Raw genomic sequence first — 998,526 nt, forward strand, 5'->3', positions numbered from 1 at the left:
TGCATTGAGGACAATCTGGATTAAAAGATCGGAAGTTAATCACGTGTCTTGTGCTAGCAACAGAGGAGCTGCTGTACACTATACCATGGATATGTCAAGTAAGGTACAAGCATCCCTGAAGTGGTATTAAACCCAAAAGCAAACATTCAATATATTGCATCTTACCAATTCTTGGATCAGATAGCTGCATTCGTTTTCTTTTTTTATTTACCTGGTGATCCTGCCAGTAAGCCTGTTGTATTTCAACAGAACAAGCTGTCGTGCAGATGTAGTAGTTGAGACCAACCATATACCACTGAAAGGGGTGCTTACATTGATCAGCTTTTATTTATTTATGTAAAACTTTTATCCCAAAAGGAGAAACTCCTGTCTGCTGTAATTGCTTATAAGGTGTTAGCTGGAGCTCAGCTTCAATTTGTTAGTGTAGCTAAATCTGCTAAAAGTCATGAGCCACACCAGCATTATAATAAAATGTGAAGTGCTGCCATATAAATATGCAATAAATGTAATGTTATAAACTAGTGTATGAAAAACCAACCACAAATCATGTTATTGTGCAACACTCCTCATATATTGACTAAAGTCCATATGCACTTGCATGGTCAATATATGAGACGGAGTGCTGCACAATAACATGATTTGTGGTTGATTTACATATTGTTCACTTTAGTTTATCACTTTAAATTTATTGTATATTTATTTAGATGGCAAATCTTCACATTTCAATTATATCTTAGTGCATTATTTGTGTTGAACAATGTGGTGATGGCAGCCAGTGCTGGGACAAAGTCATCCAGCACCCAGGGCAAAGACACCGAACTGCACCCCCCCCCCCAACATTATATGCAAGGTTAGGGGATGCAGCTAAGTGTAGTATTAAAAGAGCTTTGTTATAAACAAAAATCATTTAAAAAAATGGCCACTCACAAACATGAAGAGGAACAGATCATGTCACAAACCAGATGCATTTCCACAGCACCTGGGGCCTGCACAGCAGTTGGATGCAGTCAACATAGATCACAGCTCTGTGGTGGCTCACATCACACTCAGACCAACAGGGTGCAGCAAGGAACAGCCAAAGACATCACAGGTGGAATTCCATAGGTGGGTGTGGCTACACATTTTGGGGATGCCCCCTTTATCAAGCCTGCCAGTTAGCCATTTCTATGTGCCATGTGTGTACGATGACTGAGGAGGAGATGGGGGGAGGGGCAAATGGGATCTTTATAATGAAAACCAAAGGGGAGACCAGAAGGGAGGTGGAATGGGGAGTGACTGGTAATCGAAAGCAGCTGCCATTTTTTCTTCAGTTTTTTTTTTTATTTTATTATTATTATTATTATTATTATTATTATACAGTATTTATAAAGCGCCAATAGTTCGCTCAGCGCTGTACATTACAAAGGGGGACAGAACATGTGACAGAACAATACCAATACAATGCAAAACATGAGGGGATCGAGGGCCCTGCTCTTTCGAGCTTACAATCTTTTGCTAATTTATGTAAAACCTTTATCCCAAAAGAATAAAAAAACTGTTGCTGTAACAGCTTAAAAAGAGTTAACGGGAGTTTGCCTTAATTTGTTAGATATAGGTCTGCTAGTCTAACACTACCCTCTCCCAACATGGACAGTGCTGTTATCCTAAAGGTGTCTCCATTGCTCCTTCATCCAAGTGGAGACACCCTAAGACCGGAAGTGCGTTGCACAATAGATCACCGGTGGAAATCAAGGAAGACCACCCAATGCTCAGTATTTATCTCAGTACAGGTTTTCTTTAACAATGACATGCATGTCAGAAGTCAAACATATAAGATCAAAAATGGGGACTATCAAGAGAAACGTACAACTAAAAGGCTTATATGGTGAAACATCTATATGAGCACATTGTCCTGTCTTGGTATCATATGCTTCTTGCTGCCAGAGTGAGTGTGAAAGTGGGTTTGTAGAATATAGAGAAGATGTTGAAGCCAGGTAAGGAGGGGAAGTTTCAGAAGATTAGTAAAATAAGATAGGAAGAGAGAGACATGTCAGAACATGATATATAACTGATAACAGTCACTTCAACCATGCACTGAAATCTGGCCTGCATAGCTTAAAGTGGTTCTACAGTGAAAACCTTATTTATCCTAATGCATTCCCTGTTTTAAGGTAAAAAAAGTTTTATATCATGCCTGCTCTCCCCACCTCCCTAAATACCTACCTGAGTACTCAATCGATCCAGCTGCATCTCTTCTCTCCTCTCTCTGCTCACAGGACTCAGAGGCAGCAACAGGAGCCATTGACTCCTGCTGCTGTCAATTAAATGCTATGAGGAAGGAGTGGGTGGCGTGGCGAATCTGAGGTGTGTGTGTCTATGGATGCACATAGCCAGGCTTGGTACTGAGACTGCACATCTGCCCCTATAGCAAACAGCTTGCTGTGTGGGCAGGTACAGAAGAAGTGGAATGGACAGAACCAGCAGGAAAACCCCAGAAGAGGAGGTTCAGGGCTGCTCTGTGCAATACCATAGCACCAAGAAGTTAGGTATAAGATGTTTATTATTTTGGTGTTAAATATTGCCTTTAGATACACTTTAATTGTATGGCCAACGTTGTTATAGACAAGACTGCTTACCTACTGTACCTGGTAGAGCAGTTTTACTAGGATGATTGAAGTTAGGTTTCCATGACACCCCTGGGGCATCGCAGTGTCTTTCCTACAACTTCCAATATGGACTTTCATATAAAGGATTATTTCATAAATCTCCTAAAGATACCATAAGGATGGAAAACCTGGAATCATATAATACGTCTACGGTACACATTTTGTCTACTGAACAGCTAACTTTATTAAAACAGTAAATCATAGCTTTGGATTCACACTCTTGGTATGTCTAGTACATTGGTTTGAGCATATGTATAGTTTGTATCTATTAAGACCCCCAGTGGTCTCAGTATAATAGCATTGTCAAGTGTTGAACTATGTATGAATACATTTATTAAGGCAAATAACAAGGTAATAGAACGTTTTAAAACTGAACTCCAGGCAAACAGCTTGTTGCTTTTAGAAACACATTTAAAGTGTATGAAAACTCTTACTTGTTTGCTTCCCCTTGGTCTTTTAAATACACATTAAAATGTTTTGATATTTCTGTTAAAAAATTCCTGTAAATCCTAGGAGATATCTAGTGAGCTTGTAACTTACTGTACTCTCTGCCACTGTTGTACCTCTATGAACACACTTCCTGCCCTAAGGTGAAAACACTGCTACTCCTTAGATACAATACAGTGAGTGTTGTAACTCTAGGACAGGAAGTGTGTTCCTGGCAGGATCTCCAGGTGAAAAAAAAAGCATGAAAAACATTACAGCCACCACATCTAAGGTCTGGTAAGTCGCAATAGATTACAATAAACACATACTCACAAGAATTTGTGTTTTTATCTGCCTGGAATTCACCTTATTCATTTTGTTTCTTTTTTCTCCTTTTTTTTCTAATTGCTTATACAATAGTAGTATGCTAAGCTGTTGCCATGTAATTTGTCACACTACCACATAATTAATGGACTCTTGGTCAAGGCAGAGCCACGAGTCAATTCATAGATTGAGTGGACTGCAAAAGCATAATCAAAAGCTTAAATAAAATAACTACTTCCTGACTATCTTAATAAAAAAATAAGTTTCAGCCTTGATTGGAAGCTGTTGGAGTGAAACACTCTTGCTTCCTATACCTTTCAGACTCTGTTTATTAATTCAGCTCTGGTTAAACACAGCCCATAAAACTTGACCCATGTGCACTTGCAACTGCTTCTTGTGTGCGTCCACTCAAGAGCTACAAAGTCAGACCTGGGTTCCTCAATGCAGAGATTTCCAGACCATTGTGCACTGTATTAGTTATCCAGGCCCAGAGCTGTGGCACGCCCTCTGGTGTGACCCTGTCTCTGAAGGACTCACTTTGTGAGTAGGCTGTGTGGGCTGAACACCAGGAGCTACTTATTTTAATGAACCATTAGGCACCATTATCATACCTGTTGGTTCCCAATGAAAAGGGTTACAACTCTAAGTGGAGTGTCGCTAAGTTTAATATTGTGAGCATGCACACTTCACACTCTTATTCCCACCATTCAGCTAGAGGGAGTATCTTCCCACCACTGCTCCTAATCACAAGAGACACAAGTTCTACCTTGGTTAGTCCCTGCTGTGCCTAAAAATGACCTGGCCACCTCTCACTGTTTGAACTTCTGCTTCTAGCAGTCGGTTTATAGATACCTAAGGTTTTACCTTTCATTTTGAGCCAAGTTGTCCCTGCTAACAGTGCAACCTGCCACATCCTAAACACACAGAAAAAGGTCAAGGTCAGTTCTGTAGTGATCTCTCTGAATGGCTTGATATTGACAGCCTGGAACGCTGTCCCCTGCCTGAGTCCCTGTATTCCTCATAGTCTCCCGTAGCTCTTTCAGGGTGTGACCAGGGGCTCAATTTTAACCCAGGAAGATTTCCCTGCAGTTATGCAGGATTTCATAGACAAAATTTAAACTTTGATTTACTGCAGAGCTCATACGTGTACCTCAATGCCTTTACCTGAAGAATCATTATCTGATCTGCCTGCTGCTTATCGGCCTCTAAACCTTCAACTGCAGAGGCTCTATCTGATAAAATAAAGATCTTTGTCAGATCCTTGTCAGATGATGTCCCTGAGGAGTCACAGGCAACTGCCATAAACTCTTGCCCAATAGGCTTCTATTACTAGTGCTGATATTATTCTAGGATCCTTTAGAGTCCCTAAAAACTTTTCCAATTCACTTGCTACTCCCAGACATCCTATATGGAGACTGAGAAACTTCTGTTAAACTGCTAACACCTCTCAAACATTTCACAGTCCAGTACCAATTTGAGGCATCGTTTAGGGATCAAGTTCCACCTTTGCCTTTGAAAGCACACTCTACCAAATCTGCGAGAGTTTCCTAGGCTTTTTGGAATCAGGCAACTGTTTCTTATACTTGCAAGCCTACCTCCTGGGGTTCTATTCACGTTTTACCAGGTGGAAGTTCAGGCCTCATCTTATGTCAGCTACTGAAGAATGTGATTTATCATTACGATATTCTGTAATCATACATTGGTGAGGAAAGTTCAAAATAGAAAGTCCTTCCAGTTCTAAAGCAAAAACTCAAAATGGATTTAATAATTAAAATAGCAATCTTGTAAAATTACAAGAAAAATATTAAAATACAGAATGTAAAATAATATTGAAAATGTATTTGTTATTATACAGTATTTATAAAGCGCCAACAGTTCGCTCAGCGCTGTACATTACAATGGGAGACAATACATGAGACAGTACAATAACAATACAATGCGATACACGAGGGGTTTGATGGCCCTGCTCCTTAGAGCTTACAATCTAGAAGGGAGGGGATAGTTGTACAGGAGGAAAAGCTGTGGGGGATGGAGTGGTAGGAAGAGTGGAGGAGATCGGCAAATAGCAGGGGGCAGGGTAGGCTTCCCTGAAGAGGTGTGTTTTCAGGGTGCGCGTAAAGGAGAGGAGAGTAGGTGATAGTCTGATGGATTGGGGTAGGGAGTTTCAAAGGATGGCCGATGCCCTCGAGAAGTCCTGGAGGCGGGTATGGGAGGAGGACACCAGGGAACTAGAGAGAAGGAGGTCTTGTGAGGAGGAGAGAGTGCGTTTAGGGTGGTATTTGGATATTAGGTCGGTGATGTAGTTATGTTCTTAAGATAAAATTTTTGTTTAATAATCATATGTAAGTGTGTGTGTAGCTGTAGCAAGATCTGTGCCCAGCTTGTCGTCTCATGAAAATGTTTGCAACAGTCTTTGTTCTTTTAGTATAAGCAGCTGCAAGGCTCGTCATCCCCCCTCCTAAAATGGACTGGTTTAAGTTACTTCTGCTGAGCTCTGTTGTTCCTCTACAAGTTCTCCCGCTCCCAACAGCTAGGAAGGTAATTTATTCCTAGACTCATATTACCTTAGAATGTCTCAGCAGAGTTGGAGGAGGAAAATTCCACGTTTATGTAACTCACACAAGACCCTAAAACTTAAAGTGTTACTAAACCTACTAAAGTAAAATCAGTCTATATATGCAGTAAATCATGCTTGCTATACTCACTGCAGAACCTGAGGGGTTAATCCTCCACATTGTGTAAAAAGGCTGTTTGATCCTGACTTCTCTGATTCTCCCCTTCTTTTACTGTCCCCAATCCTTCTGCCAAAGTATAGAACAGCAGTGGCAAGTCTGCACATGCTCTGTTTGGTGTGTATTGATAGCTTGTTTTTTTTTGGGGGGGGGGGCATGTGAACGGCGCAGGGCCAATTAGCACTTTCTGGATAAAGGGTCAGGGGTCATGTCGCCTCATAGGACAGTCAAAGGAGAATGAAAACTCCTACAAGATTTACCAGTGCTAGTCCGGACACTGATAGAAGTCACAAGACTGCTATATACTGCTGATGAGAAAAGGTATTTAGCAGTTTATATTTACTAAAATAATTGCATTTCCATGTTTTGTGTCCTGTGAAAGACCGGATATAGTGAATGCAGGGTCCGGGGAGACTGGATATAGTGAATGCAGGGTCCGGGGAGACTGGATATAGTGAATGCAGGGTCTGGGGAGACCAGATATAGTGAATGCAGGGGCCTGGGTTTACTAACACTTTATTTCTAATCTAAATCAAATGATACGTATACCAATATATGTATATCTAATACAAAATTACTTTGCATATTATCTTAATCAAGAAATAGTACAGTATAAAACTTAGATTTTTAACATATATACCTAATAAACTCTTAGACTTTCAATAACCATACCATACTCCACAGGGAATGTTAGCCTTGCACAAACTGGGAAGAGAGGTGCTAGTCAACGAATGACTAACTGACACCACATGTTGCTCAGTACAGACACATAGAAAAACCAAACCTATATATTTATGTTTTCACAGTCTATAAAATCTATTTATTTTACTTTTCCCAAACCAAAACAAATAAAAATATAACAACTCAATTATTCTTTTAGATCAACCCATTCATACATATGTAAATAAGAATATATTAGATGAAGGAATGCTTCTAACAGCTACCAACATAGGATCAGTCAGCATGTTAAGGTGCAGGCAGTCCTTTGTTTTTTTGTTGTTGATAGTGGTTCTGTTAGCATTGTGTTTGCTGTGTTGCCCACTTCTCAATTGGACTGCTTATGGATGTCCAAATGGCTCTGAATCCTTATTCCCCATGAACCAGAATTTGTCACAGTTCGCTGAGGGACATAGGTCACACTCTACTCTGTTTATGAACTTGCTATCAATGCTGCTTTTTTACAAAACTGAGGCATGTGGAGTGGGAAGTGTTACACCAGACTGGTAATTTTTTTTTGTTAAGATGAGCGATCTGTGGAGGTTGTAGCACACACTGGACGCAATTATATTTTGCCTTCTGGTGAGTGCATAGTGGTGGTTGATTTATGCAAGGAGATTTCACCGTTTGACTATCTGCACAGATGAATTGTTGTATATGAAGAGTTCATGTTTTATTTCTGGACATTATTTTCGGACTGAGCGCTTTTTTTTTTCTTTTACAAAGAATTTTATTATAGAATAGATAGGAGCAGTGAATCAGGCAAAAACAGATACATTGACCAACAGGAATAAAACATACAAGGTATTCAATGAATATTTCAAAATATGTACTGATGGAGAGACATAGAAATAAACAGCATACTTAAGTGTCGAGTACAGAAAGAGGGGAAAAAAAAAGGGGGAGAAAACAATAAGTTGCAAAAATGGGAAATGTTTATAGACCAATGAGAGTATAAACTCTAAGGAAAAATTGTCACTATATCAACATATAGAAAGCGGAGATGCTATGGGATGGAACCTCTCTGAATAAAAATGGGCATTCCACACGCAGGGCTTCCGATGGAGTCCAGCATAAGGATATAGTACTGCTGGGGCGGCACTCAAAGCAATAATCACAATCAGTACACATAGCATGAAAACAGACTAGACTAAAGGAAAGAGAAGAATGAAGAGGAAGGAGACGAAAACGAAAACAAAAAGGGCTCCAGGGGGATCGCAGCAGAGAGCACTTTTTTTTTTAATCACTAATTGTTTTATTCACTTTATAGTGGTATTTAGATTTCAGTTAAGTTTTTCACTGATGAATGTATGTGAATTTATTTCCATTGATATTTATATCTCATATGCATTTTATTTATGCGCTGCACCCATTCACTTTATTCATTTATATTTTTTTGGCTTGTCACCAATTCTGTGCTAGCTGCTTCCCTCTCTAAGCGTTCACTTTTTTTGTTGTTGATCCTAATACAGTTTTTTTTTGTTTGCCAATGTCCAATTACCTATTTATCTGAATCCCGTGTCTCTAAATCAACTGCAAAAAAGGATTTTATAGTGGGTATAAAAATCCAATTTTTTCCTTATGATACACTTACAGTGAGTTTATATGGGAAATCAGCAATATAGCCCACTATAATTAACATCAGAAATGGGGAATAACCAATGCTATTGTGTGTGTTTCCTGGCTTCTTTCATACCAAATGCAATGAAAATATCACTAAACAAATTAATTGTGCGTATAGCAATGACTAATTAGATGATCACTTTACAGTGCAATTACATAGAACCATCAGAACAATGCTTCTCAAATCATTTTAAAACTAATTTAATGACTGAAAAATTCTGAAAAAAATAATATCCTAATATGCTATTGAGATGTTACTTTTTCTAATGAAGACCTAGAAATGCCTCAAAATGTTCTACATGTCTGTACATTGTGATTTTAAAGGTGGCCATGCATGGAGCAATAAAACCACCAATTATCACTTGCATTGGTCCGGTCATGTGGGAATGCTTTGTACATATTAACACAATGTCAGGGCCACACATTGAGACTAATGGAACTGCTATGAACATAAAACTGCAAAATGTACGAGCATATAGCAGTAAGAGCACAATATACTGTAGTACATATAGCTAACCCATAATTTGGGCCATAATAAGGGAAATATATTAAAACTGGAGCACTCAGAATCTGGTGCATCCATGTATGGTAGCCAATCAACTTCTAACTTCAGCTTCTTCGATTAAGCTTTGACAATAACACCTGGAAAATGATTGATTTCTGTGCAAAGCTGCACCAGATTTTGCACTCTCCAGTTTTGATAAATCTCCCTTGTATGTAATAAAAATGGCTGAACTTGCACATATAATGTGAATAACATACAGTACAGATCATATACATTATCTCAAAAAGAGGTCTAGATCACCGAAAGAAATCACCCCGGGGCCTAGAATAAGGAGAGAAAGACCAATGTTTCAGGGAATAAAGAAAATACCTTTTCTTCAGAAGAATTCTTCTATCTCTATGCTGCTGGTCAAATGCCTTATTATAACTTCTATATGCCACAAACAAGCTCCCCCCCTTCCAGCTTTTTTTGCTGTAAGACCTCCCTTTGAGTCACTGCTAGGAGAAGGAGCAGGATTGGCTGCGCTGCCGATTCACTGCAGGGACAGGGGTATGGTAAGCTAAGCTGCTGAGAGAACTTCAGTGCTTTTGCTGTAGAATTAAAGGATGGATTTCTCCACAGTGCCTGCAGCTACAGAGGGCTTACTTTAATGTTAATTTACTGATTCCTAAGAATATGTAAATACATGAATGTCCATGGGCTGTTCACAGCCACAATGTCAAGCAAGCACAAAGAATATTTAGCAGTTTGTCATGTAATACAGTGAGTACATTGAACTTTTTCCTAAAGTAGAAGAAAAGACAAAAAAAAACCCCTTTTTTTGCTTTTAGTTATATTTAAAAATGAGGACATTGCCTACATTGCATAGAAAGATTCATAGTTGGCATAACCCAGCATATGGCTATAGCAGTAAAGAAAAGACAAATACAATTGCACTGTAGTTTCTGTCAAACCAAGAGGTTGTTTAGGATTAGGATGGAATGTAATCCTAAAATTGGGATTAAAATGAATATTAAAATTAAGATCAGGATTGTTGTGCAGTCTGTTCAAGTAAATGATGTGACATGCTGTTACAGAAATATCACTGGTGGCTAACTATCAAACTGAAAGCACAGCTAAACTCATACATTTAACTGTTTCCCAAAACAGTTACATTTAAAGCATGCCATGAATGATAACTGTCACAGCACGCATGTGTACATTCTGCAGACATTTGCAAACAGACAGGCGCATTTATTTTATTGCATGTGTCTTCTGCAATAAAGCGCTTGTCTGTTTGTATTTTTTTTTTTTAATTTTACTTCTGCTTTAATTGCTTTTGACCATTTGTACGACAACTCTTAAGATTTCAAAGGACTGAAGTTTCCCTTTAATCTAAAATGTACATGCACTTTTTCTCAGCCTGCTAATTTAACTTAAAGTGCTTCTAAAGCCTGAAGGTTTTTTACCTTCGTGCATTCTATACATGAAGATAAAAAAAATGTTCAGTGTGCAGCTCCCCCCCTTGCTCCCTCTTCAATCCTGATCTAGAAATCTGCAAGAAAGCAGAATTTTTCTCATGTCTCTACCTCCTCATTAGCTGAGACACAGCAGCAGGAGCCACTGGCTCCCACTGTTGTAGGTCACAGCCAGTGAGGAGGGAGCAGGGCAGGGCTGAAACGAGCCAAGCTCTGCGTGTCTCATAAACACACAGAGGTGGCTCGGGAGCGAGCACACGAGTACCCTCAGAGCAAGCAGCATGCTATGGCGGCACTCAGCAGGAGGAAGGGGCTGGGAGCACTGGCAGGGGACCTGAAAATGAAGCGACAGCAACACTTTTCCCAGAAGCAACACTTTTCCCACTGTGCACCAGTGCACCTAGAAGCGAGGACCAGATTAGCCTTCATTTAACTGGCAGGCAGAGTAGCAATCTTGAACCTATTAAAAAGAGAAATATGCTACTGACAGTCAGAAAAATGATGACCGCTGACAAGGCTTCCATCCTCACCCAGTCTGCCTTCTGGTTTCTCAGGCTCCGGTCCTTTGAATGGCCTTTGCACGCAAGCACATAGGGAGGGCACTTTATTTTCTTATATTTTTTTTTTACACTGTCACTTTACAAAAGAAATTTTGATCACTTTCATTGTTGTCAAAAAGAATGTATTGTGACAGCAACTGGCCTGTTGTACCTCCCGGTACGACATCCCGGTAAAGAGGTGGAAGGCAGCTGAGGGGGGGCATGTACTCCTGCTGCTTGTAATAGTAATTGAGCAGCTAATTAGCTGCTTTGATTGTGATTACAAGAAAGCCGACTGTCGGTTGCATATAATGGTACCGGGTTTAAGCCTGAAGCTGCAGGCATCATCTCGGTACAACCACTTGAAGACTGGTGCCATACCAGGTACATGACTGGTCAGCAAGTGGGTAATAATAACGTTTTCCATGATTCAAAATGCCTTTACCTTTTCTTTGTCTAGAGAAATACTTGTGTGTTAAATTTTGAAGATAGATTAAATCTTTTCCAAAAGGAGTCAAAAAGGTTATTATTGGATATTTCCAGCACAGTAAGTCATCCTTTCTTGTAGAAATGGATATAATCAAAGAAACTCTTTTCTTTCTAAAACATCCCATTCTGCCTTCAAGTGAATGCCATTTCGGAGGTGTGAGTTTGAATAATGATATATCTTTTTACTGAAAGATTTAATGCATGGCCACTTTCACTAATTTTGAGAATAATTTGTTATTTCTCATACAGCAGCATGTACAATCTAGTACACTTCTTTAAGTATGCCTAAGTTATGTCAAGAACATTGGGTCACTTAAAGCTGAACTTCAGACAATAGCTAAATACACAAATTAAATATATATACACTGCTCAGAAAAAATGAGTACACCCCTTTTGAAAAGTAAGATTTTAATCAATATCTCAATGAACACAAGAACAATTTCCAAAATCTTGACAAAACTGAGTTTTATAGAACATTTGTTTATCTAATTACATGAAAATAAAGTCAATCATATAACATCGATTACAAATCTTCAGTTTTACTCAAATTAGTTGATGCAAAAATGAATACACCCCACAGCAAAAATTACTACATCTGGTATTTAGTATGTTCTCCATGATTTGTAAGGACAACACCAAGTCTTCAAGGCATGGAATGAACAAGTTGGTGACATATTGCAACATCTGTTTCTATTCTGCAAGAACAACCTCTTTTAGAGCCTGGATGCTGGATGGAGACTGATGCTCAACCTGTTTCTTCAGAATTCCCCATAGGTGTTGGATTGGGTTCAGATCAGAAGAAATACTTGACCACTGAATCACTTTCACCCTGTTCTCCAGAAATGCATCAGTGGCCTTAGATGTGTGTTTTGGATCATGTTGGAAAAGTGCATGACGACCAAGGGCACGGAGTGATGGTAGCATTTTCTCTTTCAATATAGAGCAGTACATCTGTGAATTCATGATACCATCAAAGAAATGCAGCTCCCCAACACCAGCAGCACTCATGCAGCCCCACAGAAGAGCACTGTCACCGCCATGTATCACTGTAGGCACCATGCATTTTTCTTTGTATTCCTCACCTTTGTGATGCCATACAGTTTTTAAGCCATCAGTTCCAAAAACATGTATCTTGGTCTCATCGCTCTAGAGTACAGAGTCCCAATAGTCGTCTTCTTTTTGAGCATGGGCCCTGGAAAATTCTAGGCGGGTTTTTTTGTGTATGGGCTTTAGGAGAGGCTTCCCTCATAGAGGATACCCATGCATGCCATTCCTCTGCAGTGTACACCGTATTGTGTCACTGGAAACAATTACCCCAGTTTGGCTTTCTAATTTTTTAGCTAACTGCAGTGAACTTGCATGGTGATTTTCTTCAGCCCTTCTCATCAGAAGATGCTCCTGTCTAGGTGTTAGCTTTCGTGGACAGCCTGGATGTCTCTGTGAGATGGTTGCAGTTCCATCTTTGTTACATTTTTGTATCACTTTTGCAACAGTATTCTGACTGATAAGTAAAGCTTTCCTGATCTTCTTGTAGCCTTCACCCTTATTGTGTAAATAAATTATTTTCTTTCTCAGGCCTTGTGACATTTCTCTTCAATGTGGTGCCAGTGCTGACAGCATGAAATGGGTTTTCTTTGTTAAGTAACGCCCTTTTATAATCAACTGACTGCTGGACACCTGTTTAATGAATAATTAGACTCACCTGTAGTTGAATTCTTGTTAATTAGGATTTTGTTGTCTAAAATTTAGCTTTGCTCCTAAGGCTTTCATTGGGGTATATTAATTTTTGCAACATGGTCTTGAATGAATTTGTTAGGAAAAATACATTTTTGCTTGTGCAAACAAATCTTGTTTGCAATCAATGGCCCGCATTTGTGGGAGTATTTTGTAGTATAGTGTCCCATAAAAAATGTTGATTCTGAAAGGAAAGTAAATGTTTTCTGACAAATCTGTTGGTGTATACGCATTCATACTGACAGTCACCACTCATGTTCACTGTGGCAGTGAAAACTCAGTGATCATGTTCTTACCCAGGTGCAGCACTGGATCGATGCTGCATCCACCTAGGTAAGAATGATCTGAGAAAAAAAAAAACAAAGCCATGCTTCTCTTTTAAACCTGAAAACTTCCTAACTGGTATGGGTTTTTGCACTTTGATTATTTTATAGCCATCTACATTATACTTGTTTTATATACTTCTTCTTATATCTACTCAGTCTTGAAATGATTTTTATACATATTTTTTTAAATGCATACTTTTGGAAGAGTGAGACAACAGTCATATGGTCATACAGGAACTCCTTTATGGCGCGACATGGGGTTAAGCCTACATATACTGTATATATATTTAGCAAAACCTAAATATAGCCTATGAGACAGTGTGTGGTTATATAACCCCTTTGTAGCATTACATAGATATAGACTACAGTGAACTACAGAATGTTATCAGGTCGTACAGGAATTCCTGTAACACTTAGGAGTGCTTCAAAACTAAGCTGTTTGGACTTTTTTGTTTCACAATCACAATGCAACAAAGAAAAATCCAGTAGAACATGCTTCTAAATCCATAATTACTCAACACAAAGCAGCAAGTGATTATCCAATAAAATAGCAATTTGAAAAAAGTTAACCACTTAAGCTCCGGATGGTTTTAGCCCTTTCATGACCAGACCATTTTTTGCTATTCAACACTGTGCTACTTTAACTGGCATTTGACCCTAACCACCTGCCTGGAGTTTGCATGTTCTCCCTGTGTCTGTGTGGGTTTCCTCCGGATCCTCCCACACCCCAAAGACATGCTGGTAGGTTATTTGGATCCTGTCTAAATTGGCTCTAGTATTTGTATGAATGTGAGTTAGGGACCTTAGATTGCACACCCCTTGAGGGTTAAGGACTGATGTGAATGTACAATATGTAAAGCGATGTGTAAATTGACAGCGCTATATAAGTACCTGAAATAAATTTGCTGGGTCATGCAGCACTGTACCCAAATTACATTTATATATTTTTTTCACACAAATACAGCTTTGTTTTGGTGGTATTTGATCACCACTGGGGTTTTTACCTTTTATTATATTACCAAAAAAAGACTAAACATTTGGAAAAAAATATATATATTTTTAAATTTCTTCTACAAAACATATCTCCTGCTGAGTGCTTGCTATGGAGGCATCCTAGCAGGCTCGCTCCCGAGCCGCTGCTCTGCATGTTCAGTCAGACACAGAGCCACGGTTCAGCCCCACCCCCTCTCTCCTCTTATTGGCTCCTGCTGCTGTCTTAGCTAATGAGGAGGGAGAGTCCCCAGAGAGCTGAGGCTCTTGTGCACATCGCTGTATTGCGTTTGGGCTGAGGTATGTATTGGGGGGGCTGCCGCACATAGAAGGTTTTTTACCTTCATGCATAGAATGCGTGAACATAGCAAATCTTGAGCCTTTTATGACCACTTTAAGGAATACAGTGGTACCATTGCCTCAACAGCTGATTGGACAATAAAAGAGCAGAAACAATTTATCAACTCTGCTCTATCCTGCTGTCTGTGTGTTGCCCATCAGGACCTGGTTATACAGGTGCACTTTATTGGCTCCTGTTGCTGTCTCTCCTGCTCCCAGGCTAGATGCTGCTGTGCTGGAGATATAGATACTGTACTACTGGACTTTCTACGTAAAATACACAAAAGCACAACCATCTGCAGAGAATTCACACGTGACCCAACTTACATATTTAGACCTACGAATGAATGATCACATCTATGAGCGTTCGCAACTTGAAGGTTTGTATGTAGGGGAACTGACTGTACTTGTATGTAAAAATACAATTATTTCTACTGAAATAAACAACTGCATGAAATGTTTTTTATATCTTCCTAGAATTCAGCCTTCACAAGCACAAATGATTTTAGGATCTGAAGGGATAAAAAAAAAAAAAAAGACCTGAAGGGAGGGACCTAACTTTCAAATGGCTTGGCTGGCACACTTTACAACATAGTGTCCAGGGTTGTCTGAGCTCTCGAAGACTGACCACATCAGATTGTTTGGAGTCACCATTCGGGTAACAATTTTCCAGGCAGCTCCTTTGACTTTTCAATGGAAAATTGTTCAGATGTGTGGCACTGACAGGACCACTCACTGCTTGAATATTTGACGATTCAGCAAGAATCAACCTAAAATGAAGCTTTTTGTATGGCTAGCCTTATTTTTCAAGCATATGATTAGTCAAACTTTTTTTTATCATTGGGTAGAGAATGAATATGTTTTCCCTCTGACTTTTAGTAGTGGGGGCCAAATGGATTTTATAGAATAGTATGGCTGAACACAAATGTTGTATGTATTATTTTTTTTATCCTAAACAGTTCTGTAACATATGCAGCTGTGCAGGGAATGTTGATCCAACAGATAATTCCCTTTCCTCAAAGGTTTTTCATTTATGAATTTAATTTTACAGCTTGTATTATAATAAAAAACATTAATGCACAAGCATATACTACGTCTGTCAGTAATAATCCTGAGTGAAGTGCTATGAAATTCACTGGAGACAGAACCTGAGTGAGATGCCAGGTTATCACGTTACTTCAGTCCCTGCAGATTTGCGTGTATAGGTTGGAACCTAGTTAGTAAATACTAGTGGAAAAAACTCACTCCACAGGGACACTCCGCTCAAAAATCCGCTCCCTGGTGCCCTTACAAGCAAGGAACATAAGTTCCTGGAGAAATCAGCTTCATTAACCGCAGCACAAGGAGCAGACGATAACGTGTTTGAACGGAAACCATCAAACATTAACAGCGCTTCTCTGCTTAGGATTATCACAGTTAACTCCGTTTCCAATGGGTGACAGCAAGGGGTGAGGCCCTGACTGCCCTAGTGTACATTATTTCAAAACCAGGGTAGCACTAGATCTAGATATCAAAACTATGACTAAATCGAAATTCGGACAAAATTTTCATTATTCAGAGATATCCAAATTTCCGAATTACAATACTATTGAATTTAAACAAATCCAAAATTCCAAAATTCAACTTTAATTTGAATCAAATTAAAAAATTTGAACACAAAATTAGAACTATAAACATAATGCGGATTTCCTTCAAAAACTATGTGTACTCATGTTAGAATATATCTGTCTTACAAAATTTGAATTCCGAAAAGAATAATATACAACAGAATAGAACAAAATAGAAAATAAAATAAAATAGGAAAGATAAAATAAAAGAGAAAAGAAAAAGATTAGAATAGAATGAAATAAAAAGAATAAAATAGAAATAGAATAGAAAATAAAGGAATATAATAGAAAATAAAAGAATAGAAATAGAATAGAACAGAAATTAAAATAAAAATATAATAAAATAGAATATAATAAAATAGAAAAAACTGAATGGAAAAAATATGTCTTTGGAATTTCTAATAGAATAGAACCAGCTATTCTTCACAATGAAATTTTATCGATTTGATTTATTTAAAATAGAATTTCGATTTGAATACTTTGAATCCATTGGAAAAATTCTAAACTAAATACTAAACTAAATGAATTTCATTACAAATGCAACAAAACTAAATTAGTACCTTAACGAATAGATCCAAAATTAAACTAACCACAATTTTTCATGTTGCACATGTCTAATTGGATCTGGTACGACAGCTGATCTTTCTACAAAGTTTGGAGTTAAGTTGGGCTCAAATAAATGAGAAACATTTTAATAATTTGACATAAGATCATATGCACATTACTTGCAATATTACAAATATTTGCAAAATGTCATGCTTTCCTAGCTTTCTGTCAATTGTGTACTATTGTCTCGACTCCCAAACTCTTGTGGCATTGTTTGCCAGTGTTTACAATTCATGAATGATGCATGAAATATCTAAACAGCGACATTCACTAGATCTTTAAACCTAATGCCCAGGAAAAGTGTTAAATGTATAGTTGAATTATACTGTAGATGACTGTACTGACTTGCCTTCCAAGGATTTGATGAATTTGAATTCATGAATAAAAGATATAGAATTTTAATATGGATAATATATATGGTACCTTTAACCACTTGTCTGTCAGGGAAAATTTCAGATTTTTTTGCACACATTAAAATCTGTTGGGGCTTTACAATACATTTCTAGCAAAAAAAACCAACAATTATACATTTTTCTTAAAGCAAAGACCCTGAAGAAGAAAAGGATGGCAGTTGCAATTTTTAAGGTCGCACAATATTTGTGACACTTTGTCAAATGTATATTTTCAGGAAAAAATACAATGAATGGAATTTCAGTGCACACACACAAAATATAAATCATATTTTTGGGAGTAAAAGATATAAGATGAGTAAATAGACACCAAACATGTCCAGCCTTACGATTGCATGTGCCCATGAAATGTCAAGAAGACTATGGTGCTCAAAATTCTCCATAGGCAAAGTTTTAAAAACCTTTACAGATTATCAGTATAGAGTTAACCATGAATTATAAAACAGAATTATCACTTTCACGCCAACCTTCCCCACGATATCTCACATGTGGCATAATCGCCATTTACACACATATGCAGTGTGCTTCACATTCAGGTGTATGGACAGGGTGACAGAGGGCAGCTTACAATTTTTTTAGAAGGTATTTTGGTCCTTTCCTGTAAATGGAATGGTTTTAGTTCATGCTAATTTTTGTACGTCTTGCCATGCCACAGAATATTAATACAACCAAGACCAGATAAGTGAAAATGGCTGTGCTAGAATACAAGGATTCTTCTGTTTGAGCCGTGCGTGGGTCACTGTCATGTTCTGTCACCCAGTTTTGTTTTGTTTGTTTTTAAGACACAAACTCTGATATTCTGTTGCTGGCACATTACTACTCATTCACAGTGACTGCATTCTATCTTGACAGTGTAAAGTGGACCTACAATACTCCCATCACCATGATTCACAGTTGGGATGAGTTTTTTTTTTTTTAACCAAAGTTCTTAGTTAAATCACATTGCATTAGGGATACATCTCCCGGCAAATCATTGGTTCAAATGCTAAAGCCTTAGCATACACAGGGCTGTGTATTGCAGCAGTAATTATAAGTTGTGGTTATCCCAGCTATTGCTGGCTTTAACATACATCCAATTTATCCTCAGTAGACAGTAATCTGGTTTGTATTGGGAAAAAAGGTAGTTTATGCTATATAAAAACGAATGGCATCTGTAAAAACAATATCATAGGATTGCTCCCACATGACTTAAAATTCTATGCTCATCGAGCTTTTAGAGCTGCTAGTTTAAAGTTATGAGAATGCCCCTAAATGTTTTGTTTGCAGAGTGTTGTATTTTATAAACACAAGTATTTTTTTCTAATTGCTGCCTCCTATTTAGGGATACCTGCTAATTGTTGAGAATATTGTATACTCCCATCCCCAGCACAAAATGTTTTTTCCTCTGAAGCTGCTGTCACTATTCCTTCCAGCTTCTAGAAAGGAACCCCACATGCTACCACTGCACCTAGGGCAGCCGACCCTCCTGCCCACCCCTTGTCCCAGCCATGATTAGGCTATAAATATCCCTGATGTAATTATAGCCTAATGAGAACTGCAAACAATGGATGAATCTTTGGGTAGCAAGAGACTAAAATCTGACCATGTAACTTAGCCCCAAATAAATACTAAATGTGAACAAGCTGCAGGTCCCTAGAGGTGTCTGCATAAAATCGAACAGTTATACTTCACCTAGGACAGCCTAGTAAAGTCATATATTGGCCAGCCTCCTCTTGCACCTCACCACTGGTCATTGAAGCCACCCATCACAGCAGATAAGTGGGAAAAGGCAGACAAATATTTGCCCTTTATTAGAAGTCAGATTTTATATAAATCGATTGCCCCAATTGTGGTCTCTTTAATAATGCCTGAATATATATATATATATATATATATATATATATATATATATATATATATACTGTATATATATAAAGTCACCAGCATTTTATCCATGCTATCAGTTTAGTAACTGTCAGAAAATGAGGTGGTGTATTTAAACTGGCAGACTGTTCAATCTAATGGTAGCATTGTGTTATTCATATGTGTAGGGCACTGTCATCCCTAAATACAGCAGCACTGTCATCCCTAAATACAGCAGTGGCCCAATGTGCCTGCTCCTGGATGCACTTTTGGCCCTCTCTAGACATGCACTACACTGACATTGCACATGATCAAACAGACATTATGATCAGTGCTAGGACATCATTTAGAGCCCAAGATGAACATGCCAAACCGCATCCCCCCCTTGCCCCGCATGATATATTACCATTAGGTATCAGCAAACCCCCCCCCTAAAAAAACTAAGCATATATCCCCCCTCCTCCCAGTACAAATCTGCCCCCTGCTAAAATCCCCCCTCTCAGCACAAATCCCCCCCCCCATCCCCTCCAGCTCAAAACCTACTAGCACAAATCCTCTGCCCCTCAGATTTCCCCTCCAAACACAAATCCTCTCCAGTCACTCCAAATCCCCCTTCCCAGCACAACTTCCTTCCCCAATCCCCCATCCTAGTTCAAGTCCCTCCTCAAAATTTGCCCTTCTAGCACAAATACCCCCAAATCATCCATATTAACACAAATCTCTTTTTCCCTCTACCACATCAGTTTTTCGAGCAAACCCACCCCCCCAATGCCCCCACCTAGAGCAAATCCTTTTCCCCCTTCCCCTCCCAACACAAATCCCCTCCAAGTCACCACTCCTAGCACCCCTCCCCCCCAAATCTCCCCTATTAGAATTTTTACTTCTTGCTGCCCCCCAAATTTCCCCTTCCAGCAGAAATCTCCCAACCCCCCCCCCCCCCCCCCCACATGATACCACAGTGCACACGGCAGCTGCCCCTCCTGTCCACCCCTTGTCCAGGCCCTGATTAGGATTACCTTTTTTCTTAAACTTCATCTAGGATTCTGCCTGGATAAAATATATGCATCTCTATATTGTAGAACCATATTGTATCTCATGTAAGAAAGGGTATGAACTTAAAATGTTATTGCTCCTAGCCTCCACAATGTTCCTTTCATTTTCTAATCGAGAAACAAAAAAGGGAGAACATGACTGGCCATACATGAAGACATGTCTTGCATAATTTTCACTAAAGTCTTTTCTGTCCCGTTCTCTGTAGTATTATTGCTGAGCATCACATGAACAGAAAGAGTGACAGTGCCACCTGCTGAAGGTCCTTTACACTTTGGATACTATAAATAATATAAAATACTCATTGTTAGAAGCTGTATTTATGAGGTTTCAGTGATATAAATCAAATTTACGTTATCTGACTGTGCTTAATTTAAAGTTGGACTTTAGTTTTTGAGGATCATTATGCATTAGCAAACAATTAGCAAACACAACGAATGAACAATACATTTTCAGCAAAGTTTAATTTGATTAAAAAAAAAAAAAACAAACTCGTATGCTTTGCAAGATTAATTTTCCAGATAATATCAACTGGTAAAGAGATCCTTTGTATCCTGAGGCCTGGTACACACAATGAGAATATCAAATGATTGTCTTTTTTTTACATGCTAGTCTCATATTGAAAATAAAGAGGTTACTAAAGTTACGTAAATTATCGTACGACAGAATACAACTTTGGAAGTGATGTATTGTATTGTAATGTATTTTTAATTTACGAGCATGCATGGTTTTGGTCTTCCAATTTTTTTCGGACGAATACTGTAAAGATTTAAAAAAAAAAAAAAAAAAGTTTGTTCTGGTATCGTATGAGAAAAATTTGTGTGCTTCTTCCTTCGGATAATTTTACATGAACTGTTGTGATCGGCTTTCAAAAGCAGTGTACTAACGATCAAATTATCATACGACAGCTTCAAAAGCAGTATTTTTTGCCCGATTTCCTCATCGTGTTTATTAGGCATTAGCAATTCAGCTTGCACCCCAATAAATGTATGTGTAATTAACAGATTGAGTTTTTTGCACGTTGTTTTTGTGGCAGGTTTATAAAAATTGCTACAAACTATTTCTAAACAAAGAGAACTGGTAAGCGAGTGCTAATCCTAAGTAATTCACCGTAAATGAATACAAGAAAAAGGGGATGTGCGTTGACATGTACCCATAAGTAAGCTCCTGGCTCATATGCTGTATTTGTAAAAAACATTTCTAATTTTAGAACATTGAGAGGTTTCCCTTAATTTAAACTGGTGAAAGTGTCCTCTGGTAAGACTACCCATTGATATGAGATGTCTAGCTAGTAAGGATAACTAAATAGGAAGGCAGCACTGAGAGTGTACAAAGGGCCCCTGCAGAATACCAATTTTTGGACTTGCACAATACTAGACTTTTGAACCCCAATTCTCTTTCCACCTATTCAACTGCTGTCCAAGCAAAAAGAGGAACCCATCTCTCCATTTTTTTCCCGCAGCCATGGAATGCCTGGTTCTCTCTGTAGTGGCAGAACTACCTGGGTCACAAAGGTCACAATTGTGCCACCAGGCTCTGAGGGAAGGGCCATGGCCAGGGGAGCCCTTCATGGTTTTTTGCACTGTGACCCTGAAGGTCCTATTTACACCACTGCTGTGTAATAATTTGCATCTAGATAGACATGAGCCAAGTCCACACATTTACATGACATTGAGGAGGATTCTAGTACCCATCTGACCTAGTTCTAGTATAAAACTGATCCCAGTGGTCCCTTGTGTAGGTTCAGCAATGGATGTAGAAAAATTCAGCCACAACAAAAAATTCTATGGCACCACAATGACAAATTTGCATGCTCATTTTAATCAATATTGGATTGCTTGCCTAAGCCTTCTCACATGGAAATAACAGTAATTCCACCTGGAAAGTCCAGTCCAGGTGACTGATACCTCTTAATCTGGTTGGCCATAGACCTATAGTTTTGTGAGCGGTCCTTAATTTGGCAAATTAGAGATCCTCTCTTCTGTCTAAGAGAATCCTCAGTCAATCTTCTCCAGAGCTTGCTGAATTGTTCATATAGTGCAAAAAAAGTAAAGAAAGTTAGGACAGCAACACATTTTTGGCATGTTGTGTGAATAATTGATTTGCTCATTTAGCAGGAGCATGTGTTTTATACGGCAGGCTGGGATTTAGTGTCAGAGCTAGCAGCTGTCTGCTCATCATTACAGATCGTTGGGATTGTTGGCTACTTGCTCCTACTGTGTTCATAATAAGGCTTGGCACTGAACAGTACCCCTGACCCAATTAAATGTCAGTGACATTTCTTTTATTACAGTAAGAACAGTCTTGAATGGCCCAGCAACAGACAGGGCACTCCATCATTTTCAAAGTTTGCACCATTACAGCTGTCAGGCCAGATGGGTTTCATTTTCCCTCAGGCTAGGATCATGTACAAAAAGTTTATGAAGGAATGATGCGATTAACTGAAAAACTTAGCAGATGTTTGTGACTGTGGCTATACACCGCTCGATATCTCCTACCACTGTAACCGTTTCAGACATCACTTGCAACAGTTAAGACTGTGTGGAAATTAATGGCTACCAAATATGTCTGTTTTAGTAGAAATTGTGCACAGTGGCTAACACTTCCGCCTGGCAGCACTAGGATCATTGGTTTCGAATCCCAACCACTGCACTACCTGGACAGAGTTTGCATGTTCTCCCTGAGCCTGTGTTTTCCTCTGGGTACTCCAGTTTAACCAGGCTGGTATGTTAATTGGCCCTAGTATGTGTATGTATGAATGTAAGTTAGGCACCTTAGATTGAATGCTCCTTGATGGTTAGGGACTGATGTGAATGTACAATATAAATGTAAAACGCTGCTTAAATTGACGGCGCTACAAAATAAATTGCTCACAGCTTTTATCTGTCTCATTGCCATTTTCCCCAGACTGTTTTTATGCTCATGTCCAAGAGATAAGAGAATTTCACTTAGATGGGTTTTATAGCTGTGTGCACATTAAGGACATTTTCCCTCTGCTCCTGTCATGCTGCCCACACAAAGTAAGAAAGATCTAGACAATGAGACAAAGATAAAAAAAGAAGCCAAAGTTGTAGCACTTTCCTGCTCTTTTTCAATGTATCTGGTGTTCCACTAAAAGTGGAACTTTAGTCAGAAAATGAAGTCCTGCTAGATTACTTTAGGCTGGCTCCTTTTGCAGGTATAACCATGTAAAAAATTAAAAATAAGTCCCTATACGGTTTAAAATCCAGTAATGCACTGTCTTGTCCTGTTCTGTGCATGCTCAGTTCCTCTCTCTTCTGGTACTGTGCCAAAAATCAGAGCCACTAGAGGCCAATCTGGCAGCCTAAAGATTTACTGCTGCTCAGGGGCTCTGGGCTTCAGCAAAATGTCAGCCTCCAGCAAGCAGAAACAGGAGCAATGCTGGTGGCAATTTACAGCACACACTAATTTTGGTAGCATAATTACTAATGTGGGATGTACTGTATGTGCCTTGCTAAAGAACATATTTTTAAATCAAGTTATGGGTAAAGTTCCACTCTAAAGATAAAGTAGATTTTGTGAGTGAGATTTTCTTACACATATCTAAACCTCCTGTTTGGTAACCCCACTGAAAATAAAACAAATAGCATGGTCACTTGTAATACTCCTTCAGAATCCACTTTGAAAGGGAATGGTGTGCACGTATTGCACAATTGTTTGTCCACATAATGGAGACTGGCAAAGCTTTAAAGTTTTCACTTACAATATTTATTGCTCCCATTGCTGGAGAAAAATCTGACACAATTATTCCAATAACAATTTAAAATCTTTCCCATTTCCCAAACCTCCCTTCCCTTAAGCACCTGTGTAAAAATTCATCCTTTATTTGGCTTTGAAGGAGCTAATGGATTTTTCCTCCAAGGATGAAGTTTCTTTGCATAGTCAACAAGATTTGAGATAATTGCACACTTAGTGTCCCCAAGTCTTGGAATGCTGGAAATCGTCTTTTTACAGAGGCCCCCTTTCTGGATGGTGGTGGTGCTTCGTTATTTCAACTCCAGTTCAGATGTGGATTTCTTTGCCCTACGTTTTACTTTTGAGATTTTGACACCTAAGAAAATGGTGGCGATGACAAGAACTATTCCAAGAGCCAAGAGGACCCAGGCTCCTGCTGATGCTTGCCCTCTGTCCAAGTCCATTCCTAAGAAGTCAACTTTTGATGGTGGTTGAATTGGTACTACTGTGACATCATTGGCAACTAAAAAAAAGGAGAAAAATGTATACATAAATGCCATTGAATTCCTATATCTCAAATCGTTTCACAATTTTTAAAGCCTTAAAAAGATAGATACAAATATGTAGGCTACCATAACCTGTTTGAAAATGGTAGTTGCATGGCTGATTCTGGCCTACTACTAACATTTTAACAAATATTGCTAGAGATAGCCACACCACTATGGTGTGAAAATATTGTGCATTTACATGCACAACATACACCTACAACATATCCACCTTAGTCTACATTAGTTCATTCAGGACTTCTGATATGCATATGCATTCCAGCTTGGTGATGCAAGTGTTGAAGTCACTGGAGTACGATAACTAAGCAACTGGCATTTTTAGGCCTCATGCACACTGGGTGTTTTTACAGCAGCTGTTTTTGGCATTAGGCTGTTTTCTTCTATCGCCACTAAACTCCCCAGCATGTTATCCAATGCGTCTATGCAGACAGACTTTGATCAGCATTTTTTGGCAGGGCTGTTTTCAGATTGGACATAAACCCAGAACTACCATGCTTGATGATGAGGTTTTCAGCTGTAAAAATGCTCTAACGATGCAAAACGCAGCAAAAACGCAGCTAGGTGCATATTTGAGCATTAAACATTGGCAATTTTCATTTCAGTGTGCTTAGTTGCTTTTGCTTTCATTGTCTGATCTGTGCTGTGTGGCTCCACACAGATGAAACATGAAAATGTTTTCATCTGAGTGTAGCTCACATATGCAGTTAGCATGGTCAAGTGCATATTTTTCTTCCCCGCAGACGAAACAACTTTCAAAATGACAAGGAAAAACTACACAATAAACTATTCAGGAATGCATTGTTGGAAAGTGGGAGTGAAAAATAGCAGAAGGGTATTTTTTGCTATAAAAAAAAAAAAAAAAAAAAAAAAAAAAGGCTGAAAAATGCTAACTCTGCAAAACTTGCATGCCAAAACTCTTTAACGCAGCTTTCTACAGTTAATGCTACTGGTGTTTTTATAACATCCTGTGTGCATGAGGTCTTTGAATGAGAGGTCAATAATGACAGCCTACATATTTCTCTAAATCCAGGTTTCCTTTAAAGCAGAAATACCTTATTAATCGTGATGAAACACCACCAAGGGACACCCCCCTCCCCCCACTCCACAGTTTCCAGATTTAACAAGACCAGGAGCTGGAAGAATAGAATTCCTGTCTGTGCTACTTGTTTATGAAAGGCCACTTGTTTATGAACTCTGGTATCGGAGTGAGAATAAAATGTAACCACTCCTTTCTGAGAATCAACTTATCTAGGTTGTGTAACCTTAGTCAGCCAAGCATATAAACAACGAAGCAAAGGTCCAAATGTTGTTGACGTGGAACTGCAATAAGTAGATATGGCCTCGTTTATTCACTTCAAAACAAAATTAATGTTTTTGCCTGGAAACCCAGTTTAAAAAGATTGAGCCAGGCGTTTAGAACACTAAGGCTAATACCTACCTGGGCTCCAGCCGTATTCTGGCCAGCCAAGGGTTTCACCATTTTTGGTATTTTGCTCGATTAGCCAGGTGGTCAAAGGCTCAAAGTATTTTAGGAGGGCATGAGCAGACATATTTCTCTGTCCGGTAATAACTTTCATCACATCAGGCCAAGGCTTGCTGTAACCCAACTTCATGGCATCTCTGTAGATGAAGGAACATTGATATATGTAGAAAAATTTGACAAACCTTAGGCAGTCTACCAGTGATTTCTAGACCACATGTCAACATAAGGAGGAGGGGACAGTTGATCAAAAACTCTGGAAGTGGAACAGTTTTCCAGTTTACAGTCAAACACAGAAAACAACCTAAGTTGCCTGGAATACTGAAGGCTATGAAGACATATATTAGTACCATTACAATTGATGGGCAGCTAGGGAAGATTCACGGCTTGAGAAACTCAACATGTTAAACATCAGTTTTGCAAGTCGTACTGAGTTAACATGTAAGCTGAATGTTTATATACTGTATATAAAATTGACTCTCTCGTCAACAATTCATTACCACTGTACATTAAAATGTGTTCACATGGTGTCCCAGATATATGGGAAATTTAAGGTTCTACAGGATTGTCCTCACAAGTGGATCCAATTCTCAAATTCTGACAAACATGAATCTTGGAAAATTGTTCTCAGAGTCTGCAGCAAATGGGCTTCAGCCACTGATCAGAGTATTCCTGATGTCAGAATACTATGTCTTGGTGAGGAGGTGTCTCTCTTCTACCTCTCGTGTGAATAGAGGAATCCATTTTTTTTCTATTTTTGATTAGTCCAATGGCTGATCGGAAAAAAAAAAAAAAAATTCATCTATGGCCAGCTTTACTAAGGTCTTAACCATCAGTTCCTCCTGCAGAGAGCAGAGCAATTTATTCCAAAACCCCCATTTCCTCCCCCCATCCACAGAGAATGGCTGTGAATGGAATGAGTTGGGACCCGCATAAGTACTATTAAAACAACACCATATGAATGCAGCAAAATTACAGAAATATAGGGGTGGACCCAAACACAAAGTTTATCTCACTACTTACCCAAGTAATTTTCCAGCCTCTGTGGATCTATAAATATCACAGCTGTGGAGGGATCCAGTCTGTTTGGCTGCTGCACATAAAGCCTCATGAAACTGGAACTGGATGACGAAGCTGATAAAATACCTTAAAACCGGAAAAGACACCCATATTACTCTATGAAGAGCAGCAATTTATGGAAACAGTGATGTTTGTTTCTTGTAGGCCAAAAGTGTTGAAAATAGTTAAAATGGTCAACTCTATGATCCTTTTTTTTGTAATCTCCAAAAAGCTTATAATGGCAACTTCTATAAATTAATTTGTAAAGGTGTGCTGCTATTGCACACCAGCCTAGTGTTTTTGTGCCTTCTTTGTAAAATCTCTAAACCAATAATTGAAAACTTCATGGAGTTGGGAGCTCATACTGGTATATGCATGGGCATTGCAAAACCTATTCTGAATGACTGCTAAACTGGATCATTATTTCAGACAATGTCAAATAATGCAGATGTTTAGAATTAGTCAGCTGCTGCATAACCATGTATTGTATGATACATTAATGTTTTGAGAAGGATATGTATCTGGTGGGTTTCTGGTCAAGGGTCTATGGCCTCTTGTTCACAGTCTTTTATGTGCCCTTCCATAAAGGATGATAGACACAGACACACCAGCATTGCCCAATCCCAGGCTTTTTTTTTTATCATCAAGTCCTGGGTTTTTGTGCCCAGATATTCATTGCCACTTCTGCCACTCGCTTCTGGATGCAGTTGATTATATACCTTGTTCAACCTAAAAGTAATGTAGTACTTTTATGATTGTCTGTTTGACTGCCTGGTCCCCTGTGAGCAATTTACATGTTTTTTGAGTGTTTACTCTGTCATGTCCTTTATTTTCCAATAAAATGTATTGTACCAGAGAAGAAGGATATGGATATGGTAATCTGAACAGCCTGCTATATATTATCACTCAGCAGGTTCTGCTGTAGTTTTTTTTTTCTTGTCATTTTTATACAGATCGCAGAAGAAAACCTAGCTGTTTTTTCATGCTGGCCATTTAACACAGAAAACTCCTCTTACAGATTACCCATTGTGCAGCATAAAACTAGGCTGACCAACTTGGTTCTTGTAAGTCTTCAGTAGACCATAAATCTCAACACTAATTCCAAAGCTCTAAAAGGTATCTTAAAAAGAAACCATAACACTCTAAAGTCAAATAAAATCCCTGGATTCAAGAACTAAAAAGGAGATTCTCTATAATGTAAAACCACTCCAGCTGAACGTCTGTTACCTGATGTATGGGACATTAGCCGGAATGTGGAATTTAGCGCCAGGGTCAAAATCATCTTCCGACCTCAAGACTGGAGAACACAGTCCTTGATATTTCAATCTAGGATAACAGAGGTAAAAACTTTAAATCAGAAAAAATTTTAAATATGTAAGCCTGAAATCTAAAATGATATAGGAGTACCAACTAATTGGGTTTACAAGGTTGCTGGCTTAACAGAATTCCAAACCCTTTGGTGTGGGAGACAGTTTACATATGTGTAGAGTACGTCTGCTTAGCATTTAGCTTCTTTCCTGGGCTTTAGCTTCTAAAGTCACTGTACGTTTACAAAAAAAAAAAAACAAAAAAAAAAAACCAAAACAAAATGTTCTTTTTCTACATTCAAAATGACAAACTATACAGACATCCGATTGAGTCGGGGCCTGCGTTGCACTTTCCAGGCCTATGTCATTGGCAATTTTTGATCCTCAATGGAGATTTTTTTTTTTTTTTTTTTTTTTACTGTAGCCACAGTTCTGGAGTCATATAGATGAATTCAAGACCTGTCATCTGCCTGAGCCTAACGCATTGCCTGCATGCTACTGTGGAGCAAAATAGTGTCTGGCCTGGCACTTTCCATTGGCAGGGCAGTGCAACTCACATTCAGCCTGCATTTGAGGTCTGTTGGTAGGCTTTGCCACTTTTTATTTTGTATTGTAATTTAGGAATGGTTAGAAACCATTTTGTTGCTAACCACGTCACCATTTGAAAGATTTTGTGTCACTTCCTGTCCTGCTCCAAATATTTTACGAGGCAGGGCATTTTTTGTTTTTGTAGGGCAAGGCCAGAAACCCTGTTGGACGTGTCTGCTTCACTGTTGCATTTTATTTTTAAAGTCTTTATTTAGGACTGTGGCTAAGGAACAAGCATATCTTCTTGTCTTTTAAAAGTGTTTTCAAGTGATAAAGAAATTATGTCAGAGTGAGGAAACACGTTGGCAGGGGCTCATTGTGTCATTTCTGCTTACGAACTTTTGGTGTATGCAGATGCTGATAGGAATTAGCTATTCACTTTCAGCTTGTATAGAAGCAAGCATCCACATTTTGTTATGTGGATTTTATGTGGTTTTAAGTTTTGAATAAATAGAATATTACGCTATTGGAGACTGCCTGTGGTTTATATCTCCCTCACATGCATGCTTTCTCGGAGCATAATAACGGGAATAACGACAAAACAGACTGTTGGGACAAAGGGAGCTGAGAGTACCCATGTTTAAAAGCACTGCAGACCTTCTATAAGGGTCAGAAAGTCTCAATGAGTGTGGTACAATTGGAGGAGAGCACAGAGTGGATTCAGCACTGAAGAATATAATTTTTTGCACAAAAGTAAATTTTTGTTCACAAGTGGATAATTGTGATATTTGAACTTTTTATCTTTTACTGGACATTTATTTACTTTTACTTTTTTTAGTACAGGATTCATTGTTTCTATAGGATTATTGCTTTTTGAGTAGAGTTTGCTGATCTGCAGGGGATCAGCATTCCCTGCATACGATTTCACATTTACAGTACACAGAGCACTGGTATATCAATGCGCATATGCACATTTATATTGAGTAGATAAGCACTTTAGATTGGGGAAGTGTTATACAAGTATTGAGTATTATTTTTTATGGAGTAATTTGCACTTTATGGAGTAATAGTACACATAACATGATCCTTTTAAGAAGTGTTTAATTAGTATTGACTGCCACACCAATCTGATTTCATTATTGATTGCAACCTTTGTGGGTTAGTAACCAGGCAGCTATTAGAAGTGTTTTTTTTTTCCCACAGCATGGAGTTTTATATGCATTGAAGTTGGAAAGAAAGCAGAAAATCCAGACGGGGCACTAATCCTTCAATTTTATCGGCTTGATATACACTTTCTATGCAGAGTGTCATTGTGACAAATACCCACTTCCGCTACGATCGCCTAGGCAATCAGAAGTGGAAGTTGTCCTCCCTTCCCGTAGTCTTCTGAGACACGTGACGAGCCATTCACAAAGCGCAGCGCTTCTCGCGCATGCACAGTGGGTACCCAGCTGTGATGCCGCAAGTTGTCACACTATAGATGCTGGCGCCAGGGAGAGAAGATTGCCGGTGAAACCAGTGGTGGTGAGGACACCACTGGACCAAGGGACAGGTAAGTGGCTGTATTTTAAAAGTCAGCAGCTACAGTTTTTGTAGCTGACTTTTTATTTCAGCTGGAACATGAACAAAGCATATCCCTCTATAGATTGTACTTGCCTTAATCCAGAACACTAAGTGTAATTTCTGTCTGCTGCCTCATTCCTCTGCTATCAGCAGGAGTCACTTCTGATGAGTTTTCCTGACACCAAGAGAAAACCGGTGACAGGGAGGGCACAGCCTGTGTCTGACAGCCTCAGCTGTGTTCCTGTGTGGAGGGAGGGGGGTGTCCCTTCCCTCCAATTAGCTACCTGAGCTCTCCTCACTGATGTAACTTCAGCTCCTCACCCCCTGTTTTTCAGAGCTGTGAGATTGTGTGTAACTTCTGCACTTTGAATGGATGTAGGGGACAGATGGCGGTCGATAAACAGGTACAATTTATGTAGGAGGATTTGTTTCATCTCTGTGTATCACCTGAGGCCAGTCACTTCACTGGGTATAGGTAAGGGTTTACAAGCACATCAAGTCAATTTGGGCATAGTGTTAGAGGGTCACAACCTCCATCAGTTTTTTGCCACTTCCTTTGCTGAAGAAAAGACATAAAATTTTGAGGCCCCGTTCACACTTGAGCATTTTTGAGCTTCGAGGTACAAGCTACAAAATGCTCAACAAGCAAAAACCTATTGTTTTCAGTAGTCCTTGTTTACATCTGAGTGTTCTGTCGCTTCTAGCAAAATGCCTGTCACTCAAAAAAGTGCATTAGTTACTTTCAGAGCAGAATTGAGCATTTTTTGTCCCCAAAGACTTCAAACAGAAAAGCCTAATAAGGGCAACATAAGCTTTTGTCAAGCTGACAAAAGCTGCGAAAACATACAATTCTGCTCCAAAAAATGCTTAAAAAAATACACTTGGAAAATGCTTGAAAACTCGATGCTTTATGTGTGAATGTAGCCTAAGTGAAGTGAAACCTCAGCTTTGGCGGCTACCACTGGTAATGGTATCTCCTTTTGTGAGATTACCTCTTGCTCCTGTTCTGATGACCACCTTTAGATTTCTCCTTCACCTATCTATGTCATTGAGAAGGATTAGAGACAGCAAAAATATATCCAAAATTTTATAAAAGTTTAAAACAAAGCACAGCTTTATTGTTGATCTGTAAATTATTGCTGTTTGAAAATGCTAAAAAAGAACAAAGGGTATAACATTATACCTGAGATTCCACCACTGCTGGTTATATTCAGTATCTGGAATTCTTCCATCAAACACTTTCCAGCGCCACTGGTCCATCAAGTATCCAAAGGGTAGGAATGCTATTTTATCCAGTGCAATACTCAAAAGATAGTTGATTTCACTTTCTAGTATGGGTCATACAAAGTTACAAAGTATGAAGCATTGTATGTTCTGCTACAAACAACTAAATTCTGGCACGGTAAATGTAATATCCTTTTTAAATATCCCTTTTAAATATCCTTTTTGTATCTGTGGAGCTAAAAAGCTTAGTTTTCTTTGAAGCAATCTCTAAAAGGGTACTGTAAATTTCAATTCTTGAAAATATATAGGAAATATTTTTTTTCCCTCTTTGTTTTCCTTTTACAAATAATTATTCTACATTTTGATATACATTATATCTTATCAAATACCTTATAAAACAGGACAAAACTGAAGGTTCCAAAAGTCATACCTGGATTGTCCTCAACTTTGTCCAAGAGCCCAATACTGTTGAGATGCTTAGGAGTGGATACAGACAGGGCCAATACATCTCCAATAGCCTCATGAAAGCCAGGGTTGGCTCCTTCTCTGAATGAAACTGGTTGATCTTTGTACTGCAAGAAGTACTGAACATGGCCCATTTCATGATGGACTGTGATAAGGTCATCCATGGTGACTACTGTGCATTGCTTGATTCTGAAAGGAGAACATTTAAAGATTTAGTATTTATTATTTAAAACTCTCCACAAGCACACCTTGGTTCCCAAAATACATTATTTTGTGTTTTAACCATAACTCACCCTGTTCTCAAACAGCGTATTCATCATTCTCTATGGTGACCACGTTTAACAAACATTAACATGAGGGTAAAAAACACATGAAAGCACAACTCCAGCCACAACTTTTTATTTGATTTTGGATAGAGCAGGAAGGATTAGGACCTCTGCCGGGTTTTATTGGCATTTGCGTCAATGTTGGAGATTTCCCCTATCAGGACAGGAAGTGATGGGCTCTTTCTCCAATCTGGACACAGACACACATTTTTAGCAGAAAGCAAAAGAATTTGATTTTTTTTTTTTCACAACATTGTATTGCTGTCTGGGCCTCCCCACCCCAGTTACAATCACTCTGCCCCTTTGTCACAGGGATGGGAAGCGATGGAAAATCTCTCAATTGAAAGAAAAAAAAAAAAAACTCTACTACACTCTATCCAGAATTTAAAATTACAATTTTGGCTGGAGGTTTGTTTCATAAGTGTATTTGGCCAATTTCGAAAATGAAAACAGACCAGAGATACTTGCTTGTGAACCTAGTACATTTGTTTTGTTTAAAATCATGGGTTTTTTTGGTGCTATGCCAACTCAGATTGATGTTAAGTGATAAGAGTAAAGAGAACCTGCCAACTATTTTAAAGTATATCTAAAGCCAAAACATCATTCGTTATGGAGTAGGGAATGGTTAAAAGACCTCTGAGGTTTGTTATTTGCTGTGTCCCTTTCAGGAGATATCCCTCCATTTCCTGTCCTAGAGACATGACAAGCAGCAAGAGAAAAAAAAAAAAAAAATCGCCTTAGTTGGCATTACTTCTCCTAGAGATCACAAATGTGCACATTGTTCTGCACTCCTGTAACCCATATTCAGCTGACGTCACTGAGCCAGCCCAGACTCTGGAGAGATCCTGACCTTAATGTTGGGATCCACCCAGATGCCTGGACCAGCAGTTGGCTCAGCCTCTCAGCACACCTCCCTTTCCTCCCTCCACAGCCTGGCGCTTGAGTGTGCGCTGGATAGGCAGAGCAAAGAGCTGGAGACTCTCTCTGCTCACTAAAGACTAACAACTGGGAGATCAGCTGTCTTTGACCTCCCAGTTCTCAGTCTTAAAGGCTGCAGGGGTCATATGCAGCATCATACTAATTCTGCATCCACGCAGGCAAGTATAAATATTTGTTTTTTGTAATCCTGAACTTCTCTTTTAAACTGATTTTCTCATTGGAAGGAGTTCCCTTCTACCCTGTTTGGGTGACATCAGTAAACTGTTAGATTTACCATCACTTTCTGTTCTAGTAACAATGGTCTCGAAGACAAATAGAGAGGGTGAATCCCTCCCAGATAAGACACGATTAATCTCATATCCTGGCTCTCATTGCAAAAGTCCACATTAATCAATAGTTAGTTTTATATGACCACAAACATCAGATGCCTCATAAAACAATCTTCATTACTAATGAGCACATCATAAAGTGTGATGATCCAATTAATGCAAAGCCCATGATCACAAAAATGATAAAACATTATCCCATACTATAACTAATGGAAATCCTGTACCATTCATCAAAACACCACAAGAATGGAAATCAGCTTGGTGGCATCTTTTTTGTGCACTTTGCCCCATTTCAACAGCTTGGAAACAAAAATATTGCTCTCACTAATCACCCAATAAAATACAAAAGTATTATTGATAGAAAATGTTTCTGGTATCTGAAGAGCAGAACAATTCCATTTACTGAATTTCGCAGACATTAAATTTCTAGGTGAGTAGCTGAAGATTACAAGACAAGAGTATATCAGGTCCATGAAAGTCTGCACAGTAAAAACAAGAGGCTAGGGTTACGTAGTGTTACCACCCCATTTTTTTTTTAAATTTTGCTTGTGATTTTTTTATTCGAACGTTAGCATGGTTTTCCGTTACCTCTTTATTTAAAGCTGTGACATGTTGCAGTTTTGATCCACATGTTTTATGTTATTTTGTCTATTTAAGTTGGTACAATGATGTAATCAATAGAATAAAAATCATAACTATATAACTCAACACTAATTGAAAGGTAAACATTTGTTCAGACGAATATAACCTCTCCCCCCCCCCCCCCTCCCCTCTGCATTTTCTTTTTTTATTCTTGTAATGTGTGATAAATTCCCTTTGTCACTCTGTCACATGCTGCTTGCACACTGTCACCTGCACTCCTCCCCCCCACTATAAAACATTAAAACTTGTATAGGGACAGTAAAAAATGAATGAACACCACACACAGATCAAAAAAAATAAATTAAGCAAATAAATACAACATAACCCCACAAATGACAGGGATTTAAAAGTATTTTCTTTTTAATAAATGCTATTGGTCTTCATAGGTGGACACTACGGGGCTGCTAATGGGTGTAAAATGTTACTGCATGTATACAGGCATGTCACAAATTGAATATGCACCACCTAGTAATAAAAATAAAATAGTAGTTTACAATAGATTAGTTAACCTAATTGAGGCGTCCCATAACCATACCTGAAATCTTTTCTGTTGTAGAAATCCCAAGCGGATGCATGACAAACCACATCTCTGCCAACAGGTTTCTCAATCATGGATTTTTCCCAGAATTCTGGAGGCATAGGAAGGAGTCCTAGAGAGGTAAAGAAGTTGTCCGATTCTTCAAACATTCTTTTTGGGGTCCAATTCTGTGGGGAAAAAAAATAAAGACATCACTGAAAATGACATCTGCTTTGTCACATAGGATAGCATCTGTGACATTTTTCTATAGAAAAAAAAAGTACCTGTATTTCTGGAAATTTGAGGGGAAAAAAGAAGCTTAGTTTAGCTTTGTTTTCAGTAAATACAGACTTGATCCACAGACTTGCATTTAGAAGTTGTGGGAGGAACAAAGTCATTACCATGTGCAGTCAGGAACCACAGCTTGAATACATTATTTCAGAAAACAGCCATGGTGGTATGATAGTCTAACAAGCTACTGACTCAAATAATGTGGCCTGTGTGTAATAATTGGCATTTACTGCAGTTCTGGGCAGAATTAATTCTATTGTAGGTATGCCAGGTACTAACCTGAGCCACCATTGCAGGTGTAGCATCCACTTGTGCTGCATTAGGATATGGAACGACAAGATCATATATATTCGACCATGACTGGGCCCACATGTTACCTAATAGAAAAAAAGAAAAGCAAAATCATTAGTTGTGGACACATCTACCGTTTGTAAATAGTAGATCAGCAATGCAAATCCTAATCTAAATAAATGTAAACTGCTGTTGAAGTTGATCATTTCATGAGGTTAGGCACCTTCTTAAGACCTTTGTAAAAACCTTGTTTGGCTTTTACCATGGCAACTAGGTTGACTAGGTTGTAAGACAGACAAACGATAGGTGTTCCTCATCTCAGAACATTATGGGTTGCACTAAACTGCCTAACCACTTTACAGGGGTAAAGTCTCGTTCTAGAGATGGGGCTTGACATCACCCTCCCCAATTCGGCTTAAACTGAAGAAAAATAGGACAGAAATGATCTTTCTAATACTACATTAATGCAGTCTATGTTTGAATTCAGGTAACGGTTTTAAAAGCGGAGCCTACTATAAATGACAACTTCCCATTCCTTAAGAAATCGGTAGACGTGCAGAATGGAATAGTTTGTTTCGGATTGATTTGTTAAGTTACTAATGCTGTTCTGCTGCATTCATAATTATTTTTTAGTTTATTCATTTTTGACCAGATTCAAATTTTTCTAATGGATTCAAAGTATTTGAATCAAGTTTGTATAAAAAAAAAATATCAAATTGATCCGAATTCCTTGTGAAGCATAGCTAGATTCTATTTGAATTTCAGAAGACTGTTATATTCTATTTTATTACATTCTGTTCTAATCTATTCTATTTTTTTTCTATTCAATTCTATTTTTCTCATTTTTATTCTTTTCTATTTTCTAATCTTTTACTCGATTATATTCTGTAATATTCTATTCTTTTCAAAATTCGAATTTCGGAAGACAGCTATATTCTATTTTACTCTATCCTATTCCGTTCTTTTATATTCCATTTTTTTCTATTCTTTATCCTATTACTTTATGTTCTATTCTAATTGTATTCTATTCTGTTTTACTGTATTCTTTTCTAGTGTATTCTTGTACACTCTATTCAAAATTTTAATTTTGGAATCCGCTATATTTGGTTTTATTTTATTCTATTCTAATCTATTCTATTTTATTCTTTTCCTTCATTTTCTATCCTATCCTTTTCTATTCTTCTATTTTTTCTATATTCTATTACTATAATAAACATAGTCTTTGAAGGAAATCAGCAATAGTTAGCAATATGTTTATATTTTGAATTTGTTTTCGAATGAAATATTGTTTTGTTGTTTCGGATTTAAATTAGTTTTTATTGTAATTTAGAAATTCGGATACATCCAAATCTCCGAATAACGAAAATTTCATTCAAATTTTGATTCGGAACTAAAAGAACCGCACATTTCTACGAATCAGTAATTTGTGAGTTGCTAAATGCCAGGAACATAATTTTGACAAACGTTTCAGCTTATGAAAAAGTATTTACATTTTCATAGAGCAGGTTTCTGGAAGGAGCAGCTACCCTTGTAAAAAGTAGATCTGTGTGTGCATCACACAAAGGGTAAACCCTTAGGGCAGTCTGATAGCTACTTAGTTGGAACTCATCATGCAGCTGTTTGTCTGGTTCGCATCCCTCTAGGGATACACTTGGTTCATATGTTCTTCCCATATTTGCACGGTTTCCTTCAGGTGCCTTTGTCCCACAACCCACAAACATACCAACAGACTGTTTAGCACCACAGCGTGGTGCTAGCAGGGACGGACTGACCATTTGGAAATTTGGCCACTGCCCAAGGTCTGTAGGGGGCCCCATGAGATTCCCCTGGTACCTTTTTCATAGGCTTTTTTAAGTTTGGGCAAGGACACGGGCCCCATGATCCCCTATTGCCCGGGGGCCCCATGAGTTGTCAGTCTGCCCCTGGGTGCTAGAGTATGTTAGAAGGAAAGTAAGGGAAGACTGTAAGCGCTACTATTTAGAGACCAATCTTAATTGTTTGTACTCTGTGAAGCATATACAGTATATTATGGTTATACAGGAAATCCAAGTAAAATCAACAGGTATCTCACCAAGTAGATGGGCAGGGATGGGTCCTTTAAGGTTTATTTTCTGGTCTCCATATTTCTTGTAGAGGGCTCGTCGTACATAAGCATGCAGGTTTAGATAAAGAGGCTGTAGCTCATGATAAAGTCTCTCAACATCACTTTCCAATGTTGGTGTTTCATACCATGACCTCCAGTATGCACCGTTGTCTGCATGTCCTGGTAGAACCGATAAGGAAATAAGTGAAACATTGATATGTATGTATGCAGAGAAGTAGTAGATTATCCCTGCTAGGTGCTACAAAATGTAAAAAAGTTATGCAATTACATTTCAAAATGGTGGAATGACGTATAAAGAAATAACTTAAAAGGAAAGGTATGTAGAAGGTTAAGCAGTTTAACTGTTGGAGAAACTACGCATGAGAGAGTACAAAGAGACAGTCAGAGATAGGATCACTCTTACCATTGAGTGTTGCTGCCTTGTTACCCAGCTCTACGTATCTCTTGTAATGGTTGCGCATTTTTTTGCCAGAAGAATCTCGCCAACCTTTCCATGCCCATAAGAGTTCGTCATATTCACGTGACTGAGCAAGGAGTGCAGTTATATCTTGGGACAGAAAAGGTAGATTAATTTTAAAATAAAATTCATTATATTTAATAATTGTAAAATTTAATGTCTGTACAACAGTCACAATTATCGTATGTGAAAGGAAAAAAAAAAAAACCAAACAACAACAGTAACACTAGGATTACTAGCTTCTTCCTTGCACACCTAGGAAGGCATGTCACAATTTCTTGATGGTGGGTACTAGCTAGAACAATGAATAGAAATATCCCCATCATATGATAATAAGGGGCTGTATAGCTGAAAATATGTTGCTTTCCAAACCTGTCATTCTTGACAGGATTCTTGCCAACTCTGCTCCATACAATTATATAATATTGCAGCAGCAATGGGGAAAAATGTGACACAGAAATCAGTCAATGGTGTAAAAGGAGTGTAGATCTAAGGAAGCCGGCAGCCCCATCTTCTGCAATAAATGAGTTTATTAATCCAAGTGTGGTACAAAATAATACAAGACTTATGCATTTTGGCATTTAGCCCTAATCATTTGATGGCTATGACAGAGGCTTACCGAAACACGTAAGCCCTGTAATATTTTGTACCACACCTGGATTAGTAAACTCATTTATTGTAGAAGATCGAGCTGCCAGCTTAATTTTCTCTATGTTTTCTCTGGGAAACCGTGCTGGGAGGACACTACTAGCCAATGCATTGACCACTCACCACCTCAGGGAATTACATCAGGTGTTTTCTATTAGAAGCCAATGGGGTACAAGGAGAATGATCAGGCTGAACTGTGTCAGTTCATTCTGTGCTTGCTGTTCTTTAAAATAACTTGACACAAGGTCATCTATAAAAAGGTTGAGGTAAATATTACTTCCCCTCCCTCCTTGGGGATCCTGAATAGCCCACAAGCATTCTGAACATTATACGGACACTTAAGGGTCCAATTAGAAGGCAGAGAATGTGACATTCACCAAACATTATTTGGTGGAGAATCAACCATTGCCTTTTAAAAGCACATCAACCTGGAAGATTCTCCACCAGAGAATGTTTAGTAACACATGCTCTTCTTTATAAATAGACCTTTTGCTGGAAGATCAAATCACAAAATAAAAAAAAAAAAAGTGCATTCTGACACCTCATTTGAGCAGTGCAAGATATGGTACATTTCTGTTTTGCAAAATGTAAAGCTGCATCCATCTATATTCATTTACATAAATAATGATCATGATGAATCTGTACTACTAAGGAGTGTTCTATCTGGAAATACAAGCAGTCTTACCTGGATCCAGAGGTATGCACTTGGTACCGTTGCATACTGTGGCCTTGCTGTAGATGGTTTCCATTTCAGAAACAATTTGGTTGTACTGGAGTACAAAAAAAAAAAAAGAAAATTATAAAGTGTTTACCCAAGTAATCTTTTCGATTCCTAGGAAAATAAATACTGCTTTGTCCAGTAATCACACAGGATGACTAGAATGGGAAGCAGTGGTGTATTTAGGTTTTGTGCTGCCCTAGGCAACACAAAAATCAAACGCCCCTCTGCCCCGGTGTAGAGAGCCTGACAGTGACCAACACTCACCCCACCCCACGACAGAAAGACACTCACCTACAGCTCTGGACATCCTCAGGAATGACAGTCGGGCTCTGCATACACCATCAAGTAGCCTCTCTCAGATCCCACCTGGTCCCCATACTGCATATGTTCCTTCTTCCAGGGGGCACTGCTGTCCCCCTAAAAAAATGCCACCCTAAGCAAATGCTTTGTGGTAAATATGTCCCTGATGGGAAGGCCATATTGTTTCTTCCCATGAGCAATTACCTCTTTCTGCTCTTCCTCTGACAAAGCGGCTTTATCAATATCACTGAGCTTCTTCAATAGTCGCTGTGTCTCTGAATTCTGGAAATCACTGTAGTCAAAGTTTCTGGCTTGTCGTCCATACTGAAGAGTGTGGCTGGACATCGCTAGGTTCTTTTCCAGCTGTAAAGAGGTAGATTATGCAATGACCATCTCCTTCATTGCTTACTTCAAAGACATGCTTACTACCCGACTATGACTTATGTTACCTGGGCCAAATTTACACAATTAGAGCCAAAAAAAAAAATGAGAAGTACTTTTCCGCTTAGATTTCTCCAATAACTTGAGGAAAATAAATATATGTACATTGTTAAGGCAGCCTGGTACCCTAGGCCCTAACCGGTTAGAATCCAGAAGTCATGGGCTGAGACAAAGCATAAAGAAGACATACATGTTCAAGTTTTTTTGGCAATACAAAACATGTGAAACACCCATAGTGTGGCATATACCGTGATGAAGTAAGGACAGCACAATATTAATTACACGTTAGCAATGTACCTGTTACTCTGATAGCATGACAGCAAAACTCCGCTCAAATTTTTTCCACTCTTGACCAGGTGACCTTTTCCATCTGGTTACATATGATGTGCTTCAGCTATATATGTTGGTATGTGCCAGCATATTAATCATCACACTGCAGGATATCCTTTCAAAGTGCACCTTTTTTATTCTACTCTGGCAGCTAAGGCAATGTATCTGGCTATCCAAAGCTGCAGCATTCCAGTTTGTTAGCAGTTCCAATTTTGGACACGACCTTAACATGTTTCAGGGTACTGTCCAGCAACATAACATTTTCGGTCTTGTCTTTTTAATGTGCAGGCAATTTGTTTTCGTTGTAGCCAGTTTTTCTCCTACCCAGACTGCCAAGGCTCCAATCCAGCAATCAAAAGGCATAGTAAGATATTTCATTATTCTTATTTGAGTATGTTTTACAGTTAAAGTAGAACTAAGGCAGTTAAAGATAAAGTAAGGGAGGGTTATAACCCACGTGATTTTATTTATTTTACTGCCATCTGTGTCCCAATGGGGAAATTTCCTTTACTTCCTGATAAATAGCCAAAACTGGAAATGAATGGAAATCCCTCTAAAGGGAAGAAATCCCTTGTTACCAGAACTAGTGTCTACACATTGTGACATTTTCCCTCTATTCTTCTGGTGACAACCCAAAAAAAATAGGGATTTCTATTTATAAAACAGGACAAATAGAAAGGGTGAATATCCATACATTGGGCACAGACAACAAGAGAAACCTGACAGGTGTTCTAAACATTTTCTACTCCATCCAAAAGAAAACGTTTTACCTTTAGTTCTAAATTCATTAAAAAAGAAATAGTGGCTGGAGTAGGAATAGGGCAGAATGTTTTGGCCACTAGACGCCATGTTAGCTGCTACCTCTTTGCAAAGTAAGATATGGTCAAAGGGTATATTTTAGCCATTCCTTGTCTTCCTTTGGACATTCTCTAAAGTTAGGCAGGCCATAGATGGAACAAATTTCTTTCTTGAAACCATGGGTTGCAGGAAAGAAAGTCACTCAATTCCCCCATCAACACAGACGGTGCTGACAGGAAAATCCCTCCAGCGGAGCCATTGTGTTCTCCCGGCAGGGAAGCCATCTCCACCAGGAGAAGACTGATTATTGCTGGCAGCTATAACAGCCACTAGCAATAATTGCATGTAAAAGCCAGCAGGCTGGTTGTTCCCAAGCTGATTTATTGATCAACTTGGGTCCACATTGAGCCTGCCCATACATGGTTGGAACGGTCTATGGCTGGTTTAAAAACACAGCTTGCCCAACTGTCTGGAGGAGATGGAGTAGACAGACAGCTCTCAGTACTTGTTTAACTCACATGAAAGTATTAGTTATTAGACAATGGGGTTGATTTACTGACTGGAGAGTTTACCTGGAGTGTGTAAAATCTGGTGCAACTGTGCACGGTGTCCAATCAGCTTCTAACTTCACCTTGTTCAATTAAACTTTGACAAAAAACCTGCATTGGTTTCAGTGCAGCGCTGCACCAGATTTTTCACTCTCCAGTTTTAGTAAATAACCCCAATGTTTTCACTTGCCCAGCCGGACTTTCCTTCTTGGTCAGCTGATAGGGGTGTCTGTTGCTGGCATAGCCAAGGATAATCCACCTTATCAAGGGAATATAATGTCAATGGTTTGGCCAGTTTCTTACCATGACTTGGTTGTTGTGTTCTGTGATGTTGGTGTTATAGGTCCATGATGCCTCTGTATAATCATTCCACACCTGTTCTGCTGTACGGTTGTACTCACTTAAGTAATCATCTGCCTGCTTTTCATTAGCATTTTTTTCTAGGAATTAAAATACAACATATATGATAATGTAAAAAATATTGTAGACTTCGCCTCACAATATCAAGTAATCTAAACCTAATAAATTAGCTAGAATGATACAATACAACACTATCCCTGGTTCATTTCCCTAAAGCAACAGCAGATTTGCATGAAGTTTGTATATTTGCTTTGTGTTCTACTGGGTTTTATGTAGATTTCTCAGTTTTCACATATAGTAATTGACTTCTATTTACACTGGCCTAGCTTTTGCGGGCATGGCTGTTGTAGGATGTATTGTGTAGTAGCACCTGAAATAGAAAATATAAAGGATCCATAGAATGATGGGAATCTAGGAATGCACTATTTATTAAAGTGTATGTCTGGTCAAAAGATACTTTACATTTCTTCAATTCCTCTCCATAACAAAAAGGGGAGTTTTGTAGTCCAGCAGAAGAGAACCAGGCAGGGCTAACAACACAGCTTGGGATTTCACTGCAGCAAATGCACTGGGGGTTGATTTACTAAAACTGGAAAGTGCAAAATCTGGTGCATCTCTGCATAGAAACCAGTCAGCTTACAGGATTTCTTCTCACAGCTTAATTGAACAGTTGGCTACCATGCACAGCTGCACCCGATTTTATATACTCCAATTTTAATAAAATCAACCCCACTGTGTCATCAGCACACTACAGGAAATGAGGAACTCACTGCATCTCTGAGGTGTTTTCAAACAAGTACTTTTCTGAATTTGCAGCATTTTAATGGGATAAAACATGGGGAAATGCTTTAGACTCATAAGTCCAAAACTTCAGCTACGCTGCATAGCCAAGTGCCAATGCATCAATGCATAGCTAAGCCATTACAAAATAATTTTCTATGTCAGCTTTGTAGGTTTATGTGTCAATTGCCTGTTCATTAGTCAGCATCCTTATAGATTTAATGTCTAATGTCCATGCAGGTGACACAGATCTTATGTAACTAAACCAGAAAAACAAAAAATGGAGACATCTCTTTACTTAGTAGCTAAAAAGTCTGCTACAAAAGTAGCTAAAAATGTCTAAGTGTGCACACAAGATTGTATACAATGCATAGCCCCCAGATCAGTACATTCCCACAATACAGTTGTTCATTACACAGTGTTTTTTGGAAAAGGAATGGCTATGTGAGCTTACCAATGTCCCCAGGATATCCATCAGGCAAGGGTGGTCTCCAAGCAAAATTTGGCCATCCAAGACTTTCATTATTTTTAGCGTTCTGCTCTTTCAGCCAGTTTGTGACTGGCTCAAAGTATTCCATCAGAGGTCCAACGTCCATTTTGTCTGATCCAGTCATTTCTTTTAGAACATCCTGCCACAATTTAGAAGAACCTGCACGAAGGGCATTGCTAGAAAGAGCAGCAGGCATTACTCAATAGTGATAAGCAATATTATACGTTTATCAGACGCATCAGAATAATGGTCAGACAGAGAGAGAGGCATAAAGAGGGATTCAAACCAGTAAATACTGTCCTAACAACATGTATCAAAAGAGGATTTATGTATCATTTTCTATTGTAGCAATCATTTCATGCATTTATACATAGGATTTCATTTGCAGTCATACCTGATATAGAAAAGCTTATATTCACCAAATATCAAGTGATTTGAACATTTTGGAAGAACCGTGAAAACAGGTATCCAATTAATGCTTCAAGTTTTTAGCTCCTCTATAATCCACTAGACGGGTTTTCATACCCTTTACTCTGAATTAAGGTGTGAATTAGGTTGTATGTATTTTACCTCTGATGCCTTGCAGTTAATTTGAATGGGGCTTTAAGCATCCCCATGTGTTGGACTGGTGATTTTTTCCATTTTGTGCATCCCTCAATTTAGGAGTCTACAGCTGAGGTGCATCAGAAGTATGAGAAATGTATTTCTGTTATCAGGGGTGTGCATAGTTAGAATGCCTAATCATAATACCTTTCTTGTTTCCCTAATGTTTTTTGACAGAGTTGAAAAGTGGAGATTCTCTGGTCTGCATATCTGCAGGCTTGGGAACATGGCAAACCAGAAGACAGAGGGCAGTATGAATGTGTGCTATGTCTCATTTTAATTGCAACATTGTCAGGTTTAACTGCACTATATCTATAATGCAAAAAAATGTAATGCTTTCCACAGATAAACCAAGATATTCACACTCAGATTTGGCCAGTTTTCAAACAACGACATGGAAAAACAAATAGTCCCAGGCTAAACAGTTAAGAGGCATGATTGTTTTCATGATCACATCCCATACTCACCCAAGGAGTGTTCCTGCCTCTTTGGATTTGTAAATATCACATCTGTGCAGGGGTCCTGTGTGCTTGGCTGCTGCGCATAGTGCCTTGTGAAACTGGAACTGCAGTACAAAGCTTACAAAATATCTGAAATACAGAACAAAGATTAACAGCAAGGTTTTCATTCAGAAATATTCATAATTAGGTACAGTAAGAATTTGTGTTCTTTTGATTTCTAGAGTAGCACATTTGAAGTAATACCTAGAAACAGTAGTATGCAGAGAGAATAGTGCATAACATTTTGTAAAATGTTAAACTGTGTGTCTTCAATATTAAAGGATTGATTTTGCTTCAATCTAAAAATGTACCTTTTGCTTAGAGTAGAAACAGATCTGCATATAGGAGATGTAGATATGGCAGTACAGGTTATTCCATGCATGATATGGGCCAGCACTGAGAGATATTCTTACCTGATGTATGGGGTGTTGCCTGGAATGTGGTATTTTGCACCAGGGTCAAATTCAGCATCGTTTCTTGCCACAGGAGAGCAGATACCTTGATACTTCGTCCTAAATACACATTAATGACAGACAATAGAACACACAAAAGGATTCATATTGATATTCCTGACTTTACACATTCCAACAACACTTTTGGAAAAGCTAAACAACTTCTAAATCTCCTAGATCAGGGGTCTCCAAACTTTTTAAACAAAGGACCAGTTTACTGCCCTTCAGGCTTTAGCAGATGGACTGTGGCCAGTGAGAGTAGAAAATATCTGGGTGGGAGTAAACCCTGCCCCATCATTGGTTTTAACAAGAGGAATAGTGCCCCAGCAGTGGCGTCAGTGGGAGGAACAGTGGTCCAGCGGTGGCATCAGTGAGAGGAACAGTGGCCCAGCGGTGGCGTCAGTGGGAGGAATAGTGCCTCATCATTGGTTTCACTTGGAAGAATAGTGTCCCAAGGGCCATATTGAGGCAAGTAAAGGGCTGCATCTGGCCCCCCGGCTGCAGTTTGGAGACCCCTGTCCTAGATCACTAGATATTCCTGCTTTTAACCACATTTACATGCATTTAGCTGCCATTTAAAGTGTCTAATCCAGGTATACTCAACCTTTTGAAGAGTGTGGGCTACTTAAGTGGTTTGGTAACCAGTCAAAAGCCACAATGAACTATAGCCTTTTATTGCCCCCTCCCTCCCCAAAACCACAAATGTAAACAAGCCCTTACTGTCCTGAGCCCCCTTTAAGGCTGCTTTCACACTGATGTGCTGTGGTTGACCCACAATGAAGCGCTCCTGTTTTCTTGTGGGTTAACTGCACTTTGCCATAGACTTATATTATATCGTGCGGGTGTGGTGCATGTTCTGAAAGCGCATCAAAACTCCTGCATTTGGCAGTTTTGGTGCGCTTTCTGAAAGCACACCAAATCCACAGAATATAATAGAAGTCTATGGCTCAGTGCAGCTAACCTGCAGGAAAGCCGCAGGTGCACTGCACCCACAGATCAGTGTGAAAGCAACCTAGCAGTTGTTAACCCTTTTATGTTAAAATGCCCATCGCAAAAGTGCAGTGTATGTGTTGCTCAATACACAGACCTTTTCCTCTTGCAGCTGCTGCTGGCATCCCTCTCCAGGCTGCTAGAAGGGATTAGAGGCAAAGTGCACTTGGTATCCCTCCGCCTGGGACAGGAGCCAGCACTACAGAGGACGCATTGGCTTATGGGTGCAAATTGTACCAGTGGTCAGTGCTTGGGTTGCTAAAAAAACACAAAAATGGTCTCTTCTCCTTTGATGGTCTTATATTTAGAATCTTCTGGATGTCAATGCAAGTATGTCAGGATGCATATGCTTATCATGCATCTGTTCCATATTCACCTTATACCACACCTCTTCTATTAGGCCAGCACTTTCTCGGACTTTCCCTTCTCTCTTTACTACTCTGTTCTTTTACTTAAAAGCAAATCATAATTATTAATTTATATGTATGCCTTCTGAATAAATGTATACCCAATATGCAGCTCTGGCCATTTGTACAGACAGAGGACTAAAGCATTAAACTATTCATATCTATATACAATTTAAGGATAGGTTTCATATTATCACAATTCCAATAGGGATCCATTTTACCACAGAAATATAATTACTTTTGACAGATTAGAAATGTAACTTTACTTAACTCAATACTTTACATAATTATTCCGAGAATATGGTATTTTCAGTAAAATGTATTACAGATTGTAAGATATAAACCCCCACCTCCCCCTCCCTGTAGGTTGTAAGCTCCCTGAGCAGGGTCCTCTAAATCCTTCTGTATTGAACAGTATTTTTACGGGAATTTTATGGTCTCCCTTTATATTACAAACTGTGGTGCTATATAAATCCTGTACAATAATAAATTTAAGCCTTGAGGAAATTTCAAATGCAAATGGAAAATACAACGGAAACCTTGATTCTAGGTTTCTAAATAAGAAATTAATTACTCCAAAAATTGGAAATTATTCAAATAAGATCAAATTTACAACTGCAATTTCACATATTATTTAGCAAGCTGTTCATACCCCCTACTACATGTGAAAATACTATGAGACAATTAAGGATCTTGGAACATGATGTTCTATTGAAAAGAGAAAAAAAAGTAGTCATTAGATATGCCCGATTGTCCTTTAGGTGGTGGGTAAAGACAGTGGAACGCTCAGTTTTCTACAATTATATACTGTAGAGGGATAGTTTTTAATTTTGGACTTAGATCTTGTTCACATGGGCATATTAATATGTACCCCCTCGCGAGGGATGTGTTTTCCCACACGGGGATGCACAGGTGTTCCGTGCATTCCCCTGCAGGCAGTCCCATTAAGGTCTATTGGTATAAGCTTGCGCACAAGGTGTGCCAGATGTGCCTGGGCACACCCTAAATGGTGAAGATTCTCCCGAAAAAAAACTACTGGACACTGTTTATGTTTTAATACATTTTAAAATGTTTACTTACACTTATTAAAAAAAACCCACAACATTATATACATGACACCGGGGAGGGAAATGGCTAATTGGTCCCAATTTGGACATTTTCACTTAGGAGTGTACTTACTTTTGTTGCCAATGGTTGTGTGTTGAGTTGACAGCAAAATTACACTGGTATACAAGCTGTGCACTCACTATCTTACATTGTAGTAAAGTGTCACATGAAAAGATATAAAACATTTACAAAAATATGAGGGGTGTACTCACTTCTGTGAGACACTGTGTGAGAGAGATATAAATAAAACACTATATTGCTACCATAAATATTGGGACACCCCTCCAAATCATTGGGTCCAGATGTTCCAATCGCCTCCATGGCCACAGGTGCAAACATCAAGCAGCTAGGCATGCAGACTGCTTCTACAAACATCTGTGAAAGAATGGGCCGCTCTCAGGAGCTCAGGGAATTAAAGCGTGGTACCGTTGCCTCGTGTGCATCCGTGAAATTTCCTTGCTACTAAATATTTCACAGTCAACTGTTAGTGGTATTGTAAGAAAGTGGAAGCAACTGGGAACAGCAGAAACTCAGCCACAAAGTGGTAGGCCACGTCACATGACAGATTGGGGTCAGTGCATGCTGAAGTACACAGTGTGCAGAAGTCGCACGCTGCCTGCAGAATCAATAGCTAAAGACCTCCAAACGTCATGTGGCCTTCAGATTAGCACAACAGTAGTGCGTAAAGAGCTTCATGTAATTGATTTCCATTGCCAAGCAGCTGCATCCAAGGCTTACATCACCAAGTGCAATGCAAAGTGTCTGATGCAGTGGTGTAAAGCACGCTGCCACTGGGCTAGAGCAGTGGAGAAGTGTTCTCTGGAGTGACAAATCACCCTCCTCTGTCTGGCAATCCGATGGACGTGTCTGGGTTTGGTGGTTGCCAGGAGAACTGTATTTGCCTGACTGCATTGTGCCAAGTGTAAAGTTTTGTGATGGGGGGATTATTGCGTGAGGTTGTCCTTCAGGGGTTGGGCCTGGCCCCTTATTTCCAGTGAAGGGAACTCCTAAGGCGTCAGCATAATAAGACACTTTGGACAATTTCATGCTCCCAACGTTGTGGGAACACCTTGGGGATGACCCCTTCCTGTTCCAGCATGAATGCAAAATGATGAATTAGAGTGGAGACTGCAAGCCAGGCCTTCTCATCTGACATCAGTGCCTGACCTCACAAACACTGCTGGAAGAATGGTCAAACCTTCCCATAGACACTCCTAAGCCTTGTGGACAGCCTTCCCAGAAGAGTTGAAGCGGTTATAGCTGCAAAGGGCGGGGCCAACTTAATTTTGAACCCTACAGACTAAGAATGGGATGCCATTAAAATTCATGTGCGTGTATAAACAGGAGTCTCAATACCTTAGGCAATATAGTGTATAAATACACACACACACACACACACACACACACACACACACACACGTCTGAGCTTTCGGGTGCACACCCTAATGCAATAGGCTATGCACACCTACATCTATTGGGATGCAGCAGCTGCACAGACACTGCTCCCAATTTATGCTGGTGTAGATACATGCCTCCAAATGCATACAATGTGAATGAGCACACTTTTCTTGTGTTGCCTTCCAAACTCTACCTGAGATTCCACCAGTCGTAGTTGTATCGGCTAGGAGGAGTTCGCCCATTAAAAACATTCCACCTCCACTGGTCAATCAAGTAGCCAAAGGGCAAGAAGGCAATCTTCTCCAAAGCCATCTTAAGGAGGTAATTAATATCACTCTCTAAGGAAAATAAAAGAGTGCATTTTAAATGTATATAGATCAATACACAGAAACAAGATAAACTTGTGGAGCGTCTATATTTGCATAGCATGCTTGGGGGATTAAAGTAGTAGATCAGGCAGGTAAGAACACTGAAAGTGGAACTGCTCTGTATCTGAGCACTACAAACCAAAAGCGCTGTTTAATTAATTTTTAATATTCAAACTCCCCCATCCATCCATGTCCCTATGCTTTATTTTGCTGAGAAATAACTTAGAACCCCCCCTCCCCTAACATTTCTGGCAGTGGCCATCTTCAGAAAGGGCACGGATTCATGCAACATTTACTGCCTGGAATCCATTTGCCCTTAGTTCAGGCATGCAGACAGAAGGGTATGCTTAGCTGAGAAAACCCCCCTTTCCCTCCTGAAGACTCCTGGGATGTATGACATAAATTTTCCTAGGTATGTAAACCAGGAATTAACTGAAGAAATTTAAAAAAGCAGTTAAACAAGCAAATATACACTTTCCTATCTATTTACTAATGCTAGCAGCATAAGCATTCAAAATAGTCAATGTTGATTGAGAGAGTGCAGTTCCACTTAGGAACTGTATGCAGCTGCTTGGTCTCATTGCGTCATGTGTTGCTGTGTCAGGTTATATTTAAAATTAACACCTTCAGCACTGTTTATTTTGATACAACAGTGTCTAATTTATTTTAATGAAGCCAACATAACTTAAAGAAAATGACTGAAAAGGACACAGAGCTGCAAACATAGAACATTAATTTTTCTCTATAAAGCATGCAATACAAGTACATCAAGGATTAGCAGAAAAGAGTGGCCAGTAGCTCTGCTGTCACCCCAAACCCCACAGCCCAGAACCAATTGCCCCCCCCCCCCCACTCGCACACCTTGTAATTACAGTCCAGGATACATCATATCCTTAGCAGAATATATAATTTATTTTACACCAGCAATTTCATTAGGAGGTTGTGATAAAACAACTCACCTAGATCTTCTGTGACCTCAGTGAGCAAGCCGATCGTTTTCAGATGTCCTGGGGTGGATACAGAGAGAGACAACACATCTCCTATAGCCTCATGGAAACCTGGATTAGCTCCTCGGCGGAACGAGACTGGCTGGTCTTTATACTGCAGATAATACTCCACATGTCCCATCTCATGGTGGACAGTGAACAGTTGCTCCATGGTAACTGTGGTACACTGCTTGATCCTTTAGACAGAAGAAAAGTTTGTTGCAGTGATTTAGATTAATACACCCCTAGGAATTAAAATTTTTGCTGTTGGAAATCTTCAGAATGTTTAGTTGCAACTAGATTCTAAAAAAATTCAAGCCTCCATGTACCATTGTTGGTACATGGAGAGCCTTGTAAAACATTGCTGTATATAAAGTAAAAGGTAAATATAACCAGGAGTTCTATGCTCCAGTAACTTTAGTCTAATGAAGAAAAAGCAGGTGCTGCCACAATCACTAGAAATACCCAGCCAACATTTACCTGCTTTGGTAGCAGCTGAAGTCTAGCCTCATACACTGGTAAATAACTTTGAGGGCTTGGCCTCCCAGGGCAATCTGATAAATATTTTTTTTTGTAACTCATGATTATGTGATCCTTCAAAATACCAGGGGGACATTCTTTTTTGTTGCCTCGTGATTGTATGTGGTCAGGTTAGATGCAGTGCTGTGAAAGAGCTTTTCGGGCCTAAAAAAACCCACTACTTATTGCAGCCAACTAGATTTGTGCAAAGAGATTCAGATTCTAGAACGAGAAGATCACCGCGGCGCACGAATCTGCACATGCGTAGGATCCCGACAAGACATACAGGCAGGCGGGCACTAGGACCCAGGCGCGCCTGTCACCAATGACTGCGCCGGGCAGGCACTAGGACCCAGGCGCGCCTGTCGGCGCCGGGCGGTCTATTTAAACCAGCTCTTGCAATGCTCACATTGCCGTATGGTCTTGTTCCTGTTTGTTCTGTTCCTGAGATTGCCTTGTTGCCGACCTAGCCTGACCCTGATTGCTGTTGACCGTCTCCTGCCCTGACCCCTGGCTCGTCTTGACTTCTCTCTGCCTGTTCCTGATGATCTGACCTCCTGCTGCTGATCTGACCTCCTGCTGCTGAACTTGGCCTGTGACCCAATTACCCTCTGATTACTGCTGTGTACCGTTTGCCTCCACTGTTACCGACCCGGCCTGCCTGACTTTGCTATCTCTCCACGGTGCCATCTGTGCATCCATCCTGCACAGATCCATCCTCTGCTGCCAGATCTGCTCCGCCTCTTCACAGTAGGTTCCGATCCGCTTCATACCACTGGCATTTACCTCTACCACAGCTGGGTGTACTCAGGGACTGCGACCTGGTCTCAGCCTGCTCCAAGTCCATCCCCACCATCAGGGGCTCTGGTGAATAAGCAGACTGGGGCTTAGATTCCACGCCCTGGGGAACCCTGGCCTGTGGATCTCTAGAGTCACTGCCAGTCAGTACCTGACATCTGCCCTGACAATACCTTGGATATACAATCACTCCTATAGGTGTTGACTCACCTGAAGTCTTCCCTGTTGTAGAAGTCCCATGCAGAGGCATGACACACCACTTCCCGACCATCTGTGGGCTTTTCCAGCATAGACCTCTGCCAGAATTCTGGTGGCATCTCCAAAAGACCCAGAGAGGTGAAGAATTCTTCTGAGACCCGAAACATGTGGGTGGCATTCCAGCCCTATACAGAGTGTGAAAAAGTCATTACATATTTTATCTTCAGATATCAGCAAATGTTCATTCAGTATTTTCTATGTTCTATATAAGAATAAAAAAGGCAGGGTTTCTAAAGTTTATTGCTTTGAAGGAAGAAATTTTTTGAGGCGGTCTCAAATCTTCTTTCAGAGTAAAGAGGAGAATCTGCCTAGAGTAGGGTTTCTCAGCCAGGGTTCCTCCATAGGTTGCTAGGGGTTTCTTGAGCAATTTCTGCCTCTTCGATATGTTCCCATTGACACCACTGATCTTCATAGCCATTTGTAAGCTCCCAATACCCACAAGTGTAAGGAACATTCTTCCCAATGACCATCACACTAATGTATCATGAGTTGTAGATATAGTAATAGCAGGGGTTCCCTGAGCCCGGAAGTTATTTCAAGGGTTCTTCTATGCTGAAAAGGTTGAGAAAAGCTGGCTTAGTGCCAGTATGAGCAGTAGAACTTATGCTGCTCTGCATAGCCAGGGAAAAATTTTCCTTCACCATTTCCTGAGTCAGTCATAGAACTTTCTGTGCCACTGAATAATCAGCAGCAGGATGCTCATTTACTGCCCACTGAGCAACCAGGAGACACAAAGCTGACATGAGATCTATAAGGCTCACATTTAGGAAAGAGCGATGACATTGTGACAGAGGTGTGTGGATCACAGAACTAGCTAAACAGAATTACAAACCCTGTGGTGTGTAATACAGTTCCTACACATGTAATTTAGCCAAGTCTGCTTGCCGAAAATCCCTGGTTTACCTTTTCCCTCATAGTGTCGGTTACATCCACATTGGTCTTGCCAGGGAAGGGAATCATCATGTCATAGATATTATTCCATGTTTGTGACCACATATTACCTGTAGAAATGGACACCAGTCAGTCAACACATTATTATTATTATACAGGATTTATATAGCGCTGACAGTTTGCTCAGCGCTTTACAATATAATGGGAGACAATACAGTTTAACACATAAAAACAGCCTAGGGTAAGTCAGCATAAAACAGCAGTTTATTATTGGCGTATACACCCTTTAGGCTCCATTACATATTTGCGTTTTCCCTTACGGCTATTTAGAGCTTTGTTGGTAAGAATTTCCCTTGCTTCCTGTATTTGGTGACATTTTTACCAGGACAGGGATACAAACATCAACATGGGGTTGATTTATGAAAGGCAAATAGACTGTGCACTGTGCAAGTGCAGTTGCTCCAGAGCTCAGTAAATGAGGTGAAGCTTCACTTTGCATAGAATACCCAATCACATGCAGGGAAATTAAAAAAAAAAAAAACAAACAAACAGCATTTTTGCTTGTATGTGATTGGATGGTGAAAGTCAGCAGAACGTCTGCTCATTTACTAAGCTCTGGAGCACTTGCAGATTGCACAGTTTATTTGCCTTTAGAAAATCAACCCCAGTATTTCTTTTTTCGTGAATATGGGAAGTCTAAAAATCCCAACTGCACTTGGGAAAAAGTTAGTGGGTAAAGTTTTTTTTTTAGGTTGAAAGGACTTTGAAGGATTTACTCTTGATAGATATCTATCAAGAGTAAATCCTTAACAAACTTACCCTCTGTGTTATTACTGTGGCACACCACTATAGACTGTATGGCATATAGTGGTGTGCCACAGTAATAACACAAAGGGTAAGTTTGTTAAGTACAAAAACAGCAATAAGCCATCATCTGGTTGCTATACCAATCATCATATTTTGCTCTAGGTTATGAAAATATGAAAAAAAAAAAAAAATAAACAAATTAAAAAAACCTTTGGCTCCTCTTGTATCCATTCGTCCTCATTTGTGTCAGTAAACTCACCTAATAGATGTGCAGGAATTGGGCCTTGTAGGTTTACGTATTTTTCACCATATCTCTCATAGAGTTTTCTGCGAACAAAGGCATGGAGATTGAGGTACAGAGGCTCCAGTTGCTGATAAAGCGTCTCCAGGTCATTCTCAAAAGTCTTAGAGGTGTACCAAGAACGCCACCATTCTCCTGTGTCTGAGAATCCTGTATCAAAAAAGAGCTAACATTACTTTATCCAGCTTACAACAACTTTTCTCCCAAGTGAGGTTCCAGAAAAAAATTGCCTATAATTCTGCTTTTACAAGAGCAGGGCATTACACACCAGCTCCACTAGAGGGAAACCGTCAACCAGAAAATCTGACATTCTATGTCATATATTATAAAATGGAGAGATGCGTTATCTAGTTTTATATTATCCAATATCTTATCTTTTATCTTTACTCAACCATTTACTGGCACTTGTAGTAGCAATTTATTAACAAAATATACAACATGCCAGCTATGAAACACAGTTAAAACAGCTTTGCCAACCTCTTGCAGCATTTAATAACTGACAAAACATGGAAAATTTACTGACGGAGCATCTTTTTTTTTTTTTTTTTTTACTGAAAACCTGAAAAATGACATTAACAGACTAACAATCAATATTTAAATAGTATAAACACAATAGAGAAACACCAACAATACCCATAACAAGGAATTTGACTGATTTACACTTCCAAAAGTCAACACAGCATGACAAATTATCAGCCCCTGATATTTACAGAGTTTTAAAATTTGATCTTTACAAAATGTCCAAAAATGTATTGATGGTTGGCAACCCCGAGTTAAAAATACATGGAGATAAAGGATATAAACAAAGGCTGATACCGGGTTTTTCTATCATTTAAAGCAAAAACTTCAATAGTTTGAGGTCAATTTTATTTTCAAGTTTAGAAGTACGTAAACGGTTTTCGATTTTTTATTTTTTTTAATCTCTATTTGACTTCAATATCTGATAAAGGACAAATTATAGCTTCCACTCATTCACTTGCATGTGCAAGTTTCCTCTTGATCTAATGGGTTCTATGAACATTTTTTTTCCAACAGAGGGGCTAAACAGTTCTTGAAAAACATTGGAAAAAGGAGACTAAAGCTCTACCTGTAGGCTTACAAGAAGAATGCACACAATGTATACTATTTAACCCTGGCCATAATAAAATATGTACAATTTCACTACACGTTCCCTTAAAGTAGACCTGAACTAAAATAATAAAGATGAGGGATGTTGTAAGGAACATCTATCAATGTTAATTGTGCATATACCAGATCCTGAAAGATTTACCTTTTGTGTTGTATCCCTTCTGAAAAATAGCAAAGCATCTTGTATGCGAGAATGGCTAGCCTCATAGCTGTATATCTACAGAGAAAGATCATCTAAGGTACTGTCGCTGGCAGCTGCTTGCTGGACAGGAATCTGTACCCAAGAACCTGCAACACACGCATATCCCTGCTTCTACTTCATTTATTCTGTGGATCTGTGCTTCCTCCATCTCTCCTGCTGATTGAGTTTTCACCCACCAGTAATTAGATCACCAGTCATCTAGGAGCAAGTCTAACATGAGGAAGTAAAGCCCTGCCTGTACCAAGATGGCAGCCTCTATATAGAGACACAGTATAGACCAAACAGGGTAATTCAGTAATGTAGAAAACCATCAGGTGTAGCAGACTATAGCACATACTGGTAACTAGTTCTTTCCCCTCATTACCTTTTGAGGACACCGTTTCCACAGCTAAAGTCCTCTTTAGGTGGCCATGTTATCAGAAGAGGGAAACCTATGCTCCATTTGTATATTTTCTCTGTTTTTACAAGAATTTTCTTGCACTAGAACATTTTTAGCTAAGCCAAACCTAATGTCTATCATTTTGGTTCTAATCCACGTGTCAAATACAAGGCCCACTAGCCAAATTCGGCCTGCCAGGCCATTTCACGTGGCACTCGCACCTGTGGTGTAGCTGCGTGACCCCCGTCTCCACCCCGACCTTGTTTTAGCAGTCCACAGCAGAGAGGACGACATATTTCTTCTGCTAGATTGTACACTTTTCCATGCAGTCACAGAGAGTCTTTTCTCTGATCATCCCTCCCCGGTCTCAGTAGCCGACAGCAGAGAGGAGGACAGAACAACTCCTACAGATCCTGCTCCCCTCTATGGAGGATGCAGAACCCCCTTATCTCTGCCTCCTCTTGTCTCAGCATCTAATCTTACAGATACAGCCAACCCTTTTAGGGCAACCACAATGCTGATGATGCGGCCTGCAATGAAATGGAGTTTGAAACCCTTGTTTTAATTAATGACGTAGAAGAATTAGCAACTTCTATCACTACCCATAGCCTCTTTGTAGCTATGAAAGGTGTGAAATAGTTCTATTCTTGTTGCATCAGTGGAAGCATAGATTATGTTAACTTGTTAAAAGAAAGTTTAATACCAATACAGTATGGATATTATTTTGTAAGAGGCAACCATTCTGTAATGTTAACAACAGCACATACTCCTCATCATCGCACTGCTAGTGCAATAGGAATGGACCAAAGTACACACAGATAAATGATAAACAGGTTAGCTCTGACAAACAATTACCAGGCTGGAGAATGGAATGTAGCAAGGACAAAATGCAAGAGTACAGATAGGGTGTTAAGTCATAAAAGACATAAAATGTAACAGAAAAAACAACGTATGCAAGATCAGGGTAAGGAATCACTGAAGTGACAAACAAGAGCATGCCCCTGCTCATTGTGCAGTGGTATAAAAGCAGTGCGTTTGCAGGTGCATGCGTGTGAGTTTATAAATTCGAAGCCAGAATTATCCAAGCTTTTGGCTATATAAGATCACAGTAGGGCTAGTCCTACATCCATAGATCTCTAGAGAAATTAATAGATTCCTCCATGCACACTGAACAGCACAGAGAGTGAAATCCCTGCTGCCAACTAATGTATTCAGGCAACCGCAGCAGCCATGGCTACTTGAATACTCCAAACAGTTACTGCACCAGGCAGCAGTCACTGTTCAGCCAACATTTTTTCACTCAGTTCCTTTGATTTTTCAATCAAAGTTTGCTAAGCTGGACGATGCTGACAAAGCCATCCATGACTCGAGTGTTGTCCATTTCTTGTTGAATATGAGCACCGGGTGGCGAGCTTTACTGTATTTACTCATGTAGGTAGAGATGGGTCAATGCCATACGTCAGTGCATTATAAAAAGGAATATACATTTTATGCATAACACAGTTTCCTCAAATCAGTTCAAGCCTCATGCACACTGGACATTTTTATAGCTGCCCCTAGGGGCATCTGGTGTTTTTTTTCTCCTGCCTCTGAACTCCCCTACATGTTATCCTATGTGTTCACGCACACAGACTTTTAAATGCACAGTAACACTAGGCATTTTTAGCGCTCGAGCGTTCATTTATTTCAATGGCCTGAATAAACTATTCTGGCCAATTAAATGAATTAATGTCCAAATGCTTGATGCTGGTAAATGTTGCTAAACACGTTACACACTTTTACAAGCGTCAGGCTTTTTTTGGTCAAAACTCTACTGCCAAGAAGAGGCTTCTTAAAGAAAACGTTCAGTGTGGATGAGTCTTTATAGTGAAATGCCTTGCTGGAAGAGACTCAAAAGTTTTAGAATGAGTAAACAGAGTACCATGTGCTACTGCTGTGTCACCAGAAAGACTACCATCTGTAGTATGAATATTCACTAATGAATAACATGGGAAACAGATTCTCTAGTTTCCAGCAAGGCTTCAACTGTTCTAATTCCTTCCTAGGCATCCTCTGCAACTTTTTCAGGTGTGATGTCACTTCCAGAATCGCAGAGGATGCCTGGGAATTTGACATTTTAGTTAGAGCATAGCCAGGTGCTGAAGAAGACTCCTACTTTAGCGATCTGTAGTAAGGAGAGAGAAGAAAACGGGAAAAAAAAAAAAAAGAAAGAAAAGAACTTGTGCACTAATAATTTAATCTAAAAACAGTTTTTATAGTTTAAATAACACCACTAGCATCCAGATAATTACAGATGGTGCAATAACACTCACTACACTCAGTTATTGCTTACCATCCAGTCTGTAAGCCTTGTTACTGAGCTGTACAAACTGTTCATATTTGCTTCGTAGAGGTATTCCTGCAGAGTTATGCCAGCCTTCCCAGGCATACAGTAGTTTCTTGTAGCTGCGTGAAGTTGCCATGATCTCAGTAAGTTCTAAAATAAGTAAGTAAAATCATTTATCACTATAGAAAAAAAAAAAAGGATTCTTTACATACACCATAATGTTAAAACTTTGCATTCCAATATGGAGACATATTTTCAGATTTTGTAAGAGAGTGTGGTGCTAAAGGCAAAACCATAATGATATATATCAGTGGTCTCCAGATGCGGTCCTTAGGGCACTATTTTCATCCACAGATACCAACAATGGGGCATAATCCCCCTCCCACTGACACCAAGGATGGGGCACAATTCCTCCCAATGACTCCAATGGTAGGGCATGATTCCTCCCACTGACGTCAGGACCTTTTCTACTCTCAATGGCCACAATCCAGCCCCCCTTAAGTCTGAAGGGCAGTAAATTAGCCCTTTGTTTAGAAATTTGGAGACCCCTGATATATATAAGGCAGTCTGTCACTAGTATTAATACAACAGTCTATTTTTCTGAGTCCTTCCTGGAAAAAAACATTTTTTCCCGTGTTGATCCTGCTGTTATTTTTTCTAATTTAACAACTTCAAGTTGACTTGATTCCTGGCCCTTTAAGAGCTTTAAAAGTCGAAAGGTGGAGGCGGGCATTCAGGTCATGTAACTGCTGTGATTGGCTGTCACAGCAGTAACATTATTGGAAAGTTCCCGTTTGCAAGTGTGCATAGGGAGCTTACCAGTCCCCACCAACTACTGTGCTGGGAGCACGCAGGGAGCATGCCATCTGCATGGTACGTTATTTTAACAGTGACGCAGATATGCATCACTATGCGTTAAGGCCCCCCCACCAAGCGGCCGCATATACGCGTACGGTATAGTCGGCGTGAAAAGGTTAATTCAACAGATCAAGCTGTGGAAGTTAGAGGGGTTGAGACAACTCAACTGTGTGACCAGCGGTCTTTGATCGTTCGGCTCTTGGTCTTTGAGTCGACGGGGGACAGACGCAGCATTGGAGCAATGCTGCATCCATCTAGGTGGATATGACAGTTTGTAAGCACCCCTGTCAGTGTTAAAAGAGAAGTTCAGAAATGTAAAAAGACAAATTGTCATCTTTTATTCATTTAGTTAAAAACCTTTATTCTCAAAACAACAAAAAAAAAAAAACAAAACAGTTTCTTCAACGGTTTTAAAAGGGTTAGCTGGAGTTAGGCTTTAATTTGTTAGCCACTTACGTAAAGTCATTCAGCAGGGACCGGCTGTATTCCGATTAGTGTGTGGCTATCCAAGCTCAATAGAAGTCAATTGTTTGATTGACTTCTGTTGGAGGGACAAAAAGAGTAGGCAATGTAAATTTCTTACACGGATATATTGGGTACTTATGAGTTAAAAAACTTAATTTTTCCCATCTTTATGCAGGATTACCATTCAGCCTTCATTTAAACATGCTCCTGAGCCCGAGAGCATGGAGGGATCATGGGAGTTTTCGTTTTAAGCTCTTTTTTTAATTAAGTAAATATTAACAGCAGTTAAAAGGCATCACTTACATAAATGGAAAGGCAGGGGGAACGATGAAAAGGAAAAACAAAAGTGGTTATTTTAGGTCAATTTACATTTAGATTTAACCACTATACTGGTACGCACTTCTACAGTTAACATATTGGTGAACATGTTATAGCCAAGTTGTCCCTAACTGTGGAAATTAGAACACAAGCCATCTAAAAAGTTAAAAGCTTTTCTTTATTATAAATCTATTGCAAACTTTTTCAGGCTTTTTTTCCCAACAAGTTCTAGCTCTTGTTTGCTGGGCTGTAAAAATCTGTATTTCTACTTTTATATTTGGAGCCATTTGAAAACAGCAGAACTGCAGCACTCTCTCTCTACAGATTCTTCTGCATATTTCTCATTATTAAAGACTCCCATTTACTGTAGGTAAGAAATGTGCTTATAGTTTACTCAGAAAAGAGGCAGATGCAAATCTGCAATATATTTTTTTTAACTCATTTTGCCTTTAAAAATGTAGACATCAAATAAGTATTGAAAGACAATACCAACATAAAGCTTTGTAACCCCCCCTTCAAAAAAAAAAAAAAAAAAAGTCAGCATTATAAGTAATAAAGTAATTACAGAACAAAGATATGTAAACCCAACATTTCATATTCCTGATATGTGACTGCTGAACAATGTACTTGTATGAAAAAAAGTATCTTGTTCTCTTTGTATTGCTTCCTTTGTGTGAAATCCCTGGTGTTCCTGCCAGTCCCTCTGCTTTCCTATTAAAAAGTGACTACAGTAGGCATGAGAGCACAGCATGGTCAGTTCTCTAGCTGTGCTGGGAACTCAGCCTGCTCTCCTCCAATGATCAGACTTGTCCTGACACACCCCTTCCTGCACAGCTAATCACTGGGAAGATCAGTGTGCTGCCTATTCTCCTGCCACAGCTCTTATGCAGCAGAGAAAAGAGTATGTAATCACTTATAGAAACATTATAAATACCTTTTTTTTTTTTTTTTATGTATACACATATGTTTTGTCTTTCATTTCTATTTTAAACTGAATGAGTTGTCTTTCATTTCTATTTTAAACTGAATGAGTTGTTTTACAATCACTTTAACAGGCCCATAGGTTAAATGCAAAAAGGACTCTGGAGTTTTTTTTTTTTTTGTTTGTTTTTTTAAAGAGGTCAGTAGTGTCAGCTTCTAGGTTTCCCTCATGGAAGGTTTCCTTTAAAGCAAGCATTTCACTTCGCACCAAGTTCCCATACTCTGCTATTCCTCAGTATCATTAGAAGTGTCAAACAATGCATACCTGGTTCAAGTGACCAGCAGTCTGTGGTTTGGCTAGGAGGGCACACTTTGGATGTTGAATAGATTCGGTCCATATCGCTGAGGATAGTGTTGTACTGTGCAAAAGAGCATTTATAAAAATCAAACGAATATATTTGGAAAAGCCAAGCAAAACCTGTTTACATTTTCACAATGAAAAAAAAAGACCAAACAGTCCAATAGAGAAGCTAGTAACTGTTAGTGACTACTAGGTCTTGCAAAGTGCAGTGGAATAGAGGTTGAATGGGTGCTGTAGGTTAAATCAAACTCTGGCTATATTGGTTGTCAATCCCGCCCCCCAGTATTCGTTCCTTAATCAAATGCAGGTGCAATTCTCTCTGGCATCTGCTCTCCCCTGATTATTCTGTGTTACAGAGAAATCAAGGGAGTAAACTCCCACACCTAGACATAATGGCTTAGAACAGTGGTCTCCAAACTGCGACCTGACAGCTCCTACAGCACGTTTCCTTCCAATGATATGAGGCACTATTCCTCCCACTGGACACCAACAGTGGGGCATATTGCCTGCCACTGACACTAATGATGTGGCAATATTCCTCCCAGTAATACCAATGATAGCGCACTACTACTGACCACCAACCCTGAGGCCATGTTTATTCTCACTGATGCTGGGCCCGGGACATTTTCTATCCCCATTGGCCACAATCCAACCCCCCTAATGTCTGAAGAACAATAATCTGGACCTTTGTTTGAAAGGTTTGGCAACCTCTGGCCTAGAAGTTCTTCTTCGATTGTAGTGTTTATTTGGGGTAACAAGTTTTTTTTTCCCAGCATGCTGTGGAAGACTGACTTGTTTCTCCCCTAGATGTGACAGTTGGATATAGGGATGGGGGTGCATATGAGAACGCAAACTTCTTTTGCTGCTGCAGGGATCTGTTTTTTTGTAGTGCAGATTTACCTCTGGACTTATAGGGAAAGCACATTTCCCATAAGAGCTTATGTGCAAAATATGATATGAGGTGAGAAATAAAGTGTCATCATTAACTCTTCTCTCCCATTACCTAAAGAATTGCCATTAATGACTTTTAAAGCAGAACACCAACTCTGTTAATGTGATGTGTCTCCTCTCTCTGCATGTTAAGTTATGGGGAGTTAATGGTTTGCAAAAAGGATTTACATGCCGATGTACTGTAAAACTGTTGGAAAGCTCTGATGGAGATTCGCTCTAGTACAGTTACATATGGCTCTGCCATGAGAGTCAGTGTCTCCTAAACCTTTGTTTTAAGCCAATGCAGTGTCAAACTTTACATTTCAAATTCCATTTAAGCTTTCAGTTATAATTTATTTTCTTTAGAAAGCATCCACATTCTAGGTAAAGTAAACCCTGCAACATTCTTCATTGAAGGGCATTCAGCTCTATTTGTGAAAGCAGTGGACTCTCTGCAGAGGTCCAACACACCCCTTGCTGAATAAGTGCTGCAGCCATCCAATCAGTAAATCTCATACTTGCTGCTCATTGGAGCTTTAGCTATTACTCAACTGGGGCCGCATGTTGGACCTCTGCAGAGAGATCACTTCTTCCACACCAAGAGCATCGGTCCTTGTTTGCAATAAACTGGCAAATGACAGGCTTTTCTACTTGTGGCAGCTTCCTAAAGAAAATTAACTGTAAGATGTTGCACACCTTTTGGTTGGATGCACCTGAAATTTAGGTAATTTAAAAATGGAAAGCAGAGTTGGCCTTTAAGTAAAATCTGGGCAATTGTCTATCGAAAAATACAAAAACTACATATAAGTTACTAACGGGAATTCTGGCATAAGGCTTCAATAATTTTGGCACTTTTACCAATTCCCCTTGTTTAACATCACTTTTACAAGAATTTCGTGTGTCATCTGCCTCATAATTTAATATCTCTCTATCAAAACCTCTCATTAGAAAAATATGGCAGAACAGTTTAGTGATATCATTTCTGTTGCATATTAACTGAAAATTAGATACAAGAGACAGTTTGAACTATGTGACATAGTAAGATAAGGACAATCATTTAAAATGACAAGGTACTTAAACTATTTAAACATTATACTCCTACTTTGTGAAGTGGGAGGTATTTTACAAATGTAACTGCTTTACATTTTTCAAGCAAAATTCCACTATTTTCACCAATTCATCTTTGGCTCATGAGATTTTCTAATACTGTTGGGTATGGAACAATGAAACCTTAGCTGCATAGAAAGTATCCTGAAAGGATAATGGATATGAGCCATACTTTGCCCATATTTTGAAAGGATACAAATTTTGAAAAGGTGGAGAATAGTACATTCTAGTGTCAAACTGGTTGAATGAAAATAAGGCAGTGAAAGAACACAATATTCCATTACACAATGGGGCAGATATACTAAATCTGGAACTAAAACAGTTCCTTTTAGCAACTGGGTATTATTCTTTGGCTGACTAGCAAAATCTCATTTGAATCTGATTGCTATGGGCAACTTGGGTACTTTCACATTAAACCATAAGATGTCTATAGAGATAAAGAAAATCCTGGGCAAAGCACAGGGATCATTCATGAATTCCCATTCATGTATGGGAAGTGAAATTTGTGCATTCAGCATACGTTTCCTCATTTCTACACCAGCAATTACTTTACAGGCTGTGTGAACCTAGATTTGGATAGAGTGATCTTTTCCAGGGAATGCAAGTAAAGCCACTCTCAGTCCATTACTATTTACAAAGTGTTGTAACTGAAGCACCACACCACTGCTAAGCGGTCCAGATACAACTTTATTTCAGTAAAAGGTCAGGAGTACAATTCAAAACGTAGCCAATGTGTTTGGGGGTCTAAGTGCCCCCTTCATCAGGGCTTGATTGGCGACAAAGTGAAAAAACTAGAACTGAACCTACGATGGTATTTTCTTTCCAGTGTGATTTAAATGCATAGTGTGGCTATGTTTTGAATTGTACCCTTGACCTTCAATGGAATAAAGTTGTATCTGGACCTCTTAGCACTGGTGTGGTGCCTCACTTTCAACTCATTTTACATCACACTACAAGCCAAGTAGACTTGAGATCCTCTGGGGTGTAGAAACTGCCTATCCAGGAACCAGATCATTTAAACCAACAATAATACCTTAAGACAGGGGTCTCCAAACTTTCTAGACAAAGGGCCAGTTTACTGTCTTTCAGACTGTACGGGGGCCGGACTGTGGCCATTGGGAGTAGAAAATGTTCCGATGTCAGTGGGAAAAAATAATGTCCAGTGGTGTCTGTGGGAGGAATTGGTGTGTCTGGGAGGAATTGTGCCCCATCATTGTTGTCATTGGGCCCCATTGTTGGTGTCATTCGAAGGAATTGAGCCCCATTATTGGTGTCAGTGGGCCCCATTGTTGGTTATAGGGAGAAATTGTGCCCTATCGTTGGTGTCATTGGGAGGATATGTGCCTCATTGCTGGAATCAGTGGATGAAATAGAGTCCCCAAGGCCGCAGTTTGGAGACCACTGCCTTAAGATAAACATACCAGTAAAATAACCCTACGGGTCTAGTGCTTTTTCCACTTTCCTCAACTTTACCATTTACAAACTGATTTGCTCCTCTCTAGGCATCAGAATTCACTTTCTAATAACTAGCACTAAAATATTTATCTTCTTTTGTATTAGGTGGGACCCATTCTTATTATAATGTGGCAATGGGCCAGGTGGGACCAATTCTTATTATGTGGCAATCTAGACAGAATAAGCAATTGCTCACAGGCTTCAGTTCAAGGCAGATCAGTGTGAAATGAACTCTGGCTGCTACAGGCTACAGCACAGCAAGTTTAATTTTTTGGACTGTGTTCACTTTGAAAGGTGAAGATTCATCTTAGCAAAAGAGGTGAAGTTGTGTTCAATTCAATCATCAAATCGTGAGCATGTAAAATCCCTTTTCATTTTTTTATTATTTCCCTTGTATATTAGTGAGTATTCAAAGTGAACACAGCTTCAACTTATTTACCAAGTTAGGTGAATATATACATTGTAAAGTGAACACTCTGCTAAGGAAACAACCTCTACTCCTTTAGTAAATCAGCCCCATTGCCCTATGGTAATTTGGCTGTATGTAGCAAGCACAGAATGTGTGTGTATGCAGCTTTTCTTGCGTGCCGGCTGGCTGCAATCTTTTCCTTTCTTTCAAGGATCCAGTGTGCAGTTGCCGGGTGTTTGAACTCATTAAATGCTTGAATCGCCTTCCATCTGAAGAGCTCCAACAATCCCTGACATTTCTCTACATCCATCGCCAGCTCCTTATGGCCTGTTCAAGGTCAGTACAGGCAACAATCCCCATAACAGGGATGCAGGAGAAGAGGGAGGAGGGCTGTGTGAGTGGAAGAAAGAAGAATGCACAATTTCCTTTACAACATGTACTGCCATAGGACTTGTATTTTATATCACAGGCATACAATGGACACTGCGTCATGAACAGCCTACTTATTGACCATGTACTGTTTTTTTCCCCAGGAAAATAGTAGGTCACCAATTCTAATTATATATAACTACATGGAGGGAAGGAGGTTTTTGGTCTTAAATTTGTGACCCAAAAGATAGATACGTTTTTAAGAAAGCCCCGGTGATGGTAATTTTGCCAGTTTATCAATATTTAAATGTTATAGGATAGCTTCTTAAGTCACTCATGATGGTTGAAATACTTGTTAAACTGCAATACTGTGAAAACACAGGTGCGGAAATTAATTTTGAGTTCATTTTCTATTAAGAGCTCCTTAGCAAAATATGAACTAGGTACAATGATGTGTTCTAGGCAATGAAAACAAAATTCTGTGACAGACAATCAGTACTGACCTACAGGTAAGCCAGGAGCAAAGACTACTGTATGCATACCTGTACCTACTAGGCACTGAATTAAGCTCATCTATTGTTAGCTGGTGCCACCCATGCCTGCAGATCTTTAAAATGTCTCCACTGGATCCCAGGAGCCCTAAGCCATCCAATAAGAGTTTTGACATCACAGATAGACAAACTTTGGCACATCCTATGTGCTGCCATATTTCATACTACAACACAATGCTAATTTCAATTGGTTGGAAATACACCTACATTGCATTGTGAGGTGCACTGTCTCTTGGAAACCCAGGAGCTGCTTGAGAATCTTTTTGGGCCTCCTTGAACACGATGGAAGCATCCTGAAAAATGCAACCATGGGAGAGCGCCACTAGCAGCTTGCTATTAGACAATGGGGTTATTTACTAAAACAGGAAAGTGCAAAATCTGGTGCAGCTCTGCATAGAAACCAATCAGCACCCAGGTTTTAAATGTCAAAGCTTAACTGAACAAGCTCAACTATGAGGCTGGTTGACTACCATGCACAGCTGCACCAGATTCTGAGTGCTCCAATTTTCCCCCAATGTTGGTTCAAAACCCAACTCAGAATTTGGAGCTTCTAAGCTTTTTATGACTGTGTGCCTTGCTGTGCCAATAATATCCATTTCCTGGATCTTTTGTTCTAATACCATGTTTAAAAACTCACAAAAATAAAACAGGAATGCAAAATATGTAGTGTTCTTGCACTAATATATGTACATGCTGTATGAAAAAAAAAACATATTTTAAACAGTCATTGTACAACAGAGATGCAACTAGAAACTAGTATAGGGAGGTTACTTGGATGTCTGTCTTTCACAACAGGAGGAAATTAGCACTCACCTCTAGACGATCTGATGAATTCAGATTAGAAGCACCCAAGGTCCAGATAGAATCTATGATTTTCTTGAGTCCATCACTGAAGTTTGCATGTGTCTCATTGAAAAGTTGCTTGGCTTTTTGCCCCCATATCTCATTGAATTCCTGCTCTTCTAGGGAGGCCTGTACCTTTATGGAGTAAAACAAGGAAGAACCATTAATGGGGAGTAACATGTTGACAAACTATGTGGACACCTGTAATATCACAAGGTATTGTCCTTAAATACTCTACTACAAAAGTAAGAGATATATTCGCTTAATTTGCAAGTATACTTTGACATTATAATTGCAGGCTTTTGCCTGTTCATCAAAATATCGCTAATTCTGTAGATATTACCAAAACACATTCCACATCACGGCTTGTTCTCAGTCAAATATCTTATATGTCAAACAGAAGAAACTTACTCTCACTAGTTCAATAGATTTATTATTATAAAAAAAAAAAAAAAAAAAAAAAAAAAAAAAAAAAAACCACAAACAGCCACAACATGTGGAAATACAAACCTCTGATGCAATTCAAACAAATATGTGTAATAAAAGAGCAGCCAACATAAGTTCTAATATCCTTACGCCAGATAGCAGGACATCCAAGCCATGCTGGTAGGTCAACTGGTGTTCAAACAAAAATAGAGGTTTTTTTATGTGACGAAGACATTAGATTGTTAGCTTCTCAGGGGCAGAGGCAAATGAGAATGGTTCAGAGGGGCAGGGACTAATGAGAATGGTTCAGTAGGGGCAGGGACTAATGCAAATTATTTTGTGCTCTCTATAGAGTGCTGGTTTTGTTTGATGGCACTGGCACATATTTAAGAGGCAATTCCACATTATGAGAAGCATCTAGCCTTACTCAAATTACTTCCAGGGGCCTGCTTTGTGTGCCCATAACTACTGTTGGCATGGTCCCCCAGGGAGTGTCATAACATGCCGCCTCACCTAACCCCATCAGGGTAAAAGGTACTTCCAAAGTGAGGGCTTTCTGAAGTTCTACACACTGCCTCAGACAACCAACTTATGTCACTCCCAGACACCAAAAGCTTTCCAACTCCCTCATCTTCCTACATCACTTGCATTCATGATCAGTGCAGCCATTGTTGGTGGGATAGTTTAGAAGACACTTCAAAGGGCTAAAAGAGTTGCAGATGGTGCTACTTATTGACAACAGGTTATGACAACACTGGGTCATATCTGGTGGGGTAATGAAGGCAACCTTTCCCAATCCCAGAGAAAAAAGGACGTGGTCAAGCTAAAATGTATAAAAAAAATGAGAGAAAGACATGAATCTGCATTCAAGTCTGCTAAAGAAAATTCTAAAATATATAGTTCATTAGCAGGAGATGTTATGGTTTCCCTTTTTTAAAAATTTTAAATAAACTGTATCTGAGTACCACAAACTGAAAATTATATTTCATTCATTTTAATATTCAAAGCAAACTCACCCATCCATCCATGTCTCTGTGCTTGTATTTTGTTGAAAAATCACTTTATAAAAACATCTCCTAGCATTGCTAGCTGCGGCCATCTTGAGTAAGGGCAGATAATTCATGTAGCATTTACTTCCTGGAATCCATTTACTCTTAGCTCAGGCATGCAGGTAGGATGGTGTGCTTAGCTGAGAAAGCCCCTCCTCCAGATGAAAAAATAAAAATGCCCATCAAGTATCCTAAGATGTATGCCAATTTTGGCCTAGGCCAGAAACCAGGAAGCAGCTGGATTTTTTTTGTTACACAAGTAACTATACTTTCCTATTTACTAATGCTAGGAGCATAAGGATTAAAAATAGTGACTGGCCTCAGGTTATACACACACACAGATGAAAAATCCTCTTACGTAAAATTGTACCTGTCTATCTGCAGACCTTTCTATACCTCAGTTCAAAGTCCAGAATTTATAAAGCTTGTCTGAGCTTTCAGAAAACAGGGCGGAGAGCTGAAATTACACACTGCAGAGCTCAGTGAGAAGAGCTCTCAGAGATGATTGGAGACACACACCCCTTCTCACAGCACACAGGAAAGGAGCTGAGGCTATCCCTCCACTGTCAACTTTTTTTCTCTTTGTGTCAGGAAAACTTGTCAGACGCGACTCATTTAGGAGGAACAAAGCAGCAGACAAATGACACTTTGTGCTCTTAATTGAGACAACATCACATCATATTTCATGTCTAAGGTTTACAACCACTTTAATGTTGATTGAGAGAGTTTAGTTCCACTATATTAAATGAAATACCTGGGAAAACCCATGAGACTGAAATTTAAAAATCAGGGAAGTAGGGGGAATCCTGGGAACTCGGAATGCAGGGGAAGGCCAGAGATCTCATCACGCACAGATAGATTTACCAGAAACTGAAATATCCAATTTGGGTAGAATGAATGATTTAACTATTCGGACTCTAAAATTGCCAAAAAGTGAAGCCTGACTCTTTGTGGGTCTGCATTGCCTTGAAGCATAAAAAGTGTCCAGTGAAAACGGTTGTCTAAGGGAGACAAAACTTCTTTTATCATTTTATCTAGAAATATGAAAAGAAGTGTACTGTTTCCTATGGGAAATGCCTTCCATAACATTATTTCCATGCAGTCACTATTGCTGACAGCTCTGCTACTGATTCTATTGCCTACAGCTGCCGATATGTGTATGCAGGATAGTTTAAATGCTTCTGCCACCAATCATTTCGAAGATAAGGTTAAACATACTATAAAAGCTAAAAATAAAATTGGGTATCTGGTTTTACTGGAAACACGTAGCTAAATTTATTTCCATTGCCCCGTGACGAAGGAAAAGAAAATATATATATTTATATATATATATATATTTTTTTTTATTGCGCACACATATATGTAACCCTGCATACAGTATAATTTAGAGTTGAGTCTGTATTTAGTAGGGGGGGAAAAAAAAAAAAAAAAAAAAAAACTTACAGTGTAACAATCAGTGTTGAAGTCATACAAATTGGATTTAATGCCACTATTCTTTGTTTGGGGATATAAAAGGAACCACTCTAAGATTGTGTACCATTATGTCACTAGAGCACATTTCAGATAACTGCATGTTTGGTACTCTAAATCACAATAAGAGCTGATGATTGATTCTTCTAATCTTCTAGGAATACAGATTTAACAGGAAAAGTGGTGAAAGGTTTGCAGGAGGAAAGTGCCCTTATTTCCTGCTTCACAGTGTGGTACTGGGAAGGAGAAATATGGCCACGGGAGAAGCTGTCAAGGATGGTAATTTGCACAGACATTTGAAAACACTTGCGGCGAATAGTACTGTATTTTCCCTGACATTCACACAAAGCTCCTGTTCTTTAACTAGGAGAACACGGAAATGATTTGTGGCACTACAGCTACTTTTAGGTTATATTTATATTTTTTTTGTTCAAATATAAAAAATTTTTTTTACAAGTTTATAAAATTGATTTTTTTTAGTTTTAAAGATTATTCACGGTTTTCACAAATAAAATTGTATATAGTGCGTTTTCACACTGCATTTGTAAAATGTTTTAGGTTTTCTACTAAGGTGGCACAGCACTGCAGGGCTTTCATAAGGAGGCACAGCATTTTTTGACTTAATGAAAATAAAAACAGAATCATGCGAGTTAGGCCTCATGCACACTATGAAGCTCAAAAACGTTTTTTCCTTCTACAGAAGTTTTCAGCATCAAAAACATGGTGAAAAGCCATGTTTTTACATGCACGTTAATGCGTGTTCCCACATCTGGCATTAATGCATTCTATTAGCCACAATTCTGACAATTAAAATACATTAACATGAGGGCACGTTAACGTGCATTTTTTAACTTTTTAGCATTTTTTATGCTCAAAAAGCACCTCTCCTGAACACACGTCATGTTTTATTTCTACCTGTAAACTCGTCTGCCACTAAACTCCAACTCATTGGGCTGTATTATTAATAGACCTAAATGGCAATTGATTGGTTTACACTATTCCCAGCAAAGTGGTAGATGACTCCTCTTATGTACCACCTGCTGCCTGTATATAGGAAATATAAAAATAATTACATGCAACATTTTAATCTAGGGGAGGTAGAAATGCGCTTAGTATTAACTTCCCATACCAAAGACAAGGCTAAGAGGAGGGTTGCAAGCCGATTAAGCTTTATTTCCTTGCTTGTATACATGTCAGAATCTTTGTGTGATACAGGCAGCACAGTGGCTAAATGGTTAGCACTTCTACCTGGCAGTACTAGGGTTGTTGATTAGAATCCCAACCACGGCACCACCTGCCTGGAGTTTGCATGTTCTCCCTGTGCCTGCATGGGTTTCCTCCGGGTACTCCGGTTTCCTCCCATACTCCAAAGACATGCTGGTAGGTTAATTTAATCCTGTCTAAATTGGCCCTAGTATGTGTATGTATGAATGTAAGTTAGGGACCTTAGATTGTACACCCCTTGAGGGTTAGGGACTGATGTGAATGTACAATATGTGTATGTAAAGCGCTGTGTAAATTGATAGTGCTATATAAGTACCTGAAATAAAAAATAAATATCAATTTTGGATGCTTGAATGGATAAAGCTACAGGTGTCTGTAAGGTGAATGTTTTCCTTCCCTTATGTGACAAAGCAGAAGAATGGTCCCCAATCATGTCTGAGTACTGCTGCAGCTCAGCCAAAGAGTGACACACTGCATTTTTTAAAATTGTATTTATTTTGGACAAGGTGTATACAGCTAAACACATAAATGGGTAATTTACTAAAACTGGAGAGTGCAAAACCTGGTGCAGCTCTGCATAGAAACCAGCTTCCACGTTGTATTGCCAGAGCTTAACTGAACAAGCTGAAGTCAGAATCAAAGGTGTGCAAAAATAGGACTGGGGTAGCTGTATGGGCAAGGCTTGAAGCAGGTACAGGATTTGGTGCAGGGTTGTCATTTTAAATGCATTACAATGCCAAAACCAGGTGAGAGTCAAAAGATTGCCATTTATGAAGGTCAGAACAAATCTTCAATAGCAGAGGGCTAGAATTAGGTCCAAATAGGTTCAAGGGATCTGGGGTAATTTTAGTGCCCAAGTACTTCAGGGATGACTTGGACCTATAAAAATGAGAATGTTTACTTTAAATCTGTTACCACAAGAGCAGGGATGGTAATTTTTAGCACATCCGATTTGTAGAAGTTAATCTTAACATTAGGAATGTTTCCATATCAATTCTGGACAATGTGGGAAGGGCGGATTTAGAATTGTAGATACAAAAAAAAAAAAAAAAACAAAACAAAACAAAACAAAACAAAACAAAAAAAAAAAAAACACAGGAGGTCATTCAAGAACACAGCTATTTTGTGTTCTGTGTTGATATCCTGCTCCCCTGAATAGATGGGGTGGGTCTAATCTTACATAGCAGAAGTTAAAGATTAAAAGGAGATAGTGGCGCTAGACAGTGGTGTCGCCTAAGACAGTGGAAAGCATTTGGAGTGAGTCTTGTTCATTCAGCCGGCTGCTTTAGGTGTAGAATAGGGGGCAGAAATCCAAGACATGCGTTGACCCAGGACCACATAAGTCAACATGGACTTCAAAAATTTCCAATCTATGCAGTCAAAAGGTCTTCTCCATGTTTGTAGACAAAAGCATAAAAAGGAAGGGTCTCTGACTGGGCAACAATATATAAGATCACTGACCTTTGTAGTATTGTCCCTCGCTTCTCAAAATCGAATGAAACCCACCTGGTCAGCCCATCAGCTGTGGAACATATGGAAGCATCTCATTACCTAATATTTCAGGAAAGCTTGAAGTCAACATTTAAAAAGGGTGATTGGCCTGTAATTACTACATTGGGTGAGGTCTTTGTCCAGCTTCAGTATTACAGTAATGTGGGCTCTCAATAGATCTTGGAGGATATTGACCTGCCGGGAGAGAGCTGTAAAATCAGATCTGCTTTTGGAGGGCTGAGAGTCCAAACTAGAACCTCTAAGATTATATAATTTGTGATAAAAATGCTGGAAAGTGTGAGCAATCGAGGCTGAGTTGATAACTTCAGAATTAGTCATGCAGGTCCTCTCTTGCAGGCTTTGTAAGGCACAAGCCAAGAGGGTACCTGGTTTGTTACTAAATTAAATACTGTGCGATTATATTTCTACAATTTTCATTTGACTTCATGGTATAGTATGGAACAGTATTTTTTTTGGAAGTCCAGCTCAATGCACACATTTTCTTTCATTGTAAACAGAGCAGAGAGGCTTGGAGACTGTCAGGATTTTATGTCTATCTGTGCTCCTATTGGAGAGATTCTCCCTCGCTTCCTGTCAAGATAGGAAATCTCTCCAACAGTGTGCAAACAATAACACATTTTTAGTAGGGTGGGATAGCAGTAAAAAGCTTGACACATTTCTATACCACAGTAACAGGAATGGAAGGATAATCTCCCCAGTGAGACCAGAAATTAAAAAATTACAATTTCCACAATGGCTGCCTTTAGGTTTCTCTCTGGAAAGGTTGCCTTTAAATGCTGCCATTTAGCCAACACATAGGAGGCAATTTTCCCATCAGTGATTCGACTAATCACTGGCAACTTCAGCTGATACCAACCTAAAAAAATCACCATTATAGCTAGGCCTCACTCAAAAACCCGCTAGGCTCCTATTATGCAAAGGAGTCTGGTGTGGCCATGATCCAAGCCTTGCCTAGACAATCTAAAACTGGATAAAAAACTACAACTTTCATTATTATGTTCTGGCTCTTTAACTTTACCCAGGCAGAAGAGCTGTTATAGAGTTTGTTAAGCAGTTCTATTAATCCTCTACTAGCAGCACCGTTGTCTACGGACATCTGTAATCCGGCCCCAAAGACAAAGTCACTATACATCAGTCCTATCACTACTCCAACAGCAGTGCTCTCTCTCCCATCCAATTAGTATTTAATCGCCATTGCGTTCTGCTGATTACAGCTCGTTAGCTCACTACTCAGGGAAATCAGCTTGTTTTCATTTTTTCAGGGTTGTTTATTTTTGCCGTTTGTCCCACTTTTTGTACAGCTGGATATACTGTATGCATTTAAAAGCCTAATTGCTTTCTTTATCTGTTTTAACATCTGTCTGAACAGACATGTTGGGAATGCGTATCAGCGCCATACAGCAACAGTCATGACAGCTTATAATCATACTTCATACTACTACTACTGCCTAAACATGGATTCATTCTTGACAAGGGTAAGAAAAACATCAGAATAACGGTTAATGCAACTATTTTATTGTTGTACACTAAAAATGTACACGTTTAATTATGCGTGACCTTTCACAAATCATTTAATCCCACTTAAATATCAGGAGTCCAAGTTCACCAAAACAGAATATTTAAAAAAGGGGAGGTACTGAGGGTAACTATTCTTTCCTGTTAAAGGGTAACTCCACTTTCATGGGGAAAAAAAATAGCAAATAGAAAAAATATAGCATATACAATTGTGACACAAGTCATTGTCATTGAATATTATTACCAGTTGCATTCAGAATGTATACAGAATGCCCTCAGAAACAATCTCTTGCTTGTGTGATTGGTTCACTGATTTACCCAAAAGTCTGCACTAAGATACAAGTCAGATTTCAGGTATCCTCTGCAAAAAAAAATAAAAAAAATACATTTTTGGTGAGATACTCCCAATAGGAAACCAAGTTTAAAGAGATGCAGACCCTGCCACTATCAAAGCCCTGCAAGTGCAGCAGCTGTTTAAGGATTGTTAATCCACTCCCATTATATTCACTTTCCACATGAACACAGCAAACAGCTCTTTAGAATAACAAAAAGGTAGGAATCTGCAGTTTGTTAAAATCCTTGCAATGTACATAGATGACACAGAGAGAAGGGTTTTTTTTCCCTCAAGAAAAGTGGAGTTAACCCTTTAATATTGAAGAAGAATACTGCTAGTTGTCACTTTTTAGTCTGCTTTAGCCTACAACGGTTGCTCACATGGGCAAATGTAGAAACCTCTGTGCGCACACTTATGAATTCTTTGGCTTATTGGTCCTTTAAAACATTTCTGTACTCCCAAGCCTGGCTCTCAAGCTTTTTGTCATCTTGTCATTGAGGTTGGAAGTGTGACTATATTACATGTAGGTTTAGCTAGGATGATTGCCATTTCTGTGCACAGACACAAGCAGGCCTAGGCACTTGTGAATGCATTTTAAATTCACCACCGAGTATATTCTGAAATGTAGTCTCTACCATTTATTCTGTTAGCGGTTGGAGGTCTACTCTTCTCAGTGTACCATAAATGCTATGAGCATGCAGTCTTAGGATTAATGCACATGAGGCTTTGCCCTAAGTTGGCCTCTCTAGTTGTGCCTCAGTAGGTGTCTTATGGTTGAACAGATCTTACAACAACCCAACAATGCATTAAACAAAAGGATCAATAACCTATGAACAGGCCATTTGCATGGCCACAGGGGCATCGCAGGAGGAAAACATAGGATACATCCTTGGTGTGATTTGCACAGTTTTTTATTCTAACATTTGGGAATCAGACTTAAAATTCCATGCCACCCTGTGAATGGGTTGTACTGACTTTGCTAGAGGCTAGAGATGGCCAGTGTAACCCAGATTTAACCTCTTCATATGAAGAGGTAAAAAGTAAAAGACCAATTCCACCCAGAAGCATAATTCCTGGCCCCATCCAATTGCTGTGTAAAGCAATGTCAGCATATCTTTGTCTTTTAAGTGGAGGTGGTTGGGCAGGCAGGCATAGCCAGGGCTACCACTAGGCAACTGCCTAGGGCACACTGCCACTTAGGGCACAGCCATGGCCACTGGTTTCCCTACTCTACTGCTTGCTGTGAATTGTATCACAGAGTGCATTTACCCCTGGTTTTATGCTATCTTTATTTAATTGAATTGTTGCAAAAAATGTCATGCTTGTATCTGTAGTCTGCCTAGCCGCTGCTGTTCCCATAAGTAGTGGGTAAAGCAGTGTGCTTCCAGGCCTCTAGAAGAAGCAGAGAGCTCCTAGCATGTAGCCTGTCCTCCAAGGCACCAGACCCTTCCCCTTGTAATGTCACGTCCGCCTCATGTGCCCAGGCACTTCTAGTTGTCTGGTGGCATCCTGGCATCTCTCTGCCTTTCCATCCATGGCTCCAGGCCGACGCTGGATGATAAGTGACATTTTATTTCTCTTTCATGTGAGCATTTAACACTGCTCGTTTATTAAATTGGTCTTTAATACTGCACTTAGTGGCACCCCTCTGTCTTTTTCTTGTATACCACAATCAGAGCTGGCATACTCAGATGGTGGCTGCTGGTGATGTTGCTAGTTTTTCATGGACTTATGGGAAAAATTTTGAAGGTTAATTATTTTTTAAGGGGTGGGGGGTACAATTCACTGGCTAGTGTGCAAAATAGTCTAGCACTGGGGAAGGTGGTTGGGCAGACCGAGAGTAGCGTGAAGGTGGTTGGGCAGTGAATTTCTAGCTGAAGGGGGTCGGGGGTAGACTCAGCATGGGTAACTAGAAATATATCTGTAAGTGCATCCCACTCATGAAGGATCAAATACATTTGCAGCCCATACTTGAATTAGACAATGTACAAAAGCCAAATGGCTGAGATATTTTGGTACTTCAATGACCTCACTATTACAGACATGTGGGAGGGGGCAGAGAGTAACTACAATGTGGAGGTTTAGGGTGTGACAGTAGATTGTGGACTGAAGGATCCTGATTTGCTGGCCACGTGTTTCTGGTAAATCTCAGTTTCCACCAAAAAAGAAAAGAGGGAGGCAGAAGAGCCCTTATAGTGTAGTAGATTAATTCATAAAGAAGGATACAGTGCTTACACGATAATAGGAAAAAAGTCAAAATCGACTTACAGCTGTTGAGGCTGGGTGGCGGGGGCATGCGGCCCTCCTAGTGCGCGGGTGGAGAAAACCTGTCTCCCCGCAGAGTCAGTATGTACCTGTGTTTCAGGCATTCCCATCCTGGGTGCTCTATGGAGGTTCTCAGGTGGGGGAACAAAGTGGTAGAAAGAGTCAGCGCAAAAAGGTTCCTGCACCGTTACAAATGTTTGCACTTCTGTACTTTACTATAAAGACTGCACTAATTATTCACCCAAAAACAAATCTATTTTATTTGGATTAGAATGAACAGCTGTGCACATGGACTCAAATATATGTGATATAGTGTGACACATTCAGAAGAGGGCAACGCTGTGAATTTGTATATTAACCACTTCAGTTCCAGAAGATTTACCCCCCCCCCCCTTCATGACCAGGCCATTGTTTGCGATACGGCGCTGCATTACTTTGACAATTGCACGGTCATGCAACACTGCACATAAATTAAAAATGTTTTCCTACAAATAGAGATTTCTTTTGGTAGTATTTGATCACCTCTGTGGTTTTTATTTTTTGCGTTATAAACCAAAAAAAAAAAAAAAAAAAAAAAAAAAAAAAAAAAAAAAAAAAAAAAAAAAAAAACTTACAATGTTGAATAAAAACCCCCACAATACTTTACTTTTTGCTATAAAACATATCAAATAAATTTTTTTCTTAAATGTAGGCCCCAAATGTATTCTGCTACCTGTCTTTTCTGAAAAAAAAAAAAATCCCAATAAGCGTACATTAATAGGTTTATGTGAAAGTTATAGGGTCTACAAAATGGTGGTATATATACTGGAAATTTTATATATTTTTTTTATACTAGTAATGGCGGTGATCAGCGACTTATAGCGGGACTGCAGTGGGCATTCTGACACTGGGGGGGAACTGACTAACTGCCACTGACATCCCCAGTAACACATACAGTGATCAGTGCTAATAAAAAGCACAGACGCTGTACTAATGACATTAGGCAAGAAGGGCTTAATCTGGGGCGATCAAAGGGTTAAGAGTGTGCGATTTGTGTTTTACTGTTTAAACTGTGTGCTGTTTTAATAGGGAGACCTGCTGCTTTCCCTCTGCTGTGTAGAGAGAAAGAAAGCAGCATGTCCATGCTGACAGGAGAGAGATCTGTGTTGTTTACACACAGATCTTTCCCATCTCAGCCTTGCCGACGATCACCGAGTCCCGGCCAGGAATCGCTGGCTGAGACCTGGTGATTGACATCCTCAGAAGCTAATGGTAGTGCGGGTAGGATGGCGCATGTACGCCCCCTACCCGGAAATGCAAAATCACATATATTTACATGATTTTGCTCAGTGCGGCTGCCCTATAGCAGTACATCTGCTATGGCCGCAGTCTTTAATAAAACATATTTCCCAAATAGAGCTCACTACCAGCTGATATTCAACAACAATTGTATCACCTTCAATTGTGGAAGTGGCAATTTAAAGCCACAAAAAGGCTTTTATCCAGTGAAATAAAGTAATTGGTTGTTTTACCAAAGCATACGACTCGTGCCTATCCTTTGAACTACATTGGGCACCATCTGCCAATCTAACTTCCCAAGGGCCATTTTTGCACTGACTCTTTCTACTACAATGGGGAGGTGTGACCGCTGCAGTCGCCATGAGTTACATGACGTTATAGAGGGGTATTCAGCTCACCGGTACACATCCAATGCTGAATGTTTGGTTTTAGGTGGAGTCAGGCTGCAGCTGAATAAAGCAATCACTGATACATGATGCACCTGTGCAACAAAAGATGGATGGGCTTCACCCCGCTCCTTACAATGATGCACTTAATGGCTGACATAAAAACACAAATTGGCCTGTGGAGAATCTATCAAGGAAAAGAAAATGTGACAGCAGAGAAGAAACACACTCGGTTCCTCTTCAGTATATAAAAAATGCTCTTGTTTTATGATTCACTTTCATTTTTATCCTGAAATGTACTTTTACCCTAGGCAATGTTTCAACTTCCCCCTCTATTTACAAGTTATTTTGGGAATTCTCTGACACGCCACAAAGCAGAGTACAGGAAACATGGATGCTTACTGTCAGGGTTTATTCTTAATATCCTGGAGGATGACATTGGTTAATTAGCCTGAGAGATTTTATTTTCCTTACATGGTCTGTGTATGACTGATAAGCCACCTCTCCATTTCATGTGGATGAGAATGTGATCACTAGATTATATGTTTAACAGAAGAAATATCCCTAATTATGTGGCATGTTGTAGTAAAAGGTAGTATTTGCACAAAATGTAATGTAAGATGTAATGCTCAATGCACAACCTAGCACCAGAAGAACTGGTATTACAGCTTAGTATAGAGAAGGAAATTGGCAGCTAACTGGGTATCTATGACCATCAAGAACGTCAGCTCTAATATAAAAAATAAAACTGGCAAGGTTATAGAACACTGTCCATACAAAAGCTTACATTAAACAGCATTTAAAGCAAATATAACAGTGTTGTAGAGAAGTTTGAAACAATGAGGAAATCACAAATTCTTTTTTGTTGCGTAACCAGCAGTGGAAACCCCAAACAAACTGGCCCCTTTCACTCAATTCTCTGACTCTATAGTAGGAAGCTGCATAGTGCTGAGATCTCAGTACTACTTAAACTGAAAAATGTGATTTGCAGAACAGCTAGCTGTATGCAAATTTTCATTACCAATTGAACACTTAGGCAGTATACGGTTTAAACACATGAACTCACAAATGTATTAAAATTACTATAGCATAAGGGTACCCATAGAGACAGAGGAATGTCAACTGACCACAGTCATATTGAGAAGTGATAATCTATACAACCTATAAAGGCAGCCCCCCGGTCAGCCAATTGACTGAAATGAATTTCCCAGACAAAATAATTCTTTCCATATCTGTCCTGAAGTACCACTAACTGGTATATCCAAAACAGGTAGCTAAACTACGCTACTGAAACACTGATGTTGATTTACTAAAACTGGAGAGGACAAAATCTGGTGCAGCTGTGCATGGTAGCCAATTAGATTCTAATAACTTCAGCTTGTTCAATTAAAGCGGAGATCCACTCCAACTGTAAAAAAAATAAATAAAAGTCAGCAGCTACAAAAACTGTAGCTGCTGACTTTTTTAAAACAGCCACTCACCTGTCCCTTGGTCCAGCAGTGTCCTCCCTGCAGCCCGTTTCACAAGCCATCTGGTTTTCCTGGCGCCAGCATCTGCAGTGTGGGCACCTGGCTGTGATAGCTTGCTGCTTCACAGCCGGGTGCCCACTTGGCATGTGCAAACAGCACTGCTTTTCCTGAATGGCCCCGTAGTCTTCTGGGACCCGTCACGTATCTCAGAAGACTACGGGGGAGGGTGGGTAAGAGGACAACTTCCGCTTCCGATCATCTAGGGTTCCCGCGCCCCTCCTCCACTCCCCAAAGGTGCCCATCCTTAATGGGGAGCGGGGAACCAGTCTTTAAAGCGGAACTTCCCCTTTTGGGTGGAGCTCCGCTTTAAACTTTGACCAAAAAACAAAAACAAACACTAGAAGCGGATTGGCTACCATATACATCTGTACCTGATTTTGCACTCTCCAGTTTTGGTAAATCAACCCCTATCTTTTCATGTGTGGTTACTAGCAAAGCAAGTTTTGTGGAGTACAGTAAGGAAAGGCTTAGAAACAACATACAGAATAGTTATGTGGTGGTCAGATCTTCAAACTGCTATCCCATAGCAGTGACTTGTCAATTGACAAACATATATCCTTAAGTCTGGCCATTGACTGTCAACCAACAAGGAACTACCGATTAGCTATCATGACAGGTTGACTAACCTAACTATTGTTCCTGCCTGTAATAAGCGACGCCAGCGGTATTTGCCAGCATGGACTATTCTCCCTCCATTGCCCAAACAAGAGTCTTTGGCCAAGCTAAACATTCCTGTCTAGCACTAAACATCGAGAGGGCCTAAGGGCAGTTAGTTCACAACAGTACAGGCACACTCCGATCATTACAGGAACAGGATGATCTAATCTTTTTTTCAAGCTGAATAAGGTTCCTTCCTCTTCATATGGCTGGTCTAACCCAGAGCAGCCAGAATTATTAGCTTTTATAGCTGGCAAGTATTCCAAACTATGAAGAGAATGTCAGATGTCTAAGGATTACTGCTCTTTGCAGTGCAAGACTTGTCCCCAAGTGGTATTCTGTAAAGTGAAAGACAAGTATGTAAGAAGAGGTGCACATTCATCTGCTATATACTTAAAGGATGTCACAAGGTGTCGTTGTCCTTTAATTGTTTTCTCTATCCCCGAGTGGCAGCTACCTACCAAAACACAAACTTTTAGCTGTGTTCCTGGCTTCTTCACCACGTGGCCAAGCCCAGAACCACACTTACCTTGCAGGAAAAGTCATGTCTATAATCCTACTGCACAGCCCTCAACCCTTTTCCTTCTCTGCTGTAAGGCCAGGGTCTACCATGAGTAATGGCCATCCTATAGCAATTAATGTGCCACCGACACTATACTAAGTGACACTATAATTGAAGTTGTTCTATAATGTGACCATGTCACCAGGGTGACAGCAGCCTATAAGCAGCATTTCAAGACACAGGGCAAATTTAAGTATAGATATGGGGGAAGCAAAAGTGGCTTAAAAGAGGTAGGGCCGAAGCTCTTTTGGCTATAAATTTCCTGTGGGTCACAGGCATACTCTTAGATCTGCACTCCTGTAACATGTATTCAGCTGACAGCAGGCTAAAGTCTGCTGTTGGATGAGGTCACTCAGCTGGTCCAGGCTCTGTAGGTATCCCAACATTGGGATCCACCCAGATGCCTGAGAGGCAGTTTGCACAGCCTCTCAGCATAGATCCTGATCCATCCATTCCCGCCCTCTCCACAACCTGGTACTCTAGTGAGCACTAAAAAGACAGAGCAGAGAGCCAGTGACTAAGACCAAGAACTGAGTGATCAGTGGTCTGATCTTAGCGGCGGGGGACAATGTTGCATCCACCTGAGTATGTATGTTTGTTTTTAATTCCACACTTCTTTTAAATGGTTAGCACTTCTGCCATTCACCATGATCTTTGAGCGCCAGTCAGGAGAGAAAAGAGCTATAGAACTAAAAAAAAATAATAATAGTAGAATGAATAGGTGGCCTCTTTTAAAGGACTGGCTTTCATTTATAAGTCACCCTGTGGTAGCAGGGTCATTTTGAAGAAAATCCCTTCCTGGAAACAACATGAAGGCTAAAATTGCTACTTCCCATTCTGCAAATATTATATTGCTGGCAGTCATGTTTGCCCTCAATATTTTGTGCCTTTTACCCTAAACAAGTAAAGACAGTAATGGTTTCTATTTTTCTCAATATATGCTTGTTTCAGGTCAGATTCTCAATCCTTATTAGAAATGTAGGTATGTAAGCAAGCCCACTTTGATTGGCTATATTCTAGCTCCCACGCTCACCTTTAGGACTTCCTCAATTGTCCACCTTTAAGTGATCCCTGAAAACGTATCTCTTCAGGGAATATACTAAAACCTTTAAAATAAAATTCTGGGATAACCCTAACTACTCTTAAAATGGTCCCCTCCTCCCTCCTAACACCTATGCAAGAAAGAGGTGTACACTTACCCATTTTCAGGCCTCTCCAGTCTGGTCATGTGATCTCCCCTGTGTCAGCCAGAGGCAGCTGCAGGGGAGAGGAGAGAGCACTCTGAGAACAGCTAGTAAAGCCCAGAGTGGTGACCTCACCCATAGGATTCAGCGGCCCATCTATTGTTGGTGCTCCCTCTCTCACTTGCAGCGGTGTTGATTGACACAGGGGAGCAGGATCACCTGGCCGAACTGGAGCGACCTGAAAATAGGCAAGTGTATACATCTTTCTTACACAAGCTAGTAAGCATAAGTGTCAGGAAGGGAGAAGGGACAGTTTTAAGAGTTATACCGAACATATATGATTTTAATCTTGGCCGGTTCAACAGGATAACAATAGGGCAAGAAGAAGATTCAAACCATGTATGGGCAGGCTGAATGTACCCAAATTGATTGTTCGATCAATCTGGATACAATCAGCCTGCTGGATTTTTCATGCAATTATCGCTACAGGCTGTTCTAGCCACTAGCAATATTCACTGTGTTCTCCCAGCGGGGACAGCTTCCCTCACTGGGAGAATACAATGGCTCGGCTAGAGGGATTCCCCTGTCAACACTATGTGTTGATGGGGCAATTAGGTGAATTTCTTTCCTGCAACCCGTGGTTGCAGCAAAGAAATTTGCACCGTCTATACCCTGTCTTAGAGTTCTCTCGGAATTACACTTTAACTTTCTCCAGTAACTCATCCCCAAACAGTCACTACTTTTTGTATCACTGGGCCCTCCCTTTTCGATTGTTAGCGGTCATGAGCAGGACCCTTCTAACCCTCTTGTATTGTAGCCATATGGTCTCTATATATTAAAGCACTGTGCAAACTGCCAGCACTATATAAATCCTGTATGAAAATTAGTATTTAGAAGGGATTTAGTATAAGTATTTAAAAGTATCAGAAGGGAGAGATCACTGGAGAAGGAAATAATGTTTGGGAAGACGGAAGAAACCAGGCGAAGAAAGACGACTACTAAGAGGTTGAACACATTGACTACAGCAGCCTGTCTCAACCAGGGTGCCCTGGGGTTTCTTCAGGGCTGCCTTGGCAGAATGTCTAATAATTGCCCAAAACGTGTATACATGCCAACAGGTGGAACAAGCCTGCCTTTTAGTTACACAAAGTCACAGGTTTTCATTGTGCACCATTACAACCTTTTAACCGCCGGCATCCTGACAACCAATAACATCATCAGTTGATAAGGAGGATGTCAGCTGCCTGCACAGCATCCTAGTTTGACCCTCTCCTGTCCCCTCTCCATCAGTGCTGGGGTCACAATAGCTCAGTGATGGAGAAAAACCGAGAGAAGAGAAACAATGGAATACCAGCCAGTGGCATTGTGCAAAAGTATATTTGCTTTGGAAACATACATCACCTCCAATGTCGGGTGTCCTACATGTGTGGATGTTGCTGCGTTATATAAAACTATTATTTTCTCACATTTTAGAATGGGGTGCCCTTTTAAAATTATGGTCTTGAGATGGGGTGCCTCAAGACTGTCCAAGTTTTAAAACGATGCCTTGGGACTGTCCATAATTTTAAAGGGTGCCATGCCTGCAAAAAGGTTGAGAAACACTGGACTACAGCTTTGGGGATGACACTGTAGGGTCTCACAAGACTAGCACAAAGCAGACTTCTTTTTAGAACTGGTATTCATCAAGTCGCTGGAATTGGAGCTGATGACACCTAATAATCATTTGGCCAATAGCTGCAGTCCACATTGTCTTGGAATACCCAATGTCTTCAGCTAATTTTACAGGTCTTTGTAGTTTGTTCTGCATCAAACCTGTGACTCGTCCTCTACTTCTATTAGGTTGGGTGGAAGATGTAAAGATGTATGTTCTTGCTTTTCTCTTTTGCTCAGTACAGAGTCAGACCCAATCTGAGACAGTTGTATCATTTCCACGATCTATCAGCTCAGAGAATACAATCTAACATTGTGAAACATTGTAGCCAGCTATGGTGAAGGTGAATGTCAGTGCTGGGAATCGCTGACACTTCCCAGGCAGGCGGTCAGCAATCTCTCACTAGCTGGGGTTTATTTCTGGCCGGCTTACCTGGAGCTGGGAGTTGTGCTCCGTTAGGTTGGTGTTGTAGGTCCAGCTGGCTTCCACGCTCTTGTAGAAGATCTGTTCGGCTGTGCTGTTGAAGTCACTGGCAAATCGCTGTGCCTCCGCTTCTGTGGACCCATAATTGCCGGGCAGGTAGATGCTGTCCAGGGCTAGAGTGCTCCCCAGCAGGAGAAGCCCCAGGAGGACAGTCCGGACCATTCTCAGCGCTCTGGCCAGCAGGTGCTCCCCCGGTTCACCTTCGTCCCCCTCCCCCTGTAGTGAGAGAGTCACGGTGCAAGGTCTTTATATCAATACAAAAAAGGGAGAAAGCCAGCCCTCTGGTGCTACCTCCTCATAGAGATAAGACACGGGCTGTCCCTCTCCATGCTAGAGCAATGGCACTGATCACAGGAATCCAAAGTCCTTCTAACAACCATCCACCTTCTGACAGCTGCTGCCTTCTCTCTTCCTTCTCAGCACCACATCCAACAGCATCTCAACTCCTTGCCTGTAATCCCATGGTCTGCCGGAGAGAGAAGACAGTACACACTCAGTGCACTTCCAGCATAGCCCCCAGTCTATCTGCACTGCCCTCTGCCACACAGCAGTGTATTGGTGTATGCTCTGCCCTTCTTCATAGCCCTCTATACTCTTCCATGCACTGTGCCCTATACACTGCATACACAGCCATGCACTTGCTGTACTGTTGTGTCACACTGTACATATTGCCCTCTACAGGAAACTGCACTGTATCAACTGCCCTTTAACAGTGCACAGCCAGTGCATACAGTGCCCTTTCCAAATATATAGTCCACAGGCTGCATTGTAAACATGTCTTGGTGCTATATTGCACTGTCCTCCCCCATATGACAGCCTAAATGTGCTGCACAGTCTTTAAAGGGTAACTCCACTTTCATTGGAAAAAATAATTGCAAGTAAAATTTTTTATATATATATATATATACATATACATATACACATATACACACACACACATATATACACCCACATATATACACCAGGGGCGGACTAACAACTCATGGGGCCCCTGTGTCCTCACCTACACCCAAAAAAAGCTATGAAAGGTACCAGGGGCATCTCATGGGGCCCCCCTACTGACCCTGGGCAGTATATACACACACATACATATACACACAATTGTAATTTCTTCTAAAAAAACAAACAAACAAAAAAAAACCAAACACATTTTCCTTAATCTGCAGTACTGTAGTTTTCTGCAAAATTCAAGGCAATATTTCAACCTGGAGGCGTTCTGTACACAGGTGGAGTAAATATGGAACATCCCTCAGAGATGTAATTTCCTGAAATTGGTTCACTGAATTACACAGAAGTCTGCACTAAAATGCAAGTCAGATTTTAGGCATCCTCTGCAACAAAAGTTTAGTTTTGGTGAGATGCTGCGAAAAGTTCATTTCTAAAAAGGAATGCAGACACTGCCACTCTGCTCAGAGTGCTGAAAGTGCATCAGCTGATAAAAAAAGAAAAAAAAAAAGAAAAAAAAGTTGCACCTTTTCAGATTCAAACCTGCACAAAACATGATCAAACAAAGAGATATTCCTTCAGAGCAGAAACAGGAAGGGATCTGAAAAATTTTGTTAAAATCTTTGTAAATTTACATTGATCACCCAGAGAGGTTTTGTTTTTCTTCAATAAAAGTGGAGTTATTCTTTAAAGTTGAACATCTGGAAAATGGAACAAAAACATTTAATACAGTTGTATATTCCTTTAAGAAAGCATTTATTTTGACATACATAAAACCAATATTAATCTGGTCACATGCTGTAATATTTCTTTTGTTCAGCCCTATGTGCAACAAGAGAATCTATTGTTTCCCCCATGGATGCTGGTATCTCCCCTGCCATTATTGTATTTAGAGGATGGAGATTATTTCTAAGCAAGTCTGGAAACATGTAATGTTTTTCTATGTCTGAATGCACACCTAGATGTTTAGTAGCATCTAGGTCAACCATTCTCAACTAGAGTTCCTCCATAGGTTGCTTTAGCTGTGTGTGATCGACTTTCCATGCAATGGTGTTTCCATAGTTCTAGGGCTACCACCACTTGCTAGAAACAGCAGCCTAAAACAAATTATCTTTATTTAATTGCTTAAAAGGGTGGCAGTCTGACAACCACTGGGGTTCCCTGACAACTGAAAAAATTTATTTCAAGGGTTCCTTCAGAGTGGAGAAAAAAAAAAAAATATGGGAGAGTCTGGTCTGGGTGTATTCAGTCTACCTGCATTTACACAAAAAAAAAAAAAATTATTTATATATATATATATATATATATATATATATATATATATATATATATATATATGGTCCCAGGACCCTTTAGCCTGGTCTTATGCAGCTAAAATGCACATAAGCACATGGAAATTTAGAGTGCATTCAGCTATAGAAAAACATTACATGCTTCCATATCAATCAAATTAGATCCATAATGCATCTGGATGCATGTATTTTGAAGTTTGTTTGTGAGTGAGGCCTAATTAACAGAGAATGTGGTGTCACCCTCACTGCCTTGTTGTCTGGTAGATTTATATTATAAAAAGGGGTTTGGCAAATTTAGTAAAAAGGTTCTAACATCTTCAAAACCAAAGGAGTGAGATGTGACAAGGGCTAGGATACAAAATATATTCACAAAAAGATCTTTTCTACATGTTAGAAAAAGTATATGCTGCTGGGTTTGCTTTTCATTTGTAATACTTTGGGGTCTTTTCATAAACATTTTCACACAATATTCCCACAGCTTTTACCAAAGAGCTACACATCTAATTTTATTCAACTGGAAAACTGACTCCTGGGTGCAGGTTTTATAGATCTTAGGCTGCATTCTCACTAATATGTTTTTGTTGCGTTCTTCAGTTTAAAAAGTGGAAGAAAACTGCATCCTTTTAAATCCTATGTAGCTCTTCACACTGGTCTGTTGCACTTCCACCGAGATCCTGCTTGGTGCATGTTTGGTCCAGGAAAAAAAAAAAAAAAAAAAAAAAAAAAAAAAAAAAAAAAAAAAAAAAAAAAAAAAAACGCACCAAAAATTCATCCCTTCATTTAAATGAATGGAAACCGATAAAAAAAAAAACCAATGCACCTGTGGGAAGTTCTGAAGCCCCGATTTACAGAATCACATAACAAGGGAAATCACATTATATTCAATGGTGCCCTTCTAATCAGCTCAGCACAGTGCGATTTTGGAAAAAGGTTCCTGGTGGACTTCACTGCAATTTCAGCTTCATAGAGTTCCATCTTATCTCACAGAAGTCACATCAGCATAGATAAGAAACATTCCTATACTGCTTTAATGGATTCAGTGGGGGTTTTTTTTTTTTTTTTTTTTTTTTTTTTTTTTATAACCTCACCTCTCCTCCCTGGTCATCCTTCATCCATGGATTTTGATACAGCTGTAATTTAGGAGCCTTCCTTCAATCAATCAACTTGACCCTTCCTTTGATTGATCATTGAATCCATCCTTCAGTCAAAGAATTGTTCGTTCGATTGAAGGAAGGATCGTTCGATCGGTGGATGGATCAAAAAACACTCTAGTGTGAACCTAGGTTTTAGGCAGCAAGAATGAGGGAGGAGAGGGTTAACAAAACATAAAAAAAAAAAAAAAATTGACCAGGGGCGGACTGACCATTTGGAAACCCGGGCACTGCCCGAGGGCCCAGGGTCAGTAGGGGGCCCCATGAGATGCCCCTGGTACCTTTTTCATAGGCTTTTTTGAGTTTGGGCAAGGACACAGGGGCCCCATGATCCCCTATTGCCTGGGGGCCCCATGAGTTGTCAGTCCGCCCCTGACATTGACCCATCAAAGTTGCAAAGTATGGTTTCTTATCTATGCTGATGCAACTTCTGTGAGTTAAGTGTATGGGGCTGAAATCGCACTGAAGCCAGAATAGAATGGGACTTCCCTTGTCATGTGATTCTGTGTACTCAGGGTTGAGAAGTTGGTAAACGCTTGAAAAATAACATTAGAATAGCTGGAAGTGATATAGGGGAAAACACATCATAAACGCATCAAAAAAGCATTAAAAACGCATAACACGTTGAGTTACATTTAACGCAACACAGGAAAAAAAACAAAACCGCGGCAAAACACATGTGTTTTTGATGCGCGTTTCATACAGTGCATTGCAAAAGTAGCCTTAAAGCCTGTGTGTTGGAAGCTTTTTGTTAGTTTAGTTCCTTATTCCTTGATTTATTGATGTTCCAAAAGGAAAGAACCTAAAAATCATAAATGAAAGATATTTTGCTTGCAAGTTCTATTGTTGTAGACATGTTAATCACGATCATAAAACAATGAGATAACACCTTTACATTAACAAACATGGTTATTAGACTAATGCAGTGTTTCTCAACTCCAGTCCTCATGGACCCCCAACAGGTCATGTTTTCAGGATTTCCCTCAGATGAAACAGCTGTGGTAATTACTAAGGCAGTGAAACTGATCAAATCACCTGTGCAAAATAATGGAAATCCTGAAAACATGACCTGTTGGGGATCCATGAGGACTGGAGTTGAGAAACACTGGACTAATGCAACATCAGTGATTCTGCTACTGACAACGCATCGCAAGCACCAAAAATCACAAAAGCAGTCTTCCACTTACCTTAATGGAATCGCATTAAGGAAGCAATGCCTTTGTCCCTCAACTCCATAACAACAGGTATTGTTAGTTGTGACATGGAGCATGGTCAAATCAAAATGGTAATGGTCATAGGACTTGTCAATGGTAATTAGATGTGTTCCTTTAGAGTGGTGTATAGTGTATACATGGCATGACAAATTTAAGTATCAAGGTGTCAGTGTAATGAGCTCCATTAATTAAACCTCTGTGTAGTATAATCCATTTATCAGTACGACTAAGAAACTTGGTGTGGCCTATCTTTTTTGTAGAATACCAAAACAATCCTTTTTCACAATATGTCTTATTAACTTTGCACTATACCACATCCCCAACAGAAGGGCAAGATGGGGATAATTTATCGCAAGCAATTTTTTCCAGATAAATACCCACTTGTTCTTGTCAATGGGCAACATTGAGAGGGTTTTAAAAAAAAAAAAAAAAAAAGCAGAATAATATTGGCCATTATAACTAGTTGAAACATGCTTTAGTTTTTGAGTGGGGTTTTTTTTTTTTTTGTTTTTTTTTTTGTTTTTTTTTTTAGAGCATATGGCACATATTACGGTTATGTGCTCATATATAACATAATTGCAGAGGTTTACTTCCAATGTGAATTGTAGATTTGCAGTACAGCTTTAAAAGGGATCAAGCTGGGAGAAGTACTTTGCGACTGATGGCCTCATTCTAAAAATTCTAATCACCTAGCCATCTCTGGCTTCAATCCTTTTGTTTAGGGACTCTGTCATTGGAGAGTAATGGTGGCTGCCAATGCTGAACCCTTCTTATGAGAATGCTAGTTCCCCGACGGTTATATTTTGGCATCCTTGTCCTTCAGAACTGAGGAATCCAGCCCCCATCAACTCTTCTCTACCTTCAACTCTCTGCTGCCTAGGAGATTGCCAATCACTCCAAATAAGATTGATACAATTTGTGATGAAATATCCACTATACAAATATCTCCTCTACTTAACAACCCATGTCCACAGGTACAATACTTCCCCCCCCCCCCCCCCCCCCATTACTATAGACAAGATTGCTAAACATTTTTCTAACTTCCACCTAACCACTTGCCCTCTAGACCCTGTACCCTTGCAAATGCTACGGTCACCCTCTATCTCTATCCTACACATTAATTCACATCTTCAATCTCTCTCGCCTGGCATCTTTCCCAATTTTCTAAAACATACATTAGCCACCTCCATACTTAAAAAGCCTTCCTTGGACCCCACCAATCGTAACGACCTATGCCCCATTTCCTTTCTCCCCTTTTCTTCCAAACTCCTTGAATGTCTGATCTACAATTGACTGAATGACCATCTTACTGAGAATAACCTTCTTGATCCCCTTCAGTCTGGATTTCACCCTCAACACTCCTTGGAAATTGCTCTCCTAAAACTCACAATCTACAGTACTAACGGCTAAAACCAATGGACACTATGTTGTACTCCTACTTCTGGACCTCTCTGCTACCTTTAAAACAGTGGACCACTCCCTCCTCCTCTGGTTTTTGTGACTGTACTCCACTGCTTCTCTTCCTACCTATCCCACAGCACCTTCACTGTCACTTACAAATTTACTACCTCTTCTTTTGTACATTGGGGATCCACAAGGTTCTGTTCTTGGACCTCTCCTATTCTCTATCTACACCTCCTCCCTGGGTCAGTTAATAGCCTCCCATGGCTTTCAATATCATCATTTGTACGCTGATGACACCCAAATCTATCTAACCCTCAGCTCACTCCATCAGTCTCCAGATCACTAATTTACTGATAGACATATCAGACTGGATGTCACACCACTTCCTCAAACTCAATTTACCCAAAAATTAGCTCATATTTCCTCCCTCATATGCCCCTTCTCCTAACTTCTCTGTCAAGATTGACAGCTCAACTATCAACCCGTCCCCACATGCCAAGGTGCTAGGTGTAATCCTGGACTCTGAACTCTCCTTTCGACCCGCCATCCAGTCAATGTCCAAAGCCTGCCACCTCTACCTCTGTAACATCTCTAAAATACGCCCCTTCCTAACCAATGACACCACAAGCTTCTAATTCACTCCTTGGTCATCTCTTGACAACCAGGCGATTAGTAGGCCAGCAATGCCAGTCCTGAATATTGCTCATGACAGAACAACTTTAAAGCTGAACTACAGACAGATATAAAAGATATAGAGCATCATTCATTTTTTAAATGCAAAAAGTGTAAGCACCTGAAATGGATTTGGCATCAGCCTTTTTTTCTTCCTCTGTACTGCAGAGCTCAGAGTAATAAGCACTACAAGGAGTATGCTGAAAAGAGGGGAAAGCAGAGAGACAACCTCATTACTGTGCTGCGTCGTCTATGCTATCCAGTCAGTGGCTGGGGGTAAGTGCATGTCAGTCTGCATTCGAAGGAAATTAGTTGAATGATGCTTGCCATTGTATAAAGAAAGATTAAGTCACGCTAGATCACTTTAGGCTGGCCCCTTTTGCAGGTATAGCTTTGTAAAACATTACAAAATAAGTCCCTATACCAGCCTCTCATCTTTTTCAACACAGAGGAACCCTTGAAATAACTTTCCGGTCTCAGGGAACCTCTGCTTAAAATTCCTATATCTACAACTCATGATACATTAGTGTGATGGTCAGAGGTAAGAATGTTCCTTACACTTGTGGTCATTGGGAAGAATTACCCCCTTACAGATAGCTAAAAAGTTCAATGGTGTCAGTGGGAACTTATCTGAGAGTCAGAAATTGCTTAAGGTACCCCCCTCTGGAGGAACCCTGGCCTATACTGTATCAAATCCAATAATACAGTGTCTCACCCTGCTCTGCACATACTCAATTGCTATTTTTTGGCACTGTGCCAAGACTTACTGCTGCTCAGGGTCTCTGGGCTTCAGCAAAATGGCACTCTCAGGCAAGAACAGGAGCAATGCTGGAGGCAATTTACAACACACTTATTTTGGTAGTGTAATTATTAATGTGGAATGTAAGTTCCATGCTAAAGAACATTATCAAGTTGTTATGGGTTCCGCTTCAACCTTAAAGACTAAGGCCATCTAGCATTCAGGGTCTAAATGACTCAGGTAACTAGCAAGTTCTGAAACATTTTAATCCCCCCCCCCCCCATCTTTACAAGATCTTTTGACATCTAATTTACAGTACATTGCATACCTTTTTTCTTAAGAGAATATTTTTGTTACCTCCATTCCCTGGGGTTTTATCTGATTATGTCCTATTGAATAAACTGTTTGCAGACACTGGCAGGTATAAAGGGAGGAAGAGGATTACACATGTGGGCAGATTATATTTGCCAAAGCAATAGTGTTCAACATAAAAACAGAAAAGCTTTCCTAGTACATGCATGTTGTTGCTCACAGACGTAAGGAACTTTAGTTTTTAATACCAGAGCCATAACTGTAACATGTATGTATCACCGCCAATAAAAAGTGGTCTGAACTGTTGTATCCTGGCTTAGTTCAGTTCCAAGACACATACAACCTGCATAAACCTCCCACTCTGCAGAGCCATAAAAGTCATTACATGGATGGATAACATACAATGTAACTATTGTGGCATTAGAAGTATCAATAGATATATTCTGTAATAAATGTATTTCACCATTGCTCCAACCTTTACACAGACCATGTTTGACACAACATCAAATTATATGAGTACTATAGACCTGGTATTTCTATTGAATTGAATAAACTTACCTGCACAGACTTTGGTTATTGCTTGTAACACATACTGCTTAAAACCTTAAATTAAAAGTCTTTAACTATGGCTATCGTAATATTAACAGAAAAGCAGGGTCTTATCATTCACAGCAGCATGTGAAAGAAAAAAAACCACTTCCTTGCTTGACTACCTGCAAGAGTGTCTTATTCAATTAATTTGATTTGTCTCCTCATAAGCTGAATTATCCCTTAAAGGGGAACTTTCATGAAGCTACCCTTGGGCCAAGGCACATCAAAGAGATTTGCATATAAAACTGGGGCAAGTTGAAAAAAACCGTTTTTGCACCAGGCATATTTTTTTCCTGTGGCCTATTATTTTTTAGAATCAGTGTATTTTACAATGCATGCTTTACACAGTTGCTTTTAATACTGTTTTGTCAGGGGTTGAATAATAAGCAAAACTGCATCTTTTTTTAATTCTGCAGAAACTGCCCAGTTTTCAGCTTGCCCTAGTTTTATAAATATCTCCTATTGATGTTGAAATTAGGTGTCTGATTCCTGCTACTTGAAGCACGCTCTAACAGCAGGTACAGGTAATGCAGTGGATCATGTCAAAAGCTGTACATGGTGTATTATATAGTACCGTTACTCAAGTTGGAAAGCCTAAATAGTTAACTCTTTATTAGTCTTTTTTTATTCTTTGTTTTCCTCACTCCTGCACTACCCCAAACATCCCTTACCCAACATTCAGCTGAAGATGATGATTGCTATCTTTGGCTCCCTGAAACACCCCTACACAGCCACAAATACTCTATTCCAATTAGCAGACAGTGAGAGCAGTGCTTACTGGTGCGCAGTATCATTATTAATTTCTATATATTCCTGAAGAAGTGAACATTGGTTTACGAAATGTGTCGAGATATGTGACATTGCCTGATCATTTTTTATATGCTTATCATGCCGCTCAAACAATCATTGTTTGTATATGAAATGTATGCCAATATATTTTTTGTTTATACCTATTTGTATACTTACTAAAATTGATACAAAAAGTCTGTACAGGCACACTGTGCTCTGAAGTAGAATGCAAAGAAGAAAACTGACCACGCTGGGAAGGATGAGTTTCCATGCCCTGATGTGGTAGTTTGAAACAGGAAAGCAGGGGACTGGCAGGATAACCAGGTATTTCACATAAAGGAAGCAATGCAAAAAGAACAGGATACTTTTTAATAAGTACATGGCAACACAGACACATATAAATGAATATATGAAAAGATAGCATAAATACACTTTAAGGCTCCTGGAGAGGGATCAAATTTCAGCAGATTCCTGCTGAATCAAGAGAAAAAGGTCACAGGGGAGGGCACAGCCTGTGAATGACAGCCTCAGCTCTGTTCCTGTGTGCTTTGTGAAGGGGGTGTGTCCCTTTCGGCTCTCCTCACTCATGTAACTTCCACTCCCGCCGACTGCTTTTCAGAGTTGAGAGATCCTGTGTAAATTCTGCACTTTGAATGGATGTGGGGGCAGACAGCTGCAGATAAACAGGTACAACCGTTGGAGTATTTGTTTCTTCCCTGTGTATCACCTAAGGCCAGTCACTTCACTGGGTATATGTATGGGTTTACAACCACTTTAAATAGAAGACAAACACATTAAAGCCTAATACCAGCTATTACACTTAAGCAGTTACAATGGACACGGTTTTTTTTATTTATAGAAAAGGTATAAGCCATGTGAATAAAATACTGAACATTGTATGTACCACTGCCACGTTTGCTGAAAGGCCCTACTAGCTATCAACAGGTATTAAAAAAATATATTACACAAAGGTCTCAGAAAAAAACAGAAGTGTCCATGTTAATGCTAGAGACAGATTGCATCATATAAATAAGTTTTTATTTAGCACATAGTTTCACTTTAAATATATTTTGGATTTATGAATAAATATAGCATTGCTCAATGAATGTTCACTGAAATGTAAATTTCTGATTATAAAGGAAAAATGAATAGAGGAAAGAACTGTTTTAAAATTAAATACAAAACTCCCCATACAAATAACTGAAAATGCACAATAAGCTTAATTCACAAAAAAAAAAAATAATGAAATATTATTTTTAGTTGAGTCCAATGAGATTTTAAAAATGACTGTTACATGGTTAAAATTAAAGATTCTTATCCTTGTGCTAAAGCTTTGTGAATTGAGCCTACTGTAATTAAAATGAGATTAACTATCTTCATCTCAAATGCCCTTATTGCCGTTTTATCAACTCAAAGTTTATTGTCCTTGTAAATAAATGTAGTAAAGTACATTGGCAAACGGAATCACATTGTCTTCATTTCAGTATAAATACAATGTATTTTTTTAGATGCAAGATATCGGAACACAGGTTATCATTTATGTTGCCATTGGTTACAGACCGTATAAAACAGACAATTATTTTGTGTGTGTATTCGTTCCTATCAAATTAAAAACAGGAACTATTTCTCAAAGCTATCTAGTTTTATTGAATATTTAACATGTCCCTGTAATGTGTTTGCACAATAACAGAACCCTTCTGACTTCAAAATGGAAATCTAGGGATTATATTAGTGTGGAAGAAGAGGGTGGTTCCATTGCATAGCTGTGCGCAGCCTATTGCATTAAGGTGTGTACCCCAAAGCTTAAAGTCCAAAGCCATGGTGAACAGTGGGTGTGGCTAAATAGTTTATATAGGGGAGGGGCTTACAGGGGCATAGTTAAATAAAACAACAGCCTTCCTGTACCCATAAAATATGCTTTTGACCCCCCCCCTCCCCAGTTGGGTGTATAAGCACTGATGCAGTGCAGTTTTCCCACACCATGGATGCAGTGCATTGTACCCATGGTTTTCGGGAGTTAACTGCACTATGTAATAGACTTCTATTATGGCCTGCAGTTTTGGTGTGCTTTCTGAGTTGGTGCATCTTTAGAAAGGGCATCAAAACCATGGCACATAATAAAAGTCTATTGGGTGCAGTGCAGTGCAGTGTACCCGCAGTTTTTGTGTGGGTTAGATGCCCTTTACCATAGACTTCTATTATGTCCCGTGGTTTTGATGCGCTTTCTGAAAGAGCACCAAAACTACACTTATAGTTTTTGGATTCAGAAAGCACACAAAAACCGTGGGACATAATAGTACAAAAGCATATTGCAAGGGGTAGCTAACCCACATGAAAACCACAGGTACACTGGTCTGCATCCACGGTGCAGGAAAACCGCACTGCATCAATGTGAAAGCACCCTTACTTCTATACAGTCACTTTACCTGTCAGGTGGTAATAATGGGTGGCCAGTGGCTTTGGGTGGCAGTGGCCAGGACTATATTCTTGCAAAAAGAGGAGGCTACCTGACAACCCCACCTTATATGAATATACCCGGCACAGACACTTTCAATAATAATGTAGGCTTCTAGAAGCTGGGGTATAATGCCAGCTATTTTATAAAGGTTTACATTCTGTGAAATGTTTTAAGTGGTTGCTTAGTTTGTATAGGAAGGCAGGGGCCTAGTTCCTCCTTCCTGACTACAAAGGTGGGAAGGTCATGGTATAACAAGTTTTGCATATGGGAATATAGGGTCAAGAAGATCCCTTTGCTCTAGGTATTGTAGTGAAGAGAGTTTAAAAGAGTTTTAGGGAGGGATTTGGGATTGTTTGTAGGTTAAGAGAGTTAGAGCTAGTGGCATCTAAACAGCTACCCCTGAGGTGCTTCTCTAGGGTATTGCAGCTTGGAGAAAGGAATAATTCTCCATTCTTGCAAAGTGCCACAGAGTTCTATATGCCACCAACGAAATCCTGATGTTTGATATGCTGGTAAGAATTCTGGGATGTGTAAAAGAGGTTGTTGGGTAGAGTTTTCATTTGCTAGTCTGTATTTTATTTTATATTTATGCCAGAGGGATAGTAAGTATTTTAATGGTTGGGAGCCCCATAAAAGGAACTGCATAAATGTAGGCTGGATTGTTGGTATGCATGTTATATCAAATGGAGATACATTCCAGGAATCAAGTTGCCTAAGTTTTGCTGCAAGATACCTTATTGCCACTTTATGAATATTTCAAGTTTCACTAACTAAACTAAGTTTATAGCACAGACTGTTTGTTCTTAAGGATATAGACTATGTTAGATTTTTAGTGTTTGTTCAGTTATGGGCCCATTCACACCCTTGTGCACATTATGTAATAAGTTGAAGCAGTCCACTTTTAATTGGGCCTTAACAAGCTTCAGTGAACAAAGTATGTCTGCACTATTTTTGGCCAACACAGAACACCACAACTTCGTGGTATGTAGAAGGGTAAGGTGTGCTTCATTATACTGTATATGTGAGTCAGGGTATGATTTCCATTCAATTACTTTCCAAGGCCCTGCCTTTGTGATGAACTGAAACTAACAGGAACCAAGGGGAAAGTAGGAAGGGTCTAGCTAGGACTGTACTAACTAGTTTGCATTTACATCAGACCTGGGCATTTTTATGAACCCCTGACCCTTTGGTTGTCCCTGTCTGGCCCACGTGAGGCCAATCGGAAATTAAAAATCAAATGTAACTAAGTGTATGTATTTTTTTTTAAGTTCCACTATGTTAGTGGGAACAAGTAACAAACATAAAGTAGGTGATATCCCAATTTGCCCTAAAGTTGCCTGAATGAGTCCTATGACACATACATCTGCTCTTGCTGTGCTTCCTCCCACTGACCCATGTTTCCTGTAGTGACCTGGAAGCCTGTGGGAGAATCTACAGTGTGCGATGGGGGGATCGGGTGTTAAACGCACCAGACATGGGCCACCAGAAATGTAGGTGTACCTCAACCTCCATTATAGGCTGGCTTTAGGTTACTTCTGTGCACTTAATGATAGGTATGCTTCAAAGGACAAGCCACGTTTTATTAGAAATGACACTACATTAGCGCATTCTTCCTAGACCCCTACTGTACAGTAAGCCATCATAGACCTAAATGGGATAGTATGCAAGAATATAAGACACGCAGAACACTATCTAAATATAGCAATGGGTGGAAGACCTTTACAAATGCAATAAGGCATATCCCCCATATAGTAATCATAAAGCAAAAATAAATCTACTCTATGTGTCACAGGATTGGAGTAGGGGGATAATAATGTGCCTCACAAAAAAACATACATTAATATAATTAATAGACATTCATTTTATTAATACAGTTAAAATATGAAAAGATTGAAAACATTCCATATCCTTTTCCATATTCTTGTTCAGTAGCATGATGCATAGATAACAAAAGCGTGGTGGATTGACAGGGTTTGCACATAAGATTGCTTTATTAGGATCCACTTAATTACAAAAGGTTATGACACATAATACAATGTCTAGAATAGAAAATAGCAAAATAAATGGTGTATCACATTTGTATACCTAACAACATTTACATGCTATAAGCATTATCAATATGGATTATTTACAAACTCAATATTACAGTAGGAACTGGACAGAAGAAGGGAAGAGAAAAAAAAGGAGTGAATAAATATGCTTATAGACGTCTATGCACATGTAAATCCAGGCCCTGCCATCCACTGTTTGGGCATTTTAACATTTTCCAAGGACATCTGTCAAAATACAGTAGCCACAGTGGGAGATTAATCTATCAACACTGGATGGATGAATCAGTTTGATTTTTTTCCTTTAAGCCTGCAGGCTGAATAGAAAAGATCCTTTACATGTGTGTCCAGCTTTAGTGTAATTAGGATGTTTATTCATTTTGGCAGAAGTGAAATTTTATTCAGTGGGTCAAAGTGTGCATCTCATTTGTGCACCTAGCTCTGCCATGGATGCCAGGGGGTGCTAAAGATCAGGTGATTGTTGTGCTATACAACATCTTTTCCTTGCGTCTTTTCTTGCAGCAGACTGTTGCAAAAAAAAAAAAACTGAATTGTAAAAGACCTGGCAATTGCATACATGTGAGAGACTAGTTTGTTTTTTTTTGGGGCGCAGCAGTTCCCTAATTAGATAAAAGCTACATTTCTGCCAAGCATCTTGGTCCCTGGATACATTTTTCAATGCAATACCAAACCCATTCTGGGTGTGACTGTTTTGAATCAGTATCTGCTGTGGCCAGATAGAGAGTGTATAAGAAGCTTCACACACCATGCAGCTATGTACTCCATAGTCATGGACTTAAGTAAAGGTCAAAAGACAGTTGGACCTGAATAGCTCTGACATCCCACTGAAGGTATCATTGGTGGCAACATAATTTGAAAAAGCGATAGTTGTCTTGTTTTTTTTTTCTACCAAAGTGTCATCTTGTGTCACATACGACTTCACTTTTGATCTTTTGTTTAAACTTTGGGTTAATACGTTTCTTAAATTGCAAAAGCTGCTAACGTGGAAAAAAAAACTGTTTTGAGGGCTGCCACGATTTCAAAATCGGCTTTGATGTGACAGGGGGCTAAGGGCCACTCTGTGCTGCAACATACACTATATGTGTATGTCAGGAAGATGTTACAGTGGAACTTCAGTTTCTCAATCAAGATCGGCTATTTTGAATCTTTATGGAGCTAGCATTGGAAAATAGATAGAAACGCATATCATATGTACATGTTTTAAACTGTTTATTACATTTCTTCAGTTACTCCCTGGTTTCACTATCTAAGCAAATGATGTCATACATCCCAGGAGTCTTCAGAAGGGGAGGATGGACTTTCTCAGCTATGCATGCCCTCCTGTCTACATGCCTGAGCTAAGGGCAGATGGATTCCAGGAAGTAAAAGCTATATGAATCGTCTGCTCTTGGCCACAGACAGAAATGCTGTGGGGTGTTTTTCTAAGTAATTTCTCAGCAAAATAAAGCAAGACATGGATGGATGGGAGAGTTTGCTTTTAATATTAAAAATGAAATAAATAGCGCTTTTGGTTTGTGGTGCTCAGAGTGTAATTCCGCTTTAGGCTTGTAATAATCACCTATGTACTGTAGCTGTAGCCTTATAAAGCACGAGACCTGTCTGTATGCCGTTTAAACCAAATGTAGCGTTGTCATTGGTGTTTCCCTCTTAAAGAACTGTTTCCCTTTTAAGACTGCATGCTGTCAGAAAGGGTTTGATTGGCTCAGCTCTCAGCAGTGCTGAAGTGTTTGTGGGAGTTGCAGTTTCATCAAAGAGGCAGACAATGTAACCTTATGCTGCACAGGACTACAATGACCAGGATGCGTTGCAAGGAAGAGGATTGGTGAGCCACATGTCACTTTGCAGAGGACATGTGGGGGCTAGTCTGCAGCCCCTACTGTTTAAGTACACTGACACGGTTTCCAGATCGGGAGTGGTTGCTAAGGACAACGGTTATCTACAGCAGCTAAAGTCAGCGGCAACTGCGATCATCGATACCAGTCACCAGCGACGGCAGTTACCGACAGCAACAACATCTCCCACCGCAGAAAGAGAGGTCAGAGTGTTGGAAATCGCAGAGGAGGCGTGTGACCATCCCAGGTGAGGCACCTCAGAGTCTGTGCAGAACTGACAATGGACAACAGGAAACACTAGCCAGAGAGGGAGAGCCCCATTCATCATCCCTTCAAGGAGTTAACCCCTGGAGACTGTTCTTCTTAGATCTGATGAACAACTGCTAACAAGTGACATGTCAGTCCTTAAGAGCGCTCCACAGTTTCACTAACACAGGCCTGTGCAACACATAGACTCACACAGTGTTACAATCCTACAGTATACAAGTGAATTTTGGACTGAGCCTAAAGAGATGTCGGTTCAGCTGGGGACATATTTCTGCTGTAGTGGCAGGGGGATAATACTGATCTATAGCTATACCGGTCTATACATTAATATTGTGTTTATTGATGTTATTGTGCCAATTCTAGAAGGTTTGTTTATTCAGTGCATTTAACTGCTATTTTCCAAGTTAATTTTCAGTCTATTTGCAGAGTTTTACCTGTCTTATTAAACCTGTTATAAAATTTTCCACAAGGTGTACTGGTGTGCTGTGGTTCCAATATATATGGTTCATCACAGAAGTAAGGACAGAAATGCCCGTTAATTCCAACGGCTCCTTCGGGGGTGGGCGCTACAGAAACAACTAGAAACATTTGTCTGCTCACTCTACAAAGATTGGTAGGATGCAGTGGGAAGTGTGCTGTCTGTGCCTACAGCAATGGCAAGAGCTACGGAGGAGAAGCTGCACATTTTTACTTATTTCTTTTAGTTCTTTCACACTACATATGGCTGTTAAAACTCTGGACTGTGGAGACACAATACAAAATAATATTTTTTTCCACAGCAAGAGTAGGTGTTTTTATACGAAGTTACATTTTTTTCAGAATAGCAGTTTTGCTTTCCCAAATAACAAAATTGTTTTAAACCAGTTTGTATGAAAAGAATTTTGTTAGAATTCATTGATAATATAGGATCGTGGAAAATGCTGTTTTTATAAGACAAAGTTGACCTCCGGTGGATGTAACATCCCATATTTCTTTAGGACCTGTTCGCCTTTTTGTGTTTGTATAGTATCATGTGTTAAACGCCCCCCAATGCATATACACTGCCAAAACCAACACATCTCTCCCAGCACAATGTTTTAGGCACATACACTGCTTTGTGTTGCATTGGGTCAGCCACAATCACTGAGGAACCTATAAAAGCAAATGGGCTTTCATAGGATCCCAGGAGAGTGAAGAGTAAACATGACAGATGTAATGTTGTTTCTTCTAAGACCAGGTTCATGTGCGGGGCCATTTTTCAGTAAGTGCGATTTGTAAAAAGAGTCTGGTGTGATTTCATTAAGCGGTTCAGGTGTGAATTTTTAAAGTGTATGACACTGGAAATTGCACCCAAACCAGACTGAAAATCATACCTGACTCTTTTTTGGCCCCGGATCACATACAATTGGATGCGTTTTGAATCCAAAGTCATCTGCACTATTGATGTTTTGTTGGCCTGGTACAGCATGAAGTCTGATTTATGAAGAATAGTGCTTTTTCATCATATACTTTGTAGCCTGCTCTGGGAAAAGTGAACAGTGAATTGGATGTTACAAGCAAAGTTTATCAGAGGTGGACGGATCTCTTAGCAGTTTTGAACTGCATCCAATTCACACGATATGTGAATCCAATATCCCACATAGTTGTGGACTGGCCGCAATGTGATTTAAAAAAGAGTCAGGTACTATTTTGTGTCTGGTTTAGGTGTGATTTCCAGTGTCATACACTTAAAAATTTGCTCTCGGGACCGCTAAATGAAATCGAACCGGACTTTTTTTTACAAATTGCACTGAAACTGGCCCCGCACATATGTGAACCCAGTTTATGGAAAAAAATTGCACGCCGGCCGACCCGCACATATAAGAACCAGCTCCATAGAAAGCCTGTTTGGTTCACATGTCATGTGAATCAGATGCTGTTCAAAACGCATCCAATTCATATATACTGTACGTGAACCGGGGCTCACAAAAGTGTGAAAAGTAGTAGGCTGAAAATCAAGGTAACACAGCTGATCATAATTATAAGTGATGCTCCTAAAACAAGCACCCCAAAAATACTGATGTCAATTTTTTTCTTCTTCTTTGGATAGATGTTGCTTCATCCATTATTCTGAAAGAGATCTGCCAACCTCTGATAATCTTGTAGCAGCCAATTCACTGTTCATTTTTCCCAGAGCAGACTACAAAGTATAAGATGAAAGAGCATTATTTTCTTTTTCTTCATAAAGACTTCATGCTGTACCGGTCCAATAAAACGTCTAATATACAGATGACTACGGATGTTAGGTTTAAATTGATTGAATGGCTGTGTTCTCTATCAGTAAAAAAAATCATGGACATTCTCATGTTCCTTTTGCAGTGATGCCCAACTTCAGTTTTAGGGCTTGTTCACACTTGACTTTATTTCTAACTCTTGCCAAACGCCCCAATAGCGTTAGGTGTTTGTGAAGCGTTTTTAACGCTCTGCAAACGCTCCCAAAATACCCTATGTGCGGTTTTGAGGTGGTTGATAGGCGTTTGCCAAGCGTTAAAACCGCCCCATAAAATCCTATAATGAAGTTCAATGGTATTAACGCTCCACACTCGCACCGCAAACGCTGGCCAGGCGTTCACGAAGCGGCACCGTAGACTTGAATGTGAGGCTTCAACTCCTCCTGACTTGACCAGAGACGTTCATTTTGCCGCGACACTAACGCTTCCGTGTGAACAGCACTGTGTGCTGCCATGTGCAGAATTTACAGAGGCGTTTGAGAAGCGTTAAAAAAACGCTTCCCTGACGCCTGCTGACAGAGCTAGTGTGAACATAGCCTTTGTGTCTCAGGAACAGTGCATGTTTTCTTCAATGCCAGGCAGGGACACAGCTGAATAAATCAGGAACCTGGGTAAACACTAATTATCTCACCTGTGAGTCTGTGACGAGATCTAAAATACATGGACTGTAGGGGTTTAGAGGACTAGATTTGAGTAATCACTAACCAACCTGTACACTTCAGAAAGTCACTGCTGAAACCAGCTGTATTTAATCTAAGCCCAACTGTATCGTGTGGAATGCATAGCTGATGGTTTATTATACGTCAGAGATCATGGTGAGCAGTTCCCCTTCCACCACCTGGATTCTGTTTACATGACCCACGCTCTGTGCTATCCTACAATTTGCTTGCAATGTAAGTTATTTTGGTTATCTACATTTTTTTTTTTTTTTTTTTTGAGTTTTTTGTCACTAAATATCATATGGGAAGATAACAAGGATGGCCTAATTACGTTAAAATTCCAAACATGCCTTAAATTGAATGTAATACATTATGTACAGAACTGCTGATCAATTTTTTTCCCGAATTGGAAAAAAAAACAATTGGTCACTGTTTTCTATTATTGGGCTATTTGTGCAAAGGGATACAGTATGTGCACTTTAAAAAAATGTGTATGAATTGTTTTTCTGTGTTTGGATGTGGTCTCTATGAAATGTCACTATATTCTCTAGGCTTTTCCTATGCTGTGAAATAACAGCATAGGAAAATGTGTTTGAAATGGATACCATTATATGATTTTCCAAAAATGCATCTGTCAGATCAGCAGGGACTGCACTTTGCAAAAACGAAAATTTGCTTCTGTCTGTGTATGCAGATGTCTGTTCTGTGCCACATCATGCAACTAGGGAATCAGCAATGTGTATGATTCAATGGAGGCTGGGTTAATATGCATGCACTTGTTCAAATAAATTGGGGAAGCAAAATAGCATTTGCTTGATTTTGGAATTGACTTTCTCATTGCTAGACCGCTGCTCATATTTTGTGTGCAATAGTATGTCTGTCTACATAAAAGGGGGTGGATGACCAAGTAACATTGAAGTGTATATAAAACCCCCTTCTTTTTTTTTTTTTCTCTCTTTTTTTTTTTTTCCCTAGTTTTGGGCAAATTAGGGAATAGTTAAGACTTCCTGTCCCAGAGACACATTGAGAAGCAATTATATATCTCCCCAAAGCAAGAGGCTATCCTCTCTTAGGCTAGGTTCACATATGTGCGGCTGCGGATCCGCACGAAAATCTGTGCAGCCGCACCACCTGCACAGAGGAATGCGGACCCGCAGGCGGGTGCCATTTAGTTCTAATGGCATGTTGCCCGTACTGGGAACCGAGGTTCCCAAGCAGGCTGCATTTTCAGAAGAAGTGCAGGGACTTCTTTCCTGCATGTCACGGGGCACAGGAGTCCATTCAAATGTATGGGCTCTCGCACCTGAGCAAAACGTGGCCCGCACGGCTGCATATATGTGAACCAGGGGTTAGGATGGCCATACACTATACAATTTTCTGCCCAAATTCCGTTAGACTTACCTTCAACTATGTAGTGCAAGAGCCTGCCTAATTGGATACAATTGAAAGTGTTGTTAGGTTTGACCTCCTATTATACGGTTTTTGGTAAATCTAAACCAAAATTCTCAAGAAAATTGTATAATGTATGGCTAGCCTTAGGCTGCTTTCACACTGATCCATTTTTGTTTTGCTTTTTGCATTTTTTTAAAAAAAAAGCAGAAGAAAAATGTGACCATGTAATCCTATGGAACTCTTCACATGATCTGTTGTGGGTCCACTGGGTTTAATAAAATCTCGCTTGCTGCATTTTTGGTGCAGTAAAAAAAAAAAATACACACACTTACCCATTGAAGTGCATGGAAAACACGGCAAAAATGCATTAAAAAAACACACCCGTGTTTTTTTTTTTTTTTTCTTCTATTTTAATGTGGTTTTTGAGTTACATGTCCTGTATAAAATGCATATACATTTTTAGCATGTTTTTACTACAGATCATAGTGAAAGTAGCCTTAAGCACCATTTGCACAAGTGTTTAGTCATGCTGTGAATCCTAGCGGTAGGAAATGACCACTACATGTAGACAGCTGTGACCACTGAGCCCACACACCACAATGACATGTGGCAGCTGCAGCAATTCATCCCTGTGGTGATCTCAAATGGACGCACAGGGGGAAGATTTATTAAAACTGGTGCAGCTGTGCATAGTAACCAGTCAGCTTCTAACTTCAGCTTGTTCAATTAAGCTTTGACAATAAAACCTGGAAGCTGATTGGTTACTATGCAGAGCTGCACCAGATTCTGTGTGACCCAGTTTCAGCAGATCTCCCCCAAAAGTGTACAGGTAATTGCTGGCTGTGCGAACAGGCACAGCAGCTGCAGCTGTCAATCTCGGCAGCAGGAATCTGTAGTTTTCTGCCACTGGGATTTGCAGCGTGGCTAAATACCAATGCAAATGATGCCTTTGACCAGTGGTCTCCAAACTGCGGCCCAGGGGCCAGATTTGGACCTTTTGCTTGAGTTTATCTGTCCCTTGGGGCACTATTCCACCAACTGTCACCAATGATGGAGCACCATTCCCCTACTGACACCATCAATGGGGCATTATACTTCTCACTGATATCAACAATTGGGCACTATTCCTCCCTTTAAAACCAATGATGGGGCACTGATGCGGTAGCATTTTTCTACTCCCACTGGCTACAGTCTGGGCCCCCCTAAAGTCTGAAGGACAGTAAACTGGCCCTTTGTTTAGAAAGTTTAGAGACCCTCACCTTAGACCATTACCATCAGGACAGGATTCCTCACTGGAGGAATTTCCCCCAACCTTCTGTTTCTGTGGCAACTCAAATTTAGGATTCACACTTTCTTCCACATTACTGACAATACTCACCAGGACCAATAGTGAGGATGAATCTTCTCCGCAATAAAGCCATGACAGGGGATTTAACACTTTTTTTTTTTTTTTTTTTTGAAGACTTAGCCCCGGTTCACATATGCGGTGCAGGAAATGCAGCAAATCCTGAGCGGTTCCTGCACCACAATGAAATCGCACTTCATTCATGCAATCTGCCACGTGTGTCAATGTTTGAACACCGATCCATTTCCGGTGCTGAAAAGAAAAATGGCCATGCCTCTTTCGTGCGGGTGTGGTGCGAATTGGGCTCATACAGAATGAATTGGCGCAGATCGCACTGCAAAGAAACGCATGTCATTTGAACAGGAATGTGGTGCATTTCCTGTCTGAATCGCATGTGATTTCCCGCTCCGCTGTAGTCTGAACCCAGGCTAAAAAAATACAAGTTTTGGCTTTACAAACACTTTACATTGGTATGCGCAATCTCCATAGTTTTGGCCCACAGAGAGAATACGCATTCTTCTGGCGTGATTGGACTATGCTCCCACTGCACTACTAAAAATCTGTGATGGCTTGTTTTTGTTCATAGACTGGATTCTATACACCTTGACGTTTATTTAAGTGATGACTGCTCTGCTTTCATGTCTGGTGAAAAAAAAATAAACAATAACAACTTGAATTTTCTCTGACAATGCTTCTAGGTTGACTCAAGAGGACATTGGGAGTAACTCTGCTCCCCTATTCAGGGTAGCCTATGTGGTTGGGTACTCTTCGGTCTGCTTTGGCCTTTGTTATACCCTGGCTGTCCTGTCTGTAAGGCCCTACAAACACAGGCATTGTTGTAGTCTTGGCTTGTCAATGCAAGTTTTTACAGCATCAATTTTGGCACACACAGAAGCAGAACCCCTGTCTTAAGTAAAAAAAAAAAATGACTTCTCCTGGGCAAGTTTGCAAGCTGTTAATGATTTCCATGAATATCCCCAGTGTTTGAAGATTCATCTTTGGAAATGTTTTTATTTCTCCTTAAACAACCTCTACAGATTTCTCCTTTTCTATAATGCAAAGGTGTTTTTCTTTTTCTTTTTTTTTTTCATTAAAAAAGGATTCGCTTTTTAAAGGTATCTTGTCAGGATAGAAGTATTAGGCTGCTTTCACACTGAGTAGTTTTTCAAGCGTTTTTGCGTAAAAAAAAAAAAGCGCCTGAAAAGCTCAAGAAAATTGCTTCCCTGTGTATGTGAATGTATATCTATGTATGTTTTCACACTGAAGTGTTGCGCTTGTTCTGCGGTGTAAAAACTCCTGCTTGCACCATCTGTGGGGCATGTTTTTAGAGAGTTAAAAAAAAAAATGCTTTTTTCCAATTGAAATGAATGGAAAATGCCTGAAAAAAATGTTTTTGGTGCAGTTTTAAGTCGCATGTCTTTTAAAAAACGGCTATGCATTGCTCTTTGTGTTTTTTAACCCATGCACTTTGCCACATTTTTGCCAGGGTTTTTTTCAGCTTTTTTTTGTTAAAGTGGAAATTTTTTGCTGCTGGACAGAAAAAAACCTCAAAACGCGGCAAAAACACACTACCTGTGCTTCAGCAACTGGACCATTGAACTCTATTGTATCAAAAACGCTTCCATGTTACATGGACTGTAGTGCATTTCTGCAAAAAGCACTAAAAAATGCATAGGTGTGAACCAGGGTATTGCAGCCCAATAGATGTGTTGTGAATGAGCCTCTATTGTTGGCTTTCAGAAGAGTATGTTATCTATTCTATTTACAATTGTCTGTCTCTTTCACAGTAAGGGTTGGTGAACTAGCAGATTTTATCTACCATTCTGGTTTGTTTCAGAAAATGACAACCTGCAACCAGATAGTCCCTGGCACACATGGAAATGTATAGACCCTGGTGCATCAGTAAGTGATTCTTGGAATATGTGTCATAACTGAGTTCTTGTGTATTAAAGTGCCTGATTGTACTGATTTAGGGCCCAACCAACCAGATAGTTTCTTCTGAGGTGCGCGTGGTGGTATTTGTTTTTTTTTTTTCTTCTCTGATGTGGACTACTAGAACCTGAGAGCTTTAATACCTGAAGCACGGTGTTAACGTGAAGTTATCTGCCTTGTGCAATATTGATTTTATCCATTGCCAATTATATTGTATTAGACTTAATTTTTATACTTGATATTTTTTTTTTTAAGTTCTTTTTAAAATTTTTGCTTTCCACTCCCTAATTCACCACAGTTTAATATGCATGACAGCTATAGGTAGCAAAAGCTCAAAACAACTTTCAGAGGCCAACTGAGATGATACAGAGAATCCAAAATAAAATCACCCCTGTAGACAGAGAGCAAGTAACTGCATTTAATAGCACAGGGGAATGTTAAGGAAAGGATCAAATAACTAGCTGTAGGGAGGTACAGGAGAGACCTGAAAATGGCTTCCTAGCTTTGCTTAGAGCAATCAAAGCCATCTGAAAAGGGCATACCCACCAGAAGGAGGGAATCTCAAAGCAGGACTGTTGAATCCGAGATCACCAGCCATGGGGACCAAATTTTATCAAAATGTATAAATCAAAAATCTCCCCTACTGCTGTGTGCAGCTTTATTATAAAGCAGTAGTACAGAATGAATCAGTGATTCACATCTATCCAAGGTGTGGGGGGGGGAGGAGGGTGCTTGAGCTGTTCACTGAAAGACTATAGCTTTTCTACCATAAAATAACAGAAGGCCAAGTCCTGGTTGCTTTTCTATTGACCAGAGGCTCCACCAAGCCCAAGAGACACACCCCAATACCCGAGGGGAGCACAATGCTGATTAGACCGGCAATGTATATCAGTATCCAAGTCCAGTAGACTGTAATCACATTGGAGGACCTAAAAACATGTATTAAGTTTGCAGTCAGAGACATGCCTCCAGCAAGCAGCAGAATGGTCAACAAAGAGCTTACTTAACAGCGCTGGAGTGAGCTATCTGCATAAACTATTTTAAATTGTATGGGCCTGTCCTTAGCAGAAATCAGTTGTTTAAATGGGTATCTCAGGACTATTTCTCTATACATTTATAGTAATGTCGGATGTGCAGGATGGAGCAATGCCTTGTAGATATTTAAGTGTGTTTTTAGACAGGGACTCGGATCTCAAAAGGAATGCCAACCTTATGACAGAGAGAGTGGTTCTAGTGGCATTAAACTGAGAAGTACAAGCATGATGAAACTGCAGGAGATGCAAAAAAAGTACCAGTGGGGAAGAGCGTATCGAGTCTGTAGTCAGGAAACCAAAGAAATGTATCACAATCAAACAACCCCCCCAAATCCTAATGTCATTTGACTCCCAAAAGGCTGGCTCCAGGAATCAAAGTAATTGTGGAAGACTGGGGTTTTTCCATAAAGAAGGTATAGGGACAAGGGGGTTAGGAGAACTTGGGTCCTATTCCATGCCTTAATCATGGTTTTCATCATTCAAGTAAGACAGTATGGAGCATGGTATCCTCTCTATAGGAGGGATCGCAATGCCTCATACAAATCCACTACAACCATAGCATTGTTTCAGTTGAATGTAAGCCAATTATGGGCATTTGAAAGCTGGTTGGCTAAAAAATATTGGAAAATATTTGAAAGAGCCAACCCATCTGAACACAGTGGTTGCTTCAGTATGGTTAAGTTAAGTCTGGGAGGAAATGTATGCATCCAGTTGTTTAAAGAGGGTTGAAGGAATTCAAATAGGGGCAATCCTGAGCTTGTATAAAAATAGCTGAAGCAGTTTCATTATGATTATATTAATTTTGCTTATCAGGGATAATGGTAAAGACCACCATGCTTTAAATGTATTTTTTGTAAGACACAAAAGAGAGGGTCTTGGAGAAACAGTATGGTTTTATTATTATTATACAGTATTTATATAGCGCCAAAGAGTATGCTCAGCACTGTACAGTAACAAGGGGGACAGAACATGAGACAAGACAGTAGCAATACACTACACGAGGGGTTATGCATATAATACAACTTTTTCCTCCAGCTTATTTACCATAAGACCTTTCACTTCTGGGTTTGACACTATTGCTACTGCGTGGGGCTCCATCATAATGGCAAAAATTGTGGGCAACAGGGGTTAACCCTGGTAAGTACCTCCCCTTATCGACAATGGGGCCGAGATCATATACCAGAATTTGATAGATGCCTGGGGACTATGATATAATAGAGAATGAGAAAGAGACTCCAATTTTCCAACATAGAAGATCAGAGTAGGGGAATGTAATGAGTGTCACTTAAAACCGAAAATATATACAAATAATTATAGCTTTATTCATACAGTAAAACACAAAAAATAGTTAAAAATCATTTCCAAGAAGTTATGATTAGAGTAGTAAAATTGAAAAGCCTAGTGGAGCAACGCATTTCACATAAATCCAGTGCTTCCAGGATCCACATGCCCTTTGTGTATAAGGATATGGAGTATAATATAAGGTCTACAAAAGAAAAAAATATAGAATAGCATATCAATATATTTAAATATGATCTAATAAATTGATCCATCGTAGAAAAGAGGGGCCAAATCCCATTCCCCCCCAAGAACCATGCGCATTTAGCTCCAATCTGCAGAATCAAAGTTTTTTTTCAAAATCAAGCATAACATCTATACTGCTCCCATGATTAGAATGTGGCACCTGATTGTTCAGGAAACGTTTTCTAATTCGTAAACACGCCGGCGCCCAGAACCCAAAGACTTGTGAAGAATCAGCTCGAGTGTGGGCGGCGCTGGATCCCTGGACAGGTAGGCGTCCTTATATTAAAAGTCAGTAGCTAGCTTTTTTTTGGGGGGGGGGGACTGAAGATCCTCTTTAATGACTCTTTCCATAGCATAATGAACTAATGGTTACAGTGGAGCTGTATAAATTAGTAGTACATCTTTTATTCATGCCTTTGGCCAAAACTTGCACTTGCATTCTCAGTGGTGTCCGGTTCTAGTTGGGCTGTACCTACTATCTAGAACACTGCAGGCCAAGGCAGTGGGGAATGGACCGACCCAAACTGTTTCTGGTGTCTTTGATAGTCAGAGGTTAAGGCACTACTTTTTGTATTTTTGTCTGTACATCTATTTTTTAAAGGGCATCGCTATCCAAAATGTTTTTGATAGAATGGAGAGGTGTTAGAACCCTTAGGCAGCTGAGGATTAATTTTTTACCTAGGAGAGAAAGGCAGAAGCAGGTGGAAAGGAGCAACATTCTTCATAGATGAAAAATGGAGTAAGAGCCAGTTCACACCACAAAAACGCACTCCAGATCTGTTTTTAACACATTTTTGATGTGTTCAAGTGCATTTCTGTTGCGGTTTTTTTTTATGCTTTACTGGATGCGTTCCATGTGCTTTCTTTTTTCCTGTGGTTTTTTTTTTTTTTCACTGCACTGAGTTGTGGTGTTTTTTTTTATGCATTCTGGTGCATTTTTTATGAGTCTTACAGCATTCCAGTACAGTCCAGTGCAAGAAAAATGCAGCATGTTCTACTTTTTTTTTTTTTTTTTTTTCCTGGAACTGACCGCACTGGTGTGAACTATGCCATTGGAAATTATATAACCTACTTTCCATGTGTTTTTGATGCAGGAAAAAAAAACTCACTGGACTGCATGTAGTGTGAAATGGCCCTAAGAGCCTGCTTTAGGTGACCTGTTCGTAAAAATATGTAGTAGAGCTGTGTCTGAGTAGAAACCCCCATAGCGTTTCTTGCTGTTATCAATTAGCATTTTATCAGTCACTGTTGTCAAGTTCACAGGACAAGATGATCTGGAAAGTAATGGAAATATTTCTTTTCTGATCATGGTGACATGGAAAGTACAAGGATTAACACGTGGTGAGCCACTAAACTGTACCTGTCACTAACATTTACAGTAAACAGACAGATAGCAGAACAGCTGGCTTATAATTATTTTAACCTACCCAACAGATTTTTAAGATTTCATTAGAGAATTTCCAATTAGGGAAAAAACTATCCAAGTTCTGGCAGAAGCATGTACACTGTTCACCTAAAAACTATTCCTGCATAACTGGGAGGATGTAAGCTGACATTCTCTGTCTTCCAGGTGGTATATAGGTTCTAAGGAGTGAAGCTTCTTGGCCTTTGAGGTCACCAGCCAGGAACCAATAAACAGTCCAGTAATCCGAAAATGAGAGTTTCTGTCCCAGGCTCCTCATGCACTTATTTTGCACAGTTTGTAGATTTTTTTTGTGTGATTGAATTTAAAGTGTGTCCCCCTACTCCATTAAAGGAAAACAAAAAGTTTGGGCTAGATTAGAAGTTTTGTGATGTTTATATTGCTGTCTCTGCTAGGATTCCAGGTTCCATCTACAGATGGTGGGTGGGCAGATATTAAGAGGTCATTAACATCTGCCGTCCATTCATGCACTCATGTGCATAATCTCTTGCCAAATGGCCCATTCACGTGCAATGGTAATCCTCGTGAGATGCACATGATGACATTTGTCCCTTTTCCAATGCACGTACAGCATTGCCCAGCTTTATAGCCCATGCATGTCCAATCAGAATCTTAATACATCTATGATGGGCAGCACAGTGGCCAAGTGGTTAGAACTTCCACTTGGCAGCACTAGGGTTGTCTGTTTGAATCCCAACCACAGCACTACCTACCTGGAGTTTGCATGTTCTTCCTGTGCCTGCATGGGTTTCCTCCGGGAACTCTGGTTTCCTCCCAAACCCCAAAAGATATGTTGGTAGGTTAATTGGCACTTGTCTAAGCTGGCCCTAGTATGTGTATGTATGAACCTGTGAGTTAGGAACCTTGAGGGCAGGGACTGATGAGAATGTATAATAAACATGTAAAGCACTGTGTAAATTGGCAATACTACATAAGAATCTGTAATAAATGATACAATTTCAGTCATTCCTGTGTGTACATTAATGGCAACATTGCGCCGGCGTGACTTACAAGTTATCTCGCACCTCCAATAATTACTACTGCATATGCACATAGATGGCCAATATAGCCATTTATTACAATTATGCATGCGCAGTGGTTATTATACTGAGGCATGTGGATCAATTTGGCAACCTCCCAAGTCTTCTCTCATAAATTCTCCTTGCCTGGCCAAATGACCACAGGAGGAGTCCCAAACAGAAGACTTTGTGGCATCTGCCATGCACTGCAATAATTAAAGATCTGCAGTGGGGAGTATTGAGACTCTGTTAGTAGTGGGGGTAATGCTAGAGGTGATGCAATTTGCGACCCTCTCCATACTGTCACCACTCTGCCAACTCCCATACCCACCTTACAATTGCTACACCAAAATTTCTACTGTTAATCTTGAGTAAAGTATGTAATTTGGAACAAGTAGTATCTAAGACTGATTTTTGTTTTTTTTTTCATTTTATATACCTTCTTTTATATGACTTTTTATATATACTTTTATATTCTGACTTTTTCTACTAATTTCTTTAGAAACCACTCACTAGCATGTGGAACTGCCAGAACCCAGGTAGGTGTAGCTGTGATATTTAAAGCGGAGTTCCGCCCAAAAGGGGAGGTTCAGCTTTAAAGATTGGTCCCCCGCTCCCCATTAAGGATTGGCACCTTTGGGGACAGGGTACCCGAAATTGACAGGTACCCGCTCCCACTTCCGCTGCAATCGCCTAGGCGATCGGAAGTAGAAATTGTCCTTCTACCCTCCCTCCCCGTAGTCTTGTGGGACACGTGACAGGCCCCAGAAGATGACAGGGCCATTCAGGCAGCACAGCGGGCACCCGGCTGTGAAGCTCCAAGCTCTCACAGCCCGGTTCCCTCACTGAGATGCCAGTGCCTGGAATACAGGATGGCTGGTGAAACTGGCTGCGGCAGGGGCAACGCATGGATCGTGGGACAGGTGAGTGGCTGTTTTTTAAAAGTCAGCAGCTACAGTTTTTGTAGCCGATGACTTTTATTTTTTTTACAGAGTGATTGAAACTCCACTTTAATCTGTGAAGATGCAATTACATTATGACATTGATTTTTATATATATTTTTTTTTCTTTTGAGTTTTTTTGTGGGTTTTTTTTTTTTTTGGCTTCTTTACCTGGTGAAAAAAATGGTACGTAAATGCAGGGGCAGACTGACAAGTCATGGGGCCCCCGGGCAATATGGGATCATGGGGCCCCTGTGTCCTTGCCCACACTCAAGCCTACAAAAAAAGGTACCAGGGGCATTTCATGGGCCCCCTACTGACCCCGGGCCCTCGGGCAGTGCCTGAGTGCTCGAATGGTCAGTCCGCCCCTGCGTAAATGTAACTATCAACTGCCTATATCTGTCTGGGACTTTGACAGCAAGTTCCTCTGTTCCTCTTTCCTACTTGCCCTGTCCTTTGCAGATGTTGCTGGTTTCTTTTTTAAATTCAGTATAGAATGTTGCAGTAGGTGGGGGGGGGGGGGGAAAGAGCAAAGAACATTGGTGAGCTTAACTTGCCCACCACTGTCCAGAGAACTGGCACTTTAACGCATACATTGCCATTCATGTCTGTGAACACACACACACACACTTTTTAGTTTGTAACAGAGCAAGCCTGGGTTCACACTGATGCGGCGCGGAATTCACAGCGTTTTCTGTGCGAATTACGCACCGCATCAGAATCGCACCATGTTCACGTGAACCGCTACGGGTATGTATGTTATGTTAACACCCTGAAAACGGTTCAGAATCAGATCATATAGGTGTGAATACCCATGCGATCCGATTCTATTGCGGACCAAACAAAGGGTCCCACACCTTTTTGGTGTGGGTGCAGTGCGATTAGAGCCATACAAAATGTATGGCTCTAATCGCACTGCACACAATTCGCATGCGATTTGCACAGGAATGCAGCGTGGTTCCTGTGAAAATCACATGCGATGTATCAAACCGCATATATGTGAACCCGGGCGTAAGGTGATGCTGATTTATGTAAAAAAAAAAAAAAAAAGTTTTGTTCCTTACATTGATTGTTTTGATTTTTTTTTTTTTTTAGGATGTTATGCATTATGTTGTAAGTAAATTTCAAGATAAACTGTATGCCTAAATGTTTCCTGTTTTTCTGTTTTATCCTTTTGGTTTGCAACTTCCTCCTCTTCCTTTTCCTATACTATTTTTTCACTTAAGGCGTAGTCTTTTGGTGAATTCTATAGGTTAATTTTAAAGACATTTTGTATAATGGGACTGATCTGCCTAGTGCAGTCACCAGGATGACACTGCACTGGTGCTAATTACTAGAAGGTGTAAAGGATGGAGCAGACACTGTAATTGATACTATAATTTGCTAATTTATCTAGGTGTATACAGCAGAGGCAGGGCAAATAAGACAAGGTTTGAGGAATCTGAAAAGTGTTGTCACTATACTGCACAGAGAAATAAAAGTAGGGGTGGCTGCAGGGGATATATATATCTATATACATCTTTCTAACACAGGTTAGTCAGCATAGCTGTTAAGAGGAAGGGAACATCTTTAAGATTAGTTAGTTTTAGCCTGGAATGCTACTTTAAGGCAAAGAACAAACTCTCTATAAGACCTGGTACACATATATGCAAATTGCATGCATTGTGAACCGGTTCACATACTTGTAAGCTAGCCACAGTGCGATTTTGAAAAAGCATCTGATACGATTTTTCAGCCTGGTTCAGGTGCGATCTCCAGTGTCCTACACTTTAACAATTCACACCTGAATCGCTGAACAAAATCTCACTGGACTCTTTTACAAATTGCATTGCAAACCGAACTGGCTCAAATGTGAACCCAGGCTTGTGATATTTGTTGTCTATGAATTGATGTGAATTTACATTGCCACCTGAGTTTTAGAGTTCTCCTTAGAGCTTTTTAAACCTACTCGGGGGAAGTTCATAAAGGGTATCGTAGACACCCTCTAGGATTCCTTTTTGGGCGTAGCAACAAAAATACTGGTGTACCTCCTGTATGCCAGATCAGATTTGGTCTTAATTAGCACCAGTTTACTAAATGAAGAAATGGCAGTAATTCTTGGACTGGAGGAAGAAGAGGACATGGGATGGAGGAGATGGGACTGGAGGAGGAACTGGGACTAGATGAGGAGGACGTGGGATGAAGGAGGTGAGACAGGAGGAGGAAAAGACATGAGACAGGAGGAGGAAGAGGACATGGGATGGGAGAGATGAGACTGGAAGAGGAGGGCCTGGGATGGAGGAGATGGAACTGGAGTAGGACACAGGATGGAAGAGGAGGATGATATGGGTTGGGACTTGGTGGGATAGCCAGTGGGCAGATTCGGAGGAACGGACAGTGGCTAGGCCCTGGGGAATGTTGGTGGTCAGGCTCAAGTGGACCCAGGCTTAAAGCTGTGTGAGGGGCCCAAAATGTCAGATGGCTGCCCCTGCAAATGCTTGTCTGTATTAGGCTCAGGCGGTTCCTAAGGGAACTAGAGCAAGAAAAGTGGTATTAGAGCCATTCTGAATTTCCCCAACTATATGAAATTAATTTGCACACCCAAAGGATATCTATAGTTTTGCCTGTCATTATGAATGTTACTATTTTCAGCTTGGATAATAGATAATCTGTATATCAGTGTTTTCTGGACTTTGGTTGGTGATAAACTAATGTTGCAACTTTTGAGCAGGTGTTTATACCTGCATCACTTACAGTACCTAATATTACTACTGTACTTAAGGTAACCCAGTCAGAAACCACAAGATATTATAAATAAATACTGAAATAGAGATTGCCTACTGTATATCTGAGGTATTCTCGGCTGTATTTGAACAATAATGATTGTATTAGGAAATGGTATGTCTATGAACTTGCAATAGCTAACTGCAGAATTTGGGGAGATGAAGACTGATGTGACTGATTTTATAAATAGTGATTTAAAGATTATCTGAACTAAATAATTTGTGATAAACAAGTGTATTTAAATTGGAACTCCAGTCAAAACTCAAATGCATACTTTCACATTATGTCAAAACCCATCCACTACCATGTGGGCTTTAGTTTGATTTTAAAGCTGTTATACCTATATTTTAAAAACTGATCTCTTTCAATTATGATATTTAATACTGCTGTCAAGAGAATTCAGTCTTTTGCTTTCCCGTCTATAGTCTTCATGAGAGCTCTGCCAGGATCTTCAGTAACTAACACTTCCAGTTATTGTTGGATGCCTGCATTTTCCCATTTTGAGCTGTTGTCCCACCTGCCAGTCGCTAGATCACCAATATGTTTCTTCGGCTTTGTACTTTGTAGAAAAACACTGAAAGTTTTTCATGTAGCCATTTCCCAGACAGTTCTACAGCTGACAATGGAATGGGTGGATGGAAAGAAAATTACTGGATTCCCCCATCAACAGTCATTGTTGATGGGGAGGGGGGGGATACCTCCCACAGTGCTATTGTGTTCTTCTAGCGGGGAGCCTTCCCTCCCGGCAGTGCACAATGATCACTGCTGGCAGTTCTAGCCACTGGTAGTGATTGCATGAAAAGAATCCGACAGTCTTGTTGAACTAAAGTTTGTCGATGGAGCATCTCTGCAGCTGATCCTTCTCCATTATTGACTTACCATGTTCCTTTTTCTGCTCTCGGTGTGGTGGTAGAGGCTGGATTTAGCTTCCTCATGTCATACCCTTTAGAAAGGAGATCAGTGTATGACCAGCAGTCAGAGGAACAGTGCCTTAGATCTCACAGTGCTGATATACAACTATGCGGCTGTAGGCACAGGAGTGACTAGGCACACTCGTATATCAGCATGTTCTCTGCTGCTGTTAAGCAGGACAACAAAAAATACAGTTTTCAGGGTAATGTGCAGGCACAATTAGCACTTCTAAATGTACCCTATAACATTGCAAATCCTTCCCTTTTTTTTAATCCAAGTCCTTTTGTATATTTACAAGGCTGGGGTTGATTACTAGGGGAGTAGATACTGTTTTTAGCTTGTTATATACAGGGAAGCTATTTTCACATAAAAGACGCAATCATCTGAAAGGTTAATGATGACCAGAATCTGTGCTTGCACCTAAGTGTTTGAGAAGAGAACACACATTTACCTTGTTTGATTTGCTAAATGAACAGTTCCTACTGTAACAAATCAATTGTTCTGTCTCTAGCACTGTGAAGCAGAAAGCAGAACCTGCCTATGCAAAAAAGTTGCAATATTTGGATACAATTATTTTTATCAAGTTGATGTATTTTACATGGTTTTTAAATATTTATTATGAAAAAAGTGTATACATTCCCATTTTTAATGATGGAGGTGATTCTTGCATTGCCTGTTATTGGGTAGGTCCCCCAAAAGTTAGGCGTGGATTTACACTTCTAACTGGCTTTGTGCAATGCTAATCTGCAATTATGTCATTTTAATTCATGTCACCATTTGTGTTTCTTTTGACTACGTGATTTATGCATCCAGTGGAGTATGCGCTGGGTGGAGGTTAGAACTTCTCAAGCACATTTGTAACTCCGGAGCAGAGATATGTGTGTGCAATCTCTCTGTTTACACAAGTTTGGGATAACAGAGTAACATAGCCTTCAATGTTTACATATAAATGTGTATTTTCAATTGTGGAATGTTTGAGCTAACAAATATAGTGTTTACATGTATGTGAGGTTTTTAAGGGTCTGTAAACACAATCATTAACATTTTTATCAGCTTTAACATGTTAATGTGATTTTAATATTTTTGAATCTGCAAGTTTCATTATAACTCCCACTGATCATGCCATGAAGGTCATTGTTCAGACACTTCTGTGGTTATTTACTAAAGTGCAAAATCTGGTGCAGCTCTATATAGAAACCAACCAGCTTACAAGTTTTATCAAAGCTTAACTGAACAAGCTAAAGTTAGAAGCTGATTTGGCTATCATGCACAGCTGCTCCAGATTCTGAGTGCTCCAGTTTTAGTAAATCAACCCCTTCTTGTTTTTGTGACAAACCCTCATTCTTGTCTCAAGTGTACTTCTGCATTGTCGTCCCTGATGCACTTCCAATGAAGTGGCTTCAATGCACAAATGCACGTTGCGAAGACATTGTCTCCTGTTGTCACCATATGGAAACAGTGATTTAAAAAAAAAAATACCACATAATAGCATGTTATGACAGACTTCCTTTAAACAAAGCTCTCCAGCGGTTCGCTGTCATTGCTATCAGCGCTTCCAGCTTCACCTGGTCTTCCTTTCGTGTTCACACTCTCTGGCCATTTCGATGGCCAGACAGCAGTGTCATCACTCCCGCGCATGCACCCGAGAATCAGTCGAGGCACAGCACTCTGAATTGACAGCACACTTGCTATCAATTTGAAGCACAGTGCGTTATGCACTGGTGACTCCACCAGCTGCTAAAAGTGTGAATATCTTCTAAACACAGCAAGTTCAGGAGACATTCCTTATTATAGGCATAAGTAAAAATGTGCAGTGTAGTACCACTGTAATAAATATGCACGTAGAGAAAAGAAATGTGGCAAAAGCTGTTGACTTCATTCTGCAAATGCTAGTTGTCTGGCTGCTCTGCTGATTGTCCTGCTTTTAACATGTGAATCAATGACCCTGATTCTATGCAGTGCATAGAAGCATCTGGGTTTACACAAGTACAGGAGCCTTCAGCCATTCATTCTGTGCCTGGATGTACGCTCCACGTGCTGCTCCTCAGGTGCAGTAAAATGCCGTGCTTTTTATTTTAGGCATATTTTATTATTTTATTCCTCAAATCATCTGTGTGCACGAAGACCCAAGACAGGAGAAAATATGTTTGTACACACGAATATATAAAAAGGTGTGTGTGTGTGTGTGTGTGTGTGTGTGTGTGTGTGTGTTTTTGTTTGTTTGTTTTTTTTTTAAACAACTTTTATTGTCAAGGACATTGAAAAGTGGAACAGTGCTTACAGAATCTTCAAAAACATGACCGTACAATCAGGATTATACGTAAGGTTACAACTTGGATGCGCAGATCCTGTGACATACAAAAGACAGGAAGCATCGACCAAAAAGAAATCATATGTATTGTGAAGGTGGTCACTGATCCTTAATTTTTTTTTTTTCTCTGGAAACCAAAGCCAAAAACAAATAATTAGTAATTAGTTCACCTGAGACATCATAAAGAGGACTATGGGTATACATGAGCACCCCTGGGTGGAGAGATGGGGTTATCTGCCATATAATAAAGTGTCAGACCTGCAAGAGCCGATCTACTAAGAACTGAGAAGGGGCATAACCACTGCACACAACAGGTAAGTATAGAATCACTTTAAGCAAGCTGCAAGTAGTCTTCAGTGGGCTTTCAACGAGCTTCAAGAACAGGGGCGGACTGACAACTCATGGGGGCCCCCGAGCAATAGGGGATCATGGGGCCCCTGTGTCTTTGCCCAAACTCAAAAAAGCCTATGAAAAAGGTACCAGGAGCATCTCATGGGGCCCCCTACTGACCCCAGACCCTTGGGCAGTGCCCGAGTTTCCAAATGGTCAGTCCGCCCGTGTTCAAGAAATGCTGAAGCCTGCTGGCAGCTTGTTTAACTTGGCAATCAGCACTCCCATTAGGTACTGTGTTCAACATTTACAAACTGTAACTGAATGGTACTTTTGAAAGCTTCAACAAAGCTGGCTGAAAGCTGTGAAAATGCTTTGACAAAGTTTGATGTTCACACTGCTCTTATACAAGCTGAAGCGGTGTGAAAAAGGCCTAAACAATAAAAGCCTGAAAAAAAGAAAACTAATGCTGGTACTTTTTATCCAAGGACTGGTAACCTACAATATACTATATTACAATTTTGTTAATTGGAGGTACAGTTGCAAGAAAAAGTATGTGAACCCCTTGGGATTACGTGGAGTTTTGCATGAATTGGGCATAAAATGTGCTCTGAATGTCATCTAAGTCACAACAATAGAAGAACACAGTCTGCTGAACATAATACTACACAAAAATTAGATGTTGCCATGGTTTAATTGCACATAACATGTAAACATTCACAGTGCAGGGAGGAAAAAGTATGTGAAGCCCTAGCTTAATGACTTCTCCCAGAGCTAATTGGAGCCAGGAGTGAGCCAACCTTGACTGCAATCAGTTTGATGATATTGGATGTGTTGCTGACAGCTGTCCTGCCCTTAAAAAAACACACACCTGTTTTGGGTTTACTGGTTTCAAGAAGCACTGTGTGATGTGAACCATGCCTTGCAGAAAAGAGCTCTCAGAAGACCTACGATCAAGAATTGTTGACTTGCATGAAGCTGGAAAGGGTTACAAAAGTATCTCCAAAAGCCTTGATGTTCATGTGTCCACGGTAAGACAGACTGTCTACAAATGAAGAAAGTTTAGCAGTGTTGCTACTCTCCCTAGGCGTGGTCGTCCTGTAAAAATGACTGCAAGAGCACAGTGCAGAATGCTGCATGAGGTAAAGAAGAATCCCAGAGTGTCAGCTAAAGACCTACAGAAATCTCTGGCACATGCTAACATTTTTGTTGACACATCTACAATAAGGAAAACATTAAACAAGAATGGAGTACATGGGAGGACACCACGGAGGAAGCCATTGCTGTCCAAAAAGAATATTGCAGCACGTTTGAAGTTTGCAAAAGAGCACCTAGATGTTCCACAGCACTACTGGCAAAATATACTGTGGACAGATGAAACCAAGATTGAGTTTGGGAAGAACACACAACACTATGTGTGGAGAAAAAAAGGCACAGCACATCAACATCAAACCTCATCCCCACTGTAAAACATGGCGGAGGGAGCATCGTGGTTTGGGGCTGCTTTGCTGCCTCAGGGCCTGGACGGATTGTTGTCATTGATGGGAAAATGAATTCCAGAGTTTATCAAGACATTTTGCAGGAAAACGTACGACCATCTGTCCGCCAACTGAAGCTCCGCAGAGGATGGGTGATGCAACAGGACAATGACCCAAAGCATACAAGTAATTCAACAAAACAATGGCTGCAACAGCAGAGAATACGCCTTCTGGAGTGGCCCAGTCAGAGTCCTGACCTCAACCCGATTGAAATGCTGTGGCATGACCTTAAGAGAGTGATTCACACCAGACATCCCAAGAATATTGCTACACTGAAACAGTTTTGTGAAGAGGAGTGGTCCAAAATGACTCCAGATCATTGTGCCGGTCTGATCTGCAACTACAGGAAACGTTTGGTTGAGGTTATTGCTGCCAAAGGAGGGTCAACCAGTTATTAAGTCCAAAGGTTCACATACTTTTTCCTCCCTGCACTGTGAATGTTTACATGTTATGTGCAATTAAACCATGGCAACATCTAATGTTTGTGTAGTATTATGTTCAGCAGACTGTGTTCTTCTATTGTTGTGACTTAGATGACGTTCAGAGCACATTTTATGCCCAATTCATGCAAAACTCCACGTAATCCCAAAGGGTTCACATACTTTTTCTTGCAACTGTATAGATGCACTTTAAGTTGCCAAAATCCTAGTCATGGCATTTTCTGTTCTAACCAGGACTATTTTTCTCAAAGAATGTGATGCATACAGCAATGCAGTCAGTTTGTATCTTTAAAAAGAAAAAGGACAGACTTAGATGTTTAAATGAATAGGAAGGCAGGTGGGGGACTAAAATGAATTCTGTTTGAATTAGAGCAGGAATAAGCAAGGGGATCGTTAAGCACTTGGTTACCAAAGAGACCTGTAGATGCTCCAAGGTTCTCTGAGGTAGCTCAGGGCAAGCTCAGCCTAATAGACCTCAAGGCAGAAGAGGTAGGGGGAGGGATGAGAGGCAGCCTTGCATTCTGGATTTTCTTCTGCTGAAGTATGTGTTTATTTGTACTAAGATAAGTTTTAAAAATTATACTGTTTATTGGTGTAGCGCTCACACCTGAAGGGGTTGGTGGGAATATGTCCAGGTCTCCCTTGTTAGCACAGAAGCTGCCAGTCACAAGCACAGTTCCACGCACACTGGCTGTACAAGCTCAGTCTAGGGGGGGATGTCTTTTTAGAATTTATTGCTGTATAACTTGCAACAGAAGAGGGGTTTAAGGGTTCCAGGTACTCCGAACAATAGCAGAAATAACAGAACGGCTTCTCACTAATCTTCTCTAGGTATCCTTTCCTGGAGAAGATGGCCAGTATATCTAGGACTCTATAATAGCAGTCCCAGTCCATATAGTGTCCTCTAGCCCTTGAACACCCAAGAATCCACAGCAAGGTCTTTGCTCACAATGTCCCAGGAGCTGTCTGTCACCCAGCATCCACAGGTAGCTACTCAGTGAGGGAGACAAAAGATCCTTCTCCAGACCAGGACTCCGGGATGATGTCCTCCAGCAAGTAATCCTTTAGCAATCTTCTCCAGGCCTGCATCCAAGCACCTGCTGAGGCCCAGACTGCAATTTTAGTTTCAGATAGAATGGTGAGGTTTTAGACTCCTTAACAAGCTTTACTGCTGCCTGTATCCCTACCTGGGAGATGTATTCTTTGTCCTGATGAAAAAAAGAGAAAGTTCTGAGAAATCCAAAATTTTAAAGTAGTCACAGAAGCAAAAGATGAGGGGAAAAATTATTTTGATCTGAACATGTTCCTATGACAGCTCTCTAAAGCTGGCCATAGAAGGATAGAAATTCTTCAGCAGGAATTGGCTGAGTTTCAGTCCATGTGTGGCCACTCCCTGTTCAATTGTTAAATCGACTTCTGTTGAACGGGAATGTAGGAAACCTATTGTCAGTCACTGTCTGCAGCCGCCAATCAGTGCATTTTGACAGTGGAGCATGCCACTGTCAAAATAAACTGAAGAGTGCAAAATCTGGTGCAGCTGTACATGGCAGCCAATCGGCTTCTAACTTCAGCTTGTTCAATTGGAGCAGAACTCCAGTTAAAATTTCTATTTTCCCATGCATGGGACTGTGCCCGCACTGCTCGTTTTGTCTAGGGGCTCAGGAAAAAACTATACTTACCCCGTCCTCTGATCCTCTTGGAAACTGCACTCCCCCACATCCAATGGTGGACTGTTCCTCTCCTCCTCACGTTCGGAGTCAGTCTATGGGCATGATGACTTCAAGAAAGGGGGGTGCAGGAGTGGTGGAGACCGGTCTTCAGCCTTCAGCTCGGAGGAAAGTATAGGTAAGTATATCTTTTTAGCTTTACGATCCCCTAGACAAAAACAAGCATTTCACTTATGCAGTGCAGGCACAGCCCCACTGCATGGGGAAAATACAATTTTTGCCCGGATTTCATCTTTAAGCTTTTACAATAAACCCTGGAAGCTGATTGGTTTCTGTGCAGATCTGCACCAGATTTTACACTCTCAAGTTTTTTAGTAAATGAACCCCAGTGTCTCAGTGGGGGGGAATTCCTCTAACCACCTTGCTTCTTTTGTTTTTTGCTTTTTTTCTTTTTCATTTATTCATGACTTTATTATTGGTTCTTTAGTTTAATTTATGCCTAGCGACTAAATGTCATCCGTGGTCTATTCACATGGGTAATAATTTCATGTTTTTAAATTGGTGTGTACATGAAATCAAGTAAGTGCATTTAAAAAATTTTTTTTTTAGGAAATTGTGATAAAAATGCAGCTAATACACAGATGCTAACTAATTTGAAGATATACTGTATATAATAATAAAAATGGAGTTTGAATTTTTTTTAATGCATTCAGAATATTTAATTGCATCAACAAGCCTCCTTAAATACTTATTTGAATGAAACTCTTCTCCCTTTCATGTGGATACATAGCTTTGTGTAGTTAGCTGCCAATGATGGTTGCTTTTGGTGCCCTGTTTAATCACACAGTTTGCTGCTTCATTTAATATGGCCAGTTTCAATGTAATTTTGTGATAAAGAACAGTAGGTGAAATATTGCGATTGCTTCATCCAGATAGCCTTTTTTTTTTTATTATGTTTGAGTAGTGGAGCGTAGGAAATACTTCAGTCACATTTTCCCTAATCGGATACACTTGATTAACAATGTGTGCCTTCTGTAAAACAAAAATGCCCTTTTTTTTGTTGTCTCCACTTTACAGGTGCTACATGTTTATTGTGTCTGAATCTATTGCACTTTAGGGTAAACACAATGCCTTCTGATCCTTTCCAAGATTTTCTAAGCAGACCTGATTAGAAAGGGCACAGAATAAATAAAGGTTACAGAGGGTAGAAGTTAAGTTGGTGTGACAGAAATGCATTGGAGATTTGCCAGCTGGAAAGTTTTGCCTTAAAGCTAAATGTGGCCCCAAAGCAAGGGCTGTCTGCACTTTGGTGAATGGCAGTTTACTTTTTTTCTTTTGGGGTCATACGCTGATGTTAAAGAATTCTGAAGCCATTTTGTTTTTCATTTGTGTGGTTTTTTTTTTTGGTTTTTTTTAGATGTGAATGTGATCAGTGGTGTTAATAATCTTATCAATGTGTCATATTGTATAATTAATTTTTTGTTATTTTATGGAACTGCATAATTCCTCTTATAAAGTATGGTGCACAGGGGCAGACTGACAACTCATGGGGCCCCCGGGCAATAGGGGATCATGGGGCCCCTGTGTCCTTGCACAAACTCAAAAAAGCCTATGAAAAAGGTACCAGGGGCATCTCATGGGGGCCCCCTACTGACCCCGGGCCCTCGGGCAGTGCCTGAGTTTCCAAATGGTCAGTCCGCCCCTGATGGTGTACAATATGGTAGCTCGTTTAATAAACAAATGCTCATTGTAGGATGTATGGTTTCTTTCCAACATCACTGTTTGGTTGCGATATTAGACCCATGTCGCCTCTCATTTTTGCTACTGTCCTCTCGTGGTTGTTGCTCCATCCCTCCTCGGTCTGGTTTCTTGATTTAGTTTTGCATTTAAATGCAAAACAATGATGTTCCATGGTAGTTTTGCCTTTCTCCATGTTTCCCAATAACTAAGGATAGGTTTAGACACGCAGCAACATTGTTGCGCCACTTAAAAACTGTCTGCATTTGACAGGCAGCGAGGAAGCGTTATGAAGACTTCTCACTACATAAACAAATGATTAAAAACAAAATCACTTTACCATTAACCTCTTCCATACCGGGCACTTTTACCCCTTCCTGCCCAGGCCACTTTTCAGGTTTCAGCGCTCTCACACTTTGAATGACAATTGCGCGGTCCTGCTACACTGTACCCAAACTAAAATTTTATAATTTTGTTCACACCCCTAGAGCTTTCTTTTGGTGGTATTTAATCACCACTGGGGTTTTGATTTTTTGCTAAATTAACAAAAAAAAGACTTAAAATTTTTAAAAAAAAAACCCACGTTTTTTCTTTTTCTGTTATAAAAATGTGCAAATAAATAATTGTTCTTCATAAATTTAAGCCAAGATGTATTCTGCTACATTTCTTTGGTGAAAATAACCCAGATCAGTATTTATTATTTAGTCTGTAGGAAAGTTATAGAGTTCACAGACTATGGGATATATCTGAAAATTCATCAATCCTGAAGTACTGACAGCCAATCTAATTTCTTGGGGCCCAAAAATGTCAGAACAGCACAGCTATCCCCCAAATGACCCCTTTTTTTGCAAAGTAGACAGTCCAATGTATTTCATAACAGGCATGGCGAGTTTTTTGAAGTTGTAATTTTTTTGTCCTAAATTTTTTGGAAAATGAAGAAATTAAAAATTTTTTTTTTTTTTTTTTTAACATACTGTCACCAGTGCAGTACAGCATCAGCATATAACTACTGTGGTGGTGATCAGGGCCACTGACTGGTGACAGTACAAAAAAAAAAGATGATTTTTTTTCGATTTAAATTTTTTTTTTTTATAAATTGCTCTTTTCTGTTTTAAAAAGAATAGTTTTTTAGCCTTGAGTATTTTTTGTTTCATTTTTTTTTTTCTTTCTTTGCTACTATTTTGTGATTTGGTGCTTTTCAGCAAATGAGAATGATCAAATAACAATGATTTATTAATCTTGTCTTCTGACACATCCATGGGCATTGACATGTATTTCAGTGTATGGCAATGAGATCAAACAGACAAATTGAGACTCTTTATAGACTGCTGCTTTTACATGTTTGTGGAAAAAAACAGGGCTGGACATTCCTGGTACAGAAATTACTGTTAACGCCATAATCAATTTTGAACATATATAGAACTTCAAAAAGTATTTTACCACAAAAGGAGGAAGCTAAAAAGGAAGACAAGTCCATCCTGTACTGTGTTCCTTGTGTAAATCTGGGTGAAAGGAGCCCCCAACAAACAAATATTTTCCACCGAGATTGAAGATCTTATCAGATGTTGTTAATAAAGCTCTGATTAAAGAGGCTTGTCTTAAACTTTATCCAGCTTCATGCTGATTGGCAATTTCTAGAGCAACTTCATACAACAAATAAAACACAAGTAGACAACTGCTAACTCTATCCAAGAATTCTAGCCAACATTTTCATCTGGAAAGTGCTGTAAAGTTGTTCTCAAAATCAAGAGAAGAAAAAAATAATTAGGGGACTTTTAGAAGACTTGTATTCACAAACCGCTTTATCGCAGATGTGTCTTTAGGTGTTGCATTGTTATGCTTTCCCATCTATTTTAAAAAGATAAAAGCTTAAAGCAGTAGTAAACTCAAAAACAAAATGTGAGATATTGCTGCTTACCAATCCTCAAATGTGGTGACTGCATTAGTGTTGTTTTTTTTTTTTTTTTTGCCGGCATGCTCCTTCGTCCTTGTGGTAGAATGTGCCCTCCTTCAATGTAGAACTACATTTCCCAGAGCCATTGTCAATGCTTACTCCAGGGTAACAACGCCTGAACGTCTAAGAAAACTAAAACATTCCACATCATCCTGTAGCCCCAATGAGCAGACTTGGTGCAGAGGTCTGCACACTGTGCTAACCCACCTCTGGAAATAAAATGGGCAGTAAGCAGCTGTCAGGATCAAAAGAGAAATGATTGAAGATGGTAGAAAACTGTGTGCACAATTATTGAACATACACTATATACAGTACATATGCTCCTCATATAGTGGTGGGGGGGAAACAATATGCATTGCTCAAGAGTAGAAAACAAAAATAAAATAGATTCCACTAAGTTGGGCAAAGATGGTAGACAGCCTCGGTATTCTCAAGGGTTCAATTGTAAGATCACATATCCCGCCAACCCTGTACAAAATAGAAAAGGAAGAGGGTTTGGGGGGGGCGGAGAAGGGGAATAAAATGCCTGCTAACCCTGGCACACAGTACAGTCTGAGAGTTGCCTCAACTACACTCAGAGGAGATATTCCAAGGGGACTCCAGGGAGAAAGAGTCAGTTAGGGAGGATTTTCCAGTAAATCCCAGACTCAATTATGGATCTCTAGGGTGCCATTGAGGCGGCCAGATACTCCATTCTCTTTACATCCCAGATCTTTGTATGAAGTTCAGTCAAGGCTTCCTGCTTTTCCACTTAAGTGCTAACAGAAGTTGTTTTTTTTTTTTTTTTTGAGGTTTTAGAAAATATTTATGGAGGGAGTCCCAAAATGAAAGTTTTTGGAGTAAAGGGGATCCAGGATCCAATGAGGGAGTAAAAAAGAATGCGGGTGGCCTGCCAGTAAGTGAGAAGCAGTGGGCAAGACTAATAAATGTGAGCTAATTTTTACAGTGCCAGCAACATTTATCAGCAGAAGTATAACTACAGTAGAGCAACTCTGGGGTTTGGTACCAGTGAAGAAGAATGTTTGTGTTTTTTATACAATATTGAACTTTTAGCAGCTTGCGTCCATATAGCTTGCCGTGTATTCAAAGGCAGCTCTTTGCGTAGGATTTGCTCCCACTTCAACATGTATGAATGCCTAAAAAAGGACTGGGAGGGGATGGAGGTTACAGTTTTATAAATCTGAGAGATCAAGCCTTTGGAGGATGGGCCTACCAAACAGACTTTTTCAAACTCCGTCAGTTTGGAAAATTGGAGGACAGTAGGCTTGTGCAAAATGATGGATCTGGAAGTGGGTAAAATGACTGGATATAAATTTTAATAGCAAAATCTTCATGTTTGTTTGGAGCACTCTTTCTGAAAGACAGCTCTGATGGATGAAGTGGGCAGCCAAAAATGCAGAGAATGGATGCAAATGTGACAGAGCAAGAACCCTTGTGTGCTTATATTGAAGACTGAGTGTGTGCAAATTATGGCAGAAGATTTGAACACAAACAGGGAAACGTGGCAGATTCTAGCGGAGGATGTGGGAATGAGAGATTTCTGCAAAGATGGTGCCTCAAATCTCGACAGAAGGTCAGAAAGAACATTGTCTTCAAATTTCATCTGATCTTTTGAAGAATGTATTTATTTCAGGTACATATATAGCGCTGTCAATTTACGCAGTGCTTTACATACATATTGTGCATTCACATCAGTCCCTAATCCTCAACGGGTTTACAATCTAAGGTCCCTAACTCACATTCATACATACATATATTAGGGCCAATTTAGACAGGATCCAATTAACCTACCAGCATGTCTTCGGAGTGTTGGAGGAAACCGGAGTACCCGGAGGAAACCCATGCAGGCACAGGGAGAACATGCAAACTCCAGGCAGGTGGTGCCATGGTTGGGACAATGCAGAGGTGTTCGATCCATACCAGGTATTAAATTGTCACATCTCATGTATGTATATGTGCATATATACAGGTGAAACTCGAATAATTAGAATATCGTGCAAAAGTTCATTTATTTCAGTAATACAACTTAAAAGGGGAAACTAATATATGAGATAGACTCATTACATGCAAAGCAAGATAGTTCAAGCCGTGATTTGTCATAATTGTGATGATTATGGCTTGTAAGCCATAATCATAATCATATGGCTTGTAAGCTCATGAAAACCCCAAATTCACAAACTCAAAAAATTAGAATATTACACGCAATCAATAAAACAAGGATTGTACATAGAACAATATCGGACCTCTGAAAAGTATAAGCATGCATATGTACTCAGTACTTGGTTTGGGCCCCTTTTTCAGCATATACTGCCTCAATGCGGCGTGGCATGGAAGCTATCAGCCTGTGGCACTGCTGAGGTGTTATGGAAGACCAGGATGCTTCAATAGCGGCCTTCAGCTCTTCTGCATTGTTCGGTCTCATGTCTCTCATCTTTCTCTTGGCAATGCCCCATAATTCTCTATGGGGTTCAGATCAGGCGAGTTTGCTGGTCAATCAAGCACAGTAATCCCACGATCATTGAACCAGGTTTTGGTGCTTTTGGCAGTGTGGGCAGGTGCCAAGTCCTGCTGGAAAATGAAGTCCGCATCGCCATAAAGCTCGTCTGCGGAAGGAAGCATGAAGTGCTCCAAAATCTCCTGGTGGACGGCTGCGTTGACCCTGGACTTAATGAAGCACAGTGGACCAACACCAGCAGATGACATTGCTCCCCAAATCAACACAGACTGTGGAAACTTCACACTGGACTTCAAGCATCTTGCAATGTGTGCCTCTCCATTCTTCCTCCATACTCTGGGTCCTTGGTTTACAAATGAGATGCAAAAGTTGCTCTCATCAGAAAAGAGGACTTTGGACCACTGCGCAACAGACCAGGTCTGTTTTTCTTTAGCCCAAGTAAGACACTTCTGATGTTTGTTGTTCAGGAGCGGCTTGACAAGAGGAATACGACATTTGAATCCCATGTCCAGGATCCGTCTGTGTGTGGTGGCTCTTGATGCACTGACTTTTCCTGACAATCCTCTCCAGGCTGCGTTCATCCCTGCTGCTTGTGCACCTTTTTTTCTTCCACACTTTTCCCTTCCACATAACATTCTATTAATGTGCTTTGATACAGCACTTTGGGAACATCCAACTTCTTTTGTAATTGTCTTTTTGAGGCTTTCCCTCCATATGGAGGGAGTCAATGATGGTTTTCTGCACAACTGTCAGGTCAGCAGTCTTTCCCATGATTGTGATTCCTACTGAACCAGACTGAGAGACCATTTAAAGGCTCAGGAACCCTTTGCAGGTGTTATGGCTTAATTAGCTGATTAGAGTGGGACACTTTGAGACTAGAAAATTGCACCTTTTCACAATATTCTCATTTTCTGAGATTGTGGATTTGGGGTTTTCATGAGCTGTAAGCCATAATCATCACAATTATGACATCGCGGCTTGAACTATCTTGCTTTTGCGTGTAATGAGTCTATTTCATATATTAGTTTCACCTTTTAAGTTGCATTACTGAAATAAATGAACTTTTGCACGATATTCAAATTTTTCGTGTTTCACCTGTAGATTTTTACAGATTAGTCATGTAAACCTGGAAGCAGAAAGTGTTGCTTGTTACCAACTATCCCCATTTTGCCTCTGAGCTTGAATATCATTTACTAGTATAAGTTGCTTTTTGTCTTCTGTTCAGTGAAATGTAATGGTCACCCTGTCTGCAGGTTCTGTAATTTATTGATGTGACTGCCTTGCTACATTGTATATGATATAAAGATATGCTTACAAATGAAATTGTTCTGGGAAACATTTCTCATTTAGATTGTAGAGCAGACAAAACCTACTTGCCTAACAATGATTTTAGCAGAATCACTTTTTTTTTTTTTCCCCAGAAAATTGAGCTAGTCCTGGTTGGGACACATTTGAAGACTGAACTTTATTAAATAATCTGAACATAGATTGTGTAGTGCTTATGATATGGCAGGGTTGCACCAGGATGACCGTCGTACCCATGCACTTGTAACAGAGTTCAGTGTAGAATGGAACAGTTTTACATTCATTGACCTTCTAATCCAGATTTGTTTTTTAGAAGTTATAGCATCAGAATGTGTCAGAATTACTAGCACCCATCTAGTTTAGCCACTTCAATACTGGGCACTTATACCCCCTTCGTCCCCAGGCCAATTTTCAGCTTTCAGCGCTGTTGCACTTTGACTATTGCGCAGTCATGGAACACTGCATTCATATGAAATTTTTATAATTTTCTTTCACACAAACAGAGCTTTCTTTTGGTGGTATTTAATCACCACTGAGTTTATTTTTTGCTAAATAAAACAAAAAACACCTGAAACCTTTGAAGAAACACACTTTTCTTCATTTCTGTTATAAAATGTTGCAAATAAATAACATAACTTTAGGTCAAAATGTATTCTGCTACATTTCTTTGGTGAAAATAATCATATTTGTATTTTTTTTTCAAATGTTTCTATTAAATTTTTTTTCTTTTTCTTACTATTTTAATTTTCGGCACACTGTGACCAAAGCAATACGGCGCTACCATAGTAACATTGAACTACTCTGGGCAAGTGATTAGGACTTTTTATTTATTTTTTAACATATTATGATTGCTAATACCAATGTATTTCATTGATATTTGCAATCCTTGTTACTGAATGAAACTGATTCATTTAGTCTTTTGTTGTGATTGGGCAAAGCTGATCACATAATACAGATGGGCTGTGATTGGCCCTGTCTGTATCATGTAACACAGCTAACAATACAGTTGTATACAATGAATGGCATGACAGGAAGCAATCCATTGTATACATTTTAACATGATCTGCTGTGATTGGTCACATGACACTGGCAATGGGCCGGTGTAGTGATATGTCATTGGCTGTGTCCTGTGGACACAGCTGGTGACAGATTGCGTGGCCGCGTGAGTGGCTTGTTTTGACAGGACGTCATATTATGCCCAGTCATAGACCAGACGGTAAGGTGTTAATTTAATAGACTGCTTGAAAAGGAAATGTGTGCTGAGAGGAATATGGCCTCCTTCTGCAAATGCTAGTTGTTTTGCTATCGCTGATCTTCAACAAGGAACCAGGTTGGAAATGTCAGAGTGAAGTCAGAGCTCTTGACATTCATGCTTTTTCTGGGACAATGGATGAGGTTTTGCAGTCAATGGATCAGAATTACAGCTAAGTAACTGTTTTCTAATGAAAATGTCAGTAGTATCCAACTTCATAGTCTCCCAATAGTGAATTCCTTTAAAATAAAATGTCTCTAAAGCCATGCTACAGTGACAGTCTTTCCACTGTAAAAGGTTTCAATTGACCTCACCCCCTTACCTATGACCTCCTTCGTTTTTAACCCAGCACTACCAAATAACCTCACTTTCCACATGATGCTATTGAAACTAAAATCTTGCTTCTATCTTGGCAACCTCCTTGATGTAAAAGCTACATCATACCATTTACTGCGCTTTCGGGACAGCATTACTCATGTTCAGATCTTTATCCGCTACCTGCAAATAAAGCAAACTTCCTTTTTATATACATCCAGTCTGGATTTTATGGTATATGCCTTTTTAAGCTGCTTCTTCCATTAACTGCTGCTTTGTTAATGCTATATTAAAAAGCAAGGGGGTTTGTGTAAAGTAGTGCCGAGGATGGATGAATCAGCCCTGACCAGCTTCTTACAGCACATAATGGTTCTTGGCCCTGTCCAGGTGCTCATAGAACATACTATGCTCTGTTTTCCAGAATATAGACAAATTGGCAAGCAGATTTGAATTGGTTAAAGAAGGTCACAGCATGCACTTTCATTTTATAACATTTTCATTGCAAAAACAATGCAAACAATAGTTATGTTATGACAATAGCATTGCAAATACAATACAAACAATAGTTTAGTTATTTTTTGACAATCCAATACAAGATTACTTGAAAAATCTGCTTTTGTGTCAGTGCTGCCTGCCTGCTGGCCTTCTTTCTACAGCTTCCCTGCATGCTATGCAGGGTCTTCTCTGCTGTTTACATTTAAAGATAAATAGAAAAACAGATTATTCAGCTCCGGGACTTTTGAGTTTATAGAATAAAAGAACACATTTCAAGGAGTGGAAACTGCATTTATTTTTCGACATGCTCCCCCTCTACATTTATACACTAATACCAGCATTTAACTAATGCCCGTAAAGCTTCGGCATAGAAAGATTTATCAGTACACCTGAATCATTCTAGGACAGCCGGCCTCATTTCGTCATCAGTGCTGTAATGCTGACCATAGAAAGATTTGTCTCTTCTGCAATTTCACGATGGTTATCCATGAATCAGGGGCAGACTGACCATTTGGAAACTCAGGCACTGCCCGGGGTCAATAGGGGGCCCCATGAGATGTCCCTGGTACCTTTTTTTTCATAGGCTTATTTGAGTTTGGGCAAGGACACAGGGGCTCCATGATCCCCTATTGCCCGGGGGCCCCATGAGTTGTCAGTCCGCCCCTGCCATCAATTATCCAGAATCAGGCATTCCATGGGCTGAATGTTCACAGGAATGCCTGCTGTGGGCTGGGAACCACCACGACCAGGATAGTCACTGACAGACGTATGGCCATCTTTGAAATGCTTACACCATTCAAATGTGTTACTGCAACTGAGCATCTCATCACCATACTGTGCTTGAAGTCTTCTGTAGATATCTGGGGGTTTTCCGCTTTTGTTCACAAGAAACTTCCTCACGAAACGCTGTTCCATGCATGCACTAACACTGTTGTCCGCCATCTTGATTAATGGTCTCTGGACTGGCCCGCAACATGTGCGCTGCCTATCAGACACACGTGCCACTTACTACTGTGTGTAGTACCGCCATGCTAGCATCCCTTTTTTAATACCTGTAATTAAAAGTCCCTGCTTGACTTGAATACCCCTCGTAAGAAAATGTTTGAAGAGAACTGGACCCATTAACAATCCTTATAGAGCATTACTGCAGAATAATTTTGGAAAGTGTTACATTTACAACTCCCCAATTGAAAACGCTATGAAGAACACCTCGTTTCCTTATTTTCAGCTCCCATTGATGGAAGTTGCTGAAAGTAACAAGTGTTATGACAAACCACAATTGTTATGCAATTGAGCCATTTTTCTATCTTGTAGCTAATTCTTTACCCATGTTCAGGCCTTCTCCTCTAGTTAATTTACATAGTAGGTGCCACGTTGAATTTTCCATACTTATGTCTGTAAATATTAACTGATGGCAGGAACGTTTGATTGTAAGCTCTGGGACAAAGAGTGATGTGAATCTTTTGGTGGAAACTGTGAAACTCTGAATGTTTTCTCATTCTAAAAACTAAAGTTGTCATAATGTAAAGTTGTCCTTGCTTACACAAAGTATAAGCATTGTTCAGCATTTGAGACAAAAACAGGCTGAAATACACTTGCCAAAATGTTTTAGGCTTTGTTTATACAGAAATTGGCAGGGTCTACACCATTGTTAATGTTGGCTAAAAATGGGGTGTGCAGGCTTTTTTTTTTTTTTTTTCGGTTTTTGTATCTGTGCTTCTTGTTTCTGTATTTGGGCAACGTAACCTTTTTAAATCCCTTTCTTTAACTTCTCATTAAGACTTAATAAAGGGCTTGTTTGAAATGCCAAGGAAGGTTGCCACAATAAAATCACAGAATAAATGATTAGAGAGAGGCTGCATGCTCATTAAAATATCATTTAGATGTTCTCTGGAAGAGGGGGATGGTCTTTCCTCCACTATGCATTTTCACATAATTTTCACGCTGATAAAAATTAACCGGGAATTGTGTGCCCTCTTCTCTTCCACTTAGTTACACCCCCCCCCCCCCCATGTCCCTGACAGCTGTAGTTCTCCTTCTGCTAAAGGTCACCAGAATTATTTAATGTCCCCTGGCCGAATTAAATCCACGTTTTCACCTCCCCCAATCATGCCTTTTCTCGCTCTCTCCTGTGCTTGTGGTAAAGGCTTGCTTTATGCACACTTATAATTTTCTGTTGTCGGAACTGTTACATCAGTTGAGAGAAAGGAGTCTGTCATAATTTTATCACCATTTCTCAAGTTAAAGGAACGTGACATATACAGATTGCAGGTTTAACATCTTGTCAAGGTACAATAAATAGCAGGTGCTTTTAGTACAACATCAATATTGCTGGGTCTTTACTATGTTGAATAGTTGTACACTTAATTCACTAACATGTTTACATGACACTGGGAACGTGCCCTGGATGTAGGTATATTTTCCCGTTATTTTAGTTGTGATCTCTTTAAATTGATTGTAAAGCTTTTGCTTTATTTTTTTTTGTTCAATAACACAACATGTTTTATTAAACTGCTCTGTGCAATGCTTTTGCACAGAGCAGCCCCAATCATCCTCTTCTCAGGTCCCCTGCTGGGGCCGTCTGCTCCTCCCCTTTGCCAAGTGCCCCCATAGCAAGGAGATTGGAGGGCACCCATGTGTTGTGTGCTCGCTCCTGAGCTAGCTTTGTGGCTCTGTGTCCATTTTGACACACAATGCAGTTCAACCCCTCCCCCACTCCCTCCCAACTGGCTGTGATTAAGTGGGAACCCTAAACCACACTGTTGGGACTGAGAGTCTGGCGGTTGTATGGTTTTCTTGATACCAGGGCTATGAACTGTGTGCTTTACTTTTTGTTGAAGAAAGCTATTTTTTTGTTTGCCTGTTTTGAGAGACCAAAAAAACTCATTACTTTTTACTTTGACTGCCAATGATGACCGTAAACAGGACAAACTAAGAGGGCAAATGTCCTGTGTGCCCTATGGCCAGTCCGTGCCTGATCCTAACAGACAACAATAAAAAGCTGAAAAGAGTACTAATCCATCCTCACTCTATCCAAACTAAAAAAAAAAACAAAACAAAACATTTTGCCTTTAGTGACACGTTAATTCTCAGATACAAATCTCAGCTTTGGGGGCTTATTTTAATAAACTATTCACCTCGAATTCTGTTATTCTCTCTCTTCTCAAGATTAATAAAAGCATTAGACTGTCCATTGGTAAATCTACACATTTTCCACCTTGAGACTTTAGTTTGGTATTGGAGACCTGGACCAAATCTCCCTTTTTTTTTTTTTTTTTTTTTTTTTTTTTTTTTTTTTTTTTTTTTTTTTTTTTTTTTTTTAGCCTCGATCAGTAAACTGATCAAACATTGAAAATTTTGTTAAAACTTGACTTGAAGAAACTTTTTTGTTATAAAGCAATGTATTTACAGTGTGAAAAGCCCTGCCAGTTTATTTCTTGCTGTCTGTGTACCATAGAGAAATTCCATCCACACCTGCACCTTCCTTCCTTCCTTCCTTCCTTTTTTTTTTTTTTTTAAAGCTCAAACCTACCTATCCCTTTTTATATTGCCCATATTTTGGAAATGTCCAATCTCTAAGGTCCCTTTTCACACGGGTGACTAGCACACCGTGTGATATCCAGCAGCAAGAAACTCTGGATTTGTGCTTGGAATGACAGGTATGTGTGAATAACTGGGGCCTCTCAGCCCATACAATGCAATGACAAGCTCACAGCGGCCTTAGCAATCCAGGAATGTTTGCAGAGCCAGTGATGTACCTGCGGTGATTGTAGATGGCCTGCATCCATCCAGGAATATCTGTCCCAAACCACAGGCTTTCTGCAATGTGTCCTTTTTCAATTTAAACCAGAAATAATCTGTTGCTGTCAATGTACAGGGAAACGTCTTTGACATCCACTTTGGTAGAGGTTTTTGGAAGAGTCCTCTCCTACCTATATGCAGTTTTAGGTTAGTGCATCTACCAGTACTCTATCAGGTGTGCAGGGGCTTTTGAGACCTGAAACTCCTCAGACTTGCCGGCCTGGGACTAGTTGCACTGTTGCATTTACTTGAAGCAGTGGCATGTAATATTTAACTGATAAACCGCATAAATGTTGAAATTTAGGTGTAGCGTTTCATATTTGCTTTTAGGCTCCACATATTATTTGAGATAGTCCCGGTCTGTTGGATATGTGCTTAGCGTGACATGACCTAATGTTCCTGCTTGGCAGCAAACTGTCCATAATAGTTTACTCAGGTGGTGGATGATGCAAAAAGCTGGTATCATGCAGGTTTCATAGTGTTACCAAAGAGTGCTAAGATCATGTCTTAGAAATCGATGCTTTTATCAGTCATGTGATGTAGCAAAGTTTAATAAACAGCATAATGCAGTGTTGAAGGAAAATTTATTATCTGCTGATTAACAGCCTAAGCTGTAAAATGAGGTATGTTCTTACTGCACACACATCTTAGTGAGTGGAATCCATGTGTGGAAATTGTGTATACAGAGCTCTTCTCTTTTTACTGTGTTTTTTCCCCCTAATAATTAAAGAATTATGGAGTATACAAAAAAACAAATATACAGTACTCAGCATAAATGAGTACAGCACAACAAATTTGTCAGAAAATGTTTTACTTTCCTTTCAGAATAAACATTTTCTATGGGACCCTATGCTACAAAATACTCCCACAAATGCGGGTCATTGATTGCAAACAAGATTTGTTAATGTGCGCATACAAAAAAAGTATTTTTTCTCACAAATTCATTTAAGACCATGTGTCAAAATTGAACACACCCCAATGAAAGTCCTAGGAGCAAGGCTAAATTTTAGACACCAAAATCCTAATTCACTAGAATTCAACCTCAGGTGAGTCTAATTATTCATTAAACAGGCGTCCAGCAGACAGTTGATTATAAAAGGGTGTTACTTAACAAAGAAAACCCCTTCTCATTTCATGCTGTCAGCCATGGCACCACATGGAAGAGAAATGTCATAAGGCCTGAGAGAGAAAATTTCTTTACACAAGAAAGGTGAAGGCTACAAGAAGGTCAGCAAAGCCTTACTTATCAGTCAGAATACTGTTACAAAAGTGATTAAAAAATTTAGCAAAGATGAAACTGCAACCATCTCACAGAGACATACAGGCTGTCCATGGAAGTTAACACCCCAAACAGGAACATCTTCTGATGAGAAGGTTGAAGAAAATCGCCATGCAAGTTCACTGCAGTTAGCTAAAGAAGTAGAAAGCCAAACTGGGATGATTGTTTCCCGTGACACAATACGGTATACACTGCAGAGGAATGACATGCATGGGTGTTGTCCATGAAGGAAGCCTCTCCTAAAGCCCATGCACAAAAAAGCTGCCTAGAATTTGCCAGGGCCCATGGTGAAAAAGGAGACTACTGGGACTCTGTACTCTGGAGTGATGAAACCAAGATAAATGTTTTTGGAACTGATTGTTTCAAAACTGTATGGTGTTGCATAGGTGAGGAGTACAAAGGAAAATGCATGGTGCCTACAGTGAAACATGGTGGTGGCAGTGTCCTGTGGGGCTGCATGAGTGCTGCTGGTGTTGGTGAGCTGCATTTCATTGATGTTATCATGAATTCACAGATGTACTGCTCTATATTGAAAGAGAAGATGCTACTCTCGCTGTTCCCTTGGTCGTCGTGCACTTTTCCCAACATGACAATGATCCAAAACACACATCTAAGGCCACTGTAGGATTTCTAAAGAAGAACAGGGTGAAAGTGATTCAGTGTCCAAGTATGTCTCCTGATCTGAACCCAGTCGATCACCTATGGGGAATTCTAAAGGGACAAGTTGAGCATCACTCTTCAGCATCCAGGTTCTAAAAGAGGTCGTTCTTGAGGAATGGAAAAAGATAGATGTTGCAATATGTCACCAACTTGTTCATTCCATGCCTAGAAAACTTTGTGCTATCCTTACAAATCATGGACGTCATACAAAATACTACATGTAGTAGTTTTTGTTGTGGGGTGTATTAATTTCTGTAACTAATTTGAGTAAAACGGAATATTTTCTAACCTAATATTATTAACCTTGCTTTCATGTAATGAGTTAAATGTTCTATGAAACTCCGTTTTGTCAAAATTTTGGAAATTGTTCTTGTGTTCATTGAGATATTGATTAAAATCTTACTTTTCAAAAGGGGTGTTTGCTGAGCACTGTACATCACTCCATACTGCATCATCTGTGTGATACTGCAGGTGTCCCACACCAGCAAGACCAAGAGCTGACCTATTGCATGACCGCTAATCAGTCACTCTCTGTCTGCTCACAGCACAGTGACTGTCAGTCCCTACACCCAGCACTCACTGGAGTAGCAGGTGGCAGGGTGGGGGCACGTCTGGCTCTAGCTCTTGGACATGTGCTGAAAGGCAGAGACAGTTGTCCATCAGGCAATTGGGTGGATCCCAAACTTGGTGTGACTCTGCTCCATCAGCTAATAGTGTACAATAGCCCATTATCCGCTGACTGTAGGTCACAGAAGTGAAAAACAAAGGTTTGGCCATGCATTTTTTTTTTTCTTTTAAGTAAGCCTACTGGTCAAAATACACTGTGTTTTAAATTATATTATCCTATGGCTTCTTAATTTTTAGTGAGCCCCTCCAGACTAAAATTACATGATTTCGTAAACTTTTGTTCGGGAATGGGACAGGAAGTTCTTGCCTCACTTCTGGAACCAGGGCTGTGGATAAGGGGGTACCTCCAGTTCTCCTGTACAGGAGGCCAGACCAGCAGGGGTGCCCAGACAGCTGGGTGAATCAGGTGAGGGCAAGAAGGGTGAATGACGCGGGGGGGTGGTAATTACTGGAACCAATCCCCTGTATGTCTCTAAGCCATACAGGGGATCAGTTCCAACAATTGCCACCCCACCTCACCCATCACCTTTCCTGTGCACCATACATTACCCCACAATGCTGCCAGCTTCCCTCCTTTCCTTCCCATCAGCAGCTGCAAGAACACAATAGGATCTTTCAGGATGGAGAGTGGGGTTTTGGCCAGAGTGGGGTTAAAGCAGGTTTTTTTTATTGTCATCTTTGTCCCTGATGGGGAGATTCATTTTCTCGGTTTCTTTTGGTGACTATTTTCACTGTGACTGAAAGTAAGAGAAAAATCTAAGAACAGGAATAAAGGGTAAATCTACAAATGGGGACACTTGGGGGTTTATTTACTAAAGCTGGAGAGTCCAAAATCAGACTCCCTTCTGCATAGAAACCAATCAGCTTCCAGGTTTCATTGCCAAAGCTTCATTGAACAAGCTGAGGTTAGAAGCTGATTGGTTTCTATGCAGAAGGGAGTCTGATTTTGGACTCTCCAGCTTTAGTAAATAAACCCCTTGGTGACAACTGTCTAGAAGGGGATTTAGTCCACTTTATAGATCTTTTCTGCTGCTTTCTGATATGTCTACAGGGTAGAAGTGAACTGGAAAACTCCCGAATGGGACACAAATGACAAAAGGAAACCTAAGGCGGGGGGGTTAACTATTACCAACTATATCCAAAATGTTTTGGCTTTAGATATACTTTAAAGTGGAACTGCACTGCCTCTGAGCACCACAAACCAAAAATGCTATTTTAATTCATTGTAAATATTCAAAGTAAACTCCCCCATCCATCCATGTCTCCATGATTTATTTTGCTGAGAAATTCTTTTGAAAAACACCCCCCTGGCTTTTCTGGCAGTGACCATTTTGAGTAAGGGCAGATGATTCCTGTAGCGTTTACTTCCTGGAATCCAACTGCCCTTAGCTCAAGCATAGGCTGATCAGAGAACCCACCCTCCCCTGTTAAAGACCTCTGGGATGATTTGCTGGAAACCAGAAAGCAACTGAAGAAATGTAAAAAAAGAAAGTTTAAGTAAATATGATATAGTTTTTCTATCTATTTACTAATGCCAGCAGCATAAGGGGTAAAAACAGTCCATGTTGATTGAGAGAATGAAGTTTCACTTTAAGTAAGCACTTGCGGTTTAAATCTGTGTCCGTATAATTTTCTGGCATACTGTCTTGCAAGCATTTTGGTAGATTACTCATTGAAAAAGCATGGCAGAGTATCTTTGCTGATCATTTTTCACACAAATGCTGGCACATATACCATACTTACATTTTGAGTCCCTGATCCTCTTTATATCTGTTCCATTTTAGCTTATGTGGATGAATCTTGGCGCTCATGCTCACAGTATTGAGCAGTGAACTATAGTAATTTCTCAGTGTGAAAATTAAGACAGCCCCCATCTGACATCTCCCATAATAAAATATGTACTTTGTTAGAAGAATAGATCTATGAGCATGAGCTGGATAGAAGAAAACTTGATTATAGTCCAGATCGCTTTGTAAACCTCCACAATCCAAGTTTTGTAATGTTTTGGATGACCACTTTCTCTGCCCTTTTAAAATGTAATTATTTCATTTTCGCATGCTTTAGTTTTGTCAGTTCTAAAGCCTAGTCCTGGTAAATACATTTGAACTGCAACCACAACTTTTTTATTTTGGTTAGATTGACGAATGAACACTACTTGAACTATGGGGTTGATTTTCCAATCCGCTTAATTCAGCTTGTTCAATTAAGCTTTGACAAAAATAAAAGAAACTGAAAGCTGATTGGTTTCTATGTAGAGCTGCACCCGATTTTGCACTTTCTAGTTTTAGTAAATCAACCCCTATGCATCACTAGGACTAAAAATAAAGGGAATTCTCCTCAAAGGAGTCGGTCAACTTTAATTAACACTCAACAGAGTTTGGAGGATCCTCCAACTCTGCCGTTTTTCAATTGCTGTCCTTCAACCAGGACATAGCTGTCATCACTTTTACATCTATGTGCACTGCATAAGGCCAATTAGACACTGTCTGCGCTGTACACACTGCTCATTAGTTGAGACTCAAACTATGCCAATGTTACAGAAGTGGGAAAGGGAATTGATGCTGACCCTCTCACAGGAACAGGAGGAGCGGATATCTTACTTTGCTCGTATAACATCATTCGGCACTTGTTTCCAGGAAATGAGTTTATGCATTCTTAACAAGAATGTACAGAGTCCCTAGTATCTTACATTCTTCATCTCCCTCCCATATCCCACTCTGTTGGCATTGTGGGGAAGGTGAGGGCACTTTCCTCCATATCTTCTGGTCATAATCCAGACTGTTAGTCCTGTAGAGGTGCAGAATCAATTGCCCAAAAAATCCAGACTTCCATGTCTCTCATGACCCTGCCTTCTTACTCCGCTGCAATATAATGCCAAATACAAAGACAATACTCCTTAACTGTACTCTGGTGAGTACCACCAGTGCCTGTATCCTAGCACCTTGGTGTAAGTAACCCCCATCCCCCTACATGAGGTTGATTTAGTAAAGGCAAATAGGCTTTTAATTTTTCTTGGGAATTATTACCAGAGCTTAGTGAATGTGGTGAAATGTCACTTTGCAACAAATCATGTTCAAGGAAAATGTTTAATAAACTGCATTTCTGCTTGAACATGATTGAATGATGGAAGTCAGCAGAGCTTCACATCATTCGTTAGGCCCTGGGGAAAATTCCCATGCAAAGTGCAACTTCTCTTGCAAAGTGAATAGTCTATTTGCCTTTAGTAAATCAATCCCTGTGTGTCAGTGGTGTACATGAATAAGCAAGATTAAAACTATAGAGAACCTCTTCTCCACTATCATGGGACCTGAGAAGGCCTTGCATTGAAAATGGTCCTACAGGAATTTTGTAAAAGTAAATGGCAGAATACACTGAGGTCCTTACTTAACTTGAACCTGGACTGGTTACCAGCTATAAGTGAATAAGTGATACAGCCAAGCAATGGCATTGTGACCCAAGGCCTCTCCCCTTGGTTTCCCCGAGTGCTTCTCCAAACCACCTTTTTTTTTTTTTTTACCAATTATTGCACACACCTCTCTATGTTCTTTCCCATTACCACCTTCTGTGTTCTTTCATATCATACCGTCCCCTTGAATTTTCCCTTTTCCCACTCCTCAGTACTATTTTGATTTACCTACTGCCCGCATCCTCGTCCTTATGACATATTGGGGTTTATTTACTATTAACTGGAGAGTGCAAAATCAGGCTTAACTCTGCATAGAATCCAATCAGCTTCCAGCTTCAGCTTGTTCAATTAAGATTTGGCAAAAAACCTGGAAGCTCATTGTGTTCAATACAATGGATGCTTGACAAAACTTATGCCATAAAGATTGGTAATACAGAGATGTCACCTTTTTAAAAATTGACTGGACACATACGTCCTTGCTGCCTACTTTTTAAATAAAAAAAAAAAAAATGTGTGTCCTTCTTCCTACTTTAACCAAAACAAAGCTTTTGAAAAGATTTAAAATTTAAGTACTAAAATCAGAATAGTGTGTTCTTTGCCCATAGAAATTAGTTTAGAGCTGTTAATTTTTGTTCAATCTCATACCTAATGTGCCCATCCCTTTGTCTATCCTTTTGGGCATTGTGTCTTCTTATATTTATCATATAACCAACTGTTCTTTATGTTGATTATGGTACTTCTTGAGTTAAAGCACAGGCTCATCCAAACATTTTGAAGTGTTTTTTTTTCCAGGGGGAAGAAAGGGCTAGAACCTCTGTTAGGAATATATCCCTGCAATTGCTTTTGGGAAAGGTGGTGATAGAAAAACTCTCCAGTAGGGACACAAGTAAAGGGTTAGGATCTCTTGCAGGTTATCAGGGGCGGACTGACCATTTGGAAACTTGGCCACTGCCCAAGGGCCCAGGGTCAGTAGGGGGTCCTATGAGATGCCCCTGGTACCTTTTTTTTTTTTTTTTTTTTTTTTTTTTTTTTTTTTTTTTCCCCATAGGCTTTTTTGAGTTTGGGCAAGGACACAGGGGCCCCATGATCCCCTATTGCCCAGGGGCCCCATGAGTTGTCAGTCTGCCCCTGCAGGTTATTATTACTCTCACGATAACTGCTCACCTCTTTTTCTGTCCTTCTGTCACATAGACAGGAAGTGAAGGGAACTCTCTTACAGCAATGACAGCTGACAAGTATTAACTCTATCTAAGTTTATTAAAAAGTATAAAAAAAAGTTTTACCCACAGTTGGGTTTTATATATGTTATCATATTAGCCATAGATATCAAGGGGTTTATTTACTAAAGCTGGAGAGTCCAAAATCAGACTCCCTTCTGCATTGAAACCAATCCGCTTCTAACCTCAGCTTGTTCAATGAAGCTTTGGCAATGAAACCTGGAAGCTGATTGGTTTCTATGCAGAAGGGAGTCTGATTTTGGACTCTCCAGCTTTAGTAAATAAACCCCCAACTGTCTCTATAAAGTGTGCATGAGAACAAGCTGGTGCCACCTTAGCCCAACATTTACTGAAAAGTAATTTGACATTTATGGTGTCATTAGCAGGGGTGTATTTACCACAAGGCATTTGCCTAGGGTGGCATTTTTCGGGGGGGGGGGGGGGGGGCAGCACCGCCCCCTGGAAGAAGGGACATTTGCAGCATGGGGACCAGGTGGGAGTCAAGACAAGAGAGTCTGTGGACTGCTCGAATGTGTATGCAGAGCCTGGGGGGATGTGTGTTAGTGGAAGGCTCTCTCGAATGGGGGGGGCAGGGGTGTTGTTGGTCAACGTTAGGCTCTCTCTGCCGAGAAGGGGGTCCGATTTTTGTGTTGCCTAGGGCAGCACAAAACCTAAATACAGTCATCAGTGACCCTAAAAACAAGGCTCTAAATGTCTAGGCTTATCAAAAATAGTAATAGTAATCTACTCCAAATTTGAAATCCTGCATGGATATTTTCAAGCAAGGGTCAATATTAAAGAGAGGGAGTTTCTGGGTCAGGGATGGGAGCAGGTAGGCGGGTCAGAAAGGGTTTAAATACTAGGAATTAAAATAATTAACACCAAGGCTAAATACAGTAATTTAGAAACACCTCACATAGAGAACCGACCTCTGTTTATGTGCTATTACCAATTATAATGGCAAATATATACTACTGTCAATGTGTTTGTATGCTGCAGTCATGGGCATTCAGTTGTGTCGGGGATAAGCTACAATTTACAATGTGTGTGTCAAAGATCTGTCCTTCTCATTAAGGTCGTTTGCATAATCCCTATTTAACAAGCATATAGCTATGTCAGTCACACTAAAGTAGCAGACCAATTTGTTCTTTGGTCTTTAGTTATGAATAGCAAATATAAATTTTATAGCATGAATAATACAAAGCATTTTTTACAGTAACTCTTACAGTGCATCTTGTTCATTAATAAGTAACACAGCCAGTCATGGAGATGACTTTGCGTGATAAACCAATATTCTTGAGCATATTTAATCAGACTATGCATCTGGATCTAATGTAAATGCTCCTTTTATCAGTGTCATCCTAGACCATATGTTAATATGACTAAACTCTGCTTCACTCAGCCAAGTAATAATTAGAGATTAGTACCATTTGGACGATCTCACATCACTATAATTTTTGTCATTTAGACAAAATGGATTTATTGTTCCAATAGCTTTTATTGAAAAGTTACGCACAGTAACAGATATGTTCAAGGTTATTGTCTTGTTCAGAATATAGAGATGAACATATGTCATGTTAAGAATGGAAGAACCAGCAACATATGTTGTCACAAAATCCAAAATATGTAGGTCACAACATACTATAACATTGGTATACATGTCCCTAAAAAGGTATAAAAAGAGGATAGGGAGCAGGAAATAAGGAAGGGTAGAGGCCAAAGGGGGGTGATGTGTAGGGAAGTACATATAAGGGGAGTCTAGGTGGAAGGGAATAGGTGACCAGGGCCATGGGTACATGCCTAGTAAGGAGGCACTGCTTCCATTAGGAGGACATTGGTACAAAGGTACCAGGTAGATATGTATTTTTTCCATTAGGTCAGTTATCTTCGCCTCAGTTTTTTTTTTTTTTTTTGCATGATGCATAGGCTGCATGACCTGCAATGTTCTACATTGTTGCCAGTGCCCAGTCATCCTGTAGGTGGCAGTATAGCTAAAAAATGAATGACTTTCTGTGTCCCTCGGTGGACAAGGATTTTACAGAGTGCAAAAATCCTATTTTACTCGTCAATAAAGACAGAGCAATAAGGTCAGATCTATTATGATTTATCTAAAGAGCAATTCTCGTTTTACAGTGCCATAAAGGCATTCAAAGTCCAATTTGTCAGAAAGTGATTCTAGATATAGTTCACTTTCAGACTATAGAAAGGCTGACACTAACAAAAAGGTATCTTTGGGTTTGCTTCATAACATACAATATAACTTGGATGTTTATCACCAACGTCAGGAATCTTTTATTGCAGCAACTAATCTTGCGTTTCTATGTCATGTGTAATTCAGGAGCATTTTTTCAATAACATGTTTGCTCTGTCTTCAGTTGTGGCCCCTGTATCCCCTTTCAAAACTCCACTGGGTTTGTGTCCACAATGCCCCCTATCCCAAGTAATACAGTGTTTTTTTTATCATAAGGGATTCATAGGCATTTAGGCTAGGTTTACGCCTATGCAGTTAGTGTTTGATCTGTTTCTGTGGTGTGTTTTGCATTTTTTTGCCCGTGTTTTTGATGGGTTTTGCATTTTTTTTTTTACCTAAATTGAATTGAGACTCTGTGGCAAGACTTGAAAATTGCTGTTTACAGACGCTCTCCATCCAATCTGACAGAGCTTGAGCTATTCTGCAAAGAAGAATGGGCAGAAATGTCCCTCTCTAGATGTGCAAAGCTGGTAGAGACATCCCCAAAAAGACTTGCAGCTGGAATTGCAGCGGAAGGGGTTCTACAAAGTATTGACTCCGGGGGGCTGAATACAAATGCAAGCCACACTTTTCAGATATTTACTTGTAAAAAAAAATATTAAAATCATTTTCCTTCCACTTTTCAATTATGTGCCACTTTGTATTGGTGTATCACATAAATTCCCAATAAAATACATTTACATTTTTGATTGTAACATGACAACAGGTGTGCAAATTGCAAGGGGTATGCATACTTTTTCAAGGCACTGGATGTCATTGATAAAATTTAATATTTTGCATCAGCTGAAGTGGACATTTTATTCGAGGTTGCTGTTTTAATCCTGGCTTTGCTATCCTAGAACAATGCCGCCAATGAACTCTGTGATGCATGTTTTTTTGCATTGGTGACCCTGGAAGTGAAGCCTGAATCAGGAGGACAACTTGGACCCTTTAAAACCAATTTAACTGCGGCATCTACCATATGTCCATCAGCACAGGTTTCCTTCTAAAGGCTAACTGGGTGGCCTAAAGTACGTTCATTCTTTCCTCTCTGTTCCCTGCATGGTGATTTGCAGAATGTTATCAAGCTTCTGGCATTGTAAAACAAAGTTCATATTAACCTTTCTTATCCCTGCATTCCTGCACCCCAATGACAAATTAACGCTACCTATTTGAAGCAAGCAAGGCTGTTGTGCTAATTAGCCCATAAAGTCCACCCATTATCTTTATGGAGCAGGCATAGCTGCCAACCAAGCAGATAACTTCTCAGGGGACCTGGTGTCCAGATGGCTTCTGCAATGTGTTTATTTAGGGACAGAATGCAGATTTTTCTCCAGAGAGCCCCATTTGCCAGGGGCTAGTGAGGAAAAGATGGATATTACTCTGTATCTTGTCTAATGGCTTAACAAGAGTGGATGGATCTCACAATTACTTCTCAGTGGATGGGGAATTTGGTGCTTTACAATACTGTTTGAATGTCGGTAAAAGAACTAGCTATAGAAGCAGAATATATCCTTCATATGTAGCTGTGCTTTGTGCTCAGCTTTTCTTATTTTTATTGAGGTTTAAGTTCCATCTTAAAGAACATCTAAACCAAAGAACAAAGATGTCATACAGTATATTGCAACTTACCAGTCCCTTGATGTGGGGATTGCATTTATTCTTTTTAGGTGTATTTTCACCTGGTGAACCTGCCAGTGACACATTTTCAGTCCAAGGGCAATGACAAGATACAACTGTATCTTTAACCCCTTCATGACAAAGGTAAAACACATCTTAAAGTGGTAGTAAACTTTTTTTTTTTTTTTTTTTTTTTATTTTACCTACAAGTAAGCTTATAATAAAGCTTACCTGTAGGTACAATGAATATCTCCTAAACCTGCATGTGCACCGTTTAGGAGATATACTAGTGAGTTCTTTCAGAGCTTTGTGCCGTGGCCGTAGTCATCGCGGCTTCAGCCATTCAAGTAGCCGCAGCCCAGGAACCCGGAAGGAATACCGGGTGAAGATGGAAGCCTCAGCAGTGGTGCAGCTGGAGGGCTGCATTCTCGAGTAAGTCTTTCATAATGTGCTAGTATGTGACCAGGGGCGGACTGACCATTTGGAAACTCGGGCACTGCCCGAGGGCCCGGGGTCAGTAGGGGGCCCCATGAGATGCCCCTGGTACCTTTTATTCATAGGCTTTTTTGAGTTTGGGCAAGGACCCATGATCCCCTAATGCCCGGGGGCCGTATGAGTTGTCAGTCCGCCCCTGTATGTGACGCATACTAGCACATTATGACATTACCTTGCAGGGGGTGATTGTAGCCGTATTAGTGCACTTGAGACAGAAACAATTGAGTACTGATGTGATACTTTTTTTTTATTTGCACTAACATACAATTTTGAGGACAAGCTTTTGGGGTATGTCTCCTCCTTCAAGGTCCAGACAGTACTACTTCACAAAGTTTCAGCAGAATGTTAAAAGATGTTGAAAGGGGGAGAAAAAAAAAACCAGAAACACACACACACACGCTGTGTACATTTGTTTTCATGTGTTTCTTTCTATTTTTTTTTTCCCTTTGTGCAGGTGAAAATCTTTTTTTTTTTTTTTTTTTTTACTACCGCTTTAACACCTGAACACAGTTTACAACTTACCTTGCTTTTTCAGGACAAATTTGAGCTTTCATTTTGCGATAAATGGTAATGGATATCTCCTGATTTATTACTTTTTTTTTCTTTTTAAAAGAAAACTGGCACTTTTTTTTTTTCTTGTAATTTAGCTGTAGCATAACCTACCACCAAAGAACAACCCAAAATCAATTTTTCTGCTCCTGGTGTGTAAATAATTTGTTTGTACCTTTTTTAATAGGGCCCAGAAACAATAGTGCTTTTTTATCCTACCTAAAATAAACTCACTGATACTAAACAATTTTTTTTACCTAAAATACACTGACCATGACTTTTGACTCTAACCCTGACACTGGCCTAGATCAACCCTGATCTACCTATTATTATTTTTTATCTTTTTTTTTTTTTCTTCACAATGTATCCTTTTTCTCCATTCAAGAGGAAGAATAAACACAGGGGCTGGCTGTACAGTGACTGATAATTGTGATAGGCAATCAGAGGCTATCACATTGATTAAGTGATTGAGACTGAGCCTTTCAGTTCTCAGTTGTTAGTAGAAGACTCCGAACTCTTGATGAGAGCACAGTCTCTGTGCTGGCAGGAAACTGAGCAAACGCAGTGGCACATATATGCAACCCTATGGATAAAGTCCCACTTCCACGAGGCTGTATATATATGCCTTTTTCTCATCAGCAAGGGGTTATGTGGTCACCCTGGGACAGGACTACTGAAAATCTTCCCCTCGCCTTCATGACAAAGGGGTAGGGAGAGGTGTTCTGTAGTCCACAGAAAGTCTAGAGTAAAGGAAGTCCTCTTCTTACAATAATTCTTGAAGGTTCAAAAGATATTTTTTAATTAGATATAACAAAAACACTTTTTAGTGGTATATTTACTGACCAAAAGGGAGCAAATAAAAGAAGTTAATTGTTAGTTTACATACAGATATGTTACTGCATGTAAACTTAATTGGCTGTCTTATTAGAACTTGAATAAAGAGGATCTGTACTTTTTTTTTTTTTTTTAGCATAACTCAATCCTTTTGATAAAGGTTGTGCAACTTCCATTAAAGCTATACCAACCAGGACTTGAAGATGGTAGTGTAATCGGAACACTGCTGCTATGGCTATGCACTCTCATGTGGCCATCGTTGTCTCTGCACTGACATTTACATACAGTTGACAGGGCATCCCTTCCCTACCAGAAGAAAGGGCCTAATCTTCCCACCCAAGCTAGTATTCAGCAAACTCCCTGATCTGGTGACAGCCTTAACATTTAGATATTAGTGACAATGGACACCAAGGCAGATAAAAAGGGTGACTTCCACAATAAATACCTGACATAAGTTCTAACCTCTCCAATCCACTCAAAGCAAAAAATGTTTTGTCTGTGGATCAGACCTGGGCATTTTATGGTCTTAGGCCACATACAGCCTTTTGGCTGTCCCTATCTGGCTTACATGAGGTCAAATGGAAAGTAGAAATCAAATGTAAATAAGTGTACACTATGCAGCAGTACAAATGCATTGCTTTATTTTGAAGGTGAATGCTGTTTTTTCCTAATGTACGTATGTGTGTGCATGCCAATGCACCTTCACAGTAATGTGTTGGAGAACAGGTGTCTGCAAAAGATGGCCGCAGCTGATCATTCACCATGCCCACTCCCCAGGGTGTGTGACACTGTTCTATTGCTTTGTGAGAGGAGTTTGGGTTCCTTAGATCCAAGGCAACCAGTTAACAAGATGGTAATGGCTGTGCTTCGTTGCTCCATCAGTCGCGTTGCTCCATCAGAGAGGGTTGCACTACCTCCCTTTCTGAGCAGTTCTGGCCATGTAGGAGGGGCAGTACTGCCCCTCACATGACTGGGGCAGACTGTGGGAGGTGGGCAACATGGACATAATGCAGATGAGGGCATGTGGCGAGGTGTTACCAGGTCCTCATCTCCACTCCACAGGTAAGGGGTGAAGCCTACAACCCCATTAGTCAGCCTTAACCTCTGCCTTGCTGTGGAAGTGATGTAACACACTAGGGGTGTGTATAACAGTGGAGGGAATGGATAAATACCCTCATGGGGTTCACATAGACAGACTACTCTGCCGACTCTATGTATGGCCCAAGGAGGTGCTAGCTTACCATACTGCATAAGGTTGATTCCCTGCATGGATTTGTATTTGTTTTAAGGGGGATAGCCTATCTAGTTATGTGCACCCATATACCTGGGATATATATATTCCTGTGAAAGTCTATAGTTATCTGGACTTGGATCATATACCCTGCACTTGTTATAGAAGTTAAGGTTAATTACTTGTGATGGGAGATATTGTAAGTATCACTTTATAAAGCAATACAATTAATATTGAACAAAATTACCATGAGTATAGCCTATTGGTTCTAGAGATTCAGCGTACAAGAGGGAAAATGAATGCAAGTGCCTTGTGACCACCTGTGGGGAAAAACATGGGCCCACTGACCTTATGCCAGTAGTAGTTGCCTCCTTGGTATGATGGTACCCATGTCATGCAAGTGTTTAAAGACAACTTTAGTTTGTGAGCCACACTATTACTCATAGATGTTCATAAGTGAGTTATTTGTAGTTAGTCCAGGACTTGGTGTAAAAAGCAGATGAGGATCTCTCCGGGACTAGAGAGAGATCCTAAAGAAGCAGACAACAGCTATAAATATTGATCAACCCGTCTGTGCTTCTTGAAGATAAGTTGATCTTTGAGGTAAATTGATGCTCATTTGGTGCCTAGGGTGGCCACTTCACCACTATTAGAAGGTTAACTTCTAGACAGCCAGGTTTATGCAGTGTCATAGACTTCATATGGCAGGTATGTGAGCACTTAAAAAGGTGCACAGTTCACCTCCATGTACTACCCTGTTCTGGTCAGTTTTGTATGTCTGTCTAGTGGCAGGAAATTGATTGATCATGCCTTTTGATTGTCTGGCATAATTCAACAGTCAAGCCCCATGCACATGGGCTGAATATTGACCAAAATCAGCTGGTACAGTCAGGGGCGGACTGAGAAGTCATGGGGCCCCCGAGCAATAGGGGATCATGGGACCCCTGTGTCCTCACCCACACTCAAATCACACCCAAAAAAGCCTATGAAAGGTACTAGGGGCATCTCATGGGGCCCCCTACTGACCCTAGGCCCTCGGACAGTGCTCGAATGGTCAGTCCGCCCCTGGGTACAGTAGAAACTGGGGCAACATTTGGCCTGTGTACAGCTCCTTGTCTGACAGAAGCCAATCTCACAACTGTCTTTTGTCGAACAAGCATGCTAGAAAACCAGCAGCCGATTGGTATCCGATCTCTCCTGTGTTTTCTGGCAGGGGGCATTTCCCCTGTCAGAACACAATAGCACAGCGGGGAGATTGCTGTACTAATATCACATAGTACAGCAACATCCTTAGTTCTCAGTGTTTTTTGTTTTTTTTTTTTGTTTTTTTGCAGTTCAGCCAGCTGGGTTGAATGGGGGAAAACAAAAGCTTAATGTGTGTAACAGGCATCAGAGACAAGAATCTTCAATACACAGAGAAAGCAAAGGGTAATCATTCAGGTCAAAATGCTCTTAATAAGATAAGTGAATAACCTAAATTATTTATTCAGATAGGACAGAAAAAAGAAGGTTGAAAGTCGTGGTATCCGTTATCTGATTATTTTGCACATGGCCATTTTCTTGATCTAGCTCTGGTTCATACTAGGAAGATGTTTGTATAAAAGTGGCATCCAAAAGTACCAAATCCTCATAGAAAGTTTGCTAAAAATACTTTTCTGGAAATTATAGATAAGACTTTTTGTACTTGCCAGGAATAATCAGTCTTTTAAACAAAAAGTGTTTAGATTTCTTTAGTCCAATATTTTCCCCAAGTGGGCTGTTGATAAAATCTTAGTTTATACTAGGAAGTGCAAGTTATTATTATTTCTTCACCCTCACAAATGCTACAATATGTGTTAAAGATCAGAGAGACATGTCCAACCTTAAAAAAAAATGCTATTTTGTCGGTGCCCATAAAATTTAATGTCTGGGAACCTTATTCATAAACAATAGCACTCTGATATATAACACACATGCTCACCAGCTACTTTATTGGGTACACCTTGCTAGTACTGGATTGGACCCCCTTTTGCCTTCAGAACTGCCTTAATTCTTCATGGCATAGATTTAACAAGGTGTTGAAAACATTCCTCAGAGATTTTGGTCCATATTGACATGGGTTTTGTTGCCTTTCTATCATCTCGCACCAGTCTGCCCATTCTCCTCTGACATCAACAAGATATTTTCATTCACACAACTGCCGCTCACTGGATATTTTCTCTTTTTCGGCCCATTTTCTGTAAACCCTACAGATGGTTGTGCGTGAAAATCCTAGTAGACCATCAGTGTTTGAAATACTCAGACCAGCCCGTTTTCAACAACAACCCTGCCATGTTCAAAGTCACTTAAATACCCTTTCTTTCCCATTCTGATGCTCAGTTTGAACTTCAGCAAGTTGTCTTCACCATGTCTGGATGCCTAAATGTATTCAGTTGCTGCCATGTGATTGGCTCATTAGCAATTTGTGTTACCAAGCAATTGAACAGGTGTACCTAATAAAATATGCACGTGTGTATACAGTGCATTCATAAAATATTCAGACCCCCTTCACTTTTTAAAATTTTATTTTAATTCATCTACACTCAAATGAAACCAGATGTTTAGAAATATCTGTGAATTTATTAAAAAGAAAAAAACGGTTTAAATATCACATGTACTGAAGTAGTCAGAGCCTTTAATTGCAAGCAATTGCATCCTCAATTCTTTTTGGGTATGACACAACAAGCTTTGCACACCTGGAGTGGGGTATTTTCTGCCATTCTCTTTGGCAAATCCTTGGATGGGGACTGTCAGGGGACACCCATTTTCAGGTCTCTTCAGATATGTTTATTAGGGTTCAAAACAGGGCTCTGGCCAGGCCACTCTCCGACGTTCATAGAGTTGTCCCTAAGCCACTCCTGTGCTGTCTTGGTTGTGTGCTTAGGATCAATGTCCTGTTGGAAGGTCAACCTTCAGCCCAGGCTGAGGTCCTGAGTGGATAGTTTTTCATTGAGGAGATCTCTGTGTACTTTTGCTCCATTCAGCTTTCCTTAACCCTAAGCAGTCTCCCAATCCCTGCTGCTGAAAACACCCCCACAGCATGATGCTGCAAGCACCAAGCTTCACTGTTGGGATGGTTTTGGGCAGACGTTGAATGATATCTGATTTCCTTTAGGCATAACTATTAGATTTGAGGCCCAGTAGTTAAATCTAGGTTTCATTAAACCAGAGAATCTTGATCCTTACAGTCTGAAAGTTCTACAGGAGCTTTTTCCAAGCAGAAAATTTCAAGAGGGCTTTCATGTGTTTTGTGAGGCTTCCGTCTAGCCACTCTGCCTTAAATCCCAGATCAGTGGAGGGCTGCAGTGATGGGTGTCCTTCTGGAACTTTGCCCCATCTCCACACAGGATCTCTGGAGCTCAGTCAGAGTGACCATTGGGTTATTGGTCACCTCTCTTATGAAGGCCCTTCTTTCCCTAATGCTCAGATTTGCCGGGCAACCAGCTTTTGGAAGAGTTCTGGTTGTTGCAAACTTCTTCCATTTGAGAATTTAGGCTTAGGTCATGCCGAATCTGACTTTGAAATTGTGCAAATTTAAGTGAAGTCGCACAATTTCAAAGTCTGCTGTCAGTGCAACTTCAGGTGTGACTTGGAAGACACCAGTGCGACTTCATGCACAGATGTCTATGCAAGTCGCACCTGTATTTGCAAAAAGGGAGCCGTACCACTTCAATTACGTACAATAGGGTTCGATTTGAAATTATCATATTTCATGACAGTTTGCATCGGTGTGACCAGAGACTCATTGAGGCTACTGTGCTCCTGGGCAGTGCCACAGATATTTTTTTTTGTAGCCTTCCCCAGATCTGTGCCTTGCAATAATCCTGTCTCTGAGCTCTGCAGGCAGTTCCTTTTGACCTCATGGCTTTTGCTGTGATACAGTATGCATTGTCAGCTGTTTTATAGAGAGATGTGTGCCTTTCCAAATCATGTCCAATCAATTTAATTTACCACAGGTGGACGCTAATTAAAGTGTAGTAATATCTCCGCAATGATCAAGAGAAATGGGAGGCACCTGAGCTAAATTTCAAGTGTCATTGCAAAGGGTCTGAATACTTATGTCAATGTGATATTTAATTTTTTTTTATCTTTCAAAATTTCTAAAATTCTGTTTTCACTTTCAGTATGGGGTACTAAGTGTACTGTAGGTTAATGATGATAAAAAAAATGAACTGTGGTACCAGGCTTCAACATAACAATATTGAAAAAAGTTTCAGGGGGCGTAAATAGTTTATGAATGTAACAAATGTATTACTGTGCAAAAGGTTTAGGCAGATATGAAACTAAATGCTGTAAATTAAGCCCTAACGTTGAGTCTGCAATTTCAGCACTTCCCCGTTTCTAAACCCTGTGCACCCGAGCATACACATAATGACGTTTTAGAGGAAGAGTACAGAATCCAATGATTTTGCACAGACTTCTGTGACATGAGGCTTCAGCTGAAATGTTTAGCATTAACATTTACCAAAGTTATTTTACTGGTTGCCTGGAAATTTTTTAAATATATGGACACTTGAGACTATGGACATTTTTGAGTGAATACTTCATTCTTGTATTTTTATTGAATATTTAATGAACGAACTGACTTTAAAGCCTTTTTGAAATTCTTACAATCTCTTTTTGAGAATGTCAGTCATTTTATACTTCATCTTTTCAATTTACTTAAACCTTTTCTTTTTTTTTTTTTTAAGTGTTTTTTGTTAAGAGTGCCGAATTTGAATGTGTAGCGCTACCCCCACAGGAGCAACTGGGTTCTCTGTTCTTTGTCTTGACCTCCTGAATGACTCCAGCCCCTCTGACACACGAAGTTAAGTTAACACAAGGTATATTAACTGCTTCCCATCCGTCCTATAGCAGATCTAGTGCAACGGGGTGACACAGGTGTGCAAAATCACGTGTATATATATATGTATTTCCGGATAGGGGGCATGCGCCCTACCCGCGCCACCATTTCTGGCCGCGGATGTCAATCACTGGGACCTGGCCGGTGATTACCCACCAACGCCTGGTGATTTCTGATGACCTCCAATGGTGAGGAGAACTGTTTTGTTTACGAACAGTTCTCCTCCCTGTCAGCTTGGGCACACTGCTTTGGATGGCTGTACACAGCACAGCCATCCAAAGGAGTGTGATTACAGTAAAGCACACTGACACCGCCCCCTAGTAAAACACTCCCAGCACACAGTTAATCCTTTGTTTGATTGCCCCTCATGTTAACTCCTTCCTGCCCAGTGCCACTAGTACAGTGTCAGTACTTTTTTTTTTTTTTTTTTTTTTTTAGCACTGATCACTGTATTGGTGTCAGTGACACCAAGTCAGTTCCCCCCAGTGTCAGAATGTCCAGTGCAGTCCTGCTAAAAGTTGCTGATTGGCGCCTTTTACTAGTAAAAAAAAAAAATCCCAACACATATACCTCCATTTGTAAATTCTATAACTTTCATTTAAATCAATTCATTTACACGTATTGGGATTTTTTTTTTTTGGCAAAGACATTTAGCAGAATACATTTTGGCATAAATGTATGAGGAAATTTGATTTTGTTACATTTTTTTACTGGACATGTTTAATAGCAAAAAGAAAAAAGTTTTTTTTTTTTCTCAATTGACAGTCTTATACTATATACTTATACTATAGCTTACCTGTAGGTAAAATTAATATCTCCTAAACATGCATTGTTTGTCACTGGCACATGTGCTCTGAAGGAAAGGCATACCCGCACTGTTCCATCAGAGCTGTGACATGCCTGGGGCTTCTGCATGCGTGCACGGGAGTGACATCATTGTGGCTCAGATGGTCGGAGCCTATGAACTTGGAAGGCAGACTGGGTGAAAATGAAAGCCCTGTCAGCAGTGACAGTGTGCTGCTGGAGGGCTTAGTTTTAAGGCAAGTCTTTCATAATGTGCTTGTATATGATGCATACTAACACATTATATTACCTTACAGGTGGAAGCTTCTTCTGTTTTTTCTGTTTTTTTTTTGTTTTTTTTTTTTACCTAGCTTTACTATTGTTTTAATGATGACTATGTTAGGTCTAGGCTACCTGGCCAGAGGTACCCTTTAAATGAATGATCGGGGCTAGAAGAATGGCTTTGTAGGGGGCAGTTTTGTACTATGTTTTTTTTCTGGCTATAGTTGGGGCCCAAAAGCAGCAATGGTGCACTTACCAACAGTCCTGGTGAATCAGCATGCAGTGTAGGTTCTATATAAAAAGTATACTGCTTCTATTAACTCAGTCCCTGCTATCAGTGTGCAAATGGTGGGCAGTGAGCCCTCTCACTAGTCCCTGTGTTGCAGCTTTCAAGTTCAGCTGTAGAAAAGATGCCCTTTGCCTCTGCGCAAATGGCTCTGGTGATGAAACATGAAGCAGGGTAGAGTGAGAAGACCTCCAATCTCCTGGCAGCAAGGGCGAGATGGATAGGATGGCTGTGATCTGTGCAGCACTACCCCTTTGACACTACTCTCAGGCCTCAGGCTCTGGTTCCTGCTGGTCTGGTCACCCGCAGCGATGTGTGAATGGGGGGCAGGTGTTAAATTTGGTGTTATTGCTCTCACTCTCTCATACTGGTCACTGGACGTTCAGCATTGCACCTCATGGCAAAGAACTCTCTGAGGATATGAAAAAAAGAATTGTTGCTCTACATGAAGATGGCCTAGACCGGGTGTCGGCAACCCGCGGCTCCGGAGCCGCATGCGGCTCTTTTTCACCTTTCCTGCGGCTCCGGAGCACACTGCCCACCAGGTGACAGGCAATAGGGTCGGCAAGCCGCGGCTCTTTTAATGCAGCTCTTCTGTGTGCCGGGCGCCCGCTGGCAAACATTGGCTGTCAGGATGTAGGCGGGGCAGCCCGGATGTAGGCGGGGCAGCGTGACGAACTCCTCTCCTCTCACAGTCCGCCCTGAAGACCAGAACGGCGCGGGAACCCAGTGAGAGGAACGCGCGGAGCAAAGGTAAGTGAATTCACACAATATGGGGGATGAATTACTATAGGGGGGATGAATTACTATAGGGGGGATGAATTACTATAGGGGGGATGAATTACTATAGGGGGGATGAATTACTATAGGGGGGATGAATTACTATATGGGGGATGAATTACTATATGGGGGATGTATTTTCAGTTTTAAAAATGTTTCTCTCAAAATAAATTTCAATCGTGGTTTTGGCGAGATTTGGCTCAGTCGAAAAAAAAGGTTGCCCACCACTGACCTAAGGCTATGATTGTGATTATGACGATACACTGTGGCCCTGATTAACCCTTTGCTTACTGGGCCCTTAAACCCCCTTCATGACCAGAGCGTTTTTTGCAATATATGCAGTGTCGGATTTGTTTTAAATGTTGCAATGGTTTTGCGGCTCCCAGTCTTTTTTTCCCTCTCGGAAACGGGTCCAAGTGGCTCTTTATGTCTTAAAGGTTGCAGACCCCTGGCCTAGACTATAGGAAGATTGCTAAGACCCTGAGACTGAGCTGCAGCACGGTGGCCAAGACCATACAGTGGTTTAACAGGACAAGTTCCACTCAGAACAGGCCTTGCCATGGTCGACCAAAGAAGTTGAGTGCACGTGCTCAGCGTCATATCTAGAGGTTGTCTTTGGGAAATAGACGTATGAGTGCTGCCAGCATTGCTGCATGGGTTGAAGGGGTGGGAGGTCAACACAGAACATACGCTGCACACTGCATTAAATTGGTCTACATGGCTGTCGTCCCAGAAGGAAGCCTCTTCTAAAGATGATGCACAAGAAAGCTCACAAACAGTTTGCTGAAGACAAGCAGACTAAGGACATGGATTACTGGAACCATGTCCTGTGGTCTGATGAGACCAATATAAACGTATTTGGTTCAGATGGTGTCAAGTGTGTGTGGCGGCAACCAGGTGAGGAGTACCAAGACAAGTGTGTCTTGCCTACAGTCAAGCATGGTAGTGGGAGTGTCATGGTCTGGGACTGCATGAGTGCTGCCAGCACTGGGGAGCTACAGTTCATTGAAGGAACCATGAATTGCCAACATGTACTGCGACATACTGGAGCAGAGCATGATCCCCTCCCTTTGGTAACTGGGATCGTTATGTTGGAATACTGCCCTGTGGCCCAAACACACCACCAAGACAACTACTGCCTTGCTAAAGAAGCTGAGGGTAAAGGTGATGGACTGGCCAAGCATGTCTCCAGACCTAAACCCTATTGAGCAACTGTGGAGCATCCTCAAACAGAAGGTGGAGGAGCGCAAGGTCTCTAACATGCACCAGCTCCATGATGTCGTCATGGAGGAGTGGAAGAGGACTCCAGTGGCAACCTGTGAAGCTCTGGTGAACTCCATGCCCAAGAGGGTTAAGGCAGTGCTGGAAAATAATGGTGGCCACACAAAATATTGACACTTTGGGCACAGTTTGGACATTTTCACTTAGGGGTGTACTCACTTTTGTTGCCAGCGGTTTAGACATTAATGGGTGTGTGTTGAGTTATTTTGAGGGGACAGTAAATTTACACTGTTATACAAGCTGTACACTGACTATGTCACATTGTAGCAAAGTGTCATTTCTTCAGTGTTGTCGCATGAAAAGATATAATAAAATATTTACAAAAGATATATGAGGGTGTACTCCCTTCTGTGAGATACTTTACTTTAAACAAAATAAACATGTGCTTAGATACTAGGGGAAAGGGGTACCACAGAGTTTTTCCCCTAGCTATCATGCCCTTAAAAGATTGGTACACTTTAGAAAAAATTACACTTATTCTTTTTTCCCCTTTTTCTGATACATACTGAGATCTGACTGCCATAGCTCCTGTTGTTTACATCCTACACCCCAAGTCTTCTCTCTCCTGGCTGCACAGGTGCATTACAGAACCAGAGACTTATATTGGGCTCATCTCCCAGTCAGTTTGTGAAGATCAAGTGAAAATTGTTGACTTTGAATTTAGAAATGATGGAGGGAAATCACTTCTTTGGTGAAAGATAATTAAGAATTATTTTTACTGTATCTTTGTTTTCACTCAAAGTCTTAGTTGCTTGATTGTATTCAATGCCCAATCTGTTAAATAATGTTTTTATGAAATATAGTTGTGTGGGCTGCGCTGGGGTTGACCAGCAATACTACAGCTCTATCCACATAGGCTGTTATCCTCTCCTGCACTCAGGTGATTAATTGCATTGGGAAACCATGCACCCGTGGAAGTGGGTGGTAGTGATCTACTGGAAAGGGGGAAGGAAGCCACAGGTGTGTGATAATGAGATCAGCTGATGAACTCCTTCCTGTGTCTTAGGCTTGGCCATACATTATACGATTTTTCATGAGAGTTTTGCTTTAGATTTACCAAAAACCATATAATATAAGGTTAAACCTAAACAACACTTTCAATTGTATGCAATTAGGCAGGTCCGTGCACTACATAATTGCAGGGAAATCTAAAGGAAACAACTGGGCAGAAAGCTGTAAGAAATGTGTATAGTGTATGGCCAGCCTTACTGGTTTCTCTGTCCTAAATGTACATCCCAGCAAGTGATTCTGTTTTCTAAGAAATACAGCAAGGGTTAAGGTAAGGCCTTGTTCTCAAAATCAAAGAAAGCTTTAATTTTTCTGCAACCGAGGTACATTTAGGGTGAATTGGTAATTAGGGGAGCTGGTATTTAACAAAAAAAAGGTGAACTTAGCCTTTAAGGCTAACCAGTTAACTTGGATAACAGCATAAAACAGTTAGTTGGTTGGGAGGAGGATATGAAATATAAACTGCTGAATACTTAAAGTGGTTCTAAAGCCTAAATATTTTTTAGCTTTAATGCATTCCTTGCATAAAGCTATTGTTTTTGGCCCCTCACCCCCCCTTTACTTACCAGAGCCTCCATTCGATCAGCACTGTGCACGTCTGCAGCTCTTCTCTCCCCTCACTTCCCTGTCTCACTGTCTGTCAATCAAAGCAAGTGACAAGGGAATGTGGGCAGGAGCCTAGTCCCGCTGTCCGTGTCAATGGATGCAGCAGCAGGGCTCGGGAGAGAGCAGGCACAAGTGCCCCATGGGAAGTGGCTTCCCATGAGGGCACTGGACAGAGAGGAGTGTCTAGGAACACCAGCAGGGGACCTTAGAAAAGGAGGTTTGGGCCACTGTGTTCAATTTTATTGCAATTTCATTCCACAGAGCAGGTAAGTATAGAGATGTTTGTTATTTTTTTTTCTTTTAAATCCTTTACGATCACTTGAAAGCTACCCCTCTTTTTAGTTTTTTGTCCATTGTTGCGCTGCTCCCTTTTTTTACAGTTCTGGAGAACGCACCTGGATGACAGGGCCTCTAAAGACTTGTGAAATGTAACCTTGACTGTTGGCAGCATGACCCTCCAAGTTGCTCTGCAGATGTAGCACGTTAAAGATAGTTTGGTTTACCTCCTGAACTGATTGGATTAGGTTGTGTAGGGTTGGGCTGGGAGTCTGTTTAATGGAGGATGGGGTATAGGCAGAATTATTTATTTATTTTTTTAAAGTAGGTTTCACTTGTGTCACGTGTGTTCCACGATTACTTGTTTACTGTTACTGGTTTTGCTGTGTTATTATTGAGCTTAGCTTGGGTTCAGTCTCCTTTTGTAAGGCTACACAGATCTGGTCACCCCTGCTTTTTGCTGGGTATCAGCACTTGGTATCCTAAGGGCTCGTTCACACTTGGCTGTTTTACCAACGCTTGCCAAACGCCTCTCTGCAGACTGCACACAACGCTAGTGTGAACGTAGCCTAACAGAAGGATTTTGGGTGGAAGGGGACTGACAGGGCCCCCCACAAAGTTAATTTCAGCCAGATCATCAGGAATGGATGCAAATAGCACAGTGTACGGCCAGCTTTACATGTACATAGATATACAGTATTTGAGTACTAGCTAGGGAGGTTTGCTACCTAAATGATCAGTTTTGTGATTTTTATTTGTTTGCAAATTTATCTGCTCCTGTTCTACATACTGTAAGTTACCCTTCGATATTCAAATCAATCTTTATTTCAAATTGTAATTGGCATATTGACAGGTGCCCGTTGATGTAGCTCATGGCGTGTGTGTACTGTACAGTATATTCTGGCAGGTGACTTGTGGGCAGTTCTTGAAAAGGAACAATTTGCCGTTTAACATATTGGGTGCAGATTTCTTTTCTTGACCACTAGCAAGATCCATCTTGACAAGTGACACAAGCCACAGGAAACAATGTTTACTTATTATGGGTTGTTTATTACCATCATTTTCTTTTGTAATATGGGAATTTCCTGTGTTATTTGTACATTTTGTTAAAGCAATACAGAGTCCCATTGATTTTAGGAAAGGAAGTGAGCAAAAATGGATAAACTAACCACTAACACTCTTATCATAGACTTGCTGACATCAACAAGTAGGATTCATAATCACCATCTAATGGCAATAAAGTGGATATATCCGCAATTGCTTTTGATCTCTGATAGACAAATGGGTGCCATAAATGAAATAATTCCTCTATATTAATAATAATTAACAAACATTAAACAAAAAACAATAATCATTCTCAAACATGAGTATAAATTAAGGTGTGATGTTAGATCGGCCATACCATCTCTAGGAGTTGCTTGTCTGTTTATATAATTTATACCTAAAACCAATGGCCACTACTCCGTACTCTTACTACTTGACCTCTCGGCGGCTTTTGATATGGTTGACCATCCCCTCCTCCTCAAAAAAACTCCACTCTCTTGGCCTCCAAGACTCTAATCTCTCCTGGTTCTCCTCCTACCTATCGCAGCGCTCCATCAGAGTTACTTATAACTCTGGCTCCTCCTCTTCACTCCCTCTTTCTGTAGGGGTCCCTCAAGGTTCCGTCCTTGGGCCCCTACTCTTCTCCATCTACACCTCCTCCCTTGGTCACTTGATAAACTCCTATGGCTTTAAGTACCATCTCTATGCTGATGACAAACAAATCTATCTTTCTACCCCTCAGCTCACCCCTTCAGTCTCCTCTCGCATTAGTAACCTACTAAGCGACATATCGGCATGGATGTCACTCCACTTCCTCAAACTCAATCTTTCCAAAACTGAGCTCTTAATATTCCCCCTATCCCGTGCCCCCTCCCCTGACTTATCCATCAAAATCAATAACGCAATCATCAGTCCCTCCCCTCATGCCAGGGTGCTAGGTGTAACCCTAGACTCCCATCTGTCCTTTCAGCCCCAAATCCAATCGCTGTCCAAATCTTGTAGACTTCACCTCTGCAACATCGCCAAGATATGACCGTTCCTAACCTTGGAAACCATTAAGCAACTTATTTTCTCCCTTGTTATATCTCGCCTTGACTATTGTAACTCCCTCCTCATTGGCCTACCTCATCGCAGGCTATCCCCTCTTCAGTCTATCATGAATGCTGCTGCCAGACTCATCCACCTTACTAACCGTTCTGTATCAGCCACCCCTCTCTGCCAATCCCTCCACTGGCTTCCCATTGCCCAACGGATACAATTCAAAACATCAACAATAACTTATAAAGCCATTTATAACTCTGCCACAAATTTACATCAGCAATCTTGTCTCCAAATATCACCCAAACCGTACTCTCCGCTCCTCACAAGACCTCCTGCTCTCTAGCTCCCTTGTCTCCTCCTCCCATGCTCATCTCCAGGACTTCTCCACAGCTCCCCCTATCCTCTGGAACTCTCTACCCCAATTTATCAGACTATCGCCTACTCTGCTCACTTTTAGGCGATCTCTGAAAACCTATCTCTTCAGGGAAACCTATCCTGCCCTCAGCTAATAATGGAATCTTCTACTCTTCCTACCCGTCCATCCCCCACAGTTATTTACTTTTTGTACCACTAGCCCCTCCCTCCTAGATTGTAAGCTCCAAGGAGCAGGACCCTCCTATCCCTCTTGTATTGAACTGTATTGTTGCTGTATTGTCTCCCTTTCTATTGTAAAGCGCTGAGCAAACTGTTGGCACTGTATAAATCCTGTATAATAATACCGGAACCTTGTTGGCATTCGGTCAATATGGGTAGCAGTCCTTGCATTGTGCTCCGTTATATCTTGAGCAGGGGCGGACTGACAACTCATGGGGCCCCCGGGCAATAGGGGATCATGGGGCCCCTGTGCCCTTGCCCAAACTCAAAAAAGCCTATGAAAAAGGTACCAGGGGCATCTCATGGGGCCCCCTACTGACCCCCGGGTCCTTGGGCAGTGCCCAAGTTTCCAAATGGTCAGTCCGCCCCTGATCTTGAGACATGTGTAAAGGACATCCCAGAAGCCCTTGAAGTCCATTATTCTTTAAAGCTTTCTTTAGTGAAGCTCAAGTAGGTTTGTGTTAATGTCTTGTTTTAGGTTCTATTTTAGCATCCAGGCAGTGAACCTGCTTCATACATGGGCAGTGGAAGATGCAAGGGAAAAACCGATAATCAGAACAATTACGATATTTTACAGTCAGGTTTGAAGATGATTGCATGTTTGATATGCCGATGTTCTTCCACTATGAAATATGTGGCAGAGGCCTAAGGAGTAAAAATTATAATCTAGTTTTTGAAGATCCCTTGTAGTCAGGGGCGGACTGACCATTTGGAAACTCTGGCACTGCCCGATGGCCCAGGGTCAGTAGGGGGCCCCATGAGATGCCCCTGGTACCTTTTTCATAGGCTTTTTTGAGTTTGGGCAAGGACACAGGGGCCCCATGATCCCCTATTGCCTAGGGGCCCCATGAGTTGTCAGTCCGCCCCTGCTTGTAGTTCTAAATTATTCTCTTAAGTGCAGCTGCCATCACAGTATACCCAATCTTCACCTAGAACTGAAAAAAAAAGTAGTAGTATGAGTAGTTCAGTTTTTCACCCAGGCATTGCTGTACTACACAAGTAGGAAAGCAAGAAGCTTTCAGCTGCCTTTTGTCATTAATATGGTAATTCTGGAACACGTGTTTGTAATGCTGGTACACCTTCCTTTCTGTTTTTCACATAAAAAAAGAGGTAATGTAGAAAACAGAGGAACAGAATGTCGTACAGCAGAGGCTTCAGGATGTACATGCCTCCTACTGAGACTGTAAGGTGTTCTGTGTATGCTGACACCATAGGAAACACACACAGACCACCTGAAAGTAACTCCTAAACATATATTTGCTCTGACCGCTCTTGTCTACAAACGTTTTATATGTTGTGGCTTGCCAATAAAGCATTTATGTTTTAGACCCACAGAGGTGGTGACTGACTTTCAAACAACCAGTAGCTGGATTGCAAGATAGCTGTGATAACAACAGCTGTTGTGCTCATTTGTGACTTTAGATCTAGTCTGTGTTTTTACCACCCAGGCTGAGAATTGGGTAATTACTTTTTAATCTATTGTTAAGTGTGTGAATAGGCAAATTTTATTTCTAGTTTTGGATGGAGCACAAAAATGTTAAAAAATCGGTCAGGTTATTTGTTGATGTCTGTGTTCTGCTGGAGAGATTTTCCTGCACTTCCTGTCCTAGATACAAAACTAAAATAAGAAGAAATCTCCACAAATGAGGGGAATACACATCTTAGACAGTTGTCATTGTAACACATGTGTCGATTAGAAGAGCTTCCTTGGCTGGGATGACCATACATTCTAAGACAATAAATCTATGCTACTAAGATCGCAAAATAAATTCTCCTTACTCCAAAGCTTGACCGACAAAAGGGAGATCTGTGACTAGTGACATGATCTTCAAAGCAGGTCATAAACGAGTCAAAAACCAAAAGAAAATTCTTGGTCATTCGTTTTTCACATTATTAGTTTGCCAACTGGGACATGTGATTTTCGTGTCGCATTTGAAAGTGCCTGATCCAATGTGCTGGAGTTTGTTTAGAAAAATGAAACGAATGATGGCACAATCGTATGCGCCATTTTAATTTTGTGATCAACAGAACATTCAGTTTTTGACTTGTCTATGGCCTGCCTACAATTTTCTTCTGTGCATCTGATCTCTGATCTGTTCTTCTTGACTGGAAATGTACAAGGGTTACAGCGTCAGTGTCAGCCTTTCCAGTTCTCAAAGTGGCCATATCAGGGTCATGGTCGGAGTTCCTCTGTTAACAATTATATACCTGTAATAAATATCTCAACATATTACCTAATAGGGCTCCTCCTACCCGAAGGCCCCATAGCAGCTGTCTGAGCTGCTTTGGTCATTGTTGTGACAGTCCTAGAATTCACCATTGAGAAGTCTTCATCAATGTTTCTTAGGCAGCACACCTGGTACACAAATACAGTATAGTGATGTGCCAGCCTCCAGCATAAATGTACTAGAATTTCTACTAAAGACTTTAAATCTGTCCTTGTATGGCAAAGTGGCTAGCGCTCTAGCAGCTAGGCCAAATTCTAAAATGTAAAAAATCTATCCTTTTTTATTTTTTTTTACAGTTCTGTCCCCTATGGTACAAAGTATATGTAGAACTTTGTCCCATGTTTCTAAGTGTTTCATAGCCCTATTATAAGGTCCAAGGCACTTTCCCGAAACAAGCAACAGCAAGAAGAGGGAGGGGGATGTGTCAGCCTCTGCATTCCTCTTGCTATTGCCTGTCTCAGGGAAAGTGCTCACACCTGAGATAAGCTGTAGCTATAAATCGGCCATCTCCTTCATAGTTGTTGTCAGAGCAGCTGCAGAAGGAGGGGGTAGGACCTCATAATAGGGTTAGAAAGTACTTAGAAACATGTTACAAAGTGCAACATGTATTTTGCCCCATAGGGGACAAATTTGTAAAACAACAATTTTATAAGCATATTCTTTAAAGAGGAAATCCAAAAAGTAGTGTTTGCATTCAAACTCTCCCGTTTAAAAAACCCAACTGCAATTTCAAAAACCCTCTCTACGTGAAAAATACTTATCGCTTCTGGAGACCACGTGGCTTCAAACAGGTCCACAAACCGCAGAATTCAACAAAACCCAGCAAACTTCCTTCTCCCCACTTCCCTGGATCCCATTCAGTGTGAATTAACTGTGCTTATCCTCTTGAACCATTAGATGGTGCTGTTCACGGAGCTAACATACGATTTGCACTTTGGACGGCGTTATGTAATTGACAAAGAAGCTGGGGATGCCATAGTTGACTAAATCCCTTTCCTCTTCCAGCTTTGTGGCAAATCCACCAGTGTGATAACTTTTTTTTTTTTTCTCAAATGCCAGGTTTAATGGGGCAACCTGTATACATTTTCAGGATACATCTCAGCAGGTACAACAATTTTAACCAGGGGCGGACTGACCATTTGGAAACTCGGTCACTGCCCGAGAGCCCGGGGTCACTAGGGGGCCCTATGAGATGCCCCTGGTACCTTTTTCATAGGCTTTTTTGAGTTTGGGCAAGGACACAGGGGCCCCATGATCCCCTATTGCCCGGGGGCCCCATGAGTTGTCAGTCCGCCCCTGATTTGAACTATACATGCAATGTTTACAGCATGGCAATGCAGGTGTATTTTCAGATTTTGGGTGTGAAGTATGTATGTATATGTGTGTTTTTTTTTTTTTTTTGTTTTTTTTTAAACTAAACCTGGCATATTGTTTACATACACCTGTTCTGAGAGAAAAGCATAGGCTGCCATTGATGGCCTTCAATTACCTGGCTCCCTGTGGCTTTGATGCTTTTATCATTTATCAGGAACATGCATGTAGCAGGTGATGTCAGAACGTCTGATCTGCAGATCCTGATTGGTCTGGGTCGGTAATGTAAATGTACTGAAATCACTGGGCATAAATAGTATCTTCCAAAGGGAAAGGTTAGTAATGGAAGGCTGTTGTTGTTTTAAGAACCGTATCCTTTGGTCATAACTGGCTTAGTTGTCTAAAGGTGTCTGCAACTTGTGCACCTCTTTTCTTCGGCTCGGAGCTGTAGATAATTATTTGCATTGTGGGGTGCTGAGTTTGCCATTTTGGCCTCATAATGCCTGACAATGACAAGTTTACTTTCTGTATATATTTTACTAAACCTTTGAAAGCAGATGGTTCACCTTAGTGTTTCTGGAATACTTAAAAGCAAATGGAGAACGTATTCGCTGAAGATGGCTGAAAATGCCAATCAGAGCAATTGTGGCCTGACCATTCTATTTTATTAGATGTGGCAGGCAATATAACATTTAATTTTAAGCCATTTTATATTGTTTCTTTTGTGCAATATTACATGTCACATCTAATATAGCTCTCTTTTCCTCATTTATTTGGAGGATTATGTTGTCAAATAAAATGTCTGGAGATGCATTCTGTCTAATGAATTTGTCTGTTTTACATGGGGGTTTTAAGTAATATTATATGAGAGATATACAGCTATCAGATTATGAGGTCTGGGGCACATAAAAGGTTTTCAGGAACTGCTAACATAAATTTGTGTTCATGCTAAACATACATTATCCATGAATAGGATTATATCATGTAATGTCAGAAACTCACTGGAAAAGTGTACTGTAGGGCCATCTGCTGGCCAGAAGAGACATCACAGCTTAGAACTGTTTAAAGAGGAATTAAGACACAAAAACCATACATACTTACCTAGGTGGATGCGGCATCGATCTGATAATGCATCTGTGTCACCCCCCCAACCAGGAATTGAGCGGTCAAAGACCACTGATCACTTTGTTCTCAGAGAGCCGGTGGCCAGCTCTATACTCTGCCCCTCCAGTGCTCACCAGAGTGCCGTGCTGTGGAGGGGGAGGGAGTGGCTGGCTCAGGCTCTCCACAGTGCACATCAGGCATTTGGTGGTCATTGAAGTCAGGCTAAATACGGGTCACGGGTGCAGAAGTAGGTGCACTCCAAAAGAGCTTTGGCCCTACTTCTTCTTTAACCCTTTTGCCACCAGGTCTGTACGTCGTACAGAGCTGACAATAGGGGGTTCTTCAGCCACCAGGATTGTGTATAAAACTGACAGGCAGACTCCTATTCCACAGCCCCCAGTACCGGTGCCTCCCTGCGCGCACTCTCGTCATGTATCCGGGCCCCGATTGCCCATCTCCTGGTCCAGGGAGTGCCATAGCAGGTGCCAGAGGGTGAAGGGGAGAGAGTAAAGAGGACGAATGTCCACTCAGCCCCCCCCCTCTTTCTGTGACCCAGAAGGCAACAATGTGACGTCACTTCCGAGACACCCCTGTCACTTTCTCGGCTAGCACAGCCGAGAAGCAATGTATTGCAATGTACTCCAGTAGAGCCCATAGGAGACGTGCAGGGTCTTTTAGACACTGCATGTCTCAATAAAGAGAACCTGTCACCTAAAAAATCCTCACATAGGGGACTTTGTGTTCCCTATGTGATGAAAAAAAAAGTTAAGTAAAAAATGTTTTTTTCTCATTGCAAAAAAAAAATATATACCCAAGTACATAATTACGAATGTAAATGCACACATCAGGGCACCTAAGTGTTAAAACGTCGATTGCGATACACATGTTTCATATTGCCATGCATGCCGGAGTGAGAGCAATAATTCTAGCACAAGACCTCCTCCGTAACACTAAACAGATGACCTATAGGGGTGTTCAAAGTGTTGCCTATAGAAAATATAGGGTACTGAAGTTTATTGCCATTTCATAAGCGCACAAATTTAAGGTTTGGTATCCATTTACGCAGAGCATCCTCGTCTTTTATATTTGACCAAAAATGTGAGTAATTTATTGTGTGCGTTTGCTCTAAAATTCACTTTAGTGTGTTTTTACTGCAATTTGGGGTTTCCTAGACCTTTGCAGTACTATGTGACATAAGAAATTTAAATTACTATTTTATTCTCTAGGGAGAATAAACATGTGCAAATAATGCAAAAATGGCTCTGGCAGCAAAAGGGTTAAACAGCAGTACATGTTCTATATACTGTACAACTGGAAGGCTGGATACCAAAAACCTAGACTAGGGATGTTCCTGTATGAATTATCTTTACTTTGATTATAAAGCAAGTCTATAATACCTCATATAGTACAGCACAGTGGATTAAACCTCCCAATAAAAAACATTTAAAGTGATCCGAATAACAGTGAAAACATAAATAAAAGTACAATGGTGTCCTGTGCTTACATACAAAAATGAATCCAACAGTGACACAAAATGTTCAATAAACTAGAGATAATTTATTTATGGGAACTTGGATAGGGTTTAGGGGTACATGTAATTCCCCAACTGAAGAAGTGCTGCAAACTATAAACGCTTGAGGTGATGCTAAAGTCTCTGGCTGTTGTTGACTACTTCAAACTGAGCTGTCCACCAACAGGAATGATGACACAGCGTGTAATATGAACAAAAGCTCCAACAAGTCAAAGTTGTAGACGGGCACCCGGCTGCTTTCGATCCAAGCTAGAAATATTGGGGGTGCTCCTGACTGTCTTGCACTGCACTCAAGCTGTCCCCTAGATCCTAGACATGTATAGTACTGCACTACACTGTCTTATCTATGACTTTGAGTATGTTGGCTGGTAGGTACTCACTCAGTCCCTTTTTAAATGGCTTCTTGAATCCAGAGAGTTGCTGCTGTACAGGCAGATTCTTGCTTGGAGTCCCCAGCTAAGCCTAGCTGGAACTATGGCTGAGTGAAGTCCTGCAGTCTTCTTCTTCTTGGTCTTTCTCGGACTTCACTCTCTCTTCTGCCCCAGCGGCAGAGTCCCCAGGACAGGGGGTCCCTCCAGATGACTTGACCCTGGATTTTGCTTCCAGGCTGCTAGGCTTCTGAATATGGGTTGATTCCATCCCTTCTGGGCCCTGCGTTCTCAGGGACTGGTGGACACTCCATAAAGATTCAGGCTGAAGCCTCTGTCCCTCTGTCCACTAGATTATGGACCTATCCAGAAAGTTCCAGAAAACGAGGGGAGGTAACAAGACCACAGCCTGTGAAGCTCTGCATAGCCTTCCTAACCAAGTACCCCTGCGCCTCTGGCTCCAGAGGAGCTAAAGTAAATTTACCTACTTTAGCAACCTAGGAGGGTGCTACATACCCATCCCCCCAATGACTTGGAGCTCAGTTTGTATCAAAGCATTGTGTACAGTAGACATTTATAAAGCAATTGCACCTAGAGCTACAGCAAGCTCCATCAACCTGTATATACTGCGTTTCATTTCAGTATTAATCATCATTAAACATGGTTAATGATGAAAGAGATCTGTATAAAAGGGTCATCGGAGCTCCAACCATCCAACTTATGATTTTTGGCTCCATGTAGTGGGATGGAAAAGTTAAAGGGCAGTCATACTGGCCTAGAGAAAAGTAATCGTAGTTAACCTCACCTGTAGCATCGCACATCCTGGATAAGGCAGGGGTACTTAACAGAGAAGTAGATTTATTAGATTAAATCTACAGTTTTATGTGCAAGATTTCTTGACCGTCCAAGTTATTGTACACATGGGCTTCAGAAAAGTGTGTACTCCAAACTAAAGTGGTTGTGAACATAAGAGACAGTTGTACAAAGACACTTTTTCTAATATAGTTACAGGTGAAGCTCAAAAAATTAGAATATCATGCAAAAGTTCATTTATTTCAGTAATGCAACTTAAAAGGTGAAACTAATATATGAGATAGACTCATTACATGCAAAGCAAGATAGTTCAAGCCGTGATTTGTCATAATTGTGATGATTATGGCTTACAGCTCATAAAAACCCCAAATCCACAATCTCAGAAAATCAGAATATTGTGAAAAGGTGCAATATTCTAGGCTCAAAGTGTCCCACTCTAATCTGCTAATTAAGCCATAACACCTGAAAAGGGTTCCTGAGCCTTTAAATGGTCACTCAGTCTAGTTCAGTAGGAATCGCAATCATGGGAAAGACTGCTGACCTGGCAGTTGTGCAGAAAACCATCATTGACACCTTCCATAGGGAGGGAAAGCCTCAAAAGGCAATTGCAAAAGAAGTTGGATGTTCCCAAAGTGCTGTATCAAAGCACATTAATAGAAAGTTATGTGGAAGGGAAAAGTGTGGAAGAAAAAGGTGCAAAAGCAGCAGGGATGACCGCAGCTTGGAGAGGGGACTTTCACAAGGAGTGGACTGAGGCTGGAGTCAGTGCATCAAGAGCCACCACACACAGACTGATCCTGGACATGGGCTTCAAATGTCGTATTCCTCTTGTCAAGCCGCTCCTGAACAACAAACAATGTCAGAAGCGTCTTACCTGGGCTAAAGAAAAACAGACCTGGTCTGTTGCTCAGTGGTCCAAAATCCTCTTTTCTGATGAGAGCAACTTTTGCATCTCATTTGGAAACAAAGGACCCAGAGTATGGAGGAAAAATGGAGAGGCACACACTGCAAGATGCTTGAAGTCAAGTGTGAAGTTTCCACAGTTTGTGTTGATTTGGGGAGCCATGTCATCTGCTGGTGTTGGTCCACTGTGCTTCATTAAGTCCAGGGTAAACACAGCCGTCTAGCAGGAGATTTTAGAGCACTTCATGCTTCCTTCCGCAGACAAGCTTTATGGGGATGCTGACTTCATTTTCCAGCAGGACTTGGCACCTGCCCACACTGCCAAAAGCACCAAACCTGGTTCAATGACTGTGGGATTACTGTGCTTGATTGGCCAGCAAACTTGCCTGACCTGAACCCCATATAGAATCTATGGGGCATTGCCAAGAGAAAGATGAGACATGAGACTGAACAATGAGAAAGAGCTGAAGGACGCTATTGAAGCATCCTGGTCTTCCATAACACCTCAGCAGTTCCACAGGCTAATAGCTTCCATGCCATGCCGCATTGAGGCAGTAATTGCTGCAAAAGGGGCCCAAACCAAGTACTGAGTACATATGCATGCTTATACTTTTTCAGAGGTCCGATTATTGTTCTATGTACAATCCTTGTTTTATTGATTGCATGTAATATTCTCATTTTCTGAGATTGTGGATTTGGGGTTTTCATGAGCTATAAGCCATAATCCTCACAATTATGACAAATCACGGCTTGAACTATCTTGCTTTGCATGTAATGAGTCTATCTCATATATTAGTTTCACCTTTTAAGTTGCATTACTGAAATAAATGAACTTTTGCACGATATTCTAATTTTTAGAGTTTCACCTGTATAACTATACAAGCACCACAACTGCTTCTGCTTAGTTTCAGAAATGATCTTTCTTACCTCCTTTTTTTACAAGCTTAAAAAGTTCTGTCATGTAATCCATGCATCTCTTCTTTCTGATTGTGAGGGGAGGGCTTACAGGACACTGTGCAGATACACCGAGTGTCTGTATTCCATAGTCTGTTTAGCCTGAGGCTGTACCTGAGCAGGAGGTGTGTTCAAGAGGGCAGGATGTGATTAGGATGGGGTGCATGACAGAAGCAGGCTGTGAATGGTGGGGGGTGTGAGGGCTGAAAAACTATTCAATACAAACATGCTGTGTGTCTGCACAGTGTTCTGTACCTCTGAATGGACAACCAAAGGATGAAAACACACCAGGCTAACACAGACCAGCCTTGTGTGGTCATTTCAGAAGAAGCAAGAAATGTGACTAGCAAGTAATTCAGATAGAAGTACATGAAAAATGATAAGACTATGACTTCCAAAATACAAATATGTGAACACCCACACATAGAAAACATATTTAGGGTAAAGCATTTGCACATTGAAAACTTCTTAGGGGGAGATGAATTCCTTGTACATTCAAGCTGTGGGATGTGAAAAAAATGTTTACAAGCTTTTACAAAGAATTCGCAAAGCATTCTCCAAGCTTCAAGCAGCTTTGTTGAAGCATTTAAATCACTTCACAGCTCCAGCTCTTAATAGTAATTTGATTTAGCACCCTGTCAAATGAAGTATCTTTTCTTTTTTTTTTTTTTTTTTTAGAACAGTTTATTATAAAACTAATTTAAAAGCTGTTTTTATAAATCATTTCAGCTTGTTTATATACAAAGCTTTTTTCTCATATAATAGGTGCTGGAACTCCCCCCTTTTAAATTATTTCTTGTCTTCTTCCCTCTATCCACCTCCAAGCACCTTCTCTTAGTTCCACCCTCTTCTACCACTCCTTTTAGAGAATGCAGAGCCAAGTATTCTTTTGTTGTGCTAAGTAATCTATATGGGATATGTTCATGATCACAAGAAAAGCAGCAAAATAAATCCCCTGCAGCCAGCAACAATAGACCCCTGCAACAATATGGACCCCCACAGCAAAATACCACCCTAGCAACAACAGACCCCCAGCAGCAACAGCAGATTACCCCAGCAGCCAGCATCCAAGACACTCCAGCACATACATTCAGTACTGTGTCCCCCCGCGTTCTCCCTGAAAAAACATATATATATATATACACACACTCACCAAATGTCAGTAACAACCCATGCAATCCATACAAAGAAACCAAAACAAATAAATTCAGAAATTAGGTTATGTCTAATAAAATGGAATGACACAGGGAAAAACTACTGAACACGCTAACTGAAATTTATTTAATACTTTGTACAAAATCCTTTGTTGGTAATGACAGCTTCAATATGCCTCTTGTATGGAGAAACTAGTCTCATGCATTGCTCAGGTGTGATTTTGGCCCATTCTTCCACACATATCTTCAAATCTTGAAGGTTACAAGGGCCTCTTCTATGAACTCTGATCTTTAGTTCTTTCCATATATTTTCTGTTGGATTCAAGTCAGATGATAGGCTGCCATGTTAGCAGCTTTAGTTTCTTTCTTTGAAATCAATTGAGAGTTTCCTTGGCTTTGTGTTTGGGATCATTGTCTTGCTGAAATGTCCACCCTTGTTCAAGCTTCATCATCCTGTTAGATGGTAGCAGATTTTTATCAGCAATGTCTTGATACATTTTTCCATTCATCCTTCTTTCAATGACATGAAGTTTACCAGTACGCTGAAAGTCTGTATGCTGAAAAACAGTCCCACACCATGATGTTTCCACCTCCTTCACGGTTGGTCTGGTGTTTTTGGGGTGATGTGCAGTGCCATTTGACCTCCAAACATGGTGTGTATTATGGCATCCAAAGAGTTCAATTTTGGTCTCATCTGACCAGACTATATTCTCCCAGTATTTCACAGGCTTGTCTAAATGTTGTGCAGCAAACTTTACACCAGCTTCAACATGCTTTTTCTTCCGCAATGGAGTCTTGCATGGTGAGCATGCGTACCGGCCATGGCGGTTGAGTGCATTACTTGCTGTATTCTTTGAAACCGTTGTACCTGCTAATTCCAGGTCTTTCTAAAGCTCTCCACAAGTGGTCATTGGCTCTTGGACAACTCTTCTGATAATTCTTTTCACTCCTCTGTCAGAAAGCATTCCAGGAGCAGTTTCTTCGTGAATGGTTTATGGTGAAATGATAATCCTCTTCTGGATAATGGCCACAACAGTGCTCACTGAAACCTCAGAAGTTTAGAAATCCTTCTGTAACCTATGCCATCATTTTGTTTTGTGAAGGTCTTGAGAAAACTCTGCTTTTACCCATCATGAGTGTGATGCCTTGGTAATGACACCTTTTTTCTATAGGCCATCAGTTGAGACAGAACTGATTTTAATTTGCACTGACAAGGGTCAGTATTGCTTTCTAATTACTGATAGATTTCAGCTGGTGTCTTGGCTTTCCATGCTTTTTTGCACCTCCCTTTCTTTATGTGTTCAATACGTTTTTCCCTGTGTCATTCCATTTTATTACACATAACTTAATTTCTGAATGTATTTGTTTTGGTTTCTCTGTACATATGGATTACAGGGGCTGTTACCGACCTGTGGAGAAAATAGCTCCTTTAGAAATATATTTACCTAGAAAAATGGTGACGTGTTCAATACGTCTTTTACTATATATATATATATATATATATATATATATATATATATTAGTGTGTATATAATTTTGTGCTTTCATTTTTACTATATGGTATTATTTTCAGAGGATGTCACTGCTGAACTATTCTACTGAAAATGCTGGGTGTTTTATCTTCCTTGCTTCAGTACTTAAGTGCTAATACTTACTTCTGATTTTTTTAAACACTTTTCCAGTCTGCATACATGTTAAGAATCATCTGTTCAGAAAGTTTTGGTCACCAATGGCAGCTTCTAAGCTTCGTTTATGACTGTTCTACATCTGGGTATACTTCCAGGTTGGCTTTTGTTTTGAGCAGCATGTGTGTTTTACCACTTGGTGGTGCTGTAAGGAAGCTGTGAAAAGAATTTAGAGTAAGTAGCAGCTGTGACTTTTTCTGTAATCAGTATTTTACAGAAATGATAGATAATATGCTTTTTGAGTGAGAAATGTGGAATTAAAAAAAAAAGTTAAACCCATATTTTGTAAAGCATTGTACATGTAGACTGACATCACAGGCACCCTAATAAGCCGCCTAATGACTATAGTGTGACATTTCATCCCCAAGGGTGCTGCCAAAGACCATGGAAAATAGATGATAGAACTGCACCTCCTCCACCTGGAAATGGGGTGCTTGTGTGACCTAAATAATGGTGGATGCTATGTATAGTCCTAGACTAATACCCACCATCGGACAGTTCAGCATGGGCACATTGGAGGCAGCAATGGCCTCCTCAGGGGATAACAGGAAAAGGTAAACTGTCAAAGTACAGAAATAGCATGGCAGTAAAGGTGCTTGCTATCCTCCACCACCCTATGTTGTGTATTTTTGCTTTTGGACAACTCCTGCTTCCGTTCATGCGGTCCCCAAATCTCCAGTACAACTTTTCTCAACCAGAGTACTGTGAAACCTAGGGGTTCCTTCTGTTACTAGGGGGTTCAACGGGGGAGCAATGACTGATTTCTTCCTCTAAAATAGGTGATCTAGACCAATAATAATCTTTTAAGCTGTCTGTAAGGGCAGCATTATTTACATTGACCACAAATGTAAGGAGTGTTCTTCCCAGTGACCATTTAACTAATGTACCATAATCTATAGACTCGAGTAATTATTAGGCCTGGAAAGCTACTTCAATGGTTCCTGCATGTTTAATGAGGTTGAGAATGTCTGCTCCAGTCTAACAAATACAGTATTTATTAACAAATGGATGTGCCTTACTACAAGCTTGGAAACTAATATAAGGTAAATTGTAACATTATCACTTCTTGTTTACCTATTCTATTCTTCATGGGAAATAAGGTTTGAACCTTTGAGAGATCTTTTCTCTCTTGCTAGATAGAGGCAGGTTTAAAGTGGTTGTGAACTCTGTTTTTTAATTTTACCTACAGGTAAGCTTATAATAAAGTCTACTTGTAGGTAATATTTCCTAAACGTGCACCGTTTAGAAGATATTCTCTCTTCCTTTACCCCTGGTTCACATATATGTGGCCGTGTGGGCCACATTTGTCGCGGGCACAAGAGCCCACTCATTTGAATGGACTCCCGTGCCCCGTGACACGCAAGGACGAAGTCCCTGCACTTCTTCCGAAAACGCAGCCCGCACGTGGGTCCGCATTCCTCTGTGTGGGTGGTGCGGCTGCATGGATTTTCGTGCGGATCCGCAGTGGCACCACCCGCACATATGTGAACCAGGGATTAATCCGATGCATGCCCTCTGAAGGAATGGCATACCCATGCTGTTCCTTCAGAGCTGTGTGCCTTGATCCTTCCCTTCTTGGGTCCCCTATCAGTGCTCTCTGCCTCCCCCCCCACAGCATGCCCCCATTGCAAGCCAAGGGGGCACTTGTGAGGGCTTACACCCAAGCCTTGCTGTCTGCATCTATTGACACAGACAATGGGACATGGCCCCACCCCCTGCTTCCCCATCACTGGCTGTGATGGCTCCCACTGCGGTCTCTGAGCCAATGACTGCATGCAGAAGATTTTTTACCTTAACCACTTGCCCTCCTGAGGATTTACCCCTGACCAGGCCATTTTTTGCGTTACAGCAATGCATCACTTTAACTGAGTGCATTTTTTATTTTATTTTTGCGTTATAAAAAAAGGGACAATTTTGAGAAAAAAAATATATTTTTGACTTTTTGTTATTAAACATGTCCAGTAAAATAAATTTTAAAAATCAAATTTTGTCATAAATTTACGCCAAATTGTATTCTGCTACATGTCTTTGTTAAAAAAAATCCCAATATGTGTAAATTAATTGGTTAACGTGAAAGTTATAGCATCTACAAATGGTGGTGTATATATACTGGGATTTTTTTTTCTTAATTTTTTTTTTTACTAGTAATGGCAGCGATCATTGACTTATAGTGGGACTGCGGTGGACATTCTGACACTGGGGGGAACTTGGTGTCACTGACATCCCCAGTGGCACCAAAACAGTGATCAGTGCTTAAAAAAAAAAAAAAGCACTGACACTGTACTAATGGCACTGGGCAGGAAGGGGTTAACATGAGGGGCGATCAAAGGGTTAACTGTGTGCTGGGAGTGTTTTACTATAGGGCGGTGTGTGTGTATTTCACTGTAATCACACTGCTCTGGATGGCTGTGCTGTGCACAGCCATCCAGAGCAGTGTGCCCAAGCTGACAAGGGGGAGGACTTTTCATAAACAAAACAGTTCGCCTCGATGTCGGTGATCGTTGGAAATCATCGGGCACCGGCGAGCAATTACCCAGAAATGCAAAATCGCTTATATATACATGATTTTGTGCACCCATGCTGGCCTGTAGCAGGATTTCTGCTATAGGGCAGATGGGAAGCGGTTAATGCAGAGAATGCATTAAGGTAAAAAAACCTTCTGCCTTTTATAACCACTTTATGAAAAAAAGTGGTATGAAAGAAAAAAAAAAAATCAGTCCGGTAGGGATTTTATGACAGAGGAGACATGGTCAGTACATTATGGCACCCACTCTGTGTTTATGGCAATGTGACTCCCATGCAGATGCATGGGAGTGATGCTGTCATGGCCCAGCCATTCAACGGCCAAAGGAAGTGAACCTGGAAGGAAGACCAGGTGAAGGTGAAAGCTGCTGAACATAACAGCAGTGGTGGTCTTCTTATCTCTCAGCACAGGTTTTACAGTGCCTTGAAAAAGTATTCTTACCCCTTGAAATTTTCTAATTTTAGGTGACTTCTGAAGGCAGTTGGTTCCACTACATTTTATTTAGGGGTATCAGAGTAAAGGGGGCTGAACACAAATGCACGCCACACTTTTCAGATATTTATTTGTAAAAAAAACATGTATCATTTTCCTTTCACTTCACATTTATGTGCCACTTTGTGTTGTTCTATCACATTAAATCCCAATAAAATACATTTATGTTTTTGGGTGTAACATGACAAAACTGGAACATTTCAAGGGGTAGGAATACTTTTTCAAGGCAGCGTACTTAGGATACAATATCAGCTCCTTACTTTCAACAGTTCTCTACCCGATGACTACTTGCCTGCTATCATGTAATCTTCTTACATTTTACAAAGATTTGTGAGTGTGGTGTCTGCCCTTTAACTTATGCAACAACTTCTGATATTTTGTACTTTTTTTTTTTTCTATCAATCTTCCACACATCTCTGTCCCCTTCACTAAAAATTAACTATGGACAAAACTCAATCTCTGTTCATATTCCAAGTTAAATATTGTTAATGCTCAATTTTGATATGCAGGGAGATCATTTCATGGCAAAGTCTTGTGATCAGTGTTACCAAATATTTAGCTTGGTCTGCTTTTATAACCAGTGCTGTCGGAGACTTTAACATTCAGAATCTGCTTTTCAGCAGTAGTATGTTGGTGAGTGAAGTAAAATAGAGGTAAGGGGTGTGTGTGTGTGTGTGTGTGTGTGTGTGTATGTATATGTGTGTGTGTGTGTGTGTGTGTGTGTGTATATGTATGTGTGTGTATATGTATGTGTGTATATGTATGTATGTGTGTGTGTGTATATGTATGTGTGTGTGTGTGTATATGTATGTGTGTGTGTGTGTGTGTGTGTGTATGTATATGTGTGTGTGTGTATGTATATATATGTGTGTGTATGTGTGTGTATATGTGTGTGTGTATATATATATATATATGTGTGTGTGTGTGTGTGTGTGTGTGTGTGTGTATATATATATATATATATATATGTGTGTGTGTGTGTGTGTGTGTGTGTGTGTGTGTGTGTGTGTATATATATGTGTGTGTATGTATATATATATATATATATATATCATATTTAACAGATTGTCAACAAGTAGTATGTTTATGCCATGGGGTATATCTGCTTGTTCTTAACTTTTTTAATATCCACTTGATGCCAAATTATGTACATCATATGGTGTTAAGTGATTGTACCGGGATGATGTCTGCAGCAGCAGGCATCATCCCGGTACCATTTTATAGAGCCGACTGTCAACTCTCTTGTAATCACAGCCAACTAGCTGCTGGATCGCTATTACAAGGGCATCCCCCCCACCTTCCGCAGCTTTAACGGGCTGTCCCATCCCACCGGGACACTGGATCGACCAGCCGGCACTTCCACCAATCACAGAACTCCTGTGTTTACAAACACATAGGGATCTGTACACAGATCAGCGATCTGGCAAAGCAGGGAGAAACAAAACCGCCAGATCTCTTAATAAAAGCAGCACGTATTGCACACATTGTTAGGCACAGTTACCCCTTGATTTCCCCATGATCTTCACCCCAGCCTAGCCTAATGTCATTAGTACAGTGACTGTGTACAATATTATATCTAATCACTGTGTTAGTGTCACTAGTGATGTCAGTGATGCTACAATTTTCAAACGGACTAATTAAAAAACACTTTTTTTTTTTTTTATCAAAGACATGTAGAAGAATACATTTCAGCCTAAATTTACGAAGAAATTAGATTTTTTGATTTGTTTATTGGATATGTTTTATAACAGAAAATATTGGTTTTTTTTTTTTGGTCTTATTTTGATTTATAAAATTAAAAAATAAAAACCCCTGGGGTGATCAAATGCCACCAAAAGAAAGCTCTAATTGTGTGAAAAAAAATGATATAAATTTTATTTGGGTACAGAGTTGTATGACCAAGCAATTGCCAGTTAAATTTGCACAGTGCTGAGTAGCAAAAATGCTTGGGTCTTGAAGGGGATGAAACCTTCTGGAGTTCAAGTGGTTAGGGCATTATTGGCTGACAGATTCCTGGGGGTGGGGGGTAGGTCTTGTTGGAATTTTTGGGAATGTTTGCAATGTTTCCTGGGGGTGTGATGTAGCAGTAGGCCTGGAATCCTGGATTTTATTTTTTGGTTAGCCAGTTTTTTTTTTTTTCCCTGCAATAAGCTGGCTCTCAGGCATTTCATGTGTGATGTTTGATTTAGAAGGATCTCTACTGGATGGATAAGGTTGGGCTTTAAGCAAAACACATCTATATGTTAATGTGTTGTATTGCTTGTGGCCTCCAGTTGCACTATGAAGTCAAACATTATGGCGGTACCCCGACTTCAAGACGAGCAGTACACCATGTGTAGTAGTTAAATGTACAGAGTCCCTCTGTGTAGCTGTCCTGTGATAAGGGAAAAAGCTGTCAGAACAACTAACTCAATTACACACAAAATCCCCCCTGTAGGCAATTGTATACTCACAGTCCCTCCCCCACTGTGTCATACAACTGCTGGTCAAGAAAAACATTATGGCCTATCAAAGGGCAAATGGTTGTGGTCTTGTTTTCAAAAAGCCTACCTTTTGTTGAATGGAATGAAATAATAAAATGTGTTGATTATTGTTCTATATATAGACCGTCCCTTTTACTGGCTTGTTGAACAGGTTTATACCCCTAACTGACTTCACAGGTTTACTCTGAGTACAGCTATATTTCATAGCCTGGTTACATGACTGCTGTATATTGCAGACTGAAGCAAGGTCAGTGTGTTGTCTTTTTTCCCTCTTATGTGTCTAGGACACATGACATAATTGGTTCTTTTTGCATAATACAGCAAACCACTTCTCCATGAATAATGCAGAATTGGGGCTTTCTGCTTTTAAAGTCTGTTACAGAAAAGCACAAGGAAACAGAACACGTGCTGCAAAGCTGAATAAAACCTTTTTGTGTTTTTTTGGGGTTTTTAACATTTGATTATACTGTATTTTTACTTCAGTACCTTGTGCTAATGTTTATACTGCTGACCTGGGGCAATTAGACAGGAATAAGTAAATCACAGGAGTTTATTTAATAAAGCAATGCTGACAGAAATATATAGGGCACCAATGTTGGCTGCCTCCTAAAAAAAAAAAAAAAAAAAAAAAAAAAAAAACGTTATGAAGAACAATGAAAATATTAGATCCATAATATCCGTATGAGAGTCAGGCAGCTAGCATTTTCAAGAGGAAAGTTTGACAATGACAGCTTTTCATATTCTATCAGTGTAAATTTCTCTGGGCAGACAGTGCTCCCTATGCTTCGGCACTGTACTGTCCCTCAGCGTCCTCATGTCCAGTGCAGGACCATTAGATCTGCATCAGTCTTGCAGGACTTTAAACCTTCATAGTGCAGGGGAGAAGAAGCTTCTGTCAAAGGAGAATATTGGCAAAACTTTTCTCAGTCATCAGCTACAGCTACTGATCAGTGTATTCTGACAGCATTGGATGCCGCTGTCAGAATAGGATGTCCTGGAGAGGGAACACCTCCATCCACCTCATTTGTGTGGGTGGAGCCTGCTGGCTACATGATGGGGGAAAAAAAAAAAAAAAAAGATTACCTGTCTATGACTAACTTTACTAAAGCCTCAGGGCTGCTTACAAAACGGCGAATACAAAACCTGTTAACAGAACCTTTTTTTTTTCTTTTTTTTGAACTTAGACCTTTAAGAAAACCTGTAAGTTTAACTGCCAAAGTTTTAACAGAACAATCACAGTGATATAAAGCGGTCTTGTCTGAACTCTGCTTTGTCATAGGAATTTACATATATGTAAGCTCAACCCTCCTTGCCTTTGCTCTGCACCAAGTAATGTTATGGATGCTTTTGGACATTATATGAAAGTTGGAAAATATAAGAAATCATTTTATTTTTTAGAATCGCCACTACCAACATGTTCTTTTTTTTATTACGCTCTTATCTAAGTTATACAGGTTCCCTGATTAAGGTGGTATCTTACCCAGGGCTGGCACCAGCATATAGCTGCTTGCGGAAGGCGGTAAAATTGAATCTGCAGCCAGTTACTGGGAATTCAGATTTTTAACCACTTTTGTTGCACCGGCATTTATAAGCCACACTGGGACTGTGCTGCAGACACTCCCAGCTGGGAGTGTGTGTACTTTTGTAATACCGACTGTTGGCTTTCAATATGGAAGTGGTACAAGCAGCTGTGAAACCGCCAATCACTTCCACAACCTGCGCAATGTGCCGCTGTCCAACCTGCGGGCCTGGTGCAGTCATGGCAAGTGTCATTGGGAAGGGTGGTGGGAGCTCAGCAGACATCCATCCGCTGAGCTTCCCTCTTGTGCACAGATGGGAAGTGAAATGTATGATGTCACTTTCTGGACTGGAGGTGTCCTTCTCCAGGACCGGTGCTGATGGAACACTATGTGTTTTGTCAGCTGGAGTGGAATACAGGGGAGACATCCGGGGTCTAATAGACCATAGATGGCTCATAAAGAAAACTTGCCACCTATATGCTATCACATAGGGGGCTACTGGTCCCCTATGTAATAGCATTAAAGTCATGTAAAAAAAAAAGTTTAAAACATTTAAAGAGACCCATAACAAAAAAAGGAAAAATTAAAGCAAAATGCATCCGTCGCCTGTGTAGACAAAAATCCTTGCACGAGCCCTGATCTTACCTGCCCCAGCAATAGGACCTATGTGTTTCCTAGGTGTCATAAATTGACTCTGATGTTATGCAGAATTAATGTTCTGCACAAAGGCTATACCTATAAAAGAAGACAGTAATACCTTTCCTGCCACCTACAGTACATCTCCTAACACCGTTAAAATAAATTTTCCCCTGAAGTCCACTGAGGAACCAGGGAGTGTCAGTCTCCTTTGTCCCTGTCAGTGCTCAGTAGTTCCTGTAGTGACATAGAGGTTGGCAGGAAGTTCTAGTGGGCACTGCGGCAGACAAAGGAGCGCGACATTCTAGAAGTGTCTGTTTCCCAGTGGACTTCGGGGGATGATTTTTCATGAACACAGTAGTGGTCAGGGGCATGGGCATCAGGAGAGGTGGGGATATACCGTCTTCTATTACAGATATAGCTTTCCTGAAGAAATTTAGTATGGCAACAGAATTAATTTGTGTTCCAGTTTTCCTTTGCATGGCATATGACTACATTGGAAATCCAAAGGTTTTTTTTTTTCCTCCTACATAGAAGTGTTGTGCTAGCCATACACTAGTCGAAAAATTGTTTGAACGGGTGTTCGAAAGACAAACACATGGTCATGAGAACAAACGATATTGCAATCCTGTAATGACCAAAATTTTGAATGATAAATCTTTCAATGGATATACATGAATCAGTTTTTCGTCTGTTTTTTGCTTCTGGGTCACATATGCACAGTACTAACGGTTTGATTTTTAATGGGCGAAACACATTTAAATTTAATGTCCATTCAGCAGAAGTTTTCCAAACTTTACCTTCATTTTTTTTTTATTAAAAAAAGTCACTACTGATTTTTTTGATTTGTGCCCATGAACTGGATGAAAAACAAACTGTCCAAATGACCGATTTTGAAATGATTTTTCATCTAGTGTATGGCCACCATTAAATATGCCCTGATCTCATCATAAAGTCTGCATATCTCTATGGTTAAAGTGGAGTTCCACTCATTCTGTAAAACATTAAAGCCAGCAGCTACAAAAACTGTAGCTGCTGACTTTTAAAAAACAGCCACTCACCTGTCTCACGATCCCACGGTGTCCCCGCTGCAGCCCGTTTCACTGGCTGTACTGTATTCCAGGCACTAGCATCTTCAGTGTGGGCACCCGGCTGTGATAGCTTGCGGCTTCACATTCAGGTGCCCACTGCGCATGCGCGAGTAGCGCTGCGCTTCCTGAATGGCCCCGTCGTGTTCTGGGACCTGTCAAATGTCCCACAAGACTTGGAGAGGGAGGGTAGGAGGACGACTTCTGTTTCTGATCACCTAGGCCAGTGGTGGGCAACCTTTTTTTTCAACTGAGCCAAATCTCGCCAAAACCACGATTTAAATTTTATTTTGAGAGCCACATTTTTAAAACTGAAAATACATAGGATTGTACACTGTTTTTAGTTTCAATAAGTTTTTATAGTAATTCATCCCCCAAAGTAATTCCTCCCCCATATAGTAATACATCCCCCCTATAGTAATTCATCCCCCCTATAGTAATTCATCCCCCCTATAGTAATTCCTCCCCCCTATAGTAATTCCTCCCCCCTATAGTAATACATCCCCCATATAGTAATTCCTCCCCCATATAGTAATACATCCCCCATATAGTAATTCATCCCCCATAGTAATTCATCCCTCATATAGTAGTAGTACGTAAGTAGCAAGTAGTAAGCCAAGTCCCCCCTGTGTCAATTCACTTACCTTTGCTCCGCGCGTTCCTCTCGCCGTGTTCCCGCGCCGTTCCGGTCTTCAGGGCGGACTGTGAGAGGAGCCTAGCTCCCCTCACGTTCGTCATGCTGCCCCGCCTACACACATCCTGACAGCCAATCACTAGCTATCAGGATGTGAGTGGCAGCGAGACTGGCCAATCATTGCTGGGCTAGCTGCAGAGTCCTCGGCCACCCGAGAGGAGGGAGGGGAGCGGGCGCCCGGCACACAGAAGAGCCGCATTAAAATGTGTAAAGAGCCGCATGTGGCTCGCGAGCCGCGGCTTGCCGACCACTGACCTAGGCGATCGCAGCGGAAGTGGAAATTGGTACCTGTCAAATTTGGGTACCACCCCCCTGCTCCCCAAAGGTGCCAATCCTTAAAGGGGAGCGGGGGGACCAGTCTTTAAAGCGGAACTTCCCCTTTTGGGTGGAACTCCGCTTTAATTTGGATTTTTTTTGGAAGCCTCTTGCACCAGTCCTTGATTTTCAAAATATCAAAGTAAATGCAGGGAAAAGCTATGCCCACTTGACTCTGCTCCAAAGGTATAATTGTACATTTATTTTTTTAATATACTGTATATGTTGCTTCTGGTCTTTGTGTTTTTTTTTTTTTTTTCTTTTGCATTAAATGTTGGATGACAGACACTATATTCATCCTGTGTTCATGGGTACTCTTAGGCCATGGTTCCTTGAACTGAAGCTTTGTAACCTGCTCTCCATCCTTTGTGTTTGCTTGAGCAGCTCTATTTAACAAAGAAACATTCTTGCTCCGCTGGCTTGGTGTCTCGCCACTCCTCTGGTAAGGAGTTACCTGGAAGGAGGTGTCTGCTGTCTGTGCACATTCCAGGATACTGGTAATAAGGACCTTCTGTGATTTCATTCTGAGCACTAGGCGGCATTCCTGAGTCTTTGTCACCCAAGAACAGAAGTTCTAGAGTAGCATTGTTTTACGTTTTATGCATTGTTTTTGTTTGTTATGACCACAGGCTGAGTGTTTCAACAATAATGTTACATGAAACACACAAGCCAGGAGCCAGCACAATTTTTAAAATCTCACCACACAAAACATATAGTACTGAGGTACCATACATTTTGATGGTTGCGAACGTACAAGCGTTTGCAAGAGTAAATAGCACCTGTGCGCCTCTTCAAAAGGCAGCGCACGTTTGTTTTGGTGTGAGTCATTTTGCTTTACCGCACCTGGTGAGAACAAGTCTTCAATCACAAAGACATTAGGAGACTGCAGTAAGTGCTTTAATCCCATAAACTGCATTAAGACACTGAAACAAATTTTTGTTGACTGGCAGGTGTCTCAGTCTTTCAAAATATAATTTATTTATATTTTCCAAGAAATTAGGAAAACTTTAAGGGATTATTTGTAAATAAAAAAGTTATCATGAGATTGACTCGGTGTAATGTAATGTGTGTATTTCCAATGATCATCATGTCCATCTAGTAAAATACGACTGCATTGTGGCCACTAGATAGGAGATACACATTCAAGACTCATTACAGGTATCATTCACCAGGGATATATGAATGCTGAGGCATTTGCACAACAGAGGTTTGCTAAATAGACCCATTAATGTCTTTCTACAACAAAAGTAATTACATTATGTTGCCGTGGACACTGTACTAATGGGAAGATTTCTCCTCCACACAGTGACATTTCACCAAGACTGAGAGGTTAAATCTGTCCAAAACAACATATAAACAGCCAATAAATCCTAAAAATCATCTGATTAGAGATAAGCTACCACTTCGTGACCACAATACACTGTTTTAAATTCCTGAAGAACAATGTCCTATGCCATGAGAATGTCAACTGCCAACTAACAAATTAATAATCAGTCCCTAGCCCTTGGATTTCACTTTCTGCTATTGTTTGTATTGCTCTGACAAGCATTCAAGGCTCTATAAATCACATCTTCACTTTGAGTAACAGTAGGGATGCTGAGGTGATGCTGAAGATTTGCCAGGCAAAAAAAAATGTTTTTGAACAACAGTTCTGTGTACAGTGCTTTGTCCATATTGGATATTGGACGGACCAGTTTATCAACTCCAAGCCTGATTTCATTTTGCCTGAAGCCTAATCACAATCTCTTAATGAGCAGGAATGACTTAGAGCAACAATGGGTGTGGTATGTACTGCATATAACCTGAAAGTATACATTTCTGAAAACGTTGTAGTTGTTCTTGGTCAGATACCAATATATTAAAATAATTTTGCTGCCTCTTTACTATGATTTGCTACTAAAGCTGCAGGTCTTGGCTAGTTCCATGGGGCTGCCTTGGGGAACTGCAATTTTTATGTTGCCAAAACTACCTAATTAATTATAAAATGCTTATCTGACATGTTAAACCCTCATCTACAAACTATAAACCTAAAAAGCCCATATATTACGTAGTGAGAACAAGATGTAGATTTCCAATTAAACTGGAACTGTAGGCAAAACATTTTTTAGTTATGGGATTGTAAACCACCCAGAATCAGCTATGGTCCCCTTTCACAAGCTGAAACTAGAGGGGAAATTGGGTTTCTCAACCTGTAATGTATTACAGTCCATATGGCCAGGACTAAAGATTGGATCCAGAGTTTCTCTGAAACCTCACAGCACCAAATGCCAGATAGAAATACCCCAAAATCTCAGGACCCCCATTCCTTGTTGGATGCACACTCAAACCGCTGATTTGTGATAAAAAAAAATCTAGATCGTAATCCAGCAACCTTCATCATAACCCCAATTGTGAATCCAAAGTCCCCCTGGGACTTTAAGCACATTTAGCCTAAGTTTTCATACAAATCAACAAGACTCAACCCTTCCTGACCCCTGAGGGCTAAAACGCCATCCAAGAAATTTAAGACATCACAAACCCCCTTTATTTACATGGAGAACATTCCAGATTCATCATTTCTTATTCAGAACTTCAAACGGATACCCTGCCCATAATTCCCAATGATCTTTTAAGATCTCTGTTTGGCATTGACTGCCTTGAGGCATGGCTTATTCAAAATCTTACTATATCACACCCAGCTGACCAATACACCCCCTCCTTACCTGACCTAGGGGGAAAAAGATCTAGGTATTAAACATACTGGTGAACAAAAAAAACACATCTTTCTCTGTGCTCATCAAGCATCCATCTTTAGTAAAATTCAGGAAACAGGTTTCAAAATTGTATTGGTACTGTTGTCCGAACAAATGTTCCCTAAGGCCTGGTTTCCTATTTGACACATTCACATCTATGGCTACTTTCACACTGAGGAGTTTTTGAAGCGTTTTTTGCATTAAAAAAAGTGCCTGAAAAGCTCAAGAAAAATGCTTCCCTTTGTATGTGAATGTGTACCTATGTATGTTTTCACACTGAGGCGTTGCACTTACGGTTCGGTGTTGTAACAGGGTTAGCTCGGCAGCGGGTGTGTGTGACCCCCTGGATGGGTGCACAACACAAAAAAAAAAAATAGGCACAGCACAACAATAGTGGAGGTGAAAACAAACAGGTGCAATTTATTTACAGTATTTACAGAAAAAAGGATAAACAAAAAGAAACATCAAAATAAATCCTGGCCAACTTGGCTACTTACTGCAACAACAGATTCTCCCTAGCTACCCACTAGGTACAGCCTGCTGCTATACCTAGTTGCTAGTACTTGGAGGCTAGCCACACAGGCTTTGGTCTCTCTGCACACAGGTAACAGGTCAGCTCCCCAGACAGTTCAGGCACAGATCTGGTTCCAGGGTGGAGCAACTCCCTAAGCACTCTGGGAGGTTTTATAGAGGTGTTTAATGAGCCCACTACCTTCAGCTGGGCTCATTACCTCAGTGCTGAAGGACTCGGCACTTCCCTCTAGTGGTACAAATCCCCATAAAGCCTGAACCTTGGACAAATATATCGTCCATCCAGGACGCAACCAGGTGATTTCACCTGCCTACTGTCACATACCCCCCCCTCTTGTTTCAACCTTGGGGTTGTAACACCAGTAGCCAGGCAGGCATGTACCCGGGATAAAGCATCCACATTTCCCATCTGAACACCAGGGCGATGCTTCACCGTGAAGGTAAATTCCTGTAGGGCCAGAAACCACCTATTTACCCTTCTATTGGTCTCCTTATTTTGAGCCATCCATTTCAAGGGAGCGTGATCTGTGATCAGGTCAAAATGTCTGCCCAGCAGATAGTACCGAAGGGAATCTAGGGCCCACTTCACCGCTAAACACTCCTTCTCAATCGTGGCGTAATTTTCCTCGTGAGACTTTAGCTTTCGGCTGAGATAGATTACTGGGTGCTCCTCCCCCTGCCAAACCTGGGACAGCACTGCTCCTAAGCCAACATTGGATGCATCCGTCTGGACCACAAAGTCTTTTGTGAAGTCTGGGGAGTATAGGACTGGCTGGCTACATAAGGCCCTTTTTAAAGACTGGAAGGCTGCTTCAGCATCAGGGGACCACTTAACCATGACAGGCTCCTTCCCTTTTGTCAGGTTGGTTAGGGGTACTGCCATAGAAGCAAAATGGGGAATGAATCGCCGATAGTAGCCAGCAATTCCTAGAAAAGCCCGTACCTGCTTTTTGTTATTTGGGCGTGGCCAATTCTGTATTGCTTCCACTTTGTTTATCTGAGGTTTTATTACCCCTCTCCCAATAGTATACCCCAGGTACCTGGCCTCCTCCTGTCCAATCGTACACTTCTTTGGGTTGGCCGTAAACCCAGCTTTCCGTATTGAGTCTAGCACAGCCTGAACTTTTGGCAAATGTGAGGCCCAGTCTGCGCTATGGATAATCACATCGTCCAAGTACGCTGCAGCATACTTCTGATGGGGACGAAGAATCTGATCCATTTTTCGCTGAAAGGTGGCCGGTGCATTCTGTAACCCGAACGGCATTCTTTTATACTGGAATGACCCTTCTGGGGTTACAAATGCAGTCTTCTCCTTTGCCGACTTAGCTAGGGGAATTTGCCAATAACCTTTTGTCAAGTCTAGCGTTGTCATGTACCGGGCTGCTCCCAGTCGGTCGATTAGTTCATCTATCCTTGGCATGGGGTAGGTGTCAAATTTTGTAACTTTATTCAACTGTCGAAAGTCGTTACAAAATCGCCAGCTCCCATCTGGTTTGGGCACCAACACTATGGGGCTGGACCAGTCACTTTGGGACTCCTCTATCACCCCCAAATCTAGCATTCTCTGTACTTCCCCACGTATTGCCTCCCGTCGAACCTCTGGGATTCTATAGGGTTTCAGTTTTACTCTTTCACCCGGTGGGGTGATAATGTCATGCTCCACCCCCGAGGTTTGTCCCGGCAGCTCAGAAAAAACATCTGTGTTGCGGAGCACAAACTCTTTAGCCTCCTGTTTTTGAACTGTAGACAGCGTGACTGCTATTCCAACCTCCGGAACCAAGCAGTTAGATGGCGCTGGTGACAAACCCTCAGCAACTAGGGATTCCCTGTCCCTCCAGGCCTTTAGCAGATTAATGTGGTAGATCTGCTCCGGTTTCCGCCTTCCTGGTTGTCTGACCCTGTAATTCACTTCACTCACTTTCTCAATCACCTCGTAGGGGCCATGCCATTTGGCCAGGAATTTGCTTTCAACCGTAGGGATTAGCACTAGCACTCTATCTCCTTCAGCAAATGACCTGGTCCGGGCCCCCCGATTGTACACCCTTTGCTGCGCTAACTGTGCTTGGGACAAATGTTCCTTTACGATAGGCATGACCTGGGCAATTCTATCTTGCATTTGGGCGACGTGCTCAATCACACTCCAGTGGGGAGAACTCTCACTTTCCCAAGTTTCCTTGGCGATATCTAACAGCCCCCTTGGGTGTCTCCCATAGAGCAACTCAAATGGTGAAAACCCTGTGGAGGACTGGGGTACCTCCCGGATGGCAAACATCAAATAGGGTACTAAATAATCCCAACCCTTTCCATCCTTATCTACCACCTTCCTTAGCATTTGTTTCAGGGTTTTGTTGAACCTTTCCACCAACCCGTCAGTTTGGGGATGATACACAGAGGTGCGCAACTGTTTGACCTTGAACAGTTTGCACAGCTCTTTCATCACCCGGGACATAAAGGGGGTTCCCTGATCCGTCAGCAGTTCCTTTGAAATACCCACTCGGCTGAAAACGAGGAATAGCTCCTTAGCTATTGTCTTGGCAGAGGTATTTCGGAGTGGAATTGCTTCTGGATAGCGGGTGGCATAGTCGAGTATGACCAACAGGTACTGATGCCCCCTAGCGGATTTCACCAGCGGACCTACCAAATCCATGGCAATCCTTTCAAAGGGGACCTCAATGATGGGAAGAGGTACCAGTGGACTACGGAAATGGGGCATAGGGGCCGACTTCTGACACACAGGGCAAGAGGAACAGTAATTTTCCACCTCCTTAATGACCCCAGGCCAATAGAACCGCTGCAGTACTCTTTCCCGTGTTTTCTCCGCCCCCAAATGACCCCCAAGGATGTGTCCATGGGCCAACTCCAACACCAACTTCCTGTAAGGTCTGGGCACCACCAGTTGCTCAATGGTTTCTTCTGCCCCTTGAGCAACTCGATAGAGTAGGTCCCTTTCCACAAGGAAGTATGGATAAGCAGCAGTTTTCTCAGGACTCACTAGTTGACCATCTACTTTTACTACATTTTCCCGGGCTTTTATCAGTGTGGGGTCTTTCAGCTGTTCGGTTGCAAAATTTTCCCTATGCACCTCTAAGTCCGAGAACTCCACAACCGGCAGATTTTCATCTGAGGAGGCGGGCTCCTCCTCAGTTCCTTGGGTCTCCCCAGCTAGTACCGACAAGGGGAACTTGGGAGAGACCTCACCACACTCAGACGCTTTCTGGGATTCACCTTCCTGGTCTGCAGGGGAGACAGTGGGGGGGTCAGAACAATCCCAGAGTTCCCAGAATTTTGGAAAATCCCTCCCCACAATGGCATCATGTGGTAAATGAGGTACCAATCCTACCTGATGAGACAGGTTACCTTTGGGGGTCTCAAAAAACACAGTAGCCACGGGATACTCCCTAGTGTCCCCATGCACACAAATCACCGCCACCTTTTTATGCCCAGAGACCTTTGTAGTGACCATCTCCTCTCTTATCAAGGTTACCAGGCTACCTGAATCCAGCAACCCCACAATATTATTTCCATTAACAGTCATTTTGCACAAATGTTTCTCAGTGCCCGGGCTGGCCGTGCATACCACTGTCGCAAACAGCGACTGACGTCTATTGCTCAGAAAGTCACACTGCATAGGCTCATCCACCACTGGGCAATTAGCTGCAATGTGTCCCTCTTGCCGGCAGCGGTAACAAACAATTTTTTTCACCGCTTCTTGCAGCCTTGGCCTTCCTGGCCGCTCTTGCCAGACATTGGGTAACACTCCCACCCTCTCACTCTCTCCACCCTCACCCCTTGTAGTCATCTTACCCGCCGCTGGGGATGGTCTGGTCTTAGGGTGGAAAGTCCGTGAGTCTCTGGAAGAGGAGGTCAGGTTCTCAGTAGCCAAGTATCTCTCCACTAGATCCACCAGCTTGTCTGCAGTTTCTGGGTCTCCATGGCTGACCCACTTTTGAATAGTAGTAGGCAGAGACCTTGGGAACCGATCCATGACGACACGTTCCACAATTTTTGGGGCGGTCAAAGTCTCTGGCTGCAGCCACTTCCTGCTCAGGTGAATGAGATCATACATCTGTGACCTGGGAGGTTTCCCAAGCCGAAAAGTCCAATTATGTACCCGCTGAGCACGGACAGCGAGGGTAACACCCAACCGGGCCAAAATTTCCACTTTTAGCACATCATAGTTTTTGGCTTGGTCCGGCTCTAGGTCATAGTAAGCTTTTTGCGACTCTCCAGTTAATAATGGGGCCATCAGTCCAGCCCACTGTTCTTTAGGCCACTTTTCCCTTTCAGCAGTCCTTTCAAAGGTGGTTAGAAACACCTCCGGATCATCCTCTCCCGTCATTTTTGGCAATAAACGGCCCACAGAAAATTATGGTGTTTTACCAGAATCAGCCTCAGTCTGCTGCCTCTGCTGGAGCTGCTTCAAAACAGCCTCCATTTGTTGCTGGTGTTTCTGGTCCTGTTGCACCAGCAATTCCCTATGGCGGACCTCTGCTTGTTCCAAGGCCCTCTGCTGGGCTGCAATGCTCTGCTGGAAACTTGCATTTGCCTGTTGTTGATTGGCATTTGCCAGAGCCAACTGTCTGATTATCTCCTCCATGCTGGCCTTTAGTTACCACAACTGCCCGCATCCTCCACCATATGTAACAGGGTTAGCTCGGCAGCGGGTGTGTGTGACCCCCTGGATGGGTGCACAACACAAAAAAAAATAGGCACAGCACAACAATAGTGGAGGTGAAAACAAACAGGTGCAATTTATTTACAGTATTTACAGAAAAAAGGATAAACAAAAAGAAACATCAAAATAAATCCTGGCCAACTTGGCTACTTACTGCAACAACAGATTCTCCCTAGCTACCCACTAGGTACAGCCTGCTGCTATACCTAGTTGCTAGTACTTGGAGGCTAGCCACACAGGCTTTGGTCTCTCTGCACACAGGTAACAGGTCAGCTCCCCAGACAGTTCAGGCACAGATCTGGTTCCAGGGTGGAGCAACTCCCTAAGCACTCTGGGAGGTTTTATAGAGGTGTTTAATGAGCCCACTACCTTCAGCTGGGCTCATTACCTCAGTGCTGGAGGACTCGGCACTTCCCTCTAGTGGTACAAATCCCCATAAAGCCTGAACCTTGGACAAATATATCGTCCATCCAGGACGCAACCAGGTGATTTCACCTGCCTACTGTCACAGTGTAAAAACTCCTGCTTGCAGCACGTTTGGCGAGTTAAAAAAAAAACACCCCAAAAACATTGAAATCAATGGAAACCGCCTGAAAAGCGCCTCTGAAAAGCATTTACGGTGCAATTTTGTAAGTCACGTGTCCTTTAAAAATACCCAGAAAGCACAGTAAACACGCCTATGCATTTTTGCAGCAGATCAGTGTGAAAGTTTGTGTTTTCAGCCACTGCATTTTTGGAAAGGGTCAGGGACTTTTCTTCCCCCGCAGCAGATTGCAACATGTATAGGTGTGAACCGGGCCTCAGTGCACCTCCATTTGTTGAAAATGTGATCAACAAGAAGTACATTCCTTCAAATATTGTGGAATTGCCCTACAATGAAGGGCTTCTGGGACAAGGTGAGATACTGTATAGCAGCCAAAAAGTTGCAAATGTCTGACAAAGGGATGACCCAGCAGCCTTTCTGCTACACCTCACTCAGCTACCCCAGAAGTAAAGTTAAAAACCCACACAGGCACAGGGAGAACATACAAACTCCTGGCAGGTAGTGCTGTGGTTGGGGTTTGAACCAGCGACACTAGTACTACGAGGTGGAAGTGCTAACCATTTAGCCACTGTACTGCCAAGAATACCTGAATGGTGTCTGGATCTTACTGGATGCAGGTGCTGTTTAGCTAACAAATTTCTAACCAGGGGCGGACTGACCATTTGGAAACTCGGGCACTGCCTGAGGGCCCAGGGTCAGTAGGGGGCCCCATGAGATGCCCCTGGTACCTTTTTCATAGGCTTTTTTGAGTTTAGGCAAGGACACAGGGGCCCCATGATCCCCAATTGCTTGGGGGCCCCGTGAGTTGTCATTCCACCCGTTTCTAACTGTCTCCGACAAAAGACGATTGAAAAATTGACTTTCATTGATCTGGGTGTTGCCAACAGGGCCACCCATTGAGTGAATTTTGGTTACTTCATGCTGAAACTGATGCATTATGGCCAGCTTTAGATCAACTCTATTTCTTTTTTTCGTCTTACACTTGCTTAGTTTTGTTACTATAACTGTTCTCTCCTATTTCTCTCAAGTAGCGATCTATGAATGGAGGAGGTGGACTTTACAATTATACAACTGTCCTCCATTCACAGATTGCTTTTCATTCATGGAAGCTCTAGTATAGCTTCTATGAATGGAGGAAGTGGTCAGAAAGTGCAGTCCTAGTTGGAACTAGTTGATGAGTGCCTAGACAGTTCCAGTGCTTGTATTAACCCCTGGAGCACCAGACGTTTATAGGGGGTATGGGAGGGGGACAAAGGACTTCAGATTTCCAATATTACAGTCGGCACCAGCATAAGGGACCCTTCGGATTAAAGATAAGTAAGCTGCCTTGTGTTTATTTTATTAAAACCTTTTTTCCTCCAAACCTGGGCTAGACATTGGCTTCACACTACTGCATGTGCAGGAGCCCACATCCTCGTCTGCACATTCAGGGCAGCCCATTCACTTCACAGAGCTGCCCTATGTGTGAGAAATACAAGATGAAGTCCCTGACCATTTTCCAAAAATACCAGATGTGTGGGGGTGCCATTAAAAAAAAATGGCACCGTTGCACGTCTACTAAAGAGCTGCATGTTTCTGTGTATGTTCCTGACCCGCGTTAGTGTGAATCTAGCCTCAAGGTGAAATAACAGGTATAGTATGGTGAGTGCAGCCATCCCAGAGCAGGAAGTGTTAGCCCCCGCGAGAACATGTTTCCAATTGTAAAATTTTGGGGGCAATTTACATGCATTGCTGCATGCTGCACATAGGACAACCCATTAATTTGGGTGCAAAAGAAGCCTAAATTGTCTTTCTGGTTGATGAGCTTTGGGTGATTCTCTGTCTCGTGACAAAATCACACTGCGTTCGAGGGTGCTATTAGGAATGTATGGCATTCAAACACACTGATTCCAAATTGCTAGGTGTGGATAGGGACTTATTGGCTGGATCACCAGGAGAAAATTAAAGAAAAGCAGCCTAAAAAAGAAAACCAATATAGCTACAATATCTCGAAGCTGATGGGTTGAAAAATACTTGGTGCAGCTTTTCAACTGATCAGTATTGGACAGTGCTACTTGTCTGTGTATTATTGCGCAGTGATACTTATGTATCTGTTCTGTATGCATATCTGTGTATTATTGCACAGTGCTGCCTATGTATCTGTTCTGTATTAGTATCTGTGTATTATTGCACAGTGCTGCCTATGTATCTGTTCTGTATTAGTATCTGTGTATTATTGCACAGTGCTACCTATGTATCTGTTTTGTATTGGCATCCATGTATTATTGCACAGTGCTACTTATGTATCTGTTCTGTATTAGTATCTGTGTATTATTGCACAGTGCTGCCTATGTATCTGTTCTGTATTAGTATCCGTGTATTATTGCACAGTGCTACTTATGTATCTGTTCTGTATTGGTATCTGTGTATTATTGCACAGTGCTACTTATGTATCTGTTCTGTATTAGTATCTGTGTATTATTGCGCAGTGCTGCCTATGTATCTGTTCTGTATTAGTATCCGTGTATTATTGCACAGTGCTACTTATGTATCTGTTCTGTATTGGTATCTGTGTATTATTGCACAGTGCTACTTATGTATCTGTTCTGTATTAGAATCTGTGTATTATTGCGCAGTGCTGCCTATGTATCTGTTCTGTATTAGTATCTGTGTATTATTGCACAGTGCTACTTATGTATCTGTTCTGTATTAGTATCTGTTATTATTGCACAGTGCTACTTATGTATCTGTTCTGTATTAGTATCTGTGTATTATTGCACAGTGCTACTTATGTATCTGTTCTGTATTGGTATCTGTGTATTATTGCACAGTGCTACCTATGTATCTGTTCTGTATTGGTATCTGTGTATTATGTAACAGTGCTGCCTATGTATCTGTTCTGTATTGGTATCTGTGTATTATTGCACAGTGCTACTTATGTATCTGTTCTGTATTAGTATCTGTGTATTATTGCACAGTGCTACTTGTGTATCTGTTCTGTATTAGTATCTGTGTACTTTGTAGCAGGCTCAGGAGGTTGATACATTGTTACATGTCAGTGTACTGGCTCAGTGCAGGGAGGAGGTCATGTACAGCACACATTGGCAGCATTACACACCCAGACACACAGAGCAATAAGGCTATCTCTTGTCTCCATGGGAACAATGGGATGGCCATCAAGCCCCGCCCACTGGTGACAACCCGGAAGTGGGGCAGCCCTGTTTTGCACTCTCCCTGTGTGACATGGACAGGGAGGGACAGGGAGCTCTGGGATCAGCAGGCACAGGGACTGCTACAGAGAGCAGCACAGACAGATGGACTCAGGGACTGGGAGCACACAGGGACTGAGCAGGAATAACCAGGAACTGGACTAGAAGAGAGATCCATGCACTGACAGGTGCTGAGACACAGAGATCTCTGAGGAGGAAGCTTCATCTGCAGGTGACATTCTGTCTATATATATATATATATATGATATATGTGTAGTGTTGTATCTGAGGGGGTGAGGTGGGGGGAGTCTTCTGTCCTAGACATGACATCTACATACTGGATGCAGCTTGCTGTTTCTATTCCTCCTGCTCTGTGCTGATTTCCTGATCTGTATTCATGGTCCCAGCAGTCCTGTAGTGCATGTTCTGCTCTCACCCTCCTAGGGCTGCATGTGCTCTCTGCAGTCTGTTCTTCTCCACATTCCCAAGATCCAGGAGCAGCCTGTCAGGAGTTCTTCCTCAGGGTGGATGACTTCTTATGTTATCATAATATTTGACTTTCCCCCGTGTTCTGTAGGGATGACTTTTTGTTTACTAATATCACATGTTCAGTGTTTCTCCATTTTCAGAATCGGTATGGTCTTCGTGCTCTGGATCATTTCTTTTATTTGGAGCATGCGTAGTGCTGTGCTCAGGAGAGGGACCAATATTGTTCCTATTGGACAGAGAATGCCCCGTCTCCTGATTTTACTATTCCCTTCCACAGACTGGAATTTAGAAGCCAGTATGGAGTGCGGCTGTTCTATCTTGATAAAATATATATATATATATATATATATATATATGTATATGTATATATATTTTTTTTTAACCACTTGCCTACAGGGCACTTATATCCCCTTCCTGCCCAGGCCAATTTTCAGCTTTCAGCGCTGTCACACTTTTGAGACAGAGATTTCTTTGGCTGGTATTTAATCACCTCTGGGTTTTTTATTTTTTGCTAAACAAACCAAAAACTACTGAAAATTTTGGAAGAAAAAATGTTTTTTCTTAGTTTCTGTTATAAAATTTGGAAATAAGTGATTTTTCTCCTTCACTGATGTGCGCTAATGAGGCTGCAGTGATGGGCACTGATAGGTGGCACTGATAGGCGGCACTGATGAGACACTGGTAGGTGGCACTGATCTGCATTAACAGGCATCACCAACGGGCACTGAAAGGCAGCACTCATATATGGCACTGATAGGCGGTACTGACTTGGCACTGATAGGCGGTACTGACTTGGCACTAATAGGAGGCACTGATAGGCGGCACTGAAGGCAGCTCAGATGGGCACTGATATGTAGCATTGATGTGCACTGGTAGGCACTGATAATATTATTATTATACAGTATTTATAAAGCGGCAACAGTTCACTCAGTGCTGTACATTACAATGGGAGACAATACATGCGACAATACAGTAACAATACAATACATGAGGCATTCGAGGGCCCTGCTCCTTGGAGCTTACAATCTAGGAGGGAGGGGAGAGTGGTACAGGAGGAGATAGGTGTGGGGGATGGAGTGGTAGAGAGAGTGGAGGAGGTCAGCAATTAGCAGGGGGTGGGGTAGGCTTCCCTGAAGAGATGGGTTTTCAAGGTGCGCCTAAAGGAGAGGAGAGTAGGTGATAGTCTGATGGGTTGGGGCAGGGAGTTCCAGAGGATGGGTGATATCCTGGAGGCAGGCATGGGAGGAGGAAACCAGGGAATTGGAGAGAAGGAGGTCTTGTGAAGAGTAGAGTGTGCGTGTTGGCTGGTACTTGGATATTAGGTTGGTGATGTAGTTTGGGGCAGTATGGTGGACAGCTTTGTATTTCAGTGTTAGGATTTTGGCATTGATGGGCACTGACAGGTGGCACTGTTGGGGCTACACTGATCATCATGGCACACTGATCTTCAGTGCCCTGATGATCAGTGTAGATGTCCCCTCTGAGTAAAGCCGATTACTGGCTCTCCACTCCTCTGTCAGCGTGACAGCTCGTGGGGAGAGAAATGCTGATAACTGGACACAGGGGATCACATGACAGAGCCGACGTCTTCGACTCTTTCCGTTGATCGGTGATCTGCTGTATCCCCGGGGGAGCGCACGCTTGATTCGTTCTGGGAGGACGCCATCTGATGTCCTCCCACTATATGTTGGGCGGGAGGCGGTTAAAGAGGTGTGAAACACATTTGGTCCCTTATGCCCATACATGTATAAGTTGGCGTCCAAGATTGTTCTGTGTAGGAGTTCAGCCCATCTACAGTGATAGGAAATACATGGGTTATACAATACAGTCACCACAGTATTGCAGCTGTGTCAGGACATACTGTAGATCGGGGTTCCGCAACCAGTAGATCGTGGCCAGGTGACTGGTAGATCACGGTCTGGGCTTGCTGACCCCCCCCCCCCCCCATCTCAGAGCATCAAACACAGTTAAGTGCAGAGGGACTACTTGTAAGGTTGGAGGTGTAGTAGGGAGCAAGAGCCGCATAAGCCGATAACTCCTCTGTAGTGCCGGCTCCTGTCCCATGTAAAGTGATACCAACTGCACTCCACCTCTTATCCCGGCTAGCGGTCTCCAGAGTGGTTCCAGCAGCAGGAAAGAAGAGATCTTCAGGTCAGTGTGAAGCAATACACTGGGCAGAATAGTAAAGGTCTGTAGTTTACCAACACCAGTGCAGTGTGCCAGCAACTTTCCTGCGGGTTTGTTGAGCCAAGCCATAGACTTCTATTATATCCTGTGAGTTTGGTGCATTTTCTGAAAGAGGGCCAGAGCTTCTGAGTGGAGGACTTTTGGTGTACTTTCAGAAAGTACACCACAACTGCAGGATATAATAGAAGTCAATAATAAAGTGCAGCTAACCCAGGAAAGTCGCAGGTGCACTGTGCTCCACCCGGGTGCAGGTAACCCTCGGCACATCAGTGTAAAAGCAGTCTTATAGGGGGCTCAGAACAGTAAGAGTTAATTTACATTTGCAGTTGGGGGGTGGTAAAACCCCATAGTTGAGACATGTTTTTACCACCCCTGTCCCAACTGCACCCCTTTATCTGCAGTGGCCAGCGGTGTACATTTCACAGCCACAGCAGGAGTTATATGCCCTGTCATGGTTGGTGGGTGTAGCACCGGCCAAGCATAGTCCATTCAAGTGAATGAGGCCGCTCTGCAAGCGCCCTGCAACCTTGTGCACTACAGCAAGCAAGGGGTTAAAGAAGGTAACATTGTTTCTTTCTCACCACCTGCTTTAACCTCTTGGACCCCATAGGGCGCTTGAGTGGCCCCATTTACTTGAATGGGTCACAATTGGCAGGTGGTAGCACCCACCAAAAGCAAGAGGGGGTTTAATTCCTGCTGTGGTATGTGTACACCTTTTGGCTTCTGCCTCAGCAGCTAAAGGGGGGGTAGGGAATGGGAGTAGTAAAACCACAACTCAGCCGCATGGTTTTACCCCCAACTTTGTGTGAACGCGACCTAAGGTTGCCGCTGCTGAATGCAACTAGGGGCTTATTCACAAGTTCAGCAGGCACTGCTGCTCCTCTGAAAAGCGATCCAATTGTGTTTGACAGGTGGTGAGAAGGTGATACGTTGCCTCCTCATCACCTGATTTAAACCCATGATTGCCGTGCAATGCACACGATTGTGACACGGCAATTGGAGGTTTGAACCAGGTGTGAGGAGGCAACACTGTGCCCGGTGATCTTTGACTTCTCCCAGGTTGTTCAGGTGGATCTCCACCTCTAAGGTTGCCTGCCCCTGTAGTAGATGGTAAGGACCTGCCCAGACTGCTCTGCCAGATTCAGCCATTACTGTGGATTTTACAATGGGTTGATGATTAGGTCATCTGTCACAGAGAAGAAACCTGGGGTGGCAGATCTGCATGCAACTAGACAACTTCAGTGCTGGCCAGCAATGGGTATCTCACAGCAGGACTTCACTTTCTTCATCAATACCGACTATTTGTAATCATTAGGCTGCTAGTATTCGTAAATAGATAGGAACGTATATCATGTTTACTTGTTTTAAACATTTGTTTAGGTTTCTTCAGTTACTTCCTGATTCTTGCCTAGGCAAATGATGTCCTACACCCTAGCCGTCTTCAAGAGGTGGGGAGGGGTTTTCTCAGCTAAGCACACCCTCTTGTCTTCATGCCTGAACTAAGGGCAGGTGGATTCCAGAAAGTCAAAGCTACATGAATCATCTGCCCTTACTCAAGATTGCCACATCCAGAAACGCTGGGGGGTTCAAAGTGAATTCTGAGCAAAGTAAATCATGGAGACATGGGTGGGAGAGTTTGCTTTGAATATTAAAAATGACTTGAATAGCATTTTTGCTTTGAGGTCCTTAGATGCAGTGTAGTTCTGCTTTAATCTTTCCTGTCCATCTGGCACTGTATGGGTCACCTCACCTGCTTGGAGTGATCAGCACTTGTGAACGATCGTAATTTACAAAGACGGCCAGATACTTGAGGGACAACTGGAACTCATATTTGAGAAAATAGGGGAATTCAATAAAATCTTTGTATCACCTGGAATGCTGCAAATTAGCTTTTTAGGGGTCATTCTCTCATGCAGCAGCCATTGTTGCCCCCCCCCCCTCCCCGGTGGACTTGGGATTGACAGGTGTTATAACTGTAAAAAGGCTGAGCCATCTCTCTGCAACCGTGTGCGTTTTACAGCAGCCCATTACACTTCCAGATACCACCCACTGAATGTGACACGTGGTGTAATCTTTGCTGGACTGCGGCATGTGTACAGCCTACAATGCACATATTTAGGTGGGCAGCAAAACCATGGCTCAAACTTCCTGCTTTTACCACCCCCTGATCTCTTACGTGAACAAGACCTTACGTGTTCATTTTCTAAGCTGTGTGAAAAAAATTAAAGAAGTTATTTGGTTGCTGTCGGCAATGCCACAAGTTGAGCTAAAACACCTTTTAATGAATTCCCCCCCCCCCCCAAATATTTTGCCAGATGGGCATCATCATCCACCTGAAGGAAGCCAGTGTCTGTTTTAGCAGGAGTTGATCCGCCAAGCAGCAGTTTCTCTCCCCATGATTTATGAAGTGCAGTGCATTTGAAGCGCACTAGGTTGATCTGCTCCAGCGCACTCCGGGGACAAGTTCTCTGACCTACATGACAATTGTTGTAGCAGACTCTATCACAGAATCGCATAGGACTTTAGGTAACAGGATTCTTCTTGGGTTATCCCCTGAAGCGATGCCACCACTGTCATGCACCCTGATACCATGATCTGATAGGAGGGCAGTAATGGGTTCTATAAAATCATAGAATGGTTTCACATGAAATAAAACGTAACCATTCCCTCTAAACTCTAACACCAGCCAATGCTGGGAAGTTTTTGGTGCTGTCCTTGGAAGGAAAAAGCAGTAGAGGGCAATGTGAAGGTAAGTATACAAGGAGGACGGGGCAAACTTTAAACAGACCCTGTCATGTTGATTTGAAAGGGCAGGGTTACATTCTCCTAAAAGCGGAACTTTACCCATAACAACGTGGTAAAAATAATGTGCTGTAGCCAGAAAAATACATTCCATATTAATAACCATGCTACCAAATCTAGTGTGTGCTATAAATTGCTTTAAATTGTCCCCGGCATTGCTCCTGTTTCTTCTTGCTGGAGGCTGCCATTTTGCTGAAGCCCAGAGCTCCTGAGCAGCGGTAAATCTTTAAGATGTGGGCTGTACAGTGACTAAATGGTTAGCATTTCTGCATGGCAGTACTCGGGTCGTTGGTGCAAATCCCAACCACAGCACCACCTGCCTGGAGTTTGCATGTTCTCCCTGTGCCTGTGTGGCTTCCTCCCAGGTACTCCAGTTTCCTCCCACACTCCAAAGACATGCTGGTAGGTAAATTGGCTCCTGTATAAATTGTCCCTAGTATGTGTATGAATGTGAGTTGGGGACCTTAGATTGTACACCCCTTGAGGGTTAGGGACCGATGTGAATGTACAAAAAAAAAAATTATATATATAAATCACTGCTTAAATTGATGGCGTTATAGAGAAGTACCTGAAATAATAGATAGATGTCAGCAGATCGGCAGAGCAGGGTACGACAGTGTATTATTGGATTCTAAACAGTGTAGGCACTTTTTTAATGGTTTTTTTAATGTATTACAAAGCTATACCTCTGCAAAAGGGGTCATCCTGAAGTGATCAAGCAGGACTTAATTTTCTGACCAAAGTTCCACTTTAAGGTTTATATGTTGCAGCACAGTGGGTAATGGTCAGCACAGTGGGTAATGGACGGCACAGTGGGTAATGGACGGCACAGTGAGTAATGGCAATGGGCAGCATAGTGGGTAATGGCAATGGGCAGCATAGTGGGTAATGGACGGCACAGTGAGTAATGGCAATGGGCAGCATAGTGGGTAATGGATGGCACAGTGGGTAATGGCAATGGGCAGCATAGTGGGTAATGGACGGCACAGTGGGTAATGGCAATGGGCAGCACAGTGGGTAATGGACAGCACAGTTGGTAATGACAATGGGCAGCATAGTGGGTAATGGGCAGCATAGTGGCTAATGGTTAGCACTTCCACCTGGCAGTACTAAGGTCGTTGGTTTGAATCCCAACCACAGCACCATCTGCCTAGAGTTTTTTTCATGTTCTCCCTGTGCCTGCGTGGGTTTCCTCTTGGTACTCCAGTTTCCTCCCACACTCCAAAGACATGCTGTTGGGCTAATTGGCTCCTGTCTAAATTGTCCCTAGTATGTGTATGTATGACGTGAGTTAGGGACCTTAGATTGTACGCCCCTTGAGGGTTATGGACTGATGTGAATGTACAATATATATGTAAAGTGCTGTGTAAATTGACGGCGATATAAAAGAACCTGAAATAAATAATAAATAATGTTGATATTGCATGCTGTGATTATAGGGTCTAGTTAAGGGTAATGAATCGGCTAGATGTCCGTGACAGTGGACAGTGGTGTTAATTTTGCTTTTGTCCCAGAAATGAGCTGTAGCACAGCCAATGGAATTACCGCACCATTTCTAACACCTGGATACTCCAGCACACCTGCAGCAATCGTAGAATCACATTTAATAGATTGCTCCCATTTACATAAAGCGCTCTGGCTGGGCCTGCTGAATGTTTCTTGCTGCCTTGGGGTGCTGCCACCTTCCATCTGCCCTGCTTGTTAATAAATGGGAATGCAATATAGGGGAGATGTAATTAGTTTATCCCACACATGGGGCTGGTGTACTCCGCTGACAGACACATTGTCCTCCAGCGTTGTTCTACCTGCGTCATCTCCCTGCACTCTCCTATTTAACCTCATCAGTGACAGAGACACTGTGTTCAGCAGGGCACTAATAAGATCATCACAGATATGCATCACACAGGAAAAAGACACCCTTGTCTTGGAAGAGTGGGTTTTGTAAAAGGAAAATCTGCTTCCGGCTTGCCTTCCATGCTGTCTGTATGGCAGTTGCTGCAAACTGAGGATTTTGTTGTTTGATGGGTAAATATTTACACATTTGCCTCCACAGTAAAGAGTGTGATCGGCCTAAATGCTAAACCATATCTCATTTCATGGGGCATGTTTAAAAAGCAGATAATCTGATAAATGTCCAATATTTTTTCAGACAATTTTAACATGTAGCCAGCATAAGGCACATTGAGGGGGTATTTGCCTGTTTCCTTCATAACGTCACAGCATTTCCACATTAACATCAATTTTATCTATGCAGGGTAGTGCTCCCAAGTATCTGTTTGACATGCTGAGCAACTAGCTTAGTTTTTTTTTTTTCCTGTAATCACTGAAATTCTTGGATTTTTATAAAGCGAAGGAATAGTCTCCTCATTGTGAGAATAAGCCCTGGTTCAAACTGAATGCGGCTTTGAAATCATGCTATTTCGCGATTTCAAAGCCACCTGTCAGTGCGATTTCTTGTGCGGCTTTCCTGACATCTGTGCAAGTTCATGTACAGATGTCTATGCAAGTCACACTAGAAATAGCCAGAAATAGTGCAGGAACCTTTTTTTAGATTCGGTGCTGCACCGCAAAGTTGGAGTTGCACCGATTTGAGTGGTTCTATTGCCGGTAATGGGGTGCCACATGTCATGCAATTTGGAGTCATCAAGTTGCATGACAAATCACACCTGTGTGAACCAGCTCTAAGATTGATGGCTTTCTGAGGTTTTATTTTGCTTCATTACAGGGATCTCCAAACCTAAACAAAGGGCCAGATTACTGTCCTTCAAACTTTAGGGGGGCTGGACTGTAACTAGTGGGAGAAGAAAGTGTCTTGGCATCAGTGAGAGTAAACCATGCCCCATCATTAGTATTAGGGGGAGTAATAGTGCCCATCATTGGTATCAATGGGAGGAATGCTGCCCCATCATTGGTATTAGGAGGAGTAATAGTGCCCATCATTGGTATTAGGAGGAGTAATAGTGCCCATCATTGGTATTAGGAGGAGTAATAGTGCCCATCATTGGTATTAGGGGGAGTAATAGTGCCCATCATTGGTATTAGGAGGAGTAATAGTGCCCATCATTGGTATTAGGGGGAGTAATAGTGCCCATCATTGGTATCAATGGGAGGAATGCTGCCCCATCATTGGTATTAGGAGGAGTAATAGTGCCCAACATTGGTATTAGGAGGAGTAATAGTGCCCATCATTGGTATTAGGAGGAGTAATAGTGCCCATCATTGGTATTAGGGGGAGTAATAGTGCCCATCATTGGTATTAGGAGGAGTAGTAGTGCCCATCATTGGTATTAGGGGGAGTAATAGTGCCCATCATTGGTATCAATGGGAGGAATGCTGCCCCATCATTGGTATTAGGAGGAGTAATAGTGCCCAACATTGGTATTAGGAGGAGTAATAGTGCCCATCATTGGTATTAGGAGGAGTAATAGTGCCCATCATTGGTATTAGGAGGAGTAATAGTGCCCATCATTGGTATTAGGGGGAGTAATAGTGCCCATCATTGGTATTAGGAGGAGTAATAGTGCCCATCATTGGTATTAGGGGGAGTAATAGTGCCCATCATTGGTATTAGGAGGAGTAATAGTGCCCATCATTGGTATTAGGGAGAGTAATAGTGCCCATCATTGGTATTAGGGGGAGTAATTGTGCCCCTTAGTTGGTATCAATAGAAGGAATAGTGCCCTACCATTGGTGTCAATGAGAGTGCCCTATCATTGGTATTAGGGAGAGTAATGGTGCCCCATCATTGCTCCCCTAAGGAGAGTAATAGTGCCCCATCATTGGTATTAGGGGGAGTAATAGTGCCCCATCATTGGTATTAGTGGGAGGAATAGTGCCCATCATTGGTATTAGGGGGAGTAATAGTGCCCCATCATTGGTATTAGGGGGAGTAATAGTGCCCATCATTGGTATTAGGAGGAGTAATAGTGCCCCATCATTGGTATTAGGGGGAGTAATAGTGCCCCATCATTGGTATTAGGGGGAGTAATAGTGCCCCATCATTGGTATTAGGGGGAGTAATAGTGCCCCATCATTGGTATTAGGGGGAGTAATAGTGCCCATCATTGGTATTAGGGGGAGTAATAGTGCCCCATCATTGGTATTAGGGGGAGTAATAGTGCCCCATCATTGGTATTAGGGGGAGTAATAGTGCCCCATCCTCCTAGATTGTAAGCTCGAAAGAGCAGGGCCCTCGATCCCCTCATGTTTTGCATTGTATTGGTATTGTTCTGTCACATGTTCTGTCCCCCTTTGTAATGTACAGCGCTGAGCAAACCATTGGCGCTTTATAAATACTGTATAATAATAATCATTGGCATTAGGGGGAGTAATAGTGCCTCATCATTGGTGTCAATGGGAGGAATAGTGCCCCATCATTGGTACTAGTGAGAGGAATATTGCCCCATCATTGGTGTCAATGGGAGGAATAGTGCCCCATCATTGGTATTAGGAGGTTAGGGGGAGTAATGGTGCCCCTTCATTGGTGTCATTGGCAGAAATAGTCCCCCCATCAATGGTATTACTGGGAGTAATAGTGCTTTGTTGTTGGGGTCAGTGGGAGAAATAGAGATCCATCATTGGTATTATGTAGAGGAATAGTGCCCCATCATTGGTATCAGTGGGAGGAATAGTGCCCCATCATTGGTGTCAGTGGGAGGAATAGTGCCCCATCATTGGTGTCAGTGGAAGGAATAGTGCCCCATCATTGGTATCAGTGGGAGGAATAGTGCCCCATCATTGGTGTCAGTGGAAGGAATAGTGCCCCATCATTGGTGTCAGTGGAAGGAATAGTGCCCCATCATTGGTATCAGTGGGAAGAATAGTGTCCCATCATTGGTGTCAGTAGGAGGTATTGTGGTCCATCATTGATGTCTGTGAGAGGACTAGTGCCCCATTGTCACAGTTGCTGACTGTGGGGGGAATAATGCCCTAAGGGGCCGGTAAAAGCAGACAAGGGGCCGCAGTTTGGAGACCACTGCTCTATTAGAATAGGTTTGATTTGAGTTAATATTGGTTGTTTGCCTACCTTACTAAAGGTAGCCATGCACAAACATATCATACTTTTACCCCCAACTTTCTGAGATGGCAAAGAGACATCTTTTAGCAGAAAGTATATAAGAAAGGACACACCCCTGCTGTGACCTGTTACAATGGACCCCAAACAGTTATTGGTTGGATAGACACACAGATTATTTTTTCTCTGGTACTTTTTCTTAGTAGTGACTTTTCAAAATAATATGGTATTCAATGGGAAATCCCTTTTTTAGGAATGTAAATTAATGTAAGAAGTTCTGTTTTATATTCCGTTGATACAGATCTATGTGCATTGATGACAAGACTGTTGGCCTAATGTTGTCACATTACTTTAACAGGTAAGGCTTCTCCTCTCTCTTTACAATGGAGGAATCTCTTTCTCGTCAGAACACAGGCTTGATGCCATACCTGGTGGCTACGTCTCAGATTGTGGGGGTAGCCGTATTAGCCATCACAGGAACATGGCTGTCCCGTTACAGAGGAGGCTTCTCATGGGAGGGACCAGAGCAGTTCAATGTCCACCCACTTTGCATGGTGCTAGGAATGGTATTCCTATGTGGTGATGGTAAGTACATATGATGTCCAACCTGTTCTAGTAATGCAAATTCTTTTTACATAGGTCCAGGGTGTAGTGTAACATATGTGATCTCTCATGGTGTCTGTGTCATTCTCTGTTATCGGAGTTACTCCTAATCCCAATTGAATCTTTTTTTCTCAATAGAGCAGATTAATTGTAAAGCTGGTTGGTTGAATTGTCATGTGTTCTGGCAAACTGTTAAACACATATTGGGGTAAATGTACTAAGGATGGTGCACTTTAGAAACTGGTGCATGATAGCCAATCAGCTTCTAACCTCAGTTTGTTCAATTAAGCTTTGACACTAAAACCTGGAAATTGATTGGTTTCTATGCAGAGTTGCACCAGATTTTGCACTCTCTAGCTTTAGTAAATAAACACCATTGAGTATACTGAAGAGAGGAAGAAATTCTTCTATTAAATTTCAGTTTTTGTTGGGAACCTTTACAGTGCACTTGTGCCCAGACTATGGACATTCAACTATTTACATATTCCTTACAAACAGTAAAGGTGCTTTAAGACCAGCTGTCCATAATCTCTCTAGCTGCTTTTAATGTAAAGTTATTCATTCTCAAAGATCTTAACAAAAACTCTAGAGTTGGTTTCAGTGGTATCGAACAGCTTAAAGCCGAAGTGTATCTGTTTTTTGGGATATAGCAGCAAGCACATTAATTAAATGTATTGGTGTGTATCCCATTACTTTTAGGTTTCTGCTTATGAAAAATATCTTCCTGCACTTGTCTGTTTACAGCCGCTGGATACTGCCCCGAACGACTGTCTTCTGTGTGTTGTGGAGGTTACCAGAAGTTTCTGCTACTTGCATAAGTTGGACTGGCTGCCCGGCCACTCCTTCCCTCATCTCCATTGATAGAACTTGTGTTCTTACTATCACATTGCGTTCTGTGAATGGAGGAGGAGTTGAATGACAGCATCTCTTTTGCTCATTCAGAGTACAAGGCAGCCAGAGCTAACTTATGTTACTCCCAGCAGCTTTTGTTAACCTTCACAGCGCCAGAAGACAGCTGTTCAGGGCAGTATGCAGTGCTGTGAAGGAGCAATTGCAGGAAGGTTTTTTTTTTTTTTCATCAGCAACAGCCACCTGCAGTTCATGGGATGCAAACCAATACACACAACTGTGTTTAGTGGTGTATCCCCCAAAAAATAACTATCAGCTTTAAGCTGTATATGCATGATACAAAAATCATTGTACAATCTTTTAGATCTGCCAACAAATATGTAGTGGATGAACTTGCCTGATTGCCTACATATTTATTGTATAATTTAGGTAGGTCTTCCTTTTTGGTAGACCTAAAGTTGATTATACAGCTTGATAACATGTATGGTGAGCCTTAGAAACCCCCGCTGGTTGTTTACAGTGAAAGGCCTTTAGACTGCCAAGATTCTGGTACAATAGAAAGTAACAGAGAAAGAGCTAGGATTTCCATGCCTGAGTTGTGAACATTGAAAATTAAAGTACAACTGTAGGCAAAACTTTAAAAAAAATTTTTTGGATAGAGTAATGAAGGGTTATAACCTTTGTCATATTTTTTTTTCGCCATCTGTGTCCCATTGCAGAGATTTCCCTTCACTTCCTGTCCCATGGCCGAACAGGAAGTTAGAGGAAATACTCCATGTCAGGTGTCCCCATTGGAGGATTTCCCCTTAAACGTTTCTGGGGACAACCCAAAGTTTTTTGTTTTTTTTTTAACTTTCACTTTTGATGATAATGGTAAACAGGACAAACAGAGGGTGAATCCCTAACAGGGACACAGACCGTAATCCCTCTCCACTCTAAGACAAACTAAGAAAAAAGTTTTGTCTTAATTTCTTCACAATGCTAATGGATATAAGAACTTGTTTTAAAGGGTTTTTCCTGCTTGCTCAGAATACTTAAATATTTTAGTGTGCATGATTACCATGGTGCTCATCTTGTTAGCAACCAAGCAAAACAAATAGTATTTGGGGGGAGTTGGCCCTTAACACTCCCTCCTTCTTTTAGGGTTTGGTTTTTAAATCAAAAACGGGTATTGATGTGCACTCTCAGAACTGGAGGCTGGAGAATGGCTGCTGATGTTTTTGCAGACCAAAGTTCATTCTGTGAATCTAATAAAGCTTAAAAGGATCTGTAAAGCTTGTATCTTTGTGTCTGGAAGTACAATCACGCCTCTCTGTCAGAACAGGAACGTTATTTTTCCTTGACTGTAGCTTAGAGACCTGAAACCTGATTATTCAGTGCACTGTAGAATTAGAATGGTGCAGGAATAGCGTGCAAGTGTGTCATTGCATGGATTCTACCAATTAGTTGCTGACCAAGAGCCCTGCATAGATGCAACGTTATACTTATGCAAAGACTAATTCTGATCACCTTCTTGGCTGATTTTCTACATGTTTAAGAGAACCTGTCAAGATAGAAATATAAGAATTGCCATTGATGATTTCCCTGTAAGGTTCAGGAGGGTTTATCCACATGTTTAGGAGAACCTGTCAAGATAGAAATATGAGAACTGCCATTGCTGAATTTTTTTATGGTTCAAGATCCAAGGCTGTAATTTTATCCTTGCTTCTCTACTTAATGAAGCTCGGACAATGCGTATATAAGGTGTCCTGTGTATGCACATTCTTTTTAGAGGTCACTAGTGATGTAATTTGATATATGATCACACATGGCCTATGTTAATTTTAAAGCTACAGGCTTCCTCCATATGTGCAGTTTACACTCCCTTCCAAATTATTTGTAATTGTTCTGCTTCCTTAGTAACCTTCCAGGAGCTGATGGTACGACATTCTGTTAGAATGATGGCAAGCTGCAACCATAATGGGTCTGCAACTATATTGATCCTTGATTGGCTGAGGGTGATGGCTCTCCCTTTTTCTGTTGAGTACCATCATATAGCATATTATGAAAAGGGTAAAAATAAAGAAAACTCAAGTATTAATACTTGCTGTACTGAAAAAAACACATTCTTCCTGAATACATATCTGAATTTGTTTGTCTGGAGGTCTGCTTTACTAAAAATTAGAATTTTTTATATGGTGTCAGACTACCTCTTAGCCTAAGAAGAAGAAAATACAATTAAAAAAATAAAATGTTGGTGTAGTATTAATGGACACAGATAAAATGTTGGTGTAGTATTAATGGACACAGATAAATCTAATATGAGGATGGAAATTACTGACTCATCTATAGAGGTGTATAGCTGTGTGAATTCTAAGATGCTAGATAACCTTTCTAAGATCATATCTAATAATTATCTGACCTTTTTTTTCCAACTTGATTTGAAGATAAGTATCTGGTGAGGCATGATATCAAACATACTGAAAAATAAAAGGTTTACATACACTTCAAAATCTTTCTCTGGTCAGCTGAAAGCAATTCTCTGTTACTTTAAGGTCCGGACTCAGTGCCAGCGCAATGTGCATGGTATTAGCTGCGTTCACTTGAAAATCCTCTTCTGTGTGTCCCTTCTGATCCTGGTTTTACTTTTTTTTACTTAAAGCTATGTAGACTTTGGGGTTAAGTTTAATGCTGCATTTATAGTAATAATACTTAAACCTGCACAGGGGGAAAAAAAAAGAGTTTTTTGTACTACCCATAAAATACTTTGAAGTCCATTGAGGGACACCGCTTGATCATAATTAAGCAACCTAGTGATATACTGCCATCTACAGGAGAAATAGACACTTGGCAAATAAAAAAAACAACAACTGAAGGCCAGCCCCTGTGTGACTATAATCCCTCCCATCTCATACTACCCCAGTTGTAGCCAGCCGTCCAAAGAGAAAATGATATCATATAAGGGGAGGGAGCTGTGTCTCTCAATGGAGAAAAGGATTTTATGGTTAGTAGAAAACCCCTATTTTACTATATCCAATTAAAGGGCATAGGCTACTGATAATTAAGCAACCTTGGGATGTTGAAAAGCAGCGCAAACTGAGGGGCAGGCACACCTTAACTCAGACCAGCCCAACAAGGAAAACCAATGGCAATAAATAGCCAATTACAGAATGTTTTACCAAAACTAGCATTTGTAGAGGTAGATATATCAACTTTTAGATGGTATGTACCAAAGACCAGGTCGTAGTCTTACAGATTTGAGACAGAGGTTTGAAGATGAAATGCCCAAGAAACACTCTTTGCCCCAGTGAAGTGAGCTATAACAGCAAAATGAACTTTACCTCGCAGGCCTGTACAGGAAACTGTCTAATCCTCCTAAAAATTGTGGATCCGGAATTTGAAGAACCTCTTTTTGGACTTTTCTGACATGATGGTGGAATATCTTTCACTTGAATGTTATAAGTTGCACTGAATGAATACAGATGGATAATACAAAAACTGTGCCTGTTTTCATTTCAGGCTGCAATGCAACAAAATGCGATTATTTTAAGGGGGGGGGGGTTGATTCTTTTCTATACCCACTGTAGAATAACAAAAGGTAATTCGGTCTGTCTAACAGTGAAAGAAAGGTAAACCATGACAACCCCCACCAGATCAAGGCAATGTTTCCTGGGGTGAACTACTTCCTGTCACAGGGTCTATAACCCAATATCCCCAATAAGGGGAAAGACCGAGCCCACTTTTGGGGGAAAAATTAGGTCCTTTGTCTGAAAGCAACTTTGTCCTTCTGACAAATTAAATGAGGCTCCTTACAATACATAGACATGACACCAAAATTCTTCTACCTTAAATGATGGCTGCAAGAAAGGCTACCTCATGGAATAACAGAGTTAAGGAAATGTCGGAATAGATTCAAACTGGGGTCTTTGTAAGACCAACAATACTGGATTTAAATCCTGTGGTTGAAGTGGGGGACAAACAGGGGGAGCTCTATGTGCAATTCTTTGAATATGATTGTATGAATCTGTGAATTATTAACCAGAGGATTTTGATAAAGAATGGACAGGGTAGACACCTGACCCTTTTATGAATCTTTGGTCTACTCCCAGTTGAAGGAAAGTAGAACACAGCTCATTGAAAAAGCATGTGGGGAAATTCCTAGATACTAGAATAAAAAGGTTTTCCACATTTCACCATACTCCTCCTGTAAAAAGTAGACTTGTGAGCTTTAATTATAGTTGGGATAATGTAATCTGAAATACCCCTGACTTTTAGAATCAAGGTTTCAACCAACAAGTAGGTCTTTGAAATAACAGATGTGGCCGATCTGGTAGAGGCCATGGAGTAAGATTGGCATAACAAACTCTCCAAGGCCAATCCAGAGGTATGAGAATGATTAAAAAATCCATCGGTTTCAACCCTTCAAAGCAGCCAAAAAATAACTTTCAGCAAAGCAAAGACTCAAGGGCAAGCTGATCCTGTGACGCCACCACGGCATTCACTGCCAGCTTCCTGGAAACATAGTTCCAACTTTGTGTTGAATTTTCCAATTACTGTTGAGCTAGCAGATCCACATCTGGCCTCCCCCATCATAGACGCATACCTTTTGAACACCTCCTGATGGAGAGACCTGGTGCTTCACTAATGATTGATGTAAACCACAGCTGTGGCATTGTCCAGGTAAACCCAGACTGGATGACTAGTCAAGAGGGGGCTGCAGTGAACTTACATGACCATGCTGGCCAATGAGAAGTTCATCTGAGATGTCTGTGGTAAGGTGTCCCAGAAGAAAGAAGCACTTCTCATTGGTTACTGCGGTCATGTTGGGCATCACGGGCGCTATGTGCAGTGGGGTCTGGAGGGATGTTCAGGATATTTGGTGTGCATCCACTTTTTTTTTTTTTTTTTTCGGTGAAAAGGTGAACTTGCCTATAGAAAAAGTGAACTTTAAAAAAAAAAACAAACTATAATGGGGCTTGTGTTATGAGCGTTGTCAATCACCTCCCGCACATCAAAGACACTTCTGTTCTATTGTGATAAAACACAAGACAGTAGCCCCTGCTATCTGTGCATGTCATTTGGCATGGATCACAAGCCAGGGGTAATGCTTAGAGATGGGGATGAGGGCTTTAGTTATGAACTTGTTACAATAACGTTCAGTACTTTCTTATCTGTAATAGTGCTGATTAGTCTGCTTAGGCTGCTTGTTTTATGGGAAGGAGGGCTACTTTTAAAATGGCTGATGGAACAGATTATTACATGTTCTGAGAATGAAAAGGTCACTAGGCATAACATTATAGTCATGGAAAAGCAGTGTTTAAAGTTCTAGTAGGTTAAGTGGAACTGTTGTAATGACTGACTAATATATGATGTGCCTCTTTCATTGCTTTCACAGCTTTATTGGTATATCGAGTGTTTAGACACGAGACAAAGAGGGCAACTAAGATACTGCATGGAGCATTACATATACTGGCAATGATCATCTCTCTTGTGGGTGAGTAATTATAAGTTATTGCTAGTTCATCTGCTACTTGCTGTAACTCTTTTGTAGTTACTAGAAAACTGCAATCATCTGCATACCCTACAATCTAGATGGCATAACACTACCAGTCTGCTGTGGATAGCTTAGCAGTAAGGGTCATTAATCATCTGTGATGTCAAAGTTTTTTCACTTGGTCAGATATCTTTATTTTGTTAGTCATTCTTGCCTGTTAGGCGAGGATGACAGTAATCCTTTCCAACAGGAATCTCCTTCCAATGCAGTAAAGTTTATAAACTGCTACACAGCTCTAGGTGTGCGTATTTCAGATGTTTGTTATAGCTAGTTACCGAATACGATGGAAAGAAGATAACATTTGTAATCATAGACCAAAAATGTGAACACACAGCTTACTGAAATATACATCCCTGCCAAGTATTGTACTCTAGTGCAAAATATATTTCATTGCAAATCTACAAACTAGTGTCTGCACATAACTACAAAGTTACATAGTTAGTCTGGCTGAAAAAAGACAAGAGTCCATCCAGTTCAACCATTAAAAAAAAAAGAAAGAAAAGTTATAATCCTATACCCACAGTTGATCCAGAGGAAGGCAAAATAACCCAGCAAAGCATGATCCAATTTGCTCCTGCAGGAGAAAAAATTCCTTCCTGATCCCCCGAGAGGCAATCGGATATTCCCTGGATCAACTTTACCTATAAATGTTAGTATCCAGTTATATTCTGTGTATCTAGGAAAGAATCCAGGACTTTTTTAAAGCAATCCTCTGAGCTGCCCAGAACCAACTCTTGAGGGAGTCTATTCCACATTTTCACAGCTCTCACTGTGAAGAAACCTTTCCGTGTTTTGGAGATTAAATTTATTTTCCTCCAGACGTAAAGCGTGCCCCCTGGTCCTTGTCAAAGGGTTTAGGATAAGAGAATTGTGCTTTAATAATCCACAGACTATTGTGTGCTATGGTACTGTCACAGACAGTGGGTAAGAAGGATGGGGGGTCCTACTGGTGTTTCCAAGTGGGCTGTACAAATAGGAGGACCCACTCTGTACATTGACTCAAGGAGACAGAGGACTTACATTTTAAGTTAAGAGTAGCTCTAACCACAAAAAATATCTCCTAGTTCTAAATGGAACGGAGCAGGGTTCCATACCACTTGCTGAAGAACAGATCTCTTACTGCTGTCATATCTTTGGCAAGCCAAGCTAGGCTGTTCATCTGTGTCATTATTGTTGCCAAACTTAGTGATTTGTGAGAGACATGCATGCCTCTAAGAATCCACCAGAGGGAATAAGACAACAGTGCTTGTATCACTTGCTTTCTATGACAATATTGCCCAGCTAAGAGCAACCCATCACGGCTATACAGTGGGTAGTTTTCTCCAACCATTTTTATGTTTGAAGCAGTAAGGACCCCTTTTGGGGACATGACCTGTGTAATCCAAAATGCAGAAATAGTTTTTGTACAAGAACTAGAAATTGTCACCTTGAAGCGATTTTTTTAGGGAGCAAAGCTGATACATCAATGGCTTGGTCCATGTAGGGGTGGGTGGGACATGTGAATGTACCTGACTGACACTTGTGTCAACTTGTTTCTGTTTTTCAGGGATCATTGCTGTATTTCAGTTCCACAAAAAGAAAAATATTCCAGATATGTACAGCTTGCACAGCTGGTTAGGCATTGCTACATTCAGCTTCTACATTCTGCAGGTAAGATGGAGGAAGCAGGTATCTACAGGCTCTGAAAAAATACCCTATTGTTATAGCTTCACTAATTCCGAATATATGTTTCCTTTATGTGTATACACAGTCTATAGCAGCCATTCTTAACCAGGCTTCCTCTTGAGCAGTGGCTGACTGATGGCGCCTGATCCAATGCCACTTGGGAGATCTTTATAGCTGTCATATGCATTCTTATCATTGACCCCCCCCCCCCCCCCAATGAATTATTTTAAAACCTGTAAAATATTCCAAGAGTTCCTTTAGGGTAGAAAGGTTGAGAAAGGCTGGTCTAGAGGTAAGGTCAGCAAATCAGAAGCTAGACTTTACTGGCTAAGGATAGCCATACCCTGTTCTGTTACAGTTCATCTTGATCCACCTCTTCTAGTAACTGCTTCTATACTGATTTTTAATTCTGACACACGTCCTCTGGCTGCTCCCCTCACCGCGAGGAACCGCAAATGATCGTTAGATTCTCGTATACACCTGGTCTTAAAAAGCATTCTCAGCATGTTCCTGTTGCCCAGGTATGGTAGATGTGTTCTGGAGTGCTGAACACCTCAATATATTCCAATCGTTTGCTGGTGCACTGTTGTCATGTACTTCAGCATCTTGCTATGGTCTAGTTCACTTAAATTACTTTCTCTAGTGGAATACCCCCCGCAGACAGGGCACTGAACGTAGAGAGGATTTCAAGGTCACAGTATCTGGAGGTCCTTCTACATCCAAAGTGTGTGTGGATTAGCCTGTGTTGGTGGCATGCTTTTAGGAGCCCCATGATTTGTGGCCAGGATTTACTTGCACCCCAGATACAGCTAGGATAAAAAAACAGAGGAAAAGAAGCAGTTCAATGTAACTGTTCACTGAAGAACCAAGCTCAAGGAAGTCTTCCCTTTGCTGTTTTAATAAAGTTTTGGGTGGTTTTACTTCCTTTCCCTCTTGCTGGTATGTACAGTACTTCTAATGCCACATGTGGAGTCTGTCTGGGGCTGCATAAGAATCTATAGATCCAGCAATACATAAACTCAATCTGTGACGCTGCCAATAGGATAGCTGTTATTTCTAAATTGATTTTTAAGGTGCAGCCAGTGTGCAAATCTGACATGCTTGCCACAGGGTTAATAACTTAGTAGAAAGTGAAACACACATCAGGATGGGACCCCAGATCCTACAGCTTTAAAAACGAAACAAAAACCTCATCAATGACAGCCATAGGGTCCTCCTAAGCCTTTTGTCTTGTATTGTAACTGTACTTTTGGCCTTTAATTTGTAAAGTGCTGGCTCTCTTAATCTATGGGCCTCCCATACATGACCACACTTTTGTTCTCAGTCTAAATAATGCAGCTAAACGGCTGGTTGGGTTTTAGTATACTTCATGATTTCCAAGCTCCTTCTCATGGAGTTTTTTTATATTTATAAATGCAGAAATTTGGGAGTTGAAGTGATACCTTTTATGTGCTTAAGCTGCCCTGGGATTCCTGTTTCAGAGTGGCTCCCTTTTCTTGAAACATCCTATGGAGCCACTGTTGCATGCAGGGATTAGAGTTGTTTCCCTACACTATGCACATCAATAGAAACACACAGCCTTATAACATAGCTTGGAGAAAGGTGGGGGAGGGGATCAAGGGAATACCTTTCTATTCTAACAGACTGACTACTGGCCACTGTTAAATCTTTCCTGTAAAGACCAGAACTTCAGGGAAGTGGCACTGAGAAAGCAGGAGCCAGCTGCAATAAAAACTGTAAATTGAAAGTGCTGGGGTTACAAATAGTTTACTGGGGAATGTTTATTTTTTGTGCTCCATCTGGTAAAGTGATACTAAAGTCTTGTGGGTTTTTTAAAAAAATAACAAACATGTCATACTTACCTGTTCCATGTAGTGGTTTTGCACAGAGCAGCCCGGATCCCCCTCTTCTCAGGTCCTCCGCGGCACTCCTAGCTCCTCCTTCCTGTTGGGTGCCCCCATAGCAACCAGCTTGCTATGTGGGCACCCGAGCAGGCATGCTCCTGAGTCGCAGCTCTGCATGTCCATTCAAACACAGAGCCACGACTCTGCCCCCGTCCCTTCCCTCTCTTGAATGGCTCACTGGCTGTGCATGACAGCAGGAGCCAGTGGTTCCCACTGCTGCCTCATCCAATCAGGAGTGAGAGTCCCCGGAGAACCAAGGCTCTTGTGGACATTGCCGAATCAAGAGGGGCTCAGGTAAGTGATGGGAGGGGCTGCTACACACAGAAGTTTTTTTAACTTCATGCATAGAATATTTATACGTTTAATACTAATTTTACGTTATTAAAGATGCAAGCTTTCGAGGTGCCTTAGGTTCCTTCTTCAGGCTTTATATAACATGGCATTTTATATTTTATTTCAAACCCTGAAGAAGGCATCTAAGGCATCCTGAAAGCTTGTACCTTAATAAAGATATCAAACTCCAGCTTTTCTGCATTATTAATTGGGTAACGCAGTACAACACTCTACTACTGCAGGATCTACAAATCAGATGCTCACTTTACTACACCTCCTTCTCCAAGCCTCAGCAGACACAGATCCTTATCAGGAAGTATTTGTACATTGAGAGTTCAAATAGACCTCAGCGTGCAGTAGCTGGGAGAGCACCCTTTGCTGGAAACCATCGATTAAGCCTGAAACCGAAATGTATAGCCATGTAAGGTCTCTGGGACTATACCAGGACATACTTTTTATGCAGTTTTCACAAGAGAAAGTATGAAGATTTGGTCATGTGGGCTAAAAGGAACCAAAAAGCCCTCCACTAAACCAGTACAAAGTATAAGGAAGCCTTCAAATACTGAGCGGAGCAATGAAAACCGTTCCTTTATGCCACAGACCAACTGAGCATCTAGATCTGCCGGTTTGAAGTTCAGATAAAGCCATACAGAGCCATTCACTCCAAACTACATCAAGCTGTTCGAGGCTTGTTGGTCCTCATCAGTGCAGTGCATGTATACAATGCAGCTATGAAGTAGAACTTAGGGTAGCAATGCTTTATGCTGTTTCATACGAAAGCTGTGAGCAAGTATAAATGCCTAAATAAATTCCACAGAGGCAGCAGAAACATGATCTTGAATCTGATAAATGTAAAACAGGGAGACAAACATTATTCATTTTCTGGAAAGTAAATGTCCTGTTTAACTTGCTGCTTCTTTTATCTACTGGCTGGCAGAATCAATCAACAACTCTAATTTTGTCTTGATAAATTGCTTATTTATGTTGACAGCTGTCGTTGGAAACTGAGAGAGGGAAGATGAGCCTTTATTATTGGGAATTGTGTATTACTTTTGTGTGGCTCATTAGCCTGCTGCCTGTACAGGCTGACCTCACCACTCATGACTTATATTGTTTAACCCCGCTGTATTCCTTTTTGTTTTTTTTTCTAGTGGATAATTGGCTTTATCATGTTCTTCGTTCCTGGAGTATCCTATGCATACAAAAGTCGTGTTAAGCCTTTACACGCATTCTTTGGTATGGGACTCCTAGTGACCTCGATTTCTACGTGCCTGCTCGGCCTTACAGAGAAAGTGCTCTTCTCAATCCCGTGAGTATATTCTGTCTTTGTAGGTCAGAACCGGGTATGTTGGTGCTGGTCTCAGGGGTCTCACATTCTGTGTATTTCATGCTGAATCAGTTCACATATACGTTGCACTGGTCTCCAGCTCTTGTACATGGTCTTTATTACCTGTTTGTATTCGTTCAATGCAAACAGTCCTATTTCAGCTAGAAGTAAAAATTAAAAGCTAGGAAATGAAAACTTGAATCTGACTGGTTGATATGAGGCAATACAGACAGTTGTCATAGAAAACCCAATAAATGAGGCCTGCAGAGCATTTCAGTTCACCTCTGAGATTCTCTGGCTGCCTGCAGAGTAACTGATTCTGCCAATATCTTCTATTTCGCAGTGAGTGCAATTGGTGGAATTGGATTTGATTTAGTAAATGTGTGTAAGAAAATGCACCAGTGCAGATACTATGAGTACAGTCTCCTTCTCTTCTGTACAAATGATCTGTGTAAGGTTGGCCTGTTCTCTGCATAAGAGGGGCTAACATCATCTTCTCTGAAGTCAGTGGATGTAGTCCACTAGATTGCTGGGGGAGGGGGATTCTGGTTGTTCAAAAGGTGACTTCTATAACGTCCATTAAAATAAAACCTTACTGTATTTTCAGACAGATTTTCATACATTTTGATTATAACTTCGGCCTTTAAACGCTCTTATATGGTGTTCCATATTTTATTTTAAATACAAAAGCTCCTCCTAGTGGTCACTTGTATACCAGCAATGTGATCAGCAATTAAAAGACTTCTACCATGGGAGAAATATGTAGGCTGCCATTGTGGACCTCTCACTCATTACCTGACCTTCTGACTTTAGTACTCTCTAAATCATGGACCCAAGCACAAGTATGAAGATCAGGACTGTGCACTTCACTTGCTGCTTCTATAACTCTGTTACTTATCTCACGGACAGTTTGGCTTTCCAGATAAAGTCAGCAGTTGCAGCCCTCATGTTTTCCCTTATGACAAGTGTCTTTTAGAGCTGAACATTAAGTATTTCATTTTTTTCATAGTTATATTGATCCAGCTTGCACCGATGTAAGTATGTATATGCTATACCTATGTGGAAGCTGGAAATCTCTGTACTAGGCACTGCTATTACAATAATCGCCACTACATTCTGGGTCCCCTGCCATTTAGGGAAAACTTTGCCTTCACTTGATGAAGGCAAAGCATTCTATGATTTGGACAAGGTGGAGAGGCTGGGCAGTGATGTCACAATCTCCATCTCATCCAATTTGTGTGGTCAGTGCATATGTGAGGTCAGGCACTGATGTCGGACTAGAAGGCCTGGCTCGCAGTCTCCACTCTAATTCATCCCAAAGGTGTTCTATGGGGTTGAGGTCAGGACTCTGCAGGCCAGTCAAGTTCCTCCACCCCAAACTCGCTCCTCCATGTCTTTATGGACCTTGCTTTGTGCACTGGTGCGCAGTCATGTTGGAACAGGAAGAAGCCATCCCCAAACTGTTCTCACAAAGTTGGGAGCATGAAATTGTCCAAAATGTCTTGCTGACACCTTAAGAGTTCCCTTCACTGGAACAAAGGGGCCAAGTCCAACCTCTGAAAAACCACCCCACACCAGAATTCCCCTCCACCAAACTTTACACTTGGCACAGTGCAGTCAGGCAAGTACCATTCTCCTGGCAACTGCCAAACCCAGACACATCCATCAGATTGCCAGAGAAGCATGACTGCTCCAGAGTCCAGTGGCGGTGTGCTTTACACCACGGCATCTGACGCTTTGCATTGCACTTGGTGATGGAAGGCTTGGATGCAGCTGCTCGGCCATGGAAACCCATTCCATGAAGCTCTCTATGCACTGTTGTGCTAATCTGAAGGCCACACCAAGTTTGGAGGTCTTTAGCTATTGACTCTGCAGACAGTTGGCGACTTCTGCGCACTGTGCGCTTCAGAAGCATGTGCTGATTCCACTCTGTCACTTTACATGGCCTACCACTTCATGGCTGAGTTGCTGTTGTTCCCAGTTGCTTCCACTTTGTTATAATCCCACTAACAGTTGACCGTGGAATATTTAGTAGCCAGGAAATGTCACGGATGGACTTATTGCACAGGTGACAACCTATCACGGGACCACGCTTGGTGTCACTGAGCTCCTGAGAGCGACCCATTCTTTCACAAATGTTTGCAGAAGCAGTCTGCATGCTCAGGAGCTTGATTTTATACACCTGTGTCCAGGTGTATATGTATGTTATTTTATTAGTATAAAATGACATTCACAGAGTTGCAGCAAGAGAAGGGAGGTGTTTCCGGCTTAGTAGTGTTTAATTGTGGACCGACCTGAAGCAGTGTTTCATATTCATGGCACATACATACTTCCACTGGTCAAAGCTGGAGCAATGTACTATTAAAAACATCCATAACTAAACTTTAGCTTCAACAACTGTTAGATAAACTCAGTCTATAACTATCCAAAGACATAATACAGCAATGTGAAAAAAAATTCTATTTCATATTGAACCTTCATTTGCCTGGGAGAGAATGTAGAAAGATCATTCTACACAAAATATTTGGTAGATGAATGTCGCCAGGAAAATAAGTTTGTAGAGTCTATCCGCTTTGGATATTTTTAGTTGGTGTACTCAATATAATGGAATAATCCTATACACATGTATTTGCATTTCCTGTTATCATTGGTTTGACATTATGTGTATTTTATAAATGTATAATTCGTTTTTGAAACAAGTCTGGTTAACTCTTTCTTCTGGCAGACAGAGCACATAAACAACCTTTTGCTGACACGGTCACTTTGAAGCCCAGTTCTGGCTAAATTGAAAGGCTGGATGAAAGCTGCCCTAGAGTAAGAAAGTGAATACTTTCCTCATGCCATTATGATCAAGGCGAGTCTGTGCAGAAACCAACACTTCTGGGAGTGTCAATCTTCTCTCCCTCTGATCAGTGATGTCAGCAAAAGGCTCATTTAGGGAGGACCACTGAGCCCTTCTGGGGACACAGAAGATCAATACTCTAAGTTTTGCTTTCTGCACAGACCTCACCTGATCAGAGAGGTAGGTCTTCGCTTTCTTCTTTTACGGGGACATTTTTTATAAAAATAAGGACCTTTTTCAATGAGGTGGATCCCAATATTTCAGCTCTGCCTTCAGGACTAGAACCTTGAAATGAGAGCCGATAACAGAATGTTGATATTACTGGAAATGGAATGATCTACATACACAGTAAATATGTGCTGCATGCAAGTTTACCTGTTTGGGGAATTATTAATCGCCCATTATTATTTTTTCAGAGATCAATACTCTCATCTGCCATCAGAAGGTGTCCTTATCAATGTATTAGGATTGCTGCTTGTAGCATTTGGGCTGGTGATTGGCTACATCCTTACCCGGGAGGAGTGGAGGCGACCGCCATTACCGGAAGAGCAAGCTCTCTCCATTGACTTCAAAACTCTGACAGAAGGGGGGGAGAGCCCAACAGAGCCCTGACACACAATGTCCCACTATCATAGTTGTTGTAAATGGTGTTTCTTCTATGTATGGAGGTTGTTTTCTGTGCAGTTACAATAAAAGCATAATTTCTATATCCCCGATCTAAAACTGGGCAGTTACAATAGACTCCTAACCACACAGATATAGTAGGCTCTGAAAGACTTGCGATCTCTGCCATCCACAGCAATCAGATATTTGCTCCAATCATTTTATTCTGCACTACAGACATGAAGAGGTGCTCGGTGGTTATGGCTGGAGGTCCTCATTTCACCTTCATACATGAAGCCACCAGTAGTTCTTTATGAATGCTTGGAAAACCATTGAAGGCTTCTTTTAGTAACATTGTGCAAAGAGCAAGCATGCTCTATTGGACTTCTCTGCTCCATGTGGGCATGCTGTACTTCACTTCTCTAATCACCATATTGCCAAATAAATTCTGGATTGTTCTGCCTTTCATCAATCTGTGCCAGAAAGGCTCCTAAATTTCACCTAAAGGGGTTTCATGTATTTAGGTGAAGTGGCTTGTAGACATTTCTGTTTCCAGTGCAGTTGGCATATGTGAATGTTTGTTTGTTTCTTTCCAGCCAAATAACTATTACATGTAAGTTTTAAACACGTCGATGTAGTGGTCTCTCTATATCCTATAGTGCCGTGTTTTGTTGTTCAGAAAGAAATATGCCAGTTTCCTCCAGATAGTGGTAAGTCCTAGAATACAGGGGCACTTTGTTTTGTACCGGTTCTTCTCAACACATAGGGGTTGATGTACTAAAGGCAAAAATACTAGTATATTATACTAGTGCTATAATATGAAATTCATGTGCTCCAGAGCATAGTAAATGAGATGAAGCTTCACTTTGCAAAGAATACCTAATAACGTGCAAGGAAAATTCTTTAAAAAAAAAAAAAATTTAATTCTCATTTACTAAGCGCTGGAGCAACAGCACTTGCAAATTGTACAGTCTATTTTCCTTTAGTAAATCCACCCCTCAGTGGGCATAACTCCGCTAAATAAGTATATTGTACGTGGGCTGTTTTGCCCACTCACCAATTCCATAGCAGTTGTTTCAGTTTGCATCTGAATTGTGACTGTGAGTGACATTTGGGGCTAGATTTACTAAAAAATTAGAAGAAGGCTAGCCGCTAACACAACTCTAAGAATTTGTAAGACCAATTAAAAAGCGCTACCCCTAAATTCCAATCTGGTGAAAGTGTCACGTGCAATAAATGTTCTAAATATGTGCAGAAAATTATGAGTGCAAATGAGTACTATAATACACCTTCCCCTATGTGCATCCATATCTCTCCACTAGTATTTATTGATATATTATTGTGTGATTTAGGGTAGTGCATATTTATTTGAGGTTTGACACATTCACACGTTACCTGTATGCTATAGGAAGAAGGTGCATTGCAGTGCAGCTCTGTTTGGGGGGCAGTTGCAATGTTGAACTTTCCCAATATAGGGAATACACATATTAAGTGATTACACCGGTTTACCAGTGGAGAGATATTGATGCTCCAATGGGGGAGGTGTATTATAGTACTCATTTGCACTTCTAATTTTATGCACATTTTTGTTTGTCATTTTTTGTAGAACATTTATCACATATTACACTTTCACCAGATTGGAATTTAGGGGCAGCGCTTTACCATTCATAGTAACTAGATTTACTAAAGCTGGTACTCAGAATCTGGTGCAGCTGTGCATGGTAGGCAATCAGCTTGTTCAATTAAGCTTTGCCAATAAAATTTGGAAGCTGATTGGGGTTGATTTACGAAAACTGAAGAGTGCAAAATCTGGTGCAGCTCCACATAGAAACCAAAGGGTCTTAATGGAGACATTTTATATCCTCCAAAGAGCACCCCAGCTGCTAGGCAGCGCTTAGATCCTTGGCACAAACAGCCATGTATAACTTGTAGGTGTTCTCCCCATAATATGAAAGGACCCTGAATTGCATGGTTCCAGTGTCCTGCTCACCTTCTGGGAAACGTAGATGCTGCGGATTAAACATAAGAGTGCCCATGTGTTCTAGTCCTAACAGATATTCAGTGCTAGGGCAATCCGATCTCTGACAATCCTTACATGCCTTGAGGTGTTCCTGTCAGCCTACTCAGAGCAGCCCATATTAAAGGGAACTATATTTCAAGTAACATTGACAGCCTCTCTCTTTGTAATTGTGTAATTGTTGAGATGTTTAGTGAAGAATTCTTTTTTTTTTTTTTTTTTTTTTTTTTTTTTTTTGCATATTTCACAAACTGTCCACCTGTCAGTGTATCATGATCATTACTCAGGGAGTCATTTTTGACATTGTATTCCCACTCTTCATCACAGTCTAAGGCAGGGGTGTCAAACTGGCAGCCCTCCAGCTGTTGCCAAAATACATGTCCCATCATGCCTCTGCCTTTGGGAGTCATGCTTGTAACTGTCAATCTTGCAATGCTTCAAGGGACTTGTAGTTTGGCAAAAGCTGGAGGGCCGCCAGTTTGACACCCGAGGTCAAAGGCAAACATAGTGGGATTTACTAAAAGTGCATGGTGCAAAGTTGGTGCAGCTCTGCATAGAAACCAATCCGCTTCCAAGTTTTATTGCTAAAGCTTAATTGGACAAGCTGAAGTTAGAAGCTGATTGGCTACCATGCACAGCTGCACCAGATTCTGAGTGCTCTAGTTTTAGTAAATCTTCGCAATGCATGTGAGTACAGGTTAGGAATAATGACGTACAACTCCAGGCAAACCACTAAATACATAATTGAAATGTGGATTTGTTTGTTTTACCTGCCACGTCTCTGACTTGCAGACCTCTTCCACATTGGACCTGTTCACTGTTAATTGCAGAGGTAATGGTATTGGTGGTCCATAAAGTTGGCTGTGGTTGGAATGGTGACAAAGCTGCATTGCTGGACCAGGAAATAAGCGCATCAGCTGCCTAGGTGTGCCAGATATGAATCATAAAAATGTTGTAATTCTATACAGCCACTCTTCTATGTTTTGTACAATGTATTTAGCTGTCTGCACAGCTTTTATTTTTTTAAAAGAAACCTTTGCCAGCTATAGCAGCCTCCATATTTCTGTGGGCACATGTTTCTTTTAAACCCTCCCAGCAGCTCATTTTCATAATGGCAACATCAGAGAAGAGGGACAGAATTCCACAGGTGACATTCTCCAAAAATCACGTTATAGAGTAAAGATATTCCTGCAGTTGCTTAGACAATACAGTACTGACGGATTCTTAATGTTGTAAACCAGGTGACCTGCTAAATCTAAGCTATCTAATGTAAATTTCTGACAATGAGAGGTAGAGGAGCGGTATCATGCAGGAGAGAACATAGCCATTTAGTAGAATCAGTGCTGACCAGCGGAAATCTGCAACCTTTATTACCGAGCTTGACTTCAGAGGTGAGTTGATTCTTTTCTTAAGTCCTTTTTTTTGTATTTTGTGACAAATGTATTGTTTTCTCTTCTTTATTTTTTTGCTGTACTTTTTGGACGGAGCTGACTACAGCAAAGCTGTTGGTGGTGTTTTTGATATATTTAAATGCTCAGGTTTTTAGGATGGAACTAAGAAAGTTGAAGTGCCAACTGTCAGGCAAAAAATTTTGTTTTTTTTTCGTTAATTTAAAAAAAATGCACAACTGTCATTTCCAAGATGTAAACTTGTTTACAAGAGAATGTTATTATATATACAAGAGAATGTTGTTATATATACAGTATATATAGATATATTAATGTTTGAACTATTTTGAAGAGCATTAAAAAAATCATCAGTTTCTCTGAAAAAAAAAAGTGTGATTTGGTGAAAGGATAAAGCATGAACATTGCTCTGTACCCATGTGTGATGTTCAGTATTGTCTTTTATAGAGTGATTACCTATTTCTTAAATCTACAGGAACAACTAAGCGTGGTTTACTAAAATACCAGCCTGCTAAAGTGTTACTAAACCCACAACAGTAAAATCACTGAGTATAACAAGCATGCTTTACTGCATATACACTGTGGAACCTAAGGGGTTAATTCTCTGCATTTTGTAGAAAGGCAGTTTGATCCCGACTTCTCTGACCCTTCCCTTCTTCCAGTGTCCCCCTATCTCCTGATAAGACGTGTGTGAAGTCACTCTGCACGTGCTCAGTTTGGTGTGTATTGCGAGAGTGGGTTTTTGGTTTTTTTTTGGGAGGGTGTATGTTTTCAGCACAGGGCCAATCAGCACTGTCCAGAGAGAAATCAGGGGTTCTACATCCTCCAGAGCAGAATGAAAACTCCTCTGACAAGCTTTAACCAGTGCTCTGCTGGGCATTGATAGCAGTCAGAGCAGTTTTGTGACTTCTGATGAGAAAAGGTATTAAGCAGTTTATATTTACTAAAATAATTACATTTCCATGTTCTGTGTACTGTAGGAGATCAGATATAGTGAATGCAGGGTCCTGGGAGATCAGATATAGTGAAGGCCGGGTCCTGGGAGACCAGAAGGAGTGAATGGGGGGTTTGGGGAGAGCGGATAGAGTGAATGGAGGGTCCGGGGAGAGCGGATAGAGTGAATGCAGGGTCCTGGGTTTAATAACACCATGCAGGGGTCTTCCTCACCCAGGGTTGGTCCCATGGTACTCTGAGGTTCTCTAGATTGCTAAGGGTTCCTTAAGTAATTAGGAGTAATGAGAAAAGTTTGGAAAACTTCTGCTGAACAGAAGATAAATTGGAAGGTTAATGTGAGTCTCTCCTGTTAAAAATCGAACTGTTGGTACTGAGCATATGTAGCCCAGAAGCAATAAAAATCAGTAGTTTATGTCCCCTGAACAATTTATTGTTAGAAATTCGGTCATTACGAGATGACAATATCGTTTGCTCTTACAACCATGTGTTAATTTTTTTTAAAGCCCATTCAAGTGATTTTTCAACTAGTGTATGGCTAGCAGTAGTCTTTAACCCTTTCACTGCCAGGCCCGTTTTAGGTCTGAAGATTACAAATCCCCACAACACTGTATATTTTCTGAAAGTAGAAACCCTGGAGAAAAACGTGATAGTTGCATGCAGTTTTTCTTTTTTTTTTATATGTTGCATAATACTAGGACAGCAGCTCAACCCCATAGGGCTCGATTTACTACAACTGGTGAGTGCAAAATAGTGCAGCTGTGTATGGCAGCCAATCCGCTTCTAATGTCGGCTTGTTCAATTAAGCTTTGACAATAAAACCTGGAAGCTGATTGGTTTCGATGTAGAGCAGCACCAGATTTTGCACTCTCCAGTTTTAGTAAATCAATCCCATATTGTCAGTAAAAATACATAAAGTTTAAGTTTTGTGCACGCACACAGAATATATACCCAATTTTTGGGTTACATTACCACACCATGGAAGTGACCTGAAGTGTAAATTTGAGGGTTCCTCTACGCTGACTGGTTTCTAGGCAGAGCTGCACCAGATTTTTGTACCATGCAGTTTTAGCAAATAACCCCCTATGTGTATTGATTTATTTTTAACCGCAGAGTGCTTTACAGGTTCAGAGCCATATGACAACCTCTGTTGTGACCCTGTCTCTGCTCTGTCCAGGGGCTCACAAAGCGAGTCTTCAAAGACCTTTTAAAAGGTTCAGGCACTGGCCTATGCTTTATGGAGCTTTCTAGTCCTATGGGTACTGTCAGTTGGCCACAGAACGCTCAGTGAGGTGTACCTGGCCTCTAGTGTCTCCATAGGATGTAGATATTTTGGTAAGTGGAATCTCTACTCTCTCCAAGGTCTGCATTGTGCTCTTTCCAGACCTGTATGTACTGGTAGGTTAATGGTAGAGTGCTACCCAAACTTCTGGAACAATGGTACAGCCTTCAGTATAAACCCAGTCTTTGATGTTTTTCTGTGAAAATTAACCTCAAGAAAGATGAAGTCATCCTAGTATGTTACCTTCAGATGCTTACAGATCTGTGTCCTGAGTAGATTAGCCAAAAGTGCACCCATTTAGGGCAGATGTCCTACCTCTGGTATACCTAATCTCTGGGGAAACTAAAGAAGACATTAAAATGTTTTCTTTAAACATTCCACTCTACCATGACATCTCCCAGCCCTTCTACTGGGCCTGTTCACAGTACTTTTCCAGTCATGACCGAGTTCCTGTGTCCAAATCTTTAACACTGACTATCATTAGATGTCTGCTTTGGTACACACTTTAATACATGACCTTTTTATTACTTGCATGCTGCTCAAGTACTGAATAGTACAATACAATCTTCCATGCAGGGCTAGAGCGGTGCTTTCTCTTTTGAGTGTGATCCTATCCCCATCACTCACTATGCATGCTGCTCATCCTATTTCTTGCCCTTTTGGAGTAAAAGACTTGTGTTGCTGCTATTTAAGCACTATGTGGGGTTCCCTGACCTGTTCCACTGCCTGCCTTTGATGCCTTTGTCACCTGCGGCTACCTGGTCCTCATTCCGCTCCGGTTTGTCAGTGAGGCCTTGTTGTTTTCTGCAACAACCTACAAATACAAGTTTTGTTTTTTGTTTTTTTAAATAAGTTTAGGGGATTAGGCCATAGATCTTGTCTATGTTCCCCTACTATTTCTAGGGATGATTTGCAAGTCTACCCTGTAGGAACTGACAGTTGTAGTCAAAATCCTGGGACCACTACTCATATAGGTTCATCCTCATCACCAGCTTCTCTGATTTCATTACTTGAACCTGCAAACTCTGCTAGATTTACCAGGTCTCTCTAATCTGCATTCTGACTTTGTCATTTTCTGTGCACTTAGTGAAGCAGTCTGCCTGCAGATGTTCATAGCTCTCTGCTACTACCTCTTTATCAGCACATACTTCCAATCCTACTGGCACTTCACCTAGCCCTGGTTTACACTATAGCTCGCATTTAAATCTCACCACCTTCTTGTGCAATTCACATGCAATTCTGGGTGTCACCTTTTTTTTTTGAGGTGTGCTGGACCCAGATCTGATGGTTGTTTGGGGTGTTGTTAGCTTTGACACCCACAGCAGATCACAAAACAGTGCATTTGCAAGTCGGTGCAGGAAACCGAGGGATCGTGGTGTGTCCCACACTGCATATGTGTGAACCTAGGCTTAAACATGGCTAAAGCTCCTATCGTTTCTGACTCCTGATTCAGAATCTCCACAGCCTATTCTTGTGGGATCTGGTTTTCATTTGGTCATTCATGAATCTGATGGTTATTGGCCATTGAACTATAGGCACAGCTGAACTTATAGGAGTTATATCTGTTGATCTATACTCTTCTATGGTTTATACTGCTACAAAGATCTTCCCTGCAACTTCTTTTCTGGAAAGCCTTCTGTGTGGAGACTGAAACATTCTATGCTGTCTTAGTTCCCTCCTATTCATTTACGGTAGTGTTTTCCCCTGGATAAAGAATCTCTGGCTCCTACCTTCTATAGACTCTCCAGTCCTTTTTCCTTAATGGACATCTTGGTCCATAATGTCTGAAACCGGGACTCTACACTTAGGGACTTCACTGTACTCGGTTAAAGTCCCAGTTTGGGCTAACCACAGTAACTCTCTACGTTCTTTTAAACAGATTTCTCGAACTTGACCTAGAGTTTTACAGCTTCTTAGGCCCCTTTCACACAAATGGTCCAATCAGGTTCACCTGTCAGTTTTTCAGGTGGACCTGATCAGACCCTTCCTTCCTACCTATAGACTGGAGGGTGTAAACATACTTTCGTCTGTTTACACCTGCCTATATCCAATGTCATTTGCCAGGAGAGCCATCCCCTTCTGTCTAGGCAGATTGGATCAGAGGGCAGTGAAGTCCATTTACATCCAGCCCCCCATAGAGCAGAGCCTCAGTCCATGTGTGCTCTGCAGAAACGGAGTAGACACAGACCTGTCATCTGCGTGCTCTGATCAACAGAAAATCAGCAGACAGATCCCTTGCTGATCAAACCGGAGTCTACCCCGTGTGAAAGGGGCCTTACATTTATTCATGTAGCCTTTCACTTTAGCTATGCTGGCCTCTTGGAATCAGTTCGTGTCTCACATGATGTGCTTGGAACATAGATGTTATGTTTAAGCAGCATCTTATTGACTTGCCCTTTCAGGACAGGCATCTTTGATGATACTCTTAATAGTGGCATGCTCACATCTACTAAATCTCATTCTGGGTTCCCACTTCATAATAGGAGATCTGTTGCTGACATAGAAGGATCTCATCCTACAGCTGGTACAGATAAACCACTTCTTAGGAAATCAAAATCTTTCTCCCATGTACACCACTGCTTTTGTAGCCATACACCTTCTGTTTTAAACCCTACCTCCACTTTTCTCAGTGGGTTGTTTTTTTTCCCTGGGGTATTTCCTCTCAGATCTGGACCAGGGCATCACTGACCTCCTAGACAGTCTGAGGTGCATACTGGCAGCGTTGTATGGACCAAAACATGATATCCCAAAAATGTTCTATTAGATTGAGGTCAGGCGAGTGTAGGGGCCAGTTAATGGCACCAATTCCTTCATCCTCCAGGAACTGCCTGCATACTCTTGCCACACGAGGTCGGGCATTATCGTGCACCAGGAGGAACCCAGGACCCACTGCACCAGCATAGGGTCAGACAGTGGGTCCAAGGATTTCATCCCGATACCTAATGGCAGTCAGGGTGCCATTGTCTAGCCTGTAGAGATATGTGCGTCCCTCCATGGACATGCCTCTCTAGACCATCACTAACTCACCACCAAAAATGGTCATGCTGAACCATGTTAGAGGCAGCATAACCTTCTCCACAGCTGCTCCAGATCCTTTTACATCTGTCACATGTGCTCAGGGTGAACCTGCTCTCATCTGTGATAAGCACAGGACACCAGTGGTGGACCTACCAATTCTGATGTTTAGTGGCAAATGCCAATCAAGCTCTATGGTGCTGGGCAGTGAGCACCATAGAGACAGTTGCAGTAGAGGCCAGGCAGAGCATCACCAGGGATGAAACCCAGCGTCTGGTGATGTCTATGCGTTCCAGACTTCAGGCTGGAATGGACTGCAAAGGATTTGCAACCAAGTATGAAAAAGTGAAAGTTTGATTTATGATTATTATTCTGTCCCATTACTTTTGGTCCCTTAACAAGTGGGAGGCACATATGCAAACTGTTGTAATTCCTACACCATTCACCTGATTTGGATGTAAATACCCTCAAATTAAAGCTGACAGTCTGCAGTTAAAGCGCATCTTGTTCATTTCATTTCAAATCCATTGTGGTGGTGTATAGAGCCAAAAATGTTAGAATTGTGTCGATGTCCCAATATTTATGGACTTGACTGTATATACGCTCTATGCATGGGGGTTAATTTACTAAAACTGCAAAATGTGGTGCAGCTCTGCATAGAAACCACTCTCCAATCAGCTTCCAGGTTTTATTCTCAAAGCTTAAGTGAACAAGCTGAAGTTAGATGCTGACTGGGGCTAACATGCGTGGCTGCACCAGATTTTACACTCTTCAGCTTTAGTAAATCAACCCCATAGGGTCGATTTGATCTTAGAATTACTTCACTCCAGTGCTGCCCCAACTCCCCCCCGTTGTCCAATAGGGATTTATCAACCTACATGGTCGATTGAGAGTGCTATTCCCCTGAAAGCTCAAGTCAGGTATATGTCCGCAATTGTATTCCTAGCTTCCCCATCGTAGAATACTTGTTCAGTGCCCTAGTTTTTCCTTACTCCCTAAGCAACTGCAAGATTTATGGGGAGCTTCATTATTATACTTCCCTTTACTTTCATACTGTCTTTCAGTACTTGCTTGTTTTCTTATCACACTCTTCTTGCATGCTCTGTATTTTGATCTATGTACAACTGATGGTTCTTGGGCTAACATATCTCATTTTCCTATGTTAGTTTCTGGAAAGGATTGCCATTTTCCCCTCCCCTTCAGACTGGTATACACTGGCCAAATGGGCATACTGGAAGGCCAGCAGTCAACCAGCATCTGATCACAGCTCACAGCCATTGTGTCCTACTGTTTTGAGCTGGAAGGTCTTATCAATAGATACTTCATTCTGCAGTCTCTCTCTGTCTATTGCATTACTATGTATCCTCACTTAGGCTCTCTCTTTATGTTTGTGTGTAAAGCCCAGTACACACTACAAGAAAATCGGATGAACGATCGTCCGGTTTTCCTTGATGTTTCACAGGAGGTCGAAATAGAGGATGGTATGAATTGTACAAAAATTCTCATACGACAAAGGCTTTTTCTCTCTTTATTGTTTGTGATCATGTGCAATCTTTCATATCTGATTTTTCTCGTACGAAATCAGTACCCATTAAGAGAAAATTGTTAGTTCTGTTCACGTATGAGAAAAATTTTGGAGTTTGTCCCTTCAGAAATTTCCTTTTAGAAAGTCTGAATTGGATATTGAGTTGTGTACACACTATACAAAAATTTAATGATCATGCCTCATACAGAATATTTTTCTAATAGTGTTTACCCCACATAAATCTCTCCACCTCTTACTGAAAAAAGGATTTGATGATGGACATTGCACACATCTATGATTTACTTTATCCCTATGTCACTTTAGTACAAATTCTTTTCTTTATTGTATATTAACTTAAAAAAAAAAGACTCTATTCTCCCATTACCATCCTTGATGTGGATGGGGCGGAACCTTCTTCACTGAGCATATTCTCACCGTGGGGAGGCTTTCCCATCATCAGAATACACTGATCAACAATGTCAGCTATATCCAACAGCACTGATTGTGTAGAAATTTTCCAAGAGGCTGGTTGTACAGAAGTCAGTCTAATGATTAACTTCTGTACAACCAGCTTGCCCATACATACATGGATCGTAATTTTTCCAGTCCATGCTGAACCAGCTGAATTTCGGTTCATGTATGGCTGGCTTTAGCAAGCTCAACAAGACATTGGAGATGAGCTGTGGTTACATATAATCCAACTGCAGAGGCAACAATGAGGTCATGTAAAAACAACTGCTAGGACTTGGCTTGTTTACCATATACGGTTTGTAAACAAAAACCAAACTGCCAAAATGTAAAGCATAACCCCACTTTTGTAAATATAATGTACATAATTGTCACAAAAGGCATTTTATAATTTCATATTAAAAATTACCTTTCAGTTTCATTCGGTTGCTGGGTATAGTTTTCTAACACTGAAAATCAGGTGCCATAGCCTTGCAACTGGGGGCAATTGTGTACAGAAACTGAATGCCCTGAGAAATGTAATTACCTGCTCATAGGATATACTTCCTGCGTTCCAATCTCCTCTTGTAATGCTCGAATTATTCATGTGACTTTAGCAAGAGACCCCATTTAGCACTAAGGAAGGTAGACATGATGTAGGTGTTTACTAAGTGTGACACACAACCCCCCATCATAAAGTAGAACTAAAGACAAAACGTTTTTTTTTTGGGGGGGGGGTGTAAGGGGAGGGTTATAACCTCTGCAGCTTTTTTGTCTGATTGCTAAAACAGGAAGTAAGAGGTGATCGCCAGCTCTCACCATTGTCCTCATTGGAAGATTTCTCCTCTATTCTTGTTCTGGTGACAACCCACAATTTTCTTTCACTCTCGGAGAAAAAGAACAAATAGAGAGGATGCATCTCCCTCATCCTGGGAACACAACATCAGTTTTTCTTTGTTCAGTTCAGCACCTGAGCGAGAAAAAAAACCTGAAGAGTTGGACGAGTTCGTTGTACTAACTATTTGATGTTAGAACGCAATAGCTCAGCGAGGAGATTTCTGTACTGACAGAAGGACTGATGCGCGTGCCCCCCCCCCCCGCCAAAACACACCAGTCAGCAGCCATTGGTTGCCAGCACTGTTCGGATGCTGGTTTTTCAGTATGCCTGTCTGGCCAGCTCCTGTTGAACAGATGGGTGTACACACAGGCCAAATGTCGGCTATGTGTACAGAGCTGAACGGGCACAGAAAGCAGTAAAAGCTGACAGATGTTCTAATCCATCTTCAGTCTATCCAAAACTTCAAACGTTTTGCCTTGAGTTATACTTTTATCACTTAAGTGTTTGCAGTTGTTTTTAGTGCTGATAGTCCTGGACTGAAATCTAACAGCAGATGTCTCCCAGTACCAAAAACTATAGTGTCTGCTGCTGATACGTAAAACAGGACCTGCTGATGGGTGAATTGTGTCTTCTGTTACAGATCCGGGAATAAATGCAGCCGTATCTGAACTTTCTCCCACTAACAGGCAGTAAATCTGCACTGACAGTTGTGTATGAACAGAAGCAACAGCGTCATTAAAACTCTTATAATTAGAAGATAACGGTGTCCAGAGGGAATGGTGACATAGGAAACCCATGTAATACAATTGGGAAGCAACTTGTGTTTTAGGTTTAATGACCCTTTAATATACAAACACCATACTTTGCATAGCTTTGTCCATTGACCGTGATCCAAAGAACAAGTCCTCTGCTCACATCTGTTCTAAAAACATCTCACAGGCACCGTATAGAAACACAGTCACAGCTCCATCTAAGGTCCCAAGCGTATCATACAGCTACTATGTTCATACATTAATAATCTTTGACATCATCCCCATTCTCCACAAGACACAGCGTCAGACACACGGATGGCTGTTTTGATTCCAAGTGTTATTAACCATTTATAAATAAGTACATTTTTTCTCTTTTGTCTCATACAGTTTTCTTGTTCAATTTACAGTTAAAGTCTGTATAGAGAAGGTGACTTTAGGGGGAGGGAGGAAAGACTTTTCACATCTATCTCACATCTCACATGTACAGACAAGAAAAAACAGAGCAAGCAAATACAGTGTAACTGAGAAAAAGAAAAAACCCAGGAGTGGTGAGGGGAGGATGTAGAGGGTATTTTAATACCCTGGCACCCAGAGTGCAACCTCCCACCTCCTCTGCCTTCAGGGACCAAACACATCGCTCTGCGCTGCACTGCAGGAGGTCCTGGAAGCAAAGGAGGGATAATAAACAGAAATAAAAACAGAAACAAAACAAATAAAACATGTTTTTTTTTCCCTTGTTTTCTTATTTACAAGTTCAATGCTCAAATCTGCAGACTCACCCTTGTCTCCAGGAGGAGGCAGGGAGAGAAAAGGGGTGACTTAGTAATAAAAAACTAAAAATTAAACAACCCCATGACCTGAGCACTGCACAATATATGTATTTTATATACATATATATATTAAACAATGGTTGTGTTCTGTATATTTTTAAAGAGAACGGACCATGCATTGAATAAATACACTGTACAGAGAAGAGAGTCCTTCTGACTTGGGGTGGCGAAGGCCCCGCTCACCCTTCACAAGGTTCCTTCAGTCTTTCTGATGTGTGCAATACAGCCGCAGCATGGAGGAGAAGGCGAGGACAGGAAAAGCTAGGGAAGTGAGTTTAGGGACAGAGCAGCCAGGAAGGGTATAAAAAGTATCGCCATAAAATTTAAAACGGAAAAATAACCTTTCCAACATTGCATTAGGAATCTTCAGCAGTGATCGTTAATAGCAGGTGTCTATTTTTACATAAGCAAAGGCAACTCGCTCTCCTCCCAGTTCAGATCTGTTGTGCCTAATCACAGCATGGGGGGGGGGGGGGGGGGGGTGTCAAGCAGGAGGCCAGTGAAAGTCTGCTTTTCAGATACTGTCTAGGGAATTAGAAAAGAACCCTGCCACGACCACAAAAATCCCTGAACTGTGATACTCTGAGGACTTCACTAAATGGAACTAATGACGTTTTGTAGGCCTAAAACTTGCATCTGTTCTCTATCCACAAACAGCACCATCTCTGAAATATACACAATGGCTATCACTTTGTAATAGAAATAAAAGAACAACATGTACAGTCTCCATAGAATTAGCTATATCACTTCCGACGACGGAATGCACCAAACCCAGCTTGGGAGTTTTGGCAAAGTCTGTTACAAGGGGAGCAGAAACATGGGCGTAACAGTTACTTATAGCACAGTATTTAGTAATCATTTGGGTTGGATAGTTGTGATCTCTGCTGTGCCCTCTACTGGCTATAACGTGGCAATGCACTTTGCTTACAGAAACGGGCTATTTCCTGTCCTGTTAAACTTTGCCTCAAATGGACTGAATACAAATATAATCAATAAAATCAAAATGTCTGCCACCTTCTTCAAATTATGAAAATTTGTACAGCGTGTTTACACAAACTCTAGGCTCCATATCCATTGAAAAGCAGCAAGTGCTTAATCAGATGTGCTGGCAGAGTTTCAGCCATCCTGGCCACCATTGTCTATGAACCAGTAAGGGACAAACCCTGTCTTTCTACCATGGCACAGGAACCCAGCTCTTACATGTACATAGGAGCCCAGCCTGTGTAAACACTGTCGTGGCCCCCAAAACAGCTGGGCAGCAAGAACGGGGTTTTTTACTGGGAAACAGGATAAGTGCGTATCCTTTAATTGTACTGCATCCCATATTCCTATTATATATTCAGAAGTGTGGTTTACAGCGTTACCCTGCTGAGAAAATTTGTTTACATGGAAGCAAAGTGCCTTGATTATGCACTTCATAGCACATGGAAGTGTCTTTTCACATTACTGGAATGTTCTCTTTATCACAATATACAATAGTACAGCAATTATCTTGTCCCAAACAAGGTTTTGGTGCATCCTGCTTTTTTCATTTATATAAAATATTGTAATTAAATAGCAAATAACTAAAATATTAAGTTGTATTTACTTAGAACAACATGCTCCAACAACTTATCCTTAAGTCTGTTTCCATGAGAATGGAAACTATAAGGGGTTTTTTCCTTCATTATTGCACATATCACTGACACTAGAAGCATTCGATAAGAATGGTGGGTGTATTTGCTGTGTTGGCATGGAGACTGTCATTCTAATGTATTTCACACTGGCCATTTAGTAAATCTGCCCCTTTACCACAAGAGCCCTTCTGGTCTGGTCTATGACTACCAACAGTCTGGAACATTGAGGAGAATCTGATGTATGTGGACAGGTCACAAGATATGTACACCTGAGAACATTGCTGTCTGAGAGCAGAAAACCACATTGTAGCTACTGGCAGATTTCTGCTTTATGAATAGGTGTGATCACGTATGGCCTGGTCATCCCTCCAGTTTTATTTATGCATCAGGTCTGGGCTGATTGAAACTCATCCTACTTGCAAATGATGAAATGATTGGTTTACTGCCCGCTGCAAGTCAAATTCCTTCTCACCTGTCCTAAAAGCACACTGGTGCTCTTGTGCTGGCTCATGGTTCACAAAACCCTCCTCGTAGCAAAAGAAATGGAGATGTAAATTGAAGATTATGAGACGGTGACTTCACAAGCACTGGACTAGTCATTAGGGCTGCTTGATCCCATGTATAGATAGCTTTAAAATAGCACCCAAATTCAGAGGCTCCTGTAGGTCTTTCCCTGCCAACACTAGCGCTGGAAACTCCAGCTGTCATCCACAGCCGGGTCCCAGTGCTAAATCCAGGAGGTAAGACAAATAGTTCCTGAATTTCTCAACCTTCTACAGATTGCTCCATAGGAGGGCTCTGTAGGAGAGAATTGTAAACCTAATGCTTTCGTATTGTGTTTAGATCAGGAATATGGTGACATGGAGACAGAGGCTCAGGCATTGAGCTCTGATCAGCCTCTTGCTACAGCAGTGGACCACTAATATAGCGATCTATTACTGGCTGAATACAAGCCAGCAGATCATTATGTCATCTTTTGCTGCATGGGTTTAGATTTCATCTCCACTGACCAGATCCAGACCCCCCTATGCAAAAAATAAAAGTGTACAAAAATCAATATACTGGGGGGTGGTGTGTGTGTGTGTATATATATATATATATATACATATATATATATACACACACACAAACGATGATCTGGATAACATTTGCTTTTACCGCACCAGTGGTGAATGCTTATCTAATTGACGCAATTTTGTCTGAATTTCTAATTACTGCAATCCTGTAAGAAAAAAAAATACAAAAAAATTATATATATATATATATAGTGCCCTTGTTAACCCAACTTAATCTGATCTTAATTATGCTGACAATTTATTATGGAAAATTAACTTTTTCCCTGCGTGTCGCAATGTAGGCCAAAAGGGGAATATAGCTCTCCTAAAGTAAAACACATACATTCAAATTGAGCTTTACCATTTGGATATGTCACATAAAAGTCGCAGTAATGTGATCATTTTAAATTGTAGACTTTGTTGATTTATATTTTGGAGTACACAAATAAATTATTCTGCTGTGTTGGGAATACGTTTTTTTTTTTACCATTTATTCCCAACAAAAATAAAAGAAATGTGTCCAAATCTGCTACCAAATTAAAATCCCTCTCTGTCCCAAAAACATGATGTGGTGCAGAGCCAAGACATCACCAAAACAATAAAAGAAAACACTCTGGGAATCTGGGTTTAGGGAGAATAAGTCCCAGGGACTCAAGTGGTTAACTCTTTTTTAACAAGGTAAGAAAAAAAGCAATAAACATATAAAGTGCAACAATTCTCAGCAACCTACTAATGTATATTAGTGAAAGCTGAATTGTGATTGATTGCCCAACATTTTCACCTCAGCTTAGACTGTCCTATTGAATAGGCCAGAAAGAGTTTAGGCATTGTAGTGTTTTGAATTTATAGAAAACATTCACAATAATTGACTATTGTATGAGAAACAGTATTCAAAAAATGACCCAGTAGAGGTTTCTAGCAGGACAAGGTGAGAGAATTGCATTTATAATACAGTCCACTCCACCTACCCTACTACATGATTTGTAAAAGCAGACTAGCGCACCTCTACCAAGAACAAACTACATTCCATCTATTTCTCTTGCTTCCTCAGTTTTGTGATCCCAAGAGCCAGAGCCTGTACAAAGCACCAGTAAAAGCTTAGCATCCCAGTCAGTGTATGTTACATATAGTGTTACATGGCTATTAATGTAATAATGACAATGAAGAGAGCCCTTATTTTATCAGATTCCCAGATGCCTATTGTGCTGTAAGTGGCCTTAGATATTTCTATGTTCCAGCTGTTGTGCTCCCACAGGCAGGGTCTGTCTAGTTACTCGGGGCTGTAAAACACGCTGCCGGCAGAAGCAATGCTATAAAGGAGGAAACATGGGCTTGCCTCCAATAAATTCCACAGGATGGCAGAAGTATAAGGAGACCAGGGACTGACTTCATTTTAGTGATTTAAGTGCAAATAATTTAAATCAGTCAATTGAAAAAAATACCAACTGTATACTGGGCAATTAAAAAGAAGGTGCCCCTTGGGTTCCATGACCCAGTCAAGTCTAGAGTGTTTTTTTTTTTTGTAAGAACACCCTACCACACTAAAACGCCAGCTCTGCCCATCTTGGGTCAGCTAAGAACATTAATGTGGAGGGTCAATGGCTGAGGGTCTGGGACGGGACTGATACCTTTAGAAGAGTTACTCAGTCTCCAGTTTGAGGAAAGTATATGCAAAGAGTGAGGAAAAGGTTAATACCAAGAAAGAAGGGAAAAGCTAGGGGGAAAGTCTGTTGTCCTACACATTGGATTCCACAAATGGTCTCTTTGGTTTGATGGGCGAAGTCTGGCCCTGCCGAGAGTCCCGAGACAGCTGTCTGTACAGGTTGTCCTGGTACGCCTGTGCAACAGGCAGTGTTCTGGCCACTTTGACATCCGGGTAGGAGGAGGCCTGTGTGACTCTCTCCAAAATGTCCCCTCGAGAGCCATTGGCCAGCACACCATGCGGGCCATAGTAGTCGTCTTCAAGGAGATGTCCGTTCTGTGCATTGTTGGTTTTGTTATAAAAGGCGATGTTACTGATAGAAGAGGGGGGGCTGAAAGATTCTGTCTGGGGCAAGATGCCGGGAGATGTGGGACTGAGGACAGTGTCAACAGAAGAAACAGCCCATGTCCGGCTTTGCTGATGATGATGGGGATGGGGATACTGCTGAGTCCGTGCAGTCTTGTCAATTATCCCCATGAAGGGGGTGGTCCTAGAGCGCGTGGGTTCACCGGGGTAACTTCCCTGGGGTGGGGACACGGGAGACAGTTCATCACAAAGTCTCTCATAAGCTGGTTTGAGAGGAATCTCCATTTGTTGTATAGAAGCAGACGGTCGGAAAGTAGCAGACAGGCTGGAAGAGGATGAAATGCTGTTGCTGGATGGGGAAAAGCGAAGCCCTACGCTCTGCGAGTGCAACAGGGGCCTTGGAGTGGGAGGGTGAGGCTTTATTTCACTAGGATTAATGCTCACTGGCCGTCTTATTAGGTGAGAAACATCGGGAGAACCTAGCTGGCTGGAAGGTAGAGAAGATCGTTCAAGATCCAGCTTGGAGTGGCATACAGGATAATATGATGCAGATTGGCTGCGCCCTATCTGTGGGGTCTGGTTATACCTCATACCACCCCTATAGGCAGAGGTTGGCCTTTGGGGGATATCTTCCTTGGCAATGCCACCATGTTGACAAATGGCCCCTGCACTTAAACTGGCTTGCACATGCTGCACGGGGCGTCCATCGGCTATGAGACCACCAAGGGAAGCTTGGTATACTAGACGGCTTTGACTTATTTCTCCAGATGATGTTTGGTATTTACTTGCCATACCGTGCGCCACCTGTCCATATGTTCCCCCAGGAATCACAGCGCTGGAGTGTACAGAAGAGCTGGGCTGGTTGCTGCGTACAATTTGTGCCTTGGCTGGCTGTAATCTGTGTGCAGGTTGCGGAACGGCTGTGGGAAGCTGTGACATTTGGAACGATCGCTGTGATATCTTGGACAAAGGAGACTTGGGTCTTCCTGGATGCTGGCTTACACATGGCTCTTGCTGATATCTTACTGGAGAACCAGACTGTTGCCTATACATGCCAATAGTTTCACTTGGTGGACTAGCTCTGTATTGCGGTGCTCTTCGTAATGGTGAAGGAGGAGGGCTCGGATAGTCTATTACCTGACCGCCCACTGGAGGTGGACTAAAGCGATAGGAAGAGCTCTGGTGTGCAGGTGATGTCTGTGGAGGACTGGGACGATAGTGAGAGTTCTGATGTGTTGGAGACAGGGACGGGGAAGTAGACTGATAACCTTGTCGTGTAGGTGAGCCCACTGAGCTGTTTGATCTGAAGTCAAATACTTGGTGTGATCCTGACATATAGGCAGAGTCCCGATGTGCAGGAGACTGAGGTGGGCTCTGCAATCCTGGAAGGCCCTGACACTGCCTTCCTTCAGACTGTAATCCAACAGCATCCATGTCTTGTTCCAGATATTCTTCTTCGTACATGTCTTCCTGGGTGGAGTCAACATCCTCATTTGGAACTTCAGGTTCTGGTTCATCTTGTAATTCCTGAACCTCCTCTTCTTGCTGCAACTGCCTACATTCTTCCTCTACCCTCACTAGGAGCCGCTGGATCTCACGGTTGGTAGGGCAAAGCTGAATAGCCTCATTGAGATCTTCCAAAGCTGCTGTAAATTGTCTGCAAGATACAAAGCAGTTCTGGTAAGGAACACACTAATTAATAATGTAGATAGCCTTCATTATATGTTGTTTAGATCCTTTGATATCACTTTTTTCTTACTGACAATGACAGTCTGTAAACAATGCAATTCAAATAACAATGCACACATTTTGGAGAATTAGTAGGCATAAAGTTTATACATTTAAAAATAAGTTTACCTTTCCAGAAAAAATAATAACTGCACATATTTTTGCAGATAAAAATGTGCATTTATTATTTTTTCCAGCAGGACCCTGGAAAGCATTGCACCTGTGATCAGTGGCTAAGGGGTGTAATGTCAGCCTTCTGCAGACAAGCCCTGCACTTCCATACGGGCGGTCTCTTTGAAAGCTGCAGGGCTTGTAAATGAACTATAGGAGCACTCATTAGTACAATCGCAGTTCATTCAGAGTTACCAGCTGTCAGCTGCGCTGGATGATGGTACTTGTAGTTCATTCCTTCACAGGAAACTGTGAATGAATGATGCAGCCATGTTGGTAGAATCCCACACAGCTGCACTTTTTTCAAAAAAGTAACGGCAAGTGCAGGGAGAAAAACCCTGTCTGCTGTCACACTGAGAGGGGAGGAAGGGGGGAGATCAGCAGAACTGGTGGCAGGAGCTGGAACATGTTACATGAAAAGGTCAACTTATCCTTTAAGGTCGACTATCAGTACCATTCTGAGATGTAAATGACACTTTTGCCAATTTTCTAACTTTCTGGTAGAGCACCTATAGAGTGTAGGAAAATTTACACTGAATGTATCAATATATCCACTACTTCACATAAAAAATGTAATGTAATCCTGTTAAGTGGACACTATGGGGATTGCATTTGCTCTCCTTTAGGCAAGGTTCACATATGTGCAGGTGGTGCGGCTGTGGATCCGCATGAAAATCCATGCAGCCGCACCACCCGCACAGAGGAATGCGGACCCGCAGGTGGGTTCCATTAGTTCTAATGGCACACCACCCGCACTGGAAAACGTAACCGTACTGGGAACCGAGGTTCCCCTGTGGGCTGCATTTTCCAAAGAAGTTCAGGGATTTCTTCCCTGCGTGTCCCGGGGGATGGGAGTCCATTCAAATGAATGGGCTCTCGTGCCCGCGAGAACACAGCCCGCACGGCTGCAGATATGTGAACCAGGGGTAAGAGCAGCTCTACCCTGAGATTGTGTTCCAGGGGAATGGAGCCGCACTCTGTATTACCATACATTTAGGTGTATGTGATAAATGTTCTGGATTTTGTTGAATGATGTACATGACAGACTGTTAATGTAATATATGTTCTATGTACAGTGGGGATCGAAAGTTTGGGCACCCCAGCTAAAAATTTGTATTAATGTGCATAAAGAAGCCAAGGAAAGATGGAAAAATCTCCAAAAGGCATCAAATTACAGATTAGACATTCTTATAATATGTCAACAAAAGTTAGATTTTATTTCCATCATTTACACTTTCAAAATAACAGACAACAAAAAAATGGCGTCTGCAAAAGTTTGGGCACCCTGCAGAGTTAATATCTTGTACTGCCCCCTTTGGCAAGTATCACAGCTTGTAAATGCTTTTTGTAGCCAGCCAAGAGTCTTTCAACTCTTGTTTGAGGTATCATTGCCCATTCTTCCTTACAAAAGTCTTCCAGTTCTTTGAGATTTCTGGGCTGTCTGTCACACACTGCTCTTTTAACGTCTATCCATAGGTTTTCAATTATGTTGAGGTCAGGAGATTGTGAAGGCCATGGCAAAACCTTCAGTTTACGCCTCTTGATGTAATCCCCCGTGGATTTCGAGGTGTGTTTAGGATCATTATCCATTTGTAGAAGCCATCCTCTCTTTAACTTCAGTTTTTTCACAGATGGCATCAAGTTACCATCCAAAATTTGCTGAAATTTTATTGAATCCATTTATTCCTTCTACTCGTGAGATGTTCCCTGTGCCACTGGCTGCAACACAACCTCAAAGCATGATTGATCCAACCCCATGCTTAACAGTTGGACAGAGGTTCTTTTCATTAAATTCTGTGCCCCTTCTTCTCCAAACGTACCTTTGCTCATTCTGGCCAAAAAGTTAAATTTTAACCTCATCGGTCCACAGAACTTGTTTCCAAAATGCATCGGCTTGTCTATATGTTCATTTGCAAAGTTCAAACGATGATTTTTGTGGTGAGGACGTAGAAGAGGTTTTCTTCTGATGACTCTTCCATGAAGACCATATTTGTACAAGTATCTCTTTATAGTGGAATAGTGTACCACAACTCCAGTGTCTGACTGCACGATCCCTCCAGAAAGATCTAGCAAACGTGGGTTTTGAATTGTTTTTCTCACAATCCTGCGAGCTGTTCTGTCTGATATTTTTCTTGGTCTTCCAGATCTTACTTTAACTTCCACTGTTCCTGATGACTGCCATTTCTTAATTACATTCCGAACAGAGGATATTGACATCTGAAAACGCTTTGCTATCTTCTTATAGCCTTCTCCAGCTTTGTGAGCATCAACTATTTTCAGTTTCAGTTTTCTAGACAACTGCTTAGAAGAACCCATGCTGCTGATTGTTGGGGCAAGGTCAGATGAGTCTGGGCATTTAAAACCTTTGAGATTGACATCATCTGGTCTTCCCAGACGATGATTGAGAACAATCCATGACACTGTCAGGTCTCAGCTTGACAAAGGGAGCAGTGCATGCTATAAATTCTGCAGGGTGCCCAAACTTTTGCAGACGCCATTTTTTTGTTTTCTGTTATTTTGAAAGTGTAAATGATGGAAATAAAATCTAACTTTTGTTGACATATTATAAGAATGTCTAATCTGTAATTTGATGCCTTTTGGAGATTTTTCCATCTTTCCTTGGCTTCTTTATGCACATTAATACAAATTTTTAGCTGGGGTGCCCAAACTTTCGATCCCCACTGTATATATTCAAGTTGATACTTTTTTCAGCTTATAGTATATCTAAAAGGAAAACTTCTTTTTTTGTTTTGGATAGAGTTGAGAGAGATAAGAACCCCTGTCAGGTTTGTATGGCTGCGTCACCCTCTCTATTTGTTCTTTTTACAGTTATAACAAAGTGAAAGGAAATCCAACATTTAGGGTTGTCACCAAAACAGGGATAGAGGATAAATCTTCCATAAGGGATACTAGCTCTGGCACAAACCAGGAATTCCCTCACTTTGGAGGGATTTCCTTTCACTTCCTGTTTTGGCTATGGAACAGAAAGGTATGGTCACAAATAGGGAAAAAACCCCAAACTGACAGGGGACATAACCCCCCCCCCCCATACTTTATCCAAAGTGAAGTGTTTGCCCTTAGTTCATCTTTAATTATGTGTAGTTTTATTGTAGGGACATTTGGATGGAACGAATGCTGCTGTGATATTACATCTCAATGCCACAGTAAAGTGGGAGGTTACACAGGGGATGAAAATCTTTTAGAGTTTGTGTACACAGCCTTTTTTCATTGCACCTTAGATTAATTCCACTAGGGTGGGGTCGGCAAGCTGATGATCATGATCTAACCATCGATGGCAGGCAGCCAATGAGTAGGTCCTGAACACTGCTTTGCTGGTTTTGCCCTCCAGCCTATGCTGCTCTCATCATCACTGCAGAGCAGAGAGTGGGAGGCAGCACAGCACTGGACAGAGGGCTGGAGCTGCTTCAGTTAACCAGCAGATGATTGGTTGCTAGGATGTCGGGTGGACCTAGTAACCAATCACCAGCTTATTAGGAAATGTTAACCCCCAGCAGCTCCTGCTCCCTCCCTCCATGCAGTGCTGTGCTGCCTCTTGTTCTGCTGAACACCTGTGTAAGGTAGGAGAGTGCTACCAAGACACGGGTTCGTGTGTGTGTGGGGGGGTGGGGGGCGAATGACCTGGAGGGGGCAAAGGACACTGCTGGGAAGGCACAGGACACTACAGTGGGGGGTTATGTGATGGGGACAAAGGACACCGCTGGGGGGCACAGGACACTGCTATGAGGGGGGGGGGGTTGTGAAGGAGACAGAGGGCACTGCTGGGGGGGCAGTAGTTAGGTAAAGGGGACAGAGGACACGGATGGGGTGCAGAGGACACTACAGAGGGGGGGGGGTTGTGAAGGAGACAGAGGGCACTGCTGGGGGGGCAGTAGTTAGGTAAAGGGGACAGAGGACACGGATGGGGTGCAGAGGACACTACAGAGGGGATGGAAGCGGTGATGTGAAGGGGACACTGCTATTGGAGGGGGGTAGGAAATGTAAAGGGGACAGAGGGCACTGCTGGGGGGGCATAGGACCCTACAGTGGGGAGTGATGTAAAGGTGACAGAGGACATGGCTGGTGGGAACAGGACACTACAGAGGGGATGGAAGGGGTTATATGAAGGGGACAGAGGGAACTGCTATTGGGAGAAGTGCATAGGACACTACAGCGGTGGTGAGGGGGGTGTTAGGTGATGTGAAGAGGGTAGAGGACACTGCTTTGAGGGGGGCATAGGACACTTGTATGGTGATGTGAAGCAGGCACTGCTATGGGGGAAGGGTGCAGAGGACACTACAATGTGTGTGTGTGTGTGGGAGACAGAGGACACTGCTGGGGGGGGATGTGATGTGAAGGGGACACAGGGCACTGCTAATAGAGGGGGGGGGGTGATGTGAAGTCCATCCCCAAGAGGTATTACGTTATCTACTTCACTGTCAGACTGTGAAGCTCTCATCCTGAACAATACACTTTCTTACCTACTGCTCCTCTTGGCTCTAGCTCGGGCATAAAAAGCTTCATATGATTTGGGTTTCAACTCCAGAGCCTTAGTTGCAAACTCCTCTGCCATTCCAAAGTCCTGTAATCAAAAAAAGGGATTGAAAATATGACACCCTTCTAAACAAAACATTGCTGATATTCATTTCTGACTGCAAGTGCTGCATCTGAGATAAAAAGAAGCAAATCATACAGAAAGGACAATACAAATATCTATAAAGAAGAGGACAAACACAGACATTCCACGACTTAGTTAAGTTGGTAAATTTGTTAACTTACCACTTAGCATGGATATCCAAGAACTGGTAGTGGTAGCTGCAATTTCTAATGTACGCTTAGCTACCAGGATGTGACAAACCTCCTAATGGTGATGACACCATCGAAGCATGGAAGAAACTGTATATAGTGTACATATAGAAGGGTAGCCACAGCCAGGCAGATCTCACCAAACACAAAGGCCAGTGATAGATCTACCTGTGTTTGCTTGAACTGCACCATGAGACCTACCAAGACCTTCTCCTCTAATTTGGTGAGTGAGCAAATGTGGGGCAGGCAGTGACAGGTCTGTCTCCTTTCCTCTGAGAGTTCATTCATGCAGAGATTTTCCAGGATCTCAGGAAATCTTTGAATGCGGTAACATGCTCATGAGCATTCATTATCTTTCTCCAGTTGACCATATATGATTGCTGAAGAAAAAGTGAGCAACATCATAGGCATCATTCAGCTGGAATTACAACTCTATGCTGTTGCCAAGTCTGTCTTAACCACTCGCCCTCTAGAGGATTTACCCCCCTTCCTGACCAGGCCATTTTTTGCGATATGCGCTGCGTTACATTAACTGACAATAATGCGGTTATGCAATGCTGTACATAAATGAAATTTATGTCCTTTTTTCCTGCAAATAGAGCTTTCTTTCAGTAGTATTTGATCACCTGTGCAGTTTTAGTTTTTTGCACTATAAACAAAAAAAGGCCAACAATGTTGAAAAAAAAAAAAAATCAAGTTTTGTCATAAATTTTGGCCAAAATGTATTTTGCTGTGTCTTTGCAAAAAAAAAAAACAAATCCCAATATGTGTGAATAATTGGTTTACGTGAAAGTTATAGCATCTACAAATGGCGGTATATATACTGCAATTTTTATTTTATACTAATAATGGCAGCAATCAGCAACTTTTAGCAGGACTGTGGAGGGCATTTTGACACTGGGGGGGGGGTGAATTAATTGCCACTGACAAACCCAGTGACACCAATACAGTGATCAGTGCTAATACAAAGCCCTGACACTGTACTAATGGCACTGTGGAGGAATGGGGTTAATGTGGGGAGATCAAAGGGTTACCTGTGTGCTGTGTGTTGGGAGACATGCTGAGCAGAGATACAAAGCAGCATGTCCTCAACTGTGTGTTTTTTATTTTTTGCGCTATAAACAAAAAAAGACTGACAATTTTGAGAAAAACACAATATTTTTTACTATTAAACATATCCAGTAAAAAATTTTAAAAAATCAAATTTCGTCATAAATTTAGGCCAAAATATATTCTGTATATGTGTAAATTAATTGGTTTACGTGAAAGTGATAGTGTCTATAAATGGCGGTATAGATACTGGGATTTTTTTTTCCTTTAAACTAGTAATGACGGCGATCCGCGACTTACAGCGGGACTGCGGCAGGCATTCTGACACTGGGGGGAACTGATTTGGTGTCACTGACATCCCCAGTGACTCCAATACGGTCATCAGTGCTAATGAAAAGCTTTGACACTGTACTAATGGCACTGGGCAGAAAGGGGTTAACATATGGGGCGATCAAAGGGTCAACTATGTGCTGTTTTACAACGTGGGCTGTGTGTGTGTTTCATTGTAAGCACACTGCTTTGTATGGCTGTGCTATGCACAGCCATACAAAGCAGTGTTCAGGAGCTAACAGGGGAGAGATCTGTATTGTTTACATACAGGTCTCTCTCCCGTCAGAGATACTCGGCAATCACTGGGTGCCAGTGAGCAGTCAGCACCGGGACCCGATGATTGACAGCCGAGGCGGCGGCGCGGGTAGTGCGCTAGTGCGTGCACCCAACCCGGGTACTGCTAAATCACATACATACATATATACACATACATATATATATATATATATATATATATATATACACACATACACACACACATACATACACGTGATTTTGCGCACTCCTGACACCCTGTAGCAGTATTTCTGCTATAGGGCGGAGGGGAAGTAGTTAAATAGGTTTAGCCCAATCATCAGAGAGCGGTTGGACCTATGTGCGTTTACTGTACAACCGACTTTCTTTTAAAAGATCTTTACATAAGTGCCCATTAATATGGATCACAGCAACATGCATGTTTATGGCTTCTGGAGAAGGTCTGGGAAAAGTAACTAAAAACCCTTGATCCTGGAGTACATTGGAAGAACCAGTAATGAAACCATCCAATAGGGCCAATCTCTATTTCCTCTGAGAAGAATCCGCTACACACAGTTATCACCAACACTGTGTGATGTATCCAAAATTAAATGACTATCATCTCCTATCGTTGGTTCCTTTGCAGTGGGGCCGATTAAAGAAAATCAAGGTCTGCACTGTGCATGTCAGATGCAGGAGTAATTGTCTAGGGCAGGTATTTGATGATATAGTTAACACAGAATATGTAGTCATTTTGTATATAAATATCTCTAGAATGCACCATGAGGATACAGTATGTTAATAGCAGATAAGCAGCAGAATAATTGAATGCTTGCACGATGTTATCCAAGAGTAGCTGCTCCTTTTACCATATATCCCGCATGGGTGTTCAACCTGTGGGCCCTCCAGCTGTTGTGGAACAAGTACCATGACAGTTACAAGCAGGACTCCCAAAGGCAGAGGAATGATGGGACTTGCTGTTCTGCAACAGCTGGAGGGCCACAGGTTGAGCACTCATGAAAGGCATTACACACCCAATAAACATATATAACATACATTGACTTGATCAGAGAATCTAAGTTATTCACTTACATTCATCTTCCGCCGGCAACGGGACAAATTGAGGAGAAGTGACACCTTGAGTTCTCGAAAAGTCTTCAGATCCTCTCCAAATCCCTCACGAGGAAACTTCTTCATAGCGTACTGGTATCTTTGTGCCGCTTCTTTTACTTTCCCTTTCTAAGGGAGCAAAGGCATTGTACTCACAAATACTATGTTCTCTAACAATTCATCTACCTGTAGCTATTAAACTTCTGTCTACAACATGGTCATCAGTTTTGTTTTTTGTTTTCTTTTATGGTCACACTTTCCAATTCTCAAAAATCTTCTCTCATATTCTTAGTCTGGGAAAACATTTATGTTAATTACTCTGTATTAATTCCTTACCGAGGACCTCATAGCTGGCTGCTCTTCCCAAAACCACCATCTCAATGGCAGACTAATAAAGGGGACAGGCTAAAAGGTTTCTGGAGGAAACAGATTGTTCTTTCAGACACCATGAGGTCCTCCTATTGACCTGGTACAATCCAAGTCCCCTAAAAGTAGAACTAGAGGCAAAGTTTTCTTTTTATTTTGGATAGAGTACGGAAGGGTTATAACCCTGGTCAGTTTATTTTTTGCCATCTGTGTCCCGTTGGGGAAATTTCCCTTCACTTCCTGTCCCATCGCCAAAACAGGAAGTGAGAAATTCTCTGCAAATTAAAGGAAATTTTTTGGGGACCCCCAGGGCACTACAACTCGTGTCCCCATTGGAAAATGTTCCCTCTATTACTTCTCTGGGGACAACCCAAAATTTGGGGTTTCTTTTACTTTCACTTTGGTCATACTGGTAAACAGGACAAATGGAGAGGGTGAATATACCTAACAGGAGCACAGACAGCAATAACACCTGACAGGGGTTCTAATCCCTCTCCACTCTATCCAAAACTTAAAAAAAAAAAAAAAAAGTTTTGCCTTTAGTTATACTTTAAGGTGAATTACCACTTCCAGAAAGCTTGTAATGGACTCCTTGCTCCTGACATTGTGGCCTCTATACTGGAGGCATTTTCTCTCAGATCCCCACTGTCCTCGCAGTACCACAGCTATGTATGCAAAAGTTCCTTCAGAATGTCCTCTGATAAGGAGAAATCAGTACAGATCTGAATGTCCCAAGCAAATATATCTACTAGTGTGCCCCACATGTTACAAACTGATCATCCAACACCTGAAACTTCAGTTGGATCACAGAATGATGTAACGTGTGCAGACCTTAATGCGATGGGTGTGATCGTTAAGGTGCGATCGCTTCGTTTATCTGACTGTACAATGATCTAACAAAGTGTATTTACAAATCCTTCATACATATCCAACTATACTATAAGTGAGGTTTTGGTTTTTTTTTTTTAAGTAAGCCTCTATTAAATGATCTTTTCTTACAATTAGATTCAGGAATATATGTAGACTAGAATAGGCCAAATAGGTAATGGGTAACATCATCTTTCTGCATTCCTTCATTGCAACCAATCAGATTCAAAACTGCAAAGCAGTTTGGAGAATGGAGGTCTGGCTGCTCATATATATAGTAATCTGACTGAAGAACATTTTGATATGTTTAGATACATGAAGTCACATGTGTAGGACACTCAAGATTACTTTCCTGCTAGAAGTGGAAATCCCCAAAGTTATAATCTCACTATCTCTTCTCAGCTGCTGTCCACCCTCTTCTTTCCAGCTCACCAACAACCTGACATAATATTCTGCTCATCACATGTCTCCATTCTGAACTGTCTTGCTAAGTTTGCATCTTCCAAACTTCTCCCAGGCTTCTCACCTTGTAGAACATGTCTCCCTCTTCCATCAGTTTACTCAGCAGAATGATCATGATGTCTGGCTTGGACGTTGCCATGGCCCAGGTGGCTGGACCTGTAGTGTACAGGATGCATGATGGGTAAAAAAACTAATACAATGCAAGGGGAAGAACCAAATGGGGAGGGGAGGATCAAGAGAAGGAAGAAGATACAACATCGGGGTCATACAAATGGGAGACAGAAAGGACAGGGTGAAACAAGAGAGACCAGGGCTGAATGTCGGGTGGGGATAAATACTGGGACCAGTGGAACAAATATTGGCGCAGTTTGAATGAAAGTGGCTTAAATATCCAGGAAGGGAGGAGAATCATTTATAAACTGGTAAGACTGAAAAATGGCCAAGTTCTCTGCTTTATTGATGTAACTTTTATATATAAAATACAGACACTCAGGAAAAAAGAAAGTAGAATTTGTCCAGATTTTCAGCCTGAGACAGTTTTGTAAATGTGCGGAGGAGAAGAAGAAAAGAGCTATCAGGAAGTAATGTATGTACCTAAGCAATAAAAATGTTTGAGTGTGACCCAAGAAATAAGTTTCTGTTGGCCTAAATAAACATATTTATCAAACCATCTGAAACAGGAACTGTCTGTGATACCAAGAGCAAACCAATTAGATTTGGAATTTCATATTTTTTATGTAAAACAGAAAGTTAGAAAAATCAAAGGAGAAGCAAAGACAGTTTTTATTTATTCAGACATTTTGACAAATTAGTCTGAACATACACCAGGGTGTCAGACTGACACCCAGCAGGGTCTACAGATAAAAAAATGAATTTAAGAATGCTAAACATAGCTATTGTGTATATCTGTTTGATTGTCTGTGCAGCATATGATAATATATGCTTCTAATTGTATGAGGCAGGGACAGTCACTAAGCAGCAACATGCCATCAGGTAAGGGCAGTCAGTAAATCATTAGCGCAGACAAGCCAAATGCATGTTAAAATGTGTTAGTAAATGTTCACTCATGCTTTTTATTTTCAGGTTTTACATTTTTTGCTAACTCGAAATATTATAAGGTCTTATAGGACTGAATTAAGTCACATCTACATGTGTGATTAGCAACAGATTTAAATGGGAATTGCACTTTTAAAACATGTTAGCTTTGCAAATATAAGCCCTTACCTCAGCCTTTTCTTCCCTGTGCTGTGAGAGCTGTCATCCCATGACAATGGAAACATTGATTTGTTTACATTCAGCCTCTCTGCATTGTACAGTTTGGAGATAATCAAATATGCAGTTCAGAACATAACACAAAGGCCGTAGCTCCACATATCTGTGCTAATGAATGTCTTTAAAGCTAGGAGCCGTAAATAACTATTGTTATAGGGAACTGCACTCACGTAATCACTGATAAAACAGATCACAAACTGCTAGAAGCCCCGCATAATAAATAAAGTCCAATCTTCCCCCTTCTTCCACATCACTGCATACGGCCAACCGTGAACAGCAAAATGCAAATGTAGGGGTTGCCCACTTGTCCCTAGACCTGATCTGCAGGGATTATACACCTTATGGTACAGACAGGATGAATATAAACAAGCAATGTTCACACTACTCTGGGACTTGGATGAAGGTCTCGAACACCCTCCCAACAGACATTTAATAGGGGCTTTATGCCAGGGAGAGGGACTTCTGATCAAGTGATTGGCTGTCATCTGATTGGGAGCCCATCCTGCTGGCTCCCAGTCATAAACCGTGTGAGCATGCTCTCAGCACAGAAACCACACCTGGGTGGCAAAAGTTAAACCACAGGGATAGAAAAAGATAGTAGTAAGGTAATATTTGCAGAATTTCCTGTTGTCAATAAGTATATTTAAAGAACTTTTGTGTTTAAAAAGTCAACTCATTCTTACTGTTAAGAATTACTTTATTTGCAATAAATTGATACTAAAGCTTAAGTGCCATCATAAAACATAAAAATCAGCCCAAGGGACATAACACACAGTCAACTGGATGTGTCCCTTGTGCTGATACTTCTTCTGTTAGGTTAAATCCTCCACCATTGATGGACCCCCATCGCCGCTGCTGCAGCGGGGGAGTGATAGGACTGTGGGAGTTGTCACAGGCTTTTATCAAGAGTGCCTGACTATGCCCACCTTTTCCACCCAGCTCTTCCAGTCATAGAAGCCGATACTTCTACAGCTTCTGTGAATGAAACCTGAACTATAAATGGTCCTCAGCCCATACTCAGAACCTTTTCTACTACAGCATTCGGGGAGAGAGTTAAATGGTTGTAAAGGCAGAAGGTAAAAAAACTGTGTGCAGCAACCCCCCCCCCCCCCCAATACTTACCTGAGCCCCATCACGATCCAGGGATGTGCACGAGAGCCTTGGCTGTCTGGGGACTCTCCCTCTTCATTGGCTGGGACAGCAGTGGGAGCCAATGAGGAAAGAGAGGGGGCAGGTCTGAGCCATGGCTCTGTGTATGAATAGACACACAGAGCAGCGGCTCAGGAGCAAGCCTGCTTGGGTTCCACCATAGTGAGGTGCTTGCTCTGAGGGCACTACGCTGGAAGGCCAGGAGCACCAGTGGGGGATCTGAGAAGAGGAGGATCAGGGATGCTCTGTGCAAAACCACTGCAAACAGCAGGTAAGTATGAAATTTTTTTAAAACTTGCTTTTAATATCACTGTAACTATAATGTGTAAGTTACACTTCTCCCAGCGATGGCCTTGATATGCTGTAGCACAAATCTCATCTCTCCCGATGTTCACTCCTGCAGAGTTCAGTTCCTGCCTCCTGCTCCAAGTAGACAGGAAATCTCCATAGACATTCTATGCAGCTGAACACTTCCATTGAAATGTTGCAGAGGGACCAGAAGCATGGAAGCCCTGGGTGCACAGCAGGGACAGCCAACACAGAATGCTCCAAAGGTTAAATGTAACTTACACATCACATTTCCCAAGTGCTTCCTGCAGTTTCCCTAGGAGAGCCCACGCTGTGAAGGCTTGGCTATTACATGAAATCAACAGTAGAGACTGAACGGCCTGTTGGTAACTGCCATCATAGACACTCAGAGTAAGTGGACTGTACAATGATTTACAGTCTTTATCTCTGTTTGTGGAAGAAGCTTCTTTCCTGGACAATCATTTTCAACATTATCCCAAGTCTACAAACCTCAGCACTATGTCCCTTGATAGTTATCAAAATATAATTTAAAGGTTAACATATCTAGATTTAAAAATATGAATGCATTCTAGCTTAACATACATCAGTAGAGTTATTAAGTCAGCTGTGTATAAGGGAAAAAAAGAAAGCTTTTCACTTATGGTAAAGTCAGCTGAATCCATGATTGTGGCCTCAAATAAAGAGACCACAACATGACCACTAGGGGGACCTCAACCAACACAGAAGCAGCCAGAGTAGAGCTCCAAAGTAATATTTCACAATGAAGAAAACTCTTGGGAACCCACTGGACAGCATATCACACATGGGGTAAGTGCCATTTAAACTCTGTCAGTGCTTTAGCTATTTCTAGTGCTTGGCCCATGTGCAGAACTGGTGAGTGAGTAAGCATGCGGAGCAAAGCTGTGAAGAGAGAGCAAGTTCTAACCTTTGGGTCGGCTTGGTAAGGTCTGACAGCCTTAAAGCAGCAAAGAAGGTCAGAGTGGATAACAAAACAGAGGAAGAGTGTGCCAAGTGATCAATGGAATCAAATTTAGAAGATAAATAGGCAGGAGATGGAGGACATTGAAAAGTTGGGGTAAGAGAAGAGAGACAGAGCAAAGTGAACCAGACAGACGGGAGGTGCAGAATCAAATGAAAAAAAAAACAGGAATAAACATTGGGGACCAGGTAGAAGAACAGGAAGAAGGAATGGAGGAGGGAGGGGGGGGGGGTGTTAATAAAGCAACAGACACAGAGGTAGTGAGAGGGAGCGTTGGCGATAAACGGATGGAGTGACGGAGGAGAGAAAACAAACCATGTAGCAGGAGTGAGAGAGCAGCGAGCACAGAAGCTTAATGTCTGAGCAGCAGATCATCAACAAGCAGCAGTGACGGGGCAGTGAGCAACGCGGCTAACCAGTGATGGACATTAAAACACGCAGCGACAAAGATTCCGGCAGCAGTGGGGCTAACAAGGGATTCTGCTGTGCCAGGCACTGAAACTATTAGAAAACTGGCAAGCTGGTCAGTGATAGGGTTAATAGTCGCTGTTTTGGTCTTTGGAATCTAGAGGTGCAATTCTGTGGTCTTAATTCTGTAAGGTACACAATATTAAGCTGAAGCTGACAAAGAACATGCAAGCCTGTCTATACCGACAATAAACACAATGGGAAACTTAACATCCGGACATCTGAACTTTCTGTAGGACGAGGGAGGCAGCAACAGCATGTCACTGCTTTGTCACTTACCTATCTTGGCCCCTTTCTTTAGGAGAGCCACCACAACTGAAGTGTTCCTGCAGCCTACAGCTCTGTCCAGTGGGCGCATTCCACTGTAATCCACGTGCTCGATCATTGCTCCATGGTCCACCAGAAACTGGACCTGTGAACAAACAGGAGCAGATGATTTTCATCAGGACTTGGTACACTGTTAGTAACTGGCTTGTACAGAACGGTGGATAGAAAAGTGTAGTAAGGTGTAGCTTCTTGGTCTTAACAGTAGGCAGCTGGAAGGAGTCTACCAGTGGGAGCTAGTCTAGTCCTGAAAACTGAAGACTAGATCAGTTCTCTGTGCATTGCTCATCTCTCTGATGGAAATTACACAGAGTACAGTAAAAAGGCCTTATAAAATCAAGTGCTGGAACAGAATCAAGCAATGCTTTCAAGAAATAGGTCACAGTGGGTTAATGAGACAATGACACAGAGAACTTCCAGGGCATATGAAGTGCTTGTTATGGCATACAGAATGTATCTGACACAGTGCAAGGCCTCCACAAGCTACTCTAATCAGTTCTTTTCCTTTATTTGGTGTGTACAGGGCAGGTCTGGAAGAAAGATCACACAGGGTTTGAGTGCAGTTCAAGTAAGAATAGATGCATGAAATGGAGGGGACTGAAAACCCTCACAAACATTGCAGAAACAATATTGTTTATTTAACTGCTTCCCAACCACCCTATAGCAGAAGAACTGGTACAGGGTGGCACAGGTGCGCAAAATCACATATATATACATATGATTTTATATTTCTGGGTAGGGGGCATGCGCGTCCTACCCGCGCCTTCATTCATGGCCGCGGCTGTCAATCACCGGGTCCTGGCCGGTGATTAATCGCCGGTGCTCAGTGATTACCAAGGATCTCCGACAGGGAGGAGAACTATTTTGTTTACTAACAGTCCTCCTCCCTGTCAGCTTGAGCACAGTACAGCCATCCAAAGCAATGTGCTTACAGTAAAGCACACTGACACCGCCCCCTAGTAAACCACTCCCAGCACACAGTTAACGCTTTGATTGCCCCTCATGTTAATCCCTTCCTGCCCAGTGCCATTAGTACAGTGTCAGTGCTTTTTTTTTTTTTTTTTTAGCACTGATCACTGTATTGGTGTCACTGGGGATGTTAGTGACACCATGTCAGTTCCCCCCACTGTCAGAATGTGCACCGCAGTTCCGCTATAAGTCCCTCAAAAGCCACTGAAGACATTAATACTTTTAACTTAGTGTGCCTTTGAGACAGTGGGAGGTAGAGGAGACATTGCTCAGCTTAATGAGCTATTAGTGTCAGGTAGAGGGGACATTGCTTAAAGTTAGGGGGTATTGGCGGATTTATGTATGCTTAAAATTCTTTATTTTAAAAGTTTAAAAAAGTGTTTTATTGTGTAAAATGATGTACATTGTAGAACAATCCACAAGTTGCTTTGGGGATTAAATAATAATGTTTTGGAAATTACATTATTTTTGGGTTGCAACTGAATGACCAAGGAAAAATGTGAGTCCTGAGGTTCTTCAGGTTGAGAACCACTGAACTAAAAACCAATCACAGCAACAGCCAGGCCGTTATAAGCAACTACATACTATGCAAATCTGCCCTCTATAACTGATTAACATGCATTAATGTTTCCCACCTCACTCTACGCGACTAATGTACATCAGATTATTATACCATATGGATTACTCACCACTTCAGCATCCCCATAGAAGGCTGCGAGATCCAAGGGAGTACGTCCATTCTTATCAGCGTGGTCAGTGGCTGCTCCACTTTCCACCAATGATCTCACCACAGGAAGGTGTCCCTTCAGGCAGGCCCAGCTTAAAGCGGTCAGACCCTCCTTATCCATGAGGCCTATGGAAGCTCCTAAAAAGGGGCAATAAATCATATTACAAAAGGGAACTAATATTATTGCTTCACCCTACTAAAAAGAAAATAAAACTTGAGAATGTTTAGAGGAAAGCTATAATACATTGGGGATGTATACAGCAGGTAAAATAAGTGTTGATCACGTCTCCATTTTTCTCATTAAATATATTTCTAAAGGCGCTTTTGATATGAAATTTTTACCACGTCGGTAATAACCCATACGATCCATATGTACAAAGAAACCAAAACAAAGAAGTTCAGAATTTACATTATGTATAATAAAATGGAATGGCACAGGGAAAAATCTTCAAGATGCCTCCGGTATGGAGAAACTAGTTGCATGCACTGCTCAGGTGTGATTTTGGCCCATTCTTCCACACAGTCTTCAAATCTTGAAGGTTCCATGGCCCTCTTCTATGGACTCTGATCTTTAGTTCTTTCCATAGATTTTCTGTTGGATTCAAGTCAGGTGATTGGCTGGTCCATTCTAGCAGCTTTATTTTCTTTCTTTGAAAACAATTGACATTCCTTGGCTTTGTGTTCAGGATCATTGTCTTGGTGAAATGTCCACCCTTGTTTCATCTTCATCATCCTGGTAGATGGCAGCAGATTTTCTTTATTTTTATCTTGGTACATTTTTCCTCTAATCTCTCCTTCAATGATATGAAGTTTGTCAGTACCGCATGCTGAAAACAGCCCCACACCATGATGTTTCCACCTCCATGCTTCAGTGTTGGTCTGGTGTTTTTGGGGTGATGTGCAGTGCCATTTGACCTCCAAACATGTGTATTATGGCATCCAATTTTGGTCTCATCTGACCAGACTATATTCTCCCAGTATTTCACAGGCTTGTCTAAATGTTGTGTAGCAAACTTTAATCGAGCTTCAACATGCTTTTTCGTCAGCAATGCAGTCTTGCGTGGCATACAGGCCATGGCGATTGAGTGCATTACTTATTGTTTTCTTAGAAATAGTTGAACCTGCTAATTTCAGGTCTTTCTGAAGCTCCCCACAAGTGATCCCGGGCTCTTGTATCAGCTGATATTAATTTGCACTGACAAGGGTCAGTATTGCTTTCTAATTACTGATAGATTTCAGCTGGTGTCTTGGCTTTCCATGCCTTTTTGGCACCTCCCTTTCTTTTGTGTTCAATACTTTCTCCCTGTGTCATTCCATTTTATTACACAAAACTTCATTTCTGAAGTTATTTGTTTTTGTTTCCATGGGTTGTTACCGACATTTGGTGAAAATTCCATGTCATTATCTCCTTTAGAAATATATTTACTGAGAAAAATGGTGACGTGTTCAATACTTATTTTACCCGCTGCACGCGTGTGTGTATATATATATATATTTTTTTTTCCAAGATTAGCCACAGCACTCTAGGTTTGAAATAAATACCAGGTGCATGCCCACAAAGAAATCCAAATAAGTCCAAAACTGGTGTGTGTGTGTGTGTGTGTGTATATATATATATATATATATATTACACATACATACACGCACGTACTACTTGACAAACTATCTCTTGACCACTACTGGTTAGCTAAAAAGCAAGCACAACAGAGCCGATTTCCTTTGAGGTACAATTTGTTTGAGTAATATGTCTCTGATAAGGGATGAGTCACTGCTGATGAGTCAGTGAGCTGTTTAAACAACAGACTTGTTTCATCAAAGAAGCAGAGAATTTAAAGCAAGAACAGGAGCCTAAAACTCCACCTGCTGGATTAAAAGCAGAAAGCAAAATTATAAAATGTTGCATTTTATAAACATTCATTTTTGAAACAGTTTTTTTTAAGTCGAAAAGATAAAGAAGAAAATGATGTATAAAACCTGTGTACATTTAAAACTGAGTTACTCAATTATAAATTACAACTAGGTGTTGTGGGATATTTGTATACAAATTCCTACACAACAAACACAAGTCTGTATGTACACATTCACATCAGCAATAAAAAACACTGAAACATATCTAATTTTTATGTTTAAATTTTAAAACATAATATTATATATGGGGAGGTAACATGACAGAAACATTCAAAAACAAACAATCTGAAGCAAATGGTATGTCCTAAGTTTGGTTCTTGTGATCAGAACTTCTTAACCTGCATTCTATTAAACATAGCAGTGTATGGATTTTTGCTCCATACACTGGAACTGATATAACAAACATTTTCAAGGGTATATTTTACAGAGCCAAAGGGAACAAATAAGAATAAGAGAAGTTCCCTATTAGGGTGTACATACATGTAAACATTTAATGCCTAATTCCCAGGATTAGCTGTTCAAATTGGGGCTGTGGTCCTGGGACAGCTCCACTACAACCATATGGGTTTACTAACCTTGTGCCAGCAGAAACTCCACAGTGGCTACATGTCCTTCTGAAGCCGCAGTCATTAATGGGGTACGACCTTGCTTGTCTGCCATGTTAACATCTGCACCATGTGTAAGCAGCAAATCAACAATCTGAGAAAGAAAGAGCTGGTCGGACTTTGTACCTTTCAATTATTTACCTACACAAGGCAAAGTGATCATTTGCATTGTTACCTGCCAATGTCCCTGTCGGACAGCACTAAATATGGGAACAACTCCCCTCCGGTTAGGCTGGGATACGGCAGCCCCTTGTTCTAACAATAGGCGGCAAACCTCAAGCTTTCCACGGCCTGCACCAGCTGTAAGAGCTGTGAGAAGATGATGAGATTAAGAATAGGTATTAAAAAAACAAAAAACTCTAGATTTGCAAAATAAATAATAAGTGAAGATAAAGGGTCAGAAAACACAATATATAAAATGACTGATGAATCAGCAAAAATGTACACCTTGTCATATTCCAGCTCCCATAAAACTCCCAAAAGAGCACACAGCCTCAGCACCCACCTGTCTCTCCCCACAGACTATCAAAGCTGTTGATCTGAGCTCTCTGCTCCTCTTCTTCATCCTTTTCTGGTAAGTCCAGGAGGTAAGAGACAATCTGAAAAAGAAATGACAGATGAAAAAAAAAACATATTAAGTTCCCAATAAAAAGACCACATGTAGTCACAGTAGTGTCTTCTTCCCCCCTTCACATCACCCCGCCCCCTCCAGGAAGGTACTCTGCCCCTGTAAGCTAGATTCGGGACTATCCATATACATAGCCATCTGCACAGTGTTGGAGCAGCTTCCAGGGGTCAGCTCTGGTCTCAATGCTCCTGCGTGGCAGGCAGGTGGCACATTTTCGTCTGGGCATATCCCCACAGGGGGAGTTGAGGGGGAGAGTTGGCAGACTGTAAGCTGCTAGTTGTGTGCTGCTGCAATGGGTATGTGAAATGTCCCACATGGTGTAGGTTTGGTTCCCACAGACTCCCAACACTTCCCAAGTAAGGCTGGACTATGCTCCTCTGGCCTCTAATTCATAGGACAGCGGGTGCAGGAAGTGTAAATTGAGGAGAGGTGAGATTTACTGCTTCACGTTGGGGAGAGGCTGCAGAGCTGGAGGATATAGCCACTTGTGCATGCCTGTGTGCAGTGCTGGAGCTCAGAGGCTGAGAGCGGCTGCTACACTGCACGTCTGTACTCTCTCCCGCCTCTGTACTGACCTCCCAGAGATACAGCAGCGGCTGGGGAGTTAAAAAAAAAAAAAAAATGCAGGGTACACACTGTACAGCAAGGAGCCACCGAACACTTCATTCTCTCACAGCTCCATCTTGGACACACACTCCCATACCACCTTAGCAAGCTGGTGATTGGTTGTTAGGACCGCCCATCATCCTAGCAACCAATCACCTGCTTGTTAACTTGTAAGGTTAACAGAGGCAGCTCCAGCTCCTGCCCTCCATCCAGTACTGTGCTGCCTCTCCGCTTTCCGTTCTGCAGTGAAGATGGGAGTGGAGGAGGCAGAGTGGAAAAACCAGCAAAGCAGGGACAAGTTTGCAACCTACTTGTCTGCTGCCTGCCGTCGACGAATAGATTGAAATCAATGGCTTGCCGACCCACACTATAGAGGGATATGCTTTGTTCATTTTTCATGTCTGAGGTTTACAACCACTTTAAGGGCCTGTGTTGATAGACTTTGGTCTTGTATCAGTGGCATCAGTTTTACATCAGTTTGAAACACTTTAGAGATCATTCAGAATTCAATGGCAGGTTCATCTGACCTGAAGTTGACCTGCCTAAAGCAGGTTTTACACTCCTAGATTTTTAGGGAAAATGCAAAACCCACTTGAGGCAAACAAGTGCTTGAGTTTGTTTAGAAAGTAGAGTGAGATTCCCTACTACATCTAAAGCTTTTTAGCCAGGATCACTACAGTCACAAAGGTACTAAATGCCACAGGCCACAAAGGAGTTCAAATATATTTCCAAAAACGTGTTCCATTTCATAAAATATAAATAGCCAATAAGCCCTGGGTTTAGATCCACAGTACTGTCAATACAGGGCATGTTCCTACCCAGATTCTGAGAGAGGAGACTCTGAATAGGTAACTCATTACCACTGAGACTGGATACAATCTTCCAATGCAGATTTCATTAACAGAAAATAATTGTGTAGAAATATGAAATAATAAAACAAATGAACAAATCATAGACATACAACTAAAGGATTCTCTGCAGATCTCTGAGAGAAAGGTTCTCATATTCTTGAATGTCAAGCTATTAAGAATTGGGGAGATGGAAATGAGTGTAGGTGTTCTATCAGAGGCTATGAGGATAAATCTTGTTTTGTATTCAGCTCCAACAAACAGCGGGAACAGTCTTGTTCAAACCTGATTGTTATTTTAATGTTAGTAATACTCCAGAGGGTGCAAAAACAGCAAGAAAATAGTGTTAGTTCATTCTGACATGAAGCAAAAATTGTGGAGTGAGGAGCATCCACTTGGAATCATTGTGTAATAATATACTCCTGTACAATGAACCCCGGGAAGGCCCTCTCCCACCTCTGACATTTGCTTTGCTGTTTTTGTTCCTACCTCAGAGTATCCCATGCTGGCGGCTGCAATCAATGCTTGCTGGATGGCTTGGCTCTTCTTTAAGACTCCCGACTGCTGTCCAGCCATAGTCCAGTCACACTGGATGAGGTATTTCACTACCTCCAGGTGACCCCGTAGAGCAGCATGGACCAGTGCACACTGCCCGTTCTTGTCCAAGAGATCCACCTGTAGGCACAGAACAAAGGAAGGAAACAATAAAAGAGGAGGAAGAGATCAGATTTTCTATAAAGAGCTTAGTAAACCAACAAACACTTGTCACATTCTGTACTGTTTCCCTTTTTTTTCTTTTCTATGTTGCCATGTCGTCTGGCAGTCAGTCAGCCATCAAGTGAACAACCTGCAGGCTTGGGCAGGTTCCCAGGCACCAGGTTATGCGGGGGCGAGGACAGAATGTCTGCGTTGTATGCAGCCCCTAGATATCACCCCCATGGATCTACCTGCAGGAGGGTGCTGTGAACATGGCATGTATAACATAATACAGCCACACAAAAATAAAACATACCATCTAATTAACTCCTGGCAGCACTAAATTACATTTTCTGCATCATTACAGTTGTAGGACAGGTATTGATAAATGAAAAGTTCTGTGACTTGATTTTAAAGCCACAACACATAGAAAGCTTATGTACACATATCATTTCAATAAACTCATTATTGCATTTACTAATAATCAAACATCGGTGCAATTCTTAGTATTACCTAAAACAGTGTGCAGGCCAAAGGGATGCAACAGCAACATACCAATACGATCAATATAGTCAAAATGTTATAGTGACAAGATGATTTTACTGGGATGCCAATAGGGTCACCTACATTTTATGTAACTCGCAGGATATCTTTACACCCTAACCACAGTTAAATCATTTTATTCCCTTGTAGCAGACTTGTCCACACTCACCTTAGCTTTCCTCTTACACAGAAGCATGACGATAGTCAGGTGACCTGAAGCAGCAGCATATGCTAGAGGGGTCATTCCGCTCTCCGAACTGGCATCCACATTGACAGAGAACTCAAGCAGCAGAGCCACCATTTCCGTGTATCCTAGATGGGCCTGAACACACAGGATGGGCGCATTGTTCAGCACCTCTGTGCGATAATTAACATTCGCTCCACCCATGATCAGGAGACGGCTCACCTAAGAAATAAGGAATGCAAGAGATTAATGAGGGACACAAGATATTAACCACTTTCCTGCTGCCCTATAGCAGAAGTACTGCTACAGGGTGAAAGGGCTGTGCAAAATATATATATATATATATATATATATATATATATATATATATGTGTGATTTGATTTTCCGGGTAGGGCACACGTGCGCCACCCTACCCGTGCTGCTATTGGCGGCTAGGGATGCCAATCCCCGGGTCCCGCCCGGCGCTTGGCGATCGTTGGGTAAAGCTGACATGGGAGAGACCTGTGTGTAAACAACACAGATCCCTCTCCTGTCAGCATGAACATGCTGCTTCGTATCTCTCTGCACAGCAAAGAGATACAAAACAGCATGCCTCCCTAGTAAAACACAGCACACAGTTAAACCTTTGACGCCCCAGATGTTCACCCTTTCCTGCCCAGTGTTATTAGTACAGTGTCAGTGCTTTTTATTATCACTGAATTAGTGTCACTGGGGATGTCAGTGGCAGTTATTCAGTTCCCTCCCAGTGTCAGAATGCCAGCCACAGTCCCGCAATAAGTCGCTGATCGCCGCCATTACTAGTATAAAAAAACTAAAACAAAAAATTCCAGTATATATACCGCCATCTGTAGACGCTATAACTTTCACAAAAACCAATTCATTTACACGTATTGGGATTTTCTTTAACAAAGACAGAATACATTTTAGCCTAAATTTATGAAGAAATTTGATTTGTTACTGGATATTTTTTATAGCAAAAAGTAAAAAATATTGTTTTTTTTTCCCCAAAGTTGTTGGTCTTTCATTTGATCAAACACCGAAGGAAAGCTCTATTTGTGGGGAAAAAAGGACATAAATTTAATTTGTGTACAGCATTGCATGACTGTGCAATTGTCAGTTAAAGTAATGCAGGGCCGTATCGCAAAAAATGACCTGGTCAGGAATGGGGGTAAATCCTCTGGAGGGCAAGTGGTTAGGTTGGACACAAATACTTTTACTCAGTAAATTAGGTGCAGGGACACAAGCAAATCCTAGGATTGTACCAGCCAAATCTGTTCCAGCTACTCCAACACAAAAAAACAGAAATCTTTACATGAAATATATTTGCAGATATGTGATCATTATACACAACTCAGGCCCACCTTGATGTTGGGAGTGTAGAGATTTCTGAGAGATGCAAGGGCCATGGAGAGGCCATCTGTGCTGTATGATATCCACAGGGCTTGCAGGATAGATGAAGAAACACCAACTTTCTTGCTGAGACCCTATAAATACAGAATTTACATTCACTATAAAAAAAAACCTTGAAAAGAAAGAAATATGACTGTCTGCTTTTAAGACAAAGAACTGTGTATAGCTCCCACATATTCTTCCTTTGGACCTAAACCCCTCTGTGCCTCTTTCCATCCCAGCAGTCTCTATGTTTTCTTCACATGTATGTATTGCCCAATTACCGTTGTCATTAACAACATTAGATTAAAATACAACCTTTTTATATGGAGTTATCAGGAGAGTGTGTATGGGTTCAGGCCTTTATTAGTTGTACTTTTGTTGTTTTTAGTGGTGACTAACCAAAACAGTGTCAAAGTGGAACTTTATTCAGAAAGTTAAGTCCTGCTAGATTGTTTCAGGCTGGCCCCTTTTGCAGATATAGCTAAGTAAAACATTAAAAACAAGAGCCTATACCATTTAAAATCCAGCAATACACTGTCTCAACCTGCTCTCTACTTTTTGGCCTAAATCTAGAGACCGATCTGCTGACGTTATGCAATGTAAATGATTTGGTAAAAAGAGGAGAAAAAATGAAAATATAATTCAAAGCCTGCGGGGTTGATCATGGGAGTATCCAGTTCCAGTGCATTTCGTACCTTGAAGATATGTGCTTTCAGTATGTGGTGCCCAAGCTCTATTGTCTGCTGCCTGTTCAGCTTCCCTTCCTGACGAGAGAACCAGAAAGCCAGCAGGATATGTCCACTCCTAAGGAAGATACACAGTTATCACCTATATCCATCAGTAACTCAGCATGATCTTTCATAGACAGACTAGAAGGGATGACTGTAAAAACATTAGCACCACATGGAATGAAAATAAAACAGTGAAAGCTCTAATTCATTTTTTAAATTATGCCCTGCTAAGATCATTCACAAAAAGGGATTCCCACAAGATAAAACCTTAGAAATTATAGCATGCACAGATGCAGCCCGAAAATATATTTGGACATTCCTACTATTGTTTTTATGTATTTATCTCCTAAACAAGAGCTTTAGCTGTAATGACATTCCAGACTGAGCACATTTTAGGAGCCAACAGCCAATTCTTAAAATTCAGAGGCATGGGCTACCTTGGACAAATTTTTTTTCACTTAAATCAAACCTGTGTTTTAATGCCTTCCTCCTTAGCAGCACATATTCCCCTAGTCAAGGTTAGTATGTGCTGCTGGAAAAGGGGGCATCAAAGACTTCAGCTCTCGTACCTGTATAACCTATATAAATCAGAGTAATGTTTATGTTTCCACTATGGGCCTTGTTGTTCGGTAGCTTTGTCATGACTTAATGTAAAAAAATAATACACTTTTGTGGATCAGCTAGGCTTTGTTTGGCAATATTGTCTTGCAAAAAATATTTTGTTCTGTATGTATTCTATGGACCATGAGATTTTTTTTTAATGTAAATTAAAAAGAATACACATTCTATAATCTGTCCTAAAATGACACTAAAATGAGGTTTCTGGTACAAAGCATGGCAAAGTTATTTGCAAATAAAAAACGCTTTTCCCCCCCACTTATGTGCAATTTCTTTTTATGCAACACTGAAAAAAATTAAACAAAATGAATAAAAATAAACATTTAATAATGATGGTAAAAAATAGAAATAAAAAAACCCATACAATTATAGCTAGGAAAAGGAGAGGATGGGGCTAATTATGGGTGATTAGGGTTAAATTGGAATACATTTTCTTTAAATATTTCTTTTTTTTCTCTTAAGGTTTCTTTAACTGATGTTACATACAGATTAAAAGTCACATCCTTGATCTAGATATCAGTGAAATAGTATATACAGTGTAACAGTATATAGTTACATTGTATTTATTCAATTACATTTGCAGACTATCTGCAAGTGTCATTTTACATAGGAGTGGCTGTATTTTGACAACTGCTATTACAGTGTAATACAAAGCAATTCATAGCTGTCATTTTGACAGCCAGTCATAGAAGTGGGGGGGATGGCGGTAGTGGGAGAAGAGCTGAACATAAGAGGTGTCTTTAAAACTTTGTTGAAAATCCTTAAGTGAACATGAGCTTTAACGTGTATGGGCAAAGCACAGATTTGTGTTCAGTTTCTGGGTATAACTGTGCGGTGAATTGAATTCAAGAAAATACATTTTAGTCTCACACTTACATCTATTTGTGCCAAAAGAGAAAAATTCTAAAAGAACTGCAAACAATGTCAGGGACGTAGCTAAATATAACAAGATGTGTTAGGTTAATATACCTATATACCTCTAAGTGTTCCCTGTCACTGTTCTGTTTTCTGATCTTTGATCCTGAATATAAATAGAATTGCCATTTGCTCTTCTAAAATGTTGACAGAAAATTCTGCTGCACTAAATTATGGGTATCAGCAGCGAAATGTGACAGATTTAGGAATTTACATTCCAGATGAAGGGTCTTACACTGGTGCCCATGCAGGCTTGGGTCAAGCAGCATGTCATCACAATAGAAAAGGTTAGGATCCGACTATTTTATATATCAGAATAATTACTGACCTGCTAAAAGTAGTAAAGACTAGGTCATAAGATAAAGAGTTGAAACAAAGACAAAGTGGTTCTAAAGGCTCAAGGTTTTTTACCTTCATGCATTCTATGCATGAAGGTGAAAAACCTTCTCTGTGCAGCAGCCCGCCTAATACTCATCTAAGCCCTCTCTCGACCGGCGATGTGCACTGGAGTCTTGGTTATCCTAGGACTCCCTCTCCTCATTGGCTGAAACAACAGCGGGAGCCATTGGCTCCCACTGCTGTCAATCACAGCCAGTGAGCCAATGAGAGTAGAGGGGGGCATGGCTGAATCACAGCTCCGTGTGTGAATGGACACACGGAGCAGCGGGTTCCCCCATAGCAAGCTGCTTGCTGTGGGGGCACCCAACAGGAGGGAGGGGCCAGGAGAGTTTGAGGGAGACCCGAAAAGAGGAGGATCCGGGCTGCTCTGTGCAAAACCAGTACACACAACAGGTAAGTATAGACATGTTTGTTATTTTTAGAAAAAAAAATGTAAGCCTTTATTGTTGCTTTAAGCTGGCCATACACATCTATTTTTTCTCTTCAGCCTCCAACTTTCATCCTCCATCCAGAGTACAAAAGTGAAGATGGCCAAATCTCCTGCTGCAGTTATTGTATTTTGACAGCCAACACGCAGGCTGTCAAAATACCTGAACAATGCCTGCATCTGATTGGATGCAGCTGCTGTTCCAACAGTTTTCTGCCTGGCTCTTTTGATTATTTCAATAAAAGGATGTAAGGTGGGATGTATCCGATAGGGCTAACCAGTGAGCGAATTTAATCAGGAACCAGCCAAAGTTCACTCCGTGTATGACCAGTTTCATGGGCAGCCTCAGCAAATGATGCTAGTTAAACAAAAACAAAAAAACTTACAAATGCAAAACATAACATTACTCACCGTGGGTCACACAGAAACTTGGTTTTTTCTCCATCCTCTCTCCAAATTAGCCATTCCCTGAAGGAAGGATGAACAAACATTCTTGTCAGGTCCCTTCTTTTAATGAGGAACATAGAAAGGTTCTCCATACGTTGTTGAAAGTCCTCCCACTCCAATCCTCCATCCACACTGCCTGCATTAATGGCCTGGAAGATGTGCTCATCAGTCAAGGGATGGAGGGAAGCTACAGCAACATTAAGAAGAGGGAGAGCCCTTTCAAAAGAGGACTGAGTTGGGAACCTCATGTTACATTGTAAAAGATAGACCTCAGACAGAGACACAGGAACCACCTTGTAGCTGGAGCTCTTGAGTACTAGGTAGCCCTTCTCTATAAGGTCAAATGTAAGCTTCAGGTACAGATAAGAACCCTGGCTCAAAGTCTTTAGGTGGGAACTGAGCTTTCCAAATGTGGTATTGTCCATCTTTCCATTGAGGGAGATGTTGTTCTGGATTTCTGAACTGCTGTGAATACGCTGCAGTATATAGGCCTGTAAATCCTGATCTATGGCCTCATTTTCTTCCAGTCGGTCCAAGAATATACGGTGGAAGGGAAGCATCTTGGTAATCTCCTGTTACAGGAATAAATAAAATGTGTTTAAGGACCAAACCACATGGATGACATAATTAGCACAAACATCTCCATAAGATCACTTATCCTGTAAATCACTAAAAAACATTCCTAGTGACTTGTGATAATTTGATAAGGAATGCTAAGTGATTGTACTTTCCTGTGAATGATAGTCCACAGTACATTATGCTCAATGGTGGGCAATTACATCAATAGGTGTTATTATTTTAATCAATATCAACGTGTACAGTTTTAAAGTGAATGATGGCAGAAATCCAGGATCAATAATGGGAGATTTTTGGTTGCACAGCTTGTGTACTACAATATCTCATGCAGTTCAAGTCTTCAAAAGAACAGTAGTAATAAGAAAAATAGCAGAGCAACAGTCAAGAAATAAGATGGAGACAGTGATTGCAGGAGGAAGATGTGAAATATGAAAACTAAAAAGGGGAAATTAAAGAAATTAGGGATTTATCAACAGATTTGCAAACCTGCAGGGTTGTCCTCACAGTCACAATGAGTTTCAGCCAATGGGGGAACTTTCCTATCATCTTGCTCAAAAAAGACACAATTGTGTCTCCATAATCTGGCTTGTGGAACTCCGCTTCATTCAGTCCATCTATCAGAATTATATAATCTTCATCGGGGATCTTCCTCTCTGAAAGAGAAGCCAGAAAAAAGTATTTAGATATTGAAGGTTTAAGAAAGACATTAGGAATGGTTATCAATCAGGGTGCTTTAACAGTTACCTTTGTACAGGTTTTCCAGGGGCTCCAGAACACCCCTACGAAACGAGGCAGCAGGGTCCTGCACGCAGGAGCGTAAGCTTAGTAGGCTTTGTAAGTGTGGTTCTCGTAGGAGCTGTTCCCGGTAAGCTACAAGCTGAGGGGCACGGCAGAGCAAGGCAGCCACATTGTGAACAAACTCAGGCACTAGGCAGGTATATGCATTATCAGCCTGGCAGTAGTGATATGCCACCACCTGAAGAAAGTAACAAGACATTACCACAGACGTCCATCTCCCAGTAATAACAGAGAAGCAGTACTAAAGTACAATGTGTTAATGATATATGTCAGGATTGTTCAGCAGTAACAACTAGAACATACATGGCAAAGGGTTGTCCCTCTAAAAAGCCAATTCCATGTGGCATAGTCTATGCCCTTCCTACCACAAGGTATAACTGGATACTAACATTTATAAATTGATCCAGGGAATATCCAATTGCCTCTTGGGGAATCAAGAAGGAATGTTTTCCCTGCAGGAGCAAACTGAATCATGTATTGCTGGGTTTTTTTGCCTTCCTCTGGATCAACTGTGGGTATAGGATTATATTTTATTTCTTCTCTTTTATCGTCAAACTAGATGGACTTGTGTCTTTTTTCAGCCAGACAAACTATGTAACAAGGCTCTGCCTCATCTAGCTACAGAAGAGTCCACACATTTACTTTCACTGCCACTATCCACAGACTAGTCTTTTACAGAAAAAAAAAGGACTCACACCTCTCATCAACGCAGCATCCTTCATGCACCAGCTCCTCAAACTACAGCATCATTCATGCTCTAAAAGACACAGATTGCTTTGTGGAAACTGGAGCGTAGAAAGGCATAGCTGTCCTTCATGTGCTTAGGTAACTCTTTATGTCATCACTGCACTGGAGATCTGATGGTAAATCTCATACAACTTACAGTTTTGTTTCCCTTTACACTAGTTATACATATACGTATACATATGGATTGATTTTGTAATATGCTGCAGTACATTTTTTGCGCTGGCCTTTTTATTCACTGCAGTCTAAGCCAAACGTTGCCTCTTGCACTGAAACACATCCTCTTGCTTCAGAAACCCTTCTGTGAGAATACCACACGTTGTAATTAATCACTGTCCTCGTTACCTGTGCGGCTATCCTTCTCATGGATTCCTCCTGCCGTCTACGCATTTCAGGTGTTCCCGGACAGCTGCCACTAGAGATGCCAGTATGTGTCTGTCCAGGCTGTGCAATTTCACGGTTGGCCTCTGAGTCTGTTTTAAATTAAATTTAATATTGCATTATAATAATAACATTTATATCAATTATGGGCATGAATAATTTTTTAAACACTGTAATCACATGATCACTGAACTTATATATAGTGGAAAACAGGAAGGTAAACATCTGTTACAGGTTACATTTACAATGATATTGTTATATCTAAAAACCTGTTTACTATATTTTATCACTAACCCGATCTCTGAAACTCACGTTTTGGTGACGCATGGGGGCTGTCAGATGCAATCTGCCTCATACGTGTACCATGGCAGCTCAGGGACACAAGACGAGAAATAATAGCGGTTTTCCCAAAACCAATGTTGCCACAGATTACGACGCCCCGATTTATACTCTCATCTTCACTCTGCAGCTGTGCGTCAATCTCATGGAAGAGCCAATCCCTGCCCACAAACGTGGTATCTGTGGTAATACTCGGCACCTCAAACAGCAATGGCTTCAAGGAGATGTCAGGAGGCCGGTAGGGAGCAAAGCGAACTAAGGAGAGAGAAAGAAACGAATATTATCGAAAAGGGAACTCTGGCTCTTTCGTATTTAATAATAACGCGACTAGAAATAACTTCACAAACAATTTCAGCTCACCCATCATACAAAGAAGGTGATGTAGGGGATTACTATACTTCTGGTGCTCTTACCTCGTAGATCTTGTGGGGTACGTGGTCCAGCAAGGGTCTGTCGTGGCATTCGCAAAGAGGTACGTAGAGGGGTGTGTCTCTGTTCATCCAAGTAGGCAAGGTCCTCTAGGTGTGCGGAACTGGTGGCTAAGGTGAATAAAAGGGTATGAAGAAGGGAAATCGAAAGGGAGAGTGAGAAAAAACAGAGTATATGGGTAAGGAACAATGGTAGAAGAAATTAAATAAGGCGTAAGGAAAAGTAAAAAACACAAAGAGATCAGAGAAAGAGAATGACCAATTTACGGAGTGAAGAGAGAACAAAAGAAAGAAGACAATATGGGGTAAGTTATAGAAGGAAAAAACAAAGATACCAGAAATACAAAGTAGAAAGTAGGAAAAAAGATCAAAATATAAAAGCAGCAGAAAATGGTACACAGGGGAAAAGGAGGATTAAGAATTAAGAGATGTGGAGAGAGAAAAATAAAATCTAAATTAATAATTTTGTGATATAAGATAATGTATTCCCTATACAGAACAATGAGATGTCAGTGCGCTTCATGTCCATCTGTGATCTCCAGCAGATACATGCTCAACTGGATTCCACATTTACATACAAGCACAGGAGGACTGTTGCATGTTAACTCCTGCATGTTTTACCTGCAACAAACATCCACCTCTTTGTGAACAGTGAAAGTCCCATCATTGTGGACTTCAGCCAAATACACCACCAAGGAAATTTCATTCACATGTCTATACAGAGTTAAAAGATAAGTTCACCTTTCATAACATGTTACATGTTATGAAATGACCAGCCCCTGTACCATACCCCCTTCCCCCCTTGCTTTGACAGCTAGTGGGGAATATCTTCTTCCCCTGCCAGCTGTCAAAATAAAAAAAAAATTTACAGTGTTCTGTGAATGTGAAACTACAAGTACCGACAGCCTTAGCAGCTGTCAGCTTATAGTTCTCAATGAACTAACACGGCACTGTGAGTGCTGTAATAGTTCATTGATACTTTCTGTCAGTAAGTATCAGCTTGCCCATATGAGGTATTTGCACACAGATACACTGACAGGTCTGCAGGAGTACTGCATGGCACCAACAATCTGCCTTCCAGGTTCCTACAACAAAAAATAATAAATGCATTTTTTTACCTGCAATAAAATGTGCATTTATTATTTTTTGTTGATAGGTGAACTTATCCTTTAACTTTCTGAAGGTAAATGTTTAGAGGTGTCACAAGTGCAGCAATACTGTGCACATACCTGCAGATTCACTTTTCTTTCACAATTGTTCTCTGTAAGTGACAATTTCTTAAAACAGCAGTTTGATGCATATACATGATTTATCATTGTTAATACAATTATTACTGAGTTCAGAAACATGTACAGCAATACACAGATCTAATTTAAGATTTGATCTGGCAACAGATTGCAACCAGGGCCAACATACTGTACACACACGTCACACTACAAATTGCAGGTAAATTTTGCTCAACTAGAACAGATCTGAAACAAAAATGTGGCTGGCTAGAACACCAAGAGTTATCCTTTAAATGGAAAAATGATATAATTTGTCTGTTGCCCAACATTTGTGTACACACAAGCACTTTGCAAGTTTTAATTAAATCCTGGGGGTACTACGGTTCTAGGGCAGGTATACTCAGCACTAGCCCCCATCCTCCCTGAGTCGCATCCTGCAAAATAAGGCATGATGCTACCTTCACTGCTGCATACTCCATTAAACTTCTGACACCAGTTCTATTAAAGAAAAGGAAAAAAAAAAAAACCTCTGTGACTCAGTAAGTGTTTATCAGATTAACCCTTTCACTGTCCAAGTAAAGAAAGCAGATTAATTAAGAATAAAGATTTATTTAAGCTTGATTCGTTTCCCTCCCACCATCTGCAGTCCTGTATCTCTTTTCCTCCCCCTCACACCCACGGATAGAGAGCAGCATTAAGATTCTAGACACACACATAGGCTTGTGATCAAGCCTCTGCCCCAATGAACATAACTTTGTGCACAGTACAATCATAGCAGTCCAAGACAACCCAGACAGTGACACCTTTTCTCACCTGCAACCGAATTGGGGCGGGGCATGAGGTAGAGCGGAATGGACTGCACAGACTGGGAGAGCCCTGTGTCCAGTCCCCTCTCGGGGATCTTGTTTAAGCTGAAGGTAGAGGCCATTATATTCTCATCCACCCGGTACAAACTGGAATCCATGGACTTCTGAGGCTGTTTAATACACCCGCGAGAACTGAGGTCTTTGTTGCTGTCTGTGCCATACTTGGACCGGTCCACATTCTCAGAGTAGCTGGTCAGGGTGGCTGCAGGTAAGAGGAGGGAGTCAGCATTATGATGAACAGCAAGGTACAATAACATGCCCAGTCGCACAAAGTGTTATGCTAGAAAAATGAATCAGCTTCTTCTTCTTCAGCTGGATGTTCTAATATCTGCACTGCAGGTTGGTAGCAGAGCAAATTCTATTCTAAATCACCATTCAGGGCATGTGTGGGCCCTGCAGATGGGAATTAACAGCACACGTGCCCCGCGCACACCCGCCAGCATGAATTTCATGCCAGCATTCTCATCATTGACAAATTTACTAAGAAAAATAATGGGCAATGCTGGAATCTGACACATCGATTCATAATCTTCGATCTTCTGCTTCAGAATGAGGCAGAGAAGGAGACATTGTCATTTCTCTCCCCCTCCACTTCAGCAGCGGGAGTCAGAGAGGCAGATCGATAGGATCTTAAGGCAACGGCATCCTTGTAGAAATAACAGTCTGCGTGCAGGAAAGCAGAGAAAACACACAGACATTATACATCCAAACCACGGACACACTGCGTACGTCAGAGACCCAGAACCCATAATACAGACATCATGGGCATGTCCCTATCACCTTCCGCTGACAGAAGAAAGACGTAGGGAGAAGTAGAAATCTGACATCGGCCTCCTATACAGCTTGTCTGACATTTTGCCAATATACAGTGTATCTGATAGCTTCTAATATAGAGTATAGAGACATTGTGTGACGTTTATATTACATACCATACATCTGACACTACTGTCAAAGCACATGCAGTGCAAGATTCAAAGATGAAGGATATGTAGTGGTCCATCTCCCTGATACACAGTGAATCCTGGCACTGTTCTAAAGATTATACAGCATACATCCTGTATAGATAATATACAGATTACAACAGCTTTCTAAGACATAGGATGTATGACAGCCATGTAATGTGTGGATGACATTTTATAATGTAAAGTATGTAGATTAATTATATTATACACAAGAGCCTCTTCCTCCCAGCTTTCCCAAATGTACAGATAGCAGACATTATCCCCTCCTCATGATGTTAACCTGCCTCCCCCATCTTCTATAAACATGGCATGACCCCTCCTAATATGCAGATATTATGATCAGATCATCTTTCCTAATATGCAGGTGATCATGATATGCTCCTCTCTAGTCCTAAAACATAGCCAGCATGCCAAGACCCTCTTAATATGCAGGGTATCATGATGTTCTCCTCCTCCTAATACAGAGATAGTTTAACAACAGGGTCGTTGGTTTGAATCCCAACCATGGTGCTACCTGAGTGGAGTTTGCATGTTCTCCCTGTGCTTGTGTGGGTTTCCTCCGAGTTCTCCAGTTTCCTCCCACATTCCAAAGGTTAACCGACTCCTGTCTAAATTGGCCCTAGTATGTGTATGTATGAATGCGAGTTAGGGACCTTAGATTGTACACCCCTTGAGGGTTAGGGACTGATGTGAATGTATTATATACAGTTGTGTTCAAAATAATAGTGTGTTGAAAAAAGTGAATAAAGCTCAAAATCCTTCTAATAGCATTTATTTCCATCCACACAAATGCATTGGGAACACGACACATTCTATTCCAAATCAAAACATGAAGAAAAATATATGTCATTTGAGTTGTTCCTCTAAAAAAATTGAAGAAAAGTGAATATTAGACGGTTCAAAAAATAGCAGTGTTTGTATTCTTCTTTACAAACTCAAACATTCACTATATAAACTGAAAATGTTTGAAGATTTTGCTTTCCTGTGAATCACTTAATGAATATTTGGTTGTAGTCGCACTGTTTCTGAGAACTGCTGTACATCTGTGTTGCATGGAGTCGCCCAACTTCTGGCCCCTGTAATCAGGTATTCCAGCCCAGGATGATTGGACCACATTCCACAGTTCTTCTCTATTTCTTGGTTTTGCCTCAGAAACTGCATTTTTGATGTCACCCCACAAGTTTTCTATTGGATTAAGATCCGGGGGTTGGGCTGGCCACTCCATGACATCAATCTTGTTGGTCTGGAACCAAGATGTTGCACGTTTACTGGTGTGTTTGGGGTCGTTGTCTTGTTGGAACACCCATTTCAAGGGCATTTCCTCTTCAGCATAAGGCAGCATGACCTCTTCAAGTATTCTGATGTATTCAAACTGATCCACGATCCCTGGTATGCAATAAATAGGCCCAACACCATAGTATGAGAAACATCCCCATATCATGATGCTTGCACCACCATGCTTCACTGTCTTCACAGTGTACTGTGGCTTGAATTCAGTGTTTGGGGGTCGTCTGACAAACTGTCTCCGGCCACTAGACCTAAAAAGAACAATCTTACTTTCATCAGTCCACAAAATGTTGCGCCATTTCTCTTTAGGCCAGTCAATGTGCTCTTTGGTAAATTGTAACCTCTTCAGCACACGTCTTTTTTTCAACAGTGGGACTTTGCGGGGGCTTCTTGCAGATAGCTTGGCTTCACATAGGCGTCTTCTAATTGTAACAGTACTCACAGGGAACTTTACACCTTCTTTCATCTTCCTGGAGCTGATTGTTGGCTGAGTCCTTGCCATTTTGGCTATTCTTCTATCCATTCGAATGGTAGTTTTTCGCTTTCTTCCACGTCTTTCAGGTTTTGGTTGCCATTTTAAAGCATTTGCGATCATTTTAGCTGAGCAGCCTATCATTTTCTGTACTTCTTTATAAGTTTTCCCCTCTCCAATCAACTTTTTAATCAAGGTACACTGTTCTTCTGAACAATGTCTGGAACGACCCATTTTCCTCAGAATTACAGAGAGAAATGCACTGTAACCAGCATGTACAACATTTGCTGCCTTCCTTCCTTAAATAAGGGCAATAATTGCCACCTGTTTTTCAAAGAATGAATGACCTCACTAATAGAACTCCACACTGCTATTATTTTGAACATGCCCCTTTCAATTAGTGATTCAATTACACAGAATCAGCAGCATGCATGTCATGACTGTTGGGTCTGTTGGATTTCTATTACTCTACTACACCTGCTAGTAAATTATTTGCCATGTAGAAATATAATTTCTACCAAAAACAGTGATTGATCAGGTTAGTGATAGCTGACTGCTATTATTTTGAACACAACTGTATATGTACAGTGCTGTGTAAATTGATGCCACTATACCTGTCACAAATAAACAAGACCCTCCTAATATGCAGCTATCAGATAAGATCTAATCTCCTACTAACACATACACAGCATGACAAGACTGTCCTAAATGCAGGTAATCATGATATGTTACTCTTTATAGATACACAGCATGACAAGATCTTCTCATCTCATATAAAAATGAAAGGCCGCCCCTCTAGAAGAATCAAATGGCCATTTAGGAGTTAAAACAATGTTGTTCTAGCAGTTCAAAAAAGAGAGCAAATTAGGTGTCAGTATGAATACATTAATCTTATGCCTAGATCAATGTGAAAAAGTAGGAAAATGAGCTTCATGAATATGCAGACATATGTTGTCTAGAGCCATGGATGAAGCATGATTTCACACAGTGCATGCAGTGGAAGGGGGAAAGTAAATGTATAAACTCCTAAACAATATCACATGATCCAGAGGAACAAGGATCAAGGTGAATAATGAGGAAAAATGACCTTTGAAAGAGTGGAGTACGCTGGAGTCATGGAATGGAAGAGGACAGATGATTCAGAAACATAGAAAAACCCAACAAGAACGTCTTTAAGGATTCACATAAAACACTGCTAAACCCCAAAAGTAACATGTACACTAATTATAAAGATAAAACCAGCATGGTCTCTCCTCTTTTCTAGCCAAATAGGTTCAGAGGTTCTGTTCTTCTGATGCCAGTGGGGACTAATATTTGTCATTTGTACCAACATGCAGTCATCCACCTTTAGTAATGGTATTGGTATGTGTGGTGTGTAATCTTACAACTGTACTGATCTTCGGCCTTATTTACCAATTTGCCTTTTCTTGTTATGCATGCTTCTTTGATGGACTTATTATCGTGTTATCTTGTACCCAGTTGTACTAATTTCTATGCAAAATCAATTGAAATTTTGAAACGGAAAGATAAGACCTGCATGGTCACCCAGCTACTGGACAGTGTGTGAGTACTCCTAGAAGATATTTTCGAGAAACGCTATATGGTCCTTTAACAAAATCATTTCTTATAACTCAAATAAACCTTACAATTATTCTGACAGTATTTATAGGGGTTTCTGTTTAGCCTGTGTATTTGAATTATTCATCTATTATTAATTAAAGTTTAAATAAAGGCAAAACATTTTTTTCTTAGTTTTGGATAGAGTGGAGAGGGGTTAGGACACTTCTCTATTTTTATTGCTGTCTGTGCCCCCGTTAAGGAGATTCACCATCTCTATTTGTCCTGTTTACCATTATCATTGAAAGTGAAACAATCAGGCTTTTATTACTGTGTGTCCCCGTTAGAAAGATTCACCATCTCTATTTTAGTTTCCTGTTCACCATTATTACCTACTTTGAAAGTAAAAGAAAATACCACATTTTCGGCTGTCCCCAGAACAGAAACAGAAGGGAAATCTTCCACTGGGGGCACTAGTTCTGGTGACCTTGGCATCATATGTAGCCTTGCTATTACATTCATGTACCAATATCTTCTGGCAGCTGAACTAGGAGGTCATTGTATAATTGTTTTGAAGAAATGTAGATTATTAAATCACCTGTAATCATTCTTCTCTTGGTAAGATATCAGTGCTCTAACTTCTATTACACTAAATGTTTTATAAAGTCACTGGAATGTCTACCATCCTTAAAACTGGATTTCTAAACTACCCCAACACCACTTTATAAAAAAACGGCAGCTTGGTTTCAATTACCTAAATCCCTCAACGACACTTGCAACTTTCACAATTACCATATCATTTAGTAGGACTGTAAAGCTGGCTGCACACAAAGATAAACATAAAAATCTAGATTATTTTGGTTCATAAAATGATTTAAGTGTACCATAGGGACATTGTTACACAATCCAGCAGCACTGCCATCATATTAAATGGTTGCATGAGTGATAGAAATCCTGCTGTATAAGTCCAGCTGTAGAGAACACAGTGGATTAACAATGTTTTATCTCCAGAGACCAGCACCTTGGTTTGGATCGCCTGTAAAGCATTTGGGAACCTCAGAAACCCATGCTGTTCTATACTCAAAACAGGGACCAGCTCTTGTGGTTGCTGGCTCCGGCCCGCTCCCAGATCTTGTTTTTTACTACTGAATAGTAGGGCTGTCCATCCATTATGGATCTACAAAAATATACAAGATGTTTTCTAGATCCAATGACTGTAGAAGCTGACCTCTGTTTCCATACCAGATGGACATGGAGTTTTGGGGGTCTCTATGTGCTCTTCCGGAAAGCTATGTCAGACGACAGTCTATTTCTGCAGGTTCTGGTCAATATACTAGTCATTACATATTCTTCCTACTGTCTGCTGCAACCTGCAGTGCACATACTGCTGCAGCCCAATAGCTAGAACACAAAATGAGATAGCATGTTCACTTACTGCTGATATTATTTCCTAATGGAATTTCTTCTTTGGAATGTTTTTGTTGTTTAGAAAAACAAGTGACTATGCACATCATAATGATAATAAATCTTATGTACAGTTTTTAAGGAAATACTGTAAGTACATAGGGCAACCATCTTTACACATTGCACATACAGTGTTTGCTTCCAGTTTAGCACTGCCCCATATTAGTTTTGAAACACAAATCCATTAATCTGCCAGTGCCTTATCCTGTGATTTCAGCAGATGTTTTTCTGATACTGACAACATTCTTTAATATACAGAATTCCATTAAAGGGAGAATATACAAATATGTAACAGGAAGTCACATCAAACATATTTTCCTGAGGCAAAAATGACAATAATTGGAATGTATATTTTATAACAATACACGGTAGTGAATCAAGAAAAACATCCATACAAAAAAACTGGCCTGCCTTACAAGAACTGGAGCAACAGATAACTGGAGCCATTGCTCAAAGCAATCAATCAAACCCTGATGCTACCATTTCTGATCTGCCCTAGAAAAACAAAACTGGGTTCTAATCAGCTGCTAGAAGCAACACCTTCACATTTGGTTGATTCATTTGAAAAATCATGTTGTGTCTCCAGGACAAGAACATGGATGGCATGCAGGATGAAAGGTAATACTGGATATGAAGATGTGCCCACAGTTAGAAAAACTGAACATCTGCAGCAGCACAGTATGTGGGTCATGGAAGGGGTTAACTTCAAGAGTGTGCTGCAAGAGCTCTGAAGGGGACATCACCTACGGAGGATAAGGCTGAACACATCCAGTGCGTCTCCCCTAAATATGATAGAGAGGGAGACATCTGCCCATCATCTGTGGTGCTGGCACCAGCTGCTGTTTCTTATGCAACGTGCTCCACGGACTAAAGTGATGCATGACCAATGAGAGAGAACGATTGGCCAGGTATCCCTGAAGGACAACAAGCACTTCTGAAAGTAAGAGGCCCTCGTTATCACTTCCCAGGTAGTACAAACAGGCCAGTCCTCATCTGAGCATTGCAGTGGGCCAAAACTGAAAACAAGGTAACATTCTTTTCTCTATACTTAGTGAGATCATTACCTTATATTTCCCTTTGTTTCTCACCTTACCTGCTGCCATACTATGCAACCCTGTGTATCTTCTATTAGTCCATTGGTGATTGACTGACCTACCTACATATGATAAAGTCTTTATTCTAAGGTATTGTGAGCAGATTTCCAATGCTTTGTAGTTACGGATTACAATGAGAAAGTTGAAGAAGGTAACCACACTGCATTTTCATATCAGCAATGCAATTATCTTCTTGGAAATCAATAAAAAATCATTGGAAATAAAGGGAAGGTACAATCTTTTTTTTATTGCCGTCTCACTAGAAATAATGTACTCCCTTGATACCTTATCTCAGCAACTGTTAAAGCAGTATTAAACTCATTACCAAAAATGTAATATATTCCAGCTTGCCAGTCATTAGATGTGGTGGCTGCATCAGTTTTCTTTTTGTAGGCTTTTTCCCCCTCTGTTTTCATTTTGTGATCTGGCCTGTAACACACCTTCTGTAATAGAGTGCCTCCACTCTGGATGAAGGAGCAACCTTTGGATAGCAGCATTGGGAGTCTGGGGGGGAGGTGAGTGTTAGATGGACTAGAAGATTTAAATACACTAACAAATTGCAGCCACACTCCAGTTAATACTTAATAAGAAGTTACAGCAAACTGTTCTTTCTTCCTTTTGGGATAAAGGTTATACATAAATAAATGAAAGCTGACCATTGTAAGCACCCCTTGCAGTGTTAAATGGTTTGTCTCATCTCTGTAAGCTGATACATCTGAAAGAGAGCTTATTTGTTGAACAGTGTTACTGGCTGGATCACCATATGAAAATAGAAGTAAGAAAGCATAAAAAAAAATACATCCATCACATCTAAGAATTGGTAAGCTGCAATACAATAAGTGTTTGCCTTTTGGGTTTAATACTGCTTTAAGCACGTAGGTAGAGTGATGTTGGTGGCTAATCTAAAACAAGTACAAAAAATGTGATCACATCAAATATTGGCAAAGGTGAATACTGTAATAAGGATAGCAGAATATACTGTATAGTATGCTTTCCCTTTGATGTTGTAGAATGAAAAAAATTGTAGAAAATTCTACACCTACAGCAAATGTATACACGGTACACCTTCATTAAGGCTGGTAAGAAATTTGTGAAAACCTGGGGTGCGTGCTGGAGGCAGAAAGAGTCATTGCCTGTAATGTGCCTCTAGGATAACAAGGGATTACGGATGACACCATGCCTGAAGATTATTAGGATTTGCCTCTGTGTTTCTGGGGCAGGCAGGGGTAAGATGACTCTCAGCCTGACAGGAGCAGGAGGGGGTTAATGTGAGAACCCTATCCCTGTGGCTGAGAAGAATCAATCAAACAGTAAAAATTTCTCTCTGGGAGGAAAGAGATTGATTTCTGCTTTGCAGGAGCCAGGCTGGGTAGTTTTTAGTCAAGCCTTGGTGGGACTATTCAGCGCTGAGAGAGATAGGGTGTATGCTGGGAGACTGTTAATGTGCTGAGAAGATATGATAGCACAGCACTGAGGTCAGCAGGAGGCCTTCTGAATAATAAGGAGTATATGAGGCTTGTAGGCTGGTGTAGCACTGTATAAACAGGATCAGCATTCCATATGTGGGCTATAGTGGGGGGTACAATGCAGGGGTCGAGGGGTGGGAATGTAAAGTAAGAACAGAAAGGGTGATATTGACACGGAATGAACCCCTAGATCTAACATTTATATCAGAACTAGAGCCAACAGGGCTGCAGATAAGATAGTGAGAAGATTTGTACCACTCCATAACCACCACTGGCTGAATCAAATAGTTTAATTGCAGAGGTGTCCATCACAATGGGATGAAATTAATTAAAAAAAATTTAAATTCAGGGGTAGTGAATTAAAAATCATGGAGGTTCACTAACATTTTCTATCTGTAGAGGGCCGAATCTCATTTTTGTTCTATGACTCAGGTCCTTCACATCACAGCCCCTTCCCCACCCCACCCACCCTTTTACATCAGTGTCCTCAGTCCCTTCCTCACATCACAGCCCCCCTTACATCATAGACACCCCTCCCTCTCATAGCACAACCTTCCCCTCCTCACATGACAGACCCCTCTCCCCCACCATCACAACCCCCTTTCCAATCATAGACACACCCTCTTCACATCACAGCCCCTCCCCCCCTTTTACATCAGTGTCCTCAGTCCCCTCCTCACATCACAACCCCCTTTCACATCATAGACATCCCTCCCCCTCACATCACAACCCCCTTTCACATCATAGACACCCCTTCCTCACATCACAGAACCCCCCACATCACAACCTCCTTTCACATCATCGACCACCCCCTCTTTACATCACAGCCCCCCCATTCCTCACATCACAGCCTCCATTACAATTACAGCCCCCAATGCAATTACAGTCACCCCCCCATCACAGGCCCCATTGCAAACACAGACTCCCGCTCACATCATGGCCCCCTCCTCTCACAATATCACAGCTCCCCACTGCAATTGTAGCTCTTCCACCTTCACAGTCCTACCACAGCACAGCAGAGGGCAGGAGGCACAACAGGGAGGATTCCTCTTCTGTATGTATTTGTCTGCCTGCAGCTGATTTGAAACTCAACCAGGGAAGAGAGCAGGAGGCATGGAAGGTCTGCACTGAGGGCAGGAGAAGGCCAACTCTTCTTGTTAACAAGCGATTAGTTGCTAGGACTGCCTCTCACCCTCTTCCCTGCATGAGTTTACCAGCAGCAGCCGAATATTTACAAAAGAGGAATCCAAACCGCTGTGTCTCCTGCCCTCTGCCGTGCTGTGAGTTTTCACAGCAGAAGTGGTGGCAAGAGAGGGGTCCTCTCGGACTGCTAAGTGCTGCAGGAGCGGTTCGGACAGGATTGTCACTCAGGACTGTGGTCCGTCATTTAGTGACTCCTGGTTTAGAAGATAAAAAAGTAATTTCTGCTTTTTTGATTTTCTCTGACTCACATACTCTACTCAGTGGGGCAGATTTACTAAAACTGGTGCACACAGACTCTGCTGCAGTTGTGTAACCAATCAGCTTCTAGGTTTTGTGAGTTGGAAAGGATTGGTTACTATGCACCAGATTCTGAGTGCTCCAGTTTTAGTAAATCTCCCCCACTGCCTTGTACTTCAAGTAAGCAGATTGTTCCTGAGAGAGCATTTGACATGCGGTGAGGAGGCATTGCATCACCTCATCACTGGCAATTTTATCCCTTGAACCTTGCACTAGCATGCCATAACCATGTGGATTGCAGAGCACCCCCATTGAATGAGTTGTGTTCAGTAGGCAATACCAGGCGCCGAATGTGACCGCAGTGATAATTTTTGATGTGCCGCAATACAAAACATCTCACCTGTGGTAAATGCACTCCCCCTTTGCTACCTTCGCAGCATAAGGGGAAACATTTGGACGGCAGTGAAAAAGCAGCTCAGCCATGCATTTTTAGCCCCACCCCACCCAAACACAAGTGTAAATGAGGCCTTAGGAAAATACAGAGATGTTTGAGTCACCTGAGCCTCATGGAGAGGGAGGCATATGCGGACACATCCATCCTAAACTATATGCCTGAGCAAAATAAAAAAAAAAACAAACAAAAACAATTCAGTACACCTTTGCAGCACATACACTTTGACACTGCAGAACATCTCACCATTATGTTATAGAGACAAGAAGGATGGGGGAGGGTATTCTGTAGCAGGACTGACAAGACTGCTTGCAATTTCTGTGCAGAAGAGGTAGCTCTCTTCTAAAAGTTGGGAGCACATTGAATTTCTGGCAGATTAACAGGTAAAGGGATAGACAGAGTTTTACATATTGTACATGCACATCAGTCTAAATATGTTTTTTTCTTTCAATTTTGCCCAGGCATAAACTTGAAGAGCAAAACAGCAATCACACATCTTTTTCTAACCCGCCCAACTACTACAAAACCATAAGACTTTTCTTTTAGCTGGCCAAACACTACATTTTAGTTAGTTCCTGACTGTGGGCTCCTTATATTTTGATAAATGAAATTTGCTAATTATTGGCCACACAGGTGCCTGCATTCGAATCAGATGCAGCCGCTGTTTGTATTTTAAAGGCAGACTGGCTGTCAAAATACAATACCTGCAGCAGGAGGGTCAGCCATACATATACTGTATGTATGTACTGTAAAGCAGGCTGAGCTGAAAACTTTAATAGTGTATGGCCAGAATTAGTCTACAGGTGCCCTCAGATATGAGATCAACTAACCCAACTGACAGCCACAACAAACGCCCTGTAACTGGTAATGTCCTTTTCGTAACCTTGTCCTCCTTTAGTACTGACACATATTCAGAAAAGCAAAAAGCAAAAATGACCTAAGGGGAAGCAGATTTTTTATGACAATTGACATTAACAAATTGGTCACATTAACATTCCTGTAGTAGTCATGAATTCAGACAGAGAAACTCTCCATCATATCTATGGTTTGGTAAAATTCACCTTTTTGTGACCAAAGACATCAGACCTATTGATCTGCAGATCTTTCCAGAAATACTCTCCTACCATATTAGCCCACCATATCTGGAAATGATTATTATTATTATTATACAGGATTTATATAGCGCCAACAGTTTGCTCAGCGCTTTACAATATAACAGGAGACAATACAGCAACAATGCAGTTCAATCAAGAGGGAAAGGAGGGCCCTGCTCCTTGGAGCTGACAATCTAGGAGATGTTTAAATCTGTACTCTTACCAATAATGCCACTGTCCCTACTCTCCAGGGTGGACGTGGGGCTGCAGTCCTTGGTCGCTCCAGTGGTATTGGGTGGAGGAAGGGTCGAGCATGGGCTGTTGGCAGGAGGAGAAGCGGTACTGCTGGTCAAGGTGGAACAGGGGCTGATCCTCTGAGTCGCCGCAGAGCCCTGAGTGGGAATGAGGATGGTAGCATAGTAAGGTTGAAAAGTACATTTTGCAATCACTCATTTTAAAGCTAATCAAGTCATAAGACTGCTGATCAAGAATGTTATGAGCAAGCACAGGGCTGGGGTAAAGATAAAGAAATGCTTTACGACTACTGCAATCAGTTGCTGTCTATGTCTGAATACACCACACAGCAATTTGTATATTAGCAACAGTAGAAAATACCAACTCACTTAGTATGTAGCTTGAACAATACTATGTCAATGATGGATGAAAGATCCTTCTATCTCTTTTTGAGTTTTCCTAAATGTTTACCTGTATTTGTGTTTAAATCTTAATAAAAAAAAAAGTTAAATAAATGCCAAATCTGCCCTCCCACTATGCAGCGTTGTTGACAGCTGTCAATTACAGTGCAGGGAATGGCTGAGAGCATTGGGGAATTGTGATGGTAAAGGTACGTATAGGCAGTATAGGGTGATATAGCACAGGGTAGAGGAGTGTGTTTGGCATTTTGTAAAAGTGACAGGTTTACTTAAAGAATCTAACTGGATCAAAGGTTACCTGCAAAGTTTTGTGAAATCATTATGAAGAATAAGGCAGAATCACACTGATTGCAATACAACAAAATTCCCCTTATATTTTGATAAATTAAATCTACAGACTTAAAAGTAAACCTGTCAAAACCCCGAGGAAGTAAAACTCAGCACTAAGCAAAGGTTACCTTCAATAAAAATACATGTCAATAATCAGCAGATCCAGAGATATGGGTGGTTAAGGTTACCGAGTAAGTTACTAAAATAATCAGACACAAATCTGGTGCAAATCTGGCTTCTTCTAATCTAGGCAAAGGATTTTCACAGCAAAAGGTTTTAGATGTATCTGTGACCTTGGTGCCCGCTATCCTGGATATACAATGCATTCAGAAAGTATTCCCAGAGCTTATCCTTTGCCACATTTTGTTATGTTACAGCCTTATTCCAAAATGGATTAAATTAATTTTTTCCTCAACATTCTACAAACAATACCCCATAATGACAACGTGAAAGAAGTTCATTTTTCTTTGCAATTTATTAAAAATAAAAAACGAGAAAACCCACATGTACGTAAGTATTCACAGCCTTTGCCATGACACTCAAAATTGAGCTCTGGTGCATCCTGTTCCCACTGATCATCCTTGAGATGTTTCCACAACTTGACTGGAGTCCACCTGTGGGAAATTCAGTTGATTGGACATGATTAGGAAAGGCATAAACCTGTCTATATAAGGTCCCACAGGTAATGGTGCATGTCAGAGCACAAACCAAGCCATGAAGTCCAAGTAATTGTCCGTAGACCTCCGAGACAGGATTGTATCAAGGCACAGATCTGGGGAAGGGTACAGAAAAATTGGTCTCCATCATCCGTAAATGGAAGAAGTTTGGAACCACCAGGAATCTTCCTAGAGCGAGCCGCCCGGCCAAAATGAGCAATCGAGGGAGAAGGGCCTTAGCCAGGGAGGTAACCAAGCACCCGATGGTAACTCTGAATGAGCTTCAGCGTTTCTCTGTGGAGAGAGGAGAACCTTCCAGAAGAACAACCATCTGTGCAGTACTCCACCAATCAGGCCTGTATGGTACAGTGGCCAGACGGAAGCCACTCCTCAGTAAAAGGCAAATGACAGTCCTCCTGGAGTTTGCCAACAGGCACCTGAGGGACTCTCAGAGCATGAGAAACAAAACTCTCTGGTCTGATGAAACAAAGATTGAATTCTTTGACCTGAATGTCATGTCTGGAGGAAACCAGGCACCACTCACCACCTGGCCAATACCATCCCTATAGTGAAGCATGGTGGTGGCAGCATCATGCTGTGGGGATGTTTTTCAGAAGCAGGAACTGGGAGACTAGTCAGGATCGAAGGAAAGATGAATGCAGCAATGTACAGAGACATCCTTGATGAAAACCTGTTCCAGAGAGCTCTGGATTTAGACTGGGGCAACAGTTCATGTTTCAACAGGACAATGACCCTAAGCCCACAGCCCACATAACAAAAAAGTGGCTATGGGCCAACTCTGTGAATGTCCTGGAGTGGCCAGGCAGAGCCAAGACTTAAACCCGATTGAACATCTCTGGAGAGATCTGAAAATGGCTGTGCACCAATGCTCCCCATCCAACCTGATGGAGCTTGAGAGGTACTGCAAAGAAGAATAAGAGAAATTGCCCATAAATAGGTGTGCCAAGCTTGTAGCATCATACTCAAAACTACTTGAGACTGTAATTGGTGCTAAAGGAGCTTCAACAAAGTACTGAGCAAAGGCTGTGAATACTTACTGCATGTACATGTGGTTTTTATTGTTTTTTATTTTTAAAAAATTGCTAAGATTTCAAAGCAAACGTCTTTCACGTTGTCATTATGGGGTATTGTTTGTAGAATGCTGAGGGGAAAAAATGAATTTAATCCATTTTGGAATAAGGCTGTAACATAACAAAATGTGGCAAAAGTAAGCTCTGTGAATACTTTCTGGAAGCACTGTATACTTGAAGGAAATAAAGAAAATCATTTATACATCATTCCCATCTGTGGAAAGAATGGTTTGAATGTTTGCATAGTACTAGCAAGCAGCCTTTTTGTCATTCCTTCAAAACCTGACTGGTTACTAGAGGTTGTGGTTCTCTTTTCTCAGACAATTTGAAAAAAGATCCCAAAAAGAATTCTGTAACAGGTACTTTGGTTTGGTCAGAGACCTATCTGTCAGCATTACCCCTCACCTGATTCTCTTCCTGCTCCTCCATGCTGTACTGCGCACTGGCAGCTTGGACCTCAGTGACTTTTTCTCCCAGGAGGAAGCCCAGTCGGGTCATGAGGGTGTTGGCAGCCTCATCAACAGATGGAGGAGGGCCCAATACAGACTCCTCTTCACCTAATGAAGCAAAAACATGGACAAAGTCATTACCACTTCTCAGCTACCCACAGAAATTAGCAGCACAATCCTTCAGACAACAGTTCTTTCTTGGAAAGATCTTGCCATAACCATGCATGCTTGTCTTCAGTATTTATGATTACAGTGGAGGGGGTGGGGGGGGGGGGGTAGAAAGGTATTCTCAGTGTCATTTTAGCTTGAGGAATCCCTTTACCATTAATAAAACAAAAGTTCTAAATTAAGAAGTTTAAAATATGAAAGTGTGCTTTGTAACAGTAAGGCCTGGTTCACACGTTTTAGGAACGCACTATAGTCCATTTAACATGGTTTCCTATGGGAAACATTCTCATGTAAGGTGTTTTTCAGCCATTATGTTTCTGGAAAGGGTCAGGGACTTTTTTTTAAAACCTAAAACGGTGCGTTTTTGGTTCAACAAACTTCAATGGAGACATTGCAGAAAATGCATGTAGTGGGTTTTTGAAGAGTTTTTCATGCAATTTGTTTTTTTCATCTGCCCAACAACAAATTGGCAAAAAAAAGCACTGCAGAATCGGATCGTACACAAACTGCATAGGTGTGAACCAGGCCTAAGAGTAACAATGAAAGTAAGAAAGGCATGCACAGGCACACCCAAGAGCTCAGGGATTACTGTTGCACTATATACATGTATTGTGGTGTTCTCCCTGGTAATCTCTTTCTGCAGACAATTCAAAAACTTGGGAGCAAACCTGTGCTTTGCCAACGATGGACAAAACAACAAGTGCATTTGAATGCAGATATCCTTACCTACCCTTTAGTCTCACTGCTCCGTTTAGCTGCAAGTAGCGAAAGCAAAACCCTGTATAAGCTACAAAAATCACCAAAATTGGAGCTTACACAGGGTTATGGACTCCATATGTGGAAGTACTGGGTATGGTCCAGCTCCTGGCATTAAACCAAGCAGCAGGGGTGTGAATAAAAGAGAAGTGTAAGCTGTCAGGCATAGGTAAAAAAAAAGGTTAGATCAATCAAACTTCAACAAAAAAAAAAAAAAAAGCGGATTGGTTTCTCTTACATTTTAGTAAAACAACCACAATGGGTCAAAACAAGATATTGATGTCAACACACTGGAAATAAATATATTGTCAGCTGCTGGATTTTTATCCCTCCAATATCAACAAAGGGCAAGTCCACAAACCATACAATGCATAATGTCTCATTTTGTATTTATAAAATACGCACATACATTTCATGGAAGTTATTTCATGCTGTTGGGTCTTTAAAAGGCTCTTCAAAGCTTATGTCAGCAGTGCCTGCATGACAGATTGGACAGGTTGACTATTAAAATGCTGATGATCTCATGAGAACAATTTCAGTAGCTAGGAGCAGATCGATAGACAGGACAGTGCTTTACACATGTAAAAGAGTCGCTGGACTGCAGTGGCTATTGGTCTGTACAGCAGATGCGGCCTGATCTGACACTTGTGCTGAGCTGGATGTCACGCTATGCTAGATGACTCAATTCTGCAGCAGTTGCAGGTTGAATGTGTGAAGGATACAGGATTCAAATGTAACACCAGGAGGTCTGGAACTGCCATCATATAGTTTTTCCCTTTCAATAATGGACGTATATGCTCACAAACCCATTGCTGGACTATCAGAACAGTGACTTCCCAGAAGTGTCACAAAGCTTACATGAATGGAGTTCCCTGCAATCCACATGGGCACAGCAACAGCACAGCTGAAAAAACAGTCAGAGCTTTTATTTCTTTTGATAATAATAAAGGTTTTCTTGCATATCATTATCCACCTGTTTTAAAGAAATCCACTGCTGGGTGTTGTCAGTCTAGCATTAGCTACCTCATGCAGGCCATCACCCAGAATGCTTCAGGGCTCACCGCTGGTTGGTTGCTATAGAAACTCTGCATATTTTATGCTGATTCACTTTGCAAGCTGTCAGTGAGCAGCCTGCTGAGAAAGAGGAAGGGGGGCAAGTGAATGAGAAAGAAGGGGTTGGTTATGTGTCCGTTCCAACAATACTTCCTATCAAGGTGGGTGTAGGAGAGGTGACTGCTGGCAAATCATTCGATGAAGAAACAAAAGGATATTTTTATTTCAGCCACAGGAAATCACTTTAACCATTTTTTTTAAACTAGGAGATTTATAAAGTTTATAGTCAGTTAAAGGGAATCAAAAGACTTTATGAATCCGTGTAGATCGTTATCTGCAAACCCTGACCAGGAGCCCTGTGATGAGGGTTAGGCTGCCCATAGCTGGACCAAGACTCAGCCAGTTCATCAAGGACTGTTCGAATTTTCGATCCAACTACAGCCATTCTCAATTGACTTCTGTTGAAGGCGACTGTTGGAAAACTTTTGTCCATCAACCGGCTGCAGCTGCTGATCAGTGTATTCTGACAGTGGAGGAGTCCCGCTGTCTGAATACAATTGCACAGCGGGGAAGACTTCTTCATCCACCTCCATTGTGTGGATAGAGGAATTGGTTTGTTTTTTTCAGCTGATTGAAAAAAGCAAGGCATCTACAGCCAGCCTTCGATCAGTTCAATCTGCATACTATAGAAAAACACATACTTTTGGACACAATTCTAGTCAATAGAATTTGGATAGTTGTAGATGAACATTTGAGGAGCATCATCAGCACCATCTCACAAAATAGTTAGCTTCTGTCAAAATAATACATGTCAGATGAATGATGCTTTTGATTAGACAGCTAGGCAAGAGGGTTTTCCAAGGTTTGAAGATATGCATTAACTTCAGTGCATTTATTGTATTATTCATCAGAAAACTTGTACACTTCATTTTTGTTGGTCATTGATTCTGTTTATGACTGTTTCTCTGATGCTGTCTATTCTACAATAAAATCCATTGTAAAAGAAGATATGCATTGACATTTTGTATAGTTGTGATCAGGATCACACAAATAGTCATTCATTTTCTAAGACTAGGTTCACTTTTCACACTCTAGCGGTCACCAGACATGTACAGCAGGCACCATGAATGGTCACATACCTGGTAGAATGCTCTGGGAGGCACAAGACCAGAGTACCTTCATATGCAAATTTCAACAAGGTCAGCAACTGTAAGGTCAACTATCAGTCATGGGCTAACATCAAGGTGCCTGGCCCAAGCTCTTCATCATCCAGAGCTGGTAAAGATTTCTATAAGAAACCATTCTGCTGCTTCCGAGACATTTAAGTGTCACTATACAAGTACAGAATCCAACATGAATGATCACATGGAGGTACATAAAGTACAGAATGCACCTTTATGTACCTCCATGTGATCATTCATGTTATTTAGTTTCCAGCCATAAATGTTTGGTGTCATTTTAGTGTTTTAAAGTGAGCAAATGTAACGCTCCTACAATGATCTGAGATTTTGCAGCCAAAAGGATATATGGTCCACTTTTTTTTAATTGATCGACTACAAAGTTCGCAAGCCCAGTGAAGAAATCTGTCACTTTTACTTTTCACTGGCAGAAGTAGAAAGGAGGCTGCATTTACGGGGGGGAGTCACTGGCTTCCGACACGACACGTATACTAAGAACAGATAATGAAAGCAATATTGTGAAATGATTTTGCTCATGCCCAGCAAAGATCAATAATGCACCATCTGGTTTACATTAAGGGGTTAAAGTGCAACCACTGACAGTTGTCACTTCCTGCACCTTCATATTTGACCCTGAAACCCATGTGCTACCAACAAAGCTATTCACTTACCCAACAGGTATGCATCAGCGTCCAGTTTCTGAGATGAGCTCAGGGTTGGGGATCCAAGTTCAGACTCTGGAATTCTGGGGCTCTCCACAAACTTTGCTTTCCTCAGTGGGGCTAAGAGGTGTAGTTTAGAGGTGAAAAGGAGAGGGCCAGGAGGAGGGTTAGCAGGAGACAATAATAAAAGTAGGAGGAGAAAGTGATGAAGAAGACAAGATAAAGAGGGAATAAGATGTTAAAAAAGGAAAGAAAGAAAGAGAAAAAAAGGCCGTAAGCACACTGAGCAGATGGAAACCGTTAACAGCATGCAAACACACTGTCCAACATAGATCATGTTACCCCTAATTTTTCCCCTCTCCTCTTTTGTGTACTGGAAAAAACAGCCATGTGTCAGCTCTGCATTCTTTTCTGGGGATATGTGCAGAATGCAACCCCCCTTCTTCCCCAACAATGACATTGGTGAAGTATCGGCAAGGATTCATTGTATACAAGCATCAAGAGAAACTGCTAATTAGAACTTTTTAAATAAAATAAAGGCACATGACTGATATGTCACTTTATCCCCCTGGAGAGTGTACAAGATCTGAACATATTTACTTGATCATAGCAAATTAACAGTTTGGAGACATTTGACGGTCTATTAGTACGCATACATAACTGTTTCTACAAGAGATGAAAAATGTGCGAACATTGACTACAGTAAGATCCTGAAACAATGAAGCCCTATAATAGCAGTATAATTATTTGAAGAGCTAAAGAATGGGAAAATTTGTTAGCAGCTAAAGTTACTGGTAGAAGAGGCAAGAGCTGAAATGGCTTTCAGTTCCACCATAATACTAGAATCTGTCCAATTGAGTGGCCATCAGTACTAGTAACAACCGCCATGCCATTATTAAAACATGTAAAATCCTACTCATTAGTTAGCTCTATACAACCAGTAAGATTCCAGCTGTCATTTTTCTAGCGCAGGGTAGAGAATGAAAGCAAATATCTGATTGGTTATGTTAGTCCTGGCCAATAATGCCACTTTCCTTAGAAACTGCCCACTATACAGCTACATAAAATGTGACAACAGTTACAAACTATTTATATTCCAAAAGATCTCTTGAGCCTTCTAGGATTTATGTCATGCAAGTTAATTCTGACACATTAGACAGCTATCTACCGTATTTTTCGCTACATAAGATGCACTGTTTCCCCCCCCCCAAAAAAAGGGGGGAAAATGTCAGTGCGTCTTATGGAGCGAATATGGAGCGGCCGGTCCGGTATTTCCACCGCAGCCGTGTCAGAATACCGGGCCGGCCGCTCAGCTCTGCAGTGGGACATTATGGAGATGACTGCTGACCTTTGGGGAGGTGGGGAGCGGGTACCTGAATTTGACAGGTATCCGCTCTTACTTCTTTGTTCTTTGATCTTACCTGTTCCTCTATCCAGCGGCACGCTGTCTTCGGCTTCTGTAGTGTGGGCACTGGGCATGACAGCCGGGTGCCAAGTGCGCATGCGCAAGAAGCGGTGCTTTTTGTGAATGGTAAGGCGGTACCTGGGACACATGACAGATCCCAGAAGCCGCCGGACCAATCACACAGCGCAAGTGCTTCTCACTCATGCGCACTGGGCACCCGGCTGTCATGCCGAGCGCCATTACAGAAGCCGGGAAGACAGCGCGCGGCTGGATAGAGGAACAGGTAAGATCAAAAAAAAACTCTGCGGAAGTAAGAGCGGGTAGCTGTCAAATTCAGGTACCCGCTCCCCACCTCCCTAAATGTCAGCAGTCATCTGTACTGTCCGCAGTCTCTGGTCATCCCTGTGCTGTCCGCAGTCTCTGGTCATCCCTGTGCTGTCCGCAGTCTCTGGTCATCTCCTGTACTGTCTGCAGTCCATTAGTTCAGAAATTTTTTTTTTCCTGTTTTCTGCCTCTAATACCTAGGTGTGTCTTATGGTCAGGTGCGTCTTATGGGGCGAAAAATACGGTATTTCCCAATCATCTGTTAACTGCGGCAAAAGTTTATTGAAACAAAGTCTTTCAGATTACTTACAATACTATAGTGATCTCACTATAATATAAAAGTAAGAAATTCACATTTTATTAAACTATGACCTGTGTCCTGACAATCTGTGGGCCGCCACTACAATTTATCAGAATATACAACATAGTGCAAACAATCTGCAAGCTAACATTGTAGGACTTGCAACAGCCTTTCTGAAAACCTCAGAGAGATTAGGATATTTAGTCAATGAGTGTCATAAAATAAGCTAGTTTTAGGTTTTATTTATTTTGTATATATCATTTCCTTTGGAATTTCTATCCCTTCATTAATCAGGAGATAAGAAATACTGCACATTTTCCCCATTGTTATGTATTTCTGCACATAAACAAAAGAAATAAAAACACTAGATTGTGCGCTGGTCACTATAGTGCCATAATGGACAGGAAACATCAGTTCTCTATCTCTTCACTTTTTTGTCTCCTGGGGTGCTGCAGTTCTCTACTGTCTTCACTGAGGGGGTGAGAAAGGACCTAAAACATACAGAGAGAGAGAGAGAGAGAGAGAGAGAGAGAGAGAGAGAGAGCGCGTACGATCACCCTAGTGTAATACCGTTTTATTGTAATAAAGGTTAAAAACTTTTTCGATTGCACTCACATTTTCACATAGCTACCAAGCATGCCTGCATGTTAAGTGATCCACTGCATGGTCCCTGTAGGATCTGAAGCCTCTGGGTCAGGGGTGGGCAACTGTGGCCCTCCAGCTGTTGTAGAACTACAAGTCCCATAAGGCATTGCAAAACTGACAGTTACAAGCATGACTCCCAAAGGCAGAGGCATGATGGGACTTCATCAACAGCTGGAGGGCCACAGTTGCCCACCCCTGCTCTGGGTGATCTACTGCTGACCACAAGCAGGCCGTTGTGGCGACCGCCCCCCCCCCCCCACTGCGCGTGCCGTGCTTCGTAGATGGCTGGTAACTCCAAGGGAGGCGGATCTCAATGTAGGGACACATGTCACGACGATCGGAGGCATGGCCTCCTTTGTCAAGTCACACCCACTCCCTCTCATCGAAGGTTATAGGGAACAATGGCTTGTCCTGGAATTCTGATCTCAAGACATGTCCATTCACTCTGATCAATAAACACTCTGATCAATAAATCTTATTCCATAACTTTAATATAAAATATAAATATTAATAGAAGTGTAGTAAATAAAAGTTTATGTATATATGTACTTTTGCCTAAATTGGGGCAAATGGTGATGAAACCAGCCCTTGGTTTTTATTTATAGGCTCTGTATAGGTGGCGTGGTCCCTTAGGAATGGAATGCCAGGAGGAGCCATTGTTCCCTATAAAACCTTCAATGAGAGGGAGTGGGTGTGACTTGACAAAGAAGGCCACGCCTCCAAAATGCATCATCATCGCAACCGTGACATGGTCGTGATGTGATCCTACAGGGACCATGCAGTGGATCACGTAACATACAGACACGCTTGATACCTAAGTGAAAATGTGAGTGCAATCAAAAATGTTTTAACCTTTATTACAATAAAACGGTATTACACTAGGGTGGTTGTACGCGCTCTCTCTCTTTGTATGTTTTATGTATGGCTGTAACCTGGATATTATTCCCTGTGGCTTGTGTCAGAATGAGTAGGCAATTTATATCAGTGACAATTTATTAAATAGCCAATGGCGAAGTGTTTTAAGTGCATAGCTTGCTGGTGATTTTGCCTCTGAACAAGGGCACCCCCCAAAACACAAAATTGGTGCTTTTAATTGTTACTTCTCAAAGCTTTGTTTGGGAGCTATAATAAAAACGGAAAAAATAACCCTTCGCTATCTGATGGAGCTGGAGTTTGTTTGGGAGCTGCTGCTAGACCCTGGTGACAAAGCAGCTTGGGGAGGAGAGGAGAGCCACAGGAAGGAGCAATTTGACACACCCAAGAGTGTTGTACTTTTTTTTTTTTTGTTTCTGGTGTTTATAACGTGTCATTTAATTAAATAAAACAGTATTACATGAACTTAAAATTCTACTATTAGATCTGCTGCAGGGTCTCTTTAAAAACAACTGTCTGCATCTTGAACATATCTACCCACGTAGAGTAGTTTTCATGGATGCAAAACACCTTCTAAGGTCTAACAGCCTGACCTGTGTGGTGATGTGGGCCGAGTAATTTCTGGTTAAGGTAATAGTTTCACATACTGAACAAAGAGGTATTTTCATTCTCATGATCTTCAACATAAAGTATATTAGGAATAAGTGTTCCCAGTGGTAATGAAGTATTTCGTAGTTTATGTGAATGCAGTGGAGGAAGGGTATTATTTCCACCATTAGTAAATGTCCCATTACTTAAGAAGGAAAAGGTAACTTTTTTTTTTGGACCTATTTTTTGTTAGAATATATTATGTCCATTGCACATGATGTGTTACTGAAGGCAGGACTACAGTCATTGTTTTAATTTTACATATACATATAGAATACACTAGCCTAATGTAAATCTTATCCATGGTAAATGTTAACAGTTTTAGAATCCTGGAGATACATTTGCTCATATGCAGGCTGAGCTTCCTGCTCAGTGGTGCTGTTATGTCTCGCTGATCTTCTTAAAGTGATTGTAAAGTCATTTTTTTACAGTAACAAACATGTCATAATTACCTGCTCTGTGCCATAGTTTTGCACAGAGCGGCCCCCAACCTCCTCTTTTCAGGTCCACTAACAGTGTTCCTGGCTCTTTCTCTTCTCCGTGGGTACCCCACAGGAAGCTGCTTTTTATGGGGTACCACTGCAGGCTCGCTCCCAAGTCTCGCTGCCTGTGTCCAGATACACAGACAGCATGGCACAGCCCCGTCCCATCATCACAGGGTTTAACTGACAGCAGTGAGAGCCAAGGGAAGCCTCTACAGATGGGCACAGTGCGGGATCAAGTGAGAACCACACAAGACTAAAAACAGACTTTTGTCATTTTTATTATTATTGTATTATTAAAGGGAGTGGTCTCTATAAGTGAACATGGAGAGAGATGAAGTGGGTATGTTTAAAGTCTCCTAGTATTGGAGAGTTGGCTCTGATAAAGAGGCACTGCCTCAAAACACTCAGCTAGATTAGAGGCTGGTCTTCGAATGAAGCACTAATGGACAGATGAGTGAATTTGTTGGTCAATCAGATGTTCCTTATGGAAATTATATGTGAAGCATTTCTTTACATACTTTTTTGTGAGTACAATATATTTATTTCAACCATTTATAGATTTTTTTTTATGCCAGTGCAGTGTATTTCATTTACAGACTTTTTATTATCTCTAATGACATTAAACACCCACAATGCTCCCTGTGATCATGTGATCTTCATGGCTTTAGTTCACAAAGGAACTCAGGAACAATGATTGTTATTTATGGCAAGTACTTACATCCAAATAAGAGGTATTTGGTAAGTCTAACAGCTGATTGATATATTGTTTCCGGTGAAATTAAAATTTTAATTATATATGTGTGGGAGGGTATGCGTCTAAAAAAAAATTCATTTATTGCCAAATCACACTTACAATGAAATAAAATATTGTAAACTTTGTAGGCCGCCAGCTTCACGTGAACAAATATCAAACAGGGGTGTATGCTAGTTCTTGCAGATTTTGCTTTCATTAAACAAATTGTGATCACTGCGCCTAAATCCACTAATTTGACAAGCTGTATAAGCCGACATGGTCTGCATGCTCTTCGCTGTCTTCCTGGCTTCATAATCACTACCCCTGACTGAGTCCTGACCCAATTCTACACACAACATTTTAGCTGCATGTCTATCAAAAGCAGATCTTTTGTCTAAATTCTCTTTCCTGAGATGGTGCAGAGTTTGCTTTAATGGATTTCTTGAACAGGTAATTGACTAATCAAATCCATTCCCCTCCTCAAATGATGAACATTAAAGCTGAACTCCAGCCTTATCTTCAGTCTTGCACAGTTGTAGCGGCTCCTCTCCTCCTGTACTGAAAGGCTTACTCTGATTTCACAGCACAATGTACATTAGAAGCTGCAGGATATAAGATACATTGAGCTCGCCTCATTTCCTGACCGCCTCAGCCTGTCTCTAGCCCACCCATTTTATTCATTGGAAGGATTTCAGTTCTTTCAATCATGGAGGCTTAGCATCACACGTGGGTGTTTCCTAGGGCATCCGGCACGCAATGTCCATTCCCCAAGGCTGATATCTGTGTATTAAAGTGGTTGTAAACCATTACATACACCCAGTGACTAGTCTCAGGTGGTAGAGGTGAAACAAATCCTCCTGCATAAGTTGTACCTCTTTACCTGAAGCAGTTTTCCCTATAAATCATTCTACAACACACAAATCAAAAGGAATTTTCTCAGCAGTAGAAAGCAGAGGGCAGGGATCTGACATCACACACACTGTAGCAAAGAGCTCTGTGAATTCTGACAGCTGATTGGAGTGAAGGGAAACAGTCCCTATCCTAACAGGCTGAGGAACCAGCCTCTAACAGGCTCATAGAAAATACAGAGCTGAAGCTGTGAGTCACCTGCTGAGTGCTGGGGGAATGTGGGCATTCTCCAGAGAGACTGAGGTTGCAGCATAATCTGTTAGGAATCAGTCAAATAGCAGAGAGAGGAAAGATCAGAGAGGAACCACGCTCAGTGCTTTGGATTCAGGCTAGTACACAGTGCAATAGGATGTGCTTTGTTCACGTTTTATTTTTGAGTTCTACAACCACTTTAGGGAATTTGGACATTTACATAACCTACTCACATGTCTATAAGCCCAAGAACCAGACCACTGACTGCTTCAGGGTTGAGGGCTCTTGAGATGAGTACTGATGCAGGGTGCTGTGATGTCTTCAGGAAACCATGTACAACACCCTGCCAGCTTTGATCTGCCTACATTGAATACAGAAGCACAGAGACCTGGTCGAGATGTCACTGGGTCTAAAATAGGGTATGTAAAGATAACAATATTTTCAGCTTTAAAGTATTGATGCATGAAACCTCTGAATATCAAAGACCTCAAAGGTCATTGGTTATATGCCACTTGCAACTAGTAGAAACAGCTGAATAATAAACAAGGTACTCACAGACATTAAGTCGTTGATGCCCAATCCGGCCAATTTATAGTCAAAGACTAGGCAGCTAAAGTAGAGTCTGGCATAGAGCCTATGGCTATGATAAAGGCTGCATGCCGAAACACGTAAGGCCGTATATTATTCTGTACTCCACCTGCTACAATAAATGTAATAATTGCGGAAGATCGAGATGCCAGCTTTTCACTTTTTCTGTTCTCGGATGCAAGGAAGACACAACAATGACATTTTGTTGCAGGGGATGCCCAAAATTTGACTTGTATCTTAGTGCAAACGTCTATGGAAATCAGTAAGGCAATCATACAAGCAGGAAATTACATTTCTGGGGGGTGTTACATACACCACCTGTGTACAGAACACAGCCAGGGCGCCATATTGTATTGCATTTTACAGAAAATGACAGTGCTGCAAATTGAAACAAAGGTAATTTTTAATAACATTCAATTGCAATGACTTATGTAGCAATTGTATAATGGGATATTTTTCTTTTTGTTACCACAAAAGTGGAGTTACTCTTTATGTATTATTTATATATAGATACAATCGAAATGGAATGGCGAGTTCCATTTTCCTTGGGGTTTCCTTCCACAGTCAGAAATATACTGGTAGTTTATTCGGCTTCTTCTAAAACAAACCCTGCAGCAAGCGTCTGTGGCGAGAACATTAGATTGTAAGCTCAACTAGAGCATGAACTGATGTGAATGGTTCGGTGTTCTCACTAAAGCATTATATAACAGGTTGGTGCTATTTAAAGGATAATAGCGCAGCAGCACAGGTCTGCAGTGTCATCCTGCAGTTCTAGATGGTGCCTGAAGAACACCATTTACTGACAACGGTTCTATGGTTATGAGCAGGTAAGCCCACAATGTATGCGTGTGGGTACTTACAGATGAAAAGGAGAAAGTACAATGACATTACTAATACATGACAATAACGAGTGACGATCATCCAAATGACACACGTACACCCGCATTCATATTCTGCAAATTACAATCCACTGCTCTATCTTCAAAGCTAAGCAGCTCACAGAATATATTTAACCCATCCCTGACATTCAGTTTAAAGCGTTTCTTCACCCTAGAAACAAAAAAATAAAAGTCAGCAGCTACAAATTCTGCAGCTGCTGACATTTAATAATAGGACATTTACCTGTGCAGGGATCCAGCACAGTTCTCACCCAAACCAGCTCTTTGGGTCCTCGGTGCAAACATGTTTACTTTAGGAAGCCAACTGTGACTGCTCGCAGCTTCACAGCTGGCTTTCCAGTGCACATGCGCAAACTTTGCTGCACTTTGTGAATGGTCCTGCAGCCTTATGAGACCTGCAATGTGATGATGTATTTGTAAGTGAAAACTCAAGAAACAATCCAACACCCATGTATAAAAACTTTTTAAAGAGAACCTGCCATGAGAGAAACATGGTGGATGCCATTACTGAGCTCACCTTCCAAAAATTCTAGTTGTCTGGATGACAGAACAAGTATTTCTTACTTTCCTGGTCCTCAGATTTATTCCAGGTCAGTGACCAGAAGCCAATGGAATAACAGCGAGATAAATAACAGTTTCAAAAGGAGGTCAGAATAGAAGCCCCCAGATCTTCCTCAGGACACATTTACTTTAAAGTGATTTGTATTTTGTTTTATATTTTACCAGGCAGGTGCGCAGCTAAGATTGTGACAAAAAACACAGACAGGCACTCATGTTATAGGATAGATTGCTGCACTTTCCATGCACAGCTCTATATGGAGGTACCCAAGTGATAGGATAGAGTGCTGCACTTTCTATGTACAGGTCTATATGGAGGTACCCAAGTGATAGGATAGAGTGCTGCACTTTCCATGTACAGGTCTATATGGAGGTACCCAAGTGATAGGATAGAGTGCTGCACTTTCTATGTACAGGTCTATATGGAGGTACCCAAGTGATAGGATAGAGTGCTGCACTTTCCATGTCCAGGTCTATATGGAGGTACCCAAGTGATCGGATAGAGTCCTGCACTTTCCATGTACAGGTCTATATGGAGGTACCCAAGTGATAGGATAGAGCGCTGCACTTTCCATGCCCAGGTCTATATGGAGGTACCCAAGTGATCGGATAGAGTCCTGCACTTTCCATGTACAGGTCTATATGGAGGTACCCAAGTGATAGGATAGAGTGCTGCACTTTCCATGTACAGGTCTATATGGAGGTACCCAAGTGATAGGATAGAGTGCTGCACTTTCCATGTACAGGTCTATATGGAGGTACCCAAGTGATAGGATAGAGCGCTGCACTTTCGATAACATTTCCGTGTCTCACAGATTTTTTAAAAATGACACTCTTCCTATACATCTTTTTTGCATACATAATATAGACAGAAAGCCAACACTTTTTCCAAGCCTAATTTAAGGAATAACTTCATTAAATAGTGGGGGTCTGTTTAGCAACCAGCACCTGTTGGAACCATAAACACTTTGGTCAGGAGTATATTCTTTCCAATATAGCACAAAGAGTGCATGGTGTTAGGTGTGGATAATTACAGAGTGCAGGGGTCAGCAGTACATAAGAGCACAGGGGCCAGGAGTAGATAATACACAAGGTCCAGGGGGTCATGAGTACATAATGCATAAAGCTCATGGGTCAAAGAGTAAGTATCACACTGAGTACAGGGATCAAGAGTAAGTAACACAGAGAACAGACCTATAGACTAAGTAATGCATAGAGTGCAGGGATCAAGAGTAAGTAATGAACATAGCAGAGGGATCAAGGGTAACGCGTAAAATTACACAGGGTTAAGAGTATGTAGCCACGACAGGGCAGAGGTCACAGAAGTAATGCATAGACTTCAGGGGTCAAATTACTACCCCAAGCAAAAATTCAGTCTCCTTCCAAAACAACCCCCCAAAGGAAAAAAAACACTGCCCAAATAAATTCCCCCCTCCCTCCCAGAAATGTGCTCACATTGGCATTGCTTTGCATTTTTTGGAGAGTGCCCCAGATTCCAAATGGTGCAAACCCCTATGTTCTGAAAGTTCTTCCAGCAGTACTTGAAATTACTTATTGACCTGCTTAGAAATGCCGGTGGGGTGGGACGTAGAAAATAACCTTTTTGGTGACCCAGGCAATGGATGGCAGAGTTTGCATAAAGCCAGCGATATAGGGAAACATTTTGGTTCCCTCTTTAGGCTAGGTTTACATCTGTGCGGGAGGTGCCGGTGTGGGACCCGCACAAATACCAGCAGCTACAACCACCCATACAGAGAAATGCAGGACCTGTGGGCCAGTGCCATTAATCCTAATGGCACCCTGCCCACACTGGAAATTGCAACCGTACTGGGAACCTTGGTTCCCGAGCGGGCTGCGATTTAAAAAATAGCACAGGTGCATCTTTCCTGCATGTCCCAGGGCATGGCAACTTACTCAAATGCATGGTTTCTCATGTCCGCACAAATGGCGGCCCCTGCACGGCTGCACAGGTGTGAACCTAGCCTTAATGCTGGTCACTACTCAATGCATATCGTGGAACCTCCTGCCATTTGTGCTACACTACTCCCTGTAATTAATCTTCCTGCATTAGGAATTAACAGACCCTGTAAAGTGTGCTGAGCTGATAAGAGGGTATGCCATCTTTGTCTTTGCGGTCTTCCAAAGCTTGTCATTCACAAATTAAATTCAGCAATGCCCTCACTATGTACAGACCTGCAGGACAGAGCTGTTGCTTCTGTCCTGCCAGGGTTACAACACAATGGCTGCCCACATTACTTTAATTTCATTCTTTAATTCTTTGGCAGCTCTGCTGGCTATCCCCGCCTGCTGCCTGTAGAACAGAGCCGAGAAGGCCATTTGGAGCACTTCCGTCAGCTTTGGGCTACTGGTCTGACAGATAGCAGCTGGCAGTTTCCAAAGAACATAAAGATTAAAAAAAAAAAAAAAAAGGAAGGCAACCGCAGCGTTGGGATCTGGGACACTTACCAACAGGTGTGGCTATATGTCCAGTGCTATCAACATGCATGTATTTTACATAAATATGATCAGTTTAACATACATAATATTACCTTACATGTGTTAATGTTTTCACGTGTACTTTAGCCTATAACTTGTGTATGGATATAGGGTATGGATATACGATGGCCATATATGCTCATTACATATTGTATGCAGACATTCCTGTATTAGTGCTGTAATAGTAAGATCTGAGATCAGACGTACTGCAAGGGTGCTTAATATATAATGAAAAATAATATGTTGGGTCTTGCAAGCTACTGTGGTGCCAAAAAATGTTTAAAATGATCAATAAAAGTGTTGTGAGTTATTTATATTATAACAGTAGATCGCCTACACATCCCCATCCTAATGTGTTATAACAATTCCAAAAAGAATAGTGTCGTGCTCTACTAACAAATGAATAAGTGATTAACCAAAAACAAAATGAACTAAATTGTTAACAAAAGCAAATTTTGTATCCAAATATAATAACACTTTTACAAAATTAAGTGTCCATATTCAATCCGTGACTTCACAATCTTTCAGGTGATATAAACATACGATTTGTGTTCAATCCATCAATATTGTTATAACAACCAAATGTGCACCTTCACCAAAGTTGAGGATCCCCTCACTTCCTTAAGATTCTTCCTCCATAGATGTATATGCCATGAAGAGTAATAAAAAATATAGTGCCTGTCTCCTTAAGCGTCGTGATGGGGAGGGGCTCTGACATTACGACGCTAAGGAGACAGGCAACACACAGCAAGTGATTGCAAATACACACTGTGGATTGATTTTAAAGCGATTTTAACAACAGTTACATGTGAGTGCACCACTATATGTTTAAATAAATGTTTTAAAAGAAGATAAGGCACTATGTTTTTATTACTCTTTATGGCATATACATCTATGGAGAAAGAATCTTAAGGAAGTGAGGGGATGCTCAACTTTGAAGAGTGACATTCCCATCCAGCTCTAAGTCCAATGTAAAGGGACATAAGCTATATATGACCTCAATTAACGGTTTGGTCATATTTACCAGGTGAGAGCACAGCCGGTGAAGGTGCACATTTGGTTGCTACAACAACGCAATATTGGTGGATTGAACACAAATAATTTTGTTTACATCAACTGAAAGATTGTGGAGTCACGGATTGAATTTGGACACTTAATTTTGTAAAAGTGTTATTATATTTGGATACAAAATTTGCTTTTGTAAATAATTTTGTTTTTGGTTAATCACTTATTCATTTGTTAGTAGAGCACGACACTATTCTTTTTGGATTTGCTTAATATATACTGCTTGACATACAGGTACTCACCAGAGGAAGAGCCCAGAAATGAAACCAGATTAGGAAAATGTGACCAAATTAACATGTGGACAATGTGAATAATTTTGTGTAACACTAAGGCAGCCCATACATTCATCATTAGTTTAACCCGCAGGTTGAATGAATAAAAAAAAGATCCGATTTCCTCATCCACACATTTAATATGGATGGGGGGAATCCTCCCACTGGGGGCCTTTCCATTTGTCAGAATACAATGATCAGTGCTGCTGGCTATAGCTAGTGGCACTGACCAATTGGGTAAACCCTGATAGGCTGGTTGTACAGAAGTTGATCAGTAGATCGGTTTCTGTACAACTACGGTACCCACACATGGACTGAAATTCGGCCTTTTCAGGAAGGAAATTTTGATTCATGTATGGCCAGCTTTGCAATAGTGCCCCAAAATTAAAAGTGACTGAAATTATATTTTCCACCAATTTGAAGATTTCGATGATACTGTATTAAAAATGGAACAGATACAACAGCCTTTCAAAATAACAGGCTATGATAGCATATAGATAGTATATACTCACCCTCTGGCACACTATAAAGTTATACATATTTATACAGTGTCAAATATACATCATCTATCAAAGCAGTTTTTCACTAAGTAATAATTGCCTGGTGATGGTGGCAATGGGAAATGTATCTCCGAAGATAACACAGAGACCTTTGCTCGGACCAAGAATGGCATATAAAACTGTGCAAACAACCTGACATGTATAAAAGTCTGGTGAGAACTCACTTCTCACCTTCAAAGGTCACAAATTGCCAAGTGCAACAAACAGGTCGCTAATCCAGCACTCAGGCTCAGAGCGAACCTTCTACAGAGGAAACCGGGTGATTCATGAGTTAAACAGCTTTCATACAGGCTTGGCCAATTTGCTTGAAAGCACTAAAGAAGCTTCACCGACAGACTGCTTCTATACCGCGCTACTGATGTATCTGAAAAGGTTCAAAGATGAGTCAACACATTAACAGTGAAGGCACAGTATGTTCCTTAGCAAGTGTGCAATAGGGCTCAGCTAGGCCAACAGACAATTTGGCTAATTTATAATAATTGGAACAGAGAATTCTAGTGTTTCCATCAGCAACCAATTTGGTTCTCTCTCAAGAACTGATACACCTATCTAACCCGAGATGACAATTTGTTTTGCAAACAGGGTGACATTAAAATGCTTCCGCTGTAATTTGAGCCCTTCTGGGGTTTTTTTTATTGGTGCCTTACAGAGGGTGAGATCTCTCAAGGAGAATGTATGTTGGTAAAGAGGTTCAGTCACTCAAACTGAACTGTTGCGGTACAATGAAGCAGAATTTTCTCTCTGGAAGTCACCAGTGAACAGACACAGTGTTCACTGTGAAAGGTTTATTCCATTTAGCTCCATAGAAAAGGTAAAAACATCTGCATGTGAAAACAAGGGCTTGTCATGTTTGGAGGCATTCTTCATAATCTCTATATAGTACATTCTTCAGCCCCTATGGATGAATCTCTCACAGAGCTATGACTGGGCTCTCTGGTTATATGACCAAAGTTTGATACTTGACCAAAGTCAGGTTCAATATACTATAGATAGCAGAAAACTGGCATGAAGCACTTACATGCCCATGCCGAGTGAGTGACCAAAAACTCTAGATAACTGTGATCCAGCTGCTGAGTAAACACACAGGAATAATCAGATCTCTATCGCTTGCTTAGAATATATTTAAAGTGGAAGTAAACTCCCACTGGGCTTATAAGACTTACCTGTGGGTACAAGGAATATCTCCTAAACATGCACATGCATCAGTGTTCCTGCTGATGACGTCACCTGCGCGAATGCGCTCTGAAGGACCAACATACTCGTGCAGTTCCTTCAGAGGCCTGTGCCGCAGCCAAGACTCCCGCACACATGCGAGGGAGTGACGTCATCATGGCTCGACTGTGGATGTTGAATTGGAGAAGAACATTACAAAAAACTGTGATTCCCATGCATTGATATTTATTGATGCACTTTTTGATTTCACTACACAGGTGGTGCTTTGTCTCTTTAATGAGTGCCAAGGTTGCCTACCCCTGCTTTAGGCAATGTCTATCGCAGGGGCAGACTGACCATTTGGAAACTCGGGCACTGCCCGAGGGCCCAGGGTCGGTAGGGGGCCCCATGAGATATCCCTGGTACCTTTTTCATAGGCTTTTTTGAGTTTGGGCAAGGACACAGGGGCACCATGATCCCCTATTGCCCGGGATCCCCATGAGTTGTCAGTTCGCCCCTGGACTATCGTCCTTCCAAATTGCCAGCTACAGTATGTCATTGTCCGAACAGTTATTCTGTTCCCTCTTTTCATACCTCCCTGGAAACAAGCATCTTATGAAACAGCTGTCCATAATTCATATCATCCTAAGGTATTTATTGGTATAAATAAAAATAACCGCAGCAGCAATGCTTTAATCTCTGAATTACAAGTGTTTCCAAGTATATCCAGCCATTATGTTTTATCGAGAGACACTTGAATAGCTTCCAATATACAATACACATAGTAAGTTTCCAGTTCATTGGTGGGCGCAGAAAGTTTCTATGAAATTAAATCACTGTCAATAAGACATCTTTCCGGTTACAAAACTCCTGACAAAGCAAAAAAGCAAGGCAGAAAAGAAGATCATACACAAAGGGTAACAATAGATAAAACAATGAAGAAGGGGCTTTGATGAGCCCAGAAAAGGCAAAGCTGAGAATAGTATCAATGCAGCAGATGTTACAGAGACTGAAATGGCAACAAAACAGTTTTAAAATACTTTACATCTAAAACCAAGAGCAAACATTTATTGTATTGCAATTTAGCAGTCCTTGAGTGTGGTGGCTTCATTAGTTTTCCTTTAAATGCCAAGTACAGGAATAGAAAAATATCTGATGAAAATCCAGTGTGTTTGTGATTTCCTGTGGACTGAAATGAAATCTCTTCTGTAAACTACCAAACCTCTCCTCCCTGTGTAATAAAGATGATGCAGGTGGGGGTGTTTGTATTACAAAATTGGGGAGCAGCATAAAAAGACAACGCAGCTCCTCCATAGGTACATTACAGTGAGAAAGAAAGAAAAAAGATAGTAAGAACTAAACTAACACAGCCAGCATATCCAGGGGCTGGTAAGCTGTGCATACAATTTTAGGCTTAGATATGCTTCAACCCTTTCACTGTCAGGTCCTACCCTGCATTTTTTTTGCCTCAAGTGGCTACCCATTTTTATTATCACTTTGCTTTTTTGTCATTTTGAAATAATTATTTTTCACTTACAGCTATGATAACTTGTAATAGAGCCCCCCCCCCCCAAAAAAAACCAAAAAAAATAATAATGATTTTCCTAAAGCACAGAACAAGCAGAATTAAAACTCTAAATAAGAAAATTAAGCTATTAACCTCAGGACTGGCTTCACAGCTGTGTTTTAGTAACTGCAACATATTAAACTGCACAATCTAGTGTGTGGCACCTTGCAGTGGCATTCCTTTTGAATGGCATCCCAACTCACCTTGCGATCACATCTAAACACATGTGCGTTTTAATGCACCACAATGCACAGAAACCTCTGTGTGCATAGATTTAAAAAAAAAAAAATAAAAAAATAAAAAAAAAAAAGGGTTCATGTCCGATTTTTGAACGTTGTGGTAAACTAGGCAAAGATTATACAAAAAATAAACAGACTGCCGCAATGCAATGGATATTAGGAGATATGATCACTTTGCCCATTTTTATTAATATTTTTCTTCTCTTAAAGTGGTATTAAACTGAAACACAAAAATGTATATATTGCCAATCTTTACATGTGGTAGCTGCATTATTATTCTTTTTTTTAAAACTTTTTCCCTTTATTTTAAGCTGGTGATCAGACAAGTAACATACTTCCTGCCTTAAGGTGACTCTTCTATCTAGGGAGAAGTGTCACCCTTGGACAGCAGCACCATTTGGAGAAGGTAGTGTAAGATGGACTTGTAGCTTTAGCTGGACTTTACATGAATAATAAACAAATAAAAGCCTAACTCCAGGTAACATTTTCTGACGCTGTTACAGATTTTATTTTTCTTCATAAATAAAAATAAATAAAAGATGACCATTGTAAACACACATGTGTTCATTGGTTTGCCACAGCCCTTCGAACTTCAACTTTTGCAGCACAGCTTGGACTTGGAAAGAAGCTAGAAAATAACATCACTATTAACAGGTAAAAAAAAAGTTAAAGGGGAAACTCAGAAAAACAAAGACTACTTGGTAGGTGCCAAAGTGCATCATATATGTCATTTATTATGTTGCCTTTAGTACCACTTTAAGTACTGTCGCCAAGGGGTTACATAGCCTCTGGTGACAGATGAGACAGGTCCTCTTTGGAGAAATATCTTGGGACAAAACAGACCCCTGATGTTTTCCATATGAGGTACAGAGAGATCGAGGGCACAGAGGCCCAGTATTCTTCATGGCTGCCACTCACAACTACATTGACCTGAAAATTGGTAAGCGGTGAGCACTTTCAAGTTTGTGTAAAAACAAGATCAGTAAACATGTGAGACACATCTCAGGTAAAATGCAGAACTAACCACAGAATCTATCTTTGAAAGACTGGCCCTACTCTACATCTTTGTGGAAGAAGTAGAAGACAAAGTCCTGTCACCGGAGTCTCAGAGATATGAGAAGCTGGCAGACAATTCACCCCATTGCTAGAAAACCTAAACTAAGATATCTGAGGTGGAATGTGCTTACACTAGGTCATTGTGCAGGAGCTTAGACCAGCTGACAAAGTCATGTTCACAAAAAACGGGTCTCTGTTCAGCTTTACTGAAAAGAAACTCTGTTGTCACCACCATTCAGTAACATGTCTAAGATATTTCTTCCTTCAAAAGCTAAGGAATTAGGTGGGCTTCAGGACAACAAGAAAAATTGTAGATATAACCACTGTGATACTGTTTCCAAGCCACAGATGTCAAAGAACAACCTGAAGAAAAGGTGAAATCAGTTGGTGAACTGCTTTTCTTATCTAGTAAATAAAACTATTCAAATCAGTTCATGTCCTTAAATGATTTATTTTCCCCTAATTCAGGTTTCTTGAAATGCAGTTCAGTAAGAGTTGACCAATTCTTACATGTACTTCAGGACAAGTGTGGAGCCTCTAATCATGTGATTCTGAGTAACTTCCTTCTTTCTCTCCGAGGGAGCTAATGGTAGAAATATGCACATTTGCCACGTACAATCCCATGCTTAGGAATTGGTGTTCCCAGAAGTACACTACCACAGTGCTAGAATAACAAAAACTGCCTTCATCCCTGTGAGTGTATTGCAAGAGATGATTTTGTTTCTTTACTTCAGGTACCTTTAAAGTATATCTGCCTACAGATCCATGAATTTGATTATAAAAGAAAAAGAAAACTTATTAGCCAGGATTTAATTTCAATGAAATACCACAAATCCATATGACTATAAATTTCAGAGACACAAAGGAGGAAAAATATTTTGCAAGGAATATGGAAGGGATGTAATCTAAAAGATGATGTCTTCACACTTCCAATACTAAGACGCAATGCAGACAGATGGTGTCCCTGTCTCCTCGTCAAAGCAGCGCTAATGTGCTTTAATTCTGCATCTATGTAAAAGCAGGTAATTTTCCACGACAGCAGATATAGTGAAAAATACGTAGTTACTCACCACATAGCTTGCTCCCAGTCACAGCCAACCAACATTTCCCACAGTGCTCTGAGCACAAGTCACCTTTCTGATCTTGAAGAGAACATTCCAATCCAGCCCTTGTGTGGCCAATGCAAGTATATATAGAACTTGTTGACTAACAAAAGAGGAGGACAAATGGAAATCGGAAGCTTGACTGTGCCAAGAGAGCTGTCATCACTTCAATCAACATGAAGGGGACAGTGGAATCATTTTCTGTCAAACTTGTCTTGTATATATCTCATATGAAAACCCAGACAAAGATCTAACAAGACAACTGACACAAAGTCAGATCACAGTGTATTCAGTTGATGGAAGTATCTGTGTTTAGTTACCTTAGATTCACACATTCCTGTTTGTAATACATAAAAGGAAGAAACTGATTGGCCAAATATAAAGTACATAAAGAAGTCTTATTTTTGGCATCCCCCCCACCAAAATCCAATAATGTGCAAACTAAAACCTTAGGAGATTCTTGCACACACCTGACCTAACTCTCAAAAGATTGTGCTTAACAAAATGCAAACAGATTACAAAGACGTTTTCAATCCTTCATTGTTAACCTACAAATGATTTTATATGTTTTCTAAAATACCATTAACTTAAAATCACTTCTACTTTAGCTCCATCAATAGTTACTGGCACGAAAAGTGCTTATAGATCCTGGGCACACAGATGCTTTGTCGGCAAGTAAAGGCACCTTGAAAATCCTTTTAGAAAAAAATGTCAAAGTCCATTTTAATGCCCACTTCTTAATAAATGGACTTCAAATGATGCTACATTCTTCATTAAAATTTACAAGCAAAATATATAAATCAGTGGGATTAGAAAGCGAGTCACATTCAAAATTATTCAGACACCAGTTCTGGTTGTGGTACTTAATGCATATCTAAACCCAAAAGCAAAAATGTAATATACTGCATGGCTGCATTAGCTTTCTTCCATTTTAATTTTCTCTTTTATTCTCACCCAGTGGTCTAGCTTAGACTGCTATTTTTCAAATTTCTTTAACAGTGCAAGCTGTCTAGCAAAAGTGAAAATTAGCAGGTTCAGACAAACCATTTAACACTGACAAGGGAGCTTATGGTCAGCTTTCATTCTTTTAGCTAAGGAAGGAAAACTGTTTATGTAACTGTTAAAACATGTTAACTGGAGGCTTTAATTTGTTAGTTGTTTGTGTAAAGTCCTTCTAAATCTGACATTACCTCTTCAGACAGTGCTGCTGTCCAGTGTGGTGTCACCGGTGCTCCTCCATAGAGAGAGAAGCCACACTAAAACAGGAAGTTTGTTACTGGCCAGACCACCTGGTGAAAATAAAGGAAAAAGGCCTAAAAACAGAAAACAAAAATAGCCACCATATCCAAGGATTGGTAAATGTAAGAAGTAAACTGCAGTATGTTGTTTTTGGGTTAAGATACACTTTAAGACATAAGCTACTCATCGTAAACTGAAAGGCCTGTTTGTTCATTAGCTAGCTTCTGCCTCTGCTTTAGCTACCTTGTAGCACCACTCCCCCTTCTGGTGAATTTCTTCTCTGCTAGATTAGAAGATCGGGCTGCTCAGATGTAAAGTAAAAAAAAAAAAAAAGAAAATCAAGTTGAAAAGAAAAACAAAACAGCTGCATAATATGTTTCACAGGGCCAATTCATATAATGCAAGGCACAATGCATGGCAATGAACTTGGTCTATGTGCAGTGCATTGTGGTACCATTCATTATGAATTGCACTTCAACACCCTGTACAGCTGAGTGCAACACATGATACAACATAGCACACCGCAGAACATGTATTGTGCCTTCCGGTGTGCTGCATTGCTAAACAAAGGCCATGTGAATTTTTTCACCTGTATTGGTGAGCACGCTAATGCACAAGCATTAATGTACAATGGATCACTCAAGTGTGAGCTGACCAGGACATTTCCTTGCTTATCGGATGGGAGCGCTGCCGATGCGGGGGGAAATTTCTAAATGCCCCCCACCCCCGTGCATCCATTGCTCTGTGTGAAGTTCCGATTCATGTGATCACATATTGGCCAATCAGTGATTACATGAACAGTAGTAATCAAGATGTCACTTCCTGGCATCATTGCTTATATTTGTGAAATCTGTGAATGATCAGAGGTCACATGGTACAAGGCTATTGACAACAGCGTTGTACCTAGTGACAAGCAGTGACCAATCACGGCTCGCACAGTATTTCTCAATGGCTGCAGGAATGCAGCCAGAGAGAAGGAGAAACGATTGAGTTTACAGCCTTTATGGGTGTAAAAGCAATCAGTGTAAAAAAAATCTTCATCACCCCCCATAAGTAGTACAGTGTCACTATGGTGACACTGTACTACTAGGGTGACAGTATGTTAAAAATGCAACCCCCCCCCCAAAATAATCATATAAAAAATAAAATAAAAATGTAAAAAAAAATTATAATTTTTGGTTAGAAACTAATTTGGGTTATTTTACTAAAAAGATAGATGAATACATTTTGGCCAAGATTTATGAAGAAAAATTATTTGCAAAATTTTATGAGAAACACTTTTTTTTCAAAATGTTTGGACTTTTTCATTTATATAGCAAACAAATAAAAAGCCCAGTGGTGAATAAATACCACCAAAATAAAGTTTTATCTGTCTCAAAAAAATGCTAAAAAAAAAAAAATCACATGGGTACAGTGTTGCATGACCGCGCAATTGTCATTCAAAGTGTGATAACACTGAAAGCTGAAAATTGGCCTGGACTGGCAGGGGGTGAAAGTGGCCAGACTTGAAGTGGTTAATACAAATTTGTGGTACAGCCATGACAAGCAAGGAAAGCCAGGGAACGTACTTATGAACAGTTGTTTCCAATTTATAGGGTCTTATCAACATGAAGCGGTTTGTGGCCAGAGTCAAGCTGGATGCTGTTCCTGTACGAAACACACAAATGAGTTATGATGGGAACAGGCCTGATTAGAAACCAGCAGAGGCATTTCTATAATAAAGGAAATTAGGCAATTATTTGTGAAGCCTCAAGCTAGCAATAAACGTACATTTTCCCAGTATATGCTGTGGTTTGTAGACTTTAACAACGGCATGGGATTTTGGGTAGAAGCAAAGCTGCTAAGATCAGAAGCGGCAAGTACTGTAGATGCTGTTCTACATAATTAGGCTTATTTATTATAGGCACAAAAATATCAACGCTCTCCAGTTCCATGAATGTAATTAATAATAGCTATTTGTCAGTCTTTGATTTACATACACAATGCTTTTAATTATTTAAGCGCTAAAAAAAATTAAAGCTGAAACCCAGGACAAACAAATATTTTCTAAATACAAGAGCCTTGTGTATTTGAACATGAATATTATTATTATTATTATACAGGATTTATATAGCGCCAACAGTTTGCACAGCACTTTACAAAATGAAGGCAGACATTACAGTTACAATACAGTTTGGTACAAGAGGAAACAGATTGCTCTGCTCTTAGAGCTTACAATCTAGGAGATTGGTGCCTTTTGTGTGTTTCTTCCAGATCTGTGCAGTAATACAGCATGAAAACAACTTCTACACTTCTGTGCAGGGCCTGTAATAAAGACTGGTCACTGCTCTTCCCTCACCTTCGTACATGGCGATTGGTCTTGTCTCCGCCCTTCCTGTAGTTTTCTGTAGGCAGCCTGTAATGGGTGGGTCCAGCTGGGCCCCTCCCACAGCTCTGTTCTGTGTACAGGCTATGTATGCAATATCTGGGTGTGCCAGGGATTTACAACGTTCATGACTTTTGAGGAATTTAAATGAAAGTGTTTAGCCAGAGTTTGGCTTTAAGGATCACTCTATATATAAACGTAAAAAAAAAACTATTTGGTGCTTAATTCATTGTTCATGCTTTTCTAGTCAAATGTACAGTCAAAACATACCTTTTTTATGAGAGATGCTCATATTTTAAGCACAAATGTTCTCAACTAACTGAAAAGATCTGTTCCTGAGCTGAAATCAATAATAAAATGTCGAAAGGGACTAATTAACTCTGGGCTAATGATCCAATGGGAGAATAGTAGTTCCTTTGTACGGAGTATCGATGTAGTAACAATGCAGAAGTACAACCCAAGCATCTGTATTATGTGACTAATATTGTACTAGAACTACCCAACTGTTCATATTCCAAACTGTAGTCCAAACAAGCCTTCTATGTTCTCTACTTTTCCAGTTCAAAGGGTCTTTAGACACAGCAGTCCTCCAATTCTTCTTTTTAGTAGATTTTTTTTTTAATTGACTGATTTTCACAAAAAGATTACCAAAGCTATGCAATACACAAAATGTTATTGCTCGTCTTACCGACCTCAAAGAAGCTGACACTTTTGCAACCAAATTGGGATAACACCTACTTTATATTTCTAACATGTTCTAGTTCAAATAGCATAACTTAAAAAAAAAATATTTAAAAATTGCTACTTACCATTTTAGGTGCTATTTTCTGACAACTCCAGAACTAAAAAAAATTCTACGTTAGTTTTCCTTGTTTATGAGGGGGCTGGGAAGCTGCATTTGCCATAATTAACCCTATAAGTACTATGCTGGCAGTTCTCATTATCAGTTGTAAATGGAATTTGAACACGGTCTTTCCTAACAAAGGGTTAAATATTTAGAAGCTGGGGTTCTCCAATGTATGTTATTGGGAGTAAATACAGCCTAGTCCTGAGCCTTTCTATTGGGATAGACTCACCCTGAACTTGTTCACAAATGCTTGCAGTCAGCCATGAGTCCTAAGAAACATTTAAAAGGCAAGAAACATTTAAAAAATTAGGTATGTTCTGTGAAAGGGAACACAAACATATAGCGGGGTTGTCTCAAATTTGACTTCAAATGTTCAAATATACTTGAGCCCTGGAGTTTTAGGTTCGGTGACAACCAAAGACACCATCATCATGGAATTTATACTGCTTTTTTGTGCATTTTTCTCACAGTATTAGGTTTTTCTTCTACAATCCAGTAACCTAGTAGGTAGGTCATCTTCCATCTTAAGCTGGCCCTAGGCCTTGCTCTGTGTGAACACTGCAGATATATTACATATCATCTCCTTTGAGGGTTGGGACTTACGCAAGTTCTTTTATTAGCTCAATAAAGTGCTACAGCATACAGCAGGTGAACATTACATAATGTATGAAATAAATATAAGACACTGTTTTTCAAAGTGTTGTTTGGATTTCTTGATCTTAGCTGGGTATTGTAGTATTTTTTTTTCGGACAGATTGCAAGAAGGAAGAACCTGGACGTTAATCAGAAATAGCCATTATTTTTTAGCATGACATGATGTTCCTGCCAGCTGCTAGATAGGAAGGTGGTTCCAGTCCTATGTCTAAGCGAATTCAGCAGACAGCATTACAAAGTGCATTCTCCTTGCAGATAAAAGTGTTTTAAGTGCTGCAGTGTCATTGATCCTGCATATTATGAAACAGATAGCTGCATTAAAACCTGGTTCCTTGCTAATAATTATGTATTGTCAATTGCCTATTAAAACAAAAATCTTGTATATTACCCTGCAATTCTGGCTGATTTACCTAGCACAAAGTTTAGCAACTGACAATGCGGAAGGATTCCACAAGCTTAATTCTCTAGATGCACGTAACAGATTTCTATACAGAATAGCTAGATGTACACTAGCATCTGTAGAATGCATATTCAAAAGCTTAGATGACCTAAAACTAAAATTTCCCATTAAGGTCAATGGACAACAGAGGCTGAATCACCCAGAGATTTTTTTATCATCGCTCTGCAGTGGCAAGATCCCCTTGCTGAACTTCCCATCCATCACCAAAGTGTAGTGCAATGTGCAATGAATAAAAAATTCAGAAGACTGACACTTCCTCAAGCTTATAATACCTGCAGCACTCTGATGGACTGCCTCAAGGGCTGGCAAGTGATTCAGCTCATGTCCATGGTTTTTGTCAAACTTAACTGATTAGCCACCATTATAAAAATATCCAACTCTCCCCAGCCCTATATGCCTACTTACCTAAATCTGACAGTCTCAGCATTGCCCATGTGCATCTTGTAGCCATAATCCTGCCTGCACAAAGAGTATCACAAGCGTCTCTAGCCTCAGTTCCATCTGAGTTTTCAATCAGCAAGGGCAAGCATGAAGACAGACAGGTTCTGCTGTGCTTATCCGGAAATCCTTTGTCGTGTATAAAATGTTTACATGTAAAACAGACTGTGTATGGAGGTGTGTATATATACACACACACACACACACACACACACACACACACACACACAGAGTACATACATACACACATCAGCCATAGCATTATAATCACTGACTGGTACCGTGAATAACATTTATCTTGTTATAATGGTATCTGAAAGTGGGTGGGATATATTAGGCAGCAAGTGAATATGTTGTCCCAAAAATGAGTGTGCTGAAAGCAGAAAATATGGGCAAGCATAAGGATTTGAGTGACTTTGACAAGGACCAATTTGTAATGGCTGGACAACTGGGTCAGGGCAACTCCAAATATACAGCTCTTTTGGAATGTTCCCGGTCTGCAGAAGTCAGGACTGTCCAAAAGTGATCCAAAGAAGGAAAACCAGTGAACCAGAGACAGGTTCATGGGCAGCCATGAGGTACGTAGGGACTGAAGGCTATCCCATGCAGTCCGATCCAATGGAAGAGCTACGGTAGCTGAAATTACTGAAAAAATTTAATACGGGTTCTGATTGAAAGATGTCTGAACACACAGTGCATCACAGTTTGCTGTGTATGGGGCTGTGTAAGTAGGTGTGTGTGATGGGAGTGTAGTCATTTTCAAGCGCACAACTGATTTCATGTCCAGTAACCTTGCAGAAGACAACTATCAACTGTCATTACGGGACAACCTTCCACCTACCCACAATGACAGTTAAATTGCTTAGCATCCTTTTTTCCAGGAATGCACACATTCACAATATTACCAGTAATCCCTTTGTTAAAAAGAAAATCAATTTTCTTACAAACAAAAAAAAACAAAACAAAAAAAAACCTTTTCTATATCAATTTACAGCCAGTAACAATTTTCTAAAACTTACTACACAAAATCCATGCATGGTTTTCTTGTAACCATGGTAAAAAAAAGGGACATTCTGCAAAAACACATGTATAGAATTACCCCAGAAATGTCATTTTGTTCTCATGTGATTGGCTGACTGCTTTTCCCAGCAGATTACAACCCTGGAACTGATCATGTGAGTTTTGCAGGCATACCCTTCGAATGAGCACTTAGGCAGTAGGAGGGGAGCAGAATCTATATGGCAGTTTAAACGAAAACACCGGCAGGTAGAACTCTGCAACACAGATTGCTAAAATACTGTATAAACTACTGACCTGGACAGGAGAATTCTCAGCAAAACTGGAGTTACATTTTATGATGTTAAATTCTATAGTTGGTGTAAGGAATGCAATCTGTATACCGTCACATACGTCTGGATAAACATCCTGGGAAACAACATGCAAACGCCTCTACTTAACATTCTAAATATCCCGATTTGTAGTCTGTGGAGTATTGCTACATCTGTGCCTTCAGACAAGAGACAAGAAATAAAGATGCTTGTTACTAGGATAAAAAAGCCCAGTTTGTAAGCTCAGTTTATTTCCCCCAAGTGGCTAGTAAAACACGTGGGCATAGTTTAACGTGCACTAAAAACAAAACTGATTATAAAGTCTCATTGAGCCAATGCATGGAAAACCAACTAAAGGCTGCTATGTCTGGATACCTCTCAAGGTGGTACATGAGTAAGCAATGTCTGGCATCCATACCCAGAATACATGCAGATATACACAACTATAAGTAAGACTGACTAATGAGCTACTCCACCAGCCATTCCCTACTTCAGTTAATGGCAGGAGAATTATGGTTATAGCCCAGACCTAATCTAGAGCTGACGAGACCATCAGTTTACAGCTGTCAGCTGATGTCTCCATTCTCATTTATTGTCATGAGCTAAGTGTAAAGACCAAAAGAACAAGGTTGCAGATAGAAAGGAGGTTTCTCTGCAGAACTACAGAGCTTACTCTCAAGACAGATGCCATTTGAGGTAGTTTGGAAAACTTTCAAGAGCTTCTACAAGAAATGAGTCAGGCATATACAACTGGGAGTAGACCATGAGGCACAGCCAGTGCACTCTCAGGATTATATCTCCAAGGATAACAGATAAAACTGTGATATAATACAGTAGAGTTTGGAGACTAAGCTGGCCACATAATCAGAGTTTCCTTAGATTTGATCATGAAATATATTAAGAACAATGTGGTGTGAGCCCCTTCTGATTTGATCTAAAAGTAACTGTTTGTTTAGATAAGCCCTAACAGTTGTCAGCACATTTTGCTGATCCAAGAGATCAAACCTAAAGAAAATCTAACTGAAATGCTGTGTGGTATGGACAGTTTAAAGCTGTCCCAAAAACAAAAATGTAATTTAATGCACATGGTAACCATGTGAAAGACACACTTCTTGTCCCTTCGTCTTCACTGTATCTATGGAGGGAACCGCGGTTGTCACCAAGGATGCACTTCAAACCTTTCTACCTTTGTTCAATTCCATTACAAGGTGGATTGATGGGAATAGTAGTTTACACAATAAAGAGAAGAGTCTTTGGGCTGTCTTTTCATCTCACAAGGAGCGACAAGGACACTGCAATGTGTTGCACTTGATCAAAATGTTCTTAGCTGAAAAAGTGAAGAATAATTCAGCCACTACATCCAAGGACTGGTAAATTGCAACAGAGTACATTTTTTAAAAAATTTGGTTAGACCTAAAGGGGGTCTCTGATCCCCTGACGACGCGCCTGGCCCCTCACCCAAGCTGGCGCGCTTCCAAGTCACAGTTATTCGTGTACATTCACACACAGAGCCGCAGCCTTGCCCCACCCCCTCCCTCTTCTGATGAGCTCCCCCTGCTGCGTCAGCCAATCAGAAGAGAGATTCCCAGGAGAACTGAGGCTCTCGTGGACATTGCTAGATCAAGAGGGGGCTCAGGTGTTAGGGGGGGCTGGAGGGGCTGCTACACACAAAAACCTTGAGACTTTAGAACCACTTTAATATCAGTTTGTTACATTGTGAAATGCCTATGTGTCATTCTGCCTGCCAGAAGCAGTTTAAAGTCAATCTCTCATAAAATTTGGTTTGCCCTAAGACCCTAAAGTCATATTTTTGTCCGATTCTTGCATAGTTCTCAGGAACTATGACTGTTATAAAACTGTGCACTTTTGTAATTGTGCGAAGTTTCTTTTACAGCCATAAAATTTAATTTTAAGTACATTGATTGAATCAAAATAGGACAAAGACCAGAAAAGGGAACTATTAAGAGATTAACTATTCTAATACAGTCATGGTTCTTGATAAAGTCCCTTTCTGCTGCTTTACTCATAGTTAGTGACATACTTCCAAACCCTTTGTGCTGGGTTATGCATTAGTCCCAGTGTAGTGCAAACACTTTGGAAAAATGATGTGAAAAGGTCAGGGGATGCAGTGTTTTAGAAGCTAAGGAAGAGGAAGACCTAAGACATCAACTTTCATAAATTGCATCTGTAAGTCTGCCTAGGCTGCTTGTGAGATGTGGGGAATACCTTTTTTTATAATTTGTGGCAAATTAAGATTTTTTGCACAATGTGTTGCATGTGGCTATGTAATGGAGCCACCTCTGTGTGTGTTTGATTTCTGACTTAGGGCTGCGTTACTATTCAGACATTATGGACCCCAACAGAAAAACTGGCTTTGCAAGAAAAGAGTAGGTAATATGAACACAGGCTCTAAGTGACAGAAGACAGCTGCCTTAATAATCCACAACATGGCAAAACATATGTAGTCCAAGAGAGGTCCTGTGCTCAAAAATGTATTTCCCTACCAATCCTGCAAGGTACATGCCATCTATGACCAGATTCCACCTTTTTCTCAGCATGCTGTACAGTTCAGTTTTCCAAAACGTTTTCCAAGACGTTTGCCAGAAAATTGCTTTTTAAGAAACATGACACAAAAAGCCTAGAGAATAGATACGCTGTATTCATAAAATGGCTGACTCCACGGAATGTACAGAACATCTACACTTTTCACGTGGTTCATCCTTATTAGCTCTTACATCTTCTATACATTTGAGTCTCTTTCTGCAGCAAGCACCTGTCACGGATTCGGTTGTTCCGAGCTGTGTAGGAGAAGAGAATGTTCATGTTCACACTACAGATGGTTGCTGGGATTGGAAAACATGCTGATGAAGTTTGCCTGACGGAGCTGAGGGCTGGATATAGAAACACACAGGGGATTCCTGATGCTTTCAGGAGTGTAAGCTGCAGCTTCACAGAGCAGAGGCTAACTCCTGGGCACTGAGACAAATGCAATCTTGAAGTTCCTCTGTGGAGGCAGACTGTGAGGTCAATGGTCCCAGACAGAATCTTTGGAGTTATATTTAGAGATCTTGATGCCCAAGGCACACTTATATGACATATTTTCATCAACACTAGAATTAAAACTAGAATGCACTACTGAGGGCAGCTGTCTACTTTAGACACAAAACTCTCCTGGGCCTTAAAAAAAGCCTGAAGGGTAAGAAGAGATAGTTGTGCATTATGGGAGTTAAAGAGAGCCTTGTGACAGTCGCACCCATACCCCCTTTTATGTTTGCTGATATTCTAGTTTTATAAAATAGTGTCTCAGCAAATGTAAACAACAAGTGAATATGGATTGCATATTAAATACCTTTGTATTGCCCCCACTTATTATGATGTTCTATTTACAGACCTACTATCCCTCTTAATAGTAATGTGAGTTTGCTGTGAAACCCCTAAAGTGGTAGTTAATTTGTTCCCGACATTTTTACCGACAGGTAATCTTATAGTAAAGCTTACGTGTAGGTAAAGTGAATATCTTCTAAACGTGCACCATTTAGGAGATATTCTAGTGAGCAGCAGCAGGTGATGTCGCCGGTGCATGTGCTTTGAAGGAATGGCATATCCATGACGTTCTTTCAGAGCTCTGTGCCTGACTCCCATGTGCATGAGTGATGTCATTGTGACCCTACCAGTCAGACGGTCTGAGACCTCAAACCCGGCAGGAAGACCAGGTGAAGATGAAGTCCCTGTCAGTGGTGACAGCTCGCTGCTGGAGGCCTACATTTTAAGGTAAGTCTCTCATAATGTGCTAGTATGTGATGCATGTATTGTATGTTATATTTCCCTGAGAAAGCAGGCTATTGTCCTGTGAAACGCGTCTGTGGAAGACCGGAGGAAGATCTTGAGGAAATTATGTCAACTATGCTAGTCATGTCATCTAGGGATATTTTCTGCAATGTTATGTATTAAGCCTGTTACTATGCACAAGTTGCATGTCTTTTAATATGAACTATGAATGCCCAAATGTTTACACCACAACTGTGGTTTTAACAGTCTTCAATAAAGCTTTAATCTTTTATATTTTGAGTATTGATTTTCCTTTTGGTATGGTGCCTTTAAAAAGCCCCATTAGCTTTATTCAGTTAGGGTCTATGTGGTTTTCAGTGTAAAATAGGGTAGGAACTACTGCAGAAAGTGATCTTGTGATCTTTAAATATATGGTATAAAAGAGACAAATAATAAAAATGGCTATGCTACTAAACATAATCGAAAAAACAGCAAGTGTTAAAAAAAAACCCAAATCCATTAAAGCCATTTAAAATTATTTTGACTTAAGTAAAGAAGCGATGTTCTCATTCATGCCTATCCACCAAATACTCAGAGTTCAGTCCTCTATGAGAAAGTAGTGATTAATCAGAGTGATGTACAACTGCATAGGTGGGCGACACATATCCAAGTGCGTTAGGGCAGCACAAAAGTGCAGAACCATTAATCTACCTGCCAAGGACTGTTGCGGGCAGTTACCGTCACAGCTCCCGGAGTTACGTCCAGGACTCAAATAGCTCCCTGTATATGGATGTCCAAGGTGCCCCCCGCAATCTTCTGTAGAGAGCAGACAGTAGAGGGAGATGATGGATGTACTGCTCTTGCAATCATACCACAAGGACACTGCTGGAAATGAGGCCATAACGGTTACCTGTCCACTTCTGGGCACACAAAAACATCAGCTATGCTATTCCAAGCAAGAATGTTAGACGGCAAATGGAAAAACACTTTAGTGGATGTGCTTTTTACTTAATGCCCAAAAAAACTTTAGGGCTAACTTACATTAGCACTCACACAGCAACGTGTAATGCAGCAATACATTGGCATGCGTTTTCATGTGTGTTGCGACACAGATTTGAAGGATCCTATTCAAATGGTCTGAATGTGACCAAGTAAAGAAATACAAAAAAATGGTAGACTTTTGCCAAGTGTGGTAGTGGGAAGCAGTCCTCTATGAAAATATACAATTATTTTTTTCATTCATTTTTCTTGCATTGCAAAACACATTTAAACACAAAAAGTGCAGGAGATGACCTCGATAGCCAGAGCTGATATACCAGTGAACAACGTGAATGTTATAAATCGATCTATATGTAGCATAGTCAAAGGAGCAGAACTTTATGCAAGCCAACTAGAAGTATGTACACATTGTACACAGAAAAATGGCACAGTCTGAACAATAATGTAAGTGTTTTATGTGTAAAAACATTTTTCTGCTACGATCACAACTTCAAGAGAATAATGTAGATTTTCTAGTAGTAAATTTTCAAATGAACATTTGTAAAAATTTTCGATGACTGGACAAATGATTTGAAAGAATGTCAAAACTTTGCTTGCCTAATAACATTTGATTTTGGACGGCATGTGTTTTCCCAAACAAACGTCGATTTGAAGCCAAAAATGAGAAATTCAAACAAAATTTTATTAGTATATAGCCAGCTTAGCGAACAAGATAACTTTGTTCAGGAAATTACAGAAAAAAGTCAAGCATGTCTGTCACATTTTAAACTTGAACAAAAGGTTGATCTAGACCAGTGGTCTCCAAACTGCAGCCCTTTGATTGGTTTTATCCAGCCCTTGGGGCATTATTCCATCCACCATTAGCAACAGTGGGGCATAGTTCCCACCACTGATACCAACAATGGGGCACTATTCCTTCCACTGACACAAAAAATGGGGCATTATTCCTCTCACTGACACCAAAGATGGAGTACTATTCCTTCCACTGACACCAAAAATGGGGCATTATTCCACTCACTGATACCAACGATGGGGTACTATTCCTTCCACTGACAACAATAATGGAACATTATTGCTCCCACTGACACCAATGATAGGGCACTATTCCTCTCACTGACACCAATGATGGGGCACTATTCCTCCCACTGATACCAGTGATGGGGCATTATTCCTCCCACTGACACAACGATGGGGCACTATTCCTCCCACTGATACCAGTGATGGGGCACTATATCTCCCGTTAATACCAATGATGAGACATTGTTTACTCCCAATGATGCCAGTACATTTTCTTCTCCCAATGGCCACAGTCCAGCCCCCCTAAAGTCTGAAGGACAGTAAACTGGCCACCCCTGATCTAGACAACTGTACACAAGTAAAGGCAGCAACATCCATGGATCTAAAAATGCAGCTCACCTATGCATACATAGTTAGTGAATGGAGGAGTGAGTATAGACACAAGCTCCAGGCACAGCTTGTCTCAGTATGGGACAACAGACAACTGTATCTATTCCCTGAAAGTGGTCAGCTGGTGGGTGTCTGCTGCTGTCATTGTCACAAGACTGTAATCTCATGGTTGGGGCCAGTTTAAGAGTTTGGGGAGTCGTCCTGTAAATGTCTAAACTACACATTTGTTACAAGTGTCATCTTCATTTCTGAGCATGTATTTTCGTCATCCGTTTTGTCACTATGTACTTTCCTATGATCAATTATGAACATGGTTGTGAGACTGCTGGCCATGGTGATAGGTCTTTTCAGACTTCCTTTTAAATTGAATTTTCTGCAATTTATGATATGCAGATTTCTGCCATACCCTAGATAAAATGGGGTTGATTTACTAAAACTGGAGAGTGCAGAATCTGGTGCAGCTGTGCATGGTAGCCAGTCAGCTTCTAACGTCAGCTTGTTCAGTTAAGCTTTGATAATAAAACCCGGAGGCCGACTGGTTTCAATGCACAGCTGCACCAAATTTTGCACGCTCCAGTTTTAGTAAATCAACCCCAAAAGTCAGGTAGTGTTGACAACGATCTAATCCAGTGGTCTCCAAACTGCAGCCCGGGGGCCAGATGTGGCCCTTTGCTTGCCTCTATCCGGCCCTTGCGGCACTATTCCTCCCTCTAACATTTACAATGGGGCATAATTCCTGCCACTGACACCAGCAGTGGGGCACTATTCCTCCCACTTACACCAATAATGGGGCACTATTCCTCCTATTGACACCAATAATAGGGCACTATTACTCCCACTGACACCAATGATGGGGTACTATTCCGCTCACTGACACTAATGATGGGGCACTGGTAGACATTTTCTACTCCCACTGGCCACAGTCCAGCCCCTCTAAAGTCTGAGGAAAAGTAAACTGGCCCTTAGTTTAGAAAGTTCGGAGACCCCTGATCAAATCAATTGTTCATGTGGAAAAGGTATAGGACATAGCTTAGTGTTCTACAATCTAATACTGTATATCAATATTACTAAAAGTATTACGGATTATGACGCTGATCTAATATACAGTATCATTTCTTTTAATCCTTTTTTGATTACTAATACATGTACAAGCAATTACAAACATCTGATAAGCGATCCAGCAATTTGGCAATATCTTTATTATGAAAGGAGGTAGGGCTGGCAAAGAGATAACATATCTGTAGGTCAGTTTGATTTATGCAGATGAGAAGGTGAGATAATCTCCTTAAATAATGTCCGCCTACCTGGAATTATGAGCACTGCTCAGCTGATTCATTGTTATTCATCATATAACAACAGGGGCGGACTGACCATTCGGGCATTGCCCGAGGGCCCGGGGTCAGTAGGGGGCCCCATGAAATGCCCCCGGTACCTTTTTATAGGCTTTTTTGGGTGTGCTTTGAGTGTGGGCAAGGACACAGGGGCCCCATGATCCCCTATTGTCCGGGGGCCCCATGATTTGTCAGTCTGCCCCTGAACAACAATTCACAAATTCCAAAATCCTGAAGTTATAAGAAGTGGAAACACACAGAGCAATAACAATCCTATAAAAACATCATGATGGCTTTGTCTGGAAATCTTCCCATCATTCTCTGATACTAGAAATAAGCAGCTAATGCTGTGTCATCACGTGATTATCCTGCTGTAGGATAAACCTACCGAGCCATCATGGCCGGGCCTTCTGCAAACACATCCATAATCTCATCAATAAAAAATGCAGTAGATAGTCATTGATCATGACCAACACTTTATTGACTATTTCCCACAATCTTATGTTATTGAACTTGGAACTTTTTAATCTGTTTAGCTATTGCATAATTCCCACATGTTCCTCAATGGGAACCACATCTATGACTGTATTATATTTGTCTGGAACGTGCATGAACTAAAGTAAACAATATTTGGACATTGGACATTGACTTATTTTCTACTACTACTGGAATGCTACTCTACTGGCAGCAGTAAAACATTAAACACATGTAAACCCAGTACTGCGTTTAGCGCTTGGACTTTTATTCATTTCATTGGCCAGAGTACTTGCCACTGAAATGAATAAACGCCAAAGCGCTAAATGCAGCGTTTTTTAGCCAAAACTTTCCTCTCCTGAATGTGAGTCATCTGCGTTCAGGAGAGGGATGCTTAAATGCCCCTAAACTCTGATCTGCCCCTAAACTCATGGACACAGAGGCTTTTATTGCGTTGAGTTTTAGGGGCTTTGGCAAAAAAGGGCTAAGTTGTTTAGTAGTTACTACAAGACCCGGTATCACTAACTTCATTTTAAACCATGTTGTCAAAATAGCTACTGTAATCCTATCTTTGTATTATTCTATTTTGCATTCTCAAATTAAAAAAAAAAAAAAAAAAAAGGAAAGAAATAAAATCAGGTTTGATCTTCTATATATATCCCACAGAGCTTTATATGTCTGAGTCTCTTCATGTTTACATGTAATAATGTTGAAAATCTTTTCATTAAAAATCTATTGAAATGGAAAGATCCTGTTTTCATCCACTCAAAAGAGGTATACCCATTCACAAAATAACTGCACCTTATGTACCAACAAGATCCCATCAATGGCAAAAATGAACATACGGATTTCGATAGTATATCAAACTACATGAAAATATTCCACGCCCATGGTATGTACTAAGCTCCTAATAATACCCTTCAAACCACAGACAATTCACTGTCCAATGTAGACGCACACACTCTCCTTTATTAAACTAGAGATATTAGATATTCTCTCCATAAACTAGAAATCCAATATTTCCTTCTATTCAGAATCTACCTCTGGCTGTTTAGTCTCAAGAGAAATTGACTGACAAAAACATACTACTCTTACTTTATTTCATTTTATGCAAAGTAAAAAAAAGAAAAAGAAAAAAAGAAATACATTAGTTGCAGGTTGCTGATTACTGGTTTGCTTCTAAGGACTGAAAATCCAGACAGGTCCCTTCTCTGCTAGAAGTCAGAGAGGTGCTATGTCTTTCTCTGTAAATGCGATGTCCTGTTAATCAGGGCTATTCACAACACAGCTGTAAAACAGGATGATGAAAACCTTATGCATCACCCTCATTTTAGTAAATCAATTTAGGCACTCACCTAAATATGACCCAAATGGGAGAGGATACTATTGTGTATGGTAAGTAGCAGATACCAAAGTTTAATGCTCTCTTGAGAATAATTGACTGGCCACTAATTTGAAAGAGCTGGAACTCCTGCGCTCTCTCTCTTCCATAATAAACGTTTCAGTAGTATTAAACCCCAAACCAAAAATATAATATATTGCAGTGCAACAATCATTAGATGCAGTGGCTGCATTAGTTTTCTTTTTTTATACATTTTTCCTCTCTGTTTTCATCTGATGAACTGGCCAGTAACACGCCTCCTGTATTACAGTGCCCCCACCCTGGACAACCACATTGTGAGTCTGGGGAAAGGGGAATATTTGATATACTAGCAGATTTATATGCACTAGCAAATTGAAGCCAAACTCCATCTCACACTGCAGCTACACAAGCAGTCACAGTAACAGTTTTTTTTTTAAATTTTGGGATAAAGATTTTACATAAATAAATAAAAGCTTATCATTGTAAGCCCCCCTGTCAGTGGTAAAATTTGCCTCAACGCGCTTAACTGATACATTTGCAGGATAGATTGTTCTTTTTAAAAACAACAGACTTACTAGCTGGATCAAAAGGTGAAAAGCCTAAAAAAAGAAAACTAATGCAGCCATCGCATTTAAGGATTGGTAAGCTACAATATAATAAAGGTTTCCTTTTGGGGTTAATACCACTTTAAAGTTTGCTCACACAGGATACATGCAGCAATGTCTAATGCTTTTTTAGATGCTCAAAATATCTCAATGATTGGACTGGAATCTGCAGGGCAATGAATTCAAAATTGCAGTAGGTGGCATTATTTGTTTAATTCTTTTCAGCAACATAAAACGTATCACAGCTGAGGTCATGATAAAAATAGTTATTTAATTGTTCAATGTCATGAATGGTTTGAAAAATTGTCCTATAATAGAATTTTTTTTCCTGTGGTTACCAGGTAGCAGCGTATAAGTAAGGGGAGTAAGTGGCTAAAGCATGGAGGGTAAAAAGCCTTTCGCTCAATTTATGTCATCCCCGTAATGAGCAGACAAAGGTAATTGGTTGATTTATGTTCATTTGTTGTGCTGTGTAATGGAGTGTATGCCATCCATTCAAAGACACCGATAAGCCATCAAAACCACACAACTTTCCCGCCTACTGATCACCTAATCACAATGAGACAGAAAAGATCCAGAAAGAGAAGGTCAGTCCGATCACTGACCTCAGCTGGACAGCCTTTATCTCCCCTCTGAGAAGCACAAAAACTCCATGTGACCAAAATGAGAGGACAAAAAAAAAGTCATTTTTGATGCATCCCGGAGACAGTTGGAGACTGTGAGAGTCACAATAATAATTTCAGCTGTACGTTCCTGTCTGTGGAAGTAGAATATAAAGAAAAAAAAACCCATGGGGATTCTGGGTAAAGATATGAGGAGGCCAATATAACTTTGCTAAATGGAAGTGGTATTTAATAAAGAAGAGATTTATCATCGTTGATGTTTTCCTTTTCACACACACTTGATCAATAGTTAATAAAAAGTGAAATTAACTCCTCTAAATCATCAAGTTGCTTTTATATACAAAGAGTCAGCTAAAGAACATTTATATAAGCAAGAAGAAATGATAAGACTGTTTTCTTTTCTGCCTGTAACTGATTTACACAATGCTTTGCGAGAAGAGGATGGCGAAGTGTGGAGTGCTCCACAATGTGTTGTCCTATGTACGTACAGCAGGCATCACTAAATGGCAGAATGCAATCTGGACCGAGCCACTGTTCCATCCGGACTCGCGGTCATGCCATTTAGGAGCGGCTTCTATCCCCCAGACTCTGTCATTCTCAAGTCCACGCAGAGAGCGGGAGGCAGGATAGTAATGAACTAATTGTGAGAAACACAGCTCAGCAATGGATAGAGGGCGGGAGCTGCCAGTGGTTAACCTTTAATGTTATCCAGCAAGTGATTGGTTGCTAGGACCACCCTGTGTCCTAGCAACCAATCACCGGCTGGTTAATCTGGAAAGTTAACTCTTGCAGCTCCCACCCTCCATCCAATGCTGGGCTGTGCCTCCCACAATCAGTTCGTTACCATCCTGCCTCCCACTCTTCCTGCAGTCTAAGGTAAAAGAGTGAGGGGGGGCGGGGGGCAGAGGACAGTACTGGGGGGTAAAAGGAAGCTGTGCTGGGGGAGGGAGTTGGGTGTGTGTGTGTGTGTAGTTCATGTGAAGGGGTCAAAGGACAGTACTGAAGGGGGAGGGTGAGTTGATTTGAAAGGGGGTTGAGGATACTGCTGTAAATAAAGGGGGTGTGTAATGTGAAGGGGGTTCAATACACTACTGTGAAGGGGGAGAGGGTGATGTGAAAGGGGCCTGAGAACACTACTCTGAAAACTGTGAAGTGAAGTGGGGGACAGATGTGCGGTGCACTGAGGACAGTGATGTAAGAACAAGATTGTGATGGGAAGGATCTGAGTCTTTGCATGAATGTGATTCAGACCTCTGCTAGAAGAAAATTTTACTGACTGGACCTCTATAAAATTTCAATATCCCTGATGTAGAGTGTGTACTACAAATGTATTATACTCATATCAGGTGTAATAATGGCAGCGGTTCTATGCTTCTAGAGCAGTCTTTCTCAACCTTTTTAGCATGGTCTCAGAGATCCCCAGCTACTAATTACTATATCTACAGCTCACAGTACATCAGGGTGATTGTCAAAAGGAATAATGCTACTTAAATTAAGGGTTAGTATGAGGAAAGCCCCCTTAGAGATAGCAAAGGGGATAGGATCAACTTGTGTACGTCCAGTCCCTGCTGTGCCCCCAAGGCCCGCAATTCAATCCACGTATGGCCACCTTTATTCACAGTGGTTAAATGGTTAGCACTTCCGCCTGGCAATACTAGGGTCGTTGGTTCAAATCCCAGCCACGGCACCACCTGCCTGGAGTTTGCATGTTCTCCATGTGCCTGCGTTTCCTCCCACACTCCAAAGCCATGCTTGTAGGTTAATTGGATCCTGTCTAAATTGTCCCTAGTATGTGTATTTACGAATATGAGTTAGGGACCTTAGATTGTACACCCCCTGAGGGTTAGGGTCTGATGTGAATGTACAATATATATGTAAAGCGCTGCGTAAATTGACGGAGCTATACAAGTACCTAAAATAAATAAATTTGTATGAGAGGCAAAAAATGCTCATTGCTCAAGGAACTCCTAGCAACGTCTGGAGAAACTGCAGGGTTGTATGGAACCCTGGCTGAAAAAGGCTGCCATAGAGAATATAATAATATTAAATATTGTATGTAGTAATCCAACCACAGAGTAAAATGACAGACCTTTATTTTAAACATATCCTGTATTCAGTCATGCTGGATATATAGATTTTTCTGTCTGTAAATATTGTCTATTGCCTGTATAGTGTAACAAACATATTATGTTCATGTACTCAACACAAACAGAAAACACAGCTTTATACTGAAACCCCTGAAGAGTTCCCAGAGCCCATTTGTGATTTTTTGCTTCAGTTTTGTATATTTTGCTTTCCTATTTTGTGTATACAGCTCTTGCATTTTCAGTCCATTTGCCATTAGGGACATTTTAATAAAGAGCTTCTTTCTGGGTGCTCCATTTCCTTCCATAATCCAAAAACATAGTGGTGGGTTGGCTTGTGGCTTAGAAACAATGGCCCAGAGGATGGAAGAGTGCAGAAAAATACCAGAGGCCTGATGGTTTTGGTCATTTTCAGCAGAGACACCATATTGGCATGGGCGAGCTAAGTAAACAGCCTGCCAGAAACTATACAGTCCAGCTAAGTCCATTCTAGGGCCTAACCCTTCAGAAAACAGACAAGTCTTAACTTAAAGTGTTACTAAACCCAGGATCCTGCATTCACTATATCTGGTCTCCCCGGACCCTGCATTCACTATAACTGGTCTCCCCGGACCCTGCATTCACTATAACTGGTCTCCCCGGACCCTGCATTCACTATATCCGGTCTCCCCGGACCCTGCATTCACTATATCTGGTCTCCCCGGACCCTGCATTCACTATAACTGGTCTCCCCGGACCCTGCATTCACTATAACTGGTCTCCCCGGACCCTGCATTCACTATATCTGGTCTCCCACAGTACAGAACATGGAAATGCAATTATGTTAGTAAATATAAACTGCTAAATACCTGTTCTCATCAGACGTTAGAGCAGTCTTGTGACTTCTATCTGTGTCCAGCCGAGCACATGTTAAAGCCTGAAGGAGGAGTTTTCATTTTTTTCAGTGCTGATTGGCCCTGTGCTGATCACATGCACTCTCCCAAGAAAAAAAAAACCTCTCTAGCAATACACACTAAACTGAGCATATGCAGAGTGACACCACACCATATGTTTTATCAGAAGATAAGAGAGGGACACTGGAAGAAGGGGAGGATCAGAGAAGTCAGGCTCAAACAGCGTTTTTACACAATGCAGAGGATTAACTCCTTAGGTTCCACAGTGAGTATAACAAGCATGCTTTACTGCATATACAGACTGATTTTATGGTTGTGGGTTTAGTAACACTTTAACTCCAGGACCTACTATAGCACAGGTTGTCTTCCCAATCCTTAAAAAAATCCTTTAACCATTATTCAAAACTTTCAAATTGCTTGAAAAACTGCAGCGTACAATCTGGAATTTCTATTTAGGTAGGCGGAATGGAACCCTGAAGATGGATATCATTGTTGTGCCTAAAAATGTACCTGTAATTTACAATCTGGAGGTATTTAGTGGCTTGTACCAATATTAAGATAATAACCTTCTGTCTTGCACCAGAAAACCAATATTAAATTGTAAGTGGTAGGCTACGTTATCATGATTTTTAGTTCACACATAAAATCAGAGTATGAGCTATGGATCCTTGTTAACAAGGATATGGGGTTTAAATTTCATTGAACCTGTCAGCAGATAAAACATTTAAAAGTCCAACCTGAGAGCAGGTGCCATAATGTGCCCATTATCATATTTGATAGCCAGAAAATCTCCTCTGTCTGCCTCTCAACTATTCTCTCCATAATTTTCTTTCTACCTGGATAGAATAAAAGTTTTTAAGTGGGGTCATATGGGGCTTTAGAATATGGAGGTGAACAATACGACAAATGATATCCAGCCCAGCAAACAGTGCTTGTTATCACTGCAAAATGGCAAAAGCTGTACTCATTCACAGCCACCTCACTACGTTTGAGTCCCAACCACTTGGCATGTATCAACCCACCACCAGCAACCAGACAACCTACTAATAGAAGAGTGCATTTCATCTCTGTCTCAGCAGGCTGCTGCACCAACCACCTTGCCTCAGGGTTCTCAGGCAACTATTCAAGTGAAACTAGTTTCAGAGCTAATCAATGTGAAGGGTTTTCTATCTAACAAAGGTAAGAGTAGATACAATGGGGTTTATTTACTAAAATTGCATGTGCAAAATCTGGTGCAGCTCTGAATGGAAACCAATCAGCTTCCAGGTTTTATTGCCAAAGCTTAATTGAAGAAGCTGAAATTAGAAGCTGATTGGCTGCCATGCACAGCTGCACCAGATTCTGAGTGCACCAGTTATAGTAAATCTCCCCCCATAATAATAATATCTAATTTTAGGCAGTACTTTAATTTTTAATCTTTACAAATTTGTGACAGGTTCTTTTTAAAGATCTTCATTTTTTTGTAATTCTCTATTTAGACATTATGCATTTACAAAAATGGGGGGTCTGTAAGGAGGGGGAAGTACAAAAGAGAGGGCGGGGGGTACTGGAAGCAGATCCAGGGGGTGCAGGGAGGCTCAGCATTCCTCTGTTCCTTCTACTCCCCCTCCCTGAAGGACCAGTCACCTCAAAGGGTCAGAAGTAGGCATTAACACCGGCCAAACAATGCCAAAAGGGTTTAAACGGGCCCAGGGGTAACATGCATTATGTCCAGGTATTGTGCCGAGCAAGTGTACAATGTCCAAGGCCACCATGTTTCCAAAACTACTGTACATCTTCCTTATTGTTGAGGGAGGCAGTTGGACTTTCCATAGATCTAATTTCATTTAACCTTGCAAACCAATGACTCATTGTTGGGGGGGGGAGATCTGCTTCCACAAGTCAGGAATGCATGCATGTGCTGTATTGAGAATGTGAACCGTCAGGGAACGTTTATAGCGACGTAAGGGCATAGAGTTGAGATGTAATAGGTAGGCCATTGGGTCTGTTCCCCAGGTCAGCTGTGAAACTAAGTTCCTCACTCCCGTCCAGAACTGATTCAGCATAGGGCATTGCCAAACAATATGTACTGCTTCCTTCTGGCATCACCAACACAACCTGGAGGCTGTGGGGTAAAATTTGTTCAGTAGCACCGGGACCCTCTATACCATCTGGACAGGAGTTTGTACCCCTGCTCTTGGAAGCGATTAACAGATCTCCATATTATAAACATAATACCCCTCATCCAGACAACTTGCAGCCAATCATCTCCTTCCAAATATTTTTTGCAATGACTAAACATTAGTTGAGCTGTGCGCTCATCCTCCTCTTCCCCACCAACTCACGTTACCAAAGAACAGCAGAATGACACTCTGTGAGCCAGGAACTGTGATGGGATGCATCACTTGAGCCTGCAAAACCTGCCCACAGAGTACTTCATGTGACCACCAGACTGCCTGTGAACAGAGCCTTTTTCCACACATGAGCCACGATGGGATGTATCATTTGAGCCCACAACAGCAACACACAAATATTATTTGTGACAACCAGGATTTGTGTGAACAAAGCCCCTTTCAACCAGATGAATGCATCACTTGAGCTCACAACAACGGTCCACAAAGTAATTTATGTGACCACCAGACTGCCTGTGAATAGTGTGCTTTTATTATTTGTTTATTCAAACCATCAAATGAGTATTGGCTGCCCACAAAAGTATTCATCTTGTTGTCCCAAAAAAATGGTTTATTAGGAACCCATTTCCACAATACATTAGATCGGTCAACTTCTCATATAGGCAAGATCCGACATCTGCTGAATTCTGTTGATAAGCGATTACTAAAGTATATCTAAGTCCAAAACTTTTTATACGTTTTGGATAAAGAAGGGGATTTATTTTTACAATCTGTGTTCCATTAAGGAAAATTCCCACTTTCAGTCCTAGATATGCAACAGGAGAAGTGGGGAAATCTCTACTAAGTGTGGGGAAATCTCCCCATTAGACCTGGCTCATGCTGTTTGTGTTTAGGGCCATGCACTCGCGCAGATGCCAGATTGGGAGGAGCGTCTGTGTCCTTGCAATGGGACTGCCTGCATGGGGATACGCAAACACCTGTGCATCCCTGTGCAGGTAAAAACAACCCTCCATGGGTGTACTTTTTAGTATGCCCCATGTGAACAAGACCTTAGAACAGCTATGACCAGAATTGGAAGCTTTCTGCTCTAATATTGTTCTTCTAACAGTAACATTTTGGATTTAGCAGACAATGTGGAGGGGGGCTGTGCTGGGAGTATTGTAAGTGGGGGAGTGAAGTCCCCAAGCCCAAAACTCTGTGTTGTAATAAAAGCAAAAATAACATGCTTAGTCAGAAAATCAAAGATGCAATGTTATAGAGAAACCATTCACAGTGTAACTTTTTTAAGGACACTGAAGCATATACAGTGCGTGGTCAGAAGTATGTACAGTACATTGCTGATTAGCAAGTGTAAACATCAATCTTATAATTGGTGTCGCTGGGCAGAAAATTAAACCTGAGTTGCCAACCAAAAATTAAAAACAACACTTAACGTGTTACTAAACCCAGGACCCTGCATTCACTATATCTGGTCTCCCACAGTACACAGAACATGGAAGTGCAATTATTTTAGTAAATATAAACTGCTAAATACCTTTTCTCAACAGCAGTTAGAGCAGTCTTGTGACTTCTATCAGTGTTCAGCAGAACACTGGTTAAAGCTTGTAGGAGGAGTTTTCTTTCTGCTCTAGGAAAATGCAGAACCCCTGACCCCTGTCTGGACAGTGCTGATTGGCCCTGTGCTTATCACATGCACTATCCCAAGAAAAAAAAATCCTGTCTAGCAATACACACTAAACTGAGCATGTACAGAGTGACTCCACACGATATGTCTTATCAGGAGATAAGAGGGGGACACTGGAAGAAGGGGAGGATCAGAGAAGTCAGGTTTAAACAGCATTTTTAAACAGTGCGGAGGATTACTCCTTAGGTTCCACAGTGAGTATAACAAGCATGCTTTGCTGCATATACAGACTGATTTTACTGTTGTGGGTTTAGTAACACTTTAACTGGGCTGAAAAGGAAAAGGCAGTTCACTAAGTAGGTTGCCTGCTGCTTGCCTTAAAGAGATTGAGAAGAAAAATGCACAATTGTGGGTGTGGTTAGCAAAATTACTTCACAGTGTATACCCTGTTGTGCGCTACCTTTCCACTTTTGCTTTGCTAGGATTTACAAAATATAGGGTTTGGGGGTTCACCAAAGAGATTGTGGGAGTAAAATAAGCTCCATTGTCAGTGACAGCAACAACAACTCTCAGCATTGTTTTAGGGCCAGCAATGAAAATCCCCAGCAAGTGTCAGGGTAAGCAATGATAAACCTCAGTATGTGTCAGGGCCAGCAATGACAATCCCCAGCAAGTGTCAGGGCCAGCAATGACAATCCCCAGCAAGTGTCAGGGCCAGCAATGATAATCCCCAACAAGTGTCAGGGCCAGCAATGACAATCCCCAGCAAGTGTCAGGGTAAACAATGATAAACCTCAGTATGTGTCAGGGCCAGCAATAACCTCAAGCAAAATTATAACCTCCAGAACTGCACAATCATAAAGCCCAGCTCAGCACAATGGTAACCCCAAGCATTGGTGTTTAATCGTTTTATTTACCTGATCACCAGCTCCCATGATCTCCCTCTCTTCTGCACTGCTGCAGGCAGCCAGAACTATAATTTATCTGTCAGGCAGGAGATCACTCGGCCCAATCAAGCAAGACACTGGCAGTGTGCAGAATGCACAGCATTCCTAGTACTTTTTATTTTTGCAAAGGCAGCAGAGTCCCAGGCGAAGGGAATGCTTAAAGAAAACTCAATCAGGAATGGCCATCAGTCAACACATGTTTTAGGCATAGGTTTCTCTTTTGTTGGCCAGATTAATATATTTATCTCCTAGATTGTAAACTCCAAGGAGCAGGGCCCTCGAACCCCTCGTATATCGCATTGTATTGTTACTGTACTGTCTCCCACTATAATGTACAGCGCTGAGCAAACTTTTGGCGCTATATAAATATTGTATAATAATTTTGTTAAGTTCTCAGTTAATTTATCTTGCTGCTATGTGGAAACCTCAGTACTTGTCTTATTGGATATAAAAACACAAACAAACTGGATAGATATATGTATTTATCATACTTTTTATGTTAACCTCTTATAGCACGGATGGATAATGAAACACCGCCCCTCCAAAAGTAGGGTATGGGTATAGAGTATGGGTATGCGTTAAAAAAAAATAAATCATAATTACTTAGGTGGATGCAGCATCGGTCCGATGCTGCATCTGTCCCCCGCCAGCTCTAAGTCTGAGAACTAAGTGCATGACTGCTGATTGCTGAGTTCTCACCGTAGCTCTGAGCAGTGAGTGGCGGACTGTCAGGCTGTGGAGGGGAGGGAGCGGCTGGCTCAGGCTCTCAGTGGCTTGCTGAGAGGCTGAGCCCGGTGCCGCTCCATACTGTGGAGTGGATCCCGACTTTAAAGGTAAAAAGAAAAAAAAAAACATTCACATCAGGGCTTGAATCAAAAAAAAAAAAAGCCTTAAAGCCCAACTCTAGGAATAACAAAAAAATTGCCTTGCAGTGGGACCCATTGGGATGAGGAATAAGGTTTTCTTCTTACACTGCTCCTTGCTCTGACACTCTCCTTTGCTAAAGCTTGTGGACAAGCCCTTGCTATCTTTATGTGCAATGCAAGGCTAGTGGCCCTGCATTGTACCTGATGACATTGTCTCAGGACAGCAGAACGGAGCACTTTATAGGCTTCAGAGGACCATTTGCACAGATGGCATGAGCCTACCAGAGAAAGAGGTAAGGAAAGTATTACACAGTGTTCCTCTCCCCCCTCAAGATAACAATTGTTTAACCCTTGCAGTGCGAGAAGGAAGGGGGAGATGGAACTGCAAGGAGAGCTATTTTTCCTAAGACTTCCTAAAACTTGCGTCACAAAAGAAATATGGAGGTTGCAACTGCTCATTTCCTTCTGACAATGATATCTGTCTTGCTGTGTCTGCCTTTATTACTTCTGCGCCCAATGGCATAATGTGGGCTGGACCACAGAGTGGTTGCTCTGGGCGCAAAATTCTTAAGGAATTGGTAAGGATGCAGGGTGAGAGGAGGTTGGTCTGTGCGTGCTCCTGTTCTGCTCAGCGGCTCTCTCCTTTCCCACTCCCTCTTAGACTGTGTGAGCGAGTCCAGCTGGGAGGTTATAGGTTGGAGTTGGAGGAGTAGAGGACAGCAAGCAGCACTTAGTGTGTATCAGTGCGCCGCCATACAGCATTCCTTACTGGTCTCCATACTGGATACAGTTGGTCTTGAAAATACTAAATCCAAACATTGCATACTACGCAATACTGACAGTACAGATGTTATGTCAGCCTGGAGAAAAGTTTATATTAAATAAATGTATGTGGCTGTCAGCTGGCTCCTAGGCTTGCTTTTAGCGAGGAACAGTAAAACACAATCACTGTGCTGAAATAGTAAGAAGGAAACAGAGCATGTACAGAAAATGAGAATATACATGTTCCTTCATGGACATAATTACACATGCAAAGATTGATTTTCTTACAAGGCAATGTGAAAATTGTAAAAGGCCATAAAAGTCTGTAGGTTTTAATAAATTATCAAACGTTATCATTGTTACTTTAACATATTTGAACTTGCATTTTAGAGGATCATTTAACATTTCCACCTGGCAGTACTAGGGTCGTTGGGTCAAATCCCAACCAAGGCACCACCTGCCTGGAGTTTGCGTGTTCTTCCTGTGCCTGCGTGGGTTTCCTCTGGGTACTCCGGTTTCCTCCCACATTCCAAAAACATGCTGGTAGGTCAAATGGCTCCTGTCTAAATTGGCCCTAGTATGTGTATGAATGTAAGTAAAGCGCTGCATAAATAATGGTGCTATATTTGTACCTGTAATAAATAAATACAAATAAAGAAATCATTTATAGCTAGTCAAAGCAAATATGCATACAACTAGCCTGGATAGCCCCTTGTCCTGCAACAGTGAGCTCTGACACAGATGTAGAGAGGTGTGATAGTTGTCTTGTTAGGTGGCGTGAGGCTGGCCGCAGTGAACACAGACATCACAGCTGTGAAGGGGTGAGCAATAACATGGAGAGGTTCCAGTGCCAGCTGATAAGGGAGAGGAAACGGAGAAAAGGGGGGGGGGGTCCTTTAACACAAATCTCAGCCAGTTGCTATGGAAAGGTCATGGAAGGACATGAGCCTCTTTCTGAGAGCTGCCAATGTCTCCAGTGTTAGCCAGTACAGTACTGACTCACCCCCCAGCACCACTCGGCAATAATAGCTGGCTCTTCACAGTCCATCAGACTCTTCTGTGTCTGGGAGCCACACTCCTCTGTGTAAGCGAGCCGACACATGACAGTCGCCTCTGCCAGGCCCTCACACCACCCAGTGTTCCCTAGATCTGCTTCACTAACCCTCTCGGGTGCAATGAATGGAGGATGATTGAGACATTTGCTGTGCTGCAGTTTAATGGTGCTTGTCACACATCATGTACAGGACACAGATATGTCACCCTGTCATCTGTAAACTGCAGGCCGCTGGATTTACTAACCTTCAGTCTGTGACACTGCTTTCTGAGCCACACTGAGCTCATGTAAAACTGCTGTATGACAGTCCGACATGAAATAAAAAAAACGTCAACCTATCAAAGTGCACATCTATAGAAACTATGCTGTCATTTGGTTTTCTGGCCTTTCAAATATCTACTGCACACAAAAAACTCAGCCTGGCTAGGCACAGCCAATATCTGTAAGCAACACGACTGCTTCAAGCCACAACAGGGATATACAGCTGGTAATTACTGACCAATAAAATAGGCTACAATATTTCAATAATCGCACAAAACCAATTCTGTAACATAACAAAAAAATCTATGAACTAGTGAGTGGTTTCTATAGCTCCCTCCTGCAGCTATATTGTTTTCTGCTGGTAGGATGCCTTCCCTGCCGGCAGAACGCAATGATTAGTGTTGCCGGCTATAGCCAGCAGTACTATTCGTTCGGGGAAACAGCCGGCAGACTGGTTGTACACAAGTCGACCAATAAACTGCATCTTTCCCGTGCCTGGACCTCCTCTGTAACGTCAGTCAACAGGGGGGTTAGCCTGCTGTTGGCTGAAAACAGGTCACAGGAATGCAGAATGAACTGCACTTCTGCAATCCATAGGAGAATAACAGCCAAAAAAATGTGGCTATACTTCTCCTTTAACAATGAACTTCTTTTATTTGGAACATTCATAGGAAAATTCTCAGTACATTTAATGACTTGACGAATGTCTTCAAAAGTACATTAAAATTTTGTTTACTTTTAATATTCGATTTTGGAATGAATGGATTTTCATGAATGAAAACCACATTTACTGTTAGAATTTGTTCTTTCAAAAAAATATTTCCTGTGCACCTTTGCACCACATCACATCACATCAATCGGACCCCACTAATGATTAGAAGATCAAACGAATGTTCCTAAAACAAAAAATTCTAACAGTTTTACTGGTGTATGGCCAGCCTAAACCTGGTCATAGACAGATCGAGATCCGCACGAATTTCAATCCACCTATGGCCAGCCTGGATCTACCGAAGTCAGGGTTTTTTTTTGTGTATGACATTGTATTCCGCCGGTGGGGAAACCTCCCTGCACTCCTCGCCAGCATAACACAACAGGACTAGGGGAGGGGTTCCCCCAGCAACACTGACAGTGTTGATTGTGAAATCTAGCAATTCTCTTTCCTTCAACCTGTGGTTGAGCATTTGCCCAGCAAAAAAAAAAATATCAAACGCCCTTAACCACATGCCGCCCAGCCACTGTAGAAATACGGCGGCAGGGCAGCACGGCTGGGCAAAACCACGTTTTAAAACGTGTGTTTACAAAACAGGTAGGGGGCGTGCGCGAGGTCCGCCACCGCCCTACCTGTCCCGCCGATCACGGCCACGGATGTCAGTCGCCGGGTCACAGCCGGTTGTTACCGGCTGTGTCCTGCCGATTAGCGGCAATCACTGACAGAGAGCAGGGTTGCAGTAGCTCTGCTTTCTGTCAGTTCCCTGTCAGCTCCTGACATGCTGAGCTAGAGAAGAGTTTCTCTCTCCCGATCAGCATGTTTTTTTTTTGCACTGATCACTGTATTGGTGTCACTGGGGATGTCAGTGACCCCAAGTCAGTTCCCCCCCAGTGTCACAATGTCCGCCGCAGTCCCGCCACAAGTCGCTGATCGCCGCCATAATTCGCTGATCGCCGCCATTATTAGTATAAAAAAAATCCCAGTATCATTCCCGCCATTTGTAAACACTATAACTTTCACGTAAACTAATTAATTTACACGTATTGGGTTTTTTTTTAACAAAGACATGTCGCAGAATGCATTTTGGCCAAAATTTATGACGAAATTTGATTTTTAAATTTTTTTTAATGGACATGTTTTATAGCAAAAAAGTCCAAAATATAGTTTTTTTTCTCAAAATTGTCAGCCTTTTTTTTTTTTTTTTTACAGCGCAAAAAATAAACGCACACGTGATCAAGTACCACCGTATGCACCGTATTGCACGACCGTGCAATTGTCCGTTAAACTAGCACAGTGCTGTATAGCAAAACAAATGGCGTAAATTGCAGTATCTATACCATAGTTTGTAGACGCTATAACTTTCACACAAAGCAATCAATATACACTTATTGGGATTTTTTTTACCAAAAACATGGAGCAGAATACATTTTGGCCTAAATTTATAACCAACTTTGAGTTTACTATATATTTTTTATAGCTGAAAATAAAAAATATTGTTTTTCTTCAAAATGTTTGGTCTTTTTTTGTTTATAGCGTGAAAAATAAAATGCGCACAGGTGATCAAATACCACCAAAAGAAAGCTCTATTTGTGTGAAAAAAAGGACGTAAATTTTGCTTGGGTGCAGCATTGCATGACCGCGCAATTAGCAGTTGAATTAGTGCAGCGCCGAGTAGCAAAAAGAGGCCTGGTCATTAAGGGGGGTAAATCCTCAGGAGTGCAAGTGGTTAACAGAGGCATTTTTGATGCCCAGTGTGCATGCTGCCTTAAAGTTACCTGTGTAATCTGGGTTATACACTTTTTTGTTTACTGCGAAATACAGAGCAGCACTGCAATGGTTAGTTGTTCCCATACATGCTATAATGCTTTAGATAAGCTTCTTGTACAAACCTTACCCTTTATGATATAGTGATATGATGTTTTCATCATCCAAAAACAGAAATAAAAGACACTTGTAACTTATTTTTCACTTAGCATATTTCAAATGAAATCAAAGAATAATCTCTCTAATTGGAGGCTTCTGAACAGGTATTTTTGATGTGCTTTATTTCTTTTTCTGTAGTTTTTTTTTAGTGCCGATGACTAGTGTACAGCATGTGCCTTAGTTCTCCTGTACACATTCTAAATGAGAGGAAAAGCACACTTCTAATGTTTACTGTCACAAAGAAGTACATCTTTAATGGTGGCAGAAATCTATCAGTGTAGGAAATCCAGCACATAGCACAGAGAGGATCTACAAACAATATTAGATCAGTCATGCCTTTTGTTACCCCCCAAAAAGGATAATTACTGTAATTGCTATATTGGGTTTCAGCTGCACCTGTCCACTTCTCTTACCTGCCGTACAAATAACACAGGTATACACAAAGTGGCAGGTGCAGCAAAGCTTCTCATCTTGTACCTTTACAGGTTAACACAACATATTGCCCCTCCACAATGCAACTGCAGTCTGCAGCTCTTATTATACTAATCTCTGCCCACTCACTTCTTTCACTGCAGCAATAATTCCACCTACATTTCACTCCCGGCTTTCTCTATACATTCTCCTCCTCCTCCTCACACTTAGGGCCTCCATCCTGCCCTGACCTAGATCAAGACCCCTCAAGGGCCAGAGTGCAGAGATGCTGGTGTAAAGTGGGCTGCACACAGAGACTATGTTATGTCTGGTTAGTATGCTATGTATTCTTTTTTACAGCCACATCACCAACCTTAATGGACACTCTCATCTCAATCAGGTTTCCTATATTCAGTCCTTTCTGAAGAAACAACCTACTTATTAGGGTTTATTTCATGAGAACACACGTGCATAATTGGACCTATATGTGCTATTTATAGCTAAATCTCAACTCCAGTAGAGAAACAGCAATAAATACCATCTAGAGGTAAGACATCAAGTCACAAAACATATATATATAGCTTGCCCCTTATGGAGTACACACAAAAGACCCTGATGACAAAAAATATAAATAAAGAAGCAACCCCTAAAGTGTATGTTAATCCTAACAATACATTTGACTTATATGATCCCTTTTAGTCTATCGATATATCATTAAAAGTGTTTGTTTGATATCTGTTGTAAGGTAATTCCTGTTGGTCCTGACAGAAATCCAGTACAATCTCCTTAAAGTGTATCTAAAGCCAAAACAGTTTTTGATAAGAGTTGTAGGGCGTTAGCAGAGCCAATCAATAGTAAATAGCTTCAAACATGCTTCAGACAAGCATAGATCAATACAAAAAAATGAAAAACAATAAAAAAACAAAGCGTAATAAAAACAAATGGGAAGACCACTCAGTATTTTTTCTGCTGTCACTTTTCTATGTTGCAGGCCGGTGTTATGTTTTGATGGGGTTTTGCTCACTTCATTTGGGCTTTGCATTCCCATAAACGTCTATGGGGACACAAAACCCGCCTGAAGCAGCTGAAATGCAGATCAGGAGAACAGCTGCAGGTCAAATGCACTTGTCAATGACGTCTGACTGATCTCAGACTGATGCGATTACCAAAAGTCCAAGGTGCCTTGATGCGGGCCTTACTCTATCCTGATAATCGTTGACGCTGTGATTGACAGTGAGGGAATAATCGAAAATTTTGGCTTGAAACCAGAACAGAAATAGAGGGGAAATCTTACAACAGCGAAGTCTTTGACAACTGTGTACCAGGGCATTTCCCTCACTTTGGGAAGATTATCTGTCACTTCCTGTTGTGTCTGTAGTACATGTAGTGAAGGGTTATCAACATTCCCTGCTCTGTATGTAATAAGGAAAATAGTTTTGGATATACTTGTGCATGGCATGAAGTCCTATGGATAGCTCTACTCTTATTTACACAGTTGTTGCAAGGCTATGCGTGCTTCTTTGCTGACCCAAATTCGAACGGAGCATTGTGAATATGCATCAAGCAGCTCGGCCTGAAACTGCTGATACTGCTTCAACATCAGCAGGTCATTCCGCTTTAGAAGGGAGCGGTAGAGAGGGGCAGTACAGGTCTCGAGAGACCACTTCTATGGAGGTTTCAGTACAGATGGAGAGTGTGTTATTATCATATAAATGCTTCCACAATGGCAAAACTCGAGTTCTGCTTTTAGAAACTTAAAAGATGTATTTGCTTTGGGGAAAAGGGGAAAGTATATTTAAATTTTAGATAATTAAATTGGTAGTTTCATGGTACACATTTAAAAAAAAGTCCTAAAAATTGGCAAAAATCCAAGTAAAGCTAGTGCATGCAAAAATAAGTAAGGATCACGGTTTTAACTGTCACATGTACAAAGCATACCACAAACCATGTTATCATAGACAATTACCAGACCAAATTTATTTTCCAATTTATGTATAGAGAACTACAGAATCATGCAAAGATCTAAAATTAACACAAAAAGCTATAAAAAACACAAATGCATAAGTGAACACAAAGTGCCTGTGTAGCTATAAACGGGCATTAAAAGAACACAGATGGCACACAGAAACAAACAGAACCACACACACAGAGATAGCTGAGCGGAGTAACATACGTTCCGCTACTATGTAAAGATAATTATTCATGAAGAAAAGCAGAAGGTGAGATAGCAGAGAGCAGGGGAGGAATAAAGATCTTTCTTCAATGTTTCTATGATAATGGAGGCACATTGCATCTGCTTGTCCTGGAAACAGAAATGATTCTACTCCGATCAGAAAAGGCAGCAAGGTTAGCTAGTAAAGTGGCCTGCAGACTGAGGGTAGGCATGTAAGACATTATGTGATTGTTGAACTATTCTAATGATTTCACATAATTAATTGCTGAATTGCAAGGTTTGTGAGAAGCTTTTGCCTTCTTTGGGACAGTCAGGAAAGGATGCAAAGAGCACAACAGTTTAGCCTTGTAAGCTTGTGGCTAAATTGAGACTTAAAGTGGAGTTCAACCTGAAAAACAAAAAAAAAGGAAGCAGCAAAAACTGTAGCTGCTGACTTTTAAAATACAGACACTTACCTGTCCCTCGGTTCAGCGGTGTCCTCACCACCGTTGGTTTCACCGGCCGTCTTCTCTCCCTGGCGCCGGCATCTTCAGTGTGGTTACCTGGCTGTGACAGCTTGTGGCTTCACAGCCAGGTGCCCACTGCGCATACGCGTGAAGCTCTGTGCTTTGTGAATTGCCCCGTAGTCTTCTGGGACCTGTCACGTGTCCCGGAAGATTACGGGGAGGGAGCGGGGCAGGATAACTTCCGCTTCTGATCACCTAGGCAATCGCAGCAGAAGTGAGAGTGGGTACCTGTCAAATTCAGGTACCCACTCCCCAAGGTGTCAATCCTTAATAGGGAGTGGGGGACAAAGGCATAAAGCGGAACTTCCCCTTTTGGGTGGAGCTCCACTTTAAGCTGGCCATACATGTATAGATTTTCATTTGAGAATTATAGTTTCAAGAATATTTGTTTGATTTTATAATTGTTAGTGGGGTCAAATCGATGTTCGTTTTCAACAGCAGTGATGGGAAAATTCGAGGGGGCAGGAAGGAAAACTTCTCAAACTAATTTTCGGCCAGTGGATGTGGTTATCATTTGGAAATGACATTCACTTTAAAGTCGAATGTTAAAAGCAAAAGACAATTTTCGAACGACATTCATCAAATGTTAAAAGAATTTTTATTCGACTTTTCTTCCACTGTAATGTATATAAGTACATAGGGTGGTCATGGATGGGCAGATATCTCTGTCTTTTCTCAAACAGGTGTGTAAGTCAGAGACTTGCCATAAAGCCCTACTGTCAATGACAGTGGCACATGTCATTGGTTTCAAAAGTACTTTTCTCTGTACCAACATGAAGGAAATGCACTTGTGACCACATGACCCTGTGTGCTTGTTTTCACCCTCTAGGACAGGGTTTCTCAACTGGGGTTCCTCCAGACATGTCTAGGGGTTCATTGAGCAATTTTTGCCTCTCAGGCAAGTTCCCACTGACACCATTGATCTTTTTAGCGATCTGTAAGGGGGTAATTCTTCCCAATGACCACAAGTGTAAGGAACATTCTTACCTCTGACTATCACACTAATGTATCATGAATTGTAGATAAAGTAATTTTAGCAGGGGTTCCCTGAGACCGGAAAGTTATGTCAAGGGTTCCTCTGAAAAGGTTTATAAAGGCTGTTCTAAGACATCAGAATATACCTAAAATTGAAAACAATGCTTGAAAAGAATTGATAATTTCTGACCCCAATCCACCCAATGATACTCACTTTTCCCACCCCAGCACCCTGTCCAGTCTGTCAGAGCCCTTGGAAATACCTGATGCTTTCAGGTGTGATCATGTGACCTTTACTTCATCTTTAGCAGCCAAACACCAGTCCTGAAAACTATCATTTAAGGCAATAAAGCAGGTAATCAACCTTGTGTAAGCTATGAAACTCACATGGAGCTTGAGCAGTGTATATACATGCAGTGTTTTCCATTCAACCAGCAGGCTGAACAAAGAAAAACAGACAGGTCCCCAAATTCACAAGAGACTGTATTACAACAGTAGAGACTCCTCCTCTCCCCCTCGGTTCCTGCTGAACCAGCCAAATTTGGATCTATGTATGACCAGCTTAAAGTCTTTCAAAGGCTCAAGGTTTTTTACCTTCATGCATTCTATGAATAAAGATAAACTTGTGTGCAACAGCCCCCCAGCCCACTTAATACTTACCTGAGCCCCACTGCGTTCCAGCAATGTGCACAAGAGCCTTGGCTCTCTGGGGATGCTCCCTCCTCATTGACTGAGACAGCAGTGGAAGCCATTGGCAGTGGAAGCCATTGGCAGTGGAAGCCATTGACTGCCTGTCAATTACAGCCAGTGAGAGCGAGCCTGCTTGGGTGCCCCCAGAGCAAGCTGCTTGCTCTGAGGGCACTCAAAGTGGCCAGGAGTTCTGGTGGAGGACCTGAGAAGAGGAGGATCAGGGCTGCACTGCACAGAGCAGGTAAGTATGACATTTTTTTTTTATTGCTTGTAATATCACTTTACATTGGCTTGGTAAAGAGCCAAGAGCCACCTCAGGCATGCTACCTGCTGGCTACAAGTTATAAATATGACTATAATACATTTCACATTTATGCAACTGAAAAAAAATACCCTTTTAGATTCCCACATAATAAAGAAAATGATATACAAAACAGTGCACTAAAATTCTAAGACTGAGATGATCGTTGCAGTAGCTCTACATCCAGACACTTCAAATAATATCATCTTAAACATGTTAATGTAATTCCAAAATGGTTTTTCATCTTTTAAAACCTGCTGCTTTAATTTAAAGTCATAATAAACCCCGGACCCTGCATTCACTCTATCTGATCTCCCACAGTACACACAACATAGAAATGGAATTATTTTAGTAAATATAAACTGCTAAATACCTTTTCTCATCAGCTGTTAGAGCAGTCTTGTAACTTCAGCAGAGCACTGGTTAAAGCTTGTAGAAGTATTTTTCTTTCTGCTCTAGGAGGATGTGAAATCCTTGACCCTCTGCCTGGACAGTGCTGATTGGCCATCTGCTGATTACATGCACCCTCCCAAAAAAAACCCAAAAGCCTCTCTAGCAATGCACACCAAACTGAGCATGTGACCACGTGTTCAGTCTGTATTAGGTGGTCATTTCAACAAGAAGAGGCAGAGAAATCAGGATCAGACATCTTTTTTACACAATGCAGAGGATTAACCCCTTACTCAACAGTGAGTATAACAAGCATGCTTTACTGCATATACAGACTGATTTTACTATTGTGGGTTTAGTAACACTTTAAAGAATACTTGGTGATCCTACTATGAAAGTCTTCCTTTAGGAACTTCCTGTTACGGGGTGAAAATGTCCCTCACTTGAGCTCCTGTATTGTCACCCTATCATGTGCCCCAGTGGAGACAACAAACAGCCATACAGACACATTGTTCAGGCATCTTCCCCCATTTTCACCATTAGAATGCCTGCCTAGAGCAATGATATGCAGCCAATGCTGGAGCAAGTGCATGTAAGCCAGAAGTGGCTGAAAGAACCAGCAAGAGATCATCAGTACTGAGGTGAAAAATAAAACGGAGTATTCCTTCCTATGTTTGATTACATGGCCTTTGGATATACAGGGAGCTTGTATGTTCAAGCAGTCCCACCTGGCTACCAGGTATCTAATGTTCTGATATGAAAAAAGGAGGACAAAAACAGTATTTTATGGAAAGAAATGAACATGACAATTGTTTATGATACACAATTTAACAAACACAGGGAGAAATTTACAAAAACTGGTGAACTCAGAATAAGGTTTAGCTGTTCATGGTAGCCAATCAGCTTCGAACTTCAGCTTTTGCAATAAAACTTGGAAGCTGATTGGTTTCTATGCAGAGTTGCACCAGATTTTGTCCTCTCCAGTTTAAGCAAAATAACCCCATGAATGCCATCCATCCAGGGTTTACATTTACTTCAAAGGTTAGTCCATTTAAAACATAGAATTTATTTTTTTGAAAACCAGAGTATGATGCTATTATTTTATTTATCGTCATTCTGTAGCAAGATTGCTGTATTGTACTATCCAATTGGATGATTTACCATTACTGAAAATAAAAACAGGAGAGGATGGCTGGCAGCAGAAGGAGTAAAATGATGGAGGGGTTACTGCTAGAAACTTTGGCTTCTTCAGTCCATTAAAGATAAAAAGTCATTAAATGATTTGGCTCCTCACAAACAATGGCTGGCATACCAGTCCTAGGTGGACTGACCTTTTTAAAAACGATTACATAGGTATAAAGCCTTAAAAAAAAGCTGAAAAAAATACTAAACTAAAAATATCTCTAAAGTTTAATCCACATACATAAAGATAAAGCAGTAAGTGGAAACAACAACTCATCTTACACAATGATCCCGAGATTGCCATAACTGCTCTAAAACATTACTGTAAATAGTGTATTGACTGTGCGAGCGTGAAGGCCATTACTGTGGAAAGTGGAAATGTCTCTATGGCTAGACAGACTAGAGGAAGAAAACATACCATTTTATATAAAACTATTATCTGTTCATGGAGTTCCTTCCTTTATTAGGAGTCATTTTGTATCTTCCTTGTTATACTGCAACACAGTTATTTTAATGTTTATTTCTTTTAAACACATTGCAATGGTGGGAACTGACCTACTGAAAGCAATGTTTTATTCTCTTGCCCATGCATCCTGTTGTGTTGAAACATGAAGCAAAATGCATGGCGTGATGTCCAGAGTGAACTAGGCCTCCGACCCTCAACTTCAGTCAGGAAATCACAGTATTTCTGACACCACAGGTATGTTTGTGCTGAATGTGCAGCATGTACTCTGTGCCACAGCCTTTAGGATGAACAAGCTGATCCCCTAAATCAAATGTGGTGAGTAATACGTCTTGCCCTGCCATAAAGGGGGTCTACAGCCATTTTACTTCAGATACTGCTGCACATTTCTCAAGGTAAGTTGGCATTGACACAGCTGATCATAGTCTCCATTTGGAGGGTTGATAATAAATGGCAATGCTGGATAGCAATTAGGGGAAAGTGACAAAGCATTGTCACCCAAGAACAGCATGGATCGGCAGGTATTATTTATGAAAGCTGCAGACTTTAAAATACCAAAAATGTCTTTTGAAGTCATGCTGAAGCTTATATGAGATTGGTGTGATTGGCTTTACATTTACTTTAATGTAAAGAATCTATCAATGAGCCCAATTTCAAGGTTTCACATACAGAGCAGAGATATTGGTCCTGCATTGTACCTGATGACGTCATTGGGCACCTTACAGGAGGGACCAGCTGTACAGAGAACAGAGCCTGATGTGCATATGACACCTTATTCCTCGTCCCCAAGAGTTAATGAGTATTGAACCCTTGGAATGCAGGGCATGGGGGGAGCAGGCTCACGGCAAGGGTAGTTTTTTTGTAATTTCTGGAGTTTGGCTTTAAATCTTGCAATAATGTACCTTTATATAATTTTAATTTTATTCAAGCTACGAGACTGCAATAAAATAGTGACAGTTGGAAAAGGAAAATCTACAAATCTAAGCATGTAACAAAATAGAAATATGGTACATTAAGCTTGTAAAACTGTGAGCTACCTAAAAATATTACAATGCAACAATTAAACAAACTCAACATATGTGTTCACTGAAAATAAAAATACACCATAGCTTTTCTACATTCATTGAAAGTCAGTGTGCTGTGTCTGTCCCATCTCCTCCATCCTTCCCCACTATTGACAGCTGTGATACAATGAAAAAGGGTCACATAAAGTTCCTAATTATGAGAGCTTCTAAAAATATTGCAAAGCTGCCCGTAGACTGTTTGAGTCATGTATGGTCAGGCTGAATGTACCTAAGTTGATCGATCATCTTGGGTACAGCCAGCCTGTCCGGTTTTACATTCGATTATTGCTAGCAACTAATATAGCCGCTAGCAGTAATCACTGTGTTCTCCCAGAGGGGACGACTCTCCCCGCCCTCCAGCCGGGAGAACACAATAGCTCTGCAGGAGGGAATCACACTGACTGTGTTGATGGGGGAATCAAGCAATTTTTTTTCCTGCAACCCATGGTTGCAAGAAAGAAAATCGCTTCATCTATGGCCGGCTTTACTGTTGGAAGAATGGAGTGTTCTGTTCCCCATGGAGAGGGCTGATTTCCAGACAGTGACTTAAGGTTATGTTAACAGCAGTACAGGGGCTAACTACTGTAGTTGATGCTTGTTGCCTTGCAGCTCCGGGTCCTGGGTTTTAGTCCCACCTGGTATGACTTTGTATGTTCTCTATCCATGTATCAGTGGGTTTTTTCCAGCTCCCACCTTCTCTATAATCTGAGACTCATACATATAGGTTAATTGGATTCCTCTCAAAAGCAGCCAATAGTGTGTGTAGAAGGAACGTCAGATTGTGAGCTCTTTCAGGAGGCAGGGACACTTATCAATGGATCTATGTACCCTGTGAAGTGCACATGGAGAGGCTGAAATGCAGTAAATACTGGAGACGACAAGCCAAGGAGCTGGAAAGTCTGCCTTGACAGGAAAGACCAGAGATTAAAAGAAACCGATTTATTTCTCTATACCCTATCACTTTAACTGAATCTTTTCTGACCTTGTATTCCCCCTTCTGTGCGAAGACCAAATATGTACATACCACGTGACCTTTCAGACAGTCTTGGGGGTTCCTGGATCACAATACGATCAATGGGTTACATTCACAAACATGCTGCAATCGTTATATAGAGCCAATCAGCCTAAAGCACAGATGAATGTATCTTATGGGCATTGTAAAATCGGAGACAGTTCCTGGAAATTACATCAGGTTGTATGGGAATAATACTACAATGCCAATGGATTTTATTACATCAGTAGGCAAAGACTATAAGCACAACACAGTTTTTGTGAATGTCAGATTCTTCAAATTAAATAGCACAAGGTACTAATTGTCTAATACAGAAAAATACTGTTGTTATTATTAATACTGGAGAGTGGATGGAGATAGTCAGTCCTGTTCTAAAACATGATCTTGTACAAGATCTGCAGCAGAATTTGAAACTGAAGGCGCTTTGATAAATACAGCCCAATTTCTATTCTTCAGCTAATAAAGTGAACAGAGTGAATATTAACAATATAGAAACTCAAACAAAACTGTAGTATATTGCAGCTTAGGTGTGGTGGCTGCATTTGTTTGTAATTTTTACCTGGTGATTCTGCGAATAGCACACTTCCTCTGTCCCTTCATGTTTACACACATTTCTCCTCCATCTTTTGGGGCAGCTAGGTTTGCCATACAGCAGGACTTCATGTCTGCCATATGTTATTCATATCTATTACAAAATCGATTGATAGGAATAGCAGTTTAAGATAGAGAAGGATCTCTGTGCTTTCTTCAAAGCTCACAGGAAGGGACAAGGTCACTGCAGTTCTGGCAAGATCAACAGATATTTCCTGTACTTGTTGAAAATGTACTCTAAACCCATGAAGAATACAATCCACCAATTATGGCCCTGAGATTTATAGATGAAGGCTATCCATAAACTCCCCAATCCTACATCAATCCAATGGCCCAATACAAAATCAGCATAATTAAAGGCTCCCCCAGGATGTGGTGAGTATTTTTCACATCTTTTACATACCTGTGTAACCTGGCTAATGCTTTCCTCTTCTGAATCCATTTGTCAAGTCTTACTGGTAACAGAAGGAGGCTCAAACACTACAAACAGGCACCTCTCATTGGGGAGATATTCATGGCAAGGCAGGGCAGGGCATATTACCTCCCTCAAAATGGATATCCACTAGGCTCTGCCAACCTGGGTAAGGAACACATGGCCTGTGGCTCCCAGGAGCATTGTGGCTACTTCACATGTTTAGAGACTGCAGAAAAGCTACTGATTTCACAGACAAACCCTGTCTGCATGACTTGCACTGAGATAAGTTCAACAAAAGACAAAATTGCTTTCCAATCCCTTAGGAAGCAAAGGCTGAATATGTAATGAATGAATATGGCAGCCCATGCATACATACATGTATAAAATAGATAACAGACTTTTATGAGATTATATAACAATTAGCCATTCTCTTAGACAAGTGTCTAGAAAAAGGTGTTTAGGCAGGTTTGCAAAAGGAAAAAACACCCGAAAAGGTGTTTAGGCAGGTTTGCAGAAGGAAAAAATAGGCAGAAGGACTGAAGCACACCGATAGTTTATTGGGTAGGCAAGAAGCTGGATGATGACAAAGCAATATGGAGAGCTACAAGCTCCGAAAAGTGGTGTCACTGTAAAGCAATATATGTGTGAATCACAGGAACAGCTGCTGCACACAGCTTTACTGTAGCAGGTGGAACATTTTGCACATATGTACATAGCCATATAGCCAGTGCTGGCACAACATGACGATCAGGTAAAGAAAATGAGTCCAGGAGAAAACCATTTCTGCTAGAGCCTGTTCTTTGCTTACAATGCTGTGCTCACATGCCAGGAAATCACATCATCTCTGCAAGCTTCAAATGACACAAATGGAGTATAAAGAAGGAAGCAGCACTCCAGTCTGTCGAAGGTGAATTATGGCAGCAGAAAAAAGAATGCTGCTTTATCAGTAACTAAATAAAATGCAAGTCCAGCCACAAAGCCATTATTTCTTGATGTTAAGCGGAGAGTAAATGACAATTCTGGGAAACAGCACTGCTTACACTAAAAAAAAAAAAAAAATCACCTCTGCACAACGGATATAATAATCCAGCATCCAATTCAAACAGAACCAGTCTATGATTTTCTAATCTGTCCTAGGTTTCTATAGGAAGCAGGTCTTCTTTCTACTAGAAATGAGGCCAAACACAGTCCAATACTCAGTCAGCTGTGCCAATGGTCAACCTGTCAGTTCCTCAGACGTTGGCGTGTTCACCGAGGCATGAGGCACGCAGTGGCTTAGTCAGGTGACTAGTTTGTTATTAATCTCCACACCTTTCTTGCAATGATCATACCTGCTCTAAAGGTGGGAGATCTTCTTTAACGCTAGTAAACATACAAAGTACTACAGATAAGCATCTACCCCATATTAGATATTTATTCTAAATGATTACAATAGGCTATGGAAGCAAAATAATTAGTGTGAGAAGCCTCGGACAGAAGCTGCCCTTCTATGGCTCCTGTGCTGCACACCAGTTACACGGCATATTCATTTCTCAGCATGTGATGTCACTGCTATGTAAGCATTAGGCATCCCAGGAATATGAGAAGACCAGCGTCCATCTACGCTTACACACAATTTTTTCTCCTGACAGATTACCACTCAGTTTTTTTTATTACAAAGACCATAATGTAAAGTGAATGAGAGCAGCCATTTTTCTCAGCTGGAAACCAAAAGAAATCTAGCTCTGTATAAGCAGTGTATAGATGTCCATTACTGGAGAGTCTGCACAGGCCTTTTATGAGCAACATCACTGAGGTCAGAGGTCAATTAAAATGGCTGCTTCCATCAGCACAGCCAGTATATGACGACAGCTGCTGTGCACGGACAAAACGGTGAGGGAAATAAAGGACGCATTCCCGGTAGATGATTAAAAAGATAATTTCCTGTTTCACATTGAGTGCAGATACGGACTACAGTGCTATCCATCCAAATGATCTGGCACTGTGGTCCAAGTGGCCCCGTAAATCATTCAATTTCTTGACGGACAGCAAAATGGCTGCTGGGCCTTCTGTGCAAACAGATAAAGATTTGATGGATGCAATGGCTTAAAACCGTTTTTTCTCTGTGCGAAAAGAGATATAGGCAATAAGGCAGGGTATGTCATTATGTGGAGTGACCAGCTCTCATTCAGTTATCCACAAATGTACAAAGATGAAAGGATACCCTTAGAAGGACACCCCGATATAAACCCAAAGAACGATGTTTACCATATTTATGATTGAAGGCAGCGTTCCACATAGGAACAGATCAAGGCCTTAACAGGTGTCTGTGATAAAAATAAAATAAAAGAGTGGCTTTCACCAATGCCATGAGGTCCAAATGATTGCTGATGATAACAAATCAAGCCTGTTGACAGGAGTCCAGACTCCTACGTGCCGCACCCCAGTGCATTCTGGTCCTCAGGAGCTCGGAGCTGCTGAGAAGCTTCCCGTCTCTCGATGGCCTCCATTAATAGGAAGCTTACAGAGAAATTCATGCCATGCTTATCAGTACAGTAATGGGGGAAGAGAGACAACATTGTACAGAAGATAAATGATGAATTCTATTAACAGCACAGGGTAGAATTTCATTGACAGCAATGTAACATATGTCCAAGGTAAACACTTCTCTTCATTCATGCTTACAAGGTGGGCATCCTCCCAGAGAAGGACTCCGCTTTACATGTAGCTTTCCCACCCCCTTAATTCATGTGATAATGATACTTACACTGGTAGAAGGTTGAAGTCCCTGGCAATCCAAGCTCATGGATAATCTCTTCTTCCACAGCCTCACAGTCACCAATAAGCAAGTCCTCTTTTTTTTTTTTTTTTTTTTCGCTCTCACAGGTCCGGCTAGCAATACCGACCTCCCAGGAGTCAACACTGTGGGCTTTATCAGAGCAGACAGTGATGCTTGGCTTACAAACACGTCCCTCCCTCTCTAGCTCCTCTCTCTCTGCTTCCCTGTGACTTCACAGCTAGCTCTTCTCTCCCCCGGTGAGGATGCAGAGGGCTTTGAAATTTGTATTTCTGTCCCCAGTCCTCTTTTTTTCCCCCCCCTCCTCCAACGGCAGCACACAGGAGGGGAGTGGGATGGTGCAGAACGGCACGGAGAGAGATGCAAAAGGCGGCGTAGGGATGCAGTTCGGTCCTGAGCTAATGAATGGTGCAGTGCTCTTGTTGTCATGGAAACGCAAAGAGGAAAAAATCATTGCCATATAAGGAGCGGTGACATGGATTCTGGGAACATATTAGAATATATAAAATAAATGGAAAAAAAAAAAAGAAAGAGAAAATTTGCTGATGTACATCCTGTGCATGTCATGCAGCAGTTTTCATTTACCGACAGTGGGACGGTGCAGGGTTGCTGCAATGAGGATGCTGCTGGAGGCTGCGAGATGAGATTCGGATGGATTATTCTTGTTAGGGATGCTAGCAAGGCCCTGCTCTGATCAGAAAGGAGAGAGCTAAAAAGATGGGGGGGTTGTCTCTGCGACAGGTGGCCCACTGACAGGAAGAAGCAGCCTGTCCACACCACTGGCACAATGATGCTGGAGGAATGTTAACTCCTTCCAACCCAACTACCAGAACAGATCTTTCTTTGTACTTTGTTGGACTGATGTTAACGTTTGCCAGGATTAAATGAAACAGCTGCCCAGTGTACATACATTAGTCTTTGCTTTATAAAGTGGGGAAATAGGCAGCAAAGAAAGCTGTAAACAACGGTTTAGAATAACTAGGTGACTGCTGTCTGGCTGCTACTTCACCCTACATACTACCTTATTAAAGTGTAATTCCACCTTTACAAATTGAAATAATACCTACTGTATATTTGTTATGGGTCTCAATTCACACAGCAGAACTGAAAAACAGCTTCTAACCATTTTATTTGCTCTTTTCTGAAAACTTCAAAACTGAAAAATGCTACTTGTTTATGAGGGGGCTGGGGAGGTACGTGTACAGTAAACAACCCTGCTGTAATGTGCTGGCGGATCTTCATTATCAGTTGTAAACTAGATACAGTATGTACACTGGCTGTCCTACTGAAGCAGTGGTTGTCAACTTGCAAGGTAAAGGGGGCCTAAAATGCAGCCTCTAATGTCTCCAATAGGCAGCATATAATACTTAAAGTGTTTCTAAACCCAGGACCCTGCATTCACTATATCTGATCTCCCAAATTGCACAGAACATGGAAGTGCAATTATTTTAGTAAATATAAACTGCTAAATACCTTTTCTTATCAGCAGTTAGAGCAGTCTTGTGACTTCTATCAGTGTCCAGCAAAGCGCTGGTTAAAGCCTACAGGAGGAGTTTTCTTTCTGCTCTAGGAGGACCCCTGGCCTCTGTCTGGACAGTATTGATTGGCCCTGTGCTGATCACATGCACTCTGTGGGTGGCAGCTACAGGTTAGGCAACGTATCCATAGGCCGCTTCCTAATTCCGGGTTTTCAAGTGCACGTGTGCCCGCCTCTTGCTGTGATGGGACACAGCACAAGTTTATCATCAGTTTTCAGCCAATGATTTTGGCTCTATACCTGCTTAGGACAATCACAGCAAAGAGTTCCGTTTTTAAAAGCACACAGAACTCTGTAGACAGACAGCAATCTGGCTGTTTCTTCTCCCTGAGTTAAGGGAGAAAAGTAGACAGATCTGTGAGTTAAAGCAGCACACATTACTCCATTTCTCAAATTACACTTGTTGGACACACAGGTAACCCATTCATTGCCCCTTGATATTAACTTCTTCCCAGCCAGTGTCATTAGTATAGTGCACAGTACCATCACTGTTCCCTATATTAGTGTCACTAGCACAGCCAGTGTGTCAGCGCCAGATTGTCTTCCACACTATCACAGTCACACTCTTAAGTTGTTCATCACCGCCATTACTAGTGTCTCTATACTGTGTAACCTCCAGTATATACCATAGTTTGTAGACCATAGGTGCTCAACTTTTTGAAGAGTGAGATCCACTTAAGTTATTTAGTAACCAGTCCCCAGCCAGAATGAAATGAAATGGTTCTGAATTTCAAATTTTTATTTTGAACAGCATAATGAGCATTTGTGTTCTGTAGCCTCTGAATGTAGGTGGGAAGGAGAGGACAAGAAGCCAGCTTTCAGTGGTTGCAGGAGGAAAATGGAGAGGATCAGTTCCTGTATATATGTTGCCCCCACCGCACCTCCTGTTCAAGTGTAAAACAGAATGTGACAAGGAGGCTGCACAAGCTCCCTGGGGCGGGGACGCCAATGAAATCCAAAGCTACACCAGTGGTTGGGGGCGTGGTAAAAACACATCTCAATTATGTTTTACTGCTTCCCAAACCATAAAGGTAAATGAGCCCTTACTATCCTGAGTCCCCTATAAGGCTGCTTTCACACTGATGCACTGCATCTTTCCTGTATGTTAGCTGCTCTTTGCCATAGACATCTATTATAGCTTGCGGGTGTGGTGCACTCTGAAAGCATACCAAAACTCCTGCATTCATTTTGTGAAAGGCCACATTATAGGGCTCGCAGGCCACAGGTTGAGCACCCGTGTTGTATAACTTTCACACAAACCAATTAATATACACTTATTAGGATTTTTTTTACCAAGGTCATGTAGCGGAATACATTTAAATTTAATTTGGGTACAGTGTTGCATGACAGCAATTGCCAGTTAAAGTAGCGCACTGATGAATACCAAAATGAAGGGGTAAAATCTTCTGGAGGTCAAGTGGTTAAATAACCTTGTGTGTTCCCAGGTGCCCCCAACTTTACAACAGGACAAGTCTCAGAACACGGCCAAAAAAACTGCTTGCTACGACAGAAGTGAAGTCTCATTTTCAAAAACTGTTGACAGATCGGCAATTTTCTTTTTTTGACAGGAGAGAATAAATCTCTGAAGTCTGATACCACTTAGATTCAGGTACTTATGCTAGCTGTTTGTGACAACAGATGTAATTATTCCATACTCAACTGCATTACATTGTGTTTTTTTCAGTGCCTCTTTAATAGCTAGGTCATGAATGTATCCTCTGAGATATAGAACAGCATGGTCTGAAGGATGCAGTCCTACAAGAGAGGGTTCTCACATGGCTTCTAATACTGCCTGCACCATTATCTGTACATTCATCCCAAGTGCCATCAGTCAGGTGTGGCCACACTTAACAGTATCAGACAGGTTACTCTCCTCCACCCAATAACCCTTCAATGTTATTGTTAGATACAATTAATCTTTTTTTTTTTTGATCCACAGGGGAAAAAAAGATTATTGACCCAGCAGCTTACTATCACAATAAAAACAAATGCCTTTGTAAACAGAGCTCTAAAAACTGTAGCAGCTGCAGACACAAATGATCAAATGCAACAAGCAAGGCACTCCATAAAGCACTAGTGATACAAAGCAGGCTGCCAATATTATATACTTATACAACAATCACATACACCTCTCCATCCCCCCCACAAAAAAACAAACAACAAAAACCAGCTGCATGCACATCTATACACATTGTCCATTAAAAGTTAAATAAATACATTTATTGAGAAAATGAATCTACTTCCTGCTTTTCCGTCACCAATAACGTCCAGCAGACAGATGATTGTAATGTTGTACGGCACATGTAAGATTATCAGGGCAAACAATGTTTGCACCTCATCTGGTGCATGTGCCGTACTACACTTCATTAAAGAAGAACAATAGGCAAAACTTTTTTCCCCCCATTTTGGATACAGTAAAGGGAGGGTTTTAACCTGTCAGTTTATTTTTTGCTATCTGTGTCCCTTTAGGGAGATTTACCTTCACTACCTGTCCCATGGCATAAACAGGAAGGGAGGGAAAGTCCCTGCAAATTAAGGGAATCCCTTGGGGACCCCCAGCTTTAAAGTGGTTCTAAAGGCTGAGAGTTTTTTACCTTCATGCATTCTGTGCATGAAAGTAAAAAACCTTCAGGGTGCAGCTCCCCCCAGCCCCCCTAATACTTACCTGAGCCCCATCTCGATCCAGTGATGTGCACAAGAGCACAGCTCTCCTGGGACTCTCTCTTCATTAGCTGAGAAAATCACAGCCAGTGGGAAGGGAGCGGGTGGTGCGACCAACTGAGCCATGCTCTGTGTCCCATAAACACACAGAGGTGGCTCAGGGGCGAGTACGCATGAGTGCCTCCAGAGCAGGCAGCTTACTCTGGGAGCACTTGGCAAGAGGGAGGGACCAGAAGCGCTGGTGGGGGACCTGAGAACAGGAGGATTGGGGCTGCTCTGTGCCAAACCACTTAAAAGAGCAGGTAATTATGATGTGTTTATTATTATAAAGAAAAACAAGGCTTTAGAAACATTTTAACTTTCAAAGATGGGAAAGAGCAACAACAGTAATCCAGTGCCACTGAATCTTTTCACTCAACAGAAACCTCTTCAAAGCAATTTTCCGGTCTCAAGAAACCTGGAGCTTGCAGTAGATTAGCACTAGGAAGTGGGAGAATGGCCACTTTACATTAGTGGGCGATGAGGAGAACGGCCCCTCTAACATTGGGGCAGTAGGAAGAATGCTTCCCACACTGCAGTCAATGGGAAACCGGCAACTGCTGTCACTGGTTATTCACCTCTTGTTACAGGAGATGCTCTAATGGTCCCACACCATTGGCTCTGCCAAATGACATCAGTACTGGGACTATGCAGGCACCAACAGGGGGGATAGCTATGTGCCACTGCTGACTGCACAAGAACACCTAGCTCCAGGTTGAGAAAGGCTGCTCTAGTCACAGAGTATGCAGAAAAAGACAAACAAAGTCCACTCTCATAGTAAGTCCAATAATGAAAACTTCAGGTACCACAAATGATTAGAGTGTTGCTAAACCCACAACAGTAAAACCAGTCTGTATATACAGAAAAATATGCTTGTTATACTCACAGTGGAATCTAAGGGGTTAATCTTTCGTACTGTGTAAAAAGACTGTGTGATCCTGTCTTCTCTGATCCTCCCCTTCTTTTACTGTCACCAATCCATCTAACATAGTACAGAACAGATGTGGCAAGTCTGCAAATGCTCTGTTTGGTGTGCATTTTTTTTTTAATGGGAGGGTGCATGTGATCAGCACAGGGCAAATCAGCACTGTCCATTCAGAGGGTCAGAGATTATGCAGCCTCATAGGACAGTCAGAAGAGAATGAAAACTCCCCCTACAAGATTAACAAGAGCTCAGCCAGACACTGATAGAAGTCACAAGACTGCTATATACGGCTGATGAGAAAAGGTATTTAGTAGTTTATATTTGCTAAAATAATTACAGGTCCATGTTCTGTATACTATGGGAGATCAGATATAGTGAATGCAGGGTCCTGGGTTTAGTAACACTTTAAATCCACTGTTGCTTTAACTGCTACACTTCCTTTTTAAAAAAAAAGAACAATTTTAGAGATTGAAAGAAAATCTTAGTGCAATCTAGTTTTAACATTTAAATAATAAAATTTAGTGATAGATCCTTATATAGGGACAACTTAGAAGGAGAGGGGACAAAAAGATGTAAAAATCAAGCAATGGCAGCTATTTTATCATGTTAATTAGCACAGAAAACTACATTTGCGATATGGAAATGTTGCCCATATTAGGCCATGTATTCTAATATGAAAGAGGAAACCTAAGGTGAACTTGAGTTTTCTAGTCAGGAAGTTATATAACAACAAAAACCGCACAGGGGTGTGATACAGGAGCCAAAGGAATAAACAGAGGGGCAGAGAATAAACCGATTAATACCTCGGCACTGATTCATTGTATGATTTTACACTCCTTATTTCTCTGAGGTCACAAACATCGCGTGTCTCATTTTGCTGTAACACTGCACTTAGTAAATTATTCAGCTGAAGAGAGGGAGGCTTTCGCCCACTGACGCTATACCAGCAAACGAGTGTTAATAAAGTGCAGCTCCTTTCTACCTTGAGCTGTGACCCCTCTGTTCATGAAGCTCTGTCTCAGATTAATGTAGTAAAACATTGCAGCACAAGATGTTTAATAGACATTCACTCCAAACTATCTATGAATTGCTGCTTTACTGTAATTTCACTCATGTCTGGAGTCAAGACTTCCTCTGCTGGTAGAAGATGTTCTTAGGTGCCATGGCTATACCTTCTTTATTAGGATATGTCCTTTATCTCAGCATGTACAGTTCCTGCGTGTCACAATGTTTAAACTCTCTGAATGGCACACAACAACCTGAGAGACCTGGCGTCTCCTGGGACTCCAGATAAGCAATATACAGAACTTCACTATAAACACACATTGTAAGATTTACAAAGGAAAGCAAAAATGCACAGCAAAATGGGAAGAGACATCAAAAGGCACAAGCTCCATTGTGATCCATTTTTAATAATAATCCACAGATTTAAACATGACAATTTTATCAGCTTGATGCAAATCGTGGTATCAGTGTGAATTTGTCTTAAATGAATGGGCCAGGCGTACTATATCAATAAATTATTATTAATAAATGCAGCTTGGGAGAACAGCACAGTAACTGGATGTTTCTCTCGCTGAATACAACTCTTTCTGCTCAAGACCATGAAAAAAGGTTCTCCCTCTGTATGGCTAATTGATTTTATCATAGCATTTAGCCAGCTGGCTGCATTCCTGATATACAGAACATGCAATCACAAGAGGGGAATCCACATACAGTATCTGTACATTACATACAATCATAAAGATATAGAACAGCCCACATATATAGGGTCCCTGGGTAATAGGGTGTGAGTAATAATTGTGGCAGCAACCGGCTTAGAAGAAAAGACATGCTTCCTTTACATGCTACAGGCCCAATGCTTTGTGGAACACTCAAAAACACAAAGCAGGTTATGGGAGCATAGCCATTTGTCATGAACATTTTTAGAGGTTTTCTTTTGGAGTGTTCCTTTAATGCAACATCAAATATCTTTGTAAAAGTCTGTAAAAGAACTTTTGTTTACATTTTGGTAAATATTAACATACATAAGGCAGCCTGCATTTTCAGCAGTTAGGAATAGGGATCTTTAAAGTGGCTATAAGCCTCTAAAAATAAACAAAGCATATTCCTCTATACTGTGTACTAGCCTTATTCCAAAGCACCTAGCAGGATCTCTCTTATCTCTATGCAATCTGTATTAGTCGATTCTGACAGGTTATCCTGACATCACAGAATTCAGCACATAGAAGGAGATTGGCAGCCTCAGCTGTGCATGTTTTCCTATGAGACTGTGTAGAGGGGGTGTGTCCATTCCCTCCTCTCAGGTCTCAGATTACACTCCAGTCTCCTCTATAAACTATGCAGTGTGTGACATCAGATCTCTGCTCCCTGGAGCTGAGAAAAATACCTTTGCTCTGTGAGTTTTAAATGGCTGTAGAGAAGATAAGGATACAGATAATTGGGTACAACTTATGATTTGTTTCATTTCTGTGTATTACCTAATGCTGGTCAATTCACTGGGTACATCTAAGGGTGTACAACCATTTTAAGAATGAACTATAGTTTTCTCTCAGCAATGGGGCAATTAACTTAGGCACCCAAATGACAAATGGTATGTGTGTCACTCGAAAATACAACTTTTCAGTCACTTAGAGGATGCAACATTTTAGCTATCGTGTTTTATATTCTGTCAACAAGATATGCCTTATATTGCCCTGACATATAAGAACTGGATGGAAAGGAAAATTGGTATCACCCTAAGTAACCAAATGTCTTTGAATTTTCATTAAGTCCTAGAAACATATCAGCTGTAATCACTGTTTGGCTTTTCTAACTGTTTTTATTTATCAGGATCAATAGGACTACTTTCCAACTGACTTGGATTTTCTGGGACAGTCCTGCTTTTGCTCAGTAGTCCCTCAATCACTGCTTCCCCAGGATCAGTTTGAGGCATGCTTCCCAACAGTGTGGGAAATTGGAGCAGCATAATGTGTGTAGTAATAGATTGGAGCAGCATGATGTGTGTAGTAATAGATTGTGTGATTCAGTTGCCAAGGATGCTGTTCATTTTGCTGCCACCACACAGGAACTTCCTGTTACCTCAATGGCAACAGAGGATGCTTCCTGTGCTGCATAGTCAACTAATGCCGGGTATCAGGTTCCTTTTCTTGCTGCCCAAATTCAGAAAGACTTGATTGAAATTGCAGGTGAGAACAACCTTGAACTCACTAGCTACGAAACCTACCTATGAAGGGGTCTGATCCTTGATGACAGGGATTCTGTAGGAGGAAGAGGATTCCTACTGGAATCTGCAATTGGGGACATGATGATGCAATATTCTGCACGATCTGGCAATAATTTGTAGGTTGAAAGTAAAATAAAACATGTGCTTTTATGGCTATCAACCAGGCAAGGACAACTTACAGTTCGTAGGTGAGAAGGTAAAAAAGGGAGAATAATTATCTCATTCCTGTGTGTGTTTTTGATTACTCTCCTCCTGAATGGCTTCTTTATAGGGTGGACCAACTGCACAATGGGTTGTCACTAGGCTTCCTTTCAGCTTTTGCATGTTGTGATGTTAGACTTTGTATCTTTTGTGACATTCATATATACCTTTGTTTTAAGCGCTAAGAACCTTGATTGTTTTTGCTGCAGACCTCCCGGCACGGACAGTGATGCCCTACCTCGCCTCCTACAAAAAACCCCATCAGCCAAAACTGTTGTCAAAGTAATTAGCAGAATGGTCAATGTCAAATGATGTTTTGTATATTATTTTATGACAAATGTGTTTGCAGTATAATTGGTCTTTATCACTGTACTCTCTGCAAGAGCTGTTGGATTGCCCTGCTTACTTTGCAGACTAAAAGTTGTAGCTAGTTAATGCATAAAAAATATTGCTAATGGACAATACATTATTAGCTGTGTTTCTGTGCTTATTATTATTATAAATCTACCTGTATGTATTGTATTCTAAAATGACACTGTACAATAGATCAGTAATATCCTTTTTGCAGACCCAGGCCTATTTTACATGAATGTCCCACCTCCATGTAAAGTATATTCTCTGCCTTCAATGGTTAGCTGGACACACCGCAAAAATTACCCAAAACAATGAAACCTTTTCTGGAGACATTGACAACCACAAATTGGTTCGTCAAAACTAGGCACACCAACAGGCACCCCAAAACCAGACTGTCCTAAACATATTCTTGATGATGAGGCACAGTGTGATGCAACCAAAATGTCATGTAACAGCCATGTTATCAAGTGCATAATCCAACAATGGTTTTTCTACATTGGCTAATCTAAAGTTACCAGAGAAAGTTAGGCTTGGTCAATCTACATTATTGTCTGTATACAAAATAGGATTCTGGAAGAGGTCCACAGATATCAATATCAAATTATGTAATATTATAAGACAGGAAAGGTTGACATCATGGCAAGAGACTCACATCAAGTTTTTTTCATTATTTTCATTATTCCTCTGCATAAAAATCAATTCATTCAAAAAGACACGCACATCAGTGAAAACCCGAAGAATCATACCATCCCATATAAACCACATATTAGCCAAAACAGAACATGTCGATTTAAAAGATGAAGGCCAAGACATAAGAGGATTGGTTGTAACCAAAATTGCTGCCAAGGGACTATACAAATGTTCAATAATGTATAGTAGATGCTGTCAGACATGACCCAGCATTATTTATGACAGTCAATTATCAAAAGACTGAACGACAGAAACAAATCAGGTTGTGGAGTTTTGTCTGTGGCCGTTGGAATTCAACTTCCCATAGGGACCTGGGCTTAATTAAGAAATTCGAAACACGAAGTAGCACACGAAGTCACTGTATACATCACGGTAATTACATCAAAAGAAATTTACAACCAACTCTTTTTTAATTACCCTGCAGTTAGTGTAATTAGCAGCACCTAACAGAATGTGATTCTCTTGCAATCAATGGTGAAATCTCAGTGAAAACAAAGGAGGAAGGCCTGCAGAGGGGATAGGGGCTAAAGGACAACTAGAAGACACCTGGAATAGCAACCATGATAATAAAGGATTTTACATATATGATTGTATTAATTGGAAGGTGTTTTCAAAGTTAGGACCACTAATCAAACAAGTGTTTGAAAGTAAGGCTGGCCAAAGATGGTATGAATCTCAGCCGGATCAGCAGGAACTGCCGAGATTTGAACCATGTAGGGGCAGGCTGAATACACCCAAGTTAATTGATCAAATCAACCTGGGTACAGCCAGCCTGCTGGATTTTACATTTGATTATCACTAGGGCTGTTATAGCCAATAGCAATAATCACTGTGCTCTCCCAGCGGGCTCCATAGGAGGGATTCCATTGTCAACACTGTCTGTGTTGATGGGGGAATCATGGTTGCAGGAAAGAAATTTGATCCGTCTATGGCCTGCCTAAAGAAAAAGATGTGTTGGTAACAAACATTACTAAATGTCAAATACACATGGAGAGAGTTAAAACAGACCTAAAGTTTACATTTGCTTTCAGCTATTATACAGCATGAAGCAAGATGGGTAAGGGCATTGCACAGCCTTAGGCTGTAATAGCTGCCAGGCCTTGGCTGGACCTTAGCAGTGAGAATTCCATTCCGTGGCATCTGAGACCTGTGTATACATCTGAATAATTGAAGGCAAGGTGGGGCTTTTTATGAAAAACTACTTGCACTTTTAAAGAAATGTGCTCTACTAGAAATATGTAGGCTACCAAGAATGCACTCAAGTTCAGATCAGCTATATCAACGGCAAGGTTATTAGCAAACAAATCTTACCTGCTTTATTCTGTAGATAGTAAGGGTATGCTGGAGGTTCTACATACTACACTCACATGATCAGTCCATGTTTTCACAAATACCACCACATCCCAAACATCCCTTTAGACAGCACTCAGACAACATTTTTGAGGATGTAAGCAATAAGACTGACCCCTTATAATTTGTGCAGACTCCTGGAAGAAGCAGTGAGCCAATTCTGAGAACAAGGGGAATGCTATGTATAACCTGAATACTGCTTCCATGACTTCAAAGGGGGGGGGGGGGGGAAATATTTTTTTCTTGCAGTTTGAGAAAATCACTTCTGCAGACTGAATTAGAAAGGTTTTATCAATGTATTACATCAAATAACAGAATGACTTGTGCAACAATAGTTTTATCAATTCTTTTACATAAAAAGGAGTTTTCCTTTAAACAAGAATTGTGACTCTGCATTGATCAGTGTTGCAGGGACCCCACCTCCTGCTTATAACACGTTCTCCTCCCTCCGCCCACTCCTGTACTATTTTTGCTTCTCTCCCCCCTCCTTTCTTCCCAAACTGTTCTCTCTTCAAGTTCCTGTGTGAAGATCCACTACAGCCAGGGACACAAGTTCAGAGATAAAACAGAGGTCTGGTTATCTCAACAGTCATTTTCATCCTGAGGGTCTGGGACAATCAGTACGTTTGGAATGGTGTGCAAAAACTGCATCATCAATTCTGCAGGATCTTTACATAGTTTAGCAGGTCTTCAAAAGGTTAAACGTAATGTCTTTATAAAACAAAAGTATTAAGAGATCTTTTATCTAGCATAACGGGTGCTCCCATCTAGCTCAGGTAGCCCCCACTGTCTGATTTCTAAAGGCAATGGTATTTTCAGGAGAGGTATGTCCCTATGGGTGATGCTGCACAGGAAGGAGTTCACTGCTGTGAAATAAGCATTCCTTCCAGAGGACCAGGAATGGCAACCACCAGCAATGAATGGGGGCATTAACCATGGGATAGAGCAGTCATCCTTTATCTTAGAGGCTTTCATACATGTAAGAAAAACACAGTAATGTGGACAAGGTTATCAATTTAAATCACGCTTGGTTCACACTAGCCAGACTCAAAAGTCGCGTGACTTTCAGTTCAACTTTGGAGTCCACCTTTGACAGGACTCCGATGTGACTTTTTACACTCTGTGGCATTGAAGTTGTATCGAAGGCGGACCTAAGTAGTGCAGGAACCTTTTCTAAAGTCGAACAGACTTCTGTATTATCAGCTAAGACATTGAATTTCACATGTCATCTGACAAGTCGGATCCTATGTCGCAGCAATGTGAACGGAGCCTAATTTCTAGGCAGAGCTTGTAAATATAGTTGCAGAAGCAAAGCATACCTCCCAACTTCATGAAATGATAGAAGAACACCTTTTAGCACACAGTATGTAGGCAAAGGACATATCTCTATTTTTGCCCTGGTTACACGGACCCCAAAGATCTAATATGCATAAAGTGATTGGATAAAACTACCCAAGTGCTCTTTTGACCTCTATTTATCTTTTATATTGGCTTTTAAAAATAACCAATGTAGACCAAAAAGAGGGCCAACTGAGGGTGCACAAGGAACAGAGGGATATGGTCTCACACAGTCCCTTTTTTGAGACCAGCTGGGAGCTATGGGGTAGCCATATTTACTTATCAAATACACCACAACACTTTGTTACTCTTATAAGTTCAGGCCTTTTATGTGAATGTTGGGGTACACTGTATTGTAATCTCTGTAACATTTCTTACTGTACTATGCAGTGTCAGCTTTATCCAGCAATGAACAAGCAAAGCAACTATTAATGCCTTTCTTGGCTGAACATTAAAAATCAAGTCAATAAACTAGCGCCATTTATTGGGGCCTTAACATCGCTAAAATGAAGGTGGCTTTAGTTCTGCACGCGGTGATAAAATCTGCATTGAGTTCTGTCCCACTGTTCTGAACTACTGCCTGAAAGTAGAAAATGGTCAATCTCATTACCATGCAGGGAAACCGCACCAGTCCTACATTTAAACCTATAAATAACAGATGTCAGGTGTTTCCCTATTCAGATTCTATTACATTCCTTATACCTGTACTCTTGTGGCTTTACAGGATGCTTCTAGCTATCACATCTGGAGGGTCTATGATTATTATCCACTAATTATGGGGGCAAATGGAAGAGTTCTGATGACTTGCTACACAAGACATTGATGGTTGGTTTGCTTCAACATATACAGTACATACTTAAAATGTTAATTAGGTTGCTTTGAAGTAGCTAAGTAATATAGAATATTTGCTATAGACCCATACTTAGGGGTTGACTTACTAAAACTGGAGAGTGCAAAATCTGGTGCAGCTGTGCACAGAAACCAATCTGCTTTCGTTTTGTTTTTTTTTGTCAACGCTTAATTGAACAAGCTAAAGTCAGAAGCTGATTGACTAACGTGCCCAGCTGCACTGAATTTCGAACTCTCCAGTTTTAGTAAATCAATCCCTCAATGTCCACTGTATCACTTAAACAAGAATGCCAGAACACTCTGAAGACGGGAATCCAAAGCTAGGCGCTCTTACATCATTTTTATAATATAGTTTTCAATGTCTCTCCTAGCTACACAGATGGACCACACTGCTGCCTTTTAGGTAGGGGTGCCAAATAATAATGTCCATGGCTACCATAAACACTAGTCTGGAGTGAAACTTTAATGAATGTGCTTTGAATGAATGAATTTCATTGTATGAAAACTGTTCTAACAAGCAGATCAATTATCACTGAAAACAAAACTGCGCTGTAAGTGACGAAATGCTAGCTATATATCACTGCCAAAACTTCTGCAGAACATACTCTATGTACAGAGTACAAATCTATAAAATTATGGCACATTTTAAACAGTATTTTTAACAATTTAAGCAATAAAAATATATAATGTTATTAAAAAGAACTCCATTGTAAAGTCCAACTCCAACCATTCATTAGTTTTTGATAGAGTGGGGAAAAGTTAAAGTGTATGTATTTCCAAAACTTTTTTTTTTTTTTATAAGGGTTGGGTAAAGTATGGGATAAAACTTGTCAGATTGATTTTTTCAGTCTGTGAACTGTTAGGGAGATTTCCCTTCACTTCCTGTCCTGGGGACAGCAGGAAGTTAGGGGAAATCTAAAGTTAAGCTAGCCATCCACTGTTAGTTGTTGGCTGAATGGAAAAAAAACAGATTCCTCCATCCACAAAAATGAGGTGGATGGAGTATTCTCTCAAACCCCGCCCCCTCCCCCCAACGGGACAATATATTCTGAAAACTACATCTATCACTGTCAGAACATACTGATAAGCGGCTGCAGCCAGTTGTATTTACTGAGGTCCCATATAAAAAAAGTTACACTAATAGTTGCCGATATGGTACTTCAGTAAATCCTGCTTCAGAATCATTCACACAGGCATGCTGCAACCAGGCGTAGGTGTGAATGGGTCTCTAATATTTAAATCTTGGAGCTTATATTGTGTTTGTTTGCACTAAAGCAATCAATTTGTGTATTTTTAATAAAAATCTAAATTTCATAAACAGTCGTGCAAGGTTTCCATTTCTCTGTGATTTTACACAACCCCTCCTTTTGTATGACCACCTGACTACTCTCTTCTCCCACCATGCCAGGGAGATCATTAAGCACGCCAAGGAACTTTTGTGGCATACAGAATCTCACAATTCAACCAGTTTGTAGTTTCTGCATGTTATGAGGAAAAGACATTCAAAGTCTCAGCAAGACAGGATAACATATATTGAGTATTATTGCCATTTGAGTTCCTCCAGCTTCAATATTGGAATAAGATGGAGCCTGTACATTTTTAGCATTCAGAATGGCAGCAGGGACTTGTTTTCAGCAGGACCAAAAGCACCAGACAACCTAGTGTTCTTAGGAGCCTTCACATCCTAATATGACGCACTGCTCCCTCACAAAATGGATATTGGAATAACCAGTGTACAGAAAGATGTGGAAAATAGATGACCGAGTCACTGCAGGTGGCAGATGGAGAAATTTCACCTATACAAGTTGGTAATCACTGCCACAGGTTTTCATTTTTGATTTTGGGTGATCGTGTATTATTTGATCAAGACTAAGGTTTTTGGCTAATTTAGAGGTAAAGAGTCTTTGTCTGACTTTAATGGAATTATAGTGATACATGTGTTTAGGATCCCATGGTAGTGCATTTAGTCTTAAGCCATCCATAGATGGATCGAATCTCATCTGGTTCAGCAGGGTCAGGCTGAGATTCAATCCATCTATCGGCATAGCTGCTAGCAGTAATCATTGTGTTCTTCTGCCAGTTACGCTAGGCACACCCCCCCCACACACACACACACACAATCGGAGTACACAATAGCTGCACGGGAGGGATTCCCCAATCCATTAACACTGACGATTTTCCCCTATCCCGCATCATCTATGGCCCACCTTAGAGTAAGGTTTTTTTTTATCCCCACTGACATCAATGATTGGACTTAGTTTATCCTCGCTGATACCAAAGATGGGGCTTATTTTTATTCCCACTGATACCAATAATGGGACTTATTTTTACTCCTAACGAGACCAATGATTGAGATTGCATCCCGTGGTTGCAGGGAAAAAAAAAAAAAAATCAAATCATCTACTGCCTGCCAAAGACTGCAATGGATTTACACAATGCTGTAAGAGAAGGGGATGGCAAAGTGTGGAATGCTCCACAATGTGTAGATTTAGGCATGTAGAGATTGTGTATGAGAGATGTATTATACTCATACCCGGTGTGTAATAATGGGAGCAGTAGTGTTCTGTTTTTAGAGCTGCCTCTCTCAACCTTGCATAATCTATGGCTGACTTATCAGTCAACTGTCTGGTGATTAAAATATACCGAATCCATTGAAATCTCTCCATTATAGTTAGAAGTAAAACTACATTCTGCAAAGTGCCACCAGGAAATTGAATTCTATTAAGCCTTCAAGGAGGGCTGGAGCCTAGGGAGACTCCACTGCTAATTTTTTTCATCAATTTTCAACAGTGCAGGTCATTTAGAAAGACCAAAACTTGTCCCCCACTGCCTACAATATCAGCATGAATGTCAAGATGCATAAATCTGAACATGGCTGCTTTCTATTCCCAATTTCCCATTCCAGCATAAAATGTAACAAACAATGCAACACAAACAAGATTGGCCCAGTTCAAGCTCTGCTCCTCATAAATTTCTTATAACTGATTTGCATGTTTCCGATACAGAGCCCAGAGGGCTTTATAGGAGATTTGATGGTTGTGTGGTGCACAGAAGCAGCAGAAATAAATTCACATAAACAATACCATTAGGAGTATGTCTAGCCTGTGTATATGCCGCGCTACGGGGGAATGCAAATGCCCGTTGCATGCATGTAATGCGGCAGAGGGAAACAACTGTAGGTCTGGGACCGGAGCAACGTGATCATCCCCTTATGTACGTCATTGGGTCCCGCTTCTAGCTGCAGAGCCAGGAATAATCACGTCACTCCTCAGACTCTGACGCCTTCATACTCGACAGGTCTTGCGCTGATCCAGGAGCTGGTGCTATGTGCCGAGCCTGCTCCCCGGCACAACAGAGGACACAGACAGAATACTCAATAAGATAAGCGAGAGTAGCGATGATTAAACGGGTTTAAAGCAACAACATTGTCTACCTCTCTCCGTTGTAAGATTAAGCTTTATGATGCCACATGATTCCACAGCTGCCTAATAAAGAAACTGCACAAAGACTGGTTCAGGCTGCATTGCACCACTGCACACAGGATCATGTAACATATCCACAGCACCGTCTGTCACAGAGCACCACACATCATCTCGCTGCACATTGCTTGTTAATAACATACACGGCAAGATCTACCTGTGCAATGGTTTCAGACAGTTCCTACAATAAGCCACATTTCATCAGAGAGCATATTTCATAATATAGCACAAAGAACAATCTAGACCAATCCCTTTTGTGAAATATGGCTGCTCTATGCCATGGGCATGATGTCTAATCCATCCAATTTTAGATGGATTACGATTTCCAGCATATCACCATGGTCAATATTAGGAGCAACAGACTGGCCAGATTGGCATTCTCTTAGAAGGATGAGACCCGATAACAGCTGTCCCTCTTTTCTGTTATTTTAAACAGAACCTAATGAAAACGGTCTATCAACAACGGAAAACACGGGTTACACCGCCACACATGGCACAATCCAACCACTGGAACCATCTTTTAGATACTTTTATCAGCTGAATTGAAAAATAGTTCAATCGATGCAGCTTCTTTTTTTGTTTTTGATCGTCTGATGGCAAATCTTATTGATTTCTTTCAGATTCCCACTGATTTTATTCTTAATATTGTACTGCTCATTCTCTTTGCATTTACAGTCATTGTTATTATACTTTTAATTGTATTTAATCAAAGAACAATATATCATATCCTTCAGCTAACTGCTTCCTATATATGGTATCTGCATTCATTTTCTTTATTCAAGCTTAATTTCCTTCATCTCCACGTGGTGATCCTGCCGATAACATACTTCCTGTCCTAGGGTGACAATGCTCACTCACCGTGATGTATTTATATGGAGGAATAATGTTGTCACTCTATGGGGGAGATTTACTAAAATGGAAGCAATCTGGTGCCGCTGTGCATGGTAGCCAATCAGCTTTTAACTTCAACTTGTTCAATTTAGCTTTGACAATAAATACTGGAAGCAGATTTCAACGCACAGCTGCACCAGATTGTGCACTCTGCAGTTTTAGTAAATCTCCCTCATGACAGGAACTGTTCTAGGACTATAAAACACTTCTCCCTTTCCCTTAAAGTGGACCTAAAGGTTCATTGTTTTCTTTAAAATAATAAACACATCATACTTACCTGCTCTGTGTAATTGTTTGCACAGAGCAGCCCTGATCCTCCTCTGGTCTCCTGCCTGTGCTTCTGGCCCCCCCATTTTGCCGAATGCCCCCAGAGCCAGCTGCTTGCTCTGATGGCACTCGTGCATGCCCGCCCCAGAGCAGCCTCTGTGCGTCTATGCAAACAGAGCATGGCTCAGTCTTGCCCCCCACTGCCTCTTCACTGGCTGTGATTGACAGCAGAGGGAGCCAATGGTAAATATAAAATCTTCAGCATTTACAATCACTTTAAACTTTAATATGGGGAGGAGGGGGTCAGGTTTCTATAATCCAAGCAAGAGAACTGGGCAGGGCTAGTAACATTGGTTGGGATTTCTGTACAATACCAGCAATGTGCATATGAAGACAGAATGTTCAAAAACTGTGCAATCAGTCATGACACCTCCTCTTGAAACACATCTAATAAAGGTAAGAGGAAAACAAAAACAAAACACACACACACTTTTTATTTTTAGGTATGCTGTGTGAATAGGAACACGTGGCAAACATAATGAGGTTTTCTAAAATTTGACTGCAAAAGTGGAAATACACTTTAATGTTGAGGTTACATTTCCTATTTTTTTTATTTAAGATTGATTGACTGATTGAAAATGTTTAAAGTGATGGAAAAGATTGCTGCATGTGTGGCCAACACTAATCTAAATAAACAAACTGCAGTGGGCCCCCATAATGATACCCGGAGCTGCAAATTCAAGTGATTATATTGCAGATTTCTACTACCTGTATAATTAGATAAACTGCCGTACATACAAAACCCACAATCAGCCAAGGAGGACATGGCCACTGTCATATGTGCAGCAGCACAATCAAGCCTTTATAGCATTCAGGATCTACAGACTGCCCCTCCCCATCCTCAGATCCATTCTAATGGAGCTGCAGACATACAAACGCATGACTCATATGAACACCAAATGAAACATTGCCAGATTTGAAATGATTATCTCGAATAACCAACTGGCTTCTTATTTTTTCCCTTTTCCTTTGCTACATTGATTTATATCTCTCTACAAGAGTTTTGGCTTTACTCCATCGGCAGCTAGTGCAGCAATAAACAAGGCAGGCTCACTCCTTTCTCTGTAATATAGAATTAAAAAAAAAAAAAGTCAAATTACAGTCATGAGGCCTTTTCGTAAATACGGCAGTTGGGATTACGATTCATGTGTATGATGCACTGAAATCCTTAACAGTGTTGTCAGCCCTGACCAGTTTTCCACTGGTGGACTACAGTACACCTCCCCTTTATGTAATGGAGATGGGGAGAAGGGGTGGGTGTATTATAGCCCAGCAAAAGAGAACTGGGCAGGGCTGAGAACACTGCTTGCAATTTTAGGGCAGCAGAGGCAGAGTTGTCAGCTTACTGCAGAAAGTTAGAAGCAAACTGGATTTTTTGCAGATCAACTGGTATTTTTCTGTGCTTTCAGTATTTTAAAGAGAAAAATAAACATGAGAAGTATTGAAAAGAGACCCAAAACATTTTTATTTTTCCCCAGACATACACTTTATTTAATATAGGCAATTCATCACTACTGCTGGCACGATACAGAAAAGCGTTTACACCCTACATGGGCAACCTACACCCTACAGAGAAAGCCGTTAGCCTACAGTAAGTTGTGCTGCAAATAAAAAAGAAACTCTTTTACTGACATCATCTGTATATTAAACATGTGACTGACACACACACGCGCACACACACACACACACACGCACTAATCTGCAATTATAAAGGCAAACACCTTTTTTTATGCACAAAGTCTAAGTCTACATGCTCCTGTAAAGTATGGAGGTTTGTAAGATTTTACAGTTTAACAGTGAAAAAAGCCAACACTTCGTTCCTGCATAACGTCTCACTGCAAGAGATGCATTTTACAGAGTGTATCGATCCCTAAAGCAGAGTTTATGGCGTAGCAGTCCCTCTGGGAGAAATATAACTTACGTCTCTATGTGAGTCAGACCTGCGGAGCCTCATTAGAGGATCAAACGAGTTAACACAATAAGCAAGCCTTTAACTCTCTATAAACTACTGCCCAAGAAGGGAACGTAAGCAATCAGGCAGAGACATAAACAGCTTTTCCAGCAACACAAATTTTGGCTTAATCCTGTTTTTTTCTTCTGTTGCTGAAGAATTTGCAGACGCTGCATTAATACAGAAGTGAAAAAATATTAGGTGTTAAACAGCACCACCTAGCAAACTATCGTTTATACAAGTGCTATGGTACCAAAGCCTTCTGGCTCTAAAGATGCCTGTCACCTAGACACAGGATACACAGCCATTTTTGTTAGACTGAATAAATAATTCAGGTGATCAGTCCTCTATGGGCTTGTTCACACTACATACATTGACCTGCGTTATTCTGCACAGATCATCGCAGGCTCAGCAACTGCTTTCTATGTGCTCTGTTCACATCACAATGCTGCATTTTTTGCAATGCACCAGTCTCCACACTGCAGTCCAGCTGTGGTGCATAGAAATAATTTAAATGCGACTTTGTGATATTTCAATACAATTATAAGAGGTAAACAATGTTTTACACCTCCCACCTCTGATAACTTCTCGGTTCAGAATGTAGACTGGTGTAAATGAGCCTTAAAAGCTTACTGCTTGTTTCCTATTTACATTCAGATAAACCTTAAAGAGAATCTGTCACCAACTGATAGATCAACTTTATCCATAAAAACTTGATTAAAAAACACTGTTCAAAGCAAGGAACATACATTCCACATTTATAGTTATGTTGTGAAAATTAGCATGTGCTTTAAATTGCCTCCAGCATCGTTCTTTATTTCTTGCCGGAGGCTGCCATTTTGTTGAAGCCCAAAGGCCCTGAGCAGAAGAAATCGTTAGGCTGTCAGCAAATTGGCCTCTAGTGGCTCTGATTTTTGGCACAGAACTGAGGACAAAGAACAACTGAGCATGTGCAGAGCAGGATGAGATTGTGCATTACTGGATTTTAAACAGTATTTTTTTTTTAAATTTGTAATGTTTTACATAGCTGATCCTGCAATAGGGGCCAGCCTGAAGAAATCTATCATGACTTAATTTTCTGACTAAAGTTTCAATTTAAAAAAAACTGCAGGTAAAAACACAGAAAAATCAATTGTTTCAAAAGCTTACTTGTAGCACTTTTTCTTTCCATAAATGGTTCATCTGCAGTGTGTCTTTAAACTTGCTAGAAAATGTGATTACTCCAGGAAAATTATTTTCCCATAAAATGTTATGGGAAGACTTTTGTTAAAATGAATGGTCTGGTGACAGGGTCTCTATAATCAAAATAATACTAAGGCTTGTGTTTTTTTTTCTTTTACATAACAAACATGTTATATTTACCTGCTCTGTGCAGTGGTTTTGCACAGAGCAGCCCCAATCCTCTACTTGGGTCCCCTGTCGGCACTTCTGACCCCTCCCCTCTGCTTGGTGCCCCCAATAGCAAGCCACTTTCAAGCAGGTTGACTCACGAGCTGTTCTCTTGTGAATGGAAAGTGTCTATTCCCACACAGAGCTCCTCATTGGCTCACTGTCTGTGACTGACAGTAGCAGGAGACCCGGAAGAGCTGCTGCTCTCATACACATCACTGAGTTGAGAAGGGTCTAAGGTAAGTATAACGGGGGAGGGGGCTGACTGCACCCAGAAGATTTTTAACCTTAAAGCATAGAATGCATTAAGGTAAAAAAAAGCCTTCTGCCTTTAGAACCACTAACTAAAAATGTTGTGTTATGCCAGTGGACTTAGGATAGGGAGAGCATTTAAAAATTAGATGTCCAACTTAATTATATGTAAACCCAATCACTAAAATCTCACAAAATCTTTAATGTGACAAAGAAATCTCAAATGTAATTTGAGTATTTTTTAATCTGTAGATTTTATTAAAATAAAACGTGATACTCTTGCCATGAAGTTCTTGCGTGGGCACTTTCTTGAATAGGGTGACAACACTCTGGTCCCTGACTCTCAAATGTCTTTCTGGGTTGTCACCTGGTCACCCACTCTTTCCTGGAGACTATAAGAGCTGTGCCGATGCACTTTGCATGGGCATGTTCCACTGCTGTCACCACCAATAAGTGTCTGCAAAAACCCTGACACTTAAATCTTGTATCCATCCTGCAGATGGAGCTCAAATTTCCTGTTAACATGTAAAGCAGCATCAATCTAAGCTCTGCCAAAAGAAGCCTGTTCATCCCTTATCAGTCAGCTTATTTTGAGGTTTTAATCTGATGAAAAAACTCAAAACAACTTTATCTCTGTCGCTTCATCTGCTGTCTCTTTAGCTAACCTATAGTGCTGTGGGAATCATGTCTTGTATAAAATATTGGCATAAAATATGCTGTATGTATAAAATAAAAAGGTATTAAACAGTTTAAAAAAAGAGTTATATCCTGTGTTCTCTCCAGCATTTCAATCATTGCAGTGAGAGAGCTTCTAGCAAACTGCAGATGTGACCTGGCTCCCCTTGGAAAAAACATCTTCTTAAAACTCTGATCAAGTAACAATTCCATAACAGCATTTTTACCATTTTATTCATTAAAAGGTGTTTTACCTGCTCAATTCTGTGTGTTTTGTTTAATTTTCCTTTTAATGCTCAGTTATATGGCGTGTGGCTATATACATAGCTTGCAAGGATCCTACCTAGGTACTATTGGCATGCTGAACATTTCAAGATTTTTATTGAACAGTTTAAAAAACGTATAACGTTTAAAACAACTGTATTAAATCTGACCCATTACAATTTCCCTTTACACCGCCATAGAAGCTATTACCATTGAACAGCCCTGGATTGAACCCTGCACATAATGCAGATCATTGCATAACTGGTTTAAGCACTGCCCTCATCCAAGCCCACCATTTTCATATCTACCCATTTTGCAGCATGAGAAGAAGGTTGCACAGCGCATAACCAACTAAAAGGAGTATGAACAATCCTGAGGGATCTGGCTGATGGGACTTACAGTGCTAACATTCTATTAGTATGTTCTCTGCCATTTGTATTCCCACAACATACCAGTCAGCTAATAGAACCCACGGTACATTGGCCCTAGATAGTGCGGGTGCTTGTGTGACTAGTTCAGTTCTACTGGTGGAGGATCTTATGATGTTAACTGTAAACTGAATATGATGGCACTATTAGGCCTCATGCACACTAGGTGTTTTTACAGCGGTTGTTTTGGGTGTCAGATGTTTTTTCTACAGCCAGTAAACTCCCCAGCATGTTATTCGATGTGCCCATGTACCCATAGGCTTTTATCAGCGTTTTGTTTGGCCAGGGTGTTTTCAGCCTGGACCCCCCGGAACTACTGTGTTTGAAGAGGACTGTAAAAATGCTCTAACGCCAAAAAACGTGGCTATCAGGCGTTTATTAGCGTTTTTGAGCCTCAACCTTTTGTGGGAGTATAGTTTTACTTAAAAAAAAAATGCAAATACGGAAAAAACGCTAACCCCCCTGCCACAAACTGCTAATGCAAAAAAGCTAAAAAAACTAGTGTTTTTAACGCGACATTCTATAGCTAACGCTACTGGCGTTTTTATAGCGTCCAGTGTGCATGAGGCCTTAAAGCTGTGATGATATATTTTGCATACTTCGTTTGGGCCATCTTGGCATAATGTAGGTATGCATATGCGGTACCTGATCTACCTCTGTGGAAGCTATAATCACTGTAGTAGCCTGGGCTACTACAGTGATTTAGAGCTTCTACAGAGGTCAAAGAGGTATCACAGCATCAGGTATCATTGTGCCAAGCTGAAGTTCAGTTTTAATTATATACCATAAATGTCTGGAAGCCTTAAAGTGATACTAAACTCTGGTTTAAAAAAGAGAACATTATATTCAACTATGTATTCCTTACTCAAAAAACGTCCCTTCTCTTGCTCTCAGCCTCCTCCAAATTATTGCTGCTAACTTCCTGTTACATCCATTTTCCATGGTCTGACTGTATATAGGAAGGTAACCACCCCCTTTCTCTCTCCCAAGATGGATTACAAACAATTGGATTTGTAGTGTGCATACAGCAGTGTACATGACTGTTACTAACGTGCACTGCATGTTACCAACAAATGGAAGTGAGGGGGAAAAGGAGAGCTCACAGAGGACGTTACAAGGAGGCAGAGAAACACAGGAATGGTTTCATCATAAATAGATTAGGACCAATAAGTATTGGATGGGTATCAGTTTTTGTGTAAAATAAGGATACTGTTTAGGGCCACTTTAAAAACACATGTGGGGTGCATTTTTATCATTATTAATGCACAGCAAAAAATAGCTGAATGTTCCTTTTGTAAGCAACAGGACACAACAAATTATAGCTGAAGGCAGTCATCCTGGTAAGTGCAGGACTGATCTAAGATAATGTCAGAAACAATGAACACGGAAAAGATGCAGGATCTCATCCATAACGGGAAATTAATTACCTTTCCGCATGTGACACTGCATGGTATTCTTACTTCTAATACACTACAGGTGAGTTAAAAGCTTAGAAAGTGTAGTGATGACAGTTAACAGTGTAATGTGGGGGGTATAGCAAACAGAATCTAGCTTTCACTTTTCCACTGCAGATACTACAATCTGGCCAGAGAATGGTTACAACTGGCAAACACTGTCTGTTCCCAATGATGCCAAGTTGACAGGTATCAATCTAAAGCATCTAGTGTGGATCCTATCTGCTCTCTCCTCCTTCTGTTATATTTTTGAGTCACTTCTGACAAGTTATCCCGACACCACAGAATTCCAGGAGACAGCTTCGCCCACCCCCACCAGCATAAAGAACGTGATTGACAGCTTCAGCAGTGCATGTTTAACTATGAGACTGTGTAAAGGGGGTGTGTGTGCTCATTCCCTCCACTCAGGTCTCAGATTACACTCACCTCCCTGCTCTATTCTGTGCAGTGTGTAACATCAGATCCCTGCCCCCCTGTCCTTTTCAGCTCAGAAATGTGGTGTAAAATGTGTGCTTTAGGAAGCTGTAGAGGAGAAGAACTGAAGATACAGGTACACCTTGTGTAGGAGGGTTTGTTTCATGTCTGTGTATTACCTGAGGCCAGTCACTACACTGGGTACATGTAAGGGTTTACAACCACTAAAGCTGAAGTTCAATGTGCTCATATTTTTCCTTTCCTCCATTCCCTCCTCCTCATCATGCTAATGTAATGAGTAAATAAATCAAGTTTTCATTATAGCATCATTTAGACCCAGTGTCATCATCACTTGGTCTCTGTGCTTCTTTATGCAACACAAGCATCTGATAACTGGTAGGGAGGCCCAGCAGGGAGCTGTGCATAGCTCTGAGTAAACAGGAAGGTGTGGTAATGCTCACATGTTGTACTGAACCTCCATAATTAAAATAACTGAAATCCAATAACTGAAAGGGGTGGGCCAGGGACAGTAAAGCTGGGGAGGAAAGGACTAGATGATGCTGGATGTCCTCTTAATAGGCTCACACAAAGAATCCCTCTGCACAGGTAAAAGTTATACTTGGGTTGCTTTCAAAAATGAAGAGAAAACTGTGATGGTTCTGGAATTTTCAGACTTTTGGAGAAGGTGCAGGAGCTGAAACATGTTACATGTTCTACCCTAAAAATGGGTGGAATATGTAATATGCTCCAAAGGTGAACTTATCCTTTCAGTATTTATCATAGCAGTTAAAAAGCATGAAAGTAGTCTAGCAGTTTTGGGCAGTTGATGTTTGCTTACAAAACCAGGAGTAATATACCGCTTATTTTATAACTTCTCTCATTTCTTAACTTATCCTTAAACGCCACATGTACCAGCCAAGGAATGGACAAACAGAACAATAGACCTCTATGCTTTTCAAGCATTTATAGCACTTTCTATATTGATATAATTACTTAGATCTTACCAGTAAAGCTAGACACAAACTTTAAAAGGAGTTCAGAAGTGTAGGCACAATCTGATCACTGATATAGCTTGCCATACACATACAAACTCAGCTCTCCTTGAGCTTGTGAAAGTCAGTGCAGGTGGGTGTGCACTGTGCAGACACATCAAGTGCAGACTTATCAGCGGTCCTCAGAAAAACACCAGATAATTGTTGGTTCCTCTCAACATCTGTGGTTAACTGATGGGCTCTGGAATCCAGCTCCAGCTTTCTGGGTTTATGTAGATGATGACGAACACAGCCTTTTTCATATGAATGCAGCACTGCTCAAACACATGCAATTGACCTGCTTTACTTTCCATGTGAATGAATCTCAACAGGATTGGTTATGTCCAAAGAAACACAAAACAGGTCAAGTGCAGCACCAGAACAGTCATCCACACACTACAATTAAAGTAAATAGGAGCCAGCGGACTTCCATTTAAAGTGCGTTTCAAATACATGGGAAAAAAAATAGCTTCACAAGAAGCCTTAAAGCAATTTGTATGGAGATCTTTCTTAGACAAGTGAACTTTTGAGATGAAATGATGTGCTTCTTCAGGTTTGGTTGGTCTGGTATAAATGGACTGATTCCATCTAACAAAACAGCCACTAGGCAAAGTTATGGCATTTTTTATGTACACCTTGTAGGTGGAAATACGCAATTCCCACTTTAACTTGGCTGAGCCTTCCCTAGAATGCTCCATGTACACTAGTGTTTTTTAGAAGCTCAGAAGATGCTAGAAAAAGAAGCTGGATGAAAACCGCTAATAGAAATTTTGTGCTGGTTTGTCGTAGCGTTTTATTAACCTTTAGGAGCATTAGAGTTTTATTAGTGTTTTTAATGTACATATAGAAAAAAAGCTAGAAAAAAAAGCTGTTGGAAGAGTTTTAGTAGCATTCAGCATTTCTTTTTCCGACGGAAAAAACAATCTCAAAAACGCTAAAAAATATATATTTTTTTTTCTGCTCCTAAACGCTGAAGCTTGAAAACACAGCTAGCCTAAAGTAGTATGCAGGGACACATAGGATAACTCTATTTAGATTCTAGGAGCAGCAAGAAAATGCTGCTAACAGCTTCTAAAAGCTTAAAAAAAACATGAATGTGCATGGAGCCTAAGTGATAAGAATAAAGTACACTATGTGTGCCACTCCAATTTGTTGACCTAGTTAGAGCAATGAGTGTTGGTGTGACCGAAAACGGACTGATGTCACCTCACTGGTCCTTCTGGGGGAGATATACAGTATGTCCAACTGTGACCAGCCTGTCAACCAACTTGATTGGGCTACAGCCATCTCATGTCTATGAGAGCCTTAAAACGTTCAACATCCATTACTACTACCCACTCCTGACAGTCACGTACATGTGCACATTGAAAGGTAACTTGGGGAATAAAAATAAAATACACAAATGGAATGATTAATTGATAAATTCTCCAGCTTTCCTAAAATATTTATACAATGTACATTTTTTGGTTTACTTTAACATGAAGAGCCTCTAATGTCTGCTGCAGAGTCTGTTCTTACCAGTCAGTTTCTTGACAGGCTGCAGCCGCACACTGATGGCCTGGTGGGTGAGCAGGGGAGAGGATGGCAGTGAGCGGGACATACCCTCCATTATTCGTATATGCTGCATGCCCTCAGTCACAGGCAGGGGGGTGATGGAGTAATCTGGCTCAAACGCACAGTCGTTTTCAGAGGAGGAGCCACCTGCCAGAGAAAAAGGGACACAATCAAATTATTATAACTAAACTTAACAGTAGGCAGCACAAAAATATATATAAGCAATAACCAACTTTTAAAAAAAGATATCAGAGAGGTGTAACTGAAGACTGCAGGCATAGTGGTCTATGATTAAACTAACACCACATGAATCAAATTCAACTCCAGAAAAATATTTTGCACAGAAAAAAGAAAAAAAAAACATTTTAAAGTGTTTCAGCATCTCTGTCAATCAGGCATTCAAGGAAGGATTAGGACCCCGTGTGGCCATTTATCTCTACTACATGTCATGGTTGTACAGGTCTAAACCAGGAAAAAAATGCTTCGCTCTCAGGATGGAAGAAGAGAATACCCTGTTTTGCAATGTGCAGTTGGTGTGGTCAGTAAGGTAGTAGAGCAGGGGGGTTAAAAGCCTTTCCTTATGAGTATTACATTTTGGACCGCACATGACATGCTTTGGAAAAGTTCCTACAGTCAATTCTTAATTTCTTCCACCACAGGAGCCCTGGCCCAGGTGGTTAAACACAACTTTACTTCAAGTGGGAAATTCAGACTCTGGCATGCCTTCTCCCAATCCCATTCACATATAGCAGGAAATTTGCCATGGGTCACCTTTCAGGTCTAAGCCAAGATTTCCATTCCACATTTCATATTATTTTTATTTAGTCAACTGTTCCTTCTTTAAAAAAAAAAAAAAATCCTCCATTTTTATTTTACCTTATATGTATCTGTAATATCTTCTATTCCATCATTACATTCACAATCTTTCTTTTTATTAATAAAAGCTTTTGTACTGTTGCAATATATTTGCAGTCACTGCTAATGTGTTTTACACACATTTATGTGCTTAAGAAAAATCTTTAAAAGTATAGGCAATGAATGCGGAGCAGAGGATGAAATATGCACTAAGGTGGGGGGACAGCAACCCCTAGACTGCTATCTATTAGTAGATAGTGGTCTGGGCTTGCTGACCCATCATCTCAGAGCATCAAACAGAGTGCAATGCAAGGGGACAATTTGTAAAGTTGGAGCTGTAGTAGGGATCAAGAGCCGCATAAGCTGATGTCTCCTCTGTAGTGCCGGCTCCTGTCCCATGTAAAGTGATACCAACTGCACTCCACCTCTTATCCCGGGTAGCGGTCTCCAGAGTGGTTCCAGCAGCAGGAAAGAAGAGATCTTCAGATCAGTGTGAAGCAATACACTGGGCAGAATAATATAGGGCTGTGTTCACATTGATGTGCTGTGGTTTACCTGCACCGTGGGTGCAGTGCAGTATACAGCTTTCTTGTCCTCAGCCATAGACATCTATTATATCCTGCTGAATGCAGTAGTTTTGGTGCGCTTTCACAATGTGTACCACACCTGCAGGATATAACAGAAGTTTATGGCAAAACACAGATAACCCAGGAAAGTCACAGATGCACTTTACACACGCAGTGCAGGTAAACCACCAGTGTGAAAGCAGCCTTGAAGGGTGCTCAGAACAGTAAGCATTTATTCACATTTGCAGTCTGGGGGTGGTGGTAAAAACCCATAGTTAAGACATGCTTTTACCAAATCCGCCCCAACAGCACACTCTTTAGCTGCCGTGGCCAGCGGTGTACACATGTCGCAGCTACAGCAAAAAGTATACGCCCTATCATGGGGGTAGCACCGGCCAAGCATGACCCATTCAAGTGAATGAGGCCGCTCTGCAAGTGCCCTGCAACCTTGTGCAGTACAGCAAACAAGGGGTTAAAACAGGCAGCGTTGTGCTGCTTTCCCACCACCTGCTTTAACCCCTTGGATCCCACAGAAACATGCAGTTGTGGGTCGCTTGCAGAGTGGCCGCATTTACTTGAATGGGTCATGATTGGCAGGTGGTAGCACCCACCAAAAGTGACAGGGGGTTTATTTCCTGTTGGGGCATGTGTACACCTTTGGCCGCTGCCTCAACAGCTAAAGGGGGTGGGGATTGGGGGCAGTAAAACTGCACCTCAACTGCAGGGCTTTACCACCTCCCAACTTTATGTGTGAGCTGGCAAAAGCAACTAAAGGCTAATTCACAAGTGCTGCTCCTCCGAAAAGCTACCCAAGTGTGTTTGACAGGTGGTGAGGAGGCGATATGATACGTATGGTAGTACGGCAATCAGAGGTTTAAACCAGGTGTGAGGAGGCAACACTGTGCCCGGTGATCTTTGATTTCTCCCGTGTTGCTCAGGTAGATCGTCTCCTCTTTTAGGCTGCCTATCCCTGTACTAAGGCAATAGTTAGTGAAACCCCTACCTGTGACAAAGACAGAAAGTACTGGGGAATCCAGTACTTGATGGTGAGTTGTCACCAGAACAAGAGGCGAGTGTAACTTCCCATGACAACTGCCTAAGACAGCAATTCCCCTCACTTTATAGAATTTTCCTGTTACTTCCGGTTGGGTCTCTGGGAATGGAAATGAAGGTAAACCTGGAAAAACTCCCCCCCCCCCACCCCCCTCAAACTTACAGAGGTATAAAAAAAACAAAAAAAACAGCTTTGGTTATACATATGCTTTAAATTCACCAACTCTGTGGAAAAAGCTCACAAAAATAAATTGTACGGAGACATAGGAGCTCAATCACCAATACTGTGGTTCTGCTGAAAATGAAACCTCCTTGGTTCAATATAGTCAAGGAATGTAATAAATTCCACAACATGTTTCCTAGAAACAGGCATTCGGAAAAAAAAATCACCACTTTACAGAATGCATAAAACAACCTGGTACATTTTCAGTAATTTCTAAGGCCTAGTAGGCACAATGAGAAAAGAAAAACACAATTGGAGTGATCGTCCAATAATGTATTTATTAATACACAGCTCCTTAGCCCTGATCCTGACAGTTCATGCAAAAGTATCTGAAGAGAAAAACACAGACTTTTCTTGTAAGATTGACCAAGACCACGCATGCTCAGAAATGAAAGAATACATTACATCACTTCCAAATTTGTATTCTGTCTTATGAGAATTTTTGTAATTCTAGTAACCTGTTTTCGATACGAGACTAACAGACTAACATGCAAACCCCACCCCAAAAAAACGGACAATCATTCGCTCGATATTCTCATCGTGAGTACCAGGCATCACAATTCCTGCGCATAAAACAAAACACACTTCTGATTGTTTTTCATCTGTAGAAGAGTACAAGGCTCCTCATTAACAAATAGCCATGTTGGTGTAAATAATGGGAGCTCACTATTTATAAATACCTTCCTGGATTTTACTTTATTGATAGCAAATAACTACAAATGTGTACAGACTTTCTAAAGATTGTACATAAATATTGGATCTTCTCTTTCTTCAGTGGAAGATAAGACATTGCTATAGTAGCAGTCTGGGAATTCTGCCAAACGCTGGGTTATCTTCCCCTTGCATTATAACCATGGTTTACTAGCTATTTTACTATTGTATTCAAAATGCCTTTGTGTTAAAGGGGAAGCGTTCAATATACTTCCAGAGAAATACCCCATTGCTGCAAAACTGCATGCAGCCTTGCTGCGTTTGTTCCCAATGGTTTTACAGACACATGTATTAGCTGCTCCAAGTCTACATGTACTAAGAAGTGGCTCCCTTCATATTCATAGTGTAGATATCCAGGGCCAGTACTAGACTATTTTGCGCCCTATGCAAGACCAGTTACTTGCGCCCCCCCAATAAAAAAATAAATACAACATTTTAAAAACAATGGAAAATATTAAATCAACAAAACATGAAACTGCTAAATTTTATATTGCAAAAATAAGTGCCATAAGATGCCACCAGTACCAATATTAAAGACAAAATCAGTGTCACAGACTGACTGTATCTGTGGCTGGCAGTGGCAGTGTCACAGTTGCAGCGAGTGGAGGATGATGGATCTACACTCTGACAGATCTCAGGCTGGAATTCCTCAGGTAATGGGGACACACACAACACCTGAACTGAGCGATCCCATACAGTGACAGATCCGATACAATACACCATCACCAACAGTGACATAGATCAGCAGGCACTAGAAGAGCAGGCTTTGGGACTGTGATGATGCACATGTGATGGTCAGCCGGCCAAGCGGCCTTCTAGGACACACTGACAGACACAAGACATCAGAGTCAAACATTACCTTCCTCCGCAGCCGCAGCTGCACCTCTGCTGATGAATGGGAAGAGAAGGGCTGGAATTCCACAGTGATCAGCAGCCATGAGCCAGCTTGCAGTAAGGGACTGAGTCTAAGAGGAACACTGGAAGGAGCGGCAGCTCAGCTGCTACAGTAGCCCCAGACACCAGGCATCTTCCTCTGTCTTTTCTTCCTCCCCTCTGCCACCCCTTCACCTTAGCTGGAGGATCATTCATGATGTGGCAGCGTCCCACACAGAAAGCATGCCAGCCTGTGCTGTACCCAGGTGCCTTTAAGTGGCAGTGCGCCCTAGGCGGCCGACTAGTTTGCCTAGTGGAAGCACTGTTCCTGCAGATTTCATTGTCTGACAGAATATCTGATCTTGGCAAACTTATGCTCCTGCTCCAAGTATCCTTTGAGAAGACTGAGATTGAACTGCATAGGCTTTCCCAAGGGGACAGTAATGAGGGCTTTCAGACACCGTTAAAATAAATTTTTTATCAAATCTCTGTGTGAGTAGGGCCTGCTCTTCTCTTTCTAAGGGAATATGAAAAAATATGTCGCTGTACATGCAGCCATCACCTGTTGATTAAATCAGAGACAGGATTTTGGTAATTCATTCAAATACAAGAATGTGTTTCTGCCCATCGTTCACAGGCGGACGCAGGGGATCATTTATGAAAGCAAAGACAGCTGGAGCTGTGACCCATCGTAATCAACCAGGTGTTATTTAGTAGGACAATAAAGACATCTGACTGATTTGATAGCGGCTCCACATTTTTATAGTCTTCATTAATCATCCTCAGAGTAGATCTGCACCTATGCCACATGTGTGATCCACATAAATAAAGCGAAATGGGTTATAAACCAAGTATGAGTTAAAATGAAGAGCTCATAAACATGACTGCCAGTTTACAATGCATATCTAGCACACCTGGTAAATGACATATCATAGTGCGTTTAAGGGCTTGTTGACACATAACGAGCAAGGAAATATGTGTTGTCATGTGCTATGGTTTAGAGCACATGGGGCAATGCAACAAAAATGCAGCACACAAGACCTTTGCCCAAGCATGTAGGAGTTAGAACAAGTCTTACAGAAGTAGATTGATGTCTGGCCATGCTTTCTGTTGCACAATGCAGTAAAAAACAGGCAACATGCTAGGTTTGCATCATCCCAATCACTCTCCTGGGAAGGAACACTAGGAATGCCCTTGCAGATCAATACCTGTGGATCCCTGATGTAGGTGAGCACTGTATACTGAGCCCTGTGAGCATAAAACATTAGGGGTACCTCCATTTTCATGGTAAAAAAAATTAGCAAACAACATATATATATATATATATATATATATATATATATATATATATATATATATAGTTTACAATTGCAACTCAAGTCATATTGTAATTTCATGTTATTAAAAATTACCTTGCCTTTTCAATCTGCAGCACTTTTGTCTGCAAAATACAATGCAATATGGCTACCTGTAGGTGTTCTGTACACAGATGGTTATGTCAATATTTCCATCGCACACGTTCCTGGGTCAGGCTCAAAAGCAGTGAGTGCTGCAGCAACATCCAGCTGGGAAGGTGCAACGTTTCGGAAACACGCAGGGCCCCTTCGTCAAGCACGTGATAATGTGCATACAGTGACACAATCCATATAGTGCTATCCACCAATCGAATATCGAGAAAAGGGTGACATCCCCTGACATCATTTGACGCCACAATCTCGCCAAAATACATAAACATCAATGTAAAGTACATACTGTCATAATGTATGTGTATAGCATGACCCTCTCAGGATCAGCCTTTCGGCATCAATAGTCAATCCTGGAAAGTCTCATAACCTCCCGTTGCCTGAAAGGATGTATGAGGATTTAAAGAAACGATCTGGTGCTTTCACCACATGCACTGTAATTTTCTGAAAATGCAAGGCCATATGTCTACCTGGATGTGTTCTGTACATAGATGGTTTACAGAACGCCCCCTTAAAATGTTATTTCCTGATTGTGTGATTGGCTCACTGATTTTCCCAGAAGTCTGCACAAAGAGTCAAGTCAGATTTTTGGTATCTCCTGCAACAAAAATGTAATTTTTGGTGAGATACTCCCAATTGGAAATCATGTCTAAAGGGATGCATACCCTGCCAATTTTTCTGGTGCAGAGGCTGATCGATAATTATAAAATCACTCCCATTCTCCTTCACTCTGCACATGGACACAGACAAACAAATAGGTCTTTCTTCAGAATAACAAAAGGTAGGAATCTGCAATAAAGTTAGTTAGAATCGTTTCAATGTACATAGATCACACAGAGGGGAATATTTTTTTTTCTCACCAAAAAGGATATTTGTCCACTGAGGAGGTCTATACGGACCTAAAGGAACTTTTCGAGGAGGGTCCAACCAGCACCAGGTCCCAAAGCAGCACAATAACCCACTAAAGAAAAAAACTAGATTCCTTGAATATATCTTTGGCTATCCATAGACAGCTAAATGTCTTACCAAATATAAAGGGCAGGGGACATCCACCCATTCTCAAATGCTGCATCCTCTGTCAGAGGCTCACTCCACCATCTTTACTTTGCCTACATAGCCTAAGAATTAATGCAGCCCACATTCAATGGAAGATTTTTTCTCCCCTTTTTCCACTCTAAAGAGAATAATCAGCACATACTCGCTTATAAACTGGTGAATATCTGTGCACAATAATGAAAGCCCTTAACATATAAATTGTACCCTTATGAAAACCCTAGGGGACCCAGTTGTTTTCTGATGCTCGTAGGTGATGATCAGATCTGACAGATCACCTGCAGGGATCGGGCTTGAGATATGCCCCAGGAAATAATAACTATACTGAAGCTGGTTATAATTAAAGGGGTCTTGAAGTCATTGTAAACCCTCACCTTGTAAAGCAACCCATTCAGTTTAAAATAGACATGAAAGGCATACTTTTTTCCCCTTTATTATAAGTGCTCACATTCCCTCTATTCTCAGCTGCATAAGAGCTGCGGGAGAAGAAACCGCAGTACACTGATTTTCCCAGTGAATGGCTGTGCAGGTTGGGGGGGCTTGATCTGATCATGGGGGGAGAGCAGGCTGAGTTCTCAGCATAGCTAGAGAACTGACCACGCTGCGCTCTCATGCTTACTGTGGTCAGTTTTTAAAAGGAAAGCAGAGGAACTGGCAAGAACACCAAGGATTTCACAAGGGAGCAATACAAAGAGAACAGGATAATTCTCCATACAAGTACTGTATATGGTACAGCAGGCACATGTCAGGAATATGAAATGTTGGGTTTACATATTCTTTAACCTTTGAATTAATTCATTCAAGAAACACTTTTCACTTGCTCATGCTTTTCACCATGCCTTAATACTGTGATTAAAACATAACTCCAGGCATAAACACATCTTTATCAGTTCTTAATTGAGAAAAGGCACCTCAGGGCAGGTATGCTAGAAAAAAATTAGACGCGATCATCACAGTTAATTCATACATTTGTATATGTCACAGCTTTTCCTCCCGTACCACTATCCCCTCCCTCCTAGATTGTAACCTCCAAGGAGCAGGGCCCTCAAACCCCTCGTGTTTCGCACTGTATTGTTATTGTACTGTCTCATGTATTGTCCCCCATTGTAATGTACAGCGCTGAGCGAACTGTTGGCGCTATATAAATACTGTATAATAATAATAATGTCAGATAGTACAACTATTGCTGTACTTCCAACGTGCTCTTCTACAGGGAAGCAATCCTGTTGTTTATGTGTCCCGCTCCTCCCTTTGTCCATTCACCTTTCATTTGCTATATCTGTATGTGATAACATTAGATGGGCACACCTTAGCTGTTGTGCATCTGAACATGCACTAGGTGGCAGCACAGTAGAGCCTTTAATAAGAAGCAGGTTGCAGAGATAGGTATATCACAGGAGGCAGCAGACATAAAATTAATGACATCACAGCACTTAACAATATTAACTGAGCCTGAAGAATATCAAACAGTTTACCAGCCAGAGTGATCTACTTCCCAGTAATGTAGTGGGAGAAGCAGTCATGAGTGCATGTAATGTTATACGTTACAGACAAGACAAATTTTTACTCATCCATGCAATTTTCAGGCTTGTTCCAGATGAACAGGCGCTTCAACCTGTCAGTTTATACATGGCCTTTGTTACAACAGGAATTATATAACACAGCAACAAGGGCACATAGCGGCACATTATACAAGGCTCCTGCTGCAGTAAAGAGCCTGTATCCCATGGGATATCTCCCTTCACTTTCTGTCCACAACAGTAAGGTGAGATCCCTACTTATTATACAGCTGTCACCACAACTAGTGTCCCTGCTGGAAAATTTTTCTTTTTTGGACAACTAATATTTTAGATTTGCCATCGCTTTCTGTCCAGGTGTCAATGGTAATCAGACAAATAGAGAAGGATGAATGTGCAATTGGGTACCTGACGGGTGGAGGGGAGGGGGGGGGGGAGGGTCAATACTTTTACAGTCTATCCAAAAATTTTAAAAAGTGAGCTTTACTGTTTTTTTTTTTTTATCTCAAGGTAGTTTGAAAATGTCAGTGATTGTTCTGCAGTGATACTGAATGCACTGCTTAGCATACAGATAGCCACTAGAGGGAGAAGCCTAGAGATCTGCATATATTGTATTGATACAATAATGAATGTATGGACCAAGCAGCATGTAAAATGTTGAAGTCTAAACACTGTGTACTTAAGGAAAATTCTCTACTTATGACCTATACTGTATACAAGGAATGTGTCTTAGCTTTGTGTTGTATTTAGAGTCTAGATCACTCCAAAGACATGCTGGTAGGTTAATTGGCTCCTGTCTAAATTGTCCCTAGTATGTGTATGTATGAAAGTAAGTTAGGGACCTTAGATTGTACGCCCCTTGAGGGTTAGGGATTGATGTGAATGTACAATATATATGTAAAGCGCTGCGTAAATTGACGGTGCTATATAAGTACCTGAAATAAATAAATAAATCAGTGGTCTCCAAACTGTGGTCTGCAGGCCAGATGCGGCCCTTTACTTGACTTTACATGGCCCTCGGGGCACTATTCTTCCCACTGACAGCAATGATGGTGCACTATTTTCCCACTGACAGAAATGATGGTGCACTGTTCTTCCTGCTGACTGCAATGAGGGAGCACTATTCCTCCCATTGATAGCAATAATGGGGACCTATTCTTCCCACTGATAGCAACGATGGGGCACTATTCTTCCCACCGACTGTAATGATGGAACACTATTCTTCCCACTGACAGCAATGATGGGGCACTATTCTTCCCACTGACAGCAATGATGGGGCACTATTCTTCCCATTGACAGCAATGATGGGGCACCATTCCTTCCACTGATAGCAACAATGGAGCACTATTCTTCCCACTTGCAACAAAGATGGAGCACTATTCTTCCCACTGACAACAACGATGGGGCACTATTCTCTCCACTGATGGCAAATATAGGACACTATTCCTTCCACTGATAGCAACAATTATTTTATTTATTTATTTCAGGTACGTATATAGCGCTGTCAATTTACGCAGCGCTTTACACATCTATATTGTACATTCACGTCAGTCCCTAACCCTCAAGGGGTGTACAATCTAATCTAAACAATAGGGCACTATTTAGTTCCACTGATAGCAAGGATGGGGCACTATTCTTCACACTGATAGCAACAATGAGGTGCTATTCTTCCCACTGATAGCAACAATGGGGCACTAGTCCTTCCACTTAAAGCAACAATGGGGCACTATTCTTTCCACTGACACCCATGATAGGGCATTATCCATCCCACTGACACTCATAATGGGGCACGATTCCTTCCATTGACCTCAACAATGGATCACTATTCCTCCACAGGCACCCATGATGAGGCACCATTCCCCCAATGATACTAACAGTTGGCAATATTCCTCCCACCAATACCAATGATGGCCACAATTACTTCTCCTACTGACCACAGGTGCTATGTAATTTTCTTACTTCCACTGGCAACCAAGCCTCAGACATTGTTTACTCCCACTGGCCCCCCTAAAGCTTGAAAGACCATAATCTGGCCTTTTGTTTAGAAAGTTTGGAGACCCCTGGTCTAGACACTTGTGTACACAGCTTTTGCTTTCATAAAATGTATATAAACTAACAATTAACCTCTTCTATTGGCTTTCTTTTGGTTTGTTTAACCATTGGAGGAATTTTCTTATATCTGTTCAGCAAGTTAATTTTGTCAGCAATTCAGAGCTGTTCTGTGTCCTCTTCACACTTCCTGTGTTATCTCAAAGAACCCTCCTATTATTATCTTGGGCTACAGTTAGCTTTTATGTTGTGACATCAGAGTGTGGGAGTTGAGTAGTTTAGCAAAGATACTTGGCAAAGCAGAAAACACCCAGTCCACAAAAAATCTGTGTGTTGTCAGCACACAACAGGGAACGGTTGACTCCCTTCACTAATCTACTGAATGGAACTTAAAACAGAAATTAACCACGCAAGAATGCCCTCCCCGTGGGATCTCGTGTATGTACAGATATACCACCAGTCTCTTCCAGGTATCTGGTGCCAACAGCTTCTGGTTGATGGGCACTATAACACCTGTGGCATTTGTGCACATGCACAAAAAACAGCTGTGTGTGTGTGACGTAGCAATCCCAGGAGGCAGCAGGTCCCGGCCTAGGCCAAAAACCTACCTGTGCTGTCTTGACCATGTGTACAACGGCACTGATCTCTCACAGGACAGAAAGGCAGCAGCGGGAGCCACTGGCTCCTACAGCTGTCAATCAAATCCTGTGAGGAGGGAGCAGGGATGAGGCCAAGTCGAGTGGTATGTATCTATGTGCTGCCAGTCTCTTCTAGGTATCTGAGAGCTGGCAGAGACCAGCAATGGATTCGGTGCATGTGCACAAGTGCCAACAGCTTATGGTAGACGGGCACTATAGCGCCCGCAACACACACAGCTTGGCTTGGAAGCGAGAGTGCATTTGCGCCCCCACAGCATGTTTTCAGTGCATGCAGAAAAGGAGCAGCCAAGAGAGTCGGCAGGGGACCACAGAAGTGGAGGTTCAAGGCTGCTTTGTGCAATACCACTGCAGACAGCATGTAATTATACCTGTTTTAACATGCCTTTACAGCTGCTTTACCCTTAGGGGGTGTCTCACCCAAAATTAAATATCTGTTGGAGCTGATGCCTAAAATCAGACTTGTATCTTAGTGCAGACTTCTGGGAAAATCAGTGAGCCAATCACACAAACAGGAAATTACATTTCTAGGGGCGTTCTCTATACTAACAGTGTACAGGATGTTTCCAGGATGCCATTCTGTATTGAATTTAGAAAAAAAAATACAGCAGCTACAGAATAAAATGGAAAGGTATTGTTTATTAACATTAAAAAACAATAACGTTTGAGTAGCAATTGTATATGCTATATATATTTTATTTGCTTACATTTTTCATAAAAGTGGAGTTACCCTTTAAAATGTATCAAAACCCAGGAATAAAATGCAATATACTGCAGCTTGCCAATCCTTAAATGTGGCAGTGTTTTGTTTTTCTCGATTTTGAGGTCTTAAAAAAAAAAACAAAACAAGAAAAAAGTTAATTGGTAGGGCTCGCATGCACTTTATGTACTGTGCACAGTACTTAAAAAAAATGTGCGCTATTTTTCAGATACAAGTCCCTTTGATTCACAACAATGAGCTTGGTTGAGTCAGAAAAATAAAAGTGAAAACATTTAGCAGTCATTTTTCCTTCAAAAGAATCCCAAAGTAGTATCCTAGGCGCCAGAAACTAAAAACCGCGATTACGTTGTGATTAGCACATCTCATCTGCCCATTTACACTTTTATCTAAATGTTCATTGTTATTGCCAAAAAATGCATTAACACAATTATACTGCTTATGCCAACTACTGTATTATGTATACAGTGGCAACAGCTGTTATTTTAGTTTTGTGGCAGATTACCGAACACCCTACTAACCAACTTGTTGACACGTTATCACTTCAGGGATTATACTAGTCTCTGAAGGATACCACTGCAGAATTACTGCAAAATAGCACATAATATTGCATAAATGATAGTATGAACATTATCTGTTCAAAGCATGGATGGAGACACCATACAATGTTTAGAATGAATAGTGTTCGGTCTGGTACAAAAAAAATTATTGCCACAAGCACAGTTCTTGGCTCTTTTTCACATTTTCAAGGGATTACATAGTCCCAACTCTACTGAAATAAAGCTTAAAAAGTGTTCCTAAACCCCCGATCCTGCATTCACTATATCTGATTTCCCACAGTACAGAGAACATGGAAATGCAATTATTTTAGTAAATATAAACTGCTAAATACCTTTTCTCATCAGCAGTTAGAGCAGTCTTGTGACTTCTATCAGTGTCCAGCCCACCACTAGCTAAAGCTTGTAGGAGTTTTCTTTTTGCTCTAGGAGGATGAAAATACCCTGACCTCTGTCTGGACAGTGCTGATTGGCCCTGTGCTGGTCACATGCACTCTCCCAAGAAAAAAAAAAACAAACCTCTCTAACAATATACACCAAACTGAGCATGTGCATGCCCACGGATCAGTCTGGACATAAGTGGTGGTCGATTGAAAAAGGGGAGGAACAGAGAAGAAAGGATCAAACAGCCTTTTTAAACAAAGCAGAGGATTAACCCCTTAGGTTCCACAGTGAGTACAACAAGCATGCTTTACTGCATATACAGACTGATTTTACTGTTGTGGGTTTAGTAACACTTTAAGGTCCCTTCCACATGTGGCAAATTCTGTGCTGATCAGCAGGGGATCCGCTCACAGATCTGCCCATGTGAAAAGGACCTAATAGCTCACGATAATATTGATATAGATATATATAGATATATATATATATATATATACACACACACACACACAGTGACTAACAGCTTGCAGTGACTCATCGCCTATCAAACTACGCCTCCAAGCAGGTTGTTTTGGCTGCACCTTTTGTTCTCGTTAGCTAATCCACAGTGCTCTGGGAATCCATAATCATGTTTTAACGATACATTTGTAAATCAAAGATTTTGTAAACACATTAAAAAATTATTTTAAAAAAGCACAAGCATACAAAGAATTAAAATAAAACTGACCACAAACACAGTTTCCCTTTAGCAGAAAAGAGTGTATACTTATATATTACGGGTATGGTACGTGGTCATGTTAGATACATATAATGCTTTAAATTTCTCTGTATAGTATTACCCTCACCATGGCTTGTGTCTGTGAGTGAATGTGAGAAATCCCCCAAAAATTGGGCTGGGCAGGTTACAGGAGACAAAAGAGGAAAGAACAGGGAGCTGCACATCACCAGAATAAAAGAAAAGCATATTTTGTGTTTCAGTGTTTGCTCAGATTAGCAAAAATGCATATATATATATATATATATATATATATATATCACACACATACACACACAGGCTGTCTGAAAAGTACATAGCAAGGATACTCTTCGGTGTGAAAAAACTCCTGGAAGGCACTCTCAATTAGTCTGAGTTCCCAGTTGATGTATGAAGACAAGGTTCACTGTACGTTCATTCCCATGCCTATTAACCTTACTGACATACAGAGATATCCCAGTGCATGACATGGAGATTTCTATATTAATTCCTTGCACTCTTCCTCTGTTTAAGGACTAGAGGTAAAGAAATATTATATATTTTTGGTGCATTTTTACACTTCTAAGAGCATGGCTTGCAAATGAAGTAAACCTATAAAATAACCCAAGGCTATATCTTTTGCCACATGGTCAGGTACATTAGGATGAAAACAAAAAAGGACCCATGTGTAACCATTTCTTCTCAGCAAGCCAAGCAAACCGGAGCATGAAAAAAATAAAATAAAATGAAATAGGATGATATAGTAGAAGCTTCTCTATTCTGTTCTGTGTGAGCAGCACTGACAGCCAACATGCTACATTGAAGGAGGAGAGCACAGAGACTTAGAGGTTGATTTACTAAAGGCAAATAGACTGCATTTTGCAAAGTGTAGTTTTACTCTGCAAGAGCAGTTGCTCCAGAGCTTAGTAAGTAAATGAGCAGAAGTTCTGCTGACTTCCATCATCCAAACGCGTGCAAGCAAAAATGCTGTTTTTTGTTTTATTTTCCTTGCATGTGATTAGTTATTCTTTGCAAAATTAAGCTTTACCTCATTTACTAAGCTCTGGAGCAATTGCCTTTAGTAAATCAACCCCTTAGTATGTCTGTGAATAACATATGGGCCTGCATATCACATTTTCTCCCAGTGCTAGGAAACGAAATTAAAGCGTTAATGGGCTACATTTAGGCCTCATTCACACTACACTCAAAAAAGGGGAAAAAAAGGAAGCTGTCTCAACCCCCGAAAAGTGCCATACAAAAGACACGGTAAAATGTGCACGGAGCCATTTGGCTCAGTTTAAACATTGGTGGTCGGAGGCATTGTGGCAGCTCAGATGTGACATAAAGTGTTTGGGACGCAGCTGTCTATTGTCTTCAACTGCTTCTGCCAATGGGGGAATACTGTTCAGCTGCGGGTGGAATGTTGCCTATAAAACACTCTGTGTTGCTGGATGCTCTTTTGAAGCGTGAGCATAACCATAATGATTCTAATAGATCCTCATAAAACAATATTGTGATTTTCCATTTCATTAACGTTCTGTAACAACTACACTATTAAATAATTAGTCAGCTTGGTCAGTTCTCCCAAAAGCCTGTGGTCAAACATGCACTGAAATAGAGAAAATGTCAACGCCAGTATCCATTAATTTTGTTTTATATTCACTTTCTTTCTCATGTTGTCCTACTATAAAACTATGAATGCTAGTATCAAAACTCCTTGATATTTTGCTCTGCCTTGAACATAGTGAATATGATGCATTGAGTAATTTCAGGGACTTATTGGGAAAACATTACCACAGAAATCAATGGTTTCCCATTAACTGAGTGATCCAACAACCCAATATGGGGCTTAAGCAAAGATCAGAATATTTAGGGATAGCCTTTGGTAAAGAGAACGATTGCAGGGATTTCTGAGTTGCTACGAGAATTAGAAATTCAATCATATTTCTTCCATTGACTAATTGATTTAACACTTCCAGGATCAGAGGCAAACAGCATGGAGACAAAAGGACTACAGTGGGCCTTAAAAATGATACTTCCAAAATACAAAATCACATTCATGACCAGAATAACCAAGTAGACTCCAGCTGCTCTCTGTCTTCACACAACTGTCTACAAATAAATGATAGGTTGTCAGCATGCATCCATATAGTGATTTGTTTATACACTCTTCAGTGTACACATAATAAAGTGATGGTATCACTGGAACACGTCATCTCTCACCTTGTGAAGCCCGTCCGTGGCGAGAGTCTACGCTGTGCTGCCTCCGTTCCTGTGGCTCTTCATTCCCCCCATCTAGAATAAATAAAATGAGGAAATTAATGGACTGCTTGCCATATGAATAAAAATGCATTTTTAGAAAAGAATTTTAACTGAAGTAGTTCTGATTAACCCCATTCAAATTAGTTCTAGAATGGTAAGAATATGATGAAAGTGGTTTGGTACCTCTGAGGATACATTAACAATCAGCATTAAGACCCAGGTCAAGAATATTTTAAAATAAACAGGAAGGGAACATGAAGAATCTATAAACGGTATGAATCAAAGAGCAGACAAGCTTCCTGGATTGACTGGCACAATATAAACTACTATTAGTTGAAGAATGAGAGTGCAGCATAAGAACTTGTGCCATGAAGTTGAGCCATCTGTTGTAATAAAAACATTTCCACGATTGTCTACATAAACAGTCTGCAGTTGTCCTGCAAGGTCATTCCAGCCATAAACCTGTAAGGGTCCAGAACTTGTTTGCACAACATTCCAATACCAAGAAAAGAAAGTTAATCATTAGAATATTCTGCCTCTAATTAGTAATCAGATTGAGTGAATCATGAATAAAAAGGACCTTCACTTAAATGTGAAAGGACGGCTAATCCGCCTCAACCCCTCCTCTAACATGTTTGCTTGTTTTATTTTATTTTTATGGGGGGGTGTAGTGGGTACCTTCTTCTGACAGGTACCCACTGCCACTATTGGAATTCTTGCCTAGGTGAAGGTGTGGCTCGCTCCCTGCACACCAGCAGCCTCCTGGAACATGTCACATCCTAGGAAGCTGCACGACCAATCCGACAGCAGCTTGATCTTGTTCATGAGCAGTGATTAGCAGGTCAGGAAACCGCACGATGTCACACCTGACTTCCATAGCCAAGATGGCAGTGTCGGAAGATCACCCAATAACCGGCCCAGGTAAAGACAGTGCTGCACTCTTGGGCTGGTGAGTGTCTGTTTATTAAAATATGCGTGAGCCCTCGCCTTGTAAAACAACCCATTCGGTTTAAAGAAAGTTCACCTTTTAACAAAAAATAATAAATGCACATTTTTTTAACAGATAAAATGTATTTTTTGTTTTGGGAGCCTGCAAAGCATTGCACCAGTGATCAGCAGATAGTGGGTGCCATGCAGGACTCCTGCAGACCTGTCAGTGTATCTGTCTGCTGGTACTTCCTACAGGCAAGTAGATACACACTGACAGGAAGATTCAATGAACTACCACAGCGCTCAACAGCACCATAGTAGTTCATTAAGAAGTGCAAGCCGACAGCCACAAAGGCATAGAATACTGTGAATGTGTTTTTAAAAAACACAGGGGATCGGGGGTCAGTCCTTTTGTAACATATTGCACCCTGAATATGGGTGTATGATGTTACGAAAGGTTAACTTATCCTTTAAAATAAGAAATGCAAGTCAAAACATGTGGGTGTACATAAAAAAAATAAATGTTTTCCTTTTTTAATAAGTGATCACATAACCTCCGTTCTCAGCTGCATAAGAAGCATGAGTGGAGACTGTAGAAGTAGCGATACACTGATCTTCCCAGTGAAGAGCAGTGCCAGGGGTGTGTCAGCATACGTCTTGGCCATTAGAGGACAGACAGGCTATTCTCCCAGAACATCCAGAAAACTGACAACATTGGGTAGGATATACAATATTTCTATGCCTGGCATGGCCAGTTTGAAGGACAGCAGGGGGATTAGTAGGATCACCAGGTATTTCACACAAAGGAAGCAATACAAAGAGGACAGAATCATTTTTTAACACAAGTACATGGTACAACAGGCACATATCAGGAATATCAAATGTTGGGGGTAAACAGTCACTTTAAAAGTCAGCAGCTACAGTAGGTGTAGATGGTGACTTTTTTTAATGACTTGAGGTAAAAGCAAATAATTATAGAAAGACCATCTAGCACATTCAGTTTTTACTTTCTGAGCATTCTGTTTTGGACAGAATGGTGAATATTAGAAACCCAGGGGTTCAGGTTTTGCGGTTATTTGGGGTTCTGTTATAGAGAGTTCCCTTTAGTCAATGGAGTAATACATAAAAAAAAGATGATGAATAAAATCAGTGGTGGAAATTAGAATGCTTGTTCTGTTTTAATAACCGTGTGTTATAGTTCACATTCTGCTGTCCTCAAAATACAGTTCGAGGAGAATCAGTGGTAGTTTTTTTTTTTTTTGCAGAGTAGCCTTTGACCTAGAAAACCCAGGTTAGTGTTGGCGCTTACACACAGCTGGGTCTTCTCTGTTTGCTTGTAAACAAACCCTCTACAACATCTGATGGTGTCTCGAGCTGTTCTCTTGTGTACATTAAACATGTATGAATATAACATATACAACTGCTGGAGAGGGATACAAGTAGTTTCTTTGGGAGCACTGGTTTCTTCTGCTCACTGAAGAGAGGTTCAGCTTTCACTCAATTAGACAGTAGGAAATACAGCAGACATGCCACGATCGAGCCCAATATTTTACAGCATTAGCCCTCACGCATTGCTCTTCAATTAAACATATGTTGCCCAATAATCACAACTGATGCTGAATTTTATCTATTTATTTACGGTTTATGAAATAGTTGATTACCTGGATCTTGGGATTTCTTTTTCTTCCTGCTCCACATATTTTCGGAAACAAAACTGTATGCAGACATCCACTCTTAATTTACTATTTTCCTCCCTGCAATTCTCTCACCTCCACAAGTTTAAACCGCCCATCATTTTTTATTCAAATTTATTTATTTTTTATCTGCCCCCCCCCCCCACCTCCTTCAGTCATTCTTGCCTAGGTGAGAATAATGTGTCCTGCTACCGCAGCCTCTTGGGATATCCCCATCCATATTCCAGAGGGCTGCAGGAGAAGCAATACAGAGCTGCCAGACAGCAGAGCTATGTGTGTCATTAGGAGCCGGCTGCTATAACCCAGAAGAGACAGCTGGGCAACCAATCATGTCAGAGAAGATGGTGGGGGGGGGACCTTGTGTATGGGAGCGATGCAGCAGATCAAACGCTGTATTCGCTGGGCAGGGAAGTGTGCAAATCGAGGACAACACTGCATAACAGGTAAGAAAACAGAGGGAGTGACATTCCCCTTGAACATACTATAAGGTTGTCTTTGGTATTTTTTCAAGAACTTTACAGTGAAACTTCACTGTCTTAATCAACATGGACTATTTTCAATCCTTATGTTGCTAGCATTAGTAAATGGATAGGAAAGAATATCACATTTACTTGTTTTAAACATCTTTTTACATTTCCACACCTAGGCAAACATCGTCATACATCCCAGACGACTTCAGGAGAGGAGGGAGTGTTCTCAGCTCAACCTCTCAACCTATGCCTGAGCTAAGGGCAGATGGATTCCAGGAAGTAAATGGTACATGAATCATCTGACCTTACTCAAGATGGCCACTGCCAGAAATGCCAGGGGGTGTTTTTCAAAATGATTTCTTAGCAAAATAAAGCATGGAGACATGGATGGATGGCCGAGTTTGCTTAGAATATTAAAAATGAATTAAATAGCATTTTGTGTTTGTGGTACTTAGGTGCAGCGCAGTTCCACTTTAACAAAATGATCCCATGCTAATTGTCAAATGTCTTCTGATTGGTACTACTAAATAATTGTTTGCAATGATTAAAGCATATCTAAAGCATAACTATAGCCACTGCATACCTCTCCATATTGAATAGAACAGGGAATTGTTAAAACCCCTTTCAGGGTGTTTTTCTGTCTGTGTCCCTTCACTGTCTTGAGGTACAACAGTTTCTAACCCTTGCCTACCTAAACCAAAAAAACAAACAAAAAACAAATTGGGCTTTTGATACATGTTTGTCAATAGAAGAACAAACAAAGCGACGGGACAGAAGTGGTTATAAATCTCAGACATGAAATATGAACAAAGCATATCCCTCTATAGTGTGCACTTGTCTCAATTAAGAGCACTAAGTGTCATTTCTGACCATTGCTTCGTTCCTCTGCTATCAGTATGAATCACTTCGGACAAGTTTCCTAACACCAAGAGAAAAAATAGTGACAGGGAGGGAGCTCCAGCAGATTGACAGCCTCAGCTCTGTTCCTGTGTGTTGTGTGAAGGGGGATGGGGGTGGGGGATTTGTTGTCTATTCCATCCAATCAGCTCTCAGAGCTCTCCTCACTAATATAATTTCGGCTCCTCGCCCCCTGCTTTTCAGAGCCGAGAGATCCAGTGTAAATTCTGCACTATGAATGGATGTAGGGGAAAGATGGCTATAGATAAACAGGTACAACTTGTGTAAGATGATTTGCTTCATCTCTGTGTATCACCTGAGGCCAGTCACTTCACTAAGTGAAGGGTTTATTTATTTCAGGTACTTATATAGCGCCGTCAAGTTAAGCAGCGCTTTACATATATATTGTACATTCACATCAGTCCCTAACCCTCAAGGGGTGTACAATCTAAGGTCCCTAACTTACATTCATACATACACATACTAGGGACAATTTAGAGAGGATCCAATTAACCTATGAGCATGCATTTGGAGTCTGGGAGGAAACCAGAGTACCTGGAGGAAACCCACGCAGGCACAGGGAGAACTTGCAAACTCCAGACAGGTGGTGCCGTGGCTGGGATTCAAACCAACGACCCTAGTACTGCCAGGCGGAACCATTTAGCCACTGTGCTACCCATACAACCACTTTAACTTGCTAAAGCTTCCCTGTAGGTCGTTCCTGTGTTGGAGCCAGTGACACTACCCAATGATGGGTATAAAGAAGCATGTGAGCTCTTCCCTTGTGAAAGCGACTGATCCCCCACCGCTGTCACCATTTCCCCCTGGTCAACAACACTGTCAATTTTAGTACTGATGGCAATATCCAAAGAAGACACGGCAAAGGAGAAAATAAAAGGTGGCAGGGAAGGCCTTTGCAGATACACTCATTACGTCCTGCATGGGCAAAGTGACACTGTCTCTTTAAAGATAACATTTTATCATTTATTATTTTAGATTTTATCTGTTTATATTTGTGGGCTAAAATGTGTGTGAGTGATTAGACAGATTATCTGCTGTCTGCATCAGCATGGTTGTGCTGATAATGGGTAACTGAATAACAGGGAAACCTTGCTGTTCAGCCATTCAGCTTGATCTCCAACCTCCAGATGACCACTTCTGTACATATTTAGCCAACCAAGCTATCTGTGAAGAAAGTGCAAGCTTATACAAGGCGGCTGCACTAATACAGGCAATATCAGGAAACTCAGTATATACTGCAGGCTATCTGGCTTCAATGGATAGGTTGACGTTTTGCAATCAAAATAGATTTGGTCTTTGTTTTTTAATACAGCATCCACAGATAAACATGTAAATGTTTAGGGCGTATCAGAAATGTAGATATTGGATGTCATGAGAAGTATTCTTAAAGCCGACCTAGCAGTAATGTCCTAAAAATATAATAGCAAGTTCCATTTTTAATTCTTCTTTTAAAACGAACACAGATGTTTAGGCTGTACAAATCCTATTCAGTTTGGAGTAGGTACAGGAGAACTGAATCACCTTGCTGAATTCTTTTATTCACACTTGTCCAGTAAAGATGTGCTTTTCATATGATTACAAAAGGAAAAAAAATTGTAAATTCACCCACACAAGCAAGCACTTCCGCCTGGCAGTACTAGGGTCCTTGGTTCGAATCCCAACCACGGCACCTCCTGCCTGGAATTTCCATGCCCTCCCTGTGCCTGCGTGGCTTCTCCGGTTTCCTCCCACACTCCTAAGCCATGCTGGTGGGTTAACTGGATCCTGTCTAAATTGTCCCTAATATGTGTATGTATGAATGTGAGTTAGGGACCTTAGATTGTATGCCCCTTGAGGGTTAGGGACTGATGTGAATGTACAATATATATGTAAAATGCTGAGTAAATTGGTGGCGCTATATAAGTACCTGTAATAATAATAAATGGGTCAATACTTGACAATAACCACTCAAGGCCTAAGCATGCAGTATGGATGCTTTTTTTTTAAAAAAGCAGTTGCTGAGGTATGGGAAATTCTGATTCAAAAACTCAGCAGTACACAGGACCAACAGTGGCCCCCCATTTGGCCAACTACACCAACCTGCATCAGCCGTGTATAACCTACATCAGTGCGCGTTCTGTGCTTCCATGTGATTGTTTAAGTGATACTGAACACACACTGTTTAATTTACATTGTCCCTTCTCTTTCTGTATATGGATGATGGCACTGTAATTATTTTAATAGAAAATAAAAATCTAAGTACATTTTTTCCTAATCAATATACAGCGGTCACATGACCTAGCTCTTTCCTAGCCTGTCTGCAGGGAAATAGTGGCAGGAGAAGCTTCTAGTCCTCTGCTGCTGGTCACATGTGCAAAATAAAAAAACAGCCTTTAGGATACAGATTAAAAATAAATAATATCGAAAAAGTGTTTTAAATAATCATACAAATATATATTTGAATTCAAATATTTATTATATGTTGGCAATAACATGCTGTGGGCGGATTTCTGCTAGTCACAGGCTGTGTCACACACCCCCAAGCCTGTGTCTTAGAATAACAGGAAGGTGAAGCCTCCATCAATCAAGATGCAATATCCTGCCCCCATTGTGTTTAGCTGGTTAGTGGGCATGGAGGAGGAGGAGGAGGGAGTGGGCTGTTATTTACCACTGTGTATACGCCCACATGTGTGACTCTATAGTCACATGGGCAGCTCAGATGTAATGGAGAGAAAATGCTCAGCATAGAAACTCATTGAAAAGGAAGTTTGTGCAGAGCTGCCAACACTGCTCTGCAATATCCCCAACTACACTGCGGACATGAACTGAAGGGGGAGAAGAAGAACAGCAGGATCAACCAGGTTTTTTGCAGAATACAGAAAACAAATCCTATAGTGAATGTATGCGTATGAACATCATGTAATACAGCATTTATTGATAGTTTTTTTTTAATGAGATGGGTTAAGTGACACTTTCGTGAACAGTGTATAACAGCCGATGCAACAGAAGTGATAGTCCACAGCTGCGGAAAGTAAAGCAAAGAAGGTGATCCAATGTGACAAGGACCTGATTACTAAAATAAATATTGGACACTCTAAATATAGTGCTGGATATATAAACTCATGTAGCAGTATGTGAATAGTCACATGCACACTATACAGTTGTGTCCAAAATTATTCAACCCCCAATGCTGTAAAGGGGTTTAGGGACTATAGTGTACATTTGGAATTGTATTCAGAATCAAATCCTACAAGGACGTTGTAACTACCCAAATGCAACTAAAATGACATCAATTGTTTATGTAATACAGTAGTAAATGGTTCTTATGTGGTTTCTTCATTGCCACAATTATTCAACCCCTTAAAGACTACCACTCTGAAGAACAGAGGTTCATACAGGTGCTTTCCATCAGGTATTGAAAACACCTGTGGATGTCACCGAGCAGCAATCAAGCATAATAAGCACCAATTAGGCAGCTTTAAAATGACTGTGATACTCAGCTCCTTCTAGACATTTACTGGTGTGGTTACAAACATGGTGAAGGCAAGAGAATGGTCCAGGAAGACAAGAGAAGAGGTGATTTCTCTTCACAGGAAGGGCAATGGCTATAAGAAGATTGCAAAGATGTTAAACATACCAAGAGACACCTTAGGAAGCATCATTCGCAAATTCAAGGCAAAGGGCACTGTTGAAACGCTACCTGGTCGTGGCAGAAAGAAGATGCTGACTTCGACTGCTGTGCGCTACCTGAAGCGTAGAGTGGAGAGAAGTCCCCGTGTGACTGCTGAGGAACTGAGAAAAGATTTGTCAGATGTGGGTACAGAAGTTTCAGCCCAGACAATAAGACGCACACTGCGTAATGAAGGCCTCCGTGCCAGAACTCCCAGGCGTACCCCCTTGCTGTCTCCAAAGAATAAGAAGAGTCGACTGCAGTATGCCAAAAGCCATGTGGACAAACCACAAAAGTTGTGGGATAGTGTTCTGTGGACTGATGAAACAAAATTAGAACTGTTTGGGCCCATGGATCAACGCTATGTTTGGAGGAGGAAGAACAAGGCCTATGATGAAAAGAACACCTTGCCTACTGTGAAGCATGGTGGAGGGTCAATCATGCTTTGGGGCTGTTTTGCTTCTGCAGGTACAGGGAAGCTTCAGCGTGTGCAAGGTACCATGAATTCTCTTCAGTACCAGGAGATATTGGATGGAAACGTGATGCAGTCCGTCACACACCTGAGGCTTGGGAGACGTTGGACCTTTCAACAGGACAATGATCCCAAGCATACCTCCAAGTCCACTAGAGCATGGTTGCAGAGGAAAGGCTGGAACATTTTGGAGTGGCCATCGCAGTCACCAGACTTAAATCCGATTGAGAACCTCTGGTGGGACTTAAAGAAAGCAGTTGCAGTGCGCAAGCCTAAGAATGTGACTGAACTGGAGGCCTTTGCCCATGAAGAATGGGCGAAGATACCCGTAGATCGCTGCAAGACACTTGTGTCAAGCTATGCTTCACGTTTAAAAGCTGTTATAACTGTAAAAGGATGCTGTACTAAGTACTAAGATTGAATGTCACTTGGGGGTTGAATAAAACTGATAATGCTGTGAGCACAGAAAAGACATTTGTGGTTATTTCATTATAACTGTTATGTTATATTTGTCTGACCTACAAGTGCCTCTTTAATGTAAATGTAAGCAAGATGACTGAATGATCAAAAGCAATGTCAAACTGGCCAAAACACTCAATTTCAGTGGGGGTTGAATAATTTTGGACACAACTGTATATCTGAATGACTTTCATCCTGCAACCAAAAACCCGTTAGCTCTCTGCAAAAGCTTGAAAATGAGCCAAATACCGTACTGTGAGTAAATCCAGGTAAAGACGGCAGTTAGGAGTTATTGCTGGGTTCTAACTGCATTACAGGAAGCTCATTCCAAGTCACATAAACCATTTTATGGTCATGCCTAGTTGTTGTGTGGAATGACATTATAAAGCCAGGAAAGACACGACGACGTTTATATCCCTTACTCAGAAAAGAAACAAAAGTCGGGGAAGTGATAGAAAACCTGTAGCTGAAAAAAAGGAAACCTTTTTCAAGGAAAATCCTGAGAAGCAAAAGTTCACACTCAGAATCTGGATATGGACAATATAATACTTAAAGAGGAATGATGGCAGCTGCTCAACGGGAGAGATCTAGGGTAATGGTTACCTTTACATTTGAAGTAGAGCCTTCATCATAGGAAAGAAAAGTCTACCTCAACCCAGGGCCAAGCTAAACATTATTTCATTTAAAAGGACTGAACAATGCTTTTACATACTTCTTTTACGGTTTTGTTACGGTCAGGACAAACAAGAATATGGAAAATATTATTTTTTTTTAGTCAAAGTGGTACTAAACCCAAAAAACGAAAATTTTATATTTTGCAGCTTACCAATTCAATGAATGTGGTGGCTGCAATCATTTGTTTTCTTAGGCTATTTTTCTTTTATCCTTCTTGTCTGGCCAATAACACATTTCCTGACTTAGGCCTGGCTCACACCAATGCGTTTTTAGTGCATTTTGCAGAAACAGACTACAGTCCATTTAACATGGTTTTCTATGGGACACATTCACATCTATGCATTTTTCAGCTGCTGCATTTTTGGAAAGGGTCAAGAACTTTTTTAAATGCAACACGGCGCATTTTTAGTTCAATAGACTTCAATGGACATGCAGCAGAACTGCGTGTAGTGTGCTTTTGATGCGTTTTGTGTTTTTTTGCCAATAGGGAAGTATTGACTTTGATGCCAATTTGATGTGACTTAGGATGGGTGTGACTTTGATGCAACTTATTTATTTTTTGCTAATAGGAAAATATGACAGTTCTGTTCATGTAGTGCGAATCTGATACAATTGTACATTCTCTGGTAGAATTGCACAATCCCAATGCACGTTCCTGCATCAGAGAATGGCTATATGTGTAGGTGGGTGCTGTAGTGACTGTTGGCTGGAACCAAGAAGCATTACAGGGGAAGAGTCCATCAATACACCAAGGTTCTCCAATATGAGTCCGAAGCTTTAATAAGCAATTACATAGTTACAGCAAGAGCAACGTTTCATCTCGTAGGACCCCTTCATCAGGCATGTGTCACATGCGAGACTCCGAAACGTTGCTCCTGCTGTAAATTATGTGATTGTTTATTAAAGATTTGGACTCATATTGGAGAACTTCGGTGTGCTGGTGACATTCTTCCCCTGTACACTCTCTGGCACTCAAGTAGCATTTAAATAGCATTAAAGTAGCATCAAAGTGAACAAAGTCGCATCAAAGTTGAACTCATCCAAAGTTGCATCAAGGTCATACCCATCCAAAGTCACAGACATCGAAAGTGGCATTGAAATCAATACTTTCCTATTCACAAAAACGGCACCAAAAACACGTATTCAAAAATGCAAACTGCACTGAAATACGCACCGTAAAAACACATCAATCACAACACGCAGATGTGTGAACCTAGCCTTAGGGGGTGTCTCCACTCCACTGGAGTAGTAATAGAGATATCTTTGGACAGCAGCATTGTCAATCTAGGGTAGTGTTGGATAGACGCACTAGCAGAATTAGACTGAATAACAACTTAAAGCAACACTCCAGCTAACACGTTTTAAGCAGAAACATTCAACTTACTGCACATACAACTAATTCTTGGGAACAGAGGCAGCATGTCATGCTGGTCCCGGAAACTGTCAGTCGGCCATCTTGCTGCTCACCGTGTGCTGCCACCTACTGTCCGGTGGACCTGTCAGCGATCCCACATGAGTACATGGCCAGCTAACCTTTCCCTATGCTATCCAAAACATGAAAAAAATTTTTGGCTGGAATTGCACTTAAAAAATGTACCTGTTCCAACATACAAATTCAGCTCGAGAACAAACCTACAGAACCTATACTGTTCATAACCCGGGGACTGCCTGTATAAATATATATATATACACTATATTGCCAAAAGTATTGGGCCAGCCCTCCAAATCATTGGATTCAGGTATTCCAATCACCTCCATGGCCACAGGTGTATAAAAAAGCACCTAGGCATGCAGACTGCTTCTACAAACATTTGTGAAAGAATGGGTCGTTCTCAGGAGCTCAGTGAATTCAAGTGTGGTCGTGTGATAGGTGGTCACCTGTGCAATAAATCCATCCGTGACATTTCCTGGCTACTAAATATTCCACGGTCAACTGTTAGTGGGATTATAACAAAGTGGAAGTAACTGTGAATAACAGCAACTCAGCCACCAAGTGGTAGGCCAGGTAAAATGACAGAGCGGGGTCAGCGCATGCTGAAGCACACAGTGCACAGAAGTCACCAACTGTATACAGAGTCAATAGCTAAATACCTCCAAATTTTGTGTGGTCTTCAGATTAGCACAACAGTGCGTAGAGAGCTTCATGGAATGGGTTTCCATGGCCGAGCAGCTACATTCAAGCCTTACATCACCAAGTGCAATGCAAAGCGTTGGATGCAGTGGTGTAAAGCACGCCGCCACTGGACTCTAGAGCAGTGGAGACGTGTTCCCTGGAGTGATGAATCGCGCTTCTCTGTCTGGCAATCCGAGTTGGGGATGGAGGAACTCGACTGGTCTGCATAGAGTCCTGACCTCAAATCGATAGAACACCTTTGAGGTGAATTAAGAGCGGAGACTGTGAGCCAGGCCTTCTCGTCTGACATCAGTGCCTGACCTCACAAATGTGCTTCTGGAAGAATGGTCAAACATTCTCGTAGAAGAGTTAAAGCTGTAATAGCTGCAAAGGGTTGGCCAACTATATAATGAACCCTACGGACTATTATTATTATACAGTTTTTATATAGCGCCAAAAAGTTTGCTCAGTGCTGTACAGAGTAGTGGGGGACAGTACATGAGACAATACAGTAACAGAACAGTATACGAGGGGTTCGGGGGCCCTGCTCTTTCGAGCTTACAATCTAGGAGGGAGGGGATAGTGGCACAGGAGGAAGTGGCTGTGGGGGATGGAGTGGAAGGAGGAGTGGAGGAGATCGGCTGTTAGGTGAGGGTGGGGTAGGCTTCCCTGAAAAGATGTTTTTTTCAGGGTGCGCCTGAAGGTGAGAAGGGTAGGTGACAGTCTGATGGATTGGGGTAGTGAGTTCCAGAGGATGGGGGAAGTCCTGGAGAAGTCCTGCAGTCGGGCTTGGGAGGAGGAGACCAGGGAGCTAGAAAGTAGGTAGTCTTGTGAGGAGTGAAGATTACGGGTTGGGTGGTATTTGGGTATCAGGTCGGTGAGGTAGTTTGGGGCAGCGTTGTGAACGGCTTTGTATGTCAATGTTAGTAGTTTGAATTTAATGCATTGGGCAATCGGAAGCCAGTGGAGGGAATGACAGAGGGGGGTGGCATTAAAGTTCATGTGCCTGTAAAGGCAGGCGTCCCAATACGTTTGGCAATATAGTGTGTTGTGTGTATAATAAATATATATATATATATATATATATATTTTTTTTTTTTTTTTCCCCCACAGTAAAGGGTTTAAATATATTCAGAGATGTAAAGTCCTTGCAAATGCAGAAAAATACCTGTTATACCTGTTGACCTCATAGAAATATCCTGTTGTGAACCTACATCAAACAGCTGTAGACTGAGTGAGGTCACTCCTACCCAGGGTCTTTTTCTAGACTACTCAGCCACTGCCACTCCCACTCTCAAGTGTCTACAACAGGGGTAGGCAACATGTGGCTCTCCAGCTGTTGCAGGACTACAAGTTCCATCATGCCTCTCCAAGTCATAGCTCTAACTGTCAGTTTTGTAATGTTGCAATGCCTCATGGGAAATGTTGTTCCACAATAACTAGAGAGCCGCAGGTTGCCTACCCCTGCTCTACAACATAAAGGCTAGTCATTCTGTAGTCCAAGATAAGAACTAGGAGGGCTGAATACCTTTGAGATAACACAGAAGTGTGCAGAGCACACAGGAAATTCTGACAAAATCTATACAACAAATATAACAATATGATTCCACAAATCATTTAACAGTCCAAAATGGAGCAAATAAGAAGTTCATTGTTAGGGTTTACATACACTTTAATTTGTCCACCTCTAATACAGCCCATCAGTTTAATGAAACCAGTGACATAAATAGAACTTACATGTTGTTCTCTATCAATTTCAGAAAGGTGAACCTTTTAACTATATTACAGTCTGTTTTCTCCTTAATATGTATAAGGGACATAATCAAACATCTCAAGAAAAATATTTGGTTTTAATCCCAACATTTTTATAAAATTGCTCGATGCCCTGTGCAGGTTGGAAATTGGCAGTGTGGGTGGGCCACAAGCTTTCCATTTACTGTCTGCCGTCTCCACAGAGCACCCTTGTTAGGAGCAAGTCTTAAGCATCAGCGTTCACGAGTCAGCACAACCATTAATTATTCATTACTAAACTGTCACTAATTTGCTCTCTTGCTGGAGTTTGATGTGTTTTTCTGGAGCCTGCCAGATCTCTTTAAGGAGCGGAATTGATATGAAGTGTAATCCTTTTCATCCTTTATTCACCCCAGTCTTCTCAGGACAGCCTGAGTAGCAGAGAGAAAATGTAACTATAGCTAGCACTCTAGTGCGGATAGGCATTAAAGGGACACTATTTCGGAATTAATAATAAACCCATATATAATAATAATTTAAAAAATAGATGGAATAAAGGTTATTTTGGGATATACAGTACGCAAGCCCTTAAACAAAGAAAAATATGTTCAAAGAGAGACAACTGCAGCTGGAAAAAGGAAATACATTTTAGATTTGTCTCTATATACAGTAAATCTAGCCTTCCTCTTTTCCATCCTCTTCTACAGCCAAAGCAACAAGTGTAAAAACCTGTTCTTTTTTTTTATTATTAAGCGTCAACTGATGTCCTTATATAGAGCATCGCCAAATTTTCAGGATAATGTTCTAGTGGGATTTGGTTTGTAGGCCAGTTCACACCACATGCAGTCCAGTGTATTTTTTTTCTGCATCAAAAAAGCATTGATAGTAGGTTACATGGTTTCCATTGGCATAGTTCACACCAGTATGGTCAGTTCAAGTGCGTTCCAGTTCCAGAAAATAACAATTGAACATGCTGCATTTTTTCTGCAGTGAACTGTAGCAGAATGCAGTAAAACGCAACATAAATGCACTGGAACACACCTAAACACACCAACAATGCACCGGACCACACATGTCCTTATTAAGCTGGTGAACAAATGAACCAGAACAAATAAAAAAAAAAGCACCGGAACGGGTCAAAACGCGTCATAAACGTGCATACAGAAATGCATCCAGACTGAGTTTCTATGGTGTGAACTGGCCCTACAGCAAAACCAGTTAGTTTTGTAGCGGTCTATAAAAATGTTGCAATTCATTTGTTCATTCATTCTTTTTCAAGACCAAACCAATCAAATGGCAAAAAGTTAATTGTCTAGTTGGCCCATTATCAGACCATAGTAAAAGAATGGGGTGTCAAACTTTTAGTGTCAGTTCCTTGGGCCCCAGCATTGCAAAAAATCCTGCATTTAAAAAAAATCATTTTTCTTCCAATATGTGTTATCAGTATCACTATATAGATTGAATTATTCATGGTTAAAACAAAAGTGCAGGACTTAAATAAATATATATATATATAAAAAATTTTTTTTCAATACTCATCTAGGAGAATGCAGCATTGATCTGATGCTGCATCTGTCCCCCACCACCTCTACACAGAGAACTGAGCGATCAAAGACCATAGATCGCTCAGTTCTTGGGTATGCTCTAAGCCAGTGGTTCTTAACCTAGGTTCGATCGAACCCCAGGGGTTCGATGAGTCAGTCTCGCGGGTTCGGCGGAGGTGAAGACCCACACCCGACTCATATGATTCGTGATGACATGCCCCGCTTGTCCATCATTGGCTGCAGGTGGTCACGCAACATCACTTAGCCCAGTGGTCGGCAAGCCGCGGCTCGCGAGCCACATGCGGCTCTTTACACGCTTTAATGCGGCTCTTGTGTGCCGGGCGCCCGCTCCCCTCCCTCCTCTCGGGCGGCAGGGACTCTGCAGCGTGATCCAAAAAAAAAAAAAAACAGCCAGGGCAGCGCGCTCAAATGCAATGATTGGCCAGTCTCGCTGCCACTCACATCCTGATAGCCAGTGATTGGCTGTCAGGATGTGTGTAGGCGGGGCAGCGTGCCGAACGTGAGAGGAGCTAGGCTCCTCTCACAGTCCGCCCTGAAGACCGGAACGGCGCGGGAATACGGCGAGAGGAACGCGCGGAGCAAAGGTAAGTGAATTGACACAGGGGGGACTTGGCTTACTACTTGCTACTTACTTACTACTACTATATAAGGGATGAATTAATATGGGGGATGAATTACTATGGGGGATGAATTACTATATGGGGGATGAATTACTATATGGGGGATGAATTACTATAGGGGGGATGAATTACTATGGGGAATGTATTACTATAGGGGGGATGAATTACTATAGGGGGGATGTATTACTATAGGGGGGATGAATTACTATAGGGGGGATGAATTACTATGGGGGATGAATTACTATATGGGGGATGTATTACTATGGGGGATGAATTACTATATGGGGGATGAATTACTATAGGGGGGATGAATTACTATGGGGGATGTATTACTATAGGGGGGATGTATTACTATATGGGGGATGTATTACTATAGGGGGGAGTATTACTATAGGGGGGATGAATTACTATAGGGGGGATGAATTACTATAGGGGGGATAAATTACTATGGGGGATGTATTACTATATGGGGGATGTATTACTATATGGGGGATGTATTACTATATGGGGGATGAATTACTATATGAGGGATGTATTACTATATGGGGGATGAATTACTATATGGGGGATGAATTACTATGGGGGATGAATTACTATATGGGGGATGAATTACTATGGGGGATGAATTACTATTTGGGGGATGAATTACTATATGGGGGATGAATTACTATGGGGGATGAATTACTATGGGGGATGAATTACTATGGGGGATGAATTACTATCAGGGATGAATTACTATATGGGGGATGAATTACTATGGGGGATGAATTACTATGGGGGATGAATTACTATATGGGGGATGAATTACTATGGGGGATGAATTACTATATGGGGGATGAATTACTATGGGGGATGAATTACTATGGGGGATGAATTACTATATGGGGGATGAATTACTATAGGGGGGATGAATTACTATGGGGGATGAATTACTATATGGGGGATGAATTACTATGGGGGATGAATTACTATATGGAGGATGAATTACTATAGGGGGGATGAATTACTATAGGGGGGATGAATTACTATAAAACAGTGGTTCTTAACCATATATATATATAAATATATATATATATAAAAAAAAATTTTTCAATACTCATCTAGGAGAATGCAGCATTGATCTGATGCTGCATCTGTCCCCCACCACCTCTACACAGAGAACTGAGCGATCAAAGACCATAGATCGCTCAGTTCTTGGGTATGCTCTAAGCCAGTGGTTCTTAACCTAGGTTCGATCGAACCCCAGGGGTTCAGTGAGTCAGTCTCGCGGGTTCGGCAGGTGAAGACCCACACCCGACTCATATGATTCGTGCAGTAAATATTCATTATTATGTTTTTGTTTTTGTGTGAAAATCATGTTTTAATGGTTTTGTTCTTTGTTCTTAACGGTTTTGTTCATTTTGTGCACCTATGTATAAATATATACCTACAGTCAGGTCCATAAATATTGGGACATTGACACAATTCTAACATTTTTGGCTCTGTACACCACAACAATGGATTTGAAATGAAACGAACAAGATGTGCTTTAACTGCAGACTGTCAGCTTTAATTTGAGGGTATTTACATTCAAATCAGGTGAACGGTGTAGGAATTACAACAGTTTGCATATGTGCCTCCCACTTGTTAAGGGACCAAAAGTAATGGGACAGAATAATAATCATAAACCAAACTTTAACTTTTTAATACTTGGTTGCAAATCCTTTGCAGTCAATTACAGCCTGAAGTCTGAAACGCATAGACATCACCAGACGCTGGGTTTCATCCCTGGTGATGCTCTGCCAGGCCTCTACTGCAACTGTCTTGTTCTTGGGGCATTTTCCCTTCAGTTTTGTCTTCAGCAAGTGAAATGCATGCTCAATCGAATTCAGGTCAGGTGATTGACTTGGCCATTGCATAACATTCTACTTCTTTCCCTTAAAAAACTCTTTGGTTGCTTTTGCAGTATGCTTTGGTTCATTGTCCATCTGCACTGTGAAGCTGCGTCCAATGAGTTCTGAAGCATTTGGCTGAATATGAGCAGATAATATTGCCCGAAACAGTTCAGAATTCATCCTGCTGCTTTTGTCAGCAGTCACATCATCAATAAATACAAGAGAACCAGTTCCATTGGCAGCCATACATGCCCACGCCATGACACTACCACCACCATGCTTCACTGATAAGGTGGTATGCTTAGGATCATGAGCAGTTCCTTTCCTTCTCCATACTCTTCTCTTCCCATCACTCTGGTACAAGTTGATCTTGGTCTCATCTGTCCATAGGTTGTTGTTCCAGAACTGTGAAGGCTTTTTTAGATGTCGTTTGGCAAACTCTAATCTGGCCTTCCTGTTTTTGAGGCTCACCAATGGTTTACATCTTGTGGTGAACCCTCTGTATTCACTCTGGTGAAGTCTTCTCTTGATTGTTGACTTTGACACACATACACCTACCTCCTTGAGAGTGCTCTTGATCTGGCCAACTGTTGTGAAGGGTGTTTTCTTCACCAGGGAAAGAATTCTTTGGTCATCCACCACAGTTGCTTTCCGTGGTCTTCCGGGTCTTTTGGTGTTGCTGAGCTCACCAGTGCGTTCCTCCTTTTTAAGAATGTTCCAAACAGTTGTTTTGGCCACGCCTAATGTTTTTGCTATCTCTCTGATGGATTTGTTTTGTTTTTTCAGCCTAATGATGGCTTGCTTCACTGATAGTGACAGCTCTTTGAATCTCATCTTGAGAGTTGACAGATTCCAAATGCAAATAGCACACTTGAAATGAACTCTGGACCTTTTATCTGCTCATTGTAATTGGGATAATGAGGTAATAACACACCGGGCCATGGAACAGCTGAGAAGACAATTGTCCCATTACTTTTGGTCCCTTAACAAGTGGGAGGCACATATGCAAACTGTTGTAATTCCTACACCGTTCACCTGATTTGGATGTAAATACCCTCAAATTAAAGCTGACAGTCTGCAGTTAAAGCAAATCTTCTTCGTTTCCTTTCAAATCCATTGTGGTGGTGTATAGAGCCAAAAATATTAGAATTGTGTCGATGTCCCAATATTTATGGACCTGACTGTATGTTTTGAATTTTAAAAATCATATTTTATTTTTCCAATTAAGAAGGGTTCGGTGAATGCGCATATGAAACTGGTGGGGTTCAGTACCTCCAACAAGGTTAAGAACCACTGTTCTAAGCACAGTGCTGTGACTGACAGCCACCACTCTGTGCTCTGCCCCTCCAATGCTCACCAAAGTGCCAGACTGTAGAGGGGCAAGAGTGGCTGGCTCAGTCTCCTAGAGACAGGCCAAGAGGCTGAGGCATGTGGGCTGATACTGAGGTTGTTGTCTGGACCAGCTCTGTGATGTCAGCTGACAGCATGCTCTAGCCCAGTGGTTCTCAACCTTCCTAATGCCGTGACCCTTTAATGCAGTTCCTCATGTTGTGGTGACCCCCAACCATAAAATTATTTACCCAGTAATTATAATTCATGCAGAGTTGTTTTACCTCCAATACTGCTGCTTTCAACACAGTAGTTGCTTTCTACACAGTAGCTGCTTTCTACACAGTAGCTGCTCATTACACATCGGAAATATGTGTTTTCCTGATGGTCTTAGGCGACCCCTGTGAAAGGGTCATTCGATCCCCAGGTTGAGAACCACTGCTCTAGCCGATTCTGAGTCACAGGAGCACACAACCAAAAGCATTCCTGTGACCCACAGGGAAAGTATGGCCAAAAGAGCTTTGGCCATACTTCTCCATTAACACTGGTATTATCCTATGATCAGGATTAGTCTATAGTTTCAAAATGGTCATGCTTTACCTAGATGATGCTTCATATAGGGACCCTAAATGAGGTTCTGGCTTTGGATCTACGAAGTAAAAACCCATGCCTCCCAACTTTCTGAGATGTGAACGAGGGACATCTATTAGCAAAATTATGTAGGCATAGGACACACACCCGGCCCCTCCCCCCTTAAAAGGGACATACAGAAAAAAATGTTGGTTAAACCTAAAGGTTTCTTGACCACCGCTATTCCTTTATATTGGCTTTGGAAATTTAAAAATGCAGCAATTTATAAACTGGATGAAATGTTTAGCACTGTAAACCCCTTTTTGATAAATAGTGCATTTTATATACTACTATATATATCAGACTAAAATGAGGGACAAATGATGAGGAAAAAGGGACAGAGGGACTTTGTTCCAAATGAGGGACAGTCCCTCAAAATCAGGGACAGTTGGGAGCTTTGCAAATCAGAGACACCCTTCCCTCTTAAAGCACACCCTGCATGTAAATGTGTGCATGTACTACTCCAAAAGACATCATTAAAATTTGAAACATTGTCTGCTACTATTTCTACACGAATACAGCTTTAAAAACTGATGTTGGAAGGATAACACAAATGCACACCAGCTTTTTATACTGCCAACATTTCTTTGACATTTGAGAGAATGACATATTGATAAACATTCCCCATTCAGGTTTTCTGGTCATGTGATGTGTGATATCAGCAATCTGCCTTGCTACCTGTCACAAGAATTCAATGACGTCAATGAAGCAAGCTTTCTCAATGCACCAAGTGAAAACAGAAGAACCGTAATATCAGTGTAGGCAATGACACCATCAAACCTGGCATGTTATTATATCATGCTGAATATAGATATTACTTAAAGCTATATATTTTTTAACAAAATCATAAACCAATATTCAAGTAAACATAGAGAACAACTACAAAAGGGCAATAAAGCTTAAGTAAACAAAGTTGCAAATAAAACATTTTTATGCCAGAATTTAGCATTCTTGCTTTTAAAACTATATTAGTCAGCTTATCCATTCCCACATTTCCTTTCTATATTAGTGCCACCCTCTCATCCCCTTACCCTGACCCCACTGAAGATAATGGATAACAGTGCAGACTCAGGCATGCCCAAAGGGCTTTTAATTAGAGTCTGTATTTGGGCATATTATCTTTCCTTGGAATTTTAGTTATTAATTACTATTGCTAATATAATTTCCCAGAGCTAAAACGTAAGATAAGATTTTATACTTTAGGCTTTTAAATGCCTAATTTAATATGCTGTTAGGGTTCAAATTCAGTTCAGAATTCAGTTCATCCTCAGTTCACCAATCATCACAATCAATTGTCACAATATTCAGTCTGTGTGTAAATCCTAACATATGGATTGAGTGCGAAGTCGAGACAGAAAGCCTTCATATTTATTTTAACATCTGGTACCTTAACAAAACCCCCTCCTTTGTTAAAAACACAAAATATGTAGTGGCATGTATAATTCTCACAATAAATGGGCAGTTATGGATTAAAATATGAAAAGATTGACCAAACAAGGTCATCCAAAAAGGTCGTGAAAATAATGAAAGCTAAAGCAGACACTAGTCTGTGTTTTCCTATTGCCCTGTTAAAGTAGTGATTTGTGGCATCCGCATGTGATGTCTCTCCAGTCTATGACTCCTGAAGGATGTCCCCAGTCTCTGACAGTCTCCTGCAGTATGTCTGCAATCTCTGACCATCTCTTGTATCATGTCTAAAATTTCTGACCAACTCTTGCCTCATTTCCACGGTCTCTGACCTTCTCTTGTATCATGTCTGCAGTTTCTGACCATCTCTTGTATCATGTCCGCAGTCTCTGACCATCTCTTGTATCATGTCCGCAGTCTCTGACCATCTCTTGTATCATGTCCGCAGTCCCTGACCATCTCTTGAATTATGTCTGCAGTCTCTGACCATCTCTTGTATCATGTCCATAGTCTCTGACCATCTCTTGTATAATGTCTGCAGTCTCTGATCATCTCACGTATCATGTCCGCAGTCTCTAAACATCTCTTGTATCATGCCCATAGTCTCTGACCATCTCTTGTATCATGTCCATAGTCTCTGACCATCTCTTGTATCATGTCCGCAGTATCTGACCATCTCTTGTATCATGTCCGCAGTATCTGACCATCTCTTGTATCACGTCCGCAGTCTCTAACCATCTCTTGTATCATGCCTATAGTCTCTGACCATCTCTTGTATCATGTCTATAGTCTCTGACCATCTCTTGTATCATGTCCGCGGTATATGACCATCTCTTGTATCATGCCCGCAGTTTCTGATCATCTCGTGTACTCTTTTGTACCACATCCATAGTCTTTGACTATATCCTGTTGTGTGCCTCCTGTCTCTGATAATAAATATACACTGAATTTTATGTGCACCCTTTTGTTTTGTCAGGAGCTGCACTTGAGACCCCCCGTATCAAGAAAGCTGACCACTACACTGTGGCCTAACTGCATATCACTTGTTGGAATGAGGCAGTGGTAATACATAATAAAGAGTGCAAGTAAGCATACGCATCGCTCTTCATCTCTTGCAGGCTGCAAAATCTCTAATTCAGCAGTGTATAGAGATTAAAGGGAAACGGTTATTTTAGCTGCCCCCTGTGCCTAGATGTAAGCAGTGTACAAGTCGGGTTCAATTGTGTGAGGAGAGCTGCTCTATAATCTCCTGTCATTAGCAATGAGTGATCTACCCACCTTATGTCCAAAACATTAACACCTTTGTAGTGATACAGCTAACAGTTACATTCTATCTGAGCCTTGTTGTCAATGGCACAGCTCTGGATTTCTGCCAGGCCACTGCAGCTCATTCCGGAGCTTGTGTGAGAGCTGGAGGTAGCAATCTCACTAGACTTTTCGCAAGATCAGCATGCAGAAACGGCTCCAGTTCCTGGAATGATGAAGACCACACGAATGAAGGAGAATGACACAAGCTTAACTAAACCATAAATACTAATCCTGAGAGCCTGCAGCTAGTGACTAAGCAGTGTGTGTAGAGGAAACAAAGAACCTTCTCTTTCCCCCTTCATGTTATGCCTCCTTATCCAGAGGCAACGATGAGGTGAGCATTTACGCAAGTCGCTGCTCTGCTCTCACAGCAGCTGAGCAATATGTAATGCTGAAACTGAGGAGGAGACTGCAACAGGCAGGAAGTGACTTGCCAACAGGCTTGTGACAGGAGAACAAAGAGATCAAGGATCAGAGTGTTGTGGAGTGCCCTCTCCTCTCATATTCACTGAAATCACAGTGGAATTCTTTCTAAAACTGAGGCCATCATTGCTTGTACTACGAGACATGAATACATAATAGGAGGAAAACTTCTGCATTGCTATCTCATCCCTAACATTACATCAATGGCTTTTTAATGCACAATTAACAGATTAAAGTTGCCTAGATTTCCATGTCACGTCACACATTTTTAAAAAAGTGTTTTTAAAACTGGTGATATGCAGGATAAATAAAAAAAAAAAAAAAAAAAAGATTCTTCTATCCATACTAAATAGCACAGACGGCCAAATCTCCCACTGTGGTTATGGTATTCTGACAGCTAACGCTGCAGGCTGTCAAAATACAACAGTGCCTGCATCTAATTGGATACAGGCACCATTAAGCCAACAAGTTTCCACATGGCTCCTTGGATTTTTCATTCGACGGATGTCAGGTAGAAGGGCCCCAACAGGGTCGCGCACAGAGACAATTTCAGCCAGTTTGGGTTTTTCATTCTGATGTCTCACCTGCCCCAGTGATAACTGGTGATCTGAAAACTGATGTGGTTGTGATCATAAAGCAGCAGTACAGAAAAGACAGATGCACAGGTTGGATGAAGTAGAAGCAGGGAGCGCCTTGCATTGCAGGTTCTTGTGTACACTTTCCTCTCCAGCATGAAGAATAGTGAGCAGCACTGTGGTGACCTTGCCAAATCTCACTCCAAATATTGTGGGAAAAGTAGTCATCAGAGGTTCCAGTGCCTTAGATCAGGGGACTCCGAACTATGGCCCTCCAGCTGTTGAAGTACTACAAGTTCCATCAAGCCTCTGCATCTGGGAGTCTTGCCTGTGGCTGGCAGAGTCTTGCAAGGCCTCATGGGACTTGCAGTTCCTCAACACCTGGAGGGCCATAGTTTGGAGACATTGGCCTTAGATGATCTTACATTGTTAATCTACAGCTATGAGGCTTAAGGATGAGCAGCCTAGACATAGTCACATGACAAGAGCATTGCTATTTTTCAAGAGGAATTCAAGGCAAAAAGGTAAATTTTTCAATGTATTGCATAGCCACAATTATTGTTTCTAGATGTTCACTTTAACATAGCAAATCTTCACTTCTTGAGTACAGGCCAGTTTTAATTTAAAAGAGAAATATATGGCCAGAGCTATTTTGGTCATCTCTCTCCTGTGGGTTACTTGTGCTCTCCTGTGACTCAGAATAAGCCTGATGTTGTCTAACATCACAGAGCCAGTTCAGGCTCTGTAAGGATACTGACAATAATGTCGGGATCATCACAGATGCCAGGCTGGCAGCTGGCTCAACCTCTCAGTGGCCTGCCTCCTCCACAGCCCGGAGCTCCAGAAAGCAGCAACGTGAGCGATAAGTGGTCATGTGATTGCTTAGTTCTTCATCTGAGAGCCGAAGGGGGACAGCTGCAGCCATAGAGGTGAATATGAATGCTTACTTATTTCCTAATCCCACACTTTTACTTAGAGTGGTTCTAAACCCTGTTTTTTTTTTTTTTTTTTACCTAATGCATGAACTGCAACCTTTTCTTTCAAGTACTGCATTATGGAATCCAGGTATGCATAGTACACAGTCCTTGGCTTACAGACATGGTAGAGAGTTATGGCATGCCTCCTGCAACCCACAATTTAATGTTTATGCACCTCTTCACCTGTCACCACACGAGGGAGTGTTCTTCTGCCTTCATGTTCACCTATAAATTGAAATTTGCAAGTCTGGGCTCTGAGAGCACCAGGGAAAGCACAGAAGAAATTTCTGAGGGGGAAAGGGTAAGTGCGGACCAGTGACCTGCTTTCATTTTTTTTGTAGATGTATTTACTAGGTACCTCATTATTGGCTCAGTACACTTTACCTTTTTTTCATTGTTTCACTGCTGAAAATTACAGTATACAGCAAAAAACTCTGCCAAGTAAGACAGCACAGAGGATGCTTAATGCCAGCATGCCACTCAGTGTAAATAATTAATACAGATCCCTGGGTAGCGTGCATGGCTTACACAGAGTCCTCAGATTACAGACCAGCTTTGTGTGCTCTGTGTCTTCACCTTATGCTTCTTTATGTATCTCGCTGAAATGTATCAGTGCTCCACAGTGAAATAATATTTTTATATCACTTTACTGCTACCTAATGACAAAATAAACCTAAACCCCAAGAGAAATGATGGTAAAAATTCTCATTATATCCAGGACTTGTGGAAAGAAAAAAAAAACGCTTTACTTTGCTTCACAACCATTCAGCTTATTAGTAAAGTACAGAAGTATCACTCATTTGCGGTTGGTCCTTATGCCCAATGCCTTGTACTCTGTTAAGAATTTACTTCCAAACAACTGCCATTATGTCCAGAATCCTAAACCCCATTTTCTGCCAACATACCTTATCCACTATGGGCAATAGTCCAAAAGTCTGTACTGGCTATTGACACAACATGGTTATTGTCTTACTAAAAGATGGTTGCACTTAGCAGGACTTTGCTACACATTTGCCTCTATTCTGACCACACACTATAACCCCAATGGCGTTTCCATAGAACAAGTCTCAGTTAAAAAAAAATTTGCTGTTTATCAGGGTCCAATGGTAAAAAAGCATTCCAAAAAAGTAGGGTTGGTGTTGTTTTCCTCAGTAAGAGCAGCTGTGGATCAGGAAAAAACAAAAAAACAAAAACATTTTCAAAGCAGGCATCATGTGGTCCCACAATATAGTGTCACATTAATTAATATCATAAATGTAGGCAGATTGCAGCCAGGTTCTGGGTAAAAGACCACCATGCCCCCACCCTGCATGCAAAAATGCAATGCTTTTTATCTGGGAAACCTATTACTACGTCTGAGTACTGTCAATTGTTCAACGTGCCTGTATTTATGGAATTATCAAAAGGGTCTTTATTTTCTGCATCCAACCAAGCAGTACACCCTCCACAACTCTGGGTACCCTTCACGAAGGTTGCCTTATGTAAACACAACCAATCATACCAACATCGGATTAACTTCCAAATGTTACCCACCTACAATAGAACTGATGCGTTGTAAATTAACAACTCCAATGATGGAAAGCGAAATATTTGTTTTCACAGTATACTTTGCTACATACCTAAGACGTATCCAATTGTATTAACTGCTAAATTCTCAATAAAAACAATGAAACCGAAAAAGCCTGCAATTGCATAGGCAGTTTGTGGGCTCAATCAATGCAGAGTTCTCAAGCAGTTTTATGGTCTAGTGAAAGTCATTTTCATCTCCTCAGCCTAGCCACGGGTTCACTTTAAAGCAAGAAGAGTAGAGACAGATAATTATTCTGGCTGTCTGGTTTAGGAGTTAATTTGCATATCAGCAGCCTCCCAGCTTCAGAAATGGTGGCAATATTGTTATTAAGATATATGAAATCTAAACAGCTGTGCTATTGTAAACTGTACACAACTTTTGTTTAGACTGAAGTACTTTAAATTAAAAATGCTACGGAAACAGTCATGAGATTGGTAAAATGTATAATGTAGATACATTTTAATCTAGAGAAAACCAATTTCAAACATGACAGGGCTGGATGATGCTCAATGTGACAAAACGTCTAAGAACTAGAGCAGTGATGAGGGGACGTACTGCCTTGGGAGCCAGCCAGCTCAAATTTTCCCAATTGTAGGTCTGAGAAGGAAAATTAAAACAAACCCTATCCTTCGGACAACAATTGGAATTGTGGGACATTCAAAGTTATTTGCTTAGAAAATAACTTTTTTTTTTTTTTACTCTGCAACTTTTGTGCAAAACCAACTGAACAAATACAGTATGTTTCTGTCATCACTGCATTTACGGCTGTTGTTTGCTTAACATGAATGACCACCCAAGGACTGCATAGATAGCAAGTGACCCCAAATCCCACCAGCAGTCCCATGATTTGGCAACTTGACCAGGCACACGCGTCTAGTTTTATCACTTATTACCATTCACAATTCAATATCTGGTTTTCCAAATGTTATTTTCAATTTGAATGTTAAAGCGGAGTTCCACCTGAAAAAAAAAAAGTCAGCAGCTACAAAAACTGTAGCTGCTGACTCTTAAAATACAGACACTCACCTGTCCCTCCATCTAGCAGTGTCCTCACCACCGCTGGTTTCACCGGCATCTTCAGTGTGGGCACCCAGCTGTGACAGCTGGCGACTTCACAGCCAGGTGCCCACTGTGCATGCGAGAGTAGCACTGCGCTTTGTAAATGGTCCCATAGTCTTCTGGGACCTGTCACGTGTCCCAGAAGACTACGGGGAGGGGAGGACAACTTCCGCTTTGGTTGGTGGCGGCGGCAGGCATCGTAATTGAAGTTGGCTCTACTTCGAGGTACATTCTTTTATTTTCCTTCTTTAATAAAGACTTGTCAAAGTCCTCTCTTTTTTCACACTAGTTTTTTTTTGTGAATGGATAGCTGTACCATGTACCCCATACTCATTCACATGGGGGAGGGGGGCAGGATCTGGGGGCTTCCAGATTCCAATAAGCCCCCCGCCTGCAGACCCCTACAACCACAGCCCAGGGTTGTGGGTAAGAGGCCCTTGTTGTCCCCATCAACATGGAGACAAGGTGCTCAGGGCCCCCCCTCCCTTTCCTGACCTGCTGGTCTGCATGCTCAGATAAGCGTCTGGTATAGATTTTTGGGGGACCACATGCCATTTTTGGGGACCCCACGTTTTTTTTTGTTTTTTTCAATTATTTTTTAATTGCCGGCAATTTTTTTTTTACATTCAGCTGTCAGTGGGGAACCCAGCTGACTTCTGATGACTCAGAGGTCGGCGGCCACCCATTCCTTAACAACCCATGACAGTACTGAAAAATACAGTACATACCGCATGCCTGGACTGCTACTTAATCACATGAATTTAATTTATTTCCTTTTGTGAATTGACTTTAAGGTTTTTTTATGCAGTATTTACTGAGTGTTTTTTCTATTTTCAGTAAATACAGCATATTAGCATTATTATTGCATAAGGGGGGTCACAAAGCCCGTCAGTGTCTTTCTATACATTTCTGATATTAAAATTTACATGCACACAGTGCTCAACACAATTATTCCTTATTTCAGAAATGTATTAACCGTAATGATCACTTTCAGGACATAGAGTTAATTTAGGAAAGTGAAGTCTTATTTTAGAAAGCTGTGCATAGTGCATGAGTCATCTGGTAATCACAGGTTCTATGTGCCATGACACCCCACCCAGGAACCTGCTACCCACCTCCCCAACACTCACACTTTATTACACCAAGGACCTTGAAAGTGCCCAGCCTGCTTGATCAAGCCATTTTATCAGGCATGTGATGTGCTGTAAGTGTAGGTTTTTTGTTAGCATTTCTTAAAGGCATCGGAGGGCAAACTCACTCACAGCATCGAGGGTTGTGTGTTAGAGCTGAATTAGTTAGCACCATGATAAAATGTGATGCCTGATAAAGCCAAGCTGCCGGCAGTTCTGAATCCCACACAACTTCCTTTTACCCTCTGACATCTAGGCAATAGTTGCACCTTCAACATTTCAGAAATAAGCATATTGCAAGTACAGAATAAAGTCCACCACATGCAGCTGGATGTCATAATGTGGCAGGTTCTGCAATAACTGGCTTGTACACAATTGCTTTTGGGAATTAGCAACGGCATTGCTATCAACTGGGCAGGTTGGAAATTTTCATAGCTCATCCATTCATCTTTGCTGATATGACAAGAGATAACCTAGAGCTCATTACTGCCTCATAGGCTGTAACAAGCAGATTTCTTGACATGCGCCAGACAGTGCATATACTGAAGAATGTTTGTTTGGTGGTTTGCTTATTAGAAAACAAATGAACAAATGTCCACATGTATAGTCAATTTAAAGGAAATGTGTCATAAAAATATGGAGGATACCATTGCTGTTTTTCAGAAGTTAGTTATCAGTACGCTAACTGTTTTGCTTATCCTCTGGCCTATCTACTTTTGTGTTGCTGGCTTGGATCTAATCAGGGCTTACATAAAGTGGTATTAAACCCAAAAGCAAACAGTTAATATATTGCAGTTTACCAATCCTTACATGTGGCAGCTGCATGTTTTTCTTCTATTTTCATCTGGTGATCCAGCCAGTAATGTACCAGTTACAGAGATGAGACAAACCATTTAACAGTAGCTGGGGTGCTTACAATGATCACCTTTTTATACAGAATAAAAAGGAGAGAAAAGCAGACTTAACTGGTACCAAGGATGACACAGTAACTTGATAAAAGCTATTCAGTTTTATTTTACATTAATATCATTCATAAAAAGGAAAAATATTCCCATAAGGTACTGTAAGTCTTTCATATTTTAACAATATTAAACAATTCACATAACTCCTGTTCTTAAGATCCACAAGGTCAACGTGTTTCACAAAATTTGCTTCTTCTGGACCTTATTTTGGGATCCAATGAGAGGACAAACCTAACACTTCAGAGCAATGTATTTGGGATAGCACTAGACAATGACTCAAGGCTAAAGCAACCCAGAACGGCCTTACAGACTGGGAAGATAGAATAGGTGCAATGTCCAAAACCAGCTACTTGGAAGCAGGATCAATGGAAGAGTGAGCTCCAAAGAACCAGGATATATCCAACAAACAGGCCCTCAAGATGTCACCTATATGTTAATATGGTATCTATTTAATACATCCTGCTAAGTCCAAATGACCCCACCAGTTCCAGACATCACTATGAGGAAACATAATCATACATCAGTCACAGAAGGAAAAAAGAAAACCCAGAAGCCCTCTAACACTGATGCCGTGATAAGAAAAAAAATGCTGTCTCATCACATACTGGTACAATTGTCCACCAATTTCTGTCCAGCTCCTTCTACAAATCCATAGCCATGTATCCACCTCTTGACACTCAGATTTCTATGATAATTTATTGTGCCTATTCACACCTGAGCAATGTATGATCCCTCAATACTCAGAAAATGTACAAGAGCTTCTTTGTAGCATGACTGCGTGTTTTTGGCTCCAATAAACTTAACAGTGTCTGAAAAATATAGTGGATCCCACTACTTCAGAGAGCTTAAGCAGTTCACACTTTGAAAGTTGCATCTCTCATTGCCAAGTCGGCCAGGACCCAGAGTTAAAGTCCCTTGGGTATCTCAACATTTTGGGACACTTCTTAATCACTATGGTCATCACAGTGATGCCTCAAGGAACATGAAGCTCTTCACTGAGGAGTTGGGATGAGTGATGCTGGTTCAACCTGGAAGAGGACAGCTGCTGGGAAGTAGTGGGATCCCTCAGTAAGCTGACCCTTTTTATATAACAGCTGTTGATTTAGTTACTTTTTGTTAAGGAACCCTGGAAATATGTGAGAACACACCTCACCAAAGAAAAGCAATTTTGACTCTTGAGCCCAAAAAGCTAAGAGTCCAACTTATCTGGTGAGTGAGGAGCACAAAGGAGCAGAGGACACCAAGCACAAGTTTAGAATTGTTTTGAGCACAGAGACACCATATTGGAAGATACAAGCACGAAACTCTGGGCAAATGGACTCATAAATTTATGTATATTAATGTGGTATGTGCTGTGGTTTATAAGTCTGTAATGTTATTAGTGTATATTACTTGAGCAGCAGCATTATTTTGTACAATATTTTGTACATTATATATCATTTTTTCACTTTTTGATTTTTTTGGCACAGTAGCGTGGGTGATTTGTTGGTTATATTTAGGAGTGGGCCTGCTCGGGTGCACCTACAACAAGATGCTTTCTATGAGGGACTTAGGCAGGAGAGAGGGGCCAGAAGCTCCAGCGAGGGACCCTAGAAGAGGAGGATCGGGGCTGCTTCATGCAAAACAGCCAAGTCTGACATGTTTGTTATAAAAAAAAAAACCAAGCCTTTAATATCACTTTAAATGGGTATTTTGTATTCATTTGACTGCAAATGTAACAATCTTGTTCAAAAAGGTCACCAAATAACCCAAGTAAAAAAAGAAAAGCTGTAAGTCCATTCACACCTCAACTGCGTTACCCCAAAATTTTACTAAGAGTGGCCACACATGGATCGCAATTCAGCTTGTTCAGTGGAGACTGGAGGAATTTCAATCCATGTACGGGCAGGCTGGTTGTACAGAAGTCGATTTACCAATCAATCTCTGTACATCCAGCCTGTGGGGTTTTTCCTTAAAGATCAGTGCCAGCAGCTATAGCCAGCAGCACTGATCAGTGTATTCCAACGCTGAAAATGTACAAAACACAGAGGCAGTGATTCCCCCATCCATCTCGAATAGGTGGATGGGGAAATTGGGTCATGTTTTGAGTTTGAATCAGACGACAGCAGGCTTTAGTCATACTTCTTTTTAAGTGATATCTTCACTATATGCACATACAGAATTTTATCATAAATATCTACAGAAAACCACAGCACAAGCCTAACATACCAAACTACCCTCAGCTCTGTTCACCTTACCTGACATCTATTCTTGCACTATATCACATGTTTTAATCTTCCATTACTACATGAATTTTGCAGAGGAATTTCACCATAGAAAAAAATCCATTAAACAAACAATGCAGCATATGTCTCCAGATAATGGACTACTAGAGACAAAACCAAGCAGACCAAAAAACTTAGCTTCAACTCTATAAATCCAGGGAATCTGCCCTCTGTTTTCCATAGTATCCAGTCAGTCATGCTCTATTTCATCGATTCTAGCACGGGAAAAATGACAGCTGGATCTTAGGTCAATACTGGACAGAAGGTTAAGAACGAGTCCGCATAGGTCACAGCAAGTTTCTAATTAAGTGTGAAGATGAAAAGGGTTTCCTTATAGATGGAAATGAATAGGTATTACACATAAAGACCTTTGACTTTACGTTTTCTGCTTTGTATACTTCTGGGTCAGGGACTCAAATTATTTAAAGGGATCCTGTCGGGAGGTCAGCAAAACCATAAAAGAACTAACCAGTGAGGAAAACAGCTTTATATATACACACATGTTCGACGGCTTGCTTTCTAAAACTTCGGTCTGTAGCAAACCTTCCTGCACCGACTAAATTCGACATTTCCAGGTGTATGAAATAGACCTCCAGCCACTGTGGTTTCTTTAGACAACACCTACATCACTATTTGGTCCCGTAGTGACTTAGGAATCAGGTACATATGAACTCCCCTAGATGTTTAGCTCTCCTGGCAGCAGAAAAACGGTAAACACGGTAGCCCTTGGACGTTTATTTATTTGATTGGCCAGAGTATATTCCATTGACATGACTAAAGAGTCAAACACTAAACACGGCCAGCATTTAGACACATTTACAAGGTGGGAGGCAATCTCCAAGCCTGGGATTTGCGAATGGCCAGGTGTGTGTGGGTCTCTTCTAGAGTCAGGACCAGGATTCTGGGCTCCACACTCCCGAGTCCATGTGTGTGCAAGGGAGCAGCCACAAGTGTGCATGGTGGCATAGAGGAGTCTGACAGAGCAGACAGGGCCTACGCCTGTGGGCTGGAGAAGCAGGAATGCTGTGAAAGGGTGCTAACCAAGGTACAGCATTTGTACGTCAATGGTCAAGAGGACCGAGGCATAAAGCCTAAGCAGAGGAGCCAGGAGGCTGAATATTTTTTTCTTTTGCAATGATGGTGGATACCCCTGTGTTAGAAATCTATATTGTATGGAACTTTCTTTTAAATAAAATTGTGCAAAAACTGTCCTTAAAAAGAAGAAAGCGAGTGGCTGTGTGCTTTAAAGCTGTACCCTTGATGCTAGTTCTCAAAACATGTTTTATGGACAAAACATTTCACTCCTGAACGCAATTCTTCTGTGTTCAGAAGAAGAGCATTTAACTGCCCCTAATCTCTGCTGCTCCTAAACTCTGGTAAAAGCCCATGAGTGTATGTATACATAGGCGTTTACTGAGTTGAGTTCAGGGGCTTTGGCAAATAAGTTTAGGAGTAGCAGCGTGCATGAGGCCTTAGGGGTCATTAGGAGGAACCACAATGGTCAATGAGAGGAACTGCTACTCAAACCAGCCCTGTAGTCAAATTAGATTGGAACCAGGAGCTCTGCTACAGAGCAGGGCCAGGACAAGGGGTGGGAGGGAGGTACAGCTGCCCTAGGTGCAATGGTTTACTGTAGGGATGGAGGCACCTTTCTTCTGTTACATGGCTGACAGTTTGGCATCTTTGCCCTGGGCACTGGATGACCTTATCCCAGCACTGCTACAGAGTAAAGCTTTAGCAAACGAGATGATGGACATGTATGTAGAAAGCAGTTTTCTACACAAGTTATTCTTCTTTTGTGATATTTTGTGACCCTCTGACATAAAGCCACTAGACTATCAGCCAGGCAAGTAGCATTTCAAAAAGGCGGTTAACGATGGCAACCCTTGTATTGCTCTCATGCAACTTTTTTTTTTTTTTTAAACAGCATTATATGACATTCAGCATAGGAAAATGTGGATATAATGCAATACTAAGGCTCCAATGTAGAAAGTTAAGATTGTATTTTGCATAATCCTAATAAAGTATTCTAATTGGACAGATTAACCTGCCTTATCATTCAAGCAACCAAAAACCAGCAGCCTTACAGGAGTTCTGTGGTCACAGCTTACACTTTAATGTTATAACATAAGCACTGTAATATCAATACAAACAATCCAATACAAGCTTGTTAAAAACACCTTTCATGTTGTGAGTTCTGCCTGTCTGCTGGACATCTATTTCTACTTCTTTTCTGCTGTTTACTTTCAATCTCTAAGGACTACATGTCCCATGGTACCTTGCAGGCAGAGATTCTTGTACTGACTCCGCCTTCTGAAACTCCTCCTTCCAGCACCTTGGTAGTTCAGAAGGCAGGCTCTGTGAAATGTGTGACACAGCATTGCCTACTCACAAAACAGGGAATACATGTCACAGAATTCAAAAAGTAAATGTGTGGGATCTCCACAGTGAGTTTACAAACTTCAGGATTGTTCAGATTCTTAGGAATGGGCTAGAAATAACGCAAATACAATGTGGAAATCAATATATGATTTTACATTTTGAGCAGAGATGCCACAGAAGCACAAGGAAATTATATGAACTCCTCTGCCTGTTAATGCTTTAAAGTGACCCAGAACCTGCATTCACTATATCCGGTCTTCCATAGTACACAGAACATGGAAATGCAATTATTTTAGTAAATATAAACTGCTAAATACCTATTCTCCTCAATAGTATATAGCAGTCTTGTGACTTCTATCACTGTTCAGCTGAGCATTGGTTAAAGTTTGTAGGAGTTTTCATTCTCCTCTGACTGTCCTATGAGGCTATATGACCCCTGAGCCTTAGTCTGGACAGTGCTGATTGGCCCTGTGCCAATCACATATACTCCCCCCCAAAGAAAAAAAAATCAAAACAAATTAAAAAACTCCCTAGCAATACACACCAAATTGAGCATTTGTAGAGTGCTTCCTAGGGCTCTATACTATCCACAGATGGATTGGGGACTGTGGAAGAAGGGGAGGAACAGAGAAGACAGGATCAAACAGCCCTTTTACACAATGTAGAGGATTAACCCCTTAGGTTCCACAGTGAGCATAACAAGCATGTTTTACTGCATATACAGACTGATTTTACTCTTGTGGGTTTAGTAACACCCTAAGGAGGAATAAACCCTTTTTTGGTATTTGTGATAGAAGTGATGACATGCAAACCTTATTTAGAAAACTTATTTTAAAAACAGAAAACAAGAGAGTCTGAAAACGTTGAGCACAAGTTGGATTAATGGCTAATTCAGACACTTCAGTTTGTCTTTTGAAACAGGGGCCCCAGGTACCATCTACAAAGCACACAACCCTTGTTTTTATGAAGGAAGTGATGACATGTCAGTACCTTGTATTTTACAAACTACAGAAATGAATATAGTGTTTGGCGAGAATATACCACCAAAGTGTACACACTGAGATAAACAATGACACTGGGGGTTATAGAGGGGCAGAAGAGAGGTCAGACAGTGCGATCCACAGGGGTCTTATCTGCCACAGTATTCACATTTCCACAGCTGCTGCCTGCACACAGCTCTTTAAATTAGAACTAATCTGATGTGGCAGGCTCATAAATATTCATATTCAATATATTTATGGCCAGCGTTTTCACGCATGTAACGGACAGCGGGAATATTAATGTGGATAAATCAGTGTGTCTGGCCCAATAATTATTCACAGAAGCAGGTTGTGGCACTTAGCACATTTCTATCACTGAACACTGATTTAAGATTTATTTTGTTTATTTATATTGTGCAGACAAGATACACAGCACTGTTTATACTATACATTCACATTAGTCCCTGCCCAAAAGGAGCTCATGATCGAAGGTTCCTATCTCAAATTGCTTAAACCGGCCATAGACAGATTGAAATTCAATCCATCTGTGGGCAGGCTGGATGTACAGAAGTCAATCTATCAATCGACTTCATCACAACCAGCCTGTCAGGTTCTTTTCACCTGATCAATGCTGGCAGCTATAGTGATCATTGAATCCGGTCAGCTGGGAAACTTCCTTGTGCTCCCTGCCGGCAGAACACAATAGCGCAGCGGGGGCGGATTCCCCCATCAACACAGTCAGTGATTGAAGGAAAGAAAATTGCATAATGTATGGCCTGTCTTGCACACATACAGGCTCCTTATAGCCAGGAGCCTATTAAATTACTAGCATGTCTTTACAGTGTGGGAGGACACCCATGCAATTACAAAGAGAACAGGCAAACTCCATGCAAATAGTGTCCTGGCTGGGATTCCAACCAATATTTTTTACACACGTCTTTATCCACTGAACTTTTGAAAGGGATCTATAGGGGATTATTTACGATTATTTAAAACTGGAGAGTGCAAAATCTGGCACAGCTCTGCATAGACACCAATCAGCTTCCAGCTTTTATTGTCAAAGCTCAATTGAACAAGCTGAAGTTAGAAGCTCATTGGCTACCATGCACAGCTGCACCAGATATTGAGTGCACCAATTTTAGTAAATCTACCCCACAGCGTACTTTTAATTTTGCAAAAAGCACTCCAAGTTTTCACTCTCCTATAGTCCGTGCTACATAATATTGCATCAATGTATAGTTTGTCTTTGTCTCTATTCAGCATCTCTGCAGAACACCTACTGAGAAAACAGGAAAAGCTACAAGGTTTGCTTTTCAATCAGTCTGCGCTAATCTACTTCCAGCGTGAGAAGAGCAGGAAAGCACAATCACACTATATAGCTTTTAATCACTCCAAACGGATTTACTTGCATTGAGAAGAAAACAATAAAGCACAAGCACAATGCAGCACTACTTATCAAATAGAACTGCCGCATACAGTAAACAGCCAGAAGTAAATATAGTATGTTTGAGCTATTCGGTTATATCAATACAATCTATAGAACACATTTTTTAAACATCAACAGAAAACTTGAAACGTGTCCTCTGCAGTGGGGTTATGCCTGCAGTGCAAGGATTAACTGCTCATGTAAGTCTAGGGGGCATGGAAAAGTAGGCTTACCCGATTATCCATGCAGCATCTTCTCCGCATGCTCTGGCAATCTAGGGCCGTGACATCATCAAGACCACTGCAGGTTTGATAGCCCTGCATTGCAAGTAAGGACACCTTGGAACAGTCCTCCATCAGAGCAAGGGAGAGCACTGTCTGCTGGGAAGTAGAGGATTTGGTAAGTAAAAGTGCTTTAGGGGTGCACTAACACCGGCAGTTTTAGCCGTGCCTGGCGTGATTCACCTACTTGGTCAAGTTCGCTTGTGTGGTATAAGTGCTCCAAACTGGGCCCAGGAACATTAAGGACTTGGAAGAGGTGATTCCAGACACGGGTCACCTGTCGTCTACAATGTGAGGGAAAACTGTACCTGAGCACAGAACTCTCCACAGATCTTGGAGCACAGAAGTAGGGATCACTGTGATCTGGTTGGTAGAAGTGATTATGTAAGTGTGCTCGAGAACACTTGCTTATGGCCCAATGTGAGTTGAGACGAGTGGAAGAGTGAGGACAAGTGAAGTTGGGCAATGTTCAGTTCATCTATGCTCAGTGTGGGTGCACCCCTAGGGCTCATTCACACATGCATCAATACCCAGTGTTCAAGCTGCATTTAAAGTCTCATACCCGCCCTTCAATTATTGCCATGAATATTACAATGGGCACCACACAGTGCAGTACACACAGGAGAGGTAGCATTGTGTTGTGTTAAAAATTAATCAGCCTGTCACTTTCACGAGGCATTGATGCTCCTCAGCCACCCCAATTAATTTCAACAACAACGTGCCATAACCTTACGTATAGTATTTACAGCATGTTAGCTGGGGGAGATTGGAGGTGGAGGTTCATGTATCCCAGAATGCACTAGGACAGGGCAGCTCCAGCCACTTTCTGCTTGCACAGAGCAGCTGTTTGGTAACAATTTGTGGTAAGGAGTATAGAAAAGCCCTTTGGAAGTTCTCTCCAAGACTATGGGATGCACCCAATATCGGCACAAAACCCTCCTCTTTTTCCAACTGGACCATTCTTCCCATGATCATCTTGAACTGGACCAAGGCACACGTCAAAGAGGTCAAAGTACAAATCCATCTTGCAGATAAATCAAAAAATGTTTGCTATCACACCACAACCCAACCATGCCTCAAAGCAGATCATTTCCTCTACATCACTTCACCTTCAAGCACTCCCCCCCCAGAAAAACAACACGTTCATGAGCATTTATCCTAGGTTCACACTTATGCGGATTTCAGTGCGGTTTCCAGTTTGCAGAAACACACTACAGTCTACTTAACATGGTTTCCTATGCATATAGTTCACATCTGTGTGTGTTGAGCCCGGGCTATTTTTTTGGAAAGAGTCGGGGACTTAATTTTCCACAGCACATTGTGTTTTGTGTGTAATAGACTTCAATGGACCTGCACCAAAATTGCAAGTAAAGGTTGCTGCACTACTTTGAAATGACTTTAAATGCTAATTAAGCACCAGAAAGTGTAAAGTCGCATCGCAATCACATCAAAGTCACACTACATGAACAGAACAACCATACTTTCCTATTAGCCAAAAACCCCCCAAACAAATGCAAAACGCATTAAAAAAAAAAAAGCATCAAAAACACAAAATGCACCACAAAACGTGCATCAATCACAACCTGCATAGATGTGAACCTAGCCTTAACAAACATTCTTGACACTTTTTCAGTGCTTCAAAAACACAACAAAATTGTGTAAAAACACATCATAAATAGTTTAATGAGCGGTGCTTCGTTTTTCATAGTCAATACACGTGTGAACAGGCCCTAACTCTCCCCAAACTTAAATGAGCACTTAATACTGGGAGAATGTTCAGTTTACCCAGAGTTGGGAGACCTAAAACCCCATTTACTGAAGTCAAATTAATTAAGTCATCACCAAATGTTGTTTGAATACATTGGCCTCAATTCACAAAGATAATACGAAGATAAGAATCTTTGTTTAGGCCATGTGACTAATTTCCAAATCTCAATGCTCCCAGCTGAAAAGGACTATCACATTTTGTATTTTTGAAATAGGAACTTCCATCCTGGCATGCTAGCTTTGTGAATTGAGCCTATTAAGTATAAATATTAGAACTTGTATTATATGAGGTCTTCCCAAAATCCCCGCTACAAAAGCCCTCAGACAAAGAGAGAACAAATAAGCCTCTACTACATCGCAAACGGTTATCAGTCTAACCATGGAAGCCTGTTGACAAGACGTGAAAGCAGAATGAGTACAGTGGTTATCTCATAAGTGTTGCTCCATTAATTAACTAAAAGAAAAACTTTTTTTTTTTTTTAATTCTGAATAGAGAGGGTAGGGATTAGAACACCTGGCAGATTTTATTGCTGTCTCTGATCCCATTTGGAAGATTCTCCCTCTTTATTTGTCCTGTTTACGGTTATCATTGAATGGGAAAGTAGAAGAAAATCCCACATTTTGGGATGTCATCAGAAAAGTAACAGTGGGGAAATCTTTCAATGGGGACACTAGTTCTGGTGATCCTGGTGACTCCCAAGGGTTTCCTCTTACTTCCTGGTTATGCTATGGGACAGGAAGTGAAAGGAAATCGCCCCAATGGGTCACAGATGTCAAAAAATGAAACGAACCCTCACTTACTCTATCTGAAAACAAAAATTTGCCTTTATTTCTACTTTACCTACCCAATCATCAATAAGGAGGGTGTATCATTGCCCAAGTGGTACAGCTAAAAGTGGTTGCATGAAGGTAAAAAAACCTGTGTGCAGCAGTGCCCCCAGCCCCCTCAATACTTACCTGAGCCTCACCGCAATCCAGCGATGTGAACGACAACCGCGGCTGTCCTGGGTCTCTGCCTCCTCATTGGTTGAGGCAGCAAGTGAGAGCCATTGGCTCCAGCTGCTGTCAATCACAGCCAGTCAGCCAATGAGGAGAGAGAGGGGGTGGAGCCAAACTGTGGATTCATGTGAATACACACATGGAGCAGGGGGTTCCCCCATAGCAAGCTGCATTCTCTGGGGGCATCCGATATGAGGGATGGGCCAGGAGAGCCTGCGGGGGACCCGAGAAGAGGAGGCTACAGGCTGCTCTGTGCAAAACCACTGCACACAGCAGGGAAGTATAACATATAGAAGAAAAAAAAAGAACCTTTAGAATCTCTTTATAAAGGATAGGAGGGTTTAGTTCAGTTTTAGACAAGGAAGCTGCCATCTTTGCTTTAGTTTGAGCTGTAGTTGTCATGGTGATGCACATGTGATCAGTGATGACACCAGTCATTTGATGGCTTGATGGTGTGGAGCACAAGCCACTCTGATCGCTAACATTCATGGCATGTCTAGAATATAACTGTTTTGGGAACCACTTAATTTATTGATTGCCACTTTACTGCAGTGAAGTTCAGGGACCTTGCTATGCAATGTGTCACATATCACAAGATATGTTCGGCACAATACAAATAGTTTAGCACTCATATGTACTTCTACTGTTTTAAACTGTTTTAACAAAGTCACAAAAGAAAAGTGAATCAATGTCATCATATCTAAGATTGGCGTCAGTTTATGCAGAATAAACATATCAGATTTCTTTGGCTCAGTGATAAGATAGAGAGGCCAGTGTATACCTAGAATAAATGACAAGTCTATGTTCTAATTGCATAAGAAAATTTGTCATTTTAGCAGAGCATTTGAAATTGTGGGCATAATCGTCACGATTCTGCCCGGAATTCAAAACGCCCATGTGTGAATGCAGCTTAAATGAAGCTACTCGAGACAGCTTCTGATTACTCATATAAAAAGTCTAGAGTCTTGAAAACGAAAAAAAAATGTTTGTCAGCCTTGGACTTTAGATTCTAAGACTAACTGCAGATTGTAAAAATAAAATGTAGATGATCATAAAAATCATGGCAACAGCCAAAAATGCAAATGATCATTGATTTGAAAACGGAACCATTTTCCTGAAGGTCATTCATTGTTTTGATTATGTGTGCTAGGGATTAATCCCAATGTCACAGCAATCTTACTGCCCGCTGCTCTGCAATCTGTCACATTGATGGCATCTCTCATTAACACACAAGGGTTACAACCTCTGTTAGGTTTTGGTTGCTGCCTGTGGCTCCATTTTGTCCCAATTTCCTGTCCCAGTGACACTTTGTGCCAGTGTCTACCTCTCATTGCTTGTTTATGTGACACATTGGTAATCTCAATAGAAACAGAAACCAATAAAAACACAATGGAAGTTTTAACCCTTCCTCATTCTATCAATACCCCCCAAAAAATATCTTTAAATAAGTTTTGCAGAAAAGCAGGATAGATGGAATAAGGTCCAAAAACTTCCCTCTTCATTCATAACCGATACAATTTGATGCAAATATGTAAATCTGATTGAATCTATAAAATACAACATATTCTTACATTTACCAATCAAAAAAAAAAATCTGAAATTTTATTTCATATACCTGCAAGTAACAATGAATGTGATTCATCAGATTTGTTCCCCATTATATGTTTTCTAGTATATCATAAGCAAAAAGGATCTTTTCCTTCAGAACAAAGTGAACTCATTTTTGACACACTAGCAGTTCTTCCAGTGCACATCATTATCAGCTCAATTAACAGGCATTAGAACAGAAAAGATCTCAAAATTGGCACTGTCCCTTCCAGGATCTGCAAGTTTACCTTGTAAATATTTCAAAGCCTTCTGCCAACGAGGGCACAGCGGCTGCGCAATAATTACAATCAAGCCAGCCAGCTAGGCATGAATAATGAATGGCGAAGGGCTGGCGTCTACCCATGCTTCTTCTCATAGGGGTTACCCAGCTCAAAGGCAGATAAACTTCACTCAGCTCAACTGCAGGGCATCCTCTAACTGTAAATAGCAGAGAATGGCAGCAGGGCTGGCAGTCACTGCGAGATGGGCAGCTTTGTTGCCTCTTAGCAACAATTAGCCATATTTCCAAAGTATGACCTCACACAGTAAAGTGTGAAAGAGATGAGGAAGAGCCTACACACGAACACTGATATGTTAGCATGGATAATGATCAGTCCTCGCAATACTGTACAATGGAAACAAGTCACAATAGTGTCACTGGTAGAAGAGTACATTAGCAGCATACACTAGACATTTCAGCTAAACTACCTTCTGCTTCTATGTGTACTTAGAAGTCCAAGCATTGAATTAAAGCACCTGTAGGTATGAGATGACAGCTGTCCAATCCTTTTTTTCGCCAGCTTAAGCCAGCCACAGACAACAAAATTTGGCCGGTTCAGCAGGAACTGGACGAATTTCGATCCACCGATCCATCTATGGGCAGGCTGCTTGTACTGAAGTTGACCTATCAAATCGACTTCAGTATAACCATCTTGTCAGGGTTTTTTTCGCATGATCACTGCTGGCGGCTATAGCCATCAGCAGTGATCATTGTATTCTGAAGGCAGGGAAATGGCCCACTGTCAAAATACAATATTCCAGCAGGAAGGATTCCTCCATCAACACGGACTGTGTTGATGGGGGAATCGAGTGATTTTCTTTCATTCAACCCATGGTTAATTAACGTTTGACCAGCCTTAAGCCAACCATAAACAATTTGAATTTCGGCTGGTTCAGTAGGGACTGGCTAGGATTCGAACCATGTATGAGCAGGCTAAATGTATCCCAAGTTGATTGATCAATCAACTTGGGTACAACCAGTCTGTCGGAATTTACATCTGATTATTGCTAGCGGCTTTTAAAGTCACTAACAGTAATAACTGTCTTCTCCCAGCAGGGGTGGCTTCCCCGTCATGAGAATACAATGGCTCCGTGGGAGGGATTCTGCTCCAAAAGAAGCGCATGTACTTTTTCAAGTAATAAGCTTCCAATGACACTACACTCAGGAGTGAACGGGTGCCATTAAAAGAGTTGTATGGCCAAAGCTTGTTTGGCCATACTTCTCATGTGGGTCATAGCAGTGCACTTACTTTTGCACTCCTGTGACCCAGAATAAACCAACAGCGGGCTAAAGTCTGCTGTCGGCTGACATCTCAGAACAGTTTCAGACTCTGGATGGATCCTGACAATGTTGGTATCCACCTGGATTCCTGACTGGCAGTTGGCTCTGACTATCAGTGCTTTTGAGAGCCTGAGCCAGCAGCTCCTGTCCCCTCCATAGCCTGGTGCTTCAGTGAGCGCTGGAGGCGCAGAGAACAGAGCAGTGATTGACAGTCACTGCTGTCTCCTCAGAGCAGACACAAGAACTGAGTGATCAGTGGTCACGTGATCGCTCAGTTCTCAGGCTTAGAGGTGTCGGCAGATAGATGCTGTAGCAGGTAGGTAAATATGTTTTCGGGTTTTTCCTTAAACTCAGCTGTTTTGACTAGAATGGAAAACTATGTGTCGAGTGTTGACGTGCTTCTGGTAAAGCTTCAAAACACACTTCAGCTGTGTCATTTGGGAACAGGGCTTTGTTCGCATGCTGGCTTTATTCTTAAGCAGGCCCACTGAATATGTGGTTCCTGTTACATTTATTTGGTGGTCATGAACATCAAGGTTGTGAGTTCCAAGGTTTTCAACACTACATTCTGTAGTGCACAGAGAGGAAAGCAGCGCAGTAAATGAATCATGTAACAAGAGCTTGCAGTACCTGACTCATGAGCAGGGTTGTCAAAAGCATATAGAAACAGAAGCATTCCTTTGTGAAATCTTAAGCAAAACTATTTTTTGGTAAAAGAACAAGTGTTTTAAGGCTGTATTTAAAATATGTCTAAAAAGATAATACTCTTGTAAGCTATATCTATACAAATGTTTTTTAAAAGCTTACTGTGCAGGAAAGGAAGCAATGAAATCACTGCAAATGCATGTAATGCCCTTGCTTTCAGATTCCTTTCCACCGATAGCAACTGAATGTAATGCCAGTGACAAAAGTGTGTAAGAAATGCTGCATTCATAAAAAACAAAACAAAAAGAAAAACCGATTTAATCCTGCCATATTCAATTCCATAGAGTTTCAACAACAACATCTTCTAGAAGCTTCAAAATTTCTGCTCCAAATATATTTAAAAGGTGATTTATAAATACCCATGTCAACAAGCCGCCCTAAGGGTCCACAACACATCAGATTTCTGCCAAGCTGATATAAAAAAACTGGCAATTCTGCAGGAATAGAAAAGTAGAGGGACTGTTTACAACACTTAACGTCTCTTAACTTTCAACCTGCATTAGAAAATAAAAAAGTAGCTGGAGTCCTGCTGCTAAGGGAAACACCATCATCTTTGCTTCAATTTTTTTTTCTTTTTTTACAGGAAAGCTAACTTTAAAAACTATTCAAAAAGTAGCAGGAGTGATGCAGAAATGTCATGGCCTGGGACCTTCATCATTTAAAAGCACGCACCAGCAGGCACCCTGCTACCCCTTCAGTCTGTGCAAAGCTCCCAAAAAGGCAAGGCTTTTCATGCTGATGAAGGAAGCAGCAATTTCCCACCTGGTAATCCAGCAGCAGAGTAAGAGGACCAGTGAATCAGCAAGATTCGGGACAGAAAACAGGAGAAATTCTTATGAGCTTGCAACGTATGAGACTTTCGCTCAGAGCAGATAGAAGGGATAAAAAAAAAAAAAAATACCATTCTGGCTGGATGTTTAGCTGAAAAGTATAACTAAAATTGACTTAATCTTATTCGTTTTCTGTCCATGTGCATCTCTCTGGCCCAGAGTGCCATTAGAATCATCATACAAGATTTATTACCACTGGGCAGTTGGCAATCTGTCCATGGCTAATTTGGTGACGTACCTGAATTGGATCAGTTACACATCATAAGCATGACAGCTCTGCCTTCCTCAAGTGCTAGATGAGCAGTTGGCAATTGATTTGAAAACTAGCATGGGTGACAAATGTCAGCGGGGTAAAATCTGTTAATAGTTCCACAGAGACTCAAGTTGGATGACAAAACCCGAGAAGAATAGGGATGCGCTGCAGCACCAGGGTACGTACAAGGAGCTTGTCAGAAATAGACAATTACTGGCATTGTCAAAAATGCTTGACTGCATCAGCTCCTGGGCAGCACTGACACTAAGGTCAATAGGCACCTTCAGCCAACCTACGTAGGCACACAGAGTACAGAAACTGCAGAGAGAATGAAACTCACCTCAATGAAAGAGGATGGTGGCACTGCACCATTCTGCTGACTTCCTGAAGGACGCTGGAGGAGGAGAAAAGCAAAGCAGCGTGCTTGGTGCCAGCCTCATACTGCAGTGTGTGCACAGAAGCAGACGCACAGGTATCTACCCACCAGACTTACAGCTGCAGACACACAGTGTGCCTCCGCCACAGGGGGGAGGAGGGGGGACGGGAGGAGGTGTAGACACTTTCGTTTTTCATTAACCCATCAACTTCAGCACCTCCTCTGCAGCTAGAACTCAGAACAGGGAATGCACCGCTAGGGACTAAAGGCAAAAAAGCTACAACTGGAAATTATGGATATGCTAGGGTGGCGTCGTTGGCAACATTCTTGAATCATTACCAAGCATGCTTCGCTGTACGTTTTGATTATCCAAGCCCTCCATGACTAAGCACACAAAATCAGCAGCATCACACATGACTAAATCTAGAAAAAAATAATAATTCCATCTGAAATGGTGTGTTTTGGGGAATATTGACCTCAAAAGCCCAAAAGATCAAGAAGCAGAAATAACAAAAATCTCATATAATGAAAGGAAATTGTGTTCTAGTTCAATCATGACAAATAAAGACAATTGTTTAGAGGATATCCATGTTCCTAAAATCTGATGCACTGCCAACAATGCAGGACACATTACTTGACTACGCACTAGACTTTGATTCATCATAAACCAGCCTGCCAATCAGTGAAGTGCTGCAGATCAAAAATATAACCAGAAGTTTACATTTGAACAAAGAATCATTGCTTCTTTAGTTTAATTTATCCAGACAGTGATGGCATCATTGCCATGACTCACAGACAATCATGACCCAATTACTTCCGTCCCTAGCTCCAAATAGGTTTACAATCTAAACTCTCAACAGGTAGAGAGCCACATTACTAACTACTTCTAGAGAACCTGTCATCATACCATGTATTTCAACAGAAAACCTACTTGTAGGATCATGTGTGCATATCTTATGCATGTTATTTACCTGGAAAAGACTCCCTTGTGTGGACATCCAAAAGAGCTGGAGACTGCTTCTGGGTGCCTTGATCTTGGATGTGATGTCAGTAGTCTCAGAGCTGTCACTCAAGTGATACTCCATTCTCCTTCATGCAAAAGAACAAACAACTACTGCCTCCTCAGACAGGGGAATTCAACCATATACTGCAAAAGAGCACACAGGGGTGCTAATGCCTAGTGTATTACTCAAGACTTGTTAAAAGAAACTAAATAGCCTACTGAATACTCACAAAGGACAGAAGTAACATGCATGACAATCTCCGATGGTCAACTGGTGTGGCAACGAGTGACTAAACGGTTGGTTATGTCGGCAAGCTGGCACGTCTTGGGGATGCATCCCCTTTGTCCTGTCTCCATCCTCCTTCAGTGATGCATCCCTGAAACGTGTCAGCTTGCTGACATTGCCAACAGTCTGGTCACTCGTTGCCACACCAGTTTGTTGTTATGCATGTTACTTCTGTCTTTTGTGAGTATTCAATTGGCTATTTGGTTTCTTTTAATAATTCTTGGGTAGTGCAATAGGTGTTTTGCGCCCCCTGTGTGCTCTTTCCCATTCTCCATCACGCCTATCCTGGCAGCCACATAAAAGGTTATGTAGGGAGGTGAGGTAATTGGACACTCCAAGAAAAGATGAGCACTATTACATGCAAGGAGGGAGGGGGCTGTGCTAGGCAACTGGCTAGTAAAATTTGTTTGCAAGCTCAAAGGCCTATTACAAGTGAATAAAAAATACATTTTTAGGAAAAAAAATTTACTTCAGTCTTGCATTCAGACTTGTACAGTTGTGTAGGTTCCTTTCCTACTGAAATCGCTTACTATGATCTCAAAGCACACTGTGAGCATCTCAGTGTTCATTAGAAGCTGCAGTAATTCAGTCACAGATCCCCCCACCCCATGTACAGACATTTCCTTGCTGCAGGATGTCCAGCATTATCTAGCTCAGGGCTCTCCAGACTTTCTGAACAAAGGGCCAGTTTACTGTCCTTAAAAGTTTAGGGGGGCCAGACTGTGGCCACTGGGAATAGAAAAGGCCCCGACATCAGTGGGTAAAAACAATGCCACCTCCTTTGTGTCACTGGGAGTTGTGCCCCATCACTGGTGTCACGGGGACCCAATGTTGGTGTAATTGGGAGAAATTATGCCTCATTGTTGGCTTCATTGAAAGGAATTGTGTCCCTTCATTGGTGTCATTGGGAAGAACTATGCCCCATTGTTGGTATCAGTGAATGAAATAATGTCCAAAGGGCTGGATAAAAGCAAGCAAAGGGCCGCAATTTGAGGATCACTGATCTAGCTCATTCTTCCCCAGCCTGACTATCTTTGGCCCACCCCTTTCATGTATTTGATTCCAGAAGACTTAGCATCACATGTGGGCATTATCAAGGCATTTTCTATTCGCATAACTCCTACCAAGAGCCAGCCCACTGCTTACATCAAGGTTTAGAGCTCCTGAGTGTAGTAATGAGGTAGAGTGCTGCGATCTTTTAAGGAAGGTATATACAGCACCCTGCCATTCCCTTATACCAGACAAAATCCGCCTGCACTGCATAAAGAAGCACAGAGACCAGGTGATAAGAACACCAATAATAATATATTAAAGTATGTAATGAAAAAGGAAATTTGTTATTTAAAAATGCTATTCATATTTTGGTGAAAAAGAATGGAAAGAACCAGTGAAGGAATATCCAACCAGAATAATTTGCAGCTTTTCTGTGCTTTCACCAGTAATTTTTTTTTTGAAAGTGGAACTTTATGTACAAAATGGCAATGCCCAAACTGATGGAACTCCCATGCATGTGTGGGAGTTACGTCATCCACTCCCATCCAATAACAGCAGCCGGCAATCAAGACCCGGAAGCCAGCTGTCGGAAGATGTCTGTGACTGAGAGGGAGCTCCAGAACGCCGCATTACTGGAGCCATAGTGAGTACAGCTCCACTTTAAGTTGGCGACAGAGTCTCTTTCAGCTACCTATGGTCTTCTGGACTTGGGCATCACATTTAGGCATCTGCTATCTGATGCGAGACATTTGGTGTAGACCAGAAGAAAAAACAACCCTAAACTTTTAAAGATCACTAAAGTGAATAAAGGAAATCTGTTATCCCCATATTTAGCCTGTTCACCCTCCTCCCAAACCTTAACCTACCCACTGAAATAAACCCTCAACACTTACCTTTCTCATTACTGTAACATAACCACTGACCTAACTTTGGCAATTAACTCTTAAACTCACTCTTACACTTAACATTTATTCCCCAACACCTAATCTAACTGAAAAAAAGTGTTTGTATGTACACCCTAACAATGAACATCTATTATTTGTTCTCTATTGGTCTGTAAAATATGTCCATTGAAAACGTTTTGTTATATCTGTTCGATAATGGCAAAAGACTTAATCCATGGCTGTGCTGCGTGAAATCCTAATCAAAGTTATTAGCCCTTAAATTGGTTGTAAACCCTTACCTACATCCAGTGAAGTGTCCGGCCTCCGGTGATACATAGAAATGAAATAAATCCTCCCACATACGTTGTACCTCTTTATCTGTTACCATCTCCCCTCTACAGCCCTTAAAGAATAGGTTACCCCAACATTTCATATTCCTGATATGTGCCTATTGTACCATGTACTTTGGTTAAAAAGTATCCCGTTTTCTTTGCATTGCTTCCTTTGTGTGAAATACCTGGTGTTCATGCCAGTCCCCCTGCTTTCCTATTTGAAACAGACCAAGCGAGGCATAAGAGCACATCTGCCCCAGTGTGTCAGTTTTCTGGCTGTGCTGGGAGAAATGCCTGCATGTCCTACAATGATCAGACTTGTGCTGACACGCCCCTCTGCACAGCCATTCACTGGAAAGATACACACACACACAAACATTCTGCCTTTCATTTCTATTTTAAGCCAAATGGGTTATTTTACAAACTAAGGGTTCACAGATGCTGTAAAGTCCAGAACTGACATAGCTTTACATCTTTTCTGAGCTTCCAGTGGAAAGAGATGGGGATCTGTTGTCACTCACTGAACAGCACAGAGCATATAGCTGAGTGTAATCTGAGACCTAATTGGAGGGAATGGACACGCACTCCTCTACATGGTCGCATAGGGAAACATGTACAGGATTTGTGCTGGAGGCCCCCTCTCTTGTCCCCCTCAATTACTTGGAGTCAGCACATCCTGTCTGAAATAACTCATGCATGCAGAAATGAGACTGCAGACAGAAATCACAATTGGTGCTTTGGATTGAGGCAAGTACACACTATAGAAGGATATGCTTTGTTTATTTTTCATATCAGAGGTTTACAACCACTTTAATTCAAATCTGTGAGCTATAAAACCCTCATCCCAGGTTATGGAAATAAAGGCAAAATAAGCCTGAAAATAAAATAATAAAACCAAATGTACCCCCATAACTAAGGACTGATAAGCTGCAATATATTACATTTTTGTTTTTGTGTCTGCATACACTTTAACATTTAAGCTAAACCTAAACCAATAGTTATATATTAAATATATATCTCTACTACTGAAAAGTTTGACTGAGTTTTCTAAACCCTGTCCCTAAGCCTGACTGTTTCAATATTTAACCACCCTTAACCTAGTTAAACTCTCAAAAATAAAGTATCACTTGTCTAAAAATTCAAGCTATACTTTCCTTATCAAGCCTATTCTTATTTATTATTCGTCTGGCTACATTTTGTGCTGATAACAATTCCCAAGTTGCAGCTACTGACATCCACTCTTGCAACAGAATTATCTTTCTTATTAAATTTTGTTTATGTGCAAACAGGCACATTTACACAGGGTAAATTTGCATGCAGGAATGTGCCAGTGGAGGAGCAATGGGGAGAAGCTGGCCAATTTTGAGAGAGAGAAAAAGTGGTCAGGCAAGTTCAACTAGAAGCAAATTCAACCCAAGATGACTCCAACAGTATCTGGGAGGGTCTACAGACATACAGTTGTTTCCTGGTCTAGCCATAAAAGGCCAGATGAGGGGAACATTCTCTGATGTCTGCAGGCAATTTTATGATGTATAGATTTGTATAGCGAGCGCTTACTGTAGTCAAAATCAAATACAAGCCGCTAGAACACCAAAAAAGGCAACCAACATAACCTTCCAAGACAACATATAGAGAAAAGGTGCAGCGCTATTAGTATGAATAATGAAATATCAATATTGGTTCAAAATAACAATATTGAATCATAATCTTCATAAATTTGTTATTCAATCTAGGGTCCAAAAACACAAAAGAATGTAACGTGCAGATTCTATCCGGTCTCCTTCCTCGATAAGGATAAGTGATCCGAAGGTGAACAGGAAAATAAATGAAATGCGCACTCACCAGAAGTGCGTTTATAAAACGCATGAAAGAAGTTTTCCTTTCTCATCAGATTTATCTAGGTCCTCAACTCTCAGGTCAAGCTGCGTTCTCTGGTCCTCACTATTCATCCTTTGTGGCCAGGTTCCCTGATTCCTCAGATATTCATGTACCTCTGGGGTCCCTCCTTAAGCTTGGTTCCGGCGAAAGGGTGGTGCTCATAAAGAGCCCAATAAGGGACATCACATAGCGTGATACTGCGTAAAATACTTTATTTCCAAAGCACAGGTGAAAAAAACGAAGAAACAAAATTACTGACCTAGTGATTTCAAATGGCCACCAGCGGTGGCTAAGATGTCCAAGTGCTGGAGCCCCTTCTGACGCGTTTCGTGCTATGCACGTCCTCAAAGGGTACAGGGCTTACCTTGATGTTTTATGATGTAGCACGGAAAATGGGCTTCCCAACACAACTCCATTAAATAGATTTTGGTAATCTGAGATTCCAAAGATTTTGTGAGACCCTATTGGGTCCCTGACCCACAGATTGTGAACTAAGTCACATAGGGAACAAGTGTGATAGGTATTTTGGGATGAAAATGTTATATCTCTGCTTGATACAAGATGAATGGGACTCAGAACAGAGAAAAACAGTGCTTGGTAGCCCTAAACAGAAGGATTGAAGAAATTTCAGGTAAGCTTTTTGAAAAGCCAACATTGCTCTAAAACACTGGGAGTCTTGTTCCTCTTTATTTGAAATTTCTGTACTTCCCTTTCCTTTTTATTGCATACTGTGGTATTGGATTTACTAATTGCTATAGGTTGTTTTATCTGCATTTTAGCACTTTTTCTTACTGCAGAAATGTTACTGCATTTTCACTTTTAGCATGCTATGTATAGCAATGCGTGAAATACTTGCATTCTATACTGACAAACCAACAACAATCAACTGTGTGTTGCGTTTTTATTTTCATGTGACAAATTAAACATAAGAGCACAGGAAGCACCTCAGTTTATGTTACTGTGAGCATCTAGGATGCCTAAAATCAACTCCTTTCGTAAGTAGACAAGCTACTGTTTATGTGTAACTGTTCTACAAGACTGCTTCAGCTCATACCCAATACATATTTTTCTAATCTACTGTAAATCTACATCTAAACTCTACAATGTTCTGACACATAGATGCTGCTTGTTTTCTGGCATAATTTTCCGTTACAACTTTCCATTCAAGTTCAAGGCTAACTCATCAACAGTCATGTTCCCAGCGGTGAATGATATCTTCAGTGCAAGCAGGAAGGCAGCAAACACTAATACTACTGTAATGTGGAGAGTCAGACATGGTGGAATTCATTAACTCTGGCAGATATATGGCCCGATGCACTGAGATTTATCTAGCATCACGCAATGTATTGACAAGCAGAGCCAAGCATCTAACACCCAATGAAATATGGTGTGCAGTGTCAATCATAGCTGGCAGGGCGGTTTTTGTTGTTTTTTCTTTTTTCTTTACAGGTTTTAGAATATTCTGAAGAGTATAGAAATTCTGTAAGCGAACATAAAATGTGGATGATAATTTGAAGAGAGCTGCTAAAATCAGCCGATATGCAGACCAGGACTTAACACCCTTAAAAACTCTGTATCTGGGACCACTCCATTAACAACATCTTATGTTTTCAAACTATCATGTTTTCTAGATTTCCTCACAAACAAACACAGTTGGTTTAATCCTTAACTGCTCTATATAGCTAGGTTTCCTGATGACCTTATGTAGGGATTCAAAAATCATAGATAGCTGGAAAGGCTGGAGCACATTTTTAGAAAATAACAAAATTCTGCTCTTTCAGCAGTTCTAAAGCCAAGAGAGACACATTTAAAAATCATGTAACCTTTCCAAATGCCACCCAATCAAACTATACCAGCAAATGTCCCAAATGAGTCAACAGATAAACAATGTGGACTTAAAAGAGAGATGGTGGGGAGATATGGGAATCTAAAGACCACATGAAACAATATTGTCCAAGTTCTTGCCAAATGTAAACACCATCACTAAAATCTCATATCAACCTTAACATGTTAGTCATTTTAAAGGTCATTTTTAATACTTACAGGACCTCATGCGCACTTAGTGTTTAGCCCCTGTACTTGGGAATCCAGCATTTTCATGCGAGCAGAAGACTCACGGGCTCATCCACACCTGCTGCCAGCCACCTATAAAAGTCTAATAGGCTGAAAGCTGCTGCAGCTGGAGGAGCTGGGCAATATACCGAGCGTTATTCACATTCAGGGCCATATGTGCCCAGGGATAAATGCCCTGAACACAGACTTCTTGTCCATGAGGCCTAAATCTGCAGTTTTCATCAAAATAATACCTGGTGATCCTCCCATGATGTTCAACGTGTAGGCACTTCTGCTCACGGGACAAAAACACTGTGTCCTTGTCTACCAACTGTCACCATATGAGGTCAACCTCTCTAACAATCTCAATGTAGACTAAAGGCAGCTGCCACAATTCACACTGCACAGGCATATTACACCGATGTATCCATCAGAAATCCTGCCATGTTGCCTAATGTCATGACAAATTGTTTATGATACACAATGCTATGGCAAATAAATATCATTCAGCTAGGGCTTACATCAATATTAAGTCTCCATAATCCAAAAAATCTATTCATAAATAGTACATCATCATTGGTAAGACTAAGTGCATGCTACAATGACACATCGGGGTTTATTTACTAAAGCTGGAGAGTCCAAAATCAGACTCCCTTCTGCATAGAAACCAATCAGCTTCTAACCTCAGCTTGTTCAATGAAGCTTTGGCAATGAAACCTGGAAGCTGATTGGTTTCTATGCAGAAGGGAGTCTGATTTTGGACTCTCCAGCTTTAGTAAATAAACCCCATCATGTCTGCCTGTTCAATGGACTGTTGTGTCATGATTTTCAAAGGAGAACAACGTTCCCAATCCAAAGAAAAAAAAACATGTTTGAGACTCTCACCAGTCAGACCACCTCAAAATGGGAAATTATTAGATCTACAATAATTTTCTGGAAGAAATCTAACTTGTTTCGATGTGTTCATCAGTGACACTGTTGAAGTAATACGCATTAATCTCAGTTCTGAGTGAGGCAGAAAAAGGGTCACTACTTTTAATATACATTGAAAATTAAGTTTTGAGAATAAACAGAGGCCACTAAAGTCTTGAGACCCAATCCCGTGGTGCTCCAGACGCACAGCCCAAAATCCTTAATCCTTCTTGTCCAATAAAACTTGAGTCAGCACAAGGCACAAATCCAGGTTCTGTCTGCAATCACAACTGACTCCAGAGGCTCTGCAATAAAGAAGCCATATTCTTTTCATATACTATGCTCAGTCCAGGAGAGAGGACACAAAGCCAGCTCAGATTCAACTGATCTTACGAGGCAATGGAAAGCCAGGAACATCATTCCCAGCCAAGAAGTACGAAAATCATCCCAACCAGCTGCTCACTGCCCTGGAAGCCGGATGAGACTCTAAGAATGGATGGCCTGATGCCATCAGTAGCAAACTCTCAGAATTGTTCAAAGCCAAGTCATTAATAACAGAATCCTGAGTAAACTGAGGCCATGTTTTCAGCTCTGATTTATCTTAAGTTTTCTACCCTGAATCATTTAGCTTAAGAAAAAAAAAAAAAAAGAAAAATGAGACATCAATTGCCACATTTCTATGATGTCATCTTCCTGTGCATTAAAAACATACGCAAGTTATAACTTATTTATAAATGGATCAGTAAGAAGTTTTGAGCTTGCTAAAACAGTAAAGGCATTGTTCACTTAATTTTAGCTGAAAGAAAATTCATTGTGGCCTAAAAAACAAACTCATAAGGAATTCAAAACCTCCTGTTGGATTTTTCAGTGCAGTCGTCCAAGGATGCAGGCGGTTCTGAAGTTAAAGACTTGAATGAAGCTAATTAACTTTCTCTATAGTAACCAATAGTAAGGGCCTGTGGTGATGGACTTTGGTTTTTCTTCAATGGCATCAGTTTAAAATCACTTAAAAGATAATTCAGAACTCATTGACAGGTGCATCTGACCTACAGTTGACTTCCTTTTGAACTGCAGCTGACCTACTTCAAGCAGGTTTTGCATTCCCATTTGAGTCTATGGGAATGTAAATCCCACTTGAACAAAGCAAAAGCCCACTGACACAGGTCCTAATGCTATATATGACATTTTAGGCATCTATTAAAACAAAAGCAAAGTTTGCTTTTTCTCATATAGCTATTGATAAGCCTATAATAAGGCTTACCTGTGGGTACAGTGATTATCTCCAAAACGTGCGCCGTTTATTTCAGTATGTAGCAGTTGGTGATGTCACCAATGCATGTGCACTGTGCTCTCAATGGACAGCATGCTGTCCATTTAGAGAGCTAAGCCACAGTCCTGATTCCCACACTCATGCCCGGGAGTGACGTCATCGTGGCTCAACCATTCAACAAAGAAGGAAGACCAGGTGAAGATGGAATTCCTGTCAGCAGTAACAGCACGCCGCTGGGGAAATCCATTTTTTTAGGCAAGTCTATTTTTTTTTTTTTTTAATGACGTACTACTGTTTGAGCTCTAAACCACCTTTTCAGCTAAGGGTATAGCCAACAGCGTTGGTAACAACAAAAATCCGACAGGACGGTTATACAGAAGTTGATTAATAGATCAACTTCTGCACAACCACCCTGCCCATACATAGATCAAAATTTGTCCAGTTCCCGCTGAAACGCCGAATTTCGATCCATGTATGGCTGGCATTAATTGCACTGAACATGCTGCTATGACAATGACATTATCAGGCATGGCATTATCATTCTGCTTCTGCTCCTTAAATGTCCTATTGGCAGACTGGAGGTTTGTGAAACAAATGATGCTGCTGCAGTGAATGTAGACTAACTGCAGAGAACTTCCTTCCAAAAAAATTAAAACATTTCATATATATCATGTATGTCAACTGTGTACTAATGTGTATGTATAGCCAAAACATTTCCCTTACTTTTTGGATAGAGTAAGGAAGGGTTAAAAACCTTTTTCTTTGCTCTGTGTACCATTGGGGAAATTTTCTGTCACTTTTTATCTCAGAGATGTAACCGGTAATTAGAGAAAATCTCCCAGAGTGAGGGGAATTCACTTCTCTGATAGTTGCTGGAACACTTCCCCTCACCTCTGGGGACAACTCTAAAATTGTAAATTTCCCCACGCTTTCTTTCTTGGTGACAATGATCACCAGTACAAAAAGAGGGGTAAACACCTTCAATGGGGGTACAGACAGCAATGGAAACTTGACAGAGGGTCTAAACAAGAATTTGCCTAGAGACGCACTATAAGTGCCGAAGGGGAGCCATAATATTTACACAAGTCTGCAACCAGAACTAAAGCCTGAATACAATTTTAGCTCCCACCCACCTCAACGGGAATGGTTTACTTAGTCTGCAGCAGAGAAAAATCTGTTCAATGACCTGGCTATGTTTTCTGCCAGGGATGCCTGATCTCACATCTGGCTGTACAGGGATACTAACCTTTTAGCAGGTAAAATCAGTTCATAGTTTTAGTACAGTTTAAGTAAAACTACAGTCTCATATTATGTAGTACCTACCAGCTATAGACAATGGAGTGTAGTCATATGTGCAGCCATGACCTGCCTTTCCTCAAACGCAAGCATGACTGTGCATGCATGTTTCTGCTATGAAGAGAGAAGGAGGAAATGCTGAAAGACATAGCTCCTGTTGGCCTAACAAGAAAGAAAAACCATCTGGTCATAAGGTCATGACATATATCTGGGTATCTTTTCAATGGAGCAGTTCCTGGTGCTATGGAGACCTTGGTAAACCAAACTACATTAAATGACATGGACAGATGTGGTCATGTCTACATCATTTTGCAGACAAGTATAATTTTCTTTATGAGTCATAAGCATTACAAACATTTTTCTTTCTAAACAGTTCACTCAAACATAAAAAATAAACTAATGTAAGTATGTTTGCCTTTAAATATTTATTACAGGATTCTGCATCTTGCCAGCAACTCTACGTAAAGCAGAGTTCCACCTGAAAAAAAAAAAAAGTCAGAAGCTACAAAAACTGTAGCTGCTGACTTTTAAAATACAGACACTTACCTGTCCCTTGGTGCAGCGATGTCCTCACCACCACTGGTTTCACTGGCCGTTTTCTCTACCTGGTGCCAGCATGTTCAGTGTGAGCACCCGGCTGTAATAGCTTGCGACTTCACAGCCGGGTGCCCACTGCGCATGCGCGAGAAGCACTGCGCTTTGTGAATGGCCTATAGTCTTCTGGGACCTGTCACGTGTCCCAGAAGACTAAGGGGAGGGAGGGGGGAGGACAACTTCCGCTTCCGATCGCCTAGGCAATCTCAGCAGAAGTGGGAGCGGGTACCTGTCAAATTTGGGCACCTGCTCTCCCCACTGCTCCCCAAAGGTCACAATCCTTAATAGGGAGCGGGGGACAAAGGCTTAAAGTGGAACTTCCGCTTTTGGGTGGAGCTCCGTTTTAAGTTCCCTAAAGTGGAAAGGCTGGATAAAAAAAGTAGTTATCATCCTCCAAAACATACTCATAGAAGATCTACCTGAATCTGACATACAGTCATGGCCGAAATTGTTGACACCCTTGATATTTCTCCAGGAAATCATGTATTTCTCACGAAACGTATTGCATTAACACATGTTTTGCTATACACATGTTTATTCCCTTTGTGTGTATTGGGACAAAACAAAAAAAGGGAGGAAAGAAAGCAAATTCGACATAATGTCACACAAACCTCCAAAAATGGGCTGGACAAAAGTATTGGCACCCTTTCACAACTGCGGATAAATAAGAATGTTACAAGCATGTGATGCTCCTGTAAACTCACCTGGGGCAAGTAACAGGTGTGGGCAATATAGAAATCACACCTGAAAGCAGATAAAAAGGAGAGACGTTCACTTAACCTTTGCATTGTGTGTCTGTCTGTGCCACACTAAGCATGGACAACAGAAAGAGGAGACGAGAACTGTCTGAGGACCTGAGAACCAAAATTGTGGCAAAATATCAACAATCTCAAGGTTACAAGTCCATCTCCAGAGAACTAGATTTGCCTTTGTCCACAGTGCGCAACATTATCAAGAAGTTTGCAACCCATGGCACTGTAGCTAATCTCCCTGGTCGTGGACGGATGAGGAAAATTGATGAAAGATTGCAACGCAGAATAGTCCGGATGGTGGATAAGCAGCCCCAAACATGTTCCAAAGACATTCAAGCTGTCCTGCAGGCTCAGGGAGCATCAGTGTCAGCGCGAACTATCCGTCGACATTTAAATGAAATGAAACGCTATGGCAGGAGACCCAGGAGGACCCCACTGCTGACACAGAGACATAAAAAAGCAAGACTACAGTTTGCCAAAATGTACTTGAGTAAGCCAAAAGCCTTCTGGGAAAACGTCTTGTGGACAGATGAGACCAAGATAGAGCTTTTCGGTAAAGCACATCATTCTACTGTTTACCGAAAACGGAATGAGGCCTACAAAGAACAAAACACAGTACCTACGGTAAAATATGGTGGAGGTTCAATGATGTTTTGGGGTTGTTTTGCTGCCTCTGGCACTGGGTGCCTTGACTGTGTGCAAGGCATCATGAAATCTGAGGATTACCAAAGGATTTTGGGTCGCACTGTAGGGCCCAGTGTCAGAAAGCTGGGTTTGCGTCCAAGATCCTGGGTCTTCCAGCAGGACAATGACCCCAAACATACGTCAAAAAGCACTCAGAAATGGATGGCAAAGAAGCGCTGGAGAGTTCTGAAGTGGCCAGCAATGAGCCCAGATCTAAATCCCATTGAACACCTGTGGAGAGATCTTAAAATTGCTGTTGGGAAAAGGTGTCCTTCCAATAAGAGAGACCTGGAGCTGTTTGCAAAGGAAGAGTGGTCCAAAATTCCGGGTGAGAGGTGTCAGAAGCTTATTGATGGTTATAGGAAGCGACTGATTTCAGTTATGTTTTCCAAAGGGTGTGCAACCAAATATTAAGTTAAGGGTGCCAATACTTTTGTCCAGCCCATTTTTGGGGTTTTGTGTGACATTATGTCATATTTGCTTTTCTGCCTCTGTTTTATATTTGTTCCAATACATACAAAGGGAATAAACATGTGTATAGCAAAACATGTGTTAATGCAATACCTTTTTTGTGTGAAATACTTGATTTTCAGGAAAAATATCAAGGGTGCCAACAATTTCGGCCATGACTGTATGTTTCGGTAAAGCTATCAAAACTGGCAGCAGGGCAAAATCAATATTTGTTCAGAACACATTCAGGGCTGTCCTTCATTCGTTGTGGTGATACACAATGGTTGTGCTTTGCTTATAAATGCAAGTGGCAGCTATTGTCAAATGTTTATTGCTGACTGTGTCTTTGCTGGGAAGACTTCCTCTCCTTTCTTGTCATTACAGGAAGCACTGGCAAATTTCTCCAATGGAGACACAGAAAAAAAACACAACTTTTTGTTGTGTGATGAAGAAATGGCACATCTCACAATGTTTTTTTTTTTACCGTCTATGCCTTCCTGCCCTGGCATCCATTTCTTGTATTGACGTTATAGGGCCAGGAACAGCAAATGAGAGAAAACATTCACAATGGGGTCACAGAAAGAAATAAAAAAAACTGACAAAAAATGTTAACTTATCCGCACTATCCAAAACTGAAAAACATTTGTTGGAAGATAGGTTGATTGGTAGACACTACAATAATACTGATAATATGAGCTCACTGAAAATCCCCTATGCTTTCCCTTTAACAAACCTGTACTTAGGATTTAAAACATGGCCTTTTTCTTTGGATATTGGTATTAATATTTGAATTGGCAGCTCTTTTTTATGTATAAATATGTTTTTCTCACAAATAGCTGCCTTTCTTCTTACTTCCTCAAATCCTCGCATAACCCCATGTCCTGCATTCTTGCTCTACCATATCCGCTCATCCTTTTCTATTTCTTCCTCATTAAATTTGCATTACCTTCACAGAAAAAACTGGGCCAGACAACATAACAAGATCTATGGGACAGCAAGGCAGCCTATAGCACAGCACAAGGCGAGAGCCATTATGGAACAGGCTCGGCAAAGGTTATTTTGCGTAGGCCATTTTCACTGTTTGCATCTTCCTGCTATATTACAAACATCTACTTTATGTAATTCTGCTCAGCATTAAGTCAACGTGTTTAATTAGAAGTGGATCAGATCAAGGTCATCCTGCCACCAAGCAGCACTGTCCAATAATAATTACATTTATGCAGAGAAAGGTTCCTTTCAATCAGTTTACCACGTATAAACGAGCTTCCTTTCATTCATTAAAAAAAGCATCTCTCCTCATTAATAGGGGGCCTAATGTGATTTCCAGCAGGGCGTTCAAAATGATACTGAAAAATAAGAACTAATTGGGCTACAAACAGCTGTATAAATGAACCTGGAACATCACAAAACCTTATCTCATCAGGAGTAGGGAATGATGGGTAATGCCCATGGGCAATGCAAGGAAATCACAGGGCATGAAAACACATGCCAACTGATATAACTGAGCAGGCTGGCTTCGTAAGCCTTGGGAGGCCTTGCATTGCAATCTAACTCAACAGATGTTTGGATTTCAACAGACACAATGTACACTTTCTCATATGTAATAAATGGCTGAAGGCTGGTCATACACTCAGGGATCTGAATGACAGTAAAGTGCTCCTACAGTCTCCTGTTCACAGGCACAGCAGAATGGAAGTCCATATCCACTGATAACCCATTGCTTTCTAGTACTGCATAGTGTTGGCTTACCTTTAGGCTTCAAATACATTGGAAAGTTTACTCTACTGGCAGCAGAAACATGCTAAATGCAGCAAAAACGTGGTACAGCGTTAAGTCATGTTTAGTGCTCTAAAAAAAAAAGGCTAGCGTCTAGGCGCATTAACGTGCGTTTTTGCCGCATTTGGCATTTTTTGTCAATTCTTCTGCATTCAGGAAAGGGATGTTTAACTGTCCCTAAACTCTGCTGCTGCTAAACTCTGATAAAAGCCTTTGTGTGCAGGGACAAAAAAAATGCCAAATGCTCCTCAATTCACATTTAGCAGCGGCAGTATGCAAGAGGTCTTATTCTTGTATCAATAAACCTGCACAGTGCTCCGGACCAAGTTCTGCCCTCTGAATCCCCTCCAAGGTTTTCTCCAATGTTCAAACACCAAAACAATGAGATAAGGGCAGAACTTTTTCACCATGTAGGTCTGTCGTGTATGTCCATCTTGCAGTACAGTGGGCTCATGTGTGCCAGAAACCGCTACCGCAAATAAAGGTTAAAATGTATTAATATACAAAGGCCAAAGGATTTACAGTTCTCTTCACTCAGGTCTGTAACTCGAAAAGGTCACTTCTATTTCCTGGTTCAGTGTCATCATTCCCTATTCAATGAACAAAAGAGATGATGCATTGTGTAGGCTGGAGGTGAAGAGGCAGCACTAGAAGCTGCAAAAGCTAGAACAGGGTTTTGCCTAGCTATGCAATGTGGGAGGATTATGGGATTCCAAAGACTGCCTGAGATGAATTACAAGGAGCGTTCAAGTCAAACCAGGACTTTTTTTTTACAGGTATAAAGAGGGATGCTAGCGTGGCGGTACTACATGCAGTAGTAAGGTAAGTGGCGAGTGTGTCCTATTACCGATAGGTGGGCACACATGTCGCAGGCCAGTCCAGAGACCACTAATCAAGATGGCAGACAACAGTGTTAGTGCGTGCACAGAACAGCATGTTGTGATGAAGTTTCTTGTGAATGAAGGCATAAAACTTGTGGATATCTGCAGAAGACTTCAAGCACAGTATGGATAATCGACACATAACCGGTCATGAAATTGCACAAGAGATGAATCTTTCTATGGGAACAGTGAACACAATGATGACGAAGTAAAGCAGGCTGTCCTAGGACGGTTGAAGCGTACTGACAAATCTTTCTATGCCGAAGCTTTCCAGACATTAGTTAAACACTGGGATAAGTGTATAAATGTAGCAGGGGAGTGTGTTGAAAAATAAATGCAATTTCCACTCCTTGAAATTTGTTCTTTTATTATATAAACTCAAAAGTCCCAGTTTGACTTGAACGTCCCTCATACAAATCCTTAGCCTGGTGTGCAGCACACATAGGAATATTACAACTTTGTATTAAAGATGAAGGTTACTTTTTTTCTACAGCTTTAGTTACAATTATCTACCTTTAATGAAGTATGTCTCATGACGGGTAGGCTTGCTGGATGCCATAGAAATCTTCACTGCAGGGCTGTCCTGTCCTCTTCCTTCTGCTGAACCTCTGGCACTGTGGAAATTTACAGCTTGTGCCTCCAGACCAGGGACAGACTGACAACTTTAGGGGCCCCCGGGCAATAGGGGATCATGGGGCCCTGTGTCCTTGCCCACACTCAGAGCACACCAAAAAAAGCCTATAAAAAGGTACCAGGGGCATTTCATAGGGCCTCCCACTGACCCTGGGCCCCTGGGGCAGTGCCCGAGTGCTCGAATGGTCAGTCCGCCCCTGCTCCACACTGAGATGCACTAAAGATGACCCTATTGGGATGTGCCCCTTTCTGCTCTCTCCTCAATTGAGAAATGTTCTTTCACAGATTATACCGTCTGTAACATGATCTGTGAATGGGGGAGAGAAACCTGCGACTGATTAGGCTCTCCCCCATTCACTAATCTGGTTACAGACAGTGTAAAGAAAAATATGTTTCTCAAGATGGCAGGAGGGGAGTTCCCCCATTGGATCATCTTTAGTGCAGCTGAGCCTGGAGACTTGAAGCAGTTAACCCGCACAGGTGCAGACATTCAGCAACAGGAAGAGGAGAGGGTAGCCACACAGTGAAAATTTCTAGAGCATCCATCAGCCTGCACATGGTAAAATATACCTCATTATAGAGAAGTAATGTAAACAATGCTGTAGAGAAAAAAGTAAACTTCATCTTTAAATTGTATGTCCTCAGTCCTACTTTAACCTGAACTATGCAATGAAGTACAGAAGTGTCTGCTGTGCTCAAGGTCATCGGCTGGGTAATTTTTTCATTTTTTTGAACTAGCACTTCTAATATGGTGGGGTCTGACTAATTATGAGGCTGACAAAGACAGACTTTTTATGAACAACATACAATGCAAAAACTGAGGGAAGTGGTATAATGGTATTATGGGATGCTGGAGATATTATTCCTGGCTACATGTGTATGCATGTGCTCCATATATGGACAAACACACACATTTCTTTGATTATATTTTGAACAACATAAGTTTTCTCCTTGAGGCCAAAAATCCTTGCTGTGCACGTATCTCCATTTCATCCCTGCAAAAGCAGTAAAGATCCAGAGCAATGTCTGCTTTTAAGCAAGTTCAAGCGTTTGCTGCTTCAATAAATGCTACTCATTGATGACTACCAGTATCAGAATGCAATGCAATGTGATCTTAACAACTAACCACAGGCAAACCCAGCCATATACAGACACTTCGGCACTATGATGTCAGATCAAGTGACAACAAAATCTCACTTTCATGGTAACCTCTAATATGATGTGTCATTCTGGTTTTTTTCCCTTTTCTGATACAAAATCACCCTAGCTGAGGCACTGAGGGGTTGTCAGGGGTTCACATAAAATATTTATGTATTTGTACTACAGGTTTGCTATAAGGTACAGTTATCTCCTCCCTCTATACACTTGATTCAGGATAATGATCACCTTTACAGCTAAGCAACTACTTTTTCATAATAAGGGGTTAGCAACGGCAGCTAAAAGTTAAAGCAGAGTGTGGATGGAGAAACCGGCTATTGTAATCTGACAGCCGACACTCATAGCTGTTGGAATACCTGGACAATAACTGCATCTCTTTAGATGCAGGTGATGTTTGGTTGAGAACTTTCTGCCCAGCTCCTGAAACAATAATCAACAGAAAATTCAACTTTTGTCGAGTCAGCTGGGCCCACTCATAGTTACATAGTTAGTCTGGCTGAAAAAAGACAAACGTCCATCCAGTTCAACAACAGACTGAATGAATTTTCAGTCTGTGCATAGCTTAAAGGATGCATTCACCTTTTATGAAAAAGTAATGAATACACATCTGTTTACAGGTAAAAAAAGGTGCATTTATTATCTTCTTTTTACTGTTTTTTTTACAACCAAAAAAGCATTGTACCCGCAATTAGCAGAGCACGAGTTCAATGCCAGGCTCCTGAAGACTCTGTACACTGTCTGCCTGTACCTCCTTTACAGGTAGGCAGTTACTGAATGGTAGGAAGAATCAGTGTACTAAAAGAGCGCTCACCAGCACCCTCGCAGGTCACTGAGAACTACAAGCTGGCAGCCGCAATGGTTGATGGTACTTGTAGCTCATTCATTTACAGCATTGAATTAATGTGCCTAAACTGTGACAGCAGGTAAGGGAAAGAAAATTCCCAACCGCTGTCTCGGGGGGGGGGGGGGGGATCAGGGGGAGAGGAGGCAGGAGTTGGATCATGTTACTTTTTCTACCCTAAATATGGCATATCCAGCTCGAAAAGAAAAAAGACAATTTAAACACTGACTGAGCTGGGTGAATGCAACTGCATTCTATCAGGTGAAGTCATGTTCATGTATTCAGGCAGCTGAGGGTATTTTAACTATCTGGATACAATAGCCAGCATTGGAGATTTCTCCATCCACACTGTATAGCATGATGGGGGAATCAACTGATTTTTCCCACTCAAGCCGTGTATGGCTAACTCAAAGAGGATGATTTCCAGGTATGCATATTTTATACATAGTTCTATTGGCTCAGCTTGAACTAGTGTAACTATGCATACACCATACTTGGCTGATGCCCCTGGAAATCGCTGAAGTAGACACTACTACTTTATTTGTTTCTGGGTCCATTGCCAAGTGACTGCCCTGCTGCATTCTGAATACAGGGGCCTGGCTGATTGGCAAGAGTTGGAGAGCGTGATGTCACTACCCCAACTCACCAGCTCTTCCAATCAAAGACTGCTTTATATTCATTAAGAAAAATTAAAGCGTTCTCTGAATGACGGCCATGCCAAGCACCCGACCTCTTGTGATTAGAATGCAGCAGAGCAGTTGCTCGGCATAGGACACGGAAGCAAGTGGAGATCACTAGAGTAGCGTCTACTTCAGTGATTTCCAGCTTCCAGGTGCATTGGCTAGTTATAGTATATACATAGTTACACTTGTCCAAGTTGAACCAATGTAGCTATGTATAAAATATCCATACCTGGAATTCTTCTTTAGTTATTTCTTTCATTACAAGAGGTGCTCAATGACACATTTTGTGATCCCTGGACACTTCATAAAATTATGCAATACCCTTCAGACCTGTGAGCTAATGTGCATAGTAAAATCCACCCACTGCAAAAGTTTCATAGCCAGGTGGAATTATCGTTTAAAGCAGAATAGACTTGCCCTATTATCCTGAACAAATTGAGTTGCCCTTCTCATATAGTAAATGACAAAGGCAATGAGAACATCAATATATTACAGATAACTGTTAATGTTATAGCTACACTCCTAACTTCAGGTCTAATGGTTCTAGCTGAAGTGAAGATATTTTGCGATAGGCTACTCTTCTGTCTGCATGAAGACAATTCAGCTGAAACTCTGCATGATGAGCATAAAACACAGACAATAAAAAGGCCGTCCCAGAGATATTCTGCATGAGGAAGATAAAACTGTCTGTGCCAACACCGTGGTCATGAATCATGCAGAGGGCTGAATCACTGAGTCTGCAATACCACTTGTAAAGGATAGTAGTTTTGGCTCTCCAATTAACTCCTTGGGCTTTACATTAGAGATCTTGGCATTCCCAGGATGTTATTTAGTATTGGAAAATAAAAATAGAAATGAATTTTAAAAATTAGCATTGTGTATGATTTCTACATGATTTCTCCTGATCAATGCAATGATGAATCTTCTGAGAGTTCAAATAATTAAAGAAGAACTCTGCAAAGTAATGTCTCCATCCAAATCCACCATACTAAAGAACACCAATATAATTTTAGAAAACAAACATTCTCTTCAACCATACCCGGAGAACAAACACACACCCTTTGAGCCAGACATGTGCAATATTTTTTTTCAAACGATTGGCTGTTTTTTTTTCTAACCTGGACTATAAATATGAGAGTTGGAGAAGGATTGGTTAATATAAGCAACAAGTAATTTTACTTTTAGCACTACAAGGTCTACAATTATAAAAAAGAAAAAAGAAGCTATGTTTGGCCACCTGTCCTCAGCCTGTAAAGACTGTCAATGTCGGGGGTGATACACAGATACAGCATGGCCCCTGCTAATTCCCAATACCCTTAAAATGAACCAGTCAGGACAGAAATATAGGAATTGCTATTGTTTACTTGGTTTTAAAGGTACAAGCCCCAGGGCTGTGTTCCACTACTTGGTGAGTCACTGACTTGAAACGAGTATATACACATCATTAGACAATATCTCTAGAAGTAGCGAAACACGTACAATGATGGCAATGTCAGCTTCCATATTCCTATTCTTTAGAGAAGGGATAGACATTGATACAAATGATTCTGAGAGTTTGTTTTAGGAGATCGGGTAATTTCTTTTGAAGCAGCCCTCCTAGCCTTCCTGAGGCAAAATTGCACTAGGCAATATTTAGAGCTCTAAACAGCTGTCATCAGAAATATTAACAAAGAAAAGCACTTTTACAGGACTATTATTAGATCAATCTATGCACTGATGTACGAGCAGCCCATTGAAGTTTATGCAGCCCACTGGCACAAAGGCAGCACTGCACCAAGCCAGTTGGGAAGATGTAAACAAACCTTGAGCCCTACACACAGGTCTGCCATAGGATCAATGAATCGTCTTATCTGAGGGATGCATTTCAGTGGTAATGTGGTGAGAGGGAGAGAGTGAGAGGGGCCTTTAGAGGAAAAGATGATGGTTCTACTGTAATTTGGAGATTGTCTTTAATAAAACAAAGTAAAGCTGAAACCATGTGGTGCAATCAAGTACAAAGAGGTAATGATTTATATTTGTGAGCTATAAACTCAAATACTCTGCCCAAAGGAGGAAAGAGAACACATATGGTGTACAGCAGTAATGAGAATAAGCGGATACATCTGAGTATGCAAACAAAACAAGAGTGGGGCTGTGCTAATAAAAGTGTATAAACATTATATACAACTGGTGAAAAAACAAAGATAATGGTGAAAAAAACAGTAAAGCAAATGGAAAAAAACATGAAGGAGAAGTGACCCCCATTCCACTTCCCAAAATTTAGTGCTTTGTGCCTCTTTGCTTTCCACATTTTTCTATTGGTTTTGGGGTATCAGATTCTTATGGCCCCAGAATCATGACACTACGTGGTTTTAGCGCAGGGCTGTGTGGTGATGCAGAAGGCCAATATACACATTGTTAGTATCAGAATATATTTGGAGTCTTCCTCTAGCTCCCCAGCAGGTCTTTCCCCAAATTAAATCCAAGGCTATGTGTGTGAAATGAAGGGGTGGCTGTGATGGCCAGAGACTACAATAGGTTCCCACCATAATGGGCAGAGAATAAACAGATGCATAACATGCAGAAACACAGAGAGGTGCAAATATTCATAATGCATAAATAAAGAGTAAGGAGCATTCTATAAGATGTAAGCCCAAAAGAACAGCACTAGGGAGTCAGTGGTAGAGAGTCAAAATTCACCTCACCTAGAGGTCTATCTTTATTGTTCAAATGATTAAAAGTATCAAAGTTGTAGAAGAATGAGTACCTCAAACTTGCAGAACAATGATGACCCAAGACTTTGAGAGGTGGAGTGTCAGCTCACCTGTGTCCCCGGACCGGGAAGAGACGCTAGTCCTCTGAGTGCTCCTGGACCGGTCGGGGATCACGTCGCTCCAGAAGTGACGTCACTGCAACTGGGATGGGGGCGGAAGTGGAGCTCTGGGAGTCTGGCTGGTAACGACAACGAGTTTCACACGCATGAGCTTTATCAAGTCATTTGAACAATAAGGATATACCTCTAGGTGAAGTGAATTTAGACTCCCTACCACTGACTCCCCAGCACTGTTCTTTTGGGCTTACATTCTACACTTCTACTAGTGATATACAGCAGCAGTGGACAAGCGGTCCCCTTATTTGAGCCCAAGCGTTTTGACCAATTGTTCCAGCATTCTATAGGAAACTACCCTTCTCAAAAAAATTAAAGGAACACTTTTTAATCAGAGAATAGTATCAAGTCAATTAAACTCCTGAAATATTGATCTGGTCAGTTAAGTAGCAGAGAGGGTTAACCATTTGCCCTCCAGAGGACTTACCCCCCTTCCTGACCAGGCCATTGTTTGCGATATGGCGCTGCGTTACTTTAACTGACAATTGGTCATGCAAAGCTGTACTTAATTGAAATTTATGTCATTTTTTTCCCCCACAAATAGAGCTTTTTTCGGTGGTATTTGATCACCTCTGCATTTTTTTTTGCGCTCTAAATAAAACCCGACAATTTAGAAAAAAAAAGCAAAAACAATATTTTTTGCTTTTTGCTATAAAACATATCTAATAAAAAAAATGTAAAAAATCAAATTTGTTCCTCCAGCAGGCCACTGATGCAAATGTCTCTGACCAAACAACCAGAAACAGACTTCCTGAGGGTGCTTGAGGGCCCGACATCCTCTAGTGGGCCTTGTGCTCCCTGCCCGGCACCATAGAGCTTGACTGGCATTTGCCACTGAACACCAGGATTGGCAGGTCCACCATTGGCACCCTGTGCTTTTCACAGATGAAAGCAGATTCACCCTGAGAAAATGTGACAGACGTGAAAAGATCTGGAGAAGCCGTGGAGAATGTTATGCTGCCTCTAACATCGTTCAGCATGACCATTTTGGTAGTGGTTCAGTGATGATCTGGGGAGGCATATCCATGGGGGGACCCACAGATCTCTACAGGCATTAGGTATCGGGATGAAATCCTTGGGGCCATTGTCAGACCCTATGCTGGTGCAGTGGGTCCTGGGTTCCTCCTGGTGCACGACAATGCCCAGCCACATGTGGCGAGAGTATGCAGGCAGTTCCTGGAGGATAGAATTGATACCATTGACTGGCCCCCACGCTTGCCTGACCTAAATCAAATAGAACACCTCTGGGTTCTGGCCGACGCCGCCAGGTTGCACCTCAGACTGTCCAGAAGCTCAGTGATGCCCTGGTCCAGACCTGGCAGGAAATACCCCTGGACATCCGTTGTCTCATTAGAAGCTCACCCCGATGTTGTCAGGCATGAATACAAGCACGTGGGGGCCATACAAACTACTGAGTACTATTTTGAGTTGCTGCAATGAAATTTAAGCAAAATGGACTAGCCTGCAGCATCATTTCTTCACTTTGATTTTGACTTTAAAGTCCTCTGTAAGTTGATAATTTTCATTTCCATCAAAAGATGGGGCATCCTTACATTCCTAGATATCCAGCATGATATTTTTCCCCGTTGAGATCTGATGTGTTATCAAAGTATTCCTTTAAATTTTTGAGCAGTGTATTTGTGGAATACCACCTTGGTTGCATATTGGTTTCTTAAACTGAGGAGCATACCTAGACGAGCGAACAACTAGTAAAAAAACTTTCTGCTAAAGGATAAGTACATTTATTGCACAGCATATTAATCCAGGAACCACAACATCAAAACAGAAACAATTGTTGAATTATAAAAAAAAATATATGGCTCACCGAATGACGCACACCACTTAACACAGAGAAAACCCGCTATAGCAAACATGCTATGGCTGTAATCAATGCTATAGTTAAAATTCAAAAACAGCCAAACATGGCTCTATCACAACGTATTGCTGACAAAGGCATACTTTATCACTGTACAATGTAGAAAACACAGACAGAACAGGAGAAGTCTTCAAGAAATATGCTCAGTAAGATCATCTAGATGTGTGGAATAGGTTGCTCTTATACTGTATGTCTCTTACAGTAAAATATTCCTTAAAGAGACTTTCTTGAACAAATTTCAGCACAGAAACTTTAGATGCCTATGAGATGAGATGTTTTCCTATCAATAAATAGCTCTAGTCTTTGGCAACGTATACACAGGCCAGCAAGGACCTCTTGTTACCAGAGTATAAAAGGATAACTTATTTTTAATAATTAGGACTGAGATTCTGCATAATTACAGCTGCTGGGCTGTCAGGAGGATCGATAGCGCTGCGGGCAATAAAACAGCGAGGCGTCTTTGATTTCAAACTTCTGTTCAATCTCGTTACAACAAAGACTTTCACTTAATTAAGGGCCAGAAAACATCAATTTGTTTTAAACAAAGACTGATTTGTTTCATGCCCGATCTTCGCCAGGGAGAAAATGAACAGTGGATTTATCAATACAAATCTCCCACTCAGATCAGGTCACGTGTCCTAGGTAGGAAAGACTTCCAGGCAGTAATAGATATAATTTACAGAGGAAGACATTCTTTATTATGCCAGGAAAAGCGTGTTTGCCATTCTCGATCCTAATCTCTTAGGAGAAGACCTATGTAATCCTATTCATCAGTTCTCATTCTATCAAGATGATTCCATGCAAACTCAAAACAAGTCTTCAATATGTACAGATAACTTTATCCTTTACTTATCTCCTCAGCATTATTCCTACTCTCGCCACCTAGAACCTCTTCCTATTAACCTCACAACACATAACTGATCAACGAATATTTAAACACTTCACACAACATTATCCAGTTATACAGTGACACTGCAGGGTGCGATTCACAGTAAATGTCCGACTAGAAAGGAATTGCCTGGAAAATTGCTCAATAGCTTCTTGATGACAGAAGTAAGATGGCCATTTACCTAGTTTGAATATGAACAGAGATAACCCCAGCCACTGTGACCCTAGCTGAACACCGTACATCCTCCCATTCACAAGGGTTTCCCTAATGAGTGAATAACTTGTATGACATTTCCTTTAGGCTACACAACTTGTTTCTACAAGGCCTCACACACATATGCATTGTTTAATCTTAGCATGTTTACACTCCTAAAACCTGTATATTAAGCAAACATTTACAAAGCAAGTTATGAGCAAATTTTCATAGCCCTTAAAGGACCCAGTCTGGGAACAAGGATTAAAGATCAAAATTGGAGTGCTCATTCTAGCTTTGAACAAGCTTTTAGCAGACTTTTAAAAGCCTCAGATTCATTTATACAATTAAAAATGCTGTGTGCATGAGGGATTACAGAGAAAGGTTAGCCATAGATGTTGAAATTTCTCTTGATCAGAACACGAGCTGCAAAAAAAAAAAAAAAAAAAATCAATAAGATTCCCATATCCAAGTCAAAGTGTGGATGAAGGAAGCTCTCCTGCCAGCTAATGTATTCTAACAGCCTTTGCTCCTGGGGTGTCAGAATACCCAAACAATGACTAAACCTGACTGTCTTCAGTCAATGTTCAAATTTTTCACTCAGCTTCTTCAAAGTTTGAAGTTTGTCGAGCGAGGTGGTATTCATCGGGCCAGCCACAGCTCAAATTTCATCCAATTCCTGCTGCCAATTTGGGTGTGTGGCCAGCAAAAGGACAAATGTCATAAAAGTTATATGCTCATTCACTTTTTGTTCACACGGGTGTACATAAGCGTATGCTTATGAGAAGGCTGTGTTTGCTTGCGCAGGGATGCACAAGTGTTCTGTGCATCCCTGTGCAGGCAGCCCCATTCGTGTCAATTGGGATGCAGCGGCTGCACAGACAAAGCCACTGCTGTCAATTTATTAGCTGCGCAGTTGGGGGTCCCTGAGCACAGGCAGTGTGTGCTTGGTGAACTGCACCTATGCGCACCCGCACAGATATCAAATTGGGAGCAGCAGCTGTGTCTGTGCAGCTGCTGTGTCCCAGTTGACATGAACGAGACTGCCTGCACAGGGATGCATGGACATCTGTGCAAACAGGGCCCAAGTAGCATGCACTTTAAGTGATATTAAAGGGTTTTTTGTTTTTTTTTAATTACAAACATGTCATACTTACCTGGTTTTGCACAGAACAGGCCAAATCCTCTTTTTCTCGGGTCCCCTGCCAGTGCTCCTGGCTCCTCTTCTTCTCTGAGTGCCACCAAATCAAGTCAGTTGCTCTGGGGGCACTAGTGTGTGCTTGCTCCTGAACCTGTGTATTCATAAGACACACAAAACCTGGCTCAACCTCAACCCCGCTCCCTCCCTCATGGGCTGTAATTGACAGTAGCGAGAGCCAATGGCTCCAACTGTTGTCTCTCACCAAATGAGGAGACAGAGACAACAGACAGCATCAGGCTGGATTGCGATCAGGCTCAGGTAAGAATTGGGTGGCTGTGGGGGGACCTGCTTACTGAAGGTATTTTACCTTCATGCATAGAATATATGAAGGTAAAAAACCTATACCTTTAGAACTACTTTAAGTAAGCCCACGTGAATGAGGCCTAATGATCTCACATTTTTTAGAGTAGCATTAAGAGGCTTCAAATTCAGTTTAACTCCTCCTATTACTCCAAATGACCTCTCCTTAAATATTCACTCTATCACCCTTCCTACTACTTCACTCAATCACTCTCTTTAACTCTGCATATAAATCCATAAACCTTGTATGCCTTTTTCTGTATTTTTAAGGGTAAATATATTTTTATTAAAGAGTGAAGGTTACAAAATAAAAAATCAAATAATTATTACAGGGTCAGCATAACAATTACCACACATAGGCATTGAGAAAGTTGGTACAACATTCCATGACTACTTTAACAAATAACAAATGCTGGATATATGAGGATGTCTATAGGCCTGTCACCTTTTTCTGTCCCATTTGAGGGTGAGGGTAGCAGCATGTGTGTAATTTTCCCTACATGTAATCCAGTTTACTCAATGTACCAGATATTGATAAATGACAGGAGACAAAAAAGTAAAAAACTCCAGCTAGGTTCTAAAATAACAACATATGGTGTCTAACCTTTTAAAAACCTTTCCATAGTCAATGGTAGACCACATTCCTTGCCTGACCTATGCTCGCTGGCTCCTAGCGTGGGTTTACTTATGGATTCGATATAAAATATACCCAGTCTTGGTGTTTACACGTCCCTCAGCAGACATTTAAAGCCTCTGCAATATTTAGGCAGACACCTTTCCTGTGATGTTTTTTTCTGATGAAACTGACTGCAGACACCCAACCTCCGCCTGTTTCACACCACAATGTCACAAGAAACTCATTCCAAGTGTGTTCACACATCCTCCCCCATGCCTGAAACTTATAAACAAGCAAAAGTGGAGCTCTTCCCATTCCCATACCGCCAACCAGTGTGGACAAGGCCAGCTCCTGACCCAGAAGCAGACCACACAGCCGTTCACTCTTCTTTCTAAGATTCATGCTCTTGTCAACAGCCAGCTCCTCATACAAATTACATGCAGTAGAGACAAATATTACAGGATTCATACATTATGTATACATGCTTACAATATTCAGTAATTAGATCCCTTTAGAACATGTTGAAAGATGCTTTTTTTTCTATCATTTATAGAAAGTATCACTGAAGCACAAGAAATTTGCAGGTATTATGTAAATTGAGGTAAACCCTGGAAGGGCTGTTCTCCTACATGCTGCTTCAAATGGAACACCATCTGAATAAACTGCCAGGTAAACATCATTGCTCTATGCAGATCTTCACAATGTGCTGCCTCTGATCCAAACAGCCAGCAGTTATCTGATGCATGCAAGGGCAAGCAGGGGAAAAAAAGCATCTGTTCTGTTTTAATCCAGTCTTCTACAATCAGAAGCAGCAAGGTGTACAGATCTATAATATTCTAATGTGTCCTGACCACAGTTGGAAAGTTACAGGGCTTTACGTACAAAAGGCCCCCAGTTTGAAACCCTGCTGGCCTGTTTATTACTTAGGTGCAGCATCTGTTCCATTTTTTATGTTTAGAAGAGTGGTGCAAGCTTGTGCTGGCACCACTCTGTTAATTACTCCCAAAGTGTCTGATCTTTATACCTACCTGCACATTTGTTTTTTTGTAATATACAGTATATTATTTATAGACAATATATTATCTCCAAAATCATGATGTACCTGTTGACGCTTATGTGATGAAACATGTATCAGACTAGAACTATATATTATTTTTAAGAAATATGAATTTAAATGCCCAGTACAAAGTAAAGAGAACACAATAACAACAAATACAACAATATCCAGCTGAATGACAGTTCATGATAAATCTGAATAGAGACAAATGTAACAGGCAGGCAGTTAAACAGTATTTATGCACAATAATAACTGTCCTGAATGTCCATCACATAGAGTACCACATTTAGAACACAAAACTGTCTTTATTTTGGTTAATAAATATATTTTGAATGGGTATTAGTCTCATCATTTATAATCACATCTACTTTAGAACTAGAGGTGATTTGGTTTGGTCACCTGAGAGTCTGCTCCATTCTTTGTATGCACTGTAAGTTCACACAGGTACTTTCATTTTACCCAAGAGGGGTGCCAAGGATGCGTATTTTTCTGATTATTGAGGGATTTGCAAATAACAAAAGCAGCTGAACAGAGTCAAAACATAATCTGGAACAATACACATATACTGTAAGATTTCAACTGTTTATTTAGCTGATAGGCTGACTTTAAACTATATTCAAACTTGTACTGAAAAATTACAGATAAAAATGAACAAAAATGAAATTTTAAAGCTTGTTAGCAGATACAGGGCAATAAATACAGTTCTTCAAATATTTTTTGTAACTGAAGCCCTCAGTACAATAAAAAATAATGTAAACACCACCTTGTTCCCTTTGTTTAAGTCTATGATTACAACAGCCTTCTACAACCACTAATAGCAAATACTACAAAGCAAAGAAAATATACAGCTGAAAGACTGTGAACATGGAAACACAGAAAAAATCCTTTGATATTATAATGAATGATTATACCTCATTTATTTCCGAGACGCTGTAGGAGACCACCACACAGGGCAACAGTAATGAAACACTACTGGAACGGTTATTCAACTGAGGCATATTTCCTTCTGTATTGTCACGACTACCTTAATGATTCAAGCCAAATCCATAATGTAATATTAAAAATAACTTCTAGCTATAATGAATTAACTCATGATGGGAACTCCGCAGATCTGCAAAATGCAAACTGTGAGAAGAGTGGTTGAAACATTTGTTCGGTCAGATTAAACCTGTCCCAAGTATTTGGAAATCCATCAAGCCCAGTATCCATGTACAGTTACAAAGATCAATATTATTTTTCCAAATTTGGACTTTATAGAAGGATAAAGCCTCAAAAGATGAGCAAGATGGCAGTGGACGTAATATTAACCAGAGAGGCACATACACTAAGCCGGGGGGGGCAGATGCGGGGGTCATAGCCAAGTTGATCAATCTGACCACCTCTCAGTTTTTCAGGTGGGCCAGATTGGACCCTCAATTCTCCTCTATGGAGCAGCGGACACATGTCAGTTTAGACCTGCGGATGTCAAATCCGTTAAAAATGGATGGGGATCCATTCACCTTCTGTGTATGGCTTACAGGTGTAAACAGACAGGCAGTCCATAGAGGAGAGCGGGCTGTGTCTGTGCCTGCTCTGCATAAGCCATTTACCTGCTTGCAGGGAACAGCGGACAGATCCCCTGCTGAGTAAAAGGACTCCTAGTGGATCCTGCCTCGTGTAGAAGGGGCCTTACTTACAATGCCTTGTGTCTCTGTGTGGATGCAGCAATCTTAAAAAGGCAGTTTCTGATTCCTCATGTCAGAGCCTCCACCAAGGAGAACATTGAGCAACACAATAGTGAAGACGCCAAATCACTTGAGACTAGCAGTCAGGCAGCAGTGCCTTAGAACTCACACTGCAGATATCTAGCTTCGAGGCTTTAGACATAGGAGTGCCTAGGCACTCTCACATACCAGGAAGTGCACTGTTAACTATCTGGAGTTATTCCAGACAAAAGGTACTTTTCTCAGGGTACTGTTTAAAAACGGACATTTCTAAAAGTTACCTACACCAGCAAATCTTCACATTCTAGGCAAAGTTCCACTTTAAAAAAGCTGACTTAGTTTTACAATCGCATATGTATCTCAGAGAGTTCACTGACAGAATCAAATACAAAGGTGGAAGAGCCAGTGTGCAGAAAAAATCTACCAGTGCTCTGAAGCCATAAACAGAAGGATACTTCAACTTATTCTCAGTGAGGAACCTCGGTGACCTAGCCTTCTGCTTGCTGTACATCTTCCTACTGACCACTGGTAAGATGAAGGAAATAATGTATTTATTGTGTTGATAAATAAAAAGCCAAAAGCAAAATATTTGTCCCTGGGAGTATAAATTAAATGCTCAGCACATCATATCTGCTGTCACATTATGTTTCACATAAAAGGACGGCTTGAGAGAACCTGTAAATATATTTGAATTAAAGCAAAAGAATATATACATTTACAGTATATAAGAACACATACTGTATATCTCACAGGACTGACACACAGAGGTATGGCAGGTGTAAATCTGAAACAATGGATGCCAAATAAATCAAATCTCACTGTGAAAAATGTATAAAGTCTATTATTTGAAGTGTAATAACTCTGGTAAGGCAGTTTTTTTTTTTTAAACCAAAGATGGTGCTTTAAGAAGGGTGCAAAAGACGTAGGGAAAAAAGTTCACTAGGCCAATGGTTCAGAGTCCAGTGTTTTCACAAGGGCAAGCCAACTCTTTTTGGGGGGTTCTGAAAGATCCCCTTCATCAGGGCTTTATGATTGAAAATGAGAAAGGTAAAAATCGGATACTGAGGGATTGAATACTCAAATGTGTCAAAAACACTCCGGCAGCTGCTGGGGCACAGTTTTCTTTCCTCAACTGTGGCCAACACATGGGATAGCACATGCTATACTGCACTGAATAGTTTATGAGGGTTGGTTATGAGTTATGGGTTTAAGGGTTATGCCTTATCCTCACAACTTCTGACATCTTGTCTATATATGAATACATCCAAAACCAGCAATTTTTCTATGACCGGACGATGACCGGGACAGTTCACTATGGGACACTTGTTTAGCAACCATCCTTGAGTTACCGCTGATGAAGGAAAAGGCTTTTGTGTAGGATTTGGAAAATGTTGCCCAATTGCCAACAGGTACCCCCATTGAAGCCTACTGGGGGAAAACAGTGCTGAGTGACTCTGCATTTCAAATATTATTTATTTATTATTATAACAATATTTTATAGGGATTAGGTAAAAAAAAAAAAAAAAGAGTGACAGCTGATGTGAAGAGGATGTAGGCTGTTACTTCAGTTGCTCCAGGTTACTGCAGTTTTCTCATCTCATATTGAATAAGACTGACAAAACCCAGTACAAAAGAAGACACAGAACAGGAAGATGCCCCTTTGGTGTGGGTGGTTATTCACCTCTACAAGTTCCAGCATACTCTGCCAGCTTTTTGGAATGTGTTGGGACCTGTAGTGCAAAAACTCCACAGTTTACATGTACTTCACAGGTCATTAGATCTGTCCTCACTGGTTCAAACGTCCCTCAACCACTAGGAAACTTTCAGTAAGAGAAGCTTCCAATGACTCATCCCAGGAATGTATACATACTAACATATGACACACCACCATCCAAACCAAAACAGTCTGTAGCACATACTGGCGAACATCTCTAGAATCTGGATCTACATCACATTACAAGCTGCAACATTGTTACAGATGGTTTCCTTCCAGAGCTCGGATTTGTGTGATGGATGTAACTTGATCTATCAGAGAAGCTGCTAAAGCTAAAATCAGAGTCATTTGACAATTACAGAAAAGATCAGTCGATTAATAAATTATCAAGTTACAAATGTGTTCCTGATTGAGAAACGTACACATGGAAAGCCACAGAAATAATAGACCACCCAGAAGTTCCCACATTTATAATGTCCTGTGTCATGTCCTTTTGTTTTATTGCAAAATAACAATAAACATATTTGTTGGAGTAACTAAATACCACCAACTGGGTAATTCCTGAGCTGTAGCGAGCATACAGTGCAGACGTCACGCCATTCATAGGCCAGGGCAGTGTCACTCTTACAGCATCATTAGAGCATGCTGGCCATGCTTGGCGTCAAGTTCAGCTGATTTCTGTTGAATCAGACAAATTCAAGCTCTCAATGTCCCTGTTGGCACCACCAGTCTCATAAAACTTAGGAAACTCAAAGGAGCCGGGCAGACACTTTTCAGCTGAACTGCAAATGCACCCAATCAGATGCAGCCACTGTTGCAGTGCTCCAATAGCTACGAGAGCATCGGCTGTCAGAATACATTAGCTGGTAGGGGAGAATCTGCAATCTAGGTTTAGCTGGCTGAAGGAGAAAAATATTAAAGGAGAACAGGATGTTTTGCTCCCCCAATCCTCCTCCACATTTGGTAAATAATTATTTTTTTTTGGGGGGGAGCGGGTACCAGGTTTTGATAGGTACCCACTCTCACTTCTGGTCGGATCTTCACAGCGACACAAGCAAAGGTTCCCCCCTCCTCCTTCAGCCACAGCCCTCTGGGACACTTCACAATTCCCATACACTGACTGAAATTCAGCAGGGAACAGGCAAATTTCCATCAGTGTGTGGCAGTCCCCACAAAACAGAAGTCAATCATTTCTACTTCTGCTGCAGGAACTTGTTAGCAAGGATCGGTGCATTCTAACAGTGGTGGGGGCAGCCAGGGAAAGGATGGGGGGTAATTCCTCTATCTTGTTTATGTCAATAGATGAACCTCTTAGTTTTTTTATTTAGTTTAGCCCAGTAGCTGAGCAAAAAAAATAAAAAACAAAAAGGTATACGGTCAGCTTACAGTGGTTCTGAAGGATGAAGTTTTTTTTAAACTTCATGCATTCTATACATGAAAGTACAAAACCTTTAGTGTGCAGCTCCCCCGCCCCACTTGCCTTTATACTTACGTGAGCCCGATCCAGTGATGTGCACAGGAGTAGAATCTCTCCCGGGTCTCTGTCTTCTCATTGGCTGATACGCTGCTGTCAGTCATGACCAAGGAGAAGGGAGCAGGAGGCAGGGCAGAGGTGCACTCTGTGTGTCTCACAGACACCCAGAGGCGGCTCGGCAGCTTGCTCTGGGGGAACTCAGTAGGAGGCAGAAGCGCTGGCGGGGGATCCGAGAAGAAGATCAGGGCTGCTCTGTGCAAATCTATTGCATAGAGCGGGTATGTATGTCATGTTTATTTGGGTTTTTTTTTAATCTGAACCTTTATTATTTATATTATTATTATACAGAATTTATATAGCGCCAACAGTTTGCGCAGCGCTTTACAACATAAGGGAGACAGTACAATTACAACACATTTCAGTACAGAAGGAATATCAGGGCCCGGCTCATGGAGCTTACAATCTAAAGGAAGGGGGAGGTGATACAAAAAGGTGATAGCTGTGGGGGATGATCTGGCGGAGGTGATTCAAGTACAGTTCTTAGGTGGAGGTGGGGTAGGCTTCCCTGAAGAAGTGAGTTTTCAAAGATCGCCTAAAGGCAGACAGGGAGGGGGCTGACCGGACATGCTGTGGTAGGGAGTTCCAGAGGATGGGAGAGGCTCTGGAGAAGTCCTGGAGGCGAGTGTGGGAGGAGGTGATGAGGGAGCTAGAGAGGAGGATATCATGGGAGGAGCGGAGTGGGCGATATCTGTGGATGAGGTTGGTGATGTAACAATGACTTTAACTGTGAAGTTACCCATATACTGTACAATTTCTCTAGTTCAGCCCCACTAGCTGAATGAGAAAAAGGTGCTGATTCCACCATCCAAGCTAAACAGCATGGATGGAGGAATCTCTTGATGGCTCCCCACAGCTGTCAGAGTACCTGGAAAATGGCTGCATCTCACTGGATGCAGCCTCTGTTTGGCTGACAATTTTCCTCCTGGCTTCTTTCATTTGCAGATCAATAGAAGTTGGGTGGGAGGATGAAAACAAGGCCAAATACACTGCACGTGTACTAGCAGGCAAATGCTGATGCAGAAGCAACTAACATTTACAAAAGTATGGCTGCATACAGCCATTCACTGGTATTGGTGGTTGTGAGATATCTGTGGCTTCCTGGAAGTGGGAACATGTCGGTAATTTTGTGCTCAAGGACTTTTAAGCTATTAAATGTTCATGTGCATTAGGCCTAAAAAGATTCACTTCAATTATCAAATAGACAAAGGAAGCAAATCTTCACAAATGTTATTGTGTGAACATTCTGCGATCCTTTAGTAAATCAGCCTTTAAATCTATGTGCAGCCATCAGAAACCCAAGCTGGAACAATGATACATGATTATTTCCATAGAAAGCACAGTCAGTGGAGTTCCAGCGCACCAGTGAATGATGCATGTCAAGAAAACAATGTGCAGTCTCATCCACACTTCTCTACATCATGCAAGGCATCATATCATGTACACTGCTCACATTTAGGAGCTTTTGGCGCTTTTTTTGCCAAAGCCCCTAAACTCAACCTGTGTGTCTATGTAAACATTGGCTTTTATCAGAGTTTAGGGGCAGTTAAACATCTCTCTCCTGAACGCAGAAGAATCACATTCAGGAGAGGAACGTTTTGGCCAAAAACAGCTAAACGCGGCAAAAAAAGCATGTAAACGCACATAAACGCTTGTAAACATGTCTAAACACTAGCCACGTTTATTTACGTCAATGTAAAATATTAATTTGGCCAATCAAATGAATAGACGTCCAAGCGCTAAAAGCAGGTAAACATGACTAAATGTGGTACCGTGTTTACACATGTTTTTGCCACGTTTAGTATTTTTCTGCTGCCAAGAGAGCTAAATGTTTACGGGAGTTCACAAGGCCTAATAGAGTACATAGTACAACCCTATTAGAAAGACATGTATAAAACGTAATAAAATGGTTGTAAAGGCTGAAGGTTTCTTAACTTCATGTATTTTATGCATAAAGGTAAAAAAAAACTTTCTCTGTGCAGCAGCTCCCCCAGCCGCCTCAATATTTACCTGAGCCTCATCGAGATCCAGCGATGTGAATAACAGCCTTGGCTGTCCCGAGTATCAGCCTCCTCATTGGCTGAGACAGCAAGTGGGAGCCACTGGCTCCCACTGCTGTCAATCACAGCCACTCAGACAATGAGGTGGGGGGGGGGGAAGCTGCGGCAGCGGGTGCCCCCATAGCAAACTGCTTTCTGTGGGGGTACCCAACAGACAGGGGGAGCCAGGAGAGCCTGAGGGGGACCCGAGAAGAGGAGAATCCAGTCTGCTCTGTGCAAAACCACTGCACACAGTACAGTAGGTAAGTATAACGTTTGTTATTTTACAAAAAATAAAATTAACCTTTAGAATCGCTTTAGGTTTATCCGCACTCCCTTCCCCTGCAGTCTTCTGGGACACTTCACAGGTCCTAAAAGACTATAGGACCACTCACAAGGCACAGCACAACTCGAGCATGCGTAGTAGGAAACTGGCTGTGAAGTTGCAAGGCTTCACTTCCTTTTACCCTAACTGGCTAACCCAGAAGCTAGTGAATAATTAGCCTGGGTGAGGACAGCGCTGGACCCCTGGACAGGTAAGTGTCCTTATATCAAAAATCAGTAGCTACAGTATTTGTAGGTGCTGACTTTTAATTTTTTGGGGGGGAGCCTGCAGCTCCTCTAACAATCATGAAGACTCCCAGGGAAGGATCTCTGCTCAGGAAAGGATAGGATTTTCTTTTTTTAAACATAAAATCTTAAAAATTCTGACTTGTATCACTAACAGCCTCACAGTTCTTTCAGCCCTAAAGAGACAAATGCATATGGGCATAGAAAGGTCACGGATCCAAATCACCACTTGATCAGTGTCAATCCCAGCAACATTTATGATGGTGTTTTTCTCACATCAGACAAGCTGCAGTCCATTTATTTTGACAGATAAATGCTATTCACGATCATTGTTTTCCAGAGAAGGATAGAGGGTACGTTTCCCTAAAATGCCCTGTACAACGTATGCTTTAGGCTAAGCTTAAACACATGACACCTCCTACATTGAACCAGGTAGAACATTTCAGAGAATGGGAACTAGAATACGAAAAGCTTTCAGGTTTTAATGTGGAATCAGTCCATTTCCAACCCACAATCACAAAGGGTTACATAGTTAAACAGGTTGAAGAAAGACACACATCCACTAAAGCTGAAAAGTGTGAGGCTATAGTAGGATTTTCATACAGCAGAGGCCTAAGTTATTTAAGGCTTTGAAAGTCAGTAAGCAAAATAAAAAAAAAATCTCAGTTTTTCAGGCAACGATCTGAGTCAGCTATGACAGCTAAATACAGCTGAATAATGACCTCCAGCAACTATGTACATTGGGTTCACTAACTGCAAACACTCATTCCGAGGATGGTCAACACTTACGTGCACACATGACACAAAAAGGCACATAGTACATCAATCCTCTCTGCTTGACAAAAAAAAGCAAGTACTCAGCAGCATTACTCATAATGCAACCCAAAAGATATTACAATTTTCTAACAAACATCCAACAGTGTCATGCCAGACCACATATGGCTTGGAGAAATAATTTATTTCTGCAAGTGTTGCTGTACTAGATAATCAAGTTCTAAATACATATGGAAGAATCCATTTTGGGAGAGAATTAGGTTGCTCTGAGCATTTTCAACATCTGCTATACTTGTCACTGGAAGCAATGAGCTGCAGGCTGCCAGTATTACAGGATCCATAAAAGATAAAAGAACCACGAGGAATGCACCAACATCATGCAAAATACAAGTATAAAACCTGTCTTCAATGAAAGTGACTGTAAGCTGGCAGGATACTCAAAGCCAGGACCTCCCATCACGCCACTGACCTGCGAATTCCAAAGAACAGGATGTTTCTTTTATCCTTTATTATCATCTGCTGCTATTCTGTGCCTGCTTTGATGGCACATTTCATACCTTTAAGTATATAATTGCTGAGAAGAAAATGACACTGGGGAAATTAGCTCTGTGACAAGCCCAGATGCAGAAATCTTTAAAAGCAGAAGACTTATCCTAGCAAAGTAAAACCCGATATAAGTTCTGTCGCTGACCTACCTTACAAAGCCCGGGAGAACAGGAGTTGTCAGGGAAGTAAAAAGGGTCTGAAGAACACACCAAGATAAATCCAGCGAGTAAGGAAGACATTGAGGTCATGCAAAGCTTTGTATTCCTTCTCTGGCTGAGCATGCTGGTTTACAGGCAGGGCAGGAAAATGCAGGAATCTCTTCCTTGTCTCCCCTCCTCCCCTACCTCCACCCTCCCCCTCTAGCATCCTCCTCCCCTCCATCTTTTGTTCAGTGTCTCCTCTCTGCACACAATGTGCCTGACCCCTCTGACTACTGTACCTGCTACAACAGCTCTTATGATGATCCCTGACCTCTGGCAGCAAACACTTTGTATGGCTCAGATTCAAACAACTACTGCTGTGCCTTCTTTGCTGTAAAGCTTTGTCTCATTTATAAAAAAAAAAAAAAAAAAAAAAAAAAAAAAAGCACCTTGATAGCTGGAAGCTATACAAAGAAACTGCTGACCCAGTCCATACTATGGTCACATTCAAATGTTATTATCCTCTCACTGACACAAGGCTACCAATAGACTAAGACCTAGTATACACAATCAGAAAATCATACAAAAAATTGTGCTTTCGAAGCAATCGTACGATAATCTGATTGTTACCACACAGCTTTCGTCTGAAATTATTTGAAGGGACAAGCATGAAAATTATTCTCGTACAATATCAGATCGTAAGATTTTTGTTTATTCAGCACAGTTTTCAAATACAAAAACAATACACGTTTGATATGAGACTAGCATGCAAAAACAACAAAAAAAAGGACAATCATTTGTTCAATATTCTCATTGTGTGTATGGGGCTTTAGATATAACAATATAGGTAACAGTCCCAATCATGTTGGAATGTTCTTTTGTTTAAGAAAGATTGTTCATGTGAACGAAAATCACCTGAAAAGTCTTTTGTTAGGCAAATTATCTTTCCTATTATCCCATAAAAAGATAACTGTATGATCTGTACAATATGCCTGCATCAGTATGACATCTAGAACTGATGCATGTGTATTTTTAACATACAATTTCAACAAAGAGGATTAGTTCCTATATAAGAAAGACTGCTTTTAAGTCTAGCGAATAAGTTCATACTGTATGTCCACGGCTTCCCACAGACAGAGGACGAACAGAGAGCATCCAACCATCCTCGGGGTAGTAATTCCCCTGAACATTCGTAAAGGATAAGTTCACCTCTCGTAACATGTTACACCCATATACAGGGTGTAGCATGTAACATACTACTGTAAAACTAGCTTCCCCCCCAATCCTTCATTGTGATAGCTAGAAAGGGATCTTCTCCCCCGCTAGCTGTCACGATTTAAAAAGAACGCGCCAGTGCGGTTCTCCGCCCACCCAGCCACGTCATTCATGGAGTTCTGTGAATGGAAAACTACAATACAGACTGCCTTTGCAGTTGTTAGCTTGTAGTTCGCACTACAGTTGAGCACTGTGGTAGTTCACCGAGTCTTCCTGTCAGTGTGAAACTACCTGCCCATATTATTATTATACAGTATTTATAAAGCGCCAATAGTTCGCTCAGCGCTGTACATTACAAAGGGGGACAGAACATGTGACAGAACAATACCAATACAATGCAAAACATGAGGGGATCGAGGGCCCTGCACTTCCGAGTTTACAATCTAGGAGGGAGGGGATAGTGGTACATATGAGTGCCCATATGAAATAGGACCACACAGATTACACTGACAGAATGCAAGAGACCTGCTGATCGCTGGTGCAATGCTTTCCAGGCTCCTAACCTTGGGTTCACATATATGCGGTGCAGTACATCGCATGTGATTCGCACCGGAACCGCACTTTTGTGCCAATCACATGCAATTTGTGTGCGGAGCAATTGGAGGCATACATTTTTTGGTCCACACTAGAATCGTATCGCATGGGTATTCACACCAATGTGATCCAATTCTGCACATTGCACCATGTTTTGCGGACCACTTTCGGGGTGTTAACTTAACATACACATCCGCAGTGGTTCGCATGAGCGGGGTGCGATTCTAATGAAGTGTGGAATTCACACAGAAAATGCTGCATTTCCGCACAAAATCAGTGCGAACAAGGGCTTAAACATAAAATAGTAAATTCACGTTTTTTCACCTGCAAAAAAATGTGCATTCATATTTTTTTGTTTAAAGGTGAACTTATCCTTTAAGCTGGGTATACACTTTTCAAAATGTGGACACTTTAGCAGGAACCATCTGAATTTCAGTCCGTGTGCCCCTCCCTGTTCAACAAAAGCTGGTTATTAGACCGGCTTCTGTCAAATGGTCCTGTCGGAAAACCAGCATTGGATCAGCACTGATCTGTGCATTCTGACAGGGAGGGGGTGTCCCTGCTCTCAGAATACAACAGTACAGCAGGAGAGATCCATGCATCCACATCATTTACATGGATGTGTGTTGGTTGAACGAGAAACAAAAAAAAAATCAAAAAAACAATGTGTTTACCCAGCTTAAATAGATTTTGCTGACCTGCAAAGCTTCAGGCAGAGGTGATGGGAAAGCACAAGACTTGGGTTAACAGCATCAACTGGGGAAGTTGTTTTGGCTTGCGGTTGGTCAGGTTTGTGCCTGTTAACATATGAAACCACTGCCAGACTGGGCTAATATAATCCTGCCTCTGAGTAGCCTTATGCTGGCCATACATGGCTCACATCTTGTTTGATTCAGTCAAAATTCAAGCCATGGGTAATCCTGTCAGCACCACCCCACTCGAAAGAAAATCAAAGGAGTTGGGGAGAAACTTCTCATCCATTGACCAGCTGCAGCCAATCCGATGCAGGTATTAGGCAAGCATAATGACAGCTGCAGGAGCAGTGGCTATTAGATTACAAAAGTTGGCAATAGAGATTCTTCTATCCATGCTTGTTAGCATGTGAGGCTGAACGAGAGAAATCTACGTCGTATGGCTAGCCTAAAGCAGGCCACAGATTATGCAATGGTGTAAAGAAAGTGGAAGGAAAGAAAACTGCTCGATTTCCCCATCAACACAGTCAGTGTTGATGGGGTAATCTCTCTCACAGCTCTTTTGTGTTCTGCTGGCAGGGACAGCAGGGAATCCTCCCTGTGGCAGAATACAATAATTAGCGTTTCCAGCTACAGTCCACAGCACTAATCGTTCAGGAAAAACCCAACCGGCTGGTTATACTCAAGCTGATCAACCAGGGTGCCTATATATTACTATTATTATTATACAAGATTTTTATAGCACAAACAGTTTGCTCAACGTTTTACAATATATGGATTGAAATTTGGCCAGGCCCTGCTGAACCAGCTAGATTTCTATCCATGTATGGCCAGTTTAAGTTGTGCCAACAAAGTGCCAATAACTAAAGTATTTTCCAGTATTATTCCTGTAAAAATGAATCATGCAATGGTAAAAATCTACAGATTTATCCCCAGAATGATGGTTGGGGAGAAAACTGCCTGTGGGTGTAGCAGCAGGATTCACCTGGGTTAATCTTACAACACACAAGGCAAAGTAAAGCCTCTTATTCCTGATAACACGATTTCCTCTTTTGACTATAGAGGGAAGGACTGTCATAGTTGCACAAAAGATTTTCACAAAGGTTGTAAAATATTTGAGCATGACAACTAGCACTTCAAAAGCTAGAAACACTGGTTCTTTCTCAAAGGCTAGTCCTTAATTAGCCCTAACCCCACCCTTGTGTCACACTGACCCATTTATAATCTCCTCTACTCAATGGTACAGGTGATACAAATGTAAATGCCAAACTGACTAATACCTGAGGGCCTACTAACATTATGTTCTCTGGGTTGTACAGCTCAACACAGTCTTAATGCAATGACAAGCTGAAATGCATTACTTCCAACAGGCCCAGTTCAGACCAATATGTTTTTTCTGAAAAAGAAGCATGCTGCATTTAACCACAGTGTACTGCAACACAACAAAAGAAAATTTATTTTGGCTGTTACTCTGAATGAAAATCCTGCTCATCAATACTATGTGTTAAGAAATGCACATCAATAAAACACAATGAGCATGGCAACCAGCTTCTTCAGATTTCTGTTAAACTTTGAAAATGAAAGATGAAAGCTGATTGGTTGCCATGTACAGGTGCTCCAGATTCTGGCTGCACCAGTTTTGATAATTTCCTCTCAATGTGTCAAAAAAAAGTAAACTCACATCAGCTCAAGTGCATTTAACACGCCTCAACATTAACTGAACGCAACAGACGAGATGAGAAGCCAGCCTAATCGGTGTGTGCCATTTGGTAGACATGTCATTGCTTATATATAAAGCCATTTATAACTCTGCCCCAAATTACATCACCAATCTTGTCTCCAAATATCACCCAAACCATACTCTCCGCTCCTCACAAGACCTCCTGCTCTCTAGCTCCCTTGTCTCCTCCTCCCATGCTCATCTCCAGGACTTCTCCAGAGTTTTCCCCATCCTCTGGAACTCTCTACCCCAATGTATCAGACTATCGCCTACTCTGCTCACTTTTAAGCGATCTCTGAAAACCTCTCGCATCAGGGAAGACTATCCTGCCCTCAGCTAATAATGGAATCTTCTACTCTTCCTACCAGTCCATCCCCCACAGTTATTACCTTTTGTACCACTAACCCCTCCCTCCTAGATTGTAAACTCCAAGGATCAGGGCCCTCCTATCCCTCTTGTATTGAACTGTATTGTTGCTGTATTGTCTCCCTTTATATTGTAAAGCGCTGAGGAAACTGTTGGTGCTATATAAATCCTGTATAATAATAATAATTATTTTTGTGCTGCAGCTTGAACACCAACTACGAATAATGAGAGATCTGCCGACTGAAAGTCTAAAGATGGGACATTGAGACCCAGGTGCTGTGAAAGGCTCAGGAGGAGAAATGGGGCAGCACAGACATTGCAGTCGTCAAAACAAATCTGGGTTTCTGAAACTTCTGATTTCTGATAAGTGTTCTGTTATTGCTCCTTTGTTAACCCTTATGCAACCAGATTATAAAAAAACATCCCAGAATTTGTGGAATAGTTGGACTTGATCGAGCGGAGTATGGCCTTACTGACTTGTATTCTATGGACAATATATGCTTTGTGTCATTGGAGATACAAGCCTGACTACTAAGAACACCACCCAAAGAATTGGACTTTAAGCTGAAAGGCATACAGAACCACCTACTATATTTAGGAAGTGAAGCTCTAGGACAGAGTAACTATAAGGCTCCATGCACAATGGGCGTTTTAATAACGCTGGTAGCGTTAGCTGTGAACAGTCATGTTAAAAATGCAAGTTTTTCAGTGTTTTTTAAGCGTTATTACATTAGCGAATAGCCTAATTTTTCCACATTTATGTTTTTTACACACAAAAAATAAAATTTTTGCTTAAAAAAATGCCCAAAAAACACCGGTTTGCTGCGTTGTTCAGCGAGTGTTTTTACAGCTAAAAAACTCCTCTAGAAACCCACTAGTTTTGGTTTTTTTCCAGCCAAAAAAGGCTAATTAAAGCCTATGTGTGCATGGACACATAGAATAACATGCTGGGGAGTTCACTGGCTGTAGAAAAATAACACCAAAAGCCAAAAACAGTCGCTGTAAAAATGTGCAGTGTGCACGAGGACTAATAAGGTAATTTTTTTTCTGGAGAGTGCTGGAAATAATTGTTTATCTCAGGAGCTAAGCAACACCCTAATCTCAAAATTCTGGCCTGTACTATCTCTTAGGGCTAAAATAGCATCACATTGTAACTTTTGTTAATTGTAGGGTGCGTGGCATGAAGAGAGTAGAGACACCCACTGTGCAGGCAGAGAGTGACTCCACACTGTGTAAATTACCCTGTGTTTGTTTAGGCAGATCAGCCTGTTGTAACAATGTGTACAAGGAGCCAAGCCTGTTAGGTTACATAGCACAGCATGCTTATGGACAGGTTGGTTTATACAAAAGTTGACACTGCAGAGCCACTGCATGGGAAGATACTGTTTCAAATCTTCCGGATGTACATACATAGCTGCAAAATGTTCCTTTATTGGAGCTACAGCTCCTGGTTTAAAATTGAATCCCTTGTCTCAGTTCTATTTTAAGTTCTAAAGTAGGAATCCGTATAACTAATAAGGTGTTTACCGTGCTTTGTTTCAATCTTTTAAACTACTGCATTGATATTTTTTTTGATACAGCAAAAAAAAAAAGTGTGACATTTAACTTTAAAATAATATATTTTGCTGTATCCATTGCTCATGAGTCCACCGTGGCCCACATGCACTAGTGGGGAAGCAGAGGTGCCCTTTGCTAAAATACTTTTTGAGCTGCTTGTGCTACCTTTTTCCCACAACAGTAAAGCTGACCATACATGGGGTCAGTTTTTATGTTCAACCAGCAGGTTGAAAAACCAGAAAAAAAAAAAAAAACACACCCAATTCCCCTATCCATACATTCGACGTGGATGCAGGAATCTTCCCCATTGTGCAATCTCTGACCAGCTCTTGTAACACGCCCACAGTCTCTGACCAGCTCTTGTAACACGCCCACAGTCTCTGACCAGCTCTTGTAACACGCCCACAGTCTCTGACCAGCTCTTGTAACACACCCACAGACTCTGACCAGCTCTTGTAACGCGTCCACAGTCTCTGACCATTTCTTGTCACATCTGTAGTCTGTGACCATCTCTTGTATCAAGTTTGCATTCTCTGAGTACCTCTTGTAGTATGTCTGCAGTCTCGGACCATCTCTTGTATGCTTGTCTGCAGAGTTGCCCTTTGCTAAAATACTTTTTGAGCTGCTTGTGCTACCTTTTTCCCACAACAGTAAAGCTGGCCATAAATGGGGTCAGTTTTTATGGTCAACCAGCAGGTTGAGAAAAAAACCCCAAAAAAACACACCCAATTCCCCTATCCATACATTCGACGTGGATGCAGGAATCCTCCCCATTGTGCAATCTCTGAGCAGCTCTTGTAACACGCCCACAGTCTCTGACCAGCTCTTGTAACACGCCCACAGTCTCTGACCAGCTCTTGTAACCCATCTACAGAGTCTGAGCAGCTCTTGTAACACGCCCACTGTCTCTGACCAGCTCTTGTAACACGCCCACAGTCTCTGACCAGCTCTTGTAACCCATCTACAGAGTCTGAGCAGCTCTTGTAACACGCCCACAGTCTCTGACCAGCTTTTGTAACCCATCTACAGACTCTGACCAGCTCTTGTAACGCGTCCACAGTCTCTGACCATTTCTTGTCACATCTGTAGTCTGTGACCATCTCTTGTGTCAAGTTTGCATTCTCTGAGTACCTCTTGTAGTATGTCTGCAGTCTCGGACCATCTCTTGTATGCTTGTCTGCAGTCTCGGACCATCTTTTGTATCATGGCCATAGTCTTTGACTATATCCTGTTATGTGTCTAGCTCTGATCATGAATAATCACTGAATTTTATGTGTGGCCCTTGATGTCAGGGGCTGCACTTGAGGTCTATCAAGTTACTGGACCCCCTGCCCTAAGTGATAACAAATGTTGAGCCCACATTTAACTATTGCCTAAATACAAAAACCTTATGCTCTATTCATATATCAGACAGAGAGACATATATATATTAGGAACCACGAGTGAGTTCAGTATATCTAACTGGGACCAAACAAAGAACACTCCCTTTATTTCCAGCCAATATGCAGACACCAGCAAGAAAAAGGTTTTTCCCCCTTTGAACACCAGTAGCATACACTCCAAACATCAAGTTTGTTGTTTCATGTTAGCGTCTGTACTTTCCAATATGTGCATGAAAATCTCAAATCAGTTGCATAATTTGCAAATATAATGGGTCAAATAAGGGGAGTCCTACATCTAACGCCTGAGAACACATAGTAAGGTGTGCATGTCTTTTAGCACAGCAGCAAGTTCCTCTGATCGTACTGGCTCCATGTGCTGCATGGAAACTGATATCTTTTCCCAAGTCAAGAGACCAAAGCACTTCCTTGCTGACCCTAATAAGTAAACAATGTTTTAATGCCCTTGAGAACGGAATAGAGTGTGCGGAAAGACAGAATCCATAATTCTCTCTCTTTTAACCGCCACATTATGCCTGCATTGTTTAGTGCAGAATAGAATAGGAGTGATGAAATCCCCGGAGTCCAGCAACCAGAAAAAAGTTTACAGTCGATGACGCCTTTTTCTGGGCATTATGTACAGCTCTTAATTACTGCACTCCTATTCTCAGCTCCTAGGAGGGTTTGCCTGGCTGCTACATTTTTCAGTAGACAATACTTGCAAAGCTCTGATTTTAATCACAAGTTTGTTGGAACAATGATCTAAATAAAGCCATTTTCAGACAATAAGAGACAAAAGACAAATGTTTCATTAACTGTCTCCAATTCACAGGTTAAAAAAAAATAATTACACACACACACACACACAAATAATCCTTTCGTACAGGTTGCAGACAAGGGCATAATGGTTTCTGCTCGCAATTATGATCTGTTCTCATAATGAGGCTAAGTACCTCCCCTACTGATATTGCACACAATTTTCCATGGGACACATTCCAATCTATTGTGCAATGAAAGGATTATTTCACTCCAAAATCAGAAAACAAAAGAAGACTGGAAGGTGATAAAAGGATTTTATGGATAGCAATAGATTTATTTTGATTAGTGGTCTTCACATGCTGATACAATAGTCCCTTCATCTAAAGTAGGTAAAAGCCCATCACAAAAAACAATCTGTAATGTCATTCCGAAAAGGAAGGTAAATATATCAAAAGAGTGATGCTCAACAGCCATAGCTTTGTAGCAAGAGTGCTATAATGTCAGGTCCAGTACTATGGGGTTGATTTACTACTGTAAAGGCAAATAGACTGCACTTTGAAAATACAGTTGCACTCATTTTCCCTTGCCTAGAACTTAGTAAATGTAGTAAAGCTCTGCTGATTTCCATCATCCAATCATGTGCAAGCAAAATTGCTTTTTTTAAAACATTTTCCTTGCACCAGATTGGGTATTCTTTACAAACTGAAGCTTTACAAAGCAAGTTGGCCATACACCAAACGTACATATGAACATTGTCAGAACATTTGATAAGCTAATGACTGTTGTTGGAAAGTACTTCATAATTTGATTTTGGAACAAATGGACGAAAACCATATATACAGTTGCAAATTCATTCATTTGCGAAAAACATTGTCATTCTGCTCCCTTGAAGCTTCTTTTCACTGCAGTTGAAAACAAATATCGATTTGACCCTACCAATGGTTAAAAAATGAACAACAAAAAAACTACAAAAAAACCCCAAAAAACTAGTTGAAACTCCACTGGTGTATAGCCAGCTTAATTTCCAGGTGGGAGAAATAAAATAAATTCTACTACAGACAACAGCCTATTCACACTGGTGGTTGGGTCAGTAAATCCACGCTGGGCTTTTAATGCAAAATTAGAATACGTTGCTCTAATATGCATCAGCTAGTGTGTATGCAGGGTGTGGTTTCTGATGATTCCTTACTCTGTGCCAGCCTCTCTCAATGAGGGTTCCATGGAACTCTAGGGTTCTTCCAGAGGTTTCCAGGGGTTCCCCTCCCATTTGAGGGTACCTGCATAGTTCTGGCGCCGCCACCAAGAACCCAGAACTGTCTGTAAGGGTGGTATTCTAAACACCACTGAAAGGGGGGGAGGATTCTTCCCACTTGCCACTATTGTAAGGACTTAATTATTAGAGGACTACAGCTGCCTATTGACACCCAAGAGCAGCTGAAACAATAAAAATCATCTAGCTGCATGAAAATCTGAAGGTATGAAAAACCAACAAGCAATGTACCAACAAGCAATAATGGACTAATGGCCAACAAAATCTAAGCCATTACCATTTTTCCTCTCACTGGTGGTAGCCTTAATGTGTTTGTATCACTATGCTGTGCTCATAGCCAGTCTAATAGTTGTCTGTTCCCCGACACCTTAAGGATTAAACATTTGCAAAAAATCTATACATGCAAATATATGCATGTGTACATACAATATTCACTCATCAGCCGTACCTTTATGACAGGTTGAGTGAATAACATTGATTATCTTGTTACAATGGCATTTGAAAGTGGGTGGGATATATAAGGCAGCAATTAAACATGTTGTCCCTGAAGTTGTGTTGAAAGCAGAAAGAAATGGGCATTGTCTTTTATTGTATATGGGTCCGTGTACCTGCAGACTGGTCAGGGTGCCCATGCTGACCCGTGTCCACAGCCAAAAGCACCTACAATTACCATGTGCGCATCAGAACTGGGCAACGGAGCAATGGAAGAAGGCCTGGTCCGATGAATCACGTCTTCTTTTACATCATTAGTTGCGTGGAATGCTTTGACATGCATAAACTACCTAAACATTGTTGGTGACCAAGTACATCCCTTCTTGGAAACCCCTAATGACAGTGACCTCTCTCAGCAGGATAATGTGCCCTGCCACTCTGCACAAATGGTTCAAGAATAGTTTGAGAAACACGAGATTTGAGGTGTTGACTTGGCCTTGGCCTCCAAATTCTACAGATCTTAATCATATCAAGCATCTGTGGGATGTGCCGGAAAGACAAGTCCAATCCATGGAGGCCCCACCTTACAGACCTTATAGGATCTCCAACTGACTGTTTGTTGCAAGATACCACAACACACCTTCAGAGGTCTAGTGGAGTGCATGCCACTATGGGTCAGGGCTGTTTTTGCGGCAAAAGGGGGACCTACTCAATATTAGGTGGGTGGTCATAAAGTTATGGTTATGCTACTATATACACACATGCACATCCATACATACTTGTGGAACATACACTCAAGTAACCTTATTGGTATCAGGCAAAAAAACAGTTGCAGTTCCTTTAATTGTACTTTATAAAAATATGACCAAATTACAAAAACATGTACTTCAAAAATAGAAAAGTTAAAATAGGACATTTCTGAAAGAATACATTTGGCAGAAAATGCAATGACATCAGAGATTAATGGAAACCCCCTGCCAGTAATTTTTTTTCTTCTTCTCGCTCGATCCAAAGTCAACAGCTTTTTAAAATTTGCTAAAACAAAAATAAAGGTAAGTATATTGGACCGTGTTCCCTTGAACTCTCTCTTGAAATAAAAGCAGGACGTAAGAGTGCTAGATTCCAAGAAACTGCTGACTATTCAGAGTTTAAGTGAGCTCCTTGCCCAAGCCACAAAGCTTAGACTCGCTACAACCCAGAATTACAAGCTTGATGAGAATAACAGAAGGTGTCAGACGGATACCACTAACGCAAACATATACTTGAAGTGCAACAAACGCCAAAGTGGAAGCAACCATTTTGCCACCTAAATTTGATCCACCACTTCAGTACACAAGCTACTAATTGTAACCTGTCCCTTACAAAATGATCACCATTTAATTGTGTGCAGCACAGCTGCTTGATTAATAGCAGACCACTGCCGTGAATGTCTAACAGTCACTACAGAATTGATGTAATTAAAGTGGACCTCTTAGTAACTTTTAAAGTCTGAATAAATTCTTGACATTTCTGTCACAAAATACAACAGCACAAATGTTTTAAATAAACTGTACATGATTATTATTAAAAAGGCATTCTTAAAGAGGAACTCCACCCTACCCAATTCTTTATTTCTAATCCCTAGTTATTGTTCCTGTACATCATTTAAAAATACAAATTTACTAGTCCATGGAGTCCAGTAGTGTCCTTCTTCCACATCAAAGTTCTTCTCTGTATCTTTGTTCCCATGTTGCCATCTTGGAAATTGGCCTTTCAGCCTTTTAGCAACGTGTGGTATGTGTTCTTATTGGTGTCTAGTAGGGGTGTCCCACTGTCAGTCTGCCATTATGGCTAGGATGGCTGGCTGTACAGTACCCCTTCAGGTGTGATAGGGGTCCTAAGGGAGCTCTCTAGTAGAGAAGCCTGGGGGGCCCAGTGCCTTCTGATTTGACTGCTACCCTGTCTGGTCAGGAGAGGGCAAGGCAGAGAGTCTGAAGTGTCAAGCGCCCTCTGGGAGAGGCATCTTGTGGATACCAGGGTAGCAGTATGGGTGTGGGACCCCACTGGGTAAACCAGCACTACACCACAATATATTTTCTGTTTTCTGCACAATAACTAATGGGCTAGGACTTTTGGCTGAGACTGGGGCAATTTTTGCTACGAGGCTGCAAGTCCTAGCCAATGCACTGGCACTTTTATATGATTCTTGCACATTTATTTGCTCTCCACATATGCCACCCTGCACTTATACATGTGTTTTTTTCTTTTCACTCAAGATGAAGGGCCTACCATGAAGTCTAGGGGGAGGATGTGTGGCTAGTAGGTTCCCTCCATCCCTGTCCTGGGGAGGATCTCTTCAGGGAGCCTCCCACATAGTAATTGGTGATCGTCTTTGGCTGATCATGACAAGCAGTGTGTCCAGCACACCTTTTGGCTAGGTGGATCTGAGTGTGGCCCGCTCCTGTCAGGAAACCTTCCTCTTTGAGAAGGGACCAAATACTCACCCCAAGTGCAGGTTTTTGTGTGTGTTCACATGCACTTTTTTTTATTCACTTTTGATGCTTAGTTTTTGCGCACTATACTGCCTCAATCTCATAAAGATGCTTGACCAGTCTATGAGTATATCCACGTTTATCAAAGGGATTTTCTTTAGAAAGAGAGATTTTGGGGGTCAGACCAATCCTACACTTTCACCTACTAACTAAAGCTGCTTAGAGATGGTAGAAATGCGGCTGGTTAAGCAGGGACTGGACAAGTTTTGATCCATCCATGTCCATATCCACATTTTTTTTGTGCATTTCCGTGCATTATGCTTAGGGCAGCCAATTCATTTCCTTGGGCTGCTCTGTGCATGACATACATACAAAAAGGTGTTTGCATCATTTAAAGAATCGTGCCACACCACAATGTCTTGTTCTACAGTATTATGCATTTTGGAAAGTGCAAATGTGCACACTTTAGCATGCTGTGTGTGGGTACCATTAAGAATTAATGGCACCACCATCTTCTCCGATTTCTTTTTTCGAACGTATCTGCCGAGACTCTCCTCGTGGTAGGGGTCTCATATCTGATCTTTACCAACAATCTTTGATTTGCCTATTTCCTACACCCCCTCTATATAGACAAAAATGGGAGAAGGATTGTGGTATCACTTTTTCAGATGAGGATTGGGACTCCATGGTGGATGCAAATGTTCTCGATCCCTCTCTGTTCGTGAGATGGCCCTCAAGGTTCTAACCAGATGGTATTATACCCCTTCCAGACTACATATACTGTTCCCACAAACGTCCCCTTTATGTTTCCGGGGCTGTGGCCTCACAGGCACTCTGGTCCATGTATTTTGGGATTGTCTGTCCATATCAATGATTTGGCGCAGGATATCTGAGGTGGCTACCTCACTGGTGGGTACCCCGGTACGTTTGCCTTTACAGACTTGCCTGTTGGGAGCTCATATTCTGGGGGTCTCTGATGCCACTATGAGATTAATACATACTATATGTATTGCTACTTTATGGTCTATTGCCTTACATTGGAGGTCCAATTCTGTACCCTTAGCCTCCGTTTTACACAGAATAGACGCTGTAATGCTCATGGAACGTATTCATTATACCATACTGGATAAGATGCACTTGTTTGATAAAAAGTGGGAGTCATGGAGAGATTATAGACATTTATTGCATAGTTAACAACATCCCTACTGAAAGTTGATTGGCATATACTGTTGACAAATGTATCACTTAATCCACCTTATTAGCTTTGTATCTCATGCACTAACAACCTGCTCTTTTTGTTTCTTCTCTTTCTTGCGTTAATATATTTTTCTATATTTTGCTTTTCAGAAGTGCCTTGTTTCTACTGTATCATTTGTAAATGTACTGTTGTTTTACAGTCTACTTTCATATAATAATATCGTTTGTAAACAAAAAAATAATTAATGCCACTGCCCTGCGTCTGCAAAGGGGCAGCATGTTTTTGTGCGCTGTGGGAAAGCAAGTGATTTTGCATGCATTCTCACAACGCACTGGAGCCTTAGAGAACAGCTTTAAAGGCACCAGTGGAGTCATTTCTACATGCCAACTTTCCCTATTGTGCTCCATTGTTACTCAGAAGCACTGTTGCCCTGTCACAAAGGCTTCTGATGGAGACAAGTGCACAATTTAACACACATTAAGCAAGCACTGCCAACTGTTGTTACTGCCAGAAAATCTACCCTGAGCAATGCCATGGCACCTTCGCTGGGAGTGCAAACATTTATGGTTTACATTAAGGCAGCCAATATCACAGAGGGTCTGCCTTCCAGAAGTGTGGTGGGCGATTCACATATTGATAATATTTCTTGGATGGCATTTGCCATTCACCTATTAATATTACCTGCTGCCTGGAGTTGCTCTTTAATACCCTTTATTAAATGTGTTTAGCGTTCTGAATTAACAGTCAGTTGAAAGGCAAAGCACGTAAGCCTGCCATTTACTACTGTACTACTGGCAAAAAGATGTAAATTTGATTGACCCATTGATGCCTATTGTCCTTGTTTGTTCTATCTGCAGTGTGAATTATTTAACATGAAAACTGGTTCTGCCGCATTTCTTCTACAGCAGACAAACTCCTATTAGAATAGTCTGCATTAGCCTGCATGCATCATCATAACCTGTCACCAGCAACTTCTCTATGCTCTAACCTCACACAGACTCGTCTGCATCTACTTGTTCACGTAAGCAATAGATTTTCAAGTACATATACAAAGAGTACAGGCATGATGTAAGCAGTTTTTATGGGAATGTTGTTATTCACAAGATGTACAGTATATACAATATATATGGAATTCACCTTAAAATAAAAAACTTTCACAAATCTGGGAAACTGAAAACAAGCAATCGATGAACAAAAATAAGAGTGGTTACTGTCAGAGAAAAATCCAAGTCAAAGTAATTAGAAGATACAGAAAGATAGGAAGTTGAATTTATATAGAGATCAAGATTTTTCCTCTAAAGAGAAGTCTAAAGATAAAAAGGGTGTGTCCAAGCTTGACTTTTTGCAGGAAAAGTCAAGGTTTGCATATAAATGCAGCTACTTGTAACTCTGGATCTAGAGATCTGTAGGTGATTTAATTCTCTATTACAACGTTGCTGGTGTGACAAGACACTTGCATTGTAAACTATTAGCAAAACTGTAAAGCAGACTACCTAGAGGTGCTACACATACCACCAGTTTGCATGCAGAACACTCTGGAGGTCTCAAACCCTGGGCTATTATTCAAACAGCAAATTCAGTTCTTGAAGTCATACTCTGCCCTATCACCTTACCAATTAACTGCTCTATAATTCTAATATATGGACATGTTAACGAACACTGAGGCACAGTAGAAGACAAGCCAAAGTATGCTATAAGAATTGGAAGCATCTACAGTATATTCCTGGTAGCCAACCTGCAGCTCTTTGTCACTTATTGTGTGACCCTCTAGGCCCCTGTACACAGTAATCTGTATTTCAGTGCTTACCCAAAATCAAAAATGTACTATATTGCAGCTCACCAATCATTAGATGCAGTGGCTGCATTCATTTTCTTAATTAGGCTTTTCCCTTCTATTTTCACCTGGTGATCAGGCCAGTAACACATCTGCTGTATTAGAGTGCCCCCACTCTGGATAAAGGAGCACAGGGCACCTATGGATAGCAGGAAAGCAGCATTGTCAGTCCAGAGGAAGGAAGTGTTAGATGGGCTAGCAGAGTTCGATACACTAACAAAGTGAAGCCAAACTCCAGTTAATACTGCAGTCACACAAGCAGTTACAGCAACATTGCTTTTCTTTTGGAATAAAGGATATCATTGTAAGCTCCCTGTCAATGGTAAATGGCTTGTCTCAACACTGTGAAATAGTACATCCTGCAGGAGAACAGACTTGCTGGCTGGATCACCAAATAAAAAAAAACGAACGAAAGCCCCAAAAAATAAAACTAATGCAGCCATCACATCTAAGGGTTGTAAGATGCAATCTAATAAATGTTTTGTACCGCTTTAAACCAATGAAGGAAAATATTCTCTAGATTTGCTTCTTCTAGTAATGGTTTATTTCTTTCACACTATCTTTCAAAGTTTGCCTTTCTATGTTTTTAATGGATCTTGCTGAGAGAAATATCAAATGTGGCACACATCGTTTTTAACGGGGTTGTAAGGAGCACAAATTTAGGATCATTGATTTGTAAAGGGGAGGTAATAGCAGGGATCTCTAGCGGTCTCATGTAATCTTTTTTTCCAGTCTCCTGATGCATGGCTACAGCCTCTGACCATTTCCTGTATCATGTCTGCAGTTACTGACCATCTTCTGTAGCAATCCCATTGTTTCTGACCATCTCCTGCATCATGTCTGCAGTCTCTGATCATCTCTTGTAGTATTCCAACAGGCTCTGTCCATCTCCTGTATCATTGTCTGCAGTCTCTGACCATCTCCTGTATCATGTCTTCAGTTACTGACCATCTCCTTGTCATGTCTGCAGTTACTGACCATCTCTTGTAGCAATTCCATAGTCTCTGACCATCTCCTGTATCATGTCTGCAGTTACTGACCATCTCTTTTAGCATTCCCATAGTCTCTGACCATCTCCTGTATCATTGTCTGCAGTCTCTGACCATCTCCTGTATCATGTCTGCAGTCTCTGACCATCTCTTTTAGCATTCCCATAGTCTCTGACCATCTCCTGTATCATTGTCTGCAGTCTCTGAATATCTCCTGTATCATATCTGCAGTTACTGACCATCTCTTGTAGCATTTCCATAGTCTCTGACAATCCTGTTGCATATCTGCAGTCTCTCACAAGCTTTCGGTAGCATTACATTAACAGAATATTAGGTGTGTGTTTTTTTTCTCGTTTATTGAGTTTTAGAACAATAACAGCAGTGGCACAACTTTTAAAAAAAGAACAAGAAAATGTTACAAAGATAGAATACAGTAAGTCACAATCCATTTACAAATACGCAAATATTTATACAGTGGAAAATAATCATTCATATAGGCCCAGTATCCAAGTTTCAGATTTGTGCCAAAAGAGCCGTCCAAAATAAAGGAGCAGATTGCAAACAGACATAACAGTAAACATCAGTCTTTATGGAGTCATAAAGAAACCAGATGGGGGTAAAGATGGGGGGACAGGGGCAGGGAGAGGGAAGAAGGGAGGAGAAAAAAAAGGGAAGGGGGAAGAAAAGTGACAGAGTAGGAAACATCAAGCTGCTCATCTAGTATAAAAACCTGCAGGAATCAAGGCTCATGCCAAAACCCATAGTACCAATAGTGTTCGAGTGTACAGCTATACCTTGCCTCAACTCGAATTGCCCATATCCTTAAAAATGTTTTAAGGACAATTGCACCCCAGACAGGTTTAAATGGTAGGGCCGCCTTAACCATATACCTCCATAGCTGTAGAGTAGGGGGTTTGAATTTCCACTTGGAAAGCAAGGTTTTCCAAGCGTAGTAGGCAGCATAAAATAAAAAACACTTTTATGATTTATGTTTTGTCAACTGTGTCACAGATACCAAATAGCAGTATTAGAGTGTCTACAGGGATCGTCAAGCTGTCCACCGTAAAAATGTCCATCACCACTAACCGCCAGACCTCCTGTATAAGGGAGCAGGACAATACCATGTGAATAAACATACCAAGATCAGTGCGGTTTTTAGGACACATAGCATCCCTCATTTTACAAATCAGAGAGTTTGTGGAGTGAATAATAGACCCAGTGTAGAAACTTCAACTATATATATCTACCTTTAGCTGATATCACCACAGGGATATATTTCTGCATACCCTCCTCCCAGAGGTGTGGTTCTTTGGTAATGCATTTGAGGGGTATTTTGCAAGCTAACTGGGACGCATGTACAAGCAGTTTTTGTTTCAGTAACAGCTTTAACCTGCATACCTTGCAGAAGAATTATTAAATACATGAATACTGCAAAGTGGCTCATAGCACATACTGTATAAGCAATGTAAGACTTATATATCACCCTAAACTCCATACGTATGCTGTGAATGGATATGTACCATATTTATGGGGATCACCCCTTATAAAGTTCTGCCAAAACACTTGCTCAATCAATAACTTTGCTAAACACATATGCTTTAGAATACATGTTTTAAGCATATGCATGGTGTGATGGAATACTGTTTTTAAAGAAGAAACAAATGTGCTTGTTCAGGATTGGACAACATGAAAAATTCTATGATGACAAGAGTATTGGTTTATTTATTTTTTTTATGAGTACTAACCCTATGATGATTTTTTTAGTGTTTAACATACTTTTTCCAGTGCAGGATCGTTGTACATTGCCTTTATAAAGCATCTTTATTGATGCTACTGGCCCACACAACAACAATGCCCTGCTGCAGTAAAAAGCTTTTAAATCCATGTTTATATTCCACCAAGGCCACTATCTGCATGGATTTAGTGTACTCTTCCTGTTTGCACAGTCCTCCCCTGAGTACTACTATTTCCTTGCATACAAACTAAAAACACACTACTGAATTAACTGGCTACCATCCAAATTGGCCCTAGTTAGGATGTGCATAATAAAAATAAAATAAATGTTATATATATATATATAATATACACACATACATATACGCAGTGGATTTGAAAAGTATACATCCCCTGTTAAAATGTCAGGTTTCTGTGATGTAAAAAAAAAGACAAAGATAAATAATTTCAGAACTTTTTCCACCTTTAATGTGTCCTATAAATTGTACAACTCAATTAAAAAAATGAACTGAAATAATTTAGGGGGGAAGTAAACATAAAAACCTAAAATAATGTGGTTGCATAAGTGTGCACACGCTCTTATAACTGGGGATGTAGCTGTGTTCAGAATTACGCAATCACATTCAAAATCATGTTAAATAGGAGTCAGTACACACCTGCGATCATTTAAAGTGCCTCTGATTACCCCCAATAAAGTTCAGCTTTTCTAGTAGGTCTTTCCTGACAATTTCTTAGTCGCATCCTACAGTAAAAGTCATGGTCCGCAGAGAACTTCAAATTCAGAGGGATCTCATTGTTAAATGGTATCAGTCAGGAGAAGGTTACAAAAGAATTTCCAAGGCATTAGATATACCATGGAACACAGTGAAGACAGTCATCATCAAGTGGAGAAAATATGGCGCAACAATGATATTACCAAGAACTGGACGTCCCTCCAAAATTGATGAAAAGACTAAAAGAAAACTGGTCTGGGAGGCTGCCAAGAAGCCTACAGCAACATTTAAAGGAGATGCAGGAATATCTGGCAAGTACTGGCTGTGTGGTACATGTGTCAACAATCTATGATATTCTTCATATGTCTGGGCTATGAGGTAGAGTGGCAAGACGGAAGCCTTTTCTTGTTAAGAAACACATCCAAGCCCGGCTAAATTTTGCAAAAACACATCTGAAGTCTCCCAAAAACAAGTGGGAAAATGTGTTATGATAAATTAGTGATTATGGTCTGATGAAACTAAGGTTGAACATTTTGGCCATAATTCTAAAAGATATGTTTGGTGCAAAAACAACACTGCACATCACCAAAAGAATACCATACCCACAATGAAGCATGGTGGTGGCAGCATCATTCTTTGGGGCTGTTTTCTTCAGCTGGAACTGGGGCCTTAGTCAAGGTAGAGGGAATTATGAACAGTTCCAAATACCAGTCAATATTGGCACAAAACCTTCAGGCTTCTGCTAGAAAGCTGTGCATGAAGAACAACTTCATCTTTCAGCATGACAAGGACCCAAAGCATACATCCAAATCAACAAAGGAATGGCTACACCAGAAGAAGATTAAAGTTTTGGAATGGTCCAGCCAGAGCCCAGACCTGAATTTGATTGAAAACCTGTGGGGAGATCTGAAGAGGGCTCTGCACAGGTGATGCCCTTGCAATCTGACAGATTTGGAGTGTTTTTGCAAGGAAGAGTGGGCAAATATTGCCAAGTCAAGATGTGCCATTCTGATAGACTCATACCCAAAAAGACTGAGTGCTGTAATAAAATCAAAAGGTGCTTCAACAAAGTATTAGTGTAAGGGTGTGCACACTTATGCAACCATATTTTTTCATTTTTTATTTTACTTCCCTCCTCCTAAAATACCCTCCTCCTAAAATATTTTGGTTTGTTCTTAAACTGAGTTGTAGTTTATAGGTTACATTAAAGGTGGAAAAAGTTCTGAAATTATTTATCTTTGTCAGAAACCTGACATTTTCACAAGGGTGTGTAGATTTTTTTATATCCACTGTATAGTCAATTCAGAAAGTATTCAGACCCCCTTCACTTTTTTAATTTAGTTATGATGCAACCCAATACTACAGTTGTTTGAATTAATTTTTTTCTCATTATTCTACACTCAGTACCCCATAATGACAAAGCGAGAACAGAATTTTAGAAATGTCTGTAAATTTATTAAAAATAAAAAACTGAAATATCACATTGGTATAAGTATTCAGACCCTTTGCCACAACACTTGAAATGTAGCTGCTGAGATTATTATTATTATTGTACAGGATTTATATAGCGTTTACAGTTTGCTCAGCACTTTACAATATAATGGGAGACAATACAGCAACAATACAGTTCAATACAAGAGGGATAGGAGGGCCTTGCTCCTCGGAGCTTACAATCTAGAGATGTTTCTGCACCTTGATTGGAGGGCAAGTGGTTAGTATAGCACTGGTGGGCTCCAGAGGATTTAACCCCCTTCCTGACCAGGTTATGTTTTGCGTTACAGCGCTGTGTTACTTTAACTGACAATTGTGTCGTCATGCAACACTGCACCCACATTAAATTTACCCCACAAATAGAACTTTCTTTCGGTGGTGTTTGATCACCTGTGCGTTTTTTATTTAAAAAAAAAAAAGACAATTTTGTGAAGAAAAAAAACAAAAACTTTATTTTTTACTTTTTGCTATTAAACGTGTCCAGTAAAAAAATAAAAAAATCTAATTTCCTCATAAATTTAGGCCAAACTGTATTCTGCTACATGTCTGCTTAAAAAAAAATCCCAATACAAGTAAATTGGTTTACGTGAAAGTTATACCGTTTACAAATGGCAGTATATATACTGGGCTTTTTTCTTTTTTTCTAACTTTTACTAGTAATCGCGGCAATCAGTGACTTATAGAGGGACTGGGGCGGGCATTCTGACACTGAGGGGAACAGACTTGGTGTCACTGACATCCCCAGTGACACCAATACAGTGATCAGTGCTAATAAAAAGCACTGATACTGTACTAATGGCACTGGGCATGAAGGGGATAACATGTGGGGCAATCAAATGGTTAACTGTGTGCCGTTTTACAATGTGTGGCTGTGTTTGTGCTTCATTGTAAGCACACATGCACAGAAGGTGTACACATACATGTAAAGCACTGCATCGGCGCTATATAAATTCTGTATAATAAACACCACAATCTATCCTCTTCTGTTGCACACCCGGGGATCTGGGATAAAACATCACAAATAAACTGCACAAGCCTACATTTATGATCATATATATTCTGTCTATCCTTGCTCATCCTTGTATTACAGCCTCAAGGCACTTATTTGAATGCAGACTTTAGCAGTGTGACTGCCCCAAATTTCTACACAAAAGAATGGACACTGAGGGAGGATGAAGACCTGAAAGTGCAGATAAGGAAAAACTTCTCTGTACAGGCAGCAGTGGGGACAGCACAGGAATACTAATGTCTGGCTTGATGAAACCCAGCGCTTTCTGTAGTAAATATTTTTCTTTGAGCAATTAATGGCACACTGAGCAGTCTCTTCCCCACAAGGGATACAGCCAATTAATCAAAGCAAAACAGATACAATATTTTAATAACCCGGAGACGAAAAGCGCAATTACAACTCTTGTCACCCTCATAGCATTTATTAACGGTAGAAACTAATGAAGACTGGAGTGAAAACTGGAATTCAAAGATAAATCAGGATTTACAGCAAGAGCAAAACATGATCACAAAAGATAAAGGCAACAATTAAAAAGGGAAAAATTCCATCTCTGTTCAATACACATACACCCAGACATCAAGCTGCAGATGGCAAGCATACTGATGCTCAAAGAGGGGTCCATAGTGGTGAACAATAGCAATGAATGAAGACTTCAACTGCAGACTGCAGTGTTCATGCTTGTTATAGGGCTGCAGTGTATAGCAGACACATTGCTGAGCAGTCTTGTACTGAGCCACTGGATTCAACACACTTTTCTAGCAATCCTCTAGGTCCGCCATTGTCAAGCAAGGTTCCTTGGAATCCTACAGTTCCTCCAGGGGTTCCTTCAGTTGTTGCTGCCTGACCTCCCATATGATGGTGCCTCTAAAGTTTTAAAGCCAGTGCCACTTGGCACAGCATTACACCAATGATCTTTTGTACTGTCTGTAAGGGGGGTGTTCTGATCACCACTGTAAAAGGGGGTGTTCTTCCCACTAACCTCTGATGAATTGGTTTTAGCAGGGATTTCTCTGGGGGAAAAGTTTGAGAAATGTTGCTCTAGGTGCTGCTGATTTTTGGCACAAAGCTGCTAGTGACAAGTCCTAACTAAGCCACTACTCTAACCCACACTGTAACCTCAATATTCACAAACACAGAGTTTTAAATATACAATTCATACGCATTAAAACAAAAGCATGGGATAACAAAAAATAAAGGATGAAAGGAACTACATGAACACGATGATGAACTACACGAGCACCACAAACCAAAAATGCTATTTCATTCATATTTAATATTCAAAGCAAACGCTCCCATCCATCTATGTCTCCATGCTTTATTTTACTGAGAAATTACTTTGAAGCATTTCTGGCTGTGGCCACCTTGAGTAAGGGAAGGCGATTCATGTAGTATTAACTTCCTGGAATCCATCTGCCCTTAGCTCAGGGATGCAGGCAGAAGGGTGTGCTTAGCTGAGAAAACCCCTCCTTCCCTCCTGAAGACTCCTGGGATGTATGACATCATTTGCCTAGGCATCGAAACCAGGAAGCAACTGAAGACATGTAAAAACAGTTTAACACAAGTAAATATGATATACTTTCCTATCTACTTACTAATGCTAAAAGCAGAAGGATTAAAAATAGTCAGTGTTGATTGAGAGTGAAGTGACATTCATCTTTTTGGTTAATTCTGGTAGTCACACAATATGTGTGAATACATTGTCTAGCTAGAGTTGAACAGCAGAAGAGTTACATGACAAAGAATTATGAATTGTTAAAGACGGAGCTAAGATTGCATGGGATTTTGCAAGAAAAAAAAAAATTTCCAGCTGGCTGCTGCAGGACCCAAGATGGTAATCCAACCAGCCTGTCAGAAGACTAGGAAAGCACCAGTTGGAGAGACAGCTGTGCCCTGTACAAGGTGATTATTCACACACAGATTGTCACATCAGCAGCAGCAAACTGGCACACAACTGGATAAGTACTCGGATGATGCACTCTAGCCATGCTAATGCTTTTACAAGAGGAGCTCAGTGGCTGATCAACCAGTGCTGGAAATGTTCTCCAGGCACAAATGACCAATTATTCCAAAATAAATGTGGCTTTGCAAAAGGCATGTTTAATTTGTGACTTGTAAAATGTAAATATGGCTCTTCGACACACCACACTATGGCTGATCAAGGCAACCCTCGTTTTACTGAATGTGGACAAGGTGTATTAAAGTGGTAGTAAGACTGACATCACTCCCGCATATGTGCGCGGGAGTCCCGAGAGCGGCACAGAGCTTTGGGGGAATGGCACAGGTATGACGTTACTTCCCTGGCTGCAAGGACACTAAATATCTCCCAAACGGTGCATGTTTAGGAGATATTCCTTTTACCTACAACATAAGCTTTATTATAAGATTTATAGGGTAAGGTTTATTATAAACTTTCCTGTAGGTTCAAGAGTCCAGTGGGAGTTTACTCCTTCTTTAACAATGTGTTGAGTGAATAAGAGAGTTAGTGTGAAGATGAACAATATGGGCAGGACAGTGGCTAAATGGTTAGCACTTCCGCCTGGCAGTACTAGGGTCCTGGTTTGAATCCCAACCACGGCACCACCTCCCTTCCACACCCCAAAGACATGCCGGGAGGTTAATTGGCTCCTGTCTAAATTGGCCCTAGTATGTGTATGTATGTAAATGTGAGTTAGGGACCTTAGATTGTACACTCCTTGAGGGTTAGGGACTGATGTGAATGTACAATATATATGTAAAGTGCTTCGTAAATTACGGCGCTATGTAAGTACCTGAAATAAATAAATTACAATTGTGTAATGCTGGGTACATACTATCAGTTATTTTTCGTTCAACTCAGCAAGGTTAGTACAGCAATCCTCCCCCCCCACCCATTGGCTGCCAGCACTGATCAGATGCTGGTTTTCCAACATGTCCCTTTGATAGAAGCCAGCTGGCTTCTGTCGGACAGGCGGGTGTACACCAGAAGATATTCAGCACATGTGTACGGGGCTTAAGAAGCCACCACTTGTTTTCTCACCAACTCTGTTCCATCACCTTGATATGCATAAATACAGTACACAAATTGGTCATACTGGTGGTTGTAGCACCTTTGGCAATTGTAGGGTTTTATTACAGTCGTTTATTCTCTAGTAGCAGTTGAGCTGCTTAATACTACACAATCTGTATACTTGCAGGTCCGTACATAAGCTGGCAGCTTGTACAGCTGTAGAAGGATAACCAGCACATGTGCAGTACTCTGAAACTAACCAGCTGCCAGGAAATATATAGCTGAAACCCTACACATATATTATCTGAAGTCTGTATTTATGCATATATTGGTAATGTAGATATGACAGGTGTGGGAATTTCAAGTTTTTAATATAATTTTAGTTATACTTTAAAAACTACCAACACTTTAAAACATTTCATTTCAGAACTGAAAACACTGTTCTTATCTTGACTGCTTATACAGATGCTGCTGGCTAGTAGCTCTCGAAGTCCAGCAATTAGCTTCCCTACACAGATAGCCCTATTTTAGGTCTATTCATAAGTCTTATTTTAACTGAAGCCCTGATGAAGGGAGATTTTCTTATTGCCATTGAAACACATTGTAATTTTAATTTTAGAAAAAATTTGGAATAAAATAATTTGATCTGGAGCTCCTTTTATTAGTGCATGACTTCTTTTGGTAACCGGCTGGGTACCCACACTGTCTGTTGTGAGCAGCCTAACCTGAGCCAGTTAGCTCTCCAAATGTTGTTGTCAACCCTGAAATGCAATGGCTGCATTCATTTTTTTTAGACTTTTTTTCCCCCTTTAATTTCACCTGGTGATCCGGCCAGTGACAAACTTCCTGTCTAAGAGTGTCACCACTTTGTGGAGATGGTAGTGTTGGGAGCACTAGCAAATTTGGATGCACTTTATCAAATTGAAGTCGAACTCAAGCTAACACTTTTCAAGCAGTTACAGCAACATGTTTTTCTCCTTTTTGAATAAACATTTGTGTTTAAACACATTTAAAAGCTTTGGCAAACTGCTTGAAGCAGGTAAAAGCTTTGAAAATGGTTTGTAAGATTTTGCTGTAAACACTGATCTTATAAAACCTGAAGATGGTGTGTAAACAGGCTTAGGGATCATGGACATGGGTGCAAAGAGCCGTCAACCATCAAGAAGGAGCGTATTTCTGTGCCCAGGAGTCACAGGTGTTTGCTTACAGCTGTGGCCAGCAGCATGTGCAAATCAATGACAAGCCGATAGATTCCACTGCTATACGAATATAACCAGTCATCTTTCCTCGTACGTATGTAACCGCTTGGATGTGCTGTTATATCCCTACAGTTCCAGCGTCTGTCACCCTGTAATTGATTTGAACTGGCTATTGTGCACCAGTTTTAGTAAATCTCCCCGTGTGTTTCATCACCACCTACGTTCACAGATCAAACTTTTTTCAAGTTACTAATAACGTGAGACTGCTGAAAGGTGTACTTTAGACAGCAGTGAGATTTTTGCTATTTTAACTAAAATGCAGGAAATTAAAAATAATCATGTCTTATTCATGCATCTCAAAGTGATAGTTATTGGGTTGCTTACATCTGTTACTCAAACTGCAGATTTGGAGTGGGGATGAGTGAATTGATTTCTGAACTGGCACATGCAAGACTGTTGGGAAGCTGAAGCACATAGGGAGTGAACTGGTCTTTGGGTAGTATACACATACATACCTATTCCTGTACATCAATCTGGATCAAATCAACTTACCTGCTTATCCTTTGTAAATCAACTTCATTAGTGCTAACATTTAAGAATATATTTCTGATCTTCCCCATCACCTCTGTACCTTTATTGCATTTGACAGAAAATTACAGTGAGGCAGATTGAAAAGGAAAGGTAGTTTATAATAGCATTCAATTGCAATAGGAATTGTGTCGCAATTGTATATGCTATATTTTTTCCCCACAAAAGTGGAGTTACCCTTTAAGGGTAAATGGAGAAAATATGGCTCACTTTCGTGCCTTCTTTGTGACAGCATTTGGGCAACACTTAGAGGGTGAGAAGAGAGTGCCTAGCCCCTGATAAGTTCCAATTACAACTTAGAGCTTATACAGGCTTCACTTCCAGCAGCCAAAGAGGTCGGCAGGGGAGTGAGGAGAAGGTAAATATAAGCTTGCATGCTTCTCTTTTATGTTGACAGTTACCAATATCCATCTGGTAAACTCTGATCCTTCCAATGAATGTCAGTGTCACTGCTGGCAACCATACAATTAAAATGTCCCCATTTCAGTTAGAAAAGATTATTCCTTTAAAACATTTACATAAAAAAGTGTTCTAGTGGCAGTGACATGTTCCATGAGTCAGACAATAATAGGAACACATTGTTCTAATCGCTGCTATTTAAAGAGATATTTCCATAAAATCTCACAGCCCAAGTGTTATCATAACCTTACCAGCTCATCACATTGGGGGCAACCAGGTTGGCTTAGGGAAAAAAAACTTCACAGAAGAACATTTACATTGTGCTTCAGTAGAAATATAGAACTGCCAAGGCATGGCAAACACTAAATGGTAACAGACAGATGTCATGTTTTACGCAAAATCATACAAAATGTGCTAATTTTGTATAAACAATTTTATAGTATCGAATTATATGCTTTTATTTTGGCAGCCATTTTTGCTTATTGCATTTACAAGCTGTGCTTTCTGCATAGTAGAGTTGCATGGTAATAGTGCTCTATTACTCCACTCTTTCAAGATAACAGAATCAATCAGCTTAAAGTGATTACAAATATTCACTATCTGTCATTAACTTGTCAATTAGGTTACAGATCTGGAGGGTTCTGTCTGATATCTGGATAGACACCAAAGGGAAAGCCTACTTATAGAAGACAATCAAGAAAATATAGAAGAGCAAGCAAAAATGTAGAAGTCGCTAATTATGTAAGCCTCACAATACCTCTTCAAGCCTGGAGACACTTGGAATATGGCCCTATGCAAGTTTATGGGGGCTCAGGGGGAAGATTCTTATCACTATGTAATATCTGAATAAGACTCAATCTAAAACTCACAAAGTGATTTTGGGTGGGTTTTTAGGGTGTTAATGGAGTAGTGGGGTATGAGCTGATGGCAAGTAACTGCAGGCTGCAATACAGCAACATTGTTATGTGGCCCTCCAATGGGCAAAGGACAGGATTCCTTTAAAATAAATACTTAAAACCCTCCATATAGTTGTTCCTTTATATAGTGGAGACACCCTTAGACAGGAATTTTGTCACTGGCTGGATCACCAGGTGAAATTAAAGGGGGAAAAAAAGTCTAAAAAAATGAATACAGCTAATGCATTTCAGGATTGACAACAACATTTTCCCTTTAGATTTTCTTTTACTTTCACTTTTAATGATGATGGTAAACAGGACAAATAGAGAGGGTGAATGTCCCTATAGGGGACATAGGCAACAATAAAAACCTAATAGGTGTACTAATCCCTCTCCACTCTATTCAAAACAAAACAAAGGTTTTGCCTTTAGTTATACTTAAACTTAAGTTATAATTCACCTTTTGGTGCAGAGGAGCATTTGAAATACATACATGCCAAGTCAAAGTTCACATAAAAGTGTGGACTTTTAAAGCTGCCTTTAACGCGCCGATAGAATTACTACGTTTCAGATGTGTTCATATCATATCAAGCAACACTCTTCAAACATTTATTTATTTCAGGTTCTTATATAGCACCGTCAATTTACGCAGCACTTTATATATTAGAGATTAGATGTAAACTAACGACTTTAAAATTAACGAAAAATATTGCCAGGTGGTCAGGTTGTGGCAACAAATGCACCCAAACCACCTGTTTTTGCTGCCTGATGTGAATGAGGCCTCAAATTTGTTGCTTAGAATGTAAAAGAAAACAAACCCAGAATCCAAACTATGGATAAAGTATATCTTATTTTGATATGTTATATTTATTTCACAGTTACAAAGGCAATAATAAATCTCAGTAACAAAGTGTGATGACATCAGCTTTATCTGTGCAACTCATCACTTTTTTACTTGGTCAAATTTCTAACTACAAGGATTATCTTTAAATATCTTTGTTTGCTATACACACACAAGAATTCTTTAACTTGGACTACCAAAGACCTTTCACCTTGTGTCAAAGTGTAGTGTGCCTCCCTAGAAATCTAAATCCTACTGTCACAATGGCCAGGAACAAGTTCAGAGTAGATAAGATACTTAACCAACTTTGTAAGCAAACCAAATCCAATAAGCAAACCAAAACAGGGGTTTCTGATCAACTGTGTTGATTGGATTAGAATTTTATTTTTCAAATTTAGGGAAGGCATGATATGCAGCATAACTGTTTGCTGGGCATACAACCATTATTAGTGGCAGCCCTATGTTAGAGAAATTGATAGACAATGGCTCCAGAAATTCTGCTTAGTAGTTTGCCAGTTCCCCCAAGAACACTCAGATTGGGTGTTTTCTGCAACCCACAGATATGTCATATTGCTGGCCTGCAGTTGGTCAGTTTGACTCTCCCCACCTGTACATCCAGAACAATCTTTGAATGGTGGACTCAGGTTTTCCCTAGTGAATGTCAGGGCAGGGCTGTGGAACGGACAGGTAGGCCTAGTAACAGGGTAACGCACTGGCTGACGACAACCACCACCAACAGACCGAAGTCCCTCAGGGCGCGGAGTCTAAGTCCCAGGCTGCCCTTCACCAGGGCCCCTGATGGTGGGGATGGACTTGACGCAGCCAGGTACCAGGTCGCGGCCCCCGAGACACCCCGGCTGCGGTAATGGCCGCCGCCAATGGCGTGTAGCTAGTGAGAATGACAATAGCGTAGTCAGGCAAGCTGGGTCGACAACAACGGGACAAAACGGTACAGAACAGTAGACAGAGAATCACAGGTCACGGACCGGGTTCAGCAACGGAAGGTCAGATCGAAGGAAAACACAGAGAATGGTCTTAATCACAAGCCGAGTCAGAATACCAGAAGAGTCACGAGCGTATACACAGAGCTGTAGGAAGACAAAGACACAAGACACAAGTGCAAAGAGCATGTGCGGGCCACAGGCTTATATGTCATCAGCCACATCCCTCTGGGGGATGGACCTCAGAGACCTGAAGGCATAAAAGGATTCCCACCATGCACAGCAGAATCCAAGATGGACGCCAGCACATGAAGTAACAAAACCTCAGGGAAAAGGTAGGACCTTGACAGTACCTCCTCCTCAAGGGCCCCTCCCCCTCCGCGGCTCAACAAAAGGTTTCTGAGGAAAGCGGGTATGAAAAGCGTGGAGGAGGGCAGGAGCATGGACATCCGCGGAGGGAACCCAGGAATGCTTCTCGGGACCATAACCGCGCCAATGAACCAGGAACTGTAACCGGCCGCGCACCAATCGAGAGTCCAGGATCCGGCTCACCTCATACTCCTCATGAGAGTCAACCCGAATGGGACGGGGCCGAGGCAGAGAGGTAGTGAAGCGATTGCAGATCAGAGGTTTCAACAGTGATACATGAAAGATATTGGAGATCCGCATCCCAGGTGGAAGGGCAAGGGCATAGGCCACCGGATTCACCTTGCGGAGAATGCGAAAAGGACCGACAAAACGGGGAGCTAGTTTGGGTGTGGGTACCCAAAGATTGAGGTTACGAGTAGACAACCACACCCGATCGCCGACCTGGTATGAAGGAGCGGGCAACCGTCTGCGATCAGCCTGGAACTTCTGACGCTGAGCCGAGTCCTTCAAAGCCCTCTGGATCTGCCCCCATGAAGAACGCAGGGCAGCAAGATGGTTCTCCACAGCCGGAATGTCCTGTGGTGAGAACCTCTCAGGTAATACCGCGGGTTGGTACCCATAGTTGGCCATGAAGGGAGACATCCCGGAGGAGGAGTTGACCGCTGAGTTCCTGGCAAACTCTGCCCAAAGCAGGAGATCGGCCCAATCGTCCTGATGGTCCAAGATATAACACCGAAGGAATTGTTCTAAGGCCTGATTGGAACGCTCCGCAGCCCCATTGGACTGCGGGTGGTAGGCTGAAGAAAAGGAGAGACTAATACCCAACTGGGAGCAGAAGGCGCGCCAGAATCTGGACACGAACTGACTCCCGCGGTCCGAGACAATCACCTTGGGCAACCCATGCAGGCGAAAAATCTCCCTGGAAAAGACCGTGGCCAGTTCTTGCGCTGTTGGTAATTTCCTGAGTGGAATACAATGGCACATTTTGGAAAAACGATTGACGACCATGAGGATGACCGTATGACCCCGAGACACAGGGAGGTCTACAATAAAGTCCATGCCTAGGTGTGACCAAGGACGCTCCCCATTGGGAATGGGTTGCAGAAGACCCATTGGAAGATGCCGTGGAGATTTATTCTGGGCACAGATCGAACATGCCGCTACATAAGAGGCGATGTCGGCACGGAGAGTTGGCCACCAGAACAACCGAGAGATGACCCAAGACAACTGGTTCCTCCCCGGATGCCCGGCAGTTTTGGAGTTATGGTAGGTACGCAGCAGACGGGTGCGTGACCCCTCGGGTACAAAACATCTACCCTCCGGTCTCTCGGGAGGAGCGTCAGTTTGAGCCGCCAAAATCTGCTCCCCAAGGGGAGAAGTCAGACTGGTGCGAATGGCAGCCAGGATCTGATCCGGAGGTATGACCGAGGTTGGCTCAGAGTCCTCCCTGGACAACTCAGAGTATTTCCGCGATAATGCATCAGCCCTGACATTCTTGGAACCCGGCAAATAGGAGACTACATAGTTGAACCGCGACAAGAACAAGGCCCATCTGGCCTGACGGGGTGTCAATCTTTTGGCCTCCGAAAGATAAGTCAGGTTCTTATGATCGGTAAGAATGAGGACTGGAACCGCGGAGCCCTCGAGCAGGTGCCTCCATTCCTTGAGAGCCAGAATGATTGCCAACAACTCCCTATCTCCAATCTGGTAGTTGCACTCTGCAGAGGAAAGCTTCCTGGAGTAGAACCCACAGGGAAGTAGGGGTCCATCGGGCGACCGACGTTGAGACAGGAGAGCGCCTACTCACGTCTCGGATGCATCAACCTCAAGGACGAAGGGCAATCCAGGATTGGGATGAGACAGTATCGGAGCCGAAGCGAAGGCGGATTTCAGAGCCTCGAAAGCTACGATGGCCTCGGATGGCCACTCGTGAGGATTACTGCCCTTTTTGGTTAGGTCTGAGAGAGGCTTTGCCAGCGTGGAGAAGTTCCTGATGAACTTCCGATAGTAGTTGGCAAAACCCAAAAAGCACTGAATGGGCCGAAGACCATTGGGACGAGGCCACTGCAGAACCGCCGAAACCTTCTGAGGGTCCATGGAGAATCCCTTCGCAGAAATGATGTAGCCTAAAAAGGCAACTTGGGATCGATGGAATTCGCACTTCTCAAGTTTACAAAAAAGTTTGTTCTCACGTAATCGTTGCAGCACCTGCTTGACATCCTGGATATGGGACTCCATGGAGGCAGAGTAAACCAGGATGTCATCCAGGTAAACCACAACGCACTGCTGCAACAAGTCACGCAGGACATCATTTATGAATTCCTGAAAAACTGCGGGCGCGTTACACAACCCGAAGGGCATCACCAGGTATTCGTAGTGACCGGTTCTGGTGTTAAACGCGGTTTTCCACTCATCCCCCTGTTTGATCCGTACAAGGTTGTACGCCGCCCTAAGGTCAAGTTTGGTAAAGACTGTTGCCCCCTTAAGGCGGTCGAACAACTCAGTAATCAAGGGAATCGGGTAGGCATTCTTAGTGGTGATTCGATTAAGACCCCTATAATCGATGCAAGGCCTCAATTCACCACCCTTCTTCTTAACAAAGAAAAAGCCCGCTCCTGCTGGGGAAGTAGACTTACGAATGTGCCCCCGGGAAAGCGCATCCGCAACGTACTCCTCCATGGCCTTATTCTCCGCAACCGAGAGAGGATACACCCTGCCACGCGGAGGAGTGGCACCGGGTTGCAAGGATATGGCGCAGTCGTAAGGACGATGAGCAGGTAAGGCACCAGCGTGTACCTTATCAAACACGTCCTGGTACTCCCCATAGTCGGTGGGCAACGCAGAGTCCGAGGAGGCACACAACACCTTAACCGGCCCACGGATGCACCCGGCCCCACACTGTGGAGACCACGAGAGAATCTCAGCTGTTTGCCAATTGAAGGTTGGATTGTGCATCTGGAGCCAGGGATACCCCAAAACCACCAAATAGTGAGGGGAAGAAATCACCTGGAAACAGGCCAACTCCCTGTGAACAGCCCCAATAGCTACTTCAACTGGCATAGTCTCGTGAGTAACCTGCGGTGGTTGCAGGGGCCTGCCATCTATCGCCTCGAGAACCAATGGGGTAACTCGAGCCTGCAGGGGAATGGAGTGTTGGGCAGCAAACGAGCTGTCCATAAACAACCCGCCGGCCCCAGAATTTACCAACGCCTGGGCCGTCACCGAGCCCTCCGCCCAAGAGAGGACAACGGTGATCACTGGCTTATCTCTGCGGAACGCCGGGGACGAGGAGACTCCACCCAAGATCTGTCCCCGACAGGATCTCAGGTGCGAGCGTTTCCCGGACGGACCGGACAGGACTGCCGAAAGTGCCCACCAAGACCACAGTACAGGCAGCGACCCTCCCGACGCCGAGCGGCCCGCTCTCCCTCGGAAAGGCGAGCAAACCCCAGCTGCATGGGCTCACCATCAGACAATCTATCCCCAGGAGGCGTGGGAGGAGAGGGAGGAACGGGTGGGACAGAAAACGCAGGTGCCAGTCGATTGGAAGGCCTCCGCAGGCGTTCCTTGAGTGAAGGCCTCTCCCTGAGCCTGGTATCAATCAGGATCAGGAAGGAAATTAGTGCCTCCAGCTCCACAGGCAATTCCTTGGCTGCGATCTCATCCTTCAATGCATCAGAAAGACCCTGAGAAAACGCAGCCACCAGAGCCTCATTGTTCAAACCCACCTCTGCTGCCAGGGTACGAAACTCTATGGCGTACTCGGCAACGGTCCGTGAACCCTGATGCATAGACATGAGCAGCTTGGCAGCCGAGGCGGAGCGAGCCGGTACGTCGAATACCCTACGGAAGGCATCAACAAAACCGGAAAACTCGTGAATCACTGGGTCATTCCTCTCCCATAAGGGATTCGCCCAGGCCAAGGCCTTGTCTGAGAGTAGCGATATTAGGAAACCCACCTTTGACCTCTCAGTCGGAAAAATGTGGGGTATTAATTCAAAGTAAATCCCCACCTGGTTGAGGAACCCACGACACTGACTCGGCTCACCCCCAAAGCGCTGTGGAAGAGGGGCTGAACCAGTCATACCTCTGGGCGCCACGGGTGCCGCAGCAGCCGCGGCGGTAGGCGCAACCAGCGGAACAGCAGCGGGAGCGACCACCAGAGTGACAACCGGCCTAATAACACCAGGAGTAAGGTGCACGGTGCGTGCAAGCAGGGTTTGCAACGCCTGAGCAAACTGATCCAAGAGGAGATCCTGTTGATCCAGTCTGGCGACCAACATTGGAAGCGAAGGCGTACCTGCACCGTCAGGATTCATGGCACTTGTGTAATGTCAGGGCAGGGCTGTGGAACGGACAGGTAGGCCTAGTGGCAGGGTAACGCACTGGCTGACGACAACCACCACCAACAGACCGAAGTCCCTCAGGGCGCGGAGTCTAAGTCCCAGGCTGCCCTTCACCAGGGCCCCTGATGGTGGGGATGGACTTGACGCAGCCAGGTACCAGGTCGCGGCCCCCGAGACACCCCGGCTGCGGTAATGGCCGCCGCCAATGGCGTGTAGCTAGTGAGAATGACAATAGCATAGTCAGGCAAGCTGGGTCGACAACAACGGGACAAAACGGTACAGAACAGTAGACAGAGAATCACAGGTCACGGGCCGGGTTCAGCAACGGAAGGTCAGATCGAAGGAAACCACAGAGAATGGTCTTAAAGCCGAGTCAGAATACCAGAAGAATCACGAGCGTATACACAGAGCTGTAGGAAGACAAAGACACAAGACACAAGTGCAAAGAGCATGTGTGGGCCACAGGCTTATATGTCATCAGCCACACCCCTCTGGGGGATGGACCTCAGAGACCTGAAGGCATAAAAGGATTCCCACCATGCACAGCAGAATCCAAGATGGACGCCAGCACATGGAGTAACAAAACCTCAGGGAAAAGGTAGGACCTTGACAGTGAATCACAAATAAAAAAGCAGTGGGCTTTTAACCTAGATTATAAACCTGGACAGAAAGTAGATTTTAATTTACTGAAAGCAGACTTAAACCCCAACCTAACTTGTATATATTATACCTGCTTTGCCACTCCATCACTTAAAGCATAATTAATCTCGAGCAAAGTTACAGTCTAATGCAGCATGCCAGTACTTGCAGTGACTGTATTAGTTTCATTTTTTCAGTCTATGCATATTTTCGACAAGTACAGAAAAAAACATTTGATCTTGTCATGAGTCTAATGTGCATGTACCTTCCTGCAGACTGAACTGAAACCTCAAACTTTATTCTCAGCCTTCCTAGGAATCCTCTGTAAACCAGAGAACACCTCCCCCTATACTATAGAGATGAGAGGTGGAGGTGAACTGTGGTCCTAACATACACTCTGTCAAACAACAAAAAAGAAAAATTACCAGCTCTAACTTGCCTGCCAGCCATACTGGGGTGCCATGACAAGGCTCTGTAGCTTAGGAATGTATTTGCAAATGTGTGCTAACTAAACTCCTGTTTTTAACACATACTGTTATGTTAATTCGGTTTGTTTGCAGGTTGGCTGGCATGTTAGAGCTGGGAATTAGTCTTTTTTGTTGTTTGACATGTGTAGCCCTTCCATGTGCTCCTTGCTGTGAAGACCAGTTATAGACTGGGGCAGTGGCCATTTTTTGTACTGTTGAATTGTTGGTGGAGGGAGCACACTGGCAACCTTAGTTGCCATTGTGTTACATGCAGGGTGTCCAGTGCACTCTTGTACCTTTAAGGAGGAGTGGGCTCCCTCAGGTCCATCTGCCCTTGGTCTATCCATTAAATACATGTGCCTCTACAATGGGGGCTCTTAAAATTGAAGAGTTAGGAACTACAGAATACTGGGGTGCCGTGACGAGGCTCTGTAGTTTACGCATGTATTTGCAAAAGTTGTGCTAACTAAACCCCTGTTTTTAACGCATACTGTTAGACAGGCTAATTCAGTTTGTATGCAGGCTGGCTGGCAAGTTAGAGCTGGGAATTTTTCTTTTTTCGTGTTTGACACGCGTCGCCATTCCATGTGCTCCGTGCTGTGAAGGCCAGTTATAGACTGGGGCAGTGGCCATTTTTTGTCCTAACATACACTCTGTCTCAAGGATGACAATGCAATTCCTCCATAAATAAAGTACAGTGATGAGCACTGTCATCCTAAGACAGAAAATGTGTTACTGGCAGGATCAGCAGGTGAAATTGGTGAAAATGCATGCAACTGCCACATCTACAGACTAGTAAGCTGCAATATACTGTAGAATACATTTTTCTTTGGCTAAAATATAATATACAGTCCAACTTCAGCTTAGTCAAAGATATGTTACAAGCAGTGGCAAAATAAGCAAAATAAAATAACAGCTTTGGCAATTAAACTCACTCGATCGCCAATGCTGTCCCTCAGAAACTCACTGATGCAATTGGAGGTAGGCACACATGAGCTTGGAGTCTGGCTTTAAGCCACTAAAGAAAAGCTGTGTAATACATGACAGGATCTCAAGGCTCTCTCCAGATGGCAACACACAAGCGCAGCCAACACCTTGGGTTAACATGCTGTCTGTCAGAGGGAAGGATCTGTGTTCAGCCAAAACTACTGACTGGCATGTTTTTTTGTTTTGTTTTGTCTTTTTTAAAGCAAGTCCTGCAAATCCTGTAGTGTTTCAAATTTTTTTGCCAACTCCTGTATGTCCCTGCAGACCAATGTCCACCACTTCAGCATGATACATTCAAATGACAGATATGACAAACATTGAAATCAAAACAAATAATGTCCCTTGGTAGCACAAAGAAGTGGGTTCCCTGTGATTGCAGGTCCCTTCTAGTGTATAATGCTTCGGTATAATATCTTTACCAACCACAGGTTATAAAGCCAGTTCAGGCACTGACAACTTCTACTGTATATTCTCCATTAGACTCCACAGACCCTCTGACCTTGCTCTGCTAGAGGAAAAGCTCTCAAGGGGTGCAGTGAGCCAGTAAACAAATTTGCACAAGTGTTAATCTAGCAGCATCACGTCATTAGGATGCGGGAAGGCCAGGCGTGAAATGTAGACTTACATGCAAAATGAATCCACAGTGTAAAGTAATCTTCTCTGCTAATTACTCCAGGGAAGAGACAATTAGTGCTGTGGAGGGTCAAATCTCTGACGAGAAACAAAACGCGAGCATGCAAATCAAGTTTGCAGTTTGTTATTAGGGGTGTCCTTTATACTGTGTCCAATACAGTGGAATTATGAAATACGAGCTCAGTAGATACACTTAAGTAGGCCAAGTCAGGTCCTCTCTTGAATGTTCTCCTAAGCATATTGTTTCAACAGAATGACTGCTAGCACGTGTGAAAGAAAAGACTCATCACTGCTATGTAAATATGAGTCATCTTTGTAGCAACGACTTCAGTATAAGGATTATTTAATAAAACAGTGCAAAGAGCAACGGTAATGAGTCACATCCCATAGCAACCAGATTTTATTTGACTGATATCACATCTGATCTGTAATACATTTGCCTCATTTAACAAAGTATCTTCATTAAAAATTGTCTGCATTTCCCCAATAGCACATTCATATTCTGACATTCATGCAACAGAAAAAAAAATGGAAGTTGGAAATCGAAAAGCCTGCTCTAGATTAATACAGATATTTCTAATGCAATACACTGCGATATATAAGGCTGACTGCTTTTTTTTTGCAAGTTATAGGCTGCAACTACTCCTCAATTTAAAACAACAGTGGAATATTTTTACATATCCATGAGCAGAATAACTTTGCACTCACATTGAACTCAAGGAAGCTTCTTTAATCCCTTGTTTGGTAGACTGGGGAAGGAAGTCAGTGCTCTGAGCCAATGAGATTCTGCTGCACACACATGTGCTAATAAGAAACATGCTGAAGGAGAGAAGATAGAAGGCGATCCCTTCTTTGTCCAATCACAGGGATGGGGGGCAGGATGACCAAGCTGTATTGTTTACTGCAGCTGGGAGGTCCTCAACATGGCCATGCTGTGTAATTCTCAGAAATTACAAATCCTGATGTGAAAATAGCTCCATTATATGTATTTCAACTGTGTATTTAACTATTTAAAGCCTATGCTTTAAAGTAAACAAAAAATAAGCATAAGGGACATTACTTATCAGTGTAATGTGTCCCTTGTGCTGCTGTGTCCTGATTTAGATGAAATTGCCCTTCACCAATGCCCACACACAAGAAGATTACAGCAGCAGGGTTTAAAGGGACTGAAGTAGCTGTGATAGTCCTTCATCAAGAAGGCCGACTATGCCTGCCCTTTCCAATATTCAGAGAAGCTGTACTACAGCTACTAAAAATGAAACCCAATCTATGAATGCTGGATGGGTAGATGACTGAAAGGTCTGCTCCCTTCATTCATAGCCTGTGTTTCATTCATAGAAGCTGTAGTATGGCTTCCATAAATGGAGGAGCTGGGTGGAAAAAGTAGGCATAATCAGGCACCCTTGATAACTGCCTGTTACTCCCTTAGTTCAATAACCCTTACCACACCAAACAATTACAGCAGCGGGGGTGGACATCAGAGGAGGAATATTTCACAAAAACCAAAAGAAAGCAGTACAAGTATCTCAAGCCAGCAAAATGGGAAGCTCTCTCGCTCCTCATGGGCTCAGATATAGCAGCGGGAGCCATTGGCTCCCATTGCTGTCAATCAGAGCCCCACTCTGTGTGTCTTAACGACACAGAAAGCAGGGCTCAGGAGCGACCACGCACAAGTGCCCCCATAGCAGCGGCTTGATATGGGGGCACTCGGTGGGGGATATGGGGTGCAGTCAGGAGCACTGATGGGGGAGCATGGGGGATAATTGGGGCTGCTATGTGCAGAACCATTGCAGGCATGTTTATTTTAATAAAAAAAAAAAATTAAGCTTTACCATTAACATAAAGCTTGGATAGAGCTTGTACACATTTTGATATGACCACAGTTCATCCAAAGTAAATACCATTACCATATATAGTAATGTGGCAATCTGTACTGAACTAGTGACTACAAACGTTGGTACTAATTATACTGAGAACTTTTTAAAAGCAAAAGAGAAGGAAAATAGAGGAGATGTACATGACATTCTTTCTTTTTTAAAGGCAATGAAAGCATTGCTTACCTTTCCTAGAATATTGTTTTTATATCTTTTAAGTATATAAGGGCTCATAAGCTCGGTTCACACTGTGCTTTCTGGTTGTGGATGCGGGAATTGCATTGGTTTCCACAACCACCTGCAACCAAATTGTGCTGCTCTTAGAAGACGCACAGTGGTGCCATTCATTCTAAATTGAGGGTGCGGTAAATGCAGGGAAACCACATGGTCAAAAAGACCATTCAGTTCCCTATACAGCTGCGTTTTCAAAAAAGTGCATGCTCCTTTTTTTATGCGCAAACATGGGCACCACAGTCCATTCAAATGATGGGCTGCTGTGCTCGAGCAAATATGGACCACATGGTCCGCAATGGTGTGAACTAGGGCTAAAGTATGCAAAAGCATTGTGTATAATGCATAAATGGCATATGGAACCCACAAAAACCCAATTCTTACTGGAACATTATTTTTTCTTTTAGGCCATCCATAAAAAAGTTGGAACAGGTATATCAGTATCATCACTGTTCACTTAGCAAATGTGTTGCAGAGGTATGAGTTATGCCTGCATATATCCCCTATTATAGATATATTTAAAAAACAAAAGAAGAAAAAGTCTACCAGTTGTAAAGTATAAAAGAAGGTCTAATGAAACCGAGACATCCACAAACCATGACAGCTGACTGGAGCAAATACTGGCCAAGCTAGGTCTCTTTGGGAATGCGTTGAAAAAGACACAAGGCCTTTATTGAGCCAGAATGTCACACAAAAGGTGACATTGTCAGACCAATGAACCAAAATGCACAAATGTCCAGACAGGGCTCAGCTGAGAGCCATCCCCATGACAGAGATGAATAGACACTATTTTAAAATCTCTTACACACCTTTTTCTTGTCTTGCGTTTTTCTGAATGAGCTGTAAAAAAAGTAATGTTAACATCTGTACACTCCCGGGAACGGTAAGCTGGTGTTTGAGATATTTTTATTTTGCTGTTGTTATTTTTGAACAGGAAGACAGGATGTTCCACACTCAGTACTCTGTTTTTTATAGTCATTTCACCATTCATTCCAGCAAAACATAATACAGTCAGTGACCAAAGCCTGACGAATAGCTCATGTTTTCCCCTCAGAAACAGTGATAATTATTACTGGACACGGATGGCATCACAAAGATTTGTGTCATTTACCACTTGTGTCCTATAAACAAGGCAGTTTTGTCATGGACTATGCTTCCAGAAAGGATGCTTAGAGGCTTACCCTGATAACATCGGTAATGGGGCATGCAGACTGAAACAACTGCAGTAAGGCTCACAGGGCGAAAAAATGGACACTGAATCTTGCCAAGGTTGCATATTTAGGATAGGCGTATTTCTTTTTACTAATGCATCTGTTTGGTCACATTAGACAAGAGACATACAATTACAGAATTTAAACAACTTTCATCCATTTTCATCAAAATCCTTTAAATAACAGAAAACCCCAATGCTAGAACTCATGTCTGAGGTGGGAATAGCTTTTATCTGATGGTTTTCTGTATAAATTCAGTGTGTTTCTCTATTAACACAGTTCTTGTTTACTCCAAAAACTGGTGTTGTCTAGTTCATTGGAGTAACTAAAGCTATAGTCACTTACCTCGTGTTCTAGAGCTTGGGAAGCAGCTTCTTGGTGAAGATACCCAGTCGGGGTGTCAGAAGTTTGTCATAGGCACATTAAAGTAGAACTCTGCGCTTTGCCTAACCATTCCTAAAAACGTTTCCTCCCTGTCTAGCCCTACCACCTACTTTGATTAACTTGTGTGAGAACGTATGTATTTACCCATTTTCAGGCGCTGTGGTCCAGTCACAATATTCAGTTCACCTGTGTCAGTCAGCAGCCGCTGCAGGGAAGAGGAGGGAGCGCTGACATCAGACAGGCAATAGTAGTCTATGGGTGACGCCACTGTGCAAGCTTTACCAGCAGTTGTTGAGCGCTCGTCTCTTCTCCCCTGCAGCTGGTGCTGACGATGTAAGAGAGATCACGTGATTGGACTGGAGTGGCCTGAAAATAGGTATGTATACAGATTCTTCTTCTGCAGGTTAGTCAGAAAAGTGTTAGGAAGGAGGGAGATTATTTAGGTTTTAGCTGGAATTCTACTTTAATACACATAAATTGTGTGGATTTTAACACAAACTGCATCTGTGCAATTGAAAGCTGGTGGGTATGGGTATGGACATAAGAGCCAAGCATCAGATTTTTTTTTTCTCATCCAGTCCAGGACAAATAGGATCTACCATACGGCTCCTAGCAACCCATAGATGATTCTGCTTTTTGTCGATCAACCACCGTGTTGAACAAAAAAACAGACTCGACCCCCCCCCCCCATCTACACACTCGATAGGGGAATCCTCACCACTGAGTTATCGTATTCTGACAGCGGGGAGACTTCCCCACCATCAGAATACACTGATCAGCATGGCAGTCTATAACCTGCAGCGCTGATCGATCGGGGAAAATCAGAAATGTCAGATTTGCAGAAGTTGCTAGATGTTCATGATTGCATAGTAGCTGCTTTATATATGTACACATTCTTTTGTTTTTGGTGACCTAGCATGGATTTATTTTGGTTTTGATAGGTAGATCGACTTCTGTACAACCACAGTGCCCATACATGGATCGAAATTCATCTTGTCTCTGCTTAACCAGAGTAATGCCCCGTACACACTATAAGAAAATCGTCCGAAACCGATCGTCTGATAATCGGATCGTTCATACATAGCTTTTGAGAGCCGATCACGACAATTTGTACAACAATATCCGAAGGGACAAGCCCAAAAATGTTTCTCGTACGATACCAGATCGTACGATTTTTGTCTAATCAGTACAGTAGTCGTCTGAAAATACAATACAAATACAACGCAATACATGACATCACTTTCGAAATTATTTTCTTTCATAGGAGAATTTTCGTATCTTTAATAACCTTTTCACTTTCTATGTGAGACTAGCAGGCGAAAAAAAACGGTAGATCATTCGTCCGATATTCTCATCGTGTGTACGGGGCATAACTTGGATCCATGTATAGCTGGCTTTGGAAGTAATCTCTTCTATACCACTCGTGAAAAAGAAAGACAGGGATACACAAACCCCAAAAGCAGTCATTATCTTGATGACTGTGTTTACCAATGTTCCAGATAATAACCTCCTAGATAACAGAGTGGAACATTATCAGACAATGAGGTCGTTCTGAAGTCTCACACATTGCAACATCCAACAGCGCTGAAAATCATGTCTGTTACTCCCTCCCACAATTCCACTACTTCCCGTTTTACACTCTTTGTTATTCTTTCCCATATGACTGTGACATTATTGTAGAAAAGCAATTTACCCCACAAAACAACAGATGAAATCCCAACTGAACCGAATTACTTCCACAAGTGGGATGTTAAAGCTGCTTTTGCAGTGATCAGTTTTTCTTCTGTTTTAGCATTTAAAAAAATTACCATTAAATCCTCTGGGACTTTTCACACTGGTCAGCTGAGGGTCTGTTGCGTTTTTTAAAATCATGCTTGCTGCATTTTTAGTGCATGTTCTGTGCGTAAAAAAAAACCCCAAAACACCAAAAACACACCTCCTCACTGAAGTGAACAGAAAACGCATACACACACACATATATACATAGACAGCAGATTATACAGTGTATAAAATATGAATGTGCAGACTCTATATCTACGCCCCATTCAAACTTGTGCAACTTGTCATGCAACTTTAGACATGAAAGTCTCATGAAAAGTTGTACCCCATTTTTCAATGACAGCCATTCATATATGTGTGACTTAAAGTAGCAGTGATTTCAAAGTAGTTCTTCAGGGCCACAGACTTTAATGTTAACCCTCAAGAGTTGCATGAAAGTCGTACCTGAAAGTTTTACATGCAACAGTGGTGCAACAGTGGGTCCGACTTTGCAGAGGGACAACAAGTCACATCCAAGTTGCACCCATTCAAAGTTGCACTCCAAAGTCCTGAGTCTTTGACTCATACAGGTGTGAAGTGTTACTAAACTCAGGACCCTGCATTCATTATATCTGGTTTTCCACAGTACACACAACATGGAAATGCAATTATTTTAGCAACTATAAACTGCTAAATACCTTTTTTCATCAGCAGTTAGAGCAGTCTGATGACTTCTATCAGTGTCCAGCAGAGCAGTGGTTAAAGCTTGTAGTAGGAGTTTTCATTCTCCCCTGATTGTCCCATGAGGCTGCAGGACCCCTATCCCTCTGTCTGAACAGCGCTGATTGGCCCTGTACTGATCACATGCACTCTCCTAAGAAAAAAAACCTCTCTAGCAATACACACCAAACTGAGCATGTGCAGCTTGCCCCCAAGGCTCTGTCCTATCAGCAGATGAATTGGGGACTGTGGTCGAAGGGGAGGATCAGAGGAGACAGGATCAAACATTTTTACACAATGCAGAGGAATAACCCCTTAGGTTCCAAAGTGAGTATAACAACCATGCTTTACAGCATATACACACTGATATGTGTGGATGAAAAAATGTGCTCTTTTTTTTCAGCCTGCTGACTGAACAACATCTATGGCCAGCTTAAGTGCCTACGTGAAAATGTGAAATTAATAACTTGGATCAGCCTTACATGTTTTTCTCTGGATTGAATACATTATTTTACAATCTCTATATCTGTAAAGCATTGGGGTAGAGAAGGAAAGCATATGCACACAGAGTCTCCAGAAATGAACAATGTTATTTCATAATCCTAGACCTCACATGCAAGATGTGAAGTATACAGCAGGTATGACAAGGATCACTGAACAAGGAGATGTATTATGGCCTACCATCATAGCTGATTATTCTGTCTATCAGGGTGCACAGGCTCGTAAATCATACATAAGCATGTGTTCAAGTACATATTTTCCTGACCCATCCCTGACATCCTGTGACTAAATGAAGCAGTTACACAGTAAAGAGGGAAAGAGGCCAAAGCAGAGCTGTTAAGTCACCCAGATAAAGAATCAGTTTCAACACATCTAACGTTGCCCTTTCTGGATCAGATACCCAGAGCAACGTCATATCTCAAATCAAGCAGAAACTAGGAATGTATTCCCAGAAGCTGTATATGTTAAGGAAAAAAATAAAACAAAACACACTAAGGAATAACAAGAAACCTAAGAAGTACAGAAATGTTTGAAATTGATAAACAATCTTTATAAAACAAAGATTAGTATATCCCATTAAAATGTCATAAAATGTGTCTATAATAATAGACAATCAATGGGCATGCAGGAAAAAGCTTCAAGTTCAATTTAAAGAACATGTAAACCCAATATTTCATATTCCTGATATGTACCTGCTGTACCATGTACTTGTATGAAAAAGTATCCTGTTCTCTTTCTGTTGCTTCCTTTGTGTGAAACCCCTGGTGTTCCTGCCAGTTCTTCTGCTTTCCAGTTAATAACTGACCGCAATAGGCATGAGAGCACAGTGTGGTCAGTTCTCTAGGTGTGCTGAGAACTCAGTATGCTCTCCTTCAAAGATAAGCTTTGTTCTGCGTCACCCCCCCCCCTCCACGATAGCAATTCACTGGGAGATCAGTGTACTGCTGTTTCTCTCGCCACAGCTCTCTAAGCTCCTTATGCAGAGAACAGTGGGTAAGTGATCAATGATAAACTATTTGGGTTGTTTTACAAGGTAAGAGACATATAGGCTTTCCTTCCCTTGCCACTCTACTCAATTAAGAGAGAGCTTGGTAAGACTAGCCCTACATCGTTAGATTTCTGTGAGAAGAACAATAGATTCATCTAGTAAAGACCAAACTGCCAGTCATTGTGTTCAACCAGCCGCAACACCCACGGATGCCTGACAACCCGAACTCTTGATGAGCTGCAGACACTGTTCAGTGAACATTTTCCTGAACCTACTCCTTAGATTTTTCAACTGTGTCTTGTAAAGCCAGATGGTGCCAACGAGGCTACCAACAGTTAAAATTTGAGCCACAAATGGGCATCTTAAGCTGCGAGTTGTAGTTTACACAGAGCTTTACTGTAGACTCCCTGTGTGACACCTTTTATAAGAATTTTTAATGATTAAAAAATGAAGTATATATTAAAGTGTATGTATACCCAAAACTTTTTCTTTTCAGTTTTGGATAGGATAGGGAATCGTTAAACCCCTATCAGTTTGGGTGATTTTCCTTTTATTTTATTGTTATAAAGGCAGGACAGAGACTGACAACAAATCCCTACAAAGCCAGAAAATATCTCCTCTTAGGAAGTAGCCCCATAATAAGCAACCGCATTGGAAGATTTCCCCCCTTTTTCTGTTCTGAGGACAGGGGGGGGGGGGGGGGGGTCACAGAAAGTAAGAAAAACTTCAATGGGTTTTTAACCCTTTTCCACTCCACCATAAAAAAAAAACAAAAAAAAAAAAAACTGAATCTGAGAGGCTGGCTGGTGTCACAAACTCTGCCTCAGCCAATCAGAGAACGTTTTGTATTTATTCATAGAATACAAAGTTCCCTATTAAAGACTGAGCACTGATCTTGCCGACTCAATTTTTTTCTGGGATTGGGACAAGAAGTGTTCGCACTGCTCCTGGAACACAGCACTGTATACAGGTGAGGCTACATATAGCTTGTACAGCCCACACAGCCGCTGCAACTAATAGTGAAGCACCAGCTGGGTCCAAACAAACTATTTAACATTAAATGAAACCCGGAGATCAATTTTAATCTTTCATTTGTTTCCCAAACTTAAAGATTTTTGATTTAACAAGTTTTAGCAATTAACAGTTTCTGCGCACAGTTGGGACCTGGACATATGGCTTTTAGGCTTGTGTCATTGACATCAGTTTGGAGCACTTCTGAGGTCATTCAGAATTCAATCACAGGTGCAGTTGACTTGCTGCAAAACTTGTTTGAAGCAAACAAAAGCCCGTCTGCACAGGCCCTTAGACATGTGACCAAACATCTTTGACCTCTAGTTTCTAAAGCTCCACCATGTAACTGCAACTGAGCATTTGAATTGAATAGGTACTGAAACTGTGCATCCTAGGACTAAATCTAAAATCCGTATAGTTCTAACATGGCAAAGGCAGCCTAAGGATCTATTAGGATATGAATCTCTAGTTTAGCCAAACTAAAGAGGAGGGTCTTCCCTTGAAACCCGTAAGCAAACTGGGATCCTAGCTGGCATCTTTTTGGCATTGGAACACACTAGGCTGTACCTACTACTGTGCCACAAGTTAGTGGCTGTGAACCTACATTTTTTAATAGAGTATTAAAAAAATATCCGTGGGATAATGCACTAGGCCAGTGTACCTTTTGATGTTTTGTTTTTAAATTTGTTTTTAGGACTCAGTCACAGAGGTGCTAATCTAGGTTAATTGTGAAGAATTTACTTTTCTGGCATTTAGCAATTATCCTGTCAAGTATCCACCCATCCTTTTAGGTGAACTTCGGGTCACCACTGCTCTCCCTCTGTACAATGCACCTATGCAATTTCGCACTACTGATTTCTTTTAGGCTTGCCACTGACATAAGAAATTATTAAAACGTCGAAGTTCACAGTTTGTCGTACACCTGAACAGAATAGTTTGCCTATTTTCACTGATCTTTTCTTCTACAGTAATAATCAACTATATCATTGTGGACAATACATATGTGTAATTACTTGTGACAACACATTTTCTGTTCCTGGCAAAATCTTATGTACTTAGCTTATGTATAATTTTATTTGTACAGAAAGCTATTACTGCCTATGGAATGGTCACCTATACAAAGCTGTATGTCTTCAAAACTGAATATGCCACACACTTGGCAGAGAATCAGGTCTCTGATCTGTGATTTGACTATTTATAGTTGTTTTTATGCGGTTCTTCTGTGTTTTTGCCTATTCTTTGAACTTGCCACTGCAGATACATACTTGTAATGCATGGTGGCAATCAAAGATGCCAGCACTGCAAATTTTCCCCTTATTGTTCCTTAATAAACTATAAAGGCGTCTAGATAATTCAAAGTGGCAGCCTGCTGCCTCCTGCTGGACAATTTCGTAAATTAAAAAATGCGTAATTCTGAGCTATGCTGTCTATACACAAGCCTGTTGTAGAACATTAGACACCTCTTAGAGGTGTCCTTAGACATGAAGGCAAGTATGACACAATATAGTAAGCATTAGAAAAGTTGGCTACACACAAATTGTTTTTTTTTCCCCATTTGACCTTCAGGCTAAACTAAACTAAAAAAAACAAAATCTGATTCCTCTTCATACTTAACAGAGCAGACGAATGAGCCTCCCACTGAGGCAATTTTCACCTGACAGCCAGTGCCAGCAGCTGTTTAAATACATCGGGCACTGCCACAACCGTAACTGCAGTCACTGTGTGGCTGCAAATTATCCTCCCAACTCCTTCAATTTCTGGATCCCATGATCTTGGGTAGTAGAGGGGCGACAGTGCTATCCTCTGATAATTCATCATCTGGTTCACCATGGCCAACTTAAGTTTATGGTATCAGAGTCCTTCCTCACGGAATTTTTTTACCCAGACTAAACGTGGTTTTGGACCAGTCCTGGAATACCTTTTACAACAACAGTACTAAGCGCAACCTCACTGTGCTTTCAGTGGTGGAGTGAAGGACATGGAAATCTAACATAAATTTGTGATAAGAAGAAAGCATTAATAACACTTCATCTGGAATATGCAGTTCAGTTTTGGGCACCAATTCACAAAAAAGATACTGGGGAACTGAGAAAGGGCAGAGAAGGGCAACGAAACTGATAAGAGGCATGGAGGAGCTCAGCTATGAGGAAAGATTAGAGGAACTGAATTTATTCTCTCTTGAGAAGAGGAGATTAAAAAGGAATCTGTTCAACAAGTATAAATACACAAGTGGTTCATATAGTAAAACTTGGAGTTATTTACATTAAGGTCATCACAAAGACAAGGGGGACTCTACATCAGTAGGAAGAGGAATTTACCTGTATGTACGTAAGAGCTGTGAATATGTGGAATAGACTCCCTCAAAAACTAGTTCTGGCCAGCTCAGTAGATTGTTTTAAAAAAGAACTGGATGAATTCCAAAAGGCACAAAATATAACTGCATATTAACATATATAGGTAATAACTACAGAGACTGTTGATCCAGGAAATATCCAAAACACCTTTAGGGAATCAGAAAGGATTTTTTTCTTCTGCTGGAGCAAATTGGAATACACTTTATTGGGTTTTCTGCCTTCCTCTGGATCAGCTGTGGATATTGGGTATATGGAGGTTTTATATTTATTCATTTTTTCTATTGGTTGGACTAGATAGACTTGTGTGCTTTTGTAACCTGATTAACTATATACTATATATTGGCTGCCATTGCTAATTTTCATCTGAAATGCTATCTGCTGCCTGGCTTTCCTGTAGATCCATTGGTTTCAAAATGTAAATGACTCAAAGCATTGATCATTTTCTTAAGGAGAGGTCAGCACTGGAAGTTTATTTGTTCATCTCAGCATGCATGTGATAATACATAGGAATTTGGTGTCAGCAGGTTAAAGGTAGCAATGACATCACCCTCTTCATCGTGTTGCAGTGCTCAGGCCTACCAGTTGGGAGCTACGCCCAAACACTTTATCATGAGAAGAGATCACATCCCCCCGAATCAGGAACAGCGGGAATTTTGTTGCGACAGCCAAGGGAGAAGAGCACTTCTAAATAGACACAGTGACGGCGTCTCTTTAAATGACCAGTATTTTGTACAGCACCAATCAAAAATAAAAATTTAGACAATAACTGTTATATTTTTGCATTTTTCAGAAGAATAAAATGTCAACAATTCATTCTGTAAAGCGCCTCACAAACTGTATAATAATACTTCCAACAATAAGAAGAAACATTTTGACAAACAGTAACATTTTCCATACTGATTTATTAACAAAATGAAGTCAGGTTGCTAATCCCACCATAATACAGCCCTTTATGCTGAGCTCCCTAGCCAATATATTACTAAACTCTATGCACATAGGTATTAGCTGCAGTAGAACAGAAAAGAGACTTTAAATGAATACCAAATGGTTTATCATGAGTTGTCTTACCACTGGACCGGTTCTTCCTGTTGGATTTTCCACCACTGAGAAGCATCTTCAGACTGTTCCGAAACATGTCTGCACCACTAGTCTCACGTCAGGCACAAATCTGAAACAAAAAGGTCCAAATAGAGAATCACATATTCGGCCACACAACATATCCGAAGGCTGTGACATGCTACCTGAAAACTATTTTTGAGGTTCTAGAAATTACTGATATCTCCAAAGTTGACAAAAAAAAAATCATTATACAGTGGGTACAATAGCGAAACATTTAAATATGTAATGATTCATTAAAAGGACCAGTCCACCCAATACTGATGCCATAGCTATAGTCAGGCGCTATGGTGTTATTAACAGATTGGCTTCAGATCTTTCAGAGGCTGCAGAGATTAAGAAGATTAAGGCTCTGTCTCTTCGCACCCCCTCCAAAGCTATGTTGTTCTTCCACTCACACCAATAATTCAACAAATTTAGCAATAGACGGATCCCTTGAAAAGAATATATAGTCTTTCAATATAAAAGAAGAATAACTACCTGGTGATGAGTTCTGCTAATTTTTGATACTCGCCCACCCAGTGGATCCAGCGCTGTCCAGTGCCTCTTCTCCTCTGGCAGCGATTGGTCCTGAGCCACCATGTTTCTCTGACGTCATTGCTAGGCTGCCGGATGTTCCAGGTTCAGAGGGCATTCCTCCCGATGACACACAAACAGGCCTGCCCCCCTCCTTTACTCAATGAAAGCCTATGCCTCCTGGGATATGTGATGTACATATCCCGGAAAGCACAGTGGGAAGCGTGTGGAAATGCATGGGGAGGTGGGGCGAATTTTATATGAAAAGAAAAAAGCCCTATTCTTGCAAAGAATGGGAGGAGGGGTGGAGAGGCGGAATCGTCCTAAGGAGGTGGAAGGTCCGCTTTGAAAGTGGTCTTCATATACATCACCTGTGGGGCAGGGGTAGATAATAATGACCTTTTCCCAGTTTGCCACCATGACGCCTAAGCGGGGGTGACAGTGTCCTCCTTCCAGTGAGATCTGGAGAATGTTATGTAGCTCAAACCTAAGATGTTCCTGCACTGTGCTATGTGTGTCTTCCAATGAGATTTTGAGTACTCAACATTCCCTAGGATCTCAATGAAAGAATGATGAGCTCACCTTCCATGCTACTGAATCTAGGAAAAAAGATAATTATATTACCTAACTTTTTTCCCCTACAGGTGTTCAGTATATTCAGTATGTTAACCAGGGGGAAGGGGTTACACTGAAAAGTGGACTTTGCATTCTATGCAAGGCCAGCTTTAATGAAATATGTACCTGGCAGTGGTCATATTTGTGGTTGTATTTTACAGCACCTTCTCAAAATTGGTGTACAAGATTGCCAACTCACTGAAAACAATGTACTCTCTGTGTGGCAGATGATACATATCAGAAAAAGATAAATAGTAATTGCAATGAAGCACTGAAAGCTTAATGGCTAATATCTATCTGTATCTATATTTAAAGGAATTCTGTGAAAATAGAAATATGGGAGCTGCCATTGCTGACTTTCTCTTAAAACATGCAGGTGTCAAGGCTTTCTAGGTTGTCTGTAATCCATGGAGCTCCCATATTTTCTTGCCATAATAGCTAGAAAACTGCCAATTACACGGGCTAACTAGGAACCTTTTCACTGAAGATTTTGTTTACATTTTCCTTGAGCCAGCAGTGCACCTGTTCCACCATTAAGGCACATAAAGGAACAATAGCTGGATATGTGCTTGTGGGGCGTAATAATACCAACTGCACATTAAGTCACTGAAAATGCCTTAATAGAGGGATCAGCTATACAGATATTCTTTTATGCTGAAAAAGGAGGATTATGTGGAACTCAAGTGAATTAGTGTCTGTTTCAATTCTGTTCCACCTACTTGCACACGATCCCATATACTGTACTTAAAACCAGGGCGTATAGACCTACAGAAATCTACAGTCTCTTCCCTGCCAATATTGTTGTTGACAAAGCATTTTTATTGGTTGCCTTTGAAATGCATGTGAACAAGATCGATTAACCACTTGCTTTGCTGAGGATTTCCCCCCCTTCCTGAGGAGGCCATTTTTTGCGTTACGGCGCTGCGTTACTTTAACTGACAATTGCGCAGTCATGCAATGCTACACCCAAATTAAATTTACGTCTTTTTTCCCACTAATTGAGCTTTCTTTCGGTGGTATTTGATCGCCTGTGCGGTTTTTATTTTTTTCGCTATAAAAAAAAATAACACCGCCAATTTTGAGAAAAAAACATTTCTGACTTTTCGCTATTAAACATGTCCAGTAACAAAATTTTAAAAAATCTAATTTCATCATAAATTTAGACAAAAATGTATTCTGCTATGTCTTTGCTAAAAAAAAAAAATCCTAATACATGTAAATTAATTGGTTTACATGAAAGATATAGCGTTTACAAATGGCGGTATATATATACTGAAATTTTGTTTTTCTTTTTTACTAGTAATGGCGGCAATTGGTGACTTACAGCGGGACTGCGGCAGGCATTCTGACACTGGGGAGGAACTGACTTGGTGTCACTGACATCCCCAGTGACACCAATACAGTGATCAGTGCTTAAAAAAAAAAAAAAAAAAAAAAGCACTGATACTGTACTAATGGCACTGGGCAGGAAGGGGTTAACATGAGGGGCGATCAACGGGTTAACTGTTTGCTGGGGTGTTTTACTGGGGGTGGTGTGTTAGTGCTTCACTGTAAGCACACTGCTCTGGATGGCTGTGCTGTGCACAGCCATCCAGAGCAGTGTGCCCGAGCTAACAGGGAGGAGGACTGTTAGTAAATAAAGCAGCCCTCCGCCCCATTCGAGATCCTCGGTAATCATCGGGCACCAGCGGGTAATCACCGGCCGGTACTGGTGATTGACAGCCATGACCGCGAATGGTGGCGCGGGTAGGGCGCACGCCCCCTGCCCGGAAATACAAAATCATGTATATATACACGTGATTTTACGCACCCCTGCCGCCCTGTAGCAGTATAACTGCTATAGGGCGGTTGGGATGTGGTTAAATGTAAATCTTATCAAAGTGTGATAACATTTTCAAAGGCTTGTTTTTATGCATAGTTCCTAGACTGTAAGCTCTAATGAACAGGGCGCTCTGTTTCCTCTTGTACCAAATTGTATTGTAACTGTAATGTCTACCTCCATTTTGTAAAGCGCTGCGCAAACTGTTGGCGCTATATAAATCTTGTATAATAATAATAATAGTTTGTAATTATATACGTAACTGGGAGCAGCCATATCTGCCTCCTGCTTATCCAAATGGCAAGGTCTTTCTGTGTTGGGATACAATGTTCATGTATATTCGTACAGCTACATCAGCATCAATATTCAGTAAAGATATATTCTTCAACCAGTGGATGGTAGTGTTTATAAGTTTATAGCTGCATCTATGGTAAACGCTTTGTCTTTTCTCTATGATAAAGTTCCTGTTTCCTGTTTGTAGTGAAACAGCAGATAAACACATGTGGACTGTGCACTGTTCTGTAAGGCTATATACAGAATCTCTAACATTCTGGAATCAAAGCAGCAAGAAAGTTTTTATTACAATAAAAAAAAAAAAAAAAGTTTATTGGCAATGGTAACATTTACCATGTGGATTTATGTGGATAGCCTGTGTGCACTCTATTCAGACCTATACACTGCAGTAATGCATGCCATGCGCTATACTTATGATAGAACCTGTCATTGTTAATGGCACTCAACACAAGGGAGCACACATGCATTGCGGGACACAGCAATGAACTGCCATGCATAGTGTTTCATTACAAGAAAGAGGTTCTTTAAATGCAGGTGAGAGTTAAATAGTAACTCTACTACTCAAAGAGGCAGAGCACTTAGAGAGATCATGCCAGAAGAGATGTGTTTTCAACACATTAGCGCTCCCACATTTATGACGCAACACAGAGGAACAAAAAGTTTCCTGTCCCTTTAGTGAATAAGGACAAGCTAGGTGAATTAATACATGGACATAGGGGAATTGATCAGCCACAACACTAAAAACTGCAGCCACAACATGTAAGGCCATCATTGCAGTAAAGCAAACAAGTTACATAGAGATTACAACTACACTAATATTTAGGTAAAATAACAAAAACATTTGAAAGAGCTTTTAAATGTTTTCAAAATACAGGAACCAGGCAGGATGAGAACTCATGAGCAACTTTTGAGAGACAGTTCCCTTTAACCTGTACATGTTCAGCGCTAAACAACACTTTTGTCTATAAAGACGAAAAGAAAATAACTGCACAGATTTGTCTGCACAGCAGGTACCTGTAAAATTTATTGTAATAATCGCAGCAGAAGACCCAGGACGCTGCTGCTAATTGAGTTCCTGTTGGCAAAGCAAAAACATTGTGTCATAAATAGACCAGCAAAATGATCGTTTACAAGAAAATATTGCAGAGTGCCCTCTCGATTAGATGTACTGCTGTGCATTATTATTAGTATTACTCTAGCCATTTTTAAAGTAAAGGTTTGCCGTCAGATCTGTAGACATTGTACAATATTGACAAAACTACAGAAAGACAGAACAAGGATTTTCCTGAATGAAGAGAGTTTACAGTAAACACTGTGCAGGCTACAATTTAAAAGCGAGAGATGAGCATGTTATTGAAAGTCAAACCATGCAGTACCCTTAGTGAGTTACTGCTGTTAGGCAAAAGCTTATAGAGTTCTACTGACGAGCATTTGGTGTCGGGTCTATTTGACTTTTTCATTCCACATCATCAGCACTAAGCCAGAAGTTCCGTTATATCAACAGTGCCATTTTTATACTGCAGAATCTTATCTAAAATCTGGATTTCAAAATTTTATTGAAAGCAACTTTGAAATCTTCTGACATAGAAGTAATCTTATAGTGTTGCTAAATCTGTGATGTCAGCCCGATACAATCCTTTCCAAAACGCCAGGCAGATATAAAATGCATCTTAAATGGTTAGGGTTAGTTTTATTTTACAGTTTTCTTCAAATGGAGGTATCCAATATATCTTTCTTTTTTTTCAGTCTCTCTGTCTTTTCCTGTGCAGCTGTCAGAAAGGCAACCAATTATATGGAGAAAAGGAAATCAGTTTCTACTTTGACTCATTTACTTATGTGTAAATTTCAGCTTTAGCTAGTGAGCACTATAAACTTTCTTTCATGGCTGTTGAAGAGAAACTGAAAAACACATGGAAAGGATAAAAGAGTTTTTACCTGCTTGGTACATATATAAATTCATGGTAATCGTATGCAATGTTTGATATTTACCTGACTTAAAAAAAATAAAACACTACTCTAACACTACCAAAAAATGCTAGTTTATCCAGTGTTTTTTGAGCTAAAACCCCCCCCCCCAAAAAATAAAAACACTGCTAGTGTGCATGGAGCATTAAATGTATTTCTAGGTAGAATTGAACTTGTTTTTAGATCAGAAATACAATTGTCTGCACAGTAGGACTCTGAAACAGAAAAGCCCAGCACTTGGGAGTCCATCAGGCTCCATTGCTTTGCACAGTGCAGACTGTGAATATGCTTAGACAGAGAAAATCTCCTCAGAGTGCTACTGCTTCTTTACTATCCAGTCACGCTGATGCAGGTCCGAGACGAGGCTCTTTTTCCTTAAGCAGACCTTCCACCTTATTTTATATTTTACATAATCCTCTTTATTGTTAATCATCTCATTTGACAAAAATCATATTGCTTCATGATTACATCCCTTGACTTCCTCATATCTCGCCTAGGGAAGAATGACAAAGGCTGTGCTGCCCACAAACCTATGTGATATACTGGATGCACATATGCAGAATTTGTGGTGATAACATTGCCATTACTATGGAAACATGTGTAGCACCCTTCTAGATAGCTGCTAGGATTAGTTGGATTTAGTGCTGCCTCACTATCAGTTGAGCTGTGTGGTTGTGTGTGGAATTCTCTAGAACATATGTGTGGAGCTATGCAGATGGCAGTATGAGTATTTATGCAGCCCTGGCCAATCCCAGGGAGCATGGCTCTGAAGACGTTTGGGTAACTGCATAAATCCTTCGAGAGACTGGGTTTCTGGGTGTTTTCCTGCTGAGGATCAGTCCATCCTGGAGGGCTGCTGCCCTCCAAGACAATGCTGCCATGTGCTTGCCTGTATACTGAAGTTATAGAGAGTTGACTGAGGGGCTGTCTGCTGAAGATCTAAGCTGGTATCGCTGCAGAAAGATGTCGCATGGATGTCGGAAGGAGACAACAACTTCCCTTGAACATTTTGTGATTACAGACTTCTGTGAAAGACCTTAAAGACTTTTTGGCTGCTATCAAAAGCTCTTGTGCTAGAGAGTCAGCTGTGAGTTTGTCTAAAGGAAACACCAGCTGGTGTTCCGAAGAGCTTAGTCTACCTAGTTCTCTGTAAAGGGACTCAGGTCTAGTTGCTCTAAAGGAAGAAGCTTGTGTGTTTTTACTGCTTCTATTACAAAGTTCATAGTTTGCTATATGCAAGGATTTTGGCTTCAGCTCTATTGAAAGGAGATATCACTCTCCTCAACCTGTACATAGTTTCTGTTTTTGGAGTATCCCACTCTATTCCCTCAATCCTATCCAAGTTCTCCAAAAATAATGACCAAAAAAAAACAGATCACCCCTAGAATGTTTTATTTTTTTCTCTCTCTTTTTCCATTAATTTAGTGAGTGGGTCATTTGTCATTTTATTACTCTGGGGTAGATGAAGGGGAATGCTCCTTTAAGAAAAATCCATTTTTGCATGTATCAACTGGCTGACCCATTGTCTGATAATTTGTGGTGGGATCACTATCGTTTCCATTCCCAAAATGTAATGTTTATTCATCAATGAGGGGCCTGGTTTGGTCCATTTTTGTTGCTACATACATGCAGTATTATAGGATTTGTAATATTACTTATGTTTACAGAAAGTAATTTGGGATAACTTGTCCCCCTTATGGCCAGGAATATTGCCCTAGATTGGCCCCCTGTATTGCTATGGAAGTCTTTTAAGTATGTTAAGGCCTGCAGTGCGATTCCTTTAAACCCCTAGGTATGACACCCTTTAAGGAATTCATTGCTGTATTGTGTTTTTTTTTCAAATGTTAATGTTCATCTACTGATGAATGTGATATTTGATATATGATGTATATATGATGTATTGCATTTGCTTAAATATACTGTATTTTATCTAATAGTGACACCATGTGCAATGCTCATAAAACTCTTGAAGAATCCAGATCGTGGTGAAACATGTTGAGTAGAAGCTTCTGCAATAATGTTCTGAGTCATCTTGACTTCAATTGTAATTAATTAACAATTTTAATAATACCATACTTAGGGTGTTTGTTTTTACATGTCATTGAATAAAATATTACTTTTTTATAATATTTTGTTGTTGGATTATATGTTGGCACAGTTAAAAATCCTCTTTCTTTGTTAATATTTATTGAGAAAGAAGAGTGGCTGTTTTCATGTTTCTGGCTGCCGGGCAATCCACTAGGGAAGAACCCGGGGAAACTTACAATGGCTCCTGTGGGAGTAAGCACTACACATGTAATCAAAACTATTCCCTAACAAATAGTAGGGTTGCCACACATTGACCACACACAGACCAGGTTAGAGGAGAGTGAGATGGGGTTTCAGCCTGGCTCCTACCAGGCCACACACCCCCTGATACACTTTGCCCAGCCCCAAAGGGCTTATTTATAGAGGTACTACTATTCCCTGCTAAAAAACTGGGGAAATCATTTCGACATAAGCACTGGGAGTGGAGATGCAACTTTTACAAAACAGATTTAATCTGCTGTATATGATATCCTGAATGTACAGGGGATTCTGTGGAAAATGAGGGAATATGTATAGAGTACAGCAATAAATGTATAAACAATTAGGAGTAGCTGGCAAACATTTCTGATCAAAAAGGGGTTTATCTTAGTCAATGTTTAAAAATCTCACAAGAGAAGGTTATCACGCAGAAGAGTCATCTAATCACAACATGGTAAGGATAAAAGTAATTCTTGTACCATTTGTCAAGCAAAGCCATGCAAAACTTTCAAAATACAATGGATTTCAATGCAGACAAAGCTCGCCTGGGGCTATTTAAAACTAGAAGGGTCCTAAAATAAAAAAAGATGTAAAGATAATGGTTTTAAAGACTTACATAATTACCACTGTTTCAGAACAGGCAGTAAAGATCCATTGGATCACGACAGCATGCAAATTTACATTTTAAAACTAAATGAACAGATTACACACATCAGGAATAACACTGACACCAGACAGGGTTCTCCTGAGACATGCACAAAAATGGAGACTTCCAGAGGAAAAACACTGCTAAAATAATTATCAGTAAGTTGAAGCACAGCTGGAACTTTCAAGAAGGTAAGGGTTTTTTATTTATTTTTTTTTAAGGGGAAGTGACACATTTTAAACAAATCCCACTGAAGTAAGTCTTTATCAGTATTTAAACACAGTTTGTTAAGCTGTCCATACCCTGGTAGAATTGCACTTGAAAGTGTTGTTTTCTGAACATCCATTCGCTTTTCTAATGACTAGTGGGGACAAGTTGATGTTCATTTTCAACCATAGTGACAAGAAAATTCGAAGGCGCAGTTTGGAACATTTTTTTTCGAACAAAGAAATTTCAAACAGTGTGTTTCCTTTGAGAAAAAAAGCAAACAAAACTAGTACTTTTGAACATCGTTTGTCAAGTCTCTGTTGGCATTACTGAATGTACTGATGAGATTTTTTTATATGAACATTGATTTGAAAAGCTACCAGTGTATACAGCCTATCGCCAGCTTTAGAGGAAGAAATTTACATGGATCAGAGTCTGCCCCATGTGAAAGGGGCTTTAAGCTCCAGCCTAGGGGTTGTCACTCCATATTGTTTTCCTAGAATTGAATAGGCAGCTGCCCAGGAGAGAACGGAAAAGACAACCAACTGATTCTACCATGGCAGGCAATGTTTCCTGTAGGCAAAAGAAAATGTAAAATGCAAATTGTGCTGTGGTGCCACAATGAGGGGTGGGCTGGGTGCAAGGTGAATGTCGTTTTTTAAAGAACATTTTGGAATCAGCAACATTGGAATGAGTGTGAGTGCGTGTGGGGGGGGTTGCTTGCAATGAGACTAGATCATGGAAGAGAAAGTGAGAGAATCACTGTGCCTGGATAGTGGAGAGAGGGGCAGAGAGACTGGATTGTGGGAAAGGGCAGAAGTGGCTGGATAAATCACAGCATTTAGGGGAGGAAAGTCATCCAGCTTCAACTACTTGTGGCATTGGGATTGCAGGTCTGAACAGGAAACAAGTATCTATATGATACTCAGCAGCACTGAGTGTGGGTCCTGCTCTGAAAGGGGGGAGCTTCTCCACTCAAATATGTTCAAGCCCAGTTCTCCCCTTGGGATGTACAAGTGTAATAAGTATGTGATGTGTTTTAATGTAATCCACTACATCCAGGATCTCAGAATAATGGTACAAACATCTGATTTCCCAGCATGGACCCTGAGCACTATAGCTGCAGAATGCTATTGGTATAGACAATAAGGACTGCTCTGTTGTTTAGTTTAAAAAAAAATTTGAATTAGCATGGCAACTAAATATACATATTTCAAGAAACGGTCACTAGACTTTTGGATTTGGGATGTCTAAGGGTGGGGACCATGGAGGACAGCCCCAGCCAACTGATTTGGGACAGGTGGGTTAGATTAGATCTGTTCACTGGATTTTCTTGGCTGGAAGTGAACCTAAATAAAAGCTGGCACTTATCTTGTATCGGGAAAATTATGAGAGGTTTCCCGTATGTTTGTCAACATCCCTTATATGAAATTTGACTAAAAAACTCCCCCTATAAATATGGGATTTTTTAGGCAATATAGAGGCAACGTTTAAAAAAACAATTTTGAGTAACCTTTATTATATGATACCCCCCAAAAAAATAAAACATGATATCTTCCATTTGTCAAACAGTTGTTACAAAATAGTATACAATGGCAATTGCAAAACAATAGGGGTAGTCTATCTGCTCCTATATGATTGTGGTTCCTTCTATGTGGGCAGGACGAAGGCAGAGTTCTGGAAGAGGGCTTACAGGCACATTCATAGCATGAAAACGTGTAACCCGGAATTACCGTTGGGACGACATGTTCATAGCCACCATGCCAAAAATTATTTTAAAATCAGATACACCCCAGCTTTGGAGGTGGCAACTGGAACAAATTACTCCTACAACGGGAATTGAAATGGATTTATTTACTAAATGCCACCTCTACACCTGGCCTTTATGAGGCTAGGTGTTTTTTAGGCCCTACTTGGAGGGTTCTGTGTCAGGAGGGATGGAAAAATAATGAGTAAAGTAATATTAAGGGCTCCGACCCTGTCCTGCACACTTACTCCCCCCTTGCATCTTTTATGCTTTTCGCTGTTTTGTTTTGAATATAATTGCTGCAAGAGAAATTATTACTATACCGTGTCCATTTTCTTATACAGCAGTATCCTGATTGTTTTCTCTTGTTTCTTTTGGTCCCTCCTTACCATGTTTTCTAGTTCATGGTAATTTGTATACGTATGATGATAGTGGAATCATTAATGTTCACGGTTGGTATGCACTGTTGTTGGCCGACATTCTGTGGATGTTGATATGTATTGTGATCAGTGTGACCAGTATATTTCTAATTTGCCACTAGGGGTCTCCTCTTCGGGTCCCTGTTGGCGGCACCCGGCACACGCAGGCCGCCGCTGGTATCACTTTGCGGACGGCAGCATCCTTTCTGGTTGGGGGGGGGGGGTTGGACTAAAAGACATGACAGGCATTCTTTGGCTGCTCAGGTTGCATCTGGGATGTTTTCCCCTTCTTCTGGATCTGCGCATGCCGGTGGACGTTAGGCGGGACCGTTGTTTGTTTGCCAGCTATGGGATATAGAAAATTATCCACTTTATTTGCAGCACTTGGTATGCAACAGATGCAATGCATTTGGTTACTTACACCTCTATATAACTGGACTATTCACTTTGTTTCACTTCTCTGACTGGTGAACCTAACCTGCCTTTTCTATCCCAACATCCAAGCCATTTAGGCAAGTAGGAACATTAGACATGGGGGGAAAGTTTTTTTTCTCTTTCCTTTTTGGGGGAGTATTTGGATCATTCTTGGTTTAATACTTTTTGTTTTACACGGATGCATACAGTTGCAAGAAAAAGTATGTGAACCCCTTGGGATTACGTGGAGTTTTGCATGAATTTGGCATAAAATGTGCTCTGAATGTCATCTAAGTCACAACAATAGAAGAACACAGTCTGCTGAACATAATACTACACAAACATTAGATGTTGCCATGGTTTAATTGCACATAACATGTAAACATTCACAGTGCAGGGAGGAAAAAGTATGTGAGGCCCTAGCTTAATGACTTCTCCCAGAGCTAATTGGAGCCAGGAGTGAGCCAACCTTGACTCCAATCAGTGTGATGATATTGGATGTGTTGCTGACAGCTGTCCTGACCTTAAAAAACACACACCTGTTTTGGGTTTACTGGTTTCAAGAAGCACTGTCTGATGTGAACCATGCCTTGCAGAAGAGAGCTCTCAGAAGACCTACGATCAAGAATTGTTGACTTGCATGAAGCTGGAAAGGGTTACAAAAGTATCTCCAAAAGCCTTGATGTTCATATGTCCACGGTAAGACAGACTGTCTACAAATGGAGAAAGTTTAGCACTGTTGCTACTCTCCCTAGGCGTGGTCGTCCTGTAAAAATGACTGCAAGAGCACAGCGCAGAATGCTGCATGAGGTAAAGAAGAATCCCAGAGTGTCAGCTAAAGACCTACAGAAATCTCTGGCACATGCTAACATTTTTGTTGACACATCTACAATAAGGAAAACATTAAACAAGAATGGAGTACATGGGAGGATACCACGGAGGAAGCCATTGCTGTCCAAAAAGAATATTGCAGCACGTTTGAAGTTTGCAAAAGAGCACCTGGATGTTCCACAGCACTACTGGCAAAATATACTGTGGACAGATGAAACCAAGATTGAGTTGTTTGGGAAGAACACACAACACTATGTGTGGAGAAAAAAAGGCACAACACACCAACATCAAAACCTCATCCCCACTGTAAAACATGGCGGAGGGAGCATCATGGTTTGGGGCTGCTTTGCTACAGCTAAAAATTCATATTTTCAATCATGCTACAGAATCAATCATTTTGTATGCAAAGCTACCCGAAGAAGGAACTGTTCCCCTGAAACGCATCGGTTTCTCAAGTCTCTGCTGGTATGACAAACCATTGTATACTATTTGGTAACAACAACTGTTTGGAAAATGGAAAATATCATGTTTTATATTTTTTAGATATCTTGTAATAAAGGTTACTCAAAATTGTTTTTTTGTAAACGTTGCCTCTATATTGCCTAAAAAATCCCATATTTACAGGGGGTGTTTTTTGGTCGATTTATCTCGTATCAGGGGAGTCTGACAAATACATGCATACCTATATGATGCAAATATACATCTGTATGCATGGCTTAGCTAAACATTTGGATAATTTTGTGTGTGTCATCTCACAACTACAGCCAGTTTAATATGGCTTTTTAGTACTGCAGTCGGCAGAAAGTATTTTGATGACAGACAGCCAAAATACAAATAAATCCTATGCTTCCTACACAGCTTTTGGACAACATTACAGTCCTCTTTGGCAGCTAACCAATTTATTTTATAAATAAGATAATACCTACATTCAGTGATCTAGAATAAGGGAAGCCATACACTGATGGGTAGATATCATGCCAAGAATGAGGGCTGTGAGAAATCTGCCTCTTCTCAAACACACTGGGACCTTGCTCTGTCTGATTTGCTCAATGAATGTACAAGTAAACAGCTAAATACACAGTTTAAATACATAAAACTGATTTTACCTGCCAAAGGATTTGCAATTCTGTTTAGCTAGTCTTGTGATTCAAACACATCTGTTATAGTACACAGCCAAGAAGATGACTCCAATATTTCCTGTTTCAGCTTTACAGGTCTGTTTTACCTTTCCACTCAGACAATGCATCAGGCAGTGTGATGGTGCTGCTAGGGGCCCTATGGACTCTACCAGCAGCTTTTACTTTACTCTGTTGCCATGAGCTTTTTCTTGTTCTTTTTGTAGCGAATTGCGAGAGTTTAAAGGAGATCTATAGTCATAGTATACACTTTCATTTTATAACATTAGCACTATAATACCAATACAAATAATAGTTATATTTGACAATCCAATAAAGACTTGAAAAATCTCCTTTCTGGTTATGTGTGCTGTCTGTCTGATGGCGGTCTCTTTCCACAACTTTCTGGATTCCCTGCATGCTTTACAGCTTCTCCTCTGCGGTTTACCTTTAATTTCTAAGGACTACATATCCCATGGTACCTTGCTGCCTGCCAATGGTAAATCCTGTACTGACTCCGCCTCCTAAAACTCCTCCTCTTGGTAACCCTGTAGCTCAGCAGGCAGGTTCTGTGTATTGTGTGATACAGCAGCGCCTACTCACATGGCATAGGGAATACATGACACAGAATTCAAACAGGCAAATGTTTGGGAAGAATCCGAAAGGAAAGAAAGAACGTTTACAAACTTCAACATTGCTCAGATCAATAGTAGAAGGCTAAAAGCAATTCAAATACAATGTAGAAATGAATGTGTGATTTTACATTTTGATTATAGATAGTCTTTCGGTAGCAAGTTCTCCTTTTTAACATACTTTGCCTGGAACATACAGTAGTGCTTAAAGGTTTGCATACCCTGGCAGAAATTGTGAAATTTTGGCATCTATATTGCAAATATGACTGATCATGCCAAAAAACTGTCTTTACTTAAGGATAGTGATCATATGAAGCCATTAATTATCACATAGTTGTTTGGCTTCTTTTTAACTGATCCCGCGGTGCCCTATAGCAGAAATACTGCTACAGGGTGGCACGGGTGCACACAATCACGTATATATACATGTGATTTTGTAGTTCTGGGTATGGGGTGCACGCCCTACCCGCGCTGCCATTCACAGCCTTGGCTGTCAATCACTGGATCCCAGCCAGTGATTCCCCGCCGGCACCCGGCGATCTCTGACAGGGGAAAGACCTGTATGTAAACAATACAGATCTCTCCCCTGTCCGTTCCTGCACACTGCTTTGTATGGCTCTGCATAACACAGCCATACAAAGCAGTGTGCTTACAGTGAAACACACACTGCTCACATAGTAACACACAGCCCACAGTTAACCCTTTGATCGCCCCACATGTTAACCCCTTCCTGCCCAGCGCCATTAGTACACAGTCAGTGCTTTTTTTTAGCACTGATCACTGTATTGGTGTCACTGGGAATGTCAGTGGCACCAAGTCAGTTCCCCCAGTGTCAGAATGTCCACTGCACTCCTGCTATAAATCGCTGATTGCCGCCATTGCTAGTAAAAAAATAAATAAATGCTATAGCTTTCCTGTAAACCGGTTAATTTACAGGTATTGGGATTTTTTCTAGCAAAGACATGTAGCAGAATACATTTTGGCCTAAATTTATGGCGAAATTTTATTTTTTGTTATTTTTTTTTCACTGGATAGGTTTTATAGCAAATAGTCAAAAATATAGTTTTCCTTTCAAAATTTTCTGTTATTTTTTGTTTATAGTGCAAAAAAAAAAAAAAACCAACAGAGGTGATCAAATACCACCAAAAGAAAGCTCTATTTTTGGGGGGAATAAAAGACGTAAATTTAATTTGAGTGCAGCGTTGCATGCCTGCATAATTGTCAGTTAAAGTAACTCCGCACCGTATCGCAAAAAATGGCCTGGTCAGGAAGGGGGGTAAATCCTCTGGAGGGCAAGTGGTTAAATCATGAAGACATCAAAAATCACATAGGTCTGATCAAAATTCACATACCCTGGAATGTTTGGCCTTGGTACAGCTGCACAAGTTGACACACTCGGGTTAAAATGGCAATTAAAGGTTAATTTTCCACATCTGTGACTTAGCTCTCACGTGGATGCACTGAGCAGACTAAATACTGAGCCAAGAGGAGCAGAAAAGAACTGTCAAAAGAACTGCGTAATGAGATGATGGAACTTTATAAAGATGGAAAAGGATATAAAAAGATATCCAAAAACTTTGAATATGTCAGTCAGTACTGTTCAATCACTTATTAAGAAGTGGAAAGTTCAGGGATAACTTGATACCAATCCAAAGTCAGATAGACCAAGAAAGATTGTATCCACAAAACTGCCAAAAGAATTGTTTGGAACACGAAGAAAAAAATCACAGGAAACCTCAAGAGAAATACAGGCTACTCTGGAAAAAGTGTAGTTGTTTCAAGGAGTACAATTCAAGGACACTTGAACACAAGTGAGCTGCATGGTCGAGTTGCCAGAAGGAAGCTTCACCTGGCTTTTTTGTAGCATTGGCGCAGTAAAGGCATCTTAATAACTTGACCATTCAGCTCATTTTTGTTCAAGCATCATTGTATTGTGCTCCTTAAAAACAACCACAACGTCTTTTTCCAGGGTAGCCTGTAGTTCCCTTGAGGTTACCTGTGGGCTTTTCTTTGTATCCCAAACAATGTTTCTGGCAGGCTGCAATCTTTCTTGGTTTGCTTGACCTTGATTTTGTATCAAGAGATCCCTGAATTTACCACTTTTTAATAAGTGATTGAACAGTAATGACTGGCATATTCGAGGCTTTGGATATCTTTTTATATCCTTTTCCATCTTTATAAAGTTCTATTACCTTGTTATGCAGGTCTTTAGACAATTCTTTTCTGCTCCCCATGGCTCAGTGTCTAGCCTGTTCAGTGCATCCACGTGAGAGCTAAAAAAACTCTATTTATAAACCGACACTAATTGCAATTTAAAAAAAATCACAGATGTGGGAAGTTCATCTTTATTTTCCATTTTAACCCATGTGTGTCACCTTGTGCATCTGTACCAAGGCCAAACATTCCAGGGTATGTAAACTATCGATCAGGCCTATTTGGTTGATTTCTGTTATCCTTATGATTTAAAAAGGAGCCAAATAACTATGTGATAAATGATAATCAGTGGCTTCATATGATCACTATCCTTAAATAAACGACAGGTTTTTTGGCAAGACCAGTCATATTTTCAATATAAATGCCAAACCTTCATGATTTTGCCACAATATGCAAGCTTTTAAGCAAAACTGTATTTACTGTCCAATTTACTTTACTGTAATTACATTTAACTTTCCCTCATCACAATGATTTTCTTCGCTGTTTCTTTTTGGGCTCCACATACTTTATAAACTTTGCTAGCTGCCATGTGTAATCTATACGCACATGGTGTCCCTATGCATACAGACATGTACAAGTGTAATCATAGGATTTAATGCTAGAGAATCCACACAAAAGAATAAATGTGCAGGACTAAATGGCACACCTCTGTGTGGATCTGGAATTAGTCATGTTATCCTCTAGGCCTCACAAATTATTAATTTCCACAATTCCTGGCTTTCACAACGGTTAAACATCAGGATGTAAGAGCTAATTGGATGGGATGGTCCAAGCGGCTCCTTAAATTTTAATAAAGCCTTGTGACGCAGCCTGAGAGCTTCAGAAGCTGTTTTATTCATTGTGTTTCTATTATCTCTCTTTCCACACACCCACTCAGCTCATGCACTCTTTAGATGATATGAAAGCCATAGAGTAATCTGCCATTCTAAAAAACTAAGGCTGGGAGCTGTCAGCTAACAGGACAAACAAATGTGAGCAAAATAAGAACACAAAAACAACAATGCTGTTGAGAATATTATTTCGCTGTCTTCTTTTTTCGAAGACAAACTCCAGTCAAACCTGAAAACGGTTTCAACCAGATAAAACAGCTTACTCCATTTTCTATGTTGTCAGACCTCGGTTCCATTTTCTTCACCATAGTAGATAGCTGGCTTTCTCAGAAGTCCGAGACACCCATTTTCTGATCTCACTGCTATGTCTCTAGGAGTACAAACTGCTCCTGCAGCCCAAATTCAACCCTACAACTGAGCCCACATAAGGAACATAGTACTGTGTGTGCGTAGTGTTCTGGCAGATCCTGATTCTGTGTGGAGTAGTGTGATGTAATGGGAAGATATCCCTCTGCCTATTGTTCTCAAAAAGATATGTTCCCACCTACTTACAGCCAAAGTCCATTAAAGAATATGAAAACCCAACATTTCATATTCCTGATAATGTACCTGCTGTACCATGTACTTGTATGAAAAAGTATCCTGTTCTCTTTGTATTGCTTGCTTGTTGTGCAATCCCTAGTGTTCCTGCCTCTCAGCGGTCCTATCAAAAACTGACCGCACTAGGCATGAGAACACAGCAAGGTCAGTTCTCTAGCTGTGCTAGGAACTCAGCCTGCTCTCCTTCAATGATCAGACAAAACCATCCAGCACAGCCATTTACTGGGAAGATCAGTGTGCTAGTTTCTCCTCCTTCACCTCTCTGTGCTACTGAGAACAAACGGTATGTGATCAAAATGGGGAAAATGGTATTTATGTTTTTATCTACACACAAATGTTTTGCCTTTCGCTTCTTTTTTAAACTGAATGGGCTGTTTTACAAGGTGAGGGTTTACATATACTTGGGGCTGCACAGTGGCTAAATGGTTAGCACTTCCGCCTGGCAGTACTAGGGTCATTGGTGCGAATCCCAACCATGGCACCACCTGCCTGGAGTTTGCATGTTCTCCCTGTGCCTGCGTGGGTTTTCTCCGGGTACTCCGGTTTCCTCCCACACTCCAAAGACATGCTGGTAGGTGAATTGGATGCTGTCTGAATTGGCCCTAGTATGTGTATAAATGAATGTGAGTTAGGGACGTTAGATTGTACACCCCTTGAGGGTTAGGGTCTGATGTGAATGTATATTATATGTATATATAAAGCGCTGCGTAAATTGACGGCGCTATATAAGTACCTGAAATAAATAAAATATACTTTAAAACTGAACACTATGCAAGCTGTATAATACACAGATTAATTATGTATGTGTCAACTGTCTTACCTGGCAAAGACTGAATTCTGTGCAGACACTCATGTTATCCAGGTTTTCCTGCCACACAGCATGGCCAAATCTTGCCCCTCCCTTGATACATGTGCAGGTAAGCAATGCAGACTAGGCTAGGATTTTCCCTAGTCTGTGAATGGACAAGTGCAACTGAGCACCAGCCATAAGGAATAACGACCAACCTAGGTGAATGCTCAGCCCTAGAGAGGGACTCAGACAGAGGACCCCAAATCACAAGGTGTGACCTCAATGTAAAAACAGCTTCAACCTTGGGCAGGACAGGCAGTGAAAAGATGAATTAGTCTGTACTTAGGGTGAAGCATCTGATAAGGCAAGTATTTCTCGCTGACAGGCTTTACTGTGGCTCAGATCTGCTCCATGACATCCATCTATCAAGCTGGGCATGGACACCACAAGCCTGTTCATTCTCTTTCAGGGGAAACATTACAGATTATGTTATCTTTCATTTTCTTAAAACAGACAGCATAGCATGGAGGCAAACCTATGAAATAAATCAAACTATGGCCTCAAACTGAGTTTTGCGTGGGTCTAATAGACAAATACACACTAAATATGCTTCATCACCACAACAACTGAGGATTTCACTGCATACTAAATTGTTTTTAAATGAGCTATGCAGACGAATCACATTTTCCATCATCCAAAACAATCAAACTACATTACAATGGAAAGCAGCAAGAATAATGAGTGCATAGATTTATTCACCCACCCAGTGCAAGGGTTCATACAAGAGATACCCATGTACATGTTAACACCGCATGCCTTAATAGGGAATTCCAGCCCATATCATCCTATCTCATGTTCAATCAATACAAAAATGGCAAAACAACTTACTCGTTTTGAAGAAAGCTAAGCTGTATAGCAAATCACAAACACAAAATAGTGTAGCACAACCCAAATAGATTATAATATCCAAATAAATATCCACACCATAAAATAAAAAGTGATATCCCTATAATGTCAATTCCAGTGCTCCTCGTGGTTCCACCACCAATTAACAGATGGCCACTTACCTCATATATATGAGCCTTGTATTACTAGTCAGCTCATAAAGCACTTTATCCCTTGTGGGGTAATATACTCCTAGATGTACATAACAAAGGTTTCTTCCTCCATTCCATGGAACACTCAATGGCAAGGATATATATGCAAAAACAAAATGCAGAATATAGTGGAACACTCCCACTGATGAAGTCTCTGCCCTTGACGTAACTTATATGGGGGAGGAGCCTAAGGTGTGACATCATCCCGCAGCCATCTTGCCTTCCTGGCATGTTGCTGGTGTGTGCTACATGCAACTCTCACTGGCATTGGTTTAAGTGCCATACATTGGAAGTGTGATTTTAGCTTTTCTAATAGATTGGAATCCATACAGAGAGTTTATTTTTGCTTATATATCCTTTGCAATTGAGTGAGTGAAGGTTGAAAGTTCTGTCATGTTGCCATGTATCTCTTCTCCTGATAGTGGGGTGGGGTTACAGGACTACAGATACAGAATGCCTGTATTTCATAGTCTGATCAGCCTAAGGCAGTGCTTCTCAAATAGTGGGGCGCGCCCCCCTCCGTCAAGGGGGGCGCGTCGCCGTCCCCCCCCCTTCCGACAGAAGGGACACTAAGTACAGGGGTGGGCAGAGGGCTGCTGTCTCTTACCTGGCTCCCACGATGATCCATCCAGGAAGCGCTGCTCCTTCCGTCACTCTGGCCACTCCCTCACTCCTGCCGCTCGGCTTCGCCTCCTCACCGGTGATTGGCCGCCAGAACTGTAGCTCAGGAAAGGTACACAGGCGGCCAATCACGGGCGAGGAGGCGGAGCCGAGCGGACCCGCGAAAATCGAGTGAGGGAAAAGCCGGTAAGTGTGCAGTGCAGAGGTGCTGCTGCAACCACATATGCTGGCTGCAGCAGCACCATACTGCAACAAGGGTCAGCAAGTGTCATTGGTGTCAGTGGGAGGAATAGTGCCGCATCATTGGTGTCACTGATACTAATGATGGGGCATTATTCCTCCCACTGACACCAACGATGGGGCACTATTCCTCCCCCCTACTGACACCAACGATGGGGCACTATTCCTCCCACTGACAGGGTACTATTCCTCCCACTGACACCAATGTTGGGACACTATTCCTCCCACTGACACCAATGTTGGGACACTATTCCTCCCACTGACACCAATGATGGGGCGCTATTCCTCCCACTGACACCAATAATGGGGCGCTATTCCTCCCACTGACACCAATGTTGGGACACTATTCCTCCCACTGACACCAATGTTGGGACACTATTCCTCCCACTGACACCAATGATGGGACGCTATTCCTCCCACTGACACCAATGTTGGGACACTATTCCTCCCACTGACACCAATAATGAGGCACTATTCCTCCCACTGACACCAATGTTGGGACACTATTCCTCCCACTGACACCAATAATGAGGCACTATTCCTCCCACTGACACCAATGATGGGGTGCCAATGATTAGGTCCTAAGTAAATGTTGGTGATCGGTTTGAATTCATTATTATTTATTGATTTTATGTATTTTTTCAGTATCATATGGTTTGACATGTCCAATCAAAAAATGTTTATAGTTTAATTAAGGATTTAATTTTTTTTAAATTTCTAATGCACTTTAAATCTTTTCTGCTACAGTTAATAAAGCTATTCTTTGTTGTAAATTGATCCACATTTCTTTCTTTTTTTATTCTCTTATACGTTAATAAGGATACAGTGTTATGCAGAGGTGTACTTATAACAATTTTATAGACAAATTATACTATTTACAGTCGCGCGGGGGGGGGGCGCGAAATGTTTTCTTCTTCCTAGGGAGGGCATGACAGAAAATAATTGAGAAGCACTGGCCTAAGGCAAGATGTGCGGGGTGTGTTCAGGAGGGAGGCAGTGATTGGGAGGGGGTGTGCACCAAAGACAGGCTGTGATTGGTTGGGGGAAGCTTGCTGGTTGAACAAACTATCCAATATAAGCAACCTGCATGCCTGCACAGTGTCCTGTACCTCTGAATGGCCAAAGGATGAAAACTGACCAGTCTAACACAGACATGTGAACACACAGATTAAAAAATTGTTTAGGGTAACATACACTAAAGCCGGGCATAGACAAATCAAAATTTCACCAGTTCAGAAGGAAGTTACTGAATTTCGATCCATCTATGGGTAGGCTGACTGTACAGAAGTCGATCCATCGATTGATTTCGGTACAACCAACCTGTCAGGTTTTTTTCATCCAGTCAATGCTCGTGGCTAATGCTGCCAGCAGCAATAATTGTATTCTGCCAGGGGCAAAGGCTCCACCCTGGCAAAACACAATAGCGCTGTGGGAGGGATTCCCCCATCAACTTAATCAGTGTTGAAGGAATGAAAATTGCATAATGTATGGCCTGCCTCAGTGAATACATCTGGAAAGTCCAACTTCTGGTAAGTCAATCTAGACTATAAAGAGAGAGAATACTCCAAGCAACTTCATGAAACGGGATGTTCTCTGCAGCAGGCCTGGGAAGGCTTGTGACAGTGGAGAGTAGAATAGACAAGAATGGATAAAACACAAAATTGGTAATGTCTTGGGTTTGCCAGGTCAGAACGCACTTGAATAAATAAGATAGGTTAAAAATAAAGACAATCACATGACAGATAATAAGTGTGACAAGTGTCCAAAAAGTCCATCCCCCTGACGATGTCATCTGTGATTAAGCGCGTTGGATGGGGCCTGAGGGATGTCATCTCACACCAGGACTGATTGGAGGACCAAACTAAGGTAGCCCATATGAGCGCTGATGCACACTCTGTATATGTGCGGTATGGCCACTCTCAGCTTTGTCAGATTGTAAGTGTTTAAGCTGTTTTTAGAAATAAATATTTACTCTGTTTTACACTATAGAAGCTCTTCCATTTGTCTTTTGAGGGATATTGCAGCCCAAGTATTTGTGCCAAGGTGATCCATCAGCCGGAGGCTGGCCATAATTAACCCCACACGCACTGACCAACCATTTACATGGTAATGGTCATATCCTTTCTGGTAAGCGGCTGATTTCTCCGGTTCTTTCATGGGTGGATTGGAACAAATTTACACACTGGGTTCTGAGCCTTTTGTGGCATTGTTTGGAGGATTTTATATACTTTGCTTGAGGTGATTGTAGCCGTATTAGTGCACTTGCGACAGAAACAATTGAGTACTGTACGTGATACTTTTTTTATTTGCACGAACATACAATTTTCAGGACAAGTTTTCGGGGTATGTCCCCTTCTTCAAGGTCCAAGCAGTACTATTAGCAGAATATTAACCACCTTCCGCCTGCCCTATAGTAAAATGACGGGAGCAAGGTGGTTCTCTCGTTCTGATAGGATGTCTGACGTCCTACCAGACTCACTGCGTATGCGCGGCTCAGGGAGTGCGCAGCGCGGCAATCGCCGGTGCGCTGTGTCCCTCGGACACAGCGGATCACGGAAAGAGCCAAAGATGTCAGCTCAGTCATGTGATCAGCTGTGTCCAATCACAGCTGATCACATGTAAACACGGAAATGTCGGCTATCGGCATTTCTCTCCTCTCGAGCTGTCACGCTGACAGCTCGAGAGAGGAGAGCCGGTAATCGGCTTTCCGCAGAGGGGACTTGTGCCCTGATGATCAGTGTGGCCCCAGAAGTGCCACCTGTCAGTGCCCATCACTGCCACATCAATGCCACATATCAGTGCATTCCAGTGCACATCAATGCGACATATCAATGCCCATCTGAGCTGCCTTTCAATGTCACCCATCAGTGCCACCTATTAATGCCAATCAGTGCCACCTATCAGTGCTGCCAATAAGTGCCACCTATCAGTGCCAGTCAGTGTTGCCTATCAGTGCGCATCAGTGCCAGTCAGTGCCGCCTAATAGTGCCAGTCAGTGCTGCCTGTCAGTGCCATATATCAGTGTCATGTATCAGTGCTGCCTTTCAGTGCCCATCAGTGATGCCCGTCAATGCCCATCAGTGCAACATACCAGTGCCTCATCAGTGCCCATCACTGCCACCTATCAGTGTCCATCAGTGCAGCCTATCAGTGCCCATTACTGCAGCCTCATTAGCGCACATCAGTGGAGAAAAATCACTTATTTACAAAAGTGTATAACAAAAACTAAGAAAAAACATTTTTTTTCCCAAAATTTTCAGTGTTTTTTGGTTTGTTTAAGAAAAAATAAAAAACCCAGAGGTGATTAAATACCACCAAAAGAAAGCTCTGTTTAAAAAAAATGATAATTTCATACGGGTATAGTGTTGCATGACTGCGCAATTGTCATTCAAAGTGTGACAGCGCTGAAAGCTGGAAATTGGCCTGGGCAGGAAGGGGGTATAAGTGCCCTGTAGGCTAGCAGTTAAAAGAAACCATCTCTGAGGGGGGGGAAAAAAACACACACAAACAAATGTACACAGCAATGGTTATAAAACTAGGATTAGACTAGAGATAAGACAGAGCAAAAGCAAAGACTGGGGGGGCTAGGTGGTTTGGGACAACACTCACAGAGGGGGTCATAAAACTGTTGGATTATGAGTGAGGAATCCCATGTCCAAATTAAGGCTGTTATCTTTTGTATCAAAAAGAATATTTTTATTTGATACAAAAGAGGTGGCCCTAATTTGGACATGGGATACCTCACTCATTATCCAACAGTTTTGTGACCCCCTTTGTGAGTGTTGTCCCAAACCACCACCACCACCCCTCCACCCCCTCAGTCTTTGCTTTTGTTCTGTCTTATCTCTAGTCTAATCCTAGTTTTATAACCATTGCTGTGTATATTTGTGTGTTTTTTTCTGTTTTTTTTCCCCCTCAGAGATTGTTTCTTTTAACACTCTGCTAAAACTTTGTGAAGTAGTACTGCTTGGGCCTTGAAGAAGGAGACATACCCTGGAAGCTTGTCTTGAAAATTGTATGTTAGTGCAAGTAAAAAAGTATCACGGACAGTACTCATATACTTTGCTTGAGTTGGACTTTTTTCTTTAACACTTGCACAGAACTTGGAGTTTAGTGTCCGTATCAGTATTCGTGTTAGCAGCTCATTTTTGTGGATATACTTGAGCGCAGATATGTTTTTATTTTTTATTATTGATAATAAGATAAGCTGGCCTGGACTTGAAAAAGGCTGCTTAATCATGATAAATACTCCAAAGAGGAATATGGATACACTGCATTGTCCAAATGTGCAAGACTGATAGAGACATATTTATTTATTTCAGGTACTTATATAGCGCCGTCAATTTACGCAGCGCTTTTACAAATATATTGTACATTCACATCAGTCCCTAACCCTCAAGGAGCGTACATTCTAAGGTCCCTAACTCACATCCATACATACACATACTAGGGCCAATTTAGACAGGATCCAATTAACCTACCAGCATGTCTTTGGAGTGTGGGAGGAAACTGGAGTACCAAGAGGAAACCCACGCAGGCACAGGGAGAACATGCAAACTCCAGACAGGTGGTGCCGTGGCTGGGATATGAACCAAGGACCTGAGTACTGCCAGGCGGAAGTACTAACCATTTAGCCACTGTGCTGCCCTTATCCACATGGACTGTAATTTCTGCCAAAATGCATTTACTAAACACAAACCTGCAAGGGATGTTTATTTATTCAGTCTGTTAGTTTTTGTTTTCAGTTGTAATGAATTTAAATCAGTTTGCGAGACTGGTTTCCTCTAAAAGAGTATATTCCTGTTGAACAGTGTAGAAAAACCTAAACACATGAAATATTTTGAGGGAGTGAATATGTTTTATAGGCACTGTACAATTAGTACTACAATGTACTTTAGACATTTTCACAATCTCCTAGAATAAAATACCACTTTGTGCTGTGCACACATACACAGAACTCCCCTATGTCAACAGGTCAGCCACTTGTGGGTCTGCAGGACTGCAATTATCTCACCAAGAGAAGACCTAAAACAGCAGAGAAATCTATTTGGAGACATGGACGCAGCCAGCAGGGTCAGGAGACATTGCTGGAGGGAGTGTGGGATAAGGAGATGCTGAGCTGGTCACTGAATGAGCCTGTAACCTGAAACTGCAATGCTCAAAAATCCTACTGCAAGAATCAGAGGGGGGGAAAGTCAAACACAGGTCAATGGCAGCCTGCTTTTCTAGAGAAAATGTCTGCAGAACTCCTGTCTTATACTGAATACTGATCATAAAACAAAAGGAGCCCGGAAATAAGATACATTGCACAATGTGATAGAACACTTATTTAGGCTACAGCATAGTATAAACAACCAAGCTGGAATGGCAGCGCCTACTGCACAGTTTCCAAACCATTAATGCATTTTTTTCCTTTGAGGAAATTACAGATCGGATCCCAGCTAATACTATGGCTCTGATTCAGTAACAGCAGGAACAAGGGTTTCAACAGGTCACTGCTGAAAAGTCACAGTATAACTCTTTAATGTATTTAAATAAATATGGGAAAGAATTAATGGCTAGTTTTAAGAAGAAGAAAAAAAAAAAAAGATTCTCTGTAAGAAGTAACAGAAGGCTCGCCTCCTACTCCCTTGAAAGCAGTAGGGCTTCTAGTGTTTATGGCGCACTGCTAACAGCTATTTTACCTGCTGCTTGTTGTAATACTACATGTGATCCACCACAGGTGGCATAGTAGGACGGGTTACCATTTTAGCTAGCAGTAATTTTGAAGAGGTGACAATTATAAGGCATGTATTTCACCATGCTGATTGATGGATAAAGCGCAACATTGTGTGTCATGTGATGTTGATAACACCAAGGTGCTGTTCCTGGATATAGTGAGACACTGTATATCAGAATTTTGAAGGCTCATCTGGTTATTGTCTGTCTCAATATAAGGATATCATTCAGATTTGACTGCGATTATTTTTCACTTTTTATATTTTTATTTTATTGGTGGTGGTCACCAAATAGAAAAAATAAATAAAGTTTGTGAAAATAAATAAAATGGATTTTTACGTAGCACCTTGCATTTCCTATATTTGGAATGCTGGAGAGTAATGATGTAGCAATAAAGAGCTTACAGCAGTCTCTATGCACAGGTATCTTAGATGGATACCAAGAGGAATGGCATGGCTTACTACTCGCCCATTAGCACATTTCAGATATTCACCACTCTTTTTTGCAGTGACATGGGGTGGAAGCAGTAAGCACTGTGGGGGGACCCTGAAAGGCAGGGTCACTTCAAAAATTGCATACACTGTTTGGTTGTGTTATATATGTGGACAGGTTATGGAATCACAACATTGGAATGTCTTCCCAAACACTTGAAATCAATCCCTCAGCCACAAACAAGCCCATCCCCAGCCGCAGCTCAGATCCAGAATCACTAGGGAGCCACTGGTACCTGTTTCCAAAAAACACTGAAGTAGTTTTACAGCTCTTAGGATAGCCATAATCTAGTAGAATTTCCTTCAAAAATTTTCATATCAAGAACATTCGATTTTCTAATTGCTAGTGGGCTCAAATTGGTATTCGTTTTACAACGCAGTGATGAGAAAATTCAAAGGAGCAGGATGGAAGATTTTTCTCAAATGAACAAAATTCTAACAGTGTATGTGGTTTTCATTTGATGAAGTCCATTCATTCCAAAACTGATTTTTTTCAAGCTAATACAAGTTTGAAGTACTTTCGGATGACATTTGGCACATCATCGAATGTACTGAGACTTTTCATACAAATGCTCAAAATTCTACTAGTGTATGGCCAGAATTAGTTTATATTTTAGGCAGTAGCAAGAGAGTGCTGGAAAGCTGAATTTATGGGGACGTTGATCCATAAGTTGATATAACTTTGCTGTAATGTATCTAATAATGGGAAAAAGAGGGATGAAAGATGATTATAGGTCATTATCATATGCCGCACTACAATACCCAAACATTAGCTGCATAGGAATTACTGCCAGGTAGACAAACTATTCAATAAGCAAAAAGTTAAGAAGTACAATGTATTCAATATTTAAATAAAAACCCTATTTGTTGCTTCAAACATGTGACTGGTCTCTGTCTATTCTTTACAGGGAATATAAAAGTTCATGCCTGTGCCTCAAACCCCTTCAGCAAATGCTTACATACCCTGTCTTCAGAAGACTAGAGATGCACAGAAACATTTTGTAAGTGATAAGGAATATGCTACATGGTGTCACGTTCACCTTCACAAGAAGACATCTGTCTCAGTTTGACATCTCTCTGCTGATACTGTAGCTTCTCAAGTTTCAATCAGTAGAATCATTTTTACCCTTATGTCTCTGCATAGATCAGGATTTCCTTTCATGTACATTAACAAGTTTGTTATCAATCACAATCAAGTTCTAAATTCTATAAACAGCCATTTTTGACTGTGCTGCAGCAAGCATTCATTCCCTGGGCAAGATTTTTTTCTGCAAGCCTGTCCTCTGAAAACACTCAATAAATCATCAACGTACAGCAACAAATATGTCCTAATGTCTTCCATCAAATGATCAATTTCAACAGCCTACTACACTGCCGCTTCCTACATAGGATTTAACGACTCCTATATGCAGTGCCAAATGACTTCCATTCAATGTGCAATACATGATGATCATCGTAAAGTCAACACCGATACAGGAAAGATGTCCATGTGATAAAACCCCTTAATCATTTCAATGCTGGACCAAAAGTGACAGCGGGTGCTGGGACAAGAACCCACCTGCTGTCACGGGGGCAGGGGGTTAAGGGGAGAGGGGGCAGGAGTTGGAAGATGTTAAATGTTCCTGACTAATACCTGGCACACACAAATAGAAAATTTGGCTGAAAATTTTTTTTTCTCGTGAGACAACAGAATGAACGATTTTCATGTAATTAGTATAGTATTTGTATGAAAAAAATGTGTGAACAAGATCGCGCATGCTCAGAAAAGAAAGAATACATTACAATACACTACATCACTTCTGAATTTGTATTCTGTCTTTTACGAGAATATTCATAGGTTTAGTAACCTATTCGTTTTCAAAATGCCAAAAAAGAAGAAATGGACAATCAATTATCCGATATTCTCATCATGTGTACGAGGCATTAACATGGGTAGAACATATAACATGTTCCAAAGAAGAACTTATCCTTTAAGCCTAGAAAGCACACAACCAGAATATCGGATGAATGATCGTCTTTTTTTTCAAGCTAGTCTCACTTCAAAAAAGAATAGGCTACTAAAGTTCAGGGGGTCAGTAGTAAGTGATGCAGGGTTCAGAGAACAGTAGTAAGTGATGCAGAGTTCAGAGGTTAGTGATGCAGGGTTCTGGGGTCAGTAGTAAATAGTGTAGATTTGAGAGGTCAGTAGTAACTGATGCAGAGTTCAGGGGTCAGTAGTGAGGCAGATTTCAGAGATCAGTAGTAAGTGATAAAGGGTTCTGGGGTCAGTAGTAAACAGTGTAGAGTTCAGAGGCCAGTAGTAACTGATGCAGAGTTCAGGGGTCAGTAGCGAGTGGTGCAAAGTTCAGAGGTCAGTAATAAGTGTCCCTCCCATCTGAAAATACAGCCACACAGCCCTCACCTGCACAGCTTGTCATTCTCCCCTCTTGTACCCTCTGTCTGCAGTGCAGGCTCCCTTCTTTTTTTCTTCCCCCTGGGTCCTGAAGGTAGGGCTAGAATGAGCCCAGGCGTGTTCGAACATGCGTCTGAACTCACCCAAGCTATCCCACCTGGAAGCTGACAGCTAATAGGCAGATGGAGGTACCCCCCACCCACACATATGTAAGGGGCATACTACGGGCTGGAGAATGCCTCTGCTGCCTATGGTTGGCTGTCAGGTTTGACAGCTTAATCCCTGGAGGCATAGACACTAGAACCCTGAAGGTATGTTGTGATATCTGGCACCAAGCCATCAGATCCTTTAAGTCCTGTAAGTTTCAAAGGTGGAGCCTCCATGAATTGAACTTGTTTTACCAACACAGCCCACAGATGCTTGATTGGACTGAGATCTGGATAATTTGGAGGCCAACACCTCAAACTCATTCTTGTGTCCCTCAAACCTTTCTTGAACCATTTTTGCAGTGTGGCAGGGCAAATTGAAAGAGGACATTGACATCCTGTAATACCATTTCCATGAGGTGTACTTTTTCAGCAACAATGTTTAGGTAGGTGATACGTATCAAGTAAAATCCACATGAATGGCTGGACCCAAGGTTTCCTAGCAGAACATTGCCCAAAGCATCACACTGCCTCTGCTAGTTTGCCTTCTTCCCATACTGAATCTTGGTGCCATCTCTTCCCCAGGTAATGGACGAACGCACACCCGGCCATCCAAATGATGTTGAAAACAACAAAAAACATAATTCATCCAACCAGGCCACCTTCTTCCATTGCTCTGTGGTCACGTTCTGATGCTCATGTGGCCATTGGTCAGCATGGGCACCCTGACCAGCCTGCAGCTATGCAGACCCATACGCAAAAAACTGTGATACCCATTTTTTCTGTTTTCAACACATCAACTTCAGGGACAACATTTTTACTTGCTGTCTAATATATCTCACCAACTTTCAGATGTCATTGTAATGAGATAATCAAGGTTATTCACTTAACCGGTCAGTGGCCATAACGTTATGGTTGATTGGGGTATAATGTAGAATTATTGTTATGCTGTATTTGGACAGCTTACCCTAAGTCACAAAGAACAAAACATGTAGTTAGTTGCAGCTGATCCATCACATACAGTAAGCACCAGTTCCATTGTCTCCTCTGAATATCTCTTCAATTGTGATATAAGCAGACATGCCATTACAGAGTTGCGTACCACATTTACCTACTGTATATTCAGCATTCTGACTGGAGCAGACTTTCAAAGACATTTACAATCACAGTGTACTTCTAGAATAAGAGCTGCTACAAAAAGATCCAAACTGTCCAGTTGCTTAGAAAATGGTGCCTAGAGATAGTCAATGGTATCTTCCAGATCAGGCAATGATCAACAATGCACACCAGTCATGAAAGGGCCTTCTTGAGAAATAAAATGATTGCAATGATTAGAATCCCTTCCTCAATCACGAATAATGTGTTTTAAAAAGTAGGATTGTCTGCTGTGACTTCTACTCATTCCTTGCTGTAAAAAAAAAAAAAAAAAAAAGTTTGTGCAACTATAGAACCCTCGCTTTTGGGAAATACCTGCCCAGGAGATAATGTGAGACAAGTCAGCTCATATATGCACAGACTATCGTGAATGTCTATGGAGGGCTTAGAGGGACCCCATCATTCTAAGAATACTGAAAGCTGCTGACAGGTATAAAGTGCAGTAATCTTCTACCCATATCAGCTTCAGTATACTCTGCTTTGCTCAAATGCTTGTTCATTCTGATCAGGCAAATCTTTGATACTTCCAGGTAGTGTCAGAACTTGCCATTAAGCCTCACACTTTCCTAATGGCTCATCACAATCGTGGACTGCCCCAATGGCAAATAGAAATGCATAGAACGAAGGAGGGTATAGAAAGTCCACGATTTGCATGGAGCAGATGATGCTAAAGGTTGCTGCAAGTGTGGAATGTTATACGTGGAATGTTAACAGCTTTTAGTATCCTTAAAGTTAACATCACTTTTTTAGCAGTAGGATACCAGAAAATTCACGTGTTATATCAAGGCTTACATTCAGGCGCTGTGAATATAGATGGTAGCACATTCACAAGTTTAGAATGCATTAAAACAAAACAAGCAACTGGTTATAATTACATTACTGCGCTTAATAATCACATAGCAAGCCGAACATTCCGTAAAAATAATAACCGAATTACATTGTGTATGTATATTGAAAAAAAATAACATAATTAATAGAATTTCAAAAGGACCCAAATTACAAAGAGAAGACATCAAAAATCTAATTACTTTTTGCTGGATAATCTGCAGTATTTCCATTGTTTGCAAAGAACACACAATTTAATGAAAGGGGGTGGGGGTGGAGGTGGGGGGGGTGCAAGAAAGACAGATAATAAAATTAATGAGTTCTGCTGCCAAATCCAATTCAGTAGACATTCTTCCATCCATCACACCGGAGTGTCTCTGGAGAAGGTGGATTCTAGAGCTGAGATACACCAACGCATTCATCCAAATAATATTTTCACCAGTGTTTATTACATTTGTTTCATCAATTTCATTCCTGTTTTCCAACCCCCGAGGGACTGAAGAGCATGCAGAGAACCACTCCTTCAAAGACAAAAGCCTTCCTTCTATGAATGAGGCAGCATCACCAGGCTGGTTATGGTGAGGTGGAGCAAAAGCAATCAAAATCTATCCATTAAAATAATTTTAAGTATAGCACTGGCTTCCCAGGAACTTAATACATTTCATCTCTGGCCATGCTGTTCCTCTTTGCACATGCAAGCTAATGGTTAGGTCTTAAACATTTATACTGTATGTACAAATGATCATTTAACATACAGAGAAAATACAATATCAGCCATTGTTCAAAAGTATCAGAAACAGTGATCACATAACCTTAAAATGGTACTTTTATAGCAAAATATTCTAATATTATGTCACATTTATTAAATATTTATATTTTTATATATTTAGTTAATATATCCTTTCAAAAATCAGCCTATGTGTCTCCTTGCCCCTTCCCCCCACCCACTGTTCCCACAATTCCCTGCATTTTGTTACCAGAACAGAGGTGATCTAGACTAACCCCTCTATTTCTATTGACCCTCTAGACCCCTACCTGCAAGTCTCTATGTTTTCTATTTAATGCTTCCTGTATGCCACTTAGGTTATCGATGCTGGAGTGCCTCACCACCCACGGCTGGGACTGAAGGCTGCCAGCGGCTTGGTTGGTGCCCCCTCATTCATGCATGCATACATACATTTCTAAATAATATATGGCGGCACACATTTCTCAGCTCACTCTGCTACATGCGACATTGAAGGTCCCTCTTTTGGTACTCTTGGAGATCCCCAATTATGCAGACCTAAGTCTGTGTGTATTATCTCATGCTGAGGTGATGGTGAACCAGGGTATTTACCCTATTGTCTATAATTATTGTGTAATAAAGCTTCATTTTTGGGGAATTATTCTGAGTATCGCATTCTGTCCATGATGTAACCACTTTTCTGTGAAATTTCTTTTTCACAACCCCTCTTTTTTGTATGCATGTCTTTTGGTTACTGGGCAGAAACCATATACTGGGTGATACAGTATATTTATGAACCTCTACCCTCTCTTATTCTTAATTGTGTAATTAACCTGACCCAGTAACAATTGCTCGCAGGCTGCTGGCACATAGATTGTGGTCCAGTGAGCTGGAAAATCTTTGTGCAGGGTGCAGCTGAGAGTGGCATTGTTATGCAAGTGGCATCACGGTTTTAGATTGGCTGGTCCTTCGGTCACAAGTTGGTGAGAAGGGCTGGGGTCTGACGCTGCGCATGTCACACAGACAGCGCCAGAAAGGACTTCAAGAAGGGGTGGAAAGTATAGTTTCTGCACAATACTGCGGCAGGCAAGTAATACTGAGCAGGTAAGTATAATCTTTTTTTTTTTTAAATTTAAAAAAACCTTTATCATTACTTTAAGTGGACCTAGTAGCACACACAGTATACATAAACTATTACACACATGGCATTACTACCAGGGCAGTCTGAGCGATCACTGAAAAAAGGAGACTTAGGAAATGCTTACCGCTGGCTGAAGCAGACAGATGACAAAATGTCAAACTAGCTAAAGCCACTTGCCTGTAACTCAAGGGCTGCTTTTTGATGGCAAAAAGGTATATCTTTCTTGAAAAGATGATATTGCTGCTGGTGCAATGTGACATGTCAGGAAATTATTCAGTTAATGAATGGTCCGCTTCAATCTAAGTCAGACTTCCTCTATGAGACGAAAAATATTATTATTAGAAATCTGACAAAGTCAATCTGGTGGGCAGCAATGTCGATAAAAATTAAGCAGCCTAATTGTCTTAAGCTACTGGGACATCAGACTATGAACTCTGGAAACACAAAAGACAGAATCTAACTGGTTTACCAGAGCGACTAAAATAGCTCTTCCCTCGCATTTAAAGAATTCCAGGTATGGATAATTTTACATAGTTACACTGGCCCAGCTTGGACCAATGTAACTATGTATATACCTTACCTGTGGGATCCCTCTAGGACAGCCTTTTTCAACCTTTTCAACCCAGAGGAACCACTGAAATGGCTTTTTGGATTTGGGGAACCCCTGCTAAAAATGACTGTATCTACAGCTCATGATACATTCGTGTGATGGTCAGTGGGAAGAATCTTCCTTACACTTGTGGCCATTGAGAATAATTACCCCCTTATAGATAGCTAAAAATATCAAATCGTTGCTCAAGGAACCCCTAGCAACCTCTGAAGGAACCCTGGTTGAGAAACTCTGCTCCAGACGCTTGAAATCACTGTAGCAGACACGACTACTATAGTGATCTTCCTAGCTTCCAGGTCTCATGCCAAGTGGCTGTCATGCTGCATTGTGAACACAGGAATTCGCCTGCTCAGAATAGGTATCATTCAGATAATGCTTTTTTCCCCTCAATGACTGCAAAGCTTTCTCCGATTGGGCAAGGTGGAACGGAGACAACGCTCTATCCACCTCGTCCAATGAGAGAAGGCAATGCATTCTCTGAGTGGTGCCCATGCTGAGCGGGCAATCTCCTTTGTTCACAACGCAGAAGGGCAACCACTCAGCATGGGACTCGGAGGTTAGTGGAAAATGCTATAATAGTGGTGCCCACTGCAGTGATTTCTTTCTTCCAGGGAGATTCCACAGGTATGGTATATGCATAGTTACACTGGTCCAATGCTCTGAGGAAGAGGGCTCGTCCCTCGAAACTCATCAGCTGCACAACTGAGTGATGCCTCGGTCTCAGTGATACACATCCACATCTTGACCTCCATATCACTTGGGATTTGTTTATGCAACACTCTTTTTGCTTATGACTCATTTGTGAATATTTATTTGGCACATTTTGTTTTTAATAAACTTTATCAGGTAATTCTTAGGCCTTTGCACTCACTTGTTTCTTCTTTGTCGTTACATTGGTCCAATGTAAAAATATTCATACCTGGAATTCTTCTTTTAATATAAAGCTGAATGGAGTAGCACATTCACACCAACATCACAAAGGATGTATAGAGGCAAACCTATAACAATGTATGCATCCCACTGTCTCTGACATGTATCAACATAGAGTGGCTCTAACTGCTGCTTAGCTCTGTCATAAATAGACACTTCCTACCTGCTGTCTACGGAACAAATTTCGGATGAGTTTGGAAACAGACTTTAACCTGCTAACACAATAGAATACAATATGGGATTCTGTTGGTTGTGCCCTGTACTGTACCTTTATCTACATCCTTTACCTCTTATTTAACACATCTAGCCACAACCTGCAGGATCTGTAATAACTTGCCACAATGTAAAGATACAGGAAAGGCAGCCTTGCAAATGATACCATTTTAATAGACCCTTCTCTACAAACATATCTCTCCGGGAGACAATTACACGTGTGAATTGGTTTCTTCGCAGAGGGTTACATCAAATTCAAAATGCAAGCAACCATCTGGTGTAATTTATACCTCGGGAAGGCAATAGAAGAGAAAAAAAGCAGGCCATGCTGCAATAACTAGAGAATTACACTTCAGTTCCTGTCGGCTCGCCTTTTTCAAGGACACAAATAATATGCAAGTTTACTGGAACATTAGAGAGTAAAAAAACATGTTAAGCATGATAATACTAGGTTTCCTTTTTGTGGGATCATTACATTAAAAATATGTAACAGCCACTGTTGGCAACATGGTCCACAATTCTACAGTGATTGTTCCCTGGCAAAGAAAAAAAGTGCCATGATGTTGCCCTGACATCTCTGGTCTAAATCAATGGCTTAGAGCACATTTTTTATCCAAAAGTGTTTTATTAGTATTGAAATTGGCATAAAATAACAAAAATGCTGACAAAGACATGTACCTATGTTGTACATGGTCACATTCAGTCAAAGGAGTAGATAATAATGGGGTTGATTTGCTAAGTGGACAGTGCACAATTTGTTTTTTGTTGTTGTCAAAGCTTAATTGAATAAGCTGAAGTTAGAAGCTGATTGGCTACCATGCGCAGCGGCACCAGATTTTGCACTCGACAGTTTTAGTTAATCAACCCCCAGGTCTCTGCAATATAGCATGATTGGGGTACTTGTTCAGAAGTAAAGAGCTAATCATAAGGGAAAATGTGATTCTGCTAACCCAAAGCATAAACAAATACTTATAACAAAGGTTATAGACTACAGGAAGTACCAGGAGTGGTCATAAGAGAACAAAGAGTAGTCACATGTAATGATTTAAAAAAGAACTAAAGTCCACACTAATTACCTCTCCTTCAGTGATCGGAGGTCCCTTGTCAGTGCTAGCACCTTCTACCTGACTTCTTCTGGGTGCCAAGATGCGACAATCTTCATTGGCCAGCTCAAGATGATGTCACTCCTGTGTATGCACAGGGGTGCACTCATCACGGCACACAGGCACTGCCAGAATGTAAACATATGCAGCTCAGAGTACAATCTAAAGAAGACTGCAAGCAAGCCTGCCTGCTCACAGTTTTTAATTTAACATTTTAGTTTCACTCTAAGGACTTTTACTTTTCAATATCAAAACTGCTGGTTTAAAGAAGATCCTCTGGAAGATGTGTTTAAAAAAAAGAGAGGACAATGGACTAGTACTTCCCAATTACCCTGTGCTCTTCGCAATTACTAACGTAAAATGCCTTGTTCTGCACTGTGTGGATGCAACCATCTTGGTAGAGGCAGGGCTTTGCTTCCTCTTGTCAGAGACTCTAGTGAACAGTGGGCAGTACAGCTGTGACAGCACCAAATCTGCTTAGATTAGCGGTCAAAGGCAACAGTGCATTAGATCTCACACTGCAGATACACAGCTATGAGGCTTTAGACACAGGAATGCCTAGGACCCCTCATGTACCAGGATGTGCACTGTTTTTTTCAGTAGGAATTCCAGATAAAATAAAAGTTTCAGTGTAATGATTCTGCACAATTAACAGTCTTTTTTTTTTTTTTTAAAGCAGATCCTCAAATTTTAATGGATCATCTGTAAACACATTCATTTGTGAGCATTTGTGCACCTGAAAAACTCCTTTCCTCCTCTAGAACTGTTCTCCCCCTCTTTGCTATCCCAGGAAACAAACACCTGAAGTTTGACACATGCAAAAACACTTGCACAAAGTTTGTAAAACGTGTGAAAAAAAGCTTCAAAATCACTGGGAATACACTTCACTCAGACGAAAATACAAGCTTAGGGGTTCTGGTCCACTTGAAAAGAAAAAATAAATCAAAACTAAAATCATTAGCATACTTACCAGATATCAGTTTATGTCCACATTTTATCTCTGATATAATCGTAAACTTCAGAAGTCAGTGTTTTGAAAAACTCCATCATCTCCAGTTCACAGCACTATCAATGCTGCTGAACAGTACAGTACAAAAAAAAGCAGGCATGTACCCATTCTTATGCCATTCTACTGAACTCTGTATTGTCTAGCCCAGCCTTTCTCAACCAGGGTGCCCAAGCACCTTGGAGTGCTTTGGCAAAATGTCTAAAAATTGCCCAAAAATTGTGTACAAGCCAGCGGGTGGGCCAAGTCTGCCTTTTAGTTACACAAATCCATAGGTTTTCATTGTGCACCATTACGACCTTCTAGCTGCCAGCGTCCTGACAAGCAATTATAAATATATAATGTGTTGCGCTCCCAGTGACAATATCTTTGATGTATATATCTAATTAACCTTGCTATGCAAAATGATTTTCAGGCATTAAAAAATATGCAAAATCAAACTATGTGAGTGATTTAAAAAAATATAAACCACTATAGTGTATATAAATTAGATAATAATAACCGCAAAACCAATGAATAGTGCATAGTGAACTAAAATATATAACTGAAAATAATACACATCATGAATAGTGAAATACTCAAAAAAAATTATATATATACTGCCAAATAATTGTGATATAAATGTCCTTTAAATACAGTGACTTTGTGCTTGAATAAATCTTGATTTGGTGACTTTTTGTGAATCTGTGACTTTCTTTGAATCCTCAATTGGTAAAGATGTATGCTCACCTCCTTGTTAGCCTGCAATTAGGCTATACACACTTGTGGTTCACCTCCTATGGAACCTGCTTAGATGGAATTCCTCTTTTGTGAATGGTAAGAACGTGGATATGCGTTATCCTCAGATTGCCCATGTGCGTTTTTCCATATGTGGGAACAAATTGCCAGACATGGTGTTTTATCCTTATAAAAAGGTTTCTCCTTTATTGCTTGCCAACAGGTACACTCACATATGTGATATGCGGTCTAGGATGAATTGCTCAGCTCTAATGATCCGCCAGCCGTCCTGCCATGCACCCGCCGTCTGTCCGATACTCCAGCTCTCTCCGAGTGACACCGCAGCCCCACCCCTACGCGTTACGCCACTGGTCACGTGGCTTCATCAGGGGGTTGTGATAGGTTAGTCACTCTTCTATTGCCGGATTAAATAGCCCGGCCGCGCCATTTTGTTGACTATTCAACGGGGGCGGCCATGTTTTTGGGGGCACTTTGTACAGCGATAATGTTGCCAATTCTTACATATGTATCCTTACTGCTATGTCTACCCGGAGAGAGAGCCTGTGACATGACTATGCGGCTTGGCGGTACGCAAATCAAACATTAATGTACAACAGTGTAGCACTCCAACACCTCAAGATATCAAATATATTAATCCACATGGAGGTATGTGATAACACACACAGCCATGTATAAACAATTCTAATGCATGTACAAAATATTTATTTCAATAAAAGTATATTCACGGAATACTATATAAACATAAATAATAAAAAATAAAAATGGGGAAATAATATGAGTACTTATAACAAATACTCTATATGTATATCACCCATATAACATATCTAGAATCTACCATTCAAAAAATCATGAATGGAGAATGATTGAAAGTTACATATTAAAATAAATTGTGTATATGATACGCACTAGACCCCCCTACATCTATTAACCCACATGTTAAAGTGGGCACGGATTATACCTCTAACCATACATCATGTATTAAATATAAATGAGAATGACCATATGTATATATATCTGCGTGGCAAACGAGAGACAAAACCAACTGATGGTATCCCTCCCTGTTCATCACGCAAATACATACACTATATAAATATTAAACCAGAAACCCTATGTAATTGACGTACAGAACATTACTACACACTACACATCACTAATGAAGCATGATAAATCGAATTCTTTATTTAATCCACCTGGTGCTAAACTCCCTAACTCATAGATCCAGAAAGACTCTTTTTTACTAATTTCTCGCACCAAGTTGTCTCCCCTCCAATGTGGATTGTGTTTGGTAATACCCCAAAATTCTACTTTCTCCGGATTTTGGTTATGGTGCATTTTAAAGTGCACTGATAAGTGATGATATTTATAACCTATACTAATATTGTGTATGTGTTCTTTAACACGTTGTTTGAGGCATCTTTTTGTGCGTCCTATGTATAAATAATTACATGGACATTTCAGGGCGTATACTACACCCTTACTCTCACATGTAATGAACTGATCGATATTATATTGTTTCCCATTTTTGGGGTTAGTAAATGATTGTCTACGTTTAGGATTTCCATGCGTTCTTTTACAACTATAGCATCGACCGCATCTATAAAACCCTATCTCATTAAAGAAACTTAGGGTACTATTTGATTTCCGGGGGGGTTCCAATACGTTTTTAACTACTCGGTCTCGAACATTGGATGCCCTTTTATAAATAAATCGGGGCTTATCTTTAATAATAGGTTTAAGGATCTTATCTAATTTCAGTATATTCCAATGCTTGGATATAATGTTCTGTATATCTCTATGTTGTTTATTATAAGGTAATATTATCGAAATATTCTGTTCATCTACTTTTTGTTGTACTTTCTTTTCTAGTAATGTAGATCTATCTATAACTTCTATTCTCATACTTTCTTCTACTATAGTTTCTCTTTTATACCCTTTATCCACAAACCTTTGGGTCAATAATTTGCTCTGTTCTCTATAATCATCTACATTGGTACAATTGCGTCGCAATCTCAGGAACTGTCCTCTAGGGACATTCTTAATCCATGGCCTGTGATGACAACTACTTACAGGAATATATGAGTTACGATCTGTTTTCTTGAAATAATTAGTTGTTATTAGACCTTCCCCTGTATTCTTAAGATTAAGATCTAGAAAATTAATCTCTTTCTTGTCAATAATCCAACTTAATGTAATATTTTTAGTATTCTGATTCAAATCCTGATAATACTCAATCAATGATGGAACATCCCCTCTCCATAATAGTACAATATCGTCGACAAATCGACCATATTGAACTATATTACTATTAATATCATTGAATATGACTTCATCCTCCCATTTTGCCATGTATAGGTTGGCGATACTAGGTGCAAAACGGGCGCCCATCGCTACACCCCTTATTTGTAGATAATACTCTCCTTTATACCAGAAATAATTATGTTCTAGCGAGAATTTTATACATTTAATCAAAAATTTAATTTGTTTTTTACAAAGGGAAGAGTATTTATTTAAAGCCCATGATGCCGCGTCTAGCGCTCCTGTATGATCTATGATGGTGTATAACGAGGAGACGTCCGCTGTACTAAGGATCAAATCACTATCTACCTCAATCGTTTGTATAGTATTGATAACATGTGTGGTATCTTTAATATATGCTTTGGTTTTTTCTACCAAGGGTTGGAGGAATTGGTCTATATACTGACCCATCCTGGCTGTTAATCCATCTATTGCATTAACTATTGGTCTCATGGGTGGATCCTTTATGTCCTTATGTATTTTTGGTATAGAGTAGATAATTGGTATTTTACTCACCGATGGCACCAAATATTTTGCCTCTTTCTCATCTAACATATCTTTCCTCTTTCCATATTCTATTATTTTATTTAACTCCTTTTTATATAACTTTGTGGGATTACCAGACAATTTACAATATGTTTCTGTGTCTTCTAGCATTTTACTCATAGATGTTTCATATGAATCTTTCGATAATATTACTATTCCTCCCCCCTTATCGGCCGGTCTTATCACTATATTGTCTCTATCTTTCAAAGACTTAATGCCTTTATTGATGTCAGATTCTCCTTTGAACGTTTTGATCTGTAATGTCTCTATATCTTCCATTACTAATTTTTTAAAACTATTAATGTATATATTATCTTGATTTTTGGGATTGAATGTAGATTTATTTTTCAACGTACTGTGTAATGTGTTACCAATATTCTGACTACTGGTTTTAATCGGATTTTGTATAAAATACTTTTTCAAATTTAATTTTCTCACAAATTTTTGTACGCTAATGTAAGTTTCAAACTTATTCAATTTATTAGTGGGTGCGAACTTTAAGCCTCTATCTAATACTTTAATCTCTTCTCTGGTTAAAGGTATTCCGCTAAGATTGTAAATGCCCTGGCCTATGGGTCCCTTCTCCTTTTCTTGTTTCCTGTTTCTTCCTCCTCTCTTTCCCCTCTTTCTGATCTTTCTGTGTTGTGTGTGGGATTGTGATCCCACCCTAAAAAAGGGTTGGGAATGGGATTATCTTGTTGTAACTGCTCCAAAGGTGAGTAACTATTGTGAATGGGTACATTATACTCATGATTGGATGGTGGAGGATATCCTTGTTGTCTGTAACCTGGGGATCTATAGTAATTAGGTCTGTATCCCTGTGTGTACCTCGGTGGATGGCCATACGGTCTTCTGTAACCACCCCCTCTATATCCTTGATTGTAATATGGTTTGTATCCTGGATGGGGGGGTCGGTGAGGGTCTCTATTTTGAGGTGGATACTGATCATATTGTTTCCAATTGTCTCTATTATGACCATGCTGAGATGGTCCCATCTCTTTTTTAGATATAGGTGTTTTCTGAGTATGATTTGCATTTTTAGGTGTTGTAAATGCTATTGATTTTTTCACTACCACCTCACTATTTGGTAAAGATTTAGTGGGTGTACTCTCTATAGATGAAATGCCTGTGTTATTGTTTGTATTTTGCCATTTGTACACCTGTTTGGAAATATAATCTTGTGTGACTCTTTGATATTTCCTTTTTTTCTTATTTTTATTTTCCTGATCTTTATTTTTTACAAACTTGTTCAATTCACTCATATATTTGCCAAACTCAGAGTGATCCTTATATGAATCTATTTTTTCTGCCTGTTCTTTTACATTTATTTCAATCTTCCTCATTTTCCTTTGTTTTCTTTTAGTGAGAAATACCAACAATTCTAAACTTTTCTCACTAAAGAAATTGTACCATTCAATTTTATCCTCTTCCTCCGTTAGTCCATCTGCGATGGGTAAGTCCCATCTTAACTTTCTGGGTATTAATTTTTCTTTTATATATTTTTCCATGGTTATGATGTCCCACCATGCATTAATTTTTTTCTCCATTAAATGTCCTGCTCGTCTGAACACATTGTGAATATTTATGTCATTTTTATCATCTGCCTTAAATATGGCTTCAATATCTATATTCCTATTTTCCAAATAAGTGAATACTTCCATGTTGTCTCTAGCAAGTATGGTAGGTAGTTAATCAATTGGCAAATGTCTGTGTAACTTGCGAGCCAGTCTGTATCCACCAAATATTAACCTCTCAAAACCAAGGGAATGGACACTGACCGTCCAAAATATATATAGGATCGCAAACACTCAACACAACACTACCTGGGTGTCCAAAAAGTCATAAATATATAATGTGTTGCGCTCCCAGTGACAATATCTTTGATGTATATATCTAATTAACCTTGCTATGCAAAATGATTTTCAGGCATTAAAAAATATGCAAAATCAAACTATGTGAGTGATTTAAAAAAATATAAACCACTATAGTGTATATAAATTAGATAATAATAACCGCAAAACCAATGAATAGTGCATAGTGAACTAAAATATATAACTGAAAATAATACACATCATGAATAGTGAAATACTCAAAAAAAATTATATATATACTGCCAAATAATTGTGATATAAATGTCCTTTAAATACAGTGACTTTGTGCTTGAATAAATCTTGATTTGGTGACTTTTTGTGAATCTGTGACTTTCTTTGAATCCTCAATTGGTAAAGATGTATGCTCACCTCCTTGTTAGCCTGCAATTAGGCTATACACACTTGTGGTTCACCTCCTATGGAACCTGCTTAGATGGAATTCCTCTTTTGTGAATGGTAAGAACGTGGATATGCGTTATCCTCAGATTGCCCATGTGCGTTTTTCCATATGTGGGAACAAATTGCCAGACATGGTGTTTTATCCTTATAAAAAGGTTTCTCCTTTATTGCTTGCCAACAGGTACACTCACATATGTGATATGCGGTCTAGGATGAATTGCTCAGCTCTAATGATCCGCCAGCCGTCCTGCCATGCACCCGCCGTCTGTCCGATACTCCAGCTCTCTCCGAGTGACACCGCGGTCGATGCGGTCGATGCTATAGTTGTAAAAGAACGCATGGAAATCCTAAACGTAGACAATCATTTACTAACCCCAAAAATGGGAAACAATATAATATCGATCAATTCATTACATGTGAGAGTAAGGGTGTAGTATACGCCCTGAAATGTCCATGTAATTATTTATACATAGGACGCACAAAAAGATGCCTCAAACAACGTGTTAAAGAACACATACACAATATTAGTATAGGTTATAAATATCATCACTTATCAGTGCACTTTAAAATGCACCATAACCAAAATCCGGAGAAAGTAGAATTTTGGGGTATTACCAAACACAATCCACATTGGAGGGGAGACAACTTGGTGCGAGAAATTAGTAAAAAAGAGTCTTTCTGGATCTATGAGTTAGGGAGTTTAGCACCAGGTGGATTAAATAAAGAATTCGATTTATCATGCTTCATTAGTGATGTGTAGTGTGTAGTAATGTTCTGTACGTCAATTACATAGGGTTTCTGGTTTAATATTTATATAGTGTATGTATTTGCGTGATGAACAGGGAGGGATACCATCAGTTGGTTTTGTCTCTCGTTTGCCACGCAGATATATATACATATGGTCATTCTCATTTATATTTAATACATGATGTATGGTTAGAGGTATAATCCGTGCCCACTTTAACATGTGGGTTAATAGATGTAGGGGGGTCTAGTGCGTATCATATACACAATTTATTTTAATATGTAACTTTCAATCATTCTCCATTCATGATTTTTTGAATGGTAGATTCTAGATATGTTATATGGGTGATATACATATAGAGTATTTGTTATAAGTACTCATATTATTTCCCCATTTTTATTTTTTATTATTTATGTTTATATAGTATTCCGTGAATATACTTTTATTGAAATAAATATTTTGTACATGCATTAGAATTGTTTATACATGGCTGTGTGTGTTATCACATACCTCCATGTGGATTAATATATTTGATATCTTGAGGTGTTGGAGTGCTACACTGTTGTACATTAATGTTTGATTTGCGTACCGCCAAGCCGCATAGTCATGTCACAGGCTCTCTCTCCGGGTAGACATAGCAGTAAGGATACATATGTAAGAATTGGCAACATTATCGCTGTACAAAGTGCCCCCAAAAACATGGCCGCCCCCGTTGAATAGTCAACAAAATGGCGCGGCCGGGCTATTTAATCCGGCAATAGAAGAGTGACTAACCTATCACAACCCCCTGATGAAGCCACGTGACCAGTGGCGTAACGCGTAGGGGTGGGGCTGCGGTGTCACTCGGAGAGAGCTGGAGTATCGGACAGACGGCGGGTGCATGGCAGGACGGCTGGCGGATCATTAGAGCTGAGCAATTCATCCTAGACCGCATATCACATATGTGAGTGTACCTGTTGGCAAGCAATAAAGGAGAAACCTTTTTATAAGGATAAAACACCATGTCTGGCAATTTGTTCCCACATATGGAAAAACGCACATGGGCAATCTGAGGATAACGCATATCCACGTTCTTACCATTCACAAAAGAGGAATTCCATCTAAGCAGGTTCCATAGGAGGTGAACCACAAGTGTGTATAGCCTAATTGCAGGCTAACAAGGAGGTGAGCATACATCTTTACCAATTGAGGATTCAAAGAAAGTCACAGATTCACAAAAAGTCACCAAATCAAGATTTATTCAAGCACAAAGTCACTGTATTTAAAGGACATTTATATCACAATTATTTGGCAGTATATATATAATTTTTTTTGAGTATTTCACTATTCATGATGTGTATTATTTTCAGTTATATATTTTAGTTCACTATGCACTATTCATTGGTTTTGCGGTTATTATTATCTAATTTATATACACTATAGTGGTTTATATTTTTTTAAATCACTCACATAGTTTGATTTTGCATATTTTTTAATGCCTGAAAATCATTTTGCATAGCAAGGTTAATTAGATATATACATCAAAGATATTGTCACTGGGAGCGCAACACATTATATATTTATGACTTTTTGGACACCCAGGTAGTGTTGTGTTGAGTGTTTGCGATCCTATATATATTTTGGACGGTCAGTGTCCATTCCCTTGGTTTTGAGAGGTTAATATTTGGTGGATACAGACTGGCTCGCAAGTTACACAGACAATTGTCCTGACAAGCAATTACTTCATCATTTAAGGAGGATGTCAGCTGCCTGTGTCAGTGCTGGGTCACATTAGCTCAGTGATGGAGAAAACTGAGGGAGAAGAGAAACATTGGAATACTAGTCAGTACCAGTGTGCAAGAGTGTATTTGCTTTGAATGAGTAAATCACCTCTAATGTTGGGTGTCCTACATGTGTGGATGTTGCTGCATTATATAAAACTATTAGAATAGTATTCACATTTTAGAATGGGGTGCCTCATTAAAATTATGGACAGTCTTGAGGCACCCCATTTTAGAATGGGGTGCCTCAAGACTATCGATAATTTTAAAGGGTGCCTCAGGACTGTCCATAATTTTAAAGAGTGCCTTGACAGAAAAAAGTTTGAAAAACACCGGTCTAGCCTGCAACAATCTCTGATCATGTGATTACATCAATAATTACACCTCCTTGCTCCAGTTTTCAAACTCCTAGACTTTACAGAATTCAACTTATTTCTTCAACATTGTTTTTTAAAGGTACTCTGTCAACTGTCTGATCAGCTGTTTGACTGTTAGTAGTCTGACACCATCAAGTAATGTCACTGGACACATGGGTGTATAGTTGGATGAAAAAAATTTCACCTGCCCGACTTACAAGAACAGAGTAGTAACAACTACTTCTTCCCAAAGCTATATATACTGTCCAATTCCAATTGCTACAGTTTTCATAGAAAAGTCTCAGCAACTTTAGGTTTGGTGTCATGAAAGTTCACATTTGTAATGTAACATAGTATTGGCATCTTTATTTTATACTAACATAGAACTGCCTGCCACTATATAATGGATCACTGCAATTATTTTCATTTGTACAGTCATGGCACAATTTTTACTGTGAAATAGTTCCCAACTTCCAGGAGGACACAAGAAAAATCCTTGTGAAGCAGTCAGTTCCTTACTTAATCTCACCATTAAACTCTTTGTTGTCAGGAATTTGGTACGAAGATAGAAATGTTAGCTAATTACGCAAAAGTATTTTGTGGTGAGTTTGTTGCTTCATTCCAGTGCCTTGAACCCATTAGTAATCAGCCTGATCAGGACTCTGCGTGTTTACATATACAGAGATGAGCTGCTTAAAAGGAAGGGTCATGCAGGAGGTTGGTTTGAATTTATTCCCATTAAGTCTACATACAGCAATACATAGTAATGTGGTACTTCTCTCTTCATGCCAAGCACTGAAACATAACTAGTATACCTGCTCCATCTTAACTATTCCTCTAGAAATATTTGTTTAGAAATCATACTTCCCTATTGAAAAAAAGCTTTTCTGCACTTTAGCGCACAAACACTATATCAAACATTACTGAAACAAAGCAATCTGACTAACTGGATAAACTGGAGCACACAATGAATTGCAAGTGGCCATTTACTGAACCAGCCATTCTCAACTTTTTAATCTCAAAGGAACCCTGGAAATAATTTTCAAATCTAAGGGAAACGCTGCAAAATGTATTCACTTCGGGTCAGTGGAAATAAAGCCCCATACATTAGTAGTTAGTGGGAAGCACAGTCCTTAACAATGGTGTTAAGAATGCCACCCTTACAGCTAAAAAAAATCATTGGACTCACACCGCTGGCTCCGCAAGGGGGTATAGGCTCCCAGAATTATGCAGCTACCATCAAATGGGAGGTCAATAAGCTACAGCTCAAGGAACCCCTAGCAACCTTTGAATGAACCCAAGGATTCCACAGAACCCTGGTTGAGAATGACAATATTAGACAAATACAATACGACACAATTTACTACATGGTTGTAAAGAATTTACCAACCTGTACTAAACTCAACTCTGACCACAAAAAAAGCCAAAATGGATCCGGAAAACTAACCTCCAATAGTTTTTTTTTTTAAAACTATAATACAAATTAAACTGTTGGTAGGTGTCCTTGATCCATTCTGGTAATTTTGTGGTCAAACTTTGGTTGAACGTGTTTGAAATAACCTAAAAATTGCTGTGCATATACATCATTAATGTAATGGCACACAATAACAAAAAGTACTAAAGACAAATTACAACTGGTTGTATACAAAAAAAGATCCCTGCTTCTACAATCAAGTGAACAAACATGGATCTGAATATTTCCATTACGTACCTCATAGTTCCCTTTAGTCGGCAGTTTGAAGTTCACTGGTCTTCAAATGATCCAATTTATCTAGTAAATGTAAGTGTACAGCCAGAAAAGTGCTGCCTGAGCAATAACTTGCAACATTAGGAAAGGCAAAAACATTAGGAAAACTGCAGTTACAATTCATGGGTAGATCAGGCCCGTCGTCATAATAATTGAATTCCAACTAGCGGTATAATGTTTTTTGCTAATATTTTAAGTACTCTCATTTGCCCTGTTTGCGTGTGAGCAGAAAAAGACCTTTGTAATAAGCATTTAATTGCATCCTCCCACTGTCACAATTTTGGTTACATTTTTTTTAAAAACTTTAAAATCAGAATACCTTCAGGAAAAAAAGTGTACAGCACAACTCAAACAAACCTTTGTGCAAGTCACACGTGGGACTAATGCAAAGTACAAACCCTTTTTTTTTTTTGTTTCAGGTTCCTCAGAAAGTTTAAATAAAACCCAAGTAGATAAATACATAAAAGAGTGATCTGCAGTCTATTCTGGGTACAGTTAAGTGTTAAAAAGCTAAGTGGTCGTAGCTGCAAGTGACAGGCAGAGCCATTGTGTGAGCAGTGAATAGGGGGAGTGTTTGGAAAGGCAGATCTGAGAAAGTGCAACATCAAGGCATTGCGCTTCCAAAGGGGGTTTTGTACTAGGCCACTAATAAAGCCAGATATTCCGCTACTGTAGGAGATGACAGCACCCATACTAACAAAGCGGCTGCTGTTTACCAAAATCGAACCCGCCTCTCTGTTTAAACTGCAACTTTTTTCACAGTCACTAAAAGGTTTCTCTGGGACAGAGCACCATGCATAACACTACCAGCATTAACGAGGTTTCAAATCCAAGATTCAGTATCAACTAAGTTGGAGAACAAGGTTCATATTTATAATTGAAGAAAATTAAAGCTTCTATTGCACTGTGCTGAAACTTCAGCACTTACAGCAGTGTCAGAATGAATGCAAGCTGGGGTTTTTCCCTAACACAGCAGCACCAAACAACAGCACACACATCACTACAAGAAATTCATTTTTAGGTAGCAAATGTGCAAAGAATGTTTTTCCATGGAGTTAAGCTTTAATAGTAGTGCAGTGTGGATAGAGAAGGTAACTTACAATGGTGAGGTTGCAAGTGACCATGTGAGGGTGGTACTTGAACCTGGAAGATTTGCTTGTGGAGAATAAATTTGTCTCCACGCAGGGAAGCCCAGTCCTTGGTCCATCTGGGGGACTTTGGGTGGGAAGAACGTGGTCAGTATGAAGAAAGCTCAGCTGGTTTTTTATATGTCACATAGGGGCCCATTGGTAGATCATTTAGCATATTGGGGGTCTGCAAACTATTAAAGAATTAGGGTTCTGACAACAAATTAATCTTCATAATGAAGTATTTATAACATCTAGACATGTTTCCTGACCAGGCACAAAAAATGAAAATCTACATTACAAAAGGAAGTATAAAACATAAGGCAGACTGCTTCTGTTGCTTTCAGAGGACCGGAAATCTCTAGAATAAACCAGTTACACTCCAATATACCTAAAGTATAATTTTGGAATACAGTGGTTGTATTGACTATTGAAAATCAGACTGCTAACCTAAAAATAATAAGTACAATTCAAACTAAAAAAAATAGTAGAATTCAAACTGAAACAGGGTTTTTAAAAGTACATAGTTAATTAGAATTGATCTGCAGAGAATATCCAGGTAAAGGGTAGTAAAATATAATTGTAATGTATGTGGAATGACAACATAGAGGTGTAAATATTTGTTTGGCATATTAATTAAAATATAAAAACTTATACTTTAGTCATTAATCAATAAAGTGATCATTCATATGATGATCCATATAATAAAATAGAAGGTCCTGTTTGACATTTGCAGTTACCATATCATTTATTATACAGTTTATATCATCCCTTATATAGATCTCCCCTCATTATACACCCTAGATTTCCCTATGGTGTCGGTTTCCACAGGTTTCATACTGCTTGTTAGGCTGGCAATAGAAGACTCGACTTTGAGGAGGCTCAAAAACTCGAGCCATAGCTGGCTTGGCAAACACCCTCAGTTTGACAAAAGTCCATTTTAAAATCAACTGTGCCATGTACGAAAATCGGTCAGTAAGGGACTGCATCCTATCAATAAAATAGCTGTCAGTAGATATTCCACATCTGCAACTGATTTTCTCTTGTTCAGCCCGTGGAAGGCATAAAGTCGAGCTGTATATGTCAACCTTTAGAACTGGAACACCACTTGCATACACGTGAGTTTAAATTGTTACTAAAGGTAACATTTGTTTTTATTAAAATAATAAACATGTTATACTCACCTGATCTGTACAATAGTTTTGTGCAGAGTGGCCGTGAATCTCCCCCTCCTCCCTTTCTCTGTGCCCCCCAATAGCAAGCAGCTTGCAATGGGGGCACACAGTGTGTGCTTGCTCCTGAGCTGTGTGTGCCTATGGAGCCCTGCCACCCACTTCCTCCTCGCTGCATTTGATTGACAGCAGCAGGAGCCAATGTCCTGTGTGAAGAGGAAGAGAGGAGAGAGCCATGCACAGAGCTGGATCTTTTCTCCCCTCTCTTCCCCTTCAAACAGTGAAGGGGGAGGACAGAAAGCCATGAAAGGTTTTTTACTTCATTACATTAAATGCATTAAGGTAAAAAATAGTTTAGCTTTAGAATGATTTTAAACATTGATATGTATATACAACAACTTAAACATCAACTAAAAAAACCCAAACAAAACACTGAACGAGAATTTCTCTTTTAACATCTCCAATTACTTTGCTGTCCTTAAAATTCACTAAATACGCCTGACTGGATCTTCAAGTACTAATTGCCAAAGATTTATCTTTTATTCTCATGCAGCATGGTGGCTTAGTAGTTATCCTTGCAGCACTAGAGTTCCCCATCCAAATCCAATCTGCTTATGAGGGTTTCCTCCAGGTACTCTGGTTTCCTCTCACACTCCAAAGACATTTTTGTAGGTCAATTGGCTCCTGACTAAATTGTCCCTAGTATGTGCATGTTTGCATGTGAGATAGGGATCTTAGATTGTAAGCGCCTTTAGGATAGGCATTTATGTGAATGTGCAATATATAAAGAGTTATGTAAATTGTTTGCACTGTGTAACGGAACCCGACCCAGACTGCACTTGGGTATTTCCATTAGACTCCAGCTTCCCTGTCCGAACACAAATCCCCGAACACCACCGCTGATCATGCAGGAAATAGATACCACCAGACTCTTCTTAAGACAGGAAGTCAACTGCTTTATTTTTACACAAACACAAGATATATACACTGGGCGGGGAAATACAACCAGGAACAGGAAACACATCAGCAGGCCCTCCCCATCAGGGGGGAGGGCTGCAGGAAACACCCCCCACCAAACCAAGACACAATAGAACAATAGGATACATCAAGTGGCAGGAACACATACATCCCATAATAGTTTGCTGGCAAGCAAGACACAATAGAACAATGGGATGCAGCACCTGGCAGTGAACAATGGACAACCCCCACACCCAACCTATATATGTCTACACAATATCAGGACACAGCGCCCTGTACCCCTAACAGGCACAGGGTGCCTTTACACATAAGAGGGATTTGGGGAGATGATACAGGGGTCCCCCCACCCGCAAAAGTCACTCCCATCACACACTGTAATAAATAAATTGCCTTTTTGTTGGCATTATTATATTCTTTGCTAACTATAATACAAATTACTAACTTTTGTTTAGGCCCCTCTATACCCACATTATCTTATTTTTCCTCTTATTCCCATAACGAAGTTATGTTGCCATAAGAAACAATGTTCTAGTATTTTAATGCTGTTTTGTATGTGTTGAATTGATTATTCATTGTACAAAGAACTCCCCAAAGACTTTGCCTAGTCAATAGAAGTTTAGCAGTATGCCGAATAAAGAATGTTTTGCCTGCAGATTGAGGATAAAGCATTGATTGTTGAATAAAGTTAATTTGATACATTTTCATCTATTTACATTACTGCCTGTAGCTCTGCTTAGCACAATATATGATTAATGGGCCAAATCCATATTCATAAAAAGATTGCAACAAAGTGTTTTGGAAGTGAGATGTGAGCATCAATTAAATATTTCATTCTTTATAATAAAGTTCAACTATTTCTTCTTTTATCTATTCTTAATATAGAAAGTAGTAAGTCTCATGACCATTGATGTTTAGAGGCTCAAAAGTGCTGAAGTGCTAAATTTTCTGCACATTTGTGCACCTAAAGAGCCACTGATCGCACATACTGCTGGCCATACAAGTGAATGACTGTATACGGAAGTGCTCGTGTAAATGCCAATGCTCCTGTACATCAGTGTTTATCCATGCATGCGCTTACTTTTTTCAGTGCAGTGTGTTGCAATGCAATAGCCTGCATTGCATCCCATTTTGGTGAAAAATTAATTAAATGTAAATTTTTGATATTTCAATAAAGTTGAAATAAAGTAAACCGTACCTCATTTACAAAGCACCGGCACTGCTCCCTTCACAACAAATACCGGCAGCCGCAGTATAACAGTCACTGGTGTGAACTTGCCCTAAATTAGATTTTAGTGACTGAATGTACATATAATTTAACTCTTCCTATTCTTTCACACATTCAATATTTTTAGTAAAATAAAGCAATTCTCGCCTCCCACAACCCTTTAGCAAAAGCAGTTATTTAAAATGCTTTGTGTACTAAAGACTGAACAAAAGAAAAAATAACAAAAAACAGTGGTTCCTAGACAACCAATGTATAGTACTAGTGCACTGCATTGCCGAATTTTACCAGCAAGTGGTCTGGCAAATTTATCTACAATTGCAGTACTCTCTGTACTGACAGATAATGGTGGCAGCAGAAAGAGAAAACCCTCTGTATTGCTTTATATATGATTCTCTAAAAAACAGGTACTTTTTAATTTCCTAGAAATTCTAGACCTGCTATGTAAAAAAGAAAAATTGAAGAGAACTATAATGTTGGCTTGTTGCTGCAGATTATCTTTTATTACTTGTAATATCAGCAAGCCTGACATTCAGGAGTGAACATGTGTTTAATCTGAACTGAGCAAGCTGCCCCGCAGAGTCAGGTCAATCACTACAGCTTTTTAATCACACATAATGAGCAGCAATTTAAACGCACAAAAAACAAGTTAATTGATTAAGGATCAGCGTACCTGCCTTCCCACCATTCAGGAAAGCAGGAGGAAATCCAAGGGCACAGAGAGTCCATTATAACAGACATAAGGGGAATAAAATCATAGGTATCTAGAAAAAGATCAGGGGCTCACCTGCTGCTTGGCAACCAACAGCTTAACCAAAGACATTAATGACATTTCAACTGCTCAGATACCCAGCAGCACAGGGGACCCAGTAAGATTCTCAATTATTTGCTGGAATCAATAACAACCTTCTTTTGTGATGGGATTGCAGCTTCATGTTTCCACTGAAAGGTTCTGAACGGTGTGAGGCTACATCCTTCATGCATAAAGCAATGATAGAGCTCAGGTCATCCCGGACCACCTACACACAGCCAGCATAGGACTCTTAATCCTTCCAGCAAACAATAAGCTGTACCCAGCTGCTCAGAGGACATGCAAGACTCAGACCTGTATGGAAATCGACAACTTGTATTTCACTGCACACCATGAACTTCTTACGGTGTGCATTAAAAGTTGCAGCAAGTCAGATAGAGCCTGCCTTATTTCAGGGCTAGATGATGTGCAGCATCATTTAGGCTGGGTACACATGGTCCAAATATTGGCCGAAATCATCCAGTACAGTAGAAACCATCAGATTTTCAGTCCATGTGTACAGCTGCCTGTCTGATAGAAGCTGATCTCACATCCAGCTTCTGTCAAAAGAGCATGCTGGAAAACCAGCATCAAACCAGCATTCGATCAGCGCTTGCAGCCAATGGTGTGTTCTGGTGGGGGCAGTCCCCCTGTCAGAACTCAATAGCATAGCAGGGGAGATCGCTGCACTAACATTGCTTGTGTTAGTGCAGCAATCAGTCATTTTTTTCTGTTCAGCCCACTGGGTTGAACGAAAAAAAAATGTTTAAACTTAAAGCTGGGTACACACTATGAGAAAATCGGACGACCACAAAGGTGCGTATCATGATGTAACGGACAATGGTGTTAACTTGTATGAAAATTCTCGAATGACAAAGGCAAACATTCTTTCTTGTGTATGATTTCTATGTTCGTTGCCACCCTCTTCTGGGTTGTTCTTTGCTTCTGATCATGCGAGTTTTTTATCTATTCGATTATTTCCGTACAATTTCTGTACACATGGAGTGAAAATCAAATATTGTGCTCACGTAACAGAAAAATTTGGGAGTTTGTCCCTTAGGAAATCTTTGTTTTGGAAAGTTTGAATAGGATGTCAAAAGTTATGTACACATTACACGAAAATCGAACAATTGTTCCTCATATGGAACTTTGCTTCAGATTTTCTTATCGTGTCTACCCAGCTTAAGTCTTTTCCCTCCCAGCCTGTCAGTGGCCCAACTCTTTCTTTTATTTGATTTCAGATGTTTCAGTCAATAAAGAGAGATGTGCAGAATTTCAAACGAAAAAAATCTTAGGAAAAGAATGTTCTTAAATGTACATTTTTCTAATCACTACTGGAGTCAAATCAACATTCATTTTTGACCACAGTGATGAAAAAATTCAAAGGAAGAGGATGGAAAATTTTTCTTGAACGAATTACTAACAGTGTATGCGTTTGTTTGGTAAAGTCCATTCATTGCAAATTCAAATGCTCAAAGCAAACAAAATCTTTCTAAAAACAAACATTCAACTGTTCAAGAAATTTTGTACAAATTTTACTAAGACTCTTCCTTCACAATTCTATCCATCAATGGGCAGCTTAAGGCCCAGCATTACATGTGGGTGTTACCTAGCAGTCTGCATTCATCCACCTAGGGATGCCCACTTTGCTAGACTGACACCTGTGGAGCACAGATCAGTTTTTAGCACAGTCATGCTTTAGACGCTAGGACAAGTGACCTGTCAGTTCATGTGGGTAATTTATTTGTAAAGATTTTTTTTAACATTTATTTCAGCTAAATACAAGCCCATATTGGCATTTTCTATTTGCATAACTCCTAAGATACAGCCCTCTGCTGGAAGCAGGGCTGCCTGTTCCTCCAAAACAGCCAGAATCTTTCTGCATTGCTAAAAGAAGCACAGAGACCCAGAGATGACATCACTGTGTCTCAAGTCAAGTATATAATAAAGCAAAAAAATTGTTAATAAAATAAATAAAATATCACATGTTGCTAAGGGATGGGTGAACCAGGGAAGGCAAAATATAAGCAGATAAAATACAGCTTTAATATTAGGAAATGATGGCATTTGCACTGTTGACGACTTCATCCTTTTATAAACAAACAATATGTTAATCTGTGTTCATAGTGGCAAGTACTTCTTTTTTCATCATTAGTGTTATATAAGAAAAGCATATAAACTCATAAATTAATTAATATTGTATACATATGCAAACTGACAACATGAGTGTTAATGCACTGAAAGTTTTAAGTAAAAAGTGCACACGCATTTCTACTTTCTCCAACTACTGGTGTAAATCATGTTTAAAGACGATAATTAGTGAGGCTGCCTATAGCAAACACATTTGACACGGATTTTCAAAGCCCAAAGCTTGAATTGCATTGGCTACTGGGACATGTACTTCCACAGTTTAATTCCTACATTTATCCCTGAAGAACACCAAAAGCTTAGTTTCACAGCTTGCAGAATCCACAACATTATTCTGGGTACCCAATTACCTCATTCACATAAACAGGTGTTTTTCCTACAGCGAGTAAGGATTTTATTACCTCCAAATGTGCAACCCTGACTATAATCCACAATTTCGAAAGAAAAATGTTAGCTCAGGGAATTGTGTTTGCAAGCCACAGGACCTCTTCATGGTATAATTACTTTTCTTAAATAATGAGTAAAACAATAAACTGATCAACCAGCCATAACATTATGCCCACCCACCATAACCAGACCTCTAAAGGTATGCTCTGGTATCTGGCACTAAGTCATCAGTAGCAGATCATTTAAGTCCTGAAAATGGCAACGGGGGGGGGGGGGCCCTCCATGTATCAGACTTGTTTTTCCAGCACATCCCACAGATGCTCGAATGGTTTGGGATCTGGAGAATTCGGACGCCAAGCCAACACTTCAAGATCGTTGTTGTGTTCCTCAAACCATTCTTGAATTCATCTGACCAGGCCACCACCTTCCATTGCTCTGTGCTCCAGTTCTGATGTCGACACGGGTCAATATGGGCACCCTGACCGGTCTGTGGCTATGCAGCCCCATACACAACAAACTGCAATGTACTGTGTGTTCTGAACTACAGTAGCTCTTCTACTAGATCGAACTACAAGGGACAGACTTCACTCCCCATGTGCACTGACATGCCTTGGCCACCCATGACCCTGTCCCCAGTTTTCCTTCCTTAGACAACTTTTGGTAGGTCCTGACAACTGCAGAGCAGGAACATCCCACCAGAGTTGCAGTTTGGAGAGGCTCAGACTCAGTTGTCTAGCCATTACAATTTGTTCTTTGTCAAAGTTATGCAAATCCTCATGCTTGCCCATTTTTTCTGCTTTCAACACATCAACTTCAGGGACAACATGTTCACCTGCTGCTTAATACATTATATTATATTATCAGCCCTCAAAATTTCCACTTGCCTGCTCGCATTGGGTGACTGGAAATAACGTGGGGGCGAGCAGGGCCAGGACTAAAGGTGGGTGGGATGAGCAGCCGTGGGGGCAGTTACAAGCACCGATCTCCCTGCATGGCTTTCAATGAAGCAGCTGAAAGCCGTGGGAGAGAGAGGATGAGACACGGCTTCCAACTGCTTCATTGAAAGCCATAAAGGGAGATCGGTGCTTGTAACTGCTCCCATCGCTGCACCGATCATTCCAGATCATCCATCGAATTTCCCTTTCTTTGTGGGCCCCCGTGTACTCCTCAGTGCCCAACCCTTCCCCCCATCCTCCGCACCCATAGAAGAGGAGCAAGGATGAATCTGCTATGCCTTCCCCTATCCCCGCCCACACTCCATTCCATGCAGCTTCTCAGAAATGGACATGTGGGCAGGAAATTGTATACAGAGCAGCTGGCAGCTCTGTGATGCTTCTGACTGAGGCATGCGAGTCCGACCTTCCTTCCCTTCCTTCTCTCTCTTCCTGCCTTCCTCCCTCCCTTCTTACTGTCCGCACTCCTCTCCCTGCACATACAACCCACCGCCATACACTTCGTACCCCTCACATTATGGGTTCCGCCATTGACCTCTGAACTGTGTGTCATTTTGTTTCCCTATTGATGTAAAGCACTTATTTTCCTTTAATGTTCACATTGCTTTTTGTTAATATTGTTAAAATTGTTGTTGTTAATATTTATTGACGAGTAACTCTTAAGGCCTGGCTAGTAGCTCAGGACGTGAAATTTTGAGCCCTGATTTTAGTATACAGAATTTATATAGCGCCAACAGTTTGCACAGGGCTTTACAATATAAAGTTCAATATAGAAGGAATAGGAGAGTCCTGTTAATGAAGCTTACAATCTGAAGGAAGGGCAGGTGATACAAAAGGTGATATAGCTACAGGGGGATGATCTGAAAAAGTGACACAGATATGACTAAATTCAAAGTCCAATAAACATTAAAGAGTGAATTTCGTGACTCCAGTGGATGGAAAACAAGTGTATATTGCACAAACCAGAAAGCGCAATAAATCGCACATTTGAGTAAATTACACTACTCCTGGTCATCTGGAACCTAAAGGTAACTCAGGGGATCATATGGCACACGTCAGCACATCAGGCGATCAGCAGACTACTACTCTCCAGGTTGCAGGATAAATCCCATCCAGTATTTGTGGACCAGTCATAGGTATTGGAAGAACACAGGAATCCACTGCTTGCATAAAACTGGCAATCCGCACAGCCCCCAAGACCTGACACTGAAGTCTAGTCATCTGTGTGAAAGCTTAGTCCAGCCTCTTCTGGAGAGGCCGATTGGATATTCTTAACCACTTTCACTTAGGAAAAATAATTGTAACTGCATTTGCCTTTAGTAAATCAACCCCAGGTGTAAACAAAAGACAGATATTTTTATGCTCTACAGAGATGACAGTACCTCCACTAACAATGTTTTAATCTACTTTTCTTTCTAGAAGGACATACTCATTTGTGTTCTGCCACCAGTAAGTCAGCACCTACTGGTGCCTGCTTAGATGCTGGCTGGTGTTTACAAATGTATGACACTGAACTCCCTGAATCTCTTTGAACCCCTGCTGCAAAATCTCACCATGTCAATTACTACAAATGTTAAAATCTCAACAGCAGGGGAGAGAAGACTAAGGAAATGCTTCCTTCTGCCTGCAGCAGATTGATAACATCTCAGCCTGGGCAAAGACACTTGACTGGAGCTTTTTAATGATAAAAGGTACAGCTTCTTTTGAAAAAATAATAATGCTGTTGTAAATTCCAACAAAGGATTTATTCAAGCAGACATCAAGGTTAATGAAAGGTCCACCTCAATGTAGAACTAAACACAAACATTGGATATAAATTATTGGATACATTACTTTGGATATAAAATTTGTATGCATTAAGCGAGGGTTATAACCCCTGTCAGTGTTTTTGTTTTGCTTTTATTTGCCACCTGTGTCCCCATTGGGGAGATTTAACTTCACTTCCTGTTCCATACTAAAAACAGAGTTGAGAGGAAATTCCTCCAAAGTGAAAGTATCCCTGGTTGCCACCAGATCTAGTGTGCCCATTTAGCAATTTCCCCTCAATTCTCGCTCTGGTGACAACCCAAAAATTAGGGATTCGTTTTTTTCATTTTCACTCTCTGTAATAACAGTAAGCAAGTATAAAGAAGGGGGTGAATCTCCCTAATAGGGGAACAGACAGCAATAAAAACCTTACAGGTGTTCTATTCCCACTCAACTCTATCCACAACTAAAAAAAGTAATCTCTTGAAGTTGAGAATGAGAAGCATGGTGGATGGACTATTCACTGCTTGAATTGGTCCAAATAGGTTTTATTTCTCTAGACATGGTGGTAGATGGTAATTCATTTAGACTTCTTCCCACTCCTGTTATATTATCCTTTGCATTGAGTATGAACATTCAGTAAGCTTTTAGTGGTATTACAAAGTCAATAGGGAACGGCACAGCGTCCAGTCTCTAACAGATTAACATCAATTACAAATCATATTTAAAAATCCAATAAAAAGTTCTCATTCCACAGTCTGTGATTTTAATGTCTGAATTGCAGAAACACAAAAGGAGTTCAGTACACAGACTAAAAAAAAACATTAACAATGTTAAAAATGACAACTCAACATCTGATTACAGAGGGCTGGAAAATGAATACCACAGCTAAAAAATCCACCTGGGCAGTGTCTGCAAAGCTGCACTTCGATGCCTATGGGCTGGACAAGCTAGGCCAGCTTTAAAGTGGAACTTTAGTCAAAAAATTAAGTCCTGCTAGATCACTTCAGGCCCTTTTGCAAGTATAGCTATGTAAAACATTAAAAATAAGTGTCTATACTGTTTAAAATCCAGTAATACATTATCTCAATCTGCTCTGCACATGCTCAGTTGCTCTCTATTTTTTGGCACTGTGCCAAAAGTGCAGAGGCCAATCTGCTAACAGCCTAAAGATTTAATGCTGCTCAGGGTCTATGGGCTTCGGAAAAATGGCAGCCTCCAGCAACAAACAACAGGAACAATGCTGGAGGCAATTTATAGCACACACTAATTTTGGTAGCATAATTAATAATGTGGAATCTATGTTCCTTGCTAAAGAACATCATTTTTTTATCAAGTTGTTATGGGTAAAGTTCCGTCTTAAAGAGAACACCAGGCAAAACACAATATTCTGCTCTAAATACACCATTTATCTACGTGGGTTTTTTTTGTTTGTTTTTTGAAAGCAACAAATGAATTGTTTTCCGACCCTTATCTACACACCATGGGGCAAGATGGAGATGAACTTTTGCTGTGGGCATTGCATATTTTTTGAAAATATTATACAAGGCCCAAAATAACCATATCACCAAAAAAACAACATCGTATGATGGGGTTCACAGGTCACCGCAAGTCCTAATTGGGGAAAAAAGTATGTTGCATCATTTTGTGTTTTAACAGTTAATCCTACAACTGCCCTTAACAAGTACTGTTATAGCCATTCACAGTAATAGAATTATAGCTTGCAGGGTATGGAAGCTTGACAGAAATTTTATGCTTAAGGCTATTATGTTCTGAGGAATAATGTTGGAAAATAATGTCAATGGCCCAATAGTCAATATAATCCCACCTAATTAATTTTTAATTAGTCTTTTATGCAGTTGGCGGTGTTTTTGTTGTCTAGTGGGAACGACCACACAAATATTTATTAAAACTATGCAGAAAATAAGCAGCCAAAAATGTAAAAAAAAAAAAAAAACAGGATATACAAAACATTTGCATAAACAAGGGAATCAGAATTTAGATACAGACTGCAAAAGCTTCTTAGAACACAGCTAAATGTGAAGCATGCAGTATATTATATATTTTTTCATAGATTTTCATATTACTATTTAATGTTTCCTTGTAAAATATAACATGTTTTAATTCATATTTTTGAGACCAATAAAAATAAAATAATGCACATAAATATTTATTTTTTATCCTTGGACACTAAATGAAAAGGCTGAGCCTGTGCTGTGTATACCTGAATAGCAAAATCTTAGCTACATACAGTATACACAGTTGAAATATTAATGGTCTGCATGGAACAGTAAATGCAGCTTGCTTTATGGTGGCCATACACTTATTCAGTCGATGTGCAATTTAAAGCGACTACATTGGCATTTAATCAAAAAGCCCTAACTTCCTTTCTGGTTGATTTGGTTTGGATTCAACTGGCTGGGGTAGAAAATTATTACTAGTTTTGCACTGATCTGCAGCATTGAGGTGCATTCACCACGGATTTGGTCATATTTCTATTGATCAGATTTTGAGTTTTCCCCATATGTGGCATGTTTGTATTGAGAGAGATCGGTCAAACTACTGATCATATGTAACCTATTCCAAGCTTCTTTAGCATTTCCATAGATTTAATGGGGAGAAAAGCAGTCCTGATAGAAACAAAAACCTGTTGACACAAGTGCTAAGAAGGAAGAAATGCCCCCTCCGCCTCTCCTTGCCTAGACAGGTGTCACCTTGAAAAGATGGATGTGGTCTGTTCCAGCAGGTAGGTTTTTTTTTTTTTTGGCAAAGTAACATGCACAGGAATTTAGGCAGCTCTGCCGTACGTATACACATTTGGGTCATACACATTTTGGAGTGCTCGATCTAGGACAGGAAGTTCTTAACTTCCCTCACAAGAAGCTCTGGCGATATATATGTACATACACACATACACTGTATCTACATTATTAGATAGCAAGTCCAGAGAGATGACTTCCCTTGAAGTTAAAGATCATCTCCATGGGAGATACTTCCAAAAGTTCCAATATAAACTAGGACTTGCCCCAGTAATGAAGGAGACCTCTTCAAGGGACTGAACCCAGTGTGACAAATCAAAGTCATTGCCAACACAACACAGAAAATCACTCCCATTGATTGGATTGGAGATCTACTGTAAGTAATTAATTTAACCGATATAGCTGCCTATCAGTAAAATCCCTAAGAACACCATCAACCGGTTTGGTTGTAAGCATGTTAAGGGCAGGGACCACTTAGCAATACATTCTCTTTCAAAGGGAAAAAGTTCCATCATATGCCCAGGAGAGGAGATTCTACAGGTTTTGTTCAGTACGCACAGAGGAAAGACATAAATCATAGGTATAGAAGTAAGGTCTTTACAGCTGCCTCTAAAAGACCCTAGACCTAGAACAAAAGGTCGATCCTCTAAATGCAGAGTAGTACATACAGTTCATACCCACTTTCTTAAACCCACTCTTATCTACACTCACTATGCTCTAAATACTTTCGTTTCTCCCAACCTTCCTGCATTTTCTCTTAATGAATCGGACACTTATTTATATGGCTCTCCCATAGTTGGATAATATCAAACTAACCTTTTATTCTATTTCATCCATGAGATATGACCATGGAGACGCATAGAATAAAACATACATCCCTACCTAACACGCCTCACCTAGCAACGTATTCTCCATGCTGTAAAGATTATAACAGGGAATGTAGTCATACTATTGCTTAACATATGCAATGGTATCTTATTTTGTAATTGAAAAACCTAATAAAGGGGGGTGTTCACGCAGCGATTCAGGATGGTCGCGTGCTAACTCCGCTCCTCACCACCCAGACACATCCGCATATAGAATCCATATTAGAGGGTCACCTGACTACCCCCCAGCCTTCCCTCAACCCTTGGGTTTCCCGGTGTTCTTCATGGGGAAACGCTCAATGACCACCTGGGCGTCTAGCGCCAAACACACAGGCCGCGACTTGGACGAGGCCTCACCTCCCAATGACATCTTGGAAGTGTTGGCCTCGAGCTCAGACTCCCCCCTGCTTCTCCCGATGGAAGACTCCATGCCTCCCTCCGGTCTGGAGGACAGCCAGGGAGACCCCCAGCCTCTGCTCCATGCACCAGCCCTCCAGGATGCAGATCTTCTAGCATGCTTTAAGGCAATGCTGCAGAAGGAGCTCTCAGCGGCAACCACTAAACTCGCCACACATCTCACTAAAAAGATAAGGGAGCAAGGATCCCGGACCAAAGACCTGGAAGATCAGATGGAGGTGGCCACCACGGTACTAGAAAATCACAAACAGGACATTACCGACCTGAAAAAAGAACTGGAGACCGCTTTACTCTGTCTGGAAGATTTTGAAAATTGTTCCTGCATAGGAAACCTTTGACTCATGGGCCTTCCTGAAAAGATCACTGATCTCACCTCCACGGCTACTGCTCTCTTCCAGGAACTGGTCCCAGCGATCCCCGGGTCCACCGAGCGCTAGGCCCTAAAAAACCAAAGGGCCCACTTCGAAACATCATTATTAAATTTACCTTCTACTGCACTAAAGAAACCCTCCTAAGGGCGGCTGGAGAGTAAACAGACCTGCAGTTCCAAGGTAACCGCTAACAGATTTACCCCCATTGTGAAACGACGCTAGTTGAAGCCCTACACTTCGGCTCTGCTCACCAACCGCATCAGATACCGCTGCAGCTTCCTGTTCAAGCTTGCCTTTTCCTACAAGGGTCATACCCACATGGTCACCACTCCAGACAATGCCCAGATGGTCTTATCCTCCCGTCACTTGCTACCTTGGGGGGGGGGGGGGGAACAGCCCCGCGAGCACTTCAACCTCAAGATCTCCGGCAGCATTGCCCAGCCGTTCCTGGGAAAAAGTTCAGGGCTGGAAACGTTCCCTACCGAACACCCCATCAGCGATGAGCTCCCCTTGCTTTCACCCGGGCTGAACAGACTGTCTGCAGGCTGTAAGTACTCACCTCTTTTTGCTTACCTTCCATCGACACCTTGGACCCAGACTCTGGACCCCTCCATTAATCTATGCAAGTTTGCATCTCAGTTCCCTACCCCAGTGCAACTCCCCTCCACTCCCCCCCCCTCTCCCCTCCATTTGGATGAGTCCTAGTGAAGAAGTGTTGTTCTCAATCTGCACCCGTTTGTAACCCTTTGACGAGCTACCCACTTCCACTCTTCTGGACTTCTCCTGCTCTCTGCCGGCCATGTGAGCCATGTGGACATCCCTGTTATATGAACATTTTAGAATACTACTCTAAACATTCTTGGACCTGGGCCTGTACATCCACTGTACTTCCATGTCATAGTTTATGTGGGATCTTGTGTGTTGCCCTTAGAGGTGAAAGCACCACTCTGATTTCACATGTAGAGATCCTAACTTTATTTAGCTTACTATGCAAATTACTAGATGATTGTTCCTGGCTGACCCTATGTCACTGGTGTTGTCCTTGTCCCGGCTGGGGAGTTCTCCTTCCCACCGTTTGTGGGCCTGGCCTCCCCCTGGAGTGCGCGTCGACTTAGGACCTTTGATGTTATCACATTATAAAGGATCTAACCCTTTATATTGTTTTTTTGGAGTCATCTACTGCAGGCCTACCTTTTTTATGGACTCTTTCCCAACATGGTGAATAAATTTCCCCCTCCCCTACTATGTAAGCTTTTGTTGTAGTATTTTGCTCACCCTGAGGGGTGGAAAAACATTTTCCTTTTTGCCTACGTGGCTCATCTACTCATATGCCCCCTTCTCCGTCGCCCTCCCTCCCTGGGAGGGAGGTCAGGAAGGCCAGTCCAGCGAATCTTTTACTTTCCCCTCTCCTTCACCTTCCCCCCCTTTTTTTCTTCCCTAACCTCGCAATGGCCCTCGCCCTCTTATCCCTTCAGTTGGCCCACGGGCCTCAAGCAGCCATGTGTCCGGTTGCAGAGCTCACATCTCTGTCTAGGATGTGGACCACTTTCCTAGTGGCAATTACTCACATTTTAACCTCATTCCTCCTCCCCCACCTCTTTTTTTTTTTTTCTTCTTCTCTTATCTTTCTTGACTGCTTCTACTCTTTCAGACCTGTTCACTATGAGTCTCCCTAGATTAATTGGCCTTTTGCGGTGGGGCAGCGGGGCCTTCGGGGGGGCGTTGCTTGAATGCCTTATTTTCATCTTCATGTTATGGCGTCCTCTCCTCTGAAGATCTATTCTCACAATATCCATGGGTTCAATTCTCCAGTCAAATGATCTAAGGTTTTCCATTCTCTTAAACCAAGCTGGATGCATCTTGTGTGCTTACAGGAGATCAGGTTTTCTTTCTCCTCAGCCCCTAAATACCTTTCTCGTCACTATCCAACCTTTCACCTTGCTTCCGCTCCCGAGAAACTTAGGGGTGTCTTGATTGCATTCCGTTGCCACTTAACTGCTCCACAGAAATTGCAGACCCCACAGGCAAATACCTTCTCCTCCAGGGTGCCCTTAATGGCCAGGATGTCACATTGGTCACATATTACACTCCTAACCGTTTCCAACATAAATTTTTTTCGCATCTCTTACAGGTCATCTTCTGCCATAGCTCAGGGACCCTCACTCTCTTGGGAGATTCTAATGTTACTCTGGACTCTTCTGTGGATAGGCAGTATGCCCCGGGAGGCCTCCCCATCACACGATAAAACGACCGAAGAGCATATGCGTACACTTCTTCACTACCATGGCCTGGTAGATGTCTGGTGTGAACTCCATTCCCACGCTCTGGACTTTAATTTCTATTCCAACCCACACAATAGTTTTTTGTTGGATTGATCACATTTTCATGCCTTTCCACTCTTTACCCTTGGTCAATCAAATCACGATTCACACGTCGCCATGGTCCAATCACGACCCTCTAATTCTTTTGCTTTCCCTCCCATGCGCCCCTAGACCTCCATCATCATGGCGGCTCAACGACTCTCCTCACGACACAGGAATCCCTCCTGAAGATACACTCTAATATACAAACCTTCTTCTCTGACAATGTGGGCTCCATATCCTCGTCGATCTCCCTTTGGGAGGCCCACAGGGCCATCTTATTCAAATAGCTTCAATTCGCAAGTGTGAACAGGAGCAGAAGCTCCGAGACCTCATCACCCAATTGGCGGTGGCGGTCTGGAAGTCTTCCCCTTCGGTCCGGACTGGACCCAGAAGGCCCATGATACCATTGATATAGAACTGGACCTTCTGGCCTCCGACCAGGCGGAAAAGGCCCTTCGCTGGGCCAGCCACAAATACTTTTCATACACCAATAAGCCGGGAGCCATGTTGGCCCGGAAACTGAACTCTTCCAGTCACCTTCCCAAACCCATTAGACTGCGTACGGTCAGAGTCGATCTCTCGTCCGGCCCCAAGAAAATCGTGAAATCCTTTGCTGCTTTTCTTTCCTCCCTCTACAGCAAGCTTGCTCCCTTCTCTATAAACAAGGCTGATGCCTTCTTCCACGATCTCAACCTTCCGGCTTTATCGGACACTGCTCACGACACATGAAACACGTCTATCACGGAATTAGAAGTAGCGCGGGCCATTAGATCCATTTGTCCTTCGAAAGCCCCGGAACCCGACGGCTTCACTGGCCTCTACTATCATAAGTTTTCGATATTATTGGTCCCTCACCTAAGGGTCTATTTTAACGCTTTGCATGAGGGCAGTAAACCCTCCACTGACGCGCTTCAAGCACATATTACTATGATCCCAAAATCTGAATCGGAGTGCCACGAACCCCAGGCATTCTGTCCAATTTCCTTACTGAATGAAGACATGAAACTTCTAGGCAAAATCCTGAGTTCAGGTATTAATAGATATCTATGCCAACTGATCCACAGGGACCAGGACAGTTTAGTCCCGGGCCGACAAGCAGCAGACAATGTCCGGGAGGTGGTACACCTCATCTCTTTGATGACCCAACACAACATTCCCGTGTTCCTCCTCTTGCTGGATATTTTCAAAGCGTTCGACACCCTCTCCTGGGACTACCTGCTCTATGTGTTACATCAATGGGGCTTCAGGGACTCCTTCTTATCCTGGCTATCTGCTCTGTGTTCTGCCCCTGAGGCCTCAGTTTGCTATGTGGGATTCTCATCTATTCCACTTTCTATTGCTCGGGGAACCCGTCAGAGTTGTTCCCTCTCTCCGGCACTTTTTATCTTGGTTCTAGAACTGCTGGCGATTGCCCTTTGTGTGGACCCTAACTTTGTGCGGATTTCCTATGCTGGTACCTCCTATAAAAGGTAAATCTATTTGCGGATCTTGCCCTACTGACTCTGTCCAACCCGATCACCAAGCTCCCCAACCTATACTCCTTGCTCTCCAGATTTGTGGCCCACTCAGGCCTCCAAATCAATCCCCACAAAACAATAGCCTTGAATCTCTCCCTCCCTGATTCCATGGTTTTCCACATCCAATCTTCCTTTCTGTACCACTGGGCAACCTCATCTCTAACCTACCTTGGCATCCACTTAACCTTATCCTATTCCTCCCTTTTTGCTGCCAATTATTATCCCCTATTGTGCACTGTCTTCTCCCTTCTGAATTCTTGGCATTTCCCCTCTTTATCATGGATAGGGCGGATCAATGTGATCAAGATGACTGTGCTCCCTAAACTCCTCTATTTTTTTAGGACTCTTCCGGTCCAAGTTCCACCCTTCTTCTTGTGATCTCTCCAGAATAAGAGAGGGTGTCTTGGGGTCCCTAATGTGACAAAATACTACTTGGCAGCCCAAAATTTTGCAACTAGCAATGTTGCACGCTACCTCGGTCATACCCTTATGGTTACTACTGGAAATCCCTGACTGTGCCCCTGTTCCGGTTTCGTCCCTTCTTTGGCTCCCTTCCACTTCCTAACCCTCCACTCTTAGCCCCCCTATGACCCATAGCTTACATGTTGGGACTCCATACATTATTGAGCTAAACTGATGTCTCCTTTTCTCCCTCTACTTCCCCTTCTAAACAACCCTCTGTTCCCCCCAGGTCTGGACCAACCCCACATTTTTGCCTGGTGGCCCACTCATGGCTATTCCCAGGCACACCGCTTCCTGAACTCCTGCTCCTTCCCTTCTTGGGCCTCCATCCGTGAGACCCATAAGGCCCCTCCAGCTGAATAGTACCGATATCACAGTTCCGACATTGGATCTCTCCTCTTCGCCGCAATTCCTCATTTCCATTTCAGAAAACAGCCTTCAAGCACATGTGTCAGCACTCTCCTGGTGCTCGCGGCACCATCTCCTTAAATTTATGCCCACCTAATCGCGGGAAATTCCCCTTGCTCTCACCCATATGTTTCGAAGTGGGAACGTGATCTTGCAATCTCTCTAGATCTGGAGGACTGGAACAAGGCCTGGTCAGCTGTAGCCAAATGCTCGTTCAATACAACCACCATGGAGGTGGCATATAAAGTCCTCCTTCGTTAGTGCTGGGTTCCGGCTTGCATAGCACACGCGAACCCATCCTGTGATGATCGATGTTTTAGAGGCTGTGGCCTACGTGGAGATGAGATCCATATATGGTGGACTTGCCCTCGTTTGGTGGGCTTTTGGTCCTGGTTTTATGGCCTCCTTTCATCTGTTTCATACTACCTTCCGGAGACCTCCGCAATGCGCTTTTCCATTGCCCTCTCCCTGGCCTCCTGTCCCATCAGCAGAAATTGGCCACTTACCTCTTCATCTTGCTAGGGCCTGGAAGAAGCCCACCGTTCAATTTGGAGAAGTGAGCAATATTATGACCACCCTCATGGTCCATGAGAAAATGTTGCATGTACTGAAAGATTCCCACTGTAAATTTCTGAAAATATGGGATCCATGGTGGTCTTATGCTTATCCAACTCTACCCACATCTAGTCTGGGTACTTCTATTTATATGGGGAGGCTGCTGCTCACAGGCTCCCTCTCTCTTGACCCTATCCTTCTTAACTTTCTTACATTCTGCAACTCCTTTTCTCTTCTCTATTCCCCCCCGCTTCCCCACAAACGCACACAATTTATTTTTTCTCTCCTTTTTAAAAAATGTTTTTAAAGCCCTCTACCATACTTTGCCGCTTCTAGCGTCTCCAGTTAGATGGTCATGCCCCCTCTTTATGAGGAACCTATTTGTGAGGGACTAGTTTGTTTATATGTTTTGTTCATGTTTGTCTCTGTTTCCACTACGGTCCCCTGAGAGGGACCATATTGTTCTGCTTGTACCTTGTTACATTTCTAAATAAAACATTATTGTACCAGAAAAACCAAATAAAAATTATTGGAACAAGAAAGCCTTTTGGGATTGGAACCATTTCTGATGCAATGCAGACTGTTTTTCTACGCAGTAGCAGTAAATTTAAAAAGAAAAAAAAAGTGTATTGGCTGCCCAAAGCAATTAAAAGGGGACAAAATAAAACACTTTTAGGGAGGCCAAATACTACTCGATCAAACCCACTGCTCCAATAAGACATAGATGAGGACTGAGTCAGCTACCCAGAGGGTGAGAACACCCATGGGTGGCATTCAGTATCACTCACAAGTTCTTATAAAATCCATGCATCTGGGATGATCTTCAACTTGCATGTACCACTTCATTCTCCTTGCTGAGTTACATACGAATTTGACTTTACAAAGAAAAAGCATCCATTGTTCCCCATGAGTCATTCACGGAGATCTTTGCATGTCTATGGCTAGCGTCTAACTGTAATCTGGCAATCTGACAACTGAAATTTAATACTGCTATGATGAACACAATTTTTTTTGCCTATCTCCCGCCAAATGGATTCAGCTTATAATATGGTCCAAATAAAACACAACACAAACCTGTCCATTTTGTTCTATAGTAGAGAGAAGCGATCTGCCTCAGGTTGTCTGTTTTATTATTCCCTTCTCTTCAGTACATAAAAGTAGGTCAGTTCTTGAATAAGACAAGGATTTGAAAAATTGGTTGGTGTTGGCAATGGAGGCTAACTAAGGAACAGCAGCTTTCACCTTAAGAAAACAAATCGTACTGCATAATAAAAGAGGCAATATATATTACTTTACACTACTAAATTATGAATATGTAATTAAAGGTTAGTCATTCACAAGCTACCCTGTAACAACCTGCCTGAGGAGCTCATTGACATACTGTAGACAAGATGACAAATGACAGTTATTTTACAACATTGACAAAAGCTTGGTAAACTGCACAAAAAAACGGAAGTTTGCCTCTGTATGATATCAGTTTGTATGGCAATAACACAAGCCTCTGGCTCACACAGGGCTGAATTTAGGGAGCATGCTTCTGCAGACACGTTTTCTCATAGAATTACAGAAACCTAACATTTCTGCATGAGTTCCTACCTTGTCTTTTTATTATTTTAAGGAGGTTCTAAAGCCGCAAGCTCTCACCTATGCTACAAAGGTCCAAAGGTATCTCACCAGCATCTTCTCCCTGGCTTCATCCAAGTGCCAGTCTCTGGCAGTCTTGATTGACCAGCATGTGCAGGACTGCAGTCATTCCGCCACATAGGGAGTGTGCTGGAATGTAAACTAAAATGAGCATTCGCAGCTTAGTGTACATTCTAGAGAGGATTGTGAACAGACAGGTAAGTGTATTTTATTGCACAAGAGATATGCAACGCCTGCAATAAAAAAAACAGTTTGCAATTTTTTTTGTCAACTATATGCCTTCAGTTCAGCTTTAATGTAGGAAATTTTGTCTAGACAAACAGGCCAAGGTTTTCACTGAGCTAGAGCATTGGTCTTGATCTTGCTGGCTAGACTCATTTGTTGGAAACCATGGATGTGTTAAAATCACATGGTCAGCTCTGGGGCTACCTTAGGTACAAATGTTGCCACCACTGGACTTTACCATAATGTGTATCATGTTCCATGGAGCCCCTTAAAAGCTGTAAGGAAACAACAAAGAACAATTCATTTGAATTCTATGGCATCTTGTGTTCAATGCAGATGCTTAGTAAAAGTTTTCAGTAGTTTACCCTGTAAATGCCTTGTGCAATTGTCATTCTGCCTGTTTTGTTGAGGGCAATGCACATTCAATATCTTCCACTTGTTTTCTTGACATTTTCTTTTTTTGTTTCTGTGGTTGTCAAATGAAGAGATGTCTACTGGTGTGCTCCTAGGTCAGTTCTAAGTAAGGGAGTCCCACTGTGTCTGTTGAGTTTTCAATTTATTTTACACTATGGGGAAGGCAACAGCGTAAGCAGATAACCTACTGTTGTAGCAGAAGAGAGAGTCCAGAGCTAGGAAAAATGGTAGAGGAAATATGGTTTGTTTGGGTTTTTTTTGTTTTTGTAAACGAATGTTCATAGTCTAAATAAAATATTTAGGAAACTTCTACTGAAATTCCAGGGTGTTAAAAATTATTTGTGTTAGAAAAAGATGTATATTTGTGTACAATGTCCTTCAAAAAAAAAAAGCTATGGATTTGGGAAATTCAGGCTGTTAAGGCTAAAGCCTTTTTATGTAAAACAAATCTGATTAGTCATCTCCTGAATGGCCATTGTAGTTAAATGGCTGGTCAGGGGTACTAACATTCCAAATAGATAGTTGGACTTCAAAAAGGTATTGCAAAATGTATATCAATAAAAAAATTACATTTATTTTTACCCACATGTAATGGTTAACATAATACAAACACAATTAAAAAGGTTCTGATTGGTCAGTGAATCAACCTGTTTCATGCCAACACCACTGCTAATAATATGCTTTGCACCATTGTACCACTGCCCTTACAAATATTTAAACATGTCCTACTTTTTTCTGCATGATTCCCTGTCATACCAACTTCTATTATTATACAGATATTAATGCCCAGTGTGTTCCTGGTCAACGGTGTAAGAGCGTCCTGTTTTCAATGCATTTCACAAACAACTTGGTCTGCTTCTTCAGAAAAGAGTGGTGGTGTTTCTGCAAAGGTCAAATAACATAATATTGAAAACCCAACCATTGCAACGAGTAAGATCTAAAAGGAAAAACGCAATTGCTCAGATGAAGTGAGTTTCATAGAGGAAGCACAGGCTCTTAGGCAGAGGTTGCACAAGAGGGGATACAGTAAGAATCTTATGAAGAAGGCATTTAACAAAGCCAAAGCCAGATCAAGGCAGAATTTACTCTTCAGGCCATGTAGCGGGGCGAACACTGTTAGAAACAGCAGCATTCACAAGTGAAAGCTATTCTCTAATAATATTTGTTACTCTTTACCAATGGTATAGCCCCTCAGAAGTATCTGAAGGACTATCCAGAAGTTGTATTCAGAAGATCCATGTCCATTAGGGATAAAATGGTCAGTAGTTACTACCTTGGGGTAAAAAGGGACCCGGGTAGGAGAAAGGGCAAGTACAAATGTGAGTCATGTAACCAGTACCCGTGTAGGTTCAGGAGGGTGAGGTAATCACCTTACAGGGGGGATGAAATACAGATGACAGCACCATGTGGCCTGCCAAACTATACAGGTCATCTTTTTGTTGTTGCAAAGCTTTCTATGTTGGGAAACTAAAAAGACCCCCATGAGGCAGGATTTGACCACAACCACAGAGAATGGAAAACAATCTACACGAATTATCAGGCATGTGTGGCTATTGCACAACAAAAATACAAAATCAGCATCGTGGCATTAGATATAGATCCTGAAGTTCACAGAGTGGATTTTGATAGTAGAGTCTTACAAACAGGAAACATGCTGGATTCATACTCTGGGGACCACATTAGCCCCATTCAAAATGAGGCAATATGTTTCAAGCCATTTCTTTTTGATAATCTCTCTAAGAGTATCTTTCTGAGTACATATGCCATTTTCAAATATGTGAAGAATGATGTCCCTATGGGTTTTACAGACTGATTGGATCTCCACAGGTGATCTCTCCTGGCAAAAGTGGTTAAAATAGAAGAACGTTTTGGCCCTATACAATGACATTATTGTAAATTATATGAACAACTGTGACTGCAGAGGGGGAATTATGCGAGTGATCTCTTTTCTTGTATTGAGGGTAACAAAGGAAGTTGTTTAAATGGGAATGACAAATGATGAATTAAGATAGATCCTCTCCAAGAGAATGATATCACAAGTATAGTTCTTCCTAGATTGGTAGAAATAATATATGAGCTGAAGGCTGTTACCTGCACGTATTAAAGTTATTCACATTATTGTGTATACAGGACTGTGTAATGTAAATAAAAGTGCAGCGCTAGAAAAATAACAAAAAATCAAAAATCAACGCACATAAAGTCAATAAAAATAAGTCCACAAAAAAGGGGGGAGGGGGGGGAGGGAGGGGAAAGGCCCTAGGCCAAAAAAAGTCTCAAAAAAGAAGGACGACTTCAAATGCCCATACACACTGATCAGAGGTTCTTTCCTCTGAGGATGTGCTTGGCACGTAACGCGTAAGGAGGAACCTGCGCACGCCTTGACGCCACGCCGTCGGAGCATTGGGGAGCTCCGGCGGCCACTACATCTGACAGGACGTATCTCCTCCTAGATGCCGCTGATATGAAGTGAAGGAGTGGTGGTATTCTTTGGTGGAGCTGTGACTGCTTCCTTGCTGTCTTGTGGAACGTGTGCTTCCTTGATCTGGGGATCTTCACTGATCCAGGGGATTACATCTACCTCTGTTCTCTGACTACATCTTCAACTCCATCTCTACCACAGTGCATACACCTCTGATCAGTGTGTATGGGCATTTGAAGTCGTCCTTCTTTTTTGAGACTTTTTTTGGCCTAGGGCCTTTCCCCTCCCCCCCCCCCCTCTCCCCCCTTTTTTGTGGACTTATTTTTATTGACTTTATGTGCGTTGATTTTTGATTCTTTGTTATTTTTTCTAGCGCTGCACTTTTATTTACATTTATGTGAGGAACTCTTTTGGTTGTCCTATGTGTTTCAGCTGCTCGTCCTTTAAAGCGCTCCACTCATTTTCATTGATTTATAGGACTGTGTAATGTGATGCGATTATCGCAGCATGAGCCGAGTTTTGCCAGCTGTCATCTTTCCTGGGGTGGTGGGCTGTTCCGCCTTGTGATGGATGGTTGCCCTATCCATGGGTGTGAGCATTCCATACCCAGAGGGTATAGGTTCTTGAGCCTCCCAGTTGCAGCATGGCCATCCAGCCAGGGGATGGAATGGACACCCCATCCTGCTCCTTTTATGGAAATGAGGAGGTGGGACCACAGATGGATGCACTAATGAGAGTAGGTGCAGTGAGGTGTGTTTGGTTAACAGTGTCCACATTATGTATGATATCAGATGCCTTGTTATGGCAGCAGATGATGTGGTGCCTAATGGGGATATTTATAGGACAGCAGAGAAGGGGAGTAGGCGTTTGAGGAGGACAGCAGTGCTCTCTGGACGGGATGCAGAATGGACAAAGGGACAAGGTAGGGTAGTGACTCTTTTTGAAGAAGCATATGATTTCCCTTTAGCAGAATGCAGCACCACTATATATTTGATGAAAATTATATTTGGCAACACCCTATTTTACATTGCACTCCTCTGTTAAGGATTATCCTTTGAAGGTCCCATTGGAATTCTATAGGGCGAGATCCCTTTACATACAGTATATACACATAGACATTTTGGAGGCTATTGGCAGTGCTGCAGTCCAGTGTCTAATATCTATATTGCAGAAGGCCATTCCATGCATAAAGGACTGGACCAAATTTGAGCCTGCAGGGCAGGAGCATGGTGACATATCTGGATTGATGCTGGGGGTACAAGCTTTGATCTACCCTGTATCAGTGAACTGTAATTGCATTTTGTAATACAAATTGGTATGACTTGGAACCAAGCAGAAAAAAATAGAATATGTTAAATTAGGCAAGGGCACTGGTACAATGGTTCAAGGCATAACATTATTAGTGGTGTATAGGAATGAAACAGTTCTTATTGAGATACATTGTTTTGTGTGGTGTCTTTAATGCCTGACTATCCATGATTGTACTATTAGAATGCTAGTACAACAACATGGGTGTGGTACCCACCTAGCCCATATGTTCTGGTATACTGGTCAGAAGTACTGCCAAAATCCCTTCCGGTACAGACCTGTGGAAGACTATATATATATATATATACACACACACATACACATACAGATAAGGTCATGGGTTTATTATATATATGCAGGGTCATGGGTAATAATACTTTAAAACAATTGAAGGGGTCAGGTGGAAAATTTTTGGCTGAACTGTGGCTGCATCCAAATAGATGCAACTGGTATTTGGGTATTTTGACAGCCGCAGTTGACGGGTGTCAGAATGCAATAACTACTGCAGATTCAGCCATTTGTGCTGTATAGCGTGGATTTTTTTTTCAGCCTGAAGGCTAGGGGTCTCACTGTAAGGTCAGCTTTAACTGGCTGCCTACACTGCTTATACAGTTTTTAATGAAATGCAAGCAGTTCTAAATCCCTTTACAACCCTCCCCCTAAATATCTGATAGGGACTGGCTTTTAGGCAAACTCTGGAGGCAATAAATCAGGTACAGAATATATTTCACTAATGTAACACGGACGTTTGCATACATAGGCTAAACAACTGGACTAGAAAGAAAAAGAGAAGAAGGTTCTTCAGATGTACCTGTCCCAGCCAAGGCTCTCATTCCGCACTAGAGGCTGCCAATTCCTAGATGCTGTGATCTTTCCAGGGCAGAGCACCAATGCAGCATTATGCACAGTGATGTTATTACCATGCAACTGGAACTGCCTAAATGCAATGCCAGGTTGCAGTGCTAGATAGAAGCTTCAGCTTTGACTCCTAGCAGCTCACCAGACAGCTTACCATTCAAGTCTCTAGATCTAATTTAAAAATGACATATAATACCATACACTAACACCTAAACTGCCTGCATGGGATGGTTTATGGTCATGTGCACCATGACAATTACTATAGAGATATGCCCCAATCCAGCTTTAGCATCCAAAGCAAATACTGACGCCTGTTGCAGGGCCTACCTTGTGAAGAACTAACCAGGCGGGATGTGTGAGACTCTGCAGCTCCCTCCATACACAGCTGAAATCCTGCCAAAGACAAAAATGAGAAGAGAAATGTTGATTTTCTGGTAGTCCGTCCCCTCCCTCTCTGTTCCCTACACCTGTTTTGAATAATTTTCATCAGAAAACAATGGGTCCCATTTAATGCAAATTCTCAGCACAGCACTGACTCCATAAATTCTTGCAGACATGGGATTTCACAGGTTTTTCTTTACACACCATCTCAGAAAGGAGGAATGCTAAATGTGACACACACAAATGCTACCTCAGCATGTTACTCGATGAGCATCTGATCATTCTGTACACTTTCCTCTTTTTTGTTTCAGAAACAACATAGGAAAAAGTGAAGTGCAACTATGGGAAACAACAGATACAAAAACAAAACATCTGCAGCTAAAATAAACCTGTAGTAAGTTGTAATTCACACCTAACCTATTATACCCTGTTGTGCAAGCACACTAAAACCTCTACACTGTACAGATTATGTGGGTCATTGGAGCAATGTAGATACCTAAATGCACCCTATGTGATTTTTCCATGTTTTTTTCCCTGACTGAACTGTAATAGTATTGGCTGTCTGGTGAACCGCTTCTTCCTAATTTCAGCAGTTTTTGATTGAAGCACAAGAAAATTATTCATCATGTTTCATTGTACATAATGTCTAGTTTACAACCACAAAGCATCATCATCCGGTTACAGTTAAGACTCTTCCCATGACAGGCCTGAAATTCACTCCAGTACCTTTTCTGCAAGCATACCAAAAAAATTAATAGTAGACCAGGTGTTACATGTTATATCCTAACCAGATGTAACATGTAGCTAAAGGTGATTTTAGCCTTTAACAAAATTTAATGAAAGCCTGTAGGTAACAAGGACTTGAATTTAAATTGTGAAGATTGTCCATATATTAGAGAACATCTACAAATGCTAATACTAATGCAGTACCCTAAAAGGTTCACCTTTTGTCCTAAATTCCTTTCTGAAAAATAGCAGTGCCTTGAGCCCGAGCCTAATAATATTATATCTGCAGTGTGAGATCATCTAAGCATCGTGCCTGACTGCTAGTCTAAAAAAAGATTTAAAGTGATTTGTTAAAGTGATTTTAAAGGTTGTAATTTGAAAAAAACAAAACAAAATAATGTTTTACTTACCTGCTCTGTACAATGGCTTTGAACAGAGCAGCCCTGATCCACTTTTTTGGGTCCTCTGCTGGCAGTCCTGGCTCCTCCCACCGCCGAATGCCCCTAATAGCAAGGCTCTTGCTATGGAAGCACTCGAGCAGGGTTGCTCTCAAGCCGCACTCTTGTGAATGGACAATGTCCATTCACACATTGAGTTTGGCTCAGTCCCGACCACCTCTCTCTCCTCATTGACTGTGATTGATAGCAGCAAGAGCCAAAGGATCCTGCTGCTGTCAGGATTGGGAGAGAGAGACCCGGGAGAGCTGTGGCTCTAATGCACATTGCTGGATTGAAATGGGGCTCAGGTAAGTATATAATGCTTTAAGGTAAAAAAAACCTGCCTTTAGAACCACTTTAAGTCTCTACTTTAGCATTATAGACTTAATTAAGGCATCTAGTGGTGCTTCCATAAACCTGCACACTGCCCATAGAGAACTTAGCCAGTGCTCTTTGGTGTGCAAAGTGGTTTTAACTACAAAATCAGTACTAGTACCCTCCCCTTTCAAGTTTCCTTCTTGGCTTGAAAGGTTGTCCTTCACATTGTTGAACCAAAAGGAGAGCAGAGTGGCTTAGTTAGCAAGAAGATCCCAATTCCAATCCCAGTCAGACTATCTGCATGGAGATTGTGTGAGCTTCTTCCCATACTCCAAAGGCATGTTAGTAGGTCAACTGACTCCAGGTCAAATGGTCCCCAGCATGCGTACTGTATGCGTGTATGTAAGATAGTGACCTTGGAATGTTAGCTTCTTGAAGGCAGGAACTGATGTAAATGTACATTAAGTGAAGTATGTAAATTTTCAGCACAATTTAAATACCTGTAAAAAAACTAATGGAAATAAAAATAGGTAACTGGAGTCCATGTCTAGATAAAACAGTGTGAGTACTGAAATAGCACTTCTCTATAAAGACAGTGCTTTCTCATCATGCCAATATTTTTTTTTTGTTTTATTCTCCTTCAACTAATTTGAACCACTGAATTATAGGGGAGGCCAGGAGAAAGCTGTGGTACTATATGAGTCCTTCATGAAGTCCTGAATATTCCAGTTATACCAATATTATATTCATTTAACAGATTTTAAATTATAACCAAGCGAAGTTAACAAATCATAATGATAAAATTGATAGGGCACATGAAAATCCACTAAAAAGCACAATGCTTTGACTTAATGTGGAAGTAAACTCTAACTTACAACTTTTCTCCAGCAGGGAAGCTTATAGTAAGCCTTATCAGTAGGTACGGTGAATACCTCCAACACTTGTGCGATATTCACATTGCCTCCAGTCAATGAAGTCAGTGTGGACTGCATTCAGGGCATACCGAATGTGCTGTGAATGCAGAGAGCACTGTACCACGATAGTGACTCACATGCGCAGGAGGGATGTCATCACAGCCTGGCCATTCAAACACCCAGAGTGTGCAAACCCAGAAGGAAGACCAGGCCGAGATGTAAGTCTGTCATAATGTGTTAGTATGCGGTGCATACTAGCATGTTATGGCATTAACCTACAGAGGCCCATTAAAAAAAAATTCCCTAGCATAACTACTGATTTAAGGGATTTTTGGGGGGGTTTTCTGCTGTACAGCTTCAGTGACATTACTTACCTGTAATGAAGGATGTTGTGCATACACAGCTGGATCCTGGAGAAATCTTCACTGGGAGTCCCAGTGGTTAATACCTACAGGCTGAGCTTCTGTAAAAAAAAGTTTCCGACAAAGACCCACCCCCTTCTCCCTCCATTGGAAAACGTTCTCTTGCTGCTTTCACTCTGTTTAAAGGATACGTTCACCTTTGGGAGCATATTACATGTTCCACATGGTTTTTAGGTGGAACATATAACATGTCCCTACTCCCAAAGACACTGCCTGCTCCAGGGGGATCTTCTCCCCATGCTAGTATTTACAAAAAAAAAAAAAAGCCCAGCCACATCATTCATTCACAGAATTCTGTGAATGGAAAACTACAAGTACTGACAGACTTTGCAGCAGTCGGCTTGGCTTGTAGTTCTCAATGATCTACCATGCCTCTGTTGTAGTTCTTTGTGGTAGTTCTTTGTCAATTGCGGCCAGTATGAGGTAGGAGCAGACACATACAATGACAAGTCTGCAGGAGTCCTGCACGGCACCCACTATCTGCGGATTGTGCATGCAGTGCTTTCTAGGCTCTAAGTAAAAAAAATAATGAATGCACATTTTTATCTGCCAAAAGATGTGCATTTATTTATTTATTTTAAGGTGAAGTTAACCTTTAACACATTCTGTAAATGAGAGGGGTGGGGGGAGTCTTACAAGTCACAGGATTATCCCTATCATTCACAGAACATGTTACAGGCTGTTAAAGCAATGCTAGAGCTATACTCATTGGAGAAAGGGCGAGGGGAAGGCGGGTCCTCATTAGGAGTTTTTTTCACAGTAGCTCAGCCTAGACGTTCTGCACAGGAAGAGGACTGGGCACCCTGCAGTTAAGATTTCTGCAGGATTCAGCTTCCTGCACCATGTAGAATATCCTTCATTACAGGTAAGTGGTGTCAACGAAGCTGAAAAAAAAAATTATCTAAACTTTAGCTTTAAAGCTGAACTCTGAGAAACCTAAAAATCCTCCCGTGCAGTGGTATGTGCCCACACAGCAATGGATGCTTCCTCATTTAATCAAAGGTACTTGGTTCCCCTGCTCCTGCAAAGCAACGTTGCTCAAATACCTGCAGCTTACTCTCCGGTATGCTCAGGTGGTCCAAGGTCCTCTGACAAGACTGATGTAGAAACCATAGTCCTGCGGCTGGGCGGTGCGCTCAGCGGTTTTGGGCAGGTTGAGCCCAAGGACAAATACCCAGGCTACAAACTGCTTGCACTCTGGGCATTTGTCCCTGGGTGCACTTTGCCCTAAACAAACATACTACTAGGTGCACCATCCAGCCACAGCAGTTGTCAGACTTTCGTAGAGTTTGACAGGCTGCCGACAACATGGCTGGATGGTGCAACTGCGCCCTCAAGCTGCAGCTAAATACTGAAGCCTCATGTACCAGGGCTAAATGCCCAAATGTGCATGAGGCCTATTACTGCATGCATTCAAGTACCATTTAAATACATGTTAATGCTTTAAAGAGAGAGAGAAACTTTAGAAAGAGCATTCTCATCGTGCACATGAACTATCACACCTATACATATGCTGTAACCTGTTGTCGGCTTGCCTTTCTACATGTGTGAAATTTTGTACTGAATAAAATTTGATTACAAATCTACTTATGTGGGTGCCTCAATTTTATAGGTTTTATAAACACTTACAAACATTCCAAAGAATGCTATTGTGGGATTGAAGCCACACCACTGGTTCCAAATTTTTGGAGATTTTGCCCAAGCCTGCCATACTATGAAAACCACCCATTGCGACAAAAAGAATATATATATATAAAAATTCAGAGGCTGTCTGGATGAAATCTAAACTTTTTGTCATAATCCAGTACGCAATGAACCACAAAGACTTGTAATGGTCTGTTTACTTCCTTCTTACATTCCAGCCTCACCAGTAAAATAGTTTAAAAAATAATCAAAACACCATGCTCAGCATAAATCACAGTATACGACTTTTCCATGTGTTTTCATTAAGACAACTTCATGGTATTTAATAAATAGATATTTCACAAGTATGGAAGTAAGCTTTCCAGAATTCTGTGCCACACAAAGCAGTCAACTCCTAAAAAGTGTAAGCCAATGAAAGTACTGCAGGCCAGATGTGTATCCTTAGAAGTTTTGGTCCCACATCCATTCTTGGATAGTTACCAGTCTTCCTCCTCTTGTCTGATGACAAAATAGGACTGCTTTTACCTTGGTCAACATCTACATTTTGGGCTCATCAAGTAAAAAAAGACTCCATTGTAATGGAGAAAAGGGAGAAATGACCAAGCAACAGAACATTTTTGCAACATGATGAAACATTTACTTATGTGTGGGATAACATGCACCTACTTGTTATCACTCAGGGGTTAAAGAGTATTTAAAACCAGCATCTCATATTCCTCATATGTGCCTGCTGTACCATGTACTTGTATGAAAAATTATTCTGTCCTCTATGTATAATTTCCTTTGTGTGAAATCCCTGGCTTTCTGGCCAGACCCTCTGTTTTTCTATTACAAATTTACCACCCTAGGCAGGACAGCAGAACATGGTCTTTTTTCTGATGCATCCCCCCCCTTCTTGCACAGTCATTTACTGGGAAAATCAGTGTACTGCAGTTTCTCCCCCCACCCCAGCTCCTTATGAAGCTGAGAACAGAGGGTATGTATTCACTTATAAATACCTTTTTCCCCTTTTATTATAATATTTTTATATGTATACACAAATGTTTTGCCTTTCATTTCTATTTAAAGCTAAGGTGAGGGTTTGAATATAGTTTAACCACTTCACAATCTCTGCTTTCCGGCAAGGCTTGATATGGCCACAATGCTTACAAACATTGAATCCTGCAGACAATCCTGTTTAAAGCCTAGAAGGCAGGTAGCTAATGCACCTTTATCAAGCAATTTCAATTAAAGGGCACATACAGTATGTTCCTTGGCTATTAAGAAGTGCTTGCTGAATTCAAGACTATTTCTATTGCTTCTCCAAAGCAACACTTACTTGAAACCTCAATATTCACTAAAAGAATGTGTATTTTTATTATATCTCAGGTCAGGTTCAACAAACAACAAATTGTTTGATTGCAGCTACCCTACAGGAACAGATATGTGTATGTATTAATAGAACGATAGAAAGATTGGTTACACTGACAAACCAGGTAAAATATTTGATTAACTGCTGGTATGTCAAAGTTAAATAAAACAGAGGGGAGCCTATGCTGAAAAATTCTGCAAGGGGCCACAGTCTGAGGCTACACCAACACAATTCCATAAAAGGATGACAGCACTTTCTATAATTGACTTTATAGTAACAAGTACAACAATTTGTATATCTTTTATCCTTTAAATCCTCAGCGTGCTTATTATTCAACATAAGTCAACAAGGAGATGGAAAAAAACAAGTTAAACCACACGGAAGATAATTGTCTTTGGGCTGATGTTTATGTAGAATCTGTGCCTTTATCAACATTCTTCGGGAGCTAGTGACATCTACTTCTGAACAAACTTTTATTCACCATATGGGCAAGCTGCAAATAAGCACATCACTCCAGACACCAATGTGAGCCATCAGCTCTGTTCTGGTACATAAAACATGGATTGCACTGAAGACAGATGGGTCTCTTTCCATCACTCCTTCCTACATCTGCTCAGGGACTACTTATTCACTATTTGTTTAAGACAACATTATTGATATGTGTTCTGGCCATTGTAAGGCAAAGGAATCAACCCCTTCACTTTAGACAGAGAAAATTGCATTCATATTCAGTACAACATGACTCATACTGGACAATCTCAAGGTTCTAAACCAAGAGAACCTACACTTGTAGTAAATAAACCTCTCACAGCCAAAGGAAGTGATGGCGGGAGCTGTCCCTGCCGGGAGAACACAGTGATTATTATTAGCGGCTATAGCCGCTGGAAATAATGGCATGAAAAGCCTGACAGGCTGGTTGTACCGAATCGAATTGGGTACAATTAGCCTACCCATAGATGATTCGAATCTCGGCCAGTCCCTGCTGAACCGGCTGAGATTCAAACCATCTATTGCCGGCTTAAGGCTGCTCTCAATTTATGCATTGCTATATACAGGGGTTGGACAAAAAAGAAAAAACACTACATGATTTGCATGTGTAAAAGTGACAACACATGGAACATTGAAAGTTGAAGTGATGTAACATTACTTTGTTTCTGCTGTGTGATGACATGCCTAGCTAACAAGTGAGAAGCCTCACTTTCCTCATTCACTGCGTGTGCTGCTAGTAATACAGAGTCATATCAGAGCTTACTGAGCTTCAAAAGAGGGAAATGTATGTCCCATAGTTGGATGCTCAGTTTTGAGTTCAAGACCACACTTTTGAGAATGTAGTTTCATACATATTTGCAAATGCATGCAAAACCTCTGTTTTTGATGGAAATAGTTAGAACAGCTTTGGGTTTTTTCTTGCTGGTATGTATGCTGAGGAATTTTTTTTGTATTGTACTGCTCCAAGAGAAGGGTCCCTGGCTGGAAAAAACAGACTCAAAATCAGGTGTCTACTACCAGACTCATCAACCTTACCAACCGTTCCATGTCTGCCATCCCTCTCTGCCAATCCCTCCACTGGCTTCCCATTGCCCAACGAATAAAATTCGAAACATGACCAATAATATATAAAGCCATTTATAACTCTGCCCTCAATTACATCACCAATCTTATTTCCAAATATCATGCAAACCATCCTCTCCGCTCCTCCCATGACCTCCTGCTCTCTAGCTCCCTTGTCTCCTCCTCCCATGCTCGTCTCTAGGACTTCTCCAGAGCCTCCCCCATCATCTGGAACTCTCTATTCCAATCTATTTGACTATTACCTACCCTGCCCACTTTTAGGCGATTTCTGAAAAGCTCTCACTTCAGGGAAGCCTATCCTACCTTCAGCTAATAACCGTATCCTCTATGTCTCCTATCAGTTCGCCCCCCACAGTTATTACCCCTCTGTACCACCAGCCCCTCCCTCTTAGATTGTAAGCTCCAAGAAAAAGGGGCCTCGTAACCCTCTTGTACTGAACTGTATCGTTGCTATATTGTCTCCCTTTATATTATAAAGCACTGAGCAAACTGTTGGAGCTATATAAATCCTGTATTATAATAATAATAATGGTGTTCCCAGATGTATTTTACGCCAAACAGTAGCTCTATGTCTCTAAGCAATGGCAGGATAATGAAACAAAAGCTCTGGGCAGGTGTGTTGTCTCAACTTTGTTTTTTTTAGGCTAAATTTTCAGGTTTGACTGGAATGCATCTTTAAATATTTCAGAAGCAAGCTTGAGGGCATAGTCATCATTGCAAAATCAGTACTCCTGGGCTTCCAGCAAACAACCTCTACTCGCATTATGGAGCCTCAAGACAACATGATCTGTTTATAATAAATGAGGCAAAAGAACAAGTCTTCCTATTCCCATCTAGACCAAAGTGTTCAGTGCTGAATATGTCAATGTGAATGTGTTATGTGGTCCATCTTGTTCTGCAGTCTGTCATCTAGATGCTTACATGTGTCTGGATGACAACTATACAGCCAGTAAGATTGCTGACAGAGAGACTTCGTACCTTCGGTCACTTGCAATGTCAAAGGATTAAAAGTGGAAAGTCAGTAAATTCACACTGGTTACCTGAGCAGAATTATTAATTTATCTTTAAAGTGGCTCTAAAGTCATAACAGTTTTTACCTTAATGCATTCCCTGCATTAAGGTAGGGAAAAAAAAAAAACACTATCTGTAAAAATAACCCCCCCCCCTCCCACCCCAAACACTTACCCTTACCTGGTTCCTTTTCACTCCAGAGCTGCCCTGTTCCCCTTACTTCCTGGCCTCACAGGAGACACAGAGCAGTGGGAGCAATAGGCGTGGCTTATCGGCGCTGTGTGTGTGTCTATGGACGCACATCCCCACTTGGAAGCTTGTGTGCACGGGTGCCCCCTTAGCACCCAGGTTGCTGAGGTGGCACCTGAAGGAAGGAGAAGAAGACAGGACTGGCAGGACACTATGAAATAGGAGGTAAGGGACCACTCTGTGTAATATCTTTTTTAGTTTAAACCAAACAAATTTCATCATTTACTATTACTTTAAAGCATACCTGCATTAAACTACAGCTAAGTAAACTGGTATCTTGATTTATGTACAGTCACCTAGTGATGCTTTCATGTAGCTTTAGATGTTATCAGAAAACCCTAAACCCAGGCATCTATCACACAAGGGAAACCTCTACTAACTGAACATGTAGACTGCTCTTGTTGACCTCTCCTTCTGGTTGCCTGGCTTCTATATTTATCCCACTGCTTGATGCACTGATGACCCTGAATAGGTAGGCAAATCATTTCACTTGATTTTACCTTGTGCTGAGTCAGTGACTTAAGGTAATGAAGTCAGAGTAGGCCAGGCAGCTAGCATTTTCCAGGTCAGCAAGTGCAGTCCACATTTTTCTCTCAGTACAATACTTTAAAAATTTCAGGAAGTGAAGCTAAGCTCAGCCTATCCCCCTCATGCCTCACTACTGGTCCATGACTATTAAGGTGACTTCACTGGGCAATTGTAAGGCACAGGGGGAGAAAAGGTGCAGGTCAATGCGCAGCTTTAGTTGCTGAGATTAGTAAATGCACAATAGTGTACCTGAGTTTCAGGGGCATGTGTGTATTCACTTTTAAGTCTTTGTAAGAATGGACAAGGGACTTCCAGATTTCACCATAATCCCCCCATTCCCCACCAATATCACTCTCAGCATTTTTGGGGGGCACCAGAGGTGGCGAAGAGGCCCATGGGTCCATCAAAACAAAGGCACTTTGAGAGGGAAGGGAGGGGGATGGTACCCCCTTCCCCCTTACAAGGATGGCTCCCCCTTCTCCCAATGTTGAAAAGCAAGTGGCCTTGAATGAGACAGAAAGTGAGGACATGATCACTGTCCTCTCTTTCCTGGCCTCCCAGGCTGCATGACTGAAAAAGGGTCTGGTTGGAATATTAAGGGGAACCACGCTCCCCCCCCCCTTTTTTTTCCTAAGCACTACATTCAAATGTACTGTTAATGACTCAGATTGGTGTGCTGCTGCTGTATGTAATCCAAGCCAATTGTAAAGGAAAAACAAAAATCAATTCCACAGCCAAATATGTGTTGCCAGTGTATACTGTTGCTGAGATTGTTCTAGAACACTTGGTGCAGCTTTAAAGTAACACTAAAGGATATCCTTATTATTAAAGATAATCCACACACATGCCCTACTTAATGGCTCTGTAATCTACTTTTCACTAAAGTATTTTCTGTGTTTTTCTGCCTCTTTGTTAGTTCTCCATGAGCTACCGAACCTCTAAGTGAAAACAGTTTCACCAGGCGAGATGTGAGGTAACCCTAGGTTCACACCTAAGTAGATCTGAGAGCCATGTTTGTGTGGGCACAGCAACCTGTTTATTTAAATGGGCTGCGCTGCCTGCTCTTCAGGCAGGAAAAACACCCCTGCACCTTTTTAAAACTCATCCAGAGGAAAATCACATGGTGCTTTTGCACCTTGCGATTTATCCCATCCAAAAATAGACTGCATTTTCAGATGCGTGGGGGTACCATTAAGAATGAAGGGTAGCCCTGACTGTCTGCAAAGGAGCAGCATGGTTTGGCTTCAGGAACAGGTGCAACAACCCACACAAGTGTGAACTAAGCTTTAAACCTCAACAGCAACATAGGAAACAATACAAACGCACTCAGCAGGGAAGACTAGGAACCCTCTAGAACAGTGGTTCTCAACCTTCCTAATGCCGCGACCCTTTAATACAGTTCCTCATGTTGTGGTGACCCCCAACCATAAAATTATTTTCGTTGCTACTTCATAACTGTAATTTTGCAGTGGGAGGAGTAGTGCCACATCATTGGTGTCAGTGAGAGGAGTAGTGCCACATCATTGGTGTCAGTGAGAGGAGTAGTGCCACATCATTGGTGTCAGTGAGAGGAATAGTGCCACATCACTGATGTCAGTGGGAGAAATAGTGTCCCATCATTGGTGTCAGTGTGGGAGGAATAGTGCCCCGTCATTGGTGTCAGTGGGGGGGGGGAATAGTGCCCCATCATTGATATTAATGTGGGGGGGAATTGTGCCCCATCATTGGTGTCAGTGGGGGGGATAGTGCCCCATCGTTTGTGTCAGTGGGGGGAGGAATAGTGCCCCATCGCTGGTGTCAGTGGGGGGAGGAATAGTGCCCCATCGCTGGTGTCAGTGGGGGGAGGAATAGTGCCCCATCGATGGTGTCAGTGGGGGGAGGAATAGTGCCCCATTGCTGGTGTCAGTGGGGGGAGGAATAGTGCCCCATCGTTGGTGTCAGTGGGGGGAGGAATAGTGCCCCATCATTGGTGTCAGTGGGAGAAGGAATAGTGCCCCAACGTTGGTGTCAGTGGGGGGAGGAATAGTGCCCCATCGTTGGTGTCAGTGGGGGGAGGAATAGTTCCCCATCGTTGGTGTCGGGGGGGGGGGAGGAAATAGTGCCCCATCATTGGTGTCAGTGGGAGGAATAGTGCCCCATCATTGGTATTAGTGACACCAATGATGGGGCACTATTCCTCCCACTGACACCAATGATACTTACCTTGCTGATTCCTGCTCCAGCCTGAGCTCGCTCCCTCCCTCTCCCATCTACAGCCAGCATACCTGGCTGCAGCAGCACCATCTGCACGCTACAGACACTTACCTGTCAGCTGTCTTCCTTCTCCGGCTACTCCCTCGCTTGATCTTCTTTGATGTTCGTGCTGCTGCTCGGATCCTCCTCTCCAAGCTCCACCTCCTTGCCGGTGATTGGCCGCCTGTGTGCCTCTCCTGAGCTACAGTTCCGGCGGCCAATCACTGGCGAGGAGGCGGAGCTGTTGAGTGATCCCGGGGATGTGGCCAGATGACAGGGGCGGTATGTCATCCCGCACACACATCGCGGTCCAGGGAAATGTGGACGTATCTGCATGTGGGCGGACACGCCTGGAGACTGATAGAGGAGCGGTGTCTCGGTTCCTAAGACCATCGGAAATATGTGTTTTCCGATGGTCTTAGGAGACCCCTGTAAAAGGGTTGTTCGACCCCCAAAGGGGTCGCGACCCACAGGTTGAGAACCACTGCTCTAGAACCTCTGGTAAAACACACGTTTTCAGGACCCTAAACATTACAGCATCCTGAAAACATGTCGTCTTGTCGTGCTCCTTTTCGTAAATACTTTTTCAGTGGACATTATTGTCCTGCCCAGTCCGCTCTGGAGATGACAGGACATACCCAGAGTTGGAAACCTGGTCTGGGAAACTCACAAACTGGCAATCCTGGTTTCCTTCTCTCCCCACACATGCGCAGTCCATTGATTAAACTATGTTGGAAAATGTTTCTTGTTATAAGTCCCATTAAATGCACCTACTGCTTGCTTCATATTCTACATACTTTTTTCATGGATTCCACCTGGGTCAATATCCCTACAAGCGTGTGCAATGGATCACTAAGAATAAATATGGAAATATATTTGGTCTGCTCACGTGGTGAAGGTTATTTAGAACAATAAAGTAAAAATAGAAGAATATTTTTTTTAACAGCATCAGAGAAGTACCCTGAAGCCCCCACATAACAGCATCTGATTTTTATTTACATTTACAAAGTGAACGCACATTCCAGGAAGGAACGCAATTAGATTGCACATGCATGAAATCCATTAAGACAAAACAAAACTTACTATACCAAGTATTCACGTGATGGTTTCTGGGCTGGCAACAGATGCTGATCAATGCAGCCAGAGAGGCAAAATACATCACTTCTCAGGGATTTCTAAACCTAATCTCTGGACAGAGGAAGAGAAATGAGGACTGCTGGTATGTTACAAGACATACCAAACACTCAGAACAGTGGATAAGGCCACAATTTCAGGATTTTTTTTTTTAACACACAGCACTAATTTACAAACTAAAACTCTACAATTCAAGCACTGACAAATGTTTACAAAGACGCTGAGAAGATAAGACAAACTTGGTTCCATTACACGGCTTGGTTTTTCTTGCTACAAAACATCTGGCACAATGTACTCCCTTTTCTTTCATAGGGAAACGTAATTCCAAACTTTCATGATAAATGTAAGGAGGGCAGCTTTGGTGTAAAATGAACAGATGCATTTTACATTGCACTACATGGACTTCATCCACAGTAGTTGGAGATGGCTCAGATCAACATGAATAACAAAAGGAAAATTCCATTCAGGATAAAATCTGTAAAACTATACTTTATATTTAAGTGGAAGTAAGGTCCACTTTTTAAAACTTTGTATAGCGTTGAAGAGGTTAGACAACTCTGAAAACCTTAACCACTAGTTGAGAAAAGTGAAAAGCTAGCCCTGGACCAACACAGGTTGATTTACTATACAAGCTATATTTTAGACCCCTTTCACACTGATGCAGTGAGGTTTGACTGCACCACAGGTGCAGTGCAGTGTGCTCGCAGGTTTGGTGTGGGTTAGCTGTGCTTTCCCATTGACTCCTATTATGTCCCGTGGTTTTGGTGCGCTTTCTGGAAGGAACTATTAAATGAAAAATGCACCTTCTTTATCTTTAAATCCTTGCCTATGTTCTTGATTAAGCTGGTGTCATGATCACTGCTCCAGATTTCCAGTTTCAAGTTGTCTCCTTTCTCTTGCAGCATACTATGAAGTCCCCCTACATGCAGGGATTAGACAAAAATATTCTCAAAAAGACAATGCTCACGATCTCAAAAACCTATAGTGACAAAGCCACTGACCATATGTCCTGGTAAAGAACGTGAGCCCATCTCTCAGCGCAATACATTTTTTCAAGGACTTCAGCTCACAGGAAGTGACAAGGACACTGCATTATTGGCAGGATCATTTCTTGAAAATGTTCTTAGTTTGAAGTAAAAATTAATATAAAAATTAATATAGCCACCACACTTAATGACGTGAACTTCCTGGTCATGGGTCTCTCCCCTTGAGCAGGGTAACTGGTCTTGTATCCGCCCCCTCCTGTAGATTTCTTCAGGCAGTCTGCAGTGAGTGGAGGACCTCCAGGACCTCCCACAGCTGGTATCTGCACAGGATACTATTGGGTTTGGGTTTTACATCAACTGAAGGGGAGAACGGACCCCGGTTGAGCTAGATATACATGCTTACCATGTACTACTCTATAAATTGGGGGTCATGGAGTTCCAGTAAGAGGTCTCTCTTAATTCACGGATTCAGTGGATTCACAAGTGGAGTTTGCAGTGCTAATGTTTGAAGCCCATATGATTAAGAGTTTCTATATTTTTCTTTGACGTGGGATTGGACTTTTACTTTATATGGACTTTACTATTTTTCACATTTAATATTGGGACGTTTGGTTTTTTATTTATATGAGTGATTGGGTTTGATCACCATCACGTATATTTATGTTTCTTTATTTGTCATGTTTCTGTATATTTAAGCAATGCAGGGATTAAAGCGGTGTCTCCTTACAATGTATGCATCAATGGAAACAAATATCCCATAGTCTGGAATAGCAAGGCATTCCCCTGCTCCTCCTGCCTCCTCCCATTCCCTCCTCCACGCTAACAGACTGGCTTGAGACTGCACTGTCCACTGTTAACTCTCTCCTGTGAAGAACAGAAGTTTAGGGAAGCAGCACTGAGAGAGCAGGAGCTAGCAGCATTGAAAGTTGTAAACTGCAAGGGTTGGGGTAAGAATTTTAACACACAGTTTACTGAGGAATGTTATTTCTTGGTGTTTAATGTGTTAAATAAAAATGCAGAGCGTTTAATATTACTTTAAATTTAGGCCATTCAGAAATGCTGAACAGGTAAGCCATATCACAAGTCAGCTTGCTGCAGAATTTTCCTGTTTGACTGGAGTGGTCCCTTTCGTTACCTGAGGCATACAAAGAACAACACCACTTTAGCTGGAGGCAAAACAACTCAGTGCCTGAAACTGAAGAGAAAAGACAAGGTCGTCATGACACTTTGTTACCTGCTCTGCTCAGATACAAGTTTAAGCACTATCATCTTGTGTGTGATATAAATCACTCAATTCTTGGTGATAACCTTTCTTGTAAATAGTTGCAAAGGAGCAATCATGTATCTCTTCAGTGATAAGGTCTCTCCTGTTGTGTATGCTGAGATCAAAGTGATGCATTATCCTAGGCAATCAGTGGTTTACGCTGAGCCATTCAAAACTCGGCAGGCAATTTACTTATAAACTTTACATGCCAGCTGAAAACGGAGTGATGGATCACTATCGAATTGACACAGACAGAGATGGACACATTTCAGTGTTTTGTTCACATGGTTCCTTCCTATTACAAATCTAAAATGTTTGAAAAAAAAAAAAAAAACTGCCTTTGCCAATAGTTAAACCCCGACACACAAACCCATACTAAAATTAAAGTCATATTAAAGGCTGTGCAGACACCCCACAACCAACAGATATCGGAAACACTGATTCATTGGTGTTTTCTTAAAATGGTTGGTACTGGAAAGACGGCTTAATGTACAAACATGATTCTTTGCTCAGCCCATTCTAAAACCTAAAAAAATATTTACAACAAAGCCTATAGACATTTATGCATTAACATTTCCCTTGGGAGTTAAACACAAAAAACATCATGGTCTTTTACTATAGTCTTTGAAGTATTTGCATAATATTTGACTGTTGTAACATTCATCACAGCACATTTACTGTATTTTACTTGTATTTACTTGTGATAGGCCCAACAAACACCTAAAGGCAAGAGAAATGCATAAATAATAATTTCACCTTTAAAGAAATGTGTAAAGTGCGGAAAAGGAAAAGAAAAAAGATGAAAATCTATTCAATAAGGAGAATCTCAGACTGCCTACGGCCTTTGTTACTGCACTATAGCACTTCAAAAACAATCCAATGACCAAAGGTTTGAGAAGTGACAACATTGTTAGCTTTTATTGAGCGGTTTAGAAAATGGGACCTTTCACTTGGAAGGCTTTTCCAGGATAAACTTATTATTAGTAGCAGTTCTAAACCTTGGTGAGACCAGGGACTGTTATATTCTTTCAGAATATTCCAAGCTCCAAGAGCTAAGAAAAGAAAAAAAAAGTGGACATGGATTAAAAGGTTCTGAGCCCACTAACTTTATATGTTGTACACATATGCCACAGTCCTTGTACTTGACAAAATTTGCCTAAATTACTGTGCCACAAGTCACAGCTTCACAAGCACATCACGCTTAGGACGAAGGATCATTTTTAAAATTAAACTCTTATAGTACATATGCTTTTTTGCACTCAGAATGTATACAGAGTGCTAACACTTTTGCTTGATTCACACAAATGTGATGCTAGTTTGCCGTGACTTTCAGTGCGATTATGCAGTGTGACTTTGATGCGACATGATTGTGCTATTGCATATTCTATGGGGCCAAGTTTCACTGCAAGTTGCACCAAAGTAGCACAGGAACCTTTTTCAAAATCGCACCATGTTGAGTTGCATTAACGTGAATGGGCACCATTGATAATAATGTGATTTCCCTTTCATGCAAATCTGTGTGACTGAAGTCACATCAGAAGTCGAATTAGTGTGAACAGAGACTTTGTCTGATCCTACCTTAAAGAAGCTTCATGGTCACAGGATATCTGAATACTTATCCCCATTTACTCAAATCCAGGTCAACAACATGACTTCTGCAGGGGCCAATACACAGCATAAGTCTCTATCGAACCATGTTTGTCATATTAAAAGCATTATTTTATCGTTATGAAGTCCTTCCTTAAGAACTGCGCATACAACTGACTGTCCGATTTTTTTTGTACTCTCTGTAAGAGTTTATTGAACAATTTCAATACAAAACAATAAAAAAAGGCTTCATTAAAATAACTGAGGACTACATAGCAACCAGGACCTGTTGGGAAAACAAACACTGTATGTATGTAATGTACACTGTAGTGTACTGAGTGATGTGGCCAAAACTATGTAACAAGTGTCCATTACCTTCCTGGCAAGCAAGTGTCAATAGGAATAAAAATAATCACTGTTGGAGATTTCCCTAGGGGGGTAATAACTACCAATTCATTAGTGTCAGTGGCAAAATTACCCCCTGGGGGGGAACAGTCACCCAAGTTATGGGCGTCAGTAGCCCCAAGTGTCGGAACAGCCTCCCAAATCATTGGTTACAAAGAAATTGTGGCTCCTGGGGGAGAAGAGGCCCTTAAATCATGTGTGTCAGTGATATAGTGGCCCCAGGGAGAACAGCCCATAATTTATTGGTGTGAATGAAACAGTGATACCCAGGGGAAAACAAACCATTAGTGTCAGCAGAACAGTGGACTCCAAGAGAGAAAGCCCTGTCTTTCCGTCTGCAGGTGCAGCAGTGTTGAAACTATAAGTATGTGGATTGACCTGTTGGCTGATGATCAATACGCCTGCTGAAAAATTTCAGCCAGGGTACTTTCATTCATAAGACGTAGTAGTAGTACCCTGGCGTTTCTATAGTGCAGCAAGTGGGGGCCCATAGAAGGAACCTTTGGTGGCCAGTCTGAGCCTGGTGTGGCAGCAGTAGCTGCCAGAGCTGACTGGAAGCTGTGGCCTGGCAGGAGGCCGAGTGGTTGAGAATCACTGTTCTATAGCATTACAACAATTTGTACCACAACCTTTAACCAATATTACAACAGTGGCACCCTCCTAGATAGGTGCTAGGATAAGTAGATTATAGTTGGTTCAAGTGCTGCTAGTTCTGCCCCTGACTTCCTCTGTATCCAAGTAACCTACGAAGGTTCTGGATGTATAGGTGGAACTCATGCAGAACACAGTATGAATTATAATGCCACTCCAGCCTATCCCAGGGAGTGCAGAGATGAAGAATGCTGGGAGAGGGTATTTATTCTTTGGGCATACTGAGCCCTGGGACTTTTCTGGAGAGGAGTGTACCAGCCTTGGGCAAGGCACACTGCCTCGCCAGGCTCCTGCTGGAATGTGGTCTCAGGTGAGTGACCTGAGGGCCTGAAGTTACATAGAGAGAGAGAGTGTGTGTGTGTGACCCTGGTACTTCAGTAAGCTGACTGAGGGGAGTTGTCTGCCAAAGATCTGTCTGGTATCACTGGAGGGCATCTCTTGGAAGATTGGAAGGAGGCTACTACTCTGTCCCTGGGCCTTGTGAGTACAGACACTGTGGGATTTTGGGGACTCTGTGTGCTGTGCTACCCCTCTAGTGCTTTATAGTCAGTGTGGGTCTAAAACAGGAATGGGCAAACTACGGCCCGGCGAACCTTTTAATCCGGCCCGCGGAGCGTGGCAAACATCGGCTGTCAGAATGTGTGTAGGCGGGGCAGCGTGAGGAACGTGAGGGGAGCTAGGCTCCTCTCACAGTCCGCCCTGAAGGCCGGAACGGCGCGGGAACACGGCGAGAGGAACGCGCGGAGCAAAGGTAAGTGAATTGACACAGGGGGACTTGGCTTACTACTTGGGGGGGGAATAGTACTGTGGGGGATGAAATACTATATGAGGGATGAAGTAATATGGGGGATGAATTAATATGGGGAATTAATTACTATAGGTGGGATGAATTACTATAGGGGGGATGAATTACTATATGGGGGGTGAATTACTATATGGGGGATGAATTACTATATGGGGGATGAATTACTATATGGGGGATGAATTACTATATGAGGGATGAATTACTATATGAGGGATGAATTACTATATGGGGGATGAATTACTATATGGGGGATGAATTACTATATGGGGGATGAATTACTATATGGGGGATGAATTACTATGGGGGATGAATTACTATATGGGGATGAATTACTATGGGGGATGAATTACTATATGGGGGATGAATTACTATATGGGATGAATTACTATATGGGATGAATTACTATATGGGATGAATTACTATATGGGGGATTAATTACTATGCTTACTATGGGGGAATATTACTATACTTACTATGGATGACACATACACATCATTCATCTACTCTTGGTCCGGCCCCCAGGTCCAATATATGAACCCATTGCGGCCCTCAAGTCAAAAAGTTTGCCCACCCCTGGTCTAAAACAAGGGGATTCTGGCTGGTGTCCTGAAGAGCACTGTCCGTTTAATCCCTTTCTGACATTGGAACTTTGCTCAAGGCTGCTACTTAAGGAAGTTCTATCCTCACCTATAGTTGGTTCTATTCCTGGTGTCTCCTACCAAATTTCCCATCCCTATTCACATACTACAGTAATAAAACAACAAAAACAACAACCCCTTGACTGAATATTGGATACAATGAGCAAAATTGTGTGTGCACCTGGCTGTCAAACTGCCTGGCTGCGGGGCAAAATTAGGGAAGACCTGGACATTACTACAGCAGCTCCTATGTGGTTAATCGCTACACAACCCTATATTAAACAACTTCCATTTTACCTGCAACCTGTCATGACTAAGATCGTACAAAGTTGACAAAATGAAACACAAATCCATAAGCAAATAAAGTGGAACATAAGGAAAAGAAAAAAAATTTGCAACAATGTAACTGGCAATATAGGATTCGCAGAGTACACAATAAGCGGAAACAAAAACACAGCTTTGCTGTACACAAACCGTAACCAGTAGAAATCCTAGTAAAAGCAAAATGAAATACTAGCAATGCCTTCTCTGAAACCAAATGCTGCAGAGAGATTAACTGTAAGAATTCCACCAACCTCTCTTTAAAGTTGTAGCATCAGTCGGGAGGGTGCTAACAACCACTCTGCAGTCCCTTGACCCCTTGCTCCAGTGCTTATTTAAATCGCTGGCTCTCGCTTCGTCTAATTTGCTGCTGAAAGGAAATACAGAGCGCAGTCTATGACGATGCAATGTTGTTAAAAGAGGACCGGCTGCAACGTTTACTCAACTCAACACAAAGCAGTGTAGGATCAGTGAAATGTGAGCCTGCTACACTTTTTTTCTGCAGCCTCTAAAACAAGTTGTTGTGGCTGCCTGGCCAATTCTGACAGAAAAAAACCAGAGTTGCAAGTTCTGTCATTCTGCCCTAAGTATATCCCTTACAGGGCCAGTGCTCATGATATAAAAGATCATAAAATCCTTTTGTTCTAGAACACTGGCGTAAACAAAAGATATAAACACGGCCAATAATCATAATTTCACAGTCAAAGCCTTAATTATAGGGAAGCGTAAACCATAAAGATGAATTCTAAGTATGGAGATTTTTACATAGTTACATTGGTCTACCTTGGATCAGTGTAACTATGAAGATGCCATGGCAGTGGGATCCCTCTAGAAGCTGGAAATCACCGTAGTAGGAACAACTACTAAAGATTTGATCTCCACTAGCTTCTGGGTCCTGTGTGCGTGGTTGCCCTGATACTTACTGAACACTGCCCTGCCTCTGCAGTGAAAGGACATTCCCCCAAAGTGAGGAAATCCCTGGTTGTCACCAGAACTAGTGTCCCTTCTGGAAAATTTCCCCTGTATTTCTATTCTGGTGACAACCCAAAATTTGGGATCGTTCACTCTGTGATAACCATAAACAGGTCAAACAGCAAAGGTGTATCTCTCCATTGTGGGCACAGACAGGAACAATAACCTGACAGGTGTTCTAATGAATCTCTGTTCTATCCAAACTAGAGAAAGAAAGAGTTAGAAAATGTGATAATAAAAAAACTAACAATAAATGCAATTTTTTTAAAACCTATAGAGCTCTACAAAACTAAGGGCTCGTTCACACTTGACTGTTTTTCCAACTCTTGCCAAACGCCCCTATAGTGTTTGACAAGCGTTGGTCCGGCGTTTGCGGAGCGTTTTTAACACTCCGCAAACGCCACATGCACGGTTTAGCGGAGCGTTTAGCGGTCCCACAAACGCCTGTAATGAAGTTTGAATGGTGTTACTGCTCCACAAACGCCTCACAACCGCGTCGCAACCGCAGCGTTTGCGGAGCGGCACCATAGACTTGAATAGGAGGCTTCAACTCCTCCTGACTCGACCAGAGGCGTCCGTTTTGCCACGACGTGACGCTAACGCTCCTGTTTGAACAGCACCATGTGCTGCAATGTGCAGAATTTTCCCCGGCTTGCAAACAAGGCTAGTGTGAACGTAGCCTAAGTGTTCCTTTTGAAAGAATATCATTCTACTTTAAAATGACAATATAAGCTCCCTCCACTTTTCCATTGAGCATAATCATCTATTAAGACTGTTAACCATCCATCCATCACCCTGAGGAAGCCACATGACCCTGTGGCGTAACGCGTAGGGGAGGGGCTCTGACGTCACGACGCCACTATCAGCGGAATGGCGAGTACTGTTTTTGTGCGAGGGCACACATTTTAAAAAAACGCTCTGTATTGCTCTGTGGAATGTGAGTTTGCATTTTTCTGGAGACGCATTAAAACCTTTTTTATAAAGGATAAAGCACCATGTGGGAATTTCTCTTTTTCATGGCCTAAATCGGAGGAGCAAAGGGGAGGAAGAGGAGATAGGAGATAGACCCCAAACAACACGAGGGGAGATATCTATATCCATCCATCCAGCCCTCACAAATCGGAAGGAACTGGGAGGCCATCTAGTGGAAGGAAAGTAACACCACAGTCTACCTCAACAGCAACAGACTTTCCATATATTTCCATAAATAGATTGGGACGATTATATCTTATCTAAGCTAAGGATTAGGAGTATACAGTTTTAAATCACCACTTTAGGATGCACAAGTGAAGTGATTATAACATATTATTTGCACAGTTTTATCATTATTTATTTTTCCATACCCATTTGGTATTGCACTTTATTATATATATATATTTTTTCATATTTTTTATATTTTTTTATATATAACTGCTCTGGGCAATATTTGCATTTTTGCACATGCACATTTTTTGCACACACACATCACTGTGCAAGGAGGTTTCTTTGTTCACTTGATTTGTCTCATTTTAATATCATATCTAAATACATTATTTCTTCACATTATTAAATATATTTTTTAGTTATTTATAATTAATTATAGCACTGGGAGTGTTTTAAATATAATTTAAAATTATATCACCATGAGTTAATATTCATTTATTTAGATTTATTTAATTTATTTACACATAAGTATATATTATCCATTTCTAAACACTTTTTGAGGAGCGCGACACATTCAACATTTTATTTGTAACCATCCACTATTAGCTAGCGATGGCCATACATGAGCCAATTTTTCAGTTGAATTAAAGGAATTATGGCAAACCAACTGATGATCACAACATTCTCTGCACAACGACCGACAGGAGAGAGCTATTGGTCAAAATAAGGGTGGAGCAAGGGGTAGGCGGGAGGGAAGGCTGCCCTGGGAGCAATGGTATGCTGTAGGGATGGGGGCGCCTTCCTTCTCTTACAACGCTGACAGGAGTAGTGACAGTGGCAGTGATTTTTGACAAGTGACTACTGGGCATAAGATCCCCAAAGGTTGCATAGCGAGAGGGGGAGGAAGTGTGCCGTTTGTCCTGGGCACTGGATGACCTTGTCTCAGCACTGGTCAAAAAGTAAAGGTTTTTTAAGAAATTCTGGAAATACAATTCAATACAGTATAATATTTTTCACTTTTGAGGTGCAAATGATCAAAAACAATGACCAACATTCTCAGGGGGTGTGAAGGGAAGGGCCAAGCTACACTTTTACAGGAAAAGTCAATATATGCATATAACTATAGCTGCCTATATCCCTGAATCTACTAATCATTATAAATGTGGGTTTCACTGCGTGTTAACTTCTGCTCATGTATTTTTCATTGTGTGCTCACACATTGTCACACATCTACTTTAAACCAGGGCTGGACAATCCTGATCACCCTCCATGCATATGTATCTACAAATATTAAGTCTTTAAATAATAGAATTCTACAAATATTTAGAATAACAAATCAACATAAATTCTGGACAGGTCATTACTAAACATATACTGTAAGTAGTGATAACTTAAAGCAGAACGGCACTGCATCTTAGCACCACAAAAAGCAAACATGTTAATTCATTTTAATATTCAAAGCAAACTTCCCCATCCATCCAAGTCTCCATGCTTTTTTTTTTTTGCTGAGAAATCCCTTTGAAAAACACCCCCCTAGCATTTCTGGATGTGGCCACATTGAGTAAGGGCAGATGACTTCCTGGAATCCATCTGCTCTTAGTTTAGGCATACAAGCCGGGGGGCCTGCTTAGCTGAGAAAACACCTCCTCCCCTCCAGAAGACTTGTATGATGTATGACATCATTTGCCTAGGCAAGAAACCAGAAAGTAACAGAAGACACATAAAAAATATCTTAAACAAGTAAATATGATATACATTCCTATATAGCAAATGCTAGTAGCATAAGGATTAAAAAGTTAAGAAGTTCCACTTTAAAGTGGTCCTAAAGGTTCAAGGTTTTTTACCTTCGAGCCCCGGCTCTATGTGTCTTATGGACGCATAGAGCAGCAGCTTTGGAGCAAGCATGAAGTGGTACCACCAGGGCAAGCAGCTTCCTTTGGGGGCACTGCTCGAGGGGGAGGAACCAGAGCACCGGGATCAGGGCAGCTGTGTGCAAAACTACTGCACAGAGCAGGTAAGTATGACATGTTTGTTATTTAAAAAAAAAAAAATGAAGCTTTAGTATCACTTTAAGTGTGCGTTCCTGAATATGACATATGACAAAATGTAGCAACAGTACACTTTTTAATAATGCCTTTATCATTAATCAGTTCAAGGTCTTTGGGCGTACATAGTAGCTCCAAAGAGTGAAGGGTTAAAGGATAAGTTCACCTTTCAGGGAAAAATAATATAGGCCGATATTTTTGCAAAAAAAATTGGAAATGTATTATTTAACCTGCATGAGCGTGCAAAGCATTGCACCCGCTATCAGTGGATGGCAGGTGTAATGTCAGGCTCCAGCACACTTTACCTTCTGCATTCTGCCTGTACTTTGGAAGGGCTTTCTATTTGAAAACTGGAGGGATTGTGAATGGATTACTATCACACTGCTCAGTGTGCTTGTAGTCCATTGAAACTACAAGTTCATCTTGTATTTCACTAATTTATATATCTCTGAATAAATGAGGCAGCTGAGCCGCACACAGTTGTGCCTATTATTTCAAATGTGACAGCAGTTGTGGGGTAAAAGAACCCCTTGCCCACTGTCACCGAGTAGCAGGGGGTGAGGGAGTGTAGCTGGAACATGTTACACCCTAAATTCGAGGATAACATGTAGCATGTTTCAAAGGTGAACTTAACCTGTAGGCACAAGCTGATGGCTGCAGTAGCAGCCATCAGCTTGTGCTTGTTTTCCTCAGCCGGCTCTTGGCTATAAAATAAAAGTGCGAGTCTTGCGGTTCCCTACCCCCCTGCCGGGGGAAACCACCCATGGTTACCAGGCTCTACTGCTCTCACCAGGAGCTCAGAACCACATCAGTCAGCTTCAGGATGCCGGTCAGAAGGAGACCGATGATCATCGGTTCCTTGATCGCTTCTGCAGTAAATGAAGCAGGCAGCCATGATGATTTCTTCACTTCCGGTTTCTTAGAAGTCATTCCCTGGGTGTCTGATACAGCATATGCTGTGCTTGGTTAGATGCTTTGGAAGGCAGGGGAGACCCTGGGGTCTAATAGGGGCATTACCTGCCCAATGCTATCACATGGGGGCTTGTGGAAATTAATATAGGATTTTAATTTTGACCATAGCTATACTAATGTGTCAGGGATAAGGTAAACCTTAGTGGTCAGCTCCAGGTAAAGGGTTCAACATTATTATTATACAGGATTTATATAGCACCAACAGTTTGCTCAGCACTTTACAATATAACGGGAGACAATACAGCAACAATACAAGAGGGTTAGGAGGGCCCTGCTAACATGGGGGTTATATTGTAGTTAAGATTCAAGTTAAGGGGTTTAGGTTTTACATTGAGGTTATTAAGCATTACTTTTTCTAGGTTGTGGATGTTTTTTATTTGGAAGTATGATAGTAAAAGGCTGGAAAAGCCACCAAGACTGCATAGATGTTATTATTTTACTTGGGTTGTGTCTTATGGCCAAGCTAGAACTCAGCATAGGTTTTTGCAGAGTAGACCTTTAGAATAAACTTTTCAGGACTTCTAAACAGGACTATATGCTCCAGTAATACTAGTGTATGAGTCAGGCTGAAATTCAGGATTTATGCTTTGTTTCAAAGGTCATGTAAAACATTTAAGCACACACTTTGTTCAAATATTACGAGAAAAAAAAATTGCTTTATGGATTAGTGATCTGAAGAGCCAATGCTGCATGTACACATCATCCCGCAGTACATGTGCGTACAGACAATACTCAGCGGTATTCATTTCCTATCAATTACATGTGAGGCTAGGACAGACGGTTTATCTTCAGGTTGATGAGTATCAGTGAAAAGGTCCCTGTGGGTCACACCAACACACAGGAAAGCTGAGGAAGGGCCTGTTATGCTCCCTAATTACTGACATTTTCAGCATCCCTCAAGAACTGCAGGGATTTATTCTAGCAAACTTGCATTTATACCCATTCAGGTTTTTCAAATAGAATTTGATTCATTCTCTCCCTTACACAATGCTCCCTCTGGAAGCTAATTTCAAGTTATTGCTCCAGTGTTAGCACACAACAAAAAAAAAAATTGCATTCTGAATGTTAACATCAGCATAAACAGCTGCTCAAATCAAATACGGACAAGACATTTTGGGGACTCAGTAAAGTACATCAAAGCATCATTGATGATAATGATCACAAGAACTGTAGGCGGTACCTTATAACCCAGGGGTGGGCAAACTTTTTGACTTGAGGGCCGCAATGGGTTCATATATTGGACCCGGGGGCCGGACCAAGAGTAGATGAATGATGTGTATGTGTCATCCATAGTAAGTATAGTAATATTCCCCCATAGTAAGCATAGTAATTAATCCCCCATAGTAATTAATCCCCCATATAGTAATTCATCCCCCATATAGTAATTCATCCCCCATATAGTAATTCATCCCCCATAGTAATTCATCCCCCATATAGTAATTCGTCCCCCATATAGTAATTCGTCCCCCATATAGTAATTCGTCCCCCATAGTAATTCATCCCCCCTATAGTAATTCATCCCCCATAGTAATTCATCCCCCATATAGTAATTCATCCCCCACATAGTAATTCATCCCCCACATAGTAATTCATCCCCCATATTAATTCATCCCCCATATTAATTCATCCCCCATATAGTAATTCATCCCCCATATAGTAAGTCCTCCATATAGTAATTCATTCCCCATATAGTAAGTCCTCCATATAGTAATTCATTCCCCATATAGTAAGTCCCCCATATAGTAATTCATTCCCCATATAGTAAGTCCTCCATATAGTAATTCATTCCCCATATAGTAAGTCCCCCATATAGTAATTCATTCCCCATATAGTAAGTCCTCCATATAGTAATTAATTCCCCATATAGTAAGTCCCCCATATAGTAATTCATCCCCCATATAGTAAGTCCTCCATATAGTAATTCATTCCCCATATAGTAAGTCCTCCATATAGTAATTCATTCCCCATATAGTAAGTCCTCCATATAGTAATTCATCCCCCATATAGTAAGTCCTCCATATAGTAATTCATTCCCCATATAGTAAGTCCCCCATATAGTAATTCATTCCCCATATAGTAAGTCCTCCATATAGTAATTCATTCCCCATATAGTAAGTCCCCCATATAGTAATTCATTCCCCATATAGTAAGTCCCCCCTATAGTAATTCATCCCCCATATAGTAAGTCCCCCATATAGTAAGTCCCCCCCCTGTGTCAATTCACTTACCTTTGGTCCGCGCGTTCCTCTCGTATTCCCGCGCCGTTCTGGTCTTCAGGGAGGACTGTGAGAGGAGTTCGTCACGCTGCCCCGCCTACATCCTGGCTGCCCCGCCTACATCCTGACAGCTGCAGAGTCCTGACGTCCGAGAGGAGGGAGGGGGGCGGCCATCCGAGAGGGGGGGCGGCCATCCGAGAGGAGAGGAGGGGAGAGGAGGGAGGGGAGCGGGCGCCCGGCACACAGGAGAGCCGCATCTAAATTTGTAAAGAGCCGCGGCTTGCCGACCACTGGCCTTGCGGGAGCCTAGCTCCGCGGGCCGGATTAAAAGGTCCGCCGGGCCGTATACGGCCCGCGGGCCGTAGTTTGCCCATTGCTGTTATAACCATTTCAATGTTCACTATTTCTCAAATTCATCCTTAAAAATGAAAAAAAAAAAAAAGCACCTGACTGGCTCCTACATTTAAATTTCTGTAGCACCCTCCTCGGTAGGTGCTAGAGAATAGGTGCAGGAACTTCCATTTCTGAGTTACTTCTTGTCTCCGCCCCCCCACCCCCTACCCACTTCCGAGCACTGTCCCTTGGTTCCACCCCCTATCCACCTCCCAGTACTGCTGCTTTTATAAAATACAGAGCAGAGTATTATTTTGTGTTGCTAAATAATTTGTACGGAATGTAATAACAAGAAAAGCAGTAAAATAGATCACCTGCAGCCAGCAGCAATAGACCCCCCCAGCAACAATGGACCCCTGCAACAAAATACCATCCTAGCAACAGCAGACCTCCAGCAGCAACAACAGATCTCTCAGCAGTCAGCATCAATACGCTTTCCAGCAGCCAACAAATAGACCCCTACCTCAATAGTGGAACCCCCCCCCCCCAGCAACAACCCCCAGTAACAATAGATCCCCCACCAGCAACAGCAGACCTTCCCAGCAGCAATAGACCATTCCACAATAATAAACCCCCTCCAGTAACAATAGATCCCCAGAAGCCAGGATTAGTAGACCTTCCAACACACCCCAGCACCCCTTGCCATTACATACATTCAGTGCTGAAGGTGCCAGAACTACATTCCCCCACATTCCTAATGAAAAAAAACCCTGGCTGTAATTATTGCTAGGTAGAAGTATAGTTAGCTCACTGTACTGAGTGAGCTGTGATCATTTAGTGAGGTCTAATCTATGTGCGCAGGTGCCGCCAGTCTGCCTAGCTCCCTCTGTATCCAGGAGACTGCAGAGGTTTCTGGATGATTGGTGTGGAGCTCTGCAGATGGCAGCATGAATATTGATACAGCCTTAGCCTATCCCAAACAGAGCGGCCCTAAGACTTGCTGGGTAACTGTATATATTCAGTAAGCACAGTTTTGGGTCTTTCCTGGCTAGGATTGCCCAAGCCTGGGAGAGGTCACGTTGCCCTAAACCAAAATCGATTTCTCCTGCGCTCCGGGACCCAGGCCGGTGGCGAGTAGATGGAATTAAAACCTCCAAAGAAGCAACCACCGGAGTATCCAAAGTCGTGCAGCTCCAAACCAAGGCTGGGGAAGCCCGAACAAACTGTGAAGTGAAACAACAAGAAGCGCACCAACCTTGTGCATTACCTCAGTAACCAAAATTTATTTAATGAAGGAATGGTACTCACAAACAGCGAATAAAAACAGGCATGTAAGTCCACCCAGGGACTTCAAAAGGCAAGAGGCCAGCGCGAATCCCATCATGGGTGTAGGTACACAGTCCATCGCGTTTCGAAGGTCAAGCCTTCTTCCTCAGAGCTCTGAGGAAGAAGGCTTGACCTTCGAAACGCGTCAGCTGGACTGTGTACCTACACCCATGATGGGATTCGCGCTGGCCTCTTGCCTTTGAAGTCCCTGGGTGGACTTACATGCCTGTTTTTATTCGCTGTTTGTGAGTACCATTCCTTCATTAAATAAATTTTGGTTACTGAGGTAATGCACAAGGTTGGTGCGCTTCTTGTTGTTTCACTTCACAGAGGTCACGTTGCCCTCCCAGGCAGCTGCTGCAATAGGCCTCAGGCAGGCTACCTGAGGGTCTGGATTGCTGAGACCCGGGTTCTGCTATGCAGACTGAGGGGCTGTCTCCTAAAGATCTAGTCTGGCATCACGAAAGGCGTCCAGTTGCTCTTGGGCCTTTAGTACAGACATCCCTAAAGATCTTAAAGGCTGTATGCTGTTTAACCCAATCTGGAGATGGAAGTCAGCTGCAGGGTTAACAAAGGGAATACTGGCTCATGTTTCTAAGAGTTTTGGCCATTTGCCCACTACTACTGAAAAGGACACTGCTCTGGGCTCTAAAGAAGTTACTGCTACTACTTGTTGCTATTGCTGAGGCTCAAATGCACACTAGCGTTTGCTGGAAAAACCGCTAGATAAACCCTGAATAAAAAATGCTGGTAATAGTGGTTTTTAGTAGCGTTTTTACAGTACATGTGTGAGGGAAGAAAAAAGCTAGAAAAAAATAGGAGCATTTTAGTAGCGTAAAAAAAAAAAAAAAAAAAAAAAAAGAAGAAGTGTACATGAACACATATGATAACACTATTTAGCTTCTAGGGGCAGAAAGAAAACATAAATCACATTAACCTCTTCGGGCTGGCGCCTCCCGGCCCTTTAAGAGTTTCAGAAGCCAGGAGGCGGGGTGGGGTTTTAGGGTCATGTGACCACCGTGATTCGCTGTCACGGCAGTCACATGATCGGAAAAGGTCCTGATCAAAAGGGATATCGGGACCTTTCCGGGAGTCACGGACATATGTGCTGGGAGCGTGCAGGGTGCGCTCTCTCAGCACATATGTATTTTCTAGATGCACGCAAATATGCGGCCACTCGGCGTCAAGGCCCAGACGCCGAGAGGCCGCGTATTTGTGTGAGATTGGAGTCAAGGGGTTAAGGACTCATGCACACTGCTCCTAAACTACACATTTAGAAGCTTTTGGCATTTTTTTTTTTTGACAAAGCCACTAAACTACACATAGACTTTTAACAGAGTTTAGCAGCTGCAGTGTTTAGGGGCAGTTACTTTTCCCTGGAACAATTTGTCCAAAAAATGCAAAACGTGGCAAAAATGCATGTAAACGTACCTAAGTGCTAGCTGCGTTTAGCGCTTGGGCATTTATTCATTTCAGTGGCAAGTACTCTGGCCAATGAAATAAATAAACACAGCTAAATGCGGTACCGTGTTTACACACATTTTTGCTGTGTTTATCGGTTTTTAGCTGGCAGGAGAGCTTTGCGTCCAAGGGAACTTAGTGTACATGTAGCCTAAACATTAATTCCTAAACAAATACACTACCAACGTCACTTTCATGTGTCCCATTATATACTATTTGCAAAATTTCATCAGCAAATCGTGTGAGCTACACAAGAGACTGCCCATAACTTTAGGTGGCTCTTGGGTATGCAGGCACACAAGTGTTCTACTGTGATTGATAAGTATGCCAGAAGAGAGAAAAGGAATGATCTATATAGAAATCCTGGTGACAGTTTTTCTAACCAGCCCAATAGATTTACCCTGGCTTATGCATAAAAAAACAAAAACAAAAAAAAACTAATACACTTAAAACATTTTTCAAGGAATGCCACACAAATTAGATAAATGGGTCATGAATGACTTGGTTTCATTTTAAAGCTGGATTTAGACCTTTTCATGTGCATTTTCAAGTATTCTTACATGAGTTTCAATGACCATATGAAAAACAGACAAAGCATGTTATGGCATCACACAGATGTGAACTTGTACATTTTATACAATTGCTAACCTGTGTGCCTGCATTGACATGGATAGGTCCTTAAGAGATGCAATGCATGATGCGGTTTTGTTTCGAAAGAAAGTGCATTAAAAGTAAACTTTCACATGAATCATTACACACATGACAGTATTACCAAACCCTACAATTATTTTCAGTAAAAGGGAAAACATAACTAGTTCCCTTTTTACAAACACGTTAGGCAGCTATGGGCCACAGCAACACAGCTTAAAGCCTAAAGTGGCTCATAAGCAACTTGTTTGAGCACAATGGACCTCCAAATCTAGTACTATAAATAAAAGATAATTTAGTTTTAGTGGCACTTCAAAATGCAATCATACTTTTGCAGTATACCCCAAATGATCAGTGCAGGTGTATAGGTCAGATAATGCCACTACTGTGGATCAATATGCTGCAGACTGGGCAACAGAGATGGAGCGACTCTCATGCAGTGTGAGGGATAGAAGGCCTTTATTAGTTTATAACAATATAAGTTTAGCTTTGTTGTAAAAAAAAAAAAAAGCTTTCATAAACCGATCTAGAGCCCGTATTCTCTATATAGAGAACTCGGTATGTTCCAGATGCCCAAGCTCTTTCTGACTCCTGGGGCAAGAAAAGTGAATTGAGAAAAATGACTAAATACACAACAGCATGAAGAATACAGCTGGTTTGTGCCTAGCTGTAGCGCACTCATTTGACATATACAAGCCCATAAAAAGTAGACATACCTTACTTTACAACTGCACCTCATACCACTATGATGGCATTAGATCCAAGTAAGTTGACGGACTGTAATTATATGCACTTGTGCAGACCTCTGCCTGCCTGCCTGCCTGTCTGTCTTGTGCATGTAATTTAACAAAGTTTAATGAGCGAGTGCTGTGATATTCCACTAACACAGTTTTGCTGGCACGAGACCGGGATCTCTATCACACAGAACTTCAGGATGCATCAATGCTTGTTCTGTTAAACCCTACACTGTACAGCTCAGTTTGAAATAACCTGCATTCCTTAGAAATGACTCACTTGAGACGTAGACTGGAAAAAAAAAAACACTGGTCCATAAGTCAAGGAATTACGAAGAAATGCAGAATGACATCACCAAAACGCACTGCAGATTTATGAAATGTTCTGCACACATAGGTGGTCGGGTTGGGTGGAAATGTAAACAATGTTTATATACACAAAATATATGACTGGGAATTAGGGTAGTAGTATCAGCAGGAGGAGAGAGCCACTTCGCACAGGATTCTTGGTTTTACGTAATTATTATAGCCTTTAGTACACCCAACACCGATAGTTTAATGACTTAAATGCAAACTAGCAAATGAAACAACATGGAGTCTTCTTAATTCTATCTGCAGTAATGATATTCCTAACAGAATTCCCAGCTTATCCCAATTTGAGGGGCCTTTGCAAATCCAAATGATAACCTAACCCCCCCATACCCCTTGAAAGTTTCCACATTTTGTCATGTGACAACCAAAAACGTAAATGTATTTTATTGGGATTTTATATGATAGACCAACAAAAGTGGCCCATAATTGTGAAGTGGAAGGAAAATGTTAAATGGTGTTCACATTTTTTTCCAAATAATTATCTGAAAAGTGTGGTGTGCATTTGTATTCAGCCCCCTTTACTTTGATACCCCTAACTAAAATCTAGTGGAACCAATTGCCTTCAGAAGTCACCTAATTAGTAAATAGAGTCCACCTGTGTGTAATTTAATCTCAGTATAAACACAGCTGTTCTGTGAAGCCCTCAGAAGTTTGCTAGAGAACATTAGTGAACAAACAGCATCATGAAGGCCAAGGAACACACCACACAGGTAAGGGATAAAGTTGTGGATAAATTTAAAGCAGGGCCAGATTATAAAAAAAAATATCCCAAGCTTTGAACATCTCACAGAGCATTGCTCAATCCATCTTCTGAAAATAGAAAGAGTATGGCACAACTGCAAACCTACCAGGACATGGCCGTCCACCTAAACTGACAGGCAGGGCAAGGAGAACATTAATCAGAGAAGCAGCCGAGAGGTCCATGGTAACTCTGGAAGAGCTGCAGAGATCCACAGCTCAGGTGGGAGAATCTGTCCACAGGACAACTATTAGTCGTGCACTCCACAAATCTGGCCTTTATGGAAGAGTGGCAAGAAGAAAGCCATTGTTGCAAGAAAGCCGTAAGAAGTCCAGTTTGCAGTTTGTGAGAAGCCATGTGGGGGACACAGCAAACATGTTGAAGAAGGGGCTCTGCTCAGATGAGACCAAAATTGAACTTTTTGGCCGAATAGTAAACGTAATGTGTGGCGGAAAACTAACACTGCACATCACCCTGAACACACCATCCCCACCATGAAACATGGTTGTGGCAGCATCATGTGGTGGGGATGCTTTTCTTCAGCAGGGACAGGGAAGCTGGTCAGAGTTGATGGGAAGATGGATGTAGCCAAATACAGGGAAATCGTAGAAGAAAACCTGTTAGAGCCTTCAAAAGACTTGAGACTGGGGCGGAGGTTCATCTTCCAGCAGGACAAAGACCCTAAACATACAGCCAGAGCTACAATGGTATGGTTTAGATCAGAGGTTGGAAACCTGTCGATCGCAATCGACTGGTCAACCGCGGGGAGCCGACTGGTCGATCGTGAACACGGTTCTGCCTCCGCTGCGCTCATGTTATAGGCGGAGCAGTGAGCAGCAGGCAGCATAGTGCTGGATGGAGGGTGGGGCCGGGGGTGGAAGCTGCTCAGTGATTATTTACTAGGCAGTCCTAGCAACTAATCAGCAGCTTGGCAGCCTCTGCTCCCACCTTCCACCCACCACTGTGTTGTCTCCTGATCTCTGCTCCGCTCCACACACACAGGGGACTCTGTGGGAGGGGAGACACAGGAGACTCTGTAGGAGGGGGGCTTAGGAGACATTGTGGGAGGGGACACACAGGAGACACCATGGGATGAGGACACAGGAGACTCTGTGGTGGTGGTGGGGGTTTAGAGACACTGTGGGGGGGGGGGGACAGACAGTGGGGAGGATTTTGATGAGAAAAGGACAGGGGCACTGCTTTGGGGGATGAGGAGGCAGAGGACACTTTGTGGGGGGCAGAGAACACTGCTATGGTATGGGGCAGGGTAGATGTCACTACACTGTGGGGGGGGGGTTATGTGAAGGAGGAAGAGGAAACTGGTTTGGGGGGGATACAGGACACTACTGGGGGGGAAGGGGGCAGAAGATACGCCAGTGGAGAGGATATGGGGTGAAGGGTGCAGAGGACACTGCTTTGGGGGGGGGGGGTATAGGACACTACAGTGTTGGGTGGGTGATGAAAAGGGGGCAGAGGACAGACACTGCATTGGGGGTATGGGACACTACAGTGGGGGGTGATGTAAAGGGGGTCAGAGGACACTACTATGGGGGAGGTGATTTTTTTTTCTAAGGCCATGTTGTTCAGGTAGACCTCAACCTCTGAAAAATTGCCTGCCCTGGTTTACATCAAAGCATATTCAGGTGTTAGAATGGCCCATTTAAAGTCCAGACCTAAATCCAATAGAGAATCTGTGGCAAGACTTGTAAATTGCTGTTCACAGAATCTCTCCATCCAATCTGACAGAGCTCGAGCTATTTTGCAAAGAAGAATGGGCAAAAATGTAAATCTCTAGTTGTCCAAAGCTGGTAGAGACATCCCCAAAAAGACTTGCAGCTATAATTGCAGCAAAAGGTGGTTCTAGAAAGTATTGACTCCGGGGGGCTGAATACAAATGAACACCGCACTTTTCACATATTTATTTGTAAAAATGTTGAAAACCATTTATCATTTTCCTTTGAGTTCACAATTATGTGCCACTTTGCGTTGGTCTATCACATCAAATCCCAATAAATAACATTTATGTTCTTGATTCTAACATGTCAAAATGTGGAAAATTTCAAGGGGTATGAATACTTTTTCAAGGCACTGTAGTACGGATATATCTGAAATACCAGTGTTAGGTGAATTAGCCTTTAACCACTTGACCTCTAAAAGGATTTACCCTCTTCATGACCAGGCCATTTTTTCCTATTTGGCACTGTGCTACTTTAACTAGTAATTGCACTATTATGCAACACTGTACTCGACAAAATTTATAGAATGTTTTCCCCCACAGATAGAGCTTTCTTTTGGTGGTATCTGATCACCTCTTTTTTTTATTTTTTACCATATCAATGAAAAGAGACCACAAATAAAATGTTACTTTCTGCTATAAAACATTTCCAATAAAAAAAATGTAAAAATCAAATATCTTCATAAATTTAGGCCAAAATTTATTCTGCTACGTCTTTGGCAAAATAAAAATCCCAATAAGTGTATATGTCAGTAGAGAGCTCTGTGTTGTTTACCTACACAGAGCTCTCTCCCATCACTTGCTCTGCCAATTGGTGGGCCCTGGCCATAAATCAAAGGCCAAGACCCAGAAATAGGCACATGTTGGAGCCAGTGACATCACAGCTGGGTCGGTGCGCACATGCACCCCCTACCCGGAAATTAAAAATCATGTATATATACGTGATTCTGCGCAGCCAGCCTGCACTGTAGCAGTAAAACTAGTGTGTGGTCGACAAGTGGTTATACATATATGAACTGGCTCTCTCACCTGACCTCTTTTATAACTTTTTTGCACACCTTAGCAAGCCAAAGCATAAGACTACAGCTCTCAGATTACATCCGGACTCCTACTTGAATATCCTTTTCCAGGTCTCCTACTATGACGGTTGCAATTTCAAAATTCCATATGTTAAATAATCCCCTCAAAACTGCCTCGTTTCTTTGTGCTCCAGTCACCATCCCATCCTTTGCCAACAATATTCCACAATCTGTAAAATCTTTTTTTTTTACCATTTGTTTTTAAATAATACTATATGTAAGAAAAAAAAACCTGTGAATGCGTGTTCTATAAAGCATTGTTGCCATTAGGAAATTAAAGGTCTCAGACAATATTCTGCTCCTGTAGGCTCTGGACAACACAGTGGCTATTATACACAATACAGAGTAGCACAACACTGCCCCCTATCTACCAATATGATTAGCAGAACTGTTCTCAGCTACTGTGAAGCCATTAGCACTATGATAGTGGGGCAGCAGCAACTTTGTAATGCATTTCAGATCAATCTGCTTTCGTTTTGCTAAGATTTGTTTTAAAAGGGGGCTTGATTAAGTTAAGCATGTGACAAGGCACATTATATTATACAAGGCTACTGTTAAATGTATTTTATTTTTATTTATTACAGATACTTTTACAGCGGCATCAATTTACACAGCACTTTACGTATTTATTACACATTCACATCAGTCCCTGCCCTCAAGGAGCTTACAATCTAAGGTATTTCCTTACAGGTTTGGACTCCCATGGGTGTTAACTGACTGACACTTATTGGAATTTTTTTCTTCTACCAAAAAGGACATGTAGCAGAACACATTTTGGCCTAAATTTATGAAGAAATTAGATTTTTTTTTTTTATTGGATAGGTTTTATAAAATATTTTTTTTTTTTGCAAAAATTTTCATTTAGATAATAAAAAAAATAAAAACCCAGTGGTGACGAAATACCACCAAAAGAAAACTCTACTTGTGTGAAAAAAATAATATAAATTTTATTTGGAACAGTGTTACATGGCCGAGCAATTGATAGCTAAAGTACTGCAATGCTGAATAGCAAAAAATGGCCTGGTCATGAAGGGTGTAAATCTCCCAGAGGTCAAGTGGTTAAAAGGTAAATCTGGTTCTTGCACAGTCTATCTGGCTACAATGGAGCTGAGGTCTGCCAATAGAAAAAAAAACAAAACAGAAAAAAACATACATTTTTGCCAATGGGGAAAATAGGGATGAGTGAAGCTTATGTGAAAGTAACACAGAGTTTCACTGCTGCTATCTAGGGAGAGACGTGACAAGAGAAATAAAATGCTTGAAAAAACCTCTATACAGGTATGAAATAGATGCTGTTAGATAGGATAGCAAAATTAATGGTATGGTTTTCTTCAGCACAGTGACTAAGTGGTTAGCACTTGCACCTGGCAGCACTGGGGTCAGGGGCGTATTTACCACAAGGCAAACAAGGCAGTTGCCTAGGGTGGCATTTTCCAGGGGGGCAGCACCGCCCCTGGAAGAACGGGCACTTGCAGCATGGGGACCAGGCGGGAGCCGAGAGAGGCTACGGACTGCTTGATGGTGTATGCAGAGCCAGACTCTTGTTCCCAGGGATTTCCGTAGCTGTAAAGGTGAGTGGCTTTCTCTCCGGTTGGGGGGGGGGGGCAGGAGTGTTGTTGGTCAATGTCAGTCAGGGGGGGTCCAATTTTTGTGTTGCCTAGGGCAGCTCAAAACCTAAATACACCACTGACTGGGGTCATTGGTTCGAAGCCCAACCATGGCACCACCTGCCTGGAGTTTGCATGTTTACCCTGTGCCTGCATAGGTTTCCTCCGGGTAGTCCAGTTTCCTCCCACGCTCCAAAGACATGCTGGTAGGTTAACTGGCTCCTGTTTAAATTGGCCCTAGTAGGTGTATGCATGAATGTGAGTTAGGGACCTTAGATTGTAAGCTCCTTGAGGACAGGGATCGCTGTGGATGTGTAACTCCTGTTATATTGCAAATCTTATCTGTTGAGGATCTCATCAGCGGTGAGCTCCCATAACTACACCCACATACTCTAAGACATCCAAAAACAAATTAGAATGAGATCTCCAAGTTGCAAAAATTAATATTCTTTTTCTTCAAGCGTTTCTTCATACAAACAGTTGCGTGACTGTGCAGTTTCAAGCATAACACTGCTCTTCATCAAGCTACAATTGTACATCTTATAATAGAAATAAAATAGACTATACATAGAAGTACCTGTAAATAATACATCATTTCTTAAAGGTGACATAGATTTAGGCCTGATAAACTCAAATGTCACATGTGTAGAAAGTGCTCTGCTGCTTCTAAGTGGAAAACTAAGTGGGATACTAAAAAGGTACAGCTTTTAAAGCAATTCATTCACCAGGTTAAGTTGGGCAATAAACAGGTTAGTCCAATAAATGACTGATTGCTTTAGAAAGGGTTGTAGAAAGAGATGATGTAGATTAAATATAAATACTAACAAATGCATCCCCAAAGTGTAATTCAGTTTTAATCTCTTTACAGCTTTACTCCCTTAAGAAAATATGAATATGTGGTAGTTTTTGCACTTTTGTATTGGTTGACTAAAACTGTATAGGCTGAAATTCCCTTTTAAATTTTAGAAACTAAAGTAACATTTCAAAATATGTATTTTGAAATTTTTTGCAAAAACTGTAAATCTGTTCTTTGTAAATGTAGCACTGAAACTACGTAATCCACAAACTGCACAGAACAATAAGCATTTAATCCCTTTCCTCAAGCAGCAGAAGGAAGCCTCGGCTTGAGCGCTGACGGACAGAATAATATCTTATGGCTTTACATATCAGCAAGGATTTACATGAGCAGGACGAGCATTACTCTGTCAGCAAATTATGCTTTTCTTAGAAATGACTGCACACATTCTTCCACAATGAGGCGAGATAGAATAGAGAAGGGAAATGAACGGTCTTGATTATCAGCTTTGTAAACACTTGCACTATCAATAAGGCATCTACTTCAGACTATGGGGCTGTTTGTATAGAAAAGATCATTGTGACAAAGTAAAGTAAACATCATGTACAGTGCAATGAAAAAGTATTCATACCCCTTGAAAGTTTCCACATTTTGAATTGTTACAACCCAAAACGTAGGATTTTATGTGACAGACCAAACACAAAATGGCACATAATTGTGAAGTAGAAAGAAAATGTTAAATGGTGTTCAAAATTGTTTACAAATAATATCTAAAAAGTGTGGCGTGCATTTGTATTCAGTACCCTTTACTCTGATACCCCTAACTAAAATCTAGTGGATCCAACTGCCTTCAGAAGTCACCTAATTAGTAAATAGAGTCCACCTGTGTGTAATTTAATGTCTGTGAAGACCTCAGAAGTTTGTTAGAGAACATTAGTGAACAAACAGCATCACAGAGGCCAAGGAACACACCAGACAGGTCAAGGATAAAGTTGTGGAAAAGTTTAAAGCAGGGTTAGCTTATAATAAAATATCCAAAGCTTTGAAAATCTCACGGAGCACTGTTCAATCCATCATCCGAAAATGGAAAGAGTATGGCTCAAATGAAAACCTACCAAGACATGGCCATCCACCTAAACTGACAGGCTGGGAAAGGAGAGTATTAAACCAGAGAATCAGCCAAGAGGTCCATGGTATCTCTGGAGTCACATAGATCCACAGCTCAGGTGGGGTAATCTGTCCACAGGACAACTATTAGTCGTGCACTCCACAAATCTGGCCCTTATGGAAGAGTGGCAAGAAGAAAGCCATTGCTGAGAGAAAACCATAAGAAATCCCGTTTGCAGTTTGCGAGAAGCCATGTGGAGGACACAGCAAACATGGAAGAAGGTTCTCTGGTCAGATGAGACCAAAATTGAATTTTTTGGCCTAAAAGCAAAACGCTATATGTGACAAAAAACTAACACTGCACATCACCCTGAACACACCATCCCCACCGTGAAACATGGTGGTGGCAGCTTCATGTTGTGGGGATGCTTTTCTTCAGCAGGGAAAGGGAAGCTGGTTAGAGTGAATGGAAAGATGGATTAAGCCAAATACAGAAGAAAACCTGCTAGAGTCTGCAAAAGACTTGAGACTGAGGCTCACCTTCCAGCAGGACAACAACCTTAAACATACAGCCAGAGCTACAATGGGATGGTTTAGATCAAAGCATATTCATGTGTTAGAATGTCCCAGTTAAAGTGCAGACCTAAATCCAATTGAGACTTGAAAATTGCGGTTCACAGACATTCTCCATCCAATCTGACAGAGCTTGAGCTATTTTGCAAAGAAGAATGGCAAAAATGTTCCTCTCTAGATGTCCAAAGCTGGTAGAGACATCCCCAAAAAGACTTGAAGCTGTAATTGCAGCGAAAGGTGGTTCTACAAAGTATTGACTAAGGAAGACTGAATACAAATGCACACCACACTTTTCAGATATTTATTTGTAAAAAACTTGAAAACCATTTATCATTTTCCTTCCACTTCACAATTATGTGCCACTTTGTGTTGGTCTATCACATAAAATCCCAATAAAATACATTTAAGTTTTTTGTTGTTTTTAGAAATTATTAAACCCCTTGTTAATTGTTGATTACTATGCTTGCAAGATGAGATTCAACTTAAGAGTTCAAGTCTTTCAACACCTTGTGTGACTGCAGCACTCAATGAATGATCACACTGCCCCATCTAGTACATAAAAAAGTCTTTCAAATTATTAGTCCTACCAATTCTATCCAATAGTACCTTTGGAATGGACTACTCCCATGTAGAAAAAGGGACCCTAAAAGGTAGTGTGCTAGATATTCCGGCACCAATCATGGCTGGTTTACACCAGAATGCGGTGCAGGAAAGGTGTGTTTCGTGTGCATTTCTTGCACCGAGCTGGATTGGGTAGCATAGTTGGGTAGTCTAGAGGATAACAGAATTATAGTGAGCACTGCCAAATGTCAGAAGGGAGGGGAAAGAAAAGAGGGAGGGGGGAGAGAGAGAAGAGGGAGGGGGGAGAGAGAGAAGAGGGAGGGGGGAGAGAAGAGGGAGGGGGGAGAGAAGAGGGAGGGGGGAGAGAAGAGGGAGGGGGGAGAGAGAGAAGAGGGAGGGGGGAGAGAGAGAAGGGGGAGGGGGGAGAGAGAGAAGGGGGAGGGGGGAGAGTGAAAGACATTTTGAGGGAAATGGTTGCAATACCTAAAACGAAGGAAAAGTTTGGTCCTTCTCTGAAAGAGGTCAGTACATCATTGGCCACCCTTCATTTTGAATGGCAACCCAGTGTACCAAAATTTTAAGTTGCCACTACGCAATAATGTAAATCATCTGTGCCTTGTTAGGTGAAATATGTGTTGCATGGCTTGGGCAGCCCATTCAAAATGAAAGCGCCGCTTTAACAAAATGCACATTAATGTGTAAACTATCACATGTGAACAAGGCTGCATTAGTGCAATGCAATAGTTTGGCACAATCTCAAGGGCCCCTTAAGCTCCACCTCACATACCAACTAAATTTACATTTACCCAATCTATCCAGATCCCACAACATAAACACAAAGTCCCACTGCATTTGCATAAGGTTGTCACAAAGCTATTAGGTTGTGAGATACATTTTTAGAGAACTATGGACTATAGGGTTCGGTGATTTTGCATTATCATGCATTCTAGGAAGTTGGGAGAGTGCATTAGACCAGGCATTTACATGCAGTCACACAGTATGTTAGGTCCAGCTTTATTTACTTGGTCAGTCAGTGATACTAAACCCCAGACCCTGCATTCACTATATCTGGTCTCCCACAGTACACAGAACATGGACATTAATTTAGTTTAAGCTTGGTTAAAGCTTGTAGGAGTTGTTTTCTTTTTGCTCTAGAAGGATGCAGAACCCCTGACTTCTGTCTGAACAGTGCCGATTAGCCCTGTGCTGATCAATTGCACTCTCCCAAGAAAAAAAAAAACCTCTATAAGAATACACCCTAAAATGAAGATGTGTATGTGTCTACGGGTTCAGTCTGTCTTATCAGGTGGGCAACTGAACAAGAGGAGGGGCAGAGAAAACAGGACCAAACAGCCTTTTTACACAGTGCAGAGGATTAACCCCTTAGGTTCCACAGTGAGTATAACAAGCATGCTTTACTGCATATACAGACTGATTTTACTGTTGTGGGTTTAGTAACACTTTAAGCTGGTACAGGTAACGATAACAGAAGTACAGATGGAAAGGCTTATTATTTTTGCAAAACACACTAAAACCTTCATACCCGGAAAATCATACACTTCCCTAAATCTCCTCTGCAGTATAATGTTTACTCTATCATTACAGGTGCTCTTTAAAACATAATACAGACTATGTTATTACTAACAATAAAAGCTGCATGTTGCCTAAACGCAAGCATAAAATATAATGACCTCAGAAAAAGTTTTGTTTCTTTGTTTTGTATAATAAAATTATAAAATATACCAAAAAAAAAAAAAATCAGCCCCACTTTGTCTGCTGTCTAACAGATAGAAACCCTGTCAAGCCTGCCAGCTCCTATTCAATTTTGTCTACAAAATATACTAATGTGTTATCATTCAACAAAACCCAATCCACAGCTAGCAGGTGTTCCCATCAGATAAAAACACACTCTCTTTTCCAGGAAGAAAAAAAAGGCCCAGGGTAGATGATGTCTGCATAGGAATCAGTAAAACATACAAAATACAGGATTAAATCTACCTTTACATTGTCAGCCTAAAGTGGAAGGGACAGGAGTTCATGGAAGAAAAAGGTACAATTCTGAAAGAAAACTACAGCACAAGATAAACACCTGAAAAGGGAAAATATACATGTGTGCTCAGATCATGATAAAAAAAAAACCTCACACACGGGGCATCTTGCAGAGAAAGGTTTACTATAGGAGTGCTTCTGATAAATACAGCACTATAGAGAACAGCAATTTATAGAAAAGGAGAGAGTGCCTCTACTGGTAAAGAAATGCAGAACGTATGGAGCATAAATTATATTCTTTTTTGGCAAATCTAAAGAGGTATTAAATAAAAAAAAATATTGAATATATTGCAGCTTACCAATTCTTAAAGGATAAGTTCACCTTTCAACAAAAAATAATAAATACACATTTTTTGCAGGTAAAAAAAATGTGCATGTATTATTTTTCGTTTTGGGAAACTGTAAAGCATTGCACTAGCGATCAGCAGATCACTGATGCAATGCAGGTCTCCTGTAGAACTGTCAGTGCATCTGCTTCCTCATATGGGGAAGCCTATACTTACTGACAGGAAGGCTCAATGAACTACCACGGCAGGCGCAAAGGCTGCCAGGACTTGTAGTTTTCTCATTCACAGAACACTGTGAATGAGTTACGCGACTGGACGTCTGCTTCTTCTAAGCAGTACTATTCAAGTATTGTACCATGTTAGTCATTGATTACTGTGGAAAGTTTGGAGGTTAAGTGATACCCTTTTTTACTCAAAAAAGAAAAAAAAAAAACAAGAAAAGTAATATAGTGCAGTTTACCAATCCTTAAAGTGTAAGAAAAACCTAACTATAACTATTAATAAATGTATATATTAATATGTGTATATTAATTAATATATATAACTATAAATGTTCCCTTTTAAGAGGCCCCATGATCCCCTGCAGAAAACTTGAAGCACAAATGGTATGTGTCAGGGATTTATTTCTAAGAAAATAGATGCCAGAACTCAACCATGACCCCCAACCCCCCCCCCCCCCCCCACACACACACACACCCTCCAAACCGCATCAAACAGTGAGGGTTTTTAGTTATCAGGAGTGCATTACTTACAGAGTAGAGAGTTCAGGGGTGTGTTACATGCAGAGTTCAGGGGTCCACTACATACATAGTTCAGGGTACAGGGGTGTGCTACATGCATAGTTCAGGGTTCAGGGGTGTGCTACATGCAGAGTTCAGGGGTGCACTACGTACATAGTTCAGGGTTCAAGTGTGTTCTACACACAAAGTGAATCTTCCACATCTTAAATTTTGTTGCTGCATTAAGCTGAAGCACCCAGCCGGCTCTAGAACCTCCCTGTACACTTCAGATGGCTATGCCTTTCTCGCTTGCATGGAAAACATCCAGTGGGGGTGTAGGCATCCGCACTGCACCCCGGGCACTTGCTTTGCTCAGGAGATCAGATCTGTGGGAGCCACTGGGAGACAATCTGTCACTTGTAAACACAGAAGCCGGACCTCTGTGTTTACAAGTGATAGTGGTGAGCAGAGGGTGTAACCTGGAGGTGGTGGATCAGAGTTCCACCAAGTTCCAGCTGAAAAAAAGCCCTGTTAGGTGTACTCCTTTAAAGACACTAATGAATTACAGTCAGGATATAAAACAGTAAAATGCACATATTTTCACGTAGGCCTCATGCACACTGGGCATTTAGCCCTGATGCATGAGATTCCAGTGTTTTGGTGTGTGCAGAAGGCACTGTCACACCACCAAGCCTCATTAGCAATAGCCTGTAAAACTCCATGAGAAACTGAAACTTCTAGACGTTGCTGAATGGTACATTGGGTGGTACTAACGTTTAGGGCAGTATGTACCCGGGGATAAATGCCAACAATTTTTGTGCGGGAAATTTTCCCCGAGCACATACAGCCCTAAACGTTAACACCACTTTGTGCACCATCCAGTTGCAGCAGATTTCAGTCTCTCTGAGTTTTACATGCTGCCGACGGTGCATCTGTGTCTTCCGCTCCCACAAAAATGGTGGAATCTCAACAGGGGATAAACACCCAGCGTGCATAAAGGCCTTATGCTCACGTACTAAAAAAAGGTAAAGAATATTTCTTAAGCACACAAGTTTGTGAATGAACATATGTAGGGCTTTATTGACTGATGTACACTCAAAATTGTATACAATATTTTTTTTAAAACCATACAATAAGCTGTACAGACTACAAATACCATATATGTACAAAAACCATACTATACAGTTAAGATTTTAATTTTACATGGCTACAATTTAGTGTTTTCCTTATAATGCTGGTAACAAATACAGATCAGGATGCACAAAAAATATAGTGACATATACGAACAGGTCAATAGATTTATTGTGCTAACCCAAGTATTAAACAATGAAAAGGTATAATACTAACAAGACGCCAAGGTATGCTATCACCCAGTAAATCGGTATGTGACCAACCTACATTCTTCTGTCATTGTAAGGAAGTGACAGTGTCATCATAAACATAGCCAGAGGGAATAAGTGATATTCTCTAGATAAGAATGAACACCAAGCAGTTGCAACTGCATATAGGTTTACTAAAACCAGTATGATGGTACAATAAAATATGTTCCTTCAACTTTTAAATCTAGCATTTACATGCTAGTGGTAAACCCAGCAAGGCTATTTCTATAGCAGTAATTGTATTTTGGAACTGTGAATAGATTGCCAGGATGGTGTTTGGCTTTCATTAGTACAAATGCTGCAAAGAAAACAATATATGGAGAATGGCTTATTTACGTGTTAACTGCTTAATAGTGAAGATGCTTGATGCAGACTTGGTCCCCATAAAACCTACAGAATTGCACACAACAAATAAATGATGTTTCTTTAACTGGAAGTTCCTTGTAACTGCTTGATAAGAATTAATCTGGAACAACTGTGCAACTACCTCAACAGGGATGGATGTATAACTGATCCCAGCAAAGGGGGCTGGGGATGGTATTGCCATTAGACAAAATCTGGAGAACATTTCACCAGCTGGGAACGTTTTTCTTATTCACAATTTATTCTGTCCAACACAACAGAAATAGTGTTTGCACAGTATGGTTTCATACACAGTAACGGGAAGATTACTCAATTTGCATTTAAAGTGTATGTTAAATTGTTTTTTTCCCCAAAGGATAGACCCTCTGTCAGGTTTTTATTGCCCTCTATTTCCCAGCCGAGGAGATCAATGCCTCCATTTGTCCTGTTGATAATGGTCAGGGACAGCAAGAGGTAATCCAAAATGCTAGAGCTGCCACCAGAACTATAGTTAAGGAAAAATGGTCCAACCGGGACACCTGTTTGAGTGATAACAGCACAGTGGCTAAATGGTTAGCACTTCCGCCTGGCAGCACTAGGGTTGTGGGTTCGAATCCCAGCCATGGCACCACCTGCCTGGAGTTTGCATGTTCTCCCTGTGCCTGCGTGGGTATCCTCTGGGTACTCCGGTTTCCTCCCACACTCCAAAGACATGCTGGTAGGTTAATTGGATCCTGTCTAAATTGGCCCAAGTATGTGTATATATGAATGTGAGTTAGGGACCTTAGATTGTACACCCCTTGAGGGTTAGGGACTGATGTGAATGTACAATATATATGTAAAGCGCTGCGCAAATTGACGGCACTATATAAGTACCTGAAATAAATAAATGTCTACAATGGGAATTCTTCTCACGCTGGAGCGGTTTAGGGCTTATTTACACATGTGGTCAGGGGGCGGTAAATATAGGCTGCTGCCCTCCTTAATCTAGCCCAATGGCCGTTATGACAATGCATTTTTTTAATAACTCCTTCTGCGTTTAGCAGGAAGTACCCCCACTGAATGTGACCTATTCAAGTGGATGGGGCTGAGCAGGAACCATGAGCTAAATACTAGGCTTGTATTTGTGGTACAGTGTCCCATATCAAAGTAAACCATTGGGCTGTCAAAAAATACCACAAACATTCAGGAGGTAGCAGTAGTTCCTCCTGAATGTCTATCAGCCACTCCTGTACTGCTCTCTGAAAGCAAATTCACCATAGATCACTTTTAAATACCGCTGCAGGTTTAGATAATCCTTTACTTTCACTTGCTGTTGCACCTCCAGGTCAGGAAGTAAGAAGAAACCTTAATGAGACACAGACAGCACAAAATATTCGGATAGGGGTTTAAATCTTTCCTTAAGGAGCAAAAAAAAAAGTTTTGACTTCAATAGTTCATGTGAATAACAAACTTAGGGTCCTTTCACACTGATGTGCTTTGGATGCATTTCCACTGACTTACATGGAAGGTGCTCTTTTGAAAAACTGGAAAAGATGTACCATGCAAGACTTTCCAAAGCTCACCACACCTGCAGTGTGAAAAGTTACATAGGATTAAATGGGGAATAGTTTTTCATGTGCTTTTGTCATTCTGGAAAAGGGCAGCAAAAGCGCACCAGTGTGAGAGACCTAAAGTATGACTGACTGTCTTCAAGTAATAAGGTCCACCTGTGTAGGTTAGCTGAAATAAAACTTCCAGAACATAAAGGTATGAAATTTTAGATTCAAGAATGGGTGTTACAGAGGCACTGTCAGATGACTGTGTACACACTTGTTACTCAAATGGTGTCTGTCAAAAATAGATTTATTCCCCACCAAGCATACTACACTACGTAACTAGCCAAGCCAGTATGTACCCAGCCACTTGCCCAATGTTAATGTTGAATGTCAGTTGGTACTTTTTCCCATATGGTGTGGGTTTGCCCACAAATTCGGCCTTTTTGGCCCGTTGTGGTTGATGCTGTCTATCATTTGACTCTGGGGTTGGATCCTGTTATCTTTCAACTGGGCATACTTGATGGTATGGAATTAAGGTAGATATGTTAAACTTTTTGTTTTTCTGGCTCTTCCTATGCCTGGAGAGAAATCCTTTTACAGTGAAAGTTGTCTACTCCACCCACTCTGTCTGCATGGTGTGCCTCTATTAATGCCATCCTGCCCCTCTATAAATGGACCTATGGTAGCAGGAAGTGCCTGAGGAAGTTTGATAGAATATGGACAGCCTGGATTGATGCCTCTGGTGCAAGGGCGGACTGACAACTCATGGGGCCCCTGTGTCCTCACCCACACTCAAACCACACCCAAAAAAGCATATGAAAGGTACCAGGGGCATCTCATGGGGCCCCCTACTGACCCCGGGCCCTCGGGCAGTGCCCGAGTTCCCAAATGGTCAGTCCGCCCCTGCCTGGCGTGTGCTGGGGGTCCTATTCACTTATACTCTTGCCTCCATAGAATCCAAACTACCCCATGGGTTACTATGCCTAGGTGCTTGGAATTTTCCCTTCTTTCTTCCCCTTCTTACATATCACCAGGGCTTTTTTTTTCCTCAGAAAATAGGTGCAAGAACTCAACCACGACCCCCCAAAATCCTCCTCCCCCTCACACAAACCCTCTAAACTGCATAAAATAGTGGGTCTGATCAAATTTCACTAACAGTTTTGAGGGTATTAAAAGGAATTAACCTCCCTAGCGGTCTGATTATGTCAATATTTCTGTGCACAAAGCGGTACATTTTTTTGCATGGAAATGTGTTGTTTTTTTATTGTAGGCCTGTAATTCTTAGGAATAACTTACTGAAATCTGTCCGAACAAGAGTCTAGTAAACATCCCGGGTATGATAAAATTTGAAACACGAAATCATAAATTATATTATAATAAATAATCATAAAAAATAATAATGTAATAATAATAAATTTAATTCAATAATGTAATCAAACCAAAAACACTGAAATTTGAAATAGAGCGCCAAGTTCGCACATCACTAAGCAAAGTCACAAAATCGTTTTCAGTGTCTGATGATGAATTTCCCCCACGACTCATTATCACTCAATTCTGCAAGTGGTTCTAATTTACTATCGCTGTTCTCTAGCTGGTCTAAAACCGCTTTTGACCTAAAGGGACGCTTTTTGGACGCCATGGACGTTTCTCAGTTTCCAGGCAGAAAGAACAGTAAAAATGCAGACAGGGCGCAGGACAAAGCACTCGGGACAAAATGTGTGTGAAATGGTTTGAAACAGTATTGTAATACTATAAGATTTTAGTGTATTTAGTGAATGTCGCTTTTTAACATTTTTGAATTTCCCGCCAGTTCCATCCCCCGTACGTCCCAACGCTCGCAGGGAACGGAACCCAGAAGACGAATGCCGGCATCGGCCAGAGGAGATGGCCAGAGACGCTGCAGGGAGGACATAGTGGGAGTGCAGGACAAGGTAAGTGCAAGAGGGAATCCCTGAGCAACGCTGCAGGGTAATTATTATTATTATACAGTATTTATATAGCGCCAAAGGATTTGCTCAGCCCTGTACAATAGCAAGGGGGACAGAACATGAGACAAGACAGAAACAGTACAATACACGAGGGGTTCGAGGGCCCTGCTCTTTCGAGCTTACAATCTAGGAGGGAGGGGAAAGTGGTACAGGAGGAAATGGCTGTGGGGGATGGAGTGGTGGGAGGAGTGGAGGAGGTCAGTTGTTAGGTGAGGGTGGGGTAGGCTTCCCTGAAGAGGTGGGTTTTCAGGGTGCACCTGAAGGTGAGAAGGGTAGGTTACAGTCTGATGAATTGGGGTAGGGAGTTCCAGAGGATGGGGGAAGTCCTGGAGAAATCCTGCAATTGGGCGTGGGAGGAGGAGATCAGGGAGCTAGAGAGTAGGAGGTCCTGTGAGGAGCGAAGGGCACGGGTAGGGTAGTATTTGGGTATCAGGTCGGTTAGGTAGTTTGGGGCGGCGTTGTGAATGGCTTTGTAGGTCAGAGTTAGCAGTTTGAATTTGATGTGCTGGGCAATCGGGAGCCAGTGAAGGGATTGACAGAGGGGGGTGGCAGATGTGGAGCGGTTGGTGAGGTGGATGAGTCTAGCCGCTGAGTTCAGGATAGACTGGAGTGGGGATAGCATTTGTTTGGGTAGGCCAGTGAGAAGGGAGTTGCAGTAGTCCAGGCGTCAGATGATGAGGAGTAATCCAGAGTGTAGCTCGGGGTTACCGCTTCTGGTACTGAAAGTTAACCTCGAGCCACACTCACGAATACCGCCAGGGGGGTTAAACACCAGGAGGGCATTATGTACAGAGTGCAGAGTTGAAGGGGGGAGGTTTGCACACAGAGGGCAGTTCAGCGTGCAAATTTTGGGGGTGCTCTGTGTACATAGTGCGGAATTCAGAGTACAGAGTTGAGAGCCAAAAAAGGATTCTTTCCTGGAATCCTTATATTCTTATTTCATATATGCCGCGCGGCGTCTGGGTGTGGCGTGGGCTCGATCGATCGGGCAATCAAAGTAACAAACACACAAGTAGGATACAGGAAGATTGCAAAGTTTATTACGTACATTACAGTTTATAAAGGTAAAAACCACAAACCCAAAGTATCCAATAGTAAGACAAAACATCACTCTAACTCTTATCACAATGCAAGCATAATGAATACAAAATGGTATACCTGAAGCAATAGCCCTAGCTCATATTTCCCCACAGTGAACTACACACAGAGTACAGAGTTCAGCTATCTTCCACAGCTGCTTACCTCTGCATCCCCCAATCCACATCTCACTTTCACCCCTCTTCAGCTCTGACCTCTGCATGCAACCCCCCTCCACTGCCCCATGTTCTCCCCCCTCCATTAAAGCTCCACCATCTTCCACATGTCTTATTTTTGTTGCTGTATTAAGCTGAAGCACCCAGATGGCTCTAGTACAGGGGTGGGCAAACTTTTTGACTTGAGGGCCGCAATGGGTTCATATATTGGACCCGGGGGCCGGACCAAGAGTAGATGAATTATGTGTATGTGTCATCCATAGTAAGTATAGTAATATTCCCCCATAGTAAGCATAGTAATTAATCCCCCATATAGTAATTCATCCCCCATATAGTAATTCATCCCCCATATAGTAATTCATCCCCCATATAGTAATTCATCCCCCTAATAGTAATTCACCCCCCCTATAGTAATTCATCCCCCATACAGTAATTCATCCCCCATATAGTAATTCATCCCCCCTATAGTAATGCATTCCCCATATTAAGTCCCCAAGTCCCCCCTGTGTCAATTCACTTACCTTTGCTCCGCGCGTTCCTCTCGCCATGTTCCCACGTCGTTCCGGTGTAGCATGAAAATCTGTCTCCTATGAGGATCTGTCCCCCTCGACGTATCTGCGCATGTGCCAGTTTCAGGCATTAGCAGCCGATCGGCGATCTCCGGCACATGCGCAGATACGTCGAGGGGGACAGATCCTCATAGGAGACAGATTTTCATGCTACACCGGTCTTCATGGCGGACTGTGAGAGGAGCCTAGCTCCGCGGGCCGGATTAAAAGGTCCGCCAGGCCGTAGTTTGCCCATTGCTGCTCTAGTACCTCCCCACACACTGTAGGTGACTCCACCTCTCCCACTTGCAGAGAGATCATCCAGTGGGGGAGTTCACATCCACACTGCACCACGGGCACCTGCACCTCTCTTGTTCCTATCCTGCACTCAGTGGGAGCCGTTTAGGAGATACGATCTGTGGGAGCTGTCACTTGTAAACACAGAAGCCGGACCTCTGTGTTTACAAGTGATAGTGGTGTGCAGGGAGTAAAGGGCCTGAGCCAGAGGTGGTGGAACTGAGTTCCACCAAGTTTCAGCTGAGAAAAAAACCCTGCATATCACTCTCATCTTCTCCTTTGTCTTTTGCTCCTGGTCCTCTTCTTTAGTCTCGTGTCTCCTCCCTCTTTTTTTCTTTTCTTTCCCCTCTCCTTCTCTCCCCTTCTCCATTTCCCATTTAAGCTTTTCCCTGTATGGGATGGTACCACCACATTATCTTGCTGGCCTTTGTGCCCTCCCCTCCCTTGCATAATAAATGAATAGATCTACTGTCATTGTAGTTGAGAAGTAGTTTCAATTTTCTACTTTGATATTGATCTTATATGTATGTATCCTCCATGCTTGACACTGGATATAAATATTGTAATACTGTAGCTATTGTTTTTTTTGACCGGTCCACTTGTATGCTGCCTTTGTATACTATTTTTATACCTAATAAAACTTTTACCTGAAAAAGAGGTGCTATCTATAGAAGACATGTATCCTAATGATATGGTCTCTTTATAATACATTTACTATACTTAACAGTTCCGCTTTCATTAAGTACAGAGTTCTCTAGTATGTTCAGCATCTGACACGTGCAGAAGTATAGAATGCGGTGCCTTCCCACAGAACATTGTAGTTCCTATCCCCAGCCACTACATCAGTAGTGTGTCCTTGCAGGGTGCACTGGTAAGTACAGTGCATGGTTTTTAAAGAGACACTAATGCAGGCCATAGATGGGATTTTTCGTCCGGAAAAAAAAAAAAAAAATCGGTCGAATTTCGCACCGTTAAGGGGTCGGCCATTTTTCTGGATTTTGTCAGATTTTTTTGATCGGTAAAGTAAAAAGAAGAAGTGAAAGAAAAAGAAGAAGAGAAAGAAGAAGATAAAGAAGAGAAAAAAAGATAAAGAAAAGAAGAGAAAAAAGATAAAGAAAAAGAAGAGAAAGATGATAAATAAGAAGAAGAGAAAGAAGAATTCCAGTCCGCTATTGTATTTGACATGAAAAAGTATTGCGGTCGCAACAATGTATCTATTTGTATCCAAAAAACCCATCTGTATCCGAAATGGATACAAATAGATACAATTTTGCAACCGCAATACTTTTTAATGTCAAATATAATAGCAGGGCTCTCTGCAGGGACAGAAGTAATTAAATGCCAGCCGTAGACGGGAAGAAAATTGGCTGATTTTTTTTTACTGTTGGTGGTAACATCGGTCTATTGAACAACCGTTTTTTTGTTTCTTAAAAAACCGTCCGGTTTTCTCCCTGTCTATGGCCTGCATTAGAGGTTATTTACTAAAACTGGAGAGTGCAAAATCTGGTGCAACTCGGCAGAGAAAACTTCCAGGTTTGATTGTCAAAGCTTAACTGAACAAGCTGGAGTTAGTAGCTGATTGGCTACCATGCACAGCTGCACCAGATTGTGCACTCTCCAGTTTTAGTAAATCAACCCCACTGTATCTAGGATATGGAGAGAGAGCGGAGGAAAAAGTGACGTGCGGAATTGACGAGTGACCGAGGAGTGGGTGTGAGGGAGTGGAGCCAGTACCGGGCACCCCGGCTGATGTGAGAGAGCTCTGTACAGAATATCCATTCAGATGAGAGGTGCCAGTGATGTTCCAGGAGCGAGTCCTTACCTTGGAATTGACGATTTCATGACGATCCAGCTGACTTCATGAGATATATATTCTTTTATGCTCTGCACTATTGCGCATCTGGTGAGTGCGTATTTTTATCATTTGTTTCACACCAGAAGAATTCTGAATGACCACCTGGATTATGAGCCTCACGTCTATTCTTCAATGGAAGGACTTTTTCACTTTCACGCACCTGTGACCACTTTGTCATGAGTTATATGTATATCTATGTGCACTTTGTCACTTTATGTTTGACACTATGTTGGCACTTATATGTTATTATTCTGTGAGAATTTAGCTCTGTACCATCAAAGCCTTGTCACACTTGTGTTTTGATTTTAGGTTTGCGATCTCTTTGTTGCGTATTGCAATATTTCTAGTGCTGCACCACCTGCAAATATTGTTCATATCTAGGATATATATATATATATATATATATATATATATACACACACACACACACACACACACACACACATATATATATATATATATATATACACTAACAACAGTGTCTCTAAACATGCGACCTTCTCTTCTAGGGTGGTGCACAACAGTAATATGTGCTGTCATGTGTCCACACTGCACAGGAAAGCCTTCAAAGCTCTTTTAGCAAGTGCTTGGACAACAGTTGCATCTGGCCTTGGATAATAACAGATCTTATCCTATTTTAAAAAAGTAGGTTTCCAATCTGGAATCCTCCCCAGCTCTCCTAATCTGGCTGGCTTCTCTGTGTCTGGAGCTAAACATGTCTATTACATCTCTATCTTACCCCTCAGTCTGATCTGCCCGGTCACTGCTGCCATAATCAAAACTTTCCACTTTTGTGGCGTTCTTTCTATTCTGTTCAGCTGTATTCAGTTTCTACTCCTTACTAACATATAATTCACAAAGATATAAATCACACAGGAAAAAAGAAAGCTTTGGTTTGATGAACAGCAAAGAGTTTTAGAAACGGTTGTTGAAATCACAAAATGCACATTTGCTGCATGCTGTGTTCACACCTTTCACAATATGAGTGATAACTGTATTTAACACAAGAATTGTCAAAAAAATAAAATAAAAGGATATCATGTATTTTGCTGTGTTTTCCAGCATAAAAAATACATTATTTCTATATGACCCACTCCTGGCAGCATATTGTCCAGCAAGCCTCCTTTTGCCCCAAAAATTGTGAACCCATGTTAAAACTAGCATTGCATTCCTGTGTTATTTATCAATAAAGTCAATGGTATCCATTTACAATAAAGACAATGCAATTTACTTACATATGTATCACTGTGCTAATGCATTTTGGTAAGAATGAGTGGGTAAAAGTACCCACGGACATTGCCCCCACCTATCCAGCCGATTTTGTTCAGATTGGGCACTTGAGTAAAACATGTCAAGAGTTTCTTTTTTGTTAACACCATGCACCAGATAACAATAAATCATTGACTTCATACAGCTATCAATTGCACAGTCCAGGTCCGTACGAGGCAACAATAGTATCTGACAAATACAAAGAGGTATCATTGTACATAAAAGAACTGCATTAAACAAAAAAAAATGTAAAACAATGCTTGAATATCTTCTAACGAGCAAAGTAAGGCTATATAAACTGGCATATCGAGTCGGGAAAGGTCTCTAAGGATCCAATAGTGGTCACTGAGTAAAAGTCATATGTCAATAGCTTTGACCGCTTCTAGCTTCACTAACAGTTAGAATTGGGTCGTTGAGCATCCTAAATGTGCGACTACACAGGTTTCAATTACCTATTGCTTTCTACAACATACGGCTTATAATTGTTTTTATATTTCTCCACATATAAACCATTATGATCCCATAAAATTACCATGACTTATGATTCCACATCGTGTTACTTCCCAATAGAAGGAATAAACTTACAGAAAATCCCCCTGCGCTCCACAGAACCTAGTGACCAAAAAGTCAGCTGCTATCACCTCTTCTTTATACCTCAAGATAGTGCACACAAATAATATTAATGGTGAAGCGCTCAACTTATATAAAAGTGAAAATTATCTCCTACCTAAATATTAATAAATTATTCCCAATAAAATATCTAGTGCAACATCCCCACATATAAATTATACACCCCCTGGTGGTATAGTGATAATCAACTAATGCTTAATGAACTGTGCAAAGTGATACATATATCCAAAAACAATTCAATGAAAAATCAAATGCAAAATAATTAGTGATGCCACACTGTGCAAAAATAATGAAAAGTGTTCAATAACTCCACTCCATGCTGTAATTGTGCTCTTCGTGATAATCTTGATGTGACTCCACTCAATAATAGCCAAAGTGCCCCCTCACCTTCCAAATTCGACCCTTGCGGGTCACAAAGCTTTATATATAATATATCTCTGCCAGGTTTTTCCTCCTCCACTGCCTCCACCGACTTAATCCTCCTCCAGGCAATGAGTTCCACTCAAATCACTCCCCTCACAATACGGACACAGACACAGGGCGCATATGCAAGAAAAAACAGACCTCCATAGTGCAATACTGTTTTAATGCACTCAGAGATATATGACAAAAAACGCACTCACATATCCTCCAACAGAGAGAAGCAGTTCCCCATGTGCTATGGGTGTATTCAGGTGTACAAAGATGGCGTCCGAACCCGGAACCGGAAGTACGTCACCCCTATGACCGGAAATACGTCGACACGTTGTGCCACGATCACGTGGCTTCTTCAGGATCGTGAAGAAGCCACGTGATCGTGGCGCAACGCGTCGACATATTTCCGGTCATAGGGGTGACGTACTTCCGGTTCCGGACGCCATCTTTGTACACCTGAATACACCCATAGCACATGGGGAACTGCTTCTCTCTGTTGGAGGATATGTGAGTGCGTTTTTTGTCATATATCTCTGAGTGCATTAAAACAGTATTGCACTATGGAGGTCTGTTTTTTCTTGCATATGCGCCCTGTGTCTGTGTCCATATTGTGAGGGGAGTGATTTAAGTGGAACTCATTGCCTGGAGGAGGATTAAGTCGGTGGAGGCAGTGGAGGAGGAAAAACCTGGCAGAGATATATTATATATAAAGCTTTGTGACCCGCAAGGGTCGAATTTGGAAGGTGAGGGGGCACTTTGGCTATTATTGAGTGGAGTCACATCAAGATTATCACGAAGAGCACAATTACAGCATGGAGTGGAGTTATTGAACACTTTTCATTATTTTTGCACAGTGTGGCATCACTAATTATTTTGCATTTGATTTTTCATTGAATTGTTTTTGGATATATGTATCACTTTGCACAGTTCATTAAGCATTAGTTGATTATCACTATACCACCAGGGGGTGTATAATTTATATGTGGGGATGTTGCACTAGATATTTTATTGGGAATAATTTATTAATATTTAGGTAGGAGATAATTTTCACTTTTATATAAGTTGAGCGCTTCACCATTAATATTATTTGTTCCCAATAGAAGGGGCTTCCAATAGTTACATTGGGGCAATGTTACATAAACAGGGGCGATGTAAATAGTACTAAGAAAAGTTCTTTTAATACAATGAAGTATATATGTTGCCGTACACAGTGTTGAATCTATTCTCTTCTCTCTTCCCCTTCACACAGGGAGGAGGGGGGGCAGAGAAATAGAAAACGTTTTTACCTGAATGCAAGGAATGCATTAAAGTAAAAACGTTTTTAGCTTTAGTATCACTTTAGTATTCAAAGCAAACTCACCCATCCTTCATATCTCCATGCTTTATTTTGTTGAGAAATCACTATGAAAAACACCCTCCTAGCATTTTTAGCCATGGCCAACTTGAGCAAGGGTAGATGATTCATGTAGCATTTACAGTCAGGTCCATAAATATTGGGACATCAACACAATTCTAACATTTTTGGCTCTATACACCACCACAATGGATTTGCAATGAAACGAACAAGATGTGCTTTAACTGCAGACTGTCAGCTTTAATTTGAGGGTATAAGGATCCACATCAGGTGAACGGTGTAGGAATTACAACAGTTTGCATAAGTGCCTCCCACTTGTTAAGGGACCAAAAGTAATGGGACAATTGGCTTCTCAGCTGTTCCATGGCCAGGTGTGTGTTATTCCCTCATTATCCCAATTACAATGAGCAGATAAAAGGTCCAGAGTTCATTTCAAGTGTGCTATTTGCATCTGGAATCTGTTGCTGTCAACTCTCAAGATGAGATGCAAAGAGCTGTCACTATCAGTGAAGCCATCATTAGGCTGAAAAAACAAAACAAACCCATCAGAGAGATAGCAAAAACATTAGGCGTGGCCAAAACAACTGTTTGGAACATTCTTAAAAAGAAGGAACGCACTGGTGAGCTCAGCAACACCAAAAGACCCGGAAGACCTTGGAAAACAACTGTGGTGGATGACCGAAGAATTCTTTCCCTGGTGAAGAAAACACCCTTCACAACAGTTGGCCAGATCAAGAACACTCTCCAGGAGGTAGGTGTATGTGTGTCAAAGTCAACAATCAAGAGAAGACTTCACCAGAGTGAATACAGAAGGTTCACCACAAGATGGAAACCATTGGTGAGCCTCAAAAACAGGAAGGCCAGATTAGAGTTTGCCAAACGACATCTAAAAAAGCCTTCACAGTTCTGGAACAACATCCTATGGACAGATGAGACCGAGATCAACTTGTACCAGAGTGATGGGAAGAGAAGAGTATGGAGAAGGAAAGGAACTGCTCATGATCCTAAGCATACCACCTTATCAGTGAAGCATGGTGGTGGTAGTGTCATGGCGTGGGCATGCATGGCTGCCAATGGAACTGCTTCTCTTGTATTTATTGATGATGTGACTGCTGACAAAAGCAGCAGGATGAATTCTGAAGTGTTTCGGGCAATATTATCTGCTCATATTCAGCCAAATGCTTCAGAACTCATTGGACGCCGCTTCACAGTGCAGATGGACAATGACCCAAAGCATACTGCAAAAGCAACCAAAGAGTTTTTTAAGGGAAAGAAGTGGAATGGTATGCAATGGCCAAGTCAATCACCTGACCTGAATCCGATTGAGCATACATTTCACTTGCTGAAGACAAAACTGAAGGGAAAATGCCCCAAGAACAAGCAGGAACTGAAGTCAGTTGCAGTAGAGGCCTGGCAGAGCATCACCAGGGATGAAACCCAGCGTCTGGTGATGTCAATGCATTCCAGACTTCAGGCTGTAATTGACTGCAAAGGATTTGCAACCAAGTATTAAAAAGTAAAAGTTTGATTATGATTATTATTCTGTCCTATTACTTTTGGTCCCTTAACAAGTGGGAGGCACATATGCAAACTGTTGTAATTCCTACACCGTTCACCTGATTTGGATGTAAATACCCTCAAACTAAAGCTGACAGTCTGCAGTTAAAGCACATCTTGTTCATTTCATTTCAAATCCATTGTGGTGGTGTATAGAGCCAAAAATGTTAGGATTGTGTCGATGTGCCAATATTTATGGACCTGACTGTACTTCCTGGAATCCATTTGCCCTTAGCTAAGTACACCCTCCGGCCTGTATACCTGAGCTGCGAAAGCCCATCCTTAAAAAATGCCCATGAAAACTCCTGGGAAAGAAACCAGGAGGCAACTGAATAAATGTAAAAAAAGGAGAAAAATTTAAAAATTGTTTTCACTGGAAAAAAAAGCAGCTTAAAAATAGTTTCTTTTGATTGAGAGAGTTCAGTTCTATTTTAAGAGTGTTTGACTGGTCATTGAAGTTCATCTCCATATTTCCTAAACTTTATCTCTGCTTGTTTTTAAAAATCAGTAGACGTACTTTTTTCTTGCAGTCTTCATTTCGACTGCATGACGTCATGGGTCCTCTGCTTTCTCTGGCAGTGGGTGAAACCTAGATGTTTCAGAGATAGTGATATGGCACCACTCTCTGCAGCGATCCCCAGTGAGTCCAAGGTGATCTCATGGTGGACTTAGAAACACTGGTCTCACAGAAGTGGATTGGATGATGTCCAGCAAATAGTACTCCTCTGGGACAGATGACACTGGGTGTCAGTACTGTAAAACAAGCTATCATTGGTTTACAGTGTGTCTACAAGTGACAGTGCTGGAGAGAAGGTTAGTATTCTAACCTGAACTGGGTTTTTTTTGGTTGTTTTTTTAATTAACGCTGGAGTTAGGCTTTTCATGGTTAATTACTGGCAACTGCCACCTATATACAAAAACATGTTTTCTGTATTAAAAATCATCCCTCCAGACATTCTGAAAAAAAGATATCCAGAACATGGATTGAAGAGATCAATGCAATCAATAGATGGAGATCTATATATGTACTTAGCAGCTTCAATTGCACATCTAGTATGGGAATTGCCTAACCGCACAAGATCTTATTGCAGCCATGAGTAATATCATACAAGACATTTCTCTAAGGAGAAGGAGTTATTTTTAAGGATTACACACAGCAGACAAGATTAAAAAAATACTTTCACACCAGGAGACATGAATCCGCTGCTGTAAGAATTTACTATGAAAACATGAAACGCTGGCTAGTGAGCAGAACATCACTCTAGACTGAGCAGAAGGAGGTTGATAGTGGTGCCGAGTTCAAAACTGGAGCAAAGAAAAGTGGAGCCGTTTCCTAGCAACAACATTCCATGTTTCAATTTTCTACAGAATGAAAAGGAACATTTTTTTAGGCTGCCATGGACAAGAGGCCTATTATTCAATCTTTAAAAACGATAGGAAATTCACCAAGAAGAACATGTCTTTTACTTGAACTAGTATGTGCACCTGTATGAAGGTGGCCTCATGCACATGGGCATATACATATACACTCCAAATATGCTGGATTTTTTTTCTGCCGCAACTTAACAGAAAAAATGCCTCTAATGTTGACTATGTATGAATGTATGGCATTAAGCATAAATGCATTCTATTGGCCAGAACATTAATGTATTCCATGTGTGGATATTTTATACAGTTACATTGGTCCAGCTTGGACCAATGTACAGTGGGGATCGAAAGTTTGGGCACCCCAGCTAAAAATTTGTATTAATGTGCATAAAGAAGCCAAGGAAAGATGGAAAAATCTCCAAAAGGCATCAAATTACAGATTAGACATTCTTATAATATGTCAACAAAAGTTAGATTTTATTTCCATCATTTACACTTTCAAAATAACAGAAAACAAAAAAATGGCGTCTGCAAAAGTTTGGGCACCCTGCAGAATTTATAGCATGCACTGCCCCCTTTGCCAAGCTGAGACCTGCCAGTGTCATGGATTGTTCTCAATCATCGTCTGGGAAGACCAGGTGATGTCAATCTCAAAGGTTTTAAATGCCCAGACTCATCTAACCTTGCCCCAACAATCAGCACCATGGGTTCTTCTAAGCAGTTGTCTAGAAAACTGAAACTGAAAATAGTTGACGCTCACAAAGCTGGAGAAGGCTATAAGAAGATAGCAAAGCGTTTTCAGATGTCAATATCCTCTGTTCGGAATGGAATTAAGAAATGGCAGTCATCAGGAACAGTGGAAGTTAAAGCAAGATCTGGAAGACCAAGAAAAATATCAGACAGAACAGCTCGCAGGATTGTGAGAAAAACAATTCAAAACCCACATTTGACTGCACGATCCCTCCAGAAAGATCTGGCAGACACTGGAGTTGTGGTACACTATTCCACTATAAAGAGATACTTGTACAAATATGGTCTTCATGGAAGAGTCATCAGAAGAAAACCTCTTCTACGTCCTCACCACAAAAATCATCGTTTGAATTTTGCAAATGAACATATAGACAAGCCTGATGCATTTTGGAAACAAGTTCTGTGGACCGATGAGGTTAAAATTGAACTTTTTGGCCGGAATGAGCAAAGGTACGTTTGGAGAAGAAGGGGCACAGAATTTAATGAAAAGAACCTCTGTCCAACTGTTAAGCATGGGGTTGGATCAATCATGCTTTGGGGTTGTGTTGCAGCCAGTGGCACAGGGAACATCTCACGAGTAGAAGGAAAAATGGATTCAATAAAATTTCAGCAAATTTTGGATGGTTCCTTGATGCCATCTGTGAAAAAGCTGAAGTTAAAGAGAGGATGGCTTCTACAAATGGATAATGATCCTAAACACACCTCGAAATCCACGGGGGATTACATCAAGAGGCGTAAACTGAAGGTTTTGCCATGGCCTTCACAATCTCCTGACCTCAACATCATTGAAAATCTATGGATAGACCTTAAAAGAGCAGTGCGTGACAGGCAGCCCAGAAATCTCAAAGAACTGGAAGACTTTTGTAAGGAAGAATGGGCAAAGATACCTCAAACAAGAATTGAAAGACTCTTGGCTGGCTACAAAAAGCGTTTACAAGCTGTGATACTTGCCAAAGGGGGCAGTACAAGATATTAACTCTGCAGGGTGTCCAAACTTTTGCAGACGCCATTTTTTTGTTTTCTGTTATTTTGAAAGTGTAAATGATGGAAATAAAATCTAACTTTTGTTGACATATTATAAGAATGTCTAATCTGTAATTTGATGCCTTTTGGAGATTTTTCCATCTTTCCTTGGCTTCTTTATGCACATTAATACAAATTTTTAGCTGAGGTGCCCAAACTTTCGATCCCCACTGTACAGTTTATACTATACTGGGATGTTCCCCCTGGAAGCTGGAAATCACTGAAGTAGACACCACTAACTCCTCTTGCTTCTGGGTCCCAGGCTGAGCGGTTGGCCTCCTGCATTCTGAACACAGAACAACCTTCAACAGGAGCGCCATTCTGCCAATGCACTACCTTTTATGAACGAATGTAAATCGTTCTCTGAATACAGTGTAGAGCTTGACATCATCGCCCCATCTCTTCACCTTGCCCAATCAGAGAACACTTTGCCTTCATTCAGAAAGTGCAAAAGCATTCTTTGAATGGCACTGTTGCGAAGAAGCCAACCTTCTTTGTTCAGAAAGTAACAGGGCAGCTGCTTAAGCACGGACCTGGAAGCCAGTGGAGATCACTAGAGTACCAGTGTCTATGGTATATGCATAGTTACACTGGTCCAAGGTAGACCAATGTAACTATGCAGAAAATATTCATATCTGGAATTCTACTTTAAAGTAATTGTAAAGGCAGATTTTTTTGTTTTTTTAACGAGCATTGATCCTCCTCTTCTCAGGTCCCCCAGCAGCGCTCCTAGCCCCTCCCTCCTGCCAAGTGCCCACACAACAAGCAGGGGGCACCCAAGCACGCTCGCTCCCGAACTGCTGCTCTGTGTGCCCATTCACACTCTGACATGGCTCGTCCCCATCCCCCGCTCTCTCATCTTTAGCATGAGAGAGCGGGGGAGAGACCCAGAGAGCTGAAGCTCTTGTGCACATCACTAGATCGAGATTGAGCTGAGGTAAGTATTGGGGGGGGGGGGGGGCTGCTGCACACAGAATGCATGAAGGTGAAAAACCTTGAGCCTTTACAACCACTTTAACCACTTCCAGTGCGGACACTTTTACCCCCTTCCTGTCCAGGCCAATTTTCAGCTTTCAGTGCTATCACACTTTGAATGACAATTGCGCGGTCATGCAACACTGTACCCATATGAATTTTTTAGCATTTTTTTGAGACAGATAAAGCTTTATTTTGGTGGTATTTATTCACCACTGGGATTTTTCTTCTTTTTTTTTTTTTGCTATGTAAATGAAAAAGTCCAAAGATTTTGAAAAAAAGTGTTTTTCTTATATTTTGCAAATAAATAATATTTCATCATAAATCTTGGCCAAAATTTATTCCGTTATCTTTTTAGTAAAAAAAAAAAAAACATCCAAATTAGTTTATAACCCCAAATTATAATTTTTAAACCTTTTTTTTACATTTTTATATTATTTATGTTTATATTATATTATTATTTATGTTTTTTTGGGGGTTTTTTTGTTTTTACATACTGTCACCCTAGCAGTACAGTGGCACTATGGTGACACTATACTACTTGTGGGGGCTGATGAAGATTTTTTTTTTTTTTTTTTTTTTTACTTTTTTACACTGGTTGATTTTACACCCATAAAGACTGTAAAAGCAATCATTTCTCCTTCTCTCTGGCTACATTCTTGCAGCCATTGAGAACTACTGTGTGAGCTGTGATTGGTCACAGTTTTTCACATTGTACAAGGCTGTTATGAATAGCCTTATACCATGTGACCTCTGTGATCATTCACAGATTTCACACATAGTAAGCAATGATGTCTGACATCTTGCTTACTACTCTGCATGTGATCACTGATTAGCCAATCAGTGATCACATGATCGGGACCTCGCACAGAGGTCCCATACGACGATCGGTGTTCCACTGTGTCCAGAGGACACAGCGGGCACAGGATCACGGTGCTGTGCGCTCCCAGGGAGCGCGCACAAGCAGGGGGCAGGGAGGCCATTTATAAACGGCCACCTGACCTTGCACTGCCACCGTCTGGCCGTTTATATACAACGGCCGGTGGGAGGTGGTTAAACAAACCTCATAAGCTAGGCAACAGGAGAAAAAATAAAATTTCCAGAGCTTGTTTACACTGGATCATGAGAATGGCTTGAATTGGAAAAGGAGGTCAGAAATGCAGCTTACAGAACTTTTTACCCCAGAACACATTATAGTGGTAAAGGCCACATTTGTAAATAATACAATTTTTCATGTCTGGGCATTTTGTCTGTAGTGGCAAATGCAGCAAACAGCTTGGCATTAACTTGTTGACTACCAAAATAAACTGAACGGCTCCTGAATTCTAAGGAATTAGCCCAGCTAATCATCTCTAAACAGGGGCAACTTTCAATATAATGATGAGCGGAGAATGCTAGCAAATGCAGAAAGTGTTCAGATAAATAAAAAAAAGGAAAAGAAAAAAAAAGGCGTTAAAATGGCCCTGTGATTCCCGTGTGAGGGGTTAACTATCGCAGAGGAACAGACAGCAGACCTAAAACAAGACAGGTGTTTGTCTGAGGCATTGAAGATTAGCAGCACCCAGGCCCTGGGGCTGCTACAGTAACTCATAAACAGGTGTTCATTAGCTATTGCTTTTTCTCTGTGTTTACAATTCACATGAACTCCCAACCGTCAAAGCATGTATACAGAATGTCATTGCCGCAATCCATGTGTTGACAACATATAAAGCATTACAGGGAAAAAAGGACTAGACAAACACAGCTCTTATCTCTTTGTCTGCTTTCACATCTTGGTATCTATTGTACTACATCTGGAGGGAGGATGTGTGCATCAATAAAGCATTATTTCGGTGTGTGGAAAACGATGTTACTGTGTAATGACATCATCCGCAAAGGACTTTCACTGATCTTACCCTACCTAGTTTTGAATCTGAAACCAGTCAAAAGAATATCTTATCGTTTCAAACAGACAATGCCATACAGTAGAAATGTAGAACTCTCAGCACCCTGAATCATTAGGTAGATGTATTCCAAGCCCCAGTGCCATCAGTCAAAAGCGCAAATCGGTAAACATAAAGAAATTAAATAATCCATCAAAACATTTTTGAAAAAATATGTAAAAAGGTATGTAGATGTACCCAAAATCCCAGTGCAACAAAATCTAAAATATTCTCATGCAATGTATGTGTCATAACATCCACAATAATAATGAGTCACGTGAAACAGTTCTCATAAGTTATTAAACAAAATCTTCTTCCTTGTGTTTGTGACCAAAGTCCCAGTGCTGCAAGTCTCTTTAAATACTGTATAGTGAAACGCCACACTTCCTGTGCTCAAGGTGGTCTCTCACCTTCAAAACAGACCTTAAAGTGGTGGTAAACTTGTTTCTTCTACGTTTACCTACAGGTAAATGTACACAGTTTAGGAGATATTCCAGTGAGTAGCAGCCAGTGGAGTCATACTCATGCCATCCCTTCAGAGCTCTGTACTGCAGCCGTGACGTCATCGTGGCTTGGCCATTCAAGTGGCTGGAGCCTGTGAACCTAGAAAGAAGACTGGATGAAGATGGACGCCTTGTCAGCAGTGACAGCGCACCGTGACATTATCTTGCAGGGGGACTGGCCATTTTTTTTTTTAATTTTTCAGCATTTACTACCGTTTTAAAGAGTCCTCTCCCATTGTTCATGTACTTGTCTAAACTTGTACTTGAATTCGGATCATTTTGCACCACTTTAAAATGCACTTGAAACACTTTCGCAAAATCTGTCTGAGCCAGTTTTTCTCTGTATGCTAAAAGAGAGATCCTATTAATTAGTTCCATTTCTATATATGATGTATTCAACGCATTTTATAAACTACCTGAATTTAGTGCATGAGTTGCTGTCAGAACCAAAAGTGTTGCAAATGCTTCATGAATTTGGCGCAATACATTAACAAGACAGATTAATGCCAGAAAAGTGTTGCAACAGCTTTATTGAATTCCCCCCTTTATAACTGAATCACTACTGAGCCCTATTCTCAATCTGGTAACCGAATCTACTGACATACCACCATATGCAAGCTTCACATTCCTATCAAAGTCCACATTCAGTGCAGAATTTTTTGAGCAAATAGTAATTTTGCTTAAAACATCTACAAGCAAATGGATGTAAGCAATGGTGACTATTAGGCCTTAACTCAAAAGTATCTTCATTTTCTCCCAACCTCTTCCAGATTCATTTTTATTTTTTTGCTTCTGCTGCTGCTTCTGTCATCCAGCTTTCTGTTAGAGGTTGGCTGGCTACATTCATACACGAAGACCTTGCTCATATGGGGCGATTACATGTATGCCTCATGCAAGGCCATGGTTTACCAGCACAGGGATGCACAAGTATTGCGTGCATTCCTGTGCTGGCAGTCCCACTGTTGTCCATTGGAACACAGCCGCCGCATCCCAATATGATATTCATGTGGGTGCAAGTCCGAAACACACACAAGCTCATTGTCGGCTGATATCACAGAGTCGTTCCAGTCTCTGGATGTATTCCGACAATGGCGCTCCACTGAGAGCCTGTGTCAGCTGCTCCCGCCCCCCTTCACAGACCGGTGCTCCAGTGAGGGATGGAGGGGCAGAGTAGAGAATGGTGACTTATAGTCATCGCTCTCTGCTTAGTGAAGAAAGTGAACTGGGAGATCAATGGTCATGTGATAGCTTGGTTTCCGGTCTTAAGAGCTGGTGTGGGACAGCTGCAGCATCGGTTGCCGCATGGCAACCTTTAAGACACTGCCAGAGACTGTAGTGCTGGATAGGAGGGGAGGCAGGAGTTCAGATCTACTGGAAAAGTAAGTAAGTATGCTGCCTGTTCTCTAAAAGGGAGCTGCTGATTTTATTTTTTTTAGAAACCCTTTGTGGTCTCTAAAACACATGGTAAGGATCTTTCATTTTTTTGGCCATTTATTTTCAAATCTCCTTAAACTAAAAATAAAAAATACCCTTTTTTGAAAATAAGGATCCCTATTTGGTGTGATAGCTTTGTGAATTAAGTCTTACGTATGCAAAGTTTTTGTGCTGTGCTTGTGTTTGCTTGGGTTTCCACCCAAAAACCAAAAATATTCTGATAGCTTTACGGACTTCCTTCCAATGCACATGTATGTACGGAACCCTAAGGTCTGAGTAGATGTGATAGGATCTATAGATCCTCCAGGAAAAAAAGTTTGCTATGATGCAAACTTCCTATCTTCCTTGAAACGAATTGTAATCAGAAACTAGAAAGCACAGGATGATACAGGATTTTTCCTCTCTCCCCTAAGCAAATCACCCAAGTCAAATCCCTTAATGTACGCGAAAGCTTCCATCATATCCCGTCTGCTTTCCAGCTTATGACAGTGTACAGGAGAGAGGAGGAAAAAACCTGACAGATCTGCTTTACTTCTTATAAGCACAATAACAGCACAAATCTCCTGGGTTCTGCAGGAAAAGATTTAGAAATCAGGACTTGTAGTTTTCTGTCTGTGTCTACATCACAGCACTTTCTGTGCCACAAATTTTCCCACATTATACATATTTTTGTATACATGATAACTGTAATAAAATAGCAGGGCATAATTTAGGACAATGTATGGCTGAAGTTACTAAATGTTAAACAGTGCAGTCAAAATTGTAACGTTAGCTTTAAAATACATAGAGGGAACAGTCTACTCACACATGGCTTCCATTTTTTTTAGTGTTTTTGTAGTGTTCCAGGCTACAGACGGGTTTCAGTTCTAAAGCCAGACGTCATGCCCAGCACATTATACTGTATACTGCCTATTGCTCAATGATAATGCAACCATTGGTTGTAGGTGCAGGAGACAGTAGGCTGAAGCTTTAGTAACCAAAGTTGTCAATGACATAATTGGGTGTCCCAGTTTTTAGGGTGTTCTTGAAAACATCAAAATACAGCCTAGATAGCACAATCAGTACACTGGATTCACTTGTTCTTGGAATTGCTCTTTACATACATTCCCGGAAATGGTAGAACTACAATATGCTTTTCAGTACATGACAGCCTCACAAACTATACATCTATATCTGTTTAACTGCACATTTTACACCCCGTGCCTCCGAGCTTACAGAGACAGAGTGTAGGGATCTGATGTCACACACTGCAAAGCTCAAAAAAGAGAGATGAGTGTAACCTGAGTGGAATGAAGGAATCCCCCATATACAACCTCACAGGGAAACATGACCAGCTGAGGCTGTCAATTACAGGCTGTATGCTGGAGTTCCCGCTCCATTGATCGTTTGGAGTCCGCACAGCCTGGCAGAAATGACTCATGCAGATAGAGGATTGAGACTGCAGACAGAAATCACATTTTGGACTGAGGCTAGTACACACTATAGAAGGATGTGCTTTATTCATTTTTCATTGATTCATTGTTCAATTGTCGGAGGTTTACAACCACTTTAAGGGGTTATATTATAAATAACAGCCATGTGTACCCAATTTTCAGTACACTACCAGTGTTGAATATTATCCTTGGAAATTTCAATCCTGGAAGAACTCCATGATTCTCGGTACTGACTGAATAGTATACAGTGATACTGAACTTTGCATCTTCTACAAACCGGTTGTTTTAAGAATGTATTAAAGGGTTGTATTTTAAAATAAATTAAAGTATCCATATAAAATAAAAAATGCATTAGAAACATGTTTAAATTTAAAGTAGTTGTAAAGGCTCAAGGTTTTCTTACCTTCATGCATTCTATAGACAAAGGCACAGGACACTAAACAGTGGTGTACAATCCACACTGCATCTAAGTCCAAAAAATGGAACCATGGACTTCCAACTGGCTAACGCATTTCGAGGACTCAGCCTCTTCCTCAGCGCCCTCTTTTTGGTTTTCTTTTGTATCTATTATATGTCTGCTCAACTGCAACATATGATCAGTGGTATGAACCCCCCTGCTGGTAATGCTCGGTTCCACCATGACACTACCCTAGATGTGGCCTTTCATTTCATTAATGCATCATCTCTACCCAAAGGGTTGGAATCGCAATCCTTTGCTAAACCAAATAGGACTTTCCCCACCTATAGGTTGATGCATAAGATTTGGCACAAAACTAAACAACTTCAAGAGGTTACAGGATATACCTGCTTTAGTACTCTCTGGCACAATCCCACGTGCTAAGCTCCAATATGTATCCAAGTGGCAGGCGTATGGCATCACCCATGTGAAGCAGGTTTTTGAAAATGGCAATTTGTTACCCTTTGCAGACTTGCAATCTAAATTTAATCTCCACGTGCAGATGCATTTCTATTATTTGCAGTTAAGACATACGATAATGGCCCAGCGCTTTTCTCTGCCTCTCCCCTACTCACATTTTTCTATTGATGCATCACGTTACCCTCACTAAGGGCTTTATCTCGAATTGCTACCAACAAATCCTAGGACCCTATATAGATAATTACCCTTGTAGGGCTCGAGAGAAGTGGGGGGAACTGACTGGAGAACAAAGGGAGGAGGCTAGGGAGGCGGTCTACTGCAGTTCTTTTGAATGTGTCGCAGTGCCTCTCACAGTTGTACATACTGCTTAGAGTACATAACACCCCCTTTAACCACTTGCCCTCCAGAGGATTTACCCCCCTTCCTTTTTTTTTACTAGTAATGGCGGCGATCAGCAACTTATAGCGGGACTGTGATGGGCATTCTGACACTGGGGGGAACTGACTTGGTGTCACTGACATCCCCAGTGACACCAATACAGTGATCAGTGCTAAAAAAAAATCACTGACACTGTACTAATGGCACTGGGAAGGAAGGGGTTAACATGAGGGGCGATCAAAGGGTTAATTATGTGCAGGGAGTGTTTTACATAGGGGGTGGTGTGTGTGGGCTTTACTGTAATCACACTGCTCTGGATGCACAGCCATCCAGAGCAATGTGCCCAAGCCAACAGAGAGGAGGACTGTTAGTAAACAAAGCAGTCCTCCTTCCCATTGGAGATGCTCGGTAATCACCGGCCGGGACCCGGTGATTGACAGCCGCGGCTGCGAATCGCGGTGTGGGTAGGGTGCGCGCACCTCCTACCCGGAAACACAAAATTACATATATATATGTAATTTTGCACACCGCTGCCGCCTGTAGCAGTATATCTGCTATAGGGCACTCAGGAAGAGGTTAAAATGCACAGGATGGGTTTACTAACTGATCCCCTTTGTCCTAGGTGTCGAAGGGACCACGGGGACCTGATTCATATGCTGCGGCGCTGCCCCAAACTTCACAGATACTGGCTTTAGAGTGCTAAGTATTATTAACTAGGCCTATCAACTCCAGTTGATATGCATAGAATGCATTAAAGGTAAGAAAAAAAAACCTAAGGCTTTACAACAACTTTAAACTTATATTGCAATTAGTAAATTTCAGCAGAACTGTCCATGGCTTTCTTTTAAAATGTTGCCAAACATTTAAGCATGAAGGCAAGTTGAATATGTGTGAAATGTGTTGTTGGGGAAGGGGATTTCACCCAACACTAGACAGATTTCCAGTACCGCTACTGGAATTACCTTTATTTACCGTATATACTCGAGTATAAGCCGAGTTTTTCAGCACATTTTTTGTGCTGAAAAACGGCCCCCTCGGCTTATACTCGAGTCAACGTCTGCAGATGACATGCCGTCCCTGTCATCTGGACACACCCCCGGGATCAATCCTCGCCGGTGATTGGCCGCCGGAACTGTAGCTCAGGAGAGGCACACAGGCGCCCAATCACCGGCGAGGAGGTGGAGCTTGGAGAGGAGGAGCCGAGCGGCACCGTGAAGATCGAGCGAGTGAAGAGGAGGAGAGCGGCCGGAGAAGGAAGACATCTGACCGGTAAGTGTGTACCATGGGAGAGGGAGCGAGCGAGCGATGGGGCACTATTCCTCCCACACTGACACCAATGATGGGGCACTATTCCTCCCCCCACTGACACCAACGATGGGGCAGTATTCCTCCCCCCCACTAAAACCAACGATGGGGCACTATTCCTCCCACACTGACACCAATGATGGGGCACTATTCCTCCCCCCACTGACACCAACGATGGGGCACTATTCCTCCCCCCACTGACACCAACGATGGGGCACTATTCCTCCCACACTGACACCAATGATGGGGCACTATTCCTCCCCCCACTGACACCAACGATGGGGCACTATTCCTCCCCCCACTGACACCAACGATGGGGCACTATTCCTCCCCCCACTGAAACCAACGATGGGGCACTATTCCTCCCCCCTCGGCTTATACTCGAGTCAATAGTTTTTCCCAGTTTTTTGTGGTAAAATTAGGTACCTCGGCTTATATTCGGGTCGGCTTATACTCCAGTATATACGGTAGTCATGTTTGTCTACAGCTGCAAATGTGGTCTCCATCCACTCTAGACAGCTTCTACGTTTTTCAATTAGGGACTTGGATTTACTGCTATCCAAGTATTGGCCCATAATTACCAGTTCTGTTTTTCACCTGTACCCAGAATTGGGTTTCAGACAGAGAAACTACATAATCCCTAAATCAGAGGCCATCTGCTGCATTACCAGAGTCACAAAGGCTGCCTCTGAAGCAGCAGACTATATCCCACACAACCTCCCCTATTATTGCACACCTACTGAGAAGATTTAACACTTGTATAATCCTGAAACTGAGCAGCTGGGTGAAATGACATCTAAAATCATTCCTCCTCCTATGCATACAGTCCAGAATGGTGCCATTACACAAGAATTCTGCAAAGTGTTAGGCACAAATAAAACGCAGCATTAACCCAATGAAGATTAAAAAACATAGAAATGCTTTTTCTGGGGTCCTCCCTCCTCTGAACACACTCAAATTGTCAATTACCTGATTCCCAATTGCAGCTAAAAGGTGTTTATTTAACAACTTTTCTTTTTAAAAACTGCCCTACTTTACCCCTTATACTGGAGTTCTTTTTAACATTTCTTTTGTAGTTTTTTTTTTACATTTCTTATAGATATTACAACATAGATTTCAAAGGCAATCTGTGAACTGTTACATGAAAGTGAACCTTCACTCCCGTCTATGTCTTTACATAATTTTATTTCTCCCTTTCTGGATACATGCTTCCAGGCCCTGCACTTTCCAGTTTCTCTCCAAGATTGACGAATGACATTACACATTCCCACCGCCCCCAACCCGCCTGGGATACTGAATACTGAAGTTACACATCCAAGGATTCTTTGGGTCAATATCTGTCACACTACACATGCTCCATTGTGTGTCATCGGGGATGGAGGTGGGGGAGGTGCAGTTCTAATTTACTGGTAGAATACTTGTTTCAGGTCAATAAAAGGAAGTTTTAAAGCCAGGAGCATGACAGCCAAGCAGCTAGCAATTCCAGAAAGTAAAAAATGGCAGCCTATGTACATCTTTCACAAAAGGTTTTCATTCAAAGAGAAGTATGGCCAAAGCTTTTTGGCCATACTTCTTTTGTGGGTCACGGGACTGAACTTACTTGTACTCTCCTGTAATCCAGAATTAGCTGACAGCGAGCTAAAGTCACAGAGCTGCTCTAGTCTCTGGAAGGATCCTGACAATGTTGGGATCCACCCAGATTGGCAGAGCTATGAATAATGCTGATGAAGCGTGAAAGGCATTAGTGGGAGTTGCTGTATTTCCTATTATGTTTTCTGGAAGCCTTTTTAATTTTGAAGAATCATTGAGTAACGGTGATTTTATAGAATGTGCAGCCGACTGTATGTTCCTTGGCTCAGCCTCTCAGTGCGCCACCAAGAGCATAATCCACCTGCACCCCCGCCCCCCCTTCCCAGCCTGGTGCTTCAGTGAGCGCTGGAGGCGCACAGCAGAGAGCAGTGACTGCTCAGTTCTGAGTTGGACTGAGCCGAGCAATCAGCAGTCATATGATCGCTCAGTTCTCGGGCTTGGAGTTAGCAGGGGACAGCTGCAGCATGGAGACTAGTATGTATGTTTGTTGTTATATAACCCCAAACTTCTCTTTTTAAGGTTTTTTTCAACTTTACCTACAAATTAATCCACCCCCCCCCCCCCCTGAAAGTCTTCATATAACAAAAGAGCACAATTCATCCTTTTAGAGCCTTAATTTAGTTAGCAGTATACAATACGGCAACTATGGAACACTTGTATTGTTAAAGCATTGTATGCACTAGAATTTTCTTAAAAAATATCATTGCTAAGCAGCTCTCTCATGAAAGGCAAACCAACTAGAAGCAAATATGCAGATAACTCAGACTCTATAGAAAATCAAGCATTGAGGCTGTTCATGCCATATACACCAAACAAAACATTTACAATAGTGTTAATAAACAAAACAAAAGCGTTGCATTAGCGTTAATAAATGTTTGTTATATTTATCTTCTTTCCCCACAAAATAACAGAGAATATATAGCTTCACCAAGTGAAAGAAAAATGTATTGGGTTGAAAATTACTTCTAAGACCTTCACTGCATCTAAACCCAAAAGCAACGTTTGTATTTATTGCAGCTTACCAGTTTTTAGATGTGGTGCCTGCATTTCATTTTAAGTTTGCGGTTCCCTTTTTCATCTGGTAGTTCTGCCAATAACAATATTCCTGTATCAGGGCAAAAGACAGCTATCAGAAAATATGATTTCTGGCAGGATTAAAACTTGTTTGGCCCTACTTCTCATATGGATCACAGGAGTGCACTTCGGTCTGCACTCCTGTGATCCGATTTCAGCAGACAGAGGGATAAAGCCTGCTGTCAGCTGAAGTCACTCAGCTGGTCCAGACTCGAGAGAGTTCCCGACTTTCAGGTTGGGATCCACCCAGATGCCTGGGCCGGCAGCTAGCTCTACCTCTCAGTACACAGCTGAGAGTCTGAGTCAGCCACTCTTGCCCCCCCCCCCCTTCCTCATAGCCTGGCACCCCAGTGAAAGCTGGAGGGGCAGAGTAGCAAGCCAGTGACTCTCTGCAGACTGAAGACCAAGAACTGAGCGATCAGCGGTCTTTTATCACTCAGTTCTCCATCTTAGAGGCAGTGGGGGACAAATGCAGCATTGTATTCCTGAACTTCACTTTTAAGGGTAGTTTTTTGGAGTTATCAGGCAGATATAACAAAACACTTTCAAGTGGTATATTTAACAGAACAAATAAGAGGTTCATTACTATGGTTTACATACCTTTTACATGCTCTTCTCTTGGTGCAGCAGCTACTCCCAGATGCCACTATAGGGAATTTGAGGAGGTCCTGCTACTCATTCTGGAAAAATGGAAAGCTGCAGACCTCTGTATATGCAGCTACCCCTTCCTAGTGAGAGTTTTTGGCAAAAGCAGCATGAACAAGTGATAATTCACCAGTCAGCCAAACCATTATAACCACCCACTTAATATTGAGTAGGTCCCCGTTCTTCCGGCAAAACAGCCCTGACCTGTCAAAGCATAGACTCCACTAGACCTCTGAAGGTATGCTGTGGTATTTGGTACCAAACGTTCAGTAGCAGATCACTCCCGTAGTGCATCTTGGTGTTATCTCTTCCCAAGGAAGTGACACACAAGCATCCAGCCATCCACATGATGTAAACAAAAGCAATGTTAATCAGACTAGACCACCTTCAAGTGCTCCATGGTCCAGGTCTGATGCTCATATGCCCATTGTAGGCATGTAACCAGACCAGTCTGCGGCTATGCAGACCCATACAGAAAAAACTGCGATGCACTGTGGGTTCTGACACCTGTCAGAACCCGCATTCAGAAACATGAGCTACAGTAGCTCTTCTACTGGATCGGACTACAAGGGTCAGCCTTGTTTCCTACGTGCATCAATGAGCCTTGCAGCTCATGACCCTGTCATTGGTTCACTGATTTTGGACAACTTTAGAAGGTCCTAACCACTGCATACAAGGAATATCTCACAAGAGCCGCAGTCTTGGAGTTGACTCAGTCGTCTAGACATTACATTTGGCCTTTGTCAATGTTGCTCAAATCCTTATGCTTGCCCGTTTTTTCTGCTTTCCACACATCCACCTCAGGGACAATATGTTCACTTGCTGCCTAATATATCCTACCCATCTTCAATGCAGTTGTAACTACATAATCAATGTTATTCACGTTACCTGTCAGTGGTCATAACATTATGACTGATCAGTGTAAGAGGTATGCTTAAACAAATGTATTCTTTACAGCAGAACAGGACTCAACAACCTATTTGTCTGAGTATCTAGATACTGACTATTTTACATATTCCAACCTAATGCGTACTCTAACCTAACTACAAAAATATTTTAGTTGGAGGCAGGACTTTAAGGGCCCCTTCACACTGCCCGCATCTTAAACACTCTATTTGTAGCGTGAGGGCAGCTGTCAGTTTTGGGCTGAAGTGAGAAGGCATTGCACATTAATTTTCTTCTTTCAGTCTATTGGAAAAATCAGAATTTGGCAACTATTGTTTTTTACTGAATTTTATAGTTTTCTTAACTTTTTTGTAACTTTTACAGCTGCTTGTCTGCTGAGGAAAATTATTACAAGAAGGAGATCTGTGCAATGCACTATGAAAACTGTCAAAGGCGAACTTGTACCAGTTACAGCAGACATGTCAGTTGAAAGTAATGGAAACCTGCAACGTTTTTAAAATTCCTGCTTTTATCCCAAGAATACAATCAAAATGTCAACATTTTTTCTAACGTTTCAATGCAAGGTGTCTCTATGCTTGTATTTATCTCAAAGTACTAAAAGGTGGACCAGAATAAGGAAAAATATTTCTATTCCACTATGTGAATGCTAGCAATTTGAGCTGTACATTATTCTAATAAAAAGCCATCAAACTATTCTATCTACCTTCAGTTCTTTCATAGTGCTTCAAAGAAAAAAGGCCAGCTCACCCACCTTCTGAAATATTGCCTGTAGTTGATGATATAGCAAAGAACTGAAAGAGTCTAATTATTATTTTTCTATAATCCAGATCTAAGAGGAATAATCAGTGGCAGACAAAGGCCATGCCTATAGTTAAAATCCATCTGGTACATTAGGGAAAGTGTCAGGCAGATTTTATAAGCACAATTACATCTGTCACATCGAAGAATGAGATCAAGGCATGGTCATATTAGAACAAACCCAACATTCCCAAATTATTAATTCTGGTTCATTATCTATACAGTACATCATTAAGCCTAATATTCTTTAAGGTTGAGATTTCAGTCACCTTATCTGTCTAGAAAAAAGGTATTTGTTTCCTCTAGTACATTGTTTCTGCTATACGTCGCTATGGGGCATGTTAAAGTAGTTCTAAAGGCTGAAGGTTTTTTACCCTTACGCATTATATACTATCCTGGGACTCCCAATTCTCATTGGTTGAGACAGAAGTGGAAGCCATTGGCTCCCACTGCTGTCAATCACAGCCAGTGAGCCACTGAGAAGGGGGAGGGGGAAACACAGCTGTGTGTGTGAATGGACATTTGGAACAGAGGTTGCCCCCATAGCCAGCGGCTTGCTGTGGGGGCACCTGACAGGAGGAAGGGGCCAGGAGAGCCTATGGGGGACCTCAGAAGAGGAGGATCTGGGCTGCTCTGTGCAAAACCACTGCACACAGCAAGCATAGACAAGTTTATTTCTTCTTTAAAAAAAATAAGCCTTTAGAATCACTTTAATGTGACTGAAATACATAAATAACATGCACAAAGTTTCTCTATCTGTGATACTCAGATTTTGCATTACAATATGCAGTAAATGGGGATATGGTGTCAGCTGATCACCCATCAATCTTTCTCCTATATAGAGGAGTTAGCCGACAGCAAAACTAGTAGATATCACTTATCTATTCACTCTTCCACCAAAGACCACAGCAACAACTTCCTAATATTAGAGAATATGCATGCCCCCATATCAAAATATAATGCCTGGCCTGAAAGGCCTATTAGCATAATGAATATTCTGTCTATTTTTCCCCATTTAGGTAAATCTAAAATATACTCCATATGAATATTATACACTCCAAGTCAGTAAGCAAAGCTTTAAGCTCTTTCTCCCCATCTACCTGTTTTAAAGTGCCCAAGTACATAGTTCAATAGCACAAGCTAAAATTTACAGTTACATGCCTCAGAGGAGGAACCTTAGTGGACATCTCTTTCTGAAGTTTCAATTAGAGTGAGCCTGAAGGCAGACATATACTGCTGTGCTGTTGCTTTAGATAATCAAAGCTTTGACACGTGTAACAGCTACTCAGGGGTTACTTGATTTTTGATTGTAAGGTGTCCTTAGTTGACTTGTTCTCTTTAAAAAAAAAAAACAGTAGTTTGTAATACGGACTTGCAGTAATGGGATCCATATAAACCTACAGACAGGGACACCATCTTTAAAGTCTGCATGTTCCCAGTGTTTGTGTAGGTTATTTGGCTTTCCTCTAAAATTTTACGTACACTGTGTAAGGTTGCCCACTCTGGCAGGTGCCCCGCTGCTGCATCCATTAACATAGCAGCGGTACTCGGTACCCGCCCACCCCACTGGCTTTGACAGCAGTGAGAGCCAATGTCTCCTGCTACCTCAGCAAAGCCTGTGACACCCAGAAATGAGGGTAGATAAAACCTGTAGACGTGCACAGCACTGGATCGAATGAGGTAGAAATAAAGGTGGGTGAGGGGCCAATACCGATGCCTAAACATTTTTTTTACCTTAATGCAAGGAATGAATTAAAGGTAAAAAATGTTTAGGCTTTAGAACCACTTTAAATACAATGGCATCAACTTAGCTCATGAAGTTTGTTGAGGCCACTTCAAGATCTCACCAGAATGTCTCTTCCCAATTCAGCTAGCTTTCGTGCATAAATCATTTATTTCAGAACCCAGGATTTTCACACACGAAAGATTTGAGCTGAAAAAAGAAAAAAAATTGGATACATATACTGTATATCAAAAAACATACACAAATTTTCATATGCAAATATGCCATATCTATGATAAAGGAAACCATTGCCTTTGGACAGCATAAGCGTCCCGGTTCTGCTATTACATAAGTAATAGCGCCTTTCGCTCCCCCTTCCCTTAGGCTGCAGCTGAGATATATGGAGGAGGCAAGTCATAAGCAGCCAACATAGCCCACTTCCCTATCTCACATTTGCAGATTATGCCTAGGCAGAAGCAACTGATGTATAAGCACAGCCATATATGCTAAGGATACGCTTTGCGAAAAACAGCCATCTTCAGGTCCAGCATATTATTTATGGACTTACAGATTAGAATTCAGTTTGAGCAAAGTGAAGCTGTAGAGAGTGTAGATACGCATTGAAGAAAATGTACCCTATAGTCACATAACTGCATTTTTTTCATTATTGCCTTAACAAAAATCTCAATTGCAACTGTAATCGGGGACAATGGGAGATGGAAATGTTAAAGCAATATGTAAAGGTTAATGAGCAACTGTACCCAAGACAATTTTTTCATTTCAGATATATTGGGGTGGCCTCAATCCCTGGCACAGTCTCCCCCTTCCCTTGGTAATCTGCCGTTTCACCTCTCATAATTACCAGCAGAAAACCTACTGAGAACGCCAATGGTTTTAGTTTACCCATATGTATATACCTACTCAGCACACACTAGATGAATTGATTCAATTGTCTGCATAATTCAACACCTATAGAGTATTCTTGTCAAGCAATCTTTGCATGAGCGTATAGACAGGTTGGCCTGAGCATTCATAGTCCTATAAGAAAACACAGGTAATTAACTAATCTCCCAAAGAACAACTGTTATCGGGGAGCCTACTAGCGGCTCACAAACAGAATAATCATTGCCAGAACAGGCAGTGATCATCTACGCCTGTAGGCACCTTTACGAACTCAGATTTCTGCCTGTGAAGTCTGATCTGAAACATTAGGAATAAACTGCCCATATCTTTCAACGCCATATAAAACCATCTCACCGGTGACTGCAATTTGACAGACATGTCTCATTACCCTCCAATTCTGACTGTGTAAGGCAAAAAAAAGTCAACACAGCACCACAGGACGCCGTCTGGATTATGACAGCTGGCTCCTGATACACTGTCAATGTCACCCCGCCTTGCTGCATATATTAGGAGATAACCAGAGATGAAAAACAGTCATGTGTTACATCAAAGGAAGAGGAACACAAATATTCCAGTGCTCGCAAGATCCTGTTATCTTTGCCATTTTAATTCTCTTTCCATCCGGCAAAACAAGCATTCCTGGCTGTCAGAGAGCTGAACTGCGCAGGAAGGTTCCGTGCTGAATTATCCATGAAGCAATCTAGGAAGGGAATGCTGAGGGATGCGCTAGCATTTTGTGAACAAGATAAAAGAACAGATAGGATTGTAGGTGGCACAAATGTATACAGAAACCACCAATCAATGGAATCGCTTGTATCCCTTAAAAGTCAGAAGAGTTAAGTGTAATTGAAAAAAAAGGCAAGATAAAATACGAAGTTGGCCAATTACAATCACTATTATTGAACTATAAGCCCTAGAAAAGCTGAGTAAAGATTCCTGCAGTTTCATCTCTTCTAATAACCCACAAGCTGCATAATTACGGGGCATCTTTACGATTCAACAAGCTGTGTTTATGACAGTGCTGCAAATCTCTTAACCATGCACATAGCGATCAACATCACTTTACAAAGAACTCAATAAAAGGCTCCATATGAAGGTAACATATGACTAGAAATGTGCACTGATCGCTGTGAGCAGCCTAAGGGAAACCGTACATGCTATTCCCATGGGTTAAACACGGTCATAAACAGACTTGCTGACTCGCCACAATTTCCTCATCTGTGGAAAACTGAATGTTTGAGGTAAAGTAATAATTACCTTTACAGAAAAAATTTCAAGGTGAACTAGCACTAGGCTACCCATCCGTGGTCTGGTTATCTCATGGTTGGTGAGCTGTCAGCACCCCAGAAGTTGCTCCAGCTGTCCAGGGATTTGAAATCCCTGCTGTTCTCCTTCTCCAACGTTTCCATAAAGGACAAGATCAATTTTTATTGGTCAGTGCTATCACTGTACATCCAGCACTGACCAATAAGAATCCATCTCGTCTGTCCCAGAAGTGCTGACAGCAAAGAACAGCGATTTCAAATCCCCAGACTGCTGGATCAACATCAGGAGGGCCGACAGCTTGGCAACATTGGAGGTAGCTACAGCGGGGACCAGGGGTGAGGAAAGGGTGTCTGCTGTTAGTTCACCTTTACATTTTTCTGTGAAGGGGAATGAACTAGTAGTAGATTTTGGAACTATTATTAACCTTTTAGCACAAAGAGAACGCAAATATGTGGTTTCTCAGCAGGTGGGCCTTTGGGTACCAAATTGTAAACAAACCTGTGCCGAGAGTATGTGCCCTACGTGCTCCTAGTAAAGTTACTGGCACCTAATGGTAAGCTCTCAATCACTACTTGCAATTGGGAGCTTTCCGATCATGACCGCTATGATAGTCAATCACGATGGTCACATGATCATAAGCCCTGCTCGCCTCCCGGCATCAGAAACCCCTTAAAGGGCTGGGAGACACCGGCGTAAAAGGGTTAACATTTGGGTTAACATTTGATTTTGTAATGAATTTATTTAAAAACCACACTCACTATCAGAAATTTGTTTAGAACAAAATTGGTCACTGTGGTTGAAAATGAATGTCGATTTGACCCCACTAATGATTTAAAAATAAAACAAATGGTCCTGAGAGGTACATTTTCAAACAAAATTCTTTTAGTGTATGGCCAGCTTTATACTTCAATTACACTGATATTCCTCAATAAGACTGATGATGTACTGACTCCTCCCATATCTCTGCAAAACACACCCCAACTAAATATAGACAGTCCGTTCTGCATTTAAAGCGAAATTCACATATTCAATCAACATTGACTACTTTTGCTGCCAGCATTAGTAAATAGGATAGGAAAGAATATCATATTTACTTGTTTTTAACATTTTTTCAGTTACTTCCTGGTTCCCAGGCCTAGGCAAATGATGTCATACATCCCAAGAGACTTCAGGAGTGAAGGAGTGGATTTCTCAGCTAAGCACACCCACCTGCCTGCATACCTGAGCTAGGGGCAGATGTATTCCAGGAAATAAATGCTACATGAATCATCTGCCCTTTAATCAAGATGGCCATGGCCAGAAATGCTAGGGGTTGTTTCTCAGCAAAATAAAGCATGGAAACATAGAAGGATACGCGAGTTCGCTTTGAAAATAAGAATTAAATAGCATTTATAGTTTGTGGTGCTCAGATGCAGTGTAGTTCCACTTTAATGACAACAATCCAATGTAAGCAAGACAAATACAATACAAACAACTTAAAAAGGAACAGCGATATATACAGTTGTAGATTTTATTCTAATGTAATGTACACAGTTATGGACAAACAATTGCTGAAGGTAGGAGAAAGAGGAAGAAGTTGATTTTTAGACGTCAGAAAACATGTTCTTTTAGTGGTAAATACTGTATAAAAAGGATGGCGGTTATGTGCCAGGCGTCTTTTTGTTTTGTCCAATCCCAGATGTATGGATCTGACTGTGTCCTATGAGGTATATACTGCATATGGTTTATACTGTATAACACAGCTTCCTAGGAAACAAACTATATCTGTATATTATGTAATGTGAACGATCAAAGTAAACCAGTTATACCACTCCTAATATTTTGGTAAGGGTTTTTTTTTTTTTTTTGCCTACAAATTGAGGATTATTATGAGAACACAGAAGAGGGGGAAAAATTACATTGGTTTTAAGAACCTTTACAAGTCTGTGACAGCATTTCACTGTTATATAAACAAAGCTCCCACTTTTCTTTAATTTTAGACATTTGGAAATCCATCTCGTTATAACATGCAGGTTCACCTCTATTCTCAAATATTTGCACTGGTTATTCAGCATGGCACCGCTTGAGTATTGTGGACAACCTTGCAGCATAAAATCCTGTGATATGTAACCTGGTGTCCCAGAGCACCTAATCCATTGCCTCTAGTGGAAGCCAAGGATTTTCTACGCTGCCAATTAAAGTCCTTTAGCATTTTTAATGTTATAGAGTAAATGAAGATAGAAGTATTTACTCCATTATAAAGGCAAGAGCTGAGCGAAGGAAATCCAGACATACAATCTGTCGTTTTCACCTCTCTTGCTCAATTATGGGTATCAGTACAGCTACAGTCATTTTTGTTTGTTCCTAGCTATGCTCAGAAAAGGCTGAAGAAAGCCAAGTGCCCCACTAAATGTAAGGTACATTTAAACCCACAAAACAGCACTCCTGGAACGTATACTTACTTACATTGGAGTAAAATTCCTCTGAATAGGATAAGATCCTTTCCACTGCGCTCAGCAAAACTACTAAGTATAACTCTACAGTGCTGCTTGTAAGGTTTCGATGAGTCTGTAGTGTGCATCTGCGGTATTTATTCAGTCGTTATGGATGCTCCTTTATCATAAGGGGACATTTTGTGCAGCCCCAAGGCCTATTTCACACAGGCTTTAGCTTATATAAAAACTGGGTGAACAGTAAGCGTTTTACAAAGCATATGGAGAGTTTTCAGCAAGCTTTGTTGAAGCTTTTAAAGCAGCCTTCAGCTCCAGTTTGTAAATGTTGAAATGTTGAATACAGACCTTAATGGGAGTGCTGATTGCCACTTTAAAACAAGCTGCTATCAGGCTTCAGCACTTCCTGAAGGTTGTTGAAAGCCCACTGAAACCTGCTAGCAGCTTGTATAAACGGACAATCAGAACTCCCATTAAAGTATATGTAAACCCTCACCTTGTAAAACACACAGTTTAACCAGTTCCTGACCACGCACTATAGATTTATTGCACAGAATCACGTATATATACGTGATTCTGCTTTTCCGGGTAGGCGACATGCGCACCTGCCTACTTGCGCTGTCACTGGCTCCCTTACATGCCAATCACCGGTTGCCGGCCAGCGATTCATAGCCAGGACCTGGTGAACACAGATCTCTCTCCTGTCAGAGCAAAGCAGGGAATAAAAACCAGCACATCCCCCGGTAAAATAGCACACAGTACACATTACCCCTAGTAAAATAGCACACAGATCACCCTTTTATCATGTCAGACTGTTGCCGCTATAAGTCGCTGATCGCCGCCATTACTAGTATAAAAAAAAATAAAAAAAAAATCTAGAATCTATACCATTGTTAGTAGATGCGGACATTTTGACGCAAACAAATTAATATACACGAATTGGGATTTTTTTTTTTTGTTTACCAAAGACGTGCAGAATACATTTTGGCCTACATTTATAAAGAATTTGTATTTATTTTATTGGATGTTTAATTTTCAGTATTTTTTCATCTATAGTGTAAACCCCCCCCCCCCCCAAAAAAAAACAGCAGTGATCAAATACCACCAAAGAAAGCTCAATTTGTGTGAAAAAAAAGGAGATGAGTTTCATTTGTGTACAGTGCTGCATGAATAAGCAATTGTCAGTTAAAGTAGTGCAGCGCTGTACAGCAAAAAATGGCCTGATCATGACGGGTAAATCTTCCGGAGGGCATATGGTTAAAATAGAAATGAAAGGTAAAACATTTGTGTTTAAATATATAAAAAAATTATAAATACTTCCCACCCTCTTATAAGTGATCACATACCCTCTGTTCTCAGCTGCACAGAGGTGAAGGAGAAGAAACAGCAGCACACTGGGTTTCCCAGTGAGTGACTGTGCAGGGGGGGGCGATGTCAATACAAGTTTGATCGTTGTAGGAAAGCAAACTGAGCTCCCAGCACAGCTAGATAACTGACCACACTGTGCTGATGCCTAGTGTGGTCAATTTTGATATGAAAGCAGAGGGACTGGCAGAAACACCAGGGATTTCACTTCTCGGCCTTTTGGCTAAGATCAAGTGTAGTATCTGTTCTTATGAGTGTCCAGTAGGGATGGTTTGCCATCATTCTTGCCTTTTGGTGAGGATTGCTGACTGTATAGTATCCCTGCTGGTATGATGGGGGCTCTGAAGACTAGTACTGGCTAGAACAGAAACTGGGGTGCCCACAGGAAGTTGGGGCATGGGAGTAATTCCCCTGGGAAATCCAGATGGGCCCAATTCCTCCTGATATGAATGAGTCTACCTTGTCTGGGCAGGGGCCAGGGAGGCAGAAAATCAGCGGAGCTGTTCCACCTGAGAGTGGTCGCCCCAGGGGTGCCCTTAGTAACACATGGGATGGGATCCCTTGTGTGAAAAGTGCACATGTTCACAGTTCAAAAGACTTTATCTGCACTGCGCCTTTTAGGGCTAGGCCTTTTGGTTTAGTTCAGAGCAATTATTTTCCTGCAGGCCTTTCTCATTAGGAAGGAGGGTGTGTGTCTTTGGGCCTACCCTGGGGGAGAATGTGAGGACCCCTCTGTCGCAAACGTGCGTGCCAGAGTCTGCCATTTTGTTAAGAGTAGCTATGTTATTCCCTCATTCTCCTTCCCCCTCCCTTCCTGAGAGGCACAGTGACAGATGTGTGTTTGTTAAAAGTGTCACAGGCCAGATCCCAGCAGGGAGCCACGTGGTGCCATGCTGCCCAAAGAACCTGTGTAATTTCACACCTCGTAAAAAGATAACTGAGCCTTCCCAGGAGTTCAAGGCATTCCCAAGAAGCCCACACCAGATAACATTTTTAAAAGATCCATTTTTCCCCTATGTCTCATATCTTGGAATATGAGACACACAAATAAAAGCCGGACATATCATATCATGGACGATGAGCAGGCGAACAGTTTGATGGGTCACTCGCCTTATCTCGGGCACACGGGAAAGCAGAGAAATAGATCTTGCGAACCGTGCAGCATACAATTTCATAATTCATATCTGGTTAATCCCCAGACTTGTCTGCATAATAATATACCTGCGGGTGGACTGTCGCTTGTGCAGATGGGAAGTTATGGACCACAATATGAATTATGAAAGATGTTGGCTCCAGTTTAGGTTCCGCGTGACGATCCCTCCCTAAAGAGGGGATTGGTCTTTTACTTCAGAACCACCCTCTGCTGGGAAACTTTAAAACAGGCTGTCCAGCCTAAGAGTAGGTAGTTGAAGACATCTCCCATTTTAACATCGATATACTACCTGGGGAGTATATTGAAACGTGATCTGCTTGAAACGTGATCTGCTTACGTCCAAGGCTTAATGGCAAGTAACTTAACCCTTTAACTTCTCCCTGTTATCTCTTTGCTGTGCTCTGCTGTTTTCTGTATGTGTGTGTGTATATATATATATATATATATATATATATATATATATATATATATATATATATATATATCAGTAACATCTTCTCTGTAAATATTTTTAAAGCACCTGTTTGACCCTTTTAGTAATAAATCTTTCTTTCTGAAAGTGTTGAACTGTTTCTATAGCCCTTAATTGCAATTCACGAATCCCTGCCTTTAAAGAGAACGCTACTGTGTTTGTTTGAACCTCTGTATAACCGGCCTGCCGACCGTTTAGTACAGACGATTATATCAACCATTATAGTGTTATAGCTGAACGCCGAGTTTCCTTTTTCTCTTATCAAAATGGAGGTGGTGGGAGTGTGAAGGGGTTAATTGCGTAATTAATCTGACCCAGTAACAATCGATTCAGGCTGCTGGCACATCGATCAGTATCCATTAGCTGGAAAATCGTTGTGCAGGGTGCAGCTGGGTGTGGCATTGTTACGCACGTCACATCGCGGTTTTAGAAGAGAGTTCCCTGATCTAGTACTTGCTGATCGGCTTCAGCTCGCCACAAGGAAAGGGATCCAGACCTTTTGGCTAGACGGACCATGTTGGAAACCCTTTGTCCCGGTAAGGAGCGTTGTGCTCCAGCAGATCAGGGTAGAGAACCTACCCCTTCAGGAGGTGGACAAAGCACACCCCTAAGTGTACCTTTTTGTGTTTGTGTTTTGCACTTGCACGTTTTTTGTTCACTTACGTGTTTCTCCATTTTTTCCCACTTCCGTGGAGCACAAAAAAATAAAGGAAGCATTACAAAGAGAACAGGACACGTTTTCATTCAAGTACATGGTACAGCAGGCTTATATCAGGAATATGAAATGTTGGGTTTACATATTTCTTAGGATCCGGGTATGACATTTCCAAAACAGGAGCTGGAGGGCACTTTAAAGGCGTCAAGAAAGCTGTTGCAAACTTGCCAAAAACTTTGCAAAAGCTTGCCGAAAGTTTCATAAACGTTTTTTGTTCATACCATACAGCTCCTATTCAAGCCGAAGCCTATATGAAACAGGTCTATCATGTAAGCTGTGATGCTACTTCCGGGATATGCAGGCAACACCTTGGCACATTGCAATCAGTACCATACAAGTCCATTCTCTGTGTATATTACTGCACTAAGCTGTTGATATCACACTTGTATTGGCACACTAGCCTGAACACAGGCACATTGGCCTGAACAGTCAAAATGTAGCAAATAAAATATGTTAGTCTGCAGGGAGTAAGTTAGACATTAAAGTTTTAAACAACATATGCATTTTCATTATTTAAAGTGATACTAAACTCAAAAGCATTGTTTGCATTAAGGTAAAAAAACATTTTCAGTTTCCCCGTGCTCCCCCCTCCTTGTGTGAAGGGGAGAAGAGATCAGCACTGTGCATGGCTGCATCTCTTCTCCTCTCTCTTCCTCCTCACACAGGGACTAGAACAGCAGCAGGATCCATTAACTCTTGCTGCTGTCAATCAAATGCAGTGAAGAGGGGTTTAGTCCTGCTGTGTGCGTCTATGGAGCATGGCTCTGTAGACACGCAGGTCGGGAGCGAGCACGCACCATGCGCCCCCTAGCAAATAGCTTGCTACAGAGACACAAAAAGAAGAGGAGCAGCCAAGATCGCCGGAGGGGGACCCGAGAAGAGGAGGATCAGGGTCTCTCTGTGCAATACCACTGCACGCAGTAGATGAGTATAACATGTTTGTTATTTTATTTTTTTTAATTCAGACTTTAGTAAAGCTGTACCCATTGTTCTGCCATGGCCTGCCCCCAATTTATCATTGTACAACTCCAAACCAATTTTTCTATTTCTCACATGTGCACTGCAAATTTGAAAATTTACACAAACTTAAAACCATACATTTTTTGAATGTCCAAGGCCTAAAGCAGGGATGTCAAACTGGCGGCCCTCCAGCTGTTGCGAAACCACAACAATACCTTTGGTAGTCATGCTTGTAACTGTCAATCTTGCAATGTCTTGTTGGGACTTGTTGTTTGGCAACAGCTGGAGGGCCACCAGTTTGACACCTGTGGCCTAAAGAATTAAAGTACAGATCTGCTTATTTTGAACATCTTATTTTCATGGGGAAAAAAAAGTTTATTAAAACGTATTTTTTATAAACAATTACTCAATACAATAGAATACAGTAATATTTGCACACGCAGAATGCAACATAAATGTGAACATTGCTACAAAATAATATTAAAGCTGAAAACATACTGATTTTATCAGTAAATGCAGTTTGTGGTGTAAAAGTGGCCTTATATACACTTATGCGGCTTAACTGAGTATCTGTGTGTTGGTTGTGTGAGTATGGATTTTAGAAAAGTTTTTTTTTTTTTTTTTTTTTTACATATTTTTATCTTCTTTCTAACTGAATTAGTCTCACCAGTAGACTGACAAGCCCTCAGTGTAACAGTATGCAAAGTTGAAGACAGGTCCACTTTGTGGAGTCATTGGGGGGGGGGGGGTTAATAGACTTTAGCATGAAGAGACTGATCCCTAAACTGGAGCTTAGTAAACCATTTTGCCCTGAAAGGCCTGAGAAAAGCAGATTGCTTGAGACTGCAATATTCTAAAAACAGGGCAAAGGATATTTTCTCCAGAATTGGGGATGTTGATTTACCTTCCCCAACCACGTAAAAACAGAAACCAAAAACAGCTTGGAGACAATAGATGGTTAAATTGTGCAAAGAAAATTATTAAAGAAAACTGGTGTCTGAAGTTGTACTTTTTGCTTAGAAAAGCAGAATGTATGAGCCTGTAACTGGCAGGTTTGAGAGTCTACCACAGATATTTATATGAAATACTGGTGTGCCAATGGTAAAGTCTGTTCTCCATTGTCCCTACATAACTAGAGCAGATGTGGTTAAAACAAAATTCGTATTGTCAGTCTGAATTTAGAACTTCTCCTTTCACATATTTCTGTTAACTCTTTCGGCGTTAGCACAACTGAGGCATTTCAAATTGCACAAATGGCCATGGAATTGCTTATTACTTGCCCCAAATATTTATATGAATGCTTGTCAGGCACTGTGATAAGTGAAGTTATAATACAACAATACAGTGTAAAAGAATCATTAGTTGTGATTCCAGCCTCCTTTCCCTACTGTCAATACAAGGGTACCTCACCTTCTCTTTTGCTTGGAGTGGGACACAAGTCAATCCCCAAATGACTATTTATTCCTACTGGGGCCCCCAACAGGCTGAACACCTTGACAATCAACTCTTTGCTCTGAAATACTGCTCTGCTTTTCAGCTGTGTCATTCCTACTATGTCCCTATATCCTTATACCCTAGGTTTTTATATCCCTGAAAAACATTTACTAGAGCAGGGGTGCTCAACCTGTGACCCTCTGAGCCCTTGATCTAAAACCAGGAAAGCACATGCCCGGAGTCAGCAACCTGCTGATCACGATCTGGGCTTGCTGACCCACTATCCCAGAGCATTAGAGTGCATGGAGCCGGTTTCAGCAGCGTAGGAAGCAGGCGGCCATGGAGAGAACAGGAGACACATAAGCAGATTACTCTGTAGCACCGGCTCCTGTCCCAGGCGGAGTGATACTAAGTGCACTTTGCCTGGGACCTTTCTAGCAGCCTGGAGAGCGATGCCAGCAGAAAGTAAAAAAAGAGAAAAAAAAAATAAAATGGTCAGCATATTAAACACTGTAATGGGAACAACGTTTAGGCTGCTTTCACACTGATCCATGGGTGTATCCTGGGACTTAGCCGCACTGAGCCACAGACCTCTATTATATCCTGTGGGTATGATGTGCTTTCTGAAAGTGCACCACACCGGCAAGATATAGTAGAAGTCTACGGCAAAGCACAGCAAATCCGCAGGAGCACTGCACCCGCAGTGCGGGTAAACCACAGTCCATCAGTGTGAAATCAGCATTATATGGGGCTCAGGACACTAAGGGCTCGTTTACATTTGCAGTTTGGGGGTGGAAAAACCTGATAGTTTAGATGCGTTTTTACCACACACCCCCAACCACTGGTGTAGCGTCAGAGGTTGCAATGGCGACCTCACCCTATGCTGCAAGGAGTCTGTGCGGCCTCCCTGTCACATTCTGTTTTACACTTGAACAGGAGGGGTGGTGGGGGCAGCATATGCAGGAACCTATCCTCTCCATTTTCCTACTGTAACCATTGAAATCCAGCTTCTCCTCTGTGTCCTGCCAACATTCAGCAGTTGCAGTTAGAAAATGTTCATTGTGCTATTCAAATTAAAACAATTTGAAATTCTGAACTATTTCATTTAATTGTGGGCCACGACTGGTTACCAAATCACTTAAAATCACCCTCAATCTTCAAAAAGTTGAGTATTATTATTATTATACAGGATTTATATAGCGCCAACAGTTTGCTCAGCTCTTTACAATATAACGGGAGACAATACAGCAACAATACAGTTCAATACAAGAGGGAAAAGGAGGGCCCTGCTCCTTGGAGCTTACCCTGTTATAGAGGAACAGTATGTTTCTGCCTTGAGCCCTCTAGGATATTTTCTATAATAATACACAAAATGCACAGTATGGTCTTAATTGAGAAAGTACACATTATAGAGGGATATGCTTTGTTCATATTTTGTTCATGTCTGAGGTTTACAACCACTTTAAATTAGTTGCTGCTCTCTATCCCCTCACTGGACATGAAGCAGTGAGCCATTGGCTGCTTCTGCTGTCAAGCAAATCCTGTGAGAAGGGTGTGAGAGGAGAGGCTGAACTATGCTGTGAGTGTGTCGACAGACGCACACAGTCCGGCTCAGGATTGAGCCCGCATGTCTGCCTCCTTAGCAAGCAGCTTGATAAGTTGGCAGATAGAGAACAAGAGGAGCCCAGAGAGTTGGTGGGGAACCCCAGAATTGGAGGATCAGGGCTGCTCTTTGAAAAACTATTGCACAGAGCAGGTAGTAAGCATAACATGTTTATCATTTTAAAAATAACCTAGCACTCACTTTAAGCTGAAATAAAAAAAAAAAATTATATATATATATACAGTCAGGTCCATAAATATTGGGACATCGACACAATTCTAACATTGTTGGCTCTATACACCACCACAATGGATTTGAAATGAAACGAACAAGATGTAATTTAACTGCAGACTGTCAGCTTTAATTTGAGGGTATTTACATCCAAATCAGGTGAACGGTGTAGGAATTACAACAGTTTGCATATGTGCCTCCCACTTTTTAAGGGACCAAAAGTAATGGGACAATTGGCTTCTTAGCTGTTCCATGGCCAGATGTGTGTTATTCCTTCATTATCCCAATTACAATGAGCAGATAAAAGGTCCAGAGTTCATTTCAAGTGTGCTATTTGCATTTGGAATCTGTTGCTGTCAACTCTCAAGATGAGATCCAAAGTGCTGTCACCATCAATGAAGCAAGCCATCATTAGGCTGAAAAAACAAAACAAACCCATCAGAGAGATAGCAAAAACATTAGGCATGGCCAAAACAACTGTTTGGAACATTCTTAAAAAGAAGGAACGCACCGGTGAGCTCAGCAACACCAAAAGACCCGGAAGACCACGGAAAACAACTGTGGTGGATGACCGAAGAATTCTTTCCCTGGTGAAGAAAACACCCTTCACAACAGTTGGCCAGAACAGGAACACTCTCCAGGAGGTAGGTGTATGTGTGTCAAAGTCAACAATCAAGAGAAGACTTCACCAGAGTGAATACAGAGGGTTCACCACAAGATGGAAACCATTGGTGAGCCTCAAAAACAGGAAGGCCAGATTAGAGTTTGCCAAACGACATCTAAAAAAGCCTTCACAGTTCTGGAACAACATCCTATGGACAGATGAGACCAAGATCAACTTGTACCAGAGTGATGGGAAGAGAAGAGTATGGAGAAGGAAAGGAACTGCTCATGATCCTAAGCATACCACCTCATCAGTGAAGCATGGTGGTGGTAGTGTCATGGCGTGGGCATGTATGGCTGCCAATGGAACTGCTTCTCTTGTATTTATTGATGATGTGACTGCTGACAAAAGCAGCAGGATGAATTCTGAAGTGTTTCGGGCAATATTATCTGCTCATATTCAGCCAAATGCTTTAGAACTCATTGGACGCCGCTTCACAGTGCAGATGGACAATGACCCAAAGCAGACTGCAAAAGCAACCAAAGAGTTTTTTAAGGGAAAGAAGTGGAATGTTCTGCAATGGCCAAGTCAATCACCTGACCTGAATCCGATTGAGCATGCATTTCACTTGCTGAAGACAAAACTGAAGGGAAAATGCCCCAAGAACAAGCAGGAACTGAAGTCAGTTGCAGTAGAGGCCTGGCAGAGCATCACCAGGGATGAAACCCAGCATCTGGTGATGTCTATGCGTTCCAGACTTCAGGCTGTAATTGACTGCAAAGGATTTGCAACCAAGTATTAAAAAGTGAAAGTTTGATTTATGATTATTATTCTGTCCCATTACTTTTGGTCCCTTAACAAGTGGGAGGCACATATGCAAAGTGTTGTAATTCCAACACTGTTCACCTGATTTGGATGTAAATACCCTCAAATTAAAGCTGACAGTCTGCAGTTAAAGCACATCTTGTTCGTTTCATTTCAAATCCATTGTGGTGGTGTATAGAGCCAAAAATGTTAGAATTGTGTCCATGTCCCAATATTTATGGACCTGACTGTATATATATATATATATATATATACACACATATACACACACACTGCTCAGCATAACTGAGTACACCCCTTTTGAAAAGTAAGAATTTAATCAATATCTCAAAGAACACAAGAATAATTTCCCAAATTTTGACAAATCTGAGTTTTATAGAACATTTGTTTAGCTCATCGCATGAAAGTAAGTGTAAGAATATAACGTAAATTACAAAATCTTCAGTTTTACTAAAATTAGTTGATGCAAAAATAAATCCACCCCACAACAAAAGCTACTCCATCTAGTATTTTGTATGACCTCCTTGATTTGTAAGGACAACACCAAGTCTTCTAGGCATGGAATGAACAAGTTGGCTACATATGCAACATCAATCTTTTTGCATTCTTCAAGAATTACCTCTTTTAGAGCCTGGATGCTGGATGGAGAGTGATGCTCAACTTGTCTCTTCAGAATTTCCCATAGGTATTTGATTGGGTTCAGATCAGGAGACACACTTGGCCACTGAATCATGTTCACCCTTCTTCAGAAATGCAACAGTGGCCTTAGATGTGTGTTTTTGGATCATTGTTATGTTGGAAAAGTGCACAACGACCAAGGGCATGGAGGGATGGCAGCATGTTCCATTTCTTTATAGAGCAATACATCTATGAATTCATGATACCATCAATGAAATGCAGCTCCCCGACACCAGCAACACTCATGCAGCCCACAGAAGAACACTGCCACCACCATGTTTCACGCTAGGCACCATTTTTTTTGTACTCCTCACCTTTGCGATGCCATACAGTTTTCAAGCCATCAGTTACAAAAACATTTATCTTGGTGTCATCACTCCAGAGTACAGAGTCCCAGTAGTCTTCTTCTTTTTCACCATGGGCCCTTGCAAATTCTATGCGGGTTTTTTTTGTGCATGGGCTTTAGGAGAGGCTTCCTTTGTGGACGACACCCATGCATGCCATTCCTCTGCAGTGTATGCCGTATTGTGGCTGACCATACATGGATCAGTTTATTTCAATCAGCCAGCAGGCTGAACAGATTTCCTCATCCACACAAGTGAGGTAGATGGATAAATCCTCCCCTCTGAGCTATTGTATTCTGACAGCTAGACTCTTCCACTGTCAGAATACACCGGTCACTGCTGCAGCTGATTGGTTTCAGCATTAATCAAACAAAAACTCTGCAACAAAACCATTTGTGAGGAGTTGATCATACAGTGACTGCTCATGACGGGAATGGCCATAGATGGATCGATAGTTGGCCAGTCCCTGATGAACTAGCTGCATTTCAATGGTCATCTATGGCCAGCTTTAGTTTCACCTATTTATGTACAGTAGCTGATGGAATACCAAATGTACTGCTAAAATGCCATATTTCAAGAAAAGGTTCACTTTTAAACTAATCTTGTAAGGCTCAGAAGTGTTGTCCAAAAATAATTAAAAATACTCAGTGAATGTGCCATGTGAGGACAGTTAATTCCATCAAGTGTACCTTATATACAAATAGGACCTTCAAAAAAGAAAGAAAGGCTGTTCCATTTTAAAACCATAATTATTGTAATACCCCAAATGTTATTACTGAATACCCTGCCAGAAAATGCATAGATCACCTCAACAAATTCATAATCTGTCTGATTTATTCTGCTGTCACAAAGCCACGTTAATTGGATAGGAAGAATATTAACTACAGAAAGAGGAGTCCATTATAAATTCCCTGTTGTACGACAAGCGTCATTTCTATCCTTGAGACGCTTTGCTTCTATGGACCATTAAGTCGAAATCCAGCATTTGTCTTGCAGCCAAAGAATATTAAACTTTTAAACCAAAATACAGCCTGTCAGACCCAAGCACAACATTCATCAGAGGATAGATGGGGCAGGCGACACACGCTCACAAACGTATATCTTAGGAAAATCCTGAGCACATGTCCAGGATGAAAAGAAAAGCTCCAGGATGATGCATCCACAGAACTCTAGTCAATTGCTTTTAGCTGTACTCGTCTTTCATTTATCTATCTTTAAACTCTATAGTATTACTTAAAAGCAATAAACTTTGGAACGTACATCCTGGTATGTAGAAAGGCCACTGACATGATAGGCCGAGTTGTCTACATTCAGTATAATTTATATACTTGAAATGGGGAAAATTAGAGAAATCCATCAGGAAAAAAACTGGGGTGGAGCGGAGTAGTAAGGGTGCATTTGTCAATTCTGTCAAATAACAAAGCAAGACAAAATTATAAAACAGATGTACTATAGGACTGTAGCGTCATTCATAGAATTTCTCTCTGCTATTCTAAAGTAGCGCTGTGACAAAATAAAATTTGCCCCGTCCCAATACTGCACCCATGACTTTAGGCTGCCTACCACAGATTCATCCAATGGGACCTGTAACTTTACTAACTGTGCCTTATTAAGCATCATGCACACTGGAAGTTTCTAAGCCTGCTGTTAGGAGCATCTGGCATTTATTTATGCCTCTAAATGCCCATGCATGTGAGATGATGTGTCCATGGACACATAGGCATTTAGAGGAGTTTAGAGGTAGGAAAAAAACCACTGGCAGCACTCCCAGGAGTGGTCGTGTTTTAGCACAAAGAACTCTTGATGCGTGTAAACACTTTTAAACACACCTAAATGTGCCTAGTGCTTCAGCGTCAATTCATTTAGATGAGAATAATTATTAATTATTCTGACCAACAAAATGAACACTGAAGCGCCTAAATGAATTTACAAGAGTCAAATGTTTTTTTCTGCCAAACGCTGCTGTCAACAGGAAAGACATCAAAGAAAGAATGCCAACCATCCAATGTGCGTAATGAATATTATGTTCATCTATAGTTAATAGTCTCAATCACAACACCTTAAGTTTGCAGCACTTGGACACTATCCTATTTCTTAAATAAAAGCACAAATGTCTCATCTGCAATGCGAAATATGCTACAAACCTTTGCAAATCTGTCCAAATTGTCTGCCCAGAATCACAAGCACAGGGGTCTCAAATACACAAAAATACTTTGCACATAATTAAATAAGAGGTAGCCTAATTTGCAATAGATAAATGAATGGTTGGTGTTGGTGCTTGGACATTGGTGTTTGTATGTTCATCAGTTCAGTACAATTAAAGGAAATCTATGATCATAGCATATAATTTAATTTTATAAACATGGTACCTTGCTGCCTGCATGTAGTGACTCCTGTACTAACTCCACTTCCTGAAACTCCACCTCTCAGTATCTCTGTAGTACAGAAGGCAGACTCTGAATTCTGTGACACAGCAGTGACTACTCACAGGACACTGGGAATATGTCACAGAATTCAAGATGGTCAACGTGTGGAGATCTTCAGAATGAATTTACAGACTTTAAAGCAGAACTCAGGTCAAAACTTTTATTCTCCCATGCAGTGGGGCTGTGCTCACACTGCTTGGGTTAAGTGCACCTTTTGTCCAGGGGCTCAGGGAAAAACTGTACTTTCCCATTCCATTGATCTGACAGGGTTTCCAAACTCTCTAACCAAAGAGCCAGTTTACTTTGCATCAGACTTTTTTTTTTTTCTTGGGGGGGGGGGGGGGCGGACTGTGGCCAGTGGGAGTAGAAAGTTGCCCATCATTGGTTTTAGTGGAAGGAGTAGTGCCCTATTGTTAGTATCAGTGGTACTAATAATGCCCCATGATAACAGTGGGAGAAATAGCATCCCATCATTGGTGTCAGGGGAAGGAATAGCACCCTATCAGTGGTGTTAATGAGAGGAATTGTCCCTGATCATTACTGAAAGTTGTGAATGGAATAGTACCCCAAGGGCTGGAAAGAGGCAAGCAAAGGGCCAAATCTGGCCCCAGGGCTGCAGTTTGGAGACCACTGTTCTAAGACAGGCAATCTATTTTGTGTTTCTGAGGGTTTGTGACAGACCCAACTGGTACAAGGACTTTTGGAGGGGACTATGGGCTAGCCCTCTACCAACTGTTTATGACCCATGGATGAGAATGGGGGTTTTGTCTGCTTCTCCCGGCCAGAGGATGTAGGACTGCCAGGTCCTGAAACCCTTTGACTGGCCAGGAGTATCTACCAGGATTATGAGGCCAGGAAGTCATGTTTTTACTGACTGTATGTCTTATCTTATCTCTGCTAATATCCCCAAGAGGGGAATGTCCTCCTGGGGGTTTAAAGTATGTGTCTGGGATTTAAACAGTTATTCTTTTGGTTTTACCTCAACATCTTGTCTGTGTATGAGGCTTAGGGTAAAGGGCTGGTATTAGCCATTGGTGTGCTGGAAGGGTCTGGAGGGCAGGAGGCACGGTCTGGTGGAGGCACCTAGTCAAGGTACCAGGAAGTCTGTCACAGGGCTCATTCACATGGGCACAGAGGTTCAAAGTTTGAGAAAGGAGTTGATTATACAGCCACGAGGTGCCCAGGTTGAAAAGTGTTGATTACAGCCACCTGTTAAACTCAATGACAGGCTATGGCTGTAGACTGGTAACTACACATCTGAACATTTACGTATGTACAAAGATAGATGGGCACCCCTGAAAGCAGACAGGTTGCATCGAGGGGAGGTGATCTGTCCTTGCACATATTTAAATGTTTTGATGTACGGTTACAAGCATACATTGGCAACCCTGTCACTGATTTGTACAGGCAGCTGTACGCAACACCTGTCACTTCTGGGTGCCTCCTGACCACAAAAAAACACCTTCATACTTCACAGACCTCTGCGCCCATGTGAATGACCATTTACTACTTACTTTTGAAGAAAAAGAAGTTTTGATGTTATTTATGGGATTTTTTTTCTGGAGAAGAGATCTGAAGCTTTAAATCAGTTTTGTGTGGGGGAAAAAAGGAGAATTGTATATATTTAATTCGATTTAGCATATTGCATGGATGTCCTCCTTTTATAGGAATACACAATAATAGCTCTGTTGTGGTTTACTACTACTGACACTAATCCAGGTGCTGACAGGTATGGTGGAAACAGGTTACATTTTCAGCTAGTATACAGATGCATGCCCTAGTGCTTTTGGATAAAGCATTTAGTCACAAGGTGCAGGTGTACTATCAAAACAATAAAACAAGCATATTATGTCATCAATAAAAGAAACCTGTGAATTGATTAGCCTACACTGCAAAAATCGATGACTTTCAGCACCAAGATCTCTGCACTGTTAGATCTATCGAGAAATATCCAGAGTTAAACAAAATAAGGAAACATTTACCGCCATCTGTTAAAGTCAAGGCTTGGTGCTGCTTTCTTTAACCCTGCTGCCCTAGGCATCAACCTAGGAGCACCTTATAGTATAGTTGCAGGATGTCCCTACACTATATTCATACAATATATATATATATATACACACACACACACAATAAATTATTTTTCAACTGATGCTGTAGGATCTACAAACAGGCTAATTTTAAAAGGAAACTTGCCATGATAGTGATATGAAATATGTCCCAGCTAATCTCGCCTTCAGAAAATGCAAGTTTAAGAAAAAAAAAAAAGCCTTCCATGGGATTACCAATTCTTTGTCCTTAATAAATGGGGGTTAGGGAAAGAAATTATTACTGGGATTTGTGTGTTATATGAGTGTGTCTATTTAACCAACTCTTATGACAACTCTTATGACACTCTAATTCAGGCAAATTATCTGGCTTTGATATGCCACTTGCAGGACTGATTATTGAAAGAGAAAGGGTACCCCATTTCTTGGCTTGGAAGGATGGCAGCAGTTAAGATGACTACCCTATCTAAACTGTTGTATTTCATTAGAGTACTTCCAGTGCAAGTCTCTTTGCATGCCCTGCTATCTTTCCAGGAAAATATTCTTGCCTTTATCTGGGGAAATACTAGGCTGAGAGTTGCTAAATATACGCTATTTAGACAAAAATACTACAAGGCATTTTTTGTGTCCCTCACATGGCCATTTTCAGGCTGGAAAAAGATCTCAATTGGCTCTTCCTAGGAAAATATCCCCTGTAGGTGAGCCTGCAAATGTATGTAATATCGCTTATTTTCCCTCAGGCTGTTATCTGGATCCCCACAATGTATCGCAGAGGTCTCCCTAGTCCTATTACCTCCCACTACCTTAAGGAGTAGGAGAATATCAAGTATTCAGGCAAACTTATCACCTCATTTCTCTCCTTCCTCATTCCTGGAGAATCCACTTTTTACCCCTGGCTGGGACTGTCCTAACAACGTTTCATGGTAGAAACGTTCTAACTTACTGTGAATTTATGATCTTCTAAAATAATGTCTTTAGAATCTTACAGACTCACATACCATACAACCTAGAGAAATGTTTAAATATATTCAAATTTAAACACCGAGTCTTCCCTGCTGTGATATTCTGATACCCCTATGTGGCTTACAGCTTTTGAGCACATTTGTAATACTAAACCCTATGCTCCAGGGATTATCTCCACTATTTACCATCAAAAGTGTTGTCATGTTCCCACTCATCGCCCAAATATACCACAAACTGGGAATTAGATCTTGGGATCACCATATCCCTAGTAGACTGCCAGGAAAAGTGGTCTACACAAGGTGTTAATGCGTTGGTACTGGGTACCCTTTTGGCTCACCCGTGTGATTTCTGGATATCCTACTATTTTAGGCGATGTAATGCTGATGGTACATTTGGACATATCTGGTGAGACGGTCTGAAAAGTTGCTGCTTTTGGTCTCGCACCTACCAAATAATACAGTTCAGCCCATATATATTTAGACACAGGCGCAATTTTCATATTTTTGGCTCTATATGCCACCAGAATAAATTAAAACGAAACAATCCAAATGAATTTGAAGTGCAGACCTTCAGCTTTAATTTAAGGGGTTGAACATAAATATCAAGTACAAATTTTAGGAACTGAAACCATTTTTATACACAGTCCCTCCATTTTAAGGGACTCAAATGTAATTGGATAAATGAATATAATCATAAATAAAATGGTCATTTTTAATATTTTGTTAAGAATCCTGTACTGGCAATGACTGCCTGAAGTCTGGAACCCATGGACATTACCAAAGACTGGGTTTCCTACTTTGTTGCTGCTATCTCTCTGATGGATTGGTTTCATTTTTTAAGCCTTACAATGGACTGTTTCATTTGCATGGACAGCTCCTTTGAAGGCATGATGTAGGTTCACAACAATAGATTTCAAATGTAAATGCCACACTTAGAATCAACTCCAGACCCTTTACCTGCTTAATTGATGAAGAAATAATGAAGGAGTAGCCCAGACCTGGCCATGAAACAGCTTTTGATTCAATTGTTCAATTACTTTTTGGACCTTGAAAAAGGAGACATGGCTATTCTTAAGAGCTGTAATTCCTAAACTCTTCCTCCAATTTGGATGTACATACCCTCAAATTAAACCTGAGAGTGTGCACTTTCAGTCCCATATCCATTATATAACTATAGCTTGAATATTTTTTGGTAAATACTTGAAAAAAAAAAATAAAATTATGCCTGGGTCCAAATATGTATGGACCGAACTGTATATACTATCTTGGATAGACTCCTGACGAAAAACCCAGTAGATACCCTTCTCAGTAGAAGACCAGTTGATTGCTCCAAGTCAGAATTCTGACTACTCTCGCATTTCTGTACAGGAATTCCCCACAGGTTCAGGCACTTCTTCCCATAGATTCAATAAAAGCTCCTACCCAAAACAAAGTATTCAAGCTATTGGTTCAATATAACAGCTAAGGAACTTGCATCTTCAGAAGGAGGTCAGCAATAGCAGCCTTGTCTATTGTTTAAGTATGACTAAATTCTTTTGTGTTGCCACAAAGGAGTTGGAGTACAAAATCTAAAGAGCTGCCAAACAGTGATCTGAAAAGCAGTGTGACTCTCAGCATAAAATAATTCCACAAGCCAAGCACAAGCAATTTTAGTGCACATTGTTAGGCATTATACATCATTTAAATAAAATGATGCACAATTTTAATAGTATCTTTTAAAGCAAAAGTTAAGCACATGAAAGTTTTTCTGGAAACAAATATGAAATGTGTTACTGTTTTTCACATTTTCCAAAGTCCAGGAAAATTGATTTGGATGGAATATACTCATAACACTGGTTTATAAACACATTTTCACTTGTGGTAACAGCAAAGTAAGCCTTCCTTTCTTTTGTCCCAAATGAGTTTCTTGTGGCTCTGTGAAAAGTGATGGATGCCAGATGATCACAGGAATGAAGTGGAAGACATAGGAAAAAAGATGCATAAAATAAAAATACTTACGGAGCTAGTTATAAGCCTGACATTGAAAGCACTGCTCATGAAAAGTTTGTTTCTAAAAGAGGCCTTCAAAAAACATTTCATTTCTATACTAAAAACTTTTGAAATTGTTTAACAAATAATCTTTCTATAAGGGTATATGAGCATATAATGTAATTTAGGCATGTTATGTACCTGTAAAAGCTTCCCTTGTGTAGACATAGAAAAGCTCTGAGGCTCCTGTTGGGCGCCACCATTTTGCCTGTAATGTCAGCAGACCTGGTACACACCAAATAATGTATATACTTTTGGGGCTGTTGAGAAATATATTTCAATGAATGTTTTTGTGCCAGAAGTTCAGCTTCAAGCTCCCTCCTCCAGCAGCTTAATAAAATGCTAATGTGCAAAGGTGAGAAGAAGGGCCGAGGAGCTGGCCCAGCTGAGACAGTAATTAGACACTCACTGAAGAGGAGAGGGCTATGACACACAAAAGGTAAAGAGAAAATCAATGACTATTCTGTTTTTAGATGAGAATGGTAAAGTTTGATACCCAACTAAGTATTTGCTGTCCAAGAACACAGTGGGGAGATATCTGACCTCACTCTTGAATTCGTTACAAAAGAACAAGTTTGGTCTTTCAGGCAAGCCACAGTCATCACCACCCTAAAGCGTGGTACACACAAGAATATTGAACAAAAAATACTGCCTTTGGAGTGATCGTCTGATTATCTGATCGTTAGTACACAGCTTTTGAAATCCGATCACGACAGTTCATGCGAAATTATCCCAAGGGACAAGCATGAAAAATGTTCTCGTACGATAGCGGAATGAACGATTTTCGTTTATTCAGTACAGTATTTGCTCATAGAAAAATAAATAGAAAAAAAATCAAGACCATGCAGGGCTCAGAAACAAAAGAATATATTACAATACAACACGTTACATCATCGTGGGAAGTTGTATTCTGTCTTACAAGGATTTTCTAATTCTAGTAACCTATTCATTTTCAATAGGAGACTAGAATGCAAAAACAAAAAAGATAAAACACTAAACAGACATTTTTCCAATATTCTCATTGTGTGTTCCGGTCTTAAGGAATTCCTTGACATGTTTATAGTTCTGGTCTTGTACCCTACAATGGACTCCATCTAAGAAAATACATTATATACACATACATTATATAAATTTTCAATTATCTCAGCACCAGATACAAAAAGTCAGCGGACTCTCCTACAGCCATGATGGAGGAACCTTTTGCCATGGTTTTTGTAAAAAAAGTTTGAAAAAAAAAAAAGGGATGGGGGGTATCCATCATAGAATATAATTTTAGCATGCCTTCCTGATTTGTTCCTAGTCCCTATAATACTACCATTTCATATGATACCACAAAATCTACCTAATGAGATGGTTTTGCAGAAAGATGAAAATCATATAATGTGGCAACTAACAAAAGATACAGTTTAAATGCTTAACTTTTATACCCAATGAACTCCACAGTCAGAGCTTATTCTATATAACCTGAATGCACAGCTTCTGTAGTATTTGTTCACCCCCTGCACTAATGGTCTTAATTTTCCCTACAATACAATGGTAGCTTAAGAGTTTTCAGCATTATATTGTAGCCTAGAATCCACTTACAATAAAAGGTAAGATTTTTTTACTTAATAGTGCACATCGGTCTTGACCTCTTCTGTTAATCTGAGCAGTAACATGCCGCATTACAGCAGAACTATACAGAATTCGATAAAATGTTTAGTACAGGATTCATGCTTGATACTTGGCTAACAGGTTAAATATTAAAAATGCTCAGAATAATAATCTCACACATTATGATGAAAAAAATAAATAAAAAGTTTTCTGGAAGCCAATAAAGAAGTGAAAACTGTAGACTACAGGAACCAATCTGTTAAACCCAAGAGCTAGCATTCAGTTTAAAGGGATAGTTACAATGGACCTAAACTCTCTTTTAAACCCTTATTTTTTAACCAGACCTCCACTGACCTATAATTCTGCTGGAATGACCCTTTGTATTACTTAACCAGCAGTGACTCTAGTCTTCCACTAGTCTCCCACCAGCCCTGGTCATGGCATACAGCTGCAGCCAGAGGGGTCCGGCAAGAAGATACACCCAATAATTGACCCATATGTCAGTGGATCTGCTTACACACAGACTCAGAGCACCCACAAGCCTCGCCACTGTGTCTTTCTTTAGGGACTAGTTTAGTTTAAGGACTAAAAGGAAGATATAGCTACCGCTTTAGATTGTTTAGCTATATTACAGTTAGAGGTGGGGGTAAGGATGGAAGGAAAGGTAAGAATTAGGATAAACTTTAGTTCCATTTCTCAATGTAGAGAAAAGCACACTGACAAAAAAGACACAATGGCTTATAGAGGAACTGAACTCAAAAAGCTGCACCCCCACCCCCCAGTCCCGTGAAACTAGCAGTCAGAGGCATGGTGGCTTACACTCACACAGTATGTGTATACAGCTATGAACCTGTAGACACAGGCTTGCCTAGGCCCCTCACATACCAGGAAGTACACTGCTATTTTTCAGGTAGAAGAACAAAAAAGGTACAATTTTTGGGTACTGCTTAGGCACAATTATTTTAAATGACCCCTATAACATAGCAAATGTTCACTCTTGGAGTTTAGGTCTATCTGGACAAATATAATGTTTATTCAATTTCTATAGCAGAAACAAATTACAAAATATATTACTTCGAAAGCATAGGTCGAAGGAACATAAACAAACAGTGCAAAGGAAGTGGGCTCCAGGTAATGCACATTATACAAATACTTGTAACAATTTAAGTCACGAGGAGAAATACCGCAATGTAATGTCAGAAAAATGGCAACATTATAAAGACACCAATCAAAGGACACTGTTGTCAGCAGTCCCGTAATACCATATACCAAGCGCCATGCATCAAGGTATTAGATACTGAATATCCCCATAGGACCTGCTAGCAGAGGGAGAAACAGAGGGAAAAAAGAATAGAGACAAAGAAAAAGAAAACGTCACAGAAAGAAATAGAAAGTAAGATCAATGGAACCCAGAGCCATTTACTGCAATGGTGTGAGGGGTTACTGAACACTCACAATTGTAAGTAGGGGACCGAGTGGCCCAGTTATTGATAAGAATGTTCACCTAACAACCTTGGGGTCATGATTTTGTAGAACCATGGGATGTAGAAGAGGAGGGGGACACAGCTTTAAGAGCATCCGAGGATGCAAAATGTATCCAGATAGACCACAAAACCAGACATTTATCATAAGAATCTGATTCTGTGGCCAGCATTTCCTCCGTTATCATAATGTTGTTCACTAATGAAATCTAAGTTGTCAAGGGGGGAAGGGGGGGGCTAAAAAGTTTTGTGCAATAAGGAGACGCATTGTAAGACGCATTGTAATTTTATCAATTAATTCAAGGCTTCTTCTGATTGGCAAAGGTGGAGTGGTAGGTGAATGAAGTCACAAGGAGGGAAGGCCTTGTATTCATTGATAAGCCAGGATTGATCTGGGAGTAGACAGGAAGTCTATGGTACTGCTGTCAGGACACAGTACCGCTTACTGCTACGGCCACAAACTACTACAGTATATTGCAGCATAAGCAGCAATCAGTCCATTCTGGCATGAAAATATTTTGTTAGGTGTCAACTGACCTAAACAAAATTATTAAAGTGCCAAAAATCCTGGAATTCCCTTTCAAAATTGGGTGGATTATAGCACATTACCTGCTAGAATTACATCAGGAAATGAAAAGTTAACAGAAGAGATCATCTAAGGCTTATATTTAATAAATATGACATTTATTTCCTGCCCGCCTGCTAAATCTGCACTTCTTTGTACTACTATCAATGCCCTTTCCCCACTGTGCAGTTTTCACTCCTTGGACAGTGTGGTCCAACTAAAGGTTACCACCCGGCGTTCAAATTAATTATGCTCAGTGTCATGTGATGAGCAGGCAGGGAGAAAGATACAGGCATCTCAGAAACCGGAGCACAACAGAAAGTATAGATCATTTTTAAAGGTGTTACAACCATATGATCCAAGCTATGAGACTTGGAAAAGGTATCAATAGTTCAAATATATAATCTCTTTAAGAGGTATATCTCACATTTAGCTAAGGAAGCTACAAACAATAAAGGTTTTAATGAATTAAAAAATGCTGACCAGTTACAAAAAGATGGTCCAAAACTTAAGGGTAGTAAGTGGTGCAATAATGTAAACTCACACACAAATGGCCACCTAATATCTTGTAAGTTGGCCGCAGCAGGAATTACCAAGCCTTCTCCCAACACATAGATGGGGCATTAAATCCTTTGAAGGGGTAATTACTGCCCTCATCTTTTTGCAGGGGTGGAAGCTTGGCAGTTCAAAATACTGGCAGGAAGGGAGAGAATCAACAGGATAGCACAGCATTTTCAGAAGTAGTTATATATAGCAGCCTAAATGTATCCCATGACAGGTTAGCTTTATATGGCAGAGGGCATACACTCTGAAGCTGATGCAAAATATATCCAGTTTATGGTATTCAACAAAAGTAAACACTTGGGGCCACAGTTTCAAGAGCTAAAACGTGTTGCCTTAAAGGGTCACTGCAATAAAATCTGATATTTCACATTTTAAATGGATGCAGGAGCATTAAACCACCAGGCAAAATGTCTCTGGACCTCTACTGGTGAGATCTTTACACTTGTGTTTCTGGCTTTACACACCTTTGCTCTGATCCTCACATCCCCTTCTGGATCATTTTTTAATGTATTTTAATTTACAGAGATGGCAAAAGGATGAGCCGGGCACACAAAGGCAGGCAGATGTATAAAAAACTCCCAGTTAGACAGAACAGTAGGGATCTATGGCAAGGAGCTCGTCTGCTGAAGTATCTAAGACTTAAAGTGATTCTAAAAACTCACCTTGTAAAACAACCCACTCAGTTTAAAATAGAAATGAAAGGTAGAACATTTGTGTATAGATATAAAAAAAACAATATAAATACCCTTTTTCCTACTTTTTATAAGCAATCACATACACCCCTGTTCTCAGCTGCATAATATCTGGGGGAGGGGAAACAGCATCACACTGAACTTTCCAGTGAAAGTCTGTGCAGAGAGTAGGGGGTGTCAGGATGAGTCTGATTATTGGAGGAGAGCAGGCTGAGTTCCCAGGATAGCTAGAGAATTGACCATGCTGTGATCTCCTGCCTAGTGTGGGAGGGACTGGCAGGAACACCAGGGATTTCACAGAAAGGAAGCAATACAAAGAACAGGATACATTTTCATACAAGTACATGGTACAGAAGAAACATATCAGGAATACGAAATGTTGGGTTTACATATTCTTTAAGATGCCAGAGACTAACTAAGCCCCCAAGCCTCCAAATATAACTAAAAATATCACCTCCAGGTGAACTGACTTTTAGAATGCAAAAACCAAAATGGTTACATTATTCCACAATGAGGTGAATCGGTCTCTGGTAGCTAACGCAGCCGTATAACATTATTTCTTCCCAACCTAAAAACATTCCATTCTTTGTATTTAGTGTGTTTGCCATCATAAGTTAAAGCTTACCCAAAAGGGGTCTGGAACCAACGAAAGGTAGCCATCCACATAAACCTTATTGTCCAGTGCTTTGTTAGGGATCCTAAATGCATAGGCATCTAGACTGAACATATGAAATGGAGAGAGGAAAGGAGGAGGTGGGGGGGAGGGGGTCAACCTAAAATGTATTAATTCAAACGGGAAACTGCCTGAAAAATGATATGTTGTTATGTTGTCCTAGCAACAAACAAGAACCCACACTGATAGCATGGTCTAATGCTTGAAAGTGGCAACATTGTATTAATGATACTGTATTTTATAGCAATTGCTGCAACTGCCTGTAATTTACCACATGTGGTTGCATAATGCCACAACTGTCCATGATTTAATGAGGAAGTTCGTGGCTACTCTTGATGGTCTAGTGATCTCTTCAGAAATTAATAGGTGCAATTAACTGTGGCAATCCACAATTGGTCTGGGAAACTTTTTTTTTTTTGCCAAGTACCACATGCAACTGAAAATCATCCATATATGTTTAAAGCTAAACTACAGGCAAACAGGTAAATACACAGATGCAATACATAGTATACATAGAAGCTGCTTTGTCTACCAACAATTTAATATTTCTGTCTAGTTTTGAAATTTACACAGTTCTGCCACACAGTTTTCTTGCAGAGGGGAAGACACAATTCTATTCTGCGGCAGTTCATTAATGTTTACAGCCTGTGACTGGACAGCTATGCTTAAAAGTGGTTGTAAAGGCTCAAGGTTTTTTACCTTCATGCATGCTATGCATGAACAGGGTTTTTTTCTCAGAGAATAGGTTCAGGAACTCCCTCCTTTCAAGTCACCCCTGGTCTCTGCCCCCTGCCCACCTCGGAGCACCATTCCTTGGTTCCACCCCCTAACCACTTCCCAGTAACACCCCTTTTAGAGAATACAGAACAAAGTATAATTTTGTGTTACTAAATAATTTTTATAGAATTTATTATTAACAAGAAAGGCAAAAAAATAGATCTTCTGTAGCCAGCAATAGACCACCCAGCAACAATAGATCCCCCCATCATCATAGATCCCATGCAGCAATAATAGATTCCTCAGCAGCCAGGAACAATAGACCTCCCCAGCAATAATAGGCCCTCCAGCGACAACAGATCCACCCCAGCAACAATAGACTCCCAACAACCAGCATCAATAGACCCTCCAGCAGCCAACAATAGATCCCTCCTCCAACAGTAGATCCCTCCCAGCAATGATTGATCCCCAGCAACATAAAACCCATCCTCAGCAAAAACAGATCCCCCACCAGAAACAATAGACCTCCCAGCATGAAGGTAAAAATTATTTTTTTCCATCAACCAACGACTGAATGAAAAAAAAAAAACCTGACAGATCCTTGCATCCACATAAGCAATGTGAAGTTAGCGATCTCTTCTGTCACACTATTGTATTCTGACAGCGGGGGCTACCCTTTGCCAGACTACACAGATCAGTGCTGCAGCCACTGGCTGCAAGCATAGATCGAATGCTGGTTTTCCAGAAGGACTGTTCAACAGAAGCCAGTCATTAGAACTGCTCCGGTTGATAAGAGAGACGTATACACATACTGAAAGAAACTGGATGACAGTTCTTGTCCATCTTCCAACCTGTGATTGGACACAAAAGCAGCAGATAAATTAATTTACAGTCCCTCAGATAAAAGGAAATTTAGCATTTTTATTATCTTAATATTATTATAATCAGAGATACAAAAATAAAAATTAAAAAGTGGTTGTAAAGGCTTAAGGTTTTTTTTAACCTTCGTACATTCTATTCCTTCATGCATTCTATTCCTCAGCCCTCCCAAATTGTTACCGAAGCCCCATCTGTGTCCAGAATTGTGCACAAGAGCAGCGGCCCTCCGGGGACCCTTCTTCCTCATTGGCTGAAACATCAGCAGTGAGCCAATGAGGCGAGGGGGGGGGGCCACACCAGTGTGTGAATGTACACACAGAGCAGTGACTCAGGAACGAGCCTACTTGGGCGTCCCCATAGCAAGCTGGAGGGAGGGGCCGGAAGCACCGGCAGGAGACCCAAGAAGAGGACAATTGGGGTTGCTGTATGCAAAATCATTGCACAGAGCAGGCAAATATGACATGTTTGTTATTTAAAAAATTATAATCACTTTAAGGCAGCTAAGTAAGAATTAGTTCACACCAGAACACAGTACAGGAAACCCATATTCTGTGTTCAAAACAACTGAACAAATTAACCCAAACCCATATTAGTTTCCTGCTAAATAAAAAAAGAATATTATAACCTTAGAGGACATATTTCTGAGAGAATTAGCTTCGGGATACCAGGTTGCATAGTCAAGGGCTACCAATACGTGTTGTGCCCCCTGGCAGACTTTAGCAGTGGCCTGACCTGACCCATGTCAACCCTCTTAAGAGACCTCAATCATAGACAAGGGTACCAACAGACTTCAAAATGTGGCTTGAGTCCATTAAATTGACACTTGGGGCAAGATTTGAGATGGCTTTGAAAATATCAGGCCAGGAAAAAAAACATTGTTTAACCCTTTTGTTTTTCTAACCTTGACTGTCCAAACACATTGAAATGGACGCGATCCAACACCATCCTCCTTGAAACTAAGGCACCACCAGCTGCTCCATAGTTTGCTCCCATTACTTCTTTACACAATACAGTAAGTCATGTTAAACTGCAAAATGGTAGTATATCAGGCTTACTTTTGGAACACCTTGTTTATTTACTTTGCATTTTTACATGGCGTTACCAAATTGGGATCCCACAACAGTGTGGTTTCAAAATCTTCCCTGGCCACTGGAATCTCTTTTTTCTGTCACTGGGTAATTTCCTGATTTTTCTTGGTGCTGACCTCACGCATTGCATGCATCTGAAATACAATGCACAAGGCTTGCCTGCCACATGTAGCAGTCAGCACTCATGCCACTTCTTAAATGGAGCCTGGTATAAAAGTGTGAATTCACCTGCCTTACCCAAGCACCTACATTTTCTATTGACACCTACCTCATACTAAATCCCCTTAAGTTTTCAATAACCTTTAAATGACAAAGGCTCCCAGAAGCAAAGTACACCAATCTTACTTGAGGACATTCAATATATATATTTACTGCTACACTGCATTCCAATTATTTTTAGACGTATATACAGACATCTTGAGAAAGAAACATTGTAAAGGCAACGACAGACATCAAGCCTGAAGCAGGGAGGCCAAGACAACTCCCAATGTCCCATAGCCCTAAGCAATGAAATTAATTTACAAACTGTATTCCGGAGGGAGTAAGTGTCTAAAAGATATACCTCCAAGCATCTCATCACTGCTCTAGTAGATAAAAAACAGTCATATACAAAGATAGACAAACTCAAACAGACAGGAACTGCTGGTAATGGACCGTACAGAAGCCAGAAAACTGGCCAAGCAGAAAAATAAATAAATAAAATCAGCCTTCTTAACAGCCAGTTGGCTAAACTGGTTGTTAGAATAGTGTGTATCTGATAGGAAATTCTCACTTTACAGAAAACCCTTCATTTTAAATAAGTCAGTAGAAGGGCTTTGGCAGATTAATGCTGCCGATTCTCAGCACTTAATCACTGTTTATATTTGTACCTCATAAACATGATTCAGCAAACTGCCCATCTGTTACCCCTTAATCCGCACATCAAACAGGAGCCGTTGGGCGGATGACTGAATTAGGAATGACACAAACAAGATCGCTCTTGTTCTAATTTTACACACCAATACTGTGTCATCAGAAGGTAGCTGCAAGACAGGAAGTGCTGCAAGTTCGACCATGCCAGGTAGAGGTTACTGCAAGGCTGAAAGCGGGAGATACCAAGCGTGGATGCTACATGAGTGCAGAAATGTTTTTAACTTATTTCAGAAGAGGTTTTTTTTTTATCAAGCTGTGTCACACATACTAAATAAACCCGGTCTTCAATGCAAATTAAACTCCACCTCATCAAGCTCCAACTAATTTGTAGATTGTGGATAAATTAGATGATATTTACAGCAGTCTTTAAAATTTCTAAATGCTATTATAGGCTTATGAAGTAGCGAGCCTCGGCATAAAAAAAAAAAAAAAAAAAAAAGGTACAATAAACCACATATGTCTATATGACCAATGTGTATAAAGCCCTGAGTATTAGCTTCATTTCCTACTATGGTACAGCAACATGGCCAAATGCCAGAGCTCTGCTATCGTTTTTGCCATTGTAACAATACAAGGATGAATAAATTCAAACAGAACGCAGCACCACAAACACAGGGCTGTCAGACACATTGGGAGAGATTTACTAAAACTGGAGAGTGCAAAATCTGGTGCAGCTCTGCATACAAACCAATCAGCTTCAAGGTTTTATTTCAAAAGCTGAAGTTAGAAGCTGACTGGCTACCATGCACAGCTGCACCAGATTCTGAGTGCTCTAGTTTTAGTAAATCTCCTCCATTCTCCCTTCTAACAAATGCAAGAATTGTTAGACAGTCAGTTCAAGCTTGATGTGCTAACAATTATAGCTTAACTACAGAGAAAACCAAGAACCTTACTAGCAGTGGGGCTCCACCTGCACTGCAAGGGTAAAAGCTTGTTTGTGCCTAGGGTACCAGACTTTTCCTAAAACCCTGACCACCAGCCACTGCAGCCTCTTCTCTAAGGCACTTCTACGGACGCAGGTACTCGGATGTTTTCAAATACATGTGAGTAATTCAGGATGCCGAGGGACTGTACACAAGGCAGAGCGTCAAGGAGAAGAGTTGAGTGTTATCTGCTAGGGAAGCAAGGTGTTTAACTAAAGAGTCCATTTTACTATTACCCGAAGCATAAACTTTTTTTTTCCCCCCCAGAGTTTTAATCCTTTTCGCCAAACTTTTCCACGCACCTATCTGCTAGCCCTGTCTTAGTGCTAAGATAAACTACAATCTCACCTTTCTAAGAATCAAGCACCATACCTGCTCCTATTTCCTGGATTCTTCCAGTTGCAAATATATTGACAAATTCTTGAAGCACAACATTTAAAATACAAGTAGAAGCAGCTTTACTTTAACCATTTCACTGCTAGAGTCAATTTTGTGTTTTTTGCACACTTTCAACGGACATTCAGCTCATCGGATTTACATACATTCCCACCTGCGAAATTTTAAAGCAAATGTATAGTGTATTCACAGCGTGCTCATAATTTACCTGTCAGGTTGTAATGTTGGGATTCGGGTGGGTGGCTGGGTAGTGATAAAAGCCACCTGAAACTGCTGCAGGATGGTGCAATCATGGATGCCATGTCAGCAGCCCCAGCAGACTCAGAGACGTCACATAAGTGACACTCTATAGCAGTCTTTCTCAACATTTTTAACAAGGAAGAACTCTTAAAATGATATTAAAGGTTCAGCCTTGGAAAAAAACACACAACAAACATGTTATATTTACCTGCTCTGTGCAAAGGTTTTGCACACAGCAGCCCCAATCCTCTTCTTATTGGGTCCTCTGACTGTGCTCCTTGCTCCTCCCCCTTAACCAGTGCCCCAATAGCAAGCTGCTTGTTATGGGGGCACTGGTGCATGCTCGCTTACAAGCCCTGCTGTATGCATTCATGAGACACATAGAGCCGCAGTTCGACCCTGCCCTTACTCTCTCCTCATTGGCTCATTAGCTTTGATTAACAGTATTGGGAGCCAATGGCTCCTGCTGGTGTCTCAGTCAATGAGGAGTCCCGGGACAGCCGATGCTCCTGTGCACATCGCTGGATCACGAGGTGGCTCAGGTGAGTATTAGGGGGCTGTGGGGGTAGCAGTATACAGAAGATTTTTTACCTTCATGCATAGAATGCATGAAGGTAAAAAACCTTCAGCCTTCTACAACCACTCTAAAATAACCTTCAGGTCTCGGGGAACCCCTGCTCATAACTATTATATCTACAGCTCCCAAAACATTAGCATGTACAGTCAATTGTGAATAAAAGAACATAAAATGTGACATTTGATAGATGAAAAGATCAAAAGTGTCAGTAGTACCTTATCTGAAAAGAAAAATTTTCTCAATCTTCAAGGAACCATTAGAAACCTCTGGAGAATCCCTGGTTGAAAAAGGCCATTGAAACAAGCATGCAACCAGAGAAAACAGAACTCTGGATCTGCTCACCTTTTTGAGAGAAAGTGGCGCAAAAGTATGGAAACTAGTAGATCAGTTATTTGTTTGGTTGTCCTGCTGAGCTGAAGATCACCAAAAGCACTTCCAATCCCCCATTTTCCTCATCGGATAAAAAAGGAGAAGTCTATTTTTACCTTCCTTGCCTTTGCCGCATATACAGTAATTGTTTGTAGACATCACAGGTGCTCTTTAATTGAAAATCCATTTAGCGAGTCTCATGCCTCATACAGTGCCATTATATTTAAATGGATAGGATGCAGTCTCAGACTTATCAGCAACTTAAATCCAGTGCCTTGCTTTCCAGAGCTGAAGTACTGAGAAGCAGAAAGAAATCATGTAAACTTTTTTTCTAACCGACAACCAGTATTATATTTTCCGTTTCCACAAAGACAGTTACAGTACTAATATTATTTCAGAATGTGAAATAGCTTAGTGCTGTGTAATGAGTTCTCTGCTGTAAAAAAGTACTGTACAAGGCACCCAGAGTTCAGATATGCTGCAGAGAAATCTGGAATGTGAGAACAGCTGTCAGCTCACCACAACAGCCGAGAGGGAGTCTGAAAAGCATGCATGCTACATGTAACATCTAATTTAACGCATGTAGAATCATTTCAAAAGACAGCACAACGATAGGTCCTACAGCAACCAACCAGTATTAGCCTTTCACAGATCTGACACCAGCAAACTGAGATCAGTTCTGTAAAGATATAAATTGTGACCGACTCGTGTGGGTTACTGCTAGGGTTGCACCAATACCGATACTAAGCATTTGCATGAGTACTTGAACTTGTGCCAATGCTCCGATACCTACAACAGATACTTTTGCGGTGCGATTTGAGCCCATACAAAATGAATGAGCTAAAATTGCACCACATAGAATCGCATGTGATTTGAACAGGAATGTGGTGTGATTCATGTCCGAATAGCATGCGGTTTCCCGCACTACTCCTGTGTGAACCCAGGCTCGTCATAGTGACTGCAGCCTGGGTTCATGTAGGAGCAGTGTAAGAAACTCCATGCGATTCGGACAGGAATTATTATTATTATACAGGATTTATATAGCGCCAACAGTTTGCTCAGTGCTTTACAATATAACGGGAGACAATACAGCAACAATACAGTTCAATACAAGAGGGATAGGAGGGCCCTGCTCCTTGGAGCTTACAATCTAGGAGATAGCAACAAATTCCTGTTCAAATCATATGCGATTCTTTGCAGTGCGATTTGAGCCCATTCATTATGTATGGATTCAAATCGCAAAGGTATCAGTAATTGGTATCGGCGAGTACTTGAGCACAAGTATTGGTACTCATACTTGCCAGTATAAAACAGGCATCAGTGCATCCCTAGTTACTGCAGTTTAGTCTTACTGGCCAATATGGACATTTGAAAGGTCGAAGGCTGCAGGTAGGTCAAGTCAAGAAGTTTATAAAATGTAACTTCACTATATCGCTGGACCTGTGTTTTATGAGGTTTGCTTATGCATTTTTCCTTTTTTTTATCAAAAAAGACCTATTGATAAGAAACTAACTGATTTGGCTCAAGTGCCACATAATATCTGATCACAAATCATGTACATAGGGACCACAGAGATTAAAATACAAGTGCTCATCACACTGAAGCATGAGATGTGTACATAAATTACCATAGTTAAAGAAGGAAATAATAATTACACATTAATGGTAGCCAGTACACAACTCAGAACATGAGCTAACACTGATAGAGTAAGGTCAAAAGAATGCTAAAAATGGCTATGGAGGTGGATTTGATGGGCTTTGTGCATAGCGTATCCCTTACTGTAGGTATTGGCCTAAAAAAGAAGGATCAGGTGAGGTTTGCTCCCTTCATAAGAGAAGAGTAGAGGAATAAAGAAAGAGAGGAATTAAATGCAGATGGGAGGGAAGAAAATGAGGGGGAAGGAGAGAAGAGATGGAAAGGGGAAAAGGAAGGGAAAACCCTAGAGCCTGTCAGAAGCAAATGGCATGGCTCAAAGAAATAGGTCTAGCAATTCAATCATGTGTTATGTTGAAAGGGCGAGAAATAATCGAGCCATGGCTACCAAGTCGAGAGGGACCTATCATGTCTGTCATTTAGGACAGCAGTTGGCTTCTCCTGCTTATACAATTTATATTTTTTTCAGTTTGAAATACCCGCATTTGTGAGAGGTTTACTTTAGCTATGTGCACTCAACCAACATGCCCACCACTTCAGCTTATTATAAAGAAATTGAAGAAGTGTTCCATCTACTGCTGGAGGGCTACCTTTGCTCTGTTCTCTTGATCTGCAATATTTCACAGACTAAAGAAAAGCTTCAATAATTTACATATATTAAATGAACACACACAAAAAAAAAAAAAACAGTTGTGTAGCCCGTAGCAATCAAATGGTATAAAATGTTAAAGTTGGGGGTGGGGAAATGTGATTGGCTGCTATGAGCACTTCATTACTTTTCTTTCATCTGCACATTCAAATAAGTGACACATCTACAGATTGATGATACTGCAATCAATTTTCTTAGGTATATTAGCTGTACAAATCTATTTATTTAAATGTTTATACAAAAATATATACTAGCAGTCAAAAGTTTTGCAACACCTCCACTTTTCCAGTTTTTTTGAAATTTAAACAGTTCTGCCAGGAGGTGAAAAAAAAGTTTAAGATAAAAAAAATTAAAAATAATGTACATTACAGAGTTCTACGAAAAAAGGCCTTTTTCATGGAAGTAGTAATGGGTTAACAACTCACAGTTGTTCTGCAGCAACATAGGTAAATAAAGCCTTTATGCTAACAACTCCTCCTGCGATTTTGTGTGGGTGTCAATGTTAAATTAATGACACCTCGAAACAGATTGCAAAACGCAGTGCAATTGGCAGAAATCACATCGCATGGGTGAGAATACCCATGCAATGTGATTCAGGTGCAGGTAAAGAAAATAAAAAAAAAAAAAAAAAAAAGGGTCCTGTACCTTTTTGGTTCAGATGCGATGCAATGCGATTTGAGCCATACAAAACACACTACATGAGTCTTCCGCAGAGTCTCCCTTGAAGTCTATTGAACCAAATGCACAACGTTTTGCATTTTAAAAAGTCCCTGACCCTTTCCAAAAACATAGCAGCTGAAAAAAGCATAGATGTGAATGTGTCCCATAGGAAACCATGTTAAACACTTGCCTACCGGGCACTTTTATCCCTTTCGTGCCCAGGCCAATTTTCAGCTTCCAGTGATGTTGTACTTTGAATGACCATTGCGAGGTCATGCAACATTATACCCATATGACATTTTTTACTTTTTTTTTTCTTCATACAAATAGAGCTTTCTTTTGGTGGTAATCACCACTGGGGTTTTTATTTTTTGCACTATAAACAAAAAAAAGAGCAAAAAATGTGAAAAAAAAAAAGTTTGTTTCTATCATAAGATTTAGCAAACAGGTAATTTTTCTCCTTAACTAATGTGCATTGATGAGGCTGCACTGATAAGCAGCACTGATGAGGTGGCAGGGATAGGCAGAACTTTTGGGCACAGATAGGCTGCACTGATGAGGTGGCACTGATGAGGAGGCACTGATATGCAGCAATGATGGACACTGATGGGTGGCACCAATGGGTACTGACAGGCGGCACTGATCATCAGTGCTCTGATGATCAGTGCGGATGTCCTCTGACATTTGTTGGTTATTGGCAGTACTTTCCTCACACTGTGACAGCAAGAGGAAAGTGCTGCTGATAACGGGCAACTGTATTTACTTTGTGATCTGTTGTGTCATTGGACACAGCTGATGACGTGGTAAACGGCCTAGTCATGTGATTAGCTGTGTCCATAGGACACAGCGATCTCTGACAGCTCTGGATGCATGCCGCTGGGGGCGCGTTCAGGAAGGAAGTCATATGACGCCCTCCCAGAACTGGACAACCACGCTGTAGCCGTCATTCAGCTATAGCGCGGTTGTAAAGTGATTAAATGGACTGTAGAGTGTTTCTGCAAAAAAAGCACTAAAAAAAACACATTGTTGTGAACCAGGCCTTATAACCCTTAAAAGTGTAGGTCTTTTCTTTAGAGGAATTACAAACAAAGCCAAAGTGTCAGTGAATACAGTTTCCTACACCATTAAAAAGGCACTTGGAAATTGGAGAAAACTCTGACAGGAGGAGTTCTGGCAGACCCAAAGCCACAACAGAGTCACAAGATAAGTTTTTGAGAGTCCACAGCTTGCATGACAGACGGCTCACAGGACAACATCTTAAAGAGGAACTACACTTTATCTGAGCCCCACAAACCAAAAGCACTATTTATTTTTAATATTCAAAGCAAACTCACCCATTTATCAATGTCTTTGTGCTTTATTTTGCTGGGAAATCACTTAAAAAAAAAAAAAAAAGCATTTCTGGCCGTGGCCATCTTGAGTAAGGGCAGATGATTCATGTAGCAATTACTTCCTGGCATCCATCTACCCTTAGATCAGACATGCAGACAGGAGGGTGTGCTTAGCTGAGAAAATCCCTCCTCCCTTCCTTAAGACTCCTGTATGACATAATTTGCCTAGGCATGGAAACTAGGAAGTAAATAGAGAAATGTAAAAAACTGTTTAAAACAAGTAAATATATTACACTTTCCTATCCATGTACTAATGCTAGCAGCATAAGGATTCACATTATTGAAAGTTGATCGAGAGAGTGAAGTTCCACTTTAAGATTGATCAAAGTAAGCAAGCCTCAGTTTCAACTGTGAAGAGAAGACTTCAAGCTGCAGGTTTGACAGGTCAAATGCCTGTAGGAAATCCATTGCTAAGATGGCCATGAAGCACCACCAGTGGACTACTGCAGAATGGAAGGTCTTATGGACCAATTAATCAAAATTCATCATGCAGGGTTCTTGTACGCCATTGAATAGTGAATGAATGGTACCTCGGTGCTGTGACAGTCTGAGGCCTCTTTTGCTGGATCCACAGAGGGCGACTTGCGGAGAGAGAGTAACACCCTGAACCAAAAGTACTACCACAGCATTTGTAGTGCCAACAACAATGTTGATTTCCATTGTAGAAAGAATGCCATTAGTCTTGCTCAGCTGTTACATTTGCAAAATGTGGTTACTTTGAGTCAAAACATTAGATTACATTTTGTTAAAGTAAACCATTCCAGACTATTTTCAAAGTTCATTGAGACATTAAACTGTAAATTCCAATACAAATAGGAAAAATTGGGGTGTTCTAAAACCTTTGACCAATAGTGTATACATAACAGCTAAAAGGGACAGGTGTGGCATAAAAATGGACACATTACAGAGATACAATGCAGGAGGAGGGATACTTTGGAAGGTATTATCAGGTTTTATGCATGACTTTTAGAAAAATCCCAAAAACACTTCAGCACCAATAGTGATCAATATGCACTGGATGAATATTGAATAGATATGTCAATAGAATGATCTGATAAGTGAAGGAAATGCTAACAGTCCGTGGAACTGACAAGGTTTCTGGCTTCACTTCTCAGAGACTCCTGACAAACATCTGCAGCTAGGAATGTAAGTAATTGCATATTTCAAGAATGTTTAACATAGGATTCATGTCAAGCCACAATCTTTTTTTTGTAAAGGCTGGACGAGGACACGTGCCGGGTCACTGCATGTCAACGAAGAAAAGAAAAAAAAAAGAGAGAGATAGACAAAAAAGACCCTAAAATGTTATGACCATGCTATGATATGCTAACAGAAATATAAATCAATGTTTAACATAGGATTCATGTCAAGCCACAATCTTTTTTTTGTAAAAGCTGGACGAGGACACGTGCCGGGTCACTGCATGTCAAAGAATTAAAAAAAAAAGAGAGAGAGATAGACAAAAAAGACCCTAAAATGTTATGACCATGCTATGATATGCTAACCGAAATATAAATCAATTTCAAATGGATTATCTTAAAATAAACAAAAATAAATTGACTATTCTGCCAAACAAGGATATACCAGTACTAATAACAATTGGACTCCATGCACACGGGGCATTTTAATAATGCTGGTAGCATGAGCTGTGTAAAGTCACATTAAAAACACAAGTTTTTCAGCATTTGTGCATTAGCGTTTAGCCACGTTTTTTAGTGTTTTTTTTTTTTTTTTAAATAAAGAAAAATAATTTTTTTGCTAAAAAAAAAAAAAGTCCAAAAATGCCGTTTTGCCACATTTTTCAGTGCTAGAGCATTTTTACAGCTTAAAAACTCCTCTAGAAACCCACTAGTTCTGGGGGTTTTTCCCAGCCAAAAAACGTCCCTGCCAAAAAACGCTGATTACAGCCTATGTGTGCATGGACACATAGGATAACATGCTGGGGAGTTCACTGGCTATAGAAAAAAATACATCCAGTGTGCATGAGGACTTGGACTAGGAAATAGGAGTTTACCTGCACATAACCAGCCAAAAACAATAAAAGGAGATATATTTATTTAAACAATACCGGCAGGGAGACTCCTTTTAAAGTATTTTAAAAATAGTGTTTGACCCGGAACAAGTATGCAGATTGGAGTACTAGGGCTGGCCATACATTATAAAATGTTATCATTTAGATTTTTCTAAAAAAATGTTTCTTTAGATTTACCAAAAACCTTATAATATGTGATCAAACCTAACAACATTTTCAATTTGTATCTGATCAGGCAAGCCCTTGCACTATGTAGTTGAAGGTAAACCTAAATGGATATTGCACAGAAATTGTATAATGTATGGCCAGCTTTATTTCACTGGGGATGTTCTCATTTCGGCAATCAGGGTCGATGCTTGAGAAATTATAGACAGCCAGGCAAATAGCATTTTCAGAGCGAGGTCTGCAATGACTACACATTTCTCTTGATGAAGGTAATTCAGGGATGTTAAATTTATATCGCCCGACGCCCAAACATGTAGATCTGGGCGCAGGACAGGTAGGTTTTTTTTTTTTTTTTAACCTTTACCCCTGCTGTGGACAAGCAGCAGGGTTTACCTGTCAGGCTGAAGCATGCTTTCGGCCAGCAGTGCTGCCACCCGATTGCTTCAACACAGCCCACAGTGCCAGCCTCCGCCCACACATGTGAACTTCCCCCCGCGTGAAAAATTTGAGGCCCCCCCACCTCCATATATATGCACGTACAAACGTAAAAGCACACGATTGGGCGCCTACGCATGAAAACGTCAACTGCAATACACATAACATATGACCATGCACACCAGAATGAGAGCAATAATTCTAGCACGAGACATCCTCCATAACACTATACTGCTGACCTATAAGCAGCTTTAAAAGGTGTCGCCTATAGAAAATATAGGGTAAGTTCATCGCCATTACATGAGTGCACGCAACTTCAAGGTTTGACATGTTGGATAGTTATTAACTCTTTACATCTTTTATATTTTACCAAAAAATTGGTTAATTTATTGCTTTTTTTGTGCCCTAAAATTACCTTTAGTGTATTTTTTACTGAAATTTTGCGGTAATATCATGTGACATAAAAACTATCACTAATTTATTCTCTAGGGTCTCTGCTTTCAGAAAATATATAATGTTTAGGGGGTTTTGTGTAATATTCAAGCCTAAAATGGTTTTTTAAACTTGTGCAATAAAAACAAAAACGGCTCTGACAGCGAAAGGGATAAAGGATAAGTCAGACACTCCCCCTTTCCTGACGAGCACCCAATCAGTGCTCATTACACTGCAAGGTCTCTCTCCTCCCCGCTAGTCCCCGGGTGCAGTGCTGGAGACAGGAAGGGAGGGAGGTGAGGAGGAGATAAACGTATTTTTTTTTTATCTGGACAAGTAGATTGTCATGAGGGACAAGTAGATTGGAACCCCAATTTAGTCCCTGAACAAGTAGTTTTTTCAAAAATGTCCACATCCCTGGGTATTCTCTGCTTCAGGTTCACACTGATGTGATACGAGAAAAGCAGCAAATCCTGTGCGTTTCCTGCACCGCATTCAAGCATTCATGCGACCTGCTGCGGGTGTCAATGTTAAATTAAAGATACCCCGAAACAGCTTGCAAAATGCAATAAGATTGCCAGAATTGGATCGGAAGGGTGTGAACACTCATGTGATCCGATTTGGATGTGGCAAAAAAAAGGTTCCTTCTCCATTTTGGTGCAGATGTGGTGAGATCTGAGTCATACAAAATTAATAACTCAAATTGCACCGCACAGATATCACATGTGATTTGCATAGGAATGGGGTCAGATTCCTGTGCGAGTCACATGCAGCGTCCTGCACCACACAAGTGTGAACCCAGGCTGAAAGTAAACCTGTGCTGTTTAGGTTTTATTTTTATTTTTTTTGTGCAGGTATACTTTACAGAGCAAAACAGGTTGACTTGAATTCCCCCAAGCTCAGTTGTATATACTTGTAATTACTTTACTTCCACACCGCTCCAGTCAGAGATTGTAAAACAATAGCCCTGTGTAAGCTCCTAGTCGCTCCACTTAGAGCTTTCACAGTTATGGGGACTCCCCCCGCCCCCGTGTGACAGAACTTGCTCTTCCAAGTCCAATCTCCCAGGAAATCAACTTGAACATCTATTTATTTGCATCAGTAATCTTTTAGGTAGCTTGGGTGAGCTTACAATTCCATGTTTAAGGCTTTTATTTTTTGAAGTATCGGAAATTTCATCTGGAAGCTGGAAAATACATAAACTACTCTTCCCCCTATAAAGTGTTTTCTTGCAGATCACCCAAGATCATTAAATAGAAGATCTACCATACTCCAATCAGCCATAAACCCATAATGCTTGATAATTAACAAAAGTACTGCATGATTACTGCAAGGAGACAGGCGCTAACACCACCTCGTCTGATTTCATAGATAAACATTTGCAGTCTGCGTGCTGAATAACCTGGTGATGTAATGCAAGTAATGAGAACAGGAGGGAGAGGGGTGAGCGGCACAGAGCACTGTCTAGCATTAATCACAGATACTGCGGCAGGTTGCACCCTGGATATCTGAGAACAAAGCAACAGATGGGTTTGCCACAGACTGGTAAGAGGCTGCAAATCTTTCGGCAGTTTCTCATAGGCTGAATTTCAGGTGAGCCGTTAGCACACTTTTTAGGCATTCCTGCACTCCAGGAAATACAAATTCTGCACTACATGGAACACATTGGTCTCTGCCCCAACAGAGCTTACAATCTAGCTATCCAGCCACAGTCATACATCTATTAAGGCCAATTTCAGGGAAATTAAAAGTATGCATTTCTTTGGCTTGCGGTCACAGTTTTGTTAAAACGGAACACAACCACTCCCAAATACCTCCCCCTGTTGCTGTCACATGCTGCCATAAAAAAAAAAAAGAAGAAGATGCATGTGAAGATGAACTGCTGGTCCCTTCCAGGCATTTGGGATCTGGCAGAGACCGGAGGCGCATCAGCACATGCGAGGCGAATGTCTCCGCATGTTCACAAATGTCGATGGGCCCAGAAGAGAAGTTAAATTAAACAAAATAGAAGAATGGTAAAATATACAATAACATTTTTTAGCATTTGTGGAAGAGGGCAGCACAGTGGTAAGTAGTTAGCAGTTCCGCCTGACAGCATATGACTTGCCATATGACTTCTTGAGGAGTGTGGGCCGTACATCCGAGCATACTGGCTTTGGATCAACAAATATATAGAGCATGTTTGGCTCTTCAAGAGTTTGAATGTCACTATCTCTGGTAAGTGCATATACTGTATGAGATTTGGTGTATGGAGCACTGGGTGATCACTTATAAAAGTAAAAAGCACAAATTGTGGGAAGAGGAATCTGCACCAGTATATTGCTTGGACTCTTATTTTTTCTGGCACATGGACCTTATATGATGTCATTTATTTATTTATTTGTGTTTATCTGGTGGATTAGGATATTGTATTGCATCATTTGTTAGCACAGCACAATGCCTACAAATTTTTTCCAGTTTCAATGTTATAGCCCAGGGGTGGGCAAACTTTTTGACTTGAGGGCCGCAATGGGTTCATATATTGGACCCGGGGGCCGGACCAAGAGTAGATGAATGATGTGTATGTGTCATCCATAGTAAGTATAGTAATATTCCCCCATAGTAAGCATAGTAATTAATCCCCCATAGTAATTAATCCCCCATATAGTAATTCATCCCCCATATAGTAATTCATCCCCCATATAGTAATTCGTCCCCCATATAGTAATTCGTCCCCCATATAGTAATTCGTCCCCCATATAGTAATTCGTCCCCCATAGTAATTCATCCCCCCTATAGTAATTCATCCCCCATAGTAATTCATCCCCCATATAGTAATTCATCCCCCATAGTAATTCATCCCCCACATAGTAATTCATCCCCCACATAGTAATTCATCCCCCATATTAATTCATCCCCCATATTAATTCATCCCCCATATAGTAATTCATCCCCCATATAGTAAGTCCTCCATATAGTAATTCATTCCCCATATAGTAAGTCCTCCATATAGTAATTCATTCCCCATATAGTAAGTCCCCCATATAGTAATTCATTCCCCATATAGTAAGTCCTCCATATAGTAATTCATTCCCCATATAGTAAGTCCCCCATATAGTAATTCATTCCCCATATAGTAAGTCCTCCATATAGTAATTAATTCCCCATATAGTAAGTCCCCCATATAGTAATTCATCCCCCATATAGTAAGTCCTCCATATAGTAATTCATTCCCCATATAGTAAGTCCTCCATATAGTAATTCATTCCCCATATAGTAAGTCCCCCATATAGTAATTCATTCCCCATATAGTAAGTCCTCCATATAGTAATTAATTCCCCATATAGTAAGTCCCCCCTATAGTAATTCATTCCCCATATAGTAAGTCCCCCCTATAGTAATTCATCCCCCATATAGTAAGTCCCCCATATAGTAAGTCCCCCCCCTGTGTCAATTCACTTACCTTTGGTCCGCGCGTTCCTCTCGTATTCCCGCGCCGTTCTGGTCTTCAGGGAGGACTGTGAGAGGAGTTCGTCACGCTGCCCCGCCTACATCCTGGCTGCCCCGCCTACATCCTGACAGCTGCAGAGTCCTGACGTCCGAGAGGAGGGAGGGGGGCGGCCATCCGAGAGGGGGGGCGGCCATCCGAGAGGAGAGGAGGGGAGAGGAGGGAGGGGAGCGGGCGCCCGGCACACAGGAGAGCCGCATCTAAATTTGTAAAGAGCCGCGGCTTGCCGACCACTGGCCTTGCGGGAGCCTAGCTCCGCGGGCCGGATTAAAAGGTCCGCCGGGCCGTATACGGCCCGCGGGCCGTAGTTTGCCCATTGCTGTTATAGCCTGTACATTTAGGCATTCTGATGCTTAGTTTTTGTTTGTGTTTTGTGACCTCTTGTATGGTGATATTTTTTTGCCATTTTTTAATGGTTAGCTTTTATTCACATAAAATCTTTATTGCAAAAAAAAAAAAAAACACTTTCTCCAGTGGCTTAAAAAGCGTTAAATTGTCAAGGGGTGTCAAACTGGCGGCCCTTCAGCTGTTGCAAAACTACAAGTCCCATCATGCCTCTGCCTTTGGGAGTCATGCTTGTAACTGCCAATCTTGCAATCCCTCATGGGACTTGTAGTTTGGCAACAGCTGGAGGCCAACCAGTTTGACACCCGTGTGCTAATGCATCTAAACACTACGTTCTCCTCATATTGACGATGTTGCTGTCCAAACGTGTCTGTTGCTTCTTTACCCAGTGTGAAGACACCCTAAAATAGGAGGTGTGTTACTGGCTGGATCATCAGGTAAAAATAAAGAGAAAATGTCTAAAACAACAAAAATAAAATAGAGAAGTTCAAAATAGTGCACAGGGCATAATTTACCCCCTCCAGACTTCATACAATGAATCCATCCCATTCCCCGGAGTGCTGGAGGTGTGACCAGTCCCCGGGAGATTTCTTACATATCTTCCGGACCTGTCCAGTTTTGGTCAGACATGATGAACCTTATGAACACATTTATAGGTACATGGATCCAGATTCCTCTGGCTATGGAAATCTGTTTATTGGGTCTAGTTGATACTCAGATCCCTACCAGGGCGGAAAAAACCTTGGTCAGTCTCCTCCTCTTTTATATCAGAAAGGCCATTGCACTATATTGGGAAAAAACTGCCCCCGCACCTCCTTCCATTCCCTTATGGAAACAATTGATAAATAACAATTTTCCGCTTTATAAGGACACATATGCTAACCATGGTTGTGCTGTCAAATATGATACAGTATGGTCCAAAAAGCTAGCGGACCCCACTACAGCTGCAACATAATTAGTTAATCTGCTACGGTTTGATGCCTTCTTGGATGGACTGTTATTCACAGGGCCATCTATGGTAATAGTTATGTTTTCTCATGTCATGTATTGATACTTGAAAGCTGAGAGTTGAGAGGTCACAAGGTTTCTTGTGCTGCCCATATTTATTATGTACCAGTAATACTATTCATTATACACTCCTGCATGGGTAAAACACTTATGGTTTGTTTTTTTTGCTGGTTTTAAGTTGTACTGGTTATATACATGTAAACCTTAAAAAAAAGATTTGCCTAAAAAAAAAAAAAATCTGCGTGCGTATCCAACACTCCCCTTCCTTCTGCTGATTTAACATTCTACATTGCCTACTGGTAACAGTTGTTAAATGCAATTGTTATGCTCTGCCCCAGCGAGGGCGAACTGTAAGCTTGTTTTGTTTGCTTTGGAAAATTTCTTGTGCTGCCCATATTCATTATGTACCACTAATACTATTCATTATACACTCCTGCATGGGTAAGAGACTTATGGGGTTTTTTTTTTTGCTGGTTTTAAGTTGTACTGTTTATTTACATGTATTCCTTAATAAAAGGATTTGCCAAAAAAAAAAAAAAAATCTGCCTGCATATCCAACACTCCCCTTCTTTCTGCTGATTTAACATTCCACATTATCTACTGGTAATAGTTGTTAAATGCGACTGTTTTGCTCTGCCCTGGCAAGGGCGAACCATAAGCTTGTTTTGTTTGTTTTGGAAAATTCAATAAATATATTGAACCAGAAACTATAGAAACTGTTAGGTTGAAGTTCTTCTTTAAGTAAAGTCAGAAGAAGACTTTCAGTTTTATACTTCAAGAATTAGAAACCATTTTGATAGGCTTTGGCTGAAAAAATCCATTTGGGAATGTAGTATTTAGCTCTCTTTTGAGCAGTGACAACTTCTAGGCAAGAAGATCAAAAACAGCCTTATTTCTGAGGGATGCAAGAAAACAACAGTAGTCTCATTTATGTTTTTCCTCAATCATTGTCAGCAAGCATGCCAAGAAGCCACCGCAGAGCTTACAAGTGATGAAATGTGCCTAGAAAACCAATAAAATATCTTCCTAATTTAAGCTGGACAAAATAAGGAGGACTTGCCATGCACTACTGAAAATTCAACTATTAAATTTACAAACCATGCCTCATCCAAGGCCTTATTTGTCAAGAGTCTGTCAGCCAGATCCCCTCTTCCATTATCTTATTGTGCCGAGTGGAAAAAATTAAAAAAAATAGAAACGAGAATCTGTAACTAACTGCTGCTTCATGATTCACCATAAGCCAACTTCAGCCAAAATGTTTTTTTGTTCTTTTTTAATACAATGGTAAAATGTCAGAACCTTTGCCAAGATCTAATTGCCATCTGTAGCCCAGTAGGGAAAATTTCCCCACACATTGTGACACTGCCATTGGGACAGGAAGGGAAAATTTCCCCTTTGGAAACAGACAGAAGAAAAGAAGAAAAAGCTACTACAGACAACTCAAACATTTTGAATTTCCCACAATTTCTGTCTCAGTGATTCTTCAAGTCAGGTCACTAAGACAGATGGTCTTACTTGGTCACCAAATAGAGGGATGAATCTCTCCAAAGGGGATACAGACACAAATACAAACGTTACAAAGGGTCAAAAAGGGGTCTACTGTATCCAAAACTGGAAAAAATGCCTTTACATACGACTTTAAAAAGTACAGTCAAAACTGAACAAATATATAAAATGCACAACCTTGCTATGGGGTTACAAGAACCTGTAGAGGGTTACAGCTTAGAGTATGTAATGCTAGAAGACCCAAGCTTAATCTTTACAGCAAGGTGCGGTTTTGTGGATAGGCACCACATGTACTGTGTCAAAATATTTTATGTAAGAGAATAAAAAGAAAACTATCTAATGCACATTATTATATGGGTTCACTGGGAGATTTTCACCTTTGCACTTACTTAGAGCACAAAAGCAATAACAAACCTCAGCTTGGACAAAGGGATCACACAAGACTGATAGACCTACACTAAACCACTCCTAAATATTTTTACATTCAAATCAAAATTTCCATTAATAATCTGTTCTTCTCAAATAGAAGTCATAAAGAGTTCATTCTGTCCTAACATAGTTTAAACAGAAGGTGCGGTGGAAACTGTAAGCATTCAAAACAAAGAAATTGAGAGGGGAGACTACACCTCTTTTAACCAAGAGACAATCCTGAGCCAAGACTTGTGGGCACATTAAGAACTATATTTTAAGAAGGATGTGGGCAGGACAGGAAAGGCCAGGTGGACAAAATACCAGCACACTGTAGTAAGGCAATGACATCAATGCATTACAGAATTTACACTGCAAACATGTTAACAAACCACGTATGCCAATGTACATAGCACCAAGCAATAAAAGCAAAACATACCAAACTATAATCACTGTGTTTCCAAAAGATGCCTAAGGATGAGCTAGTCTGCCCAGGTTTGAATCACTGGGGTTTTGGTGAATTTTGCTTGAAGTCTGCAAAACCTGAAAATAACATTGAACTCCACTGAAGTCTATGGGAGGTGAATCTTTTTAGCAAGTTCTGGCCATTTTTAGGCCTAAAAGGCAAACTACTTTAAAAAAGTGGAAAAAAAAAAAAAGGAAGAGGTCGGGGTCTTTTCCTGAGGCTTCAAGACAAAATTAAAAATACATAAAACCTTAAAATAACATGCTTGGAGGATACCCTAAGGGCCCGTTTAAACCACAAAAACATACTCTGGATATGTTTTTGCTTACAATTCACACCACACTCCGTTCCGGTGCGTTTTTGATGCGTGTTCCAGTATGGTTATGTGCAGAAAAAATGCAGCATGTTCTACTTTTTTTTTCTGCACCAGAAACTGACTGCACTGGTGTGAACGAAGGCAACAGGAATACATGAAAAACACTGGACATGCATTTTTGATGCAGAAAAAAAAACACCAGATGCATCTAGTGTGAACCAGCTCTAAAACTGTACATGGTGTTATAGAACAGTTCAGTTTTCAAGACCAATCTTAACAGCATATACTGTCTGCCCATATTTGTCTGTGGAATTGATTTTTTTCTCACAATAACACGATAATTATCATGATGACCTGTCACCTGCTGATCTGTACATGTTGCACGATCAATGCTAAATTACCCAGATGTAGTAATGTAAAATTACAGCCAGGAATCTCAGGAGACATCATTGACCAAATTTGATCAATGATGTCACCTGGATACCAAGCCGTTGATTTACAATACCTCGGCTACACATTGGCAGATGACAGGTCATCGTGACTGACATTGAATTTAAATTGATAGATGCTGTGATTGATGTGGAGTTGCTCCTGTGGACCTTAATTAAATCAATTCTAAAATCAGGTAGGTGTTTGTGTTTTATTGTTATTAACATACTTTTTTAATTGTGTGTGTTTGTGCTTTTGCACTTTTAAAATGATATTAAAGGTTCAGATTAGAAAAAAAAACACATAACAAAAAAAAAAATTACTTACCTGTTCTGTGCAATGGTTTTGCGCAGAGCAGACCTGATCCTCCTTTTCTTGGGTCCCCCCTGACACTCCTGGCTCCTCCCCCATCGAGTGCGCCCCATCTTGATCTGGGGGCACACATACTCACTCCCGAGCTGCCTGTGTGTTTATGAGACACACACAGAGTGTGGCTTGGCCTTGACCCCCACTCCTTCCTCACTGCCTGTGATTGACAGCAGCAGGAGCCAATGGCTCCCACAGCTGCATCTCAGCCTATGAGGAGGTGTCAAGGTCCTACCTTTCCTCAGAGCTTATGCTGCTCCATGTGCTGGCATCCATCTTAGGTTTCTGCAAAGCATGGTGGGAGCCTTTCAGGTCTCTGCGGCTCCTCCTCCAGAGGGGTGTGGTTGATCACATTTAAGCCTGTTGTCTGCAGTTGCTCTTTGCATTCGTGCCCTGTATAATTGTGTTTCAGCAAGCTCTTGTTCTACTCTCGTTGCTTTCCTGAAAACAGACTCAGCTTTGACAAGACTATTCTCTGCCTTATCCCATTACCTGACCTTCCGTTGCTGAACCCGGCCCGTGACCTGAGTATTCTTGCCTACCGTCTGTCCCGCTGTTATCGACCCGGCCTGTCCGACCACGCTATCATTTCCCATCTGGTTCCCACCAGCTTACGCCATTGGCGGCGGCCATTGCCACAGCTGGGGTTACTCGGGGGCCGCGACCTGGTCTCTGGCTGCGTCAAGTCCATCCCCACCATCAGGGGCCCTGGTGAAAGGCAGCCTGGGACTTAGACTCCGCGCCCTGAGGGACTCCGGTCTGCAGGTGGTGGCTGTCGTCAGTCGGTGCGTAACCCTACCATTAGGCCTGCCTGTCCATTCCACCGCTCCTGCCCTGACAGGAGGAAGCATGAAGGTAAAAAACATTCAGCCTTTACAACCACTTTAACTCTTCAGTAACTTTTGCATTAGTTGTTTTCTTATCCTGGGTCACAATCCTGCTCAATGTTCTTTTGTCTCTTTTGGTCAGTTCACCATGTCGACCGCGCTTATGCTTATCAGACGAAATTTTCCCAGAAACTGTATATGCCGTCATAACCTTTGGTACTGTACCTTGTGACACAGCAAATAAATTGGCAACTTCAATCACAGTGGCAGAAGCTAAGCGGCACCAACAATTGGCCCTCTTTGAAGCTCAGTAAGCGCTGACTCTGTATTACTAGCAGTGCACACAGTGAATGACAAAAGTGAGAAATGGAAATGGATATGGAAAATAAAGTCAGGCTAGTACTGTTACTCAGTGTAAGCATTTGACTTCAGAGTTGTATGTGTCTTATTGTCACTATAACAACACCACACACTTTTAAGAGCAACAGAGTTGCTCAGATGTGGCTACAGAAATAAATAATGTCACATAACATAAAACGGCTCAACACCACACATAAACTTAAACTGTCCTCCTGTGTGTAGAAAACCTGAAAATGGACATTATTATGAACCAATAAACACTTAAAAAAAAAAAAAAAAAGAGAATAACACAGAGGAAACATCATGGGAGAAAGTGGATCGCAAAATTGAACTACTGAATAGCTCCCTTTCCCCACACCATTTGAACTCATCTTCTTTGTAAAGCCTACATCTGAATAAATAGTATGGGTATGGGATATTCACAGAGTTCTGCATCCACAGTAGAAGGGACATGCCTTCTATGCTAGGACAGCCTTTATTCTTGTATTCTTGTGGAGCCTCATTTTGCTGGCATTTCACTGCTGAAAGCATTAAGAATTATTATGGCCAGATCATGCAGTGGTGATCTTCTCATTTAGAAATTTCTCTCAACTCCCTCCTCTGAAACAATTTAGATTGCTGAAATTGCTTGCCGACACTGGATTGCAAGTCTCTAAACAGATTATCTATTAATATTTAAACAATACCTCTCCAGACATTTCTGATCCTACACGGTTGGCACACAAATCTGTATTTGGAGGCCTATTAATTTAAATATCCTCGCAGCACAATGAGAAAAAGTCACTAAAATTAAAAAATTGCAAATTATGGCTCAGGAAGACAAACTTTTTTTTTTTTGTTGGTCTGAGCGATTTGTTTTGTTTACTTGATTGCACCTCAATCTTAAAAGTAATAGTTAACTCTCATTTATTATTTTTACCTATAGGTAAGCTTATAATAAATATATTAGGAGATATTCTAGCGAGCTAAAGCAGTTGACATCACCGGCGCATACGCTTTGAAAGAACGGCATACCATTGCCATTCCTTCAGAGCTGTGTGCCGCAGTTGAGACTCCCGCATGACGTCATCGTGGCTCAACCAATCAAGCGGCTACAGCCTGCGAACCCAAAAGAAAGACTAGGTGAAGAGGGTAGCCTCTGCAGCGGTGACAGCGTGCTGGAGGGCTTTGTTCTAAGGTAAGTCCTTCACAATGTGCTAGTATGTGATGTATACTAGCACAATATGAGTTTGCCTTGCAGGGGAAAACATTTTTTTTGTTAGCGTTTACTACCTCTTTAAAGCAGTACTGAAGACTTAATTATTTTTTTTCAAAACAACATGTTAAAATCCCCTGCTCTGTGCAAGGCTTTTGTACAGAGCAGCCCTGATCTCCCTCTTTTCGGGTCTCCAGCCGGCGCTCTGGACTCCACCCCCCTGCTGAATGGCCCACAGCAAGCCGCTTGCTATGTAGGTACATGTGTTCGCTCGCTCCTGAGCTCCACTGTGTGCGTTCAAAAGACACACAGAACGGGGCTTGGCCCCGCCCCACTGGCTGTGAGTGACAGCAGTAGGGGCCAATGAAAAATCAGACACAGCAACTCTCGTACACATCAATGGGTCAATTCTATCCGTACATACAGAAAGTAGTGGGAAAAAAAAAAACTCTAGACTTCTTAAAGTGACTTGTAACCAGAGTTTATTAGATACTTGGCCTGATCAAAAACTAGCTGTGGTTTTGGTCTCCCAACCTTCTACTAAAAAAGGTAGCTAGACTTTAGCCATATAGCAATGGTACTTCACATTAGCCATATAGCAATGGTACTTCACATTAGCCATATAGCAATGGTACTTCACATTAGCCATATAGCAATGGTACTTCACATTAGCCATATAGCAATGGTACTTCACAACCTTCATACTTCCATGGAAGGAGGGAGGATCCACTTTAGGCAAGAAGACAAGTTGTGAAGGATTCTGCAGACATTCACTGGCTCCACTAAAGCCAGAAGATGGTTCTGTCACACCATTACATGCATACATCATGTGATTAAAGTGGCATGAAATCCTAAACCAAACATGTAATATATTGCAGCATGTGGTGGCTGCATTACTTCTTTTTAGGCTTTTTTCCCCTCTATTTTCACCTGGTGATCTGACCAGCAACACACCCCCTGTATTAGAGTGCCTCCACTCTGGAGAAATGATCACGAGGTACCTTTGAACAGCAGTATTGTTAGTCTGGGGAAAGGGGAGTTTTAGATGTACTAGCAGCTTTAAATACACAAACAAACTGAAGCCAAACTCCAGCTAACACTTTATAAGCAATTACAGCATTTTTTTCCCCTTTTGGGATAGAGGTTTTACATAAATAAAAGCTGATCATTGTAAGCACATCCTGCCAGTGTTGAATGGTTTTTCTCATCCCCATAACTGATACATCTGCAAGAGAGATAGCTTGTTCTTTTGAAAAGCAGAGGTAATGGTTAGATCACCAAATGAAAATAGAGTAAAGAAAGCCTAAAAAAGAAAAACTAATGCAGCCATCACAACAAAGGATGGTAAGCTGCAGTATAATAACGGTTTGCTTTTGGGTTTAATACTGCTTTAAAATTTCATTCACATCACTATGTTCAAAAGAACACATTTTCAAATAAGATATACCACAACCACGGTAGTAACTACAGATCATGGAGCCCCATAGCAAAATTTTGATGTAGCCTCCCTAGCGACCTACCTACTGTCATTGATCTTAATATAAAGCATGTCTAAATCAAGGACAGGTAGCTGGAGAGTTGTCCGCATACTCAATGTGATACTAGGGACCCATGCTGCAGGGAGACGTCAAAGACGAGAGGCATTTCGCAGGGAATAAACTTTTAACAATAATTTTCCAGATAACCACTATGTCCTCAGTAGCTCATCAGGCTTTTTTTAGCATCTCAGATCCTCAGTGTAAATTCTAAAATTCTAGGGTAAATTTCAGTGCTGGCCAGGATAACCAGAAGCTCTGGGGGCAAAACATTTACACTATTAAGACAGCAAAACAAATTCTCCTTCTGCACAGGCAACATAGGGGATTTGTGACTAGTGACAACGATTATGAGGTCTCCTCCTGTACATCGTATGTTAGCTCTTCTTTTTTGGAAGTGTCATAGGGGATACAAGGTCAGTGTCAACAACAACCTCTGCAATCCTACAGTAGAACTACGTGATTTGCATTTGTGAGTAGTGCAACGCCCTACCCGTGCTGCCATTGGCAGCTAGGGATGTCAATCAACGGGTCCCAGCCAGAGATTCCCCACAAACAACACAGGTCTCTCTCCTGCCGGCAAGGACATGCTGTTTTGTATTTCTCTGCACAGCAGAGAAATACAAAGCAGCATGTCTTTGTAGTAAACCAGTACACATCACACACGGCACACAGTTAACCCTTTGATCGCCCCAAAAGTTAACCGCTTCCTGCCCAGTGTTATTAGCACAGTGTCAGTGCTTTTTATTAGCACTGTTCACTGTATTAGTGTCACTGAGGATGTCAGTGGCAGTTAGTTCCATCCCAGTGTCAGAATGCCTGCGGCAGTCCCACTATAAGTCGCTGATTGCCGCCATTACTAGCATAAAAAAAAAATAAAATCCCAGTATATAGACTGCCATTTGTAGATGCTATAACTTTCACGTAAATCAATTCATTTACATGTATTAGGATTTATGTTTAGCAAAGGCATGTAGCAGAATACATTTTGGCCTAAATTTATGACGAAATTTAATTTTTTAAATTTTTTATTGGATATGTTTTATAGCAAAAAGTAAAAAATAGAGGGTTTTTTTTCAAAATTGTTTATAGCACAAAAAATAAATCAACCACAGAGATGATCAAATACCACCAAAAAGAAAGTTCTATTTGTGAGAAAAAAAGGACATAAATTTAATTTATGTACAGCGTTGCATAACCGGGCAATTGTCAGCTAAAGTAATGCAGCGCCGTATCACAAAAAATGGCCTGGTCAGGAAGGAGGGTAAATTCTCTGGAGGGCATGCGGTTAAAAAACAGGGGTATTTTGGTGATCTGGTGTTGCGAACAGCTTCCCATAGACAAAAATTGTTGTAGCCTGTCGTATGAAACTAATTCCCACTTAAACTGTTACTAAACCCACAACAGTAAAATCAGTCTTTATATGCTGTAAAGCATGCATCACTAAATGGCGGACCTAGCCACTGTTTCATCCAGACCTGAATACGTGGGGGGGCGCAGCGCTGTGTGGGGGGGGGGGTTGATGTGAGGAGGGCAGAGAACACTACTGTTGGGGGGGATTTGCGATGCGAGGAGGGGGGCATTGCTGTGGAGGGGGAGATGTAAAGGGGGGCAGCGTTGTGGTGGGGGAGGGGTGTGAAGGGGCAGAAGACAGTACTGTGGGAAAGAGATGTGAAGTGGGGTTGATGTGAGGAGGGCAGAGCATACTACTGAGGTGGGGTGTGAAGGAGGCAGTGCTGTGTGTATGTGGGGGGAGGGGCTTAATGTGAAAAGGGCAGAGAACACCCCTGCACAGTGAATGCAGGGTTCTGGGTTTAGTAACACTTTAATCTTTATTTGCATAAAGTGATAAGTAGGGACAATAGTATTCTCTGTGCTGCGACATTCGTAAAGCAGATATTCCTTACAGCAACTAAGTGTATGCATGGTAATAATGAGTGTCTTTTTTGCCATTTCACAGGCCAGTGAATTATTTAAAGTCCTAGTATTATTAATGCAATCTCCAAACACCACAGATCATATGGGGAAAGCAGTGTAACTATCACACCAGTGGCTTTCTGAGATGTAAGATATCCCATACCAGCAGCCTTGTGGCAAGGACTTTTTGCATGGCAACACATTAAATTGAGAGTTCTGCAGATCCACTACAATTATAATCTCAATGTACATGTGTATAAAAAACAAAAAACTAAGAAATCGGCATGACCTGATTCTATCATCATGCTGCTTTATTTTTTCAATTTGCAATTAAAGCACATATTTTAAACACACAATTAATGTTGTGTGACTCTGCTTACTAAGAAAACAAGGTGACGTTGCCCTGTAAATGTGACCGATGTCCAAATTTACATTTAAACATAAAGCATCCTGGATGAATTCCCCATTATATAGGACAGATCTCCAAGGGGCAAAATTTTACATTCAATACAAAATCAAATGCCATGAAGAGCAAGAGATCAAGTTCTTGCACATTTTCTTTGTGCTCAAAGGACCATATTTCCTACAGCCTTTCACCATAAAAATAGCACATTGACTGTAAAATTTAAAGCAGCTATCTTTAACTTCAAAGCTTAGGAGTCATGCAATGTAGACAGGGCACTGGGGCACTTCACTGGTTAGTAAGTTATATTAACCTGAAAAATTGTACAAAGAGTTTAATTATTTGTTCTTTTCCAAATAAAGGTGACCATACAGACTAGAACAGAGCCCAATCATGCAGATAAAATGTAAGAAACGATTCCATCAAACAGAATAATATAGCAACGCTTCTGCATGGTTTTTTTTTTTTGCCCATTTTTGGAGCAGCACTGTCCATATTAATTTAAATGAGCCTGCCTCTGCTCCAAAGCCGTGCTATAAAAAGCTCATGTATCAAATTTTGCACATGAGCCAAGCACATTTTGTGTTGAACGTTTTTCCATGCATTTTGTCATGCAGCTGCTACCCATTTTTGGGGTGCCTCTAAGAAATAATGGCACCACTGGGCGCACAATTCTCATGCATTCTGTTACGCCCAAGTGTGAATAGGGCCTTGGACGTGAGCAAACAGTTGTGTCTTTTCACATTTTACATCTAATGCCTTGGTGCCCAACAAGCAGCCATTTGGCAAGCCAGCAGTCAGCATGCAGTCCACTGTGCTTCGATCTCTAAATCAGATCTGGAGCTGACTGAAAGCACTGATACTGCATGCTGACTGACAGCAGCTCCAACAGACTTTAGGGCTGTAACTGCTAACTACCAGCAAGTCGTGGTCCAGGCTCTAACCCCAGGAGCTGATCGATCAGCTCCTGGGCTTCTGCTACCGAGCGGTCCATGAAAGCACTTGTACTAGGAACCATAAACACAATGGAGGACACTTACTAAAACTGGAGTACAGAATCTGGTGCAGCTATGCATGGCAGCCAATTAGCTTCTAACTACAGCTTGTTTTGTTATTTGACAATAAAACCTGGAAGCCGATTGGTTTCTAGACCAAAATTTGCATGATCCAATTTTAGTAAATCTCCCTCCGTGCTTCTGAACCATTATTAGATTGAAGGTGAAGTGACTTCATGATTGGCATCTAAGTGCTTTCTGTTAGTAAGAAGGCTTGGACAAGGATGAAGCAGCTCTGCCCAGCATCTCCCTGATGAATTAGATTACTTGAATTTAAAAAATTCAGTATACAAAAAAATAATTTAAAATACATTTAAAAACCCTTTTCCAATTAATCCCAAGGTCACACCAATTATGTCAGTTGTTCTTGATGTAACTTGTGTTCACTGTACAGGGGCAATGCTGTTCACAATTTTAACAGATCACAAACCTGTGAAAATGTCGCTAATGTGCTCACTCTGGTCTGTGGGGAACCCAATTTAAAGTAGAACTAAAGCCTAAAATAAACTTGGATGTAGGGATTGTTTATTTAAGAGAGCCGCACTTTATTTATCAATTTGGTATTTAGGTATTGATCACTATTAGTGTTTAGGTGCTCTTTAGGGTTTAAGAGTGAAATTTTATTTGCTGTGCAGGGTTTGGAGGTTTGTTTTGTTTTATTACTGCAAAAAAGTGCATTAAAGTTTGGTTAAAAAGTAACGCATGCAAATCAGTGCAGTGTTTTAACACACATTTACGCAATGCAAATTTATGAAAAAGAAAGTGTGTGGCCTGTTGGACATGTCGGGTACAACACTTGAAGCACCCTATATGTGCTAAGTTGACCAACACTGGTCTACAATGTGGATTTACAACTATTTTTTCAAGCAAAGGTGACCAGACAGACTAGAAAACAGGGCCCAATCATGCAAAAAATGATTCCGTGTGACAAACAACGTAAAAAATAATTTCATCAAACACCTCCCTATAATGAACACACAATTCATTCCTGGCCCTCCTGGCAGAAGAATACAGGTCTACATGTTTTAACACAGAACAAGATGCTGCATCTGTTGTACTGTGCTTCCAATGCAATACAAACTTCACTTGCTACTGTTGAGATTTGGTCTCCTCCTACCCCTGGACTCTCCTATGGGATATTAGGGCTGTGTATTGAAACGGGGGAGGGGGGGCGGCGGGAGGTAGAGTGCCAAATACTGGCAATGAAAGTTATGTTTGATACTTACATAATGGTGTGCTGGGTGCTCTAAAGACAGACTTATGGCTGGTTCACACTGATGAATGGGATGTGAGAAACTGCATGCGATTCCAACGGGAATCGCACGGCATTACTGTTCAAATCACATGCGATCCTTTTGAAGTGAAATTTGAGCCCATTCATACAAGAAAGGTGCAGGACCCTTGTGGAAGTTCCTGCTCCAGATCCAAGGCCACCTTACAAGGTAAAGGGTGTGCATACTGGTTCACTGGTACACGCCATTCAAACACTAATCATCTGTATTTAAAAGCTGCTCAAGGAACTCCAAGTCAGTTCTGCCATTCAGCTTGAACAGCTACTTGTTCTGTTTGCTAGGTCAATAGAGTTGCTGGTAATCTTGTTCTGGGAATGGCGCTAACGCTAAGCCTGAAAAAATATTATGTGTTTTCTAGTTTCAAGCACGGCCCTCTATAGTTCTCAACACAATAGGCAGCACAGTCTATTTCACTTTTTTCCCCCTCAAATAGTTAGGAGTAAGAATTGACCCCTTTTTGGAAAGTAGACACTCCAAGGAATTTGATAAGAGGCATGGTGTGTATTTAACAGATATCATTTTTGTCACAGGGTTTTGAAAAAGAAAAGAAAAAAATAATTTTTTGTTTTCTTTGTTCGTTTTCCAAAAACATGTGGCAACAAATGAGATCTGCAAAACACTACCTCTTAGCAGATACCTTGGAGTGTCTACTTTCCAAAAAGGGGTCATTTGGAAGGGGGGGGGGGCTTCTGCGCTCCTGGCATTTCAGGGCCAACATTAGAAGCTTATGTCACACATCATCCACTCTTGAAGACCAAGCCTTTTCTGACACTTTTTGTTCACAGAAAAAAACAGTTTTTTTGCTAGAAAATTACTTTGAACCTCCAAACATTATATATTTTTTTAAAGCAGAGGCCCTAAAGAATAAAACAGTGGGTGTTGAATTTTTTTACGTCACGCAGTATTTGCGCAACAATTTTTCAAACAGAAATTTTTTGGAAAAAAACCCCCACTTTTTTTTACTTTTAATGCACAAAAACACAATATATTGGCCAATTATTTGGTAAAATATAAAAGATGATGGTATGCCAAGTAAATAGATACCAAACATGACATGCTTTAAAACTGCGCATGCCCTGTGCAATGGTGACAAACTGCATACATTTTTAATATCCACAGGCAACAAGCCTATATATAGCCTTTACAAGCTACCATTTTAGATTTACATTGGAGTTCTAATGCCAAAATTACTGCCCTTGATCTGTCATTCGCGGCGATACCTCACATGCATGGTGCAACCACTGTTTGCATACTGGAGCAGGGTCAACTCTCGCGCACGCAGGTGCGCGCACGCACTGGACACAGCAGTCGCTCAGGCGCGCAGCTCCCCCCTGTGTTAGTACATCCAGAGCAACGTACGGTTATGTCACTTTGCCTGTAGCTGCCACCCTGCCGCAGTACATTGCAGTTAAACATCAGATAGCAAAATGAAAACACAGGCACTAGCAACTGAATTTGAACAGGTTTATTACTACTTGTGAACTAAAAAAAAAAAGTTACTGTCCCCTAAAAATTAAACAAGCAATACAAATAAAATCATGACAACTATAATACATTGTGCAAAACCATATAATACATCAGATGCACAATCTCTTTAAAAAAAAAACAAAAAAAACACACACACACACATACACTAACTACTATTTCGCTGACTTTGAGGAATTATAAAGATGAGGAATTCCAACTGTTCTCGGATATTCATTTAGTGTAGGTTTGTGCTGACCCAGCCAGACAACTGTCACTTTCAGAAGGACCAGCAGCACCTACATTTTTCTTAGGCAAGTGTAAAAAGTTCATCATTTTGTAGTATTATTATACAACCTGAATAAGTCACACCTCTATTGCACAAGAAGATCAAAGAATGAGGGATTTGGAGTTTTATTTTTAAACATGGAGCTACTGTATTACCTCTTATTACAGAAATTCATGATTGTATTTCAACTGAAGGAAAAAAAAAAAAAAATAAGAAAGCCTCAGAGAACAGTTTTTGTATAAATTCAGTACAGTGTGGGTAAGAGTCTGCAAAAATGTTTGCAGAAATTACTGTAAAAGTTTCCACAAACACCAAGCCAAAGCTGTCCATAAGTGTGCCCTTCTGAGGAGCATTATTGATAACAATAGTTACATTTTTAAGCACTTTTGTTAAAAGAATATAACTGCCAGTAGGGAAAGGTGTTGGTATAAAGGCGGATTACCTTTCTTTCAGACTACAGTCCAAATGAATAAAGCCATAAAATCAGTGGGGACCGGCATAATGTGAAGTATAATATACAAACACTACAGGCAGCAAGCCTTACTTGTTAGCCATATCTCAATATTAAAGGAGATATTCTCAGAACAGCATTAAGACCAGCTCTAGGGTACAAACCGATTAACACTCACTCATATCTGTAGCGTAGGCTTTGAAGTTACTGCCGAAGGTTAAATGAGCTAAAAATCTTAAATTAAACACTTCAACAGTAGCCTATTAAACATAAAGGAGGCACAGAATGCAACTAAAGATGAAAAGATTGCAGTCCTCCCATTTGTACTTCATACCTACTGGAATACTTCAGACCCAGCATTAGTGTTCCCTTTCCTTCAAAAGCAGGGTTTAGGCAACTAAACACTCCGACATTTATTGTACAGTACAGATGGACGGAATGCTTCTAATTATTTAAATAGCTTACGAAGGGATGACATGTACCAAAGTATTAAAGTACATGTAAACCCTAACAAACTTCTCTAATTTGCTCCCTTTTAATACATACCATTGAAAGTGTTCTATCAGGCTGACAAGTGCAAAAAAACAGATTATGCCAGAATCTTGTAGCTGATAAACTCCAATGGTCTCTTACTGTGCACAAGGAGAGCTTATGGAGAAGTGGATAGGTATGCGGTCTCTGTAATGCATCATAAATGAAGTAGGCATGGCTGACACCACATCCTCTGGAAATCAGGGCCAAAACTATACTGTGTTGTCATGTCAAAGAGAAGGTATGAACACACTGTATATCTGACACATTAGGAGTTATTAATCTGTACTTGCAGTGTGCTTAAGCCTAGGTTCACACTAATGCGGTGCGGTACATCGCATATGATTCGCACAGGAACCGCACCGCATTCCTGTACAAATCACATGCGATTTCTGTGCGGTACAATTGGAGCCATACATTATATATGACTCTAATCGCACCACAATGGCACCAAAAAGGAGCAGGACCATTTTTTGGGTCCGCACTAGAATTTGGGCTCCATTGGCGTCTCACAGCCTGACTTTTTGCACTGACAGTTAAAGAGAGAATTCACCTAAAAAACAAACACACATCTATCCTTGCAAGGCAAGGCTGTATTATAAAAAAATTTGAAAATGAAACTCAAGATAACTAAAAATGCTTATTCCAGACAGGTTCTCTTTAAGTGAACCAATGGGTTTTTATGATAAACATGACATGAAAATGATCTGCCTGATGTAGTTCCTAATATGTTAACTTTAACATTGTTGCTTCCTGCTTTGCAGTGCTCAGAGTTATTCTTTTCCGCTCCTTCTCACAATGCAAGTCAAGAAAGCAAGCTCGCTGAAAATAATGTGCTCCTGTAACCGATATCTTAGGCCCTTTCACATGTGGTGAATTTCATTCCGATTACCAGGGGATCCGCTTACAGATCCCCTGCTGCCCAAAGCAGAACCGGCAGATGACACATCTGTGTCCGCTCAGTTTCTGCCCGCTCTCCTCTGTGGGAAGCCAGGAGTAAACAAACTCTGCTGTGTGTTTACACCTGACCACCGTTCGATCCGCCTAGGCAGAAGACAGATCCCCTTCCATTTTTTTCTGGCGGACCGGATTAGACCCAGAGATAGGCGGGTGTATACGAACACAAGTCCATTTACTCCCACTTGTCCATAGGAATTCATGGACCAGGTCCACCTGAAAATCTGACAGGCAGACGTGACGGGATCGCCTGTGTGAAAGGGGCCTTATTTCAGCAGCTGTTAAATCAAACTTGGTGTTAAAAAAGGCAGAATGTTTTGTAGAAGTGACACTGAATGACCAGTAGATCGCTGATGTCATGCAGGTCTCCTGCAGACTTGTCAGAATATCTGCTTGCCGTACGGGATGTACGAGCAAGCAGATATTCTGACAGGAAGCTTCAATGAACTACTACAGCGCTCTACAGCACCGTGATAGTTCATTGAAAACTACAAGCCGACAGCCTTAGTTCATTCATTCACGGAAGTCTGCCCACACGGCAACACTGTTTTCAAATTTGATACGGGAAAACGTCTCCCGGTGTCACAGGGAGGGGGGAGGCGGGCGCAGCTGCAGCTATGGGAACATGTTACATGTTCCACCCTAAAAACGGGTGGAACATTTAATATGTTCCAAAGATGAAAAAATGCAAAACGTGGCAAAACCACATGTAAATGTGCTAGCCGCATTTAGCACTTGGGCGTTTATTTCAATGGCAAGTACTCTGACCAATGAAGTGAATAAACATCAAAGTGCTATAGGCGGGTAAACGCAGCTAAGCGCATTTTTACTGCATTTAGCGTTTTTCAGCTGCCAGGAAGGCTTGGCATCCAAGGGAGCTTAGTGTACATGTAACCTAGGAGCAACGGAGAGCTAACTTTTTTTTTTTTTAAACAATAATGGAGAGCTATTAGTGACTAATCTACAAAGCTCTATATTTATTATAAAAGATAAAACAAAATTATGTATGCGAAGCCTTGTAAAATGTGAAATTCATGTCTACAATATCTCAAAATATGAAGACACTGAAATTATATATTTTACTTTGTCTCTAAGGCCCCTTTCGCCCTGATGCCTTTCAGTTTTTCAGGCGGACCTCATCAGACTATCCATAGCGCTCTATGGAGTGGCAGGCGTCTCTGATCCAATCTTGTACACTAAAGACAGACGGATGGGGATCCGTTCCCCATCTGTTCAGTGGATCGGATCGAGTAACAGTCAGGAGGTCCATTTCCATCTGATCAAACCATAGAAAATAGCGGGCTGTGCCTGCTGTGCAGCAGTAGAGCGGACACAGACCTGCCATCTGCATGCTCAGCGGAGATCACCAGAGAGATCCCCCGCTGAGCAAATGGGTCCGCTGACAGGTCTGCCCAGTCTGAAAGGGGCCTAAAATACTGTAGCAACTGTTATGTTACATAAACAGTAGAAACATTTTTTTGTAACAATGGTAAAATTACAACATAAAAGAATTCTAAGACTCCATGCACACTAGCGGTTTTTAAGCTAATAGAAGCTATTAATAGCATTCTTTTTTCTGCTCCTAGAAGATAAATAGTGTTCTCCTATGTGTCCATGCATACTACTTTAGGCTATTAGCATTTTTTGAGCTTCAGCTTCTAGAAGCAGAAAAAAAATAGTTTTTGTAGAGTTTTTCCAGCAGAAAAAATGCTAAACACTCCTAAACACTTCTGAAACGCTACCAAACGCAACTAAAGGCTTTTTTCTAGCTTTTTCTTTTAATAAAATGCTAACACTCCTAAACGCTACTAAAAACTATATTACCAGTGTTCTTTATTTAGCATTTTTTCAGCTTAAAAAAAAAAAAAACACTAGTGTGCATGGAGCCTTAATATAATTGTATGTTACCAACTCCTCTGATCTAGACACATACTGTATAATAGAAAGGGAATATAGCTGGCATGGTTAGCTTTTTTTCTCCCATTTAGCCAGAAAACAAAATAGAGGTACGAATCTCAACAACTTCCACACTGGGACATTGCATTCTGACAATATCAGAATACAATGATCAGCAGCTGCAGTGATTGCCTTCAGTCACTAAGCATCTAAAAACTTTTCAACATGTCCCTTTGATAGAAGTCGATTAAGCACTCAAATTTTGTTGAGCAGGAAGGCCATGCACTGATTAAAATTCAGCCGTTCCAACTAGACCAGCTAAATATCAGTCAGTATATGGCCAGCCTAAAGAATATGTAAACCCAACATTTCATATTCCATATATGTGCCTGCTGTAACATGTACTTGTATGAAAATGTATCTTGTTCTCTTTGTATTGCTTCCTTTGTGTGAAATCCCTGGTGTTCCTGCCGTCCCTCTGCTTTCCTATTAAAAACTGACCACACTAGGCACACACAGCATAGTTCGTTTTCTAGCTGTTCTGGGAACAAACTTTTGCTGACATGCCAACCCCCACCCCACATACAGCCATTAACTGGGAAGGTCAGTGTGCTGCTGTTCCTCCTCCTTGAGCTCCTTATGCAGCTGAGAACAGAAGGTATGTGATCACTTATTAAAAAAAGGGGGAAAAGGTGTATAATTTTTTTTTATATCTATACAAAAATGTTTTGCCTTTCAATTTCTATTTTAAACTGAATTAGTTGTTTTACAAGGTGAGGGTTTACAATCACTTTAAGTAGAAAGAGTAATGTTAATGTTTACCATATATTAGATCAGAGACTTGCAGCAAATCATTTCTGAGCCAAGAACACAGATTATAGATGTGAAAGTATGTATGGTCAGGAGCAGCCATGCCTGGGAAGAATAAATAGAACCATATGGTAAAACATACCAGGCACTAGATCCTTGTAATTTGTAACTCACATTCACTATTCTACCTTCTACTATAAAGCTCTCCAAATTCAGCATGGCAAGGTATAGCTGACATTCTGACAAAGTCATATACAATTATTTACAACATACCTGCCAATCAAGTTACATTATATACACAATTATTTTCATGTCAAGATGCTATAGGGCAGCCACATTCATGGCCCAGCACTAGATACCATCTGGCTTGACAAGTATTAACAATGTGAAAGTGGAGTAATGCTGGGTACACATGGGAAGTTTTTTTCGGTTCAAACCAGCAGGCTGAAAAAGAAAGAAAGAAGAGGTTGCAGTACTGACTAAGCAATGTTAGTGTGCAATCTACCCTCCTGAGCTGTTGTGTTCTCACAGGGGGGCTTCCTTGCTCACCCCCCCTTGTTCGAAAGAAGCCAGACAGACATACTGGTTGAATGTTGGCCGGTTTCTGTTGAACCAGCCAATATTTGGCCCATGTGTACAGCAGCCTTTACTCATAACAAAGGTTTACCCCTCACTATGCTGCTTGGTTTTAACAAAACTTGACCAGCTCCAGTGGATTACCATGCAGCAGAGGAAAGGTTCAAAGCACTGCGTGTATGCTGCTGTCACAGCTGATATCACAGCAAGTGAAAGGGCCAAAGTAGGTGATTTGACAATGAGTATACTGTACATGTCTATGCTGGCCATAGACAATTCAAATTTCAGCCGGCTAAACGAGAATGACCAACAGATTCCCCCCATCTATGCTAAGGCAGCCATTTTTCTTCGATCAGCCAGAAGACTGGCACATGCAAGGTGGATGGAGGAATCCTCCTCACTGTGCCACTGTATGCTGGCAGCAGGACTACTCCACTGTCAGAATACATTGATCAGCAGCTGCATTTCAATGGCTAGAAGCTGCTGATTGACAAAAGTTTTCCCAACAGTCCTGTTCAATGGAAGTAGCGTGGGAATGGCCATAGATGTTTAGAAATTCAATCAGTCCCTTCCGAAACTGACGAATTTTGATTTGTCTAATCCACCCGGCTCAGTGGATTTTTAAAAATCAACAGGTGGCACTTGCAGGTTCACCCAGGGCTTAAAATGTGGCCATTTCAACAAAAATTGCCTGAAATTTGAGCCATCTATGGCCAAGCTTTAAGACAAAACATGCAATCTACAATCCAGATATTTGGGCATAACGTAAAACACCAATAAATTCATAGCTGAACACAAACATACACAGTTCAATTTGCTATTTAGAAAGTTTGCCTAGACAAAGATTTGCCATTAAAGTAAAGCTTATACTGGGCACAGCATGTATTTTCTTGGGTGAATAAATCTCTGGTTGTACATACTAATTATGCCAGCAGTTGTTTTGACTGATCCAAGATTCCAGAGGCTGCCTCTGACTTTATAGCAGTAGTAAAAATAGACAAGATAACCCGGCCAAACTGACAAAAAGAAAGGCACTGCCCACTGTTGAGTGCTAGCAACAGGGTTGCCATCTTCACCACAGTAGAGGCAACAGTAAAGTACATGTCTTTAGAATTTCCTATTGATCTGGTCACCATTGTTGGAAACTAATAAACTGGCTGTGCTAACAACCAGTCCTAAAGCCTTTTATTCTGACTCTGGTGGAGCAGACATCTACCACCAGCCCATTCTGCATTTCTATGTAGCAACAAACAGTGGTTGCCATCTCACTCCTGGAACTCACACCTCCCTTAACAGAGCTGAAGTCAACACAGCATGATCTAAGCCTATTCCAGTGTATACATGAGAAGTGACAACTGCCTTCACACATTAAGGAAATGCAGGAGCAAAGAGGCACAATCCAATTTGTGCAAATTATTAGAGAGCTGTTACATAGAGCACTAGTGCGTCTAAGCAAGTATGTGGTCTCTGCTAACAGGTTTACAGTAGACAGCACATCTAATTAAGTTTAAAGTCCATACTAAATTAGCACAGCCTGCTTGGACTGGTGGTCATTAGGACTGAGAACGCAGAATCCTGTCCAAAGAGAAAGCAGGAGGCCGACATTACAGATCTCCTGCTGCAAAAGCCGATCCAGGACAAATATTTAGATCGGGGATTCTGACTTCTGAAAAATTTCTGTTCGTTGACTACAAAATGAATAAAGCTAAAGGATCAGCATAGCAATGTACTAATTTTCTCAACAGGCATGAAAATGACAGATCTACTATTTGTCTATAAGGTTAACAAAACATTTCCTATAAAACTTTTGGGCACACATATATAAAAAAAACAAAAAAAGCTTTCCTACCTCTTACCATTAATGCAGGCCATAGACGGTTCGTGTATCAGCCAATTTGTCGTCTGAAAGAATAATCAGATGATTTTCACACTGTTAGTGGGGCAATGGCCGATATTCGCGGTTCCTCCTCATTTCGTTTATCGGTCATGCTGGAAAATTCGTGAAAAACAGCCGATTTTCGCAATCATTGGTGGCAAGATCGGTTTACAGAACGAACGATGTTTCGTTTTTTGGATGAAAAATCGGCCGATAAACAAATCGTCTATGGCCTGCATAAAAAATAAACCTTTTTGTCCTGTCAGTACCAAACACGGATAGGTAAATAGGAGGCAATGCTTTACCTCCTAGATTGTAAGCTCCAAGGAGCAGGGCCCTCGAACCCCTCGTGTATTGTATTGTTACTGTGCTGTCTCGTGTACTGTCTCCCATTATATTGTACAGCGCTGAGCAAACTGTTGGCGCTATATAAATACTGTATAATAATAATATTGTAATAAAGAGACCAGTATACTCATGTTATATAGTCTGATCTAACATGTTCTACACGTGCCCTTTTCAAAATCTGAACATGAGGAAAGGCAGTAGAAAAATATTTCCTATTACCCATCATCAAAGACCACCAAGAGCTTGTACACAGACAATTTCTTGTGTATCTCAATCTTTTTTTTTTTTTTTTTTTTTTACGAGGCCAACAATCAAATCAGCTTGCATTCACCAAATTCTTCTTTCCATTTTCTAATATCCGACCTTAGGGTCTATTCAACAACTATAAATGCATTTAATTACTATAAATAAATAAATCATTTGCCAATTTTTACAGCTGAAATTTAGGGTTCAGTTTCATTAAGGGTGCATTGATACTTGTACAAGTTAAAGCGTAGTACAACCGTATGCCGTTAAAGCGCAGTACAACCGTATGCCGTTAAAGCGCAGTACAACCGTATGCCGTTAAAGCGCAGTACAACCGTATGCCGTTAAAGCGCAGTACAACCGTATGCCGTTAAAGCGCAGTACAACCGTATGCCGTTAAAGTCTGAAAGGTTTGTTATATGGATTAGCTAATTTACCACACTAAACATTTTGATAAACAGATAAGAAAATCAACATTTCTGGCAGCTGTAGACAAGAGACCTACTGCTACAAGAGATTAATCAATTCTGTAACAGCTCTTTCACATGCATTGAAAACAGGCGAATGGCTCATGTTTTTACCACCTCACAAATGTCTATCAATGCTTATAGCTAGGCTACTTTCACAATGATCCACTGCAAAAAAGTTTTTACCGCGCTTTTTCCGTGCTTTCTGAGCATTTTTAAAAGGGCAGGTGACTTAAAAACTGCACCAAAAACACTTCTCGGAGGCATTTTTGAGGCACTTTGTAGGCGTTTTCCATAGATTTCAATGGGAAGAGGCGTTTTTGGGGCATTTTTATTATTAACTCCCCAAACATGCCCCAAAGATGCTGCAAGCAGTAGTGTTTACACCGCACCACAAACGCAATGCCTCAGTGTGAAAACATACATAGATATACATTCACATGCATAGGGAATTTTTCTTGAGCTTTTCGGGTGCTTTTTTTAAACGCAAAACCGGTTCAAAAACTCCTCAGTGTGAAAGTAGCCTAACGCTGCCTGCAGTTTGGTGGCTGTTGACGCTTTGCAACCACCTTTATATACTTCTACTGAAACACTCCACAAGAGTACCATAAACCGCACCTATTGTGCTTACAGCACATTTAAGATGTAACTGCAAACTGTCAAAAGTGATCGTTTTGCATTTTAATCCTGAAAAAAAGAACTAAAATAAAAATCTCACAGAGCATTTGAGAAGTATTGACTGGCACGACTTGAACACCTCCGCAACACATCCCGAATGCTCAGTAACGTTATAGGTGCATCATGCATGCTTTAGATCTCAACACCTGTATGAAAAACCCCTTAGGGCTCATTCAGATGGGGTGTTGAGACAGATTTGCCAAGTTGCATTTTGCTGTGACTGTATGTACACAGTTGCATGTCAAATTTTGACACGAGGGCAAGAGTGGGTGCACGGATCCGAAGACACAGAGTCTATGTTCAGATCTGTGCTCCCAACTTTTGACATGCAACTATGTCCATGCAGCCACAGTATCAGCATCAACATCTATGGACTGCTTGCACACAGCTCCCAGGTCGATGCAGACAGAGCAAAAAGTAGCTCAGCACTCATTTGAATGAACCCTTAAAGAACCTTAACCATCAATATCTAATGAAGAACTTAAAATTCTAATTCTTTACATAACCCATAGCAACCACCAATCAGAACTCACGAATAGCTGCGGCCGCCAATAATCTGTCATTGAAGTGCACAGGCTCAGTGGCTGCAGCTAGCCTCTCACACCTGTCAAAATAGAAGCAGGAATCAGTAGATTCCTGCCACTGCCTTTCGCACCGTGGCACAACGCCTGTGTGAATGTAGCCTTAATGAGTACATACAAAGGTTTATCCAATTCAGAAACTACAGAAGTGAATGAGAAACAAAAACAATATTATGTGCACATACTTCATTTGGAGTTCTTTGTTGATTTCTGTAAATTGGATGTGCAATCAGCAACCTTGCTTTACAAATGTTGAGAGAAATGCAATTATAAAATAAGCCATCTACAGATTGCATTCTGTTCAGTGAATCATTATTCCCAGACCTTGTTAACAAGGTGGTCTGCCGGTCACTTTAAAAAATAAAAATCACAGGTGGAACACCTCACACACATTAAGCTGCTTCTAATCAGTCCAGGTGTGTTCCAAACTAGAAGTGAAAAAATGACATGTGTGCAGGAAGTCCCATTGGGACAAAGCCGCTGCTCCCAATATGACATCCATGTGAGTGCATGTTCCCAAACTCACACTGTCTGCATTCAGGACTGGGAGCTGCACTCACACAAATATCATGTTCGGAGCAGAAGCTGTGTCTGTGGAGCTGCTGAGTCCCTAAAGACATGAATGGCACTGCCTGCACAGAACACCGTTGAAGCCTCCTATTCTAGTCTATGGTGCTGCTCCGCAAACGCCTGGCCGGCGTTTGCGACGTGGTTGGGGGGCATTTGCGGAGCGGTAACACCATTTAAACTTCATTATAGGTGTTTGTGGGGTGTTTTTAACACTCAGCAAACGCCTAGCAACCTCCGCTAAACCGCTCATGCGGCGTTTGCCGAGCGTTTAAAAACGCTCCACAAACGCCGGACCAACGCTTGCCAAACGCTATAGAGGCATTTGGCAAGCGTTGGTAAAACAGTCAAGTGTGAACGAGCCCTAAGGGTAAACATGGACCTGCATGGGTGTACAGTACAGCACATCCTCTGTGAACGAGACTACAAGTCTACAATTGAACTGAACTTTAACGTATTACTAAAGGCAAAACATTTTTTTTTTAAAGACTGATTTAGAGTAGTGGGGGGCTTGTTATGCCCCCATTAGGGAGATTAATTCCAATTGTTCTGATCACTAACAAGGGAAATCTTCTAATGTGGACACTTGTACCTATGGAAAGATATCCTTTCACTTCCTGTTGATTTGACAGGGCAGGAAGTGAAGGAAAATCTCCTTAATGAGACACAGATGGCATCCAAAAAAAACCTTACAGGTCAAAAAGAGAAATATGGAGGCTGTCATTGCTGATCTCCTGCTGCAGCCTGGGTTCACACTTCTGCATATTGCATGTGATTTGCCCAGGAACCGCACCACATTCCTGTGCAAATCACATGCAAATTCTGTGCGGTGTGATTTGAGCCATACATTGTGTATGGCTCAAATCACACCGCACCAAAAAGGTGCAGGACCCTTTTTTTGGTCCGCACTAGAATTGGATCGCATAGGTATTCACACCCGTGTGATCCGATTCTGCACATTGCACCGCGTTTTGTGAATCAATTTCGGGTTGTTATTAACTTAATATACACACCCGCAGCGGTTCGCATGAATGCGGTTCAATTGTGATGCGGTGCGGAATTCACACAGAAACCAGTGCGAATTCCACATCAGTGTGAACCCAGGTGAAAAATCCAATCCAGGACAGGGATTCTGACGTCATCTTCTGCATTCTTCTGGTCGGTGACTCAAAAAATTACAGAAGTCCTAGGATCAACAGAAGAGCATCCAAATTTATCAGAGGACTTGAAAGAAAGAAGAGACTACTGTCTCCTAGAAGACTAACTAAACATTTCCTATAATGTTGGATAGACAGATGGAAGCACACTTGATTGCTATGGGCAACAAAAAAATGCTACCTTTAGCACACTTTTTATATACAAGTTCAGTCACTAATTAACCAACCTGTATTTCAGGGAGGAGCCCAAAAAAAATACTGTTGGTGAGGCTTAAGCAATACTGTAAAACCAGAGTGTACAATAGTGTTTCCCAAGAAAGTCCTCAAATCCCACCAATAGTCCATGTCTTGCAGATAACCAGATGCAAGCAAAAGTGTGCTATTCGTTGGCTTGGAAACAAAATTTAGCTGCCTATGTCGGTATACACAAATGATGAATTGCTGGAGAGACTTGAGGACAGGATTTGCTAAAACAGGTGAAGGACATTTTTTTTTTTGTTCTCTTTAAAGACTCACAGGTGAGATGATTTGTGTTGTTCTCAGACAAACCGTATACACAAATACCTTTGTGTAAGTCTAAAATCCTGTACAAACGCGCAGAATATTGGCCAAAATCAGCCGGTATAGTAGAAATCAGTCGACATTCCGCCCATGTGTACAGATCCTTAACCAGCTTCTTTGGAATGAGCATGCTGGAAAACCAGCAGCCGATCAGCATTCTCAGCCAATGACTGCAGAGCTGACATCGCACAGTTAGTACATGGAGCTCCTCAGTATTTTTTACCACTGCGGTTATGGCCTCACCTAGCAGTATGAAAGAAATGCAAGGTTTAAAGCAGATTTTAAAAGACCCAAATCAAAATTACCAGGAGCCATTTAGGTGTTCTGCATGCAAATGTGCTTAAAAAGGAACATGCTGCTAGGAGGAGAGAGCTGAGCGATGACCTCCTCAGTCTGCTGCTGCTCTTTCACTGTCCAGTCTGCAGGCTGGGGTGCAGAGAGGATACCCCTTTATTGCTTTTACAGTCCACAACTGTAACAGAGAAAGTGATATAATACGTTTGCAGCAGGAGCTCCTTTAGATTTGTTTAGCCATTTGCCTGCAGTTGGGCTTTAAAGCACACTTCACAGAAAACAAACATTAAAGCAATTCTAAAGGTTCATTTTTTTTTTTATTTTTAATAACAAACATGTCTATACTCACTTGCTGTGTGCAGTAGTTTTGCACAGAGCAGCCTGGATTGTCCTCTACTCGGGTCCCCCGCATGCTCTCCTGTCTGTCAGGTGCCCCCACAGCAAGCAGCTTGTCAGCTGTCCTCTCTCCTTGGTGCCAGGATCTTAAGTGTGGGCACCCAGCTGTGAAAGCTTGCAGCTTCACAGCTGGGTGCCCACTGCGCGAGTAGCGCTGCGCCTTGCGAATGGTCCCGTAGTCTTCTGGGTTCTGTCACATGTCCCGAAAGACTAAGGGGAGAAGGGGGGAGGGGGGGTTTGAAGGACAACTTCCGCTTCCGATCGCCTAGGCAATCACAGTGGAAGTGGAAGCGGGTATCTGTCAAAATCAGGTACCCACTCCCCAAAGATGCCAATCCTTAACAGGGAGAGGGGGAGGAGGCCTTAAAGTGTAACTTCCCCTTTTGGATGGAGCTCCACTGTAGGTCATGAATGAAAACCATTCATGACTGCTGCTTAATCACTGAAAAAAAAATAGGGGGGAGAGGGCAACTTCCACTTTGATAGCACTAGCGATCGCAGCGGAAACCTGTCAAAATAGAGTACCTGCTCCCCAAAAGTGCCAATCCTTAACAGGGAGCGGAGGACAAGGCCTTAAAGTGGAACTTCCCCTTTTGGGTGGCACCCCAATGTGAGTGCTGCTGCAAGGCACAGATGTAACCCAGCCCTGCATGTTAATATAGTAATTTGCAGAATCAAACAAATATAGAACCACAAGACAGAAATGTGAAAATAAAAAGAACCGTGAAAACTCTGCATATACAATATGGTCCTAGGAGTAATATTTGTAGTATAAAAGTATATGCAGAAAAAGATTTAAAAAAAAATGTATTGAGGAATTCAGCAAAGAAAACGAATACTCACAGGTACAAAATGACATAATTTCGATATTGTCACATTTAGTAAACATCATACAAAATAAAAAAAAAATAATAATTATACAAATAAAATAAAACATGCATTTCTATTTGTTGAGTTTGTGTATTATTTGTATATCACACACACTTTAATTCATGTATTATTTTAATGTTGCAGTTTATATTTATTAGGTATGCAACAAGGTTCTCCATCCTTATCCCATTCATTCAAACTCCAAATGCCAGCCAGCACGATCATTCACATCCCCATAGTCAGGAACTGGAGACTGCTATGTGCTGACAGCACTGTGTAAACAGGCCAACCCATCCAAGTACAAAAACTTACAAGTGATTCCCAGGGTGGCAGGGTCACACAGAATACTACACACACTCTGACACATGTTCCTTGTCACACACAGTCTCTCAAGTTCCTCCTCTTTATAAAAAGCACCCAATACAATGCACTGCATCCAGATCATGTACAACCCTGATCTGCAATGACCTGTGCATGGTTATAAAGGGATTCATATATGTTCTTCTGTACCTTTGTACAGACCTTGTATAAAAACACTATTTCTGAAGAAAGTTTTGTATCCAATTGGTTAGATAGAACGCACAATGACACAATAAGACAGGTCACTGGCTATGTCACATAAGAAAAACACTCATACAGAATACTGCAGAGCCTCACACACAGCACTGCAGAGCCCTGACCACTTATATTACAGCAGCCGTATACTTTGTGGCACATTGTAGCAAATGATGAATATGACCTAAAGCAGATGTATACTTTGTAACAAAGAAAGCAATTTGCTGTAAATTTTGAACATTTCCTAAGAGAAACACATAGTCCTGCATGATACACCAACAGCCATACATGCTACTATTCACACTAGATTAAAGCATGACCCTGCACACTACATAGGCATTTACGTTGCCTTACAATCATGCAGAACTAAAGCCTGTCCTATGGGTTGTGTACAATCATATAGAAAAAAGTCTGTCCTGTGGGTTGTGTACAATCATATAGAATAAAGCCTGTCATATGGGTTGTGTACAATCATACAGAACTAAAGCCTGTCCCATGGGTTGTGTACAATCATACAGAACTAAAGCCTGTCCCGTGGGTTGTGTACAATCATACAGAACTAAAGCCTGTCCCATGGGTGTGTACAATCATACAGAACTAAAGCCTGTCCCATGGGTTGTGTACAATCATACAGAACTAAAGCCTGTCCCATGGGTTGTGTACAATCATACAGAACTAAAGCCTGTCCCATGGGTTGTGTACAATCATACAGAACTAAAGCCTGTCCCATGGGTTGTGTACAATCATACAGAACTAAAGCCTGTCCCATGGGTTGTGTACAATCATACAGAACTAAAGCCTGTCCCATGGGTTGTGTACAATCATACAGAACTAAAGCCTGTCCCATGGGTTGTGTAAAATCATACAGAACTAAAGCCTGTCCCATGGGTTGTGTACAATCATACAGAACTAAAGCCTGTCCCATGGGTTGTGTACAATCATACAGAACTAAAGCCTGTCCCATGGGTTGTGTACAATCATACAGAACTAAAGCCTGTCCCATGGGTTGTGTACAATCATATAGAAAAAAGCCTGTCCCATGGGTTGTGTACAATCATATAAAATAAAGCCTGTCCCGTGGGTTGTGTACAATCATACAGAACTAAAGCCTGTCCCATGGGTTGTGTACAATCATACAGAACTAAAGCCTGTCCCATGGGTTGTGTACAATCATACAGAACTAAAGCCTGTCCCATGGGTTGTGTACAATCATACAGAACTAAAGCCTGTCCCATGGGTTGTGTACAATCATACAGAACTAAAGCCTGTCTCATGGGTTGTGTACAATCATACAGAACTAAAGCCTGTCCCATGGGTTGTGTACAATCATATAAAATAAAGCCTGTCCCGTGGGTTGTGTACAATCATATAGAATAAAGCCTGTCCCGTGGGTTGTGTACAATCATATAGAATAAAGCCTGTCCCGTAGGTTGTGTACAATCATATAGAATAAAGCCTGTCCCGTGGGTTGTGTACAATCATATAGAATAAAGCCTGTCCCGTGGGTTGTGTACAATCATATAGAATAAAGCCTGTCCCGTGGGTTGTGTACAATCATACAATATTAAAGCCTGTCCTATGGGTTGTGTACAATCATACAGAACTAAAGCCTGTCCTGTGGGTTGTGTACAATCCTATAGAATATGAGAAGCAAGCGCTACACTGTATTAGTAAATTGCTGCATTGTATACAAGCTGTGCCTGCATCCATGGGCAGTGTGGATGTGTGTAGACAGTAGACACATGTACCTGCTGGACTGATGTATGATGGAGAAGGACACGGGCCCTACATGATAATGCAGCCAGTAATGAAGAGGTGTGCCCTGTGCAGTGTAGAACGGAACGGAGCTCCGTGCCCCCCCCTCCTCCCGCCGGCTCTCACCTGTCTCCGCTCTGCACCGTCTCTTCTCGCAGCTCCGTCCAGCCTCTTCCCCAGGCCGGCTCCCTCCGCACAACGGGAACCGGCCCTGGCTGTGTGACAGCCACCTCCTCCTAGGCCCTCCCCCCGGAGCCTCGCCCTCCTCTCCCTCTTGATCTCTCGGTTCCGTATACACGGCCCGGACAGAGCCGCCGACACTGGCAGACCACGCCCACCGTCTCATTACACATGCAAAAGCCGTGTCCTCCGGCCACGCCCATCCACTGATTATCTATTAATAAGGCGTCTACATAGGTCACACCCAGCTCCTTATTTATTCATAGTGAGGAGAGATGGAGCTTCCATTCATCACAGACTGGAGAGCTGAGCGCAGCTGATCGATGAGGAGGAATCCTGCACAGGGTATGCAGCACATTGCCAATCCTATGTAATATGATTGCCTATATAAACCAATCAATCTGTATCCAAACAGGCAGGTCCTTGCATTATATAGTATTTGGTAGACCATAAAGTGGTTGTACAATATGATTGCAGTGTGTGTGGTAAGTGCAAGTCTAAAGCTAGCCATACCCTGTACAATCCTATGTAAATCTCCTTTTTAACCCTGGTTCACATTAATGCAACTCCAAAGTCCTGCAACATTGATGTTCAACTATGCTGTATGACTTGTTGCCTCTCAGTGCAGCTTTAATAATGGATGTCAATGAAGTTGCACAAGAATAGTTCAGGAACCTTCCCCTTTTTTTTTTGTTGTTGTATTGGTATGAACCAAGGCTTAGACTTACAGATGCAATGTAATATGAAGACAAACCTAAACAATTGATTGCATTTCTAAGCAATCTGCAGACCCTTCCACTATGTAGTTGATGGGAGCTCTAAAGTAATTTTGTATAATCAGATTGTAAAGCTGACTACACACTATACAATCTCCTTTAGCTCTACTATCAACAATGTAGCGCAAGGGCCTGCTCAATTGAATGGATTGTTTAGGTTTGATCTCATATTATATAGTTTGGTAAAGTCAACTGATTGTACAATCAGTTTGTATAGTGTATGGTTGCCAAAAATGTACAATCAACTTTAGATTTACCAAATCTATGTGATCTATGCAATCAACTTGTATCCAATCAGGCAAGCCCTTGCGTAACAGTTGTTCATAGATCTAAAACAATTGTATACTCAGACTGTAATGTGTGCTGAATGTAAGGGTGAAGATACAATCAAATCGAACATTAGTACAATTGTTTTTTAACTTCCCTAAACTAGGCAACATGAGGACTGATCAGTCTGCATTCAGTGTGTAGGCCCAAAGATGGTCATACAGTAGTGGATTTATGAATACACATTCATATGAAAGGTCTCTTCGACATTCGATGAATTGATAAATGTCCTTGGAAAGCACTTTGAAATTTAATTTTGATTTTCACAATACGTTTTGGAATGAATGGCATTTCCAAAAGAAAAAAATGCAATCACTGTTTGAAATTTGTTCATTCAAAAAAAAAAAACTTTCCATCCTTCGCATTTTCTCTTCACTGCGGTCAGACAATAATGCCAATTTGATTCTAGTAACTATTGGAAAATCAAATGACCGTTTTGCAAATTAAATTTTTTTTTTTTTTTTTTAAACAAAATTCTACCACGATATTGTGCTTGCACAGCAGGAGCTGCTTGCTGTGATGGGTTCTCTGTGCTGCTATAACTCTTTCCTAGAATAAGTTTACCTTTTACAAAAAATAATAAATGCATGTTTGTTAGCAGGTAAAAGTGCATTTGCTTTTTGTTTTAGGAGCCTGGAGCAGCTACTGATGGGAAGAATCAATTAAATACTACACTGCTCAACCGCACCCACCCATGGTAGTTCATTGAGAACCGCAAAGGCTGTCAGTACTTGTAGTTCATTGATTCACAGGGATCTGTGAATCCATGACACAGCTTTTTGGGTGGAGCCCCACATGGCCGCACTCTTTGAATTGTGGAGAGGGGTTTGAGACTGAACATGTTACACCTTAAATATGGGTGTAACATGTTCAGAAAGGTGAACTTATCCTTTAAGCTGCTTGGTCCCCACTGACACTCCTGGTTGTAGGCTGCTCACACCTATGTAAGTTGTATGTTACCACTCTACAATACTGCACATAAATTAGGCCTCAAGCAACTAGATTGTTGATCAAGTAAGTCTATTCACCACATTCTGTTCCCTAGAAGTAGATTTACTGCTAGTGGGCAGCAGCTGCAGGTTCAGCACTGTACCTGTTGCTGAGCACATGCACAGTGGTGCACTCAGAGGCCGAATCCCCTGAGCACTGGTTCTGGTGGACCACGGTACCGGATACCCAGCTGCTGTGAGCAGTTGGGGAATTATGATCGCTATGTCCAATCATAGCGATCACACGATAGCTTGTAAGCAAACTGTCATGAAATTTTTGCTTAATGTTGTGATTGGTCACAAGTGATCACATGACCCTGCACCATGTTATCACTTGTGACCAATCACAGCATCACAATAGTAAACACTAAGGGGTTCCCCCCCCCCCTCCCTTTTGTTACCATTTTTGAGGAACTATCTACTTTTTAATTTTCATACCAACTGGGCCCCAATAAGCGTGCTGAAGACTCTATAGTATTCTTAAAGGGACATTGATCAATTATAAATGAGCTTTCTTCACTTCACATTTATTCCCTGTAGTTAGTCTAGTTCTGAGGATCCACAGTGAGCTTACCTGTTTTGATAGTTTCTTGCTCACTGGGGATTCAAGTCTCCTCGGAGGCATTGGATTATTTCTGAAAGCAGGCCTGCTAACAGTTACAACTATTTCACTGCAAATGCTGCTACTTTTTGCTTAAATTTGACAGACATGATTGCTGCATATACCCATGTCGTTCTGCTTTTTGACAGTTACATTAAATGGCTAAATAAACTTCATTTTGGTTTATACTCCCTTGTGTGTGAGTCCATTTTATAGTTGTAGTTTATTGTGGTCACAGTATGGTGGTGTCAGCAGAGGTGGGGTTTTCAAAAGGAGGTCCAGGTTGACGGGTAACCCAAAATTGACTAAACAACCCTTAAGGAGGTAGTGCTACAAGAGGTCAAACCTAAACAACTTTCAATTTGTATCCAATTAGGCAGACCCCTTCACTACATAGCTGAAGGTAAATCTAAAAAAATTGTACAAGAGAATTTTATAATGTATAGCCAGATTTAGGTGATTAAGTAATGAGATGGGGGAATTTAGAAAACTTGAAAGTCATGGTAAGGCCCCTTTCACAGAGGCTGGATCCCATTCTTGTTATGCAGTGGTTATGTCTGCTGCACCCCTTGCTGGGTGGAGTGGCCAGATGGTAGGTCTGTGTCCACACCACTTATGCAGAGACACTGCTGGCTCTGCTCTATGGGTAGTTGGATGTAAATGAATCGACTGTCCTCTGATCTGGCCAGATCGAAGGGAACAGATCCACTTCAGTTTGTTTTTGCTGGATCAGACTAGAAGTAGCCAGGTGTAAATGAGCAGAGGTCATAGAGGAGAATGGAGTGTTCATAAGAAAGGGGCATTAGTCTTTTTAAATATGCAACTTTCACTTAAGATACCTGGCTATCCTGCTACAAAGGTCCTTGTTCAAGCACTTCTATTTACAACGTTCTGTCCTAGTCTTCTAGTTCTGCTCCTGAGTTTTCACCCTGTCACATAGGTGACGACACTGTCTGCCATTGTCACCATCAGAAGCAATGACTTTGCCACTGGAGCACATGTACTGCATGTAGACATATAGTAGTTGTCAGGGCTCCAGGGTATGACCAGAGGTATGTGAACTGACGCAGGGAAACGCAGGCTTCAGATATGTTATAAACAATATAATTAACACTAACAATACATAAACGCAGTGCAATACTAAAACATAACACAGTGCAAACGAACCAAACCACCCACAAATAACAGTACATACACTGCAAGCGTCGTCAGGCAGGCCGGGTCAATAATAATTGGGCAGGTAGGAACAGGAGGAGCAGGCAGAGAGTAGTCAGGTCACGAGCCGGGTACAGCAACTAACGGGCAGGTAGGTACAGGGGGTCAGGCAGAGAATGGTTGGGGTCACAAGCCAGGGATCAAACAGGAGAAGTCAGCAGAGGTCTGGATCAGGCAGGGTCAGCAACGAATCAGTCAGACAGGAACAGGGATGCAGGTAACAAGATACAGGGGCCCAGGAAAAACACACACCAAGGCCCAGACTGCAGGTCTGGCCATCCCTTAAATACACCTGCATAATCAGCTTCAGGTATTTGGCTGGCTGCAGGGTTGAGTCTCTGATTGCTGGGAGCACCTGCTGGCCAGCCCTGGTACTGCAGCCCACAAGGTAGGTGAGTCCCACCATTACTGGCAAGTCCATTCCTGACAGTACCCCCCCTCAAGGAGCGGCCTCAGGACGCTCCATACAGTCCTAGCTGGGCAAAATGTTCCACCGCCTGGGTCTGGTAACTGGCGGGATATCAAAGACTGGCACATCGGGCTGGACTCCGGGCAGCGGCACATTGGGCTGGACACCGGATCACCAGGCGGACCGGCGGGCATCGGGCCCCCAGGCGGAGCCGCGGGCCCCCAGGCGGGGTGGCGGGCGCCGGGCTCCCAGGCGGAGTGGCGGGCACCGGGTCATCATGCACGACAACGGGCATCGGGTCACCAGGCATCAGGTCATTTGGCTTGCCAGCGGGCACCGCGTCACCTGGCAAGGCAGTGGGCACCGAGTCACCAGGCACGACAGTGGGTTCCGAGTCAACTGGCATGACCACGGGCACTGGGTCAGACATTGGATCGTCTGGCTCGACAGTGGGCATCGGGTCACCAGGCATCAGGTCATTTGGCTCGACGGCGGGCACCGCGTCATCTGGCAAGGCAGTGGGCACCGAGTCACCAGGCACGACAGTGGGCTCTGAGTCAATTGGCACGACAGCGGGCACCGGGTCATCAGGTACCGGATCGTCTGGATCGACAGCGGGCACCGGGTCATCTGGCGTTGTATCGTCTGGCTCGACAGCGGGCATCGGGTCACCAGGCATGACAGCGAGCACTGGGTCACCAGGCATCAGGTCATTTGGCTCGCCAGCGGGCACCGCGTCATCTGGCAAGGCAGTGAGCACCGAGTCACCAGGCACGACAGTGGGCTCCGAGTCAACTGGCATGACCGCGGGCACTGGGTCAGACATTGGATCGTCTGGCCTGACAGTGGGCACTGGGTCATCAGGCATGGGATTGTCTGGCTCGACAGCGGGCATCGGGTCACCAGGTATGACAGCGGGCACTGGGTCATCAGGCATTGGATCGTCTGGCTCGACAGCGGGCATCGGGTCACCAGGCATGACAGCGGGCACTGGGTCATCAGGTACTGGATCGACAGCGGCCATCGAGTCAACTGGCCTAATGGAATCATCAGGCTGGATCAGTTCATCAGGCTGGGTAGAAACATCATGCTGGGTAGAGACATCAGGCTGAATGGAGGCATCAGGCTGGGTAGAGGCATCGGGCTGAATTGTGGGCACCGAGGCACCAGGCTGCACCACGGAAGGCAGGTTCTCAGATGGGAGGCTGACCGGTTTGGATACTGGCAGGATGGTATTGGTTGGAAAGAACTTTCGCCTTTTCCTGGTTTTAGTTACTGGAGCACTGTAAGTAAGCGCAGGTTTGTAAACGGATGGAGCAGCTGGAGACAGAGAAGAGCTGGAGGATGGAACAGGGGAGCGAACAGTTGCTACAGAGGGCTTCTTTACAGGGTTAAAGGCAGGATAGGTGCAGCGAGTGGGAACAGGGTACTGACATGCGGTAGATAGAAGGGTATACTGGGCTGTAACTGGAGGTGCTGTTGGGAATGCAGGAATAGAGCTTTGAAGAAATAGATTAGAAGCAAGACTGGGTTTTTGCAAGCTGACTGAGGCTGGGTGCAACAAGTCTGACCATGTCTGCAGTATGGGTTGAACAAAGCTCAGCTTACACAAAGCCTGTCTGACCAAAGGCTGCACTGCGTTTATACAATCCCTTAATACCTGTGGTGAACATGCAGCATAATGCTCCAAGAAGCAATCCACATCATCCTCTAATAACCATACCAGGGACTCTACCTGGTCTGCACTAAATGGTGGCAAAAAGTCATTCCTGCTTTCAGGGGTACCAGATGAAGCCAACTCTACACAAACCTGAATCAAAGGTTGCACCTCAGAGAACTCTGTGCCCTGATCTACTAGAACATGAGCGATCCGTATACATTCTAGCAGTTGATCCCGGGTATACTCCCTCAGAGCCTGATAAGCATATTCTCTGTCATCAAAAACCAGCAGCGACAAATACACAACCTCGTCAAGATCCATCCTTCTCAGCAACAAGCCAAGATGGCTTCCCTGTGCAGCCACTTCTGGTCAGGATTGGCCTTGGTGTAATGTCAGGGCTCCAGGGTATGACCAGAGGTATGTGAACTGATGCAGGGAAACGCAGGCTTCAGATATGTTATAAACAATATAATTTATTAACACTAACAATACATAAACGCAGTGCAATACTAAAACATAACACAGTGCAAACGAACCAAACCACCCACAGATAACAGTACATACAATGCAAGCATCGTCAGGCAGGCCGGGTCAATAACAATCGGGCAGGTAGGAACAGGAGGAGCAGGCAGAGAGTAGTCAGGTCACGAGCCGGGCACAGCAACTAACGGGCAGGTAGGTACAGGGGGTCAGGCAGAGAATGGTTGGGGTCACAAGCCAGGGATCAAACAGGAGAAGTCAGCAGAGGTCTGGATCAGGCAGGGTCAGCAACGAATCAGTCAGACAGGAACAGGGATGCAGGTAACAAGATACAGGGGCCCAGGAAAAATACACACCAAGGCCCAGACTGCAGGTCTGGCCATCCCTTAAATACACCTGCATAATCAGCTTCAGGTGTTTGGCTGGCTGCAGGGTTGAGTCTCTGATTGCTGGGAGCACCTGCTGGCCAGCCCTGGTACTGCAGCCCACAAGGCAGGTGAGTCCCACCATTACTGGCAAGTCCATTCCTGACAGTAGTTGTAAGGGGGCAGGAGAAGACTGAAAATTCATATGCATTAAAAAAAATGGGAGGGGAAAAAAAAAAGGTGAAGTTATCATACACGCTAGGCGTTAAACAAAACTTATTTTCTTCCTCTAAACTCCCCTCCTTTTAGTCTGTGTCCAGGAACACATAGGTGTTTACAGGCATAATAGAAAAGCATTCAGAGGTGGAGAAAAAAAAAATCCCCAGAAAGGAGTGTTTGGCCATAAACAAAAAAAGTGTTATGTACATGTAAGATTTGAGTAGCTGAGATGTGACCTGTAGAAATACGACATTGTAGATTTAGCTCATTTCATGTTATAATAATATAAGATGTGTTCAGAATTAAGTCAGACATATGGCCACCAATTAGCATCTGAAAGGGACAGAGCATCCTCTGGACTGGAGGTGACACCTGGATGCCAATAAGATTTGTCACCTCCTGAAAATCTGGAAGGAAAAGGCTGGAGACAGTTTGGCTGCATGACACAGCAGGAGTCCAGAGGTGGTTCAGATATGTCTGGGAGCTTTGAAGTATATCAGCAGATCAAAGGAATATATTTAATCTCTCATAAAAGCTAAAATATTAGTTGCAGAGATGAAAATACTTCCTTCTGATTGGACACACTGTAGGCTACACCTGCATGTAAAACTGAATTTGTAGCCTATGTAGAACCCCAGAGAAATGCAGGAAATGGTTATATGGTGCCTGATTGCGACAGCTGAACAATGATTGGTACTGTCATGATCAGACTGATGCGCTGGTGTGGGAAATTTAATCCCTGACTAGGTGATTCAAAATGTTCCTGGTCCAATCGACTTTGCATTTCAATACCCAGAACGTCCTGTGGGCTGGTACAGGAACACCCCCCAGAGTGGATTGGCCAAGGGCTAATGTCCAGCCTATGTCCATATTCCCATAAATTGAGGACCCTGAAATATGGACGATGTGATTCGTATGGAGCCAGTTCTATTGACTTATGGATTGCGGACTCTCTCTGACTTGCTCCAGTCGCAGGATAACTCTTGGTAAGTTTTATTTCTGTTTTGTTTTATAGTCAATAACCAATTGTGTGTCTTGTATTTCTTGCATTTTCTGTAACTTTTTATACTTTGTACATATTTTATGCACTGCCCACTTTCGGGATATTAAATCATAAAATAAGGGACTTCTGGGTGTTGCAAATGCGTGCATCAGAGATGGATGCGGTTAAACCATTTTGGCTTCAACCTCCATCTTGGCGAAAAGAATAACCGTCCTGAAATATCTTTTTCCTTCATCCTCCCCCTTCCTCTCTGTTCAGCCACCGTGACACCTGGTTGTGGGTCACTGGCCAGGCTAGAGCAGCAGGGAGCCTAGAGCTAAAAAGCCCCCCCTCAGGAGAGCTGGAGTCCCACTGTCCTGAGAACCTGTGTAATTTCACGCCTCGTAAAAAGATAACGCAGCCTTCCCCGGAGTTCAAGGTATTCCCAAGAAGCCCACACCAGATAACATTTTTTAAAAGATCAATTTTTCCCCTATGTTTCATATCTTGGAATATGAGAGACTTGCATAAAAACCAGACATCCCGTCAGATTGGCTAGGAGCAGGCGAACAGTTTGGGTCATTCGAATTATTTTGGACCATCAGGGGAGCCAAAACCTAGAACTTGTGAACTGTGCAACATATAATTTCATAATTCATATCTAGATAATCCTCAGACTTGTCTGCATAATATACCCGCGGGTGGAATGTCACTTGTGCAGCTGGAAAGTTATGGACCAGAATATGAATTAGGAAAGATGTTTGCTCCAGTTTAGGGTTCCGTCTGACTATCCCTCCCTCAACAGTGGATTGGTCTTTTTATTTCAGAACCACCCCCTGCTGGGAAACTTTAAAGCAGGCTGTCAAGCCTAAGAGGGTGGAGTTGAAGAATTCTCCCATTTTTCCATCGTAACATAGGGAGATCAAAGCACCCTCCTGCTCTGACTTGGATCTGCTAAACCCAGGACTTTGGCAAGTACTTTAACCCTTTCACCTCTCTATCTCTTTAGTGTGTGGTGTGTGTGTGTTCTCTTAGTTACATCTTCTCTGTAAATATTTTATTGCACCTGTTTGACCCTTTTTAGTAATAAATCTTTCTGAAAGCGTTTGAACTGTTTCTATAGTTCTTATTTGCAATTTACGAATCCTTGCCTTTGAAGAAACGTTACTGTGTGTTTAAACCTCTGTATAACTGGCCTGCGGACCGTTTTATATAGACGATTATTTCAATCATTATAGTGTTATAACTGATAACGCGAGTTTCCTCTTTGTCTGTCCAAAAAGGAGGTGGTGGCACTGTGGAGGGTTAGTTGCGTAATTAACCCGACCCAGTAACAATCGCTCAGGCTGTCGGTACAGCAATCTGTATCCATTAGCTGGAAAATCGTTGTGCAGGGTACAGCTGGACGTAGCATTGTTACGCACGTCACATCACGGTTTTAGATTGGCTAGTCCTTCGGTCACGAGTTTGGTGAGGGGGGCCTGACGCCACGATCATGACACTGGGTACTTAAGCTCAGGCTCTTATCTCCGGAGAGATTGTATTGTATTGCAGTGTCTTTATATGCTCAGTCAAGTTCATTGCCTATCTGTATGCAATTGCACTGCGTGTTGGCAGATTGTAAAGGTAACAGGTCTGCCAGACTGAGGTGTGTGGTGGCCCAGCAGGCCAGTAAAACTGTTGGGTGGTGGCAAGCTACCGTTTGTGGTGTGTCTGGTGTGTGGACAGTGGAAGAGTGATTAACACCGTGTGTGTGGTCAGCCAGCTGGATTGGAGTGGAGTCTCCCTCTAGTGGTGGCCAGAGGTAGTGTGGGCCGTGAAAGTATATCACGGCCGGTCTTATATACTTCTATATATATATATTCAGATTAAGTCCCCCCTTCTTCCCTGTTACCCCAAGTCATGGCCGCATGTGCGCTCCTTGGTTAGCTGCTGTGGGTGTGTGGGTTGAATCCGTGACAACATGCATTAACACTCCTAGCCAGAATAAATTAAAATTTTGGCCAACAGAATGCATAAAAGCGTGTACAATACACCGCTTTTACCATGTGTGTAAAAAAAAAAAAAAAAATTTTTTTTTTTTTTTTTTCCCCTTGCGTCTTTTTTTCTCCTGTCAGGAGAAAAGGCACTAATAGGGGCTTTAGCACACATGAGACCTAAAAGAAACCAAATATACATTGTTTGTTTGATACAGAATGCTTTTTAGCATACTGCCAATACACGGCACACATTTCAGACAATTCCTGCTGAATAACCTGGAACTCAAGCTGTGGGTTGGCCCTGTTTTGCACCAACCAACTCAACAAATTTTTTATGAAAAATCAAAGGAGCCGAGTGGAAAATTGTCAGTTGAATGACTGCAGCCAGTCTTAAGTAATTCCTGTGTGGATATTCAAACAGCTGCTGCTTGCATATGATAGCTGGCAGTGGCATTTCCTCCATTGATACCCAAGTCAAGTTTGAAGTAAGCCTTTCAACTGGTTCACACTGAATGCAACTTTGAAATTGTGCTACTTCACCTGAAGTAGCTCAATTTCAAAGCCGCAGGTCAGTGTGATTTCAGGTTGGACTTGCCTGATATCTTTGTGACTTTGTGCACAGCTGTCTATGCAAGTCCCACCTGAAAATAGTGCAGGAACTATTTTTTAAAATCGGGGCGACTCCAATTTGACCAGTTCCATTGCCGATAATAGGATGCGACTTGGCATGTGATTTGGAATTGTCAAATTGCATGGCAAGTCGTACCCGTGTGAACTGGGGCTTAGGACTTTTCTGGAGTTCTGTTTGATAAACATCAGAAACCATTTTGGGAGGTGTTCAAAGTCATGATGATTAATACATAGTATGATTTTTAAAATTGAGCTTCAAAAAAATCATAAAATACGTACATGTCAACTGTCTTTAACTGCCGAAGGACTTTTATAGCTGTCCATCCAGTCCTGTGATATACATAGCTCTGCCATACAGCACATATAAAAGATAGGTACACGTTCTGTGATGTAAACATTACACTTTTTGATATACAGTGCCTTGAAAAAGTGTTCATATCCCTTGAAATGTTCCACATTTTGTAATGTTGCAACCAAAAATGTAAATGTATTTTACTGGGATTTTATGTGATAGACCAACAAAAGTGGCACATAAATGGTTCAACTTTTTTTATAAATAAAATACAAAGTGTTGCATGCATTTGTATTGAGCCCCCTTTTTACTCTGATACTCCCTAACTAAAATCTAGTGGAACAAAGTGTCTTTAGAAGTCACCTAATTAATAGAGGCCACTTGTGTGTAATTTAATCTCCGTATAAATACAGCTGTTCTGTGAAGCCCTCAGAGGTTTGTTACAGAACATTGGTAAACAAACTGCATCATGAAGATCAATGAACATACCAAACAGGTCAGGGATAAAGTTGTGAAGTTTACAGCAGGGTTAATTTTTTTTTTTGTGAAGTCCTAAGAAGTTCCATTTGCAGTCTGCAAGAAGCCATGTGGAAGAAGGTGTTCTGGTCAGATGAGGCCATAATTTTGCTTTTGGCAGCATCATGTTGTGGGGATGCTTTTCTTCAGCAGGGACAAGAAAGCTGGTCAGAGTTGATGGGAAGATGGATGGCGCCAAATACAGGGCAATCTTAGAAGAAACCCTGTTAGTCTGCAAAAGACTTGAGACTGGGGTGGAGGTTCGCCTTCCAGAAGGACAACAACCCAAAACATACAGCCAGAACTGCAATGGGATGGTTTTGATTAAAGCATATTCATGTGTTAGAATGGCCCAGTCAAAGTCCAGACCTAAAGCCAATTGAGAATCTGTCGCAGACTTGAAAATTGCTGGTCACAGAATATTTCCATCCAATCTGAGCTTGAGCTATTTTTGCAAAGGAGAATAGGCAAAAATTTCACTCCAAAGCTGGTAGAGACATACCCAAAAAGGCTTTCAGCTGTAATTGCAGCGAAAGGGGGGGGGGGGGGAATACAAATGAACGCTGCACTTTTCAAATATTTATTTGTAAAAAAAAAAAAATGTTTGAAAACCGGTTATCATTTTCCTTCCACAATTATTTGTCACTTTGTGATGGTCTATCACATATACTCCCCAATAAAATGTATTTGTTTTTGGTTGTAACATGACAAAATGTGCAAAAGTTTCAAGGGGTATGAATACTTTTTTCAGGGCACTGTATCTTTTACTAAACAAATAGTTTAAAGAAAACCTTTCAGGAGGCAATCATAGCCGCTTCCATTGCTGATCACCCTACCAGAAAATACTAGATACATGGTCATGCTTGCAATTATACTTTAAATCACTGGACGGGAATAAGTATGCAGATAAAACTTCTGACTTTCCTGATCTGCATATATTCTTGGTCAATGACTTAATACGTTGACGCCAGAGAGTTTATTATATTGACCAGGCAACTAGCATTTCAAGAAGGACATCAGCAATGGTAGCCATCATATTTCTTACATGACCGATTTCGCTTTTAGGCTCTATTCACACCTGTGCATTTTAGGAATTCACACAGAAATGTGGGTATCTGTGCACATACCTGGAATATGCTAAAACTGCATGTCACGCTTGCAGTGCTAGTAATTGTTAATGGCACCCCACAGCAGGAAGCACATGTGCATTTTGTCGTGTGCAAAAATGTGCAGTAAAAAATGCACAAACCAGAACCCAGGAAAATGTTCCATGAGCCACTACTGTGTGTAATTTTTTACTGAGCATAAGGCAGACCATTCAGGCAAAAAAAGTGCGTTAGCATGACATGCAGGTGTAAATGTGGTGTAAAGCTGAACATAAATTAAAATTTAATTCAGCTGTGTATTTAATAATGCGTTCCTAAAGCTGAATGCAAGTCTTCCTTTCAGCTTTGCACGGTTGTACACCCTCCACCCCTGTACTGAAATTGCTTGGTCTGAAAAATAAATAGATGCACATGATTTTGCATGTAAAAAAAAAAAAAAAAATTTACCTTTTTTATTTATTTTTACCCTTGAGCCTGCAAAGCATTGCATCTCTGATCAGCAGAGCCTGGCTCCTGTGCATAATCCTGACAGCTGTGTGCCCATAACTCCATTCTGGCAGACAGTTACTCAGCTGCAGGAAGTGACCATGAACTATCAGGGTGCTTATCAGTTCATTAAGTACAAACTTTCTGCTGTGGTGGCACACAGAACTTGTAGTTCTTTCATTAACAGATCTGTGTGAATGAATTATGAGGTTGTGTGGGCAGAGCTCAGCACAGTTTTTAAATTATGCCAGCAGGAAGAGAATTCCCTGCCCACTGTCATGTCATAATTGGATATCGGGGGTGTGAGGTTGCTGCATTGGTAACATGTTACTAAAGGCTAGCTTATCCTTTTTAACTCAATAGATTTCAGTTCTTTATCTGAATCACCTTTGGACATTACCTAGGATGGTTTGCTAGCAAATGCAGTTTGCCTAGGAACACCCACTCCTCTAGACTGACAGGAAGAGAGAGGGAGAGAGACAGACAACTGTCTAAGCGCAGTAGTGATGGGAAAATCAATTTTAAAAAATGGATGGTAAGTATTGCACTCGTGCACACAAACGTAGCGTATCAGTATATTCACTGGTGCCATCAGTGGACAGCAGCTTAAGAATACTCCTGATGGATATAAAATAAGTAGTATTAATAAATACAATGTACAAAAAAGTAAGATGCACTCAGAGATGGTGTTACAGGCATTACTCAAAGTATGCAGCAGGTGGCGTCCTTCTGATGGTTCCCAATGGAGATGTATGGAGGGGGATAGGGAGCTGCTCCTGGTGGATGGTCTCATCAGTGGATTTAAAAATACAATGCACAAAAAAAAAGAAAGCAAAGGGAGAGTGAGCTGCTCTTTTTATTTAAATAATACTACACTTACAGCAGCCCACTTTCCTTTTTGGTTTCTGTTTTTTGCACTGTATTTTTAAATCTACTGATGAGACCATGCTGACTACTTTGAGTAGTGCCTGTTTTACTCAATCAAGCCCAACCATACTCTCTGCTTGGTTGATAATAGTTGCAACCCTCCACCCACGGCCGTGGGTGTACCCTCCACACATCAGTCCCAGCCCTGTGCCTGGGGTAGCTTCGTCCTCCTGCACAAAACTAGAGCTACTATATGCTCCATACTTTAGTCCAACCGACTGGGGTGGCTCCGGTACCTCAGAGCAGAACTCTGAGGTTACGTTTACCCTGTAGGTAATGGGTGGCAAGTTGATAGGTATCGGCTCCAGGAAAGGCTCACTGCAACGTCCACAACAAGGCCAAGCCTTCACTACTGCTGTTTGTCTCTGGTATTTCACACAGACCAAGAACAACCACTCAATCTTTCTGATCATACCCTAGGCTAAGCTGCTTTTGTAAACAAGCTGAACGCTTGTATCGACCATCTGCTCCATCCACTTGGCCATCCGGTCTAACTACCCAGGAAGCATCGGACTCCTCGAGGCCATCTCTACCCCGTATCCAACAAAAGGATATATGCCACCATGTTTACTATTCCTTCCCATGTGCAGGGTGCATTCCTTCTCCGAAGCACATGTCACAACCCTGCTTTTCTCCTTGGGACCCACTGGTGCCACTTCTCACGCTGAGTAGAAATCTCCTGTGCCAGTAGTTAACTCTTTCTTGTCCACTTGAAAAATTCAATTGTAACTGGCAGCGATCTCTACTGTAAAGCATGCACTTTTTATTCCAACATGTCTATAGCAATCCCTTCCTACACATGCAAGCACCGAACAGTCCACCAGACACTGTAAACTCCAATCCTCCTGTCGGCTGCCAGTAACGATGACTGCATGCACCAAAGGGAAATCCGGGACTGAGCCCCCACAGGTAGTGCCTACCCCCTGAAAGGGCTGCTGATTTGCCACTGGTTCTTTTCCCAGATTAGTGCAGAGGCAGCCTTGCACATACAACAGTCAGCCACTCTGGCTCGATGAGGAGTCTAGGGGGTTGTCTTTTTGAGAATTATTGCTGAATAAACTTGGGTGCAGGGAGCTGTAGGACACTCCAGTAGCACTGTACAGTAAGAAGAGGACACTCTCCATTTTGTCACTATTTCTTAGAACAATCTCTCTAGTAGAAGCCAAGGGAATGAGCAGCAGTGAGACATTGTAAGAATCATCCCAGTCCAAGCAATCACTAACGTTTGTGCACAAGGAAAAAACCGCAACCAGTCACTTGGATCCTAGACTCAGGTCTGTACTCACAATGTCCCAGGATACTTGGATGTCTCCTTCCAATATCAGCCAGACATTCACCCTTGAGCTCTCCAGACCACACTCTCAGTGAGACCCCTTAATTATCTCCAGAGATTCTCAGAAAAGTAGGCTCCCCAGCTCTAACTTGGCTGGGACATCAATGAGCTCCTATAAGAACTTCAGCTGAGCTGCCCAGAAGGACAGAAGCCCTTCAGGCTGGGAACTTATCCGCCTAGACAGGAACAGGGCCGCTCCAGACCCCAGATTATTTATGTACCCCTCAGCAACTTACTGGGCACCCTCCCCCAGGGATTGGCTGTGACAACATAAATACAGTGCCTTGAAAAGGTATTCATACCCCTTGAAATTTTCCACATTTTTTCATGTTACAACCAAAAACGTAAATGTATTTTATTGGGATTTTATGTGATAGACCATCACACAGTGGCACATAATTGTGAAGTGGAAGGAAAATGATAAATGGTTTTCATTATTTTTACAAATATTTGAAAAGTGTGGTGTGCATTTGTGTTCAGCCCCCCTGAGTCAATTCTTTGTAGAACCACCTTTTGCTGCAATTACAGCTGTAAGTCTTTTTGGGGATGTCTCTACTACCTTGGCACATCTAGAGTGAAAATTTTGCCCATTCTTCTTTGCAAAATAGCTCAAGCTCTGTCAGATTGGATAGAGAGCATCTGTGAACAGCAATTTACAACTCTTGCCACAGATTCTCAAATGGATTTAGGTCTGGACTTTGACTGGGCCATTCTAATCCATGAATATGCTTTAATCTAAACCATCCCATTGTAGCTCTGGCTGTATGTCTAGGGTCGTTATCCTGCTGGAAGGTGAACCTTCGCCCCAGTCTCAAGTCTTTTGCAGACTCTTAACAGGTTTACCCTGTATTTGGCTCCATCCATCTTCCCATCAACTCTGACCAGCTTCTCTGCCCCTGCTGAAGAAATGCATCCCCAAAACATGATGCTGCCACCACAATGTTTCACAGTGGGGATGGTGTGTTCAGGGTGATGTGCAGTGTTAGTTTTGCGTTCAATTTTGATCTCATCTGACTAGAGAACCTTCTTCCACGTTTGTGTCCCCCACATGGCTTCTAGCAAACTGCAAACAGGACTTCTTATGGCTTTCTTTCAACAATGGCTTTCTTATTGCCACTCTTCCATAAAGGCCAGATTTGTGGAGTACACGACTAATAGTTGTCCTGTGGACAGATTCTCCCATCTGCGCTGTGGATCTCTGCAGCTCCTCCATAGACATCATGGGCCTCTTGGCTGCTTCTCTGATTAATGCTCTCCTTGCCCGATCTGTCAGTTTAGGTGGACGGCCATGTCTTGGTAGGTTTGCAGTTGTGCCATACTCTTTCCATTTTCGGATGGATTGAACAGTGCTCCGTGAGATATACAAAGCTTGGGATTTTTTTTTTTATAACTTAACCCTGCTGTAAACTTTTCTTCACAACTTTATCCCTGACTTGTTTGGTGTGTTCATTGGCCTTCATGATGCTGTTTGTTCACTAATGTTCTGTAACAAACCTCTGAGGGCTTCACAGAACAGCTGTATTTATACGGAGATTAAATTACACACAAGTGGACTCTATTTACTAATTACTTTTGAAGACACTTGGTTTCACTAGACTTTAGTTAGGGTTCCACAGTAAAGGGGGCTGAATACAAATGCACACCATACTTTTCAGATATTTGTAAAAAAAAATTTGAAAACAGTTTATCATTTTTCCTTCCACTCCACAATTATGTGCCACTTTGTGTTGGTCTATCACATAAAATCCCAATAAAATACATTTGCATTTTTGGTTGTAACATGACAAAATGTGGAACATTTCAAAAGGTATGAATACTTTTTGAAAAGCACTGTATTCAGGCTACTAATTTTATTTTTCCAGCCCACTACATTCTAGAATCCTCCAGATGGCAGGGGGAAACAATCAAACCTGCAACCAGTGAAGTCCAGAACAGCCCAAAGCAATCACAAACTGCTCTAGTGATTACAGAGGAGGCAAAAAGAACTAGAATAACCTAAACTGCACTAAAATTCTGAGCAGCTTTGTCAGCCATATCAAGTTCTCCCCTGCTGGACTACAGAACACCCTCTCTCCATAATATAAGGGGGGGGTGTTCTGTAGTCTAGCAGAAGGAGACTCCGGTAGGGCTAACAACATTGCTTAGGATTTCAGTGAAGCAAAGGCAGTGTTTTTATATTCTTAAAGGAAGAATGGAGCCTACTGGATTTCTGTCTGGATCAACTGGCATTTTTCTGTACTTGCAGCATTTTAAAGAGACAGAACATGGGGTAATGTGCATCTGTTGTAGAAATGTACTTTTAATGTTGTGGTTTTTTTTTTGTTTTGCTCAAGCATGCTTTATTAAGTTGATGTGACTAAATTCTGTATTGTGTCTCACTGCATTAAACCTGAGCATGGACATTCAGGACCATTCAAGGATGACCCATAGATCTCATCTTCACCTATTACACCAACCTGATTTTCAACATGTAAATAACTTTGCACATGTAAAGTGTGGAAGGTTTCTGTTTGTATAGATCTGTAAGCTATGTCATTTTTTTTAAGGAAGAAGAGATCTGTGAGGTTTGGATGGTCCTCTGTACTTGAACAAGACAACCCTAAGGTTTCACTACTTTGTTTCTGTACAACAGAGAGATCTGTGAAGTTGGGAAAGCTTTTATCATAAAAAGATGCCTATAATTTTTGCAAATGATGAGGAAACCTGAAAGGTATGAACATTTTACATCCTGGTAAGGAGACTATTTGATTTGGATATTGCCTTCACATAGCTAAAATACACCTTGTGGGTTAAAAAATATTTACACCTAAAGGCTGAGAGAACAAACAGACAGATTCATCTGATAACTTAGGCTATAAAAGAATCTGCAATTTTTTAATGTGCTCTGTACATGCAGGAAAGCTACTGAACATTTTAAAGCTTTCAAGCAAAGTATGTATATCTAGAGAAGGCAAAAATTTTATTTACAAAAAGAATGTCACGCATTTTTCATTTCATCTGAACCACTTAAACATCATCCCACAGGGTGTGCGATAAGTGAGCTGCTTCACAGAAGAGATGGCAGGGGCACGCGTCACCACCACTGATTAATGGCCTTGAATAAACCACAAGACCAAATCAATTGTTCCGGCCAGTAGGGAAAAAAGCACAATAGTTTATACACTGCGCAATGGCACAGACCAATTGCCCCTGTCACTGCCTGTCTTCTTCATTTTATTTAGTGCCCATGACAGCTTGCCATGGCTCTTAATGTCCACTGCTGCCCGTTTTCACATCTTTGTCTCTCAGGCACAATACTAATGAGGTTACATTTCCACATTTAAAATAAAGAACAACACTATACTTGGCTTGATTTATTTCATCTTAGGCAGACAAGCCGAGATCACAAACTGCACACCAACAAGTCACTGGTTATAAAATATTTAGGTATTTGACAAAAGAATCAAAGATTCTGCTTGAAAACAAATTTACACCAGTTTCTGGGATTGTTGAACCTCTAAGCAGGCAAGGAATTGGTCATTTATTAAAGAAAATCTGTAAGGAGTGTAAAGTGGCTTGGAATAAACATGCAGCTTGGGAAGTCTGAACTCCTATCCTGCAAACTTGCTCCAAGTCAATAACTCACTAAGTATTAAAAGTAGGATCAGGATGAAAGTCATAGAACCTGCACCTTTAAAACCAAATCAGTAGTGCCAGCTCTTTTACTCAATTCCTATCTTGACTGGTAGTCCCATCTACTTTTGAGCAATACATACAGCAGCAGCAGCTGACTTTTGACTTTTATTCAGGTGCACATAAACTAAAACATGTTAAGGACCAAATTTTATCAATCCCCTGCACTGGTCATCTTTTGAGAGGGAGTTGTCAGTAAACCTCTCCATGCCTTGTCCTACAATAAAAGATTGTCCAGCAATTGACTATTGCGTCCTAAGACCTTTGCATGTACTATCATACACACATGAAACTTTTGGAATCACTCATATTCACAGATAACTAGTGCCTATGTACGGGTACCTTAAAGTAAATATGTGCTTTGCTCATTAAAGACAAACCAGTACACTTTAATTCCAACCCCTTAGCCCCGACAGTACATACTCATTATTCCTTCTCTCCTTCTTCCATCACAGGAGCAGGAAAAGCCAAAAAGCCATCCTGTGTGAGATAGGAGTTACTAAAGTCCTAATGGGCTCTTCCAATGTGACCAGGACCGCTACAAGGGGAAAGGAGAGGTATGGTGAGCCCCATACATTGACGTCGCTACATACTGGCATCATGTATGTGCCCCATTTACAGAGCAGGTCATCTGACTGTCAGTGACTTGCTCTATACTATACAGCCAGTGGTGGGTGATGGGTACTCCAGTCCATAAGGAGAGCCAAGAGGATGTAGCATGGAACAGTGCTACACGGGAAAGTACATTTACACACTGCTCCTATTCACCACCAATGTAGGAAGTGTAGTGTTAGGCAAATCTAGCTGTCCTTGCTGTATCCAGTGTAGCTGATTAGTTAGGTCAGTTAAGTGTTCTCAGCTGCTGGTAGTCTGTTTGCTCCCTCTGCTTCCAGGGAGTGGTAGAACTCTGGAACAGAGGTGTGGAGCTATGCAGATGACAGTATGAATATTTATGCAGTCCTGGCCAATCCCAGGGAGCAGGGCCCTGAAGGCTGATGGGGAACTGCATAAATACTCTGAGAAACCGAGCTTCTGCGTATTTGTCTGCAGGTAAGATCCAGCCTGGAGGGCTCCCGCCCTCCAAGGCAACATTGCCATGTGCTTGCTGTTTGTGAGGCCTGAGGTGGGTGACCTGAGGGCCTGGGTGCTGAAGCTACAGAGAGCTGACTGAGGGATAGTCTGCTGAAAATCTAGTCTGGTATCACTAGAGGAAAGGTGTTGCTTGGAAGGAGGTAAGCAACTGTCTCTCTGAACATTTTGTGAGTACAGACTGCTGTGAGAGATCTTAGAGATATTTGGGCTGCTGTCACCCCTCTTGTGCTAGAGAGTCAGCTGTGTGTTTGTTAAAGGGGGCATCAGCTGTTGTCCTGAAGAGCTTAGTCTATCTAGTTCTCTGTGAAGGGACTCTCTGGTGCTCGAAAGAACCCTGCTTTTAACTGCTATTACTAGAAGTTCACAGTTTGCTTTATGCAAGGGCTTCAGCTGTATAGAAAGAGATCCCACTCATTTCCCTCAACCCTATCCAAGTTCTCCAAAAATAAAAACAAAACACCGCTAGACCGCTTACTGAGGAAAAGAGTTACTGTGTGTGTGTTCCTGGCTGTGGGACAATCCACTAGGGAAGAAACTGGGCCAATTTCCAACGGCTCCTGTGGGGCTAAGCACTACAGAAGGAAAGGAGGGGAATAAGTACTGTCCACCAATGCAATAAAGGGGGCACACAGACCACAACAAATGGGACACAAACTCATCACATTAAAAGAGGCACATGTTAACAACAATAAAAGGAGCTGAGCACAATACAGCAGGCCACCATAAAGAGAACACACACTGACCAATATAAAGGGGTGCACATTAATCATCATACAAGGAGAACACTCTGACTACTATAAAGGGGCACACATTGACCACCATGAAGGGGGCAAACTTCCCCTCATATAGTGGGAACACACAAACCACCATGATGGGGATGCAATAACATGCAAGAGGTCGCACTGATATAGACCTGACTGTTGCATGCTACAAACTTCTGACTGCTGGACTGTATGAGCAATGTTGTAAATTACATAGTCCTTTGAACTTTATATGACACATAGTAGGTATTTAGTAAAACTGGTGCACAGTAATCAAACCGCTTCCAGGTTTTGTTGTCAAAGCTTAACTGAACAATCTGAAGCTAGGTGCTGATTTTTATTACCATGCCTAGCTGCACCAGATTCTGTCTGCACCAGCTTTATTAAGTCTCCTCCATAGTGCTCACTGCTGCACTCTATATAATATTTTGTAGATGATCTGGTCTTGACCACTGTAGTCTATACACTATTTTGTACATTATATAATCCTGACTAGTGCGCTCTATATGCTATAAATTCATGACTGCTGCACTGAATGTGCACTGTTGTACATAGCCCTCTATACAGTGTGTTGCACGTTACATACAGTATACCCAAAAGCTGCACTCTCTACATTTCTACACTGTGTTGTATGCACCATATATGTAAAGTTGTACATTCAACCTTCCTGACTGCTGCACTCTATATGATATGTTGTACATTACATACGCTTTACCAATGTTCTGCAACAACATGCATTTTTTAAAAAATATTTTATTAAACTACATGAGTGTATCCTTTTTCTGTTGTATGCTGTCATCTAGTTGTGGTTTGGGCCGCTACATCTTGTTTACAATATGATTTTGGCATCTTCTGTTTAGAGCTAGCTGGTTTAGTCCTAACTAGAACCACCTCACTTCTTCCATGTTCCCTCAGTCAGTGTTAATTGTTTGCAGAGACAAAGCTCAGGGAAGTCATTGTCTTCTTACGCTTCAATTAACTGTAAAAACATTCTCTGTACCACAATTTTCTGAAGTAAAATTGCATTAGATTCAACTTCTGTGTTCTACAGAAGAGTTAAGCTGCTTGTTGATGGTGCCAAGTCAGGAGGTAACCATAATGTCTGGACAGACTAGGTCTGACAATGTATGTCAACGCATAAAGCAGCATTTGAAACTGAACAATCAAGGTATTTGTTTCTACAGTTGTTGTGTGTTAAGTTGACTATTCTAATTAAAGGGGTATTAAAACCAAAAAGCAAATATTTTAATATACTGCAGCTTGCCAGCTGTGGTGCCTACATTAGTTTTAGGCTTTCTTTTTTTCTATTTTCATCTGGCAATCCAGTCAGACTGTTTGCTTTTCATAAGAACAAGCTCTGTTCCAGCTAACTAACAATGCTGCTGTCCAAAGATGCCCGTGTCCCTTCATCTGTGGGGTTACTCTAACACGGGAGGTGTTACTTGCCAGATCAACTGGTAAAAAGCTTAAAAAGAAAATGTAATGCAGCCACTACATCTAATGATTGATAAGCTGCAATATGGTACATTTTTGGTTTTGGGTTTATCACTAATTTAAGTTCTTCCAGGTCAATGTGAAACCTGACTGTCAAACCTGGAACTGCACAGTGATGCTGAGACAAGCACGTTCCTTTGGTGAGCATTTGCATCTGGGGAGGGGGCATTAAAGACATTTGTGTTGTGCCAGGCTGAAAGGGTGAACTGAACTGGATGGCTTTAAACAAATAAACATTACAAACAAGCTGTACTGTCGCTTCCATTAGTAGAAAGCAAAATATGAATGGAGGACAGGCTGATGAATGAAAGGTTTGTCTCCTCTATTCATAGAATGCTTTTCATTGCTGGAAGTGATAGTACAGCTTCTATGAACAGAGGACAGGGATGGAAAGGGCAGACATAGTGGTTATTCTTGATGCCTGCCTGTGGCAAGTCCCTTGGCTCTTTTAGCCCTTTTGCTGCCAGAGCAGTTTTTGCATTTTTTGGCCTCAGGACGCTCCAAACAGTCCTAGCTGGGCAAAATGTTCCACCTCCCGGGTCTGGTAACTGGCGGGATATCAAAGACTGGCACACCGGGCAGGACACCGGGCAGAGGGACACCGGGCAGAGGGACACCGGGCAGAGGCACATCGGGCAGAGGCACATCGGGCTGGACTCCGGGCAGAGGCACATCGGGCTGGACTCCGGGCAGAGGCACATCGGGCTGGACTCCGGGCAGAGGCACATCGGGCTGGACTCCGGGCAGAGGCACTCCGGGCAGTGGCACACCGGGCAGAGGCACTCCGGGCAGAGGCACATCGGGCTGGACTCCGGGCAGAGGCACATCGGGCTGGACTCCGGGCAGAGGCACATCGGGCTGGACTCCGGGCAGAGGCACATCGGGAGATTACCAGGTGAAGCAGCAGGCACCGGGCCCCCAGGCGGGGCGACAGGCATCGGGCCCCCAAGCGGAGCGGCGGGCGCCGGGCCCCCAGGCGGGGCGACAGGCATCGGGCCCCCAGGCGGGGCGACAGGCATCGGGCCCCCAGGTGGGGCGACAGGCATCGGGCCCCCCGGCGGGGCGACAGGCATCGGGCCCCCCGGCGGGGCGACGGGCATCGGGCCCCCAAGCGGAGCGGTGGGCGCCGGGCCCCCAGGCAGAGCGACAGGTCTCGGGCCCCCCGGCGGGGCGACAGGCATCGGGCCCCCAAGCGGAGCGGCGGGCGCCGGACCCCCAGGCGGAGCGGCAGGTCTCAGGCTCCCAGGCGGAGCGACAGGTCTCAGGCCCCCAGGCGGAGCGACAGGTCTCAGGCCCCCAGGCGGAACGGCGGGCACCGGACCCCCAGGCGGAGCAGCGGGTGCCGGACCCCCAGGCAGAGCGACAGGTCTCGGGCCCCCAGGCGGAGCGGCGGGCACCGAGTCACCAGGCACGACAGTGGGCTCCGAGTCAACTGGCAAGACTGCGGGCACCGAGTCAACTGGCAAGACTGCGGGCACCGAGCCAACTGGCGGAACAGCGGGCTTCGAGCCGTCTGGCAAGACTGCAGGCACCGAGTCGTCTGGCAAGACTGCGGGCACCGAGTCGTCTGGCAAGACTGCGGGCACCGAGTCGTCTGGCAAGACTGCGGGCACCGAGTCGTCTGGCAAGACTGCGGGCACCGAGTCGTCTGGCGGAACAGCGGGCACCGAGTCGTCTGGCAAGACTGCGGGCACCGAGTCGTCTGGCAAGACTGCGGGCACCGAGTCGTCTGGCAAGACTAGGGGGAACCGAGTCGTCTGGCAAGACTGCGGGCACCGAGTCGTCTGGCAAGACTGCGGGCATCGAGTCAACTGGCGGAACAGCGGCCTTCGAGTCGTCTGGCAAGACTGCGGGCACCGAGTCGTCTGGCAAGACTGCGGGCACCGAGTCGTCTGGCAAGACTGCGGGCACCGAGTCGTCTGGCAAGACTGCGGGCACCGAGTCGTCTGGCAAGACTGCGGGCACCGAGTCGTCTGGCGGAACAGCGGGCATCGAGTCAACTGGCGGAACAGCGGGCACCGAGTCGTCTGGCAAGACTGCGGGCACCGAATCACCAGGCACGACAGTGGGCTCTGACTCAATTGGCACGACAGCGGGCACCGGGTCATCAGGTACCGGATTGTCTGGCTCGACAGCGGGCATCGGGTCACCAGGTATGACAGCGGGCACTGGGTCACCAGGCATCAGGTCATTTGGCTCGCCAGCGGGCACCGCGTCATCTAGCAAGGCAGTGGGCACCGAGTCACCAGGTACGACAGCGGGCTCTGAGTCAATTGGCACAGTAGCGGGTACCGGATCATCTACCGGATCATCTGGATCAACAGCGGGCATCGAGTCAACTGGCCTAATAGGATCGTCAGGCTGGATCAGTTCATCATGCTGGGTAGAGACATCAGGCTGAATGCAGGCGTCCGGCTGAGTAGAGGCTTCAGGCGGAGTAGAGGCTTCAGGCGGAGTAGAGGCTTCAGGCGGAGTAGAGGCTTCAGGCGGAGTAGAGGCTTCAGGCGGAGTAGAGGCTTCAGGCGGAGTAGAGGCTTCAGGCGGAGTAGAGGCTTCAGGCTGAACCACGGAAGGCAGGTTCACCGGTTTGGATACTGGCAGGATGGTATTGGTTGGAAAGAATTTTCGCTTTTTTCTGGTTTTAACTACTGGAGCACTGCAAGTAAACGCAGGTCTGCAAACGAATGGAGCAGCTGGAGACAGAGAAGAACTGGAGGATGGAACAGGAGAGGGAGCAGTTGCTACAGAGGGCTTTTTTACAGGGTTAAAGGCAGGATAGGTGCAGTGAGTGGGAACAGGGTACTGACATGCGGTAGATAGCAGGGCAGGAGGAGCTGTTGGGAATGCAGGAATAGAGTTTTGAGGAAATAGATTAGAAGCAGGACTGGGTTTTTGTAAGCTGACTGAGGCTGGGTGCAACAAATCTGTCCATGTCTGCAGTATGGGTTGAACAAAGCTGAGCTTACACAAAGCCTGTCTGACCAAAGACTGCACTGCGTTTATACAATCTCTTAGTACCTGTGGTGAACATGTGGAATAACGCTCCAGAAAGTAACCCACATCATCCTCTAATAACCACACCAGGGACTCTACCTGGTCTGCACTAAATAGTGGCAAAAATTCATCCCTGCATTCGGGGGTACCAGATGAAACCAACTCAGCACAAACCTCAATCAATGGCTGCACCTCAGAGAACTCTGTGCCCTGATCTACTAGAACATGAGCGATCCGTATACATTCTAGCAGTTCATCCCGGGGATACTCCTTCAGAGTTTGATAAGCATACTCCCTGTCATCAAACACTAGCAGATATAAATGCGCAACCTCATCCAGATCCATCCTTCCCATCAACAAACCAAGATGGCTTCCCTGTGCAGCCACTTCTGGTCAGGATTGCCTTGGTGTAATGTCAGGGCTCCCGGGTGTGACCAGAGGTGTGTGACTGACGCAGGGAAACGCAGGCTTCAGATATGTTATAAACAATGTAATTTATTAACACTAACAATACAAACATAAACGCAGTGCAATACTAAAACATAACACAGTGCAAACAAACCAAGCCAACCACCCACAGATAACAGTACATACAATGCAAGCGTCGTCAGGCAGGCCGGGTCAATATCATTCGGGCAGGTGGGTACAGGGGGAGCAAGCGCAGAATGGTCGGGGTCACAAGCCAGGTTCAGCAGGTAGCGGGCAGCGTGGTACAGAGGGTCAGGCAGAGGAGAATGGTCAGACAAGCCAGGGATCAGGAGCAGGAGAATGGTCAGACAAGCCAGGGATCCAGGAGCAGGAGAATGGTCAGACAAGCCAGGAATCAGAGCAGGGTCAGCAGAGAATCGGACAGGAACAGGGACAGCAAACAGGGCCCAGGAGAAACACAACACCAAGGCAGAGTCTGCAGGTCTGAATGTCCCTTAAATACACCAGTATAATTAGTTCCAGGTGTTTGACTGGCTGCAAGGTTGAGTCTCTGATTGCTGGGAGCACCCGCTGGCCAGCCCTGGTACTGCAGCTCATAAGGCAGGGGAGTCCCACTATTGCTGGCCAGTCCATTCCTGACACATGCACTCTCCCAAAAAAAACCCTCTAATAATACACAGCAAACTGAGCATGTGCAGTTTTCCCCCAAAGCTCTGTTCTATCAGCAGATGGACTAGGGACAGTAGAAGACGTGGAGGATCAGAGTAGTCAGGATCAAACATCTTTTTTAGTACAAAGTGAAGGATTAACCCCTTAGGTTTTATAATGAGTATAACAAGCATGCTTTACTGGATATATAGACTGATTTTACTGTTGTGGGTTTAGTAACAAAGACTGAAGCCTACAGAATCTGGAGCAGCTGTGCATAGCAACCAATTAATCTCTAGCTTTCATTTTCCAAGCTTAACTAAACCAACTGAAGTTGGAAGATGACTGGTTACTATGCACAACTACTCCAGACTCTGTCTGCTCCAGTTTTAATAAAATCCCCCAATACGTTTAAAGGATCATTTTGTTTACACCTGACATTTCAGTTTCATGTGCATTTTGGTGGCATGATTCCTCTGCCAATATATGTCTCTAGTGGACTCCAGTGAGGAAGTCATTTTACAATAGTCCCTCCGTTTCCACAAAAATATAAATTTTCATAGCAATACAAGGTTGTTGTGTTTGCTTCTCTTAGATTCCCTATGACACAAAACAAATTAAAAATCCTTTAACACATGTGAGACTGGTCTGCAGCAGGAGTGAAGACCCGTGAACTCATGTACAGAGATCTCTCTGAGAGTCCTCATAAGACCTAAGAAACCATTGGGTGATATGTTAGTGTTGATTGGATTGACCACTTAAGTACATAACTGCCAGCAAACCCACAGATCTCTAATGGCATTTTTCTCACTTGTGCTAACTCTAATGGAATTCAATCATAATGACTCGCGTTCTCTGGCTATTTAGAGACAATTTCATATTGTTCTTATCAGCTGTCTGATTCTATATTTCAATGTAATTTTGGCCTCTGAACACAGGAAGCGTTACACAGCCTAAACTTGCAACCACATGGATAGCAGTTGCTAGGTAACCAGATAAGAGATGCTGCTTTGGAAAGGATTCCCAAGTGATACAGGTATCCTATCTCATCGCTGGTTACTATGGTGATGAGGGCAATGAAGACCAAGGATCCACAACCTTAATTTTTTTAACAATTTTTTTTTTTTTAAATCAGAGTGGATTGGAGTATAGACAGAAAATGCAGGAATAGGAAAAGCATTCATGCATGCAAAGCACTGACGTGATAGGGTGGATAGGTCAGAGGTATGTGGTGATCAGATGATAGGGAGAATGTTAACAGCTGTGTGTGTGTGTGTGTGTGTGTGTGTGTGTGTGTGTGTGTGTGTGTTCTCACATTTGTGTACATTTTATTCTGTCTTTTCATGTGACAACAATGGAGAAATGACACTTTGCTATAATGAGATGTAGTGAGTGTACAGCTTGTATAACAGTGTAAATTTGCTGTCCCCTCACAATAACTCAACACACAGCCATTAATGTCTAAACTGCTGGCAACAAAAGTGAGTACATCCCTAAATGTCAGGTTTCTGTGATGTAAAAAATATGAGATAAAGCTAGATAATTTCAGAACTTTTTCCACCTTTTTTAATGTAAACTATAAATTGTACAACTTGAAAAACAAACTGACATCTTTTAGGTCGAGGGGAGTAAAAATAAAAAACTAAACTAATACAGTTGCATAAGTGTGCACACCCTTAAATTAATACTTTGTTGAAGCACCTCTTGATTTTATTCCAGCACTCAGTCTTTGTTGGTATGAGTCTGTCAGCATTGCACATCGTGACTTGGCAATATTTGCCCACTATTCCTTGCAAAAACACTCCATCTGTCAGATTGCAAGGGCCTCTCCTGTACACAGCACTCTTCAGATCACCCCACACATTTTCAATCGGATTCAGGTCTGGGCTCTGGCTGGGCCATTCCAAAACTTTAATCTTCTTCTGGTGAAGCCATTCCTTTGTTGATTTGGATGTATGCTTTGGGTGGTTGTCATGCAGAAAGATGAAGTTCCTCTTCATGTTCAGCTTTCTAGAAGAAGCCTGAAGGTTTTGTGCCAGTATTGACTGGTATTTGGAAATGTTCATAATTCCCTCTACCTTGACTAAGGCCCCAATTCCAGCTGAAGAAAAACAGCCCCAAAGCATGATGCTGTCACCACCATGCTTCACTGTGGGTATGGTATTCTTTTGGTGATGTGCAGTGTTGTTTTTGCAGCAAACATATCTTTTGGAATCATGGGCAAAAAGTTGAACCTTGATTTCATCAGACCATAACACATTTACCATAACACATTTTCCCACATGCTTTTGGGAGACTTCAGATGTGTTTTTGCAAAATTTATTCGGGTTTGGATGTTTTTCTTTGTAAGAAAAGGCTTCTGTCTTGCCACTCTACCCCATAGCCAAGACACATGAAGAATACAGGGGATTGTTGTCACATGTACCACACAGCCAGTATTTGCAGGATATTGATTGGCTGTTACATGATCGGAAAGGTCCCGATCCCAAGGAGAGATTGGACCTTTCTGTGGGACACCGACACATGTGCTGGGAGCGCACAGGGCGTGCACTCTCAGCACATGTTTTTTTACAAATGGTATGCAAATATGCGGCCACTCGACGTCAAGGCCCAACAGCCAAGAGGCTGCATATTTGTGTACCGTCGGTGTGAAGAGGTTAAACTCCTGGGATATTGATATGGTCAGTTAAGTAGCAGAGAGGGTAGTTAATCAGTTTCAGCTGCTTTGGTGTTAATGAAATTAACAGGTGCACTAGATAGGCAACAATGAGACAACCCCCAAAACACGAATGGTTTTACAGGCGGCGGCTGCTGCCTTTTTTTTTCCCTACTCATAATAAATTTTATATATATATATATATATATATATATATATATATATATATATATATCTCAAAGCACGTGAATTAATTTTTGTGCTGAATGCATTGAATAAACTGGATTACATCAACCCTGAGGACTTTTTTAAAATTTGGTCTATTAAAGGCTATGCTATTCCATAAAAGGCCAAGGGTATTTTGACAATCAAAAATAACCATAATCATCAGATTCTTCAAAACCATTGCCACTACAAAACAAAGACCATCCCCTACCCCAAGAAAAGAAACCTCCCCTTTAAAGCAAGTTTTCTGTTTCTGAGAAGAAGGTACAGCCACCAAACAAGTAGCATCATGACACCTTAAAGAAAAAAAAACACTAGGACAGACTACCAAAAACTGATAATGGATGGTATTATGCTGTTAATTTGTAAATCTATCTAAATCTAAAGATCTTAAGTATAAGATCTTTATGTATAACTTCATAGACCCACTCACCTTCCCTCTGTCAGAATGGTGGGGTCTCACTTTCTATTATCTCTTATTTATTATACATAAAGAGTACTGCAGAGACTGCAGCAAGATCATTACAGCTGAAGACTTTGCAGTACAACAAAGAAGGCTTACCCTTCAAAGTTGTAATTCAAAGCCTACAGGATTTACGAAGATTGGAGAGTAAAGTGACAAAAAACAAACTGCTGCTGCTCATGTTATGGGAACTAGTTTATAATTGCAGGCAGATTGATCTAACATAAAATATATAGAAATGGAAATCCATACATATACAGTGTGTGTATATATTTGTGTATTTTTTCAATATTATTGTTACTTAGTGGGAGTGACACTGAACTGGTCCTTGTTTTGCAAGCTGACTTCTTGCATCAAAGCAATTTCCTCACTGGAATGTCACATTCTTTCAATTAAGATCCCAGTTGTGCTGCAAAGCTCTTCAAAGACAGTGTCACCTCCTGCAGGATCATGCAGGGTAGCAGTATCATCACCAAGGAAGGATGGTTCTCTTAATCACATCCATACCTCCAAGTGAGGCTGGTTTACAGCAAGGTAAAAGGATGCTATTTATGTTACATCTGTTCTATTTTCATACACTTTCACTTAACACTGTCTGTGCCAGCACTGGTGGAAAAACTTTTTTTTTTTTTGTCATTTTCATGCCTAAACATTAGATGACTCATCTAAGCGTGCTACGTGCAAGGGCAAAGAGTGAATATTTGGATTCCAGTATACTGGATTCAAATGCACACAGATTGATTGTTAATGTTTATTTACTCAGTGCATATATGAGAACCTCTAGTCTCATCTAAAGTGAGCGGAGTTTGTTACATACTCAGCAAAAATCAGCTCTGTAACACAATTTCCGGGCACAGTTCATACATAGTCACACTCCTGTGCCTGTCAAACTGCATTCTAGCATTAAGGCGCAACTACCATCCTATCATGTACAGCCAAGCAAGTTGCCATCTTAGCTGTGTTTGATCCACAGTTGCCATGGTGCTGTACATGTGATCGGTTATGATACCAGCCATTGTAGAGAGCTAACATAAGCACACTAGAAACTTTAACAGTTATCACTCACGGCATGGCTTGAATGCAACGGTTTTAGGAAACAGTTAATCGTTTTGTTTTAGTTAGCCCCTAGATGATACTCAAAACTTACAAAACTCTCTCTAGGTCCCCAAATCACTCGGTTTCAAAACATGGGCCATCATATAGATCTGGCATGGAAATTCAAAAAATAAACAAAACTAGTTACGAGCTCAAGACCAAACCATTGCAGAGCTGGGTCTATATAAAAAAAATTATCCCGAAAATCTAGACCAATGCATCATAAAAGACAACTTTATTATACATATAACACAGACAATTATAAAATCAATCATGGACCCCATACCACCCTGTCAATGTTGTACTATTATTTCACGTTTTCATCCATGAACTTTTAAATTATGTACCGACGGATTACGGATACTGTAAAATTGTCTATGAGCAAAAGGCAAATATGCAAAAAGTCCCTTGATATGATCCTCCACGAAAACCAGGTATAATAATATATGTATCAGTAGCAGGAAGGAAAAGTTACCTCCAATAGAGCATTATATCTGATGCATATCCAAGTGTGTGTTCCAACTTCTGGGCAACAAAATATGAGACAAGAACCTATGTGGTTGAGTACAGAGTCCTGTGCACTAATAGCAGACAGCAATTTTTTGGAAGGTTCATGGAACTATTTCCACAATGTGGTCTACAGGAGGACTCCAAGCTTGAGACTGGAACTAATTGCTCCAACCTTACTTGCTTGTTGTACAGAAATTATAAACTAGCAGCATCTGTAGAACATACCAATCTCCCTTACACACTCACCCTGCATGTCATATAAAGGTATATTGTACCAAAGCCATTCATAAAAATAGGAAACGTGTCCCAGTATATATGCACCCCAAATCACTTCAGGAAGTAACTATAAAAGATCCATGTAATTAGATCCTTCACTTGTCTGCAACACAGCCACGCCATATATTTATCACCACCAGTAATCCTCCATTGTCGGCCTCAAGACTGGATTGCTAGAGGGCATGTGAGATCCTATGCCATCCTGACTGGTTTTCCCGGTGCTCCCAGATGCATCAGACGTAAGGCATTTTTTGGCATGCATTAAACACAGGCCTAAAATAGCAGACACATCCACAGCATGCACATGCAATGCACAGTGACGTCACACACACTCGTGCATGCGCATAAAAATCCTTGCAGTATGTAGAACTGTCACGTGCATGTATGCACGCGCATAAGAATTCACCCAATATTCAATCTTCAGCAACATAGTGCATTAGCACAGAATAAGGAATTGCATGTGCATAAACCTATTATCACATATTAAAGCTTATTTAACCTCTCTTACATCCTTGGGTTCACTACTCAGCAAGAGCTGATTGAAAGAAAGGCACACACCTCCCTTCACACAGCACACAGGAACAGTGCTGAGTCTATCAATCTTAGGCTGTGTGCTGGAGTTCCCTCCCCTGTCACCTTTTGTCTCTCGGTGTAAGGAAAACTTGTGAGAAGTGAATTATGCAGATAGCAGAGGAACCAGGCAGCAGACAGAAATGGCGGTTAGTGCTCTGGACTGAAACAAGTACACACGATAGAGTGATATGGTTAGTTCATATTTCATGACAGAAGTTTACAACTACTTTAAAGTAAAATTAAACTCTAAGGCTAGACTGATGCTGTGGGTAGCCCCCATCACCCCTCGCAATCCATAGTAGACTGCTTTTCGGATGCAGTCTGCAAGCATGCAGGAAGCAACACTCCCCACTGAATTGGGGAGTGAAGTTGTGGACTGTCTAAGATGTTGACTGGGTATGTATCGTGTGGGAACTACAAGACTCATCCAATGTATTGCTGTATCTTAGACATATCTGGCAAGAAAGTAAATGCATTTGATGATTATTGATCATTGGAGGTAGGGGGATACCTCTTTCTTGTAAGTGGGGCAGGGGCAGGGGCAGGGGGAAGGGGTTTATCACTTCTGTCTTTCTTGCACAGATCCCCAAAGCCCCACTCCATCATGAGCCTTCCACCACACAACCAAAACCTCCATATCCTCAGGTAAAGGCCACCTGTGGTATATAAGAAGACTCCAGAGAGAGCATTGACTCATGAGTGTGGCTTGTCTTGTATCTTTCAGTACAACCCACTCTCGCTCCCATTTAAGGAAGTCCAGGAGGTCACCCATTCAGCAGGGAAAGCCAGCTGCAGACAGTGAATCGTCCAGCCCTAGCAGGTACCACAGGAGCTCTCACAAGTGCAAGCACTCAGCCTCTCCTGAGCACTTGCAGCATCCCAAGGGCACAATATGCTGGTCCTGTGGCATGCATCCTATGCTGGACAAGCTCATCTATGAAGTTTATTTCCATGACCTCTCCAGGGACAGAAACTTCCAAGAGCCAGCAGGCCTCAACCCTGCTCAGACCAGCAGTTTGGGACTCACTGGCAGAATTCACTAGCTATTTGAGGCAGCCTGAAACAGGTTGAGGTGCAGAAGAGGCAGCCCTCCCAGCATTAGCAGGGCAGTTTGATCAGTCTTCAATAACTAGGGTGGTTACTGGCACATCCCAGTAATGCGTTACACCAGCACAATGGTCCACTCGGGCCAGATCTCCGTTTATGAGCCATCTTTACTGGACTCTGTAGATAGTCACTTATCCTCCTCAGAAGCAGAACCGACTGATCTGGCTTTGAGTTTAGAATGGTCCAGTCATTTAGTAAAGCTGTAAACTGGCTCTGGAATAGGAGGATCTAGAGCCTCCCCCTAAAAAAAAAAAAAAATCTATTTTCCTTTTCTAAAAAAGTAGTCTGTCGGTTTTCCATTGATGGCAGAAATCAAGGATCTGTTCCAGGAAGAATGGTAGAACATGGATCAGAAGTCTTCCACTCCTAACCATCTACAGAAGCTGTATCCCTTGTCAGAGGAGGATGCTGCTGCATTAGATAATCCACCAGTAGTAGATGCAGCCGTCATGAGATTAGCCCAGGACATCTCCTTCCCAATGGAAGACTCCATTTTGTTCCAGGACATCCTAGATAGACGTATAGACATAGATCCACGTAGGTTCAGTTTGGCAGCAGGTAGTTCCTGCAAGCTGGCAACTGCACTGACCTTAGTAGCAAGAGCCATGAGGGTTTGGACCCAGGACGTACAATCAGCCATCACATAGGCTATGTCAAAAGAACATATAATACAGGCTCTGGATAAGCTAAAGCTCTCAGCCGACTTTGTAGGGGAGGTGGCTATTGATGTCCATCAGGCGCTCCTCTAAAGCAATGTGACAGCAAAGAGAGCCCTCTGGCTTGGGCCATGAGCGACAGATCCATCCTCAAAACAGAGCTGATGAGTTCCTGTATGATGGCAAGTCATTGTTCATTCACAAAATGGAGGCAGACATATTAAGGGTGACCAGTGGTAACTGCTGCAGGATACGAAGGCTAGATGTCAGCGAGCCTGCACAGCTACAGGCCTCCAAACCAGGTACCGGGACACTAGGAGTTCTCATTAAGCCAGAGACCACAGAAGAGGCTGGAGAGGTACTCAAGCTAACATTATCAAGGGGTACTCAAGCTAACATTCCTGAAGACACAGAGGTCAAAGTACCCTTCAGACCTATCAGATTCTCAAAAAGTCCTTTTGAGACCTGCCCAGGTGAGGGCAGTAGGGGCCAAACTACTCAGTTTTTTGCATGTCTAGGAATCACATTTTCAGGACCCATGGGTCCTCTCTACAGTAAAGCTCGGTCATTTCTGGATCTTCAAGCAACGCTCTCTGAATCACTCCTTTATCCCCACCAGTGTAGTGCAGTCTGCACAGAAACTAACCACACTTCAGCAGCACATCAATATCCTAAAGCTCCAGATGGTAATCATTCTGGTCCCTCAATCTCAAAGGTTGATGGGTTTCTACTCTCCACTGTTTCTAGTGCGAAAAAAAACAGAGATTGGAGACCCATAATGAACCTCAAAAAGCTGAATCAGTTCATTCGAGTACAAAAATTCAAAATGGAGTCACTCCATACCATTGTGCAGGCCATCCAGCCAAGGAACTGGATGATATTGGTGGATCTTCAGGACACATATCTACATATTCCAACTCTGCAGTCCTTACAGAGGTATCTCAGGTACTCAGTGGCAGAAAAGCACTATTAGTTTGCCCTTCAAGCTTTCCACCTCCCCAAGAATGTTCACCAAAGTCCAGATGACTGTGTAAGCCCCGTTAAGGGTTCAGGGGCTAAGGGTCCATCATTATTTGGATTACATCATTCTGCTAACCAAGAGTTGGGACAAGTTATTGAGTCAGAGGGAAATCTTACTGGCCAGTTTAAGAACCTTTGGCTGGATTGTAAGTCTTCAAAAAAGCCATCTTGACAGATGGTATCATTGGAGGCAAAGTCTGATACTAAAGCAGCCACAATTTCCCTTCCGCTTCAGAAGCTGCCCAAGAAGAGAGAAAAGTTTCAGCAGGTGTTAGCATTGTCAGTGATGTCTGCTTCCCAGTGTATGAGCCAATTGGGAACTATGGCCTCCTGTGTCCCTATGCTGTCTTGGGCTCACTGGCATCTCAGTGTATTCAAGACAGGCTTCCTTGTGCAGTGGAAGATAAACCGGCTTTCCCAACTAATTACAATATACTCTCGGATGCATCAAAGTCTATGGTGGTAGACACACCAGGAGACATTAACACAGTTCCATCTGCTGGGCCCATTGTCTTGGACCATTTTTACCACTGATGCCAGCGCAACAGCCATTCACGGCTGAAGAAGGTAAAACCAATCATGGCCTGTCATTGCCTTGGCAGTGTATAACCACCAAAAGTCCAGCAACATACAAGGTATGCCACTGGTCCACAAGTGGATAACCTGTGTGTAGGGGCTCTAATAGTGAGTCAAGAATATGTTTTGAGGTCCTCAAATTTACACATTTTAGAAAACCTAATTTGGGGTCCCAAAGGAATTTCAGTTTCTCCAAAGTCTTTTTTTTACCTCTTCATAATTATTATCTTAAAGATCCAGCATTTTGTGTGATATACATTTCATACTACGATGCATTGTAACAAAGCCTTCTGCTGTTCTGAGAGTTTTACAATTTCCTGCATGTTGGTTAGCCCAGTAATTGGAAAATAATGTGTAAGTCCTGTACTGAAAAAAAAATGCACGGTGTGTTAACAAAGAGATATATTTTTTAGAACTACTGTTTGAAAGCAATGGGCTAAAAGCTGGGATGTTTCCTTAAAGATTGTAAGTGAAAAAAAATGGGTTTAATATGATGCACTATGAATGGCTACCTCAAACTTGCAATGTAAATACACTGTCAGTTTTCTTTTTTGTCTAAGATTTTTAAAGAAGAAACATAATTTGGTGGAATACATTTTTTGTCATCACTACCTGATTCATTCCCTTACCAGTTCTACTCTGTATTCCCCTGAAAATGGTTATTTTTTTCTACTGTATATTTTTTTTGCTAATGGTAGTTTTCTATGTAGTTGCATGTTGTTTTTTATTATGTATACACTATTTACCCTTGTTTTTAAGACTATATGCAGCACCACAGTAGATGATGGTATTATAAAACATCAATAATAATATCCATATATGTGAAAATTCTATTCAGAAGTAAGTTTGTTATTTTGTTGCTTGGTCTCATCATTCTTGGGGGAAAAACACCAGCCATTTAATTATATATACTTTAGAAGGCATCAACAAGCTAAACAAGTGATATGCAAGCTTACTGGCACAATGCCTAACTTTTAACTGGCAGCATTCTATAGCTTGTTTTTCTGCATATAGCTCCTGACTTTTATATTCATTTATTTTCAACATATTCTGCAGCAGGTTACAGCTGTTATTTTATAATTCCACTGTAGAGAATCAGCCAAGGACCAATTACTGTCAACATTTACCCAAAATCAACTTACATTTTTTGTTGGGTATTAGATTTTTTTTACATTAGTTACATAGAGGAATGTATGAGGTTCCAGCAAATGCCTACATATCAGCAGTCCCACATGGACAGTGACACTGTAGACACTTTAAAATAAAATTTTGCTAGAAAAGTTTTTATTATAACACCCACCATATGAGGATTGTGCATGGTAAAGTCATTCCCCAGTCTGACAAAGCCTGCTTTGACCTGTTCAATCTATTGTGAAAAACCTGCCCCTTAGGAGCTTTGGCTGGTTTGGATGGCTGGTAGATAATTCTGCTAGCTACCCAGCGCTAAAGAAATTAAGGGGAGGGGATACTTGGTTACATTACCGGGTGACCCTTCCCTCTTGTGACATCATTGATCCTTAGTTTATTTAGCGGCGGGTAGGTAGTGGAGTTGTAACCTGGCGGGAGTCAAGTGTCGGTGTCTATCTGGCTTTTTTTTTTTTGTGTGTGTTGGGCGGCGGCATTCATTGTGATTAACACTGGATTTACTTCGGAGCACATTTATTTAGTTTTTTTTATTAATAAAGGACTTGTGGGAAACTGTCACTGTTTTTATTTACTTTGCCCATTTTTTTGGTGAATGAGTAGGGGTACTATGTGCCCCATACTCAATTTACATAGGTGACTCGGATGCATCAAGGTTTTTAGGAACGCACTGGGTGCTGGCTTCTTAACAAACAGGCATGCCCAGACCACCACTTATTTACCGCATACATTTATTCATTTCCATTGGTGAATTGATTTTAAAGGATAAGTTCAACTTTTATCAAAAAATAATAAATGCACATATTTTGCAGGTAAAAAAAAATATGAATTTACTATTTTTTGTTTGAGGAGTCTGGAAGGCATCGCACCAGCAGTCAGCAGATCGCTGGTGCCATGCTGGTCTCCTGCAGACTGTCAGCGTGAGCTGACTGCCCTAGCACGTTATGAGCAGGCAGTTTTACACTGACAGAATCAAGGAACTACCACAACGCTCAAAGGCTGCTGGTACTTGTAGTTCATGGATTCACAGGGATCTGTGAATCAATGACATGGCCATGTTTGGGCGGAGCCCCACATAGCCGCGCTCTCTTTCAGTTGTGGCAGTGAGTACAGGGAGAAGGTCTCCAGCTCGCTGCCATAAGCAGTGAGGGATCAGGAGGAGAGAGGTCTGATACTAAATATGTTACACCCTAAATATGGGTGTAACATGTTCAGAAGGGAGAGCTTATCCTTTAACATCATTATATGTGGTATTTACTGAGTGTTTTATATTTGCTTTTTGAGGTAAATATTGCATAAAGTGACTTAACGTTTTCCATATCGCATGCAATATGTGGGAGAAATGTGTCATGTGACCCAAATACTGCATGCAATATGTTTCAGTGAATTGAGTCTAGTATTTTTGCTTCTGGCCAAGACCATACTGGTGCAGTTTTTAACACTCCCAGAGCACTGGTCAAAAATTGAGGGCAGAAATGGTGCAATGACTCAGTACACACAAGAGATCCATATAGCAGTTTGTCTGCTAACTCGAGTTAAACTATATATGTGTGTGTATGTGTATGTATGTGTATACATACAGTTGCAAGAAAAAGTTTGTGAACCCCTTGGGATTACGTGGAGTTTTGCATGAATTGGGCATAAAATGTGCTCTGAACGTCATCTAAGTCACAACAATAGAAGAACACAGTCTGCTGAACATAATACTACACAAACATTAGATGTTGCCATGGTTTAATTGCACATAACATGTAAACATTTACAGTGCAGGGAGGAAAAAGTATGTGAGGCCCTAGCTTAATGACTTCTCCCAGAGCTAATTGGAGCCAGGAGTGAGCCAACCTTGACTCCAATCAGTGTGATGATATTGGATGTGTTGCTGACAGCTGTCCTGCCCTTAAAAACACACACACCTGTTTTGGGTTTACTGGTTTCAAGAAGCACTGTCTGATGTGAACCATGCCTCGCAGAAAAGAGCACTCAGAAGACCTACGATCAAGAATTGTTGACTTGCATGAAGCTGGAAAGGGTTACAAAAGTATCTCCAAAAGCCTTGATGTTCATGTGTCCACGGTAAGACAGACTGTCTACAAATGGAGAAAGTTTAGCACTGTTACTACTCTCCCTAGGCGTGGTCGTCCAGTAAAAATAACTGCAAGAGCACAACGCAGAATGCTGCATGAGGTAAAGAAGAATCCCAGATTCTTCTTTACCAGAATAAAGAAAACATTAAACAAGAATGGAGTACATGGGAGGACACCACGGAGGAAGCCATTGCTGTCCAAAGAGAATATTGCAGCACATTTGAAGTTTGCAAAAGAGCACCTGGATGTTCCACAGCACTACTGGCAAAATATACTGTGGACAGATGAAACCAAGATTGAGTTGTTTGGGAAGAACACACAACACTATGTGTGGAGAAAAAAAGGCACAGCACACCAACATCAAAACCTCATCCCCACTGTAAAACATGGTGGAGGGAGCATCATGGTTTGGGGCTCTTTTGCTGCCTCAGGGCCTGGACGGATTGTTGTCATTGATGGGAAAATGAATTCCAGAGTCTATCAAGACATTTTGCAGGAAAACGTACGACCATCTGTCCGCCAACTGAAGCTCCGCAGAGGATAGGTGATGCAACAGGACAATGACCCAAAGCATACAAGTAATTCAACAAAACAATGGCTGCAACAGCACAGAATACGCCTTCTGGAGTGGCCCAGTCAGAGTCCTGACCTCAACCCGATTGAAATGCTGTGGCATGACCTTAAGAGAGCGATTCACACCAGACATCCCAAGAATATTGCTACACTGAAACAGTTTTGTGAAGAGGAGTGGTCCAAAATTACTCCAGATCGTTGTGCAGGTCTGATCTGCAACTACAGGAAACGTTTGGTTGAGGTTATTGCTGCCAAAGGAGGGTCAACCAGTTAAGTCCAAAGGTTCACATACTTTTTCCTCCCTGCACTGTGAATGTTTACATGTTATGTGCAATTAAACCATGGCAACATCTAATGTTTGTGTAGTATTATGTTCAGCAGACTGTGTTCTTCTATTGTGACTTATATGACGTTCAGAGCACATTTTATGCCCAATTCATGCAAAACTCCACGTAATCCCAAGGGGTTCACATACTTTTTCTTGCAACTGTATATATATAATAGTGTATATAGTTTTTATGTCTCCACCAGAAAATACATGAACTATCTTGCAGTAAAATGCTCAGTAATGAAGGAATAACAGCAGCTACTGTAATTTTCTAATATATAAACACAAACCGACAGTCTGTAATTACAGGTAAAAAAAACATGACAGCCAGATCTGACACTGTCACTTTAAGCTCACTCTGCAGCAGGCTGCCTGTGTGATTGTTTCTGGCCAGGCCCCATTACTATGGATACTGTGGTTCCTTTCCTTTTATTACTTCCAATAGCTCCCCCTACTGTTACCATGGTCACCCAGAGACGCTTTTCTCTGCAGCAGGTACAGTAAAGCTCACCAAAACCACCTCCAGCATTTCCTGCATAACAAAAACCTGTTAAACACAAGACTTCTGACTGAGGCTGGAGCTGATGTCCACAGGGAACAGTTACTATCTGCGTTGCATCACGGTATGTGAGATCTGCGTGACAATGTACTAATCCGAGTCCAGGCCAAGCTGTACCTTATTATCTGCTGACTACTGGCAAGCTGGTATTTTTAGCAAATTAATGGCAGGAAATATCTATTTTGACGATTTATGTAGCACAAACTAGAGGTACACCAGGTTGCATAGTAACAAGCTTCTCTGGAAGAGAGGAAAATGTTTTCTAGTACATGTTGCAGTTCTGATTACAAACATAAAAATTAAAAGAGAGATGAAAAAAAAAATAGTCATGCAACTGAGAGAATACTTAGGCTGGGTTCACATATCTGCGGGTGGGGAATGTGAATGATTATTAGGCTAGGTTCACATACCTGCAAATGGGGACCGCACATGATTATTAGGTTAGTTTCAGATATCTGCAGATGAGGAATGCGCGCAAAATTTCACGTGTTCCCGACCTGTAAAGAAAAGAGCTACATTGTAGCAGACACACAAGGGTGCCATTTAGGGCCAATTCACACCAGTGAGTTGATCTGCATTTTAGCACAGCTGTAAAACGCAGATCATCGGAAGGACATCTGAAAAACAATGATTTCCAATGTGTCCTATTCACATTATAACGCTGCGCATGCATGTCCACGGACGTCAAAATGTGTGTCAACGAAGGTCAGTGCATGTTAAAAAGCCACTACAATGGGTGGATATGTACATGCATTTTCCATACATTTTAGCGCAATTCAGTGGGGGTTGGCCCTAATGGCACCACCGAGCATTAGCATTCGCAGTGCATTTTCGTGAGTGCCAAACCACATGGTGCCAAAGCATCATAAGGCTCAGAGCAGTGAAATTTTTAAAAAAGGGTAGGGGACTTCTTTCCCTGCGTTTCTCAGGGGTAGGGAACCCATTGAAATGAATGTGCTGCCATACTGGCAAAATACAAATTCAAATGTGCTCACACACATCTGAAGAGCTTTAATGGAACCCCCACACAACAGCAAACTTGACGCATTTTCATGCACCAAGCCATGTTTATTGTACTCATGTATTCTAGGTATTTATATAGCACTAACAATTTATGTAGCCCTTTACATATTGTACATTCACATTAGGAGCTTACAATCTTAACAATGGCCACACACACTTCAGGTTGTTTTTAATTCATCAAATTGCGATTCAGTTAAAATAATCAAACCTGCAAATGATCAAATAACCCTAACTTCCCTTGCGATCGATTTGGACTCAATTTCGATCAGATCTGATTAATCTGAATTGGCCAGGGTGGAATATTATCGATCATTTTGCATCAAGCGGCAGCACTGAGATTCTTTCTACTCGAGTGCAATCCTATTTCAATCAATCAGATTTTGGGATTAAACGGTGGGAACAGAGGTGCCATAGATAATTTACAAACATAAATTACAATCGTAATTTAGTTTTTGATTAAAATCCACTTCCCCATTTGTGGCATATCAATCAAACGGGTTGTCAACTATAGATTGATTGTTTATATTGGAAGAGATCAATCAGAAAAGAAATCAACCCCTGTATGGCCACCATAAGGTTCCTATCACACACACACACGCACACACTTAATAGGGATAAATATATAATGTGTTGCGCTCCCAGTGACAATATCTTTGATGTATATATCTAATTAACCTTGCTATGCAAAATGATTTTCAGGTATTAAAAAATATGCAAAATCAAACTATGTGAGTGATTTAAAAAAATATAAACCACTATAGTGTATATAAATTAGATAATAATAACCGCAAAACCAATGAATAGTGCATAGTGAACTAAAATATATAACTGAAAATAATACACATCATGAATAGTGAAATACTCAAAAAAAATTATATATATACTGCCAAATAATTGTGATATAAATGTCCTTTAAATACAGTGACTTTGTGCTTGAATAAATCTTGATTTGGTGACTTTTTGTGAATCTGTGACTTTCTTTGAATCCTCAATTGGTAAAGATGTATGCTCACCTCCTTGTTAGCCTGCAATTAGGCTATACACACTTGTGGTTCACCTCCTATGGAACCTGCTTAGATGGAATTCCTCTTTTGTGAATGGTAAGAACGTGGATATGCGTTATCCTCAGATTGCCCATGTGCGTTTTTCCATATGTGGGAACAAATTGCCAGACATGGTGTTTTATCCTTATAAAAAGGTTTCTCCTTTATTGCTTGCCAACAGGTACACTCACATATGTGATATGCGGTCTAGGATGAATTGCTCAGCTCTAATGATCCGCCAGCCGTCCTGCCATGCACCCGACGGCGGGTGCATGGCAGGACGGCTGGCGGATCATTAGAGCTGAGCAATTCATCCTAGACCGCATATCACATATGTGAGTGTACCTGTTGGCAAGCAATAAAGGAGAAACCTTTTTATAAGGATAAAACACCATGTCTGGCAATTTGTTCCCACATATGGAAAAACGCACATGGGCAATCTGAGGATAACGCATATCCACGTTCTTACCATTCACAAAAGAGGAATTCCATCTAAGCAGGTTCCATAGGAGGTGAACCACAAGTGTGTATAGCCTAATTGCAGGCTAACAAGGAGGTGAGCATACATCTTTACCAATTGAGGATTCAAAGAAAGTCACAGATTCACAAAAAGTCACCAAATCAAGATTTATTCAAGCACAAAGTCACTGTATTTAAAGGACATTTATATCACAATTATTTGGCAGTATATATATAATTTTTTTTGAGTATTTCACTATTCATGATGTGTATTATTTTCAGTTATATATTTTAGTTCACTATGCACTATTCATTGGTTTTGCGGTTATTATTATCTAATTTATATACACTATAGTGGTTTATATTTTTTTAAATCACTCACATAGTTTGATTTTGCATATTTTTTAATACCTGAAAATCATTTTGCATAGCAAGGTTAATTAGATATATACATCAAAGATATTGTCACTGGGAGCGCAACACATTATATATTTATGACTTTTTGGACACCCAGGTAGTGTTGTGTTGAGTGTTTGCGATCCTATATATATTTTGGACGGTCAGTGTCCATTCCCTTGGTTTTGAGAGGTTAATATTTGGTGGATACAGACTGGCTCGCAAGTTACACAGACATTTGACACTTAATAGGGCCAATTTACCTATCAGCATGTCTTTGCGGGTTGGAAGGAAACCCATGGAAGCAGAGGAGGAGCAGGTATACTTCGTAGAATTAGTGTCCTGCCGATAGTGTCGAACCGGGGATTTCCAGTTTTGGAAGGCAGAATTGCTAATCACAAATCTGCTGTAGGTTTATTTTTAAGACTTAAGTTTATTCTTCTTTTCAGCTGCCTGTGTATAAAATGTTGTAATATACTATAACAAATTTCCCTGGACTGTGAAAAAGAACCCCATATTGTCTTATGGATAAGTGTAACTTTCCAACAGATCAACATTAAGGACAATGATGAACAGAAAGTGGGACAGAGGGAAGTTGATTGTCAATGGACAGCACATGAGAGCCATGAGGTACCAAATGGATACAGAATACCAGGTAATGTACCTCACAGACCTAGAAGTGCTATACTATTTGTATTTTTGCTGCTACATCCCTTATATTAACAGGCGTAGATAGTTAAAGACAACCAGGCATGATACACATCAATAAATACAGTATATGGAACATCAGGTTTAATATGACTTCTATTAAAGTGATTCTAAAGGTTGAAATTTTTTTTTTTTTTGATAACTAACATGTTATACTTACCTGCTCTGTGCATTGGTTTTGCACAGAGCAGCCTCAATTCTCTTCTCTTTGAACCCCCGCTGGCAGTTCTGGCTCCCCCCCGCCGAGTGCCCCCAGTAGCGAGCCGCTTGCTCTGTGGGCACTTGAGCAGGCTAGCTTCGGAGCCGTTCTCTTGTGAATGGATGTTGTTTATTCAAACAGAGAGCCTGGCTCAATGCCACCCCCACTCTCTCCTGATTGGCTCACTGGCTGTGTTTGACAGCAGCAGGAGCCAATGGATCCTGCTGCTTTGTGAGCCAATGAGGAGAGAGAGACCCAGCTCTCATGCACATCACTGGAATGAGATGGGGCTCAGGTAAGTATAAGGGGTCTTCGGGGGAACTGCACCCAGAAGGTTTTTTTACCTTAATGCATAAAATGCATTAAGGTGAAAAACCTTCTGCCTTTAGAACTACTTTAATGAGGCATGACCGGAAGTGCCTCATTTTTATGTTCTCTATTGGGCCATCTTAGAAAGAACATTGCCCTGAGTGGGAGCTGATTTGGGATGGAAATGAAAAATGTTTTGTTGACCAATTACCTTTCATTTTCACTGACGTATGTCATATGTAAGCAGCAGCAGGGGAGGGGGGGGGGTTACAGACACTGACAAATGTGACAAACCAACCGTTGACTTTCAAGGACCATGCTTCTGCCTGTAATGGTTGCAGTGTTCCGCTGTCCCACCTGCAGGCCCGGGACCCCAAGGGTGAGTGTCACTACATAGACAGGAGGGAGACCAGCGAATATCTGATCGCTTATCTTCCCTAGGTATGAACATGGAAGCGCCATGCATTGTCACTTCTAGGTTCAGCTGTCACTCACCCCATTAGCTTCAGAGAAAGGCAGGTGAGACATCAGGGGTCTAATATACTACCACCATTATATTCTTTTTAACTTTTCATATTTTAGAAAATATACAATACTTGGTAGTTTTAATAAATCTACTCACTGCTTCATTACTACTGAACCCTTTGAATTTGGCATATACAAATCCAACATCCAAATTCTCTATTTATTTATTTTATTTTCAGGGTATACATTTTATTTGAAATGCAACACCACTATTTTATTACTCCTGCTTCCTAAGGCCTCATGCACACTAGATGTTTTTAATCCTAGGAGCATCTAGCGGTTTTTTGTCTGCCTCTAAACTCCCCTGCATGTTAGCCTATGTGTCCATGCATACATAGGTGTTTAGAAACGTTTAGAGACAGGGGTGTTTGGAGGCAGGAAAAAACCCCACTGTCAGCACAGGAGCAGCGGCGTTTTGGCAGAAAAAACACTTGATGTACCTAAATGTGTCTATCACTAGGCACATTTTAGTCCAAGCGTTGATTCATTTCAATGGCCAGAACAAATTATTATTCTGGCCAATTAAATGAATTAATGCCCAAGTTTAATTGCCTAAATGCTGCTGCCAGAAGAAAAGATGTCTAGGAGAGTTGGCCAAACGTTCAGTGTGCATGAGGCCTACATTACTGAACCTCTATTGAACCTTTATGTTATTATTTTGCAATCTTTACATCTGCCTAAAAAAGGAGGATAAAACTTAATTTTACTTCTTGTGACAATAGTTTAAGGACTGGTTCACACCAGCAGCTGCATTGCAAAGCAGCAGCAATGCCGATGTGCTGTAAACAGTGTATGGCACTGTAACCTTTTTTTCTGTACTTTTTTTCTGTGATTCTAAAGGCTCATTTTTAAAAAAATAACAAACATTTTATACTTACAGCAGCGCAGTAGTCCTAACTTACTTTTCTTACCTTACAATTTACCATGTCTATGCATTTGGACTGTGCTGGGAAGGGCTGCCTAGCACAGCTTAATGCACCTGGTGTGAACTGGCCCTAACAGTACTGAAGCAACTTTGTAAATATATCAGGTGTGTGCTTAATAGATGTAATCATGTCTCATTTTTGTTTCATCACACGTGCATTTTAAAATGAATCTAATTTGTACAAAACATCTGTTTCCATTCTGTAACTCAGCGTTATTAACATTTTTATCACTGGGTGTAAGGCCAAACAACGTTCCAGGAAAAAAGAAGAACCCTATTGTTCCTTTTAGCTGTATAATCAGCTTCCCCAAATATATTGATATTACAAAAATGTAATTAGCTTGAAAATTAGCATTAAATCTGTTAAATGGATTCCACCCTTAGCAGTGCTTGGCAGAAAACGTTGCAAAAAATAATACTCCATTCTATAAAACCATATAGTATCAAAAGAGAAACAGACAAAAATGTTTGTGTCCTTAAACATTGTGATTTTGTTAGTAATACAGGATAATTTAATTGATATAGCTGCACAAGTGGCTCCAGAATGTAAGTGTTGCCCAGTAATATTAAAATCGGCTTGGATCACAATTAGATATATCCATACATTTATCCCTATGTGCTGGGGTAAATTAACTTCTCTGTACATTTGTGGGAGTTATACCATACCTGTCTGGCCAATCGAGATGACTGAAGCAACCCAGAAGCAGCCAGGGAGAATATGTTGACATGAAAACTTGCAGAGTACATTGCTGGAGGTGAGCATAGCTCCACTTTGACCACTTGTCGCCCAAGGACATCCCAGTACGTCCTCGAGTTACAGTGGTTATATTGGGGTGATCCCTGTAGCTACAGGCATCTTCTTTTTTTGGGGGGGGAGGGCGAAGATGCTGTTTTTCATCTTTTTAGTCACAGTGTATGACACCATAGGGCATAGTTGAACAATGTTTCAGGAACAAAACAGGAAAAGAAGATGTTCTGACAACATTCCTGTATATGTAAATCAAAAGTTGGGCTAGCATCAAATATTCAGATTTTTCATTTTAGATGTATGCTCAAGTATGGTACCATCAACAGATACACATAAAAGAACAGCTTTACAATTGATGGGGGTGCCAGCATGCCTGGCTGCAGTCTTTTAAAGTCTAGTTGAAGGAGACATCCATGTTTTTATGTCATAGACACAGTTGAATATGAGAGAAACATCCAAATTTGAATCCAGTGTATTATGGATGTATTACTGAGTATCATCAGCAAAGAGCTGATAACTGGGACCATGTGATCCTAATAGCTGACCAAGTGGAAACATGTAAATGCTAAAGAGTAAGGGACCCAAAATAGAGCCCTGAGAGACATCGGACTTACTGTAACTGGACCACTTTTAGACTGGAATACCACCAAGAGAGACAAAATAAAAACAGTAAATAGGACAGGACTTGAAGCAATACACAGCAATCTCTGAAACTCTGCATAATGGTTTCAAGGCAAAAGAATGATGTCATTTCCATTTTTTTTGGCAAGAGGGTGGTGGACTTGGGTGCCATTTTCCCCATTGAATGTGCCCATTTTTTCCTATATAAGGGAACAGCTGACAACAGTTAAGATTCAATAGCCTCTGATGCAGCCGGCTGGTGCTAGCAAAACCAGTCAAGCCATCTTCTATGTGGGCCAACTTTAGCCTCATGGACTGATAAGTATATAGTATATGTCTATATTTCCTGCATGTGCACTACATACTTTTTCTCTGCAATGGCTCACTAATTATCATTACAATTGGGCCTATCTATGCTCAGAGTGGAATGAGTGCTTTTCATCTCTATCATGACTACCTCTGTTTGGATTACCTGGTGCATACTGCTTTGAGTGGAGTTGTTAAATTTATGCATACAGCCTGAGTTGATTCAACCTGGAGTCTATCAGTCTTCTAAGCTGTGGAACATCACCTTTTGACCAGCTAACACTAAGGGTTGGAGTGTGTATGAACAACACATTCATCTATGATTTCACTCCACTATATATGGGATACCACACCTGTTTTTGGTGGAACTTTATCTCATTTGGTTCCTTGTGAATACACCTATGTTTATACTACAGCCCATCTCCTGGGATTATGTATTGGATGTATCTAGCCTTTTGGGATTCTGTGCACTGTGACAGGGCTTTGATGAGTTTATAGAATATTTCTCACACTTTACACTTGAATCTACATATGGATGCTAAATTGTTCAGCAGATCTGTTGATTAGCCTATCACATTATTTGATATTATAGATGAAGCATTGTGGCACCAGTCTCTTATTATTCCTTGGGCAAGGATTTTACTATGTGTTGTAGGTTTTAATTGTTTTTCAATAAAATATGTGATTTTAGGTTGCCTTATCTGACACGTCATGACCCTCTAGACCTTTAGTGGAGTAGTAGTCCTAGTTTCAGGGGGTTTTATTCAGTGGTTAATATTCTTATTAGTACATTTGATGACTTGAGTGTCATTCAAAGTATTTTGTTTGCTTTTAACATTTGATTCTGGAATTAATGTAATTTGCTGCACAAAAGCCACATTCACTATTAGGCTTGGTTCACACCTATGTTTTTTGCTTTTGATCCATTTTATGCTTTTTGCATTGTGCGTTTTTGTTGTTTTTTTTTTTTTACACGTGCATTTGTACCGCATTTTGCAGGATTTTTTTTTAGATTTTTTTTTTCTTTGGTAAAGTCGCAATTTATGGGTTGCAGGGCAGAAAAAAAATGCAAAATGCGGTAAAAAAAAAGCGGCAAAAATGCACTACATGCATTTCAGCAGCTTCTCCACTGAACTTTATTGTAACAAAAATGCTGCTTTTTGCATTTAAAAAAAATCCCTGACCCTTTCCAAAAATGCAGCAGCTCAAAATAGTATACATATGACCATGCCCCATTAAAAACCATGGTAAAAGGACTGTAGTGCAAAAAGCACTAAAAAATGCATTGGCATGAACCAGGCCTTAGAGAATCTGTTGGAGAATAATTGTCTATCCTGCGCCGTCAACATTTTCTTGTCAATGGGGTTGAAGACGAACGTTGATTTGACCCCACGAATGATTGCAAAGTCAAATGACTGTTCTTGAAACTAACATTTTTAAACAAAATTCTTCTAGTGTATGAAGAGAGATCATGGTCTACAGCGTCTACAGTATCAAAGTATCTAAGGGTCTAGAAGAACTAGAAGCTGTTAAAGGTCATTAATTACTTTAGCCAAGGCAGTGTCTGTGCTAGCAGTGGTTTTGGGCACAACACCAGAGCTCAAGTAATAATTTATTATATCGAGAGTAATAGTGTGGAAATAACTAAAGCAGGATTTAAATAAATAGGTGGGAACTGGATTAATTATGCTGGTGAAGATTTCAGTGTGTACCCAAAACTCCTAAAATGTAGCACTTAACTTTTGGCACCTAATGCTACCAGTTCCTCGCCAAACCCAAAAGCACAAAACACCTAGCACTGATGTTAAGGTAACCATAGCCATATGATGACTGTTTCCAAATCCAGATGATCACTATTTGCCTGAGAACAGTCAGAGATATTTGGTGCCAGCAGAAACTACCAGTTACCCTTATCTAAGCAATCAAAGCAGAATAGACTGTGGCTTTGTCATCCGGCATTATGTAAGCCATATAATTCATGTATGTGTTTGTGGTTGTTTTTTTCATTAACGATTACAAAGTGTTATGTATCACATTTTCTATCTCCAGCTCATTTATTGACTGTAGCGTTTGGTTTGCTTATTACAACAGATTGTGTATGATATAAAATGAGATTTATATTACACAGCCCCTGGGGTCTACCAATTAAATCAAGTGGCATGGGAAAAGAAGACATACAGCATATATAGAAAGAAATGTCAGGGAATTTGGCAGTGCAGACACTGCAAATGATATCTAGACAGATGTATAGATCTGAGGGAGAAACAGATGTCACTGTAAAGAACAGGCTGAGCTCCCGCTTGGGTTTTTTCTATATAGTCGTGAACTATTACTGCATCTGGTGATAACGATACAGTCATTGAGCTTAAGAATCACACCTGTTTTTCAGGCCTATTTACGTCACCAGGAGCAGGAGAGGGAGCAGAGTGAGCATGTAAGAGAGAGACAAGCTGCATTAAAACACAGCTCTCAACATGGCAGATCTATCTACACAACTCGAAGTTACAACAAGCCGTGGCAGACTGGGATGACCACAAAAGAGCAGGTAGGACTACAGCTGTTTGAGAGAACATTTGAATGGCACATGGGGCAGCATGTATTTCTCTTCATAATAAATTGAAAAAAAAAAACCCAGAAATGTAAGATTTAAGGACCTTTTCAAGAACCTCCTTAACTGTGAAAAAGCAGTACTAAGAGATTTTAGAACATTCCCTGACCCTGTGACTGCTGCCAGCATGAATCAAGACTGTGAGTTCTGGAGTGTTAAAGTCTGCAGGATGCCCGTGATAACCAAACAAAGCTCTGTGATCAGATTCAATTGTATGCATAGCCATTTGTTTTAGTTTTGGATAGAGTTGGAAAGGATTGAAACTACTGTTTTTGCTGTGTGTCTCACTGGGGAGAAATTTACATTCACTTCCTGTCCCAGAGAAGCAACAGGAAGAATGAAGAAATCTCTACAAAGTGAGAAGAATTATAGAAGTTTCCAGAACAGGTGTCCCATTGCAAGATTTACCCTAAACCCTGAATCTGCTGACTTACTGCCTTGTGAGCATGGTCACTAAGACAAACAGAGAGGAAAACAATTTAGTAGGCACCCAAATAGCAATAAAAAAATCAACAGGGGTCCTAATCCATCCAAAACTAAAAAATATTTAGTTTGGTTACACATACACCTATTGTGTTCTGTGAAGCCATAGACCATAGTCTGTAGGTGTGCTGTAAAAGAGATGCTGCAATGATTGATTTATGGGGAATTTGTGAGTCTGAGTCCCAACCATTTGTCACAAGCTGTGTAATGTTGCATTTCCTAGTTGTTAGGGAAAGAGATGGCATGATCCCATCTGTGTTACATGTGTTATCTGGATGATGGCCATAGTTCAAGCTCTGTCGCTAAGTGGATAAAACACTGTGAGCAAACAAGGGTTTGTCCTGTTGCCAGCTGGACAGCAGCAAATGGACCTGCAACTTCATCTCAGTTTTACACTGTGTCTGCTGAGTCCACTCAGGGCAAAAGAACAGGGTAAGTGAATAACAGGCACCCCCTATACTTTACCTCCACTTAACCATAAGTATCCAAGGCAACACTGTGAAAGAGTCACATGTTTCTACATACCCAAAGGTATCAGAGTTTTCTCAAGATGGGCAAGAGGAAGAAACGTTATTAACACTGGAGGGTACCTGCTGTCTAGCTAACTTGTTACTTGCCTTGAATGGGCAAAGTACAGGTTTGCTTCAGAAGAACTCTGCCTGATCTAACTGACAGTAACATCCAAGACATAAGTTGCTGCTTCATTTTGCTTTGAGGCAGCCTAAAGCATTATGAGCAGTACCATTAAATAAGCAAAACGACTCTGTACTTGGACCTCTTAAATTGTACGCTTTTGCACCTAAATAATTATTGTAATTTCACCTTGAGGTGAACCCTGCCCTTGCAGAGTGCAGCGTTGTAGATTTGTCATGGCGTAAAAGTGGTTATGAATGGCCTGACATTTTTACATTTCAAATGATTACCTGTACGTATGCAGGCTGGAAGTGTTTATTGCACATAGAGATTTTTAAAACCCTTTAGGAAAATCTCCGTTACTGATGGATGATTATTATCATCAATGCAGGTCTATATCTTAGCAGAGTTCTTAGAAGAGAACAAACAGCTCTTACCAAGCATTTTTCTCAGTGGGAGATCTAACGGTTCTCAAATAACATAATTATTTTATTCATTGATTATATTTATCTCTTGTACACAAATTAAGGGGATGGCAAATGCGCCCAATCTGAAATTTTTAAATCTGGAAAAACAATGGAAAAGAAAGTGTATACAAATGTTAAAAATGGCATGAATTTTCTGAATTAAGATCAATATGTCCTGTCCTCAGCTGATTGTATAATTTTCAGAATGTGCTTATTCTGCACAGCTGTACCTCAGCAAGTCTGGCCGCAGCAAATAATTTATAGTGTGTGACACATATTAACGTCTTCAATCTGCAAACAGAAAATATGCCATCCCCAGAGACCCTGTGACAATGCCATGAAACATAGCAATATATATACCACAGATAGAGATGAAAAGCACATAGTAAAATTGTACACAGTGATCAAAATTCAAATTTCCAGAAGGCCCAGGTCATCCAGGGTGAAGATGCCGAACTGTGACATGAGGCCCCCTTACCTTACCCTCACTCCCAAGGCATCCCCACCTCCCCATTCAGAGTTTGTTACACATGAGTCAGTGTCAAGACAAAAAAATATTTAAACATTTTAATATAAAATAGGTTTAATTATGTCAAAACATAATTCACTCACAGCTGCTCCTCCTGCCCACCCCCTTCCCCCCAGCCCTTAATGTATACATACAGTATATTGAGCAATGAGTGTATTGCACATGTAGCATGTCAAAGTGTGTACATGTTCATGAAAGCAGTTTATATGCTACATATGCAGTTTAACTTTACTAATGTGAACAAATTTAGGGGAGGTGTACTTGTGGGGCTAAAGAAAAAGAAAGGAAAAACAACAACAAAACAATGGTTGTAACGGTACATGAGTAAACACTGTTCCTATAGTTTTAAAAGAGAACTGTAGACATTAACATTAACAGAAAAGAAATGGTGGAAAGACCCCACATGCATAAAAATGAACCTGTTCTGTGCATGCATATAGTAAACCTGCTGTATTAGTGTTTGCTCAGGGCTAGTCAGTAGTAGTATTTATATGGCAGAAGGATCATCTAGAACAGCACCTACTCGCTTGTCCAGTCTTCCTCTCCAAACCTCAGTCACAGACAGTGCCATACTTTGCTATTACTGAGCACCTCTCATTTCTGGTCCCAGAGGTGGTTAAAATGGAGCTGTCCTAAGTGCTGGCTTCTGTATTGAGCAGTGATGTCAAGTTGCTTGACTACAGATGACAGGACTAGGTGTTAAGACAGGGACACTGCATCTGTCCCCACGGCCCAACAGAAGGGAGGCCAGCCTGCAACCCCTCTCACATGGAAACACTGCACATTGGGCAACTCTAAGGCAGCCCATACATTAGTCATTTTTTTTTTTTTCATTCAACCAGCGGGTTCAACAAAAACAAATGACCCGATTCCCCCCATTCACACATTCAAGGTGGATAGGGGAGTTACTCCCGCTAAGCTGTTCTACACTGACAGTGAGGAGACTTCCCCACCTTCAGAATACACTGATCAGTGCTGCTGGTTATAGCTGTCAGCGCTGATCATGCAGATTTTTTCTAACAGGCTGGTTGTACAGAAGTCCATCAGTAGAACGACTTCTGTGCAATCAGCTTGCCCATACAAAGATCAAAATTCAGTCCCTGCTGAACTGGACAAATTTTGATCCATGAATTGCTGTCTTTAAACTGGCCATACACATTTCAAATATCATCAGATTCCTCCATGGTTGGCTAAAATTTGGGCTCTGAGTAGCAATGTTAGCACCACCAGGCTTGACAATAGTCGAAAGAGCCAGCTGAAAAGTTGTCAGGCAAACAGTGACTACTTCCAATGAGAAGCAGACACTGTTTGGGTATTCAGCAGCCGCAAGTTCTGATGGTTGCTAAGTATGGTAGCCGGCAGGGAAGATTGCTTCATCCATGCTGTTTAGCATAAAGGGAGGAAATGATTGGATTTCTCTGGTTCAGCTAGCAAACAAACCACACAACACTGACGGGGTGCTTACAATAGTCAGCATATATTTATATGTTTTAATCCTATTCTTCAAAAAGCATTGCTGCTTTAGCTGCTTAAATGTTTATCTAGAGTTAACTTATTTGTAGTTACTTAAAGTCCAGGCAAAACTACATTTCAATATAAGACTACCCTGTCCACAGGATGACAATGCAGCTGCAGAGCAGAAGGAACAATATTATCAGACAGTTAAAGGAAATGAAAAATAAAAAGTAATAAAACTGTTACAGGATTCATAAAAATAAAAACTGCTGTGTTAATGCAAGCAGTAGTCTGCATCATATTTGTGATTTAGGATTTTGCCCATAGCTTTTCTTTCATTTGGGGAGTACTGTGGGATACAACGATCAAAATATATAGATGGCTTTGTACCTCAGTATACAGCTTATATGAAAAGACTAACGTACATGTTTTTCCTTTTCATAGACAAACTGATTTGCATAACTGAAATTAAGATCTGCATGACATTTTTATGGAAAATGTATCTCTTGTTTTTTTTAGTTATACCAGCAAACAACTCAGACACCTACACAAAATAAGAAAAAAAAAACAGCAAACACAAAAGGAATCTGTTAATTTAATACATTGTGAACACATTTAAGTGCTAATCACTGCACTAGACTAAAATAGAGAGTGAGATTATTAAATGTGAAGCCAGTGATGTTGTGGGTGATTAATTGTAGCACATGATTCAAGGTTGTAATCTCATTTTCATGTGTGTGGAGATAAATTTGCTGTGGGCTCATATAGAAGGTAATGCCTAAACCACAGAACACACTGGTCTGCCTTTTAACATGCCAAGATTCAAGACTATCCAGAAGTGAATGGCAACTACAGAGAAGTAGCCAGCAAGGCAGATGGCTGCAGAATGAGAATTAGCCACAGAGAAACTGAAGCATCTTCAAAATCAAAAATAAAATTTAGTATTTTTCCAGTAACCTATTATTGCAATGTTTTACTGTAGTTTAATATTCTTTTTTTTCCTAAACACTGTGTAAGATGGTGTAGGTTTTGTCGGATGCTTTTCCACTTTCCACATAGCAATGATGTGGTAATTGGTGGAGGGAACAACAGCTCCCAGCACGGGACATGCCATCCGACAATATACAGGTGAAACTCGAAAAATTAGAATATCGTGCAAAAGTTCATTTATTTCAGTAATGCAACTTAAAAGGTGAAACTAATATATGAGACTCATTACATGCAAAGCAAGATAGTTCAAGCCGTGATTTGTCATAATTGTGATGATTATGGCTTACAGCTCATGAAAACCCCAAATCCACAATCTCAGAAAATGAGAATATTACATGCAATCAATAAAACAAGGATTGTACATAGAACAATATCGGACCTCTGAAAAGTATATGCATGCATATGTACTCAGTACTCGGTTTGGGCCCCTTTTGCAGCAATTACTGCCTCAATGCAGCGTGGCATGGAAGCTATCAGCCTGTGGCACGGCTGAGGTGTTATGGAAGCCCAGGATGCTTCAATAGCGGCCTTCAGCTCTTCTGCATTGTTCGGTCTCATGTCTCTCATCTTTCTCTTGGCAATGCCCCATAATTCTCTATGGGGTTCAGGTCAGGTGAGTTTGCTGGCCAATCAAGCACAGTAATCCCACGGTCATTGAACCAGGTTTTGGTGCTTTTGGCAGTGTGGGCGGTGCCAAGTCCTGCTGGAAAATGAAGTCAGTATCTCCATAAAGCTGGTCTGTGGAAGGAAGCATGAAGTGCTCCAAAATCTCCTGGTAGACGGCTGCGTTGACCCTGGACTTAATGAAGCACAGTGGACCAACACCAGCAGATGACATGGCTCCCCAATTAGCTGAGTAGAGTGGGACACTTTGAGCCTAGAATATTGCACCTTTTCACAATATTCTGATTTTCTGAGATTGTGGATTTGGGTTTTGCATGAGCTGTAGGCCATAATCATCACAATTATGACAAATCACGGCTTGAACTATCTTGCTGTGCATGTAGTGAGTCTATCTCATATATTAGTTTCACCTTTTAAGTTGCATTACTGAAATAAATGAACTTTTGCACGATATTCAAATTTTTTTGAGTTTCACCTGTAGTCTATGTAAAAAATAACTGAAAAAACTTCACCCACCCTTTAACTGCAACAATTTTTTTCCTGGAACGTAATTCATTATTATTTTATTAATTGTCTTCTGCCATACAGATTTCTGGGAGGCTAGAAGAAAAGAATTGCCACATAGAACATCAGTACACCAGCACTGTGTCCAAACTACCCTCTATAAAAAAAGACAAGGAACCTATAAAAAAGAAAGCAGTATTACATTCTAGTACAGTAAACAAAACACAGAAATCATATACAGGTAAGATGAGTATTGCACCACTGCCATGTTAGAATAAATTTCTAATGTACACAATAAAATATTGTGCTTCAAAACATGCTGAAGAATTTTTGTGTCTCTGGTGTTAGTGTTAGGACTTCATATATATATATGACATGCTAACAGGTCGCTGGGGTCTCAAAGGTGGAACGGGATAGCCCAAGAGAGCTGTGGAAGGTGGCTCCTCCTGCTGCTTGTAAAAGCTATTGAGCGACTAGCTAGACGCTCTGATTGCTTTTACAAGAGAGCTGACCGCCGGCTCAAAAAGAAGGCAGCTGCAGGCATCACCCCGGTATAACTGCTTGAAGTCCAGTAATGTACGGGTTTGTCGCTGGTTTGCAAGTAAGGAATGTAATCTAGTGCCAATTTTTTCTTCTGCCTGATAATTTTTGTAACCTTCTTTTTCTGCAATACTATACAATTCCATATGACAGGGGGACAGCAGCTCCCATAAGTGAAATGTCAAATGGCAAACTGGTGTTACAAATCTAAGCATGCACATAAAAAATCTTTGATGTGAGAGGTGTCAAGGAGCATGCAGCCTCAGGGATCCAGCAAGACAGTGACATATGAAAAGCATTTTCAATTAATTTTTATTTCATTTTTTTCATGCTGCTAGTTTCTCAACCACGTATTACAGTGGAAAAGAAAAGAGTACATGCAAGACAGCTTTCCGCGGAGTCCAATATCACACATTTTAGTAATGCCACAAGGCGGAGAGAGTGGCAAAAAAACCCTAAAGAACCAAGGAAGCAAGGTGAGTCTCAGCTTTACTTGTGTCAGCCAGGTTTGTCATCTCATATTAATGTGCTGCTTCTAATGTTACACGTTCTATTGTTACACCTTCTTGGAAGTCCAGTGTCACACACTATGGAAATGCCACAAGAAGTAAAACGCAGAGTTACAGTGGCACCAAATTGCAAGGAACCAAGGGAACCAGTTTTGCCATCTCATGTTACTGTCCTGCTCCTATCAGTATTATCACACTTGTGACACAATGGGGAGATTTACCAAAACTGGAACACTCAGAATCTGGTGCAGCTATACATGGTAGTCAAAAAAAAAACCTGGAAGCTGATTGGTTTCTATGCAGAGCGACATCAGATTTGCACTCTCCGGTTTTAGTAAATAACCCCCAGCATTAACCGGCAAACCAAGAAGTGTAATTTCTTGGTTTCTAAGCATTGTTTACTGCCCATTACCTTGTGTATATAATTGGATATTAGGATTCCCATTGACATACGATAACTTTTACGAGAAACATGCGATCTTGAGGTGAATGTTAACCTAACAAATACAAATGGTACAAAAGTTCTTAGGTATATGAGTGTCATCAGAAAAAAATAAACTGTTTAACTGACCCCCCCCCCCCCCTCAGTTCTGTCAGAGTAACAATCTCCTCGCATTTCTGCTTTTCCATTTTAGGTTAACTAAGAGATTACATGAACATGCACATGCATTATTTGCACATTGAGTATGTAGTTGATATTATCTGGCATTGTCACAGCATACCTGCACATTGTGGCAGGCTTACTTTTCAGTGAGCCCTTTTTTCCAGCAATACAACATTCACAGTTCCCCACAGCTATCTTCTCCCGCTCTTCTTCTGAGCCAGGAGTCCTCTCCCTTCTCTAATGGCCAGCCATGGATGACATAAGCCTTATGCATGCCCACTACTTCATCCTCCCAACCAACTCTTCCTCTGGGTATCTTTACATATGCAATCCAAGCAATCAATGTAAAAATAGAAAGAACATTGTTAGCAGGTAGGGAAAGGGGATTTTGGCAGAACAGACATACAGGGGTTTATTTACTAAAGCTGGAGAGTGCAAAATCAGGCTCACTTCTGCATAGAACCCAATCAGCTTCCAGGTTTTATTGCCAAAGTTTAATTGAACAAGCTGAGGGTAGAAGCTGATTGGTTTCTATGCAGAAGTGAGCCTGATTTTGCACCCGCCAGCTTTAGTAAATACAACAGAGTCTCTTTTGCCATAAAATCTACTTGTAGATCAGTGGTTAAAGAGCCTGTAGCTTTTGAAGTAGTAATAGGTTCATTTTAAAGAGAATCTGTTACTTTTAAAAGTTAATATTTTTCATTCAGAAGACTGATTGATATGGAACCAAGGTAGGTAGGAAGAAAGTGCTAAAATGAACACTGCAGGTGCGACTCAAGGTCTAACATCAGGCCCTAGGTTTTTGTGGAAAGGAGCAAAGCGTAAAACATCCATTCATTTGATATTGGACATAGATTATTTATTTACATTGGCTTTAGACAAGGTCTGAGACTTGATTTACTAAATTTTATTTATATATATATATATATATATATATATATATATATATATATACTGTATATATCGATACACCAATAACTCACATTTATTCTGCCCCTCCTCCCCCTCAAAGGAAAAAAACAACTGTAGGAATCGAGGCAACCTACCACCAACAGTTTTTTATTCTAAATCAAAATTGGGTGAAAATTGTTGTATGTATGACTAGCGTAAGTGTTTTGAAGAAAAAACTATAGATTTTTCCAATAACAATATTCTTCTGTCTAGTTGAGAATAAAACACACAGGTTTACAGAACAAGAGAAAGCAAGCACAACTGAAAACCAACCCCCTTGTTTGGAGCAGAACATGAGAAGACACAGCAGTCAGCATGATCAAGTCATGGCCACAACCTCTACACCAATACTTGAACAAAGTGAAGATCTTCAATCAATCCCAGAACCAATGAATTTCAGGCTGTCTCCAATCTATGCAAGTGATGACAACTTTAGTACAATTCCAGGAATAAACACTGAAGATGATGTAGAAAACAGAGAGTCAAGTATTGATGAACATAATGAAAATGTGTCTCTTTCTGATAGTAGAAGTAGTGTGCCTTTGCCACTGGGACCCCAATCTTATAGTACACCACTCAGTGAACACAGTATTTGGAGACACAACATTTTAGAGTTAGATGAGGAAGCCCGCAGTGACAGAGAAACTGAGGAGCATCCAGTCATGCAGAGACTAAACCATGCCTTCAATGCAGAGACTACCAGTACAAGTCCTGTAAGAAATCCCAATAATCTGCCACCCTTAACATCACCTAGAAGTTTGGGATTAAGGGCAACACTTACACAAGTTGCTGACAGTTCACAAAATAATGCTCCAGTTTCTTTTCTTAATTTGAGGGATATGATTGAGCTTCGAAGGATAGGTGGTGCAATAGCACCCCCAACTCAAGAACATAACAGACTATCTCATGTGGCAGAGACCACACTACCCCAGCTCCATGATAATAATTCAAATACCAGGAATGTGCAGAACCATGAGTACCATTCTCTTCCCCAAACAACTTTTAGAACAGAAGAAAGCAGAACCAGGGCTACACCTAACAGTGAAGCATCTTCCGGCTCGCATGTTGCTATTTTAAGACCCAGTCTGTCTTCCACAGAATCCACCATTACACTTTTACATGAGAACCTTGATTTGATTGCCCATACAATCTCCATGCAGAGACAGTCTGAAAGGATTATCAACACGACACCAGAAAAAGAGAATGTGAAGCCCAAACCGGACCCTGAGAAGCTTAAAAAAATTCAGGAAAGGTGAGCATTCTTGACATATCAGTGTAATTTGTAGAAGGATCCGTTGTGAAACTGAATTTAGGTACAGTGGGGCAAAAACGTATTTAGTCAGCCACCAATTGTGCAAGTTCTTCCACTTAAAAAGATGAGAGAGGCCTGTAATTGGCATCATAGGTAGACCTCAACTATGAGAGACAAAATGAGAAAAAAAATCCAGACAATCACATTGGCTGATTTAGAAAGAATTATTTGCAAATTATGGTTGAAAATAAGTATTTGGTCAATATCAAAAGTTCATCTCAATACTTTGTTATATATCCTTTGTTGGCAATGACAGAGGTCAAACGTTTCCTGTAAGTGTTCACAAGGTTGGCACACACTGTTGCTGGTATGTTGGCCCATTCCTCCATGCAGATCTCCTCTAGAGCAGTGATGTTTTGGGGCTGTCGCTGGGCAACACGGACTTTCAACTCCCTCCAAAGGTTTTCTATGGGGTTGAGATCTAGAGACTGGCTAGGCCACTGCAAGACCTTGAAATGCTTCTTACGAAGCCACTCCTTCGTTGCCCGGGCAGTATGTTTGGGATCATTGTCATGTTGGAAGACCCAGCCATGTTTCATCTTCAATGCCCTTGTTGATGGAAGGAGGTTTGCACTCAAAATCTGACGATACATGGCCCCATTCATTCTGTCCTGTACATGGATCAGTCGTCCTGGTCCCTTTGCGGAAAAACAGCCCTAAAGCATGATGTTGCCACCCCCACGCTTCACAGTAGGTATGGTGTTCTTTGGATGCAACTCAGCATTCTCTCTCCTCCAAACACTACAAGTTGTGTTTCTATCAAACAGTTCTATTTTGGTTTCATCTGACCATATGACATTCTCCCAATCCTCTTCTGGATCATCCAAATGCTCTCTAGCAAACTTCAGACGGGCCCGGACATGTACTGGCTTAGGCAGGGGGACACGTCTGGCACTGCAGGATCTGAGTCCCTGTAGTGCGTAGTGTGTTACTGATGGTAGCCTTTGTTATGTTGGTCCCAGCTCTCTGCAGGTCATTCACTAGGTCCCCCCTTGTGGTCCTGGGGTTTTTGTTCACCGTTCTTGTGATCATTTTGACCCCACGGGGTGAGATCTTGCGTGGAGCTCCAGATCGAGGGAGATTATCAGTGGTCTTGTATGTCTTCCATTTTCTAAATATTGCTCCCACAGTTGATTTGTTCACACCAAGCTGCTTGCCTATTGGAGATTCAGTCTTTCCTGCCTGGTGCAGGTCTACAATTTTGTTTCTGGTGTCCTTCGACAGCTCTTTGATCTTCACCATAGTGGAGTTTGGAGTGTGACTGTTTGAGGTTGTGGATAGGTGTCTTTTATACTGATAACAAGTTCAAACAGGTGCCATTGATACAGGTAATGAGTGCAGGACAGAGGAGCCTCTTAAAGAAGAAGGTAAAGGTCTGTGAGAGCCAGAAATTTTGCTTGTTTGTAGGTGACCAAATACCTATTTTCCACCATATTTTGCAAATAAATTCTTTCCAAATCAGCCAATGTGATTGTCTGGATTTTTTTTTTCTCATTTTGTCTCTCGTAGTTGAGGTCTACCTATGATGCCAAGTACAGGCCTCTCATCTTTTTAAGTGGGAGAACTTGCACAGTTGGTGGCTGACTAAATACTTTTTTGCCCCACTGTATATAAATTGCATTTCACTACAAACAGGAGATCCAATTTCAAATTTCTATTATTATAGAACATGTTGGTGAAACTTAGAGTAAATGGGATCCATTGAGATAATCAATGGCCACATGTTACTATTAGGGTCCATATACATTCGTGGCCTACCATGAACTAAATTTGCGACCAGATTCCTGTTCTTGGTCGCCAGTTCACCTAACTCTCCTCATGGGGCTGGACTAAGACGTATCACCATGTGACTGAGATGAAGGAAGTAGAGGGTATTCTCAGGCATTCCTGTTCAGATCACATGTGATTCTTTACAGTGCGAATTCATTTTGTATGGGCTCAAATCGCACCACATAAGTATCGGTTTTAGGTATCAGAGCATTTGCACAAGTACAAGTACTCGTACAAATGCTTAGTTTCGTCACCGTTATCGGTTTTGGGGCAACCCTATTTTGTATGTATTGTATACCAACAATTATGTTGCTATATTGTATTGCTATCTTACACTTTGGGTAAATGCAGCGGCGGACTGACAACTCATTGGGCCCCTGAGCAATAGGGGATCATGGGGCCCCTGTGTCCTTGCCCAAACTCAAAAAAGCCTATGAAAAAGGTACCAGGGGCATCTCATGGGGCCCCCTACTGACCCTGGGCCCTCAGGCAGTGCCCGAGTTTCCAAATGGTCAGTCCGCCCCTGGGTAAATGTATGTATGTTAGTTCTGTAATGACTAAGGGGACAGGTCAGATATATCAAGATTGGTCTGACACACTGTTATTGTCATGTTATAGTTATGTTTACTGGAAAATGTTTTACAACCCCAATTCCCAAAAAATTGAGACGCTGTGTAAAATGTACATAAAAACAGAATGCAATGATTTGCAAATCTCAAAAACCCATATTTTAGTCACAATACAAAATAGAAATCATATCAAATGTACCATTTTAGCCACCTGCCCTTTGCGATACGGCACTGCATTATTTTAACTGACAATTGCGCGGTCATGCAATGCTATACATAAATTAAATTTAAGTAATTTTTCCCCACAAATAGAACTTTCTTTTGGTGGTATTTGATCACCTGTTTTTTATTTTTATTTTTTGCACTATAAACAAAAAAAGACTGACAATTTTGAAAAAAAAAAGAATATTTTTGACTTTTTGCTATAAAACATATTCAGTAAAAAAATTTAACAACTAAAATTTCTTCATAAATTTAGGACAAAATGTATTCTGCTACATGACTTTGCTAAAAAAAAAAAAAAAATCCCAATACGTGTAAAGTAAGTTGGTTTACATGAAAATTATAGCGTCTACAAATGGCGGTATATGTACTGGAATATTTATTTATTTATTACTAGGAGGCGATTGGCGACTTTTTGCGGGACTGCGGCGGGCATTCTGACACTGGGTGGGGACTGACTAACTGCCACTGACATCCCCAGTGACATAAATACAGTCATCAGTGCTAATAAAAAGCACTGTCACTGTACTAATGACACTGGGCAGGAAGAGGTTAACATCTGGGGCGATCAAAAGGTTAACAGTGTGCTGTGTGTTTTACTATCTAAACATGCTGTTTTGTATTTACAAAGCAGTATGTTCGTGCTGACGGGAGAGAACTGTGTTGTTTACACACAGAATTCTCCCGTCAGCTCCGCCGACAATCACCGAGTCCCGACTGAGAATCGACGGCAGGGACCCAGTGATTGAAATGCCGAGGAGCCAATAGCGGCGCAGGTAGGGAGCGCGTACGCCCCCTACGCGGAAATGAAAATCACGTATGTATATGTATATTTTTGCAATCTGTGACTTATGGTGAGCTTTCTCTTCTTTCTATCCCGTAACCAAAACAAGAGGTGAGGGGAAAGATCTACAAAGTGAGGGAATTCCTGGTTGTCAGCAGTGTTGCCATAACTAGTGTCCCCATTCGAAGGTTTAATCTCTATTGCTCTTCAGATGACAACCCAAATTTGGAATTTTCTTTTATTGTCGTTTGTAATGATAACAGAAAACAGGACAAATATTGATGGTGATCTCCCAGACAGGGGCACAGGCAGCAATAAAAGCCTGACAGGTATTCTAATCCCTCTTCACTCTGTCCAAATATATATAAAAAAAATGTTTTTTTCTTTAGGTATACTTTAAGTCTTAAAGCTGGAATCTAGTAATTTGTGAGACTCATACTGAACTTGCAACAATATTTTTCAACTACAAAAAGATAATGTAAAAAGCATGATCAGGGTTGGTTGTTACTTGTTCATTGCAAAGTGTTGAAAGTTTGCTTTATGTACACAGAAAAGTCTTCAGAGTTCATTTATATTTCTATCCACGTCCAGTTTATTAGAAGAAGACTCAGAAGATGAAGGGGATCTGTGCAGGATTTGTCTTACAGGAGATGAAACCTCAGAAAACCAACTTTTAGCACCTTGCAGATGCAAAGGGAGCTTGAAGTATGTGCATAAAGAATGTATGAAGAAATGGCTGCTCAGTAAAATTAAATCAGGTGAGGACAGAATGAGCAGTAAAAAAAAAACAAACAAATGTTACAACACTGGTTGTCTAAAACGAGTATGTAAATATCCATTCAGTCATATGTTTGAAATGCTTGAAAACCTTTTCTTCATAGAATTTTTTGGCAATTTTCCTTATACAAGTCTTTCCAATTTCTCAGTTTTGGGCTGGCATACAGAATGTGATAAGAAATTCATAGCCAATTTTTACACACACAATTAGAGGTCAGTTTAGACAGGATCCAATTAACTGACCAGCCTGATCATCACAAAAAATGATATGGGTACTGGGTGAAATCTGAATTTCCCTCTTGGTTTTTTTGTTATTACTTGAGGACTCCACTGGCTAGGCCACTAATATCTCTGTTCCTTGGTCTCAGTCCTAACACCATACATCCCACAGAGGCTCCATATCCTCTTAAAGTGGTATTAAACCCAAAAGCAAACATTTATTATATTGCAGCTTACCAATACTTAGATGTGATGGCTGCATTTGTTTTATTTCCTTTTTTTAAGGCTTTCGTCTTTTATTTTTACCTGGTGATCCTGCCAGTAAGCATGTTGTTTTTCAACAGAACAAGCTGTCCTGAAGATGTAGCAGTTAGAGGGATGAGGCAAACCATTTATCACTGACAGGGGTGCTTACACTGATTGGCTTTTATTTATTGATGTAAGACATTTATTCCAAAAGGAACAAAACTGTTGCTGTAACTGCTTAAAAAGTGTTAACTGGAGCTTGGCTTCAATTTGTTTAATGTATCTTAATCTGCTATTACATCTTACACTCCCCTCTCCCCATACTGTTGCTGTCCAAAGGTGTATCTGTTGCTTCTTCATCCAGAATGTAGTCACAGATCACCAGGTGAAAACAGAGGGGAAAAAGCCTATAAAACTAATGCAGCCATCACATATAATGATTGGTAAGCTGCAATATATTACATTTTTGGTTTTGGATTTAATACTGCTTTAAGGACCGGTATAGAAGGGGTTTCAGTAGTAAATGCAGCATATTTTGATAGGATGCTTCTAAAATTAATCAGAATTCACTGAAGGTGTGTATGACCAGCAATTGACCTCCTTCTTAAATTGCTTTTGCACTCCTATAGGCTTACATTGGGAGAAAAGCAGTGCTAGGCAGACCTGAGACTCCAGAAGCAGATATCTCAGTGCTGCAGAATATCAGGAAAAAAAAAACTGGTAGACAAGCCAAAGCAAGCTCAGTGCCAGATTTAGAGATTAAATACTGAAATCACAATCCACTTTCTTATTTCAATCAGGTAAAACTGCTGAAATCTCTGAGATTGAAGCTCTGCACTCCTGCCAAAGTGACTAGGAGATGGTCCTTCTTTCTTGTGTTTACATTGCATTTATTTCACAGAAAAAGTAATGCATTAGAAAGTGGTCTTCTAGGGCCCTTTCACACAGGCAGACTGAGCCTGTCCATTTTCAGGCATATCCGATCGGACCACCCGTTCTTCTCTACGGGGAGGCGGATGGAAACGGACATGTGTCTATCTACACTCGCCTGCATCTGATCTGATCTGCTAAATGGCGGATGGGGCGTCTAGCGGTTCGGATAACAGTCGGATGTAAACGGAAAAGTAGACTGTTTATATCTGACTGCCCCATAGAGAACAGCAGGCTGTGTCAGGTCCGTGTCCGCTCTGCTTATGCAGATTGGACACAGTCATCTGCCTGCTCAGCAGGGATCAGAGTACAGATCCCCACTGAGCTGGCGGATCCACTTGGTGGAGTCCACCCAGGTGAAAGGGCCCTTATAGACTATGCCTTTGATTTATTCTTCAGAATTGTGTGCTTACTACTACTATTTACTGTTTTAATTTACTCTGAACAGTTTAGCCGTGGTTCACACCAGCGTGGCTTTGAAGTCAAACTACTTCAGCGTGATTTAAAAGCTGATGATCAGCACGATTTTTTTGTGCAATTTCATTACAGCTTGCAACTTTATTAAACAGATGTTATAGCAAGTCACAATGAAACTGCACAAAAATAGTGTAGGAATTTTTTCAGTCTTTTCCAAAGTTTCAAACAATTTGAATGGTTGCATTGCCACAAGTGGGGTGCAACTTGTTATGCGAACTTTCAAATTGAATGACAAATCGCACAGGTGTGAACCATGGCTTATAGAGCACACAGAACTAATAAAGTCAATCATTGCCTCTGTGAAAACCTACAAAGTAATGTCCCCACCACAGACATGTGGATACACACGCAAACACATACTAGGTCTATGACCTCATTCCTTATGGCCCCATTCTGCTGCAAGTTAACAGAAATCTTTGGAGACTTTTACCACCTTCTACTGTCTCCTGCAGTTTCACTTGAACTTCAACAAGCTAGAGATATGTTTCCTGCTAAATAAGCTGTCAGCCTTAGGAAATGTCTCTCAATCCATAATTCCTTCATACTTTAGGAGCTGAGCTGAGTGCTATAAAAACCTGTGAGATGTGCAAACAAAACATGGAGTGCAACTTTGAAGAATTCGATGTAGATGAACACTACAGAAGACATCAGGAAACTCAGGTAATTCAGCATGATGTAAGCACCACTGTTCTCTCTAAGAACAGTTTAGGCCCCAAGAAAAATAAGAATGTTTATGGGATCTTGAAACTTTAATGCTTGAATCAGCACAAGAAAACATAAAGTGAACCTGAGCACCTAGGTCTTGAGTGCATGTTCTACACAGGCCTCAACTTCTTATGCAATTCTAAGTGCAATGCTAAGAGACTGTAGAAGCTAAAGAGGCCCTTGAAATGAGCTAGCTAATGCTAGATGCAGGGCTTAGCTCAGAGTCAAAAGGCCCCTTGGGCACACAGAACACTGATTCTGAAGTTTAACAAGGTTTGGTTTCTGTTAGTTTGGAAACCTGACAGGTTCCCTTTTAGTTTCCTCCAAGCTATAAGTGGACACCAAATGCTTTCAATCTCTTCCATTGTTATGAACAAGATCATGAGCACATTGTCTTCCAATAAATAGCTTCAGCATCTGACTAGACTCTTACAAATTTTAACATAAATACAGTAACTGTTGCAAATATGTCATTGGCATGATAATGAAGCCAAATCAATTTACCCATCAACAGTATAAAACTAATGATTAAATATAGCTGAATATATTTGCTCTTACAACAGATTGCATATTGTCTCATTGAGGTAACACACAGATTATCCACAACTTACCCTTTTTTAAAAGTGAATTAATTATCCAGTAGGCTAGTGCAATAGACAAAAAAAATATCGAAGCTTTAAATAAATGTGTTTTCCATATAAATGTTTATACAAGCATACAGTGACATGCTTTCTCCACACATATAGGCTACTCTAAACCCAAGCCTCTACCTTGTGTTACTGCTTCATTTGTATCAGCAGCGGTATGAAGAACTGCTAACATTATCAAACACTCGAGACCGGGTCAGTGAGGTAAGTAAAAAACAAATCTTTATCAATGTGAGAAATACTAACTCTGTACAAAATGAAAGGGTTTATTCATTCCCATGCATTGTCTTTCTACTACGCCTCCTACACGATTGGAATTGTTGAAGGTTATAGCAGAGATTAGAAGAATGCAGTACCTCACTGCTTTGCCTCAAAAATGGGGACAGAGTTAGCATGCAATTTGGGAACCGTGGGATCTTTCCATTTCAGATTTGCCTGCTCAGTTGTCTGAAAACGATGGCTAATTCACTGTTATGTATTGGCATTGTATGTACCTGTATGCCTTTCATCAATGAGCATGTTTTTTTTATTTTTTTTTTTATGATTTTTATTATTCTATGCAATTCTGTTTGCTGTAAACATTTTTAAAATCAATAAAAAGTAAATTATAAAAAAAAAATCAAATCAAAACAGCTATATAACTCCTAGCAATGCATCAAACAAAAATAGACTTAAAGGTTTTCTGTTTGTCTATAAGCCTGCTCTATTTTAGGCCCATTCATAAGTATCCTGCCACTGGAAAATTATAAATGCTTCCACTGCTGTCCCATTAAAAATTCCTGGTTATGCTGCTAATCTTCTGCCTTCAATAATTTTTTGCCACCAAAGCTGTTGGAATGGAAATAATAAAATTATACAGCCATAACCATAGCAGAATGTCCCTTTTAAGGACAATCAATTAAAATAGAAAAAGACAACTTTTCTAAATAGAAAATCCAAAATAAAGTGTCAAAACCCTTAATTAAAATGGTTACAGGACACCTATTAAGAAACCTATAAATGAACATCTAAACTAAATCATACTTGTCATTTGAGAATACGTTTTGCAATATACGAGGGGTCTTCACAAACTTCAAAAAGTTTCTGCACTTTTATAGATGCAATAGAGTTAAAAAAAAAATTCAGAAACTTTTTGAAGAACCCTCGTATGAGGGATATGCCAGTATAAGCCATGCATGTGGTAGTAATCAATCTTTGACTGCCATGCTGAATAAATACATTTTTAGCAGTTGCAGTCGAATTATTTCTGTTTTTCATTAAAAGAACTGGGCTTTTCACCTAGCTGTTATATACATTTTAGCTGCCATAGCTACAGGTATAAATAGCATTCATTTAAAGCATAGATTTTTATGTTCTTGGATATTTGCTCCGTAGAAAGGCAGAAGGGAGCTAATGAAATCTTTTGTGGCTAATGTTCTGTCCAGTTTTATTTTTAACATCTATGGAAGGTGGCCCGAATTCAACAAAGTTTGCTTCTGTTTTGTGCATTAAGAGTGCAGGAAGATAAATCTCAGAATCCTGGATGTAGCTGGTGGGGACTACTAGTTTGCAGCTGTGAGATGGAAAACTTTGTTCCACGTTGTTTTGAAATTCAGATCTTTCTTTTTATCTTAGACACAAATGAATAAACAGCCGTTTTGTAAATGGCTTATTGGTGAAACAGATCCCATTGGTGTTTTATTCATCAGATAAATCTGTGGTAAAACATTTTTGGTTATTGGCATCATGATTAGCTAGTAATGATAGAGATGCCATCTTTAGGAAGCTACAGATTGCATGACAATGGGTCAGTAACACTATAATGATAAATCTGCTTCCAAACTGTAATATCCGGTATGGTGCATAGTTTAAAGCAGGGGCGGACTGACTATTTGGAAACTCAGGCACTGCCCGAGGGCCCGGGGTCAGTAAGGGGCCCCATGAGATGCCCCTGGTACCTTTTTTCATAGGCTTTTTTGAGTTTGCGCAAGGACACAGGGGCCCCATGATCCCATATTGCCCAGGGGCCCCATGAGTTGTCAGTCCACTATAGATATAGATGGAAGGTAAAAGATCACCCCACCGGCAAGTAAGAGAAGGGGAGCATGAGTCCGAGAGATTTAAGTGTCAGTCAATACAAGTGAAGGGATGGATGCAGCTGAGCATTGTCCATCCCTTCACTTGTAATGATGCATAGTTGGCTATATATACTAGAACTAAGTACAAGAAAGCTTTGGACCAAACTGGGGTGACGGGTCACAGTCTTTGCCAAGTCTGTGGCATGCTTCCTCCAGGTTCCTAATTATGTAGGAAGCATATGCTCTGGTGAATTAACAGGTTAAAAAGGGCAATCTTGTCTACAGTGCTCAGCATAAATGAGTACACCCCTTTTGAATAATAAGATTTTATTAATATCTCAATGAACACAAGAACAATTTCCAAAATGTTAACAAAACTGAGTTTTATAGAACATTTGTTTAGCTCATTACATGAAAGTAAGGTCAATCCTACAACATAGATTACAAATTCTTCAGTTTTACTCAAATTAGTTGTTGAAAAAAATTAATACACTCCATAACAAAAACTACTACATCTAGTATTTTTTATGACCTCCATGATTTGTAAGGACAGTACCAAGTCTTCTAGGCATGCATTGAACAAGTTGGCGACATCTATCTTTTTCCATTCTTCAAGAACAACCTCTTTTAGAACCTGGATGCTGGATGGAGAGTGATGCTCAACTTGTCTCTTCAGAATTCCCCATAGGTGTTCCATTGGGTTCAGATCAGGAGACATACTAAGCCACTGAATCACTTTCATCCTGTTCTTCAGACATGCAACAGTGGCCTTAGATGTGTGTTTTGGATCATTGTCATGTTGGAAAAGTGCACAACGACCAAGGGGATGGAGTGATGGTAGCATCTTCTTTCAATACAGAGCAGTACATCTGAGAATTCATGATACGATCAATAAAATGCAGCTCCCTGACACCAGCAGCACTCATGCAGCCCCACAGAAGAACACTGCCCACCACCATGTTTCACTCTAGACACCAATCATTTTTCTTTGTATTCCTCACCTTTTGCAATGCCATACAGTTTTGAAGCAATCAGTTACAAAATCATTTATCTTGGTCTCATCACTCTAGAGTACAGACTTCCAGTAGTGTTCTTCTTTTTCAGCATGGGCCCTGGCAAATTCTAGGTGGGCTTTTTTGTGCATGGGCTTTAGGAGAGGCTTCCTTCGTGGACGACATGACATTCGTCTGCAGTGTAAGCCATATTGTGTCACATGAAACAATCACCCCAGTTTGGCTTTCTACTTCTTTAGCTAACTGCAGTAAACTTGCATGGCAATTTTCTTCAACCCTTCTCATCAGAAGACTCTCCTGTTGAGGTGTTAACTTCCATGGACAGCCTGGACATCTCTGTGAGATGGTTGCAGTTTCATCTTTGTTAAATTTTTGTACTCCTTTTCTACAGTATTCCGACTGATAAGTAAAGCTTTGCTGATCTTCTTGTATCATTCACTTTCTTTTGTAAAGAAATTATTTTCTTTCTCAGGCCTTTTTTTCCATGTGGTGTCATTGCTGACAGCATGAAATGAGATGGGGTTTTCTTTAAGTAACGCCCTTTTATAATCAACTGTCTGCTGGACACCTGTTTAATGAATAATTAGACTTACCTGTAGTTGATTTCTTGTTAATTAAGATTTTTTTGTCTAAAATTTAGCTTTGCTCACAAGACTTTCATTGGGGTGTATTCATTTTTGCAACATGGTCTTGAATGAATGTTAAGAGAAATACTTTTTTGTGTGTGCAAATTAACAAATTTTGTTTGCAGTCAATGGCCCGCATTTGTGGGAGTATTTTGTAGTATAGTATCTGAAAGGAAATAAAGGTTTTTCTGACAAATCTGTTGGGGTGTACTTATTTATGCTGAGCACTGTATATCCGATCTGTGTTTTCAATACAACTTGTGCTGTGCCAAATATTAGGGCCAAGCATCAAAAAATCCTGTGAAGCCACGTTTCTTTGTGTACCTCCTAATACGAAATGTATTTTGGTTGACTTGTGGAAAAAGAGCTGCAAATACGTTGTGTTTCTTTTAAGGATGCAATAGACTTTGGCAGACCTTAAATTCTGGGATTCTAAGCTATTTTGCTTTTGAAAAAGTGCTTGTAAGCTTAATATGCATTAACGTTGTATTAATGAACTGTCCGGCTCATATTTCTGGTACTTTGGCTTCAGGTCCTCAATTCTCTCTATCTGGGCCATGAATGATTTGTCTTTCAGCATCCAATGTGTCAACCTCCTTATTGCTGCCTAGTTTCTTGGATCTGCTTAGAAATGTCTGGCAAAGATTATGTTAGGTGTGGTTAGTGGTGGACACTTGGCAAGTCTTTGACCCCACAGCACAGGCTGTCCCAAGCAGAGGGCTCTATCAGGGTTTTATTAGCTAGGAAATGGTAGGGAGTATCGGCCTCTGTTTGTTCTTGTGTTAGCCTCATGCAGAAGAGTTCCTAGGTTGTCCAGCTAGCAGTCGCTGGGGTGCTAAAGCTTTCAAGTCTTCTTCATGATCATCTCTGTTGAGAAAAGTGGAAGGCTGCTTGGATTGGCTGTGATGTTTTTTGTATTGATAGATATTGGCTTGAGTGGCGCTCCAGCTCAGTTAATTCACCCAGCTCAGGAATAGCCATATGAAGTCCTGCCTTCAGTATTTTGTACTTACTAACCCAAGAAAAGTATGCAACTAGTGAAGTCAGTTCTCCACATCTGCATACTTGTTCTGGGTCAAAAACCAAGAAAGTATTGAAGTCAGACAGCATTACCACCTAGAAACTAGCATTTTCAAAAGGAAGGCACACTAAATGTGTGACATGCTACAGGTTTCTTTAAATCAAAACTATACTCACCTCCCCTTCAGCAATGAAATGTCCACAAGCTCCCTTACCAGCGTTGACTTCTTCTTGCCGGCTTCTTCTGAGTGCAGGATGTTCTGCCATCTTGACTGAACTGGCCAGGATGACATGACTATGTGCATGCACATAGGAGTTAATTAATCCCAGAACTCAGCAGCTCAGTGTACAGATTGAGAAGTTTGCGAGGAGGAAGATAAGAATCTTTTATTACAAGAGATTTACTAAAACTGGAGAGTGCAAAATCTGGTGCAGCTCTGCAGAGAAACCAATCAGGTTCCAGGTTATTTTTTGTTAAAACTCAACTGAACAAGCTGAAGTTAGAAGCTGATTGGCTACCATACACAGCTGCACCAGATTTTGCACTCTCCAGTTTTAGTAAATCAACCCCTATGTCTTTCTGCTATAAAAAAAAAACTTCATTCTTGCAGATTTTTAAATTTAGCATAAAGTTAGGCTTTCAAGGATACATTTACTTTTAGTATGCAGAACAGAAGTTTTAACTTTCCTGATCTGCATACATGTTCCAAGTCAGGAATAACTGAAGTGATTGGATCAAGATAAGTCAAGGAACTACGTTTTTTCTGAAGTAGGTCATCAATGGAAGCCTTCATGTTTTTATTGGTGCAGGATTCCTTTAACCTCTTCACACTGGCAGCACACAAATGTGCGGCCTCCTGGCATCTGGGCCTAGACACTGAGCGGCTGCATATTTGCGTGCAATTAACAAAAAACATATGTGTTGAGAGCATGCACCCTGAGCGCTCCCAGCACACATGTCCGGTGCTCACGGAAAGTTTCCGGTCTGCTCTTTCGATCAGGTCCTTTCCCGATCATGTGACCGCCGTGACAACACGTCACGGCGGTCACATGATCCCTAAACCCCGCCTCACCTGTCCCGCCTCTGAATCTCTTAAAGGGCCGGGAGGTGCTGGCAGGAAGGGGTTTGTTTTGTGAAGCAGGTATATCTAAGTACTGTTTGCAAAATCTTCTAAGTAGACATTCACACATTTTCTCTGTTTTGGTCATAGTGACTTCCAAAAATTAGTTTTCTAATTCCTGAGGCCAAGAGAAATCACAACTAAGTAGCAGAGCAACAGTGTTTTTAGCAAAAGATGCTCAAATTACACTCTGAAAAAGACTATTTTATATTATACTACTCCCGATACCCTTCAGTACAAGCTGCTGTTGGTTTTAAAATGTTGCATCCTCCAAAACCCTGGAGAGTAGAATTCACTGTCTTTTGGAAAGTCAATAATCCTTCATATTTTCTTTCAGGGAACTTCAATATATTTTGAAATTAAATTAGGCACATCAAGTTGCTTCAACGTTATCATAAAATACAGAAAATATCCAATGAGATAAGCGAAATAAGATTTTCCCCTACACTTACCACTGAATGACATTACCAAAATTGTTTTACAGCTGCTGCAAACAGAAGAAACAAATCAAGTCTGTTCTAATATACAGTGACCTGTCACTATGATCAGGGATGTGTTTGCATTCATAGCTGATAGTATAAAATTGAGATATATTGAAATATTTTGGCGATAAAATAAAAAAAAGACCACTTGGCTGCCTCAGCATTTGAAAAGAGGCAATGAGCAGCCCTCCACTAAACTCACTTAAAGTGAACTTGTCAGGGTAAGAATATGCAGGTTGGCATTGCTGTCTTGTTTTTGAAGGTTCATGCATTTGTATAGTCATTATTATCCTTGCAATTCATTGTCCTAGAACAAGCGTGCACATTTATGCTTTTGTGACACTAATAAGCAAAAGCGTGCTCAGTGACTCAACTAAGTAGTAAAGGATCATAGTGAAGGATCATAGCCCTGGAGCCTTCATCTTCAAAAAAACAAGTCAGCAATGGCAGTTTGCATATTCCTATCCAAACAGGTTCACTTTCATTGAGTTTTCAATGTGTTATGCAAGTCTTAAACAGCAACATGCAACAACAAAAAGCTTACCTCTTACAGACGTGAATAATTCGATGTTCTCTGTAGAGCTGTGTAAAATGTTGGCACTAAATAAATACAAGAAATAAATAATTATAAACAGAATTGTGTGGCATGTCATTTTTTTGGGGGGGTGGAGCGGGTATCTACTTTTGACAGGTACCCGCTCCCATTTCCTCTCCCCCATCCCCCTTGCAGTCTTTTGGGACATGTCACAGTTCCTATAGGACTTTGGGATGATTCACAAAGAGCAGCGCTGCTCGCACATGCACAATGGGCCTCAGGGCCTGGTCTGTGCACAATTTGGCACGGTACCACTTTTTTATTTTCTATTTATTTATTATCACTCCCACGTTTTGTCACTTTTTCTTGCTTTTGTGTGTGTTTTTCACAGGATGGAGGGTGTGGGTCCTCGGGCCTTCCCTGAAGTCTAGGGGGAGGATGTGTGGCCTTTTGGTTCCTTCCTCCCCTGATCCCTAGGGGGTTTTCTCTTCGGGAGAGCCCCCTGACCAAGTACTAAGTGTCCGGCTTCGGCTGGACAGAAGGAACGGTGGTCCACCAGGCCTTTTGGCCAGAAGGACCAAATGGGAACCTTGTCCCTGTCAGGAGCTTCGTGCCCCGGGGGATCAGGGTAGTGGTCCAGCCCCTTTAGGGGTAGGACAAAAGCACACCCCTAAGTGCACTTTTTCGTGTGGTGTTCGCACTTGCACTTTTTTTGTGATCACTTACGGGTTTTTCGTTCTAGTTTGCACGTTTGCGGACTTAAAAAAAAAAATGGGCAGCCAGCTGTGAAGCCACTACCTGTCCCAGTTGGGTGCCCACACTTAACATGTTGGTGCCAGGAACCCAAAGACTAGTGAAGAACTAGCTCGGGTGAGGACGGCGCTGGATTCATGGACAAGTAGGTGTCCTAATATTAAAAGTCAGCAGCTACAGGATTTGTAGCTGCTGATTTTTAAATTTCTGTTACAGAGTGGAGAAACGCTTTAGACACTAAAAAAGCTGCTAAAAGAAGCACTGGATAAAAAAACACACCATAACAAAACACATCTGAAATGAGGTATATATAGATAGAGATATATATAGGCCATTGCCTATATATATATATATATATATATATATATATATATATATATATATAGGCAATGGCCTATACATAAGTTTCCTTAATAAACCTCTATGATTCACATTCAGGATTCCTTATGTTAGGATGGGAAATTTACCATTACAAAGCTGTTTTTAAAGTTTTGTGTAACGCATGGTATCTCCATATTCTTTTATTTTGTTATTGAATAAAACTATGTATTTTAATTCCTAATGTGTGATCCTTGGGCACCTCAAAAGTCCATTTTATTTATTCTGTTCAATTTTGGCTATATTTGTTTTGTACCCGCTACAGTACAATCGGCTTTCTAGGTCATTTTTTTATATAAAAATATATTCTTTAGTAAATACAGACCACTGTATTTTTTATAATATATTAATATTTGAATAAGGAATCGTATATTCCTTTCTTTTAATAATGTTGTATGGCCAGGATAGCATTATGGCTTCAGTATTTTATAACACCATTAAGTTATAAAAACTGTGTTTCTAATGTAGGCAATATAACATACTGCTGATAGAACAGGCATTATAAAACACTGTCACTAGCACTTAAATCATTCACACTCTAATAACACAAGACAATTGTTATCGAAATGGCACAGTCCTGCAGACTTTACAGTACACCACAGAGAATGATAGATTTATGAAATCATGAAGGCCACTGTTATATTCTTCAATAGCACAGAATGAGTTCAAAGCTAGATATACTGTATCTATTCATAACTTTTAGCCTATGTTTATTATTACATTGGTGTTGCATATAGAAATTAGGATTGTTTTAAAATTTGGTTTATAGAAAAACATGCACATACAATTTGAAATTTAGGATTTTAAAGAGGAAGCAAACTCTGAAAGTTGTGCCCAAATAAGGGCAGGCTGGAAAAAAAAGGACTTTTCCCCAAAATTGCCTGTGGTTCCCCTGATCCTTTGCCCAAGGGGCGGACTGACCATTTGAGCACTCGGATACTGCCCGAGGGCCCGGGGTCAGTAGGGGGCCCCATGAGATGCCCCTGGTACTTTTTTTTTTTAATAGGCTTTTTTGGGTGTGGGCAAGGACACAGGGGCCCCATGAGTTGTCAGTCTGCCCCTGCTTTGCCCATTGCTAATTTACCATCCTCTGTTCTGCTTTCTGTGGGGACAACCATCTTGGTAGAGGTAGGACTTTGCTTTCTCATTTCAGAGTTCCCAGCAAAGAGACAGACTAGGAGTCAGAGGCAGTAGTGCCTTATGTCTCACACTGCAGATATACAGCTATGAGGCTTAGGTGCCGTTCAGATATCGCACTGCAAGAACGAGAACCTGTGATTGTGAAAGCCCCATGAGTTGTCAGTCCGCCCCTGGATCCAGCTATGTGATCGCCCTAGCTAGTTCTTCACTGGATCTTCTGGGTTCAGTCTTCTGGGTTCTGTGACATGTTCCAGAAGACTGCAGCGAGGTAATGAAGAAGAACTTGTGCTCAGATCGCCTAGTCGATCCGAGCGGAAGTGGTAGCACGTATCTGTCAATATCAGATACCTGCTCCCTCCCCCCCCCCAAAAAATGATATGCCAAATATGATAGAGGAAGACTTAAAGCAGAACTTCCTCTTTTGGGTAAAGTTCCACTTTAGGCTACTACTGTTTAACCCCTTGGCGCCGGCGCCTCTCGGCTCTTTAAGGATTCCTGTAGCCGGGAGATGGGGCAGGGTTTTAGGGTCATGTGATTGCCGTGATTCGCTGTCACGGCGGTCACATGATTGAGAAAGGTCCCAAACAAAAGAGGAGATTGGGACATTTCCGTGAGTACCAAACATGTGTGCTGGGAGCACGCAGAGAGCGTGCTCTCAGCACATATGGTTTTTTTTAATAGAACGCAAATGTGCGGCTGCTCCAAGTCTAGGCCCAGACGCCGGGAGGCCGGGCCGTACATTTGCGTTCACCTAGCGCCAAGAGGTTAAGCACAGTTAACAAACGAGCCCCATTACATAGCAAATCTTCACTTTTGAGCTAAAGTTAATTTTTAGCTCTGATATTTTTGTTTAAAGTGGTAGTAAACTTGATGACTAAAAAAAAAACTTTTCCCCTGCAAGGCATTGTCATAATGTGCTAGTATGCATTGTATTATGTGAAACGTACCTTAAAACATCGCTGACAGGGCTTCCATCTTCACTTGGTCCTTCTTCCAGGTTTGCAGACTCCAGCGTCAGCTCGGGCACACTGCTCTGGATGGCTGTGCACAGCCATCCAGAGCAGTGTGACTACAGTGCAGCACACTGACATGGCCCCCTTGTAAAACACTCCTGCACACAGTTAACCCTTTGATTGCCCCTCATGTTAACCCCTCCCTGCCCTGGTGCCATTAGTACAGTGTCAGTGCTTTTTTTTTTAGCACTGTATTGGTGTCACTGGGGATGTCAGTGACACCAAGTTAGTTCCCCCAGTATCAGAATGTCCGCCACAGTCCTGCGATAAGTCGATGATCGCCGCCATTACTAGTAATACGAAAAAATAAATTCCAATATATATACCGCCATTTTTAACCACTATAACTTTCACGTAAACCAATGAATTTACATGTATTGGGATTTTTTTTTAGCAAAGACATGTAGCAGAATACATTTTGGTGTAACTTTACGACGAAATTAGATTTTTTTACATTTTTTTACTGGACATGTTTAATAGCAAAAAGTCGAAAATATTGTTTTTTTTTTTTTTCTCAAAATTGTCGATCTTTTTTTTTTATAGTGCAAAAAATAAAAAATGCACAGGCAATTAAATACCACCAAACGAAAGCTCAATTTGTGGGACAAAAAGGCCCTACATTTCATTTGGGTGCAGTGTTGAATGACCGCACAATTGTCAGTTAAAGTAACGCTGCGCCGTAATGCAAAAAATGGCCTGGTCAGGAAGGGGGGGAGGGGGGAAATCCTCAGGAGGGCAATTGGTTAATGTTCAGTATGTATGAAAGCTCTTTTACCTACCAAAATAATTTGTATTTCTGTCCATCCAGTCCTGACATTTACATAGCCCTGACACACACTACGGCCCCATGCACAATGGGCAGTTAGCTGCAGGTGCAGAAAGTGTGCATTTTGGGCATTTGTCCCTGGGCGCACATTGCCCTAAACGTTTGTACTACTAGATGCACCATCCAGCCGTGTCCAGCCACAGCATCTCATATAGTTTGACAGACTGCCAGCAACAGGGCTAAACCTTCCACTCGCACCTAAATGCCAGAGCCTCATGCACTGGGGCAAAACACCCAGTGTGCATGGAGCCTTACAAGTCCTGTCCCTCACCCAGGCTGTGTCAGGACAGTGAAATAAGAAGCAGCAGACTAAACAACTCATTTCTCTGTCACTCTGATTTCTCCTGCTATCAGCATGCATATTGTAACTACAGCTTGCTTGTGCTACTTCTCCCTTTCCCACTCTGGGTGACGTTAATATAGAGTTAAATTCAGGTACTTACACTTCTCTTTAAAAACAAATTTAATAACAGAACTTCATTAGTTTGTGTATTTTTTTTATCTTGTTGGATTTCAATTTTAAAGAATAAGTATGGACTTTCTTTCTATAGCTAAAACATCCAGGTACACATGATAGATGATGTTTCTTACCATTTACTAAGGGTCAGGAAATCAAATGGATACTCTTGGAAGGTGGGCACTGATCCAGCTAACTCTTTAACTGTAACCTTTATGGTACCTGTTTGGGGTATGTAAATAGTGAGTATTGAATGTTAAATAATATAACTGTTCATTTTCCAGATTTCAAGACGATTTTCTTATCTGAGCTTGCGCAGGCGTGAACGTAAGTGAATTCACTTTATGATAAATGTAAATATGTTGGCATGGAAGTGCACCTAACTGAGTCCTATGGCAAAATCACCAGGGCACCAACTTCCTACCCTGATCCCAGGTTCTTACTGATGTCGTGTGATGTGGTGACGTTTTAACGTGATTTGGAGTGCCAGTACAGTGAAATTTGTGCTTTTCAGAAACGATTCTCATAGGCTATAGAGCTTAAAATTGCACTGCACTAAACTCGCACAGGACCCTGTTTTTAAACTGCACCAGCATCACACCATATCCTTGAGAACAGCCTTTATAGGAAACCATGATTTTTCACTTGAAATGCAAATCTATGCATTCTAGAAGACATCAGAACTTGCAATGGGGGCACTTGTGTATGCTCGCTCCCGTGCCAGCTCTGGGTGTCCATAAACACACAGAGCGTGGCTCAGCCCTGCCCTCCACTTCCTCCTCACTGGCAGTGATTGACAGCAGCAGGACCTTCTGCACACAGAAAGTTTTGTACCTTCATGCAATGAATGCATGAAGGTGAAAAACTTTCAGCCTTTAGAACCACTTTAACCACTTGACCTCCAGAGGATTTACCCCTCTTCATGACCAGGCTATTTTTTGCTATACGGCACTACGTTACTTTAACTGACAATTGCGTGGTCATGCAACACTGTACATAAATTAAATTGATGTAATTTGCTTCCCACAAATAGAGCTTTCTTTTGGTGGTATTTGATCACCACTGGGTTTTTTTGTGCTATAAACCAAAAAAGACCAACAATTATGAGAAAAAAAACTTTTTTTTACTTTTTGCTATAAAATATATCCAATACAAAATTTAAAAAATCATCTTTCTTCATAAAATTAGGCCAATATATATTCTGCTACATATTTTTGGTAAAAAAATCCCAATAATCATATATTGATTGGTTAGTGCAAAAGTTATAGCATCTAGAAACTAAGGCATATATACTGGAATTTTTATTTATTTTTATACCAGTAATGGCAGCAATCAGCAGGACAGCAATCAGCGGGACTGCAATATTGTGGCGGACAATCTGACACTTTGTGGGAACCAGTGACCAAAATAAAGTGAACAGTGCTAAAAATATACACTGTCACTGTACTAACAACCCTGGCTTGGAAGGGGTTAAACATCTAGGGCAATCAAAGGGTTAACTGTGTGCCTAACCAGTGTTTATATGTGTACTTTGTGGTGTTTTTATTAAGGGATGTGCTGGATTTTATCCCCTGCTTTGCACGGAAACAAAATCCAACACACTGACAGGACATAGCTCTGTCTTGTTTAGATAGGCAGAGCAGTGTTCTGTCTCTCTCCATTCTGATCAGCAAGTGTCAGATGTCATCCATTGGCTGGCACCCACTGATGGGCGTCTGCTGTGACTAATCATAGCAGAAGCAGCGGCAAGGGGGGTGTGAGCACACGTCCTACCAGGAAATATACATGATTCTGCATACAGAGGCTGCCCTGTAGCAGTAGGGTGGTCGTCAACTGGTTAGGTGATAAATGCATATAAAGGTCAATATTTTATTGGCAGCATTTCAAAGTAAAATTAATACAATATTATGCATATTTTGTTGCTTTCTGGATTCTTTTTAGCTTCCTGCCTGACGTAGCAGCTGGCACAGGACTACAGGTTCCTTGCTTCCTCATGCCACCACTATCAGTTACTGGGGTTCTGGCTGGTGCTGAATGAGAAAATATGTCCTGTAGGCAGGTCTCAGTGTGAGCTAACAAGCAGAACACAATGACGCTGTGTGCTAGCACATCAGTTTGCAGTGCACCATGGGAGTGCGCTTTCCTATAGTGACAATGCTGCCCCTGCTTAGGGAGCTACTAAAGCTGGCCATACATTAGTAGATTTTTTTAATGAATGCTCATACGAACATTTGTAGGAAAATTCTTGATACACTTGATGACTTGGCGAACAGCGCTTGAAACTACTTCAAAATTCTGTTTGCTTTTAATATTTGATTTTGGAATGAATTGCCCTTCTCGAATGAAAACCACATATGTTCACTGGAGAAAAAAAATTCCTTCACGCTTCTCAAATTTTCCTGTTACTGTGTTCAAAAACAGCCGTTTACTTGACCACCAAAAAAGATTTGAAAGTTGAACAAATTCTTCTTAAAATGAAAAATTGCGAGTGACATTCTGTTAGTGTATGGCCAGCTTTAGGCAGCACTGTCACCCGAGGATAGGACAGGATGTAAATGCCAATGCTTATTTGCATCGCTACAAGGGGGGGATATCCTCCTGCGCTTGATATGGGTACGCCCCTATCTACCAGCTGCAATCACTCAACCTCAACCAATAAGTCGTAAATACCATGTATAAAATAGTGAAGCGCTCCCAAATTACCTAAAAAAAATTCCCTCTATGCATACCATGAATACCAACTGAACTTAAAAGTAATCGATACCATAAGGTGATGAAAAACATATAAACTAAGTCTATTAGTGAAAAACTAGAATACATAAACACCCCTCATATATACCAATTACTATTGCCTCATAATTAATCCACGCCATTCCCAGTTCGAGATTACGTCACTTCCGGTCACGTGGGGACGTTTGTCCGGACGCAGCGGCCATATTTGTTTCCCTCCCTGTATGAGAATACACCCATGATGTGAGGTGGAAAGCGCTGTATACAAGGATTACATGTGAGTGGGAAAAGTATGTTATGCCAAATTACTCCTAATAAACGGTGTTACACTATGGGAAGCTTTTGTTTGTGTCCTATATGACGTTTGAGAGGAGGTGGAGTGGAAGTCCTGAGGTCCCTTGCTGAGCTGCCTGGAGTAAAAGGATTGCCTTTGAGGAGGTTTTTTTGCCTTGTGGCCCTGTGGGTCGAGGAGGGGAGGTGAGCAGGCATTGCTGCCATTGGAGGATTCCTTTTTGAGCACTAGAAGTGAAGATCACAGAGTGTTTTCACATTTTGCATGGACTTTTTGAGTTTATTCTGGACACTGAGTTCATTTATTTTATCACTGAATTAAGTAGTTATCTATTTAATTTTATTCTGTTATAGGGTTTATCACAGGATATATGTATTACATATTTTGTTGAAGAATCACTATTTATTTTGATCTATAGGTTTGTCACAATTTATCACGATTTCTCACATTTTTTATTATGAATTAGTATTATTATGAAAATTGATTTTATCACTGATATTTGAGTATTTATCAAGAATTTATATTTGTTATTTTCCATCACAGATTAATTATGAGGCAATAGTAATTGGTATATATGAGGGGTGTTTATGTATTCTAGTTTTTCACTAATAGACTTAGTTTATATGTTTTTCATCACCTTATGGTATCGATTACTTTTAAGTTCAGTTGGTATTCATGGTATGCATAGAGGGAATTTTTTTTAGGTAATTTGGGAGCGCTTCACTATTTTATACATGTTATTTGCATCGCTGATTACCCTTGCATGTGCAACATATTTTCCGAACATGCAGATTTTGCATTCGCAGAGCATATTTGATGAGCGTGCGTGCGTGAGTAAACGCCAAGGCTTTTTAAAGTTTCAAGAGTACAGCTGTATAAAGTCATTCACTTGTACGCCAGGCTGTTCCCCTTTGGCGCAGGAAAGCGTCTGGAGAATAACACTTTCTGTGTAATCTAGGCTATTGAAACCACATGAGGGATGAGAATGGGCAAAGAAATAGGTAAACTTGTTAACTGGTAAAATTTTGTGATTTCAGCAGCTACCCAATCAGACAATTCCATGCTTTTCAGTTAGACCACGGGTCTCCAAACTTTCTAAGCAAGGAGCCAATTTATTGTGCTTCAGACTTTAGGGGGGTCAGACAGTTGCCATTGGGAGTAGAAAATGTCCTGGAATCAGGGGGAATATGGAAAAACAAAATGGTTGGCCGCACAAACAGCGATGTGGTAGATGAAATCCTTTATTGGAATTCTTTACATACAATATGATAAGAACATGACAGCTCCAAGACAGGACAGAGGAGCAGTAGACGCGTTTCACACGAACGCATCACTATAGTCAAAATCAGTGATGAATAATCATGTGTTCGTGTGAAACGCGTCTACTGCTCCTCTGTCCTGTCTTGGAGCTGTCATGTTCTTATCATATTGCATGTAAAGGATTCCAATAAAGGATTTCATCCACCACATCGCTGTTTGTGCGGCCAACCATTCTGTTTTTCCATTGCATCTGTGATCACGGATTGGGCCACCACCTGCATGTCTGTGGAGGGGTTATGCAGATTCGGCACTCACCTGGAGCGGATCTTTTGCTCTATCGGGAAATATGCAATGTCTCATGTTTGGTATTAGGGAAAGTATTAGTGCCCCATGGTTGGTGTCAGTGGGAGGAACAGTGCCCCATTGTTGATGTCACCAGGGGCGGACTGACCATCTGGAAAATCGGGCACTGTCCGAGGGCCTGGGTTCAGTAGGGGCCCCATAAGATGCCCCTGGTACCTTTTTCATAGGCTTTTTTGAGTTTGGGCAAGGACACAGGGGCCCCATGATCCCTTATTGCCCAGGGGCCCCATGAGTTGTCAGTCCGCCCCTGGATGTCACTGAGATGAATAGTGTCTTATCATTGGTGCCAGTGGAAGGAATAGTGCCCCATCATTGGTGTCAGTGGAAGAAATTGTGCCCCAAGGGCCAGACAAAGGAAAGCGATGGGCCACATTCGGCCCCCAGGCTGCAGTTTGGAGACCAATGAGTTAGACCATAGTGCTCTAATATTCCTTAGTGCCTTTACTTGGCCTCTGAAGAATAAGATAAGCCAAAAACTGCCGCTATGTAAAATTTATGACAAAATATTTCTCTTAACAGGTTCTAGAGAAGACAACCAGGACACCTAAAAATGTTAATTCAACTGAAATTGGGCTGTAAAGCTCTACGAAAAGTATTTGCTGTGAAGATGTTACAGAATCCGAAGTCCTCCATCCTCATCTGCAGTTCATTCCAATATGGACCACTACATGGACAAGTTCTTACACTTTAATGGCAGATTTACTCTAAGCCTAATCAATAAAATCATTACTTATGTATTTTTTAAAAATGTATTTGACTCATATATGAAAAAATATTTAGAGTTACATAAGATAAGGTTGAGATGATGAAAGAAGTGAGTTTAACCATTTCCATACCGGGCACTTTTACCCCCTTCCCTCCCAGGCCATTTTTCAGGTTTCAGCGCTCTCACACTTTGAATGACAATTGCGCGGTCATACAACATTGAAGAAAATGATAAAATTTTAGTTTGGCTACACACAACTAGAGCTTTTTTTTGGTGGTATTTATTCACCACCAGGGTTTTTATTTTTTGCTAAATTAACAAAAAAAGACAGAAAATTTTGAAAAAAAAACGTTTTTCTTTGTTTCTGTTATAAAAGTTTGCAAATAAATAATTGTTCTTCATAAATTTAGGCCGAGATGTATTCTGCTACATGTCTTTGGTGAAAATAACCCAAATTAGGATGTATTTTTTAGCTTGTAGGGAAGTTATAGAGTTCACAAACTATGGTGTAGATCTGAATATTGATCAATCCTGAAGTACTGACAGCCAATCTAATTTCTTGAGGTCCAAGAATGTCAGAACAGTACAGATATCCCACAAATGACCCCTTTTTGCAAAGTAGACAGTCCGACGTACTTCATAAGAGGCATGGCGAGTTTTTTGAAGTTGTATTTTTTTTGTCATTTTTCGGAAAATGAAAAAATTAAAAAAATAATTTTCACTATTTTTTTTTTTTACATACTGTCACCAGTGCAGTACAGCGTCATCATATAACTGGCATGGTGGTGATCAGGGACACTGATTGGTGACAGTATGAAAAAAAAAATATATATATTTTTTTAATTTTTTTTATTTTTAATTTTTTATTAGTTTTTTTCTTTTTTTTTAAGTTTTTTTTTTCATATTTCACTATGTCCAAAGTAGTACAATGTTACCATAGTAACATTGTACTACTTTGGGGAAGTGATCAGTGTTTTTTTTTTTGTTTTTTTTTTACACAATGTTACCATAGTAACATTGTACTACTTTGTGTACAAAAAAAAAAAAAATACCGATCACTTCTCCAATTTGCTTATAGCAAAGAATTACTTTGCTATAAACAAGCATTTCCTGAATGACATCGATTCATTCAGGGTTTTTTTTTTTTTTTTTTGTGCTTAGCTGTGATTTGGCCACAGCTAATCACATGACATGTGCATGTGATCGCTGCGACCATTCACAGTTAGACACTAGTATACAATGAATGGCCTGAATGAAGCCATCCATTGTATACAACTGTCATGTGACCTGCTGTGATTGGTCACAGCAGGTCACATGGTACCGGCAACGGGGGGCCGATACTCAGATCTGTAATCGGCCGTGTCCGAGGTGCACGACCGGTGACAGATCACGCCGCTGCCCGGCTCTTCAAGCGCGAAAACTGCGCATGCCCGGGAGAACGCCATATGGCGTCCACCCGGAAATCTACAGCATTTTGCCAGGCCGCCAAACAGCTATTGGCCAGGTGGCTATTGGTTAAAGCAGAACTCCAGTTAGAATTTTTTTTTTACCATGCTTTGCCCCCACTGCATGGATCAGCTGCTTTTGTTTTTTCTAGGCGTGAGGACTAAGCTCATACTCACCTGATCCACCGATCCTCTGGAAAACCGTGCTCCCCCGTGTTCAAGCAGTGGTGGACCGTTCCTGTCTGTGAAGCGTGCATGGAACGTGCTGACGGCAAGAATAGCCTATTTATAAAACCACGGGGGGGACCCCATTTGGCGGCCGATTCCACCACAGAACGCGAACTATTCAAGTGAATCGTGCCATGAGGCAACCGAGTCTAGTGCCGGCTTATAGACACTGAGGAGACCCAGGGAACATTATCAGAGAATACTGACTCCTTTCTCCTCTTTTTAGCCATGAAAATTAAAAAGGACAGAATAGGATGACATAAATGGCATGAGCTCATAATGATGAAGAATCATAAAATAAGTACATTTTCTGTGCAATTTAGAAGAAATAAGTCAAAATTGAAAAAAGGGACTTTAAGTCCCTGGAAATAGGCATAGTTGTGACAAAAATGTGAGGTAAAAATGTCCCCAATTGTAGTCTGTCCATGCTCACCTGTCCTGAGGAAAGTCCCACTCCTCTCATTTACCTCACGGTGACTGAAGGCGGGAAAACTCCCTCATACAAGTCTATGCCGTGGGGAGCGGCGCCATCTAGTGCCTAATTTTATGTACTGCACCGAACGGTTATGCTGCAGCACACAGGGTACTGTACAGTAAACACAGTGGACACATTGTTCTCCTTAGATCAGGGGTCTCCAAACATTTGAAACAAAGGGCCAGTTTACTGCCCTTCAAACTTTAGGGGGGTGTGGATTGTGGCCAGCGGGAGCAGAAAATTCCCCACTGTTAGTATGAGAAGAAAAAACTTTTCTTTGTTTCTGTTTAAAATGTTGCAAATAAGTACATTTTCTTCACTGATGTGCGTTTGATAAGGGTGCACTGATGGGCACTGATAGATGACACTGATGAGACTGCACTGATGGGTACTGATGAGACTGCACTGATGGGTACTGATAGATGGCACTGATGAGGCTGCACTGATGGGTACTGATAGATGGCACTGATGAGGCTGCACTGATGGGTACTGATAGATGGCACTGATGAGACTGCACTGATGGGTACTGATGAGATGGCACTGATGAGACTGCACTGATGGGTACTGATAGATGGCACTGATGAGGCTGCACTGATGGGTACTGATAGATGGCACTGATGAGACTGCACTGATGGGTACTGATGAGATGGCACTGATGAGACTGCACTGATGGGTACTGATAGATGGCACTGATGAGACTGCACTGATGGGTACTGATAGATGGCACTGATGAGGCTGCACTGATGGGTACTGATAGATGGCACTGATGAGACTGCACTGATGGGTACTGATGAGATGGCAATGATGAGGCTGCACTGATGGGCACTGATGAGGCTGCACTGATGAGATGGCACTGATGAGGCTGCACTGATGAGATGGCACTGATGAGGCTGCACTGATGGGTACTGATGACACTGCACTGATGATGCTGCACTTATGGGCACTGATGAGACGGCACTGATGAGGCTGCACTGATAGGCACTGATGAGACTGCACTGATGGGCACTGATGAGACTGCACTGATGGGTACTGATGATATGGCACTGATGAGACTGCACTGATGGGCACTGTGAGACTGCACTGATGGGCACTGATGAGACTGCACTGATGGGTACTGATATGGCACTGATGAGACTGCACTGATGGGTACTGATGATATGGCACTGATGAGGCTGCACTGATGGGTACTGATGATATGGCACTGATGAGGCTGCACTGATGGGTACTGATGATATGGCACTGATGAGACTGCACTGATGGGTACTGATGATATGGCACTGATGAGACAGCACTGATAGATGGCACTGATAGATGGCACTGCTAGGGCTGCACTGATAATCAGAGCATTGATGATAAACACCCTGATTATCAGTGTAAACAAAGCATTGACAACCTTGCCAGGTATCGGCTGTCTCTTCCTCACACGGGCACAGAGTATGAGGAAAAGACTGCCGATAACCGGCAAGTCTGTTAACGTGTGATCAGCTGTAATTGGACACAGCTGATCACATGGTAAACAGCTGCTGTGATTGGCCCTTTGCCACAATCTGTGAAGAGCTGTGTTCAAAGGATACAGCAGTCACAGAGCGCCAGGGGGTGTGCATGAGACACATTCTGGGAGGATGTCTATAGACACCCTCCCAGAATGAGAGAACCACACTGTAGACATCTTTTAGGCTATAGTGCTGTATTAAAGTAGCTAATAAAGTACCGTAGTGTAAGCACCTGACTTCCCATTTGTGCAGCTTACACTATATTGCCAAAAGTATTGGGCCAGCCCTTCAAATCATTGGATTCAGGTGTTCCAATCCCCTCCATGGCCACAGGTGTATAAAATCATCACCTAGACATGCAGACTGCTTCTACAAACATCTGTGAAAGAATGGGTCGCTCTCAGGAGCTCAGTGACCCCAAACGTGGTACCGTGATAGGTTGTCACCTGTGAAATAAGTCCATCTGTGACATTTCCTGGCTACTAAATATTCCACAGTCAACTGTTAGTGGGATTATAACAAATTGGAAGCAACTGGGAACAAAAGCAACTCAGCCACCAAGTGGTAGACCACATAAAATGACAGAGCGGGGTCAGCGCATGCTGATGCGCACAATGCGCAGAAGTCGCCAACTGTCTGCAGAGGCAATAGCTAAAGACCTCCAAACTTCATGTGACCTTCAGATTAGCACAACAACAGTGCGTAGAGAGCTTCATGGAATGGGTTTCCATGGCCGAGCAGCTGCATCCAAGCCTTACATCACCAAGTGCAATGCAAAGTGTCAGATGCCGTGGTGTAAAGCACGCAACCACTGGACTCTAGAGCATTGGAGACGTGTCCTCTGGAGTGACAAATTCCGCCAAACCCAGACACGTCCATCGGATTGCCAGAGAACAGTTCTTGCCTGACTGCATTGTGCCAAGTGTAAAGTTTGGTGGACGGGGGATTATGGTGTGGATTTTTTTTTTTAGGGGTTCGGCTTGGCCCCCTAGTTCCAGTGAAGGGAACTCTTAAGGCGTCAGCATACCAAGACATTCTGGACAATTTCATGCTCCCAATTTTGTGGGAACAGTTTTGGGATGGCCCCTTCCTGTTCTAACATGACTGCACACTAGTGCACAAAGCAAGGTCCATAAAGACATGGAGGAGTGAGTTTGGGGTGGAGGAACTTGACTGGCCTGCACAGAGTCCTGACCTCAACCCGATAGAACACCTTTGGGATGAATTAGAGAGGAGACTGAGAGCTGGGCCTTCTTGTCTGACATCAGTGCCTGACCTCACAAATGTGCTTCTGGAAGAATGGTCAAACCTTCCCATAGACACCCTCCTAAATCTTGTGGACAGCCTTCCCAAAAGTGTTGAAGTTGTTATAGCTGCAAAGGGCGGGGCCAACTCAATATTGAGCCCTATGGATGAAGACTGGGATGCCATTAAAGTTTATGTGCATGTAAAGGCAGGCCGACCAATACTTTTGCCAATATAGTGTATCTCGCTCATTGTTTCTCCACTTCAGTGGTGACAACAGAATGGAGAAAAGAGAGAAAGAGCCGCAATGTCAGGAGGAAGTTGATGAAATTAATGAATCCCTTTGCTTCCTCTATCACTGGTTGGCATATATAAACATATGTGCAGAATATACAGGGCCACCCTCAACAGCTGCTACAACAGGGTGGTTCACCTACAGCCCTGGTGCCCAACCTGTGGCCCTTTGATATATTATGTGTGGCCCTCGGGCCTCAGCAGTCCGTGGTGGGAACATTGATTAGGATAATCATATTGATCTTTACTAGTGTCATGTAACATGTTCCCAGTTCCGTATTGTCTTCTGTAGAATACCCAGCAGAAAATATCCACATGTTCTGACCCTCATTTGCTCTATTAGATCTGCAGATTCTCTCAGTCCTCTCAAGAAATACATATATTGAACATTAGATGTGGCCCTTTGGTGATGTCAGGGGCCACATTTGAGTCCTTCTTTAGCTCATAAGTTGACAACCACTGACCTAGCGGTTCTTTTGCAGTATGCGTGAAGGACAGATGCCCGAGACGCAGACTCCTTGATTTCAGGCATTCGTCCCTGGGCGCCTACTGCCTTAAATGTTCAAACTGCTAGGTGCACCGTCCAGCTGGGGACATGTGGTTGGGGACAGGTGATCATTCTTGGTCCAAGGACAATTATCTGTCTGTAAGCAGTACCGCTAATGTGAAAGAAGCCATGTTAGGCAAAAGGAGACAACAAAATGGTATGTTAAACACTTCCTACTATACCACCTTCATTTTAAAAATATATAAATATATTTAATTAACTTAAGAATAATATTAAAAGCTCAGCACAATACCACCAAATAGATTTTTGTATATGTACGTGTAACTTGTAGCGCTTTAAAGTGTACCTAGCATCAGAGGTATTTTTTTTTATGTGCACTTATGCTAGGTGTAACAGTGCTCCCCATGACAATATCTTCATCTGCTTCTTTCTCCAGAAAGATGCTTCATTTGGGTTCACCATCTACTTACTGGGCTGAGATTCTGGCTCAGAGATGGCACAATCCTGCGAATTCTGCTACGTGTTTTGGACTGTGAACACAATTTCCCAGGGGTGGACTGGCAACTCATGGGGCCCCCGGGCAATAGGGGATCATGGGGCCCCTGTGTCCTTACCCAAACTCAAAAAAGCCTATGAAAAAGGTACCAGGGGCATCTCATGGGGCCCCCTACTGACCCCGGGCCCTTGGGCAGTGCATGAGTTTCCAAATGATCAGTCCGCCCCTGCAATTGCCTGACACAAATCAGATCCTGTTGCAGCCTCTCACCATGTGACTTGCTACAAAGTTACTCATCACCGGGGAAAGGAGACTTTAAAAAATGCTCTCTCCTGCCTGCAGCAAACTGATGAAGAAAAAAAAGCATCCAAGAGGAGCTGGGCCTTTGATGTGAGTTCATACAAAGTAATGAGAGAACAAAAACATATGGAGAGCCCACTGGCTCAGGCTAGGCTGCTTACAACAGATAAAGCTACCCTCCGGTGGGTACCCCAGAAGGTTGTTGGAAAAAAAAAATCACTGGATGGACTTTTGTCTTTTTTTCAGCCAGACCAACTATGTAACTAATGGAAGAAGTGTCAAACCATATAATAAAAGATATATATGTAAAATGCAGCACTATTAATATACCATAAGTGGTTGTGGTGGTATTAATAAATTAATAATAATAATAAAACACAGTCCAGTAAAAGGTGCTCGTTGATTCCCGTTGCAAATGGTAGAAATGCGCACTATCCAGAAGCGTATAGGTAATCCGCATGTGAGTAAATATCCTGAGGATTCCCCTCTCCTTTCTGGTCTGATCACGGGAAAAACTGGAAAGAATGAAGATCAAGTGCCCTCGTGTGGTGAAGATGTGGTCCGGCAGGTCAGAGAAATCTTTGCCAAGATGTAGTTCCCCCTCTCAGGAGCTGACACAGGAATCAGTCAGGGCTGCCTGTGCTCAGATTAGCTGTGGTAGTGTGTATGAGCATACACACTACCACAGCATACATATTACCTATATGCTTCTGGTTAGTGCGCATTTCTACCATTTGCACCGGGAATCAACGAGCACCTTTTACTGGACTGTGTTTTATTATTATTATTCATTTATTAATACCATTACAACCACTTATGATATATTAATAGTGCTGCATTTTACATATATATATTTCTTGGGACTTTTATGCGTTTTCCTTGAATGTTCAGCTGCTAATTATTGAGAGCGCTCACTGCAGTTTTATACTTTCCTTTATCTCAAATAATAAGAGTCCAAATTAATTTATTAGTTTACACTAATAACAACTGAGTTTCAGGGGTCAGAAAAAACTCCTCCTTCATCAGGGCTTTAGTTAACATAAGAACCAGTTTTAAACTAATAAATTATTTATCCTTTGGTCTGGCTCTCCTTCCATTAATACATGTTTTTTTTTCATGTAACAAATTGATATCATCATTGCACTCTAGGCAAAGAGACTTGACTGGAGCTCAAGGATCTTTTTTAAATAAAATGCACTGGTTTTAAACAATTCTACTGTTCTAGTCTATTGTGGTATTTCAGATATGTGTTCAAGCAAGATTACCGAGAGGTCCAGTGTCATCCACAAACACAACACAAATAAGAGATAACGTGTGATAATGTGAATGCAGTCATGTTTATTGCCATTGAAAATATACCAATACGCCATACCCGGACATATGGGTATACATACATAGTTTTTTTGTTATGCCTACTCCCCATTTAAGCACACGGTGCTCTGGATGTGGGACTCCTGGATTAACCCTTGCCTTTCTACCAGAAGGTGCACTTTAGCAAACATGGCTCATGGAGGCAAGGGGCTGTAGCAGACAAGCTAGCTTCGGCTCATATTTGATATTCACTTACTGACATTCCTTCTGGTGGCTTTAAAGGCAAGGGCTAGCTGTGTTCACTCTTAGCATATATTACATGGTTTTTTTTTACTGCTGACAACATGCAGTATAAACTGGTATATACAGCAGTGGCAAAATGGCATGATTTTGGTCCTTGTAGAAAAAAAATAGAAGCCATAAGGCTAAGGATTACTAATGAGACATCAGAGAAAGAATGGACAAACAAACATAAACAAACCTGTTGATAAAGTAGTGACCCCATAGCATAGCCTAGTCCACTGTTTCCCAAATGTTTCCCCTCCATTATGATGTTGTCAAGTAAAATCTTTAATTCTGATCTCTGCCTTCTGTCACCTCTAACATGGATCTCCTTAACTTGCCAAGCACATGAATCCTCCAAGAGAACTTGCATGGTAACAAATCTGACAGCTCAGATAAAACCTCATTATAGGTATCTTTTTTAAATCTCACCTTTAATCCAAACATATCCACTGCTTCAGCCCTGAGGTAGAGGGAGGCTTTTTCCTCCAAAATGTGTTAGCTTATCTCGATACATGTGTCAAACACAAGGTCTGCAGGCCAAATGGGGCCCACCAAGCCATTTCACCTCTCCTGCAACTGCGGCACCCCCATATTTCCACATCTCCACCCTCACCTTGTCTCAGCAGTTGGCAGAAGAGAGGAGGGCAGAAACCCTCCACTAGATCCTGCGCTTCTCTGTGCAGGCGCAGAGAGGCTTGTCTCTGCCCCCCATCTCAGCAGTCAGAAGCAGAGAGGAGGACAGAACCTCCCTACAGATCCTGTACAGCTGTAGCACCCTCTTGTCTCAGCATTCGGCAGACTCCAGACCTCCTCTAGTCCTCCTCCAGACCCTGCACTTTCTGCTTCCCAGCTCCACCCTGGCAGCAGCACAAGGTAAGGGGAGTGCACTGTGAAGTAAGGGAGGGTGGGAATCTCTTGAATTCTGATACTGGGGGAGGTATGGCTCTTGACATGTGATGTAAGGAGGGGTGGGGTGCTCTGAATATCTGCTTACAAGTATTATGAAAATAACACAATGCTATGCTCGTTGAAAAGGAGAGTTGCACGCCGCTGGTATTATCCACAAGATACTTAATTAGAGACTGCCCAGACAGAACGCCATGGCAGAACCATGTTCTGTCTGATTATCTCCAATAATGTTTTTTGTGGATAATACCAGCAGTATGCGACCCTTTTTTTCAGACTTGCATCATCTGCTATGGAAGTGGGAGTTGGCTCCATGCCGGTCTGCACTTGCCCTTCACAGCTTAAGTCTTAAGTTATTACTGAAACCCGTAATGATCAAATTCAGAGGCAATTATTTAATATGATAAAGAGTAGACACGGTTATATATTCTTTCAGATATAACCTTTGAGGGCAACCATAATGCTGATGCGGCCCGCAATGAAATTGAGTTTGACATCTCTGTTCTATACCAATAAAAATTTGGACTAAAACTCCTCATGAACGTTAGCCCTGGGCGCTCCTCAACACTCAACCCATGGCATCTAATCAAGGCATTCTCTCTGAAATGGCTACAGGAGCTCACAGTAACTGACATTTCCACCCACAGAAAGGACCTCAGTCAAAATGAATAGATTTCTACTGTTTCTAAAGGCAGAAGTGTTAACTCTAAATATCACTTTTTAGGAATTTTATCTGAAAATTATTTGCTGTCTGTGCTTGCTTTTTAGATACGTGGTACAAGTAGGAGCCATGCTGTGTCCAGCTCCAACGCTGCACTATCATGATTGATGCAACAAAGCACAGGATGGAGAGCTCCAATTGAGAGCTGAGCATCTCTGTTGTCCCTGCATCAGACCTTAGACGTTAAGACCTGAAAGAATGGACCATCACTTGATAATTTTAGTAAATTTTTCTTCATGTGTTTGACAGACTCATGAGGAATCCACTGTATGTTTTTTGCAGAATGGAGCTTTGGTTTTTTTTGTACTGAGGTTGTGTTATGTGGACTGGATAGATAAAAAATGCATAGCCAAGGACTTAAAAAGACTATTCCCTAACATCACCTTCATTCTTGTGATGACTGTGAGCAAAAGAAAAAGTAAACCTCAGATGAGCAGTGGACTGTGATGCTGAATCTTGCAGAATATCATCCAGAGGGAAGGCATGAACCACCATTGTAAAGATCCCACCATGATGAATAAGGTCCAACACTATGGGGGGTCTTTTTATCACAAAAATGGCTGTGCAAATGACTCAAGCATTCACACGGCTGTCACAAATAATGAACACAATTTGTGTAATATATTTACTTCCTATGATTGCCAGCTTCATCTAGTGGCCATAATTCTGTATTTACCTAATAGGAGTATTTCTGGAAAATACCACATTACAGCCACTAGAGGAATCTGACAATCATAATAAGTAAACGCATTAGACAAATTATGGCTGTGAAAATGCTTGAGACATTTCCACCGCAAATTAAAAGAAAAAAATAGACTCCTTAGAAAAACACTGTACTAGTCTCAGTGCCACACAAGAAATACAAGCACTATATTTTGGTCACAAAGTTACAGCATTTGTCGATCTCAGAAATTCAGAGTGAACACAGCCTAAGCCCAGTTTATTCCCCCCAGTCTCAAAGAAAGGTTTGCTTTGAGTTTACAATGGTAAGGAGACTGCTGGGAGTAAGATGGCGGTACCGTTAAGGCTTCCTGATGTCGGAGCAACTCGAAAACCATTGCTCAGCAATGTACGACAGCCCCCGAAAAACACTGACAGTGTAGAAATCCATTTTCAGTAAAGGGGGCATCCTGCACCCTCTGTAATATCAACAACTACCATGGTCACCAGGTAGTGGGAAGAATTAAAAGTCTTAAACGACCCAACCCCCCCTTGAATTTTAACATGACGTCACTTCAACCCTCTCTTATTCCTGTTCATTCATTTCCATGTCTGACACCAGTATGTTCTTATCAGCTGATCCTCCCGGCCCAGTACTGGCACGGCTGTATCTTGCACTTTCGAATGCTCCTTGTTCTGCTGCAAGTTTTCTGCGCCGGTACAGGTAGATGATTACAACCACTAAGATGCAAAGGGCAAAGGTAGAGAGGACCACTATTGCCACTGCCGTGCTGTGTGGTGGTAAAACTGCAAGAAAATAGATCAGTGTAAGAAACTGAGGGTGAAATTAGCAAATATGAACATACAGATAAAGAGGAACTCTGCCCACAATGGATGACTCAGTTGCTTTGAATGTTTATATCTCTTTGTGAGGTCTTTAACTGCACCCAGCTGTTGCAGACAAAGCTCGGCTTTTCAGTTGGACTACTGTAACTGGCTGTAGTTTAGACAGCAGGAGAGCTCTATCATCTGTGGATTCTCTATAACAAAATCTATAGAAACTACCTTACACTGCTAACAAAGTTAGCTTAGATGGAAAGCCAAACTAAACATGGCCATGCTGGATGAGAGAAGAGACAACAGTAAAGACCAGGGGAAAACTAAACCTTCCCATGTGGAAGAAAAATATATTTTAAAAATATTCTTCCCAAATATATTGCCATATATTTGAAATACTACAATTTTGGCCATATTCAATATATTTAAAAAAATATATATATATACATATATATATATATATATATATATATATATATATATATATACACATATACACACACTGCATGTTGAAATGTGTTTTTATTACATAATATATGAAAAATATTTTAAAAATACATTTCAAATATACTGTATGTCTTTAAAAAGACAAATCTACATTTTTGGAATGCATTTACAAATATATGTTAAAATGACTTTTATAAAAAAAAAGTCATTTTAACATATATTTTTACATGTATTTGTAAATGCATTCCAAAATGTAGATTACATTTATTTTTAAAGACATACAGTATACCCATAGGTTAGGAATATATCTTTTATTGCTCGTTCACACTAGCGTTTGAAGGGCAGTAAAACCCTGCCACTTTTTTTTACCACTCCCAACTGCTCCCCTGTGATGTTTTGATTCACTCTCATGGCAGGAATTACACCCTTTTACCCTTTGTTGCTTTTTTTAAGTAGCCCCTCCATTCCATATTTGAAAGGATATATAGTATATCTATAACCAAAACTCAGCTTTTGGAGGATTCAACTCTCCATTTGTTCTGGTGACCAAATACTTGAAAATTCAAAAACTTGAAGGAGTTATTCAAATTTGTTTAAAATCATACTTACTAGATTTAGAAATGTTCTCTTCCTCCGCTAATAAAAAAAACAGGATTTTGGATAAAGAAGAGATAAACAAAACAAATAATTAGTTATGAATGGCTGAAAAAGAGACATCAGTATGTGCAATAGTAAAGTTCAAGCTAAACTAAACTCTTTAAATCAACATTAACTATTTGTAATCCTTATGCTGCTAGCATTAGTAAATAGATAGGAAGTTATATTATATTTACTTGTTTTAAATTTTTTTTTACATTTCTTTAGTGGCTTCCTGGTTTCTGGCTTAAGCCAAAATTATATCATACACCCCAGGAGTCTTCATGGGCATTTTTTTTCTATAGTCTGGAGACGGGAGGATGGAATTTCTCTGTCTGCATGCCTGAGCTAAGGACAGATTGATTCCAGAAAGTAAATGCTGCCCTCACTAAAGATGGCTGCAGCTAGAAATGCTGGGGGGGGGGGGGCTTTTTCAAAGTGATTTAACAATAGAATAAAACATGGAATCATGGATGGATGGGTGAGTTTGCTTTGAATATTAACAATTAATGAAATAATCTTTTCAGTTTGTGATGCTCAGATATAGTCAAGTTCCAGGGGCAGATTGACCATTTGGAAACTCGGGCACTGCTCGAGGGCCCGGAGTCAGTAGGGGGCCCCATGAGATGCCCCTGGTACCTTTTTCCTAGGCTTTTTTGAGTTTGGGCAAGGACACAGGGGCCCCATGATCCCCTATTGCCCAGGGGCCCCATGAGTTGTCAGTCTGCCCCTGTCAAGTTCCAGTCTATGGCAAAAATTACTACATAATATTTTTAGGGATTTGTCAGCATTGTAGCAGAAAAATAGAAATAAATACAAAAAACTACCATCTACTTAGAGTAGGACACTACTTCCTCCAGTGCCTGGTTAAGCACTCGTCAATTTCCTTATGCCTTGAAATTGACCACATGGTATCAGAGGGTCTTGAGGGACTGATATGCGAAGAATACTGACCGATCTCCTGATATCAATCCTCCATTTTTCTCCACATTGACACAGGGCACCTGATAGTAAATGTTATATGTGCCCATATTATAGTTAATCCTACTCTTTTGAGGGTCTTTAACTTTTCCTGGATATGAAGTGGGAACCATTTTAAAATGAGGTTCAATTATAGGTCTGAAAGTGTGAAGGCACAGCTCACCTCTGGACAGTTTGCATATAACCCCCTTTCTGACATTGGTACAAGAGCCCAGACCCCAAACTCCATTGCTGCCTTCAATCCAGTAACAGGAATTCGGACTCAGCAAGCTAGGACCCGAGTCTTGCTGACCCCAGTTTGAGTAATTGACTGGTGTGTTATCATTCCACAAAAGTGAGCCTTCTGCAACAGAAGAAGATATAGGATAATACATCATAGTCCCTTTACATCACTGTACAATTGGACTATACAACCTCTCTACAATCAAATTTCGAATGACCAAAACTATATACCGTAGTATGAAGTTCCACCTAATCTATCCAATCAATTTATATCAAATTAAACAGGCCTTGGCATTCCAGGTTCAAAGGTGATTGAACAATCAGCTGACAATAAACTGTACTATGTCCTTTGATCTACCAACAACTATGTAGAATGATGGCCTGTCTAATTAAATAAAAAAATATATATAAATGGGTCATTTAGGACTTTCCATTCTACCTAATTTGGACACATCTAAAGGAGATTGTGCAGAAATTTTACAGTCACATAGCAACACGTATGGTGGGGTTTAGACATAGGACATAATTCAACCATTTCAGTGATAATTAGCAAGATAATACATTTTCAGAAAGCACATTCACTTATCAAACATAAACCATACTCTAATTAGATTAATTATACCACAATGCAAGCTCTAGTCTGTATTTTTTTAAAAGGATGGGCTGCCAAAATCTGATGCTGTCATTTTGGTTGGGTGTTGGCAGGCTGAATCATTCACAAACTAAGGAACGTTTTGCTCCCAATACATGACTAAAGCTGGGCATACACGGGTCAGTTTTTTTCATATACAATGAAACAATTGAGTACTGTCCGTGATACTTCTTTTATTATATTATTATTTTTTTTTTTCCATCCCCTACATCTCTTCTAACATTCTGCTATACCTTTGTGATCAGTACTGCTTTGACCTGAAGAAGGGGACACTCCCCGAAAGCTTGTCCTCAAAATTGTTTGTTAGTGCAAATAAAAAAAGTATCACGGACAATACTCAATTGTTTCTGCCGCAAATGCACTAATACGCCTACAATCACCTCTTTCATATACAATGAAAACATAAACATTGAAAATAATCAAATAAGCCTACAGTAATGTGGAAACACATATATCCATATATCTTCAAAACAAATAGTATAAGTGTTGGTTCACCCTTAAGAAATGTCCTTAAAACATCCTAATGCAGTGTCTCCTGCGCTCCGGGACCCAGGCCGGTGGTGAGTAGATGGAATCAAACTCCAAAAAGGAAGGGACCACCGGAATAGACAAGGTCGTGCAGCTCCACACCAAGGCTGGGGAAGCCCAAACAAAACTGTGAAGAAGAACAACAAAAGAGAAGCGCACCAACCTTGCGCATTACCTCAGTAACCAAAATTTATTAAAATAAAAGAATGGTACTCACAAACAGCGAATAAAAACAAGCATGTAAGTCCTCAAAGGGACTTTAGAGGCAAGATGCCAATGCGAATCCCATCATGGAGGAAGCCACTCAGTACAGCTGACGCGTTTCGAAGGACATGCCTTCTTCCTCAGAGCTGATCTTGCCTCTAAAGTCCCTTTGAGGACTTACATGCTTGTTTTTATTCGCTGTTTGTGAGTACCATTCTTTTATTTTAATAAATTTTGGTTACTGAGGTAATGCGCAAGGTTGGTGCGCTTCTCTTTTGTTGTTCTTCTTCACACTTAAAACATCCTATCCAGTGTTCAAATAATATGTGTTCATTTCGTGACATAAAAAATATACACTATATTGCCAAAAGTATTGGGACACAGTTGGCAGCATGAAATTGTACAAAATGTCTTGGTATGCTGACACCTTAAGAGTTCCCTTTATTGGAACTAAGAGGCCAAGCCCAACCCCTGAAAAATAACCCCATACCATAATCCCCCCTCCACCAAACTTTACACTTGGCACAATGCAGTCAGGCAAGGCATTTTATATTTTAGTCAGGCAAGTACTGTTCTCCTGGCAACCGTCAAACCCAAACGTGTCCATTGGATTGCCTGACAGAGGAGCATTATTCGTCACTCCAGAGAACCCATCTCCACTGCTCTTGAGTCCAGTGGTGGCGTGCTTTACACCACTGCATCAGACGCTTTGCATTACACTTGGTGATGTAAGGCTTGGATGCAGCTGCTCGGCCATGGAAACCCATTCCATGAAGCTCTCTATGCACTGTTGTTGTGCTAATCTGAAGGCCACATGAAGTTTGGAGGTCTTTAGCTATTGACTCTGCAGACTGTTGGCGACTGTTGCGCACTGTGCACTTCAGCATGCGCTGACCCCGCTCTATCATGTTACGTGGCCTACCACTTTGTGGTTGAGTTGCTGTTGCTCCCAGTTGCTTCCACTTTATTCTTATACCACTAATTGTTGACAGTGGAATATTTAGTAGGAAGGAAATGTCACGGATGGACTTATCGCACAGGTGGCAACCTATCACAGTACCACGCTTGAATCCACTGAGCTCCTGAGAGCCACCCATTCTTTCACAAATGTTTGCAGAAGCAGTCTGCATGCCTAGGTACCTGATTTTAGACAACTGTGGCCATGGAGGTGATTGGAACACCTGAATCCAATGATTTGGCAATATAGTGTATCTTGCAAGAAGTGCTTTGATAAGTATGCTTCAGTGCCTTAACTGTCCATCCACCAATGAGTGCAATGCCCGCTCACCTTAATGTTTGACCTACAAATTAGGTTACTTGCGCTTTATTAAGTTGTTCATGTGGTTTCACCTCCAGTGGACTGTGGGAACAGCAGATAGCGATCCCTTGGACAGCTACTTCTAGTGCCCGCACCTGAAGAGTGGCAGGTTGGAGTCACCTAGTTGGCTGAATTTTAGGGCTTCCTGAGCATTTTCACTGGATTAAAATTGTTGGACTAAGTATTCTTGCTGGTATTGAAAAACCAAACTTGTGGATCATTGTTTTAAAGGGAACACAGTAAAACAAACTGAAGTTAAATGGAAGCAGCTGGAACCAGTCTCTTAAAGGGACCCCACGCATGAAGTGGCTGCTAATAGCTGGAAATGGAACCGCAAGAACAACTAAGTGCAAGTGACCCAATTTGTAGATTAAACATTAAGGTGAGCAGGCATTGCATTCATTGACAGATCAGCAGTTTGGGCATGCTTATTTAACCACTGTGATTTAACTTGCAAAATCTGGTATAATGATCTTGAGTGGTTATGGCTTCCAAAGCAGTAACATAAGCAATGTAATTAATAATGATTCAATTTTGCCCCTTACTCTCCTTAATTGTCATGGACAAAAAATATCTTACCTTTGATACTAAAGGACATGCCAAGCCATGCTCCTTTTGTCTGGCTTTCATATGTCTGCAGGTGTTCCCAGACGAAAAGGTTTTCTGTCTCATCTACAATGGTCAAAACGTCACCACCAACTAAAACACAATGATTAACAGGGAATTAATATATTATTTAAATTTTTGTTTGAAATTGTAGAAGATAATAAATTGGTGTACACGTTTTTCTATATGATCAGTTTAAGACCTCATGCACACAGGACATTTTTACAGCTGCTCCTAGGGGCGTTTGGCATTTTGTTTTTTCCTGTCTCTAAACTGCCCTGCATGTTATCCTATGTAAACATGTACACATAAACTTTTAGAGGCATTTAGTGGCAGGAGAATTTAGAGGCAGGAAAAAACCCCACTGCAAGTTCGACCAGGAGCAACAGAGTTATGGCAGAAAAAACACTTGAAGCATTTAAATGTGTGTAAATGCGTATTAACCCACATGGAAGAAAAATATATTTTAAATATTCTTCCCAAATATATTGACATATATTTGAAACGCTAAAATTTTGGCCGTATTCAATATATTTAAATATATATACTGTATACTGTATGCTGAAATAAGTTTTTTATATATTACAAAATATATTAAAAATATTTTTAAAAACACATTTTCAAATATACTGTCTTTAAAAATACATTTAATCTACGTTTTTGAATGCATTTACAAATATATGTTAAAATTACTTTTTTATTTTAAAAAAAATCTGAAGAATATATTTAAAAAATATATATATTTTTAAAAATATTCTACATATATTTTGTAATATATAAAAAATGCATTTCAACATACAATAAATAAATATATATATAAATATATTTTTAAATATATTGAATATGGACAAAATTGTAGTATTTCAAATATATGTCAATATATTTGGGAAGAATATTTTTAAAATATATTTAAAATATATTTTTTCTTCCATGTGGGAAGCAAGGCACGCTTAGAGCTTAAGCATTAATTTATTTCAATGGCCAGAATAAATTATTTATTCTGGCCAATGAAATTAATTAACGCCAAAATGCTTGACGAGGGTAAACGCAGCTAAACGTGTTACGTCTACGTTTACGTGTTACGTCTAGTAGTGTTAAAGAAAATGTCCAGTGTGCATGACGTCTAATTATGTGTGCTATTTTTTTATGTAGTAACTTGAAAAATGTTTTTATGAATGGATTGGCATCGCTATAGCTTATTTTGGGAGTTTGCAAAGTTAAAAAGAATTTTTTAGAAAGTTCATTGAAATTGAATAAAAAAAATATTTTTTGGAAATCAAAATTGCTGCAAGTAAGCATTTAAAATACTTGATTTTTCTGTGCTTTTACTTGCAATTTTAAGTTAATGACAGGGACGGTTAAAGGTTTAATATCAAATGAGAATTTATTATTAATTGGGAGCTGGGATTCAGATATTGTGATCAGCGATTACCTTTCTGGCATGTTTTGGCAGCATCCTTTTGGCTAATGTTGACCTCCATATGGAAGAAGTAGCAGTAGTCACGGAATGGGATCCAAGAGGAATCACCTATTGAATTCGGGCAGCTGCTGTTGAAACTCCACTTATGAGTTTTGGTAGATTCTGTTTAGTAAAGGAAAGAAGAGGAGACATGTTAAGATGTTGGGTGAAAATATCCATGCAGGCAGAGAATCTCCATCTATCTCAGAGTGGATGCAATAGTTCAGGAGATTGTAGCTGTCTATCTTGTCTCTGTTCTTTGGCACTTTCCACTGTGCTCTACACCTCTGAAGTCACATCCCTTGACATTACCAATCCCATTATTATTATTGTACAGGATTTATATAGACCCAACAGTTTGCTCAGCGCTTTACAATATAACGGGAGACAATACAGCAACAATACAGTTCCATACAAGAGGGATAGGAAGGCCCTGATCCTTGGAGCTTACAATCCCATAGAATCCTTCTCCATGATCATTGTTTTCTGTGTGCCCTTGCAAAGAGCTAATTTTCACTTCTGCAGAAAAATGCAGCTCTACACACAAGTGTGAACTGGCCTTTGCATTGCTTGCATTTAAAGCAACACATTTGGTAAAGTATTAAAGAAAACAGGACTGCGTCAATTTGCACTTTTATCTGTCTGGAGTCCAGTTTTAAAAATGTACGTTTTTAACCAATACATTCATAAAGTGTTACTAATCCCAGGTCCCTGCATTCACTGTATCTGGTCTCCCATACTGCACACTGCATGGAAATGCAATTATTTTAGTAAACATAAACTGCTAAATACCTTTTCTCATCAGCAGTTAGAGCAGTCTTGTGACTTCTATCAGTGTCCAGCAGAGCACTGGGTAAAGCTTGTAGGAGGAGTTTTCATTCTGCACTAGGAGGATGCAGAAACCCTGACCTCTGTCTAGACAGTGCTGATTGGCCCTGTGCTGATCACATGTACTCTCCCAAGTTAAAAAAAAACCAAAACCTCTTGAGCAATACACACTAAACTGAGCATGTGCAGAGTGACTCCACATGTCTTATCAGGAGATAAGAAAAGAGAGGGGCACTGGAAGAAGGGGAGGATCGGAAAAGACAGGATCAAACAGCGATTTTACACAATGCAGAGGATTAAACCCTTAGGTTCCACAGTGAGTATAACAAGCATGCTTTACTGCATATACAGACTGATTTTACTGTTGTGGGTTTAGTAACACTTTAAATGTAAATATGTCAAGGAAACCTTAGTGACCAATTAAGAAATGGTAACATGCAAGCTTTCAGAATACAGTAGTAAGTTCCTATTGAGCCATGTTTTCTGTTAGGCAGCAATTGACAATGAGCAAAACCAATTAGTGAGTTGCTTATGCTATCCAGAAAACCCTGCAACTGTTTCAGAATCAGTAAATTTACTGTAAACTGAGGTCTCTGTATTCTATGTCAGTTCTCCTGTAGAAAGCATCGTAACACAGTACAGCAATGCATAGCACATAACATGTATGAACATTCGCTGCAATGCATTGTAATAACACATTGCAGTGCTTGATTTGTTTCCTTTTTCTATAATAATTACATGTGATGCAGTATGTTGTGACACACTGCAATAAAATGATCCTTGTGTCATTTTATCACAATGAAGACCAATGTACGTGTTGGTGCGAACGGGCTCTATACAAAGCAAAACTTTTTGATTGGTCTTTGCATTGAAACTGCACTGGGCAATGCTCCTCAATGCAGCCCAAAAGGACTGGTGTGAATGAACCCTAAAGAAACACTGGGACTGTACAGTCTGAAGCCTGCCCTCTGTCATTTTATCTCCATTCTTCGTGCACCTCCAGGGGCGGACTGACCATTTGGAAACTCGGGCACTGCCCGAGGGTCCGGGGTCAGTAAGGGGCCCTTGAGATGCCCCTGGTACCTTTTTCATAGGCTTTTTTGAGTTTGGGCAAGGACACAGGGGCCCCATGATCCCCTACTGCCTGAGAGCCCCATGAGTTGTCAGTCCGCCCCTGTGCACCACCACTCAAAAATCAGTCCGTAGTAGTAAGAACCTAACTGGTACTTGTGAGACAAAGCAAAGGAACCTGTAGTGGATGTTTTTCAGAATATTACTCCTGCATTATCACTTGGAGGTCTCAGATCATCAGATTACCAATAAAAGGGATGAGGGAAGACTGGTAAACAAGTGCAATGTCTGGAAAAAATTGAAATGCTAAGTGGGCAGGATGTGCTTGTATGTATTTTAAGGCTTAAAGTGTTATTAAACCCACAACAGTAAAATCAGTCTGTATATGCAGTAAAGCATGCTTGTTATACTCACTGTGGAACCTAAGGGGTTAATCCTCTGCATTGTGTAAAAAGTTTCAATATTCTTCAGATTTTTTTAACATATATTTTTACGTATATTTGTACATGCATTCCAAAAATGTAGATTTGTATTTTTAAAGACATACGGTATATTTGAAATGTATTTTTAAAAATAATTTTCATATTTTTTGTAATAAAAACACATTTCAACATGCAATATATATATATATTTATTGAAATATATTTTTAAATATATTGAATATGGCCAAAATTGTAGTATTTCAAATATATGTCAATATATTTGGGAAGAATATTTTTAAAAAATATTTCAAATATATTTTTCTTCCATATGTGGGCATGCACATGCTCAGTTTAGTGTGCATTGCTAAAGAGGTTTTTTTTTTTTCTTGGGAGAGTGCATGTGATCAGCACAGGGCCAATAAGTACTGTCCAGACAGAGGGTCAAGGGTTTCACATCCTCCTAGAGCAGGAAGAAAACTCCTCCTACAAGCTTTAACCCGTGCTCTGCTGAAGTCACAAGACTGCTCTAACTGCTGATGAAAAAAGGTATTTAGCAGTTTATATTTACTAAAATAAGTGCATTTCCATGTTCTGTGTACTGTGGGAGGCCAGATATCGTGATTGCAGACTCCTGGGTTTAGTAACACTGTAATTTTCAAATCTGACTTGAGTGCCCCTTTATTATATTTGACAAAGGGGTCTAGCTTTCTTACCTTGCATTTTAAAATTATTTTTTTTATTTAAAGTATCTCTTTTCTTTTTCTTTGACCATACATGTTACCTTTCTTACCTACATATTGATTCCAGGCTAACGTGAGACAACATATTTTGTTTTCTGTGATGGCCATGGGGTATTGGAAAAGGCCTACAGACATACAAGTATTTGTCCAATATCTATAGACATCTTAACCAAATCTTTGCAATTTTTTGCATTCAGTTTGGTTCTTAACAAGTGTTTCGAATTTGTAGAGGTTTTCAATGAGTTAAGCTCTTTCCACTTACTCTTAGGGAGAGTCTGTTCAGAGATTTACTACCCTCATCTCATTAACTTCTAAAGGAGAGCTGAAGGTTGTTTGAAGTCCCAGGCTTTATAGCTCAGCACTGCTGAGATGGATTGCATGTTATGGGAGGTACTGCCTTAGTTAATCACAGAACTAAGTAGGTATCTATGGATCCTATAACAACAAGCAGAGATGTTGATAAGGTTTGAGACTTCAAACAATCTCATTTTCTTTGAGCCTGTAAAACATCACAGAACAGCCTTTCTCTGCAAGTGGATAGTTTAAAGCTTGCCATACACTGAATGAAGTTTGCAGGCACCAGCTGAATTTTGATCAGTTTGTGGTCATCCTGCTTTGATTGATTTCTGTTGAAGGGACATGCCAGAGACCATAGGTTGATTAGCTCTACCCACCTTCTTTGTCCTTTGTCACTGCCATAGCCCCATGAAATACCCAGTAATTGCCTTTATGGGGTAATATATCACAACCCCCGCCTCCCTATAATGTAGTTTGGGGTATTTGAGCAGCCAGTTGCCAGGCCCCAGTGCTGTCACTTCTGAGCAAAGAGAGGCTTGCAGAGTCTGGAGCAGGTTTTGACTTTCAGAAAGTCAAAACTTGCATAGGGATGCTAAAGAGCTCTGACAGTGAATCAAGGGGACGGAGCACGGGGAATGTGAGAAAAGCTTTTTTAAGACAGCCTGCTATATTTCCTAGTATGGTAAAAGTTTGTATTAAAAGATATATATTCCTAAGCTGTTAGTGAAGTTGGGCAGGTCTTAAATTGGCCATACGCTGATAGAAATATGTCCAGTTCAGCAGGGACTGGCCAAATTTCAATAAGCATGTGGCTGTCCCTGCCTGACAGAAATTGATCAACTTCTGTCTAAGGGACATGCTGGTAAACATTTGTTGATCAGTGCTTGTAGCCCCTGACCAGTGTATTCTAACAGCGGTGAGGTCCAATGTCAGAATACAATGCCCCGGTTTGAAGGATTCCTCCATCAACCATATGTGTGTGGTTAGAGTAATCTGTTGGTTTTTTTTTTTTCATTCAGTCTGTTGGACGTGTTGAGGTGAGCAGAAAGCCATAATTGTGAGATAATATAAAAAATGTTCCTACAAGAGCACACTGAAGAGACGAGCTATTCAGTTAATACATGGACTACATTTTGGTGCAGAACATACCACTATACTTAACGCACATCTACACCCAACTTAGAAAAGGAATACACAGTATTGTCAATCTAGCATGTTTTCAGGCACTGGGAGACCTCAATTGAGAAAGGGGAGAACAACCATAAAGACATAACAAAATGCAAAAAAGAATAAAGAGTCGGCTTACGAGTGTTGTAGCTGCAAATTGCTCCAGGTAGTTTATGATCACAGTTTGCTGTGCTCCATGTTCCTTGGGCATCCATATATACACAGCCACTCAGACGTTGTGGCTCTCCATCCCTCCAGTTGATATATGAAGTCCCATCATCTGTTAGCCAAGAGTAGGATCGCCCGCCCTATGAAGTATGAAATAACACTGATTTAGGCAAATATACCTAAATAAAATGGCAGTATTTCCTAAAAAAGGATGACTGGGATACTCAGTATGCAACATTTTAGAAAATTAAACAGTAGCGGAGTGCATATCAGCAAATGGACAAGTAATTTGAAATCAATGTATGCAGCTCACCTTGGCGAGTGGCCGAGAAAACATCAACTTGTGTCCTGGCTGATAGACTTAAGTAGCAAGAATTCACAGTGCATTCCCAAGTGATCTTCAAAAACACACCCCAAGGTTGTCTGTATCACTGCTGCTGCTGGATATTGCTGCTGGATATTTGGGAGTCCACAAGGTGCAGAGTAAGGAGGTGAATTAGGATAACAGATAAACAAAAGTCCCAAATTTATTAAAAGCAATAAACATAATTCAAAGCATGCATTGCTCCCTCTTCACTTCTTCACTGAAGAGGAAGCAATGCATGCTTCAAAGTGTACTAAGATTTATTGATTTTAAATAAAGTAGGGACTTTCATTTATCTATTGTTATCATGATTTGCCTCTTTACTCTGCACCTTGTGGATTCAAAATGTTCAGTAGTGCTAATGTTGAGTGTGGTACACCCAAACTTGGGATTTGTTTGCAAAGATCTCTTGAGAATTTATTGTGGATTTCTGGTATAAGCCTATCAACTGATACATGAGTGGATGTTTTCTTAGCCAACAACTGAAGTGAGATGCATACATTGATTCCAACTTACCTGTCCTTCTGCCAATATTTTATGATGCATTCTGCTTTTGTTTTACTTTCTAGTATGTACTCCTATATGAAGGCTTGCAGTCATCTGCTCGAAAAGGAAACTACACCTACAAGACCTTTGTTGTAGACCGCCAAGTTCCCCTATATTAATGTGGAGTATTAAAATTAGGAGCATATTTTGATTCAAAGTCTGGTACACCTTGCTATGTGAGCCTCTTCATGGATTAGAAAGGCAAGGAACATTGTCCCGAGTGTTGGGGGATAGGAATGACAGAGCTTTAGTCTCCATGCACATGGGGTGTTTCGATAACGCTGGTAACGTTAGCTGTGTAAAGTCACGTTAAAAACGTGAGTTTTTCAGGTTTTTTGGCGTTTTTGCATTAGTGTTTTGCCACATTTAGCTGGGTTTTTCAGTCTGCGTATTTAGCATTTTTAGCATTTTTTGGGGCCAAAAAACGCCAATTTGCAGCATTTTACCGCAATTTACTGCATTTTACCACGTTTTGCATTGTTCAGTGTTAGAGAATTTTTACAGCTAAAAAACTCTAGAAACCCACTAGTCCAGAGTTTTTTTTTTCCAGCCAAAAAAATGTCCCTGCCAAAAAATGTTGATTACAGTCTATGTGTGCATGGACACATAGGATAATATGCTGGGGGGTTTACTAGCTGTAGAAAATAAACTTAAAAAGCCAAAAACAGCAGCTGTAAAAACATCCAGTGTGCATGAGGACTTAAGTTTGAAATTCATTTCTTTCCCAGTTATACAATACTGCTGCCTTGACTCTCACTGTGTACAGGGAAAGGATTTTTGGGACTTGTAGTCCTGTGGGGTGTGCATACATACTGTACATACGTAAGAATTGCCATAGAACACATGGCTGATCCCTCATTCCCTCATAACTTGATATTTTGAAACTAGTATTTCACATTGAATACTTTAACAGAAAACACAAAGTGTGTCACCTCTTCATTCGACAGCCCAATCCAAAGAGGGGTCTTCTGCCCGGTTACTGCAAGGGTCAAATATGCTTGTTGGTAGGCGTCTGGGATGCTTGTTAAGGTGGCATTACGAGTCTCACACAGCAGGCGAGCTTCAGTCCAAGACATTGGTTTTTGCAGAATGAGGTAAGAGCTGTTCCTGTATTGGAGTCTGGTGCTAGGTGGAAATGGAAATGGTTCGGATGCTGGGCTCAGAGAGGGCACTGCAGAGAAAATATATTTTTAAGAACAAAATAAACACAGGGGAGTTGATTTTCTGAAACAAAATCAAACTTGGGTGCAGCTCTACATAGAAACCAATCAGCTTCCAGGTTTTTAGTCAAATCTTAAAGTGGTAGTAAACCGCCAAAAAAAAATTCCCCAAAAAATTTCCCCTGCAAAATAAAAGCATAATGTACTAGTATGCATTGTATGAAATACTTACCTGAAAACTAAGCCCTCAAGCGATTCACCGTCACTACTGTAGGCGCTTCCATCTTTACCGGGTCCTCCTTCCGAGTTTGCGGGCTACGGCTGTATGACTGGCCGAGCCACGATGAAGTCACGTCCGTGGCATGACTCTCTCAATGGATTGGACTCCGTCCATTGAGAGCGCAGTGCACATGTGCTGGTGATGTCACTGACTGCTACTATAGTAAATATCTCCTAAATGTTGCATGTTTAGGAGATATTTACTGTACCTATAGGTAAGCCTTATTTTATGGGGCGTTACTACTTTAATTGAGCAAGCAGAAGTTAGAAGTTGATTGGCTACCATAAACAGCTGTACCAGATTTGTATTCTCCAATTTTAATAAATCAACCCCATAGAGACATACTTTAACAAGCAGTGCTAAAAGCAGTTATGGTAAGCAAAGTACAGTAGCTCAAAGCAAGCAACAGATTTAATAGATGAATTCTGATTGGCATTTTTGGTGTCGTTCAGTTTTCAGATTTTCTTTGTTTTGTCTCAAACAATCTAGACTTGAAATGTGGTTGCACACTCACAGCGCACCTTTGCTGATCTGGCAGATGTATCCATGCTTTTCTGTACACAGTTTGTCGTCCCATCGCCCGGTGAACTGTGGTTGAGGTCCATGCCAGATCGCAGCACAACTAATCTGCAGATGTCAAAGATTTTTTTTTTTTGAGAATGTCATATTCTGTTCTACATAACTAATATCAAACTTATGTTATCTAGAAAGGCTCTAGCACTGATTGCCATAAATTAGCTCACCATTTTGCCATTGGAAGAGCTCTCTCTGGATGGTGCCCCTGGTGCCCAGTTCACATATGCCAGAGGCTGACCCTCTTCCCATTGGAATCTCTGCTGTCTATTGTTCAGACCAATCCAGAGGTCAGAAGTGATGTTGGGAAGTATGGATGTAATAAAAGCTGAAGAAAGGGAAGTAGAAAGACATAAAATAGACTAAAAAGTAATAAGACTAAAAAGTAATATTAAATGTTGGATGGAAGCCAACAGCTAGGCTGGGTATACCTGAGTCATTTATTTTAATTCAACCAGCAGATTGAATGAAATAAAATGACTCTATTCCCCATCCACACACTCGATGTGGATGGGGGAATCCCTCCCATTGAGCTACTGTATTCTGACAGCGGGGAGACTGCCCCATTGTCAGAATACACCATTGACCACCGCTGGCTATAGTCAGAGGCACTGATCGCAAGAAAATTTTCCAACATGCTGGTTGAACACAAGTCGATTGATAGATCAACTTGTGTACAATCAGCCTGACTATATATAGATCGAAATTCAGCTGATCCCTGCTGTATTGGACAAATTTCGATCTATGTATAGTCGGTTTTAGACCCATAGGCTTTTTTGTGATGAGATCTCCCAGCTGTAGTGGGATCATTTAGTAAAAGTCAACTGTAGTACCATGTCCATGCATATTTTTACTAACAACAGTGAACCACTATCCACATTTTTTTTATCATTTTAACATTTGTGCTGTCTCAACTAGAACTGCATATCTCCATTTACTGAAGAGGCTCAAAACTGTTCCTAGGCCCATAAGGTCAGGGAGCCTGTGCATAAATGGTTCTTCCACTAATTTACAAGCTGTGTACATATATGAAGTTCCGTAGAGTATAAAGTGGCTTATCTCTTTCCTTTATATCTGTTTTTCCATTCTGTTTTGCTTACAAGACTCTGGTAGTCCTGAAACAAAATATGATATTTTACTACCTCAAAGGTGAAACATGACAAAGGTTTTGTTATTACATGTATGATATAAGGGATCATTTTAACCCTTAAAAATGGCCATGTAGTTTTTACAGAAAATTCTTGTGGATGTTACTTCCAAGCAACACATTTCTATTGAAACCCAGCCAGTGCTAAAATGCCAGTGGTAGCACTTACCCTGTTCTAAGTAGTTGTCAATTGTAGCAATCTCTCCATTTAGGACTTTGCAGAACTCTCGAGCTTGTTGCCACGTCCTACTCTCACCCTTACCATCCGCTCTCACTCCAAAACACTGCATGGAGATAAAAATCAACAAAGTCAAACTGGTGCACTCGGGGACACACTATATAGCAGTGTTAAGTGGCATGTTCTTAGATAGCTATGCAACCCCAAGGCTCTGAATAAAATAGGTCAGAACTGCCCATAGCTATAAATCAAAACTGGGTTGGGTCATGAACTGTCGCTGAGGTCCGCACATATTACTCTTCATTATTAAAGATAAAAACAGTTGTGTGACTGAAGAAAAAACTTTGACGCTGCTGCACTGACCATTGTTAACCTGACCTTACACCTGTAGAATTTTGTTCGAAGATTTGGAAGAGAAATTGTAAAAATTGATTGTCGGACCATTGATGGTGTCTTCATGGGCTCTACCAATTTTGAACGATGTTTCATTCGAGTACCATGTCAATGTCTTGATTTTTGTAGAACGGATATTCTCCTTCTGAATTCACTTTGACAAGTGCATATGCAGTTATTATTTTTCTTGTTGGGGAGTGAATTCAATGATTAGAAATGTGTTTGTCCTATTAGATTTTGACAAAATATTTTCCATCCTCCTCCTTCAATTTTTTTTTTGCTTTGCTTTGGTCAAGACCAATTGTTGAATTGTCCCCTTTAGCTTTGAGGTAAAATTAAAAAGTTCTGAAAATTACATCTTTCCAAGGAAATTCTACAAGTATAAAGCCAGCTTTAGTTTAGTTTAACATTCTGCAGCATTAATTTGTCAGAAGAGAAAAATTCATCCTTTTTCATTAAAATAGCATGACACGACATTTTTATTATACTTCTTTGTGTTCTAACCTTGTTCATGAAAGGTAGCCAGGTCTTAGGGCAGCCACCCACACTGGGTGGGGAGAGCGGAGGTAAGGTGGGTGGTGGCAGTGTGCTGTTGGTTCGTTTACATATATAAGGCAAAGCAGTGATGCATTTCTGATCACCCCATTCTCCTGCAGACAAAAAGAGAGATAAATACTTGGACAAGTGACTCATTTTGGAACCAAAGAGTCGGTATAAAACCTTCAATTTCATCAAATATACTGGCTATAAGTACAATCTATATATTTAAAGGACAATTTCAATAATTATTTAAAAAAACACTAGTCCCCTAAACACATTAAGATAACTCCCACCCACAGAAGCCTACTTACTTCATCTAACCATGGCATCCTTCCACTATTTCACTCTTTTCCTGGCCCCTAAAAATCTAGTGCCTGGCTGCCCGCACCATAGACTTAAATGGGACTTACCCAAGAATGATCTAAGTGGTTCAGGGATGTTAAGAGATATAAAGTATCCTTGCTAAAAAAAGTTGTGTTCTGAGCCCAAATACACATGTACTACTTACCTCTAACTGCTGTCATATAAACACATTTCTTCTCTCTGGAAATGCGGCCTATCCGACCAGTAGCCCAGTTTACGAAATTGAGTACAGTCTTGTCTGACCATCTGCAGAAAGTACAATTTACCATAAAGATGACTAAAACCAGTATTTCATTTATTTCATCTAACAGCCAGCACTGCAGAACAAGCACAGACTCTGCCAGACCCAACTAAAAAAAATGGTTGTTTTGTGTTAAATTCACTTCTTTTTACCTAAAGGAACTCATTTTAATTTTCTGATTATATCTATTCCCCATTATACAGTGTCTGCTGGCAGCCTTTCCTTTCTCAAGCCGTACTGTATGGATAGGCTAACTAGTTTATAGGCAAAATGGCTACTTCTACTGTGAGAAGGTAAAGAAATCCAATAACTTAATATCATTAGCTGGTGTACAATTAAATATGCATTGTGATTTTTTTTTAAACATAAGATGTACATGTTTGATACAAAAATGTACAGAAGAAGCCCAAAGTTGACTTTCAACAATTTGTTGGTGTTGGTGTGCAACTTATTATTTTAACACCACAGCAACTCACCTGAATCTCCCATCATTTTCATACGTGTGCAGTCCGATCCACCAGTGCTGCTCTTGAACTCGAAGAGACTTATTTAGGATAAAAAAACAGCATTAGATAAATACGATAACAAAATTTTATAAAATAAAGTGCCCCATCTTCTAGGAAACCTCAAAAAATGCATGAAAAACTCTGTAGCACTTGGCAAAGGACTTGCTCTTAGGAAGTTGTGTTGTGCCTGCATTGACAACTGCCTTTTAGAGTTTATGGACATCGATTAAAAAACACAAAAGCACAACAAAACAGTCAATGAAAAGAGAAGTACTGGTATTCTCAGAGAGGTGTCTTCTGCCAAAATGAAGAACTTTTTGCTCTATGCTAGCGAATGCAAATGTCAGTTTCAAAAATAATACATTGTCTCCCATTTGGTCCCCACTTATTTTCAGATGTCTTTCCTTTCAGTACATTTTTTTGAAGATTCTAAACCTACATTGGTGCAAAGGAGTACAAAACAATGATACAAAGTTTAAGGTTTCTTATTGAGATTTATTACCGACATGTTCCAAAATCGCACTCCTGAAAAATTCAAGATGTCTTTAAAATGTACTGTCCACTCTGCAAGTGATCTTTTCACCTACCCTACTCTAGTCACTTTGTCACTCTGCTGCAGAATTCCCTTCCTTGTATTGTTTGGCACTGTCCAACCCTGAAAATGTTTAAACAAACCCTCAAAATTCACTTTTTACATCAAGCAGAGAATGTGAACTACATGATCCATCAGTTTCAACTCATATGAAATGTAAAGCAGAAATGTTTTTGAACCATGCAGTGGGGCTGTGCCCACACTGTATGGGCTAACTGCTTGTTTTTGTCTAGGGGTGATAACAATGAAAGTATACTTACAAAATCCGCTGATCCTCGGAACACAAGACTGGTCCCTGATGCTTCTGCCCCCCTGCACACTAGGGGTCTTGTGAATGGACTGTTCCTGACATCATCACACCCATAGACTAGCTTCTGGCGTGAGGACAGCAGGAACAGTCCACTGCTCAACGTGGGGGTGTGCGGTTTTCCGGAGGATTGGAGGATAGGGTAAGTATAGCTCTTCCCTAAACCCCTGGACAAAATGAGAAGTTTTCCCATGCAGTGTGGGCCCCACTACCCCACAGCCCTACTGCATGGGAAAATAAACAATTTACATGGTATTCTGCTGTAAGTTTGCCAAAGCTCAACAGGAAATGAAAGGAAACCTCCATAAAATGAGGGAAATCCCATCTTTGACAGCTTTCATCAAAGGAAGCAAAGGTCAAGAGTGACAGCCACCAATGACATAGGTCAAGAGTGATAGCATATCCAAACAGCAAACTGTTTTGCCTTGAGTTATACTTTAATAAAAATAGTAAAAAGTAGGAGTTTCATGGGATCGCTCCTACTCTTCAACAATTTAAAGTTGAACAGGTGTGAACCAGGAAAACAAATGTGTTTTGTTCTTGTGATGCAATAATCACATTTAGAGTTATTTTGTACCTTCTGTAGGTTCTGCACTATAAAGTCCAGCTCTGCTGGACTGTGAACAGATGTTAGCTCAGCCCCAAACCAAGTGCAGATTCTCTGAGCCTGCTGCCATGTGGATCGATGCTCAAAGAATTTATACTCTGCGCTCTCAAATCTGATCCACTCTGTGTTTCCTGAAAGAGAACATAGTGAGACAACCGAGAAGAAGTTGATAGACTTAATTTATTACAGATACATCATACGGAAAACATCTTCAAACAAAATTCCCAAAAGTTTCAAGTGGACCTAGCATTTGATATTGTTTCTCATGGTAAGGGCATGCATCCTAAGTAATTGTAACTCTTACAAGTATTTATTACCACTCATAGAAGCCAGAATATTCCTCCTGACGAAGCCTTCATCTGCTTTTTTCATCAGCACATTACAATTTGTTTTAGGCATTATCTTGGATCAGCATCTGCTTCTTGGACTGAGATGCTGGCTCAGAGTCGAGTGTGCAGTCATGCAAATCCCAATGCCTTTGCGGTTCTTGGCTGTGTTCACATATGTCCGCCACATATCAGCCTCTGCTGTAACCTTTTGCTTTGTGACTTGCTACAAAGTTAAATTGCCCCAGTTTAGTTACTAAGGAGTTAAATGAAGATATGTTGATCAAGCTCCTTATCAGAATGTCGGTAGGTATGTAGATCAATTGATATTTAAGAGACTGCTCTCTAAGATCTGAAGAAGAGGATTTAGTCTGGACTGGCAGTAGTAAGTTTATTTCGAGAGAAGATAGCGTCAGACATATGGTTGAAAGTTAAACTGGATTCTCGACCAAACTTCTGCTGCTCTCTTCACCCTACCAAACTGAGGGGGAATAAAGCTAGCCAAACAAGAAAAATCAATAGATTCCTCCATCCAGGCTAAATAGAGAAGGAATCTATATTGACCACTATTGTATTCAACCAGTTGCGGCTTCTTTGGCTTCTTGAATACCGGAACAATGACAGCACCTGACGGGATGCAATTACTGTTCAGCTGACAATTTTTCACCCATCTACTTTGATTTTTCAGTACAGGTTTGTCGAGCCAGGTGCCAACAAGGCCGCCCACAGCTCAAATATTGGCTGATTCAGCAGGAATTGGCCGAAGTTAGATCTGAGTATGGCCAGCAGAAATGTCTTTTCCTAATTGCTGCAGACTGGAGATATCATCTTAGCACAGGCAAAGTCACATAACAGAAGACGGTTGGGAAGGTTTTTGGGATAAATTATATCGTTGTCAGCACTGCTACATGCTACAATTACTTTAGCCCATCTTCTAAAGATACTAAGAGGCTGCCTTTCAGGTGTTGATTAAAACTATTTTATTTTTCAAATTAAGGTAACACTTGAACACATAACTTATTTACTGCTCAGCAGTCCTTTGGAATGTCAATGAACATTTTGCTGTCTGTCTATGCCTACTGTGGCCAAAAATAGTTCTATAAATGTCAAATATATTCTTTACACATGATTTTTATCAGTATATAAAGCCTTCTTTGCATCCCAAGACAGGAAAATGTTACCAGAAACAGCCAATCATTTGTTAGCTTTCATTTTCTTACCTGCACAGCAGAACTAAATTATATACGGTAATTGTTTTGATTGTTATGTGCAAATAAAATATAAAATAAATATAAAATATCCAAATAAATATGTAATGATACATACTGTAGGAGAAAAATCAAACTCACCTTTTGGAACTTCTGGTTCTTTGATGTCTGTACCTGAACATTTAAAAGAAAAAAGAATCAAGCATTCTATCAAAATGTAAACCAAGTCAAGGATCCCAAGATGGAATATTCAAACCAATGCTGAACGTGTACCTAAAGTAGAGTAACTGCCAAAACTTTCCTTTTTTTTTTGTTTTGGACAGAATAGCAAAGATACACAGACAACAGTAAGCATCTAAAAGAAGTTATAACCCTTTTCCATTCTATGCAAGAGTAGCGCTAACCTCTTGAGGTTCCATTGAGTTTTGGGGCTCCCTAAGCTCTGCACAGCCAGGTAACACCCTTTTTTTGCATTTTCATCCAAAGTCAGTAAACAGTCCATGAGCTTGGTTTTTGTTCTTTTATTAAGAGTTAACTTTGGATGGGTCTAGGGTTATATGGGATGCCCAATGGAACTGAACAAACATCTTAGACAAAATGAAAAGAATACAGCAAACAGCATAAAATGGATTCTAGCTCTCTACTCCTTCGGGAGTGACACTCCCCTTATCTCAGATTAGTACACAGTCTTTGTAAGGAGCACTTGATCCCCTTAAATGAACCACCTCAGACCCCAGATGAAAATCTCTTCTTCCACCTGGCCATCTTGAGAGAATCCCAGGGCAAAGGATTCCGAGGCACACAAAGAATGTAGTCTCATGGAAAACTAGTTGGGTATTGCACCTGACCGCCCTCTCCCTTCTTTGGCCCAGGGGGTGTAGAAGTACTCACATCGTCCTGTACCTGTAGCTTAACGGGTTGCAGCTACTTTCAGGCCTTACGCTGGGTTGTAAGTGGAAGTCCTTTTGTCCAGCTTCAGCCTGTAGGCAGACCCCTTTCCTCTAGGGCCCCCTGGGCCACACCAGCAGTTCCTCACTTCATCTTCCCCCAACTTTCCTGCTGGCCAGGCTATCTCATATTTAAGGGCTGACCTAGCCACCACGCCAGGCCTCCTGCCTGGTGATTGGCCAGATTCCCCTAAGTATGCAGATCAGCCCCTCCTCACCCCTGCCCACTGCTTCTAGAAAATTCAACAAGTTTCTAGAGCAGGGGGAGGTATCACAGAACTGACCAGCAGAGCCCTTCAGCTTTAACCTCAAGTAACCTTGCTGACTCACTCCCAGGCTGACTCATACCCAGGCTTCTAGCAAGTCTCTGACTAAACAGAAAAAAATACCTTACACTAGAAGGTGTTATACAAGACTAAAAAAATTGGGACTGCAGTTCTACTTTAATGCAGGAAGAGTCATATACATGTAGCTACTATTAGAAATATTAGAATATGTCTTAGTTCTGAGAGGTCATGACTATAAAATACATTAGACAGTCAGAAGGGACACAAAATAAGGAACAGCGGTACAACCAGCACATAAAGAGATAAATACATTGCTTTTGCATGTTGTACTTCAACAGCCCAACTGAAACTTCCAGCAGCAACATACTGAGCCTTATCCAGGGGCAGAAATCAGAAAGCAACTTTCGTCTTCAACAACTGATTCAGTTAAGCCGGAAGTCAATATATATTCCATGCCTAGGCTAAAATTCATTGTTGGCTGGTGATATGAACAGTCTGTGGTGCTTAATTACTTAACCATATTGTATATCCACCTAGCTCTTGAAGCTGAATTACTGGCCCCAATATTTGTAGTTGTTATTAGCTCCTTACCCCTGCAGTATAGCATTTATTTTCTATCAGCATAAAAATTTGGCCTTTGGCTTTACAAAACACATGCTGTGATGACGCTGTGGCCATAATGACGCACGCATGGTTGCTGTGTCATCACAGCACTGGTGTCAATTTTAGCTGAAGCACCTTAGTCAGCGGAAAACAGAAGAACAGCTGAAGCCGTACAAAAAGGCACAACTGAAAGCTACATTTTTAAGGTACTAGAACATACAAAAATCTACACTGCTAATAGGACATCTAATTATATTAAAATCATGGTTCTCAGAGTTAATGTTTAATTATGATTCATTTATTCAGCTTTGTCAAATACTGTCTAGTATACTGAAACTGTTGGAAGTTAAGGAGCTATACCTTTAGGTAACTTGCAAATCCAGTCCATCTGAGAGTCACACTCAATAGCCACCCACTGTAAAGATGACAGATCCAGCACCACACACCTTCTTATATCATCATTGTCTTGATAGCTGCGGTCAAAGTTGTGATAGGAATACTGAAATAAATACACAGCATTAATTGAGTTACCTGTGATCTCTTAGTAGAAACATTTACACCTCTACTACATGTAGACATTTTGAAGGCACCTCCAATACATGTAGACTTTTTTGTATTGACCGATAACAAGCGGCTAGGAACACATATCAATGTAATGAGACTCGTAACATGTAATGGGTACCCATAGGTAAGAGTGGACCCCTATGCCTATGGAAGCCAACATACTGTCCCAAACAGAAGTGGATTATTATACAGCTTTAACAGCTGCTTTCTGGGGACTGCAAGGGATTTCGTGCAATAAAGAGCTCAAAACAGCCGCTGTGTATAGGTATCATTAGATGGGATGGTGTGGGTTTCTAACTCCAGTGATACTCAAGTCTAGATTACATGCTGCGGATAGGGTTGCTTACCACTATTGTGTGAAATGGGAACATACTGTAGGTTTTAATGTTTGTGGGTGCTTATTACCACTTATATGTTTACTCTATACATTTTATATTGTGGTAAATATTTGACTAACCCCCTGTCCATCGCTCCAGACCCAACTCTGATCACCGCTGGGATCTCTGCGGTTTAGACCAATCCAAAACCAGTGCTGCTCATGACTTTCCGGGTCAGATTCACTGTGAGAAAGTATAAAACCATCAGTCTGGTCCAATCAGATGCAGGGTTACAAAGGAAGAGTGTGAGGACAGTGAGAACCAACCCAAATATTTTGTTCAGTAAATGAGCCACATAGTGTTCTTCTCCTACACTGGAGACACTGAGCAGCTGAGCCCCAATTTCTCGGCAGGACTGCTGAGCTGAAATCCAAGACTTTTTCTCTTGTAGCTTCTCCGAATGATACACCTAAAAAGGAGGACACAGAAAATAAATACATACAGCAAGAACCCAAAATTTGGACAGCAAAACTAATAGCAATCCTGACAGCTCTTACTCATTAGAAAACAGTGGTCTTCTCTATGGTATGGCCGCCTATTGTCCTTTGTAGATTATTTAACAAAGACATTGCCTGTATGGACTTTATATGTTCTCTCATCTGCTTAAAGCAGAGCTAGAATCAGATATACAGCATGTTGTCATGGTAAGTGCATGCTGAATAATATGTGATTGTGAAAGGTATTACCAACCACAGAACTCCCCCTGACAATTCATTAATCTGCTTTTCTTACAACAAGTACATAGCCAATAAGCTAGCTCAGTGATGACACATTCATGTAAATCCTGGTTCCTAGTCAGTTCTTGGCTGAGTCCACAAACTTCTGACATAGATCAGCCCCTGCTGCAACCTCTCACCTTGTGACTTTGTACTAGTAACAATGCAACAGTCTGATCACTGGGGAGGAGAAGGGGACTGAGGAAATGTTTCCTTCCACCTGCAGCAGACAAATTACCTAATCTCAGTTTAGGAAAAGTCACTTGAATTGAGTTCATTGACTGTTTAATGATAAAAAGGTGGAGTTTTTTAATTAAACTGTATTTTTGACATAACAGGAAGTTCTTTATACCAAATTGTACTGCTACTAAAAGGTCCACTTTAAGTTTCTTCCAACTGTTTCAATTTACTGTCACAGTCCAAGAAAAGGCACTGGTAGGCTCCCTTATTTCAGTTGAATTTGGCCTTGGAGTGTGGATGTCAGCATGGTTTTGGCAGAATAATAAGGACTCATTCACATGTTTGTTCTGGCCCATACAGAGTGAATGAGTGTCTTGTTCATGTGGCTGAAGCCACCTGTAGCTGCATGCAGGCAACTCTTGTTACTCTATGGGGATGGAGTGGCTGTACAGACACAGCCCTTCCTAATGTGACAGGTGAGCAGCTGCTGTGTCCCCATAGGGAAATATGGGATGCCTGCACACAGCTCCATGTGGCTCCAACTGCATGAAAAGAGCACTATTTCATGCTGTACAGCCACAACACCTGTGTGAATGAGCACTTAAACTCTTGGATCCACTGGGAACGATGAGCGGTGTGAAAGGCTTCATTTACACAGTAATATGCTGCAGAATACTGTAGATTGCAATTTGCATATATCAAGCAAGGTCTGATATGTTACTACTGATAAAAACATATTGCTCTAACACCAACCATAGCTGTGTTTAAAAAATGATGTGGCTTTCTAGCAAAATGTTCGTTATAGCACTGTCAAGTTAATCCGCATTTCTGTGCTCACCTTGTAGCAATGCCTTAGATTTGGTGCAGAGCTCCAGCCATCTGGGCAGCTTCCGTTAAGGCTGGGTGTGGGCCGAGCTGCAGGCAACAGAGGGATCATTGGGATCAGGCTCTGCATACAGATGTACTTTGCACTGAATGTAACGCAGTCCTTTACCTCCCAAAGACCAAGAGAGCGTCCTGTAGCCAACACAACACATCCCCCTTTATCATAGCCTGTATAGAAAAAAAACCCAGAGAGTCATTAAAAATAGTAATAATGGCATATACAATATTACACAACATAAAACTACACAGTTGCGTCCAGGGGCGGACTGACCATTTGGAAACTCGGGCAGTGCCCGAGGGCCCGGGGTCAGTAGGGGGCCCCATGAGATGCCCCTGGTACCTTTTTCATAGGCTTTTTTGAGTTTGGGCAAGGACACAGGGTCCCCATGATCCCCTATTGCCCGGGGGCCCCATGAGTTGTCAGTCCACCCCTGGTTGCATCTCTTCCTTAGTTACATAGTTAGTCTGGCTGAAAAAAAACAAAAGTCCATCCAGTTCAAACATTAAAAGACAAACAAAAAAAAAGTTATAATCCTGTACCCACAGCTGATCCAGAGGAAGGCAGATTAAGTTATGGATACCTTAGAATAAAGCGAATGTGGAGTAAATTTTCTAAGAATTTGAACTTTTGCCAAATATTTACTGCTGTGCAGGGCTCCTTTAGAGAGATTTTCCCTCGCTTAGTATTTCGGTGCGATTAGTTTCACCAGAGAAGAACTGAGGAAAAATCTACAACAAAGCTCAAAATAAAAACAATGTTTTAGTAGAGAAGGGGAAAGCCAGAACCTCTGTCAGCTTTTTCCATCTGTGTGCATGTTGAAAATTTTTCCTCACTTCCCATCTGGTAAAATGATTGTCCCAGTGGCAGTAAATGAGGAAAAAATCTCTCTAACGGAGCCTTGAATAGCAGTAGTGAAAACCCAACAAGAGTTCTTCTTCCCAACTCTATCCATTGACTTAAAGAGGATAACCAGTTAATGGTAAAGAGCACCACCAAGAGCATCAGACGTGCCCCTTATTTTGCATGGAAGACTTTAATCTGGATAATCTTGTTGTAATGGAGTACCAGTGGTTAGTGGAAGTGGTTAGCTGTTAATTTGGATGATATTTTTGTCACCAATGTTTACCTTTCCTATGTAATTGTAATATAGCACACATTTATCATGTGAGTCATAGAGAAGGTCATGCTTGGTCTCAATGCTTCAACAATTCAAGTAAAAATAATCATACTGCTAAGTGATCATCATTCTCAATTAAAGTCTACCCTATAAGAAGCAGATGAGTGTGACCTAGCAACAAGCATGTAAAACTCAAATAATTCAGTGGCTTCACACTGTATTGACAAAAAAATGTCTTTGCAATTCTTCAGCCTTCCATCAAAAACATGACATAAGAGATGGCTCAGGTTCCATTGATTTCTAAAGCAGTTGGATCTCAGACTCCATTGATTTGCTAACGTTCCAAATCAGAAAAAGATTATGTTGCACCCAAAAAAATATTCTGTTTTCCCTGAGAACATTTGGCCTGTGGGAGTTCCATATGACAGTGGTTAGCCAGGGTTTTGGTGCATACCAGGTTCATCCCGATTCCAGTGGGTGTAAGTTACTTCATCACCATTGTACCAAGTGAATACTCCAGTGCGGTTCAGATCCTGCAATGCTGTCCAGTAATAGCTTCCGTCTGATCCATACAGAAGACTATTAACAAATGCCTGCTCAAACCTGAATGAAACAAAGCAAGAGAACAAATATCAATGCTGAAAGGGCCAACTCAAAAATATTAAAACATAAAATATGTAGCACATCCCTTTTGTTGAAAAACTAATATTCATAACCAAATCCACAAGTGTTCAGTGCTTTACATAGAATCTTCATGGAACCTTGGCTTTTGTTCATGGCATTGATTTTGCATCAGATGCTTATCACTAGTTTAGGTTTGTAGATTAGATAAATTTGCTCCAGCTGGGTCAGCATACCAGGGGGCAGAGTATTTACTTATTTAACATGAATACTCTGCCCATGTAGGTCAAAGCAACAAGATCACTATACCGCCGACTACTACTTATCTGCCTTTCACTTCCCCACCACTCAATTCACCCACCAGGCATAATTAAAGGAAGCACCATATACCAGTGCTATTACATGAGAGAAAAGGGAATGAGTGAGACGCTTTTCTATAGCTGGCAGCACCAGGTATTTTTTCATCTGCGGAATGGAGTCATGAAGTGCACAGAAAAGGTGAGATTGTAATGCTGGGGGGGGGCTTTGTATTTCATTAGGGCCTGTACTGTCAAAGCATGAAATGTGTCAATGTTGACTTCTGAAAATGCTACAGGGTTCCTTTAAAATATAAAAAAAGAACAAATAGAGTATCCTACTAGGTCTGAGAAATGTGTATGCAAACTATATTATCAAATACCTTGATGAGAGCCGTCCACGATATCCATAATTAAAAAAAAAAAAAAAAAAAAGCCATTATAATGGCTCAAACCAATCCCAACCTTTATACTGATATCAATTTAAATCTGAGGCTTCACCTTTACCATCAGATTTAAATAATATCAGTATAAAGGTTGGGATTGGTTTGAGCCATAAGTTCATTTTTATATGTTTTTTTTGGTTCCTTTAATATCTATTTTACATAAACCAGTTTATGACAATTATGTCATTTAAGAAAAATTTTAATATACTAACAAGTAGTTTCATGGGGTCTACAAAACTTTAGTATCACTAAGTGCTTTAGTTACTTTTTATAATTTACAGACATAAAAGTGAAGCGAGCACTTATAAGTCGATACCTGCTCTTGGGGTCACCTACCTGTTCTGCACAGTGACCAGTCTAGAGCTGCGGTCAGAGCAGGACTTGACAGCTTCATTGTACGTGATTTGGTCATCACTCAACCAGTAGCAAGAGGGACTGTGCCAATTCCAGCCCTAGAGAAATGTGGAATACTGTTTAAACTTTACTGTACATAAAATAATTTAGAAGTAGTCACTTTTTTACAGGTATATCGAGACAATAAAAACGTACAGGCGTACCTCGGTTTATGAATTTAATTTGTTCTGCAGGACTTTTCATATTGTGAAAAATTTGTAAACCAAAACGTGGTTTCCCATAGGAATGCATTGAAAACCAAATAATCCATTCCGGAGGTCAGAAAAAAGTAAAAAAAGTCTTATCTGTTCAAAACTCTTTATAAAGTGCACTTTAAAGGCATAAATACTGTACAGGGACATGATTAAAAATTAATTCGTAAATGCATTGAAAACCAATTAATCTGTTCCAGAGGTCAAAAAAAAGTCAAAAAAAGTTTTATCTGTTCAAAACTATTTATCAAGTGCACGTTAAAGGCATAAAGGGACATGATTTAAAAAAAATTTATTTATGCATTGAAAACCAATTAATCCGTTCCGGAGGTCAGAAAAAAGTCGAAAAAAGTGTTATCTGTTCAAAACTCTTTATAAAGTGCACTTTAACCTCTTGCTGTCCGCCTGCTGTTTATAAACGGCAGGGCAGTGGCACTCCAGGGGCGGGTTGCCGTTCATAAACGGCACCCGCCTTTTCTAGCTGTACAGTATTGCATGACCGCGCAATCATCATTCAAAGTGTGATAGTGCTGAAAGCTGAAAATTGCCCTGGACAGGAAGGGGGTAAAAGTGTCCAGACTGGAAGTGGCATAGTACTGTATAGGGACATGATTAAAAAAAATTCATAAATGGATTGAAAACCAATTAATCCATTCGTATTGCAAAAACAACTTGTAAACTGAGGCATTATTTTAAGTGGATTTTCATTTGTAAACCGAAAATTACGTTAACACAGGCGTTCGTAAACCGAGGTATACCTGTATTGATCTTCCAGTGCACTGTGTCAAGCCAGTGATCTCCACTAGATGGTGACAATTGTCTATTTGTCACAACAGTTTGTGCTAGCGGTACATTGTGCCTACTGGGCTTGTTTTGTAGTTTCCTCTGCTCATATGCAACCAATCATTTCCTGTCTGATTCCTTAATTTAGTCGTAGGAGCACATCAACGGAGACAAAATGCCAAGCTTCTCACACACAGTTGATTTACTTTGTGGGTGGACGTTGGTTACTAGGTGACAAAACGATGCTTTTTTTGGAGAAGATTCAAGCAGGTGTGCTGCTTAGATTATTCTGGAGGCTAGATGACATAGATAGCACAGAAAACATCAGGGCCGCTTCTCACAGGAAATTTCCACAGAGTTTGCAGCTAAACAACTTATTCTGTACTTAGCACTTCTGGGCCCAAAGTGTGAGGGTGTCTTTCACAACAGTTCCTCCTTGAGGATGCCAATGTCAATACTCAGCAAGACAGGGCTGGTTGACCAGCCGAATACAAACTAAGACTTAAGTGCAGTGTCAAGGTGAGTACATCACTAAGTGCTATGCCAATGACTATTAACACCTGCACCCACTAGTGAGACATGAAGTCCTATTAGTGAATACACACTGCCTATACACCAGCAATCCACCATAAGTACATCCTCTAAAGCAGGGGTGTCAAACTGGTGGCCCTCCAGCTGTTGCGAAACTACAAGTCCCATCATGCCTCTGCCTTTGAGAGTCATGCTTGTAACTGTCAATCTTGCAATGCCTCATGGGACTTGTAGTTTGGCAACAGCCGGAGGGCCATCAGTTTGACACCCGTGCTCTAAAGGTACTCTCTAGTCATGAAAATGCTGTCTATAAGTGAAAGGCCAGTACGTTTACAAGAGACTGCTAAGGTGGCCACTTTGTTCAGGAGTCTGCTAGGATGGCCACCTTAAAAAAAAAACAGCGGCCAAGAGCCATATGAATTAAGAATCTGCTGAGACAGCCAATTGTTAAAAAAAGATGGTCAAGACCACTAGCTGTAGACAAGAGACTGATGAAAGATTCAGCTCTTACAAAAAAAGGCTGAGGCTCCTGCCTGTCCCAACTGACCATTAAAGTGATACAACAGTAAAATCAGTCTGTATATGCAGTAAAGCATGCTTGTTATACTCACTGTGGAACCTAAGGGGTTAATCCTCCTCATTGTGTAAAAAAGGCTGTTTGTTCTTGTCTTCTCTGATCCCCTCCTTTTTCCACAGTCCCCAATCCATCTGCTGATAGTACAGAGTCCTAGGAGACACTCTGCACATGCTCAGTTTGGTGTGTATTGCTAGAGAGGTTTTTTTCGGGGGGGGGGGGCATAAGATTGATTGGTACATGGCTAATCAGCACTGTCCATACAGAAGATTGGGGTCATGCAGCCTCATAGAACAGTCAGAGGAGAGTGAAAATTCCTCCTATAAGCTTTAACCAGTGCTCAGCTGAACACTGATAGAAGTCACAAGGCTGCTATGTACAGCTGTACAGTTTATATTTACTAAAATAATTGCATTTTCATGTTCTGTGCACTGTGGGAGACCAGATATAGTGGTCCTGGGTTTAGTAACACTCTAATAGAGACAATTAGAGACAGCTGAGACTGTGACAGCATTTCATGGCGCAGTTATTTTTGTCTTTAATGGATTATTTCAACTGTTATAGAAAATCTGTAAAGGTGACCTAACACCACACCCCTTCCCCACCCCTTGGTCCTGCAGTACTTACCTCCCACGATCCTGAGCTGTCACAAGCAGTTCCACCAGTCTGAGAATCTGAAATCTCTGCTTTCTTCCTCTCTGCCCAGCACTGCAAGGGCGGACCAGATGTATTCTGATTGGTCAGCGACAATCTATGTGATATGCATATTTTTTTGACACTGACTCTGGGATTTATTCAATAAATTTAATGTCATATATACCGTGAGTGCTGACAAAAATGTTTGAGTTTAGAGCTAAAGCCAAACAGGTTTGGGGCTGACATCCTTCCAGTACTTCACTTTTATATGGTATGTGAAATACAACCATAACATATGGCACAGCAAGTAAAGACTTGAAAGTAACTTGGATTTAACTTTAAACAATATTAATTCAAGATGTGTGCTCATGATACAAGCCTCAGACTATACTGCAGTCCTTATTATGATGCCACTGTTATATAGTTGATTGAAAAAAACAAATTATTTGATTTAACTTTTAACCTACAATGAGCTCCTACTACATACAATCTCTGGTCAACGTAATGAACAGGCAAGCTAAAGCTAAACAGATATTAAGGAACTACAAATCCCAGCATACCCTGCTAGTACCTTTTGGCACCCATGATTGTCCTCAGAGCTCCCTTGTGTGACTAATCCAGGTTTCTTACAGATTGATGGCAGGGTCTGGTTGCATGGACTGTCGTTCCATTTTCCCTCCTATTAAGAACAGATACCATTAAAAAGAGACAAAACACTATAAAAAAAAAAACAAAATATGTCTTAAGCCATAACTCCACTTTATTTGAACATCCAGTGCCCTTCTGTTCTGAGTCCTGGAGTCTGGAGTCTTTGTCGAGCTTTGGGTGGGATAAGGCCTAAATCTCTAAATCCATATCTTACCTGGTAGCTAGTCCTCATTGTTAGCCTCAACTGTCCACACTTGACTGATGCCCAGGTCTCTCTCTTTCACCCTCTCTGCTGTGGGAGCCTGCTGCTGAGTGAAAAGGCTAACTGCTAACAGAACAGTGCAGCATAGTGCCTAAATGGTTAGCACTTCTGCCTGGCAGTACTAGGGTCGTTGGTTCGAGTCCCAACCACAGCACCACCTGCCTGGAGTTTGCATGTACTCCCTGTGCCTGTGTGGGTTTCCTCCCACACTCCAAAGACATGCTGGTAGGTGAATTGACTCCTGTCTAAATTGGCCCTACTAGGTGTATGTATGAATGTGAGTTAGGGACCTTAGATTGTACACTCCTTGAGGGGTTAGGGACTGATGTGAATGGACTATATATATATATATATATATATATGTGTGTGTGTGTGTGTAGAGCGCTACGTAAATTGATGGCACCATACAAGTACCTGTAATAATAAATAACACTAAAAAGGTACCAGAGCCTGTTTTTTTGGGAACCCATTATAAGGCACCCTATTAGTCAGGGGCTGACCTGAGTTTAGTTAGTGTCTCAGACAAGCGGATGATTTGTGTGTTTTATAATAATCATAATTTACAAAAAAAATAGTTGAGGTGAATGGAATAAATTATGTTGTTTAGCTGATATATGCTGACTGCCAAAATCAAATATTGTGTTATTGATTTAGTCCACTCAGAATTTCAATTTGGTACCATAGTTTTTGGGAGATGCTGGAGGTAAACCAACTGACAGTTGTGTCTATCTCTTGGGGCCCTATTGGTGAGATCTCTGCAATGGTGAGCTTCTTTCTCTGAACCCTTGCTGTGACCATTTTGAAGGGCTCCCACTCTGCCTGATAGACATTTATTTCACATTGTAAAAAGACTGTAAAAGGAGAAGCTGAAACACACAATGGTGGGCGGGAACACCCAAATCTCCCAAAGTCAGGATTAATGGCAGGGAGACCCTACTATTGGAGTATGAACAACATGTTAAAAGGTAGGAGCTTCTTACAAGCCATATCACCTTTTGGTATCCGGATCCTTTGGGAGCTTGGGGCCGAAAGGGATGCATGTATAGGAGGAGTTGTTATAAAACTTAATGTCAGTTTGATTGAAAATGAGCTGCCACTGCTATAACCCTTATCACAGAACTAGACATCATTGCATAAACCAGCCATTCTCAGCCAGGGTTCTGTAGAACAATAGTGGTGGCTACGAGTTCCTTGAGCTCTGACCTCTCATTTGATGGTGCTGCATAATTCCAGGATCAATGCCACTTGGCAGAACCGGCGCCATGACTGCAAGGGTGTCATTCCGGCCACCTTGCAAGGGCCATTATTTTCCACTTACCACCACCAACGTAAAGGCCATTTTCCAAATGACTCCCTGATGGACTGACCTTACCAGGGGTTCCCTGAAATCTGTAAATGATTTCAAGGGTTCCTCTGGGGTAAAATGGTTGAGAAAGCCTAGTCTAAACACTGTTAAAAGCAGTTCATGACTCACCGGTCCCCAGATAGTCACACAATCCTCCATGCTGTCCCAAAAGTTGTTGGGTTCAAAAGGATGCCAAGATGTAAAGGTAACTGCACTCCCATCTGACCATTCAAAGCTCATTTGATGCTTGATGTCATTAAGCCCAATCCACAACTCTTCCACATCTGGAGGAATATAAATAATATTCTGCAGAGAATTCGACTTTGAGAAAAATCTAAATCAAGCTTCTAAAAAGCTGAGGAGAAGGAATAAATGTCTACGCCAAGCCAAATGTTCCCAATTTTAAAGCTCCGCCCTTAGTGCCTGCCAGAGAGAGCAGTTGTACATCATGAAGCCATGTGATAAGAGGCTGCTGTCCTGCTCACAATCACTGTAAGCAGCCTGCTGAATCTGGCTGGAATGGGTTATAAAACTTCAAGCTAATGACAAGCGAAGTGGACACAATTCCCAGAGTCTATGTTAGTATTAAAGCATCTCCAATATTCAACTATTTGTAACCATAGACATGAGATGACAGCCCTCCTGGAATGTATCCTGTAAAAAACACTTATTTGTAAAATAATAGTTTTTTACAAAGCATCAAAAATTTAAAAACAAATAGTTTAGAAGCTTACAAACTTACAATCATTGAATAAAATTGATAAACAAATGTTTTCTAAGACTAGGGATTTTTCTTTTTAATTTGTTATTAAAGTGTTATTAAACCCAAAACCAAAAATCTAATATACTGCAGCTTACCAATCTTTAGATGTGGTGGCTGCATTAGTTTTCTTTTTTTAGCCTTTTTTCCTCTATTTTCACCTGGTGATCTGGCCAGTAACACACCTCCTGGATTACAGTGCCCCCACTCTGGATGAATGAGCACAGAGGGCACAGAAGACAGCAGCATTGACAGTTTGGGGGAGGGCAGTGTTAAATGAAGTAGCACATTTAAATACACTAACACATTGAAGCCAAACTCCAGATCACACTGTATAACCAGTTACAGCAAACATGTTTTTTCTTTTGGGATAAATAAATAAAGGATTTACATGAGTGAATAAACACTGAACATTGTAAGCACCCTCGCTAATGTCTCATTCCTGTAAACTGATAAATCTGGAAAATAACTTGTTCTTTTGTAAAACAACAGACTCATTGACTGGATCACCAGATGAAAATAGAAGAGATAAAGCCTAAAAGAAAAAAACTAATACAGCCAACAAATCTAAGAATTCGTAAGCTGCAAAAATAAATGCTTGCTTTTGGGTTTAATACTGCTTTAAAGTAAACTTTTCATTGATAAAGAAAAATGCATACAATTACTTTCCAAAAAGGATAAACTTTTATATAGGCAACATAATGGTTTATGAAACGATTCCTCTTCCCCTCCAGGCTGGCCACTGTATCTAAATTTCAATAGAATGCAGAGTCAGCGCTTCTCCAATGCAAAGAACAGATGACTGAAAGAGACCCAACGAGGCCAAAAGCTACAGCCGGCCAGACTGTTTGTGTTCAGCAATCTGCAAAATTAATTGCACGAGAACCAAACTGGCCTTGTTTACAGCCGTGTTCTAAAGGGAATCAAAAATCTTTTACATTTGTGAAAGTGTTCTTCCTATTTGCCATATATGTATCAATACCTGGTAAAAAGAAAGGAAAAGTTTGCTTCTGTATAAAGTTTGTAATTAAATATCAATATAGAGACAGCCCAATTAGCCAGGTCCATATTGATGTATACAGTATATATATATATATATATATATATATACACTCACTGGCCACTTTATTAGGTACACCTGTTCTATTGCTTGGTAACACAAACTGCTAATCAGCCAATCACATGGCAGCAACTCAATGCATTTAGGCATATAGACATGGTGAAGACGACTTGCTGAAGTTCAAACCAAGCATCAGAATGGGGAAGAAAGGGGTTTTAAGTGACTTTGAATGTGGCATGGTTGTTGGTGCCAGATGGGCTGGTCTGAGTATTTAAAAAACTGCTGATATACTGGGATTTTCACGCACCACCATCTAGGTTTTCTCTAGGGTTTACAGAGAATGGTCAGAAAAAGTGAAAATATCCAGTGAGCGGATGAAAATGCCTTGTGATGTCAGATGCGACATGCAGATGGTAGGGTCAGAATTTGGCGCAAACAACATGAAAGCATGTGTCTATCCTGCTCTGTATCAACAGTTCAAGCTGGTGGTGGTGTAATGGTGTGAGGGATATTTTGTTGGCATTAGCAATAAAGTGGTCAGTGAGTATGTATATATATATGAGTATATATATAGAGTATGTTCTGTATATCATCATTGTGTTGGGTAGGGAACCATCTATTGGGTGTTCACTGAAACTGCACTTGTTTTTACTATTCCCCTCAATAAGAACAGGAAGTGTCTCATGTTTGTAGAGAATAGAAGAGAACAGGCCGTCTTGCAGTTACATGGAAGAGACAAACCATTTAATACTGGAAGGGATGCTTACAGAGATCAGTTTTTATTTATTTATGTAAAACCTTTATCCCAAAAGGAAAAAAATGTTTTCTGTAACATAGTATTAGCTGGAGTGGCCTTCAGTTTGTTAGTGTATCTAAATTTGCCAGTACATCTAATTCTCCCCTCTCCCCAGACTGACAGCGATGCTGTCCAAATGTGCTCCTTCATTTAGAGTGGAGACACTCAAATACAGAAAGCGTGTTACTGGCCAGATTACCAAAGGACAACAGGGAAAAAGGCATAAAAACTAATAACTAATGCAATGACAATAAGGATTGGTATGTTGCAATAAATTACATCTTTATTTTGGGTTTAATACTGGTTTAATGAAGATCTGCATGACAATGGCAATGGATAACCAAGTTTCAAGTAGAACCTTAGGTACCCTAAAGTTCATTTAAAGCATGCTAAAGTGACCTCTCAGTCATTCATATTATTAAGTTAAGTGCCACTGAAGCTTCAAGAATGTCTTTGGGCCTATCCTTTGCTGTTGAGAAAACTTTGATCTCACAAGTGCACCTGTTTTGGGGTAATAGAGGCAGCAGAGTGAAGCAGTGCACTGCACAGACAAGACTTAGTGTCCACTTATTTCACATATAAAACAGTGATCAGGCAAGGACAACCCAGCTAATGGCTTTCTACATACTGGAAAGATTGTTCAAAACCATCAACTGGTCGTCACTTGATCTGGCCCAAAACAGCTGTATTGGGAGATGGTCATATAATGTCTCTGGACCCTTGCACATGCAGAAAGCCACACAAGAAAATGTAGTACAGCAGAAGAGAGAACTGTTCCAGAGCTAGAACTGTCCTATGTCTGGGGAGCTGGTAATCTTTAGCATACAGTTGCATCGGGGATAAGAAAAGGTGCCAAGATGGGTTCACTCCAGTAGGCCAAAATGTACAGGACAGGGATGGCTACTTCTCGTAATACCAGAACATGGTCTTCCAATGAAGAAATAGCCTTATATCTACTATAGTAGGGAACTCTGAAAACAAACACATGGCAGTCTGCCACATTGGTTTCGTGGTTTCATCAGAGGTCATGCCATCAAATGTGAAAACATAAAAACACATTTGGACCAAGGGGCTTTCAGCTTCTTATCAACTTTTGCTGCTACACATGTGGCTATGGATGTTTTCTGTCATACAGGACTCACCTTGTTTAATCTGCTTGGTAATATATTCTAGCTCCAGTAGGCTATGAACACTGGCTAGGTTCCCCTCTCCCCGTACACACGCCTTCCTAGCCTCCTGCCAGCTTCTCTTGTCATTGTTTAAACGGTAGCAGTTAGTGCCATAACTCTGCCATCCAGGATCACATTGCACAACAACATCTGGTTCAATGGGTTCTGTTGGAAACAGAAGGCATTAGAAGAGGTTTGATAACATTATCTGTGTGGAGCCAAAAATGTACTTAAGGGATTTTGGACAGTCAACACCTCTAGCCTGATATAATATACACACATCCATTAAAATATCTAATTAGTGGACAAAGTTATTAGGGCTCAAAAGTTTACAAATGTCTGTTTTTTTTATCAACCTACCTCATTAGTCATTACTAACTGACTTGTGTACGCAAGAACAGGCCAATATGGAATAAAATTCTGTATGTTTCAAAATCTAGTTTAAGAATCTTTATGACACATCATAGTGAAACTAGAAGGCTCTGTTCCAATTTCCAACCCTATAATACCTATTAGTAAAATGTAATACTATAAATATAAACAAGAAAAAATAGTACAATTGGAAATGGTCCTTCACTATTACTTCCTATGTCATTAATTAAAGACTTAAGGACTATGACATACTGTCATAGGATACCCACAGGGAAGCAACAACTTTTACTCTGTTTTCCTTGGTGATAAACCTTTTTTTCCAGCTGACAATTAAAGTGTATGTCTGCACAAAAAGCCATGAGCTCCTAACTTGTGGTAAGCTGACAATACAATGCCCCTGCTGTACTGGAATCCCAAGATGTGTTGTCTGCCTTCTCTGATTTTTTTTCTGCTTATGGAGATGAAGAGACAGGAAAGTGTTAGTTGCAAATTTGCAACTGTGCTACAGACTCACCTACAGGAGGAAGACTTCTCTTCGAGCTTTTCTTACATACGTAGGGTAGGCCATTATAACAGTTACGGTTCTGCCAAGCACCTAAGGACTCTGTCCGAATAACTGCACAATTTTCTTCTTCGGAATTGTTTGGTTGATCTAGGATACAACAAAATAGCAAAGGGAAAAGTGATGAGCACAGAGTGAAGATTTGAAAACAGGTGAATTATACCAACAGGGGGTTGTGCTCATCATATTGGTAAACTGGCCAAGGACCTAGGAAAATATAATTCATGGTGGAAATACCAAAATGTGGGAATGGGGGAATTGGCACCCACTGGTTGAATGAAAAAAAAATATATAATGTATGGCCTGCCCAAATCACTGTCCCTGACATGCGTGGTTCTTCCCCCTACACTAACCAATCACAGAATGTGTGCCAAATGCAGTGGGGCACTGCTATTTATTGGCATTGTCCGCACCAAATATGGCCACCAAGGTCATCCAGTGTTGCAGTGTCCAATCAGACCACTGCTTCCCTGAAGATACCTATGGAACCTTCAGAGGCCCAATATTGCACAGAGGCACAGCAACCAGCTCCACCTACAGCAAAGAGGATAAACTGCACCTGCCTACATACTTTGACAAGTTTTCTATACATTCTATATTAAACTTTGCAGAGAAGAAAGTAGAAGGTCAAGGCATTTTATGTTACTTATATTTCAAGGGTTCACAGTAAGCCAACTAGGACATTATTGGTTCTGGGAATGTTATAAAGTTGCCTGCATTAAACAGAACCTTGCAGTGAACTGTATCCCAGTGTGCTTTTCATTTTTACCTAGTTAGCCAGTAATAAATACTCTCTTTGATCCCTTTGTTTTCCCAAGCCATTATACTTTGGTTGTGCTCTGCATTTTTTTCCACATGATCAGAAATCATATATCTCTTCTTGGATCGTTTTATTGACCCACCAATAGCTCACACTGCAGATCTTCCACATGTGCATAAGGAGATCTGACACCATCACCTATACAGAAACTCTTTTTTAGAGATTTAGAATCTTTTAGGAAAACAGCCATCTGGGTGTAGTGATGATTTCCTAGATGATAGCAGGAAGCCTATACTAAGGTCACCAGCTCCTAGACCAGGGGGTCTCCAAACTATGGCCCTCCAGGTGTTGAGGAACTGTAAGTCCCATGAGGCTTTGCAAGACTCTGACAGCCACAGGCAAGACTCCCAGAGGCAGAGGCATGATGGGACTTGTAGTACTTCAACAGCTGAAGGGCCATCGTTTGGAGACCCCTGACCTAGACCAAAGAGAGTCTGGAAGTCAGTTTGCTTTCAGTAATTTTGTATTTCATGCATTTGTTTTTAATTATCTTTATAGTTAATCATTTTTCAGGGAGTATAGGGAGATAGTAACTGAGGAAAAGTAGAATTTTAGGAGAAAGGTCATTGTGTGGTCATTGTGGCATTTGTCACAGGAATCTTGACAATTATTGCATCATCCACCTTTTACATACCATTCTCCCAGTTCAGATATTTTAATGGAGAGCCATCTGACCACTGCCAGCCACCATTAACATTAAGATCATTTAGTCCTATCCATAGAGTGGAGCTGTACCCAGTCAGGAGCCCTATGAGGGAATGAACAGAAAAAAATGATGGAAGTCATACATAACTTGGTCATTCATAGCATGAAGATCGAACAACCCTAGTCAGTCAATGTCATGTGGTGTACTAAAAACCATTGGAAAAGTTCACCTCATCATATTCCAGTTTCCTGAAGTCAAGTTAGTAAAAGATGATTTTTGGTCGAAAGTCATGGTTTACTGTGAATTACTAAGATAACCAGCATTTTCTTTTTTTTTAGTCAAATATATTAGCAGTTTCGTGCTTTCAAAAACATCACAAGTCATTGACTTTACCGTTTATGTACGTCTGCTCATGTATCTCATTGATACTGAGGAGATTGGCATCTTGCTGAAGGCAACTGGTCCAGGCCTCTTCCCATGAGAGTGCTGACTGGAAATTAAATTGGTAGCAGCTGTGGGTAAGTGGATCCTTGTCCCAGAAAGTCTCACAGTCCACACCTGGAACACAGTATAGAAAATAAAAATGATAATGCTATAAGAAGTCTGTATGTAGCATCACATTAACAAGCTGCTTAAGTAATTGGTTCAGCATTTGTTCTGGCAATAAAGCAGTGGAGGAGGAAACTCCCAAGCAGCAAAAGAATGAGCATTGAAAGTGCTTGTTCTTGCACAAAGAGATTTTCTAACTTGTTGAAAAATCTCTATGATAGATGCCGAGACCAAATTTAACAACTTCACTATGCGTCTGTTAGCTTGACAATAACTCTATGGCTTATTTGCCTATGAAAATAAATTTTACATTGTTTTTAAAGAATACATGAGACTTTCATTTAGTACACCATTTTAAAACATATCCTGCTCTAATTTCATAATCTAATGTAGCCATATACTGTATATTTTTAATTACTTTATACATAACTTTTTTTATCAGATGTTTTAAATTTACCTAATTAAATTAGATGTAAATCCAAAAGCATCATAACCTTTAAACGTTAACATCATTTCAAAAGTAATGTTTTCTTGAAGCACTCATTCATACCATGATGTGCATTATAACATGTTACCACAAAGCATGGTAAGGCAAAGTAGATGTAGATGTGTACAGTTCAAAATTAGGTTTACCCAAATGCACATTAACACTGCACTGCAGTGTACATATACACATTTAAATTATTTTTGCTTACTTTTTACAGGGCAGAAACCCCACTTTTCATCTTTGCCGTAGTCAACAGTGGTTGCACACCAAAGATGGCCGTCCTCTCGCCCTGTGCTTGTGCAGGCGTAGAACCACTGGTTGTCGTACTTGAAAGGTATAGCACAGGGTCGTCCATTGGAATTACCTTGTATAGTGTAAATATCTGAACAGAGAATGGAAGAGAAAAGGTCATAATGGAGTGAAGTAACTAAAACAGTCTTCAAATACAGTACACTGCTCAAAAAAATTAAAGGAACACTTTTTAATCAGAGTATAGCATCAAGTCAATTAAACTCCTGGGATATTGATCTGGTTAGTTAAGAAGCAGAGGGGGTTGTTAATCAGTTTCAGCTGCTTTGGTGTTATTGAAATTAACAACAGGTGCACTACACTGGCAACAATGAATCAACCCCCAAAATAGGAATGGTTTTACAGGTGGAGGCCACTGACATTTGTTTCCATACTCATCTTTTTCACAGTTTTTCACTAGTTTTGAATTTGGATAGGGTCAGTGTCACCTCTGGTAGCATGAGGCATTAACTGGACTCTACAGAGGTTGCACAGGCAGTCCAACTCCTCCAGGATGGCACATCAATACATACCATTGCCAAAAGGTTTGCTGTGACTCCCAGCACAGACTCAAGAGCATGTAGGAGATTCCAGGAGACAGGCAGTTACTCTAGGAGAGCTGGACAGGGCCGTAGAAGGTCCTTAACCCATCAGCAGGACTGGTATCTGCTCCTTTGTGCAACGAGGAACAGGATGAACACTGCCAGAGCCTTACAAAATGACCTCCAGCAGGCCACTGGTGTGAATGTCTCTGACCAAACAATCAGAAACAGACTTCATGAGGGTGGCCTGAGGGCCCGATGTCCTCTAGTGGGCCCTGTGGTCAGTGCCATAGAGCTAGATTGGCATTTGCCATTGAACACCAGAATTGGCAGGTCCACCACTGGCGCCCTGTGCTTTTCACAGATGAGAGCAGGTTCACCCTGAGCACATGTGACAGATGTGGAAAGGTCTGGAGAAGCCGTGGAGAACGTTATGCAGCCTGTAACATCATTCAGCATGACCATTTTGGTAGTGGGTCAGTGATGAACTGGGGACCATATCCATGGAGGGATGCACAGACTTCTACAAGCTAGACAATGCCACTCTGACTGCCATTAGGTATAAGGATGAAATCCTTGGACCCACTGTCAGACCCTACACTGGTGCAGTGGGTGCTGGGTGCCACCTGGTGCACAACAATGCCTGGCCTCATGTGGCGAGAGTATGCAGGCAGTTCCTGGTGGATAAAGGAATTGATACCAGTGAATGGCCCCCACGCTCGCCTGACCTGAATCGAATAGAACACCTCTGAGATATCATGTTTCAATCCACCAGGTTGCACCTCAGACTGTCCAGGAGCTCAGTGATGCCTTGGTCCAGATCTTGGAGGAAATACCCCAGGACACCATCTGCGGTCTCATTAGGAGCCTGCCCCGACGTTGTCAGGCATGCATACAAGCACGTTGGGACCATACAAACTACTGAGTACCATTTTGAGTTGCTGCAATGAAATTTCAGCAAAATGGACTAGCCTGCTGCATCATTAATTCACTTTCATTTTCGGGGGTGTCTTTGAATTCAGTCCTCTGAATTCAGATCTGATGTGTTTTCAATGTGTTCCTTTACTTTTTTGGGCAGTGTACATGGATATGGCCTATCAATCAAAACCTTTAGTTTGTAAACTCCAACCACAACAAACATTTAGTGTTGGGAGGTCACTTGTGAGTTGATCCACCTGCTGGTTTGGTGCCTCCATTGAAAAAGTTTCTTACCCAGAACTTTACACCCCTTCTTACAAGGCCCTTAATAGACCTGTCACTAATATTTGCTGGTGGACTTTCTAATTATTGTTTATTGATAATAGGAAGTATCTATCAGGAGAGTATGATACCACACTGACATGGCAGCGACAGCAGGTCTGAACGTAGACTTTTGATGGGGATATCATGCCACTAGATCACTCAAACTGGCTTGTAATTCAATTTGTCAGAAACCATGCATACCGAAACATCTGCACCAAAAACAAGTGTACCAACATCAGTAACAAATGTACCATGCAAACAGGTACCGGTAGATAAAATGGAACAGCTATTGTCATAGAAAACAAATGTTTGCAATACATTTTGTTGGTTATTGGTTCCCTGATAAAAGGAAAGTGATCATCTAAGGGCATCATTGTCCTTAGAAAAGTCTCTAGGGAGACCTTTTAAAATGTCTGCTACTCTATTCATCCCTCTAGATAAGGAGGAGGTCATTCCTCCAGGTAAGGCAGAGGCATATAAAGATAACCCAGTGACCTGATTACTCCCTCATAGTGCAATGGAGTTCTGTCTGTAATTGTGCATGTGCAGAGAACAAAAGAAAAGAGGTTGGATTAGTCATTGCTGAAAAGTCTGATTCTACCATGTATGATGACCTTATTGCTTAAAATTTTTAATATATATATATGTATATATATATCAGTGGAACAGGCCACACCCATGGTAATTGTAGGCTGTATTATCCATAGACAGTCTTTAGCATGCTGAGTGGTATACACTGTTACCTTATCTGTTAGGTTTTGTTAAATTGGAAGAAAAAAGTAAAAAGACTTAACTTTTACCCTGGTTTCCAGCAAGTGCATCTAAGGAAAGGTGACATCAATGGGCCCTTTCAAGTATCCTTTGGGAGCTGAGGAGCTCAAACCTCTTCTTGTAGGGTTTCGGCTTCTTAGGATTTCTTGGAGAAGGCCCAGTGATTCACCCTCACCTGTAGGAAGCAACTACAAACCTGGGTGTAAGGTAACCTTTAATTCTAATATTTCTTTTCCTTTCCCTAAGGGTCATACTTATAAAGCAGTGAATCTGACATTCACCAACCATCACTACATGTGAATCTTCCAGGTGCATGTGTTTAACATGACAATGATTGATTCACAACCAGTGAACATTTTTTTTAAGTCACACTGATGCTTTATAAATATGCTCCAAGTCTTAGTTTTAGAGTTGGGGGTCTACAAAAGAAATTAATCTTGTATTTTCATAGGCTGCTTTATGAAGAGGTCCACTATAACAGTATTTTGGAGATTCTGGTATTAAACCATCCTTACACTGAAACACAGCAGAACAGACACTTTTGTCTGTTCCAAATATCAACCACTGTCCAGATGTTTTAGCCGGCGGCTGCTGTAATCCAGTGGCATTGGAGGTCCGTGGAAGTAACGCAGCGGTCAGCTGCTCCAGCAAAAGCTCACAGCGGCGAAAGTAAGAGTGCTCATCACATTGATAGGTGGTGATGGCACTGAATGTGCTGTTAGATTCAGATGGTACCAACAGGCACCTTAGAGTGCCCAAATTGAAGAGCCGGCGGCGGGACACCCAAAGCCATTGCTGCTCTGGTTTGCTGGAGTGACACGGCCTTGCTATTCGAACTGTGCTTTCTTGAGCTTCCAGACATCCTTCAACATCAGGACTGTATACCAAGAATGATTCTGCGTCTATAAAATAGGAGGAGAAATTATGTTAAAGTTTTTTGCAATTTTATCACATGCCAGCATAATAAGTAATGAAATAAAACACAAGAAAACTAAATCATTCACAAGTGTGATCTAAAAAATTAACAACAAAAACTTTGCCAGGATGGTTAAACAGTAAACCTGTCAGGAGTGTATAGCACTTCTACTCCATCACAGCTGCTGGTCTTATTCCAGCATCCTGGTTTTGGCTGTGATACATTTTCCCTGTCTGTCCACCTGCAATTGATTGATGTGGCCAGTCTCTGGGTGGAGACCAAACTTGATTTAAGCCAGTCAAGCCTGCAGTCTCATTCTTGTGATAGCATGTGTAATATGTGTCCAAGCTCCCGTTCTGTACTTCTCAACTGTCTGGATTCCCCTGTTTATGACCCTAGATTGGATATTTACTATTCTCTGAACTCTGCCTTCCTTTTAACTACGGATTGAACCCTGACTATTCTGAACCTTGTCTGCCTTGTGCCTGGACTGTCATTGAACCATTCTGTCTGTCTGCCAATTGCAAATACCTATTTGCTATACTCAGTTCACGTCTGCCCCAGTGTGGTAGCCAGGCACTATAGCACTGTGTATAAGGCCTGGGGCAACCGAGTACCAGTAGGCCTGCTTGTCTTATGGGAAATGGGGCTGCTCAAGGTGAAAAACACACAAGCCAGCTATAGTGCCTGACCACCTGCATTAGAGGTGTGACAAAACCAAACTGTAACATAATAAAGTTAATACAACATCCTTGCATTAAATGACGCCCATACATTGTATGTAAACCTTCTGATTTGCTCCCATTTTGTCTATTTAATATGTCCTTGGAAGCATTTTGTATACATATATATCCATGTAATAGGTGTACCTGTTGATCTTGTCATAAAATCAGAGCTGTTCTCTGTCTTCTGCACACTTTTTGTGTTATCCGAAAAAAAACCCTCCTAGTTTTGCTGCGTGTTGTCAGCAAAAGCAAACTAGGACTTTAAGTGTAAATAAAGTCAAAACCTTTCTTTTAGTTTTGGATACATAAGCCTATACCCCGATTCAAATGTTTTATTTGTCCCGTTTACCATCATCACCGATAGTGGAAGAAAATCTTGGGTTTTTACCAGAACAAGAAAAAAAAGGGAAATCTTTTAATTGGGTCACTAGTTATAGTGACACTGGTAACAACCAGAGATAAGTCTCACTTTTTAGGGATTTCTTCTCACTTCCTGTTTTGTCTATGGGACAGGAAACAAAGGGAAATCTTCCCAATAGGTCAGAAATAAAACACTTCTTTTACAAGGGTTGTTACTCTCTCTTTCTTTATACAAAATGAAAAAAAGTTTTGCCTTAAGTTCTACTTTACGAGTTTGGTTCATTTCTGTCAGATTAACAGGTATTTTTCTGTGCTTGCAAAAGTCTGCATGTATTGCAGAGATTTACTGCATACTTTTTTTTTTTTTTTTTTAAAGCAAACCAGTGCTTGGCTTAGCTTATATACACCCTCATTGGCTCGAATGGGGCTGTATACTGAGATCCTTCAGGGATCCTTAGAATGCAGACCCATTCGAACCAATGGGGCCGGCATGGCCAGCAAAGACGTAACTTTCATCTGGTAAGTCAATAAACCCCGGAAAAGGCCACAGTGCTGGAATGAATGTAAGTAAGCAGGTGGGTAGTGAGAGTTAGAATAGTTTAGGTTGGGGTGTAAGGTGTTTAGCAAAAGTTTATATAAAGTTTATATACCGCCAACCTTTAGAAGAGCACACAATGCACTGTTCTAATTAAACCCAGAATGTTTTACTTGGTGCTTAGTAGGAGATCCACTTAACTGCAAGCAAAGAAAAATGTTTTGTTAAGAGAGATTTATTAGCTGTGTAGCAATTGTTCCAGTTCTGTAGCTCTATTCACACACACAGCAGCATCTGACAGGATCTAACTTGAAGAAAAGTAACTACTGAGTATATTTCCAAAACGTACCTAGTCTATGGCAATTCCATCAAGAGTTTCTGAAGGCAGTGCTCATAGTGTGGCATCTGGAACACATGGGTGAGTCTGGCAGACCAGCTCTATTTAGTTTGATAGAAGTAATATATGCGTGGTGAATTATAAACGGTTGAGTAAGACGATTGTTCACTGCTGGGGACACAGCCAGGGGAGTTCCTGGACCCCTTCCCATAACTCTTCATCAATAGGCAAGATAATGTTCTTACCATGGAGCTTGTGCTCCCCCCCCCCCATTTCATTTTTGAAACGTATGCTTTACTAAAGAAAACTTGGCATGGGAGGCTACCATTGATGACTCCTCCTTCTAAGAATTCTAATCGCCTTGCTGTCATATTGTCAGTCCAATGACCTGGCAGAAGTATGCAGATAAGAACGCTTTACTTTTTTTGACTTTCCTTTGATGGGCTTTTACTGCTGTGCATGGGCAGTTGGGTAGATTCCATCAACTTCTCCTGTGGACATCAGCATAGAAAACGACAACAATAAAAACCTAAAAATGTTTCCAACCCTAGCTCCTTCTAATCAGTGCTAAAAAGGTTTCAACTTTCACCATTTCAGCTCTCAAATCTGTACACCCTCCTATAGACCAGAGCACTTTTTGCTGCTCAACTATAACCCAATAATTCAGCAATAACTTTGTCATATCCTAAGTGGAAGTGAACTACACCCCCCCACACACACACACCCTCCCTCCTACGCTGACATCTTCATCTGGCCTTTTTTGTCCACTTGAATTGGGCAGGTTGGACTGTTGTAACTTCTACACATGTGCAAAGGAGTTAATTCATTTCAGCACCAAGGTGTGCTGAGAATGTACAACAAGCTGTGCATGTAGTTTTAATCCCTACCTACTCTGTCCAAATGTAGCACCCTCCTAGTCAGCTAGGGGAAGCTAGACTCCAATTGTTAGCAAGGAAGGCTGTGTAGCAGCCTGGGTGTGATAGCTAGCAGGGGTCAAACTGTGTTCAAAGCTGAGAGGCACTGCATACCAGCCCTCTGGAATTTCCCCCTACTCTAGAAATTTGGAGAAAGGTCTAGAAGCAGTTGTTGGATCTGAGGAGTAGCTAGTCTGTACTTTTATAGGATCCTGGCCAATCCCCAACAGGAGGCTTGGCAAGGGGCCAGGACAACCTTTTTTAAGGTAGCTGAGCCTGCTCAGCAAGGGAGGGAGTTGGAAGCGGAGGAGGAGGACAACAGTTCGGGTAGAAGTTGGAGATGGAGTGAGACTGGAGAGAGGAGCCTGGAAGGGGTCCCAGATGGAGAGGGGCTCACCTACCGGCAGTGGATCTTGGAAGAAGGAAAGTCCAGATATTTACTGGCCCCCTGAGCGAGCACCACCTGTGAAGAAGGGAAGGAGCGGCCCAGCTAGAAAGCCTGGTAGCAGCCACCAGCACAGGAGAAGAACTGAGTGAGTAAACCTGCGCAACCTGGGCCAGAAAGGGGAAAGAGGAACTCTGGTGGGAAGTTTGATTAGCCAGCCACCCAGGACTGTTTAATTATTTTTTGTGGCAGACACCAGATCCCCTGCTTAGGGATTCACCCAGAACAGCTGGATAAGGAGTATCTAGGGTCTGGGGTGGTACTACAGAAGATGCTGGCTTGCTCTCCAGAACAGACTGTTTGGTGTAACCACTTGCACATAGTTCAGGAAGTTGTCCTCAGTTTCTCATTTCCATTGGGCAACACGTACACCCCTTACCCTATCCAAGTTGAAATCCCCCATATAAAATCCAAAAAACAAGCTCAAGGACTGGTTACTGACTCCTAAATGCAAGTCGGTGTGGAAATACGTGTTGCCTGGCTGTGCAGGACTATAGGGGGATCCAGAACTTCAGCAACTCCTAAGGGGGTAGTGCTGCACAAATAAAAAGAGAAACAAAAGGTATAATACAAAGAATCTGCAGCTTTTGCATAGTTTAGTTCGGGGGTTTTGCTGGAGCAATTATGTTGTCTTCAGATTCCCCTCCTTGCCTCTTCTTTCCTTTTGTTTTCTTCAGTTTTCTTGCTTGAGACTTCCTATTTTTCCTATTATTTCCTCTTTTCTTTACTATATCACTGCTTGTCATTCTGGTTTTGTTTGTTTTATTTATGTATTTTTTTTTAATTTTCCTATCAGAAAAACTCAATTGGCTGGCATGATTCCGTTGTTCAATATTTATTCAGCAATAAATGTATCTTAAATTAGGTCCGACTCAGACAACATATTATTTTGGGTTTCTGGGTGTGCTAATTTGCATAAAACCAGCCTTCTGACCTTCGAAAACAGATAAAATGGCTGTAGAGATGTTTTCATTCTATTTCAAACCCTCTTTCCTGTTCCTGTGAATTGTTAGCAGGCACAAAGTTTCTCACTGAGTTTCTCAGATGAGTCTGCATACCAATTGTACACATGTGGGAGTTCATACGGGTTACGGTGATTTAATTTAAGGCACAACGGGAAACCAAAAACCAAAGAGGAGTTTGAACAGCAGGGTTTATATATACTCCTCCAGGAAATGGTTCTCCGTGACATTTCTGGATGGCCAACGGGCAATCAAGTCCTAGAAATGGCAGTTTGAGTGAAGCACCGATTTTGCTTTAGATACTACTAAATATATATAGCAACAATTTTATCAGTTGTTTTTCCTACCTGTTTTTTTCCAGTAATTATGGCCTAATGAGATTCTAAAAAATATTAGGTAAATTGTGGTTTCCCATGCAGGAGGTGTCATGAGTTTCATAGTTTTGTATTTGAACACAGAAGTCGTATTAAAGGTACATTAGCTCTAGTGTCAAAAACAGTGCAGTACGATTTGAGTGTGGAAACCCATCATCAAACCCAGCACAGTACTTTTGAAGCAGGAACCCAACCCTAAGCCTTAAACAATATACTTACTGGGGAGCAGAGCCGGGACAAGGGGTGAGCGGGAGGGCCGGACACCCTGGGCACAATGATTTACTGTAGGAATGGGGGCACCTTCCTTCTGTTACAAGGCTGACAGGAGTAGTGACAACAGCAGTGATTTTGATATGCGAGTGCTGAGCATAGGATCCTTTAACCCCTTCACGGTGATGTAGCACAAATATGCGGCCCCACAGAACTGGGCTTTTTTCCATGGGGCCATATATTTGCGTACCTGTCTTTGTGCTGGGAGTGTGCCACACAGCGTGCACCCAGCACAAAGACCGGGGTGTCACTGAGAGCCGATTCCTGATTCTGGGTTACATGATTGCTTCTGATTGACTATCACAGTGATCAGTCACTGTACAGCCCGCCCCCCTTGTTTTTTTTTTTTCTCTCTGAATGGAGGAGAGATGCATTGTATCTCTTTCTCTCCTTGCATAGAGCAAAAAACAACAACTGTCTGTAAAAAAAAAAGGTAAATAAATAAATATAAAAAAAAATAAAGAAAAAATAAAGAAAAAATACCTAGATCAAGGTTTGATCTAGTTTCGTGCCAGGGTTAGTGTTTGGGTCAAGGTCAGGGTCAAAGGTCAGGATTTATTTATTTATTTTTAGATTGGTATTAGTGTCAGTTAGTGTTAGTGTCAGTGTGTTTCAGATAAAAAAAAAAACCCTAAAAACAAAATGTGCACTATTGTTTCTAGGCTGTACTGTGGGTACAAACAACAAATAACATACACATATATGGTATCGCTGCGATCATCAAAATGTATTTTAGGTTGTTCTGTGGTGGTAGGTTATGGTAGTAACAAGAAACACACAGCTAAATTATAAAAAAAAGTATTTCTTTTCACTATTTTGGGCCAGTTTTCCTTTGATAATAAAAAAAATCAGGAGATATCCATTACCATTTACCACCAAATGAAAGCCCAATTTGTCCTGAAAATAATAAGGTGTAATTTAGCTGGCTGTACAAAGTAGTTGTGATGATATGGATGGTTTTACTAACACATGTCAACATTGCAAAATTGTGCTTAGGCATTTAGATTTGTTTTACCCTTAGGCGTGAAGGGGTTAAGCTTGCACATCATGAATGGGGGGAGGGGGGCATCTTTGTCCTGGGTGCTGGTTGACCTTGTCTGGGGACCTACCCCCAGATCTGGTACTGTACTATTTATTGCCTACCCTCAAACTCAGTGCAGTGTTTTTGATGCAGGAACCTAAGCTTAAACTTCAGGTAATATATTTACTGGTGATCTATTCTCAAATTGTATACTGTATTGTTCATTGCCCACCCTCTAACTTCACTCAGTACATTTGGTTATAGAATTCTTGGTGCCAACAACAAACAATTTCAGTGTAGAAAGCATAGCCCCAAAAATATCAAAAATTTCAACACTTATCTTCACACTGACAATTTGGTGTTATTTCCCCATATCCTAACACCTAAAGCACCACTCATTCTCCTCACCGCCCCACCCCTAACACTCTCCACCCCTTCCCCTAACACACTTTTTTTTTACAGATACCTGCTCCCACTTCCTCAGTTCTCACCTAGGCGAGAATGACATCACTTGTCCCGCCCACAGCCTTCTAAGGCACGTCACACATCCCAGGTGGCTGCAGGACCAGTCGCACTGTGTGGTATGATCTAGACAAGAGCAGTGGGGAGCAGGCTATGATTCCTCAGGAAATCACAGCTGGTTCCAGGGACCCGAATCGGTGAGAAGAATCACCTGCTGGACTTGAATTGGTGTTTACCAGATTCCTAAAAGTCAGCAGCTACAGTATTTACACCTGCTGATATTTAAATATCCTTTTTAAAGAGACCCTGTCATCAGACCATTCATTTTAACAAAAGTCTTCCTATAGGATCCTATGTGCATTTAACCTCTTCACACCGGCCGAACGCAAATGTGCGGCCGATTGGTGTCTAGGCCCAGAGCTGGTTCCGTTCTATTAAAAAATGACATATGTGCTGAGAGCGAGCTCCCTGCGCGCTCCCAGCACACATATTCGGTACTCATGGAAAGGTCCCGATCTCCTCTTTCGATCGAGACCTTTCCCGATCATGTGACCGCCTGGGACGGTGTGTCACGTCAGTCATATGTCCGTAAACCCCGCCCCGCCTCCCGGCTTCTGAAACCCTTAAAGAGCCGGGAGGCGCCGGCGCGAAGGGGTTAATATATTTCATGCAAGTTATTTACCTGTAAAAACCTCCCTTGTGTAAATATCCAAAAGCCCTGAGAATACTGCTGGGCTCCACCATTTTGGATGTTTTGTCAGGAGCCCCAGCAGACTGTCACACTCATGACACTATAGTATGTCCCTTAGCTCTTTTCACATCAGCTACATAAACGTTTATGTAAGGAGGTGAAGGGAGGAGCAGAGGAGCTGGGCCAGCACAGAAAGCAATTAGACACTCCCAGAAAAGGAGAAGGCTATGTTATGCAAAGGAGGATGTATTTATGAACTGAATCACCTGGAGAAGTCAAGTTTTCATGCAAGTTCAAAGCCACAATGCAAGTGAATAAAAAATAATTTATGAATATGAAAACACTGAACGTAAGAATGTGAAATTCTTGATTTTTCTGTTCTTTTACCTGAAGTTTTTTAAGTCTGTAGCAGGGTCTTTAGGAAGAGACACCATCACCTACCTATTAGGGCAGTGTCCCTCCTGACAGCACCCCTTCCCTAGCATGGTAAATTCATGGTGATCGACGCTCCCTAGGCACCTAACCTGCTGCAGGAGTCCACCCTGGATAGCATTACTGCCCTGCCCATGTGGCAGTCTTGAGGCCTGGTGATTGGCTGCTTAGTCTGGAGCTCGGTTACATGGGGAGGTCACATGCTCCCCCCATACCCATGCCCTGCTGCAATAGAGCAATAAATAGAGGGTTTTGACTGAGCAGGGATGCGGCAAGGGAATGCTGGGTGGCTGGGCTATCAGGAGCATGAATGGGCAATGGGACTATCTAGGTTACATCCTAAAATTAGCCCTTAGAAAATATCCATAACCCAGTAAAGCCCAAAAACGAACCCATCACCTGAATCTTGGGGCCAATTCCTACCATATCTAGCCAATACTTCCATGCCCAAGTCAAAGCTGCATAATGATAAACCTATCAGTTTTATAACTGTGTCCAGTGTAGAGGCTGCCAGGGGACCAACGGTTTTACCACCCCTGAACTGCCCACCTAAAGAAGGCCATGCAGCAGTTCAAAACATACACATGCCATGGCTATGATGCTTTGCTTCATGGCAGAAATGAAACTGCATGTCGATACTGCTGCCAAACACAACCCGAAACAGCCCTGCAACCATGCGGATCAGCCTTTTAAAGATTAAAACAGACAACGAGAAGAAATTTAAGGAGCACTTCTGTTTTGCCAGTTCTGGAAGTGAAAGAAACTTAGTATGAATTAGTAACACAGCTCAAGTCCCTCCCTCAGCCAGTGATTGGGCAGTGAAAGAGGAAGTAGTAAACTGATGAGCTCATCTGTCTGTCACTCTGCTCTCCTCTCCTATCAGCGTGTTCATTGCACTTCAGCCCAAGTTATTGTCTCCTTGTGCTGCTTCTTCTTCTCCCAGTCTGAGATCTAATGTACAGGGAAAGCAAGAGGCTAATACAAAGTCACATTTTGGTAAAAAAAAAATGCATGGGATGCTGTGCTAAAAAGCTTCATTATGTTGTTTTTTTAAATCTGTCTGAGATTCCGTTTTATTAAGGTTTCTTTACTGTGGCATCAGGTTTGTCCTTATCGGAAGATGTTATACTTTATCAGACATGGGGAGGAGAGACGATAGTCATCTTGGGAGGGAAGCAGAGGTCGCATACTTCTGCTTTTTTGTTTTTATCATGTTTTTCTACACTGTGTTTGTTTACCAAAACCATGAAAAAGAAAATCCTGAGCTATTTAAAGGGAAAAAAGGCCTAATGAGCCTCCTCAACTGGAAATTACAATGGTAGCAAGGCTTTTTCTTTGCCATATACAAAAAAACAAACAAAACAAGCAAGACGGGGGGGGGGAGCATTCATCTTGAATGGCACCCCCACTCATCTCACCCCACAACGTGATCATGGCACAAACCGGGCCTTAGAGTATAAAGGCTGGGTTTTTTTTTAAATAATAAACATGTTATGAAAGCAAAACAGGGCACACTCTCTTCGTGCATTACTGTGGTGAAACACGAGTTTATTTGCAAACATAAAAATGCATACTCACAAACCAAAGGGGGATAAAAACAGAGATAAAGAGTCCGTAATGATGGTCCAAAGTGACAATAGACCCTTAGTAAGGTAGGCTAATGCGTTTCGGGAGACGTACTCTCTTCTTCAGAGCTCTGATCTGATTACTGATCTTCTAAGGGCTGCACCTCAATGAATGACAGTCACAGTAATCCCAGTCTGCATGAAAATTTGAGCGCTGGTTTCGTTTGTTCAAATACACATGTTATACTTACCTGCTCTGTGCAATAGTATTGCACAGAGCAACTCCAAACCTCTTGTTCTGGAGTCCCAGGTTAGCGATCTTGGCTCCTCTTTTGTGTCTGCCCCATAGAATGTAGCTTGCTATGTAGTCAGACCTGTGAGCTTGATCCCAAGCCATCCATAGAAAAATCTGAAGGATTTGTAGTCCTGTTCAGCCAGTCATTTAATTCACACTGCCCTCCCCTATATCTTTTGCAGTTTAAAATATTTCCAGTAGTTTTTTAATTATCCATTCACTTTTGTCAAAATTAGACCAGTGTTATCACAAAGCGTTAAAAGTAAGACTGAGCTCGAAGATAACTACAGTGAAGAATGAAGGATTTAAAAAACCCTGTTCCTGGGACAAAGTCACACCCAGCTTGAAGAGAAGTAGAGAACACAGCCACTATTATATCATGACTGACCACAGAGCTGACCCTCCAGGGAGCTTTCAAAAACCTTGGCTGTGTTTAGCAGGGCCTGAGGGCGGAGATAGAAGAAGGTCAAGAGCCTTATGTGTTGCTGAACATGAGAGCTGCCTATTAAATAGCTTAGCAGTTAACTCATTCGGTGCCATTCATCACATTTTACCGCAATTAGATAAAAAAACATTCTTCTGGGCAAATGGTTCCAGTGTCAACTACGTGTAGTTATATATACATAGCATGTGTATTAAGCCACTGCACCTAAGATAAAATACCTTCCAGCTGTTGCACTATTGGCAGAAAGTTAACTTTTGAATTTCTAGGAATCGACCTTAAAGGGACCATGTTAGTTTGCCCATATAGGGCCAAAAAGACATACTAGTCCACCTCTAGGCCCATACTTGACCTATACTAACCTTTTCACTCCCTTAAAGCCATCTAAAACACATGGTGCACATGAATTCCTACCAGCATGCAATGCTCAGGCTTGAGCACCCAAAATTAGTTCCTAACATTGTCATGCAAGGGAAGATGTGACTTCATCAAGCCTGTATAAGCTGCAGCTCAATTCTACACAGAACATACACAGGGTTTGACTTCAGAGCAGCCTTTCACAACCATATTATCCCAGAGGAACCCTTGAAATCATTTTCTGGTCTCAGGGAACCCCTGCTAAAGTTAATTATTAGGAGTCAATGAGAAGAATGCCCTTACATTAGTGGTCAGTGGGAAGAATGTCCACCTTATATTGGTGACCAGGGAAGAATGCCCTCCCTTACAGTGGTAGTCAAAATTTTCCCCACAGACATCTGAAAAGATCATCAATGTCATGTTGCTAGCTGTGACAAATAGCGTAGAAATACGTAGACACCATCAGAAGGGAGGTCAAACAGCCGCAGCCCAAGGAACCCTTACCAACTTCTGGAGGAACCCTAGGGTTCCACAAAACTCTGGTTTCGAATAGGTATTCTAACGGAAAAGAGTGGTGGGGAAGCATGGAGCAGTTGAGTTTAAGAAGGTCTGTGGTAAGCGATGCTGTCATCCTGCCCTGAATCCGAAAAATGTGACAAAATCTCTTTAAGATGGTAAAATAAAGTGGCAAGATTAAGGAAATCAGGACCACTGATGTGCACATACTTTGATGACTCATTCAGCAGTGAAGCCATGATAACAATACCAAGACTGGAACATATACCTTCAAAAACAAGTCAGTCATCAAGCGTATCTTTTACTTCTTACTTGCCAGATTCCTTTGACCCCTCATGCACACTGGATGTTTTGATAACACTTGTAATGTTAGCTGTGTAAAGTCACGTTAAAAACGTGAGTTTTTCAGCTTTTTTTAGCATTTCTGCATTAGCGTTTTGCTGCGTTTTGCCACGATTAGCGGCGTTTTCCCGCGCTTGCGGTTTTTTGGGTAAAAAAATGCCAGTTTGTGGTGTTTTACTGTGTTTTTTAGCATTAGAGCATTTTTACAGCTAAAAAACTCCTTTAGAAACCCACTAGTTCTAGGGTTTTTTTCCAGCCAAAAAATGTCCCAGCCAAAAATGTTGATTACAGTCTATGTGTGCATGGACACATAGGATAACATGCTGGGGGGTTTACTAGCTGTAGAAAAAAAACATCAAAAGCCAAAAACAGCAGCTGTAAAAACGTCAAGTGTGCATTAGGACTTAAATTGAACATGTGTTTTTCCCATGCAGGCCAAAAAACAAGGTTTGTGAATAGCTTTAAAAACCTCAGCTGAACCTTGTCTACGCAAAAGCATATTGGCCAATACACCCAAAGAAAAGGAAAGGCAAACGGGTATAAGGCCCTAAAGGAGAGCAACCAATTTTACTTGTGTCACCCGAAAACTATGTAATGGATGAGTACCTTGAACATAATTGATCAACACTATAGACGGACTGGTTATTTTAGTGGAGGAGCAAAGTGCAGTAACCCCAACCTGCAATCATCCTTCATTACTCTGACTGGTTCGTTTTTGAGTTACTATACTTTGGTACCCATGTTTGCTTTTTGTGCTGTCTTTTATTAACCCAACCATATTTACATTTGGCATGCAGCTGTGTGTGGGTAATTGTTTCATTTTTATTATTAGACACGTCCCACAAAAAATGACTAAGAAAAGCTGATTGCAGCAGTTTTCAGCAGACTCCCAGACAAGAAGCCAACTGTGTTTAGGAAAATATCTCCTTCACAAATTGTATTACAAATGTCTTCTGTCCTACAAAACTCATAAATCTGTCCTAAATTTACAAACCCTACACACAACGGATTCAATCACTCCCGTGGGCTGAATCCTGAAAACTCAAAGCACTTCTGCCCCGGGATTTAGCAGTATTTTCTTTGTGTTTATTTATATAATGCCAACATGTTGTGCAGCGCTTTACAGAGAACATTGGACCATTCACATGAACATCCTCTGAAGAAGTTTACAATCCAGCCTCCCTACCACAGTCATACAGACATACTGTTTGCCAGCCTTGGGTCAGTTCTGAGTAGAACCAGTTAACCAATCAGCATGGATTGTGAAAGGAAACTGGAGTCAACTTGGGAAAGCAAGGTGACAATAGACAAACTCCATCCAGCTTGCCCATAGCAGGAGCTAATCTCAGGATCACATCACTGCATTATAAAAAAAATCCTCTAAGGACCATAGCAGGGGCGTATTCTAAAATCTGTGGGGCCCATGTGCACAATCAAAAGTGGTCCCTAGGAATAAAAAAGACTGGAAATGCGTTGTGCTTTGTGCGCCACGGCCAAACGTGGGCGTGATTTAAATTATGCTTAAATATTGGGTGTTGCTCAAAGGGGGTGTGGTTAACTAGAGTCTGATAAGACTTACATAGTGCAGAATATGACAATGTTAAATAGGGAATGTACAGTGCGGAGTGTACAGTGGTGGGTAGTATGTACAGGAAGGGGGTACAGAATGTATGGCAGTGTTTCATAAGTGCAGGTGAGAGGTACCAAGTATATGACGGTGTGTATTATGTGCAGGGAGAGGAGTGAGGAGTGTATGGCAGTGGGTAGTATGTGCAGGAGAGGTGTGTGGAATGTATGGCAGTGGGTAGTATGTGCAGGAAAGGAGTGTGGAATGTATGGCAGTGGGTAGTATGTGCAGGAAAGGAGTGTGGAGTGTTCGGTGGTGGGTAGTACTGTATGTGCAGGGAGAGGAGTGTGGAATGTATGGCGGTGGGTAGTATGTGCAGGGAGAGGGGTATGGAGTGTATGGCGGTGCGTAGTATGGGCAGGGAGAGGGTTATGGAGTGTATGGCGGTGGGTAGTATGTGCAGGGAGAGGGGTATGGAGTGTATGGCGGTGCGTAGTATTGGCAGGGAGAGGGGTTCGGATTGTGGTGAGTAGTATGTGCAGGGAGAGGGGTACGGAGTGTGGTGGGTAGTATGTGCAGGGAGAGGGGTACAGAGTATGGTGGGTAGTATGTGCAGGGAGAGGGGTACGGAGTGTGGTGGGTAGTATGTGCAGGGAGAGGGGTACGGAGTGTGGTGGGTAGTATGTGCAGGGAGAGGGATACGGAGTGTGGTGGGTAATATGTGCACCTAGAACATCCCCCATCCACAGCTCACCGCTCTGTACCGAGAAACCCCCCCCATACAAAGCTCATCCCCTCTGCATCTAGAACACCCCCCATTCACAGCTCACCTCTCTGCACCTAGAACACCCCCCTCATTCCTCTGCAGCCAGCATCCTTCTTGTCCATAGAATCACCTTCAGTGCTGGACGTTCCAAAGCCCCAGATGTCAGCAGAGGAAGATTGGTGCCCCTAACATGTATCATCCATGGGTGCAGTGTCTGTCAGAGCACAATGGCCCCCCCCCCCCTCGGGGCCCGTGTTCAGTAACCACCCTGCACCCATTTATGATACACGACAGGTCCATAGGTGTATGTTCCAAAAGCATATCTACACGCAAAGACAAAATTGTCTTATATATTGCAGTTTGTCAGTCTTTTTTTCCTTTATTTTCATCCAGTGATCTTGCCAGTAGCACACGGTCCTAGGGTGACAACGCTCACTCACTATATTGTATCTACAGGGGAGCAATGTTGTCACTCTAGGCTGCTCTCCTAATTTGAACTACAAACATTTTCCCTACTTCTCATCTCCATTACATAGGAAGGAGGTGCTGTGTAGTGTATATATTTTGTAACTTCTGTCCATACTATTCAATAGTATTCAATAGACAGATGTTGCATATTACTCTATTCTTACTACTGTTTTATCAGAACACAGTGTTTTTCATTTACTCTGTACCTGTTACTTTATAAACCCTTCTTTTAACACTAAAAATAAAATGTACAAAAAACAATAAAAGCTGGAAAAGCTGACAACATTGTTCGAGATTTCAGCTTCATTCAGGAAGTTACAAGAAACCTTGACTTCTAACAGGATTAGCAGGTATTTGTCTTTACTTGGACATGTACTTGAAAAAAGAAACCGAAAACGAAGTACAGAATACAATTTGTATTCTGGATTTTAGATATCCTTTTAAGAAAGAACTGGAGTAACTTATTTTTAGCTGTCAATTAGCATCAGACCTGGCCTAAAAGTCTGAATCTCATTGGTGGTTCTAGAAGAATAAATCTAGTCCATAATTCTGTAAGTGCACATTGATAAATAAGGCCTTATACCTCTAAACTGTCCATGCAGTATAGTAATGGCATGTTGTATTCCAAGTGAGCACCACTGCCAATAATTCCTTTAGTAACTGTTAGAGCAGGGGAGTATCCAGGATATTGCATGTGCCCAGGTGCCGCTGAAAGGGGCACCCAAAAAAGTCTGCCAGCTCTCCAACCATCCTGCTATTGCTGTACTAATCATAATGTTGGACACTGATGTAAGGGGCTCTGATATTAGGGAAGCTCTGGGGATTTTGGTATGAGGGAGGGTTCTGAGCAATCTGATATGCAGTGGCTCTGTGGACTCTGGTGTGATGGTGGCTCTGAGGAATCTGCAATGACGTGGCTCTGAAGACTCTGGTGTGACTGGGGTTCTGAGGAATTTGCAATGACATGGCTCCGAGGACTCTGGTGTGAGGGGGGATCAGGGGAATCTGCAATGACATGGCTCTGAGGTCTCTGGTGTGAGGGGGAGCTCTGATGAATCTTCAATGATATGGCTCTGAAGACTCTGGTGTGAAGGGGGCTCTGAGGAATCTGCAATGTTGTGGCTCTGAGGACTCTGGTGTGAAGTAGCTCTGAAGTCTGATGTGTGGGGGGCTCTACGAACACGGATGAAAAAGGGCACCTCATGTCAAGGAGTGCAACCATAGATGTAGCTACAAACTTAGGAACACTGCCATCTACTGGTTGAAGAATATATCTCTACTGAATGCTGAAGTACTGTAGTTGTCGCACAAAATACATGAACATTGCATTCCAACACCCTCACTCAACAACTACTCTTTACATTTGTCCCATTTTGGATCTCAGCTCTGTAAATCTGTTTCTTGCAAGTAGGAAGTCTTTGCATCTCTTCCCATGAATCTGGCTTTGTGAGCAACATAGAACAGACATTGGACTGGGATGCCTTTATTGCTTTGGTGGATTTCTTGATTGAAGCCTCGCAGGGCCTGGTTTCCTTTTTTTCAGTATTTGTAATGTCTGCATTAATTTCTGTTTTAAAGCAGACTCTACGATAGCAGCATTGTCACTATTAATGCTTTCCGTTTTACACTTATATTCATCAGTAAGCTTGCCCATAACATATTCCAATGTCAGATCATCATTTGCATGACCATAAAGCGCTGTGACAAGCGTTTCATACTTTTCTGGTATACCACCAAGTAATAGCACTGTAACATGAAAATCTTTTATTTCTTCTCCTATACCTCTCAGGCATTCAACCATTTCCAAAGTGTGCCTTATATAATCCTGCATATCCTGGCCTTTCATCAGCTTGGTTTGGTATAGCTTCCAAATCAAATACAGTTTGTTGCTGAGATTAGCTCTTTCATGCACCTTTTGTAATCCTTTCCACATTCCTTTAGCAGTTTCACACTTACATATATGTATGATTTGGTCATCTTCTATGCTAAGAGAGATTGTGCTCTGAGCTTTCTCATCTTTCTCTATCCACTCATATGAAGGGTGTTCTAGCCTGACTTAATTTATACATTTCCACATACCTTCTACTATTAGGAGCATTTTCATCTTGAATTTCAAAGACTGGTAGTTCTGGTTTGTCAGGTTTGGAAAGCTTTGTTGCACCTGTGCTACTGCCCATTCATCTTTTATTCTGTTGCAGCCTTCTTTCTGTTGCTGTATCTTGCACTTCTTTCATGTAGCCACCTATGACTAGGTAGGTGTCTGGGCCCATAACCTGTTAGAGATTTTGTATATAGTCCTACAGTGCACAGTCAACATGTGTTTAGCTACTGCTTCTCTGCTAATAGGAAACAGGAACTTTATTCAGAGAAAAGACATGGAGTATAACCATAGATGCAGCTACAAACTTGAAAACACTGCCATCTACTGGTTGAAGAATATATCTCTATTGAATGCTGAAGTAGCTGTTGCACAAAATACATGAACATTGTATCCCAACAGTTTTCTAGTCTGTTCTCTAGACTCTAGTCCTCTTCATTTTCCCCAAGAACACTGGGAGTTGTAGTTCTGTTCTCCTTTATCTCCACTGCTGTGCCTGTGTGTGAACACTGAACAATTCCAGAGGCTGTGTGCAGTCAGAGGAAAGCCCCGCCAAAAAATCAGGAAAACAAAGGAAGCAGTAATGCTGTTGCTGTGCAGCCTAGGAAAGTACCAGTCTGCTGGGAGGAGTAAGGACTGTTCCTAGGCTTGAAGACCAGGACATTGTAGAGCACATACCATGCAGAAGATTGCTAACAAGATGATTTGCTGCAGAAACTGGAATGCAGTGAGACACAGTCACCAACATCTTCTGGTCCGTGGGAATGCCACTGTCAAGTCAATTATGTTCCCTTCAGTCTTAGTGTGTCAGAGGATATTTCATTGCCAGGAAGGTCCTTGGCATTTGCAGTCAGGAGACCCAAACGTCAGTGGCGCCTTTGGGGATAAGCACTACATATACAACTAGAAAAGCTACAATTTCTGGGGAAATTGTGTGAAGTGTTCTTGCCTCCACCAGTAGTCTACAACTGGAGTGGGTGGAGTAACTGGGTGGAGTGGCTGGTCACTCTGCTGGCTGCTCACACACCTGGGTTCCTATGGCAACTCACTCAGCAAGGGCAGAGAAAAGCGGTTAAAAACAAACTGCTCCAATTTGCTCACTTCACTGGCGGTTGCCATATTCAAACGGTTGTAGTTTAAAAATTATAAATCCTACACCGAAGAGCTATATTGTGAGAATCACAAGACCCAGACCTACATTTTGATGCATAGTATGTCTCTGAAATATTAAAAATGAAGGCACAGTTGCAATTTAGAAATTGCCCCTCAAATTTGAGGTGTTTAGAGAGGAGTTTCAATGAATGTCAATGGGTGGCGTGAGTTGCAAACAAATGGTCATATTGTGAAAACTATCAGGCTTAGTCATGGACATTTTTAGTGGCAGCAGGGATAGCTGAATGTTTTGATATAAGATTTGTGTAGGTGGGCTTGAAAATGAGGGAGTGATGGCAGTTTAGATATCATGTCCTGATTTTTCAGCTCACACTCTAGCTGTTGTCAGCTCCCACTCTAGTTTTGAACATTCCACCATTCATTCCTATGGGACCAATTTCACCACAAAAACGGTGATATTTCGTGAACCATTCGGCGAAACGTTCCACAAAGTAATAGCACACCAATCGGGAACAATCCGCACGTTTCAGTATATTACTGTCTATGTAGTGTAAAAACTGTGGGAGGAGTTAGGGTGGTAAATTTGGCTATATTAATAAGAATATATATGTGAGATAACAGTAAGTGGTCTGCCATGCAGGAACACTTAATAACAACATAAGTGTATACACAGTTGTAATACAAGTGGTTTTTTGTTGCCTGAAACCTGCAGAGAAAGCTCTACGACTGGAGAGCTAAAAACTGGGAAACCCAATGAATGAACCCATATCAGATCAGTCAGCCCCAACTTCAACTGGATGGCAAGCTAAAAATGGCTCCACAGACATTACAGTAGAAGACAGTCTGGGATGGGGGTGACAATCTATTTCTATGTGGAAACCTCACACAAACTGTTAAAAATCTGTGTCCAGCTACTGTCCCTCTTAAGGCTTGGTTCACACTATTGTGTGGCCTGCGTGTGCCCATTTGAATGGGCTGCTGTGTTGCATTTCCCTCAGGAAAAAGGTGCATGCACCTTTTTTAAAACGTGGCCACAGGGAAACCGCATGGTCTATTTGGTTCTTGCCCCCGCAAACATACTGCGGCCTGAGATGTGTGGGAATGGCATTTAGAATGAATGGCGGCCCATGTGTCTCGCAAAAGCAGGTTGTGTGTGCTTGCGGGTATGGAAGCAGGTGCTATTCCTTCAACCAGCTCGCAAGTGTGAACCTAGCCTAACATTAGACAGTGTTGGTAGTATTTGCAGGGGTAAAACAGTTGCTAACCGTCCCTTAATATTTCCATAAAAAAACTGTTTTACCTTTTTCATATCTCAGGCCAAATGCCTCTGTCCACATTTCCTCCTCCGTTGGTCTGATGTACAGATATCTTTGAAAATGTACTATTTAACTACTAAAAGTGTTTTTCTGCCCTAAACCTTCATACTATCTCTTAATTATCTTGTTTGCTATTTTGATAAGCCACTATAAAGAAAAAATCATGGTGGAAAAAACTATTCTGGTTGTAATCAATTATATTTGACATATACAGTCTTAATAGTCAGTATAACTGAGGGCATGGCAGGGGTGTGTCCATTGACCAAGGTGTTCTGGAAGGTGTCCCTCTTTCTCATTTTGGAAAATTGGGATAATTTGAACAAGAAACCCCAGTGTTGCAAGGCAGACATGCTAGCCACTTAGCCACTGTATTGTGCTAGACCAGCCTTTGTCAGCCAAGGTTCCATAGAGGGGAGCTAGGGGTTCACTGAGAAGAGAGCGATGGCAGATTGATCTCCTGCCTATGCTAACTACCACTGTAAGGGGCCACTACAGTGTTCACTGTCTGTTTATTTTCTGGCCATTATGACAAACATACTGATCACAATAATGTACCATGAGCTGTAGATCTAATAATTTTAGTTCGGATTCCCTGCGACCTGAAGACTATTTCAGTGGTTTCTACATGATAAGGATTGTAAATGGCTGCTCTAGACCTTCATCCTCAGAGTTACAATGGTGGACCATGCCTGTGCAACGTGTGTCAGCACAGCCCCTTGTAGTCTAAACCAGCCTTTCTCAACCAGGGTACCCAGGCACCCTGGGGTGCCTTGAGCTTTCTTCAGGGGTGCCTTGTCCTTGTCTAAAAATTGCCCAAAACTTGTATACAAGCCAGTGGGTGGAACAAGCCTATCTTTTAGTTACACAAAGCCATAGGTTTTCATTATGCACCATTATGACCTTCTAGCTGCTGGCATCCTGACAACCAATGACATCATCAGTTGATTAGGAGGATGTCAGCTGCCTGCACAGCCTCCTAGTTTGACCCTCCCCTGTCCTTTTCTATCAGTGCTGGGGTCACATTAGCTCAGTGAGAAAAACAGGGAAAAGAGAAACACTAGAATACTAGTCAGTACCAGTGTGCAAAAGTGTACTTGCTTTGGAAGAATAAATCACCTCCAGTGTTGGGTGTCCTACATGTGTGGTTTTGCTGCGTTATATAAAACTATTAGAATAGTTTTTCACATTTTAGAATGCGGTGCTCTTTTAAAATTATAGACATTTGAGAGGCACCCTATTTTGGAATGGGATGCCTCAAGACTGTCCATAATTTTAAAGGGTGCCTTGGGATTGTCCCTAATTTTAAAGGGTGCCTTGACTGAAAAAATGGTTGCGAAACATTGGTCTAAACCAATGTATTTATTTGACAATGTGACAATACGTGACCACAGTTATGAAAAAAGTGCCTGAAGAAGAACCTTCATGGCAGGATCTACAGGTATCATTTTAAATCAACTATGAAAATTACATTACCATGGTATAGCTTATATGACATTTCAGTATCTAGGCTTAGATCCACTTTAAGTGCTGTGACAATAAACTTATCTTTTCTGACAACTGTGTTTAACTACAATCAAGTTTGGTTGTGCAAAAACATATGCTAAGTTGACATGGTAAACAATGGCTGGAGCTTTAACTAACCCTTTGATCATTGTGTTGATAGACGTAAACAACCACAACTCTAGCAGTTAGAATTGTTTTAGGATGAATGATAAAACCTTGGCCATCAATAGTGATGATAACCTGTGAGTGCTTGTGAAAACAGCCTGTGGGCTAGTAAGATAGTACATAGCGGCCAAGAGTTTACAAGAACTTCCTGTGACATCTGTGGCTAACTAGGTACATAAAAGAACATAATGAATGGGCCAAAGGTTTTGGTAGACTTTAACATTCATCATAACATTTGCTCAATCATATGATCATAATTAAATTCTTCTGCTGTTTCTCCAGAAAAGTGTGTGCAACTTATAACCAAGCCTTGGCCTATAAAAGACACCAACCCCTATCTGTGTACATGACTAAGATTGGTCCAGCTCAGAAGCTCAGTCACATTTCTGTACTGAATATATTTGTAATCCAAGAGTGCTTAAGTACATTTTGTTTATCGAGAATGGACAACTGTTACTGGAACAGGAATAGAGGGGACCTCTCCCACTAGGGACATTTATTAAGGTACCTTGTAAAGTTGGGATTCTCCCTTACTATGAGAAGATTTTCTGACACTTCCTGTTGTGTCCCTAATGAAGGAAAGGGAAGGAAACCTCCCGGATGGGAAAATAGACAGCAATAACCCTTCCCTACTCTATTTAAAACTAGGAAAAAGGATGTGGCTGCAATTCTAATTTCAAGCTTTGCTGAAGTGGATCCATAGGTTATTCACAATGCATTATATTGCATTGCAAATATAAAATGAAAGCAAATACTGCAGCCAAGGTTAAGTTTTCAGCATAATGTGCTTTAGACATGCGTAGTCACCACCTGACACGACAAAAGATGATTTGCTGAGAATGCATCCAATCAGATATTAGATATCTATACATGACAACATGCTGAGGCAGTGAGCAGCACTGGAGGAAAACTAAAGCAGCATTTTCTCCAGGAAAGGTAAGAATTTCAGCTGTTCTAAATTATTATAGCTTTATGTTAACCCGTGAATATATGTTCTTTTAAAAAAAGGCCTTTAAGCATTTTGTTGAAAAAAAAAAATTATATATATATATACACACACACACACACACATCTTTATGACCACCCACCTAATATTGATGAGGTCCCCCTTTCGAGGCATGGACACCACTAGACCTCTGAAGGTATGCTGTGGTATTTGGCATCAAGCCATTAGTAGCAGATCCTGTAAGTCCTGTAAGATGCAAGGTGGGGCCTCCATGGATTGGACTTCTTTTTCCATTATATCCCATAGATGCTGAATTGGATTGAGATCTGGAGAATTCGGAAGCCAAGTCTATACCTCAAGCTCATTGTTGTGTCCCTCAAATCACTCTTGGACCATTTTTGCAGTGTGGCAGTGCAAATTATTCTGCTGAGAGGCCACTGACATCAGGGAATACTGTTTCCATGAAGAAGTGTACCTGGTCAGCAACAAGGTTTAGGTAGGTGGTACGTGTCCACTAACATCCACATGAATGGCAGGACCCTGGGTTCCCAGCAGAACATTGCACAAAGAACCACACTGCCTCTGCCGGTTTGCCTTCTTCCTATACTGCATTCTGGAGCCATCTTTTCCCCAGGTAAGTGACACCCACATCTGGCCATCAACATTATGGAAACGAAAATGTGATTCGTTAGACCAGGCCACCTTCTTCCATTGCTCCGTTGCCCAGTTTTGATGCCTATTCAATGTAGGCACTTTTACCTGTGAACACGGGTCAGCATGGGCACACTGACCAGTCTGTGGCTATGCAGCCTCATACACAACAAACTGTGATGGCCATTTTTTCTGCTTTCAACACATCAGGTTGGGGATGGGGACTGACAAACTATCAGGTGACATTGTAATGAGATAATCATTGTTATGCACTTGACCTGTCAGTATTCATAAAGTTATTCTGAATGGCTGATCAGTGTATATACATTATATATACAGTATATATTTGTTAATGTCTTTTTCACCATAAGGCTCACACCATATGAGTTGGGTTGGGCTCAGCAGCCAAGGCAGTCCTGATGCATTGACAAGGTAAGTTACTTTAAGTCCTGCTGTGAACAAGCCTTAATGTCTTCTAGAAACAAAGACACAATATACATGACAAAAGCATGTCAGTCTTTGCAGATGCACATGAAGATATTCTATCCCATTAGGACATTGTGTGACAATTTAAAGCCATGCTGTTTACAAACACAGAACTTCCTGCTCCAGTCAGTGACATGTAAACGCATGTCACTGGAGAAGGGAAGTTATACCAGCTGCGATATATTCTGTAATTCTACTCATGTCATCTGTCTCTGATTTTTACTGTCTGCATTTTATCAAGCCCAGCTGAACGCCTCTCACCCCCATGGCACATCTATCCAATATATACGGGCCAAGGGGACTTTGATCAAAGTTAAAATCAAATTCAGCGTGACTAAGAATCTCATAACATTATAAAAGGAGGAGTTTAATTATGAATACATGTTGGAACTCCATCTTTTACTGCGGATTACACTTCTTGATTCCTTTGTATTGATGATGTCACTATAATGTACTGTTAAAAGTCTGGACTGCAACATCCGAAAAATGTTTCTCTGTCTACATGCACTCCAACGTCGGCTGAAAGGTATTTCTCAGGGCAGGGTGGTGACAACAGTGGTCCAAGCCTGTCTAATGTGCATTAAATGGCTGATTGCAGTTTCCATTGGCAGCCCATATGTCAGGGTGACAATGCAGAAGCACAGATGGAAGACAAGAATAGGGAACACCTGCAGAAGGCTCTTCATGGGAGGAATACCAGTTATTATTTTTGGGAAAGCTGTAGAATTTTAAATATTCAAAACCACTTTCAAAAATAATACGAACATGCTATAGCTTACATAATGTTTTTGGAACTGGGTTTACATATACTTAAGCTGACGTTTAGGCTTGTCACATTGGTCCAGCTTGGATCAGTGTAAGTTTACATGTGCCATGCCTGTGGGATTCCAAACCACTTTGGTAGGAACCACTGCTACGGCGATCCTTGTTGTCTTCTGGGTCCTTTGTCAAGTGGCTGCCCTGCTGCTTAGTGGAAACAGAAGGTTGTTTGCTTGGCATTGGCAACATTCAGAGAACACTCAGAGAATGCTTAGCATTCATTGAGATAATGCAAAGATTTCTCTGAATGGCGCCCTTGCCAGTGGAAATCACTGTAGGAACAGTTCCTACTACAGTGACATTTGGGGTCTGAGCACAATGGCACACTGGCCCTTAGAGCTCCAAAATAATGAAAAACTAATCTCAGAGCAATAGATACATTAAGTACATGAGTTACCAAAACTGAGCATAAATGGAGGAGTTTTCTATAGCCGTCAGTCAGGTTAAATATTTCAAGTGAAGCAAGGACTTATTTGGTTGCTACAGGTAACTTTCTCAGTTTTGCTCCAGTTTCACATATCAGTCTAAGAACATCAATACAATATAACATTTAATCCTGAAAAAGTATTATTAATCCTTATGCTCTATTTCCAAGACAACACTTAAAGTAGATTTAAATCTGATCTCTACACTATCATATTTTATTAATTTTTTTAATTACAGGTACTTATATAGCACCATCAATGTACACAGCGCTCTCTCTCACTCTCTCTCTCTCTCTATATATATATATATATATGTCAGCTCTAACGAGCAGGGCCCTCTGAATCCTCCTGTATTCATTTGTTTGTATTGTAATTGTACTGTCTGTCCTTATGTTGTAAAGCGTTGTGTAAACTGTTGGCGCTATATAAATCCTGTATAATAATAATAATATATTGTGCATGGACATCAGTCCCTAACCCTCAAGAAGCATACAATCTAATGTACTTACCTCACATTCATACATACACATACTAGGGCCAATTTAGACAGGAGCCAATTCACCTACCAGCATGTCTTTGAAGTGTGGGAGGAAACTGGAGTACCCAGAGGAAACCCACACAGGGCCAGGGAGAACATACAAACTCCAGGAAGGTAGTGCCATGGCTGGGATTTGAACCTACAACCCTCATATATGCTCTAAAAGATTAATGCATTTTCAAAAGTTGTTTACATATGTAAAATATACAGCTTTCATTATCTTAATACCTAGTTCTTGTTTAGCCCATTCCTGTTAGGGGGTGACAACGGTCTCCCAACTGTGCTCCCGCATTGTCACTGTGTCACAGGCAGCCCTGGTGAAGGCTACAAGTGGTTTTGCCAATATTCATGTGCAGGCATGGACCATTGTGGGCACTATCAAGAATCTGGTCCTGACCAATGATGAGCGGCCAATGCTGGAGCAAGACCATGCAGAGAGGAAGATGCTAAAAGGGTCGGAGGAGATCAGCAGTATTGAGTTGCAAAAAATGGATGAAAAAAAATAAAGACAGTAGGTTTAATAAATGGCAATTACATGATACATGAAGCTTTAGTAGACTAAATGTAATTCATTTAAGGTTTAAATATATTTAAACTTGAGGTCTAAGAAGACATAGCATACCAACAACTGGGGTCTTAGAGATCTATAGTTACACATTCTTGGATCCTGGTGACATAGCTAACGTATGTGGTCTCCCAAATAGAGTACACTGTGAATTGGGGTTTTAGTACAAAACTCACATTTGAGTCTCATAGAGAACACAGAAACATATTAGAGTCTCATGGATGAAGCAAACTCACAGTTGGGGATTGCAGCACAAAGGGGTTTTCATACTAAAGACATATTTATACTTTGTGTCTCAAAGAAATGGCTCACTGACACTGTATATAGAGAAAGAGCAGGCTGGCAGAGTGCCAACACTATGACATGAAGGGTTCTATAACAGTGGCCTACTCATACATGTGGCTTTATAGCAAAAGGCTCACTAATGGGCAGTCCTGTGCAAGTTATGCTGCTTCCATCAGTTGTTTCAGAACAAGAGGACCTTGGGACAGCGGAGGTGGAGCTTGGGGTCAAGGAAGATGGGGACCGACAAGAGGCTAGGGCCCTGTTCAGCAACCATTGGAAACAATCTGTCAAAGTCACTGATTTCAGTAGTAGCACATCTGCCAGTGCCTTTGCAGAGTAGAGCACAGAAAATACACTGGGCCTCAATGCCCAACACCACCAGAAGAGGTGGCAACCTAATAGGGTAAATGTGATTGAGGCCAAACATTGCGTGACCCTATAATATTTTTCTTCAAGGGGTTCTCTATTCCACATCAATTACTGAACCTAGTAAAACATACAATATCAAGTAATGGCCCTCTTTTACTTGGAATATGAAAGAAATGTCATACTGGCACATGAACTATAAATCAAAAACATGCTAATACAGTATTTGGATTTTCCCAGTAGTGACATACTGACACTTGGAGCCACATCACGATTGCTCTTACTGACTACAGTTATATTGCTACCTGCTCATTGTTTATGGACCATTCGAATGATCCCAACCCTCCATGAGCTTACCTTCATTTCTCCCTGTGCAAAAATAGCTTTTAAAAAAGAAATAACTACATATTTATACTTTGCATTTACAAGGATGATTGGCCAACAGATATGACATAGGTAGATGGTGTAAAAAATATTTCTTAATGTGATATGCATGTAATATAAAGATCACTGTTCAAGCAGAATAAAAATAATAGTTAATAAGAAATGAGTGCCAAACATTCAAACGGAATAGTTCATTACATTTCCTCAGCTTTCTGATGACTTGGCAGATCCAGATTTTGGGCCCAGCCTTGTGCACAGAACATTCTAAACACAGGAGGGGAAAAAAAGACAAACTTTTTGCTTACTTTAGAAAACTGCTTGTCCGCACACACAAACACGCACCCAAACAGATGCTGCTTAGCGATTATAGCTGGCCACGTTATTAAAGAGATGTTTATTTGTTCAGGTCTTCTGTGATGTCATGAAGACTCATGATGCACAAGGTAGAAATTGTTACTTGTTTAGAACCAGACTATAACTTGAAGTAGTGTCCAAAATTTTGTTCTCCACCTCCCCCATTGTAAGGAACTTTATATTGTACATCTGCTTTCACTCAGGTCTACACTCTTCTCACCCCCGTTTCCCCCCCCCCCTGCTAGGCCACCTAAATCCCCCAAAGCTCTCTTCAACTAGCCAACGGCTCCTCAACAGACTTGATTCAACAGAAATGCTCTAAAAGCCAACACATCTACAACACATTCCCAAAGTGGAACAGTGAAGGCAGTTCCAGAATTCATGAACAATAAGAAGGGCAGCAAAGTTATGCAGGCACTAGGCAAGCATCAGGGTGCATCCCCTTACCTGTGTTGGCAATGGCAAGCCTCACATCAGTGATAAAGACCAAGAAGGTGCATTTTATAAAGAGAGGGATTACTAAATGCCGACAGCAGAGATACATTCTAATACTAAACTCCAGCTCTCCTGCAGAAGGATGCAGGGGTGAGTGAGAGAGAGAGACAGAAAGGGAGGGAGAGAGGGAGGAGGAAAATGGGGAGGGCTAGGAGGACAGATGTAAAAAAAAAAAAAGTCTCAGCTTGTGTGAGTGTTAAGTCAATGGGCTGGACCAGACATTACGTAAGGAAGTGTGAAAAACTGGGGGAAGATCTGAAAAAGAGAGCAAAACTTTCAGTAACTTTTTATCCTTTTACTTTGTTTTCAATCGATTGCAAAACAATAGAACTTTTTAGTTGTTCTCTTAAAAAAAGAGAAAAAAAATACTATTCGTAGTTTCACAAGGAGCCAAAATACATTTTGTTTTTTTCCCTTCTTTCCTGATATCTCTTCTTTCTCTGTAACCACAGAATTCTAATACTGTGCACTGAGGCACAGAACAGGGGTATGCTAAGGAAAATATTCCGCTCAATGAATGCCAGAATGGATACCGATATGCAAAACTTTATTGCAGCCTTTCTCAACCTTTCTACCCTAAAAAACCTTTTCAAATCATTTTTAGGTCTCAGAGAACTCTGGCTTAAACTAATAATTGGTGGACAGTGGAACAAATGGCCCTTACATTGGTGGCTAGTGAAGAACATCCACTTTACAGCAGTGGTGGCGAGAATGCTACCCATACAGTTAAAAAGTTAATTGGTGTCATGCCGCTGCCCTTGCCATGTGGCATTGTCCTGTAACTATGCAGGCACCATTTTTTGGAATATCAATCACCCACAGCTCAATGAACTACAAGCAACATCTGGAGGAACCTACCCTTACAGACAGCTAAAAAAGATAATTGGTGACAGACAGTTAAAAAGATCATTGGTGTCATGTAACTGGCTCTGCCATGTGGTGTTGATCCCAGAACTATGCATACACCATTTAATGGAAGGTCAGTCAGCCACCACTCAAAGAACTACTACCTCTGGAGCAACCCTGTTTGATAATGGCTGTTTTAGTCTATAAGATGGTCATAAGCATGTAAATAGTGGGACAGCCTTGAAACCAGAGTTATTATACTGATTAAACGTGTAAATTGTATGTTCCTGAACTTAAGAGAAATTTCCCTCTTTTCCTATACCATTGATGAGGATCACTGACCCAGGACAGGAAATTAGGGCAAATCTTTACAATGAATCTACAGACGACAACATATGCACTTATCTCAGTCCTTACAACAAATGTTGAAAAATCAGCATTTAAATAGCATTAATCTAATCCAGTGGTTTCCACATTGTTGCCAAGGGGCCGGATGGGCTTTGCTTGCCTTTATCCAGCCTTTAGGGCACTATTCATCCTACTGATATGAGAAAATATTCTGCCCACTGACATTAACAATTGGGCATGATTTCTCCCACTGACACCAACGATGGAGCACCATTCCTTCCCCTAATACCAAAGATAGGGCACTGTTTAGTCCCACTGATGCCAAGAAAATTTCTACTCTCACTGGCCACAGTTCTGCTACTCAAAAGTATAAAGGTCCATAAACTGGCCCTTTGTTTAGAAAGTTTGGAGACCCCTGATCTAATCAATTTTAATTGTAATAGAACATTCCTGTTCTCAGACTGCTAAGAGATTATGCCAAAATATGAGAATCATTGGCAAATTAAGGGGGTAAATTATGTATTTTGGGAGGGGAATTTGAAGTTACTCTGCTAACAACAATTATCATACATATATTCATATCCTAAAACCATGTTATTTTTTCTCCCCTTGTGTGCTGCCTTCACTTGTCCATGCACAAGGAGATTGGATGTCCCAATCCTTCATCTTGCCCAATGTGGCTGAAACAGCAATATATTTTGCCATGCTCTTTAAATGACACATTGAACAGGTATAGTTATTTGGGCATCAAGTTTGAAAAGACCTGGGACCTTGTAGAGTAACTTTAGAACTTTGATAGTGGTTTTTGATATCTAATGGGCACTTGTGGAAAGACACAGGAGACTGAGATGTTAGAGTTTATTGCATCAACCATTGTATTTACTCTAACAGCCTGCAGTCAGCTTATTTCAGAAAATCCTGTGACAGATACAGATAGATCAGTTTACAATTTAAGGTCATCTTCTTGGAGGATGTACAGTAAATATACCACATAGTTCGTTTTCCTAACCTAAACTCTAATAATGACAGCTGGAATGTTTGGTTCCTGTAAGGAACACACATTTGACTCAGTTTGGTTAAGCCTTGCATACATAAAAAACGTATAGTTACATACACCCATGTGCGTTGAGACATGCTACATTTGTGCACTGTAGAAGCAGCAGTAAAAGAGAGCAGTATTTAACAATATATGAAGGACAGCACCTGTACACACATGAAGGGCTTGATAAAAGCTGAAGAAAGAGAGTATAAAACATTGAGTTTTGCTGTCTTCTCTGTTCACCTCTACATCTACTTAAATGTTCTTGCATGCCAAAGTTTTCAATTATATACGTACTAAATGTCACGTATCTGTGTCAGGTGTCTATGATAGTTAGTCCTTGCAGACTGCCAACTCATGCTTTTCCACGGCTTTGAGTCTAATCCCCAGCCTGTTTCTTAATCGGGGCCCCTGATGGTGGGGAAGGACTTGCAGCAAGCTGGAACCAGGTCCTGTCCCCCAGGTACACACAACTGAGGAGGCAGAGACCACTCATGCGAGCAGAGCATAAATGGTGGGAGACTAAAGGAAATCCTGGTGACAAACCAAGGTCAGGGGGCAGGCAAGCACAGGCGGTCAACAAAGCCAGATTTTGTACATGGGAATTCAGACACAGAATACAGTAGGCATAATAGTAAGCAAAATGGGAGATAAGAGAAGTGGAAGGGTGCTCAGGCAACGCAGGCTGAACTGAGCATGTTTTATATAGAGGGGCAAAGTAAGAGGTGGGCCAGGAAGTGAAGGTGAACACAAAAGCCAAACACATGTATCAAAGCCTGAGATGCCAAGAATGGCCTATTGCACAGTTTCTGAGCAACCCTAGATGTTGAGACAGGGGTGAAGGAAAGGCACAAGTCCCAAGGTATAGACACTGTGAGCAGGAACTTGGGAGCGCTGGTATCTGGGGAACACAGGTAGAGCTAGCGATGCTCTGTAGAAATACCAAGTCCAGTTGATAGTAGAGTCAATTATTGTTAAAGCAGTAGTAAACTCAAAACCAAAAATTTTATATATTGCAGATTACCAATCCCTAGATGTGGTGGCTGCATTAGGGTTTTTTAGGCTTTTTCCCCTTTGATTTCACCTGGTGATCTGACCAGTAACACACCTCCTGTATTAGAGTGCCTCCACTCTAATTGCAAACTTCAGCGGGCTTTTATGTATTTTCCATTGAGGAGAGACTTCCGTCTAGCCACTCTGCCATAAAGCCCAGATCGGTGGAGGGCTGCAGTGATGGTTGTCATTCTGGAACTTTGTCCCATCTCCACACAGGATCTCTGGAGCTCAGTCAGAGTTACCATCGGCTTCTTGGTCATTTCCCTTACTGAGGCCCTACTCCCCAGATTGCTCAGTTTGGCTGGGTGACCAGCTCTTGGAAGAGTCCCGGTTATACCAAACTTCCTCCATTTGAAAATTATGGAGGCCACTGTGCTCTTGGGAACCTTCAGTGCAACAGAACTTTTTTTTGTAGCCTTCCCTACATCTGGCTATAGGTTTTAGTTCTGATACAGTATGCATTGTCAGCTGTGAGGCCTTTTATAGATAGATTTGTGCCTTTCCAAATCATGTCTAATCAATTTAATATACCACAGGTGGACTCCAATCAAGGTATATAAACTTCTCAGCAACGATCGAATGAAATGGGAGGCACTTGAGCTAAATTTCAAGTGTTGTTGCATAGGGTCTAAAAATTTATGCCAATGTAATATTTCAGTTTTTTCTTTTTCATAAATTTGCAAACATTTCTAAAATTCTGTTTTCACTTTGTAATTTTGGGGTACTGAGTGTGGATTAAATGGAAAACAATTGAATTTAAACAACTGTAGTATCATGTTGCAACATAACAAACTGAAAAAAGTGAAGGGAGTCTGAATGCTTTATGAATGCCCTGTACAATAATACCTATACTGGCTGTACACCAATCAGCCTATAATATAAAATGCAAAGAATAATTTGGAAGCAAAAAAAACTTTATTCTATTGCAGCCAAATGAATCTCTGCAGGAGACTACAATCTAATTGGTTATCATAAGTTTTTTTTTTACAATTTGTAATTTTGTTGTACATTGCTGGCATGTTTGTACGTGCACACAATGGTACTAATCTGTATTAGAAAGAGTTGCCTGCACATGAATTTTTTTTTTTGCACAATTGATTCTGAGCTTGGCTTCTATCAAAATTATTCTCTTTTGTGCTATAAAATTAGAGGACTTTTATTCATCTTTACCTTTTTCTTTTTGCCATATTTTGTTTTGCAATAGACAAAACTACAAATGTTTGTTCTGATCAAAGGTCAGAAAGCAAGCTGCAACAAGTAATGAATCATGCACAATATATGCACCAAATAGACAGTGAAAAATCAATAATACGCAGAGTCACCTGTCATCTAGCCATTCAAGGTGTGTTGGAAATTATAAGCACCTATTTGGTTCTCCAACATCCTAGGCTCTGAGCAAATAGATCCACTGGCCAGTGCCCATCATACAGCAATTTCGAATACACCAAACCATTGAAAAGATGACCTATAATCTACAAAGGTATACAGATTAAACCTCACAATAATGAAGAAAGAAAAAAGAGATGAGAAACAGAAGAAAAGAAGAAGAGAAAAAGGAAAAAAAAGACATTAGAGGAATATAGATGGTTGTTTCCCTAAGGCTGGTCATACACTATACAATTTTCTATCCAATTTCTGCCCAATGTCCTTTAGATTTACCTTCAACTATGTAGTGCAAGGGCCTGCCTAATTTAATACAATTGAAAATGATGTTTAGGTTTGACCTCATATTATATGGTTTTTGGTAAATCTAAAGCAAAATTCTCAAGAAAATTGTATAATGTATGGCCAGCATTAGTCTAAGTCATGGTTCCCTATCTCAGCTCTGTTTTTTTTTTCTAGGTGATTGTAGATATCACAATCAGGGATTCCAATTTTTTTTAAAATCTGGACTACTTGTCCTGAAGATACTAGCCAACTTTTTATAGAACATTATCCAAGATATTTTGTTGCAGTTATGTTGATGACAGGCAAGTTCAATGTTTTTGCAATGGACATTTTAGCCACTAAGAAAATATAGAATATGAGAGAATGGTTGTGTTTGGGAATGTCTGCAGTCAATTAATTCAAAGGCACGATTTTAGCATTTTTTGGTACATTTATATTGGTTTCCGAGTGAATCAAAGTGAACACTCTAGCCCAGAATCTCTTGAGCTTGGGACCAGTCCACCAGATATAATACATGGTACCTTTTTTGTCCACAACCTTTAAAGCAGAGAGGATGTATCAGGATAAAGTTTAGTAATCCTAGATACCAACAGGACAGGACCTTATAGTTTGCTTCTGTTAGGACCATATTGAGTATCCCTTTTTCTTTCTTGGCTGTCAAAAGATGCCTCCCCTTGGGCCTGTATCCTGCACACATCTTTTTGAATAGAGTTTTAGTGGTGATGTCCTCAGTGGATTGTTTAAGTGAGCGTAGGAAATTAGGTATGTGATGTAAGTGGAACAGTTCCAAGGAGGGCATCTCGAGTGTTTGAAGAAAATATTATGGTGGCCTAACCTCTCTATGGTCTAGAAAGCACCCTGTCCCATGCAGACCCTTAATTATCCACCCATTTTTCCCTTATTTATCAGAGGACTATTTTCATACTTTTCATTGGAAGAACTGGACAAAGTTTTTCAGATTTTGCTGGTGGAGACTCATATGGTGACCAAGCCTCAATGGCCAAAGCAGTACTCTCCTTGGGTTGATTCTCGTTAAGGTCAGGCCCCAACATCTTCAGATAATGTTGTTGGAGTCTCATTTGCCACACAAGTACACTGATCAGCTTTTGTGCCAGTTTTACAGGACTAGCAACAATAGCTTAAAGTGTTTCTGTCATTAAAAAAGAAAACTGGGTTTTGGATAACATTATTTATCTTGTGTTTATACTTAACACATATATGTCAACTGTAGCATACATGTGCTCTCTGAGATCACTTCTTTCCTCCTAACCCTGCAACCTTTAATGGCTTGAATAATAGCATATGTGCTCTAGGAAAATAGATATCTTGATTGTAAATATAGGAAGGGCAGGATTAGGATGGACTGAGTTCATACTCTAATTATATGAATTATCACTGTGTCCTGTATATACTTTACTCAGTACAGTGCTTTCCACAATGTGTGTTTATTTCTGGTCAAAGTACAGACTTTTTAATGCTGAACTCCGAAATTAGACAAGTTCTACCCTTACAGTGCCCCCCCCCTACACACTACAAGGGTAAAATGCTTTGTTTAGTCTAGGGGTGCAGGGATAAGGTGTAATGTTTACTTTATTACTAGTTTCCGCAGGCTTCCTCCTTCTATAAGACTAGTCCAGCACTGCCGTTTCTCTAAGATGCCTTCAGCTAAGGTTGCATGTTTGCCTTCTTCACCTACAATGTGGGGTTAATAACCTTGCATCGTATGTGATGACGCCAAGGGACTGCCCACAATCCAAAGCTTTAGGTAGATGAGAACAGCACTGGAGCCTGCCAAACCAAGAGACAGGATAAGTAATACACTTGATCCATGCACCCCTATATCAAATGATCATTTAAGGGGTTAGTTCACTTTTACCAAAAAACTGCCTATGCAGGAAAGTGGAACCTGTAGATAAAAACCTACTGTGCAGCTCTGATGAATAATGCTCTTGCTATAGGTGTAGGCCATTTATGTACCTCCCAAAGCCTGACAGAAAAATTCCCAGAGATGGCATCATCCTGTTTTGCCTTGTTGCTAGGACGTTGTTAAGACTCTCCCAGCTATTACTGCTCACCCCCACCATCAGAGGAGCGAGCTGTCAAACTCTCGCACATGTACAGTCCACTATCTCCCCCATCGCAGTGTCGCTGAGCTCAGAGCTGCTGTGACAGGCAAAGAGAGGGGCTTTGAATCAGCTGGGAGTGACTTAGCAACGTTCTAGCAAAAAGGCAGGATGGGAGGATGCCATCACCCTGGGAGTTTTTCATTTTTTTATTGAGAAGGAGGAAACTCACAATCTTAGCAATAACAACTATGATTTTAGAATAAATGTCTGCAACATGCACTGTCACAAGAGACAGGTATATTCAGAGAATTTATACTACAGTAGCACTTGTGAAGAGACAGGGATTATTTTAGTTTGCATTAGGGTTTAATAATGAAAATGTCAAAATGATGCAAATAAATATTTACAGAAAAAGGGTGTTACAGGGAATTAAAGAGACAATAAAGCAACAGAGAAATAAAGTTGGAAATGAAGAATACTTGCCGTTTCCTTGGTTTTAGCAGAGTTCAATCAATGAGCAAGGTGGTATTGACTCTCATAACTTGACAGATGTTCCCTGGTTGATGGGATATGAGAGCTTTCAAATCTGCTTGCAATCTCTTTTTTATCTGACATCAAGGGGGGTATTGACAGAGGCCATCAGACCAATTACGAGGCTGGGGAGTGGCCATAGGATATCACTCATTTATAACCAAGTCCCAGATTTAGTTTTCTATAAATTTCAATAATTCTGAATATCTGCAGGGTACAGTCAGCTACCCAGAATACTATTGTCCAGCATGAAATTAGCTTCAAAATTGATGTAAATATGCCAGGTCTTGGATATTAATTTCTCATAGGAAGGGTCAGGGGCCTAATCCACTCTGGTACATCCTAGCATAAGTGTGTTTAATTTCAAAATGCTACCCAATAACTGATGACGGTGAATATGTCCTTGTTCTTGGTGTGCTATTATTATTTAATATGTTAAGAAATATGCTGACGTGTTACAGTCTTGGCTGCTAACCATTCTAGCAGAAATGTGGATTGACCATACCCTTCAGCTGAGCTATTTATGACTAGGTATCTGTTAGTTCTCTGAATTTCTCAAGCTTGTTAGCGTGACAGTTATATTAGGGTTACTAGATTGAAATTGTGTAATGGAGAGGTCTGTGTGTCCGATCAATGGAATGATGAGAAAGTCCTGGCATCAGTTAACAGTTGTGTATTATAGGGGCTCGCCAGAACCCACTGCAGTTGTTGAAGTTCCCACTGAACGTAGGACTAGGCTTCCTTTAGGCTGACCTTAGCATGGCCTTAGCATGGCTCCATTGGGAGTTTGGGAGGAGTAGATTTCATCCTGTGTTTCTTCAACTTTTGAAAGGAACTGTATCATCAGCACCTATCCATCCCTGCAATTGACCTTGGACTCTTATTACTGAAAGAAGAGTGTCCCACTTTGAAGATCAGTGACCTGCAATCAACAAGCAGACTGATAACATCAGTCCCGTCCAGGTAATTGACTGGAGCACAACAATTCATCACTCTTCTTTCTAGTGGATATCAGTGGATGGTACTACACCCATGTGTTTTTGATCATTTATAACCTTATGGTCCACCAAATCTGGTAAGAGACATCTGTCAATTGGTGTCACTTGGTGGTGGATTCTATATTCCAGCCATTTATTTTCAAGTCTGCAGGTTGAAGGCTTCCATTAGTGTCTATAAAGAAAATAGATTATGCATGCCCTGAACCACTTGGCCCTGTTTGCTGAGATCAGAGCTCTGCACAACCTCCCATTGACTTCAGTTGCTGGACCACGTCATCCACTGATCTGAAGTACAAATTTAAATTTTAATGGAGAGGCAGTTGTGTTTAATTTTTATAAAATACACTTATCCTCTGCCATAACCTCCTGTTGGGGAGCATGAGATTTCAAGCCTGGTGAGGGAGTGGACAGGTTGACCCACACTGGGTTAGTTGATGAGGTAGGTTGATCTACTTCCACAAAACTACCTCTACCCCATCCCATCCTTTTTTTATTAGTTTTTATCTTTGATTGTTTCCCTACCACATCTCTCTTTCTTTTCCTAATACCTCCTTTCTATCCCACTACTATCCTAACACCTACTGGCACTTCTTCCTACACTTCTGCTGCAGAACACGCATTATTATTATTATACAGTATTTATAAAGCGCCAATAGTTTGCTCAGCGCTGTACATTACAAAGGGGGACAGAACAATAACAATACAATACAATACAAAACATGAGGGGATCGAGGGCCCTGCTCTTTCGAGCTTACAATCTAGGAGATGATACATATCTTCTACTACCCTACAATATGTATAAACACAATTTAGACTAAGAACAGCTGTGGACAGATGGAGAGAGGAGATGTATGGAGAGTGAATACTTTTATAGTCGATACTTATCCTTCATGTACGTTGGTTTTAATTTCTTTGTTGGGTATTGCAAGTGCCACACAACAAATGCCAGGAGATTTGTATTGTTGTAACAAATGGATTAAATGGATAACTTTGCGGGTGTTATCTGAAGCCTGACGGAGGGGGATGAAGCCCGCTTGATCTTTTTGAATGAGATGATGCAACAAAGAGTTCATTCGGGTAGCGAGTATTTTCGCTAAAATTTTGAAATCAATGTTTAGTAACAAAATTGGTCTAAAGTTACGGGGATCATAGGGGTCTTTTCCATGTTTCGGAAGCATCACTATTTGAGCCACTGTGGATGACGGAAGAAGATCCGAGTGAGAGCGTAGATGGTTAAAAAAATTGGTTAAGTGAGGGGCCAGAGAATCAGCAAATTTTTTGTAGTAAAGTGCCGAAAAACCGTCGGGTCTAGGGGTTTTTTTGCGTCTTATGCGTTTGGACCTCTAGGATGGTGATATCAGCTTTTAACATATCTACCATTGAGGTGGATAATTTAAGAAGATGCACATACACTTGTCATTTAATCAGCAAAGTGTCCTGTTATGTTCTGGAATTAAATAGGTGCAACATTTAATTGTAAATCCAGCTGAACACTAAGCAGAAAGTGATATTTTCATCCTGCTTTTTGCTTGTGTTCAGTAACATTGTATGTTTTGAAATTTGAATCTCCGGACCTTGTGTTAAGTTAACAAATTCAAATAAAAAAGGAATGAAAGGATGGCTCCTACATTTTTTTTAATAAGCAGCAGCCTTCTAGAGGCTTCAGTTCCCTCTTGTTATTTCAGCAGAAATCTGTGACCAGAATGAACTCGAGCTGTGACACGGCCACCTACTAATTCCACAGAAAGCTCCCCGAGGTGTGACAAGCACCATTTCTTTACAAAGTTCTAAGACCAAACTTCTTTCCTTACCAGAGCAGCTCTGTGCAAACTGATCAAAAAAGGTTGTCAGTTCCTATTTCTGAAACAGCTACAGAGTATAAATTCTTTTTATTTGGGAATGTTCCTGCTTTTCACTCCTAACCTTCTGGCTTGTTTACATTTGCAGTTGGATGGTGGTAAAAATAGGCAGTATGGTTTTTACTGCCCCCTTTAAGCTGCAAAGGCAGCCAGATGGGGTTGTCAGAAAAAACTGTACCCCCCGTCACGTTCAGCAGGCAGTATCAGAAGGAATGGGGCCATGCAACGTTTGCAGCATAGTGGTGCTGCATCTGTGGGGTTAAGCCAACAAGGACACCAAATGCCTCTGTACCTCTTCCTTCCTCAGTAGTCTCTCATGTATATATTTTAGAGCCCGCTTAGGAAAGTAGTGAAAAAATGCAGTTGTAGGTATGCTCAAACTTTGTTTACACATTTGTTGAGCGGAACTAGGGGTGATGCAGAGGTGTTACTTTTGCCTGCATACTTTGTGCCAAAAAGTGTCCCTCTTTCTCATCTCAGAAAGTTGAGAGGTTCGATGCAGCCTTGCAGTAAAGAGATACTGGGTTCAAAATCCATTAGCGGCACCATTTGCATTTTTTACACATGATTTTGTGGTCCACAAATGCTAGCTGCCTGGATGTCATGTTTAAATGATAATTATGGGGTACACGAACTCCTGGAGACTCCTGGGATCTATGACATCATTTGCCTAGGCCTAGATACTAGGAAGCAACTGAAGAAAGGTAAAAAAAATGTTTAAAACAAGCAAATATATTATACTTACCTATCTATTTACTAATGTTACCAGCATAAAGATTAGAAATAGGCATTGTTGATTGAGAGAGTTGTCCTGCTTTTACCAATGATTTCAGAACTTTCTGAGTCCCAATGCAGAACATAAAGCAGACTTTCCTAATCTGTTTTAATATTCTCTAAGTATTCAGTAGTATCCTCACTTGTTCCCTTTAAACGTCTCTTTTTATATTTGTATTATTATTATTATTATTATTATACAAGATTTATATAGTTACAGTGCTTTACAAAATAAATTAATACAGTACATTATTATTATTATTATTAATAATGTTATACAGGATTTATATAGAGCCAACAGTTTGTGCAGCACTTTACAATATAAAGGGGGACAGTACAATTACAATACAGTGCAATACAGAAGACATAGGAGGGCCCTGGTCATGGAGCTTACAATCTAAAGCAGTGGTTCTCAACCTTCCTAATGCCGCGACCCTTTACTACAGTTCCTCATGTTGTGGTGACCCCCAACCATAAAATTATTTACCCAGTAATTATAATTCATGAAGTGTCGTTTTACCTCCAATACTGCTGGTTCCAACACAGTAGCTGGTTCCAACACAGTAGCTGCTTTCAAAACAGTAGCTGCTTTCTACACAGCAGCTGCTCTTTACACATCAGAAATATGTGTTTTCCGATGGTCTTAGGCGACCCCTGTGAAAGGGTCGTTCGACCCCCAAAGGGGTTGCGACCCACAGGTTGAGAACCACTGATCTAAAGGGAGGGGGAGATGGTACAAAAGGTAATAGGGGCAGGGGATGATTTGATGGAGGTGACTCAAGTACAGCTTTTTAGGTGGAAATGGGGGATAGGCTTCCCTGAATAAATGAGTTTTCAAGGATCACCAAAAGGCCAACAGGGTAGGAGCTCACCTACTGGGGTAGGGAGTACCAGAGGATGAGAGAAGTTCTGGAAAAGTCCTGGAGACGAGCGTGGGAGGAGGTAACAAGGGAGCTGGAGAGCAAGATAGCTTGGGAGGAGCGGAGAGGACAATTTGCATGTTCTCCCTGTGCCTGTGTGGGTTTCCTTCCACACTCCAAAGACATGCTGGTAGGTTAATTGGCTCCTGTCCAAATTGGCCCTAGTATGTGTATGTATGAATGTGAGTTTGGCACCTTAGATTGTATGCCCCTTGAGGGTTAGGAATCTATAATAAATAAATAAATAAATAAATTTGGGTGATATCTGCAGTTGAGGTTGGTGATGTAGCTAGGGGCAGTGTTGTGGATGGCTTTATACATTGTGATTAGTATTTTGAATTTTATATGTTGGGCTAATAGAAGCCAGTGAAGAGATTGGCAGAGAAGGGCAGCAGTCACGGATCCGTTAGTAATACAACGATTCATTACAGAAGAGTTTGAAGGGCCCTGCTCATGAAAGTTGACAACCTTTAAGGGAAACCTCACTCTCACAAACAACATTACCTTTTTTTAATGCTCATGCTGCTACTATTAGTAAACAGATAGGAAAGTATATCAAATTTACTTGTTTAAAAGAATTTTAAAATTTCTTCCGTTGCTTCATGGTTTCCCGACTAATAATAATATCATACATCCCAGGAGTCTTCAGGAGGAGCTTTCTCAGCTAAGCACACTTGCCTGCCTGCATACCTAAGCTAAGAGCAGATGTAAATGCTATGTGAATCATCTGCCCTTACTCAAGATGGCCAAGGCCAGAAGTGCTAGGGGGTGTTTTTCAAAATGATTGCTCAGCAAAATAAAGCATAGAGACGTGGGGGGATGGGGGAATTTACTTTGAATAGTAAAAGTGAATTAAATAACGTTTTGGTTCGTGGTGCTCAAATGCAGCATAGTTCAGCATTGTTAAGACATTATTTTCAAGATCGGACATATTTATTCATTTTTTATTTTTGTACATTATTGTAGTTATCTTGTAGTAATTGTAGTTAGCTGATATAAGACTTGCACAAGGAGCTACAAAACCCCCACTGAACAGCATATTTCCCTAGGGAACAATTTTCCGATGTTGTCAGTGATGCGTTATATATGGGTGAAGCCATTCTGCAAGATAGGCGACCCTTGCTAACCAGGCAGCAGCATCATTTCCCTGCTTTACCGGCATGCCGTATCTACATATTTGTGGTGTGCAGAGGATAAACCTCAGGCATGAAGAGATTGTGTTTTTTTTCTAAAGTTGCCTTTACTGTACAGCAAGCCGGCTAAACCCCTACTGACTTTTTACAGGAAGCTCTGTCTCCCGTCTCTCCCTCCCCCCCATTTGGCTTCCTTCAAGGCATCAAATAATACTCTATTAGAACCAGATGGAGATTTGGGGACGGCGTTGGGAAAGGCAGACACTTGTGTAGCAAACTCTGCACTTTTCTAATTAATCCCCCTTTTTAGGTTGTCAAGCGTGCTCTAACAGTGCAGCCGTATGAATTTTTAGTGCACGGGTCAATAAACCAAGTACAAGTGGTTTCCAAGCTCGCCCAGAGCTCCCTGCTGCGGAATTTGTATTTTTCTAAGGAGGGGGGGACCGCTCGATGAGGATTGTAATGTTGAAAACAGATGTGAGCGGAGCATCAGCTAAAATATCTCCTGCCAAATGGAGGCCATCAATACAAGAATTAGGTTTCCAGCTGCTGATGAACTGTGGACTGGCCACATCACACTGGATGCCATGAGGGACACAGAGGTGAACTGATGACCCGATAGCTAATCCCCAGATGATAATCCATTCAGAAGTATCACCTCCGACAAGTCTGAATTATTTACATCTCATCAGGAGGAACTGTTTGAAATGCAGATATGACGATTTTTTTGGCTTTTCATACCTCCCAGCTTTCTGGGATGGAGAAGGCGGACAGCTTTTAGCATCAAAATTTCCAGGCTGGAGCCATCCTTGCCACACCCCAGATTTATCCCTTTTATTGCAGATAGAAAAAAAAACTTCGTTCACAGACACCATTTTGTTTAGTTTGGAAACACAAGAAGCCACATCAGACAATAGTCATTATATATATTTATTTATTACAGGTACTTATATATTGCTGTCAATTTACACAGTGCTTTACATATATATTGTACATCCACATCAGTCCCTAACCCTCAAGGGGTGTACAATCTAAGGGCCCTAACTCACATTCATACATACACATACTAGGGCCAATTTAGACAGGAGCCAATTAACCTACCAGCATGTCTTTGGAGTGTGGGAGGAAACTGGAGTACCTGGAGGAAACCCACGCAGGCACAGGAAGAACATGCAAACTCCAGGCAGGAGGTGCCATGGCTGGGATTCAAACCAATGACCCCAGTAATGCCAGGTGGAAGTGCTAACCATTTAGCCACTGTGCTGCCCTATATAGAATCATATAGTAGTGTTATGGTCTATCTTGCATCAGTGTAAGAAATATTTTGTTGCTTACTAAAATACTTTACTAAATACCAAAACTTTACAATTACTTTTTTTTTTTTATTATTATTATTATTATAAATGATATAATACTTTTCTTTTATACCATTGAATCAGGAAATAACTAATTTTACTTGGTAAATCATCACATGAAGGTGAGAAGGAATATTATTATATTATTATTATACAGTATTTATAAAGCGCAATGGTTCGCTCAGCACTGTACATTACAAGAATATAAACCTGTCTGGGAGTTAAAGAGGTTGCATACCTCTGAAATGAAAAAAAAAATGAATAAAGCATATCCTTCCATAATGTGTACTTGCCTCAACCCAAATCACTTAGTGTGATTTCTGGCTATTCTTTTTCTTCCTCTCCTCTCTGCATGAGCCACTTCTGATCATGTATTCCAACACCATACAATCCTGGGGGAGGCCCTCATCATCCCTCCAGCACACAGCAAGTGAATGACAACATCAGCTGTGAATGTTTCCCTATGAGGCTGAGTAGAGGGGGAGTGTCTATTCCCTCCACTCAGGGATCAAATTACACTCAGCTCTCCTCTCTGTGCTGTGCAGTGTGTGACATTAGATCCCTTCCCTCTGAAGCTCAGAAATACAGTGTGGTCATTTTGAATGGTGCCTCAACACACATCCCAAAAACACCACAATATTTAAAATTTAATTTGTATTTCAAAAGCACTTTTCTTCCTGGGACTGAAAGCTCTTAGGAGATGAGGCAGTCATCTTGGGCACACTCAACTAAGCCAAATAACCTACCAGCATAACTTGGAGTGCTGGAGGAAACCAAAGGAAACCCACACAAGCGCAAGGAGAACATGCAAACTCCATGTAGGTAGAATCCTGGTTGGAATTCAAACCAAGGACCCTGATGCTGCAAGGTGGAAGTGGTAACCACTAGGCCCCTGTGCTATCCTGCATCTTAGCATTGTGATGTGCTGGATAAAGAGGTGTCGGTGCATGTTTGTGTCCATTGTGGTATACTGGCAGCCTATTTAAGGTAGAGTTCCACTGGAAACCTCTAGTTAAAACTTCATCAGTGTACATAAGTGCAAAGTCTTCTCTCTTCAGTTCCCCATCACCACATGACTATTCCATTTTGGGGAGCACGAAGCAGGGTATAATCCTCCAATTTTTTTCTTTATTCATTTTCTTGACCCACCCTGCCCAGGCATGACTGCAACAGTCCAGGCAATTATACAAATAACATGCCGCACTTCCACCTATAATATTCCTACATCTTCATATAATTAAATTACCCTGTGGTTTTGTAAATCTTCTCATATACAATAAAATAATAAATAATAATAATAAGTAATAATAAATACAATAAAAAAACCTAAACAAATAATGCTTTCATGAACAATAGTCCCATTAATTTACATAATCCTCCATACAGCCATCTTGTGAACCATCAATCTGTGAATATTCCATTTATAAACGCAAATCTTCTCTCAATATTGTGCACCACCACCACCAATACACCCAATGTGCTCTCACCTAGAGCTTTTGACCAAATATATACAATGTTTAGTCAAATAATGCTTGTATTCCTTAAAGGTTTTTTTTTGTTTTATACTGCTCGCAAGATTTCGTTGGTTTATTAGTCCAAGCAATTATAATACAGTATATAGCCTAAGCAGAATCCATTAGAAGGAGGGTTATACAGAATTTATGTTTTCTACACCGTGTATAATTTTTCATTGCTGCCAAATATATAATAAAGTACTTATGTCAAAATTGGTTGAAGGGCAAGGATACACAGTATTTATACTTCCCGAACCAATATTTTATCACCATGATCGTTCACACTCTTTAGAGCAACCTTTCTCAACCAAAGTTCTGTGGAACCCTACAATTCCTCCAGAAGCATCTAAGGGGTCCTTGAGCAACCTTTGGCTCTTCAATGAGTAACCACTGATAGCATTGATCTTTTTTAGCTATCTGTAAGTGGGAAATCTTTCTTTTGACAACAAATGTAAGGAGCACTCTTCCCAGAATACAATGAGCTGTGGACATAGTCATTATTAGCATGGGTTCCCCAAACTGAGAAAGTAATTTCAATGGGTAAAAAGGTTGAGAAAAGTTTATGTCGAGAGTAAACATTTAACAAAGTAGAGTTTGTTCTTCAAAATTTGCCCACCATACCAAGGTGAATGTAATGTTTTCAACTTCAACACATTCTTCGAAATGACTGTGTGTTGCAAAACAATAGAAGATCATTCTGACCTCTTGAACCACTGGCAATAAACATACCTCTACATACTATAAGGCTAGGTTAAGATATGATCAGTGCATCACCCCTATTTAGGTACGTTATGCTTTCAAAGTGTAATGTCTTGGGTTTGTTTTATGGTAAATTTCACATCTGCAGTGCTTATCCAAGAAACTGCTGTGTGTTTACTGCTAGCACAGAAGTACTGTAGGTGGACAATGTACAGAAGATTAGAAAACAGAAGATAAAAGGACAAAAAAGAACATTGCTTTGTCTTTAAGAAGTGCATTCTTGTGTGTTATGCCAGATGTCTTCTACAAAGGGAAGACTAAAACTTGTGGCAGACTCCTCTTAGAATGGTGAACCCAACTTGTAGGACATGGATGGAAATAGCCTGTATGTAGATGAAAGCTACAAGACCCCTAAAATTAAGTTTTGTACAGTATTATATGTTTGTCTATACTGTATATATATTATTTTATTTATTTCAGGTACTTATATAGTGCCATCAGTCAGGGGCAGACTGACCATTTGGAAACTTGGGCATTGTCCGAGGGCCTGGAGTCAGTAGGGGGCCCCATGAGATGCCCCTGGTACCTTTTTCATAGGCTTTTTTAAGTTTGGGCAAAAACACAGGGGCCCCATGATCCCTTATTGCCTGGGGGCCCCATGAGTTGTCAGTCTGCCCCTGCCATCAGTTTATTCAGTGCTTTACATACATATTGTACATTCACAATGGTCCCTAATCCTCAAGGAGCGTGCAATCTAAGGTCCCTAACTTACATTCATGGGACAATTTAGACAGGATCTAATTCATCATGTCTTTGGGGTGTGGGAGGAAACCCATGCAGGCACACGGAGAACATGCAAACTCCAGGCAGGTGGTGCTGTGGTTGGGATTCAAACCAATTACCCTAGTACTGCCAGGCAGAAGTGCCAACCATTTAGCCACTGTGCTGCCCGTGTATATATATACACACACACACAATATATAACTGGTGTTTTTTGAATTGAAAGCGGCTTAATGGAGTCCTCCCAAATCTAATGATTTCCCTATTCATACGTTGATCAAGGTAGGACCAACAGTCAGTGACACATGCTGGGCATTTCTATAGCTACCTGGATCAACTGTGGGTATAGGATTATAACTTTTTTTTTTTTTTTATATATTTATGTTTGAACTGGATGAACTTTTGTCTTTTTTCAGCTATGTAACTACCTGCTCCCTATTCAGACCTGTGGTCACAGCACCAGCAAAGGGAAGTCTTCCAGCACGGACTTCCTTTGTGGCTTTGAGATCTTACGCGATTGAACGCAGAGAGCTGCAAGGGAAATCATAGATAGGATAATGCAAAGCTCTGAAATGTATCATTCTCATTTGTCAAAGCTGGAGTATGGCTGTTTTTGTAAATTTGCACAGTAAAAATAAATTAGCTGTAATGAAGCGTGCCCTGTCTCTGGCTGCTTCAGCGCTTGTTACATTTTTCACTTTTCAGCCCTCTTGGCAGTAGCTGTTGTAAAGTGCTGCACAAACTGTTGGCACTATATAAATCCTGTATAATAATAATAACAATAACAATTTATGCAGCACTTTACATATATATTTTATTAGTGTACTGCAGTGTGTTTCTTCATCTCCTAGATTGTAAGCTCCCAGGATCAGGGCCCTCCTATCCCTCTTGTATTGAACTGTATTGTTGCTGTATTGTCTCCCTTTATATTGTGAAGTGCTATATAAATCCTGTATAATAATAATAATATACTGTGTATATGTGTGTGTATGTATATATATATATATATATATATATACATATATATATAGTTCCAGCTGCAGTAAATATATATGTAAAGTGCTGCATAAATTATTATTATACAGGATTTATATAGTGCCAACAGTTTGCGCTGCACTTTACAAAATGAAGGTAGACATTACAGTTACAATACAATTTGGTACAAGAGGAAACAGAGCACCCGGCACATCAGAGCTTACAATCTAGGAAATGAGCTGAAATAAATAAAAATAAATCACAGGGGGCTGCTTGCGTGGCCCCTCGTCCATTCAGAAAAAGCCTTGTATTCTTTTCACAGAATGCAAGGCGTTCTGTGACTTTCATCTGCACCTTTTTTATTTCCATTTTGCAAGTACTCCTGACTAGCCATATACAAAGATTACATTTTCTTCTCCTCTGTAGGAATCCACTGGAAGCCTGAATGGACTTCAAGCAGAGAACATGAAATAAACAAATGTAAACATCTAATACTTTCTTAACATGATGCAATGGATTTTCACGGACAGTGCAAAAGCAAAAAAACTATTCACTCCCGCTGGCATACCAGCCAGAGTCTGGTGAATCTATGACTGTCAGGCGCAGCAGCTTTATTCTATAACTCAAACATTTCTCTGAAAGTCTTGGATCAGCTCCCTCCAACCGTAAAGCGTATTTCTTCTCCATCTGTGCAACAGCTGGATAGAGCGAAATATGACATGCCATGATGCAATCTTGGCAGGGCTTCCAGTAGCCACAACTGCAGCCCTGTGTGATGTGACCTAGGGCAACAAAACTAAGAAAGTTATTCGAAGGAAAGGGGAGGTCAGCACAATATTGTTAGACTAGTGTTAGACGCCATCATGAAATTAAAGTAGATCTAAATCCAATCACTAAAATCTCATTAGATTCAACATTTTATACAAAAGGTGTTTTTAAATCTGCAGCTTTCATGAAATAATACTTGTGATTGGACATTGAATGGCGTTGTTCAGGTGCTTTCTGTTATAGGGTGACACTCTTGTGTTGTCACCTTCTCCCTGAAGGAGCCTACCAGAGCCGTGGATAAGGGGGTAACACCAGTCCTCCTGACCCAAGTCAGCAGGGGGGCCCAGGCAGCTGGATAATTTGGCTGCAGGCAGGGAGGGTGATCGGCACGGTGGGGTGGGGGTAATTACTGGAACAGATCCCCTGTATGGCTCTCTCTGCAGCAGTTGAGAGCTGACTTTTTCTCCTCTCCCTCTCTGCTGGCTTTCAGCTGCTGCTTTGGTGGTGTGCACCATGCATTTCCCCCTGCTGTCCAGGCCCCCCAGTGTGCCTCCACCACCGCAGTTCTGCCGGATTCCCTCCTCATATTTACCAGCCCCTTCCTTTCCTGAATGAACACAACGAATGATCTGTACCAATCATTCACTGTGTTCATTCATAGCTGAAGCATAGTAAACTTTGTTTTCTTTGGGGATCCTGTAAGGTTGACTGTATGGGGCCCCATGGTTTCTAACAGCAGCCCTGGAGCCTACAAATGACCATGTCAAAGTAGACACTGTGCAGTCATAGTCCACCATTGTCTCTAACAGTAACACGGTCCAGAGCAATGATGTGCAGCCAACAGTGGAGCAAGCAAACGTAGACATGAAGTATCAGAAAGAGGCTGCAGGAGATTGGCAGCACCTTTATAAAAAGGTATCAGGGCAGTACTTAATAACAAACAAAAAGCCAAGGAAGTAGTTTATAATGTGCTTGATCAAGAGTAAGGCCCCTTTTAAACGAACAGTCCGATCAGATCTGCCTCTCAGTTTTTTAGGTGGACCTGATCAGACCATCCATTCACCCCTATAGATCGGCGGGTGTAAATGGACTTGTGTTCATTTACACCTGCCTACCTCCAATCTGATCCGGTTCACTAAAAAAAAAAAATATGGAAGGGGAATTATCCTCCTCCTTCTAGGTGGATCAGAGGGCAGTCGGGTGTAAACAGATCTCCTGCTGATCTAATAGGAGTCCATCCCCTGTGAAAGGGGTCTTAGGCAGGATTCACATTTTTTGCAGTGTGTTAACACAAAGTCTGTACATTACTTTGCACATTGTACTTTCTTTGCTTTTAAAGACAGCACATCACAATGCACAGTAGTGAGCTACAGTGCGCTGTGATGAGCTAAGATGCACATGCATTGGCAAGTTGCGTTGGGGTTTTGGTTCATCTGACAACAGGAAAGTTCTCCACTTTGTAACAGACCATTTTAAATGAGCTCTGGCCCAAAGAAGACAGCAGCGTTTCTGGATTGTGTTCAAATACAGCTTCTTCTTTTGCATGATAGAGCTTTACTTACATGTTTGGATGGCACGGAGATCCGTGTTCACAGACTGTGATTCCTGAACCCATGCAGTGATGTCCAACACAGAATTATGCCTGTTTTTAATGCAGTGCCATCTGAGGGCCTGAAGATCACAGGCATCCAATATTGCGTTCTACCCTTGTCCTTTCCCACAGAGATTTCTCCAGATTATTGGAAACTTTTGATGGTATTATGTACTGTAGAGGATGATAGATTTAAAGTCTTTGCAATTTTTACATTGAGGAACATTGTTCTGAAATTGTTTGACAATTTTTAGATGCAGCTTTTCATTGAATGGTGAACCTTTGCCTATCTTTACTTCTAAAACACTCTGACTCTCAAAGATGCTCTTTTTATACCGAATCATGTTACTGACCCGTTGGCAACCTAATTAGTGGCAAAATGTTCTTCCAACTCTTTCCTGTTAGTTCCACTTGCTTTGCCAGCTTTTTGCTGCCCTGTCCCAACTTTTTTGAGACGCTTTTTTTTTTTGCTTGTGCTGAGGTTTACACATGTCTGGGGGACACATGCACAGCAAATCAAAGCTTATTTTATAGGTACAAAGAAGCCGGGGTTCTAAAGTTTGGAGGTATCAGTTTTCAGATGTTCCATATGTTAGAGTGCAGTTAAAAGCCCAACTCTAGGCAACCTGAAAATGAGCCCTTGTAGTGGGACTGCAGTACACTGCATGGGTTAATTGCTCATTTAGGTCTAGGGTACTTCTTAACCCCCTCCTGCCTGCCTTGGTACTCCTTTAAAATGTTTCTGAACTCCCAGGGATCGGAGAGGATTGACGATCACGTAACCACTGTGATTGGCTATCATATGATCAGGAGCTGGTCCCAATATGAACCAATAGTAATGTGTCAGATCTTCACCAGTCAGGACAAAGACTATGAGGTTACTGTGTGTACCTCACTCCATCCAAGGACAGAGCTGCTTCAGGGGACCTGTACTACAGAAATACAAAGTCTTCCATCGCTGATCTCCTGGTGAAAAAGCTAGCTCTGGCTTCCCAATTTGAGTTGCCGAACCAAAACCAGCATGCAGCTAGTGAAGTCAGAACTCCTGATACTTGTTTCAGGTCAGTGACTCTAAGTCACCGGTCACACCGCTGCGGTTTAAAATCGCGCAATTTGTGTGCAATTTCAGCACAATTTCAGGTGCAATTTTTGAAAGCCTTATTGCTTGAGGTGATTGTAGCCGTATTAGTGCATTTGCGACAGAAACAATTGAGTACTGTCCGTGATACTTTTTTTATTTGCATTAACATACAATTTTGAGGACAAGCTTTCGGGGAATGTCCCCTTCTTCAGGTCCAAGCAGTACTGCTCACAATGTTTTACCAGAATGTTAGAAGAGATGAAGGGGATGGGGGAAAAAAAAAAAGAGAACAGAGATAAGACACAGCAAAAGCAAAGTCTGGGTGGGGGACAACACTCATAGAGGCAGTCAAGCTTGAGCTGATAGTCATAAAACTGTTGGATAATGATTGAGGAATCCCATGTCCAAATTCAGGCCGTTATCTCTTGTGTCAAATAGAATTATCATTCTTAGTTCAAAAGTTTTTCTTTCCTGAATGGATTTGAAATTTCCTTTAAGAACTAAAATATTGAGGTCTACCAAAGTGTGGTCTGGTTGTGCGAAATGGTGTCCTACAGGTGTGCAGAGGTCATCTTCTTTATGTTCCTTGATGGTATGTCTGTGCAAATTCATCCTTGTTTGCAACTTCTGTCCTGTTTCGCCAACGTAAGATCCTTTGCTACATTTTCTGCACTGGATAAGGTACACAACATTACTAGAGGTGCAGCTGTATGATCCGTAGATATTGAAGATCCCTTTTGATCGTCTGACACTTTTTGATGGATTGATTTGGTTGCACAATTTGCAGCGTATTCCATTGCAAGGTTTGCTTCCATTATTTGTGACATCTTGATCAGAAGGAAGTTTCCTACTGATTATTTTTTTTTTGAGGTTGGGGGGTTGTCTGAAGGCCAGTATTGGGGGTTGCTGGAATATTTCTTTCAGAGTTCCATCCTCTGTTATGATGGGTTGTAAATCTTTGATTATTTTTCTTATTCCTTCTAGTGCTGGGTTGTATGTGGTTACTAGAGGTACACGGTTGTTTGTTTTTTTCTCCTTGTACTGAAGTAGATTTTCCCTTCGGGTTCTCAAGGCTGTGTTTATTCTGGTGTTGATAGTTTTGTCCTTGTAACCTTTCTTATGGAAGGTGTCTGCTAGTGTCCCGAGATGTTTATCTCTGTCTCTTAGGTCAGAACATATTCGGTGGTATCTAATGGCCTGACTGTGTATGATGGCACGTTTCGTGTGTTAGGGGTGGAAGCTGGAACTGTGGAGGTAGTTGCATCTGTCAGTGGGTTTCCTGTATATTGAGGTGTGAAGCGTATCATCCCTGATGTATACTGTGGTGTCTAGGAAGTTGACATGTGTGTTTCCCATCCCCTACATCTCTTCTAACATTCTGGTAAAACATTGTGATCAGTACTGCTTGGACATGAAGAAGGGGACATTCCCCGAAAGCTTGTCCTCAAAATTGTATGTTAGTGCAAATAGAAAAAGTATCACGGGCAGTACTCAATTGTTTCTGAAGGCCTTATTGCTACTTGTGAAGATTTTGAACGATTTCTTGCAATTTGCAGTGACATTTCCATTATATTCCATGTATGTGAAATCGCAACAAAAACTGCAGAAAAAGTAACTACTTTAGAAATGCAGCAAATTGCACGTAAAGACACTGCCATTCAAGTTCATTATATGCGATTTCAATTCTGGGCACTAAACGAGCGAAAGCCACTGCATAAGAATTACAGCCAGTACCAAAGCATTTTCAAAGAAAATTCAGCAAATGGCAGCTCTGGTAATTTATCGGAACATCTTTTCCTGATGTACAAACGGGAAAGTAATAATCCCCAAATAAAGAATCTTCTTCTGCTTTGTGTTGATGACCAGGGCTGTGGACAAGGAGGTAGCACCAGTCCTCCTGTATGGGGCCCAGTCCAGCAGGGGGGCCCAGGCAGCTGGGTGAATTGGATGTAGGCAGGGAGGATGAATCAGCACAGCATGGGGGGGGGGGATACTGGAACCAATTTCCTGCATAGCTATCTCTGTAGCAGCTGGGATGAAGAGGAGAAGAATCCAGGCAGGGAATCTGTTCCAATAATCCCCCCCCCCCCCCGGCTGCACCTATCACCCTCCCTGTGCAACATATGTTCCCCCCCCTGTATGCCCCCACCCCCTCAGTGCTGCTGGCACACAATAGGATCCTTCAGGATGGAGAGTGGGGGGAGGGTCTGGTAAATATGTCACATTCACCAACCCCTCCTTTCCTGAATGAACACAATGAGTGATTGGTACCAATCACTATGTTCATTCATAACTGAAATATCGTAAAAGTTTTTTTTGTGGGTTTTTTTTGTCAGGTCAATTATATGGGGCCCTGTGGTTTCTAACAGCAGCTGTTGATGACAACCAGCAATTAGCAGCAATGCAGTTCCTTACATCAATGACCTTTCTATCAACTGCCTGATGCTCTGCATTAACGTTTGCTCACCTATTGGAGTTATAACTTGGCAGCGCCTCAGCTCGCAAAAAATATTAAATGCAAATTAATGCGACGTGTATATGTGCTATACTGGTAAAATGATATGTTGATTGTCATTATACTTTAAGTGACATTGGAAGTGAATTCAGAAAAGTGTACAAAGCTCAGGACCATTTTATGTGACATGGCATGACAAACATTTTGTTAGCTCGCCCTCAAGTGGCTAACATTCAAAATTACAGCAAGAAAGAAAAGAAAATGATTTAAATGCATAACTGTCATGTTCCCAGCCCTCCTTTGGACTCTAAAGCTGACTGAGATGACTACAAAGGGTGTGGTTCAGCAGATACATGGACCAGATAAAAAGATCCAGATGTTATTTGAAAACATTGAAGGATGGCAGTTGAATTGATTAGAGGTTTGAAATGTGAGGAACTACAGATAGGGAGGGGAAAATCACCAGCATGCTCGTCAGCTGCAAATTGAGCCAAAAGTAAGCACCACGTTATCAGATACCTAGTACAGGTGTACCTCAGTTTACAAATTTAATTCGTTCTGCGAGACTTTTCGTATTGTCAAAAATTTGCAAACCGAAAACGCGGTTTCCCATAGGAATGCATTGAAAACCAATTAATCCGTTCCAGAGGTCAGAAAAAAGTTTTAAAAAGTCTTTTATCTGTTCAAAACTCTTTGTAAAGTGCACATTAAAAGCATAAATACTGTACAGGGACATGATTAAAAATGAATACGTAAATGCACTGAAAACCAATTAATCGGTTTTGGAGGTCAGAAAAAAAGTTTTATCTGTTCAAACACTTTATAAACTGCACTTTAAAGGCATAAAGGGACATGATTAAAAAAAAAATGTTATAAATGCATTCAAAACCAAGTAATCCATTCTGGAGGTCAGAAAAAAGTAAAAAAAAAAAACTCTTATCTGTTCAAAATTCTTTATGACGTGCACTTTAAAGGCATAAATACTGTACAGGGACATGATTAAAAAAAATTCGTAAACGTATTGAAAACCAATTAATCCGTTCCGGAGGTCAGAAAATCAGAAAAAAAAACTTATCTGTTCAAAACTCTTTATAAAGTGCACTTTAAAGGCACAAGGCTGGTGCTATAAACTCTTCATACTGCGAAAAAAATTCGTAAACCGAGGCATTATTTTCAATGGATTTTCATTCGTACACCGAAAATTACATTAACCGAGGAGTTCGTAAACCGAGGTACACCTGTATTATGTAATTACCCCAATAAGGTGATTGACACAATAGAGAATACAATTACTAAAGAATATGGCTCTTTGAATATTTCAGTTATACATTATGTATAGAGATGAGCGAATCGAACCAGGCGAACCGGAATTCGATACGAATTTCAGGAAAAATTCGATTCGCGGCGAATCCGAATATTTGCCTACTTCGGGTGCGCGAATCTGATTTTTCCCGATCAGCCGGCAAAAGTGTCCCTGCAGAGAGCTCCGCTATTTCTGACAGTTCTCTGACAGAAGGAACACATGTACAGCGGTTGAAACATTGTATCTATTAGTTTCCATTTAGGATACAGATGTTTCAACCGCTGTACATGTGAAGGAGCTGTCAGAGAACTGTCAGAAATAGAGGAACTCTGCACATACACTTTTTGCCGGTTTGGAATTCTTATTTTCATCCTACTTCTTCTTCTTCTTCATCCTCATCCTCAGAAGAAGCAGAAGAGGATGAGGATGAGGATGAAGAAGAAGAAGAAGAAGAAGTAGGATGAAAATAAGAATAATTCCAAGCTGGCAAAAAGTGTATCTGCAGAGCTCCTCTAAGTGTATCTGCAGAATGTAATTTATGGAAACAAATAGATACAATGTTTCAACCGCTGTATGGAGTGAATGTCACAGAACTGTCAGAAATAGACAGAAACTGTCACAGAACTGTCCTTCTTCTCATCCTTCTCCTTCTTCTCATCCTTCTTCTCATCCTTCTTCTCATCCTTCTCCTTCTTCTCATCCTTCTCCTTCTCCTTCTCCTCCTTCTCCTTCTTCTCATCCTTCTCCTTCTCCTTCTTCTCATCCTTCTCCTTCTTCTCATCCTTCTCCTTCTCCTTCTTCTCATCCTTCTCCTTCTCCTTCCTCATCTCCAAGGGCATTTAAATTAAAGGTACAGTGTTCTGCACTAATTTAAAGGCTCTCTGAAGCCTAGAAACCCTTTTTATAAGTTAACTTCGTAGCGAATTAATTCGCATCGAATCGAATTTCTTCCTGGAATTCGTCGAATCAGCCGAATCGAATTTTTGAAAAATTCGCTCATCTCTAATTATGTATGTGACTCATTTTCAATGATCTTTTTCAAACTGCATGGATGTGCTGTGACACAACCCGATGTTTATTATTATCCTTCCCCTGAATTGTATTGTACAGTAAAACTCTTCTAATATCAATTTATTGAAACTAAATTTATACACACAGAGCTAAATGTATTGGGGAATTGAGCCAACTCCCCCTCCTTACACCTGGGTATACTGTTTTAAATGCTTTAAGGGTTTTAAAAAGATACAGAACATCTGTCTAAACCAGTCCACCCCCACAGTTATTACCTTTTGTACCACTAGCCCCTCCCTCCTAGATTGTAAGCTCCCAGGATCAGGCTCTCCTATCCCTCTTGTATTGAACTGTATTGTTGCTGTATTGTCTCCCTTTATATTGTAAAGCACTGAGCAAACTGTTGGCGCTATATAAATCCTGTATAATAATAATAATATATAAATCCTGTATAATAATAATATATAAATCCTGTATAATAATAATAAAAACATTAATAAATAATAATAATTAAGCCCTATCACTCTCACTTCATTACTTGCATAGATCTCCTCATTAAAAAGACCAAGAACTTGCTCTCACTTGGCATCAGGCGAAAGCATCTTCCATGTAATTAGAGTCTGAAGATTCTTAATCTTCTAATCTTCCATAATCACATTAATGCAACTTGAAATGGTTTATTTTGACATTTGTAATCCACTTTGTCACAGTAAACAAGATAAACAATATTCTGGGCTGCCAATCTGACAGCACCCCCCCCCCCCCCCCCAAAAAAAAAGATGTTAAAAGGTGGGGAGGTTTACCTTATGATTAAACACAGTGAGTGATCGGTACTGGTCATTCATTGTGTTCATTCAGGAAAGGAAAGGGTGGCAAATGTGACATATTAATCACTCTTCCCCCACTCTCCATCCCAAAGGATCCTATTGTGTGCTTGCAGCTGCCGGTGGGAAGGAGAGGAGGGAAGCCGACAGCACTGCAGGGCTAGGGGCACACAGAGGGTTCTGGGCAACAGGGGAAATGTATAGTGCACAAAGAGGGTTATGGGTGCAGCGGGGGGCAATTATTGGAACCGATCCCCTATATGGCTCGCTCTGCAGCAGCTGAAAGCTGGCTTCTCCTTTCCCTTCCGCTGGCTTTCAGCTACCACCCCTTATCTCCCGATTAGACAGAATGAACTGTAGGCATTGTGCACATGCTCAGTTTGGTGTGTATTGCTAGAGAGGGTTTTTTTTTTCTTGGGAGAGTGCATGTGATCAGCACAAGGCCAATCAACACTGTCCAGACAGAGGTCAGGGGTTTTGCATCCCCCTAGAGCAGAAAGAAAACTCCTCCTACAAGCTTTTGCTAGTGCTTGGCTGGATAGAAGTAATAGGACTGCTGTAACTGCTGATGAGAAAATATATTTAGCAGTTTATGTTTACTAAAATAATTGCATTTCCATGTTCTATGTACTGTGGGAGACCAGATATAGTGAATGCAGGGTCCGGGGAGACCAGATATAGTGAATGCAGGGTCCAGGGAGACCAGATATAGTGAATACCGGGTCCGGGGAGACCAGATATAGTGAATGCGGGGTCCGGGGAGACCAGATATAGTGACTGCAGGGTCCGGGGAGACCAGATATAGTGAATGCGGGGTCCGGGGAGACCAGATACAGTGAATGCGGGGTCCGGGGAGACCAGATATAGTGAATGCGGGGTCCGCGGAGACCAGATATAGTGAGTGCAGGGTCCGGGGAGACCGGATATAGTGAATGCAGGGTCCTGGGAGACCAGATATAGTGAATGCAGGGTCCGGAGAGACTGGATATAGTGAATGCGGGGTGCGGGGAGACCAGATATAGTGAAGGCAGGATCCGGGGAGACCAGATATAGTGAATGCGGGGTCTGGGGAGACCAGATATAGTGAAGGCAGGATCCGGGGAGACCAGATATAGTGAATGCAGGGTCCAGGGAGATCAGATATAGTGAATGCAGGGTCCCAGGAGACCGGATATAGTGAAGGCAGGATCCGGGGAGACCAGATATAGTGGATGCAGGGTCCGGGGAGACCAGATATAGTGGATGCAGGGTCCTGGGTTTAGTAACACTTTAATGAACGTTCAGGTCTAACAAAAGAGTGTGTAAAACCTCTGACCACAAAAATCACAATGGAATCAAATGGTACAATGATCTAATGAAATAATCTCAACATCCATAAAAAAAAAACCCAATATAGAGGGAAAAAAATGACACCATATTCGATATAAGTCAAACAATACTGTAATAGAAATTAAAGCCCACTCCCAAAGGAATATTTAGGGCTCCTCTAGTGGGCCAGTGTGGGATCTTGTGAAAATAAAATATACCCCCTGAGGATGTCTCTTGCATAGATAAAACACATAGGGAAGGGTTAGCAGCCTAGGACATAATCACTCCTGCTGATATACCACAGTGTGGTTTTCAAACTTTTGTTACCTTGAGATGCTTGTCAGTATATTTGCATAAAATACATTTTTTTTAGCAATATTACTCTATGGTTCTCTGCATTTTCTCCTGAATCTTACTGCGGAGAATTGCACTTTGCAACCAGCGGAGGATGTGGTGGGTACTGAGATTGGTACCATAGCCTGGTGTATCCTGTGCTACTGCTCTCTTATAATCTGGAGATCATGGGTATGCGGTACAGGAATTCATATGTTCAAGGTAGTTTGGGACAAATACACATGGAACGGTGGTGTTTTATTTTCACACAAGATTCTAGACTGGCCCCTTAGTGAAGCCCAGACATATCCCATTGGGAGCAGACTTTTATTTTCACATAAGATTGTCTATATTGGCCCTTCAATATTTATTTGGGAGTGGACTTTAAAACATTGTTTGACTTGTATCCAACATGGTTCCAACTTTTTTTTTTTCCCACTATATTGATTTTATTCATTGATGTTGACATTTGTATCATTTTACCATTTGATTTCATTGGGCTTTTTATAGTCAGAGATTCTACACTTTTTGTAGATCATTTTGTTTTTCCTTGTATCTGGAACACAGTATGCAGCATTACCCCCTAGCACTGAGCGCATAATTACTTGGTGGTTTATTTATGATCAAGTCTGCCTGAATAACTGACAGGTGGGCCGGATAGGAAAGACCATGGGGAACCCTTTTTAGAGCTTTAGTCTACTCTTACATTTTAAACACCACCTTGTTATAATTTTTTTTTTGTTTTTTTTAGGGGTCAGGTGGACTGCACATGAAGCCTAGCCTGTAATAAAAATTTCCATGACCATATTTTAAATATGTAAAAAAAATATATGGGCAATGTTTTTGTGCCTGTTTGTGCCAGGCTGCAGTAAGCAAATAAGCTCTCTGGGAATACCTGACAACCAGAAGAATCAGCTACAGTTGTGTTCAAAATAATAGCAGTGTGTTGAAAAAAGTGAATAAAGCTCAAAATCCTTCTAATAGCTTTTATTTCCATACACACAAATGCATTGGGAACACGACACATTCTATTCCAAATCAAAACATGAAGAAAAATATCAAATTTGTGTCGTTCCTCTAAAGAAATTGAAGAAAAGTGAATATTAGACTGTTCAAAAAAATAGCAGTGTTTGTATTCTTCTTTACAAACTCAAACATTCACTATATAAACTGAGAAATGTTTGAAGAATTTTCTTTCCTTTGAATCACTTAATGAATATTTGGTTGTAGTCGCACTGTTTCTGAGAACTGCTGTACATCTGTGTTGCATGGAGTCCCCCAACTTCTGGCACCTGTGATCAGGTATTCCAGCCCAGAATGATTGGACTACATTCCACAGTTCTTCTCTATTTCTTGGTTTTGCCTCAGAAACTGCATTTTTGATGTCACCCCACAAGTTTTCTATTGGATTAAGATCCGGGGATTGGGCTGGCCACTCCATAACATCAATCTTGTTGGTCTGGAACCAAGTTGTTGCACGTTTACTGGTGTGTTTGGGGTCGTTGTCTTGTTGGAACATCCATTTCAAGGGCATTTCCTCTTCAGCATAAGGCAGCATGACCTCTTCAAGTATTCTGATGTATTCAAACTGATCCATGATCCCTGGTGTGTGATAAATAGGCCCAACACCGTAGTATGAGAAACATCCCCATATCATGATGCTTGCACCACCATGCTTCAATGTCTTCACAGTGTACTGTGGCTTGAATTCAGTGTTTGGGGGTCGTCTGACAAACTGTCTCTGGCCACTAGACCCAAAAAGAACAATCTTACTTTCATCAGTCCACAAAATGTTGCGCCATTTCTCTTTAGGCCAGTCAATGTGCTCTTTGGCAGATTGTAACCTCTTCAGCACACGTCTTTTTTTCAGCAGTGGGACTTTGCGGGGGCTTCTTGCAGATAGCTTGGCTTCACATAGGCGTCTTCTAATTGTAACAGTACTCACAGGGAACTTAACACCTTCTTTCATCTTCCTGGAGCTGATTGTTGGCTGAGTCCTTGCCATTTTGGCTATTCTTCTATCCATTCGAATGGTAGTTTTTCGCTTTCTTCCATGTCTTTCAGGTTTTGGTTGCCATTTTAAAGCATTTGCGATCATTTTAGCTGAGCAGCCTATCATTTTCTGCACTTCTTTATATGTTTTCGCCTCTCCAATCAACTTTTTAATCAAGGTACGCTGTTCTTCTGAACAATGTCTGGAACGACCCATTTGCCTCAGATTTTCAGAGAGAAATGCACTGTAACCAGCATGTACAACATTTGCTGCCTTCCTTCCTTAAATAAGGGCAATAACTGCCAACTGTTTTTCAAAGAATGAATGACCTCACTAATAGAACTCCACACTGCTATTATTTTGAACATGCCCCTTTCAATTAGTGATTCAATTACACAGAATCAGCAGCATGCATGTCATGACTGTTGGATCTGTTGGATTTCTATTACTCTGCTACACCTGCTAGTAAATTATTTGCCATGTAGAAATATCATTTCTACCAAAAACAGTGATTGATCAGGTTAGTGATATCTGACTGCTATTATTTTGAACACAACTGTATGCCATGGCTGCTCTCTTAGGGAGATTAGAAGTTCCTGCTGGATATAAGCATCTCTTATTGGTGCTGCAGATCATTTATTACTATACACACACACACACAGCACCCTCTAGGGCAGGGGGTCTCCAAACTTTCAAACCAAGGGGCCAGTTTACTGTTTTTCATACTTAGGAGAGGCCAGTCTGTGAGTAGAAAGTGCCCTGGAATCAATGGGAGTAAACAATGTCCCATCACTGGTGTCAGTGGGTATAGTGCCCCATCATTGGGATCAGCGGAAAAGAATAGTGACCCATCATTGGGGTCAGCGGGAAGAATAGTGACCCATCATTGGGGTCAGCGGGAAGAATAGTGACCCATCATTGGGGACAGCGGGAAGAACAGTGACCCATCATTGGGGTCAGCGGGAAGAATAGTGACCCATCATTGGGGTCAGCGGGAAGAATAGTGACCCATCATTAGGGTCAGCGGGAAGAATAGTGACCCATCATTAGGGTCAGCAGGAAGAATATCTGGTTAGTGCAATCTACACCTATACCTTATCTCACCACTAATGTCATTATTACCAACTTTTACTTTGGATAGACTGCTATTTCATGTCGCACACTTCCATTAATCCTAGAATACTGGATAACCATTTATTTATTCGAGCTACCTGAATATTTATCTATTAAAAGAGACATTGTGTTCATACATTTTTTATGTCTACGCATTCAAATTATTTTTCATATGATCACTAATGTTTATTCCAAGCGCTGCATTTTGTTTTATTTCACAGACGGTTTGGGGTTGTTACCTTTCATGCTAGCTGCTTTGACCGCACAGATCTAGCGCTCGTTTTAGATTTTATGTTTAGGATATAGGTTTTTTTTTGTTGTTTTTTTCTGTTTATCAATGACTGTGTGGACCCAAAACACATCTGTTTCACAGACAGGGCAAGCGTTCTTCTGAAATCAGTTAAATCTTGTTAAGGGAAGAGTCGACACCAATTCTGCTTCCTGCAATTCTTCTTTAGGGAACTTGATCCAAACAATACCTTCTGTAAGAAAATGATTGGAACTACATATAATAAAAAAAGGTACATCATAAAACATGGTTTCAACATTTCCAAATGTATTTTAATATCAGTATTTTTTTCTTTTTTTTTTTTTTTTTTTTTTTTTTAATTCTTGGATGTTTCCTCCTAAACTTTCCATTACGAATTAATACACATTTGTCCTTCAAGTCAAAAATGAACAAAAAAAAAATAAAAATGAAAACAGTATTTTTATTATAATTATTCCTAGAGCAAAGTGAAACCCATATTAACAGAAACGAACACAGGCAAAAAGGAGAAAAAAAAAAAAACCAGAGGAGGAAGGGCAGTGTGAGAATTAGACATTTACCGGACGAGGTTATTCTTTAAATCAGGTTTCATCAATGTTGTCACACTGGTGTCACTATAAGTGATCATCCATTAGAAAGAGAAACATTTTAAAGACTTCGGTAAACTAGCAGACATCACTTTCAAGACCACGTAGGAAGTTGTACCCCATATGCTGCAGTGTGGTAGGTTACATATAAAAAGGCAGCATACTACGAGGTCCAGTTTGATACATTAGCTGCAGGTTTGTACTACATACAGGCTTTTAGGGACTATAGTCATCATGAGTGATTCCACCACCACCACGTGTGCACAGGAAAGGTTGTATCTAGAGGCAGGTCTAAATACTTCCTTATGAGAAACAATACCACCCCCATGGGATACAAGTGCCATTAACCACATTTATCAGCTGCACAACATATTGCGCTCTTCCCACGTACTCGCCAAAGCACACCCAGCATTTAAAGTGACCTTGTCATTTGCCCATGCAGTGCAGAACACAAGGTCATTGGATTTCCTCCCACCCCAGCAACACACATTCATTTTTCTTTAGCACTTTTGCAGCATCAGTGGCAAAGGAAATCAGCCCTGTGTAAGCTTTAAAGTAGAACTAAGCCCCTTTGTCCTTTACAGCCAGAAAAAAAAAAAGCTGCCATCTCTACCCTCTGATCTGCAGTTTGCATGACGTTGCACTTGATCAGTTATGACTCTAGCATTTTGATGGCTTGACAGTTCAGCTGAGAACACAAGCAACTGAAACAGTTATTCTTCATGGCATGCCTTGAATCAAAGTGGGAAACCGTTAAATCAGGGCTTTAAGCTGTTTTGTCAGAGCGAGTCCTCAGCCCCCTGCAAGCACTATGTCACAGCATTGGGCATTCACCTGGCACCAGCGCTATCACCTAGAAGGGACGTAAAGCTGTCCATACATAGATCAACATTTAGGCAGTTTAGCAGGAACTGGCCGAATTTCAATCCATGTATGGCTGTTCTGATTCATGAGAAGTCAGATCTTATCGACTGACTTGTTGGAAAATTTTGCTTTGATCAACTCAAACAGCCAATCTGTTGCAGTGCTCATCAGTGTATTCTGACAATGGGGGGAGTCCTGCTGTTTGAACATATTCCTCCAACCACAAATTTGAGGTGGCTGGGGGAATCTTCCCCACTGTGTCAATGTCTTTTTTTTTTCCATTCAGCCAAGTGGCTGAACACAAAAAAAAACAAAACAAAACAAAACTAAACCCTGTATGGCCATCTTAAGTCACACATTCCTGAGTATTTCTTTACTCCAGGCAGCTGAACAAATCAGCCAGATATTATATGCTGCTGGGGAGTTGAGAACACTACAGGATTTGCAGGTGGGAAAGTGATGACATGTTTTGCGTTGAAAGCAGAAACTATTCTTTTGCATCTGCTGTGTGATGAGACACCTAGCTCACAGGTGGGAAACCTCACTTTCATTATTCACTGTTTGCACTGCTAGTAATACGGAGCCATGTCAGAGCTTACGGAGCTTCAAAGAGGGCCAATTGTTGGTAGCTGGTGCCTCTGTGATTGAAGTTGCTTATTTGTCGTGTCTCGAGGTACAGTATCAAAGATTATGACAGCATATACAGTTTCCGGGGAAAGCGTCATCTGATAAGTATAGGTCGCCATGGTCAACTGACTGAAAAAGACAAAAAAGGACATTGCACAGGATCGTGACCCATACTAAGAAAACAACTTCTGCAAAAGTGACTGCAGAGCTCAATCCCAGTCCTTTGCAGACTCGCTTTCAACGCAAAACATGTTGTAACTTTCACACACTGTTCATTTAGAGTTCCCATTTTTTTTTGTCTAACTCCTATACATTTCACACAAAAGGATGGACTTCTATTGTGAACAACCACATCCAAGCACGCTACAGCAACTGCAGACTCTGCTGAAAACTCACTGCTACAGAGCCTAATTTTTAGCAACCCCCAAAAAAACTGCAAAGGCAGCAGATGGGGGTGTTTGCATCATGCTGTGGTCATGATTCTTTGCTACATGCCCAAAACTTTTGCTTTTGTCGTGTTTGGTGGGTACTAAGCCTATCATTCAAGTGAAAACCTCATTACCCAGATCCTTTTGGTTAATCAATTTGTCAATGCAGGTGTGAATGGAAGCGGAAACACCTTGCTTGGTTCTAGATTGGAATAACTGGCTCCTAAACTTCTACCTTTGTCTATTTCCCTTTAAAGAAAGAACACAAACCCCTTCCTGAACATACATAACAGATGAAGGCCACAGATCTGCCTGGATTAAATGTGAAATATACCCTGCACCCCTACTCTCACTTTAACCACAAGTTAGAAACTATCTGAAACAATTATGTGCTGTTTATTTTATATTGGACGTACCACAGGAATGGTCAGACATACAGTTTTAGGGGGGTTTGTGACACCTCCTACGTGGTCTATAAAGCCTCAACAACCTAGAAAACGACGGTCTGCGAGATTAGTCACTACTGCTGTGACCCCAAACACAGATAGCACATTTAGTAATAGTTGTTACTAAGGCATCTATATTATTTTGGCTAAGACAAAATCTGTCGTTCATGATCAAAGTGTAAAAGGGAGCGTGAGCTTTCAATACTCCTTTGGTTTCAGCCACTCACAATGTCTGTGAATGTATAGAATCAAATGCTAACAGCATCGATGCCACAGCAGGCATTGTACAGAGGTGCAAGCAGGCAAGTTACACACCAGCATTGTGTGAATGTCAGCATTTGCAAAGTTTTTTTTTTTAAGACATGTTTCAGCAAGATTCAGAAAAACCAGAAAGGCTCAAAGCAAAATTGCCACCAAATGTGAACAGGTTTACAGTGAAATTACATTTTTTTTTTTCTTTACAACAGTTTGCAAAAGTGTGGTATATAACACATGAACAACGGCCCGCATTATATTCGCTGCAACTGAACTAAAACCACGGGTCAGCCAAAATCATGGACTCTTCAGGTCAGCAGTTACTACAGCATGCAAGGTTGTCTGCTGCTGAAACAGACCAGATGTCAACCATGGTAAGGCTTCCTCCTTCCTTCTCAGATCCCAATTACCAACGGTCTAGTATTTCAAACACAGCAAAACTCCAAAGAACAAATATTAAGAACCTTAATATTCAACTTTTTTTTTTGTTTTTTTTTGTTTTTAAACTGCCTGGAAAAGTTGTACTGTGAAGATGAAAGGAAAGGCTAACACTTTCCTCTGTCCCTAGTAATATGGATTTCACTTTAATAAAAACCTATGCTCTGCCAGATTAAGCTTCAAAGTGGACCAATCGCCTACATAAAACTGAGGCAACCTTTTTTTTTTTTGGTCTGAACCAATATTCTAGAACTAGAAAAAGACAGTGACGTGACCAGCTCCTACTAAACTTGAAGAATATCAGTCTAGACTAAAAAATAGATGTCCCCAGTCTCTGCAGGTGATGGATCGACTTTAAAAAGGTAACAAAATAGCTCCACTTCTAGGAAGGGCCTCGTGGCTTCTTATTATGAATAAGGGAGGCCGCAGGAATTTCATGTACCTTTCTGGCAAGTTCATTTGAATATTTCATTAAATGACGAAAGGGGAATCAGTACAGGTTTAAATATCAACAAGGAGGATGGGGAAGGGGGGCCCAAGTCCAGTCTACTAGGATCTGGTTCCCGAAAATCTTTTTATCAAAAAGTTTATTTTCGTTTAACGGTTGTCAGCTGTGTAGAGGAATAAGAAGTCCACAGAGAGGGGAGGGAGAGGGTTTGTTGTCCAAGTTACAGATCCAAGTCTACTGCCTTGTCATCTATTTTGAGGTCCTTGCCAACAAAGACTCAGGCTTCCACCCGACAGGGGGGTTGTGGATCTGTTGCAAGGCTCCATTTCAAATCCAGCTTTTTGTGGCTCTAATAAGCCAGTAATTGAAATGTTCCATGGAGCACTCGCTGCTCTCCGCCAAAAGGGAAGAAACATATTCCAAGGGAGCCGTGTAACTCCTCTGCTGACATTAACACAATGTGTAATGCAGCAGAGAATCAAATCTCATGCCTCATCCGTGCTCTCTCAGTTTGACAAGCTGTTGTTGGAGGAAGCAGATGTTGATGCTACTGCAGCGGTGGCTGGGCTATTGGTGGAGACCGATTTACGAATGTGCGGCAGTAGGTAGGGGTCAGATGCTAGCTGGTGGACATCTATCCGATCCTCCTTCCTATAGGCAAGGCAACGACGAATAAAAGCCTGTTAGAAGGGGAAAAAAAAAGGGATATATTGTGAATAACGAGGCACAGAGTTACCTTCAATCCATCTCCTTAGCACACAGAAAACAAAGGTGTCAGAGTATAAATACCTTGGCTTCTGGGGTCACAACTGGCTTTGGAGGAAACTGGACCTCTGTGGCTTTTAGGATGGTATTCTCTTGTAAGATGTCCTGTTGAGACTGGTTGTGACCAAATGGCTGCAAGATAAAATCACAGCAAACATGTTTCAGGTTACCAATTTTTAATGCATGAAGCAAAGGCAATAAAAAACTGTTTAGCCATCTGCTTTCCCCAGTTCCAGATAGATTTGAACCCACCAAGATTACTTTTCTTTGTGTGTCCCTCTGAGGAAATTCTCCCTTTCAGACTTGGTGAATACTGTCGAGACAAAGTGATGGGGAATCCAGAAGTGTACGGTTGGCTTTACCGACACTTTCAGGATTTTAGTTTATAACCATAGTGGATATTTAGCCCTGGTTCACACTGAACGTGGCTTTGAAATCACACTATTTCAGCTGATGCAGTGCAATTTCAAAGCCGCCGGTCAGAGTGATTTCATATGCAACTTGCCGACATCTGTGCAGCTTCATGCACAGATGTCAATGCAGGTCGCACATGAAATCCGCAAAATTAGTGCAAGAACCTTTTTCAAAATCTGTGTTGGAGACGCACCAATTTGAACAGTTCCATAGACTCAAATAGGGTGCGCCTTGTCAAGCAATTCTGAACTGTCAAAAAGCATGACAAATCACACTGGTGTGAACCGGGGCTTAAAGCGATTCTGAACCCTGATATTACTCCAATTATTGGTGGAACACCACCAACATTTTACGAGTGGACCTGCTTTAGTAATAAAAGGTAAAATACCCTTTTCAACCTTTCATAATTAAGTCATGTGACTACTTTTTGCAGCACAACCTGGGCTGGGTTTGGGACTAAGCTAAAGTTGGTCACATGTCCCTCCCCCAGGCCATGCAAGACAGGCATCAGCTGAGGTGATGTCACAAAACATGTGACCTGCTCAGACTCAGCCCTACCCTAACCCAGGCCATAGGGATATAGATTACCAGAGTATTTCCTCCACAGCTTTTTATTAGTTTAGTGACACCAACACAGAAACATGGAGTTCCTTACTAGTACATGACTTAAAAGTGTAATCATGATTTAATAGGACTTTTTTTGTACTCAAAATCCTTTTCACCAGTCGTTCACTGGGGAATGCAGCTCAAGAAGAATGGATCCCGTGTACCTCAGACCACTGGAAGAAAAACCGGATTCCTGATCCTCTATAAATCCATGAAAATATAGGACTGCACAAATCATATTCATGCCACACAAGATTTGTCAACATCAAAATCTGAGCACCAAGAACACAGCTTAGTCTAAGACGCATCTAACATATGTAAAGGCATCAGAAACCCCATTAAAATGTTCCAGCTAAAGTGCCTTTGACAGGACACAAGTAGCTAAGAGAATGCAGCAGTCATTAACCTCAATTTGCAACGTCCTAAAACACCATCAAGCCAAAACGTTTTAATAGAGTAAGGTCATAAATGCTGTGTCTGGTATGCTGTATACTCCTCAATACACATCTAAGAGTCTGTTTTGTAAAATACACAGAGAAGTTTCAGACAATTTCCATAATTCCTTGTATCTGTATGAAAAGTCTTCCTCTGTTGGCTGAGATGGAGAGGTGGGAAGATGACATCACGATCACCACCTCCGCCAATCAGAAGAAGCCTTGTATTCGCTGACAAAATTTAACCGCATGCCGCCCAGCCACTGTAGCTATATGGCAGCAGGGCGGTACTCGCAGGCAAAACCACGTTGTAAAACGTGTGTTTTGTAAACAAATAGGGGGCGCGCGCGAGGCGCGCCACCGCCCTATCTGTCCCGCCGATCACCGCCGCAGATGTGAGTCGCCAGGTCACAGCCGTTCCTTAGCGGCTGTTTCCCGGCGATCGGCGGCAAACAGTGACAGACAGCACAGCTGCAGTAGCTGTGCTGTCTGTCACTTCCCTGTCAGCTCGAGGATGAGCTGATCGAGAAAGAACGGTGTCTCTTTCTTGATCAGCCTTGCCCCGCCCAGTACACACCCTCGCCCCCTAGTAAAACACTCCCCTCACTTCTATAACCCTTCCCTGCAAAATAAAGTTAACTCCTTCCTCCCCAGTGCCATTAGTACAGTGTTTTTTTTTTTTTTGCACTGATCACTGTATTAGTGTTTTTGGGGATGTCAGTGACCCCAAGTCAGTACCCCCCAATGTCAGAATGTCCGCCGCAGTCCCGCCATAAGTCGCTGCCATAAGTCCCTGATCGCCGCCATAATTCGCTGATCGCCGCCATTATTAGTATAAAAAAAAAAAAACTAAAAATCCCAGTATCTTTCCCGCCATTTGTAAACGCTATAACTTTCACGTAAACCAATTAATTTACACGTATTGGTTTTTTTTTTAGCAAAGACATGTCGCAGAATGAATTTTGGCAGAAATTTATGACTAAATTTGATTTTTGCATTTTTTTTTTTACTGGACATGTTTTATAGCAAAATGTCAAAAATATTGGGTTTTTTCCCTCAAAATTGTCAGCCTTTTTTTTTTTATAGCGCAAAAAATAAAAACCGCACAGGCGATCAAATACCACCAAAAGAAAGCTCAATTTGTGGGGAAAAAAAGGATGTAAGTTTCATTTATGTACCGCATTGCATGACCGCGCAATTGTCCGTTAAACTAGTGCAGCGCTGTATAGCAGAAAAATGGCGTAAATTGCAGTATTTATACCATAGTTTGTAGACGCTATAACTTCCACACAAAGCAATCAATATACACTTATTGGGATTTTTTTGTACCAAAAACATGGAGCAGAATACATTTTGGCCTAAATTTATAACCAACTTTGAGTTTACTATATATTTTTTATAGCTGAAAGTAAAAAATATTGTTTTTCTTCAAAATTTTTGGCCTTTTTTTGTTTATAACGTGAAAAATAAAAAGCACACAGGTGATCAAATTAAACCGAAAGAAAGCTCTATTTGTGTGAAAAAAAGGACATAAATTTCGCTTGGGTGCAGCATTGCATGACCGCGCAATTATCAGTTGAATTAGTGCAGCGCCGAGTAGCAAAAAGAGGCCTGGTCATTAAGGGGGGGTAAATCCTCTGGAGCTCAAGTGGTAAAAGGTTTCCTCTGAATAGTTAAACAGTGCTCAGCCCAACTTCATTTTGTTCAGGCAGATCACAGTGCTGTATACTGTATGTAGGTGATACATAGCCAAAAAGGAACAATTAAAAAAAAGCACCAATTTAAAGCACCGTAAACACAGGAGTTAATCTTTAATTACGTAAACACCCTCTTCAGTGGTCAGCAAAAATGGCTGCATCACTCCTTTCCATCACAGATACACATAAAAAAAGAGAGTCATTTGTGACAGCTAGGGACTCTGATACAATGGATCAGACTACTCTGCAAATCAATTACTGTGTACAGGACACAAAGAGCAGGCAAACTTTGCCAAGTACTTTTCACTTTTTATCTCACTTGCGCCGCTGTTATTGTTGGTTTTGTAATCGCTTTCTCTGTAAAATCTGAATGCACAAAATCAGAAATTAAAAAAATATGATTGCGTCTGCAAAGGCCACCATACATCAAAACACATTCCTCTCTGGGAGTGGTTCGGGAATGTCACAGACATTTCTTTCAGATCAGAACTGCTACAGCAGTTCTTGTGAACGATGTGTGTTTGCAGCTACTATGTGTGTAAATGGTTAACTGCAGCTTTAACCAACCTTAGTGACAATCACTGTCTGTTGGTGCCTGGATGTTTGCCCTGTAAGCTGGAAAAATCTGTGCAGGGTGAAACTGAAAGCACAATTGTCATAACACTATTGTTTCTTTCTGCAAGAGTATCATAGGTGAAAGGAGAGCTCAGTAATTGCATTGAGGGGTCCAAGTGAACATTACCTTCCGCCCATACAGACACTGGTAGAAAATGACTCCTACAGACCAAACATCAACCTTGTTTGAAATTTTTGGGGGCTCTTTACCAACCACAAAACATTCAGGAGGCAGGTACCTGGAGGAAAAAAAAAAGTCTTATGTTTATATAAATAATTTATATATAATTTTATATAAGAGAAAAGCCTTTAAAAAAATAGTACTCCACTTGCCATTAATCATCAAAGAATACCAAGAGGAACACATCCACTTACATAATATTATATTTGTATGCCCTCCTAAAAGGTCTACAGAGGGGGTCAGCAACCAGTAGATCAGATGACTGGTAGATCACGGCCTGGGTTTGCTGACCCTCCCATCCCAGAGCATCAGAGTGCAATGGAGAGGGACTACTTGTAAAGTTGGAGCTGTAGTAGGGGGCAAGAGCCGCATAAGCTGATGCCTCCTCTGTAGTGCCGGCTCCTGTCCCATGCGAAGTGATACCAACTGCACTCCACCTCTTATCCCCGCTAGCGGTCTCCAGAGTGGTCAGTGTCTTCAGGTCAGTGTGAAGTAAGCTGGGCATAATAGAGGGCTGCTTTCACACTGATGGTCTGTGGTTTACCCACACTGTGGGTTCAGTGCAGTGTACCTGCAGCTTTCCTGTGGGTTTGCTGCCCTTAGCCATAAACATCTATTATATCCTACGAGTTTTGGTGCGCTTTCAGGAAGTGCACCACACCTGTAGGATATAGAAGTCATCTATGGCAAAGCTCAGCAAAGTTGAAAGTTGCAGAAGCACTGCACTGCACCCACGGTGCAGGTAAACTACAGCACATCAGTGTGAAAGCAGCTTTACAGGTGGGATCAAAACAGTAAGGGTTAATTTACATTTGCAGTTTTTGGGGGGGGGGGGGGGGTGTAAAAGGTATAGTTAAGATGTGTTTTTATCACCCCTGCCCAAACCACAACCCCTTTAGCTGCAGTGGCCAGGAGTGTACACATGTCACAGCCGAAGCAGGAGTTACCCGTCCTGTCATGGTTGGTGGGTGTAGCACCTGCCAAGCATGACCCATTCAAGTGAATGAGGCCGCCCTGCAACCTTTTGCAGTACAGCAAACCAGGGGGTAAAAGCAGGCAGTGTTGTGTTGCTTTCTGACCACCTGCTTTAACCCCTTGGATCCCACACAAGCATGCAGTTGCAGGGCCCCATTTACTTGAATGGGTTGTGATTGGCAGGCGTTAGCACCCACCAAAAGCAACAGGGGGCTTAAATCCTGCTGTGGCATGTGTACACCTTTGGCAGCAGCTAAAGGGGGTAGGGATTGGGGGCAATAAAACTGCAACTCAACTGCAGGGTTTTGCCACCCCCCAACTTTAGGTGTTAACAAGCCCCAAGGGTACCAATACAGAATGCAACTAAGGGCTCATTCACAAGTGAAACAGGCACTAATGCTCCTCTGAAAAACAACCCGAGTGTCTTTGCAAGGTGGTGAGGATGCGATATGGTGCCTCCTCACTACCTGATTTAAACCCATGATTGCTTTGTAATGCATGCAATTGCGACACGGTAGTACAGCAATTAGAGGTTTAAATCAGGTGTGAGGGGGCAACACTGTGCCTGGTGATCTTTGTCTTCTCCCATGTTGTTCACGTAGATCCCCACCTCTTTAAGGTTGCCTGCCCCCTGGCCTACAATACATCTCCACGCGATAGACATTCTATAAAGTAATCTTAAAATATATTTTAGGCACAATGACTTAAGTCCCTCTAGTCTATGCCATGGAAATACTGTTCTACGTGGTGCCACTTGACAGGGAACTCCCTGCTGCATGCTCTAATTCACCTGCCCTCAGACCACAACTAGGGACAGCACATCGACAAAGGAGGAGAGGTCACTCTGGCTTATGAATAAAACAAATTATGCCTCGGCCAGCAGTAGTAGATTTCTTAAATGACAGATAAAAAACCTGCACTTTGCTTATCACTTACCAGTAGGTTCCAGCCCCTTGTGACGTGAGCTCCATGCCATCCACTGAGTTATAGCTGTCATCATCCATTATTTTAGAGAGTCCAAAATCTGTGATTTTTATCTCTCCGCAGGCAGTACCATTAACCAAAAGGATATTACCTACCATTGAGAGTACATTTATTATATTAAAAAATAGTTTTTACTTCTAAATAAAGGCTTTATTACAGTATGGAAAACTCTTACAAACAATGGTCATAGTTTATCAGACGCCAATTAATGAACTTGTGTTCTCTGGGCTGTCATGTGGCTTGGAGAACCATAAACCAGCTCAACATTTTTTCATTACATACGAGACGGTAGAAAATTTTATTCATCTTACACTTTTTTTCTTATCCACCATCTCAGAGAACGGTTTAACAGCTGTAAGACTGCAATTGACCACTAGGTGGGGAAACCTGCAAGAGAACTAAATCAGCTCTCTACAGCAGTGGTCTCCAAACTGCGGCCCACAGGCCGGATGTGGCCCTTTGCTTGCCTTTATCTGGCCCTTGGGACACTCTTCCTCCCACAGACACAATAATGGGGGACCATTCCTTCCACAGACACCAATAATGGGGGACCATTCCTCCCACAGACACCAATAATGGGGGACCATTCCTCCCACAGACACCAAAGATGGAGCATTATTTCCCCAAGAGACACCAGTGATGGGGCATTATTCCTCCTTTGAAAGCCAACAATGGGGCGTTATTCCTCCAACTGAAACCAACAATGGGGCGTTATTCCTCCAACTGAAACCAACAATGGGGCGTTATTCCTCCAACTGAAACCAACAATGGGGCGTTATTCCTCCAATGAAACCAACAATGGGGCGTTATTCCTCCAACTGAAACCAACAATGGGGCATTATTCCTCCAACTGAAACCAACAATGGGGCATTATTCCTCCAACTGAAACCAACAATGGGGCATTTTTCCTCCAACTGAAACCAACAATGGGGCGTTATTCCTCCAACTGAAACCAACAATGGGGCATTATTCCTCCAACTAAAACCAACAATGGGGCGTTATTCCTCCAACTGAAACCAACAATGGGGCATTATTCCTCCAACTGAAACCAACAATGGGGCATTATTCCTCCAACTGAAACCAACAATGGGGCATTATTCCTCCAACTGAAACCAACAATGGGGCATTATTCCTCCAACTGAAACCAACAATGGGGCGTTATTCCTCCAACTGAAACCAACAATGGGGCATTATTCCTCCAACTGAAACCAACAATGGGGCATTATTCCTCCAACTGAAACCAACAATGGGGCGTTATTCCTCCAACTGAAATTAACAATGGGGCATTAATCATCCAACTGAAACCAACAATGGGGCATTATTCATCCAGTTAAAACCAACAAGGAGGCATTATTCCTTGCACTAAAAGCAAGGATGGGGCATAATTCCTCCCGCTAAATCCAAGGATGGGGCATTGTTTACTTCAACTGGAGCTGGGTCTTATTTTACTCCCACTGGGAACAGTCAAGAACCCCCCCCCCCCCCCCCAAGCCGAAAGGACAGTAAATTTGCCCTTTGTTTAAATAGTTTGGAGACCCCTGATCTACAGCATAGTACACCTAAGAGCACAAACCCCCCCATTGATGCTTCCAAATGTTATTCACACCTCTGTGTGTAAATTAAACAAGCAATGACAACACATAATGCCTACCTGGCTTTAGATCATAGTGTATTATTGGTGGCTTGATCTCATTCAAGTACTTGAGAGCATTTACAATCTGCATGATGATGGAGCGGGCCTCCTTCTCTGACATAAGCTTGTGCTGTTTCAAGTAGAAGTCGAGATCGTTGCCCTCGCAGTACTCCAGCACTGTGCAGAACCTGTATAATTAGGAACATTTTTTATCGAAGCTCACCAACAGAAAATCAGAGGAACACTGAAATTACAGATATAAACCTATTTTTTTTATTTTCTTAGCAATTGTGGGAACAATTTATATAGAATCCAGTGCTCGACACCATCAATAAATGCATGCACAAAGCCATTTTGACTGCACAGACTAAAATAAACCAGAATTAATAATTTCCCTTTGAATAAACCCCTTAATCCATCCCCAACCAAAAAGGGCCAATTTACTAAATGAATTTAGGTTTTTCATTTAAAAAAAACTTACTAAATATCTACTTCAATTGTCCAATTACTTGAAAAGCACATGGTTGATGTTCAAACTTTTCACACAATAAGATAATTTAAAGAGAATAGTCACGTTTTGAGTGAAAATGCTCTACTTATTAATCATTATTTAGGAGCCAAGTACTGACCTCCATTGGATTCCACGTCAAATTCAGTGCCACGATCTGCCCAGTGATCTACGCATTATTAGATATACTAGGTATCCCGATCACATACAATGATCATAAGCATGCCTGTATTCTAACAACCAGCAGTAATCCATTTATTTATATAATCAGACACATGCAGGAGCAATTGGATCACTGACTCCAAAAGAGGATATGCTGCAGCACAGTGAACTAGGATGTGTAAACTCGGTTTATGGCCAATACTTATTCCAACAGTTTTTAAGGGGTTATCGTGTTAATAAGGACAGTCCTAGCTTAAGAATTCAGTTACTCTCCTATAAAACAAATCATTTCCAATTGTAAGTACTGGAGTAGCGTCTTCCCCACTGGGTCAGACCTGCTCACTCACATCAAGGATGAATGTGTACGCACAAAGAGAACATTGCTACACTGGAAAAACAGAAGAGGCATAGAGAAATCCTTAAAGGATAAGATCACCTGTGGGAACATGTCACACGTTCTACATGCTGCACCCACTGCCAGATTCCCCCCCTCCCTGTGACAGCAGTATGGGGAGAAGTCTCCCGTATAAGCTGTCATTTTTAAAAACAGCATGGCCGTGCAGGGCTCTGCCCACATGGCTGCGTTACTCATTCACAGAGTTCTATGAATGAGTGAACTACAAGTTCCGTCACCCTTAGCGGCTGTCGGCACGTAGTGCTCAATGAACGACCACGGTGCTGTGGAGTGCCGTGGTAGTTCATTGATTCTGTCAGTATATCTGCTTGCTGTACGGGCAAGCAAGTAAACTGACAGATCTGCAGAAGACCTGCATGGCACCAGAGATCTGCTAATTGCTAGTGCAATGGTTTACTTGCTCCTGCAACATAAAATTGTAAACGCATGTTTTTTTACCTGCAAAAAATGTGCATTTATTATTTTTTGTCAAAAAGGTGAACCTATCCTTTAAACAGCAAGGCATTGGTCTCTGCAGTGGGAGCTCCGTGCTGAGAACCATCACCAGCTTCCTGGTGCAGGGAACTAATGTATTTATACCCATTTACTGCTGGGAACACCAGCCTAAGTCAATTCAGTCATCCTCTGACCACAACTATAAGTATGACACAAACTCAGGCTCTCATTTTTGTAGAACTTATAAAAACATGGCCATTTTCAAATCATGCATATCATAATGCATGGCCACTAAACTACATCAAGCCCAAAATGATTCACTTCCACCTGGGGATAAAAGGAAACAAAGCATATTTTGCACATAGAACACCATCACTGCAAAGCGCATGCATAGCTACTTACGAGTCTGTGTCGAGAGAGAAATAATCATATAGTTTGACTATCCTGGGGTGATCAAGCTCCTTGTGAATACGGTATTCCCTGCAGGCATGCCTAGAAGATGAAAATGAAGAATAAAAACAATGAAAGCTTTAAAATTGATAACAAGGCATAGACAGCTGCTGAAAAACAAGTAGATAAGCATCAGCAAAGTGCCTCTTTATAGGATAATTACATTTGTGGTGACCTGCCTGAACAATTCATTTCATTTACAGCCCTAGCCTAGAAGATGTGTTATTCAAAAGCCTAGATCAGAACATTGTGACTGCACAGGGCCCTCTATAAGGGACGAGGCAAATTAAACGTGACATGAAATGGGCTCAAACCCTTTCACTGCCAGTGCTTTTTTTGGGGGGGGGGGGGGTGTTTGCTGCACACGTTTAAAAAAAATTATTTTAGTCTTGAAGATTACATAAACCCCCCCAAAAATCGTATATTTTTTCTTGAAAAAAAAGACACCCCACAAAACAACATAGCGGTATTTATAATTTTTTGTGTTACACAATATTAGTGCAAAGGTCTAGGATACACACAATTTTTTGCGTGTGTAAAATGATGATAAACTTCAGCACTCTATATTTTACATAGGTGACATTGAAAAGCCCCTACAGGTCATCAGTTTAGAGCAGTGGTCTTCAAACAGAGGCCCTTTGCTAACCTTTACCTGGCCCTTGGAGCACTACACATCTCAGTGACATGAGGCACTATTCCTCCAACTGACAGCTACAATGGGGCACTATTCCTCCCACTGATACCAATGATGGGGCACTATTCCTCCCACTGACACCAATGATGGAGCACTATTCCTCCCACTGACACCAATGATGGAGCACTATTCCTCCCACTGATACCAATGATGGGGCACTATTCCTCCCACTGATACCAATGATGGGGCACTATTCCTCCCACTGATACCAATGATGGGGCACTATTCCTCCCACTGATACCAATGATGGGGCACTATTCCTCCCACTGATACCAATGATGGGGCACTATTCCTCCCACTGATACCAATGATGGGGCACTATTCCTCTCACTGATACCAATGATGGGGCACTATTCCTCCCACTGATACCAATGATGGGGCATTACTCTTCCTCTTACTAACCATCAACCCTGAGGGAAAGTTTATTCTCACTGATGCCAGGTCAAGAACATTTTCTACCCTCATTGGCCATAATCCAGCCCCCTCTAAAGGCTGACCAACAGTAAACTGGCCCTTTGTTTGAAAAGTTTGGAGACCCCTGGTTTAGAGCAGCCCGGGAATTCTGGTGTTAAAATTTTTGCTCTCACTCTGGTGTCTGTGTGGAGATATGTAACATGTGTACTGCAAACGACATTTTTGTTACATTTAAGTTCAGGTCATGCATGTTACAAGAATATGTTAAACCCCGGTGTAACTACTCACTTGTGGTAGTTTTCTTTCTTTTCATCCCTCCAGTTCTTATTTAACTGGTGGATTTTCACAGCTACGTATCTTTGCTCCGTTAGGTCAAATGCCTGCAGAATAAAAAGAAATTGTTAGTGGACAGAACAGATCGACTTTACTGTTTTTATTTTTATTTTTTTAAATCCAACAGCCTTTAGGGCTTGATTTTCACTTTTATCATGCATTACCACCCACACGGTAACAGACCTTTAAATGCACATGCAACACGGTACACATCTGTGAATTATAGTGCGCTTCAATGCAATGACACCACAAGGCACTGCATTTCATGTGTTTTGTAAAACACAACTTTTACACTCTGCGTTACACAACATTTAAAAACTGGAGGGATCAGACAACTAAAAATATTTTACGTCGTATGAGAAACAGCATTTTGCTTGTAATGTCAAGATAAAGTACATTTTTTTTTTTTTTACGCAAAGTATAAATGCACCCTTATGGCAATTACCTACCTTATACACTTCACTGAAGCCTCCTCTGCCCAACAGATGTAGCAGTAAATACCTGTCGTTTAGCGTGGGATGGTCTTTAAATCTAAAATATTGAAAAGAAAATCAGATATTTCTAATTTAAGGCAATCTGTTCATTTCGGCTGCCAAGAAAAAGGTATTACATGTGGTATGAGCTCATAGAACACTTTAAATGCCTTGAAAATTTATACAGTAAATAGACCCCCTATGCTAAAAGGAAGATAAAGGTGGCAGTTATGGGAAAATGTCACATGACTAAGTAGAAATAAGTAGCTTTTGTATCAAAGCTTGTTTCCATATTAAGGCAATATTCTTAATGGAGGTAGTTCTCAAAATCAGTGCTAGTAGAATTTGCCCTTCAAGTTGCAATTAGTACACATCTTCCCCATTAAGGCCGGCCATACATGGGTTGAAATTTGACTGATTATTCATCCGAAAATCGGACCTAAGAATAATCGGCCGATTTTCGCTCTGTTAGTGGGTCAATGGCACTGGCCGATTTTTGTGGTTCCTCCCCTTTTCGGTGAATGGGCATGTTGGAAAATTCATGAAAAACGACTGATTTTCGACTCCATGATGGTCAAATCGTACGATCGTTTTTCCGAAAGGAAAATGCGCATGAGCCTTGACCTGGAAGGAACAGAAGTTTTGCCTGGTTTATGGGGTGAACTTTATGACTTGGTTGGCCGATTTTCAAAATCATTGATGGCATCATCGGATTACTGAGCGAACGTTTTTGATTTTTGGACAAAAAATCATTCGGAATTCGACTCCTGTATTATTATTACAGGTACTTCTATAGCACCATCAATTTACACAGCGCTTTACATATATATTGTACATTCACATCAGTCCCTAACCCTCAAGGGGTGTACAATCTAAAGTCCCTAGCCTACATTCATACACACTAGGGCCAATTTTAGATAGGATACAATTAACCTATTAGCATGTTTTTGGAGTGTGGGAGGAAACTGGAGTACCGGGAGGAAACTGGAGTACCCGGAGGAAACTGGAGTACCCGGAGGAAACCCACGCAGGCACAGGGAGAACATGCAAACTCCAGGCAGGTGATGCCATGGTTGGGATTTGAACCAGTGACTCTAGTACTGCCAGGCGGAAGAGCTAACCATTTAGCCACTGTGCTGCCCATGGCCTGCATAACCGACAGGAGCACAGCTGCATTAATTAGTCACCTTTGTAGAACACTACAAGCACTATATCACCTCTGTGAAAACTGTAAAGCATGCATTGCTTTGGATTTCTTGCCCCACCCATGCTCTGCATGCCTAGGTTCCTTCCACTATCCCTACATCCCTTCTGCATTCTGTAGTGCCATAAAGGCTAATGGAAGCAATCACAGTGCACAGTCAGGGACCAGGCATCCACCACACTTGGATGTGTGCTAGATGTGAAGAGGCCACTGCTCTGTAAGAGCAAAATATTGGAGAACAGGTAGCCGGTCAGGTGATTATAAAGCCTTGTCTTCTGCAGGTGGCGGTGTTTCATATGTTTACCCCCGCAACAGCACCCCCTAGAGACTGGAGGAGATCACTTGCTTTTCCAGAAGAGGGCTTCATCAAATGCTTGCTGTTCTAGTTCATCCTTGACAACCATTATATCCTCTCAAACGTGTGACATTACATTTTGTCACTTGCTAAGCCTGACATACCATTACACCACAGCCTACAGACACAGTACTACACATGGCAGTATGTCTATAGAAATGGTTCGCCATTTGTGTGCCAATCTCAGGAGAACCATCTGCTTTCAAAGTCCAAAGTCCAGTGCACTTACTGTGAGTTATCTTCATTATGTATTCTTTTCAACTCCCTAATGTGCAAATTTCTGACCCTTTCGAGCCTTTCTAGCTCCGCTTGTATCTCAGCCTCTTCCTGCAATACAAATACCACCATGAATTTTTTTACATTACCATGAAAATTAGGACTGATATTGGGAAGGACTCGGACTTGGTTACTTACTTTTTTAAGGTGACCTAATCGTAGTTTGAATATCTCCTCCTGTTCGTGATATTCAGCTAAGGTTAACCTAAAAATAAATAAAATTAAATTAAAATTCCCTAAAAGGAAATCTGTCACTTTTCCATAAACCCCCACCCCCCCTCTGCCAATAACATATTTTTTTGTATTACAAAGAAGAAAAGTAGGAAACACAAGTGTTTAGGTCCATATTCAAATGCTTGGTAACAGGGAAAAAAAGCAGACATTAGCAACAAATGGCAACCCGTTTCATTCACAAACAGGCACTATCCTACTTACGCTTCATTCTCTGCACCGTTGGTCTTATTTTTGCGCTGCTTTTGCTCATTGTTTGCAGGTGGCATTTGTCCCATTGCTGGGGGCTTCCGTTTGGCCAACAGCTTCCGTTGCCGTTCAATCTCTTCCCTTTGGGAGTTTATCCTTTCTTGTTGCCTAGAAGAAAAACGGAAAAATACAATATATGGGGGTGTGCGCGCATACACACACACACACACACACACACATGTACATACATACATACACATACATATATATATATATATATCACAAATAAAAAGCATAAATGAGTACAACTCTTTTGAAAAATAAGATTTTAATCAATTTCTCAATGAACACAAGAACAATTTCCAAAATTTTGACAAAACTGAGTTTTATAGAACATTTGTTTAGCTCATTACATGAAAATAAGGTTAATATAACTTCACAAAATTAGATAAAAAAAAACTGGGATGCCTAACAAGGAAAAATGGATTGGCAATAATATTAAAGATAGAGTCCCAAAATTGGGTAACTCAAAAGTTACATGCAGGTAAACATAGCCGACTCACTAAATGTGATACAAAAAGTGGTGTCCTCAGAACCAATTATATTGTAGTAAGAAGAGACAAAAAGAACCAGGGGAAAGAGGTCCATTGGCATAGAGTGGACCTCTTTGCCCTGGTTCTTTGTCTCTTCTTAGTATAATAACATGGATTACAAAATCTTCAATTTTACTCAAATTTAGTTGATGCAAAAAGGAATCCACCCCACAACAAAAACTACTCCATCTAGTATTTTGTATGACCTCGATGATTTGTAAGCACAGCACCAAGTCTTCTAGGCATGCATTGAACAAGTTGGTGATATCTATCTTTTTCCATTCTTCAAGAACAACCTCTTTTAGAACCTGGATTGAGAGTGATGTTCAACTTGTCTCTTCAGAATTCCCCATAGGTGTTCCATTGGGTTCAAATCAGGAGACATACTTGGCCACTGAATCACGTTCACCTTGTTCTCCTTCAGAAATGCCAACAGTGGCCTTAGATCTGTGTTTTGGATCATTATGTTGGAAAAGTGCACAACGACCAAGGGCATGGAGTGATGGTAGCATCTTCTCTTTCAATATAGAGCAGTACATCTGTAAATTCATGATACCATCAATGAAATGCAGCTCCCTGACACCAGCAGTACTCATGCAGCCCCACAGAAGAACACGGCCACCACCATGTTTCACTGTAGGCACCATGCATTTTTTTTTTTGTACTCACGTTTGCAACGTCTACAGCTTTGAAGCCATCAGTTCCAAAAACATTTATCGTGGTCTCATCACTTCAGCGTACAGACTCCAAGTAGTTTTTTTCAGCATGGGCCCTGACAAATTCTAGGCGGGCTTTTTTGTGCATGGGCTTTAGGAGAGGCTTCCTTCGTGGACAACACCCATGCATGCCATTCCTCTGCAGTGTACGCCATATTGTGTCACAGGAAACAATCACCCCAGTTTGGCATTCTACTTCTTTAGCTAACTGTAGTGAACGTGCATGGCGATTTTCCTCAACCCTTCTCATCAGAAGATGCTCCTCTCAAGGTCTTAACTTCTATGGACGGCCTGGACATTTCAGTGAGATGGATGCAGTTCCATCTTTGTTAAATTTTTGTATCACTTTTGCTACAGTATTCTGACTGATAAGTAAAGCTTTCCTGATCTTCTTGTAACCTTCACCTTTCTGGTGTAAAGAAATTATTTTCTCTTGCTCAGGCCTTGTGACATTTCTCTTCCATGTGGTGCCATTGATGACAGCATGAAATGGGAAGGGGTTTTCTTTGTTAAGTAACGCCCTTTTATAATCAACTGACTGCTGGACACCTGTTTAATGAAAAATGTGTTTCATCTATAGTTGAATTCTTGTTAATTAGGATTTTGTCTAAAGTTTAGCTTTGCTCCTAAGACTTTCATTGGGGTGTATTCATCTTTACAACATGGTCTTGAATGAATTTGTTCTGAAAAAAATACTTTTTTTGTGTGTGAAAATTAACAAATCTTGTTTTGCAATTAATGGCCCGCATTTGTGGAAATATTTTGGAGTATAGTGTCCCATACAAAAAGTTAATTCCGAAAGGAAAGTAAAGGTTTTCTTACAAATCTGTTGGGGTGTACTCATTTATGCTTAGCACTGTGTGTGTGTGTAATACACACACACACACACACACACACACAGACACACACCAAATATGGATACTGCAAGAAAGAAAAAGAAAATCTCCACCCAGACATAACCCTTTCCAGCTCAACTAAACCTCAAGCACTGAGGAACACAAGAGGGGAGGGGGTAATTTCTGTGATGTACTCAAGAAAAGGATCTTACAGGGGAATTTCTTAATCATACATCACAGGACACAGAAGAGTTAATATTTATGCCTACTTGGAATGTCCCAAAGCACTGAAAAGGAGGAAAGGGCAATAAAATCCCCAAACTAAAGAGGAGGGAATCCTCGCTAAGCCACAGAGGCATACAAATCAACCTGGTAGAACCTAGTAAACATATGATGAGTAGACCAGCTAGCAGCCTTACAAACATGAAAAACAGAAGCTTGATGCTGAATAGCTCAGCAGAACTGACACTACCAATAGATTGGGCCTTAACCAGGAAACGAGGAACCTTGCCCTCCATCCCATAGGCCTGAGAAATGAGCTGACAAACATACTTTGATATAATGGATTGAGAATCCGATGGAGCCTTGCAAGGACCCTTCGGCAGGTCCAATAGGGAAAGCAAACTGCTGAATTGAAATTTTAGATAAACTTGAACAGCTGTTACATCATCCAAACAGTTAAACACCTTCTTCTTAAGATACTTAAGATGTGGGCAAAGAGATGGAAACACAATACTAGATTGAGGTGGAACAAAGAAGGGTAGAAAAGAGGATCAAGGCCTCAACACCAACCTATCCTGGTGAAGTAGTAGCAGAGGTTCCTTACAGGAAAGTGCAGCCAACTCAGTCTCTGCGGACCAAGGTAATGCCAACCAGAAAGACAACCTTGCATGTAAGAAACAGTAAGGGAATCCCTTGGGAAAGTTCAAAGGAAGAAGACTACAAAACCAGTAAGACCAAGGTAAGGTCCAATGGAGACAGAGGGGGCCACACCAGAATCCATGTGACACCCAAAACCAAGGAATGAGAAGCAATACGTCTCTGAAAAAGCATGGGCCCAGGATGAGATTTGTCCGTGATGAAACTCAAAGCCAAAAATACATCTCCAGACCCAAATGGAAGAATGCCAAAATACGCACCACAATTTACTGTTGGGGATGAGACTAACACCAGGTGATATAACCCTTCCATGTACTATCCTAAACCATTCTGGAGGTCGACTTTGTAGCCCGGAGGAAGCTATAAATTACAAAACCAGAAACACCCCTGTCCCCCTAGGGCTTAGGCTTCAACAGCCATGCTGTCAGGAAGACTGGACCATGCGTCTGCAAGTCTGGCCAATCTGGAAGAGCCCATGGTTCATCTTTCAAGAGATTAATGATGTCTGCACATCAAGTTCTTTTTGAACAAACCAGTATGGTCAGAATCACTGGAATGCCTTCAGTCTTTATGCTGCATGACAGATGAGGAAGGAGTTGGGTGGAGGGAATGCATATATCAGAAAAAACGTATCCCACTGAGTTACCATGGCATCTACCGCAAAGGCCAGAGGATCCCTTGTTCAGGACAAAAGCCTAACCAGCTGGTTGCTGAATCTGGATACCAAGAGATGCTCATCTGGTGTCCCTAAGTGCAGACAAATCTCTGTTGAAAGACCCATTCTCCCAGGTTCAGCTGTCGACGGCTGAGAAAACTCACCTGCCAATTTCTATGCCAGGAATGTGCACAAGAGGATCAGAACATGAGTTCTGCCCAGGACAAGATCAGGTCCATTCCTGAGCAACATGACCTTTTGCATCCCTTGGGTTCTAAACCACCCCAGAATTTAAGTCAACGCCTTAGTAAACACCAAAGGGGACAGCAGACAGACTGAAAGGCAATGCTACAAACGGACAGTGGCGATACTCCACTGCTAAAGCAGTGAGGAGCATTGACTGGGGAGACTTCATACTGAAATTTTGCGCCTCTCAGGCACTTAGGACCTATGAGGTTGAGAATAGTCTGGATGTCTGTTTGGCCTGGCAACCATGAACAGGTTGGAATAAAAGCCATGAGACCTCTCCTCACAGGAGAATGAGAGGTGTGATGACCTCCTTGAGACAGTCATCTTTCCAGGGCCACAAGGACTACTGCTCTTTTCTGCAAATATGGGTCAGGGTCTTAATCTTCCTCCTTGGGGTACTGGTGGGCAAACTCCTTCCTTGGTGTAGCCCAATAGATATACATCAACTTCTTGTAAGGGAGGATGCACTAGGAAGGAGTTGGGTTCAAGTGGGGTCCCTCTATGTCTGCTGGTTGTAGTGACCGATCCAGATAAAGCCCACCTCTGCCTTAGAAGGGTTGTAAGGAACAGGCTCAGAGAAGTAAGAAGGTCCAAAAAGAAAAAGATGTTCAGGGAAGCTAGTAAATATCAAGTTAACAAATTTAGAGGCTAGATGCACTACCTTTGACTATGGCCCTAATGGGTTCTGAAATTTGTGGAAGCAGAATTTTCTGGAAAATACATACTGTATCCAAAACAATGGATAACTTACTCCTAGAGCCCCACAAAACGTTACATCCATACTCAGGATTACCACATAAAGCCTAAGAACTACCGTCTAGTGAGGATTACAGCACATACAGGAACAGCACCTTTCAAATGCCAAGAACTATGACTTCTCTTAGACAACACATGACAATTACAAACTTTTTAGGACCTATTCAGGTCACAGTTAAAGAAGCAAGAGTAAGTGAACAAGGTTGATCAATTTTAACCATATACAGCAGTCTTCCTTACTTTATGAGGTTCTGAAAGGCATAGCCATCAGTCCACTGCTCAGTGAAAGAGGCGCCGTGACGGACAGTGGTAAAATGGCCCAGCCGCAGGCGATCCTGCATGCTTTTATCCCGACATGCCATCTTTTCCTGTTTGGACTAATAAGAAATACACAAGATGAATCATTCGATTTACACACTTCATGAAAAATGTAAAACATAGGACATGCACAACCTGCACAGCAATAACATTTGGCAAACAGCTCTGAAAAGCAGAATGTCCTGTGTAAACAGCTAAAGTATGGTATGGAAAAGCTTTACCAAAAGCAGAACTAAACCATCCTATCCTTTACAGCCAAAGAAGCTGCCATCTTAGCATCTGATGTGCAGTTGCTATGGTGCTGCACATGCAAGAAGTTATGACACCAGCCTTGGTGCATGGCTTGACAGTTTGGTTGTAAGCAGTAAGGTTGTAACTGACAGTTAAAAAAGTTCATCTTTTTACAAAAAGTAATAAATGCACATTTTTTTGCAGGTAAAAAAAATGTCTATTTATTACTGTTTCTGGAGCCTCTAACGTATTGCACCAGGCATCAGAAGATTGCTGGTGCGATGCAGGTCTCCTGCAGACCTGTCAGTATATCTGCTTGCCCATTCGGGATGTACAGCCAAGCAGATATACTGAAAGAATCAATTAATCACCTCTACAGCTCCACATTGAGAACTACAAGCCAACAGCCGGGACTTGAAGCTCATTTATTCACAGCTTCATTGACGCAGCTGGAGCTCCGCACAGTCATGTTTTTGTTTTTTTTTTAAATTGTGACAGCTACCAGGGAGGTGAAGATCACCCACTAGCTGTCACAATGGGAAGCCACTAAATGCCTCCATATTAACCAGACTTGTCTGAAAATTAATCTGTCCAGACTCCATAGGACAAACCCCCCCAAAAAACCAAAGATTTTCTCTGATGATAATATATGGCAGAACATACACTACACAGAAAAAAAAACTGGGCACTGATGCTCACAACTCTGGCATGCAGTAATATGCTGATATGGGATTATAACTACAGTTTTATCTGCAAAGTCAGTCTTGAATGCATAGTTTAGAAGAGACCAAGCCCCAATGATTTCAGCATAAGATGGATTCTAAGAATTAATGAGCTATGTTTTATCTGAAGACATTGCTAACAACTATACCTGTGTAAATGCATGAGTGTTTGATTTTTAACATTAATAACGGATGCTCTGGATTAAAAACCTTACCAGGAACTTGACCTGGCATGCAGGAACCTATATGTACCTGGCAGTCTCAGTTTTAGATTTTAAGTTCATGGAGTGGAGTCCCTTGTACCTCAGGTCCAGGCTGTAGAACCGACCTCAACTTCTTCCCACTCTAAATGATGGCTTACCCTCTGACAACAAGTTTGCCCCTTTCATTTAAGTGTCAAATGTCAAAAACTACAGTAAACAAGGGCTCTATCTTCAACCTGATAGCTGGATTACAAATGTAAACCACAAAAACATGCAAGCACAGGAAACCTTCCGTCTTCCTCATTCTGCCTCTGAAGTCTAACAAGGTGTCAGGTGGAGGAGACCAATCAATATCACATGACCAGGAGGCTGAGTTCTCTACTGAACCAGGGCTATCCCAATTCTCAATGAATGAGCAGCAAAGTAGGTTAGGCAAAAAAAAAAAAATCAATAGAGAGATTAAGCAAGTCAAATATAAACTCTAAAAAGGTTGAAAAGGTCACCTTCTCTATAAGCAGTTTTTTGCTCATTGTCACACATCTGTTTAACCGTTCTTTGTACTTTTCTAACATTTTCTTCTGCTCATCCATTTGCCGTCGGAGGTCACAATTTACCTACAAAGATAGTTAAAAAAGGTAATATTCAACTGAAAATTCAGCTTTGCCAATTGATAGTTTTCAGCCAACTATTACCTGCACATAGAGAAAGTAAAACAAACACCATCTGGGGTTGTTAAAAAATGTATTGCATTGCTACTTTATTGAAAGATATCTTACTCATTTGTGAACCAGGAATTCCCAGTAAAGGCTACACAGATTGGGTCAAGGCTTTGAAGTTTTTGTCCACTGAGAATGAATTTGATTAGCAGAATACAGAACGCTACAAAAGTAATACCAGTTTATAGAACCTTTAGGTCATATCCATTTGGATAAATAGACCCGCATTACTAAAGAGCAACTTACTGGGGGACTGTAGTTATACAAATATGGCAACTTCTTTTCATTTTCTAGGCTTTCCAGTAGTGTTACAGTTTTTAAGGATACATTATTCTGGGTTTTCAGGATAAAAGATAATGCCTGATTTTAAAATGGAAAATAATGATCATACTGAAACCTTTAAAAACAAAGTGGATCTCCAGCCAAAGAGAATAATTATTTTGGATATAGCAGGGGAAGGGCTAGAAACACTATACAGTTTTTATTTCCACCTGTGTCTGCTTTTAGGAGATTTTGCTCACTTTCCGACTATTTGGGCAGGGTTATTAATATTGGGAATTAAAAACAAAACATATGTTTTCTATGGTTCACAGAGCAGTGAACCAAAGAAAACATATAGAACTGTAGTAATCTGACAACCATAGAACTGTAGTAACCTGAACAATGATTGATACTCCTCACCCAAAGAATTACAACTCACCCTTAATAAGTCATCTATCCTCCCCTCCTTTTTCTCTAGGTCAGAGTTTTTGTTGTTTTCGAGAGCGGATATTTTATCCATCGTGAGGTCAGACTGAAGAGAAAAAAAAATGAATCAAGTAAAAAGAATTAACAAAATGACACACAATTGGTAATGATCACTTAGCCCACCAAACAAATGCTCATGCATATGTAACAGTGCAACACCGTAAACAAAACCTTATTCAAATGTATAGATTATAAGAATGTAAATTGACCCGAGCACCAAATCTCTGTAAACCCACATATTTCCTGGTACATGTAGCAGTGACATCATTGCGTTGTACAGAGCCACTATGGGCTACCTGCAGAAAACCACAGAAGGGGGAAAGAGACAAGACCAGTCACCATGCACAAGCAGAGAGAGCAGTGACTGGTCTTTATAACAGGAAGCTCCTGCACAGAGGCCAAGTGCAGGAGGGGTTTCATGTTCCATTACTGCACAGATCTGGGAGGATTTAAACAAAGGGCTCCAGGAAAGAATACACAGGGCTCTTGTAGACAATATTGAGAAGATTTACTAAAAAAACCTCTGCGCTACTAGTACTCAACTAAACAAATAAAAAAGCGTCAAATTGAATCAGGAAAGCAGCCACCACCCAACTGTGCAATCATTCCACTGTGTTAATGAATCAAATATGGTGAAGCGCTTCCAATATGACACAAATCAGATATCATATAAGCCTCATACCATAACCATTTATCATAAACAGATTCCCCCGTGTGTGTGTGTGTGTGTGTGTGTGTGTGTGTGTGTATATATATATATATATATATACACACACACACACACATACATATACATACATACATACACACACACTATAACTCAAAGCATAAAAAAAAAAAAAAATAGAAAAAAAAAAAATAGAAAAAAAAAAAAAAGAAAAGGTATAGTCCAATGCGAGAGTTCCATACACCAACCAAAATCTTTGTGCAATCTTCAATCAGTATATTCTTGTCAGAACAACAATATGACTTTCCTCAGCCTGAACAAACACCACCGTGCCCTTCACCGCACCTCATGGGTATCTCCTCACCTTATATCATGGACCCCACTGTAAAAGGAGGGTCAGTTGCGCTTTTATATTATTAGAGACAATGATCTTCTTCAGCATTTACCTGGTCATTACCGATCTCCCAGGAATAGATATATTAAAAGGAAGCAAAGAAAACATCCAATAGTGCAGACTGTTAGTTTATTTCAATAAAAAGGTTAAAATTCCACTTACATGTTAAAAAGTTCATTAACATACTTGACTTTCCAAAATGGCATCCAAGCTTTGTCAAGCGTGATGAGGTCACTGCCCGTCTAATGCGCTGCACCCCAGTCATCTTTCTCAAAAGGCTCCAAAAGGCTTGTGGTCTCAATATAAAAGTGCAATTGACCCTCCTTTTGCAGTGGGGTCCATTATATAAGGTGAGGCGATACACATGAGGTGTGGTAAAGGGCACGGTAGTGTTTGTTCACATTGAAGAAAGTCATTGTTCTGACAAGAATTAATATATTGTTTGAAGATTGCACGAAGATCGGTTGGTGTATGGGACTCTCAAATTGGACTATACGGTTTTGTTTTTTTATTCTTTAACTAGTAGCCGACCGCAGATAGCCGAATGACGGCTTCACTGCGGCCAGCCAGTTCTGAGTGGACGTCATATGACGTCCTCCCAGAACGCGCTCTCCTGCGCGCCCCAGGGGGCGCGCACCCGGCGATCTCCGTGATCGCCGTGTCCTACGGACACAGCTGATCACGTGATGTGGTAAAAGGCCAATCACAGCGGCCTTTTACCACGTGATCAGCGGTGTCCAATGACACGCTGATCAGAGGGAAATGCAAGTGCCGGTTCTCGGCTGCACTTTCCTCACGCTGTCAGATCGTGAGGAAAGTACTGCCGAGAACCGGCAGTTGTCAGAGCGGGGATCGGCACCGATCATCAGGGCACTGATGATCAGTGCCCTGATGATCGGTGCCCAGCAGTCCCACCCGCAAGTTCCGCCCACCTGTGCCCAGCAGTGCGCCCACTAGCTCCGCCCACCTGTGCCCAGCAGTGCGCCCACTAGCTCCGCCCACCTGTGCCCAGCAGTGCGCCCAGCAGATCACCCACCTGTGCCCCTCTGCAGTGTCACACACCTGTGCCCCTCTGCAGTGTCACCCACCTGTGCCCCTCTGCAGTGTCACACACCTGTGCCCCTCTGCAGTGTCACACACCTGTGCCCCTCTGCAGTGTCACACACCTGTGTCCCTCTGCAGTGTCACACACCTGTGCCCCTCTGCAGTGTCACACCCACCTGTGTCCACCAGTGCCACCCACCTGTGCCCACCCACCAATGCTGCCCACCAGTGCCACCCACCAGTGCAGCCCAGCAGTGCTGCCAGTCAGTGCCACCAGTCAGTGCCCAGGGGTTGTGCTAGTCAGTGCCGCCAGTCAGTGCCCAGCAGTGATGCCAGTCAGTGCCGTCTATCAGTACCCATCAGTGTCACCTATCAGTGCTGCATATTAGTGCCGCCTATCCGTGCCACCTCATTAGTGCTGCCTATCAGTGCCCTTTAGTGCCGCCTATCAGTGCCCATCAGTGCCGCCTCATCAACGCACATCAGTGAAGGAGAAAAAATACCTGTTTGAAAAATTTTATAATAGAAACAAAGAAACTTTTTTTTTTTTTTCAAATTTTTTGCACTTTTTTTATTTATAGCGCAAAAAGTAAAGCGCCCAGTGGCGATTAAATACCACCAAAAGAAAGCTCTATTTGTGAGAAAAAAAAATGATCAAAATTTCATATGGGTACAATGTTGCATGACCACGCAATTGTCAATCAAAGTGCGGCTGCGCTGAAAATTGGCCTGGTAAATAAGGGGGTATAAGTGCCTGGTAGGCAAGTGGTTAAGAGTGTGTGTGTGTGTGTGTAAATTTTTTGGTACATTCACAAAAGGATACTGAATACTGAGGGGATCGGTTTATTATAAAGGGTTATGATATGATGTAATATGATATCTGATTTGTTATGTCATATTGGATGTGGCTTTACCAGTATTCGATTTTGAACCAATCAGCATAGGCGGCTCTTTAATTAGACAAACTAGGCAGTCACCTAAGGCCTCACAGCCGCCTAATTTGCCTAACTACCACAATCACTGGTGTTGCCAGTGAAAAAGGGCACTTTTCTGCTGTCTGTAAGCAGCAGAAAAGTGCCTGTAAAACCCCACTTGTCCCGAGCTTCATCTTCCCCCTGCACCCTCCTTCCTCTTCCCACTGCACACCTGGCCAGCGGCAGTCCGTCCAAACTGGCTGAGCTTGGCTTGGTTGTGGCTGCCGCTGGTCAAGTGCACAAGAAGGGAGGTGTGGGGGAAGAGGAAGCTCTGGACAGGGCACCTTTCCTTTTGAAAGCAACTTAAAGGAGGGGACAAGGGGAAGGAGTAGGACCAACGCCTGCAGGCACCTACAGGTTAGTGTGTGACAGATCTGTGGAGCAGTCAGTCACTCTCTCTGTGCGGGGTCAATGATGTAAGGGGCGAGTGGAAACCAACTCTGCAACCAAGCTCTGGTGACTAGAGAACCTCTTACATCAGAGTTTCACTTTACATCAGAGTCTGCAACATTACCCTTTACATCAGGGTCATTGTAAGGAAAACCCTGCAGACTGATGTACTGTAGAGGGGAACTCTGATGTAAGGGGGGCTCTGGGAACTCTGAAGTAAGGAGGGATTCTAATGTAACAGCAGGAAGAGGACACGTTGCAGAACATGCAAAAGGGTGCTGCTGTGGGGCCGTAATAAAGGGCTCCTCATGGTTTTTTGCTTTGGGACTCTGAAGGTTCTAGGTATGCCTTTGGCCTAATGTATTACCTCAGTTTTGAGGGACAGGGGGACCTTGACGCTGCTATGCGCAGGCAGCGTTAAGAACCCGGTCACATTCACCTCTCACATAACCATAAGACTTCTGGAGCTCCGCCTGCCATCCAGTGAGGAGTGACGTTGCGTCCGCGCACGTCACCCTTCCCATCCACCGCACCAGGATCTCAAGTTGGGAAGGCCTACCAAGGATCTCAATCGTGGAAGGCCTGCTGCATAGCTGACGGACAGACAAATAGGCATTAAGTGAGGGCTCATGTCTAAGTTTTTGTGCAAGGCCTCACAAAGCCTAGACTCGCCTCTACCAATCAACTTCTAACTTCAGCTTGTTCAATTAAGCTTTGCTAATAAAGCCTAGAAGCTGAATGGTTACCATCACAGCTGCACCAGATTCTGTGTGCACCAGTTTAATAAATCTCCCTTATATGTCTAGCCTGGATTTAAGCTTCAAAACAGCAACAGAGGAATACAAATTCAAAATTTAAGAGCAGCCAGGGAAATGTAAGTGGACTGCTGGTTGGTTACTGTTGGATACTGAGCTTTAACCATTGGAATTTTCTGAAGTGAATGCCAGAAGCAAAATTTACCCACATACACTATGAGGATCCCCAGCAGCTGTTTTGGGGGGTGGGGTTGTGAGCTCAAGCCTAGCTCATAAATGTAGATACTGCCATCATTTCTCCTGGTCATAACATCAAGGCCCAATGGAACAGTGATGTAAAATATCAACAAATTCCAGGTGGCAAATGGTAAATGTGTGAATTGGTGAGGGGATGCACTGGATACCTTCGCTGCCACTGTGCTATTGCTGCGTGTTCAGTGCATCCCTGTAAGTAGGAGTGGGCTCCCTCCGGGCATACCTGCCCTTTATATATCCATTATTCTGTGTGTGCTCCAACTTTGGAGACTCAAAATTTATAGGATTATGACTGCAGATGTACTGGGGTGCCGTGACCTCTGCAACTTACGCATATATTTGCAAATGTGTGCAAACTAAAACCCTTGTTTTAATGTAAACTGTTAGGGTCAATTCAGTTTGTTGCAGACTGGCAAGTGAGCTGGGAATTTTTTGTTGGTTGTTTTTCTAGCAGATGGAAAATGTGCTTTAAAACAAACCGATAAGAAAAGTAGAACCACTAAACAGCAGCAGGTATCCCACAGCACATACCTTTAGTGTCAGAATTTGAGCCTCTTGTGCCACCCTCAAGAACAAAGCTTCTATACTTCCTCACAGTGGTGATTAGACCCAACCACACAGCTACATGTCCCTACTAATAATTTTGAGTTTGAAGGAAATGCCAGAGTGAAAAATCTAAAAGTAAATGGTATGTGCTGGTGTTGTCAGGCGCATGCATCTCATGTTAGTTTAGTAGTTTAATTTTCCCCACAGCTTTGCTTTAAAAGTGTGCTCATCGGGAGGCAGAAAAAGTACATAATTACAGTTATAAGATAGAGAAGTGTAATGCTACATTCACACTGGCAATCAGGGCTGGTGCGAGTTGTAGTGGAAATTCTCCCTGCGGCTCTCAGTGTAGTAGTGCATCCGGTGGCCCCGTTCACTATAAACAACAATTCGCCGGCTGCCACACCCATTCACAGCTCTCTGCCCAGCCAGCGATCACCGCAGTCTGAATGTAGCCTAAGTGCTTTATCTCCCAGCATTCCAAAACAGCAGAGACATTACTGGATAGGTCCTCCTCCATGGCACACAGGACAAGGAATCAGTATGGGCTTACATGCCACAGGCAGTATGAGTACATCTCAGGGCATTTCAGAACAGCAATGAAGTGATGGAGGGGGTCTACTTCCAGAAAAGCAGCACCAACACCAGAAACAACTGGTGCCAATTTTTGTAGCATCACTAGCTCAGCAAAGCCCAAACAGTACTGGCTGCATGGTTCAAAGAGAAAGCCAGAAAAGAATCTGCAAGTCAACATTTCGTAGAATACATTTTGAAGTAAATTTATTATGAAATTTGATTTTTACAATTTTTTTTACTGGACATGTTTAATAGCAAAAAGTCAACAATATTGTTTTTTTTCTCAAAATTGTCACTTTATAGCACAAAAAAACCCCCAAAAAAAACAAAAAACCACACAGGCAATCAAATACCCCCGGAAGAAAACTCAATTTGTGTGGAAAAAAAGGATGTAAATTTCACTGAGTGCAGCATTGCATGACCGTGCAATTATCAGTTAAAGTAATGCAGTGCCGTATGCAAAAAATAGCCTGGTCAGGAAGGGGGGTATATCCTCAGGAGGGCAAGTGGTTAATAGCACTATAATTTATTTTGGTCACCTAGTTGCACATTTGTGTTTCCAGCGAAGCCGTCTCGAGGAAAAACATACAAGTATTTTTTTAATGCAATCAGCTTCCTTGATATTTATGAATTGCTATATTGTTAACTAGATTGTGGCTACTCTCAGATGCACCACAGAACAAGCTGGCAGACATCTTTGCATAATTTTAGGAGACGACTTCGATGGAGGGAAATTAAGTGCACACATGTAGAGACTCACTTCAACTGTTCTCAAACAAGATGCTTTATTTATAAAGTGGTTCTAACCTGTATTTGTCTGTGCTGGACGGAAATCTGTTTGATGGGGATAGAGGAATGATCTAGGTTCAACGGTGTGGAGGAAGGAGGGCTACTCTGCTGACTCTGCAAATAAAAAGGTACATCTGTGTTAAAAGCAGAATAAAGATAATCCAATGTACAGACGTGGAGAGAAGACAACACATATAAAAATAAACAAGGAAACACCAAACAATCTAAAAACCAGGAATGTTAAGACCACAGACTACTCTCCCCCATGTGCTGCATAGAGCTGCGCAAAGTTAACAAGATAAACGGATCCAAAATGTTCTCTAGATAAAATATTTCTGAATGAAAATAACTACCAGTTGCAAGAAGAACTACTAAAACTAAGCTGATGTCAGCTACCTCATGAAGCAGGTAATAGAAAATGAATTTACATCAGGCTTATACAGCAGTTCTGCAAACTGCCCAGTCTTCAGCCTCATGTTTGTTTTGACAGCATCCCCACACCTAACATGGCCGCAGAGCTGGCTGACAAACATGCCAAGCTTTCCCAGCAGAGGCCTATGGTGAAGAATTTCCCTCACATTGTACAGGCTGTCTAGTAGGTTCCTTTTACCTTTAGGCTGCATTCACTTTCATTTGGGCATTTTACACGGATTGCCTGCCATAGGTGTTACATTGTTTCACCAAATAAGCAGAATTATCTTAAAAGAACAATTTTCGTCAAGTGAACCCATGCAAAATGAAAACAGAATTTCTAGCCTTCTCTGTAGTTGTACTAAAGCATGTGAAAAATCGAATGCACTTTCATAATGAGTAACACCACAAGACAAAAAAATTAGGTCAGAAAATATCTGTGGGTGGATCAATAAAGAAAGATTTACCGTTAGGGGTAAAGGGTTTGATAAGGAATGTTGCGGTGAGGATCTGGCAACCGGTGGAACGCTTCTGCCAGGACTTGTCCCCGGGCCACTTCCCCCAGCAAACTGCATTAAAATACGAAATATACGTTACCATATTACCTTTCATAAAAGTATATGGCTAATGTATAATAAACCTATCAGTATGTATATAATAAATCTTCCTTACATGGTTTCCAAATTGCAGACAAGCTCAGATATTTCATGTTTCATATAAAAGATCAATTTTTATTAAAAAAAAAGAAAAAGAAAAAAAAAAAAAACTTACCTCAAAATAATCACTAATTTTATGTCCTCTAGGAGTGTTTTTCCCTAAAAAAGACAGAACATAGGCTTTATTAAAAATACAGCACGTAAAAAAGGAACTGAATAATCAGTTATATATATCAGCTATATATGTTGAGACATAATAGCTACATTACACTTTTATGTTTTGGTGCAGGGTATAAAAATCCTGCCTGCTGTGTCTTCTACATTGTTTTCATCAAAACACTTTCCATAGGGATGAGAAAAATGTGTATAAAATGTGTCCGAAACACGGCACATGAAAGATGGCAAGAGATGGGAATGCAGTCTAAAGGATTCAACCTCCCCAACTGGACTCCCATAGTGCACTCTGGCTGACACGGAGGTAAAAAGGAAATGTCACAACACATTCTCATCTACCTCTACTATGCTTCACTGCAGCAGTCCAGCATTGCACCTATGAAACATCATCAACTGTGTGGTAGAAGCACAGACAGACCCTTTTCCAGTGCGAAGAGGCAAATGCAGGAAGTCCTCCCACTACAACATAATGTGGGGGTAGAGTGTAACAGAAGGTAGGAAATCCAGTTCAGATATGGGGCTAAAATGTCAGACACATTTTCCATCAGCAGATCTATGTAGGAAGGTTACAGTGTGGTGATCACAAAGCGATGAATGGTGCCTTTGGCCTGGGGAGCGAACAGAACCAACTAGCCCTTCCATAACAAACATTTCTGTGGGTTTAAAGGAAGTGAATGATGCAATGTGCGACCTTCTTGCCTCAACCATTGGTGGGCATGGTAAAAGGTGAGTGTAACTAAAAGGACATGGTTTATTGCAACATCTTTTTGCATACTCCAATCTCAGCAGCACTTGGCATCCTAACATGAAATCTCAGAAACACAAAAGGAAGCTGGAAGGCTTCCCTCCTTAAGAAGCTGTGATTGTAGAGAACTATAAATTTCCAACATGTGTCGCTTACTATGGATTCTGCTCTAATGTCTGAATTAGGCCCCTTTCACACAGGGCAGACCTGTCAGTGGATCCTCTTGCTCAGCAGGGAATCTGCTGATCCCCACTGAGCTAGTGGATGACACGTTTGTGTCCACTGAACTTATGCAGAGTGGACACAGACACATCCCACTGTTCTCTATGGTTGGTTGGAAGGAAACGGACTGACTGCCATCTGATCTGATGGACAGAAGGGAAAGAGATCCCCATCTGTTTCTGTTTGGCAGATCGTATTAGATGTTGGCGCGTGTAAATGGACACGTTCGTTTACACCTGTTGCTCAATAGAAGAAAATGGAAGTTCCAATAGGGTGCGCCTGAAAAACAGGCCAGCGGGCCCAATCAGAACAACTGTGTGAAATAGGCCTTAGAAAGTATTTCCACTCAAGGCCAACAGCCACACATCTTACAAATGCCTTCTTACAGGCACCAGACTCCCAACCCAGTTGTCTTCTGAAACATAGAAATTTTACTCCTTTCCGGTTTGACTTCTAGCACACTGCTGCCTGACAAACACAACATTTTTAGGCATACAGGCGTTCTTTGGGTGATTTTTTTTTTAGCTGATGTAAATGCAGTCCATTGTTTTTAATGTGCTTGTACAAAAAAGCAAATAACGTGCTGTAAATAGCTCAGAAAACAAAATTTGCGTTGCTGGATAGCATTCTATGCACCCATACACAAAAATACACGTACGACACATTCCAACAACAGATAGAAGAGCTTTTGCAGGTGTGTATGAAAACATGTGAATATGTGCATTTCTATGCTGCTTACTGTCATGTTTTATGCAGAAATGTTCTGAAGTTCATACATCAGTACTGTGTGCAATTACCTATAAATAGCAAACTCTTCTGCTCTGCTTCAGCCTACAATCATGAAATTACATGATGATCTTCCAATCAAGTTGGTCATGGGATAGAGAAAAAAAAAAAAAGAAGCAGAGAAAAAAAAATGTATGGCCAACTACTAGTCTGTATCCAGTTTTCTTTCCTGCGAGCTAATTTTGCTTTAAAGAAAAATAAACATACAGAATTATCCGCATAAGGAGTGCCTGCAAGAAATGTACACAAGTCAATGGGAACTAAAGATGGGAGGAGTTTAAATTTAATAAAAAACACAGGGGGACTGGATTTTCTGCTTCAACTCCTGGCACATCAGACCTTTGTCAAGTACTCACCTTTCCTATCTCTTTAGCACACTTACACTCTATTTACCATCAGGCTTGTACTTATTAAAGACACTACATTAAATGTTGTGATGAATTCTCCCTTTTTTTATAGACCTCTTTTTCACAATCCAATCGTTTTGGATACTTGCACAGAATTGTTTTGTTTTATATTCTCATTCTCGGTTTGTATGCATAACAAACTCAAAAGACTGAATCCTTTATATAATGCCTCCATTGTTACATGACTGATTCAGAGTATTTTTTATTGTATACTTTAATGACGGATGGCATACACGTGCAAAAAAAAAAAAAAGCGTTTATGAAGTGGCACTTGCTGCAGTAACTGATCTAGATCACTTTTTCACTATGCTTGACCTTTAAATGTAATTTACACTACCTCATTCAAGTTATTTGAGAGCTGCAAATGAAGGCGAGACCCCTTAGCGAGCAAGTGAAAAACATGCCAAACAAGAGTAACCAAGCCCACCACCAGACCAGGCATAGCATACCTTGACTCGTTTCATATGGTTCCGCTTTTCTCTTGCGATTCCTCTGGTCATTCTGTTTTTTCTCTGGAGTCTGCTAAAGAAAGATCTTTTAGAATGACAGAAATATGCATGTCTGTCCTACAGTACACCATGAAAATCTGCCCATATGTGATCAGCACACACATTTGTAGGATGTTTAGGACACTTTTTAAGTCATCTTCTAGCACAGCAATGGGCAAACTACGGCCCGCGGGCCGTATACGGCCCGGCGGACCTTTTAATCCAGCCCGCGGAGCATGGCAAACATTGCCTGTCAGGATGTGTGTAGGCGGGGCAGCGTGAGGCGGTGCAGCTGGGGAGCTAGGCTCCTCTCACAGTCCGCCCTGAAGACCGGAATGGCGCGGGAACACGGCGAGAGGAACGCGCGGAGCAAAGGTAAGTGAATTGACACAATATGGGGGATGAATTACTATAGGGGGGATGAATTACTATAGGGGGGATGAATTACTATAGGGGGGATGAATTACTATGCTTACTATGGATGACACACACACATCATTCATCTACTCTTGGACCGGCCCCCGGGTCCAATATATGAACCCATTGCGGCCCTCAAGTCAAAAAGTTTGCCCACCCCTGTTCTAGCACTTCAACAGATCACTGAGGAAATGGTCTATGATGTCAATTCAAGTGAGTGGCTGGACTAGGAGGTCTGGTATGTAATCACGGAGGACTGACAGTTGATAGGGGTGATTATAGTTGTATTAGGTTGTTGAGTAAACAGACTCCAGCAAGCAAAGTTATATCATTTCTAAGAGAGAAAAAAGTAGTATATAAATTTAGAGGGTGCCAACAAAAACTAAGGGCTTTTAAAGGGTTTACATGTCATGAATAGCAGATTTCATATATTGCAGCTCACCAGTCCTTAGATTTGGTGACTTTTTTTCAAACGTTTTTTTCATTTGTCACCTGGTAATTCTGCAAATACCACTACATGTCCTAGGGTGGCTACACTCATTCATTACAGTGCATCTATGGAGGAAGCCATGGATGTTACCAGATAAGTCAGTGTTGCTCCAGGTGAGCAGAGACAACAGGGAAAAAAAAAAAAAAAAAGGAAGGGAGGGAGGGATAAAAAAAACAAAAGCCATGAGAGTTCCTTCTAAAAGTACTGTTCAGTTGTACGTATATGCAAAAAGTGTGGTAAGCATATACTCACATTCAGAAGGTTACTGAATATGTGTCTTAAGATCAAGCAACCTAATTTAACACGTGAAGTATCGGTCTCCATGCAGAGTGGGGGTGGTCAAACCCTATGCACGTCAGGGTTTTCATGAGATTCCTGCACGGCTCTAGGCTGCATTCAGATCCAGTGAACAATGGTAAAGTGGATGAGGCCTCAAAATAGAACCAATGTGTTGTTAGCAGAGGTGCCCATATACTGTTGCAGTAGACTCTGGGCTGAGCGAATGCAGACAAATCCCACCCATTAACGTGGACTGTACACCTTTGCTAACGTAGAGGCCTCTAAAGAGCCATGAAACGAGTGAATGGTGTGTTTTAAACTGTTCTTCTGATTAATACTAATCTTCCTGAAGAATCCACTTGGAATCACCTTTTTATTTATTGGTCTGGGAATCACCTTTATTCAACAGGCACCTCTGCTAGCCACACATTGGTTCAATTTTGGGGCCTCATCCCCTTTACCATGGTAGTTACTATCTTCCTCCATTCCTCATCACCATTACAAAGAGAGGAATTCTTTTGACGTATACAGAAAGATTTTAGTGTACAGAAGGTTACAAAAATATTGGAACTTTGGCAAGAACAATAGGTTAGCCCCCACATCTATGAACTGGTAATCTGCAAAATAATTACGTTTGGATATGGACAAACTTTAAGGCGGCATCCACACCCAACCAGTTACGGGAACGCGTTAAAAATGCTGCAAAATGCACAACGCGCTTGCAGTGTCATTATTTCTTAACAGCACCCCACGTTTAGTCACGCAACGCAAAACGACTAACACAAGAATGGAACAAAAATGTGCAACCACACAATTTCCATATAATAGCTAACTATAATCAAGTGTATGTGTGTGTGTGTGTGTGTGTATATATATATATATATTATATTCTCATTGCTCAAATACGGCATTCGCTGAAAGCCGATGGAAAATAGCCACACACAAAAAGTGACTTGTACAAACCAATGTTATTTTTTATTCTTAAAGTAAAATACATTGAAATTGCTTGACTCCAAAATGTAGAGAGTGTCTTTGAAAACTACGACAGGCCAGGGACACAAAAGCCAGTATTTCACTTTGGAATGAGCTTCTCACCTCAAGTTCCTTGTCGCTCAGAGAACCCAGGCTACATAGACTTTGGTTAGAAGATTCACTGTTCAATTGTCCCTAAAATGAAAAAAAAAAAAAAAAAGATAGGAAAATAAGGTTCAGTTTAGATCAATGTAACTTAATGTTTAAAATAAATTCTTGAAGAATGTGCTTTCACTGACCACAACTGCCAATATCAGCACTTGTATTAAGTTATATATTATTATATGACATTACTCGGGGCTGATACACAGGTCATCCATGACAATGAAAACAATATTTCCAAAAAACTTATTTTGCATGTAGGGTGGGGGAAGGGCTCACTGCAAGGCTTTTTTGTGCCCAAGGTTGGGCTTCAAGGACTTCTCTCTAACTCCATTTTTGCAGATCTGCATCCTTGTTTCAGGTCATTGACTTTCAAAGCACTAAATGCAGGGCTTGCCGTAACAGCCAAGAAACTTGCATTTTTCAGGACAAGCAGAGATGGTTCCTTATTTTTCCCTAACACTGAAACAAGAACTCTTTCTTATATATTTAGCATGATTTATTAATTCTTATTAACCAATATGCAAAATATTTTGTGTATGTACATCAGCACATTGTTAACCAGAGAAAATAATTCAACTCCCTGACTCAGGTTCAGGCAGCTTGGCACAGTCTAATAATGCAATGGTGTCAAACAATGGCCTGCCTATTAGCTGCCCTCCCACACTTAGAGGAGTTCAAGTGTTCATTGGTTCTCTTCAGAGATTTTACCAGCCGCTGATTTCAAAGCCACATCCTTCATTAATTAGATGGAAGTTCTTTAAGACTAGGGTCAGGGGGGTGTAAACAATGAGAGCAATTATCCATCGGCAGGAGGAAGCAGTTTTTCTGACAGAACTGTCAGTGGGAAGCTGCTCCTTCGGCATGCACTTCTACCAGGCCTGTGGATTGCTCAGTTTTCTGTAATGCTTTTACAAACCGACTGGGTGAGTATGACATGTGCTATATTCTTCTCAGTATATCCCATGGGATGAACCCGTCTGCTGATAAATGACACACTAAACAGCAACATGTAAATACGGCATGGACAATGCACAAATCTCATTTCTCAGCGTAAAGCAAGGCTCAGGCGTGCACTAACTACGAGTTATACTACAGGCTTAAAGTGGTTCATACACTCTATACATGAAGGTAAAAAAAAAAAAAAAACTTCTGTGTGCTGCTCCCCTCACAGCCTAATACTCACCTGAGCACCCTCTTGATCCAGCGATGTGCACAGGAGCCTCAGTTGTCCCAGGTCTCTCTCTCCTCATTGGCTGAAACACAGCAGTGGGAGCCATTGGTTGGGATTCAAGGCAGCAAGGCAGAGGTGCTAGAAAATGTGCTGCCCCTTATTGGTTTAAAAGGGACTAAGCTTACTGAAGCAAAAAATATAGTGCAGATTTATAAAGCAGTGAATGTGACAATCACCAAACCTTTAATGCAGGTGAATCTTTCCAGGTGCATGTGTTTAACTCCTTCCTGCCCAGCGTATTGTAAGATGATGGCCAAGCAGGTTTCCTATTATCCTGGGAGGACGTCATGACCTCCTCCCAGGATCGCACCTCATATGGCTGATGACCGAACACTACACTGGCCCGCTGCCAGTGTCATGTGATCTCTGTGACCAAATCACAGCAGAACACATGACAGTTGTAAGCAACGAATGTCTTGGAAAGGAAGCCATTGTTTACAACTGTGCTGCTGATTGGACACATGTACAGCCTGGGCCAATCACAGCCCATCTGTAGCATGTGATCAGCAGTGGCCAATCACAATCAATAACAAAAATTACTGCATGAATCCGTTTCATTCAGTAAAAAATTCTTGCTTATACTAATGAAATCTGTTGGTATAAGCAATCATAATATGTTAATTAAAAAAAAAAATCCTGATCACTTCCCCAGAGAAATACAATATTACTATGGTAATATTGTATTGCTCTAGTTACAGTAGAAAAAAAAAAGTATTTTTTTTCTTTAAACATACAGCACCAGTTATAGGGTGACACTGTACTTGCACTGGTGACAGTATGTAAAAAAAAATAATTGTCAAATTTTTCTTCATTTCTTACATTTTCACAAAATGACAAAAAAATGACAACTCCAAAAAACTCACTATGCCTCTTACTAAATACCTCTGACTGTCTACTTTACAAAAAGTGTTCATTTGGGGAGTATTTGTACTGTCCTGGTGTTTCTGGGCCTCAAGTACAGTCAGTACATCAGGATTTAGCAATTGTTAAATATATACTATAGTTTGTGGACTCTATAACTTTCCTACTAACTAATTAATAAACACGGATTTGGGTTATTTTCACTAAAAAAATGTAGCAGAAAACATTTTGGCATAAATTTGTGTAGAAAATTTTTACAACAGAAAAGAAGAAACGCATTTTTGCTCAAAAATTTAGTTTTTTCATTTATAGCGCAAAAAATAAAAAAACCCAGTGGTGATTAAATACCACCAAAAGAAATCTCTATTTCTGTAAAAAAAAAAAAAAATATGGGTACAGTGCTGCATGACTGCACAATTGTCAAAGTGGGTAAAAAGTGCCCGGTAGACAAGTAGTTAAAATGACCACAAATGGCTCAGCACTAGTGAAGGATATTGAAAGTCACATTTACTGCTTTATAAATATGCCTCATGTCTGACAAATGACCTGAAAAAAAAAAAATGCATACACACAGACAAAATACATGTAAGCCTTCCCACAAAAACCAAAAGCCAAATAGATCAGAACTGTGTGCATCTAAAAGGGAAATACTTTAATCAGTGTGCATAACAAGATAAATATAAAGGTTAAACCACCCACTTCACAGAAAGTAAAGAGCCTCTCACCAATCATCTCTATGATAATAATTAAACTCCATGTTTTGTATTTAGAACAAAAGAGTCAACCAAATCAATGTACTTGTCAGAGGGGACACAACCACCAAGAAGAGAGAAACGCTGGAGGAGCTGCTATTTATAAAACAAAAACTTAGCAGATAGTAGCTTAGTGAATGTTAACGGTCACACAATATTTTTGCCAGGTTTAAAAACTTTTAGATTCAAACACCCAGCCCCACAACTCCACACTATTATTTTGGGCTTGTTCATGGGAGAGAAACAATCGTAAACAGGGTGGATTTGATTTAAATCACTAGTGAAAAGGCTCCATTTAAATCATAATTTTTAAAGAGCAGCTGTCATCTCTGTCCCGCAGCGGCTCCTCCTCTGACTCACGGTCGACTCACAGACAGTCCTATTCACTTTAATGGGACGGCTGGTGAGGCAGAAGTGACACAGCAAGGTGAGGGATGTGGTGGCAGGTGGTGAGTGGATGCCCACTAAAAGGCGCTGCCATGATGGATCTAAAATGACAGGTGCTCTTTAAATGTAAGGAATCTGACTCATTCTTGCTGGTAGTTACAATCTTTACAAACCAAACAAAGGTTTCCTTTTTAGAATAATAAGCTGTCAGGTTAGTAAAACAGCAATATCAGAACCGATTTTAGGTTGATCACACATAGCTGGAGAACTACTCAAATTCTTTTATTTCATGTTTTTCCTCATTTTTACTGTGGAATTGTGTGACTGCATCAATGCAGTGCATGTTATCTCAGCTTGCAGAGCTTGGATTCATTGAATGAACTTACCAAAAATTTAAATATTGCAGAATATACAGCGTCATGCTACATAACTAAGCTCCATTTCATGCTGAATAAACTAAATTATTAATGTATCTTAAAGCGGAGTTCCAGCTGAAAAAAAATAAATAAATAAAAGTCAGCAGCAATAAAAACTGTAGCTGCTGAGTTTTAAAATACACTTACCTGTCCCTCGGTCCAGCGGTGTCCACACCACAGCTGGTTTCACTGGCCGTCTTCTCTCCCTGGCGCCGGCATCTTCAGTGTGGGCACCCGGCTGTGACAGCTTATGGCTTCACAGCCGGGTGCCCACTGCGCATGTGCAAGAAGCGCTGCTCTCTGTGAATGGCCCCGGAGTCTTCTGGGACCTGTCACGTGCCCAGAAGACTACGGGGAGGGCAACTTGTGTTTCCGATCGCCTAGGCCAGGGGTGTCAAACTGGCGGCCCTCCAGCTGTTGCAAAACTTCAAGTCCCATCATGCCTCTACCTTTGGGATTCATGCTTGTAACGGTCAGCTTTGCAATGCCTCATGAATCTTGTAGTTTGGCAACAGCTGGAGGGCCACCAGTTTGACACCTGTGCCCTAGGCGATTGCAGCGGAAGTGGGAGCGAGCACCTATAAAATTCGGGTACCCACTCCCCAAAGGTGCCACTCCTTTCTGGGGAGCGGGGGACAAAGACTTAAAGTGCAACTTCCCCTTTTGGGTGTAGCTCCGCTTTAAATAGAAAACTATCTTTGGATAGATTTTTTTTCTCCAAAAGCATTTTATTAAAATAAATTAAGAAAAATCGGAAAAAAAAAATTAAATTAAAAAAAAAATCCAATTCTTTGATTTAAAAAAAAAAAAAAAAAAAAAAAATCATTGATTTTTATCCACCCTGATCGTAAATATATTGAGAAAAAAAAAAAAAAAAAAACATAAAACACAGCTCAGAAACAATCATGAACAGCTCTGGTAGATGCAATGCACCATTTCCTAAGGTGCAAAGTGTAACCCCCCCATGTGAACGAGCCTTCAAAAGTACAAACAGGGGCTGTGCAAGTCTTCTGGACTTGCAATTCGTGAAACCGCACAAAAGAGCCCTGAAACAGACAGTAATAAAAGCTACTATACCACAACACAAATTCAATGTAAGCAAATGAGCTGTCAAAGCTTACCTTTGAAACCCCGGCTCCTGTAAATCGCGCTTCCAACAATTCCTGGCGCCGAGGGTCCAGGCTATGCAATTCTTCCATCATTTCCACTACAAAATGACAAACGTAGGAAATTAGATGTGATGACCAATCAAAGAACAAAGAACAGACACGTCATCATAAAGAACTGTGCATAGACAATTGTGGGAACGCTCAACTTTCTGCCTCCTGATTTTAGGCCAGTGTAACAATACAGGGCCAGTGCTTTGAAAAGGAGAAAAAAGGTAAATGTCTGCTAACACAAAGTCCTCAAATTTACCTGAGAGACAGAGGTAGGTGATATAAATCCCCAAGCCTCATACAAAATGATTAATAGCACGTTTGGATGCTCAGTCCTCAGCCAAAATCCCAAGTACCCTCTGCCTGAAGGTCAAGCTTTGCAACAGACTCAATGGCTACAACATTTCCTGATCACTTTTTCTCCGCTACAAAAATTCTAATTCTATTATCTTGAATAGAATAGAAGTGGAACAATTTGCATCAAATGGGTATATGGTGAACATTGTCGTCTATCTCTGCAAGGTCACCGTGTCACCTGGTCACACAAAAGGCGTTAGATTTGATAGACTCAATTTTAATGACATCTGGCACCATAAGTGACAATCAGCAAGAAGCAGATAAATGCAAAACAAACATGTCAACATGACCAGTTTGACTTACGCCAGCCATAGACAGAGCGATTTTCTTTCCTGCAATCGCTCGATTTTCCCATCAACACAGTCAGGGGGAAACCCTCCTGGGGAGCCATTGTGTTTTCCTGACAGAGGGAGCTATCCCCGCCAGGAAAACACAGCGATTTCTGCAAGTGGCTAGAATAGCCATTAACCTCCCTAGCAGTCTAATTATGTCAGTATTTCTGTGCTCAAAGCGGTACATTATTTTCAATGGAAAATTGTTGTTTTTTTATTGTAGGCCTGTAATTCTTAGGAATAACTCACTGAAATCTGTCCGAACAAGAGTCTAGTAAACATCCCGGGTATGATAAAATATGAAACACAAAATCATAAATTATAATATAATAAATTATAAAATAATAATAAATTTAATTCAATAATATAATCAAACCAAAAACACTGAAATGTGAAAGAGCGCCAAGTTCGCACATCGCTGAGCTTAGTTGCAAAATCGTTTTGTGACAAAATTTCCCCCACAAATCATCACTCAATTCTGCAAGTGGTTCTAATTTACTATCACTGTTCTCTAGCCGGTCTAAAACCGCTTTTGACCTAAAGGGACGCTTTTTGGACGCCATGGACTTTTCTCAGTTTCCAGGCAGAAAGAACAGTAAATATGCAGGCAGGGCGCAGGACAAAGCACTCGGGACAAAATGTATGTGAAATGGTTTGATACAGTAATGTTTTACTATCAGATATTCGTGTATTGAGTGAATGTCAAATTTTTACATTTTTTAAATTCGTCCCGACACTTACAGGGAATGGAACCCGGAAGATGGATGCCAGCATCGGCCGGAGGACATGGCTGGGGACGCTGCAGGGGGGACATCGCGGGAGCGCAGGACAAGGCAAGTGCTGGAGGGATCCCAGAGCAAGGCTGCAGGGTAATCCCGAGTGTAGCTCAGGGTTAATGCTTTTGGTACTGAAAGTTAACCCCGAGCCACACTCAGGAATACCTCAAGGGGGGTTAATAATCATCACATGTACAACTGGACAGGCTGGTTATACCCAAGTTGATTGATGGATCAGCGTGGATACATTCATCCTGCACAGACATGGTTGGAATCTTGGACAGTCCCTGCTGAACCAGCCAAGATTTGAACTGTACAGCACGGGTGTCAAACTGGCAGCCCTCCAGCTGTTGCCAAACTACAAATCCCATGAGGCACTGCAAGATTGACCGTTACAAGCATGACTCCCAAAGGCAGAGGCATGATGGGACTTGTAGTTTCGCAACAACTGGAGGGCTGCCAGTTTGACACCCCAGGTCTACGGCCAGCTTTAGGCCCCTTTCACACAGGCATCATCCATTCAGTTACATCTTTGCTAAGAAAAGTGGACTGAGTGTCCATCAGTTAACATTCATCTTCCGTTTAATCCATTTACATCTGATTACTTGTCTGCTTCCATTTTTTTTTCTATGCTTCTTTTGTTGAAAATAAATAAATAAAGAAAGAAGGACCAGAACGGAAACTGTCAAAAAACTGAAGTGGAACGTCACTCTCTCAATCCATACTTGTTATTCATTGTGGTACTAGCATCAGTAAAAAGACAGAAATGTATATCATACTTGTATTAAACTTTTTCTTTTTTCACATCTTCAGTTTA

General features: G+C 41.2%; 6 protein-coding genes and 1 pseudogene across 15 annotated transcripts in view; 3 read left to right on the forward strand and 4 right to left on the reverse strand.

Annotated features, from left to right (window-relative positions):
* Positions 1-24,067: 24,067 nt before the first annotated feature.
* On the reverse strand, positions 24,068-84,539 carry ACE (angiotensin I converting enzyme). The gene is made up of 25 exons (XM_089674597.1): positions 84,043-84,539; positions 66,539-66,703; positions 60,869-60,962; positions 57,988-58,131; positions 53,905-54,096; positions 52,851-52,948; positions 51,900-52,072; positions 50,346-50,569; positions 49,212-49,356; positions 45,078-45,176; positions 44,632-44,754; positions 43,526-43,737; positions 42,235-42,371; positions 40,019-40,177; positions 39,479-39,563; positions 38,092-38,235; positions 37,656-37,847; positions 35,573-35,670; positions 35,021-35,190; positions 32,215-32,438; positions 31,744-31,888; positions 28,390-28,488; positions 27,127-27,249; positions 26,062-26,243; positions 24,068-24,580 (listed from the first exon to the last, which is right to left on the reverse strand). The coding sequence occupies exons 1-25, from the start codon at positions 84,253-84,255 to the stop codon at positions 24,369-24,371; spliced, it is 3,852 nt and encodes a 1,283-aa protein (XP_089530723.1). The 5' UTR covers positions 84,256-84,539; the 3' UTR covers positions 24,068-24,368.
* A 112,534-nt stretch (positions 84,540-197,073) lies between these two features.
* On the forward strand, positions 197,074-223,341 carry CYB561 (cytochrome b561). Its single transcript, XM_089674598.1, has 6 exons — positions 197,074-197,316; positions 207,935-208,161; positions 214,403-214,501; positions 216,108-216,211; positions 219,615-219,772; positions 223,049-223,341. Exons 2-6 carry the CDS (start codon positions 207,960-207,962, stop codon positions 223,242-223,244), a joined length of 759 nt encoding a protein of 252 aa, XP_089530724.1. The 5' UTR covers positions 197,074-197,316; positions 207,935-207,959; the 3' UTR covers positions 223,245-223,341.
* A 12,445-nt stretch (positions 223,342-235,786) lies between these two features.
* Positions 235,787-754,318, reverse strand: TANC2 (tetratricopeptide repeat, ankyrin repeat and coiled-coil containing 2). 7 transcript variants are annotated; one of them, XM_089674599.1, is made up of 29 exons: positions 754,164-754,318; positions 602,418-602,483; positions 528,125-528,224; positions 397,949-398,020; positions 382,282-382,464; positions 292,894-293,004; positions 289,024-289,175; positions 286,112-286,280; positions 274,549-274,803; positions 272,495-272,620; positions 272,055-272,336; positions 271,707-271,834; positions 270,564-270,795; positions 270,306-270,472; positions 269,208-269,815; positions 266,402-266,510; positions 265,676-265,798; positions 264,299-264,535; positions 263,380-263,565; positions 261,314-261,407; positions 260,984-261,117; positions 260,779-260,902; positions 258,258-258,433; positions 256,555-256,687; positions 255,754-255,783; positions 252,163-252,254; positions 250,386-250,532; positions 247,355-247,455; positions 235,787-242,634 (listed from the first exon to the last, which is right to left on the reverse strand). In XM_089674599.1, the coding sequence occupies exons 3-29, from the start codon at positions 528,189-528,191 to the stop codon at positions 240,705-240,707; spliced, it is 6,168 nt and encodes a 2,055-aa protein (XP_089530725.1). In that variant the 5' UTR covers positions 528,192-528,224; positions 602,418-602,483; positions 754,164-754,318; the 3' UTR covers positions 235,787-240,704. The 7 variants fall into 7 exon arrangements, with proteins under 7 accessions (XP_089530725.1, XP_089530728.1, XP_089530727.1 ...); XM_089674602.1 differs by lacking the exon at positions 292,894-293,004; XM_089674601.1 differs by lacking the exon at positions 255,754-255,783.
* Positions 684,435-684,545, forward strand: LOC149464591 (U2 spliceosomal RNA; annotated as a pseudogene).
* Positions 754,319-794,369: 40,051 nt separating the features above from the next.
* Positions 794,370-838,074, forward strand: MARCHF10 (membrane associated ring-CH-type finger 10). Of its 2 annotated transcripts, XM_089674607.1 has the most exons (11): positions 794,370-794,507; positions 797,914-798,019; positions 804,095-804,250; positions 810,083-810,239; positions 810,877-811,014; positions 812,816-813,854; positions 817,851-818,017; positions 820,459-820,568; positions 821,360-821,464; positions 832,966-833,008; positions 837,846-838,074. In XM_089674607.1, the coding sequence occupies exons 2-11, from the start codon at positions 797,930-797,932 to the stop codon at positions 837,872-837,874; spliced, it is 2,034 nt and encodes a 677-aa protein (XP_089530733.1). In that variant the 5' UTR covers positions 794,370-794,507; positions 797,914-797,929; the 3' UTR covers positions 837,875-838,074. The 2 variants fall into 2 exon arrangements, with proteins under 2 accessions (XP_089530733.1, XP_089530734.1); XM_089674608.1 differs by lacking the exon at positions 832,966-833,008.
* A 7,760-nt stretch (positions 838,075-845,834) lies between these two features.
* MRC2 (mannose receptor C-type 2) lies at positions 845,835-920,168 on the reverse strand. Its single transcript, XM_089674609.1, has 30 exons — positions 920,025-920,168; positions 893,317-893,703; positions 890,167-890,340; positions 889,316-889,480; positions 888,911-889,024; positions 887,409-887,546; positions 886,496-886,687; positions 882,867-883,021; positions 881,054-881,161; positions 877,690-877,805; positions 876,445-876,593; positions 874,826-875,040; positions 873,358-873,500; positions 873,172-873,274; positions 872,511-872,649; positions 870,455-870,487; positions 868,750-868,910; positions 867,244-867,311; positions 866,672-866,772; positions 866,128-866,273; positions 865,222-865,336; positions 864,076-864,233; positions 863,854-863,959; positions 862,825-863,063; positions 860,954-861,122; positions 856,263-856,412; positions 854,804-854,923; positions 851,464-851,643; positions 850,293-850,319; positions 845,835-849,206 (listed from the first exon to the last, which is right to left on the reverse strand). The coding sequence occupies exons 1-30, from the start codon at positions 920,119-920,121 to the stop codon at positions 848,986-848,988; spliced, it is 4,389 nt and encodes a 1,462-aa protein (XP_089530735.1). The 5' UTR covers positions 920,122-920,168; the 3' UTR covers positions 845,835-848,985.
* Positions 920,169-953,103: 32,935 nt separating this feature from the next.
* Positions 953,104-998,526, reverse strand: part of TLK2 (tousled like kinase 2) — a 66,944-nt gene continuing 21,521 nt past the window's right edge. The window contains exons 2-21 of one of the 3 annotated variants that reach the window (XM_089674610.1): positions 996,209-996,294; positions 991,399-991,470; positions 989,079-989,151; positions 986,411-986,454; positions 986,107-986,208; positions 985,247-985,342; positions 978,792-978,884; positions 977,879-977,989; positions 976,142-976,278; positions 971,233-971,385; positions 970,936-971,002; positions 970,751-970,848; positions 968,939-969,020; positions 968,445-968,536; positions 967,001-967,090; positions 965,097-965,266; positions 963,398-963,536; positions 961,433-961,544; positions 957,564-957,671; positions 953,104-957,454 (exon numbers count right to left, since the gene is read on the reverse strand). In XM_089674610.1, coding sequence (XP_089530736.1) covers positions 957,281-957,454; positions 957,564-957,671; positions 961,433-961,544; positions 963,398-963,536; positions 965,097-965,266; positions 967,001-967,090; positions 968,445-968,536; positions 968,939-969,020; positions 970,751-970,848; positions 970,936-971,002; positions 971,233-971,385; positions 976,142-976,278; positions 977,879-977,989; positions 978,792-978,884; positions 985,247-985,342; positions 986,107-986,208; positions 986,411-986,454; positions 989,079-989,151; positions 991,399-991,470; positions 996,209-996,289 — 2,094 coding nt within the window. In that variant the 5' untranslated portion in view covers positions 996,290-996,294 and the 3' untranslated portion in view covers positions 953,104-957,280. The remainder of the gene's footprint in view (positions 957,455-957,563; positions 957,672-961,432; positions 961,545-963,397; positions 963,537-965,096; positions 965,267-967,000; positions 967,091-968,444; positions 968,537-968,938; positions 969,021-970,750; positions 970,849-970,935; positions 971,003-971,232; positions 971,386-976,141; positions 976,279-977,878; positions 977,990-978,791; positions 978,885-985,246; positions 985,343-986,106; positions 986,209-986,410; positions 986,455-989,078; positions 989,152-991,398; positions 991,471-996,208; positions 996,295-998,526) is intronic. The other 2 variants (XM_089674611.1, XM_089674612.1) reach the window with 2 other exon arrangements.

Source organism: Staurois parvus, unplaced genomic scaffold (assembly GCF_062004578.1).
Source record: "Staurois parvus isolate SC_StPar_1 unplaced genomic scaffold, SC_StPar_1.0 ptg000151l, whole genome shotgun sequence".
Lineage (NCBI taxonomy): Eukaryota > Metazoa > Chordata > Amphibia > Anura > Ranidae > Staurois > Staurois parvus.

Excerpts from the sequence above, each read along its gene's own strand:
- ACE (XM_089674597.1), bottom strand. The coding sequence starts at position 84,255 with ATGGTCCGGACTGTCCTCCTGGGGCTTCTCCTGCTGGGGAGCACTCTA. Across the intron at positions 40,178-42,234 it reads AACACAACAACCAAGTCATG|CTGGAAAAGAACCTAGCGAT; the intron begins GTAAGAAACTGG and ends ACCTCTTTACAG. Across the intron at positions 37,848-38,091 it reads CAAGGCAGCAACACTCAATG|GACATGCAGACAACGGTGCA; the intron begins GTAAGAGTGATC and ends CGGTTCTACCAG.
- CYB561 (XM_089674598.1), top strand. The coding sequence starts at position 207,960 with ATGGAGGAATCTCTTTCTCGTCAGAACACAGGCTTGATGCCATACCTG. Across the intron at positions 214,502-216,107 it reads AATGATCATCTCTCTTGTGG|GGATCATTGCTGTATTTCAG; the intron begins GTGAGTAATTAT and ends TCTGTTTTTCAG. Across the intron at positions 216,212-219,614 it reads TCAGCTTCTACATTCTGCAG|TGGATAATTGGCTTTATCAT; the intron begins GTAAGATGGAGG and ends TTTTTTTTCTAG.
- TANC2 (XM_089674599.1), bottom strand. The coding sequence starts at position 528,191 with ATGTTTCGGAACAGTCTGAAGATGCTTCTCAGTGGTGGAAAATCCAAC. Across the intron at positions 289,176-292,893 it reads CGCTGATGCATACCTGTTGG|GTGAAGAGGAGTCTGTATTG; the intron begins GTAAGTGAATAG and ends TTGCTTCATTAG. Across the intron at positions 242,635-247,354 it reads AGAGCCAAGAGGAGCAGTAG|ACAATTTACAGCAGCTTTGG; the intron begins GTAAGAAAGTGT and ends TGTATCTTGCAG.
- MARCHF10 (XM_089674607.1), top strand. The coding sequence starts at position 797,930 with ATGATGAACAGAAAGTGGGACAGAGGGAAGTTGATTGTCAATGGACAG. Across the intron at positions 804,251-810,082 it reads GGATGACCACAAAAGAGCAG|ATTTCTGGGAGGCTAGAAGA; the intron begins GTAGGACTACAG and ends TCTGCCATACAG. Across the intron at positions 811,015-812,815 it reads TAAAGAACCAAGGAAGCAAG|TTGAGAATAAAACACACAGG; the intron begins GTGAGTCTCAGC and ends TCTTCTGTCTAG.
- MRC2 (XM_089674609.1), bottom strand. The coding sequence starts at position 920,121 with ATGTATCTCTGCTGTCGGCATTTAGTAATCCCTCTCTTTATAAAATGC. Across the intron at positions 873,501-874,825 it reads ATCTAAGGCATTGCTACAAG|GTGTATCATTCGGAGAAGCT; the intron begins GTGAGCACAGAA and ends CCTCCTTTTTAG. Across the intron at positions 865,337-866,127 it reads GGCTACCTTTCATGAACAAG|TGTTTTGGAGTGAGAGCGGA; the intron begins GTTAGAACACAA and ends ATCTCCATGCAG.